Source organism: Hypanus sabinus, chromosome 11, assembly GCF_030144855.1.
Source record: "Hypanus sabinus isolate sHypSab1 chromosome 11, sHypSab1.hap1, whole genome shotgun sequence".
In the NCBI taxonomy this organism is placed as follows: Eukaryota; Metazoa; Chordata; class Chondrichthyes; order Myliobatiformes; family Dasyatidae; genus Hypanus; species Hypanus sabinus.
The window spans coordinates 69,330,079-70,483,511 of record NC_082716.1 but is presented as its reverse complement, the minus strand read 5'-3'; the positions used below and the strand labels follow the sequence as shown (position 1 = coordinate 70,483,511).

Below are 1,153,433 nucleotides of genomic sequence, written 5' to 3'. Positions count from 1 at the left end.
AAAGCAAATGTTAAATGAAAACATCAACAATTCTCCAAATGTTAAGCAGTGAGGTGAGTGGCTTTCTGAAGATTAAAATTAAGATTATATAAATTATTCATACAGTAAACTCTTTCCTTCTGCAGTGCATTTGACTTAATCAATATTCACTCTAACATGCTGGTGGTTTTATTGCAAGGCAAGAGCAGTGATAGATGAAAATCAAATATCTGGAGATGCTGGAAATCTGAAATAAAAACAGAAAATTGCTGGAAACTCTCTGCAGATCAGGTAGCAGCCATGGAAGGAGAAGCATTTAACATTTTCGTTAGAACTGAAAAAAAGCAAGTCAATTTAGGTAGCAAATGGGACAGAGAGGGGCTGAAACAAAAGAATATTTAGTTTTCCTGTGAGCGTAAGACTGATTGAACAAGTATGATCTTTAAGATCAGATTCAGCTTCATGTGTGTAGTTTATTGCAAATGGTCAGACTGTCTAGTACAGAATATACAGAAGGAGAAAAATTAGAAAGGAAAAACTGAGCCAAAATAATTGTGGGCAAAAATTGTCAGTTTTCCTGTGAACAGAAAGAAAGAAATGATTATCTGAAATTGGAGGATTTAGTATTATGTCTTGCAGGCTGCAGTGTTCCCGGACAGAAGATGAATTGTTGTTTGTCGTATTTATTGTGCATGCCCACAAGAAAATGAATTTCAGGGTTGTATATGGTGACATATATGTACTTTGCAATAAATGTACTTTGAACTTTTATATTAGCAGGATTGGCATTGTGAACAGTGGTGATCCCTACACTGTACCATGTTTTCCCTGTTCATTCCATATGCAAAATAAGGCAAGAGAAGGGCACTTTGCATTTGTTCACTTTGAGGAATATAGTCCATTTTACAGGCATTTTCATTACTTTGGAAAAGGTATTACAGCAAAGAGGATGGAGATTTCCAGCCTGTTTGATCAGGGTGAAGTGGGGTGGGAGGTTAATGTAGAAAGTTTGTACTTACAGTGGCCTAGGGGTTATTACATGTCCTAGTAGATGTTCTTCTAGCAAGCCATCAGGAGATGCTCCTTCCTTTTGGTCAAGGTAGAGTGGGACATATTCTTGCTGTGAACATTCTGGAGCTGTCCACCACCATTAATTGTCCCCCATCACTTCTACGATGACCATCTTTCAAGCAGGTGAATGCGAGTAAATGGCTCATCTTGAACCTTCAACTTCCAAAGACAAATCCAGTGTAGCAGATGTGGTCTGCACATTCCACATATTCCTCTGAATGACATAACTCTGATTTGAATTGTCTTAGTTGTTTGTGGGCATAGGAACATGAATGAATTCATTCCTTATGCATTTAAATAGATCTGGCAGGGTATACATCACATCCCGTCTTTGCCACTCGGAAATAATGCAACAGGAGGAGCTTAGGAATAATAAGAAGCAATGCTTCATTAAAGATTTCTCAATTCAGATGTTTCAAAGAAGCTTAAATAAACTAGAAAATATGTAAAAACTTTGATGACATTAACTCAATATATCATAAATTCAAATGTCGCTTCTCATAAGGGAAAGATACATCACTTTCTTACCTCCTCCTTCCTTCCCTCTATTTTCATTCTCTCATTGTCTCCCTCTATTCTTTTATCCACTGTTCTTCCTTCCTCCTTTTATCTATCCTTCCCATCACTACCATTGTTTGTCATTATATTTTTTCCTTTTACTGATTTTTCTCGTTTCTCCCTCTTTCTATCCTTTCTTGGTCCTCCCTGCTGTCCCCTTTCTCTTGCTTTTTCCCATTATGCTCACTCCAAAGCCTTCCCTATTGCTCATCCTTTGCCTATCCTCCCTCTGATTCTTGTTTCCTCATTTCCATCAGTCTCCTTTCTCCATATTCTAATTTCACACATTGTCTCTGTCTCCATTTCCCCATTGCTCTCTCTGTAACTTGCCTGACCCTATCTCTTTCTCCTGCCCCTCATTCATACTATTTTATAAGTTTCAAAGTAGTATTCATCCCATTGAGTCTATGCTAATTTCTGTTGGGACAATCTTGCTCATCTGCTATTTCCTCATTGCCCTACAAGTTATCCCCTGCTAGGTCTTCACCTAGTTCTTCTTTGGAGGACTGACTCATTTTGCTTTTACTATCCTGCAAGCAGTGGACTCCAAATCATAGCCACTCTCTGAGCAAAGTGGTTTTCTTCATATACCCATTGCATCATCTGGCTTTAATTTTAACCCTTTTGTGTCTCTATCACTCCCAATCCTTTTCTGTCCCTTTATCTCTCTTGTTATTTTATTCTCTTCCTCTTCCACTGAAGGTCGTGCCACACCACAAATATGCTCTAACCCTGGATGATTCTCGTGCTAGTGCAGGCAGTCTCCATGTGAGAGTGGTTTAGTCTCAGAGCTCACAATGCTGGGATTAACTCAGTCCCTGTGCGATCTGCTAAACTGAAGAGAATATGCAGAACCTAATTCTTAGATTGAGCAACGTGGTTGTCTCTGAGCACTTGCCCTGTCTCAGCATTGAACCTGCACCAAGGATCAGAATCACAGAAACTTGGTCTATAGCATGTAATTGTCCACATTTATATATCACCAGCATTTTGTCCTGACTGTTCATGAACCTGAAGGGGCTACCAGAATGTTTTAGGATATTAGGTTTTTGGTCTTTTTAATGGTCCAAAGTCATTTACTGCCTTTCTCTTCCTCTCTCATCCCCTTTCTATCCCCCTCCTTCTATCTTTCTCCCTTCTCCTTCTCTCCTTCAACGTACTTCTGTTGTATTCCTCCTCGGCCTTCCTTCCTCCTTCTCTCTCCCTTGTTATGTCTACTCCTTCCTCCTTTCCTCTCTTCCCTTTGCATTCTCTACTCTTCCACTTTCCATTTGTACTTGCTGCCTTCCAGTAAATAAACCATTCACCACAAGCCCCCTGTGGGAACCAATGTGTGAGATTATTCACACCGCCACACTCCCCCCCCAAACCCAGTCTGAACCAATGTTTGGGTCATTCACCACCCAACCCCCATCCTGAATAAGTCATCCATCTCCAGTCTGGATCAGTGCTCAAGGTAATTAACCATCTACTCTGAACCAGTGAGTGGCGCCGCTTACACCCATTGGGAATCACCCATTGGAACCAGTACCCCCAGGCAGAAACAGAGTTTACCTCTGCATGAGCCAATTAGGCTATCCAAACCTTGATAGTAATTCTCTGTGTCATCTAATGAAATGCCTCGTGTTCACCAGCACTGCTCTAACTACTCTTTGAATGATTTAATGAACTTCAGTGGTTTTACGTTCTAGCTATAGTCCAAAGAAAACCTTGGAAAGCAGTTGACCTCTTTAGTCCACGTGAAGGCTCTCAACCCAAAACATTGACTGTGCATTTCCCTCCACAGATGCTGCCTGACCCATTGAGTTCCTCCCAAATCTACCCCATATTCCAGCATCTGAGTTTTCTTGTGTCTCTGACTATTCTGCTTCCTCAATTGATGTTAGTGATTCAATAGGGATTAAGTGGGCACTGAATTCAATGTAGGATCATCCCTCAGACTTTTGAAGCTCATTTCCTTTTTTTTCACTTCTGCTGCAGCTCTCTCCCTTTCCGTTCTTTGTTGTTTGCTTCCGTCTCCCACTAAAGACTCTACTCTGAGTCAGTCCTCAGAGAGCTGGCAATGTTTCTGCTTCCTATTTGCCCGGTCATACTGGCTGGTTCTTTTGCACATGTGTGTTTGTTTGCAAATGCCCACAAATAAACATGTGCAAAGGACAACCTTGACCATGCAGAGTGGCATGGAAACTGAGGTAATGCTGGTAAACCCATAATCTAAGGGCATTAACCATACAATGAGCCAAAGCCTTTGGACTCATTCTTCTCTGTGGTTCAGTTCAAACAGTCTACCGTCAACAATGCATGATCTTTCGACCTCAACAATAACCTAGATGAGTGTTATCAACAAAGGATTTTTAAATTTTTCACTTTATCTCCATCCTATTCATGTTCTGTTGGATTGCTCTATCCCCATTATTAATCTTTGCAAGTAGCAATGTTATGGAGTTTGAAGACTCTATAGGGTCTTCATCAACTGAGCAATGACAAAATAGTTCTTGCTGTCAACTCAGTGTCCAGGCTCCATATGAAAGTATCCATATACAAAAAAGTGACTAACCTTACAAGTACTGTGAAGGAATATGTTGTTGGCATAGTAATTCCAGAAGTCCAGCTGTAACTGTAGATGGTCCAAAATAAAGGCAAACCTCAGAGGCATAATTCACAGTTACTGAAATAAAATCTGCTCCTTAATAGAAATTGCATTAATTTTTAACTTCCTGAGGGAATCAATCAGCACAACAACTGACTGTCACATTCTGATACACATGCCTTTCCTGGTGCTTTGGACATTATGTCATGATTCTCACCCTGCTTAAATATTAATGATATGTAATGCAAATTAACACAAAGACACAAATCACCTCTGGAATTAAATTCACTGCTTGAAACTCATAGCTGAATATTCAGACAACGTATGGATGATTTGGCCCTCATCACAGAGTTCCTGAAATGTATACAATATTCTTCTGACCGTACACTAGCAGATTTTTTTTTCTCTCAGCTGACCACTGGTTTCTCTAAACATACCACAGCTCTTAAAAAATAACAATGTTCTTTCCAACCTTCTCAATGAAACCTTGTCTGCAACCACAGGAGTTACAGTAATTCCTCATTAACCTCCTCCTTTGCCATTTTGCAAACAGTAACTTTTTGTTCTTCTCTTGCTTTACAATATTGTATTTGCTGCTCACAGTATGGCCTCTTCCATAACGGGGAGATGAATGGCCTTCAGTTTGCAGACACTTCTCCTCAGTCTCAGCTTCCATTTGCCTGCTATTCTACGTTCTGCCCTTCTCCACTGCTCCAGTCCCTTCCCTTATTTTGTTTAATGCCTTATCGCTCTATCATTATTTCTTTTGTCATTTAATTTCTTGGACCTTTCATTCAATCATAGGTCTTCACATTCATCCTTCATCTTGTTTCCCTGTTCACCACCTCTGCACTTACTTGAAACAAATTACTTCTCTAATTTCCATAGTGATGAGGGGTCCCAACGTGAAACAGTAACTGTTGATTTCCCTCCAGAGATGTGGCCTGACCCACAAAACTCCTTCAGCTCCTGTGTGCATTGCTCTATAATTCCAGCATCTGCTATGTCTTATGTCTAAATCTCTAAACTTAGTCAAGTCCTGATGAAGGGAGTTCCTGTTTCTAAGAATGCAGTCTGATCTGCTGTTCATTTCCAGCCAATTCTTTATTCTTTACACCTTCTGTAATGAGTGAGTATTGACTATTGAGTAGTGAGTATTCTGTAATGAGTGCTGTTCATCCCTCCACTGGCTGCAGATTATTGGTATCCTACTCTGATATCCTGTGCAGATTGAGCAGAAATCACCTACAACTAAATGTGAGGAGGACCAAACCAGCTGATCTTAGTCCCCCTGTCCAAATCTTATTCCCCAGTCACTGACACCACTACTCCCACTTTTCAAAGTGAAACCAGGTTGCTGTGTCACCAACAAGACTTATTTCATCTTCCCTGACATTGACAATCTCTGTCCTTCGCTCAATTAATTCACTAGTGGAACTCTGAATTATGCCTTAGTTACTTACAGGGAGTCTATTTCAAACACTGGTATCTGACCTGCCTCATTCTATCCCTCATCACCCATGTTATACTGTCAAATCTGAAATCACACTGTGCCTTGTTTGTATGGATTTACATTGACCCCTGATTAATGAATATCTGTTCTGAAATTCCTCATTCTGATGTTTAGTTCCTGTTGTGCTCATGGCACTTCCTCTTTTAGTACTCTACTTCAGTCTTATAACCCTACCAGATATCTGTGTCCTATCAATTTATGCCTCATTAACAGGCTGCAATTTAACTTATCCACCATTTGCACCATTATCAGCTGGCAATGCCCTTAGCTGACTACTGGTTGATGGGCCGGAGGTCAAAGGTGTTTACTTGGAAGTACTTTTCCACTAAACCTTTCAACATTTCCTTCTCTTCTTTTTTCTTCTATGACTTTTATTAAGATTTATGTTTTTGTCTAAGTCTTATGTCATTTAGACTAGTATCTCCTTATATAGTTCAGTGTCAATTTTTGATATAGCACTCTGTATCTTTAATATTTTAAAGCATAGTGGGTATTCTGCATAAAAAATCGTCGATGTTGTTAAAATCTAGCATCAGAAACTGCTATCTGAACATTTTAAAACAGACCTATTGTATCCCTGTCCACGAGGAGATTGGGAAATTGTACAATGCATTGCTGTTAGATTATTGAGGCCTTTCTAACAGAAGCATTGACAGAATGTCGGCCACTATCATTGGTGTCTTAGCATGTATACGAAAGGACGAGATAATTTTTTTAGCATTCTTCCGAGATGGTCTGCCTAAATTTGTGGAATGTTGTGGAAGCGCAGGTGTCAATGAATTGAGCAGATTTGCTGTGGAGTAGAAGACTCCTGGGATAACTTGTACAAAGACATCTCTATTTTGAAGTTCCATCAACCTATAGGTCCAAGACTGACACAAGAACCTGACTAATTACAGCGAGCTTGTGTTGAGAAGAGCTTAGGGCAATGATAAGCTTATTGGATTTTGTGTAAGAATGGCCAGAGAGGAAAATATGAATTCATTGGTGTTAGCAGTATTGCTGGGATTTTTGATGACCACTTTTCTATAGGGGAACTGTAGAGTCAATATCCCTGAAATTTTATCAATTTCCTCTGCAGAGAATGAATCCTATGCATAGAATTAATATTGAAGGATAATTCAACATTATTCAACACTAATTAGCATAATTCTTAACTGTTGCTGATTTAATATTTAATAAATCAATTTAATTGTTCCTTTTATTGGAATTCATTAAATAAAACTATCATTTGCAATTGTCTCTGAATTGGTACATTTATCCTTGATGTTAAAAAAATGAGTTAACATTTTGGATTTTTTTTGCTAAATATGCACACTGTAAGATAATTCACATCAAGCAGATTTAGTTTTTGGAGTGTCCCTTTAATTCTATATCAATAAACTTTCATTTCTTTAGTTTATTACCTTATTCTACATAAAATGTTAAAGAAGTTACATCAGTAAGAATTTTGGCTTCTATCATGTTTGCATCCCTTTAACTCAACTGTCCATTATAACAAGCAACAGCAGATGTTGGATGATTATTTTAAAAACGTAGCTAGTTTCCAAATTTAAAAATTTTTACATCAACATTTGACATCTTCATTTCCAAGATCTATTGATGGATATATCATTCTCAGCTAATTTATCTTTAACAATAAATCTATCAGATTATATATAAGCAGTGACAACGCTTTGTGAGAAACATTAAATCCCTCAGCAACAATTTGAATTTAACCGAGATGAATCTCATTATAATATATTTATGCCATCCCTCTAGATTATATATTTTTGTCAGTCAAAAAGCCCTAACCCAACAAAGGTGGGTTATAACTAAATATTTACTTTTATTCTGAGCACAACACCCTTTGTGGGTTTCATGGACATTACTAAATATAGAACTACTTATGTGTACTTTACTTGTTCTGGACTTGTGTTTGACGTGGGCCGTGTTAAATATGTATTTTGGGAGTCAGCCATGGTGACTCAATGGTGAGAACTCTATGGTGACTCTTATCTCTGAGTCAGAAGGTAGTGGGTCAGTCTGGACCAACAGATAAAAATCAACGGATAGGACCCTCTTCCTCATTGTTATGAATTCCCCTACCCAAGAAAGATATGGATAAATATTAGTGGTAGAGAGTGTGTCTGGATGTTTGGAGAGTAAAGAGTTTTCTCACTGGAAAATGTGGTTGCCCTGCGATGCTCACAGTTGTGTGGTTTACAACTTCAGCATCTATGTAGTTCGGAAAGTCTTGTCAGAAACCATTGGCTGTAAGGAAAGCCAGATGGGTTAAGAAAAACATCAAAAATTCTAGCACCAATCTGCCTAAAGAAAATGTTTTTTTGCTTTCATGTTTGCAGGTATTGAGCTAGAGACAGCTACTTTAATCAGGATAGGCTGGAAATCTAATATAAAGTGCTGGTGTGCAAAGCACGAATCACTGAATAGAGCTAAATAAACTTTGAAGCTATCCAGAAATGCAGGTTTTCCTATTTTCATACAACAAAGAAAGAGTTCTCTTGGCCCTTTGAGTTTGTGCTGGCTCTTTGGGCATTCCCATTGGTCTATTTCCCTGAAAAGCATAGTGGTTAGCAGAATGCTTTACCATTCCAGTGAGCCGGGTTCAATTCCCACTGCTGCCAGTCAGGAGTTTGTACGTTCTCCCTGTGACCACGTGGGTTTCTTCCAGAAGCTCTGGTTTCCTCCCACAGTCCAAAGACGTACCGGTTGATAAGTTGTAAATGGTCCTGTGATTAGGCTTGGGTTTAATCAGGGATTGCTGGGTGGCACGGCTTGAAGGGACAGAAGTGCCTATTCTGTACTGTATCTCAATAAAATAAATAAAACCTTTGATCTATTCACATGTACATTGACCTTATTCTGTGTTCTTGTGATCTACACTCATTAGGAACAACTTACGAGGGCCAATTAGCGTACCAATCATTGCTTTTTTTTTGAGCACCCAGTGGAATATCTGGCAATGAGGTATTCTGCCTGATGATTTGGACAGTTTGCTCAGGGAATCACCTGACCATATACAGAGTGCCTCTGTTGCAGGATACTCTGCATTGACCAATGCCTGACGAACCTGGGGTGAAAGGTGTTTACTTGGAACTACTCTTCCACAAAGGACAGGTAGTGCAGCAGTGTCCAGCTGTTTGGGATGCCATGCAATAACAGGGTGAGACCTATCTTCCGTAACACCAGGGACAGATAGTGACACAATTGTGCACATGTATCACCTGATGCAGCCAGACATGAAGGCAGTCATCAGGATCAGCAGCGTGGGTACACTTTTGCCCTCATTTGGGGACTTGTGCATTATGTCCTGTTGTACTCACTCCACCTTGGATGCCCAAATAATGTGGAAGACATCCTGTTGATTGCTGAAACAGAGCAGCAGGAAATATACCATACATGCAACATGTACAGCAGTCCTGTGAACGTATTGCACCTGATAACTAGGTTCTTTCCAGTTGTTGAGAGAGAAAGTTATTTCCACAGACCCTAATTTTCTCTTACCTGCTCATTCAGTTTCAACCAGTTCTTGCTATACATCTCAGCCCTGTTGAACCAAATCCCCAGCCTGATTGTGAAGTCAGCATTGGATTAATCAGGCTAGTTACTGTACAGCCTGGTCTTGCTCTTCCTGCTCTTCATACTGGCCCCCAATGTCAACTCATACTGGTCACAGATGCTGATCAATTAGCAAACTGACGGTAAATCTGAGCAGAACATGGTGACACCATCAGCGAAGTACAGGGAGGTTTGTACTTCTGTGCTTTAACTATACCTGACAATATCGCCCCATTCATGCTCTCATTCTCCCTGATCAATTCAGCAAAGGGTTCTGTGCAGCACACAAACACGACAGGGGAGATTGGGCATCCCTGCCTGATCTGGACTTGATGGGAACCTATCTGTCTCCCACCCATTAATTTGGACTGCACTCTGGATATCTGTGTGGAACAGTTGGATCTATTTTCTGATTTCCACCCTCAAACCAATACTGGAGAGAACATCCATCATGTACATGTGTGACAATCTACCAAAGATCTTCTCTTGGTTCAAACTGACCAGGTACATGCTCTTCCAGAAGCCCTGCACATTGGCAATGGTATCCCTGAGCAACACAAAGCTGCCAGAGATTTTCCTGCCTTGTTTTGATCTGGGTGGATCACCAGTCCCTCAACAAACTTGACCCAGTTGAAAATCGCCTCAGACATGATATTAAAACACGTTCAGCAGTAAAATGTATCTGCAATTTCTGAAGTCCTTCCTCTCCCTCTTCTGTTTATTGATGAGATCATGATGCCTTTCCTCATGAAGTCTGACATGCGGCCAGCCAGAAGCATAGTGATAAACATTTCCATCAGGTCTAGGTCCATCCAGTCTCACGGAGTCAAGTACAACTTCATCGGTAAGTTTTACCAAGGGAGTGGAATGAGCCAGTCATCTTCACCAGGGTCGGTGACATCTAAACTTCCTCACTTGCTATCATTTAAGACATTCTGGGAAGCCATGCTGTCAGTGGCCTCTTTGTCAGACAGAGGGACATGGAAGGATCTGCAGACCCTTAATATGTCTGTCTGTAACAACATTACTGAGCTATCCTCTTCCTTACCACTCCTCCTGTGAACCTTTTGGAAGAAGTGTGAGCAAGTTTCACCCTGCTTCACAGATCACACCCTGGATCAGATCCTGGAGAATTCAGAGGCAAATAGAACAGTTTGCTTGCTCTTCTCCCAGCACTCCTCCCTCAAATCCATCCCCTCAACTGCAGAAGGAGAAGTTGCTGCAACTTCCCACTGCCAAGTACTGGATATCTTGCCCGGAAATCTCAATCAACTGTTAAGACTCAACCATATTGATTGGGATTTGGAATCACATTTATGTTAAATCAGATAAAATCTCCTTGCCTATAGGACATCAATGAACCTGATAGCTTTTTTTTTAAACAACAATATTTATGACTGTATTACTGATGCTGTTCTTATTTAAATTCAGATTTATATATGTGAATGTAAATTCCTCATGGTGAGGTCTAAATTTGCATCTGCAAACCAGTAATCCAAGTTTCTGCGTTCGTTTAAGCACCCAGGCATTGGGAAAGACAGACCAGAGAGCAGTTACAAAGTAAAAGAAAGTGAGACTTGCAGTGGGGAAGTAGATGATATGGAGAGCAAGAAATAATCTTTTGCTGGAGGGGTAACGGGGAGGAGGTCACTGAGATAAATGGTTTGCTTTCATCAGGGATTTGACAAGAATGACAAGAATCTCGTTATCAGCTTGACAAGATGCTAGAAGCAAGTTTGGATTGGCAAGGGCATGTGGAGTGTGTTGCCCTTAAGGCATTTGTTTAGTTTATTATGTTTTCATTTTAGTAATTCATTTGTAATCATTTTTTAGTTAAAGTTAAGGTTGCTGAAAGTAAATTCGTTGTCTGTGATATATCGTGGCATGCGATGACGTCACACCTGGTTTTGCTGCGTCCTGTGGGAAAATACTAGTTTGGAGAAACGGGAAGGGGGGGGGGCATGTGTGTGTAGGATCAGCACGAGAAAAGTTTTCTTTCTACGCACTAGAAACATCATAGGAGCAACATTGTAAGTTCATAAGATAATCGATATGTTGAAGTAAAAATGTTAATGCTGATTCTGTTAGAAGTAATAACGGTTGATAAAGTTTATGTTCTTTGTTATTTAAAGAGTTGTGGATAGTTTGTGTTGAAGTGTATTTAAAGCAGTTGATGGCATAGGTAGATTCTGACTGTATGTTGTACTTTAATGTAATATAGTTTGTTGTAGTTTTATTTTTGCTAGTATTTATAATGTAAATGTGATGCCAAGAAGGAAACAAATAATGTATATATTTTGTATTGTTTTATCAACAGTTTTCACCATACGTTAATGTGGAAGAGTGAACAGTAAACGGTTAATCTTACTGGGATTGTGCTTCAGTGACCAGTTTATACTTGGTGTTTAGTTCAGAGTTTTTACACCTGTGCGAGAACACTACACGGAGAGAACATAGCCCTCAGTAACCCAAGTTATTTTCGATAGCGGAGGTCACAAGAGCGATTTATACTTCTGTAGCATCTTTTTCATCACAGAGCATCAGAAGATGCATCACAAGAGCCGTTTCAGGCAAGATGGGATTCTGAGCCACTTTGAAGTCATTAGGCAGGTGAGAAAAGTTCTGGTCAAAGCAGGTGGGATTCAAGTACCACCTTAAAGGGGGAGAAGACAGAGAAATACGAGTGGTTCCTGACTCCACTGATGGTGAATTAAGTAAACTTATAGTTGATAAAGTCCTGAAATTAGACAAGTGTTGCTGTCACAGAGCATTTTGGGATGAAGGGGATTGGACAGTCAGAAAGGATTGAGACAGTGAGGTTTATTAATTAACTGGATCTGATTAGAGAGCTTAGGTAAATAAACTCTTAGTGATTAGTGATCATAAAACGTTTGAATTCACCCTAAAATTTGAGAAGGGGAAGCTAAAGTCAGATGTATCAGTATAACAGTAGAGTAAAGGGAATTACAGAGGCATGAAAGAGGAGCTGACCAAAGTTGATTGGAAGGGAACACTAGCAGGAATAATGGCAGATCAGCAATGGCTGGAGTTTCTGAGAGCAATTTGGAAAGTAAAGGTAGATTCATCCCAAAGAAGAGGTAGTATTCTAAAGGCAAGACAATACAACCATGGCTGCAAGTGAAGTCAAAGCCAACATAAAAGCAATAGAGGGGGCATATAATAGAGCTCGAGAATTTAGAGTTAGTGAGTGTAGAGAGATGAGGTCTGAAGGTAGATAAGTCATCTGAACCTGATGGACTACAACTAAGGGTTCCAAAAGAGATTGTGGAGGCACTACTAATGATCTTTCATGAATCAATATATTCTGGCATGGTTCTAGAGGACTGAAAAATTGCAAATGTCACTCCACTCTTCAAAAAGGGGGGGAGGCAGAAGAAAGGAAATTATAGGCCAGTTGCCTGACCTCAGTGGCTGGAAAATGCTGGAGTCAGTTGTTAAGGATGAGTTTTTGGGGTATTTGGGGGCACAAAACAAAATAGGCTAAAGAGAGCATGATTTCCTTAAGGGAAAATTTTACCTGACAAATCTGTTGGAATTCTTTGAAGAAATAACAAACAGGATAGACAAAGGAGAATCAGTGACTGTTGTGTACTTCGATTTTCAGAAGACTTTTAACAAGGTGCCACACATAATGAGATCCCAGGGTATTACAGAAAATACTAGCATGGGTAGAACATAGGCTGATTGGTAGGATGCAAAGAGTGGGAATAAAGGGATCCTGTTTGAATTGGCTGCCAGTGACTCGAGATGTTTCACAGGGGTCTGTGTTGGGACTGCTTCTTTTTACATATAATGTCACTGATTTGGATGATGAAATTCATGGGTTTGTGGCCAAATTTGTAGATGACACAAAGGTAAGTGGAGGGGCAGGTAGTCCTGAGGAAGCAGAGAGGCTTCAGGAAGACTTAGCCAGATTAGCAAAATGGGCAAATACCTGACAGATGGAAGTGTATGATCACGCACTTTGGTAGAAGAAATAAAAGCATAGACTATTTTCTAAATGGGGAGAAAATTCAAAAATCTGATTTGGGAGTCCTCATGCAGTCCTCTAAGAGTTAATTTGCTGGTTGAATTGGTGGTGGGGAAGCAAATGCAATGTTAGCATTCATTTCACGAGGACTAGACAACAAAAGCAAGGATATATTGCTGAGGCTGTATGAGGTACTGGTGAGAACTCACTCGGATTATTGAGAGCAGTTTTACATCCCTTATTTAAGAAAGTATGTGCTGACATTGGAGAGGGTTCAGAGGAGATCATGAGAATGATTCCATGAATGATAGGGTTATCATACAAGCAGCAATTGAATGCTCTGGGCCTGTACTCATTGGACTTTAGAAGAATAAGGGGATCTCATTGAAATCTATCAAACTTTGAAAAGCCTCAACAGAGTGAATGTGAAGAAGATGTTTCCTTGGGCGAAGGAGTCTAGGACCAAAGGGCACAATAGAGAGATGTCCATTTAGAATAGCAATGAGGAGGAATTTGTTTAGCCAGAGAGTGGTGAATTTGTGGAGTTTATTGTCACAGATGGCAGTGGAGGCCAGATAACTGGGTGCATTTAAGGTGGAGGTTGATAGTTTATTGATTAGTTGGGGTGTGAAAGGTTATGGGAGAAGCCAGGAGAATGGGGTTGAGAGGGAATGGATCAGCCATGATGAAATGGCAGAGCAGACTCAATGGGCCAAAAGGCCTAATTCAGTTCCTATGTCTTATGGTCTTTGGGTGTAAATTTAATGAGGCTCTAGCGACCTGACAGTAGAAGGCTGGTTTGGATTTGAGTGGCTTCAGCACATGTTGGCGCTAACATTTTAGATAATGAAAAATGTCATATGGAATTTAATGCAGTGAAGTGTGAGGTGTTGTAGTTCGGTAGGATCAACCAGGGTAGGTCTTACGCTGTGAACGACAGGGGACTGAGGAGTGCGATGGAATAAAGGAACCTGGGAGTACAGGTCAATGAAAGTTGTGTAACATATAGATAAGGTTGTTATCAAAGCTCATGGCACATTGGCCTTCATAAATTAATGTACTGAGTACAGGAGATGGGATGTTGTGTTCATGTTGTATATTTTGGAGAAGCGTAATTTGGAGTATTGTGAACAGTTTTGGTCAGTGACCTACAGGAAAGATGTAAATGAGGTTGAAAGAGTACAGAAATAAGGTTGAAGAGCCGAGTCTGAAGAACCTGAGTTATAAGGAATGATTGAATAGGTTAGGACTTTATTCCTTGGAACAGAGAGAACTGAGAGGAGATTTAATGTGAGTGGTATCGATAGGGTAAATAAGTGATTCCCAACCTTTTTTTGGCCATGCCCCACCTAATCACCTCTAAAATCCTGATGCCCCCTGTGGTGATATATAATTCTTATTATTCAAGAAGTGAACTCCTATTCACCTGGAGGAAGCCTAAAAGACCATTAACTTGGTTTAAACAAGCTTCCAAAGAACATGGCATTCATGAAAGAGAAAAATAAAAGAACCAAAGGACTGTTAAAGTTCTGAGGAAGAAATTACTAAGAAATTGTAAAAAAAAGAACATTAAGTGATATTAAAATAATAATAATAAATAAATAAAATAATGCTGATTCATTTCTACAGCATACAAAGACAGATACACCGTTTAAAAGAGATGACGCAATGTACACACCTTCACACCACCAAGAACCGAAAGCTACTGCAAAAAGCAGCATTGGCGCGACCTCGTACGAGTTTCTTACGCGTTTGGACTTGTTCATTCGTTCCTTCCTACATCAGTCAATTCATTAATTTAATTGTGAAAGCCATTTGATGGTTGTAATGATGGTGATACACTATATATACAGTACATACGCAATTACACGTACATACACACAAGTATTTTTATGTATGCATATTGTATATACACATGTATTAACTCACACACACACTCATACTCATACAGACTTACTAGAAAAAATTCACTGTTAATAACTCATTCTCAAATTGCCCCCCTTAAAAAGCAAATTACCCCCCTGTGGGGCGGAACCACTGGGGTAAATGCAATCAGGCTCTTTTCACTGAGGCTGGGTGGGACTACAACTAAGATCAAGAGTTAAGGGTGAAAGATGAAAAGTTTAAGGGGAACATGAGGGGAATCTTCTTCGCTCAGAGGGTCATGAGAGTATGGAATGAACTATCCAGCACAAGTGGATAGGCACGTGGATAGTAGGGGTATGGAGGGCTATGGCACTGGTGCCGATCAATGGGATAGGCAGTTTAAATGTATTCGGCATAGACTAAATTAGCCAAACGGCTTTTTGCTGTGCTGCACTTCTCTATGACTCTATAATGTTTCCAAGAGACTGCACACATCTGAAAAATAGAAGTGAACCAACGAAGATTTGATTCTTGCAGATGTTCTGGCTAAAATTGTCTGGATACCAATATAAAGAGGTCAATGCAGCCATACCCAGCTGGACAAAGAGACAATGGTGATACTGTGGTCCATACTGTGTCATTTGTATAGTTACTCTGTACATAGTAACTATTTATTTAATACTATCAGATTTTAAGGGGTTGTAATAGCTGCAGAGTGAGCTACAAGAATGTGTGCATAAAATTTGAAAGGTAATTTTAGACACAAGAGATTCTGCAGACACTGGAAAAATATGCAAGAGGAACTCAGCAAGTCAGGCAGCAACTATGGAGGAGAATAAGCAGTCAATGTTTCTTGATTCCTTCTTCTCCAGCCCTTTAACTTTTCCAGTTATCACCTCCTGGCTTCTTACTTCATTCCCTTCCCTCAGCACTGCCACCTTATTATTCTAGCTTCTGCCTCCTTCTTTTGAAGTCCTGATGAAGGGTCTCAGCCTGAAACATTGACTATTTATTCCTTGCCTTGATGCTGCCTGACTTGCTGAGTTCCTCCCGCATTTTGTGTGTGTTGGCCCAGAGGTAATCTGTTTGGGAAAAACAAACATTGGAAGCATGTTGCCTGTCATTTTAAATCCTTTCATTAATAAAGTACCTTATTCTGCAATGTAATTGTTTTACCTTGTTCTACCTCACTGCATTATGTAATGATTTGATCTTTTTGAATAGTATGCAAGACAAGCTTTTCACTGAATTTTGTTACATTTGGCAATCATTAATGACTACCAATATCCATATAAATGAGAAAATGTTTCATGTTCTTTATAAAAGACTGCATATTGTTTATATTCCATTAGTTTAATTATGCATGATATTAGGTTGATTAGTCAATACAGTTAGAGCAAGCTTATGTAGAGAGATATGATATGGGTTTCTATAGAAAATGTACAGTATGTTTCTGATTTAGGGAGAAATTGGCTGATGGATGGCATATGGAAACAAACTTTTATGTAACCCAGGGACTACCTGTAATTTCAAATAAAATTCCCAGACAGAATATTTTACTTACAATAGTGAGATTCATTATATGAAGGCAGATTTAGTGAAGATTGTCAAGGCAAAGAGATTTTAATTTGATTTTGCTGAAAAACTGGTGAGTGGAAGACAGGATCTTGTGAGGCAGGATCTATAAATTATGTAGCTTGACAATATCGAGCCATGGCCTTAATCTAACGGTCACTGATACTTATACTGCAACTGCAACTAGAGGTGAACACTTCACCCTTCTTTTTTGAAGAGCAGATTAATAGATGGAGAATTACTAATGTGGCAATCTACTAGTAATGTACTAATGTACATTAGACATCTGAAACTTTTAAACTTGTTAAAATGTATAATTGTCAAAATACAATGCATTCCATTTAGCAGGCTCTTGTTTAGAATTAAGGGAATGCCTTTAATCCTCAAAAAGTGCCAGAGGTAGTAACATGTAAACTAATGAAAAATAAGTCTGAGACCTGTGATTTTTATCACCAAGAAAGACAATGCCAAGACAGTGTCCTCCAAATCACACACCACCTTGATACAGCAGCAATTCTTCATTGTCAATGGGGTCAGTATCCTAGAGCATCTAGTCAACAACACTGTAGAAGTCTCTCCATTGGTGAGTTACTTGTAATGCTTTCTGCAGACATCTCACCAGTTCCTTCTCAAGGTGCTTTCAAAGTGAACAATCCACTTCAGGGAGAGTTGTCACTGATTTTCGTATAACAGAATGGTTACAACGTGAAAGGGAATAAGTCTATACAGCTTTAGGTATTATTTATCCAGACAATTCCAATTCCCCAACTTCTCCCCGTAGTCCTCCCAATATTGAATCAGCTCTCTTTTGAATGCTGCCAATTGAACTTCCTCACTACACCTGGCCATGCACTCCAGAACCTAACCACATCATGCATCAAATGTTTTTGTCTGTGTCATTGTTAGTTCTTCTTGTTAATTTCCTTATGTTTATGTCATATAAAAAGGAAAAGCTGGAAATCCTCAGAAGGTCAGGTAGCATCTATGTTAAGATAAACAGAGTTAATGTTGCAGGACTAGGGAAAAGGGAAACATGTTAATTTTAAGTTGCAGAGAAGATGGAGAGTGTTAGATGAGACATCAATCCAGCTCTGGGAGAAGGAGGTCAGTTTGCCTTGTGTTCAAACATTCTTGAGAGCTGTTAGGGGGAAGAAATCCAGGTAATGGGAAATGTTAAATCTGTAAAACATAGGTTATCTTTGCTTCAGATACCAAAAGGAGAGTGGTGTAAATGGACAGTGGTGTAAATGGCCATGTCTGTGGAGAGAGAAAAACTGAGTCAATATTGCAGTTGCATCATCTTCCAGTTTCTGGTAAAAGGAAGAAAAGCAAACAGCCCCACCATATATCTCTGTTCTTTTAACCGTATTAGAATGGAGTCCTCGGTTAACATTTCTTCTTTTTCTTCCTCTCAATATAGCATGGTGCATTTCCTGTCATTACATTTTATTCATCTTCTTTCTGCCTACCTGACCATGAACTTCAGTTTTTAATCAGGACTGGAATTTGAGATTTTGAGAACCTGTGTGTGTTGCTCTAGATTTCCAGCATCTGCACAATCTGTTGTGTTCAGATTTCAATGACAGGCATTTAGGTTTCATGGCTCCAAAAACACTGTCTACCAAAAGGACTTGAAGCAGCTCAGTGAAAGAAGTGCTTCAGGAAGAGTTAAGAAATGGCAAGGGTAAAATGGCACGAATAGCAGTTATATACAGGCCTCCAAACAACAGCCAGGATGTGGACTACAAGTTACTGCTGGAAATAGAAAAAGCATGTCAGAAGGAAAATGTCAAGATAATTATGGGGGAATTTAATATGAAAGTGGATTGGGAAAGTCAGGAAGGTACTGGATCTCAGGAGAGGGAGTTTGTAGAATGCCTACGGGATGGCTTTTTGGAGCAACTAGTCCATAAGCCCACCAGGGGATTGGCTGTTTTGGATTGGGCGCTGCGTAATGAATCTGAGGCGATTAGGGAGCTAGAGGTAATGGAACCCTTTGGGAGTAGTGATCATAATATGATTGAGTTCAGTTTCAAATTTAAAAAGGAGAAGCTGGTATCAGGTGTATTAATACTTCAGTGGAACAAAGGAAATTACAGTGGTATGAGAGAGGAACTAGCCCAAGTTGATTGGAAAAGTAAGCTAGATGGAGGAATGGTGGAGCAGAATTGGATGAAATTCCTATAAGAAATAAGGAAAGTGCAGGAAAAATATATTCCAAGAAAAAAGAAAATCATGAATGGAAAAATGGCACAAATGTGGCTAACGAGAGAGTTTAAGACAAGATAGGCCCAAGCCAGCATGGTTTCATGAAGGGAAGATCCTGCCTCACCAACCTACTGGAATTTTTTGAGGTAATCTCAAATAAGATCTCTTATCCAATAAGGCGCCACATAAGAGGCTGCTCAATAAGATGAGAGCCCATGGAATTACAGGAAAGATATTGGAATGGGTGGAGCATTGGCAGACAGGCAGAAAGCAAAGAGTGGGAATACAGGGATCCTATTCTGGTTGGTTGCTGGTTACTAGTGGTGTTCCGCAGGTGTCAGTGTTAGGGCCACTTCTTTTTACACTGTATATTGATGATTTAGATTATGGATTAAATGGTTTTGTGGCTAAGTTTGCGGATGACACCAAGGTTGGTGGAGGAGCAGGAAGTGTTGAGGAAATGGAAATGTTGCAGAGAGACTTGGTCAGTTTAGGAGAGTGGGCAAAGAAATGGCAGATGAGATACAATGTTGAGAAATGTACAGTTGTACATTTTGGAAGAAGAAATAATTGGGCAGATTATTATTTAGATGGGGATAAATTCAAAAATCGGAAGTGCAAAGGGATTTGGGGGTCCTCGTGCAGGATACCCTAAAGGTTAACCACCAGGCTGGATCGGCAGTAAGGAAAACGAATGCTATGTTGGCATTCATTTCAAGAGGAGTAGTGTATAAGAGTAAGGAGGTGTTGTTGAGGCTCTATGGGACACTGGTGAGACCCCATTTGGAATACTGTGTGCAGTTTTGGGCCCCCTATCTTGGAAGAGATGTACTAATGTTCGAGAGAGTTCAGAAAAGATTTACAAGGATGATTCCTGGAATGCAGAGGCTAACATATGAGGAGAGTTTGTCAGCTCTTGGACTGTATTCATTAGAGTATAGAAGAATGAGAGGGGATCTCATAGAAACGTTTCGAATATTGAAAGGGTTGGACAGAGTAGATGTGGAAAGGCTGTTTCCCTTGCTGGGTGAGTCCAAGACAAGAGGTCACAGTCTTAGAATTATAGGGTACCCATTTAAGTCAGAGATGAGGAGAAATTTTTTTAGCCAGAGGGTTGTGGATTTATGGAATTCATTGCCATATACAGCAGTGGAGGCCCGATCATTGAGTGTGTTTAAGGAGAAGATTGATAGTTATCTAATTAATCAGGGTATCAAGTGATATGGGGAAAAAGCCAGAAGTTGGAACTAAATGGGAGAATAGTTTAGCTCATGGTGGAGTGGCAGAGCAGACTCGATGGGCCAAATGGCCTACTTCTGCTCCTTTGTCTTGTGATCTTGTGATCTTGTGAAGAACAGGGCTACCACTTCCAGCCTCTTTCCCCAACCCCAAAAACTATCATACTCCCCAGAATTAGAAACCTTGACCATCTCCCTGATCTGGTCCCTAATCAATGACTTACCTGAGTCTTCATTTTGGTCTCCAACCTCTCTACAAGCACCAGAGATCAAAACTCCAATCCAGCCAGCTTTCATTAGCCTTACCAGGGGAGCAAAGGAGTTCTGAAGTCCTCTACCATGACAATATTAAGATTTTGCATGGAGAGCTAACATCAGTAATAGATGCTTTTGCACTGACCATCAAGCAACTCTGGAAGGTATTCAAGGGGGATAGAGTGGAAGAGCAGAAAGTAAATGTAGGAATGATCTGGAATATACAAGATGGAGCTGTAGTAAGTTTAGATTAGGTCACGAAAACATGAAAGATCAGAAGGTAACTTCATGTTTAAGTCAAGTTCAAGTTTATTATCTTTCAACTGTACACCAAGGTGCACAACACAGTCCAAATAACTTACATAGTTAACACATTAACAAATAATAAAACATATCCAGAAGACTGACATTTAGCATAAGGTGTATTTATGGCATAAGTTAAAAACTAAACAGTATAAAGCTATTGGAGCTTCAAAAGTGATGAGACCTGGGTGGTGGCTGGGAGTTCAGTAGTCTCACAGCCTGGGAGAGAAGCTGTCTCCTATCATAATAGTCCTTGTCCTAATGCTATGGTGGTGGCATCCGTCGGCCTCGAGAGACCATGGATCTGCGCCTGGAGTTTCCAGGGTGCAGGCCTGGGCAGGGTTGTATGGGAGACCAGCAGTTGCCCAAGCTGCAGGCCTTCCCCTTCTCCACGCCACCAATGTTGTCCAAGGGAAGGGCACTAGGAGCCATGCAGCCTGGCACCAGTGTCGTCGCAGAGCAATGTGTTGTTAAGTGCCTTGCTCAAGGACACAAACACGCTGCCTCAGCTGAGGCTCGAACCAGTGACCTTCAGGTTACTAGTCTGATGCCTTGCCCACTAGGCCACATGCCGACACAATGCTATGGTACCTTCTGCTTAATGGTAGAGGATCAAAGAGATTGTGGGACAATGGGAGGTATCCTTGGCAATGCTAAGGGCCCTATGTATGCAACTTGCCCAACAATTATCTCAGAGGGGTGAAAGTGAGACCCTGATGTTTCTCTCATCAGTCCTCGCAATTCTTTGTAGGGTCTTGCAGGTCAGATGCCTTGCACTTCCCATAACAGATGGTCAGAACATGTATTACCAGATCCCATTGTTCTGGTTAATTTTTGGTCCAGTTTGTTGTTTGCTTCAATTGTTTGCATGATTTATGTTTTTTTTCTTTCTCTTGCATATTTGGTGTTGGGTCTTCTAATTAAATTTTTTTTATTGGGCTCTTTTGGGTTCCTTGCTTTGTGGCTGCCTGTGAACAAACAACTATCAAGGATGTATAATTTATACATTGTTCGATAATAAATGTACTTTGAACTTTGAACTGGATCAGCAAAGTTGTGGATTTGGAGTGTAGTGGACAGCGAGGAAGCTGGAAAAATGGGCTAGAAAATGGCAGATGGAATTTAATCCAGACAAGTTGGTGTTGCACTTTATGAGGACCAACCAGGGTAGGTCTTACGTAGTGAGTGGTAGGGCACTGAGGAGTGTGGTAGAACAAAGGGATCTGAGAATTCAGGTCCATAATTAATTGAAATTGATGTTACAAATAGATAGGGTCGTAAAGAAAGCTTTTTGGCACGTTGCTCTTCATTCATCAAAATAGTGAACACAACAGTTGAGGTGATATGTTGAAGTTGTATAAGATATTGGTAGAGGCCTAATTTAGAATATTATGTGCAGTTTTGTTTACCTACCTAAGATTGAACATAATAAGAATATAAGAAATAGAAGCACGAGTAGGCCATCTGGCCCATCGAGCCTGCCACACCGTTCAAAAGATCATGGTTGATCTGTCCATAAACTCAGCTCCATCTACAATTCCCCTACTACGTAAAAATCTATCTAACTATATCTTAAATATATTTAATGAAGAAGCCTCAAATGCTTCCCTGGGCAGAGAATTTCACAGATTCACCACTCTCTAGGAAAAACAGTTTCTCCTCATCTCCATACTAAGTTTTTTCCCCTGAATCTTGAGGCAATGTCCCCTAATTCTAGTCTCACCTACCAATGGAAACAGCTCTTCTACTTCTATCTTATCTATCCCTTTCAAAAATTTGTATGTTTCTATAAGATCCCCTCTCATTCTTCTGAATTCCAGCGAGTATAGTCCCAGGCGACTCAATCTCTCCCCATAGGTTAACCTCTTCATCTCTGGAATCGACCTGGTGAACCTCCTGTTAATATCCTGTTGCACCTGCAAATTAACCTTTTGCGATTCATGCATGAGCACCTCCAAATCCCTCTGCACAACAGCATGCTGCAATCTTTCATCATTTAAATAATAAAGTAATTTTGTACTTTTCCTTCCAAGTGGATCCTCCTATCTATACATCTCTGCAGGCCCTCCACAAAAGAAGGAATATTGAGAAAATTTACCAGGATGTCGCCAGGACTGGAGGACCTGAATTATAATGAAATACTGAATAGGTTAGAAGTTTATTCCTCAGAACATAGAAAATTGAGGGAATATTTGATAGAGGAATACAAAATTTTGAAATTTTGAAATACAAACAAGCTTTTTCCACTGAAGTTTTTCACTGGGGCAGCAGGCTGAAGGTAGAGACACCAACAGAATCAACAAACTCATTCGTAAGGCCAGTGATGTTGTGGGGGTGGAACTGGACTCTCTGGTGGTAGTGTCTGAAAAGAGGATGCTGTCCAAGTTGCATGCCATCTTGGACAATGTCTCCCATCCACTCCATAATGTACTGGTTAGGCACAGGAGTACGTTCAGCCAGAGACTCATTCCACCGAGATGCAACACTGAGCGTCATAGGAAGTCATTCCTGCTTGTGGCCATCAAACTTTACAACTCCTCCCTCAGAGTGTCAGACACCCTGACCCAATAGGCTGGTCCTGGACTAATTTCCACTTGGCTTAATTTACTTATTATTATTTAATTATTTATGGTTTTATATTGCTATATTTCTACACTATTCTTGGATGGTGCAACTGTAACAAAACCCAATTTCCCTCATGATCAATAAAGTATGTCTGTCCGTCTGTTTGGATGAGACCACAACTGGAGGTCATGGGTTAAGTGTGAAAGGTGAAAAGCGTGAGGGGAACATGAGAGGAAACTTCTTCACTCAGAGGGTGGTGAAAGTGTGGAATGAACTGCTAGTGCAAATGGCGGATGTGATTTCCATTGCAATGTTTAAGAGATGTTTAGATAGGTTATTGGATGGGAGAGGTCTGCTGGGTGCAGGTTGATGGGACTAGACAGTTTAAATGGTTCGGCGTAGACTAGATGAGCCAAAAGGCCTGTTTCTGTGCTGTAGTTTTCAATGACTCTATCTTTCCTCAAATAAGGAGACCAGAACTGTGCGGAGCACTTCAGGTGCAACCTCACCAGTGCCCTGCATAGCTGCAGCACAACCTCCCTGGTTTTAAATTTGATCTCTCTAGTAGTGAAGGCCAACATTCCATTTTTCTTCTTAATATCCTGTTGCATCTGCAAATTAACCTTTTGCGATTCATGCATGAGCACCTCCAAATCCCTCTGCACAACAGCATAAATCTTTCATCATTTAAATTATAACGTAATCCTCTATTTTTCCTTCCAATTGGATTCACCTATCTATACATCTCTGAAGACCCTCCACAACCCAAATTGTTAATGTATATTGTGAACCACTATGCGTCCAGCACCGATACCTGTGGTACTCCAGGTACCACTGAGCACCAATCAGAGAGACACCCAACTCTCTGCCTTCTATTGGTTAACCAGTCCTCTCTCCATGCTAATATCTCTCTGCCTTCAGCTTTGCAGTTCAAGAGAGTCTCCTGAGATGCTTATGTACCGGCAACTCTTCAGGACAGAATTTACAGATAGCTCTTCAAACAATAATTTTAATGTTAGAAAGGGGATTGTTAGAAAGGGGAGCAAATTTCACATCACATGCTGGTGATAATAAACCTGATCTGATTCTGAAATATAGAATCACTTGCCAATAAATCACTTCGTTTGATCCTTATTGGCACTGATGGCTTCAATAGATGGTTTTACACCAAGCATCACTCTTAACAAATTTCATATAGCAGATGACCAAAGTCAATAGCTGCTGTTCTTGGAAGCTACTGTTGATGGTTGAGGCTTGCATTTTCACTTTGTCCTGCTGCCACTCAGGTGTATTTTCAAACCACGATGTTTGTTGAATTATGGAAATGAAGCTATCTGGAAATTGCAGTCATTTTCTCTCTGAATCTATTGAACTCACTAGGGCAACGCGCAATTGCCAAGTAAATTATAAGGAGCCGTTAAAAGAACATCTATAAGATCTGTATTTAAATCAAAATGTTTTATGAGTGTCTGTGCGGAGGTAATCAAATCTTTGCCGCAGATCCTGTAACCCATGAGCATCAAAGTGAATGAATAACTGCAGTTTAAAAATGACCATTCAGCCTCTAAATCCAAAATATATTAGATTAAATCAAAAAAAAAGTATAACAGCGGTCTTTGCATCTGTTAATGCACATCTGTGCTGGGTTTAACAATAAAATAATCCATTGTTTAGTTTACGCAACTGAGTTCCATTTGATTTTAAGGTTTCCCTTTCTGATTCAAAGCTTCTTTCATCACTGCTGGCAACTGTCTATTTGCATTTCCTAGATATTGCTCCTACAAACATAATAATATTATTTAAAAATTCATGACATGTTAAGAACATGATGCTCAAAACCTATATCTGCCAGCAACGAATTAGCATCAAATGCAAGTTACATAAACTTGTGCACTTTCAGTCGATAGCATCCATTAACTTAATCCCATGGGTTTAACGGAACAAAAATCTGAAATAGAATCCTATGACAGCTGGATGTTTAAAAGCTTTTTAATGCAAGGTTTAAAAGTGAGACCCAATCACACTGCACCTTAGCATTATTATTAATAACTACACACATTCATGTCAGAGAGAGGGAGGAATCTGAATATTTAAAAAATATGTAACAATTGTTGCCCTGCTGATTGCAAGGACTTTGTTGCTTAAAAATATGATCACTTATGGAATGACTGTCAATTGTCTTTTAATACAAAAGCACATTTACTTATGAAGATCAATATAAACCCAAGAGACATTAGTTTTAATTATAATATCACCAAGGGGTTGGAAGTATAATCCCAGATTAAAAAGCTTGCATTTTCACTACCTGAGTAAATAGTCACTAAATTGTAGTGAATTCTTCATGCATTCCATTAAGTTCTTTCAAAAGTAAAAATTCACAAAGAGCTCAGGTTACAAGACCTTGATAAGTGCCACATTATGTCATTCCTGATGCAGGTTTTGCAGGCTTCTTGGTATTAATGATGTCATTCATCTGCCGTCCCTCTCCATTCTCCTACTGCTCCTCCAGAGCTATTCATAGTTGCTTGTCACCTCTCATCATTCGCATGCCCCACTGAGCCTCTATTAAGTCACATTCCAAAATTCTTGAGCTCTTCACCTGTCATCTGTTGTTTTTGTGTTCCAGAATGCTGAGGGCAGTAGCTTGTACCCAAGGCAAGCCTTTGCTGCTTAAAAACAAGCAAAGCACAAAGTCATCACTTCCAGTCTCATCAAGTCAGACCAAACTAAACGAACACTGACGACAATCCCTAAGTTTACAAATGTATTTGTGGGGAAAAGTGATTGAATAAAATGTTCTGACCGGACTCTGTTAAAAAACACAGCTTGTATTTTAATATTTTTGCTAGCATTAGCAACTGTGCTGTTTCATTTCCTTACTTTCTAACATTTTAAGTATATGTTCTCACAATCATGGGAGAAGTTAAACTTTTTCCCGTTGAATGACGAAGGACAGACTAAACACCCAGAATGTGCATATTTAAATATCACTACATGATGTGAGGAGATTGCATTTTAGTTGATTTACTAACAATAAGAAACTGTGGAACAAAGAACATTGAAACCATTCCTGAAGTATGAGTAATAAGGATTACAAATTTTTTTTCAAGAGGCAAATACATTGATTGCCTCAAGCCTGTAAAGTCAGAGTTTTTGTATGGAATTTGTGAACAAAGTGCCATAATTTTTCTATCAAATTTTTTAAAAAAGTATGTAAATTTAATCTCATGTGGTAATGGAATGTACTGATCCTGCCTGGAGTGCACTTTTAATCCAATAGCTCAGATTCTCTCAAGTGTTATGTGCAGTCAAATTGTATTATGTACAATATGTTGAACTGTACAAGTTGGCTATAAGCAGTCTTGAGAATGAAAAATGATTATAAATAACTCTGAAATAATCAGGACAGGGCCAAAAAAAACCACTTGCAAACATTGCAAACACGTGACTATGGAATGCTAGTAAAAGCTGACCAACAAACAAACAACCCACAATTAGGTAGCACCTTCAATGTTGAGAGACATCTCAAAGCTTTCTCCAGGAGTGGTCCTGACACCAGGGTGTGGTCCAAGCACTATGCTGCATTGAGTATCAAAGTAAACCACAAGAAGATATCACAGACTGGAGCACTAGCAGCTCCTGGAGATAATTCTTGTGCCCTATTGCTGAAAGGGTGGGATGAGGGCACTAGCTGAAGCAATGCCATCCAGACTGAGGATGATTTGCTTCCAATCTGGTTCTCTGGATTTTGAGGAGAGTGTTGAGATCAGGGAATCCCAGACCTTTCCACAGATGGAGCCAGAGGTGCCTCACCGGGCAAGTGCTTAAGCAGTTTGAGGGTTCGTGTGCTTCCTCCACCATTTATCTGGGGCTTCTGGGTGCTCAAGGTGCATGGACCCGAGCTCCTGAATGCTCCTTCACCATTATAAATGGTTATGAGACAAGGACTCTCAAGAGTCAATGACATTCTATACTCTGCATTCTGCTATTGTTTTTCTGTCTGTACTACCTCAAAGTACCTTGCGAATCAATGGTCAGGGAGATGTGTGAAGCTGAAGCTGGAAGCTGATAGGTAGAACCATATAAGGTGAGAGTTGATGGGAAGCTGGAAACTAAAATTGGGCTGAACCACTCTTTCTCCATCAGCAGTGAGTCAACTGGCTACAGTACTTCTCTGCACAGTTGTGAATTCAGCAATTCACCAATATCAATTATGCTGTACTTTGGACAAAGAGCTGACTATATATAGCTAGATGTTTCTAAAATGAACAACGATTGACTTGTTGTTCAATCTTTCTTTTTTTGTTCCTTCATCTCAAAAGACATGTGTATCTCTGAAATGTGACAAACATGCTTGCTGTCCTTAAAGTGGTGAAGGTACAGTATATTACAGTCATTCACTTTTGATTTCTAGTTAGACAGAAGCATTATTCGGTGTCTCCAATTCATTGGTAGTTTTGTTATGATGCAATAATTCTGTTTGATTTATTGAAAGATAAACACTGTTGCTTTAGGATTTAGATGAAACAGATTTTCATATATATTAGAATTCTTCTAAAAGTAGTTTTTATCTTTTACTTAACAAAGGAATAATGAAACTAAGAACATCAACTACTCTAATGAATCCAGAAATGCTCTAGAATAATTTCAGGTCAAGAACAGTGCCAAATGGAAACAGGAATTGATATTTGACAATGACCATAAAGTCAGGGGTCAAGTTGCAGTGCAATAGGTCAGAGCTCACAACCACTTCAACAGAGAGTGATATTTGGCTCAGTCCTGCTCACTTTCCAATCCATTCTTCCCAGAACATGAAAATAGAAACGAAACTGCAGATACTGGAAATAAGGCCATAAGACATAGGAGCAGAACAGGGTCAATCTCTGTTTGAGTTCTGGTCTGACACACTAATTCTGTTTCTCTTTCCACAGCTGTTCCCTGACCTACTGAGTGTTTTCAACATTTTGTGCTTATGTGTTGACTCCTTTATTCGAAGAGTAACGGAGAAGGTTAGAAAGCAGCAGCATGAGTAGGCCATTCTGCTTTGTCATTCAATGTGATCATGGCTAATCCTCTACCTCAGCACCATATTTCCTCTCTCTCTCCAGCTCTTGGTTATTACATCTAAATATTAATCTCCCTTCTTCTCAAATATATTTTAAATGTTAGAAACATATGCTATTAGATTCTTTATGTTCAGAATCCAGAACAGAATTAATATGAATGGCATGATTGTATACAAAATATCAAATCTTTAACAATCCCAGGTTGCTACAATTAGTGATTCAGGAAGAGGGAGCAGCTGCAGTAGCTGGAATGTTAGGGTAGGGAATGGACACCGTAGCTTAATGTACAGCATATCTATCTAACTATACATATGTACAGTATACCGTGGCTGTTTTGTGAGACTGGCCTTGCAGCCGCCATTTGATGAACTTAATCTTCACCGGGAGAACATAACCAGAACAACCAAACGTGGATGCAAGGTGTTTCTGCTAATGTATTGTTAAACCTGAGACCATTGAGAAGCTGGTGAGAAGCTGGTTATAGGGTAAAATGGCAGGTTTGCAGAAGTACTGGGGCCCAATGTCTGGGTGACCTAGTCCAACTGGTTTCACTGAATCAGAGTTGAAAAGAACGAAAGAAGTTGAATTTGAAGACTATAAAACAATACAGCTTGTAGCTCTGGGCTGCATTCAGTGGCAATCTGATACAGGTCGGTCGGATGACCTTGAGACAATGAAACTGAAACATCATAGATTGACCTGATCAGGAAAAGTATAAATTAGAAGGTTTTGGGAGCTCAGACAGTAACAGCTCCAGAGACCAGCCATTGTGGATGTGGAGATTCCATGTTAAATATGTGTAAGTCATATTGGGACCACAAGAAATGCGTGGCTGGCATAGGAACTTTTATCCATGTGATACATTTTCGCTTCTTTGTCTGTTCATGGAGGCTTAGGCAAACACAGATAGTCAGTTGTGTAAATTTATATGCTTGTGAACTAACTTATCAACCCATACACACATACGCACACAGATATTGATATGGTATATCAGAAGACATAGCATCCAAGCTTAGGGGTAGGAAAATGATGGATCAGAGGTGAAAGAAAGCTGAGCTCTTAAATCATTGCATAGCTTTAGATGCTTGCAGGTGGAGAGATAGAAAATTGCAGGGAAATTTTATGATGAATAATTTGAATCCAAAACACTTGGGAGCTAATGCAGGAAAATAAGCATGGGAGAGGTCAGTAGACACAAGATCATGTTCGTAGAGTTTTGGAAGAGGATGCAGAAGGAAAGATAACCCAAGTCAGGAAACCATGATACGTCAAGGAACTGGATTCAATCACAGCACATTTAGTTTTAATGGCTTGGAGTGAGGAATAATGGCATCTAGGTCTTGTATCTAGAGCTTTGACTAATTAAAACATGATCAAAATCAAGAAATCTTCAATGTTCTGATTCTGTTTTGATAAGTTTGAGTGCAGGAAATACTTCTAAATTGAGAATTAGTTTATTAATTTAAACTGTATAGAAAAGGACACATTTAATTCAGATCTAAAAGAGAAACAAAGCCTATGGCAAATCCAATTCAAATTTTTATGACCATAATTATTATGACTCAGAAGCCCTTTGTGAGAAGCACCGAGACATTAGCATTCTCTTACTAGTGCAAACATCAGGCAAAGGGATTAATTCCAAAGGTATTCCTATTACACATGATCTGTATTGTAGGTGCATGATTACGATCTAAAATGGAAATTGTTCTAGTCTATCTGATGATCTTGGTTTACAGATGGATAATTTACACCTGAGTATAGGAGAACTTTTTGATCTATATGGGGATTATAAAAGAAAGTAGTTTGGGGTTGGGGAGTAATTATCAGACGAAGAGTGTGCAGGGAGCAATTCTCATCATGGGTAGAGATTCAAAGTCCAAAGTAAATTTATTATCAAAGCACATATACGTCACCATAAACAAACTGAGATATATTTTCTTGCAGGCAACCACAGTAAATACAAGAAACACAACAGAACCAATGTAAAACTGAACAGGAAGGACAGACAACCTATGTGCAAAAGACAACAAACTGAAAATACGCAAAGAAATAATAACCATAATATAAGTAATTTCTGTTGAGAACAAGAAATGAAGAGTCTGTGAAAGTGACTCCATAGGCTGTGAAAGCAGTTCAGTGTTAGGGTAAGTGAAGATGTGTGAAGTTATCCCCTCTGGTTCAAAAGCCTGATGGTTGAAGGGTAATAACTGTTCCTGAGCCTGGTAGTGTGGGTACTAAGGCTCCTGTACCTCCTCCCTGATGACAGTGGTGAGAAGAGTGCCTAACGTGAACAGTGGGGTTCCTTGATTATGGATGCAGCTTTCCTGCAACAGTTGTCCATGTAAATGTGCTCAACAGTGGCAAGATGCCTTACCTGTGATGGACTGGACCATTTGCACTTATTTTTGTAGGCTTTTTCATACAAGGGCATAGGTGTTTCCATACCAGGCTGTGATACAACCAGTTAATATGCTGTCCACTGCACATCTATAAAAGTCTGTCAAAGTTTTAGATAGAGTGCTGAATCTCAGAAGACTTCAAAGAAAGAAGAGGTACTGCCATGTTCTTTTCATAATGGCACTTACATGATGGACCCAGGATAGATCCTCTGAAATGCTAACATGGAGAGATTTATAGTTGCTAATCCTCTTCACCTCTGATCCCCCAGTGAGAAAAGGCTCATGGGCCTTCAGTTTCCTCCTCCTGGTTTGGCTACAGCAATGTGGTACTTTTGAATAAAGGAACTCCCAAGTTCTTTACTTGCTATAGTAAAGGCTAAGTGGAACGTAGTCAAATATCTGCTGACTCCCTTCAATCTCACTTCTTCTACAGCACATAGTTACCAACTCAAAAAGCTCTGCTTGACCAGAGTTAACAACTCTGCCTTTGGAGAGAATAAGAGAGGATACTTGTATTGCAATATACTAAAAGTGCATGCATACTTATATGCATTGTTTGATATTCGATCAAATGATGCCTGTAGCTCAATATAAATGGTGCCAAGTATGGTCCTCTATTGAGGTCATGGCTCGGATGTAGTTGTTTTTTCAGCTTTGAAGGGATAACCTTGGAGTCAGAGAGGAGAGTTGGGGGTCAGGTTAGGGTTTAGGATTAGGGATATGGGGAAATTAGAGGTCTGGTGGAGTCTAGGCCGCTGCTCCACGTTCGAAGGCCAGTGACAAGGATGTGGGACAATGGACATTCATGGTCAGATATCAGCCCAGCAGACCAGTGAGGATTTGGGCTTGGGCACACCACCACTAGGTCAGTTAGTTGTTGGTGGGGTCCAGGACCAGAGTTTCATGCAGGTAGAAGGCATAGGAGTTGGTGGGGGGGTGGGGAGGAGGTTGACAACTCTCTCAGAAGTGAGTCACCATAAACAGAGTTCCAGGCCTGGGGTTCAGGGTCCCATCATCAGTAAGTCTGGAGTTCATGGCCTGGAGTTTGGGGTCGTCATCCAACATCTTCATTGGTGGTCATTGGCAAGGAGTGAACATCAAGGAGTGACGGCCAAAGCCTGGGTCTGTCAATCTCTGCAAGTCTGCTGGGGAAGTCAAAGGCCTCATTCTATGAGTACAAGTCCACTGAAGGCTCGGGTGTGTGTGTGTGTGTGTGCGTGTGTGTGTGTGTGTGTGTGTGTGTGTGTGTGTGTGTGTGTGTGTGTGTGTGTGTGTGTGTGTGTGTGTGTGTGTGTGCGTGTGTGTGCGTGTGTGTGTGTGTGTGTGTGTGTGTGTGTGTGTGTGTGTGTGTGTGTGGTAATGGGCTTAATTTGCTTCTGTTGGTTTGTTATTGCGTGTATTCTGCGTGTTGCGTGTTGTGGGCATGTGGGCTGCCCCCAGCACAGCTTTAAATTGTGTTGGTTGTTAATGCAAATGGCACATTTCACTGTATGCTTCGATGTAGATATGATATATAAATAAATCTAAATCTGAAACTATTTCTGTTGATGTATTGTTGTAATAGCCACTGCATTTAGTGGACTGTTGTTCACCTTCAATAAAGGACATTTGGTTCAAAGCTCCAGCTTAAACTACAATGTAGAACAATCAATGAATACCACAGGAACATAAACCCCAGAAATTCAGCCCAAATCAAGAATGAGTCATAGTCCTGGAGTTCAGTGCTGCACAGCTAGACAGTGTAGGGGCAATGAAGCACAGCAAAAGCTAGACACTTCAATCGCTTAAAACGGAACTGACATTGCTGTACACAATGCAGGGTGAAATTTGAAGCAAAAATCCTTACATGTGCAACAGATCAGAAACAAATTAACAAGTAAATCCAGCTTTTGAAATAGCTGGAATGTTTAAAAAAAATTCATGTTTTGATAATCTGAAAGAACTGTGCTTGCAGAATGAATAGCAAAGGGTTTTGTTCAGGCTGAATTCCTCAGGGCATCATAACCCAAACTCTGATCAAGTATTGCAACACAAGGTGTGGGCAGTCCTCCCCAAATAGGCCAAGCATGTGGGCTTATTCTTTTGTGTGAATAGAACTTCAACATGTAAGTCAGATTTTGCGTGCAGAAACCAGTTGTATTCCTTCTGAAGCCTTTCGTGGGGGAGGTTTCAGATAAGATCTTTATTTTTAAAAATGTAGATTCCAATCAGATTATCATGCTGTGCTTTTGTATGCACAAATGAAAGAGCCAGAGGACAAACATTTCCATAAAATCTTACAATTCTCTGCCCTCCAATTAATTTCTCATCCTTATTTCTATTCTTGTTGAGCCTTTCCCAGGACCATTAAACTCTACGCTATTTTATAGTTAACTGATTGGCAACAGAGCTTCCCTATTGATTTAGTCTGTGTCAGCAACTTTTCCATAAGTAGCTGTAATATATCTAGTGAAACATACCATGATCTTCCAAAGTTCAAGAATTTCTTCCAATTTTTCCAGCTTTCTGAAATAAATTCTTCCAAAGCCCTCATTGTGTCTAGAGCCTTGGCCATAAGTCATCAAATGCATGGAATTCTCAGAGACATCTTATTGCTTTATTTATTGACTCATAACATGCTGATATCACCGGCAGCCAGCTATGGTCCATTTTCATTTGCCCATTAAGGAGTATGATTAGTTCAGGGGATAATAAAGAACACACAGGAGACCAAAATGCTACAATTCTGAGCAAAATACATAATGCTGGAGGAACTCAATGGGTCAGGCAGCATCTATGGAGGGAATAGATACTCAAGATGACACTGAACTGCAGTCTCTGTTGAGATAGTGACACAGATTTAGTTGTTTTTTTAAGTTTGTGGGGTGGCTTCAGGGACAGAAAGGGGAGTTAGGGTTTAGGTTATGGTTTACTAACAGTGATGTGGGGGAGTTAGAGCTTTGCACTTCATGGCCAGGGACCTGGTCAGGTGACGAAGGACATTTGTGGATGATAGGCTGCCCCTAGATTGGCAGGTCCCAGGATCGGATGTCTGTACAAGCAGGAGGCACGATAGTCAGCATGCTCAGAGTTCAAGCCTGCAGTTCAGGGTCACGTCATCTGCTCGGCTGTGGTTAATAGTGAAGATTGAATCCCAACAGTTGATCAGAAGTCTGGAAGTTGAAGCTCAGTTGTCGAATTCTGGAGACTGGAGGTGGGAGACCAGTCGTGCCGTTGAGTTGGGGGACTGTCTGGGTGTGTGGATGGAAAGTAGAGTGGGAGGGAGGAAGTGGACCTGTTTTGCATTTGTTGTTTTGTTACTTGTTGCATTTTATGCTGCTCTGCCAGCTCCGTGGGTGTGCTGTGTTGGCACCAGAATATATGGCAACACTTCAGCTCTGCCCCCTGCACACTCCCAAGAATGTTGATTGTTAAAGCAAACAATGCACTTCACTGTATATTTTGATGTGCAGTACATGTGATAAGTAAATCTGATTCGATGTTTAAAGTCGAGACCTTCATCTGGACTTCAGTTTCAACAGGAAACATTGATTGTCCATTTCCCGCCACAGATGCTCCCTGACCCGCTGAGTTCTTCCAGCATTTTGATAGTTAAGTACAAACTACATCACTGCACTGTGGGGTTTATCCCTGGGCCAGAACGAGTGAAGGTGGAAGAGCTCATCTGGGAAAATGAGAAGGAGAGATAGAAGCTAGTCACTCCTCTGTTGCAGTAGGCAGCTACCGGCAGGACTGTCGGAAGAGGGAAAAGGAATAGGCAGTCAGTGCAGAGCACCTCTGTGCTCATTCCCCTCAATAATAAGTACACTGCTTTGGACATCGTTGGGGACGAAGCTGCAGCAGCTGGACCTCCGACACTGAGTCTGTCTCTGTGGCTCAGAAGCAAAGAGGAGGTAAGAGGGGTGCAGTAGTGATAGGGGATTCCATAATTAGTGGAACAGAAAACAGATTCTATGGATGTGAAAGAGACACGTGGATGGTATGTTGCCTCCCAAATGCCAGGGTCAGGGACATCTCGGATCGGGCCCACGGCATTTTAATGGGTGAGGATGAACAAACAGAAGTCGTGGTACATATTTGTAGCAACAAGGTAGGTAGGAAAAGGGAGGAGGACTGAAGAGGGAATAGGCAGAGTTAGGCAGAAAGCTGAAAAGCACGAACTCCAGGGTAGTAATCCCTGGATTGCTGCCTGTGCCATGTGCCAGTAAGGGTAGGAGCAGGAGCAGGATGATTTGGCAGATGAATGCATGGCTGAGGAATTGGTCCAGAGGGCCGGATTGCAGATTTCTGGATCATTGGGAACTCTTCTGGGAAGGTATGACCCGTACAAAAAGAGCAGGTTGTACCTGAGCTGGACGGGGAACAATATCTTTGCAGGCAGGTCTGTTAGAGCATGCAGCATACGGAATAAGGTACATGATCTTGTAGCACAGTTAGAAACTGGCAGGTTTGATGTGGGCATCACTAAGCTGTGGCTGAGAGATCATAGTTGGAAGCTTAACATCCAAGGATACACATTGTATCACAGGGACAGGCATAGGGGGTGGGGTAGCTCTGTTGGTAAAATTGACATCAAAAGATGTCAGAGGTGTTAGAAAGAGGTGACATAGGATCAGAAGATGTAGAATCCTTGAGGAATAGTTAAGAAACTGCAAGGGTAAAAAGACCCTAATGGGAGTTCTATATAAACCTCCAATCAGTACCCAGAGTGTGAGCGACAAACTCTATAGGACATAGAAAAGGCATGTAAAAAGGGCAATGACATGAAAGCCATGGGGACTTCAGTGATGGAATTGATGGCTTTGCATCCATGTTTGTGGATGATATGAAGATAGATGGAGGCATGGATAGTGTTGAGGAAGCAAGGTGTGTGCCAAAGGAGTTAGACATATTGGGAGAATGGGAAAAGAATTGGCAGATGGAATATAATGTAGAGAAATACAAGGTCATACTCTTTGGTAGAAAGAATAAAGGCACGGACTATTTTGTAAATGTGAAGAAAGTTCAAATATCAGAAATGCCAAAGGACTTGGGAGTCCTCACGCAGGATTCCCTAAAGGTGAACTTGCAGGTTTGATCAGTGGTTAGGGTGGAAAATACAATGTTAGCATTCATTTCAAGAGGACTGGAATACGAAAGTAAGGATATACTGCTGAAGCTTTATAAGGCATTGGTCAGATGTCAGAAGGAATATTGTGAGCAGTTTTAGGCCCCTTATCCAAGGAAAGTTATGCTGGCATTGGGGAGGGTCTAGAGGAGGTTCATAAGAAAGATCCCAGGGATGAGAAGGTTAATATATGAGGAGCATTTGATGGTTCTGGGCCTGTACTCACTAGAGTTTAGAAGAATAAAGGTGGGGGGACTTCATTGAAACCTGTCAAACATTGAAAGGCCTAGACCGGGGGTCGGCAACCCGCGGCTCCGGAGCCGCATGCGACTCTTTCATCTCTGTGCTGCGGCTCCCTGTGGCTTTGGAAAATTTGTGGCTTTACTGTAGAAGTCGCTGGACAGAAAGCTGCTGACTTTTCACTGCATCTTGCACCAAGAGGCACTGTGCGCTCAAACATTTCCTCCGGAATGCACAGAAGTAATGGATGTTGTCATTCAGGTTGTCAATAAAATAATGGCAAAAAGTTTAAATCACCGTCAATTCCGTTTGTTACTGGACGAGCTGGAAAGTGCATATTCTGATCTCCTGCTGCACAACAAAGTCCGGTGGCTGTCCAGAGGGGAGGTGCTGAAACGCTTTGTCGCGTGTCTGGAAGAAGTGAAAACTTTCCTGGGCAGCAAAGGGCTCACCTTTCCTGAGCTGGAACAGCCAGAGTGGCTAGAAAAGCTACACTTCATGGTAGACATTACAGCGCACCTGAACACGCTGAACACAGTTCTTCAGTGGAAAGGACGTACAGCCCTGCACATGTTGGAACATGTTTTGGCATTCGAGCGCAAGTTGACAGTGCTTGCCAGAGATTTACAGAAAGGCACATTGTCTCACTTCCCCAATTTGAGAGAGTTCAAACAAGGTCACGACATGATAAATTCGGAGTATTTACATTCTGCAATCATCGCAATGCAAACATCATTTGGGAAACGCTTCTGTGAGTTTAGAGAGGAAAAACACACATTATCCTTCCCAGTCACTCCCCTAAGCATCGATCCATCCCTACTGAATACGACTGCATTGGCAGGTGTGAGTCAACCTGATCTTGAGATGGAACTGGCCAACATAGCCAACAAAGACATATGGGTGTCCAAGTTTAGATGCTTGACAGCAGACCTTGAAGATGTTGCCCATCAGAAGGCCGTTCTTGCTCAGAATCACAAATGGAGTGATATTGAAAACCTCCTCTATCCGGACAAACTCGTGTTTGAAACATGGAATGCTATCCCCGACATTTATGTAAACATTAAAAAGTATGCGCTTGGAGTCCTGTTGATCTTTGGATCCACATATGTATGTGAGCAGGTGTTCTCCAACATGAACTTTATTAAAAACAAACATCGCACACGCCTCACAGGTGACAGCTTGCGATCCTGTGTAAAGATGAAGGTGACGTCATACAGCCCTGATGTGCAGACGCTGTGCGCTGAGGTCCAGGAGCAGAAATCCCATTAACCAAGTATGATAAATATTTTAATTGCCTATTATTTTACGTATATTCATATTTTTTCATTGTTCAGTGAAATAGTCCTTTTATTTCTCAGGTTGACAGCTGGCTGACGTTATTTTTGGTTTGCTGCTGGGGGGAAAATTTAAGTTTGGCATTTTTCATAAATACAAGAAGGACTCAAATAGACATTGAGTATTTTACTTAAAAGTAACCTTCAACCCAACGTCTTTTTTTCGGAGTTCAAAATGTTTTTGTTGCATGCAGAAATGTAATTTTGTTTTCTCTGCAGGATTTCATCGATTTCATAAATGCAACACATTATAGTTTGTTTATACATAGCATTAAGGCAAAAAAAACATTGTATGCAGTGTTATTTCATTTTAAATGTCAAACGGGTTTTGTGGCTCCCAGTGTTTTCTTTTCTGTGGGAAACAGGTCCAAACGGCTCTTTCAGTGGTACAGGTTGCTGACCCCTGGCTAGACAGAGTGGATGTGGAGAGGATGCTTCCTATCCTGAGAGAGTCTAGGACCAGAGGGCACAGCCTCAGAATGGAGGGATGTCCATTTGGACCACAAATCATTTGTTTAGCCAGAGCATGGTGAATCTTTGCAATTCATTGCCACGGGTGCAGGTCAAGTCATTAGGTATAGTTAAGGTTGGTGGGTTCTTGACTAATCAGGACATTAAATGTTATGAGGAGAAGGCAGGAGAATGGTGTTGAGAGGGATAATAAATCAGCCATGATGGAATGACAGAGCAGACTCAATGGGCTGAATGGCCTAATTCTGCTCCTGTATCTTATTGTCTTATGGTCTTATAGTTCCTTCCCTGAAGGATGTACTAAATTGGAGAGACTTAAAAGAAAATGTGGTAACATTTTGGTAAAACAACACACACAAAATGTGTGTGTTCAGGATGAAGGGTCTCGGCCTGAAACGTCAACAGTGCTTCTCCTTATAGATGCTGCCTGGCCTGCTGTGTTCCACCAGCATTTTGTGTGTGTTGTTTGAATTTCCAGCATCTGCAGATTTCCTTGTGTTAACATTTTGGTAAAAATTGTTAATGCTAGCTTTTCAATTTCTAATTTATTTACATATTTAAGTTTAAATTCCATTCTAGAAGAGCTCAGACGTATGTGTCCATTTCCATTGTCATTGTCCCTGGATATTAGTTTGGATATAGAGATGCTTATCAAGTCTGCTCCATTATCATTGGCCAAGGATGTAGACAAGATACATTCTTTAAATGTTTCCTCTTTTTCAACAGATTGTGAAATGGTAAAGACCGACCATCAAGTTTGGACTTGCAACCTAATCTTCAGTGTTTGACTTTTTCGCATGAAAGGACATGAATATCCAATAATTCAAATGAATTAACATTGAATTAAGACTTGCCTGTGAACCTTGAATTATATCGTGCTTAGAGTACTTAGTGTGCAAACCGTGAGTAAATTTTATTCAACATCATGCAGAACTACTTTGTAATTTCAGCTATTAGTTTCATATTTTTATGAAAACATTTGTGCTAAAGATCAGTGAGATTCCAAGGTTAGACAAGAAGTCCCATTACCAAAATGTCATCCAAGGATACAGCTAGGGATTTTTGGAATTGTGTAATATGTTTTCTACCATGTTTGTGTCCGTCTTGCAGAAGCTTATATGTATGTTGCTTTTCAAAAACTGAGACTAACGTCAGAGGTAGTTATTCTCAGTCTCACACATTTTCCTCAATTGGCTTCAAAGATGTAAGAAATTTTTGCTGACGCTAACTCTAACTGATCTGCATCCTTCCAATATCCTTGGTTGCCATAGAAACAAATTTAGCAGATTTTGTTGCTCAAAAGTTTATAGAGCTCTCCTAATAGAATCTGTTGTTAGTGAATCTTTTGTAATCTGCTGCAGAATTTACTGTACTTAACTACTGACTGGTTTTTCACCACAGTCGAAATACAGTCCGAACTTCAAGTGAGGAGTTAATGCAAGAGCAGAGAAAAGTGGTTTGAAACTCTTCGGGGAAGGAGTGCTCACTCTAGATCACTGTAGTGCTTACTGGGGCTTAGATCCTGTAACTTACACTCAGGATATATCATGATTTAACACAATGTCCTCAAGCAAGAGACATTACTATGAAGTTGGTGCGGGACATGGGATAAAAATATCTCACAATCAAAATTCCATTATTACTCAAAATATGTCGGTGGTTAAACCTTCAGTTGTGCATCTTGGAGTTTATGCATTCTTGATCTGCCTTCAACTTACTTGCACACAGAGGCATCGAGACTCAGGAGCACAGACGTTTCCATTAGACATATCTTTCTGCTAATGCCAGTGCAATTTCTTATGAACCTTCACTGTGACCTGGACATGTGAATATGTTTATTCTCATGCTCAATTCTCTACTTGACTTGACCTCAGATGTTATTGAGTTTAGCCCCTCTTTTTATAAGTTGTCCATCAATATGGTTTGGTGTATCGGTAATTCAGTTTGACCCCAGGCTGCCACTGTGGGGATCACGTTTTTTGATTTCTCCAGTGCCTTCAATACCATACAGCCCTCACTACTGAGGGGAAAGCTCTGTTCAATGCAGGATGGCATCTCCATTGTATCCTGGATAATGAACGACCTGGCTGGCAGACAGCAGTTTGTGCAGTTTGTGTGTCAGATATGGCTTGAGCAGAACTGCAGCCCCACAGGGACTGTAAAGGCTCCCTTCCTGTTTATCCTATGTACCTCGGACTTTAGATACAACACTGAGTCATGTCATCTGTAGAAATTCTCTGATGACTCAGCAATAGCTGGGGGTATAAAGGGAGGATGGGAGGATGAATACAGGGCCCTGGTAGATGACTTTATCAAATGGTGCAAGCCGAATCATCGACAGCTCAACATCAGTACAAAGGAGATGATGATGGACTTTAGGAAGACTAAGCCTGCACTGCTCCCTGTTACTATTGATGGTGAGGATGTGGATGTGGTGAGTCCCTACAAGTACTTGGGGGTGCACTGGATGACAGACTTGAGTGGAGCATCAACAGAGAGGCCGTGTACAAGAAGGGCTAGAGTTGCCTTTACTTCCTGAGGAGACTGAGGTCCTTTGGAGTATCTAGGCCTTTCCATCACATGTTCTACCAGTGAGTTGTCAGCAGTACAATCTTCTATGCGGAGGTGTGCTGGGGCAATGACATCAACATGGATAAAGCCAACAGGCTCAATAAACTGACTAGAAAGGCTGGCTCTGTTATGAGTGAAACTGGACACACTGGAGGCTGTGGTAAAACAAAGGACCCTATGGAAAATCCTGGCAATTCTGGACAATGTTTCTCACCCTCTGTATGCCACCTTGGCTGAACAGAGGAGTACTTTTAGTAATAGACTAAGACAACTACACTGCTCCAAAGAGCACTAAATGACGTCATTCTTACCATGAGCGATTAGGCTGTATAATGAGCCAACCTATAGCTGGGGTAGTGATAAACCCCTCCTGTTAGTCTGTTTGAGGTAACTTATTTTTTATTTTTTCTCACTTCTCTACTAATATTTGTACATTTATGCACCTGTAATGCTACTGTAACACTGTAATTTCCTTTGGGATGAATGGAGTATCTACCTAAGTGTCTTTTAGCATGACTTCCTAGACTAAGTTTGGAATTGAAATTTATTGGCCCACAAATGGGATAAAGTCATGCTTTATCTCTTTAACGCCTTCATTGATGGCACTGCTCGAAGATCCAAATCTTAAATCGACTCATCTTGGTAAAAGTTCACAGGCTCACCTCATCATTCGGTGTAAATGGAGTGCTCATGGCCCAAGGGTGGGGGCATGGTAGAACTGAATAGAACAGATTATTTTCTGAACTCATCCCCAATTGGACAGGCACTATTGCTATTTTTGGCCCCTCTACATTGGCCAGCATTGGGATATGTCAAAGTAACAGAAAAGAAGTGCATCACCTCCCAGTCACCTCATCAGACACCTCCTGTCTGACCTGTGTAACATCCACAGGCTCCACACCAGTCATTTCTGACCCACAGTGTGGATGGCTACACATTCTTGATCCCAACAGACGGCCCAAAGGTAAAATGCTTCTCAAGCAGCTTACTGTGAAGTAAGGAAGAAGACATAAATGTTTTGAATGCAATGTTGATTTTGCTGCTTCTGGAAAAATTGGTGTATGACAAAGTCACAAAGGAGACTCAAGCAACACGCACACTCGGGATTGTGAAAAACACAATGAATTCTGCTGGTGATGTCCTTCCAACAGGGAAACTTCCTTTCTGTCTCTTCTCTTTCTTCGGCATTCCGTTGTCATTGATATAGACTTGCTTATATTCTGAAGTGGATGGGAAAGCCAGTAGAGAGCAATGGGCTTTGCCACATATGGAAAAGGACATTTGCCAGGGCTGACCGTATTGTGGTGTGGTCCTTCTGTTTGGTCTCCACTTGTATCTGGAGTTAGTCAAAGTGCCTGGTGCCTTGTACATTTGCTTGTCTACAAGCCAGAGACATTTTAGCTCAGAAATGTCCATGATTCAGTCCAAATGTTGCCTTCAGGTCAAGATGGTGCCTGCATACGATGCTCCCACTGTTGACATCTTCTGGATAAACCACGGAACGATTTATTTTACTTCTTATATGTCTTTTACGTCTGACTTTCACCTTGAACATGTCTCTGGCACTGCCGGAGCCTGTGACTTGAAGTTTGGAGATTGTTTGTGTGATTCGGTGCTTTGCTGGAGGCAGCGAGTGCAGGCCTCGTGGTGAGAAGGTGGTCGGGTGGCGCGAGCCAATGCTTTACTTCATTTCACCGATGAAAGCGATGAGGGAGACTGAAACATTGAGGTGAGCACCGGATGCCTGTCTCTTGATTGCTGGTGGTATTGCTCCGCTGCTGGAGAGGGAAGACTGTGCAGCTTGCTACTGTCCCCTGAGAATGCTGTCGAGGTTTGTTCACAGTTTGGACATGGATATGGATTGGGATTATGGACTATGGACTTTTTAATCAGTCTTATACTTGTTTTTTATGCTTGGGGAGGGTGATTTGGGAATCGAAGCGCTGTTCCGTTGTTTGTTTTATTGTGTGGGGGAGGACGGAATTGGGAGTTGATGATTATGTTGCCTTGCTTTTTTTCCTCCTTCGTTTCGTGGCTATCTGGAGAAGAATTTCAGAGTTGTGAACTTCGATAATAAATGAACCACTGAATCCTTTGAAATTCCCTTTGCTCCTGGAGGATTTACAGGCCTCTTTGAAACGTTTCCCATATCCGTCTACAATAATGGAATTAAGTGCTTTTTTGGATGCAGATGATGAGCTCTACATGACTAGAGACCATATGCTGAGGCAGAGGAGTTGCCAAGGTAGCTTGGAGATGTAAGCTGCAAGAGGTGTTGATGTCTGGCAGAGTTCAGAATGATCATTTTAAAGCAGGCAGACTCCCAGTTTGCCAGATCCTGCCTAAGGTTTCTCTCTCGTCCACATGAACTTTCATTCTTCCAAAATGGAGAAGTTTCAAAGCTAGAGGAACCTGTGGACTATGGTGTGAAATGGTCTTATGTGACACGCTGAGCAGCTATTCAAAAATTCATAATAAACATTCTAGCAAACAAAAGCTAACATTAATTCCAGAACCTATAACACTGAAAGCAAACTTCACAGTATATATTGTTAGAATAGCTAAGACACATCTAAGTCTTTCCTGGCATTGATCAGATATGGACTTCCACACCACCATGATATTTTAGAATTCAAGGGCTCAAGGAAGTTAAATGAAGTTCCTGAAAAGAGAGATTTAAATTTATCATTTCTTTGTGGCATTTGATTCACTTTGTTAAAAGTTGTAATTTTGTCAAGTGATTGATGCTGGAACACTCTATATATTGATTAGCATATCAAAGCAGGTAGAAGGGGAAGAAGTCTTTTACTTCATTCATGTAGTCATATTCAACTTTTTATAACAAGTGAAAGTTTTCATTGATTCTTAATTTAATTGCTTTTGTTGCTACCAAATAGGCATGAAACAGTGCTAGTCAAAATCCAACCTCACTGAGCTAATAATGAGAAGGGAGCAGGTTGCATGTCACCACTACTTATTACTTCATTATCTTTGGGGATTATTTCAAAACTAAACTTGGACATGAAGTTGGTACACTGTAGTTTCTCAGAACGTGAAATAAAACAAACTGGAGGGTGTGCAATAAAGACTGTGAGGATGCCAAGGTGGCTAGTTGGCTTGACTCCTAAAGTGATGAGGCCACACTCAGGCTGGAGGAGTAATACTTTATATTCCATCTGGGTCTCCAACCTGATAGCATGAATATTGAATTCTCAAACTTCCAGTAATTGCCCACCCTTTTTCCTTCACTATTCCCCATTCCCATTTCTCTCTCTCACATCTCCTTACCTGCTCATCACCTCCTTCTGATGCCCCCCTTCCTTTTCTTCCATAGCCTTCTGTCCTCTCCTATCAGATTCCCTCTTCCCGAGCCCTTTGACTCTTTCACTAGTCAACTTCCTGGCTCTTTACTTCACCCCTCCCCCTCTCCTGGTTTCACCTATCCCCTACCCCCTTGTATCTCTTCCTCTCCTCTCCCCATCTTCTTACTTTGATCTCTAATATATTTTTTCCAATCCCGCTGAGGGGTCTCGGCCCAAAACATTGACTATTACTCTTTTCCATCGTTGCTGCCTGGCCTGCTGAGTTCCTCCAACATTTTTGTGTGTATTACTTTGATTTCCAGCATCAGCAGATTAGCCCTTGTTTGTGACACAGGGCTTGACATAAAGATAGTTTGGGTAGGATGAGACATTTTTTCCCCCAGAAGCTGAGGATTGAGGCTGAGTCTTATAAAATCATGATGGGTGTAGATCAGGTAAGAAGCCATAGTCCTTTACTCAGGGTGGGCAGGGGGGGGGGGGGGTGTTCAAAACTAGAGGACATAGGCCTAATGTTAGAAAGGGAAAGATTTAATAGGACTCAGAGGGATAACTATTTTCACACGGAGGGCACATTGAATGAGCTGCCAGAGGGAAAGGCAAAGGTAAAATTAGGGCATTTAAAGACCATTTAGACAGTTACAAGGATAGAAAAGATTTAGAGAGACATTAGTCCAATGCAGACATATGAGCCCAGCTCAGTTAGGCAACTTGATTAGCAAGGCCAAGTTGGGCTGATGGGCTTGATGGCTCAATGATCTGTAACTCTACATAGTGTTTGGAAGATAAAGCAATTCATTGCAGAATGCATGCTCTATTGCAAAAGCTAAAATAGCAGATGCTGGATAACCAGTGCAAGTGATGCGCCTGAAGAACAGAGTTAGCAGTTCGGGTGGGCAGCCTTTCATTTTCGAACTTGTCGTCACAATGGGCAATAGCTGTATCTTTCAGAGAAGGTGGACCGGAGAAAATGGGAAGATCTTTCATGGGATAAATGACAGGAAAGAATAAATAATGCAATCAAGTAATATTTCAAAGTGAAAGGAGGCAGTAATAAAAGAAAGGTCAGATTGAAAGGAGAACACATTGAGGAGATTTTTCTGAAATTTTGCCAGCGGTATGTGAAATGAATAGTAGAAATCTGATATAAACACGCCATGAGTGGTGGTGGATATAGGAATAACTGAAGCTTTCAAGGATGAATTGGATAAGTATTTCAAAAAAGTGAGCAGACTTTCTGTTATTTGTGATATTATATATATATATAAATGATTGAGACAAAGGTGTAGATGAGTTTATTAGTAAGCTTGCAAACATTGCAAAATTAGTGGCGATGTGGATAGTGAAGAAGGTTGTCAAAGAGTATAGCAGGATAGAGATCAGACAGAGATGTAAATAGAAAATGGCAAGTGGTTTAATCCAAGCAAGTGTGTGGTGTTGCACTTTGGGAGGTGAAATGGAAAATCAAAGTAGACAGTAAATAGCATGACCTTTAAGAGTATTGAAGTAACAAGGGATCTTGGGGTGCAAATAAATTGTTCCCTGAAGATGGTGACACAAATAGATATTGTGGTATACTTGCCTTCATCAGTTGGGGTATTCATTATAAAGGTCAGGAATTCATATTGCACCTGTACAAAAACTTGGTCTGGCCACATTTGAAGTATTGTGTGCACTTCCGGCCATTACATTACAGGAAGGAGTTTTGGGAGAGGGTGCAGAATAGGTTCACTGCAATACAGGGTGGATGTGGAGAGAATGTTTCCCATGGTGGGGGTATCCAGAACTAGAGGGCACAACCTGAAAATTGAGGGGCGACCTTTTAGAACAAAGGTAAGTAAGTTTTTTTTTTAGCCAGAGGGTAGTGAATCTGTGGAATTCTCTGCCACAGACTGTGGTAGAGGACAAGTCCATGGGTATATATAAGGTGGAAGTTGATCGTTTCCTGATTGGTCAGGGCATCAAAGGATATGGCGAGAAGGCGGGTGTATGGGGTTGAGTGGGATCTGGGATCAGCCGTGATGGAATGGTGGAACAGACTCAATGGACTGAATGGCTGAATTCTGCTCCTATGTCTTATGGTCAATATCACCTGGAGTTTGGAGAATTAACTATAAAGAAAGGATGGACAAGCTTGGATTGTTTTCGTTTTGAAACAGCAGAGGTTGAAGGGAAACGAGACAGAAGTTTATAAAATAATGCCAGGTGTAGATAGTCAAAGGTTTTATTTTCCAAGTGACAAATACTGGAGGGAAGATTTTTATGTTGAGAGTTGAAAAGTTTAAAGGAGATGTGTGATACAAGCTCTACATGAAGAGTGGTAGGTGCCTGGAAAGTACTGCTAGAATTGGTAGTGGAAGAGGTGCAAAAGTGGTGTTCATGAGGTTTTTTGATAGGCACAGGAACAGAGTGGGTTTGAATCATATGCAAGCAGATGGAGTTAGCTTAACCTAGCATTCTGATCAGCACAGCCATTGTGACTGAAGGACTGGTTCCCCTGCTCTGCTGTTCCGGGTTCCATGCTGTACGCCAGAGCTACGGAGAACAAGGAGGAAATGGGACAAGCTAGATTGCTCCAGAAAGAGCTAGCACTTATTTGATGGGCTGAGTGCCCCCTCCTGTATAATTACTGTATAGCCACATCAATCCAAAAACAAAAATACCCTTCATTCCCGGGAGGGTTTTTGGTTGCCTGTCAAACAGATTCTCTGCCCTCAAGCACTACTCTGCCTTTATCACTAATCAACAAAAAAATGTTCAAAGAAAATAAAAATAAACAGGAATGTTTTAATGATCATACGATTTGTCTGTGGGGATTGCTTACAGTAGTTCCTGGAAATTAAGCTTCAATTCCCAGATATTCTCTGACTAATTATATGGGTTGGCAAGATCGCACCATGCAGTTCCATCCTTGAACGTCACAGCAAATCACTTCTAAAATTTGAACTGTAGAAGAGATTTGTTAAACAAATAATAGACTAGTGAATTATTGAGCACTGATAAAATACAGATATATTTTTACAGCATAACTATTTATATCTGGCTTCTAAATAAATAGAATAAAAGGTAGTGATTCTATAATCTGAAGCAAATTTTTAAAGATAAAGTACAGACAGTGTTTTTGAGATATTACACTCATTAAAGTGAAGGTTGCCTGCTTGCCAAAACAGAGGCAGAAAACTCAAGCCAAATTGTCAGCTTGTCTCTGCTGTAATTGCCAGACTGTTGCCTTCACTGACAGGATTTGATTGTTTTTTTTTTCTCTCATGAGATATTATAAGTGCTTATTCACTATAGTGTTTTTTTTTGCAAATCTAACCTTCGAAACTGAAAAGGGATCAAGAATCTTGCATTTTTGACCAATTTATTTCAGCAAGGAGGCAATAATTACAAACCTTGCAACTTTGTGGAAGTATTTTGCTGGCTCTTAAACTCCCTGTCCCCTAAGTTAGTTTCCGAGAGACAGTGACAAAATCAACATTGATAAAATAGGGAAAACAGTTGACATATTCTAGACATATCCTTGGCTTTGTCTCTCTTGCTACAGTAGGTTTCCAATCATTAACTTACAGAACTTAGCATGAGTCTGGGTTTTATCCACCCTTGCTCAAAAAAGAAATCAGTCACTTTTATCTTCAAGAACCTGGTTTATAAATTTTTAAACAATGCTTAATGTAAACCAGATATCTTTAAATAAGTTTATGCTTCTATTTACAACGTTAAGAGGATATGAAGGAAATAAATATCACTGAAGTTCAAAGCTGCTGTAAAAACTGATGTCTAATGAAGAGTAAAGGAAGAGGTTTAAATGACCTTTATAAACAAGTGAGGGAATAAGCTTGTCATATTGCAGTAGCCTGGGTATTTTCGATGACTGTGAGGCATCAGAAGACTCCTTTCAATTTATTTTTGTTGAAATATTACACAAACTGAGCTCTTGCCTCAAACAGGAACATTACTCACAATATAATCTTAACACTCCCTCACCCCAGCCTTCACATTTTGCAGTCCAAGAAAATGCTTTGTGTATTGCTTAAGGCAAGCACTGTAACCAACCGACCTCAAATTTTCTTCATCGCATAAAGGAAGCTATCAGTGAACTAGAGCAGGAAAATCACTGACAAAGAATTTAGGTTGAGAAATTTGGACACATGAGCTCGTTTGCCACAGTACCATAAGGCTAAAAATTATTTTTCTCTTTCTTAGTGATTGCCAATGACTTGGAAGATCAACTGAGGAACCGAGATTGATGCTGGAGATATTGTAATGAGAGAGGCAGAGATGGCAGAGGAACTGAATACATATTTTGCTTCAGTCTTCACAGTGGAAGACATCTGCAGTATACCGGACATTCAAGAGTGTTAGGGAAGTGAAGAAGGTGCAGTGAAAAGTACGACTGAGGAGGTGCTTAGGAAGCTTTATATTCTGAGGGTGAATAAATCTCCTGGAACTGAGGGAATGCATCCTCAGGTTCTGAAGGAAGTCGCTGGAGACATTGCGGGAGCATTAACAATGATCTTTCAAGATTCAATAGATTCTGTCATTGTACCGGATGACTGGAAAATTTCAAATGTTACTCCGCTATTTAAGAAGGGTGGGAGGCAGCAGAAAGGAAACAATAGACCGGTTAGCATCAGTGGTTGGGAAGTTGTTGGAATCGATTGTTAGGGATGATATTACAGAATACCTGGAGGCACATGACAAAATAAGCCAAAGCCAGCAGCATGGTTTTCTGAAAGGAAAATACTGCTTGACTAACCTACTGCAATTATTTGAGAAAATTACAAGCAGGGTAGACAAAGGAGATGTAGTAGATGTGGTGTATTTGGATTTTCAGAAGGCCTTTGACAAGGTGCCGCACATGAGGCTGCTTAGTAAGATAAGAGCCCATGGAATTACAGGGAAGTTACCAGCATGGGTGGAGCATTGGCTGATCGGCAGAAAACAAGAGAGTGGAAATAAAGGGATCCACAGGGGTCAGTGTTGGGATCGCTGCTTTTTACAATGATACAAGGATAGGTGGAGGAGCTGGTAGTTTTGAGGAAACAGAGAGCCTGCAGAGAGACAGACATTTTAGGGGAATGGGCAAAGAAGTGGCAAATGAAATACATTGTAGGAAAATGTATGGTCATGCACTTTGGTGGAAGAAATAAATAAACAATTATTCAGATGGAGAGAGAATTCAAAATACAGAGATACTTGGGAGTCCTAGTGCAGGATACTCTAAAAGTTAACCTCCAGGTTGAGTCAGTGGTGAAGAAGGCAATTGCAATGTTGGTATTCATTTCTAGAGGTTTAGAATATAAAAGCAAGGATGTGATGTTGAGGCTCTATAAGGCACTCGTGAGACCACAGTTGGAGTATTGTGTGCGGTTTTGGGCTCCTAATTTTAGAAAGGATATACCAACATTGGGTAGGGTTCAGAGAAGATTCATGAGAATGATTCCAGGAATGAGAGGGTTACCATATGAGGAATGTCTGGCAGCTCTTGGGCTGTAGTCCCTGAAGTTCAGGAGAATGATGGGGGGATCTCATAGAAGCAATCCAAATGTTAAAATGCCTGATTAGATTAGATATGGCAATGCTATTTCCCATGGTAGGGGAGTCTAGGACAAGAGGGCACGATTTCGGGTTTGAAGGATGTCTATTCAGAACAGAGATGCAGAGAAATTACTTTAGTCAGAGGGTAGTAAATCTGTGGAATTTGTTGCTATAAGCGGCTCTGGAGGCTGAGTCATTGGGTGCATTTAAGGCAGAGATAGATAGTTTCTTCATTAGCCAGGGTATCAAAGGGAGAAGGCAGGGGGGTGGGGATGACTGGAAGAATTACATCAGCCCAATTTTGAATGGTGGAGCAGACTTGATGGGCCGAATGGCCTACTTCTGCTCCTATATCTTATGGTTTTATGGATTTCTGGATTTCACTTGAGCTTTGGATATAAGTTTTGGATCAGAACTACTTCAAAAGCATTTTTTTCCCCACAAACAGTGCTCCTTTTGGAATGCTATCACGTTAACTAATACACTTAGTTGAGAGGACTAACAGTCATCGATCTGTCTCAGAACAACTAGATTAAAATAACATTAGACCAGGGCCCTATGTGGACAGCTATCTCCTCTCCTTTAACAACTCCCTAGGCCAGGGGTCAGCAACCTTTACCACTGAAAGAGCCACTTGGACCCGTTTCCCACAGAAAAGAAAACACTGGGAGCCGCAAAACCCGTTTGACATTTAAAATGAAATAACACTGCATACAACGTTTTGTTTTGCCTTTATGCTATGTATAAATAAACTATAATGTGTTGCATTTATGAAATTGATGAACTCCTGCAGAGAAAACGAAATTACATTTCTGCATGCAACAAAAACATTTTGAACTCCGAAAAAAAGACGTTGGGTTGAAGGTTACTTTTAAGTAAAATACTCAACGTCTATTTGAGTCCTTCTTGTATTTATGAAAAACGCCAAACTTAAATTTGCCGCCAGCAGCAAACCAAAAATAACGTCAGCCAGCTGTCAACCTGAAAAATAAAAGGACTATTTCACTGAACAATGAAAACATATGAATATACGTAAAATAATACGCAATTAAAATATTTATCATACTTCTTCAGGTTGACTCACACCTGACAATGCAGTCGTATTCAGTAGGGATGGATCGATGCTTAGGGGAGTGACCGGGAAGGATAATGTGTTTTTTTCCTCTCTGAACTCACAGAAGCGTTTCCCAAACGATGTTTGCATTGCGATGATTGCAGAATGTAAATACTCCGAATTTATCATGTTGTGACATTGTTTGAACTCTCTCAAATTGGGGAAGTGAGACAATGTGCCTTTCTGTAAATCTCTGGCAAGCAACGTCAACTTGCGCTCGAATGCAAAACATCCTCCAACATGTGCAGGGCTGTACGTCCTTACCCCGTTGAAGAGCTGTGTTCAGCGTGTTCAAGTGCGCTGTCATGTCTACCATGAAGTGTAGCTTTTCCAGCCACTCTGGCTGTTCCAGCTCAGGAAAGTTGAGCCCTTTGCTGCCCAGGAAAGTTTTCACTTCTTCCAGACGCGCGACAAAGCGTTTCAGCACCTCCCCTCTGGACAGCCAGCGATAAAAACACGTTGTAGCGGTTGCTACACGCAGTCAGTAAACTGCAGTCAAAGATAGCTTTATTCGAACTAAACAGCCTTGCTTTTAAGCCTCCCTCAACCCGCCCCCCATGGACGCGGATGCTGCAAAAGACACGTACTCACAAACCCCCGTAGGCTATCTCCCTTAGCCTGAACGCTGGCTAATTGTGAGCCGGTTCGGATGTGTCAGGAAATGGGTCGCCACAACGTCTTATTTAGATTGTACAAGATCACCATAATCTTCAAATTTAGATTTACATTTCAAAAACTAACAAACTAACATAAAATACATATTAATTAAATACTGACCATGTAGCGGTGTGCTACACGCAGCGCTAAAATTACGACACGGAGTCGGTAACTGCAGTCGAAGGAAAAAAACTTTATTTGAAATCTTCAGCCTCACTTTTAAGCCTCCCTCAACCTGCCCCCCCCCCCCCATGGCGCAGAGGCTCCAAAGCTCTGTGCTCGCAAACCCCCGTAGGCTATCTTATTGTGAGTCGGTTCGGATGTGCCAGGAAAAGGGTCGCCACAACCAATTATTTCCCAAAGCAACAGGGAGCCGCAGCACAGACGTAAAAGAGCCACATGTGGCTCCGGAGCCGCGGGTTGCCGACCCCCGCCCTAGGCCAACTAATAGCACCATCCTGTCCCTGCCCAACCTTAAGGATCTCTCCACTTGCTTTGCAACATGCTGAAGAGAGTATGAAAATCCCTCAAGGCACTTAACTTTCAGCAGCAGACAAACTGTTGACTCCCCCTTCATTCACACTTGTCCATCCTTTGAGAAGCCTTGTTTCACTTAAGCATGCAGGTAGCATAAGCTCACCAGTTTTTCTTACATGTTGCAGAAGGTTGAACAGATGCAAATAATGAAGCAAGAAGAATAAGATGTGAGATTGGGAGTTTTGATCACTTGTAGTAAAACGCATTTTGCTTCTGCAGTGGAGTAAAGTATATAGACAGGGGCTGAGGAGAGGACCAGAGATGCTTTGCTGAAAACAGCCACCATCAACATTTTAATAAAAATTGTTTTCTGAACTCAAAAGTTCAGGTGATCCAGGGGGAAGATCTACATCTTGAAATTGATCTGCACCCTGCTGTGGTCCTGAAGGGTTGTTGCATTGTGCACTAGTGGATGTCACCACCACAAATGTGAATTGTTTTCAAGGTACCAGCCTCACACAACTCAGCCATCCCTTTCAGTCTGTCATCATGGCTATCCCTCGAGGTCAAGGATGAAGGTCTTTATTCCGTTTCCACAGAGCGAAGACGCCTGTGCGTGTATTTGTTTAACATGTACTTGATGTTGCACTCCAAGAAGCACGCAATACTTCACAAATCAACCAAATGATTCCAATTCCACGATGATTGGAGCTGATGGATTTGTTGCAGCCTTCATCCGTTTGCACAGCCGTTGAGTTCAAACTAACTTTGTCCGCCTGTTCCACCGTTGAGGTCATGGTTGGATTGTTCTTTGCCAGGGACTTCACCCTCGACCTTACCACCATGGGTAATCCTCCCAGAAGCAAAGCTCCAGATGGCATCGCTCTTGGGATCTCAGGACCACACAAGCTTCTCCACCACCACAAGGTGACAATCCACGGAGAAGCTTTGAGTTATGGGGTGTGTAAAGGGAGAGGTGCCCCTCAGCCTTCATCACCGCACTTCTGACTTCCTTGCCTTCAGTCATCCACATCCTAAACTAGGGAGTTCCTTCCCTGAACCTCTCTGCCTTCCTTAAAAGCAACTTAAAACCTGACCCCTTTTCTCAAGCTTTTTGTGAGTTGACTTTCTCTTGATATTGTTCAATGCCATATTTTTTTTATATAGTGTTTCTGTGAATTTCCTTGGGATGTTCCTTTATATTAAGGGGGCCATGTAAGTGCAAACTGCTCAGAATATCAGATTTATAAAATTGAAAGAATAAAGGTCTATTCATGTGCTCAGTAATTTCTGGATGGAGCTGGAAAATTTCCAATGCATCACTTTCTACTAACTCAACCCATCAAAGGCATCTAAACGTTGATCAATCCCAGCTTTGCTTCCTGACAATAGCACTTGTGGATGATGAAACAAGAATTGCCTTAGCATGATGAAAAGGTAGAAGGCACAAATTACAGTAAGCAATTTCATGGTAAATCTGGTCTTAATAAAATGATGGGCACATGTCTGCCATTAATGTCTTTGTTTAGGCAGTGTGTTTTGCCCTAGAATCTACGTCTGCATTCATTGACTTCATAATAATTGTACTAACATAAAGACATTTCAAATATGGAGCTCTGCTCCTTTGTATGGCTGCATACAATAAGTTGCTGACACTGTGCCTTCATTATTTACAGATTACAAAGCAGAATTTAGTTCAAATAGTTTCTCATATCTTTTTATCTATTAAGAAATAAGCAGTCATTCTATTTTGTCCATGATAACTAATTAGGTTTCAGTCAAGTGAACTGAATCCCTACAGCAAGCTATTAACCTGAGGTGAATAACCCATCCCTTTATTTATTTATTTTTTAAATATAATATTACATTGGTGCATAAGGCCAGGAGTTTCCTTAAATCTGCACTTGGCACAAATCCCATTGCAATGGAAGCAGCTCGTGCTGTAGCATAGGTTCCTTCACCTCCACATCCCAAACACCACCAAGTACACTCTCATCCTCTGGTGAAGGCTGACACCATAGCACAGCTATCAGAGCGCTGCCTTACAGCTAACGAAACACAAATACACTCCAAATCTCAGGTGCTGTTTGTGCCGAGTTTGCACAACGTCCCTATGACCAGATGGATTCCCTTCAGCTGCTCTGGCTTCCCCCGCACCTCCCCCCCCCCCAATCCCAAAGATGGTACGTTAATTGACCATTGTAAACTGCCCTTCAAAAGGTGAGTTGTCAAGGCTGGAGGAAGTTGTGGGAGAATAAAATCAGATATCGTCAAGATTAGTATAAAATAAGTGTTTTGTGATTGGTGGGCCAAAGTTCATATCTCCATGCTGTATGTTACTTAAGATGCTTTAGATGTCTTATCCAGTGAGTGTGGGTCTACAGGCTCCTGCATCTCCTTCTCGATGGTAATAATCAGAAAAGGGACCATGAGGATATTAAATGATGAATGCTACAATTCTGGAGGCAGCTTCTCTTGAAGATGTTCTCAATGGCAGGGAGGGTTGTGTCGGTAATGGAACTGGTTGAGACTATAACCCTCTACAGCCTCTTGTGATCTTGTGCACAAGACTGTGACGCAATCAGTCAGAATGCTCTCCACAGTACATCTAGAAAAATTTGCAAGAGTCTTTGGTGACAGAGTAAACCTCCTCAAACACCTAATGAAGTAAAGCCACACGGTGCCTTACTCATGATTTCATCAATGTGTTGGGCCCATAACAGAGTCACTGAGCTGTTGATGCCCAGGAACTTAAAGCTGCTCACCCTTTCCTCTGGTAACACATCGATGAGAGCTGGTGTGTGTTCTCCTAACTTCCCTTCCTGAAGTCCACAATGCTGATGTTAAGTGTGAAGTTGTTGTTACAACACCACTCACCCTGCCAATCTGTCTCCCTTCTGTATGCCTCCTGGGGAGTGTTTAAACTAGAATTGCTGGGGGATGGCAACCGAACTGAAGAGACAGAGGAAGGGGTGGTTGGCTCACAAATAGAGAAAGCTTGGAGACAGTGCGAGAGGGAAGATAGGCAGGTGATAGAGAACGAATGTGCTTAGACCGATGGTTTGAGATGTGTCTATTTTAATGCAAGGAGAATGAACAAAGTGGATGAGCTTAGAGCGTGGATCAGTACTTGGAGCTGTGATGTTGTGGCCATTACAAAGATTTGGATGGCTCAGGAGCAGGAATGGTTACTTCGAATGCCGGGCTTTAGATGTTTCAGAAAGGACAGGGAGGGAGGCACAAGAGGTGGGGGCATGGCACTGCTAATCAGAGATAGTGTCACGGCTGCAGAAAAGGAGGAAGTCATGGAGGGATAGTCTACTGAGTCTCTGTGGGTGGAAGTTAGAAACAAGAAGGGGTCAGTAACCCTACTGGGTGTTTTTTATAGACCACTCAATAATAACAGGGACATGGAGGAGCAGATAGGGAGACAGATTCTGTAGAAGTGTAATTATAGCAGGGTTGTCACAGTGGGAGATTTTAATTTCCCAAATATTGATTTGCATCTCCCTGGAGTGAGGGGTTTAGATGGAATGGAGTTTGTTAGGTGTGTTCAGGAAGGTTTCGTGACACAATAGATAAGCCTACAAGAGGAGACGCTGTACTTGATCTGGTATTGGGAAGTGAACCTGGTCAAGTGTCAGGTCTCTCAGTGGGAGAGCATTTTGGAGATAGTGATCACAATTCTATCTCTTTTACCGTAACATTGGAGAGGGATAGGAACAGACAAGTTAGGAAAGTGTTTAGTTGGAGTAAGGGGAAATATGAAGTTATCAGGCAGGAACTTGAAAGCATAAATTGGGAACAGATGTTCTCAGGGAAAAGTACCGCAGAAATGTGGCAAATGTTCAGGGGATATTTGCGTGGTGCTCAGCATAGGTACATTCCAATGAGACAGGGCAAGGATGGTAGGGTACAGGAACCCTGGTGTTGAAAAGGCTGTTGAAAATTTAGTCAAGAGGAAAAGAGAAGCTTACGAAAGGTTCAAAAAGCTAGGTAATATGGAGCACGAGAAGATTATAAGGCTAACAGGAAGGAGTTTAAGAATGAAATTAGGAGAGCCAGAAGGGGCCATGAGAAGGCCTTGGCAGGCAGGATTAAAGAAAACCCCAAGGCATTCTGCAAGTATATGAAGAGCAAGAGAATAAGATGTGAGAGAGTAGGACCAATCAAGTGTGACAGTGGAAAAGTGTGTATGGAACTGGAGGAGATAGCAGAGATACTTAATGAATACTTTTCTTTAGTATTCTCTATGGAAAAGGATCTTGGCAATTGTAGGGATGACTTACAGCACATTGAAAAGCTTGAGCATATAGACATTAAGAAAGAAGATGTGTTGGAGCTTTTGGAAAGCATCAAGTTGGATAAGTCTCCAGGACTGGATGAGATGTACCCCAGGCTACTGTGGGAATCGAGGGTGGAGATTGCTGAGCCTCTGGCGATGATCTTCGCATCATCAATGGGGGTGGGGGAGGTTCCGGAGGATTGGAGGGTTGCAGATGTTGTTCCCTTATTCATGAAAGGGAGTAGAAATTGCCCAGGAAATTATAGACCAGCGAGTCTTACTTCAGTGGTTGGTAAGTTGATGGAGAAGATCCTGAGAGGCAGGATTTATGAACATTTGGAGAGGCATAATATGATTAGGAATAGTCAGCATGGTTTTATCAAAGTCAGGTCATGCCTTACGAGCCTGATTGATTTTTGTTAAGGATGTGACTAAACACAATTGATGAAGGCAGAGTAGTAGATGTATATATGGATTTCAGCAAGGCATCTGACAAGGTACACCATGCAAGGCTTATTGAGCAAGTAAGGAGGCAGGGGATCCAAAGGGACCTTGCATTGTGAATCCAGAATTGGCTTGCCCACAGAAAGCAACATGTAACTGTAGACGGGTCATATTCTGCATGAAGATCGGTGACCAGTGGTGTGTCTCAGGGATCTGTTCTGGGACCATTTCTCTTCGTGATTTTTAAAAATGAACTGGATGAGGAAGTAAAGGGATGGGTTAGTAATGTTGCTGATAATACAAAAGGTGCAAAGAAGATTCACGAGGATGTTGCCTGGATTGATTGAACTTGGCCTTTTCTCCTTGGAGTAATCGAGGATGAAAGGTGACCTGATAGAGGTGTATAAGATGATGGGAGGCATTGATTGTGTGGATAGTCAGGGGCTTTTTCCCAGGGCTGAAATGGCTAACCTGAGAGGGCACAGGTTTAAGGTGCTTGGAAGTAGCTACAGAGGAGATTTCAAGGGTAAATTTTTTATGCAGAGAGTGGTGAGTTTGTGGAATGGGCTGCTGGGAATGGTGTGGAGGCAGATACAATAGGATCTATTAACCCTTACATACTGTTTGGGTCAAATTTGACCCATTTTGACATTTGACAGCAGTAAAAACACCCTAAATGCAATTTTTTTTTAGCTGAAATTTGATGACTTTTCCCAAAGTGACAAAAAATGCGCAAAAATGAAATTATTTTAAAATTTTATACTTTTGTACAAGTGCTAAAAATTTTTTGTATATTGAGGCTGTTCCGGGTCAAATTTGACCCATATCTGTTGAAATAGATTTTAGATCTCTGAAACATTAATTAAGGATTAATCACGCGTTTATTAATGTCAGATAGGCTATTTATACATCCTAAATAGATCTGTGGTTCAAAATTTGGTATAGACACTTGTTATGAGGGGATTCTTGTGCCGGGTCAAATTTGACCCAGACCATACTGTGAAGGTATAGATTATAAACAGGTTGCCTGGGTTAAGAGACTCCTGGATAGGTACATGGAGCTTAGAAAAATAGAGGTAATTTCTGAAGTACCTATATGTTCGGAACGGCATTGTGGGCTGAGGGGCCTGTATTGTTTTCTATGTTTTTACGTTTCTATCACGATATGAGATTCTGCCATCAACAGTGGCATCATCGGCCAGTTTATAGATGGCATGTGAGATGTGCCTAGCCATACAGTCATGAGTATAAAGAGAGCAGAATAGTGGACTAAGCATACATCCTTGAGGTGCACATGTGTTGATTGTTAACGAGGAGGTCTTATTACCGACACACACTGACTGGCCTCCCGATAAGGAAGTCAAGGATCCAGTTGCAGAGGGAAGTACAGACCAGCGGAGGTTTTGAAGGCCATTAATTAATACTGAGGGGATGATGGTGTTGAACACCAAGTTATAATCAGTAATAGCAGACAGGCATACATTTTGCTGTTGTCCAGGTGCCCCAAAGTCAAGTGGAAAGCCCGAGAGAGTGCCTGTCGAGCTGTTGTGGCTATAAGCAAGTTGCCTATTAGCCCTTGAGGAGGTGGAGGTGAGCACCTCCTTTGCCGACCGGAGTCTTTCTGATGAACGAGCTCACACAGTGCGTCAGAGGGGGGCACAGAAACAGCATAGGACAGTGATACATAGGCTGGCCAGGATGCTTTCTGACCTGCATCTTTGGGTCTTCCCACACACCTAAAAGCCTTGTCAATTTTTGGGGTACTGGTTAGGGCGTTCTTCCAGAGTTGTTTGGGTGAATAACTGCAACATATAAGTCAAACACATTATAGCACTGCAAGCTGATGTGGAGGGAACAAATGCTTAGGGTGATGGACTGAGTACCAATCAAGCAGGCAGCTTTGTCCTGGATAATGTGGCCCTTTTGAGTTGCTGGCACTACGTGCATCCAGACAAGTGGAGAGTATTCCATCATGGTCTTGATGGTGGAAAGGCTTCGGGGTGTCAGGGGGTGAGTGACTTGCCACAAATACCCTTCTCTTGTAGCCACCGTGTGGCATGTCCAGTTATGAAGCTGATCAATTCTGACCACCATGATTCCGATGCTGGGGATGGTCATTGCTCGATGTATGTGTACAGTGGCTATTGCCTCTTTATCAAGCCATGCCTCATGAAGACGAAGCCCCAAAGTGCTCCAATGGTAATAAACTGCTTCTGTGGTTATACCTTCGTCAACCTGCCCACTGCAAGCGGTCAGTCCGTTTTATCAGTATCAGTTGCTGACTGTTTCTCCTCCCATGTATCAAAAAGCTCCCACTCTCTTCCTGAGCTAGAGCCACAGCCTTTTAACACCTGGACACCCAGTCTTAGTATTTCCAGCTGCAAAAGGCTTCTCCCCAGAATTCACGTGAGATGCAGTGGAATGCCACAAAATGAATTACTCTGAAACATTGTGGTTATCACTATGTGGATACCTATAGTGTCAATGTAGAAGAGCCAAAAGAACGTAATTGAACTCCATTTGGTGAACATTCAGTGTGAAGATTTATCCTGGGCTGAACATGCTGATGTGATTACAAAGAAGGGACACCAGCAACTATATCTCATTAAGAGTTTGAGGAGATTTGGCAAGTCACTAAAGACTCTTACAAATTTCTATAGATGTACCACGGAGCACATTCTAACTGGTCATATCACCATCTGGAGGGGAGGGTCCACGGCACAGGATCAGAAAAAGCTGCAGAGGGTTCCAAACTCTGCCAGGTCCAACATGGGCATTAGCTTCCTCACTATCAACATCTCCAAAAGAGAATACCTCACAAAGGTGGTATCCATCATTAAGAAACCCCATCACCCATGCTCTCTCATTTCTACCATCAGTGGCGATACTGGAGCTGAAGACACACACTCAATGTTTCAGAAACAGCTTCCTCCCCTCCACAATCAGATTTCTGAATGGGCAATGAACCACACTATTATTGCTCTCTTTTTGCACTACGTATATAATTTAATATATATAATGGATATACATTTCTTATTGTAATTTATAACTTTTATGTATTGCACTGTAACCTTGCTGCAAAATAATAAAATTTATGGCATGTGTCAGTGAATACAAACCTGATTCTAATTCTGAGTCCTGACTCAAGAGAGAACAGGCAATTGGGTACAGTGTTACCAAGCGTCGGAATAACCAAGTCAAGGAGCCTTGGCAGACTCTTCGTCAGTCAGATTCCTCAAAGAAAAATACATAAAACAGTGACATATCATATTCCCCCATTAACAAGAGCCCACTAATAGGAGTGATTAATTAGGCAAGACTTCCAATATTTTTTTTCTCTCTGTGTAAACATTTTTCTGGTTTTATAAATGAAACAAGCCTCACTTAGAAGTTATTTAAAGCACAACTCCCACAGCTCCAATCCTCCCTCCACCACACTACACCCTCTCCCACCTCCCCGCTCCCCAGAACAATCTCAGGTGGGAGTTTGCTTTGTCGAGGAGCAAATACCATCAGCCTTTCACTTATACGAACCAGACAAGCAAAGCCCGCAATCTAGTTTGGCTAAAATTTTTGAAATGGATTTTCTGTCTGGTTTCCATAGTGACACTAAATGTACCAAGTATTAATTTGGGCTGATCTCACAGTACTGATCTAGTTTTGGTGTCTATTGGTATTTGTGACTTAAAGATACTGAACAAAATCTGAAGAAATTGAGCAAAGCAAGTAGAAGGAGAATGAGCAAGAGAAAATCTGCAGATGCCTGAAATCCAAGCAGCACACACAAAAATGCTGGAGGAACTCAGCAGCCCAGGCAGCATCTATGGAAAAGAGTACAGTTGACGTTTCAGGCCGAGTCCTGCTGAAGGGTCTCGGCCTGAAACATCGACTGTCCTCTTTTTCATAGATGCTGCCTGGTCTGCTGAGTTCCTCCAGCATTTTGTGTTTGTTATAAGGAAAATGAAGTTAATTTTGTGCTGAACTGAACTTGACAAGAGCCAGTTATTCTCTAGCAACTGGTCACACCTCAGTAAAAGCCACTAGATTTTCAGAAAAGCCAGAACAATTCAATGATGTCCCCCAGAAAAAAGGTTGAAACTTCTTCACTTCAATTGGTGGCTCTATATGTGCCTCCTGTCCTTTGCTATCAAGTTTATTCAGGAGGGCAGACATTCATTATTGCTGGTTAGGATGATATATCTGTATCTTTGTGTTGAATTCCATACACCATCACTTATTATCTTGTGCTTTTTCCATTAAAGGTCAAATAGAAAAAAGGCATGGGCAATATTGCTATGAGTTTTGTGTAGGAAGCTCCAGTAGTGGGTAAGGAACCACAGATTCCCTCATGTGTCTGTGATGTATTAATGCATGGGAACCATAATTTTATAACAAATTACATCATGTCAACTTGCCCATTTTGGCTGGCACAGCAGCTTCCTATATCCCCTACAATTTAAGCTAAGTATGGATCACTCTCAATGAGCAGTGTGGCAGCTCCTGGCATCAATCATGCCATCAATCACTGTACAAAGCTAACTTGATCCCATGCTGTCATCTTGGAGCTCAGCCCTCCAGTTTACCCACTTCATTCAGTTCACAGAGCAGAGCAACCTTGTAGCAGATTTTTCCGGATACCGCAGGGCCCTGCTTAAAGGGATCATCAAGCAAAGGTTCTGAAATATTTCATGGCAGGAGGCAAAGCAAAGCCACCCTGTGTTCTCTATAGTCTTTCTGCGACTTGAGGAAAATGTGCGAGAGTGTCGTCAAGTACATGAGGGTTTGCTATGAAGTGTTGGTAGAGATTATTGGCAAGAAGAGGAAGGGATGTGATACTTTGAGCAGTGGCGTAGGCAAGAACAATATATGATGTATTCACTGATATTGACTACTTTTGAGGGCTTCTTGAATTTCTCACTGCATCTCATCAAGATGCTGGGCTCTTGGCTCCAGCCACTGACCATTGCAACTATCTGCTCCCACTAACCACAGAAACTTCACTAAAAAATCTCCTCTCTTCATCTCCCTCACCAAGGCCATTAAGTGTAGTGCCACAAAGTCTTGGAACCCATTCTGCTGTGTGCTCTTGCTTAATGAATCAAAGCCATTGCTCTAACCATGTTAGTAACTTTCCTACAATACCATGGGCTCTTAACTTGACAAGCAGCCTCATGTGTGGCACCTTGTCAAAGGCCTTCTGAAAGTCCAAATATACAACATCCCCTGCATCTCCTTTATCTATCCTACTTGTAATCTGCTGGAAGAATTCCAACAGGTTCGTCAGGCAGGATTTTCCTTGAAGGTAACCATGTTGTCTTTGTACTATCCTGTTCTGTGTCACCAAGTACTCCATCCTTAACAATTGACTCTAACATTTTCCCAGCCACTGAAGTTAGGCTAACTGGTCTATAATTTCCTTTCTGCTGATCATGCTGATACTACCCTCCTTCAACGCTGACTGACTCCAGCCTTCCTTTCCAGAGGAATATATCAATCAACAGTACTCTTAGCACTGGTTGTATGCAGCACTATTCAAAAGAGCAGGACCACAGAACATAGTACAGTACAGCACTGTACAGGCCCTTTGGCCCATAATGTTGTGCTGACCATTAAACCTACTTTGAGATCAAGCTAACCCTTCCCTCCTACATAGTCCTCCATTTTTCTATCATCAAAATGGCTCTCTAGACATTTCTTAAAAGTCCCTAATGTAGTTTGCAAATGTCACATGAAACACCTTGGTTTTCTTGGCTGCATAAGTCTAGGGAAGACAACCTCCAGCCCCGCCAAAATAGTGAGGTTGAGGCACCCTCTCACCCCAAACGGCCAGTTTGTGTGGATGCTGTGTAACTTGTTACCATGTTACAAATTGGTGCTACGAAATAACAGACAGTACACTGCATACGATTAAAGGAATTATACTTATGAATCTTAACTAAAGCATTAGGAAAGAATAACAAAAAGAAAAGGGCCCATTCTAATTAAACAGTCAAATATACTCAAGTTGGAGCTCATCTTGGGTCCCCGTCAGCGTGAATGCCGACACCACCTCCCGAAAACTGCTCACAATCCATCTCCAACCAACGGGTCTCCCACTGGATCGTATGCTACAACCGGTTCTCCCCAGCATCTTCTCTCTTTACCTCCCACCAAACACAAAAAAACCCCCAAGCCCAACCTAATTGTCCCTCATCAAGAAAACCTCCTGTTACGTGGATGGCACACATTCCACATCATCCCTTATCTTCAATGGTAACCCAAACAAGCTGCTCTTACAGAACTGCCGAAAGGAAATACATACAGCATAACAGTAAAAATATGAACCAGGGCATTACACACGCAAATTATCAGGTTGCTCACAATTTGCACTAATCTTGCAAAAGACAAATACAGTATTTACAGGTTTGTCACAATCCTTTCATCCAGTGTTGAGAATAACAGAAACTAACCTCTACTTTGTGCCTTTGTGTGCAGTTCCTCAGTTCATTTCAGAGTGAAGGGAGACTGTTAAACATGATAGTTTGATGCCACAGTGAAGACTTTTGATCCTGACTCTGAGATTATGTTGGGTTGAGGGATGAGGAGAAGTGGATTCTGAGGATGATTTGATGTGAGCTCTAATTCTTCATCATAGCTCATAGTAGTGGACTGCAGTAAGAAGTAAACTCAAATGACTGAGCCAGTTACGTACTGTATGTTCATTCAGCTAGAAGCTGTACTTTTTTAATCACTTTTTTTTATCTTATGCTAAAATAATTTTTCTGGTGAGCGTACAAATGATGATTAAATCCATCTTTGATTTAGTGACGAGTAACAAATAAACTCCAGGCATTAAAGAAGAGACGGGAGAGCGTTAATCAAACTGTTTTCACCTCTATTGGAGGAGATAGAAATTCTTCAGTCGCACATTGAATTGTTGATGACGCCTGGCATATTTTCTGAATATGTAATGCATTTCTCCTCATTTTAACAAATTCAGCATCATGGATGAGTATACATTGAAATATCTCTTCCTTTGGGATTCATCAGGATATTGCTGAGCGTGATATTGCAGATTCACAGCAAAAATCATAAGGCAATCATCTTATTGCTTAATCTGAAGAGGTTTCATTTAAGAAGTCATTGGGACATCACACTGGTATAATTACATAGCACAGAGCAGTGTGGTACAGTAAGCAACTGCAAATTCAAGCAATGTTTTGTGTTGAGAACTACACTGATGATTTCTGCTTGATCTGCACAATTTTCGGTCAACTAGCATTAAAATACTCCCAATACCTGGCATGTGAGGCTTAATTTAGTGACCACAGATAAAAAAAATATTAAATTGTGCAGAAAGCTATTCATAAATGTCATTTGAGAACTCCAGCAAAGTGCTCCTGGCTCTCTTGAGGGGAGAGGGGGTGTAGAATATTGATAGCAGATTGTCTTATCTGTTGCCATAGCAATGGTGTCTGTGTGACACGTTCACTGTAACATTATAAAATCAAAGATAACATATGAACCCACCATGATTTTTATAATAGTATTTTAAAAGTAATTTTTTTCTATTGAAGCTATGAAATGGAATAATATGAATTATAGGGTGACTGGAAGGCAATAATCTCATTGAAACAGTCGAATTAAGGTAACATCACAGAAGAGCAAAGCTTGAGGGATTTATAACAGATGTCTGTAGTCCACTCCATGTTAAATTACAAGCCTGAGACCACTTCAGCAAAATATATAAATACATTTATGTATAATGTGATACATTATGTTATGGAATTTGTGATATATTTAATGCTTGTATTCATTACTTTCTGCTATTTTGTATTGGCTGCAAATGCCTGAGGGGATGTCAGTTAATCATGGCAGCAGATGAATTGATAAGCATGACATAATCAATACAAAAATAACTAGCAGTTATGTAAATGTACATAATGTATGTGTTACATCATGGGAGTTTTCTGCAATCATCAAAATTCATTTTCACTAAAGACTTCAGTGTTCTTGCATGCTTTTGCTGCAACATAAATGAAAGGTGATTATCTCATAGAAGACGAATGCATAGAAATGACCTTCTGTGCGATACTGTTGACAGGTGGTGAAATATTATGTGTTCTTTCTTCTGAGGAGGTGACTCTTCCAAATCTGTGTAATCCAATCAGCCCGTAGTTCAGGAAGCTGTCCAGATCTCTCAGCCTGCTACTTATCCTTTGGAAGTTACCATTGAATCTGCTTTCACCACTTTCTCCTGATCTATACAACATTCTGTGGAGAGTGAGTAGGTCTAAGAAATCATTTGTGGGGTTCATCGTAGCTTGGGGGCTGCATTGGAAAATTTTTAGAAGAGTAAGCACCTGTACCATTCAGAATGTGCAGAATGAGCTCTCCTTTGCCTTGTCCTGGCTTTCAGAGGCGGGAAATGCCAATGGGGAACTAGCTGTGTGTTCAAACAAAATGGTCCACTTCATTCTCCAATTATGTTGGCCATACAAACTATGGAAGGAAATCGTATTTCACAACAATAATTCATATATCAGAAACATTAATATCCTTAAAATTAGTTAATTGGTAAACTGGTTTTATTGTCACATATATTGAAGTACAGTAAAAAAAACACCCTGCGTATTTCATTACAATAGTGCACTGGGAGGGACAGTAGGAGGTAAAACAATAGCAGTTTGCAGAAGGAAGTGTTCTAGTACAGAGAAGATGCAGTGTAAATAGACAGTAAGGTGCGAGGTTACAATGAGGTATGTTGTAAGGTCAAGTCCATTTTACCATACTGGGAAAGCATTCAGTAGACAGTTAACAGTTGAACTGAAGCTGTCCTTAAGTCAGATTGCAAATGATCTTAAGCTTTTACATCTTCTGCCTAATGGGAGGAGGAGAAGAGAGAATGTCTGGTGTGGGTGGGGATTTTGATTATCTTGGCTGCTTTCCTAAGACAGTGAGATGTATAGACAGAGTCCCAGGAGGATATCCCACCGCCAAGCACATCTTTCTCTCCCCCACCCCCACTTGCCTCAGGGATCACTCCCTATGCAACTCTCTTGTCCACTTGTCCCTCCTTACTGATCTCCCTCCTGCTACTAGCAAGCAGAACAAATGCTACATCTGCCCTTACACCTCCTTCCTCACTACCATTCCAGGTCCCAACAGTCATTCCAGGTGAGGCAACACTTCACCCATGAGTCTGTTGGGGTCAGCAGCTGTATCCAGTGCCCCCGATATGGACGCCTGTATATCAATGAGACCCAACCTAGATTGAGAGACTGCTTTGCCAAGCACTTTCACTCTGTCCACCACAAAAATCGGGATCTCCCAGTGGCCACCCATTTCAACTTCACTTCCCATTCCTATTCTAACATGTCAGTCCATGGCCCACTCAACTGCCACGATGAGGCCACACTCAAGTTGGAGGAGCAACACCTTATATCTGGGTAAACACCAACCCGATGGCATGAATATCACCTTCTTGAACTTCCAGTATTTGCTCCCATCCCTTCACCATTCCCATTCCCATTTTCCTCTCTCACCTTCCCTCCTTGCCTGTTCATTACCTCCCTCTGGTGCTCCTCCCCCTTCATTTTCTTCCATGGTCTTCTATCCTCTCCTGTCAGATCTCCCTTTCTCTAGCCCTTTATCTCTTTCTCCAATCAACGGCCCAGCCCTTTACTGCACTCCCCACCTATAAACTCCCCACCAATAAACTGCCTCCTTGTACTCCTTCCTCCCCTCCATCTGTCTTCATATTCTGACCTCTTTCCATCCTTTCCAATCCTGATGATGGGTCTTGGCCTGAAACATTGACTGTTCACTCTTTTCCACAGATGCTCCATGGCCTGCTGAGTTCCTCAAACATTATGCGTGCTGCTGAGGAGGGAAAGCTGGTTTCTGAGGGAAGAGTTCAAACCTCTCTGAAGCTTTTTTGCAGTCATGGGCAGAGCAGTTATGATATCAGGCCATGATGCCTTGGGATAGGATGCATTCTATGGGGAATCCATAACAATTGGCGAGGGTCGAAGAGGTTATGTCAAATTTCTTTAGTCTCCTGAGGAAGTAGAAGTGCTGGTGAGTTTCTTGGCCATGCCATCAATATGATTGGACCAGGACAGACCATTGGTGATGTTCACTCTTAGGAACCTGAAACTCTCAACCCTCTCACATCAGCACCATTTTTATTAACAGAAGCTTGTGCGTTGACCCTTCCTAAAGCTCTTTTGTTTCACTGACACTGAAAGAAGGATAATCATCATAACACTGTGTCACTATCTCCTTCCTGCACTCCATCGTTATTTGAGATATGGCCCAGTATGGTGGCATCATCTGCAAATTTGTGGATCGAGTCAGAGCAGAATCTGGCTCGGCAGTCATGACTCGTAGGGAGTAGAATAGGAGGATGAGGACGCAACCTCGTAGGGTGCCAGTGTCAAGAAAAACTGTGGCAACCGTGTTAATGCTTATGCTTACTGACTATGATCTGTTGGCCAGAAAGTGAAGAATCCAGTTGCAAAGGGAGGTGTGGAGTCCCAGGTCTAGGAATTTTGGGATGAACTTGCTTCGTATTGTTGTGACTGTGATCAAAGTCACCGGAGAGACACTGAAAGTGGACATATAGAAGTCTTTATTCAGCACAACAAGTGGGTATCATTCTGGGGACATTCTCAGCAGAGGCTCACAAACACGAAAGTGTATCATATTTTTATACCTTTAAGATCAAAGGAAATAAACTATAGGTGATTCAATCCAAATTCAATAGATACAATGACATTGTTTGCATTAATACTTTGGGTTGACAAAGGGTTCCTTTGGTCTGTGGAGCAGCCTGTACTTTTAGCTTCAATTTACTGCTTGGGATTTACAAAAATAAAATGAAGGCTAATTACAAGCTGCTGAATTTAATTGCATTTACAATAAGAACTGAAGCTTGGTTCTTGTTTGAGTTAATATCTGCTATGTTTACATAACTCCTGAATACACTCTAACATACCCTTCTTGGCCCCTGGACAGAAATCTGCCTCAGAAAGGTCTGATTAAGTGGGGCAGTGAAAATTGCCTTTTACTCCGAATCCCTTCTCCAATTACAAACCTATGTTTACCTATATCTACACTACCTAACACCCCTAATTGCCTATGTACAAGTCTGTGCAGAGATGGCAATCAAAATTTCCAGAAATTTGATCACATCCTCTTTGTCCCTTCAATCTCCAATAGATAAAACTATCAGGTAGTGGCTGTCAGTCATTACTCCGTGGGCAGGGTCACAGCAAGGCAACTTTGTTACAGGCTCATAGAACATAGAAGAGTACAGCACAGTACAGGCCCTTCGGCCCACAATGTTGTGCCGACCCTCAAACCCTGCCTCACATATAACCCCCTACCTTAAATTCCTCCATATACCTGTCTAGTAGTTTCTTAAACTTCACCAGTGTATCTGCCTCCACCATTGTCTCAGGCAGTGCATTCCATGCACCAACCACTCTCTGAGTGAAAAACCTTCCTCTAATATCCCCCTTGAACTTCCCTCCCCTTACCTTCAAGCCACATCTCTTGTACTGAGCAGTGGTGCCCTGGGGAAGAGGCGCTGGCTGTCCACTCTGTCTATTCCTCTTAATATCTTGTACACCTCTATCATCTCATCCTCCTTCTCTCCAAAGAGTAAAGCCCTAGCTCCCTTAATCTCTGATCATAATCCATACTCTCTAAACCAGGCAGCATCCTGCTAAATCTCCTCTGTACCCTTTCCAATGCTTCCACATCCTTCCTATACTGAGGCAACCAGAACTGGACACAGTACTCCAAATGTGGCCTAACTAGAGTTTTATAGAGCTGCATCATTACATCGCTTCTCTTAAACTCTATCCCTCGACTTATGAAAGCTAACACCCCATAAGCTTTCTTAACTACTCTATCTACCTGTGAGGCAACTTCCAGGGAGCTGTGGATATGTACCCCCAGATCCCTCTGTTCCTCCACACTGCCAAGTATCCTGCCATTTACTTTATACTCTGCCTTGGAGTTTGTCCTTTCAAAGTGTACCACCTCACACTTCTCCGGGTTGAACTCCGTCTGTCACTTCTCAGCCCACTTCTGCATCCTATCAATGTCTCTCTGCAATCTTTGACAACCCTCTACACTGTCTGCAACACCATCAACCTTTGTGTCATCTGCAAACTTGCCAACCCACCCTTCTAACCCTGCATCCAGGTCTTTAATAAAAATCACAAAAAGTAGACGTCCCAGAACAGATCCTTGTAGGACACCACCAGTCACAACCCTCCAATCTGAATGTACTTCCTCCACCATGACCCTCTGCCTTCTGCAGGCAAGCCAATTCTGAATCCACCTGGCCAAACTTCCCTGGATCCCATGCCTTCTGACTTTCTGAATAAGCCTACCGCGTGGAACCTTGTCAAATGCCTTACTAAAATCCATGTAGATCACATCCACTGCACTACCCTCATCTATATGCCTGGTCACCTCCTCAAAGAACTCTATCAGGCTTGTTAGGCATGATCTGCCCTTCACAACATCATGCTGACTGTCCCTGATCAGACCATGATTCTTTAAATGCCCATAGATCCTATCTCTAAGAATCTTTTCCAACAGCTTTCCCACCACAGACATAAGGCTCACTGGTCTATAATTACCTGGACTATCCCTACTACCTTTTTTGACCAAGGGGACAACATTCGCCTCCCTCCAATCCTCCGGTACCATTCCCGTGGACAACGAGGACATAAAGATCCTAGCCAGAGGTTCAGCAATCTCTTCCCTCGCTTCGTGGAACAGCCTGGGGAATATTCCATCAGGCCCCGGGGACTTATCTATCCTAATGTATTTTAACAACTCCAACACCTCCTCTCCCTTAATATCAACATGCTCCAGAACATTAACCTCACTCATATTGTCCTCACCATCATCGTTTCCTCTCAGTGGTGAATACCAAAGAGAAGTATTCATTGAGGACCTCGCTCACTTCCACAGCCTCCAGGCACATCTTCCCACTTTTATCTCTAATCAGTCCTACCTTCACTCCTGTCATCCTTTTGTTCTTCACATAATTGAAGAACGCCTTGGGGTTTTCCTTTACCCTACTCGCCAAGGCCTTCTCATGCCCCCTTCTAGCTCTTCTCAGCCCCTTCTTAAGCTCCTTTCTTGCTACCCTATATTCCTCAATAGACCCATCTGATCCTTGCTTCCTAAACCTCATGTATGCTGCCTTCTTCCACTTGACTTCACTTGTCACCCATGGTTCTTTCACCCTACCATTCTTTATCTTCCTCACCGGGACAAATTTATCCCCAACATCCTGCAAGAGATCCTTAAACATCGACCACATGTCCATAGTACATTTCCCTGCAAAAACATCATCCCAATTCACACCCACAAGTTCTAGCCTGATAGCCTCATAATTTGCAATTCCCCAATTAAAATTTTCCTGTCCTCTCTGATTCTATCCTTTTCCATGATAACGCTAAAGGTCAGGGAGCGGTGATCACTGCCCCCCAGATGCTCACCCACTGACAGATCTGTGAGCTGACCCGGTTCGTTGCCTAATACTAGATCTAGTATGGCACTCCCCCGGTCGGCCTGTCAACATACTGTGTTCACAAGCAGCGGTTTACATTCCACGCCATAACAGAGGGTTATCAGAATGATCATAACGACCTGTCTTTTTGATTGATCTACAGGAGGATTTGGAGTTGTGTCCATTCAAATGGCTGCCAGGCTCTTGGCCTGGTGCACACCCTCCTGGACTGTCCTTTTCACCCCGGCCCAACCAGTGAAAGGCCTCTTTGTGTTCACTCCCCATTCAGCTGGAGTGGCTGCCTTCAGACGCTACATGCGATTTCTTCTCTCTTTCTCAGTCTGCCTCACCATCGAGGTTATGTGACTTGCTGTTTCTGCCTTAACTCGGATCTCTTCCCATCTGTTTTCCCTAGTCTATACAACTAATCATCTGCCTCCAAGAACCAGACTTCATTACAAAGTATACAAAGTATCGTTACCATTATATCAAAAAAAGGATCTAGTGCTTTCCCAGCGTATATGATGAATAAACTCTTCTCAGGCTTCCAGTCATGTACAGATATAGATGGCAACCAATATTTCCATGACTAACTCTGCCAGCTTTTTCAGGGATGAAGCCTGGGCATGTCTAGTCCAGTGGTATATATAGCCCCGTCAGCCATCCCTCCTGATTGGTTAGTCCTCATCCAATCAGGTTTCTGCTCTCCCACCTTGTTTACAATCGAATTCCAGTTCTTACTTAGAGTGAGACTTTCATCTTTGTATACATTCTTTTTCTTAGTTCTGTTTCAATGGCTTCCTTCATCAGGCAGTCCCAAAACCCAGTGGTGTGGCACAGTAGTTTTGTGCTGTTGAAGTCTATCCTACAGCCATTGTGAATGCAATGCTCTGCTACTGCAGATTTCTCTGGTAACCCAAACAGATACACCTGCTGTGCTCCTTGATGCAGATTTCCACTGCAGCCGATACACGCTGCTCTACATTCACAGGGAATCCTGTAACTGCCAGCTGACCTGAGTCCCAGGTCGTCTGCGGTTTATTGGTTTGTGGATGGTATGAATCCAGTATTTCTTCAGGATCCTGGCAATCCATCCAGAAGTTGTGGGAATATAGGGAAGACAGGCGGTAGTGACAGGTTCCTCCTTGTTGTTAGATTTGCTGTTTATTTTTGGTCAGCCTTTTTAAGGGCCCAATTGATTTACTTCATTTTGTGGCCATTCTGTAGGAATATTGTACGTAATGGCATTATTTCCTTGTGTAGACTCTCCGGGTCCAAAATAGTTCCCGCACAGTTAAGCAAAGTAGGAAGACCCGCTCTGTGTTGGGAGGTGTAATGGTGAATGTTACTGTTGAGGTATTAGTCCATATGAGTGGGTTTCTAATAGATGCCATGCCCAAGGCTACTATTTGGTTTCTGCCGTATTAGAATGTCTAGAACCACAAGGCAACCATTCTTCTCGATCCCCATCAGAAATTGAATGTTTAGATGTACGCTGTTCAGATGGCTGTGGAACTGTTGGAGTGTCTGGACTCCATGAGGCCACACTATGTAGATGTTATCAACATATCTGAAGATGCACTTGGGGCATCAGGGCGATGAATTCAGCTCTCTCTCCGCAAAGTCCTCAATGTAGAAATCAGCAATAGCTGGCAACAAGGGCGATCCCATGGCTACTCCATCTGTCTGTTCATAGTAGTTCCCCTTACAGAGGAAGTATATTGATGTAAGGATGCGTTCAGAAAGGTCAGTTGGTACCCTTATGAAACCTTGACCACAGGAGGACCAAACTATCCGTAATGGGAAATTGCTAGTTCCTACACGGACTGTGAGGAGAGGGCACTGATTTCATCGCTCCTACACCCCAAGTGCTTCTTCAGGTATGTCGATGACATCTTCGCAGTGTGGCTTCATGGACTCTGGCATGCCAACAGTTCCGTGACCATCTGAACAGCATAACGTGAAACAGAAAGGAACTTAGGAGTCCTTGTGCAGGATTCCCTAACGGTCAATCCGCAGGTTGAGTCTGTGGTGAGGGAGGCAAATGCAATGTTGGCATTCCTTTCGAGAGGACGAGAACATAAAAGCAAGGATGTAATGTTGAAACTTTATAAAGCACTGGTGAGGCCTCACTTGCAGCATTGCGAGTAGTTTTGGACCTCTTATCTTTGAAAGGAGGTGCTGAAATTGAAGAGGGTTCAAAGGAGATTCATGAAAATGATTCCAGCATTGAATGGCTAGTCACATGAAGAACATTTAATGGATCTGGGCCTGTATTCACTGTAATTCAGAAGATTGAGGAGTGACCTAATTGGAGCCTATTGAATGATGGAAAGGCCTTGACAGAGTGGATGAGGATGAGGAGAGGATGTTTCCTATGGTGGGAGAGTCTAAGACCATGAAGACCCAGCCTCAGAAAAGAGGGGTGTCCTTTTAGAACTGAGATGAGGAGGAATTTCTTTATCCAGAGTGGTGAATCTGTGGAATTCTTTGCCACAGACAGCTAAGGAGGTCAAGTCTTTATGTATATTTAAGGCAGAGTTTGATAGATTCTTACTTAGTCAGGGCATGAAGGAATACGGGGAGAAGGCAGGAGATAGGGGCTGAGAGGAAAATTGCATCAGCCATGATGAAATGGCAGAGCAGACTCGATGGGCTAAATGGCCTAATTCTGCTCCTATATCGTATGGTCTTATTTGGCCAGTTTCTATCGGTTGCAGTCAGATGTGATGCAGCAGGCTGGTGCTCTCTGTGATGACACTGTTAATGGGTGGATTTGTTTTACCTGTGAGTGAGTCATCCTGGTTAACCTAAGTCCAGTGTTTCAGCGGCTGCCTCGCCAGGTCTACACACAAACACTAGTGTCATTTGTCAGAAGCACCAGCTGTGGTCCTACTTACCTGGGAGCAAACCTTGCCTTTTCAGAAAGCTCCCTTGTCGTGACTTGGTTTCCCGGCTATGGGAAGATTATCTTCTCTCCCTCTGGCTCTCTCTGATCAGCAATGCATTGCTGTTGTTTTACACAGTCCCTTGGCACTTCAAGCTGGTTACAGGGGTCCTTTACATACCGGGTCATTTTATCCCTGTAAGTTCAAGGCTCACCATAACCAGCAATCATCCTATAAAGGAGTCTCATTGCTCGCCCCACCACAGGGGCTCAGAGCCAGCAAGCGGCTTGTGGATTCGCATTCTCACCTGGGTTCCTGGCAAAACATCAGCCCACGTATTCCGTCTCTGTTATAGTTTTAGCCAAGGCAGATTAGATTGTTTGGTTCATCCTTTCTATCATTCCTGAGCTCTGAGGGAGTTAGGATACAAGGAATCATTGTCGAATCTCCAACAGCTTGCACATCTCCTTCATCATGTGAAAAGTGCTCCCTGATCCGAGTCACTTGGATGAGGGTTCCCCCACCTGGAGAGGATTTCTTGAGCTAAAATCCGTGCTGGTACAATCTGTCTTTAGGAAAGCCTCTACCCATTGGCTGAAGTGGTCCATGATCACTAAACTGTAGCTTCTCCCCTGCTTTTTGGCCAGGGCTCCATGAAGTCCATCTAGTTGTTTTTGCAGAGCCCTCTGGATGTGGCTGGTTTGCCAACTGCACCTTTATGCCCTTACTGGGGTTATGCTGGGCACAAATGATGCAACAGTGACAAGATTTCTCAACATACCTGCCCATACCTGGCCACTACCATTCCTGCCAGAGAGTCATGGTCGTGCTGTTTCTTCCAAGGTGCATTACCCCATGATATAACTTCAGTAGTATCTGCCTAATAGTAGGGCCTCTGTGACTCCTACCTCCCCATGAGTCTGGCTTCCATCTGATCCCTCTCTCCTCTATTTCTCCTTCTCAAATAGTTTTTACAATACTGAACCTGCCTCTACCACTTCTACTGGAAGCTCGTTCCACACAGCTACCACTCTCTGAGTAAAGAAATTCCCCTTCGTGTTACCCTTAAGCTTTTGCCCCCTAACTCTCAACTCATGTCCTCTTTTTTGAATCTCCCCTACTCTCAATGGAAAAAGCCTATTCACGTCAACTCTATCTATCCCCCTCATTATTTTAAATACCTCTATCAAGTCCCCCCTCAACCTTCTACGCTCCAAAGAATAAAGACGTAACTTGTTCAACCTTTCTCTGTAACTTTGGTGCTGAAACCCAGGTAACATTCTAGTAAATCTCCTCTGTACTCTCTCTATTTTGTTGACATCTTTCCTATAATTTGATGACTGGAACTCTACACAATACTCCAAATTCGGCCTTACCAATGCCTTGTACAATTTTAACATTACATCCCAACTCCTAGACTCAATGCTCTGATTTATAAAGGCCAGCATACCAAAAGCTTTCTTCACCACCCTATCCATGTGAGATTCCACCTTCAGGGAACTATGCACCATTATTCCTAGATCACTCTGTTCTACTGCATTCTTCAATGCCCTACCATTTACCAAGTATGTCCTATTTGGATTATTCCTACCAAAATGCAGCACCACACACTTATCAGCATTAAACTCCACCTGCCATCTTTCAGCCCACTCTTCTAACTGGCCTAAATCTGTCTGCAAGCTTTGAAAACCTACTTCATTATCCACAACACCACCTATCTTAGTATCATCTGCATACTTACTAATCCAATTTACTACCCCATCATCCAGATCATTAATGTATATGACAAATAACATTGGACCCAGTACAAATCCCTGAAGCACACCACTAGTCACCGGCCTCCAATCTGAAAAACAGTTATCCATCACTATTCTCTGGCATCTCCCATCCAGCCACTGTTGAATCCATTTTACTACTTCAATATTAATACCTAACAATTGAACCTTCCTAACTAACCTTCCGTACGGAACCTTGTCAAAGTCCTTACTGAAGTCCATATAGACAACATCCACTGCTTTACCCTCATCAACTTACCTTGTAACCTCTTCAAAAAATTAATTTGTCAAATATGACCTTCCATGCACAAATCCATGCTGACTGTTCCTAATCAGACACTGTCTATCCAGATAATTATATATACCATTTCTAAGATTACTTTCCATTAACTTACCCACCACTGACGTCAAACTGACAGGCCTATAAATGCTAGGTTTACTCTTAGATCCCTTTTTAAACAATGGAACTGCATGAGCAATACGCCAATCCTCCGGCACCATCCCCGTTTCTAATGACATTTGAAGTATTTCTGTCAGAACCTCTGCTATTTCTACACTAACTTCCGTCAAGGTCCTAGGGAATATCCTGTCAGGATCTGGAGATTTATCCACTTTTATATTCCTTAAAAGTGCCAGTACTTCCTCCTCTTTAATTGTCAGTTTTCATAACTTCCCTACTTGTTTCCCTTACCTTACACAATTCAATATCCTTCTCCTTAGTGAATACTAAAGAAAAGAAATTGTTCAAAATCTCTCCCATCTCTTTCAGCTCCACACGTAGCTGTCCACTCTGATTCTCTAAGGGACCAATTTTATCCCTCACGTACTTCTCAGGTATTTAACCACACTACCCTGTTTTCCTTAGGTACTGGAATGATAGTGGTCTTCGTAAAGCAGTCAATAACCTTAGACTGAAGTGGTTCAGATTCATTCACATGTATATCGAAACTTACAGTGAAATGTGTTGTTTGCATTAACAACCAGTACGCCCTAAGGCTGAGCTGAAGGCAGCACATTAGTGTTTCAACACATTCTGCATGAACATAGCATGTCCACGATGTTCCACAAAGCAACACAAGCAACAACAACAGCAGAACTCCAGTAAAATATTTTATTTGTAAATATGTATGCAAATACCCCCACCTGCTGACCTGCATAGGACCTAAGGGCACAGCCAGGGACGCCATCCTGACCAGTTGCTTTCCATAGGTTTACCCTCTAGATGACAGATTTTATGGCTGCATGGTGACTGTGGCTACACACTGGAGGCTTTCGGGGGAGTGGTGACATTCCATTCCTCTTCTGCTCAAAATGAGCACAAAATGCATTAAGCTTGTCAGAAAGGGATGAGCTATTGTTATTAATGCTGTCTGACTTCATTTTGTTTCCCATAATTGCATGTAAGTTCTGCCACAACCGAGGGCTGTGTTTGGGACTTAATTTTGGACTGGTATCATCTCTTGGCATCCCTGAAAGCTTCCTAATGATTGTACCTTGATTTCTTGTAAAGGTCAGAGTCAGCTGATTTGAATACCCCAACCCTGGACCTCAGTAGAGAGTGTTATCTCCCAGCTTGTCCATGATTTGTAATTTGGAAACATACAGATTGCCCTCATTGGTGCACAGTCCTGATCACAATTGCTGATAAAGTGGAGGCATGCTCATCTAGGCTGACTGCTGCCTTTGAACGTGGACCATTTTACCGACTCAAAACATTTCCATAGAAGCACATCCGTTTTGTCAGACCAGCTCAGTATGACTTTCTACACTGGATCTTTATATTTCAGATTCTATTTGCATGCAGGCAGGATGTATTCTGATTTACCAAAACGTGAGCAGGGCTGGATTGATGAGCATCCTTGATTGCTGTGGTCAAGGGTGTTTGGTCTCCTGGTGGGACAAGAGACATGCTGGTAATATTTTGGTAACATGCTCTTGAAGTTGGCCTGGTTGAAGTCACTGACAATGATCAAAAGGGCCTTGGGGTATCCTGTTCAAGGCTGTTGACCACAGAATATAGTTCATTGTGTGCAGACTTCAAATCTGCCTGAGGTAAAGTGTGGACTGCTGTCAAGACAGCAGAACTAAACTCCTGTGATAGGTATAATAATAATAATAATATCAACTTATTTATAGAGCACTTTTCATACAAATAATGAAGCTCAAAGTGTTTTACAATGGGATAAAGTGCAAATATAAAAATAAAAGACAAAATTAGATTAATTAAAAACAAGTTTAAATAAATAAGTTTTGAGCTGGTTTTTAAGAGTATCATCTGAGTCCGCATCCTTTATGGTTTTAGATATTGAACTCCAGATTAGGAGCAAGGGTTCAAAACTGCTGACCTGCCAATTTTCTTTCGAGGGAGATTGTTTAAATTTAAGAGACTGCCAAAAGAAGACCTCAGAGCTCGAGCAAGATTATAAAACACGAGTGATTCTGTAATGTACTCCTGTCCCAGACCATTGAGAGCTTTTAAAAGAGTAAGGTAACTTTAAAATCAATTCTAAATGATACAGGAAGCCGCTGCAGAGTAGCTAGGATGGGTGTGATATGTTTTCTCAACCTGATTTTAGTTAGAAGTCTAGCAGTGACATTCTGAATGAATTAAAGTTTGTCAATAGAATGCTTTAGGAGGCTGGTAAAAAGTGCATTGCAGTAATCTAGTGTATTCAATAAAAAGGCAGGAATTAGTTTTTCAGCATGATTACATGATAGAAATGGACGTACCTTTGCAAAATTTCTGAAGTGTAGAAATTCTGCTCTGGTCACTTGTTTTATGTGGGATTTAAAATTCAAATCTGAATCCGGGTTAACACCCAGACTTATTACTTCTGATTTTACAAGGGGAGCCAAGTTCCCAAGTTTATCTCTCTTGGCTTTGGGACCCACAAGTATTTCAGTTTTATCTCCATTTAGTTGTAGGAAATTATTGCTCGTCATCTTCTTTTTTGCAGCTGTATCAGGAGTCGGAGAAGATAGGATGTTATCATTATCAAGCTCAGCCGAGATATACAGTTGTATGTCATCTGCATAATTGTGGAAATCAAATTCATGCTCTCTAATGATGTCTCCTAAGGGAAACATGTATTAGAAGAGTAATGGACAAGGTAGCTTCCCGGAGCAACAGCAAAAGATACTTGTCATCTCTTAGAAAAATGGTCTTGAAGACAGGCAAGTTTTCTCTCTAAGATATATGAGTGGATCCAATTAAAGGTGCTACGAAGTGTGACATTTTACTGCTGGATATTTCAGATTGGGAGAGCAGAACCATCACATGCGAGCACCATGAGGTGTTGATTAGTAAGCAGACCCTTCTGCCTTTAACTTTGCCTAAGAACATCATACACTCCATCTTGTGAATTGAGAGTCCTCAGGCTGCCTGGCACAGGCAGGTGAAGAAGCAGTAAGATCATTTTGGAGAGACAGAACACACAGCAATCCCTCAGTTCTCTTTGGTTAGTCAGTCTTGCTCTTAGTTCATCAAATTTGCTAATATTTATTGATTACAGCTCAGCATTCAATGCAACCATACCCTCAATTCTAATCATCAAGTTCCAAAACCTCTAAGCACTCCTTCCCTCTGCAACAGAATCCTAGACCTCCTCTCTGGGAGACCACAGCCTGGGAGGAAATAACATCTCCTTATCACTGACAATTAATACCGGCGCACCTCAACGATGCATGCTTAGTCCATGGCTCTACTCTCTCTGCACCCACCGATTAGATACAACTCAAATGCCATCTGTAAACCTACCGATGACACATCTGTTGACAGAATTTCACATGGTGTTGAGGTGGTCTACAAGACTGAGATAGTTCAGCTGGTTGAATGATGTTGGTGCAACAACCTTGCACTCAACATCAGTAAGTCCAAGGATTTGATTGTGGACTTCAGGAAGGGAAAGTCAAAGGAACACATACCATTTCTCATTGAGAGATCAGCAGTGAAAAGAGTAAGCAGTTTTATGTTCCTGGGTGTCAACATCTCTGAATATTTATCCTGGGCCCAACATATTGATGCAATTACAAAGAAGGCACGACAGCATCTGTATTTCATTAAGGGTTAAAGAAGACTTGATATGTCACAAACCCACTTGCAAATTTCTACAGATGTCTTGTGGAGAGCATGCTAACCGGTTGCATCACCATCTGGTGTAGCGAGTCCACTGCACAGGATCAGAAAAGGCTGCAGAAATCTGTAAACATAGCCAACTCCATCAAAGGCAACATCTTCCACAGCATTGAGGATACCTTCTAAAAGGTGGCATCTGTCATTAAGGACCCCCATCACCCAGGACATGCCCTCTCCTTATTTCTATCATCAAGGAGGAGGCACAGGAGCCTGAAGATGCACACTCAATGTTTCAGGAACAGCTTCTTTCCCTCCACCATCGAAATTCTAAATGGACAATGAACACCACCTCACTATTTTGCTCTCTTTCTGCACTACATATTTAATTTAACTTTTTTATATATACTTATTGTTATCTGTAGTTTTTTTTTATTAGGTATTGCAATGTACTGCTGCTACAAAACAACAAATTTCACAACATATGTCAGTGATATCAAACCTGATTCTCAGTGACCTGGATGTTAGCTGGGGAGGGTGGGAATTGAAACCTTGCTGTATCAGCCTCACCTACAGCCCAGCCCTCTTACTACACTGCCAAGGTAAGTGGTGGCATCTGGTCTGTTCTGGAATGGGGCCAACTGGACAGTAACTTAAGTGCCAGGTTAAGGATAGACTTGGAAACCCTGCAGTGGATTCATCTGGGCAAGAGGGTCAGTGATTTCTTCTGCAGCACACAAGACTGATTGAGGAACTCAGCAGGTCAGGCAGTATCTTCATAGGTGCTCTCCTGCCCTCCCCCACTTCCATTGTTCCCACCTACTAAACTAATAAAATTGTTCATCAATAAAATTGATGCGGAGAGGATGATTCCTATGATGGGAGAGTCTAAGACCAAAGGACACTGCCTCAGAGCAGAGGGTTGTCTTTTTAGAATGGATATGAAGAGGAATTTCTTTAGCAAGAGAGTGGAGAATCTGTGGAATTCTTTGCCGCACACAGCTGAGGACTCCAAGTCTGTATGTATATTTAAGGCAGTAGTTGATAGAATCCTGATTGGTCAGGGCATGGGATGATTCGGGGAGAAGGCAGGAGACTGGAGTTGAGCAGAAAAATAGATCAGCCATGGTGAAATGGCAGAGCAGCTTTGATGGGCCAAATGGCCTAATTCTGCTCTTATGTTCAAAGAATCTGAATCTAACAACAACCAGTGATCTTTTCCAGTGTTACTTGGGAACCAGCTGGAGAGTCCAGAAAAACCTGCAGGTGCATGATCCAAATCTTTGCTTTTCCTACTTCATGTTTGATGAATGGAAGTGATCTGAAGGTAGAATGATTGATAGCCAGTGCTGGCAGAAGTTACAGAAGTTTTTTCACTCAGATGTTCTTCTTGAATTCTTTAAACTCCTCTATACCTGCACATCCAAATCAGTTAGGATACTCTTCCTGAACTACCAATCTGAGTTTTTAAAAATCAATTCTAAGATCTCTTTTATGCAATCTATCACACTTCCACTTTGATAATGTTCCTATGAAATGCTTGGGCAAACATTATTGTTAAAGACACAATTTTAATGCAAGTTTGTGTTACTGTAACAATTCTGAGTGTGGAATATTCTGAAATTTTTAACTATCACAGTAATTTTAACTCCATAGTTTACTACACTTCAGTTACCAGATCTTTTGTTCATTTCTGTGATTAAATTTAATCATTTCCTTTTTCCAATTTGCTTTAAATTATTAAACAGCTTAAGGAAATAAGTTGCCCAAGTGATGATTGTCCTTTGAGTGTATAAGAGGGGAAGTTTATCTTTGCCTTGTTAACTGCAGAATAGGGTTTTCTCTGGCAGAATCAATGGAAACAAGACACAGCTCTCATAGAACGGCTATAGGGAGGTCCAATTGAACTTGCTAAGACAGACTAATCGCCAAAGGTGACCTGGGACTCAGAATAACTGGTGTTTTCAGGACTCCCTTTGACAGCAGAGCAGTGTATATCGGCTAGACGGGACACATGGTGGAAACCTGCATCGTGGAGCACAGGAGGTGTGTCCATTTGGGTTACAAGGGGTTTAGTTGGGGTGGAGTTCGTTAGGTGTGTTCAGGAAGGTTTTCTGGCGCAATATGTGGATAAGCCAGCTAGAGGAGAGGCTGTACTTGATCTGGTATTGGGAAATGAACCTGGTCAGGTGTCAAATCTCTGCCTCCTTTACCATAGCGCTGGAGAGGGATAGGAGCAGACAATTTGGGACAACATTTAATTGGGGTAGGGGGAAATATGGTGCTATCAGGCAGGAACTTGGGAACATAAATTGGGAGCAGATGTTCTCAGGAAAATGCATAGCAGAAATATGGCAAACGTTCAGGGAACATTTGCATGGCATTCTGCATAGGTATGTTCAATTGAGGCAGGGAAAGGGTGGTAGAGCAAAAGAACCATGGTGTACAAAGGATGTAGAAGCTTATGAAAGGTTTAAAAAAACTAGATACTGTTAGAGCTCTAGAAAATTACAAGGGTGTCAGGAAAGAGCTCAAGAATGAAATTAGGAGAGCTAGAAGGGGCCATGACAAGTAGGATTAAGGAAAACCCCAAGGCTTTCTGCAAGTATGTGAAGAGGATGAGCCGTGTAAGAATAGACCAATCACAAGTGAGAGTGGAAACATGTGTGGAGCTGGAGGAGGAAGCGGAGGTACTTAATGAATAGTTTGCTTCAGTATGCACCAGTGAAAAGGACCTTGGCAGTTGTGGGGATGACTTACGGTGGACTGAAATGCTTGAATGTATAAACATTATGAAAGAGGATGTGCTGGAGTTTTTGAAAAGTATTAAGTTAGATAAGTTGCTGGGACAGGATGAGGTATACCCCATGTCACGGTCCGGTCCGTGAAGTCTGCATTCCAGTTCATGGTCCGGTCTGTGGACTCTGGACTCCAGATCTTCTGGCTGTCCCTTGTTTCAGTTGGGCTTAATCACAGACACCTGATTCTCATCTTGGGGGCTGGGAATATAAGTGGTCCTGGGTTTGAGTGTAGGTGCTGGTTTGTCTTGTCAGTATCCTGTCCTTGCCTCTGTGGGGTAAGTCAGGCTGTCTTTGCTGTTAGCCTGAGGCTGGACTGTTCAATTCCCCTTCTTTCTGTAGCCCTTTGTTTGGAGCCCTGCCTGCGTCTTCGCCTATTCTTGCTGTTAAGTTCTACTGCCGGATCAAGACTGGAGCCTTGCTGTGTCCAGATAAGGAACTGTCTTTCATTGTTTGGAACTGTCTCTTTGTGTCCATGCCTATGCCAGGTAGGTCCGGCCGTTTGCTTTCAGCTTTCTGTGTATGAGTCCTGGCCCTATGTCCTGTTCCCAAGGAGGGGTCCTGGCTCTGTGTTCTATGTTCCTGTCTCCCAGGACTATGGCTCAGTGTTCCAGTCTCCCTCATCCAATTTTGAGCTTCATGTTCTCATCCAGCCCAGGAGTCCCTAGTCCAGCCCTGGAGTCCTGTGTCCTGCCCCCACATCCAGTCCTGTTGCCTTGCCATATCTTCTCCTTGCCTGGATCCGGAGTCCGAGCCTGAGTCAAGACCCAGGTTCTGGGTTCCTGTCCAGTCTCTGGCTCGGAGTCCTTGTCCAGGTCCTGCTTTCCAGTCTAGTCCTAGCCCAGGCTCTGTATCCTAGTCTTGTCTAGGGCCTGCGTCTTGTCCAGTGTCATTTCTTCCCCACTTCCCTTGCTTTCTTGTCCTGTCCCTAGTACTTCAGTGTCTGTGTCTTGCATTTGGGTCCGCTCTCAATGCCCACCTTATGACACCTTAGGCTACTGTGGGATAGTCAGCATGGCTTTGTCAAGAGGAGCTCATGAACCTGATTTGAATTTTTTGAGGAGGTAACAAAACACATTGATGAAGGTAGAGCAGTGGATGAGGGAGATTTCAGTAAGGCATTTGATAAGGCTCCCCATGTGTGGTTCATTCAGAAAGTTATGAGGTATAGTATCCAATGAGACTTTGCTTTGTGGATCCAGAATTGGTCTGGTCACAGAAAGCAAAGGGTGGTTGTAGATGATCCTGTTTGGAGGGTGGTGACCTGTGGTGTTCCACAGGGATCTGTTCTGGGACTTCTCCCCTTTGTGATTTTTATAAATGAACTGGATGAGGAAGTAGAAGGATGGTTTAGTAAGATTGCTGGTGACACAAAAGTTGGGGGTGTTGTCGATAGTCTGGAGGGTTGTCAGAGGCTACAGTGGGACATCAATAGGATGCAGAACTGGGCTGAGAAGTGGCAGATGAAGTTCAACCCAAGTAAGTGTGAAGTGGTTCATTTTAGTAGGTCAAGTTTGAAGACAGAATATAATATAAATGGTAAGAATCTTGGCAGTGTGGAAGGTCAGCAAGATCTTGGGGTCCATTCCATAGGACACAAAGCTGCTGCGCAGGTTGACGGTGTCGTTAAGAAGGTGTATGATGTGTTGGCCTTCAGCAACCATGAAATTGAGTTCAGGAGCTGTGAAGTAATGTTACAGCTTTATAAGTCCTTAGTTAGACCCCACTTTGAGTACTGTGTTCAGTTCTGGTCACTTCATTACAGGAAGGCTGTGGATGCTATAGAGAGAGTGCAGAGGAGATTTACAAGGATGTTGCCTGGATTGGGGAGCCTGCCTTATGAGAATAGGCTGAGTGAACTCGGCCTTTTCTCCTTGGAGCAACAGAGGATGAGAGGTGACCTAATAGAGGTGTATAAGATGAGAGGCATTGATCGTGTGGATAGCAGAGGCTTTTTTCCTAGGGCTGAAATGACTAACACAAGGGGGCAAGTTTTAAGGTGCTTGGAGGTAGGTACAAGGGGGATGTCAGGTAGAGGTTTCTTACACAGAGCGGTGGGTGCGTGGAATGCACTGCCAGCAAAGATGGTAGAGGCGGATACAATACAGTCTTTTAAGAGAATTTTAGATAGGTACATGGAGCTTAGAAAAATAGTGGGCTATGCAGTAGGGAAATCCTAGGCAGCTTCTAGAGTAGGTTACATGGTCAACACAGCATTGTGGGCTGAAGGGCCTGTAATGTGCTGTAGCTTTTCTATCTTCTATGTTCTATTACCTGGAGAAATCGGTGGCAGCAGAACATTGCATTCTCAATGGCTACAGGATTGACTTTGATGGCACAAAACTCTGCAGCACTAATGGCTTTTGGGACCATCTGGCGAAGGAAGCTATTGAAATAAAATCAGAGGAAAAAGTGAAGGTCTCACTCTAAGTAAGAACTGGAACGGTTAATAATAAGAATTACATCCTGGAAAATGAGTGCCCTAATGACGGATGCTGCCTTCTTGAGGTACCACCTCTTGAAGATGTCCTCAAAGGTGGGGATGGTTGTGCCCATTATGGAGATGGCTGAGTCTACAATGCAGCAGTCTCTTCAGTCCTGTGCACTGGAGCTTTCATACCCACCTGTGATACATCCAATCAGAATGCTCATCACAGTACATCAACATCATTATAATATGATGTGTCGTATGATGTTAGACAATCATGATCTCATCAGTGATTGTTCATGGCAAATTTTGCTTTCCAAAGGTTCAAAGATCCAATTTAATGTCAGAAATGTTTACAATATACATTCTGAAATGCTTTTTCTTTCCAAACATCCATGAAAACAGAGAACTGCCCCAAAGAATGAATGACAGATAAATGTAAGAACCCCAAAGTACCCCCCCCCCCAGCTCCCCTCCCTCCTGTGCGTAAGTGGCAGCAAGCAACAATCCCCCCTCCCTCCACCAGCAAAAATGAAAGCATTGGTGCCATCACCGAGCACTCAAGCATGAGCAAAGCAATAGCAAAGACATAGACTTGCAGTTACCCCAAAGACTTCGCGTTTCACACAGCATTCGACATCCCACAGGTTCTCTTTCTCCCTAATAAAGGAGAGGCAGGTGTCCCCATTTTCCCAGCGAGCGGGAAGACATAACAAACAACTCCCTGGTTTATGATGTTAAAAGTCCATTACGTTGATTTTTTTTTTAGCTCTGTGCCTGAAGATCGCAGAGATCCCAGGGCTCCTGACACACAGGAGATATCCCAACTCCCCCGATGACACACGGGTCTCCTGTCATGACACCGACCCTCGATCTGCCTGTGTCCAGAGCTCTGAGATCTTAGGCTTCTGAATTTGAACTGGACTCTTCAAAGATGCAAGGAAAGGAGTCACTGTTTAGTGCCATCTTAACTTCACTCCGCCTCCAGAATTTTCTTCTGGGCAGTGCCTTTACAAGATGGCTGTTCCTAGCCATCATCTATGCTCTTCAGAATTTTACTGCCTGGCATAACCAGGACTTGTGATATGCACCAGCTGCTCATACGGCCATCCACCACCTGCTCTCATGGCTTCATGTGACCCTGATCAGAGGGCTAAGCAGGTGCTCCACCTTGCCCAAGAGTGACCTTCAGGTTAGTCGAGGGAAAGAGCACCTTATACCTCCTTAGGGAGAAACTTACCTCTACCCCACAGTCTGTGGTTCATCGCAGAAATTTGCTAGAGTCTTTGGTGACATACCAAATCATAAACTCCTAACAATGTAGAGCCACAGATGTGCTTTCTTCCTCTGAGATATTGACACCCAGGAATTAAAGCTGCTCACCCTTTCCACTGCTGACCCCACAATGTGTCTTCTCCTGTCTTTCTATTGCTGAAACCCACAAGCAGTCCTTTGGTCTTGCTGACACTTACTGCGTGGTCGTTGTGACACCAGTTAACTAGCCGAAATATCTCACTCCTATACGCCTCCTCGTCACCATCTGAGATTCTGTCAACAGTGGTGTCATTGGCCAATTTATAGATGGTATTTGAGTTCTACCTAGCCACACAGTCATGAGTGTAGAGAGAGTAGAACAGTGGGCTAAGCATGCTGATGCACAAAGATACATCAGTGTTGGCTGACAGCGAGCAGGACATTTTATTACCCAGCAGCACTGAGTCTCCCAACAAAGAAGCTGAGGATTTAGTTGCAGAAGGAGGTACAGAAGCCCAGGATTTGGAGGTTGTCGATCAATACTGAGGGAGCAATGGTATTAAATACCGAGCTGTAATCGATAAATAGCAGACTGGCATATGCTTTGCTGGTGTGTAGGTGCTCTAATGTAGAATAGAGAGTTCATGGGATTGTGTCTGCTGTTGACCTGTTGTGGTGGAATGGATTATTGAGATCAATCGACAAGAGCCAGCTGGCATTATCCATAAAATGGACCAAGTAAAATGAAGCAGAACAATACATTTATGGCACAGATAAGACCATAAGACTTGGGAGTCATTTGGCCCATTGTGTTTTCTCTGCTATTTTATCCCCATGGCTGATCCATCACCACTCTCAACACCATCCTTCTGCCTTCTCCCTGTAACCCCTGATGCACTGGCTAACAAAGAACCTGTCAATCTCCACTTTAATGTACCCAATGGTTTGGCCTCCCCAGTCGTCTGTACCAATGAACTCCACAGATTCACCATCCACTGGCTGAAGAAATTCCTCATTATCTTATTCAAAAGGGATATCATTTTATTCTGAGGCTGTGCCTTCTGGTTCTAGACTCCTCCACTATTAGAAGTATCCTCTCAATGTTCACTCTATCTAGGCCTTTCAAAATTCAGTAAGAATAAGAATTCCCTTATTCTTCTAAACTCCAGCGAGTACACCCATAAGCAAAGTTCAAAGTAAATTTACTATGAAAGTACATACTCCATGTCACCACAAGTCTACTACTCTCAGATTCACTTTCTCATGGGCATTCACAGTAGATACAAAGGAACACCGTAAAATCAATGGAAAACCGACTCGACAAAGACAGACAAATAGCCATATAGCTCCTGTGTCTTATGTTTCTATCTGTGCCATAAATGCAAAAGACAATTAATTGTGCAAATACCAAAATAATAGTAATAAATAAATAAGCAATAAATATTGAGAACATGAGTTGTAGAGTCAATAAAAGCGAGTCTATAGACCGTGGACTCCTCATATATTAACTCTTACACTGCTCGGATCATTCTCGTGTGCCTCCTTTGGACCTCTCCAGTGCCGGATAATCCTTTCTTAGATAAACGGTCCAAATCAATCCACAATTAAATGCTGGGGATTTAAAACTTACAAAGAAGAAAATAGAAGCAACATTCATCTGTAAGTTTCCTTTTCAAAAGAATGCCAAGTTCAGATGCACAAAATAAGCTGTTGTCGGTGATTATTCAGTCTTCAGTGGACAGTTTTATTTACATGGTCGTAACCGAATTTCACCAAGTTGCTATTCAGCTCATAAGGCCTCTCACCCAAGCCATACTCTCCACTTTCTGTTCACCCAGTGACTGCAGCATGAGTGCGCCTCTTTCAAACGCTTTGCAAGTTTATTTACTAACCTTTTGTTAAAATGCACCCTGTGGGTTTTTAGTGTGTCATTTCTGCCAATGCAGAGAATATGGCTGCTCTGCTTTTGCAGCTGAATCCACACGAAAGGAATTTCAGAAGCCACAGTTCTCCCCACCCCATCAGCTCACATTTCATACTTTAATGCAGAGCAATTCCACAAGAATAACTGTGCAATATGTGTGAAGTAGGATGCAGACAGGAGGGCTCGAAAGACAGCCAGGCTACTGGTTCCTCATTACTTTATACCTGACTATCGTTAACATTTCTCAGCCTGGTTCAAGTGCGTGAACCCAATGTTTGCTCTAGCGACAATGAGCATAATTATTTTTTCTATATACGAGTCCAACCTTTTTCTCAACACCCACCCATAGAAAAAAAACACCAGGCTCTGTGAAGTGACTTCTGACTGCTCTATGTTTAACAACTGACACACAAATGTCCATTTTCCCTGCATCGAGCTGAGAGGAGATAGTGACATGGCTGTCACTGAGAGATCTGCTCAACAGAAAATGATTGTCTGTGAAAGTCATGCATTTTTCATGGTACAATGGGAAATGAGAGAGAAAGGGTTTGATTGACAAGATGATAGCCACAGCAAACCTGTTGCACAAAGTGCATTGCAGCTTGAGGAGGGGGTCATGCAGAGTTCACTTCATGGTTGATTTAGACAACTGTGAAATGGTCTGATGTGAGGAATTGCTTTTATTATATTTTTACTCTCTCTCTGCCATGCTGTTCTTCAAGTATAAATAGTAGTCTGCATAAAATCGGCCCCAGATTTCAACTGCTTTGCAAAGGCAGAAAAAAAATGCTCTGGGATAGTGTGAATTAAAAATCTGGTCAGCAGCAGTCCATTAGAGCTAGAGGAACATTAGTGCGTGGTCCCAGGCATAGTTCTGCCTTTTAATACTTGAAGAAAAACACAACAAAAGCAATAACTAGCACTGTTCTGTCAAAATATACCAATGAGCTTGGAAGCATGATAATTCATTGGCAATAATTTTCCCACAGTCTCTGGGAAGAAAGATGACAGCCAGATTGTCTATGCTGGAAGCCCAGTGGTCAAGTTACTGGGCGAGAAAACAGAGTTCTGGATCAATGATCATGAGACATGTCCAAATCCCACATTGCAGCTGGGCGCTCAAATTTATGAACCATGATTGATTTAATCTGGATTTATTTTTAGATGCTGATTTCAGTAACGCTAACCATGAAACCATAAATCTAATCAGGTTCACTAATGTCCTTCAGGGAAAGAAATCTGTCAATCTTACCTGGTCTTGCCTTTATTTGACTCAAGACTCACTCTTAACTGGCATTTTGTCCGGGAGCAGTTAGGGATAGACAATAAATACTGTCACTGCCTGTGATATCCATAAACTTGAAGAACTATATAAAAAAATAACAGAAGCTCATAAAAATCTGGAAAGGCTTGAAATCTAAAGCAATACAGACACAAAATGCTGGAAGAACTAAGCAAGTCTGGCAGCATCAATAGAAATGAATAAACAATTCCTCCCCAAATTGTGACAGGATTTTGAATTGGAATGCAATCATTTTCAGTTCCGAAGAAGAGTATTAGCTTGAAACGTTGACTGTTTATTTGTTTCCATAGATGCTGCCTGACATCTTGAGCTTCTCCAGTATTTTGCAAGTGCTGCTTAACATCAGAATCTGGAAAATGTGAAACAAGTTTAAACATAACCAGGATTTTCAAATTCAGAGTGATCACTCCCAAATTTCTCTCCAAACTGTGACAGGATTCTGAATCGGAATGCAGTCATTTTGCATCACATTTTAGACTCAAGGATGATGTGTTTGTTTTACAGAAATATGGCAAACTCTGACAGTAATGCATTCCATGTTAAGGATCCGATCCTTATTTTCAATTCCATCCAAGTTGTTGCTTCACTTGATCTCTGTAACCCTGCAACCTCTCACTGATTTCTGTGGCCCATCAGATTTAGTTTTACTCATCTCCAAGTTTAATTGGTCAACCAGCAGTGGAGATTAACAGTATAGCTCCTATTTCAGAACAAAGCACTCTAGTAAAGTTATCAGAGTTGATTTAGTGTACTGCTATTTGAAAAGAAAGTTACATTTTCCATTTGATTATATTAATTATAGCAAAGAATGATAAGTTAATGGCATTATGTAAAGGTCTAGGAAGGTGAATCATTGAAAGCTACACTGTTTATGTCTTTATTTCTGTTTTCTTATTGTTTTTTAGTGGTTTTGAGTATGTAGGATTTTCATACACTTTGTTCCTCATTCAAAGTATTTCAGAAGTTCCTTTTTGTCCAAGAAAGCTCACCATATAATTAACTGACAGTACTCAATCAAACATTTCTGACATTACCATAACTGAGTAAGCTGACCTCAGATATTCCATAATGGAATAACAACCTTTACCCTTTATGCAAAATGGAATCACATAATTTACATTTAAATGATGACCAGGCCTGTGGTTAGGACTACAGTCATAAAGCAATGGAAGAGCTGCAGGGCAATGCTCTGCTTATTTTCTCATTAAGGAGGGAAAGTCTTCTCATAAGTACCATAATTTATTGTCATGAGCGTTTAGCAGACCTTAAATGCTTGGAAGAAATTCAGGAGCAGTGACAGGCCTGGTCTCACTGAAAATATCAAATGCCCTTTTAGCCTTCCATTGCAGTTTTCCTGTTGCCTGAGAGTGTGGTTAAATGAAAGAACCACATTTACCCAAGGGTTTCAAACAGTTTAAGGATAAATTTAGAACTAGACAGCAATTACAATTGTTTTACCTCAATTTATAATTTCCTGGAGTAAATAATATAAGTGAGTGTGCAAGCCTTCCTTTAATCTTCTAGATATACATTGCATTTTGAATGACCGCACAAAGTTTAACTACCATGTAGAGAAACATCCCAATATTTACACCACTAGGAGAGGCTCACTGTATGAACTCAGTGCTTGTCATTGACATTGTACAATTCTTGGTAAGGAAATAAAAGTTATTGGAAACATCTATCAGCTCATTGCCAATTCTACTACAAACATGAGGCAGAAAAGCTCTCAGAGAAACTAATTGTTTCTGAGTACTGGGATGACAACTGCAATCTCTGGATTATATTTGTAGAGCCACTTCCATCTCTCTCTGAAGATACACAGACTGACGTACATTGCTGTTGTGTTTGGTCACCTCTGTAACCAAGGAAAAATGCAGCCAGACTACACACAGTGTGGTCCCACAAACAACAGTGATAATGGCCAGACTTCCCTCTGTTGAATGGTGAATAATTATTGGACACAATAGTAGGAATAACCTTCTGCACTTCAAATCAGTGCAACAACATTTTGTACCTAGCTGAGGAAGCAATTGACACTATTTATGGGCAGGCGGGACCGAAACATGCCAGCAAGAGTGCACCTTACAGAGCCAAAATCAAAATCTACATAAGGAAGACAGCATTTGTATGTACTGCAACATCAGCATTATCCAGAATGGATGGTAATCCAATAACCTTCCAATTCAAAACCAAGAGTATTATCCTTTTAGTTGGATGAATTCTTATTGTCCTGCTCGTTATTTTTCAAGGGCATTCCACCTAATAAGTTTTTAGGTATCCTGAAAAAGAAAATACTCATTTCCTCTAGAGGAAATTTCCGGAGCAAGGGAACTGATTTTCTTCAAGAAAAGTTGCAAACGTTTTTTTCTTTGATTCTCTAAGATGCTGCAGCTGTGAATGAATTCGCTTGCTTTATTTGAGCATCTCATTGGCAGACTTACAAGGATTTCAAAATAGAAGTGAGATTGGAGGCTGCAGTGATGAATCTCTAATACACCAAGGTCCTTTACTTCCTTAAAGATATACACTGATACTTCATGCCATTGAGGGAGAAAGCACACAATGTCCATATTAGAAGAGGCAACAATCATGGTCAAATTCAAACAGCGATATTGATAATCCAGACATTATTACATTATGTCTTGCTTCTTTGAGGTTGATATGGTTCAAAGCAAAGAGCTCCTGTTATATCCTGCCCTTCTCTTCATTGGCTTTCTTGTACTCATCGGCTCAATTCCAAACTAACTCTGGAACGTCAGGGAGCATCTGCTCAGTACTTTTAATGTAGAATTGAAGGGAGTGTTGTTAATTATGGTGGCAAAGTTAATGTAGCTTCAGGGATCCAGGTTTGATCTTGACCTGGGGTGTGGTCAGTACAGAGTCTGACCACACCCCAGAGTCAATCAGACACTAGATGCATAATACCACAGAAGGCTCCAAAGAACATTGAACATAAGAATGAAATTAAATGGGAGGATAGGAAAGCAAAGAAAGAGAATGATATGATAGTAACAAGTAAAATTGGAAGAAAGTCACAGATGTTTAGGAAGTACATTCAAAGCTAATGGTTAACAACAGAAAATATAGGGTGATATGGGGAATAGCAAATAACTTCTGTAGAAAAATTTGCCAAGAATAGTCAAGGTCAAAGGACCATGATCACCCAAATCATATGACACAGCACCTAATGATGTTGGTGATCTGGGAAAAAGTATGCTGTCTGTGGAGGCAGAAAACACAAAGATTTTTAATGAATATTTTGCAACTGCATTCCAAAAATAGGGACATGATGTCAACAATGTAGTGAAGACAGGCAATTGTTAAGGGATTAGCATCTTTAAAAATAGATCAATCACCAGACCCAGATGAAATGCATCCCAGCTGTGAAAAGCAAGTGAAGAAATTGAGGAGGTTCCAACTATATTTTCTATTCTCTCTGACTACAGGCATGATGCATGAGGATTGAAGAGTTACTAACAAAGTACTATGTTTAAAAATGAAGGAACTAGTACACCAAGTACAAGCCAATTCGTTTAACTTTGATATTGGGAAGATTATTGAAATCCATTCTAAGTTACAGTAGAAAGGTGCATATGATTCAAGGAATTTTGAAGGTGAAATTATGTCAGTAACTTAATTAATTTTTTTAGGAGGCAATATGAAAGACAGTGTGTGTTATACCTAGAGGAATTTTAGTAAGGGTTTTCGTAACTCCCATATAGGGGGCTGGATAACTTTGTGATCCAGAGAAATGTGATAAATTAAAAGTGCACTTACTAAAGATCAGCAGTGAATTCTACACAATGACATGAAATTACAGAAGGAAATCCAACACTTAGTGGACATTATGAGCAGATCACATGTTCTCCAGTAGTGTTGCAACAAGAAGGAAATATCCTTCAACAAAGACCACTACCTTCTCTACATCCAGCCCATGCACTCTTTCCACTACCGTTGGGCAAGAGATACAGGAACCTTAGGTCCCATGTCACCAGGTTCAGGAACAGTTATTACTCTACAAGTATAAGGCTACTGAACCACCATGGAGAACTTCACCCACCTACACTCTGTACTGATTCCACAACACATTCAAGGGCACCACACACATGTCTTCAGTATTCGTTATTTATTGCTTGATTGATTTACACAATTTATCTCCTTTTGCACATTGATTGCTTGTTAGTCTTTATTTATGCATAGCTTTTCAAAATAAATTTGGTTGTATTTCTTTATTTTCATGTAAATGCCACAAGAAAATGTATCTCAGGGTTGAATATGGTGACATATACATACTTCGATAATAAACTTACCTTGACTTAGTCTATTAAAAAAAAATAATTATCTTAATTGTCACAGGAAGGAATAGTAATGTGGCTCTTGATATTTTGGAGCACCCCTGGCATCGTGAAGGGCTAACTACAAAGTGAAGTTCATTGAACAAAATATAGATTCTACCAGACTAGATCAGGGCTGCTATACACCTGTACATCAGTTGGTGTAATATTTTGTCTACACAATGTTAACTATCCTTGGTCTTTCTTGAACTGTTTTATATTACCAATTCATTACAGCTTGGGATTAATAAAATTGATGTGTCATAAAAGATTACATTTCCCACATCACCCGGGTATATCTGAAGCGAGGTTTACTTGGTCCTGCAAAATTACTGTATATTGAAGCTCCTACAATTGATTTTATTTCCATTTATAAACTCGCTGTCACTTTTCCAGGAGAAGTTACTTTTGGCGGGGATGCCAGAGATACAGTCATGCCAGAAAGCTAACTATAAGGCCAAAAAATCATGTTCTGGGAAAACCCCAAACTCCCCCTTGAGAAAGTACATAAATCTCCTGCCCTCAGTTCATCAGTCAGTTCTAAATTTACTACAGTTGTAAACTGCTCGTTGCTGAACATTAGCTTATTTCTTTTCCTGTCGCATCAAAAATGGAAGCACAGTCAAATATATCTGAAGCTTGACTTCAGAAGCTTACAACAGTAAAAATTATCTTTTGGCCTTTTGTGCTGCCTTTTTACTAAGCAGTCCAAGAAACAAGACACACTGCACTCTTTGCCATAGTTTTGCTTTTCTTTCTGAATCAGATATTTATCAAAGTTTTGCAGAAGAGATACACTGAGTCAACTCTTCTTAAGGCAAATCCATTCATGTTCAAACAGCCTCTTGATGCCTTCTAATGTACCAGCATTCCTTGGTGTTATCATAGTAAGAATGTCTTGGAACTAGCATGTAGTGGGAAGAAGGCATGACAGCATTTTGGCTTTCTTGGAAGTTTGCATAGATTTAGCATGACACCTAAAACTGACAAGGCTCTATTGATACATAGTGGAGAATATCGAGTCCACAGCTTTGGTGATTAATCATTTCAATGTGAATCACAAGACTCCTGCAATTTCCTTTGCCAACAGCGTGCCCTATCAGTGGTGTCAACAGAGCTTTACCAAGGGATTTCTTATAGGTCAGCGGCAGTTATTTAAAAAGGGAGCTTTGAGAGGGTTAGTCCATTGTACATGGCCTGTCAGCGGCATCAACAGAGTTTTACCAAGAGGCAGTTCTCACAACTCAGCAGTAGTTATTTAAAAAGGGAGCTTCAAGAGTGTTTGTCCATTGTGCATGAGCTATCAGCGGCTATAACCTGAGCTCCAATCTTGAGTAAGATAGCAAGTAAGGTTCAGGCATAAAAGGGAGACACTGCCTAACGGAGCGGTCATCGATGGAGTGATCTGAGGCAAAGAGGTAGGGCTTTGGCTCATTTGGGCTTCAGTGATAATGGGTTGAGGTAAGGTAAGGTGAAGAATAGAAATAGGAAGTATGTGAGGCCGGTGTTCTGTACTGGATGTCAGATGTGGGATGTCCGGGGAGACTCCCAGACACTCCAGATGGCCACATCTGCGCCAGGTGCGTCAAGCTGCAGCTCCTTAGGGATCGTATTAGGGAACTGGAGATGTGGCTCAATGACCTTCTTCTGGTCAGGGAAAGTGAGGAGATGATAGGCAAGTAGTCACACCAAGGACTCGGGAGACAGATAAGTGGGTAAGGGTCAGGAGAGGGAAGGACAAGAGTCAGCTACTAGAGAGTACTCATGTGGCTGACCCTTTAACAATAAGTACTCCAGTTTGAGTACTGTTGGGATGGATGGGCCTCTGGCACGGAGTCTAGCCCTGTGGCTTAGAGGGTAGGGAAAGGAAGAGGATGGGAGCAGTGATAGGGGACTCTATAGAATCAGGTGATCAGGTGAAATAAAACACAGATGGTAGTTTGCCTCCCAGGTGCCAGGGTCCAGGATGTTTCTGACTGCATCCACAATATCTTGAAGTGTTATGGTGAACACCCAGATGTTGGTATGAATGACAGGTCGGAAAAGGGAGGAGGTCCTGAAAACAGACAACTGGGAGTTAGAAGGAAGTTGAGAAGCAAGACCTCAAAGGTAGCAATCTCGGGATTACTGTCTGTGCCACATGATAGTGCGCATAGGAATAAAGTGAGGTGGAGGATAAATGTGTGGCTGTGGGATTGAATTCAGATTTCTGGATCTTTGGGACATGCATGACCTGTACAAAAAGGACGTGTTGCACTTGAGTCCGAGGGGGACCAATATCCTGGCAGGAAGGTTTTCCAAGACTATTGGGGAGAATTTAAACTAGAATTTCTTGTTGGGGGGGGGGGGGGGTGAGGACCGAACTGAGGAGATGGAGGAAGGGGTGGTTGGCTCACAAATAGAGAAAGCTTGGAGTCAGAGCGTGAGGGAAGATAGGCAGGTGATAGAGAAGGGATACGCTCAGACTGATGGTTTGAGATGTGTCTATTTTAATCAAGAAGCATCATGAACAAAGTGGATAAGCCAAGAGCGTGGATCAATACTTGGAGCTATGATGTGGTGGCCACTACAGAGACTTGGATGGCTCAGGGGCAGGAATGGTTACTTTGAGTGCCAGGCTTCAGAAATTTCAGAAAGGAACGGGCGGGAGGCAAAGAGCTGGGGACATGGCTCTGCTGATCAGAGATAGTATCGCAGCTGCAGAAAAGGAGGAAGTCATGGAGGGATTGTCTACTGAGTCTCTGTGGGTAGAAGTTAGAGACAGGAAGCGGTCAATAACTCTACTGGGTGTTTTATATAGACCACCCAATAATAACAGGGACATCGAGGAGCAGATAGGGAGACAGATTCTGGAAAGATGTAATGATAACAGGGTGGTTGTGGTGGGAGATTTTAATTTCCCAAATATTGATTGGCATCTTGCTAAAGTGAGAGGTTTATATGGGGTGGAGTTTGTTAGGTCTGTTCAGGAAGGTTTCGTGACACAATAGATAAGCCTACAAGAGGAGAGTCTGTACTTGATCTGGTATTAGGAAATGAACCTGGTCAGGTGTCAGATCTCTTAGTGAGAGAGCATTTTGGAGATAGTGATCACATTTCTATCTCCTTTACCATAGCATTGGAGAGGGATAGGAAAAGACAAGTTAGGAAAGTGTTTAATTAGAGTAAGGAGAAATATGAAGCTCTCAGGTGGGAACTTAGAAGCATAAACTGGAAACAGATATTCTCAGGGAGATGTACGGAAGAAATGTGGCAAATATTCAGGGGATATTTGCGTGAAGTTCTGCATAGGTACATTCCAATGAGACAGGGAAAGGATGGTAGGGTACAGGGACTGTGGTATACAAAGGTTGTAATAAATATACTCAAGAAGAAAAGAAAAGCTTACGAAAGATTCAAAACACTAGGTAATGTTAGAGATCTAGAAGATTCTAAGGCTAGAAGGAACGAGTTTAAGAATGAAATTAGGAGAGCCAGAAGGGGCCATGAGCAGGATTAAAAAAAACCCAAAGGCATTCTACAAGCATGTGAAGAGCAAGAGAGTAAGATGAGAGAGAGTAGGACCAATCAAGTGTGACAGTGGAAAGGTGTGTATGGAACCGGATAAGAGAGCATAGGTACTTAGTGAATACTTTGCTTCAGTATTCACTAGAGAAAAGGATCTTAGTGATTGTAGGGATGACTTACAGCAGATGAAAAACTTGAGCATGTAGGTACTAAGAAAGAGGATGTGCTGGAGCTTTTGGAAAGCATCAAGTTGGATAATTCTCCGGGACTGGACGAGATGTACCCCAGGCTATTGTGGGAGGCAAGGGAGAAGATTGCTGAGCCTCTGGCGATGATCTTTGCATCATCAACAGGGACGGGAGAGGTTCCCGAGGATTGGAGGGTTGCAGATGTTGTACCTTTATTCAAGAAAGGGAGTAGAGATAGCCCAGGAAATTATAGACAGTGGTTGGTAAGTTGGTGGAAATGATCCTGAGAGGCAGGGTTAATGAACATTTGGAGAGGCATAATATGATTAGCAATAGTCAGCATGGCTTTGTCAAAGGCAGGTCATGCCTTATGGGCGTGATTGAATTTTTTTGAGGATGTGACTAAATACATTGATGAAGGAAGAGCAGATGTTGCGTATATGGATTTCAGCAAGGCATTTGATAAGGTACCCCATGCAACAATTACTGAGAAAGTAAGGAGGCATGGGATCCAAGGGAAATTTGCTTGTGATCCAGAACTGGCTTGCCCACAGAAGGCAAAGAGTGGTTGTAGATGTCTCATATTCTGCATAACGGTTAGCAACCAGTGGTGTGCCTCAGCGATCTGTCCTGGGACCCTTCTCTTCATCATTTTTATATATGACCTGGATGAGGAAGTGGAGTAATGGGTTAGAAAATTTGTTGAATACACAAAGGTTGGGGATGTTGTAGATAGTGTGGAGGGCTGTCAGAGGTTACAGCGGAACATCGATAGGGTGCAGAACTGGGCTGAGAAGTGGCAAATGGAGTTCAACCCAGATGAGTGTGAGATCGTTCATTTTGGTAGGTCAAATATGATGGCAGAATATACTATTAATGGTAAGACTCTTGGCAGTGTGGAGGATCAGAGGGATCTTGGGGTCCAAGTCCTTAGGTTGCCTCTATGGATAAGAAGGCATATGGTGCATTGGCCTTCATCAACTGTGGAATTAAGAGCCAAGAGGTAATGTTATAGCTTTATAGGACCCTGGTCAGACCCCACTTGGAGTACTGTGCTCAGGTCTGGTCATCTCACTACAGGAAGGATGTGGAAACCATAGAAAGGGTGCAAAGGAGATTTACAAGGATGCTGTTGGGATTGGGGAGCATGTCTTATGAGAATAGGTTGAGTAAACTTGGCCTTTTCTTCTTGGAGCAACGGAGTGACCAGATAGAGGTGTATAAGATGATGAGAGGCATTGATCATGTGGATAGTCAGAGGCTTTTTCCCAGGGCTGAAATGGCTAGCACAAGAGGGCAGTTTTAAAGTGCTTGGAAGTAGGTACAGAGGAGATGTCAGGGGTAAGTTTATTTTAGGCAGAGAGTGGTGAGTGCGTGGAATGGGCTGCCGATGATTGTGGTTGGAGCAGATACAGTCGGGTCTTTTAAGAGACTCCTGGATAGGTACATGGACTTAGAAAAATAGAGGGTTATTGCTAACCCTAGGTAATTTCTAAAGTACATGTTTGGCACAGCATTTTGTCCAAAGGGCTTGTATTGTGCTGTAGGTTTTCTATGTTTCTAACAGCCAGTGAGAGGGACAGAAAGACCAAATGTTAATTGGCCAGTTTGACCCCATATTCCATCTTTTCACTTCTTATAGCTTTTTTAGCTGCCTTTTGTTGGATTTTAAAAGCTCCCTAAGTTTTGTTACCTTATATGCCCTTTCCTTGGCCTTTATGTAGTGTTTCACTTTCCTTTCAACCACATTTGTCTACCCATCCCATTTGAGAACTACTTCTTCTGGGGCACATATCTATTCTGCACCTTGTGAACTACTCCCAGAATCTTCAGTCATCTCTGCTCTGGCGTCATCCCCACCAGAATCCTCCTCCAATCCACCTGAGCAAGCTCCTCTCTCATGCCTCTGTCATTCCCTTCATTCCATTGTGATACTGATACATGTGACTTGTGTCTCTCTCTTTCAAACAGAAGTACGAATTCAATCATATTATGATCACTGCCTCCTAAGGATTCCTTTATGTTAAGACTGTAAGATTTAGGAGCAGAAGTAGGCCATTCAGCCAATTGAGTCTGCTCCGCCATTCAATCATGTGCTGATCCACTCCATCCATTCATCCCCACTCCCCTGCTTTCAACCCACAACCTTTGATGCCCTGGCTAATCAACAACCTATCTATCTCTGCCTTAAATACACCCAATGACTTGGCCTCCACAGACACTTGTGGCAAATTGCACCCTCTACTAAAGTAATTTTTCCTCATCTCAGTTCTGAAAGGACGTCCTTCAAACCCAAGTCATGCCCTCTTGTCCTACACTCCCCTACCATGGAAAATAACTTTTCCATATCTAATCTGTTCAGGCCTTTTAACATCTGGAATGTTTCTATGAGATCCCCCTGCATTCTCCTGAACTCCAGGGAGTACAGCCCAAGAGCTGCCAGACGTTCCTCATACAGTAACCCTTTCATTCCTGGAATCATTCTCATGAATCTTTTCTGAACCCTCTCCAATGTCAGTATATCCTTTCTAAAATAAGGAGCCCAAAACTGCACACAATACTTCAAGTGTGGTCTCACGAGTGCCTTACAGAGCCTTAACATCACATCCCTGCTCTTATATTCTATACTTCTAGAAATGAATGCCAACATTGCATTTGTCCTCTTCACATTGACTCCTGTAGGTTAACCTTTAGGATATTTTGCACAAGGACACACAAGTCTCCTTGCATCTCTGCATTTTGAATCCTGTCTCCATCTAAATAATAGTCTGCTTGTGTTACGAATGAGAAGCAACTCTGATGGGCAGAAAGGTGCAGAGTCGCCCCCCCCCCCTTTTTGAGAATCGCAAAATCGCTATTATTTCGGGCCTGATACCAAGGGAAATGAGAGAGATAAACAGATCATGTCAGTAATAAGAGAGAGACAATGCAGGGATACACAAAGGTGGAATGTCTCTTCCTAACAAAAGTGGAACGGAACCACTGATTACTGTTATTGTCTCTTGGAGAAGGAATTGTGTATTGAGTACTGTACTATTCATTGAAACCCCTCAGGAGACAACCGGAGTGGTCTGGTTGAGGGATTGCATCATCCCAACCTGATTGACATCTGAGACCCCATGAGTAGGGATAAAAGTAGGGTCTGGGGAACACCCCTCAGACGCACCAGGAGAGACGGTACGAGACCGGTGGGGGCTTGTGTGTGTGTCCACCCTTGCCTGGGTGATGAGTCATCCACAGAACGGTCTAGCTAAAGGATGGAGTGGTAATACACAAATGGCCTCAGCAACAACGCATCGACGGGTCCAGATTGTGAAAGGAACGTCAGCAAGTTAAATAGCTGTTATTCTTTCTTTCTTTCTCTCTCTCCAACAATTGCAACACCGTGAACAACAACTACTGCAGCCTGCATGAACAAACAGAACTTTATATTTCCATCGGACAATTCATTATCCCCTAGACAACGATAGAGCTTATTTCTTATTGATTATTATTATACCAACACTGTTAGGTTTAGTATTGATGACGTATATTATCTGTATATTTGCATTGATATTATTTTTGTGTATTTTTACTAATAAATACTGTTAAAAATAGTATCATCAGACTTCAACGGATACTCTTACCGTTGCTGGTAAGACACCCAGTTACGGGGTTCATAACAGCTGTTTATTTCTTCCACCAAAGTATATGACCATACACTTTCCAACATTGTATTTCATTTGCCACTTCTTTGCCCATTCCCCTAAACTATCTAAGTCTCTCCGCAGGCTCTCTGTTTCCTCAGCACTACCCGCTCCTCTACCTATCTTTGTATCATCCGCAAATTTAGCCACAAACCCCTAAATACCGTAGTCCAAATCATTGACATACATTGTAAAAAGTAACGGTCCCAACACCAGCCCCTGTGGATCTCCACTGGGAGCCGGCAGCCATCCAGAATAGGATCCCTTTATTCACACTATTTTCTACAGACCAGCCAATGCTCCACCCATGCAAGTAAATTCCCTGTAATTCCATGGGGTCTTATCTTGCTAAGCAGTCTCATGTGTGACACCTTGTCAAAGGCCTACTGAATCTACATCCACTGCATGTAGAAAGACATTCTTGCCATGGAGGAAGTACAGAGAAGGTTCACCAGATTGATTCCTGGGATGGCGGGACTTTCATATGAAGAAAGACTGGATCGACTAGGCTTATACTCACTGGAATTTAGAATGATTAAAGGGGGATCTTATTGAAACGTATAAAATTCTAAAGGGATTGGACAGGCTAGATGCAGGAAGATGGTTTCCGATGTTGGGGAAGTCCAGAACGAGGGGTCACAGTTTAAGGATAAAGAGGAAGCCTTTTAGGACTGAGATGAGGAGGAACTTCTTCAGAGTGATGAATCTGTGGAATTCTCTGCCACAGGAAACAGTTGAGGCCAGTTCATTGGCTATATTTAAGATGGAGTTAGATATGGCCCTTGTGGCTAAAGGGATCGGGGGTATGGAGAGAAAGCAGATACAGGGTTCTGAGTTGGATGATCAGCCATGATCATGCTGAATGGCGATGCAGGCTCGAAGGGCCGAATGGCCTACACCTGCACCTATTTTCTATGTTTCTATGCATATCCATATCTACTGTATCTCCTTTGTCTACCCTGATTGTAATTTCCTCAAAGAATTACAGTAGGTTTGTCAGGCAGGATTTTCCTTTCAGGAAACCATGCTGGCTTTGGCCTACCTTGTCATGTGCCTCCAGATACTCCATAATCTCATCCATAACAATCGATTCCAACAACTTCCCAACCACTGATGTCAGGCTAACAGGTCTATAGTTTTGTTTCTACTGCCTCCCACCCTTCTGAAATAGCACAGTAACATTTGCAACTTTCCAGTCATCTAGTACAATGCCAGAATAGATCGATTCTTGAAAGATCATTAATGCCTCCATTATCTTTTCAGCTACTTCCTTCAGAACCCAAGGGTGCATTCCATCAGGTCCAAGAGTTTTATCCACCCTCAGACCATTAAGCTTCCTGAGCACCTTCTTAGTCGTAATTTTCACTGCACAATCTGTTACATATTAAACTGTGGACAAACCCAAGTACAGAACACGGGCATGGAGGCAGAGTCAGGTGGTGTTATTAATGTAGCGAGTGTGGAGTCAGTATCCAGGAGCGATGCTTGACCTAGAACTGGTAGTCCTAAGAACCTTGAAACAAGGTCACTCTCACCGAAGTCGACCAACAAACTGGCAGCTCCTTATTGTGTCAGAGTTTTTATATTGCATTTGCTGATGGAAAGCAGGTGTTTGTTGTTAGTGGAACCTGGGAATGATTGGGAACTAAACAAGATGATTGAGGCCCAATTCCTGAGATAAATAGCCAGGTGGGCGATTGCAAGAAGGGACCATGACAGTACCCCTCCCTCTACGGGAGCCTCCAGGCCTGTCTGGATGGTCCCGATTAAAGTCCTGGATGAGGGAAGGGTCTAGGATGAAGGAGCGGGGGACACAGGAATGATCTTCTGGACCATACCCTTGCCAGTCTACCAGGTATTGGAGACCCCTGCCCCTACGGCGCACATCCAGTAGTCTTCGGATGGTGTATACTGGATGGTTGTTGATGATATGGGCAGGAGGGGAGTCTCAGCTGGGGGACACAAGGGACTGACAGAGACTGGCTTTAACTGGGAAACATAAAAAGTTGGGTAGATGTGCATGGATCTTGGCAGTTTTAGGTGGACCGGAGCGGGATTGATAACACTTCCGACCTTGATGGTCCCAGGAAGCGAGGGGCGAGTTTCCTATGCTCATTCTTCAGCAGGGTGAAGAAAGCCACACCTTCTGCCCCAGTTGGTATTCAGGTGCTGGAGTCCAGTGTCGGTCGTCCATCTTCTTGTTGCATTTTGCTGATCTGAGTAGGACCGTGCGTGTCTCCTCCCACACCTTAAGGCACCCATCAACGCGGTCCTGAATCATTGGTACAGCAATCTCCTCTTCCTGTGCGGGGAACAGCGGGGGTTTGTACCCCAGGGAACACTTGAATGGAGACCTTCCAATGGCCAAGCTCACCAGAGAGTTGTGGGCGTGCTCAACCCATGGGAGGTGGTCGCTCCAGTTCAACGGGTGGTTTGCCGTTACACAATGTAGCGTTGCCTCCAGGTCCTGGTTGACCTGTTCCGTCTGCCCGTTTGTCTGGGTGGGGGGAGCCGGATGACAGGCTGACCGATGCACCCGAGGCTTGACAGAAGGCCTTCCAATCCTGTGAGATGAACTGGGGACCTCGATGGGAGATGATGTCTGCAGAAATTCCGTGGAGGTGGAAGACGTGGCAGATGAGAGGATGTGGTTTCTTGAGAGGATGGGAGTTTAGGGAGGGCTACCAAGTGCACTGCCTTGGAGAACTGGTCTACCACAGTGAGTACGGTGGTGTTCCCATGTGAAGGGGGTAGACCGGTGATGAAGTCTCGGGCAATGTGTGACCACAGATGACCAGGGACAGGTAGAGGATGAAATAAAATCACAGGTGGCCGATGGGAGGCTTTTCCCCGGGCACAGATGGAACATGTCGAGATATGGGAACGGGTATCTGCCTCCATGGTCGGCCACCAAAAGTGTTTTTTCCAGGAACGCTAGGGTCCGATCACTCCCGGGATGGCAGGCGAACAGAGACGTGTGCCCCTATTGGAGAAACTGAGGCCTGACGGAAACGGGCACGTACAGGCGATTGCCGGGGTTGGGGTCATCCAGTTGGGCTTCTTTTACTTTCGACTCAGTCTCCCAAGTGAGGGTGGCAACCACGCAGGATGGTGGGGGGATGGTCCCTGGGCTGAACGTGTCCTCCTTGGAGTCGTATTGGCGGGAGAGTGCGTCCGGCTTCCCGTTCTTGGACCCTGGACGGCATGTAAGGGAAAACTTGAACCGTCTGAAAAATAATGCCCAACGCTTGGCGGTCTGAATATACCCCAGGTTTTTATGATCAGTCCATACCATAAATGGTTGTTCTGCCCCCTCCAACCAGTGCCACCATTCTTCCAATGCTAGTTTGACCACCAGAAGTTCCTGATTCCCCACATCATAATTCTGCTCGGCAGGGGACAGTCGACAAGAATACAAGGTGCAGGGGTGCAGCTTTTCATTTGAACTTGATCGTTGGACCAGGACTGATCCTATCCCAGAGGCATCCACCTCAACAATGAATTGATGGGCTGGGTCCGGATGGACCAGGATGGGAGCGGTGGTGAACCGCCTCTTTAGGTTGGTGAACGCAGAGTCAGCTTCAAAGTCCCAACAGAAGGGGGTAGTAGGCGAGGTAAGCCAGTTAAAGGGAGCCGCCACTTGACTGTAGTCTCTGATCAATCGACGGTAGAAACTCACAAACTCCAGGAATCGTTGAAGTTGTTTGTGGGTCGTGGGCCTAGGCCATTCCTCCACTGCCCGGATCTTCTCGGGGTCTGCTCTCACCTACCCGCTCTCGATTATATAAACCTGGGAAGCTGACTGAAGGAACTTGGAACTCACATTTCTCCGCCTTCACAAATAATTGGTTTTCCCACAGTCTCTGGAAGATTTGATGGACATGGTGAACTTTTTGGGGGATGCTAGAAAATATCAGGATGTCATCAAGGTAAACGAACACGAACTGATTAATAAAGTCCCTCAGTACGTCATTAATGAGGGCTTGGAAAATGGCAGGAGCATTAGTGAGGCCAAACAGCATGACCAAATATTCGAAATTGCCCAGAGGTGTATTAAAGACAGTCTTCCACTCATCCCCCTCCCTCACCCTAACTAGATGGTATGCGTTCCAAAGGTCCAGCTTTGAGAAAATGGTGGCTCCATGCAGTGGTTCAAAAGCCAAACTAATGAGGGGTAAAGGGTTCTTGTTCTTAACTGTGATACTGTTTAGGCCTCTGTAATCAATACAAGGACAAAGCGACCCGTCCTTCTTCTCTACAAAGAAGAAACTGGTGCCTACCAAGGAAGGTGAAGGTCTGATTATGCCCGCCACGAGAGACTCACTGATGTACTTCTCCATGTCCTCTCTCTCTCTGGTTGGGATAGGTTAAAAAGGCGACTAGTGGGTATCAAGGCCCCGGGGAGAAGGTTGATGGCACAATCATATGGGCAGTGCAGAGGCAGGGACAGAGCCTGTTGTTTACTGAATACTGGTCCCAGGTCATGGTATTCTGTGGGAACTCAGGACAAGTCCATATAACCATATAATAATCACAGCACCGAAACAGGCCATCTCGGCCCTCCTAGTCCGTGCTGAACTCTTAATCTCACTTAGTCCCACCTACCCGCACTCAGCCCATCACCCTGCACTCCTTTCCTGTCCATATACCTATCCAATTTTACCTTAAATGACTCAATTGAACTGGCCTCTACTGCTTCTACAGGAAGCTCATTCCACACAGCTATCACTCTGAGTAAAGAAATACCCTCTCGTGTTACCCTTAAACTTTTGCCCCCTAACTCAAATCATGTCCTCTCGTTTGAATCTCCCCTACTCTCAATGGAAACAGCCTATTCACGTCAACTCTATCTATCCCTCTCAAAATTTTAAAAACCTCGATCAAATCCCCCCTCAACCTTCTACACTCCAATGAATAGAGACCTAACTTGTTCAACCTTTCTCTGTAACTTAATTGCTGAAACCCAGGTAAATCGTCTCTGCACTCTCTCTAATTTATTGATATCTTTCCTATAATTCCGTGACCAGAACTGCACACAATATTCCAAATTTGGCCTTACCAATGCCTTGTACAACTTTAGCATTACATCCCAACTTCTGTACTCAATGCTTTGATTTATAAAGGCCAGCGTTCCAAAAGCCCTCTTCACCACCCTATCTACATGAGACTCCACCTTCAGGGAACTATGCACTGTTATTCCTAGATCTCTCTGTTCCACTGCGTTCCTCAATGCCCTACCATTTACCCTGTATGTTCTATTTGGATTATTCCTGCCAAAATATAGAACCTCACACTTCTCAGCATTAAACTCCATCTGCCAACGTTCAGCCCATTCTTCTAACCAGCATAAATCTCCCTGCAAGCTTTGAAAACCCACCTCATTATCCACAACACCTCCTACCTTAGTATCATCAGCATACTTACTAATCCAATTTACCACCCCATCATCCAGATCATTTATGTATATTACAAAGAACATTGGGCCCATTGAACATTGGATCCCTGAGGCACCCCGCTAGTCACCGGCCTCCATCCGGATAAACAATTATCCACCACTACTCTCTGGCATCTCCCATCTAGCCACTGTTGAATCCATTTTATTACTCCAGCATTAAAACCTAACGACTGAACCTTCTTAACGAACCTTCCATGTGGAACTTTGTCAAAGGCCTTGGTGAAATCCATATCGACTACATCCACTGCCTTATCCTCATCAACATTCCTCGTAACCTCTTCAAAAAATTCAATAAAAGTCAAGTGGTTCCAGGGCAGGCGGTGTCACGGTAGCTTCTTTGGGAGATGGGGCTGATTGCAGACTGTTGGCGTAGCAAGACTGGCTCCATTTGGCTATCCTCCCGGTAGACCTGTCAATGTGGGGATTGTGTTAGGTCAACCATGGGTACCCTAGAACTACTGGGGCTTGAGGTGAACGAATGAGACTGAACCGTTTATCCTCCCGATGGTTGCCGGATGGGATCAAGGTCAGGGGAGGCCTACAGAGGGTCACCCAAGCCAGCAGTCTTCCGTCAAGGGGCCTGGCCTCCAGGGGTGTAGTTAGCAGCTCACGAGGTATTCCAGCCTGGGAGGCTATGTCCTCGTCCAGCAGGTTGCCCTCGGCACCGGAATCCACCAAAGCGGATAGGGACAGAGATTGTCATTGGTAATTCACGGTAGCCGAGAGGGATCTGCATCTGAGTCTGGGGGGCTGATAGGATTGTCTTCAAACTCACCAGAACAGTAGGAGCAGGAGGAATGGAAGGAGGAGAGAGGTTAGGGCCGGTGGTGGACCGTGGGATGGCCCAATAAACAGGGTAACCGGTCTGCTCTTTCAGACCTTCACTGAATCCAGGCTGTTAGTGTCATCCCTAGCCACCAACTCATCCTTTACCTTGTCACAGAAGCCTTGTCGGAATATTTCCTGGAGAGCTTCATCATTCCAGCGTGAGTCAGCCGCTACCATTCAGAGCTCCACAGAATATTCAGCAATACCTCGTGAGCCTGGACAGAGGGCGAGTAGACACTTAACAGTATCTTTACCACAGATGAGGAGGTTTCTGAGATGAATGTGAGGAATGAAGAGCTGGTCTCTAGCTGCTTATCCCAAATCGCAGTGGCCTACGCTAAGGCATTTCTTTGCAACAACCCCACAATGTAAGCAGTTTTAACCTCTGTGGCATACATGGATAGCTGCTGCTTGAACACCAAGGAACATTGCAGTAGAAAAGCCCAGCACTTCCCCAAATCTCCAGCATAGGATTCAGATACTTGCAGCTCACTTGGCAGACATGTTGTTGATGTATCAAGCATCACCACTACAGGCTGTCAGGGCTGGTCAGACTGATTTCCCAGAGTCAATAGGGTAAGATGGGCAGATTCTCAGTCAACCTGTTCACTGACCTTTCTTACATCCACTGACAGGGAACAGAGGTTCTCTATGACATCCTGGAGCAGCTGGTCATGTAAGCCCAGTAGGGAGCTCTGCCTAGCAAGGGCTTGTTGCAAGAGATTCATATCCACTGGGTTGATTATGGCCAGTTCATTCTGTTACACAACCGTGGTGGTGGACAAACCCAAGTGCAGAAGACAGGCACAGAGGCAGAGTCAGGAGGCATTACTAACATAGAGTCAGTATCCAGGAGCAATGCTTGACCTAGAACTGATAGTCCTAAACACTTTGAGAAAAGATTACTCACACCAGAGTCAACCAACAAACTGGCAGTTCCTTGTTGTGTCACAGGGTTTTTATCCTGCATTTGCTGATGGAAAGCAGGTGATTGTAATTAGTGGAACCCAAGAATGATTGGAAACTAAACGAGGTGATTGAGGCCCAATTCCTGAAGTAAATAGCCAGGTCGGACTATGAAACAAACCTCACTTCCCTGACACTCTTGAATGTCCGGTATACTGCTGACGTCTTCCACTGTGAAGACAGATTCAAAATACACATTCAGTTCCTCTGCCGTCTCTGTACCTCTCATTACAATAACTCCAGTGTCATTTTGTATTAGTCCTATATCTACCCTCAACTGTCTTTTACCCTTTATATACTTAAAAAAGCTTTTAGTATCTTTTTTGATATTAGTCGCCAGCTTCCTCTCATAATTCATCTTTTCCTTCCAAATGACCATCTTAGTCTCTTTTTGCAAGTTTTTAAAAACTCCCCAGTCCTCTCTCTTCCCACTAGCTCTTCCTTCCTTGTATGCCTCTCTTTTGCTTTTACTTTGGCTCTGACTTCACTTGTCAGCCACGGTAGTGTCCTACTTCCCTTTGAAAATTTCTTCTTATTTGGAATATATCTGTCTTGCACTTCCCTCATTTTTCACAGAAACTCCAGCCATTGCTGCTCTGCTGTCCTTCCTGCAAATGTCCCTTTCCACTTCAACCTTGGCCACTTCCCCTGTCATGCTATTGTAATTTCCTTTATTCCACTGAAATACTGACACATTAGATTTTATTTTTCCCCTCTCAAATTTCAAAGTGAACTTGATCATATTGTGATCACTATTCCCTAAGGGTTCCTTAACCTTAAGCTCTTTTATAACCTCCAGATCTTTGCACAACACCCAATCCAGCACAGCCGATCCCCTAGTGGGCTCAACAACAAGCTGTTCTAAAAAGCCATCCCTTTGACATTCTACAAATTCTCTCTCTTGAGGTCCAGTATTGACCTGGTTTTCCCAATCCACTTTCATGTTAAATTCTCCAACGATTATCATGACATTACCTTTCTGACATGCCTTTTCTATCTTCTGTTGTAATTTGTAATTCGCATCCCAGCTGCTGTTTGGAGGTCTGTATACAACTTAATTAGGGTCCTTTTACCCTTGTCATTTCTTAACTCAACCCGTAGAGACTCTACACCTTCTAATCCTATGTTATCTCTTTCCAATGATTTAATATTATTTCTTACACACAGGACCACACCACCCCCTCTGCCAACTAACCCATCTTTCCAATACACCTATGATCCTTGGACGTTCAAATCCCAATGGCAGCCATCCCTTAGCCAAGTTTTAGAGCTGGCCACAACGTCATACTTGCCAATCTGTAGCTGAATTTCAAGATCGTCCATTTTATCCCTAATGCTACGTGCATTCAAATACAGTCCAGTATTTGTTGCTTCCTGTTTTAACTGCACCATGTCTCTATTGCCCTGTAACTCATGCCTTTGGCTTTGTCTGAGCATCACCTCCTGCCTGTTCTTTCTATAATCTCTGTTGCACACTACTTTTGATTTATTTCTGCTCCCCTTCCTCAGCCCTATCACTCTGGTTCCCATCCCGCTGCCAAATCAGTTTAAACCCTCCCCAACAGCTCTATTAAATGTGCCCTCTAGGATATTGGACTCCTTTGGGTTCAGGTGTACCCGTCCTTTTTGTACAGGTTGTACCTCCCCCAGAAGAGGCCCCAATGATCCAGGAATCTGAATCCCTGCCCCCTACACCAGTCTCTCAGCCACACATTAATATGCTTGATCATGCTATTCTTGCACTCACTAGCATGTGGCACAGGCAGCAAACCTGAGATTACTACCCTAGACATCCTACCTAACTCCCTGAATTCTCTCTCCAAGACATACCGCACCCTGGCACCCACACCATGCGGGTATCTCTACCAGGCTGACAGAACCTCCTGTCTATTCCCCTCACTATGGAATCCCCTATGACTACGGCATTTCTCATCTTCCTCTTTCCCTTCTGCACCACGGAACCAGACTCTGTGCCAGAGGCCCAATTGCCATGGTTGTCCTCCTCAACTGTGTTCAAAACTTTAAGCTACCTAATAAGATCTGGGTTATTACACAACACCCAATCTAAGATAGCCTCTCCCTGAGTCAGCTCAAGCACCAGCTACTCTAAAAAGCTATCTCATAGGCATTCAACAAATTCCCTCTCTTGCAATCCAACACCAATCTGATTTTCCCAATCCCCTTGCATATTGAAGTCCCCCATTACAATTGTGACATTACCCTTATTACATGCCTTTTCCAGATTCCTTTGCAATCTCAATCCCAAATTTTGACTACTATTTGGAGGCCAAAATATGATTCCCATAATGCATTTTTTAACCTTGCAATTTCTTAACTCCATGGTCATAAATTCAACGTTCTCTGATCCTATGTAACCTCTTTCTAGAGATGTAATTCCATCTCTTACCAACAGAGCCACACCACCGCTATTCCTTCCTGTATGTCCTTTAGATCCAAGGTATATCCTTTGATGTTAAGCATCCATTCTTTCAGCCATGACTCAGTGATGCCCACAACATGATAGCAACCAATCTCTAATTGCACCACGTTTGTCCATCTTATTTCAAATGCTACATGCATTTAAATACAGCACCTCCACTCCTGCATTCTTCACCCTTTTTGAATTTTGCCTCTGTGGTACAATTGAGCTCTTTGCACTGTCTGCATTTGTAGCCAATCATTGGTTTGTCCTTCCTTACATTCATGTTACACAGATCATCTACTTGTAATCCTGGGGGCTCATCCTCAGTTCTATCATACTGGCACCCAGTCCCCTGCCATATTAGTTTAAAGCATTCCCAACTGCTCTAGTAAACTTGTCCACAAGAATATTGGTCACCCTCGAATCAAGTACAACCCGTCCCTTTTTTACAGGTCACACTTGCCCCAGAAGAGGTCCCAGTTATCCAAAAATCTGAATCTCTTCCCCTGATCCAATTCTTCACCCACACATTTATCTGCCACCTCATTCTATTCTTATTGTCACTGTCACATGGCACAGGTAGCAATCCTGAAATTACTTTCCTTGAGTTCCTGCTTCTTCTTCCTTCCTCCCTCCCTGTATTCTGTTTTTAGGACTTCCTCCCTTTTCCTACCTACGTCATTGGTACCAATTTGTACCATAACATTTGGCTGCTCACCGTCCCTTTTTAGGATATTGTGGATGCGTTCAGAAACATTGCAGATCCTATCACCTGGGGGCAAACTACCATCCGTATTTGTTTTCTGCATCCATAGAATCACCTTGCTGTCCCCCTAACTATATAGTCACCTATTATTGCTGTCATCCTCTTCAGTTCCCTACACTTGTGAGCCACAGGGCCAGACTCACTGCCAGAGGCACAGCCACTATTACTTCCACCCAGATAGGTGGTCCCGGCCCACAACAGTATTCAAAATGGAGTATATATTGTTGAGGGGGTGGCCACATGTGTGCTCTCCACTATCTCCCTTCTTTCTCCTGACAGTTACCCCCTTAACTGTCTCCGGTAGACTTGGGGTGACCACCTCCCTGTAGCCTCTGTCTATCACCTCCTCATAAACTTCCTTTCCCTAACAAGCCTTGATGCCCCTTTCATAACCTCCATCTTTTAACAAGCTTGTCCTCACCTGCTCTATTAATTTTTTTGAAGAGGGTTGGTCAGAATTATTGATTGATTACATGCTGAGAAGTTTTATTGCACTGAAGTATCGACACAATGTGTTATTGGTTCATACACTGTGGGTGGTACGATGCTTCAGCTAATGGAGCAGCTGCTTCTGAACTCCAACACCCTGGGTTCATTTCAGACTTCTGGTGCTGTCTGCGAGGAGTTTGCACGTTCTCTCTGTGATGGCATGCATGTCCGTCTGGTTGTTCCAGTTTCCTCCCACATCCCAAAGAAGCATGCATTGGTAGGTTAATTTGAAGCTGTAAGTTGGTCCTCACAGGCAAGTGGAGTCAGGCTGGAGCTGAGAAAATAGAGAGAGAATAAAATTGTATTGGTGTAGGATTTGGTCTAAAGGTGCTTGATGGACAGCTCAAATCAGTGGGTTGATGAATCTGCTTCTGGGCTGGATGACTGTATGACTCTGCAAAGAGCAGACAATATTAAGGCATGTGTTGATTGTTGAAGTCTTGCCCAGGAACGTAAAGCTTCCAGAGTTAAGACTTACTTCACTTGACACTCTGGCACTGAGTTGAGAGAGTGATGCATTGTATGTGATGCTATATTTTAGATGTAACTTTAAACCAAAGTCCTAATTGTTACATAAATGATTCCATGACACCATTTCCCATAAGAGCAGGGAAGTTATCTTCTGATGTGATAGATATTCACTGTCCAGGACTAGGAGATCTATCATTCTTTACCAAGCTTAGCTTTCTAAACACTAGCAGCTGGCACTTCTGAAGATCAAAGAATTGGTTTTTAAATAAGTTAAACTTCCAACCAATATTATTTTTTTCAAATTTTCTTGTTGGAAATAGAAGAAAACCTTCAATTCTTAATGTAAATAGCAAGCAATTATCAATTTAAGGTTAAAAAGACAGCTTTGCAAACAATCACTGTTTATAGAGCAGACATTGGCATATAGCATTGGGCCAACTGCTAAAAGTTACAGTGTAACACAATGGATATTTTAATTGGGCTTGTTTGGAACCAGACAATGCTGGATAATTTATTTCATTCAAGGAAGCTTGCAGACCAGATTGATACTATCATTTAGAACATCAAGTAGCTGATCTGTTAATGGCTGGAAGGTTCATGTGCTCAGAGAGTCAGCTTCACTCCAGAGCATTAATTGTGGGCATCTGGGATCTCTATCTCCAGAAGTTTTTAGACAATGTTTGTTAAAAGATACCTGAAAAGAAATCATATGTGTGTGAAGTTACCCAAATGACAAGGAAAGAGTATTAATGTAACTCACAGTATAAGTGCATTCCAGACTTGTTGGCGATGGTCCAAGAACATCAAACATGGGGGTGATCTGGAATCTGTTCTTCTGCTTTCTATTTTGAGGACAGACAACTCATTCACCTGCAGCATGCCGGTAAGTCTCTCTAGCTTACAGGAATTGTACATGTGTTTTGGAAATCCATTGTGTTTTAGAAATGGTCTCTAATGTTGTTTGTACTTAGATAAGTATCACTAAAGATAAAAGAGCTATTTTAGCTGAAAGTGTCTCCTCCTTGGTAGGGAGGGAGGGACCCTTCACTCAAATAGTGTGTGTTAGCAGCTAAATTCACCAAAAAGATTATCACATTGCCAATCGGGAACTCACCCCACATTCACCAGTGACTACAAAGGTACTTTGACACAGGATATGAAAGGCACGATGTGCAAAAAAATCACATTTCAATTCTTTGTTTTTATTTCTCTGCATTCAGTAATCTGAGATATCAATTTGAAAGGGAAGGCTTGAAAGAAAAAACATTGAATCTTCCACGGTATTAGAGGTTTTTGACACTGGATCCATTTCTGTTGTTGATAATTCTGAAATAGATCTTTTCTCCACTGATGTTGAATGCATTGAGGTGATTCAGCCAGTCACCTACCCTCAGTGATGCCATTACACCAGGCAGGTATTTGATGTAATTTAACCCTGGATATCATCCTAAGCTTTCGCCCAGACCATTGACATTAGATCCTTAAAATAACCACCATCACTGAGAACAAAGGCAGAAAAAAACACCCAGGCTAGTACAGGTTGTGAGCTGTCAATCAAGTCACACTGACTGAATGACATCATTCATTCTGACTTATTTTTCTGCAGCACTACTTATCACTCAGTAACGATTAAGTTAATTTCTTTCCAAGCCAGGGGCATTGTCATGGTACCAGCTGACCAAACTTGCAGCTGTTTAAAATAAATGTTTGTCCCTCTCTGAACTACTACTGGTTGGAACTACAAGCCCCTACAAAGGATGGCAAGGTCTGCTGAGAGGATCTCAGTCTCTCTTCCACCCACTGCAGATACTTATCAAAAGCGTTACGTGCACAGGGTCCTTAGCATTGTCAGTGATCCCTCCCATCCTTTCAGCAATCTCTTGTAGCTGCTACTATCAGGCAGGAGATTCCGTAGCATTAGGACGTACTGATAGGATGGGAAACAGCTTCTTCCCCCAGGCCATAAGACTACTGATTCCCTGCCACGACCAAGGTCTCATCATGTATGAAGAGCTGGTAGTATTATACTGTTCACATTTTAAATTGTATTGTATATGCACCTTATAAATTTTTAATTTATTTTGTGGTAATATTACATTCTGTTACGTGTGTGAGTTACATGTACTGTCTTGTGCACCTTGGTCTGGAGGAACGTTGTTTCATCTGGTGGTATACATGTGTACGGTAGAATAATGACAAACTGAACTTGAATTTGATCTGAAAACTTCATACAATATTCATTCATCAGCAGAGGGTTTTTTCCCCACTTTGATCAACAAAGGTGATTGAAGTCATTCAGTACCTTCATCTCTCGGTCCCTTGATCTCAGCTGATGCTAAGGAAATGTTTCTTTTGTTTGGAGTCAAGTGACCTGGTGCAGAGTGTTGGGACAGAGGAGCTGCTGCTAACGACTGAGGTGAGGAAATACCTCATTCTTCATACAGCAGTAAATCCTTGCAGCAGACAGCTTTAGCTGCCCGGCTATATGAGACTGATAGAGTCTTAAATGTCAAGCAAAGCATTGGTTTGCATGGGAAAGGGGCTGACAGAGTGATGGTGTGGAGAAGCTGAGATTTCAACCGTGAAGCACAATTGGCTCAAGTCCTGACAATGAGGGAAATACTCATGTTCCTACTAGAATGAATTGTCTCCAGACCAAACAAAATTTGGACTTACATGATACCAAACTCCTTGACATAGTTTAAAATCAATAGCAGCAGTATGCCAGAAGCACCAATGTTTCCATTGGATTTCTGCAGGTTTCTATCCCAGTCTACTCCAAAAGGTCCTAAGGAAGACCTTGCCCTCAGGGGAACTGTTAGCTGGACTCCCCTTGCCCTGGGCCCGGTAACTCAGCACCCACATTTTCTGAGCTGGTGTCTGTGTGCAACACAACAGATAGAGTTTGTGGTTTGCTCTCCTGTCCACTGAGCCACTGGAATCAGGGCAACTAGAAGATCTTGGCAATTGGAGAGGTGAAAGATACCTGGATATAATAATGGTGATAGGAGGGAGGGAAACAAGTAAGAACTGCCATCATACATCCCCTGCAACCTATGGATCAGACAAGATTGTGGGATGAGTTAAAAGTGAGATATGAGGAGGAGGATATAGGGGCTTTTAAAGTGCAGCTTGATAATGCCTTCTGTAACAACCTTTCCATCAGTGCAGATCACCCAACCCTCCATGGTCATGCCTGCTGCCTTTCACTGCTGACACTGATTTTTGCATCACTTGATGAGACACAGAGATGGAGAGAGAGAAATGGGGAGGAACATCTGCCTGGGTGTGCTGGTTCAGTTCCCTTGTGAAGGGAAATTGTGAGAGCACAGGAAAGATGCAAAATGCTGGTAGAGTATTTGAATGATGGGCGAAGTTTGGAGTACAGGAGCAAAAATACCTTGCAGGGCCTTGGTGAGACCAAAGTGCTGTTTGCAGCTCTGGTCCCTTTGACAAAAGAAGAACATAGATGCCACAAAGGAGTTCAGAAAAGTTCACAAGACTGATTCCTGAGATGGAGGGTTTGCCATCTGAGCAAAGATTAAATAAACTACATTTGTACTCACTAGAGTTTAGAGAAATAAGAGAGTATCTTTTGAAATTTACAAAATTCTTCAGCAAGCAGATGTGGAGAGGATGATTCTCCTAGCTCAGGAGTGTAGAGGAAGTCGTGACAGGATAGGAGCTTTAATACTAAAGTGAGGAGAAATTTCTTCCCTTAGAAGATGGTGAACAGTGGAATTCTCTTCGACACAGGCCTGTAGAGACCCAACTGCCAAACATACTTATGGAGGTAGATAGATTTCTAATCACAAGAGCTATCAAATGTTACGGAGCTAGAATAGGAAGAATTTAATTAGATGATCAGCCACAATTAAATTGAGAATACAGGACACCGAATATTAGTGCAGGCTTGGACTAACTGAATGGCCCATTTCTACTTCAATTTCTCTTTGCTTCTAAGGAAATCCTGATCCCAATTGAAGAAGATTGATAGTAGGTGAATGAGAGAAGGGAGATTAGCTGAGGAAGCAACAGTTTAACAATGGAATTGGATAACACGTTTATTGTCTTAACAATGTGAATATATTAGTAAGCTTGCAGCCACCTCCTGTGGGGCTGGTGGAGTTTCCAGTCTCCTTTGGGAAAGGCACATCCTCGAAATTTACCTATCAGAGTCTCCGGAGTTGCCATATCTGATCATCTGCATCCCATCTCTTGTCAGCTCTATTCATATATTGGCACATGCCGCTGGCTCCTGTTCAATGGCTTCCACCACCACTGCAACCACACGGCCCTTCCCTCTTACCACGGCAAGGCTGACTGCAACCACACAAGCTTGAACTGTCGCAGGACACTCACAAATAAAGTTCTCTTGGTTACATGCTAGAGTTGCTGCTAGCTAATCCTGAAATGGTATTAATGAGGTCACACCAGAAATTTTGCATGCACCTTCAGAAGTTTCTCTTGTACTGTCATCCAAGTTTTCCAGCACCACCCAGTCAATCCCCACTTAAGTCAATTTCAATTTTTGAGCAAAGTTTTTGTTTGTTTCTTGTAAATAACATTGGAGGGGGAGGAAAAATCTGTTCAAATAACACTGAGAATTAATCTGTTGTTTCTCAGCTGGCACATGAGGTTGGTATGCCACAGGGAGGTTCACATTGGTAGACCAAGAGTGGAAACAGGACATAGGAAGTGGGAAACGTGACGTGTTTTCTGTCATTGTCGGAAATAATCTTGCCTTGCTCAAGAGAGGGAACACATTTCCCTTTAAACATCCGCTCAGGATGATGCATGGTGCACAAACTCTGAGTGATGTCTGACCTCACTGCCCACAAGACCACATGATTCCAGAGTACCTCTGTCTGATAGCTGCAATGGCACAAGTTGGCTTTTATGTCCAGTAAGCCAGTGCATAGAGGATGTTTGCCCACTTTAAGTCAGGCCTGAACCATCATCTAAATGTTTGCTCTAAAGAGAGCTGTCTGAGGCAAAAAAGACATCTCTGTTACTCTTTTTGTATTACAACCCTGACACAGTTTACTCCCTACACAGTTTTATTTTAGTTTTAATTTTAAAGTCCATAAATGTCTCAGTTTGTTCAGTTTTCAACATTTTGTGATAAGGGCCTTGGGTTTCCTGATTTCAATAGTGCCTGTGTGTACTCAGTTAATAAAGCATTAAGGAGATATTTAGATTTGTCGTTTGGTACGTGCTGCTACACAGCTACTAGTATTACTTGATGTATAAAGCAGATTTTTGTGCAGAACTTGACTCAAAGTCAACACAGCAGTTGGACTTTTTCCCCTAAGAGGTAACTTGAGCTGAGTTTGCCAACCCTCCTGATGAACTTGACCATGGTGCTCCAGTACAGACTACTCCAGGGCAAAGTGATTTGTCTGTGTTTTTTAACACAATAACAGATCAGGATACTGCAGCAAAAAGAACAGGCAAGACTGAAAAGGAGCCAGTTTGCAGAGATCAGGAACCTGTCTGTTCAACAAGAATAAACATAACCCTTGTCCTTGAGAAATTTACCTCAGTTGTGCAAAGCCTAGTCCAGATTTGTTATTTGCGCAGTCAGGGAAGACATTCAACAGCTGTATTTATCTTGGCTTCAGGCTCCTGTATTAAGTGGTGAAGAACCGTGGCTACGTAATGCTGTTCGAACTTCATGCACTCAGAAGTCAGCATTGATGGGGCATTGTCAATTTATGTCACACTAAAGCAAAAGCCAGGCTACTTCTGAATCTCTCTGGCCCTTCTCCTTCTAACCACCCTTTTTGCAAAGTACCTCCTCCCTGCTTGATCTTTTGCCAGACTTGCATCTCGAAGGAGGTCTTCTCACAATTGCATGAATTACTTTTTCGTTTTGAATGGAGAGCCAGTGGACAAATATCTTCATTTGTTCTGGGAGTTATGAGTGAGTGGGGAAAATGAAATGGGATTTGTATTGGATAAGTATAAATGGGTGTTTGATGGTCAGGGCAGAGCTAATGGGCCAAAGGGTCTTTTTCTGTTCTGAATGACTCCACTACTCTTCAACTCTTTCACAGCCAGAAGGACAAAGGAGGTAGAACTTCCTTTATTTGGTGACTCTGATAATTTCTAAGGAAGAGAATTGGCCCTCAGCCCTGAATGTTTTAGAATGTGTTTCCATTCAAACATCAGAACTTCAGAGTGAATTAAACACTGATGACTTGAACTGAATTGTACAAGTTACTCATTGTTCCTGAACATTGTATTTTCTGAGAGAATAGAAAGCTTGTTTGTGACACTGGAATTACAACTCGTTGTGTAAATTATACATCAGAAACATAGAGGTTTAGGATGAGAGCATGAAGGCATTTTTGTTTTGTTTAAAGGGTTGTCTCCAAGCAACAGCTCTGCAGAAGTCAGGATTTAGGAATAATTATTGTTTACAGTCTTGTGCTGGTCAGACCATACCATTTGGCACCATCACAGATGTGTTTGTCTTTGCAACAGATGACTAAAAAATCATTTATTGTTGAGAGACATGCATCAAAAAGCCAAGGATTTTTCAGGCTTTTAACGAAGGAAACTTAATCAGTGTGAGGAAACCAAATTGATCGGATTGGCAGGGGAGAATGCCCAAAGCTTACAGCATAGTGAACCTGACGAAGGCCCTGGTTAAAAGGATCTGTAAATATCACACACCAAGGCAAGTCTTGGAAAATCATTTGTTTTTAAAATAACATTTTTTAATTAACCAGTGTCGACAATTTAAATTTGTCTTGGCTTTATACCATCATTTAGTGTGCAGTGGTGTGGTTCAAGTGCAAGGAAACATACTTTTCCCCTTAACATTTGCGTTTTGGTGAGTTAAACCAGGGTAGTAAGTGGTAAACCCTGATGAGTTGTAGGACGGAGAGACTGAGAGGAACAGCTAACTAGTTCCCTGGAAGTGGCAACACATGTAGACAGGGTGGTGAAGAGTGCATTTGACACACTTGCTTTCATCAGTCAGGAGAATGATTACAGGAGCTGGGACTATATAAATCACTGGTGGGACCACGGTTGGAGTATTGTGTGTAGTTCAGGTCACTCAGATGTAGGGAGCTGCAAAGGGTGCAGAAAAGATTCACAAGGTGTTACCGGAGCTGGAGGGCTTGAGTTATATGGAGATGCTAAGTGGGCTGGGGCCTCTTTTCCTGGGATGTAGGAGGCCGAAGGGCAAACTTATTAAAGTATAGGAAATCATGAAGGGCATGGAAAAGGTGAATGGTCATAGTCATTTCCCCAGGCAAGTGGAGTCTAAAACTAAATGGACTTAAAGTGAAAGAGGAAAGATTCAAAAGGGGAAACTTTGTCACACCAAAGATGGTGAGCTTTATGCAATAAGCTGCCAGACAGAACTATAGAGGTAGGTTCAGTTACTGGATGGGATTGAACCAGAAGGTCTGGAAACCATCTAAGACAAGATGGTGGTGAAGACAAATACGGATGGGGGACATGCAGATGTAGGAGCAGGTCTTAATAAGAACATGGTCATAGAGCAGTGGAAAACAGTGGAGAGGGGGAGAAATTCATGTAACTCCCTTTGAAGACAGGTGAGAAACTTCTTCAAAGCAGGTATACCTTGAAGAGACTTCGCTGTGGAGCAGTACATTAGAGCCACATGATAATGCAGATGCTATAGTTCGAAAGCCTCCATAGATAAAGTAGATATCAGAACATTATAGCATTCAAAACATGAATGGTTTAAAGGTTTAAAGTACAATTCTCATCGGAGTATGTATACAGAATACAACTCGGAGATTTGTTTTCCCACAGGCAGCGATGAAACAAAGAAATACCATGGAACCCCTTCAAGAAAACATCAATGTTCAAAAAACATTTATTATCAAAGTGTGTGTAACATGTACAACCTCGAGATGCATCTCCTAACAGGCAGCCACAAAACAAAGAAACTCAAAAAACAATGTTAAAAAGAAGACCATCAAACACTCAATGTGCAGAGAAATAAAATCATGCAAACAACAAATGCAAGCTAATAGCAGTCTGGACCGAAGTTCACAAAGGCAGGCCTGTCTGTAGAACCTTAGTTCAGCATAGAGCAGAACAACAAACTGAACTGGCCCAGTTCCTCACCTCAGGCCCCAACACCTTGACATTTTCAAGCTGGCACAGTGCTTACATTGTCCAAACGTTAGGTTCAGTCGCTTTGAAACAATCTAGGGCTTGGATCCCACTGCCTCGATTCGGCCTGTAGCGAATGGGAATAACTGGGGCCTTTTCTGGTTGGCTGCCAGTGACTAGTATTGTTCCTCAGAAGGCAATATGAGGACCGCTACTTTTCACATTGTTTGTCAATGATTTAAATAATGGAATTGATGGCTTTGTGGCAAAGTTTGTGGATGATACAAAGATAGGTGGTGGGGTAGGTAGTACTGAGGAAGTAATGCGATTGCGGCAGGACTTAGACAAATTGAAAGAATGGGCAAAAAAAGTGCAAAAGGAATATGTTGCGAAATGTAGGATAAATTTTGGTAAAAGAAACAATAGTGCAGACTATTAGGTAAATGGGGAGAAGGTTCAAACATCAGGGGTGCAGAGGGACTTAGGAGTCCTCGTGCAAGACTCCCTAAAGGTTAATTTACAGGTTGAGTCTGTGGTAAAGAAGGCAAATGCAATGTTGGCATTTATTTCAAGAAGAATAGAATATAAAAGAAAAGAGATAATACTGAGCAGTTACAAAACACTAGTCAATCTGCACTTGAGGTATTGTCAACAGTTTTGGGCCCCATATCTCAGAAAAGATGTTTTGTCATTGGAGGGAGTCCAATGAGGTTCATGAGGATGATTCCCGGAATGAAGAGGTTAACAAATGAAGAACGTTTAGAAGATTTGGGCCGGTACTCACTGGAATTTAGAAGAATGCGGGGGGTGGGGTGGGGAGTGGGGGGAATCTCATTGAAACCTACCGAATGTTGAAAGGACTAGATAGGGTGAATGTGGAGAGAATGTTTCCTTTAGTGGGGGTATCCAGAACTAGAGGGCACAGCATCAAAATTGAGGGGTGACTTCTTAGAACAGAGGTAAGGAGGAATTATTTTAGCCAGAGCATGGTGAATCAGTGGAATGCACTGCCACAGTCTGCAGTAGAGGCCAAGTCTGTGGGTATATTTAAGGCAAAAGCTGATAGATTCCTGATCAATCAGGGTATCAAAGGACATGGCAAAAAGGTAGGTGTATGGGGTTGAGTAGAATCTAGGATCATCCATGATGGGATGGCCGAGCAAGCTCGATGGGCTGAATGGCCTAATACCGCTCTTATATCTTATGGTCTTATAGTACCGAATTTTCTGATTCAGCCCGGTGCTTAAATCATCCAAACATCAGGTTAATTCACTTCAGTACGCTCTAGGACCTGGACAGCGCTGCCTCAATTCAGCTTGTACCCGACCGTTCTGATTCAGCCTGTAGCTTAAATCGATCAGACCACAAGTATTCCTCACTCTCAGCAATGAGCCTGCTGCCTCGCCTCACCTCAGTTCTGCCACATCTAGTTGCCTCAAAGAACAAAGGGAAGTTACTTGCAACACGAGTGAATCTGCAGATGCTGGAAATAAATAAAAACACAAAATGCTGGCAGAACTCAGCAGGCCAGACAGCATCTATGGGAGGAGGTAGTGACGACGCTTTGGGCCGAAACCCTTCATCAGGAGTGAAGTAACATGGGATGGTCGAGGGGGGATAAGAAGTGGGGGGGGGAGGGATGAAGTAGAGAACTGGGAAGTGATAGGCTGAAGGGAAATGGGCTAGGGGGAAGGTGGAGAATTATGGGAAATAAAGGAGAAAGGAAGGTAGGGCTGGGGGGAGATTATAGTGAGGAGGGGAAGAGAGAGAGAAAGAGAACCAGACTAAAATATAGATAGGGATGGGGTAAGGGGGGGCAGGGGTATCAACAGAGGTCTGTGAGTTGAATGTTCATGCCGGCAGCAAGGAGGCCATTTAGGTGGGAAGTTACTTGCTATTGTTTGCGATGATCATTTACCAGAAAAGGGTGATTGACGAAGTATTTAGTTGTTTTCCTTATTTCATTAGCCACCAGCCAGAAGTTGCTGAGATTCACCAGCACCATCTTAAAACAAACATCAAACACACAAAATACTAATGAAAAAATCTAAAATATCTGGTAAACACTCTTTCATTACATTTATCCAAATATGGTCCAGTGTATCCAACTTCATTTACAGTCAAAAGTCTCTGGAAATGCCGGGCATGCAGTCACTGCAGCTGAAGTATCGGAACTTGGATGAAATATGGGGTGGATTCAGCATTTCATTATGAAATTAGACTGGTTTGGTTGCTCCTTCAGACAGCCAGGCATGGCACTACGACACTGTGGCTTGCTTCTTAGACAAAAAAAGAGAAGTGTCTTTGAAACGATAGAAAGTCTTTGAAGTGTAAGTGCAGCTTGAGTTGTCTCTGCTGGTTCAGTGTGACACAAGAATCCTAAAGCTAACAGTCAATGAATTCAGCTGCAGTGTAAGTGCTGTTGCTATGAATGATGGGAAGGAAAATCTGTAGCACTTGCATTCAACAGAAGTGAACAAAGTTATGCTAGCAATTACCTCTGTTCTGAGAAAATTCCAGCTTTTCCTGATGGGAGGGTATGTTTTTCTTGGAAAGGCGTCAAACTGTTATTGGCATTCCTTGAACCTCAAGCAGCAATCCCAGCAGTGGCATCTTCCACGATACAGAGTGGGTAGATTTTCTGTCACCGTGTGATTGTACATTTGAAAACACTTTGTCAATGGTGAGGTCCTATCCAGACTGTGACATGAACTGAGTGATCCTGGTCATGAAAGCACTATTTTCACACAGCATCTTGTTGATGAGAATTTCCCCAAGATGGCCAAAGACATTGCTTGAAGTAAACACGCACTGACAAGGAGAGGAATGTTAGGATTGGAACAGTAAATCAAAAACAGGATGACCTGCAGATGCTTGGAAATCCAAAGCAACACACACACACACACACACACACACACACACACGTATGCACCCACACAAACACACACACACACACACACACACACACACACACACAATGTTGGAGGAACTCAGCAGGTCAGACAGCATCTATGGAAATGAATAAACAGTCGACATTTCAAGCCGAGATCCTTCCTCAGGACTGAGAAGGAAGGGGGAAGACACCAGAATAACAAAGTGGGGGAAGAGGAAAGAGACGAGCTGGAAATTGATAGCTGAAGCCAGGTGGATGGGAAAAGTCATGGACTGGAGAGGAAAAAATTTGATAGGAGCGGAGAGTGGACCATAGAAGAAAGGGAAGGAGGAGGGGACCCAGGGGGAAGTAGTGGGCAGGTGAGCAGAAGTGAAAGATCAACATGAAGAATAGAGGAAAGGGGGAAAATTTGTTCATCAGAAGTACAAATTAGTATGCATGCTATCAGATTGAGGGTGGCACAAGAGGAGACCATGGATTGACCCTTTGGAATGAGAATGGGAATCAGAATTAAAATGTTATGCCACCAGGAAATCCTGCTTGAGGTGGTGGATTAGAGATGCTTGATGAAGCAGCCCACCAACTCACAATGGGTCTTGCCGACGCAGAGGAGGCCATAACAGGAGGACCGGACACAATAGGTGGACCCAGTAGATTCACAGGTGAAATGTTTCCTCACCTGTTTGGGACCCTAAATGGAGGTGAGGGAGAAGGTGTATGGACAAGTGTGGAACTTAGGCTGATAATAGGGGTAAGTGTCTGGGGGAAGATTAGTAGGGAGGGACAAATTCACAAGCAAGTTGTGGAGGGAGGGATTCCTGCGAAAAGCGAAGAGGGATTGGCAGGTAAAGATATATTTGGTGGATCCCTTTGGAAAAGGTGGAAGTTGGGTAGGATAATGTGTTAAATGTGGAGGCTGATAGGTAAGGACAAGAGGAACTCTATCACTATTGCAGTGGCAGAAATATGGGGTGAGTGAGAATGGAAATGGAGGGGATGTGGATGACAGCGGCATCAATAGTGGAGGGAGGAAAATTCTGTTCTTTGAAGGAGGATATAGACACATAGAAAAATAGAAAATCCACAGCACAATACAGGCCCTTCAGCCCACAATGCCGTGCCAAGCATGTACTTATTTTAGAAATTACCTAGGGTTACCCATTGCCCTCTATTTTTCTAAGCTCCATGTACCTATCCAGGAGTCTTTTAAAACACCCTATGGTATCTGCCTCCACCACCGTCGCTGGCAGCCCATGCCATGCACACACCATCCGCTGTTTATAACTTGCCCCTGGCATCTCCTCTGTACCTACTTCCAAGCACCTTAAAACTGTGCCTTCTCTTGTTAGCCATTTCAGCCCTGGGAAAAAGCCTCTGACTATCCAAACGACAATGCCTCTCATCATCTCATACACCTCTATCAGGTCACCTCTCATCCTCCATTGCTCCAAGGAGAAATGGCCAATTTCACTCAACCTACTCTCATAGGACATGCTCCCCAATCCAGGCAACATGCTTGTAAATCCCCTCTGCACCCTTTCTATAGTTTCCACGTTCTTCCTGTAGTGAGGTGACCAGAACTGAGCCCAATACTCCAAGTGGGGTCTGACCAGGGTCCTATAAAGCTGTAACATTACGTCTCAGCTCTAAAACTCAATCCCACGGTTGATGAAAGCCAATGCACCATATGCCTTCTTAACCACAGAGTCAACCTGCTCAGCAGCTTTGAGTGTCCTATGGACTTGGACCCCAAGATCCCTCTGATCCTCCACACTGCCAAGAGTTTACCATTAATATTATGTTTTGTCATCATATTTGACGTACCAAAATGAACCACTTCACACTTATCTGGGTTGAACTCCATCTGCCGCTTCTCAGCCCATTTTTGCATCTCATCAGTTTCCCACTGTAACCTCTGACAGCTCTCCACACTATCCATAACTCCCCTAACCTCTGTATCATCATCAAATTTATTAACCCATCCCTCCACTCCTCGACCAGGTCATTTATAAAAATCACGAAGAGAAGGGTCCCAGAACAGATCCCTGAGGCACACCACTGGTGACTGACTTCCATGCAGAATATGACCCATTTACAACCACTCTTTGCCTTCTGTGGACAAGCCATATCTAGATCCACAAAGCAAGATCCCCTTGGATCTCATGCCTCCTTAATTTCTCAATAAGCCTTGAATGGGGTACCTTATCAAATGCCTTGCTGAAATCCATGTACTGCTCTACCTTTATCAACTTGTTTAGGCACATCCTCAAAAAATTCAATCAGGCTCGTTAGGCATGACCTACCTTTCACAAAGACATGCTAACTATTCCTAATCATGTTATGCCTCTCCAAATGTTCATAAATCATGCCTCTCAGGGTCTTTTCCATCAACTTACCAACCACTGAAGTAAGACTCTCCAGTCTATAATTTCCCAAGCTATCTCAAATCCTTTTCTTGACTTAAGGAACAACATCTGCACTCAACGTCAGTAAGACAAAAGAGCTGATTGTGGACTTCAGGAAGGGTAAGACAAAGGAACACACAAAAATCCTCATAGAGGGATCAGAGGTGGAGAGTGTGAGCTGCTTCAAGTTACTGGTTTATCAAGATCTCTGAGGATCTAACCTGGTCCGAACACATCAATGTAGTCATAAAGCAGCTATACTTTATTAGGAGTTTGAAGAGATTTGGCATGTCAACAAATACACTCACAAGCTTCTATAGTTGTACCATGGAGAACATTCTGACAGGCTGCATCACTGTCTGGTATGGAGGGGCTACTGCACAGGACCGAAAGAAGCTGCAGAAGGTTGTAAATCTAGTCAGCTCCATCCAGTCTACAAAGTACCCAGGACATCTTTAGGGAGTGATGTCTCAGAAAGGCAGCATCCATTATTAAACTCCTCCAGCACCCAGGGCATATCCTTGTCTGACTGTTACCATCAGGTAAGAGGTACAGAAGCCTGAAGGCACACACTCAGTGAATCAGGAACAGCTTCTTCCCCTCTGCCATCCGATTCCTAAATGGACATTGAAGCTTTGGACACTACCTAACTATATTTTAATATACGGTATTTCTGTTTTTGCACATTTTTAAAAATCAATTCAATATACTTTTTTATTTATTATTCTGTTTTATTTTATTTATTTTTCTTCTCTGCTAGATTATGTATTGCATTGAACTGCTGCCTTATAATTTTCTAGATCTCTAACATCACCTAGTTTTTTGAACCTTTTGTAAGCTTTTCTTGACTAAATTTTCAACAGCTTTTGTACACCACGGTTCCTACCATGCATTCCGTCTCATTGGAAATTACCTCTTCAGAACATCACGCCAACATCTCCCGGAACATTTGCCACATTTCTACCATACATTTCCCCGAGAACATCTGTTCCCAATTTATACTTCGAAGTTCCTGCCTGATAGCTTTATATTTCCCCTTACTCCAATTAAACGCTTTCCTAACTTGTCTGTTCCTATCCCTCTCCAATGTTACGGTAAAAGAGATAGAATTGTGATCACTATCTCCAAAATGCTCTCCCTCTGAGATACCTGACAGTTGACCAGGTTCATTTTCCAATACCAGATCAAGTACAGCTTCTCCTCTTGTAGGCTTATCTATTGCAGAACACACCTAACAAATTCCACCTCACCTAAACCCCTCGTTCTAGGAACGTGCCAATCGATATTTGGGAAACTAAAATTGCCCACCACAACAACCCTTTTATTATTACACCTTTCCAGAATCTGTCTCCCTATCTGCTCCTCAGTGTCCCTGTTATCATTGGGAGGTCTATAAAAAAAAACACCCAATAGAGTTATTAATCCCTTCCTGTTCCTAACTTGCACCCACAGAGGTTCAATAGACAAACCCTTCATAACTTCCTCCTTTTCTGCAGCCATGACACTATCTCTGATCAACAGTCCCACACCCCCACCTCTTTTGCTTCCCTCCCTGTCCTTTCTGAAACATCTAAAGGCCGGAAGTAACCATTCCTGCCCTTCAGCCATCCAAGTCTCTGTAATGGCCACAACATCATATCTCCAAGTACTGATTCATGTTCTGAACTCATCCGCTTTGTTTAGGATGCTTCTTGTATTAAAGTAGACTCATCTCAAACCATCAGTCTGAGAGCAACCCTTAGTAGTCTGTTTCCTGGACCTTCTCCCTTTTCCTACTATGTCATTGGTATCAATATGTACCATGACTTCCGGCTGTTCTCCTTCCCACTTCAGGATATTGTCGACGTGATCGGTTACATCCTGGACCCTGGCACCTGGGAGGCAAACTACCATCCATGTTTCTTTCCTACGTCCGAGGAATCGTCTGTCTGACCCCCTAACTATAGAGTCCCCTATCACTGCTGCCACCCTTTTCCTTCCCCTACCCTTCTGAGCCACAGGGCCAGACTCTGTGCCAGAGGTGCAACCACTGTTGCTTTCTCCAGGTAGACTGTCAACACCCCCCCCCCCCACCAACAACAGTACTCAAACAGGAGTCCTTATTGTCAAGGCGCGGACAGCTACTGGGTACTCAAGTATCTGACTCTTGCCCTTCCCTCTCCTGATTGTTACCCACTTATCCGTCTCCCGAGGCTCCAGTGTGACTACTGCCTATAGCTCCTCTCTATCACCTCCTCACTTTCCCTGACCAGATGAAGGTCATTGAGCCACATCTCCAGTTCCCTAACACGGTCCCTAAGGAGCTGCAGCTGTCGCACCTGGCGCAGAAGTGGCCATTCGGGAGTTTGGGAGTCTCCCAGACATCCCACATCTGACACCCAGTACAGAACACTGACATACTTCCAATACCTGACAAGTAGCTTTCCTCACCTTGACCCATTATCACCGAAGCCCTGTTGAACCAAAGCCCTCCTACTCTGTCTCCCTCTACTCTTGCACCCATTTTATGAAGCTGTCTTCTTTTATATCCTTCCCGCTGGTCTAACTCGCTGACAATTGTGCACTTGTGCAGTCATGCCTCGATCAAACCTCCGAAGAAAAAACTATCTCCTTTTGTATCCTTCCCACCAGTCTAACTCGCTGACAACCACACACTTCCACAGTCGTGCCTCGATCATGCCCTGGAACGGAAAACCGCATCCTGGGAACAGATGCGGGGGAGGCAAAGGAACTGAGAAAAGGAAATACAGGAGACAAGGTGGGAAGTGGTATAGTCAAGTTAATCATGAGAATCAGCAGGTTTATAAAAGATGTCAGCTGACAGTTTGTCTCCAGACATGGAGACCGAGAGACTTGGGACTTTCTTGAGCAGGTTGGTGACTTTCAGGCTAACTGAGAGAAGAGTAGAATGATGAAAATTAAAACAAAAGATTCTGACAGTTCCAGAAAAGTGATTCACCAGACCAGTAAACAAGTCTACATTTTCAAAATGTTTAAAGGACTTAGCAGGTCAGACAGCATCTATAGAAATTAATGAACAGTTATGGCCAGGGAATTGAATCTAAGTGTCTGGGTAGACTCGTTGTTTCTGCTTGCTCCTACCCCCGAACTTAATTACACATACCTTGACTCCATTTTATCCTCCTTGATTTAGTCCTTTTTCATCCATCTCCACAACATTTCTCATGCTCTCAACAACAACTTTCGTTTCCCTAGCCCTGATTGCTTCACTTTCACCACAGATCTTCAGACCCTACACACTTTTATCCCCCCATCAAGAAAGTCTTAAATATCTCTGCTTCTTTCTTGACCACAGACCCAAATAGTTCCACTCCACTACCACTCTCCTCTGCCTGGCAGATCAGGGCTTCACTGTCAACAACTTCTCTTTGGCCTTTTCCCCCTTCTCCAAACTCACGGTGTAGTCATAGGGACCAGTATGGGCCCCAGCTACGGCGGACTTTCCATTGGCTCCGTGGAACGGTCCATGTTCCAAGCATTCCTTGATGATGTTCCCCAAATCTTTCTATGCTGCACTGACAACTGAATTGGTCGACTTTGCCTCCAACTTCCACCCTGCCCTTAAAATCACTTAGTCTATTTCTGACTCCTCTCTCCCCTTTTTCGATCTCTCTGTTGACACCATTGGAGACAAACTGTCTGCCGATAACTTTCATAAACCGACTGATTCCGACGGTTATCTTTACCATATCTCTTCTTCCATTCCTCATTCTGTCTCCTGTAAAAATACGAAGCCTTTTTTACAGTTCCTTTATCTCTGCTGCATCTGTTCCCAGATTGAGGCTTTCCTTTCCAGGACATCTGAGATGTCCTCCTTCTTCAAAGAGAAGGGTTTCCCTTCCTCCATTATTGATGTTGCCCTCACCTGCATCTCCTTCATTTCCCAGACAGCCACGCTCACCCTATCTTCCCATCATCTCAACAGAGACAGAGTTCCTCTTTTCCTCACCTACCTCCCCATAAGCCTTTGCATCTAACACATCATTCTCTGCAACTTCTGCCATCTTCACCAGGTTCTACCACCAAACTTATCTTTACCCCCCCCACCACTCTCCTATTTCTGCAGGGCTTGTTCCTTCTGTGATTCCCTTGAAATTTGTCTCTTCACAGTAATCTCTTTCCGGACATTTACCCCTGCAAGAGGTAGTAGTGCTACACCTGCCCATTTACCTCCTCCCTCACCTCCATTCCAGGCCCCAAGCAGTCCTTCCAGGTCAGGCAAAACTTCATCTTCAATCCACTGGGGTCATCTACTGTATCCCATGGTCCTGATCTGGCCACCCCTGCACTGGTGACACTCGACATAGACTGGGAGACCACTTTGTCAAGCACCTCAGCTCTATCCACACAAAAAAAACAGAATCTCCCAGTGGCCAACCATTTTAATTTCAATCCACATTCCAATTCTGTCATGTCAGTCAATGGCTTCCTCTTCTGCCACAATGAGGCCACTATCAGGTTGGAGAAGCAACACCTTATACTCTGCCTAAGTAGCCAACCTGAACATCAATTTCTCCAACTTCCACTAATATTTTTCCTTTCCTCTTCTTCCATTCCCACTCTAACCTCTTACTTCATCTCTTCACCTGCATATAACCTCCTCCTGGTGTCCATCCTTATTCCCTTCTCCTATCATATTCCTTCATCTTCAGCCCTTTGCCTTTTCCACTTATCACCTTCTAGTTTGCACTGGCATCTTCCCCCTTCCTTTTCTATCCAGATTAAGGACACCAGCCCAAAACATTAACCGTTTATTAATTTCCATAGCTGCTGCTTGACTTGATGAATTCTTCTAGTATTTTGCGTGTGATGGTCTGGATTTCCAGCATCTGAAGGATCTCTTGTGTTTAAGTCTACATTTTCGCTTCAACTCTTTCTCTGAAACTTACTCTGCAAATCTCTTTTGAAGTACCTTATCAGTAGTGTTTTGAAAATCTGGATATGGTTAATCTGCCACATTCCTATGCAGTTATAATTGCTTCTTCAAAAAGTGTGCTTATATTTATCTTTCTCATGTTCCTTTCCATGAGGAAATATTAAAAATCACACTAATTTTAACTGACAATGGAGCTTGGACCTTTCCTTGCAATAGAGCACCCTGTGCCTTTCGATTCTGTTGTCAAACAGGAAACAGTAGGTCCGAGTAGATGAGTGCTCCTCAGATTGGAGAGAGATTGGAAGTGGTACAGGGTCTCAGTGCAGGCCGTGGTGGTCTATCGAGAGGACTTTATCTTCGCATGTAGACAAGGAGTAGAAATCTGTTTGCAACAATTGCATCAGCAGCTGATCGATGCTAGTCATTCCTGGAGAAATTGTGCACAAGAAATAATATGGTGATCATTGCAGCTTTGAAATATTATATTAAAATTGCTCAGAAGTTTGCCAGCTTTGTTTACAAGTCATCTCTGGGCTGCTGTTGACCATTTACAATTATCAGGGTTAACTCACAATCATCACTACCTTTTGCTTCTGATTAGCTCTTTACCAGAAAATCAGATGTCAATACTGAGACCTGAAAAGGATTATTCGCAAAGTCACTATTGAATGACCATGAGCTCAATAATTTATCACTTTTAACGGCACCCCAGAGAGTGTAAAATTTTTCTACTACTAAATATTATAAATCCTGTATTGTCAGGGAAGGACAAAGAGGAACTCTTGTATTTACCACCAGATCTCAACAATTCAAAACTGTCATTGAACAGGAAATGAGGCTCTGCGACTTAATTTGTCTTCATTCAATTTACTATCTGGTCATCGGGAGGGAGCATTTTTGACTCATGCTCACTAATGATACAAAAGATATACTTTTCAAACCCAACTCCAAGCTGGCCTGTTGTGAACAGATCTGAACTCTACCTTTGAATTCTACAGTTCAAAATTGACTCTGAAAAGGATCCGACTGCGTATTTGTGGAAACTGTGAAGCTGCTGCCATAGAAGACTAACAGGAGAGTGGAAAGGAAATATGGTTACAGACATGGAAGAAGCAGGCACATTGTCACTGTTACATTATCAAATGACCTGTGAATCTTTCCACTCACTATGTTATTCTAAGTTCCAAGTGAGAGCATGAATGTGAAAATAATAAATGCCTGGATATTTCAATCATACTCATCAGTGTCTCATATCTGCCCCAACAGTGTCTAACTCATTGAACCCAAGTCCCTTCTGAAATGCTTCAGGCCATAAAACAAGTCTAACAGCAGCAAATCAATCTTTGCCTTTTGTCACTAACCTTGAGGAATATTACTTTCCAGATTTTAGCAATTGTTTCAGCAAGCTTCCTAAACTCCCAGTTAATTCTATTAGTGTGCCGCCTTGGTTTTATCCTTGTATTCTGGAGCAATAAAAATACCTCTTCCAATAAATTAACAATACACCAGATAGATGGTTCTCTTGGTTTTTTTTGGATTGTAATTCTGGATATGAATTTGTAGTTTATTCTGACCCTTGAGACAGTTGATGTATTGGAATATTTGATCCATGCCCAATTTGATCATGACAAGGGCAAGGCCTTATCACCTCATCTTGTTTTCCTCAAACTGCTTCACACCAACATTGGTAGTACAATTTTAAGAGAGGAAAATCCAGATTATTTCTGGTCAGCCTGAACTAGAGTAAACATACAGTAATTAACCCACACTGGGATCAGTCAGTGGGGTTTTGTATTATAGCTGGATTTAAAAAGAAGAGAATAATGGTGAAATGTGATGAACATCTTTCATACTGATGAACACCAGATTCATCCAACCGTATTTTCATAAAACAAGTAAATTTGATTTACAAATTGCTTACATTATAATATAAACCAGGAGAAGCATCTGGATTTGTTTTATTTTCCAATTCAGTCTAGATCATCTGATCCTTGGGTAATTTAAGTTCAAGAATTTGTTTCTAGGATGTACTCCAAAGAAAATAAAAGTGGACATTATGGGAAAAGGGTATACACACATACACATGCATAAAAATCCAATGCAGTACATTGTGTGCTTTTGGAGACTTCCATATTCCACATTCCAGCTAAACTGAGGTGCAATCCACAAATTGTTGTGCAGATTTCAGGAGACATAAGTCAGTAGTGAGTAGACATAACCTTGCTCTTCTCTCATTTGCCCATGAAATGGGCCTGGCAAGGTAATGAGCACAAGAGGTTCTGCAGATGCGGAAAACCCAGAGTAACATATGCAAAATTGTGGAGGAATTCAGCAAGTCAGGCAGCATCTATAGAAAGGAATGAAGAGTGGCCGTTTCAGACTGAGGCACTTCATTAGCACTGGATCAAGATAATGATCATGCCAGACTCGAAACACATTCTTCACATGGAGCCAGCCAGAAACAACTGAAAACATTCATAAATAGCAGACAAGTCAGATGACAAGCATTAGAGAATGCACCCTGGAATTGTTGAAGGCAAGTCATGTTTAACTCGGTAGATTGATTTTTTTTGTTGAAGTCAAAGGGAGTGTTGATGAGGGAAATGCAATTGATAGGATATATATGAGCTTCCAAAATGGCTTTGATGTAGTGCCACATCATGTGGTTTTCATTATGAATGAAGTTTAAGGGGTTATAACTGTATGGCTAGAAACTTGGCAAGGAAATAGGAAACTGAAAGCAGTAGTGAAAGACTGCTTTTCAGTGGACCATGGGTTCCATAGGGGATGGTACCGGCAATGCCGTTTTTGTTAATAAATATTAACAATGATCTAGTTGGATAATTCCAAGTTTGTTGAAGATTTGTGAGACAAATAGTAGCGGAGGTATAGACAGGATGATGCAAACGGTAGCAAACTCGCAAATAACATTTAGTAAAAAAGTATGCAAAGTGAATAAGAAGATAGATTTTAAACTGGAAGCCACTGTATCATTGTGTCCAGTTTGTCAAAGATGTGAAGTCTCTAAAGAGAGTAAAGAAGAGATTTCCTAAATTGATCTCAGGAATAAGGGACCTTAATGGTGGAAATAGGCCAGAAAGGGGGGATGGTGGATGGTTTTCCTTGGAACAGTGGAGATCTGAACAGTGGAGATATCAACATGAATAACTAAAGAGAAAAGGCTGCCTTGGGTACAAGTGTCAAGGACTAAGGAACATAAAGTAAAATTGACTGGTAAAATAAACAAAATAGACATGAGGAAATACTTTTTAATGAACTGAAGACTAGGGTTTGGATAGCACTACTTGGGAAAGAGTGGAAATAGGGTCCTTTTCAATTGTTGGGAGATTGATGGCAATCTGAAAGGGCAGAATATGGGGGCCATGAAGAGAGAATGGGGAAGTTGAACTAAATGGATTGCCCCTGAATGGAGATTGTAATGTTGAATGGGCTACTTCTATGATTCTGTGAGATGATTCAACTACTAAACTGCAATCTGAGATGACTGTATGTTCTGTTTAGAGGCAATAGATCTCACCATATCTCTGCCCCACTGCTCCTCCTCCTCTGACAAGCTCCTGTTTTTAAAGAGAATAAAGAAGAGAAAAAAGTTTTCAGAATTGTATTGTTCTCATGTGCCTCCTAGTGAATATGTCAGAAGCAGCGTAAAATGAGCTCTATGTATACACTTTATTCTCAGTGTCATGTGGGAAAAAAGAGATGCAGACTTTAGGAAAATTTTGCTTTTGTGGAAAATTTGAACTTAAAAATTTGGAGGCTCTTTCTCAGTAAGTGTGAAGGCTTTTGTGATGTGTGTCAGCTGTGGTACAGTAATTCCGTTCTTGTCTCGGATTCAAGAATTCAAATCACATTCCAAAGGCATGCTGATGCTCCAGAGCAGTTCTGAGGGAGTGCTGTGTAGTTGTAAACATCACTTTCCAGATGAGGCATTAAACCTGATTATAGGTCCTCTCAGGTGGCCTGAATGGATGGCACTACATTGAAAAGGAGTAGTGTTTTCCTGGCTACTGTTTAAACTGGCAATGACAGACACTGGGGCAATATTCACATTGATGATTGGACCTGTGCTTCAAATGGAACAAAGGGGCTATTCTTCTAAAGTAAAAATCTTTGAAATGTTAATGGTACTGTATAAATCTAAGTTTTGTTTTGTTTTGTTTTGAAATGCCACATAATTAACAACAATGAGTAAGGGTATTTATAAGGGTTCAGATCGTGCAGGAAACAAAAATTATTTGCTCACTGCAGGCCCTGAAGCCCAATGCTACAGAGTCAAGTGGTACTGGCACTCTAAGACAAATTTCCATATTCACTTTCAAGTGAATTTTAATGGCATTTCAGAGGCTTTAAAACTGCCAGCACAGCATTATTCACTCTGCGTTCCTTGACTTCACTGGGATTCTATTTCGGAGCAATTCATTTTGCTCAGACATTGCCAACTTTCTAACTGTCTTAGTAACTGACTGCCAGTGGGACCTCTCTGGTCTCCCTCATTCAATCAGGATCCTTTCTACAAAGAGCTTTGGACACCTGTTCTCCCCACTGCTTACAACTAGTAACAGAACTATATCCGCTGGCTTACTCACTCTATCCGAGTATCTGGCATGCAACTGGGCCCCCTCCCTACCACTGTACTGGTATCTCAGTTCCACCTCTTAAGAAGCTCTACACTGAGGCTATTATTCAGGGGTCCCTTAAGATTTATTAGGAAAGCCTCTCTAAATTCATTGTTAAAGTAGTGTTTTTTTCCCCCTGCAGCCCACAATGATCGTTTTGAAAGTGGGAAATCATATTCAAAGAACAGAAATGCTCCATTCAGCTACTCCCTCCCACACTCTGCGACAGCATCAATTATGCAAAGCTCTTCTGCCCCGAATAATGCTTTTTCTTCATAAACAGAGGGCCCCTTCATAAAATGAATGGAACGTGTTCGTGCTGCATTTCCTCATTACTGCAAGGTTACTGCAGGAGTGGAAGCTCAAGACTGATGCAGGCATTTGTCTAAGACGCCCAAATCTGATTTCCTGTCTAGGAAGGAGTGAAGGGGAGACCCGTGTGTCACTTTTCCAAGGTTCACAATGAAGGGGTGCATTCCGGCTTTATATGAAAGAGGAGGCTGGATTGTAAAAAGGAGGGGCAGGAAAAGTTACACAGGGACCAACTGCAGCCTGTGTTGTCCAAAGCTTTGGCCAACCAATCCAACCAAAGCAAAGGGAAAATCTGCACACTGAAGTGTGGAAAAAGGCTACAGAGACAGATGTGTGCAATTTATATAATGATTTTCAGTCCTATTCATAGTGAATTGGAAAAGTTTATAAACCTCTTAATGCTGGGCTGAGCATAACATTAGGGTCACTGATTGCCTGTGGTGGAACATTGAGTACTTCCTTTGCATTCTATAACTACACCACTATCCATTATTCCATGAACATGGTAAATTAATGGCCTTTATTGTATCTGGCCTATTTGTAGCAATACTGGGGTGGAGAAGAGATGTCCGCCTGGCTCTGTCCGTCAGCGAAATTATTCAGGGGGTTCCAGAGTTTTATAAACTCTGCCTTTCCTTTTACCATATTGTCTGTCCCTATTACTGCCTGCCTGCCCACCTGTTTGTGTTTCTCTCTAATTGCTTACTCCTTTCAATCTATTGTATTCTTTTGCTATATTGACTGTCTACCTTTTGTCCTTCCCTATGACTGTTGATTCATCAGTTGCTCTCCCTTACCCTCTCTCCTTCTCTCTCTCTGCCCTATGCTCTGGCTGCTGTCCTGTCAGTCTATATTTCTATTAGGCCCTATCAGAGCGAGTGTCCAACATTTCTGCCTCACAACTACCTTTAATAAAAATGCTGACATTTTAGATGCTGAAAACCTGGAGGAACACCCATAGAAGCTGAAGGAACTCAGCAGGTCTGCCAACATCTGTGGAGTGAACTGGACAGTTGACGTTTCAGGTTGAGATCTTCATCAGGACTGCCAAGAAATCTGGGCAATACCTGGATCAAAAGCTGAGGGAAGAGATGGAGCAAGAACCGGTGGATGATAGATGAATCCAAGTGAGAAGAGAAGGGTAAGTCAGTGGAAAGGGTGAGAATGGGGATTATATAAAATGGTATGGTAGGTGATAGAAAGTAGAAGGACAAGGGGCTGAAGAAGATGCAATCTGATAGAAGACAGTGCACCAGGGATTGAGGGAAGTTGGTGAAGAGGGGAACCAGTGGAAAGAATGTGTGGGTGATGGGCAGGTGGAGTGGATGGAGAAGAGGAAAGAGATAGGATGGTGGGGCCCAGTGAAGTTAAGAAAAAAGAGGTGGGGTAAGGGACAGAATGGAGTAGTTACTGGAAGTTAGAAAATTCAGTGTCATCAAGTTAGAGACTACCAACACTGAATATGAAGCACTGTTCTTCTAATCCGCATCTATCCTCGACTTGGCAATGGGCAGACATGTCAGTGTGGGAATGCAAAGTGGGATTAAATTAGGTACCCACCAGGAGATCGTAGATGGTAAAGCAGATGGAGTGAACTTGCTTGACAAAGTGGTCCCACAATCTGCATTGGGTCTCACCAATGCAGAGGAGGCTGCACTGAGACCATTGGATACAATATATGATACCAATGGATTCTCAGGTGAAGTTCTGCCTCAGGTGGGGAGTCTATTTAAGGCCTTGGTAGGTGGTGGGCAAGAAGGTAAAGGGGCAAGTGTAGCACTTAGCAGCCATAACACTAGTAAAACTGACACTACTCTTGCTTAATGAATGATTTCTGTTTTATAGAAAGGTTTTGTAAATGCAGTTCTTTTCTCTTTCTTATTTTTTACTCAAGTTAAAATGGAGAAGGTGACAGCTTAGAATTCCTGCTCTATCATCCCATGATCAGTGTAACAGAAATGCTGTCTACCAAGGAATGCAGCCACAACTCTGACCCCAAATGCACAAAATGGCTTCCACTGATGTAGCTGGAATGACATTGTAACATTATGCTTTCAGGAGCACTTTAGCGACTCCTGCCCCAAGTCATGGGCAGTGGTAGCATAGTGCTACTAGTTCAAAGTTCAAACTTTTATTTTACTTTATTTCGAGATACAATGTGGAATAGGCCCTTCTGGCCCTTTGAGCCACACAGCACAGCAACCCCAATTTAACCTTAACCTAATAGTGTAACAATTTATAATGACCAAACAACCTACACAGTATGTCTTTAGATAGTGAGAGGACCTGGAGAAAATCCAGCTTTCCTTGGGGGGCATGCAGAGACTCCTTACAAAGGACTCCATGATTGAACTCGGAACTCAGAACCAACCACTAATGTCATACCAACCATTAATCTACCATGGCAACTTAAAGTAAATTTATTATCAAAGTTCATTATACAGTACGCAGTATGTCAAAAAAAAAACACAATAGAATCAATGAAAATAAGCACACGAACAAAGAAGAACAAACAGCAAATGTGCAAAAGACAACTAATTGTGTGAATGCAAAAAGGAAAAAAAAAGAAAAAAATAATAAATATTGAGAACATGAATTGTAGCATCTTTGAAAGTGAGTCCATAAGTTGTGGAATCCATTTAGTGTTTTGGTAGTGAAGATATCATTCTGGTTTAGAAACCTGATGGTTTTAGAGTAATAACTTCCTTGAACCAGGTGATATGGGACCTAAGACTCCTTCCTAATAGCAGCAGCAAAAGGTGCGTGGCCTGGATAATGGGGTTATTTGATGACGCTGCTTTCCTGCAATAGTGCTTCTTGGAGATGTGGTCAATGGTGGGGGGGGGGGGGGGGCTTTACCTGTGATGGCCTGGGCTGAATTTACTATTTTTGTAGGCTCTTCTGTTTAGAGGAAATTGATACTTCCATACCAGGCTGTGATACAACCAACCAGCATATGATCCATTGTGCAAATTATAAGTTTGGCAAAACTTTATATGACATGGCAATTTTTTGCAAACTTCTAAGAAAGTAGAGCAGCTGCTGTCCTTTCTCTGTAATGGCACTTACATGCTCGACCCTGGACAGATGCTCTTAAATGATAATGCTGAGGAAGTTAAAGTTACTAACCCTCTCCACCTCTGATCCCCTAATGAGGGCTGGCTCATGAATCTCTGGTTTTCTTCTCCTGAAGTCTGTAATCAGCTCTTCGCTTTTGAGTGAGAGGTTGTTGTGGCACCACTCAGCCGGTTTGTCAATTTTCTTCCTATATGTCACCACTTTTGATCCAGCCAATATCAGCAAACTTAGATATGGCATTGGGGCAGTACTTAGCCTCACAGTCAGAAGTATAACTAGAGACCATCTATCAGCATGAACCCTCAGAGAGGGTCTGAAGAAAAGTCTCTACTCCAGATCTCCTTTTCCATGGGCTCTTATAATTTCATGAAATGGATCAGATCTCTGAATCAGGTTTGTTGCGATTGTAGCCAGAATTGCAACAGGTTCTCAGACCATAAGACTTCTATTGAGATCTTCAAAAATCTAAAGTTTAACCAAGGAGTGTTCTTGGACACATCTCCACCACAACATGGGATTGCAGAGACCAGTATTCTTTCATCACCCTCCTATCACAGTTTAAAATGCCACTGCAAAATGTTCAGAATACTGCACATTCATTCCAAATCTCTGGATTTCTCAAGAAGATATTGTCCTTCCAGAACTCAGAGAGATTAGAACATCTCAGCCTTGGCCTTGGCCTCCATTAGGCATTTTGAAGTTTGCAGTAAACTGTGTTTGGATTAACACAAATGTCAAGAGAGGTGCTTTTAGCTGCTATGACTGTTCCTCCAGAAGTTTATAGCTCACTGCTTCAAGCAGAATATCTCAATTAATCCCATTCCACCAAATCTCTTATATATGGTATCTTTTTGGCCAATATTTTTCAGTGGTGGCATTACCAAAGAGGTCATCTGTAAAGCTGACAGCAGTAAGGAAGATTGAGGAGAGCATTGGGGCATTGATGCAAACCTGTCTGACACGAGCCATCATCGAGATTAGCTTTCTTGCCCAGTCACAAGTAGGTTGGTCACATGATGTCACATTCTCTCACTGCAATGTTGCATTTCAGCTGCAACAAACTTCTTGTGGGAGTGAAACTAATGGGAAATTGTTCAATGCATGAGAAGTGAACTTCATGATCTAGCTCACTGAAACTCCTGTAGCTGAGCTATGTTATGGAGCCGGCTTGGGTTTGTGCATACTCAAACACACTCAAGATGTTGCCAACACAGAACCAAATGAAAGAATGAACTTTACATGCAACAATAGTCCTCTACCAACCTATCCCCACTGTATCAAGATTAGTGTTATTTGTCACTTGTACGTTAAAACATACAGTGAAATGTGTTGTTTGCATTGAGGATATGCTGAGGACAGCCCACAAATATTGTAATGCTTTTGTACCAATATAGCATACACACAACTTATTACTCCTGACACATACATCTTTGGAATGAGGGAAGAAATCTGAGAAGTTGGAGGAAAGCCACATAGTCATGAGGAGATTGAACAAAACCCTTACAGCAAGTGCCAGGAATTGAATCACTACCTTGCAGCTTACACTGTAAAGCATTACGCTAACCGTGAGGCTTTTGTGCCACTACTATCACATTACTGTCTGACAATGATAGTTCAGGGCAAAATCCTGGAGAACGTGGACCTCCTCACATAACTCAGCAGCCAAACTCCATTAAAGGCAGACATTGATAATAAAATTCACCACCAACTTTGATGGGCCAGCACTATCTTTGATTGATTCAAGTAAAGGGCATTTGAAGATCAAGAACTGGCACAAAATTTATGGCTGATTGGGAAACAAGGATCCCTGGGTTCTATGCTTCTCTGACCAGAACTACCTTCAAGTGGCATATCTAGGGCCTGGATAGATACTACCATGCAGATAAGCAGGCCAACACAAGCGTCCTCTCCCAGGCCAACATCCTCACCACTGAGACCCCAATTACTGTATATTCATTTGGCTCTCTTAAGCAAGTCATGTTGTTTGCCTACCCAATACTGGAATCTTGAAACAGACTCTCTATTCTAAGCTCTTTTACAAAGGAACTGATGCAATGGTGTGCTAAGGTCTCCTTAAAGTGATGCAATATCACTATGGCTTGTAGGAATTTCTGGGCCATGAATGCTCAAAGAAGGAGTATTCCAGATGATCTGGAGAACCTCAAGACCATACAGCAGGAGCACCTTGGTGTCCTGTGTCAATGGCAACAGGACCACTCTACCTCATAAACTACCCAGCCACCCATCCTGTGAGTCCCTTCTTTTTCCATATGTGGAACAGTCTGTAGTTTCCACACTGACTTTGTCTGTCACCTCAAAATCACAAAACTGAAGAAGAGGCAAGTAACTTTGGGATTTATGCAGAGGTGTAAATGAAGCTAAAAATGTCAGATCTCATCGTTGTACTATTTATTGTACTGAGTATTTATTGTTTCAAATTATTATTGTAGCTTAGTGAACTCATACGTTTATGATGTAATTCCAGATTCCATAAAGTCGCTCAAAGTTATGGCATTTAAAATACAAGTTTATCTATGATGTTTGATCTTCTACTTTACTGATATAGATCTATGATGTGATATTTATTTGAGACTATTTAATCTTTTTAGAATTATGCTTTTTCCTTCATGGTTGGCTGACGTAGGCATCCTGTAACAAGATTGGCTGCTTGGCCAGCTTGATGACATCACAGTTATTGGTTTCCATGGCTCCCCTTAAAACTGATACCTGACCAGCAACAGGTGTTTCCATTGAGGTCAGTGATTAATGCAAACTTCAAGGGCTACTTACAAAATCTGGGTCTTTATGTTTTGAGACAATGCAAGCCATTGTTATATTGTATGAAAGTGATGAGGTTGCCATGGAAGCAACACACTGAATTTCACAGGCTGATGTAACATTTTGGCATAACTAAAAGTTTTCTTAAGGTTTTTTCCTGGCATACAAAATGGTTGGCTTCATGGCCATTTGCTGATAACAGTAAGTTAGGGAACTTTGCCATGAAGGAGTAGTATCTGAGAGACACAGAATGGAACTAGGCCATTTGACTACTGAGTTCTCCCCAACAATCAACCAACCATTTAGACTAAGCCTACAATCGCTCCCATTTTTAAATTCTCCACAATTGCTCATCAACTTTCTTCAGATTCGACTTCTCACCTACACAGCAGAAGCAATTCGCAACAATAATAGACTGAAGCAACGTTAAAGACTCGCCCCATGCAGCAGAATACAAGATTTTTGAGTATATTACAGAGGCCCTATCAACTTGCATGTTTTTAGAGAGTGGGAGGAAATTGGAACACCCGGAGGATAATCACTAAGTCACAGGGGGCTCACGCAAACTCCACATAGACCACCTCACGGTCAAGATTTAACCCTGGTCTTTGGCAGTGTGAGGCAATGGCTTCACTGGCTGTGTCACTCTGCCACCCCAAGCAGTCAGCAAAGAGTGATGACCCTTTTTCATTCCTTTGTCCATGAAATAATATATTTTATATGATACTTTAAACGCCTATACCACTTCCATGTGTGAAAAGCCGTAACAGAACTGGGCAAAACATCTGAAAGTGCTAACCCTTTTTTAAATGTGATCCCCATAACATTATACTTGTCAACATAGCAATTATGTGATATACCCATACAGCTTACAAGGGGTCTATGGACACAATAATGATGTTATAATCTGAATTTTGCTAGATATGAAAACACATATGAAGTCAATGTTATTGTTGTTATTATTGTTCATTGTTCTCAGAAAGGCATAATCTCAATACTGAAAAAGGCCATATACTGATTCATACAGACCATTCTCAGCCTTCCCTTCTGGCTTTGTTACCCTATATTGGCTCACAGCCCACAAAGAGCTATGATTCAGATTCCTTACCTCTTGCTAACACTCTCACAGCCCTGTCTCACTTACAGCTGCAGTTTCCATCTATCCTCTCCTGCGCCACTCGCTTCTCTGATCCAGAGTCTTTACTACATGCTTGGTAGCGCAACATCCTGCTACCTGAGCACACCTGTCTGGCACTCCCTTTACAAACCCCTGTATCACTCCTTACATCCTTGATCATCCAGTTGTGGCCAAAACCACACACGGCATAGAAATATTAGAACCAAAATGGCAGGGGAGTGAAAATGGCCAACCATTGATAGCTGCATGGGGCAACAGAGTGACACATTTAGTAGAACCTTTGCCTCAGAGTGTCAGATAATTGGGTTCAATGTTGACTGGAATAGCCATGATTAAGGGTGTCAAGAGTGTTGTTGGGTGCCAGTTGACAATTTCAATTTATTACTTGGTTTAATTTTCACCTCAAAGGTCTATTAGAGAAGCAGATACCACCAAACAGAGCTTGTTTAAACTCTTACTTGTGGTGGGGAATCATATGGGGCTGAGAGGGTCTTGCCTGCCAAGACAATTGCTCAGCATTGTGCTATCTGAGTTTTAGAAAACAAGATGTGGTGCAACAAGGCTTCTCTTTTCTAGTTCTCTTGTGCACCATTCACCCAACACAACAAACTGAACTTTTTCAGTTTTTAGGCAAGGTCAATATTAGATCATGATTATGCTGTAGTCTGGATTGGCAGAAGTAGAAAAAATCTGTCCATAGTCGACATTAATTAAGAGTTGAGCAACTGGGAATTAGTGTTTTATGAAGTTATGACTTTACACGATGGACATTGCGATCTCCTGTAGTAGTAAGTATAATAAATTCTCTCGTGATTCAAAGAAGAGATTTTTCCAGAGAACAATCCTCAACCAAGAAGACAGCTTATTTGATCATTGGCCTATCTTTTGTCGGAGCCTATTGTGTTTAAAATGGCTGCTTTGTTTCACAACATTAAAAAAGTGACTATTCTTCAAAATTATATTTATGATATTCCTTGAGAGATTAGTGGCTTGAATTATGCATATGGATCAGTGGCAGTAAGTTTCTATATAAATGGAAATTCCTGCTTCTTTAATCTGAAGCCGTGTCTTTAAATAAGGCAATATATACAATTTAAAAAAAAATCACCTGCAAGTCATTTAGTCACATATGTTGATAAGTTTTCTTGTTACCATGGTAACAGACTCAATAGGAAGTCTTTTAGCATGATTTTGAAATATATACTGACTTTGTGTTATTGGTTTAGTTTTGAACTTGACAGCCTTTTGCTCTTTACAATTCAGGAGCTGTGAAGGTCTGTCATAGGGCAGAATTCCTTTAAGCATGGTTAAATTGAAGAATCTGAGGTCGTACTACCAGGCTGGTACGTTTAGTTAGCCTAAACTTACTGGGGAGAAGAGGTACAAGAGCTGCACAAATGAAATTTCATCTTTTATGATTGTAAATTCTCAATATTTCTTTACCACTTTCAGTCTACAATCTCTATCAATTAAGTTGGTGTTTAGAAATCTGTTTAACTTTATTCAGTAAACTTCCTTAATGTTTACAAATTATTGAAGGTGTACTAGAATGCCTGTCATAAATGACAGCTGGATCTTGTGAAAGTTCAATAATAATTCCAGTAGATTACTGATAGTTGATAATCTCCACGTAATTGTCCCGTTCATTTACTCCATAGTGAGGCCACGCTATTGAATGATGGATTGGAAATGAAGCTGAAGGCCATTGGTTCTGGGATCACTGCAGCTTTCCTGTGCACTGACAAAGCAGTGTAGTCATAATATTCTTGACAAAGAGTGATCATGTATTGCTTAAGGAAAATTATGTTGAAGGAGGTTCACCAGCACTGCAATAGAAGGGACATAATGGATGAGTAAAAATGTCTGTTATGTGGAGTTATGACCTTCCACTCCAACAAGCCATACTGCCCAGCAACCCAGATATTTAACCCTAGCCTAATCACAGGAAAACTTATAATGACCAATTAACCCACTAACCAGTGCATCTTTGGAATGTGGGAAAGAACAGGAGCCCTCGAAGGAAACGTGCACACTCACAGGAAGGACGTACAAACTTCTGACAGAGGATACTGGGGTTGAGCTCCAGACTCCGACACCCCCGGCTGTAATAGTGCTGCTCTAATCGGTAAGCTACTGTGGCTTGTTGGATAAGGTTGTTTAGAATCATTGAGCCAGAATGTAAGAGGAAGAATGATACATTGTGCATATTATGCTTTATATGGGCTCCTTCATAGGGATACCGAGTTAATCTTATGCCATGATCCATATCCCTAGTAATCTTTGACTCTCTGGTTTAAAGAAAACTACTCTAACTTTTTCCCTCTCTGCTCAAAACTGAATTCTTTCATCCCTGTCACCATCCTAGTAATCTGTAGTCTATCCTTCCCAAAACCATAACATCCTTCCTCTGTGCAGTTCCCTGAATTGAACACAATTCTCCAAGTGAGCACTAATCAGTATTTTATCACAACTTGTATTTTTTAATTCTATTTTCTTTTAAGCAAGTTGAATGTTAAGTGTTAGCAGTTAAACTCTCTGCTGTTGAAAGGGTCGTTACCTGATGTTACAACTGTTACCTGTCATTACAACTGTTGCTTTTTATAACTACATTTGAGACATGGTTGAGAATGAGTTGAATCCTTAAAATAAGGAAAGTGCTGACTTTAGATTACAAATTCTGTAAATGTTATTAAAATTATTTTAATGTCCTTTCCACTGGATTGTAGATTTTTTAAAACTATGTTAGCTTTGTCCATTGTCTCAGCTCTTTGGTTAAAATCTCCCAGTGATGTGAGCCCTACAAAAACAAAATGAAGCAGACTCTGGGAACAAACAGAACACAGTATGTCGAAGATATCTGTGAGAAGGGGAATGGAATTCGCATCTATATCAGCAAATTTCTACATTTCAGGAATGAATTAAAAAGTCTACCACTAAAACATCTTCACCCCATCACTGATTAACTATTTGTTCTTTACTATTCAGTATTTTTATACCTGAACATATCCACTACAATAAAATGATGGACATTTTGGAAGAGAAATGAACTGAAGTCTCCACCTCTACTCGTAGTTGAATACAAAAGATTGTCACACATATCAGAGCATCCACTGTTCTAGTTAACATTTATCCATCAGACATAAAAACTGATTACCTGAAAGCATTTTGCAACAGATTCTGGAAACCTGAATTGACAGTAGATAACTTGAAATTATCTGTTTTTTTATCTCATTGATGTTTCTGGGATTTTGAGCAATGCAAATAACAACCAGGCTTCCCTTCATGTTCAAAGAATATTATATTTCAAAGAAGTGCTTCTAATGGGTGTGAAATCTTTTGCATTGTACTAAGGTTGTGAAAAGTTTTATCTAATTTAACAGGCTCTTCCTTTGTTGTCAACCCATATTAAGAGCAAAAAAAAGTGAAAAGGCCTATGGATCATATGTAATTAGGTATATTCATAATCCTGCAAATATTATTGGAGGAGCAAATGTCACTGTGGACATTTGAACCAGAACAATAGTTAAGAAGTATAATTAGTGTGTATAATTAATATGGTAGTAAACTATTTTCAGATTAGTTGAATGTAAAAGAAAAATCTGAGGACATTACTATGAAATTATGTTATAATGTAGTGAATAATCATTGCAAAGATAAGTGGGTGATAATACAATTGGCAGATTAACTGATTTTTGATTACAACAGGTTTTCAACTGTCTGCATTAGTGACTGTTCATAGCCAGACCAAGAACTTGTGGGAATTTATCATCAATTGTCCAATCTCTCAAATAACTATTATTCTAAGAATGCATAATTACAGATTTTAAAAATCTTTTTGCACCAATTGCCACACTAAAGCTTAGTTTATCAATTTGTCCATTTATTGCACTGCATTCTGCACACCAGAGTTCCTGAGGAGACGTTGGATTGCACATCAGAAGATAGAGTTCAAAAGAACGGCAACTCCTTTGCTTGCATCTTCGGAGACAGCTCTATTTCCATCTTTGATATCTTTATTTTTTCCCTTTCAGGGTTATTTTGAAGACCCTGACCTGGAGTTACATGCTGACTTCGGTTCTTTGTCGGAATGGGACCCACTCGCGGGATTTCAGCACCGGCCGATGTTCGGCACACCAAGGGTCAGCCAGAGAGGCGGCCCAGTGTTTGGCAGCCTAAGATCTTGGGGCTCTGGAGACGGGCAGATTGAGGGTCGGTGTCACGACAGGAGACTTGTGTGTCATTGGGGAGGCCGGAAAATCTTTTGTCGTGGGACCAAAGACCCGAGATCTTCTTGATCTTCAGGCACAGAGCTCGTAAAAAGCAATGAAACAGACTTTTTAATATCGTAAGCCAGCCGGTTGTTGTTATGTCTCCCGCTCGCTGTGAAAATTGGGGACACCTCCCACTCCCTTGCCAGGGAGAGAGAGAACCTGTGGGCTGACAAGTGCCGGATGAAATGTGAAGACTTTGGGGTAACTGCAAGGTCTGTGTCTTTGCTATCACCTAGCTCACACTTGTGCTCGGTAGTGGGGGCACTTTTTGTTTTGCTGGTGGGGGGAGGGAGGAATTGTTGCTCATCGCTGCTTGCGCCTGGAAGGGGGCGCTGGGAGGAACTTTAGGATTCTCACATTTAACTATCGTTCATTCTTTGGGGCACTTCTCTGTTTTCATGGATGTTTTGTGAAGAAAAAGCATTTCAGGATGTATATTGTATACATTTCTCTGACATTAAAGTGAACCTTTGAACCTCTGGGGGGGCAGTTGGAACATTCTGAGCTGCACATTGCAGAGAAAATGATAGATAGTGCATGATTAGGCACTTGGCGAGGGCCAATAAAAAGAAATTATTTTTAAGTTGGAGTGGCCATTGTGCTACTGGGCCAGTGTTCAGGCTGGGGAGTTTAGGCTTTGGCTCAGAGAAAATTCAGTAAGGATGGGCAGTGGCTGTAGGTGGAATTTTTTGTTTAATTTTTCTTCCTTTCTTTCTTACTGCACAGTTAGAGCAGCGGGGACACCAGGCAGGATATTGGAGTGCTCCTTTTGTGGGATGTGTGAAGACAGGGAGATCTCCAGTGACCCGGATGACTACCCCTGTAGCCTTTTTCAGACCATGTTAAGTAATTGGAGCTGGGACTGGATGAACTTCGGATCATTTCAGAGGCTGATGGGTTGACTGACAGGAATTGCACTGAGGTAGTTACACTCAAGGTGCAGAACACAAGTGACTGTGTGAATGTCAGGAGAAGGAAAGGGGATAGGCAGCCAGTGCAGGGCAGCCTGGCGGCTGTTCTCATCAATAGGAGGTATATTGTTTTGTATACTGTTGGGAGGATGACCTCGCAGAGGAAAGCCACAATGGTCAGGTCTCTGGCACTGAGTGTGGTTCTGCCTAAGAAGGGAAGGGGGAGAAAAGGTGAACTGTAGTGATAGTGGATTCATTAGTTAGGGGAAAAGGTGGGAGGTTCTGTGGATAAGAACAAGATTCCTAGATGGCATGTTGTCACCCAGGTACCAGTGTCAGAGACATCTCTGATTGAGTCTGCAAAAGTAAAAAAGACACTGATGGAAATTATTTACAGGCCTCCAATAGCAGCCAGGATATGGGCTACAATGCGAGATAGAAAAGGAATACAGAAAGGGCAATGCTACGATAGTCATGGGGGATTCAAAATGTAGATAGTCTGGGAAAATCAGCTTGGTGTTGGATCCCAAGAGATGGAATTTGTAGAGTGCCAACAGGATTGCTTTTTAGAGCAGCTTGTTGTTGAGCCCACTTGGGGAACGGGAATTCTGTATCGGTGTTGTGAAATGAACCAAATTTGTTTAGGCAGCTGCGTAAATGTATTTTATTTGTAGTAACAAAATGGCATTTTGGTCTGTAACAAAATGAAACCTGTATTGTACCAGAGTGCTGGGCTAATAGTGTTTATGCAACGTTATGCAATGAAACCTGACTCCTCGACAAAGTGCAAAAGAACAAGTAGATTTGGTTGGTGGAAGAATGCTACGTACACTGAAGAAGCAGATAATCAGAATCCACCCTGTCCTTGAAATAAGGCCAGACTTGTGTATAAAGGAGTGACTGTGCTGTCTGTTTATTTGAAGTCATCACAGGCTCTTGTGCAGTGCTAGCCTTCCCTTGTGGCAAATGAAATAAACGTACCTGTGATTGACGCACTCCCAGTTAAATGTTGCTTATTATAAGATGTAGCAAAAAAGTCCTCAACAGAGCTTAAGATAAAGAAACCCTGAGGAGGCAGTGATCATAATATGATAGTATTCACCCTGCAGTTTGAGACAAGAAGCTAAAGTCAGGTGTATCATTACTACAGTGGAGTAAGGGGAATTACGGAGGCATAATTAAGGGGCTGGCCAAAGTTGATTGACAGGGAACAATGGCAGGAATGATGGCAAAACAGCAATGGCTGGAGATTCTGGGAGCAATTTTGAGTTATAGCATAAATAAATCCCAAAGATGAAGAAATATTTGAAAGGGAGGATGATCAACCATGGATGTCAAGGGAAGTAAAAGACAATGTAAAAAAACAAAAAGGTAGCATATAATAGAGCTAAAATTAGTGGGAATTTAGAAGATTGGAAAGCTTTTAAAAATCAACAGAAGCAACAAAAAGCCTTAAGGAGAGAAAAGATTAATGTGTTGCCCTTAAGGCATTCATTTAGTTTATTATATTTTCGCTTTAGTAATTCGTTTGTAATCATTTTCTAGTTAAAGTTAAGGTTGTTGAAAGTAAATTCGTTGTCTGTGATATATTGCAGCATGCGATGACGTCACACCCAGTTTCGCTGCATCCTGTGGGCAAATACCGGTTTGGAGAAACGGGAAGGAGGGGGCTTGTGAGTGCAGGATCAGCGTGAGAAAAGTTTTCTTTCTACGCACTAGAAACATCATAGAAGCAACACCGTAAGTTCATAAGATAATCGATGTGTTGAAGTAAAAACGTTAATGCTCATTCTGTTAAAAGTAATGATGGTTGATAAAGTTTATGTTCTTTGTTATTTAAAGAGTTGTGGATAGTTTGTGTTGAAGTGTATTTAAAGCCAGTTGATGGCATAGGTAGATTCCGACTGTATGTTGTACTTTAATGTAATATTATTCGTTGTATTTTTATTTTTGCAAGTATTTATGATGTAACTGTGATGCCAAGAAGGAAACAAATACTGAATATATTTTGTATTGTTTTATCAACAGTTTTCATCATATGTTAATGTGGAAGAGTGAACAGTAAACGGTTAATCTTATTGGGATCGCGCCTCATTGACTCTGGTTTATACTCGGTGTTTAGTTCAGAGTTTTTACACCTGTGCGAGAATACTACAGTGAAAAGGCGGCATTACCAGGTGTTTCAAGTGCTACGATGGCATCGCGATCCAATGTCAAGTCATTGCCATCCAGCACCAGGAGCGGTAGGGCATCAACAAATAAGACTGCCCATGCATGAGCTAAAGCAGAATCTGCTAAGGTGCGAGCATCATATGCTGAACAGGTAGCAAAACTGAAAATGGAAAAGGCTGCCAGAGAAGCTGAAAACCAAAAGGAAGCAGCTGCCAGTGAAGCCGAAAACCAGTTGGAAAGAGTAAGGATAGAAGCAGAGTTAGAAGTGCTGATGCTACACCGAGAAGCCAAAGCTGCCAGGGTGGAAGCAGAGGGATTAGAAAATGCTGAAGAAATGCATGTTCTGGAAGAAGTAAAATCTACTTCAGAAAGGGCCAGATTGGAACGCACAAGTGACTACGTCCGATCTCAAAAGGACCTGAAGAGTCGTTCTTCCTCTCCATACTTATATGCTAACATCTCATTTCATGAGGAGTCTCAGAGAGGCCCAATTGCATCACATCCATCTGAGGAAGACAATTTACCCTTGCAACTTCGCGATGAATTCAAGAATGAAAGGGGTGATGACAAATACTTCTCAACACCAAACTTAACAGATTTGGCAAGAGGAGAGGCAAAGGCTGAATTCAGAACAGCAAATTCCATAACAAATGAACACCCTCAGTCATATACCCGCCGACATATTCCCCCAGCCAGCATGCCACTTGCCGTTGAACCCAGGGCACAGTATTTAGCACGACGAGATCTCGTCACTTCAGGACTATACCAGTTCGACGATAAGCCTGAAAATTACCGTGCTTGGTACTCCTCATTCGCCAACACTATCCACGGAGTCCAGCTCGGAGCAACTCAAGAGTTGGATCTTATGACAAAATGGCTGGGAAAACAATCATGTGAACAAGTGAGACACACACATTCAGTGTACATCAACAACCCCAAGCTAGCCTTAAGCAAAGCATGGGGGAGACTTCGGGAGTGCTATGTGGCCCCTGAAATTATTGAATTGACACTATTTCGACGTCTGGAAAATTTTCCTAAGGTATCAGCCAAGGACCACACTAAGCTAAGAGAGCTCGGAGATCTACTCATGGAGATTGAAGGCGCTAAAGAAGACGGCTATTTAACTGGCCTGTCATATTTAGATACGGAATTAGACCAATTGCGGACAAACTTCCATTTGGGCTGCAGGAAAGGTGAGTGTCTGTTGGCTCAGAGTACAAAGAAAAGAACGATGGTCGATTTCCTCCCTTTGAGTATTTCACTAGGTTTGTGTGCAAGGAGGCGAAGAATCGAATTGACCCTAGCTTCATGAGTCAAGGTAGCAGTACAATTCACACCAAGCCAGTCAAATCCACTTTGAATTATTTTAACATCAATAAACCTGTCTCAGTGCGTAAAACTGAAGTCTCTACAACTAACAAAGACCCTAGCAAGAATTGTCCATTGCACAACAAACCCCACCCCCTCAAAAAATGCAGAACGTTTAGGAAAAAACCCTTTGACGAGAGAATGGCCCTTCTCAAGGAGAAAAAAATATGTTTTAAATGCTGATCCTCTACCTCCCACCTCGCTAGAGAATGAACATTCCCCGTGAAGTGCTCGGAATGTAATAGCACTAATCACGATGGGGCCATGCACTCCAGCCTATTACCGCAAACTGACAAAGCTCCTTCACGCTCACAAGAGGACGGCGGGGAGGGAGAGGATCAATCCAGGACAACTGTTGTCAGCTCGAACTGCACAGAAGTTTGCAGTCAAGGTCAGTCAAGCCATTCTTGTTCAAAGATCTGCCTCACTAAGGTGTACCCTAAGGGAGCCAAAGACAAGGCTATCAAAGCCTATGTAATTCTGGATGACCAGAGCAACGCTCACTAGTCAGACCAGAGTTCTTTGACTTGTTTAACGTACAGAGTAATCAGTTCCCATACTACCTTAGAACTTGCTCAGGCAGCGTAGAAAGATATGGAGGGAAGGCAGAAGGCTTCCAGCTCGCATCGCTGGATGGTAAAGTTGTCATCTGTCTCCCTCCACTCTTAGAGTGCAATGAAATTTTGAATAACCGCACCGAGATCCCGACGCCAAGCGCTGTGCAACACCAGCCTCATCTCCACCACATTGCCAAGCACATCCCAGAACTGGATCCAAAAACAGAAATACTCCTGCTAGTAGGAAGAGACGTTCTCCAGGTGCACAAGGTCAGGCAGCAGGTCAATGGACCACACAATGCCCCCTTTGCCCAACGCCTGGATCTGGGCTGGGTGGTGATAGGAGAGGTGTGCCTTGGCAATGTACATAAACCGACAGTTAACACATTCAAGACCAATGCGCTAGAGAGTGGCCGCCATTCAATTTTTCAACCCTACACAAGCTTCATGTGTATCAAGGAAGCACAACAGGGCTTTAACAAGTGTACTAAAGTAACTGACAAGACACTGAGACAGTCAGTCTTTGCTCAAACTGAGCATGATAATAAACTTGCTCCATCAGCACAAGATGCCATTTTCTTAAAAATAATGGACACCAAGGTCTTCAGAGATGAAGGAAATAACTGGGTCACCCTTTCAGAGAACCACACCAGCGCTTGCAAAGCAACAAAGAGCAGGCAGTCAAGCGGTTCATATCTTTGCAAAAAAACCCTGAAAAGGAAAATTGAGATGCAGCAACAATACGTAGCACTTATGGAGAAGATCTTCGCTAATGGACATGCTGAAGTAGCACAGCCACTGAGAGAAGGTGAGGATTGCTGGTATGTCCCAATGTTTGGGGTTTACCACCCACAAAAGCCCAATCAGATCAGGGTGGTCTTCTACTCCAGAGCTCAGTGCGCTGGTATTTCCCTTAATGATGTGCTCCTCACAGGCCACGACCTCAACAATACCCTTCTTGGGGTCCTGCTGCGCTTCTGGAAGGAGAAGGTCACAATCCTAGAGGACATCCAGCAGATGTTCCATTGCTTCTTAGTACAGGAAGACATCACAATTTCCTCCGTTTCTTATGGCACAAGGACAATGACATTAACAAGGAAGTCACTGAGTACCGGATGAAAGTCCATGTTTTCGGCAATAGTCCATCACCGGCCGTGGCCATCAATGGGCTGTGAAGAGCCATCAGAGAGGGCGCACAGGAGCACGGCGATGACACCATTAAGTTTGTAGAAAGACACTTCTATGTCGATGATGGCTTGATATCGCTACAGAAAGAAGACGAAGCAATTGATCTGCTCTGACGTACACAAGCCTCACTTGCTGAGTCAAACCTCCGTTTGCACAAGTTTGCATCAAACTGTCAGACAGTAATGGAGGCTTTTGCACACAATGACTGTGCTCCGGCAATCAAAGACCTAGATCTAGATGGAGAAACCATCCCCACACAAAGGAGTTTGGGCCTCCTTTGGGAGATTACGACTGACACATTCACGTTCTCCGTGCCAACTGTGATCAAGCCATTCACCCGCCGTGGAGTTCTCTCCACCGTCAACAGTGTTTTCGATCCCTTGGGTCTACTGGCACCAGTTACGATCCAGGGAAGAGTCCTTCTCAGAGAACTTACCTCTGAGCTCTCCGACTGGGATACTCCCCTATCAGAAGACAAGCTAAACAGATGGGAGGCTTGGACAGATTCACTTCAAGATCTAAAACAGCTTCATATCCCACGTAGGTACACTGCAGATGAATTGGCCCAGGCAAAGGATGTCATCCTTAAAGCAACTCAAAGAGCAGCTTTTGCAAGGGAGTTTTCGGCTCTCCAAGTTAATAAACCAATACCAAAGGACAGCCCTTTGAGGAAACTCAACCCGATCCTTAAGAATGATCTCATTTGCATTGGAGGCCAGTTAATACACTCTCACCTTTCAGCTGCAGAAAAGAGCCCAGTAATCCTGCCCAAAGATAGCCATGTGTCCTTATTGCTTACTCGCCATCACCATGAACAGGTAAGGCATCAGGGCCGTCACCTGACAGAGGGAGCAATTAGGGCAGCGGGACTGTGGATCTTGGGAGGCAAAACGCTGATCAATTCAGTACTTCACAGATGTGTAACCTGCAGGAAACTGCGAGGGAAGATGGAAGCTCAATGTATGGTGGATCTCCCACCAGAACGCCTCAATGCCTGCCCTCCTTTTAAATATGTGGGGCTCGATGTGGACTGTCACCACTAGACACACCAGAGGAGGACAAGCAGAGAGCAAACGGTGGGCCATCATGTTCAGCTGCATGAGTTCGAGAGCGGTACACATTGAAGTCATCGAATCTTTGGATACATCCAGCAGCATTAACACTCTCAGGCGCTTCTTTGCACTAACAGGACCTGCAAAACAGTTAAGGTCTGATTGCAGCATGAACTTTGTTGGAGAGTCCAAGGAGCTCGGGATGGACAAAACGGTGCAAAGGTACCTCAGTCAGCAGGGATGCAACTGGGAGTTTAACACACCACACGCCTCTCACATGGGAGGCTCATGGGAGCGGATGATTGGTATCGCCAGAAGGATCCTTGATTCAAAGTTTCTGCAGCAAGGCACCCAACTGAGCCACAAAGTACTGTGCACACTAATGGCAGAGGTCACAGCCATTATAAATGCACGACCACTACTACCTGTCTCTTCTGACCCAGAAAGCCTCATCATACTCTCGCCATTAATGCTCCTTACACAGAAGACAGGAGCTCCCCCTCCACCTGGGGACTTCTCAGATGAGGATTTGTACACCAAGCAATGGAGACAGGTTCAGGCTCTTGCAAATCAGTTCTGGTCTCGTTGGAGACATGAATATCTACCTTTGTTGCAACATAGAAAAAAGTGGATAGAATCTCACAGGAATCTTCAAGTTGGAGATTTAGTCCTGCTCAGGGACAAGCAGATCGCCAACAACCGTTGGCCCATGGCCAGAATCACTGCCACATTCCCTGGTAGGGATGGATCTATCAGGAAGGTTGAGTTGAAAACTTCTGACCGAAGTGATGTGAAAACTTACCAAAGGCCAGTTGCAGAAGTCACTCTACTTCTACCTAAGGACTGATTTAGAGACTGAAGTTTGTATTATGTTCATAGTGACCTTACGAATGTCAGGCAGGGAGTGTGTTGCCCTTAAGGCATTCGTTTAGTTTATTATATTTTCACTTTAGTAATTCATTTGTAATCATTTTCTAGTTAAAGTTAAGTTTGTTGAAAGTAAATTCGTTGTCTGTGATATATCGCGGCATGTGATGATGTCACACCCGGTTTCGTTGCGTCTTATGGGAAAATACCAGTTTGGGGAAACAGGAAGGAGGAGGCTTGTGTGTGCAGGATCAGCGCGAGAAAAATTTTCTTTCTACGCACTAGAAACTTCATAGAAGCAATGCCGTAAGTTCATAAGATAATCGATATGTTGAAGTAAAAACATTAATGCTGATTCTGTTAAAAGTAATGATGGTTGATAAAGTTTATGTTCTTTGTTATTTAAAGAGTTGCAGATAGTTTGTGTTGAAGTGTACTTAAAGCCAGTCGATGGCGTAGGTAGATTCTGACTGTATGTTGTACTTTAATGTAATATAGTTTGTTGTAGTTTTATTTTTGCAAGTATTTATGATGTAAATGTGATGCCAAGAAGGAAACAAATACTGTATATATTTTGTAATGTTTTATCAACAGTTTTCACATATGCTAATGTGAAGAGTGAACAGTAAATGGTTAATCTTACTAGAACCGCGCCTCATTGACTCCGGTTTATACTTACTGTTTAGTTCAGTTTTTACACCTGTGCAAGAATACTACAATGAAATATGAAGGTAAGATAGCCAATATTATAAACCAGGATACCAAAATATTTTTCAAATGTATAAAAAGTAAGAGGTGACAATGGATATTTGACTGCTAGAAAAATAAATTTGGAGAGGTAGTAATTGAGGACAAAGGAATAAGTATTTTGCATTAGTCTTCACCATGGGAGACACTATTTTTGGCAATATGCCTGAAATTTGAGAGTGTCAGGAGGTAGAAGTGAGTGTAGTTGCTATTATTAAGGAGAAGGTGCTTGGGAAGCTGAGAGGTTTGAAGGTAGATAATTCACCTTAACCAAATGGACCACTCCCCAAGGTTCTGGATGAGGTAGCCATAGAGATTGTGGAGGCATTTGCAATGATGTTTCATGAATCACTAGATTTTGCAATGGTTCCAGAAGACTGGAAGATTGCAAATGTCACTCTACTCATTAAACAGGGACGGAGAATGAAGAAAGAAAATTATGGGCCAGTTAGCTTGACTTCAGTGGTTGTGAAGATGTGGAGTCCATCTAACATGAACTTACCTTGCAGTTTGAGAGAGAGAAGCTGAAGTCAGGTATATTGGGATTACAGTGGGGTAAAGGGAATTACAGAGGCAAGAGAGATGTTGGAGTCCATTATTACGATAAAGGGTTTCAGTGTACATGGAGGTACATTATAAAATAAGTCAAAGTCAGCATGTTTTCCTTAAGGGGAAATCTTGCCTTACAAATCTGTTGGAATTCTTTGAGGAAATAACAAGCAGGATGGACAAAGGAGAGTCAGAGAATGTTGTATACTTAAATTTTCATAAGGCCTTTGACAAGGTGCTGCACATGAGACTACTTAAAAAAACAGGTGCCATGATATTACAGGATGATTGGCTAACTGGCGGGAGGCAAAGAGTGGGAATAAAGGGAGCCTTTTCTGGTTGGTTGGCAGTGACCAGTGATGTTCAGCAGGCTTTTGTATTGGAACTGTAGTTTTTATGTTATATGTCAATGATTTGGATGACATAATTGATGGATTTGTGGCCAAGTTTCTGGATGATACAAAAATAAGTGGAGGGTAGTTAGTGTTGAGGTAGCAGACAATTTGCAGAAGGATGTAGACAGTTTGGGAGAATGGGCAAAGAAGTAGCAGATGGAACATGGTGTATGGTCATGCATTTTGGTAGAAGGAATAAAGGCATAGAATATTTTATAAATGGAGAGAAAACACAAAAATCCATGAAGCAAAGGGACTTGCAAGCCCTCATGTAAGATTCCCTAAATGTTAACTTGCAAGTTAAGTCAGTGGTAAGGAAGGCCAATGCAATGTTGGTATTCTTTTTGAGAGGACTAGAATATAAAAGCAAGGATGTTCTACTGAGGCTTTACAAGGCATTTACAAGGCAGATTGCATTTGAAGTATTGTGAGCAATTTTGGGCCCTTTTTCTAAGAAAAGATTTGCTGACATTGGAGAGGGTCCAGAGAAGGTTCATGAGAATGATATCAAGAACGAAAGGGTAAAAGTCTGAGGAGTGTTTGATGGCTCTGAGCCTATATTTGCAGGAGTTTAAAAGAATGAGGTGGGGACTCATTTAAGCCTATCAAATTTGAAAAGGCCTAGATAGAGTGAATGTGGAAAGGATGTTTTCTATAGTGGGGGAGTCTAGGACCAGAGGGCACAGCCACAGAATAGAAGGATGTCCCTTTAGACCAGAGGTGAAGAGGAATTTCTTTAGTTAGGTGGAAATGAATCTGTGGAATTTAATGTCACCGATGTCTGTACAAGCCGAGTCATTTGGTATACTTAATGTGGAGTTTGATAGGTTCTTGTTTATTCAGTGTGTCAAATTTACAGGCAAAAGGAATGAGAATGGGGTTGGGAGGGCTAATAAATCAGCCTTGATGGAATGATGGAGCAGACACAATGGGCTGAATGGTCTAATTCTGCTCCTATGTCTTATAGACTTACGGTCTCTTATGGAGGACACAGCATTTTTAAGTGTGAGGTCATGATCCACGTCAGTATCCATGACATGGGTAAGAAGGGTGGCGAGGTCTTGCAAAGTGTGTTCAAGGAATAAGGTGCAGAGTTAGAGGACAGGACTTCCAGGGTGGTGATCTTAAGATTGCTACCCATGCCACATGCTAGTGAGGCCAGAAACAGGAAGATCATACAGTTTAACAAACGACTAAGGAGATGGTGCAGGAGGGACGGCTTCAGGTTTTGGATCATCGGTTGCTCTCAGGGTAAGTGGAAACTGCCAAGCAGGGATAGTTTGCAATTGAACTGGATGGGGACTACTATCCTAGCCGGAAGAGTTGCCAGTGCTGAGCAAGGGGATGGAACAGTGTGCCAGAACAGATGGTGAAGTGATTGTGTAGAAAGATGGTGTTAAGATGACATACAAAGTCAGGAATCAAAAAGTTGAGCATGGTCGGACCAATGTTCTGAGTTGTGTATATTTCAATGCAATAGGTATTGTAGGAAAGGTGGATGAGCTTAGTGCATGGATCAGTACATAGAATTATTACATTGTAGCCATTAGTAACATTTGTTTGCAGGAGGGGCAGGACTGGCATCTTAATGTTCCAGTGTTTCAGTGTTTTAAAAGTGATAGAACAGGAGGGATTAAAGGGGAAGGGGTGGTATTAATTGTTAGGGAAAATGTCACAGCTGTGCACAGCCAGGACAAACTGGAGACCTGGTCTGCTGAGGTTATATGGGTAAAAGTAAGGAATAAGAAAGGGATGGCCATGTTAATGGGGATTATATTATAGAGCGCAGGATTTAGAGGAGCAAATTTGTTGAGAGGTTGCAGACTGTTGCAAGAAACACAAGTTTGTGATAGTAGGAGATTAGAACTTTCCACATATTGACTGAGTCTCACATAATTTAAAGGGCTGGATGGAATAGAGTTTGTCAAATATGTTCAGGAATGTTTCTTTAATCAGTACATGGAGATCCCAACTAGAGAGAGTGAAATAATAGATCTCCTGTTGAAGAATGAGATAGAGCAAGTGACAAAAGTTTGTACAGGGAAAAAAAATTGTATCTTGTGGTCATAATGCCATAACCTTCAAGATAAATATGGAGCAGGGCAGGTCTGGTCCTTCGGTTGAGATTCTAAATCGGAGAAAGGCCAACTACAATAGTATCAGAAAATATCTGGCAAGTGATGATTGGGATGGGTTGCTTTCTGGCAGGTGGAAGGAAGGCCTTGAAAGTGAAAACTTGAGAGTACAGAGTTTGTATGTTCCTGTCAGAATAAAAGCAAAGGTAACAGACATTGGGAGCCTTGTTTTTCGAGAGATGTTGGGGGCCTGGTTAAGGAAGAGAAGGTGCTGCACAGCAGGTATAAGCAGAAAAGAGCAAACAAGGTACTCAGGAGAATACGAAATGGAAGACAACACAAGAAGGAAATCAGGCAGGCTTGAAGAAGGCAGAATGTTGCTCTAGAAGACAAGGTGAAGAATATTCCCAAGGGCTTTTACAGGTATATTAAGAACAAAAAGATAGCAAGAAACAAAACTGGTCCTCTGGAAGATGAATGTGGTCATCTATGCATGGAGCTGAAAGAGATTGGAGAGATCCTAAATAGATTTTTTGTATCTGTATTTACTGAGGAGATAGACACAGAGTCTACAGAAGAGGGGCAAAGCAGCGTGAGGTCATGAACCGTACACAGATTACAGAGGAGGAATTGATTGCTGTCTTGAGGCAAATTAGGATAAACCCCAGAGCCTCACTAGGTGTTCTCTTGGACCTGCGGGAGGCTAGTGTATTAATTGCAGGGTCCCGAGCACAGATATTTGAAATATCCTTAATACAGGTGAGATTCTGGAGAGTTGAAGGGCAGCTAATGTTGTTCCATTGTTTAAGAAAGGATCTAAAAGTAAGCCAGAAAGTTATAGGCAGGTGAGACTGACATCCGTAATGGGTAAGTGATTGGAAGGTATTCTAAGGGAATGGAAATATAAATATTTGGATAGGTGGGAATGTTGGTGATCCTAATAAATTCCCACCTATCCAAATATTTATATATCCATTCCCAAGGATCAGCAGCACGATCTGGGCCAGCTGGAATAATGGACTGAAAAAATGGCAGATGGAATATAATACAGACAAGTGTGAAATATTGCACTTTAGATGGGCAAACCAGAACTTACACGATGAGCAGTACGTCACTGCAGATTGCAACAAAACAGATTAATCTGGGAATGCAGGTCCAAAGTTCCTTGAAAGTAGCATCACGAATAGACAGAGCTGTAAAGAGAGCTTTTTAGGAGATTAGCCATCAGAAGTCAAAGTATTGAGTAACAGAGTTGTGATTTTATGTTAAAGTTATATAAGATGTTGGTGAGGCCTAGTTTGAAGTACTGTGTGCAGTTTTGGTCACCTACCTACAGGAAAGATGTCAGTAAGATTGAAAGAGTTCTGTGAACTTTTATAAGGATGTTACCAGGACTTGAGGGCCTGAGTTATAAGTAAAGATTTAATAGATTAGGGCTTTATTTTTTGGAACTTAAAAGATTGAGGAGAGATTTAATAAAGGCATTCAAAATTTTCAGGGGTATAGTTAGGGTAAATACAAGAAGACTTTTTCACTGAAGTTGGGTGAGACTAGAATTAGAAGTCATGGGTTAAGGGTGAAAGGTGAAGTGTTTAATGACAACATGAGGGGGAATTTCTTCACTCAGAGGGTGGTGAGAGTGTGGATCAAGTTCAAGTTCAAGTTTAATTGTTATTCAACCATACACATGAATACAGCTAAACGAAACAGGGCCTCCAGGGCCAAAGTGTCAAAACATTGTACCAATAGTCACATATAGCACATTTACCACATCCACATCTGTAGCAGGAAAAAATAGCCCATATCTCTGAATGTCATGACCTACAGATTGATGGTGCTTGGGATGTTGTCCTGGAGGCACGTTTCTGCAAGAACAAGCATGCAATGTTCCTCATCACGCACTCGTGCAGCCACAGATGAATGCAATCTAGCTTGCCTTTCACCAAATGAACACCAGGGTGTTAGGGTCGAGGAAGAGGAAAATAGAAATAAGTCAAATATACTGTGCAGCAAAGATAGCAAGAAGGACAGGCAGGTGAAAAGCCGGTAATTTGCTGTGCGATAGAAATATAGCAACATCGGTAACACATACTGATATAAATGTGCTGTACTTAAATGCACACAGCATTAAAAATAAAGTGGATGACCTTGTTGTACAGCCACAGGTTAAAAGATATGACATTGTGGCCATCACCAAATCATGGCTAAATGATGGATGTGACTGGGAGCTGAATGTCCAAGGATACACAGTGTATAGGAAAGATAGGAAGGGAGGTAAAGGGGGTAGCGTGGCCCTGATAGTAAGCAACAATATCAAATCACTAGAAAGAAGGAGCATAGGATCAGAAGAGGTAGAATCCCTGTGGGTCAAGTTAAGAAATGGCAAGTGTAAAAAGACACGAATAGCAGTTACATACAGGCCTCCAGACAGCAGCCAGGATGTGGACTACAAGTTACAGCTGGAAACAGAAAATCGTGTCAGAAGGAAAATGTCAAGATAATTATCGGGGATTTTAATATGAAAGTGGATTGGGAAAGTCAGGAAGGTACTGGATCTCAGGAGAGGGAGTTTGTAGAATGCCTCCAGGAAGGCTTTTTGGAGCAGCTTGTCCATAAGCCCTCCAGGGGATTGGCTGCTTTGAATTGGGTGCTGTGTAATGAACCTGAGGCAATTAGGGAGCTAGAGGTAATGCAACCCCTTGGAAGTAGTGATCATAATATGATTGAGTTCAGTTTCAAATTTGAAAAGGAGAAGCTGGTATCAGGTGTATCAATATTTCAGTGGAACAAAGGGAAGTTACAGTGCTATGAGAGAGGAACTGGCGCAAGTTGATTGAAAAAGTAAGCTAGATGGAGGGACGGTAGAGCAGAATTGGATGAAATTCCTATAAGAAATAAGGAAAGTGCAGGAAAAATATATTCCAAGAAAAAAGAAAATCATGAATGGAAAAATGGCACAAATGTGGCTAACGAGAGAGGTTAAGACAAGATAGGCCCAAGCCAGCATGGTTTCATGAAGGGAAGATCCTGCCTCACCAACCTACTGGAATTTTTTGAGGTAATCTCAAATAAGATCTCTTATCCAATAAGGTGCCGCATAAGAGGCTGCTCAATAAGATGAGACCCCATGGAATTACAGGAAAGATATTGGGATGGGTGGAACATTGGCTGACAGGCAGAAAGCAAAGGGTGGGAATAAAGGGATCCTATTCTGGTTGGTTGCCGGTTACTAGTGGTGTTCCGCAGGTGTCAGTGTTAGGGCCACTTCTTTTTACACTGTGTATCAATGATTTAGATTATGGATTAAATGGTTTTGTGGCTAAGTTTGCAGATGACACTAAGATAGGTGGAGGAGCAGGAAGTGTTGAGGAAACGGAAAGGTTGCAGAGAGACTTGGTCAGTTTAGGAGAGTGGGCAAAGAAATAGCAGATGAGATACAATGTTGAGAAATGTACAGTTGTACATTTTGGAAGAAGAAATAATCGGGCAGATTATTATTTAGATGGGCATAAATTCAAAAATCGGAAGTGCAAAGGGATTTGGGGGTCCTCATGCAGGATACCCTAAAGGTTAACCACCAGGCTGGATCGGCAGTAAGGAAAGCGAATGCTATGTTGGCATTCATTTCAAGAGAAATAGTGTATAAGAGTAAGGAGGTGTTGTTAAGGCTCTATGGGACACTGGTGAGACCCCATTTGGAATATTGTGTGCAGTTTTGGGCCCCCTATCTTGGAAGAGATGTACTGATGTTGGAGAGAGTTCAGAAAAGATTTACGAGGATGATTCCTGGAATGCAGGGGCTAACATATGAGGAGTGTTTGTTGGTTCTTGGACTGTATTCATTAGAGAATGAGAGGGGATCTCATAGAAACATTTCGAATGTTGAAAGGGTTGGACAGAGTAGATGTGGAAAGTTTGTTTCCCTTGGTGGGTGAGTATAGAACAAAAGGTCACAGTCTTAGAATTAGAGAGTACCCATTTAAGACAAACATGAGGAGAAATGTTTTTAGCCAGAGTGTCATGTATTTATGGAATTCATTGCCACATGCAGCTGTGGAGGCCTGATCATTGAGGGTGTTTAAGGAGGAGATTGATAGGTATCTAATTATTCAGGGTATTAAGGGATATGGGGGAAAAAGCTGGAAATTGGAACTAGGTGGGAGAATAGTTTAGCTCATGGTGGAGTGGCGGAGCAGACTCGATGGGCCAAATGGCCTACTTCTGCTCCTTTGTCTTGTGACAAGAGAGCAGCCCCCAACCCAGCATGGACTTTAGCTCTCTCCCACGTCTCCTTCCCTTGGTGGCTGCAGTAGGCAACCTGGACTGCACAATAAATGAGGCCGTACTGCTCCCCGCCATCAGTCTCACAGTGTACCAGACTTGCAGTATTCGACATTATCAATGTCCAACAGGGACTTGCCATCACATCCAAGACAATCATTTCCAGTTGGTTCGCCATGCACCCACCTCCGACACCTTCCTCCTTGGGCGGCTGTCGCAGGTGGCAAGTTGAAAGGCAACAAGTCCACCTCCACTGCCATCTAGCAACTCACCAGTGGGACAGTCGTGCGGCACCTGATGTTCTCAATATTGAGCACTGTCTTGTGATCATAAGGAAGATGCAAAGTACAAGCAATTACACCTTTGTTTAGACACAGAGAGGCCCCTTCAACCAAGCGTGCTGCCATCTTACCAGAGCTGCCAATGGAAGTGGTGTTCTAAGAGAACATCTAAGAGAAATTTTGGTAAGTAAATGGATGGGAGGGATATGGATGGCATGTTCCACGTGCAGATTGATGGGACTAAGCAGATTAATAGTTCAGCACAAACTAGATGAACCAAAGTGCTTGATTCTGTTCTGTAGACTTCTGTAAGAGGTGTCAGTGAACTCACCCTACGGTAGATGTAGATTACAGTTTGAGTCCCTTGGCATGAAACTGCTGCAGTCGGCTGATGCTGGTGGGAGTGAAACGGTTTCAAAATGGACAAATCTATCATTCTTAATATATTTTTACCTCACTCTTCCTGTAACAATTCCCTTTTTCCATTTTTATGTGTTGTTATTAATGAACCACAAACTGGTGATAATCTGACATATCATGCATTTAAGTCTATTATATATTCAAAGGTTGTAATTAAGCCTTAGACATCTGCCAGCAGTCTGGAGACCTATTGATAATGATATACTATTTATATCCTTTATGGTTTGATAATTTGTAGGTTTGACTTAATCCTTGCGTTCAACCTTTCTTTGATCGGAATAAAATTTGTTTTATTTTCTTCAGAGATTGCTTACGTATCTGGTGATCTTAATGTAATTCTCGGACCACTTGGCTACATTTTTAATTCAAAGCTGTTCTTTGTATAGATTTCAATGCAATATGCACCAGTGCAACAGAATATGAGAGACGGAAAGGCTTTATTTGTTGAGAAAGTACTGACTGAATTGTAATTGTAAGGTGACACAGTATTAAACTGCCCACATTGGGAGGAACACAATAATATTTTCATTGGAAACTAATGCGGAGCTTGATTTACACCAAAATTCCTTTTGCTTGCATTTACAAAATAAACTACATTTGAATCCATGCAAGGGAGATTTTGTTATCATTATATGTATTTTAGAAAATGTGTGTTAGAAAAACAATTCTGGTTTTATTGAAGATGTGTATGTTTTATCTCACGTTTGCATTGCTTCCATTATATGGGAAAACATTCTGAACCACTCATTAGGTCTTTTGGGTGGAATTTATTTGAATTGCTGTGCAGTAATGAATGATTTGAACCACTGGTCTCTGCTTACAGATCCCTCTTCCACTCTGCTACACCTAATACAATCAGCATATAGTTTATGGGCTTATCTTCTACCCTTCCCCTAAATTCACTTGGTCAATTTCTGACACCTCTCTCCCTGTCCTTTCTCAATTCTCTGTATCCATCATGAAGACAAATTGTCAGTTGATGTCTTTAATAAACCTTCTGATCCCCACAGTTATCTTGACTCTACCTCTTCCTGCCCTGTCCCCTGTAAGAATAGTATTCTCTTTTCTCACTTGCTTCGTCTCTGCCACATCTGTTCCCAGGATGAGGCTTTCTTTCCAGAGATGTCCTCCTTCTTCAATGAATGGACTTTTCTTCACTTCAACATTGATGCTGCCCTCACCAGCATCTCCTCCATTTCCCAGCCATCCGCACTCACCCCGTCTTCCTACTGCCTTAACAGTGACAGAGTTCCTCTTGTCCTTACCTCAACACCATGAGCCTTCAAATCCAACACATCATTTTCCACAATTTCCACCATCTGCAAAGGGATCCTACCACCAAACATATCTTTATTTCCCCATGTCCCCCCCCCACCCCCCGCTTTCTGCAGGGACACTCCCTCCATGGTTCCCTTGTCCATTCGTCCCTTCACACTAATCTCCCTACTGGCACTTAACCCTGCAAGCGGCTGAAGTGCTGCACTTGCCAATTCACCTCCTTCCTCACCTCTTCTCAGGGCCTCAAACAGTTCATCCAGGTGAGCCAACACTTCACCTGCAAATCTGCTGGGGTTGTCTATTGTGTCCGGTGCTCCTGATGCGGCTTCCTCTACGTCAGTGAGACCCACTGTAAACTGGGGACTGCTTCATTGGGCCCCTATTGCCCTATCTGCCAAGTGGAACTTTCTGGTGCCAAACACTCTAAGTCCAATTCCCATTCGCATTCCAACATGTTGGTCCACAGCTTCTTCTTGTCCCAAGATGAGGCCACCCTCAGGGTGGAGGAGTAACACCTTATATTCCGTCTGGGGAGCCTCTAACCTGATAATATGAAGATTGATTTTTCTTTCTGGTAAAAGAAAATTCCCTCCTCCTCTCCTCATCTTCTATTCACCACTTACCCCTACTCACCTGTTTAACACCTCTCCCTGGGTCCCCACCTCCTTCCTCTTCTCCTATAGTCCAGTCTTCCATCCTATCAGATTCCTTCTTCTTCAGACCTTTACCTTTCCTGCCTCCTGGCTTTACCAATCACCTTCCAGCTAGGCTCCTTCCCTGCCCCCCCCCACCTTTTTATTCTGTCATCTTCCCCCTTCTTTCTCAGTCCTGAAGAAGGGTTTTAGCCTGAAACGTCGACTGTTTATTCCTTTTCATAGATGCTGCCAGAGTTCCTCCAGCATTTTATGTGTTGCACAGGATTTCCAGCATCTACAGAATTTCTGGTGTTTATAGTTTATATGGTTAACCTAAACAGATCCTAGCTGTTGGTTATTTGTTTTTAACAATAGTCCCATATCCTATAGTTACTTGTTTCCGTTTATGTGAGTAGTCAAGTGAAGACCATGCATGCCTGCAATTACCTTGAGTCAATGCAACCTTGGCTTCTCTCTGGCATGTGTGGCCGATTCTGGACTTTTACCCTTCCACATACATTGGACCTATTGCTTTCTTAGAGCCTGTCTCAGCAGAGTGGGTGGTAGTTCTTCAAGCATCCCTCCTCCTCACCCACTTCCCCCTCACTCACTCCCCCTCTCCCTCACTCTCCCTCACCCTCACTCCCTCTCTCCCTCACTCCCTCACTCCCTCTCTGTCCTTCAGCATTTCTCACCTTTCTACTAAGAAGCAAAACACGTGTGTCTGACGATTACTAAACGAGGAGCGAACTCAGCATGTCGGTTGGGAGCAATAGGTTAATTTTCCCCAGCAGTATTTTCTACCTCTGCTCCAGCCACTGTCCACAGTTCAGAGACGGGCACATTTCTGATAGTTGCTTTCGTAATCATTTGCCCCTTCACCTTGTTTCTGTTTCATGTTTCTGATGCACTTATCCTACACTTTGTCTGCTGGTGCCAATTGCTTTCTGCTAACTCATTTCCTCTGTTTATATAGAATTCCAGTGCAGGATTGTGCTGTCTGGGTCAGTTGGTCTCTGTCTTCTACCCAACGTCATACACAAAAAAATCTATTTGTTTCTATTTATGTGCATGTCTGAACTCCACTTAATGAAAATGAAATTCACCACAAACTAGTTCATGTGGTAGGAAGTCCCTGATTCTCAGAACAGACTTAGTAAAGACTTTGGATCTGTTGGAGACAGTCTTAAGTTTATGATTCATATAATATGGAACAGTACAGACCCTTCAGCCCATGAGGCAATGCTAACCTTTTAACCTACTCCAAGGTCAACCTACCGCTCCACTCCTGTATAGCCCTCCAATTTTCTTTCATCCATGTGTCTATCTAAGTAAGTAATGTGAAAAGAGAACACAAAAAAAATGAGGCAGTATTCGTAGGTTCCATGTCTGTTCAAAAACGTGATGGTGGAGAGGAAGCTGTTCCTGAAATACTCAGTGTGTGTCTTTGGGCTCATATATCTCCCCCTTGATGGTAGCAATGAGAAGAGAGCATGTCCAGGGTAACGGGAGTCCTTAATGATGGTCCCTAATATATCTATATATCTGCCTCTACCACAACCCCAGCACTTTCCTCCGATCACTTTAAAATTATAGATTCACAGACTAATGAAAAAGTACAGCACAGAAACAGGCCCTTTGGCCCATCTAGTCCATGCCGAGCCATTTAAACTGCCTGCTCCCATTGACCTGCATGGACCATAGCCCTCGATACCTCTACCACCCACGTACCTATCCAAACTTCCCTTAAACACTGTAATCAAGCTTGCATGCACCACTTATGCTGGCAGCCCATTCCACTCTCTCACAACCCTCTGAGTGAAGAAGTTTCCCCTCACATTCCCCAAAATGTTTCACCTTTCACCCGTAACCCATGACCTTTGGTTGTAGTCCCACCCAACCTCAGGGGAAAAAGCCTGCTTGCATTTACTCTAAAAATACCCCTCATAAATGTGTAAGCTTCTATCAAATCTCCTCTCAATTGTTCATGTTCTAAGGAATAAAGTTCTAACCTATTCAATCTTTTCTTATAATGCAAGTACTTCAGATGCAGCAACATCCTCATAAACTTTTTCTGAACTCTGTCAACAATATGTATTTACTTCCTGTAGGTAGGTGACCAGAAATGCATGCAATCCTCCAGATTAGATCTCACCAACATTTTCTACAACTTCAACATAACATCCCATCTCCTGAACTCAATACTTTAGCAAACGTACCAATAGCTTTCTTTACGACCCTATCTACCTGTAACAGCACTTTCATCAAATTCTGGCATGTATTTCCAGATCCCCTTGTTCCACTGCATTCCTTAGTGCCCTACCATTCACAGTGTATGACCTACCCTGGTTGGTCCTAGCAAACTGCAACACCTCCCACTTGTTTGTGTTGAGTTCCATCTGACATTTTTCAGCTGGTCCAGATCCAACGGCAAGCCATGATAGCCTTCCTCGCTGTACACTACGCCCTCAACCTTCATGTCATCTGCAAATTTGCTGATCCAGTTTACCACATTATCATCCAGATCATTAATATAGACGACAAACAGAAAGGACCCAGCACTGATCCATGAGGCACTCCACTAGTTAAAGGCCTCCAGTTAGAGAGGCAACCATCTACTACCACTCTCTGGCTTGTTCTGCAAAGCCAATGACTAATCCATTATATTACCACAGTTTGAACGCCAAACAACTGAATCTCTTGACCCACCTCCCATGCGGGACCTTGTAAAATGTCTTGCTGACGTCCATGTAGACAACATCCACTGCATTGCCTTCATCACCTTTCCTGGTAACTTCCTCGAGAAACTCTGTAAGGTTGGTTAGACATGACCCAACGCACATGAAACCATGCTGACTATCCTTAATCAATCCATGTTTACCCAAATGCTCAATATATCCAGTTCCATAGAATACCTTCCAATAAACAAAGATGATTTAATCAAGTTTCAGAATCAGAATCAAGTTTAATGTCACTGGTAGATGTTGTGATATGTGTTTCCCTTGTGGCAGCAGTACAATGTGATACGTGATAATATAGACAAAAAGCTGTGAATTACAGTAAGCATATATATGCATAGCGAATAGTTAAGTTAAATAAGTAGTGCAAAAACAGAAAAAAATGTAGTGAGGTAGTGTTCATAATTTAAATATCCATTCAAATTGGATGGCAGAGGGAACTAGCTGCTCCTAAATTGCTGACTGTGTGCCTTCAGGCTTCTGTACCTCCTTCCTTGTGGTAACAGTGAGAAGAGGGTATGCCCTGGGTGCTGGAGGTCCTTTCTGAGGCACCGCTCCTTGAAGATATCTTGGATACTACGGAGGCTAGCTCCCATGAAGAGGCTGACTAACTTTACTTACTCTGAAGCTTACTTCGATCCTGGGCACTAGCCCCTTCATACCAGACGGTGATGCAGCCAGTCAGAGTGCTCTCCATCTGTAGAAATTTTTTAGTGTTTTAGGTGACATTCCAAACCTTCTCAAACTCCTGATGAAATATAACCTCAGCTGTACCTTCTTTAGAGCTGCATCGATATGTGAGGACAAGGTTCCAGCACCCAAGAACTTCAAATTGCTCAGTCTCTCCACTCTCTGAGGATTAGTTTATGTTCCCTCATTTTACCCTTTCTAAAGTCCACAATCAGCTCTCTGGTCTTATTGATATTGAATGCAAGGTTGTCACTGCAATACCACTCAACTAGCTGGTATATCTCACCCTGTGCACCCTCTCATCACCATCTGAGGTTCTGCCATCAATGGTTGTATTATCAGCACACTTATTGATGGCATTTGAGCTGTGCCTAGCCACACAGCTGTCTCTGCTAGGGCTCCAGCGATTTCTGCTCTTGCCTTCTACAGCATCCAAGGGAACACTTTGTCAGGCCCAGGGGATTTATCTATCCTAATTTACCTCAGGAGTGCAATCACCTCCACCCCTATAATCTGCATAGGGTGTGTGAAGTTGATATTGCTTTCCCTCACTTCTATAAACTCTGTGCCTGTCTCCCGAGTAAGTCCAGGTGCAAAATATTTATTTAAGGTTTTCCCCTTCTCCTTTGGCTCCATATATGGATTACCATTCTGATCTTTAAGAGGACCAATTTTCTCCTTTGCAATCCTTTTCCTCTTATCATATCTGAAAAGTCCCTTAGGATTCTCCTTCGTCATGTCTGCTGGGACAATGCCTTCATTTAGCCCTCTTGATTTCTTTCTTAAGTGTTCTCTTGCATTTTTTTTTATACTCCATAAATACCTCATTTGTTCCTACCTGCCTATACCTGCTATGCATCTCCTTTTTTTTTGTTCTTAACCAGGACCTCAATATCTCTTGAAAACAAAGGTTCCTTAGACCTGTTATCATTACCTTTTATTTTGACAGACACATACAATCTTTGTACTCTCAAAATTTCACTTCTGAATGTTTCCCAAGTACACCTTTGCCAGGAAATGGCCTAACCTAATCCACACTTGCCAGATCCTTTCTGATACCGTCAAAATTAGCCATTCTCCACTTGAGAATCTCAACCAGTGAACCAGACCTATCTTTTTACATATTTACTTTGAAGCTACTGGCATTGTGATCACTGGACCCAAAGTGTTCTCCTACACAAACTTCTGTCGCCTGCCTAGTCTCATTCTGTAATAGCAGATCAAGTATTACACACTCTGTCATTGGGATTTTTATGTACTACTTGTGGAAACTTTCCTGAGCACATTTGGGAACTCTATCCCAACATGGTATTACCAGTATGAAAATCTCAGTCAATATGCAGAAAGTTAAAATCACTTACTAAACAACCTAATGTTTCTTGCAACAGTTTGCAGTCTATCTGCAAATTTGTTCCTCAGAATCCCTTGGATAGTTTGGTGGTTTGTAATATAGCCCCATTAACTTGGTCATACCTTTCTTATCTTTCGGTTCCACCCATAATGCCTCACTAAATGAGTTCTCCAGTCTGTCCTGACTGAGCACTGCTGTGATATTCTCCCTGACTAGTAACGCCACCCCTCCTCCTTTAATCCATCCTACTCTGTTGTGTCTGAAACTACAAACTCCCAGAATATTGAGTTGCCAGTCTTGTCAGTCCCACAACCAAGTCTCAGTAATGGCTACAATATGCATGCCCTGAGCTCATCTGCTTTTCCTATGATACTTCTTGCATTGAAATATATGCAGCTCAGGACATCAGTCGCACCATGCTCAACCTTTTGATCCCTGACATTGTCTGAGGTCTTTACAATATCTGTTCCCAGAGCCTCTCCACTATCTGTTCAGGTACTCTGATTCCCATCCCTCTGTAATCTAGTTTAACCTCCCACCTGCACAGCACTAGCAACCTTCCCTTCCAGTTCTTGTGCAAACCGTTTCTTCCGTACAGATCCCACATTCCCTGGAAGAGAGACCAATGATCCAAAGATCTTATATCCTCCCTCCCACATCAACTCCTTAGCCATGTGTTAAACTGTGTAATCTTCCTATTTCTAGCCTCACTAGCACCTGGCACAAGTAGCAATCTAGAGATCACAACCTTGGAGGTCCTGCCCTTTAATTTAGCTCCTAACTCTCCGAACTCACTTTGCAGAACCACATCACTCTCTTTACCTCTGAAGTTGGTAGCTACATGGACCACGACCTCTGGCTATTCACCCTCCCTTATAACAATGCCAAGGGCTTGATCTGAGATGTCCCAAACACTGGCTCCCGGGAAGCATCATACCATTCAAGAATCTCATTCTTATCCACAGAACTTCCTTTCTGTTCCCCTAACTAACGGATCCCTTTTCACCCAGCTCAACTCTTCTTCCCCCATCGTTTCTGAGTTGCAGAGCCAGACTCAGTGCCAGAGTTCAGAATGCTGTAACATTCCTCTGCTAGGTAGTGCCCCCAACCTGTTTTTGAGGGAGTTGGCCACAGGGGTACTGGCTGTTTAACCCCTTTCTCCTTCCTACCTGTCTCCCAATTAACTACCTCTCTATATGTCCGTCAGCCTCCTGAATGATCTGGAGTTCTACCAGTTCCAGCTCCAACTCCTTAGCGTGGAGTGTTAGAAGCTGCAGGTGGATGTATTTCTCACAGCTGTAGTTGTCAGGGACACTGGAGGTCTCCCTGCCTTCCCACAAGTGGAGCATTCCACTATCCTTCCTGGCATCTCTACTGTTCTGAGTGAGCAATAAAGAAGGAAGAACAACAAACTATTACTGACTTTTCTACATATTTGGTGAACCTGAGTGAGCAATGTCTTCTCAGGCTTCTGATCTCTGATTGGCCGCTGCTCAATGCTCCAAACTGCCTCAAGTTACTGCCTGTTCTACTCACTCAGCAAACCTGAGTGAGCTTTATCTTCTCAGGCTTCCAGTTGCTGATTGAGCACTGCTCAACTGTCAAATTGCCACAAGTTGTGGCCTTTTCTACTCACTCAGCGAATCTGTGTCAGCTACATCTTCTCAAACCTGATCTCCAGTTGGGCGCTGCACAAAGCATCGAACTGCCATGAGCTGCTGCCTTTTCTACTCAATTGGCGAACCATTTCCACCATGAGAAATCGGCGCTGGCTGTCTACTCTATCTATGCCTCTTATCATCTTGTAAACCTCTATCAAGTCACTTCTCATCCTCCTTCACTCCAAAGCAAAAAGCTCTAGCTCACTCAACGTTTCCTCATTAGACAAGTTTTCTAATCCAGGCAACATCCTGGTGAATCTCTGCAGCACCCTCTCTAAAGCTTCCACATCGGACTTATAATGAGGTGTCAAGAACTGAACACGATCCTCCAAGTGTGCTCTAACCAAGGTTCTACAGAACCGTCACAATATTCATGGTTCTTGAATTCAACCCCCTGACCAAAGTAGGCCAACACACCATTAACCACTTTGAGGGACCTATTGACGTAGACCCCAAGCTCCCTTTGTTCCGCCACGCTACTAAGATTCCTAAGATTTCAATTTAGTCAACTATCTTTGAACTGAATTGAAATTCAACCATCAGCTAAGCAGAATGTTGTGGGAAAAATGAGTATTTAATGTAAACCCATCACATCTGAAGATCCACAAGTTGTTTTCTAATCGGTTCTACTTTGAATCTAATTGGCAGTTTGAAAATAACTTTCATTTTTCTTTCTCAGAACCTTCAAAAATACAATTTCTTTTGGGGATGTATCTATAGTTTAGAGCCCTCCCATCTTTTCCTGAAAAGTACTTCCTGGTTGGTTAGCATTTCTAGACACACACCTCATAGGCATTTATTTGTCTGTCTTCTTCAAGGATTCCAGTGGGTTCATGAAGCTTGATCTAATGGGCTAAAGGGCACTCGAGGCTCAGGGCATTCCTGACTTTTTTCTCTTGGAGATTGTGGTGAACTATGTGCCTGTCGGGACACGCCCCTGCTGACTGCTCCTGTGGCTCCTCCCACAGGCCCCTGTATAAAGGAGATCTGCGGCCTGACGCTCGGCCTCAGTCTCCAAGACATTGTATGATAGACACTCATTCCTGGTTCCTTCTTCCAGTCAATAAAAGCCGATATCTCGCCTTACGTCTCAGTGTGAGTTATTGATGGTGCATCAGAGATAAGATGCCAGTGTATCCTGTCTCTCCCTCTGCCCATGGATTCAGCACTGACTCATGGAAAGCCCATTCCAGGCTTGGAAATAGGCCGCTTGACCCAATATACCAGGTAACATATCTGTCTAAACTATTCTCATTTACCCATATTTGATCCACATTCCTTAAAGTCTGAAAGGTTCAAAGGTTCATTTTATTGTCAAAGAAAGCTTGTACAATCCAACTCTGATATGTGTCTTCCCCACGTAGCCATGAAATACAGAAAAAACCATAGGAGTCATTGAAACAAGAGACATCAACCCCCTCCCCGCATAAAAGGGAAAAAGAAATGAAACTCTCAAACCCCAACACCTCCCCCCCCAACCTCGCACAAAAGCTAACAGATTGCCCAGACGGAAAGCGGCAGCTGGAATATCAAACCCCAAACCCCCAACTCCCTCGCAAAAAAACAGTGACAATAACAACAAACGCCCCCCTCCCTCACAGAAAAGAAAAACGACAATAGCATCAAACTCCCATGCCCCTCTCATACACAAAAACTAACAGATAATCCGCATCGAGAAACAAGAACATCAGACCCCAAATCCTCAACCCCCTCCCTCTCACAAAAGCTGACATATCACCCACCCAGACCCCCAACCCACCAGTTAGCAACAAGAACTAAAACACAGAAAACTGAAGGAGTGCAATATAAACTACAGTATAATCATCACATAAATCTTAGAATTTCAAAAACTTCCTCCCATCAGAATCGAACTCATTCCTTCCATGCTGAATGAATGCCGTGTTGCTAACTTGCGGCTTTCTGAACATTGCCAACCCGTTGACCTGTGACCTCCATAAGGAGCGACTGCTAACCTCCTCTGCATTCACCTCGATGCTTCAATCTTCCTTGACGCTTCAAAATGGAGTCAATCATGGCCCCCTGCCTGGTCACTCCACAAGGAGCTCTTGGTCCTTCCCAGGGACAGCAGATTGCTACATCATTCGATCGAGCTCCAAACCACATGGCAGAGGCTGCAACAGTTTCTGAAACACAATCCAGACAAAAAGAGCATGAGAAGGCGTAAAGAAAGTGAAATAACTGAAGAGATTGGCTATCTGAAAGATGTCACCAGAGGAATCGTTGTTCGTTGGCACCACCTCTCTTATCTATGTACCCATACAACTGTCTTTTTTTTATTGTACCTGCCTCAACCATTTCCTCTGGCAGTATTTCCCATTTACTGAACACTCTCTGCATGAAGAGGTTTTCACCTCGGTCATCACTGTTAGAGTACCTTCACCCAAGGAACTGCAATATTTCAAGAAGTGGTTCACCACCAGCTTCTCAAGAGAAGTTAGGGATGGGCAATAAATGCTGGCCTTGTTAGCAATACCCAGATGTACACCTGTATAGAGGAATTGCTCAAGGTGGTCCCTTGTTCTCGGGGGATAATATAAACATCAGCATTTCTCTCCAGACACTGGATGAACAACCGAGACAGTACTTTGTGCTTAGATGACAAGCTGATGAGCATATTTACAGGAAAGAGAATGAGATGGAGGGTTGTTAGGAGGGAGCTTTTATTCTTAGCTCTGTTCTTCCTGCATCTGTAGATCCTTTGTGATGAAGGGACTCAGCCCGAAACATCAACTGTTTATTCCTGTAAATAGATGCTACCTGACCTGCTGAGTTCTTCCGGCATTATGTCTGTGTTCTCTGGATTTCCACTATCTGCAGAAACTCTAGCTCCTGGCTTTCGATGAGTCTAGCATAGCCAGTCTGAAGGGTCACATGAGTGGAAAATCAACACTAAATGGCTTTTAAAAATTTAATTAACTTTAATATTCTTAATTATTATGCTTTAAATATATTTTTAATTTTGTAAATGATTATATTTATTTGAATTGTTTTAAATGCCTTTGATTATTAGAGATATTCAGAAGCAGATAGAGAAGACTTTGAGTTAAATCCCTTGGCACAGTCCGAGAACAGGGTGTAGTAACATCATGAAGAATTGTACCCACCCTACTCATGGACTGTTTATCCCACTTCCATCAGGATGGAGGCTAGGAGGCATTCATACCAGGACTACCAGACTCATAAACAGTTACTTTCCTTAAGTAATAAGGCTGATCAACTCCTCCACCCATGAAAACACCACCCCGACACTCCCAACCACCACTAATTTATCATTTCCGGTCAGTCACCTTATGTACAGTCACTCCTGTTCCTAGTGTCACTTTATGGACATTTTTTTGTGCTGCATCGGATATGGGTAACAATTTTCCTTTGCACTTGTGTACTGGAAATGACATTAAACAATCTTGAATTTGAGGAGCTGCAGTCTAAGAATTGGTCTCTGCTTTCTGACTGCATTGTAGTATGGCTGTGGGGCCCTGGTACATTTGTGTGTCTGCAGGCATCATGTGGCAGGGAGTGAGGAATGGAGAGGAAGTTCTGACTATGAGGCACAGGCCATTCATAAATGATCCAGCCCAATATTTCTAAAACCACCTTTTCTCCCCCTTCCTGATTAAATGCCATCTCCCATCTGGCTGAGGCCCCGGCAGGCGTGTAATTCTCTGACATTCTTGGCTGCAATCCCTTCAGTGACTTCTACATTTGTTACAGATTCCTGGGAAGATTGAATGCCAATTACCTCAAAACATCCTAAAGTTTATCACCCTGCATCCACACTTACTCAGCTGAGGTTGCCAAAACCAATTTTATATTGGAACTTCTAAACAGCAGGGAGACACTTTCATCTTTTGAGCCAAAACTGGATTTGAACCCCTGTCACATCTGCGAAAGAAATGCTCACTGAAACTTTCCTGTCATCTCCCTGCGCTTTGCATCTTATAAGTGCATGTTTTCTACATAACAGTTATGAGAGGGGAATGGATCATCATAGTTAATAGTTCTGAGCGCAGTATTCACTCAGCCCTGGGTGACTTCAAGTGCCTCCTTTTTGCTTAAGATTATCATTTCAACTCAAGATGGTGATTGATGTAAAGTAGTGATAATCAATTTGAAGGTTTTAAATATAAATTATCCATTTGTCATTTTATTTTCTGTAACAGCTTGTGTTAATGTAGGCCCTTAAATACAGTAAAATACCTCCTGGTAATTCACAGGAGTGTTAATGAACAAAGTTTAACATTGAAATTACAACAGATGACTAAAAGCTTTATTAAAAACTAGTTTTCTAAAGAGTATCTGGAATGATTACAGGGAGGTACTATTCTTGTTTCTATTCTTCCCACAACTGTGGCGTCTTTTCTTAACAGTAACCCAGGAATCCCTTTTCTCTTTCAGATCTTGGAAAGCTTCTGATCCTCCATTATACACGTGTGATCAAAGCCATTTTTTTTTCTGTGATACCGGTATTTGTGCTGAAAATTTGCAAAAGTTATGTCTATTGAGTTCAGTGCAGGAGCTTGAAGACCTGCACTCAATGATTCCTCATCTCTGCCATTAGATATCTAACGACCCCATTATTCCTTTTTAAGCACTATTTAGTTATTTTTGTAATTTATATTCATTTTATGTCTTTGCACTGCCTTGCTGTTTTATATATATGTAATAATTTTTATAGATATATTAATTTCAGATATAGATAATTTCACATCATATAAATCAGTGATAATAAATATGATTCTGGTTAAATTGGTAAATTGTTTTTTTTTACTGTTGATTGTACATTGGTAGATTTACCTTGCATGCTGTCCAGATTGATCATTTTATTATAACAATGCATTGAGGTGGTACAAGAGAAAATAGTTAACAGAAGGCAGAGTATAGTGATACAGGTCTAAGGAAATGCAGTGGAATTAGACAATAAGATGCAAGGCCATAGCAAGATAGATTCTTAGCAATGTTCCCTCTAAGGTGGGTGCACACACATCTTTTGCTATTAGTGCACAAAGGAATTTAAACTGCACACAAAAGGTTGTCACCCTCTGCCTTGGCACGTTAAGTATAATTCTTGATCATAGACAATCACATTTCCTTTTCTGGTTTCTGATGCGGATGATGTTCAGAACATGCAGTTTGGGATGATCTGTCTGCAGACTTCAGAACTGGCTTACTGTTTTTTAATTGAAAAAAAATATTGATTCACTTTCTCGAATTCCAAAGAAGCACAGGGCGTGAAGCACAAAAGAATTTCTGGTTCATTTAAAGCAGAATGGCTTGATGAATCAGTAGAAACTGCTACACCGAAAGCTCATGAGGTCAGGAATGTGCAGAAATGGAAAATATTTATGTACCATACAGAAACTGGTGTTACCTGCATGTATTGTCCTGATGCAAAAGCTGCTGGAAAACTTGCAGGTGGGAAGAAGTGCAGTGATATCTGGTAACTTGACTTCTTAAAGTGCCATTTAGCAAGTGAATCACATAAGCATTGTGTGCAAAAGCTCTGGCGAGAAAATCCTGTGTTATCGTCTACAGACCTACTACATAGGCTTTGAGAGATTGTAGATGAATGAGACCAAAAATGGTCAAACTCGGATGAGGCCCAACTCCATTTGGTCAGTCCCATGTTCCAGACTGAAGCAGATTCAAAACTGAAAAGTTGAGAGTTAATATATTGAAATATCATTAATCTAATTTTAAAATAAAAAGCCAAGAAGTCAGACTAAGATGAGCCTGAAAACCTTGTCTGAACTAATTAATACTTCATACATCCACTTTATTTGAAAAATTAGTTGCAAGTTAACCAGGCTTTATAATCAAGTCATTACAGAAAGGATTTAGGCTTATTGAGGAAAGAAAAGAAAGTGCTATAAAGTATGCAGAAATGAAGGAAAGAGGGATTGCTTTAACGTTAAAAATTGGAAGATACTCAACAGCTAACAGGTAATGCAGAACATTGCAGAATAGGATCCTGGAGTGGGGTAGTTTTGGGAGGTGAATCCAAGATGTAAGCGCAGGGAAATGTTGCATCAGGAAAATATCACATCCACACACTCTGCCATAGAGTCTGGGTGCCCTCACTGGCCTGCTGCTGAGTGGAGATGGCAATCACCCTTGTGAATATGCACAGTCCTGCCAATTAGTGTTTCATTGTGGTTGTATTTAACTCCCCTCCTTTCATTTCCATCTTGTCAAGTCTTGAGCAAAGCACATTATGTCAATGCGCCCCCCCCACCTCACCTTAGTGCATATTCTAGGAAAGAAGGCTACAGTTTAGACTGATGCAATAAAGGAGCGGGATTTATTTAGTACTTAGATACTACTTCTGAGCTACAGTGTCAGTGTTGGCTTATAGTTTAAGAGTTTTGGTTAATGACCCTGTCCACCTAGTGTTTATTATTTTCCTTTTGCTCTGTGATGCAAGATGGTGCCAGCAACAAATGCGACCAATGTCAACTTCTTGAAGACAGTTCACAGAACTACTTCTTCTCATTCTTCTTTTAAATATACTTCTACTACTAACCTGTGTGCAATTAGAGCCTGTAATCTACATTTCGGTAAGTGTTTATGGGCCGAATGAACTATCTGGCACTTCTCGCTGTCTGCGGGGGAATTCAATGTAGTTGAGAGTGAGACTGAGAATGGAGTGTGCGGCCTAATGGTGGAGCCTGAGTCCATGATGGGCTGCCGATCTCACCAACTAAAGAGGGAGGATGGGGGCCAGAGTGGGGAATTGAAGAAGAGGGAAGGGGGAGAGGGACAATTACCAGATGTTGGAGAAATCAGTGTTCATTCCATCAGGTTGGAGGCTACCCAGATAGAATTTGAGGTGATGCTACTACAACCCCAGAGTGATCTCATCATGGCCGTACAGAAGGCCGTGGTCTGATATGTTGTCATGGGAATTGGGGTTGCGATTAAAATGGTTGGCCACCGGAAATCCTGATTTTAGCAGATGGAGCAAAGGTGATCAACAAAGTAGTCCCCACTCTATGTCAGGTCATACCAACATAGAGGGGCCCACTTCGGGAGCACCAGATGCAGCTGACAACCCCCAGCAGATGTGCAGGTGAAGATTGCCTCACCTGGAAGGACAGTTTAGGGCCCTGAGTGGATGTGAGGAGGTGAATGGGCAGGTGCAGCACTTCTTCAGTTTGCAGAATCAAGTTTAATATTACCGGCATAAGCCATGAAATTTGTTATTTTGCAGCAGCAGTATAGTACAAGGCATAGTAATGAAAAACTATAAATTACAGTAAGAAATCTATATAAAAATTAAATTAAATACATAGCAAAAGAGAGCAAAAAAGGTAGTAAGGTAGTGTTCATTGTCCATTCAGAAATTGGATAGTGCAGGGATAACAGCCAGGAGGGAGATCATTTGGGAGGGGAAGAGAATCACAGAGGGAGCAACCTCTGCAGAAAATGGGGACTGGAGTTGGGGGGAAAATGTGCTTGATGGTAGGGCCCTGCTGAAGATGCGGAGAATGACGTGCTGGTTATGGAGGCTCAGGTAGTACTGGTGAGGACAAGAGGAACTCTGTCTCCGTTAAGGTGGCGGGAAGATAGGGTAAGGATAGGTGTTCAGGAAATGGAGGAGATGCAAGTGAGAGCAGCATCAGTGGTGGTGGAAGGGAAATATCATTCTCCGAGGTAGGAGGACATCTCTGCTGTCCTGGAAGGAAAGCCTCACCCTGGCAACAGATGCAGTGGAGGAGAAGGAACTGAGAAGAGAGAATGGCGTTTTTACAGGAGGGAAGCAGAATAGTCAAGATAGCTATCAGAGTCAAAAGATTTATAAATGATCTTGTTAGTTTGTCTCCAGTAATGGAGAAAGGGAGATCAAGAAAGGGGAGAGATGTGACCGAAATGGACCAAGTGAATTTAAGGCTAATGTGGAAATTGGAGGCAAAGTTGATGAAATTGATGAGCTCATCATGAGTACATGAAACAGCACCAATGCAGTCATTAATGCAGTGCAGAAAGAGTTGGGAAGCATTACCGAGAAAGGCTTGGAACATGGACTGTACCACACAGCCAATGAAAAGACCAGCATAGCTGGGCCCCATGGCTACACTTTGGGTTTGAGGAAACTGGGAGGAACTGAAGAAAAATTTGTTGAGTATGAGGACTAGTTGCACCAGATGAGGAAGGTGGTGGTGACGGGGAACTGGCTGAGTCTGTTGTCAAGAAAGAAGCGAAGAGCTTTAAGGCCGCAAGAATGAAGCCGAGAGCTTTAAAGCACGTCTCTCTACAGCCTGGTTTGTGTAACGTTGGTTCCTAAGAGCCACCTGCTGGCAGAGTGCTGCAAGTATACAAGCTGGAACCACTAAACAATCAAAGGGGCACTTGGCCAACCCTCTTGATGGGACAGTAAGAAAGATACAGCACCATCTGCTGACAGACAAAGGAAAAATCTGTGTCTGATGATTATGCCTGATGACCTAACTGAGCTTCTAAGCCCAATTCCCAGCTCATTCAGTCTCAGATCAAGGTGAAAGGAAGGGCATTGTTGTTGGACAGTGGGTCTTCTATATTACTTAATAATAAGGTAATTAGAAAAGATGGAACTTCAACCCAAAACTTACTTTATTGAATGCAACTAACACTCATAGTTTGGTAGAGCAATCCATATAACCATATAATCATATAACAATCACAGCACGGAAAAAGGCCATCTCGGCCCTCCTAGTCCGTGCCGAACTTTTAATCTCATCTAGTCCCACCTACCTGCACTCAGCCCATAACCCTCCACTCCTTTCCTGTCCATATACCTATCCAATTTTACCTTAAATGACACAACTAAACTGGCCTCTACTACTTCTACAAGAAGCTCATTCCACACAGCTATCACTCTCTGAGTAAAGAAATACCCCCTCATGTTACCCTTAAACTTTTGCCCCCTAACTCTCAAATCATGTCCTCTCGTTTGAATCTCCCCTACTCTCAATGGAAACAGCCTATTCACGTCAACTCTATCTATCCCTCTCAAAATTTTAAATACCTCGATCAAATCCCCCCTCAACTTTCTACACTCCAATGAATAGAGACCTAACTTGTTCAACCTTTCTCTGTAACTTAAGTGCTGAAACCCAGGTAACATCCTAGTAAATCGTCTCTGCACTTTCTCTAATTTATTGATATCTTTCCTATAATTCGGTGACCAGAACTGTACACAATATCCCAAATTTGGCCTTACCAATGCCTTGAACAATTTTAACATTACATCCCAACTTCTGTACTCAATGCTTTGATTTATAAAGGCCAGGGTTCCAAAAGCCTTCTTCACCACCCTATCTACATGAGACTCCACCTTCAGGGAACTATATGCTGTTATTCCTAGATTCATGGTCTATTGCCAGGGAGAGATCAGGCGAGAAGACATGAATGGAGAGAATTGGTATACCTCCGACGGAGTGGACTTGGAGAAGGAGATATAATCACCAGTCACACAAATTGTGGTCTTCCATTTAGGAAGTCGGAATCCAATTGCAGAGGGAGGTACGGGAGGCCCTGTTTCTATAACTTATCGAACAGGATTGTGGGAATGCCGAGCTATAGTCAATGGCCAGAATCCTGACATAGGTGTTTGTATTGTCCAGGTAATCTAAGGCCGTGTGAAGAGCTACTAAAAGCAAAATCACTTTCTTCACTTACAGGCTAGACACGTGTCACCCATCAAAGACTGTTCATTACCCCGGGATATGAATTCCTGGATCCTTTCTCTGCAGCTCTGAGACTGTGTCTGCTCCCACTGCTACGCGATTTGTGTCTGCGAGCTTTGAGGTGGCTGGCCCTGCAGAGTGACAAACTTGGCACCAAGGCTTTGGATAGGTCCACAGGGCCTGATGGAATCCAATCCAGGATACTGGGTGAGGCAAGAAAGGAGACTGCTAGGACCTTGACAGAGATCTTTGCATCCTCTTCAACCATGGACAAGGTCTCAGAAGACAGGACAATGTTGTTCCTCTGTTCAAGAAAGGCAACAGGGATAATCCAGCAAATTATAGATCAGCAAGCTTTCCATCAGAGGTAGAGAAATTATTGGGGAAGATTCTTAGAGAACAGGTTTACTTGCATTTTGGAAAGCATTGACTTATTAGGGATACTCAGCCCTGCTTTGTGTGGAGAACCCTGCCTCACAAATTTGATTGCGATTTTTGAGTAGGTGACAAAGATAATTGATGAAGGTAAGACAGTCTATATTGTCTTCATGGCATTTAATAAGGCACTTGACAAGATTATATATTTTATATTTACAACTTGGATGAAAATATAGGTAGTTGATTAGACAGTTTGTGGACAACATGAAAATTGGTGGAGTTGCAAATAATGAGAAAGATAATCAGAGGACTGAGCAGGATGAAGATATGTGCGGAGTCTAATCCAGGCACATTTTCACTTTGGGAAGGGGAGAGTACGGCAGGACCCTGAGAAGCACTGCTGCATGGAGTGATCTTGGGATGCAAGTCCATTCTCCCTGAAAATGGCTGCAGATGATGAAGATGATAAAGGAGGTTTACAGTATGCTTGCTTCCATTGGCTGAGGCACTGTGTATAAAAGTCACAACATCATGTTGCAGCAGTATGAAATTCTGCTTTGGCCACACTTGGGGCATAGCGTGCAATTCTGGTCACTGCACTATATAAAAGTGAGCCTTTGGAGAGGCTGCTGAACAGGTTTGAGGCATTAGCCATAATGAGAAAGTTGGACAAAGTTGGATTGTGCCTTCTGAAGCATCAGAGGCTGAAGAATGCCCTGATAGAATATATAAAATTAGAAGAGAGATGTATAAGGTAGATCATCAGTGTTTCCACCATCATAGGGTGGAAATGTCAAATAAGCATAGGTTTAAAATGAGAGGGGGAATTATAGAGGAGCTGTGCAAAGCAAGTGTTTTAGCAGTGTACAGTAGGTGTTTGTATTGTCCAGGTAATCTATGCTGTCAAGGGAAGTAGTAGAAGAAGGTATGATAACAATGTCTAAGAGACATCTAGACAGATACAGAACATGAAGGAAATATTAGGATATGGGCCATGTGCAGACAGAGAGGTTAGTTAGATTGATATCATAGTCAGGGCAGAGGTGGTGATATCTTCCTGTTCTGTACTGGCTGAAGTTCTGTGATAATTTTGTCTGCATCTGCGGATCACTAGGCACTGATTTGTGCACATTTCCTGTAAACTACTGAAACTATGGAACTCTGTAAAAATACTGTAACAGGACTGGATGTGATAGAGTTTGTCAATGTATTCAGGAATGGCTCTTTAATCAATATATAGAGGTACCAACTAGAGAGAGTGTGATACTGAATCTCCTCTTAGGGAACCATACAGGGCCGATGTCAGAAGTGCAGGGAACACTTTCGATCTAGTGATCATTTTTCCATTAGTTTCAAGATAATTATGGAGAACGATAAGATTTGAGATTTCAGTTGAGATTCTAAACTAGAGAAAAGTCAATTTTGATGGCATCTGGCAGCCGTGGATTGAGATAAATTGTTTTCTGGCAAAGTGATATTTAGTAAGTGGGAGACATTCAAAAGTAGAAAATTTGTATGATCCTATTAGAATAAAAGACAAGGATAATAGGCTTAGGGGACAATGGTTTTCGAGGGGTATTGAAGCCCTGGCTAAAAAAACGGGATGTGCATAGCAGGTATAGGCAGCAAGGAACAAATAAGATGCTTGAGGAGTGTAAGAAATAAAAGAGAACACTTAAGAGGGAAATCTGGACAGCTGAAAGAAGACATGAGGTTGCTCCGGCAAACAAGGTGAAGGGGCTCAGATACATTAAGAGCAAAAGAATAGCAAAGGACAAAATTGGTCCTTTTGAAGACAAGACTGGTCATCTATGCATGGAACTGAAAGAGATGGGGGGATCTTAAATGAATTTTGTTCATCTTTATTTACTGAAGATGGACAAAGAGTCTACAGAACCAAGGCAAAATAGTGAGGTCATGGACCATATGTAGATATGGAAGAGGAGGTGCTTGATCTCTTGAGGCAAATTAGGGTGAATAATTTCCCAGTGCCTGACAAGGTTCCCCCTGGACCCTAAGGGAGGCTAATGCCAAAGTATTTAAATATCCTTAAGCATCAGTAAGGTGCCAGAGGACTGAATGGTAGGTAATGGTGTTCAGTTGTTTAAGAAAGACTGTAAGAATAAGCAGATATTATTGGCTGGTGAGCCTGACATCAGCAATGGGTAAAATATTGGAAGGTATTCTAAAGGACAGGATATGTATGTACTTGCATAGATAGGGATGGTCAACATGGCTCTGTGAATGGTGGATTATATAATTTTTCAAGGAGGTTATCAGGAAAGGCAATGGATCTTGTCGGCATGGAATGTAGCAAGACCTTTGACAGACTCACACATGGGAGGCTGATCAAGAAGGTTCAGTCACTTAACATTCAGAATAAGATTGTAAATTGAAATCAACATTAGCTTCATGACTGAAGCCAGAGAGTCATAGTGGATAGCTGTCTCTTTGACTGGGAGCCTGTGATTAGTGGTGAGCCACAGGTATCGGTGCTGCGTCCATTGATGTTTATCATCTACTTAATGATTGGATGATAGTATGTTAAACTGGATCAGCAAATTTGCAGATGATACAAATTATCAGGGGTATAAACAAGACAAATCCAAGCAGGCTTTTTCCACTGATGTTGACAGTGATTAGAACTAGAGGTCATAGGTTAAGGGTGCAAGATGAAATAGTTAAGGGGATCCTGAGGGGGTACAAGTATGGAATGAAATGCCAGCAGAAGTGGTGGATGTGAGTTCAGTTGTAACATAGTAAGAGAGTACATGGACGGGAAAGATATGCTTCAGGTGCTGGTCAGTGGGACTAGGCAGAACAATATGGAATAGATGGACAGAAGGGCTTGTTTCTGTGCGACAGTACTCTATGACTCTAAGTTGCCACAATTCACTGTGTGTTGCAGGTAGGAGTCAATTTACACAGCATGGAAAAGGACATTCTATTCCAGGTGCCACATTCTATCAGCATCTTATACCTCATATTGTTTGTATTGGAATTTATCCTGTTAGCTCAGTTTATCATGATATTATTTGTGATCAAAGAACATAACAAATAATATAAGCCTTCTGTTTGTGGAATCCAATATATCTGCAGTTCTCAACAGCACAACTCATCTGCTCTTCCTAATGAAATAAAAGTCTGGGGAAAGAACTGTAGTGTCTGAGAAAGAAGCATAATTGCCAATGGCCCATTGAGGTTTTTTGTTCTTATCAAGTGTTATTGTTTCTGTTCTGAAAACCCAAAGACTTTACTTTGGTAATCTTGTTGTAGAGACAAAAAGCTTTGTTTTATATTTATAAATCTTTCCTGTGCCAGTTGGTGTGTTTAAGTGCCAAAGCTTTTCTTGTACTGACGGTAAAAAGGACCATCTTTGTATTTAAGGTGATATGCTTTTACCAGATCTGCTGTTTCTATTTAGCTCCAAGGTTTGATCTCACAGAACGACAATGAGTGTGAATCAGGCAGGATGTCATCCCTCCACTTCCAGCTAAAATATAATCATGAACCCCGAGTAAGAAAAGAAAATGTGTTGAAATACCAAGACTTAACTCCCACCCTACTGCAGGTATTTTCTGTTTACTGGATGATTATTTTAGTCAGAGGAACCCTTGGGCAATACTAACCACCATGAGGTCTAACTGGCAACACAGCTAGAAATGGATTAGATGGCCTTACTGTTGCCTTCTCTCAAATGAATTTTTAAACTGAAGTTGTGCCACTTGGTTGTGCACACTTTAAACCAATCAACTTCATTCTATTGTTCAAGTCTATGTAGAATTAATGCTTCAGTATCCTAACAAAAAAATCCGCCCGTCTATGAGAGGAAAGTAACAGTGGTGGAGCGTTATCATCAGTTTCTGGATGAGCGATACAGTCCAATATACTTATCATTTACAATAATACTAATGCTGAGTTTAGGATCTATCAAAAAAGTTGTGTAAATACAAAAGTGGATAATGCTGGAAAATTTCAGTATGTCAGAGTATAAGAGCTTAAATTTTCCACAGCTAGCTATTAAGTCACATGCCTGGTTAATGTCCTCAGTTCTGTGACATGTACTGCAACACTAGCTCACCAACAGCTGTAAATGTAGAGGTTCTGGCAGATCCTTGACCAAAGTTTCTTTGGCACTGTTGTGTTCAATAGTATCACTCACCTGTAAGCCAGCTCAGGCATTGTATAAGTGAAGCATGTTAACTTCAACAGAACTGTCCTGCACAACAATCCCAGTATTTCATACCCTCCCAACTGGCTCCTCAAAATGATTATCCTCCTTTATTTTTTATTATTGAACAACAGAACTGTCCCACATATATCACTTGTCCTTTTCTTTCTACAGCTGACTCTGTCACATCACCTATTGTAATATAAGCCAAGTAGTTTCATAGTAAGGGCAAGCTAATAACCAGGACAAAAGGCAATGGCTGAGAAATCTCTAACGCAGACATATATACCAAGTTCATTTTATTGTAGCGTCAATATCTGACACACTGTCTCTAAAACTTATTCCTTTAAGATCATTGGTGATTTTTGTAAGGCATTTTGGAAAATATGTACAATGTACTCAACGTTATCATGAATGTGCCATGCCATATGACATGGGCAATTATAGTCTTCCATCTGTCTTTTATCTATCTACTGAGCAAGGGATTGTTACCTGTAGCGAAGACCTCCCACCCCCCAGTGACACTGCCACTCTATCCATGACCATGATTATCCTTGGCAAATTTTCTACGGAAATGGTTTGTCATTACAAGACGTGTGACCCCAGCCATTATCAATACTCTTCAAAGGTTGTCTGCCTGGCGTCAGTGGTCACATAACCAGGACGAGTGAAATGCACCAGCTGCTCATATGACCATCCACCACCTGCTTCTGCATCTTCACAAGACCCTGCTCAGGGGGGTGGGGAAGGTTACTAAGCAGGAGCTACGCTTTGCCCAAGTGAGACCTGCAGGCTAGTGGAGGGAAGAGGTGCCTTACACCTCCTTTGGTAGAGATGCATCTCAATCCTGCCACCTGAAATTGATACTATTTTACTTAAATATTTCAAAGTGGTCTTGAAGAAAGATGCAATTTAGGTCTTGCTTAGACTTCATTGTCCACAGCCTCATCAAGTGACTGTGTTGAATCCATGACAGACACTGAGCCACCAGAATCCTGGAAACGCTCTTTAAACCAATTTATAATCAATGAGTTTTGGAATGATCTAGCCTGGTTCCATCAGTAGTCCACAGTGGGCTCCATCCAGTTCACTGATTCTGCAGAAGAAGCATCCTGAACAGTTCTCTCTTGAAACACTCTGCTGCCACCTGCTAACATGCTCCTTGACAATTGCCATTCTCAATACTGTCTTCACCTTGTCTGGCAATTGAGCTATCATTCTGATCTCTTCTATCTACACACAAGAGCACAGAAAGAGGAGCAGGGTTAGGCGACCAAGATCTTCATGTCAAGCTCATCATTCAATATGGATCCTGGCTGACCTAACCCACACGTCAATTCTTCAGTGCAGTTTACAATAGCCACAGTTCCCCAATCTTGCAAAATTTAAATTAACCACAGCTTAAATATTTCTAATAAACAAGCCTCCACCACCCTTGGGGGAAGAGAATTCCAGAGATTCACTGCCTTCTGTGAAATTAAATTTCCACTCGCTTTTTTTAAAAAAAAATTGATCTCCTAACTTGTCACAATGTACACGGAATCTTAGGGGTTGTATCTGTGATGTACAGTGCTTGTACTTTAAGAATAAAATTTACTTTGAGCTTGGTTTAAGACTGTCTCACTAGTCAAATTACTTTCATCACTATGATTTTTTTTTGCTTCTCTTTACCAGATGTTAGTTAATACTTATTCAGACCGAGTGGAATAAAGTGGAGAATCCTTAATCACTAGCCTTGCTTGAAGTTTCTCACAATTACTATCCACATTAAACAATTCTAATTGTTTTCTATTATGCTTCTATAACATATCAATATAATTTTGCTTCTCAATATTATGTTCCAAAGCTCTATCTCCAAAGCATATTCAGGTTTTCAGGAAATTGATTATTTTCTCTGTCTTTTAATTAACTCATCAGGATGCTTTTGAAGTTAGTTGACAAAATTACACGGAGCACACTTCACAGATTGCAACAACCTCTACTCTCTAAGTTTAGAGTATTCTACTATAACTGATGAAGTGTCCATTGATACATGACAGGACAGTTATTTTAGCAGCAGCTTCCATTTGGATGCAATAGTAATCAAACTTCCTTTGCCTCCCAATTTTGCTAATTGATAATATATTCAAAACTTCCTGGTCCAATGTCACAATTGATTTTGAGGTGGTTTATGTCTTATGCCAAAACAGTCTTGGATGAATTTATAAATGCCCATTGTAATTAAAATCATAGAATCATAACATCTTACAGCTCAAATGGCCAATTAATGCATTATATCTGAAATGACTCTTTGAAAGAGAGATCCAGTTAATCTCATTCCCTCAGTCCTTCCCCCAATCTTTCCCCAATTCAGTTCAAGCATTATCATTGAACCTTAAATTGAGTCTAACGTTTGCCTACTTTCATGTCTTCCAAATACTTTACATGGTTCACCATCACATTTCAAGTTGATAGGACTGTCAAATTGATACAGTTGTTTAGAAGGCATATGGTTCATAGGCTTTCCTTAGTCGGGGGACTGAGTTCAAGAGCCACAACGTAATGTTGCAGCTCTATAAAACCCTGGTTAGACCACACTTGGAATATTGTGTTCATTTCTGGTTGCCTCAAAGATGTGGATACTTAGAAAGGATGCAGAGGTGATTTACCAGGAGGCTTCTTGAACTGGAGAGAGTGTCTTAACGGTAAAATCTGGGGCTTTTCTCTTTGGAGCAAAGAAGGATGAGAGGTGACTTGATCGAGGTGTAGTTGATGAGAAGAAGCACAGATCAAATGCACACCCAGGGACTTTTACCCAGGGAGCAAATGGCTAATACGAGAGGGCATAATTTCGAAGTGAAACATATGGGGGGTATTAATGGCCTTTTGACCTGTGTATATGTAAGTTTTTTTGCACAGAAAGTGGTGGATGTGTGATACAGGCTGCTAGGGATGGTGGTAGAGAAAAATATATTAGGGAGATTAAAGAGACTTTTAGATAGGTACATGAATTATGAAAAAATGGAGGGCTATGTAGAGGAGAAGGGTGGGTTAAAAGGATAGCACAATATTAATGAGATCTTGGTTTCACTGGCAAAACCAGCATTTATTTTTCATAACTGGCATTGAGAATATGATCATGTTACATTTTTGATACATGAGAGGGTATATTTGATAATCAACATATAACGTTTTGATCTGGAATCAAATATAACTAGTCGCATTGGAAGATTCCCTTTTCTGAAAGACATTAATGAATTAAGTAGACTTTCAGTAATTAGTTTATTGTAGTCACGTGTATTGAGGTACAGTGAAAAACCTTGTTTTGCATGCCATCCACAAAGATCATTTCATAATATCAGTTGATTGAGTTAGTGCCAGGGAAAATCAGTAACAGAAGACAGAATATAGTGTTACAGTTACAGTGGCAGTGTAGTACAGATAGGCAATAAGGTACAAGGCCATGACAAGGTAGATTCTGAACTCAAGTCCATTTTATCGATCTTATAAGAGCAGGATCGAAGCTGTCCTTGAGCCTGGTGCCAGATGCTTTCATACATTTATATCAGTACTCCTATGAAGGGGAGGAGGTGGGAGAAGACAACATGTCCCGTGTGAATGAGGTCTTTCATTATGTCCGCTGCTTTTCCAAGACAGCAGGAAGTGCAAACAGAGTCCCAGTAACTGATATCAGGTGCTTATTCTGTATGTCTTTAATGAAGCAAATAAATATAAACTCCCAAACTCCCAGCTACAGTGATGGGACTTAATCTGACATCTTTGGAGTATTCAGTCCAAATCTATGGATTATTCATTCAATAATAAAACTAAAACAAAATATGGCAGAAGCTAGAAATCTTTAAAGAAAACTCAAGATGCTGGAAATATTCAGCAGGTGAGGCAGCATCTGTGGACAGTGAAGTGCAATTAACATTCTGTGGCAACGTCCTTTTGTCAAAGCAGGAGAAAATTAGAGACAAAACTAGTTTTGAGATGTTCAGAAAATAGGGGAAAGAAGAGAGAACAAAATGGAAAATACGAGTGAATCTGCAGATGCTGGAAATAAATAAAAACACAAAATGCTGGCAGAACTCAGCAGGCCAGACAGCATCTCTGGGAGGAGATAGTGATGATGTCTCAGGCCGAAACCCTTCATCAGGAGTGAAGTAATATGGGATGGTTGAGGGGGGATAAGAAGTGGGGGGGAGGGATGAAGTAGAGAGCTGGGAAGTGATAGGCTGGAGGGAAATGGGCTGGGGAAGGTGGAGAAATATGGGAAATAAAAGAGAAAGAAAGGTAGGGCTGGGGGGAGATTATAGTGAGGGGGGAAAAAGAGAGAGAAAGAGAACCAGACTAAAATTGTAGATAGGGATGGGGTAAGGGGGGGGGGGCAGGGGTATCAACGGAGGTCTGTGAGTGAATGTCCATGCCAGCAGGTAGGAGGCTACCTAGGTGGGAGATCTAGGCAGGAGAAAATGGAAAATCTAGTTTACACTAAAGGCCAGGAGTGATTAATTAACCAAATTTTATCTTCATCCCACCTTCATAGAAGGCTGCACAGGATTGCATTGATTTTATTTCATTGCAGTCACATGATCTGGTCATCAGTAATGATATTTTTTTATTCCACACAAACATTTTACTACCCTCTTCATCTCATCCTGAAAGTATAATCCTGAAGAAGCATAATTCCAAAATACTGACTGTTTATTCCTCTCCATAGATGCTGCCTGGCCTCCTGTGTTCCTCCAATATTTTGTATTCGTTCTTCTGGATTTACAGCATCTGCAGGATTTCTTGTGTTTATGAGATAATCTTCAATTTCTTTAACTCCCCTGTGCTTACCCATTTTCACTATGTAATTAACCTTAGCTTTTCCCTGTTGTGGTGAGTTTCAACGTATGAATGCATATGAGCAGGAGATCATGCCTGAACTTGTATGTTTGGTCTCATCTAGCCCTTATATCCCACAATTGTATCAGTGCCCCAATAGCAATTGATTTTAGTCTTGAATCCCCATCACTCTGTAGTAGAGAATTCCAAACAATTCCCAACTGTGTCAAGTCTTCCAATTCAGTGTAGCTGAGCTTTTATTCTGAAATCATGCCTCATACTTTAAGAGACTCTGAACAGTGGGAAGAGCCTTTAGCATCTAACTAACCCTTCAATCCTCTCAGAAGCCTGTCCCAATCACAGTCAAATGAAGAGCAAAAACAACATATACATCATATTTTACGCTGATTTGATTATCACAACTTTTATCACAGTACAGTATTTTTATAGCTGGAATGATTGCCCAGAAATATTCAGATTAAGGCAGACCTAATTACAGTTATTGCAGCAAGCATGATCTATCTGTAACATGCAGATGTATTCACTCTTTGAAAAAAGGATTGGCTTTGCACACCAATACAAATATTGTTTATACTTGTTGTAATAGAAAGCACAGTCAATAAAGTACACTTTAGACATGGTGGATCGATTAGCCCAGATTACAAAGTCTAGAGCAAGTAAAACTGCTGCCTCTCAAACCCTTGGACTCGGGTTCAATTGTTGACCTTCGGCTGTGTGAAATGTGCAGGTCTGCCCTGTGACCGCATGAACTTCCTCTCGGTGCTCTGGTTTCATTCCATATCCGAAAAACATGTATGTCGATAGGTTAATTGGCTACTGTCGGTGATCTGTGTGTATGGATGAGTGGAGTACGGGTGCATGCCTATGTGTGTACAGAGGGAGGTTGATGGTAATGTGGGAAAGATAAAATGCAGTTAGGTTATGGATAGTGTAATTGGTTGCATGTTGCTCAGCACAGCCAGTAGAACAAAGGGCCTGTTTGCATACTTTGTATGCCTAATATGAACTTCTCTAGTTAACTCAGTAATGTTCACTCAAATTGTTTACTAAATGACAGTCAAGAATAGATCCCAGCCAAAATTTTAGCACCAACAGATAACAGCACATGACATTTGTTAAAACATGGTTAACCTTTGCTTCCTGTTGGTATTTATAGAAAAGTTAATTATAAAAAAGGCTCAAAGGGCAGAAAAAAACATGTGACATGCTTTTCCAAATAAGTTACTTCCTGTTTCTATCTTAAAATCAGAATCAGGTTTATTATCACTGACATACATTGTGAAATTTGTATTTCTGTGATACCAGTGCAGTACAATATATTAAAAATGACAATAAGTTACAACAAAAATATTAAAAATGTACTGCAAAAAGAGAGCAAAATACTTTTGAATTGCAATTTGGAACAGATTTACTTGAGAGATCTGGTGATTATAAACCTGATGTTAAAAATGTGCCTTCTCTTTCTACTGTTATATGGTTCTTTACTATCAAAATCAGAGTAAATGTGTTAACTAATTGTGTGCTGATTTCCACAGACCAACACTTGCTCCAGCTAATTACAAGATTCAAGGTTCAAAGTTCAAAGTAAATTTATAATCAAAGTAGGTATATCATATGCAACTTAGAGATCATTTTCATGCAGGCACCCACAGGACAATAAGGAAATACAAAATCATCCATGAAAAACCATACATAAGAAAGGCAGAGTTGCTGAAAGCGTATCTACAAGCTGTGGAAACAGTTCGGCCCTGAGATGAGTAAAGCCATCCATGCAGATCAAGGAGCCCATTGGTTGTAGAGCTGTGACTGTTCCTGAACCAGGTAGCGTGGGACCCAAAACTCCAGTACCTCCCACCTGATGGTGGTAACAAGACAGATGGTGACGGGTCAAGCTCAAGTTGACAGGTTGGACTCAGGTAGAGGATCTTGGCTTACACGTCTTCATGATGGCTGCCAGTTACAGCCCCGTGCCTGCTGAGTGAGTTGAGGGAAACCTTTAATTTTTAGGGGTTTCTTGTCACGATAGTTTTCCATACTGGAGAAAAAGACATGATATTTTTACTACCCAACAACTCATGAGAGTCATTTGTTCAATTGTTCAGAACTTACACAGAGCGTTGAATCAGAGGAAGAGAAAAGTAAGCATGAATGAAGTCTGTTCGCATAACTTCTTTAATTGCACTGTCAGACAACACTTTAGCTTGGCATATAATTGACTGCAGAGGATCTGGATGTTGGAACCAAAGAGAACACTTCAAATAAGCTGATGCTGGTACAAATCCTGTTGCAGATTTGGATAGTGTATATCAATTTAACCTTTCCAAAGTGCCAGGACTGAAACGGACAATGAAATAACTTAAAAACAAAGGTCAAGGTCAACTATCTGCTTTTTGAATCTACAGCTCGTTCTTTACACAAGACAAATGCCAGAGAAGAATTCCACATCTAAATTGATTTCAATTTGAACCGTTCTTGCCTTTTTAGGAACAAAATCCGCATGGTCTAAAGTTAGATCCATTTTGAAGTAAACTTGTCCCCATATTCTGAAACCTCCGCTGCAACTAGATCCTCAATGTCCTCACCATCAAACTGCAATCAATAAGGACAGGCAGCAACCCAGCTGTGCAATTGTTTTAAAAACTGGTGCATCGCAAGGTTGAGTCCTCTGCCCCTTCCCATGCTCCCTATATAGTTATGACTGTATGGTTACATGCTGCTCTGACTCCACATACAAGTTCACAGATGATCCACCGTAGAAAACTGTAGTATTCTTTGGGGCACTCCTCTGTTTTCGTGGATGTTTGCGAAGAAAAAGAATTTCAGGATATATATTGTATATGTTTCTCTGACATTAAATGTAGCATAGGATTAAATTAGTCATAGCATTTAGTCATAGAATCATACAACACAAAAACAGGCCCTTCAGCCACAGGGTCCATACTTTACTAATCCTAGTTGTCAGCTATTGGTCCATAGCCTTCTATGCATTGGTGATTCAAACATTCAAGATAATTACTCCATTGCCCTCACAAGTGCATCTTTACACAGCTATGTAGCGAGTTAAACAACTTCTCAAATATCACTCAAGGTGGAGCTTTCTTTAGGGTTTTTAATGAGGTAACTTGTGAAACTGCAGAAAGTTCAGCAAAATATGTATTAAACTAAATTCAGAATGCCTGAATATACTAATACTGTTGATTACAGTCATAATTGGTGTTATACTCCAAAGTGCAATACACCATAACTATGCTGTGTAAACAAGAGTAAATCTGTGGTGCAGGAAGGACAGCAGAGTAGCAAAGGCAAGAGTTTCTGTGAAAAATGAGGGAAGCACAAGACAGATGTATTCCAAATAAGAAGAAATTTTCAAAGGGAACCGTGTCTGACAAGTGAAGTCAGAGCCAAAGTAAAAGCAAAAGAGAGGACATACAAGGAAGCCAGAGCTAGTAAGAAGATAAAGGACTTAAAACTTACGCAAGTTTTAAAAACTTGCATAAGGAAGCTAAGATCAGTTGGAAGGAAAAGATGACTTATGGCAGGAAGCTGGTGACTAATATCAAAGAAGATACTAAAAGCTTTTTTAAGTATATAAAGGGTAAAAAAGAGTGGAGGGTAGATAATGGACCAATACAAAATGATGCTGGAGATACTGTAATGAGAGATGCAGAGCTGTCAGAGGAACTGAATGTGTATTTTGCATCAATCTTCAACAGTGTCAGCAAAGTCAAGTTTGTGCAGTGAAAATTACAACTGAGAAGGTGCTCAGGAAGCTTAATGGTCTGAGGGTGGGTAAATCTCCTGGACCTGATGGAATGCACCCTCGGGTTCTGAAGGAAGTAGCTGAAGAGATTGCGGAGGCATTAACAAGGATCTTTCAAGAATCGATAGTTTCTGGCATTGTACCGGATGACTGGAAACTGCAAATATTACTCTGCTATTTAAGAAGAGCGGAGGCAGCAGAAAGGAAACTATAGACCTGTTAGCCTGATATCAGTGGTTGGGAAGTTGTTGGAATCGATTGTTAGGGATGAGATTATGGAATACCTGAAGGCACATGACAAGATAGGCCAAAGCCAGCATGGTTTCCTGAAAGGAAAATCCTGCCTGACTAACTTTGCAATTCTTTGAGGAAATTACAATCAAGGTAGATTAAAGAGATGCAATAAATATGGTGTACTTGGATTTTCAGTAGGCCTTTGACAAGGTGCCACACATGAGGCTGCTTAGCAAGATAAGAGCCCATGGAATTACAGGGAAGTTACTAGCATGGGTGGAGCATTGGCTGGTTGACAGAAAATAAAGAGTGGGAATAAAAGGATCCTATTCTGGCTGGTTGCCAGTTACCAGTGGAATTCCATAGGGGTCAGTGATGGGACCGCTGCTTTTTATGATTTATGTCAATGATTTGGACTACAGTATTAATGGATTTGTGGCTAAATTTGCTGATGATACAAAGATAGGTGGAGGAATGGGTAGTGTTGAGGAAACAGAGAGCCTGTGGAGAGACTTAAATAGTTTACGAGAATGGGAAAAAAATGGCAAGTGAATACAATGTTGGAAAGTGTATGGTCATGCACTTTGGTGGAAGAAATAAATGGGCAGACTATTATTTAGATGGGGAGAGAATTCAAAATGCAGAGATGCAGAGGGTCTTGGAAGTCCTTGTACAAGATACCCTAAAGGTTAACCTCCAGGTTGAGTCGGTTGTGAAGAAGGCAAATGTAATTTTGGCTTTCATTTCCAGAGATATAGAATCTAAGAGCAGGGATGTGACGCTGAGGCTCTATAAGGCACTTGTGTGACCACACTTGGAGTATTGTGTTCAGTTTTCCGCTCCTTATTTTAGAAAGGATACACTGACATTGGACAGGGTTCGGAGAAGATTCCAGGAATGAAAGGGTTACCATATGAGGAACATCTGGTAGCTGTTGGGCTGTATTCCCTGACTTCAAGAGAATGAGGGGGGATCTCATAGAAACATTCCAAATGTTAAAAGGCCTGAACAGATTAGATATGGCAAAGTTATTTTCCATGGTAGGGGATTCTAGGACAAGGGGGCACGACTTCAGGATTGAAGGACATCCATTTAGAACTGAGATGCGGAGAAATTACTTCAGACAGAGGGTGGTAAATCTGTGGAATCTGCTGCCACAAGAAGCCGTGGAGGCCAAGTCACTGGGCATATTTAAGGCAGAGATAGATAGGTTCTTGATTAGCCAGGGCATCAAATGGTATGGGGTGAAGGCCGGGGAGTGGGGATGACTGAAAAAATTGGATCAGCCCATGATTGAATGGTGGGGGGCTTGATGGGCTGAATGGCCCACTTCTGCTGCTATATCTTATGGTCTTATGGTCTTGTATCTTAAAAACAATCAACAATAAACTTCCTTCAAAATATATCTACCAAAAGTTTATCAGTTTTATCAAGAACTTAAGACTCACCGATATTGCTGTTTCAAAGGCAAATAAAGAGAGGATGGAGATGAAAGTCTTTCCACCTTGTCGAATCAAAATCAACCTGCACAGGAAATGATATAAAAACAGCTTCCACACAGGAAGTGATGTTCATACAAAATGAACTGCACCTCTAGGGGAATTAACCACAAGCCTGATTTAATCCTGACTGTCTTGTTAGCTATTTATTGTTTATCAATCTGAGGCTCGGTAAGACTCAGAAAGCACTTGGTACTGCAACAATAGTAAGCAGCTAACCAACTGAGCAACAGCTTAAACTAATTTATGGGAAATATCTCTATTGGTCGGCTTGGTAGCACAACGTTTTACAGCACAGGCGACCTCTGTTCAATTCCCGCCGCTGCCTGTGAGAAGCTTGTACGTTCTCCCCGTGACCGCGCAGGTATTCTCTGGGTGCTCAAGTTTCCTCCCACAGTCCAAGGATGCGCCAGTTGGTAGCTTAATTGGTCATTGTAAATTGTCCCATGATTAGGATAGGACTAAATCTGGGGTTGCTGGGCAGTGAGGCTCAAAGAGCCGGAAAGGCCTATTCTGCACTGTATCTCAATAAGTAACTAAATAAATCTTCAGAGTAGATAGCTTGGGGATTAAAATATTATTCAGATTCTTGAGCTTGTAGTGAAGCAAGCATATAAATAAGAGCAGAGTTGGTGTATCACAAAATATAAAAATCGCTTTCAAAATCTTTCTGGTCATTGCTCTGTGCTAGTTCTTTTCCTTTCAATTAACTTTTCTTCCTCCATCAGCGGTTGTGGTGAAATCAGATACAACTGCCACTGGTAGGAGTTCTTACAGAAACATCTGCATGATGCTAAGCTAGGATACATCATCAATGATGTTACCTGGGGTTGTCAGGTGTTTCAGGTCTTTCAGCATTATACACCCTCACCCAGGTGTCCCGACTGGGGTTGATCAGATCCCGGTCTGTTCCCTAGCAGCAACCCACGGATCTGCCCTCTTTATCCAGAGCCATCTTGACGCTTTCTCTGCTGCATCTGTGGTGGTAGAAATGGTTCTCCTTCTTCGCTCTCCCGTGATTCCAAGTGCAGTGTTTACTTTGCAGAGTGACTGGCCCGCAAAGCCATGACACCCGAGCTCCACGGGCCAACACTTTGCTCTCCAGCCTCTTCTTTGGCAGTTGTTCTTCAGATTCTCATACTTGGCTCCTTTCCGGTCGTAGGCCTCCTCCATGCATTCTTCCCACGGCACGGTCAGCTCAAGCATAAGAACATGCTTCGATGAGTCGGACCACAACACATTGTGGGGCCGCGATGTAGTCTCTGTGATGTGGGGAAGAAACTGCAGCTGTTTTCCCAGTCTGCTTTTTGCTTCCAGTCCCGTGCAGTGAAGAGCAACCCCAGTTACTTTATGGTGTTCTGTTGGTCTTTCCCCCTCTCTGACAAAGCAGATGGTATTCTTGACCGGACTTGTTTTTCAGCAAATGTTAAGGGTGCTGCAGATTGTCTCAGCAATTGTCCGGAGGACCTGGTCATGCCGCCACCGATAACAGCTATCGGCAAGAGCTTTCGGCAGCAGCTCAGAATACGCTTTAGCGTACCGGTCTTCTCACAGAGGGAGCAAGCTGGTCATTCTGCAAGGCCCCAGCAGTGCAGGTTGGATGGGCTAGGAGGGACGTCATAAACAGCCTGGATAAGGAACTTGATGCGGTGTCGATCCACCTTCCAGAAATCGTTCCATGTGATCTTTCACTCGATCACCAGCTCCCATTTGGTCCAGACTCCTTGCTGTTTCATTGCCACTGCTCTGCTGGTCCTCCCCTCCTCCACAGCTGCCCTTACTTCATTCTGGACCAGTTCTCGTTGCTCTTTCCCTTGTACTTTGTCAAAATGGGGGCTTTCAAGGCTTTCAAGCCCAACTCTTCCCTTGGCAACTGCCCCCCACCAGCGCTTTGTGGCGCAGTCGCGCCTCAGCTTCTTCCACTGCAGCCTCTGCTCTCCACGTTCTTCCAGTTCTCACTGTCACTCTCACTCCGGCAACCCTTGGATCTGAAGATTCCCGCTACTGCTCGCAAAACCTTGAACTCCTCCTCGATGGACTTCAGGGGGAGCCTCAGTTTGCAGTTATTCCCATACAGAGCAATACTGCTGATGTTCCTTGGTAAAACCAGCCATCTCCGCGGGACCGGCTGACTACCCTCTCTAATTCAGCAACAGTGGAATCTGGAAACTCATAGAGAAGCAGTGGCCAGAGGATTCTTGGTAGATTTATGCCTTAAACTGCCCTGGAAGGCCAGACCTGTCAACCTCTTGCAACCATTGTTCAAACTCCCCACAGGTGTTACTTATTGCCACCTTATCTCTGAGTGTTGCATCAAACATTCTCCCAAGACTTGTAACAAGGTTCTCTGTGATGGTAGGAATTGGAATGTCCTCAATAGAGAAATGAAATTTGTCCCGTACTCTCCCCTTCTTCAGCACTACAGATCTTGGTTTTGCAGGCTCAAAGGACATCCTTGCCCACCTCATCAATCTTTCCAGCCCCTTAAGAATCCACCTAGCACCAGGCACTGACTCCTTAGTGATAGTCAGATCATCCATGAAAACTCGTATTGGTGGTTGGCGGATCCTAGATCTTGATTTCAGGCCTTCACACTCTGGCTCTGCAGATTTTACCAGCATGTTTATTGCCAGGGTGAAAAGGATGATTGAGATGGTGCAGCCTGTGATGATACCAATCTCCAGCCTGCACCGGTCTGATGTTATTGGTCCTGTTGACTCTCAGGTGGAACTCATTGTAATCCATAAGGAGGCCTCTAATTCCTTCAGGAATGTTGTGCCTCTTCAGAGCGTCTTCAAAAACCTTGTGGGGGATTGATCCACAGGCACTGGCCAAATCCAACCACAAAACCATTAAGTTACTCTAATTCCCTCTGGCCTCTCTCAGGAGCTGTGTGATGACTCCAGTGTGCTCCAGGAAGCCTGGTACCCTTGGAACACCACCCTTCTGGGCAGAGGTGTCGATGTAATCGTTCCTCAGGAAGTCAGGCGCTTTGCCACCACGCTGAAGAAGATCTTGCCTTCAACACTCAGCAAGGATAATATCCTGAAGTGGCCGATGTTCTCGGAGTTCTCTTCTTTTGGAATCCACACTCTGTCTGCATACTTCCATTGCTCTCTTCCAGACGACCCTGAGGATTCTCCACAGCCGCCGGAGATGGAGGGGGGAGTGTTTGTAGATGTTGTAGGTGGTGCCACTCGGACCAGGCACTGAGCCAGCTCCGGCTTTCCTGGCTACTTGCTGAACCTCCTTGAAAAAAGGCTCTCGAAGGTTGAAAGCCTCTGTTGGCTCTGCGGGGCCGATGAGGGCCTCACAGTCCCCCAGTTCAAATTCTCTGTCTGGGTTACTGAAGGTGCTTCGAAGATGGTGGCCCATCTGTTCCTTCGTGCAGAACAGCTTTCCGCTTCTCTTCTGTTTGGTGAACTGAAATCGGTTACTGATAAACGCAGATCTTTTCTGTGCTCTTTCTCTCCTGCGCCTCCAATGTTGCTCCACTTTTCTCAGAGTTCTGAGCCTTTTCCTCAGCATCACACGCAGTTCTTCCAGTGGTGCCCTGTCCACATGGTTTGCCAATTTATGCTGTTGCTTGAGCACCTTGAGTTCTGTCTGGATGTTGTGGATTTTGGTGTCTCTGTTGTTTTAAACGTATGGCTGTTTGGCCTGCTTCTCTTCCTCGGTACCAAATCTTCCTGCTGCCACGGTTATGATCACTGTTGTCATTATCTGCAATCTCCTCTCCACACCACCTTTGGCCATTGTTTCCAACACCAGATCTATGTCCTCATCAAATCTTTGCCACTCAGCTATCGGGCAGGCATTGGGCCATCTGATCCGCACGGTCTGAGATGTGATGTTGGGATGCACAGCTTGCACCAGGCGATGACTCTGGGTACTGCGGGGTGCGTCCTGACCCTGCTCCTCCTCTGTCTCTCCAGATTAGGAACCTGGGCATTGGGGTGCTCTCTGTTGCTCTTTACACTGCATCCTTGACCGGTGGATTTTCAAGCCTCTCTGGTTCTTAGAAATTTCGCCACAGGTGCACTGTATACTCATTGTCGTTTGTCCATTGCACTGGGTCAGTAGCCTTGTATCCGTCCGGCTGGGGAACTCTTCCGCCCCTATCGGGCTTTCCTGGGGGTGTCTTTCCATTCTTTGATCTGTAGCCTTCTTGGGTACTCCATACTTTATAGGAGCTGCAGTTCGAGTTGCTGACCTACCTCACCCCCAGTTTGCTGTCTTTCCAGACTGTCAACCAGGCTCTTCCTGGTAGTCACTGGTGTCCCAGGAGGTAGTTCTTACAGAAACATCAACATGATGCTAAGCTAGGGCACATCATCTATGATGTTACCTGGGGCCATCAGGTGTTTCGGGTCTTTCAGCATCATACATCCTTGCCCAGGCGACCCGACTGGGGTTGATCAGATCCCGGCCTGTTCCCTAGCAGCAACCCACGGATCTGCCCTCTTTATCCAGAGCCATCTTGACGCTTTCTCTGCAGCATCAGTGGAGGTAGAAATGGTTCTCCTTCTCTCTCCCGTGATTCCAAGTGCAGGGTTTACTTTGCAGAGTGACTGGCCCGCAAAGCCACGACATCCGACCTCCACGGACCAACACTTTGCTCCCCAGCCTCTTCTTTGGCAGTTGTTCTTCAGATTCTCATATTTGGCTCTTTTCCGCTTGTAGGCCTCCTCCATGCGTTCTTCCCACGGCACAGTAAGCTCAAACGTAAGAACGTGCTTCGATGAGTCGGACCACAACACATTGTGGGGCCGCGACATAGTCTCTGTGATGTGGGGAGGAAACTGCAGCTCTTTTCCCAGGTCTGCTTTTAGCTTCCAGTCCAGTAATTTAAGCAGATATTTCAATACACAAAGAAGGATAGAGTTCTAGGGCAGGTGAATGGGATTATAGTAAGTGGGCAAAAATGTCGGCATGAACGTGATGGGCCGAAGGGTTTACATCCGTGGTGTATGTCTCCATGAATCCATGACCTTATGACTATTTCTTACCTCTTCAGTTTAGCTATAAACCCTATTTAGCTACTGTCAAGCACATCTATCAAACTCTGATAATTGGTTCTAGTATCGAGTGGAGTACTGGAAGATCCTCAAATCTGAACTTGATTGTTGTCGGTAATAACTTGTGATCACCATAGGCCAGTTGGTCACCATGCTCCAAAGTCTTCATTTCTGCTGGCAAATTAATCTTCCCTGCAAATAGAAAGTTTAGGTTAGTCCGGAGTGTTCACAGTGCACACACCACAAGTGTACATGGTAAATTTTAGTTATCTACACTATGATCAAATGGAGAAATCCTGATGCTTTGAGACATAGAAAAGATTTAGATATTCAGATGATTTTCACATTTTACTGTTCTACTTGTTTTATTTCTTTCAAATAGAAGAAAAGGAGCTGAAGGCCATTGGCTTGATTTTATTTCCAGATTTGATACCTTATTTGAATGTATTGGCCGAGATATTGAAATGCCTGGCATCAAGAGTTAAGCTCAGTTTTATTTAAAAAGTTAATCAGAATCAGTTGCTCACTGGAATTAATTAAAATAAGGTGGCCAGAAGCTACTGGCATTTAAATAGCTTCTTAAATATCACTAAGTAGTCTACGGCACTTGGGAGTTATTTATTATTTAACCCTGAGTCAACAAAGGATTTTATTATGAAATTATTATTAGTCAAAGAGTCAGGTTTTAAGATACTTGGTAAAGAATTTTTTTGGAGGTCTCAAGTTAGTGAGAAGTCAGGAATGATTTCATGTGCTTGAAGCGCTTGGCTTGGATGTCCATTCTCTTCCAATCTATCAGCAAGAAAAGCGAAATCTCTGCTTATTTAAAGTCCAGTCTGAGCTCTGAACCTCTTCATTCTTGCAAAATACAATTGTGCAACCTAAGCTGGTAACTTCCCCAACTATTTCTAGTTCATTTGAGCTTATTTTCCCACAAAGCTCTTGAAAATCCAAATCAGATGTTGTTTATAAATTCCCAGCTGCTTCTGTGCAAACTTTGCAGTTCCTCAGAAGGGAACAAAGACTGTTAAGTTGAGGGAACTACTGCCACCCAGTGGCAGTCAGCCAATAGCCTCCTCCTCTCAGATGGTATTCCACAGGTCACAGCAGTTTATTGCATGCATAACAGTACATCTAAGCAGGCTAGACAAACCAAAAGCAATGTACATTTCAGGTCAACTACACAGTTTTCCAAAAAAGTTCACTTGCAATCCATAATAGTATTCAATGAATAAGGAAAGAACATACCTTGATGTACCTGGATCGATCAGAAAAGGGCATAGGTCTGTGTGTTTGTTTAAGGAAAGGCTCCTGGGCTATTATTAAATCAAAATGAAAATTATATACAGATGCATTTACCAACATAAACGTTAACAGCCAGAAACTATGCTGTGAATTGAGAAGATACAGCAGTTAGGGAGCTCATGATTTGTTTGGCAAGTCATGTACATGAATGAATATTGGTTGTAGCAGTTTGGTAGACACAAGACGCATGAGTGCCAGTTACTGCAGCTACAATGAATCAGAGAGCAACGTAATGGGTGTATTTCTTATCCAGACAGTTTTTTGGAAAACTACAAAAGAGGATTTCGTTTGTTTTTGAGTTTTAATAAATAGCAAACTTTGTAATAGTGCTGAATTCCAATTCAGCTGAGTACTGATTATAATTCCAGCTAAACAGTGAGGGTGTGGAATGGTGACCATGTGTAATCTCAATGAATTCAGAAGACAAGTTCTCCAATCATATTTTTAATATTAATTGGTGCATGCAATGCTGGGGTATCGTCTGTCTTATATTTCTTTTGGCCAGGATCTCTACTTCTTGAGCAGACTGAGGTGCTGTTATTGTGATGATGTGTTTTTTTTTTAAATTTTGGTCTAATTGTTTTGAGAATATTGAGATTATTTTGAGCAATTCCCTTGATGGCAAAATTGCAATGCTCTTGAAAAATTAACTCCAGCAAATTAACTCCATAAAAATTAACAAAATTAATTCAAACCAAATGCTGGCAAGTGAGCAAGAGCCACAGCAAAGAGAGATTTAGATTGAGATAAATGCAGGCTGCGTTTAACCATTCAGTGGCAAGCCACAAAATTGTTGAAGTAATTTGCCTTTAAAGCAGGTTTCCATAAGTTTGATTTTTCCCTGTGCATCCAAGTTTTGTTTTTGATAAAAATCTGTGATCTTTTGTTGGGTGATCCATCATAAATTGGGGAATAAGGGAAGCAAAGAAATCGCTATTAAAATGTTAAAGTTTCGAGAAGATTTATTGTACTCCAGAGATCTGTTGCTCATAGCAACATAGATGAAGCCCAAACAAACAAAAGGCATAGGCTCAAATCAAAGCCTTGAAATTTCCATGGGGTTTGATACACTGATTCCTTTGGGCCTAATTCCATAGCTTAAGCATCTGTAGCTCTGGAGAAAATTATGAGCTGTTCCCAAATGTACCTCCATTTCCATGACCAAACACAGCTTTGGATTTAAGAGATGTGTTGATAGGCTCTGCTCTGACACAGTTGTAACACTGAACAGTTGTGAACTCAAGACCTTTGCTGAGATTCTGTCTAGGCTGAAAGCATCCATCAAAGTATAGCTATGCATCTCTACAGCAGGTGCTGGCATTTTCTTCTGGAGAAATCAGCCAGATTTTTCAAACTTGTTTCCTGTTCTATAGTATTCTAAGCCTTAAAATGAGGAACATTTACCTTTAAGAGTTACTTTAAAATCTACCTTTTTGACAAAGCCATCAGTCCTATTGTGTCCTTACGTGATTTGGAATTAAATTTTGTTTGATTGTTGCTTTGGTGAATTAGGTTGGGATATTTAGTGTTAACTCAAGTCAAAACAATCAGCACCTAGTGGTCATTCGAAACAAATCTCAGGCTGACTTTTACTGTTTTGTTGTTCTGGGGGAAACCATTTAAGTAGTCATACTAGGAGTGTGAGTTGGGTTGAACGGAATTTTGAGACTGGTGTAATTTTATTGAATAAGGAGTTATTTTGAATTCCAGCTTGTTCTACTGTCTGGCTTTGGGTCTCATCAGTAGTTACAGGTGAGCAAATGAAAACTGGTCCTGGAATGTGAACTGTTTATAGTAAAAGGACCAACTGAATCCTTTAAGTAGGCACTGCTGTTGGCTGTTTGACCTGGAGACTAGGTGATGGGTCCTGAAGCAGTGAGCGTGCAGAACAGTCACCAAGGTGACTTACTACTTGTAACTAAAGTAATCAGAGCTTGTGATTTTAGAATACATAATTTTATCAATATACTTTTGGCAGAAGTGTGTTTATGTACACAGTAATCACTGGGCACTTGGATCATTCCTATTTATTCCCTTCACAGATCACCGAAGAATTTGCTGAAAATACTTGAGCGGGTGCATGCAGACAAGGTGAAGATAAGTACTGCCTGGACTAAGTCATGCATGTAGCCGGCGCACTGAGTTAAGCCTATCACAATGGCACACAAGATGCAGAACATACTGGTCTTGAGACAGTCACTAGGGTAAACTCCATTAGTATGGCAAATAGGAAAACACAGGTATTTTAATATTTTCAATCACTATTCACCAAAGGTAGGTTAATTGGCTACTGTAGGTAAGTGGTCGAACTTGTGAAGAGTTACTGTACTGAGAATGTGAGGAAAAGAAAATAAATGCTCACTGTAATCCAATCACAAACAACAGAAAATCTGTAAATCCAAGCAACACACACAAATTGCTGAAGGAACTCAGCAGGCAAGGCAGCATCTATGGGAAAAAGTATAGTCGACCTTTCAGGCCAAGACCTTTCAGTAAGTTCTGCTGAAGGGTTTCGGCCCAAAACATCGACTGTACAGTACTCTTTTCAATAGATGCTGCCTGGCCTGCTGAGTTCCTCCAGCATTTTGTGTAAAGTGGTCAGTGTAAATAGGTTGGCATAGACTCAATAGTCCAAAGAGCAAGTTTACTTGTTCTACCTCTGTATACATTTTATCATTATATTTGTAGCCTTGGAGTAAAGGTATTATTCCTGGCTCCGAGAACCAAAAGTACTGGCAGTGGTGATTTGTGATGGCTGATTGCATCAGGGTTAGGGTAACAATAAGAGAGGATAAATGATAGAATGACATTTAGAAAGTTTAGCTCAGTCTGTCAATTTCTCCCAACTCTCATTCCATACTGCATTAAGGCACACGTACTAAATACTAACCTCTTTAATAAATCTGAAGCAAGGGTTTCCTATAGTTGCCAGAACTTCAGAGGAATATGCAAAATATGGAAACATTTGGAAGGACCTCGTGACAAGTAATGTGACATCATTATGTGGTCACATAAGGTCAAATGTTGCTTTCAATCAGAGCAAGGGTTCCAACCTTCTTTATACTGTAGACCCCTACCATTAACTGAGGGGTCGTTGGACCCCAGGTTGGGAATCCCTAATCCAAAGAGTTATGTGGTGTAGTACTGGCTGAAGCTACAACAAACAAAGCTGTCTTTTGAAAGTGATATTGTTATTCTAATTTATTTGAAACTAAAGTCATGTGGACATAATGGTCTGGAAGATCTGCTCCTGCTCAGTAGCTGTATAACTCTGAAAGTTGGTTTCTGACAACCGTGTGCCTTTGCTACAATGACGACTTGCAGAGGAATTGATACAGACACTGGCATCACAAGGCAATAGAGTATAGAGTAGGATAAGTCAGCACTGTTTTGAAATAGTTCTTGGAACTGTGATGAATGTTGTTCTTTTTATAAAGGCCTGAAAAGCCTTTATAAGTTACCCATACAATTAGAGTTCCTGAGAAAGCCACACAGCTCTGGCCAGCTGGATTCATCGGGGCAAGTTTAACAGGTGTCCATTGCAGAATCATTCCACGTGACATCTGCTGGTGGTAGCATTGTGAAGTAGGAAGTTTACAGAGTGAAGAGTGACATAAATCTGTCATTTTGCCAGACAGCCAGCAAAGAGGTTATCTGACGAGTTGTTTCCCAGGCTAAGTCTCTTTAAAAAAATCAGTGCGACAACAATTTCATCTCCGGAATGTTGCTTCTTTTATTTCTGTGCTTGGTAAGCATTCATTGTTATCCTTTAAATGTTTTTAAATTAATCCTAACAATGTGGCTAGTGCAATGATTTATTTCAGCAATTTCTGCCAGCTTTATAATAATTTCCAGATTGAATGGAAATTTGCAAACTGCCGTGGTGGATTTGAATTGTGCGTTTCGGGATTATTAATTCCAGGTCTCCAGACGATCAAACCAGTACAGCAACATACACTTGAGTGCCCAGGGTGAGATAACACAAAAAGGGGCATCGGATAATGAGGGGATCATTTGTGATGCAGATATTTGAAGCAAACACGTTGCTACAAAAATCTATTTTTTCTTACATTTCTAACTTCCTTCAGTAGGCCAATTGAGACCCACTGAAGTACTCACTGTCTTTAGTTGGTCATACAGTCATAGAGAGATACAGCTTAGGATCAGGGCCTACAGTCCATCAAGTCTGTGCCGACCATCACCCATCTATTTACACTAGTCCTACATTAATCCTATTTTTTAATATTTCCCAAACTCTCATCAGCTCCCCTTTGATTCTACTATTCACCTACCAGGGACCAAGTAAAACTTGCCACCTCCAGATCTTTGGAATGTGGCAGAATGCAGGAGCACTTTGGGGAAAACCTGTGCAGCCAGTTGGAGAACATACAAACTCCACAGAGACTGCACCTGAGGTCCAGGATTAAATCCAGGTCTGATATAGAACTATAGAACCTTGGAGCATAAAAACAAGCAACTTATTCCAACTTGACAATACCAACTAGAGGGCACTTTTCAGTATTAATCCCTATCCGGTATTCCCACTCAGGGAATTCTCTTCTGCACATCCACGGATCCAATGATTTTTTTTTTATCATTGTGAAATCACTCTGTTTTCTTGGGGCTACCCTTTTGATAATTTGGTTAATCCCGCCAATGAATCTCTCATCCCTGCTCGATTCCCAGAGCCTGTAAACTCAAAGACTGATTCATATTCCTTTGGGAAGTTATCATTTGGTCCATATCTTCTACTTTTTAAAAGCTAGGGGCCCATCAGTTACCTTGGATTGGCTGTCTAGTTGTTTGACCCAGCCAATCTGTGTCTTTTGGTTACCTGTCCTTTTGCCAAATGAAACAATGTTTCCTTTCTTTCTCAAAATCCCATATATTCGTGGCAATTGCATAGCGAGATCCTCAGAACAGCCCTAGTGTCTCTAGTTTGCAGTACAAACTAGCTACACCACTGGTAACCTTCATGTGTGGGTAAGAACCTGAAGACTTAAACGTGACTGAAAGGTCACCAGGGCTGACTGGACATGCATTCTCTACAAAGGCACTCATTATAACTACAACTCACAGGCAAATATTTCCTTTTGAATTAATATATTTTCATAATATACTCTTTGCAATCATTTGAAATCAGCACCTATGCAAACACATTAGGCAAAGACATTAATAATGAAGACTTTATATCCAAAATGTCTTCAATAGAGCTGTTCTTTAACATTTAGAAGTTAATGTGCGCCAAAGCATCACAGAGTTCAGAAATTTGACAGCTATTGGACTGCCTTTTACTTGATGGTAGATTCAGGAGCAATAATAGGCCTGCACATTATATCAGTAAGTGCTGGTCACATAATTAACGTTTGTGAGTCATGATTGATACTCCAGGGAGTTGAGCTACCACTGGCTCATTGTGTTCTTTACCGGAATCTCCATTAAAAAAGAAAGCTGTTAATTGTGGGGGGGGGGGGGGGGGTTAGCAGTGTTGATATTGAAAGGTTGCTCCTATTCCCTTTAACCATTGGGTCCCAAGGTAGAAAATACTTACAGAATGTCTATTTTCATGTGGCCACAAGTCTTTAAAGGAATGTGACCCTAAGATTCCAAAGTGCAAGAGGCTTCAATTTTATTTCAATAATGTAATATAAATGATCAGGATACTTGAAATGGATTGACAGCTGACACTAGGTAAAGCTGTTTAATCCATTGTTCAATGAAGAGTGAAGCCGAGCCTTCTATGTTTTCAGGAGAGGACCAGTTTCCATTGCTGATGCTCCAAGACTTGCCATTCAGGTCCCCACAAAATAAATAATGGTGTTATATCAATGGCTGTTTCTCAGCCAATGTTACCTTCTAGGTTCTATCAAGTAGAGCAATTATAGAGTCGTTGAGCAAACTAGCTTTGACACAGGTCCTTCAGTCCAATGAGTTCATGCCTTTAATGGTGTCCACTTAGTTGGTCCTGATTTCCTGCATTCAGAAATTTCCTCTAGCCCTGGCAGCATCCTCATAAATAATTTCTGCGGTCTTTCCAATTGAACTAGGTCTTTACTATAACAGGGCAGCCAAAGCTGTATACACCCACTCCAAAGTGCAACCTCGCAAACAATCTATAAAACTGCAGCATAATGTCCCAACTCCTATACTTAGCACCCTGATGAATGAAGGCCAGAATGCTAAATGCCTTCTTCACCACCCATCTCCCTGTGATGACACCTTCTTTGCACTATATACTGTCAATGCTTCTCGTCAACCAAGGTTTCCTAAACTTGCCATGTTTACTTTTCACGCTAATCCTAGATTCATAGAATTTTCCGTAACAGCTTTTAAAAGCCTCTAGTCTGATATTCATTCCTTTCCATTCAAACACACTCATCCAATCCACCTGTTCTAGATCCTGCCTAATTCCCACAATATTAACCTTATTCTATATTAACATCCCAACCTGTCGATATCCCTGTTGTTTTCCATTGCTACCTTAAAACTAATAAAGCAATGGTCACTAGAGCTGCATTCTCCCACAATACTACTTTAGTTACTTACCATGTCTTGATCCCTAAGAAGAGGTCCAACATTGCACTCTATATATATATATATATATATTGACCCAGAAAACTTTTCTAGACATATTTCACCGATCCTATCTCATTTTAGATCTTAACACTGTGGATAGTCCAGTCAAAATGAGGGAGTTACAATCTGCCACTAAAGCAACTAAGAAATTACTCTATGCATCTGCTCCTCAACTTCCCCTGACTATAAGGGGGAGGATCTATAATTCAGAGTCACCATAGCAACAATCCACTTTTTGTTCCTCAGTTCTACCCATATACTGTAGCCTCGCTAGACAACATTGTTATTTCTACTTTACTGCTATGTCCTCCCTTATCAAAGATGCAAAGATACTGTCATGTCCTCCCCTCCGCCCTTGCCTGGATAAAGCCAGTCACATCAGTATCCTGAAACACTGAACTGCCAGTCCTGCCTTTCTCACAGCCCTCTTTCTGTTACAGGTACAACATCCCAGTCTGAGAGCAAATCCATGCTCTGAGTTTGTTCACCTTACATGTTAAACTTGAAATAAACACAGTTTAAGTGGGTGTTCTCTACTCTCTCTTTACTGTGTCCCTGGCTATCCTGATTACTAGACTTGTCTTGGCTGGTTTACCCATGAATTTCTCCTGTTCAGAACCCCAGCCCTAAGGCAAATTTCTCTGGAAGGATATTGGTCCCTCTCAGGTTCAAATGTAAACAGTCCCTCTTGCACAGATTGTTTGTACTCCGGAAGATATCACAGTGGTCCAATGACCCAAATGCCTAACCCCTGCACCATCCCCTCCAGCCACAAGTTCATCTTGTTTATCTGTCTATTTCTAACCTCGCTAGCACGTGGCACCAGGAGCAGTCCGGAATTCACTTCCTTTAAGGTACTACTTTTTACGCACCTGCCAATACTCACTCTGTTCAAAGGACTCACTTTCCAATTAAGTTGACTGAATCTTATATTACAGAGTCCCTCTTAGTGCATGATGTTTGAGTCTGCATTCTGGTCTTCAAAGCTGAGTTTATTGGCATATGCACAAGTACAGTTCACATGTATGCACAAGCAAAATGAGAAACTTAATTACTGCAGCATCACGAGCACATAGCAGCATATACAGAAAGCAGCATGAACAAGACCTATATAAGTAATGCACAATTTTTACAAGGAAGTGTAAAGTGATCAAAGTTGTCACTAGTGTTGCTAAAATGTAGTGATTAAAGTTTTGCCAGTCAGCTCAAGAACTGAACTGTTGAAGGGAAGTAACTCTTCTTGAACCGGATGGTGTGAGACTTCAGGCCTCTCCATCTCGTGCCTGATGACAGCGGTGAAAAGATGGCAGGGACTGGATGGTGGGAATCTTTGATGACACGTAAATGTTGTCTTCTTGATGCAGTGCCTTCTGTAGATACAACCAAAGGTGGGGAGACGTGTGCCCACGATCTGTGGCAGTGGAGCAAAGGTGCTCGATGAAGCATTTCCCCAATCTACTAGCACAGAGGAGGCCTCATTGGATACCAAAGATAACCCCAACAGACTCGCAGGTGAAGTTGTTGCTTCACCTGGAGGGGCCCTAAATCGTGGTGAGGAATGAGGAGTAGGAATGTGTGTAGTGCACGTCCTGCTTGCAGGGATACGTGCCAAGAGGGAAATCAGTGGGGACAGACGAGTGAACAAGGGAGTCACATACAGAATAATTCCTCACAGAAAGTGGGAATGTGGGGGTGGTGGGGTGACTGGGGGTTGTGATGAGGAAAAATGTGCTTAATGGTGGGATCAAGTTGTAGGTGGAAGAAGTCAAGGAGAATAATGTGCTGGATAAAAAGGCTCATAGGGTGCTAGATGAGGACAAGCGAAAGGAGGATGGGGTGAGGGAAAATGTGCAGGAAATAGAGGAGGTATGGGTGGTGGAAGAGAAACCCAGTTCATTGAAAGAAGTGGGTATCTCAAATGTTCTAGAATGGAAAGTGTCATCCTGAGAACAAATGTGGCAGAGTTAGAGGAACTGGGAAAATTGCAATTTTTCAAGTGACAGGTTAGAAAGAGGTGCAGTCAAGATAGCTGTGAGAGTCAGTAGGTTTGAAAAGAATCAACAGGTAGTCAGTCTCAAGAGATAGAGGCAGAGAGATCAAGAAAGGGGAGAGAAGCGTCAGAGGTAGACTAAGTAAAGTTGAGGGCATTGTGGAAGTTGGAGGCAAAATTGATGAACTGACAAGCTTACCATGGATGCAGGAAGCAGTTGTCAATGTAGCGTGGAAAGAGTTGGAGAGCGTTACCAGTATAGATTTAGACCATGGAGTCTTCTATGTAGCTGATGAAAAGGAAGGCATAACCAGGGACCATGCATGTTCCCATGGTCACAGTTTGAGGTTGGAAAAAGTGGAAGGAACTGAAAGAGAAATTGTTGAGGATGAGAACCCATTCTGCAAGATGGAGGATAGTGCGGGTGGGTTCCTAGATTATCATCATACTAATTTGCTGTGCTCATGTTATTAGTCACAGTAATCCATGTTATTATCAATGATGTAAATTTCTGTACATGTCAATGTGTAAGCTTCAGAATATCTTATTTGGCAGAGGACAGAGCAGTAACACAAACAAAATGGGGTTATTATTGTATGGTCTTGGGAACTGGCAAAAAATTATACCTAGGATGGCAACGGGAATCTTATAAACATGCAGAAGAGCAGCAAAAAACAGGTTGAGTTCAGAATCTTCCAACACCTCCTGCCCAATGACAGCAGAGATTTTGACTGGAAGCAAATCATCCTTATAGGGGAGGTGAGGGATCACCATGATCATCAAAGAAGGAGCAAAGAACCTTAAGCCTGCTAAACCTAACACTAATAACAGAAGTCTCATTCAATTAAGGATTCCCTGTTTAATGTGAAGTGTCTACACTATTTCCCAAAGTAGACTAATAGGGTACTTTACCTTCAGAGATCATGCATTGCCTGTGAATTAAATGCATTCCTGAGATTTTGTAACATGTTTGTATGCTGCAGATAAGATGTTGACATTTGCATCCATGTTGCCATTTGGTGTATCAGGTGCATCATTTCCTTAGTCCAGTGCCAACTCATGTAAGTTAAATTAATTTTGTGGAATACCACTGTTTCATCATACATTGTAGGTACAAGAATGCATCCTACAGACAAAATGCTAAGTTTCTTTCACTTAATTTCAGATAAATTAAGTTGTGTTTATGTTTACTAGATTCATCCGAGGGTATCTTAACTTTCAGAATGATGTAGCTTACCATCACCTTCTTAAGAGCACTTCTTAAGGACAATAAATGATAGTCACACTAATGATGCCACATACCATCCAAGCATACATTACTACATTCAGCATCAAATAGCTCCAGACTGGTTTCCATTATCCAAACAAATGGACTGTGCTTTTTATTGGGAATTTTTTGCTTTGAGTATTCACGCCACACAAAATTTGGCAGGTTCAGTCCTTAATTATCTTTAGTCTATTCTTTACTCAGCATGTCCTTCCTTTTTCACTGGTGTTAGCTTCCTAGAAAATGAACATGCTGGACGTATGGAGCACTGAGGGATTCCATCCTCTGCCTTGGCTTCCTTGGTGAGGAGTATTTCAGCGACAGTGAAAAAACACAGTTTTTACTTTCTAAGCCATTTTAACTTCAAATTTCCTAGCGAAGTATGAATTACTGCAAAGTGTCAAGATTTTCTTCAGCAAATGGTGTTGAACTCATTGTCAGAGAAGGACAGTGAAGTGGGAAGGGTGAAAGAGTTCAACAGAAAATTAACTTGTTTTTGCAGAAAGAAGAGGTTGAAGGATACCTTGAGAAAGTATGTATTTGACAATAATCTATTTCATGTCTCTTTCCTGTTTTTTGAATTACTGGTGCTCCAATTTGTAAGATGGAAGGATGGTCTTTTGTCCTGAGCAGATAAATGGAATCCTGCACCTTACAATGGAGGTATTGCTCCTTCCTGAAGAGGGACTCTGATAGATAGGTCATTGTAAGCAAGAATGCATAGACAAGAGAAAGAGATACAAACATTAGGGTGGCCAGTTCTGTTGCCACTGACTGAACAAAGAGATTGAAGATTAATTGTTTTTGGAGAATGAAAATGAAGTAGTAATGGGTAAATTATGAAATCAAATTCCATATCTGTTCAATGGCAAATACACTGAAGGGTTCCTATGACGCTCAGTGTTACATCTCGATGGAATGAGTCTCTGGCTGAATGTACTCCTGTGCCTAACCAGTACATTATGGAATGGATGGGAGACATTGTCCAAGATGCAACTTGGACAGCATCCTCTTTTCAGACATCACCGTCAGAGAGTCCAGTTCCACCCCCACAACATCACTGGCCTTATGAATGAGTTTGTTGATTCTGTTGGTGTCTGCTACCCTCAGCCTGCTGCCCCAGCATACAACAGCAAACGTGATAGCATTGACCACCACAGACTCGTAGGACATCCTCAGCATCGTCCGGCAGATGTTAAAGGACCTCAGTCTCCTCAGGAAATAGAGATGGCTCTGACCCTTCTTGTAGACAGCCACAGTGTTCTTTGACTAGTCCAGTTTATTGTTAATTCATATAATTCGTAAAAATAGTTTAATAGCAAAACAAGCACAAATACTTCTAATCAGTGCTTAACTTTCATTCCTTATTGTGTTTTGTGGTGAACTACAGTAAATAATGGGTTGTCCTGACTAGTACATGACAAGTTGGTTTAACCTGAATATACCTTGAGTGGGAGTGTGGGTATAAAATCCCATAAAGGTAAAATACATCCATAGAAAACTAAAGCAGGTTAAGGAATGGGTGATCTGGAAAAGCACTTGGCTCTATAGTAACAGGGAACAAAAGCATTGTCTCTGATAATGCCTTGCTCGGAAAATCTGTTGTGAGGACCAAATTATTAAAAACACAGTAGAAAACAATTCTATTTTCAGAAATGACATAGCTTACATTGATTATTGGGCCACTGTAAATTGTCTGTGGTGTACAGTGGAGTATTAATATCTGGAGAAAGCTGATGGGAATCTAAGAAGAATAACGTAGGATTCGTTTAAAATTAATGTAAATGAGTGCTTCATCGTCAGCGTTGACTCGGGCTAAGTATTTGTTTTTATGCTTTATGACTCTATGGTTCTAAACAATTATCCCCAGTAGTAGCTTGAAGCCCTCTATAGAACTTTGGCTTCTACATTGCCTTCAAGGTTCACTCCACTAATGTCAACAGTAAGTTGATAATAATGCATTGACAGATGGTTTGGAGCTGGTGAAATGGAGAGGGAATGGTGATCAAATTAATATTATGCAAATAGTGAACTAATTGAGTGGAATTTGTGAAGAATAGCTTATGAAAGATGTGTCACTTCTGAGGTGAGACTTGGCCTGTAAGCAAAGCAAAAAATGCCAGTTTGGATTGCAACTGAATGCTTCTACATAAGGCTCTTAGGCTTCCTGTCTGCTTTCATTATTGCTAAAATTGTCATTTCACCTTATGAATACCAGACAGATAAATGCACACATTATTTTTCCAGAGAAGAATGTGAGAATGAGTGAGTTAACCTTGGATAAACCTTCTGCTGTACAAAACATTGTATTCATAGCGGTTCAGGCAATCAAATTTATTTCAATACATGGTACACCTTTCTAACATGTGGTAGAAGAGTTTAAAAGCCCTTCTTCTGTCTGCTCAAACCTTTGGGTTTAATGGAACATTATGGAAAGTATTACTCATCTTGTTGATTTCTAAAGAAAATTTTTTGAATGTAATTCATCTTGTAATTTAATTTTTCCATGTTATGTAATTTGTGTCAATTAGATAGACACCATTGATCCTACTAAGATTTGTTGTAGGAAGTGTTGAATGTCTGAAATTTGAAAATAACATAAATTTTTATAATGTTGAAGAATCAAGGTTTTGGTAGGATAGTCTGCCTTTCTTTTTACTTATTCTGAAAGTGTTTCTCAAAGAGCATGGGTCTAAGGTGGTTGGAGAAAGAAGCAGAAATAGGACAAAGAAAAGTATTTCTTCACACACTGACCACTGATCAGCAAGATCTAGATAGAGAGGGTGTGGAAAGGAGTAGAGGAGTTGTGGTGAACTACATATACCTGACTGTCTCCAGGATGTTGTGTGGTGGTCTCTTGCTGCTAATCATGGTCTCTTGCAGCTAATAAAAGCCTATTGTTCGCCTCCCGTCTCCGAGAGTTATTGATGGTGCATCAGAAGTCTAGCACCAGAGCACACAGTCACAGTATAGAGGGATGTCTATTTAAAATGGAGATGAGGAGGAACTTCTTTAGCCAGGCGATGGTGAATCTGTGGAAGTCATTGCCACAGGCAGCTGTGGAGGCAGGTCACTGAGTATATTTAAAGCAGAGGCTGATAGAGTCGTAATGAGTCAGAGCATGAAAGGTTACAGGGAGAAAGCAGGAGACGGGGGCTGACAGGGAAATCGATTAGCCACGATCAAATGGCAGAGCAGACCTGATATGCCGAATGCCTAATTCTGCTCCAAGGTCTTATGGACCAGCTATAACATAGAACAATAATCTCTCTGCCTGTGAGAGTCATGGGTGCAGATTCAATTGCAGCTTTCAAAATGGAAACTGGGCACAGGAGAATAAAATTGCTGAGACATGAGGAAAAGTTTTGAACGAGACTATTTGGGTGGTTCTTCAAAAGAGCTGCCATTTAATCAGTGGGCAGGCTGTCCTCCTTCTCTGGTCACTGTGGGTGAAACTTGATTAAATTGTTTACTCATTCCAACAGTCCTTGCCTGCTGTCTCAGACAGTCATGAGCACGAGTGTCTTCTTGACAGGGCATAGTTGATATAATAAGAGATTAACCTTTACTTGACCCTGATGCAGGTCACATATGTCAGCTTCTTAAATGAAGTTAATATCACTTCTGAGGAGTGCTGGAAGCTTTCTTCTTAGAAACTGATAGCCTGTCTTGAACAAAGCATTCTAAACAGTCAGCCCACCTGCAATACCAAAGGTTTAATAAAGCTTAGGTTGCCCAGATGTTAGTGTGTGCCAAGTTGAGACAGGAAGACCAGGGCAGTAATATTATTGTAAGATCCGTTGAATTAGTAAGTTGTTGTACTGAAGTCAAGAGCAGTATAAAAACCTTTTCAATAGCATAAATGTTACATAAGTACTAACAGATGAAACACCAACATTTTGTACGTTACTTGTTTGGTTGTAAATGTGTATTGGCATTCACATTATAAGTACCATGGGACATTCAACTTCTGGGAGTTCATTGGCAGTAAAAAACTACATGCTTTTTCTGCAACTTATAATAGAGGTTGGACTTAAATGGAAGAGATTTCCTGAGATCAAGAAAAGACACTGTTTTAAACATCATTGTCAACCGAGACTTGCAGAAGCATTGATGAAACTGAAAATGCTTGAAATATCCAGCAGGACAGGCAGCACCTGTAGAGGAAGAGAGAGAGAGAGAAGGATCCAGTAACAGAATTAATGATTCAGCAACATTTAATCAGAACAGTTCTGATGCTGGACATTTTCTCATTCGTAATTAATTAAACAAAGAACTCCAAACTTTCTGTATTTCAGACTTCCAGCTTCTGTTTTATTTTCACATTTTGACTGACAGAGGTGAGTCTGGGGATGGAGGGAGGGTGGGAAACCTTGAGATCAAAGAAACGTGACAGAAGCAACAGTGACTAATTTCTGTTCAGTACCAGGATGCCCCACTTCATTCAAACTCCAACTCAATCTTTTCAGTTTCTATTTAATTGATTAATTCCAGTATTTTCTATAATTATTCCATTTTATCTACATACAGGTATTAAGGGTTTTTCTTCCTGGATGACTCCACCATGGATTTTCCAATGAATACAAAGTGAATCTGAATGAAATTTGTCCTCACAATGGAAATGTCAGATCTGAAGATTTTGTTCCAATACAGCTGAAACCAGGTCCAGACTGAACAACGTTTCTGTTGAATGATAATTACTTATCCCAGTGAAACCACTTGTGAGGCAGATGTCTTTAATCCTCCAGAGATTACAAGATGCTCTAGTTCTCAAGCTCGATCAGTTAACATGTGTTGGAACATCAGAAATTCAAATTTGGCCTGACACAATTGGCAAAGAAAATTTGGAGTTAATTAATTCAATCAATCGTCAGATGCCATTCTCAAAGTTTAACCATTTTGGCGCTGTTTATTTCCAGCAGGCTGTGAAAATTAAAATTTAAATCAAAGTTAATAATGATCATAAGAATAGGAAGACTGTAAACAGGATTGGGAATCTCATGTTGAGCACACAAATCCACTAAAGCACTTTGTGTTATATTTTCTTTGGAAGGTGAAACAAGCCTGAGTCTTAGATACTGTATAGAAAAAAAACTTAGCTGTTTAAATTAGCTTCAACTTGTGGAAACACTCGAGCACTATTTGAACGATTTGAACTATTACATTATCAATTTAGAAAAACAATTAAGTAAAAATTAAGCTATTTCATTAGGGTTATTGGCTTCAAATGTGTAATTAATTGTGTCCCTTGAAGCTACACCTTTCTGTCAATCTAGAACCCTGTCTTCTCGTGCCAGGTCTAACCTGGTACACACTCAGCACATAGATTCCCTCGCTTTACGCTGGGAAGCTCTAGGGAATCTCCACTCCACAGTGCAGCTCCATGAGGAGAACGAGGAAAAGCATCGCCAGTTAGACAGTGAACAGCTGTCAAGACATCTGGAAGTTAAATATTCGCTTAGGAACATCAAGATTTCTGAATATGCATATAATTTCCAGCTTATCATTGGAAATTCAGGGCCAATATGTATGAATGAAACCAAAAATGTCCATTACTGAAATGGTTGAGTTTATATATACATGGGATGCACAATTTTAATCAATATCATGACCTTTTATTATTTGCATTTAGCAATCCTGTGAAATGAGACTCATGGCAATAGAAAATACTAACTCTATAACTTGCATGAGGATTGTTATTTTTGAGGTGAATTTTAAACTTTGTTACACAATTTGAGCGCTGCACCCACCTGATTTATTATAGATGAAGTTCATTAGTGGCAAGGCAATTCAATCTTGGTGGAATATCCTGCATTTAAATGTATTTACTACAATACTGACACTGGTACATACTGGAAGTTCTGTCAGTTATAATGCAAAGACATCTTTTTTTATAGGAGGAATAAAACTTTTAAAAGCTGTATGATCAGCTCTAAAATTGATTTATTACAGGGTGGGATAGAGCAATTTAAAATAAAACTTCTAGATAAATTTCTGTTTTTAAGTGTATGCATTAAGTGTGGAAGAAAATGGGTACATACGTATATTTTGAATAATTCATCCATTGGGAAGGGGAATAAGCAGATATATCAGAGCAAAAGGAAAGTTCCTCATGTTATCCATAATCAAATTGTGATTCAGTTGATCTGTTGAACATTCTTCTCTCTATGTACTTTCGTAGACTTGGTCTGGAAATGCTAATGTTTCTTCATGGAATCGTGCATTTCCTGGAATAAGTGGCAGAAGTACAAAGTTGTAGCAATTCCTTACTCTTTATACCAGGGTATCTAATCACTGAAGTATTCTCAGGTTAGGCCCAGTACAGAACACACTTCCCCCACTATTTCAATGCAGAAGTGCTGCGATGAATAAATTCATAGATAAGATCATGATCATAAGTTCATAATTTTGTAATTTTTAATATTTGCTTACTTCAATTTTTTTCAAACTAACTCTTCTGTATTTTTGACTGCTTAGTCAGATTAGAGTACATTTTTGGATAATTTTTTCTGTGTCAGACAATGTGAGTGTAGACACTAATGCATGTAGCATCACAGTTTTAGTTGGAGCCAATAGTCTTCTACAAACTGTCCTCTCTACGAATACATATTCTGGATTTCTTCACTCACCACAGGGGAATCTACCTACTGAAGATTTTGGACCAATACTTTACACTTGCTTCTAGTACAGTGAGAGTAAAGCTCCTGAGAAATGCCTGTAATTTAATTACAAAAATAGATTAATTGTAATCAGTCATTTCCTGACGTATTTGTTTATTCCCCCGTTTCTTAAGTTAATATTTTTTAGTTTACGTAAAGCAGAATCAGTGTACTTGGCAAACACGAGGAAATCTGCAGATGCTGGAAATTCAAACAACAACACACACAAAATGCTGGTGGAACACAGCAGGTCAGGCAGCATCTATAGGGAGAAGCGCTGTCGACGTTTCGGGCCGAGACTCTTCGTCAGGACTAGTAGTTTGGTGTACTTGGTATGGCCGCTAGGTGGCGGTGTTGTACTTATCCGTGGTCTCGAGCAACATTAAGAACCTGACTTTGAATACAGTCTTCAATGTAAAAAAAATGCTTAAAACTGGAGTAAAATCACAGTTGTAGAATTTACCTTTTTTCCCAAAAATCCAATACATTCAGTGTTCTTAAGTTCGCAGTTCACCAAGGGCAGGAAACATCAACCAGATATTACAGAGAAACTAGCTCAGTTTCTGATGTTTCATGAAACTAATTATTTTAATATGACTGTCAGGGGTTCAGTACTCATCCATCCTCTGTGAAATTCATAGACTTCTCCATTACAATCAAGAAAGAGTTTTCAAACTAAATAGAACTTGCACTGTTTATGAACCAATTCCCATAAAATGAATCTTTAAAGAATGTGATCAGCTGCTTGACCAGCCCGATGATAAAATGGTTGCTGGATGTCAGAGATCTCTTTGAACTGACATCTGGCAGATGATCACCATTTCTTTGCGGGAAGGCCTTGCGAGAGGCTGCTCACGATTGGCAGTCTTTCACCACTGACTGCACATTCGGAGGTGGCCACTCCTTTTGGATAACAATTTCAGGCCCTAGCTCGCCTCTGTTTTCTCAGAGTAATGACAAGCGATCAGCACAATAGTGCTACGTTTAGAAAGTACCTGTAATGCCCTGAAGAGATTCGGGATTGTGATTGGACCTTAGCCAGTTGGGCAGTAGAGTTAAGGGAGATGTTCGGAGAGATGGTTCATAAGAACTGTGGAACACAGGATGCAAGAACCTTTGTCCCACAGAGAGATTGTGAAAGGGAAGCACAGATTGAAGGGTTAAAGTAGGCATTGATGAGAGTGTGGGGTTGTAGGTGGTGAAGAAGAAAAGTGTACTGAAATAAAATGATACTGGATGTTAAGCTAAGCAAATATCTCCTTTATGAGGCTCATCATTGACTAACTCCTCAGCTTGAGGGCACACGGGTTTACCCCAGACAGATCTACTTGATGATCCTCCTGTTCCTCTGCAGTTGCCAATGGAGCTGTATCATTATTTTCAGTTGTGACTACCTCCTGTAGCTGTTCTCTTCTCTGTAACCTTAAGTAAGTATAGAGCCAGGAAGTAGACCTTCATCAAACAGTTAAGTTGCAAGAGCAAGCTCATTCTTGTCTTAGAGCCTTCAGTCAATTGGCTTTTCCATTGTGTAGCGTATCTCTATGTGCATGGTACCGGCCAATGCTCTCAGTCAGGGCAAAAGTCTGCCTCCATTTAATTAATGGCCATCTGAGACCATACTTGTCCCATTCTTCACTGGAGGAGGCAGGGTCAAACCTCTCAAGTGCCTGAGATATGCCATTGTGGGGTGGCAGTAAAGACTGGCAACATCAAATGGCTCTTTGGGTTGGTCAAACTGGTTACATCCTATTTAAGAATTTCTAATGAACCTAGGTATTGTCACAGTTCAGTGGAGTACTCAGTGGGCAGATCTGAATTCAAAGTTTGCACTGGTACCAGTAGAGGTCACTATCTCAATGGACAGCAGGCCAGCTTAACAAACCAAACTTAATTTGTGTAGTTTTCTTGGACCTCACTAATCCTTTGACTCTGCTGGGAAGAGGTGTGGAATACTATTCTCAAATCTGACTGCCCATAGCCATTTGTTTCTATGGCTCCATGACAGTAGGACACAAGACAACTGTTCTTCTGTGTTAAACAAGGCTGCATCATTGTCCCAAGAGAATAAGAGACAATCTTAAAGAGGTTTACACAGTTATGAGGTAGATAGATAGGGTGAGTGCTTTTTTAAGTGAGTCTAAAACTAGAAGTAATAGGTTTAGGGTGAAGGGTGAAATATTCATGGGGAATCTGAGGAGGAACTTCTTCACTCAGAGGGGGTACGAGCTAATAGTGAAATGGTGGATGCAGTCTCAATTGCAATACTTAGATGTTTGGACAGGTGCATTGATGAGATGGGTATGGAGGACTATGGACCAGTGTAGATGGGACGAGGCAGAAAACCAGGCTGGCATAGACCAAGACCATAAGACATTGCAGAAGAATTAGGCCTTTCAACCCATTAAGTCTGCTCCGCCATTTCATCATGGCTGATCCTGAATGACATTCAATCCCATACACCTGCCCGCTTACCATATCCCTTGATGCCCCAACCAATTAAGAATCTATCAACTTCTGCTTTAAATATACCCATGGTTTTGGCCTCCACCACTGTCGTGGCAGAGTATTCCACAGATTCACCGCTCTTTAGCTAAACAAAAATCCTCCTTACTTCTGTTCTAAAAGGTCTTCCCTCGATTTTGAGGCTGTGCCCTCTAGTTCTGAATACCTCCACCAGAGAAAACATTCTCTCCACATCCTCCTTATCAAGTCCTTTCAACATTCAATAGGTTTCAGTGAAATTCCCCCGCATTCTTCTAAATTGCAGTGAGTACAGGCCCAAAGCTGCCAAACACTCCTCATGTGTTAACACCTTCATTCATAGAATCATCCTCATGAACCTCGTCTGGACTCACTCCAATGACAATACATCCTTTTTGAGATAAGGGACCCAAAACTGTTGACAATACCCCAAGTACGGCCTGACTAGTGTCTTATAAAGCCTCGGCGTTATCTGCTTGTTTTTATATTCTATTTCCCTTGAAATAAATGCCAACATTGCAGCTGCCTTCTTTACCACAGATTCAACGCATAAATTAACCTTCTGACAATCTTGCATAAAGACTTCTAAGTCCCTCTGCATCTCTGATGTTTGAATTTTCTCTTCATTTAGATAATAGTCTGCACAATTGTTCCTTCTACCAAAATGCATTATCATACATTACCCAACACTATATTCCATCTGCCACTTTTTTGCCCATTCTTCTAATTTGTCTAAGTTCTGCTGCAATCGCATTGCTTCTCCTCCACCTATTTTCTTATCATCCGCAAACTTTGCCACAAAGCCATCAATTTCAGTATCTAAAGCAGTGACAAATAATGTGAAAGGTAGTGATCCCTGAGGAATACTACTAATCACTGGCTGCTAACCAGAATAGACCCTCTTTACTCCCACTCGTTGCCTCCTACCTGTCAGCCATTCCTCTCTCCACGCCAGTACCTTTCCTTTAAAACCATAGGATTTTATGTTGTTAAGCAGCGTCACGTGAGGCACCTTATCAAATACTTTCTGAATATCTAAGTAAATGACATCCATGCCACTCCTTTGTCCACCCTGCTTGTTACCTCTTCGAAGAATTTGTCAGGCAAGATTTCCTTTTTCAGAAACCTTGCTTACTCTGACTTGTTTTTATCATTAGTCTCTAAGTACCCCAGTACTAAAATACTTTTAGCATCCTGCTTTATATTATTGGCTAGTTTTCCCTCATATTTCATCTTTCCCCTTCTTAGAGCTTTTTTAGTTGCTTTTTGTTGGATTTTAAAAGCTCCCCAATCATCCAACTTCCCACTCACTTTTGCTACCTCATATGTCCTTTCCTTGCCCTGCCATTTGAGAACTTTTTCTGTGGGACACATCTATCTTTCACCTTGTGAGCTATTCCCGGAAACTTCAGCTACCTCTGGTCTGCCATCATCCCCACCAGTATCCTCCTCCTAACCACCTGGGCAAGCTCTTCTCTCATACCTCTTCAATTCCCTTTATTCAATTGTGATACTGATACAAATGACTTATGCTTCTACCTCTCAAACTGCAGTATGAATTCAATCATATTATGATTACTGCTTCCGAAGGGTTCCTTGACGTTAATATGACTATAAAATTAGACAACACCAAATCTAAAATAGCCTTTCCCCAAGTAGGCGTGAGCGCAAGCTGCTCTAAAAAGTCACCTTTTAAGCATTCAACAAATTCCCTCCCTTGTGTTCCAACACCAACCTGATTTTCCCAGTCTCCTTGCTTATTGATGGGCTGAAGGCCCTGTTTCCTGATGCACTGCTGGATGAATCCATAATCTGGAAATCATGAACCACTACCCATATCTTGCAAACTACTTCTTGGTAAAGGCATATGTCAATACCACCCTTTCAATGCTTCAGTGCACTATTGGAGATAAAGGGTAGCTGATGGTAGAAGTTCATAACTGGCATAAAATACAGAATCTACAAGACAGCAGATCCCTGCCCATTTATATGTTTCTAAGCAACACGCACAAAATGCTGAACTGGCGAAGGGTCTTGGCCCAAAACGTCGACTGTACTTCTCCCTATAGATGCTGCCTGGCCTGCTGTGTTCCACCAGCATTTTGTGTGTGTTGCTTGGATTTCCAGCATCTGCAGATTTCCTCATGCATATGTTTTTAAGGCCAGGACTACTAGCAGATACCTCAAGTCACTGGAAAACTATCACCAATGCTGACTCTGCAAGTCCTCCAAGTCCACATGCTTACCAATGTCAGTGTCATTTTGCAGGCCAATGCCCCCAGTTACAACCCATTGCATTGAATGGGCCATGTCGCTTCCATGCCTGACTCCATATATCCAAAACTGACCCTCTTTTCTAAGCACCATTTTGTGAAGAAATTATCAGGCAGGCACAGGAAAAGACTCCAGAATGTGATCAAAGCTATCTAAAGGAAAATGTAATATCCCTCCTTACTCCTGGCATCTCCTTTATGATTCATTTTAGGCCAGGGATGATGATTCAAATTATTTTTGAGAATCTGGAAACCGTACATTGGAAAACCACAGAGCCTCTACATAGTGTAATGGATATTTACTGTATCGGGCCGGGGGGAGGGGGGGGGGGTTGCAAAGCTCAGCTTTCTAACACAGCATTTGACTCTTCCAGGGGTAAAATTGGTGTTTTTGAGTAAGATAAACTTCCAACCCATATAATATTCTGTGCTCAGCTTCTTGTCATAAAAAGAACTCACTGGAACTGTACGTATCTGTTGTATGGCAAAAAAAAAAAGCACATCAGTGTCTTTTCCACCTCAGGTGACTGAAGAAGTTCGGCATGAACCCCCAAGTCCTCAAGACCTTCTACAGGGGCACCACTGAGAGCATCCTGACTGGCTGCATCACTGGCTGGTACAGGAACTGCTCCAACCTTTATCACTGGGTGCTGCAGAGAGTGGTACGGACAGCACAACGCATCTGTGGATGTGAACTTCCCTCCACTGAGGACATTTACAGCAGGTGTTTAAAGAAGGCTTGGAAGATCACTGGGGACACCAGTCACCCCAACCATAAACTGTTTCAGCTGCTTCCATCTGGCAAACAATACCGCAGCGTTAAAGCCAGGACCAACAGGCTACGGGACAGCCTCATTCCACAAGCCATTAGACTTACAAATTCACATGTCCATACATTGCGACGCAGTCATAATGCAAAGATTTTTGCTCCCTCACATTTTGCGATGAAAGTAAGATTTAAATAAGTTCAAATTCAAATTCAGTCTTCAGTTTTTAATGTAAATTGCAAGCAATAATCAATCTGAAGTTAAAAGGACAGTTTTGCAAATAAACATCACCATCTATAGAGCACAGGCTCTGGCCCACAGTTTGGGCCTGGCTGCTTATGAGATGCAGTGTGAAACAATGGAGTGATGTTAATTGGGCCTGTATCAAACCAGACAACATTGGCAAAATATTTTGTTCAAGGAAGCTTGCAGACCAGACTGATACTATCACTTAGCACATCAAGTAGCTGATCAATTAATAGTTGAAAGATTTGTGTACTCAGAGAGTCAGCCCTCACATTATTGGGTGGCTGGGATTGCTGTGTCCAGAAACTTTCTGATCATCTGTGTGAAGTCACCAAGTATAAAAAAAACCCATATAAATGTTAGAGAACAATTAGGCTTGTTAGGAATGGTCAAGGAATGTTAAGAAGAATGACAGGAATGCAGAGTGAGTACTTACCATTCTTTTGCCTTCCATTTCTGTGATGTTTATCTGTAACCCATGGGTATGTCTCTATAGCTTATAAGAATTGTGTGCGTGTTTTGGAAGTCCTTTCTGTTTTAGAAATTGGTTGTAATTTGGAAATCTTTTATAAGATAGAAATCCTCTGAATTTTAAATGTGTTTTAAGAATTTTATCTAAATTTAAACATGTATCACTAAAAATAAATGAACTGTGTTTAAACTACTCAGTTAGTTGGAAGCATCTCCTCATTAGTGGGGGGGGGGGTGGCAGCTCACCAAACAAATAATGGGTACTGACTGCTAAACTCACCATGGAGCATAAAGAGGGAAGTGACCAAGCCTTTGAAGAGTAGGTAGCTACATTATAACCTCCCTTTAATGAAATTTCTCATAGCTATCTACATAGGATAGGACTTAAGATATTCATCTGTGTTCAGAACTTTCATGGACAGCAAGCCCAATACCATCACAGTAGATGGAGGAAGAAATCCAGCACCTCACAAACTCAGGTCCATACGGGGCATGTCAGGTTTCCGTTTCTGTGAGCTGTTCGTAACTAGGACGGTTTGCAAGTTGGAGCTTTAGCCATGAATGAAGTTCCCAGGCTACAAAAGATGCTGCAATGCAAGAGAGGATGGCAGTCCATCTAAGCAATATCCTCACTGGTCATCTGTATGTATCATCTCTACAGAAGTTGGGTGTTTGTAATCTGGGAAGGAAATATACCCACTTGTGTCCCCATTAGCAGAACTATCTCAGGAAGAATCTGCGTTTCACACATTCATTTCAAATTAACTACAATTCAAGAAGAAACGCTGATGGGAGTACAATTTTTTGTGTCAATTTTATCATCCTTTTGTGGATATGGTCACATTATTTTACTGATTCCTCACCAGCATTTATTGAATTCCTAATAAAGAGTGCCAGCGCTTGACAAATCTGCTCCAGAGCTTCTCTCAGCACTCTGGAATAAATACTGTCCATCCCTAGGATTTATTCGTTTGGAACCAATTCAGCCTGTCTGGAACTTGCATTTCATAGATGGTGAGGTCATTGATTTGTCTTCAGATATCTTGTTTGCTGTGAGGGTATGTTGTTCATGTCTTCAATTGCTCTTGTCAATACTCAGAGAAAGTCTTCATAGAAATACTTACTATTCCTTGCTCATACTACATTACCCCTTTTATGATTTTCACCATCTTTCTTATTGCACCTGTATTGATGTAATACTTCTCTACTGTAACTCTTTTCTTCAAGAGATAAGCTTTTTATTTGAGGCTCTCTGACCAGCTGATCAGCACTTTCTGATATTCATCCCAGTGAGCCCTCACTTCTGCTCTGAAGAATACGTACTGGACTAACCACATTTTGTTTGTCACACCATTTCCAAATTGTTATCCTTCTGTCAAGCAGCAGCTAATAATTTTAATGATCATATCTATCCAGTTATGTGCAGTAAATTCAAAGGTGGATTGAACCTAATTGTTCTCAGAACAGATGAACATGCATTGGAGTTAGAATGACACTACTACAGCTTATTTTTGGCATCCTCTGCAAGAAAGTTTGTGCGTTCTCCTCTGTATGTGCATGGGGTTCGACTGGTGCTCTGGTTTCCCCCAACAATCCAAAGACAATCCAAAGCTTAGTAGGTTAATTGTTCATTGTAAATTATCTGGTGTTTAGGCTAGGGTTAAATCAGCTCAAAGGTTTGGAAGGGTTTGTTCTATGCTATATCAACTAAATAAATAAAATAACACAAACCTTTCCTTTATTCTAACCCCAAATGCTCTCTCCAGCTTTTGTATAAGCTGTCACATGCAGCAACACACCCCAGACAGCACTGTCTACATACTCAGTCAGTCATTCACACCATCATCTGTTTAACTGCATGTGAACATATTTCTATTTTGTTTTCACAAACCTCCTTCAGTTTTCAGCAAGTGCAACCCAAGTCTAGCTGTAAGGCTATGTAGCTAATTTTGTATCCTACCAGATTTGGATTCATTTTGAAAAATTCTGCTTCCTGTATTTTCATCTTAATTTTTCTCTGAAGTGTTAATTTTTAGACATTTCCAAGCTTTAGGCAATCAGAGCAAATAGTTTTTTTTTGTATATTCACTTCAATTTTATGCCATCCCTGTTGTTACTGAGTAGCAAAGAACCATGCAACATGGCAAAATGTCCTTCTGTCCACTGTCTGCGCCCATTTACACGAATCATGCACTGACCCTATGGCAGAGAAAATGCCATTAGTACATTTATTTAACAAGAACTGAAGTCTTTCATGTCATTTTTCTGCATGACTGTTTTGAAGTGGGACCAGAAAGCAGCTAGATAAATACGAAAAGGTTACGGCAAATTCCAGTACTGATCAATCTTCTAAACATATGGAATTTCCCAGTTATCTTCCCGTGTTAGATTATTCGGTGTCTATAACACAACTGATCTGCATAATGCACACACCGAATGAAATACTGTTAGGTATTCCGCTATTATGCATCAGACCTAACAGCCACTGCGGAGAGAGAAACAATTAATATTTCACCTTGACAACCTTCAATCAGAACTAGAGATGAAACTAGTTTCAACAGGCTGACAAAGTTAGTGAGTGGTTGGAATGTGCGAAAGGGAAGGCTTGTGGAACACAGGAAAAATCAAAAGATAAAAGAGTCAAGAATAAAAAACAAAGTAAACAACTGATAAGCAGCAAGAAGAATTTCAGACAACGTGCAGAATAATTGTTGCTCTTACAAAGGGAACTGGAGTAAATGCTAAGCAATGTCAAAATACTGATTATTTAATGTTGCATTAATTTATTTTTGAGTCCAAAAGTTTATAATGTGACTTTGCTTCAGCTTGAACAAAACAGAATATTCGCCTGACAGGTCAGAGCATAGAGTGGTAATGAGGCAAAGTATTAAAATGACAGAGAATCGGAAAGTTGAGTCACACTTGTGAACAGAGCAGAACTGTTACACAAAACACCTACCCATTCTGTATTCCTCTCTCCAATGGAGATCACATTGGGAGCAGCAGTTCCAACTGAAAGTACAAAATAATTTTAGTCCATATAGGGAGAACCTCTGAGCCCTTGAACTGTAGAAATGGAAGAGGTGAAAGGGCAGTTCATGCATGGGGCATTCCATGGAAAGGGGAGTCCATGGATGGGTGGAGATTGAATCAGAGCATTTCGGAAATACATGACTCTTTGGAATGCTGAAAATGAAGTAGAGAGAAAGGTGTGCCTTCTAGACATATCGTTCTGGAGGTTTGGAAATCTAGTGAATGTGAAGACTGCTGAGTTGGAAAAGAGGTCAGAGGGAATCTTAAATAAATCATAGAAGGCCCAGAGTCAGTGAATTGCTTGAAGAAGATCAGGCAACACCTTTGAAAATAGGAAGCACATTAACACATCAGATCAATTTCCTTCCATCACATCTAATGAACATAGGGCATTATTTTAATCGTCATTGACCCCAAATGTTGTTCCTCCCTCCGCAGATGTTACCTGATCTGCTAACTATTTCCAGTATGTTCTGTTTTAATTTTGGATTTCCAGCATCTGCAGTTTCTTTTTTTCTTATCAATAGGTATTCTATTCTGTTTCAGGAAGTTGGATAAAGCAGTGTAAACAGAAATGCCTGAGATGGAACAGATTCAATGAGCCTGTTACCCCCTAAAACTAACTACTATCATAATGCTGCAACACTATGAAGTCAATCAGCAGTAATAAGGACTACATGGCAATGACTCCGTAAACAGTCAGCTATTGATAGATTATTATTATAGATTTCCCATTATCCCTGCCAAACAGAGATGCACCTTTACCATTTTCCACAGGTTTAAAAATATTAATGTTCTACATTTTTAAGTATGTTGCATTTATAAACATCATCAAGTGTTTCTGTGAATACATAAGCATGTAATAAAATAAGTAGGTTTAGAATGCTGTCCAGGATTTGTTGTGAAATTTTATTTAAAATATAAAGTGAAAATGTGAGAATTCAAGGTCTACTCCGTTGTACACTGCATGGACTAAAAGTAGTAAGATTAAACACAAAAAGTATTGTTTAGCTGCTGCTGAGTTTGGAGTTTTAAAAATCAGCAGAGTTTGGAACCCCATTTGTAAAGTGTATAAGTTACTTCTCTTCATTTTAAATTACCAAATATAAATTAAAATTTATTCAGTCTGTTGTAGCTTGGGGAAAAGTACACACTCAGGACTACAACTACTTCTTCAGGTTTTAAATTCCTTTATCTGTTTTAGATGTTTAAGTGCCAGAAGAGGGTCTTAAAACAAAACGAACGACTTTACAATCAGGTGCTGCCATTACAATCTCCACTTAACCTTCGGTCCACATACTTGTGTCTTGACTAATTGCGTATGCAGTAAAAAAATACAAAGAAAACCGCACAAAACTAATACAGTACTAATACGGTGATGGCAATTCTGAAGAAACACAATACAAACAACATTAGAATCCCCCCAACCCTGTATTTTATACACAGCTGCGAAAAATGTACGCGAATACATCGCATCTAAGATGTCTACAGCTTTTTAATATACACGTGCTGAACCCCCAAACGGAGACTAAACATTCACGTTACGCTGTTACATGCACAATCTGTCATGATACAATAAAGTTAGACACAAGATACACTTCGGCACAACTTTTACAAGATATTGCCTGGTAGTTAGAATACAGGAAGACTGACCTACTTGGCCGGTGAGGAACTTTGCACAAGCCACGCTATCCAGTGTCGAGTTCTTTATTCCTGAAAATCTAAAGCATCCACATGTAAAACATGTCAAATTACCGATATTCTCAATTCGCCAACAAGCATAAATAAATTCACATGGATATCGTCAATTAATGCTCTCCTTTCCTCACCATGCCTAGCATCCCAGGGAGGAACTCAATTCCAAAGCCCCTCCAGCAGAAAACAAAATGGTCTCCCCACTATCCCGCGCGTGCGTAATGACATCGCCATCTCCACCTAAGGGCACAGACAACTATTCTAGCATTTCCCGGATGAACGCCTAAGTACACTTTTAACAATACTGAATAGCATTTGATAATCACCTGGTTACAAATCATTTAATATTAATTTGCTACAAGCTTAATTTACATTTTAGTGAAAATTATTTTTTTTTAACTTTGAATAACTTAAAGCAGTTTTTCTTCAATGTTTCTTCAATATACATTAGATTAATTGTACTTTCACTAACATGTATGTCAACATAATACTTCAGGAAAGCATAACAACTTAAAATTGGAATTGTGTATTAAGTGTCTGAGTAATACTTGAGTAATCTTGTAAATATATTAGTTAATTAAGCTTTCATTTTGGTTTATATAATTCATCATGGTTATATGGTAAAATGCGTGATTACATATGTTGTAAGACTTATGATACATGTGCACCCTGCTTAAAATAAAAAACTAAGTTGGAGTCACATTTTGGAATTCCAGTTTCCTTTTAGTTCATTTAATGTTTTGGAGTTACAAAATATAACAGTGGTAAGGATATACATTTTAAACAAACTTGAAAAGACTACCTATCTGTTGAAGCACAGCGAGACGTCCATGTTTAAAAAAAAGTGCAACAAGAAAGGGTCAATTTTTTTTTTAAAAAAAGCAGCACAGCCCTTGCAGAGAAGGTCAAGTTAAAAAAAAATGGAAGAAAACAGAATAAATCACTGTGATAATAAACAGTGATTACCAGATGATAATAATCATAAAAAAAGAATAGAGGTTAGCTACATTGGGAAGATTGACATGCTTGATAACTTAACAGATAATATACTGAGGAAATTGAGCAGTATTTTAAAGCAAATGGAATAGCCAATGAGAAATAAGTACCAGTTTTTTTTCTTCTTGCACTGAGCTTAAAGGCACACCGTTTGCTTTGTAGTTTAACTGCTCCAACCAAACCTGCTGAAAAGAGCTTTGCTAATATTGTGAAAGTAATGCAGGAATGCTTAAAACCAAAACCATTGTAGATTGCAGAATGCTTTAGATTTCAGAAGCAGAATCAAAAGGAAGGAGAGTCCATTTAGCATAAATGGCCAAATTAAAGCAATTGTCTGAGTATTGTCAGTTTGGTCATGTGTTCAATGATACACTGAGAGATCATTTAGTGTTTGAGCAGTTGAAATATCTTTATCAATGGAAATAACAGACATAATTGCATTGAAGTCAGGAAGGAAAGCCAGCGTAAATAAAATTGCAACATCTAAAATGAGGCCTGCTTGGCCAAACAAACTGTGTCACCTTTGTTACAGTGGCTCACATACACCAGAGAAATGGAGATTTAAAGGTAAAACCTGCAGAAAATGCAACAAAGTCAGACTCATACGAAGAGCATGGTGGGCAGACAAAATAAACGGACTGCACAAGATAGACAAAAAGATAAAAAGGCCAAGTTCCAGTTTCAAAAAGAGCACAAATTTGCATGTTGTTAATGAAAAATCTGATAATGATGTGAGTGACACAGGACTGACTAGCCTTTAGATTTACAATGAGAAAAGTAATAATAGAAAAGCGAGATGGTTCACACCAGGAGTGAATGGCAAATTAATTACAATGGAATTGAACACTGACTTGGCTGTTTCAGTCATCCCACAAAATGAATTTGAATGGCATTTCACCAATATTAAACCGAATCCTGCAGATGCCCATCTAAAAACTTACACTGGAGAAAAGATAACTTCTATGGTAGTGACATTTGTAACAGTGAAATACAACAATGAACAAGCCTCATTTGGCTAACATGTGGTAAAAACAGGAGGGCCAATACTATGGGGCCATGATTGGCTAAGACAGCTACAGCTTGATTGAAGATCTATCCACCATTTGTATGTCACATCCCAGGCAATAAAGCTAACTGAAAGTAAATTAAGAGACATACTGGATAATGGTACAGCAGTGCTCAGGGACGCCATTGGAAAACTCAAACATATCAAGGGTAAATTCGTGTTAAATGAAAATGCCACACCCAAGTTTTGCAATACCCGTCGGGTTCCTTATACCCTCTGTGATAAAGCCGCCAGTGAGCTGGATCACATGGAGGAGTTCTTTCCAAGTTTGAGTGGAGCCCATGGCCAATGCCAGTACTCCCAGTCGCCAAGAAGGATGGGTCTTTCAGGATCTGTGGTGATTTTAAAGTTACCATCAACCCAGTACTGATAGTAGATCGATACCCTCTGCCCAGGATAGGGGATATTTTTGCAAACCTTTCTGGAGGAAAATACTTTAGCCAAGTGGACTTAGCTGAGACCTGCCTACAAATAGAGATGGAAGAAGAGACCAAAGTGTTTCTCACCATAAACACTCACAACGAACTTTATTGTTATAATATGCTTGTTTTTGGAGTGGCATCTACACCAGCGCTCTGGCAGAGAGCTATGGACCAGATGCTGCGAAGGTGCCTAGGTGCTCAGTGTTACCTGGATGGCATCATTGTTCCCAATCAGGATGGCAAGGGACATCTCTAAAACCTCAAGACAGTGTTAACAACATTAGAAGGCTTTGAGCTCAGAACATAATGTGACAAGAGTGAGTTCTTTAAACCAAGCATCATCTACTGTGGTCACACTATTGATGTACAAGGATTACACAAGTGTGCTGAGAAAATTCAAGGAGTGGTGGATGCCCCAAGGTCAAAGGACATGTCACAGTGTGGTCCTTCTTAAGATTCATCAATTACTATAACAGGTTCCTGCCAAGCCTGACTACTGTGGCCCATCCCTTGAACTCATTACTGTAGATCAGAAAGAAATGGCAATGGACAAAGCTGTTTGAGGTAAAGGAAATGGTGATGTCAGATACTGTACTCATACATTATGACCCACATCATTCTGTGAAGCTTAGCTGTGGTGATACAGGTGCAGTCATGTCACATTCTATGAGTGATGGAAGTGAACATCCCAAAGCCTTTGCATCACATGCCCTTACTGCTGCAGAGAAAAATCACACACAGTTTGACAAAGAGGCCTTGAGTCTAGTTTGGGGTGTAAAATATTTCAGCAAGTACTTGAATGGGAGAGAGCTTACCCTCATTACTGACCATCAACCACTAATATCTAATTTCAATCCACAGAAGGCTGTTCCACTAACAGTGGCAGCATGAATGCAGAGATGGGCTCGGTTTCTTGGACAACACAGTTACAAGATTGAATTCAAGAAGTCAAGTCAAGTCAAGTCAAGTCACTTTTTATTGTCATTTTGACCATACCTGTTGGTACAGTACATTGTAAAAATGAAACAACGTTTTTCAGGACCATGGTGCTACATGAAACAGTATAAAAACTACACTGAACTATGTGAAAACAACACAGAAAAAAAGACACTGCACTAGACTACAGACCTACCCAGGACTGCATACAGTGCACAAAAACAGTGCAGGCTTTACAATAAATAATAAACAAGACAATAGGCATGGTAGAGGGCAGTAAGTTGGTCACAGTCCAGACTCTGGGTATTGAGGAGTCTGATAGCTTGGGGGAAGCAACTGTTACATAGTCTGGTTTTGATCATGGAAATGCTAATAGATCGTCCTTTGAAAAGGAAATACCAGAAAAATTTAACAACAGGACACTTTTCTTGAGGTATTCTCTCTAAGGCAAATTGAAAGTCTCCTTATTACGGCAGAGAGACCCAAAAGGAACCCCACACTGTCTCAGGTTTAAATGGCAACCTAAAATGGCCTGAATGTGCAGCAAAAACTCCAGTTTCCTCATTTTTACCAGCAACAGGATGAACTTACCCTTGACAGAGCTTGTCTTATATGGGAATTGAGAGTTGTTGTACCATGAGAGCTAAAGTTCTGGAGGAGCTACATTCTGGTCATCTAGGAATGGTCAAAATAAAAGCATTGGTTTGAAACTTTGTCTGGGGGCCTGGGATAGATCAGCAAATTGAACAGCTTGCCATGCATTTTTCAGGCGCCAGAAGATGCCAAGGTAGGTGCCTCTCCATCCACAGGAGTGGCCTGAATTGCCCTGGCATAGGATTCATGTGGATTTTGCCAGACCATTCATGGGCACACATTTCTTAGTAGTGGTGAATGCAGCCACAAAGGGGCCAATAGCCTCCACTACAGCCTCGCACAATGTTGATGTGTTGAGAAGCCTCTTTGCAAGGACTGGTGTCTCAGAACATTTCATCAGTGACAATGGACCCCAGTTTGTTGCGGAACAGTTTCAGTCATTCCTGAAAATGAATGGAATTAGGCACATTACATCTATACCACACCAACCAGCTACGAATGGCTTGGAAAGAAGATTTGTCCAGAGTCTAAAGAACACATGTGAGCAATGTCAGCAGAACACGCTACACTGACACTGAATCAGAAACTCACCAATTCCTTCCTTGCCTATCACACACAATGCAGCACACTCCACAACCAACAACTCACCAGCTAAACATCCACGACTTGGTTTCCTCAAACCCAGGCTCAGAAGGATAATGCAGGATAAGCAGCTAAGACAAATTCAGGCTCCTCAAACAAGGAAGTTCAATGTTTCATTCCTGGACAAGCCGAGCAGCCCTGCAGAAGGACTGCAGAAGTGATCAAAGATGGCCACTAGGGAAGATAAAGGACCACGCTCCTACAGAGTGGAGGTTGCATCTGATATCATCTGGAGACGACAAATTGATCAGTTGAAGACAGCAGAGTCAATTGTTAGAGCAGCCGGATGTCCAGGACTATTTCCTGCAGTCCCAGAGTCAATTCCGACAACCATTATAGAGGAGGCTCCAGAACATGAGATGGTTTCATAGCCAAAAGTCTCCCCTGCCAAGCAGAGTGACCTCCTTGTCAGGAAAGACGTTAACCCACAAGAGTAAGAAAGCCACCTCAGTGATTAAATCCTTAGGCCTGAATGGGACAACCTAAAATTTATTATGTTACAGATGTTTATATAGTAGCTGTATTATATAGTATACTGAATCAGAACCAACTTTGATATCACCAGCATATGTCATGAAATTTGTTAACTTAGTTTAGAAGTACAGTTCAATACATGATAATATAAAAAGAAAGTAAATAAATAAATCAATTACAGTAAGTAATTATATATGTATATTAAATAGTTAAATTAAAAATAGGTTAAAAACAGGAATAATGTAAGTGAGATGGTGTTCATGGGTTCGATGTTCTTTTAGGAACCATATGGCAAAAGGGAAGAAGCTGTTCCTGAATCACTAAGCCTTCAGGCTTCTGCACCTCCTACCTGATGGTAACAATGAGAAGAGGACATGTCCTGGGTGATGGGGGTCCTTGATGATGGATGCTGCCTTTCTGAGGCACCACACCTGGAAGATGTCTTGCATACTACAGAGGCTAGTACCCAAGATGGAGCTGACTGATTTTACAACTTTCTGTAGCTTCCTTCGATCCCGTGCAGTTGCACCTCCAAACCCCGCCACACCAGGCAGTGATGCAGCTTCTCTGCATGCTTTCCGTGGTAGAAGCTTTTGAGTGTTTAAGGTGACAAACCAAATCTCTTCAAACTGCTAATGAAATGTCTTGCACTGTTTGTGTATGTTGGGACCAGGTTAGATCCTCAGAGATCTTGACACCCGGGAACCAAAACTTACTCACTCTCTCCACTTTTGATCCCTCTATGAGGATTGGTCCTACCCTTTCTGAATGCCACCATCAGTGCAAGGCAGTTGCTTCGACACCACTTAGCTGGCTGCTATAGCTCACTCCTGTATTCCCTGTATCTTGCAAGTATATTGTTTGATTAAGCATTCTTTGTACTTACCTAATTCATTATGTTATATGTAAGAATACGTGAATTGCATATGTCATGACCCTACCATATGATAGTGTGCGCCTTGCTTAAACACTAAGTTATACACTCACATTTCAATTCTCTTCTCCTTTTAATTAGTTTAATGCTTTGGAGTTACAAAATGTAACAGGAATTGCACTGAACATGCAATAGGAAATTGCTGTAACATCTGGTTCAAAAGCACTCAGAGTTACTCAGCTTGTATTGAAGGAAGTAAGCAAGGAAAAATAGTTGCATACATTTTGTACAATGGCTTTCATGTCCTTTGGAATGCCAAAGAGACTAGTGTAAATGCAACGGAACACTTGCTATTCTGCATAAATGTTAATTAATTATCATCCTGGAATTCAGGAAGCAAGTTATGTGATAATATAACCATGTGGTTGGCTATAGTTATTTATTAGTAGAAGTGGAGTAAAATAAGCACTGGAGTTCTGAACTAAAATAATGCAATTGGTCTGTGTTTTATACTGGAAGCAATTGTTCTTCAATGTTGCGGTGAGCCTACTGTAAACAGCGGAAGAAACACTGCGACTCCCAAACTATCCACCCACCCCATCAAGTACCTCCTGCCCCACCTGTGGCAGAGTCTCTGCTTCCCACATTGGTCTCTGCAGCCTCCTCAGAACCCACAGAGCTGGAGCCGAAGCAAGTCGTCCTTGACCCATCAAAATACTTCAGCAGATGAAAAGATTTTGATTTATTCTTAGTGTTTCATGATTATTCATATTTCCACTGAGTCATTGGCTTTTGTGCATTTGGGAGCTGAAAATGCATTGCAAATTTCCTGACATAAGGAATATTTTGTCTCTGAAAATACTTTACCAAGGTTCCCCCACTTGGAAAAGAGGAACACTTCATGATAAGAAATCGATACCAAGCATAATTTTCAAAATTAACACTTTAAATAAACTTCTGGTCATAAGGCAATTACAGAATCCATTAGGTACAGAAAAAACATACTGTGGAATGTCAAAGATCAGAGATTGCAATTGTACATAGCTGCTTGTTAGTTATCCTGAACCCAAACAGAATCTTCGATGCTGAGATCCCTCTGATAAGTGTGAGTAAAAACAAATGAGGAAGAGAAGCAATGAGTGTAAATACAGTGTAAAATGGTCATTGAATCAGAGAAGTAGATTATAGAAGATAAATTTACTTACACATGTAACTTTTTATTCTGTGACTGGATCTTATAAAAGCAGATTTTTAATATAGGTATCACATCAATGCAGTGTAACACTGGTACAAAATGACTTCATAAGCATTTCATAATCTGGTAAATTTTGTTGTGGGAGACAACCTAGACTGAAAATGATAAAGTTCTGCATAAACTGAAGGAAAGTTTAGATGTTGGATGACTCTCTTCTCATTAGAATTAGTAAACCTGTTGAACAAGCTCAATACTCAGGTAGTCGGTGCTAGGACACAATATTAGACTCTATTAGTTTCTCAATCTATTGAAGATCTTTTAATACATGTAAAATGCCAAAAAAAATGTCACCGACTTTGTGATCTCATGAATTTAATGTGAAAACCAATAAGAAAAGGAGATGAGGACCGCAGATTTTTTATACGTTGATTTTTTAAAAAATCAGATCACACAGTCTCTCTGTGGAGATGATGTGGTATCAAAGAGAATACAAGAAATTCAACTACATAATGCAGGCTAGATAAAATAATTGATATTTATCCATTTGAGATTTCTGTTTGTTATTAGCTTCTAATTCAATTTTTCAATCAGTGTGCAACGGGGATTTAATAATGGGATTAGGTCTTTGGCTTCTTAACCTTTTGTTTTTATTAATTTTGTGAGTTAAAATATATGTAAGCCCCAAAATGTCCAATGACATACAAGCAATTGGAATGGAAGATATTGTTCTGTTCTTTCTCTTGTACCATTATACTGGAACAGGGACTCAAACTCTAATGCAATCAACCTCACTTGAAACAAAATGAAAGAATATTCAATACCTCAAAAACTTGTAAGAGAAATTCAAAAAAAGAAATCTGCAGATACTGGAAATTTAAAATAAAATCTTAATAGAAAAGGCTAGAATTACTCACCAGGTCAGGCCACATCTGCGTGACAAAGTTCAGAAGAAGGATCTTCAAGCATGAAATGTCACCTCTGCTGTTCCCACAGAAGTAACCTGACCTGTGGAGCACTTCCAATATTTTCTTTTTAATGATAACAAAAAACTTTCACATACATCAGCTTTAATAGCATTTAACAGCAGCTTCAGCAAATAAAATTTGACTAAGCCATGTAAGGAGTTTCTAGAGTGTTACGAACCCCGTAATTGGGTCACTTACCAGCAAAGATAGGGAGGTTCGTTGAAGTCTGATGATACGATTTTAACAGTATTTATTAGTAAAAATACACAAAAATAATATCAATGCAAACATACAGATAACATACGTCGTCAATACTATATCTAAAAGTGCGGGTATAATAATAATCAATAAGAAATAAACTCTATCGTTGTCTAGGGGATAATGTATTGTCCGATGGAAATATAAAGTTCACTCAGTTCATGCAGGCTGCAGCCTTTGGGGACCGCTGGATTTGCAATGGTTAGAGAGAGAGAGAAAGTTTTGGGAGAAAAACTTGCCAGCTTTCCTTTTATGATTTCGATCCGTCGGGAGTCCCGTTGGTGTGGCCATTCACTCGTGGCCTCTCCTTTAGCTAAAGCCATTCTTCTGTGGTGAGCCCGCCAATCCCAGGCAAGGGAAGGACGCACACAAGCCCCCACCGGCTGTCGCTATTAAATGCTGTCACGGGATTTCTAGCATTTCTCCTGGTGCTTCTAAAGGGGTTGTTCCCCAGACCCTCTTTTATTCTTACTCACAGGGTCTCAGATGTCAATCAGGTTGGGATGATGCAATCCCTCAACCAGACCACTCTGGTCGTCCCCTGAGGGGCTTCAATGAATAGTACAGTACTCAATACACAATTCCGTCTCCAAGAGACAATAGCTGTTATCAGGGGTTTTGTTTCGCTGAGGCCAGGACATTCCAAACCTTGTGGATTCTCTCTCATTTCCTGGGTCCCAGACCCGAATTAATCGCGATCCTGCGATTCTCAAAAAGGAGGGGGCGACTTTGTACCCTTCGGCCCCTCAGAGTTGTGGCACATTCGTAACAAGAGCAAGAAGTCAAAGTTTGGCAAAAGGTTAGAATTTAAGAATGGCTTCAAAGAAGATGGCTTAACATTCAAGAGGCATCAGATAATGATGGGGAAATTAAATCTGAGAATGGTCAAGAGGCCAGAATTGAATGAGTCTTATGTCGTGCAGAGTTAAAGATCCAGAGATCTGCAATAGAGGGGCAAGGCCATAGATTGGTTTTAAAGCCAGAAAACTGCTAAACCAGGGTCAGTAAAGACTGTTCTCCTAAAACAGTTAAATTTTTTTTCACTAAACCACATTCTACGGTACTTGACTATGGGTTGAGACAGGACTCCAGCAGAACAACACTGGAAGTTGGACAAAAACTGAACACTAGATATTAGCATTGGTTTGGGACAGCGGCCATGTTTGTCTTTACAGTGTAGTCCAAGTCTACACTGGGCATTCCTACAACTCTTTTTGCACTACATCAATGACTGCATTTGTGTTGCATCCAGAACCCATGCTGAGCTCACCAATTTCATCAACTTTGCCTCCAACTTCCACCCTGCTCTCAAATTTATTCAGTCTATTTATGACCCCTCTCTCTCCTTTCTCAATCTCTCTGTCTCCAGCTTTGAGAACACACTATAATCTTTTATAAACCTACTGGCTCTCACAGTTACCATGACTACACCTCTTCCCACCCTGTCACTTGTAAAAACTCTATTCCTCTCAGTTGCTGTGTCTTGTATCTGTTCTCTGGATGAGACTTTCAATTCCAGAACATCTGAAATGTCCTCCTTTTTCAATGAATAGGGTTTCTCTTCCTCTATCATTGATACTCCCTCACTTGCATCTCTTTCATTTTCCTGATATTCGCCCTCACCCCATCTTCCTGCTGCCATAACAGATCGTTCCCCTTGTCCTTACCTACCACCCTACAAGCTTCCATACTCAGCATATTTTTCTCCGTAATTTCCACTACATTCAAAGGGCTCCTGCCACTTAACATGTCTTTCACTCCCTCATTCCCCCCACCCTGCTCTCCAATTTCTGTAGGGGTTGCTCTCTGTGTGACTCCCTCATTCATTTATCCTTCTCCACCAGTCTTGCTCCTGGCACATCTCTGCAAGTGGGACAGGTGTTACATCTACCCCTATATCTCCTATCTCACCACCATTCAGGGCTTAAACAGTCCTTCCAGGTAAGGTGACACTTTGCCTGTGTGTCAGCTACAGCTATCCACTGTATCTGGCGATCTGGTATCTGTATCTGACTCCTCTACATCGGTGAAAGCCGACACAGGTGCAGGGGCGCCTTTTTCGAACATCTTTACTCTGTCTGCCACAAATGGTGTGATTTCCTGTTTGACTCCCATTTTAATTTAACTTCCAATTCCCATTCTGACATGTGGGTCCATGGGCTCCTCTACTGCCACGATGAGGACACTCTCAGATTCTGCCAACAGCTCGCCATATTCCACCTGGGTAGCCTCCAACCTGATGGCATGAATATCAATTTCTCTCGTTTTTGGTAATTTCTTCCCCTCCCCTAGTTCACTCTTTCTCCATTCCCCATTCCGGCTCCCTTCTTACCCCTTCTCTTCTTATGAGCTGTTCATTACCTTCCTTAGGTACCCCTCCTCCTTCCCACTGTTCTATGGCCCCCTGTCCTCTCCTATTAGATTTCTTCTTCTTTTGCTTTTTACCTCTTCCAACTATCAGTGAGAAGGTGAAGCTTCTCATTTCATCCGCTCCCCCACCAACCCACCTTCACCCTCATCAAGTTTCACCTATCACCTGCCAGATTCTACTCCTTCCCAACTCCCACCTTCTTATTCCAGCTTCTTCCCCCTTCCTTTACAGTCCAAATGAAGGGTCTCAGTGCAAATTGTCGACTGTTTACTGCTCTCCATGGATGCTGCCTGACCTGCTGCCGCATTCCTCCAGCATTTTGTGTGTGTTGCTTTGAATTTTCAGCATCTGCACAATCTCTTGTGTTTATGTTATTGGTTTGGGACCTCCCTAGGGTGGACAGCTGTGTCGTATTAAATTAAATCATGGTGGTTGATTTCCCCATTATGTGCACTGAGAACCTACATTAAATTTCCAGTGATCCTCCCCCACATGCAGACTAGGCTTTGTCTTTGCTCACAACAGAACATTATCAACAAAAAACATCTCAACTACCGAATGCCCAGATCTTTGGAGCTCTGTAGGAATTGGTGATTATGGAACCCGGAGTTTCCTGCAAGCATCCATAGTACCAAATATACATACTCTAAGATTTGACATATTTTCATGCATGACTGGGGCAGGGTTATAGCCAATTTACAAATTAACCATTATACCAATGCTAAAACCCTTATTTAGCTGGAAACTCCCACACACTTAAGAGTAGCATTTGCTTGAAGTTCAACTGATTCTCCACACTTCTATGTTCTTTTTATGCATCCTCCTAAATCCTAAGACACCAGTGTGCACTTCTTAGCCTGGTCCTGCTGTTCTTTCTAATCTTCAAACTCTCAAGGATGGAGATATCACACGTTTGTGGAAATCCCTCTTGAAATACAGTAGCTCAACAATGCTAACTATACTTTGCACCCTTAAACCCATTTTTAGATCCTGCTTTCCATCAGATTCCTAATTATGTATGTGCCTCTAAGTTCACAGTAAATTTATTATCAAGGTACATATATGTCACCATATGCAGCCCTGAGATTCAGTTTCTTGCAGGCATATTCAATAAATCCATTAACCATAATAGAATCAATAAAAGACCGCACCCAACAGGGCAGATAACCAGTGTGCAAAAGACAAGGAACTGTGCAAATACAAAAAAAGAAGAAATAATTAATTAATAACAAAACGAAGAGTCCTTGAAGGTGAGTCCATTCATTATAGGAACAGTTCCATGATGTGGTAGGTGAAGATGAGTGAAGATATCCCCTCTGGTTCAAGAGCCTGATGGTTGAGATCTAATAATTGTTCCTGAACATGGTGGTGTAAGTCCTGAGACTCCTGTACCTTCTTTCTGATGGCAGCAGTAAAAAGAGAGCATGGCCTGGATATTTGGGGCGGTTGGGGCATCTGATGATGTATCTGCTTTCCTGTGACAATGCTTGCAAGAAATGCATTGTCTCATTACAATGAAGTAGCCTTGAATGGCTATGAAGTTAAAAGCTGAATATTATTGCACAGATTATCTGCTTATTCATTGATTGTTAACTGTGAGATTTTGCTATGTACAAGCTTTCTGCTACTCTTTGGTAATCAGTAACTAGGACTACTTGTGAACAATTATAAACTGTTTTGTTGTCTCACAATTTAAGACATTCTGAGGTTGTGACAGATGCTTACATAAATTCTAATTCTTCATTTTTTCAAGTATTTTTTAAACCAGCAGCACAGACAGCTCTTCATTGTTGATTGAACTTGTGGTAGCTCTAGTCTTGTACAACAGCAGTTGCTTCCACTTGTCTGGAGAGTGTGAGACAATAAATAGCTTTACTATGGCCTTGGTGTTAATCAATGCGTGGGAGTCACTTATTGTTAATTTTCAAGATGTTCCAAGCAGATTTTCTGTAAAATAAACCTTGCACCTGTTTAGATTCAAAATCTATTGGTTTTTCTATGGATACATTTGAAATGTTGCACAGTAACATATTCTTATTGCTAAAGAAATGTGAGGGAACTTTAGAAATCCTGATAGGTTCCAGAAAATAGTCTTTTCATTTCTCGTTTTTGTCTTTATTTTCATATTGTCCTGTTGCACATTTAATGCTTCTGTCACTGTTTTTGACTCATAGACAAGCTTGTATTGTATAAGTGTACGGGGCAATTGATGAATCAGTGCACAAACCAAATGAGTCACTGCTTGATGAACTTGACCAAAGAAATAATTTTAATCAGGATCAAAATATTATAGGAACACATACAAAATGCTGGAGGAACTCAGCAAGTCAGGCAGCATCTAGGGAACTGAATAAACAGTCAATGTTTCAGTCAGAGCCTATTTTTCAGGGCTGGAAAGGAAGGAGAAAGATGCCAGAATAAAAAGGAGAGGTTTGGAAGGTTTTAAGCAAGACGTTTACTTGCTTAAAAATTCAGCATTACCTCAGTTCCGTTTCCAGATTTATAAAAGATTTGTGCTCCATAATATGGTAATTTTTATGCAGAGAGGAGCATTCTTTATACCAAAACATGGATTAGTAAATCATAGAAACCCAGCCAATAGCATGAGAAGCTGAGAAGCAGGACCTCAAGAGCAGTAATCTTGGGACTGCTGCCTGTCCCATGCAACAGTGAGAATAGGAATAGAATGAGGTGGCAGATAAATGCATAGCTGAAGAATTGGAGCAAGGGGCAGGGATTCAGATTTCTGGATAATTGGGACCTCTTCTGGGACATGTGAGACCTGTACAAAAAGGATGGGTTGCAATTGGAATCCAAGTGGAACCAATATTCTTGTGGTTAGGTTTACTAGAGCTGTTAAGAATGGTTTAAACCAATATGGCAGGGGGATGCGAACCAGTATGATAGAGCTGAGGATGAGCCAGCAGGTTTACAAGTAGATGATAGGTGTAACATGAATGTAAGGAAGGACAAGCCAATGATTGGGTACAAAGACAGACAGAGTGAAGAGTTAAATTGTACCACAACGGCAAGATTCAAAAGGGTGAAGAATACAGGACTGAAGGTGCTGTATTTAAATGCATGTAGCATTTGGAATAAGGTGATGAACTGGTGGCGCAATTAGAGGTTGATTTGTATGACATAGTGGGCATCACTGACCCATGGCTGAAAAAAGGCCATAGTTGGGAGCTTGGCATCAAAGGATAAACTTTGTAACAGAAGGACAGGCAGGAAGGCATAGACAGTGATGTGGTTCTGTTGGTAACAGATTGAATGACATATTTAGAAAGAGGTGAGATAGGAACAGAGAATGTTGAATCTTTGTAGGTGGAGTTAAGAAACTGCAGAGGTAAAAAGAACCATTATGGGAATCATATATAAGCCTCTAAATAGTAGTCAAGATGTGAAGTTGAGTTTGCAAAGAGAGCTGGAAAAGGCATGTCATAAGGGTAATGTCACAATTGTAATAGGAGATTTCAGTATGCAAAGAGACTGGGAAAATTAGGTTGGTGTCAGATCACAAGAAAGGGGATTTGTTGAGTGCCTATGAGATGGTGTTTTAGAGTAGCTTGTGCTTGAGCCTACTCAGGGAAAGGCTAGCTTAGATTTGGTGATGTGTAATAACCCAGATCTTATTAGGAAGCTCAATGTAAAGGAACCTTAAGGAGGCAGTGATCATCATGTGATTGAATTCATACTGCAATTTGAGAGGGAGAAGCATAAGTCACATGTATCAGTATCACAATTGAATAAAGGGAATTGAAGAGGTATGACAGAAGAGCTTGCCCAATTGGATTGGAGGAGTATACCGGTGGGGATGATGGCAGACCAGAGATGGCTGAAGCTTCTTGGAATAATGTTCCCAAGGTGCAGGATAGATCTGTCCCACAGAAGAAACATTTTCAAATTACAGAGGTAGGAAACAGTGGCAGACAAGGGAAGTTAAGGACTGCATAAAAAGCCAAGTAAAGGGTACATAAGATAGCAACAGTGAAAGAGAAGTTGGATGATTGGGAAACTTTTTAAATCCAATAAAAGGCAACTAAAAAAAGCTTTAAGAAGGGAAACGATTAAATATGAGGGCAAAATAGCCAATAATAATAAGCAGGGTACCAAAATTTTTTTTCATTTACAGTATATAAAGAGTAAAAGGGAGGTGAGAGTTGATATTGGGCACTGGAAAATGATACTGGTGAAATAGTAATGGAAATAAAGAAATAGCAAATTAATTTAATGGGTACTTTGCATCTGTCTTCACTGTGGAAGAGCGTAGCTGTGTACCAGAGATCTGTGAGTGTCAGGGAGCAAGAGTGAGTGCCATTGCTATAACAAAAGAAAAAGTGCAAAGCAAACTCAAAGGTCTTAAGGTGGATGTCTCCTGGACCAAATGGACTACATTCCAGAGTCCTGAGAGAAGTTGCTGAAGATATAACAGATGCTTTTGTCATGATCTTTCAAGAATCATTTGATTCTGGAGTGGTTCTGGAGGACTGGAAGATTGCAAATGTCACACCCCTCTTTAAGAAAGGAAGAAGGCAAAAGGAAGAAAATTATCAGCCAGTTAGCCTAACCTCAGTGGTTGGGAAAGAGTTGGAGTTCATTATTAAGGAGAAGGCTTTGGGATACATGGAAACTAATGATAAAATGTCAAAGTCAGCATGGTTTCTGTAAAGTGAAATCTTGCCTGACCAATTTGTTGGAATTCTTCAAGGAGTAACAAACAGAGTGGACAAAGGAGAGGCAGTGGATGTCATTTACTTGGATTTTCAGAAGGAATCTGAAAAGGTGCCTCACACAAGGCTGCTTAACAAGATAAAATCTTATGGTGTTACAGGAAAGATACTGGCATGGATGGAGGAACGGCTGACAGGCGGGAGGCAGCAAATGGGAATAAAAGAGGCCTTTTCTGGTTGGCTGCCAGTATCTAGTGGTGTTCCTCAGGGGTCAGGCTGCACTTTGAACCCCATATCTCAGAAACGACGTGTTGTCATTGGAGAGAGTCCAGAGGAGGTTCATGAGGATAATTCCAGGAATGTAGTTAACATGTGAATAGTGTTTGGCAGCTCTGGGCCTCTGCACACTGGAATTTAGAAGAGTGCAGGGGGATCTCATTGAAACCCACCAGATGTCAAAAGGTCTAGATAAGGTGGATGTGGAGAGGATGTTTCCTATAGTGGGGTATCTAGAACTAGAGGGCACAGCCTCAAAACTGAGGGGCGACCTTTTAGAACAGAGGTAAGGAGGAATTTTTTTTAGCCACAGAATGGTGAATCTGTGAAATGTTCTGCCACAGACTGCAGTGGAGGCCAAGTCCATGCGTATATTTAAGGTGGATGTTGATCGTTACCTGGTCGATCAGGGCATCAAAGGGTATGGCGAGAATGTAGGTGTATGGGTTTGAGTGGGATCCGAATCAACCATGATGGAATGGCAGAGCAGACTTGATGGGCTGAATGGCCTAATTCTGCTTCTTTGTCTTATTGTCTTAGCATGGAAATTGTGCCTGTGCTTTGTGTGTCTGAATGAAAATGAAATTATACAGCCTTTGATCCTTCATTTGATAATGGGTGACTGAAGAATAGCATGCACTGAATTGACAGGTTCCAGCGTGCTATGCAACCATTGTTAACTCAGGAGGTTAGTACTTACATGAAGATTATCTGCCAAGCAGAAACCTTCATATGGTGCTGAAGCTATTCTGAACCTGAGAGGGGATGATTGGGCAGTTCTTTCGTTGATCAAAACTGCAGTAGGCAAGGTTGAATGCGACTAAATAATCTGAAATATATTTTAATGCATTTGCCTGCAAAACGTTGCTGGAGTTTCTGTCACAAGTTGTATCCCTACTCCTAAAACTAATACTGTTTTCTGAGTAGACTGATCTTACTGACCTCAAATATTTGTTTTGATCCCAGTCATCAACCCCATCCACCTCCAATAGACTGTTAGCTTCATATCCTGTGTAATGGAAAATATATTATCATGATCGTGAGATGCATTCAATGAATAGTTTTCCCCTCTTTTATCCAAAGTTGAGGAGTCCTCTGTCAGCTTATCAACCCTTTTGCCTACCAGTTTCAATTGGAAAGAATGAAAATCCTAATGAAAATTTGGACTCATTGCACCCCCTATTTACTACAGTTTGCTGAAAGTAATTATGCCTAAAATGGTTGACACAATACGTGTGTTAATTAGTTGTTGCCTTTTCTACTTTATAGCCATTGAAATGTAAAGTGTAGTCACTTCTGCAGGGCACTAAATGTGTAGCTTCTAAGTCCTTTTTGTTTATAGCCACTGTATTTATGACAGCTGAGGCAATGTCTAATTGAAGTCTTCATGGATAATGCAAGGTTCAAGGCAGCAGCTTGCCATTCTTGAAATTTGAATCAGGCTTCTAGCAGATAGATGAGAGTTTAGAGCACTTGTGTAAATATTTTTATGAAGTCTATTCATTCCATTTTGTGGTGAGAACCTATTTAAGTTTGGAAATCTGAAAGCTGAATTCTCAATGGTAATGGCAAAGATGGATGGAAAATAACAAAAAAAAGTTTTTGATGTTAGTCATGTAAAAAATGAAAGCAGGAGATAGCTGTTATTTTTATAGACACCAACCCATTTATTGTGAACCTATGAAATCAGCAGGGGATGAAGGCAGTACAGTATTTTAACATATTACATATGTTTTAACATATTAACATTTAACATATATTGACATAGGTACAGGCCATTCATCCCATCAAGTATGTGCCAGCTCTCAGAACAATCGCATCCTCCCATTATTTCCCTGTGACTCATTACTGTACATCCTACATACTTAATACATGGACACCCGACTTCTGTTAGTTTGAGAATCTGGAGCCAAGGACTGAAAGCACAGAGGCGGCCTATCATGGGGTTGGAGGCCTCTGTGTCTAAAGAGGTGAGGAAGGGCCTTGTTTTGCTGCTGTGGTTTTGTTCTGTTCTTGTTGCTGTGTTGGATACATGTCATGTTGACACTAGAATGTGTGGTGAGACTTGCAGGCTGCCCCCAGCACATCTTTTGGCACGTTGGTGGTTAACGCAGATGACACATTTCACAGTACGTTTAAATGTACATGTGACACATAAACATAAATCCGAACATTAGCATACCTCACTTTCTCTACCACTCACACCAAGGGCAATTCACAGTGGCCAGCAGATCTACCACTCCAGCTCCGCTTTGAGATGTGGGAGAAGACTGGAGCATCTAGAGGAGACCCATGTGATCAGAGGAAGAATGTAAAAACTCCACGCAGACGATATTGAACCCAGGTCACAGGAGCTGTGAGACAGCTGCAGTGCCTGCAGTACCATGGTGATGCCCTGTAAGGAAAGTGGACAATAAAGATATGCAAGTATCATGGAAATATAACAATAGGGATCTTGAAGCCTGTAAGACTCTTCTTACTGCTTCTGGTGTTAGTCCAGAGACCAGTATAAATATGGCATACTCTCCGATGAAGCTCCGTTTAGGTATGTGTTCAGTTGAAGTCAGCTGTAATGTAAACCCTGCTCAAATTGAATTTATACCATGTTAAAAATAAAAGTACTTTGACATTATCAGCTGCAAGATATTCACTTTAACAAGAAACTTGCCCACGAAGCACTCAGCCATATATATTGAGGTCATTGTGTCTTTAAACTCAAAACTTTCTCTCTTACCAGTCAACCATTCCAACTAAGTTCCATTTACGTTCCTCTTTTTGTTAACTGACGTAAGTTTGTTGAGGTTCATGTACTTTTGTAATATTGACTTATTCCATCCTGTCATTTTCCCTAAAGCCTCACACTGGAAGTCACTTCTCTATCCTCCAAAAGGTGAATCTACCTTCAGGGTAAAACTGAAATGTGACAGAAAATGACATTGTAAATGTTATAGCTGAGATGAGATAACCAAGACTATTGAAAAGCCTTTAACTATGAATGTTTGAAAGCTTATTCACAGAAAGCAAGCCAGGACTGTCAAAAACGGAACATGCTGCACCCTATTTTTGACTGCTACTCTATTCAATTTCAATGAGAAATAAGCCATAAATGAAAATCAGAGATTTAATTCCCTTTGAGTGCTGCCTGCCTCTGACACAGGAACACATTGGCATGCACCATGGTGAATAGTAACTGGCTGGACAACAATTACCAAAGATTCCTACCGCCGAACATATCTTCACTCCACTTTCCACAGGGATCTCCTGCCCGTTTGTCCCTCCGCATTAATCTCCCTCCCAGCACTTACCCCTGCCAGCAGAAGTGCTACGTGTGTTCATTCACCTCCTCGCTCAGCTCAATTCAGGGCCTCAAACAGTCCTTCCAGGTGAGGCAACACTTCACCAGTGAATCTGCTGGAGTCATCTAGTGTGTCCGGTGCTCCCAATGCGGCCTTCTCTACATTGGTGAGACTTTCAGAAATTGGGGGACTGCCTCTTCGAGCAGCTCCATTCCATTCGCCAAAAGCAGAATTTCCCAGTGGCCAAACATTTTAATTCCCACTCCAACATTTAAAAGGTGGGGCAGGGGAGAGAGAAATACAAGGTGATAGGGAAAGCCTGAATGGAGAGGGGATGAAGTAAAGAGCTAGAAAGTGAATTGGTAAAATTCCCTCCCCACCCCCACCCCCCACTTTCTGCTTTCTGCAGGGATCACTCCCTATGCAACTCCCTTGTCCATTCGTTCCTCCACACTGATCTGCCTCCTGGCACTTATCCTTGCAAGCAGAACAAGTGCCACACCTGCCCCTACACCTCCTCCCTCACTGCCATTCAGGGCCACAGACAGTCCTTCCAGGTGAGGTGACACTTCACCTGTGAGTCTGTTGGGGTCCGGTGCTCCTGGTGTGGCCTCCTGTTTATCGGTGAGACCCAGCATAGATTAGGAGACCACTTCACCGAGCACCTATGCTCTGTCCAGCTGAAAAAGCGGGATCTCCCAGTGGCCACCCATTTTAATTCCACTTCCCATTCCCATTCCAATATGTCAATCCACAATCCATGGCCTCCTCCACTGTCATAATGAGACGACACTTAGATTGAAGGAACAACACCTTATATTCTGTCTGGGTAGCCTCCAACCTGATGGCATGAACATTGATTTCTTGAACTTCCAGTAATGCCCCATACCTGCCCCCCCACACATCTCCTTCACCATTTCCAATCCCATTTTCCCTCTTTCACCTTGCCCGCCCATTGGCTCCCTCTGGTTCCCCTCCCACTTCCCTCTCTCTTTCACGGTCTTCTGTCTCTTTTACCAATTTACTTCCCAGCTCTTTACTTCATCCCCTCCCCTTCAGGTTTCACGTATCCCCCTTGTGTGTCTCTCTCTTACTTCCCCTACCTTTTAAATCTTCTCAGCTTTTATTCCCCAGTCCTGCCAAAGGGTTTTGGCCCGAAACATCAACTGCACTCTTTCCTAGATGCTGCCTGGCCTGTTGAGTTCCTCCAGAATTCTGTGTGAGTTCCTCCTCAAGGTTTGCTTGAACCCCAGTGCTTATTTTGTCTGCAAATTGAGCATAAGCCCCATCCTCTCCAATAGCTCATCATCCCATGTGCTGATTCCCTCCTTGACTGCCAACCTGATCTCTTGGCTACTGATGCCCTTGCCAAGAAATGTCATACCTCCGCACCCCCCCCCAATACTCCAGATTTGTTCCCTTGTCCTGACTAATGCCCCCAGCTTCAACCCTTCCATCTCACCAACAACCCCAACATTTAGAAATGCCACTCCACTCCTATCAAGTAAACCCAGTGGATACACAACACTTAGGCCCTGTCTATGGGTTCCTCCTCCAGATTCCTGGATCTGCCATATCTCCGGACTCAAGTCTTTCAATAAGTGCTACTGGTGTTCTCAGCAAAAGGTTATTTGAACAAAGGGTTCATTATCCCACTCTGACCCTTTAAACAGGTGTCTTTCAATCTCCAAGTAGATGCTTATGTTTTCTGCTTTTTCTACAAGAAATACCATAAATTCTGGGTCTAATTTTCAACTCTTCTGCCCAGCGGTTTTGTTCAGGAATTGTCTATAATTAACAATGATACGAAGATAATGGGAAACATGCGTATGAGTCAAGCTGCTTCACATGCAACAATGGCAGCTGTTCTACTGTTGCGGATCAAGTGGTCTTGGTTACTGCAGCCACACAAGACCACATTACCAGGAGCTATATTTTGCTGGAGCTGATTTTGCAGCTTTGGCTTGTGTGACTCTTTTGCTGACTACTATTGCTGACTCTTCATCCTGAAAAAGGCAGCCCCAGCTGTTTGCGAACAAAGGGACAACAGAATTATTATCAGTCCCAACTTCCTAAGAAGTGATTGAGTGGTGCGTTTGCAGAGGTCTAAAGGTGTATAATCACAATTAATGAGGAGATGCTTTGAGTTCAAAATCAGAGACTTCATAATAATGCAAGTCTCCCTAATAACGATCTAATCACATGTAGTAATTAAGCTTTGCAGACATTTTCATTAAGTGTCATTAACCTGAAATATTGACATATTTCTACAAACAAGGCTTGACAGCCTCAGGTTTTCCAGCATTTCTGTATTTGTGCGTGGCTAAGGTTCCTTCAGTGAAACGTAATTGAATTTTATAACACATGAGTGTGGAGCGTAGGGGTCAGGGAGGGGTCGGTTGGCACTTTGAGCAACTCAGCTCGGGGTAGCTTAATAAGCAGCTCAAAAGATAGTGGTGACTGGACTGGAAGTGTTGGCGGGCGGATGAGAGATGTATGGTGGTTGATAGTGAATGTTGGTGAGGACTCTTTGGTGTAACCTTGCTGGGACCGCTCGAGATTTTTCGGCTCCTTTACTCAGGTTGGCATATTAAAATTTTAATCTTAATTTATTTCTGTCTCGTTTCCTTCAATGTCAAAGATTTTTTTTTAATTGGCAGCTGCTGGAAACCATAAATAAAAAAAAGAAAATACTGAAAATACTCAGTAGATCAGACAGCATCTATGGAAAGAAAAACAGAGTTAACCTTTCAGATCAGAGAAATCTATTTTCTGTCTTTATCTCCTAATGGATTGTCTGTATGGGCTGCAAGATATACCTAGTTTTCTTCAGATCAGCTAGAAGTCCTGGCCCTGTGTTAGGGGCCTCAATCGCAGATTAGACTCTATGAAAAGATTTGCTGCAAATTTGATTATTAAATACCACTTTCTTAGATGGCTGCTCATCCATTTCTGGATTATAATAAGTTTAGGCACCCAGGTAGGCCTATTGGAACCTCAGGAAGCTATTAACACAGCCCAAATAAGAAGCACACGGACAAATTTCAAGCCTGTGTTTGGAAACTTGGTATAAAGAATAGTTCATTTGCAATCAACATGTTACAAACATACATATCATTGGTGAGACTAGGAGTACTATGTGCAGTTCTGATCACTGAGCTATTGAAATGGTGTCATAAGTGGAAGAGGGTGAAGAAAAGAGTCATGAGGACATTTACCAAGAATGGAGAGTTTGTGTTTTAAGGGAAGGCTGCAGAGGCTGGGACATTTTCCCCCCACTGAAGTATAGGGTTGAGCTTAGGGATGTTTTATTAATACACAAAATTATGGGGGGCATAATTAAGGTAATGGCCACTGTCTTTCCCAGTGTAGGGGAATCTAAAACATGAGGGCATAGGTTTAAGGTGAGAGAAAAAAGATTTAAATGGAACCTGAGGGGAAATTTCTACCCCCACACACAGCAAAGTGGAAGGGGCTGCCAGAAAAAATTGTCCATGTGGCTATAACGTTTAGATAGCTACATGGTTTACCAGAATATGGTCAAAATGTGGGCTGCAGTACACAAACTGGTTAGTATGGATGGGAAAGGCCAACTGGCCTGTTCCTGTCTTCTCTGTTCCTATATATTTATCCTACCAGAACAACATCTTAAAAAGAAGAAAAAAAAAGTCCGCAGAAACCCACCTCAGGTTGGATGCTTTCAAACCGTGTGAGCCTGAAGCTTTGGGACAACAAGGCTCAGTGACTCTGGCTTTCTTAGTGCACTTGCTTGAGTTCAAGCAAGTCATTGGTTGGGGCACAATTTTAAACAACCCACCAGCACATTTCCATATCTGTCTCTGTCTGTAATGCTGAAGAAACCAACAAATACACAGCAGCATCCTATAAAGACAAAACATTGTCTCACAGTTGTGTTTGTTCTATCCCAGCTTTTGTCTGGCTGGGTTCATTTACCACTTAGGTAGCTTGTATAGAGGTTTGACAAGATTTAACAGTTGTTAACATTTAGTGAAATGTTCATTTGTTCAGTTCAGGAGCGGGATTACAATTCTGATGAAGGGTCCCAGACCTGAGAACAATTTCTCTTTCCATTAACACTGCTTGAGCTGCTGAGTGTTTCCAGCATTCCCTGTGTTGTTTCAGAATCTGCAATTTGGTTTTAATTTCAATTACCTTTGGACTATTTTCGAGGATTGGTTTGGGTTCAGCCTTCAACATGCTTACAACATTTGTGATAACTGAACTTAAAAGGGACATCTAACCAAGAAAGGCAGTAATTAAAGTTGCTATGCAACAATTGCCAAGCAAAAGGATTGAATTCACAATTGACAGACAGCAAAAGACAAGACTCCTTTTGGGCATAGATATTCTGAAAGATACTTAACAGGCCAGGCAACACCTGGGGAAAAAGTCATTTATCCAAAATGTTCACTCTTGACAAATGAAGGGAAAGTTGTCTAACACTTGCTTTTCTAGTGCACTGCTGCATAGAAAGTTGTATCAATAGCAACTGTTTAATCCAGTTCTTAATGGGCCTCTAACTCCACCACTGGAATCTTCAGTGTAGAGAGTAGCCAAGTTTCAGCGACTCCTGTATCAATTCCTATCATATATATGTGCACAAAAATTTAGCCTGCCAGTAAGGGAGGAATGATGTCCAGTTGGCAAGAACACATTTCAAATATTTACCTTGTGCTTTGGCTAATACATTTGCTTGGACCAATATCTCAAACTGGATCGTTTGCTAACTGTAAAGTCACTGTGTTCTGAAATTTAACCAGTATATTGTACAATAATGGTTGTGTATCATAACGAATATTTATCTATTTATTTGGTTCCTACACCTGACACCGTTACTCATTCCTAGCAATGAGAGTTGCTTGCATACATGCTCTAAACTTCATTGAGGTTTGAAGAATAAACACCACATGGTACTTCCCAGCACATTAAGTATCAATCAGCAATTAGGACACACTACATATTTCAGTTTTTGCACATGTTTACTGTTCTTTCCAAAGCCATGATATCATTATCTTTTGTTGGTAGCTACCTGCTGGGATATTATGTCAATGAAGATTAATGTGCAGTTTTTCAGTGATTCTGATTACTGAAATACAGTGTCCCATGTTTTTAAACATGGAAGAAAAGTCTTTACATAATGCAATCACATGGAAGGAGCATGGTACCTAATAGTCATAATACCGAAGAATTCTCTACAGAGGGTGGTAATGAGTTTAACAATGTAAAAGTGATTCTTTTTATAGAATGCTGAATATAACCAGTTAGGCAGTGAAAATTAACAAAAAAAAAGAAAGGAAAATGAAAACAGAAATGTTATCTCATCTGGAGATTTCCCTCCCTCATACCTGCAGGTTATCATTTCCCAACCTAACAAAAAGGTTTGTACTTCACCCTGTGTATACACGAGGCCCACTTGTTTTTTTTTTCGAAAGCTTAATGTCAGGTCCAGCTCCAGAGGTCTTAGCATCAAAATCTAGGCCATTGCTGAGAGATGGCATTTAAAGTAAGGTCTCAGGAGATGGAAAAGTTCCCAAGATAATGTTAAGCCAAAGCAAGGCAGTCAACACCAGTGTTCCGGTGAATTCTTCTTCTACAACCCGTATTACTAAAATCATATATGATCATCATGACAGAGATTTGTGTCTCTTTGTACACAAATTATCAATTGCTTTCCCACCAGTAATATAGCTTCAAAAGTACTTCAGTGGCCTTTGAGCTTTTGTGCCTGAAGGAAAAGATAATGTGGAGATCAATGATGTCATCAAGTTTGAAATTAACAAAGACATGGGTTTCAGTGGCTGGCTAGTTATGGCAACCATCTCGGCTTAATTCTTCATTCCTAAACAGCCATTAGCTTTGGTCCATCCATTCCAACTCCATTCTCCTGACCTCAGAAACGTTCTTCTTCACCACTATTGATGAATCCCTTGGTTTTACCCCTTCAGTTTCTTTTCTAAAGATATTCATTTTCACAGGGAAGATTTTCTTCCATCCCATTACTGCATCATATCATCATGTTAGTGCTTGGCCAAGTGGTTAAGGCAATGTCTAGTTATCTGAAGGTCGCTGGTTCAAGCCTTGGCTGAGGCTGCATGTGTGTCCTTGAGCAAGGCACTTAACCACACATTTCTCTGTGATGACACCAGTGCCAAGCTGTATGGGTCCTAATGCCCTTCCCTTGGACAACATTGGTGGCGTGGAGAGGGGAGACTTGCAGCATGGGCAACTGCTGGTCTTCCATAAAAAAAACCTTGCCTAGGCTTGCGCCCTGGAAAATTTCCAAGGTACAAATCCATGGTCTATTGAGACTAATGGAGGCCTACTACTATTATTAGATCATCAATGCCATTTTTCTATCATCTACAGCAATGCTCCACCATCTTTCATTACAATTACTTTAATTCAACCTTGTTCACAATTCCATTATTTTAATCTCTTGCTGAATCTCTGTGATACTTACAAGACCCATGCTTTCAAATCTTCCAGTTTCATTGTGCAGGGATGCAAAAGTTACTTTCACTTGCAATGGTAGCTTATGTTCAGGGTTCATCACGTAGGACATTCCGTTGTTTTGAGATTTTATTAGCTGATTCTCTCCTCCATCATCCGCATCAACCTCTTACTCCCAAAATTTTTGTTCTACCTCATTGAGTTACTTACATCAACACCTTTTAAAAAAGCTGTTGTCAGATGATACTTATGTTATCTAACATTTCATCATCAGTTTTCTGCGAAGCTTCACAACATATTCAGTTCATTTGTCCCTTCTTAGTGATAGGACCTGAAGACCCAAACTGTACGTGTTGCTCTCTTCCATTGCTTCATTTATTCAGTCCTGTAATCTAAGGTGAAATGTTAATTTGCATCTTCTTTCAGATGCTGGTGAATTAATTTATTGTTTCCATCTGTTACTGATATTTATAAATCTCATATTTTTTCCATGATAAAAGCATCTTCTGAGAGGGAAAGCGTAAATAGAATTCCAAGGTGGTCACAATTCAGACAGAGATCTTGCATTTTAACTACTGATATTTAGTTGGAAAATTCATTTATAGAAAATTTAATTACATTAAATCAAATAGATTAAACAAGGAAATCTGTACTTGCTTATTCATTACTTCAAGTTTGCAATTTAAATTCAAGGTTAATAAATGTGTTCTCTTTATTACTGGAATATATATCATTGCCTTGCTTATTCTCACTTGAGTGAAAAAGCATAGGGGTTACAACACAAGCACAATGAGGATTTTTTGGGGCCCTGAATGGAGGTGAGGGAGGAGGTGTATCACACATGCCCATATACCTCTTTCCTCACCTCCATTCAGAGCCCCCAAACTTAACCTGTAAATTTGCTAGGGTTGTCTATCATGTCCAGAGCTTCCAATGCAGTCTCCTTTACACCGGTGAGACACTTCATAAACTGGGGGACCACTTTGTCGAGCACCTCCACACAATTTACCACATGCAGAACTTCCTGGCAGCCAAACATTTAAATTCCGATTCCCATTCCCATTTTGACATGTTGGTCCATGGGCACCTCTTGTGCCAAGATGAAGCGACCCTCAAGGTGGCAGAGCAAGACCACATATCTGTCTGGGTAGCATCCAACCTGATGGCATGATTATCTATTTTTCTTTCCAGTAAAAACATATCCCCACTCTGACCCTTTACCCCTTCTCACCTGCCTGTTACTTCCCCTGAGGCCCCTCCTCCTTCCCTTTCTCCTATGGTCACTCTCCTCCGCTGTCAGATTCCTTCTTCTCCACCTCTTCAGCTTTGTCATCCACCTGGCTTCATCTATCACCTTCCAGCTAACCTCCTTCCCCTCCCCTCCACTATTTTTTATTCAGGCATCCTCCCTTTTCTTCCTCAGTCCTGAAGAAGAGTCTCAGCCTGAAACATCAACTGTATATTCATTTCCATGGGTGCTGCCTGACCTGCTGAGTTCCTCCAGCATTTTGTCTGTGTGTGTGTTGCTTTGGATTTCTAGCATCTGCAGACCTTATCATGCTTATAAGGGCTACGTCCTTGGACTAGCCAATCAGAGATATGAAGTAACAATCCAAACACACAAGATCTACCTTGAAAGGATGAGTAGTATGCTCCTGCTCATATTAATGAAGCAGGAAAAGTAACAAGCGCAAAGAATTTTAAATGGGCAGAAACAATTACTGTTACTAATCAAGAAAAATTTAGAAGGACCACAGCAAATGAGCTAGGCTTGTCAAAAAGAACAACAGTGGGCCAGAAGCAAGTAGGTAACACTAGCATTATGTTAAATAAGATAGACTCAGGACAGATCTAGCAACTCAGAAATGAGCAACCATGAGGCATTATGGACCATCAACAGCAAGTGTAGTAATGTATTTCCTCAATCTGTAAAATTATGAATGCCATATCCCTCACCACATCATTACCACTGCATGAAGCCTAGTTCAATGAAGTCTATTGATAAATATGTCAGGAGAAGCATTAGGCACAATTAAAAATGAGGCACACTAACAAGACCAAACTACAGTATAGAGTCACATCCATGCTAATCCATAGAAATAATATGTGATAAATTACTAAACATTCCCTTAATTGATTAGCTTAGAGCTCTGTACTTCTGGCACTTCCAGTCATGAATTCTTATGAACAATTGGGAAACTGACAGGTAGCAGACACACAACGAGCAAGTCCCATTCTCAATGGTGCCACAGTCTCATGCAAATTGCAAAGCTGAAGTTTTTGGATAAAGTCTTCAATGGGGATATTGAGTAGGTGATCTTCATGGATCTTCTACCAAGGTCCTCAGCACCAGAGAAGTTGGATTTCAATCAATTTCATTTATGAAATGTGGGCAATTACCTAGGTCTGTCAAATCCACAAAAGTAACAAATCCATTCTGGCCATGTGTCACCCTGTCTATTTAACCTCCATTATGGACAATTGGATAGTAACTACCACTAATAGTGCTATCAAGCAACAGGTATTAAAGTCGTTCTGCTCCAAACCTCAATTAAAACTTGTATTCAGTTATGGGCATACTGTACATTATGAATTCCAGAGATGAGGTGTGACTGCCCTGACAAATGTTTACAGCAAAAAACTCAAATAAATCCAAATTTAGGTGTCAATTGGAAAGAAAAATTGCTACTGTTTGGAAAAGGTTGTTGGAAGCCAATTATTTCAGACCACAACAATAGCCTAGATCACACCATCTTTAAAAGCTTCATCAAATCTCTCCTTATAAACTTAGAGGTTTGAATATTTGCCACTGATTAAGTAATCAGTTATTTTTGTAGCTCTTCAGATAATGCTTTTGACCATGAAACAAGGCCAGGAGAATATTATAAGGTAACACACGCAAAACGTTGGAGGAACTCAGCAAGCCATAGGCAGCATCTACGGAAAATGGTACAGTCAATGTTTCAGGCTGAGAGAAAAAAAGATGAGGAACCAGAGTAAGAAGGTGGGGAGATGGGAGGATGAAACACAAGGTGACAGGTGAAACTGAGAGGGGGGAGGGTGAAGTAAGGAGTTGGGAATTTGATTGGTGAAAAAGATACAGGGCTGGAGAAGGGGGAATCTAATAGGAGAGGACAGAAGGCCATGGAAGAAAGAAAAAGGAGAAGCATCAAAGGGAGATGATGGGCAGGCACAGAGATAAGGTGAGAAAGGGAAAAGAGTAGAGGGAATAGAGAGGTGGGGGTCGGTGTTGGTGTTCATTACTGGATGTTCAAGAAATCAATGTTCATGCCTTCACATTGGAGACTACCCAGACAGAATATAATGTGTTGCTCGAACCTGATTTTTTCTCTTGTTTGTGACTGAATATTACAGGGAAGCTGGTCAAACAGCAGGAAATGTTGCTGCCTCATAACAGCAGTATTCAATCCCAGTCTCCTGGATATGGTGTGGCATTTGTATTTATCCTCGTAACCAGTAACGTGTCCCCAGACAGCTCCTGTTTTCTCAAATATCCCAAAAGCATGCGAGTTGGCAGGTTAATTGATTGACTACTATGAACTACCTCCATAGTGCAGGTAGATGATTGGAGAATTGGTGAGGACCAGAACCCATGCATATCAGAGAGAAATGAGTACAGAGGGAATGATCCAAGAACCTGCAATAACCTCCTATGTCTAAAGAGGATGTCTATGATTCCAGCAAAGGCTAATGAATATCTACTTGACAAGTACAAGTATGATATATGCAAATATGTGGATGGTTATGAGAGCACTCAGCTTGACATATTTTGTCATGTTATAGAATTTTCTCTGGCATCTCTGGGTGATACAGCTCCACGAGAGCTCTCAAATACCACCTCCTCTCAATCCCAAATCTGGGATGGCTTCCAAGCTTCGTTCATAAGTGCATCCTTTACTTCAGCCCCCTGACATCCTGGTCTGTGGAATATCTCTGTTTATAACTTTTTAATTTTATTTCTGGGGAGGTGAAGAAGAAGGAGCACTACTGTGATTTAGCAAAGAGTGTCTTTTAAGGGCTGAAGTGTTGATGCCAATTAGCTCAGGAATATGCCTGCGGGCACATTAAATTGGCATAGCTTTGGTCAAGGCTGCACACCTACCAATTAAGGGAGCATAAAGATTGGGATCGAGTTGCATGTCCCGGCTGTGGCTATGTTTCACAGTGTACTAAACTGGAATTCCTACTCTTAAACAATCCACTTTCCTATTTAACCACCGGTTTTGTCAACATTGATGTGAAATTTCAATATAGGCAGACCCGTGTTTTGTATATGAGGTTTTGCAATTGTTTCAACCAGTTTATGCAGTGCATTTTTTACCTCAGTCTGCTTTGATGGAAATCATAAAATGTTAGTTAAGGATGCTGGTAGTGCAGTTTCATGAGTTAGTCAATTGCTTCCAACCTGGTTTAACTTGTAGATAAAGGCTGTTACAATCCAGGCTGTGTAATCTTTGAAGTGTCTGTCAGTTCATTTTACTGACAGCTTTGTGTATCTTTACGTCTAGACATCACTGAAGAAGGTGGAAGGATGTTAATTTCCTTAGTTTGAGTGATTGGAGAATTTCTATATGCTGATTTAATGGGACTTTCAAAAGAGTTTAAAATGAAATGAGAAAATAACTGTTAGAAACACAGCTGGTCTCATCTCCCAAATGATCACAGCTCTCGTACAGAATGCCATATGCATTTGTCTGTTCTTGGGAGGTTTGCATTATGTTTACCTAATGAGATATTGGATATGTACAAAACACACTACAACTGAAAAGATCATTCATACATTTCAAAAGACACTGATACATCAAGGATATCCTGTGAATACCAATATCCGATAACAGGGGAAACCAATTACCAATATTGGACCACAAAGGAATTTAATTTTCTCTGCAGTATTTTGATTCCTTTCTGCTGTTTGTTTCATCATTTATCACATACGGGTACCAGCATTGTTTGAAGTGAACAACTCTCACTCCTTGCAAGAATTTGAGTCAATTGAGATTTAGCTCAGGTAAGGCCAAAAAAAAACCTAGCAGAATGTTGACACCATTTTCACTGGAGCTTGCCCATGCAATTCACTCCCGCCTGCTTTTGATTAGTTTTGATGATCTATGATTTCCTGGAGATGAAATGGCAATTGAGTGGACAGTGAAGCCAGCGCACTCCCCAGTCTTGCCAATTTTTAGAATTCCCATTTCACTTACAAATTATCTTCAACCTCCACCACCTACCCCTGCTTCACCTCTTTATCTATACTCATACCTACATGTATGGGATAGGTTTAATGTTCATCAGTGGTATAAACTTGTTATAACAAACATGTAAAATATCAAATTACATTTCTTATTGAAGTGAGAATCAGCCTGATAATATTATTGCCCCAGTTATTTATGCCTTCTTATTTCTTTGATTTCTGTTATGATGACTCAATGAACGTTTGCACACATTATTAATGCAAATATCTATCACACTGTTCTTTGCCAATATCAGTTATTCTATTTACTTTCAAGTCAAGTCACTTTTATTGTCATTTCAACCATAACTGCTGGTACAGTACACAGTAAAAATGAGACAACGTTTTTTCAGGAACATGGTGCTACATGACACAGTACAAAACTAGACTGAACTACGTAAAAAACAACACAGAAAAAAAACTACACTAGACTACAGACCTACCCAGGACTGCATAAAGTGCACAAAACAGTGCAGGCATTACAATAAATAATAAACAAGACAATAGGACAGTAAGGTGTCAGTCCAGGCTCTGGGTATTGAGGAGTCTGATAGCTTGGGGGAAGAAACTTCAATGTGTGCATGTGCTCATCCTGCATTCTGCTGTCTGTCATTGTGTTTGTCTGAACCTATTAATACCATCAATTATTTCCAATTTGGAAAATAATAATTTATTCTGAAATAACTTCCAAGTGGATTGCATTTTTCAACTAAGGTGAAGCCAGTGCAAAATTGTGTATTGAATATGCCTGTAATGAACAGGAACTTTCACTAAAAAAAATTGTGTTAATATCTGCAATTTCAGTATCAAAAATAAAGTCAAATTTGGCAGGGAAATTAGAGAGCAAAATGGATAGAGCAAAAGTTTACAGCATCCGTTCTACTTGAATGATTCATTAAAATGAATCAAATCCTAAACCAGGACCATTGAGTAATTGATATGATTTTACTACTGGTGTTAGTTTAAAAACTTAGGTCCCTTGCTGAAGTCCTTGTGAGATAAGGTCAAAAGAAGCAACTTACATCCAGAGTTCATATGAGACCACCCACCATGTTGAATGTTAACTTCAAAGAAGGTTTGAAATGTAATTAGAAGACTCAGCAGGATATGTAATAGAATTGGGATTGTTTCTGTCAGTCAATTGGACTACAGGGTCAAAAAGCCAGAGTTTTATTTTTATAATCTACATCTCCTTATTAATAGGTTTCAGTGAGTATTTCCTTGTTAATAGCAATCAGAGACACTTGTCATTTGGAATGAATAATTATGTGTGCAATAATTTGATTTGTTAGACAATCACTTTTTTTTCCTTTTGCATTTGTGAATGGTTATTAAATATAATCATTGGAAAAGAACATATTTAAGAGAAAGAACAAAACTTTATGTAGCATCTTTCATGTTGCCAGCAAATCTCAAAGCACTCTTACTACCAATTAAACATTTTTGAGGGACAGACATTATTTCTGTCCATTTCAAAGTCCTTGTTAACCTGAGGGCGTCCACCTTCCTCACAAGTCTCTCCATCTTCAGGCTGGGTTGTGGAAGTAGTGAGGTACTGCATTAAGTTAATCAAATTCACTGATAACTAAAGGAATTACGTGCACCGTTTGTCTTGTCACATGCCATTATCTCTAGTGTTCCCCAAGGATCTTATTTCTTTTACATGTCTTGCCTCTTGGAACATTACCCAAAAATCATGTCATTTATTTTCATAAGAATGCAGACAAAAAATCAACTTCACTACCCTGTCATCACTAATTCCTCAACTTTCTCTCAGATAGCAGACTGCATAAACTGACATCCTCCAGTTTCATTTTCACTTCCATTGTATTTCCCCAAAATGAGAACCACTCTTGAAAAGAGTCAGTTACATACCAAATGTCACATAAAGAAAATTTCGTTCCATGTCAGGTTAGGACTCAACTCTACATTCAGACAGCATTTATATTGTAGGTGCAATAGCCCATGTCCCAGAGGCCCTGCCAGATGTCTTGTGAGGGATTGGGACTTCTTACAACACCCATCATAACTCAGGAAAACTGCTGGTATTGCACTGCATCATGTTATTTAACAATTTAAAAGAACTGTCAATGGTAGCTTGAGTCAGCAGATCTGTGATGTTATGGTAGCAGGATGTAATATTTGAATTAACATATGTGTGTTAATGGATTAATAAAGCAAGGTCTCATTTGGCCCCAGGAAGTCAAGAAAGACCACAAGTGAGTCTTTGAAAAACAGCAGCTGAGTTCACCAAGTGTGCTCATCAGTTTGATCCTTCAATTAACATGATATTCTTTTTGATCATATGGGACCTCGCTATGAAGAAATTGATTGTGAGATTGAACCCAGACATGATTGAATAGGATGAGTGTGAGAATGCTAGCTAGGCTCCAGACTGATAATCCAGAGGAATGTACCAAAGATCAGGAGCTCAAATCCCATCATGGAGTTTGTACACATTTTATTGAGTTAATTGGGAATGATGACTATGGAATTGCTAAATTGCTGAGAAGACCCATTTTGTTCATTTTGAGAAAATGAACCTTTAGAAAAAGAAATCTTAAGCACAGGGATCATCACAGCTCACACTTCCAAGGTTAATTAGAGTTGGACAATAAATGCAGCCTTCCACATCCTACAAATAAAGCAAGTATTTTATAAGTAGTTAATAGCTTGAAAGATTATACACCAATCTTAACTCTTTAAGTTGTACATTTTAATTAATGTCTGTATTAGACTGGATCAATGCTTTGTTCATATAATAATCATGAAGCTGTATAACATTTGGCATTTGGTTCAACATAATTTGGTTGCAATGTCAGAATATTACTGTTCATGGTCAAGATAGCAGGGATTTTTCACCTTGTTAAATAGTGCCCTGAAACCCTTCAGCTATTAAAATGCTTTCAAAACTTAGTCTGTCATCATGCCAGCTCGAATGATAACTGTATAATGTTCCAACTTAAAGCTTGTGTTATTGTATCTCAGATCTATCTCTGGATAAATTGCTGTGAAAATACATTGTCCATTTATTATGTTGTTGATGTACCTTCAAAATTAATTCCTGCTTCTGTTCACATTATCTCACCGCAACTAAAAACAGTATCTTCCATTAGAAGGGGAGAAAACACCATAAGCCAATTTGATCATTACCTTTTAGTTCAATCATTTGGTTCGATGGCTTCAGAGGATTTCGGGAAACTGCCAGGAAAGTTTGGCAACATCAAAACCAGTTTCCGACAAAGACATGGATATAGACATCATGGTGGAGAAGAGGTGATTTGAATGATAATATTACTTACAGCTTCAGGTATTGACTGCAAACATAGCAAGCATGGTGAAATATATGCAGAGTTTATGACGGGACCCAAGTACAGTATAGTCATTTCAGATTCCCTAATATTTAACTGGAGGACATTCTATTCATCTATTGTAGGATGTTGGACAAACTGCCTGCCAATAAAGAGACAGTATGGAGGGGAGGGGTGGGGTGGTAGTTAGAGTTGGGTGTGTGGCTGTAGCTAGCGTGAGAGGCTGGCATTACAAAAGTTGGTAGAGAAGTTGGTCTGGATGTCAAGTATATATCTGTGAAGGAAACAGTCAGACCACAGGCAAATTCCTAAGGAATAGCTGAAAGTAAACAATCCAAGAACAGATTTGGGAACAACAGTCAAGCAAATATTTAACCAAATGAGAAGGATCCCATTAAACTGGAGTATGGAGGAAAGAAATTGAATGAAAATATCTCAAATATTGCTGAGAGGATAGGGAGGATGATGAAACGGGATAATAATCATGGGGAGGATGTCACTTATGAATTTAGTGTGGCCCTCTCTATTACGTAGAGTAGATGGCCACAATGCAATCTTTCCATGATGCCAACTGTAATTGGCAGAAAACTGCAGATAAATAAATGCCATTGGCAGGGCCTATCTGAGCAATTATGTTGCTTTTACCTGTTAGAAATGGAGGCAGTACCAGGAATGGAAGAGTGAAAAGGGAAGGGTAACCATCCAGGAGAAGGAAATATTGGCCATGGTGAGAAAAGCCTACCCCAAATCCTCAAGAATTGTCCAGGTCTTGTGTTCAGACCTCTAGCAGTCCACGAAAACCTCAGATGCTCTCAGATGGTAATGTCACCCATCACAATGTACAACTTACTACTACATGCAGGATGTTCTCTGTTCAAAGAGAGGAAGTTATGCTCCTTCCATGTAGAGCTAAAGGTGCTGTGGGCATGTGAGTATTCTTGCATGACAGTAGAAATGAAGAAAGAGAAGCAGAATTCACCACACCACCACAGACCTCATATTGTCACCCTGTCATAGTTACATTTACACAGTCCCCTTCTGAACAAGTAAAGAAAGTCAAGCAGTTCAACAGATCCAATGGGTTTTAAAATTCACTGAATACTATAACAATTCATTTGAAGACTATTCACCCTTGTGCCTCACTCTATGCCCATATCCCATGCGCTTTGTAAGGCCTGCACTGATACATCCCTTGGCTGGTGATCCCTTGCAATAAAGTATTCCAATAATTTGCTCAGCAACAAAACTAAACACTTGGTTTGAAATCAGCTGTACTCCTACCTCCTTTTTAAAGTAATATACAAAGTTACTCATTTCATCCCATTTAACATTTTGCATTCATTCACCTTAGTTACTGGCATCTACCCCCTCCTTTGTGATTCAAGTCCCAGAATATTCATTGAAAACTGTCTACCTATACCCTCTACCTCCACACATTGGTTGTCTTTTTGGTCACTAGGACACCTTGCCTTTTCTCTTTATGTACTTGTAAAACATTTTGATTTCCTTAATTTCACTCCCCAATAATTTTCATTCTTTAATTTCTCTTTTAATTTCATTCTTACCTTTCCTACTGTCTTCCAGGCTTTCTGTTGTATTAAGTTCTTGGTATTGCATACAAACTTCTGCTTTTTTGTTCTATCCTTCTTTCTTTACAACAATATCACTTTGCTAGAGTGAATAGAATATCAAACATAGACCAATACAGCACAGGAACAAGCCCCTCAGTCCCAATGTTGTGCCAAACCTATTAAATCAGTAATCAAATAACCAGCTAAACTCATCCCTTCTGCCTGCACAATGTCCTTATCCTTCCATTTCTTTCACATTCCTGTGTCTATCTAAGCGTCTCTTAAAATTCCTTAATGCACCTGCCTCTACCAGCACCAGGGGCAGCACATTCCTGGCACCCACCACTCTCTGGGTAAAAAAATTGCCCCTCACAACTCCTTTGTACTTACCCCTCTCACCTTAAATACATGCCCTCTAGTATTAGACATTCCAATCCTGGTAAGAAGGTGCTGTCTCTCTACTGTATCTATGATCTCATAATCTTGTAAACTTCTATCAAATCTCCCCATCAGCCTTCGCTACTCCAGACAAAATAGCTCAAGTGAGTCCAGCCTCTCATTATTGCACAAGCCTTCTAATCCAGGCTACATCCTGGTAAACCTCTTTTGCATCCTCTGCAGAACCTTAACATCCTTCCTATAATGGGGTGACCTATGTGCAATACTCCAGGTACGGCCTAACCAAAGTTTTGTAAAATTGCAACATAACTTCCTGACTTTTGAACTCAATGCCTCTAATAATAAAGGCAAGCATGTCATAAGGTTTCTTAAGCACCCTATGAACCAGTGTAGCCACTTTTAGGAAGTTATGAATTTGGACTCCAAGATCTCTCTGCTCAACCACACGAATAAGGGTCTTGCCCTTAACAGTGTACTGTCTCTTTACATTTGACCTACAAGGTGCAAAACTTCACATTTGGCTGGGTTAAGTTCCATCTACCATTTTTCCTCCCATATCTGCAACTAATATATATCCTGCTGTATTCTTTGCCAGACTTCTACACTATCCACAACACCACCAATTTTCTTATCATCTGCAAACTTACTAACCCACCCATCTACATTTTCATCGAGGTCACTAACGTACATCACAGCTGCAGTACAGAACACCTGTAGAACACCACTATTACAGATTGCCAGCACGAAGTCCCGTCAACCACTACCTTCTGTCTCATATGCACAAGTTCTGAATCCAGACAGCCAATTCACCATTGGTCCCATGCATCTTAATCTTCTGGATGAGCCTCATATGAGGGACCTTATCAAGCACCTTACTAAAATCCATGTAGACAATATCCATAGCTCTACCTTCTTCTATCACCCTCATCACCTGATCAAAAATCTCAGTCAAGTTAGTAAGGCATGGCTTGCTCTACACAAAGTCGTGCTGGCTCTCCCTAATTAGAAATTGTTTCCCAAGTGCTCATAAATCCTATCCCTTAGAGTAATTTCTAAGGGAAATTAGAATTAGGAAATTAGGGAATTAGGAAATTTCTCTTGCTCCCTTCTTGAATCACGGAACAGCATTAGCTGCTCGCCAGTCCTCTGGGTCCTCGCCTGTGGCCAGAGAGGACACAATTAATCAAGGCCCCAGTAATCTCATCTCTTGCTTCTCTCAGTAATCTGGGGTATGTCCTATCAGGGTCTGGGGAACAATCCAACTTCATGCCCTAAGAGACCCAACATGCCCGAGCACATTATTATTATTGTTATTATTATCGGCACTGCTCTCCACATTCTCTTCTCCTTGATAAACACTGATATAAAGCATTCATTAATGGCCTTTTCCATATCCTCCATATCCAAGCAAATCTTTCCTCCTTTATCCCTGAGTGGTTCCACTCTCACCATAATTATCCTTTTGATCTTGATGTATGTATAGAGTGCCTTAGTTGTCCCATGCATCTGAAATTATAAAAACAAAGATAAATATATAACCTTTGTGAGAGAGAGTGGTCAAGGTTCAAAATATCTGGATATAGATAGATAGATAGATACTTTATTGATCCCAAAGGAAATCATAGCATCACAGTAGCATTACAAGTGCACAGATATAAATATTAGAATGGAAGTAGAATGAATAAAAGATAAGTTACAGAAGGCAGTCATCACTTCCCTGGCTATCAGGTATTAGAAATTGTCAGACATGGGGAAATACGATGTGAGCGAGTAGACTGAATGTGAAACTTTTAATGATCTGCATCTCAGGTTGCTGACTATTAAACCAGCTCTTTCTGTTCTACCTGGCCACCTAGCTCAGCAAGGGCCCTTTGCTTGGTTCTGTGGCTAGAGGCTGCAAATTGTCTTCTTCCGGAACTTTGGAATCTGATTTATGTTTGTGCTTGAAGTTAAATAGGTCTACGTGTGTGTGAACACTAGTGCAATGCTGAGAGCGTAAGAGCAATGATAGGTGTGAACTTGTAATAGTAGAGCTGTGTGCTGTCTTCACTGATTTTGAATGTACAAAACGACCATTAAACACCTTGCCATAGTGGGATTATATCTCCTCACATTGACCTCCCTGCCCATCTCCTCCCATTGTTACTTAAGGATCTTTGACTTTCTACCATCAGGAAGGAGACTCCAATGCATAAACACAAGAACAGCCAGGATGGGAAACAGTTTCTTTCCTCAGGCCATTAGGCTTCTGAACTCCCTGACGCATCAGATTCAAAGTGTCACTGGTTAATCTGTTCTGTACTTTACAATATTTAATTTATGCACTTTAGTTTGTAATTTATGCATGATTCATTTGTAGATTTTATCCTTACCTTCATAAGCTATTGTGTGTAATGTGTACTATGTGTGCTACTGTACTTTACACCCTGATTTGGAGAAATGCTGTCTCATTTCTATATACATTATATGGTTATATGCACGTATATAGTTAAATGGCAATAAACTTAACTTCACTTGACTTGAACAATGATTGAGGAAGGAGTGGAGTCTCCATACTCCCTTGAAAATTGACCTGTGCTTTTTGATTTCTTCAACCAAATGTCAAGTTTGGCAATAGGATTTATGGGCCCCATTTTTTTTTCTATATATTGCTGTTCCCATTGTCAATGATTAATATTTGACTTTCAGAAGTGGCTGGATTCACTGCTCATGGTTACTTAGGGATGTAAGAAAGAGATACAGGATTTTGCCATCAGGCCCTTTGAGCCTGTTCCATCATTCATCCAGATCAGAACTGATCTCCCTTGATATCATTTTCCAACTCTATCCCCACATCCCTTGATTCTTTAAAATCCAGACTTCACTCTATCAGCATAAAGTTAAAAAATGAGACTCCAGAGCCCTCCAAGATAGATCATTCCAGATTCAACATTCTTGATTTTAACAAGAGGTAAGTACTCCTGAAGTTGTTATTGTTAATAGTGAGGAAATTGATATGATTTGGAATTCCAAAGCACACGCACTTTCTTACAAGATGCATGCACAAAATTAATTCAATGTCAAGCTCTTTTGTTTTCTTCAGAACTGAAATAGTTGATTAATTTATCTCATATTACGCGGGGTATAGATAGGGGAAATGCAAGCAGGCTTTTTGCACTAAGGTTGGGTGAGACTACAACTGGAGGTCATGGGTTAAGGGTGAAAGGTGAATTGTTTAAGGGGAACAAGAGAGGGAGGTTCTTCACTCAGAGGGTGGTGAGTGTGTGGAATGAGCAGTCAGCAGAAGTGGTGAATCCAGGTTCAATTTCAACATTTAAGAGAAATTTGGATAGGTATATAGAGGGAGGGGTATAGCAGGCAGGTTGATGGGGCATGGATTCGATGGGCTGAAGTGCCTGCTTCTGTGGTGTAGTATTCTATGATTCTATGACTTGCCTCCGCAATCACTAGGATCAAACAGAATGCTAAATAAACATAGGAAGGGTTCTACCTGTGAAGCCCAATTTGATAATATCAAAACCCATTGGGACACACTTCAACCCTTTTCTTACGTCTAGGATGAATATAAGATAACATGACAGCCAGTTATTATTTGACCTGTATTGACAGTAAAAACCTGGTGCTGTCAACATAGATTGCAGGGTTTTAAATGAAGTCAGATATGACTCAACCTAGCAACCTACACTGACAATAAAAATGACCAAATTGGACCTCCATAGAATAATGATTTTCTCAAAATCAATTCTACGAAGGACATGTATGATTTGAAAAAGACCCCACAGGGTAGGTAACAGTTTTCCTATTCATGCTTTGCTCCTTATTCACACAGCTTACATATTTAGTATGGGCTTAAAGCAGAGCTGGTAAGAGTTTCTTTTCGGGCCTCTCTATATTTAATTCCTTTAACTGATTGACATCAGTCTCATTTTTAGGTAGTTATTTTACTTGGCAGATAGCAGAACTCAGTTCCAGGAGGTACAATTGCAGAAGAATGTGCAATGAGCGTGAAAATTATATTTTCCAATACAAAATGTAACAATGAACACATCTTGACTTGACTGAAGATAAAGTAACAAAGACTATTGATTGGAAAAATAGAAAGCTGCTTTATATGTTCAGACAAAACTTCTATTCTAAAGGTGGAATCTACACTGATGCCTACTGTGCAATTTTATTACCAAGCTCAATACAGAAAGGGTCAGTGGGTAACTTAATTCAGCCACATTTCACAGTTAACACAAAGTATACTGCAAATGCTGTGGTCAAATCAAGACTTACAAACAAGCTGGATGAACTCAGCAGGTTGGGCAGCATCCGGTGAAATGAGCAGTCAAAGTTTCGGGCCGAGACCCTGACAAATCAAGAATTGAGAGAAACTGTCTCCAAACATGAGATAAAAATTAAAGATTAACTTTATTTGTCAAGTGTACATTGAAGCATCACTGTGTACATAGATCTAATGATGCCTCTGGACACATCCTCAGTGATGTTCTTGGAATCACTGGGTGTTTCAGGTCTTTCAACATCATACACCCTCCTCCAGGTGACCCAGCTGGGGCTGATCAGACCCCAGCTTATCTCCGGATGGCTAGCTACTTATGACTCCATGGCTCCCCTCTTTGAGCCACAGCCATCTTGAGGCCTTGTCTGCCACATCGGTGCTACTGCGGATGACTCTCCTCTTCCTCTCTTCCTCGATGCCCAAATTGCTGAAGAATCTGGCTAAGGAATGGGCTGCACATCCCCTAAAAAGAAGCTCCACTGGGAGACACCTCGCTCTCCATCCAGCCCGTTGGCAGTTGCTGACCAGTCCTGTGTACTTGGAGAGCTTCCTTTCAAAGGCCTCTTCCGAGCGATCTTCCCGTGGGACTGTCAGCTCCAGCAGCACCACTTGCTCAGTAGACTCAGGCTTAAGGACAATGTCTGGCCATAGGGTGGTGGCTGCGATATGGTTGGGGATACAGTGAACACGTCATGTGCGTCAACAACTAACACTGTCCGAGGATGTGACAGGGACAGTACAAAGTGTCGCCATGCTTCCAGTGCCAACATAGCTTGCCTACAATTTACAAATCCTAATCTGTACGTCTTTGGAATGTGAGTTTCCTCTGGGAGCTCCGGTTTCCTCCCTGCCTAGAATTGCAATGAGGAGATGAGGAGAAACTACTTCACTTAGAGGATAGCATAGTTCTTCTTCCAGAGAGATTTAGATGATCTGGCATCGACTTCATTCAAATACAATGTGGATGGAATTTCGAATAGCCAGTGAACCAGGGAACAGAGGGAGTAGATCAGACATGATTTTAATAGATTTGAGAGAAGCATGCAAAGTCTGATAAACTTCTGTGGCCCCAAATGATTATTTTCTTATGCTCCTTCTCATAGTGGTTGATGATGAGTTCATGTGGTGGGGCGTTGGGGGTTGCTTTATTTGGGATAATTACCATTAGACACTCTAAGTGGTTTTATGAATGGTTAGCCTAACGCTTTGATGTTACTGTCTGTAGGAAGTTTGTACATTCTCCCCATGAGCACATGGGGCTTTTCCAGGTGCTCCAGTTTCCTCCCATGGTCCTGAGACGTACAGGTTAGTAAGTTCTGGGCATGCAATGTTGGCACTGAAAGCATGGTGACACTTGTGGGCTACCTCAAGGGCATGCTCAGATTATTGACATATTTGCTGTATTTTTCGATGTACCTCTGACAAATAGAGCTATTCTTTAATCTTCTCATTGTAATTGGCACTGACATTCACCAACCACCCACCCAAAGGCAACTCTGCTGTTCTGATGTATGACTTTTTATCTTCCTCATGATGACAAGGTAAAGCATTAAAGCTACACTTCTGATTCTTTTCTCTGCTAGTTCAGTGAGCAGGATTAAGGAACGTTTGCCTGTGTTAATGAATGGCTATGTTTGTAATCTATTCTAACAGCAACAGGGGTCGAAAATGGATTGTTTTGTGAAAATAGTGTATCAGTGGCTATTAAATTCACTGCATCTCTGCCTCAATGGTCTAAAAATCACCACAATTTGTAATGACAACATTGTTAATTCACCAGCAATGTTCTATAATGTATGTCAAAGCTACCAAAAGATTAACACAATGGCAGCAGTCTATGGAACAAAGTGACTAAGTCTTTGCTGAGATCACTCGACATCCCATTGAAGTTTATAAAATGCATGCCATTCTGACATGGTGGAAGAAGATCCCCATGTGGTTACATATCAGGAACCGGTCACAACAGAGCACAACTTACACCTGACTGCTCGGATGTTTCGTGAAATGGACAAATGGCACTGCTGCTAGGATGTAGCGTGGAAGAGTGTAAATTTACCATCCATTACAGTTTATATTGATGCCTTCATCTATGCAGCTAGAAACAGAATGGTTTTCTTTTAATTAAGTATTAGCAGTCTGTTCGGGCAGGAAGTTAGAACTCAACATGCACCGCCTCAGTTCTAGATCACCTGGGAAAGCGGGCCACGGAGTACTGACGGAGTTTAACTCGGACAAGTGCTGCATTTTGGCAAGTTAAACCAGGGCAGAATTTACACAGTAAGTAAGGGGCCCGGAACAGTTTTGTTGAACAGAAATACCCAGGGGTAAATACACATAGTTCCGTGAAAGTAACAACACGGGTAGACAGGGTGGGGGAGAAAGGTGTTAAGCATATTTGCCTTCATGGTCAGAGCATAGAGTACAAGTTAGAATGTCACGTTGTATCTATGCAAGACTTTGACTTCTAGCTTTCCCAAGTATGACCAAATGATTGCTACAAATCTGATAACTTACTGGTGTGCTGATGTCACTGAGCAAGTTATCCTAAGCAAGTAAATTAATGAGTCATTTGGAACCAGAAGAGACTGCAGATGCTGAAGTCTGAGGCAATAAACAAAATACTGGAGGAAATCAGCAGGTTAAGCACCATCTATAAAGGGAAATGGAGAGTCAACATTATGAGCCAGAACAACTCAATATGAATCTGTAAATCTTTTCATATTGTAAAGGGCATTTAAAAGGCACTCACCATTGATAACTTGATGAAGATAAACATATCTGAGAAAAGCAGTTGTTCAGTTGATCTGTCAAGTACTTACCTTTCAACAAATATCCCTAAACCTAATTATCTATCTGGTCTTCTTTCTCAATGTGTTCCTGCTGTGAAAAAAAATGAGTCTTATGTATTAGGGCAATATCGATATTTGAAAAGCACTTTTTTGGCTATAAGTTGCCTGAGGTGGCAACCCGGTCAGTGGTGCCACATAAATGCAAGTGCCTTTTTTTCTTTCATAATGTAATGATGTCACCGTCTTCTACTCTGATGTGAAGTCTGTTCACAAGTTAATTAACATCTGTGATCAGTTTAAGTCTGCATCAGGGTCAAAGGCTATCGGCACAAAGAGCAAAGCCATGTTCTTCGGCAACTGGGGCAATAGATCCAGTGTTCCCTTCACCATCAGGTCCAATACGTGAGATATTGGGGATCTGGTTCAGAGCTGGCTGGAGCAGACTAGGAAGGTAAAGTAGAAAGTGGGATTGTGGGGTGTGCATTCTGTACCGATAACCTTGAAGAACCTAGTCACCAGGTGTGAGGTGCTCTCAGAGATGCTGTACTTGGTGCATGTGTGGCCCATCCTCCACTCCTCCAGCTTGGATACCACCCGAACTGTCTTTGTTGGAGCGAGTCAGACAGGTCACATGCACAAGTCCGTGGACAATGGGGGCAAAAACTTTCCCAATGTTGCCCTCATTCTGATGACCATTTTTGTGTGTGGCTACATCAGGCTGTGTGTGGAACTTAAATAGGTGAGCACCAAGACCACTATGTGCCAAGATTCTACCTCTTCCCTGTGCAACAAAAGATGGGCCCCGTTCCCCAGCAATGTCCTGGTCAGCTGGGTGTTGCCACTGCCTGTCCTAGGGGAAGAGTTCTTTCAGACCAACACCTTTGATGACAAGGCTATCAGGCAGTGATCAACATGGAATGTACTGCAAACACTGCAGGAAGAGGACATGATGAACACAGTGACATGGTTCCTTGAGCAGACTGTCTAGACCATCTGGCAGAATACTTCATCACCAGGCCCTATCAGCAGTAACCAAGATCTAACTTGTCTGGCATTGAGAGTGACACTCCCAGTCAGATCCTTCTTGTATACCTGGAGCATTATCTCCACAACCCACTGCCCATAGAATGACTGCAGTGAGGAGGAAATAGTAACTCACCTCTTTGCACACTGTGGGTTTCATCCCGAGCAGCTGCGTACCAGAGGGCTCTCTGTTCTTCGGGCTGCTCCCAGGGACACACACAGAGACAAACACCAGGTGCTGCTGGTTGATCATCAACTCAGTGAAAGGTACTCTTTGGTTGGCCCAAAACTTGTTGGTCGAACTGTCAGTGGAAGAACGCTGCCAACTGCAGGAATACGAGTTGAGGGACACATGGAAACTTGGTGCAGCCACCACAAGGGCTCAGTGAAAGGACCATGGTTTAGGCTTCTTCTCCCACTGGGGAGGTTGGGGCCAGGTGCGGGGTTGGGGGAAGCCCCTCAATTATGATAGTATTTGTTTAATATGAAATCCCAGACTTTCAGCAGTATGGAAAATATTGACAATGTCTATGAAGGTGTTGAATAGTTTATTGTGTAAATAAATTTATTGTGAATAAAATTTATTTTGTAATGGACAGGGAGTAAATAAGTATATTTAAATTATCTGTGGGAGTAAAACTGCATGTCATAACTCTATTTTCTCTGGTATTTCAAGCTATCCAAGGCATTAAACAACAGGGAAACTTTCCAAGTTGGCCACAGTTACACACATTAAGAGTGTGAGGCAATAGCAGGATAAAGACTCATAAAAAACCTTTCTACTTTCCCACCGGAGCCCTTCAGAAGAGGCTGTGCAACACCTTCTGAACATCTGACATCAGATTACGCCTGGCCTGGTAGGACTCTGTCCTCGAAGCCAAGAGATTTCCTATCGTAAACACTTAAACTCAAAAATCCAGACTGAAGTTTTGCCACAAAGTTGAGGGAGAGGTACATTGTCAGCAGTCCCATCATTTGAATGAAATGTTAGATTGAGTCCAATCTGCTCACTCAGGTAGATGTGAAACTTCTCCAAGCGTTGTGTGGAAAAAATAGTTTTTCTATCAATCCCATGGTCTCATTATTACAATGTTGCTCTTTGTCAGAATCTGCTGTGTACAAATTGGCTGGCACCTTTCCTACATCACAACAATGAATACACTGAGGTCCATCACTGACTGTGAACTGTTTTAGGATGTCCTGAAAGAGCCACAAATGATGCAGTATATATAGATAAGTATATTTTGATGATAGCTGTAAAAGTAGATTTATTCCAAGATTATGTAAGTTGGACAACGCTTCACAGTACAGGCAACCTGAGTTCAATTCCTACTGCTGCCTGTCAAGAGACTGTATGTTCTCCCCTTGACGACGTGGGTTTCTTCTAGGCGTTCCAGCTTCCGCTGACAGTCCTAAGACATACCAATGTTTAGGTTAATTGGTCATTGTAAATTGCCCCGTGATTAGGCTAGGATCAAATTGGGGGAATTGCTTGGCAGCACGGCTTGGAGGACCGAAGGGTCTACTCCGAGCTGTATCTCAATAAATAAATAAAAAACAAGTAAAGCAGCCTCCATTCTGTACCTGGCTTCCATACGTCTTCAGGAACTCGCAGTCAGGAACATTATTGTAAATTTCTTCCTCTATTGAACTTTTTCAGGTATTTCTCCAATGGAGGACAACTTACAGCGATGTTAGGGTCACATCGCAGTAACAGCTCACACACTCCACTTAATGACTTAACAGTCACCATTTCAACCTGTGGAAAAGATTACTACAATGATATTGGATTTAGTATATAAGCTGCTATTTCTTTTATCTTCAAAAGACTTTCATTAATTGAAGTGAGAGACAATCTTTATTTAACCTCAGTCTCTTTTATCCATATCTCTGTTACTGGAGTTTACAAGCTTTCAACTATTTTCTATTTACATATCAGTTATACAATAAGTTTTTCTGAAATGCTCTCTCACATGTGGCACTTTATTTCTTCAGATTCAAAGCACATTCTGTGCAGATACCTGATCCTTCTTGAATACACTTCCAGGTTCTACTGTGGCACCTTACACCTAAAGCCTAGTTAAACTAAAAAAAAAGCTTCTAGTCAAACCAAACACACTATAATTGGACACATGCAGTCCTTGCTAAAGTTGGCTGTCATGCTAAATAACATTACAGTTGATTTAAAATATATTTACTGTTGCTGTTAGCTATTGCATAGAGAAGGTTGAGGAGACACGCTCAAATTACAATACCTTCAAACCTCATCTTCAGGAAAACTGTTGGGATTTTTGATACTTGACAGCTTTCATTACCAACAAAGTTGTCAGTTTCATCACGGTGTTCCCTAAAGCAGTTGGGAAGGAGAGACTGGGAAATGATTTCACATAGAAACAAAAATGCCCAGGTGCAGAGGGGGAAAATAGCTCCATCAAAAAGAATCAACATACCTCATGTCAAAAGTCATTTAAAAATGAGACTTGCTGAATGGGAAGTTAATAATATCATTATAAAAAAAGAAAAAATTAGACAGCAGATCTGTGATTTATATTAACTATGTGATGCCTGCTGTCCACCTTGCAGAAGTGTGACCCTTAGCATCAAGAAGGGCAGAGGCAGCCATCTCATGAGAACACCACCACATCCCAGTTATCCACTAATTCACACACTGTCCTGAATATAAAATCATTGCTGTTTCTCTGCCGCTGGGTCAATGTCCTCACATTCCCCATTTAACATAACTACTGAAACTCAGGGTCTGAAGTCTCACCACCACCATCTCAAAGCAGGGAAGGATGTTTCTTAAAAGTTGCTCAGGTGGAAATTTAAAGAACATTTGATGGTATATTTATGAGTAAAAGTGAGTTGTAGATCTTATAAAACAGTTTAACTGCATAAAATGTCATAATCATCATTTACCATTACTTGAATTTGCAAGGCCAAAGTGATTTTAAATGCATTGTGCTTATACAGTGTGCATGAATCTATACTGCTATTTAACAGTATTGTTCCACTTGACTGAGTCTTCACTAACGAAGCCCTGTTAGTTCAGCAATCATCCCAACTTTTATTGATAATGCCACGGATCATTGTGTTTCTAATAGAGCTGTCACTTTAGAAACATTTACCCAAGGGCTGCTAAATTCTGGTTAAAAAATTACTTGTTGAGTCATGGATGACGTACATTTATTGATCTATAATTACACACAGAAAAGCAAACACCCATCTTTATTACAGATATATTGACTCAAAGTTATTAATTAATTCAACTTTGCAGCTTGAAACTTTGGTTGAAGAGCCAGGTTGGATGTTACTGGATTTTAGAATGAATGATTGAAACTTCATTTGGTTAAATAATTTATGAAGAATGATGCTGTGCCAACTAGGTGTACATTCTTTGCATATGAGCCAATCTTTATTGTTTAGTTTATAGGACATCTTGGTTCTTGTGCAAATGTTTTCTCTCCAGTTCGATAAACAAATGAGCCATTTTTGCTCTTCAACCTCCTTACAATCACCTTTAAGTATTATTGAAGGTTTTTATATTTGAACAGTTTACACACAAATCACAGATATCCTTGGTAAAATCCAAAATAAACAATTATCAATGCCTTTTCATGTTTATAAATCCTATTCTGCAGCACCAATGAACACTCAGCCACACTTATCCCATGATACCACTGTTCCATTACACCATTCAAATCTCTTTCCCCAGTTAATACTGATGCCACATAATTGAGAAAGTCTTCGTGTAGTCCTCATTGACCTCATCCAAAAGTTGAAGTACTCGGAGACCCTTTAAATAATGAGATACTTTAAAACAGTGTTCCCACCTTGCATCACAGTCTGATGAAGAACCATTTTTGAATATTTGACACTAATATTAAGATAAATTGGGATAACAGAGGCCAATGTTCCCTCCAATTTGTAGTGTGTGCAAAAATCTTGTGCTGTGTAATTTTTACCCAGTGACAATAGCATGTGTGCCCTCAATTCTATATATAGAGGTGTTCATCTTAATACCTAGCAAAACAGTATCAATAAGAATTTTAATCTCCTCTGGGTGTGACCATTTTTGTTCTCGTTCACCTGCACTATGCATATGCAAAACATATGCAGTCGGCCCACAGTGGGCAATGAAGGATTTTCTTGCCAGAGCTTCTACACTTGCTTGCTAAATGAAGCTTTAAAAAGTCAAGTTTCCAGATATCACTCCACTTCTTTCCACTTGCAAATTCTCCAGCAACTTTTGCATCGCAGCAATACATGTAGGTAGCAGCAGTTTCTGTATTGTACACAAGCATTTCATATAGCTGTCAGAGTAGCAGTTTCTACTGTTTTATTAAGTCATTCCGCTTTAAATGAACTAGCAGTTCTTTTGTGCTTCCCACCCTTTTTAAGAATTCAACATAGTGAATCAATAATTTCTTCAATAAAAACAGTATAAATAAGTCAGTTCTAAAATCTGCAGACAAATCGTCAAAAACTCCACATTGTCAACGCTGTCCATGTCAGAAACTAGAAAAGGAAATGTGATTATGTATGATCGTGAAATTTACTTAACATGCCAACTGGGTTGCCAGAGGTTGAACCATAGGAAATGCATCCTCACAAAGAATTGATTCTATTAGCTAAACTGGGCAAAAACAGTGAGGTAGAGTTTGTGCTTCGGTGAGCCAATTTGAGCTGGATATGTGCTGGTAAATCTAGCCATTTCGAGATGTGGACCTAAGGTGAAGTGAGTGACAGATTCACGGATGCACTGAAAAATCTGGAGATGGAAAATCTGGCTGAGTGGTGCCACAACAACAACCTCTTACTCAATGTCAGCAAGACCAAGGAGCTGATTATTAACTTCAGGAGGAGGAAACCAGAGGTCCATGATCTCATCCGGTGATCAAAGGTGAAGAGGGACAGCAACTTTAAATTCCTCAGTGTTACCATTTTGGAGGACATTTCCTGGACCCAGCATGTAAGTGCAATTGCAAGGAAAGCACAACAATGCCTCTGCTTCCTTAGAAGTTTGCAAAGATTCGGCATGACTTCTAAATCCTTGACAAACTTCTATAGATGTGGGGTGGAGTCAATATTGACAGGCTACATCACAGTCTGGAGAAACACCAATGCCCTTGAATGGAAAATCCTACAAAATGTAGTGGATACGGCCCAGTCTATCATGCGTAAAGCCCTCCCCACCACTGGTCACATCTATATGCAGTGCTGTCACAAGAAAACAGCATCCACCATCAGGAACGCCCACCATCCAGATCATGCTCTCTTCTCATTGCTACCATCAGGCAGAAGGTACAGGAGCCTTGGGACTCACACCAGCAGGTTCAAGAACAGTTATCACCCCTCAAACATTAGGTTTTTGAACTAGAGGGTTAACTTCACCCAACTTCACTTGCCCCTTCACTGAACTGTTCCCACAACCTACGGACTCACTTTCGAGGACTCTTCATCTTGATATTTATTGCTTATTTATTTATAGTTATTTAATTTTTTCTTTCTTTTTCTAGTTGCACAGGTTGTTGTCTTTTGCATACTGGTTGTCCGCCTTGTTGGTGGGGTCTTTCATTGGTTCTATTATAGTTATTAGAATTATTGCGTATGCATGCAAGGAATTGAATCTCACAGTTATATATGTACTTTGATAATAAATTTAGTTTGAACTTTGAACTATCTCTAGATTCCTTGCCACCCAAACAGAACGGTTGAATGTCAAAGGTCACCAGGGCCACTCGGCACTGGGGCTAATTCTCTGCTGCCACCTCACTATCTCTAGGATTGGGAGCCACAGATCCATATACGTTATGGGGGAGAGTGCAGGGGTGAGTCCAAGCATCATGACATATCAATTATTACTTTGGAACTATGTACAGGAAGCACTGTACTTTTAATGATATTGTAGACCTCTGCACAAAATGTATTTGTATAGTCTGAGTGAGTCTGAGAACTGGGGGCCACGTATGCAGCTGAATGCATGGGAGATAGGTAAAAGATCATGCTGGCTGGTCTTTGGTGTGGCAAGGTCGGAACTAAGGGAGAAAGAGTACAGAGGGAAGCATGCATTGAGGTTTGGCTAATGGGAGGGGTCTTTCAAATGTCTGATAACCTTGTGGCACAAGGATAAGTGGTGTTTTCCATTAGTTCCCCTCCAGAAGATAAAAAGAAATAAGATGAGTGTTTCAAACCATTTCCACCATGCTTGTAGATCTTGCAATAGTGCCTTATTTAAATCATTATCATTTGATATGTAGATGACTAGTGGCTGCCATTCAAATGAAATAGTACAGGGGCTTGTGGAAGGAAGGGGTTGGTGGCAAGGACAAGGACTGGACAAGAGCAGACTGAGAAAGTGTGCAATGGAGGCTAGTGTGAACCAGGAATGGGGCTACCACCATAGGGTTGGAAGGTAGGCAAGAGTCTGTACGAGGATGAATGTGTGTACTATATTCTGGGGTTTAGACCACAATGGAAAGGAAGAACAGTGTGGAAGAAGATCCTGCTGTTCCTTTGGATCTGCTGAAGAGACAACTCCTTTGGTTTGTTTGTCTTTGTCTCTTGGCTCTTCTACTGAATACATTACTTCTTCCACACAGAACAATTACACCCATTCAGACCTGCTGTCAACTCGTACATACTCTTTCTAACCCTACAGTCTCCAAGGATAACCCAATAGTAACCCCAAACACTCTAATACCCCCACACTCACAAAACCTCCCCACACAACCTACATAGACTGGCTCAATATTCATCCCTAGGCACTAACACCCACCCACAATCATCCCACCCTCACTCTAACCTGCCAATAATCCCCTCATGCTTACCCACCGCAGTCAATGCCTCTACAAGTGTGCACTTGCAATTACCTCATGGCCCTACACAACTACTTCCGCACATTTGCTCTGCACTCTCCAAGATGCTCACCCCAGGCACTCACTTAACTGCATTTGCCCTCTATTCTCATATTCCCCCACACTTGCCATCTCCTGCACTCACCCTTTCCAATAACTCCACCCTACAATTTCTCCCCTCCCCTGATTTCAGAGCCTTCCCAATTCACCACTTACTCTCCCCTGACACTCCCCTCACCTTGACCTAGTGGTAACAGCTCCGATTTATTCCCCTCACAGTCGCATCACCCCCCCCAACATCCAACCCCACACTCTTCTCCATTTTCCCCAATTCACCTCATCAAATGCTTGTCTTCGAACCACACTCACCACTTCCACTCTTGATGTGTCCGTGCCCACAACCTACGCATGCCTTTTCTCAACTTGATCCCAAAAGGTTACTGTAAATTTACTCCTCAGTGCAACTGTTGAAATGGCAGTGTGATCCCAATCATATCACTGAGGACAGGTGAACTGAGTTCTGCTGGTTCTCTGTTAGTACCGTTGATGCCTGTTCTATATGGTTGGTTAAATGCAGATCATTCAGATGTTGGCGGCTTTATAATGTAGAACTAACCTGCGCAATTTTAGTTTCCAAATGGTTTCACTTGCAGTTACAATTGGTTTGAGTTAACTTATCCCTTGTGGCTCAGAGAGGGTATTCAGAGGACAAGGCCCAGGTGGCTGAAGGCACAGCTGCCAAGGGTGGAATGAGAGTTCCGAATTAGAGGAATCCAGATACCTGGGAGTATTTTATATAAATACACAGAAGCTGAGTTGTGAATGGACTTGGAACTGTGAGCCAAAATAAACCTGTCATCACAGGAATAATGGGTGAACCGTCTTGGTATAAGGTATGAGCATTTGAGTTTTAGATTTCGGTGGTGGAGGAAAGGAGGCTGATTAAATAGAACATTTAAAAAGTATAATCCAGAAAAAAATTGATATTTTGATTGTACAGGATTCCATATTATAATCTCAATTACAATATGAGCAATTTCAGCAACATTTTAATAACCAGAGGATTTCTTTCCCATTTCCCGCACATCTGCCTTCACCCCATCCGCTCGCCACCCCACTCGTGATAGGGCTCCCCTTGTGCTCATCTACCACCCCACCAGCCTCCAGGTCCAATGTATAATTCTCCGTAAATTCCGCCACCTCCAACAGGATCCCACTACCTAGCACATCTTTCCCTCCCCCACCTTTCTGCTTTCCGCAGGGATTGCTCCCTACGCGACTCCCTTGTCCACTCGTCCCCCCCATCCTTTCCCACTGATCTCCCTCCTGGCAGTTATCCTCATAAGCAGAACAAGTGCCCTCACACTTCCTCCCTCACCACCAATCAGGGCCCCAGACAGTCCTTCCAGGTGAGGCAACACTTCACCTGTGAGTCGGCTGGTGTGGTACACTGCGTCCGGTGCTCCCAGTGTGGCCTTTTATATATTGGTGAGACCCAACGCAGACTGGGAGACCATTTCGCTGAACACCTACGCTCGGTCCGCCAGAGAAAGCAGGATCTCCCAGTGGCCACACATTTTAATTCCACGTCCCATTCCCATTCTGATATGTCTATCCATGGCCTCCTCTACTATCAAGATGAAGCCAAACTCAGGTTGGAGGAACAACATCTTATATACCAGCTGGGTAGCCTCCAACCTGATGGCATGAATATTGACTTCTCTAACTTCCGTTAATGCCCCTCCTCCCCTTCTTACCCCAACCCTGACATATTTAGTTGTTTGCTTTTTTTTCTCTCTCTCTGCCCATCACTCTGCCTGTTCTCCATCGCCCTCTGGTGCTTCCCCCTCCCCCTTTCATTCTCCCGAGGCCTCCCGTACCATAATCCTTTCCCTTCTCCAGCTCTGTATCACTTTCGCCAATCACCTTTCCAGCTCTCAGCTTCATCCCACCCCCTCCGGTCTTCTCCTATCATTTTGCTTTTCCCCCTCCCCACACTACTTTCAAATCTCTTACTATCTTTCCTTTCGGTTAGTCCTGACGAAGGGTCTCGGCCCGAAACGTCAACAGTGCTTCTTCTTATAGATGCTGCCTGGCCTGCTGTGTTCCACCAGTATTTTGTTTGTGTGGTTTGAATTTCCAGCATCTGCAGATTTCCTCGTGTTTGCTCAGAGGATTTCTTTGCTTCCTCCTATGTATCGATGAAGTAGTTACATTAAATCGTCAGAATTGACCTCTTTTCTTTTCCATGTTGACATTAAATGAGAACTTCCATTGCCAATGATGAGGAAGGTTCTTCTGTTAAGAATTCACATTTTCTTTGCTGAACCATTGAATACTGAGGAATGCTGCAGTTTGATAAAGTAGTTTTGTTCCCTTCAATCTGCTCTTGATGACTAAACGAGTTTTATGGATGTTTTTTCAGCTGCCGGAATGCAGGCTTTCTCAACGTTTCTCACCAAAGCTGATGCCCAATGAACTTACAAAATTCATATGCATTAACTGGTTCATGCGGATGTTTCTGTCCAGCTTTGGAAGGATCAAGGGATTTACAAAAGAGAGGTAGAGAGGCAGAAAGGTTGATGAAGTGAATTCAGAGCTGTTCACCTTATTGGTGGAAGCAAGGCCAACAATGATAGAGCTAATACAATTTGATTAAGAGATCAGAATTGAAATTCAGGCAACTCAGATAAATGTGGGATTGGTTGAAATTATGCAGAAGGAGCATGCTGGGGCTATGGAGACATAAGAATGTGTATTCTCAAATGCTTACCCAGGAGCCAGTGGAGGTCGCCAGTATGTTCAAAGTTCAAAGTAAATTTTATTATCAAAGTACATATCTGTCTCTATTTTCCACCCTGAGATTTATTTTCCTGCGGGCAAACTCAGCAAATCTATAGAATAATAACTATAACAGGATCAATAAAAGATCAGCCAGGGAGTGTAGAAGACAACAAACTGCAAATGTAAATAAATAACGAAAACATGAGATAATGAGATATAGAGTCTTGAAAACAAGATCATTGGTTATGCTAAAATCTCGTTGATAGGCAAGAGCCTGATGACGGAGGGGAAGAAACTGTTCTTGAACCTGGTGGTGTGAGGCCTGAGGCTCTTGTACCTTCTACTTGATGGCAGCAGCAAGAAACAAGTGCAGCCTTGGTGGTGGCAATCTCTGATGAAGATGTAAAGGATGTGAAGCATCTGGGGCTTTTGACTTAACCCTCTGTCATTGACCCTTATTTTCCTTTTCATTGATGTATTCTACCTAGCTGAGTATCTCCAGTATTTGCTGCTTTCATTTCCAAATTCCAGCATCCTTTCTACTTTTCAATTATTGAGAAGGTCGAGCTAGGAATTATCAACAGACATGTAGAGGCTGATGCTCTGTTTTTTTTGGGTGAGGAACATCATGTGGATCAGATATAAGGCTGATTCCAGATAGACAGCCAATTGCCTATAGAGGTAGCGATCATCCATCTGAAGTGCTCAATCTTAATTATCTCTTCGCAGATTCTCCCTGACCTGCTATTTCAGTCACTTTCCGTACTGGACCAAATCTTCTACAATTTGACCTGTTGCCAGTGCTAACTATTCATTTGAATGCAAAACCTACAGTAAGGTTCCTAAGCAAACATTCTCTATGAAGACAACTCCAACTTAATTGATAAGGTCCAATATAGACTGGGCTCTTCCAATTACGTACAGGAGCCCCAAGAAATGCATCTCACTAAACTATACTCCAGATTTACAGGCTAAATCTTATGAATACCTAATATTTAAAAAAATAACAACTATTAAAATTGTTGTTACTTTTTTAAACAATAAAACAATATTTAAAAACAAATTAATTTGTCAATTTCTTTATTCATTTCATACCTTCCTAATCAAAATCAGAATCAGATTTTTTATCATCGGCATGTGTCGTGAAATTTATTAACTTGGCAGCAGCAGTTCAATGCAATACATAATATAGAAGAAGAAGAAAAATAAGTAATAAATTTACAGTATACAAATATTAAATACAATAAAATCATGCTAAAAATGGAAATAATTGTATATTAAAAAAGTGAGGTAGTGTTCATGGGTTCAATGTCCATTTAGGAATTGGATGGCAGGGGAAAAGAACCTGTTCCTGAATCGCTGAGTGTGTGCCTTCGGGCTTCTGTACCTCCTACCTGATGGTAACAGTGAGAAAAGGGCATGCCCTGGGTGCTGGAGGTCCTTAATAACGGATGCTGCCTTTCTGAGACACTGCTCCTTGAAGATGTCCTGGGTACTTTGTAGGCTAGTACCCACGATGCAGCCAACTAAATTTTTAACCATCTGGAACTTCTTTCGGTCCGATGTGGTAGAACCCTCACCCCCACCCCCCTCCACAACCAGACAGTGATGCAGCCTGTCAGAATGCTCTCCATGGTACATCTATAGAAGTTTTTGAGTGTATTTGTTGACATACCAAATCTCTTCAAACTCCTAATGAAGTATAGTTGCTGTCTCACCTACTTTATAACTGCATCGATATGTTGGGACCAGGTTAGATCCTCAGAGATCTTGATACCCAGGAACTTGAAGCTGCTCACTCTCTCCACTTCTGATCCCTCTATGAGGATTGTTGTGTGTTCCTTCATCTTACCCTTCCTGAAGTCAACAATCAGCTCTTTCATCTTACTGACATTGAGTGCAAGGTTATTGCTGCAACACCACTCCACTAGTTGGCATATCTCGTTCCTGTACACCCTCTTGTCTCCATCTGAAATTCTACCAACAATGGTTGTATTGTCAGCAAATTTATAGATGGTATTTGAGCTACACAGTCGTGGGTATAGAGAGTAGAGCAGTGATCTAAGCACACACCCCTGAGGAGCACCAGTGTTGATCATCAGCGAGGAGGAGGTATTATCACCAATCCACAGAGATTGTGGTCTTCTGTTTTAGGAAGTCCAGGATCCAATTGCAGAGGGAGGTACAGAGGCCCAAGTTCTGTAACTTATCATGAATGGGCTTGCTGCTCACATGCCAGTCCTAACCTTCTGACTCTTCACCTGTTACATTTCACAGCATAAGTCATTATGTATCTAGACAGGATACTTTCTATGGTACATTGATAAAAATTGGTAAAGTTTGATAGAGACATAACAAATTTCTTTAGCCTTCTGCAGAAGTAAAGGCTGTGGCAGTTACGTGGCTGACCCAGGACAGGCTATTTATAATGTTCATTTCTACAAACTTGAAGCTCAACCATCTCAAACTCAACACCATTGATAGAGACAAAGACAAAAAACTAATATGTAGAAGGGGACAATCTGTGCCAACAAAAATAATACTGAGAACATGGGTTGTAAAGAGTCCCTGAATGAGAGCCTGTAGATCATAGAATCATTTCAGAGTAATGGTGACTAAACTTATCCATGCCGGGTTCAGGACCCTGATGGTTGTTAGGTAATAATTGTTCCTGAACCTGGTGGTGTGGGCACCAAGGATTCTGCATGTCCTGCCTCATGGTAGTGGCAAGAAGAGGGCATAGGCTGGATGGTGAGGGTCTTTGATGATGCTTACTGCCCCCCTGCCTTCTGGAAGTCAATGTACATTTCTTCTGTTTTGCTGATATTAATGGATAGGCTGTTATCATGACACCATATCACTAAGCTCTCTATCTCATTGTTGTCCTCCAACTTATCAATATTTACGAAATGCCACTACAGTTGTGTCATATACAAACTTGTAGATGGAGTTAGAGCACAGTCTGGCCATGTTGATTGGAGTGTTTTATAAGTTTTCACCCCCTTTAATATGACACACCTGATCATTACTTGTGCAGCCATTTGGTTTTAGAAGTCACATAGTTAGTTAAATGAAGATCACTGTGTGCAGTCAGGGTGTTTCAACTGATTGTAGTAAAATTACACCAGTTCGTGGAAGGTTCAATTGCAGGTGAGTCAGTATCCTAGCAAAAAGCTACACCATGAAGACAAAAGGACACTTCAAGCAATTCCATGAAAAGGTTATTGAAAATCACGTCAGGAAATCGATATAAGAACAATTTCAAAGACACTGAATATTCCCTTGGAGTACAGTTAAGTCAATCATCGAGAAATGGAAAGAATATGGCACAGCTGTAAATCTGCCTAGAGTAGGCCGTCCTCAAAAAATGAGTGAACGTGCAAAGAGGGGACTAGTGAGGGAGACCACCAAGGGACTTATGATAACTCTGGAGGAGTTCCAAGCGTCAATGGCTGAGATGGGAGAGATTGCACATGCAACAACTGTTGCCCGGGTGCTTCACCGGTCACAGCTTTATGGAAGAGTGGCAAAGAGAAAGCCACTGTTGAAAAAAACTCACACGAAATCTCAGCTAGAGTTTGCCAGAAGGCATGTGGGAGATTCTGAATCAGCTGGAAGACGGTTTTATGGTCTGATGAAACCAAAATTGAGCTTTTTGACCATTAGACTAAGCGCTATGTTTAGCATAAGCCAAACACAGCCCATCATCAAAAAACCACCATCCCTACCATGAAGCATGGTGGTGGCTGCATCATGCTATGGAGATTCTTCACTGCAGCATGTCCTAGAGGGTTTGTGAAGGTTGAGGGTAAAAGGAATACAGTAAAGTACAAGGAAATGATGGAGGAAAACCTGATGCAGCCTGTAAGAGATCTGCTACTTGGGAGAAGATTTGTTTTCCATTAAGACAATGACCCCAAGCATAAAGCCCAACCCACACCTGAATTGCTTAAAGCAATTAAGTTAATGTCTTGGAGTGGCCAAATCAGAGTCCACACCTCAATCCAACTGAGAATTTGTGGCTGGACTTGAAAAGGGCTGTTCACTCATGATTCCATGCAATCTGACAGAGCTTGAGCAGTTTTGTAAAGAATGAGGAGAAATTGCAGAGTCCAGATGTACAAAGCTGATAGAGACCTAGCCACACAGACTCAAGGCTATAATTTCTGTCAAAGATGCACCTACTAAATACTGACTTGAAGGGGGTGAGTAATTATGCAATCAATTACTTTGTGTTTTATATTTATAATTAATTTAGATGACTTTGTAGGGAACTGTTTTCACTTTGACATGAAAGAGCCTTTTTCTGTTGATCAATGTCAAAAAAAGTCACATTAAACCAACCGTGATTCAATGTTGTAAAACAATAAAGCATGAAAACTTCCAAGAGGGGGTGAATACTTTGCATCGGCACTGAAGCTGATGAGGTACATTATCTCACTTTCCGGAGGTATGGTGATGATAGTTGTCTTCTTAAAGCAGCTGGGAAACTCAGATTGATGCAGGGAGAGGTTAAAATGCTTGTAAATACCCCAGGTGGCTATGCAGTGTCTAAGAACATGGGCCAGTACTCCCATCCAGGGCAGATACTTTCCAGGGATTCACCCTGCAGAAAACTGATCTTATATCCACAATAATACCTGTGGGTTCAGATGCATTGGAGAATGTTGAGATGGGTGGTGCCTCCCATATCGCTTCTGCTCAAAACGCACATAGTATGTGTTCAGCCATCAGGAAGGGACGTGTTGCTGTCAGTTATCCTGCCCAACCTTGTCTTGCAGCCAGTTATAGCATGCAGGTCCTGCCACAACTGATGGCTGGTCTTGGCTCTATTTTGGAATTGTATTATCTCTTAGCATTCCTGATAGCTTTACAAAGTTTGTACCTGGATTTCTTGTAGAGGCCAGGGTCACCTGATTTGAATGTCACAGTCTTAGGGAGTGTATCTCCCAGCTCATTTATGGTTTCCAGTTGGGAACATATGGATCATCATCGTTGATGCTCAGTTTCAACAGGGTTATTTGTTTGTCTCATTTACGTTGTTCATCTTCATTCCTATCTGCTTTCCTTCCAGCTTTTTAATCAAAATCAAAATTTAATCAAAAGACTCGTCTTTTGATTCTTTAACAACACACTACTGGAGGTACACAGCAGGCCAGGCAGCATCTATAGAAAACAGTGCAGATAACATTTGTGGTGGCGTGCTGGGGAGGCGGCATTAAGAAGAGGGACGCCTCACGTCTTAATAAGCTGGTAAGGAAGGCGGGCTCTGTCGTGGGCACAGAACTGGAGAGTATGACATCGGTGGCAGAGCGGAGGGCGCTGAGTAGGCTACGGTCAATCATGGAAAACCCTGAACATCCTCTGCACAGCACCATCCAGAGACAGAGAAGCAGCTTCAGCGGCAGGTTGCTGTCAATGCAATGCTCCTCAGACAGGATGAAGAGATCATTACTCCCCAACGCCATTCAGCTCTACAATTTAACCACCAGGGGCAAGACATGTTAAAGTGCCGGGGTTAGGACTGAGCTTAAGTTACCACTCAATGCACTTTAGTAAACTATTTAAGAACTTTTTAACAGCTATTTATTAATGCTTTTTGGGAGGGTGATTTTAGATGTATATTGTGGCGACCCATTTCCTGGCACATCCGAACCGACTCACAATTAGATAGCCTACGGGGGTTTGCGAACACAGAGCTTTGGAGCCTCTGCGCCATGGGGGGCAGGTTGAGGGAGGCTTAAAAGTGAGGCTGAAGATTTCGAATAAAGTTTTTTCCTTCGACTGCAGTTACCGACTCCGTGTCGTAATTTTAGCGCTGCGTGTAGCACACCGCTACAATATCATATTTATACTGAGTTAAATACTGTATGTAATTAGTTTTGCTACAATAAGTGTATGGGACTGGAAAAATGTTGAATTTCCCCTTGGGGATGAATAAAGTATCTATCTATCTATCTACATTTTGGGGGCCGAAACTCTTCAGCAGGACAGGGTTAGAAGGTAGAAATAGGAGGTGCTGGGTGTGAGAACTGTGAGGTTGGTGGCAGTGGACGAGAGATCCTAGTTAATAAGGTCGGTGATGGTGTGGGAGACAATGGACAGGTGCTCCTTAGTGGGGTCCTGTTCAAGGGGTAAGTAAGAGGAGGTGCCTAAGAGTTGTTGCAGGGAGAGATCAGTACTCTGGACTACTACAGTACCCTCCTTATCTGCAGATTTGACGGTGAGGTTAAGATTGGTGAGGGAGTGGATGGCAGAGTGTTCAGAAGGAGTGAGGTTGGAATTTCAGGGAGTCAAGACAGTTGATGCCCATTGGCAGTTGGCATTGAAAAGATTCAGAGCAGGGAGAAAACCAGGATGGGGTTTTCAGGAAGAGAAGGAGGGTTGAAGACAGGAGAAGGGGTCATCGGAGTGGGGTGAAGAGTCTAAGCCAAAGAAGTAGGCTTGGAGACAGGTGGTGGAAGAAGAACTCAGCATCATGATGGCTGTGGAACTCACTGAGTTGTGGGCACAGGGGAACAAAGGTGATCCCCTTACTGAGGATGGTTCTGCCTCAGAGACGGGAAGGTCAGAGGGAATAGAGAAGACCCGGTACAGAGGAGAGCTGGGATCAAAAGGAGGAAAATGAATGGTAGACTGAGAAGAAGGGGGGTTTGGGATGTTCAGGGAAGGTGGGTGAGAAGAAGATGGAGTCTCTGAGGACCCTAGAGCTGGCGGTGAGACCTGACAGACACAGGACTGGAAAGTGGTGGTAGGGGAAGGGGAGACGGGGGTCCCTGTGACAGTGCATAAAGACGTGACCTGGAGATACTGACGGTCAAGGCTGAAGTCGGAATAGGAGGTTACGCCATTGGCAATGTGGAGGTCACAGGTCATTGGAACCCGCATTGATGGCGGTGCAGTCCAGGTTTTGAATCTACTTTGAATCATGACAGCCATTGAAATTGGCAGCAGGGATTGTGGTCTGGGGACATCCGGATTTGCCAGCATTGGAGACGGCAGGTTCTGTAGTCTGTAGATGGGCAATCTTCCGATCCTTGCAGAAAGTGGGTAAGTCAAAAAACCAATGGTTGAAAGTTTGGATCCAGTGGAGGATAAGGTAGTGGACAGGCAGCTGAGAGAGAATTCCTGAGTTGTGGAAGTGACTGGGATAGGGACACCAGGCACCTCCTCATGGCAGAAAGCATGGTGCATGGAACGTGGTGGGAGAAACAGTCAATTTAATGCAAGTACCTGGAGACCTCAGAAGAGCCAAATCGATAAGTTTGAAAACAAATCTGGAAGTCGTGTGGAACAAGATGGCAGTGAAGACATGTTCCCAGGAAGGATACGTAGCTGTGGTAGTGGGTCTGGATAAGCACGTGGTCGAAAATTCAGTGGGCTGCAGAGATCACAAAAAGAGAGAGTGACAATGGGTTTCTCTGAACTCCTGTTGAAGGGAAGGTTTAAACTTCTTCAGGGTAGGCATCCTGAGAAGAGACTTTGCAGTGCAGTAAACCTCTTCAGTCCTGCTGAAGGGTCTCAGCCTGAAACGTCAACTGCACTCTTTTCCATAGATGCTGCCTGGCCTGCTGAGCTCCTCCAGCAGTTTCAAAGAAACCTGCAGATGCTGGAAATCCAAGCAACACACACAAAATGCTGGTGGAATGCAGCAGGCCAGGGAGCATCTATAGGAAGAATCACAGTCGATGTTTCAGGCCAAGACCCCTTTATCAGGACTAACTGAAAAAAATATATATTAAGAGATTTGAAAGCAGGAGGGGGAGAGGAAAATGCGAAATGATAGGAGAAGACTGGAGGGGGTGGGGTAAAGCTAAGAGCTGGAAAGGTGATTGGCAAAAGGGATACGGAGCTGGAGAAGGGAAAGGATCATGGAACGGGAGGCCTAGGGAGAAAGAAAGGGGGAGGGGAGCACTAGAAGGAGATGGAGAACAGGCAGAGTGATGGGCAGAGAGACAAAAAAGGGGAGGGGGAAAAATAAATAAATCAGGGATGGGGTAAGAAGGGGAGGAAGGGTACTAACACAAGTTAGAGAAATCAATGTTTATGTCATCAGATTGCAGGCTACCCAGACGGTATATAAGGTGTTGTTCCTCCAAACTGAGTGTGGCTTCATCTTAACAGTACAGGAGGCCACGGATAGACATATCAGAATGGGAATGGGAATCCAAGATATCCTGAAGTGGGACGGTGAGGAGCCAAAGGTCGTGGTACACATAGGTACTAATGACATAGGTAGGAAAAGGAAAGAGGTCCTAAAAGGAGAATATAGGAAGTTAGGAAGGGAGTTGAGAAGAAGGACCACAAAGGTAGTAATCTCGGAATTACTGCCTGTGCCACACGACAATGAGAGTAGGAGGATAAATGTATGGCTGAGGGATTGGAGCAGGGGGTAGGGATTCAAGTTTCTAGATCATTGGGACCTCTTTTGAGGCAGGTGTGACCTGTACAAAAAGGACAGGTTGCACTTGAATCTGAGGGGACTAATATCCTGGTGGGCAGATTTGCTAAGGCTACTGCAGAGACTTAAAACTCGAATGGTTGGGGGGTGGGAATCAAATTGAAGAGACTAGGAGAGAGGAGGTTAGTTCACAAATAGAGAAAGCTAGTAGACAGTCTGTGAGGGAGGGTAGGCAGGTAATAGAGAAGGGGAGCGCTCAGACCGAAGATATAGGGGAGAAGGAAGGAAAAGATAATAAAGTTGTTTGCACCATTAGGGATAAACAGAGAGTAAGGCTACATCCACACTAGACCGGATAATTTTGAAAACGTCGGTTTCGCGTAAAAATGATAGGCGTCCACACTACACGTTTTTGAAAATATCTCTATCCACACTGAAACAGAGATTTTGGCGAATCTCCTCCTCCTGCACATGCACAGGACACATCTACCGAAAACAAGCAATATGTTTGGTGTCGAATCGCGCCGTAAAAGTGCTCGTTTGTGTAGTTACAGAATAGAAAAGCTTAAAACAACGGACAGCTGTTGGCTCATGCACAGAGAACTTAAAACTAAAAAAAACAAATACAGGAGCGAATGGAGGCAACCGAGAGGGAGTTCACGGACAGATTGATCCGGCTGACGACAAAGATTGAAGAAGTGACTAACTCTGTTGCATTAATAAAGCACCTTGTTAAATGTGTAAAACATGTCTGCATCAGTGTTATCTTGTATTTCCATACGATGTTACATTAGGCTGTTACACATCTATTGTCAAAGAAGTACTTGCATAAACAGGTAAACCACCTTCATACGAGCAAGGACAGAAAATGGCAAAGTGAGTACAGTATACTTATTTATTCAGTAAGTTATGGGTCAAACTATTTGGTGAGTACATTTCTAGCTCTTCTGGCTTCAGTCTTGTTGCCGTCTGTTCCGAAATTGTTAGGTTGCGTTCAAGAAAACAATGAAATAGCACACTGCTGTCTGACAGTGTTTTCAGAAGTCTCCAGTTACTCCATCCAGACTGATCTGCCCGAGCAGCGTTTTCAAAAATACCCGCCCTGGAAAGTGTTTCTGAAAAGCTCAGGTTTCGGGGAACGAAAACGCTATTTTAGTGTGGACAGAGAATTAAAAACAAAGAGAAAAAGCTTTGGTTACAGATTTATCTGGCGTAGTGTGGGTGTAGCTTAAAAGGTGGAGAATTTCTTAAATGCATCTATTTTAATTCTATGAGCATTGTAAGAAAGGTGGATGAGCTTAGAGCATGGATTGATACCTGGAAATATGATGTTGTAGCTATTAGTGAAACATGGTTGCAGGAGGGGTGTGATTGGCAACTAACTATTCCTGGATTTCATTGCTTCAGGTGTGATAGAATTGGAGGGGCAAGAGGGGGAGGTGTTGCATTGTTTGTCAGAGAAAACATTACAGTGGTGCTTTGGCAGGATAGATTAGAGGCTCATCTAGGGAGACTATTTGGGTGGAATTGAGGAACGGGAAAGGTGTAGTAACACTTATAGGGGTGTATTATAGACCACCTAATGGGGAGCAAGAATTGGAGGAACAAATTTGTAAGGAGATAGCAGATATTTGTAGTAAGCACAGGGTTGTGATTGTGGGAGATTGTAGTTTTCCACACATTGACTGGAAAGCCCATTCTGTAAAAGTGCTGGATGGTTTGGAGTTTGTAAAATGTGTGCAGGATAGTTTTTTGCAGCAATACATAAAGGTACCAACTAGAGAAGGGGCAGTGTTGGATCTCCTGTTAGGGAATGAGATAGGTCAGGTGACAGAGGTATGTGTTGGGGAGCACTTCAGGTCCAGTGATCACAATACCATTAGTTTCAATATAATTATGGAGAAGGATAGGTCTGGACCCAGGGTTGAGATTTTTGATTGGAGAAAGGTCAACTTTAAGGAGATGTAAAAGGATTTAGAAGGAGTGGATTGGGACAATTTGTTTTATGGGAAGGATGTAATAGAGAAATGGAGGTCATTTAAAGGTGAAATTTTGAGGGTACAGGATCTTTATGTTCCTGTTAGGTTGAAAGGAAAGGTTAGAAGTTTGAGAGAGCCATGGTTTTCAAGGAATATTGGAAACTTGGTTCAGAGAAAGAAAGAGATCTACAATAAATATAGGCAGCATGGAGTAAATGAGGTGTTCGAGGAATATAAAGAATGAAAAAAGAATCTTAAGAAAGAAATTAGAAAAGCTGAAAGAAAATACAAGTTTGCTTCGGCGAGTAAGGTGAAAATAAATCCAAAGGGTTTCTACAGTTATATTAATAGCAAAAGGATAGTGAGGGATTAAATTGGTCCCTTAGAGTATCAGAGTGGACATCTATGTGTAGAACCAAAAGAGATGGGGGAGATTTTGAATGATTTCTTTTCTTTGGTATTCACTAAGGAGAAGGATATTGAATTGTGTAAGGTAAGGGAAACAAGTAGGGTAGTTATGGAAACTATGGTGGTTAAAGGAGAGGAAGTACTGGCACTTTTAAAGAACATAAAAGTGGATAAATCTCCAGTTCCTGACAGGATATTCCCTAGGACCTTGAGGGAAGTTAGTGTAGAAATAGCAGGGGCTCTGACAGAAATATTTCAAATGTCATTAGAAACAAGGATGGTGTCAGAGGATTGGTGTATTGCTCATGTGGTTCCATTGTTTAAAAAGGGTTCTAAGAGCAAACCTAGCAATTATCGGCCTGTCAGTTTGACGTCAGTGGTGGGTGAATTAATGGAAAGTATTCTTAGAGATTGTGTATATAATTATCTGGATAGACAGGGTCTGAATAGGAACAGTCAACATGGATTTGTGCATGGAATGTCATGTTTGACAAATCTTATTGAATTTTTTGAAGAAGTTACTAGGAAAGTTGACGAGGCTAAAGCAGTGAATGTTGTCTATATGGACTTCAGTAAGGCCTTTGACAAGGTTCCACATGGAAGGTTAGTTTGGAAGGCTCAGTCATTAGGTATTAATATTGAAGTAGTAAAATTGATTCAACGGTGGCTGGATGGGAGATGCCAGAGAGTAGTGGTGGATAACTGTTTGTCAGGTTGGAGGCCAGTGACTAGTAGTGTGCCTCAGGGATTTGTACTGGGTCCAATGTTGTTTGTCAAAACATTAATGACCTGGATGATGGGGTGGTAAATTGGATTAATAAGTATGCAGATGATACTAAGATAGGTGGCGTTGAGGATAATGAAGTAGGTTATCAAAGCTTGCAGAGAGATTTAGGCCAGTTAGAAGAGTGGGCTGAATGATGGTAGATGGAGTTTAATGCTGATAAGTGTGAGGTGCTAAAATTTGGTCAGACATCAAAATAGGACATACATGGTAAATGATAGGGCATTAAGGACTGCAGTAGAATAGAGTGATCTAGGAATAATGGTGCATAGTTCCCTGAAGGTGGAATCTCATGTGGATAGGGTGGTGAAGAAAGCTTTTGGTATGTTGGCCTTTATAAATCAGAGCATTGAGTATAGGAGTTGGGATGTAATGTTACAATTGTAGAAGGCATTGGTGAGGCCAAATTTGGAGTATTGTGTACAGTTCTGGTCACCGAATTATAGGAAATATCTCAACAAAATAGAGAGAGTACAGAGTAGATTTACTAGAATGTTACCTGGGTTTCAACACCTAAGTTACAGAGAAAGGTTGAACAAGTTAGGTCTTTATTCTTTGGAGCGTAGAAGGTTGAGGGGGGATTAATAGAAGTATTTAAAATTATGAGGGGGATAGATAGAGTTGACGTGGATAGGCTTTTTCCATTGAGAGTAGGGGAGATTCAAACAAGAGTTGAGAGTTAAGGGGCAAAAGTTTAGGGGTAACACGAGGGGGAATTTCTTTACTCAGAGAGTGGTAGCTGTGTGGAATGAGTTTCCAGTAGAAGTGGTAGAGGCAGGTTCAATATTGTCATTTTAAAAAAAATTGGATAGGTACATGGACAGGAAAGGAATGAAGGGTTATGGGCTGAATGCAGTTCAGTGGGACTAGGTGAGGATAAGCATTTGGCACAGACTAGAAGGGCCGAGATGGCCTGTTTCCGTGCTGTAATTGTTGTATAGTTACATGGGATGTAGAATTCTCAGAAAGCTTCAGCAAAGTTTTTAAGATATAATTTCATAAACATGAGAGATTCAGCAGATGCTGAAAATCGTGGAGGAACTCAGCAAGTCAGACAACATCTATGGAGGGGAATGAATCAGGACTGAGAAAAGGTCTCAAAGATGAACTATTTGTTCCCATTCATAGCTTCTACCTGGTTTGTAAAGTTGCTCCTGCACGTTGTGTGTTCGGTTAAGATATAACTTGTTCATAGTCACTGCAGTGGGGGGGTTAATATGATACAGAATGCAGCTACCTCCAAAGCAGCTATACTGACACTTTTGAAATGCCCAGTACAGGGCATCGCTTAGAAAGACAAGGACACTACCATAATGCTAATTATGCCACTGCACCAGAAACTCCAAATATATGCAGGTCAACTCAACCACTTTTTTGTACATATCATTTTCAGTTTCATAATACAGCCCAACAGGAGGTGGGAATGGACCATCTTCACCCAGCACCAAAGCACTCGCACCCGGTACCCATCATCTCCTTCCTCCTTTCAGGTTGGAAGTGGAAGTGCTCAGAAATAGCACAAGATTAGAAAGTAGAAAGCTAACACTATGAGTCTGATGTTGAAAGAGATTGTAACACTTATCATTGCTTACCACCTCTTTAATAATTGTAGTGTTTGACTACAATTTGACTCTCTGTAGTAATTTGTTTCATTGTTAGTGTGAAATTTGCTAGAATCAATCAGTCTGCATGCACTGGTAGTTGAAAGGCACAGTCCTTGTTACTTACTTGGATGTAGAGTGCTCTCAGTGTGAGTGGTAAGTCACCATAAGGATTACTAACTAATACCACAAAAATTTTTGTCACAAAATTGGGATAAGTAAGTTAACACATCAACTGTTACTGGTCTTTGTCCTTGAGCTTGATGAGCACCAATTGACTCGTTACTTTGTCAGGGAATCAGCTTGCCTTTATTAATACACTCTGATCAAGCGAACAGTTAGGATTGAAAGGGTTGAATTGGGAAATGGTGGTGGTGAATAAAGGACGACAAACAGCAATTGCTTAAGGCAAGAGTCTTAAACCTCCTTTCACCACTTGACAACTTGTTGAATGCTTGACAGTGCCCACTATTGTAAGTCACTAATAAGCCGTCGACTCTCTGATTTCTTCGCACTCGAAGAAGAACAAATGGCTGTGAACACAATGGAATTTACTGCATTGAAATAGCATGTGCACATGCCTTGCTTTGGTATTTACAGAATTTTGATTCACACGAGGGAGGGCATGCTTCACCAGCACTGGCATTCACTCTACATTTATTACTGGCAGTGCCATGTGGGGAAAATGGGGAGCTGTGTTCTGGAAATATTTACTGGGCTAATTTATTAATTGAGGATGAAAGGGCCAAAACATTGGTACTAAAGGTAAACTGAAGGAGTGACCATGCACAATTGCAGCACGATAAGGTCATCATCTCACTGTGCAAACAGACATTACTAGACATCTCAGTTCTAGGCAGCTGCACAGCTGAGAATACATGTCATTGCTGAAGTCCACAAAGTGGTTTAACCTCATAGAAGTAACAGGAAGTAGCAATCATATATAGTTTTTGATGTGGTAAGTTGTCTCGTTGGAGTGCGAGCCTTGAAGATTCTCTAGTTCCTGAAGGAGCTCTGTGGGAAAGCACTGAGAGATCTCCTCTGCAGAGAGCAACACTTTGCCTGACTTCAATCTGCAGGAACTGTAACTTACAGAGCAATTCAAATTTGCTTTTGGGAAAGTACTTGTGGTGTTTTCTGGGTCTGGGCAATGACTTAAATGAACTGGAATTAGTTTAGTTGTTTAGGAGGTTAAGTGATTATATCCCATCTTTAAAACTTTCCACAAGGAATGAATCTTGGAACAGGAGTGCAACAGATGTGTGGTCCAGACTGATAGTTGCCATTGAATGCAGCATGAGACACTGTGTTGGAAATGAAACCTCAGATAACACATCAGTGCAATCCAGTAAGTGAGCTATGATGACAGAGGTAGGTCTTCCAGTGGAGGCATTAAAGCAAGGTCCCTCCTGACCCCCTCAAGTGGACCAAACAAACCCTCATGGCACAGCGTGGAAAGAACAAGGAGAAACTCCTAGATTCCAAGCAATATTTGTTCCTCAGTCAAAGTCGGGTTTATGCACATTGTCCCATCCCTGTTTATCAAAGCTTGCTGAGTGAAAACTGGGTGAGGTGTTTCCTCATACTGAAACAGCATTTACATGTCAAAATTTTCTGTTATGCCCTGAGGTTGTCAAAGCCACTACGCAAAATGCATCTCCTCCCTTTTTATCTTTTCTGTAGTTGTTACAGTCTGATGAACAGCCATCACATTAAGTTCTTTAATTCTTTGACTCCACTTTATCTTTAGGATGCACTTTTTTTTGTAAGTGATTATTGTTTGTCTGGTTAATTATACTAAGGATTTTTTTTCCTTCTTCCAGATCAATAGGATTGAATGGCTATTCTGCTCTCATCTCAGCCTCATCTCCAGAGACCCTGCTGTAATCCACTATTTTCCCCCTTGCTTAGTGAAATCTATAGCTTCAACCTACACTACATCCCCATTCTCTGCACCATCATAATCAATCATAAGGAAAGCACACGTCTTTACTTTCTTAAGGTTAAGGAGGTTCAGCTTATCATCGAACACTCTAACAAACTTTTACAGATGCACTGTTGAAAGTATCCTGAGATGTTTATTTTAGAAATTCTAATACACAGGAATGTAAGAAGCTGCACGGCGTAATGGACTCTGTCCAATACATCACAGGCACATCCCTCCCCGCCCTTCATAATATCCACAGGAGATGCTGCACAGGGGAAGGCAATTTCTATCATCAAAGATCCCCACCATCAGGCCATTGTCATGGTTTTGTGGTTACTATTGGGTAGGAAGTACAGAAGCCTGATGTTTCATCCCATCAGATTCAAGAACAATCATTTCTTGAACCATTTAGTAAAATCCTCATCCCCACTGTTTAACAACACTGTGAACACTTTGATCACTTTGCACTGAAAAGGACATTTTTTGTTCTAATTGTGTTTTCTTGTAAAAAAAATATAACCTATGTTTAAGTTTTGATTTTCTTGTGAATGCTGCTTAATACGCTGTTTGCCTGTGATGCTGTTGCCAGATCTTCTTTGTACCTGTGCATAACAAGCACGTGTTTGTGGATATGACAATAAACTCAGCTTTGACCTTGAGCAATTGTTACTTTCAGAAGGAGCAAAGCAACAATAGAATACCAGTCCAACGCATGTATGAATGCCCCAGTTAACATATCAAAAATTAGTAACTATATCAAGTATTTGGCATATTGTGTGAGATCAAAATAAAATGTCTGGGATAGATAATATCTTGTGATATCTCAATTTCCATGTATAAAGTTACCTTCTCATGCACTGCTTTTGGAATGCTCATTACAGTGCAATAAATGCAGAAGTATGTCTTTGCTCAGTGATGTCATTTCCCAAATATGCTTTGGAAGCTTGAGGCTACTTCAGACGATTAATGCAAAGTAAAAAAAAACTGGACCTCAGGATCCAGGAATAACAATGCAAAATACTAAGTTTCATGATAAGTGCAACTTCATCAGCCTTCTGAAGGGTCTTGGCCCAAAACTTTAACTGCTTACTCTTTTCCATAGAGGCTGCCTGGCCTGCTGCGTTCCTCCAGCAGTTTGTGCGTGTTGCTCGGATTTCCAGCATCTGCAGATTTTCTCTTGTTTGTGATAAATGTCTATGCATTTATGAAAGGTATGGCCATTATTTGACTGTCCACAAGTGCCACTGGCGTTTGGAAGCTGACATCCTCCACCTACTCACAACCAATCACAGAAGGGAGCCATTACTTGAGGTTCTGAATGCTGGGCTTTATCTCCAGTGTTGTGTCTGCATCTGACAGAGGTGGAGTGCTGACTAGTCACCTTCCCACTTCCCTCACCCTCAACACTCATCCCTTCTGCCCCAGTCAAGCATGTGAAATATATAGTAGAAAAGAGATTTTGTTTCTGACGGAAACAGTTCTTTCTATATAGTGGGAGAAATGGAATATCACAGGAACCATGAAGTGAATGAGAAGACTGGAGCAGTGAACAGTGGGGTTTGCCCCAAGCCTGTGATTACCCCATATGCCAAGTTTTCAGTCTCACACAGGTAGTCATAGCAGAATCAAATGTCTGACCATGGCACGCAGAAGCTTTGCTTTAATGGAATAAAAGAAGGTAAAGTAAATCTATAATGTGTAAATGGAAAATAACTGGTTTTGTCTTTAAATACATTATTGTTCTTATTGCCGGATTTATTCTGAATTATGTTCTTATTGCAACACTCACTGTCCGAACTATTGTTCCATTGCATAGCGTTCATTACAGGTTACATGTAAAATTGCTTAGGGGTCAGTATTTTCAGTTTTCTGAAATAAGGGTTCTCTTTGATACCTGCATTCAAAAAGTGAAGGACCAGCAGGACTGTTTAATCAAATATGCTCACATCAAGAATGGTTACTTTATACAGTCCATTGGAAACAAGACTGAGATTTGGAAGCAGTTAATTAATGAATTACTTGTCTAATATCTATTATGTTTATGTTCAGAAGAAAATGGTCAATATATGCATAGAATGATGACCAATTTGAATACTTCATAGTTCCAATTAATTCCAAGAATTTTTTGGACTATGTGGCTTTATCAGTAATTGATATTGGTTGATTATCAAAAATGGGTTATGCACTTCTGCTCTATAAATCTGACATAACCACATGGGATAGCCCAGCTTTATTTATTTATGAACTGGTAGATGAGTTACATTTTTGGCTGGTATTGGGGATCAGAAAGCTTCTGTTTTCCAGGAGGTGCTTTTCAAAGAACATACCTGCCTGCTGGCTGCTTCACACAACAAACTGTTTCCACACTGAGCTGCAACATCAAAAAAACTTCCAAGACTTAGAGCAGCTTTGTAGAATGTGGGGAGTACAATCTTTCATGCACACCATCTATAGATATAATTTTACTCTGGTGTGCCCTTGGTATGTATGCTGCAAAACTATTTAGTTGAAGGTCCTTTCATTGTTTTACCAGCTGCTCCCTTATACATTATTTCACCAGCTACCACTCCAGTTGTAGCTTGTCAGAAATGCTGGTCATGTAGCTCACTGTTTGAGATGTACCATTCCAGTGACTGTGCCATTTTGCTGTGGTCTATCCGAGACAAATAGTGAAAAAACAGGGTTATATTTTGAACCATACAGGGAAGGGAAACAAGTTGAGTAATGAAGCTTGAGGTGATGGTTCAGGTCTGTGATTGCTTTCATTCACTAACTTTCTAAACCTGACTAATGCAGATTTTGGAGAGCACGAGAGTTAGTGCACTGTGGCCTGTTTCCTGTGACTTGTTGAGGTTACCTTCAGCTATATTACTCATCACAGCAACTTCTCTACACAGAGCTTTATAAGACTGTTTTACAACCTATATTAGAAATCATAAATCTACACTTTCATGCAGTCACTTGAAGCTAAACAACTTGAGATGCTGGACCAGGTGGTAGCCAGTTAGGATGAAACAGGAAGACTATTTGGGAATTTTGGAAGTCATAGATTGAACATCCATGTTAGAATAAGTTTATCTCATCACTCTCCAGAACACGAGTATAGCTGATAAGGCCAGTGTTTTATTTACGCACACTCCTAATTTTCCTGAAACAGAGTAGCTTGCTGGGCAATTTAAGAAGTTATTCACACTTAGGGTCTGAAGCCACATGTAGGCTGGAGAGGATAAAATGATAGAACTCCTCCCCTGAATGACATTAGGGAACCAATTTTATGATCCTGTCATCATTACTAAGCATTTAAGTTTTGCAACTGTCATAACAGTGTTTTGAACTCAGACTCTGAACTGGTAATTCAGGCCTTTTGTTTGTTTCTCCAGTAATTTAACTAGTGCATCGCCAGCACAGCCACGCTCAAACAATCATGCATTGGAGGAGCAAAAATAGCCTGGTAAGCAGCAGGAGTTGGAGGTGACTTAGGTCTCTTCTCATTTCCACTGTCAGAGAAGAGGTACAGGAGCCTGAAGACACACACTCAATGTTTTAGGAACAGCTTCTTCCCCTCCGGCATCAGATTTCCGAATGGGCAACAAACCCATCCATGAAAACTACCTTAGAATCTTTGCTCGCTTTGACTACACTCAGTGGCCACTTTATTAGGTATAGGAGTGGACCCTAGAGTGGTCCTCTGCTGCTGTAACCCTTTCATGCAAAGGTTCAATGTACTGTGCTTTCAGAGATGTTCTGCTATAATGTGCGGTTCTTTGAGTTACTGTCGCCTCCCTGTTAGGTTAAACCTGTCTAGCTATTCTCTTCTGACCTCTCTCATTGACAAGGAGCTTTTCCCCACAGGAAGTTCTTTCAGTATTTTGCATCATTTTCTAAAACTCTAGAGAATGCTGTGTGTGAAAATCCCAGCAAACCTGCAGTTTCTGGGATATCAAACCACCCCATATGACATCAACAGTCATTGTTTCTGCTAGATAGACTGGATGGATAATCAATGAATGAAATTTATACACCTCAGATGGGTCTGGAGGTGTATAAGATGAGAGGCATTGATCATGTGGATAATCAGCGGCTTTTCCCCAGGGCTGAAGTGACTAACACGAGAGGGCACAGTTTTAAGGTGCTTGGAAGCAGGTACAGAGGAGATGTCAGGGGTAAGTTTTTTTACACAGAGAGTGGTGAGTGCGTGGAATGGGCTGCCAACAACAGTGGTGAAGTCGGATACGATAGGGTCTTTTAAGAGACTCCTGGATAGATACATGGAGCTTAGAAATATAGAGGGTTATGGGTAACCCTGGGTAATTTCTAAGGTAAGGACATGTTTGGCACAGCTTTGTGGGCCAAAGGGCCTGTATTGTGCTGAGGGTTTTCTATGTTTCTATATGAACACTGGAAACAGTCCTGATCCTTAAGCTTATGGATTATAAAATAAGGGAGGCCTACCAGGAGGGTGTTGAAATAGTGAGATCCAGATTCTTATTCTCACATTAAATTACTTTCCTTCTTCCAGGTGCTTCTCTGGATTTCAGAAGGCAGCTTCAATCACCGGCAACGTTGCTATCCACACAAATGGTGGACAGCTTCAAGCAATGGGTCTGGAGGTCCTGAACTACATAATAAAGCATTGGTTAGACCACATTGGAGTGCTGTGTACATCAGAGGAAGAGTAGGATTGCGCTAGAGGTGGTGAAGTGCTGATTCACAAGTTTGTTGCCTAGGTTGGGACTTTGCAAATGTGAGGAGGCACAAATAGTAAAGCTGATACCTCACAGAGCCAGAGTTCAATCTGACTTCAGGTGCTGCCTGTGTGGCGTGTAAGCATTTTCCATGTGACCATGTGGTTTTCTTCGGAGTGCTCCAGGTTCCCTATTTCCAAATTCATGGACATTAGTAGGTTAATTAGCCACTAAATTAAAGTGAGTGGTGACATCTGTAGCTATTTGATGGGAATATGGGGAGAATTAAAATCAATAAGGTTTAGGTAGGACTAGTGTAAATGGATATCCGATTATCAGCACTGAAGGGCCTATTTCTGTGCCGCATCTCCATGAGAGGCTGGATAGTCTGGGTTTCTTTTCTCTGGTACACAAGGGGTGACTTAATAGAGGTAGACAAAATTATGAGGGGTATATAGTCGATAGGGTAGATGGTAATATCTTTTACCCATAGTGGGAAAAAGTATCCAATTCAAGAGGGGACATTAAGCAGATTAAGAGTTATGGAGAAAAGGCAGGTAGGTGGAGATGAGTCCATGGCCAGATCAGCCATGATCTTATTGAATGGAGGAGCCAGCTTGATGGGCCAGATGGCCTACTCCTGCTCCTATTTCTTATTTCTTATGAAAAGGGACTCTCAGAACTTATAAGAAGCATCTAGGCAAGCTCATGAATCACCAGCACATAAGTGTCTACATACTAAATACAGGTAATTGGCATTTGTCCAGCTATGTTCAATGAATGGCATGGATATGATGCCTTGAAGAGTCTATGGCGAACGCCTGTAAGAAAATAAATCTCAAGATAGTGTATGGTGACATGTATGTACTTTGGTATTAGATTTATTTGAACTTACTTTGAACCTTGAACTATTTCAGTGCAGTATGACTCAATGACTCTTTGACATTTAAAATGTGACCAATGCATCCCAGTCTGACTGGTGTAGATCATGTACCAACATATTTCAGTTGTTTTTGTGTGAGGTCATTTGCAGTATTGATCCCGGCTCTCTGTCGTTTTTCATATACATAGCATTGTTAAATGGAGACCAATAAATAGGTTTCCAAATTCATCTTCATCTGCGGAAAAGGGAAAATATTTGATAACTGAACTCAATCTTCTGGAAAGTGTTGAAAACATTCAATGAAACAGTGAAGCGAGTGGGGACAAACAAACCACATGAGAGTGTCAAAGGTAGATTGGAAAGATTAAGTAGCAAAAAGGGATGATTACACCAGTAATGAAAGAAAATGTGGGTCCGGAGGAGATGTAACAGGAATATTAGAATCATAACCTGAAATTGTTAAACAGAGTGCTGAGTCTGGTAGCCAATAGTAATGACATATATGGACAAAAATGCCTTGCCGTATCAAAAAGCTCACATTAGAATGGTGTAGAAGGTAAAGACAGCAAGGTCAATGTGGGTCCAAGACAGAGAATTAAGGTGACAGATGACTGAAAAGTCAGGGCAACCTTTCAGAACATAGAAACATGTAGATCTGTTTTCCAGATGTTGGTTCTTGGAAGATCCTTAGGAGACTTTAATGTTTTAGGTACTACAGTGGTTTGGGACAGCTGTTAAAGAACAGTAAGCAATCACAAAAATAGACAGGATTCTCTAAATTTATTCAAAACACTAAGTTGCTTAATTGGGATAAGAGACTGGTGCTGAACAATTTCTAACTAACGTCAGTCGCGTGCACTTGTCTGGACATTAGACACGACACAGTGCTTAGAGTGACAGTTTTTAAATAGCATCAATTGCATGTGCTTGTGTTCAAAAAGCAGTGATTCCTATAACTTGGAGAGAACTATAAGTTGGAGAGAAATAAACAGCAAGACAATTCATAACTGTTTTGCTCAATGCAGTTTCAAGCATTAAGGTTTGGTGATGCCAGAAATGGCTGGGAGTGAAAGTGAAATGATTTCACTACTTCAACAAGTTAGGACCTACAGAGAATTTTAAGATATCAACAATCATCTTGAAAGTTACAATGACAATGAAGATTTGGAGGATGCAATCTTCAAAAGCATTGTATGAAAGTATTATCTGCACTTGGTGTTGATGCTGATTTTGATCATTTACCAAACCAAAAGAACATGACAGCAAACACTCAATGAATTCCTCTGCTGATAGCTATTAGGAATCTTTGTTCTCTTGTGTTAGACTTCTTTGCCCTGGGGAAAAGAAACCTGTGAACATCCGGTTTACTTATGACCTGTATGATTTTCTATACCACAGTAGGTGACCCAAGGAGAAAATTCCCATCCAATTTTATCTTTATTTATATCTCAAGCCCTCCCAGCCCAGAAAGTTCCTTATGAATCTTTTCTATAATTTTTCCAGTTTAACGACATCCTTCCTAAGGCTCAGTGACCCAAACTGTGCACAATACTCCAGGTGTAGTCCCACCAGTGACTTGTATATTTACAACTCATGTGCTCAGTGCCCTGACTGATGAAGGCAAGCAAGCCAAATGCCTTCTTCACTACCCTGCCTACCCGCGTCACCACTTCTATGAAACTATGTATCCATTGCCCCCAGTTCTCCCTATTCTGCAACACTCACCAGAGCACTGCCATTTAATGTTTAAGTGCTGCCCTAGTTAACTGACCAAAGATCCAACATTTCACATTTGTCAGTTAAACTACATCAATCATCCTTTTGTCCATTTCCCCAGTTTACCTAGATTCTGCAGCAATCTTTGATAATCTTTGTCACTGATTCACATATTTCAACCTACAGAGATAAAGTAAGGAAGCATGGGATCCAAGGGGACATTGCTTTGTGGATCCACAACTGGCTTGCCTACAGAAGGCAAAGAGTGGTTGTAGACGGGTCATATTCTGCATGGAGGTTGGTCACCAGTGGGGTTTCTCAGGGATCTGTTCTGGGACCGTTACTCTTCATTATTTTTATAAATGACCTGGATGAGGATGTGGAAGGATGGGTTAGTAAATTTGCTGATGAAACAAAGGTTGAGGGTGTTGTGGATAGTGTGGAGGGCTATCAGAGATTATAGCAGGACATTGATAAGACACAAAACTGGGCTGAGAAGTGGCAGATGGAGTTCAACCCAGATAAGTGTGAGGTGGTTCATTTTAGTAGGTCAAATATGATGGCAGAATATAGTATCAATGGTAAGACTCTTGGCAGTGTGGAGGATCAGAGGGATCCTGGGGTCCGATTCCATAGGACATTCAAAGCTGCTGCGCCGGTTGACTCTGTGGTTAAGCAGGCATACGGTGCATTGGCATTCATCAACCATGGGAGCAGAGAGCTAATGTTGTAGCTATATCAGACCCTGGTCAGACTCCACTTGTATTGTGCTCAGTTCTGGTCACCTCACTGCAGGAAGGACATGGAAACCATAGAAAGGGTGCAGACTAGATTTACAAGGATGTTACCTGGATTGGGGAACATGCCTTATGAGAATAGTTGAGTGAACTGGGCTTTTTCTCCTTGGAGAGACAGAGGTGACCTGATGGTGTTGTATAAGTTGATGAGAGGCATTGATCGTGTGGATAGTCAGAGGCTTTTTTTCCCAGGGCTGAAATGATAAGCACGAGAGGGCACTGTTTTAAGGTGCTTGGAAGTAGGTACAGCAGAGATGTCAGGGGTAAGATTTTACGTAGAGAGTGTGGAATGGGCTGTCAGCGACAGTGCTGGAGGCAGATACGAAAGGGTCTTTCATGAGACTCCTGAATAGGTACATGGCGCTTAGAAAAATAGAGGGCTATGGGTAACCCTAGGTAATTTCTAAGGTAAGGACATGTTCAGCACAGCTTTGTGGCCCGAAGGGCCTGTATTGTGCTGTAGGTTTTCTATGTTTCTATAACAATATTGCAAATGGTGATTAGCCAAATGTTTAAAAGAAACAGCAGCTCAAGTATAAGCTTAAAGAGGAAAAATGCATCTTTCACAGATATTGTAATTGAAGCGTTGTATTCACTTGCACTGGAGAGACAGAATAATATTACATTAAAATGATGCTATTTGTTTCATAATGTTTATGTCAGCTCATTGAAAGAGATAACCAAAGTTGCATCATCCAATCACTACTATACAAGTTCATTCACTTTTGAAAGTTACTGTTGAATTTGCTTGCACCCTCCTATCCAAACATGGCTTGAGTCCTCAAATGTAAATTTGTGTTAGAATTCCTAGACACCCCATAACATCTGTCATAGGAAAGTAGCATCCATCATTAGAGATCCCCACCACCTAGGTCACAGTCTCTTCTCACTGCTGCCATCTGGTAGAAGGCAGAAGAGCCTCAGGATTCACTCCAGCAACTTCAAGAACAGCTACTAGCCTTCAACCATCAGGCTCTTGAATAAAAGGAGATAACTTAACTTACTTACCCCATCATTGAAATGTTCCTATAAGCAATGATTTCACCTTAAGGAGTCTTTCTCTCATGATCTCATCGTCTTGTTATTTATTTATATTTGCATTTGCACAATTTGTAAACTTCTGTGCTCGAGCTGAGTTTTCATTGATCCTGTTTAACTTGCCGAGTATACCCATAAGAAAATGAATCTCGGGAGTGTATATCATGATGTATATGTACATTGATAATCAATGTTAATTTGAACAGCTGTGTTTATAAAGTACCTTTTACAAGCAAAACTGGGCAAGATTTTTTATCAAAGATATCAGTGGGTAAATTTGACATTGATCTACATTGTGGTTTAGTTATGCTTACTTTTGACGAATGATTCCAAGTCAAATTGCCAATGACCATAAGTAGTGCACTGCATCATGTACTGTGAAACACTGAGCCCAACGACAGGGACCAAACTTGTTGGGATTCTCCACTGTTACACTGGGGAATTCATTCCCAGATCCCCTGCCAATTGGAAGTTCAAGCCAGTTTTCTATGACCCCATCAATTACAACGTGATTGCAGGTTTATAAGTTAGGAGGCAATGAGCAACATGAAAATCCTTAAAAATATTTTGCTTTTGTTTGATCATCGTATTTTATTATTTTGAACTTTAATATTTCATTTCAATTTCAGAATCAGAATCAGGTTTTAATATCACCAGCATATCATCACTATAGATGTGAGTACTACTGGATGATAGTTGTTAAGGCAGGTCAGCCTACTCTTTCTGGGCACTTGTTCAGTAACTTTTCATGATTCTCCTTCCACACCGCCTCTGCTGCTCTCTCCTCCTTATCAACTTCCTTATCTTGGCCTCCTTTGCCAGCAATTAGAGGCAGTTCTGGGACAGGGCCCCATCACTGCCCTATCCAACACGCAGCAAGACTCCAAGAATTGACCAGCAAGAGGGACGTTCCATTCGAGCTTGTGTAATTGTAGATGTGGTTGTCACTGCAAGCCTGCTCCAAACCAGAAACCAAATTTGAAACCAACAGTTGACTAATTGAAATGCACAACAGACTAGAACTGAATGCATACAGGAATTTGTACATCCTCGCTGTGAACATATGGGTTTCTTTTGGGTACTCGAATTTCTACCCAAGTTCCAATGTTGTGCAAGTCAGTAGGTTAATTGGTCAGATGGGTGTAATTGGGTGGCATGGGATCAGTAGGCCAGAAGGGCCTGTTACCATGCTCTATCTCTAAATATATAAATAAAAATGAAATAATTTTCAAAGAGTCATAGGGCTGGAAGTTGTCAGAGAGTTTAGGAGAGATTTGTAAGTATTGATGTGAATTTTTAAGTTATGGCATTACCAGAGAAGTGTGCATCATTGAGCATAGGGCCAATGGGTGCACACGATCTAACCAATGCAATAGATGCTAGGATGAGGTCAAATTTGCAGACAGAAAAAGGGAGACCAGCAATGAAATCGCCTTAGGAAAAGGACGCCTGGAAGTTTTGTCTCTTTCTCCCCAGCATCCACTGGCTCTGGTCCCCAGGACATCTGCACTTCTAACCCTCGATGCCTAATCTTGCTAATGCACACTTTGTCGAAGCAACCTAGCTAAGAATTTTTGTTTATTTTACTAAAGGCAGATATAAGCGCCTAATTTTGCCTCAGCACCTGCAGAATTGTCTTATTCACTGGTCATTCGTCCACTGCTTTTTATAAACTAGGAACCAAATGCCCAAGTTGTTCAGTGCTGCTCTAATGGTTTTTCACAAAAGGTTATCAGCTAATATTGAGGCCATGCTCAGATTGTAGCAAGAGAGAGAACAGATGCCGGGGTAAGTGGTGTGGAGGAAGAGGGAATGGATCACAAGTAGTGAAGCCTGTAATTTTTGAATGGACAATGAATCCATGAACATTGCCTCACTTTTTATTCCTCTCTCTTGTTGCATGATTTGTTTAATTTGCATTTTTAATATATAATCACTGCAATTTACAGTTTTATGATTATGTACTGCAGTGTACTGCTGCTGCAAAACAATAAATTTCACAGTATATGTCAGTGATATAGCGATACAGTCATACAGAGTCAGTGATATTGATTCTAGTTCTGAGAGGGTACTGGTCAGTGGGGAATGAAAAGCAAATGGCTGGAGGAAATAGTCACTTTGATGCTTCAAGTCAAGAACCTTTAACTGGAATGAAAGAGTGCATCATTGGAGCCTCCCTGCCCTCTATTGTGGACCTGTACTCTGTCAGCTAACTATCACTTGGATTGCACTACTTGTATGTATAATCTATATTTTCATTTATATTTATCATTATTATTGTTATGAGCAGAGAGACAACATCTGCCGGAAGTAAATTCCTTGTATGTGCACAGGTACTTGGCGATTGAAGTCTGATTCTGAAGAAGAGAGATAGTCAGTGCGAAGAGGTGAAGAGGAAGGGTGGAGCAAGAGCTATCTAGACTTGTGGATCAGAATGAAGTGGGGTGAAAGGCAGGGGAAGTGTAGAAATATCGACAAAGGCTGGGCAGGGATAGGAGGCGGCATTGAAGAGCTGAAGATAATGGAATCGGATAGGAAAGGAAGCCCAAGCATGGAATCAGAAAAGGAAGGTGGGATGGGAAGAAGGGGACAATGGGAAGAGAATCCAGTGTAAGAAGTGAGTGATGGACAGATGGAGTTGGTTGAGGAGGGGAAAGAAATGGTTTGCTTAGGGGCTGGTGGGTAGGTATAGCAGGATCGGTGGGGGAGGGGAAGAGAAAGAAAAGGGACAAAGGGAAAGCAGGCTCCCTAAAGCTGGAAAATTCAATGTTCGTGCAATGGCGTTGTAGGCTACTCTTGAGGTTCTGTTCCTCTAATTTGTGCTTAGCCTCAAACTGGCAGTGAAGAAGACTGAGGACAGACAGGTTGATGTGGGAATGGGAGGGGGAATTAAGATGACTGGCAGCCAGGAGCTCCAGGTGGCTACAGCAGAGGGAACACACTTTTTTTTGGAAAGTGCTCGCCTATTCTGTGTTTGGTGTCATCAAGAGTACCGAGTACAATAACCAATATTGACGGTGTGCACGCGAGTCTCTGCCTCACCTGGAAGGGCTGTTCATAGTCTTGGATGGCGGTGTAGGAACAAGTGCTACACCTCCTACGGTGGGGCGGGAAAATGCCTGGAGAAGGGTGAGCAAACCAGAGAGTCACGGAGATTGATGCTCGCAAAAAGCAGAAAGGGGTGAGGAGAGGCATATGCGGGTCATAGTGGGATCCTGTTAATGCGGAAGGTCTAATCAGGGCATCAATTGATCTGTGGGCTATAGATTTAATCATACAAGGATAATAAGACTGGGGCAAGTTGAGAATTTGTCTTGGCAGGGGAGCAGGTTAGACTAGCGGAAAGCCTATGGGACAACTGATCAGTAAATACTGGGATCAATACAAAGTACTCTGAGTCAGAACTGGCATGGGTCCTGCTGAAAGAGGTTTGGTTTAAGCCATGCGGTGCAGCCCCCATGAGAGCCTCTTTATCTGGATGGCCTGTAAGCTATTCACCCAATTCTGAGGCAAATACAAATTACAGATGGGCTTCTACATTGTACGGTGTTAGATAACTCTGCTTACCTGGGCCCTTTGTGCTTGCAGCAGCCACACAGTGGACCCCAGTACAAAATCATAAGCTATACTAAGCAAATTTTGTCCCTGCTTTATTTTCCCAAAATAAAACTCCGGTGTTCTCTCACATAAAAACTTGCTTCAATGAAATCTTATTATGAGTCAGTCATTCCAATTGCCGCAGAGGTGGCGCAGAGAGGAAGAGTTCAGACTGTCAGATGAATTAGTCACCAGCAGTGAGCAGAGTAAGAACTAAACAATGTGGGCAGGGGAATGGACACCGTAGAGAATAACACCAGTAGTACAGACTATACAAGTAAACTGATATACTGAGTATCGGGATCACAGAGTATTGCTTACATTGTTATTGTTACAGTGTTTTATAACAGAGTTAACAATCTATAAATAAGCTAGCTAAAATCAAAATGTAAGTCAAGAACAAGTGAAAATGTGAGAAAAAGAAATGAGAACAAAAAATGCTGGGAGTAATGCTGAGTTTATTCCAATATTTTCTCTCTTTATTTCAGCTTAAATCTCAGTTGGCTGTTGGTCCACACTCACAATTTGCTTTATTCTGCAATCTATCCATGCAATGAAAGCAATAATGGCTAGAAATACCCTACAGGTCAGGCAGCATCTGCAGAGTGAGAGGAAGAGTGAACATTATGGGTCCTTGAAGCTTTTATCAAAACGAGGAACAATTAGAAATTAAAGACATTCTAAATCATAGAGAATGGTGGGAGATTGAAAGGAACGTCTGAGGCAGATGGAGATGCGAATAGTAGCACTGCTGAGTGAGGAATGGTTCTGAAGACCTTTTAATTGCAAGTGATCATTCTGGAGGAGGTACAGATAGGAAATGAAAATAAACACGGGAGAAAAAACTGAAATCAAAGGTGTAGCCATGGCTATCTGCATAAGCTCAGCTGTGCCTGCCTTTTTGTATGTTACAAAGAACAGCCCCTTTTCCAAACCTTCTCTGGTATCACTCCTCAATTCTTTCTCCGTTACATTAGCTACTGCATTAGTCCGGAACATAGTCATATATCACCCTCTTACCCAGTTCTAGATTCATGTGGACCATTTCTGACACTTCTCTCCCTTTTCTAGATCTATCTGCCTCTATCCCAAGAGACAAACTATCCACTGATACTTATTATAAACCTACTGACTCCCACAGACTACTCCTCTTTTTCTTGTATGATTTCCTTTTATTATCCCTTTTTCTAAGACTTCACCGTATCTGCTCTCAAGATAAGGCTTTCTGTTTCAGGATATTTGAAATGTACCCCCTTTTCAGGAACTGTGGCTTCCTTCAATTGTGATTAATGGAGTCTGATATAGCATCTCCTCTGCTTTTCATGCTGCTGCTCCAGTAAGAACAGAAATGGGGTTCCCTGGTTCTTATCTCTCCCCCCTGTGAATCTCCACGCCCAGTATCCCATGCTTTGTTATTTCCACCAGCTGCAGGAAGATCCCATCGGCCAACTCATCTCCTCCCCGAACTTTTCCACTTACCACAGGAACCATTCCCTCCATGACACTCACCGTTCCACACCCATCCATCCCTTACCTCTGACACTTTCCCCTGCCCTCACAGTACATGTAACACTTGCTCCTTCACCTCCTCCCTCACCACCATCCAGGAACTTAAACAGCTATTCCAGGTGAATCGAAGTTTCAAATGTCCCTCTCCAACCTTGTTTATTGCATTTAATGCTCCTGCCGTCGCCTCCTTTACCCCTTCAAGATCAAGAGCAGACTCTGGGACCATTTAGTAGAACACCTACACATGGTCTGCAATGGCCTATCCAAGCTTCCAACTGCTGACCACTTCAACTCCACTTCCCATTCCCACACTGGCCTATTTATCCTCAGCTTTCTCTTCTACCAGGCTGAAACCCAATGCAAACTGGAGGAGTAACAGCTTGGGTAGTCTACTCCCTTAGTCATGACCATTGAAATGTAGGTAAATCCTCCACTCAGTGAGTAGTTCCACCCCTTCTCCTCCCCTCGCCTATTTCTTTTTCCACCATCCAATCCATCTCCAGTCCTCCTACATGTCTCCTTTTTCTCTCATTCCTTCCCCAGATCCTTTTTACCCATCTTTATAATACCTCCACTCTAGATTCCATGCTGTTCACCTACAGGTTTCCCAAAACCAACTACCACACCCTCTATCTTATCTGATTCCAGTTCCAACATCTTATTCACCTCTCCCGTTTCTCACCTCTTTTACTTATCAGTCTTGCACTAAAGACTCTTTGTTTCTGCTGATCTGCCTATCTCCAAGTTTCACACTTCCCATGACCTCCTTTGCTTCATTTGCCTCTCCATATTATTTTTTCCTCTCTCTCTCTCTTTGTCTGTCTCCATCTATCATTCACCTGCTCCCAACTCCACACTGGCTTTGCTCCCCTCACTGACACTACCTGCCTGTCATCTTACAAACATCTCCAGTCCACTAGTCACCTCAGAAACCTTTCTCACCCTTCCCCTTAAGACATGCCCTCTTCTTAATGCTACAATTAGGAAAGAGGTACAGAAGGCTGAAGGCACATTCTCAATCTTTCAGTAGCAGCTTCTTCTCCTCTGCTCTCCATTTTCTGAATGGACCTTGAACCAAGAACACTACTTCACTACTTTTTACTTCCTTTTTTTTGCAATACTTATTTAATTTAACTACTTGACACATATACACGTATGAGGGGTGATTGATAAATTTGTGGCCTGAGAAAGGAGTCAATTTTAGAAAACCTAGTACATTTATTTTTCCAACATAGTCTCCTCCTACATTTACTCACCTAGTTCAGCGGTCGTGGAGCATACGGATCTTGGGCCTCCAGAAAGTGTCCACAGCAGAGGTGATTGATAAGTTCGTGCCCTAAGGTAAAAAGGAATGAGTTATACAGCTCTCGTTACATGCACATGCAGTTCAACTCTGAGTGATTATGCAGAAAATTTGAAGTTAATAACTCATCGGGGTAATGAATAAGTTTGTGGCCTGAGGTAGAAGGAGATGAGTTATTAACTTCAAACTTTCTGCATAATCACTCAAAGAGTTGAACTGCATGTGCATGTAACGAGAGCTGTATAACTCATCTCCTTCTACCTTAGGCCACAAACTTATCAATCCCCCCTGCTGTGGACACTTTCTGGAGGTCCAAGATCCGTATGCTCCATGACCGTTGGACTAAGTGTATAAATATAGGATGGGGCTATGTTGAAAAATAAATGTGCTAGGTTTTATAAAATTGATTCTTACCTCAGGCCACAAATTTATCAATCACCCCTGTATACTTGCTATCATTCACAGTATTTTTTTCTCTCTGTTATCTTGTACTGCTTTGCTTGCATCATGTATTGCTGCCAGAAAGTTAACAGATTTTACAACACATTCTGGTGATGTTAAATCTGATTCTAAGGTATAAGGGCACGAGTTCAGTGGGGCAGGAGCAGGCAGAGACAATGGGCTTGCCCAGTCAGTTTGTGGATCTTGGGTAGGAGGTAGAAACAAGCAGAATGTGATAAGGGAACTCTGAGTTCGGTGGCAGCAGATGGGAGTTTTTTAAATTAGTATTTAATTTAATTTAACACTGAGGTGTTGGAGACAATTTTCTGATTATCTGGAGTGGGGTCAAGTGGGGGTGTCTGAGAGTTACTGCTGGGCCTCAGCATAGTAGAGGACAGTCTACCACATTATAACAGCACACCGTTTGTCTGTGGGCTTGATAGCAAGGTTGGAATTGGGGCAGAGAGAAGATAGGGCAGTGCTTTCAGAGGGGGTAAGGTTTGAGGAGTGCCATTGATGTCTCATTGACAACTAGAGATGGAAGTGATCCAGAGCAGGCAAAGAACCAGAGTACAATGTCTATGAAGAGAGATACCTGGAATTGCCTTGCAGATTAGAGAACATCTGTGGAGAGAGTAAAAAAGAATTAACATTACAGGTTGATGACCTTTCAGTAGAACTGGCTAATCTGGCAATGCTAATGATCTTCAAATTGCTGAATCCTTAGGAGTGTAATGTTCCTAGACTGAAGATGAGTTGCTATTATTGGGCTTTGACGGAATGGTGTAACAAGCCAAAGACAGAGAGGTCAGACTGCAGTTGAAATGGAGAAATAAACTGGCAGGCAACAGGAAGCTCAGAGTCTCACTCGTAGCGCTGCACTTTAAAAATAAGGTGGATTTCTAACTTCTAGCTCTGAAGAACTTGAGATGCTGATTCTTTCCCCAAAATTTGCCTGACCTGCTGAGTAGTTCTAGCATTTTCTGCAGGTATTGCAGAGTTCCAGCATCGGCAGTTTTTTCATCTTTTCCTTTCAGTGGCTTTTATCATATGGTTTAATTACAAGGGGAGCTATCTCTCTGTGAACAAAGAGCACTACTTTAAAAATGCCTGGTGACTAAGCAGTGATTTGTCCCTTGTAGGGAATGATGAGATTGATTTCAAAGGCAAGGCAGCCTCAGCCGCTATAAATCTGGTCTTGCATTCAGCAATATTACATTTATATGTTTGCACACAAAGGTATACTGAACATTCTACTTGCTGCTTTGAGATCTATAGCTGTACATTTGATCGCTTTGCTTCTGACCCATTTTACATTCAATCACCTTTAAATACGAATCTTATGTCAGAAAATTGTACTGTGATATAAAAGGTTTTACATTAAACATTCTGCAAAAAGGATCTTTTGTGCAAGCCTGCACTGTTTACAATGACAGTTGGAGCACAGTTTCTAATGGGATTCTTATTATACTGAAACCCATTGAAGACAAGATTGCACTTTCCAGCAACTATCCTGAATCCATATAAACTCAGAGCCAACCATCTGCACATCCTATAAACAATATAAATTAAACATTATATTCTTCGACTGTGTTTGATTATTGAATTTCATAACAATTTAAATTCTGATTCCGTCAAGATGTACATTCAGTGCCTGACTTAAGCAAAGATTTCAAGGTTAGAAAGTAGATGCAGAAGAGATTCTCTCATATGAATCTAGAGATAAGAATCCTAGGCGATGAAGAGAAACTAAGTCTCCATTTGCTACAAAAAAAAGGAGCTATGATTAAATCCAAAATTAGGAAAAGATTTTCATTGGTTAACGGTATAACTAGAATCTGGAAGTGAAAAACAGTTAAACTGTTACTTTCCGCAATCCGAATTTTCTAAAATCCTTTTCAGGCAATGTCATTAATATATTGTAATGGAGATTAGAGGGCATTAGCATGAGCCCAACTCTGCCAATAACAAGGAAAAGATGGGGATGTTTTTAATACAGAGATTTGTATGAGTGTAGAATGCTGAACTAATGTATCACTTGAAGCGAAACTTCGAGGGGGAAGTGGGAAAATATGTGGAAAACCAAATTTCGAAAGAGAGTGGCATGGGGCAAGGTGTACAATGGATTGCTTCTACTGCAAACTGACATAGGCATGATAGACTGGATAAAATCTTCTGTTACCTTACATATGCTAATGACTACATACAATAATATCACAAAACCTTTGGGATAGAATGTGCTGTGAATGAGAGCCAGTTGATTATAACTTCACAGCAATTTTGGTGCAATGGATTTAAAATGGAGAGTAAACTCTGGCCGTGATAACAGTGAACCCGAGCCCTCTGAACGCTAACCCTCCCAATGCACTGACAGGGCGAACACATGCTCCATCAAAAATAACATTGTACTCCTCTGTTATTTCTCCCTCTCAAGTTTCTAGCTTGAATGTGCAGCCGTTGACAATACTACATGTGGCAAGATATTGTGTTACTGTTTTGCGCAGGATTCAAAAGAGCAGATGAAAACTGAGTCTTATTGTGCAACCACACCTCCTTAGAATTTGATGTCAAAGTAATTTAGCCTCTTGTTATTTATAAGTGGCTTTTGCCTTTCAATGTTGTGCTGTGTGTTTTGATTGCTGTGCAGGTTGCACCATTCAGTATTGTGCACTAATGTCTTTGACGTTACTTGCAGCTGTGTCTAAAAGCACTTACAGAGAATATTCAAATTGCTTTGCAGATTGAAGCAGTATCATTCAGAATACAGGACTCCTTTTCACAAGTTTATCTTTTGGTATTTTTCTGTTGGAAGTGCATTAGTCCCCTCCATCCCTCATCTGCTGAGTATTATTTGAATTTCAGAAAGTCCAGAGTCACTTGTGCTAGTGTTGGCAGAGGGGAGGTGGGCAACATAATGGAAGTTAAGAGTAAATTTAGGCTTACTCAAAAGTATTTCATGGATTAGATTTTAAAAATCAAAACACTCAAAAAAAATGTCAACTTTTAACTTGCAGCTCAGTGCTTGTATTCAGGAATGCCTCGTCTTACATCTTGTATGATCTTTAATACAAGCAGATTTGTTTTAAAGCCAGTATCTAACTTAGTGAGCAAGTACAGTTGGATAACCCATGGAGACACAGGAGACTGGTAGAAGGTGTGACTCATGCGACTCCCTTTGTCTCTCTCTTTCTTTTGGTGTCACCATGGTTACACCATTGTGGAGGTGGAACCATTGACGTCTTCTGCTGCCTATTCTGCTGCGCATTCCATTATACCTGCAAGGAAGACAGTTCACTTCTGGTGCTGATTATCAGGCCCTATGACTTCCTAGACACAGAGTTGTGGCACTGGAGGAGAAGACAGTGTTAGAGAGGGACAGGCCACACAGGGACTGGGTTTAAAAATATAGCTCCACTAAGCAATTGGTGAATGTGCACAGAGACAAAACATTAATGGGGCTTGGTAAGAGCCAATCCCTGGGCAGCAGAGACATGGGAGGGGGGCTTCATGCCTATATAGTGTAAAACAAGAGTGACCAGCTGAAGGGGTATTGGAATAGCTAAGTATCGAGGTGACTAGATAACTTCTTGTTTGGCAGGGAAGAAGCAGGCCATGCTGCATAAAGGTTTTTGGACTTACAGTACAGATACATGAGCCTAAACTCATCCTGGTATAACGCATGGTCCCAAGGTTGCAAATAATCTGGTTCACATGAACACAGATGCCAGAGAAAGAGTGAAGGTGGTGACAAGGATTTAGAACAAAGGAAACTAAATGCAATGCATGTAGTCTTCTGAAAATTAGATTTTGGAAAATTCTGTTCATTCCTTTATCATAGTATTCTGTTAATTTAGAGACCATAGAAGAGTTAATGTGGGTGCTGATGAGGCAATAGTAACTTTTGCATACCTTCTTTGCTTCTCTTCCCCATGCAACCATTAATAAAGGCAAGTACTTTTTAAAACAACCCTTCTCTACCTGTTCCACTATCTTCAATGATTTGTGTGTTTATGTCTGATTCTAAGTTCCTGCTACCCCTTTAAAATTCTCCCATTAAGTTGTTATTTCCCTATTCAATATTTGTCAATCAACTGTGACCAACAGGCTGCAATCAGCATGAGAGGCCATTCATTGGTGATACAGTGCAAGGATTAAAAAAAACTCTGCTGCTTTTGGCTCGTTTCAGTGGCCTGCAATCAGTGGGGGGCCAAGAAACAGATAGGGAGTGAAAGCGGAATGGCCATTGTCAGACTGGAACAGTGTTAAAGTGGTCAGGCTTTGGTTCAACAGGCTTGGGGAAGCACAGGTAGAGGTTCTAAGTAAGAGAGTTTCTAGTAGGTTTTTTTCTGTTAGTACATAGCTAGTGGCTGAGAATGGGTCTGGAAGTAGTAGTATGTTCTTTGTGTGAGATGTGGGAACTCTGGGAGACCTTCAGACTCCCTGAGAACTACATCAACATGAAGTGCAATGAGCTGCAATTCCTTAGAGACTATGTTAAGGAACTGGAGAGTGACCTTCAGCTCATATGAGAAAATGAGGAGGTGAAAGCTAGGAGCTACAGGGATGTAGTCACCCCTAAGTTGCAGGAGGCAGGCACCTGGGTGACTGTTGGCAGAGTGAAAGGTAATGGGCAGCAAGTGCAGAGTACTCCTCTGACCGTTACCCTCATTAATAAGTATACTGCTTTGGATTGTGCTGGGTGGGAGATAACTCACCAGGGGAAGCTGCAGTGACCAGGTCTCTGGCACTGAGTCTGGCTCCGGGGCTCAGAAGGGAAGTGGGGGAGACAGAGAAGTACAGTAGTGACAGGGGATTCTATAATTTGAATGGCAGAAAGCAGGTTCGGTGGACGTGAAAGCAACACCCGAGTGGTAGGTTGTCTCCCAGGAGCCAAGGTCAAGGGGATCTCAGATTGGGTCCACAGGGGTGGGTGAGCAGTCAGAAGTCGAGGCACATATTGGTGCCAATGACGTAGATAGGAAAAGGGAGGATATCCTGTACAGAGAATACAGGGAGTTCGGCAAAAAGCTGAAAAGTAGCATCTCAAGGGTATTAATCTCTGGATTGCTGCCTGTGACACATGCCAGTGAGAGTAAGAATAGACTAATTTGGCAGATGAATGAGTGGCTGAAGAATTGGTGTAGGGGGCAGTGTTTCAGTTTTTGGATCCTTGGGATCTCCTCTGGAAAACGTATGACCTGTACAAAAAGTGAGGGTTATAACTGAACCCAAGGGGAGTCAATATCCTTCTGGACAGGTTTGCTAGAGCTGTGGAGGAGTGTTTAAACTAATTTGGCAGAGGTTTTGGAACTGGAGTTATACGGCTGAGAATGTGGCAGTCGGTATACAACTATATGTAGTGCGTAATGAGACTGTGAGAAAGGAGATGCAGATTGTAGGGCAACAATGCAGTCTGTGGGATGAGCTAAAAGTGTAACAGAGATCCTAGATCAAAAAGGGTGATAAATGCACAACTGAAATTGTTACATTTGAATGCATACAGTACTATGGAATAAGGTAGATGATCTTGTTGCACAGTTGGAGATTGTCAGGTTTAATGTTGTGGGTCACAGTTGAAAGAAGATCATATTTGGGAACTGATAATCCAAGAATACATGTTGTATTAAAAGGACAGGCAGGTAAACAGAGGGGGTGGGGTGGCTCTATTGGTAAAATTAAAATCAAAACTTTAGAAAGAGGTGACATAGGATCAAAAGATGTAGAATCCTTAAGGACAGAGTTAAGAAACTGTAAGGGTAAAAAGACCCTAATGGAACTTTTATACAAGCCCAGGATATGGGCTACAAATTATCACAGGAGATAGAAAAGACATGTAAAAAGGATAATGTTGTGATGGCCATGGGGGATTTCAATGATAAAATTCATGGCTTTCTGTCCAGGTTTGTGGATGATATGAAGAAAGGTGAGGGGCAGGTAATATTGAGGAAGCAGGGTGTCTACAGAAGGAATTAGGCAGAATGGGGAATGGGCAAGGAAATGGCAGATGGAATATAGGTGGAATATATGCATCGAAGAGCATGCATTTTGGCAGAAGCAGTAAAGGAGTGGAATTTATTGTAATGGGAAGAAAATTCAAAAATCAGATGTGGAAAGGGACTTGGGAGTTGTAGTTCTTGAATCCCTAAATATTAACTTGCAGGTTGAGTCAATTGAAAGGAAGTCGAAGGCAATGTTAGCATTCATTTCAAAAGGACTAGAATACGAAAACAAGGGTGTAAAGCTGAGGCTTTATAAGGCTTTGGTCAGACTGCACTTGGAGTATTGTGAGCTGCTTTGGGCCCCTTATCTAAGAAAAGATGGATCATGGTGTGCGAAACAATGACAGACTCCCACGTTGAGACAGAAACAAGAATTTATTCATCAGAGTTCAAACTGAACATCGGTGGCCACGAGCCGAATCTTTCTTGAAGCACACACAAGGACCCCGCAATAAGCTCTAATTGTGGGTCCAATTTACATCATCACAACAGGCTGAAAACCCATGCCACTCAAAATAAATTTGACAAAATTAAACAGAAAGCAACAGACACAAAACACTGGAGGTTTGTGTGTGTAGCTCAGATTTCCAGCATCTGCAGATTTTCTCTAGTTTGTTTTTAAACAGAAAGCACAAGGGTTTAATGACTCCAAATAAGATGGCTCATGACAAGATGTTCTGGCATTGAAGATTGTCCAGAGAAGGAGGTTTATGAGAATGATTCCAGGAATGAAAGAGTTAACATATGAGAAGCATTTGATGGCTCTGGGCCTGTACTCGCCGGTGTTTAGAAAAATGGGGGGTGGGGGGGGGTTTGTGGGAATCTCACTGAAATCTATCGAATATTGAAAGGTTTAGAGAGATAGGATGTGGAGAGGACATATTCTATTATGTGGGGAAGGGGTGATCTAGGACCAGAGGGGCACAGACTCAGAACTAAGGGATGTCCATTTAGAACAATGATGGGGGAAAAGAATTAATTGCCACAGACATGGGTGTAGGCCTAGAAACTGGGTATTATTAAGACTGTGGTTGATAGGTTCTGGATTAATCAGGGTGTCAAAGGAGAATCAAGTTGAGAAGGATAATAAATCAGCCACGATGGGATGGCACAGCAGAAGCAATTGGCCGAAAGGCCTAATTCTGTTCCTATATCTCATGGTCTAACACTACTGAGTAAATTGCATCTACTGTGTACCTGCCATCTCCACCTACTGCCAGCAGATTCCATAATTCAGGTTGGTCTGTAAAGATTTTTGTGACATTTCTAAGTATCATAATCTTAAGATTAATGTTTTGAAAGTGAAACGGCACTTTACTGTTCTTCTTATATTTTCTAATTTTATTCATTTAGTGATGCAGCACAGGAACGGTTACTTCTGGCTCAATGAGCCTGCACTGGCAAATTCCATCCATGTGACTGATTAACCTTCTAACCTGTGCGTCTTTGAAATGTGAGAGGAAACCGGACCACATAGGAAGCACATGCAGTCATGGGGAGAACATACCAACAGACAGTGTTGGGAATTCAACCTGCTGCACTGGCATTGAGGTAGCATTACACTAACCACTACGTTACCATGCCTCCCTAAGGGTAGTGTAGTGGTTAGCATATTTTGTTGAATACTTTTTAAAAAGAGAAATATTGTGGCTATAATAATTGGCCGCAGTGAAGACATTATTGGAGGTAGAATGGAGACTTTTATCATTATCAGTGTATTGGGATTTCTGTGTGGTACTCATGGAAACATTTGGAAAAGTGCCAGACACCTCAGAGCCATTAAAGGGCAACAAGAAACTGCTAATGGATTCAGTGCACAGCAGTGAGCACTTTATATAAAAATATCAATATTTAATAAAATGCAATTTTGGTCCCTGCCTTTTAATTTAAAACCGATCAAACTTAGATTATTTTAATCATCATTGCTAAATTTTATTGGTCAAAGTATGAGCAGTTGTGATTGGTTACGTTGTTCACCTTGAGTCCAGACTTCTTTCTTCACTCGTTCCAATGACTGTCAATCTGATTTGAAAGAATTGGCACTTTTAAGTCTCACCTTGATGAAAAAAAAGGTCAATGTCAAAGGATTCCAGCAAGTGGTTGGGATGTGCCAACAGATCTCACACAAGGGGAATAACTCGAATCAAGTATAGTTAGTCACCAAATTCACAGTAGAGCAGAGTCGGGTCAGGTCTTAGTGTCAGCATTGTATAATATTAGTAATTAAGTGGAATGTAACTGAATGCACTCATCTTGGCCAACTGAATAATGGACCCAGATGGGTGAACACAAACATGTCAATGCATTTCTGAGACAGTGGAAGAAAAGGTACCCATGTAAGAACCAACGTGCTTTTATGCCAAAATCATCCACCATTTTAGCAGAATGGGACAGAAATCAGAGTATGGAGGCATTGTTGACGATAATTTAAAGAGACTGGGGACCTTCTCAAATCATTTGATTAAAATATCTTCTTCCCTTTATATAACTGATAAGATGATGCTGAATGGGGAATCTACATCTACTTACCTGTTTTAATTTTCCTTCCTTGTGGGGCAAAATGGATGTGTTTTTTTTAAGCATAAGGATGGTCTATGCAATGATTGGGTGACTGATGTTGGTTGGTTAGCACAACTGCTATGAGTATGATTTTCTGTGAGGTCCGACATGTTTCCTAATCAGATGAACATAACAGCATGCCTGAGGAATCTGCACTTTACATCGTCCGTGTGAGCTTCACATACAAATTATACTTTGCATTTTAGCATATACTAGGCAAAAATTTGGGCCATACACATTGTGCAAAAAGTATGCAATTAGCCTCACACTGCATGAAAGTATTACACACAAAATGCTGGTCAGGCAGTATCTATGGAAGAGAGCAAACAGTCAACATATTAGGCTGAGACCCTTCTTAGGACTGCAGGCACAGAAGTCTTGTTCATGTAGAAAAAAATACTTGCCCAGTATATGAAAGTTAAAATAGCCAAATCAAAGTTTCACTCCCAATGTCAGCATTGAGTCTTCTTCCCATTAATCAAGGGTTGACGGTGGATATGCAATGGCAAGCATTTAAAGGTCGCATGGATGAACTACAACAATTGTTCATCCCAGTTTGGCAAAAGAATAAACCAGTGAAGGTAGTGCACCCATGGCTGACGAGGGAAATTAGGGATAGTATCAAGTCCAAAGAAGAAATATATAAATTAGCAAAAAAAAGCAGCACACCTGAGGACTGGGAGAAATTCAGAGACCAGCAGAGGAGGACAAAGGGCTTAATTAGAAAAGGGAAAAAATATTATGAGAGCAAGCTGGCAGAGAACATAAAAACTAACTGTAAAAGCTTTTATAGATATGTGAAAAGAAAAAGATTGGTCAAGATAAATGTAGGTCCTTTACAGTCAGAAACAGGTGAATTGATCATAGGGATGAGGGGGGATCTTATTGAAACATATAAAATTCTAAAGGGATTGGACAGGCTAGATGCAGGAAGATTGTTTCCGATGTTGGGGAAGTCCAGAGCGAGGGGTCACATTTTAAGGATAAAGGGGAAGCCTTTTAGGACCGAGATGAGGAAAAAATTCACACTGAGAGTGGTGAATCTGTGGAATTCTCTGCCACAGGAAACAGTTGAGGCCAGTTCATTGGCTATATTTAAGATTAAGTTAGATATGGCCCTTGTGGCTAAAGGGATCAGGGGGTATGGAGAGAAAGCAGGTACAGGGTTCTGAGTTGGATGATCAGCCATGATCATACTGAATGGCAGTGCAGGCTGAGAAGGGCCGACTGGCCTACTCCTGCACCTATTTTCTATGTTTCTATGTTTCTATCACAGTTAATGATTCCATCTTGATGCAATAGCTGCACCATTACATTTTTTTGATGTTACTCATTAATTTTAAAATTACAATCTGTTTATATCTGATAGCGCCATTAACAATAAATACTCAAAGTTTTATTTACAGGTGACTATTTACAATTTTGTACCTTTCTGATTGAATTTCTACTTCATATTAGGAAATGTAGGAAGCTATATGTATGTTAAAACTAAAAAAAAATCCAACTTCCTCCCAGGCTCAGAGCTAAAGGTTGGAAATGAATGGAATATTTTTTTTGCTCTGAATAGGATTAGAAACATTCAAACTGAAATTAAAGAAAGAAAATCATAGATTGATATAATCTTCGTCACAACCTCAAAACATCTAGAATACTCTATTGCTAATTTAAAATATATAGTTGTTAGCGAAGTAGGAAATGTCTACTAACAACAAAGTAGTAAAGTTCAGCTATTCTATATGTGTATATTGGCCACTTTCAACAGCTGTCCTTCCAGATCTTCTTCAAAGTAGTGCAATAGAATCTATCAAATACACTTGAAACAGCTAGAATAATTGTAGAGAATATGCTTCATTTTGAATAATCTTTTTTTTCTTTGCTACTATTTATTTAGGAGGTGCATTCATTCCTACCACACACTTGAGAACCAGGGTTTGGAGTCAATTGGTTCAACAGGAAACAAATTAATTGTTGACAGTGATGTAGTTTCATTCAAAAATTGCTCAATTTTGTTAAACTCTTTACCATTTGAAGCAGCTCCAGTTTTAGACTATGGAATAATTAAAGGTCACTTAAATGCTTTACAACTGCAGGAAGCTTGATAGTGCAAGTTGACATTATAAACTAAACAAAGTTACTGTTACTTTTAGAAATGCACAAATATCTCTATCTGGAAGCTAGCAACGAAACAAATGTACTTCTTCAGGAAGTTCTATCAGCTGATGATCAGTGAAAACAATTGCATCTCATGAAACATCCTCAACTAAGGCATGGTGTGCAGTGAGATAATACGGCACAAAGCAGGAATTGTGGAATGATAAACAATGTAAATGCCTAGAAATATGAAGACTTAATCTCCCCCAGGCATGAACTGATTGATCTAACAATGGATAAATCCGTACTCCCTCCTCTTTCCAATGATTTTTTTTTGATCGGTGTAGCCACACTGAGATCAAGGACTCTGAGCAACAGGTTGCAGAGACCATAAGACGTTTCCTTTTGAGAGTGAACGAGAGATCTTCCTTAAGTGTTGCAGGAAATATAGTAATGAGACACTGAGAGCAAGGACCAAATAATGGGAACCATAGTCAGTGTTGTAGCACAGTGCTTCCCTAAAAATTAAATTTAACATTTTGATCAATAATTTTGAGACAAAGAATAAAACAAATTTTATCTATGTAGCAAGCATAGGGAGGCATTAATTTTCAATCAGTTGTTCTCATAAATATCTTTATCCAGTGAAAAATGCGAAATATTGCACGTAAGAAGAAAATGGTACAACTTCTTAGCAGGTCAGGCAGTAATTATGGAAGGGAAAATAACACCATAGTTTATCAGCTTTTCATGCTCATTAACCAATTGAGCTTGTGCACCAGATGAGATTTTCTTTGAAGATGAATGTGAGCCTCTGAAAATCCCACGTCATCCAATTATAAATATGGCAAATCTTGTCCAGAGACTTGACATGAGGTAGCCATGGGAAAAGCCAGTGCTCTTGAGGAAATGACATTATTAAACTTGTCCAAAGCACAATAAGGTCCCTGCAAACCGAATTGGGGGTAGAGAATTTGTGCTGCCTATGAGAATGCTCACCTCTCACATTGCTTTCCCACACTGCTTCTCCATCATTAAAGTATATGCCAAACAGATATGAATAAAATATAACCAAAAGACCATTACCTTTTTAATTTGAGCTAATTCCTGAAGTTGAATTGGTACTGCGTACTCAATTATTTGACAACTTTATTCACGAAGAAGGAGCAGAATTAGAACATTCAGGCCACTGAGTTTGCTCCACCATTCCATCAAGGCTGATTTATTATCTCTCTCAATCCCATTCTCCTGCCCTCTCACCATAACCTTTGACACCCTTACTAAACAAGGAGCCATCAACCTCCGCATTAAATATACCCAATGACTTTTTCTCCGCAGCCATCTGTGTTCCTTAGATGCACATCCACCGGCTAAAGAAATTCCTCCCTGACTCTGTTCTAAAGGGATGTCCTTGCATTCTGAGGCTGTGCCCTCTAGTTCTAAACTCCTCCACTATAGGAAGCATCTTCTCCAAAACCACTCCGTTCCAGGCCTTTCAATATTTGATAAGTTTCAGTGAGTTCCCCCCACTCCAATTCTTTTGAACTCCATTGAGCCATCAAGAACTCCTCATACATTAATCCTTTTATGATCAGTCTCATGAACCTATTCAGGACCTTCTCCAGTGTCAGCACATTATTTCTTGAAGCTGTGATTCAGACAGAAGCATTTTTGCCTCTGATTCAGAAGGTTATGGTCCAGGGGTCTTAGTGCAAAAATCTAAGCTGAAGTTCTACTGCAGATCTGAGGGACCCTTGCACAGTCAGGGCTGCTCTCTTTTTGAATGAGACCTTAAACCAATATCTCATTTGTTCTCTCGGGTGAGAATAAAACACACTGTCGTACTATTTTCAGGAAGACCAAGGATTTATTTTGAAAATAAAATATGAAAACTAAAAGAAAATCAACTGCAGGTATTGGTATTCGGAAAGAAAAATTGAAAATGCTTGGAACACTCCCGGTTCTGAAGAAGCAAATCATTTTTCATTGTCCTGACTAGAAGCTAAGTGCAAGAACAGCAAGATGTTCCACAATACATACAGTAATCCATTTTCTAAAAAGGCATGTTGATTTGAATCTTTCATTAGCAGTCAGTTGAAATTTTAATGCTTCTGAAGAAATGGAAATCATGTTGATTTATTGATTTGAATTTGTAGTTTGGTTTGGATCTTATCCCTTGTGAAAAATGGTAGAATTATCCACCCTATTAATGTATATTGACTAATGCATATAAATTCATTGATGCATTTCACCAGTGGAGAAAATTTAGTCATCATAACTCTTTCGGAAATCAAAGAATTATGATTGCTTTCTATTTTAATTTTTTGCTCTATACCATTGATTTATTTTAAAAGAATGTGTATTTTTGCTTTAAAATATAAATAATGGACTTTTGAGGAAGAATTAGCTTGTTGGAGCAATTGACTTAACTTTCATGAAGGAAACTGTTGTGTCAAAGAATATATTCCATCACAGTGAATAGAACGGGCTGAATTTTGCAGGTAAATAGTTATGCAAATAACTTCTGAATTTTCCTGGTCTGCAGCAAGAAAGCTCAAAATTTACTCATACAACCACCAGAATATCGAAGTAATAAAGCAGAGATTTTACCAAAGAAAAAAGTTGCTGCAAACTGCCAATCCCAACCTCAGCGATAAGGCCCTGCGCTGATTTTCCAACAAATAAAATAGGAAATCCACTCTGGATCTGCTTCACTTCAGTAAACATCTGTCAGCGATTAAACCATTAGGGTTTTAATGTTACCTTTAGAATTTATTGAAATACTTTCAAGCTTTCCTAAACAATTTTTCAACTCGTTTGTTCAATTTTTAGCAGTTGCTGAATTTTGTATATCAATCTGAACATCATCAATATTCAGTGTTTTGGCAACTGATGAACCTTAGGGACATTTTCAGCTTCCCGACAGATTTCTTCCACAAGTTTCACGGTGAACTTCTTTTAGCACCTCTATGAGAGGTGAATTCTATGAGAAAAGATTTGTAGACATAGGCCTTACTGGGGCACAGGTCTTTGTCATAAACCAGGTTGGCATTTTGCAATAGGTTAAGTTAAAAGAAACTTTCCTTTAATATGCTCACACGGCCTTTTCCAAATGCCTAGCTTTGGTTATTCCTCCCTTTCCACCAGCTCCTCATTTGGCACAATAATCCCTCACTTCACATTTTGATATTCCTTTCAGTCAACACGCTCCTTCCTCTATAGTGAAGTGCCAGTTTTTGTTTCTTTTAGTTAATGACAGAGCTTAATAGGCTACTTAGACCCTAAAGTTTTTCCACAAGACCTTATGATTTATCTTCATGCTCATGCTTATACTCTTCAATCATTGATTGCCTTGCTTATTCAAAGTAGTTTGGCTTGTATTGGAAACGCCAAATTACTTAGAGTTGGGAATGGCTGTTCTAAACTTCCAGGACCCTTACCCAATTTCACTGCAAAAGGACCAATGTTTAATATTAATATAATGTCCTCTTGTCTTGGAATCTCATACCTGAGAAAATTCTATATCTAATCTTACCCCATAGAATTCCCAAATCACTTCTAAGATGTCAGGGAGACCACTGCTCATTTTTATGGACCTAACTGTTCCAGTCTATTATTGTGGTAACTGGAAATCCCCACTTTTTACACAACAATACATTTACTCTGCAGTGTAATGTTGGCAGTGAGTGGATTTTCATCAGATAAGACCATAATATGTACAGTAGGAGAAGAATTAACCCATTCAGTGCATGGCTGATTAATTATCCCTCTCAGACCCATTCTCCTGCCTTCGCCCTGCAACTTTTGAATCCCTGACTAATCAAGAACCTACTAACCTCGGCTTTAGATACACTCAATGATTTGGCCGCCACAGCTGTCTGTGGCAATAAAAAAAATCCAGATTCACTACCCTCTGACTAAAGAAATTCCTCCTCATCTCTGTTCTTTGTCACATGGTGCAAGCAGAATCATCTGCAGCTTAATGTGAAGAAGACTAAAGAGCTGGTGGTGGACCTCAGGAGGGCTAAGGCACCGGTGACCCCTGTTTCCATCCAAGGGGTCAGTGTGGACATGGTGGAGGATTACAAATACCTGGGGATATGAACTGACAATGAACTGGACTTGTCAAAGAACACTGAGGTTGTCTACAAGAAGGGTCAGAGCCGCCTCTATTTCCTGAGGAGACTGAGGTCCTTTAACATCTGCCGGACAGTGCTGAGGATGTTCTATGAGTCTGTGGTGGCCAGTGCTATCATGTTTGCTGTTGTGTACAGGGGTAGCAGACACCAACAGAATCAACAAACTCATTCGTAAGGCCAGTGATGTTGTGGGAGTGGAACTGGACTCTCTGACGGTGGTGTCTGAAAAGAGGATGCTGTCCAAGTTGCATGTCATTTTGGACAATGACTCCCATCCACTCCATAATGTACTGGTTAGGCACAAGAGTACATTCAGCCAGAGACTCATTCCACCGAGATGTAACACTGAGCGACATAGGAAGTCATTCCTGCCTGTGGCCATCAAAATTTACAACTCCTGCCTCGGAGTGTCAGATACCCTGAGCCAATAGACTAGTCCTGGATTTATTTCCACTTGGCATGATTAACTTATTATTATTTAATTATGGTTTTTATATTGCTATATTTCTACACTATTCTTGGTTGGTGTTGCTGTAACAAAACCCAATTTCCCTCGTGATCAATAAAGTATGTCTGTCTGTCTATATGGATGTCCCTTTATTCCAAAGCTGTGTTCTCTGGTACTAGACTCACCCATTACAGGATACATCTTCTCCACATCCACCCTATCTCAGCCTTTCAATATTCAATCAGTTTCAATGAGATTCCCCCTCATTCTTCTAAACTCTAACGAGTGCGGGCCCAGAGCCATTAAACACCCTTCGTACGTTAACCCTTTCATTCCCAGAATTATTCTCATGAAACTCCTCTGGATCCTTTCCAATGCCAGCACATCCCAGTTAAGGGGCCCAAAACTGCTCACAATACCCCAGATGTGGTCTGACCAATGCTTATAAAGGCTCAGCACTACATTCTTGGCCACATTTGCCCTCTGTGACTACCTCCCTATCCATCAATGATTCTCACTTTAATGGCAAGGTTGAGCATCACCTGTGGCCAATTGCCATTCAACAAGATGCATGGGCTCAGTCTGACCACCCGCACAAAGGAAGCACTTCATTGGAAAGTTCTGAGAGTAGCAGCAGTTAATTTTGGTGTGACTGAGATCTCAGTCTCTGAGGCTGAAGTGAGAGCATCCTTCAAAAGGGTGAACCCTCAAAAAACATCCAGCCTAGATAGGGTAGCTGGCCAAATACTGAAGACCTGTGATAATAAATTGGCTGGATTATTCACCAATATTTTTAACCGCTTGCTTCAGTAGTCTGAGTTTCCACCTGCTTCAAAGAAGCTTCAATTATACTGGTACCTAAGAGGAACACAGTAACCTGTGATAAAATGCTTTGAGAGGTTGGCAATGAAACATATCAACTCCTGCCTGAGCTGCAACTTGGATATGCTCCAATTTACCTACCAGAGCAACAGGTCCACAGCAGATGCCATTTCATTGGCTCTTCACTCAACCCGGAAACATCTGGACAGCAAAGATGCATACATCAGAATGCTCTTTACTGACTGCAGCTCAGCATTCAATACTATCGTCCCCTCAAAGCTAGTCAATAAGCTTCAAGACCTTGGCCTCAATACCTTCTTGTGCAATTGGATCCTCAATTTCCTCATTTGCAGTTGGATTGGCAACAACATCTTCTCCACAATCTCCATCAGAACCGGCACATCACATGACTGTGTGTTTAGCCCCATGCTCTGCTATACTCGTGACTGAGGCTAAGCACAGCTCCAATGTCATTTTTAAGTGCTCTGATGTTCATTCTTGTCGGCTGAATCAAAGGTGGTGATGAATCAGCGTATAGGAGGGAGATTGAAAATCTGACTGAGTGGTGCCAGAACAACAGCCTCTTATTCAATGTCAGCAAGACCAAGGAGCTGATTATTGATTTCAGGAGGGGAAAACTGGAAGTTCATGAGCCAGTCCTTATTGGGGGATCAGATGTAGAGAGGGTTAATAAAACTGAATTCTTTGGTGTTATCATTTCAGAGGATCTATCCTGGGCCAGGCAGATAGGCGCAATTATGAAGAAAGCACTGCTGTGTCTCTACTTCTTTGAAAGTTTGCAAAGAATTGGCATGACATCTAAAACTTTGACAACCTTCTGTAGATAGGCGGGGAGAGTGTATTGACTGGTTGCATTACAGGCCAGTATGGAAACACCAATGACCTTGAATGAAAAATCCTACAAAAAGTATTGGATACAGCTCTGTCCATCATGGGTAAAGCCCTTCCCACCACTGAGCACATCTATATGGAGCACTGTCACAGAAAGCAGCAACCAACATCAAGGACGCCCACCACTCAGGCCATGCACTCTTCTCACTGCTGCCATCAGGAAGGAGATACAGGAGCCTCAGGACCCACACCATCAGGTTCAGGAATAGTTATTACCCCTCAAACATTAGGCTCTTGAATCAGTGCGGATAACTTCATGAGCACCAAGGCATGTCCACACACCTGTGGGCCTGTGTGCTACATGTGCAGGGGCCAGACGTCTTCCCAGACCCCTGTAGTTCAGCCTGAGTCTAAAAGGAACTCAGTTTCTGTGTGTCGCCAGTGAGGAAGAACTACATGAGGCTTGCAGTTGGAGAGGTTATGAACTGGCTGGGAGAGACTTACACACTCAGCTCTCCTTTTCACAGAACTGCTGGCCAGCAGTGGAAGCTGAAAGTAAGAGCAACAAGCACCACCTACTACACTCCCACACTGGACGTATCACAACATCCATTTTGATACATTGCTGAGTATACACCACAAGAAAATGAATCTCAGGTTTGTATATGGTGACAAATATTTACTTTGGTAATAAATTAACTTTGAACTTTCAAATAGCCAGGAGAAAATGGTGGCCATCAGTAAAGCAAGAGATCAGCTGCACTTTAACGCAAAGGTTGCTGTTGAATCTCAGTGTACATAGCATCCATTATTAAAAGCATAAACATTTTAGTTATGGGAGAAGGTTGTGGGAACCCTTAAAGAAACAAAAAAAACACACAAAATGCTGGAGGAGTTCAGCAGATCAGGTTACATCTAGAGAGAGAAATGAACAGTACTGATGAAGATGGTCAGCCCAAAATATTGACTGTTTATTTTGCTCCAAAGACGCTGTCTAAAGTGCTGAGTTTCTCTAGCATTTTGTGTCTGCTGCTCAGGATTTCCAGCAACTGTAGAATCTTTTGTGTTTCTTCAAGAAGCAGGTTCCTAATAATTATTTGGATTAGTTTAAACAAGGATCTTCAAAACATTGTATAACCATTGTACGTGTGTAGAGAAACTAATTGGTCTAGACTAGGCTTTACTGAAACGTGGTAGCTGAATGTTGGAGATGGCTGCACGGTAACGAGGCACTTAGTGAAACGCTACTACAGCGCCATGAACCTGGGTTCAATTTCATTGCTGTCTGTAAGGAGATTGTGCTTTCTCTCCTTGACCGTGTGGGTTTCCTCTCACATTCAAAGACATGCAGATTAGTTGATCACACAGGTGCAATTGAGCAGTTCAAAGGTTTCAAAGGTACTTTTAATGTCAGAGAAATGTATACATTATGCATCCTGAAATTCTTTTTCTTCGTCAACATCCACGAAAACAGAGGAGTGCCCCGAAGAATGAGTGACAGTTAAATGTTAGAACCTCAAAGTCCCCCCCAGCTTCCCCCACCCACGCGTAAGCAGCAGCAAGACAACAACCCTCCCACCAGCAAAAAAAACATCAGCACCCCCAGCCCCCATTGAGCACTCCAGCATGCAGCAAAGCATCAATAAGACACAGACTTGCAGTACCCCAAAGACTACTCGTTCACCCGGTAATTTGTCATACCACAGGCTCTCCCTCTCCCTAAAAAGGGAAAAAGAGGTGTTCCTGTTTCACAGCGAGAGGGCAGACGTAACAACAACTCACAGACTTACGATGGTAGAAGTCTGTTGTGTTGCTTCCTGTGAGCTCTGTGCCCAAAGAACTCGGGTCTCTGGGCCCACAGCCAGCAGCCAGCTCGCTGCTTTCGATCTTCCGTCTCCCATGACACATCAGCTAACACTCATTAGGCCTGAAGGGCCTGTTCCTGTGCTTTATGCTAAGTGTATACGTAAAATAAGATGCTGCTGAGAAAGATGCAGGTGACACTGTGGAATGATGTTCATTTTCCCAGCTGCTGACTGCTGTGGCCAGGTGTCGGAAGATCCCTGGAGTCCAATGACCACGATGTAATTGAACAACCTGAGCGGCCAATCACGTGGAAAGGTTCTCATGAATAACTGGCTTGAACAGTAATGTCCAGGTGATAATTTAAGCATTTTTTTCAGAGACTGAAACAGGATTAGAGCATAAGAGGCTGAAATAAATAGTATTAAAATACAATTACAATGCATTGTATTTTGAAGTACCGGTGTGGGGAAGTTACAACCTCCATGTCATTATATTGACATTCTGCATAGCAAATAATTGTCTTTCAAGGTAATTTGCTTTGTGCTTACTTCAAAAGTATCTACTTTTTTGTAATTTCTATTAATTACAATGAAGAAGAACCTAAAACAGAGCAGCTCATGTTAGAACAGAGAATCACTACCAGCAACTTTTGATTTCTCCTTCAAGCTGTAAATGTGGAAATCCTGAAGCTGTCAGTTTCACTATGTGATGGTGGCTAATGCTTATATTCCACTGTCCTTGCAGCCACCAAAACAAAAACAGAGCTCGTTCTTTCCTTTATTTGCATCCTGGTGTTTCTCTACATGAATTACGTGCTTCCTTGTAACCTTTAATGTATGTAACACTGGAATAATGGGCAATTGTCCACAGTCAGCAGGTGTCCCATTAGTGGAAAAAGACTCAACGAAAGGCAGAATAAAACTGGCAGATATTAAACTTTGACATCAGCTAAATGAATTGAGTGCATCAATTTGCGGTGAATATAAAAATGAATATCACTTATGAATGCAGTGATATATACTGAGTTGTTCCCAGTTGCCATCTTTGGTCTCATTAGAATCAAACCACACATGATTAAAATGTAACATGGAAGCAAAGAGGTATCACAGATGTTAGACAGCAGTTTCTTCATCTAAATTACCGTACTCTGTAGCCTGTCAATGGCCTAGTGTCTGATTAAAAAAGCTACTTTGTAGCTGGTGTGTCCCAAATCCTCAGTTTTTGTTTTTGTTGACCTGAATTTAATGGGATTGAATTTAAAGCTATCTCTCTCAAGCCTCGCCACGAACATGATAAAAACATCGAGTATTTAAGCCAGCATTCCCTCATGCAATAGTCTCCCCACATTTTACACAAGTGAATCTTGTGTCGTCTGTAAGAGAAAAATGGCTGCTCTGTTGTTCTGTGTTCCAATGGAAGGCTTCTACTCTTTAGGTCTCTGTAGCCCTAAATCATTAATGTCAGAGCACTTTAATTTTCTTTAAGCCACTTTGGAAGTGATTGTATCAACACACAGCACTCCATATGAGCGCTGATTGTAAGTAGATTGTTTTAATAGAAATTAATCAAGTAAACCACAAGTAGAGTAACACAAGATTGCAGCAAGTGGCTGATATTTAATAGTACACTCTGCTCCTGTCAATGGTGAATGGAACTCTTTTTTGATTAAGTTTTACCTAGACGGCTCCATACCTAAAGCATAGTCCCTTCCCCTCTCCCTCTTTCCCCTCCCTCTTTTTGTCTGTCACACTGTCTCTCTGTCTTTGTCTCTCAGACTCTCACACTTTCTCACTTCCCCTCTATCTCACACTTATTCAATCCATTTCTTAATCTCTTTGTTCTCAACTCTGTCCCTATGCCCCTCTGCCCCTCTCTCCCTTTCTGTTCCTGACAAAAACTTTTACTGTAGCATGGTAAGGAAGGTGCAACTGATGGTCAGAGGTTCTATAATCTGACTTATCCAAACACTGTGCAACTGCCATGGATCTTCACTGTGCATCTTCTCCGTGGATTGTCACCTGGTCATGGTGGAGAAGCTTGAGTGGTCCTGAGATCCCGAGAGCAATGCCGTCTGGAGCTATGCTCCTGGTAGGGTCACCCATGGTGGTAAAGTCGAGGGTGAGGTCCCTGATAAAGAACAATCCAACCAAGACCTCGATGGTGGAACAGGCGGACAAAGTTACTTCGAACTCAACAGCTGTGAAGGCGGATGAAGGCTCCAACAAATCTATCAGCTCCAATCGTCGTGGTTTCCATGCCATTGGAATTGGTTGGTTGATTTGTGAAGTATCGTGTGCTTCTTGGAGTGCAACATTAAATACACGTTAAACAAATTCATGCAAAGGCGTCTTCGCTCTGTGGAAACAGAACGAAGACCATCATCCTCGACCTCGAGGGATAGCCACGACAATGACGACGTGTTAGGTTCCCTGTTTTACTACATTGTTCAGTGATATCCCTAATCCAGGACTAGGAGATGAATTTAGAGCAGAATTATATCTAAACCCTGATCCTATGTATGTTTCCTATACTTTTCAAAAGAAAGTAAAAATGCCAGTTCTGAAAACCTAGAAATTGATTTCCTAATTTCACTATAAGGTGCAATAAAATTATTCACATGTCTACTTTTGGTGGCAGCCTCTGGTTTGGAATGTGCCTGAGCCAAGTGACCACAATGAAGACAATCACCTGTTGAAGATTTCAGTCCCAGTTCTGAGCAGAGGGTCACACAGTACTGGGCATTAAGCTCATGCTTGGTGTAGAATGAAGCTGTATACACTGAATGTCTTTTTGGGCAGTTTGGCATCACATTTGCAGACATTATTATCCGTAAATCAAAACCAGGATAGAAATACTGTTCAACAAATAACTTTCAGTAGAGTCATCGACTTTGAGATCCTTGATATTTAATACTGTGCATGGTAAGGAGATGAGTGTCAGTACCCCACTCGCATTTCATTTGAAGACTGACAATAATAATAAAGATGGTGTTAAACTGAAATTACAAGAGATTCTGCAGACGCTGTAAATCCAGACCAAACACACACAGAAAGCTGGGGGATCTCAGCAAGTCAGGCAGCATCTATGGAGGGCAATAAACAGTTGACGTTTTGGGCCAAGACACTTCATCAAGACTGGAGAAGAACGGGGGCAGAAACCACAATAAGAAGGTGGGATAAGGGGAAGGAACACAAGCTAGCAGGTGATAGGTGAGACCAGGTGAGGAGCGGGAGATGAAATAAGAAGCTGGGAGGTACTGTCCCTCCCTTTCTCTTTTTTCTTTTACCCCATTCTGGTTACCCTCTTGCCCTTTCTCCTCTCCTCACATACCTATCATTTCTCTCTAGTTTCCTTCCTCCTTCCTTGTCCTCAATGGTTCACCATCCTCTCCTATTGGACTCCTTCTTAAACCCTTTTCTTCTTCCAGTGATCACCTCCCAGCGTGTTCAGCCCGCCTCACCTATCACCTGCCGGCTTGTACTCCTCCTTCTCTCTTGTCTTCATATTCTGAAATCTGCCCGTTTCATTTCTAGTCCTGGTGAAAGGTCTTGAACCAAAGCGTCAATTGTTTATTCCCCTCCATAGATGCTGCCTGACATGCTGAGCTCCCCCAGCTTTCTGTGTGTGTTTGCTCTGGATTTACAGCATCTACAGAATCACATTATACGGTGAGTTTGTTTTGCAATGAGTTGACTCAGGAATAAAACAAACTCCCTAAGTTGGGGTGGAAAACTTCACCAAACTGCTTTGGATCCAATAGGTAAGTGACAAACCTTCCAACCAATTTGGCCAGATAAATGAGTCAGCACAGTGGCACATCTAGTACAGCCATTGCCTCACTATTCCAGAGACGTGAGTTCACTCTGATCTCTGGATCAGTCTGTGTGGAGTTTGCACATTCTCCCTCCCTATAGCTGCACCGGTCTCTTTTGGGTGCTTCAGATCCCTCACACATACTAAAGACGTACAGAATGGTTGCTTCAACGAGCCACCGTAAATTAGCGCAGAGGTGTGTTCTGGAATCTTGGAGAGTTTATGAGAAGAAATGTGAAAATGGGATAACTGTAAGCTTCATGTACATGAAGTAGTTAATAGTAGACATTAATCATTGTCAGGCTTTAGCTAAGAGAATTAAGAAAATCAAGAAGTAATTTAAGCTCTTCAAAGCAAGTTTCAGTCAGCCAAAGGACCTGTTTCCGTGCTGTATCTCTCCATATAATGATGCTTAATACGTCAAATGACAGATCTGTTTGTCATTTATAAATGGAGCATTTTATCTGCTCAACCTAATAGTTTTATAGCCTATTCTGATAACACATGGGGTCGCAAACACTAGTAGCCTTTGGTTAAGCAGCCTCCTGAAACCTTGTCCAGTCCACAACATGATTAGTAACAATGAAGCCTTGTCAGATAGCAGTCATATAGAATGATAATGCAGCTAAAACCTGACACCGTTTTTGAGATTATGCTGATTGTGCTACTTAAAACAGCATCGATGCTATTTTATATTACCTTGAGGAATGTCAGGCATGAACCCAGTTGAGATTTGTGACTAATCTAAATTCAGATTAACCACATTTACAAAGCATGCTTACAAGTTGTTCAATGGTCACTTTGCTGCAAACCTTAAAAGACATACGAATACGATCTGAATTCCAACCATATTTAATGGGCCAAATTTGTTAGTGTAACAATGAGCCCAAAAGCCCAAAACAATTCAGTTCTGATTCAACAGAAAGTGTGGAATGGCAGCTTAGAGTTCTTGAAGATATGCCACAGAATAATACCCTACATGTCGGGGAGCACCCATTCTCTTTGCAGTTGAATGTCAACTTAATTGATAGATGTGAATTACGTTCAAAGGAAATGCACTAACAGAACTGCCCTTACATGGCAGTACAAGTTAGAATCAGCCAAAAGAAAATGCTCCAGAGGTTGGAGACTGAAATAAAAACAGAAAACACTGTAAATCATCAAAGGCCATTGACCAGAAACTTTAACTTCAATTATCCCCCGCGCTTGCTATCTGATCTGCAGAGAGTTTCCAACATTTTGTCTTTTCTTATTTAAAAACTTAGAGCTTATGAGGACTAGTAAAATTAGGTCCTGATCTAGAAAGCAATCTCATTCACCCCATGAAGCCATTTTCAAGTCTTCCACTGTGGATTTGGTTTGGCCAGTGTATGCTGTATGTAATTAAAGTCTCTCATTGTTGTATTGTAGGCACAAGAGATTCTGCAGATGCTGGAAATTCGGTGCAACACACACAAAATGTTAGAGGAACTCAGCAGATCAGGCAGCATCCATGGAAAAAATCAAACAGTTGTGACTCTTCATCAGGGCTATTGTATTAGTGCATTCCCATTATCATTATTGCATTGTCTTTGCTACATGGACTTCTAATTTCTTGATTTATACAATAGCTTGCATTTCAATGTTCTTACTCTGACTCTTCCTCAGCTCCACCCAACTGAATCTACCTAATTTTCTGGAGCTATATTTCCTTGTTTTCCTGCTTTTATGCAGTTCACTAATGCAGCTATCTCACAACCTTTTCTATTTTGCATATCACTTTTAAAAGTTACATAATCTAGAATATTTAGTTCCCAGACATGCACCTTGCAGCCAATTCGATAATAGCTATTAGATCTTAAATAATTATTTCTATATGAGTTGTTAACTTACCTGCATTTTGAATTCTTTGTAATGAAAATCTCGTGTCCTGAGGTAAAAAGTCCTCAATTCTGTTAACTATGATTCATTATGCCTTTTGATGCTGTGCGCTGTGGCTTTGCTCTTTCTTTAAAAATATTTAAGCTTCCCTTCACTTCCATTGACCAAATCCAAAGCTCTGTGCTCAAACAAAATCAGAAGTTGTGGAGAGAACAGCTCAATGTTCCAGCTGGAGGAAGTGGTGCCAAGGAACTCCAAACACTTATCCCTTGGCACTGGCTCCACCTCCCTCCACCCCAACCACCATCCTCACAGCCCCTTCATTATCGCATGAGCAGATGTGTGCCAAATCTTCCTATTTCATCAGGAAGTGCTGCATGATTTTCACACTTCTATTATTGCTGCTGTGGTGAGTTGCCTCAGAGACTGAAATCACAGGGTCATCGTGAGCTGTGGGAGTTCTTGAAGGTTCCTCCATGCTTTGACAGTCAAAGCGAACATAGAAAGTACTGAGCCCATCTGGGAGCGAAGCCCTATTGTTGCCCATGTCACTAAAGAACGTAATTAGAACAGGTGAAACTGGGAGCATTCCACTTGGGTGGAGGAGTTTTGAAAGCATGAAGGCCCAGCGTAGACTGATTACATAGAAAGAAACCTTTTCCTTTGTTATATCAGTCAAGAAATAGTAGGGGGGGTGTGGGAGGGTTGGGGTGGGTCATAGCTAGACTGACAAAAGAACCAAAGATGAGAAGCACAAGGGAGCGGTATTTTGTGGAGCAGGTGGTTGTGGTGCGATAGCTTGAGAGGACCAAAGAGGTTGTGTAGCAAATTCATTTGTGATGTTTAGGAAGCAAACGAACAAGTACTTAGAAGGAAGGGATTTTTCAGAACTCTGGGAAGAGGTCACGGAAGTAGGACGAGCTAGATTGGCTTTGCTTACACTGGCACAATCTCAATGGCACAATTCAGCCAGTGACAGTACTGACTGCCTTCTATGTATGTCTTCCTTCCATGTAGTAACCTTTCCAAGATTCTGCATCCTCAAGCTGCCAGTTAGCACTGGTAGATACAAAAATCATGCCTTTCTGAATTAGCATCTGGCCCAAGTGGAAAGTGAAAGTAGAAACTAAAATAAACTGAATACACTCAATCTAGTCCTTTGTATATTTCAAACAATACTTTTATATAGCCCTGTGATCTACAGTGTTCAAATGGAGTGGGGATAACCCCATTTTTAAGTCTTTCTTCACATTTGTGTGTGAAGTGTGAGGTGGTACACTTTGGAAGGACAAACTCCAAGGCAGAGTGCAAAGTAAATGGCAGGATACTTGGGAGTGTGGAGGAGCAGAGGGATCTGGGGGTACATGTCCACAGATCCCTGAAAGTTGCCTCACAGGTAGATAGGGTAGTTAAGAAAGTTTATGGAGCGTTAGCTTTCATAAGTCGAGGGACAGAGTTTAAGAGTCGCGGGGTAAGGATGCTGCTCTATACAACTCTGGTTAGGCCACATTAGGAGTACTGTGTCCAGTTCTGGTCGCCTCACTATAGGGAGGATGTGGAAGCATTGGAAAGGGTACAGAGGAGATTTACCAGGATGCTGCCTGGTTTAGAAACTATACATTACGATCAGAGATTAAGGGAGCTAGGGCTTTACTCTCTGGAGAGACAGAGGATGAAAGGAGACATAATAGAGGTATACAAGTTATTAAGAGGAATAGATAGAGTGGACAGCCAGCACCTCTTCCCCAGGACACCACTGCTCAGTACAAGAGGACATGGCTTTAAGGTAAGGGGTGGAAAGTTCAAGGGGGATATTAGAGGAAGGTTTTTACTCAGAGAGTGGTTGGTGCGTGGAATGCACTGCCTAAGTCAGTGGTGGAGGCAGATACACTAATGTAATTTGAGAGACTACTAGGCAGGTATATGGAGGAATTTAAGGTGGGGGGTTATATGGGAGGCAGGGTTTGAGGGTCGGCACAACATTGTGGGCCAAAGGGCCTGTACTGTGCTGTATTGTTCTATGTTCTATGTTCTATTTGCAAGTAATGTGTTTTAATAGGACTGTGGCCAAACTAAATTATATTTATTCAAATAAAATCTTTGCTTTCACTTCCCACCAAAGCTAAGCATTTTTATCCTTCTAGAGCAGGGGTTCCCAATCTGTGATCCTCAGACCTGGTGGGTAATGGTAGGGATTTATATCATAAAAGAGGTTCAGCAACCATGTTCTAGAGTTTAAAGCTAACTAATCTTCATGATACTTTAATACTAGCCTTAAAAACAGTTCTAAGAATTAAATCAAAGAACCTAAACTCTAAGAAGAGAGATGTGCTCTATGGCTTTTTTAAGTATGGATTATTATGGAAAACCTTTAGCCTGCATTAAATTTGCCTTGCTGTTCCCAGCTGACACAGTTCCATTCAGCACAAGTCAAAGTAACTGTGTGAGAATAAGGCAGATTGTTAACATGAAAGCCATTGAGTTGGTTGCACTGGGTTTCTCAAGATTTCAGTCATCTATCCTCACACTAATATCAGTTTCTAATCATTAATTAAATGCTGCCTGTACTGCACTTTTTCTCATCCTTATCTGACTTACAGTGTGCCAAAATATGCACACATTCAAACAGCTGAAAATTATGCTGGATAAGGGACATTTTCTCACATTTGCTTAGCAAAAAATGAAGTGTATTTCAACTCAGTCATTCTGCCACTGCTTTCTCGTCACAAGGACATTATAAAAATAAACCTTAAGTACTTGTACATCTAGTTATGCACTTGGCTGAAAAAGTAATGACTAAAAATTATTTGCTCTGTTTTGTCAATTTTAGCCCTCATTACAAAACCATGATGAGTAGTTGAATCTGTATATATAAATAATGAAATTTAGCTTTTTGAGTTATCACTGAAGAAAAAAAAGTGCTCATTTTCAAACATGATCATTTTCTTCCCTTTGACTGAGGAGGGTGTGGATAAACTTGGCTCGATGTATCCCCAGCATTTGGTTTCTCCCAGTTGTACCAGAAAGTCAAGTATGAGCAGCTGGTGATTTGCTGCTCAGGCAACAGATTGATCTTGATCATGACCTTCCACAAATGGTCATTTCTCAGTCCAGATAACCCAATTAGACAAATGATTTAAAGGACCATCACAGATAAGCCCCTGGTCTCTTGTGCACTTCACAGCAAAGATTCCAAACTGTAGTTGCATCCATCTTCAACTACCACCAAATGCTTGTACATTCTCACCCAATCTTCTTGCTCAATGGAACAGTGTAAGATCCGGTTCAATTGACCCGGCAAACCCCTTTTCTATAATCATTCTTGCATCAATTAAAAAAAGAAGACTTTTACTTAGCATCATTGGACAGCACTCAATGCTGCTGTGTGGTGCTTAATAAAAGTTCGACTGTAAACTGTATGCCATTTCAGGGGCAATGTGTTCTCTTTTGCAAACTGTGGATGGGATTGGCACCAACAGTCCTATGGCAGCTCCACCATATGTAGGCCTTGACTCTCAACTAGAGCCTAACAGCAAAGTACCTTTGCTCCAGTAAATCCTCCAAAGAGTTTCATTTTCAAAAAGTGTCTCATTTTTATTATTTACAAAACTGAGTGGAGACTCACTACACATTCACACTCCACTCGCTGTGGATTTATTAAAAATAAATCTAGCACCTCTTTTGGAATGATTTCAAACTATAAAAAAACTGGATTTAGTTACTGCTCTCCATTAGCCACAAGCGCACAAAAAGGCAATATGATTTTATTACCTCACACTTAATCTTCTTATTGAACATTTTCTGCCTAAGATTTAGGATTTGGCTTTTAACAGCTCTGTGTATACAAGGGGTGAAATCCAGCCTTTGTCATTTAAAACGTATTCTGGTTTACTCTAGATCTGGTAATTAATTATTGTCTTTCAGATACAGTAGATCTCCACTGGAAAAGCTAAGTAATTTAATTGTTGTATCTCATGGACTTGCTGTTCTTTCTTGAAGTGAACAGTTATTTCAATCTGATTCATCTTGCTTGCCTTCCAGAAAATATTTCTCAATTGGAAAGCTGTCTGAATCTTGCTGTGCGGTTATTAAGTTGGTTAACTTCCATGGTTTATGGGGGAAGGATCAGAGCTACCACATCAGACTGTGTAGTTTAACACAACCATGGTTGTTATCTTCTATTTACTCAAGAAGATAATTGAGCTTAATAAGCACTGAAAAAAATCATGTTCCATCAGTCCTGCAGTTCACTTATCTTTAATCTTTAATGAATCGGTTTGCCATTTAAAGTCTAGGTTGCAGTCCAGCACAGTTATTCTGCTGCCTCTCAAAATCAAAGAAGAACACATAAACAGACAACACAAAGCAAAGAATCTACCACAGAGTACAGAAAGTCCAGCACTTAATTTCTATTCATTACATGCTTAGATAACTGAATTGGAAATGAGATCTTAAACTGTACGAGATGGAATGGTTGAAGAAGCTAAACCAAAATAAATTCTCAAATATTGAAGGAATCTCTGAAAGGAGGGGAGTCAAGCTGCCCCTGAGAATCACTTCATCTTACTTTGAGTCCAGCAGAGCAAGAGAGACGACCCAGTGGAATGGCTGAGTCATTTCCTATTTCCTCCGCTCTTCCTATGAGGAAGTACCTTCATTCTGTTTGATGCATTGACCGGGTGACATCACTGAGTCTGTTCCACTCCCATGTGTGACACGCATTGTAAAATTTACCACCATCACAAGAAAATGAGCCCATTAGCCGGTCACACCAAACTTTCTAAAGGGGACTGTTATAGCTTCAATTTATGTAGCAATATTCACTCAGAGTCTGATCACACTTTTGGCCTGAAGTATACTAAGTGGACTGGTGTAAGTGATTGAGCAAAAAGAAATGAATGAAAGGTGAAAAAAAAGTATCTTCTAGCATTTCATCAAGTGTAAACAATATAGTCGGAGATTGCTATGTATAAGAATATGGTGAGTAAACTGCAATTTTCATTCTATTGCTTTAAGCCACACTTTCAGTGTTAATTTTCTGACGTGACAGAGCATTAAGTAATTTATAACCTTTTAGCATTAATAGTCAGATAAGGGTCACTCTGCATGCAAGGAGACCATTATAGTGGTGCAGGAAGAGCAGTCTGAAGTATATCTGAAGCCCGCTTTGTTTTGTTTTGTAATCACAGGCTGTCTCTGCAGACTGAAGGAAATCCAGAGCAGCAATATCCCATCTCAGCTCCGCCAGGACGGATTTCCATTTATTGCAAACTGTCACTGAAGGACTATAACAAAACAGGAAATGTCCCATCTGGCTCAGTGGGGAAATTGTTAACCAGAACCACGTGCCCAGAGAAGACAGGTGAGGAGGTAATGGCTGAATCCTGAAAAGAACAGGCCAGATTCCATTTTGCTGAAAGAGACCTGCCACTGAATTGAATGGGGAGAAGTCGGAAAACCCTTCCCTAAACAATTATAATATGCTACTAAGACTGCACACATCACATGTTGGCACAAATGCAGATATAACATCCATGAGCCACACTGCCCAGCACTGAGTCAACCCAGTAGCTGAAAGTGGGTGTAACGATGGGGTTGATACAAGAGTACAAGGTGTACTTCCTTCCCAGCTCGACGCCCCCTCAAAACTCAAATCCAGACTGTAGTCAAATCCCTACAGACTTCAACCTCCACATCTAGGACATCTAGACTCCTCCTCATGACCTTCAGGCTCCATTCCCACCCTATTTTCAGGTCTACCTCCATTCAAAATTCCACATTTTCTTTTAAAGATCTCCCATTCAATAATAAAATGTCCCACTTCCTCATAAATTAAAGTGGATAATATTGGAAATACTTAGCAGGTCAATGGAGAGAGAAACAGATAAATAATCTTTTATCAGAGCTAGAAAAATTTCTTTTGACAGCTTTCTTGTGATCTACTCTGCACTCTCCTCCTCTCCCCTACATGACCTCTGACTGATCCTTACTGAGATCTTGAACAATAGGCAGTCCTGTAAAATATCAGGCAGTTTCTCAAAGAGAAAGCAAAAAACTCATATATGGTTCTGCTATTCTGTTGCCTCTGACTTGCACATATTCTTCTGTTCCTCTCCTTGCCCCACCCCCCACACCTTCCATAAATATTTTTTAGGGGACCACTTTGTTCAGTGCCTTCGCTCAGTTAAATTAAGGGACTGCTTTGTTGAGCACCTTCTTTTCATCTGAAGCAAGCAGTATTTTCCAGTGGTCAACAAATTTCACTCCACTGCCCATTCCCATCCAACATGTCAGTCCATGGCCTCCTCGACTGCCTCCACGCAGACACTCTCATGTTAGAGAAGCATTACCTCATATTCTGTCTGGGTAGCCTCCAACCTGATATATCAACATTGATTTCTCTAATTTCTGGTAATTTATCTCCCCCCCTCTCTCTTGTTCCATTCCCCATTCTGTCTCTCATCTCTTTGATGCCCCTCCTCCTCCCTTTCTCCCCATGGTCCACTCTTCTCTCCTATCAGTTTCCTTCTTCATCAGCCCTTGACCTTTTCCACCTATCTCCTCCCATTTTCTGACTTCATCCCCCCCCCTTTCTCACCCACTACCTTCCCCCACCCACTTGGCTTCATGTATTTACTCTATCCCCTTCCCCATCTTCTTATTCTAGCTTTTCCTCTTTTCTTTCCAGCTCTGATGAAGGCTCTTGGTTTAAAACGTTGGCATTTTATTCCTCTCCATAGATGCTGCCCGACCTGCACAATTCTTCCAGCATTTTCATGTGTTGTTCCATAAATATAGATTCCTTTGTATACCTCATTTGTAGCATGAATGAATAGTGTTAGAGGGGGAAAGACAAAGGGTTGCATTAGCTCCATCCCTTTTACCACTGAGGTACTGGCAGGACAAGATCTAACACTGGTTTCACAACCTGTCAAGTTTTATTCACCCATTAAAGAGGGAGGGGAGTTCTCATGTGAAATTTCCCAAGCTCTTTCAGAATTTAACAGGCTGCACACAGAGTGGATGTTTCCCCTGGCTGAAATGTCAGGAACCCTGGAGATACAACTCAAGAATAAGAGGAATGAGGATAAGTTTCTTCACAAAGAGATTGATGAATTTTCCACCCAGGGTGGGGGGAGGTGTTGAGGATGCTCAGATATTGAGCTCTTGAAAAATGGCAGAGGAATCTGGAAGAGCTAAATGGTTTTCTCTTGCTCATAGTTCTTATATTGTTTTGTTTTTGTTAAAATCACCATTTTATCAGCACCTCTGGTCTAATTGCAATGGTGACTTTAAGACCTCACAGTGTGTGACTGTGAGGATTGATTATCTCATTTGGAAGTTTCCTAAAATCTTCAACATCACAGCTATCTTTCTGAAACAAGGAAACTGGCTTGATATTCAGATTTGATGTGACTTTTATCACATCATTCACACTAAAACTTGATTGCAAAGTTAATTGCATGAATGGAAAAAGTATCAGTTTTAGTGATTTTACACCAAAAATTTATTTGCTAATTATTATGAGAGGATTACACATTTGCTTTGCTTTCAAAGCTAACAAGCTCTTTAGTTTAATCCTTTAAGATACCTTGCTTGTTAATATTGAATATCAGCTACTTTCAGCTTTTCTAAGCATCTTAAGTTCTATGAAATGATCATCTTTCCATGAGAAGAATGTGGAATTTCACAGGAGAGAGTGTTTGCAGCAACCACAGGTTGTCCGGTAGTTGTGGACCTGGCAGCAATTCCATTCATAGAGAGGAATTGGATAATTCTGAAGTAGAAGATTCCCCTTCCCCACCCCCACCAAGCCTTTGCTTTCACAAGTGAGTTTAACTTTGTTTTACCTGGCGAGGTTTGACATAGAATCTATGTATGCTAATAACTAAGGGCTCTAGGCAAAAAAATTCCAATATGATATCTAACTGGGTATTTTCAAGGCAGAAATTCAAGATGGTATAAGCCAGCAATAAAATACATGCAGTTCCAGCTACTCCGTTCTTAATGGAAAGGAACAAAGCAGTCAATGCCATTACACGTATTTAAAAGGACATTTATAAAACAGCATATATGCGATTCCCACAATGACGCACACAAACTGACAGAGTTTCTCTCATTGATGATAGACTACTGTCCATTTCTGCAGGGTGGTTTTACCTCACCTACAGATTAACAGCAAGTCAATTTTGTGTGACCGCTAGTAAGTTTGACAGAGTATTTATTTAAGGATTTGCATCTCATTAATCATAGTTCTGTGTTGGTTTCTGCATTAAGAGATGGCTATTTCCTACAGTTGTATAGGCTACAAACAGAGCAGTCAATACATCATACTTCCTACTTTTGCTCAAAGGAATTAGCCCAGCAAAAGTATCAGCTAGCATCTAACACATTAGGAAGACTGTCATTGTTTTAGATACTTTATTCACATTGAACTAGGAAAGGCTACTGATATATTGATGGCTTGAGACAAAGTAAGGCAAGATTAGACTTGCATGCACCTTACACCAGCATTAGAACTACTGAGGAAATAGTCTGCATTAGTGATGCTTGACTTATGTAATAACTAGGATGGTTAGCACCAAGCTGCTTTTCACAAGCTTATCTTTTTATAATGCTGGGATATTGAGTTCTAATGAAAGTTCCAAAATAAAAATCAAGACTTACATTTGCAAATGACAAGGTTCAAAATATTATTTGTCTTGTGGAGGACTTTTTTTTTCAAAATTAACCCACCTTTTACAGGCTTAGGTAGGATGAAAATTAAAAGAGTACTGCAGTCTCTGGCTAGCTGAAATAAATGCAAGAGATGCAGTAAACACTCAGCAGGCCAGAGACCATCACTGGAGAGGGGAATATTTAATGCTTCATCAGAATTGGAAAAAGGAGAAGACAATTTCATTTTCAGCTGCAGTGAAGCTGGGGCAGGGTTGTTTCCATACTTTCAGATTTTTACCAGTGCAATGGGGACATTGGTTGATTTTCCCCAGATTCAAGGAGGTCTCCCACATTGATCAGTTGCAGAAGGATTTTCCTGAAAGCCTTTTTCTAATGATTAGCTTTTTGACTTGCCCAGTTTGTGCCTAATCTGGTGGTTGGAGAGATTGGTAAGTCATAATGCATAATGGCAAAATGCTTTCAGACCTGACGGACCAGCTAAAGTCTTCCTATCTAACATCTTTGGAGGTGCAGACTGGTATTAATTTCAGCAAAAAAAAAATCAGTTGCTGAGAAGAGTGGACATTGGATAATTCTAGGTTTCATTCAAGCTCTACCTAAAACTGGATACAAAAGCACTAATGTACTCATGTACCATTGTTACTCACATCTGCAGATACTGTGTGGGAATTGTAGGCTCCACTAGTCTACAGTCATGGTATTTAATGGGGCAGACATGAGAACTGTTGACAGAGTGCTTGTAAAATACAACAATCCATTATTTCACCAACAATATATTTGATTTATTTGTGATATGCACACAAATTCTACCTCTTTCTAGTTTCAAATACTTTTGCCAAGCAATTCATCCACTGTCAGCTTCACTAAGTACACTCTGCGATTGCAATGGCACATTGAATAGGGCTCTCCTCAAATTCATTCCTTTGATGTTTGTGGATTACAGTTTGGAGGCAGAATACAATGCACTGTGCCCACCATGCAGCTTGTTCAATATTACTAACCTGGGATGAACGTCCAGCTGTTTCTTGCCCACAGAGAGCATTCTTGCTATATTCATTTAAATAACATTTCAGAATATAATATTTCTACTTCATCAATCATTTCACCGATTTAAGTCAGTTCTTTTTGCCAGAGATGGACAGTCACATGTTGAGGTCCCTTGTCTAGAGTTGTGCTGCTGCTGTCCATGATTTATTCATAAAGGTAGCTAAAACCCAGAGGGGTCTTGAGCAACTTCCAAAGCCTAGTCACTCCAGTCAGTCTGTTCTCTCTCTGTGCCCACCACCAAACTTTGAGAATTATGTATTCAGATTCGTTAATGGTAGTATGTGCTTCCAACATGGACATAATTTACTGACTTATTTGTCATATCATTTGTCAGGTCAAAGGATGTTACTTTTTCTGGTTTGAGGTGTGTTCCAATTGTAAAAGAACTCCAGAATTACTTATGACTTGAAATTTCGAACAACTGTTGAACCTAGATCATGTCTGCTTTCTCGACAGTTCACAGAAGGGCTGATAACATTGATTTGAGGAAGACTGCTCAATATTACACAGCCGGGTACAGCATTTTGCACCAATAACTTGGCTATTATGCCTTCAATATTACCACAGTAAACTTGTAGCATTACAATATTGCAATATCTTCTCTTCTCCCATAATGCAGAAGATGAAAAGCCTGAAACCATACAACCATAAGATCATAATACATAGGAGCAGAACTAGGCCATTTAGCCCATTGAGTCTACTCTACCAATCAATCATGGCTGATTATTTCCCTCTTAACTCCATTCTCTGGCTTCCTCCCCATAACCTTTCATGCCTATACTCATCAAGAACATATCAACCTCTGCTTAAAATGCACCCTGTTTCAACAAAATCCATAGATTCACTATCCTTTGCTAAAGAAATTCCTCCTCATTTCTGTTCTAAATGGACATCCCTCTATTTTGAGGCTGTGCCCTTTTGTCGTGGACTCCCCCAACAAAGGCAACATCCTCTTCGCATCTAGTCCTTTCAACATTCAACCCTAACCCCCCTCATTCTTCTAAATTCCAGTGAGTACAAGTTCAGAATCAATTTCATATGATAACCCTTTCATTCCTGGAAATCATTCTCGTAAACTCTCACTCTGAATACTCTCAAATGTCAGCATGTCCTTTCTTAAATAAGGGGCCAGAAACTGATCACAATACTCCAAGTGAGGTCTCTCCACTGCCTGATACAGTCTCAACATTACATCCTTGCTTTGATATTCTCATCTTCTTGAAATGAATGCAAACATCGCATTCACCTTCCTCACCACCAATTCAACTTACAAGTTTACCTCAGGGGAGTCCTGCACGAGGACTCCCAAATCCCTTTGCTCCCCGGATATTTAAAATTTTCTCCCCAGTTAGAAAATAGTCCATGCTTTTATTCCTTCTAACCAAGTCCATCAACCACCTCTTTGCCCATTCTCCAAATCGGTCTGAGCCTTTCTGCAGCCTCTCTGCTTCCCCAGCACTACCTATCTTCATATTGTTGGCCAGAAGAAGGCTGATCAAGGACAGGAGAAGCAGACAAGCCAGTTGTCTTTGTTTCCTCCATTTTGTGAACTCTAAACTGATTCTTGCACTTGGATAATCTAATCAGAGCAACTGAATGTGGACACAGGAAGCTTCAGGTAATGATCTGCTAAACCTGAGACCATTCTCAAACAAGTAGCCATTTGGTATGTAAAAGGTGTGGACTCTGAACTGATTCTTAACTCTGGGACAATCTAATGAAAGCAATAAACCTAATGAGACCATTCTCAGAGGAGTAGCTACTTGTTAGGTAAAATGGCAGACCTGCCAAAGAAGCAACCTGTAATCTCATTAGACTCTGTCTGGGTTGTCTCATTTAACTGGTTTAGACCAGTCAGAATGTAAAGACACAAATAGACAAGGCTGGGGTAGGCAGAGCAATGAGACAATTTTGGCTGTAGCACCGTACAATGACCAGTAAGAAGGTGATCCAGGTAGGTCAGGTAACCTTGAGCCAAAGGGATGGAGATCCAATGGTTCAATTGATGAGGAACAGTACAAGGCTCAGGAGATCCAAATACACAGGGGCGATAACTCTCCAGCAGCTAAAGACCAACCATCACGGATAAGGAGGACCCCGCGGACACGTGGAGATCGGGACCACGAGGAATGCCTGGCCATCGTAGACTCCTTTCCCGGGTAATACCCTTTCTCTTCATTGACTGTTCATGGACTGTCAGGGGTTCTAGTAGGGAGCACGCAGCCAGATAAGATGTGAACCCACATGCTTTTTAGTTGAAATAATAAGTTTCTTATCAGTAAATACAGATTATCTGTGCCTCACTGATCATTATGACGCGGGGTGATTCTTGTAACAATATAATTTGCAAACTCAGGCACAAAGCCATCAATTTACATACAACGTTACAAGAAGTAGTCCTAATACTAACCCCTGCAGAACACCACTACTCACTGGCAGCCAATCTGAAAAGGATCCCTTTATTCCTATTTGTTGCCTCCTGTCAGTCAGCCAATGGTCTATCTATGCTAGTGTCTTTCCTGTAATACACTGGGCTCTTATCTTGATTATCAGCCACATGTGCAGAACCTTGTCAAAGGCCTTCTGAAAATCTAAGTACACAACATCCACCAATTTTCCTTTGTCTGCTTGCTATTTCTTCAAAGAATTCCAACAGATATGTCAGGCAAGATTTTCTTTATGCTGACTTTGGCCTATTTTGTCATATTCCTCCAAGTACCCCAAAACCACATCCTTAACGATCAACTCCAACATCTTCCTAACCACTGAGGTAAAGCTAACTGGCTTATAATTCCCTCTCTTCTGCCTCCCTCCATTTTTAAAGAGTGGAGTGACTTTTGCAATTTTCCAGTCCTCTGAAACCATGCCAGACTGTAGTGATTCTTGAAAGATCATTACTAATGCCTCCACGATCTTTTCAGCTATCTCTTTTGGAACCCTAGGGTGTATTTCATCTGGTCCAGATGACTTATCTACCTTCAGTTTCCTGGGTACCATCTCCAACATAATAGCAACTGCACTCACTTCTGTCCCTTCACACTTTCAAACTTCTGATATACTACTCGTGTCCTGCACAGCAAAGATTGATGCAGTATATATATTTAGTTCTCTCCCATTTCCTTGTCCCCCATTACTATCTCTTGTGTGTCATTTTCCATCAGTCCAATATCTACTCTCATCTTTCTTTTACTTTATATATAAAAAAATCATTTTTGATATTTTTGGTGAGCTTACCTTCATATTTCACCTTTCCTTCCCCTTATGGTTTTTTTTTTGTTGCCTTTGGTTGGTTTTTAAAAATTTCCCAATCTTCTAACTTCCCAATAACTTTTGCTCTTCTATATGCCATCTCTTTGGCTTTTATGTTGACTTTTACTTCCCTTACATCATCCTGTCTTTAGAATACTTCCTCTTCTTTGGGATGCTTCTATCCTGCACCTTCTAAATTGCTCCCAGAAATTCCAGCTATTGTTGCTTTGCTGTCATCCATATTAGTGTTCCCTTTCAATCAACTTTGGCTGCTCCGCTCTCATGCCTCTGTAATTCCCTTTACTCCACTGTAAAACCACTACATCTGACTTTAGCTTCACCCTCTCAAACTGCAGGATGAATTCTATTATATTATGATCACTGTTACCCAAGGGTTCCATTACATAAAGTTCCCCAATCATATCCAGTTCATTACACAACACCCAGTTCAGAATTGCTCATCCCCTAGAGGGCTCAACCACAAGCTGCTCTAAAAAACCATCTCAGAGGCATTCTACAAGTTCTCTCTCTTGGGATTCATCATCAGCTTGATTTTCCCAATCTATCTGTAGATTGAAATCCCCCATGACAAATGTACGTTGTCTGATGACACCTCCCACTGTAATTTGGAGATTACATCCTGGCTACTGCTTGGAGGCCTGTGAATAACTCCCATCAGGGTGTCTTATTCTTGCAGCATCTCACCTCGGATTCTATCTCCTCCAATCCTATGTCACTTCTTTCTAAATATTTGATTTCATTATTTACCAGCAAAGTCAGTCCTCCTTCTAACTTACTTTCAGCAATGACTCCATGATACCCACAAAGTCATTCCTACCAATCCCCATCTGTGCTACAAGATCATCTACCTTATTTCCTACACTGCATGTATTCAAATATAACACTTACAGTCCCATATTTGTCACCGTTTTCAATTGTGTCCCCCTTCATCCTGCAACCCATCCCACTAACTGCAATTTTGCCCCATCATCTGCCTGTCCTTCCTGTCAGCCTCGCTGCTTGTAAACTAACATTCCTATTCTCAGCTATTTTACTCCGGTTCTCATCACCCTGCCAAATTAGTTTAAACCCTCCCCAACAGCTCTAGCAATCATGACCACAAAGGTATTCATTACCCCGTTCAGGTGCAGCCCATCCCTTTTGTGCAGATCATACCTTCCACAGAAGGGATCCAAATGATCCATAAATCTGAAATCCTGCCCCTTGCACCAATTCCTCAGCCATGCATTCATCTGCCAAGTTATCCTATTCTTGCCCTCACTGGCACATGGCACAGGAAACAATCCAGGGATTGTTACCCTGAAGGTCCTGTTTTTAAGCTTCCTATCTTGCTCTCTAAATTCTCTTTTTAGGACCTCCTCTCTTTTCCTTCCTATGTCATCAGTACTAATATGCACCAAAATGTCTGGCTGCTTCCCATCCTCCTTCAGAATCTCATAGATCCATAAGTCCATAAGACATTGGAGCAGAATTCGGCAATCTGGCCCATCGAGTCTGCTCCGCCATTCAATCATGGCTGATCCTTTTCTTTCTCCTCCTCAACCCCATTTTCCAGCCTTCTCCTCATAACTTTTGATGTCATGTCCAATCAAGACTTATCAACCTCTGTCTTAAATACACACAATGACCTGGCCTCCACAGATGCACATGGCAAGAAATTCCACAAATTCACCATCCTCTGGCTACAGAAATTTCTCTACATCTCTGTTTTGAATGGACACCCTTCTATCCTGAGGCTGTGCCCTCTTGTCCTACACTCTCCCACCATGGGATACATCCTTTCCACATCTACTCAGTTTAGGCTTTTCAACATTCAAAAGGTTTCATTGAGATCCCCCTCATCCTTCTAAATTCTAATGAGTACAGACCCAGAGCCATCAAACTTTCCTTGTATGATAACCCCTTCATTCCCAGAATCAGCCTTGCAAACCACTTCTAAGCTGAGAAGCCCAAAACTGATCCACAATACTCACGGTGAGGCCTCACCAGTGTTTAATAAAGCCTCAGCATCACATCCCTGCTCTTGTATTCTAGACCTCTTGAAATGAACAATAACATTGCACTTGCCTTCATCACCACAAACTCAACCTGCAAGTTAACCTTTAGGGTGTTATGCACAAGGACACTTGCATCCCACTGAAATGCACGTTCCTGTACATCTCAGATTTTTGGATTTTCTCCCCATTTAGAACATAGTCCACACATTTGTTTCTACTACCAAAATAATTGACCGTGCATTTTCCAACATTGTATTTCATTCGCCACTTTCTTGCCCATTCTCCTAATCTGTCTAAGTCCTTCTCTATCCTGTTCCCTCAACATCTACCAATCTTCATATGATCTGCAAACTTTGCAAAAAAGCCATCAATTCCATCATCTAAATCACTTATATAAAGCATAAAAAGAAGCGGTCCCAAAACCAACCCCTGTGGAACACCACTAGTCACAGGCAGCCAACCAGACAAGGACCTTTTTATTCCCACTTGCTGCCTTCTTCCAATCAGCCAATACTCTAACCACGTTAGTAACTTTCCTGTAATACCATGGGCTCTTAACTTGGTAAGCAGCCTCATGAGTGGCACCTTGGCAAAGGCCTTCTGAAAGTCCAAATATACAACATCCACTACATCCCCTTTATCTATCCTACTTGTAAACTGCTCAAAGAATTCCAACAGATTCATCAGGCAGGATTTTTCCTGAAGGAAACCATGTTGACTTTGTCCTATCTTGTCCTGTGTCACCAAGTACTCCATCACCTCGTCTTTAACAATTGACTCTAACATCTTCCCAACCACTGAGGTCAGGCTAACTGGTCTATAATTTCCCTTCTGCTGCCTTCCTCCTTTCTTAGAGAGTGGAGTGACATTTGTCAGTTTTCCAATCCAATGGCACCGTGCCTGAGTCCAATGACTTTTGATAGATCATTTCTAATGCTGCCACAATCTCTAATGCTACCTCTTTCAGAATGCTAGGGTGCAGTTCATCTGGTCCAGGTGACTTATGTACCTTTAGGTCTTTCAGCTTCTTGAGCATCTTCTCTCTGTAATAGACAACCCATACCCTGGCACCTGTGAGGCAACATAACATCTGGTTCTCTTAATCACGTTAACTGTCCTACCTATTTCTTTGACTATGGAATCTCCTATCACCACTGCATCCCTCCTCTTCCCCCTTCCCTTTTGAGCCACAGCACCAGAGACCTGGTCACTGCAGATTCACCCAGTAGGTCATCTTTCCCCCCCCCCCCCCAACAGCATCCATTATGGTGTAAGCCAGCAAAAGGTGTAGTAGCATCCATCAGGTGATTGATCTCAGTTTCAAATCCAGCCAGCTCCTTGCACGCTTTCCATGTGTGCCACCTGAAGCATCGAACTAGCAACCTGGCCTCATAAAAAACAGACAGAGACTGGAGAAACAGCAAGGTTTCCACCCAGTGCACCACAGATGTGAAGAGGAACAACAATAATTGTCATTGAGGGGAATGACCACAGTGGTAATCTGTACCGCCACCTATTTCCCTTCCTTCTCCAGGCTCAGCAACCTAGGGGTGACAGCAGGCTCAAAGACAACTTCCACCCTGCTTTTACATGATTAAGTGGTTCCTTTGTACAATAAAATGGACTCATAACTCATTATGATTTTGCACCGTTTTGTTTACCTACATGGCAGTTTCTCTAAAGCTATTACAGTTTATTCTGCATTGATTCTACCTCAATGCACTGTGTAATTATTTGATCTGTATGAATAGTATACAAGACGAGTTTTTCACTGCATGTCAATATATCTGACAATAATTACCCAATTCCAATTCCAATTCCATTTCCACTGACTACAGTTCAAAAACACATAATTAGTTGTGTATCATTTTGGGATGTTCTGATATCATGAAAAAAAATGCTACAAAATTGCATTTCTTTCTACCGGAGACTTGGCTTGATGAAAGCGTTGTTTGTAAGATCTGTGCAACACTGACTAAATTGACTGCTACCTATCAGACTCTTCACAAAGTTTAATGATAAACCCAATAAGAAGGCAAAGAAATCACCCTTAATGAGAACTTGACTAGAGTATGCTACAAGGATGTCTTTGATCAAGCAACTTGGAGGCATTCAGTTAGACTATCAAAAAATTCTCGAGAGGGAGAGTGAACAACCAGAGGTGATTGTACATGTTGGTACAAATGCTGTAGGCAGAACGAGGTATGAAGTCCTGCAGTGAGTATAGGGAGTTAAATGCAGGACCTTGAGTGTAGTGATCTCTGGATCACTGCCAATGCCACATGCGAGTGAGTGCTGGAACAGAAAGATAGGCCAGATGAATGTGTTGCTGAAGAGCTGGTGCAAGGGGCAGGGATTTAGGTTCTTGGATCATTGTGATCACTTCTGGGGTAGAGGTGACCTGTACAAGAAGGACAGATTGCAAATGAACCTGTGGGGAGTCAAGGTCTTATCAGGGAAATTTGCTTTTGCAAACAAAGACGGGTTAAACTAGATTGGTGGGGGACTTGAGAAAGCAAAGTCATTGTGAAGACAGAGGTATGTGTAGCAACCTAAGTATGTAAGTCTTGCAGTCAGGATAGCCGTTTATACTGCTTTATATTGCATTTATTTCAATGCATGTAGCTTAACAGGTAAGGTGGATGAACTGAGGGCATGGATTTCCTCTAGGGACTGGGATACTGTGGCCACGACAGAAACACGGCTGTAAGAAGGACAGATCTGGCAGCTCAATGAGTTGGGATACCAATGCCTTAGGTGTGACAGGGGAACAGGTAGGAGTGGAGAATGGGAAGATATAACAGGGGTACTTAGACAGAATATTCTTGAGTGATCATTTAACTAGGTCATTTGGTTAGAACTTCAAAATAAGAGGTGATGGTCACCTTAGTAGGACTATATTACAAGTCAGTGGAAATACTCAGGAGCAAATGTGTCGAGAAATTGTGAAACTAGTAGGACAGAGATTTCATATTTCCCAGTATCGACTGGGCTGCATAGAAGGCAAAGGGCCTGGATGGAGCAGAATCTGTGTGGCACATTCAAGGTGATTTCCACACATAATATTTAGAGGAACCTACTCAGGATGGAGCAATACTCAGCCTCTCTCTTCAGGAATGAGGCAGGCCAACTGAGTGAGTAGCACTTGGCAGCTGGGGAGCACATCGAGTCCAATGACTACACTTCTATTAGTTTTAAATAGTTATGGAACTAGGTAGAATAGGTCCACAGGTTAAAGTCATGAAATGGAGCAGGGCCAACTTTGAAGGTATTAGGCATGATTTGGTTGAGGTCAACTGGACGACTTTGTTTAAAGTCCAAGGAACAGTTGACAACTGGGAGGCTTATAAAAGGGTCATATCCAAAGCCAGAGGATGCAGGTTCCTGTTAAGGGTGAAGGGTAAGCAAGTTCGGTAAACCTGGTTGACAAGAGCTATTGAGGCTCTGGTCAGAAAAAGGACAAAGTATACATCACTTTTAGACAGCTAGGTACAAATGAATTCCTTGATGAATATACTTAAGTGCAGGCTGAAGAGGAAAAGCAGGAGGGCAAAAAGATGGTATGTGATGAATTTGGCAAGCAGGGTTAAAAATAATCCCAAGAGGTTCCTCAGTTATTTTATCAGCAAAACAATGACTATGGAGAGACTACTCCGAAGACTATCTGAACCCGCCTATGCGTTGAGTCACGGGAGATGCCAGAGATTTTTAATGTCTATTTCTCCTTAGTGCTTACTAACAAGAATATCATGGATGCCAAAGAAATTAGGGTAATAAGCAGTGAAGCTTTGTATCATATGCATATAATACATCAAGGTCCTGACTGAACAGCAGCAGCTCCATTTCCCTGGAGTATGATTCCTGCACTATCCCTTTAAGACTCAGACTGCCAATTTTTGCCTGCCACTTTGCTTCATGGAAAGTCTGTACTTAAAGACCTCATGCTGAGCACTCAGTGCTTAATCATTAGAGTTCCATTTCTAGTATCACTGTTTGTGATTTTGCCTTTAGATTTTGTTTGTGTCATCTTGTTTATTTCGAGTCCGAGTCAGTTCTCAACCTTAATCTGCACTTCGGTTCACTACCATCCGTGACCCTCTTGTTAGAGCATGATTGAGCCATCATGAACCCAACGGAGCATGAATGTCTGTGAACTGCATTGGCCAACCAGGGAGCAATCGTAGGCAGACATGACAGAATGCATCAGGAGGTGCTCACCGCTCTTGGGAAACTCTCTGATTCTGGTGGGCAGGATCCTAGTTTGGATGGAGTGGCTGCCAGTCCAAGCTGGAAACTTGTGAAGGATCACTTCACCTACTGGCTCCCGAATGGTAAGGCAGTAACCCCAAAGTGTGCTGAGGATTCCTGGTACAATGCTCCTTAGCCTTCAAGTTATGGTCCAAGTTGCCGTCGGAACACAGTAAGGTAGCCTATATCATCTCAGTGGAAGAGACCTTGTCCGGGCCACTGCACTCCGGGAGAAGGATTCACCCATCTTTGTCAATGAAAACCACCTTTCAGAGGCTTTGAGGAGGTGTTCTATCATCCTACTGGAGGACATGGGTCTAAGATAAAGCTCCTCAACTTGTTCCAGCGGAATCCATCTGTAGCCAATTATTCTACAGAATTTCATACCTTGGCTGCAGAGAGCTGATATAATATGGAAGCTTGACTTCATAAGGGATTGGGTGACGAGCTAAAGGATGCCCTCATGGCTCGAGACCCAGTGGAGGGTCCAGAGAGTCTTATGGACATGGGAATTCAACTCGATAACTGATTAACGGAAAGGAGAAGGGATAGATGAAAGGAATTATTCCAAAGGGAGTCTCTCTCTCAATGACTATTCTCTGAGCTAGGACTCCTCCTTGGCTTTCGCCAATCCCAGCCTCTGAGGAGCCTACGCAAATAGAGGTTCTCTCAAGCCAAAAGAGAGAGGAGGAGAGAGAGGTGCTGCATTTACCATGGAGAAGCCAGTCATTATACGAGCACCTGTCCCAAGCTGCCGGGAAACTCCCAGGACAATGGAGGTAAGGAGGATTGAGACTGTTGCCAGCCTCACTTCCAGTTCAGCTCCCTCTGGAGTGGTACTCCCTGTGTCACTTTCATGGGGAGACCAAAAACATTCCCTGTTGCCTTTATTGACTCTGGACCTTGTACCAGCCAGATTAGAAATCTCCTTTTTGTGTATCAACCAGCAGCTCGTTGCCATCGTCCTGGGTGGGAGACCATTGATGTTGGGGCAGATCAACCACCAAATATCCCTGCTCAAGCTCAAGGATGGCCAGCATGTGGAATCAATCCAGCTCCATATCTAATTTTCTCCCCAGCCGTCCTTGGCTGTCATCCAGCAACCCGAGAGCCAATTGGACTGCTGGCATCATTCTGGGCTGGTCAAAAAAAAATGCCTCCAAAAGGGGCCTAAGACAACTTTGAATTCACCTCCCAACATACCCCCGAGTCAATATCAGAGACTACCTCAAGGACTACTTCCAACATGCCTCCCGAATTACCCGTTCAACCACCCACCTCTGAACCAGTGCATACGATTTGTCCTAGAATACCTTCAGAATATTCATACCTGCTGGAGGTCTTCAGCACAAAAAATGCCACCACTCTAGCACCTCACAGGGACTATGACTGTGTCATTGATCTGCTGCCAAGTACTGGTCCTTCTCGGGATGGCTGTACATTCTTATCAGCACCAGTGAGAAAAGCCATGGAGGACTACATCAAGAAGCACTGCAGTCTGGGTTTTTTCAACCATCCGCATTTCCGACTAGAGCTGGGTGTTTCTTCGTCACAAGAAAAATGGTGGACGAGGGCCCAGCATAGACTACAGATGGCTAAGTAAAATCGCAGTTAAAAACCTGTACCCTCTCCCTCTCATGAACACGGTCTTTGAGATTCTCCAGGGAGCTACAGTATTTACCAAACTGAACATCCATATGCCTACAACCTAATTTGCATTTGTGAGGGACGCAAATGAATAACAGCATTCAACACACCTTCAGGCCACTACGAATACTGGGTCATGCCTATCGGGTTGGAAAACGCTCGTGGTATTTCAAACCTTCATCAATGATGTGCCCCAAGAAATGCTGCATCACTTTATCTTTGTTTACATAGGAAATAACTCATTTTCTCCTGGTCCATTCATAGAACACGCCTAGCACATCCGGCAGGTTCTACAATAGCTTCTCAAGAATCAACTATTCATCAAGCTCAGGTAGAGTGAATTCCTTGTACCCTCAGTTCCTTCCTTGTGTTTGTTATATCTTATGGAATTCTACAATGGACCCCGATAAGAACTCAGCCATGTGGAATTGGCTCCATGAAACAACTTCAATGGTTTCTCGGTTTTGCCAACTTATACAGGCAGTTCATCCAAAATTTCAGTTAATTGGCGGTGCTGCTCACAAACCACACCAAGAAATCTACTGGGCCCTTCCGCTGGACTGCAGAGGCCCAGACAGCTTTTGTGGAGTTGAAAGAAATATTCTCATCTACACCTATCCTAGATTCACCAGACCCATACTTGCCTTTTGTGGTGGAGGTCGCTGCGTCAGACGTGGGAGCAGGAGCCATCTTGTCCCAACAACCTGTTTCAGGCCACAAAATGCATCCCTGTGCCTTCTGCTCAAGATGTCTTTCTCCCACGGAGGCAAACTATGACATTGAGAATCGGGAATTGTTGGTCTTTAAGCTGGCACTAGAGGAGTGGAGGTACTGGTTGGAGGGGTCCAAACATCTGTTTGTGGTATGGACTATCATAAAAGCCTAGTCTACATACAGGATGCAAAAAAGCTGAATTTCAGGCAGACATGTTTGTCCCTGTTCTTTAATAAGTTCAATTTCCTTATTACTTACTATCAGGATCAAGATCAAAATCAAAAACCTGATATCCTATATAACCATATAACAATTACAGCACGAAAACAGGCCATCTTGGCCCTTTTAGTCCATGCGGAATGCTTACTCTCACCTAGTCCTACCGACCTGCACTCAGTCCATGACCCTCTATTCCTTTCCTGTCCATATACCTATCCAATTTTTTTTAAATGACAAAATCGAACCTGCAAACCTCTCTCAACAGTTCGAAGCACCTAACAGGGAAGAGCCTTCAACTACAATTTCCAGTTCTAGAATGGTGGCACCCATCTGCTAGAGTATAGACTTGATAGCGCACCAAGCCCAAGAGCAAAATGGGACAGACCCAAGTAATGGTTCTCCTGAATGTTCCTTAATCTGTTTGTTCAGCGGTGCTCAACTGGGAACATGCTTCAAAACTGGCTGGCATCCAGGTCTGGCTCGCACTCATCTGGAGACATTACTGGTGGCCAGGCATGAATAAAGATGCCTGGGAATATGTATTAGCTTGTGGTGTCTGTGCACTAAATAAAGACTCTTGAGCTCACCTCAAGGTCTGCTTCTGCCTCTTCCCATTCCTACTTGTCCTTGGTCCCACATTTCTGTGAACTTTGTTACTGGGCTTCGGGAATCTCAGGGTAATACAGATATCATGGTGGTCGTAGACTGATTCTCCAAGGCCTGCCACCTTGTACCCCTTCAGAGACCACCACGGTCATGTTACAGCACTTAGTCTAGATTCAGTTTCCTCCAGACATAGTCTCTGATTTTGGACCTCAGTTTGGAAGGCATTTTGTGAGCTATTGAGGCCTCTGCCATTTTGTCATCTGGGTTCCATCTGCAGGCCAATGGGAAAACATAGAGGATCTACCAGGACCTGGAGTGACCACTCAGATGTCTAGCTTTGGGGAATCCTACCACCTGGAGTGACAACCTAAACTAGGCAGAACTTGTGCGCAACACATTTCAGAATTTAACTATCAGGATGTCCCCTTTCAAATACAAATTTGGGTCCTGTACTTCGCTGTTCCTGGAACAAGAAGCAGAGGTCAAGGTTTCATCAGCAGACCAACTGGTCCAGAAATATTGCCAGATATGGGTTAAGATGAGATCTGTTGGTCAATTCTCAGCAATGACAAGATCAGGCCAGCCACTAGACAGGGCGGGGACCAGCATCTCTTCCTGGTCAATGGGTCTGTTCCTCAACTAGAGAAGTCCCCATATGGGTTCAACCTAGAGAATTGGCCCCTTGGTACATCAATCCATTTAAAATCCTGCAGCACAACAACCTAGTTACCAATCATCTCCAACTCCTGAGCACCATATGGATTCACCCCACATTCCATGTATGCCACCTCAAGCCCTTGAGTGCCAGCTCCTTGGCTGTGGTTCCCAAACCTCCACTGCCTCCCAAAATTGTTGAGGGACAATCTGCCTGCACAGTTTGGTGACTTTTGGATGCCAGTGTTGTTCAAGGTTAAATACAGTATCTCATAGATTGGGAAAAACATGGTCCCCAAAAATTGCTGGATTCCGTTACAGGACATCTTGGACCCTACCTTGATAGGACTTTCACCAACACCATCCTGTTTGTCCTGGGCATCACAACTGTGGTGAGTGGGTTGCTGTCATGATTCTGACTGAATTGCAGCAGGCATCCCAGTTTCAGTGCTCAGTTCTCCAGACTACGATCAGCAGTTGCTGTCCCTTTAAGACTCACCCTGCCAATTATTGCCGGCTATATTACTTCATGGAAAGTTTATACTTAAAAGCTTCATGCTGCGCACTTAGTACTCAATTGCAGGAATTCCATTTTTAGTACTGTTGTTTGTGATTTTGTCTTTAAAATTCACTTGTGTCATTTTCTTTATTTTGAATCTGAGTTAATTCTAGCTCTTACTCTGCACATCTTGTCACAATAATGGGGAAGGAGGAATTTGCAGGTTTGAAGGGTTCTAAGGTGGGAAACTCTCCAGGGCATGACAAATTGCATCTCTGCACCTTATGGGATTCCAGGGAAGAAATTATGGAAGTCCTTGTAAAGATATTTGCTTCATTGTTAACCACTGATTAGGTTCCAGAAGACTGGAGGATGGCTAATGTTGCTCCATTGTTCACGAACAGGTCAGGGAGTTTTAGAGGTGACTAAGGGGTTAGATGAAGGTAGGGCAGTAGATGTTTTCTATATAGACTTTAGTAAGGCCTTTGACAAGTTTGTGCATGGCAGACTGATCTGGAAGGTTAGGCCAGATGGGATTCAAGGGGAGCTGGTGAGATGGATTCAGAATTAACTCAAATGATAAGAAGCAGAAGGTGGTGATTGAAGGTCAATCCTCTGATAGGAGGACTATGTCTAGTAGGATGCCCTGGAAGTCAGTGTTGGAGCCTCTGTTATTCATAATTTGTGTCAAGTATTGTACATGGCATGATTAGCAAGTTTGCTCATGATACCAAATTCGGGACTCCTGTTGATTGTTCAGCAGCTTGCAAAGGGATCTTGAGCAGTTAGATGAACGGGCTGAGGAATAGCAAATGGATTTCAACTTGGATAAGTCTAAGGTGATGCATTTTGGATCGTCAGACCAGAATAATACTTATATAGTGAATGGCTGTGCACTGCTGAGGGTTGTAGAACAGAGCGATCTGGGAGTACTAGGGCACAGTTCGCTGAACGCAGTCATGTAACAAGAAAGCATGGTGAAGAAACCATTCAGCATGCTGGCCTTCATCAGTCAGAGCACTGAGTTTAGGAGTAAGGGTATTATTTTGCAGTTATATAAATCATTGGTGAGACCATACTCAGAGAATTGTATACAGTTTTGGTCACCCTGTTATAGGAAAGACATTGTCAATCAAGAGAGGATGCGGAGGAGATTTGAGGATATAGGAGTTATAGGTACAGGTTGGCCACTCTTGATTTTTATTGAGCGAAGGTGAATGAGAGGTAGCCTCATAGAAGTTTATAGAATCACGAAGGGTAGAGATAAAGTGGACAGTCATAGTCTTTTCTCCAGGAACAGAGAATCAAAAAATAGAGGGCACTGATACAAGATGAGAGGGGAGAGATTTAAGAGACTTGAAAAGTAACTTCTTTACACAGAGGGTAGTGAGTTTCCATGGAATGAGCTGCCAGAGGAGGTGGCCAAGGCAAGTACAATTACAACATTTAAGAGACATTTAGATGGGTACGTGGAAGGGAAGGGCTTGAAGAGTTATGGGCCAAGCATGGGGAATTAGGATTGGGGGGGGGGGGGTGTTGCTGTGGTCAGCATGGACTAGTTGGGCCAAAGGGCCTGTTTCTGTGCTGTATTAGTCTATAACTCTATGGCTTGACCCCAATGTCAAATGTAATACTTCGTTCTAGAATCATAGAAACTTTACAACATAGGAAGCCATTCAACCCATTGTACATGTTATGATCAGTTTTTGATTATGTTAGTTCTGGACCTCTTTAAAACGTTCGTGAAGTCTTACTTCCAAAATATTCCATCAGAAAAGCTCACACTGCACTTCATAATGCATGAATGCTCCACTGGCCACAGATGATCACAAAGCAGTATTGTATAAGGTAATTCTGAATGTTGCTATGCAGTAGTTCATAACTAGAACAAAGACACAATGCTACCAATAATCTCTTTTAATTGTGGCTTGTGGATCATTCTGGACTTCAGGCATGCTAGGAGCCACACTCACGTCCCCACCTACATCAATGGAACTGTAGTGGATCGTGTATCAAGCTTCAAATTCTCTGGTGCCCACATTTCCAATTATCTCACCTGGTCCCCGAACTCCTCCATCCTGATCAAAAAGGCGCAACTGCACCTTTATTTCCTCCGGAGCATCAAGAAAGCTCGCCTCTGTCCCAGGATACTGATGGACTTTTACCGCTGTTCCATTGAGAGCATACTCACCAACTGCATCTCAGTGTGGTTTGGCAATTGCCCTGTATCACACCACAAAGCACTCCAGCATGTGGTGAAAACTGCCCAGCAGATTTTCGGCACCCATTCGCCCACCATTGAGAACACCTAACCATAAATGCTGCCTGGGTAGGGCAAAAAGCATTATTAAGGATGCATCTCACCCTAACCATGGACTTTTTACACTCCTCCCATCCGGTAGGTGCTACAGGAGTCTCCGCTCCCGCACCAGCAGGCGCAGGAAGAGCTTCTTCCCTGAGGCTGTGACCCTGCTGAACCTCACATTACAGCACTAAGCAGTATTGCACCCATATTGTACTGTCTCAGTACTTTTATATCTGTATGCTGTAGTACTTGCTTTATATTCACAATTATTTCGTAAATAACACTATTCTTTTGCATTTCTGGTTAGATGCTAACTGCATTTCATTGGCTTTGTATCTGTACTCGGCACAATGACAATAAAGTTGAATCTAATCTAATCTAATCTTCATGTAGTTCAGTGTCCAGAGTGCCTAAGAATATTTATCTGACTAAGATCATGAGTTAATTTAACTTTGTGTGAATTCTATATTTAATTCGCTTATTCTATTAATGCTATTCAGTCCTACACAGTATAATTAGCAGCTGTTCCTGCTGTAAGGTGTGCAGTCCAGGACGTTATCATTTGCCCCAAATGGAATTTGTAACTGATCAATCATTTCCATTCATGCCGGGTCTTTGACAAAGCTCCAAATAAGGTTTGGTTATGGGCTAACAGTTTAATCCTGGGCTGCTGCAAAGCTATTTGGCTTTTGGAGCTGAAAGCAGATTTCTGTTGTCAGCTTTTACTCTGAGTTGTGGTGCGAGGATGCAGTTGCTCTTTAAGTTTCATCCCCATGGCTTCAGTGAGCATGTCCTCGAATGATTGTCTATAAACACCAGACACTGGCTGTCTCAAAGTAATTCACAGCAGCAGGATTCAGTTTCCATCTAGAAGTCACAGTAAGCATCAGACGGTTGGAAGCCCTGGCAGAGGTCTTGATGAGGGCTCAGTGGGTCTACTGATAGGCATCTGAGAACACTTCATTAGCAACATATATAGTTGTTTGAAAAGTTTTATTACTTTGTCAGTAGATCCACAGAGACCTTCTCAAAAACTCTTCGAATCCATGCCAGGGCTCCTAAAAGTCTAACATGTATTGCCTCTCATGGATGGAAATCAGATCCTTCAGCTTGTGAGCTGCCTTTCCAAAAAACACAGACATCTTGATTCAATATTAACACCTCCATTTGCTCAGCATCTGCCTTTTATATGGGACTCTCAATGGTAGTTTATAGGGTACATTTTACATGCAACTCTGTGCCACAGTTGGGTCTTTGGCACAAAGTCAGTGCCTATCCCTCTGTAGCAGGCTGCACAGCCCACAGTTACCAGTACTGAGATCTACAGTAGAACTAGAGGGCTCCCTGTGAAACAAAGTCCATCTATGGTGAGAGAATGAGCAATGGTGTTACTGCCTGTCACATCTATTCCTGTTGCAGAAATGCCTTATTTGCTAAACTGATGTATGAACAGAATTAATGAACTGTGAGTGTGGATTTAAAAGTTTACACCTTGTAAAAATAAGATTATGTTCCTGCACAAAAGACTTTCCTATAGAAGAATTGGATTTGATTTTGCACCATCCTTACATCAGGTGTAATGGGAGTTATATGATGAGCAAATTTCCCTGTGAAGTGGTCCTTTGATGTGCCCCCCATGCAGGAGCATTCAGCTTTTAATTGCCCTTAAGAACCTGAGATTTAGGGATTCCTTTCAGCACAGGCACATCCTTCTTGGCACATCTTATAATTCTGCCTCATTACAGGAGACCTTCTCGTGTGCTGAATTACCTGCATTTGCTATGATACTCTCCTTGTGTCAGGGGATGAGTTGACAGGGCTTCCTGCTTCTTTGCAGGAAGTTTCCTTCTCTGGACAGCTAGGCATTTGCAGTTCCTTAAAGCAGTATTTTTATTTCCTGTGGACTCTTGTACACTGTTAGTATGAACCCTATCTTCCATTTCCCTGGGAGGAGCCGGGACCGCTCCATCTTCCAAGGAGATACTGAGGGAGCAGCTTGCCACGGTGGACCATGGTGAAAATATTTTCTGTCATATATGACTAGCATGGAAATTCAACCTGCAGACTATTATATCAAAGCCACGTACAAACCTTCACCAATTTGGCAATTCCTGACCCTCCAGAGCTAATATAACCAACTGCAGAGGACAAGCTGAGGAGATTGTGAGTTTTTTATAGTCCAGTGGCAGTGGTCCTCAAGATAGGTATATGATTATGAGGCAGTCAGCCTTTCATACATATAATTGAAACATGCATAGGGTAAAGACTCCTTATCTGAATGATTTGGTCATTCCATTCTCTTAGAAATTATTTCTATGGAGCAAATTTACAATGTCTCTTTGCCGATTTATTTTAAGTATAAGGCAAGCCTTCATCTCCAAGCACAGCATGGCCTATTCTTTGGCCTAAAACAAAAGAACATCTGACATGAAATCATTCAGGTCCACAAACCTTCACAATCTAAGCATTCCTCCAATTTTGACCTCGTGCACATTCCTTTACATTTACTGACAACTAGTCCTTAACATTCTGGAGCCTAACATTTGGACTACTAAACATTGACGTCTCAACTTCACTTGTCTACCCTCCCTTAAGTCGCTCCTCAAAATCTACCTCTTTGATTTTGGTTTTTGTCACCTACCATCATCTCTTTCAGTGGCTAGGTGTGATCATACTTGATAATGTTCTTATGAATCATTTTAGGATGTTACACTCAACTTAAATTACCATTTAAATACAATGGGTTGTTCAAGGATTTTCCTCAAAACTTTGTATTATGGCAAAATAATGGAAAATTGTCAAAGGGTATTCAGAAAGCAGCATTGTGAACATTTGACGTACTATAGGCTATCAGTAAAACTCTGTACTTTAAACATGGAACACATTACCATCAGAATGAATGCATAGGCTCAATTTCTCCAGGGTCTATTAACTTCTATAAATATAGCTGTGTATACTGTTAAACTGAATCCCAATATTTGTTTGAAATTTTGAAATTTTGTTCATGTAGTAAAAATTCTAAAAAGCCAAAGAAATCAGAACAAGATGTTCTGTGTCTCAACTTGGATGCCTTAATCTCTAAGTCGGAAATTTAGTTTACAAATTATTTCTAAACATTTGGTTAGATGGCGTGTGTAAGTGGTGACTCTCACACAGCTATAGTATGGTTGGACAACTTTTTAATCCAAGTGCTGGATCTTGTTGATGGAGAGGTGTTATGGATGTGGCTACCAGGACTGCATTCTGTCAAAAGGGCTTTCTGACAGGGCTAGAGCAACCATTTCATTCCACAGCTTTTTTTGTAAATACAACTCTCTTTCAGATTTATCCTTAATCAACAAATCAGTCCATAATTTTCAGCAGTCAATAATTACTGTGCTTTCTCCTTCCAAAAATCCAGTTTAGAAGCAAATGTTGTCATTTACTTTTTTCAGCAATACTGCTTCACTTTATTCATGCACAATTTTTAAATCCAGTTTGGGTTTTGGGAATCATGACAAGGTCAGTGTTTTTTTTAAACATCCCTAATTTCATTTAAGGTGGTGGTGAGCTGCTTTCTTTAATGTCTTTGCATCTGGTATTGCAGTATTACCACACATTTAGTTCCATGAGCAGCACACACAAAATGCTGGAGGAACTCAGCAGGTCAGGCAGCATCTATAGAAATGAATAAACAGTCAACATTTTGGGCCTTTTCATGATATCCCTTTAAAATGGAACTCACTATTTTCCCTTCAAGTAAGTCAAGGAGCACAAATTAATATAGAAAGCAATACCACTCTGGATCGTTTTGCCCCTTCCCTTATTCCGACCACCAACTTCTCTTTCAATCTCGTCAACTTTTACATCCCCTTTGATGCCTTCCTCCATACGCACCATAGACAGCATTTATGAAGTGAAAGGTGCCTATCAGTCATATATCATTATTCATAAGAAGAATGAAAACTGCTGTGCATCATATTTTGTGGAGAACATTTAACAGTGCAACAAATCAGAAGGACAAAAGCTAAACCATTAACATTTAGAACATACTTGGGGTGAAAACTCATGAGGCTAGCTTATTGAGCAACTGAAGTTTCTATCAAGTTGATGTTCCAGGGAGGATTTCTGTTGTAAGGAGAGAATGGAGTTTGTTACAGATATTCCAAATACCAACTACTCTGTGTGAAAAATGTATTCTTTAGACACACTGTAACCCACTTCAACCTCACATCAGAATCAGAATCAGGCATGTTATCATCGGCATGTGTCGTGAAATTTGTAAACTTAGCAGCAGCAGGTCAATGCGATACATAATATAGGAAAAGAAGGAAACAAACAAAACAATAATAATACATTAATTAATTGTAGTATACATTTGTTGACTACATTAAAAATCATGCAGAAACAGAAATAATATATATTTAAAAAGTGAGATAGTGTTCACAGGTTATAAGTCCATTTAGGAATCGGATGGCAGAAGATTTACTAGAATGTTATCTGGGTTTCAGCATCTAAGTTACAGAGAAAGATTAAACAAGTTAGGTCTTTATTCTTTAGAGCATAGAAGGTTGAGGGGGTTGATAGAAGCATTTAAAATTATGAGGGGGATAGATAGAGTTGACGTGGATAGGTTTTTTCCATTGAGAGTAGGGGTGATTCAAACAAGAGGACATGAGTTGAGAGTTAAGAGGCAAAAGTTTAGGGGTAACACAAGGGGGAATTTCTTTACTCAGAGAGTGGTAGATGTGTGGAACGAGCTTCCAGTAGAAGTGGTAGAGGCAGGTTCGATATTGTCATTTAAAGTAAAATTGGATAGGTATATGGACAGGAAAGTAATGGGGTGTTATGGGCTGAGTGCAGGTCGATGGGACTAGATGAGAGTAAGCATTCAGAATGGAATAGAAGGGCCGAGATGGCCTATTTCCATGCTGTAATTGTTATATGGTTATATGGGAAGAAGCTATTCCTGAATCACTGAGTGTGTGACTTCTGGCTTCTGTACCTCCTACCTGTTGGTAGCAGTAAGAAGAGGGCCTGCCCTCGGTGCTGGAGGTCCTTATTAATGGACGCTGCCTTTCTGAGACACCACTTCTTGAAGGTGTCCTGGGTACTTTGTAGGCTAGTACCCAAGTTGAAGCCAACTAAATTTACAACCCTCTGCAGCTTCTTTTGGTACTGTGCAGTAGCCCCACCCACCATCGCAATACCAGACAGTGATGCAGCCTTTCAGAATGCTCTCCACAGTACATCTATAGAAGTTTTTGAGTATATTTGTTGACATACCAAATCTCTTTAAATTCCTAATGGCTCATTGTCTTGCCTTCTTAATAACTGCGTCAATATGTTGGGACCAGGTTAGGTCCTCAGAGATCTTGATACCCAGGAACTTGAAGCTGCTCACTCTCTCCACTTCTGATCCCTCTATAAGGATTGGTATGTGTTCCTTCGTCTTACCCTTCCTGAAGTCCACAATCCGCTCTTTTGTCTTACTGATTAAATCTACATATTAAATCTTCCACAGGAAACAGACACCAGCTATCTAACCTATCTATGCATCTCACAGTTTTTTAAACCTCTATCATGTCATCGCTCAGTCCCCTTTGCTTCAGGGAAAACAGACCCATCTTCTCCATTCGTCACTTGTAACACTCTCAAGCTTAACAGAATTAGTTTAATCACATGCTTCCTATGGTGTGATAATCAGAGCTACATCCATTCTCCAGTCATTTTTCAGATCCATTGTTGATCACGGATCACTTCATGATATCAGAATGCCTCAAGCATTCTGTACGTAAAAGACTGTGAACATGGTGTCATGTAACTGTGGTGTAATAATTCAACTTGGGGCTCCATAAATACAAACTAGACCAAACTGTGGACTTACACGAGCTGAATTCAGACGAGCGATGTGCAAATTGTGGTCTCATCAAGCAATATGAGGTTTCTGCCACTTCCCTTTCACTTTGCCTTAAAGAAGATGCATAACTTTGTTGGACATAAAATGGACCATTTTTATGTGGACAATCTTCAGCTTTAAAGCCATGAAGAAACCCAAAGTTCGAGTAAAGCATTAGCACAATTTTAACATATTAGGTTGTAATGAATGACTTCTCCACTACAAGTTACACTGAGAATATTAGACCATAAGACACAGGACCAGAATTAGGCTATTTGGCCCATCAAGTCTGCTCCTTTTCTTCTCCAGTCCTCAGCCCCATTCCCCGGCCTTCTCCCTGTAAACTTTGATGCCGTGTCCAGTTAAAAACCTCTAAGTATATACGTAACCCAGTCTCCACAGCTGCCTGTGGTAATAAATTCCACAAATTCACCCTCTGGCTAAAGAAATGTCTCCGTATCTCTGCTCTATCTTGAGGCTGTGCCTTCTTGTCCTAGATTCCCCCACCATTGGAAACATGCTTTCCATATTTACTCCCTTGGCATTTCAACATTCAAAAGGTTTCAATGAGATCCACCTTTTTTCTTCTAAATTCCAGCGAGTACAGACCCAGAGCCATCAAACATTCCTCGTATGATAACCTTTCATTCCCAGAATCATCCTTGTGAACCTCCTCTGGACCCTCTCCAATGCTAGCGCATCTTTTCTTAGATGAGGAGCCTAAAACTGCTCACAGGACGCAAGGTGAGGCCTTAGCTTAAAAAGCCTTAGCATCACATCCCTGTTCTTGTATTCAAGACCATTTGAAATGAATGCTAACATTGCATTTGCCTTCTTCATCACAGACTCAAAATGCAAGTTAACCTTTAGGATGCTCTGCACAAGGACTCCCAAGTCCCTTTACATCTCAGATTTTTGAATTTTCTCCCCATTTAGCAAATAGTCTGCATATTTATTTCTACAACCAAAGTACATGATCATGCATTTTCCGACATTATATTTCATTTGCCACTTACTTGCCTATTCTCCTAATCTGTCTAAGTCCTTCTGCAGCCTAGCTATTTCCAGAACACCACCTGCACCTTCAACAATCTTCATATCATCTGCAAACTTGGCAAGAAAGCCGTCTATTCCATCATCTAAACCCTTTATTTGCAGCATGACAAGAAGCAGTCCCAACACCAACCCCTGCAGAGCACCACTAGTCACTGGCAGTGACTTTTATTCAAACTCTCTGCCTCCTATTAATCAGCCAATGTTCTAAACATGTTCGTAACCTCCCTGTAATACCATGGTTTCTTAATATGGTAAGAAGCCTCATGTGTGGCAGCTTGTCAAAGGCCCTCTGAAAGTCCAAGTATACAACATCCACTGCATCCCCTTTATCTATCCTACTTGTTATCTCCTCAAAGAATTCAAACAAGTTCATCAGGCAAGATTTTTTCCTTTAGAAAATCATGCTTACTGTGTCCTATCTTGTCCTGTGTCACCAAGTATCCTGCAACCTCATCCTTAACAACTGACTCCAACATCTTCCCAGCCACTGACATCAGCCTAACTGGTCAATAATTTCCTTTCTGCTGCCTTCCTCCTTTCATAAAGAGTGGAGTGACACTTGCAAATTTTCAGTCCTCTGGCACTATGCCAGAGACGAATGATTTTTGAAAAATCATTGCCAATGCCTCCACAATCTCTAATGGTACCCCTTTCAGAACCCTAGAGAGCAATTAATCTGGTCCAGGTGACTTACATACCCTCATGTCTTTCAGCTTTTTAAGCACCTCTCCCTTATAATAGTAACTACATCCACTTCTCTTCCTTCACACATTACAACATCTGGCACACTGATAGTGTCTTCCACAATGAAGAATGATGCAAAATACTCACTTAGTTCATCTGCCGTCTCCTGTCCCTCAATATATAAGCCCAAATCAGCTTCTGATTTCTCTACAAATCAGTTATAGTGAGTTCCTGTTTACAGCTCTCCATAAATCCATAAAATTGTTATCTAGTATTCACATTTGATTGGCAAATTAATCATTAAGTGCTGATCCAATAGACAGCAACAAAACTGGCATTTGAGTTTGCACAGAAACTTCCTTTAATTAATACATATCAGAATCAGGTTTAATATTATTGGCATATGTTGTGAAATTTTTTTGTTTTGTGGCAGCAGTACATTACAAGTTTTTAAAAATCTATAAATTACAATAAGAAATATATATATATAAATTAAGTAAGTAGCACAAAAAGAGAGCAAAAAATACTGAGGCAGTGTTCATGGGTTATTTGTCCATTCAGAAATCTGATGGTGAAGGGGAAGAAGCTGGTCCTGAATTACTGATTGTGTGTCTTCAGGCTCCTGTACCTCCTCCTGATGGTACCAATGAAAAGAGGGCATGCCCTGGGTGATGGTGGTCCTTAATGATGGATGCTGCCTTTTGAAGGTGTCCTGGATGCTGGGGAGGCTGGTACGCATGATGGAACTGACTGAGTTTACAATTTCTTGCAACTTTTTCCTATTCTGCACAGTGGCTCTATTCATACCAGACAGTGATACAATCAGTTAGAATGCTCTCCAAGATTAACCTATACATTTTTGCAAGAGTCTTTACTGACATGCCAAGTCCTCTCAAAACCCTAATGAAATGCATCCACTGTTGTGCCTTCTTCATAATTTCATCAATATGTTAGACCCAGGATATATCTTCAGAGATCTTTAAGTTCCAGGAATTTGAAACTGCTCACCCTTTCCTCTGCTGATCCCTCGATGAGGACTGGTGTGTTTTCCCTCATCTTCCCCTTTCTGAAGTCCACAATCAATTCCTTGGTGTTACTCAAGTTGAGTGCAAGCTTGTAGTTGTGACACCACTCAACCAACTCATCTACCTTACTCTTGTTGCCTCCTCGTTACCATCTGAAATTCTGCAAATAATAGTTGTGTCATTAGCAAATTTATAGATAGCCTTTGAGCTGTGCCTAGCCATGGGTGCGAAGAGTGTAGAGTAGTGGGCTAAACACACATCCTTGAGGTGTGCCAGTGTTGATCGTCAGCAGGGAGGAGATGTTATTTCCGATCCACACTGACTGCAGTCTCCAGTGAGGAAATCAAGGATCCAGTTGCAGAGAGAGGTAAAGAGATCTTGTAGACTAGATGAGAAGGTATGACTCAACAAACAGCAGCCAGATGTAAGTATTGTTATTGCACAGGTGATCCAAGTCCTAGTGCCAGAGAGCTTGCATCTGGTATAGACCTATAGTGGTATAGGCAAATTGCAGTGTTTCCAGATCCTTTCCTAGGCAAGAGTTGGTTCTAGACATGACCAACCTCTCAATGCACTTTATCACAGTAGATGTCAATGCAACTGGGTGATAGTCATTGAGTCAGCTCACCCTGCTCTGCTTGGGCACTGGTATGATTGTCGCCCTTTTGAAGCAGGTGGGAAGCTCCCACAGCAACAGGGAGAGACTCCTTGAACATGCTCAGCAGTTGGTTGGCACAGCTTTTCAATGCCCTCTCACGTCCACATCAGGCCCTGATGCTTTGCTAGGGTTTACACTCCTGAGAGATGTTCTGATGCCAGCCTCCAAGACAGAGACAGATGCTGCAGAGATTCTCAGGTGTAGCTCTATTCTCCATTTCAGAGCATGTATAAAAGGCATTGAGCCGATCAATGAGTGAAGCATCACAGCCATTCATGATGATAGGCTTCACCTTGTGGGAAGAAGCTGTCAGAGCTGACTTGCATTCAATTTCATCTCTAACTTCAACTGAAATAGTTTTCTCACCCTTAAAATAGCTTTCTGTAGGGTTCCTTGTATCATTCTGGATCACCAGTCTTGAATGCCACAGATCTAGCTCTCAGCGGAGTATGAATCTCTTGGTACATCCATGGCTTTTTTGTTTGGGTATGTCCAGTATATACCCCGATATTCCTGGGTATGTCCTGATATTCATTAGGTTATTACTGATTTCTGGGAGGTATTTCAACCACCAGGAATGAGGGAGGGTGAAATTTAGACTATGACTAACATTTCAATTTCCTTCCCGATTGTTGTCCCACTACTGACTTGATAACACAAAACTGATGTGGGAGAGACTCAAAAACTGCTGCCTGAATTGCGGGATTTTTGGAAGCACAGCTGATTACTCAGTAGTTTTATTATTTTTTAAATTCCCCTTTGTAATGACGAGTGCAAAACAAACATATATTGTTTTGTGTCATTCACCAACACACTAAAAAAGTTTTTGCCAATGTATTTAGCTAACTTTGTGATGACATTCACTAAGAACCTTGCTGTACAAATAGAGGTGGATTTCAGTTCATTTTTGTAACTTAAGCATAGGAATACCCTTAAGAGAAATGACTGGAGGGTAAAAAGAGAACAAGGAGAAGGAAAAATCCAAGAGATTTTTAGGTACAGTATATTCAGAGTAAAAGTGTGGTTAGTGAGAGAATAGTTCCCCTTAAGAATTAGCATAGCCATCCAAGTGTGGAGCCATATGGGGCAAGTGAGATTTTTAATGAGTGCTTTTCATAATTTCTTATTGTAGAATTTAGGAAAATTATCTGTGATGTCTTGGACCACATACAAATGACCAGACAGAAGGTCCTGGCAGCCTTAAAGCATATTAAGTTGGTTAAATCCAAGCCTTGTAGACCTTGTAGGAAGCTAAGGAAGAAATTGCAGAGGCTCTTGCAGCGATAACTGTATCACTTAATGTCACAAGTGAAGTTCCAGAAATGGACAGTGGCTAATGTTGTAGTGTTATTTAAGAAAGACAGAAAAGTCAAGCCTGGAAAACACTGGCTAGTGAATTGGACATCAGTGGTGGGAAATTTGAGGGTTAAGATCTATCAGACAATGTCTGATTAGAGATCACAAGTGCCTGGGAATCATGTCCGACACATTGGCTCTTCATTAGATTGTCTATATGGACATCAGAGGGGCCTTTGACGATGTTTCACATAGACTATTAGATCTGGAGGGATCCAGGAACAATTATGAAACTGGATTCATAATTGCCTTGACAGTAGGGAACAGAGGGAGATATTAGGAGATTGTTTCTTTGACTGGAAGCCTGTGACTAGTGATGTGTCAGAAGTACACCATTGCTGATAGCTTTGGTCATTATTTATAAAAATGATTTGGATGAGAATATGCAGGCCATGGGTAGTAAGTTTATGGGTGATACTAAAATAGGTGGTATCTTAGAGAGCGAAGAAAGTTATCAAAAGTTATGGGGAGACCTTGATCAGCCAAGTTTTGTAAATAGGTTGACGATGAGCAAATGGTTTTCAGTGCAGAGAAAAGCAATGTGTTGCATTATGGGAACTCAATGTCAGAGTAGGATTTACACAGCAGAAAGCAAAGAAACGGATTAGCTTTATCTGTCACGTGTACATTGAAGCATAAATGAAATGCATTGTTTGCGTCAACGATCAACACAATTTGAGGATGTACCGTGGGCAGCCCACAAGAATCACCATGATTCAGGTGCCAACTCAGCATGCTCACGGTTCATTAACCCTACTAACCAGTACCTCTTTGGAATGTAGGAACAAACTGGAGGAACCTCATGTAGTCACGGTGAACTCCTTGAAGACAGCATTGGGAATTGAACCCCAGTTGCAGGCACTGTAAAGTGTTGGGCTAGCCACTGTGCTACCATGCCACCCCGTCGCAGTATACGATAGCACCCTGGGGAATGCTGTAGAATAGAGGGACAGAGGAGTACATGCACATAGTTCACTGGAAGTGTTGTCACAAGTAGAGAGGATGGTGAAGAAGGCATCTGATACACTGGTCTTCATAGCCATTGTCATCGTCGTTAGCTCACATCTGAAATTTCCAGTTGGTGGACAACTTCCTTCCACACCGCTCTGACATCTTGGGAAATCATGTACGTGGCAGGTTACAGCAGTGGTTTGTCTTTGGCTTCTGCCAGGCGAGTTTAAAGAGATCACCACCTCTTGCAGTGGATGACCAGGACGTCTGCATGTCTTGTCGTGCTCTTAGCGCTCCACCAACGCCTGTTGGCCTGCCTTCTTGACCGTTGGACCATCAATCGGTCTCCTCCACTCAGTCTGCTAGGGCCAGACTTCACACGCTAGGAAAGAAAAATCCCCTACCTCACCGAGGGTCGGCTACCCTCACCTGGTTTGGCCTGTCTGCCGAGTCAGTGTACCGGGGTGTGGCCACTGTGCGTGTTACAGCTACTTGGAACCACAGGTGAGGGCTGAGCGCCAGGTGGGGACCAAAGGTGGACACGCTGTCCTGAAAAAGGGCCACCCACCAGAGGTGCTACCCCTCCCTAGACACACCATACACCCCTCTTCATAGTCAGGGCACTGGATATAAGAGTTAAGATGATATGCTGCAGTTGTGCAAGATGTTGGTGAGGCCGCATTTGGAGTATAATGCACTGTTTTGGTCACCTTATTATATGAAGTATATTATAAAACAGGAAAGAGTGCAAAGAAGATTTATAAGAATGTTGCCAGGACTTGAGTTGAAGTCCTGTCAGGGTCCGGTCCGGAATTCGCATTCCGGGTTTTGATCCGGTCCGGGGTCTCCGGACTCCGGGTCCTGCAGTTGTCCCTCCCGTCACCCGTGATCTAGTTAGGATCCTCCTGGTTCAAGGAGACACGCCTGTAACTCATTGAGCTGCAGGTGTTTATAAGGGGCCTTGGGACTGGGACCAGGCGGGTGGTCATTTTGTTCTGTTTCTCCACTGGCTCCGAACTCTTCTCTGCATTCTGTTATCCTGCCCGGGCTCAGATCCACTCCTCATCATGCTTCTCTGCCCCATACCAGTACTGCCAGGTTGGTCCGCTCCCCTACTTTTCTTCCCATGCGCTAGTCCTGCTTCTCTGCTCGTTTGTTTTGTTCGTGCAGTCGTGCTGTCTGCTGGCTGTTCCCGATTTTCCCGTTATCATGACTGTTGTGTTGGTCACCCTGGACCTATGCCTGTTCCTACCCCTTGCCTCCGTCGGACAGGTTCGGCCGACCCACTGCGGCCCGGCGGTGGTTCTGCCCATTCCTATCCCTTGCCTCCGTCGTGCAGGCCCGGCCAGTCTGCTGCTGCCCGGCGGGGGTTCTGCCCATTCCTATCCCTTGCCTCCGTCATGCAGGCCCAGCCAGTCTGCCGCTGCCCAGCGGGGGTTCTGCCCCGTCCTCCTCTTCTGCCTGAACTCTGGGATAGTGCCCTGCACCCGCCTAGGGGTCCGCGTCATGCCCAGGCCTCTGCTGTTTCCGCCTGGGAGGCGGCCCTATCCGGGATATATGCAGCCTGCCCAGAGAGGGCTCTCCGCCAGCCTATCTAGCCACCTAGACCTGCCTGAACCCTGGGGACCTGCCTACCTGAACTCAAACTCCGGGAGCCCGCTCCGCTCTGCCTGCCTGAACTCCGGGAGCCCGCTCCGCTCTGCCTGCCTGAACTCCGGGAGCCCGCTCCGCTCTGCCTGAACTCCGGGAGCCTGCTCTGCCTGCCTGAACTCTATCTACCTGAACCCCAGCTCTACCCTTAAGTGCCATGACATTCCCATCCTGCCCTCCCCCTAGTACTTCAGTGTCTACGTCCTGCGTTTGGGTTCATCCGGCCGCATTCCTGGCAGAACGATCAACCCACACATGGACCCCACGCAGGCACTGGAGGCCAATTCTCATTACCCTGGGGTCCTCTCTGCTCTGGATATCCCCCCACCAACCGTCCCTGGCCCTCCAGCCCCGCTTTAGTCGCCAGGAGGCTCCCTTAGAGGTGGGGGGAAGGGTTACTCTCAGGGTCCGGTCCAGAATCTGCGTTCTGGGTTTTGATCCGGTCTGGGGGCTCCGGACTCCGGGTCCTGCAGTTGTCCCTCCCGTCACCCGTGATCTAGTTAGGATCCTCCTGGCTCAAGGAGACACGCCTGTAACTCATTGAGCTGCAGGTGTTTATAAGGGGCCTTGAGAGTGGGTCCAGGCGGGTGGTCATTTTGTTCTGTTTCTCCACCGGCTCTGAACTCTTCTCTGCATTCTGTTATCCTGCCCGGGCTCAGATCCACTCCTCATCAGGCTTCTCTGCCCCGTACCAGTACTGCCAGGTTGGTCCTCTCCCCCACCTTTCTTCCCATGCGCTGGACCCGCTTCTCCGCTCGTTTGTTTTGTTTGTGCAGTTGCACTGTCTGCCGACAGTTCCTGGTTTTCCCGTTATCATGACTGTTGTGTTGGTCACACTGGACCTATGCCTGTTCCTACCCCTTGCCTCCGTCGGGCAGATCCGGCCGACCCGCTGCGGCCCAGCGGTGGTTTTGCCCATTCCTATCACTTGCCTCCATCGGGCAGGCCCGGCCAGTCTGCCGCTGCCTGGCGGGGGTTCTGCCCCGTCCTCCTCTGCTGCCTGAACTCTGGGATAGTGCCCTGCACCCGCCTAGGGGTTCGCGTCGTGCCCAGGCCTCCGGTGTTTCTGCCTGGGAGGCGGCCCTACCCGGGATATATGTGGCCTGCCCAGAGAGGGCTCTCCGCCAGCCTATCTAGCCACCTAGACCTGCCTGAACCCTGGGGACCTGCCTGCCTGCCTGAACCCCGGGAGCCCGCTCCGCTCTGCCTGCCTGAATTCCGGGAGCCCGCTCCGCTCTGCCTGCCTGAACTCCGGGAGCCCGCTCCGCTCTGCCTGCCTGAACTCCGGGAGCCAGCTCCGCTCTGCCTGCCTGAACTCCGGGAGCCCGCTCCGCTCTGCCTGCCTGAACCCTGGGAGCCCGCTCCGCTCTGCCTGAACCCTGGGAGCCTGTCTACCTGAAATCGAACCCTATCCTATACCTGAACTCTATCCACCTGAACCCCAGCTCTACCCTTAAGTGCCATGACATCGCCATCCTGCCCTGCCCCTAGTACTTCAGTGTCTACGACCTGTGTTTGGGTCCATCCAGCCGCATTCTGACAAGTCCACAGTCATAAAGAGAGATTAAGCAGGCTGGGAATTTAAACCTTGGAGTTTAGGAGACTAAGGGATGTATGAAACCTTTAGGAGTTCAAAACATAGCATATACAACCGTGAGATTCATCTTCTTGTAGGCAGTAGAATTCAGGGAAAACCCCACACCGCAAAGACAGACATATATCCAATGTGTGAGAAAGAAAGGACAAATCATGCAAACAATAAGATAGCAAACAGACAATCCACAAACAAGCCCTTCATGTGCATTGTCTTTTCCCCAAGGAAAGGAAACAAAAAAATCAAGAGGGCAAAGGTTTAAGAAGACAGGGAAAGATTTGCAAGTGACTGGAGGGGCAACTCCATACGGAGGTGGTGCTTATACGATGCAATGGTTCGTCCTTCAACACTTGGTCACTAATGAGATCTGGCATCTATTAATAACTAGTGTAAATGGCAATAATGACTAGCACTAGAAATAATTTGTTAGAATCCTTTGGATTTGATTCTGATCTCTGTTTAAGCAAGGTCCTTACAATCCTCAGAATGTTTTCCAAACAGCCAGTTAGCTTTTCTATGCAGTTGCTCTCAGAAGTTTAATTAGGGATTTATGACACAGAAAGGAGGTGTTAAACGAATGTCAACTACAGCAAGGTGCCAATGGAATCAAAGATTAAAAACTGTAATTCAGCTGACTGCAACTGAAACCACTTGTGAAAAGTAGAAGAAACAATGGATGTTTTGTCTCCATAAAAACTGAACACAACAGATAATCCAATAACAATAAAAGTGATTATTTGCTTATTTGAATACCAGGAAGAAATATTTGTACCTTAGAAAAAATCTGAAATATTTTGAATGAAGCAGTTTTATTCATGTCTTGATCGGAGCCATGATACTGCAGTATTTGGTTCCAAGCCATCCACGTCAAGGACTCTTGTCACAATAATCTCCCTCATTTTCCTATCCACGTAACTGTTACAAGACACACACAACGGCACCAGCTTCCAGGATTTAGACGCTCAAACTCTCTGGAGTATGGATAACTTGCAAGGCCCCTTTAATAGTTCAGGACCGTCAAGCTAACAGGCAATCATGTTTTGGGCACCAAGAATTGAGTATTTAAAGAGCATCTGGATGGAGCTCAAGTCCAACCAGAGATATCGTCTAGCGTTTTCTGCTGAGTTAACATAGAACATAGAATAGTACAGCATGTTATAGGCCCTTCGGCCCACAATGTTGTGCTGACCCTCAAACCCTGCCTCTCATATAACTCCCCCGCTTTAAATTCCTCCATATACCTGGCTAGTAGTCTCTTAAACTTCACTAGTGTATCTGCCTCCACCACTGACTCAGGCAGTGCATTCCACGCACCAACCACTCTCTGAGTGAAAAACCTTCCTCTAATATCCCCCTTGAACTTCCCTCCCCTTACCTTCAAGCCATGACTCTCAAACATAAAGACATCTCAAACCAGTTTTATTTATGTCTTGATCCTAGCCTTGGATACTCCAGCATTTGGGTCCAAGCCACCCTCATCAAGGACTCTTGTCACAATAACCACAGGAAGTTCGAAGTATACCAACATTTCCCAGTGACATTTGATACTTCACCTGCCTTTGAAGGCTAGTCTCTGGGGCACCTGATGTTTCTATTGAATGAGTCACCAAGGTCAGCTAATTTGAGCTTTATGAAGTGTCTTGGCCTGAAACATCAATGGTTTACTCTTTTCCGTAGATGCTGCCTGGCCTGCTGAAATTCCTCCAGCGTTTTGTGTTGTGTTGTTTGGATTTTCAGCATCTGCAGATTTACTTGTGTTTGTAATTTGCACGGTTATCCTTGCATTGCAACATAGATGACAAGAGGGATTTGCTACTGGATAACCTCCATGCATTCTATGCTCCCTTTGATCATCAAAACATGGAGGAACCTTCACGATCTCCCAAAGCCCCTGATGACCCTATGATTTCAGTCTCTGAGGCTGACGAGACAGTATCCTTCAGGAGAGTGAAACCACAGAAAGCACCCAGCCCAGAGAGGGTACCTGGCAGAGTACTAAAGACCTGTGCTGATCAACCAGCTGGAGTGTTCATCTGCATCTTTAACCTCCCTTTTTAAGAGGTCTGAGGTACCCACCTGCTTCAAGTAAGCTTCAATTATATCGGTGCCTAAGAAGAATGTGGTAACCTGCCTCAAAGACTATCATCCAGTAGCATTTACATCCATGGCGATTGAGTGTTTTGAGATGTTGGTGATGAAACATCAACTCCAGCCTGAGAAGTGAAATGGATGCGCTACAATTTGCCTCACAGCATAACAGGTCCACTGGAGATGCTATTTCATTGGCTCTTCACTCAACTCAAGAACTTCTGGACAGCAAGGATGCATACATCAGGATGCTCCTTATCAACTACAGCTTGTCACTCAATACTATGATCCCTCAAAACTAATCAATAAGCTACAAGACTTTGGCCTTGAAAACTCCTTGTGCTATTGGATCCTCAATCTCCTCAATTACTGACCCCAGTTAGTTCAGATTTGCAACACCATCTCCCCCACAATCTCCATCGGCACAGGTGCACCACAAGGCTGCGTGCTTAGCCCACTGCTCTACTCACTTTACACTTAAGACTGTGTGCCTAAGTACAGCTCCAATTTAAGTTTGCTGACAACATCACTGTCCTTGGCCCAACCAAAGATGGCAATAAATCAGCATGGAGGAGGGGGATGAAGATCTGGCAGAGTAGGGCCACAACAACTGCCTCTTACTCAATTTCAGCAAGACCAAGGAGCTGGTCATTGGCTTTAGGAAGAGGAAACCAGAGGCACATGAACCAGTCCTCGTTAGAAGATCAGAAGTGGAGAGGGTCAGCAACTTTGAATTCCTTAGTGTTACTATTTCAGAGGATCTGTCCTGGGCCCGGCACGTTCAGTAAGTGCAATTACGAGAAAAGCGTGGCAGTGCCTCTATTTCCTTAGAAGTCTGCAAAAATTCATCATGACATCTAAAAGTGTATAGATGTATGGCAGTGAGTATATTGACTGGTTGCATCACAGCCTAGTATGGAAATACCAATGCCCTTGAATGGAAAATCCTACAAAAACAGTGGATTCGGTCTAGTCTATGAGGAGTTAAGCCCTGTCCACCATTGAACAAATCTACATGGAGTGCTGTCATAGGAAAGCAGCATCCATAATCAGGGACCACCACCACCCAGGACTTGCTCTCTTCTCACTGTTGCCACCAGGAAGAAGGTACAGGAGCCTCAGGACTCTCACCAACAGGTTCTGCAACAGTTACTACCCCTCAACCATTAGGCTCTTGAACAAGTGCGATGCCACTTTTAACATGTTTTCAACATGCCACCTTCACCACCCAATCCACCTACGTTGCCAGTTTCAGGGAACTATTGACTTAACCTCCCAAGGTCCCCTGTTAATTAGCATTTATTGGTGCTCTACCATTTGCTGTATATATCCTACCTCTACTTGAATTTCCAACATACAATACCTGCATACTTCATGCTGCAATTATAGTTTCACTCAACTTCACTTGCCCCACTGTTCTCACAATCTATGGACTCACTTTCAACTACTGTTCACCACATGTTCTCAATACTTATTGGTTATTTATTTATATTTCTTTTTTATTTTGTATTTGTACAGTTTGTTGTCTTTTGTACATTGGTTGTTAATCCTGGTCATTGACTGCATTATGATTCGTGGATTTACTGAGTATTCCCGTAAGAAACATAGAAACATAGAAAATAGGTGCAGGAGTAGGCCATTCGGCCCTTCGAGCCTGCACCACCATTCAGTATGATCATGGCTGATCGTCCAACTCAGAACCCTGTACCTGCTTTCTCTCCATACCCCCTGATCCCTTTAGCCACAAGGGCCATATCTAACTCCCTCTTAAATATAGCCAATGAACTGGCCTCAACTGTTTCCTGTGGCAGAGAATTCCACAGATTCACCACTCTCTGTGTGAAGAAGTTTTTCCTCATCTACATATACAGTATATATTTTGGTAATAAATTTACTTTGAACATTGTAGTTTGTATTTTTCAAACGTTTTAATCAATTTTATTCTCATCAGGAATTCTTTCAATAATAGTGTAAATTATTTAAAGAAAATGCTTCAAGGTTATCTTCCCTTGAAACGTTCTCTATCTGTGTCCTCTCTGCTGCCTTCTCACTTGCAAATACCAATTGGGAGTCTGAATTCTTTAAGGGCACAAATATTCAGAATTTTGCTTTTGACATATGATATAATTATAATGTTATCCATCAGCCATAATAATTATTTAATTGTAACTTTCTATTTTCCTATATAATACCAAGGATCTTTTGAATTTTGCACATCCTGTGCTATAAAAATGAAGTTAATCGAGTCTGTGTCAGAAATACTCTACAATACAATATACAGAACTGCCTTCCCATTTCCATATCCCTGATGATGGGTTGTGTAGTAATTCAGATTAGGCTCCAATAACCAATGCAATTACCATTTATAATCTTACATGTTACAGCTTTCTCCTGAGCTGGCATGGACGAGCATCACTCACAACTGCACCCAAAACAATGCTGTTTCTTCTATCACCTGGGATCTACAGGAGCTCTTAGTACTGTCAATGGTCAGGAAAGTTGGGCCAGTAAATGTCCAAAGAGGAGACCAAGTTTTTCATATACCTTTCCCAAACAAGCCTTTGGCTGTCAACATTTTGGGGTTTCTCTTGTGGCCCTGACAAAAAAAAAGCAATACCTGCAGCTTATGTTTATATTGGCACATTTAGGAATTGAAAAACAACCCAGGGCATATTAAAAGAGCATCTTCAAAAAAAATGCGATACTGAACCAACAACAATAGGACAGATGGCCAAATTATTTATTCAAAAAGATTTGTTTCAAAAGGAACTTCCTAAAAATGGGTTGATTTAGGGAAGACATTTCAGAACTTGATATCTTAAGGCATAGCCACCAAAAGCGAATTAAATGACAATGGATATATCTGAAGGCTGTGGGACTGGATGAGTAAATTACATATATTTTAAATTGAAGGACAGCTTAATAGGTGTCTAATGTTGATCAACCACCTGCTGACTAAAGGAAGAACAAAACATAGTGTAGGTTAGGAAACATGTATCAGAATTTGGATGATCCCCAATTTACAAAGGTTAGAAGATCAAACAAAAGTGTTCTTGAATAGTAAAGTCTGGAGTTGGCAAATATATGAATGAAGGTTACAACAGTAGATAAACTGAAGCAGTTGTGAAAGAAGGTAAGAAGTTACGGAGATGGAGATGGCATTGATTTACTATCTGAAGATCAGCTCAAGATCAGTGAGACTTGTCCTTTCCTGAAGCTAAGTGCAGTGGGTAAAATTGTCAAGGCAGACAAGAAATTCTCAGGACACATCATTTTAACCTGAAATGAATTGGATGCAGGAAAATCTGCTGGACCTTCCACTTCCTCCCCATTGTGATCTCACTTTCCTAAACCTGCATGAATCTCAATAAACAAAGTTTTCCATTCTCTGACCCTTGTCCAGCAGTTCTGCAGAAGAAGGGCCCATGGTTCAATTGAAATCTTTATAGCTTTAATGTAGTAATGTAGTCTGATTAAAGAACTGTGCTAATAATAAAATTTTATGATATTAAATTGCAGCAAGCAAAATAACTGTAGTAAAGAGGTGATGGTGATGTTTCTATAATTGTAGATATCAAGAATGAAAATAGCCCTAGGTGAATCTGGTACATATACTCTGGAATCAAGAACCATAACTCAAAAATGCTTACACTGACCACAGGTTGAAGTGCCATGCAAGTGAAAATTAGTTTCCTCTCCCTTCAAAATATGTAAAGCTGAATCCTGTTCAGTAAGGTTAAACCATGAATGCCAAGTTTGTCTGCAGTGTCAAAAGGAAGTATTTTCTTCCTACTTAGCATAGATGAATGGAATCAAAATCCAGCATGTTATGTTGTAAAACCTTGGACCAATGTTGTGCAGACAGCTTTGAATAGCAGTGATGCATGTGGTCACTGCAAACAGGAAGAGGCAATAGAGTAATAATGAAAGAATTTTGTTAGTAATGTGCTACATAATGATGTTAATGAAATATTAATTCTCTCAAAATATGTTCTGTTTTACTGCAGTTATTAATTGATTGCAAGAGTTTACCATATATTTTTATGATGCAGTTTTATCATGAATTAGCACAGTAGCAAAGAATGATTCCAGGATGTGGCCTACATGGTGAGGTGTATTGTCATACCAGACTGATAAGTTAATGCTTGGTTGACTTTGGTTGTTTCATCAAAGCTTTCCAGATGGAAATTCCTTTCCAGATGGGATTTATTATGTTTTTGTTGTTGCAAAACTCTTTCTTAATTGCATTTTAAGACTCAGATCTGCGGCTTTTATAATGTCTATTTTCAGACTACTGACATGTGTTGCTAGGAGATGCAAAATATGATCTCTACTTTGAATAGTGAGTTATATAGAACAGTAAGTCCAAATATTTTTCGCCCTACAACAATATGGAATACTCCTTTATTTTTGCAACAATATCCCCACTATCGTAAAAATGTTAAACTTGGATATTTGCTTTAAAGCATGCTATGCTTCTTAAAGTACCACTGATGTGGAATATTTCAATTCTACTTTGCGGTCTTGGGCACGATCAATCCTTCTTTGCTTTAATGATGTGGTGCCTGATGGTCCTGTTATTGTAAATTAATGTGTTGCTGTTTCTACTCTCTGTTTTATTAATTATAACACAGGCCAAAGATGGATTCCATGCTATATCATATGCTGACCTGTCTTGGTCTCAATGAAGTTCAGTGTGCCCCTTGTTGTTGCCACATTATCAAAATTTCCACTGGTTTTTAAAATCAGATTTTATGCATCACTACTTTTCCTACTTTTCCAAAAGGGGCCAATGAAAGGCAAGAGCGAGGAAGTGCAAGGTCAAAATGGGGAACAGAGGACAGAAGGGGGGATTTGTTCTCCCGCCTTATCCATGTCTCTCATAATGTTATATATCTCGAGAAGGCAACCCCTTAGACGCCCTCATTACAATGAAAATAAACTCAACCTATGCAATCTCTCAACAGAACTAAAGTCCACCAACCTGGTAAATCTCCTCTGCCCTTTCTCCAGTACAACTGAATCACTTCTATTTTGTGACAACCAGAACTCCACAAACTGTAGTCTAAACCAGTGTATTGCAAGTTTACCATGCAATATCCCAGCATTTGTGATCTACATCCTGACCTATGGTGGTAAGAACAACATGCCACCTTCACCACCAATCCACCTATGTTGCCAGTTTCATAGAACTTTTGACTTCAACTTCCAAGGTCACTTGTTAATTAGCATTTATTGGTGCTCAACCATTGCTGTAAATGTCCTCCTCTACTTGACCTTCCAACATACATCACTTGCATACTTCATGTCACAATTATAGTTTCTGATCCTTGTTATCACCAGTGTCAATGTGTGCTAAATGTTTTCTTTGGCTACGGTGCCCCTTCAGCCCTGGGATTGGACACAGTGCTTTTAACAATGGGCTGTCAATAATTTGGACAAATTCATCCTTCCAAAAGAAAATCTGCAGGTGCTGGAAATCCAAGCAACACACACAAAATGCTGGAGGAACTCAGCAGGTCAGGCAGCATCCATGGAAAAAAGTGCAGTTAATTTTATGGGCCGAGACCCTTTGGCAGGATTGGAGAGAAAAAGATGAGGAGTAGATTTAAAGGGTGGGGGGGAGGGAGAGAGGAACACTAGGTGATAGGTGAAACTGGGAGGGGGAGGGGTTAAGTAAAGAGTGAGGATTTGATTGGTGAAAGAGATACAGGGCTGGAGAAGGGGGAGTCTGATAGGAGAGAACAGAAGGTTATGGAAGAAAGTAAAGAGGGCAGGAACACCAGGGGTTGGTGATGAGGCCACACTCAGGTTGGAGGAACAACACCTTATATTCCATCTGGGTGGCCTCCAACCTGATGACATGAACATGGATTTCTCAACCTTCCAGTAATGGCCCTCCCCTCTCCTTCAACATTCCCCACCCCCTTTTCCTTCTCTCACCTTATCCCCTTACCGGCCCATCACCTCCCTCTGGAGCTTTTCTTTCTTTCATGGCCTTCTGTTCTTTCCTATCAACTCCCCCTTCTCCTGTAACTTCCCAGCTCTTTACTTCATCCCTCCTCCTCCCAGTTTCACCTATCACTTTCTCTCTCCCCCTCCACCTTTTAAATCTACTCCTCATCTTTCTTTCTTCAGTCCTGCTGAAGGGTCTCAGCTAGAAACATACTTTTTACCATAGATACTGCGAGGCCTACTAAATTCAACTTTCCACTTTCCATAAAATCTCAGCATTTGCAAGTTAGCTTCTCCTTTAAGTTGCTTATGAGACTTCTTTGTGCTTAGCTAATCTGTTGCTTTCTAATTCTGTAGTTAATTTAGGTAAGGCTAGTCACAGTGGAAATGTGCTTTGAAGTCCTCAGAAATTTGTTTCCAACCTTTATCGGTATACTGTTGTGAAACTGACCTTTTGATGCACCATCAATAACTCTCTGAGACATGAGGCAAGATATCAGCTTTTATTGACTGGAAGAAAGAACAAGCAGCAATTGACCACCATGCTACATCCTGGAGACTGAGGGCTGGGCTCAGGCCTCAATCGCCTTTATACCGGGGTCTGTGGGAGGAGCCACAGGAGCAGTCAGCAGGGGGCGTGTCCAGACAGGTGTATGTAGTTCACCACACCTTTAATTGAGCACACCCCATTAAATTTCACCAACATGTTATTAGTACTCCCTCACATACTTGAAGTGGTTGAGATCTGGATTTATGACTTAGGAGGAAAATGTTCTGTCCTAAAAAGTTTGAGACCTGCTAGTATATTAGCATGTCGAGGGATCAATTTGAAGGATCATGAGCTCAGAACTTTGATTGTTTCTATTTCCACAGATGCTCCCTGATGTGGTGAGTTTTCCAGCGTTTTCTGTTTTTGCTTCAGGTTTCCAGTATATGCATTAATCTTTTATTTTCATTTACACATATGACTTTGTGAGGAAAGAGCTAGTTTAAGCAGCCACCTTACGCAGCCGCAGTTCACCGTCTTCACTTCTGTCTCAGTTTTTTTCAAATTTTTTTGCCAAATTTTTAAAGATAAATGGAGCATATTTCAAGATCTTCTGGACATCTGTTTCAAAACTGCATTTAATTTCTAAACAAATTACTTTGAAGTTCACTCACTTTAAATAGTTGCTTTTGCTGAGCTCATACAGTATATTCTACTTTCCATTAATTGTTTTATTAAAGCAGTGAACTTGGTGTCCTCCCTGAGTGTGGTTAATAGCCTTTAGAAATTCATTTAGCTTCAATTACCTCCAGCAGAAAAGTCATTCACTTAATAATTGAGGCATGGAGTTCCTCTGATCTATCATCTAATAGAAGCATTCAACGTGGACCTCAGCCATTCTATAGGGAGAACCATGCCTGGTTTTTATTTTTATTTGGAGATAGAGTGTGGAATAAGCCTTTCCGGCCCTTCGAGCTGCACTGACAAGTAACCCCTGATTTAACACTAGTGTACACTGATTTCATCCAGTGCGGATACCCCTGAGCCCAGGTGAAGAAAAGGGATTCATTCCACTGTGCAATTACCTCTGCCAGAAAGTAAGAAAGTGTAGAGATGAAGCTCAGGGTTGGAACGGTCCTAGAAATTTGAGCTAGGCTTTCAAAGGGAAATTTAGTTCCACTGTGAGTGAGGTAGGCAGTTTGATATTGCTTACTCTCGTTGGGCAAGCTGCCAGATTCAACCAGTACTCTGAGCTTACCCTGAGTATGCTCCCCATATAGTGCTGAGTCCAAGGTTAAATATGGAAATGGATTAATTTTATCACAGTGTCTTCAGGAAACAGTGAATCTATTTAAGTCATATCAAGACACAATAGACCAGTCGTTCTGGTTTTAAAATCATTTATGAAAGCTGAAAAACCTTATTTGTGACTAGGCAGTGAGTTCAGTAAGTGAATGCTGCATTTAATTGATCTAGTGAATACATTTAAAAACAGTGCTTCTAATAAAGATTATATTTTATTGGCATGAACAGTTTACTAAGACTTCTCATTTTTTGCCTTGCAATAGTAAATCTAAAAAGAAGGTAGTGTATAGAACCATGTGGAAATGAGGAGATAAATAGGAAATTTAAAGAGTATCAATAATATGAGCATTGGAATTCTGGGGCCAAAACTGAGACGTTTCCCCATATTAATACATATTCAGAATTTGTGTGGCTCAGGTAGAATTAGAAAGATTCAGACAGTAGGTATGTGTATAACAAGGAATCAACACCAACTAGGTTCATTTTTACATCTTTAGACTGAAAATCTTACTTCATGGAAGCAGCTGTGTAAAGAAATGTGGGTCAGCGGAGTTGCTGCTGCCTCACACCTCTGACAGCATGGCTTCAATCTTGACCTCCGGTGCTGTCCGTGAGCATTTTGCCCATTCTTCCAGACACCATGCCTGCTTTCCACAGATGCCCCAAGTTCTCTTCACATCCCTTGGACTATTTTCTAAAAGGGGGGAAAAAGTCAAACCTTAGAGGTGCAAAGTGATATAGGAGACCACGTATAGGATTCCCTAAAGATTAACTTGCAGGTTGAGTTGGTGGTAAGGAAGGCGGAAGCAATGTTTGCATTCATTTCAAGGGAACTAGAATATAAAAACAAGCATGTAATGCTGAGGCTTTATAAGGCACTGGATAGACCACAATTGGAGTTTTGTGAATAGTTTTGGGCCTTCTACCTAAGAAAAGATGTGTGGCATTGGAGAGGGTCCAGAGAAAGATCACAAGAATTACTCTGGAAGTGAACGGGTTAATGTGTGAGGAGTGTCTGATGGCTCTGGGCCTTTACTCGCTGGAGTTTAAAAGAATGAGGGGGGACTCTCATTGAAATAGACTGAATATTGAAAGGCCTAGATAAAGTGGACATGGAAAGGATGTTTCCTATAGTGAGAGAACCTAGAACCAGAGGGCACAGCTTCAGAATCAAGGGGCATCCATTTAGATCAGAGACAAGGAGGAATTTCTTTAGCCAGAGTGTAGTTAATAGTGAAATTCATTGCCACAGACAGCTGTGGATTAATTGGCCTCTGTGCATTGGTCCTAGCATGCAGATGTGTGGGAGAATCTTCAGGGATTAATGGGAATGTTGGAGAATATTAAAATTTGGGATTTGTATAAATGATGACATGATGGTCGGCCTCGACTCTGTCGGCAGCTGCTTCCGTGTTGCATGAAGTGAGTCAAGCTTAGAAGTATTCTGAAGAAAGGAATGTGTTAATTAGAGCAGTGCTGTTACAGAAGAAAAGTCCAACTGGGAACAAATAAACCTATGGAGCCATCTTGTTCAGGTAATCACAAAAGAAAATAAAAATTGCCATTATTAGCACATAGCTGGAAGAAAACTAAAGGAAATCTACCATTCCTTCAGCAAGCTTTGATGAATGTCCTGATGTGGTCCAATGTCAAGTACAGGAGGCAGAAATTGGAGATGCAAGTCACCAAGGTGCTATTGATGCAGACTGAAAGGAAGAGTTAAGGTGGTTGAGTCTAGCCAGGGGACACTGATGAACAAATTGAAATAATCAAAGCGATTTAAAATTGGATGATTCGGTTACAGTACTCATTGGGTGGAATAGTGAATCAATTTGTTTCTGTCTATTGGTTGCTAGCATGATACAGTGCCCCAATTGCTAACTTTAATTGTTTAAAAACACTAATTTGTAAGCAAAGAAATATTGGTTTCATATCTGTCCTTGCATGGCCATTGGGTAAGCCTTTCAAAAGGCACAAGTATTTTTAGTCTTTAGGAATATATTTAAGATACAGGTTTTCTGAAGAGAACCAAAGGTGATTTGTTGAGGGTCAGTAGGTGAAAGTTCAAAGTTCAAAGTGCACTTATTATCAGAGTTACATATGCTATATACAACTTTGTAATTCGTCTCCTTATAGGCAGCCACAAAACACAGAAACCCAATAGAATCCATTAAAAAGGCAGAAAAAAAGGCAAATTGTGCAAACAATAAAAACATTCAAGTAACATTCAGAACTGAAGTTCACATAACTGAGTCCACAGCCACGAAACCTTTCATCACTGCAGCCATTACAGGAACCCATTAGTTGCAGGCCACAGCTTCAGTTCAGCACAAAGATGAGTAAACCTCGTAAAGATGAGTGAATGGGGGCCTGATGTATAAGGGTGAGTGAGAGTTAAAGTGTGTGTATACAGAAAAGTGGATAGTAAATGATATAAAGGCCTGTATAGAGATCAAGTTGCAGACTGAGATACAGCTATTGTCTAAGAGTGACCGGCAGTGAGTTAGTGAAAGTGTGTAGCTGAATATATAAATTCATAAGAGACTAAATGGGCTCTGTTCAAAGATGTTGATTTTGCTGGGAATTATTGACCCATACATGTTATTATTGGTGTACAAATTGGCTAGTACTCTGACAAGGCAGAGAGAGAGATCCCATGAAGAGTGAATCTCCACAGTCATCTCATTGTTAAATACCTCCTGATTTTCACAAAGTTGCAGGATTTGCAAATTAATTGCCAATTAAAATTAAGCCTTGCAATTAATTGCATAAATGCCCTATTAATAAAGTAATAATTACTTATGACTAGCAGCCAAACTCACTATCCATAGCATGAACAATCATAATTGTAAAGTCTTACTCTGTCAGACTGTATATTGCTTAAAGAGAATTAACTCACCAGCTTAATTGTTTCTTAACTTTTGTTTCTCTTTTTGCCTTAATTCACTCCTAGTTTCTTTTACTTTCTCGTTTCAATGTTCACAGAACTATAGGTGCTCAGTTGCATAGAACTCACTGTCCCTTGCTGTTCACCAGTCTCCCAGATTCTTTGTCATAGTCATCATTTCTATGTTATGTAGCTGTCATAGCAACACCACAGGCAAAATAAATGTAAAGACTAAATATACTAAACCAAATCCAAATTACATAGTATCCTACAAAAATGGTTCCTTCCAGTAATTTGTGCTTTCATCATTTAAACATTACGTGACTCATTTCTAGTTCATATTCTGTGTTCTAATCAATGGTTTAAGTTAACAAAACTGTATAAATATAATATAGTGATTAAACAGTCACAATACAAATTAACCCAAACATTGACAGCAAAGTGATCATAATCTTAGCAAGAACTGATGTCTTAAAAATGTTGAAAAGCACTCATATACAAAAAAAATGATGGCGCAGTTCATGTGTGAAAGTTTGACGTAACTGGAGCCGTTCTTTCTTTAATCAGCTTTTATTATCTTGTCTTTATTCTGTTTCCTAATCTTGGCCTAGTCAAAATAATGGAAGGACTATGGCAGATTTTAAGGGATATCTCAAAGAGATGAAAACTTATTTCGGAAAGGTATAAACATGAAACCCTTACAAAGTAAATTGTTATGAAATTTGTTTTTAGTATGAATAATATTCTGTGATGACCTGAGACATAGTCTGATTAACAACTAAAATAAATCCTTTCAAAATGTAGTGTAGAGTGTTATGCAAAAGATTTGTTTTAAAGTGCATTATTGTTTGCCATAGTAAATTATTGATTCTTCCAGTCCCAATAGTTCTCTGTTAATTCATTTCTCCCCTTCACTTCTCCATATGAAACAATTTTGCTGGGTTCTTTCATTGATTTTAGTTTCAGATATTCTACATATTTTATAGAGCATTACATAGATTATGGAAATCTTGCAAACTGATTGGTTGCTTGCTGGCATTGATTTTTGTTAAGATCCAGAATTTGTAAGTATTTCATTGAACATTATTTTATATTGTGGTGCTTTGCGGGTTCTTCAAGAGACCACAAGTCCAGCTACTGCTCCTCTTCGGAGGCGGCGACCTTGAACTTAAAACCACTAGCTTCAATGTGTTTTTTAGAATATAACTGTTGTATACAAAAAGCCACAGAGCTCCAAGACAAAATCATTTTCCCAGTTGCTTGCTTCATTTATGCAAGTACAAAGCTGCTCGGTGCGAGAGACTGGACTCTGCTGGTGTTCATTCTCTTTGCAAGCTTGCAGTTATCTTCCTTCACCTGATACAAAAGAAAAATGTTTGCAGAAGCTAGGAGTCTGTAATAACAAAACAGAGAAAGCTGAAAATGCTCAACAGGTCAGGCAGCATTTGTGGAGGTAGAGTTAACATTTCAGATCACAGATCTCTTTACCCGGCTCAGCAGAATGAAAATTGTCTTTCTCCAATACTAACTTATCAATGTTCTCCTTAAATTGCATCTAAGCAACATGTTTAGAATTGTGAATTCGAAATTCTAACCACTCCCCAAGCAGTTTTCCCTCAAGTTTGCTGCTATGAATATCTCAAGCTAATAGTCCAGTGCTTTTGTTTCCAACAAAATTGGAACTATCTAAGTATCTAATCTATCAAACTTAGCATCTTTTTAAAGATATCTATTAGATCTTACCTCAGTTTTTTGATATATGACCCCAACCTGTTCAATTTTTACTGTGAATGTTTACTATGAATCTCCCATTTCTGGTATACTGTATTTGAACACTCTACCTTTGTACACTGTCACCATTGTGAATTCAAGGAATATTCATCATCAGTAAGAACATCAAGAAGTAGTTTTGTCTTACATCTACCTTATCTCTGTACAAGTGGTCCCCGAGTTATGAAAGCCCGACTTACGGGCAACTCGTACTTATGAACCAAGGAAGAAGAACGCTGTCCGGCATTTCAAGTCAGATCGCAATGCCGTTCGCTATTTTAAGTCGTTGCCATTGACATTGTGTTGAGTGTTTAACTTTATATTTAGCTTAACTTTTTCTTAGTAAGAGTCACCATGGCCCTGCAACCCCCCCCCCCCCCCCCCCCTCCGGTCGGCTGGTGGCACCGTGAGATCAGCGCCAGGCTGGAGAACAGAGGTTCCCGAGTTTGATCTAATGACAAACCGCTCCCGTGCCGGGTTGATGTCGATCCAGTGACCCCCATATCATCCGTGCTGGGTTGATGTCGAGTTTGCAACTCGACCTCATAAAAAAAAACACTGCCACCTCCGGTTTAAATTCCCACGCAGAATATTGTGGAGGATTAAATACCCAAACCCAGCACAGCCCCCACTTGTCCCATTTAGTCTGTCTCAATGCGGTGGAGTTTAGGACCCAGGGAATTCAGTGTGGTGGTTCTTAGGACCCAGCGGACCTCGGGAGCCGGCACAGGTCGGGACCCGCCGCCCGCAGTGTTTCTGTTCCATTGACGGGAAACAATCGCAGTTGAAAATAAAGTGGAAATGATAAAGCATTTGGAAAGGGGGAAATGCCATCGGTCATTGGAAAAGCATTAGGCTACAGTCGGTCAACAATCAGAACAATTTTAAAGGATAACAGATAAAGTGAGAATAATAGAGCATGTGAAAGGCCCTGCCCCAATGAAAGCTACAATTATTACTAAACAACACAGTGGTTTAATTATTGGAATACATACGTTCCTTAAGTGTTTTATATGCATAGAAAGGTAAAATATATACTATATACTAAGGCAAACGTTTGACAAACTGATGCTAAATAATACCGGATGTACTTGTTCCGACTTACGTACAAATCCGACTTAAAGGCGGACTCAGGAACGGAACTCGTACATAACCCGGGACTGCCTGTATTCTAAAAAATTGGCTTTTATGTCAGCCTAAGCCATTCAATAGTAAAACAGTAGAAATAGAACATCAAACAAATTCCAACCATTTGGTTGGATTTTCAAAGTTTAGGAAAATGAAAGATGAGTGTAAAGATTTGAGGTGGGCTTGACAAAGTAAACGCTGTGAGAATGTTTCCCTATATGGGAAGATCAGAGCCAACCTGAAGGGTTGGACAACTAGTCAAAGCTGAGAAGGAATTTCATTTCTGAAGGGTGAATCTTTGGACTTTAAAATATTAAAGGGGATAGCAAAAGTTTCTTCAGATATACAGTATGAAGTGTAAAAGAGAGACAAAAGCAGATGCCAGACCACAGGAAGATGATGCTGAGGAGGTAGTAATGGGGGACAAGGACATGGCAGATGAAATGAAGAAGCATTTTGCATCAGCCTTCACTGTGGAAGGCGCTAGCAGTATGTTGGAAGTCTGAAATTGTCAGTGGCAGAAGTGTATAAAGTTGCCATTATTAGGGTGAAGGTGCTTGGGAAACTGAATGACCTGAAGGTAGATAAGTCACCTAGACCTGATGGTCTTCACTCCAGGGTTCTAAAAGAGGCGGCTGAAGAGACCGTAGTGGCATTGCTAATGCTTAGTCTGACCTCAGAGGCCGGGAAGATGTTGGTGTCAATTACTAAGGATGTGGTTTCAGGATACTTGGAGGCACATGATAAAATAGGCCATTGTCAGCATGGTTTACTCAAGGGAAAATCGTTTCTGACAAATCTGTTGGAATTCTTTGAAGAAATAACAAGCAGGATAGACAAAGGAGAATTGGTGGATGTTGTGTACTTGGATTTGCACAAGGCCTCTGACAAGGTGCCATACATGAGGCAGCTTAATAAGTTAAGAGCCCATGGTATACTAGGATGGATAGAGCATTGGTTGACTGGCAGGAGGCAAAGAGTGGGAATAAAGGGAGCCTTTTGTGGTTGGCTGCCAGTGACTAGTAGTGTTCCACAGGGTCTGTATTGGGAGTGCTTCTTTTGATGTTATAAGTCAATGATTAGGATGAAGCAATTGATAGCTTTGTGACCAAGTTTGTGGTCTATACAAAGATAGTTGGAGGGGAAGGTAGTTTTGAGGAAGTAGAGAGCGTTCAGAAGGGCTTAGACAAATTAGGAGAATGAGCAAAGAAGTGGCAGATGGAATATGGTGCCGGGAAGTGTATGGACATGCACTTTGGTAGAAGGAATAAAAGCAGAGACTACTTTTTGAATGGAAAGAAAATTCATAAATCTGAGGTGACAAGGAACTTGGGAGTCCTCATGCATGATTCCCTAAAGGTTAATAAGTGGCAATGAGGAAGGCAAATGTAATTTTAGAAATCTTTTTGACAAGAATATAAAAGCGAGGATGTAATGTTGAGGCTTTACAAAGCACTGATGAGGCCTCACTTGGAGTACTGTGAGCAGTTTTGGGCCTCTTGTGGGCTGACATTGAAGAAGGTTCAAAGGGAGTTCAGAAAATGATTCTGGAATTGAAAATTTTGTCAGATGAAGAGTGTTTGATGGAATTCACTGGAATTCAGAAGAATGAAGGATGACCTCTTTGAAATCTATCGAATGTTATAAGGCCCCATTAGAGTGGACGTGGAAAGGATGTTTCCTATGATGAAGGAATCAAAGACCAGAGGATGCAGCCTCAGAATAGAGGGGTATCCTTTTAGAATGAAGATGAAGAGGAACTTCTTTAGACAGAGAGTGTTGAATTTGTGGAATTTTCAGCATCTGCAGATTTTCTCTTGTTTGTAAGTTATGGAATTTGTTGCCATAGGCAGCTGTGGAGGCCAAGTCATTGGGTATATTTAAGTTGGAGGCTGATGGGTTCTTGATTACACTGGGCATGAAAGGATATGGGGCTGAGAGAGAAAATGGATGAGCCACGATGAAATGATGGAGCAAACTTGATGGGCCAAATGGCCTAATTTCCTCCTATATTTCATGGTCTTAAGGTGTTGTAGGATTTCCCTGCATCAAAAAGCAGAAGATGTTAAGCCAAAAAGTAAATAACAGATAAATTTTTATATATATCAGGTGAGTCGTGCTGGAGCTTAGACAGGAAAACACAGTTGAAATCAAAGTTTAGATTAACTCTGAGCTTACTAAATGGCAGAGGAGACTCAAGACATTGAAGAAGCTCAGGTTAAAAGACACCCATTTCTGCTTCTTCCTCCATATGTTCACAATCCCCTTCAAGTGTTTTACTGAAGTTCTTTCATTGGGGAGCAGTTAGGGATCTTCTCTATTCAAAGCCGGAGCAGAGCAGAACAATCTCTAATTGTATAATATGATTGGCAAACAAACTAAAGGAATTATGAGGTGAATTTGTTTAACTTGAGTTGATGCTATGATCGGGAATGTACTGTTTGAAAGAGTTCTGAAAGGGTATTCAACAAACATATTTCAAAAGGAAATGGAAGAAGTAAAGAAATTTCAGGGTCATGAGAAAAGCGCTATTCAGATAGTTGCGCCAAATTGCTGCTGCAGACATGAAGGATCAAATCATCTCCCTCTATAAGATATTGAGGGTGTAATGCAAGCATTTTCAACACATGGCTTTTCAATGTGAAGAACATTAACTTGTGAAGATGTGGGAGCAGGTCAATATCATTGAATCAGTCCAGCTAAGCACATGAGAAACTTTATCTTCTGTACATTCTAACATTCCAGCATTGTGATTCACAGAAACAAGAAAAGCTTTATAGTTCAAAATGCACAACCATATGAATTGTTCAGTATTGAGAAGAATTTTATAGTTCATGAAATGCAATAGAATAAACACAGAGAAGCAGTCAATAGAAGCTTACATAACATATTCCAACAGTATCAGGGATGTGTCTACCCTTCACTAATGGAACGCAATGCAGGTGGGGTATTTTTCAGTTCTGCCACAGATATTCCAACATGAAATGATTTTGAAGAGGCAGCAATGGTGCATAAACTTGGATTAAAATAAAATCAGTTCTGTTTCTCAAAAGTAAAACCTTCTGATACCCATGAAACAGGCATTTTGCTCCTTGAGCGCAGTCATTTGTGAGGTCTGTGATGCATAAGACCGGGATCTTACAATGGAGATTGCTCATACCTTGTACTTTACAAAAATGAGGATAAATAAGAGCCATAAACTTAGATCTTTTACCAATAAGAGCTTTTCCTCACTGATTCTGTTGATACTTGAGTTTGCGGTTGATTACGCCTTCATGATATTTCAGTTCAACAACTTGAGAGGCAGCAGCCAGTTCCACACTCCACGAGTATACCCCAAGGGCAGCTTTGTACTGACTTTACGATGTACTATATTTGTACCCTGAAGCATGTACACTTTAGACTGAAATCTGTATTGCTGTAGGGCATTACCACTGTGCACTAAATATAATTGCAAATTCTAACTCTCTCAAAGGTATCCTTTCTCATATCATTTCTTGTGAATGTTCCTGGGATTTTAATAATTACACACATGCACACATTTTGCATTTTGAAATCCAATACTTGTCCAGAAGCCAGTATTTCTATGATTCAAGGTAGGAGCTGTAGCCGATCATTTAAAGAGAAGGATTACAGTTTTAATGCAGTAATTATTGTTGCCTCTTTTTAATTTTTTGTTAGATTTCTCTGTTCTATTGCTTCCCATGTCAAACAACATTTGCCTGATTACTTGAGCATATAGTAGCTGTGAAATAAGCAATGTCACTACAGATTGAATGGGTTGCATGCGAAACTCTCTCCACCACTATCCACACTACTTGATCTTTTGTAGACTATCAGATTGATGTCACAGGGGATTGGCTTTGCAATGGAGATACATGGTAATTTGACTATTACATTATTAACCAATGACTTTCATTGGGAGATTGGTGCCATGGCAACACAGGCAGACAAAGTTTGCTAGCAAAGAGTGAAGAGGAGATTTTATTTCTGCTTTTAAGCCTCAATAAGCTTGTAGATAATGACAATGTGAGCTATCGTTCGGTAATTGGAGCAAATTAATAATGTTTTGTTCTCTTTAAATTGGGATATTTTGGTGGATAACTAAAGTATTACAGGTCAATAACTGGTGATTATAATGTAAGTGATAGCATTGCATATGCAGTATCAGTTCATGTGTGGACAGCCACCAGAAACAAGTGATTCAAGAAGGTTTATCTTCTTATAAAGCACATGGTTCTTTAATGTTTTTCAGCAATTAAGTTAGCTCCTGATCATAGTCTTGCACTATATGGCCAACCTGAAAGACCTTCAGGAAATCAGCAGATAGGCAATAAAATATTGCCTCTTCATTGTTTTCCATTTCCAAAAAGAGCAATTACAAAATAGTTAAAATATTTGAAAAGTTACAAGCCTGTATTTGTGGGAAATGGAAAGCAATAGATACTGTATACTCAATAGGTTAGACAACATCTCTAGAAAAGAAAACAGAATCAGAAACTCAGGTTGATGAATTTTCATCAGAACTGGGGAAGTCAGTGAACTAGCTTGTTATATGCAGTAGAGAAGGGAAATGATGAGTTAAAAGGGAAAGTTCACAATAAATTTATTATCAAAGTACATATATGTCACCATTTACAACCCTTAGATGCCTCTTTTTGCGAGCATACACAATAAACTAATAGAATAATAACCATTCCAGAATCAATGAACGCCCACACCAATTTGGGCATTTAACCAATATGCAAAAGACAGCAAACTATGCAAATGCAAAAAGTAAGAAATAATAATAATAATAAATAAATATTGAGGACATGAGATGAAGTGAGTCCACAGGTTGGGGAAATATTTCATTGATGAAGCAAGTGAAATTTAGCAAAGTTATCCTCATTGATTCATGAACCTGATAGCTGAGGGGCAGTAACTGTTCCTGAACCTGGTGCTGAGAATCCCGAGGCTCCTCTACCTTCTTCATGATGGCAGCATGCAGAAGAGAGCAAGTCTTGGATGGTGGAGGTCTCTGATGATGGATACCACTTTCCTGTGACAGCTTTGCAAGTAGATGTGCTCAGTAGTGGGGAGAGCTTTACCCATGATGGACTGGGCCATATCCATTACTGTTTGTAAGATTTTCCGTTCAAAGGCATTGGTGCTTCCATTCCAGCTCATGATACAGTGAGTCAATATAGTATCCTCTACACATCTATAGAAGTTTGTCAAAGTCTTAAATGTCATACCAAATCATCTCGAACTCCTAAGAAAGCAGAGGTGCTACTGTGCTTTCTTTGTAATTGCACTTACGTCTGGGCCCAGGACAGGTCCTCTGAAATAATAACACCAAGGAATTTAAAGGTTCTAACCCTGCCCACCTCTGATCCTCCAATAAGGACTGGCTCATGAAATTCTGGTTTCCTTCTCCTGAAGTCAATAATCAGCTCCTTGGTCTTGCTGACATTGAGTAAGAGGTTGTTGTTAAGAAAACACTCAGCAAGATTTCAATCTCCCTCTGCATTTCCTACTATCAATCAGTTAAAATCTAACCCACCTATTTTTTTTTTTTTTGTTTTGGACTTTACAGTGAAAACGAAACTCTTTAAAATCTCACCTGGCACAAATAATCCAGATCTGTCAAATCAATTTTACTCTTATATACTTCCTCAGGATTGAAAATGACTTGCTTCTACTCTGAGATGATTGACAAGTCCAATGTGGGGATCACAGACTCTTTTACAGATGCTTCACTGGATAGCCTATGGGCTGATGCACTCCTTTTTGCTGTGTATGTTGGACCCTGATGTTCTATGGGCCTTGGACTCAAAACTCTTAAAACCATCCTAAGTCTTCTTCTCCTGTTTGATCACACATGGACTTTGGATTCCTAATAGTTAGCGCTTAATGTAGCTTTGAACCTTTTTAGTCTGCCTGCTAATCCCTTTCTGTTTCAGAGCGTAGAATAGAATGTTTGCTTTAGGAGTCTGGTGTTGGGCCTGACTAAAAAAGTTTAAGTGAGCAAATAGGTTCTGAATGATGGGGTGTTGGCCTGTGAAAGAACACTGACCTCAGTTTACATATCCTTGCAACCAATTGAAGGATTTTGTGGTGGCTCCTTTGACTGCATTCACTTTTAATTACTTTAACTACTGTACATAGTCCAAATCTCAGAAGCATACAAGGAAGAAGGTATCACATCTGCCTTGTAGACCATAAGTTTTGTCCCAGATATGTGGACTTGCTCTTCAAATACCCTTTTCCTCATTTGATCAAAAACAGTTCTGACACAGTGATGTCAGTGGTGATTTTCATCATTGAAATTTACCTTCACAAAGAACTGAGTAGATCATTGGTCTCATCGTCAGTCCCTGTTATTGGACAGGAATGAAAAGTAGCAGGGGCAGATGACAGAGGATCTTTGTCCTATAGATGATAGGTTTGAGGCACATTTTTTCCCACTTCAATGGATTAGTTTACCATGGCCTAGTACTCAGCCCCCAAGTTTGCGCAAATGCAGGAACAGCCGACACACTGCCCCACGAGAAGGAGTGGGTGACTTTTGGTCATAGGTTTTTGCTGTTGATTGAACAGTTTCCGATTAGTCTTGATGATTAGTTTCATAGCCATGAGACATCTGTTGGAAATGGTGCAACATGACAGTGAGGAAGATTGTGAGGATTTCTGGGCAAGGATGCAGCCTTGTTTTATGAAGGTCTTCACTGATTAGTGTAACAGTGAATGAGTAACAAAATTCCTGAGATGGGAGATGAGAATAAGAGGCTGAGTAACAGTAACAGTGAGTTTTAGAGACTGCCCATTGAGCTGGCTTCTACTTTCTAGCAATACATCTTCCTAACCAAAGATTAATCAATATATCAAGGACATTCTGTGTGTATTTTAGAAATGTGTGCAGTTCTCATTTTCCATCCATTTTGTTTCAACTGATCAAGCTGAGGCTCTGTACAACTTCTGGTTACCGCATTATATATAATCATCATTCATTCAAGGTCAAAATAATCACTTTTCCCATCCTCTGGGGCCGATGATTAACATTTTTAAAAAATCCTGTACTTCAGGTAAGTGAATTTTTGGTTCTGAACCAAGATGTTATGAGTTAATGTAACATTCTAAGGATCTGGCATATAAACTTCCCTTCCTCTCCACCATCAGATTTCTGAATGGATAATGGACCCATGAACACAATGTTACTATTTTTGTTCTCTTTTTGCACTATCAATTTAAATATTTAATGCTGTATATATTTATTGTTATAATTCATAGTATATTTTATGTATTGCACTCTACTGTTGCCACAAAGTAATAATTTCCATGACTTATTTCAGTGATGAGAAACCTGATTCAAAAATGACTCCAGGATATAAACAAAAAGGAAAAGACTTACACTTACTTGGTACCTTTAACAAACTTAGGATTGGATGTCTTGAAGTGTTTTGCAGCTATTGCAATACATTTAAGGTGTATTGGGCTTCCATATCCCTTAAACACGTTCCCTTTAAAACGTTGACCACTCTTCACCAACAGGACATTTCTCCTCCTCAGGGACTAGGCTCCAAATATCCAGAACTAGATGAGCTAAAATATATTCCAGTTAAATTTTGAGCAACATCCAAGCCAGTTTCTTTCAGCTCTGTGTACTGTATTCCTTCAAAACTTCAGATTTTTTAATACTAGGTATCATAATGGATTTTTATCCATTACCTTCCTGTTGCAGTGTAAGTAGGATCAATGACTGCAAGTATCAACACTTGAAAAGAGGTCCTGCTCCATAAGCTGTCCATCCTTGTAGAAGTGAAGTGCAGCCAGCCTCTCATCTCAAACGTTTGTCCTCTTCTGGTCAACTGCATGCTTAGCCAACTGGTGGAGTGAGAAATCAGGTAAGTAGCACCTGACCTTCAGATTATCTCTGACCCTCATGCTTTGATGTCGGACTGACCAATAAAACTCAACTCAAGCTCTGAACCCATTCATATTAACGACATGTTATGACATAATAACACTCCCTGCTTACTACCCTTTACTGTGCTGTGAGGTAACTTCTTAAATTGAGTTTTGACACCCTGAATATTTTGATTCAGACTGGAAGGCACTGTTAACAATCCAGACATGCAGTAGAGCTTCAGGAAATACATATATATATATAATTGTATGTGTTGGAGCAGCACTAAAATCATGACTTTGTTGGGAGATTGTCTGCATGACAGAAAGCAAGGTATAAGGATAATGGGTGGATATATTGGACTAATTAGTAACATGTGATTGGTGACAGATTGTGCTGAGACCTTAACGATTCACAGTATTTATTCACTACATAAACAACCATTAATTTTAATTGCACCATCCCTGGCAGCTAAACTTTCAGCTGTCTCGGCTCAAAATTCTGGAACATTCCTCCCTAAGCCTCTTTATTTTCACATGGTCCTTCAACCCAACTGGCATCTATCTATAACACTTTATTAAAAATACTTCTGATATGTTTCATTAGGTTAGAGGTACTATTTGTCACTATATTTATTAAGACAAATATACAAGCATATCAATGAACGTAGGCAGCATTAAGTAGCTTATACAAAGCATAAAAGACATGGAAGGAGCTTGATAAATGTAGTCAATCAGAACTGCTAGCCTTCTATCATTAAATCTCCCTAGGTTTTGCAGGTTGTGTGTATGACTGCGTGCAGCAAAGTGCAGAGTTCCAAGACTTACACTTTACTCCATCAATGACGTCATCAATGATTGTGTATCAGAGTCCTGGAGAATCTCCTTTACCTATACTACTACCATATGTCGCTCAGACCAGGCATAAGACTGGAGAATGGAGAACTCAATCAACTGTATGCTGTATGCAGATTTCTGACCTGAGGAGTGCAGTTGCTGAATCCTTGACAGCATCAACATTGTTGTACATATCTATAGTAATCCTGTTTTTCAGCATTTGGCCCATACTTTGGCGATTCAAACATTATTAAATGCCAAGAGAGTTTCTGCCTCCAAACCCTCCTCAGGCCATAGATTCCAGCCATATAAACACTGATAATTCTTCCTCACATCCTCCCCTTCTCCTTAACTTGGACCTTTACTTGAGTTAGGTTTGGATCCAATTTGATAACTTTCTCTGAGTCCTATGAGCTATAAACTTTTGGAGCAGTGTCTCATGTGGAATCTTGTCACAGGCTTTACTGAATGTCATGTAGACCATATCAACCAGACTTACCCATTATTACTCTTATGTTTTCAACAATTCAATCAAGTAGGTTAGACAGGATATCTGTTAACAAAGCCATGATGACTATTCTTGATTAATCCCTGGCTATCTAATTGTGGCCTAATCTTCGTTTTTAGAATTAGTTACTGTAACCAGATACTCTGGCCTGTAATCATCTGGCTTATCCAGCTGCCTTTCATGAATAAAAGTACCACAATTGCTATTCTCTAGTTACCTGAGACCTCACCTGTGGCCAGCAAAGATTTGTAAACTTCTGTCAAATCCAATCAATCTCCTCCCTTACTTCCTTTGGCAGCTTGAGATGCATCTCATCAGATCTTGGGATTCATCCACCTTTAAGCCCACATTGACATCTTATACAGTACTGTGCTAAAGTCTTAGAGGCATGTGTTAGGTAGGGTGCCGAAGACCTTTGCATAGTACTGTGGTAATTTTATGGATTGTACCGTATTGCTGCCACAAAAACACTAAGTCATGTCATATGTGAGTGATGATAAACCTGATTCTGATAAGGGTACCTACTGTGGACTGAGAAGGGGAAAGGGGGCAGAGAGAGGGGGATCATGGTTGGGAAAGGGAGAAAGGAGCTCGAAACAACAGAGAGGCATTGTGTGAGCTTTCCTTTTAAAACGAAGTAATTTGCAGAGCATACAACTAAACTCAATGAGCAAAAACTCACCAGGGTGATCATCACAATCTGAAGGCATGGGCTATTCTCTGGGTCAGCTTCCCATGCAATGCATTTTAAACAAATGTATATAATATCTCTACATGCATGTTTCGTTTGAAATTTGTCTTTCTTTTTAAAAGCTTTAAATGAAGAAAACCAGTACGCACTGAACAGCAATTTTTTTCAAAAGTGTTGTTTCTTCAGAAATGTTTCTTTGTTTATGATAGACCACTTGAAGGTGAACACAAATATAATTTCAGACTACTTGCATCACGAAGCAAGTTGGAGAAACAAGAAAATAACCTCTATTGAATATAAAATGTTTAATTGTATAACAGTGCTGACACTTTGCAATAGTTCAATTAAACTAAAAATGTTTTGTTGATAATTTTCATTTGTACCAGCGTCTGAGGCTTCTCACATAATGTGTCCAACAATAATCAGTCAGCATTGGCGGATTCTAGATGCCCTGATACCTTCTCTCCATGATCACAATATCCCGGTGAAACCATTCACCGTGCTTGTCACTGACAGTGCTGAGATTTGCAGGGAAGAAGCCTAACTGGAAATTCAGAAAAGGAATCTTTAGTGACATGTTGCACTTCATGGTTTGTTATGCTTGAAGTATGTTGTCAATCAGCTGCATGGAGTTTGGTGCTCTGCAGTTGACAAGAAAATTTTCGGCAACGTCCTTGAATGCCTTCCATGTGATTTTCTCCGGTCCCACTAGTAGTTCTTCAAATTGCTTGTCATTGATGACCTGTTTGATTTGTGGACCAACAAAAATGCTTTCCTTAACCTTGGCATCAGTTATTCTAGAAAGTATCTGTCTCAAATACTGAAATCCTTCACAGAAATTCTTGTGCCTTGTGACAGCAGATTCCATCCTTGAAGTCTAAACCCAATAATTCTGCTTTTGCCTTTGACAAACTCAAATCTCTGATCAGGTCATTTAACTCAGACTGAGTTATCAGATGAGGCTCTCTCAACATAAAGGGTTGAAAATCTGTATCAGTGTCTTCTTTCATTCCATCATGGCATCTTCATCTGCCTCCTCTGGACTCCATATCTCTGGTGGCTTCAATACTGGAAGACTATTGGCGTGCAACCCAGGTTTCATTGCCAAAGGGAGATTGGGGTATTCAATGGATTTCTTGTTTTGTCAGGGAAACCAGACACTATGGTCAGACAGAAGTAGCAGTCTGTCACATGATCCTTCTGCTCTCGCTATATCATCGGAACAGCAAATAGCATTAACTTCCGAGTACCTCTGAGCCAAGCTCTAACATCAACATCACATGTTGCACAACAAATGTGAGGAGCCCAGGCTTTGTCTTGGTCACCAATTTTACACCTGAAGTAGGGCTCATAGGCTTTGTTAATCAGAGGAGTCATGCTCCATCCTAGAGATTTAAGCATATACTCACCACAACTATAACAAAAAGTATTGCAGCTCTTGCAATATTGTTGAGATATTTTGCTATCACAGATACTCCTGAAATGTACTTACTTTATTATAATGAGTACTCCCAATATGGTATGCACATAGACCATGCACATTCACGTGATTACAAACCGATATACCTATAAACATAATGCATAGAACAGTGTAGGCATGATGCTTTCTAGCCTTTCTAAAACCTGTCCTGCCATGCAGCATCTGCCCTGCCTAGGCCTGCCCAGGACAACATAGAAAACTTTTCAGCTTACAGTGTGGGCAAAATTTTAATTGACTAAGTTATGAATTGAAATAACAAATATAGGTAATTTCAAAAAATGGTGCGTGATAGGGTAATTTCACGGTTACTTTCATGATCAGCAGAAGATACACCCAGAATTATTCAGGAAGCAAACTTTTTGTTGTCTAGTGATATGATTCAAGTAAGTGACAATAATTTAAGATTGAATTAGAATTAATTTTTATTGATTTAACTAACACATGTAATTGATTACATGAATATTTCAATACATACAGTACTCTGCAAAAGTTCTAGGCACATATATATAGCTAGGGTGTCTAAAACATTTGTACATTACTGTAGTAATTTTATGTATTGCAATGTATTGCTGCAGCAAAAAAAAGCATAACGTATGTGAGTGATGATAAATCTGATTCTGATATGGGTCTCTATTGCAGACTGAGTGTAGGAAAGAGCAGGTAGAAGGGTTTCACGGTTGGGAAAGGAGGAAAGGAGAGGTGACGGAGCAGGGGTCATCAGAGAGACATTCTGTAATGATCAATAAACCGATTGTTTGGAATCCCTGGCGTTTCAAGGATTGATGTCTCTGCACCCATGCTACACCCTGCCCCAGCATTCCTTGTCTGCTACCTATCCCACACCCCTGCTGTGATGCTCCACCATCACCATTCCCAACATCTTTTTTTCACACCACAATCAGCAGCTTGATCTCTGCTCCACGTTGACAAATATAATACTGTACAAAAATTTTTGTCACCCTAGCTATCTATATGTGCCTAAGACCTTTGCACACTGCTATACCTTTAAAGAGTAATTTGTTCTAGTTTTTGTTGAGGACCCTGAAATCTCCAACTGCATTTTTCCTTCTCCTTTGTGAACAGATGCATATACATAGAAGAACTGACTGTTATCTTCTTGCTCCATACAGACTGACCCTTTTATCACTATTATTTATAACAACTCTGTGGGCCAAGCATTTTATCGTGAGGAGGAGCCTACGGGAATTGTCAATTACAAATCTCTCCTTGTAGATCACTCCTTGTCAGAAGAGTATGTCTTTTCCAATCTGTATATTTAAGTCATCAAGGAGGATCAATTTTACCATCATTTTTACCAGAAACAAAGACAAAGTTTTTTACAGATATCTTATACTCATCACATTACTACTGATGGTATATTTCTGAGCATAAGTTGCCCATATTTTGCCAATTACAATGGTAACGACATTTGAAAGACACTTGCAATGTCCTGAGGAAAGTAACTATGTTGTATAAGTTAAATTTCCTTTTCACCAGTAAAACATGTATATGCCAGTGTCTTTATTACAAACTTACATGAGTGCCATTTATCCATCATCACTGATACCCACAAAGGTATGATGTATGAAAGGAATTGTATTCTGTTATTATTAAGACTGGATGAATATGACGTATTTTACTGCAATTCAATAAACAGTTAAGAATCACATAATCTACAGACATATTGCTTAAAATCCCTAACTTGTAGGTTTGGAGATATATATATTGAATGTCTCAGACTGAAGCGTTGAAAAGTATTCTACAAGTAAACATCTTTTGTTATGGTATTAGTATTGATTTATTATTGTAACATTTATCAAGATACAGTAAAAAACTTGTCTTACATACTGTTCAAACAGATTCCACAGTGTATTGAAGCAGAATAAGCTAAAATAATAACAATGCAGAATAAAGTATAAAAGCTACTGAAAAAGTACAGTGCAGGTAAACGATGATGTGCGACATCATCACGAGATAGATTGTAAGGTCATGAATCTATCTTATCATACAAGAGGTCCATTCAAGAATCTGATTACAGAGGGATAGAAGCTCCATTGAGCCTGGTATACCTGCCTTCAGGGTTTGGGAGAGGGGAGAAGAGAGAATGTCCAGGCTAGGTCAGTTCTTCGATTATGCTGGCTGCTTTGCTGAGACAGCAGTAAGCATAGACAGAGTCCATAGAGGAAAGTCTAGTTCCTATGAGATGGTGAGCTGAGCCCACAACACTGCAATCTTATTGTGGTCACGTACAGAGCATTTACCATCGCAAGCCATCATGGATCCAGACAGAATTCAGTTTCTATGGTGCCTCAATAAAAATTGCTAAGGGTCGACAGGGACATGCCAAATTTCTTAAGCCTCTTGAGGAAGTAGAGGCATTGATGAGCTTTCCTCACCATAACATCAGCATGGTATTAAATAAATGCTAAAATTACAATATTATAAAATAAAAGATCTAGTTAATATACACTCAGTGGGCACTTTATTAGCAAAAGGGACAGAACCTGTGTGGTCTCTTGTAGCTGTAGCCCATCCATTTGATGTGTTGTGTATTCAAATGTACTCTTCTTTACACCTCTGTTAGGTAACTTATGGTTATTTAAGCTACTGCCTCCTTCAGGTCACCTCGAATCAGTCTGGCCATTCTCCTCTGACCTCTCAAGGCATTTGTGCCCACTGAACTGCTACTCGCTGGATGTGTTTTTGTTTTTTACACCATTCTATGTAAAGGCTAGAAACTGTTGTGCTTGAAAATCCCAGGGGATCAGCAGCTTCTGAGATACTCAAACCACCCTGTCTGGCACCAGTAATCATTCTGCAGTCAAAGTCATTTCAATCTCATTTCTTTCCAATTCTGATGTTTGGTCTGACAACTGAAACTCATGACCATGTCTGCATGCTTTTATGCATTGAGCTGCTGCCACATGATTGGCTGATTAGATACTTGCACGAAAGAGCAAGTGTACCTAATAAATTAGCCACCAAGTCTATATCTATGTAAGATACAACTCACAGTCTAGCCTCGAATCTTACTTTCATAGCCAACTATATATTGAAAATTACTTAAAATTGATTTGATTGTTTGCAATTCATGGTTATAGAAGGGTGGTTTAGAAATGCCACATTTCAATCATTTCATTTTGGCTTATACTTGAAAGATAAAAGAATAGCCCAATTATCTTCTTCTCCTTTTAGGGGACGTATTTAGGGTAACATAAAATACTCCATAATAGGCATTGTAAATTGCAGTTATATAAGACCATAAGACATAGGAGCAGAATTAGGCAATTCAGCCCATTGAGTCTGCTCCATCATTACTTCATGGCTGATCCCACATCCCACTCAACCCCATACACCTGCCTTCTGGCAGTTGTTGTTGAGTTGTTGATGAGGCTACGCTTGGATTATTGGATACCGTTTTGGTCACCCTGATATAGTGAAGAGATTGTCAAGCTGGTAGGGGTACAGTAGAGATTTACAAGGATGCTGCTTGGACTAGTGGGCCTAGATTATAGGGAGGGAGAAGTTGGCCACACTGGATTTTTATTCCCTGGATTGCAGGAGAATGAAGAATGACTTCACAGAATTGTATAAAATTATGGGGGTTATGAATAAGTTGGAAGGTCACAGTCTTTTTCCCAGAGTTAGGGAGTCCAAAATTAGAGGGCAGAAACAAGGTATGAGGGGAAAGATTTAAAAGAGACCTGAGAGACCAAGGTTGGAGGCGACATCAGATGCACGGCAACTCTGGCAGGGTCTGCAAGACATTACGTCCTACAAAGCGAAACCCAATAGCATGAATGGCAGTGATGCTCCACTACCAGATAAACTCAATGCCTTCTATGCCCACTAAGAAAGGGAGAACACAACTACAGCTGTGACGATCCCTGCTGCACCTGATGACCCTGTGATCTCTGTCTCAGAGGCTGATGTTAGACTGTCTTTAAAGAGAGTGAACCCTCGCAAGGCGGAAGGTCCCGATGGAGTACCTGGTAAGGCTCTGAAAACCTGTGCCAACCAACTAGCAGGAGCACTCAAGGACATTTTCTACCTCTCACTGCTACAGGCAAAAGTTCCCACTTGCTTCAAAAAGGCAACAGGTATATCAGTGCCTAAGAACATTAATGCAGGCTGCCTTAATGACAATTGCCTGGTAGCACTCATGTCGGCAGTGATGAAATGCTTTGAGAAGTTGGTCATGACTAGACTGAACTCCTGCCACAGCAAGGATCTGGACCCACTGCAATTTGCCTATCACCACAATAAATGTCAATCGCTTTCCACACGGTATTAGACCACCTGGACAACACAAACACCTATGTCAGGATGCTGTTCATCGACTATAGCTCAGCATTTAATACCATCATTCCCACAATGCTGATTGAGAAGTTGCAGAATCTGGGCCTCTGTACCTCCCTCTACAATTGGATTCTTGACTTCCTAACTGGAAGACCACAATCTGTACAGATTGATGATAACATATCCTCCTTGCTGACAATCAACACTGGTGCACCTCAGGGGTGTTTTCTTAGCCCACTGCTCTACTCTTTCTATACCCATGACTGTGTGGCTAGGCATAGCACAAGTACCATCTATAAATTTGCTGACAGTACAACCATTGTTGGTAGACTCTCAGTTGGTGACGAGAGGGCGTACAGGAGTGAGATATACCAACTAGTGGAGTGGTGCCACAGCAACACCTGGCACTCAACGTCAGGAAGACGAAGAGCCGATTGTTGACTTCAGGAAGGGCAAGACAAAGGAACACGTACCAATCCTCATAAATGGATCAGAAGTGGAGAGAGTGAGCAGTTTCAAGTTCCCGGGTGTCAAGATCTCTGAGGACCTAACCTGGTCCCAACATATTGATGTAGTCAAAAAGAAGGCAAGGCAGTGACTATACTTCATTAAGAGTTAGATTTCGCATATCAACAAAAACACTCAAAAACTTCTCTGGTTGTACCATGGTGAGCATTCTGACAGGCTGCATCACTACCTCGTATGGAGGGACTACTGCACAGGACCGAAAGGAGCTGCAGAAGGTTGTAAATCTAGTCAGCTCCATCTTGGGCACTAGCCTACGAAGTACCCAGGACATCTTTATGGAGCAGTGTCTCAGAAAGGCAGTGTCCATTATTAAGGACCTCCAAGCCATGCCCTTTTCTCACTGTTACCATCAGGTAGGAGGTACAGAAGCCTGAAGGCACACACTCAGCGATTCAGGAACAGCTTCTTCCCCTCTGCCATCTGATTCCTAATTGGACATTGAATCTTTGGATAGTACCTCACTTTTTTTTAAATATAGAGTAGTTCTGTTTTTACATGTTTTTAATCTATTCAATGCACATAATTGATATACTTGATTATTTATTATTATTATTTTTATTTAATTTATTTTTTTCTCTGCTAGATTATGTATTGCATTGAACTGCTGCTGCTAAGTTAACAAATTTCACATCACATGCCGGTGATAATAACCTGATTCTGATTCTTTGCACAGATGATAGTGAGTACTTGGAAAACAACTGCCGGAGGAAGGAGTCAAGGTGGGTACAACAGGAGCGTTTAAGAGTAAGTGGTTAAGTTTATGGCGGACAGGAACATTAGAGGGTTATTGTTCAGACACAGATAACTGGGAGGATGTTGTGCTCAACATGGACCACATGGGCTGAAGGGCTTATTTCCATGCTTTCTGAGGTAGAAGGAGTAATTTTAGAAAACCTAGCACATTTATTTTTCAACATAGTCCCCTCCTACATTTACACACAGTCCAGTGATCGTGGAGCATACGGATCTTGGACCTCCAGAAAGTGTCCAGAGCAGGGGTGATTGATAAGTTTGTGGTCTAAAGTAGAAGGAGATGAGTTATACAGCTCTCGTTACATGCACATGCAGGTCAACTCTGAGTGATTATGCAGAAAGTTTGAGGTTACTAACTCATCAGGGGTGATTGATAAGTTCATGACCTAAGGTAGAAGGAGATGAGTTATTAACTCATGTAGGAGGGACTATGTTGAAAAATAAATGCACTAGGTTTTTTAAAATTGACTCCTTCTACCTTAGGCCATGAACATATGAATCACCCCTTGTATTACTCGATGACTCTGTAACTCTATTATGGTGTATTCAATTTATGAGAAAGAATGGTTTATTTACTGAAAGGCAACACAATACAATTTAAAACGAGAATAATGTAGTATGCATGCTACATGGCATAATGTTCACCCACTTTTTAAACGATCATCTTTCAATCACTTTAAAACAATCTTGTCCCTTCGAGAGATTACATCATAAGGAATACTGTATGTTAGTATTAACAAAGCAATATTTCAGAAGAGCGGGAGTATTGAGGGAAGAAATCAGGGTAGGAGAATGTGTTGTGAGCTGTGGGAGTCAGTTGGCTTCTGTTGGATTTTGGCTACTAAGCTATCCCCATTTGAACTAGAGACTGAAAAAGGGTATAAACTCAGCCGTGGACAGTAGCCTCCCCACCATTCAGGACATGCACTCTTCTCATTGCTTCATTGCTACCATTAGGGAGCAGGTACAGGAGCCTGAAGACACGCACTCAATGGTTTAGGAACAACATCTTCTCTTCTGCTATCAGATTCTTGAATGGACTACAAACCCATCAACACAACACTGCCTCACTTTTACTCGCTCTTTTTGCAATACTTATTTATTACATATGGAACATGTGTAAATTCCTGAGCCACGCTCAGAGGGGGATTGGTAATGGAACCAGAGAATCCAAGCACCAACTACTGATAGACAAAGGAGTCATGTGAGACTCCAATGTAAGCACAGCCTGGATTGACTACCAGAAAGCATACAACTCAATGCCACACACAGATCCTACAATGCCTGTCTCTGTACAAGGTGAAGAAGACACTATTGACCTTCATCAAGAAATCAATGGGCTGTTAGAGGACAATACTAGAAGTTAAATGAGTGTACAAGTGCCCACCAGATGTGGGATATATCAGGGTAATGCAGTTCTGCAGGTGTGAACCCCCTCAGCCAGATCCACTCAGAAAGTGGATATCGACACAGGTTGAGAGTGGAGTGACCATCAGCCACCTCCTGTACATGGATGACATCAAGCTCTATGCCAGAAATGAAAGAGGCATTAACTCACTAATCCGCCTGACAAGCATGTACAGCAGAGACATCAGGATGTCACTTGGACATGAAAAGTGCAGCCGGATGGTAGTGAAAGGAGGCAAACTCATCAAGACTGAAGGAGTTGAGTTACCAGATGGCCACATACCTAACATAAAGGACAGTACAAATACATGAGGACCCTACAATGAGGACACAAGGGAAGCTGTAACATCCAGCTACATCCAAAGTAATTAGACATGAATGGATCTTGAGAGATTAAGAAATCAGAAGGAATATTACAATTAGTTCTGAAGATGAAAGGAAGTGTTTAGTTCAAGATGAAGGCTCCCGCTCAGATAACTGTAAGACAATATGTAAGACAAAGGCAGGGAGAAGATGAGCTGAAAATGATGCTCACCTGAAGTTGACCAATGTTGACAACAGATCAATTAGGATCATAGATGGGAAGATCAGAAGAAGCAGTGGAGAAAAGCAAGGAGACATCAGAGGAGAAATATCCAGCCATCAGATAGCAAGCACAAGAGCCTCAGGACTCACACCACCAGGTTTAGAACAGTTACTACCTCACAAACATCAAGCTCTTGAACAAAGAGGATAACTAACTCATTTGCCAATCCATTGAGATATTCTCACTTTAAGGACCCTTTATCTTCTTATTTAATGTTCTTATTATTTATTACTATTTATACATTAGCACAATTTGTTGTCCTCTGCACTCTAATTGATCTTTTATTGATCCTGTTATTATTCCATAGATCTGGTGAGTATGCTCACAGGAAATTGAATCTCAAGGTATATGGTGACATATATGTACTTTGATAATAAAATTTACTTTGAACTTTGTACTTGAGAGTATTGGAATTCAAAAGCTGTGGAAATGTGCAATATGTTAAAAAAAATCTGTTGAAGTACCAAATACAGTAACGAATAAAGTGGAACTACAAGCCAGGATGGCTTTGAAATAGTTTATGCTGTTAGAAAGTGAAGTCAATGGATATGTTCATGGATGACATAAACCTTGGATCTCAGGATGCAGTGATGCACCATCAATAACTCTCTGAGACGTGAGGCGAGATATCAGCTTTTATTGACTGGAAGAAAGAACAAGCAACAATTGACCACCATGCTACATCCTGGAGTCTGAGGCCTTTATACCGGGGTCTGTGGGAGGAGCCACGGTCAGTGGGAGGAGCCACAGGAGCAGTCAGCGGGGGGGCGTGTCCAGACAGGTATATGAAGTTCACCACATGCAGTGAGTATAATGATGCAAGAAATGATACATTGTTCAAACATATTCATAAGTATGATGAATCTGAAATACGGAATGGGCAAATTTATTTGGGATCCAATTAGAATATGTATGTTCTAGAGACATTCAGTAAGGCATGAGATGTGACTATGTAGGTGAGTTTGGGTCAGCACCTTATCAAAAACAAGAAGGGAAATAGAAACCAGTTAGACTTGATATTTGTCTGGTTTTACATCAGGAGGTTGTTCCTTGTTTCAGGGTCACAGCATGTCAACTGAGAACATTTAAAATTGGCTGGTGCAGAAAGGTTGGATTTCCCTGGAGCGTCCAGCAGTCTAAGATTAATATGAGATCAAATAGCAAAAATGCATGAAAGTATATGAAGCCATCATTGAGAAAGAAAAGTACCAGGATCCACTTCACGTTACTTGAGTTGCTTATAATGACACCAAGTGTTTTAGGCACCTCTATTTATTTAAGGCTAATTAGAGATAGACTAATAAAGTTTATTGTAGGTCAAAAGTCATAAATCTGGTTCAATCTTATTCTAGGCTTTACAATTACTGCCACACAGCATGAACAGCTGTCTCCTTAGCCCAAGAATTATACACATTATCTAGTCTCTTCTCTTTAATCATCCACTCTTCTCCTATCATGACAGTGGCAATCTCAAACCGTAAAGATTTATTGAGTGAATATTATTATGATATTGAGTGAACTATTTTAAGACTATATTACTTGCAGTAACTAGATTCTTAAGCTAATTATAAAATAGACCGCATGATATGAATTTAAAACAAAAATCCAAACAGCTCATATTCTGCTGTCCTCTCTGTGCAAACAACCTTATTTCAATACTTTCAAAGTTCATATGTTACCATCTTATCGCTGATGCAAAAAAGTTTTTTAATACAAAGCAATGAAAAATGAAATAAAACTTGCTGTGACAAATACTTCTTGTGTTTCTTAATTTCAAATTTAAATTGATACTGTCTTAATCAGTACTTTATGTATACATACACTTTTTGGAGCTGAAATATGGTTTCTGAAAATCCATAATTTTTTACCTAATTTTACATAATTTTTTTACAAAAAACTCACTTGGTTTGTTTTTATATCTTGCTCAGCCATGTTCAAAGGAAAAGAGCTATACTTTTTAATGAAACAGCCATCTCAGCTGCTTAAAGCAGTTGTTCACTCCTGTGTTACAGCATCCGACAAATGTGATGAGTGTGCTTGGAAAACAGCTAGAATAGTCTACAGCCTCCTCCAGCCTTGTAGTGACTAGTAGAATTTAGAGATGTCATTTGCGTTAAATAGATTGTTTGATGCAGAAGTACCGTTTTAATTAGTAATTTACTACATGACACATTGAATGTGTTACTTGAAGTGAGCAGTTCATTGTTATGGTTCGTTTGGATTGCCAAATATATTTACAACTCTGACTATTTTTACTGATTTTTCATAAATGAAGAAGGGTCTAAGATTAACAATGCCAGAGCACAATTATATCAGGAATTACAGGTGTTGTGATTACAGGCTTGGCTGGCTGAATAATTAGATCCAAATAATATTTTCTTTGATTTATTATTAAAGCAGTTAAACATTGATTTTCAAAGCAAGTATGAAGGAGAAATGTAAAGTTTTCAGTTTAAGTATAATGTTTCTGATTTTCTTACAGGATCCCTTAATGAACAGTGAACTCCAAATTTCTAGTCAGAATCCCTCTAACATCGTGAGAGGTTGGAAGTTGAAATAATCACTTTAATTTTTTATTATCAGGTTTGTTATAGGAATTGAATGAAAGCCTAAAGATTGATATGTAACATTTCTAAGTGTTCAAATGACAGGTTAAAGAAGATGACTTTATTTTTTTTTAAAAAGGGACAGGCCAGGCATATTTCTTACGGGTCTGGTGGGGCCTTGTAAAACAGGGACTGCCTATGTTGTAGAGATAAATTATAGGCAGGTTTACACAAGTAAATTGACTTAACCTCATTAATTTAGATGTTTAAAGAAGGGGCATTATTTATCATATCACTGCAGACCACCTCATAAACTGAAGAGTCCCCAGTTGTCCATTTATTAAAATAGTTCACTCAAATAATTAGTCTTAGCAAAGGCAGGAAATGTGAAAATAATTGCCAAATCAGACTCCTCAAAATGGCACTTAATTGTTAACAATATCAACTCATTTATTGTGAAATATTTAACTATGACCCAACATATATTTGTTTAGTGCACAGCCACTAGCATCAAAGTAGTTGGCCAATTACTACTGGATGTCAATGAACTCGGAAGCAAAGAAATATTTATTGTCAGAGAAGGTGCATCATAATGGACAGTATTTTTCTCAAAGAACCTTTGTAATAAAATTCTACAGATCATGAAGTACAAGACAATTTTAGGGGACACAGAAGTAAAAGGGTTGGTCATTGACCTGACTTACAGGCCACAGAGGTTAGAGACCAAGGGAGTGGAAGGACAGACATCAGACAAGGGTTTCTGAGATCTTGAGGATTGTTGGGAGAGGTTTGAGAGGTTGTAATTGCCACCTAGAAGGTCAGAATTATACTTGGGTTGGGTAGAGAGATGTGCAGTTCTGTTAACTTGTCAACACTTACCCATTGATGGTGATTTATTGGCTGATGCAGAGGATATCCACAATGCAAAGATAAAATGGATTTGACCTGAAAAAGAGTTATACTATTGTCATATTATTATTTTCTGATTCAAGACTACAATCAGGAATTAATAGGAAAACAATTGGGTTTTTACTTAAATATACAGTGGTGGCATATTTGATTCTAGAAACCCTTTGGAATAGTTCAGCCTAACATTAAATTCCCAAACCAGATTTACATATTCTCCCAGGTTACCTGGTTTTGTTCCTGTGAATTGTTTGTATCCTGAACAGTTTGTAAGTTAGAAGTGAGACTATGAACCGTGTTCCCACATAGCAAGACATGTCAGAAGCCTTCCTGCAGCCAATAATCCACCTTGCTGGTCTGCCAAGCACTCATTTGTAAGTATAGTCTTTATGTGTGTCGGGCGTCATCGCTATATTAAGCGAGACTTATCCCTGTGTATCTAATGCCATGAAGAATTACTTCATGACGTTGTAAAGGCCACCTTGTTTCAGAACAGCTTGGTCACCTCTGCAAGCAGATCAGGATAAATAATGCCATGGTAGGCAACTTCAAACTTCATTATCTTGCACTTTGCTCTTAATGATGCTCAGTTGAAATTTGTCTCTCAATATTAAATGGGCTTTTCTTCCACTAGAGCCACCAGACTATTAGAAGTTTGGCAGACAACTCCTGAGAAGTGCAGCATGCTTGGTAAGGAAAGTAGACTCTGGACCATTGTTGTCCAACATAAGAAGACTGATTTAGTAAACAACACAATTACGGCTATACTATATGACTATCAGCATAGTTTATGGAAATTAGCTTTATCTTGTTTATTTTCAAAAATACATCCATGGCAACAGGAATTCTAAATTGTTTCTAATGACTTCAAATAAAGTGACTTAACATTCTCCGTTTCCGAACGCACTGCCCTCCACTCTCCCACTAAGTTTGCCCACCAAACCTCAAGCTAAACCATCAAACCTGCAGACAAAGGGGATGCTGTTGTCGTCTGGTGGACTAACCTCTACCTTACTGAGGCCAGACAACAACTCTCAGACACCTCCTCTTTCTCACTCCTTGAAAAGGATCCCACTCAGGACCTCTCCGACACCATCTCTAACCTCAATAACTCTGGGAAACTCCCACCCAGTGCCACCAAACTTGTAGTTCCTTTACCTCACACTGCTTGTTTCTACCTCCTACCCAAGATCCACAAACGCAACCCATTGTTTCTGCCTGCTCCCATCCCACTGAACTCATGCCCACATACATCGACTCCATTCTATCTCCCTTGATTCAGTCCCTTCTTGCTTACATCCACAATCAATCTCCTCAACAACTTGCAATTCCCTTGCCCTGATCTGCTCACTTTCACCACAGTTGTCCATTTGCTATACACCTCTATTCCAACACCAAGAAGGCCTTATAGCTCTCAGCTTCTTTCTTGACAATAGACCTAACCAGTTCTATCCCACCACCAGTCTGCTCTGTCTGGCAGAACTGGTCCTCACACTCAACAATTTCTCAATCGTCTCCTCCCATTTTCTCCAGTCTTGAAGGGTCAGTAAGGGCACCCTCATTGGCCCCAGCTATCCCTGCCTTTTTGTTGGCTACATGGAATAGTTAATAGTCCAAGGCTTCCCTGGTAATTCTTCCCAACTCTTTCTGTACTACATTGATAACCGCATTGTTGCCGTGTCCTGCACGCAATCTGAACTCATCAATTTCATCAACTTTGCCCCCAGCTTCTGCCCTTATATTCACTTGGTCCACTTTTAACACCTTTTGCCCCTTTCTCGATCTCTCTATTGCGTTCTCTGGAGACAAACTGTCTACCAATATCTTTTATAAGCCTACTGACTCCCATTGCTATACACTGTTTCTTTTCTAGTCCTAATGAAGGATCTCGACCCAAAATGGTGACTGTTTTTTGATTTCCATAGATACAGCCTGACCTGCTGACTTCCAGCATTTTGTGTGTGTGTGTGTGTGTGTGTGTGTTACTCTGGATTTCCAGCATCTGCAGAATTCTCCTGCAGAATTTGCAGAGATTTTGTGACTGAGTGTCCTGAAGAGACAATGCTAAGATAATGCAATGATAAGATAACACACAAGATAATCACTTAGCTCAAGAATTGATTGTATGTTAGGGTACAGCTTAACATATCAAAACTAAATTTTTTTCCCTTATGAAGTCACAGCATCAGGGTAAGATACTGGAACAAAACATGTATTTCCTCTCAGGTAGACAACAAATAATTAGAAAACTATTTTTCCCTTTCCTCATTGATATAGATCTTGATAATCTGCCACAAAGCAACCATGTTGGATGCTGAGATTGGATCATCAGTCATCCACTGTTTCAAAAATGAATGTGTTGTGCATGTGCAGAGAGGTAAAAATGAATGGAAATAAATGTTTTGCAAATGTACGGTATGATGCTTCAAATAAAACAACATAGATCTAATTCACAGATACCAAATCTTTCCTCCAGTTAATATTGTAAAGCAGATTAGTATCCAGTTGAATAGACCCTGGAACAGAAATAGAAATTAACAATATGCATGTCAGTTGGCATTTTTATGCTTTCATCTTTTGCCAATATGCAATAATATTTGTCAATATACAATTTGTTTTAATATTTTAGCAAATTAATCACTGTACAATGAGTTTGTTTTCTTTTGATATTTTATAAGTTTACCCACGTCATTGGGTAACTGAAAATTATTCCTAAAAATTAAATGAGTTTTGCATTCCTTTGTGAAGAACAGCAGTTTTTTGAATTTCACTGAGGTAGAAGAGAAGTTATACTGCACCTTTAAACGCAGTTGCATTGTTTTCAGTGGAATTTTGAAATGCTAAAACTTTGAGATCAAACGCTTAAGCAAGTATCAAGTTCTCCTATCACTTTTGTGAAATGTTTATAAACTGATTCACCTCAGGGACGCTCAGAGGGTATTTTTTAGACAAATAGAGGCACAGGGCTAGACAAAACTAATGGAGACTTCTAAGTCGCTGCATTCAGATGAAAGGATTGAGACTGGGCAGCATGGAAGAAGTTTGCTGGTTTTCTGATCTATAGGACCAGGTGGGGATTGATGACAGGAAATGCAATTACTGCCACACACGTCTTTGGATACTGCATCAGTCAATGCCATATATTTTCAATAAAATTCTGTGATTTTAACAGTTTCCTCTGGGTATTTTAAATCCTCATACAAGTGCCAATAATTACTTGTGGTTTAAAAGTCACTGAACTCGAGAATTTGTGAAATTACCTTACCTCCCTGAATCTCTCAGTATTGTCTTTGAGTTTAGTAAGTGAAAAGACTCTAAGCTAATTTTGAGACTGTTTATTATTCAAATCCGGTGTGAACAAACTGAGCAAAGCAAACCCTAGCAATAAAATAAACTGCAGCGTCATAATTTTACCACATAAAGGACCATCTAATGAGTCCACATGGACATGAATTCAAATGCCATTTAAGTTTAAAATATAAGTACAGTTCTTCTGTTAATTTTTGAATTAAATCCTACTAAGTGACAAAGAAGTGGCAGATAGTTGAAAATAAAATAACCTTTAGAGAGGGTAGGTGGGAGGGGTTTGGTGAATTTTGATTCTTGCTTTGCTTGAATACATCTCCAGCTTCCCACCTAAACAAATGATTGAACCACATTTTCAAGTGACCTGACAAGCCTCTCCACTGTATCAGCAATGGATCGACAAACAAGTATAAGCTATGTTAACTGCACCATTAGGTTGGATAGCTGGTAGGACAGTTTGATAAGAAGAAGGCATTGTTTTAATAAGGAAAGAGATTAAGGTAAATAAGGCACATTTTGATGCAGCATAGAAACCTATGCACTTTATATTAATGTGTATAGGTTTCCATGCTGCAGTCCTGATGAAAGATTTCAGCCCGACTGTCAAGTGATTACTCTTTTCCATCGATGCTGTCTGGCCTGTTAAGTTATGCCAGCACTTTGTGTGCAATACATTTTGAATTTTTCATTTCATCAATTACATGTGTTAGTTAAATCAATGAAGATTAATTCTAACTAAAAATAAATGTTAAGTTATTGTCTCCACATTCTGGTTCACTTTATTCAAAGCCACTAAAAACATCCTAAAAGAATGAGGAATTTCAAGCAAAACTTTCATGCAGCAGTATATATATTTGTTTTATTTATTATTTTTTATTGAAGTTCATCATCAAACAAACATTTCCATAAGATGTATTTCAGACATTGTACATATATATCATATAATCATATATATCACAAATCTCCACAAAGTATTCACCTGAGGTATACACTTACAGAAAAGAGTGGAAAGAAAAAAACAAGCAAAAGGAAAGAACTATGTACAAGTAGGGAGTGATCTTTTTTAACAACATAGTCATTGATTTGTGAGAATAAAATCAGGCCTATGAGGCATTATGTAACTAAACCATTTTTCCCAGTATGAATCAAATTGTTCCAGCTTATGATTAACAGATGCTGTTATCTTCTCCATTTTGTAAATGTCCATTGTAATTTCCATCCATGCATTTAAAGTTGGGCTCTTCTGTGATAACCATTTCCTAGTAAGAGTCTTTTTACCAGCCACCAACAGTATATTCATTAAATATTTATCTCTTTTCAACCATTCTTGAGGTATATATCCAAAAATGCTTTGTACCGAAAGCTGGCCCAGAGAATGGCCCACGCCCTCAGGTTGAGATGATCACCCTGGTGAGTTTTTGCTCATTGAGTTTTGCCATATGCTCTTCAAATTACTTTTGCTTAAAAGTCAAGGTACTAGTAGAGACCTTTTAAGTATCAGAAACTAATGATTGCATACCAACGAGAGGAGTAAATTATTCTCTATATTTTCAATGCCATTTTCAATTATTTAAAATCAGACCATTTGTGGTTGGTAGATGAGACAGCTGATTAATAAAATTTCCTTTTTCAGTGATAAATCTATATTCAGGTACAGTAACAAAGCTACGGAAATGTTTCACTCTTAAATATTGCAAATTAAACAGGCAGATGTGTTTGCAATTATGTTTTAAAGTATTGCCTGATTCCACAATGATTATGGGATACATTATTTTTTAAATTATACAAACGAATTTGGGTAGAAAATAGAAACACAGCTTGAGAAAACCGACTGTTCACTGCAACCAAGTGGAAACTCGGCCCACAAACACTTCAGGAATTTTCTTCAGTCTTTTCCCACTTCCTTGTCTGCTGCCCCAGCATAGGAAATCTTGTCGGAAGCTTTCTATTATGTCAACCAAGTAACATTCTTCATCTGTAAATCTGGATTAATCCAATTTATTTTCTCTTCCTTTACTCGTCGCAGTGGGACGTCAGCCAACTACACCCACCCTTTGGTCACCTCAGTTAACTCAGCTGAGAGCAACGATCGATCTTGGGATCTTGTTCTTTTTGTGGGAGGACAAAATAAATAATTTGAATATTTCAAAATGATCTTCACTGTTTTGCTTTATTTGTTAATTTCTGAGATACTCTCAACACTGGAAGGTGCAACACTTATTGCCCTATCAAATATCCTCAAGAAGGTAGTGGTGAGCCATTTTCTTGAACCACATCAGTGAAAGTATTCCCAGAATGTTGTTTCAAAGGTATTACAGGATATTAGACCCTGCAACTATGAAGAAACAGTGATATATTTTTCAAGTCACAGGGAGCCTATGATTGTTGTAGAATCAGAAGATATAAATGTTTTGAATACCTCATTCAAAAGAATGAATAAATGAACCTCTTTATCAACCAGAATATTTAAACCTCAGGATAATGTAGTCCTGAGCTTGTTTGCCATGGTTGGATGATGAGTTGAAGTGCTGGACAGAGCACAATTTGGGATCAAACATTCCATCAAGAAAAAAAAAGAAGAAGCAAGGGCAGAAATGATACCACAGATGCTTGATTCCTTCATGGACAGTCTTTGATAAAGAGGTCAACTTCCATAACATGAGTGATTCATTAAACAAAAGTTTGCTTGCTTAGTTCAACTCGCTCAATGTGTTAGTCAATTTCAATTTCTCAATCGTCACAGCTGGTCAATATGGCCTAAGAAGATTGTGATTGACCAGCTCATTGGGTGCGTTGAACTAAATAAACAGTCTTTTGTTTTCTGGATCATCTGTGTTATTTCCCTTGCCAACATTAGTAAGTTCATCTCTTAATTGAATTTGACAGGTAAAATGAATGCTAATAGAGAACATGCTGACTAAACAGTCAGGTTTCTAATAGCAAGGTGTATTGATTTGTCATAAAATTATTTATGTGTGAACTCTAACAGTCCAAGATGTAAAGCTGTTTGGTTAAAACTATATAGCAATAATTTCAGAATGTATAATACTTGTTTATAATTGGAGGTGCATTGAAATTTATTAACTTGTTGAATGATTCATAAATTTCCTGCCATCCCACTCTGTGGGTCTAGTCTACTGGAGCAAAGCTGATGGTACCCAGCCACATGTGTCGGCCTTAGTCTGTGGCATATCTGAACTACCAATATCTGACCCACCCATACTTGTAGCAAAAGGTTTCTCTGGGCTGAGCGGATTGGCAATGAACAGGCTGTCAGAAGAGTCTGAGTATGAGGGAGGCTGGGCCCTGTCTCCATGACAATAGGAGGTGGGGGTAGATAGGAACCTTAATAGTTTCTATGGTAACACCCTCTGTAGGAAAATGCTCCTTTGCTGTTGGATTTAATGGAGAGGGTACTTGCGATATTCCTGCTCCCTCCTTTTCTATTTTTCTGATTCCCCAAGTATGATGCTAGGCAACTAAATAGATATCAGCAAGAAGTTTCACTCTTTTCCTGAGCATCCTCCTGCCACTTACAGCACCCCTGCCATTTCCGTATGTGGGGTTGCAGGGTGAATTGCTGGACTAAATGAAGTTTTGGGGAGACTGCATCAGCGCCGACTGGCATTGACACACTGGGACTTGAGCAAGATTCTAAGGGGCCGATTCTGCCTTCCCAGGCCTGCAGACAGTTCAATGACGGCAGAGGCTTCACGAGTTCTGTTTCCACCCCTCAAGGTGATGAAGTCTGCCACCTGCTTGCTCTTCTAAGTATAGGTAAGAATGTTTGAGACCCAGTGCAAAAAGAACATTTCTAATAGTGCTCTCCATCTGTCATCTGTCACATAGGAGCATAACAAAGATGCTGCCCATATAAACTAATAGCTAAAGTCTTGAGTGCTGGTGCAGAAAAATAATCAATCTACCTCGTGAGCCTCTATCTCTAGGAAAGCAAAGGACTGAGCTGACATTCTAATATTCTGCAGGAGACTCCAAATGGAACACGACATTCACGATTAAGCACACTAAACCAAAGATGGCATGTCGATTTTGATAGAAATATTGCAGACTTATCAGTTGATACTAGTTGGCAACAAGTTACATTTTGCATGAACTTGATTTGCGTAAGGGTTTGGAAGACTGAGGAGTGATCAAATAAAAATCATCACAGGTTTCAGTAGGATAGATATGGAGATTGTATTTCTTTCTGTTGGCAGAACCAGAATTTGTTGGTACATTTGTAAGATTAGAATTAGGATATTCCTGAAGAAAATCAGGAGTATTTTTTACACATACAAACATAAAAGCTTAAGAGAGTAGGAGCAGGAGTAGGCCATTCTGATCAAACACTACAATCATGGCTAATCTACACTAGACTTCATTTCCACTTCTCTACAGTGCCCTCCAGGCTTTAGTTAACCTTTCAGAAATATGCTCAACTTCCTCCTCTAAGTATACCCAATGATCTGAGCTCCACTGACCTCCAGGGTAAAGAATTCCAAAGATTCATCAACATCTCTGAGAAGAATTTCCTTTGCTTCCAGTTTTAAATGGCTACCCCTCAACTGAAATTCTCCCACCAGTGGAAACATGTCAGCATCTACTCTATCATGTCCCCTCAGAATCTTGGGTTTTCCGATAAGATTAGGCCTCATTCTTCTAAACTCCAACAAATATAAATCTAATTTCTTTGGTTGCTCGTGATAAAGCAATCTCCCATCACAAGAGTTGGCCAGTGTTGGTCAAACTCAAATATGTGAACTGAGGGATGGTATGCTCATATTTTAAAATTGAAGAACTGAACAGGCATGAGGGGCTCACGCTCGGACTTTGTACTGTGCAGCTCATTATTGCCTTAACCATCTGAGCTGTCTATGAGCCCATAATTTGCCCCTGTGATATTTCGTTTAGTTTACTGGTTGATGACTCAGTGTTCTGGTAGATATTTTTTAAGGATTTGACATTAGATATATCCACTTCACAAGATGTCCTTTCATTTTGTGTCTTTAGGTGCTCCTTATTAGTCATTGTCCGAGCTGCAGCAATGTGCTGGATTCTTACTGTCTCTGTGTTCTTGGAGTTGAGAGAGAAATAGATCAGACATGATCAAATGGCAGAGCAGATTCAAAGGGCTGAATGGTCTAATTTCTGCTTCAATGTCTTATGGTCGGTAACTACTGTAAAGCTGTTTACTGATGACTTACTTACTGTCCATTAAACCAATGGCGTTTAGGGCAACAATGAAGGTCTTCCATCTATTACTGTTTTTGCCACCTTTTCTATTGGGCCACAGGTGTGGTTCGGGGTCCTCATTTCTGCCTCTACATACAGTGCCACCTTGTCTTTGATCTCCCACATTTCCTCCAACCTTCAGGGGTCCACTGAAGTGCTGTCTTGATGCTGGAGTTGGCCTCTTTTCTCTTCATGTACCCAATCTATCTCCATTACCTCATGACGATGTTGGCCGTGCCCTGTTGATGACTCTGAAGGATTAGGGCATGGTTGGAGATCTTTCTTGGCCAGAAACTATGGAGAAAATATGGCAGCTCATGGTGTGGAATGACAATAGCTTGACAAGGTTGCAAGCGTGTGGACAGCACACAGCTCTGGTATAGTTTCACCTTGGTGTGGATGCTCTACTTGATTGATCCCTCTATGTTGCTCAATGATCGGAAGACGTTTCTAGCTTTGCTGAGTCTTCACTGGATGTCGTCCTTAGTCCTGCCAAATGATGCTGCCCAGGTAGGTGAACCTGCCGGTGCTGGGTAAGTCAATGCCATATGACTTGATGGCAGGAGGAGACTCTACATTGTCTCATTGTCTTATGGTCTGAGTCTTTCTCAGACCAACCTGCCCACCACAGGCACACAGATGCTGAGTTTTCTCTTGCATGTGCTGGTGTGAAAGCGATAGTAACATGAGGTCATCTGCAAAGTCATGTTCTTCTGAAGCAGAGTATAGAGTCCACTTAATACTTCTCTGCTCACCTTTCATTGTTTGCCTCATAATCCAGTCAATAACCAGGTAAAACAATATCGCCGATATCACACAACCTTACCTGACTCCTGTCTTGACTTCAAAGCTCAAATTGCAATACCCAACTGTGCAGATAAAATTAGAAACTCTGGATAAGCTGGACAATTTTGGAAGGGAACCCCTATGATCTGAGAATTCACCAGAGGCTCTCCCTGTGGATGCTATCAAAAGCCTTTACAAGTCCACAAAATTCACATACAGTTGTCTCTGCCACTCTGTGCACTGCTCTATGCTGTTATGCAGCATGAAGATCAGGTCAACACAGCCTCTGTTCTTCCTGAAACCAGCTTTCTCCTTCCTGAAGCAGACATTGACAGCATCTGTAATCAGTTGGGCAACGACTTCGGCAAGAATCTTGCTGGGCACTGACAAATGTGTGATGTCATGCCAGTTGTTGTAATCACTTAGTGCTCCTTTCTTGGGGTCCTAACAATAGCTCCCTTTGTTCACTTCCTCTTTGACAGTTCAGTATAGTGCCAAAAGTCAGCATCATTCATGGAAACTGAAACTCTTGGAACCTAAGAAGTTCACCAGTATCATTCAGGTAAAAAAACCTGTCATTCTTGTCTTTTCCACCCTGTGGCCTTAAGGTCATGAGCAACTGGTCGATTAACTGCTCTCTGAAAATGCTAGCAAACCAATGGAATTTGCCACACTGTAGCAAAGCATTACAGTTAAATTTAAACCTATCAGACCCCCATGACTGATCCAATAAAATCCAGCCTAATGATCTGGAAAAGCTTTCTTCATGAACATCTGGGGATACTCCAGAATTGTGAAAGTTGTCCCACAGTGCAGTCAAGTGAACTCTTGATGCTGTTCTGTCAACAAATTCACACCTATTAGCAAACATCCCACATTCCTAATCATCGTCTCTGGGTATGAAATATTTCACACATAGGATGGAGACACCAGTCCAATTGGTCTACTGCATTAAACACTATGATGGCTTGTGATACTAGGCCAGATATGGGCAAGAAAACCTAATACCATTTTCCCTCAGGGCATGGGATGGAGTGACTACAGAACCATCATGTGGGATAAGCCTACATGACCTTATTACCATTAATCTACTGTATTTTTGCTGATATTGTGATGGAGTTACCACATGCGTTGCCTGTGGAGAAATTCTTTACACTGAGGGCATGTTCCATCTTGTTTGTCACCTACACAGAAGTTAACATGAAGCACTAACTCTGCGCTACCTGATGCACCATCAATAACTCTCTCTCTGAGACGTAAAGGCGAGATATCGGCTTTTATTGACTGGAAGAAGGAACAAGCAGTGGTTGACCACCATACTACATCCTGGAGACTGAGAGGCCGGGCTCAGACCTCAATCGCCTTTATACCAGGGTCTGTGGGAGGAGCCACAGGAGCAGTCAGCAGGGGGCATGTCCAGACAGGTATATGTAGTTCACCATACTACCAAACACATGTGACAGCTCATTGGTATTTCAAAAGGCAAGAAATTTGAGTAATTACACCTTTTATGAAGTAAATTGTGGTAAATTATCACCGCAAACAATGAAGAGGAGAGCAAAGGTGAAGCGAGTGCAGAGGATGAGCCATGCTGGTGTGTGGGAGAATCAATTCAGATGGACTGAGCATTCGGGAGGAGAAGTCGAGGCTGAGGAGTTTCAATGTCCATACAACTGGCCCGGGTATGAGATTGGATCAGTCTGGGTGCCGAGCCAATTTGAAGAATTTGACAGCGATTTCAGACTGGCATCGAAATCTGGGCCCAGAGTGAGTCACTGAGTGGCGTGGTCTAGGCCCGGAGCCTTTCACAGCAGCAGTTCCCAAGTCCTAGTGCAATGTACAATGCACTGTTTGGACAATTTACACAGCAGCCCAGATAGACTGGAAATACAAGGTGTCAGGATCAGATATGAGAACTAATTTCACTCGCTCTCTACAATGGTTACTCCCATTTCCATGGCACTGAGGCTATAAACACTGCCCTGGCTGCTGTGCTTTGTGCCTGCTAGTATGACAAACTGAGACCAAGGCTTTGGGCCTACTCCAGGCTGCTCTGGGGTTCAGATCTGAGGACTCAATTTGGTTCAGAATGTTGTTGCTCACTTCTGCTGTTTGCATGATTTGTGTTTTTTCCCCTTTCTCTTGCACATCAGGTGCTGGTCCTTATCTTTTTTAATTGGGTTCTTTCATGTTTCTTGCTTTGTGGCTAGCTGTAAGCAAACTATTCTCAAAGTTGTATAATTTATACTTTCTTTGAAAATAAATGTACTTTGAAACTTGAAAGTTTGAAACTTTGAAACTAGTCTGGGGGAGAAACTGGATATGTATGAGGCATTAATGGTCATCAACAGGATTGTATTGTACCACCTGCCGTAGTGTATCTCCATCAATATTATCAAACCAGGGAACCAACTTTGGTTGAATGAATTTATAGGAGCCTGCCACGTACAGCGTCAGGCTGAAAGTGTAACCCAGCCTGATAAAGCCACAGCTTGGGACAGCGTGTATTTTGAGCAGTAGGATTAGAATGCTGCTGGCAGAGAAAATCAATCTCACAAACAAAGATCAAGTTTCAGAGAGAGAGGTCAACTATAACCAGAACCACACAGGGACCAGACACAAAAATGGTGTTACTGACAGAGCAGGTAAGCAGCTACGTCTCTTTTATTGAGAATTTTGATTCTTTGCACTGGGAGCATGCAGTCTTGTGCAAGTGGTAGAAGGACAGATGTTTTGCAAGTAACTATGACTCGCCTACCCCATTAGCAACTCCTTCCCAATGCATCATTCCTCCACTGGCCTCATCAGCCACCTCAGAATTCACAAAGTTAGAGTGGATGCAAGCCATCGCAATCCCACCTGACTGCCAAAAGGTAAATGGACTTGTACAAACACAAATAAATCTGCAGATGCTGGGAATCCCAAGCAACACACCCAAAATGCTACAGGAACTCAGCAGACCAGGCAGCATCTATGGAAAAGAGTAAACAGTTGATGTTTCATGCCAAGACCTTTCATCTTGTACAGAGCTCCAGCATTCTTTTGACCACAGCATGAATGTGACGCAATGCATTCTACTTTACCCAAGTGCCGCTCTGGCAACATTCAAGAAGTTCAACACATTCAAATCAAAAGACACAGACTGATTGCAATGCACCCCAACCAGGTCCACCACCACATCGCCCACCAACTTCACTTTGAATTATCTGTATGGTATTACTTCACTGGAAATTCTGAAACTTGCCTTCCAACAGCAATCTGTCATTATCTTCATCAAACAGAGAGCAAAGATATGATTACTGAATACTGAAGCCTGCCAATACATGAACAAATACATTGGTGAAAAATGTTCTTCACTTCATATTTGCCTTTCACGTTCTATTTTGTGAACTGCTGCAAGGCAGAGAACATCACACCAGCCTGAATGTTGAAAAAAAATCTCATCGCAGCTGCAAAGGTGTCCTTGGACAAGTACATTCGTGTCATCACAAAGAAGGCACAACAGTGCTTCTACTTCCTGAGAAGTCGGCATAAATTTGGCATGTCACCAAAAACTTTGACAAACATCTACAGATAACAGTGGAGAATATTGGGACTGGTCGCTCCATGGCCTATTATGGAAACACCAATGTCCTAATATGGAAAAACCTTCAAAAGTGTTGGGTGCAGCCTAGTTCATCGGAGGAAAATCCCTCCTCTCCATTGAGCACATCTACAAAGAGCACAGCCACAGGAAAGTAGCATCCATCATCAACGATCCCCACCATCCAGGCCATGCTCTTTTCTCACTTGCTGTCAACAGAATAGAGGTATAGGAGCCTTACGTCCCATACCAGCAGGTTCAGGAACAGTTATTACTCTTTGACCATCATGCTCCTAAACCAGTGTGCATAACTTCGCTCAGCTCAACACTGAACTAATCAACGAACACAATTTGTGGACTCATTTTCAAGGTCTCTATAACTTATTTCCTCAGCATTATTTATTTGTTCAGTATTTCTCTCTTATTTGTATTGTACAATTTCTCTGCTTTTGCACATTGGTTAGTTGTCATTCTTTGTTTGTGTGTACTTTTTTTAAATTGATTCCATTGTACTTCCTTGTTCTACTGAGAATGCTCACAAGAAAATGAATCTCAAAGTAATATTTGGTGACCTACTGTATATGTAGTTTGGTTCTAAACTTACTTTGAACTTTGTGCGTTGCGTTTGTTACCACCACCTATCTGGTAACTGACATTGAAGACATCAGAGCTAGGGTGCTGTATCAGGGAGACATTAGGACCACCTGTGTCTTTTGTTTCATGGAATCTTGGTTAAGCCCTTTCGTTCTGAACGTCGCGATTTAGATTGACGGGTTCACAATACACCACCAAGATACGACTGCTGAATCTTTTAAAGCCAAGGATGGTGGAGTATGCCTCCTGACCAACTCCTCATGGTGTGCAAACATGGTGGTGCTGCCCCAGTCCCGTTCACCAGACCTAGAACACCTGCGATAAAGAGCTGTCCATTTCATTTGCTGCAGGAGATTTCAACGATCAGTTTGGTAGTGGTGTACATCCCACCACAGGCCAAAGTCAAGAAGAACTGAGCGATGTGATCAACAGACATGAAGCAGTAGACCATGATGCCTTCCCCATCATTTTGGGCTATTTTCATGAGGCCAGCTTGAAAAAGTCTCTAATTATTACCAACTAATCACTTTTAGTACCAGAGGAAGCAACACACTGAACCACTGTTACACCACCATCAAGAGTGCTTACCATGTCCACACTTCTCAAAGTCTGATCACCTGTCCAAACTTTGACTCCTTGAGTATAAGCAGAGACTGAAGACTACAGCACCAGTAGTGAGGGCCAAGGTGTGGACAAGGGAGGTGCAGGAGCACTTGCAGGACTGCTTTGAATCAGTAGACTGGACTATATTCATGGGCTCATCTTCGAGTCTGAATGAGTATACCACAGCTGTTACTGACTTCATTAAAAGCATTGTGGATGAGTGTATGCCTATGAGAGCCTTATGTCCCTACCCAAATCAAAAGTTGTGGATGAACCAGGAGGTCTTCAGTCTACTGAGCGCTAGATCTGTGATGTTTACGTCTGGTGACCCAGTTCTGTGCAAGAAAACCAGGTATGACCTGCAGAAGGCTATTTCAAGAGCTAAAGAACAAATCTGAGTGAGGTTGAATGCGACATCGGGCGCATGTCAACTCTGACAGGGTTTGCAGGCCATTACCTCTTACAAAGTGAAACCTAATACTATGAATAGCAGTGATGTTTCACTCCCAGACAATATCAATGCCATTTATGCTGCTTTGAAAGATAGAATAAGAGTGCAACTATGAGGATGCTGTAGCACCCGGTGGCCCTGTTATCTCTATCTGGAGGCCGATGACAGGAGAGTGAACCCTTGCAAGGCAGCAAGTCCTGATGGAGTACCTGGTAAGGCTTTGAAAACTTGTGCCAACCAACTGGCAGAATGTTCAAAGACACTTTAAATGTCTCATCGCCACAGTCCATAGTTCCCACCTACTGCAAAATGCCAACAATTATACTGGTGCCCTAGCAGAGCAGTCTGAGTTGCCTTAATGAATACTATCCAATAGCATTCACATCCACGGTGATGAAGTGCTTCGAGAGGTTGGTCATGGCTAGAATCAACTCCTGCCTCAGCAAAGGCCTGGACCCACTGCAATTTGCCTATCACCACAATAGGTCCATAAGGTCATAAGACATAGAAGCAGAACTAGGCCATTCAGCCCATCGAGTCTGCTCTGCCATTCCATCATGGCTGAGCCCAGATCCCACTCAATCCCATACACCTACCTTCTCGCCATATCCCTTGATGCCCTGACCAGTCAGGAAACTATCAACTTCCACCTTAAATATATCCACGGACTTGGCCTCCACACAGTATGTGGCAGAGCATTCCACAGATTCTCTACTCTCTTGCTAAAAAAAATTCTCCTTACCTCTGTTCTAAATCATAAAATCTCTGGACTCTCTCCAATGACAGCACATCTTTTCTGACATATGGGGGCCAAAGCTGTTAACAATGCTCCAATTGTGGCCTGACACGTGTGTTATAAAGGCCCGCCTTGCTTTCATATTCTATTCTTCCTGAAATAAATGCCAACATTGCATTTACCTTCTTACCACAGACTCAACCTGTAAATTAACTGTCTGGGAGTCATGTACAAGGACTCCTAAGTCCCTTGCTATGGATAACATTCCACACGATTGTTCCTTTACCAAAATACATTATTGTACATTTCTCAACGCTGTATTCCATCTACCACTCCTTTGCCCATTCTTCCAGTTTGCCCAAGTCCTACTGCAATCACATTGCTTCCTCAGCACTACCTACCCCACCACCTACCTTCGTATTATCCACAAACTTTGCCACAAAGCCATCAATTCCATTATCTAAATCATAGACAAACAATGTGAAAAGTAGCGCTTCCAATACTGACCCCTGTGGAACACCACTAGTCACTGACAGCCAACCAGAAAAAGTCCCTTTTATTCCCACTCATTGCCCCAGCCTGTCAGCCATTCCACTATCATGCCAATATCTCTCTTGTAATGTCATAGGATTTTATCTTGTTAAGCAGCCTCATGTGTCACACCTTATCAAAAGCCTTCTGAAAATCCAAGTAAATTACATCCACTGTCTTCCCTTTGTCCATTCTGCTTGTTACTTCCTCAAAGAATTCTAATAGATTTGTCAAGCAAGATTTCCCTTTACAGAAACCACACTGATTTTGACTTATTTTATCATAAGTCTTCAAGTACCCAAAACCTCATCCATAATAATAGACTCTGGCACTTTCCCAACCTCTGAGGTTAGGCTAACTGGCCTATAATTTCCTTTCTTTTGCCTTCCTCCCTTCTTAAAGAGTGGAGTGATATTTTCAATCTTCCAGTCCTCTGGGTCCATGCCAGAATAAGATGATACTTGAACGATCATGACCAATACATCCTTTATCTCTTCAGCAACATCTCTCAGGATCCTGGGATGTAGTCCACCTGGACCAGGTGACTTATACACCTTAAGATCTTTGAGTATATGTGAGGATGTTAGAGCACTATCACACACAATATTGAATTAGTAATTTTTGGAGGGACTGACCAATTCAGTGACATTGTTTGATGTCTGGAATATCGGTCAGGGTAGCATCCGTCATTACAGACCCTCACCACTGGGGACATGCAGTTTTTCATTACTACATTGATGATGAGGTACAGGAACTTGAAAAGCCAACTCAACAATTCAGAAACAGATTCTTCCTTTCCATCATCAGACTTCTCAACAATCTATGAACACTGCCTCATTATTCTTTTCTTCCACTATTTATTTTGTAAGTTATAGTAACTTTATGTAATTTTACTGTACTACTGTGGCAAAGCAACACATTTAATGTCATAAAAACTGTGATAATATCAACCTCCAAACTGATGACATGAATATTGATTTCTCCTTCCAGTAAAAAATTCCCTCCCCCTCCCCTCTTCTTCCATTCCCTACTCTGGCCTCTTAACTCTTCTCACCTGCCTATCATCTTCCCTGGGTCCCTTCCTCCTTCCCTTTCTCACATTGTCCACTCCCCTCTCCCATCATTCTCTCCAGCCTTTTACCTTTCCTATCCAGCTGGTTTCACCTATCACCTTCCAGCTACCTTCCTTCCCCTCTACCCACCTTTTGATCCTGGCATCTTCCCCCTTCCTTTCCAATCCTGAAGAAGGGTCTCAGCCCAAAATATCAGCTATTTATTCATTTCCATAGAGGCTGCCTGTCCTGCTGAGTTCCTCCTGCATTTTGTGTGTGGCACAGTGTTAATAAATTTGATTCAGAAACTGTGTTTCATATGAATTTCCTACTTAGTTGCTGTAATCTTGTCAGATTTGCTGAACCCTAGGAGAATGGTATTACTAAGTCAGAGCTAATGATCAGGCTGATCCTGGTATAAAAGGAATGCTGATCTTGATTGAGCGGATGAGTAATAATTATGATGCACACACTAATGGAGACATTAGTGAAGGAGATCATAAAGTGGCCACACGTAATGATAAGAATTTTGATTTGTTTCATGTTTTTGCCTGTCAGCTACCAAAGAAAATGCAACTTAAGATTGGTGCTATCAAATGCATTGTACCCTGCTTGCAGTTCATTTGAAGATGGTATTGAATGGAACACACTACAGATGCTGTAAATCCAGAGCAAACACACACAAAACGCTGGAGGAACTCAGCAAGTCAGGCAGCACTTATGGAAGGGGATAAATAGTCGACATTTCAGGCCAAGGCCGTTCATCAGGGCTGGAAAGGAAGGACAAAGCAGCCAGAATAAGAAGGTGAGGGGAGGGTAATGCATACAAGCTGGCAGGTGGTAGGTGAACCCTGGTCAAGGGAAAGGCAGATGGGTGAGGAACAAAGTAAGGAGCTGGAAGGTGATAGGTGGATGATGAAAAGGGCTGAAGAAAAAGGAATCTGATAGGAGAGGACAGCAGACCTGGTAGAAAAGGAAGGAGAAAGGTCACCAGACTGTGGTGAGAAGGGGAGAAGGGGTAAGCGGGGAGCCAGAATGGGGAATGGAATAAGAGAGAGGGGATGAGGGAGAAATGACCAGAAGTCAAAGATACCAATGTTCACGCTATCGGGTTAGAGGCTACCAAGACAGAAAATGAGGTGTTATTCCTGCATTCAGAGTGTGGCTTCAACACGACATAACAGGAAGCCATGGACCAACATATAGGAATGGAATGGGAATCGAAAGTTGAATTGAAATGATTTGCTAGTGGCCATCCACCTTTAACAGCGGATGAAATGATCCCCCAATATATGTTGGTCCCACAAATGTAGTTAGGCTGCACCAGAAACACTGGATGCAGCAGATGACCCCAACAGACTAATAAGTGAAATATCACCTTACTTGGAAGGACTGTTTGGGACCCTGAATGGTGGTGAGAGAGGAGATGGCAAGACAGGTGTAGCACTTGTCCACTGCAGCAGTAAGATGGCAGAATTTACAAAGAATGATGTGCTAGATACAAAGGGTAATAGGCTGGTAGGTAAGGACAAAGGGAACCTTATCCCTCTTATAGCAGCAGAAAGATAGGGTGAGAGCAGATGTGTGAATGAGGGCACCATCAATGATAGCAGAAGGGAAAACTTATCCTTTGAAGAAGGAGGACACCTGAGATGTTCTTGAATGGAAAGCCTCATCCTGAGAACAGATGAGGAGAAGATGGAGGAACTGAGAACAGGGAACAGCATTTTTACAAGTGACAGAGTGGGAAGATGTGTACTGAGCAGTGTGTTCAACTCTCTGGAGTTTCTTGCAATCATCTGCAGAACAGTTGCAATACCAGGCTGTTATGCACCCAGACAGGACCCTTTCCATGGTGCATCAATGAACGTTGGTGAAGGTCAATGGGGACATGCCAAATTTCTTTAGCCTCCTGAGGAAGTAGCAGCTTTGATGAGTTTTCTTGGCCATGACATCTATGGACCAGGAAAGGGTATCAGTGATGTTCACTCCTAGGGACTTAAAGCTCTCAACCCTCTCAAATCCTACACCATTGATGTAGACAGGAGCATGTGCACCACCCCTTTCTGAAGTCAATGACCAGCTCTTTTGTTTTTCTGACAATGAGGAGAAAGGTTATTGTCTTGACACCATATTATGAAGCTGTCTGTCTGTTTCTTGTTGTCACCCGATTCGAATATGGCCCAAATGCAGAGTGAGAGATACTGAAGTGGGTCGATAGTTCACAGACTTTAATAAGAGCAGTGTTAAAGGGAAAACATGACAATAAATAATATGCCAAACAGGGCTGTTAACTAAAAACCCCAAATAGAAAATGAAGCCTACACTGCGGCTGAAGAGAACAACTAAATATAAAACAAATACCGCTAGTCTTCAGAGTCAGTTGACTCGACAGTCCAATTTCTCAGGCAAGGCTGAATGCAAACAGGCAGCGAAACATTGCTGTGCTGCGTCTGAGTCTCAACAACAACTATGATGTAAAGAATGGACTTAAATGCTATCACAATGAAATTATAATTAGCTAACGCGTGCATATTCACGAGCACAATTGCCATATCTGCTGTGCTGCCAAATCTATGGTTGTGACATTTGTACTCTGACTCAGAATGAACCATTTCAGTTATTAGGAGAATCTGATAACCTGAGTTTTCATTCGAGCTGAGGAAGCTGCGCCCAACCTAACTGAGTAATACAAAATTATGCATGGCATTAATAGGGTAGAGAGAAAGAAATTTTTCTCCACAGTGGAGATATCAAAGGTCAAAGGGCAGATGTGTAAGGTGAGGGGTCAGTGGGGATCTGCAGAAGATCTTTTTGGATCTGTACTGTTTGACTGAGTGGTAGAGGCAATGACTTCTACAACATCTGTAAAGGCATGGACCAGGTGCTGGAAGATAGGATGGGTACTTGATAATCAGCATGGACACGGAAGCCAAGAATCAAACATCATGTTGTGTGATTCTATAACTCCATGAAGTTCATTGTAAAAGAAATGATTATCTGTAGTGTGGTATAAGGAAAGACTGCACTGTCCATGGTTTGAGATGTTAATCTAAAGAGCTGGGTGAATCTAAAGCAGGATTTCCCAACCTGGGACCACAGACCCCTTGCTTAGTCCATGGCATAAAAGATATTGAGAGCCCCTGATCTAAAGTAAGGAGGCACTATTTGGGAGAAGCGTGACATTGACCTATAATGTTCTGACCAATATTCATCACTTATCAATATACTTTTAAAGAAAAACAGAATATCTAACCATTATCACATTATTCTCTGTTGAACTTTATTGTGCAATAAACTGACATCAGTATTCCATATATGATTATTACAACTTTAATTCAAATGTTACAGAATTGCCTGTAAATGAATTTTTTTTTAAAAAACTGCAGGTGATGGAAATCTGAAATGAAAACAGAACACGAAGGGAGTATTCAAGATGAGGCAGTATCTATGGAGAAAGAAAGTCAATTATTGTTTCAATGGCCAGTTCTGACACAAAGTTTTCAACCTGAAATGTTAATTGTTTCTTTTGCAGCAGGTGCTGTTTGATCTACTGAGTGTTTCTTGCATGTTCTCTTTCTAGGTATTTGGAACGAGCTGTGAGAATCCTGAGGGAAGCTATTTTCCTGTAAGTCTCTTTGTCTGGTTTGACCTGTTGTAAAGAACTTGCCTTCATTGGGTTCAGATAGGCAATTGCACATTAGTTTATGAGCTATTGGCTTAACTAATCACAGATCAAATAGACGCAGCCTTTATTCAAATGAAAATACATTTGGGGATAATTTGATTCTGAAAGTATGCCAAATCTTTTCTCAGTCTAGCACTATGGCTAATTAAATAACTGAAATGAAGCGCTGAAATACAAACTTTCTGTATTTATCACTAAATCCTAACAACCCTAAGTGATATCAATGTTTTGTCTGAATAAGTGGATACAACATATGTCACAGAAGAGGAAGAGAGAGGGGCGCACCAGATTATTAGAAGACTCATCTATAGCCTGTTCACTCTCTGAAGGGACTCATCAAAGAGAGAAACTGTCAGGTAGACACACTAAAGTACAGCCTTTTACACACAGTTGGAGGCTCCTGTCAATAGCTCACAGAGGTTCTGAGTTATCCCCTCAGTGAGACTAATTACTTTTCTCCTAAAACATACAATGAATCGATCTGAGGATGTGAAAAGCTAATCATAGTGGTCAGGTGCATTAAAGGTACCTCAGTGAGACGGCTGGCAGCTGCCTCCTTGCAGTTGGTGACTGTTACATCAGGTTTCTGACCTGTTTAACTCAGGAGCATAACTTAAAGCGGCAGTTAAACAGTGAGGCCTGTTCCCTGAGGCTTCTGTAGATGTGTCAATTTAAAAAAAATGTGAATAGCTGTCATTGTCATTGGCCAGATCGTCATGAAGAGGCAACCAGATAAAAGGTGTCAGGTATCAGAACTAAGAAGTTGGAAACTGTCCACTTGCAATATTTACTGATGAAATTGTCATTCATTAAAATGAGGAGGCTGGAGATTTTGACCTTTTCAATTTCATCTGAATAACAAATAACTGAAGGGGTTTGTATGATTTATCTCCCAATAAATCACTCTGATGTCATGGTGAAAAAGATATTCATTTTCAGTTTTCCTGCTGGTCACATTTCACAAATACAAAACTAGTACCAATATTATAAGCCCCTTCTTCAAGCAAAAAATCTTCTTTCAGATTACCTTGCGGAAATAGTCTCAACCTGACTTGATCTAAAGCTTCAGCAAAACAAATTTATAACTATTCAAATACTTGAAAGGTATTAACAAATTACACAACTGCTTACAAGCTTAAAAAGACTTATGCTTTCTATTAAATTTGTTTTCTTGTTTTTTTCTAAAAAAGATTGGCTTTATTCTTTCTCTGAGTAAAGACAAAGTCATTCTTCAGGCAAGTAATTACTTATTGCTGTACATTTCATTTTACTGCCTTCCAATATATCTGATACACAGGTAATGGAGCCACACCACTAAAGATGATTCTTTCAATTTTCTTTTGTTAAGTTGGAGGATATTTTTGTGTAAGGAATAGATGATTAGAGACAATGGCAAATGGGATAAGTTTGGAGTTGGATGCAAAGACATGATATAACATCATGCTTCCTGATTGATCACATCACATCAACAGCTTATTAAGCCAACACATTCCATGCCTGGCTTTTTTTCCTGTAAAGAGTCACTGGAACTCTTGCAAATGGTCTGAGCATTTTACTTCCAGGATAGTGCCTGTACTGTCAATATTTAATTATATAGTAGCAAAATGGCTTTTTGAAATCAGAGTTAGAATTGTTTTTGCATATTGTCCAAACCTTGAGAAACAGAACTGAATTGAAACTAGGCACAGATCATCAGATTCCATTATTTAACCAAGTAGCGGAACCTAACTATAAGATAATAATATGCATTTACTCCCTAAATATTCCATTTCTGTTTTAATAGCGTGCTGATTGCATGCTCCTTAGACAAGTTGGATGAGCTGAATTCCAAGCCTATAGCACGTATCTCACATTATTGATTGTGCCTGTTTTCTTTTGTTAAAAAATCAACTTTTACTCCCTCTTAGTGTTTCCAGAATGAATAGGGGGTCAGCTTGCTCGGTGGAACTGGACAGACAATTGACCACCACGGTATTAGCTGCTGTGATATGCCACCAACTATCCTATTGCTTCACAACCTCAGTATCTTCTAGTTTAGGTACTTTTCAGTGTATCAGTTCACTAATTTTTCTTCCATAAAGGCAGAAACCTGATCACACACCTCAAACATAATGGCCATCAAGAGAATCTCTGCGAGTGCTGAAGTAGAATCCCAATACCAAGGCCGACATCCTGTGATGCCATAAAGCCAGAATGAGAAGAGAAGGCACTAGAAACGCTAGAAATTCTGCAGATGCTGGAAGTCCAATGCTAACACTCAAAATGCTGGAGGAGCGCAGCAAGTCATGCAGCATCTGTAGAAGGCAATAAGCAGCCAATGTTTTGGGCTGAAGGGTCTTGGCTCAAAACGTCAACTATTTTTTCCCCTCCATAGATGCTGCATGAAACCTGAAATCCTGAAGTATTTTTAATGTTTCCAGCACCTGCAGAATTTCTTTGTATTTCTAATATTTTCTCATTGGTATTGCATTTCTTGATTTCTCCAATAGTCAGAAGAAACTGTGGGGAAAAACTCCTCAAATTTAGCTATCCATTAAAGTTTCCATCCAATATTTGTAGAACAAAGCAGAACACAGGCTTTGTTGTTAACAATGGGCCCAGAACAGAACTATTTTGAACTAAGAGTGATGTCAAACAAGGCTGCATCATTGTCCCAGCTGTTGCAACTTACCAGCTACAGACCTCCCCCAGCGACTGGAGAATTTCTGATGAGCCATTCAGAAACTAAGCCTACATTGACAGTATTTTACAACCAAAGTAATTACCAGCCTTAGTAATCAAGCTGTAATATGCAGGTGACTTTCGAGCTTGTGTTCTGATACCAAGATCCAAGCTGATGTCAATGTTTTCACTGAAGTATTTGAGAGCGTTACACTTAACACCAGCAAAATGAATGTCCTCAACAAAACTGCCTCTGTTGAACCACTCTGCCCTTTGACATAAAAGGTGCATAATGTGGACTTCTTCCTTGAGAGCTCTGAAGTCAGACATCAATAGTAAAATATACCACAACCTTAGTAATATAGTCTGTGTTCCGCACAAAATGAGGAAATGCTGTTTCAAGGCGAAGATTCTAAAGTTAGCACAAAACTCATGGTTTGCTGAACAACTGTGATCCCTGTCCTCCAACATAAGACCAAGACAATCCATAGAAGGCACATCCAGGTACTGGAAACGTGCCAGTACTGCTGTAAAATCTTCTGTATTCACTGGAAAGACATGAGACCAACATCGGTGTCCTGTCTCAACCAGAACTGAGCCTCCATGTTAGGTAGAATATATCATTTCCATGCCTGACACCATTCTCACAAAATAGACATTTAGTTCTGTCACGGAAAGATATTACTCGCATGCAGGAGTAAGGATTCAAGGATGTGCTGGAAACCTCCTTGAAGAAATGCAACATAATACCATTGAAAACCTCTAGCCAGAACCACTCAAGGAAGAGCATTTGCAATGATATTAATAAATTTGGTGCCATGCAGTGGGAGCACAGGAGCCCTATGTAAGAAGTACAATTCCTCGATGAAATTAGTCAATCTTTTAGTACAGGTTTTTCTTCAAGAGCTGCTTTTTACTCATTTCTCCTAATGAAGAAAATGTTGCTGTTCTATGAAAAATATGGTAAAATTAAATATTTTAATTGTGTTTGGAAGTATGGTATTTTCACCCTCTTTTAGAGAAAGAAGGGAGAGACTGAGAAAATGGGTAACACAAATACGATGCTGGAGGAACTCAGCAGGCCTCCGTAGAAAGGAGTAAACAGTCAATGTTTTGGCCCAAGACCCTTCATCAGGACTGAGAAAGGGGGTGTTTGGAATACTGAAAATTTTGATGTTGATTTTGAAATTGTTTTCTGAAATAATAAATGTCTCAGTAAATGTTGTGTATCACGTCTTTTACATTGGAATGACCAGCAAGATAAAAGGCTAAAACTGGCATACAGACTGGTAGAATCCATTGTACAATAGGAGAAAATAGAAAATCTTGTTTTCATGTCCTTTGCAGAATATTGCGGAGTAATTTACGACTAATGTATGAAGTACACATTTTTTTAATGTGGAGAACATGGGAGCCAATTTTCACATGGCAAGTTCAAACAAAATGGTGAAAACGGGTAGTTAATTTTTCATTGTGACCACTATTTCATTGAAATAGTGCTATTGGGTTGCTTGTCCATTTTAGCATTTCTTAAGGACACCACCTTCGACAAAGCAGCATCTCCTCTACTTGCAGCTGGACACATGGTCAGATTTTAAGGCTAGAAGTGGGACCAGCTCATTGAGCTGCCTGCAACACTTGGAACAGCACTGTGAAGGAAATTCATTTTTAGGAGATGTTGCTTAAGGCAACAAGACTAAGCCACTGATTTGGGGTTACATTCACTATGCAATAAGATTTTTTGAAGGTAAATTATATAGATTACCCAGCCAGGACTTAGGGATGAATGGTCCAAAGTTTGAATTCAGCTGGCTCCTTCGACACTTTCCATCCATGCTGGGTTGAGCGTCGAGCTAACAACTTCGACCACGTTAAAAAAAAATAGACAAATGCTACAGAAATGGCAAAAGTGCCGCCCAATGAGCTGCAAGGCATTAAAAGGAACGATAACAAACTATGTAGATTGCATCAAGCAATCATAAAATATGTGAAGCAAAGCAATTTGTATGGATTCAGCTCTTTTCTCCCCGAACATTTATCTTATCCTCTTTTAGAGAGTTTGAACCATAAAACAAAAGTGTCCTATTGACATCCCACTGTAACCTCACAGGAGCAAGAATGAGTCGATGTTCAGAGCACTTAGACTGTTTGGTATTGTTGACCCAAAAAGGAATCTGAATTTGCAAGAGCAATATCTAAGCTTATCATATTATAACTAAAACAGCTTAGCAAAATCAACCAAATACATGAAAAATGGAACTCCAAAGTTATACTGCAACGGGCACAGCTACTTTGTGATTAAATGTGATTAAACTATGGATCATATGCAGTACAAAATAATTTTTATTTCCTATATTATGTACATTTCTGCAGCAAATTTCGTTCAGGATTGCAGAGTTAGTCTAGATATTCATGCTAACCAATGACTTCCACCAAAGAGTCTTTGCAAATTGAAAGAGCCAGAACCTGAGGGGAAAGGGCAGAGTTCAGTGATATGGGTAGCAGATTTCAGTCATAGTTGTTAATTAGTGTAGGTTAAATTATGGAGTCCGTTTCTAATAAATGCACAAAAGGCTCTGAACAGATTTGAGCACATCAGGTGTTAACTAGAAAAGTGGTATACAGTTCTTTTGAATAATTTGGCTTATCAGTATGTCGCAAATTTCTCAGACTGACAGCAAGTCAAACAAATAAACTTTGCTCTTTCAATGATTAACATGATATTGAGTACGAGCAACCTTTGCCTGTTCCCAAAAGAAGACCCCTCCCTGTTTGACAGTTGTTTCAGTTCAAACTGCTAATGATAGTGGTTTCAAGAGCTTCCCATAAATGGTTTCAAACAAACATCAATAGTGCTGAAATTGGGCTAGATGTGACACCTCTATTAATTATTCAACCGTTTAAGTAGGATTACGGATGATTCAGTGAGTAATAAAGGTTTTCTTTAAACAGAATTTGGACGGTGTCATAAACCAGGAGAGACCAATTTATTGTGGTTGCCTGAACCCCAAGACTGAATAATTATTCCCCAAAGAGCATTATTTTCCTTGAATTCATTATTACCTAAATTAAATGTAAACAATGATTACAAGGAATAAAAGATGGAACAAAATTACTGCGATTAAAGCCTCTGAGTGGTCATTGTGAATTTAATTACAGCAGAATGGGCACTTGTATGTGTCTCAGCAGAGAATATAAGCAAAGAATTCTTCCATAGTTTAAAGGAAAAGTTATGGGACTATTTGGACCGTCAAACAAATTTTAATATGAAAACAATGCCATCAGATTTTCAAAAAAAATTAATTCTTTTAGGTTGTCCACTACACCAGTGTCGTGTGACAAATCTGCAATAGCTTTGGTGCAAATTCTAATTTCTGTTTGTGGTCTTAATGGCTGAAACAGTTGTAAAGTGATCCAAATCCTCCAGGTACTCCCGCGAGTCTACCCTACTTCAGGACAAAGCTATATCCAGCGGCTTTCCTACACAAGCAGGTAAACAAGGTGGCCAGTCAAGAATAGAATTCACATAGAACACAGAACAATTGCCATGAGCTATTGAAATCTAAGAAGTTTGAGTGCATTTTTGACCGCAGGAGATATGCTGAAAAGGATCAATTATATCCTTTTTCCCTGGGATGATATATGACTGAATGTGTTAGGACTTTCTTCTCTGACATGGTGTTTCATGCCGTTTCATCTGTAATGCTTCATAAATGTTTGATATTTACTTCCTGAAACTATGGTAGTCAAACATGACAAGAGACAGCTCCATAATACGGTGTCTTGAAAAGGTACTTTATAATTCATATTTCAGTCCACTAACAGCAGTTCATGGATCAAACTGAACTGCTGATGGGGATTTCCCGTAACTCATAACACTAAGAGCTACTAATAGCCTGCAGCCTGCAATCCTGACTGACATGGCTGTTGCCACTTACGGGTCTTTCTGTGCATCAATAGTAAGTTGCACTGCTTACTGTATTCAACAATGCACCAAATCAGTCAAATTCCTCTCTATGTAAATTGTGCTTTTCATGCACACTTTTTAACGTGTGTTTTGAATTTTCTGTCTCAATAACATTGAGAGAAACCAAAATAATGAAGGTGCCAAATCTTACTACTCAGGCAATGCAGCAAAATCCTCAAATTTGCAAATCCAACTGCTTTTTGCAACATGAACTGAGATTAACAAAAGCACTCATGAAATTTAATTTGCATTCCTGAACACAACGCAAGTTGATTTACATGTCTCCAGGTGCTTGGGTAAGAGACTTATACATGGTGTATTAAGTATACCGTCCAGCAGATTCTTATTTTGTGTTTCCAGTTTCTTTAAAGGCAAGCTCAAGGCTAATTGCATCTATGATTAGTGAACAACAAATGGATAGGTGGCATCACTCAAGATATGAACATATGAACAGTACTGTATATCAACATTCACATGCATGCTTTTCCTCGCTTTCATAATTGTACATTGAAAAGTAGGTGTGTACTTTGGTGTGAGCTCACCACTTAATATATGTTAAGCAAACATACTGGTGAATGGTAATAAATTGTCTTCTGTGACTGCGTGCAGGGCATTCTGCGCTGAACTTTGCCCACAATGATGTCCATGGATGGTCAGCAATAATTACTTGAACAGGATTGTCCTGGAAAATCAAGCAACATTCTCATAATCAACCGCAATTCAATAGTTGTTGCTACAAAGTGTCCCAATATGGGTCTGATCCAGGATTATATTGAATGGAAACCAACAGAATAGGTGAATTTTATTTGATCACCCATGAAAAATTATTGCCATTGGTTAAGCAGCAGAGTGAAACCTTTGTCCATTTGGCTGAGGCCCTCTGTTGGTTGAGGTCAACCGTGGATGTTGCGTCCCAGCTGTCTATGTGATACGCAAGCCAGGGCAGTATGACGTGGCGAGCAAGCTGTTGTCCACGCAGCAGGCTCTCTTTCTCCACATAGCTGATGAATCCAAAGGAACGGCAGAGACTGATGCAGTTTGGTTCCAGAGGTGTCTTAGGAAATGCCAGTCAGTGTTGAACTCAAAGCAGGACTGTCTCAGCAAAATCCAGCTCCAGGTTTTTCCTCGGGCTTACCTCCAAAGCCTACCTATGAGTAGGTAGAAATACAAAGAAGCCAAGGCTTGAGATTAGAGTTTTTCTTCTCCTAGATGAGCTGTCAACCATGGCTGATGAGCCCCGCCTGCATGAAGTGACTGGATTTAAAGTGCCAGTAACCTGCCTTTGCCCCTTCTCCTGTCAGTGGAAATGGTTCTGCTGGGCTTAGTAACTAAGCCACACATGAAGGCCAGGAGTTGGACTTGGTTATCAGAGGCTATTTGAGGCACATGCTATTGAGAGCATTTAATAGGTAGTGGGAGCTTATCCCCACTACCTCCCCTGGCTCTGACAACCTTAAGGAACCTTTTATCCAGTACTGCCAACAGTTTCTGAAGAAATGTAGAGGAAACTAGAGAGGAGTAAATTATGTTATTTAAATGGAAGGGAAACAAACCAATGTTGAAATTATTGAAAATCAAAATTCTGCAAATACTAGTGTTATGATCCCAGCCCCCTCCTTTGTGAGAATCGCAAGAGCTCCCGTTGAGGGGGGGGGGGGGGTCAGTAGACCCCGGAAGTGAGAGAGAGAGAAACGTGCAAAATTGCACGTCCCACCCAGGATACAGCATAAGATGCCAGCGACTATTGTCTCATGGAGACCACGTGAAAAGCCCTCGGGCAAGGTGGGCTGGTTGAGAGAGAGATTGCATCATCCCAACCTGATTGACACCTGCGACCCCGTGAGGAAGTATAAAGGAGAGTCTCGGGGAGACAGCCCCCTCAGACGCACCAAGAAGACACGAGAGAGTGATCCCGCAGCAGCGGGAAGCCATTCTGAAGGAAGCCACGTGCGTTAGATTCCGGGATTGGAATTTGTGACTGGAATCACAGAAAACCGCTTTTAACTAACATCAGGGAGAGGGAACCAACGCTCCCCCGATTTCACGGAAGATTCATCAAGACTCGGCAAGTTCTTTCTCTTCTCCCCCCCAATCTCTCTCTCTCGGTCACCCCACGCAAAACCCAGCGATTTTCAAAGGGCTGAGGCCTGCAGACTTTCAGAGTGACTTTTATATTTCCAACGGACAATCTATTAACCCCTAGACACCAGCAGAGCTCACTCCTTAATGATGATTATTACTATACCCGCGCTTTAGATTGAATGTTGACGATGTGCACTATCTGAATGTATGTATTAACCCTACTTCTGTGTCCCTTTTATAAATAAAAACGTTTGAAAATAGTGACATCAGACTTCAACAGACCTCTCTATCTTTGCTGGTAAGTTATCCAGTTACGAGATTCGTAACACTAGAAATATGAAATAAAAGCTAAGTCTAACAAAATCGGTGAAAATGGAGTTAATATTTCAGGTCAGTGATCCTTCATCATTTGGGGTGATGAAGTATTGAATAGCCATTGTGAAGGACAAAAGATATTGCTCATCACTTGGGTACAATTCATATCCAGAAACAAAATGATCTTTTCTGGACAAATCAGGCCCTCTATTAGGACATATTACTTTCCATTACAGTTTGCATCATGCTACGCCCCATTGTGTTTTACATTGTTTTTTGGTACAATCAATTTGCAACCCCAACAGAATATCAAGTGATCAAGGGAATTATAGACTGTAAAACTGACAATACCTCAAAAGCATCAACCAGTAACACTGTGCACAATCTTAAATTAGAGCTCAAATCCAGACTAGCTTACACTTCATTTCTATCTTTTAAGATGGGCAGTGGGATGTGGGGGTGACACTGGGGCTAAAGTTTGAATTAGTTTGGATCCAAAACAACTCTTAGTCTCATTCTGGACTGGACCCTGGAAGACTGCTTCATTGCTCTCATTACCACTTCCTCCATGCGAAAGCAATCAGTGTTATTTTCTCGGAGTTGAGCATATTAAATGGTCAATGGACAAGGCAGACAGTAAAATTAGGGTACCCTAATACAGTTTTATGTTTACTCTTCTTGTTGGCTATCTTATTTATTTCCACAAGCTGATCTTTGGGACGTCTGCTTCAAAGTCAATGAGACCCAGATTAATAGTCTCTCACCTCTCTGTCACAAGAATTAAATTTCAATCTACTCTTTATGGATCATTGGCAGCTTTTGTGTGCTCAAGGTTGTAAGTAGCAGTTACGGTGCTGGCACGACAGCTGATGTGCCCAGAAAGTGGAAAGAACAACTACTTACAATGTAACCTTGTAGTGTTGCCTTTAAGAAGAGAGAGGTGCATGCTGTTTCTTCATCTGAAATGTCTGCTTAATCGAGCATGGACAGATGAAGACAGTAGGGATGATTCAAAAGAAATGATCCTTGCAGGATAATGGCATTATGCCTTCCAAAATTGGTTCAATCTACTCCCGTCATTTACCTTCTGGAAAACAATTTCCTTATCTTAATACTTGAAGAGCTATGCATTCCATTATACTTGCCATTTGGTTAAGTGCAGGCTGAGTTTCTGCCAAGGACACTGAAGAATGATTAGGACATCCTTGTTATATTAGATCCCTGAACTACACAATCATGACTGCAACATCTCCTTGTTGCAGGTACTCGTGTTCAAAGTACTCAGCAGGCTGCAGAAAGACTGTTAGCCGCTTGACAATTCAGCTTGATAACCCTCAGTCAGAGCATTTCAGGGCAAAATTGAGAAAGTGAAGCTGAAGTCAGTGAAATTGACACAAGCATGATAGGCCAATAGCACTCAGGGTAAAGGTAAAGGCAGCAGGGCTTCTGCATTTGGGCATGTTTACACAGGGTAGGAGATGCAAGGTCATCCAGGACAGAGATAAAAAGAAAATGGAATCAGGGTTTCAGTAGTAGATGGGCTGAAAAAAGGGTAGAGTTGAGCAATGTAGTCAGAACCAGAATCAGGTTTATTATCACTGACGTATGCTGTGAAATTTGAACTGACATATGTTGTGAAATACATTGTTTTATGACAGCAGCACCATGCAAGACATAAAAATTACCATTTGATGCAAAAATAAGTAAGTAGTTCAAAAGGTGAATAATGAAACAGTGTTCATGGGTTCATGGACTATTCAGAAATTTGATGGAGGAGGGGAAGTAATGATTCCTAAAACGTTCAGTATGGATCTTCAGGCTCCTACACTTTCTCCCTGATGGTGGTAATGAGAAGAGAGCACGTCCTGGATGGCAAAATAGAGTGACAATGTACTCAAAACCTTAGGTTCCTGTCAAATGCCACCTCAAAGATGCAAAAGGGAATTGTGATCAGGCAGCTGAGTTTATGGCAGGGATCAACTTCCTTGCCTTCTCCCATATTACTCGTTGAGTCTAACCTTCTAGTGTTAATTCTGTATGGCTTTTCAAATGCATATCCTAAATTGTCCATATGTGATGATCATTTTCACCTTTACCACCCCTTAAGGTTGTGGGTTGCAGAACTCCTCCTCCTCTAAGTGGTAGGGAAAAATCTTCAACTCCTCTCTAATCTTTCTACTAATTTTAACATCAGCATGGTAGCATAGTGGTCAGCACAATGCTTTACAGTACCAGCGACTAGGGTTCAAATCCTACTGCTGTCTGTAAGGAGTTTGTACATTCTCACCATGACCGCATGGGTTTCCTCCAGATGCTCCGGTTTTCTCCCAGAGTCTAAAAATGTACCAGAAGATAAGTTAATTGGTCATTGTAAATTGTCCTGTACTAAGGCTGTGATTAAATCGGGGGTTGCTGGGTGGCATGGTTTGAAGGGCTGGATTTAAGAAAAAAAAGAAAAGACCAAGCTCGGTGGATAAGAGAAAGAAAAAAAATACAAATCATGCGAACAGTTAAAGTGAACAACAGTATTCTGAACCAAAACTGAGTGCTCAAATCCGAACCCCAAAGCAGCCCATGATAGGCCCAAAGGCTCGCTTATTAGTTCATCAGATTAGCAGCACGGAGCTCTGCAGCCAGGGCAGTCTTCATAGCCTCAGCACCATGGAGATGACCATTGAGAAGAACAAGCCAAATCCACTCTTGTCACAACTGACACCTGTCTTTTCAGTCTATCTGGCATTCAAATTGACCAAACAACCAATCAGCAGAAGGCTCCAGTGCCCTGGAGAGAGGAGTAAAGATCGCAGAGAGCAAGTGAAATCGGCTCTCGGGCTCTCGGGCCATCATTTAAATCGTCTAAACAGCATATCATAGCTCACACTGAGACCCAAGCACTGCAGCTGCGAAAGTCTCCGGGCCTAGAGCACGCCACCCAGCAACTCGCTCCAATCCCCGATTTCGTCACCCAGCCCAAAGACGCTGTCAGGCTCCTCAGATGTACTTTTCCTCACTCAGTGAAGGCTATGTTCGCATAGTCTGCATTGGTGAATTCCATCATTAAGGTCTGCATTCATCGGTATATGGCTCCTGAGATAATGGGAAGTGATCCACTTTTTCCTGGTCTTAGAATAGACTTTTCATTATTAGAGGACAAGGCCGTGCAGAAAGATGGTGAGAAAGATTGAGGTGGGAGCTGCTTGACAACACTCTGCACTGTGACTGGATCTACGTTCAGATCACTGTTTGCCTGGCATCTTACAGCAAACGCAAGACAGAAAGTTACTTCTTAGGTCCGACAAATTTTAAAAAGGATACTCTACAGACCCTCTTGATCGATGGACATAAAAGCATTTTGAAGAAGTAAAAAGCCATGTGCTGTATAACAGTTCATGCTGTTCCTTACATTTCCCTTGGAATGGCTGCACTATGAGTTTCTTGCCATTGTGTCTGTCAAAGCAAACAAATCGCACCATGTTTCTGGGAGAAGCTGTTCAGCCAAGGGAAGGAGCCACTTCAGGAGGACCTTTATAATGATGTTCCATGAAGCTGACATCAGGGAGATGCCCTGTAGTTAACACAATAAAATGTGTCTCTTTTCTTGGAGAGGTCACAGTTACAGCATCTCTGAAGACCCCAAACATGATCTCCTCCTCCCAGATTTGGGAAATACAGGCTGTGAATTTGTGATTGAAGTCCCGTTCCACCATTTTTCAGAAATGCAACAGTGACACTACCCTTGGATCTGCCATAGACAAGAACATCATGCATTTGTGGGTAATTATTCCGAGTAAACGCTATGTTGACTCCAGAATGTGTCGGTGCCTGAATGTGTGGTGGCACTTGTGGGCTGCCCCCCAGCGCGTGCTTGGATATGTTGGCTGCTAACACAAATAGCACATTTCCCTATATGTTTCGATGTACACATGATAAATAAACCTGAAGGAATCTGCTTCCGCCACTTATTCTCATCAAAATAATCCTGGTGTCGTCAGGTAGAGAAACAAAGTTTCTACATGGGTGCTAGTTGTGGTGAAATTTAGATGCCAAAATCAAGGTCAAAGTTAAGTTCATTCTCATATGTGCACAGATAAATGTATGCACAGGTGCAATGAAAAACTTACAGCAGCGTGATATATAATGTGATACACTGTCGTTATAAGGTTATTAAGATCCTAGACGTTGATGTTCATGTAGAAACATTTCTATTGTCGCCATGATTTTGGGACCAGGCAGAAGGGGATAAGAGAGTGAATTATGCGGTGATCAGTCATTGGTAGCTATCATAGCATGAGTGGTGAGGACCATTGTGGTCTTCCCTTCAGACAGTGGTGGAAACTAACAGGTACAGATCCCATGAGATCTTGTCCTCCCCCAGCTAGAGAGTTGGGGTAGCACAATGTAGCAAGGGAGATGAGAAATGGATGAAAGTCAAGCGGGAGAGGATTGGGCTGAGACAAATGGGTAAGTGAAGGCAGAGGTGTATACTGAGGAAGGCTGTTAGATGGGTGACTAACAGAGACAGAGAGAAAGACAGAGGGATACTGAAAGAAGGGATAGGGGACACGAGAGAATTAAAAACAACTTTGAATAATCCTTGATCCAAATCCCAAAGATGGGTAAATATATCCCTCCGAGCATTTTCAGTGCCAGTGATGGAATCTTCCAGAGAAGTATGATTGTTAAGGATATCAAAATTGTTATGTTATTAATTAATCTGTGACTCTAAATTGTGGTTTACACTGTCCCTCAGAATGGATTCCAATAATTACCACACTGATGAAGTTAAATTAAATAGTCTGTCATTATTCGGTATATTTTCTTTCAACACAACAAAATGTGGTAAGTAGTTTTCCAATTCTCTCTCGCCACTTCAGTAGCCAGAGAGGATTAAAATATGATTAGCAGGCCTTGGTGTTCTCCACCCTTGTTACTTTCATCAGCCTGGGATGGATATAATCTGGATCCAGCAGTTGAACTATTTTCAAGCATGCTGATTTCCTTAGTGTTTTTGTTTACAATTTATCCCATGTAATATTTCATACTCAACCTCCTTAGCTACATCGACCTCCACTTTTGTGAAGATAGTAACAATGTATTTATTATGTACCATATCTTCTATCTCCTACAGACATTACTTCTATATATCCCTAACAGTCTATACTCTTTCCATAGATATCCTTCTTTCCTAATATATAATTATTAGCATATCTGGATTTCCTTGATTTTATTCAACATATTATCATTCCACCTCTACTTTCTAGGTTTCCCCTTTAATTTCATTCCTATATGCTATACTTTTGACTTTCTGCCATATTACGAATTCTGGGTCTGATTCATTTTTTATTATTTATCCTCCTCACACTTTGTCAACCAGAGATCTCTAGCTTTGGGAACTTACAAACTGAATTCACTTACACTGAATCCCTCAAATCTCTGAATACAATGCCCCATGCCCCAACTCTGACACTGAATGTAATTCAGGTAGCTATTTCTGCTCCATGTTCACTGAGTCACATCAGGCCGGAAAAATCACCATCCCTGATTTAAAGCTTTTTTTCCTGTCCCATAGTCATTCTTTTCAATAATCATGATAGCATTAACTGACATATAATCAACGCCACAAGATATAGCCTAGATTGAATCTCTAGAATTAAATGCTAAATTATCGCCATCTTGTTGGGATTGCTAAGAGTCCTGAAGTAATCGAGGAATTCCTTGCCTTTAATCCTTTTTAAACTAAATTGTATCTCAAATATTATTAAATTATTAATCATATCATCTACAGTCCTTTTCCTTGAATTAAATGAAAAGCACCGACAGTCACCTCATAAACTCTACAATCAGAGTGTATAACACAAATAAAATAAAATCTTCAATCAATAAGGAATATAATGTTCATCAGACACCAAAACAACAAATTTATCCCTCTCCACTGTCTTCCTATCTTTTCTCCATCGTGTACACATGCTGATTTTGTGCATAGATCATGAATAGAAGCCTGCTACATAACAATTCATCTTCAGTCAGTATCTGCAAAAAGATTTGATGGCTTGGAGATTTATTTTTGGTCACTTCCGGTAAATGTGCATGTATACTTGTGGCTGTGTGTTGTTCTGCTCTTCCAAAGTTCTATTCATTGTCTTCAATTTCAGATGCCTGAGGTAAATTTTCTGACCAATTCAATGTCAAAAAGTACATATTAAGACATACAATTATTTTGTGATTCCCCAGTCTTTGGTAGAATGAGACAGCTCCCAGTGGGGAGAAAGCTGAAGGTGAGTATTTTTAACAGATAAGATTATTGCTTGTAGGGTATATCGAAGAAAATATCTTTGCAGTACTTCCTGGCAATGAGCAATATTCTTAATTTCAGCTGTTAAGTATTTATTTATTTATTTTAGAGATACAGCACACAATAGGTCCTTCCACCCCATCAAACCACGCCACAAGCAACCCGCCAATGCAATCTTAGCCTAATCGAGGACTAATTTAAAATGACAAATTAACCAACTAACTGGCTCTTTTCCATAGCTGCTGCCAGCCCTGATGAGTCCCTCCAGCATTTTGTGTGTGTCATCAACTAACTGATACGCCTTTGGACTGTGGAGGGAAACTAGACGCCACAAGCTGTAAGAGCATAACGCTAAACACTACCTCTTGTATGCATGCTAAACTACAGGCTTTCCTCATATTAAGACTTCCACTCTTTACAAGGAATACATTAAGCTAGTTCTTGAAAAAATGTGAAACAAGGAAATCATATGCAAGTTTTATATTCAAAGACCCCGGAAAAGGCGGCACACGGCTTCTGATCCTATCATGAACACAAGCCATTTATAACATAAACAAGAGGACATCTGCAGAGGATGGAAAACCAAGCATCTCATCCAAAATGCCAGAGGAACTCAGCAGGCCAGGCAGCATTTCAGGCTGAGACCCTTCATCAGAACTGGAGAAAAAAGTTGAGGTCAAAGTAAGAAGAAAGGGGGAGAGGAGGAAGAAAACAAGGTAGTAGGTGAGGTGAAACCAGGAGGAAGGGGGATGGGTGATGTAAAGAGCTGGGAAGTTGATTGGTGAAAGAGATTAAGGGTTGGAGAAGAGGGGTGTGACTGGAGAGGACAGAAGGCCATGGAAGAAAGGGAAGGGGCAGGAGCACCAGAGGCAGGTGATGGGCAGGTATGGTGAGAGAGGGAAATGGGAACAGGGAATGGTGGGGAGGGGCTTTACCAGAAGTTCATGCCATCAGGTTGGAGACTACCAAAATGAAATATAAGGTGTTGATCCTCCAACCTGAGTGTGGCCTCATTGCGACAGTAAAGGAGGCCATGGACTGACATGTCGAAATAGGAATGGAAAGTGGAATTAAAATGGGTGGCCACTGGGAGATCTCACTTTTTCTGGTGGATGGAATATAGGTGTTCAGCATAGCAGTCTCCCAATCTATGTCGGGTCTCACTGACATACAGGAGGCCACACCGGATGCACCAGATGCAGTAGATGACCCCAACAGACTCACAGGTGAAGTATCATCTCACCTAGAAGGATTGTTTGGGGCACTGAATGGTGGGGAGGAGGTACTGGGGTAGGTGTAGCACTTGTTCCGCTTGCAAGGATAAGTCACAGGAGGGAAATCAGTGGGGAGGGACAAATGGACAAGGGAGTTGCATAGGAAGTCATTCTTGCAGAAAGCAGAAAGTGTTGGGGGGAGACTATATAATATATATCTTTTTTAACATTTGTGTAGTGATTTTCTGATTGCATGAAGTAACAGTAAATGTGAAAGTTATTGGCTGGACATTGGAATAGAAATGTTGATGTTATTAATGTTCACAGTTGTTAGGGAGTATTGTGGAGTTATGTGAACATAGCAGATATTAATTCAGGCAAGAAGCAGTCCAGTTCTTAATGTAAATTGTAAATTGCAAGCAGTAAATTGAAGTTAAAAGCACATATTTGCAACTAAGCAATACTGTCTATGTAAGACACACTAAGAGATATGGTTTGCAAAATGGCGATCATGAGATGTTCACATAGGCATCAGCCAAACGTTAAGACAATGGGGTTGTGTTAATTGGCCTGAGTCAGAGGGAATGTGTTTCAATCAAGACGTTGAGTAATGGGTTTGTAATCTGCACGCTTGTAAACAAGTTCAAGGAAATTTACAAGTAGCAATTGAATATTCAGAGGTGTTTCCTGCTGCAGATATGCAATTCAAAGGTAGAATTGTCAACTGAAAGTATTGAAGTAAACAATGTCATTGTAACTATTGAAATTACATTGAATCACCTTTGATTTTAAGGCTATAAGAATGAGATTGGACTTTGTGGGATTCTACAAAGAATGTCTGTTTGTCATGATGAGTAAAGACTCTCATATTCACCAATTCTGCAGTTTCTCCGGTGACTTAGTCACAGTCACAACTTTTATTACATAGCATTATCATCATCCTCAGCTGGCAGTTATATGTAGAAATGAGAAGCTGTAAAATGCTTCTTTTACAACTTTGCTTCTTTGCTGACAGAGCTTCTACACACCTGTTGTATCAGCACCTCACAGGAAAAGTTAATAGGCTTACTCAACTATGTTTATATACATATATACATGATATTATACATATATATATACATACACACACACACACACACACATTTATATATATATACATATATATATATATATATATATATATAAGATAGTATTTGCCAATAAGCCCTCTGGAACTGACTATTTAATTCTCTTAGTATGGTGTCTCATTCCTTTGCAATTCAATATTTGTTGGATTTTAACATTTGTTGAAAGCTCTCTGCCATTTTTCTTTCACTATCTTTATTGTACTTTCTGTACAACTTTTTCTTTGAATTAAATATTCTAAATTGTGCTTCTGAGTTAGAATTCCACTTGTCTCCCTGATGAATCTTCACTTCGACTGGCTGCATGTTCTGTTGGTACATGCCACAGATTCTATGTAGAGAGCACCAGTTTAAAAAGGATCACCACCATTGTTACCTGTTCAACTCTGAGGAAAGCTGAGTGTAATTCAAATTGTATTCTATCACTGTTGATCACAGAAAGAGAGAGGAGAGAAGAAGGGGAGTGGAGGGGAGAGGAGGGGAGACTAGGTAACTATTTATTGCCTAACCCACAACTGCCAGTGTAAACATTGAGATGAGCCACCTTTCTAACTTACTGCAAGCATTCTAGTGAAGGTGCATATTGAAGTGAAGCTCCATTGGTTCCAGAGAAATAACTTACAGAATTTTTTGTAAAGGTTTCATTCATTTTACTGGGACAGAAGTGCCAGTACTTAGATGCAGTGACAATGGAGCAGAGACAATATTTTTAATGGCAAGTAGCTTAGGTGGAAAACCTTCATTAATTTTACCTGAAGTCAGAATATTAGATTCACTCCGTAGTAAGGTTGAGTTGAACACCGTAAGATACAACACATTTGACATAAATTGAATCTCAGGCTCCCTGTGAGTTGCAGTGTTTTATACTGTGAAGTACTTTGAGCCACAGGGAACAGGAAGTGATTAATTTTGGTCCTGGTTTCTACTGATTTAACAAACCTCAACTTAATTACTGGGGCAGGGGGTGCTTTGCACAGAATTTAGAGTGCTGCAAGGAAGGTAGTTAGAAACTTTATCAAGCTTCTGACCTGTATTGATATCCAGTAATTCATGATCAAAGGACAATAAGTCATCCTGTATTAGTGGAAATGAGTGAGCTAGTTCTTTTTTTCCATTGCCTCACTTACACTTGTTATTTCTTCACATTCACATCAATTGTTTAAGGTATCAGGCATCCACTTGATGAACTTTACATGAATTGTCCACATGAAAAATTAGAAAAGACAGGAAAATTTAGCACATAGTAATTAATGATTATAACATCACTCCTTAATCCTCTTCATTATAGATAACTAATTCATTGAAATTTTTGAAAGGTTTCATTCATATTGTTGCTTTAAAATCAACACAATCGTAGTCATTAAACTATTACTTCTATGTCATGTTTGTTTGAATGTGCATCTTATTAAAACAAGTGTTTTAAAAAGACAAATGATTTTGGAACAATAAAACTTCAAAGGCATGTCCTCTGAGTCAGAGACAGGATGGACTTGTTTATTTTTTTACATTTCTGATTAGTTGAGAGTTTAGGAATCACAATAACTTTGGCTGAGTCATTACTAATGTGTTTTGAGTAATGAAATAAAAGAAAGCACATGTACAGAAAAAAATCAAGAGAGAGAACAGCATTAGCACACATCAAAGAAATACTTCCATAAAAAAACAATTTTCTGTCTTGCATTTATGATTATTTTGGTAACAATATGGAATGATAGCCTGAAACTAAATTTAGTTTAAAAGCCAAAAGTAACTAGTGGCGATACTGGCAACTTCAGTATGAGATTATTTGTTTAATTGATGTAATGAAAAAGTGTGCGTGATAAAAACACTCCAGCTGTTGTTTCCCAGGTGCCAGGGTCAGGGACATCTCAGGTTGGATCCACAGCATTATTAAGGAGGAAGGTGAGTAGCCGGAAGGCATGGTACACATTAGAACCAATGACAGAGAGGCAGGATGACATTAAGTAGGTCCTGAAGAGTATATGAGTGGAGCTAGGTAGGGAGCTAACAGTTGAATCTCACGGGTAGAATTTTCTGGATTGCTGCCTGTGCTATGTGTCAGTGAGGGTAAGAATATAATGATTTGGCAACTGAATAATTGGTGGAGGGGACAGGGTTTCAGATTTGTGGATCACTGGGATCTCTTCTGCGGAAGGTTAAAAAAAAGGGTTACACCTGAATTTAAGTGGACCAGAGTCCTTGTGAACTGTAGGGGAGGGTTTAAACTCAGTTGGCAGGGAAAGGGGAACCAGAGGATGGAGCAGTTTCTGTAAAGGTAGATGAAGTGTGTAAGAGAGACAGTGAGGAAGGATAGGCAGAGAATAAATGCTGTCAGTTGGATGGCTTGAAATGTGTCAGCTTCAATATGAGAAGTATCAGGAAGAAGGATGATAAACTTGGAGCATGGGAATGCAATGTTGTGGGCATTATAAGAATAGCTATTGGATATTCTGGGGTTAAGGTAATTCAAAACAGACAGGGAGGGAAGTAAGAGAGGTGACGGAGCAGCATTACTAATAAGGAATAGTATCGCAGCTGCAGAAAGGGAGAACGAAGTGGAGGAATCATCTGCTGAGTCAGTATGGGCGGAAGGTAGGAACAGGAAGGGAGCAGTCACTCTGTTGGGAGTATTTTACAGTCTGGTTTCCCTCCCCCCCACTCCCATCATAGCAGTAGAGATACCGAGGAGCAGTTCAGGAGATGGATTTTGGAATGGTGCAAAAATAGCCGTGTTGTTGTCATGGGTGAACTCAACCTCCCTATACTCTGGTTCAAGAGGCTGATGGTTGAGGGATAATAAATGTTCCTGAACCTGGGGCTGGGGTATGGGTCCTGTGGATTCCACCTACTTCCTGATGCAGCAGTGAGAAGAGACAGCAGCACCTGGATTGTGGGGTCCCTGATGGAATATGGTGCTCTCCTGCGACACTTGTAGAAGTGCTCAATAGTGGGGACGGCTTTACCCATGAAGAGTAAACTACTTTTCGTAAGGTTTTCCATTCAAGGGCATTGTTATTTCCATGCCAGGCTGTGATGCAACCAGTCAGTACACTCCCGACCACACATCCATAGAAGTTTCTCAAAGTTTTAGATGACATGACGAATCTCCGCAAACTTCTGAGAAGTAGAGGTGCTTCCATACCTTCTTCATAATGGTGCTTATATGCTGGAGGCAGAACCTCTGAAATGATAACGCTGAGGAATTTAAAGTTGTTCCACCTCTAAACTCCTGATGAGGACTTGCTTGTGGACCTCTGGTTTACTCCTCCTGTAATCTCTTTGGCTTTGCTGACTTTGAGTGAGAAGTTGTTGTTGTGGCACCACCCAGCCAGATTTTCAATCTCCCTCCTATAGACTGGTTCAGGTGTTAACTTTCTCAGCGGATGAGCACTTCAGAAACAGTGGCCACAACTCCCTGACCTTTAGCTTAGCTTCAGACTGGGACATGAGCACATAGTATGAGAAAGTAAATGGGGGAAGATGAATTATGATTCGGCAAGAACCTCGGATATAAACTGGGAACAGATGTACTCGGGAAATATGGAGGTACATTAGAGAGCACGCATTGGATTCTGAATAGGTTTGTCCCACTGAGGCAGGGAAAGGATGACAGGGTGAAGGAATCATGGTTGGCAAGAGAAGTGAAACGTCTATTCAAGGGAAACAAGAAAGCAACACTTAATGTTTAGGAAGCTAGAATCAGACAAGGCTCTTGTGAGTTTAAGGTAGACAGCTAGAAAGGGATTTGGTAAGGCTTTGGTGAGTAGAGTTAAAGAAAACCCTAAGGTGTTCTATATGTGGATAAAGGACAGGAGGATGACTAGAGTGAGGATAGGAACAATCAGCAATAAAAGGAGGGAACACGTGCCTGAAGTTGGAAATGGTAGCGGAAGTCCTTAATTAATACTTTCTTTCAATATTCACAAATGTGAGGGACCTTGGCGAGTGTAAGGACAGTCTAATATGCTGGAACACATCAACGTTAAGAAAGAGGGTGTGCTGGAAATTTTGATAAACATTAGTATAGATAAGGTGGAGGGGCCAGATAGGATTTACCCCAGGTTACAATAGGAAACAAGGGAAGAGATTGCTGCAACAGGGAAGAGAGTTCCTGTTAAAGATGGTGCTGTTCAGACACAGCGATGCTTTAAAGGCAGTAAACAAAACTACTCATTGTAATATTAATTACACTTTTTCTGGACTGTGATCACTGCGATCCACAGCCAGTAGTTTTCCTATGAGAGCTGTGCTTTTGAACCACCCATACGATCTGGCATTTTTGTAGTATCCTGAAGGATTCAGCAGACGATTCTCAAGAATTCAGGTACGGCCTTGGCAGCCAGTGCTGGAGTGGACTTGGGGCTGATTGAAGCAGTGGGGCCTGAGCCACAGCGTGAAAAATGAACCAACATTTGGTCATTGCTGGAGCCGACTTGGGGCCAAATCGAGGTGATGGGGCCCAGGCCCAGGAGTGAAAAGTGAATTAATGTTTGGCCAATTTAAACACCAAGCAAATTGGCAAGGTTAAGGGTGAAGGACAAACATGAGGTTTTCTCACCTCAGCTATGGCCTGCAAGCAGCCCTGAACTGGCTCCATGGTTGTGAACTGCAGCCACTGGGCTCCCAGACCAGCTTCACTCAGCACTGAAATGGCTCTGTGACTGAGGCCTGCAGCCCTCGGGATTCAGGACTAGCTGCAACACTCAACTGGCTCCATGGCTATGGACCAACTTTCGGGGGCTCTGCAGTTCACCTTCTGTGTGATTTTTGTTTACTATTTCATTACTTTTCATAATTTATTCTTTTATTTCCCATACTAGGTGGATTCCCACAAGGCTGTGTGCTTAGCCCATTGCTGTTTACACTGCTAACACATGACTGTGCAGCCAGATTCAAGCAGAACCTGATCATTAAATTTGCTGATACCACAGTGGTGGGGCTCATCAGCAAAAAATGATGAAACAATGTACAGGGAGGAGGTTGAGAGCTGGTGCAGTGACAACAACTTGATGCTTAATGTCATCAAAACCAAGGAGATGATCGTCGATTTCAGACGGTCTCAGCCTGAGCACACACCCCTCAGCATCAGCGGCTCCACAGTGGAGAGAGTGGAAAACATCAAGTTCCTTGGGTGCAGATCTCAGACAATCTCACCTGGTCCAAGAATACCACTGGGATTGTGAAATGAGCCCAGCAGAGATTGCACTTTTTGAGGAAGCTTAAACAAGCATCACTCCCCACTAACATCTTAACTACATTCTACAGAGGAGTGGTTGAGAGTGTGCTGACCTTGTGCATCACAACCTGGTACTCCAGCTGCAGTGCTGCTGACAAAAAAGCCTTGCAGAGGGTGGTTAGGGGAGCAGAGAAGGTTATTGGGGTCTCCCTACCTTCTGTCCAAGACCTCTTTCAGAGTCGATGCCTCCAGAAGACACGATACATCATTAAAAACCCCTCACACCCTCTCCATGAACTGTTTGTTCTTCTGCCATCAGGTAAACATTACAGGACCATCAAAACTAAAACCACAAGGCTACTAAACAGTTTCCTCCCACAGGCAGTCAGACTGCTAAATAGCTGCTCTACCTGACTCTGCTTTGGACACTTTTAACTTGTACTGGACACTTACAACTTGTTTTTAGCTGACATGTTGTGTTTTACTATTTATTTTTATGTTTATTATTTAGTGTTGCATTTGTTATGTTATGATTGCACTCCTCCTGGGAAACGCTATCTCATTCTGCCCTGCAGAGCTGATGTACAGTTAGAATGACAATAAAGTTTTTGAATCTTGAATTTTGATGGTCTTTGTTGTGTGAGTTTTTAATGGGTTCTATCGAGTTTTTTTGTGACAGCCTGCAAGAAGGTGAATCTCAAGATTGAATACAGTATAAATACTTTGCTAGTAAATGTGCCTTCAACTTCATAAACTTTGTACTTTGGTGATGATCTTTGCATCCACACTGGCCACAGAAGTAATGCCAATGGATTGAAGGATGGTAAATGTTATTCCTTTATTCAACAAAGGCAATAGGTATAATCCTGGAAATCATAGGCCAGTGAGTCTTGTGTCAGTGTTGTGCAAACAGTTGGAGAGGATTCTTAGAGACTAGAGTTGGAAGGATTTGGAGAAGCATAGACTGATTAGGGATTGTGAGTGTGTCCTTTATAAGGGGTAGGTCATCCCTTATGAACCTGTTTGAATTCTCCGAGGAGGTGACAAAGCAAATTTAGTAAGGCATTCAAATAAGGATCCAGGTACATTTAGAAAGTTAGGACACATGGGGTCCCAGAAAACTTGGATGTCCGGTTTCAGCATTGCCTTGCCCACAGAAGGTAAAAAGTGGTTGTAGATGAAGCATATTCTGCCTCAAGGTCAGTGACCAGTGGTTCTCCAGAGATCTGTTCTGGGACCTTGTTCTTGATGATTGTCATAAATAACTTAGGTGAGGAAGTGGTAGAGTAGGTTAGTAAGTTTTCAGGTGACACGAAGGTTGGTGGAGTTGTGGATAGTGTAGAGGTTGGCATATGTTACAATGGGATATTGACAGGATGCAGAGCTGATGGAGTTCAATACAGGGAAGTATGAAGTGATATACTTTGGAGGCCAAACTTGAAAGCAGAGTTCATGGTTATTAGAAGGATTCTTAGCAGTGGATGAAAAGAGGAATCTTGGGGTTCACGTTCATCAATCCCTCAAACTTACCATGCAAGTTGATAGGGTGATTAAGGTGGTGCATGGTGTTTTGGCCTTCATTAATTGAGAGATTGAGTTCAAGGGTCACAGGGAAATGCTGCAGCTCAAGAAAACTTGGAGTAGATCACACTTGGAATGGAGTATTGTGGTCAATTCTGGCCACGTCATTATAGGAAACATGAGGAAGCTTTAGAGAGTGGGCAGAGGTGATTTACCAGGATGCGGCATGGTTTAGAGAGCATGTCTTATGAGGAAAGGCTGAGTGGTCTAGGATTTTTCTGTTTGGAGTGAAGGAGGATGACAATTGATTTGATAGAGTATATAGGCTCCAGAGATAAGGACAACAAAGAGTTAGCGATGGGAGACAGAGGAGCAGCTATAGGATTGCTGGAGTTAGGGGACTGGGCTGTGTTCAAGAACACATCAGAGGACCTGAATAAATATACCATAGTTGTCACGGACTTCAGTAAAACAGTCACAGACAAGTCTGTCCTGCAAAATCATTCAGAGTCTTCCCCAGCCAGAATCCTTGGATGAACCATGACATTCACAATCTGCTGAGAGCCAGATCAGTGGAATTCAAGTCTGGAGACCAAGTAAAATACAACAGGTCCAGTTACAATCTCCAGAAAGTTATCTCACATGTGAAGTGTCAATTCCGACCAAACTAGAATCTCTGAAAGATGCGCAATAGCTGTGGCAGGGCTTGAATGCTATCACCTCCTACAGAGGGAAATCAAGCCTCATTGGTGACGACAAGGCATCGCTCCCAGATGAGTTCAATGCCTTCTTGACAGTCAAAACATGGAGGAATGTTCACCAACTCTCACAGCCTCCAGTGACCCTGCGATTTCAGTCTCTGAGGCCACCTGAGAGCATAGTTCAGGGGTTGAACACATGTAAAGCACCCAGCCCAGATGGAATACCTGGCCAAGTTCTAAAGATCTGTACGGATCAATTGGCTGAAGTGTTCATTGATATCTTTAACCTCTCACTTCGGCCTTCTGAGGTTCCCATCTACTTCAAGCAGGCTTCAATCACACAGTGCCTGAGAAGAACATGGTAACCTATCGTCCAGCAGCACTTACATCCACTGTGATGAAGTGCTTTGAGAGGCTGGTGATGAAGCTTATCAAGTCCTGCCTGAGAAGTGACTTGGATCCACTCCAATTTGCCTGAAGTCACAATGGGTTCATAGCAGATGCCATTTCATTGGCTCTTCACTCAACCCTGGAACAACTGGACAGCAGAGGTGCATACATCAGGATGCTCTTTATTGACTACAGCCTTTCATTCAATAATACCATCCCCTCAAAACTAATCAATATGTTTCAATACCTTCTTGTGCAATTGGATCCTGGGTTTCCTCACTTGCAGAGCCCATTCAGTTTGGATTGGTAACAACATCTCCTCCACGACTTCCATCAGCACATCCATGTGCTTAGCCCCCTACTCTACTGGCTTTACACTTATGACCATGAGTTTAAGCACACCTCCAATGCCACGTTCAAATTTGTTGATGATAGCACCACTGTCGTAGGCTGAGTCAAAGATAGTGACGAATCAGCATATTGGAAGGAGATTGAAACACAGGCTCAGTGGCACACAATAACAATCTCTCACTCAATGTCAGCAAGTCCAAGGAGCTGATTATCAACTTCAGGAGGAGGTACCAGAGGTCCATGAACCGGTCGGAGAGACTGATCAGACACACCTAATGACTACACCATTCAGAATAAAATCGATACCTGGCACTGTCCCAGATAAAAGATTGGACTCAACATCTTTGTCTTATTGCAGCACGTAAAACGTGATGACAGTCGCAGCTGGGAAGACATTTTCCCTCCCTGTCTGAAATGTTCAAAATCACATTCCATCCTCTATGTAAGAGACCAGGCAGATGAGTTGATGGTAGCCTTCTCTGCTATTTACTGATCTGTAATCAGCCACCACAAGAAAAAGCTTGGACTGCAGATACTATTTCCTATTATTACTTCCAGTTCCTTTTCTGGCAATAATCTCTGCGTAATAATCAGTTTTTAGAATTTTGCTGATCTGTCAGTTCAACAGAATTTCATTTGATTTTCCATTGGCACACTCTTTGGAATCCAGATTGCTTTTGCCAACCATGGGACAAAATTCTCACCAGGTCTTAAGGTGAGACTCTAACATGAAGTGCACAAAAGGGCAAGAGAAGAGGTGGGAAACTGCCAAATATAATGTGGACAACTGCTCTGACTGTAGACAGAATTCACATGGAAGTAGAAAGAAAATGTCTTCAAATTATAAATCTATCCTGAATTAAAGAAATCTTACTAGAAACGAACGAAAATAACAGGACATTTGTAGTAAATTTTGATTTGAAAAGTGAACGGGCTGCTGGTGAGTGGATTACAAGCCATTTCTCTCATGTGTTATTTCTTTGTTTCACACCCCCAAATCAGAATGACTCCTCTTTAAAAGCAAAATGGTTTTTTTTTAATCATTGTCATTGGAATGTGCTCTCAGCTTGTATTTCAATTGGATTTTATATTTGCACCTTCTAATCTCAAAAGAAACATAATGTTCCTTGGTATTTTTCTTTGAGCACTGTTGGCAAGCAAATCTGAAAGGAAACAATTGTGCTTTCTTTTCAGGCGCTAGTTCTTGCAGATCTTCTGAATACAGGTGTGTGGTCCTATTGATTCTGCAAATTGCTGAGCCTCACTTTGAATGCTGCTTTTCTGTTTCAAAGATTGTGATTCTGGACTTGGATGACCTTGGGAAAAGAAAAGAATGAAGCTTCTCTGGAGAAGTGGAATTCCTTATTATTAAATACTTCATTATGCTCTTCCCTTCTTTCCCTCTTATTTTATAATGTCCTCCTTATGCTAGAAAATTGTAACAATTTTGTATAGTGGTTTCTTTCTCTCAGTTGGTTGCTATGCAACAATGTGTAGCTATCTGTGGCCCTTGTGCTGCAGTACAAAATAAGCCGTGGAATACTCGGCCTTGTTTTATTCCTCTGCTCATGGGGTTCAGACTACTCCAACACTATTCCTGCAGCAGCTTTCAAACAAGGTATTGTTACCTCACCTGATAGTTCATTTTCCCAATATATGGCAGGCCCTGAAATTTTTAAACAGACAAAATTCTGCATGAAAAGCTTTGCGAGGAAATACGGAGGTACACTGTACTCCAAATGCAAAGGCCTGTTTTTGCCAGGTGCTTAATTCTTACTGGTTTACTTTTTAGTCTATGTTCAAAATTCACTGTTGACCCCAAAGCACATTTCCCCCTTTGAAGCTTGTATTGTTGAACCTCAGCCAGCCCCTCTGATAAAGTCCAGAGGCGACTTGTACAGTTGCTTCCAAGTCTCTTCAAAATACAGATGTGATTTTACACAAGGAAGTTAATATTTTATCAGGAGCACCCAGAATTATTTGTACTTTGAATCAATATCTTAATTTACATTAGTTTTAAATGTGAGTCAAGTCAACTTGTAGCTTGACAGCAGAATAATTAAGAAGAAAATATCAAGGTGATAATCCTGCTTTACTTTGCATCAAACAATATTGAAATTATCTTAGGCAGTCCATCACACCGAATATATCCTCACTAATACTCGTATCTCATGGGAAATGATTATTTTGTGTTACTATAGGAAGGAATTTACCCAGCAGGTCACTACAGAATGAATCCTAGACTAAATGAATCATAAGACTGTAAGACAAAGGAGCAGAATTAGGCCACTTGGCTCATAGAGTCTGCTCCACCATTTCATCATGGCTGATTTATTATTCCTCTAGAAACATAGAAAACCTACAGCAAAATACGGCCCTTTGGCCCACAAGGCTGTGCCAAACATGTCCTTACCTTAGAACTATCTAGGCTTACCCATAACCCTCTATTTTTCTAAGCTCCATGTACCTATCCAGGAGTCTCTTAAAACACCGGATCATTTCGTTGACAGTAAACTGGCAGCTTGAGAGCAGAATAATTAAGAAGAAAATATCAAGATGATATTTTCCACGCACTCACCACTCACTGTGTAAAAAACTTACCCCTGGCATCTCCTCTGTACCTGCTTCCCAGCACCTTAAAACTATGTCCTCTCGTGCTAGCCATTTCAGCCCTGGGAAAAAGCCTCTGACTATCCAGATGATCAGTGCCTCTCATCATCTTGTACACCTCTTTCAGGTCACCTTTCATCCTCTGTCGCTCCAAGGAGAAAAGGCCAAGTTCACTCAACCTATTCTCATAAGACATGCTCCCCAATCCAGGCAACATCGTTGTAAATCTCCTCTGCACCCTTTCTATGGCTTCCACGTCCTTCCTGTAGTGGGACAACCAGAACTGAGCACAGTACTCCAAGTGGGGTCCGACCAGGGTCCTATATAGCTGCAACGTTACCTCTTGGCTCTTAGACTCAGTCCCACAGTTGAGGAAGGCCAATGCACTGTCTGCCTTCTTAACCACAGAGTCAACCTGCGCAGAAAATTTGTGTGTTTCAACCTCATTCTCCTGCCTTTCCCCCCATAATCTTTGATGCCCTGATTAACGAAGAACCTATCAAGCTCTGCTTTAAATATACTCAATAAATTGGTCTCTACAGCCATCCGTGGCAATGAATTCCACCAATTCACCATCTTCTGGCTCATTCAGAATCACTGTAGAAGAGACTAAAGCCTTAATAGTCATTAGAGAAGAATCCGCTGTGACAGGAGTTACCCGAAATTAAACACCTTTCTGTCTGGGTCATTGGAAAAGCAACCACTTCTAACATGGCTATTACGAATGAATATTTTTTGACATGGATCATCAGAGAAGCTCTCTCTCTTCAAGAAAGAAATTGTTTTCAAAAGATATTTCAAAATATTCCAGATATATTTGAGTAAATTCAGGCCTTGAATCAGGAAAAATGGATATCAATGCTCTTCCTACAGATGAGTTTATATATTTGTCCTGAAGAAGAGTCCCAGCCCAGAACATTGACTGTTTATTCACCTCCATAGATGCTGCCTGACCTGCTGAATTCCTCCAACATTTTGTGTGGTGCCTTGGATTTCCAGCATCCGCAGAATTTCTCATGGTTATTACGTATTTTGTACTACTTTCCCTGTTTTCTAACCTGATTAGGTTTGCAGCATTAGAAAATCCTGAAGACTTAACTTTGTATCAGCATCTTGTTGCCACTGCTCCACCAGTTCGGAAGTGAAGAAATTGGCTTGCTCTCCTGACCTGAACCAACTTGCGCAAAAGTGGAGCTCTTGATCTATGAGGTCTAAAAATGCTATTTGACAACGCAAATCCAAGAATACTGTAATTTAGCAGAGGCTGCTCAGGAACCTTACACCCAATTAAGAGCCCCCATTAAAGCATACCGTACTACTGGACTCAATCCTTGACGCAACAATATGGCTTGCTAGCAGAACGGACACTGAGGGACTGAGCAGAGATTGTGGGCCATTGAAGGCAATTTAAATCAGGAGCTTCTCGGTGCTTTTTCTGTAATCTCCAAGCAGCAGTTGTATAATAGTAGCTGGAATTGATACAGAAGGCAGGCTTTGATTTGAACAAAGAATTGTTTCTCAAGCTACTTTCTCTATTGCTTATCTTTCCTTGCCCAACCCTGAAAATCTTGTCAATGACAAACAGGTAATTGACTGTACTTAGAACGATTGCTCACGACCAATACTCCAGCAGCACCTTATCCTGCATTATTTACATTTTAGACATCAGAGCCATTATTCTGCAACATAAGCCTGGACAGCTAATTACTGTATCAATGGAATGGAGGGATTGGTATTACACAGGGCTGTACAACAGGTACGTGTGTCAATGCCCAATGTGGCATCCCTACTCATACTTTTTAGATACAAGTTTATGAACACACAGATGAAGGTTACACTCAATTACATTGGTTGAGTGTAAAATGTGAGAAACTCTCCAAGAGAAATGCTGAGGGAGTTCTGTATCTTTGGATGCACTGTCTTCCAACTGTGATGGTTCATGTTTCATGGATTCTGTGGGATTGATTTGTTGTAGATCGAGGAGCTCTTTCTGACATCCTGAATATCATTTGCCTTTAAACAATAGTGATGTATATATTATTTGTTCATTCCCATGTTGCCATGGATTGAATTTGCCACATACAATTTGGGTGGGGCATCTCTGACATTGCGAGTGAAGTGACTACACTCCAAATGTACATCAGTTGTAATGCTTTTTGGGATGTCCTGAGAAACAAACTATATAAACCCAAGTTGTCCTTCAGTTTACTGAGCATTCTGATAGCTGTGGATGTAACAGGATGATTAAGTAAAAACTGCCTTGCTAACTATAACCAGCTTCATACCAGCCAACAGAGAGATTTGTGTCAAATGCTGGAAAACAATGTTGGGCTCCTGAGAAAGGGTACAATGCATGCCCATCAGAAGTGTGTATATTGACATTCTGTTAAGCAAAGTTTTAATTTTTAAAGCTGCTGACATGTTCTTTCTTGGCCTCACTGCTCTCTATATCTTTAGACTTCTTTGTCCACAATTCTTTGAAAAGTTTGTGCTAAATTTTTGATCAGCTTCAATAATTAAACATTTGTGGCTGTGTCTTCAGATGCCAAGGTCCTAAGCCTTTCCTAATTCCTTCCTTAATCCTTTCTATCTTTCCAGCTCCTTTAGGATCCTTCTTAACTCACCTCTGTAGCTATCATTTATCACAAATTCTTGCATAGCTCGATGTCAAATCTCACTCCTTTTGGTGCAACGTAGAGCAGTATACAACAGTAAAATAAATACAAGTGTCAATCTAGAGTTGAGCAAGGCTCAATCTTTACTCCACTTGCCAGAAGTATCTGGATAAGGATTGAACCCTGTACTTTTGGCTCAGAGGCTTCTATCACTGACCCAAACACTTGCTCCAATTTAATTTTGTGCCTAGCACAGATTAGCAGGAAGTCTATTAACTTGAACTAGTAATGACTATGTGAATTTGCTATGCATTCACTCAAAACTGAAAGCAGATGAAGACACCTGATGGGGTACAAACCAACCCATAGCTACCTTTTCCATGTTTGTTATACTAAAAAAATTTTTTTAATTTGATAGCTTTGAAGCCATTCATGGATAAGAGTCATTGTCAATATATGTGCAAGAGTTTTACAGTAAAGTTTGTAAATCAGCATAAGTAATAGGCTGTGTGTTTTGCTTAGATAGTGTAAATTATTAACCGAAGATATGGGAAGTTCTGTCTCTGCCTCCGGAATATTAAGCACTCTCTGGGTACATCACAAAAATCAAAATCTTGCAGGAAAGTCACCACCAAAAATAGAATTAGCTTGGGAAACCTTTCAATAAAATTATTGAAATAAAAATTCTAGAGAATTACACCAGTGGCATGCATTCTTCGCTAATTGGTATCTCCCCCGAATTGTCCCTATTCAAGAAAAGATAACTGACCTAAAAGCTTGCACCGTTTCACATTCCACAAAAGCTGCCTGATTTACTGACAGTTCTTAATTTTACTGTTTTATTTCTTATTTCCAGCAGCCACAGTATTTTGGCTTTATTGGATTTCACTAAAATGAAGTAAAGGAATGAAATCTAATATCCGCTCTGAGAAGCAGCCGAAGCCTCTCCGAGGTATAGGAAGCCACAGTCCAGACTCTGTGGTCACAAGTATGGAAAACAACTTGAATCCACCAATATTGGCACAGAAAATAAATCTTCATAGAGCCGTCACCATGACATATCATGTAAAGATGAGAAACGAGGAAGAGAAACCTCATTCTACCAAATATAATTGTGACCATTACAAAAGTTAACGATTGTGCAATCAATTAATGGAACATTTGTAACTACCCATGCTGATGAAAGTACTCATTCTCCATTATTGATAACCAATATTTTAGATTCATCCAAAAGCACTTCCACAATTCTCAAACCATTAAATAATGATCCTGATAGTCAAAGATAATGCAAAATATCCTTAATAGAGATCTGGATGAAAGATCTAGGATGGCACTCCAGATCAGCACTGAGCCTTGCCTTTCAGATGGCAAAACAGACACCCTTCAGTTTGACTGAAAAAGAGCATGTAATATTTTGAAGAAAAGCAGTAAGGCTATCTCAATGTCCTGCTCAATATTTATCTCACTTTCAACATCTAAAGCAGATTATCTGATCTGATGAAGGGTCTTGGCCCAAAACATTGACCCTTTATTCCCTTCCATGGATGCTGCCTGACCTGAAATGAGTTCTTCCTGTATTTTGAGTGCATTGCCTTGGATTTCTAGCATCTACAGAAGCTTCTGAGTTTATCAGATCTTTATCTCACTTCTGTTTCTGGTATCTGATGGAGCATGGTGTTTTGCAGAATTCCCATGTTGTAACAGTAACAAAATTAATTGCTTGATTTTCCAGAACAAATTTTCACTGACATGCTCATTTTAAAAAGCAGCATTTTAGAAAAATGAACATTTGTTTTTACTCTTGCAGCTTTAGAACTTTATCTAGAAAACAAGCGCATTACTTAGAACTTCCTGTTACTAGCTGAAATAGTTATTATTTAAGGCTCATGGTATCAAGATTGGGCCTAATCAATTTAGAGAAATTTGATGCTTAGGGTTCATATTTAGAAACTTCACCAATTTTGAGTTAACACTTTGTGCACTGAAGAAGAATTGCAGTTTTTGAAGTTCAAATTCTTTTGCCATTAATGTTCATTACCTGTGTTGTGAAGAATGGCCTGACTTTGCAAAATTCTCAGTTAGCCCAAGTCCCCTATATCATATCAGTTCACCTATGGTATCTGTTGTACTATGGTGATTAGGAACAGCAAAATGCAGCAAATGACTTTGTATCGTGCTTCTCAGAACCACAGAAAATCCAAATGAAATTTGCAGCTACTTAGGTAATTTTGATGGAATTTCTAGGCAGGCTCTCAAATTTTAGGCTGACTTATTTCCACTACAGAATTTTGAGTGTGAAAGAATACTGTGAGTGATTTATTTTAACATTGAGTGGCCATTGCACACTGCCTACTGCATGGTCTTGACTGAGTGAAGTCTTGATCCAATGTCAAGGAGGTCAAAGATAACTAGACACCACGCTGTGCTCAAAAGACTAAGCACAGACACATATACGCTGACTTCATGTGTACACCCAGCACATATTCTAACCATATGCAGCTGTACTCTTACCATACATGCTTTAAACACACACACAATTTTCTCAACTACGTCCTCTTTCTCAACTACACTCCCAACCTTAGTCCCCCCCTTCAGTCTCCTCTTCCTTAAAGCTCCCTCCCATTGTCATCTCCCTGTAAACCCCCTCCCTCTTTACTCACCCTCTCCTTCTGACTTACTTACGTACTGCCCGTTATGCCTGCTGGCATTGAGGGCAGCAATGAGAGTCCTCCACCTCTGTCTGCTCTCGGCCATCATACCTTTGCACACAATGAAGAAGCATTATTCATTGCTGTTTCCACAGTATTTTAATTTGGCCATTCAGGATTGTTAGCACTGAGATAAACCCCTGAACCTGGAGAACTGGTGGATCACTCTTAGTCTGGCCTCTATCCTCTGACTTGCTTGGCAAGGGTGACCCCACCAAAACCCAAAGCATAATACCCTGACTCCAGGGAGAATAGTTTTCTGGGTCATTGAGGCATGCAGGCCTCCAAACTATGACAAGGCTGTGGTCCTCCTGGAGCCCTCCCTCAGACCCTTACCCCACAAATCCCCCTTCACACACTCCCCTCATACTGTGAAAAATAGACTAAATGTTTTCTACCTTCAAATAGCTGTAGTGATTTTCCCTTTGATCTTCAAATATTCTACCATTAGATATAGTGAAGAGGACAGTCAGAAGCAGTTATTAGCATTCATCATTATTGAACTTTTAATAACTTAAGTCAACTTCTCACCAAAACAAAGCTCCAGATTTGGGGTCATATCATTCAAGGGATCTATTTGTCTAGCTGTGTATTTTATAACCAGTTCCCTCTTTGTTACTGGACTGAATGGCCCCATTCTCTTTTCTGATAAGAGAATTTTGAGCTCAGGCACCATAACACCAAGCAAGAGGGATCTTCGCTTTCAAGAACAAAATAAAAATGCTTACTAAAAGTGTTATTACCAGATTTTTAAAAAATCAACTTCCCACAAGGTGTCACCTCATTCCTCTCTGCACCGGTGCCAACTGCAGTCCGCTGCATTTTAAACTAAATTGCACCAATGCACAATTTTCCCATTTGCCTAAAGGACAAAATTTCAGTAAACTTTTCAGAACATCTTGTTCTTGGAACTAGGTATGACCAGAAATATTCTCCAAAGTGGTGACCCGGCGGTTTTATTTCAGGTATGAAAATGTACACTCACTTCAGAAATCCCCCCCTAGCAAGATCGTTCTTAGCAATGTAGCTACCAGTGAGAGTTGCACCTCCTCTCATGGGTTCATTAATTCAAATCCGCAGCATGGTAAGGGTTTTGTACTTAGCATCTCAGAGAGCTACTTAAAATACTGGAAAACAGTAAAATTTAAGACATGCAGAGAAGCATACAGACCTCTGACCCAGAAGATTATGGTGCTGGATAAGACCTAAAATAGTACTGTATTAATCAATCTGTTAATATATAGCCTTGAGACTACAGTTAGTATAGCAGTGTGATGCTGAATCCTAAAGTGATCAATTAATATTCCAAATAATAGAAAGAAATCCAGTATGGGATATGGTTAACACTTTATAATACCCTAAAAGACAAAAGCACTGAAGCAAATCAAGGTATGAAGGGAACATGCTGACAAATTTTAAAGTAAGATTCTCGTAAGTGAGGAAGACGGGATAGCACGCAATCTGCTAAAGGTCATTTGGTTTATGGTCAAATCATATAAATCATAATTATTTTGTAATTATACAGAGGCTACAAACTTGATGAAAGAAAAACAGATTCACAGGTGAAAAGCCAAATAACTTTCGCACGGGGCTGAGACCAGTATTTGTCTTTCATTAAGTTTGCTTGCAAATTTTATTTATATTATTTCATTACAATTTAAAATGGAAAAGAAACTTGCTCAATAGAAGGTTAATGTTGGTCTTCTGTACCAGCCATTTTTAAATTTTAGCAGGACACCCACACATCCCAGATGAGCAGCCCAGCATTCAATGTAGTGAAATATGACTCGCTGACGGAGAATACAAGAGTGAGCCTCTGTGCATATGTACATTCTGTGTATTAGGCATTAATTGGGAAACATTGTTTTGTTCAGGTATTTCTATATAGCAACAGTTGCAGGATGTCTCAAACCACTTTTAATGGTGTACTCTTATGAAGAGGCATATTGGAAACGCAGCTGCCAATTTATACACACCAAGATCCCACAAACCACAAGGTGTTAACAAACAGAAACTGTTTTAGTAATATTGATTGAGATATCCACATTGTTCATGACATTGAGAATAAATCATAGATTCATAGAGTCATTCAGCATGGAAATAGGCTCTGTGACCCACTTGTCCATGCTGACTGTGTTAACCAGCAAGCTAGTCCCACGTGCGTGCATTTGGCCTGTAGCCCTCTAAACCTCCCCCATCCATATACTTATCTAGGTATCTTAAATGTGGCCATTTCAACCATTATTTCTGGCAGCTCATTCCAAGTACAAAGAAGCTGTCCTACCTGTCCATTTTAAATCTCTCGTTTCTCTCTTAAACCTGCTGTTTCTTCTTTTTAGCATCCCCTCCCCAAGAAAAAGATTATGTACTTTCACCCTGTCTATGCCCCTTGTGATTTATATACCCCTGTCGGATCACCCTCAATCTCCATCATTCCAGGGAATAAAGTCCTAGTCCATGTAACCTCTCCTCATAACTCAGGCAACCCCCCCCCCCCCCCCAAGTCCAGGCGACATCTTCTCCACACTCTTTCTTTAATAGCATTTTTCCAAAACTGTTTACAAAATTCCAAGTTCAGCTTCACAAGCGATTTATATAACTGCATGATAATTTCCCAAATTCTGTACTCATTGCCCTGACCAATGAAGGCCATTGTGCCAAACACTGCCTTCAACGCCTAGCCACACGTTATGCTGCTTTCAGTGAACTATTCACTTGCAAGCAAGGCCTTACCATTTACTTGTCATACAAGACACATCTCTCTTATACAGGTCACTCCTACCTCAGTAATTTTAAGTTTCCAGTGTCAAAACGGTGTTAGCAATGCCGTTGTAACAGGCTTTCTTAAAAGATCCTTTAATACTAGTTCAGAAGCAGCTCTGGTGGCCTCCCTCATTTAATGTTATTCTGCTTTAAGAACAATAGATGTAATCAGCACCCCTCCTCACAGCCCTGACCTCAAGTAGCAGCTTTTAAAGCATCACACTGCTGTAGAACCTACTGGCTACCTACCAGCTTTGGCAAGGAATACATTACATTGCAATGGTGGGAAGGGTGTTGCAGAGGAACCCATAGAGAGTTTGGAAGAATGCTGCATGCGGGAGACAGTGTTCATGTGGAAGGAGTGCTCATGATAGGAAGTTGCTAGGTAGGTGTTTGGAAGGGTATGAATGCCTGTGCTTTGAACTCTTTTCTCTACAGCCAAATACCCCTTCAACATGTTTTTGCTCGAAGCATAAGCAGTCCTCCATTTGCCATTTGAACTTTTGCTTGTTTAACTTCTGTGATACAGCAGTGGAATTAGGCAGTTAGCGCAGCACTATTGCCACTCAGGGTGTCGGAGACCAAAGTTCAATTCCAGTGGCATCCGTAAGGTGTCTGTACATACTCCCTGTGGAATGTATGGGCTCTCTCCAGGTGCTCTGGTTTCCTCCCATAGTGCAGACAAACCAGTTAGTAGGTTAATTAGACACCATAAATTGTCCTGTGATTAGGCCAGTTTTAATTCAGAGGTTGTTTGGCGCCATGGCTCAAAAGACTGGAAGGGCCTCTTCCATGCTATATGACTAAATAAATAAACAAACAAACAAACAGATAGATAGACAGATAGATAGATAGATAAATAGCTGGGCAGTGTGGCAATACCAACAGAGGCACTTCGCACAAAGAGAGTGAGAGAACCCCTGATATCGATCCCAAGTGTAGTAAGCTCCTTGTATCTGTCTACTCTTTGAGATGTGATTGTGGCCTTCATAATGCCCACACTGCCCACAAAATAAAAGTCCAGTCAGCCCTCACTTTGGCAAATTCCTCTTATTATTGTAGCCTGGCACTCATTCCCTACCTCTCAGTAACTGAAATGCTCCCTTGCACAGGCCCTGTTTGCTCAGCAGCTGGAATTTTCTTTTACAGAATGTTAATATAATTTTGAAATTAAGCCATTATAAATTTGAAATCTATGTTAATATAATTGTGAAATTTCCTGTAAATAAAGAGATATGTTGAACTATGTGCTTAGAAACAAAGAATCTGAAGAACAGTCAATCCTTGTTGACATAGTTGGAACACTTCAGGCTTCCTGTGTTGACAATCTTATGAATTCAGTCAAATGTAACTTCAGAAACAGACAAAAAATAGATCATTTGGATGATCTAATAAGGATTAAGATGTATCTTTCATCCGGATGCAAAATTAATCTGGACAGTGTTTATGGATTTGTAATAAAAATCGATGAGAAAAAGCTGATGAAGCATGAAAGATTGTCTTTGTGGTACTCTATTTCATTATACCTTTCAATTAATAACTAAAGTCAAAAGTATGCGATTTTTCCTTTAAAAAATTGATAAATGAATTGAAGCATTCTGCACATGAAGTGAGAATTTTTAGATGTAAATGCAGTGGGATGAGAACCAGAGAGCCAATGGAGCAGTTGTGGAGAAAGATACTGTGAAGCCTACATACAAAGTCAGGAATCAAGAGGTTGATCATGGTGGGACGAATGTTCTGAGTTGTGTATATTTCAATGCAAAGAATATTGTAGGAAAGGCCGATGTGCTTAGGCCATGGATCAGCCTGTGGAATCATGACATTGTAGCCATTAGTTATTGTGATTCATTAATCAACATAAAATCTCCCCATCATTCCTTATTTCCTATTTGTATTGTTTCTGTACTTCTGCACTAATCAATCCCACATCAGTGCACACATTTTGCTTTTGCAATTGTTGTTAATTTATATAATCAGGACTTCTTTACTTTAAGGTAGTGGTCACCAACCCGTCGATCGCGATCGACTGGTCGATCTTTGAGACTTTCCCAGTAGATCCCGAAAAAAAATGAAAAATAAATACACAAATACTGTTGAGAGATTGTTTCCAGGTTGCGGGGTTTTAGCTCCGTTCTTTCTGCCCAGTGTGTATGTGTGTAGCTCCCCCGCACTACACAGTGTCATTCAGTGGTCCCCAACCACCGGGCCGTGAGGATATGATACGAGTCGGCTGCACCTTTCCTCATTCCCTGTCACACCCACTGTTGAACTTGAATACACGCGAGGTCATCAGTCGCCTAAACGCAGTGATACCCTCGCGCCAGGGATCACTGGTTTGTCTCACACGGCCAGTGGGAAGTGCCCGTTGCTACTGGCCTGGAGCGTGGACAGATGGGCGCCTCTAAACCTGTTCAGCACACCGAATGTTCGTGGGGAACATTCACTGACAACCTAATTCGGGCTCAGCGTTTCGTAAGTAGCAGAGCAACTACCGCGCTGCGATCTACTGAAATAAATTTTTGTCGGCTGGTAGATCCTACAAAAGGGGGGTGGGCCCACGCCTTGTCGCACTCCTCACTCGGTCAGTCAGTCGCTCTCTCCGGACTGCGAATGCCGCAGTCCCAGTACAGGGACCTCCAGTCCTGACCTTGTCCTCTCACCCCAGCCATGACCAGCCACACTTGGCCAAGGCATCGGGTGGCGGGCGGGAGGCTGCAGTTCAGGCTGGGAGGCTGTCTAATGAGGCAATGAAGCCTTCAAAACTGCTTCGGTACCCTGAGTCCAAATACCCCACACTGGAAGACAAACCCGTTGAGTTTTGTGAGCGGAAAAATCGTGAGCAAGAGGGACAGAAGCTAAGTGCTGAGAGCTGCGAAAACTAAACTGCGGAATAGACTGGACATAAGGAACCTGCTTCGAGTATTGCTGTATTCTGGTTGTGTTTAACACCACCCCCCCCCCCCACCCCACCGTCGGCCGGTCCGCAAGAATATTGTCAATATTAAACTGGTCCGCAGTGCAAAAGAGGGTGGGTACCCCTGGTGTTTATACATTATTTCTGCTTCTGGGTTGCAGGGTTTTGCTTCCGGTCTTTTCTGCCCCAGTGCACATGCGTGTAACTGATTGATCTGGGGTCGATCTCGCCTTTCACTGAGGCCGAGGTAGGGGATCTTGGGCTTAAAAAGGTTGGTGACCACTACTTTAAAGAGTCATTTCCTTGTTCAAGGTGATATGCATAAGTAAATGATGGAAATGGAACATGTTGCCCTCATCCAAATAACATCCAAAAAAAAGTCTGGTGTTTTCACACTAACAGTGAACTTCGGTATAATTTGGATCATCATTGAGGAGTTGTCTTTTTTTTTTATACAGGATTTCTCTGGGTTTAGGTTACTACAATAGAACACATGTCATTCAGAATATTCAATGTTTCATTGCTTAATAAATCCTTTAATTTCATGGGTCTCATCCTGCTATATTTTTGTGAACCTGCTAAGACTTTGATTGCAACCACAATGAACAAATGATGAAATCATCTGTGTGACCCTGAGTAACAGTTTGTAAGTCTTGGAATTTACTGAGATCACAACAAATCCTGATTTATCATTGTGAAAAAAATGCAACTATATCCCTGAAGGGGTTGCACAAAAATTGGAGCAGAATTCCTCCAAAAGAGAAGACTGTTTTCAGCATATTGTTTAGGGATATGATTTACTGGTCCTAAAAATACGGGGACCAGGCAAAGGAGGAGGATAAATTGTTGGTTTGAGCTGCTGGAAGGTATTATAGTGAGTTGCATTTTGTTTGGGAAAGGAAGGAAATGGTCATATACTCAGTGCAGGAAGAATGAAACCAGACAATGAGATATGGGTGATACACTCATAGCAGGACATCCTTACTTACACATTTCCCTGACCCGCGTTTGCAGTCCAGTGATTTCCTCAGGTAGTCATCAGCCTATGGACTCATCTGGTCCCATATGAGTGAGAGTATGGGACCAACCGCACCATTACTCTGTCACGCCAATGAAGTGTGGAATTCACTAACATTTATCTTGATTTTCTTTCAGGTTAAATTGTTCCAATGCAAAATGCAAGCAACAGACTTTTTGTTGAAGAAAATGAAGACATACCAGATACAGCATTGTATGTGGGAAAAGGTATTATTTTGAATTATTGTGATCTATAATAATTCAAAATATTATTTATGATTATTAATTGAAAATCAGATCAGAGTCAAGGCCAAGTGAAGTCAACAAAATTATGTACAATAATAGACTTAAAGGTGCCTTTTATCAACATTGTAGGTCTTTATAGCAAAAAAATGTTGAGTTCTTTCATAAAGAAAATAATTTTTAAGGAATTGCAACTACAAATTATTTTTTTTCCTTACAGATCATTCATAGTTTTCATTTGACTTGGTGTTGACAATGAGAAGCAGATCCAGGTTTTATGAGGGCAAGTCAAGTGGTAAGGCAACCAGCAGCCAGGTTAGAAACATCTGAAATAGTCTGGAATAGAGAGTTTATTTGTTTTGTATTTTCAGGGCTCAGGAAACGCAACAGCTGCCTGAGATAAGGACAGCTTCAAGCAGAAGGTGACAGCATCACAGTGCTGGCTGTGAGCTAGAAGAAGCAGGACTCCCAACCTCACTACATTCCAGAACATTCAGACCTTAACACAAGCCCCATGATGAGAACAGACTCTTTGCTGGGGTTTGGCAATGGTATTAGTATTGATACTTGCCTATTATTGACACATGTAGCAAGATACAATGAAGAACTTGTCTTCAATACTGTTTATACAGATCAAGTCATTACACAGTGCATTGAGCTAGAATTAGGTAGAACAATACCAATGTAGAATTAAATGTTAAAGCTACCAAAAAAAGTGCAGTGCAGTTAATCGATAAATGCAATATCATAACAAGGTAGATTGTGAAGCCAAGGGCCATTTTATCATACAAGAGGTTCATTCAAGAGCCCAATAACAGTGGGATAGAAGCCTGCTCTCTAGGCAGGGGTTCCCAACCTGGTGTCCACAGACCCCCTTGGTTAATGGTAGGGGTCCATGGCATACAAAATGTTGAGAACCCCTGCCCTAGGGTGAAGGATCAAATCTAGCTAGCCCTGTGACATTTTGTGGAGTTTTCCCACCTGACCGGTAGCCAGACCTGTAAATCAGACTGACTTCAGGGGACAACCATCTCAGAAAATGGTGGGAACACTCAACAGGTCAACCATCATCCGAGGAAAGAAAAACTGGTTACATCCAAGACCCTTCATCAGATATGATGCATTAATTTCTCACTCACAAAATGGTAACTCTGTTCCTCTTTCCATTGATGTTCCATGATCTGCTGACTGTTTCCAGAATTTTCTATTTTATTTCAGATTACTAACATTTGCATTATATTTTATTGTCTATTTAAGCTCTACTATATATAACAGCGCAAAATTTTGCAGTCCAGTGCTGCACTTTTCACAAATTACTCATATAAGAATGTCCATGTTTTGATAACTCAGAAGTTCTGGAAAAAACCTACCGGCAACATTCTGAGGGAACTCTATAAACACCAAGCAGAGGATAATTGTTCTCTCTCCCCGATGGAAGCTCCTACTGTTGTGTATTACTCAGAGTCATTGTGACTTGTTCATCTGCTCTTCCTGCCAGAGGAAGAAGTGTGATGAAGATAAATCATGAGACAAGAGAACAAAGAAGGGAACATGTCTATAAAATTTATGCAAAATCTCTCAATGAGTTCAGCTAATTTCTGTAGAAACAGATGAAGTGTCAGACTACAGAGTGTCATGAATTTATTAACTGAGATCTAATCATTAATTTCAAGATGTTGACTCCCTAGAAATGAATTTACCACAAAATTTAACCAAATCAGAGTAATTGTGCCACAATTGTTATTAATTTTAAACTGAATATTGTTTCAAAAACTTTAAGAACTGAAGGATTTGTTGGCCATGTACTGTGTCCAATGTTAAGGTAATTGAATGTACTTAGGGCATGCCAGAAATGCCATTTCAGTATTGCTTATTGTTGTGTTAATAATATATTTTCAAGGTGACTGCATAGGGGGTCGAAGATGGCTCCCAGTGGAAGCGGTCAGCAGCTGGATCAGTGCATATGGGCCTGGACTGGCAGAATTTGGGCCCAGGTCTGCGGTCAATCTTTACGGAAGGATTGGGTTCTCCTTGTATGCAAATGAAAAGATGTTTCCCATATTCTGAGAACTATGTGATTAGTGGACTGCACTTTATGAGAAGCAGAAACAGAATCAGGTTTATCATCTTAGCGGCAGAGGTACAATGCAATACATAACGATATAGAAAGAAAAAATAAATAAATAAATTGCAGTGAGTGTGTGAGTACGTATGTGCATATATATATATAGAATAGATTTAAAAATACTGCAAAAACAGAAACAATATACAATATACTGAAAAAAGTGAAGTAGTGTTCATGGGTTCAATGTCCATTTAGGAATCATATGGCAGAGGGGAAGAAGCTGTTCCTGATTTGCTGAGTGTGTGCCTTCCGGCTTCCTGATGGTGACAATTGGTGGTTGAGTGATCTGTTTTAAGAGGGAGATTGGGGGTTTGGTGCTACTGTTGCTCTTCTTTCCTGCAAATGAGATGTCGGGGATTGTTATTGTGGCTGCTCTTTTCTGCGGGTGAGGGGGTCTGCGATTGCTATAGTGGCTGTTTTTTTGCTGTGGGGAGGGGGGATTTGGGATTTGGGGGTTTGCAAGTTTTAGTTATTTTCTTTTTTTGTGCTGGGGGGGTTGGGAATTAATGTCTTTTCTTTCATCAACACCTACGGTCTTTCTGTACTTAATGGCTATCTGGAAAGGAAAAATATCAGAGTTATATTGTACATGCATACATTGACAATAAAATAAACCTTTGAACCTTTGAAAAGGCTATATATATTTATATTGAAAAACTGCAATCAATATTTGTTGTTAAAGTACCTTTTGGCTCAATAATTTACAGTTACTGGAAGCAGATACAGCAGTTTCATTGGAACATGAACAATGGCAGCAGCCTGTAATAAAGCAGTATTTTTGCCATGGCAAATCCTCTGTAATTAGAATTAAACAAGGCAGAGTAACATTTGATGGATAGATAATTCAAGGTGAAAGATGTGTGTCTGAAGAAGGAGGAGGAAGTGGAGAGAGAATTCCTGAATGTGGTCATCTAAGGCCACCCAAATTTAACAACAGTGTTTGTGAAAAGATTTGGTACAGCAGAAGAGGGAACAGGAGTGGAAGCTAGTTTTGGAAAAAAAAAGTGAGGGCCATTGAAAGGAAAATAGTTCTATGAAAATGATAAAAACCTCACTCTATTTTTCTCGGAAACAGGAACAGCAAACAACCAAAGCAGCTGAAATGACAGAACATTGGTTTTGAGTTATATATGTGGGGAATTAGGACTCAGTCTATATCAGAATGAGAAGGGCAGGGAGGAAACAAAATGTGGTGTTGAATAGGCAGAAGTGACACAAGAGAGACGACAGATGTTGGAAATCTTGAGCAGCACTTACAAAATGGTGGAAGAACAGCAGCTTTGTGGGAGAATGAACAGTCCAGCTTTTCATTTTGAGACCCATCATCAGGACTCAAAGAAGAATTGTGATGAAGGGTCTCATCTGAAATGCCAGCTGTTCATTTCCTTCCATAGATGCTGCTTGACCTGCTGAATTCCTCTAACATTTCACAAGAGTTGAACAGGCAAAGGGCAATGTTGGATTAGATTATAAATTGTCATTTTACATGTGTTTTAACTTACTTTATATTTGTTTATATGTTTGTATGTACAATAACTATGCAGTGGATTTTCAATAATTTGTACTATAGCTGTTCTGTACCTTTAAGTTTATTTCTCTGTAAGTCTGAGATGTCATGATGGATAAATCAAGACTGCCCTTGATGTCTCATTGGCTATTCTAATAAAAAACTTTCCTTTATCTGTCCAGCTTGAACCAGTTTTCAGTATAAAGAAAGACCATGAGGCAGATTCTTTGTTAGAGTGAGTCGGTTACAGATAGAGCATATAGGAGGGAGAATGAAAATCTAGCACAGCGGTGTCACAACAACAACCTCTCACTCAATGTTATCTAGTCTGAGGAGATTATTATTGACTTCATCTGGAGCCAATAGCCAGTCCTCATTGAGTGATCAGAGCTCCAGAGGGTCAGCAATTTTAAATTCCTCAGTGTTATCATTTCAGAGGACCTGTCCTGGGTCCAGTACTTAAGTGCAATTATGAAGAAAGCCTGCCAGCTCCTCTAATTCCTTAGTCATTTGCAAAGATTTTGCATGTCATCAAAAATTTTGACAAACTTCTATAGATATAATTTGGAGAGTATATTGACTGGTTGTATCATGGTCTGGTATGGAAGCACCAATACCCTTGAACGGAAAAGCCTACAAAAAGTAGTGAATACAGCCTAGTCCATTACAGGTAAAGCCTTCCCCATCTATACCAAGCATTGCTGCAGGAAAGCTGCTTCTATCATCATGGACACCTACCACCCATCCATGCTCTCTTCTCACTGCATGCGCAGGAGAGGGGACTTGGGGGTTGATGTGCCTGTTCTGTTCTTGTTTATTTTTGTGCAGGAAGGAGAGATTTGGGGGTTGATAATCGTGCTGCCATTCTTTTCTTTCTTGGTTTTGTAGCTGTCTGGAGAAGAAGAATTTCAGAGTTGTATACTTTGATAATAAATGAACCTTTGGAACTTTAAAACTTTGAAGCATCAGGGCCCATACGATCAGGTTCAAGAACAGTTATTACCCCTCAACCCTCAGGCTCTTGATCCCAAAGGGGATAACTTCACTTGCTCCATCATTGAACTGTTCCCACAACCTATGGATTCACTTTCAAGGACTCTTCATCTCATGTTCTCAGTACTTATTGCTTATTTATTTATTTTTTATTTTCTCTCATTTTGAATTTGCACAGTTTGTTGTTCTTAGCACACTGGTTGTTTTTCCAACCAATTTAATATGGTCTTTCATTGATTCTATTGAGTTTCTTGTATTTACTGTGAATGCCGATAAGAAAATGAACCTCAGGGTTGTATATGATGACATACATGTATCTTGATAATAAATTTACTTTGACCTTTGAGTTAGTCACCTACTGTGTTACATGTTCACAGTGTTTATTTTGTTATTTCCTTGGCTGTAACCACAAACGCCTTATTGAACCTTCTTAACAATATTATCCCCAGATCTAACAACAGTTTTAGTTAAGTTTTCCAGAAGGCACATGTTCAAGAGCTGCGCAAGCAAACGTTCGTAAATGGAGTTCTCAGATGTCAAAGGCATAGTCAAGGATATCATCACTATATTTGCTGAGTTAGTAATGTGGAGAAGAAAGTGCCTTTCACTTGTGATGGTGATGAAACTACATCAGACGCAGAGTTCAAGCCCAAATGGGTTTGTGAGCAGTCCAATTCAGCTTTTGACACATAGAAGATAATACAGCAATTGTCCAGAAATGAAGGCAATGGCTTACCTCAATCTTTCTACACACTTGAATAGAAAGACACAGTGCTTTTATTTTAATTCAGTCTTGGAGATGTAGGAATTAATGGCAAGGCCAATGTTTTGCATTTCCCAACAGCTCATGCAAAGATGGTAGTGAGACACTTTCTTAATCAATCAGTGTTTGAAGGCACTGCAACAGTAATAGCAGATGGGAGGTTCTGCATTTTGGATAAAGAGACGATAGAAGATCAGATGATTTACACTACAGGAGAAAGAAAGATCTTTAAAGTTCCTATTAACATGGTCTAGGGGGTGAAGCCAACACTTTTATGAGGCTGCTGTAAAAGCACTTGAGCCACTTTGAGAGCATAAAGGTATATGTTTTATTTCTTTGTCAACAAGATGAGGTGACTAGAGAAAGTATAACTGGAGAAAAATATGGAATAAGATCAAAAGCAGGTTAAAGCTGGGGTCATCCTCAAGGTTTACACTGATTGGCTCTTGCTTGACCAATAACCAGAGCCTTTGCCAATAACTTTACAACTAATAATGGCTCAGAGGAAATTTTAAAAGGTCACATTTAATGCTGGTAAATATGAAGTTTGATGTTAGGAATATCCTGGAGATGAAATTTTAATTACTGGAGGCTCTAAGCCAATCTTGGAAAATGAGCACATCTCAAGGTTACCTCATAGGTTTAGTCTAGAAAGTTTGGCACATACATACTTTGAGCCAAGTTTTAAATTTACATCAGAGTGGGATTCTTAATGCTTTTTCAAGTGTGAACAGTGAAGTGACAGTTGAAAATCACAACCACCTTCCCCCTAAACAGCATGTTTCATTTGTTCCATGGCCTCGTATTTCCACGTCAATCCCCTGGTTTAAGACATCATGATCCCGTTCTCTGAAAAAAGTCCAAATGTACAGCTACAGCTGCACAGTTCTCCAGAAAGTGATGCTACCTGAGTATAAAAGAAAAGTCCTAATTTTAATCCTGCTCTCTAAAGCAACACTTTGAGGCAACAGTAAACCTAGCAATTCCTTTAATTGGTTTTACATACAGTTGACTTTGATATTAAAAAAAATGGGAAAGCTAGACAAATGCCCAATGTTTATATAATGTTGCTTAACTAGCCAACACTGACAGTACAATTCTCCCTGCTCCCCAATTGGTTTCAACTGTCCGTATATATGTGGACGAGTATAGCAAGCACCTGGAACTTTGTTTAAGGCAGTAATTCAATTCAAGGATTTGACTAAGGTTCATAAACCACTCAAGTCTTCTTCTGCAGTTTATGACACCAGAGCCATTCAGCTGACTTACTGCTCTCGCACTTGCTGTCCTCTATTAGCCTGTACATAAAGTAAATAAAATATATTATCTCAGTATTTTCTGAAAAGGAGATCTAGCTGCAGCAAGCATTGTTGTAACTCATACTTGCAATTTTCCTGATTATCCATCATTTGACATATAATAGCTGCAGTCAGTAATAAAGAAAATGGAATGAAAAATCCTTCAGCAGTTGAATTCATGGAATGCTAAAGGCCGTTCAGTGGAGCAAAGAATATATTTCAGACTTTAATATGCACCCTAATTTAATAATGTGCACATTGTACTTAATGGTTTTTTTTAAATGTCTAACATTTTGCTCTCAACAATTATAAAGTTTTTTGAAAGGACCATTTGGTAGCTGTTTTAATTTTAGTTTTATAGTCCATTATATAAAATTGAATTGTATGTTATAATTTACATGTTTAAGTGCTATTTGTAGTGACATCTGCGCTGATGCGTCACCATGCCCTTCATATTCTCGACAATATTCTTAGTGCAACAGGTAATGAAGTTGGACATAATTCAGACGTGTAGCTCGGGTTGTTGATGCTTGGGTTAAGTTGTTCTGTCTTGACAAATTTCTTGCAAAAGTTTCATTATCATGCAAGCAGACATGGATCCTATTTATGGGCCAATGCAGGCAAAATTCCAGCCCACAATGCATGAAGTTCACCACACAGCCAATCAGTGACAAAATTTCCTCCCCGCATCACAATCGAGCTTCCAACATGACATCCAATCAGCTGATTGAAAAGTATATAAAGGCCAAGCATTCCGAGGACACTCAACAGCGCACTGACGATGCCTCCTTCCATGGTGACAAAACATTTGTAAGTAAGTTGTCAAGATCCATGAACAACTCAACCCAACCAGGTTATGAAGTATTTAGATTTCAATGCTTTACTTTTAAAGCGTCAAGTTTTGACATTTAAATTGCAAGTGATCAAACAGATATAATTATACTGCTGTACATACTGCCAATTGAATGAAAGAGCAGAGCTCTGCAAGTTTATACTTAAACATGACCCCAAGCACTAGTCATTGACTGGTGCTGAGGCTGCTAACCATGAGTAATAACTTGTTTCAGATAAATGTTTTTCCAAATCCAAACAGAATTGAGAAGTAATAGTTCATGCATAGTATTCATGCAGTGCATTGTATTATTTTACTCTTGTATAGAGAGATATGGGATTATTTCAACCCAGCCTTAACAGTGTACTTTTTACCATTGTAATATCAGCACTGTAAATTACTTTTAATTTCTGTATGCATGTATGAGCATGCCATTATGTATCTTGTATCAATCGTCTGAAGTTGGGGTTCTCAACACTTCAGCAGAGGCCGCCATTGATTAAGAATAAACCTAAGCCATATCAGCCTGTGCCACTCATCAAAAATCCATTGCAGAATATATCTAAACGACAACTTCACCAAGGTAGTCTTTCAGTGGGCATGTTGTGGTGCATTAAGTGATCCCAGCCAATGTGTTACACTGCATTTCACTGGCAATAAACCTGAGGAACTGGGAGATTGGGGCAGAAGGAGTATAGTTTGGTAGTTATAATTGTACTGAAAAAAATTAAAAGTCAAAATGAGATTCCCAAATGCTGTTAACGGGCTGAACTTCTCATATAAATAAGAGTATATCTGCTGCTAAAATTCACAGATTAGCAGTAATCACTATCAAGAACAGGAAGCCAGACATCAAACCCATCCCACTCCCCTCCCTGTATCTTCACTACATCAAATACAGCATATTACTTATGGAGAAATGGGTTGCTGGAAATATATTGTTGGTATCAGAGTCATTATGAATGACCTATTATGAATTTATTATGAATGTGTAGGATGGTTGGGTTCAGTTGTTCTCCCATCTTGGAAATTTACCTGCAAACATTCCGTCACCATGCAAAGAGACATTGATCCTATTTATGAGCCAATGCGGGCAAAATCCCAGCCCACAACAATGGATAAATCATCTAATTATCGGCAAATACAGTATATGCAGAAATTTTCCCTCAGTGCTGTTGGATTTTGATGGCATGGGATGGAGTCTTAATTGCAGCAACAGTAAACTACTTTGTGGAATTTGTTGTGACTTGTTGTGCTTTTTCTACTCATTTCAAGTTCCAGTTTAATTATCATTCAACCATACTCATGTATACAGGGGGGAGATTTGGTATAGTGGTAATTACCAGTGGATCAGTAGTCCAGAGACCCAATTATATGCTGGGGACAGGAGTTCGAATCCCACCATGGCAGATAGTGAATTTGAATTCAATAAAAATATCTGAATATCTTTAAAGCCATCTGGTTCACTGATGTCCTCTAGGGGAGGAATCTTGACCTCCTTGTATGGATTTCAGACCTACAGCAATGTGGTTGACTGAAATGGCCTAGCAATCCATTCAGTTGTATCCAACTGCTAAAAAGAAAATAATAAGGAATGACAGATCCCTCCCTAACAGCACTGTGGGTGTACCTACACCTCAGGGACCGCAGCGGTTCAAGAAGGCAGCTCATCACCACTTTCTAAATAAATACCTTCTAAGTAAATAAATACTGGCTTAGCTGACGACGCCCACATCCCATAAATGAATAAATAAAACAAAAACAAATGAAACAGCTTTCCTCTGGGGTCAAGGTGCAAAACAGCACATACAGTCACAAAAATAATGTAAGCGCAAGTTCCTGAGCGGCATGGCCTGAAGATTGATGGTGCATGCAATGTTGTCCTCGTGTCAATTTTCTGCAAGAACAAGTACGCAGCAGCTCCTCATCTTGCACTGCATCAGCTGCAAATGAAGGATGTCTCGCGCTGTGTCAACCGCAGATGAGGGAATCCAGATTGCATTCCAGGGAGTGAACACTGGAGAGCAGCACCAACGGGAGATCCGGCCTGCAGGGACCAGCCCCAACCCGACACGGTGCCTGCCGCACCTCTTTGCTCTACCCTCACCACCTCCAGCGCCGCTACCCCGGGTGGCTGTTACAGACGATGCACGGATTGAGGGCCTGGTCCGCGCAAGAACTGAGGCCACGCAGCTCCACCAAAGTCAGCCACACCAAAGAACCGATGAATTTTATATAACCAATGTCCTACAGGGTCTTGCGATCACAGGAAAAGTGTTCAAGCCAAACATTTGCAACGTCTGTTGGACCACTGCAACCAAGAGTGCCGCCATCTTCCCAGAAGTCATACCAAGCTCTGTAACCAGATGAGCACGCAGCTGGCACTATCACCAAATGACCCTCCTATACCCTGACAAAAAAATTACTTCTCTAATTTGGAGGTGGGAGGGCTTGGGGCAGTGGTAATCCACATGACTGACAGCATGGTGTCCTGTCTGGCAGCAGGCTATTGCTAAAAGCAGAAGGCACAGAAAGTATAACAACATAAGGCAACGCCAATAAAGCTTCCATTAGCCTGATAATTAGTATTCTTCAAAGTTTTAACCTATTCTCAATGGGATTTGATTTTATTCCATTTGCGTATTCAGCACCTCAGGTAAGATATGTGAAGGGAAGCAGAGTTTATGTTTCAGGCTGAGTACTTGTATCAGAACCGGACAATAGTAGAGATGGAGAAGATCTTCCGTTGCAGAGGAGGGGAGCGTGAAACAATATCAGGAAGAACAAAAGAAAACATCAGTAAAGGGATAAATTGTGCGAGGGATTAAAGGCAAAAGGAAAAATGAGACTTTTTAATAACTTCTCTTGAAATAATATCCCTGTATGGAGTAACATAAATATTCCTGTCATGAAACTAGGTTAGTAACTTCAGTCACAAAAACCATAAGGCTGACTGGAGCAGATCAAAGGAATAGCACAAAGGCTGACTTCCCTTCCAAGGCATGTGTAATGATATAATGCTGCAATTGAACAAAGACAGCTTTGGATTGGACGCCACCACTGCTCTGCCATACCTGAAGTGGAAGTGTTCCCATCTCACAGACTGTCATCACTTAGCCTGACGAGCAAAATCTGTCATCAAAACATATTTATAGAATACTTTCATGCATTTTTCTCTGAAACAAATTGTCCGTGCTGCGTAAAAAAGTTGTTAGGTAAACTGCTTTGAAGGAAAGAGTGATGTTTATGAGTAGTGATGTACATAGAGATATGGTCACATGCACCATTTATCTTCCCCTCGGTCAGACAAGTATTAGCCTTGACTTAGATGTAAGCATGCAATTATAAGTTTCCTATTGATAGATCTGTAATATTAACAATTCACTGCATTATCAGATGAGAACAGATTTATTCATTGTTTAGCTTCAAGCCGGGCAATCTCCAATTTTTGATGACAACAAATCTTCAAACTTCCCCAACAGAGAGAATGGTGCTTTTATATATAAATGCAGAGCAATTTTGGAACGTTTGTCAGCTCTTGCAGTGGTAGATATTAGTCCTCAGTTTTCCTGCCTTCATGTAAAAGCCAAAAGGAACGAAATCTCAGAATAATCCACTTGACACTCATCAACCAAGGCTCTGTCAATGCCAAAGTAGTGTCTTTGTAAAAAGTTGTAACATGTTTCCTACTGAAGCAAAAAAGGAAGTCCAATTTTACAAATTCAAACCCAAATTCCAGTCCAATGAGACATGGAAAATAATTTGCTTTCTTTGAGATTATGTCACTCATGAAATTGGCACACTGAGGGATCAGAAATGGTTTGGTGTCTGTTTCTATTTCTGGAGCAAGTAACTTGAACTGAATCTGAGATTTGTAATAAGCTGGCATGCACTAACATTCTGAAACCTGCACTGAAATGAAATCTAATACCAAGAACAGTTACAATCAGAATGTTTAATATCATATGATTAAATTATGTGAATCTGGCAACATCTTTACAAATGGTAGTGGAGGGGTGGAAACAGGAACCCATGCTGCAGGAGAAATAAATTATTGTACTTACAATCATTAGTGATGAGTAGAAGCATAGAGAGGAACTGCATCGAAACTGGCCCTTCAGCCCATCAAGACTATGCCTAATCCTATCACAACCCATTTTATTCTCTTGACATTTCTCGCTCCAGGTTCTACCATTCATGTAGGCACTAGGGACAAATTACAGTGGCCAGTTAACCTACCAGCTCTGTATCTTTGAATGTGGGAGAGAACCAGAGTACCGGGAAGAAACCTATATGTCATCACAGGGGCAACCTCCAAACTCCACACAGACAGTATCAGAGTTTGGTACTAATCCCCAGTCACTAGAACCATGAGGTAACAGCTCTACTAGCTGTGCCAAGCTGCTGTCCAGAAATTATTTTAGGAAGAGACATTTATAGGTTCATAGAGCAGCACAGGACAGAAACAGGCCCTTTGGCCCATCAAAACCAGGCTGATTTGTTTCTCTCCCCAATTCCATTTACCTGCACCTGCACCATAGCCCTTTCATCCAAGTACTGATTCAAGCATCTCTTAATGGTTACAGTTGAACCGGCATCCAGCACTTCCGCTGGCAGCTCATTCCACGCCCTCCGGAGGTGTGAAGAAAGCACAGGCAAGATCTGTGAGAGGGTAGAGACCTAGGAAAATGACCTCGGTGCAGGTTAAGAATGGGGAAGTTTCATATGTGAGTGATTCCTCTGCAGGAGACATAAATAGGAGATGAATGAAGAGAGAAAATGGGAGAGAAATAAAGCAGTCGTGGAGCCATGGGATTCAGATTGGAAAACATTGATGGAATGGAGGAGGTTGAAATACAAACAAAGAATGCTAAACATGTCAATATGCCAAATGAGAAGAGATGTTGATGTTTAAGCTTACTGTATAATGTGCCCTAATGAAACAGTGCAAGAAACTCCTGGCGAATGAATAACAGGCAACGCAGAATTCAGCAACTTCGGGTAACCAGTTCTTCTAGTTTATTCAAAAACTGGTTCTGATGAAGGATTATTGAACTAAAACACTAGCTATGTATTCTGCCTTCAAAAATGTTGCTCTACCCACAAAATATTCCCAGCATTTCTATTTTAATTGCAGAATTAAAAGTTGGTTCTATACATCCACGAATGGTATTGTATGTATTTTAACACAATTAGCAGAATTGATTAACAAAATTAAATCACAAATTTAGTTAAAGTCCTCTACGTAGAATTGAAATACCTCTCACCATTTAAAGCTCACCCAGAATACCATTATAAATCCACAACATCACCATGAAAAGGATCTGTCCTTATCTGCAAGACCTCGCTCTATAACAGGACATATTGTGTGCTTGTCATACCAAAATCAATTGCTTTTTATGCCCATATAAAAACAATAAGAGAGCTCTAGAGTTGTGTCTGTATGCTGAGCCTGGAATAGCAATATTTTCCAGCACCTGAGGAATTCTTTCCGGTCCTTCAGATCAATAAGTGCTTGTTTTTTTTCCCTAGACAATTTAGTATTCAATACAGCTGTCATCTGTTTTAAAACATAGGTGCTTTATATATGTTTGTTATTGGATGTTAACTAAGATTTATATGCTGGACGTTGGCCATTGAGGACAAGGTACTTTGCTTCTTTCCTTTGTTCATTTATTGACAGGAATTGGTGCTGTGCTGATCCATCACTGAGTGTCACCACTTGGTGCTCCTGACTGTGAGCATTTAAAATGAAATATAGGAACACACCAATACACTATATGATGACTGTCAGTGGTTTTGAGTAAACCATGTTACTTATAATTAATCAATTAAGTCATTTCATTCAAGCTGAACATGAGCTCGTAAAAATTCTGGGTATTAAAACTGATTGCATCAATACTGATTTGAAGAATAAAACCTGGCAGGCTATAGAAGTAAGATATTAATTATAATTAAAATAAATTTTTAAAAATTGAATCAGAAAGGACACATGGAAGAGGAATCTCTTCTCCTTCCTGCTTTTAGCAAATCAGTTTATCCCAGTTTAAGTGAATTTGAGTCAAATTTATAATAAATCATTTGAGTTAAAAGATGCTTCTGATTGCATCCTTTTTATATGATTCGCTGTTTCATTCATTTTTGCCATCTCTCTATTTAAAATTCAGTTCGTAGTGTCAGGTGAAGTTCCTCCGCTTAAGTCAGATTTTCAATGGCACACCACTTGCCTCTCCACTAAGTTTTTTTCTGATCAGTCTATGTTCTTCTACACAGTTCTCTTAGAATGTTCTTCATAAGATTGGGTTTGATTTATTTCTATCTGCACTCAGTGGCCAATTTATTAGGTACACCTGTACACCTGCTTGTTAATGCAAATATTATATCAGCCAACTATGTGGCATCAACTCAATGCATAAAAGCATGCAGATGCGGTCAAGAAGCTTACTTGTTGTATAGACCGAACATCAGAATGGGGAAGAAATGTGATCTAAGTTACTTTGATCATGAAATAATTGTTGATGCTAGACAGGGTGGTCTGAGTATTTCGGAATTGCTGATCTCCTGGGATTTTCACTCACAACAGTCTCGAGAGTTTATAGAGAATGGTGTGAAAAACGAAAAAAAATCCAGTTATTAACAGTTCCGTGGGAAAAAAAATGCCTTTTTAATGAGAGAGGTCAGAGGAGAATGGCCAGACTGATTCAAGCTGACAGTAACTCAAGTAACCACATGTTACCACAGTGGTGTGCAGAAGAGCATCTCTAAATTCACAACACGTTGAATTTTGAAGTGGATGAGCTACAGGAACAGAAGGCTTCAAATATACCCTTAGCACCACTTTAATAGGTACAGGAGGGACTTAATAAAGTGGCCACTGAATGTATATAGCTATTGGTGTCAATAATAAACAAAATATAAATTGTGAATTTTGTGTGTAAACACAGCTTTTGCTGAGTTTTGTACCAGATGACAAATTTTTTAAAGAGCTGCACTGCATAGCTCCTTGGTAAACTAGACAGCTGTGGAGTAGAATGCTAATGCTAATAAATTGTTAACAATGGTGAGGAACGTGGCGAAGGGATATGCAAATGATGGTAATGTGCAATTTAAAAATTGTAGCTAGGTGCACAAACATAGAATAAGAAAAGGTTTCCTTAACTTTTTATGACGAAATACTCCTTGAACTTTCAACAGTATGTTTGCCTATTCATTCTCAGTACTGCAGCAAATACATAGATGCAAAATGATTTGACAGGAATATACCCAATTTACCCTTCTGCCGTCTTCTCAATAACTTATCATGTACATATCTCTAAAATATTTTGCTAAGATTTATAGACAAATTGACTACAATATGTCATGCCCCACTGAATTTATTTTCAACACAAAGTACTCTGCAGATGCTGTGGTCAAAGCAACATGTATAAACAAGCTGGAGGAACTCAGCAGGTCAGGCAGCATCCGTGGAAACAGTCGATGTTTCGGGCCCAGGCCATTCATCAGGACTGAGGAGAGAGGGGGCAGGGGTCCTATAAAGAAGGTGGGAGGAGGGTGGGATGGAGAAGGCTGGTGGGAGCCAGGTCAAAAACCAATCAGAGGAAAGCTCAAGGGGTGTGGGAGGGGAAGCAGGGAGGGAATAGGCAGGAAAGGTGAAGAAAGAACGTAAGGTGAAAGCATTGTGTAGTAGAAGAAGGCAGTATCGTGAGAGAGGTGATAAGTAACTGGAGGAGGAGGAGGAGGAGGCAGAGTGAAACTGGGATGGGGGAAGGGAGAGGGAGGGAATTACCGGAAGTTGGAGAATTCAATGTTCATGCCAAGGAGATGGAGACTTCCCCCATCCCAGTTTCACTCTGCCTCCTCCTCCAGCTGCTTAGCACCTCTCTCACAATTCTGCCTTTTTCTACTACACAATGCTTTCCCCTTACATTCCTTCTTCACCTTTCCTGCCTATCCCCTCCCTGCTTCCCCTCCCCCACCCCTTGATCTTTCCTCTGATTGGTTTTTGACCTGACATTCACCAGCCTTCTCCATCCCACCCTCCCCCCACCTTCTTTATAGGGCCCTGCCCCCTCCCACTTCAGTCCTGATGAAGGGTCTTGGCCCGAAACGTTGACTGCTCGTTTCCACGGACGCTGCCCGAACTGCTGGGTTCCTCCAGCTTGTTTGTACATGTTGAATTTATTTTCATTTCTTATCTTGTATATAATTCTTTTTCACACCTTTTCCCAATATTAATAGCTGTGATGAAAAACTATTGTTCCCAATAGTCTTCCCTGGACAGCACTACTTGTACATTGTACCTGAGAGCTCCCTAACTCCCACCTCCTGCCTTCTAACCAATTATTAAAATATGGAAGAAATTCAACTCGGTTGCATTGTATTCTCCTGAAATTGGCTAAGACAGTCCAATGCAATGGAAAATTTCATTCCAAGATATACTAGCTAATTTTCTGGTTTCTGAGTTATTCAAATATATATACAGTATATAAAACATATGAAATCAGGCTCTGCTCTGAAAACTGGCCCTTTTCCAAGACTGAATTAATCAGCATGGCAAATTAAAGAGTATCATTTAAGGCTTGTAACTGATAATTGGCAAACTTTTGCCAGTACACCTGTTTGCATGCCTTAAATGATACTCTTCAAATTCAACCTTCTACTAAAAAGCTTTCCAATGTTAAATTTACTCAATTTACCAAGAAACTAATTATATTACAGCAATAAAACTAGTAGGTTTTTTGGTCTAATTTTTTAAACCTTTTTTAATTATCTAAATTTGGGCCACTCATGAATGAAATTAATGTTGTAATTAATCTAATTCTCGCTGCATCTATAAAATTGCATGACATATTTTCTCTTGAAGGCTCCAAGGAACATTTTGCAGGCAAAAAAATCTTAAACTGCCCAACTCTGCTGGATTGCAGAGGCTTTCATGCTTATAACCATGAAATTTGATTTGGATAGAAACGAGCTGTAACTTACAAAACTGGAACTATTAGCTGATGTTGCCCGATTGTAAACTCTCAGCTAGGATCTAAATGTTGCTGTTCTCCTCAAAATGTTCAAGTAAGTCAGTCAGTTGTGACCCAACCTTCACTTGACTTTCTCTGCCTCATACTAGTTTAACTTTTCAGTTGTGATGTTCCTGTTTCAGCACATAGTTTAACTTTCCAAGAGCAGCATTTTTTTTTTTACTGATGCGCAGAATGTTGCTGAAGAAGCAGACTAGTGAATCGAGGAAAATGTGGCTACCAAGCTCATAGTGTGATACTAATACTTTAAACATCTTGTGTGATGGTAGAGAGAAAAGGATCACCATCTCCGGAATTCAATTATTTTATTTAGAGATAAATTAAAAGTGAAATGATGAAAGTTAAGTACAGATGGCTCCTTAAGTTTGTCTTGACCTGGTACTTCAACTTCCAAGCCAGAATCATCATTTTCCTATAGATGCTGCCTGGCCTGCTGTGTTCCACCAGCATTTTGTGTGTGTTGTTTGAATCTCCAGCATCTGCAGATTTCCTCGTGTTTGATCATCACTTTCCTATAATTTTTAAAGACAATTTCTTATTTTAAATTGTTTTACTAGAAAATGCCGAGTGTACATCAAATTTGACTTAAAACCAGACAGCATTAAGTTGAGGCGTCCAGAATCAGGTTTATTATCACCACCACATGCTTGAAATTTGTTAACTTTGAGGCAGCAGTACAATGCAATACATGATAAAAATAGAAAAAAAACTGAATTACAGGAAGCATGTATATTAAATAGTTAAATTACAAAAAGTAGTGCAAAAGCAGAAACTAAAAAAAAGTAATCAGGTAGTGTTCATGGGTTCAACACCCATTTAGAAATCAGATGGCAGAGGGGAAGAAACTGTCCCTGAATCACTGAGTGTGTGCTTTCAGGCTTCTGTACCTCATTCCTGATGGTAACAATGAGAAGAGGGCACGTCCTGGGTGCGGGGGGTCCTTGATATGGAAGCCGCCTTTCTGAGGCACCACTGCTTCAGGATGTCTTAGATACTACGGAGACTAGTGCCCGTGAATTCAAACAGGACGCTTTCACTTTCTTTTGATTTCCCAACTTGTTGAATTACTTTTTTGTAATTAATGCCCCTGCTCCTGTTAATCCTGTGATAAAATAACTGGAAGACAGTGATGCAGAAGTGGAAAGTTTTTTTTATGCTGGCATTCTACTTCTTGAAGATAATGCATTAGATTTAGATTCTCATCCCGTATGTGGCTTTAAAGCAACATGAGTGACTAAGAACACAAAGAATATCAATGAAATTTTGACAGAAATAAGACAACATTTTAAACTTAGTTTAGAAGCTATTTTCAGTAGATTTTAAATCAAAATTTAAACTTAACTGAATGCAACATTTTTTAAATAGTAAATTGAGTAGAAAACACTCACTTAACCAGGGGAAGATTTTGTTCGTGAATTTTTAAAGCATAAAGATTCTGTCACAGTATTATTTCCTAACTGTTGAAAGAAACAATCTTAAGTACTGTCTGATTGAATGGAATGATAGGAGATCAGGGCTTGTTAGTTAGAATGTATAGAAGGGTAGATTCTGTGAAACAATATATTCTATCTGTAGGGTGCTGGGGAAATTTTCCGGTGGGCAGATAATCTGATAAAGGTAGTGCAAATTTGTGTGCTTTTCCTATGCCTTACATTAAAATGCAGACTGTAAATGTTATCGTTCAGCAACACACAACCTGCTGGAAGAGCAGAGCAGGTCAAGCAGCATTTGGGGGAGAAAAGAAACTTTTAACATTTCTGGCCAAAACCCTGAATCAGGACAGAGAGAGGAGAGGTGAGATGACCAGCTTAGAGAGCAGGAACATTTTCATTGTTAATTGAGTTTAGTATGGCATGATATCTGGTGGGTCTGGTTTTTATGCTGTACAAGATCCAAGCCCAAGTTCTGCAGAGTGGAACTTTTAATAACTGTGCCCTTAAATCCCCAAGGGTAGCAGGCTTTATAAGGTCAATCACAAAAAGATGACCACATGGAAGACTAGAAATTTTATGCTGACTTGCAATTTCACAACTAGCAAATATTGATCACTGAAAAATATTTGGAGGCTTGCATCACTAAAGTTGCTTACAAGGGGTATTCCATCAGGTCAGCTGAAAACAGTTAAAGCCATTTTGTTTTGATGATGAATAGCCCTCCCTTGACAGATTGTTCTTTTCTACCTAAAGCTGCAATTTGTACCTTCCTTTAGGCCACAACCTATATGATTTTCTTTTAGGATGACAGATTTATTATATCTTTTGGAGGAAAAAAATAAAGAATGAAACTCTTGCTTAGAATACAGAACTAAAATATTAAAGCACAAATCCAGTAGTATTCAAAGTTCTGTTGTGCTTTTTACAACCACAATGCATTATATTGTGTGCCAAATAATATAAATTGTGTGTATTTATTTCTTTAATATTTGGATCCAATCACTTCTGACACTTTGAACTTGTAATTCAACTTCTTATTTGCATATCTCATGATTTTCTTACACTTTGCTTTTGAAATTGAGCCAGCCTGAGCTTTGTGATGAGCTGCCATGTTATTCAGGCCAGTAAACACCTTACTAGTGACACTAAACCACTTATGGAACCTGAAGTAATAACTGTGACCTCTTTGGCTCAGGATATTTGCAGTATAGCTTTTATCTGACCCTATAACCCACAGCAGTCAGGTACCCATTCCTTCTGAAAGAAATGGCTAACTTTAAAAAAAACTACAGAGCTGATGTTCTCAAGTTTAATGCAATTCTAGTACATTTTCAGTGCTTCACACTCGCTCCACGCACACCATCCATTTCAGCTACAGAGAAATAACACCCTTCCTTCATCTTTCTTGTAAATGTCATGCAGCAAGTATATTTTTTGCAGAGAAGGTTATGCAGTTGATAGTAGATCAAAAGATAGTTGTCACTTGTGTTCAATTACCAAGGTAGATGAAGACTCCACAACTAAGTGAGAAAGGAAACTCTGAAGAAGCCACAATGGTCAGTTAAACAATTAGGCAGACATTGGCAGATGGAGAATAGTATAAGAAAGAGAAGAATTATCCATTTTGGTTGGAAAGATAGAAAAGAAGAACAATAAAAGAATTTAGAATAAGTTCATTGTTTTTAATTTATAAATCATGAAGAGCTAATAGGTTTCAATAGATACATTTAATGGCAGAGAAATGTATACAATATACATACAGAGATTCTTCTTCTTTGCGAACATCCACGAAAACAGAGGAGTGCCCCAAAGAATGAATGACAGTTAAATGTTAGAACCCCAAAGCACCCACCACCCACTCCCAGCTCCCCCCCTCCCACGCACAAGCAGCAGCAGGGGAACAAACCCCCACCCCACCAACAAAAAAGCATCAGCACCCCCCACCGAGCACTCAAGCATGCAGCAAGGCATCAGTAAAAACACAGGCTTGCAGTACCTCAAAGACTACTCACTCACCCAGTAATTTGACATACCACGGGCTGGCTCTCTCTCTCTCATTAGGGAAAAAGAGGTGTCTCTGTTTCACAGTGAGGAGGGAGACATAACAAACAGCTCACTAATTTATGACTTTAAAAGTCTGTTGAGTCACTTCTTTCAAGCTCTGCATTTTGCATTACTTTGTAAAATATGTATTTTGACAAACAATGAACAAGGCAAATTATGTATTGGTCTTTACTGCAAGACAGTTGGGATACAAAACAAAGAAAAAATTATGTGGAGAGTTTTGTCCTCTGGATATGTTATGGTTGATTCTTGGGATAAGAACACTGTTCTATCAGTTCAAGTTTGCTAACATTTTGAAGAATAAGAGATTTTGGAGGTTGTTTCATCTAACATGAGGCTACAGCTAGGTAGTATTGTTTCACTTAAATGATTGACTAATTAGGACTGAAACTAGGATTTCTTCAGAAAGAAAGTTACGAACCTTCAGATTTCTCTTTCCTAGAGAACTGAAAGTTGTTGAACAAGTTTAAGACATGGGCTCTAAAGAGATGAATAATATGGGCATAGATTGAGAAAGTTCAGCCATTGTTTCATTAACACAAAGGTCAGACTTTAAAAGTTCCCTGACCTACACCCACACATTTCTTCTGGTATTTTGTTCCTAGGCAGAGATTCAAAGTACTAATTTAGCTTTTTCTTACATTATAGCTGCATTTTGCCCAAAGTCTTCCTTTCTCCATGAATCCCGATATGAATTGCTGGAGGAGACTGACCACTAATCTATCGATGGAGGTGCAGCTGGCACACTTGACCTTCTAAAAAGATGTCATCACATCACTTCAATTTTGCATACTCAGTTCTTCTCGTCAGTACCCAGTTAGCTTATCTTTCAGCTATCCTATACCATGAATGGCTGAAAGTTAAGACATTTTGTACCATACTTTCTAGCACTCCCATTTATTAACCTTTCTGACTTTAACCTAACAATTGGGTTTCTAATGTTAATAGCTATTAAGATTAGAGCTGTTGGTGCTTTCAATGAAAGGCACTTAGCACAAACTACACTATTGAGCTTTTATTGGAATGATTGCATATTTCTCATTATCCAGCTGCAGCTGGGGTGCAGAATTAGACTAACAACTCGCCAGTAGTCTGCAGTTGAGTTCCATTGATTATGGAACATCAAAGCAGTTTCTGAAAATGGAAGTGTGAAATATTGGAATACCAATAAGTGAGATCATTAGAAGCCATTCATAATTGAGGAACCTGGAAAATGACATGCTGTTAAAATTCTAGATAAGGGTGATAAGGGAAAAAAATAAAGTTTTGTAAAATGATTTAAAATAAATACCATGACAAAAAAAATGTCCAATTATTCTGAATTCATAAGTTTCTCAAGAAGTCATGAATCACATTTGATTCTTGAGAGGAAAGTCATTTAAAAACATAATCAGATACTTTTTTTTTAAGATCATCATGTGAAACAATATAACTGATGACAATATATTTTTAAAAACCTGCTGCTTTTGGAAGGCCTTCCCTGTGGTCTCTTTTCCAATGAACCCAGTCAGAAAAAGTGCCCAGTCTTTGTAGGACATACTCATGTCTTGACAAGAGTAGGTCAAGGTCAGCACTGACCATCATGAAGATTAATAATGCAACAAGATGAGAAATACTAATTTTAGCAGAACATGAAGGGTTTAATTTCTGGTGTGCTGTCAGCCTATTCATGCTTGTTAAATTCATCTTTTTCTGTTTGCTTCAGAAGAGAAATAAATTTCCCAAGCAACTGCAAAGTATCTGCAAATACAAGTATTTCTCAAGTAATCTTGGTGGAGCAATCAACCAACACAACAGTAATGGTGGCTGAGTATCTTCAAGAAGACTTTGGTTTAACTCTGGTCTTGTGTCACTGGCAGTTGACATTTTTTCCCCTGAGCAATTGACTCCAGCACATTGCCACTTATCAAATAAATGCTGCACAAGAGATGGTCAGTGCTGGCAGTGTTGTAATTTCCCAAATGAAGGTGTGTAACAGATAATGGGTGTGAAGAGGAAATAGAAATTACAGGGAATTACTATGTGTGTGTGCAGATAGATAGTTCTGGAAAGCCCTCGGACGACTCTTTTAGTCTTAATAATATCATGGTATTTATGCTAATTACTGTTTGTTTTGTGAGCTAATACACGGCTTGCAAAATGTTAAATACAATTTCTTTCAGCGGTTGCCATAATAACTGCCAATCATGAAAACAGCAAAAGTATTGTGCATAGATTCTTACAGCATAATTGGTAGTCTTTTGGCTCATGGTGACTGTGACAAACTTTTAAAAAATTGATGTAATTACATAAATGTATTTATGTGACCTTTGAACCTACACCTTTCTTTGTTCAACTTATCAAAATAACTCTATTGTTCTCCCTCTCATATATGCTTAACTGGCTTACCCTTAATTGTATCCCAATTAATCATTACAGCCATGCTAGGAGCGTCACATTGATCACACAACTGTGAGCAAAGTTTCCTCTGAATTTCCAAATAGATATCTTGGTGACAAAATTACAGTGGTGGTACCTAGTTTCTCTCCAACCTCCAAGGGGAATGATTCATTCTGTGAAAACCTTAACAATTCTATTCAATCACTCACAGAGTCATAAAAAAAAAGTACAGCACAGAAACAGGCTCTGCAGACATCTGATTCCACACCAAACTTCAAGCACTCTATTTTATACTAACTCAATATATTCATCCCACATTCCATCAACTCCATCCCCTTTCCTGCCACTCATCTACAAAAATTGGCCAGCTTCCAATGACCAATCAGCCAATTAGTCTTCTAACCTGCAGATCAAAACCAAAACATTTATGGGATCCATGACACCTCAATATTTGTATCATCCTTGTAACACATACTCTTGGGCGCCCATTCCTATTCTGTTGCCTTTACATTTATTGACGGAAGCATACTTTTCACAATTAAACTACTCAGGTTGATGATAATCGGAATCAGGGTTACTATCACTGGCATACACTGTGCAATCTGTTGTTTTGTGGCAGCAGTACAGTGCAAAGCATGAAAATCACTATAAGTTACAAAACAAATAAATAGTACAAAGGATGAACGATGAATTTCATGGGCCTTTCAGACATCTGATGGGAAGGGGAGGAATCTGTTCTTAAATTGTTGAGCATGGGTCTGTTGGCTCCTGTACCTCCTCCCCAATATTAGCAAAGAGAAGAGGGCATGCCCCAGATGTTGAAGCTGAGTATTGATGAATACCACTTGAAGCACCATCTCTGGAAGATGTCGTCAATGGCCACAGTTGCTGACCAGGGTAATTTCCACAGTGCAACCGTCCACAGTACTAGGGCCTTGCACAGTGTGCCTAATGTATGTGGGAAGGTCCACTGAATTGTACAGAAACCAACAATGCCCCCCCACTCCCACTGCCCAGGATCCTCCAGCTGCCAGACTTTTCAAATGCATCCAAATGATCAGGATTATTAAAAAAAACCTACTCAAATGAAATTAGCAAATTAAAAAAAGGTATTTCTTAAAATGGATTACGAAGTTAAATGTTCAGAACAGCTAAAATAATTCAAAATGATTATAGAATTTCTGAAAACACAATTATTGAATGTTCATTTTTCTTTCTTGCAGTTGTCAAACTTTCATTGAAGTGACTAAGCTCATAGATCCTACATCAGACTTAAATGGAATCTGTCAACAAGATTACGATTTCTGCATGTGAATAAATGTGTGCCAGATTTATTTGCATTTATGGGGTTGATCACCAGAAAGTCTATACATCCTCTCTGTGGAATGGATGGATTTTCTCCAGGTCCTCCTGTTTTACTCCCACGATCCAAAGACATAACAGATTGGTAACAGGTCATTGTAAATTGTCCCATGATTATGTTGTGGTTAATCAGCTTTGTCAGGGGTTTCTGGGGGTGACATGCTTAAAGGGCTGGAAGGGCCTACTCCATACTAAATAAATAAACTAAATAATTCATCATGGACTATGTAGAGATACAACATTCACTCAATGACAACTTTAATAGGTACATCTATATGTCTGCTTATTAATGCAAATTTCTAATCAGCCAATCATGTGGCAGCAACTCAATGCATGGTCAAGAGGTTCAGTTGTTGTTTAGACCAAATATCAGAATAAAGGAAGCAATGTAATCTAAGTGACTTTGACCATGGAATGATTGCTGGTGCCAGATGGGGTGGTTTGAGTATATTAGAAACTGCTGATCTCCTGAAACTTTCACACACAATAGTCTCTAGAGTTTACAGAGTGCAAAAAAAAATCCAGTTCTGTGGGCAAAAATGCCTTGTTAATGAGAAATGTCAGAGTAGAATTACCAGACTGGTTCATGCTGACAGGAAGGCAACAGCAACTTAAATAACCAATCTTTACAGCAGTGGTGTGCAGAAGAGCATCTCTGAATGCACAACTGTTGAAACTTGAAGTAGATGGGCCATAGGAAGAGGAGACCGGTAATATACAATCAGTGGTACAGGAGGTATCTAATAATGTGGCCACTAGCTATATATAAGATAGAACATACAACATAAAACGCAGAACAGTACAGCACAGGGTCAGCCCTTCAGCCATCAATGTTGTGCCAAATCTATTAAATTATTAATCAGAGTCCATATGCTTATATTCTCTGCACATTCATGTCCCTATGTAAGAGCCTCTTAAATGCCTCAGTGATATTTACATCCACAACCAGCACTGGCAGTGCCACCTGGGCACCAGCACACTCATTTAAAAACTTGCCCTATGCATCTCCTTTAACTTACCTCCACTCACTTTACTTGCATGCCCTCTGGTATTAGACATTTCAAACCTGGGAGGAAGATGCCAGCTGACTGGTTCTATACCACTCACAATTTTAGAAATCTCTAACAGGTTTTCCCCTCCACCTCCGCCTCTCCAATGAAATCAAGCCAAGTCTGTCTAGTTTATTGCACGTGCCCTTTAAACTAGGTGACATTCATTAGTCTAAAATTTAGGTGACATTCATTACTTAAAAATAAGAATGGTGCAATCACTACAGGTCTCCAGTAACCACCAGGACATTGAAGAACAGATATGCAGGCAGTTTAGTGAAAGATGTCAAAACAGCAGACATTGTTATACCGGAACTCTTTAGTGCAAGAGGTTTAGATAGGGCAGAATGCACCCATAAAGGTACCTTAAATCAATATGTAAGCAGGCCAACAAGGGGAGGACTACTGGATCTGGTGTTGAGTAATGAACCTAGCCAGGACTGAATTTTCAGTGGGAGAATAGTTACAAAACAGTAATCACAACTCCTTAAGTTTTAAGGTAGCTATAGACAAGGATAAGTATGAACTTTGCCGGAGAGTGTTAAATTCAAAGAGATTCAGAAGTACATTTATTATCAAAGTATGTATAAATTACACACTTGCGATTTGCCTTCTTTTATAGGTGGCCACAAAACAAAAAATCTGAAAGAACCCAATTAAAAAAAGAAAGGCCAACACTCAATACATTGAGAAAAGAGTAAAAAGCACAAATCATGCAAACGATAGAAGCAAACAACAGTATTCCGAACCAAATTGGGTCAGTAGACCCACATTCCTGGAGCAGCCGGAGTAGGCCCAAAGCCTCAGTCTCAGTTCATCATATAATGGGGCAAGCCTGCGCAAAGCTTGCAGACACAAAGCATGTAGCAACCAGAGCAGTCTCACACCCAGGGAGAGGAATGAACATCATAGGACAGCAAACAAAATTGGCCTGACCCTCGCATCAAGTCCCAACACCCTATTTTTCGAGTCTACCTTGGTCAGTTCTTAAATTGTCCAAACACAGGGTCATAGTCTGCACTAGATCTGGGCCCCATCACAGCAATATGCTCTGGGCCTAGTCCTCATGACCTTATCACTTGGCCTGAAGCCTTTCTCAACATCCTAAATCAGCTCGGCACTTAAAGCAATCTAACCTTGCACCCGTTTTAGATGGACGGGCATCAGAACTCCTCCACCACAACTTCTCTCCAAATTGCTCACTCCAACACCCAACACCATCTCTGTCTGTAACACCGTCTTGAATACGTTATGGTGCATTGCACCAGCATGGTTCATCCCTCAAGTCAGCTTCACCTTCGCTGGCCTCTTCATTGTTAGTCTACCAAAATTTACCTCAGTAAAGGTGGTAGTAGTTATGATTTAGTCATATTTCTTGCCCTGTGCAAGATATATTGTGAAAGTATTAGGAAAGAGTTGGGGAGAATTATTGGGAATAGCTCATTTTGCACGTCTACATCTGACATATTGATGGTGTTTAAAGACCAAATGCACAGAGTACAGGAGAGATATGTCCAGCAAGGACAAGGATGGCAAGGGAGAGATGGGTAATTTCATCAAGAAAGAAAAGAAAGTATATTTAAGGCTCACAAAGCTAAAATCTACCAGAGATTCTCAGGTTTATAAAGAAGCCAGAAAAGAACTTAAGAAAGGAATTAGAGCCAAGAGGGGCCATGAAAAATCCTTGACAAGTAGTATTAAAGAGAGTCTCAAGGCATTCTGTACATACATCAAGAACAAGAGCATGACTAGAGACCAGGTAGAACCATTCAGTTACAATGGAAGTACCACCTACTGAGGATGGAGCTCTACTGTATCTGGTGCTCCCACCTACATCGGTGAAACCTGATATAATGTGGAGACCACTTTGTCAAGCACCCTTGTTCTCTCTGCAAAAGGCAGGATTCCACTCCGCCTTCCCATTTCAGCATTTCGGTCCACAGCTGCATCTATTGCCACAATAAGACCACACTCAGGTTGGAGGAACAGCAGCTCATGTTCCATCGGAGTGGCCTCCCACTTGACAGAATGAACACTGATTTCTCTAACTTCCGGTGCCTTCTCCATCCCCCCCCCCCCCACCTTCTCTCTTTTCCCATTTCTTATTCTGGCTCGCCTCTCACCCCTTCTCTTCTCCCCCTCCTGGTACCTCTCTTCCCACCCTTTCTCCCACGCTCCACTTTCATCTCTTATCAGGTCCCTTCTTCAGCCCTTTACCACCTATCACCCCCCAGCTTCACACTTTATCCACCCCCTCCCCCACCAACCCACCTTCCCCTTCACCTGTTTTCATTTATCATCTGCCAGCCTGTACTCCTTCCCCTCTACCCACCTTTTTATTCGGCTTCGTCCCCCTTCCTTTCCAAATAATGTCTACTCATGGCATCATTCCGTGTGTATTCCTCATGCCATTGCTTTGTGAGAACAGCACATCCTGTTCGGCTTGAGACATGTTTGCTGCCCACTGCTAGACACTTCGGCTAAACTGCCTGGACAGAGAGGACAGGATAACAGCTTAGGGTAGAGGACATGATACAATGTGGAAAATCAGCAATTCCAAAATTTCTTCCCAAGGTCGCATCATCCTGGGCAAAACTACTATTCCTTCATCACTATCAAGTTCGTACTTCTCAAAACAATAAAGATACCTTCCCCGCATAGGCTGTAGAAGTTCATAAGTGCAACTCCCTTCCTATATGGTCTTAGACTCCCCCACATGATATTCCTGTTTCTTTGCCGGGCCGTTTCAAAATCTACCTGGCCAGACACTGTTCAAATCCACTAACCTCAATCAACTTGACCTCATCCAAAATTTTGCTGAATAAGTTCTAAGTCACGTGAACAAGTCCCACTTATACATCACCATTGGGTTCATTGACCTCCCGTTGAAATTCCTCCCTGGTTCGCCCTTCCCTATCAGCACAAGTGCTGAGTGTTCTCTAAACTCAGCGGCGGAACACTCTGGCATGCACTGAACTTACCGTGTGTGTGTTATGAGTTCACTGAATTTAATATTTTCAGCTGTACCCAACAGTGTGAACCCTTGGACCGACTGACAATGAGTGGATCGAATTACATATTGCAAAGATTTTGAGCGACTCTGCAACAGACAGGATCAAATTATCCATTTCATCCAGCTGTGGGTTTAGTTGTGCACACTAAGGGCACAAATCAATATTTTCATCCAGTTCCACTTCTGCTACAAATAGGGCTGAAAGAAATGAGGATGGCATTGATCTTTCAAGATTTGTAAGAATGAGATTAAATGAACATCAGGGTCTTCTTCATCCAGTGATTTCTTGCAAAGTCAATTGCCTCTCAGAATTCTTACAAATAGGCTATTTTTATTCAATGTGTCAAAGTGGGATATGAACCCAGAGTCAAGTTGGCTAATATTATGGCATTCAGATATCATTGAAAATTGACAGTGCAGAGGATGTCCAATTAGCTTACAGGGTCAGTACCTGTCAGAGATTTGGTAACCAATGGAATCGCAGTTCCCAGCCTTGGTCCACAGACCTCTGAGGTCACATCCAGGTTTCTGTTGGCCTTACTCTTTTTAGGCAGAGAGTTCAAGATACCGATCATCCTCTGAGTGGAAGATTTTCTTGACTTCTCTCTAATCCTATTACAATTTTTTCAGTCTATGATCCACTGGCTTAGAAACCCTCAGTTAAAATGAATACCTCCTTATAATCTGTATTAGCCTTCATAATTCTGTAAACTTGAAAAGGATTTTCCTTCAAACTCCTTTGCTCCGTAGAAAGAAACATTTAGCTTTTCCTTTCTTTTCCTTTAACTGCAGTTTTCCAGTCCTGCTAACATCTTAATTCAGCCTTGCTGCACCCTCAACAGTGCAACCACATTTGGTGACCAGAATGATAAACATTGGCCTAACGAGTACTTTACACAGCAACGGAATAACCTCCTAATCTTAGGTTCTGTGCTTCAACAACTAATGGAAAATATTCCCTTTGTCTCCGTTACCACCTTATTGACTTGGCCTGCAACATTTAATAATCTATTGATATCTCTGTTCCTCCACAACATTCAATTTCCTAATATCTATTGTGCATTCACTTGACTTCTCCAACAGCATTACCTCATACTTCTTTGATTAAATTATGTGTCATCTTTCTGCTCAAATAACCAAATCATCTGTATCTTCTGTAGTCCAAAACTTACACCATCACTGTCAACCAAGCGACTTCTGAATCTACAGCAAACGTTTTTCAAAGCGGCTTTTATATATTAAGGTCTGAATCCTTAGTGAGCATTTCATGAAGTAAGATACTCCAGTCTTTACCCCATTGATAATAGTCACAAATACACCCAGCAGCAATTAATATTTGCATCCTGCCATTGAAACAATTTTAAATCTAATTTACAATTATCCCCTAGATCTCATGTGCTTTTACCTTTTTGTCTTCAATGTGTGAGCTTATCAAAGTTTTGGTAAAACTCATGTAGACTACAAGACCACATCAAATGCCACACCTTCATCAACGATCAATGTCACTGCCATAGAAATTGCAAACAACCTTGTTAGGGATTAAATTCAAGAGCAGGGAGGTTATGCTGCAACTGTACAGGGTACTGGTGAGGCCGCACCTGGAGTACTGTGTGCAGTTCTGGTCTCTGTACTTGAGGAAGGATATACTGGCTTTGGAGGTGGTACAGAGGAGGTTCACCAGGTTGATTCCAGAGATGAAGGGGTTAACCTATGAGGAGAAATCGAGTCACCTGGGACTATACTCTCTGGAGTTCAGAAGAATGACAGGGGATCTCATAGAAACATATTAAATTTTGAAAGGGATAGATAAGATAGAAGTAAGAAAGTTATTTCCATTGGTAGGTGAGACTAGAACTAGGGGACATTGCCTCAAGATTCAGGGGAGAAGATTTAGGACGGAGATAATGAGAAACTGTTTTTCCCAGAGAGTGGTGAATCTGTGGAATTCTCTGCCCAGGGAAGCAGTTGAGGCTTCTTCACTAAATATATTTAAGAAACAGTTAGATAGGTTTTACATGGTAAGGGAATTAAGTATTATGGGGAAAAGGCAGGTAGATGGAGCTGAGTCTACAGACAGATCAGCCATGATCTTATTGAATGGTGAGGCAGGCTCGATGAGCCGTATGGCCTACTCCTGCTCCTATTTCTTATGTTGTTATGTTCTTATGACATGACCAGCACTTAAATAAAAGCATCCATGCTATGAAATGGTTTCTTACTTAACTAAGATTTAGGGTACTTTGAAATAGATTGCAATAATTTGCCCACCACCAAAGTTAGATCAGAATCAAAATCAGAATCAGGTTTATTATCATCGACACGTGTCATGAGATTTGTTAACCTAGTAGCAAAGTTCAATGCAATACATAATATAGAAGAAAGAATAATAATAAATCAATCAATCAATCAATTACAGTATATGTACATTGAATAGATTAAAAATCATGCAAAAAACAGAGATAATATATATTTTAAAAAGTGAGGTAGAATTCAAGGGTTCAATGTCCATTTAGGAATCAGATGGCAGAGGAGAAGAAGCTGTTGCTGAATCACTAAATGTGTGCTTTCAGGCTTCTGTATCTCCTGCCTGATGGTAACAGTGAGAAAAAGGCATGCCCTGGGTGCTAAGGGTTCTTAATAGTCATTGCCTTGCCTTCTTTATAGCTGCATTGATATGTTGGGACCAGCTTAAGTCCTCAGAGATCTTACACCCAGGAACGTGAAGCTGCTTGCTCTCTCCACTTCCGATCCCTCTATGATGATTGGTATGTGTTCCTTCATCTTATCCTTCTTGAAGTCCACAATCAGCTCTTTCCTTTTACTGACATTGAGTGCCAGGTTGTTGCTGTGCCACTACTCCACTAGTTGGTATAACCTGCTCCTGTACGCCCTCTCATCTCCATCTGAAATTCTACCGACAATGGCTGTATCGTCAACAAATTTATAAATGGTATTTGAACTACGTCTAGCCACACAGTCATGGATATAGAGAGAGTAGAGCAGTGGGCTAAGCACACACCCCTGAGGTACACCAGTGTTGATTGTCAGCGAGGAGGAGACATTTTCACCAATCCACACAGATTGTGGATCCACCAATCTCTCCTGTAGTTATTTAATGCATCTTTTCCTTCCTTTCGAATAAACATTAGCAGTGTTTCAATCCCCTGGCACCACTCATGCAGCAAGGATTAAAAACTACAGTTAGAGCCATAGCATTTTCCTTCCTTGTTTTTTATATACTTTGCAAAATATTTCATCTGGGTCTGGTAATTTATTGATTTCTAAAGAAGGTAAACCTCTTAATACCTCTACTTTTACAATGTTTACCTTGTCCAGTCTTTCGCAGTTATCCAACTTAACTGCAACTTTCTGTGCTGAGACAACCACTAAAAATGTTCATCAGTAATTTTACCTACATCCATTTCCACACACAAGTAATCTTCTTAATCCATAATTGCCTTTGCAACTGCATTTCCTGTTCCCATTCCAACATATATTTGCTGTAAGTTCATTTGATTTTTTTCTTTAGTGGTCTACAAATTACAATTCATTTAGCTCTTCATCTAATTGTTGTTGCTGCCTGTTTTCCTAACATGGTACTTTACTCATGGTACCTGAAGGGTAGGGTACAAAACTACAAAGGCCTCGTATAAACTTATCTGGAGAAGAAAGCCTTATGATAAGGTTATCTTGAACTCTTCAGGTTTTGCTTTTTAATTGGCTGCCTATAATACCTATTGCCTTTGTTTATCAATCAATTGTTGATTTTTCATACTGATAGATCAGAATTTGTATGTTGTGAAGACATACCGAGCATTTTTGTGATGAACTGACTGATGGGTTCCACATGGCTTCTGCTTAGCTTTAGTTCCAAAAGGGCAAAGGCCAACTATAGAAATTGATGCAATGTGTCGATTTCTCTGTCAATGACCTGTTTTGCCTCAGGATGATGCCATTTGTGGGGCATTGGAGTGCAGCTTGCATTTCCCCATGCCCCCCTATGCTTTTGTAGCATTGCATGATATAAGGGATAATATGTCCAGAATCAATGAATCCAAACTTTTATCCAAATATCTGGTCACCAATTTATCTGCCTCATTCATATTCTTTTCTGTAATGTAGATTAACATTTTAGCATTTGTAAATAATGTGATATCATACTGGCCATCTGTAAAATACATCTGAACATTTATTAGTATGTCATAAAACACTCTTAAAGTGGTGTATTTTCAGATAAATGGGAATTCATTTCTGATTCTGATTCTGTTTGTACCAAGCTTATATGCATTAGTTCAGACAACACACACAAAATGCTGCTGGAACACAGCAGGCCAGGCAGCATCTTTAGGAAGAAGTACAGTCGACATTTCAGGCCGAGACCCTTCGTCAGATCCTGCATTCCAACAGCATTTTGTGTGCGTTGCTTGAGTTTCTAGCATCTGCAGACTTCCTCATGAATGCATTAGTTCAGTCCTGGTAGGAGCTCTCCAGACCACCATTACTGAATCAGATGTTATACATTTACAAGCCACTCCGTGTCTTCAGCACATAACCTTGGTCAGCAGGAGGGGACTGTCCTGCAGGAGATGCTACCTTTCACCTGAAATGACCAAACTGAGATAGACTGGGTTTTCACATCCTACTCAAAAAGAGTGACTCAAACCTAAGAATTTGGTCACAAATTTTACCTCCAAAATTACAACCAGTTCCTGGAAGCAGCTCAAAGCACATCATGTCCAATGAACAGTTTTCTGAAATTATTTCAGTGGTTAGCTGAAATAAGTAATGCCAAAAGGCGAACCTGGGTTAATTCCAAGACCCACACTGACACTTCTTGTATTGGTAAAATGATTGAGGGTTGTGGATCTAAGTAAGTATGTTATAAACCAGTTGGTCATGTTGGACAACAAAAATAAAGACTTCCATCGAGAGGATGAAAGGCCTACAATGTTTCCATGGTTCTCTGTGGTAGAGAATCCCAAAGAGAAGAAGCTGCTGCTTTTCCACTTGGAATGGTTAATCCTGTATTCTGAAATCATATACACTAGTTCTAAATGACCCCACTGGGAGGACACGTAGACTCAGCAAGGACCCTATCAATATCCCTCATATTTTAGTGAGATCGCCCACCATTCTTCTGCACTCCAATGAATATAAGCTCAATCTGTCTTCCTACTTCAACCTCTTTGTCCCAGGGAACAAACCAATGAATCTTCTCAGGACTGCTTCCACTGCATGTAAATATTGTGATCAGTTTGTGTTCAATTAAGTGCCACCAGCATTAATGAGATTAAATACTCACTATTGGTCAAAAGGACAGCACACATGTACCCAATGATAACTTAAGAAACAAGAGCAAGGGTAATTGACCCCTCAACTGTGCTCCACCAGACAATAAGGTCATGAATGATCCAATCCTGGGCTTAACACTACTTTCCCATTCCTTCCCTTTAGGCCTTGACTCCCTTGTTGCTTAAAGATCTGTCGATTCCCAGCTTAAATATATTCAATTACATTGCCTTCGCTGCTCTGTAGAGTAGAGAATTCCAACACTCCCAACCATGAGGAGTTCTTCTTCATCTCCACCTGAAATGGTTGGCTCTTCCTCTAAAATTATGATACCCCTCATTCAAGTTTCCCCTACTATGGTAAATGTCTTCTCAGCACCTACCCTGCCAATTTCACTCAGGCTCTTTTTTGTCCCTGCAATCACCTTCCTCTGGTGTGGCAGCCCCTCTTCCCTTTCTCTCATGGTCCAATTTCCTCTCCTATCAGATCCATTCTTCTTCAGTCATTTACCTCTTCCAGCTATCACCTTCTTACTTCATACACCCCTCCTTCACAGCCATCTTCCCCCTCACCTGGCTTCACGTATCACCTACCAGCTTCTACTGCTTCCCACTTTCTTTCCAGTCCTGATAAATGGTCTTGTCCTTAAACCTTGAAATTTTATTCCCCTCCATTGAGGCTGCCTGACTTGCTAAGTTACTCCAGCATTTTCTATGTGCTTTGCACAATGAAATTATTTTGTTTTCTTGATGTCACCATTCTACTACAAGCGTTTTCATACCTCTTTTGCAAAAGAGTATTGGAACCTTTGGCGGCCAAGGAGAGTGATTTGTCAGCCTAGACCACTGTTTGATTTTGAGCACGGACTCTGGAATAGAAATGGGCATCTCTATCTACATGTAAACACATACATATTCAAAGCCTTCGCTCCTGATATAGCTCTGATTAAACAGGTGATTTGTATACTATTTGTCAACTCGAAAGCTGCATGCATTCATGCTTTAATCCTCAGTTTTATGTACCAAGTGAAAATTGTCAAGTAGATTGTGAAATATTATCATTATCTTTATATTCTGTTGATATAAGTGAATGTAAATCCAGTGAGATGATACTGGGTTTGTTAAAAATACAAATAAAGATCTTAAGCCATATCTGATAAAGATAGCCACGGTTACCTTCACTAAAGGGAGGGTATACTGTAGCCATCTACTCTTCAAATGCTAGATCACTTCCCTGTTTATCCTCTAGGGTGAGTTTAGCTGCCAATACCTGCTATTTGAGTGGTGGATACCCCCACAACTAAGGAGGAGATACTTCCAGCTAACAAAGTAGTTTCAACAATGTTCATTTACGTTTAGTGATATGTGCTTAAATCCAGACAAAATTCTTCTAAAATAGATTTAAACTCACAGAAGATTTCTATCTTTAAAACAGTTTTCCAAATTACAAACTATTTCTTAACACAAAGGATTTCAAAAGCCCAGGTACAATTCCTATCAGCTAAAAAGACATATCAACAAGTTGCAGACAAAGAAGTCATCCATTACAGATATCAAAGGCAGAGGAATGTATTCTAGTCATCCCATCTTTTTGTCATTCTTCATGCTCTTCTGTAGCCATTCCTAACAAGTCTGACTACTCTCTAATATTTTTACTCTTTTTTTGCCACTTGGGTGACTTCAACACATGTGATACATTTTCATATACCTTTTCACACAGGTGGTCTAAAGCCTCTGAAGACAGAGTTCCCAGATACCCATAATGCTGTAAAGTTGACTCTGAGCACACAAGCCTTCCAACTATTTATACATGGGCTACTTGAGGTTCTAAGTGATTGTATCAATCTGGTCTGCACGCTTCCTTGAACTAATAACTTAGGCAGCATTGTCTGGTTTGAAACAGGCCAATTAGTATAACCCAATTGTCTTTCACTGCAACCAGCCCCATGCTGTGAACCAGCATCCTGTGCTCTATAAACAGTGCTGTTTGTTTGCAAAGCTATCCTTTTAATTTTGTACTGGTTATTGCTTGCCATTTTCAATAAGAACTGAAGATTGGCTCCCGTTTACAACAAGCAGCTGAACAAAGAAAATTTGTTGGAAGTTCAACTTACACTCAAAAAGAACTCTTTGATCTCTATAAGTGTCAGCTGCTTTGTTAGAAAACTGAGCTTGGCAAGAAAGGATCTGTGGCCCTGGACAGTGAATGCCCATCACACAAGGTATGGCACTGCACAACTGTTAATTCTATTAAGGGATGTATTATTACAGCAGAGAAACTTGTGTCTTATTTTCTATCTGCAACTCCAATGTGTATGAAACATCAAATTGTTTTCTTTATCTCCCTTAACCTCCGCTTCCAAAAAATATACACATATATAAGCAGTGGGAAAGATATATAAGTAGGATCACTATTTTTCATAAGAATGTATCTGGCTGAAAAAAATTATCCAAATCAACACATTTTTATACAATTGTAAAACAAAGCACATAAAGCAGTAATATCACTGAAAATAACATTACATTGATGGTCTCTGGGCTATGTTAATGAACCATTGTTATTGTGTAACAATGCTGGCATTTCCCTTGAGATGTTAAGTATGGTATAAGTTCTCTCAGTGTTATCTGGTTAAATATTAAGGCTCAATTCCAATCAACAATTGCTGCAAAATTAAGTCTAGGTGAGAATATGGGGTCTTCAGTGGGGATTCAAAATGTAGGTGCACTTTGCCATTTATTTTCATTTTTGGGCACAGATCTACATATGAGGCCTTTCAAACTTGAGCGGCAGCATCTTATAACCGCTTCCATATTAATCTTACTACCGTGGCATGCCATCTCATAGTTTGTGTGCAACATGCAGACCAAAGGCAGTCAGCCATTTATAAAAGGTCAAAGGTGGCTCCTTTTACATTGTTTGGCTCTAGATGATAAACTTCAACAGAGTAACTGACCTGCTGAAGAGGGGTTGTTCAAATCTCTTTGATTGCCATTGCTAAGCGACTTTTTTCTCAGCCTGAGCCCTACTCCAAATGGAGATCATTTAGCCAGTTTTAGTTTATTGACAACGTTCAGGTTTACAATCCCAAGAGAGTTAAAAATTTGATGTCTGGGTCCTCCCTCAATTGGATATTGTCACCTGGTGACTATACTGCAGGAATCCTGTTATTGTTAAAGCTGTAAATCATTGCACTGTAAGTGTTAAGGCTTATTAATTACTTATTTCCAATGGTGGCATTTATTATTTCAGCATAAAGTATATTTGTAGTAAAGAATGTTTCTAAGTGCCAGGTCCTGTTGCTGTTTTAGTACTTTTAGTGCAAACATGGCTGACAGGTTAATGGTTAAACATACTATTTGCACTGCCATTAAATCAACTAGAGTGGTACAATAGCAATGGCTGATGAAAGTACAGGCTTATGAAGAAAGGACAGTTAAGTACTGGACCTTGCTTTAATGTGCCCATCAAAAGCACGTGGTACAAATGACCAAGCACATTTGATTTGTTAAGAATATTGAATCTGCATAAGATTCATAAGATACAAATTCCACCCGAACTTATTTCCTTTATGTGGATAACAAAAAGAGCACAACTCACAAATCAAACAAATCTATACAAGGATTATAATTACTATGTCAAGTTGGAACCCCTCTTGTGCAAGTGAAGAAGAGTGAAAAACAGCCCTTAGCACAGTGATCTCGTATTAATTAAACCTAACACAGTGATCGTCAGAGTGCATACTTCAGGTTATATAAACCTGCCCTCTGTGTGAATTCGTTATATTGGATTTATGAAGTTCAGTGTTTTGCATCTGGATTCAAGTGTTAACTCTTTATAGCTAAGAGAAAAGTTATCTCAGAATCGTGGCTCCAATGCATCAGAGCTTAAAACAAAAAAAAAATTCCTCTGGTTCATATGGTTGTTAATTAAAGGTAATTGCCAGAAGGAATTCATTGTAATGGTCATTTTTCAAACCTCTTTTGCCGACCTTCTTAGTGATACTGAGAACCCCAGCACCTGGTAGTGTAGATAAGGTATTTTACAAAGCACAATCAAAAGAGGGTAAATATGCCGACATTTTATGGTGCTAATAATTAAGCGAATATTGTTGGATCTCCTGGTGGAAAGTGTGGAGAGCCAACAAGACCTGTTATTATGTTGTCATCCTACACATTGTCATCAATCTGAACCAGGAGACAGCCAATGTGACTGAATGAAAGTATGAAGCAGCGGAAGCTTAGAATGCTGCATTTTCCCTGCCATGGATGCACATTGTGAATATCATCTCTGAACTACACCAGAATTATGGTTGTTTCTATGGAGGTCAATTTAGCCCAAATATTCCTATGAAGTTATCAGTAAGACCAAATGAAATATCACTTTTACACATCATTCAATATTGCTCTGCACTAACTTCACTAGGGATTTAAATTCAGCACTAGAACTGATCTTGTCAATTTTCCAACTGATAGGTTAAATTAAAATGTCATTATTTTTCAGCTGGAAGGATTTGTTTCTGCACGGTTACCAAGGTCACACTCATTGGTGCTGCAGACGTTTGAATAAAGTTTGACTTGGTTTTGACTGTTAACAGACACTTTACCATCCACTTTTACAGCTGTGCTGTTTGCAGTATCATCCACTAAGTGGAATTTTAAGCATGGATGAACAAATAACAGCCATTTAACCAACCCTTCTCCGTATCATCATTATTCCCAAAAACCAACTCAGTTTGTTTAATTTAAGAGAAAAGGTAGAATAATTTTTTGCTCTGAAAGATCAATGGAACAAAACTCCAGAATTTTTACTCATCCTTCTCTTCTGCTATTTGCCCTTAGTATTGAAATTCCATGGTCCATATGATTAGGCAATGAATAAATTCAAAGAAATGTTCCTCCCTTTTTATTCCTTGTAACTTGCAGTGCCATTCTTAATCAGCTACTTAGCCTCCTCCCTTCGAAAGATTTCAGATAGTGAATCAATAATTTTAGCTGTAAGTTTAAAGCGCATTTCCAGTGCTCGTGGAGTATAAGTAAAAGACAAACTAAACTCTTGCCCATTTTATCTCCATATCCTCTAATGCTGCTTCATATTGGTTTAAAAAATATCCTTTCTCTTATAAACCTGATCTCATACTTTGTTTAGCCCTCTTTTCCCCCAATGGAAACAAAATCAGCTCTTAGAACTTTATTTCATGATTTTCTTTTTATTGTATTTAGAGATACAGCATGGTAACAAGTTCTACCAGCCCAACGTGCCCCTGCCACCCATTTACACCCATGTGACCAATTAATCCACAAACCCATAATCATTTGGGATGTGGGAGGAAACCAGAGCATCAGGAGGAAACCCACATGGTCACAAGGACAGCCTACAAACTCCTTACAAAGAACTTGGGTCACTGAGACTGTGGTACTGTTATGCTAAGCACTAGGCCACAACTTGATTCCCAAAATCTCTTGCTTCAGTCTATGTAATGTTCTGAAAACTGTGATTCAAATTTGAAATGTCCTTTCAATAACAATTTGTGCAAGATTCAAACAACTCAATTCAATTTCCAGTTAAGTACTTTGGGCTGGATTCAGAATCAGCATCAGATTCATTATCACTGACTGACATAACATGAAATTTGTTGATTTGTGAAAATTTTGACACGATATGAATCAAAGATCCCAGTGCCTGAACAGATCCAAACTATGTTTTTTTGTCATGAGCAAAGGTCAAAAATATCACATCAAATCTTTCCCAATTCCATTTTCCCCCTTCAGGTACACACACATTTCAAGTATCCTGTTATCAAATTTCCTTCCTCTAATGCTGAAAATGATTATAGTTGATTTCTATACTTTCTTCTGTAACTACCTTTTCCTGTAACAACTATGCTTAACTAAATTTAGATATATATTTTAGTTTAAATATATCTTAACAAAATATGCCTGGCATGCAACTCTCTTTACCTATTCTCAAATGAGCATTGTGAGATTTGTTTATCGATGACAACTTTGGTTAATTCAGAATGATTCCATCTGATCTGTTGTCTTCAAAAGCCAGAAGTTATCGCCAGCATTTGTTTTAAGATCAGCAAAGAAACAGTAAAACTTTAGTAGTGTCAGTTGTTGCCAGTCAGCCAGGATGTATCACATAAACCTTCTCAGGAGGGTTTTCTGAGACATCAGAGGAGTCTTCCTCCTTCAAAGGATAGGGTTTCCCTTCCTCCAGTATCGGTGTTGCCCTCACCCACATCTCCTCCTGAACGTCCACACTCACAACATTCTCCTGCCGCTGTAGACATGATAGAGTTCATCTTGTCCTTATCTACCATCTCATCAGCCTCCACACCCAACACAACATTCTCCGCAACTCTTGCCACCTCTTAGGGGAACCTACCACTAAACATATCTTTACAGCCCCACCCCTCAGCTTTCTACAGAGATCACTCCCTCTGTGATTCCCTTGTCCATTTGGACCTCCCCACAGATCTCCCTCCCGCCACTTACCCTGCAAGTGGTAGAAGTGCTACACCTGCCCCTACACCTCCTCCTCACCTCCGTCCAAACAGTCCTTCCAGGTGAGGCAACACTTCATCTGCAAATCTGCTGGGTTTGTCTATTCTGTCCAGTGCTCCCGATGCAGCCTCCTCTACATTGGTGAGACCCATCTTAAACAGGGGGACCGCTTCATTGAGTACCTCCGCTCCATCCGCCAAAAACGGAACATCCCGGTGGACAAATATTTGAATTCCCATTCCTGTTTCCATTCCGACATTCGGTCCTTGGCCAAGATGAGGTCACCCTCAGGGTGGAGAAGCAACACCTTATATTTCTTCTGGATACCTTCCAACCTGATAGCATGAAATATCGATATCCTCTTTGAAAATGTTTTTCCCTCCCCCTCCCCTCTTCTTCTATTCCCCACTCTGGCCTTTTACCTCTTTTCACCTACCTATCACTTCCTCCTTGGTCCCCTCCTACTTCCCTTTCTCCTATGGTCCACTCTCTTCACCTATCAGATTCCTTTCTCTCCAGCCCTTGACCTTCCCCATCCACCTGCTTTCACCTATCACCTACTAGCTAGCATCCTTCACCCTCCCCACTTTTTTATTCTCTCATCTTCCCCCTTCCATTCCAGTCCTGATGAAGGGTCTCGGGCTGAAATGTCGACTGTTTAATCATTCCCATAGATGCTGCCTGACCTGCTGAGTTCCTCCAGCGTGTGGTGCGTGTTGCTCCAGATTTACAGCATCTGCAGATTTTTTCATGTTTATGATTTATCACACACCTCTTTGTATTGTTAAGAAATACCTGTGATTGAAAGTTTATTCTGTGCACTGCAGCTGGCCATTACAGTGCTGAACACAGTTATTGCTGGCAGATGGAACTTTGTTCACCTGGGAATGACCGACTTTTCAAAAAAACAGTGATCCCTTAATTTGCATTCAGAGGCCTTAGCAGGAGACATGATTAGAGATGTGAAACTGTTATACATTTAGATAGGAGGGTTATTATTTGCTGCAGTAGTTCAACTGGATGCACCATGTGCTGTCTTGCACAGTTGGAAAGATAACCAACTACAAAAGTGATGGTGCAGAGCAATGTCAAACCTTGTCCCTCTCTTACACAGCACTCTGGCTGCACCAGACCCACTTTTCAGAATCAGGTTTATTATCAGTAACTAATTTGCTCTTTTGCAGCAGTACAGTGCAAACACATCAAAGTTACCGTAAATTACAAAATAAATGAACAGCACAAAAAAAACAATTAGCAAAGGAGTATTAATGGGTTCATGGTTCATTCAGAAATCAGATGACAAAAGGGGAGAAGCTGCTCCTAAATCACTGAGTGCGTTAGTGGCAAATTGTTCCAAAAAGGTGAAATTAAAAACAAGGGCCCATTAATCCAAATATGAGATACACAGGTCAATTTTTGCTGGAGGAGTCCTCCTGCCCAGGCTGACCATCTATTCGCCACACGTTCTTAATTGCCTGATCCAAATGCAGTAAGTCAATCTCATTGCCAGTTTGTTCCCACAGTGCAACAGCATGATCTGAGATTGCTGCATATGGAAAGCCTGTCTCTGACAGTGCTTGACAGCCGACCAAAATGCCACCCTCAGTCAGACTCTGTAAATGTTGTGAGGGGCAATTTGGTGCTTTTGAATTACCACAAATGTTCAGAAACATTTAAAAAGCTCTAGTAGATAATATAAAAATAAGAATGTTGTAAAGTTCACTAAATGTTAATAATTAATTTTTTAAATTGAAGGGAACCATCTTTAACATTTATTTTTATCCAATATATTTATGCAACCATGAAGAAGGCATGACAGCGGTTATACTTCATTAGAAATTTGAAGAGATTCGGTAAGTTACTGAAGACTGGAGTAAATTTCTACAAACATACTGTGGAGAGCATTCTGAGTGGTTGCATCACTGCCTGGTATGGAGGCGCCAATGAACAGGGTAAAAAGAGACTGCAGAGAGTTATATACTGAGCCAGCTCCATCATGGCCACAAGTCCCCATGCCATCGACGGTATCCAAAGCACAGTGGCTCAAGGCAGTGGCATCTGTCACTGAGGACCCTCACCATCCATAACATGCCCTCTTCTCATTACTACCATTAGGGAAGAGGTACAGGATGCTGAAAACCCATTCTCAATGTTTTAGAAACAAGTTCTTTCCCCACCCCCCCGACCCGCCATCAGATTTTTGAACAATCCATGAACACAACCTTGCTCTTCCGCTATTCCACTATCTATTTACTTTATGTTTTATTGTAACATAATATATTTATGTCATACATAAATGTCAGTGATAATAAACCTGATTCTGATGAAGAAAAGATGATTAAATAAGATGAAGAGAACACTAAATTGGCAATATTATGGGATGCAGAGTGAAGGCCTAGGATAGGATAAGCGACCCTGACATTTGAATGGGTTGAATCCTACAGTCTGTGGTTGAGAAGTCAAGCAGGAGACCACTGTGAGTAGTTGATCTGAGTGGAGATCATGGAATATCTGGAAGGTTCTAAAAGAAATGAGTTGCGGCATGGGAGGATAATATTGTAGAGGTGGAACTGGACAGTTTTTGCAATAGGGGTATTGTTCAATAGAGGGTTTGCAGTTCAGTTCATAGGCAAACAGGACACTGAAAAATCCAGTGCTCTGTTTCTGCAAGAGATCTTGGCCGGATTGCTTGGCATACCAATGATGCATGCCTAGAACCCAAAGTGAAGCAGATACTCTCAACAATCCTTCACAAAGTTGGAGTGCAATGACACAGTTTAGTAGGAACTTCATTGGAACCTTGGGCTCCTTCAAATTGCAGCTGTTATCAGATGTACCTTTGACAGGAGATATGTTATCCAGAAGGAGCACACTTTGCATACCATTCAGTTTCATGGCAACCATTCCTTCTTTATGGCAGCTCTTCCTGTTCCAGCTCCTTTTTCATGCAAAACCAAGAACAGTCTCCTTTGTGATCAAAAACAAGACCAAAAATTTGAAGTAGTTCAGTTTCTCTGGTGACATCTCTTCCTGTTAAGGGAGATAATAGTGAGTGATGGCAGAATTCATCACAGTGATGTTTAACTACCAGGTTCAGGTATACACTTTACTAAAATTGAGTGCACTAGCTCTACAAGTGGAAAAAAAACCTTTATTTAATCATTCATATCTTAAGGTGCTATATTTGGCAAAGATTATACTAAATTATGTGTTTCTGACTTTGTACAAGCATTGGAATATTTACTGTAAATAAAGTAAAGAAATCACTAGAAGGAACAGGACAGGGAGCATCTGTAGAATGAAACAGTCATGATTTCTGTTCAGGCGTCTCAATGGTTCTCTCTGAAGGTGGAATCTCATGTGGATAGGGTGGTGAAGAAAGCTTTTGGTATGCTGGCCTTTATAAATCAGAGCATTGAGTTTAGGAGTTGGGATGTAATGTTAAAATTGTACAAGGCGTTGGTGAGGCCGAATTTGGAGTATTGTGTACAGTTCTGGTCACCGAATTATAGGAAAGATATTAACAAAGTAGAGAGAGTATAGAGAAGATTTACCAGAATGTTACCTGGGTTTCAGCACCTAAGTTACAGGGAAAGGCTGAACAAGTTAGGTCTTTATTCTTTGGAGCGTGTAAGGTTGAGGGAGGACTTGATAGAGGTATTTAAAATAATGAGGGGGATAGATTGAGTTGACGTGGATAGGCTTTTTCCATTGAGAGTAGTGGAGATTCAAACAAGAGGACATGATTTGAGAGTTAGGGGGCAAAAGTTTAAGGGTAGCGCGAGGGGGAATTTCTTTACTCAGAGAGTGGTAGCAGTGTGGAATGAGCTTCCAGTAGAAGTGGTAGAGGCAGGTTCGGTATTGTCATTTAAAGTAAAATTGGATAGGTATATGGACAGGAAAGGAATGGAGGGTTATGGGCAGAGTGCGGGCCACTGGGACTAGGTGAGTGTAAGCGTCGGCACAGACTAGAAGGGCTAAGATGGCCTGTTTCCATGCTGTAATTGTTATATGGTTATATGGGAAATACAATGGTCATAAAACTAGCTTTCAGGCAAGACAACTTCAAATCTTATCAGGGAGAAGAGCAGATTTTTTTCAAGGTTAGCATTATTCAAAAGGAAAAAAACAGTAAAATAATGCAAAATACTATTGATGATATCAAAAATTTTTAAAAAACAGTAATATTCAGCAGGTCAGGCAGTATCTGTGGAAAAAGAAACAGAGTTTTAATGTTTCCATGGCCAGAAATGGACAACTTTTAAGTAGAGGCAGATGAAATTTAGGTTGCTGTTGGATTGTGAAATAGTTAAATCTAACTGTAAAATTGACCAGTGTAGTCCTAAATCTTCAAGTCATATCAGTTTCAGTGAAGTCCTGCTTTATACAATGGACCTGAACATGGATGATTCTCAATGGCAGCTGATCTGAGCGACAGGAAGGCATGTGTCCCAAAGCAGATTTTGTTGCATCATAACTATGGATTCTATTTATTGACTTAATACCATACATATTTCTAGAATTAAGCAATTTTTTCAGTATGACATTAGATTTTCAATCTGTATCAGACCTGAATCCTGAATCATAGTCATCACCCACCTATATTAGCGAGCTTCACTATTTCTAGACTGGTCCACTAGATGGAGCACTGTACAATCCCATCTTGAAAAACAGGTGGGAAGTGTTTGCGAGGGAGTTGAAACTGGAAACTCCAGAAAAGTTCAGGCTTCCATGGAGATTACATATACACACTGAAGTGACATTAGAGTATTTGTGTGATTGAATTCTATCACTTACAGACAAGTTATGGTAAAGGGAGGAAAGCTAGGGATGTTGCAGACATAAATAAAAAATTATCCCTCAGATAGATTCATCACTGCTGCAACCTTTTAACAACGGCACATAAAATATTTTTGACAAATTTAATAATACCGCAAAGGAAAAAAAGACTTAGATAGGTTACTAAATTGCCTACTTAACATAAAGTCCCAAAGGAGCATCATTCAGAGACACATATCCATCAGCTGTAGTCTCATTTATTCTTAATGGCTTCACCACTTCACCAAAAAATTCATAGGAATAAAAATGGAAATGGGAGAACCAGCAGCTGTAAAGCCCAAGCAATGAAAATGTGGATCTGCAATGATATTGGTTGCAAATAGTTTGAGCACCAAGTTTCATGTTGTGGAAGTAAAACTTATTTTAATTGTAAGGAAAGGCTTACAGAGCATGTTTTCTTCTCATTAGATTAAACAGGATTCCATGAACGTATTGTTCAAACATTTGTTATGGTGAAATAAGTTGTTAATGTTATGAGTATTAATACTTGACAGAGGAAAGACCAGCTGATCCATAAAATTTCCTGTCCACCATAATAACTAGAACATAAACAAAACGTGATTTTAAATTTGATGAAGAATAGGTTGAAGATAATATGTCATTTCCTCCTCACAGATTGTTAATAAATGTCCAGTAAAAAAATAGTTTCTGTTTTTTTAACATTGAAGGAATAGACCTACATTAAGATCTATTTTGGAATGAGACTTAATGAAAACTATTTTGTTTAAATGACAAGACAATTTTTATTTACACAATTACTAATAGTTTGCCTCCAACAAAATCAGAATTGAACATTGCTCAACATGCCATGAGGTTCTGCTGAAATATGGGTTTCACGTGGGGTACTGCATGAGGTCTGGGCTGGAGTTCTTATTGTTTCAGTAGGAACTAAACCAGGGATGAGATTGTAATCTGAAAAGCTGACAAAGAACATTTAGAAGTGGATGAATGTATGACAAATTAATTTAATTTAAAAGTATGACAAATTAAAATGAAACACACATAATTATAAAACATTGTAAGTTACAGGGAGAAAATTCTTAATCTGACTGGAGGGAATCTGAAAGAGATCTGGTAGATTGGGCACTTAGGGGATCAAATCAATACTATGTACAGCAACAATGAACAACTCCCAGAGAATAACTGAAACAGACCTCCTGAGACACAAGTTATATTCTTTGTGATAATGCCCACAGTACTATCCCCCCTTATCCTTCTTGATGCCAATGCAATTGACCAGGCCAATGTGCTCCAAAGCCTCTCCTGCTACATTTTGCTATTGAGATGTTCCAATCTGATTCTATTCTTGACTCGTAGCAGTAAATAGAGTTTTCTGCAGTAGCTTCTTTCCCACACCCTCCTGTATAACAACCAGTAGATTCTCCAATTAAATATTATGAAGACCAAAGCCAATGCTTTATACCATAAATTCTATTTCCTCTATATCTTCTATTCTGGGAAACTTTCTGAGGCTAAACACAATATTCAAGAGTGGCTCTTGTATTTGAAACCAAATAGACTTCCCACCCTTCATCAAAACTATCTAGTGTCAGCTTAAATCTGCCTCCACCATGTCTACTGCTTATAATCTTATCCATGCCTTGGACTAGATTACCTCTCGACCAGTTTAATCCAGTGCTTTCCTGACCAATAAATACTTGAGCAGTTGAAAATTTATCCTAGCTCACACTGTTTTCTGTTCTTTCTTTGGCCCTGAGCTCACTAACCCACTAGAGATCCCCCACCATCACATCAATTTTAAATCTCTTTTCCAACTATATTTCTCTAGAGACTTCATCCTCCCTATCTCAGTCATCACATCCAGTCCCAAAGTCATCCCAGATATTACTCTCACCACCAATTCTTAACTCTTATGCATCACCAATTTTAATTATGTCACCATTATGAACCTTCCAATAGAGATCTGCAAAATTCTACAATCTCCTTTTTAAGCATCTCAAGATCATGCGTCACTTTCCTCTTTTAAAGAAGGACCTGGAACCTCTTTGACCAACCATAAGTCTCCAGTTTTATTTGACAATGCTGCAGCGGGGGCTATAATAAAGGCCACATAAGTATGCTAGTTATAGTTTCCCTAGAGTGTTGCCTTGGGCATTCCATTCCACTCTGATCACCGGGTAGAGAAGGGAAATAAAAAAGCTTCCAAGTGGCTTAGGAAAGGATCTTTCAAAGCTGAATTCCTGATGTTATTTTCCATAAATACAAGCAATTGAACATCAAAGAGAATGGTCTGAAACTAATTTCAACAATTCTTTTAACTTGAGGATGTGACAAAGATGCACCATGTAGTTTAGTCTTAGATAGAACTGATGCCTAATTCTCTAAGTGATGGTGACATATTAGGGCTGCAACGATTGCAGATAACTCTCAGCTCCTGCGGCTCCAGTGCTAGCACTGGAATGCTTGGTAACTAGCAATATCCCAAGTTTTCTCTGCAGATTTTTCTATGCAATATTGTATGCTGTTTATTCTCCTCAACTCACTGTTGTGTTGAAATCAAGACCTATTGCCCAGACCCCCGCTCTGGCTCAGTTTTTGCTAAGGACCCTCCCACCATCCGCAGTTTTAAGAATTTAACAGCCAAGATTAGTGTTAATCAGCTGCCATCTCTTTCTTTGCTTATATTTCATTTTTTAATATATTCTTGTTTTGGTGACACAGTAACACAGCAGAAAGTGCTGCTTCCCCATACCCAAGTTCAGTACTGTCTATATGGAGTTCAATGTTCTTATTGTGACCATTTGCAGCTCATAAGCACAGATACTATGGATGTTCAGTGGATGAGTATATTCAAGGCACAGATTGATTGCTCAAAACAAGGGGATCTGAGGATTCCATGATTTGATCAGTTGGAATCCGATTGAATGTTAGAGCAGGCTCAGGGAACCATTTAGCCAATTCCCGTATTTCATTTTATTATTTGTTTATTCCTCGCCTGGTAACGTTACGTTTAAGTTTAAGGAGAGCTCAGATCACAAGGACAGAATAGCTTTGAAAGTATGGGGAGATGAAAATCATTTACAAGACTAAGTTTTGAAAAGGGTGCAAGAAACATTAGTCGATACAACACAGAAGAAAGCCATTCTTGCTGATTACAAGGTTTTGAAAGAATTATCAAATTAATGCAGCTGTCCTTTCCCCGATTTCATGCGATGTTTTTCCCATCAGGAATTGTACTTCTGAAAGTTATGATTGAATCTTACTCCTTCAAACAATACCTTCCAGATCATAATAGATGTGTACAAGTAAACAAAAGACTTCACCTCTTCTCTCAACTATTTATAAACTTCCTTAAATTTGTGTCCCACTGTATATAGCTTGTCTTCCAACAGAGACTGTTCTGGATTATTTATGAATGCCTATATATGTTTTTGATTAACTCTAATAAATTTTCTCTTAACTTTCCAGGCTCTAAAGAGAACAATCATGGTTTCTGTTATCTCTCCACATAAATGAAGTCTAGCATTCTTGATGCCAATCTATTCATCTCCTTTGCACAACCTCGAATCTCTGACATCCAAACCTGGACAGAAACTCAAGCTTTGCCTAAGTTAGGTAGGTAGAAAACAGAGAGGAACAGAAGAAGGGTGAACCTGTTCATGCAAGCAAATAGAGAACTCTTCAAGGAAAAGTAATTTGAGGAATATCAGGCATTGATTAACATAGTTATGCTGGTATCTTACAAAACTAATTCACATCCCTTGTGTCACCCAATTGTAATAATAATACAATTAGACTAGTAGACTAGTTGAATGCTCCTCTTGCAGGATGTGAGAAGGCAGGGAGACCTCCAGCGTCCCTGAGGACTTCGCCTGCAAAAGTGCATCCAGCTGCAGCTTCTAACACCCTGCACGAAGGAGCTGGAGCTACAACTGGATGAACTGCAGATCATTCAGGAGGCTGAGGGGGTGATAGACAAGACATACAGAGAGATAGGTAGCCAGTGCACAGTACCACTGTGACCTTCCCCCCCCCCCCCCCCCCAGCAACAGGTATATCACTTTGGATACTGTTTGGCAGGGGTAGGGGGTGAACTAGAAGAGGAAAGTCACAGCCACCAGGTCTCTGGCACTGATTCTGGCTCCGTGGCTCAGAAGGGAAGGGAGAGAGAAGAGGTGAGCTGTGGTGATAGGGGATTCATGAGCTAGGAGAACAGAAAGGAAATTCTGTGAACGAGAACAAGATTCCCAGATGGTGTGTTGCCTCCTGATTGCTAGGATTCAGAACATTTTAAATTAAGTCTTCAGCATTCTGAAGCAGGAGGGTGAGCATCCAGAGGTAATGGTCCAGATTGGTACCAATGACATACGTAGTTAGGAAGAGGAATGAGGTTCTGCAAAGTGAGTTCAGGGAGTTAGATGCTAAGTTGAAGGACGGGACCTCCTGAGTTGTTATCTCAGGTTTGCTACCCATGACATGTGCTGGAGAGGCCAGAAATAGGAAGACTACACAGTTTAGCACATGGCTAATGAGTTGGTGTATGAAGGAGGGCTTCAGATTTTTGGATCATTGGACTCTCTTCAAGGGAAGGGGGGACCTGTAAAGAAGAGACGATTTGTACCTGAATTGGAGGGGTCTAATATCCTAGTGAGAAGACTTATTAATACTACACAGGGGAGAAGGGGGAAGGGGGTTGGTTAAATTAGAGTTGTAAGGGGATGGAATGTAGAGTGCAGGAACAGATAGTCGAGTGGTTATCGACACAGATGTTGTTAGGTCTTTAGACAAAGTCAGGAAGCAAAAGGTTGTGCATGGTGGAACTAATGTTCTGAGTTGCATATATTTCAATGCAAGAAATATTGTAGGAAAGGCCAATGAGCTCAGGGCATGGACTAATACATAGAATTATGAGATCTTAGCTATTAGTGAGACTTGGTTGCAGGAGGACGAGATTGGCAGCTCAGTATTCTGGGGTTCCGTTAATTTAGATGTGATAGAGTGGAAAGGACTAAGGGGGAGGTGGTGGCATTGCTCAGGCAACACTTAGTCAGGACAGACTGCAGAACTCATCTTGTGAGATGTTATGAGAAATAAGAAAAGTATGACCACAGTAATGGTACTACCTTACAGACAATCCAACAGTCCAAGGGATTAGAAGAACAAATTTGTAGGGAGATCACAGACAGTTGCAAGAAACATTAGGTTCTGATAGTAGGTGATTTTAACTTTCCACGTATTAACTGAAACTCCCAAACTATAAAGGGGCTAATATGATAGAATTTGACAGTTTTGATGGTATCAGAAAGGATCTGGTAAGTGTGGATTGGAACAGGCTGTTTTCTGGGGAAGGTGTACTTGGTAAGTGGGAAGCCTTTAAAAGTGTAATTTTGAGAGGATTAAGTCCTGTAAGTGACTGTCAGAATAAAAGGCAAGGATAACAGGTTTAGGGAACCTTGGTCTTCGAGAGATATTGAGGCCCTGGTTAAGAACAAAAAAAAAGGAGGCGCATAGTCAGTATAGGCAGCTAGGAACAAATGAGGTACATGTGGAGCAAAGAAGTACAAGACAACACGTACAAATGAAATCAAGAGGACTGAAAGGCAGCATGGGGGTTCTCTAGCAGACAAGGTGAAGAAGAATCCTAAGGGCTTCTACAGATATGTTAAAAACAAAAGGATTGCAAGGGACAAAATTGGTCATCTGGAAGATCTGAATGATAATCTATGCACAGAGCCAAAAGAGATGGGGTAGAGCTTAAATGGATTTTTTGCATCTGGATTTACTTGGGAGATGGACACAGAGTCGATAGAAGTAAGGCGAAGCAGTGAGCTCATGGATCCTACACAGATTACAGAGGACGTGTTTGCTGCTAAAAGGTAAATTAGGGTGGACAAATCCCCAGGGCCTGATAGGGACCCTGGGGGAAGTAAGTGCAGAAATTTCAGGGGCCCGGCAGAGACAGAGATATTTAAATCATCTTTAACGACAGGTGGGGTATCAGAGGATTGAGGAAAGCTATGCAGCTTTAACTAGGAAATTATAGGCCAGTGATCCTGACATCAGTAGTGGGAAGGGTATTGGAAAATATTCTGAGGGAATAGATATCTGAGTACTTGGATAGACAGGGACTGATCAGGGATAGTCAGCATGGCTTTGTGTGTGGTAGATCATGTCTAACCAATTTTACAGAGTTTTTCAAGGAAGTTACCAGGAAAGTTGATGAAGATGAGGCAGTGAATGTTGTCTGTGTGGACTGCAGCAAGGCATTTGTCAAGGTTGCAAGGGAGATTGGTCAAGAAGGCTTAGCCACTTGGCATTCAAGATGAGATAGTAAATTGGATTCGACATTGGCTTTGCCAGAGAAGTCAGAGAGTGGTAGTGGATTGGTGCCACTCTGACCAGAGGCCTGTTACTAGTGGTGTGCTTCAAGAATCGGTGCTGGTTCCATTGTTGTTTCTCGTCTATATCAATGATCTGGATTATAAAGTGGTTAACTGGATCAGTAAATATGCAGATGACACCAAGTTTGTCGGCGTAGTGGACAGCAAGGAAAGCCATCAAATCTTGCAGTGAGATCTGGACCAGCTGGTGAAATGGGCTGAAAAATGGCAGATGGTATCTAATGCAGACAAGTGCGAGGTGTTGCACATCGGTAGGACCGACCAGCATAGGTCTTACACGGTGAGCGGTAGGAGACTGAGGAGTGCAGTAGAACAAAGGGATTTGGAATACAGGTCCATCGTTCCTTGAAAGTGGCATCACAGGTAGATGAGGCCATAAAGAAAGCTTTTGACACACTAGTCTTTGTAGATCAAGTATTAAATACACGATTTTGGATGTTATGTTGAAGGTGTATAGGATATTGGTGAGGCCTAAGTTGGGGTATTGTGTGCAGTTGTGGTCAGCTTCCTACAGGAAAGATGAAAATAAGACTGAAAGAGTGCAGGGAAAATTTAAAATGATGTTTCTGGGACTGGAGGACCTGAGTTACAAAGAAAGATTGAATAGGTTAGAACTTCATTCCTAGAACATAAAAGATTAAGAGGAGACTTGATAGAGGTATATAAAATTATGAAGGGCATAGAGAGTACAGAATAGATGGGCTGAAGGTCCTGTCTGTGCTGTGCTGTAGCTTTCTATGACTCTAAGACTCAAAAGAAAAATACACATTTCAGTCCTGAAGGATGGTAAAATAGCAAAGCCTTGTAGAGATAGGTAAAGTGAAATCCAAAAGAACTAAATATTATTTCAAATTAGACTACAGCTGAAGAAAAAGTGAATGTAGTAAGCAACAAGTATTATGTTAATGTCAGACAATGCCTCTGGGAGTGAGCAGTACTGGGAATAGATTTCTTGTAGGGGAGTAAAGACATTTACCATGAAATCGCCATTTGCGATCGCTTCAACATATTGATGCAATTACAAAAAAGGCATGTCGGTGGCTATCTTTCACTGGGAGTTTAAGGAGATTCAGTAAATCACTGAAGACTCTAGCAAATTTCCACAGATGTTCAGTGGAGACCATTCTAACTGCTTGAAACATCATTTGGTCTGGAGGTGCCAAAGCACAGTTGCCAAAAACTCGGTCGGCCCCATCATGGGCACTCCACAATCAGGGACGGCTTTAAAACACGATGCTTCAAAAAGGTAGGATGTGTCATTAAGGACACCCCACCACCCAGGACATGCTCTCTTCTCAATACTACCATCAGGAAGGAAGTACAGGGTCTGAAGATACATGCTCAATGTTTTAGAAATGACCTCTTCCCCTCTGCCACCAGATTTCAGAATGGTCCATGAACCCATGAACATTGCCTCAGCATTTCGTTTTTTTTTCACCACTTATTTATACTTCTTATTGTAACTTATAATACATACCTTTACTGCTGTCGCAAAACAACATATTTCACAATATGTCACAGGTAATAAACCTGATTCTGATCCTTTAAGAGCTAGTTAAATATTGCTCTGTAAAGGCCATAAGGCTACATGTAACAATAGGCTGGGAAAGTCAAAATGATTTCCTTAAACATAACTAATTTTTTACAGAACACAGGACAAATACTGACAGAATGAAATGAATATGCTTTATGTACAAATACGAGGAAATCTACAGATGCTGGAAATACAAACAACAACACGCACAAGATGCTGGTGGAACACAGCAGGCCAGGCAGCATCTACAGGAGAAGCACTGTCAACGTTTCGGGCCAAGACCCTTCGTCAGGACTAACCGAAACGTGGACAGTGCTTCTCCTTATAGATGCTGCCTGGCCTGCTGGGTTCCACCAGCATTTTGTGTGTGCTGTTTTATGTGCATGGCCTTTACAAGCTAATTCCAAGGCCTCTCCTTTCTATGAAATCAGCTGCTTTGAGATATTTAGTTTCAATTTGAGGTGCGCTCAGCGCCCACGTTAGAAGGTCCTGTACCTGATAAGATGCCACTGAGTGTATGTTTGTGGTCTTCTGCTGTTATAGCACATCCACTTCTAGGTTCAATGTCGTATGCATTCAGGGCTGCTCTTCTGCACACCACTGTTGTAATGGCTATTTGAGTTATTGTTTCCTTCCTGTCAGTTTTGACCAGTCTGGCCAATGACCTCTCATTAACAAACCATTTTCACCCACAGAACTACCATTCACTGAATTTTTTTTTTTGTTTATCACAGCATTCCTTATAAACTCGAGAGGCTATTGTGCATGAAAATCACAGATCAGCAGTTTCTGAAACACAAACCGCTCCGTGCGGCACCAACAATTATTCCGAGGTAAAATTCACTTCGATCACATTTCTTCCCCATTCTGAAGTTTGAACAACTGCTGAACCTCTTGAGCATGTTTGCATGCTTTTGTGGATTGAGTTGCTGTCACCTGATTGGCGAATTAGGTATTTGCAATACCAAGTAGGTGTATAGCTTGTTCCTAATAAAGTGGCCAGTGAGTGTACAGCTCCGTTTTTACAGGAACTTCAGGCCCAGCACATCCACTGAATTACACCCATGTGACCAATTAACCCACTAAGTTATATGCTTTGGGAATGTGGGAGGAAACGGGAGCACCAGGAGGAAACCCACACGATCATGGGGAGAGCGTACAATCTCCTCACAGACAGATCCTGGATGATTGGCCCTGCCATAGTGTTACAGTGAGGCTACTTTACAATGCTTTTCAACACAGGATAAAAGAGGAGTTGCATTTAAAGAACAGTGACAGGGGAAAAAATTGGCATCAGTATTTCTCAGACAAAAAGAGACGTTTTATATTCGAAGATATTGTCTGATTGCATAGTTTAAGTGTTACAGGTATTCCAGATATTTTAACTATCTGAGCATCTAAATTGTATGTGCTCACAGCACTGAGCATGAATTATTTCTCAACAGCACTTCTCTACATACTGCCAACATTGAAAGTTATCCAGTTAAAATAAGTGCAAAGAAAAACAGATGGTTATGTTAATTATTATATTTAGCTGTTTGGATTTAAACAACATTGAAACAAATAGTACAAAAGAGAATGTATGGTAAAGTTGGACATGACTCTTTGTAGCAGGTTTGATTTTTTAAAGGGTAACAACATTTTCTTTTTCCAGAACAATAACAGAACTGTACTTACCATTTAATATGTAACTAAACCCTAGTGAATGAGTATGGAGTAATCGATAAGGCTGCAGCTGAGTCAATGCCTGGGAATATTTCCAATCTGAGGCACTTAGCATTTACAAATGAGTATTCTTTTTTTCCATTTCACCATGTACAAATTATGAATATCAATTGGAAGTTTCTTCACCTTCTCAGTGCTATCCCAAAGACAGCAAGAGAATTAGAAACTTTAACCAGGGCTTCTCAGCCAATATCAGCTCTGCCTCTCTCAGCCAAGCCACAACTCTCCCAGATGATGGGTGAAATTAGAAACCAGCAGAAACTGTAAAAGCTTCTGTGTGCCGATGGTCTCACAACTGATCCCCTTTCTTTATAGGCAGTAATGTTTTCTGCAACCCAGGGTATTGGAGGAGGTAAGTTAACATGGACTGAAAACTGGCGGCCATGTGGAAACAACGGACTGAAATAAATGAGCAATGAACAGTCTCCTGGAAGGACTCAGCAGGTTGAGCAATATCTGTGGGCAGAAAAGAACTGCAAGTGTTTCCATCTGAAACCCTGCATCAGGACAGAGTGTACAGAGGGAAAATAGCCGGAGAGTGGGCAGACAGAGGCCAGAGCAGGATAGAGGTGGGGGAGGGCACTGTTGAATGACAGTGTGAAATTAGATGGAATCAGGTAGGGGAGGGTGAGGGCAAGGACTGGAATTGGAAGACCAAGTAGATGGAAGAGACAAAAAATAGGAAGAATTAGCCTGGAGTTGGGCTCCATCCACCAATAGTAGAACTCTTACAATAGACAATAGACAATAGGTGCAGAGGTAGACCATTCAGCCCTTCGAGCCTGCACCACCATTTTGAGATCATGGCTGATCAACTACTATCAATACCCGGTTTCTGCCATGTCCCCATATCCCTTGATTCCCCTATCCATAAGATACCTATCTAGCTCCTTCTTGAAAGCATCCAGAGAATTGGCCTCCACTACCTTCTGAGGCAGTGCATTCCAGACCCCCACAACTCTCTGGGAGAAGAAGTTTTTCCTTAACTCTGTCCTAAATCACCTACCCCTTATTCTCAAACCATGCCCTCTGGTACTGGACTCTCCCAGCATCTGGAACATATTTCCTGCCTCTATCTTGTCCAATCCCTTAATAATCTTATATGTTTCAATCAGATCCCCTCTCAATCTCCTTAATTCCAGCGTGTACAAGTCCAGTCTCTCTAACATCTCTGCAGACAGTCCAGACATCCCAGGAATTAACCTCATAAATCTACACTGCACTTCCTCTACAGCCAGGATGTCCTTCCTTAACCCTGGAGACCAAAACTGTACACAATACTCCAGGTGTGGTCTCACCAGGGCTCTGTACAAATGCAAGAGGATTTCCTTGCTCTTGTACTCAATTCCTTTTGTAATAAAGGCCAACATTCCATTAGTCTTCTTCACTGCCTGCTGCACTTGCTCATTCACCTTCAGTGACTGATGAACAAGGACTCCTAGATCTCTTTGTATTTCTCCCTTACCTAACTCTACACCATTCAGATAATAATCTGCCTTCCTGTTCTTACTCCCAAAGTGGATAACCTCACACTTATTCACATTAAACGTCATCTGCCAAGTATCTGCCCACTCACTCAGCCTATCCAAGTCACCCTGAATTCTCCTAACATCCTCATCACATGTCACACTGCCACCCAGCTTAGTATCATCAGCAAATTTGCTGATGTTATTTTCAATGCCTTCACCCAAATCATAATAATCTCTGTATTAAGGAATAGTTCTGAAAGGCTGGAAAATTGCAAATGTCACTCCACTATTTAAGAAGGGAAGGAGGCAAAAGGTGGGAAATTATAGGCCAGTTAGCTTGACTTCAGTGATTGGGAAGATGTCGGAGCCTATTATTAAAGATGACATTTTGGGATACTTGAAGGCACTTGATAAAATAGGCCAAAGTCAGTCAACATGATTTCCTTTAAGGGAAACTTTGCCTGACAGATCTGTTGGAATTGTGTGGTGAAGTAACATGCCATGGCGGAGTTAAAGAGTGGGAATGAAGAGGCTCTCTTCTTGTTGGCTGCTAGTCGCTAGTTGTTTTTCACAGGGGTTAGTGTTGGAACCACTTCTTTTCATGTTGCACCGGGTGAGCACACCTTTAGTGCACCTGTACACCATCCCAATACCTCCTGTACCTAATAAAGTGGCCATTGAGTGTACACAGTATGTCGATGATTTGGATGTCGGAATTGATGGCTTCGTGGACAGGTTTGTGGATGCTACAGAGATAGGTGGAGGGGCAGGTCATATTGAGGAAGCAGGGAGACAGCAGAAGGACTTAGACATTAGGATAATGGTCAAATAGGTGGCAAATGGAATACAGTGCACAGTCATGCACATTGGTAGAAGGAAAAAAGACAGAGACTATTTTCTAAACAGGGAGCAAATCCAGACATCAGAGGTGCAAAGGGACCTGTGAGTCCTCCTGCAGGTTCCCTAAAGGTTAACTTGCAGGTTGAATCAGAGCTAAGTTGGCAAATGCGATGTTGGCATTCATTTTGAGAGGGCTAGAATACTTATTTATTTATCTATTGCTTACTTAGCTTCACAACATGAATTTTTGATTTCTGGATTTTTGAGCCAGCAACCCGACAACTCTAAACTAATCACGGCACAGCTTACCAAGACCAATTAGCCTACCCGGTACGTAGTTGGACCGTGAGAGGAAACTGGAGCACTCCATGGGAGGGTGTACAGAGACTCCTTACAGAACGGCACCAGAATTGAACTCCAAACTCCAGGACAGCACAAGCTGTAACAGTGTCACGCTAACTGCTACACTACTGTAAAAACAAGGACGTAATGCCAAGGCTTTATAAGTCATTGGTCAGACCACACTTGCAGTATTGTGTACAGTTTTAGGCCACTTATCTAATAAAGGATGAACTGGCATTGGAGAGGGTCCAGAGAACATTCACATGAATTGTCCTGGGAATGAAAGGGTTAACATACGAGGATCCTTTGATGGATCTGAGCCTGTACTCACTGGACCTTAGAAGAATGAGGGGGGATCTTATTGAAACCCATCAAATGTTGAAAGGCTTAGATAGAGTGAATATGGAGAGGATGATTGCTAATAGTAGGGGAGTCTAGGACTGGAGGGCACAGACTTGGTATACAAGGGTATCCCTTTAGAACAGAGGAATTTCTTTAGCCAGGGGGTGGTGAATCTGTGGATGCCAAGTCAGTTGGTGTATTTAAAGTGGAGGTTGATGAGTTCTTGATTAGTAAGGACATCAAAAGTTACAGGGAGAAGGCAGGAGAATGGGATTCAGAGGGATAATAAATCAGCCATGCTTGAATGATAAAGCAGAGCTGATGGGTCAAGTGGCCTAATTCAGTTCCTATGCCATGGTCTTATTCAGCACTAGCCTCTGTCTTACCACTACCCCTCTCCTTTTTGCACGGCTAATTCCCTCTCTACACTTTCATTCCTGATGCAGAGTTTCAAATTGAAATGTTCACAATACTTTTTCCCAACAATGCTTCTTAACTCACTAAGTTTCTGGAGCAGAAAGTGTTGCTCCAAATCCCAACGTCCGCAGTCTCTTGTGTCTCAATTGAAATACAGAAGCTCTTTTCAGGCAGTTTGTTCATAGCCCTCAATTACATAATATTTATGTTAATGACCTGGAGAATAAAACAAAATGCGAGGCTTTCAAATTTGTCAATGATATGAAAATAGTTGGAAAGGAATGCTGTGATAAGGACATTGTGAACCATAAAACCATAAGATCATAGGATATACTGTAGGAGCAGAATTAGGCCATTCAGCCCATCGAGTCTGCTCCACCATTTCACCATGGCTGATCCAATTTTCCTCTCAGCCCCAGTCTCCTGCCTTCTCCTTATATCCCTTCATGCCCTGACCAATCACGATTTGGCAAAAAGCTACAGATAGATTGAGTAATTGGACATAAACCCGGAAAGTGAAGTTTAATGCGAGGAAGTGTGAGGTTATGCACTTCAGTAAGAGGGAGGGAGACAACAAATGAACAAATTGCAGAGGAATCTAGGTATTCCAGTGTAGAAGTCACAAAATGTTAGTAGGCAGTTCTAGCAAGTTAAGGTGGCAAACGGCATCTTGGACATCATTTCAGAGAGACTGCAAATTAAGAAGAGAGAGATTTCACAATTGTATAGGATATTGGAGGGGCTAAATCTAAAATGCTGCAAATAATTTTCCTCCCTTACCAAACAAAAAGGAATATTGTAGTATTGGGTTTATGCAATAGAGTTTCACCAGGCAAACTCCTAAGATGAGAGGGTTGTCCTATTAAGAGAGGCTAGGAAGTTTGGATCTGTATTCCTTGGAATTTAGAAAATACAGGGTGACCTTCTTCAAGTATATAAGATCCTAAGGAGACTTGACAGGGTAAGTTTTTTGATGCTTTCACCAGTAGGGAAGTAACAAATAAGTGGACATGGCTGCAAAATAAGGAAGTGACCTATCATTTAAAACTGAGAAATTTCTTCTCTCAGAGGACAGTGAATCTCTGGAATTTTCTGCTACTGAATCAGAATCAGAATCAGATTTAATATCACCAGCATATGTCAAGAAATTTGTTGTTTTGTGGTGGCAGTACATTGCAATACATAGTAATAAAAATAATAAATCACAGTAAGAAGTACATATACAAGTATATAAAAGGGAGAGAGATAAAAATACTGAGGAACTGTTCATGGGTTCATTACCCGTTTAGAAATCTGATGGTGGAGGGGATGATGCTTTTTCAGAAATGTTGAGTGTGTGCCTTCAGGCATGTGTACCTCCTTCCCGATGGTAGCAATGATGGTTGCCGGCTTTTGAAGGCATCCTCAATGCTGGGAGACCTGTGCCCATGATAGAGCTGACTGAGTTTAGAACTATCTGCACCATTTTCTGATCCTGCCCCACCCATTCCAGACAGTGAATCAACCAGTTAGAATGCTCTCCACAGTACATCTGTAGAAATGTGTGAGTGTCCTTGGTGACATACCAGACTCCTTAAGTTCCTAATGAAATATAGATGCTGCCATGCCTTCTTTGTAATTGCATCAATATGCTGGGTCCAGGGTAGATCTTCAGAGATGTTGACACCCAGGAGCTTGAAACTGCTCGCCCTTTCCACTTCTAATCCTTCATTGGGAACTGGTGTGTGTTCCCTCAATTCCCCCTTCCTAAAATCCACAATCAATTCTTTGGTCTTACTGATGCTGAATGAAAGGTTTCTGTTGTGTCACCATGCAAACAGCAGATCTATCTCACTCCTGTATGCCTCTCCATCACCATCTGAAATTCTACTAACAATAGTCGTGTTGTCAGAACATTCATAAATTGTATTTGAGCTGTGTCTAGCCACACAATCATGGGTGAAGAGAGAGTAGAGCAGTGGGCTAACCATGCATCCTTAAGGTGTGCCTACGTTGATTGCCATCAAGGAGAGGTTATTTCCAATCCACACAGACTGAGGTCTCCCAGTGAGGAAGTTAAAGGTCCAATTGCAGAAAGAGGTACAGAGGCCCAGTTTTTGGAATTTGTTGATTATAGCTGTGGGTATAATTGTGGTTTATGCTGAGCTATAATCAATAACCAGCAACCTGATGTAGGCATTACACTTATCCAACTGAACCAAGGCCAAATGGAGAGCCAGGAGATTGCATCCGCTGTTGACCAATTGAGGGGATAGGCAAATTGCAGTAGGTCCAGGTTCTTGCTTAGGCAGGAGTTGATTCTAGCCATGACCAAATTCTTAATCCACTTCATCACAGTTAACGTGAGTGCCACTGGACAACAATTATTGAGAGAGCTCACCTTACTCTTCTTGGGTGCTAGTATGATTGTCACCCTTTTGAAGCAGGTGAGAACCTCTGACTGTAGCAGTGAGAGATTGAAGATGTCCTTGAACATTCCTGCCAGCCGGTTGGCACAGGTTTTACAGAACCCTGCCAGGTACACCATCAGGGCCTGATGCCTTGCGAGGGTTCACCCTCTTGAAAGGTGTTCTGACATAGGCCCCCCAAGACTGTGATACCGCAGGCATTCTCACAGGCGTAGTTTTACTCTCCCTTTCAAAGCATGCATAAAAGGCGTTGAGCTCATCTAGGAGTGAAGCATCACCGCCATTCATGAAATGAGGCTTTGCTTTGCAGGAAGTAATGGCCTGAAATCTCTGCCACAGCTGACATGCATCCAATTCCATCTCTGATATCAATTGGAATTGAGTTTTGCCCTTAAAATGGCCTTTATTGGGTTGTACCTGGACTTCTTGCATAACGCTGGATCACTGGTCCTGAATGCCACAGATCTATCCCTCAGTGGACTATGAATCTCCTGGTTCATCCACAGCTTTTGATTATGGTATGTCTGGTATGTTCCTGAAGGCACTCACATACTCATCCACACAGGTCTTAATAAAGTTGCTAACAACTGTGGTGTATTCATTCATACTTGAAGATGCACCCCTGGATATTGTCCAGTCCACTGACTCAAAACAGACTGTAAGTGCTCCTCAGCCTCCCTTGACTATACCTTCATGGTCCTCAACACAGGTGCTGCAGACTTTAGTCTCTGCTGATATGCTGGGCATAGAAGTACAGCCAGGTGATTGACTTTCCAAACTGGGCATGAGATCTCACAGTCTGTTTTCTTGACGGTGATATAACAATGGTCACGTGTGTTGGCTCCTCTGATTCCATAGGTGATACGTTGGTGGTAGTTGTTCAGAGACTACTTCAAACGTGTCTGGTTGAAATCTCCTGCAGTGACAGGGAAGGCATCAGGGTGTGCAGTTTCGTGCCTGCTGCTTAGCTCCTCCAATGGCTGCCTGACATTGGCTTGAGGGGGAATGTACACCACTCCTAGGATGATACCAGAAAACTCCCTCAATCAGTTGAGCAGGACCAAGACAGAACCACCAGATTTGTGTCCTGTTATGAGTTAATAATACAGTCCACCTCCTCTGCCTTTAAAAGACTAAGCTGTCCTGTATTTGCAGAGAATAGTGAAGCCATTGGGCAGCAGTGCTGCATCTGAAATCTGGGTGTGAGCCACATTTCCATAAAGTAGATCACACAGCGGTTGCTGATGTCGCCCTGGTGCAGCAATCTTGCTCTGAGGTTTTCAATTTTATCCAGAGACTTTACATTCACCAGCAGGATAGTTTGGAATGGAAGTCTAAGGCCTCTGTGTTTCAATCTAAATTGTAGACCGTTTTTTTTCCTCACTTCCGTTTTTCTGCACTCGTGACCTGAGTCTGCTGTCTGAGGTTTGTCGATTTTGAGTATCAATAGAGTTTTTAAATGTGAATGAAGGCCAGATCAATAGGTGTAATTTAAGGTAGAGACAGGATAAATATTCGAACGATTGAAGAATTGACAGTTATAAGGAACTGGCACAGAAGAGTTGAGACCAGCACAGATCAGTCATGATCATATGGAATGGTAAGGCAGTCTTGAGAGACGTGGTGAACTATTCTTGCTTTTATTTCTTTGTTTTGTTCTAGTTGGTTACCCTTGGTGCAATATTTCTGTGTCATTATGTTTTGAATGACTTGAAGCTAGATGAAAGTGAATGGGTGTGCACTCAAATTATCATTTTTTTTCAAACTTCATTGATTGCAAGATCATTGTTAAAGTGGACAGGACTGATCGGCAGAATAGTTATTAAAATAATGAAACATCTACGGCCTTCAGCTCCAATTTACAGTCAGTGGCGCAAAAAACACTGATACCCTGGCTGTGGTTGAGTCAGGTACTTAACCACTGAATGTGATCTTTTGACCCTCTCTCAGCACCTAAATCCCTTCTATTCAGACGCAGACCTGAAACATCTCCCATTCCTGTTCTCGTGGTTAATCATTTCTCTGCCATTATCTGAACATGGCTCTTATCTCTGCTGCTTGTCAGTTTATAGCAGGGCCGCCTTATCAGCCTGCGCGCATCATGTGGCCAAGCCTCGTCGGTTTTCCCCTCTCTCTCTCTCTCTCTGACTCGAGCTCGGCTGGAATGGCGCGCATGGTTTACTGCAGGTCGTCGATCATGGAAGCCGTTCAGAGTCCGGCCAAGCACATGCGCCGCATCCTCCCAAAATCTTGAATGATATTTCAATTTCAGTCCTTGTGAAAGTTACAACTGTTGCACGTTCTCGTCCAAGGTCGCCAAAGTTTACAAGCCGACTCAGTTCCGGTTGATGTTACAGGTTATGCATTCAAGGGCAGATCAGTAGCCAATTATGTCCAGTGGCCCTCCCTCCAGCATCACACAGGCGTCTATTAGTTCTAACCTAGCGATTGTTGGTAAGTGGTATTTACTGGTGGTTCAACCTCTGACTGGGAAGGGTATACAGAACGGGTGACACCCGAGCATGGTACAGGTGGGTGGCACCCCGCACATCTCCGCTGTGTGCCGAGAAAACAGAAATCAGCGGGTCGTGAAAATGGGAATCCTATGGGAATCCTTTAACAACCTACGCGTGTGGGCCTCCTCAGACTGATAGTTACTCGGAAAGTTTACAAAGAAACCTGGCTAACAAATGGTAAATGCGTGCCTTTCTTTCACTGGCTTCTAGTTATTTAAACTCTCTGTGATATCGATACATTTAATTGCGTTGTCACACCTTTGCAATTCCGCCTCGCTATTTGGAGCCCAGAATTCACTTCAGGGCTCTGCGTGCCTTTAGTTCTACGGAGAGAAAAGCGCTCGTCAAAATGCCCAGATCGATTAGATGATTTTCTTTGTATAGGGATTATAGAGGGGAGGAGGTAATAGATTACCCTAGTCCACTGGAAATGCAAGAGGTGTTTCAGGTGCCCTGAATAATATATCAATGATCTTAATGCGTCCATTGATGAGGGGAATGGTTGTAAAACGTGTTGTTTCGGGCACAGTGCAAGCGCGACCATCTGTGCGCAAAACGATTTTGGTCTTCATCGCCGAGCCTGTAGCTGAGACCGTGGAATCGCGCTTCCGGTCAACGATCGGACACCTGGACCCAGTTCTGAAGTTAAGGTGGACAGCGAGCTGTGTCATCGTGGTCCCGGAGAAGTGAATGGCCGCGTGTTAACGTAGGGCACTCACGGCTTTACGTGTCCAGGAACGCGCGGGCAGCGCCAGAAAGTTCACCCCGGCTACACTAAGCACCCAAATGCAGTTTCTCGGCTTTAACGGATTTTATATACATTCAAAGTGTCCGAAAATAGCAGGAAAATATGAAACTATCGACATTACATTGCAGTCTGCACTTCAGAATTCAGAATCAACTTCAAATACTCCCTCATAAAATCGTGTCCCCGTATGTTACCATTTGTGTGTGTGTGCTAGTGAAGAAAGACACATTGAGGCAGACAACATGTTATTAGTTAAGATTTAACGTGTAATGTTTATTTTATTCTGCTAGAAAGTGAACCTGTTTTTTAAGCTTGTGTGCCGCCGAGAGGCTCCGCACGGCCGTGAAGGCAGTGGCGGGGGAGAGAGGAGAGATATTCTCCTGCCACGCTGCTGACGGCGGGTCTGAAATTGTCGCGACCTCTTCCCCTTTCAAAATGCGAAAGCGCCTAGGAGCAGAGATGGGAGATGCGTTTGGAAGTTGTGTAGTTGTGAGGGAAGTAAATACTGAACTAATTGGTAGAAAATCAAGGTAAAGGACATAAAAAATAAATGTAATTCGAGATGGGCGTTTAGGCGCTTGCAGCTCCATGAATAATTGATATCATGGCATTATTATAATAGTTACTTAGCAAGGTAGATCCGTACATTGTGCGACTGTCCATCATGAAAGTGTCGATGGTTTTATTAGTAAGTGTACAGATTGACTGACAGATAAACTGATAGAAACTTGATCGGCATATGCTGATAAATGCTTGATGTGGAAATTCCATCGCTGGCCGCAGTCGTAATGACGTGAACGTGCCCGGCAAAATATTTAAATACGCAAAATATAGCATCTTGATCAAGTTAGACTGCGCTTTCTTTAAATAGCTGTTATCAGCTAATTGTTACTCGGTGAATTGGCAATACATCTTTATTATTTAGATATTTTTATCAAGTTGAGAAAAAAGTGCTGATAAGCAAATGAAACTATTACCTGTGTAAGACTAGCTGGAAAGGAGAACAATAATTAAATGGTGTCCTGTGTTTTAGTCTTGCTTCTGTCGGCTTTGTTAGCAGATTCCCGACAGCTGACTGTAATGCACAGGCCTCAGAGAAAGAGAGAGAGAGACTTCCAAGTATGTGAGCTGTCAGAGCCGAGAAAAGAACACCCGGCAATATTAATGACCATTTCTTTTCAAAGGGACAGTGCAACTTAATTTGGGCCACGTCGCCCTGGCTACTGTTACATCTGCTACTGAGCAGCTCATTATTTGGTTGGGCGTACGTGGAGTTGGTTGAACTCACGTGAAGTGACAAAAATCGCTCTCAGTCGTTTAATGGTTAAAACTGTAAACTAATACCACAGCCAGGTGCAAAATCATAGAACTGAGAAAGTGGGAGCTGTTATTGTAGTTTTTTCAGTACAAATTCTGTAATTAATGGGCAAAAGAAACGTGAATTTATATGGAGCCTTTCACAAACTCAGGGCGCCCCAAAACTGCTCTACAGACACATTAGAATGGTAAACGAGAGTTACTCATTTGTACGCTTCAGAAACAACAATGCGATAACGACCCATCTTTAGTACTATTGATTAATAGATAAGTATCAACCAGGACTCTGGGGCTATCTCCCAGGATGGTATTCGAACATGCGTGTTGAGGAGATCTTAGTCTCCTACAGAAAGGACTTAGTTTAACGATTCACCCGAAACATCCGACGTAGCAGGTACTGGACTGTTGTTGGAAATCTAGATTTTCGTGTTCACACCCTCCGAACTCAAGCAAAAGAGCTGCGAGTGAGCCGCGGCTGACACCTCGGCTCATAACAGGTGAAACAACCACATCCTCTATGGTTATTTCTGCTTGTCACAACTCCAATCCACCCCCCACCCAGTAAAACGCCACTGTAAGAATAGAAGGTCTTTGGCCTTCAAAGTTAGTCAGCGGAAATGTAATTTTCGATTGCGTTCAATAATTTAAACAGGGAATATTCTGCAAGTATCAAAGTTGTAACATCGAATGCATTGCGCGGAAAATCCGTCTCCAAATTAAACTAAGTAGTTTATACGAGCAGAGTGGCGGATCGTTAAGACCTGACGCAGTGCTGGGTGATGCTGTGTGAGTCACCTGAAGATATTTCGCATTTCATTAACTTCCTTCAACATCCACTGTAAAATGTTCTTTAGATTCCCTCTAAGTATACACACTAAGTTGACGGGAACTGTAGATGTCAAGTTTGTATTCATGTGCGGAATTGTATTTCGGACGTCAATTCACACTAATAACACCATATATCTAAATACTGTAAAAGATTCTTCAAAATATTCTATAGTTTACCGAACTTGTATACGGGATAACATTCCAATAAGCATTATATATTTGTGCTGTTGAAGCATAATAAATGGAGTGTTAAATTTCTGATGCTTCATGGAAGACGTTGAGATCTGTAGAAGGAGTTGCGAAGAAAACGGAGTGCAATATCTCTATTTTGAAACATTGGCGATCTGATGCTTTGGGAACAGTTGATGTAAGTCTCTGAAGTAAAAGTAAAAAACGACAGCTTTGAACTTGTTGAATGTGTCGGTTCACACCTGTGCGGAGTTACCTGCTGAGCCCGCGTTATCTCGAATAATGCTGCACCAGTTCGGATTCAGGTTGATGTCTGCTCGAGTCCACATAGTCGGAACGAATTTCTCAAATCCGCACCTGTCTATCGAGTGACTGAACAGCCTGTATCTCACCTGATGCAAAGCCCATTTCAGCACAGAACTCGCTGATGTTTGTATTTAATTTTTCATTGAATGAAGTTAGGATGATGCAGGAATATTAAACAACGTTGTGAAGCTTATCATATTCTATAACATGCAAAGGGATTTATTAATGAATTAATAAAACTGCAGATACTGAATAAAAACAGAAAATACCGTAAACAGCAGGTCAGACCGCAGCGTTATGATTTCACCAGAATTAGTTTTTATTTGGATTTATTTAGATTGTGTTAATATCACAAATCACAGATACAGGGAGAGGTAGCAAGGATATTATTGTGATTTTATTTTTTAATTCCTTGTTCCTGGAGGACTGTTGATATTATGGAAGTGCAGGGGTGGGGCGGTGGTGCTGAGTAGAGGCGGTGCCCTTGGTGGTAACTGTGTCTCCATTGGTTCACTGAACCTGATGCTGGGTCCGGCTGAAGAGCCTATTGGTCAGTGGGCTCCGAGTGGCTTGTAATCAAGGCCGGGAAAGCGCGGGTGAGGAGGAAGCGAAAGATTCCAACTTCATACAACCTCTCAATGTATTAGAAACACGCGAGGCAGAATTGGCCTCTGTCAGTCTGATCTGGGGGGGGGGGGGGGGGGGGGGAGGGGAGGGATACGATGCCTTCCGATTTCTCTGCGATACACGTTAACCAGTGCAAACACACACACACTGACACACCGCTCGGTTAGTTGCGTTCGATCTCATCTGCAAGTCAAGCCAAGCCAGCCTCTTGTTTCTATCGCGCTGTGTCTTTCCCCGTTCAGGTCTTCGGGTACTGGACGCAGCGTCGCCCCACAGCCAGCCGGGGAATAGTGTCATGCTGCCCAAAGCCGAGGCAGAATCCATTGGCATTGCACGATCGCATGGGGAACGGATGCCCGAAACAATGCACGGTAAGGGAGCTGCGATTTCTACCGAACTGCTTGGCCAAGTTGATCGATTGATCAAACCGGTAAATCTGAAGACACGGAGGTGGGGAGGTGGGGTCTGGGGGCGTGCAATTGATATTGTAACCAAAGCACTTTGAGAGGAATATCAAGGCCGGTCACTCAAGATGTGTCCAACAATTGAAGTGTTACTAGTGAGGTCCTTAATTATTGAAAGCTGTGTACTTAATGAGCTGGGGAAATACCTGTTCCTATGAAAGGTGCGCAAGACAAAAAGCACAGCAGTAAGACCCTTCATTGGAGTGAAATTAGACACAGGCGCACCAAAGTTGTTGACAGAAAGAGAATGCACACTCGAGGTGCGTGAACCCGCGGCACCCTTACTAACAGTTTTGCAGATTATTTTCTTCTCTGCGTTAAACTGGTTTGTGATAAACTAGATCTCTGATGGGGGGAAAGAGCCGGGCTCATTCCAGTGAAGATCCCGAACGTTTGTAAAATCGAGGTGCCGCCGTTTTCGGCGCTGTAATCCCATAGTCAGCTGAGAGCGTTGAGCGGCGGCATACTTGAAACTTGGGCAGTTGTTGGATAGTTCTGACGGCCAAGAAAAAAAATACACTCCGATCTCACTGAGCGAAAGGCCGTGTAACTCTGAGTGGCTGCAGAGAGGTTCAAACGTCATTTTATTCAAAAAGAGACACGGTCCATTTCAAATAAACAGCAAAGATAATCATTCCGTGCACTCAGAGCTGAGAAATTGATTTCTACTCGTGGTTTTGACGTTTAAATGAACCTACGAAAGCCTAAGCCAATAGCATGTGGACTTGTGCCCAGGACACGTGCCCTCGTAAACTATTTTTTCTCGTGTTTCTGGAACCAAAAAAAATTCAGGATTCGATTTTAATTTTTCGTCGATGTGCTTTAACGTGAAGATGAGCGTGTTGCACTTTTTGGCGACTTTCGTAATAATTGTTCAATGGAAGTGACAAGTTAAGGCGCGCTATCTTGTCCTGCTCTCAGATCTGAACTACTCGTGCTTAATCTTTTGGCTTATTGAATCGCTGGATGCAACCCCGTTCACGTTTGCCCTCAATTCTCCCTGCGTGTAGGCACAATGAGAGGAAACGATGGTCCAACTCGCGAAAGGACTGTCTGCTTGGTGAGGTGAGCTGGGCACTTGCAAAGCCTGCTTTGTGAGCTTCTCCGTTTCAGTATATTATGCAGCTTCAATGAGTGTCCGTTCACCCGTTTAACAGTGGTGACAAGACGGGGAACCTAAAGGTTTCCTGCTTGCAACCATTAGTGTTCAACTGCAACGTGTGTAACTTTCCTTATCCTAAAGTTTGCTTTTCTTAACACTGCTGATCTGTTGTAACACCGGCTTCGAATCAGCAACGGAACTCTGTCGTCAACGTTCAATTTCAGGAAATCTACACTCTTCCTCCTTTGGTCATGCTTCCGATTCATCTGCTTGGAAGTGTGACTTCCAGTATGGTGTGCGCTTCGGCCTGATCACAGTGACCGGCAAACGGTGAGGGTCTTTCCTTCCGTCTGCCCGGAGTGCTGGGTTTCAGTTCAATTCCTTGGAATGCAGGAAGGAAACGAGCTGAATTCCATTGAATCGTGAATCTAGAAGCGTCAGGTGTCTGCTCTTTGCGAGGTGCCTGCATTTCTAAACTCGCCAGATGGCCATCCCGATTTTAACCATTGCTAAGTCTTTGCAAAGCACCTGTTTGGGTGGGAGGCACGTGCTCCTGTATGTTATTCCAACCACTTTAATTCAGAATATTACAATAGGCTTATAAATAACGGAGCCCGAAATAGATCAGCTCACATAGTCCTGGAAATAGCGTTGTAACAACGGGGAGTTTATCGGCTCGTAAAATGACGCGCCACTGCACTAAAGTTCATCCGAGTCGGTCCCTTGAACTTAAAAACATAAATGAATGGAAAAATAAAGCACTCGGGCGGATCATAATCGGGTGGCCACCTATTTCGCTCTGGTTCCCAAGTTGAATTTCTACATCCTACCCCAGAGGACTATAGATAGTTACGGGAGACTAAAGTGACTTGGTTAACACTTGCACTGATGTTATGGTTTAAGTGCCTAGTGCAGGCACATTAGAGTTGCCCTGTAATGAGACACACAATCCGTGGAATTTTCATATTTAGGAGTCCGCCGGCAATTTTTTTTTCGTGTTACTCCCAGAAAACGCGCAATATTAACATTTAACTTCTCAAGAGAGAGAGAGAAAACAAGTTTTAAAAGAATGTGAACTTTTACACCGTCAACACTGCCCGGGGCAGAAGGAAAGGATTAGACCGTTTACCATCGAATGCTTCGGTAATTGCAGAAATGATCGAAATATTTTCTTCTGTATTAACATTTCGCACCTCGCATCCTGGATGGATGCTTCACGCGCGCCCATTTTTCCAGCCATGTTTAGGGAAAATATTATACAAATGCTGTCATGCTTAGGGAAATGTTATCCTCTCACCCAGCACCCAGTTTTCCATCAATGACAATATTAAACATCAAGCCCTCGTTCATTCCGCGGATTTGCGCTGGTTGACGGGGCGTGTGATTAAAACAGAACTCAACCAAGGTTTAAATATATCTTTATAGAAATGCTGTACGGCGGATCCCAGACAATTAGCTTCATAATCCAGCCAATATGTTTTTACCGTGTGACTTACTTACTCACTGAAATGCCGCATTTAAATTGTTTCACATCACTATTTTGCGATGATAAATGTTAAATTTCACGTGAACAGAATTCCATTTGGAATCCTGCGAGCCGTCCCTGTTGTACTTGTCAATTATCCTGTGCCCCGATCTGAACCAAATCGCAGACAATCCATGGCAATTGCTGACCTGCAATTAAACTCAGATGACAAATATCTGAGGACAAATATTTACCCCGCCAGAAAGACTCTCGGGGGGGGGGGGGGGGCAATTCTTGCGGTAGTTTTGTGGCCTGTGCGACTCTGCTTCGATTTTGGTCGCTTATTTATTCAGAGGGACTGAAAAGGTAAGGTTCAGGCAGCTCATAATGAAGGATCTTAAAGATGAGGCTTAAAGGTGAGATTCTGACAGCTTTTAATTGAAAGGTGAAGTCTGGATGGCCTAAATAAATTGTGCCCCCAAACAGAGCTCAAGTCACTAAATTTTCTGTAATCCAATAGGAGCGAGGTTGCTAAAAGAAAATCCTCCCAGTAAACCTGGATTTAGCCGTTTGGAGCTTTTGGCAAGACTGAGTGCAGTATCTGTAAGGATCCCATATCAGCAGGGATGAAGTTGAGGGCGCTTAAGTCGTGTGCGCGGCAAGGATTCCCGAGAGCAGGGGTACCGCGTCAAGGTGTGCTAGTATCAATGCGTTGCGCCCAATCGATGTTTTTTGCTCTGCAATAGAAGTGTGGTCCATCGTTTCAAATTGGACAAAGTGAAATGGTGTATTCTGTAATTATGCGGTACCATCCCGAGTCTGTGTTCCCCATATGGATGGCAATGTTAGCGCAAAATATCCCCACCCCACCTACCCCAGCCCAGTCCCCGTTTCCTGAAATCCACGTCCCGTGTATCCAGTGAATTCTACAATAACACCCCTCCGGACACACAAAATAATCTCATTGAGCAGCTGCCTGAATATCTGCTATTATCTCATCCCCATAAAGTTTTCATTCAAAAGTTATTTACATTTTATTGCAGTCACCTATCCGCTGACGCCAAGCACCTAAGTCAGTCTGAGGGCAGAGAACCACCCTACTTGCCCGAATTTCAGTTCTTGAAAGTGGCCCGAAATTGACGAGCTTAGTGTTGAGGAAAAAAAGGATACAACATTTTTAGCAGTCAGTTTCACAAGGTGCGTTACTATTACCTGCACGTTTTGTTTTCCTGCGCCGGCTTTCTATAAATAAAATTTAAAAGATTCCAACTCCTGTAATGCGGTGGTCATTAGCTGTGCATTTTATGGTTGCCACAGTCTGTCAGCGAACCCTCTCTTGTGTAATCACCCCCACCCCCTCCACACCTTTCTCTGATGTGTCCTTCAAGGAATAAATTGCTTGTGTGTACACTCCCGCCTAGCGCACGCCCGCGCATTCTCCGCCCGCGCTCACTGCCAACCATTCCCGATCGATCGCCTGTGAATTTAGCGGAACTGATTTATACCCCGGTGGGGTGTAATTAAAACTACCCCCTCCTTCCCCACCCCAACACCACCCGCCCACTAACTCGCAGACGCACCAAGTAGCATCTGAAGGAGTGCCGTTTGATTTTGTTTCCGCAGCCACCCAGTTTAAGATGATGGAGTATGCCTACGATGAAGATCTGGACGAGCTGTGCCCGGTCTGTGGTGACAAGGTCTCCGGATATCACTACGGGCTCCTCACCTGCGAAAGCTGCAAGGTTAGTTGCCTCGCTCTTTCTCCGGCCATGTGTTTTGGGTTCGCCTTCCGCGGTCCAAGTAGGGCATTAGTCCTTGGCGGCGTGTGTTTAACTCTTCCTCCCATGATTTAATCAAGTTTAACTCACTTTTAGTCAAAGCTGCTCTAGCTTGCACAGACGAGAAAGTTGAATCTATTTCATTGCAGCTTCCTCCCGGCCGATTAAGTGACCTTGGGGTGGGAGTAAATAATCTTGTTAACAGCAGTTCACACTCTTCGCTGAAGATACAGCCAGTACGGTGAAAGTGCGAAACCTGTGCAGGTTTAAAGAGGTGAAGTGAATGAAACGATTCTTGGAGTCCGCGACGTGATATTTACAGGGACAAACTTACAGCCCGTTGCCAGAATATTGCTGGAGTATCGAACAGCTCCGCTGTGATGTTCTATTAAAGTACTGGAGTGCATCTGTTGCTGACCTTGTGCGCATTTAAATCCCGACAAACGCCAGCCCATCGCTGTGCTCTACCCAGCAGAGCGTTCGTATCGCTCGCTAGAGATGCCATTTGCTTTCTCAATCAGGCAATCGCCCCTAAATAAAACTCTTTAAGTGACGAGATGCCCCCCACCTCGGTATCACAGTGGGAGAAGCGGCCGCGCTTTTAATGTGTGCTCCACAAGGGAAAGATGAAACTCGCTGCAGTGTGACTACCCCCCTCTCCCCTCTCGTTTCTTTTAAGGGTTTCTTCAAACGCACAGTTCAAAATAACAAAAGGTACACGTGTATAGAAAACCAGACCTGTCCGATCGACAAAACCCAGAGGAAGAGATGTCCCTATTGCCGCTTTCAGAAATGCCTCAATGTCGGGATGAAGTTAGAAGGTAAGGCCCATCAGAACTAACCTGGGGCTCGTCGGTCGGAGTTTAAAGTGATGCCGCCTGGGAATATTGAACATCAAAGCGGGGCAGCCTTTTATTTTGTTTTCCTCTAACTTACAGTTAATATGCGTTGGTGCTTAAATTGTAGTGTAAACTCAACTCTTTCCCCCTCCCCCTTACTGCAGACCCGCTCGATTACATTTACAGACTCCAGCCCGGAGTGAAGTTTTGTTTAAGCAGATCTGAAGCACGCAGAAGGGAGTCTCTCAGAATTACAAACGCGCGGTGTTTGCTTACTTGTGCCAAATTTGAAACAGACACAGAGAACTCCTGCACAAAAAAGCGGATTCTGTGGATGTAAATTCAATAGAGGAAAGAACGGACTGCGGCTCCTTTTATTGAAACGAATAGAAGGGAAGTTCGAGGTCTATAGTACTTCACCCAAAGTGTCGGTTGGGGTTACTGACATTAAAACAATTCAGAAGAAGCTAACCCTTTCTCTTTCACGTCAAATTAGCCGTTTAGTTTTTTTCTCTTTAAAAAAAGAACAATAACTATAATTGATTCAAATTTCGTGGTTTCCGCAAATTAGTGATGGAAATGGTGGCATGTTAAGTGTTGCCATCTACTTCGTAAAATTTTAACGTGTTGTTAAAGGCTATTAGTTGAAAGCAATTGCTGTAAAAGATGTTCCTTTTATAACTGTTGTTCAGAAGTTCTCAGAGCCATACTTGAGCCCACCATACAATATTTTTGCATCCTTTATAAAGCTAATCGCAACCTCAGAGCCCCGCTGACTGCGAACCGCGCCGCTTCTGAATTGCGGCTCACTGACTGTTATAGATTAGCCGGCCGTGTTAGCGATCAAATTCCAAGTGTTCGACGACTGCACCGTTTAACCTCAAGCAGTACCAGAACGAAAACAGGCGAAGATGTACAGCATGTAGGCGGCGACGGCAATTGGTAGCACTCTTTCGGTGGTTCTGGGTTTAAGTCCAATTTCAAAGATTTGATTCCTGAAACCCACTCCAGCTCAGTGCTCAGTTACTGTCGAGGTGTAAAATGAAGGTTCCGACCGCTCCAGCCGCTGAAGATAAAACTTTACGGTTGTATTTGAGAGATGAGCGAGGTGGGGTGGGGGAGTTATGCCCGGACTAACTGATGTTTATCGCCCCCCCCCCCACCAGTCTGGTCCTTGCCATGTTGTTTTGCGTGGGAGCTTTCCTCGCAAAGTTTCTCACAAAGTGATAACTTCAGAAAGTTTCTGACTGGTTTTAACCTGCCTTGGGAGAGTGAACCGCGCTGCAACGATAAAATGCTGGAAATACCGATCAGATCGGACAGCGTCTCTGGAGAGAGAGCCAGTGCCCACCTATCAAGGCAGTAACTTCACATGATTTCTGCCTCTCTCTCCACAGAAGCTGCCTGACAGATTCTCTTCCAAAACTTGCAACTGTCATTATCCAATGATATCCCTCTGGGCACTCCACTAGGTGAGGGACATCCGGCATCTGGCTGAGCTGTTCAATCTGTTAGCTCTATGAGTACTGAAGGCCTTTTTGAAGAGTCTAAAAGCCTCTCTAGTACCCAAAGAGTGTCCAAAGACACCTCAAAATTTAAAGATAATTGATTTTGACAGTTATTTCTGAATAATGGAGACAGAAATTATAGCAATTACTTCTATAAAAATATTAATTGCCAGATGGAATCAGACCATGGTTCTAATATATCTAAAATGAAGCTACAATAAATCCTTCTCTTGTCAGCTCCATCAAATAGATTTTGAGAACTGATTTCAAAATCATCCTAAAGTATCCCTTCCTTCATCCCTGTCATTCCATCCCATCTTTTAGTGTCTTGCCACATCAATCCTGCAGGACATGGTAATGAAATGGTTAAATTATTGTGTAAGCAATTAGAGTTCTGGACCATTGATCCTTGAATATGACTTTGAATCCCTCCACAGCAGTTGAGGAATTTAACTTCAAGTAAATATGGAATTTTAAACAAAAATAATCTTGCCAGTAATAATCATGGAACCATGGCCTTGTCATAAAAGTCATGTTTTGTGAATATTGCTCAGGGAATTAAGTCCATTATTTTACCAAGAAAGAGAAGTGAGCCCAGCTTCACCAGTGTGGTCGATTCTTTTTTTTTCATCGACCTACAGCATGAAATTGGCTCTTCTGGACCTTCGAGCTGTACCGCCTGATTTTAATCCTCACCTAATCATGGGACAATTTACAATAACCAATTAACCTACCAACTGGTACATCTTTAGACTGTAGGAGGAAACCGAATCACCCGGGGAAACTCGTGTGGTCATGGAGAACTTACAGACTCCTTACAGGCAATGGTGGGAATTGAACCCCAGCAGCCTGTACTGTAAAGCGTTTTGCTAACCACTTCAGTGCTACCGCGCTATCCATTTGTATCAAGGAGAATTAGGGGTAAACAATAAGTATCAACATTACCTGTGACTCTACATTTAGTGAAATATTTTTAAAATAGCAGTATCAATCTAGCATTTTTCCCTATACCAGATCTCACTACACCCTATCCCACCTCCTTCTGCCTCATTTTAGTATCAAAGTTCAAAGAGAAGTTATTATCAAAGAACATACATGTCACCATACCAACCTGCGATTCTTTTTTGTTGTGAGCATGCTCAGTAGATCCAGGAAACATAATAGAATCAACGAAAGGCCTTACCCCACAGGACAGATAACCAATCAGTGTGCAAAAAACAACAAACTGTGCAAATACAAAGAAGAAATATTGATAATAAATAAAAGAAAAATAAATATCGAGAACATAAGTTGAAGGTTCTTTGAAGGTGAGTCCATAGGTTGTGGGAACAGTTCAGTGATGAGATGAGTGAAGTTAATCCCTCTGGTTCAAGAACCTAATAGTGAGGGGTAATAACTGTTTTGGAACCTGGTGGTGTGTGTCCTGAGGCTCCTGTACCTTCTTCCTGATGGCAGCAGAGAGAAGAGAGTGTGTCCTGGATGGTGGGGGTCCCCAATAATGAATGCTACTTTCCTAAGACAAAAATCCTTGTAGATGTGCTCAGTGGTGGGGAGGGCTTTACCTGTGATGGACTGGGCCATATCTACAACTTTTTGTAGGATTTTCCATTAAAGAGCATTGATATTTCCAGACCAGACCATGATGAACCTGTCAATGTAATTTTCACCATGTACCTATGGAAGTTTGTCAAAAGTTTTAGATGTCACACCAATTCTTTGTAAACTTCTAAGGAAGCAGAGGCACTGCTGTGCCTTCTTTGTAATTGCACATACATGCTGGGCCCAGGTCAGATCCTCTGAAATGATTACACCAAGGAATTTAAAGTTGCTGATCCTCTCCACGTCTGATCCTCCGATGAGCACTGGTTCATGGATCTCCAGCTTCCTCCTTCTAAAATCAATAATCAGCCCTGAAGGGTGGTACCCTTCAGCCAGATTTTCCCTCCTATATGCCGACTTGTCACCACCTCTGATTCAGCCAACACTAGTGGCGTCATCAGGAAACGTCAATACTATCTAATAAAGTTCCATTCCATTGTACATTATGTAGTAGCAGTCAGGATTTTTCAAGTCTTTATGTACATTTTGCTGGCCACTAGCTCTACTGGAAAATACAGTTTTGTTGCCCCCGAAGTCTTGTTTTGCTCAAATGTAAAAAATAAAATGTTTTTACAGTTATATTTAAGTATCATTACAAGGAAATGTGAACAATTTTCAAGGCAGGGTATATATTTTTTATTTACCTTTATAAATTACTTTAATTTTACCAAATTTCCTCATCTTTCTGGGCTACATCTCTGCATTATGTTTTTCTTGATTCTCATTTCACATTCCTCTACACTTAATTTACATCATTCTATACCAATGCACATTAACCTACATTCTTCAGTTCATTCCCTATTTATATGTAGCATTTGGTATCAATATGTCAACACACAACCTCACTTCGTATGACCCTTACAGACATAAGGAATTAGGAATAATACATAGAATAGGAATAATAATAATATCTGAAATCACTTATAAATGCTTGCTAATCAATGTGAGCTCTCACTTGTGCTTCAACCTACTATAAAGTTAACAGTAATTTTCTGCCTCCAGTGTAAAGCATTTTCCATGTTGGTTGATTATTTAATCTCATGTACAAATCAATCAAAGATATTCAGAATAATTCTGTCAATGTGTAGTTAATTGATTCCAACAAAAACAAACAATTTGAAGGAATATTTTGAGAAATTTCTGCTCTTTAATCTTTTATTACTTGTATTATGTAAGGCTTAAATTTCTTGGGTGATCTGCCCTGTTACATTAATATATGGTCAAGATTTCAAGATGACCCTTGAATTAGCTCCAAATGAGCACATTCATATCAAAAATGCATACTACCCCAATTGCAATATGTTTTTATTTAAATTTCTGAAAAAATTGATATCTCAAAAAAATTCTTTATATGGTACCTAGCAAATGTAGAATTAATCAATCCTGAGGTCAGTCTGAGAATAAATAACTTCCCTTTTTAATAGTTGCAGAAACATTTCACATTTAGATTTGACCACTGAAACATCCTGAGCAAATATGATGCAGAGTTGATTTTTTTTTTGTAAATGTACTATATGTATTGGTGGTTAATAATGAATGAGTGAACTATTACTGGGACACAAATGGAAACACTTGACTAGATTTCATGAAGCCAGGAATGTTTTCCCAGAGGAACTCACAATTAGTTACCGATCTGCATTCTACCCCTGTAGATTCAGTTCTCCCAACCATCAAAAGTTCTTGAAATGGATATGCAAAGCCTAGAATAAATATTTAATGTGGTACTAATTCCTAAGATGAACCAAAAACCTGTTTGCAATCTCAGGTGTACATCTCAGTGGTCTCAATAGGTCGCGTAGCTGTCAAATGTTCCGGTTTTGCCCTGGTCACCAACAGCCTCAGTGAGAACATCGCAAAGGCAGTGAGACCTGCTCATTGCCGACAGATACTCCTGTGACAGAGATGATTAAAATTACTCCCAAGGCATTCTTTGAATTGGATTTGTTTTAATTATTTTTAATTCCAGGGATATTAGAATATACTAAATTGAACCAGGACTCGCATTGAGCTTATTTTTTTTCGCATGGAAAATATTACAATGGTGCATTGCTACTGCATATCACTATTTAAAGGAAAGGAGGAGGAAACAGGCAGAAATACAAATGCCATATTGTAAGGAGCTGAAACAGAAATAACAAAAAAAATAGGCACAAGGAAATAGAAAAAAAGTAATGCATTTGTAAAAGATAAATTAAAAGTTTGAAAGGAACCCCTAATGCAACCTCTGCAAAAAGCAACCTTTTTTTTATTTTAAAGTATTTCTTTTACCCGCACACAGGAAATGTAAGATCATTTAAATGCAGATAAACTCTGTAAATGGATTTCTAAGGAAGAAGCCTCCATCAACATTGAAGCATAAGAGACTGATTAATATATTTTATACACAGTTACTGCATACATTAGTGTTCCTTCGTGCCACTGTCCCATACTACTATTTTGCCTCCATGTTGATCAGTACATTTCATACTTATAGGCACACCTATGCAGTCACGACTGTGTCTGATCTGTTGAGTTGAAATCTATTCTTCCATATAAAAAACTGCAAACTGTGCTGAAGCGTAGTCTAAAGCACAGATTTTCTATGGTATAAAAATTAATATTTTGATCAAAAATGATCAGCCTGTTAATGGTAAAGTACCACTCCAGCCAGAGAGTATTAAATTTGCATTCTGTAAATTGGAATACACGAACTGTGGCCTGTAACTGATGTTCTTGCATTGGTTTTAAAGTGTACAATATTTACTTCCGTACTTCTTTATTATTTTAGAGTAATGCTGTCTGAGAAACAATTCAAACACAGATCTTGTATTGCTTTTTCGGTCACCCAATAGATTGATTTTTTTCTTAATAAACTATGTATTCCACAGCTGTAAGAGCTGATCGCATGCGTGGAGGTCGAAACAAGTTCGGGCCAATGTACAAGAGGGACAGGGCTCTGAAACAGCAGAAGAAAGCTCTGATTAGAGCAAATGGACTTAAGCTAGAAGCCATGACTCAAGTGATGCAAACAATGCCGACAGACCTGACAATATCTTCTGCTATCCAGAACATCCATTCAGCTTCTAAAGGCCTACCTCTAAACCACCCTGCCTTGCCTCCAGCAGACTATGACCGAAGCCCATTCGTCACATCTCCAATTAGTATGGCGATGCCAACTCATGGCAGTCTGCAAGGCTATCAGACCTATAGTCCTTATCCGAGTCGTACTATCAAGTCAGAATATCCTGACCCTTATACTAGCTCGCCAGAGTCTCTAATGGGCTACTCTTATATGGACACCTATCCAAACAGCTCTCCATCTAGTATCCCACATCTTATAGTGGAACTCTTGAAGTGTGAACCAGATGAACCACAAGTGCAGGCGAAGATCCTGGCCTACCTGCAGCAAGAACAGGCAAGCAGGGGAAAACATGAAAAGCTCAACACGTTTGGGCTCATGTGTAAGATGGCAGATCAAACCCTGTTCTCTATTGTTGAATGGGCCCGAAGCAGTATATTCTTCAGAGAACTTAAGGTATGGCAATAATTTTGTACTGTTGATTGTATGTCAGTGCATCTGAGAGAAATAGAGATCTGAGCAGCTATGATATAGTAACAGTGAAACATCCGCATTTTGATCAGGCAAAATTCTATTTCCAAGAAAGCCATTGTAGTAGATTTCCATCTGTGCCATTTGGGTAGAAATGATCACCTTGGGCATGATGCTGCATGGGAAATCTGAAGGCGAAGACTGAGCACCCTTCTAAATGAATGGAACAAAAATCCAAATGAATCAAAATATAAACTGCACACTTTCAATAAATCACATCTCCCTCAACCCTGCAACACTAGTTTCCCACTCTGAGATTTATATCATGTATAGTGTGTATGGAATAGCTGAAACATGAAATTAATTTACAGTTGTATAGCGATAAATTTATATTTGTTTGTTTGTTGCCACATCTACTTTTTACTATGGATATTAAGTGAGAAAATATATACATTCTATATTTTACATATTGTCCGCTATCATTCATATTAAAAATAGAATTTGCTTAAGTTAGCTATTAAAAGTCATCGCTTCAAAGTGCATAAACAAAATTAGGTGTAAGTTCACCACTAATATTCAGACTTCCATTACTTTTAAAAATAATGGACCTAGATTTTATGTTTATAAGGAAAATGTTTTCTAATTAGGATGTTCATTTGAAAAACAAAACATTCTGAAATGTCTAATTTTATATTTTGAGGATAACTTACCATGAGAACTTCAATTGTGTAGTCCTGAAAAATTCTCAGTTCTGTCTACTTTATATTATTCATGACTGAAGAAAAATACATTTGAAAAACTGGCATTTTGATATTTTCTACTTTTTGTGCAGAATTGTAGTGCGTGAACAAGACATTCTGTGTGTGGTCAACATTATATTTAGTAAACCTTGGAAGTTGTGATCTTTCGTTCGATTCACTGCCTATGACTCAGGTCTAACTACAAAAGGAGATCTCCCTAGTTGGCTGCAGAAAGATTGCCACATTAAAATAGCTGTCATGAATGATCAGACTTTCTGGAAAAATTAGCTGTGGATCCTTTTCAAAATAGTATGTGTTTAAGTAATGTACTAAAAGTGTTTGTACAGTATAAGTAGGTAAGGCTTGAATTTTTTCAGTCAGTTTGGGTGGAGGTCTTTATTTTGCCATTACTTTTGGTAAAATTAGGTTGCCAAAACAACTTGGCAACTGCTTCAATTTGATAAATTGCAACTAAATTAATAATAGCCACTAAATAACATCTGTGTGTCCAAAGTCATCCATTGTTACTGCATTGTTACTAACCAGTTTTTTTTTAAACTACAGAATTACCAAATCAGGTCTGAGACAAATCTACTTTATGTTCACAATGTAATTGGTCTGTAGTTTATGGACATTATCGCATCATAAAAGTATTAATAACACCAGGATTTATCATTGTAAAGAGCAAGAAACACATTTTTAAGTAGGTTTTCAGGAGTGCTTTTCAGTAATCGTTAAGAAAAAACCTAAAACTTCAGATCCTACATGTGTACTGGTTATTTAAATCGTTCATTACACCTCCTTGGGGCTAATCTTTTGGGGGAAGCACTGAACTACTATAGAATGCCACAAATGATAAGATACAGGCATCCTGGTTTTACAATACCATTAATTTTTATTTTCTTTGTTTTCAAAACGAAACAGGCTCTGGTTCATTATCACTCATTTTAATCAATATGTGTAACAACAGACCACATAAGGAAATTGCAACAGTACACAGCGGGTGTATTCTGGTGATTAATGACAGGCTAGCTGTAATTCCAGATCACACCAGAATTTAGGTATTTATATATCAAAGTACTTCTTAAAAAGTTACAACCTAATGATGTTGGCCATGACTCAGGGTGTCATATCCTCAGTTCTGAGTCAGCAGCCAAAGGTTCAATTCCTCCAGAGGATCTCAAACACCTAATGTTCAGAGGGGACTACAAAGCAAAGTGGTGGAGTACTGTACTGTTTGTGGTGTTGCGTGGGGCTTTATCCTTTTGAAAATCAAAGGTCTTTGCTCGTTGTTGTACCAAGACTTAATTATTTTAAATACTTGACAATTAAAGGCATTATTTGTCTCCTCCATAGACCTGATACCCAAATGACCTTGTGATCACTCATTGATAAAATTTCTTATTTACTGTCTAGTCTCTGATCACTAACAAGAAAATTGCTACTGGATCATATGATAAGTGCTGATCATCTTTTCAGTGAGGTATCATCCCCCAGTTATACAAGTTGGTTTATCATCTGTATAGTTTCCCTACAATAATGAAAAGCTCGAGTTCTTATTTCCCACTTGCACCAGCATTGAAAGTATGAATAATAAATCACATTAAAGGCTAAAAGCAATGGACCCTCTTATATAGAAGGTAACTGAGTTATATCAAGAAGCATGGGGCAATAGTTGCAATACCTCAATCAATTCTCATTGCTGACCCCCATTAACGTGGGCCAGGCAAGATGCCAGAGCTACTTGTACAACTCCTGGACAGTTCATCATTTGGGAAGGAAGGAAATCTGGCCGGGAACAAACTCATATCAACCTCTAGCAGCCTATTAAAGGGAACAGGTGAAATAAAGTTGAGAAAGCCAGCAAGAGAATAGCAGACTGCAATGGAAATATTAAGAGGAGTCTGTTTAGTTAAACTGGTACAAATGTATGGATAGAAAAATATAATTTTTCAGATGAACTCCCAATATAATTCACCCAAAACCTTGCATAATATACAAACAGCTGTGTTTCAAGCTGCACTACCCAATGTTTAGCAGCAAGTCAAGAAAAAAATGCCAGCAACACTAACTGTAAAACATCTTTGGGCCCCCGTGTTGCATCACCTGAGTCTGATATGAATATGTTACGTAGGTGCTCACCTGATTCAAACCGTTTTTCAATTGACTAATTAAATAAATCCAGCAGCTGTTTTTTTTCTTTTGTCGATTCTGTCTCTAATACCCATAAATCAACAACAACATGTTAAAAATTAGACTTCTCACTCAACTTCTGGCTATTGAATTGCTCATTAGCTCACGGGTGAGCTACTTATCGCTATTTTTATTATTATTACTTATAACTCGGCTGGCTATTTATTAAGGGAAATGTATCATCTGTGTGCAAGATATTATCAATGCAAGTTTTTCTCTGTTGAAAGGAACTTTAAACTTCAAGTCTAACTAACTCCAGTCTACTAAAAAAAAAGACAATTACAGTTTATAATGAATGCTTTATACGTACAGTGCATGAGCATTTTTGGCAAGCTTTTAGTCACTGTGTGGTGAAGAATCGCCATGATTTGATCAAACTGAGATGGGCTAACAAAATTGACACCGAGGAATTTCTTTCTGAATATGATCAAAAACCCTTTCCTATAGCTCAATGTACAAGGACCATCCTTTCTTACTACTTACAAACAGTTTGAACCTATTTTCTTGCATTATTCCTACACTTGAGAAAACCCAGCAGCTCCCCAGACAAAATGCTGCTCTCTAGCTCCTCTAGGGTGTTTATGTGCTCTGATCAGTAAAGAAAAGTCAAATCACTTAAACCGTTAAAATGAACAATATTGTTTTATAATGTGGCTTAGAATTATTTTTCTCCTTCATAGCAGTGAGTATACTCACTCTTCCATTCCCAAATCACGCTTGGTGCATACTCATTGGTACGATTTCCTAGTGTAACTGTTGTGGAATTCAGCAAATTCATTCACCAAGCTCAGTATTGGAAAGCAGGGGAATCATTGGCATAGGATTGAGAAAATTTCTGACTTCCATATTTGCTCAGGAGTCACAGACTCCCTAATAGATATTGGATGGTAAGTGCTCATGGTTCAGTATAGAACCACTAGCATTTCCCAGTAAATTTCAATCTATTAATGTTTCTGAAGTAGCTTTCTTCTTCATACCCTGACAGGTGAAAGTCTCCAATCTCCATCCTAGTATTGGACAATGTAAACTGAGTGATATTAAATTGGCAGACTCATTGCCAGCTCTCCATTTTTTGTCATTGTTAACCTCAAGGGAAAGAAAACAATCAGGAGTGATGCAGCACAATCTGGTGATTACCCTGTTAGACAAAGCCAAAATTTACCTTTTATAGTTCATAAGATTGTCCAAGATATCATTTGACAGAGCCTTTGTTAATGGAAGTTGTTGCAATGGCCACCTCTGGTCTTGTTGGCTTGCTCATGTTAAGAGGTCTCTACTGTAGTCAGATCAAGAGGAAGCCTGAACACTACACCCATGGCTCTGTGACTTGGCATAGCTCAAATGCCATTTATAAAATTGCTGGTGATACAACCATTGTTGGTAAAATCTCAAATGGAATTGCAAGGGCTCACAGGAGTGAGATAAATCAGCTTGTTGTCTCAGGAACAACCTTGCGCTCAATGCCAGTAAGATGAAATTATTGTGGACTTCAAGAAGGTTAAGATGAGGGTGCATGAACCAATCCACATAGAGGGATCAAAAGAGGAGAGAGTAAACAATTTCAAAATTCTACATGTCAATATCTCTGAGGATCTGACCTGGTACCAAAATATTGATATAGCTATAAAGAAGACAAGATAATGGCTATATTTCATGGTCAGGAGATCTGGTTTGTTACCTAAAGCACCCAAAAAACCTCTATCGATGTATAGTGGAGAGCATTCTAACAGGCTGCGTCACTGTCTGGTATTGGGAGCGGGGGTGGTGGTGTGCTATCGCACAGAACTGAAAGAAGCTACAGAAAGTTGTAAAATTACTCAGCTCTATCTTGGGTACTAACCTCTGTAGTATCCAAGTCATCTTCAAGGAGCAGTGCCTCAGAAAGGGGGCTTCCATTATTAAGGACCCCATCACCCAGGGCTTGCCCTCTTCTCACTGTTACTGTCAAGAAGGAGGTACAGAAGCCTGAAGGCACACACTGAAGAAGCAGCTTCTGCAAAACAATTCCTAAATGGATATTTTTTCTGTTTTGCACTCTTTTAAATCTAACTATTTAATATACATATATATACCTACTGAAATTGATTTACTTATTTACTAATTTCTATATTATCATCTATTGCATTGTACTGCTGCTGCAAAGTTCACAAATTTCACCATGAAACTGGACACCAAACTTTGAAGTTTTTAATTTCCCCAAACCAAGCCTCATAACAACAATTATGTACTCAGCATGAACAGTATGGCAGCCAAACAGTATCAGTCAGCAAACACAAAGTACACCGCAGATGCTGGGGTCAAAGCAACGCGTATAACAAGCTGGAGGAACTCAGCAGGTCGGGCAGTGTCTGTGGAAACGAGCAGTCAACGTTTTGGGCCGAGACCCTTCGTATCAGTCAGCAACCTGGTGCCATTGATTCACTTGCCACCCTCAGATGAATCAATTACTTTGACGTTGCTTCCTTTTCTGATGCAGTACGTGCTCCCAGATCGCTGACCGGCGTGAAACAGAGTGACAAAGAGTGCTTGCTTTTCATTTTAAGTATTGATAGGTTGGAACTGGCAATGAAAAGTGTCAAGTTTATTAGAACAGCTTTTGATACTTTGTTCGGTGAACACCACCAGTGATAAAGATTTGTAATTTTGTTTGTGATTCTATTTCCTGCTCCTTCTGGACTTGCCTGGTCCAGATTTTCAACCCAAATGACTGGACTGTGCAAAACTTTTGGGCACATATAGCTAGGGTACCTAACCCTTCTGCATAATGCTGTATCTGTCAGTGGAGAGCTAAATCTGGCAGGAGCAAAGGATGTTGGGAATGGTGAGGGTAGAGCAACGTGGGAGGGGAGGGGTGTGGCTAAATGGCAGAGAAGAAGTGCTATGGGCAGGAGTTGGCACAGGTGCAAAAACACCCAGTCCGAGACACTAGGTAAAGTCATTTGATTCCAAACAAGTGCTTTATTCATCATTACCGAATGTCACTCCGGTGCTTTCTGCTCTCTCTCCTCTCCCTTCCCCTTTTCCCAACTATGATTCCCCTCTCCCTGTCCCCTTCCCATTCTCAGTCTACAGTAGAGACCCCTATCAGAATCAGGTTTATCATCATTCACATACGTCATGAAATTCGTTTTTTTCTTGTGGCAGCAGTACAGAGCAATACATAAAATTACAACAGTACTGTGTAAAGGTCTTAGGCACCCTAGCTATATATATGTGCCTAATACTTTTGCACAGTACTGTAATTCTGTGACATATTGAATTAGGCACATGAATATATGGAGATAGATTTCCTGATGATATTAGGTTTATGGCCGCATTGCGTTGGTTTACACAGGACACCGAGAGAAGGTGTGGAGCTTAACATATTATGATAGGAGCAGACAAGAGAAAATCTGCTGATGCTGGAAATGCAAGCAACACACACAAAATGCTGGAGGAACTCAGCAGGCCAGGCAGCACCTATGGGAAAGAGTACAGTCGACGTCTTGGGCCAAGACCCTTCACCACTCTGACTCCTCATCTTTTTTCCCAGTCCTGATTGAGAGTCTCGGCCCGAAACGTCGACTGTACTCTTTCCCATTGATGTCGCCTGGCCTGCTGAGTTCCTGCAGCATTTTGTGTGTGATGGAGCAGCATTGAAGAGGGCAGTTTTCTTCTTCAAGAAAACCTGCTTCACCGATTAGTGATACTGATGTACAGCTAACATTTAAACTTGTGTTCCCTCTTTTCAAATGCTGTGATTCCTCCACTGTATGCAAGGAACTGAAAAGGAGTACAATAATATCACGTATTGGCTCTTTGTCACGAGATAAAATAACGCAGCATGTTATCTGGTCACCACACAGCCTAGAAGAATTGCGTTTAACTTACCAGCACTTGGATTCAGTGCTGCTCAGAATTAGTATCATCCTCTCTTACCAAATTTTCTTCTGACACTTGGGTTGGATATTAAATCTGCTTACACAAATAATCTAAAACATTTTCTACTTTGAAATTTTTTTTTACCATTGCCCCTCTACTGCCATGATAAGGCCACACTCAGGTTGGAGGAACAACACCTCATATTCCATCTGGAACACCAATTTCTCTAACTTCTGGCAATTTCTCCTTCCTTCCTCTTCTTCCCTTTTCCATTCCCTATTCTGGTTCCCCTCCTATCCTCCTTCTCTTCGCCTCACTTGGCCATCATCTCTCTCTGGTGCCTCTCCTCCTTTCCCTTCTTCCATAGTCCACTTTCTTTTCCTTCTCCTCCTTCCCTTCACTGCTTCTGCCTACCACCTCCCAGCTTTTTACTTAACCCACCATTCCCCAAACGTGTTTCTTCTATTACCTGTCAGCTTATGTTCTCTACCCAATGAAGCAGTGGAGGCTACCTCATTAAATATATTTAAGGCAAGGTTAGATAGATTTTTGCATAGTAGGGGAATTAAAGGGTATGGTGAAAAGGCAGGTAGGAGGAGATGAGCCCATGGCCAGATCAGCCATGATCTTATTGAATGGCGGAGCCAGCTTGATGGGCCAGATGGCCTACTCCTGCTCCTATTTCTTATGTTCTTATACTCCTTCCCCTCCCCCTACCTTCTTAGGCCTCTTCGGCCTTCCTTTCCATTCCTGATTAAGGCTCTCAGCCAAAATGCTGACTATTTATTCCCTTCCGTAGATGCTGCCTGACTTGCTGAGTTCCTCCGGCATTTTGTGCATGTTGCTCAAGATTTCCAGTATCTGCAGAGTCTCTTGTGTTTATTTTTTCCATTATAATTTTCGCAGGACTGAAACTAATGGCATTCTTACAACATAATTGTATGTGTGACTGGTAATATTTCATTGAAGGAACCGTATATTCAGCACCTGAGTGACTGGAAAAAACACCTGCGTATCTGATTCAAACATCTACTTGAGGGACTATAGTGTTAACAGTGCATGCAGTGAAAAGAAGTACAAATTAAACAGTGTGAATTCGATGTCAGATCTACAATGGGAAGAAAAATAAAAAAAAGAAGAGAGACTGGATTAAAAAAAGAGAAAAGAGGCAGCAGGAAGAATCTTTCTTTATTTGATTTCAATGTTTTATAATCCCTAGCATTCAAATCTGAAGGAATGAGACTCTGCAGTAGTTAATTTTTAGTACTAGTGATTATCTGAAAGTAATTAACACTAATTTCATTGTTCAAAGTATATGCTATCTGAAGCGGACAAGGCAATTTTCAGCAATGAGATGCGCTCACATTAGTGTGTAGATTGTGCACCTTCACTACGGTTGATTCGCTCCTTTGGCAAGGCAGAGAGCAAGGTGCCATTTTCTCAAAAACAATGGCTTCTGACTCAGTAAATTTTGGATTTCACAATAAGCCGCTAACTTGTCCTCCTCTGAAATCGCTGCAGGATTTGAGTATAAATACTACCAAGTGCTCGCCACTATTTTGACAAGAAAACATGTCTCATTAAATTCCTGGTGCATTTCGTGCTTCCCTATGTGGACAAGTACAGTCCTACCTGCTCCCAGGCTGAGGGGGAGCTCTATGATCTCCAGAGTGCCAGATTCACGGGTTATAGCATCATGTCATGAGCTCTGCAAGCCTGTGCATGTGTATTCATTAATTGTTGTCTTATCTAGACTCATTAAGCCCTTCTGCTTTCTGTCTAATCTTGTCAAGTTGATTTTGACTGGCATGGGTTTTCTGCGTACTCTGATTATTTAAAGCAGATTCCCAGTGAGCGCTTACGGTCCTTTGTGTTTCAAGAATGATTCTTCTGGCAGTGTCACATGGTCAAGCCACCAATGTTCTGTTGTAATTCCTATGAATAAACTCGTGTTTCTGTCTCTACATGGGAGTGTGTCGTTCCTCCACATCTGAGATCAGTGGTTAGTCAGAGCGCAGCGTGACACTTCACTTATGCTCTTCTGAGGCAATTTTCATTAACTTGACCTGCTATTGTCAAAATCTCAATAGATCTACTGAGGCCTCCTATTTTCCACTTTGCTGTCATTATTATAGTGCAAGACTGCCGATCTCAAACCTGTCCTAGTTATTCTTACATAGCTCTATGATAGCCTATAATTTACAAAATAGTCTTATTTTACATTCTCCAATATTATAGAGGAGATGTATATAATGTTATAATAGTACTTAGGTCAGTGACAACCCAATTGTATCGCAGATAATTAATTGGCTTTCTTAAAGTAGACATCAGGAAAGTACAGCATTGTTAATGGTCTTATCGCTAAAGGTAACTCAGCTTTCTTATGCCCTGGAACTCACTTTGGGAACCATTCCATGCACCTTCCTACCTGCATTCCATCTCTTGAATGCCCTTCTGTTGCTACAAACTGTAGATATTGATCCAAATTCACTTTAACTTTTAGCAGTATTGGAATCAGAACTTGAAGGTTAAAACAGGACTTCAGAGACTTGGCAACTCTTTTCCTGCGAACCACATGGTCACAATTCTGTGTTGTGGGGGGGGGGGTCTAATGTAAACACGGGTTGTTGGAGCCTTAAATCTATTTGGCAGTCCTGAAAGTGTACAATTAGGAGATCTTATAAAAAAGATCTTGAATTTCAGGAAGGGAAAATAACACCTCTTACCATAAAGTATACAACATATGAGAAAAAACTTGGTAAAAATCTACATTTAAAAATCATGTCAAATCTTGAACTGTGAAAACACTTTAGACATTGCGCTAGTGTTTGTCTGTTGAAAATGCTTGTAAATTCATACATAAAGGGGGATATTTTATAAAAAGAAAGTGAAAAGATGCCAGCTGGCTGTTTCTAGAATCCAGTAAGCCTCTCTGTAGGGTGACTGCTTTCTGAACTGAATGGCTTTCTGGGAGTCTGGCTGAAACCATCTGTTCCATGGACATAAACCAACAAAGTAGAAACAGCCAAGCAGCTAAGCTATAATTGTTACACTTATTTGCATTCTTTGCACATTATTTATGGAAGCTCCAATTGGTATCTCTTTGGTTCTTTTAACTGGAATTCCAAGGACTGCATTCTACATAAAACTACACTGATAAAGAGAATGTACAATTCTCCTTCTGTTACAGCATCTTAGGATGTGCAAACAGACACACTGTGTGTTCTTCCTGCACATTTGTTACGATATGGCAGCATCGTTGGACTAGAGAAGCAAGGAAAATTTATGACACAAAAGGGGGCCACTTGGCCAATTGTATCTGTGCTGGTCAAGAAGGGCTCACCTTTTTGTGCCAGGTCCATTGTCTTACAAGTAACAGCTCTTCAGGTATTCTTTTAAGTGCTGTTTAAATGTACAAATCGTTCAACTTCTGCCATCTTTTCAGACAATGAGTCCCAGATCTCTACCAATCCTCTGAGTAAAAAATAGTTGTCTTCTCCCCATTTATCCTTCTAATTTACATCATATTTGATGATGATTAACGTCATTAGAATTGTTCATCATCCTGTAATGTTCTGGTGCTCTCTGCCGACTTGGAGAAGCATTAAATGGGTGATCATCAAACCAACTTTAAAAATTAGAATTGCATCCTTCAAAGTGCAAAAATTACAAGGCATTTGGGCTGTGCAAATAGGAGACACTGCTGACAATTACAATGGGGTTAGTAAACAAAAGATTTCAGATTTTAAGATTGTTGACCAAAGATCCAAAGGGGAAATGAGACATTTTGATTTTACACAGTGGTTTGGAATGGACATTGTTAGTAGAAGGTGGTTTAATATTAATATTCCAAAGGGAATTGGATAATTTCTTAATGAAGAAATGAAATCAGCACAGGTAGAGCCCAGAGGAATGGGCTAAACGTCTACGCCCTTCAGACACTAAGCGTAGAGTGAAAGACCTTTTTCCGTGAAGCTGAAAATCTTGTGGAACAGTTGCAGCTGTTAATGTTTAATATCAGTAGAACCATTTGACATAAATAATGCTTTTCCATGCTACATCTAGACGTAACCCTACAAGGGCAGCATGGTACAGCCGCAGATAACATAATGCTTTACAATGCCATTGACAGGTTTGATTCATGCCACTGTCTGTAAGGAGTCTGCACGCTCTCCCTATGACTACATGGGTTTCCTCCAGATGCTCTGATCTGCTTTCCTCCCACATCCCAAAGACATACGGGTTAGTAACTTGTGGGCAGGCCATGTTGGCACTGGAAGCATGTTGACACTTGTGAGCTGCCCCCAGGGTATCTTCGGACCTTGTTAGTCACTGAAAAGCACAGCACATTTCATTATATGTTTCTATGTACATGTGACAAATAAAGCTCATCTTTTTTTCTCTTTTAAAATCCTTCTTTTAAAATTTGTTAATTCTGTAAGTTGTTTGTTCTAAGCTTCCACGGCAGTTATCTTGCTGCTGCCCAGGAATCTCAGTCTCTTTCATTATCTTTGCTGGACTGCAGAAAAGAGCAATTGCACAAAAATCACTGTCTTTATCACCATCAACCCACCCCACCCCCTCCTCTCACCCCACTCGTTCCATTCCTTCCACCTCCCACACACCAGCAGGCCCACAGTAAACAGTCAGACTGTTCTGCTTACTTCCACAGGTATTGTCAGATGTGACCTTGGAAAATAAAGAAATGGAAACAGATAAATTATTGCAATCTCCTTCTGGCAAGAGCTGCTTTCAGTTCTTGAGTTGTTCTCGTCTGCAATCGATCCTCTTCATTTGAAAACAGCCACTTTTCCCAGAACGCCATAGTAACACTATATTCCCAGAACAGATGTTTCTGATTGAATTGTAGATGGTTCAGCTGGAGTTTGGAATTATACTTACTTTTCTTTTGTAGGTACTTGACTTGCAACTCTTCTAGCTTGGATGTTTCCGTTCCTGTCTCTTACAGTAGTTAATGTGAAGTTAATGTATTTGTCAGCTGCCTTCAAGCTTGCAGATATTGACCAAAATTCATTTTACCTCCCAGCAATACTTGGAATTTATTACCTTAACTGAAAGGATAAAGCAAGATTTTGGTTGGAAGTGGATGGACTTTGTCACTGATGAGGTTTTCCCTGAACAATGGTATTTTCTGATGGGTTAACATAACAGGGAGGTGGTCTACTCTACCTCTATGATTAAACAGTTTGCTGGACAGCTTAATGATGTTATTGACTGGTATTTTTTATCTGTTCATTCAGTGCTCATTATCCATATCCAGACCTTTTTTGTAATCATTATATTGATACTTTCTTGAGCATAATTCATTTGGCACCATTAATTTGTCACAATTTTCTTCTAAAAATCATCACAATTTTATTTTCTTTATCCATACTCCATTCAAAATTAATCCCCTCTTACCCTATACTTTTTTTTTCTTCCCCAACCGTGTCCACCATCATCACAATCAGTGGCAGTGATATATTTTGTTCACTCCTCTATTTGTTGTAATCGGTTAGGTAGAGCAAGGTATTTCATTGATGAAATGCATCTTCCTGTCTGCCCTCCCTTCCAGCCACAATATGTTGATGCTCAGCCTTTTGGGAAGATCAATCTAGAATCTGAATTTGGATGACCACAAGTGCTTCAGCTGCTCCACTGGAATGCGGCCAGTTTGACTCACTGCCCTTACCTATAGCTGGGATTGTTGAGAGGAAGTTACAATGTGTAAGAAACATTAGAATTTTGTCGTGCTTCAATTTTCCAATGATAGGTCATTCCAATGATAGTCAATCATACTAAATATTTATAAAGGCAGGTACGATGATTTCCTTGGTTAGCAACTGATATTTATGAGAGGGACATAAGCTTTCTTTCTACTTTTGCCTTTTCTAACTTTTTAATTGGAGCATATAAATTCTCATTAATTTTGCACATATATAAGTTGTGTATGTTGCTTCAGGTAGTAGTTGTTAACACTGGAGCAGTTTTTAAAATAATAAGTACCCCCATTTGCATCTTATCAGAATACACATGTTCTGGGTTCTCTTTTTCAATTGCTCATCTACAGTTGTAACTGAACTTAGCTTTGTCTGTGTGCCGTTGTACCCAGCCAGTGAATGGCTCCTACTCCTGATCATAGGTCAAAGAATTTCCAAGTAACTTGTTCTTTGAAAGACCCCAAAACTGAATAACAGGAGAGTCACAAGGCAACTGGGAATTTCAAAGAAATTGCTTCCAGAACCTCACCCACAATCAATAGGAAGAATTTAGTAATTAGAGCCCTGGACAAATTCTACCTTTATGTTGGGTTTTTAGTGAGGGACAAAAGACATCAGACATGGCACATCTTGTGATTTTAATTGAAAATTCCATTGTTTATATGAGGGCCCATTCACTGAAAGTCAGGGAACTTGTCAGCTCCACACACATTCGAACACAAGGGCAGTTTAACAGTCATGGGGCTGGAAAGCACATTGGATCCCCAGGTGATTTGTTTTTGGTGTGACTGATGGGCATAACACTTGAAAAGAGTTACTTCCTTTTTTCAAAGATCTGTATGTCAATTTGAAATCAATTACTTTTATATAGAAAATAAAAGGCCCTTGAGTAGACCAGAGAGCAGCATTCAGCAGCTGATTTGAAGCGAGGATTGTCAGGAAATAGACTGCAATAAGAAAATGTTCACCAGGGAATAATGACATGGAGATTGAGTCTTTTACTGCCAAGAATTTCAGTGACTTCCAGTGATATGGTGTCAATAACCAAGACCCTGTGGCTTTCTTCAAAGACATGCATTTTCTGAACATGACTGAGAAATGTTTGTGGTTCTGGTGACTAATTTAACTTGTGGTTCTGGTAACTAATTCATTAAAATTTTAATGTTTTTTTTAACTTTCTGGAAAGGATTAACTTTCTGAGTATAGTTAATAGAATAATTTGAAATAGTATTTCTCTGTGTATTATACTGTAGTCCATATTGATTCAAAGCGAATATATTTCTATGAGGGCCCTGTGGATAACTAAAGTGAGACTTGGTTGTCTTAACCGAGACTGCAGTTAGGTACAACACTTGGCAACAGTGAAAAGCTTTTGAACAACTAGCTCTAATTGGCAGCTCTGAAGAAAAAAATTGTGAAGAAAAAAGACATTAAAGATAAAATTAGTGGATCATATCTTGCTAATAAGCTAAGTCATCCATCAGTTTGTTTTCATACTTATAATTGTTTGGTCTTTGAAGAGGAAGCAATTTTATGCCATCGGTGTTTTCTAAAAGATAACAAACGTCCTCAGTTCAAAGTGGGAGAAAAACTAATTTACGTTGTGGGTGGTTTTCTGAGATAGTATTGTGTCAGCTTGATGATTGGATTGGGAAGTAGAGTTAACATAGCTGCATAGCCGATGAAATGAATCATTTCCTAGGTTGCTTCTCTCATCATGGAATGTTTTGACAGACCAAAAGGAGAGCTGTTCTAATTTTAATAGGCTGCAGCTGGATCCTGCTGTGATGAGTTCACTATTACCATACAGTATTTCCTTTTAGAACACTTTAACACCTAGTCTGTTTAAAAGTTCCATTATTGCAATCAACCCTACAAATGCATTAAGTAGCTCTTATGATTCTACAGTAATGTTGTTCTTTATTTAATAGGACAACTTAATTATATTAAGATAAATGTGCATTAATTTTTTAACTTTAATAATCTTTCATATTTTTGTGATACATTTTATTTTAGGCATCTCCTTTATTATAAAAACTGCAGAAGAAGCAGCATTAAATGTGTCAGCTTCTGCCATACCCCAATCCATGGCTGGACTTCTAAAGATGAAACAACACTGCATTAGTTAGCTCAGAAAATGTAAAACAGCTACTCGTACAAATATCCCAAACCGTAACGCGGAGTGCTGCCCGGTAGCAAAGATATCTCAGTTACAATTAGTACACACTGGTCTGAAATAGGCCTCTGTTGGTCAGGGTTGGCCTTGTATATTGCATCCTTGCAGCCTAGATACGCAAGCCAGGACAGTACGATATGGAGAACAAGCTGTTGCCGATGTAGCAAGCTCCCCACTCTCCATGCAACCAATGAACCTAATGGAGACTAATACAGTTTAGTATTGCAGGAGTGGCCAGTTAGCTTTGAACTCAATGTAGAACCCCCTTAGGGTTCCAGCTCTGGATTTTTGCCTCTGGTTTTGTTTCCAAAGCCTTCCCCATGTGTGGGTACGCCCACAAGGAAGCTGAGGTTTGAAATCAGAGTTTTACTTCTAGATGAACTGCCAACCACAACTGACAAGCCCCACCTGCCTGAAGCAATTGGTTTTAAGGTGCTAGTAACCTGCTTTTGCCTCTTCTCCTGTCAATAGAAACAGTTTCACCACACGTGAAGGCCAGGAGCTGGACTTGGCTGTCAGGGATTACTTGGCACGCACCGTTGGGATCATTTAATAGGTGGTGGGAACTTGTCACCATTACCACCCCTGGTTAAAGCAAACGTTGGTCTGTAAGAGGGAACAAAATGTTGCTAGGCACAAGGAGTATACTGTTCACCTCAATCATGTCCACCTTCAACTGTGACTTTTAATCTTACTCTTTAAATTAAATAAAATTTAATCCATTAAAAGCTCCTTATTCTGAGTCCTGAAGTGTACATATCACCACCCCAGGTGGTTAAGCTTCTTTCCATGTTGTCAAGCTCCCACTGAAAGCACAGTGGAAGTGAGAGAATGGAACTTAATCATCAAATATGCCAGACAGAGAACAAGAAACCTCGAGGACAATTAGTTACAATTACTTTTCACACTAGAATTGGTAAATTAGTTTATTATTGTCACATACAATCTACCAAGATGAAGTGAAAAACTTGTTTATCATACCTTTTCTCTCTAATTTCAGTAACTGCTCTTTCCTATCAGCCTTGTGTGCTTTTGATGTCTTTCATAATAATATGGAAGTAATACGGTAACTATAGTAACCTCCATACTGTGGTTACCATGTTGAGTGATTTTTGTGTATTTGGTAATTTGGTTTATTACCTTCACTTGTACCAAGGAACAGTGAAAAGCTTGATTTGGATACAGTTCCTACAGATCAATTCTTTACACTAGTGCATTGAGGTAGAACAAGGTAAAATAAACAGCTGAGTGCAGAATAAAGCATTACGATACAGAGAACATGCACTGTAGGTGGATAGCAAGGTGCAAGGTCATGACAAGTCAGATCATGAGGTCAAGAGTCTATCTTATATTATTAGGGAAACATTCAACAATCTTGTAAAAGCACGATGGAAGCTGACCTTGAGCTTGGCTTTATGTGCTTTCAGGCTTTAGTATCTTCTGACAATGAGAGGAAGAAGAAGAGAATATGTCCAGGGTGGGTGGAATCTCTGATTATGCTGGCTGCTTTACTGAGGCTGTGAGAAGTGTAGACAGAGTGCATGGAGAGCAAGCTGAGCTGTGTCCACAACTCTCTGCAGTTTCTTGCAGTCAGTTGCCATACCAAACTGTAATGCATCCAGAAAGGATATTTTATATGATGCCTTGACATGATTCACCCTCTTCCTGAAGTCAATGTCCAGCTGTTTTGTTTTGCCGACGTTGAAGGGAAGGTTGTTGTCATGACACCATGTCATTCGGATCTCTATCACTTTCCTGTACTCTGACCCATTGTGGTGGTGTCGTAGATGGAGTTAGAGCAGGTTAGAGCAGTTAGACCATGCAGTTGTGTATGTACAGGGAGCAAAGTAGGGGGCTGATACCTTCTTTTGGGGCACCAGTGTTGAGAATAATAGTGGCAGAAGTGCTGCTGCCTATATTTGCTGGTTGCAGTCTATCAACCGGGGGATCAAAGATCTAGTTGCAAAGGGTGATGTTAAGTCCCAGACTTTGGAGTTTGGTGATGAGTTTGCTTGACATTATAGTATTGTTAAAGACAGAGCTGTAGTCAATAAACAATAGTCTGACATTTACTCTCCAAAGATGGATGTAAGGCCAGGCTGATGGCACAAGCCATGGACCTGTTTCAGCAGTAGGAAAATGGCAGTGCGCTGAGATTGGAGTTGATGTGTGCCCTGACCAGCCTCTCAAAGCACTTCATGGAGGTGGATGTCAGAGCCATTTTGTCTAGTAGCATTGAGGAATGTTACTTTGTTTGTCTCAGGTGCAGGGATGAAAATGATCTTCTTAAAGCAGGTGGAATTCTCACATTTAGGCAAAAATAGATTATAAATGTCAACAAATCCCCCCACCAGCTGATCTGCTTGGGATATGAGGACATAGCCAGCTACGTCATCCAGGCAGTTGCTTTCAGCAGGTTTGCTCCCTGGAAGATTGGATTTACATCCAGAGTGATGACTTTGGGTACAGGTGCACTGGAAGCTTTGGGGTAGGTGGTGACGTTCCAATCCCCTTCTGGTCCAGACATGCATAGAGTCTATTAACCTCACCAAAAAGGAATGCACTGTTTCCAGTGATACTGCATTACTTTGTTTTGTAGCCTGTTGTATCATGTTAAGCCCTGCCACTACTGATGGCTCATCTGGGACTCAATTTTAAACTTGGTACCATCCCTTGGCATCCCTGAGAGATTTATGGAGAACATGTTTCAATTTCCTGTAGAAGTCTGGGTTACCTAATTTGAATGAGTAAGAGTGGATCTCCTGCTCCTCCGTAGTTTCCAATTTGGGAACTCATAGACTGTTTTCTTTGGGGCACAGTCCTCAACATATTTGCTGATTAAGTGTAAGGTGGTGGTGACATACTCATCAAGGCTGAGTGCTTGAAGAGAGACGGGACTACTGACCGAAAGCAGCTGTGTAGAAGCTCACTTATTTCCCAGACCAGCCCTGTATGCCTTTCTGCACTGGATCATCACATTTGAGGTTCTCATTGTGTAAAGGGAGGAGCACAGCCTGATGATCTGATTTACCATTGTGTGGGCGAGGCTGGTTCAATGGCCAAAGGTGTTTGGGCTGCTAGTGGGTTAAGAGACATAGCTTGGTAATATGCCTGGTTGCAATGATGAAGAGGGACTCGGTATCCTGTTTCAAGGCTGTTGACCAATGAGTATAGTACATTGAGTGCAGGCTTCATGTCTGCCTATGGTGGGATGTAGACTACCATCAGGATAGCTGAAATGAACTCCCATGACAGGGATTATGAGTAAATCTTTATTATTGGATATGCTAGTTTGGGTGAGCAGGAATCTGCCAGGACTGTCATGTCTAATCTCCACGGAGTATTGATTAGAAAGAAACCCTCCACCTCTAGCTTTGGTCAATATGGTGAATTGAGAGACCCCCAGGTTGCAAGAAAGTCATATAAAGTATATTTATACACTGAATATACTACATACAGTTTATTGCACCCCTTTGTATCAACAGAGTGATGTGCACTTTGGATTAGCTTGAGAACTCTTCTGTGGATTTTTTATTACTGTTGACAATTCTAGGCAAAGGAATTACCAGCTCCTTGACTAGAATCAGAATCCCACTTGGAATTATATTCTTCCCTGCTATACTTGACTATGGGTGGAGGACTGCTTGATGTTCTCTTGCTAAATCTATATCTTATTGTGAGCCCTGTTATCAAGATTTGCTTTGAAGTGTGATCCAAAATTATACTCTATACTATTAATTTCTTCTATACCTGTATGGCATCACTTCCCTTGAAAGCTGAAAAGTTGTTGGACATACTATTTCTGAGGGGCTAAGGTCAAGTTTGTCTTTTAATTAGCACCAAGATCTGAAACTTCCTCATGTTTGAATAATTACAACTGGACAGGCTATTGGAAATGTCCACTGACATCTCACTTGTATAACTCCTCTAAGACCTGACTCCTTGACTCAAGCCTGATAGGATCAGGCTTGTGTGTGAAGTTTGGTTTAGGTCCTGTGTATCCATTGGTAAAACATTCAGGCAATAAACACAATATGCTGGAGGAACTCAGCAAGCCAGGCAGCATCTATGGAAAAAGTACAGTCAATGTTTTGGGCCGAGAGCCTTTGGCAGGACTGGAGACAAGATGATGAGGAGTAGATTTTAAAAGTGGGCGAGGGGAGAGAGAAGCAGAAGGTGAACTCACCACCAAGCCCATCGTTCCCTCCTCCCTTCACTTTCTGCTTTCCGCAGGGATCGCTCTCTATGTGACTCCCTTGTCCATTCGTCCCTCCCCACTGATCTCCCTCCTGGCACTTATCCTTGCGAGCAGAACAAGTGCTACACCTGCCCCTACACCTCCTCCCTCACTATCATTCAAGGCCCCAAACAGTCCTTCCAGGTGAGGTGACACTTCACCTGTGAGTCAGTTGTGGGTGGTCATATACTGTCTCTGGTGCTCCCAGTGTGGCCTCCTATTTTGTGGTGAGACCCGACACATAGAAGTCTGTTTCGCCGAACAACTATGCTCCATCCACCAGAAGAATTGGGATCTCCCTGTGGCCTTCGATTTTAATTGCATTTCCCATTCCCATTCCAACTTGTCAGTCCATGGCCTCCTCCACTGTTGTGATGAGGCTACATTCAGGTTGGCGGAACAACACCTTATATTTCATCTGGGTAGCCTCCAATCTAATGGCATGAATATTGATTTCTCAAACCTCCAGTTTGGCCCCCTGCCCTCTCCTTCACCAATCCCCATCCCTTTTCCCTCTCTCACTTTATCTCCTTGCTGACCCATTGCCTCTCCCGGTGCCCCTCCCTCCTTTTCATTCTTCGATACCCTCCTATCCTCACCTATCAGACTCCAGCCTTGTATCACTTTCTACAGTCAACTTCCCAGCTCTTTGCTTCATCCCTCCCCCTCCTGGTTTCACCTATCACCTTGTGTTTCTTTCTCGCTTCCCCCACCTTTTAAATCTACTCCTCATCTTTTTTTCTCCTGTCCTGCTGAAGAGTCTCGGCCCAAAATGTCGACTATGCTTTTTCCATAGATGCTGCCTGACCTGCTGAGTTCCTCCAGCATTTTCGGAATGTTGCTTGGATTTCCAGCGTCTGCAGACTTTCTCTTGTTGGTACAACATTCAGGTTTCTTCAGGTTCTGTCAGATTCAGTACTTCAAGTCAAGATAATTTGTTCAATATTATTGCATGTGTCTTCCATTCTTGATCTATATTTAATGCTTCAATCTCAAACAGACCAATAATATGTATAAATTAGATGGGGTTGACTGCACAGAGGTTGGTTTCAGATCAGCTGTGCATGGATCAGTTAGGGATGGCTTTTACCTTTATGGTCCAGGTTTAAAAATTTGACGATTTACTTTGTTTACTCTTGCTCTGAAGGTGACTGGATATGTCCAGCAGAAAATCCGCTGGAAGGTCTCGTTCAGCTTCATCCCATCCATTCTTCTGTTGGCTCTTTTCATGAAATAACAGTTCTTCTTTTGTTTTGTTTCTATGTACAGATGTTTCAACTGTTCAGATTAAATTTCATCTGTCATTACCACATCCACTCAATATTATTTGTAGCTCACTTATTATCCATGAGTTGTCTCCTCAGAATTAAGCAGTAATTCTGCTTACTGCTTTATTACTACAGTATAAGTTTTCTATTATTGAAGCTTAAAAGGTTTAACCAATGCCCGTTAAAGCCTGAACCAATGACACTGGTGTAGATCAGAAATTAAACATTAATAGTAGGACCTCTCTCATGCTGCCTGAAAATCAAACTTCACCATCTTGCTATGACGTAAACCACAAACCTGTGGTTTAAGTAGCCCTAGATGCATTAAGACATGCTTGGAACAACCAAATCCCAATTCAACATATAGACCCTCCTAGCAGCCCATACAACATGTATCCTACCATTTCTACCATCCCCTCTGAAAGAGGAGTGGCCAAGATGATGTAAGCACACCAAGAGTGATGCAACACTGTTAGGGTGAAATGATGGAACTATAACCAACCATTCAAAGTTCAAAGTAAAATTTATTATCAGAGTACATACATCCCAGAGATTCTTTTTCCTGTGGGCATACTCAGCAAATCTACAGAACAGCCACCGTAAACAGGATCAGTGAACAACAAACTGTGTAAATGCAAATATAAATAAGTATCAATAAATAACAAGTATAAAATAACAAGATAAAGAGTCCCTAAAGTGAGACCATTGGTTGTGGGAACACCAGAAATAGAACGAGTGTAGTTATCCCCTTTTATTCAAGAGCCTGATGGTTGAGGGGTAGTGACTGTTCCTGAACCTGGTGGTGTGAGTCCTGAGGCTCTTGTACCTTCTACCTGATAGCAGCAACAAGAAAAGAGCACACCCTGGGTTGTGTGGATGTTTAATGCTTTGTTACGGCAGCGTTTCATGTAGATGCCCAATTCATGTTTCATGTAGTACTGAATGTGTGGGAGGATTTTCCCCATGATGTACCCGGTCGAATCCACTACCTTTTGTAGGACTTTCCACTCTAAAGCATTGGCGTTCCCATACCAGACCATAATGCATTCTTACCTTGACCATTGTATTTTCAGTGTAGAGTCTGTGCACGTTAAAGAAAAAGAAAAATTGTCCGATAACAGCTAGTCCAAACCTGACACAAAGTTGAGTACTTAATTCCTTTTGCCATTTTCAGCAAAAGGTGACTTGATTGGACTTTCACTTTAAATACACTGTAACAACATTAAATATGCTGTTGATTTGTTGAGAATAAAACATCAAGTAAATACACCTGAAGTTCTCAGTTTATTATAGCTATGTACTAACCAGATCACCTGAGAAGGATGAGATACCAAGATAGTGTGGCATAACTTGGTCAAACCTAAAGCATATGACAATAAGCACAATCCAACCCAAAACACACATATAAAGTCAGATTCCACTAGGCTTTCATCAGGGAGGCAAGCTCCATTCCACCAGTGTATATTTAAAATTATTGTACTTTGTAATAATGCCTTCTTAAAATTCACATATTGTACAAGAAATCCGGAAGATATTTGGACCAAAGTGAAATATTCCTTTTTAATTTCTTTCTCAAATGATAGCAGCTTTTAAGCTTCATTAGGATGAATAGCAGACTATCTGTGATGATTAAATCCTTGGCAATGTCATACATTGCTTAAAACATTGCATTAAAAAAAGTAAGGGAACTTGAGCCCCTTTCTGGGGTAAAATAGAAACATATTGCCCTCTCTTGTTTCCTCTTTATTAAAGAGAACGAAGAAATATTGTGAACAACCAGCATGACCAAGTCAGACAAGAGCCACATTTCCTGTACTTACTGGTGAGGCACTCACAGAAACAAATTTAATTGAAAATACATAGCTCTTTCCTACAATATGAGTCCTTGCATAAATCAAATTTGTTGTAGAGAGTATCTGAATACTGCTCTTTAACTCTATTCCTCCAACACTTTTACTGATGTTTAGAGTCCAAATGGATTGTGGAAGGAAGTCTTCGATCAACTCTCATTTCAGAAATTGTAGTTACTGCGGGAGCATCTTACTAATACTTTCATCAGGCCTTTCCTTCCAGTAACCAATGGATGCAATTGATTTCTATTTTCTTGATCATACACAGACCATTTAGGGAAGATAAGTGTGATTGTGTCAAAGTTGTTTACTCATCAGATTCTTGTTGAGAACTGCATTCCATTCTTAGAACACAATAAGAAATGTCCTTGGCAGGAAATTATGTTTTATTGCCAAAGATGCATTGTGCTGTGTCTTTGTTGAGGCAAAAATTCCTCAAACACAAAACTGTTTCCACTGTAAAGAGTTTCTAAAATCAGATTGTTCAGACTTCTTCAGGATTCACCTGTCTGGCGTACACATTAAATCCAGATGGTCAGGAACTTATAAGACTCAATCCCCTTATGTGCTTTCACATCCCCTTATGTATCCCTTCAAAAACAGCAAAGAGTCAGGAGAGGCTTTTTAGATGCTGCTTCACAATGCACACATTGCAGGTGCCACTCTTAAAATAGATATAAGAGACAGTGTAAGTCTCTGTAATGTGCATTAGAAAAGAACTCGCAGGCTCGAGCTATATAGAACATTCTTAACAGAGCTATAATGAGCTATTGATCCCAAAGTACTGTAGGAGCCAGTGACCTCGTGGTGCTTTCAAATCTCCTAGTTACAAACTTGCAGTCGTCATAATTGTCCTTATTATTGAAGGTTGGGTTATCAAGGCTGGAGCTCCGTTTTATTTATGTGAACGAGTTTCTTCTAAAGTGGGAAAATGACTTGTTAATAACAAGAAACTTGTTATGTTGGAGCTTGTTATATATTCGGGGAAATGTATGTAATAGGATTTAATAAATTAAAAAGATTTGGATATTAGATGTTTGCGAGACTGGAGTTTGTGATAATGGAAAGCTGACACTGTTCACGTTATTATTTTAGTGTGAATTTCATATTATGAGTATTCATCTACAGATGAACGTTCTTATTATGAGAAGTCATTATAGTGTTCAGAATATCAATATTCATTGCAGTGAGAGAGCCCTACACAACACTCAGTATAACTGTGTGTTTCTTACTGGGATGTTTTTGATAGGAAAATATGTGGTATCTAGAGGCTTGCAAATCTCCTGGATGTCATTCTATAAGGTTAGTAAATGAAAGCTGTCTTAACTTAGACTTTTTAATATTGTGTTATTGCATAAATTTATAGCATTATTAAGTGCTCTAAAGAGTGTACTGTTAACTTTCAAGATGGAATGATTTTAATATTGGTGTTTAATATAATAGATGAGGAGATTATTTTAAACATCTGTCAATATGACTTTATTTTGAATGATACACTAGTTAACTTGTGAAGGAGGCCTTTTATCTAAGGGGCGTCATTCATAGCCTCACAGGATTCCTGGAGTTACAAAAATCAGACAGGTGCTTCTGAATCCTCAAATATGGTAATACAGGATTCAAAGGAGTATTTTGTATTCAGCAGGATCTGACTAACAGTAAGTTGTTTAGTAAAATTACCTGAGGATAAACATTGGTCAGGATACTGAGAAGAATGCTGCCTTGAAAAATTTTATTTCTTGTGGCAGTACAGACTGGCCTTCAGTGGAAGTTTGGAACCTACAACAATGCAGCACTTCCTCAGGCCCGCAGAAGAAAATTAGTCCAGGACCCATGTCCACGGTTCTGATTGAGACTATCCAGCTCAGAGGTGAATGTGCTAATTCTGAAACACAGCTGTTAGTGTCTTACTTTACATTATTTGTACCTTTTCAGTCAGCTACATCATTTTGGTCTGAAATGGGGATTAATTACAAATGGGAGAAAATCTGGAGGTGCTGGAAGTCAAAGCAATACGCACAAAAATGTTGGAGGAGCACAGCAGGTCAGGCAGCATCTATGGAAAAGAATAAACAGTTGACAATTTGGGCTGAATGTAAGTAATATTAACAATGTACAATGTTCTGCTGGAGGAACTCAGCAGTTAAGCAATCTCTAGTTGTGCTGGGGCAAGGGGAGAGAGCAATAGTCAATATTTCAGGTTGAAACCCTGTACTAGGACAGAGTGTGAAGAGGGAAGATGGCGAGTATAAAGAGAAGAGGGGAGCGGTAGTGGGTGGACTGAGGTGTGATGAAGCTGGTGAAGGGACAGCAGGAGTGGAGGTTGGAGATAGAGGCAGGTGGATGATAGTGGGGTCAGGAAAAAGGAAAATGGAGTCAGGTAGGGAGAGGGAAAGGTGAGGGTGGAGACAGTCAGGAAGATTCTAAATGGGAATACAAAGGCTACCTGTACTGGCATCTGAGAAGTAAGGAAGGTGATAATGGGAGCCATTATGGAAGAAATGCTGCAGTGACAGTGTCAGGAGATCTGCAATCAAGCTGAATCAGTGGAGATGAACAACTGATGCTTGCAAAGCTGGTGCTGGTATGAGGTAGGCATGGAATTACCATAGTTTCGCAGAGCCCCAGAGAGGTGATATGAGGAACTGCAGCTGAAGTTGTGGGCTACAGATGAAGGAATGGAGTGAAGAGTCAGTCAGCTGGAGTTTGGGCCGACAACAGAGGAGAGCTGCTTCATCCCTTGAAATATGAATTGGTGAATGATTTTGTCCAATTTTTTAATGTTTCTCTGTGATTCAATAATAGTAACTGTTGTGTACTGAGAGAAATGTCTAATAACTCTCAGCTTGTGAAGCTAGTCACCATCATGTACTGAGAGGAGAATCTAACACTATTTAGCCTGTGAGGCTAATCAGGACTCATCAGGGTTTGGTAGCAGAGGGCAAGAGCCCCACAACTTTTAGCCTGTTATGTCTCTTTCTTCCAAGCCCCTTTGAATAAACATCCTTCAATTCAATCTTGCTTGATAGGAGATGCCCATGAATCATGGGGTTAAATGAGCATGATTATTGGTATCTGTTCAGTCTCTCTTCACCTAGGAATGAATGTTCTAAACTTGGTTGTATCCATTGCAGTAGCTCTATGATTATAACCTGTGATCAGGGCAATACTTTGATACCTGAGCAAAATACTTCGCAAAACAGATGCTACGTATACATTGTGCATTGAATTATCTGTTACATACATGAGATGTGGAAGTCACTGGACAGGCCAAGGCTTATTGGCAATCCCAAAATGTCCCTGAACCAAGTGGCTCATTGGACCATTTCAAAGGTTAGCAAAGAGTCAGCAATATCATTGATTCTGGAGTTGTGTATCAGTCAGATTGTGTCAGGATTGTAATTTTTCCTCCTTGAAGGACAAAGCCCAGAGTGACAACAGAATTTCTTGTCACTATTGGTCGACGAATTAAATTCAAGTGTCAGGAAATTACGTTACTGTCACCCAAGTGCTGAATGAGAGACATGGAAGCAGGTCAATAGTTCACGATAATAGATAATGCGAACAATGTTAAAGGGAAAAGAAAACAATAAGTGTTCGGCCGAACAGGGCTGTTAACTAAAACTCTCAGATGGAAAACAAAGCCTACACTGAAAAGAACAACTAAATATAAAACAAATACCGCTAGTCTTCAGAGTCAGTTGACTCGACAGTCCAATTTCTCAGGCAAGGCTGAATGCAAACAGGCAGCGAAACATTGCTGTGTCCAGGTCTTGCCAAATACTATAACAGAATGAATGGAGTTAAATACTATCACCATGAAGTAATAATAAACTGACACATGCATATTCACAAGCGCAATTGCCGAATCTGCTGCACTGCGGAATCCGTGGTTGTGACAGTTGCAGCTTTATAAAACTCTTGTTGGTCACATCTGGAGTATTGGATTCACTTCTGGTTCCCTGATCATAGGAATTATCTCGCTTTGTAGAGGGTGTAAAGAGATTTATCAGGTGTAACACTCAGGCTCGGCCAGCACGCTTTTGTCTAGGGAAGGATGACTTCTGGCCTCGCCAAACTCAGAACTCTCGTTTGTGTGGATGCTGTGTGATGTGTTGCCCAGTTACAAATCTGCACCACAAAATATCAGACAGTACACCATATGCAGTTAACTGATTGAGCTTTATAAATCTTTATCTGAATATAGGGTTAGTAAAGAAAATGAAAAAAAGCTCGTTTTAAGGAAAAAAGTCAAAAGTGCATGTTGGAGCTCATTGATAGGGCTATTCATCAATCATCGACCTCCGCCAACCTTCGGATCCTCACTCCCATTCCACTCCATCCGGTCATCTCCCAGCTCCCACCACACACGTCTTCCTTCTTCTTCTCTCACCGACCAAAGACCGCATAAATCTCTCTTCCAGACTCACAAGAAAGAACAACATCCCTCTCATTGGATGACATACATTCCAAACCCCATTATCTCTAGTCATAACCCAAACATTGCAGCTACAGAGAAACCATTACCCCAGCAGTGGAACATTACAGCGTGTTCCACAGCGATGCTGCCTGGATTAGAGGGCATGGACTATAAGGAGAATTAGGAGAAACTTCGATGTGTTTCTCCAGAGAGGCAGAGTTTGAGGGGATATCTGTTACAGGTTTATAAGGTTATGAGAGATATAGAGATAGAGTAGACAGCCAGAGTCTTTTTCTTATGATTGAAATGTATTTTACCAGAGGGGATAGATTGAAACTGAGATAAGTTAAATTCAAAGGAGAAGTGCGGGACAGGTATCCTACCCAGTGAGGATGAGGCACCTGGAATGCATTGAATGGGTGATGGTAGAAACAAGTATAATAGCGACATTCAAGAGGATCTTAAATTGGCACATGAATGTGCAGGGAATGGAAGGATATGGACATTGTGTAAGTAGAAAGACTAGTTCAGTTGAGTATTTAATTGCTAACTTAATTAGTTCAGCACAACATCATAAGCCAAATATCTTGTTCCTGGACTAAACTGTTCCATGTTCTATGTTCTAACATACTAGAATTGCAATTTGAAATCATTGTGCAACGCAAATGAGAGTATAGCTCAATTTAAGGCCTTCTGCCTTAGAAGAATGATTTTTCAAACCTTGTTTTATTCATAGCCCATAAACATTCAGTGGAAGTTAACATAGGCTGTTTACAAAAAAGATCTCTGTGGTTCAGCAATCTGTCTGAACCATTACTCTATGCCACTGGACTCTTCCCCACATCAGTACCTAAAGGGAACACAAGGATCAGCAAAGCGATTAATTGGCTGAACCTCAAAGTTCAAAGTAACCTTTTTTTATCAATGTACAAATATGCCACCATAAGCAACCTTAAGATTCATTTTCTTGTGGATATATTTAACAAATCTATAGAATAATAGCTATAACAGAAGCAATGAAAGACCACCCAACTAGGGCATTCAACCAGAGTGCAGAAGACAATGAACTGTGTAAATACAAAAAGAAGAAGAAATAATATAAATAAATGAGCAATTAATATCAAGAATGTGAGATGAAGAGATCTTGAAAGTGAATCTATTGGTTGTGGGAACATTTCAATGATGAGGCAAGTGAAGTTGAGTGTACCTCATTCTTTCCAAGAGGACCAAGGGTCAGAAGTCTTTACTTATGCTGAAGACATTCTATGAGGTGACTAAATGATAAGGTACTGAATATATTTCTCCTTTTCACAGTGCGGCTCTAATTGCAGAAGTGTTCATTGATTACACTTCAGTATGAATATAGCACACAGTGTGGTTTTTGTATATTGCCATTTGTAATTTTGAGCTTGTATGTATCCTCTAATAAGGTTCTAGATTGTAATTAATTGCTCATTTGCTTGCCATTTTGGAAGATTTTGCAGTGTAACATATGTGATTTTGTCTTTAAGAGATTACTGTGGTTGGATTGAGTGAAGTGAGTTCTACTATGGGAAAGTAGATAAAAGCTGAATGATGATTTGGATTAATATCTCCCACCAAATCAAACTGCAGGCTCCGGTGACAGCAGTTGCCTCTCCAGCCAGTTTTGAAGAGGTTCTGGCATTGTGAAAAACAGCTACTTGTAACTCAGGATACTGTAGGGGAGCTATAGGTTAATATTCATCGCCGTGTCATTTACTTTGCATTCCTCTGCTAGTTTTCTCCTTGGGTGTGTTTTATTAGAGAGAGTCTATTTTCGAAGAAATTAAGGGACACAAAGAAGTAGAAATTATTTTTTTGTTAAGTACAGAGTTTAGTCCACATTTTTTATCTTTTTATATTACCTGAAGTGGATCCACTTTATGTATTTTTATATTTTTAGGTGATAGTGTGAGTAAGGTCCGAGCTTATCCAGAAAAGATGTGTTGGAGAAAATGAGAGGAGTCCTTTACCATGTCTTTGTTGCATAACTTCCAAAGATCATAAGGCCATAAGACATAGGAGCAGAATTAGGCCATTCAGTCCCTTGAGTCTGCTCTGCCATTCCATCAAGGCTGATTTATTACCCCTTTCAACCCCATTCCTGCCTTCTCCCTGTAATCTTTGGCTCCCTTACTAATCAAGAACCGATCAATCTCCACTTTAAATATACCCAAGGTTAGATGCAAACTGACACCGTCCGACCAACCATCCGGGTGCCTACATCAACATCTGCACCAGATGTGGGCAGGATCACAGAAAATAGAGAAAATCATGTGTTAGATACTATCAGGTTCTTGTAATGCTGAAATGATTGAAATACTTTCCAAAAGTGCTGAGTACATTTTTATGATTATAATTTTCTGTTGCTGTCAGGTGGTCTCAGTCCTGCCTTAGATTTAAAAGTTTATGAGTAGCTTCTAGAGAAAGCAGATTCAATTCTGGACTTCAATGTAGTGCTGTAGAATGTTGCATTCTCTGCAGTGCCATCCTCCGAAGGCATTGATAAAGCAAGGAAATGTCTGGTCTGAGTGACCCTACAATGTCATTTTGAAAATGAGGAAATTTCTTTTTGTTACCTCTGCACTTATCCCACAATCAACATCACTTAGAAAATCAGATAAATTGGCCCTTACTACAGATCTGTTAATGGAACCCTGCTGTCTACAGATTCTCAGCCAGATATCCTTCATTACAGAAGTACCTGCTCTCCACTGGAGTATCACTCGGCTGCAAAACATTTTGTATTGTTTTATAGATCCAGTAAATATCAAAATTTTGAGCTCTAAAAAGTACAATTAAAAAAAAGCTTGGAACAGAGCAAAGCCAGGAAATATTACTTGCTTTTCTGCTGATGGAACCTTATTGTACTCTCGCTCTATAAATACATAGTGAAGAGGCTGCTATTCTTAGCTAACTATACACAAACAAACTGTCCTAAGTTAGTCATTGGAAGATAAATATTGTGCTGGTCTTTATGGAGATATCATTCCCAGTGTCCCCCAGAAGCCACACAGAACAAAAGTGTGTATTTATGAACCTTCAATACAGTAACAGTTCCAAGGTACTTTGTGGATGAATCATCAATATGTGATATAATAGTTTTACGAAATAAAACAAAGCCATATAAAGAGCTATAAAGGAGAGGTGACTGAAAGCTTTTAAAAGAAATATGCTTTAAGGAACATCTTAAAAAAGGAAAGAGAAAATGCTAAGGCTTAAGATTTTGGGAAATTCCTGATTTTGGGACCCATAAATGGTGGAGCAATGAAAATTGGGGATGTATAGGAGAGCTGAGCAGGAAATGTGCACGGATCCCAAATGGAATAAAATGTGGTAAAGAGGACTGCAAGCAATGACTATGTTTTCTAAAGCTGTGTTTTGCAGTATCTTAAACCAATTACTTTTGTATATATCCCCAGTCGGGTCAAGAATTTCAGCTGTTTTATTTACAGTCCCTATGCACACATACGGAAAAAGCAATGTGAAATCTGCCTTATAGGATTTGGGAGAGAGATTGAGGAGACCATATTCAAACCAAGTTGTATGTGCAAGCAACAAGTAATCTACTGGAGGGACTGCTCACAGGTGCTGCTCACAGGTGCTGACTGGCACACTGAGTTTTGTGTGTTGCTTCAGGCTTAAGCATCTGCAGCCTCTTATGTCTCCAAACTTTGCTGATATTTCCCAAAAACCAAAAGGTCACAATGGACAGCGATTTTCAGGAGGGTTAAATATCAGCATACTTTCATATTGACTCACATTAGTCAAAAATGGTAAGGTGGTGGTTTAGCAGTTGAAAGTTATTTCTCAATTCTTTATATTTCATTAGATTTTTTTGGTGATTCCGAGGCACAAAGCAGCTTTGTGTTTGAAAGTGAAAGAAATTCTTAACACCTTTCTTGATACCAGATTGTGCCAAAGCATGTCCTTCAGTAGTTATGGTTATACTAGAAGACACATAGCTGCCAATGCACACAGCAAGGTCCTGCAACAGCAATAAAATAAAATTATAGCTTATCTGTTTTGGTTTTAGCCACAAAACACAGAAACAGGTCCTTCTGACCATCATTATCATGTGACCCTTTGCCAATTTATATTAATCCCATTTACCTATATTAGATCCATGTCCTGCTATGTCTTGCTTATTTAATGTTTAAGCATAGTGTTTGCATCTGATTACACTACCTCCTCTGGCAGCAATTTCCGTATATCAGCCGTCTTTGGTATATAGAAGCCAGAACTTTCCCCACCCATCTTCTTCCTCTTACTGTGAACCTTTGCTCTCTTGTGTTTAATAGCCCTACCATGGGAAAATGTTTCTGTATAGTTACCCAATCTATGACTCTTATAATTTTATATACCTCCATCAGGTCATTCCTTAGCCTCCTTCACTCCAGGAAAAACAAACATGGCATATCCAATTTCTCCCCATAACTGAAGTACTCTACACGCTCGCCGATAAAACTACATCCTTCTAGTTTTGTGGAGACCAGAGCTGCACAAAGTGTTCCAAGTGCATTCGAACTGATCTTTGTAAAATTGTAAAGTCCTAACTTTCATATTCTAGGTCTGACCTAAAAAAGTAAAGGTGTCATATGATTTCTTTACCCTTTCGATCTGTGTTGCCACTTTCACAATGGACTTGAATCCCTCCATTCATCAACATTCCTTATATAACGTTCATTTAACATATACAGGGGGGGTGGGGTTGTAGCCTAAGGTAGAAGGAGATGGGTTATACAGCTCTCATTGCACACACATGCAGTTCAACTCTTTGAGTGATAATGCAGAAAGTTTGAAGTTAAGACTCATTCCACCGAGATGCAACACTGAGCGTCATAGGAAGTCGTTCCTGCCTGTGGCCATCAAACTTTACAACTCCTCCCTCGGAGTGTCAGACACCCTGAGCCAATAGGCTGGTCCTGGACTTATTTCCACTTGGCATAATTTACCTATTATTATTTAATTATTTATGGTTTTATATTGCTATATTTCTTCACTATTCTTGGTTGCTGCGACTGTAACGAAACCCAATTTCCCTCGGGATCAGTAAAGTATGACTGTCTGTCTGTCTGTCTGTAACTCATCGGGGTGATTGATAAGTTTGTGGCCTAAGGTAGAAGGAGATGAGTTATTAACTTCAAACTTTCTGCATAATCACTCAAGGAGTTGAATTGCATGTGCATGTAACAAGAGCTGTATAACTCATTTCCTTCCACCTTAGGCACAGACTTATCAATCACCCCTCATGCATTCTACCCAATTTTGACTTACCAAGTAAGTTTAACTATAGACCAATAGTGTGGAGAAACTTCCCCTGCTGTCTTTCAAGTATTGCTTGGGAATCTTTACATCATCCAAGAATGGGAATAACATCTCTCTCTGCTTTAGCATCTCAACACCCACTACCCTACTCTCACCTTGCCTTCCCATAAGGAACAGGACTTTGGATCAATCTTTTAAAACACAGTTGTAAGTGGGATCATCTACTAAAGTTTGTGGCTCACCAGCAATATGAGACTATTATTGCTTTTGGCTTTTAATCTCACATTTGTTTCCCATTCCTTTGCTAATGGTGTGAATTTTTTCCTGCCTGTGGTTCCAAAGCCGGAATCAACACATCCAAGAAATCTTCCAAAATAACTGAGCAGGAGGACCTAGAGGTTTGGAGATATTCGTTTTTGAGTGTGGGTGGGGGTGGGGAACCAGGGATTATGACCCAATTGTTGAGGTTTAAGGTAGGCCATGGGTCCTGACGTACAAAGTGTAAACAATAAATCAAGACTGAGGATTGCCTCACTGCTATTGTCAAAGAAGCCTTCAGTAGGTGAGGTAGGATTGACAGGGGTGAGTTTCTAGCCCTCAGTGTTGGACTCCAGTGCAGGGTAACACAAATAATGCCTTCACCTGCAACCTGCGAATGTGAATTTTCCACTCAGAATTTGCAGTGCAAAGCAAGAGCAGTAACACCATTTCTCTGCTGCCCTTATCTGTTGGGTATTAATGATAATTACAATGTCTCATAACTCTTTCCACATTGGAGATGGTCTGGATGAACATCAGCACACACTCGTCCTGGCCATTGCAGTATATTCCATGTGTCATCAAGGACAAGTGGCCCCGCCATTGTGCTGAATAGTTTCGCAGAGATGCCAAGACTCACCTAATTCCCATTCCTACAGCAACTCGATAGACCCATTTCATGCAGTTAAAAGTTTGCATTTTTTCAGCACTCAAACTGCTCATTTCCCTTCATAGATACTGCCTAACTCGCTGAATTCCTCCTGCATCTTGTGTGTTTTTACATATTCCAGCACCTGCAATCTCTTGAGTCCCCACTGTTCAAATTTAACTGTGTATTTGGACTAGTATCCAAATTTCCATAGAAACACCCCTAATTATAACCTTAAATGGCCCAGTTTTAGAAAAGTGTTTGGACTGTTGGCTTGGTTTTCCCTTGCAAAAGAGGCTATTTCTTTTTTACTTTTGCCAAAGTTGTATTACCTTGTGTAGTATTGCTACAGTAAAAACTCTTTACATTATGTTGGACCTTTTATTTCAGTGCCTTTATTTATGCACAGAAATTTCAAACCAAACTGTATTTCTTCCTCTGACTGCAGATAAAATAGCAGGACTGGAGGAATATGTGGATGAATCAAAGGTAGTGAACCCAACAGTCAGATCTTGCAGAAAAATGTTTCATTCATGTGCAATTGCCCTGAAGCTAATTAAGAAAAAGAAGCTGGGTTTGATTTCAGGATTTTAAATTTTAATTTTTAATTACATTCAATAAGAATTTTAATTTTATATTCAACTATATAACATTTATTAATAGGCTTTATATACATAATAGATAATAATCAATTGAATAATAGAATCAATATAGGGCTCATCTTAATAACAAGAAAGGCAGCAAAAACATTTCAAAATGTTTAGTTTATATTGAGGATGGATGAACTAAATTCTATGAAATAACAATGCAGGGTTTCTTTTTGTGTTTGTGTCAGGTAAAAACAAAATGGTAAAAAGAAACAAAGGGTTGTCCAGATGACATTTTCTCATACTGCCCCAGAATGCTTACAGCCAATGAAATGGAGCCACCATTGTTACAGAGGAAACACAACAGACTAAATATGTAAAGCAAGTTCAGTAAGCAGGAGTATGGAAATGAGGAGTTAAATCTGCTTAACTGAGGGGAAAATGTCTCAGTAAAGACACTGGGGAGGACACCTGCTCTTCTTTAAATGAGGCTTTTACATTCACCTGAGAAAGCAAGGTTTGGCATTGCATCCACAAGGCAGTATTTGTGACAGCCCATTCCCCACTACTTCTGTGGTGTGTCGGCCTTAAGTTTGTACTCAAGTCTCTGTAACGAGACCTAAACACGTAATTTTATGACCTGGAGGTAAGATTACTATAATTTGAAAACAAAAATCTGCTGGAAATCTGAAAGAAAAACACAATTCACATTTCAGGTCAAGAATCTGAAGTGATGAAATGTCGCTGAGCTGAAACAATAAATTGGTAACTTTTCTACAGATGTGCTTGACCTGCTGATTATTTCCTGCATTTTCTGGGTCTCGTCTGCTGTTGTTGGTGTCAACCCAAATTTCCCAGTATAAGTTCAGTAGTTCATGTTTACACAGTCCTATGACATAACATAATCAGCTAAATGCTTGGAAAGAAGCTTGAAGTCTGTAACCAAGTATTGAGAATAGCTGGACATAAGCAGTAGTTTCTGCAAATGATGGTATGAGCACAGTATAGCTTAGAATGCATAAAACTGCATTATATTTAATGAAAGCCTGGCATTGGTTACCAGAATGCTGTTTGTAAAGCTATGATAGAAACTTGCATATAGGCATGATGATGGGTGAGTGATTTAGAGCAGATCATAGGTTTTTGCATGCACAATCCAAATTTCAATCAGTATCCCTATGAAAAACCTTAACCCATCAAGGAAGCTTTAGGTTTTAACACATGTACAAGAAGACCAAGAAAAGGAATGGAATTCCTACCACAGATTCAGTAGTTCTTGATTTGATGTTTTTACAACTAATTGTGTTGTCAAGCAGTAGCTTGTAGCTAAGATGACTACCATCAACTGCTGGAACATACAGATATTCTCTGACTGTACATTTCTTGACAATGTCAATTTTTCCTTAAATCATAATCTGAAAGAAAGAAGAAATTGCACGTTGCAGATGCTCAGCTTGAGAAGAACTTCTGCTGTTCAGCCAAAATTGCTTCCAAAGAGGTAGAAATTAATCCATTTGTGCTAAAAGTGAAATCTATGATGCCTAAATAAATGTGAACCCAAGCCAAAAGTTGACACAGGAACAGCTGTGCTTTGTGTTTTGATTCTAACATTTGGTTCTGTTCAAATAAAGTACTATCATTCAAGGACAAGTACCTCCCTTGGTGCCGCATTGGTAAGGCAGCCTAAGTTTTGTACTCCAGTGTCTGCTGTACAGTTTTGTGACTCAGAGGCTCAAGTACTTCCTGCTAAGGTATAACTAACTTCTTGTATTTGTAGTACTGACTTTGTTCTATGAAATTACACACAGACGCAATCATCCTGTGAGAAACCGCACTCATTATTTGTTGCTTCTCTGCAGAAACGTGGTCCATGCAGTTATAGGGGTACATAAGGACTACCAAGCCTATGCTAGAACTCTAAGCAAGCTATCCACTTTTCTTTTAAAATAGCTTTGGGTACTTCATGCTTAACAGCTCTGAGTGGGATAAGTTATGATATTTCATTGTTCTGCCAATCTACTTGAAAGTATTTCCTAATTTACTCTATCAGAAAGTTTTGTTCACCTCCATCAAATCTGCCATTAACCCTCATTGCTGTATTGAAATGAAACTCGGTATCTCCAGGGCATCTTGTTAAATAAAGCCTACCATTCCCAGCATTCAAAGCTCTAGCTTTCTTTTTTATCAAATATTCCTCTCAAAATCCTATTTTGTCAGATATGATATTCCATCCTAAAGTAGTGCTGACTTTTGGACACTGACAGACACCAAGGAAATATGGGAATAATGTGGGAACATGGATCAACCAGTGTGTGACTGCCTGACTCCAGGATCTCACTGAGCAAGTTTCAGTAGCCAAATGTCCTCTTTCTCCTTCACTTCCTTATATTGTTGCCTTCCCCGCCAATAGACTCCAGCAAATTTCGACAGAAGCAGGGCGGAGGACATCCTGATTGCTTACATCACTGCCTGGCATGGAAGCTCCAATGCAAGGGCTGCAGGCCGTTACAGACGTATCCAGTTCCATCACAGATAGACACAAGCCTCCCCACCATCTTTGAAAGGTGGCATCTGTCATTAAAGACCCTCATCACCCGGGACAGGATCTCTTCTCATTACTACCATGTGGGATAAGGTACAGGAGCCTGAAGGTGCACAATCAACACACTCAACTGCTTCTTCCCTTCTGCCATCAGCTTTCTGATCAGTCCATGAACCCATGAGCACTACCTGGTTATTTCTCTGTTACACTATTTATTTATTTATCATTGTGACTTAGAGATTTGTTAATGCTTTGCCACAACACAACAAATTTCATAACATACTGTTTGCCAGAGAGAATAAACCTGATTCTGATTCTAAGTGTTACGTGTTTCATAACATTCTAACATTTTTTTCTACAGATGTCTGAATCACTGGCCAAGATTTCCCAGAATATTCTAGGCCAATATTTTCCTTCAAACAATACCATGAGTAAACAGAATAGTTCCCCTTTTATCCCACTGCTATCAGGGGAACTTGCTGTGTGCAAGCTGGCTGTCTCATTTGCCTGTGCAATAGTTATTTTGGCTGTGAAGTGATTTGGGACATCCTGAAGATGTTAGAGACACTTTATAAATAAATCTAACAACTTCATCACAAAAAACAAGGCTAAATGCTGATGGTGTGCTTGGTGACTGATATTAACTGCCCTACTCTAACAACGCTCAGCTTGCCAAGTGTGACTGAGGCCTGAATAGTTGCAGAATATTTTGTAATTGGATCAGATTTCAGACTTTAAATGTGCTGTTGGGATCGGGTTTGCTGTCCAATGGAAGTGAATGGAGGATTTAGTTGGTTAGTTAAATCTGTAGGCTGAGATCAAAAATAATTTGGAATCAAGACAGAGTCCTGGGAATGAGACAGAGAGAGAAAAAAGCAATGTAATATAAATCGAATAGAATGAATATGCCATATTTTGAAGGGATTTTTTTTCTTCAGTGAATTGTCTGCAGATTGCTCATCCAGATGTAATGGCAATAATTTTCAATTATTTTTCTGCTGCCCTGCAGTGTTTGTGGCTGATGCAGCCCAGAGCCCAGAATTCACGCTCGCTGCGTGTATCAGACTGAGAGACGGAAACAGATGTTCTTGGGACAATACAGCTTGTTGTCACCAGCCAGGGTTTGTGGGCACTCATCCCATTTTGTATTTGTTTTAATGATTGGAAACAACACAAAGGGAGTGATCCTTGCCTGAGAAGAAGAACTTGCCATTATGGGATTGCTCATTGTTTAAAGGAAGATCCGCAGAGAGCTCGGGGTTTTCTCACTTGCAGGCATCACAGGCAAGCTTTCAGGCTGTGAAATGTTCTCTTTGAACATCTGCTCACATTGAGCATAAATGGACCCAATCCAGATCCATATGGACCCTTTTAATAAAGTTGTTTCGAATTTGAATTTAATTGCATTAAATTTGCTTTTTCGTTAAAATGCACTGGGGATAGTTGGTGCTAAAAAGGGCTCATTGAATTGTGTCATGGAATGTTTAACATCCATTTAACAGCAAACAAGACCTTGAGTTAACATCTGAGGACAAATTTGCTGCAAGAATGCAGTCCATAATATAAACCAGAATATCAGCTCGATGTATTTCTAACTCACAGGCAAGAATCCTACTGACTAATATAATAGAAACATTTTCCTGATTTATGTTACTGTTTGTTACTTGGCTGAATTTCATACTTCCTTTGGTGAGCTGTGTTCTAACAGAGTTCTGTGCAAATGAAAACACCGAGAGTGAGACCATTTAGCAATTCTGTGCAATGGGGTGATTGGGAATTTGTGAAGCAGCCCTTGATTAATTCCTGAAGAAAAAAATTTAGTATTTATGATCAAAGACAAGCCAAACAGTATAACCAAGGTCTTTAGAAATTCTGCCTCAACTGTTTACAAACTGGACCGGGTGCTGTATCTAGCCTAAATTATTCCTGTATTTGCCAGTTGCCTGTACAGATTGGAGACTTCAGATGCTTTCAAGAACTTTCACCAATAGTAACTTTATAGTAACGTGTTAATCCAGCATGCTCAGAACTTTGGAGGGACTGGACTGTCAGATTTTCTGAACAATTTGCATATAACTTCATTTAATACACTAATATAATTGTACAAACGTTTGTAATTCACATTTTTGAGATAACCCGCTGTGGTATAATAACTTTTCCAGTGAGCTCAATAAGTTTCAAAGGTGTCTAAGGAGAGGGGGGAGGATCCATTGATTTTCAAGTGAGCACAGGAACTGGGGCCCCAATGAATTTAAATGAACCATGGGAAACAGTACCCTGGTGAATTTTAAAGGAGTGTGGGAAACAGAACCCTATGAGTTTCAAGGGACCATGGGAAACAGTGCCTCAATGAATTTCAAGGAAGCACAAGAGGGGACCAGGGCCTTGGAATAGCATCACCAGGAATCTAAAGTGCCCAGAGGAAATATCACCTGGTCAGTTAGATGCCAAATGACTGATAATTCCAAAAGATTGGATAATGTGTTATCATCAGATTTTACTGTTCTTTCGGAAAAGTCGCTGCTAGATGGGTTTAGCTTTGGTCATCCTCAAGTTTGAGATACTTCAGCTGTCCATTAAAGGTGAACGTAACTTTCTACTTGGATCAGGATTCCCTCAGTTTGATTATAAATGATTAATACTTTTTATTGTTCACTCGGTCTGTGACATGGCCTTTGTTCACTGGGTTTAACATGGCTTTTCTATGTTCCTAAGGGTGGCCAAATAGTCTATGTTCCATGCCTGCACAACCTGAAGTATGATTAATAATGCAAAATCTCGAGTGCAGCATGCAATGCTGATCAGTGAATTTCTCTGATTTTCCTGTTGTCATAGACATTATCCATGGAGAAAACGTGATAAACTCACTGTCTGAAGTCTGTTCAATTGAATATTGTGACAGGGCATAATTTGCCTCAGCTGTTGCCCAGGCATCAGTTCTTTTCACTTAATGTTTGATGCAAGAGGAATAAGCTGCATGTGGTCACATACGCCTGGAAATTGGACCCGCCTTGTCATGCTTTATGTGTAAATCTCTCAGGAAGTGTGTTTTGTGCATGTTCTGAAGTGTATGGAACCATTTCATATCGAGACATTCCCCTACCAGGAAATTCCATCGGATGCCTCCTGTCTAATTCACCCTTAATGTGGATGTCATTGCATTATAATGTAGATGGAATTCACTCATGATGATGTCATCAGTGTGCACATCACGCAGCATTTGCTTCCTAAGAGAACCTGGATCACGTCAAAACTTATCTAATTAATTCTCAGCAAAATAAGAATACATCAATGCATCATTGAAAGTATTCCCTACTGGAATGTTATTTTTACATTTCATCAATCTCCCTTAATCATTTCAATATTTTAAAAAAATCTCACCGCCAGCTGGGCACAGATGAAATCCTGCATGTTCTGATATCTTCACGCCTCAGGCCTCAAATACCTTGGTCTGATGCCAGCAGGACTTGGGACAATACTCAGCGCAGAGTACCTCTTGTCATTGGGTCTGCACCCACTTGCAGTTACAAGTGGGTTTACTTTCATCCCCCCATAGTTTGTCACAATCACCCCATCTGGTTTCTGCTCATCTCCTTCACATCCTGAAATGACACAGCGGTAACCTGCTGATCTGTGCACGCTGGGATTAAACCTTTCTTAAAGGAAGGAAAGAAGAGCGACCATTTTGAAAAGAGTGCTTCTCCTTCTTTTGCTGTTATATTCTGGTGATGTATATGTACATTCTGTCGTACTCGTTCAGACACCAAAAATACGTGAAATCCAATTTTCAGTTATTATTCTTTGCAGCCAATGTACATGACATATATTTTGTAATAGAATGCAAAGGGTGAGTTTAGTTAGCCTGTTATTTACGGAATCATGATATCTTGTCTGAGCGTTCTGTAGCAATCTTTGACAGCTAGTAGGTTAGTCAAATAATTTCTGCTGGAGATATTGATTGTCAGCTACTTACATTTTTCCATATGCAATTCCTTTGCTCACCCATTGCCCTAGCAGGGACATTATTGCACCAAGATAAATGTCTGTGACTAAAGGCTGACACAGGGGGTAGTGCCACAGCTTTAATTTCTGAATCCAGATTTCAAATCAGTTTAGATTCTTGATGACTGCAGCCATAAAGCCCACACGTCAAATCAGTATGGTTAAGCTTGTTCTAATTTCCAGGGAGCATCAGCCTCCTTTGCCCTCCCTAATCTCCGACTCTATGCACTGTCACTCAGAAAAAGCCCATATGACAGTAGATGTAAGAAATAAATAAACTAGTTATTGATACAACCTGATGTTAGAACATGTTGCTGGCATAGATTGGAAGACCGCTCGTCATTTATTTTCTGGTACCTAATGGGTAGAATTTCCTGTGCATCAATTGTGAAGGGAATTCAAAAGGGGTGAACGCACCCTTAATGCAGACCACCCTATTCCATCCATTACTTTTAATATGTGCATCTTTTCTGATGAATTCATTATGAGGATGCATTGAGATTTTCTTCTTTAATTCCATGCCGGGAAGCCAAATGCAATCAAGGGCAAGAACAGGAAAATCTGCTCCAAGGTTGTTAACTAATGGCCTTGTAAATGAGTAACTGGCACGACAGTGCATGGATTACATCTAATTCCGGCTGTTGGGTTGTGTTTAAGTGGTTGAGGAAGGTATGCCATTAACTGGGTCACTATTTCCCCTAGTGCCCTTCGGAGGTTCAGAAATGAACGTGAAAGGTGCTATGTGAATGTTTTCAAATTCTCATCTAGGAGAGGATTGGTTTATGCGCTTTGACCAATTAAAGTTGGTTGTTTATTTATTTTAAGCTCTGGAAATGAACTAAAGCAACTCTAAGTCAATTACCTTACGAAATTCAGTCTCACTAAGCAGAATGACGGGGGGGTGGTTATGGAGGTTATGGGAGGTTGTTGGAACGTCTCAGGTTCCTATTTCATCAATTGGGTTTATTGCTGATTGTGCAGACTCTCCCTGCTGGTGACAGCTTCCCTGTGAAAATAGCAAAGACCAGCTGATGCTAATGTGAATCCCCAGCATATGCTGGGACTGAAAAACACAATGCAAAAACACACACTAGGCATTTAATACCAAGGAGGGGAGAAGTTTTGGCCAATGCTCCAAGAGCATCTTCATCTCAGGCTGTCCTTGCAACAACATCCATGGTTTACATAAGCAACACAGTCAGCTTGTGAGAAGCTATGAGTGGACGCTTTCTTTCAGACAGGTCAAGAGACAATGGGAGTCAGTCAGCTGCTGTTCGAATACAACAATTCAATCTTTAGTAATGTACTTCGCATGTGGAACACTGAAAGGGTTAAAATTTCCTCCTGTATTCTCTTGTCTGCTTCCAGTGAAAATTAGTTGGCTAGAACTTGACAAAGGCTCCCTTTATTTTCTAAATGTATATACTAATGAGACCTACTCTCCAACAGAGTTAATTATTGAAGCAGAGACCCAGGGTCCATTGTTTTACTCACTGACAATATTTTCACCTCATGTCTGTGTCACAAAGGTCACCTGGTGCAGAACTGACAAAGTGCCTTTCACCGTCACCATGCTCGTGGCAGAGATTTGTAACTATGTCCCTGCTCCACTGGCTTTGAATTATACTGCGAGCCTCTCTGTTTTATATTACAGAGTAGGAAGATGAACAGGGAGTGAAAATAAAATCAAGGGCAGGAGATCATGGTGAAGGACAAGAGTAGACAGGTGTAAGGTTAATGACTCTAAAGTGTATCCACAAGCGCCTGTGGCTTGATGTATGGGCTTTGGACCTGAAATGGGCATTGGCTTTTAAAAGATATATTATTTCATTTGAGAACTTGCATTCCAAAGTTCCTGCATTTGTCCACTGATAGATGATCTGCCGTACACAATCGGTGATGGCGTGTGAGTTTTGCTTTGGCCTCATCCTACATGTAAAAATTTTGCTGAGTTCAACCTTTCACATTCCTCTCGAAATCTGACGTGTGCTCACAGTGGCCAGGAACCTCTGTTTCGTGGCTGCTATTTCGGAGCCTGGCTGTAATTGTATCTGCCTGTTTGGGAGAATGGCTGGCAGGGTGAGGTGGGGGCTGCGGGGGGGGGGGGGGGGTGGGGGGAAGGGTTTTGGATGACAGTTCATTCATAAATAATCTGGCAACAAGCAAACGTAAGCTGTCAAAAAGGAGAGCGCAGCCATCATCAGCACCATGAGCCTGTTATTTTCCAAAATACTCTAGATGCAAGAAGTCTGACATAAAATTAGACTTTCAAATTTGAACCTATAACTCTTAGAGGAAGCAAGGGCTGAACTTCCAGTCTCTGGTCATTTTAATTTTCTATCCTTCTCCCACTCTGACTCCTCATTCATCAGTCTTCTGCTTTGTTGCAAAGATGCCCACCAGAAACTCAACAGCAGCTCATCTTCTTTCCTGGCATGCTGTTGCTGTTTAATTTTAATATTGAATTTAACAGCTTCAGGTGAATCCCATTCTTTTCCTTGCCTTCACTGACATGACTGTTCCTTTCTGTTTCAATTCATTACATGTTTCTCTTCTGCCTCAAACAGAACAGACCATCCCCAGGTAGCAAAAGGATTCTATTTTTACGTATTTCCAAGAGGCAATTTTGTCCCTAAGTCAGTAAATGCACAAAAGTGACTTGACATAGTAAGCTCATTTCCACAGTATTGTAATAAATGGCATGAAAATTGAATTGAATTGACTTTATTTCTTACATCCTTCACAAATATGAGGAGTAAAAATCTTTACGTTACATCATCTAAATGTGCAATCATAGTAATTTATAATAAATAGAACAGTCAATGCCACATAGAAATACATTCAAATCAGCATGAGTTAATCAGTCTGATGGCCTGGTGGAAGAAGCTGTCCAGGAGCCTGTTGGTCCTGGCTTTTATGCTGTGATACTGTTTCCCAGATGGTAGCAGCTGGAACAGATTGTGGTTGGGACTAACGATGATGTTAATAGGTACTTACAATAAACTTTTGCATTTAATGGTATTATATGAGCTCACGTACACAGGATAGTCTGTAAGTCAGGCACTGGTGACCCAGGAACACTGTGTAGTGTTATCTTAACAACACCAGCCTTTGACTGATATTTATCTGCATTCTTTTGTGCCCTCTGCATTTAGTGTATGCCTGACTTTACATTTTTCAGGTTGTGGTGATGAAGTGCTTGACTCAACATCTTTTTCCCCACTGATGCTGTTGACCTGTTAAGCTCTTCCTGTATTTTTTCTTTGTTTCAGACTCCCTGTAACCTTGCCTATTAATTCTTCCAATCAAGTTTTTGCTCCTTCACTGCCGTGCTCTTCATGAGCTCTTCATTGTGAACCTTTGGCATGTTTCTCTCTCTCTCTCTCTCTCTCTCTCTCTCTCTCTCTCTCTCTCACACACACACACACACACACACACACACACACACACACCATTCTTCTCCAGTTCTGCAGCTGGGAGAGATTATTCATCTGTTTATCCAGGAGTCCCAAAGAGTTACGTGCAATCCTTTCTCTGCCCCATCTCATAATGTTACCTCTGGTGTTCTTACAGACCTATCTTGGCTCCCCCAGGCCTCATCCATACGGTACCCATGAGGAACAACATCTTAGTTCTCACGTGCATACTCATCTCTACCTCATCAGACCATTCATGTAATATTAAGTGGCGGATGAACAAGCATTTTTCAACATAAAGACTGGGAGAACCAAGAGCTTTGCCTTTGACTTCCTCATCACAGAAGTCTGTCCTTGGCCAGTGATGTTATTCTCCTTCCAGGCAACTTTCTGAACACAAGAGCTTCTGCGCCTGCTGGAAATCCAAAGCATTTCACACAAAGTACCAGAGGTACTCAACAGGTCAGGCAGCATCCATGAAGAGGAATGAACCGTCAGCGTTTCTCAGGACTTAAATGAAAGGTCACAACGACAGGTCTCATCCTGAATCGTTGTCTCTTCATTCCTCTCCGTAGAGGCAACTTTCTGAAACTGGACTAACATTTGTCCCCAGAGTACACTTTGCACCCACATACACACCGTGCTACCTTTTTCTTCCTCTGCCACATTACCTCTGTTCTCCCTCTCTTTAGTTCATCTATTGCTGAAACCTCCATTCTTTTGTTAGTTAAGGCTCGACTATTTCAATGTATTCCTGTTCTATTCTCTGTCCAAAACTGCTGCTGTTATCCTTAACAGTACCATGTCCTCATCACCTCTGCCATCACTTATATCCATTGTGCCTCAATTTAAAAATTCTCATTTTTGTGTAAAATCCCTCCATGGACTTGTTTCTTCCTAAATCGTCAAGCCCTCCAACTGGAATTCACTTTATACAAGCTTCTTGAGCACTTACATTGGTGGCTTTGCCTTCAGCTGCTAAAGCCCAAAGTTCAGAAATTGTCCCTCCCATAATCTTGGTCTCTTTACTTCTCTGTTCTCTGGTAAAATGATCTCCGTGGCCGTGCTTTTGTCACCTGACCTAATCTCTTCACAACTGCTTTAGAAATACACATTATTGTTGCTGATGAAGTACTCAACATGTCTGGCAGTGAAAAGAAATAGCGTAAGCATTTCAGTTTAATGATCTGTCAGTCTGCCTCGAGTGAAAAGACACTAACGTGAAGTGTTGGACTGATTTGGCTTGACACTAAAACACCCTGAACTGTTAAAACTTCCCAGCGTTTTCTGCTTTTATTTCTTTCACCAGGTAAGAAATCATTTAAGAAAAAAAAGCAAAAATGCTTTGGTCTTCTAGCAGAACAGATGCCGTGAGTATGGCAGATGCAGTGTGAGTGAAAATGGAATCATATTGGGGCAGGTGCTTCTCTGACCCCAAGATAGTGAAAATGCCATCTGGCCCAGCCCCAAACTCATCAGATGGCAAAGTTATCACTTAAAGTTCAAAGTAAATTGATTATCAAACTATGGAGCCAACTATGGATGTTGCGTCCTAGGGGTCTATGTTCAAATTACAAGCCAGGATAGTATGGTATAGAGAGCAAGCTGTTGTCTACTCAGCAGGCTCCCCCTCTCCACACAGCTGTTAAATCCAAAGGAACAATGGAGACCGATACAGTTTGGCATCAGTGGCATCACAGAACTTGCTTGTCAGAGTTAAACTCAATATAGTAATGGCTTAGGGATTCCAGCTGTGGATTTTTCCTTGGAATTTACTTCAGGAGTCTTCCCCATGAATAGATAAAGCCACAAGGGCAGCAGAGGTTTGAAATCAGTTTTCCTTCTCCTAGATGAACTGCCGTCATGACTGACAATCTCCATTTGCCTGAAGTGGCCGGTTTGCAAGCATCAGTAACCCACCTTTGCTCCTTCTCCTGTCAGTAGAAAAGTTCTGTGGGCTTAGTAACCAAGCCACATATGAAAGCTATGAGTTAGACTTGGTTATCAGAGGCTATTTGAGATGCATGCCACTGGGAGTATTAACTCCACTACCTATCCCCACCACCCACCTTGACAAAGTTAAGGAACCATATATGTTACATATACAGGTGTCTCCCCCCCCCTTTACAAACATAGAGCATTCCTATGAAACCTTTCTTAAGCTGAAATGGCGTAAAGCAAAGAGCCATTAATTTATATGGGAAAATTTTTTGTAAAAGTGCAAATCCTCTTTGTAATGCAAAAACAGGTTACTAATGTAGGTCTTTTGTAAAAGCAAAGTGGCGTAAAGCAAACATTCATAAAGCGGGGGACACCTGTACTACCTTTTTATTGCAGGCTTTTACAGGATAAAAAGAAATACAATAGATTTTACAAAAAAACTAAACATAGTTGATGACTGACAAACACCAATGTGCAAAAGAAGGTACAGATAAAAATCAAACTGAGGAAATATTCAAACAGTCTTCGAAAGTGCATCTGTAGATTGTAGAATCAGTTCAGAATAGTCATAAATGAAATTTGCCACGTTGGTTTAGGAGCTTGATGGTTGTGGGATAATAATTGTGCTTGAACCTGGTGATGTGGGACATTAAGGCTTTTGTGCCTCCTACCCTCTGGTAGTTGTAAGAGGAGGGCATTGCCTGGATGGTGGGGGACTTTAATGATGGATACTGTCGCCTTGTGGCAGCACTCCATGTAAATGTGGACAATGGTGGAGAGGCTTTGCCTGTGATGGAATGGGCGGTATCCACCTCGCACTCCATGTAAATGTGGACAATGGTGGAGAGGCTTTGCCTGTGATGGAATGGGCGGTATCCACCTCGCACTCCTTGTAAATGTGGACAATGGTGGAGAGGCTTTGCCTGTGATGGAATGGGCAGTATCCACCTCCTTCTGTGGCCTTTCTTGTTCCTGGGCATTGGCGTTTCCACACCAGGCCGTGAGACAACCCGTTAAAATTCTCTCCACTGTGCACCTATCGAAGTATGTCAAAGCTTTTGGTGACATGCTGAATCTCCACAGACCTCTAAGAAAGTAAAGATGCTGCCACGCCTTGTCTCTCATGATACTTATTTTTTGGTCCCAGGACAGATATTTTGATACGTTGACATTAAAGAATTCAAAGCTACTGAGACACTCCTTTTCTCCCCTAATGAAGACAGGTTCATGAATCTCCGGGCTTCTTCCTCCTGTATTCGCTAAGCAGCTCTTTGGTTTCACTGATGTTGAGTGAGAGGATGTTATTGTGTCACCACTCAACCAGATTTACAATCTCCTTCCTATAGTCGATTTGACACCACCTTTGATTTGGCCAGCAACAGTGGTGTCAGCACAAACAAATATGGCATTGGAGCTATACTTATCCACACAATCATAAGACCTTAAAACATAGGAACAGAATTAGGCCATTTGGCCCATCAAGTCTACTGTGCTATTTGATCATGGCTGATGTATATTCCCTCTCAACCCCAATATAGGCAAGGTAGATACTATGGCTCCTTACATATCTACATACATGGTTCAAAAGATCCAGTAAAAGGCTGTTCATGTGTTTCTACTTATGTTCCAAAGCTTCAGATGAAAATTAAGAAAAGATAGGTGAAATATCAGTATTCACGCCTGAGATTATTGCTATCATTTTAGCCTCAGAATGGGTCGAAGAAGTGCACCCTCATCTGTGCTCTGATTCACTCTGGGTTTTGACAGCTATTAAAACAGGTCTTTCAAATTTTTTGGCCAGACGTTCTTGGAAAGCATCAGTCGAGGCTGCGTTGTCTAGACTTGTATATCCAGTTCTTATAGGTCCTTGCCCATGGAGTTGAAAAAATGAGGTGGCAGACATTCCTGCAAAACAATCACTTAAAACTAAGGATGTAAATGTAGTGGTGCCTTTGCATAAGGGGGAAATGAAAGCCTAATTTAAAAAGTCTGTTCAAACATTGTGGCAAAAAAGTTGGGATTGAGAGAAGAAAGGACGACATTTATGTAAAATTCAGAGGATGGTGGAAACTCAACTAGAAAAATGATATAAAAGGAGAGAAGTTATACTTGCATGTTTACAAATTGGGCATACTAGGTTGAGTAATTCCATGCTCAGAATTAATATGCATGATACAGCCATTTGGATAGAAAAACGTCAAGAAATAGTGCATCATGTATTGTTTGAATCCGGTTCCTATGAGGTGCAAAGGAAATATTTAATTGCTTAATTGAGATATTTAGGACAGATCAATGTGGAAAGTTTTTCAGGCTATCACTGCCAGTGTAATGTATAGACTGTGTGTACATTTGACTTTCTGAAAAGTATTAGACTTTTTGAATTTATTTGAGGTTTTTTTGGGAGAAGGAACTTAGTGGGTATACTTCCTGTCTCTTTGCTCCACGCTCCAACTCGGTGGCAGTAATGTACCTTATTTGGTACACCAGCCGCCATTAAACTTTACAAGAAGAAGAAGAAGAACGACTCTAATAGGAGCAGAGAGTGGACCATGGGTGAAAGGGAGTGAGGAGGGGCACTGGGGGAGATGATAGGCAGGTGTAGAGAAGAAAAGAGGTAAGAGGGAGCCAGAGTGGGAAATGGGAGGAGAGAGAAGGGAAGGGGGGAAAATTACTAGACATGAGAGAAATTGATGTTCATGCCATTAAGTTGGAGGCCACCCAAATGGAATGTGAGGTGTTGCTCCTCCAACCTGAGAGTGGCCTCATTGTGGCAATAGAGAAGGCCATGAAGCAACATTGGAATTAAAATTGTTGGCCACTGGGAACTCTTGCTTGTTATGGATGGAATGAAGGTGCTCGACAAAGTGGTCCCTCGATCTGCAACAGGTCTCACCAATGTAGAGGAGGCCACATTGGAAGCACTGAACACAGTAGGCGACCCCAGCAGATTAGCAGGTGAAGTTTTCCCTCACCTGGAGGGACTGTTTGGGGCTCTGAGTGGAAGGGGAGAAGGTGGTGAATAGGCAGGTGTAACACTTTATTCGCTTGCAGAGATGTGCCAGGGGAGATTAGTGGGAAGGAACAAATGGACAAGGAAATCATGGAGAGAGTGATTCCTGCAGAAAGCAGAGAGTAGGGGTGAGGTAATTATGTGTTTAGTGGTAGGATCACATTGAAAATGACTGATGTTGTGGAGAAAGGTGTGCTGGATGCAGAGGCTCATTGGGTTGTAGGCATGGACCAAAGGACTTCTATCTCTGTTAGGGTGGTGGTAAGTTTGGGTGAGGGCAAATGTCCAGAAAATGGAGGAAATGTGGATGAATGCAGTATCAATGGTGGAAAAAGGGAAACCCTGTTCTTTAAAGAAGGAGGGCATCTTGATGTTCTGGAAAGGAAAGGCTCCTCCTGAGAATAGAAGGCATGAACATCAATTTCTCTAACTTCTAGTTTGTTGGCTTTGTTTTTGCAATGGATCATATGCTAATACATTATATAAGTACCGTAATGATAATACATTATATATATGTGACAAGATCGAGAGCAGACTACCATAAAGCTTTACTGCCTCATTATTATCTCCTGACTTCATAGCTGCAAATCTTGGGACAGTCTCCAGATTTCTCCCTAGATCAATGTCTCTGTAAAGCTTAAGGACAATTCAGATTTTCTTGGTGGTTTATAAGGAAGTACATACCTTCTGTCATTTCTGTCAGAAGGTAATTGATTAGTACAGATTAGAAAGGGTGCAGGGTTACAAAGAGCAAGTTGGAGTTTTAGCTTGGTGCAGGACATTTCCACGAACGAAAGACAATGAGTTTGACAAGGACAAGGAATGTACTTGGGCAGTGGCAATCTTAAAATAAAAAGGTGCCCTTGTTCCTATTGGCTCCAATCAATGACGTCACTGGTGATTCGCCGCCCCTGAAGTCCCAGAGACAAATGGTCGAGCAGAAGGGACCAGTAAGCAATACAGGAGCACCATACACTAAGATACAACAAAGCTATGCCACGTATCAGGTGCTGAATATTGCCATTCCCATGGTGGCAATGAGTCAGTTCACAACAGCATTTTGAACTCCAGCAGCGTATGTTCCCAAAAATTGGCGTCTTGGATATTGAGAGGAATGCCACAAAACAGAATTGAGATGTCTGTATAACTGTCGTAAGAAGTAAAACTACCTCAGTCAACACATACTAAGCAAACATCAAGTGCTACGGGAAGATCAACAACCCAGTGAAATTTGAGCCAGTATAAGTTCTTCCAGTGTAAGTTTCTGTCCGTATACAAACACTGCAGACTGGCACATCCCAAGGTGGAGAAGTACATGCTGAAGAATGCACTGAAGCTCAAAGGATTCACTGCAGAGGCTCTGTGGTATAGGCCAGGGAATTCTGTTGCCTCTGAACAAGGGCCAAGGGAAATGCAGGAACAGCTTCTCAAGGCTTCGTGAATGCATTGTTTAAGGAAGAAACATCAGGTATTGTGGGAGAATGTTCTTAATTGATGGTACAGAGATTGCAGAATAAAACAGGCACTGCACATACCTGGGCAAACCAGAAACAGCCGCTGACTGCTGGGGTTCATGCACTGCTTAGGGATTGGGATGCTGCCTTCAGACTGAGGGACAGGATCACTCTGAGGTCAGCAAGAGCCACGCTCTCCGTGCCATCAGGAAGGCAAAGCATGAGTACACACAGAAGATCCACAGGTAGCTTTGTTACCCCAGGAACACAAGACACATGTGGCAAGGTATACAAACCATAACTGATTACGAGTCCACACTTCAGTGACAGCACCACCTCCATTTCCTGATAGGCAGAATGCTCTCTACGCACAATTAAACCAATTGAATGATGTGACATCAAGGAAAGCCCCCTCTCTTCACGAGGACCAAACTCCCTATCTGGCCACAGCCAGGGCGAGGAGGAACCTAGCCAGGGAAAACCCATATAAAATCCCACCTTCCAGCTATGTTGGTCCTTTTTTGTTTGCCTACCGCTCAGACTGGTCCACTAATAATGCTATAGCCTCCGCCCTCCACTCCACCCTGTCCCACCTAGAAAACAATGCCTCTTAAACAAGGATTTTGTTCATCATCTTCAGCTCAGTGTTTAACACGATTATCCCTCAGCGGCTAGCAGGTAAACTGTCCTCAGTAACCCTCTCTGTAATGGATCTTGGACTTTTTGATGGAAAGACCCCAGTCAGTCCATGTTGGCTCCATCACGCTGAGCACTGGTGCCCCCTAGGGCTGTGTGTTCAGATTGCTGCTGTCCGCCCTGCTGACTTACAACTGCCAGACTCAACACAAACCGCATCTTCATGTTCGCTGATGATATCACAGTGATTGGCCTCATCAGCAACAATGATGAGTTAGCATACAGAGAGGTGGGAGAGAGGCTGTCCAATGATGTAAGAACAACAATATAAGACTCAATTGGCTAGGACAAAGTGATGATTGTGGACTTCAGGAAGATATAGGTCGACGATTCTCCAGTGCACATTCATGGCTCTGCCGTGGAGCGAGTAAAGAGCACAAAGTTCCTTGGTGTGCACATAATGGATGATCTAGCCTGGATCCTCAGTGCTTCCTCACTCATCAAGAAGACACACTTCCTGAGGGGATTAAGGTGTGCAAGGCTCCCCGATCCCACTCCAGGAGCACCATCGAGAGTGTCCTGTCTGGCTGCATCATTTTATGGTATGGAAACTGCAAGGCATTGGACCACAAGACCCTACGAGAAAAGGAAAAACAGCCAAGACGATCCTCAGGTCTGCTTCCCACATTTACCAGGAGCGTTGCAGATGAAGGGCCCAGAGTATTGTTGAGGACCCCTCCCACCTATCCCACAATATCTTTGATGCACTATCGTCAGGAAGGAGATACAGAAGCATCAGGACTAGGGCCACCAGACTAGGTAACAGCTTCATCCCTCAAGCTCAGGCACCACCGAGGTCTCATCATTAGAACAGTTTCCCATACTGATTTCTGTTTTCTGTTTACCTGTTCTCTACTAAATGCATTTTGAATTATATTTTATTAACTCCTTTATCATATATTTTTTGGTTTATGTGCTGTGTGATATATGATGTGTGGGTGTACTGTGTTCCAGAGGAACATTGTTCTGTTTGGTTGTATACGAGTACACTCAGCTAACAATATCCTCGAACTTGAACTTGAATTTGATATGTTTGAACATAAAAGTTACCTCGATTTAAAGTGATCAACAGTAATTGAATATGGACTTGGATTTTTTACTATATGACTTACCTCCCTTCACTGCCAGCTACTCCACCCGAAGGAGCCTTTTCACATTCCTAAATTCTTTTCACTACTAATAAGTAACCTTTTCAAAGAAAATGACAAAAACATTGATTTTGTTTCAACACCCCAGTAGCTTTCTTCACAGGTTTGACTGCAACTGTGTCCAGGAGATTAATCTTGAATTCCTAATGACTCCAGAGCAATTCTGAAGGATTGGTAACCCTTGCACAAGTACCATCTAATTAATCAAAACCTGAGCCAAATAACCGACATAGAATGCCGCTCCAAAGATGAAAATGGCAGTGAAAAATATGGGAGAAAATTGAGTTTTTTTCACTAGTTAACTTATAGTGATAACAGATCTTTAAAATGTTACTTATGAAGAACCATGGAAACAATTTCAAGTTTTTGAAATACTTCTCCTTTCTATTTTAAAAAAACTGTGAAGATATTTAATCCCTTGCCCTAGTACAGAGTGTATGTTCCCTCAACTTAATTTCATTCACTGAAGATTAGCTTTATTTGTCACATGTACATCAAAAGTTAAAGTGAAGCATGCGTCAACGACTAACATCGTCCAAAGATTGTACTAGGGCAGCCTGCAAGTGTGGTCCAGCACCAACACAGCATGCCCACAACTCACTGTGTGTATTTGGAATGTGGGAGGAAACCACAGCACTTGGAGGAAACCCACACGGTCACAGGGAGAACATCCAGATTCCTTACAGATTGCAAAGGATTTGTACCCCAGTCGGAGATCTTTGAAACTGTAAAGTGATTGCATGAACTGCTAAGCTACTGAGCCACGATAAAATACTTAAGATATTAGGACTTTATTCACTAAAAGATGTGTTTCTTATTTCACAGCTTGGTGTCTTGAATTTAGTCAGTGTGGTTTGCTGCACAGCCCAGAATGCCAGTGATCCATTTGAACCTGGTAGCAGAAAACAATTATCATTGGGGAAAGGAAATCCAATACCATAGAGGTCATAAGATCCTTTTTGGTGGCTTCCTTCAATAGTAGTGGCAAGAGCCGTCATATCTACCCTGACTACAAAATCCTGGATCAGTACTAAGAAATGCTGTCTTTGATCACAGTTTTGTTAGATTTATTCATTACAATGTGCTGTGTCATATGACGTGAATGTCCCACCTGTCTTTAGTCTGCACAGAAGACCCCTTCACACAGTTGTTCTTATTCTTTTGCTGTCCATGACCATGACTGGTCTTGACAATTTATTTTTTACCGAGGTGGTTTGCCATTGCCTTCTTGTGGGTGGTGCCTAAGCAAGGTGGGTGACCCGCATCCATTATCAATACTCTTCAGAGATTGTGTGCCTAGTGTCAGTAGTCACACAACCAGGACTTGTGATCATTCACCACCTGGTCCCAATATTTCTCGTGGCCCTGATCAGGGGGCTAAGCAGGTGCCACACCTTGCTATAGGCTGGTGGAGGGAAGGAGTGCCTACGCCTTCTTTAGAAGAGATGTATCTCCACCCCACCACCCTTTAAGGACAAAGGAAACATTCTCACCACCTTTCCAATCACTTCATTTGACCCAACCTCCAAGTTCATTATTGGGATATGGGCATTGATAGCAAAGCCATCATTTATTAACAATCCCAATCTGATCTTCTGCTTGTTGAGCCACTGCAGTCCTCCTAGTGAAACTGCTCCCAGTATGGTGAAGAGAGAGTTACAGGAGTTCAGCTCAGATGAATTTCCAAATCTGGACAGCATGTGAATTGGAAGGGATTCTACCTGTGGTGACCTCTCTTTGCTCTTCTTGGTAACAGAGGTCCTGTGGTTTCAGAAAGGTGTTTCCTGATCGAATGAATTTTAGTGCATTTTGTGGATAATGCATAATGCAGCCATGGTATGCCAGCCGTAGCGAGTGAATGACCCTAACACTGTCTTTGATCATACCTCCAGCAGTAGTTTATGCACCAGAAATTATGTCTTGCAAGCGGAAATCCACTGATGATGGATGCCTCTCTGCAGAAAAAAAAACAAAAAAAAACAAATCAATTGAACACTACAAAATGGTTTGCTCTTTGTGCCTTGACACAGGCAGTGCAGAAGATGTACAGTTGGATGTATGGATTTTCTTTCACTGGCTCCCGATTGATGACCCTCGCAGTACTATTCATTGTAAGACCAAATGTTTCTCCAAGAGCAATGAGAAGGAAGCATCAAATGAACCTTTTTGTTGGGTTAGTGTCTGTTAGCTTGTCAAAGTGACGGCCAAAGGATCCCTATATCACTGTTGTTGTTAAGGACCCACCTCTCTTCCATCTGCTGTACCAAGCCTCATCTGTTATGTGATTCCACCCTGTAATCAAGGTTAGGTCAGACCTGCCAGCAGGAGACCATGAGCCTGTGATGTAGCTCAGATACAGACTGTACGAAGGAAATGTGTGTCCTGCTCTAGGTGGGGTGAGTGTTAAAAGGAAAGACTTAAGGGCTTTCTTTCTCACTGGAGATTGAGGCACATAAAAAGTGCTCGCAAAAGGGTGGATCCTGTTCTTGCATTTTCTGTCTCAATAGGTGCAAAACTTTGGCACGAAACAGAGATACCAGCTGATGGCACGTCTGTGACTGACTGCGATCCACCAAGCCAGTCTTCTTATGCTGCTCACTACTGGATATTAGTCACAACTGCAGTACCTCCCCAATATGTGCCACATTCATTTATATACAAGTCACAGATAATCTTGTAAACGCTACTGCTGTGCTGAACTAATTAGAATCCCTTTAATTAAACGCTAGTAAAACTGGAGTTATTGAAATGTCAATGGTGATTGTCAATATTAGTTATCAGGTATCTGTTGAAGTCTACCTTTGATTTTTATTGCTGAACATTTGTTTTCATGACCGCGTGCTTATCATCATTAGTTCCTTTTCCATGATCTGCCCAGAGACTGTATTTCAGAAGTGGCACAAATCAAATAACTTTGTGTAGCTACTTTGTAAATCCAGCTTGTCAGCACAGCACAACAGTTTTAATAAGTCATTAAAAGAAAATTGAGGTGAGTTATTCCTGGTCTAATTGTTTTTCTTTGACCCAAATTGTTGGAATACAATTGAGATTAAGGAAGTATGATTTTATGTAAACTGTCAGCATCTTTATTCTGCTGAAAGGAGGAGTGTGTGATTCCCTCAAATGCCTTCTGTTCTCACTGCACCTGTAGACTGATGCTGCGTAATTTTATGAATATAAAGTTCTCATGCAGCTTTTAAAAATTGTAGTAGCTTTCCTGTAGAATGATTTATAGAAAGCTCTTACACTTGGGTATTGGCATGAAGCATTTAGAAAGTATCAAAAATAATTTCTCTGTAGCCAGCTGATAAATTTTAGTTAGCCTCAGAGAAGAATGCAAAATTGGTGAAAACAGATCCAACTAGATATTCAAATAAAACAGAAAATGCTGGAAACACTCAATAGACCAGGCAGCATCTGTCTGGGTGCCTTTATCGGAACAGAATATTTGCTGAAGAGCCTAGGATTCATGCTTTCCACAGCTGAATGTTTCTAGCATTTTCAGTCTTTACTTTTGATTTCTTGTTGATTTCTACAGTAGAAATTGATAATCATAGCAATGTTGTTCCGTTTCTACCAGGGCAAATTTCTACCCCACAGTATGCATTTCAAAGAGTAATCTTGCAGTTGCATATGTCTGTTCTGCTTCTTGCAAATAGTTAAATGATGAAGCAAGTGCATCAGTGAGCTCTTTCCTGTTCAGCTGCCTCAACCCTCACAAATCAGACACCAAAATGCACAATACTTTTTTGTCAGTCCTGTAGAAGCCAACATAAAAGTATTGTAGATCAATCGATAAAAGCTTCACTTGCACTTTGGCACTGATATACCTTCTAGTCTTGCACTGCAGAGCTCTGCTGGACTGCTGCAGAGAAACACATATTGTGCTTATTACATGTTGATTTTAAAAAAAAGGATTGATTGATTTGCCTGACCTTCCTGACACAATCTTGATAATTCCAATGATTACTTCATCTTCAACAGATTTGTAGCCATATCATGCTGAATTAACATGGATTATTGATTTTCCCTATGGTCAATATATCAATATTTTCATATTCCCAGCATTGATATACCAATGTTTCAATATTCCCATCACCTACTGAGTGCTTTAAAAAGAAAATCAATAAGTGAGATAAAGAAGTTTGTGGTTCCACATTTATTGGCATCAAAATGATCTTCTCATCAAGACTAAGAAGCTGTTTGGTAAATGTGCAGTACAGATGCTGACATGACATTTATGTAAGGGTAGCAGTGACTGCTCCTGTAACATCGGATTTCTGATTAACAACAGTTAATTTATGAAACTGTCCTTTGGTCATCAAACATAAAACAGGCGAGTGCATGAGATGTGTTCAGACACAGTTCATTAAGGACCTACAATACAGAGTTTCATCAGTTAACTCACACTTGGGCTAGTTAATAAACTGTACTTTCTACAGTTCGTACTTTTAAAATCGAGTAATGCTGACTGTGGTGCATGAACAGTTTTTTCCCTTAATGCCAGGTTTTCACGATGTATGTGACAGATGTGTGAGGAAGTACTTGCAGGCTGGAAATTTGTACATGAATGCAGATTGTGCTATTGACAAGCAGGGTTATTTAGCTGTACAGTCAGTCTCCCAAAGGAGAGCCACACTAATTAATAGGAAACAGAGACCTTTGACCTGCATTACTCTTATTTTGAAAATGGTGAGGTTGAATAGAATTTAAGCCATTTCCCTGGTCAGAGTTCACATTTAGGAGTCTGTTAATGTGGTTGCTAAGGGAATTGATCAATCTCCATATCTTAATGTATTGATCTATACCCCATCAGCCCACCCCACTTGGACTCTATCAGCTGGTATGAAAATGAAGACCCTGAAGAGCCAATACAAAATGTGAAAGAGGTTGGGTATATTTATACCACAGTTTCATCCTGGAGTCTTGCTGCTCACACCTGCATGTGTGCCCCAACCGCAGGATGGAGCAGCCTTTAATTATTCCACCAACTCTCAGAAGCAGCAGGTCAAGTGTTTGCAGTCACTGAGAGATCTTATAATGAATGATAGATCATCCGAGGCATTGCATTATTCTTCTAAACAGTTATGGAAATATGAATTACACTGAAATGCAGATAATTTCAGTGGAATCTTATTGTTTCCTGTAAACTTTGTTTAAACATAAGTTGCTCTTTAATAACAATAGCAAGTATTCCAAATGTGCAAAACTAATAGGGTTTCAAAATATGCTATACAGATACTTTAAGATCTAGAAATTACGCTCAAATAGTTAGTTTGTCCTCTGAGATTCAGAGGATTTGCCATTAAGCCTATTACACTGAAGCAAGATCCAAGAAGGTTTTTGAATGGGGTAACAAGAGGAGAACTTCATTCATGGGGTCTGTGGAGTGTTAAATAATTTTTATGGCTGATTAGAATGGAACTGATCTGATTAAACACTGGACAGAAAGATGGTGCTTTGAATGTGTGCTGTGTATGCTTCGTAACTGAAACATAGAGCTAACAGCTTTGTTTTAAAGCCTCCATCTTCCTCACACCTTACCTTTGCTAAATATCCCAACCCTCCTTCCTACCCCGATGCCATCAGCTCTCCTCCCCCCTCTAATCCCTGCCATAGCTTCACCATTCTTTCCAATTTTGCCTCTCTGAAGCAGGACGTTCAGCAAAGGCCTTTGTCCACCTTGCCCACACCTCAGCGTTGTAGTGAGTGTTCCACAACTCTTTTGTCATCTCTGTCTCGCAGCCTATTTCTTCAGCAACAATTCTCCATCTCACACCAATGACTCCTTCTCCCATCTCCAATCCTCCTCCTCCTCTTCTTGGACATCCCATGCTGGTTCTTTGCCAGACCTGGATCAATTCATCTCAGATTGCCAACAGGACATCGACCAGCTCAACTTCTGCACTTTTTCATCCTTCTCAAACCTTACCCCTCTGAACGCACTCTTCTCCACTCTGCACCAATCCCATCTTTACAACATGCAGACAAAGGAGATGCTGTTGCACTGTGGTGGGCTTGATCTCACACTCAACAACTTATCCTTCGGCTCCCCCCACTTTCTCCAGACCCGATGGGTAGTCATGGACCCCAATTATACCTGCCTTTTCCTTGGATATTTCCACGTTCCAAGCCTTCCCGGTAATGCTCCCCAACTCTCAATCCGCTACATTAATGACTGCATGGTGCTGCTTCATGCACTCGTGCTGAGTTCATCAACTTCCATCAACTCTGTATCCGACTTTCAGCCTGTCTTTAAATTCACTTGCTCCATTTCTGACACCTCCATCCCCTTTTTCAATCTCTCTGTCTCCACCTTTGGAGACAAACTAAGGACCAACATCTTTTATAAACTTACCGATTCCGATGATTACCTTGACTGTACCTCTTCCCACCCTGTCTCCTGTAAAAATGCTATTCCCTTTTCTCAGTTCCTTTGTCTTGGTGGCATCTGTTCCTAGGAAGAGGCCTTCCTTCCCAGGGCATCAGAGATAGCCTCCTTCTTCAAAGATTGGAGTTTCCCTTCCTGCATCATTAATCCTGTCTTCATCTGTATCTCCTCCATTTCCTGGACATCCAGGCTCACCTTATCTTCCCATTGCCTAACAGTGATATAATTCCTGTTATCCTTACATACCACCTCATGAGCATCTGTATCCAGCAAATCATCTCCAAGGGGATTCTGATGCCAAAGACATCTTTACCTCCCCCCCCCCACCCACTCTCCACTTTCCACAGAGCTTGCTCCCTCTGTGGCTCCCGTGTCCATTCCTCCCTCCCCACTAACCTCCCTCCTGGCACTTAACCCCTGCAAGTGGCCAAAGTGCTCTACCTACCCACTCACCTCGCTTCAGGACCCCAAATAGTCCCAAGTGAGGCAAGTGAGGCAACACTTCACCTGCAAATGTGCCGGGGTTGCCTTGTGTCCTGTGTTCCCGATGCAGCCTGCTCTATGTAGGTGAGACCCATTGCAAATTGAGGGACTGCTTTGTCAAGTACCCCCGCTCCATCCGGCAAAAGCGGAATTTCCAAACATTTTAATCTCCATCCCCATTCCTGTTCAGACATTTCAGTCCACTGCCTCTTCTTGTGCCATGATGAGGCCACCCACAAGGTGGAGGAGCAAAACCATATATTCTGACCGGGTAACCTCAAACCTGATGACATGAATATTGATTTCTTCTTCCAGAGAGAAAAAAAATTCCTTCCCTCTCCCCGCTTCTTCTAGTTCTCATTCTGGCCTCTTACCTCTTCTGCCTATCACTTCCTCCCGGTGACTCTCCTCCTTCCCTTTCTCCTATTGTCCACTCTCCTCTCCTATCAGATTCCTTCCTCTACAGCTCTATATCTTTCCCACCCTCCTGGCTTCACCCATCACCTTCCAGCTATCCACCTTTCCCTCCCCCACCTTTTTATTCTGTCATCTCCCCACTTCCTTTCCAGACCTGAAGAAGTGTCCTGATTTCCATGGATGAGGCCCGACCTGCTGAGTTCCTCCAGCGTTTTGTATGTTTGGATTTATTTAATGTTAATAGGCCTGGACTAATCAAATTAAGTGCCTGAATTTGCATACCCCAGGAGCTTACCTGGGAAAGTTAATAAAATAAGTGTTGACATAGTCAGCGTATTCAAAAGAGATTGGTTGTGACTGATCCTTGACTAATCTCATCTCCAGTTGGGAAAGAAAGACAGGACAGAGCAGAGGCTTAGGGATTTTAATTTGGAATTTAATCAAGTTACAAGACAGTGATTGTCAAAAAATATATTCCATAAGTACAGTAAGTAAAACAAAAAGTAGGTGGAAAACAGCCTTCCTTGCCTTACACTCCAACCAGCACTAACACCACCCTGCCCCATCCCCACCCCCACTTTTCCTTATTTATAGTGTAGAATACATCTCAGATTTATAGCTTGTTGCTTTACTAGCAACAATGGACCGTGCTATCAACCAATTTGTTCTTGCTTATTAAGCCATTACTTCAACCTTCCTACCACAATCATAACCCCGCAGAGGCTCCGTTGCTACAGAACCATGCAAGTCTTCCAAAGGGATATAGATTGCTGGTGATTTTAATGTAGGATGAGTTTTGAATCAGATATTGTCCTGTTGAGATACTTTACATGCAAATGAAACCTAGAGGTTTGTCATGAATTGCTCTTAGATTTCACATGCATATTCACGACAAGGCATGGAGCACAATTATTCCTCATTGCTGCTTCTACATTGGCAAAGCTCGTTTTGGTCTGCCTGCCTCACAGCTTTAGCCCTTTGGTGTGTCCCAAGGAAGTCAGAGAGAGGAACCGGAGGTTTGGGGTGATCCGGAGGTTTGGGGTGATCCAGGGGTTTGGATCTGGATGGGAAACACCAGTGCTGTGTGTACAGTAACATTACAGTATTATGCAACGTCTCAAAATTATTATCAATCTGAATTTGCAAATTATCCAAAGGCTTGATCATGTATTTATTATCCTGTAGAAATTTTGCCCCAACCTTCAATTATTGGAAATCAAAACAAAAAATAACTTGAGATTACTTTCTCCGCAACTCCCGCCATATCAAAAGGGATCCTACCATCAAGCCCTATCTCTACATCTCCCTGCTCTGCTTTCCATAGGGATCATTCCCTCTATCATACCCTTATCCACTCATCCCTCCCCACTAATCTCCCACCCGCCATTTATCCCTGCAAGCAGCCGAATTGCTGCATCTGCTCACACACCTCCTCCCTCAAACCCATTCAGGGTCTCAAACAGTCCTTCCAGGTGAGTCAGAATTTCACCTGTGAGTCTGCCGGGCTTGTCTGTCGTGTCCGGTGCTCCTGCCACGGCCTCCTCGACATTGGTGAGACCCATTGCAAATTGCGGGACCACTCCGCCGAACACCTCTGTCCCGGCTGCCGAAAGCAGAGCTTCCCGGAGGCCAAAGGTTTTAATTCCCATTCCCATTCCCCGTACTGACAAGTCAGTCCATGGCCTCCTCTTGTGCCACGATCAGGCCACCCTCAGGGTGGGGTAGCAGCACTTTATGTTTCATCTGGGTAGCCTCCAAACTGACGTCATGAATATCGATCTCTTCTTCCAGTAGAAAAAAATTTCCTTCCCCCTCCCCTCTTCCTTCAGTCCCCACTCTGGCCTCTTATCTCTACCCACCTGCCTATTACTTCTCCTGAGTCTCCTCCTCCTTCCCTTTCCCTTCTGCTCCACTCTCCTATCAGATTCCTCCCTCTCCATCTCTTTACCTTTCCTACCTACCTGGCTTCACCTACAACCATCTAGCTACCCTCCTTCCCCTCCACCACCTTTTTATTTTAGCATCTTCTCCCTTCCTTTCCAGTTCTGAAGAAGGGTCTTGGCCTTATTCTTTTCCATAGATGCTGCCTGACCTGCTGAGTTCCTCCCGCATTTTGAGTGTGTTGTTTGAGATTGTACTGTTAATTTGGGCCTAATATTGGCACTAACAATACAAAGCTTCTCTTCGCATTATGTGTATTCTATTATGCTTGGATGAACACCACATTCTTAAGAAAATAATTGTTGAGAAGCCGTACAATAATGTGCAGTACACCCAGGGCTATATACTACAGTCTGTTGAGATTTTCAGAAATGTTATTACAGTCCTTGAAGTATTGAATTTTATTTTGTGTCAGGCAGTAGGAGAGGAGTAAGCAGTGAGAGACCAAAATTAAATCGTCAAACAGCGTGGTCTTGAAATTGGTTTTATTCTCCCTTCATCCAAAAATCTATTTTAATTTGCTGATATTGTATAACAAGATGAAGGTTTCCTTATAACATAATAAATTCCTGTCATTAAAAAGAACATGCTGAATAGCCTTGGTCAGGCTCGTTTATTTGTACCCAGATGGCCTTAGAGGTATTTTTATTTTTTTGCGAGAGATTGCCTACGAGTGGCTGGAAGAATGGACTGGGTCAGCTGTCTTCTTGGTTTGGATTGAACTGCCCCATTTTTGACTCCCTCACTCAGGAGAAAAGCTTTTTTTGTTGTGCGGAGTGGTGTCGAGGAGGAAAGCCATTGGGCTAATGTGGATGTATGGTTTCAATCTGGTTCTAAAACAGCAGGGAGGCAGGCAGGAGGTGATTCCACTTTGAGCTTGGCTTGCGTTATCACAACAACCTCTGGGGTCAGACACTGTAAAACAAAAGACGGGTTGAGGTCTGGCATCCGGCTTTGTGACTCACAGAGAGGTTATAACATGAAGTTGGTCAATGTGCAAATCAGCCCATGCATTTAAAAGGGGGTAACGGGATTACAGGAGGGTCAGAATAGAGGAAACGAGCCAACAAATTCATGCTCACAGTGGAATGTGTACTTCTTCAGCTACAGAGCCCAAGTCTTTAAAATCCTGTACAACACCCTGCTAAAAATAAACACTTACAGCTTTTTTAAGTATCGCCTTTGGTATAAAATTTATTTTAAATATAATAGGAATTGTATGTGGATGATTGATCAGTCAGTTTCTGAGTCCCCTGACCTGATACAGATGTTTCCTGATTCCGCTTGTGTCAGTACTGAAGCTCTAAGATTACATATTACTTCTGGTGACATTAGGCAACAAATGCTTGATGAGTTCATTTGACATTCTTCAGCCTGTTATTGTGATGGGGGCTTTAACCCTTTGGGTTTCATTTTCCTTTAGGTTAATGTCTCCCTAGGAACACTGTTTTGTCACCCCTGGGACCTTAAATTCATATTGCAAGATTAAATTGGATGAGAGGTCATTTTGCCTCTCTTAGTTCACTCATCCGGAATGACCTTCCACTTACCTCTACCCGCACTGCAATATTTGATTGTTTCTGAAATGACGGCTAGCTGGTTTTTATCTTCAATATTCCACCTGGAAATCTATTCCATCAGTTGACTCTGCGTCACTTTCTCTGCCATCAGCTCCAATTTTGCCTTTCACAAATTCAAATCTGTGTTTCCATATTTTGCTTTTGAGAGAGAGAGACGGACAGACAGAGAAAGTTTGATTTCTCACCTTCTCACCTGACACCAATGCTACTTCTATTATCATTCATTCTCTCTCAGTTCCCCACCTACCACAAATGTTCTCCTTGTCTTTCTGCCCACCCCTCCTCTCCATTGGCTTAAAACATTATCAGTTCCTGGTTCTGATACAAGGTCACTGACCTGACAAATCAAAATCATTTCTCTCTTCATATATTCTGCCAGATCTGCTGAACATTTCCAGCATGTTTTATTTTTACCATATGAGAATGAGCTATTGCCAAAATATCCCAAGTCCTCCCTTCATCTGATTACAAGTGCCACAAGCCTTACACAAAACACTGAGAATCTCACCTGACACTTACTTACAAATGCTTTACCCATATATACCCGATTTTCCTGGTTGGTTCACGGTCAGGATTCCGTTCATCCTGTTAAATTATAATTACCTTGTAATCATCTAAGCTGGCAAAGAACTGGCCAGATGCCTTTAACAGTCTTGCCTTAACATTTACTTTGAGCAGGCATTTTTAGCACTACCATATCAGGATCAAAAAGCCGTGAATACAACAACTGATGATGGAGAAGCCATTTATCATCCATGACACTAGAACTGTGGAAGTTACCCTCAGCATCCAAAACTATACTGACAGACTGTCATATGGTCCTGAAAAACGTTGTCTCATTTTTACTATGCACTGTACCAGCAGTTATGGTCGAAATGACAATAAAAGTTGACTTGACTTGACTATTTGAGGCATTGTCTTTCAAATGGCAATATTAAAGAAGGGCAAGTGAAAGGTCCCATAATTGTATATTGGGATTGTTCACCTGCCCGTTCATATAAAAAAGATCTTATAATATAACTTGAAGAATATGAAAGCCCAGCACCACCCACTCCAGGTGTCCAAGTTAATCTAAATACTTAAGACATCAGTAAAATATCTAAATCATTTAATCTTGCCACTATGGCAACATGCTCTGTGCAAATTAGTTGTCAATTCTCCTACAATAGAGCAATAATTGTACTTCATTAAAGAAAGTTCTGTGGCAGCTAAAATGATCTTTAGAATGTCCCAAAGTTGCAAAAAAATTGATTAAGTGCAGGGTTTTGTCCATTTTATCTCTGTTGAGAACGGCAAAGAGAGTTTTATTATCTACCTAAACCACGCAGGATATCATGTGTAATGGTTCGTTGCCGAAGGAGTGGAATGTATGTGTAAAACATTCCTCATTGCCACCATTATGTTTTGTAACTCCAGAAACTAATTGAAAGAAAGGCACAGGAGCTGGGATTCTTGAATACTTCATGTTTCTTTTAGCGAGGCACTCCATATGTGGTGGCATAATGACATGCCATTTACATACTTCTTATATATAACCCATAGTGAATTATATAAACAAAGAATGCTTAATCATCCAACATATTTACAATATTACTCAAATATTACTGAACTACTGAATACATGACAATCCTTCCTGCTTAGCTATAAACTTCAACTCCATATAGAATTCATCTCAACTATATACACAGTTTCTATATAATACAACTACTATACAGACATCCACAACATTAAATTTTTAAATTGTCTCACTTATGCCTAAAGATTTAATCTCTGAGGAGGATTTCTTACAATTGTGGGATAATGTCTTTCCTGATGGGGTGGGGAGGGAGTCACTTTGCTTGGCAGGTGAGGCATGTGCCTGTGAAATGTTCTCAGGTTCTGGGGCCTGCTGCATAGTTCTGACATCTCTGGCTCTTCTCCAACAATTGACTTTACTCTCTTTTATTGAGCGATGTCTCATCTACAGATGATATCAGGCACAGTCTCCACTTTGTTGGAGACTGAACCAGTTCTGTCCTTAATCTTTCCAAGTACCCACTCCTGCTTGTCCAGGAGTGAAACATCAAACTTCAATTTGTCGCAATTGCTTATACTGCATACTCCTTCTGAGATTGGGCTTGACGAGATCCAAGCATGAGCGCAAGAGACGACCCAGGAACAGCAGAGCTTGAACCAAGCTTGTGGCCAATTCCTTTTTAATTACTTTGCTGTTATTTCTGGTGTGATATTGCTTGTTTCTTGATAGTTTTCAAATTGTTAATCTCAAAGTTACTCAGTTCTGTGTCAGTCTCATCATTATCATTAATAGCATGCAGGTCAGTGCTCTTTTTTATCTTTTTCTCTTCTTCGTGCAGTCCATTTATTTTTTTCTGCATTATGTGCTCTTTGTATGTGCCCTACTTCATTGCATTTTCTGCAAGTTTCACCTTTAAACTTGCATTGGCCTTGTGTATGTGAGGCACTGCTATGACAGTAGCACAGTTTGTTCGGCCAGGCAGGTTTCTATTTAGATGTTGTAATTTTGTTCATTCTTGACTGCAACTCAGTTGTGTCTCTGGCTGCTGTTTCCATTGATACAACAATTTCAACTGCTCTTTAAAATGTGAGTTGTACTTCAGTTAAGAGCTGTATTTGATGTTTCCTTGTAAGATTCCATGAACTAAACAATCTCTCAGAACATCATTAAGCCTATCACTGAACTGACAATGTTTGGACAATTTCTTCAATTCAGCCACATATGCTGAAATGGACTACCCTTTGTTTTAATTCTGCCTATGAAACCTAAAGTGTTCTGCAATCAACAATGGTGTTGGTTCTAAATCCTCCTGCATTAGGTTCATGGCATCAGCAAAGCTCATTCCAGCTGGTTTGGAGCAGTTATACTTCAAAGTAAACTGAGTGTGGATGAACGGAGGAACCTTGGGGTTCAGATCCATACATCCCTCAAGGTCGCTGCACAGGTTGATAGGATAGTTAAGAAGGCCTATGGGATGCTAGGCTACATTAATAGGGGGATTGAGTTCAAGAGTAGAGAGGCCATGTTGCAACTTAAATCTCTGGTGAGAACACACTTATAGTATCATATTTAGTTCTGGGTATCTCATTATAGGAAGGATGTGGAAGCTATGGAGAGGGTGCAGAGAATATTTACTAGGATGTTGCTTGGATTGGAGAACAAGTCTTATGAGGCAAGGTTAGCAGAGCTGGGACTTTTCTCTTTGGAGTGTAGAAGGATGAGAGGGAACTTGATAGAGGTCTACAAGATTATGAGAGGCATAGATAGAGTGGATAGCCAGTACTTGTTTCCCAGGGCACAAATAGCAAGCACTGGAGGGCATATGTACAAAGTTAAGGGAGGGAAGTTTAGGGGAGACATCAGGGGTAAGTTTTTTACACAGAGGGTTGTGAATGCCTGGAATGACTTGCCAGGGATGGTGGTGGAGGCTAAAACATTAGGGGTATTTAAGAGCCTCTTGGACAGGCACATGGATGAAAGAAAAGTAGAGGGTTACGGGGTAGTGTGGGTTTAGTACTTATTTTTAAGGAATACATGGGTCAGCACAACATCAAAGGCTGAAGGGCCTGTACTGTGCTGTAGTATTCTAGTGTCTAGAATGTTTTTCATCCATTGTACTCAGTAACACTGGCACTCATTTTTCATCAGCTATTTTTTGCTTTAAAATACTGCCGATTTCATTTAGTGTATATCATGAAGTTATCTTTCATACTGTTGAACTCATCTGTCTTTCCAATGTAGCTAGCCATTTCTGCTTTTTTTAAATGTATTATTATTATTATTATTATTATTATTATTATTATTATTATTATTATTAACATAATCACCTGGTACTCACTGATTATGAACACATTACCATACTTGTTGCTTGTTAATTTAATCCATTTTCTTCCTTTTTTGTAACTCTGACATCTCTCTCCCCTTCAGAAGATGCCTACTATGCTTCAACAAGTAGGTAGTCTCTTGGGTTCATTTAAAAACTGCCTCATCACCACTGTTATGTTTTGTAAATCCAGGAACTAATTGAAGGAAAAAGTGAGGCGTTCACATACGACATGGTGTCATGATTGACATATGCGATTTGCGGACTTCTTACATATAACCCACAATGAATTCTGTAAACAAAGAATGCTTTATCAAACAATATATGTACAATATTACTCAAATATTATTGAAATATTGAATACACTACACATTGGATTCATAGTTTAGAACACAGGACATCAGTTACATGCAAGTTGGTGCCTAATATTCAACTAAAGAACAGAGAATTGCAACAAGTCCCATTGCAGCCACTTTACAGATATTCAGTTATTCTTGTAACATATCCTGCTTGACTGTTACACAATGAAAAATATGTTCCCTGTAAAACATAAACAGGATATATATTTAAATATCAGTCATTGACGAAATACTAGATGGATCAGGGTAGAACCTTATCGAGCCTGATTTCAAATGCTGAAGAGCTGGATTAGGGAAGGTCTGGTGGGAGCTGGAGGTAAACTAAAGAAGTTGCCAGAGAATGGAAGAGGTTGAAGAAGTTGGGTGGGCGAGGAAGGACCATGAGTGTAGGATTTGAGAGGTAAAAGAAATGAAGGTGGAAAATCACCTCTGCAAAGAATTGCACAAGATTCTATCACAATTTATCCGAGTATTTCCTCCCTTCTGGAAGTCTGGATTTTTTGCTGAATGAATGCAGATATGAACTCTCTTGATTAGATTTCATAATCTTTCTAATATACAAAAATTATTGGAAGCTCCAGTCATTTCCAGATCCAGGACATATCCTAACCTCTGTTACTTCCCTTTGACCCCTTGTTGACTCCTGTATTGCCTGTTTAATAGCGATCTGCTTTTATAGACCAGAAGGCAACACACAAAAGACTCCAAACATACTGGAGGTAGGAAGTAAGCTCCCCTCATTCTATTCCCAATACCTTTGTTTTAATAATAGTCACTTTCTTCATGTTTCAGTTATTGAAATTATATATTAAAACCATAATTATACCTAAAATATATTTTCTTTCTACCTAATATTTATGCTTTATATTCTTGAAAGTGTTTAAAGCTGAAAACCTGTTGACTTCAATGGGACTCGATGTGCATACATCAGCACAACTAGTTGCAGATATTTCGAATGTGTGTAGTGTTGGTGACCCATGTGAGATATCCTCCTCACTATTGGCTGCCTGATGGAGTGCAGATTTCATCAACTTTAATGGAAGGCTGAAATCACAGCTTCAGATATGAACATACATGCTAAAATTCTAGTGCTGGCAAACGTTTTCAAGTCACACCTGTTAAGTGTTGTTCAGAGGTCATAAACAGGACAAAATTCTGGCACCTGAATGAAATGAAGTTAGTTCAGGGATGGAATGTGATTGTAAGTATTTTAAATTCAGGCCATAGCATGCTGGAGATCTGACCAGGCAGACTCAGTTTTATGGATGATGTGATTTCTGCCTTGACTGTGCAAGGATTCAAGCCCTTGCTGTGAAATACTGCTTTGGAGGAGCTTCTGATTTTAAGCAGGCCTACCTGACTGTGGTTGGTCCGTAATGCCAGCTCTCAATCCTGCCTGGAAATTATTACCTTTGGGCTGATACTCCCTGTTTCTTTCTCATTCCACACCTCTCCCTTTCCCAACTAGGCCCTGATGTGAGAACATCCTCAACCCCCAGTTAGATTTTTAACTCCCCTCCCCCAACACGCATAGTTCTAGACCTTAGACTTGTTCTCCATTGTGACCTGCAATTTCCCAGATGCGCAATGTGTGAGATACAACTCTATAACTCTGCATTAGTAGTGCAGAAACTTCAGTCTTTGGTTGTAGCTGAAATTTGCTGCAGTGGACCAACAACCAAGACGTCCCATGGTATTGGCCTACACCAAGCACTGCTGTTGTTATTGCAGCTGAAACCTACAATCTAAAGGGTCTCTGAATGCCCTGAATGCAGGATGTAGGTGAATAAGGCTGAGTGATCACAAGAGCTGTTGGACAGACTGGTGATTCAAGCCGTACATTGGTGAAGGGCAGTCAGAGTTAGAGCCTCATTGCTGAAAGGAAGCATACAGTCTTTGCAACACTTTCAGTGGCTGGGGAATAACTGGTCCACATGCTGATGAATAGTGAACCATAGATGTTAATGAGCTGGATTGTTGGCACATTTTGGTAATGGTGAGGCACAGAAAAATTGAATCATTTTTGAAGGATGTGCTTAAACACACCAGTCCAGAAATTTCTTCAGGTGACAAACAAAATCACACTGGCAGTATTGCATCTGGGTGACTGCCTGGTAAGTACACCCTGATTTTCTGTAAGGATGATCTGCAACACTGGAAGCTTTTACCCAGCACAGAACTGCCCTCAAATGATGACAATGCTAATGCAAAGCCAAACATTCACCTACCTGTTCATAGATCAGCCGATTTTTACTAACCCAATTCTTTCTGAAACTGTTCTAAATGAAGAGCCAGTGTTCAAACGGGATCCCTTGTCCCCTCCCAGATGTGACTTCCCGCACTCGCTCGACGATCTGCAGAAGAGTGGCTGCACATGGATTCCCAGACTGCATGGCCCATGGAGGTCGGGGGTCGCAAGCACTCCCGACTTGCTGGCCCCAGTATTGTTCCAGGCTGCTGCTGCAGGTCTCTGTCTTCCAATTCCTGCTAAGTGGTGGGGGGGGGGTTAACAGTGCCATGCTCAAAGACAAAAGATTTTGCCTACGTTTCTGTCAGCCCACAGGAGAAGGCAGCGCAAGGACAAAGTGTTGATGGAATTACAGAGTTCTCCAAAAGGTGGCATTCATTTCCTTCAGTTCTGTGCTGTTAATGCGTATCTCTCTGGCAATCTGAGAAAGAATATAGTTCCTCCTGATGCTCTTCTTTGTTAACCTGTTCAGATCCCACAATGTCCTTAGAAGCCTTTTTCGCTTGATTCTCCCATCTTTGCAGCATCCTTTCTTTCAGAAGAATCACTTCAGTGGCTGTGATAACAGTGCTGCCTGTATTGTGGTCTGCCACTTTTAGAGCTAGTTACTGAGGTGGCTGCTTCAAGGTAAAGTATCAGTGGCTGTGAGATGTAGCAATAGGTCAATAGATTACTGTACTGCCCTGAGACTGACGCAGTGCAGCATTACGTAGAAAAACCCTGTTCTGGGAATTTTGCATTTGAAGGTTGTGAGCTTCGTTGGAGTATTACAAACCATTGTTGTGCTGCACAGCCTTGTTTTAATGCTGTTATATAATGTAGGACAGCACGGTCATGTAACTATTAGCATAATACTTCACAGTGCTAGCAATTGGTAGTTCAGAGTTCAATTCCCACTGCAGTATGTAAAGAATTTGTGCATTCTCCTCATGACCACATGGGCTTCCTCGAGTTTCTTCCCCCATCCCAAAGATGAAAGGGTTGAGGTTAGTAAGCTGTGGACATTGCTATTTTGTGCTGGGAGCATGGCAACACTTGCAGGCTGTCCCAGCGCATCCTCAGATCCTGATGATTATTGATGCAAACAACATATTTCACTATTTCTTTTGAAGTTTCCATGCACAATTCACAAATTAAGTGAATCTGTAAAAATATTCAGGAAAACAACTTCTAGAAATGTAATGTGGAAAGAGTGATCCACTTTATAAATGATCAGTGGGGTGGGAGCCTGCAAATTATATACTCCTCCCTTCTTAGTGTCCCCTAAGGATCAAGGATGACTTCCTTCTATTCCAGTCTTGAGTTGGCTATTGAGGCCAATGTGAAATAGATAGCATGGGAAGAGTGGTCAGATGAGTAAATTGTGACCTGGTGCACCCTTTTCCACTACTTATGCAAATGATCCACGTGTTCGTCATACATGTATCCAGGTTTTTGATACCATCCCAAATGGCTCTTCTCTGCCTTGAGTAGTCATGGTCCAGAGATTTCCCAGATGTCAGTTGGGATCTTCTGTTTCATCAAGGAAGCTTTGAACCCCTTCTTGAACTTTTTCCTCTTCATGGACAGCTTTTCCTATAGCAGGAATCAGAGATGTGCTTGGTTTCGAGTCTGGTGATGGGTATTTAAGCAAATTGGCCAGCCAAGTAGCAAACTGAGTACAACTAGGGCCTCAATATTAAGGGATGTTGGTTTGCTTATCCTCCAGTGATTTTGGTGGATATTGCTGAGGTGGTGTTACTGGTACCATTCCAGCGCTTTGGGTATCTGTGGTAGGTAGTCCTGCTCTCAGAAGCATTTTGGAAGGCAGAGATCACTGTTGGCTGATAGACCATGAGTTACGTGCCAAACTTTGATAGTCTAAAGGCTATGCTGGCAAATTGACAGCAATGGTAAATTTCATTACGGATATCTGGCTTTGCCAAGAAATGGTTCTTGCAATTTGGTCCATTTACCTAGGACCTCTCCTTGAACTCATTGTCAGTTGACAGTGTGACATAGTTGGATTAGGTTGGTAGGGGACTTTCTTAACAGTTTTTCATTTGTCTCCTATGCTTCATTGAGTAGGGCCAGGTAGGGACTTGGGAGCCAGACATACATGAGCACAAGCATCACCAGTACATTGCAGCTCAGCGATGGAGACTGAGCTGACTTCGTTCATGCAGTGTGCTTGCTCTAGTTTCAACTGTTTCCCAGTAATTCTCAAGAACTGTTGCACTCCCACATAAGGTTCTTTGGGGGTGAGGCAAAATGTTGACTTGATTAACATCAGTCTTTGTTGAGACTGGCTCTGTTTTAAACCTGTTGATTAATTTTGTGGTTTGCACATCATCATGAATCTAATAAAATTCAGAGACAAGGAGGGTTTTAATTAAATCAAAGGTTTTATAGTGTGATTAACATGGTGCCTCTCCCTCCATTTCTATTAGAGCTACACATGGTGAGTGAATCAACTCTGCCTCTATATGTGGTTGAGGAGGACATTAAACAGTTGTTTTAAAGTGGTCTTTAAAGAGGTCCTTCCAATGGCCATTAATATCATGGTCTGTTCATCTGTTCTTTGTTCTTGTTGGCCATTTTGTTTCTTGACTACAATTGATGATGCAACATCAGCCAAGAGAAGGATAATAGATTACAAAAATATATCCAAAAAACGTATGTATTGAAAGTGATATTAATAATAATATTTAATAAGGTACATATAGGAACAACTGAATCTGTCATAATATATTACTCTTGTTTTGTGCACTCCTATGTGCATAATAGTGCAATTTTGTATCTATCTTCATACTAGTTCAATTATTCATCATTAATGTAAATGGCGAGAACACCTAGACATTCACCAGGAATATTAAGTCCCAATACTTAGGGGTTATAATTGATATTTAGTATGATTTCACTATTAAGGCAATTAGAATAGGAAAGGGCTGTAGAGGGAATGAATGCTTCTTAGTCTTGTTTTCAGAATCCTGCAGCTCAACTTGATGTCATAACACGTGCCCCATAATGTGTAAATGGGGCAACAGATGCATGTTCATCAAATTTTTAGACTTTGGATTTCTAGCCACTGATGTTCTAATGAAATTATTTGTCTGATGAGTTTGAACTTATTCAATCTCGATGCATTTAGTCAGAGTTGCTGAGTATGAAGTTGGCGCTGGTCCTAGAAAGTTAGGGTTGCATGAGAAGGTTGGCAGTTGTTAAAGCTCTATAAGTCATTGCAATGTTTTGAGCAAGCACAGAGCAGATGGGCTGAATGGCCTGTCTCTGTGCTGTACTGATGTATGAAGCTATGACTCTATGAGAGTTTCTGATAGCACTTTTAGAAAAAAATTAATTAAGAGCACAGTATTTCTCTTTTATTCCTAAAGCACTTTGAACAACTGCTCAGTTTAAGTTATTTTAGGGCTATCAGTTAATGAATAAATAATCGTTATCTACCAGTCCCAATTATTGATTATAAAATAGAACAATATGCAAGAGGCTTTATAGAAAAAATTCTGTGTTTTATGTACTTTGGAATCAAGGCATGCTTGTTTTAAAATAGAATCCAGTAATTTGAATATTTGTGGTTTAATGTAACATCTGTGGTAGCTTATTCACTTGCATGTTTGCTGCATTTGTCAGATCATGGCAAGTATTCATCCTCTTACCAAAGGAACAGGTTGCTGTGGCATGATTGATGTAGAGAAAGAAACTAAAATCTAACAATTTTATGCTTTCCATAACCTCAAGACTGCCCAGATTATTGCTTTGCAGTCCGTCAAGAATTTTTGTATTGTGGTCACTAATATAGTGGACCCAACCAAGGCAAAGTAGTGAATGTTGACTTTATGCAAACGGCTTTACTTCCCATTTTCCAGAATCAGCTTCCATTTGTACTTCAGCTGAGAGCTCATTGAGTACGTTAGAATATACTAGCAAGATGTAAATGTCAAATAACCCTCACCACAAAATTGTGCTCTTCTTCTTGAATGTGAAGGACACTCAATCACTTTAAACATCAGGGCACTGATAGTTTTCCTTCGTTATTGTTCATACTGTTAACTTTGAATTAACTGGTGCTTTCTGTAGCATGCTGACCCCAGGGAATTTGTACCGTCACATGTTAAGATCCTTTGGTATGTACAAATGTGTCAAATCAATCTATAATCCAAGTTGTAAAACCATGAGGAAAGATGAGATATGGATGTGCATCAGCTGGCAACTAATTTTGTGCTCTTTGTGTAATTATATGGCATTGTTTAGACCGCATATAGGCTGAATCTTAACTACCGACTCCATATAAACAGATCGACATGTAAGTGTGTAAACAATTTGCTTTGGTAATGCAAGAAAGAGGCTTTAGGGCTAATAATGCTGCATATAAAAGCCTAAAGACTTTAAGCCAGTAAACCAGCCCAATTACTGCCCTCGCAGTGCATTGTGTACGAAGCTAACCAGGGAGTTAAACACCTTTTCAAAAAATCACTCGAGCCAGAATCTCTCTTCAGGGCTTTTAATGAGAAAACTTTGTGAAAATGCTGAAAGTTAAGTAAAATACATATTAAATTCAATATTGAATCATTTTGTGCCTAAATATACTAATATTATCAATTATTGTCACAAACAGTATTAAACACATACATAATATTCTATAGCTATGATGTAACCAGAGTGAACGATGAATAATAAACATATTACTTCCTTTAAAGTCCAACTACTCATCTACAAAGTCCATTTACCAACATTAAGAAAGCTGGAAACTCGCAGGGGAGATGTGTTTCATTCTCTTCACAATTCCTCTGATAAGAAAAACGTTATGTTGGTCTACCAAAGAATTCTGTGTAACATCTGAATTTGGGCTAAAATGAGAAAGAGTCCAACCATTTTCCTTAAAATTCTTAATGGTACCATCCAGGTTGCATCCTGCAGGATCAACCACCTTAAATGAACTAGCGTGTTAATTCTGCTGCTGCAAGAACTGGAAAGAGACTGGGTATTCTGCAGTAACTCCTTGAAACCTGTCCACAATCTACAAGACTTAATTCAGAATTGTCAGAAATCCTAGGCTCATAGCTCAAAGAATGAGATCACAAATGCAGCTACGTAGTGCAAGTGAATCAAAGGGCCTGTTCCTGTTCCTGTGCTGGTCATTGTAGAACAAGCCATTTAATCAGTGCTAGTGTATTCAGTTCCTAGCTCATTGCTTACTGCAATATGAACAAAGTATGGGATGAAATGCAGCAACTCGCCAAGGGACATTTCCATCCCTTGTTACTTGACCATTCAGGAAGGATTGAACTAAGGGTGATGGAAGAACAGTGACTCTCTAAATCACACATCATGCTAATGTCGCCAAATGTTGTTGATCCCTCATTGGTAGGTCCACATTCTTAAATTCCCTGCAGTGCAGTTTTCTGGAAGCACCATCAGTAAAAGGGCTCCAGCAGTTTAAAGAAAAGTCCCAGAGACAATTAGTCTTGGCAACTCAGCCAATAAAAACAGCCAAGGCACTCATCAATCATATCATAAGAATGTTTTTAAGAATGACAGGAAGAGTAAATTTTATTGAGATTCTGTGCATTCAGTAACAGTCTATTACAATACATCATCATAGGAAATTGCCTCATTACTAACTATTGAGTGGTAAGTTCAATATACCTGATTAATTGAGAGATGTTTATTAATAGCCTAAAATAAGTTGCTGGGAAAATGATGGAATCTATAGTTAAGGATATGATAACTCAGCATTTAGGAAATCACAGTATCATTTTTTTTTCAGTATCTGTGTAGTTTCAGAGGAAGGAAGTAGAGCTTGCCAGATTTTGGTGGATGTAACCATCAGTAACGATAAAAGGGAACCACGAGCGTCAGCATATTTGAATTATCAAATGGTAATTCTTCAAGTGCTTCTCAAGAGACTATTGCATGGATTAAGCACTCATGAGGTTTAGGATAATGTATTAACATGGATGGAGGTAGAACATGCTGGAAATATCCAGCAGGAATCATGTGTTGAGGAACATTTATCAAATATGCTAAGAGGCTGAACCTAGAGCTACGTGAGGACCTGGGCCAGAAAGCCTGGGCACCTGGTATTGAGATGGAAGCAAATTTTGGAGGTCTTCTCCCCAGAATTCTGCATCTGTTCATGGAAAAAAACTAAACTCCTCCGATCTTCTTTGAATTTCTCCCCTCTCACCTTAAACGTGCCCTCTACTTTAGGGTCTGTTGCCATGGGCAAAATTATTCTATCCATCTTATATGCCCTTCATTATTTTGTAATGCTCTATAAATTCACTCCAGGCTTCTTAAGTTCCATTGAGGATAAACCCAACATATCCAATCTCTCCATATAATTACAGATCTCCATTCCGAAACCAGTTGTCATTAAGCAAATCCAAAAAATAGATCAATTGGTTTTAAAAATAAGGAAATCAAAGAATATATTGATTAGGTGCAAAGGTGGAGCTGGAAATGTAGGTCAGCCATGATATTGAACAGAGACAAGGCACATTGGACATTTGACCTATCACAGCTTTCAATTTAAATTAATAAACTATTCTGTCACATCCACAGATTCAGAAGGCTTGTAGATGCAACAATCTATATTTGTTATTGTTTTGTAGACTAAAGGATAAGAGAAAAACATTTGGTTTTAGAAAAAGCAACAGCATCAAATGCATTTAAAAAGTAAGCCAAAACTTTTATTATTTTTACTAATATGGTCTTTCTACTTCTGGTCTCACTAGTGTGTGGCACAGTTAGCAATCCTGAAGTCAAAACCTGGAGGTCCTATCCTTTAACTTAGAACCTAACTCCCTGAACTCACTTCGCAGGGACTTGTCACCACTCCTACCCATGTCATTGCTATCAATGTGGACTGCAAATTTTGGCTACCCACCCCCCCAACAAGCCCCCAACTTAAGATGTCCCTGACACTGGCACCTGGGAAGCAACATACTATCCAGAAACCTCCTTCTCTTCCACAAAACCTCCTTTCTGTTCCCATAACCAATGAATTCCCTATCACCACAGCTCACCTCTTCTCCCCCTTCCCTTCTGAGCCACAGAGCTTGACTCAATGCCAGTGACATAACTACTGTGGCTTCCCTCGGCTATGTCATCCTCCACCCCCAACAGTATCCAAAGCAGTATATCTGTTGTTGAGAGGAATTCACGGCATTGGCTGCCTATCCCCTTTCCCCCTCCTGACAGTCACCCAGTTACTGGTGTCCTACACCTTGGGTGTAATGACCTCCTTGTACGTCCTGCCTATTAAAGCTCAGTTTCCCGAATGATCCAATGTTCATCCAGTTCCATCTCCAACTCCATATCACAGTCTGATAGAACTCCTTGCATGTGTAGTTGTCAGGGACACTGGAAGTCTCTCTGCCTTCCCACATCCCACAACAGGAACATACTACTATCCTGTCTGGCATCCCTAATGCTCTAAATGTCCGATAAGAAAGGAAGAGAATAAGTAGCAAAAAAAATCTACCTACAGCTTATGCCTCTTCTTGTGCCAAATCCTCAACTAACCACTCTAACTCTGGCTCACTCACACAAGGGATGCTCCACTTAATCCTAACTTCTTTTCATCGGATCTTGCCAAGTGCCTAATTATGCACAATCCACTGTCTCCTTGGGAACTGTGGTGTGCAAAATGTGCTGACTGCCCCCACTCGCTCTTTTTAAACACTCTCTCCCTCTATCCAATCCAATGTCACTTCAGGAAATGGGTGCAGAAAATGTACCAACTGCTGTCGCTGGCTTCTTTTACACTCACTCTCCTTCTATACAATCCACTGTGGCATGCAAAATGTATGCTAATGCAAAAATCTACACTTTATGCAAAAATTGATAAATAGTTTTCTGTCAGGGAACATAGCAAATCCAAATAACATGGAAACGATACAAAAGAAACATCTGTGGCATACAGTTCTCAATAGAACTGATGATGTCAGACATGAGAATAGGTTGAGTGAACTCGGCCTTTTCTCCTTGGAGCGACAGAGGATGAGAGATTACCTGATAGAGTTGTACAAGATAATGATCGTGTGGATCATGGATCGTGTGTATAGTCAGAGACTTTTTCCCAAGGCTGAAATGGCTAGCACGAGAGGGCATAGTTTTAAGGTGCTTGGAAGTAGGTAAAGAGGAGATGTCAGGGAGTTTTTTATGCAGGGTGTGGTGAGTGAGTAGAATGGACTGCTGGCAGTGGTGGTGGAGGTGGAAACGATAGGGTCTTTTAAGAGACTCCTGGATAGGTACATGGAGCTTAGAAAAATAGAAGGCTATGGGTAAGCCTAGGCAGTTCTAAGGTAAGGACATGTTTGGCCAGCCTTGTAGGCTGAAGGGCCTGTATTTTCCTGTAGGTTTTCTATGTTTCTATGTTTCTACCTGAATGTCCACTGTCATTTCCACTGAGTTTCCATTTAACAGTCTATGTAGGTGTCACCTTGTCCAAGGGGTTACCTTTACTGATTCTCTAACAAATAACAAATAGAAAACTGTACCATTTGGAGACTCAAGACTGAAAGTAATTGAGTCTTCATAATTAAGGTCCAACAGAAGAAAGCACGAGAATGCCAATTGTCCATATACACTCAGTGACCACTTTATTATGTGCAGGAGTTACCTAATAAAGTAGACAGAGATTTTTGTATGTTCATGGTCTTCTGCTGCTGTAGCCCATCCACTTCAATCTTCAACACGTTGTGCATTCAAAGAAGCTCTTCTGTACACCACACATAGTTATTTGACTTACTGTCACCTCTCTGCCAGCTTGAACCAGTTTTTGAACATTCTTTACTGGGTTAGACTGTTTAACTGTTATTTTCTTTGGAGCTTAACAGCTTACCTGCTAGTATTTTTTTTAATAACTACTTACAAGATATACATGTAACTGTTTAGTATGTTTCCTAGTGGTCACAGTATGTATATGCAGTTGTTCAGTGTGTCCCCTACTGGTAAGCTCTGGAAGCATCATTTGGTATTGCATTATTTAAACAGGAACCATCAGATTGGATAGCTCTTATCAGCAAATCTGCATGGAAAGCTTCTCATCTATGGAGTATAAAAAGAGCTTACCATGTGGCAGTCCCATCTTTCTTCTTTTTGCTTCTTTCTCCCTTCACTTACTGGATCACTATCACTGTCCGTTTTTAATTTTTTTTGTTCTGTTAACACGTTAAATTATTATGAAGCAACAAGTTTTGTGCCTCATTCCTGACTTCTAAAAGCACCAGAAACCAACACCTCTGACTGCTCTCATTAACAAGGCATTTTTGCCAACAGAATTGCTGCTCACTGGATTTTTTTAAATGTATTTTGTACATTTCCTTGGAAATCTAGAGACTGTTGTGCACAAAACTCCCAGTTGTTTCTGAAATACTCAAATAACCCCATCTAGCACCAACAATCATTCCATGATCAAAGTTACTTAGATCACATTTCTTCCCCATTCTGAAGTTTGGTCTGAATACCAACTGAACTTCTTGATGATGTCTGCATGCTTTTATGTTTTAAGTTGCTGCACATGATTGGCTGGTTAGATATTTATATTAACGAGCAGGTGTACCTAATAAAGTGGCCACTGAGTATATTTTTGAGCAAGTAAGTTCCAGATTTTTGTTATATGCAATAAGTGCTGTTCAATGTCCTTCCAAGTGGTCAGGCTCAAATTTTCAAATTATTCTCGCTTTCTTCCAAAGATGGATACGAGGAGACTTTCTGATGTTTCTGGTGAGCATTCATCTATCAGTAGAATATGAATAATCATACTCAGAATGATGTCACTTTGCTCCCCTAATCCCTTGATGCAGTCTGTGGGAGTAGAGTTTACTGGCACATTTTTATACACTTTGGAGTCAATTACTACAGCAACTTGGCAGCCTGTTGATCTGTCTTGGGCTACTACTTATTTCTAAGCAGCTATTGCCAGTCATAAACTCAGCAGCCCTAGGGCAGCAAAGCCAAGAAACATTTGGTGACTAAAGTTGTCATAACTGGGCTACACAAGAATGTACCATTATTCACATAGTGATGATGAGTAAGGCATTGGTGAGAATTGTGCACATAAGCAATATTATTTGATCCCTGGGGAAAACAAAGCAAGAGCAAGTTATAAATACAAAGTCCAAAGGAAGTGTGTACATGGGACTCTCATTCATGATCAGTGCATGTTAAATTAGATGTAATGGTATGCGAGGAGTGTTGATACCTGGATAGACTGTAATCAAATCCATTAGCAATGTAATAAATAAATTAAGGGCTTCCTGAAGTTATGATTGTTTTATAGACTAGTGCTTAAGATGATGTGTGTCTGGCAGCAGATGAATTGTGGACTTTGTGATCCCTTGGGTGATATGCTCTACTGAATTTTCCAGCGAGGGGCCTTGGAATAGGTAGTTGTTGACCGATTGTGCACCTACAGTGTAATACACCCAAACAGTTGTCAATCAGTTTCTAACCAGTAAATTCTGAATAATGCCAGCAGGAGGGGTGCCCCATTTCCAAAAATCATTGAACATTTTACAGAATTTAAAAATGTAAAAGCAACCACTATAGATGTAGGAAACATGATTTTATTCTGAGCCACAGCTGCACTCAACAGGCATAGGTGAAACCCTCAGTAAGACACAAACCATGGGGATGGGGGTGGAGGGGTGGGAGGGCAGCAGAAGGATGGTGCAAATATTTTGCCCTTGGTTAGATAATTGACAGTGTATTTCCCAGTATGACACTATCTATAGTGAACATGGCATATTTTCACCTGTAAGAAAAATGTAGACAGTATTAAACTTAAAAGAACAACATGTTCCTGTTATTGTTTTTGAGAATTAATTTATTTTTCTTTGTATGTAAAGATTTAATTTTTCAAATAGCTACAGATGAATTATTGATGAGTGAACAAAGCCTTTTTAAATGTTTCAAATATTTAAGAATTGGATCATGTTTTAACAATTTAAAATCATGTGAGTGAATTTGAGGGTCACAAATCTGAATTGATTTTTGTTTGCAGACATAAACTTGTAGATGATAGCCTGCTTGAACGCTGATTGTCATTGTCAAACACAATTTACTGTTATCTGTGAACAGCGTTAAAATGCTTCAGTCATTAAACCAATTGATGCATTATTTTATTGTTACAGTTTAGTAGAGAAAATATATTTTCTGTGAAATGCATGTAACAAATTTGTTTCACCTTTTGAAGCTGATGGTGAGTTAGCTGGAGCACAGGTGAAACTGTTACACACTTGCCCATCTTTTTCATGGGTAGATATGAAGTGGTAATAACTACTAGCCATGATAGTAAGCCCTGTCTCCTGAGAATGGATGATTAGAAGTACAATGATACTCTGGGCACTATAATCATATTCACCACACACCTTCCTGTGGAAGAACTGAGGAATTTTCCAGGGCTCATTTCTGGGCCTTTTGCTCTTTATGATTTGAAGATAAGCTTAAGGGCCCCAATTAAATCACTTATTATTAATACTAAAACTGCCCACGTGGTTGGTAGTGAGCTAGAAATATCTAGGGTGTAACTGTAGACTGGTTAGATGGGCACAAATTCATTCCAGAGAAGTTCACTCCATATCTAGGAGCCAGAGGAATATGAAATAAATAAGAACATAAGAAAATAGGAATGTGGTAAGCCATTCGACCCATGAAGCCAGCCTCTCCATTCAATATGTCGACAATAGATCTGTGCCAAACAGAAGGAGAAATCATAGGGGACTGTGAAATATATGTCCATAAATTCCTGAGGTCATGTTGTGGTCCAAAAGGTAGATAAGTAGTAAAGAAGGCATAGTAAAAACTTGTCTTTATTGGCCAAGGCAAGGAGTGTTGATGCAGGAACATCATAGTAAAGATGTAAAAATATTAAGCAGTGCTGTGTACATTTCTGGCCACTGCACTACTTGGAGGTGTAACTGAACAGGAGAGAGTACAGAGGAGATTCAGGAGGGTTTTGTCAGTACAGGAGAATCAAAGTTTTGAATAGAGACTGGGGTAGTTTTGGAATTATGGAAATGGAGACATAGTTGAGGTGAATAAGATTATGAAAAGCTTAAGCAGAGTGAATGGTGAGGACTTAGTGCCATTAGCAGAGAGATTTATAATGAGGGTCATTTTAAATAATTGGTAGAAGAATTAGAGTGAAGTTGAGGAAAAATAGTACTGCTCAACATTTCAATGGAATTCAGAGCTTGATAGATGAAAGAATGTTGGAAGCAGAAATTCTCACCATCTTTAAAAAGCAACTAGATGAGCGAGAACAGTGGTGGTCGCAAACTGGAGAAAACGAAATTAACTGGAAGTACACACTAGCATTGACCATAAATTTCTATGAACTAAAAGCTTAAAATATCTTTTAACCATTGCAATTCCCCTTGAATATGTCATGCTAATGCATCAAAGAGACAAGCGTTTATGTTTTTCCTTTTAAATCTTCTGACTCTCATTCCATCCAGCATTCAATTCAGGAGTATGATATTTACAAATGTGTATCTGTGGTGAGTGTAGTTCCTCATACAAGTGTTATGAATCCCGGTGAGTGTAGTTCCTCGTATTAAGTGATACCAATCCTGCAATGTAACTTGGATCTCCATATCAATCCAAGCAAGCAGCAAATGCGGAGAATTATCTCTTTACGTTCTGAACTCGGTCTCAGAACACGAGGATGAAAGCCTTCATTCAGTGCATTACATGAGCTCAGAACGTATCTTGTTCTGATGAGTTGCTTTAGAAGCTTAATCACTGTAGCGATGTAGGAAAGACAGCTAATTTGTGCACAGCGAGCTCCCACAAAAGTCTGCGTGCAAGTGAAGGGAAAATCCTGCTTATGTGGTACAGTTGTGCAATACATTTTGCCAGAAGTACACCTTGAATTAGGATTGACCACAGTAATACACCTCCTGTCACAAAGAGAATATTACAATTTTTCCTTTTTATTAAGAAAAATGATAAATAGTCTTTAGTGGAATGTCACAGAGTGTACAAAGGATGGTTACACAGTGCAGATAAGGGGGACGCAGATGTCATTTTGCTTACATATTAAAGAGATTTTTCTTCCGCTCTGTTTACTAACTTCAATGGTCGCTTTCATTTATCAGCAACAGTTGAAATGAACTAGTGTGAGGAGGTGTGGGAAGAGCCATGCATGCAACAATAATGCTCTTGTTCAGGCTTTCACTCCTCCATATTTAATGACACCTCAGGCATTTGTTTTGCCTTGCAGACTCACTTGCTTAAGATAACCCCTAACTATAGGAGAATTAATAATAAATGATCATGCAGATCTCTTGTCACATTGTTAGCAAATTACTTAATTAATAACTTTAACAAAGGCAGTGCACGTCAAAGGAAATAAAGTTAGAAATACCGAGGTTACTGAATGACACAATGTATTTGTGTTTAGATTGAAACAAAATCTCACTTTGATTATTGCATGTCTAACAAAATCCTCTTTGTCGAGCATTGAGCACTGTCCTTTGACTTTTGGGACCTGGCATTGAAGTGGAGAAAAAAACGATAGGATAATAATTCTGTCAGAGAATTTGAGCCAAATTCTATACCTCTGCTGATATGAACTGGAAGATCCTGATGGAAGTCATGGGGAGCAGAAGTTACAACCTCATCGTGTTAATAAACACTTTCATTCTGCAGTTTGTTGGAGAGAAAAAGCATTAAAATTTTTAAGCACCTTTACACATTGAAAAAGATCTGACGCTGACCATGCAAAATGAGCAAGCATGTACTGGGGGGCATGTTGACTGAGTTTAGGACAATTTTGACTCATTTATTCTATGCTAATTCTTTACCTCTGCCTGCCTAAGGGTGTCCTTGAACTTTACCTCCTTCATAGTCATAAGGCTTTTGAAGAGGAGTAGAAAAGGGAACGAGCACTTTTCAGGTCACCCAAAGATTAATATTTTGTTTTGTTCAATCATGTAGGTTGTGTTTTAAATCCAGGAACTTCACTCAGTGACTAGGTAATGAACCAGGTTTTTCTTCTCTTTCAAAGAGAAACTTTGACTCGTTCGGCACAACATTGAGGGCTAAAGAGCTTGTTCCTGGACTGTATTGTTCAATGTTCTATTTGATTTCTTTTACTACCAATTGGAATTAGAGTCATCCGTTAATTCCATCAATAATATTGGTGACTTTAAAGCAGGTTGATTACTGGTTGCTGATATTTGAAATGGATTATAGTTAACGTTGCAACAATGTGTGGCCTTTCTTAAAACAAACTGACTGAAGTTGTAAAAATGAGTGAACATTTGACTGAGCTGAGAAAAGTTCTGGGTAAAACTACTGTGTTATTACCTCAAACAAGAGAAAATAAAAACAAAACATGAAAGGGGAACAAAAGATAGTGGAAACGTCATAAAGAGGCAGGTAGCAACTACATTAGGGGAAAAAAAGCAGATTTAATATTTTATGCTTAAACTTTAAAATCTTTGAGTTTTTTTGATGAGGTGCTGTACAAGTGGGTTGAAGGAGCAAAGGAAATATTTGGTGCACTCCATGAGGGATAATATTTGGTGAAAGGACATGATACACAGGGCCACATGATAATGTCTCATTCTGTGAGAACAAATTTTAAAGTAGAACAGCATTCTCCAAAATGCACCAAGACTCTGCTATTTGGCCACAGGGTAGAAACCACCCAGATGGAAAGCGTGCAAGGGGCCAGCCAGATTCGAAACCGGGACCACTCACCTCAAAGTCTGGAGCAGCTGCCACTAGACCACCGGCTAGCATGTAGGATATTGGACTTCATTATATGGGATATTGAATACAGGAAGGCTATGCTCCAATTTTCCAAAACTTTGGCCAGACTTCAGCTGGAGTACTTTGTGCCGTATGGTCAGCAAGGTATAGGAAGAAAAGGATTGTGCCTGAGATGGATTAGAGGGCACCATAGTAGTATAGCAGTTCATGTGGTGCAACTAACTATAGCTTGGGATGTTCCGTAGTTTGGACTTCAATTCAGCACCTTCTGTAAGGAGTTTGTATATTCTGTCTGTGAACCATGTGGGTTTCCACCAGGTGTTCTGTTTCTTTCCACAGTCCAAAGATGTACCAGTTGGTAGGTTAAATGATTACTGTAAATAATCCTGTGATTAGGCTAGTGTTAGATAGGTGGATTGCTAGCAGGTGCAGACCATTGGGTCAAAAGGGCCTGTCCCTCACAGAATCTCTAAATACATAAATACTTTAGTTATGAGGAGAGATGGAAGAAACACAATCTGTTCTCATTGGAGCAGACGAGGTTACAAGGGGCATATAGATAGAGTAGACTGCAAATAACCCATATCAGGCATAGATAAAACTAGAGGACATAGATCTGAGGTAAAGGGGAAGAGATTTCAAGGGGACATAAGGCAGAGCTTCTTCATCCAGAGAGTATTAAGTACATGGAATGCACTGCCTGAGAGAATAGTAGAAAATGAGATGCATTGAAGAATTGTCTAGCTGAGCTCTTGAATCACCTTGGTGTGGAAAGCTATGGACCAGGTGCTGCACGGTGGAAGGGCCGAGTGGCAATGATCTACGATTCCATGATGCTCCTACTGAAACTGAGAAGTGCAACAGCTGCTGTAGAGAAGAAGCTCACTGACTAGGGAGGTGGCAGCAAGCTTCCTGGACAACTTTAGAAAATCTGGTGCATGAAGTCCAAGTGAGGAAGATGACCTCCCATGATAGAATAGCATAAAAATCGCCTTGTGTACATCAAGTCCACCAGAGAATTTCCAGCATCATTGCTGCTCGTTTTGGTGGACATTTAATAAGAATTGCATCAGAGAATATCCTTTACTTAGGTGACCCTGCTGAAAGATGCAGCAGCAGGAACATGAAATAACAAATATCTCTAGATGTGGTGATTAGAATCAGCAGCAAAAGTATTTGAAGAGGATGGTCAATGAGTGACAACCACTAAGATGTAGATCCTCTTCAGCCATCACTACCATTCCTCCCCTTTACAAGCTAAGCAGCTCATTCAAAGCAGTATTTTTAACTCCTCTACCATGATGTTATCCTGTGTCAAAAGCGAGTTACATCACATTTCAGCTGGAGATTCCTTGACCAGCTTGGAGGATCTTTACCTTGTTAAAAAATTCAGTAAAATTACCACCTTCTGTGTCCTCCTCCACCCAACCCTGAATCTTGACAATGACATGGAATAATTTTGACTCATTTTGAAAGTGATGGGTGGGAGAATTAGTTAGAAGGGACTAAGTGTAAACTCCACAATGTCTTCTTAAATGTATAAGTTGTCATGGTGATGGAAAAATTATAATTTAAATTGTAATTTATATAGAAATCATAAGTTGTTGTTATTAATTATTATTTGTAATTTTGGCAAAGCAATATTTGCTCTACTTAGAACTTAGAAAGTGATGTTGAAAGTAAAGTCAAACCGCTACTATGCCTGTTGACCAGTTTGAATTCGAATTTTTGACTTCACTCTATCAGTACTTAATTATTGCAGTATAGAGCAATATGATTTTTATTTTCTCTCTCCCTTATCCTTAACACAATGATCAATTCTATGTTTTTGCACTTAAGCATAATTAGAATACTTTTAAGACTATAAGACCATGAGATATAGGAGCTGAATTAGGCCATTTGGCCCATCTATTCTCCTCTGCCATTTCATCATGGCTGATCCAATTTTCCTTTCAGTCCCAATATCCTGCTTTCACCCCTTATCCCTTCATGCCCTGACCAATCAAGGATCTATCAACCTTGCCTTAAATACACATAAAGACTTGATCTCTACTGCTGCCTGAGGCAATGAATCCCACATATTCTCCACACTCTGGCTGAAGAAATGTCTCTTCATCTCCATTGTAAAAGGACACCCCTCTATTCTGTGGCTGTGTCTTCTGGTCTTGGACCCTCCCACCATAGGAAACATCCTCTCCACATCCACTCTTTCAAGACCCTTCACCATTCAATAGGTTTCAATTCGGTCATCCCTTATTCTTCTGAATTCTAGTGCATACAATCCCAAAGCCACCAAACACTCTTCAAGCCGTTCAACCCTAGAATTATTTTTGAGAACTTCATTTGAATCCTTTCCAGTTTCGCACATCCTTTCTAAGATGAGCGGCCCAAACTACTCACAATACTCCAAGTGAGGCCTTACTAGTCTCAACATTACATCCAATTTGCCTTCTTCACCACAAACTTAACCTGAAAATTAACCTTTAGGGAATCCTGCACAAGGTCACACAAATCCCTTTTCAACTCAGTTTTTGTATTTTCTCTCCATTTAGAAAATAGTCTACACTTTGAATAAGGATCTAGTGCTTTCTCGGTGTATATGATGAATAAGCTCTTCTCAGGCGTCCAGCTAGGTACTGATATTGATTTTAACCAGCGTTTCAATAACAGACTCTGTCACCTTCATCAGGGATGATGCCTAGGCATGTCTAGTCTGGTGGTATTTATACCACCATCATTCATCTCTCCTGATTGTTTAGTCTTCATCTAATCAGGTTTCTGCTGTTCCACCTATTTACAATCAAATTCCAGTTCTTACTTAGAGAGAAACCTTTGTCTTTGTTAAATTTGATTTCCTCTACTTTTATTGCAATGGCTTCCTTCACCAGGTGGTCCCAAAAGCCATTGACACAGCACAGTAGTTTTGTGCCATCAAAGTTAATCCTATGGCCATTGCGAATATAATGTTCTGCTACCGCTGATTTTTCCGGGTAACCCAAACGGATGCACCTCCTGTGTTCCTTGATGCGGGCTTCCACTGTGTGTCCTGTCTGGCCAACATACCCTGTCCCATACTTACCGAGAATCCTGTAAACATCAGCTGTCCTGAGTCCCAGGTCACCTTTGATCCACATAAGCTATGATTTGAGCTTCCTTATGGGCTTGTGGGTGGTATTAATCCAGTATTTCTTCTTTGCAGAAATCACGGAAATATAGGGAAGACAGGTGGTAGTGACAGGTTGCTCCTCGTTGTTAGATTTCCTGGTTTTTCCATCATCCCTTTTAAGGGCCCAATTGATTTCCTTCAGCTTATAGCCATTCTGTAGGAATGTCATGCGTAATTATTTTGTTTCCCTTTGGGTTCAAAACAGTTCTCGCACGGTTAATCAAAGTAGGAGGAATTGTTCTACATTGGGAGGCTTGATGGTGCCTGTTATTGTTGGGGTATAAGTCGATGTGAGTGGGTTTCCAATAGATGCCAAGTCTGAGGCTACCATCCAGTTTCTGCCATATTAGAATGTCCAGGAATGGAAAGCAACCATTCTTCTCCATCTCCATCATAAATTGAATGTTCAGATGTTTGTGGAACTGTTGGAGTGCCTGGAGTCCATGAGACCACACTACGAAGGTGTCATCAATGTATCTGAAGAAGCATTTGGGATGTAAGGGCGATGAACTCATAGCCCTCTCCTCTAAGTCCTCCACCTATATTTCCAGTTTCTGCAAGGATCGCCAGGATACTGAATATATACTGGATTAATACATCCACAGACCCATTAGGAAGCTCAAATCACAGCTAATGTGGGTCAACAATGACCTGGGGCTCAGGATGGCTGGCCCTTACAGGATTCCCTGTGAATGCAGAACAGCATATATCAGCCGGGTGGGATGCTCAGTGGAAACCCACATCAGGAGCACAGAAGGAGTCCCTTTTGGGTTATCCGGAGAAACTAGTGGTAGCAGAACATTGCATTTGCAATGGCCATAGGATTGACTTCGATGTCATAAAACATCTCTTCTGCACCAATGGCTTTTGCTGCTGAAGGACGCCATTGAAATAAAAATAGAGAAAAAGAATTTTAACAAAGGCGTAGGTCTCTCTCTAAGTAAGAACTGGAATTCAATTGTAAATATGGTGGGAAAGCAGAAACCTGATATGATTAGGACTAACCAATTAAGAGGGATGGATAATGGGGATATAAATACCACCAGACTAGACATGCCCAGGCATCATCCCTAATGAGTATGGAAAAGTTTGTCATCAAAATCTCAGTTAAAATTGATACCTGTACCCAGTTTGAAGCCAAGAAGAATATATTAGTCTACCCTTTCATTTCTTCTGACGAAGTGCATGACCATACACTTCCTGACACTGTATTCTATCTGTTACTTCTTTGTCCATTCTCTTTATCTGTCTAAGTTCTTCTGTAGCTTCTCTACTTTCTCAGAACTACCTGCCTTTGCACTTATCTTCATATTGTTTGCAAACTTTACAATAAAGCCATCAAATCTATCATCCAAGTCATTGACATATAACATAAAAAGAATTGGTCCTAACACAGACCCTGTGGAACACCACTCATCATCGGCAGCCAACCATTCTTTGCCTCCTGCCAATCAGCCATAGCTTTATCCATACTAGTATCTTTCCTGTAATTCCATGGGCTCAAAACTTGTTAAACAGCCTCACGTGTTGCACCTTATCAAAGACCTTCTGAAAATTCAAATACACAACATCAACTAATTCTCCATTGTCTCTCCTGTTTGTTACTGCTTCAAAGAATCTCAACAGGTAAGATTTTCCCTTGAGGAAACTACACTGACTTTGGCCTGTTTCATCTTGTGCCTCCAAGCACCCTGAGACTTCATCCTAAATAATCAAGTCCAACATCTTCTCAACTACTGAGGTCAGAGTAACTAGCCTACAGTTTCTTTTCTTCTGCCTCTCTCCCTACTTGAAGAGTGGAGTGACATTTGCCATTTTCAAGTCTTCCAGAACCACCACAGAATCTAGAGATTCTTGAGAGATCATTACTAATGCCTCCACAATATCTTCAGTTACCTCTATTAGAACCCAGGGGTATAGCCCATCTGGTCCATGTGATAATGAAGGGTCTTTCTCCAGTTATCAGTACAGAGTCCATCATACAGTTTCTGTCTATTGGAAGTTATTAAATACACTGTTCCAGATCATATGCCAATTGAGGTTTTAGCTAAGTAAATACTTAGTTAGGGGTTTCTTTTTCTGCCTAATTCTCCCTAGGTTTATTACTCCTAATCTCTCCATCCTCTTCCTGCACTTCCATTCCTCACCAATGAGCAAGCTGAGAAATTGAATTTTCAATATTGCATATAAAGCAAACTGAAGTATTTAAAAGACCTAGCTAATTTTCATACATAGAATTAAGTTGGACTGTCCTAGAGATTTTATTTAAACTTCACGTCAGTTATATTCACAATTAATCTCAATGAAACATACCTTACAATGAAAAGTCTGCCAATAAAGCTGTGTATTCACAGGATCATGTCTGCAGCACCAGACAAGAAACTCTTTAACATTTGGGATGCAGCCAGACTCTAATAACTCTGCTTGCAAGATTCACTGAAGGGAAATCAAACAGACTGTTGGCCAATGAAATAAGCATTTTCTAACCTGATGATCATAATTAAGTATTTCTATCATCTGGATACATTTGGTTCTTACTTAGTAGTTATAAACACAGTTTGGTAATATCACTATGCTGATTTGCCTCTGATTTATTCACCATTTTGAATGAATTACTGAGGCAAAGTACAGCATGCTGATGGGAATAGACAGAACATTTGCTGTTATTGACTGTGGATGGATTTGGCACAATGTGTGTAGCTCCTAATACTTGATATGAAACCCACATAACAAATGGCCAAACAACTGAAGTTAAAGGTGACGTGGTACATAAAACAGTTTTCCTCATCTGTCAGCTCGTCCAAGTACAGAGAAGCAGAGACAAACCTGTAAATGATCATAGAAGATACTTAAAATTATCATTGCACTAGTGACATATTTCTAATGAATTCATAGATTTTTTTCAAGCACTTCTGAACAGTTTGCAAGATATCATATGACCTGGAAGGTCTTAGCAGATTAGCCTTATTGAGGTTCTCAGGATCTGAAACAATCTGTATAATTTCTGTTCTAAGGAAATAAAAGTATTTGGAGATGAAATATTAATTAAATCTATTGAAATGCTCAATGTATATTTTTTCTCAGATTTTCAGAAAATCTTAAAGTAATGGTGTTGAATGCTGTTTACATTTTAGATAATTAACTCCATTGTCTGATTTCAAAGATTGAATATTAAAGATTAAAGATTAGCTTTCTTCTCACATGTGCATTGAAACATCAGAGCATACAGTGAAATGTATTGTTTACGTCAACAATCAACGCAGTCGAAGGATTGCGGGGAAAAGCCCACAATTTTTGTCATGCCGGTGCCAACAATGCATGCCTACAACTTACTAACCCTTACTAATCCATATGTCTTTGGACTGTGGGAGGAAACCAGAGCTCCCGGACGAAACCCATGTGGTCACAAGGAGAATGTACAAATTTCTTACAGACTGCAGCAGGAATTGAACCCCAATCACTTGCACTGTAAAGCGTTATGTTAACCATTGTGCTAAAGTGCCACCCTCATGTGACATGCTGATTATTTTCCATGATGTAATCAGCGAGATGCTGACGGATCATGTCAGAGTGGAAAGCTTTTTTTCGCATGCAGAAAATATAAAACTACGAGGTTTCTGTTTGGAAAAATAAAGGGTCACTCATTTAAATCCAAATTTGAAAGGGAAATAGCCGTTCCTTCCTGAATCTGGTGGTGTGGTCTTTCAGGCTCCTGTATCTCTTGCCAAATTTTAGCGGCATAAAAATAGAATGGCCTGAATGGCAGGGATCTTTGATGACAGATGTCACCTTTTTGAAGCAGTGCCTCCTGCAGATCCTGCCATTGGTGGGGAGGAACGTGCCTGTAATGTATTGGGCTGAGTCCTCTTCACTCTGTCCTGCAGGATGAGGGTGTGTGGAGGTGATCAGTAAGGGGAACAAAGACTAGGTCGGGCTCTGCATCAAATGGCATCATCATTGGATGAAATACGTGGATTGAACATCAAAGACTTCCCACTTAGGAAAATGAAGCCTTCAACTCCCTTGACCCACACATCAGGCAAGGCTGGTGTTTTGAATACCACAGAAGCAGGCCTTGCCTTTCAAATTATGACCTTCTCCTTTATGGAAATGCAAATAAATTTTACCCAAGCAGCTTTACAGTTGGATGTCACTCACTGAATTTCCAGATTTTAAGGATTTTGATGTTTTGGGTACAGAAGATCAAAATAAATTTCTGAAGTCTTGTAACTGAAGAACAAACATTTTAGATAAAATTCATTTGCATAGTGTACTTACAAAGTTACAGCAAAATATTCTAAGCCCAGACTATGTGTAGATTTCAGATAACTATTTATTGATCATCTGTCAGGTGTTACTAGTTACATAATTCAGTTATTAATATTCCCCACTAAAATATAACTTGAGGACTGCACACTTATTAAAATATCCCCGATATATTTGATGGTATGTTATCACAATTTAAAATCGCTTTTGTGTTTTAAGAAATTGATCATCTGGATATATAATCGAAATTATAGAGCTGTTAAAGGCCCTCAGTCCACCATTTTCATACCAACCATCTTGCTCACATATGCTAATCTCATTTAACTGCATTATGCATTTATTCTTCAGAGTCAGGTTTCATATCACTGGCATGTAACATGAAATATGTTGTTTTGTGGCAGCAGTACATTGCAATACATAATAAATTAACTATAAATTACAATAAGAAGTATATATACAGCATATAAAATTTAAAATAAATAAAAGCAAAATAAATAGTGAAGTAGTGTACATGTCCATTTAGAAATCTGATGGTGGAGGGGAATATGCTGTTCCTGAAGTATTGAGCCTGTGTCTTAAGGCTGCTACATCTCCTCCTTGATGGCAGCAATGAGAAGAGGGCATGTCCTGGGTGAAAGGAGTCCTTAATGACAGATGCTGCCTTTTTGAGGCATTGCCTTTTGAAGATCTCCTCAATCCGGGGGAGAGTGGTGTCTATGATAGAGCTGGTGGCTGAGTTGGCAACTTTGCATACCATTTTTCAATCCTGTGCAGTGGCCGCTCTATACCAGATGGTGATGCAACCAATTTGAATGCTCTTCATGGTATATATGTAGAAATTTGCAGGTCCTTGGTGACATATCAAGTCTCCTCACACTCCTAATGAAATCCAACAGTTGTGTTTTTTTTTGTAATTGCATCAATATGTTGGGCCTAGGATAGATCTTCAGAGATCCAGGAACACCCAGGAACTTGAAACTGCTCACCCTTTCCACTCCTAATCCCTTGATGAGGACTTGAGTGTTTTCCCTCAACTTCCCCTTCCTGAAATCCACAATCAGTTCTTTGGTCTTAATGATGTTGAAAGCAAGGTTGACATCTGATCTGTCTCACTTCTGTACCATTCTTCCATGCCATGCCTATTTAAATGCCCCTTAAAGGTAATGATTGTATCTGTGTCCACCATCTCCTCTGGCAGAGACCTCTGGATATCAACCACACTCTTTGTTTCAATAAAAACCTTTCCCCGCAAATTCCCCTACCTCTCATCTGAAGCCAATGCTCCAATGTTTTTGATACACCAGCCATACAGAAAAAACTCTTAATTTTGGTTTATATCAAATCACTCCTCAATCTCCTTTGCTGCAGCGAAACCAGCAAATCCAATTCTCCCCCTAATTCTCCCTCTTCAATCGAGCCAACATCTTGCATTCTCTCCAGCACAACCGTGTACTTCTTGTGATGTAGTGATGAAAGCCACACATAATATTCTGTGTGATCTACCCAGTATTATGCAAAGTTGCAGCATCCCATCTTTTATATTCTGTGCTCTGACTTATAATGACAACTACAGAATATACCTCCATCACCATCCTATCTACCTGTGAATCTGTTTTCAGGTAACTGTAGACTTGAATCCCAAAGCCTTTTTGTTTTTCAACATTCATTAGTTCCCTTCCATTTATTGTATTTACCCTACTCCCATTTGAATTCCCAAAATTAAATTTGATCTGCCAGTGCTCTGCCCAATTTTCCACCTGATCTGTCGCGCTATATCTTTGCACAAACTTTCTCACTCTCCACAGCACCGCACCGCCAACTTTCATGTCATTTACATAGTTGCTAATCATTCATCCCATATTCACATCCAGATAGTTTAAGTATATAGTATACTAAATGGATCCCAACACTAATCCCTGTGGTACAGCACTCGTTGCAAACGTGCAATCAGGAAAGGTTTGTTCCATCACTGCTCTCCTCTGCCTTCCTCCACCCAGCCAGTTTTGGATCCCATTAGCTAGTTTGTCTTGGATCCCATATGCATTAAGCTCTGGATCAGCCTGCCAAGTCCATATGGACAACGTCTACTGCCCTACCTTCCTCAATCTTCTATCATCAATCTAGTTTACAATGTGTTTCTATTCTAGTGTTTCTTTTAAAGTACAGTCTAATGCAATGAAATAGTGTTGGAATTATTGTGCCTGCATGTGTGTCATTTCATTGCTGATGCAAACTGGTGGCTTGCAGCTGCTGTTTGCACTTATCTATCAAAGCAGTAAATTCTAGGGAATTGAGCACAGACCAAATGTATTTTTTTGTGTTTGGCAGGTTGACGACCAAATGAAACTACTTCAGAACTGCTGGAGTGAGCTTTTAATCTTGGATCACATTTACAGGCAAGTGGCACATTGGAAAGAAGGCGCAATCCTCCTTGTTACCGGGCAACAGGTGAGTGCAGAATGCAACACTGCAACATACTGAGGGGACTGCAAAGGATTTTGTGGTCCATTTACCTTTCTCTGACCTCTTTAAAATATTTGACTTTAAAGTCGATTGGAATGTACAGTGATTCAATTTTGCTTTCTTCCAAACATGACATACTGCCAATATTTGTTTTAGTGGAAAGAAAACTGAAATCAATACCTTCCAGCAGAGTAATATTCATCATTGTGCAAACAGAGTTTGTTGTTGATATCAAAACTATTTAATTTTGCCAATCTCATAGTTGGGAATAGAGCAGTAGCCCAGTATTCATGTAACAGCATTAGTAATCTAAAAGTTGGCTTAATAGCCCCATCCATGGGAATTCTAATTCCATTTAAAAAAGACAGAGAACAAAGTAAACCACTGCCAGTAAACAACATCTGACAAAAATTGGTGGATTGTTATAAAACACTAACCGATTCAATAATGTATTCTAGTGAAATCTAATCTATATGTGACAGTAGTCCCATTGAGAATGATTCTCTGCTGTCTTCTGAGGTTACTGGCTACCTGGTTATCTAGCAGCGTAGTTCTTTAAATGGCTTCCATCCTCTCAGGGCAATCAATGCAATATAGGCAACGGTTATAGATCATCACTTGTTCAAAGCTCTTTTTTAGAAATTGAAGAGGAAATTAAGTCAAGTCATCCTGGAACTCAACAATGTCTCAAAAGTGTCAAAAGATCAGGTTTTCATAACCCAGCACCAGACCAGGAACTCAGTAAATCACATACTTGGCTTTTATCTCTTTCAGTTCGAATCCTTCCGGTCACCAATTATGCCCACCGTAATCCTTTTCACGATCCCATTGATTAGCCCAGTTATCACCATCTGCCAGTGCAGTAACCAAATTTCCTGATCCTCTATAACCATTTACCTAATCAACAACACAACCATCGACAACCTAACCTGTGAAGGATACTGTATCCATCACTTGCTCTGTAGTACCTGTACCTTGAGCTAACCAAGGGAATTACAATGGTGGGCCAACAACATAGTCAATAGCCAGCCTCCAGTGTATTCTAGAATTCTGATAACAACTTCTACAAAATACACATACATTTACCCCATAGCATGTTTTATGCTACATCAGAATTTATACCTCAGAATGCTTTGAAAAGGCTACCGGTAAATGTTTCATCTTTATGTATCCTCTATAAATCAACCCGAAACTGTTAATAATTTTGGGGGAGAAGTGTGTGGGTTCTGGTCTTACTCTGGGTACTTAAGCAGTGAAGCCTTTTCTACAGACTGAGTGTTGCTCTGTCCAAGTTAGCATCACTTGGTTCATTAAACAAGGATCATCTGCTCTCTTGGGTGGATTTTAAAGATCCCATGGCACCATTTCAAATTAATGTTATTTTCTGTGCTCTGGAACACATTTAGCCATCATCCAGGAGCACAAAAAAATTCTAATCATTATCAATTTGTTATTTGTGGAAGATTAGCTTCACCATTACAGTATGATAATGTAAGACAAGCATTTTGGGAAAATGTAAGACTGTGAAAGGCACTATAATACAGACCTTTCTTCATTAAAACAGGAAGGGTATCATTATTGCCAATTCTTGTTTCATGTCGTTTTGAGATTGCCTCTGATGACATTGCTCACATACCTTTTGGGTGTCCAGCATTCCTCCTGTAATCTTGTCTGTCGCAAAATCTTGCCATTGTCTATGAATGTTATACCTTTCGCTCAAGTATTTTAGCATTTATGAATAAAGAAAGTGATTTATTTTGTGTTATAGAGAGATAAATATAATTTATAAAGTAAAAAACACACAGAATTGACTTATCAAAATGTATCAATTGCCAGCAAATAGCACTATAAAGTTTCTGTGCAGTATATTTACTTCAAAGAACAGAAAATATCCAAAATTAAATCTAATTCAAGATTGTTGACTGCTAACTACTACAGCAAAGCTTCAAAGAAAAATATTAAATTAAATTATTTTAATTAATAATCCAAAATTAAATCTCTCAGCCTATGATAACTTTGGCATTTATCAACCAGTGATTAATAGGCAAAACTAGCTCCGAATTTCTGTCAACTGCTGAAGGACACATTAGACCTTTCACAACAGGAAACTCCTTCCCCTCACTTCACAGAAGCGCGAACAACTTGTCTTCAAAATCTTCACCCTCAGCTACATGCCCTACTTCTCTAAAAATATAGACTGCCCATGCCCCTGCCTCTCCAAGGTCACCTAACCTATCAGGCTATGCAACTTCAGTTACATCACTGCTAGTCTGATTGGTCAAAATAGTGTTCAATTAGCTTAACTTATCCCAACACTTTTAAGAACTCAGCACTCTCAGTAGCAGTTCATCAGGAATTCAGACATCCATCCTGTTCAGGTCACAAGCATAATTTATGGATAACCACTTCAAATCACACCAAACCTTTATTTCTGTGGTATCCATAATAAAGTACCTTAATCACCTTCCCTGACACAAGCCTAACCACTGGCTTAAATACACAAACCACTTAATCAATCATAAAACAGGAGTCGCACTGCATCCACAATCCCTGGACGATGGCCCCTACAAATGTAACCGTCTCAGCAGGGTTCATATTGCTAAACTGCTAAAGTGAAGTATGTACAGCATAGGAGTAGAAATCCTAACCAGGGCATTACAATTAATTGCCATCAAACAGCACAATAAAGTTTCTGTGCAATATAATAACTTAAAAGAACAAAATATATCCAAAACTAAATCTAATTCAGACGATTGACTGCCATCTACTACAGCAAGGCTTCAGAGGTGAGTTTTGATTCTTGGGGAACAAAACTAAAGCTGCCTAACTCCAGTGATAACAGTATATTCAGAAAAATTCCCACATCCTGACATGAGCTCCACTTTAGTCAGTCTTATGATTTATTTCCTTTTTCTTCATTTATATTTTTCTCTCTCTCCCTTTCCTCTCTCCCTCTCTCTCTCCTCTGTCTTATACATGTTTGCCTAATTTCTCCCACATGCCATCCCTCCTACTCCTCCTGCAATCATGGCCAGATTAAGTGCATGGCTTAAATTAGAGATTCCCAAAGCGGGAGTTTCTAAGGCAGCAATATAAATAAAGGGGGTGGTGATGTATGGCACTCGGTAGCTAGAGCAGAAGTTGAAGAATTACAGACTTAATTTAAGAAATTAACTACAAATCACAAGCATTTGATTCTCAGTGTCTCATAATTGATTACAATGATCAAATGGTCACCTCATCACTTGCTGACTTACTGTTTGTTCTCTTAAAATTTGCTTGAAGCACATTATAGTTTCTGAAAAGCAAAATGATACCTCTATATTTGTCATATTATGAGAAATCTGGACTGAAGAGAATGTGTTATTTCCTGGTCCAGCACAGCCGGCACATTATAACCATTCACTGCATAGTACAATATTAGCTAGTAAAATTCCTCTACTCGAATCAGGCAGTGACTCATTTCCTGTGAATTAGGGTATGGCATTCAATGGGGCATAGTTCAGAATCTGCCCCTTCGAATGGTCTTGACCACCCTTCTCTAGCTTATGGCACAACTGAGATATTGCGGCCCCACTTTACGTACCTTCAGACAGAGTTAGGTTTTAGCTGATTGTGATGATGTCATAATTTTCCCCTTTATTGATCACAGCATATTTCAAGTTTGGACTTGAAATAGGAAATTGATCATGGTCACTAATCCACAACGAAAATGGTGAAAGCAGACCAAACAAAACAGAAGTGTAGTGTGGAGTAACTAAAAATATGGATTTATACCGTCACCAAGCAACCAACAGCAGCCTTTGTGTCTGTTGCGTGAAACAGTTTTTTTTTTCAAATGAGGCAATGAAACTGTCCAGGTGCTTGAACATTTAAAGAGAATACATTCTAATAAAGCAAACAAGAGTTTGGCTTATTTCAGTCACTTTGTAAAAACCATCAGAAATGGAAAACATTTCAAATGATGTTTGACAGCACCTCACAACAAAACAGTAATAGTTTGCGTGCTTCAAACAACACTTCATTGCTCATTGGTAAATCTGGAAAGCCCCATTCAATTGGAGAAGAACTGATTCTGCCAGCAGTAAGGGAGGTTCTGAGTATGTTTTTTTGCAAGTTACCAGACCAAATAATTAAAGTGATTCTGCTCAGTGACAACTCTTTTCAAAGTTGAATAGATGAAATGTCTGAGAATGTAGAAGACCCTTTGTGCAACATACATAGGACATCAGAAGTTGCTCTGCAGTTAGATGAGCCAACATATCAATGAACAGTTTGAATGCTTTCTGGTTTACACACAGGTTCAAAGGGAAACTGCCCTTGATGCTTTTCTGTGCATTTTTAAACGGTGATAAAATTCTTTGAAGACTCAAATGCTTCATTCAGTAATCAACTCAAGAATATTAGGCATGGCATTGCTTATTTGACAGAATTACTCACAGTTTAATTAAATCAATCTTCAGTTGCAAGGAAATGATGTGGATCTTATCAAAGTCAAATTAATTGACTCCATAGAAGTTAATCCCATTTAAGTGCTTCATTGGCTGTCATGACCTTTTCCAATTTCTGAGCTTCTCTGAGTTGAAAGAGAAAGAAAGAATACCAGATGATGATATTCAAGTAAGCTGTGTTCACCTGGGTGAGCTGCATAAAGACATGTCAGAGAGATCTCAGGATCTTCTCTCTATCCAAATTCCGGACTGGGTAATAAACCCATTCCTGAACATGTGATGAGGCATTAATAGGAAAGATGGAGGATGAACTTATCTTGCTACAAAATGACTTTGAGCTGAAGCCAAGGTTTAGAAAATTCATACCAAGACTTATGGTTGCAGAAAGAAATCTCAGAATGCTATCATGTACTGTAGATAAAGTTCTTTATTGCCTTTCCAACATCATACTTAGTGGAACGTGGTTTCAATACAGTCATCCAAATTCTTTCAAAGCAACAAAACAGTCTGCAAATTATCAAAAGTGAGGATCGGGATCTGAGATTCCTTCCGAATACTATTCAGCCTGATGTCAGGAAGCTGATATCACTGTGCCAAGCCCATCCATCTCATTGAAAGGTGAAAAAGCAATGAATCTGTGAACAGTTGGATGATTAATGTACACACTAAAATTGTTGGTGAAAATTATTTTACTGCAGTTAAATAAATAAATAATTTTATTTGTGGCTTTAAATAGATTTGAATTTTTTTGCAATTATTTATCACGGTTTTGAATTTACAGTTCCTAATTTCTTTCACTGTGCATCGTAAATCAACATTCTTTATAGTTTTTTACGTAATGGCTGGGGAGAGAAAGTGGGGTGCAGGGGATGGTGTCTGGGAGACAAGGAGGCAGTAACCCACAACAGTTTGGGAACAACTGGCTTAGATCAACTAACAAGATACTTAGTGGGTGCGGCTTTTGCATCTCACGATGAGGGATTCCTTACAGTGGTTCCAGACTTGGACTGACACTGAAAGGGTTGTTGTAAGGTAACATCCGTTGAAAGGAGCAGTCAACGTGCTGCCCGACCTGCTGAGTTCATCCAGCTTTTTTGTACGTGTTGATTTGACCACAGCATCTGCAGTGTACTTTGTGTTTGTTGTAAGGTGAGTTTTATTACCCGCAGAGTATGGAGAGCTAGTAGTGTTCATCACTGACCTGGGTTCTTCTGTGATCCTGAGGTGACAACCTCCCTAACAGATTAAGCCTGGGATATATCTGGGACACTGTTTTAGGTTGAGTGAACAGTTAAGGAGTTTTAAATGTGGAATGATTTTCCTGTATTAACTTAGCATGGAATAGCTAATATTGTACTTAAAGAATGCGCTCTATAAAAACATTATCCATCCAAAACCAATTTGTGTTTTATGTTGTTGCTTCTTTTCAGAAGTCTGGCTCTTTCTCACTCCTTCAGCTGAGTTACTGTTTTAGACTTGTATTCAAATTTAATTTAGTTTCCGATCTGTACATTATAGACCTTGCAGTGTGACATCACTTGCACAACAAACTTCAATAATACCATTACTGGCAGAACTCTAGCTGCTGGGGTATCAACAAAAATGACATTAGATCTAAAACAAAATAGCAATATGACATACAGTATTATCAACCTACAATTTATTAATTGCGCAGACACCTAAAATCAAAGCTCTGTAGCATTTCTTTCTGTTTAGCTTTGACGTGTGTTGCACCCTCAGAGCAGAAAAGTGTCGAGAGGTACTTTATGCCACCTCATTCGGAGGAATTGCCCGAAGGAGGATGCTGACTTTGTTGAAAGAGGTGGTGTAAATGTAGTGAATTTAATATTTCAGTAATATTTGAGTAAGGTTATAAATATATTGTTTGATTAAGCATCCTTTGGTTACATAATTCATTATTGGTTATATGTACGAAGTTCACGAATGTCATATGTCATTATATCATACATGTGGGCCATACTAAAGTAAGACAAAGTAAGCAAATATGTTCTTCGGGTTCCTGTGTTTTTCTTTTGATAAGCTTCTGGAGTTACAAAACATAACAGTAAGGGTTTTGTGAAGGAAGCGGAGAACATGAAGCCTGGGCAAATGAAGAGCGACTACAAGCTAACAGTGGTTCATGAAAGATGCCAGAGAGGGAATGAAGGAAACTCAGTATGGAATGCAGAGTTGTCAGAAGTTCCAGAGATAAGAAAGGGTAAGAGTGATGCAAAGGAGTCTTCATGTGAGGACCCGGTGTTAGCAAGGACATGCATGGAGTAAACAAATGTTTTGGGCAGCTTTAACCAGGACATTGTGCTTCCAGACTTGGTTGGAGCTGCTCTCATCCGGGCAGATGCAGGGTATTCTATCCTCCTGCTGACTGCAATAGATGATGGAAAAAGTTTTGGAGAGTTTGAGGGATTGTGAGTCACTTGAAATTGAATATTCAATCTTTTGTAGTGATTCTGTGATTCATCGGGCCAAGTTTTTGGCGAATGGTGTAGCCCAGCATATTGAGCATGCGGTATTTAGCAGTGGTCATTCAGTACAATGTTAAAGGTAGGTGGGGAGAACTTCTCTCATTGTAGATGGCCTTGGCCAGTCTTTTATTTGTCAGAAATGTTACTGCCTCTTATCAACTACATCTTTCTGAACGTTGTGGAGATCTGGCTGTACCGTTCTGTTTGCTTCATTATTTGAAGAGTGGCAAATGTGAATTATTAGTTATTAAACATGAGTTTCCTAACTCCACCTGTCTGATAAAAATCTTTCTTCCTCCTACAATGATCACTCATAGCTGAGGTACTATTGCATGCATCAGGCCTTCAGCCCTGAGGAGTCACTAATCAGAGTGTTTGGAGTAGAGCTTCATATTGTGTGATTTGTGTAGTCATACAATTGAGATGGAATGTGACATTTCATATAATATAAACATAAAGATACAAGCACTGTTCTATAGTGCTGCCACGTGTGCTAATGAACTGTACAGCCTTCAAGTCATTGTCCTTGATAAGATCTTACCCCTAGAGATCAAAAACCTACAAGTCACTTCTGTGTTTCCAGAGCATTACAAAAAATACAGCTATAAAAATGTGACACTCTCATACCACTCTTTAAGGTAATTAAAGAAAGCTGCAGTTTAAATTACTGGCCGTGACAGGCATGTTCTTTTCTTACTTAATCAATAGTTCTTGAGGAAGTTTTCTGCATCACCAGCACAATTTCTACCACAGGCTTTTGTTTGTTAGCTAGTCTGCACATAATGCTAGGTTTGATATATTGTGTGTGACATTAGAAAAGCAGCCAAAGGCTAAATAAAAGGAATAACAATTTTTGTCTTGTTGCATTGTCTGCTGCAGAATGTTATTAGTGTTTTGATTGGTATCATAACAGCAGGCTATTTATAATTAAGGCCTAATGCTTTGATGCTTATTCACAAGAGCCTGAGGGATTTTAAAAGCTTTGATGCTTCTCTGTAAGGTATTGCAGCACTATAGCTTAAGATCGCTGTTTTCATATATATTAAGTTTTTTTTTAATTCTAATAAATAAGTCAACACAGCTTTAAATTTAAGTTGATATGTCTTGAGAAGTTTTCCTGCCTGAGCACAAAGCCACAGTGTCATTTAATCAGTTTACATGTTTGCAAATCTTTATTTTATACATCAATGAGATAACAGAGATTGAGCAATTAGGGAAGTTTTTGATTCACCATGCAACAGGCAGATTCAATTCTTTCTTTAAGAAAATATTTTGAGATATTGCTTGGCAAAGTAAATCAACTCACTGCTGAATGAAGTATTTAACCATTTTGCCCACACTTGAGTTCCACTGATACCTGCTATGACAGCAGGGAAAAGCGATACATAACTTTTTTTGTGCCATCATTGATGGAACGACTACAAATAAATAATCGATATTAGTCTTGATTAGATATGCAGGTGAGACTGAGGCAATTATGATAGGCCTTTAGACAAATAGGTCTAGGCATATAGTACAGGCCTTTGTCCACAAAGAACATCTCTGCTAAAGGACCAGTAAACTTAGTAACTTGGTTTAGTAAACTTGATAACTTAAGGGACTACCATCATTACTCGAAAACAAAACATTTTCAAGATTCCATTGTAGCATCTGATTTGACAGCAGTGGTTCTAGTCTGGGGATACATTGTACCACGGAGCTTCATTTCTAATGTTAACGTGACCATTCATCTTGGAAACACTCAAGATTATGTCCCCATTCTTTCTCCTGTAGATAAGAGAAACTGCTGCTCACAGAAAAGAGAAACACTTCATACCTCTTCCATCTCATTGTACATCTGTTCCGATTGGGCATCATATTATTACAACATTTCAAATGTGATTTGACTGGTGACTAAGTATTTAAATAAATATCTTGCTCAACTTTCTCGATCTTCCCAGTGATTCTTCAAAATTGTGAATTCAAAAATTTCCCTTCCTTCTGCTAAGTACTTTCTTCTCAAAATCAATACTTTGGATCAAATAGCTAATTAACCTTCTGCATAAGAGCTTTTTTAATTTGATGTGAAAAGCCTGGCTGACTGATGAATGTACACCAAACATGCCGTGTATAAATTCATCCCTGCACACCCTTTGCTGCTATGTGTATGGCAGGTAAGCAGAGTTTGTGCAGATTTAAAGTAGCCCCAGTCTATTTTCTTTACAACGAAAGGATCCTTTGAGATAGTACCAATTTGCTACTCTTGCCATAGTTTTCCCTGAGTAAGCCTCCCTCTGCCAAACATTAGTACTCAATTTACATTGATGCTGGGGAGCTGCAACTGCTTTCTCGACTGCCAGATTACAAGTGTTGCACTTCTGTGGTATTTGCATACTTTGATTAATGAACATCTGGTATTCCTCAGTCATTGGGGAAAAGCTCGATGCCAAACAGTTCATTATCTTCCATTATTTTACACCCTATTAAAATGACAGGCTTCAACAAGCATCTCCCGACAAAGTTAGATTATTAGGAAGCACTTGTTCGTATAACATTACTCTCCCTTTGCTATTGTTCCAAGTAATTCCAATTGATGTTAATGCAACATCTGATTGTACATTGTACGCCCAAACAACACTGGACATGCTGAATAGGTCTGAATATGTAATTTAAATAGACTTACTATGAAGACTGCTGGAAATCTAGTTGTGAAATGAATGTTTCACACCACTTTTCTGATATTTCTCAACAGGACTAACAGTAAGTTCACAAACTTGCAAATCCCAAACCTCCAGGTTTGGAAGGCTGCTCTTTGTTGATGATGTCCAGTCCTTATAATCAACCTTGTACTCCGCTTTGAGTTTGGTGTTGGAATGCAGAGCTGACAAGCGTTTAGACCTAGTGCTTGGACAACAGGCCTGTTAAAGTGAAATGCTTTCAAGGGAGAGGGTAAATAATATACTGTATGTAAATGAACTTGTATTTTAATTAAACAACTTTAAATTAAAAATATTAGAAATTATTAAATCGTGAACAGGATTGACAGTTTGGTGTCAACCCTGTTCAAGATCTGGTGATATGACTTAGCAGCCTGTCAAAGCTTTAGATTTGAATCCTTATCAGCATTTATATCTTTCAAGTCAACATTGGCTGATCTGGAGAAAATAAGTTTGTACTTGCCTTGTGACAAGTGTGATCACCTCGCTACAGTTGGAGTCACAGAGAGATACAGCACAGAAACAGCCCCCTTGCACCAAGTCCACCACAGTAGTCAACCACCATCAATATTTGTCTTTCACTAATCCCTTTATTTTTTGCTCTCCCCAAAGATTCTACAACTTACTTACATAATGGGGCTGCTCATTGTGGCCAAATTACCTCCCAACATGCATAGCTTTGGGATGTGGGAGGAAACTGGAGCACTCGAAAATAACCTATGCGGCCACAGAGATAAAGTGCAAACTCTATACAAGAAGCATTTGAGGTCATAATTGAACCTAGACTTGCACACTGTGAGACAGCGACTCTGCTCACAGTGCCATCCGTCAGACCCATTCTCTTATAAAGCGTATTAGACGTTTAATGATCTTTCATGGGTGGAGAGAACAGGAGCTCCCTGAATACAGAACACTTTGACGCTAAGGGATAAAAGAAGCTGAGTACATTATTTTTTACATTTACTGTAATTTGTATTTTTGAAATAGTAATTGAATTTCATGTTGAATATAAGCTGGAATCATGAAAGACCATATTTCCACAGTATCCCATTGATCTGTTCGGTTCAAGAGTGAATGCAATGGCATGTGCATTAAGATTGTGTAGAGTTTACTTGCAATATCTGGGCCTGTATTAATCATTCTGATCCAAGCTAGAGCAAGAAAACAAATGTTGTATTTAGCCTCAGCAGCTGGAGACCAAGGTTGGTTGGTGAAACCAGTCTTGATTCCCACTGAGTGTGAGAGAGAGGGAGAGGGGGAGAGAGAGAGAGAGAGAGAGAGAGAGAGAGGGGGAGAGAGAGAGAGAGAGAGAGAGAGAGAGAGAGAGAGAGAGAGAGAGAGAGAGAGAGAGAGAGAGAGAGAGAGAGAGAGAGAGAGTGAGAGAGAGAGAGAGAGAGAGAGAGAGAGAGAGAGAGAGAGAGAGAGAGAGAGAGAGAGAGAGAGAGAGAGTGAGTGTGTTCAGTGAGAACAGGTCCAAATGCCTCCATAGTTGAATACCCCAAGAACACAATGGGGTTAATTACAACATCCTCTCTTCACACAATTGCCAGAGATCACAACTACCCTCCAACCTGCACATCTCTCTCTTCAAGACTCTAGATACAAAAGATCTGAATTCTTTTATGTTTTTTATTAAAATTATTCATGGATATAAAAATAGCTCATCAACACTGATTTGGAAGGAAACTGCTTTTCACCGATAGACTAAAATGTTGTGCTTAATAACAAGAACACTATCTGGCATATTTTATATTTAATTTTTATTGAATTATTTTTTCTCCTCTCACATTCCAAGTATGTTTATTCTTTAACATCTTTTAGACGTCTCTGGGCCATGTAGAAACTAGGAAGAGGATAAGCAGGAGAAATAATCTTAGGTCACAGCCAGCAGTGAAAGGGGATTTGGAATCATTTCTTTTGCTTCTGTGCCCCCACCACCACTCCATAAGAGTATCTGGGGACCCTTTGTCTGTATATTTTATACTGGCTATGTCTGTTGAGTGGAGTGAATTTTATGGCACCAATTTCCATACTTCTATTATAGTATCACAATGTGTAATCATTATTTATATGGTACAATAGAGGTGTTTTGCACTTCTATCCCAATCAAGAAAACTAACACTGAGTAAATCCAATTTACAGCACTTTGCCTAACACAGTTCGATAAATATGGGTACTTGAAAGATAATAAGTGGCAAATATATACTGTACATAGAGAGAGTGCCTGACTGGATTGCTCCATTAAAGACCTAGTGCAGATTAAATGAGCTGAATTGTCTTCCCCTGTACTGTACTGTACTGTACTGGACATATTTCTAACAGTTACACTACACGTGAGCTAGCTCCTGTCTTAACATTATCCATTCCATTCTATATATCTTTAAATTCCTCTAATTATGTATGATTTTCATTTCAATCACTCCATATGGTATAAATTTCAAGACAAACCTTAACTATATATATATATTTAACTGTGACTAAGATTATTGTTTCTGCGAGTGTTCCTTAAGCCATTGAATGAAGGAACCTACAGGTACAATTACAGTTCTTGAGTTGTTACCAAACATGGATAGTGAGCATCCTTGTTACGTTGGCTCAGATTTAATACAGCCACATTGTAAACCTGGTTAAGAATGAGTGACGCCACAGGAGGTCACATTCAATTACTTGTAACTGATTCTAACACTAAGCCCACTCTGCCTGAAGCACTCATGTAGCATCATTAACATACTTTTCAGCACAATTAAATTGATATAATTTGATTGACGCCTTTGGGTGACAGTTTCACTGACATAATTATTTATACTGATCCATTGTAGGAAAAAGAGCTGGAACCATCGAAAATTCTCCAGGCTTGCAGTTAAAACTAAAGATTCTACTCATCATATTTACTCAATAAAAAATTCCAGTCTGCCTTGTTTTTAATTGCAAATCCTGCTCCAGGGACTGGCTCACTTGCTTAAGAGGCAGCAATGTTCCATTCACCACTGAACATACTGCAGTCAATTATGGTAATGAATTGTCAATAAATATAAAAATTTAATATAGTCGGCTCTGAGTGAGTGGCAGATATGGACTTGCCTCACAGACAAATTTGCTACTGCTGCAAATATTAAGTGCACCTGAAAGAGCTGCTGGCAAGCGGACAAGTCTGTAAGGACCTACAGCACAGCTTAGGGAGTTAAGGAAGCCCCTAGGTAGGTTCCACGTGATGCCATCTCACTATGCACTTTGAGTCGTCATCTACCTGAACATTACTAAATACTTCACAGTTTTTGGATCAAAGGCCTAAATCAAGAATAAATTAGAGGATACTTCAGAATTTTTTAGCAAACACCATTTTCTAGTGAGCTTCTGCTTTGCTGCATATTTGCTGTTGATTGCTTGGATTAAATAAGGGTTGTGGGAAACCATCACATTAGATGGGTTGGCTTTGGTCTGTATCCTTTATTAATCTGTTTTCCATTGTTAAACCACAAAGCTCACAAGCAAGCACTTATCTCCTGGCTTAGAAGTTAAACCGCATTTTATTATCGATGTGATCACATCTTAAGTTGAAGCAGGGAATATAAAAATTATTCGTTGGAATAAAATTGCCATAATAAATTATAAATTTTAATGATCAATTTGTTTTCTGTTCTCCAGGTGGATTTCTCAGTGATTGCCTCACAGGCCGGGAGCACTCTCAATAATCTCATGAGTCATGCTCAGGAGCTTGTGGTGAAACTTCGTTCATTACAGCTCGACCAGCGAGAGTTTGTGTGCCTCAAGTTCCTGGTGCTCTTCAGTCTTGGTAAGTACCTCATCCCGTAAAATTTTAATCAGATGTCAATGCACTTGACCTATTAGTTGGACTTTTCGAACAAAGGTGCACTGTCTCTTGGTTTAAAACTTGAAAGGCAGTGTGGGAAGTAATAATACAGGAAGATGTTTATCATGTTTGCAGACATGTTGATGTTTTGGCTGCTTGTTAGAGAAAACCAAAATACTGCAGCTGCTGGAAATCTGAAACAAAAAAAGAAATACTGGGGATGCTCAGTAGGTTAGCTAGAGAGAGAGAAAACAAGTTAATATTTCAGGCCTCTGGTATACTAGACTCCCACACAGCTGACTGGTGGTATTGAGGAAGTCTGGCTCTTGGGTAGGTCAAATGCCAGTGAATAAAATTGAACTTCTCCACTTCAAAGTAACAAAGCATTATATTGCTCTCATTTATAGTGGGAATCAATGAAACAGACAGAAGGTGATTGGAAATGGGACATAAAGGCTTGCACGATTGTTTAACAGCAATGTGGATAGGACTTACTTTTCTCTTGAAAAAAAAATGAGCTGAACAATTTTTCTGTGAAAATATTTCTGGCAAGCATTTTTCTATAGAATCCGCAACATATCCTTAGTTATTGTAAATGGGAGATGTACTGTAAATGGATGTTGCTCTCTAACTAGGAATAAAATGTTATAACCTAAGAGAAAATAAAAGAATATTTCAGACAGGGATAGATCAAGCGGCCCCTCAAACCTGCTCCATCATTCTGTAAAGTTATGGCTGGTCTACATTTGGGTTCAGCTCCACTTCCTGACCAATTTTCGCCATAAACCTCAACGGTTGTTCAAAAATAAATATTGAATATATTTAATGCTTTGGCTTCAACTTTGGCCGTGACAGTAAAACTCCAAAGATTAATGACTTCTTGAAAAGACATATTTGTAGTAGTTAGCACAATGCTTTACAGTCCCAGCGAATCGTGGTTCAATTCCCTCCACTTCCTCTAAAGACTTTGTATATTCTCCCCATGACTACACTGGTTTTCTCCAGATGTTGTGGTTTTCTCCTACAGTCCAAAGGCAGTGGTAGGTTAATTGGTCATTGTAAATTGACCTATGATTAGGCTAGGATTAAATCAGAGGATTGCTGGGTGGCATGGCTCAAAGGGCTGGAAGGGCCTATTCCCCACTGGATCTCAGTAAATAATTAAATACATTGCTTAAGTGAGCAAGCACTTACTCTAAAGCCCGAGCTATAATTCCCTCATGAAAGAAAACATTATCTTAGCATAATAGGTAAATCCCTCAAAATCTTAAAATGTTTTAATGAGATCACCTTTAAATCTTCCAAATTCTAACCTGCTCAGTATTTCCTTGTAATGAAATCAATCCAGTGAGTCTCCTCTGTGTGTCATTCAAACGTTCATTCTCCCTTCACATTGGTGAGCAAAATCTGAGCAGTGTGTGAAACATTCAAATGATCCATTGCAAATTAATCTAGCTCAAAGTAAATCAGTCAATTCTCAACTTGAAAAAGATACATGCAAATCCATGGGCAGTTTTATTTTCTTTACATTCAATGGGTACTATGATGGCCATTGATCAGAAAGATAATATGTCTAGTTAATTATTGTTAGCCAATGTACTGTGGTGACATCAGTACAGGTTTAATACACAATTAACAGCAGTAATGTCATCACATTCACCACCTAAAAAATTTTCAAGTCAATAAATGTAAATCCAAATGAAAATTCTGTTAAGTAATTTCTAGAATTAGGTATTGCTTCTGCTTTGAAGGTTTGCTGACAGTACGATGAGTTTAATTTATTCTCATCAATAAAGGATAAGTTTGAGTGGATACAGGGGCAGGGAGTTCCCTGTACTTTGCCATGCTGGTCATAGCTATATTGTCTGTGTACTTAGGACAGTTGGGCAGATAGCCATCAGAGGGAAGGATACTCCTATCGAAGTGTTTCAATCGATTTTTGGGGGTGAGTGGATATAAAATACGAATATTATATTTCCATGCCAGCTGGGAGTTGGGCCAAAGGAGAGCCCAAAGGAAGCTAGAAGGAACATGGAAAATTTGCTTAGGTTCTCTGCAGAGGTGAACCAATTCACCATTGTTCCAGCAGTATTATTTGCTGGTGTACATTTTAGAAAATGGACGACCTAAGATTGAACTAGTACTGATTGCACTTTATTTTGGAAGTTCTATAGTTAAGTTACAGATTTTGGAGGATTAGTGGCAATGGAGAGCATTTGACTGGACATATGTAAGTTGATGACTTTCCTTAACTGGTTGGATAGTTTTACTTACGGTTGGGATCATCCTTCTGGGGCAGAAATGAAGAGAGTTTGTTCCTCACTTTTATGAGCACCTTGGCTGATTCAGAGCTGGAACCAGAATCTAAATGCCGATGTGGAATCCTTTCTCATTTGTGCATACGTGTATGGATTCAAGTCAGTGGAACCGAGTTTCAGAAGCAGAATGGAACGCACAGCTGGGTTTAAATGTGCTTAGTTTGTACTGATGGCCAAACACTTCTTTCTCTCCTTTTCCCTGATTTATTGTTATCTTCCAGTTATCCAAAATAAATTCAATTACATTTAGGAAGGGTGGTAAATATCCGGCAACTTGGATGTTGTATTTTGGACTTCAACTACATTATTTTGGTCATAAAATTGACATTCGTATGTCACCATTCTCGTTGCAAACTGTGTTCCATTTACATTTAAGTCAACATGGCATCAATTTTTATTTTACATCTTTTCCTTCGGCAACTATTCATGGGGTCTTTATTGTTTGAATTCCAGTTCATCTAGAGTGCAGTGATGGGAAGACCTTGAATTCTGGTCTTTCCTTTGTGGTGGGAACATGGCAGTTACAAGAAGAAAATGGATACTCCCCATAGTCAATATTCAACTCAGGAGCTATGCATTGAACCTGGGCTTCTGAAGCTGTGAAGCTGTACCTCTACTAGCTCCACAAGTATCTGTCACAGCTGGAACAGAAAATCATGTGTTGTGAAGTTGTATCAATAAAACCTGACAAAAAAACAACACATAATCCATCAGATGGTTAATAGTCATAGTTCCACCACAGCCGCCTCAAGTGTGGTATGCAATGGCTTTAACTCTCGGGTTAGGTGTGACTGATCTGACGGGGACAAACCTTCTCAACACCAGCCAATCAAAATCTCAGTTCTTGTTTGAGAGTTCCAGTGATAAGGTATTCTGGCAAAGGACAAATGCTCCTGTAAGACCTCAAGGGCATTCTGGGCAGACTTCTGCCAGACTGACTGGCTAGGGGTATTGGTTTACACAAGCATTTCTAAAAGTGATGTGTAGGATGCAACGGAATAGAATATTGTATAAAATGTGGCCAAACACATTCTTCACATTACCTTAGTGCTTTCACATCTGGGGTCTAAACCTAGATGTATCTGAAATCATCAGGGTAAGGGATGTGTGGGAGTGCACCAACACATTTTTCTTTGATCTGTACTGCACCCAACAGGAAATTCTGACAAAGTTGTGTTTCCCAGGTAAATGGACATTGATGGTGAACTATGGTGATGTTGGCTTGGATTGGTAGAGAGACTTTAACAGAGTATCCCCCACACACGATGGTCATGTGGTACAAGATTAGTCTGAAGAGAGAAATCTATAGCTGAATATGACGGTGCTACTCCTCCAAGGTCCCGATTGTCCGCAGACCTCAGCTCCCCTGCAGTGGAGGAGGCAACTTTGTTTGGGGAAAGTCTGCCTCTTTTGTTTCAAGATTGTGGCTCCCGACATTCTGGAGCAAAGTGTCTTGCTGTTCGTTGTTGCAGCTTCCCAGATCTGGGTCCATCACTGCTGTTGGTCTGAGTACCTTTGGCCCATCTCAGCCATGCCTCGTCAATGGTGTGTTAGCAGTATCACCCATTTCTCCTCACACTTTCCTGTTTGTTTCTCCATCATTAACCTCCCAAGGGGAGATTCCAGATGTCTATTACTGCCCTTGACTACTTGGAATATTGGTACCTTTGGGTCTGCAAGCTTTTGTTTTATTCTGGCCATCCCAGCTCTGGATGGCTCTCCCCATCCTCCACGTCCTCTAGACTGAGTTCAGTGGTAACTTCCAGGTGTTCACACTCAATGCCGGCGCATTGCTCTGCATCCTCCTCCACCAGTGCGTATTCCTCCTTGACATCACGTGATGGTGGTTGCTGCAGTTCAGTCCTCCTTTGGAGCAAGTATGGCTGCCGCCCTTTCCTGTCTCCACGGCTGAGTATAGCTATGATAGTGTCATATAGATTGACAACTGGACAAGTTCATTCTCATCTGACCTAGTCTCATTTGCCCACATTGGGCCTCTATCCCTATCTTATCCATTTACCCCTCCAAGTGCCTTTTTAATGTTAATGTGCCTGCCTCAGCACCTCATTGGGTTGCTCATTCTCCATGCAGACCACCCCACCCCCCCAGTGAAAAAGTTGACCCTCAGCTTCCTTGTAACTCCTGTGAAGTTGGATAGGTTTTTAGGAGGTGACCAAGTTGCTATATCTAGCTTTCGTCCTGTAGCTTGGGCAGACTATTGCTTTACAGGTGGTCATTTTGTGCCCAGGCTTGCTGTACTGTGGGCTGCCCCTGGTGTACCTCATACCCACAGCTCATGCCTGTTGAGAAGCATCATGCCTGTGAGTGATGTTTCCAGTCTTTACCTTCAGCTTTATCTAATTACCCTTTATGTTGGACCAGCCGCCACACATCTCTTAATCATAAGCACCTCCACAACAGGTATCCAGAGGTTGAACATATTTGATCAGGTTTTACTCCTTCTTTTGTGGGATGGTGAGGGAGGATTTTACTGTGTATCATACCTAGGTACTTCTTTACTTTTCCCTTCTGTCAAAAACACTGATACCCTTCCACTTTGCTGAAGTACTTGCTCCTAGTGAAGTCTTAAGGGACAAAGATCTCTTCAGATTTGAACCCACTCGCCTTTCAGCTTCTTCATAAAAATGCGCCAGTCCCATGGCACTTTGGAGTCTGCAAACTTCATGCGCAATCACATAACGTTTCCACAGTCTGTGCCCTAGTAGTCAAATAGTTCTGACAGACGTGGCTCCTGATTGTGACAAAAACTTAAATCAGTGAAAGATTGCAGAAGAAGCTTCAAAATAAACGAAGAATTAAATTTCTAGTCTGGAAAGGCGTTTCACTCATGCTCCATTCATTATCCACACTGGATGGAAAGCAGATAAGAGAAATGACCAGGTATTGATCCAATCCATCTACACATTCTTTACTTAATCAAATATTTAGGTGGAATACTGATGTGCATCTGGCATAGAAGCAACGTAGAATCAGGTCTCAGCAGTCCATCAGCATCTGTTGTCCACTTCATCTTAAATAGGCATTGTTATAAAACAGAAATAAAAAGCATATCAAGGATAAAGCATATATCATCAAATTTGAGTATCAGTAACTGTGCAGTTGGCAAGCATAAGCTTCTAGATGATTTGCCAAGGAACTGTGCCTGCAGAATATTAATGCAAGACCCAATGATTTGCAAGAGGATTCATGATATCTCAAATCTTGGTGATTCATTGTTTTTGCAACAGTTTTTTTTTAATATCAACTCCATTCATAGCCTGTGGCCTTTTGTTGTAAAGTCAGCATTTATTGCCAATCCTTAATTCTTCTGAAAAGCAATCTCAGATGACAACTGAGTCACCATAATGATGGGTCTGGAGTTACACTATATAAGCCAAAGTATGCAGAAATGGAACACTAGGCAATTTCCTTTCCTGAAGGAGACTGGCGAGCCAGATAGTTGTTTTGTTCAACAACCTGTTGTTTTCCATTCACTATTATTGATGCCAGTTGTCTTATAGAAACAGAAAACCTACAGCACCATACAAGCCTTTTGACCCACAAAGCTGTGCCGAACATGTCCTTACCTTAGGCTTACCCATAGCCTTCTGTTTTTCTAAGTTCCATGAACCCATCCAGGAGTCTCTTAAAGACCCTATTGTTTCCGCCTCCACCACCTTCACTGGCAGCCCATTCCACGCACTCACCACTCTCTGCGTAAAAAAACTTATCCCTGACATCTACTTCCAAGCACCTTAAAACTATGCCCTCGTGTGTTAGCCATTTCAACCCTGGGAAAAAGCCTCTGACTATCCACACAATCAATGCCTCTCATCATCTTATACACCTCTGTCAGGTTACCTCTCATACTCCATCGCTCCAAGGAGAAAAGGCCAAGTTCACTCAACCTATTCTCATAAGGCATGCTCCCCAATCCAGGCAACATGCTATTTTTATTTAAATACTTGAATTTAATTTGGCCACTACTGTGGTGGTAATTGAACTTGTGACTCCAGTAAATTGTCCAGTCCTCCAGATACCAGTTCAATAATTGATCTGATTGTTAACTTGACTCTGGTGTCAGTGTCACTATCATTTTTCATCACAGTATAAGCAATAATGTAAACAACATTTTATTAATAAAATGTATTAAAGGCACTTTATCCAAAACCACAATAGTATCACATAGATTATTTCATTAATAGTCTGTTTAACAAGTGGGTCCTGATGAAGGGTCTCGGCCCAAAATGTTGACAGCATTTCTCCCTATAGATGCTGCCTGGCCTGCTGTGTTCCACCAGCATTTTGTGTGTGTTGTTATATACACATGTGTGCAAATGTTCCAGAATCCTGTAAAGTAGTCAGTGTTGTTAATTAAAAAAGACTCCACAGACAGCAATCGGAGAAGTAAGTATCTTGGATTGCTTTAGCACTTCACTGCTTATGCTTGCCAGCTGCATCTACCCTGCACCGTTACTGATATTCAAATCAGGTAACATACCCTGTGATATGTCACAAAATAAACCTTAAAGAAATGTGGTAACTTCATTCTGTGAATGTAAAGTCATATCCGTTTTGAAAGAAATTAAATTTATTGCTGAATAATATCAAAGTACATGGGCTCTGCAAGTTACCAAAACTATTCGATCCTCTTCCAGCAATCTTATTAGAGTTGAAATAAGCTGCAGAATAAAACTTGCTTGGTACGTGGTTCATGAACACTTGGGGAGATGAGTACCACCCACCACCCCCCCACCAAACCGCACTCTCCAAAAGATATTGCTTTTTGTCCCTCAAAACTCTGTGATGGAAGGAATGCATCCTGGTCGCAGGAAGATTAATTAATTGAAATTGTGCATAAAAGTGTTAAAACAAAGGAGGCAAATCATTGAGTTAGGCTTTGAATATCATCTGCTGTAGTGAATGGTTGGTCTGTGGACCAGCATCAATTTGGGCAGAGCTCTGACAGAGTGAGGTTTCATTAAATGGGTACCGGGATGACTAAAGCACAGTATTTCATGTAATTCAGGTAAAGTGACTTTTTCATGGACTGGTCAATGATTGGTCATAGGCCAATGCACACACCTGACAGACTACATGTGCAGGATGAATGCCTCAAGTTTTAAAGGTCATTTGCTCTTGCACTGAATGATAAATATTTATGTCAGAAGCACAGCGTTCTCTGCCATATTATTGATGGTACAGATTTACCTTTTAACAAGACTGCTTATAGTGAAGGCATTGACTTTAGCTTATCATCCACATAGTAAATATGCATACGATGCAAGGGACACGCTGAAACATGAACTGCAGCTGTTTGTTATTTGGTCTGATTGTGGTTTACAAGATAGTTTGCATTCATACACTGCATTTCCATGGAGGATTAATCATATCAGAACAATTTAAATAAATGTAACTGTGGTGCTCGGCACACAATGTAGTTAACTGTTAAATCAGTCATGCACCTATTGTTGGCTGTGCCAGAAAGTGTCACACTGATTTTGGCATCCATTTAGCACGATGTCAACAATAAGGATTGACAATGTAAAGACTTTCCTCCTGAAACCCTCATGTATTGGTGAAAGTATTTCTGACTCTTAGTTTTGGGATCCCTGCAGGTCCGAAATTTCAAGGCATGAAGGACCAGTAAGTCAGTTGCAAATTTGCTGCTGAATTAAGCCTATTTTAAATCTAAAAGCAATAACTAGAAACTGTTTATTTCTTGATTGTGTCTACCATGGAAACCACACTGAAGAGGTCGGCTTCATACGTGAATGCTAGACAGATCTATCAGAACTTAATTCTACTTTTATATCTTACACTTTCAGTGCCACTTAGCTCTGTTTTTGCACACAGAAGGCTGCTGAAATTTGTTTCAGAATACATTCTTTAGAAATATCAATTTTTTTGAAATATCTTGTACTCAATATTTAAATTCTATTAATTAAGAAATTACTGGAGATCTGTGTAAGAGACATTTTATTTTCAAACTGTAAAGATTATGTTTCAAATACATATCCTATTACTGTGTTCTTTAAGTACCACACGACTCCATTCCCTTTACTACAAAACCTCTGATTAACAGCCATCAGCTGTGTGGCTGGACTCCAAGTGGATGTAAATTATTTAGATGCATCTCATTTTTTTTTATTCATTACCATGATATGGGCAAGGTCAGCATTTATTGCTCATCCCTAACTGCTCTGGCGGAGTGATAGTGCGTACATTTTTTTGAACCGATGTGCTTTATGTACTCCCTCAAAATCAAGGTGGGGAGATCTGGATTTTGACCCAGCGGACTGAAGAAATTGGCAAGAGGATTGTTACATTTCTAACTCAGGATGGTATGCAGCTTAGGGGGGTGGAGGGGTGGAATTTGCAAATAGTGGCCTTCCTATACACTTGCTGTCCTCAACCTTCTAGTTGTTAGATCCAGGAGCTGTTTTCAAAGCTGGTTTAGCAAGGTACTATAGATTTATCCACACCAAACTATGGTGGAAGGAGGGAATGTTTCAAGTGGTAGAATAAGTGTTAATTTAAAGCACTTTATTTTTACCTGGGTGGTATTGACTTACTTGGCTGCAACAAATGACAAACCATTCTCTAGAGCTGTGCCTTAACCTGATAAGAGGATCTCAGCGCTCTCCACCTCCTGTATGGATGTTGTTGGACCCACTGAATTCCTCCTGCTGTTTGTTCTTTCTATTCTGGAAGGCTTTGAAGAGAGGGGAGGCGAGGCACAAACTGCCCAACTCCTAGCAGCCACATTATTCATATGGCTTTAAGGCTCCATTTTTTGTTTGTTGAAGATCAGGGGGTTGTGGTTTAGCTTTCTCAGTTGGAGATGGCCACTGCTTGGCCTTTGTAACCATTGTATTTGCATTGTTTCTGAGTACTAGCACCTGTAAAGTGGATACTATTGGATGAACATTGCCATTTTGACCTGTACACTGGAAAGGTCATCATTGTTGAAACTAAGGATGTTTATAAAATTACCGTAGGTGGCCCAGTGGCATGGCGGTTAGTGTAAAATGACTACAGCGCTAATTACCAGGGTTCAATTACACCGCTGTCTGTAAGAAATTCTTACGTTCTCCTCGTGACCACAGGGGTTTCTTCCAGGTGCTCTGGTTTTCTGCCATGTGTGATGTACGGGTTAGAGTTAGTAAGTTGTGAGCATGCTACGATACCGCTGGAAACATGGCAACACTTGCGGCTGCCCCAGCACATCCCTGGACATGTTGACACAAACAACACTTTTCACTGTATGCTTCGATGTTTCAATGTACATGTAAAAATAAAACAAATCTGTCCTTAATCAATCTCTCTTTTCATTGATTGCTTAATTGGCAACTTCCAGGTATAGTAGGATGACAATAATAACCTCCTCTGTTGCCTGTGGGATCTTTTGTCACTTAGCACTCATCTGTTGGGTGCTACTTTTGCAGTCTAATCCACATGTAAAACCATAGAGCCATAGAAAACCTACAGCACAATACAGGCCTTTCGGCCCACAAGGTTGTGCTGAGCATGTCCCTACCCTAGAAATTACTAGTCTTAACCCATAGCCCTCTATTTTTCTAAGCTCCATGTACCTATCCAAAAGTCTCTTAAAAGACCCTATCGTGTCCGTTGCCAGCAGCCCATTCCAAGCACTCTCCACTCTCTGCGTAAAAAACTTACCCCTGACATCTCCTCTGTACCTACTTCCCAGCACCTTAAACCTGTGTCTTTTTGTGGCAACCATTTCAGCCCTGGGGAAAAGCCTCTGACTATCCACACGATCAACACCTCTCAACATCTTATACATCTCTATCAGGTCACCTCTCATCCTCCGTCACTCCAAAGAGAAAAGGCCGAGTTCACTCAACCTATCCTCATAAGACATGCTCCCCAATCCAGGCCACATCCTTGTAAATCTCCTTTGCACCCTTTCTATCGCTTCCACATCCTTCCTGTAGTGAGGCGACCAAAACTGAGCACAGTACTCCAAGTGGGGTCTGACAGGGGTCCTATATAGCTGCAACATTATCTCTTAGCTCCCAAATTCAGTTCCATGATTAATGAAGGCCAATACACCATACGCCTTCTTAACCACTGAGTCAACCTGCGCAGCTGCTTTGAGCGTCCTATGTCCCAGAACAGATCCCTGAGGCACTCCACTGGTGACCAACCTCCATGCAGAATATGACCTGTCTACAACCACTCTTTGCTTTTAGTGGGCAAGCCAGTTCTCGATCCACAAAGCAATGTCCCCTTGGATCCCATGCCTCCTTACTTTCTCAATAAGCCTTGCATGGGGTACCTTATCAAATGCCTTGCTGAAATCCATATAAACTACATCTAGTAATCAATTGGCCAAGTAAACTCATCCCTTCTGCCTACACAATGTCCTAAATCCTCACTTCCATTTTCCTCATATTCATGTGCCTATCTAAATACCTCTTAAAAGTCTCTCGTGTTTCTGCCTTTACCACATACCAGGCACCCACCGTTCTCTGTGTTAAAAACATGCCCCTCCTTATTACCCCCTCTCACCTTAAATGCATGCCCTCCGGTATTAGATATTTCAAGCTTTAGAAAAGGATTTTGTTTGTCTACTCTGTCTATGATCTCATAATCTTATAAACCTCTGTCAGATCTGTCAGATCTCCCCTCAGCCTCCACCCCCCTGATAAAGCAACACAAGTTTGTGCAACCTCTCATTACAGCACATAGGCTTTGGAGAGGGTGCAGAAGAGTTCTATCAGGATGATAATCCGCCTTGACCATCCTATCCACCTACGTGGTCACTTTCAGGCAGCTATGAAATTATACCCCAAGATCCATCTGCTCATCAGCAGAGATAAAAGTCTTGCCCTTAACAGTGTACTGTACCTTTGCATTTGACATACCAAGGTCCAGGATTATCTCTGGTTCTCTTTGAACAACATTAGCTACTCACCAGTCCTCCGGGGTCTCACCAGTGATTAGAGAGGACATGAAGATATTGGTCAAAACCCCAGCAATCTCTTGCCTCTCTCAATAACCTGGGCCATATGCTCTGGGGACTTATCCACCTTCATGCTCTTTAAGAGACTGAACACTACTTCCTGCTTTACCTCAAAATACCCTAGCTTATTAATGCTCTCATCAATGATTTCCCTATCCTCCACATCCTTTTTGGTAAATACTGATGTGAAGTACTAATTATGGTCCTCACTCACATCCTCTGCTTCCAACCAAATGTTTCCCCTTTATCCTAGAGTGGTCCTACCATCTGCCTACTTTTCCCTTGCTCTTGATGTTTATATAGGATGCACTGAGATTCTCTTTAATCCTTCTTGCCAAGGACTTTTCATGGCCCCTCCTGGCTTTCCTAACTCTCTTCTTGAGTTCTTTTCTGGTGTCCTTCTAATCCTCAAGGACCTTGTTTGATTTCTAGCTTCCTATGCTTTACATACATTTCATTTTTCTTTTGAACTAAATTCATCATGTCTATCAGCATCCTCTAACCTTGCCATTCTTGTCCTTCCTTCTGACTGGAACATACCTGTCCTGTACTCTCTGCAGTTGTTCCTTAAACACCCTCCATGTGTCAGATGTGGACTTGCCCAAAAACAGCTGTTCCCAATTAACTCTCCCTTGTTCCTGCCTAATACTCCCAATAGACTAATACTGCTCCAATAGACTACAAGGTCCATACTTAGCCTATCTGTAGCTGACTTAAAACTTAAGGAGTTGCTGTCACTGTTCCCTAGCTGCTCAGCTGCTGAAAAGTTGGTCACCTGTCCAGGCTCAATACCCAACACCAAATACAGTACAGCCCTTCCTCTTGTTGGGTTAACTACATATTGATTTAAGAATACCCCCACCCCGGATAAATCTAACACTTCCTGCCCCATCTGAACCCCTTGCACTCAGAAGGTTTCAGTTTATATTAGGGAAGTTGAAATTCCACATGACAACAACCCTATTGTTTTTACACCTTTCCTTAAACTGCCTGAAAATCTGTCCAATGTCCCAGTGGTTATTGGGAGGGGTCTGTAGTATGATCCCATCAGAGATGGCATCCTTCCTATTTTTGAGTTCTACCCAGAATACAGTATTGTGCAAAAGTCTAAGGCACATCTATATAGCCAGGGAGCCTGATACTTTTGCATATTACTGTAGTCATTTTACGTATTGCATTGTACTGCTGCAACAAAAAAACAAACCCTGACTCTGACATGGGTCTCTAATATAATCTGGGAGGTGGGGAATCATGGTTGGGAAAAGGGGAAGGGAGAGGGGAAGAAGCAGGAAGCACCAGAGAGAGATTCTGTAATGATCAATAAACCAATTGTTTGGAATTATATGACCTTGCCTGGTGTCTCGGGGCTAGGTATGTCTGCAAACACACCCGCCCACCCCTAGCACTCCTTCTCTGCCAGCTGTCACACACCCCTCCCATGGCACTCCACTGTCGCCATTTTCACCATACTTCACTCCCACCAGATTTACAAACTCTCTCTCTCTGCTTCATGTTGACAAATACAGTGCTGTGCAGTACTGCATCTGCACTCCGAGTATGACCACATTAGTAAAAGTTTCATCTGAGGCACTTTCAGCATCCCAAATGGTCCTCAGTACTTCTAGCACCAGCTCCAGTTCCTTGACTTTGTCAGTCAGGACCTGAACCTGGATGTACTTCCTGAAGATGTTGTCGTCAGGGAGACTATTAGGTACCCTGCAATCCCGCACCTTACTGTAGGAGCATTCCATTGCCTTAACTACCATCCTCTACCTTTGCCTCTTCTCAAGCTTAATTTCTAGTCTCAGCCTGTTGTCACCAAAGCCTATTAAGCAAAACTCTGACCATATAAACCCTACTTCTTTTTATTGACCCTTGCTAAGTTACCAATAAGCCAAGAAACCTCCCACTCCAAAGACAAGTCCTTACAGGCTCCATTCACTTTTAAAATGGGTGCATAAACATCACAAGGAACTGTCCCCAACTCATTCTGTGATCTCAAGCTCCACATACAAGTCCCGACAGACTCTATTCACTTTTTAAAATTGATGTGTAGAGTCAACAAGCAACTCTCTAGTGTTCATGGGTTCATGGACTGTTCAGAAGCCTGATGGTAGAGAGGGTGGAGCTGTTCCTAAAACATTGGCCGCAGTCTTCCTTCATGGTGGTAATGGGAAGAGGGCTATCCTAGATGGTGAGGATGCCATCTTCAATCTTTTAAAAATGTTCTTTGCTGCCACTAAGCAAATTTCACAACATATGTCAGTGATAATAAACCTGATTCTGATTTATCTCCAGCTGCTTTTCTAATTTGAAAACCATGTCCTACTCTCTACTCAGATTCCGCTAAGCTGATCTTTGTGGTGGCCGTTGGTAACCCATCCTGCACTCCTGCTTCTGCCAAGAATTTTGCAAAAACTGGAGCACTAATCCATCCATCAAGAGAAAATGGTAGTTGGTAGTCATAAGGGAATTATCTCATACATATTAAGCCTCCCAGGGCTACCTACATATAAAATGTAACTATTTTACAGTGACACTATGCTTTTTGCTCCCTCGTTTCCCTTATAAGAATTCTTCAGTTGGATGTTCAGTTTTGTTGCTAGTTGGTGGATTCTCTCTTCCCTCCCCTCCCATCGGGCAAAAGATACAAAATCCTGAAGGCAGGTTCTACTATGTTGAAGGACATTTCACACTGCTATGAGACTTTTGAACAGACCTTTTGTATGATAGGGTGGACTCTTGACCTCTCAGTATGCCTTGTTATGATCTTTATGTTTACCTGCACTACACTTTCTTTCTAGCTTTAACATTGTTCTCCATTGTTATTATTCTCCTCAGTGCACTGTGAAATGATTTGATCTGTATGAAGTGTACAAGACAAGTGATTCACTGTTTTTTGGTACATGTAACAATTATAAACTAATACCAATACCAAAGGATGTCAGTGATGCACCTCAGCTGTCACCCTGGCATCAACCTACATTGGGAAAACCTATCATAATGCTTTCACTCTGCAGATTTACTGATGACTTTGGAACCCATTCATTATTTTGCTGCTATAGTTTGAATCAACTCAATGGTCAGCCAGGCCACTTTGGAGTTCATCACACCATATTTTAACATAGTCCAGGATGGATAAAGACAGTCTATTTCCTTTTCCAAAGGACATTAGTGCCCAGCTGGGTTTCTACAACAATCTAGTAATTTCAAGGATACAATTTTTGTTGCTAAGTGTTTAATTCTAGATAATTTCATTCATCTTATCTAAACTTCTTAATAGCCGTGCTCTTGCCTCAGCATAACTTGCCCCTCTGGGGCCATCGCAGGCTGAGTAAACCCTTGTGCTTCCATAGTTGTAATCCATCTGGCAGATACTCACATTAATATGGGAAAGGCCACAGTTTTCTCTCCTCCACCGTCAGATTTCTGAATGGACCATGAAACCATAAACACTACCTCACATTTGGCTCTCTTTTGACTCTACTTATTTTTTATATTTTTTATTGCAACTTATGGTAATTTTTTAAGTATAATACTGCACTGCTGCCACAAAACAACAAATATTACGACATGTCAGTGATAATTCACCTGATTCTGAACTACTAGAAGATGCAAGCCTAGCTATCTGGTCATTAAGGGACTGCAAAAGAAGGCAGGTGACTATCCATAATCGCCTCTTTGCAGATCCCATGTACAAGGCAATATCTCTCTGTCAGAGCTGAGAATGCTGGTCCTGTTCTTTTGGTAGGACTCCTTACAAGTTGCCTGTGATGCAGAAGAAATTCCCAGGATGGTTAGTAGATCTCTCATTTTTTCATGTTCGATTAGCAAAGAGAAGTTGAGTATCCTTATCCTTGCTGAGCAATTCATTGCACTAACTGGCCTGGATATGGAATTAACTGAAGTGCTGTGTTCAAGAGTGTTTGCTCTTAGCAGGGAGGCAATTATCACTCTGTGCATTATTCAACAGGTAGGTATGCGGAAAATTACAGATGTCAGCAACAAGACACAGTGTATATGTTTTATAGGCTCACTTCTATCATCCTCACTAAAACCAAGGTTATGTTACTAAGCTCCTTGAGAATGTTTTGCTGATCCATAAATGATTGCCTGCTTTATAACATTTCATGGATGAGAATGTTGTGGATAAAATAACTTCTAACTCTGGTTGCTTACCTTTAATCGGGATGTTATTGGGATAAGTAGGGGTCTACTGGTACTTGAACAACCGCAGGAGGTATGTGCTAAGTTCACCTCTATGCTGCTAAATGGTGGAACTTCTTTCATCTGTTACGTACCCCGTAACTGGGTCACTTACCAGCAAAGATAGAGAGGTCCGTTGAAGTCTGATGGTACTATTTTTAATAGTATTTATTGATAAAAATACACAAAATAATATCAATGCAAACATACAGATAATATATGTCGTCAATACTAAGTCTAAAAGCGCGGGTATAATAATAATCAATAAGAAATAGCTCTATCGTTGTCTAGGGGATAATGTATTGTCCGATGGAAATATAACAGTCACTTTTAGTTCGTTCAAGCTGCAGTGTATTGGTTGGAGAGAAAGATGGGTTAAAACTTGCCCATTCCTTTTATGATGTCAATCCTTCGAGAGTCGTTGAGAGTTGATTTCCCCGTTGTTAGCTAAAAACAGTTCTTCCGTGGTAAAGGCACACCGATTCCGGGGCAAATGGAAACGGACGCACGTGGCCTTCCCACCGGCTTTTGCTATTACGGGATCGCTAGCGTTTCTTCTGGTGCGTCTGAGGGGCTGTTCCAACTGACCCTCTTTTATCCTGACTCACAGGGTCTCAGATGTCAATCAGGTTGAGATGATGCAATCTCTCCACCAACCTCCCCCTTGGTTCATTGCCTGGGGGCTTCGATGCATCGTACAGGATGCAATACACAAGTCCGTCTCCAAGAGACAATAGCCGGTATCCATGGGTCCGCCTCTCGGAGGCCAGGACACATTCCACTCTTTGTGAATTCTGCATGTCTTTCTCTCATTTCCTGGGTCTCTTGAACTGACTTAATAGTGATCTTGTGATTCTCACAAAGGAGGGGGCTACCCCGCACCCTTCGGCCCCTCAGAGCTGTGGGACATTCATAAAACATCTTGCACATGGAAAGCCAACAGGAGATCTGTACAGGCTTCCAGAAAAAGTAACATCTGTACAGCTAAGATGAAAAGTTGGCCAAAAGCTTTACTCTCTATTCATCCACTTTCCTCAGAAGAATATGGACATCCACATTCTTTACAGGTGTAAGCTTTGTAGGTACCATGCTATGCTTGATCAAGGCCACAGAGGATTAGTACCTTAAAGTACCCAACATGCAGTGAGGTATTGCAATTGTGAATCCCAGAGCTCATACATGTATAAATGTTTTGTGTGTAAAATCCAACCTTGCCTCTGTTATCCCTTGACAAAGTGGAAGTTCTCAAATTGGCAGGTCCCAAGCTTTGCATAAGAACAGGAGAAGTAAGAACAGAAGTTAACCATCAAGCTTCCACCCTCGTTCCAGCGATTTGTGGCAAATCTTCTACCTGAGAACAATCCCCTTAACATCAAAACTTTGGTCTGAGGTTATTGTTCTGACCTGACAGAAAGAAAATAAAATCTCCTTTCACAAAGCTGTTTAAAATTCACACTGAGAACTGACCAATATTAATCAAGGAGACAAACTCATTTGTTTCAAAGGAATGCAATACACCAACATAGTTGGTCTCAGGAATGGAAAGTAAATTCAGTTAAGACCACATATCAGAAAAATTGTTAATATTGATTGTGACATTCTCAGAATTAGATTGTGTGAAGAGATTTTGTAATAGCAAGTCATATTCCTCCCTGTGGATAATTGTAAAATTATTATTCATTTAGAGAACATAGTGTGGCAAGGCTGCTGTTCTAAGACAAACTACAAACTACATGGTTTTGCCCTAAGCTTTGTGGGCAAAACAGCATGTTGTTAGAGCAAATTATATTTTTTGGATGATTTAATCTTAACTGCTTTTTGGACAAAATCTACCCAGAATTAAATAACAGTCTGATTTGTTGGTTCAACCGTTATTTCATAGCATGTGTTATTCAAATACAATTTTTTTTCAAATATCCAGTTTTGGAGTTTGCTTTGACTATGCTTGCAAATTATTGAGGCCATGATCTACAGTGGAGTGACATTTGGGGCAAAGGACAGCTGCCAACAAACGCTACTGGGTGATGACCTGGTGTGAACTTGGGAGAAGGTTGGTACAGTCAATGTACATAAGGATGGTAGGATGAACTATCAGAGATGATCGCTGATAGGAAAGTGAAAATTATTATATTTGAGTCCTGTCTGAAATGCAAATAATAGACAGAATTATTTATATGTGAATGTTTTATATTAATGTTAGGAGAGAAAAATTAAGTTGGTTTGAGCATGCAGTCCAAGACGATATACACATAAGCTACACAGATATTTTTGCATGGCAACCATCTATCAAAATGGAAAGTCAGAGAACCTCTGGTTTGAAGGAAACATAATTTGCCTTACTATGTGACTTTTCAAATCACACACTGGTTGCATGCGAACAATATACTGTACTCGTGAAATGAGCTGGGAAAACCCGATCAGATGACATCTTTGACCTTGTCTTAGTTCCTGGTCAGGGAAGCTAAAAAAGTAAGTACAAGTTAATAGAGTTTTAATCCAGTACATGTGCAGCTTTAATGGGTAAAACAGTTAGGGCTTGTGCTAATGGAACTTGGCAGAGGAGATAAGCGACGATTTGTCACTGGCTGCATTTGACTGGGTGCCTGTAAAATGAAGTGCCAATAAAGAGGAGTTTAGACATTACTTGACCCATGTTCTCTTTACTCAGCAGCTTGTCTTTACACTGAACACAATCTGCAACAAGCACCAAGTGACTGGCACCACATTACAATCACTGTCAAGCCTTAGATAAATGTAGTTCATTTTAAAATGAAGGGTTTATCAATGGGCAAATAATTGCTGAGCACTATTGATTCCCTGCATCTCACTCAGCCTGGGACATCAGGGTTTGCTGAAATGGTAAACATTTAATCAGCATGCATGTCAAACAATGGACTCCATTCAACTGCCGCAAACCAGTGTAAAGAAAGACCAAGATAGTTTAAACACCACCATGACCTGACCTGACAATTCATATTTAATCTGCTCTGTCTACATGTTATATGGTGCAGCAGAGGATATGTTTTTTGCTTTTCCTGCCTGATAACAGAAGCTTTAGCAAACTGACACTGCTGCCTTGTGGATTGTTTCAAAGACATTCTACACAAAGCTTGATGATATTTACTGAACACAAATGGGGGTGGGGGGCTGATAATATTTGTGGAGTCTTGACACGGCTTGATGTCCCAAACCAACCAAAAGGTCAGGCCATTGTAATTGTAAATCTGAGTGCCCTCGCCCCTGTATCGTGTCGCCACTTAGTTTGGCTTCTGATGCATAGCGTGTCCAAGCGTTTTTCTATACCTTGTAGACTCGGGTCATAGTACACTGTAAATCCTAACATTGTATAAAGTATGCTGAGAGATTATCCTGAAGCAAATATAAAGGTAATAGCTAATTAAAACAATGATTGAATATTGGCACATTGCATTTTAAATTCTGTTCAGTTAGAATTCAAGATCATCTTAGACACAAGATAGACTGTGGCTGTTAACATTTGTGGAGCACAAGGTTGGTGTGTATTCCGGTTTTCTTTTTCAATGACATTAGAGAGCATTAAGCCCTGTCTGAGCCGTGCAAGAAGTGATGCACGTATGCACCAAACTAAGTAGAAAAGAGATGAAAGTTTCCTCTGCTACAAGGTCTAGTAGAAGGATTTTTCTGCCACAAAGTCTAGTATACATTGTAGGTAGTTTTCCAAATAGATGGTTTACAATTTCATTACCCACTTTACACAGATAGAATATTCACTCACACAGTTAGAAATAAAATTTATCCAGCGGTTGTTGAAATTATTATCGTTTCCAGTCACAGTGGTGAATTCAACTGATGTTTTTGAAGGAAATACCACAGAAACGATATTGATAAATGAGCAATCTGTTATCAAATCGAATTACCTCTCACTGAAAAGAGCAGTTCTGCTGGCTGGAATGATAATTTATGCAACTTTATATTGTTATTCTAACAAGGATAACCCTAGCAGTTGTAATTATGTAGACCAACATTAGAGCTGAGTACGATTTTTACACAAAGCATTCATATTAAAGAGCAATGAATTTTCAAAGAATACCATTGAACATTGATTAAAAGCAGCATAATTCATATTCACTAATGGCTTAAATCTGCCTAGATTAGCAACAAGATGAACATCAGAATCAGGTTTATTATTACCATATTATATGACATGAAATCCGTTGTTTTGCAGCAGCAATACAGTGCAAAGACTTAAAATTGCTAAAAATTACAAAATAAATAAATAGTGTTAAAAAAGGAATAATGAGGTAGTGTTTCTATTGAATTCCCAGAAATAATAACCTAATTAACCACAAATACTATCAGCTGTCAAAATTGATGTTCATTTCTTTATAATGTGCATACAAGGGAATCTGTGGTTACATACTCCAGAGACAAGAGAACACTGTTTGCAAATTACCATTTCTTAAATATATGAAATAATTTTAAATTCTGTAAAGATTGATTAACATTCAGTAGCTGTGACGGTTCGATATTTACACCTCTGAGAGTTAGCAGAAGCACATTATGGTGCATAAAACTGCTGGTACGTCTTAATTAACTGCAAGATAATAGGAGTTTTTTTTTCTAGTAAGCAAAGCAGTTTGGCAGTTCATGTATATAAGTCATTTCCAAGTTCAGAGTTTAAGAATAATCAATACGGACACAAGACAGAAAGCTGGTCCATGCCGGGAACTGTGAGCAGTGGGCTGTTTGAGGTGTGACAAGCAAGAGAATCTGAGACATTTAAAATAAAATCAAAGGGAAAACTCATGAAAAAAGTAGAAACATTAGGTAAGAAACACCATGACAGTCAATGGATTTTAACCTTTAACAAGGTTTGCACTCGGATGGAGAGCTAGTAGAAAGCTGTCACTGATGATATGTTACATAAACTGTGTACTAGGGTACAGTCAATAAAAGACTGCTTTCACTCACAAAATATGCTGAAGCAGTTACTTCTGTGGTAAATAATTTCAAATGTGTAAATACCTAGTAGTGAACAAGATTCAGGGCAGTAACTATTTCTATGATTGATGAAAGGAAGTGTTGCATCCTGCTGGTCTTATCATCTTGGCACTTAATGCTTTTCTGCTGATTAATTCCTGATCTGACCAAAAGTTAAATAGATGCTCCTACTGTGCAACCACCCAACCAGCTGACATGCTGTTATATTATTTTCCTTCAGTTTCACTGAAAAATAGCAGCAGTATTTTCTCTGTGGGATCCCCAGACAGAAGTCCAGGAGGCAGTGGAAGAAAAGATATCAGGCCAGAAATGAGACGAGCTACAAATTGGCAGTTAGGGGTTGGTGAAGAGCTGGTTACTACAGTTCCATGCAGATCAATTTTGTGCAAAATTTGCCAGAGCGGGCATCTTGGATAGATCTAATAAGGGGAGCTTCAGGTGAATAGTCCATTGACCTGAAACATTAACCCTGATATTCATAGATATTCACAGAGATATTATCTGACCTGATAAGTATTTCCAGCACTTTCTGTTTCATCTGCAAGCATACCCTGTTTATTTAACTTTGTCACCCTTCAGCACAAAATTACTTAATGATGCAAATTATGGGAAATAGCTGCTGAAGGCAACAGATAATTGGAAACTTGGTGATGACAGGGCAAAATTTATGATTTGAGGACAACATGGAGGACAGCAAATAAGATCAGCAGGTTCTGAAAAAGAATTACAGGTTGAAGTGAACTAAAATATCATTCAGTGTTATCAACCTTGAATAACGACATAAATTCAAGGTTGTTTATTGTCACTCTTCAGGACATGAGTGTAAAGGAGAATGAAATGATTGTTACTCCGGATCTGGTGCAGCATAAAAAACACAATAATTATAATCATAAAAGCATACATACATAAATAGTGTGCATGTGTGTATATATACACACACACACATATATATATATATATATATATATGTACACACACACACACACACATTCACATATATATAGGATTCCTTGTATATACATAATATTAAATTATATACTTTAATTCTTTACTAGGATGTTACCTGGGATTTTACTAGGATGTTACCTGGGTTTCAGCACTTAAGTTACAGAGAAAGGTTGAGCAAGTTAGGTCTCTATTCATTGGAGCGTAGAAGGTTGAGGGGGGATTTGATCGAGGTTTTTAAAATTTTGAGAGAGATAGATAGAGTTGACGTGAATAGGCTGTTTCCATTGAGAGTAGGGGAGATTCAAACGAGAGGACATGATTTGAGAGTTAGGGGGCAGAAGTTTAAGGGAAACACGAGGGGGTATTTCTTTACTCAGAGAGTGATAGCTGTGAGGAATGAGCTTCCTGTAGAAGTAGTAGAAGCCAGTTCAGTTGTGTCATTTAAGGGAAAATTGGATAGGTATATGGACAGGAAAGGAGTGGAGGGTTATGGGCTGAGTGTGGGTAGGTGGGGCTAGGTGAGATTAAGAGTTCAGCACGGACTAGGAGGGCCGAGATGGCCTGTTTCCATGCTGTGATTGTTATATAGTTATATGGTTATACCTGGATGTACACAAAGTATCACTAAGTGCAGAAGCATCTGAACATAAGGTGACCCTGATAGAATTTGGCAGCACCTCTGGTAGAGAGATATAGTATGGTAACATGCTCTTCATCCTGCTCAGTTCAGGTGACCATCAAGTAACCATTTTTCTCCATATGTATGTTCTATACAGGAGCAGCTTAAGGCTTAGTTCTTCCATAACGCATTCCCTTTCTAACCCCAAGAGATCTAAGCATTATCGATTAATGGCTCCACATATGATTAGTTCTTAGTTATTGCTGAAGTCGGATAAGTAAAGAGATTGAAAATAAAGTTGTAAAGAAGAAATATCATATGTTGAAGACAGTCAGCAGTAATCTTAGAAAAGGCATGTTTCTAAGAAAATTGTTTAATGTATTCCCAGTTAGCAAGGGAGCCATAAATTCATATTAAAGAGCATCATGTTTAAAGCAATGAATGTTTGATAACTATTTCAAGTAATCCATAAATATTAACAGTGGGTAGACATTTTTCATTCACTCCCCATCATTTTTGGTCAGGGTACCATTGTTAGTTTCCATCAGTTTTTTGTTTGAAAAGATCTTCAGCTCTCAATCAAGGTGCTGCAGCCATTGTATTTCAGATCCGGATTGGAGGAGATGCAAGGAGTGCATTTTGTTTCACAGCAGAAGCTTGGTGTAGTACGTAGAAATTAATCAGCTCTGCTGGTTGTTCACTGTCAGCGGTTGTAAAAGGAACATCCAGTTCTTAGCAGTCAATTCCTTCAGAAGTTGGTATTGAAGGTGCTGTGGAAGGAACTGCTCTGGTGGAAGGTTTTGAAAATATCACTGAGAAGTGGTACATGCTTGTCTTTCCTAAATTAGGAAGAACTGCTGGCAATTATGCTCCAATGTTCATGATCTCAGAAGGGGCATTTCAAAGTCCATTAAGCATTTCAAATGTACTTTGGCTACCACATGCTAAGGTATTTCAAATAGCATTAGTAGATGCAAAATTTGATATTGCATATCAATGGATGCTAAAGAGTTCATAAAGAAACCAAAATGGTAATAACCTATTCATACTGCCTGGTTTAGTATTAAGGTAAGCTTTATAAACTTGCATTTTACTGTTATTTATCTAGACACCTTGAACGATATGGCATTGAAAGCCACATGGTAGGCATATCATCTGCTTGTTCAAATGAAACAAATTCTTTAATAGAAAGCACTCTAAGTAAATGTACTAGTTTTACCAGCCTAGGATAGAAGTGGAAACTAATGGACAGATATTTGATTATTGCAGAACAATACAGTATTCAAATTGCAGTAACAAATTTGTTCACGTATGTTGATTAGAAAGTCAGAAAAAGGAATGCTGGTTAATAGTCATAGGCTGTGATCACAAAGAATATATTGATTTTTCAGATATTCTTTCTTGTTGATCTATCGTGTATCAATGTTAGAACCCAGAGCAGACAAATCAATACCTACCATCACCACTGGACATTTAAACAAAGGGGAGGATATCATTGTTCTAACAGACTCACTGTTTAATGAGCACCGAAGTCTAAAGAGTTTAAAAGCATAAAGTGATCTAATGGATGTTTACCAGTCTCTACTCTCAGCCTCCAAAAGTTTTCCAATCATTCCTGATTCAGACATGGATGTCTCTTTTGTTTGTCTCAAAATGTAGTTCATGAGGGTTTGTTCTTTATATTTCAGTGGGAAGTTTTTCCCACCCATTGGAAATTTGGGCCAACCTTTTCCAATCATTGAAATTACTATTAAGTAAACTTGACTTCTACACACTTCTCTATTTTACATGCCCACTTAAGGCAAATAAAGCTTTCTCTTGAAGCACCACGTGCAATCGCAACTTCCTGATATAAATTTCCACCATCTGTGATGTTCACAACTCCACTGTACTCCTTATGTCTCTCTTTTGATTCTACTACCGTCTATTCACTATTTATCTAGCCTTGAATGAACCTTCACTTTTTCTAGCTAAACTCTTAAAACTGAAGACATCCAATTTAACCACACGGATTTTGCGCCTTAACATGTACTCCAAAACTTTCCTTAGCCACGATCAGAGACTGCACCCCCATACTATTTGAAATCCCACCTGATCTTGCCCCAAGTTGAGGGCTGTTTGAGTACTGTCACACCAACCTCACACTCAATTTCAGAAAAGTGAAGGATTGTGGACTTCAGTGAAGGTAAGCCTGGAGAATACACTCCTGTCATCACTGAAGAGTCAGTGCTGGAAAAGGTAAGCCGTTTCAAGTTCCTGAGGGTCAACATTTCAGAGTATTTCCACCATCAGATTCTTGAACAGTCCACAAACACTGCATCTTTATAGTGCCTTTTACACGATTATTTATTTTTGTAACTTACAATATTTTTCATATCTTAGACTACGCTGCCGCTGGAAAACAAATTTCTCAACTTATGTGAGTGAAAGTAAACCTAATTCTGATTTTCTGTCCAAGATAAAGATCAACCATTTGCATTTCAGAATCGTTACCAGTTCTGTGCAATATTTTAACTCTTCTGCTGATGAAACGCATTGATCCACTTTCAAACTTGAGCTTTCTGCTGCACCCCTAGCTGGACTCCCATTACCCACTTTCCATTACTCTGAGTTCAACCAAAGCCCTAAAGTTTTGTATTCAATCACTTAATGCATTACCCTTACATTTATAGTTTCCAGCCTCCACCTGTCCCCCAATCATATGACATCTTAATAATCATCTTTCCGTGCAAATTCCTCCAAATCTTCAGTTTTCCTTCACTTTGAAGCTGCATCTACAATTCTCCTTACTTGGGATAACATCAGAGGAAGCAAAGGCTCTGTAAGTCTTTTTTCTCCCCCTTTCAATTATCGTGGCTAAATTGGATTTAAGTACATGTCCATCTTTTGCCCATATACCCCAACATTTGACAAAGTCAGAGTTTATTTTCCGTGCTTAATTGTCTGTTAGAGGTGGTGATATGTAAAATCCTGAACTGTTGTAGTACGTGTAGTGAAGTTCCTCCTACTGCACTGTTTAATGAGAAGTTCTAGAATTTTCAGCAGTGAAGATGAGCTGGGATTTCTAAGGAAGTAAATTGGAGATAAACTTGTGAGGATGCCTGCTTCCCTTGCTCTGTCAAGATATTGAGATCACAAATCTGTGAGTGCTGTAGAAGGTCCCTTGCTGAATGACTACAGTGCAACTGGTGGTTAATAGATAATGGTGTTGCTCAACATCTGTGGTGGAGTAAGGGCAACGTTCAGGATGATGAACAGGGATGGACCATTTTAACCTGAATGATTACACTCCTTGTTGTAGCTGCCCTCAACCAGGCAAGTGGCAAAAAATTCCATCCCACACCTGACCTGAGTCTTATATACGGTGAAAGGGGTTTGGGGAGACAGGAGGTGGGATATTTCCCACTGGATGAACAGCCTCTGATTGGCTCAGATTGAGTTCACGATTAACAGTGAACCAATCCCCACCAGCTAAACACACCTTGCCCGACATACTGGTTTCAGTGATGTTGAAGATCACGAGGAGGTCATGTAGTCTCTGATATTAGAGAAGCTAAATTGCTGACATCTATGTAGTTGAAATGTTAATTGTTCCAAATCAGACAAGCTTGTATATTGTCCAGGTTTCCCTGTATGTGTGCACTGATTACTTCATTTTTTGAAGATATACAACCAGATTTATTGAGTGTGTACCTATAACCCTATCCTTCTCCCTGATGGATAGGTATGATACACAACCTGAAGAACTGTGACACTGAATTTGAAATGACTGGCCTTCAACTACTATATTTAAGTAGTCTCTACCGAATTTTCTTCAGTTGAATTACCCAATGCTTCAGCCAAATGTCCCAAGACAATTTCATGCAATGTTCTTAAATTTATTTCTTTTGTTCGTGCTTGGATTAAGGGTGTAATGAGCTCTGGAGCCAAGTGGTCTAGGCAAAATGCTGATTTAATGACAAAATTATTGACAAATAATAGCTGCTTGATAGCATTTTTGGCGGCACCCTATATCAATATACTGATGACAGAGGGTGGACTGAAATGGTAGTAATTGACCTAATTGGGCTTTTCTGCCTTTGGTACATGTTTCTAGCCAAAAAATGCATGTACTTCACTTGTTCTGGAGCAGATGCATATTCAGGAGTGCATGTCTTTGGCACTGCAACTGGGATATTGGGCCAACTGCTGGCCTTTATCATATGTAGTGTCCCCAATTGTTTTTAGAGGTAAAGTGAATGTAAAGGGCTAATGGTTCATCCTCAGGATGACCCTAAGGTGAATTAGCCATTTGGCATTTCTGACTGAAGATGATTCTGACTACTTTGCATTTGGTACTTGTCAGCATGCAATACTCCACTGTCATTAACAATAAGATTGCTTTTAAAGCTACTCTATTGTTTCGATAATTATTTGATTGTCTAAATTTCAGGGCATATAAACCTAGTTTAGATATTCCTCTTACTAATCTAACTTTTCAATTCCAGTTATCTGCCTATCCATACGCCTTGAGCAAAACTCAATATGTAGCTTTCTATCCAACCAACCAAATCTTCTGTAAGTAGGTTGAAAAGCTAAGGGTCCAGCACAAACATTTATTTGAAGCCATTGGTCACATTGTGCCACTTAGAACACCTGCTCATGGTTCTTCAATATCTGCTAATAATCCCTGATGAGGGCTTTAACAGATGACTTCTAGAAGCTCATGAAGGCAACTTCCATTAACATTACTGGTCTATGCCTTTATCAATTTTCAAAAAAATGCTATCAACTTTCTCCTGCACGATCAAACCTTCAGAAATCCATGCTTCATTAGTTTGCTTAGTTAACACTTTCATTTTCATTCTCTCCTTCACCATAGACTCAAATAATCTCCTGCTAATTCTTATCATGCACTCTTAAAATGATTAGAACATTTCAGGAATGAATCCTGAAATTCAAATCCTGAGTTATTCCACTCACATTAATTTTAGTGAGTTCTGACCCTTTTTCAGTATTAGCATCATTCGAATCTTCAGAACGCTGTCTTCTGGCTCAAACTGATGCAAAGAAATTATTTTACATGTTTGTCATTCCATTATTTTACATGTTTGTCATTCCATTATTCCTTCATTATCGATTTTCTAGATGTCAGTTTTCTCCTTCTCCAAACTTCTCCCCATTTTGCTTCACAAGTAGATTTTTTTTTTGTAGTCCAGAGAATAATGTCCATCAACCATCCTTTCACTCCATTAGTAGCTGTACCTTTATAGGTTGACACTCCAAGATCTGCCACCTTTTCTCTTAAGGCCTTCTTTATAGCCATCACTTTAGCCGGGATTTTAGTGACTTCCTCCTGATACAGTGGTATAGTCAGACAGATAAAGATCGGAAAGGGCTTATATAGTGAACACCATGAGAGCCAATGAGCTGAGGGACCAATTTACATGCTGGAAAAAATTCCTTAAATTTTTAGGTCTGGTTGGTTTAGCTTGGGGTCCAATTAACTCATGAGACTCATGTGAAGTACCTCTAACATGGTCACCTATGTGAATAATGCTGTAAAAGTACAAATCACTGCTGTTATGAATTAGGAACAGCATTATTCTAGCTCCTAGTGAAGAACTGAGATAGGAGCATGGCTATTCACATTATCTATAACCCTTATGATTTTAAGGTCACCCTTCAGCCTCCACTCCAGAGGAAAAAGTCCCAGCCTATTCACTCCTTATAACTCAAGTCCTCCAGTCCTGGTAATATCATTGTTAATCTATCCTTTATCCTTTGCAACTTAATGGTATCCTTCCTATACCCAGGTGACTAGAACTGTATACAGTATTACAAGAGCAGTTTCTCTAATGTCTTGTTCAGCTGTAACATGCTGTCACCTTTGTATTCAATGTCCTGACCTATGAAGGTGACTAAGTGAAATGCCTTCCTCAACACCCTGTCTCCCTGTGTTCCACTTAATGGGAATTATGTACCTGTACCCCTATCTTCTACAAAACTTTCCAGGCCTTATTATTTCCTGTACAAATCCTGCCCTGGTTTAACTTACCTAAGTGCAACTTCTTGCTTTTGTTCAGTTTAAAATCTTGTTCCATCTAGATCACTTCCCAGGTTGGCCTAAATCCCTTTGTAAATTTAGACAATCCTCTTCACTATCTTCTATACCATGAATTATACTTGATTTTTTTTCCCATGTCTGGAGAACATTGTCCACATTTGGCCCAAACATTGATTCTGATTTTGAATGTAGCTTAATAGTTACGTACCCCTCAGCAAGTATACAGTAACCGACCCTAGGGGTTACAGGCCATTCATGGGCCAAATTATGGAACCCCTACTTACAAACAAGCTCCCAAAATATAATTAATTTCCAAAGCCCAATGAACATACAAATGTTTGTTTGTTCCTATGTACGACAGAACTAGATATCCATCCCTCTCCCTCCCTCCCTCCCCCCTCCTCCTGTCTCCCTTTCCCCTTCTTTCCCTCTCTCTCTCTCTCTCTCTCGTCCTTTATATTATTCCTCTTTCCTATCTTTCAAGTACTTTTGATGCCATTCATTGGAGTTATAGCAACGACATTGAGAATTTCTTTCTGTATTTTTGGACAATTTGGACTTGTCGACCCTGTAAAAACTGAGTCCATTCATTATGTGGTGTTGGCCTGCATATCGTCAAGCTTCTGGAATGGGGCTTACGTCTTTGACTCAGGCAAGACAGCATTATTGCAAGAGCTAAGTTAATGTAACTGTGTAGTGATTTCAACTATTAGGAACATTCAGAGTGCAAACAGGTTATTCATTTACTTTGAAGTACATTGATTCCCAAGAGCAATTTGCACACCGAGGAACTGTGCCACTTGGTAAAAGCATTGAACTTCAGCTACTTTAACTGTCCTTTCCATAAGTAAATTGATTAGTGTGTTGTCCCTTCAAAGTTTGACACTTGATACATGTGAACTTGAAATTTATTTCACGTGACTTCGGAGTGATAGTCCACATTAAATGTTCACCCCATAGTAACTTTACATTTAAATTAAAAACTGTCCTTGATCTAAAAATCTTCCCGAAGCAGAAGGTATATGATGTTATTGTAAATTATCTAAGATAAAGTGTTTATTCTTCTTGTGGTACTAAGGGGGTTTTAGCTTGACAGATCTATTTTGAGTGTCGGAAAGAGATGGAGTTGAGATGAATGGATGCATTAGTGTAAAGGAGATGGGCAGCAGATTGTACACTGACAGTGCAGGAGAAAAGAGACCAGATAGAAAAGAATCTGTGCTTCCAGGTAGGAAAAGTAGGATTAGGAGGCAGTGGACACAAGGAGTTATGCTTGTCAGGGAGGGAATGAGCATAACCTGGAGATGAAGGAGTACTTGGAGGATCAACTCCAAATATGGGAAAGCAAGGCCTCCAGATCAGTGCATGTCCCTTGTTTTGTGGGTGAAGCAGGAAATACAAAAAATACAGAGAAGTATGAAAACCAATTGATACTTTTTCTGAGAAAGACTAAATGCATATTGCATAAAGCTGAAGCTCACAGAAACAAAATTTGCAGGTAGTGCTGAGGGCATCCAGTGAGATGAGATCAGTAATTCTGCCCCTGAACAAAGTTCAACGTAAATTTATTATCAAAGTCACCATCTACAGCCCTGAGGTTCATTTTCTTGCTGGCATTCTCAGTAAAAACAAAGAAGTACAATAGGATCAAGGGAAGACTGCACCCAGCAGAATGGACAAAGGACTAACAACAAACTGTACACAAAAAAACAGAGAAACAAAACATAATAATAATAAATAAATCAGCAATAAGTAGCAAGAACTGGAGTTGCAGAGACTTTGAAAGTGAGTACATAGGTTATGGAATTAGGTCAGAATTGGGGTAAGTTAAGTTGTCTCCTCTAGTTCAACAGACTGATGACAGCAGCGAGAAGCACATGGCTTGGATGGTGCGGGTCATAGATGATCGGTGCCGCTTTCCTGCGACACTACTCCATGTAGATGTGCCCAATGATGGACAGGGTTTTATCCATGAAGGACTGGGCTGTATCCACTACTTTTTGTAGGCTGTTTCGTTCAAAGGCATCAGTGGAAATTTGTCAGAGTTTTAGATAACACGCTGCATCTTCACAAACTTCTAAGAAAGTAGACACACTGCCCTGCTTTTTTTGTAATGGCATTTACGTGCTGGGCCCAGGACAGATCCTCTGAAATGATTGCACCAAGGAATTTAAAGTCGCTGATCCTCTCCACCTCTGATCCCCTGATGAGGGCTAGCCGATGCAGTGTTTACTCCTCCTGTATCAGCTCTTTTTTTTTGCTGACATTGAGTGAGACATCGTTGTTGTGGCACCATTCATGTAAATTTTCAATCTTTCTCCTACTTGCTGACTCATCACCATGCTTGATTCAGCCACTGAATAGTGATGGGTGCGTGCTCTGACCAACTGCAATGAAGAAAAAGTAACTCCTTTCTCTTTGTTTAAACGACTATTTCATGAAACACCAAACAATTTGAAGCCATATTTTCTGTACAAAATGGTTTAATTATTTTTTCACTTTTATTAATCCATTGCTGGGATTTTATCTTTCATTATTTATAGTGGACATGCTTTCATTTCATTCTCCTGTCATATCTTAAAGAAGTCTTTGATATCATCAGTGAAGGTGGGGCAAGGATTTTGAAATAACTCGTGTCAATAACTTTAACTGCACAGGTCCAAAAGAGTGTTGCTAGATATCTATTCAAAATTACCATGAAATGGATTCTACCCCAACATTCACATTGTCAAGACAGTTTGTCAAAGCAGGGAAAATGATTAGTGATATTTCACAAAATATGTCATGAAATATTCTTTGAATTCTAAAGAAGCATTTGTTATTACCGATTAGCCCACCTGATCCCATAAAAGTGTTTTATGAAAGTGAATACTGAATATCTGAAGCCTTGTGCAGAGATTCTACAAGGTGCTTGTTAGAGACCATCCAAACAGCTACTTCTGTCTTTCTCTACACTGCTGCTCATGTACGATTGAATAGTCATAACAGTAAGGATATTGAACTTAAAAATATACATGTACGACTTATACCATAATGGAAGCATTAATGTCCTCACTCCCTCTCGCCAGTTTTTAGAAGTCACTTTCTCAGACATTAGAAGAAAATGCTGAATGATCCCCAAATCTATCACATCCTATCCATCTTAAGAACAAAGGCCTGTCCAGATACCAGTTCAAATTGAAGAAATCACCGTAGGATAAACTCCCAACAATATTTCATACTTAATTATGAGGAACTGTGGAGGTCAGCTTGGAACACAGCAATATCCCAAGGAAAGACTTCATCACCACTCCTGGACTGAAGTTTCAACACACTTTGTGGATAACCCTTCTGCACAATATATAGAAAATGAAGATTTGATCATGTTTTTGCCAAAAAAACCTCAAATCAAGAATGTAAAATTGATGGCACCTGTCTAGGGCACGTAACTAATATTCACTTGGTAAGACTCAATGCCACTGCCTGTCTCCAGAGACCATATATTGATTATATAATTTGTCAGCACTTCAATGTGATTAGAAGACCAAATACCCAATGAATCAAAAGAGCACAACTGATTGATTTAGCAAGTCATGTCTGTTCTTCACATGAGATCAATGAATACCTTCCTTTCCATAAGGGGTGTGGTAGGTGTCAGGCTCCTCAAAATGCAGTGTATCAAAGTGTGATGTATCAGTGTTGTGAGGACACAGGGTCCAAAGTTCTTTTCAGGACAAGGATAGTTTCTTCCCTCATTTCTATCTGGTACTGGTTTTCAAGCTGTTACTCAGTCCCTGTTGATAATTATTTATCTCGATAGTGTCCAGGTGGAGTGCCCATAGTTGGGCATATTCTCAGATAAAATCACAGGATAGTGACTCCAACCACGGTCCCTGTGGCCACTTCTTTTTGTGGTGTTCCGAGTTCATGTATTGAAGAATGCACAATGACAAAGTGCTGTAAGTGGAATTTCCTCATCCCTCTACCTAGTAAAATTATTCTTTAACAACAGTAAGAAATATACTCTTGAATACTTGGATAAAGAGTCACCTACTGTATTTGAAGGGTGTAATAAATAGCAAATACAAACGTTTCCATAGATAAGAGGTACTGGAAACTTTGTTCCAGCTTGTACCATGCCTGAGTTTTGATACACATAAAAAAATTATTTTGATTTTTCCGTAAAGAGTTTTCCTTTTTGGAAGAAGCAGCCGAAATATGTATAAAATTCCCATGAACATTCGTAAAGGTTCACTGCTGTTATTATTCGTCCATAATAACTATGGTAACATTCCCTTGGAATAAACAAATGTATATGACAGCAAGTTTCTTTCGTCAGCAGGTATTGCCACTTAGACCGTCATCAAAGTTTGGGAAAGAAAAGGAAAATCTGCAATATGGATTAACTGTCCTTCACACACAAAATATACATCCCAAGACACTTCAATGAATTATTAATTAAAATTTGTCAAAAAATTATTGATGGAAGCTTGGCTTTAATGACCTCATTAGGTGAGCAGTTTCCAACCACAGGCCTGTGAGCTTCTCTAGGTTTTAAAACAAGACCAGATACTTGACCCCAGAATGATTTTCTGTCATTTTAGGCCCCTTCTTACCAATAGTCAGTGAATATTCGATTTAATTCAACCCTTTGTTGCTTATCATTTCAGAGCAGAATATCTGGTAAACTATATACATTAATGGAATCCAAATGTTAATAAAACCATATCCAACTCTGTATCTTATCCACTACTTCCTATATAACTCACAGTTTGCTGGGATGGTGGAAGGTATAAATATTATTTGAGACTAATGCAGTCTGACTAGTTACAAAGGTTAATCATGCTGTCTGAACAACTGAACTTGTGTACTATGGGCCGTCCAGCATGTTGGACTGAATGTCAGACACCTGTACTCACCTGGAACGATTCAAGAAGCTTATCTCACTTGCTGTCCACATATTTGAGTTCAGTGACAAGATCCAAAAAGGTGGTATGCTATGCATGGTATACTGGTAGGCTCTTCCTCCACTCCATCCATCCAACTCAAAATTGTGCCCAATAACACTTGGCAGAAGGCAATTATGGCGTTCAGAGACATTTTTTAAAAACTATTATTGATGCAAATACTTTTAAAAAGTTAAAATATCAAGCATTTTAATTAAAATCTAGTTAGGCTAGTCGTAGCTCAAATGCCATCTGTAAATATGCTGATGATATAACCATTATTGTATCTGCCAACCATTGTTAGCAGAATCTCAGATGGAAATAAGAGAGCATACAGAAGCCAGTTACACCAGTTAGTTGAGCGGTGTCGCAGCAACAACCTTGTACTCAATGTCCGTATGACCAAAGAGTTGATTGTGGACTTCAGGAAGGGTAAGATGAGGGAACACAAACGATTCCTCATAGAGGGATCAGAAGTAGAGAGTATGAGCAATTTCAGGTTCCTGAGTGCCATTATCTCTAAGGATCTAACCTGATTGCAGCATATCAATGCAGCTATAAAGAAGGCAAGACAGCAGCTATATTTCATCAGGTGTTTGAGGAAATTTGGTTTGTCACCTAAAACACTCAAAAACTTCTACAGATGTATGGTGTTTTGACTGGCTGCATCACCATCTGGTATGGGGGTGGGGGCTACTGCACAGGTTCAAAAGAAGTTACAGAAAGTTGTAAAATTTATCAGCTCCATTATGGGTACGAGCCTCCATAGTGTCCAAGGCATCGTCAAGGAGCAGTGCCTCAGAAAGGCAGTGTCCATTATTAAGAACCCCATCACCCAGGACATGCCCTCTTCTCATTGTTACTGTCAAGACAGAGGTATAGAAACCAAAAGGCACACACTCAGTGATTCAGAAAAAGCTTCTTTCCCTCTGCCATCCAATTTCTAAATGGAAGTTGAACATATGAACACTACTTCACTTTTTATTATTTCTCTTTTTGCACTATTATTTCTTATTTAACTATTTAATATACATATATATACTTACTATAATTTGTTTATTTTTTTCTATATGTATCATGGATTGCATTGTACTGCTGCCATTAAGTTAACAGATTTCATGACACATTCCAGTGATATTAAACCTGATTCTAATTCTGATTTGTTAAAACATAGAACTGTAGAAATAGTTAAAAACATTATTGTAAGATAATTTAAAGAAAACTCAATTTCCCCTTTGCTGTCAAGAATTACCATGGAGATCAGTGAGATTTTGGATTCTACATCGTGTCAGACTTATTGCAGGATCTAAATGGAAGATCTTTTTCCCAATCAGCATAATGTAATAGAATCACAGCAAAATGGGGGCCTGCTGCTTGTTTCCACAAGGAATCCAGTGACAGAAGATAGAGAGATACTTAGTACCTTGAATCAGTAAAGATCCTGGATTCATAGTCTGTCCAAGCACAGGTCTTCGTTCTGTTTGAAATGTCTGAATGCAAGTAGTTCCATTCAGATCTCTTGGGCAATTTGGTCTCCTAATGTGTTACAGTATAATAACAATGTATTTATCAAGTCAAGCCAAGCCAATTTTATTTCAAGTATGATGAGGTAATGCAATGAAAATCTTGCTTGCAGCAACATCACAGGTATATATGTACAGACCTATTTATGATTATTTATGAATAATCTCTGTACCAAAGCAGATCAGTGCTGAAAGTAACAGGTAGCAAAATCTTCAATTTTACTCCACCTTTGGGATCTGTGTATCCAGTGAAATGGAGTCTAAGCCATTCTGACCCTGACTTGTTCATTCAGAATGTGTGATCCAGTGTTTCAGAGAGCTCCAGTGTGAGATGGATCTCTCTTCAGCATAGTCTGAATGAGGAAGCTAAATCCTGTTTTGACTTCCCTGCTAGAAAGTGTCTTGAGCCTAAGAAAAGTAAAATTTGGGCTTGCCATTCCTGTTCTGACATGTCAGTCCATTCTCTCCACTTCTGTCACAATGAGGTCACTCTCAGAGTGGAGGAGTAACACCTCATTTTCCATCCAGTTAGCTCCAACCTGATGGCATGAACATCGATTTCTCTAATTCCCGTAATATCTGCCCCATCCCTATCTCTCTTTTTCCATTCTCCATTCTGGCCCTCCTTTCACCTTTTCTCTTCTCCTCATCTGTCCATCATCTCTTGCTTTCCTTTTTCCTGTGCTACACTGTTCTCTCCTATCAGATTCCTTCTTCTTCAGGCCTTTACCTCTTATACCTATCACCTCCCAGCTTCTTATTTCATCCTCACCTCCAATCCACGTACCTTCCCCCTCCCTGGTCTCACTATCACCTGCCAATTTGTACTCTTTCCCCTCCCTCTACCTTATTCTGGTTTCTTCCTCCTCCTTTTCTAGTTTTGATGAAGGGTCTCAGACCAAAACATTGATGGTTTATTCCCCTCCTTAGACAGTGCCTGACCTGCTGAATTCTGTGTGCGATGCTTTGGGTTTGCCCAGCCTTTTCCACACTGCTCCCAATCCGCTTCAACCACTATAAAATAATAACTAGAGCGCTCTGCTCCTCCCAGCACCCCAATGACATGTAATTCTGGGCACACTCCCGTTGCATTTGCATCCACAGATTTATTTCTATATGCAGGAAAGGTAAGAAAATATTGTTTTGTACATTAGCAGGTGTGTCTGAGAAATGTGGAGGGCACGTTGGAATGTTGAAGTCGGGTACAGGTTATACAGCTTAACTGAGACACCTTTGTCTGAAATGCTAATGTGTTTCGATTGGTTCTTGGAAGGCAAGCAATACAATCACAGAAGCATCAACTACAGATGTTTCCCTTCAATTAATAAATGAATCTGCAAATGTTAGAAGTGCATTTCTATTAAGAAATTAAATGGATGTTAATGGAAAACATTTATTTAATATACTTTTAATTCATTCTCGAGACATATATTGTAGGCAGCAATGACTTTTTTGGTCCATTTAATTGCCCCAAAGTGATAGTTGCCTTTCCTGACCACGGTGGGGGGGGGGGGGGGGGAGGGCAGAAGGGAAGAAATTGATCTTGGAGTCACGTACCAGAGCACACAGTGTGGAATATTGCATTTCCTTCACTGAAAAGCATTTGTGAACCTATTTCAGTTTCATGGTCACTTTTACCCAGAGCAGGTTTTTATTTATTTCAAAATTCTTTAAAACTAAATTCAAATTCTCCAACCCAATTGATGGATTTTTAACTTAAAATTCTGCAGAGAAACAATCCAAGCCGTTAGAAAGCTAGTGAAGTAACCATTATACCTTGATACAGTACTGCTGTCAATCATAAATAATTTCTCCCCAGTTGCAGAATGTGAATATGTTGATAATGCTTCGATGGGAAGCTGTCTTAATGCATGCTGGGAGTTCAGTGCACGGCTCATTCAGACAGTCTGCGCTGGGACATCCTTGGAGCTTAGTACTCTAACTCCACCGCACCTCCTCTGAGCTAGCCAAGTGAGGGAGCCAAGAAGCTCCATAAACACCAGAGGAAACAGCTTCCGACTGAATCTCTTGCTAAAAGAAAGATTATTGTACATGTGAGATAACATAAGTTTAAGTTTTGTTTTATTTTTGCTTCCTGTTTTCTGCTTTATTCTTATTGTAATGCCAAATTTATTTTCACTAGCTTGTTTCTGTCCTTAGACAGCAACCAAAATTGCTCTTTAAAAATATTTTAGGGAACTATATTCATTCACTCTTATGTCTACTCTGGACTTTAAAAAATTTAGATGTATTAATTCTTATCACACTCAATATTATGGTATGACCAGTAGTGATCGCCTGTCTTGAAATGTTGTCGAACAGGAGGATAGCCACAGTCATTTTGGTGAAGGTACTCCGACAGCCGGACAGCAACTTCCCGGATGTAGACACAGTAACGATAAATGATCAGGGATATATTCCCAAGTCAGGATGGTATGTGACCTGAAGGGGAATGTGCATGTCATGGTGTTCCCAAGTAACTGAATCTCTTGGAAGCAAGTGATTGTTTCTTTAGGAGGCATTGCCTGAGTGAACAACTGAAAGGAATTTTATACATGCTACACACTGCAGCCACTTGTGGGGGGAATAAATAATTTGGGTGGTTTCTAGGGCACCAATCAAGCAGGCTGTTTGGTCTTGGATAGGACCAAGCTGCATTATTGTAGTTGAAGAGAATTCCATAAAGCTCCGGACTTATGCCTTGTAGATTATGGAAAAGATCGAGGATATTCTCATTCGTCAAAGGATATATTGGTTTATTATTGTAATGTGTATCAAGGTATAGCTGAAAGCTTGTCTTGCATGCCATCCATACAGATCAATTCCATTAGAACATGCATTGAAGTAGTACAAGGTAAAATAATGACAGAACGCAGAATGAAGTGGTACAATTTACACTGAGCATCTAATGCCTCAACCCGAGCTACCACCCTGATGTGAGACAGTCACAGAGAAACTGAGGTGCCAAGTTACAACAGGGTAGGTTGTGAGTTCAAACGTTCACCTTACTATACTAGGGAACCATTCAGTAGTCTTATGACAGTGGGATAAAGGCTGTATTTGAGCCTGGTGGTATGTGCTTTCACACCTCTGTATCCACCGCTCAAGATGGGAAGGGGGAGAACAGAGAAAGTCTACGGTGGGTGGGATCGCAGGCTGCTCTATTAAGGCAGCGAGAAGTGTGAACAGAGGCCATGGAGGGGAGGCTGCTTTTGGTGATGTGCTGGGCGGTGTCCACCACTCTCTGCAGTTTCTGGGGGTCACAGGCAGAGCAGTCACTGTACCAAGCCCTGATGCATCCAGGTAGGATGTTTCAAAACTGGTGAAGGTCAAAGGGGACGGACCAAATTTCTTTTGTCTCCTGAGGAAGTTGACGTGCCGCTGAACATTCTGGATCGGGGCATCAACATGGCTGGACCAGGGCAGGCTGTTGGTGATGTTCACTCCTAGGACTTGAAATTTTCAACTTTCTTGACCTCAACACTGTTGTTGTAAACAGGACCATGTGCACCGCATACCTCTGTCTGAAATCAATAACTATGTCTTTTGTTTGTGACACTGAGGGAAAGACTGTTGTCATGAGCGTTATGTCACTCAGCTCCCTATCTCCTTGCTGTAATCCAATTGATCATTAACTGAGATAAGGCCTAGTATCATGGTGTCATCTGCAAACTTGCAGATGGTGTTAGAGCAGAAACTGTCCACACAATCCTGAGTGTACAGGAGTAGAGTAGGAGACTCAATTCGTGGAGAGCTGGTGTTTAATCATGGTTGAGATGTTGCTGCTTATATTCATTGATTGCAGTCTGTTGGTTTGGAAGTCAAAGATCCAATGGGCGGTATTGAGTCCCATATATAGGAGTTTGATCGGAATTATAGTATTAAAGGCAGAGATGTAGTCAATAAGCAATATAAGTATCTTTATTGTCCAGATGCTCCAGGGGTAAGTGTGGGTTCTGAGAGACGGCATCTGCCATCTGTTTTGGCAGGAGGTGGATTGCAGTGGGTTGAGGTGGTCTGGGAGGCTGGAGTTAATGTGTGCCATGACCAACTTCTCAAGGCACTACATGGTAATGTCAGAGTCACTGGGTGTTGGTAGTCATTAAGCCACATTACCTTGTTATTCTTAGAGACCAGGATGAGAGTGGTCTTCTGAAAGCAGGTGGTAATGTCAGATTAAAGTAGGAAGAATTTTCAAAAATGTCTGCAAATACCTCCCACCAGCTAGTCTGCTCAGTATCTAAGGACAGGGACACCATCCAGTCCAGATGCTTTTTGTGGTTCACCGCCCCCCCCCCCCCCCCGGACGACTGACCTTATATCCACAACTGTGCCTGTGAGATCAGGTGTATTGGAGGCTGTGAGGGTGGGTGCTGACATTTCAATCCCTTCTGTTCAAAACGTGCACAGAATGCATTCAGCTAATTGCTAAAGGATGATCAGATGTTGGCAAAGCTGCCTGGCTTTGTTTTGTAGCCCGTTATAGCATGTGAGCCCCGCCATAACTGACGACTCATCTGGGACTCTATTCTGGACTGTTATTGCCTTTTGGCATCCCTGAGAGCTTTACAGAGGTCACACGTTGATTTCTTGTAAAGTTCAGGGTCACCTGATTTGAACACTGCAGTCCTATGTTCAGTAGAGAGTGGATCTCCCAGAACATCTATGCCTTCCAAACCCATCCCCTGTCCAGATCTTGTAGCTACTGTACTTATATGGCTGATCCAATTGAGCTTTCTGTCAGTGGTGTTTCCAAGAATGTTGGCACTGGGGTCTCAGTGATAATAATGCCACTGAATGCCAAATGTACATAACTAAATTCTTTCTTGTTGGAGATGGTCATTGGCTGGCACTTTCATCTATCCTACTAGTCTTCATTGGTGTCCCTCCATGAATCCAGGATTCACTGTCCTGCACAGTTCTTATCTAAGCTCGCCCCTCTCCTTGCCATCCCCACCCCCACCCCAATCAGTACTTTGTGGCTGTATTACAAGTATGAAATTTAGGTGGAAGTTTCCATAAATTTGCACACAGTAGTCTCAGACATCCAGGGCCATTGTGCAGGGCCATTAACTGAGTTAGGTAAAGGACTGTTGTAAAGATGTGATAGCTGTATATTATTCGACTACATAGACTTGTACTCTTTTTTCAAAAAAAATATTTAATTATGATGAATGTTTCCAGTCCCAAATGAACCAGCACATCATCACTTAATTGGTGAAATGCATAAATTGAAAAAATAATAGAGGACCTATTTTACATATCTGGCATTCTTAAAATGCAATTTCACAAGGAACAGAAGGTTCTGAATCTTAAGTAAATAGAGAATATTCATTTTACTGTTGTTCATGCATTATAAGTTGGCTTCAATTCTTCATTTCAAATCTCCTTGCCCATGCATCGAACATTACTGATTATGTTCAGGGGTGCATCATGCTAATATGGAGCTCACAGTTCCACAGAGGAGCATTGACTACTGCAGCACTTTTGCCCCTGAGTGCTGTAGCATGGCAATATAGAACATGCTGATCACCAGACCTGGGTGCAACAGACATTTCACCACACCCCTGAAATTATCATCAAATTCATTTGTGTTCCATGCTGAGCTGAGGGAGCAGGTACAGATCTTAACTGGCCTCTCAGATTGCATCTGCAATACAGAGCAGCCTCATGTGAAAAGCTAATGAAGGTAAGAAGTTTCATTTTTGTTTTAATTAAAAACATGAACAAAATAGTTTACGTCAGTTAAATGTGTTTTAACTGATTTTTTAAATATAAATCAATTTCGAGAATTTAAAGTGTGTGTAAATCATATTACATTTTAAAACACTGAGGAAGTCCTTACTTTCTGCTGCTCATGACCTTCACCAGCTCCTGGATTGACAACAGCACCGAACCTACAGTGTGTTTGGAACTGCACAGCCGTGGAAGGAGTATGTGTTTGTGTATCAGCGAGGAGGGCAGGGGGTCAGCTGTGAGAGATAGGCCTGATCAGCATGATCTGACCCATTGTACAAAATAAAATCAATGCAGGATATTTAAGCGAGAAAAGTGTACTTGTTTTGTATTTTCCAACCGATAGGTGCTCCTAGCCACAGGACTGAGTTGGTAACTAGAAAGCCGGTATCAGCTGCCAACATGCAAATCCTGTGGGTGTACAGCTAAGCTTCGCTGAGAGCTTTAGGCCAGGGACAGTCAAAAGTATTAAATGATCCAGTTGGGCATTGGGCCAATACAACCCATTAATACAACCATTATTGCTTTCCAATTGAAAGTGGACAGTTACTAATAGGCATTGATAGAGTTGGTTTCCGCAGCTGCTCTTGGCATTTATGCTATATAAATTGATTGCCATCTTTATTATGTGAGTGAAAGTTGCATTAGAGAGATCGATTATCATCTCCACCAACCCTTTCGATGAGACTTTTCTATTTATAGTACCAATGGAAAATTGAATGTAACCCTTGTGAATATAGACAGCAGTTTTACAAAGTTTAACTTCGGTATGTAACCAGGTGAGGAGAACTGGCAGACCTTCACCAAAAATGACCATGATGCCACTTGAGTCCTTAGGTTGCCCTCTTGAAGCAGTGCTGGCAATTAGAGCAAGTTCACTGTATGACACAACTCCAGCCTGTCTCAGGAAATTGAAGGGAAAGGAAGATGTCATTTTAATTATACCAACACACATATAAGACGTACAGCAGAATTAGGCTATTCAGTCCATCGAGTCTGTTCCACCTTTCAATAATGGCTGATTTATTTTCAACCTCTGCTTTAAGTACACCCAGTGACTTGGCCTCTGCAACCTTCTTGGCAATGACTTCCACAGATTCACTACCCTTTGGCTCAACAAATTTCTCCACATCTCTTGTTCCAAAGAGATGTCCTATTCTGAGGCCGGGCCCTCTGATCCTAGACTCTTGCACTACTAGAAACATCATCTCCTCATTGACCTTATCTAGGCTTTTCAATATTCAATAGGTTTCAGTGGGATGCCCTCAATCTTCTATAATTCAGTAAGTACAGGCTCAAAGACATCAAATGCTCCTCATACATTAACCCTTTCATTCATGAGATAATTCTTGTGAACCCCCTCTAGACCCTTTCTAATGTAGTACATTGTTTCTTAGACAAAGGACCCAAAACTGCTCACAATACTCCATGTGTGGTCTGACCAATGCCTTATAAAATCTCAGCATTACATCCTTGCTTGTACGTTCTGATCCGTCAAAATGTAATGGTAATATTGCACTTGCCTTCCTTTCTAACTACTGAACCTGCAAGTTAACCTTTAGAGAATCCTGCTCTAGGAGCTTCAAGTCCCATTGCACTTCTGACTTTGATTTTGCTCCCCTTCTAGAAAGCCTTCATTCCTTACGAACAACCACCATCAACTGCTTGCATCCGTTTCAACAAAACAAAAAAAATAATCCATCTAAATTGGCTGCTGCCTTTCACGCAGCTGAAGTTGGAAAACCTGGAACACAAATGGTGGGACAGTAATCAAGGAACTCAAATAAGGATGAAAATCGTTAGGGAGGGTTTTATCAAGAAAAACAGCAGTAAGAGTGATGCAAATCATAATTAAGTCACAAAGCGATAATTACAACTTTTACCTCTGTAGATTCCATTGTGCAATAGTTTTGGAATACTAACTGTAACAATGACCTTTTTAAGTCATGTGGGCATGGACCGAAATCTAGCAAGGGGAGTGTGCAGGAGTAGGAACCTAATTCAAACCACAAGCTGTCTCCTTTTCTTCGTTAGGATGCTAGTGGTATTCCTACTCAACTGTACAAAAACAAGAAACTGCAAAACACATAATGGTTATACACATTTTTGGAAAAAGCAGCAGGTAGATCTGTGATAAAAAATAGCTCCAAACATTTCCATTGTCATTGGTGCTTTGCCAATGTGCAGCAGAAGGTGTGCTGTTGCTTCTCCAGGAGTTGTACAGGAAGTGCCCTATTTCTGGATGCATGTGACTAGTGCCAATATATTTATTTTGAATATTAAAGTCAATGTTGGCATGTGGCCAAGTGGTTAAGGCGTTGGTCTAGTGATCTGAAGAGCGCTAGTTCAATCCTCAGCTAAGGCAGCGTGTTGTAGCCTTGAACAAGGCACTTAACCACACATTGCTCTGTGACAACACCGGTGCCAAGCTATATCTTGCCCCTGCCCTTCCCTTGGACAACATCAGTGGCATGGAGAGGGGAGATTTGCAGCATGGGCATCTGCCGGTCTCCCATACAACCCTGCCCAGGGCACAAATCCATGGTCTCTCGAGACTATCAAAGTCAATATATGAAAATAGTGCCAATGTATTGATATAAAATCCAGGGACATAGGAGCAAAGCCTACAAAGTCTACAAAATCCATTCTGTGACTTCACACTAGATTTCCTTTCCTTTCATTTAGTCTAGCATGACTCCCAGATGTGGAAAAAGATAAAAATGACTTTCAAATTTTAAGGCAATATTACATTTATCCCTAAATCCAGCGGTTTCCTTTGATGTCAAGATTTAAATTTCACCGATTTCAGAATTGTCATGCACCTCCCAAGAAATGTGTTCCTAACGAAAAGGCAGTAAGAACTATCAAAATGAGCTGTACAGTACATGTATAGATTTGCTTATCTGCTTTTGGTATCTTTATACTAAAACTTCAGCTGAACAGACAGCTACAGGAAATTAATTCTTATATCTGCCACTCTCAACTCTGCAGCTTCAGTAAGAAATACCTCAGGAAAATTGTCGTATCACAAGCTGAAACTGTGACCTTTTTTCATTTTTGTTTTCTTTTCCTCCTCCTTCATTCCCCTTCTGCTCCTCTAACCTTTCCTGCATGTGTCGTTGAGGAGCAAAAAAGCAGCAATGAATGACATTGCATTCACAAGGTCCCATAGGTACAATGGATCATTGAAAGGGATGATTGCAAATATCTATGCTGAGTCTAGGGTGGAAAATTGATCAAAAGAGCCATAAAGAAGAACTGTAGAATAGACTTTCAACACTTCACGCTCTATTAGTATCTGAGGAGAAAGTGTGGCTTGAAAGGGTTTGAGCATGTTTGTACTGCTTTTTTATAACAATAACCCATTCTGTTTTTAATCTTGCTGTTCAGAACACTGAGATATCCATTATCCTGGTTGTTATTTTCAAATCAGCACGGTCATTCATCTACTAATATGTAATTACTCAATCTAAATTAACTGATCACTATTATGCTTGGATATCCATCTTTATTTTTCTGATGATTACCAGTCATACTTAGTTTTGAATGTTTATGAAACACTGTATACAAAATTATCTCTAAACTGTCCAGTACTGAGTAACTTATAACTTCAGGGAGAAAGACTAGTACAAAAAAAAAGACTTCTGCTTTGTTGTACTTTCATCATTTGTTAATGACAAAGGAGGTCTGTGCTAATTTTATTATATGTAGATTTTTATGAAACTGCTCACCAGGCAAAATATAAGATCCATTTGAAATGAGGTTCAAGGGAAGGAGATATTTAGGCCTGGGTACACAGGGACAGTTCAATCTCCATTTTGAAGTCAGTACCTCAACTATAAAAAGACAGTTTTGATTATAAGTGCAGAAACAGGAATTTAAAATAGAATTGGTTGCACAAACTTGTAAGAGTCAATCTATTGAGGTAGTGGAAGTGACAAGTTAGGAGAAAGCCTTGATTTCTGATGAAGGGGGTGTAGTAGAGAGACAGTAATTAATCAATAGCACAGAAACATGATTCAATGTTATTTTTATATTTTTCTCATAAATTCCTATATCCACATTTAGAATGGAAACTGCGTGTTCATATGTCATACCATAATTATAAGTTCTATTATAAATCTGTACAATGGAAATTTATGATTGAAAAATACATTATGTACAAAATTAAATATATATTAGTACTGCTATCATGATTGAGAATTCAACATTGTAATACATTATTAGCATTATATATTTATAGGCTGATATCTGAATAACCTACATGATGTTTAAATAACTCATACATTTTATTTAAAAGAATGCATCCTGATATCTTTACTGGTTTCCTGGAAATACAATAATGGACAGAGTTGTAGATCTCAATAATTTTATGTTTTCCAGCTAAGTTACTCTTTGCTGTGAACTCATTGGTGGTGATTTCCAAGCTCTTTAGTCAATGCAAATAGTGACTGGCTTTTTTGCATTTGCTAAGTGGATGAAATTCAACTATAAGCTACTAATCTGCAGTCTAATTTAGCAGAGAGAGGCTTGGGATTGCTTGGCCTTTGTTTGCGCATAAGCATGTTATTTGACATGCTACCATTTTGAGGAATGTTATCTTTATGTACATAAATTATCAAATGGACATTAATAGAAAGACTTCCTTATTTCTCTAACATGAGTCAGAGATAAAACAGTAACATAGCTTTTGAAATTTCATGCAATGTTTAGTTACTGTAATCAAATCTGTTAATTTGACAAACAGTTTAAAAAGAGAAACCCAAGAGCTAATGGTGTTGAGGAAGCACGGACTGATTATCGCATAGAAAAATAAGAGTCTGAATAAATGGGTCTTTTATTGGACAGGTAGGTTGTAGCTACCCACTCTTAAGGGTGAATTTCTGGCCCTCAGTTATTTATGATATGATAAATTCTCAGCCAGCATTCATCACAAATTGGGGGTTCTGGTTGCATGAGGATTGCTCTAAGAAGGTATCATTACATATCACTCACAGGTGCTCAATGCATAAGCCTAATCCCATCTCCTTGCCCTTCTAAACAACAATCTTTTACACTACAATTCTATATTTTAAGGCTGATCAATATTAATATAAAATAGATTTTTCACAGTTGCTTGAGAATTTCAGCTGTCTAAGTATTAGACAAATAAGAGATTATTGTATAGTCACCTGGAAGAGGAAGATCTGTGTAAGGTTTGTTGATGATACAAAAATAGATAGATGGACAGGCTTCAGTTGAAGATATGTGCACTCAGCGCTAAGATAAGGATTGGTTAATTGAGAGAGTTAAAACTTGCTAACTGGAGTTTAACACGTGAAAATGTGAGGCTAACCTCTTTGGTAGGAGGAATCGATGCTGAGGATGTTCTACGAGTCTGTGGTGGCCAGTGCTATCATGTTTGCTGTTGTGTGCTGGGGCAGCAGGCTGAGGGTAGCAGACGCCAACAGAATCAACAAACTCATTCGTAAGACCAGTGATGTTGTGGGGGTGGAACTGGACTCTCTGACGGTGGTATCTGAAAAGATGATGCTGTCCACGTTGCATGCCATCTTGGACAATGTCTCCCATCCAGTGCATAATGTACTGGTTGGGCACAGGAGTACATTCAGCCAGAGACTCACTCCACCGAGATGCAACACTGAGCGTCATAGGAAGTCATTCCTGCCTGTGGCCATCGAACTTTACAACTCCTCCCTTGGGGTGTCAGACACCCTGAGCCAATAGGCTGGTCCTGGACTTATTTCCACTTGGCATAATTTACTTATTATTATTTAATTATTTCTGGTGTTATATTGCTATATTTCTACACTATTCTTGGTTGGTGCGACTGTAATGAAACCCAATTTCCCTCAGGATCAGTAAAGTATGTCTGTCTGTCTGAATCAAAAGGCATACCACTCTAAATGGAGAAAGATTGGAAATGAACAGAGTACAGAGGGATTTGGGTGTTTTTGTGCGTGAAGCACAAAAACCTAGCATGCAAGTGCAGCATGGATTTAGGAAGACATATGGCACACTGCTCTTATTGCTGGGCATTGGAGCTGAAAGACAGGAAAGCATCACTACAATCCCACATTACGTTGCTGAGACTGCTCCGAGAGTACTCCAGTACAGTTTTGGAAAGGGTATGCAGTGGATCCATTTAGTTGGGACATATTGGGACCAATATACTTTGGCCCAACTAAGCAGCTGCACCAAATGGACCGAGTTTAATTGAAATAGTTAGAAAAGACAAACTGAGTAACACACTATGTATTTAAATGAATACAGAACAAATTATAACACTACCAATACTACTGAAGTACTATAAAACTGTGTATTAATTTCTAATACTTATTGACAGAGGAATCCATCCACATGGTGTTCTTTTGACTGTCAGTGAACAGGATCAATGCAAACAACTAGTGCAGATAATGAACTGCCTTCATTAAATGCTGTTGACAATTGAATCCTTCAAATCTTCATTTTCATTGTAACATTCAAGATGATTATCAACACCTTCAGTTAGTATAAAGCTCTGAATTGTCTTATTCTTATTTCTTGCCAACTATCAGTGACAAAAATCACTACTTTATGAAGATAAATACAAGCAGCTGACACTATTTAATATCTGTTTACTCGAAGCACGGTGTTGTGTCTAACAGCCATGCAAGCACACCCGACTAATGCTAGCTAGAAACTGTTCGACAACAGTCTACTGCCCCAATTAAATGGCATATTGTCCCAAATAAATTAAGGGAATCCTGGTTCTCAATTTGTTTGTGTTTTTTAAGAGTTGTCCCAGATAACTGGCTGCCCCAATTAACCAGAATCCAATGTACTGTTATTGGAAACACAGATGATTCTGTAGATGCTGGAAACTTTGAGCAACACACACAAAATACTGGAGGGTCTCAGCAAGTCATCAGCACTGACAAGGAAGGGGGCAGAAGCTAGAGTAAGAAGGTGGGGAGAGGGTAAGGAATGCAGATTATAGGAGACACCAGGTGAGTGGGGTAGGTGGGTGGTGGAGGGGAGAATGAAGCAAGAAGCTGGGAATTGATAGGTGTAAGAGGTCAATAGCTGAAGAAGAAGGGACCTAATAGGAAAGTACAGTGGACAATGGGATAAAGAGAACACCATTCCTTCTTCCCTTTCTTCCTTGACTGACTGACTGACCTCTCTTATCTTCAGCCTTTGACCTCTTTCACCTATTACATCCCAACCCCTTACTTCATTTCCCCTTCTGCCACCCACACTCCTTCTCCTTTACCTGGTCTCAGCTACCACCTGCTAACTTGTACTCCTTTCCATACCCCCACCTTCTTATTCTAGCTTCTACCCCCTTCCATTCCCATCCTGATGAAAGGTCTCAACCTGAAACATAAACTGTTTATTCCCCTCCTTGGATGCTGCCTGACTTGCTGAGTTCCTCTAGCATTCTATGTGTGTTACTATTATTGGAGATGTCCTGAAGAAATTTACTGTACTAATTCTGCAAATTGGAGGCTTGTCATATCATGATTGACTTATGAAACTGGATTTGTAGTCTTTGAAATTTAGAAGAATGAAGATGATCTTGTTCAACCATATGAGAACTTACAAGGGTATGACAGAAGTTGAAATGTTTCTACCAGTCAGAAAGTTTTAATGAAGGAATGGACTGTTAAATCAGAGGCCCATAGAAATTCCTTGCAGAGTGCAGGTGTCTCTGATGTTTATTGCAGGCTAGGCCACTGCAGGTGCTTAAAGATAGATTTTTTAAAAAGCTGAGATAACTGAGGGTTATGTGAAAAATGCAGAGAAGCTAAACCCTGGAGCAATTCAACTGAATGCTGTAGCAAGCCCGAAGGAGCAAACAGGTTAATTCTACTCTAATTTCCTTGGATTCATCAAATCTGAACTTGGAAGGAGAACCTTAAATCCAGCTGGCTGCAATATAAATTGAATCCAAATTGCTGCCTGCTGCTCTTTAGATGGTATGAATTCAAATATTGTCAGTTCTACATTAGCTCAGAGTTAGCAAGGATACCTGGTCATAGATGACTGTGAGGTGGTTTGTGACTGGAGATTATGGTTGTCACACTGAAACTTTCACAGAGGATTGGAGGATAACTCATGTTGTTCCGTTGCTTCAAAAAGGTTCTAAAAGTAATCCGGGAAATTATAGGCCGGTAAATTTGATGTCGGTAGTAGGTAAATTATTGGAAGGAGTACTAAGAGATAGGATCTACAATTATATAGATAGACAGGGACTTATTAGGGAGAGTCAACATGGCTTTGTGTGTGGTAGGTCATGTTTAACCAATCTATTAGAGTTCTTCGAGGAGGTTACAAGGAAAGTGGATGAAGGGAAGGCAGTGGATTTTGTCTACATGGACTTCAGTAAGGCCTTTGACAAGGTCCTGCATGGGAGGTTAGTTAGGAAGATTAAGTCGCTAGGTATACATGGTGAGGTAGTAAATTGGATTTGACGTTGGCTCAATGGGAGAAGCCAGAGAGTGGTAGTGGAGGATTGCTTCTCTGAGTGGAGGTCTGTAACTAGTGATGTGCCACAGGGATCAGTGCTGGGTCCATTGTTATTTGTCATCTATATCAATGATCTGGATGATAATGTGGTAAATTGGATCAGCAAATTTGCTGATGAGACAAGGATTGAAGGTGTAGTGGACAGTGAAGAAGGTTTTCAAAGAGAGATTTGGACCAGCTGGAAAAATGGGCTGAAAAATGGCAGATGGAGTTTAATACAGACAAGTGTGAGGTATTGCACTTTGGAAGGACATACCAAGGTAGAACATACAAGGTAAATGGTAGGGCACTGAGGAGTGCAGTAGAACAGAGGGATCTGGGAATACAGATACAAAATTCCCTAAAAGTGGTGTCACAGTTAGATAGGGTAGTAAAGAGAGCTTTTGGTACATTGGCCTTTATAAATCAAAGTATTGAGTATAAGAGTTGGAATGTTATGGTGAGGTAGTATAAGGCATTGGTGAGGCTGAATTTGGAGTATTGTGTGCAGTTTTGGTCACCGAATTACAGGAAGGATATTAATAAGGTTGAAAGAGTGCAGAGAAGGTTTTCAAGGATGTTGCCGGGACTTGAGAAACTGAGTTACAGAGAAAGGTTGAATAGGTTAGGACTTTATTCCCTGGAGCGTAGGAGAATGAGGGGTGATTTGACAGAGGTGTATAAAATTATGATGGGTATAGATAGAGTGAATGCAAGCAGGCTTTTTCCACTGAGGCTAGGGGAGAAAATAAAACCAGAGGACATGGGTTAAGGGTGAAGGGGGAAAAGTTTAAAGGGAACATTAGACAGGTGGTTCTTCACACAGAGATTGGTGGGAGTGTGGAATGAGCTGCCAGATGAAGTGGTGAATGCAGGCTCACTTCTAACATTTAAGAAAATCTTGGACAGGTACACGGATGAGAGGTGTATGGCGGGTTATGAGCCAGATGCAGGTCAGTGGGACTAGGCAGAAAAATGGTTCGGCACAGCCAAGAGGGGCCGAAAGGCCTGTTTCTGTGCTGTAATGTTCTATGGTTTCAATCCACTGACTGAAAGAACCTTTATGATTCATCTACAGATTGTAAAATAACAAAGCAGTTAATTTGGAAAGTATTATTCCACTCAGCATCATAAAGAATTTATTTTCATTATGGCTATAAGGTAAAAGAAACCTTGCTACATTCATACAGAATTACCTAAACATAGAGGAATATCCTATTTTGTTACACAAACATGATTTAGTTACTTTAACGTTGGTTAAATTCTGAGCAAAAACACTGTCTTAAAATATTTCTGGCCTCTAAGGTGAATTTACAACAGACAAGCAGAAGGAATCCCTGGGGAATTCTCAGTGATTTTTGTTCTGTCTGGAGTGTGTTTACATAAATTATTACCACTTCCCAGCTCTGATTTGGAAAGGCTAATGATATAATCTGTCGGTAAGTATATTCAACTATGTATTTAACTGTAACATTGTAGTAAGTGGAATGTTCTATCTCTGCTAGTGGTAAATGATGACAGTGATAAATAATAATCTGTGACTTTATGGGGAATTAAATATAAGGACAGATTTTCAATGGCTGCTAGTTTCCAGCCAAGTTACAGAAAAAAAACTAGCCTTGTGGGATGGGGCAACTGGATGTACAGAAGATGCAAAGAATGCATTGTGCACAGATTGCATTGTGTATTATTTCAGAAGGAGGCATTGTTCTGTATTCCAATCATTTTGTGGGTCACCATCAATCGTACACACTTCCTTTGTAAGCAGTCAATTCAGCTTGACATGCAGTTTAATTTGATATTAAACTGCATAATGCCTATTTTTTTCAAACACCTCTTCAGTCCATCTACTATAGGCTTCTTACTAGTGTCAAATAAATTATACGTGATAGTCATGGGCTAGGGAAAGAGCGACGGGTAGAGAGAGATGTGGGAGTAATGGAAGGGTGAAAGGAGACTGGGTGGAAATCAAAGATGGGGCAGAGGGGATGGAAAAGAAACGTGGGAAGAGATGGAGAGCTATCATGGATATCTCACTTGCTCATTCTCTCTCTCACTCTCTGTCTCATTTTTTTACTCCTCCCCCTGCCCTTCATCTCTTTTAGTTGGCAAAGAGCCATCATGGTGGTTGGTAATGGTTTGCTGAATCCAAGGCCACTTCTGGCATATCACTTATTATTGAAAGTAAAACTGCATACGTGCTTGAATTACTATTCTTTTCAAGGACTACATTCTATTTATTGCTCCAATTAGTTTTAAAATTATATTGAACTTCCTGAATGAAATGGCATGGTAACACTTTCCTGGAAGACTGCACGCTTCAGGACCAAAGAGTTAAATCCAATGCAGCCAAATGATTTAATTAAGCATTCTTCAATAAAGTATCTGAGAAAGTAATCCAGCACTGGAATTACTTCCCACAAATATTTGTAGTATTGCATTCAGTATTAACTAATTACAACATTTCAACTTGCAAAGAAATGCTAAATATTCACTCACAAATTATATTTCTCGGTGTTTTATCATTCAGCATAATGCATTTTTCTTTACAATGTTTAAGCTCAACAGAAATTTTAATCGTGCATATTTGAATGTATTCTATCCAACTATTCAATAACTGTGTGAGACTCGATTAACAATTAAAATATTGTATAATTGAAATAGCAAGTGAAGGGAGAGCTAACAGCAGAAAAAAAATACATTGCCTTCCCATCTCTAGCTACCCCTAACAGCCTCTTCTATTCACGTGTAGTGGTGACAATCCACTGCAGCATCAATCTAGAGATGGTATCCATCTTTTCCAGTTTCTCATATTATACATTAATGTCAGCAGCAGAATAGAATTTCGCAACACTATGAATCCTTAATGCCCAGAATATCTCTTCTTCCTCAGGAGTATGTGGAGATTGAGCATGACATCTGAAAGCTGAACAGACTTCTATAGATGTGTGGTGGAGAGCTTATTGACTGGCTGCATCACCACTGAATGGAAAATCGTACAAATGTAGTGGCTATGGTCCAGTCTATCATGGGTAAACCCCTCCCAGCCATTGAGTACATCTACATGAAATGCTGTTGCAGGAAAGCAGCCTCCATCACCAAGGACCCCCAACACCCCGGTCATGCTCTCATCTTCTTGCTGCCATCAGGAAGGTGATATAGGGCTTACAACACCAGGTTCAGGAGCAGTCATGACCCCTCAACCATCAGGCTTTCGAACAAAAGTGAAAAACTTCACTTGCCCCATCATTGAAATGTTCCCACAACCAATGGACTCAAATCCAAGGACTCTTCATCTCAAGTTCTCGATATTTATTGCTTGCTTGTTTATTTATTTATTATTGTTTCTTTTATTTGTATTTGCAGAGTTTGTTGTCTTCTGCACTCTTGTTGGACACTTCAGTCAGGTGGTCTTTCATTGATTCTGTTACAGTTATTATTCTATATTCGAGATATTATTCAATTGCAGTAGGCAGTTTAAATGGTTCAGCATGGACAATAGATGGGCTGTCGAAGTAGAAAGAAGACAGTCCTTAACTCCAAGTGGAGGCATCAGGATGCCGTCATGACAGCATTCTTTTAGCAGGCTTTCTTATTTTAACGATGCCGAGTTGCTAGCTTGACACTCAACCCAACACGGATGGAAAGCATGTAAGGGGAACGGCTATATTCAAACTCGTGAGCCTTCGCTCCAAAATCCGGCGCTGATGCCACTACCCCACCAGCTGGCTATATAGATGGGCTGTACTTTCCATTAATGACTCTATAATGAGTATGCCCACAAGAAAATTAATTTCAGGGTTGTATATGGTGACATATATGCACTTGGATGATAAAAATTTACTTTGAATTTTACCTCTTGCACGCCTGTCATCATTTCCTGTTGAGTCAGGAAAGTTGAAGGCATCCCAGAAAAATTATCATGTAACCAAAAATGAGGTTCAAAACTGGTTATGCTGCAACAGGACCACACATGTTACAGATAGGATAAATGCTCAGATCAAAGCTCTGCAGTCTTCTTATATCCAATCAGAAATTGCAGCAAACAGTTAAACATTTAAAAGAAATGTCTTTGAAGCCCCCTCCAAACAAGAAATTGCCACACTAAGAATGAAGCACTTGAGAACATTTTAAGGCAGAAGTAAGGACTGAGTAAATCATTTCAGTATCCTATTGAACTCCATTAACACTGAACCAGCCAATTGAATTAATTCAATAAGTGCAGCAACTCATCAGCGCCTCTACACTAGCACTTCAAAACCCGATATCTCTAACTCATAATACATCTCCTTTATTTTCAAGATCCTCTCCAATTCATTGCCCCCAGAAGAATCCTGGAATTCCCTGTTTATATAAATCATAGGTAAAAGGACAGAGTAGCACATACAACGGGGGCCAGGGTAGTGTAGCGATTAGCACGACACTATTATAGCCCAGGCTGTTCCGGAGTTCAAAATTCAATTCCAATGACATTCTGTAAAGAGGCTCTCTACATCCTCCTCATGGAATGCTTGGGTTTTTCCCAGATGTGCCAGTTTCCTCCCACAGTCCAAAGTCATACTAGATAGATTGTATGTGTTACTCTGTCCTTTGTACATTGTCCCTTGATCAGGTTAAGATGAATTGGGGTTGTAGGTTTTCCAGGTTGGCTTTGCTCAAAGTTCTGAAATAGCCTACTCTGCACTGAATCAATAAATAAATAAATAAAATGCAAATGCTGGAAGTACTCAGCATGTCAGGCAGCATCTATGGAGAGGAATAAACAGTTGTCCCTTCACCAGAACCCGCTAAAGGGTCTTGTCCGCAAGCATCAACTATTTACTCCTCTCCATAGATGTCACCTGACCTGCTGAGTCCCTCCAGCACTTTTTATGTGTTATTCTGGATTTCCAGCATCTGCAAAATCTCTTGTGTTTATGATAAAAGAATATTTGATTTGCTGCATCGAGTAACAAAGCACCTTTCCTGTAGATCTCATTCTTATTCTGCCCTCTGTCTCATTGCTACCATCAAAGAGGAGGTACAGGTTCTTGAAGACACACACTCAACTTTTCAGGACCAGCTTCTTCCCCTCCACCATCAGATTTTGAATGGACAATGAACCTATGAACACTTATTCAGTATTTATATATGTTTCTGATTCTGATAAATTGAGGTGAATTGAGAGGAAAGGTCCCACATTCTAGGCAGCTTATCTCTCCTGATCATATAGGTATTGTAAATGCAGCAATTAGCCTTAGCAATCTAGTAACATGGACAAAGGTGTTTCTTCTGGGCATTAGCCAGTCACCTTTAATAAATACGTGGACAGCACCAAGATGAGAATCAGCCTTGGCTGTGACATTCAGTCTGGAAGGCATTTTGTCCAAACTTTATGGGGAAGGTCAACAGTTTAGTATGTAACCATTGTCACTTAAGCATCAATGCAATATGTTCTGGATTTTTTTAATTGTGTATTTAGTAGGATCCCTGAAGTCCCAAACTATCAGCTGGGGAGTTTCTGGCTACACTCCAATGTTGAACTTCAGTGGAATCCTGCATTGGGTTACTACAGAACTTATTCTTACAGAGAAGAGTGGTAGTGTCTGTAAAGTTTAGGTATGAATATTTGCCTTCACACTGGCACCAACAGTACTGTGGTAGTGAAAACAGAAAATGCTGAGAAACACTTGGCAGGCCAGGCTGCATCTCTGGAGAGAAAAACATTTTGGAGAACTGGTGTTGTCCAGAAGGTTCTTCAGAAGTCAAGAACGAGATGGAAAATCTTACGCTTACAGCCAATTTACTGTATGTTCATTATAGTACAGGTTAAACAGATTCAACCTGTACCAGCAAGCAAGGCATTTCAAAAGGCAACAAAGGAACTTGAGTAGATACTTCCCTTTTATATTGTGAACTGATGTGAATATGTACTGACTGAGTTGCACTTTAGCTTTGCAGACAAAGAAACTACAGTATAGAAATAAATACACTGCAAGTTACTAAATGTTTACAAGCACTCATACACAAACATATGACAGAGAAAGCCACAAGAATACTTACAATCTGGACCATAACGCAAAAGATCTCAAAGTTCCAAATTGAGGCTGAGGGAAAATTAAACAGAAAGCCGCATTTATAACTTGAAACAGGAAGAATATACTGATGACTACTTAACAGTAAAATAAATTCCACTTGCTTTTTGATGGAGAAAAATAACAAGATTTAAGCCATTCAATAAGGAATGTGGACAAAACATCAGAAAAACCAGCAGATGCAAAGTAACAAAAAGGCTACCACGCTGAGCTGTAAATCAAATAAATTGAGAGATAATCAGAGCTGTTTTTCAGACAAATGTTGGCCAATTCAGGATAACCAAATTAGTAGCTACGTACAGAGGAGAAATAAAATGTTCACCCTGACATTACAAGCCAAACACTTGTAGTGGGTTGCATATTGCAGAAGATGGCATAAAATTTGGGCCAAAGAGATGGCAGTTGATAATTGAAGAAGTTTACATGGACTTTCAAACTATGTTCAACAAATTTCCATTGTGGGATTAGAAGAAGGTTGTGGTTTGTAAGGCAGATGCCTGGTCTCAGAACTAGCGTAATAACTGGCATAACATTGAAGTAATGATAGGTGGAAAATGATGCTGTAAATTCCAGGATCTCTGTTGCTTACAATACTTATGAATATTACAGAATGGTGGTATGATTAAAATTGCTGATGAGGTGAAGCTCTGTGGGCAGATAATGAGTTGAAAGTAAATTGGTCCCAGTCTATCTAAAGATAATCAATTATGCAGATGGGCTGGGATGTAGCAGAAGATTCTTAATGCAGTCTTGAATAGAGGATAATGCATATATGAACGGATAATCATTAATATGTAAGGGTCCTGTTTTGTATTAAGTCATTAGTTTGTGGAATTGAGGGAAACCCAATCCTGTGAGATACAACCACACAGCTTAGTGATTCAAGGCATGCTGGTCCACCTGCAAGAAAATATCAAATGAAAGCAAAACATAAAACTTCACTGGCAAACTAAACACTGAAAAGTTTTCTAGTGATCATTAACATTACGCTGATCTTTGAGAAATTATCAATAAAACATGTCGAGCATTGTGGTGCACATGGGGATTATCAAATTACATTGAAATGAGGATGCACGAAAAACACCAGTAGACAAAAGCCTATAATCAAGCTGCCCACTTGATAAAATATTTAATTATTCTAGAAAAGTTTTTAAATAACCAGGTTAATTTGAGACATTGGGTGGGATAGGAGTAAAGGAAGATTCACTAGAGGAGAAAACGTTGCAGTATAGAAGGTGAGGTGAACAAGTGGCCTTTAAAATGGGGTGAGAGGGCAAAATCGCTGAACTCTCTGGAGAATACCCAAATACTCAGAATAATCGCTTAGTAAAGCAACAACATTGATAACAGTGGACAAAGTAGTTTCAGATTTTATATCACTATTTAAGGCACAGCTTAATAATTCGAGGACATGAGATACTCTACACAATCAAACTCACGAGTAAGTTATGAGTGGAACAAGCCTGAAAGAATAATCAAACTTTTTTCTCACCAAGTATCCACATATTCAGAAAATTCACTTTCTTAATCAGGGGCTCCAGCAAGCAGACTGGCAATATTGCCAATACTCCTGTAACCTGCAGCACTAGGAATTTGTAGCCCTCCATCCTTTACAACTTTTAAAAGAAAAAATAAAACAAACATGATATTCATCAAATAAAAACTGGCAATAAGACTCCGATGTGTCAGGCCTGCACAAACCTCCCTGTCTCCACCCAGCTAACAGGAGTCACCTGCCACTCATTTCCAACTTGTCACCTGCAGCCTATTTAAACCCAGCTCTCATCCACAGTCCTTGTTCACCCATCGAAGCAGCCTGCCTCCTAGCCTTGTTCCTTTGTTGCCTATAGAGTATCTGTTCTCTCTGGTCCTCTGGCCCCTCATAGCTTGTTATTTTTGCAGTCCATTATTAAAGTTATAGCTCATCACTGATTTATCTCTTCTGCTGTGCTTTGGAGGTCAAGCCTCTTCTACATTTCCTGACAGGATGGTGAACCCATGATTGACCCACCAAAATTTGCTAGCCTAAAGGAAATCATCCATCAACATGGGAACACAATCCAGACACTGCAGTAAACCATTGACAATTTATTCACCATTCTCAACCAACTATCCATCTCATATAGCAACCACACGGCAACCAACCTCCTCCTTTGAAGCCCAGATTCCAGTGCCTGAATGCTTCAATGGATCCCACAGCTCCCAGTGCTTACACTATGAACTTCAGCCATCTCTGTATTCTATGGACCAGGCCAAGGTGGCCTTTGTCATTTCTCTCTTGACTGGGCAAGCTCTGACCTGGGCCACCTCTAACAGGGACAATAAAACCACCATTTGCAGTAGTGTTGGGTCTTTGACCATCTGGGACATGGAAGGGAGGCAGCAGGTCAGATACTTCGGTTGCATCAAGGCCTACTCTCGGTGCTGAAATACACCACAGAATTCAGGACCCTCGCGGCAGAGTGCAACTGGAATACGGAAGCGCCATTGGCCCATTACCATCACAGCCTCTCAGAGCTTTTGAAAGATGAGCTTTCCGTCCAGGAGATGCCCACTGACCTCAAAAGCCTCATCACTCTCCGTATTGACAAGCATCTTAGGGAACAATCCTTCAGACCCCCAGCCGGAACACCAGTTCCATTCCCAGAACTATTTCAGGCTGCAGGACCACTAATGAGCAATGCCTCCAGAACTACGCAGTTAGTGAGAGTTCCCTTATTTGCCCCCCACTCCACCCCCCCCCCCCCCCCGAGCATGAATGTCAGTGGAGAAGCCACTTGTGCACTTACTATGCACCAAATCCCCACCGTGTCTGGGTAAACGGCACTACCAGGTAGAGACGAAGGGCCTTCTAACTGGTAAGCTCCCCCCCTCAAGCTCCTCATTCCATCACTATAGCTCTACTCACTCTCTCTGTCCACCTCCACGGCCCGGTGGCTCTACGTGCACAGGAGACTCTGCTGGATTCCAATTTTCTGGACTCTGCGTGTACAGCTTGGAGTCCCGACTGAACCTATCTCTCACCCCTTCTGTATCGTGGCTGTTGATGGTTGGATGCACCTTGGGATATAGGATGATCAGATCATGCACACAACCTGTACACATGAGCGCTAGCAAGCATCCCGAATCCATAACATTGCTCCTTATCAACTCCAACACTCCTCTCATCTTGGATCACCCCTGATCTCCACTTATGACTCCCTGGTCACTGCTGACTTGGGGACCCACCTGCCTGCAATCTTAGTTGACTTCACCCCGTAAACACGTGTTGATAGATAATGCCTTTGACCTCACTAAACTCCTTCAGAAATACCACGACTTAACCATCACCTTCAGTAAAAGGGAAGCCAGCACCCTGCGTTTCACAGACCACACAACTGTGATTGATGTCCTTCCAGCACCACCCCTCCCCAAGTCCTCTGTTCTCCCTCTCCCTTCTTGACACCCAAGCCAGGAATGACTACATCACTGAAGCACTACAGCAGGGCCTCTTTTGACCAACCCAGGGCCCAGCTGGTGCAGAATACTTCTTTGTCAAAAAGAAAGATGGGAGTCTCAGGGCCCAGGGTCCCACATCACCACCGAATTCTTCACAGTTTTGCCACCTTCTGATGGGGCCATGTGATCATGACGGTAGTGGACTGGTTCTCCAAGGTGGCCCACTTCATTGCCCTCTTCAACCTTCCACCAGCCACTGAATGGTGGACCTGGTTCTTCAAAACGCTGCCACAATTTCCCACAGGACATTGTGTCAGACCACAATGTGTCTCCCACTTCTGGAAAAGCTTCTCCTCCCTCCTCCGCACCTCAGTGAGTTTGTCCTCCGGCTATCATCTACAGACCAACAGTCAGTCAGAGAGGATAATAATCAGCAGGTGGAGAAGTTTCTGTGCTGCTTCGCCACCTCTAGTCCTTCCACACGGAAGAAATATCTGTTTTGGGGCAACGTGTCCCACAATATACATACCTCTTCTGCCACCCTTCGAAATGCTTCATGGCTACCCACACCCATTGTTCCGTGCAGAGGAGACAACAGTGGAGGTCTCACCTCCTGACAGGGTCTTGGTTCACCATTGCCAGAATGCTTGGAAGAGGCCATGGAGGGCCATACTAGATGCCAACTACACCTACTACCACCAGCTGCACCTAGCAAGACCTTTCCAGCCAGGAGACCGTGTCTGGCTGTACACAGAGGATCTGCCCATGCACCATTTCTGGCAGTTCTCACCCCTATTCATTGGTCCCTTCAAGATTACCCATCAAGTCAATTCAGTCACTTGATACCTCCTGCTGCCATTGGCCCTCAGGGTCTCACCTACCTTCCACGTGTCTTACCTCAAACCTGTTGTCCATAGACCACTCAACCCACTGAGCCTGCACCTGCAGAAAGTAGAGTGATTGGAAGTGGTCCAGTGTACACTGTTCACTATTTGATGAATTCACATCATTGTGGACAGTGGGTGCAGTATCTGTTTGACTGGGAAAGATACAGCCCAGAGGAGGGGTTTTGGGTGCCTTTGGGTTTGATCTTGGATCCATCTTCAAGGAGTTCCACTGGATCCATCTGGATCATCCTGGAACATCGAGTGCCAGCTGTAGGAGAGGGCTTTCTATCAAGGCCTACACAGCCAGGCATCTCCCAGTCTCCATCCAACTAACAGGAGTCACCTGCCACACATTTCCAACTCATCACCTGCAGCCTATTTAAACCCAGCTTGTTACCTGTGGTGACTAGTATCTGTTTTCTCTTGATCCGTGGCCTCTCATGGCTTGTTATTTTTGCAGTCTGATATTTAAGTTATCACTCATCGCTGAACTGTCTCTGATGCTCTGCTTTTGGGTCGAGCCTCTTCTACATTTCCTGACACTATGTCATCAAATAACATGTAAGAATGATGATATACACAAGTCAGCAGGGAAAGGTTTCAGAAGTGATCTCTGCACTGTTACATTGCTGTGAGGTTTGAATGCTCAAAATAGCAATTTGCGTTAGTTAGACACAGAAATTATTTTGTTTAGCTTTGTTGTGTCCTATGTAAAATTCTACCATTTAGATGGAGCATTTTAAACACACCCAATAAAACTGCAAACAAACACATTGTATAGTATCTTGCTGGCATCATGTGTTGAACAATAGATTCAGCAACATCAATAGTCTGCACTATTAACTTCCGTGGATAGACAACACAATAATTTAGAGGGGCTGGATTTTGCAAATAAATGTTAATTAATCCCTAAGTGAATAATATTTAATGGATTATAAAGGATAATACAGACAGTGATCCAGGAGAAACAATGCTTCCCTACTGGCTATGATTAACGGTAATTCACAATTTTAATTTTGCTTTGAAAACTCTTCTTTTGGTTGTAGTTGCCTCATTTTTATGCATATTCCTTTTATTTTCAATGGAAAATATGGAATGATGATCTTAGAATGTTTCTACACAGATCATGCTGATATGAATAGAGACATTCATGTAGCTGAAGTAATAATAATCAAATCAATTCATAAAGCTATCTTAACACTGAGCAAGACTAAAATTGAACCTTATGTATCAGATTCTTATGTATGAGAGGGAGGTTGGGGGTAGTTGATGATGAGCTCCCACAACAATAGAGTCTTAGAATATATTTATAACCTAGGGAGCAAATAATGACTGGTATTGATTGAATTTTTTTCGCCCTACATTTGATTGATGGAAGAATCAGTGGCCAATCCTTGAATATTATCTAAATTCGAAGCTGTACCACAGGCCTCGAGAAAACTGCATCCCAGAATTGTCTTTGAAGAATTAACTGCTTCAGTCTAGATTACAATAAAGGAGTCTCTTTTACTTGAAAAGTAGCAAGGAAAAGCATTCCTCAGGGAGCTTGCATACAATGTACCAGATAGTTAATAGCATTTTTTAAAAATCAGCAATTACAGCAAAGCAGAACATTTACAATAGAGATTATGGAAGCTTATGATTACTTTGATTGTCACTGAGCGCAGGCAATAGACTGAGGTGAAACAGACCATTTTAACATACAATCCCTTTCATAGTGTCCTTTTACCCATGAGAAACCAGTGAGAATCAGGAGCACTTTAGCAGCCATTAAAAATGGGGAAATTTCAAATGTGCTTTTTAATATTGGCATAAGGTCAAAGGGTATTCCAATAGAGTATCCCTTGTGAAGGACTTGCACTTCATTTACCTGCAACTCATCAGTCAAAAAGCTTCTCAGTCCAAAGGCTTGTGCTGAAGATTATTTTATAAGCTATCCAGATGGTTCATTAGCACTGTGTGTGTAGGTCAAAGGCTTTCAGAATCATTTAGACACGTCGGACTGAAACAAGAATATTGTCAGGTTTAAACTGTAGTTTACAACAGAATGTTTGGATACTCATTTAAACTCAAGTCAGTAAATTAGTCAGACATTAAAACTCATATATGTTGGAAGTATAGGCGGCACAAAAAGAGGACTGGTTCTTGATCTTGTAGCTGTCAGAATATTTCCCAACATGGTTTCTCGTGCTTCAGATACATTCCACTGTGAGATTAATATGTTTAATGTGCATACAAGTCACACCAAATGCACCTTCACATTCCTTAGCTCAGTTTTTCTTCCTCCTAAATGCGTATGTGAAAAGCAGCAGCATTATCTTCTCCACAAACCTGCAAATCATAACTGCTTGAAAGTGAAAGGATTTTAATGTCACTGGATCCCAGTTACAAGGTAAATTATGTAGATAAGTTTGGCCATCACCTGTGTATTTACCTGCTGCACTAATTTTCTACTTTTAATTAATATGGATCATTTATTGGTGTCTTCTTCATTTCAAAACAACTAATGATTTCACACTCCATCTTTCAGATTGGGCTCAACTGCAAATTACGACTTAAGTACTTTTCTCTCAATCGCCGCCCCCTTCCCGCTCCCTCTTCATTCACCTCCGACTGCTTTAGCCTCTTTATTGATCATAGTTCTGATGTTTCTTTCAGATGTAAAAAACCTGGAAAACTACCACCTGGTTGAGAGTGTACAGGAACAAGTTAATGCTGCACTGCTAGACTATACGATATGCAACTATCCTCAGCAAACAGACAAGTTCGGACAGCTTCTCCTGCGGTTACCTGAAATTCGGGCCATCAGCATGCAGGCTGAAGAATACCTCTACTACAAGCACCTGAATGGAGATGTACCCTGCAACAACCTTCTCATTGAAATGCTGCATGCCAAGCGAGCCTAGACTACATCTCCGGGGCCTTTGCATCTTGGGCAGAAATCCTAAGCTGCACCAAGCAACTATAATTTTAAAAGAGAGAAACCAGAAACATTTCAGTGCACTAAGTGGAAAGGGGACATTATAATGAGATCTGTTCATCATAAGCCAAGTGTTCTATCAGGGTATTGCCATGGAATCTGATAACTGTAAATCCAGAACAACTCAACTGCACATCCCCCATCCGCAAAGGAAACCTCTGTGAGGCCTTTAAGGAAGCGCTTATTCATATAAAGTTCACTTTGTCAAACCAATCAAATAAATAACTCACAATCACTTCTAATTTCTTCAGCTAGATCACTAATTCTGGGAAATTTTAAAAAATAAGCTTGTGGTTTGGGCACTAATGGCAATACATTTGGGGGCTCAAGTGCACTAAGAAACTCTGAGATTTCAAAGCATGTGGGATAGGAAGCAAACCTGGTATTAGTAATGAGCTGCCATAATCTACTTGATCCCTCCTCCTCCCCAAAGCAATGTCCCCAGTGATCGTCGGTGTGGCACCCGATAGGGGATCTGAAGGCTTGCCTGTAGGATGGCTTCTTTCTCCATTTGTTCACTTAGATCACAAGAGCCCATCAATGTGTGAGGCCTGAAAAGGCTTCAAGGAACCATCTGTCAAGTAATTAGTTTGACAACCACCTTAACATTAGGTTTTTTTTTGCCAAAGCGTGTACATTATTTGAAGACCAAAGCCTGCTGCAGAACAATAAAAGGAGAGGGAAAAGTGAACTGTAACTTGATCTGGGATTTCAAGAGCTCATCTCACATTCACAACTCTTAATACTTAGCATAGTAGTATTAAATTTGTGATGTCACAGTTAGGTAGAGCATTGCCTTATTTCTGTGAATCTGAATATGCGAGAGAATATAATTGAAGTATTAATACTGTAAATTCTGCAAACAAAGGTGTTTACATTTACTAGCTCCTGTGGGAAAGAACTGTGATGACATGAATTGCAAAGCAATGATTTCCTTAATTATGTTTGATTGGTAACTTTTTTACCAGTACTTAATTTTTATGTCGTGAGACACTAAAATCAAAAAGGGAATCTCACTAAGACTTTAATTTGAACAGATAGATTTTCGGCCACAATGATGACTTGTAGAATTGTATAATCGATTAGATTTTTTTCAGGATTGTTGGCTTTGTTATTGGAATTGTACCGTTTATATTGTACATCAATAGTTTATGCTGTAGAGAATTATGTTAATAATTTATTTCTCCATTGTTTCATCTCTGTGGAAGAGAGCAAGAATGACAAAGCCAAATAACTGCATATTTGTTCATTGTAGCACCTTTCAAAAATTGCAGCTACAGCCAGTTCAGGGACAAACATATATCTTAAAAAGAATCAAGCAGTTCATTTAAATATATATTATATATATTGTACGAATCTGATAATATAAAGAAAAGATAAATCCGTTGCAAATGATGTGAACTATGGCTTCATCTTTAGCTAAGCAGAAAGCTTTAAAGTTGAAATCTTGCATTAAATAATAAATTGTCTTGTAAACTATATGTTCTATACCAAAGACTGTAGTTAGCTTACGTTTTCTGTATTCCGTGGTCTCACTGCAGTGCAGAATGTAAAACCGTGATACTTACTTCAATGGACATAAGCACTGAACTAGCTTTATCTGCTACATAACAGAGGGGTAGATTTGTGTCTCCTCCCTGCACTCTTAGCTGCCTGGAAATCCCTTTTAGGAAATCCCTTTACTGATGTCTTACAGAACATTGTGAAGCTAATTCTCTGTTGTGTTGTTTACAATTATTTTGGAGAGTATTAAATGGGTGTATTACACAGAATTCAATCAGAACAGTTCTACCTTGGGATTTCAAGGACTCTGCCGGGCCACTGGGTACCACTCATTCTGCCCAAAACTGTACTTCACTGAAATAGGCTGTGATAAATGATTTATCTGGCAAACCCTGGTAGTAAATATAAAAGGACGCAGAGAACACAAAATAATGTTGCTTTTACTGTTTTATTATTGTGCTATTTTGTGTGAACAGACATTCAGTCTAGTCAGTACTTTCTATGTATTGCTAATGTTCTGCAGCTGCCTTGGATTTCAGACCATTCAACTCCTGCTCAGTGTGCAGATACTTGGTTCATTACTTTAAATGTACTATATAATACGTGGAATGACGTACTGTCATGTCACTTCTTGCCAAGAGTTTCCTTACACTGATGGAATTTTTCAGTATTTCAATAAATAATGATATGCATGGCATATCATTTGTTGAGTCCAAGATCTTTGTCATGTTATTTGTGTTACGCCGTAACAGGTTTTACCAAAGGAAAATAAAACGAAAATTAAATACTACTGTTTGCAGTCAAGAGCCAGTAACATGCTCTGACCTCACTCCACAAAAGGAACTGCTTTCAGGTTACACTGCCATCCAGCTGTTCCCCCAGACACCCTCACCCATACTTGGACATATGATAACGTGGACGGTTACTGTCATGCCATCAAAAGCATGGGAGCCAAACAATTCATGACTGCCACATCCAGATTCTACACTAAAGTATCATGTGTTCCAATAGGTTTTTATACATCCTTTATTACTTGCCTCATCAAGGGTTAGGGTTTAATTTCATAAGTTCTCCCATCAGTAGCTGTCTTTGTACCCTAAACTGGGTGTCTGCAGCTTTCTCCATTGATGTATTAAATATTTCTATCAATTTCCATTGTAGGACTTGTTATCTATTAAAGTTTAAGATATAGGACTGAGTTTAAATGTGAACATACCAGCAGATTACTTTATTTCTGAACCCAAAATATTTAGTAAGGATATTTTTTAAGTACCAAGCATCTCAGATTGGAAGTGAAAGTGCATAGAAGGCTAATCTCTTTCTGAAAGATAAAGGTAAGGTCATCTCTTGGCTCTTCTCAAGAAACAACCTATCTTCCTTATTCAAATTTCCAGAACTAATGAGATGTCCTTCTTCGAAGAAAGGGCTTTCCTTCCTGCACCTTCAATGCTGACCTCACCCATATTTTTTCCTTTTCTTGCACGTCTGTGTTCACCCCGTCCTCCCACCACACACCAGGGACAGGGTTTCTCTTGTCCTCACCTACTGCCCCATCAGCCTCCGTCTCTGTAACTTCAGCCATTCCAACAGGATCCCACCACCAGGCACAACTTTCCCTCCCCCTCCCACTTTACACTTTCCGCCAGGATCGCTCCCGACGCGACTCCCTTGTCCACTCACCCCTCCCCACTGATCTCCCTCCTGGTACTTATCCTTGCAAGCAGAACAAGTGCCACACCTGCCCCTACACCTCCTCCCTCACCACCATTCAGGGCCATGAACAGTCCTTCCAGGAGAGGCTACGTTTCACCTGTGAGTCTTTTGGGGTCATCTACTGTATCTGGTGCTCCTCATGTGGCCTCCTGTATATCAGTGAGACCCGATATAGATTGGGAGACCACTTTGCTGAGCACCCACCTGCCAGAAAAGCAGGAACACCCTGAGACCACCTGTTTCAATTCTACTTCCCAATCCCATCCTAACAGGGCTCCTCCCGTCGCGATGGGGCCACACTCAGGTTGGAGGAACATCACATATTCCGTCTGGGTAGCCGCCAACCTGACAGCATGAACATTGATTTCTTGAATTTACAGTAATTGTCCATTCCCCCCATTCACTATTCCCATTCCTGTTTCCCTCTCTCACCTCATCTCCTTACCTGCCAGTCATCTCCCTCTGGTGGTCCTCCCCCTTCCCTTTCTACACTCCCTAATCAGATTCCCCCCTTCTCCAGCCCTTTATCTCTTTTACCTGTCAACTTCCCAGCTCTTTCTGTCATCCCTCCCCCGCTCCCTGTGTCACCTGTCACCTACCACCTTGCACTCCTTCCTCCCCTTCTCCACCTTGGTGCTCTAACTTCTCACTTTTTTCCAGTCATGATGAGGGGTCTCAGCCCAAAACGTTGACTGTTTCTTCTTCATTAGATGCTGCTGGCCTGCTGAGTTCCTCCAGCATTTTGTGTGCGTTGCTTGGATCTGCAGATTTTCTCATCTTTCCAGTCATTTTAATTGTTGCTTCCCTGAAAGCTTTTAGCAGACAACGGTTTTCTATTTGACTTGCTCATCTCCATTCCTTGCAGGGATGTACACAAATTGGGACAAGAAGGTCACTTCATCCCCATTGTAAGCCACCATCATGGCTAGTGCCTGCACATTCACCCACAGTGCCAAGAGCCCACATGTATGTCTCTTCAGAAACCAGCATTTTAAAATTCCTGCACTCAAAACCTGATTCTTCATATTCCAACTCTCCAAAATCCTTTTTAAGGCGCAGCTTTTCTTAAGCAGCAGCTAACAGGACCTCACTCAGAAGGCCTCTAGTCAAATACTGTAAACCAGCTTTGTTACTGGGGTAGGAATGTGTCGTTGGCAACTTGACCCCATTTTCACTGAGTCTACGCACATTTTGAACAGCAATCATAATCTTCCCTTCTCTCTCCAGGATAGGACAGGTGTCATTACTAACTTCCTGGCTCAGTTAATATAACAATGACTAGTAATCAACCTAATTAGAATTACAGTGCTTTGGTGAAACCATACTTTGGTCACCAAGAAGCACAAAATATTCATGGGGTGGAAACTACACGGAAAAGAAGTGTGAAGCTGCACCACGGGCTAACGCGGTTCATGTTCAGAATATAACCTAGCCATCACTCGCTGGGCCAAGCTATTGAAGCCCAACTAGCATGTGTGTTCAGGCATCCCCAGCTTATTGGACAGGCAATACAATTGGAAAGCTCACTGCTTGTTTGATCACTATGACAAAACAAAGTTGGCCTGTTTGGTTTTACAGCTAAGCAGAGGTGACTGAAAGATTATCATCGAGCAGCGTTCAAGCTTAGCAACTGAAGAGACAGCTAACAAAACATTACTTTACATTAAATTGTGTAACAAAAAAAATAGAACATATGTTTTGGATATTCTTAAGGATTGAGATCATTGAATTCTTTATACAATAAGTAGTCCGTGATGAGCAGAATCCCAAAAATTTAGGGCAAAAACCCTGGCTTTGCACTTGAAATAATTTAATGGCTTTGAGGGAAAAATTAGTATTTTGTTGATCAATAAGACAGAATTGACATTCTTCATGAAGAAATGCTTTCAAACGTTAATCCTAATCTTACCTTGATTTGTCTTTTATGCTTTTAATCTCCATTCGTTCTGGGGATAATGAATGTGTACGTGAAGGCATCAGTAAATTGCAAGAATAAGCTGAAATGAAGCATTGTCTATTTTCCCCTCAATTGTTTCAAGGGTCTAGTTTACTTAGTTAATATCATATTATCTAACATTAATCTTTAGCTCTTGTATTTGTTCCATTGTTAACCAGAAAATTAGTCCTGGGCCACTTATTTTACAATAATATTAGAATACTATCTAAAGTGTATTTGTGCAGATTATCTTTCAAAACCAATGGCACATCAACTTTTATTCATTTTAATATAGAATAGTTAACAGCATTAAAAATCTATGCAGAAGTTATTAGTTATGCTTTAAAACTCTAATAAGCACTTTTGCACACAAGTACCTACAGTTGGGCGAAACTGAAGAATGTCAAGAATAGACAAGCAATTTCATTTACTACAGAACCAGACTCAAGGTCACACACACAGCCTATTACAATATATTCATAACAGCTACAATTCATTTTTAAATGTATGACGTAGAAAGTGACAAAAATGTGACATACCATAAACCTCACCACTATGTGGAGAGTCCTTAGTCCTTTGAGTTATGTTTTTCTGTTAATTTAGCATAATTACAATTATTATGAAATACTTTAGCCATCATAAAAAACAGATGAGGACAATATTAATTTTACATGTCCCAAATATCAATACATCATCAGTATTACAACATTCCTTTACCAGAAATGAGATATTTCACAGTCAATCCTAAAGGTGCTAACTAAAAAAAAATCTGATAAAATAAATTTAACATGTGATCAAATCAGAAAATCAGTGCATCATGCAAAACCTCCCTTTGATCTAGTGTCAATCTTATCTGTCTATTTCTAAGAAGAATTAGTTCTGCTCCTTATATTATCATTGATTAAATTATTTCGGATTTTTGATAAGCTTACATAGCATTGCCAATGTCCAGTTACTATCCATTGGGGCAACCTCTAATTGACACTGAAGATGGCTGAATGCATCGCACCAGCCATCTTTTTAAACAGTCTTTTAAACTTTTTAAAACAGTCTGCTGCTATGTCTGATCTTTCTGCTAATTAAATTGTGATGCTTTGACCATAGTCTTTAAGACCCATCTAAAACACATACAGTCATGACTTTTTGCTAACTTCAATGTGAATAATTATTTCAGTAATCATATTCTAAATATAAGAAAAAGAGCTTGATGAATAATATTTGCTCATGCTATTTTACAACGAAAACTCAATACGCCGTTCCTCAGAGGACTGTTGTCTGATGTGTTTAAGTCAAGTGAAACACAGCTGGAGCTAAGCTAGAGGCTAACCTCCTTGATCTTATAAATGACAAAAAAACTTTTAGGTAGCAATGAGTGGCCTCAACCTTAATGATGACAGAACACCCATTATCAATCGACTTCATCAGTTTCTTTAAAGACACTCAAGAGCTTACTGCACCACACACAGAGGATCCATTACAGCATTGTCACTTTCCAGACTAGTGCACAACGCAAGTCGGAAGGACACCTGTCATCTTGATTTAATCAGTCCAAATACAAGCTGCCAACTCGCTTCAGAGATGTGACGTTCAGCGAATAGCAAGAGTGATCCTCAAGCTCTAGAGGAACGTGTAGGCTGCAGGCATCCTCCATATTCTCCTGTCCACTGGGAAGCGGGCCAGCAGGTTTGCAACCCTGTAGGTAGATTTTTTAAAAAAAATATATGTTGAATTAAGACAAGGAGAAGCATTTCTTTCTCTTTAAGAGCTTAAATGTCCCGGAAACTATTACTATCTTTCAAAAGAGTCATGGATGAGTGATTTGTACTCCCAGTGGTAACTGTCCAATCCCTTTTAATTGGGTAAAGAAAAACTGACGGTTACCACCTGCTCCAGCAAAATATATCCAACACAACTCTCTCACGTTGATTATCACTTTTCCCCCCACGTTCTTTGAATGCTTATTAATCATCCATTTGTACAATGCGCACTAAAATAAAATATTATTCTATTACAAGTTATCTGTACAAAACCTAAGGTTTGGGCAATATTTTTGAAATATGATGTGTTGCTAGCTAAAATATTAACTCACATCTTTTTTGAAAAAGCACATTTTCAATCTCTTCCATAGGACACAAGTCTTTATAAAATCATAATGGGTACAAAGTAAGTTCTGTTTTGTAATGTTGGTTTACATCAAATACCAATAAAAATAAATTCACAGCATTTGGAGATGTTCTTTGGATTGTATTAATGAAAGCTTTAGATTTTTCTTCTATTCAGTGGTGACAATCTCCGAAGCCTACGACAACATTTCCAACATTCCATTAATTAACAGAACAATGGACACGCTTTAGAAAACCAATCTGTCAGTTTCAAAATACAAACACACAATTCAGACTCTTCAGTCACTAAACCTTACAGTGGCATTTAAATTGTACAGACACCACATAAAAGATTCAAGGCTACCTACAATCGAAAGCCCAAGCGGGCACGTTGACAAAAAAAAATTCTTTTTGCAGAAAAAATAGAACAACTAAATAAAAGATGTCATCTTTTAAAAGGTGGCTTCAGTGTGAACTCAATTCTCAGATTATCAGTCTTTTATTTTGGGTTTTTTCAGTCTTTTTAGAAACTCTGTTTTGCACAATGGCACAATGTAAATTGGAACTAAACTCTTCCATTTTCCGAGCCATTGTGTACAAGCTAACTACCAAGTTGCCCAGTGCACCGAATACTTCCTTGCACATGACCATGAACCTGCTTGATAAGTTCAGGCCATCTATGCCTATAGCCAAGGCTTCAGTAGCAAAACAAGTATATTATCTAATCCTCTCTCCACTGGCACCCAGGGCATCCTATTCACCTCACCACCATGCTGTGCTTGTTCCTGTTGACTTGTAACTGATGACTGGACTTATCCTCCAGCATGTCCTCTGAAGAACACGTGACACCAATCTACTACTGTGAGTATGGTCAGTTCAAGTGAGTTACACTTTAGAAGAGGGACAGACAACTTGCTTAAAACAAACAAGATCCTAAGGGGTTTGACAGGGAGGATGTTCCGTCCTGTGGTAGAATCTAGAAGCAGGGTTCACTATTTTATACAGCATTGTCCATTTAAGAATGAGAGTAGGTAAGATTTTATTCTCTCAGAAGGCAGGAGGAGAAGCATGGTCGTGGAATATTCATGAGGCAGGATCTGTAGTGAGAATACTGCCAAGTAAGTCATGGACTTTACTGAATCGAGGAGCAGCTCAAGGGCTGAGTGTCCTACTCTGCTCCTCATCCAAATACTTCTAAGCTGAGGAAGATTGTCCTCCTTTGCTTAAAGTGACATAGCTTTTTTGAACATTGAAATGAAGGGTTTGATTACACTGCAAAGGAACGGGATTCAGAGATTCAAAGCACATTTATAATCAAAGTATGTACGCAGTAAGAACCCTGAGATTCGTCTTCCCACTGACAACCACGAAATGAAGGAAGCAACCCGTCCAAAGAAAAACATCAAACCCCCCCCCCATGTGCAAAAAGAAAGGATACATTGAGCAAATGTCAAAAAAAAGTGAAAAAGTCAGAATATAAAACACCAAACCAGGACTCATCAAAACAGGCCAGATATATTCAGTTCAGCTTAGTTCTGCTCAATTTAGCACTAAGTCATTCAATAACTTAAGGCCGCAGAGCCAGTCCATCCCAATCAAGAATCACACAAAATAGCAACAATGAAAGGAGTGACCAGAAACATATCGTAATGTGAACTACAGAGTTCAATTCACAAACAACAAGGTAGAGCAAGAGAAGCAGTAGGTCACAAGATACCATGAGTAAAATAGAAAACAAGAAAGGAGGTTGATATGAAACAATATGAACATCGTCACTCAACAAGTCATAGTGTGGCCTGCCTACAAATACCAGCATTTTCCCTCCTGTGGTAGTTAAAATCTTCAGATGGAGCCAGCTACCTCCAGTTATAGACTCCTGTTGTAAGGTAGTGTCTGCCTGTATGAGAAGGGAGGGCTTCTACAAAACAATGGTAAAGTATTTAGGGAATATTACACCATATCTTAGTCAAATAATCTTTTAAGTATAATGCATCAGGGATGAGTGGTCATGAGATTTTTAAATTTAGGAAGAGTAATATGAGAGGAGGGAGGAAGTGATGCTAAAATGCCTCATAGTGATTGCAGGAGAGTGAAGAGAGATGACAGATGGAACTTTATATGAAATGAGGTAGGAGGTGTGAAAGCTGTAAGCTGAGAATTTGGGAGCAGTGCTCTTACACTTTCAACTCAACACATTCTTACCTCTCTCTGATAACCTTTCATTTTCTTGATTATCAAGAATCTATGTGATTCTGCAAATACTCAAAGATACTCAAACCCTGTTTCCACTATCCTCTAAGACATAGAAGAATTCACCTCATCTCTAACTTCCATAGTTGACCCTTTCTTTTTAACCAGTGGCCATGGATTTAGATCCTTCCACAAGACAGAACATCTTCTCCAGATTCACCCCATCAAGATCCATCACAAGCTTAGGTGTTTCAACCAAATTACCTCACAATCTTTGGATCCTAGACACAGAGTTATTTTATATTATGGCTTGGTCTGGGAGCTGGACGAGTAACATTGACCCCAGACTCCAAGTCACTCATCTTTACCAATGATCAAGGTATTACCTTAAGTAATTTCCCCAACCATATCTATGGTCTTTGGGGGAAGTAGCATCTGCAGCGAGTGCTGGTTGCTCGAGGAACTCAGACTCAAGGTTGATGACCTGGAAGCTGAGTTGCGATGCATTAAGGAGGGAGAGAAATACTTGGGCATTATGCTTCAGGGAGCAGTTGGATCCATTAGATTTGGTGTGGCCAGTGAGAAGAGGGTGTGACTGCAAGTCAGGCAACTAGGATGATCCAAGCAGGAGCCTCAGCCCTTGAGCTTGCCCAACAGATCAGGGATTGCAAGATTGTAGCTCCCCATGAGGACGGCACTGGCGGTTGTAGGGAGGAACAGCAACCAAACCATAGAACTGTAGTTCAGAGTTCAGAGAGCATTCGGGGGGGGGGGGGGGGGTTGACGAAGAGAAATGCAGGGCATAATATAATCAGGGAAATAGATACAATTCTCTATCACAAGGATTCAAAGTCCCAAAGGCTTTGTTATCTGTCTGGGGCCTAGGTGTGGGATATCACATCCAACCTGCAGAGGGATTTGGAGTGGGAGGGGAAGAGATCCAATTGTCATGGCCTATATGGGTACCAATGGCATAGACAGAACAAGATTTCAGGTTTCCAGTCATTCCGTTTCTTATTGCTGTTTTGTGCGGTTTTGATTGGGGCAGATTGGCACCACAGCTTACAGATTGTGAGAGACTCAGTGCTGGATTGAACTTAATGGAACTGAACGGACTCTTCCAGTGTCTTTGTGATACAATGTTCTGTATTCTGTTTCTCACTCGTATTTTTTTGCTGTTCACGCAATTTGCTCCTTTTTTTGCACGTTGGGGATTTGATGTTTTTTCTTCAAACAGCTCCCATCGTTTTCTTTGTTTTGTGGATGTCTGTGGAATGCCTCATCTGAGGGTTGTATGCTGCATACTTTGAATCTTGACTCCTTGAATCTTGAAGAGGTTCTGCTGAAGGACTGAGAGCAGCAAAGGACTAAATTAGAATGCAGAACCAAAAAGGTAGCAATCTCTGGATTGTTACATGAGCCACGTGCAAATTGATACGGAGTTAATAAGATCAGAGAGTTGAATGTTTAACTCAAATATTGGTGCAGGAGAAGTGAGTTTGAATTTGTGAAGAATTGTCACCACTGGCGCCGGAAGGAGGTATTCTGATGAGACAGACTCCACATGAACCATGCTGGAACCAGAGTCCTGACAATTAGGGCTGTGGATGGGGCCTTACACTAAATAGTGAGGTAGTGGGGGGTTGGATCAACAGCTTGGAAAACTAACTTTAAAGTAAAAGGGAAAGAGAGTGCAGGAAAGGTTACTGAAATCTCCATAATAAAGAGTAAGACATAAATTTTAGAAAGGCTTAAGAATTAAACCAGGCAAGATGGAGACAAAATTGACAAGTCTAGTGAATAGAGGACTGAAGGTGTTATATTTGAATGCATGCAGTATACAATATAAAGTAGATGATCTTGTAGCACAGTTATAAATTGGCAGGTATGATGTTGTGGACATCACAGTGTCATGGTTGAAAGATGACAGGATACACATTGTATTGAAGGAACAGGCAGATGGGCAGAGGGGGTGGGGCGTTGGTAAAACATGAAACAAATCCTTTGAACGATCTGACATAGGATCAAAAGATGTAGAATCCTTTCAGGTAGAGTTAAACTGCAAAGATAAAAAAGACCAAGACTGGGAGTTACATACAGGCCTCTGAGCTGTACCCAGGCCGTGGGGTACCAAAGGCAATGGGAGATATAGGAACAGTATGTAAAAAGAGCAATGTTACAATGGTCATGAGATATTTCAATATGTATTTAGATTCAGCAAATAAGGTTGCTGCTGGATCTTAAGAGATGGAATTTGTAGAATGCTTCCACAATGGCTTTTTGGAGCAAGCTGCGGCCATCCATTAGGGAAAGGGCAATTCCAGACTGGATGTAGTATAAAGAACCAGATTTGATTAGGGAGTTTAAGGTAAAAGAATCTTTAGGAGGCAATGGTCATAATATGACAGAATACACTCTACAGTTTGAGAGAGGTCACTAAAGTCAAGTCACTTTTTATTGTCATTTTGACCATAACTGCTGGTACGGTACGGTACACTGTAAAAATAAGACAACGTTTTTCAGGACCATGGTGCTACATGAAACAATACAAAAACTACACTGAGCTATGCAAAGCAACACAAAAACTACACTAGACTGCAGACCTACCCAGGACTGCATAAAGTGCACAAAGCTGTGCAGGCATTACAATAAATAATAAACAAGACAAAAGGCATGGTAGAGGGCAGTAAGTTGATGTCAGTCCAGACTCTGGGTATTGAGGAGTCTGATGGCTTGGGGGAAGAAACTGTTACATAGTCTGGTCGTGAGAGCCCAAATGCTTCGGTGCCTTTTCCCAGATGGCAGGAGGGAGAAGAATTTGTATGAGGGGTGCATGGGGTCCTTCGTAATGCTGTTTCCTTTGCGGATGCAGTATGTAGTGTAAACGTCCGTGATGGCAGGAAGAGAGACCCCGATGATCTTCTCTGCCGACCTCACTATCCGCTGCAGCGTCTTGCGATCTGAGATGGTGCAATTTCCAAACCAGGCAGTGATGCAACTGCTCAGGATGCTCTCAATACGACCTCTGTAGAATGTGATGAGGATGGGGGATGGGGAATGGACTTTCCTCAGCCTTCACAGAAAGTAGAGATGCTGCTGGGCTTTCTTTGCTATGGAACTGGTGTTGAGGGACCAGGTGAGATTCTCCACCAGGTGAACACCAAGAAATTTGGTGCTCTTAACGATCTCTACCGAGGAACCATCAATGTTCAGTGGAGAGTGGTTACTCAGTGCACTCCTGAGCTCAACAACCATCTCTTTTGACTTGTTCACATTCAGAGACAGGTTGTTGGCTCTGCACCAATCCGTTAGCAACTGCTGACTCGTCATTCTTGCTGATGAGACCCACCACGGTCAGTGAACTTGATGACGTGGTTCGAGCTGTGTGTTGCAGCACAGTCATGGGTCAGCAGAGTGAACAGCAGTGGACTGAGCACACAGCCCTGGGGGGCCCCCATGCTCAGTGTGATGGTGTTAGAGATGCTGCTCCTGATCCAGACTGACTGAGGTCTCCCAGTCAGGAAGTCTAGGATCCAGTTGCAGAGGGAGTTCAGGCCCAGTAGGCTCAGCTTTCCAATCAGTTTCTGAGGGATGATTGTGTTGAATGCTGAACTGAAGTCTATGAACAGTATTTGAACATACATGTCTTTTTTGTCCAGGTGGTTTAGGGCCAAGTAATGGTAATGGCATCATCTGTTGAGCGGTTGGGACGATACGCGAACTGCGGGGGGTCCAGTGAGGGGGGCAGCAGGGTCTTGATATGCCTCATGACGAGCCTCTCGAAACACTTCATGATGATGGATGTGAGTGCAACGGGATGGTAGTCATTGAGGCAGGCCACTGAAGACTTCTTCGGCACGGGGATGATGGTGGAGGCCTTGAAGCACGTTGGAACAGTGGCGCTGCTCAGGGAGATGTTGAAGATGTCAGTGAGAACATCTGATAGCTGGTCTGCACATCCTCTGAGCACACTACCCGGGATGTTGTCTGGTCCAGCAGCGTTCTGTGGGTTGACCCTGCGCAGGGTTCTCCTCACATTGGCCATGGCGAGACAAAGCACCTGGTCATTTAGAGGAAGGGTGGACTTCCTTGCCGCTACATCATTTTCTGCCTCAGAACGAGTGTAGAAGTTGTTCAGCGCATCTGGGAGGGAGGCATCACCTGCACAATCAGGTGACATTGTCCTGCAGCTGGTGATGTCAGATGTATCAGTATTACAGTGGAGTAAAGGAAATTACAGAGGTGTGAGAGAAAAGCTGGCCAAAGATGACTGGAAGGGGATACTAGGACGTGTACAGTGGAGTAGCAATTGCTGGAGTTGCTGGGAGTAACTGGTAAAATACAGATATTATTTACCCAAAAAAACCCAAGCATTCTAAAGTGAGGATGAGACAACCATATCTGACAAAGGACATCACAAAAGTAAAAGAAAGGGCATACAATATAGCAAAAACTAGCTGGACGTTAGAGAATTGAGAAGCTTAAAAAAAAATGGAAGGCAACTAAAAAGGCAATAAGGAGAGAAAAGATGAGATGCGAATGTAAGCTAGCCCATAATATAAAAGAGGATACCAAAAGGTTTTCAGATATATAAAGCACAAACTTCTCATTCACTTTGGTAGAAGGAATAAAGGTGTAGATTATTTTCTAAATGGGAAGCAAATTCAGAAATTGGAGGTGCAACGGGTCTTGGGAGTCCTTGTGCAGGATTCCATAAAGGATCATTTGAAAATTGAGTCTGAAGTAAGGAAGACAAGACTATTGTTAGCATTTATTATGAGAGGACTAGAATATAAATGCAAGGATATAGCACTCTGGCTTTAAAAGGCATAGATCAGACCACATTTTGAGTATTGCAAATAGTTGTGGGCCCTGTTTCTAAGAAAGGATGTGATGGCATTGGAGAAGGTCCAGAGGAAGTTTACAAAAATGATACCGGGAATTAGGGGGTTAACATATGAGGAGCATTTGATGGCTCTGGGCTGGTACTCACAGGACTTTAGAATGAGGGGTATCTCATTGAAACCTACCAAAAAATAAAGGCCTAGACAGAGTAGACATGAAGAAGATGTTTTCAATTAACCATATAACAATCACAGCACGGAAACGGGCCATCTCAGCCCTCCTAGTCCATGCCGAACTCTTAATCTCACCTAGTCCCACCTACCTGCACTCAGCCCATAACCCTCCACTCCTTTCCTGTCCATATACCTATCCAATTTTACCTTAAATGACACAACTGAACTGGCCTCTACTACTTCTACAGGAAGCTCATTCCACACAGCTATCACTCTCTGGTTAAAGAAATACCCCCTCGTGTTTCCCTTAAACTTCTGCCCCCTAACTCTCAAATCATGTCCTCTCGTTTGAATCTCCCCTACTCTCAATGGAAACAGCCTATTCACATCAACTCTATCTATCCCTCTCAAAATTTTAAATACCTCGATCAAATCCCCCCTCAACCTTCTACGCTCCAATGAATAGAGACCTAACTTGTTCAACCTTTCTCTGTAACTTAAATGCTGAAACCCAGGTAACATCCTAGTAAATCGTCTCTGCACTCTCTCTAATTTATTGATATCTTTCCTATAATTCGGTGACCAGAACTGCACACAATATTCCAAATTTGGCCTTACCAATGCCTTGTACAATTTTAACATTACATCCCAACTTCTGTGCTCAATTGTGGGAGGGTCTAGGACTAGAGGGCACAGCCTCAGATTAGAAGGATGTCCCATTAGAATAGAGGGCAGCATGGTAGTGTAGTGGCTAGCATAACTCAGCTACAGTGCCAGCAACCAAGGTTCCTCCTCTTACCTGCATAAAAGCAGAAGCTAAAGAGCAGGGCTCCATAAGTAAGGACTTTGAAGAGGTGGTCATGGGAGGGAGAAGAGTGGCTATGGGACTGCTTCGAGTCAATGGACTGGACTACGGTCAAGGACTTACCAGTGCAGCTGCACAAATATGCCACAGTTGGCACACACTTTATTAAGTCAGTTGTGGATGAGTGTGTCACCACAAAACCCTTGAATTCCCCAACCTGCCCTAGATGAACCAAGATATTTGCAATCAGCTGATATGTGACAACAAGCTTTTGCTCAAGATGAGCTCAAGCCTTTTATGCTCGCTTTGACCAACAGAACATGGAGGCACCTTCATGAACTCCCACAGCTCCCAATGATTCTGTGATTTCAGTCTCTGAGGCCGATATTCTGAGGTGAGAATATCCTTCACAAGGGTGAACCCATGGAAAGCATCTGCCCCATTGTGGAGCCTGGCCGAGTACTAAAGATCTGTGCTACTCAAGTGTTCACTGATATCTTTAACCTCTTGTTTCTTTTCTTTCTTTCTTTTTAAATCTTTTTATTAATTTTAAACAAACATAAATGAAACATGAATACAAAGTGTTTGAAAGTACATAATTAATAGTTTAAATAGACATTCATATAATAATAAAAATATATAACCTCCCAAACTCAAAACATTGATGAACAAAGAAATAAAAAGAACAAAAAAAGACCCCAGAAAAAAAAGAGAAAAAAAAACACTAACCAACATGGGCCATTGAATAATATTATGTACATATACAGTAGTGCCAATAACTCCGAACCTCCATCCAAATAATTAAGGATAATATAAGTAAGGTTTAGGAAAAGACAATTCAACTCATATGAAAATGTTGAATAAATGGTCTCCAAGTTTCTTCAAATTTAACTGAAGGGTCAAAAATAACACTTCTAATTTTTCCTAAGCTCAAACAAGAAATGGTTTGAGAAAACCACTGAAATATATTTGGAGGATTAATTTCTTTCCAATTCAATAGAATAGATCTTCTAGTCATTGGTGTAACAAATGCAATCATTCGTCGAGATGAAGAGGATAGATAACTATTATCCACCATTGGTAAACCAAATATTGCAGTAAAAGGATGCAGTTGGATATTAATATTCAAAACTCTTGAAATAATACTGAAAATATCTTTCCAGTAATTTTGTAAACAAGGGCAAGACCAAAACATATGGGTTAATGAGGCAACATCAAAATGACATCTGTCACAGGTTGAATTAATATAAGAATAAAATCGAGCCAGTTTACCCTTAGACATATGAGCTCTATGTACAACCTTAAATTGTATTAGGGCATGTTTAGCACAAATAGAGGACGAATTAACTAATAATAACATTTTCTCCCATTGCTCAGTGGATATAAGACAATGAAGTTCTTCTTCCCATTCCTTCTTAATTTTTTCTGATACATCTGGCTGTATATTCATAATCATATTATAAATGACAGCTACTAAACCCTTTTGACAAGGATTCAGAGCTAAAATTCTTTCCGTAATGTCCAATAGACCTAGTTTCGGAAAAGACTAACTCATTATACAAAAAATTTCTAACTTGCAAATATCTAAAAAATGAGTTTTAGGTAAATTATATTTATTAGATAACTGTTCAAAGGACATAACGCTATCATCTAAAAACAAATCACGAAAACATGTTATACCTTTTGTTTTCCATAAAAAATAGTTTGATCCATAAAGGAAGGCCAAAAAAAAATTAGATACTATAGGGCATGATAGAATAAACTTATTCAAACCAAAAAATTTACGAAATTGAAACCAGATTCGCAATGTGTATTTGACTATAGGATTAGTTATTTGTTTATTCAATTTAAATAAAGAAAAAGGAAGTGAAGATCCTAAGATTGAAAACAACGAAAAGTCTTGTACAGATTTACATTCCAAATTTACCCATTGTGGGCAGGCAGCTGTAGTCAATTCTTGTGTCCAAAATATTAAATATCATATATTAACTGCCCAATAATAAAATCTCAAGTTTGGCAAAGCCAAACCACCTTCCTTCTTAGGCATCTGTAAATATTTTTTGCCTAGTCTAGGATTTTTATTCTGCCAAAGATAAGAAGATATTTTGGAGTCAATAATATCAAAAAAAGATTTAGGAATAAAAATTGGTAATGCTTGAAGTAAATATAAGAATTTGGGTAATACCATCATCTTAATAACATTAATTCTACCAACCAATGAAAAAGATAATGGAGACCACCTGGTAGCAAGTTGCTTAATCTGGTCAATTAAAGGTAAAAAGTTAGCTTTAAATAAATCTTTGTGTTTTTTAGTAATTTTAATACTTAAATAAGTAAAATAATCTGTAACAACCTTAAATGGTAAACGTTTATAAATTGAAACTTGCATATTTAATGGAAATAGTTCACTCTTGTTAAAATTCAATTTATAACCAGAAAAGTTACTAAACTGAGCAAACAAAGACAAAATAGCAGGAATAGATCTTTCAGGGTCAGATATGTATAGTAACAAATCGTCAGCATATAATGATAACTTATACGTCCCCTCCCCACGAGTAATACCAAAAATATTAGGTGATTCACGAATAGCTATAGCCAAAGGTTCTAGAGCAATGTCAAATAGTAAAGGACTTAAAGGACAACCTTGCCTTGTACCACGGAATAACTGAAAAAAAGGAGATCTTTGATTATTGGTAAAAACCGAAGCCAAGGGTTTATGGTATATTAATTTAATCCATGATATAAATTTTGAACTGAAATTAAAATGCTGCATTGTATTAAATAAATATGGCCATTCAACTCTATCAAATGCTTTTTCATAACCTCTTGTTTCAGTATTCTGAGGTACCCACCTGCTTCAAGTAGACTTCAATTATACCGGTGCCCAAGAAGAATGTGGTAACCTACTTCAGTGAGCCTCAAGACCCACATTAACAGGTTCAGGAACAGTTGTTACCCCTCAAAGATCTGGCTCTTGAACCAGAGGGGATAACGTCACTCATCCCAATACTGAAATGTTCTCACAATCTACAGTCCTGCTGAAGGGTTTCAGCCCGAAACGTTGACCGCACTCTTCTCCTAGATGCTGCCTGGCCTGCCAGCATTTTGTGTGTGTTGCTTGTATTTCCAGCATCTGCAGATTTTCTCTTGTTTGTGATTGGATCACAACCTACAGACTCGTTTTCAAGGACTCTTCATCCCAGGTTCTCGGTATTTATTGCTTATTTATCCATTATTATTTTTTGTGTTTTTTTTTTATTTTCTTTTTGTTACATGTTGTCTTTCGTGCATTGGTTGTTTGTCTGTCTTGTGTGCTGGTTCTCATTGTTTCTATTGTGTTTCCTTGCATTTACTCTGAATGCCCACAAGAAATTGAATCTCAGGAAAGTATTGTACCAGGTGACAGTTTCCTCACACAATCCAGACATACAAGTTAATTGGTTACACAGGTATAGTTAGGCACTGTGGGCTCATTAGGCCAGCATGGCCTGTAACTGTACTGTATCTTTAAATAAGAGATGAGGAGGAATATCTTTAGCTAGAGTGTTGTGAATTTGTGGAATTCATTGTCAAAGATGGGTGTGGAGGCCCAATCATTAGATATATCTAAATAGAGGCGGACAGGTTTCTTCATTAGTAAGGATGTCAAAGGTTTATGAGGAGAAGGCAGGAGAATGGGTTTGAGAAGAAAGTAAATTAGCCACGATCGAATGGCTGAGCAGACTTGATTGGGCTGAATGCCCTGATTCTGTTTCTACGTCCTATGGTCTTAATATCCGAGTAGGGTGGAAACAAGATCTTGCTGTACCATGGCCCTAGAGCAGAAGTTCCCAGCCTTTGTTATTGCATGGTCACCTACCATTAACTGAAGAGTCCATAGATCCCAAGATGGGAACCCCTGTCCCAGAAACACAGGTGTCTACCATGCAAGTCCCACAGCTGTTTATTTCCTCCAATACTATCCTCCTGTCCATTAATGGTTACACTCCTATAACCTTCTACCCTCAATGATGCCCAGTCGTCCATCTCCTTAAGGCTGGTGAATACCAGTGGTTGCAAGTCCAAATTAATATAATGATAATTTCATTCCGGTCCTGTAACCATATGTGAGATACATGCAGCTCGCTCCTCCCATCCATGTGACCACCTATTCCCTAAAACTTTGAATGGCCCCTGAGTGCACTCATAAAAGATCTGGGACTGGAAACATGAACTCTAATTCCCTTCCTAAAACATTGCATGATCTGCTGAACGTCTTATTTTTATTTGTCATGTCCCCTGAGACCTACCCTCATATTTTTCAACATGGTCAAATTTCTTGGCCACTGTAACATTTTCAAAAACCATTGTAGCAATGTTCAGTGATGAAACCATCACATCAACCTATAGTAAAACCATTGTTAATTAGAACATGGGCCAGATGGTCAGCTCACCCTTTACATTACTTTGCTCTAGAAGTCAGTTACAACTAAACTGCCCATCTATTGTTTTAGAGAAGACCAACTACATTTTGATGCATTAAGAAGAAGAAACCAGAGACATGAGAAATTAAAGCAGGACATACGTCTTCATCGCAGGCATCTGTTTGTTCAATTCAGAAAACCCACTCCAGACGGACAGCTAAAAAAGGCCATTAACTATGTCGGCAACCACGCCAAACCTGACGACTGCTGGCAGGCCAAAGTCAAAGAGGGATAAAAGGGGCTGATTCCACTGGAAGGAATATATTTAAAATGTTGTAGCCCAAACACTGCATTAACAAGTGCTACCAGTAGCCCCTTGAGACAAAGTTACAATACATTTAAATCCTGGTCAATGGCAGTCAGTTGAAGGTTTAGACCAGTGACACACCCTTTTAAACTATAATGTGATCAAAGGGATATTGGATCAGCAGAGGGAATACTGGTTTGCATTCTGCTCTGGTTTAGCACTGTTTCTTATCACGATAAGCACCCGAGTGTCAACCTGTCAGCAGCCTATCACAGCTCCTACTAGTTACTCTGCCATCCCCTCACGTTTCTGTCAAAGTTAAACATCCCTCTCATTCAAGAGCTTGAAAATGAAAAAGGAATATTGGCCTGGGAGATCTAAATGCACATTAAGATTAACCCAAAGTACAACAGGGAGATATTTTCCAGAGCTACACAGAAGTGGTGGTGCCTGAGGACAGGATAGCCTTTTGTGTGAAACGAAGTTAATTTAACATTGAATTGAAACCTCTTACTAAAGTACAACAGCAGAAAACTTAGAATGCATGGGGCAATATGAGTTCCCACTTTACTGATTTATTGTCATTGTGCAGACAACTAAGAGCAGGGGTTCTCAATCCGGGGTCGATGGACTCTTCAGTTAATGGTAATGGTCTATGACATGAAAAAGGTTGGGAACCCCGGACTTAGAGGGAGCATCTTTGAAGAGAATCAGTGTATCTTAATGGCTGTTTGCACGTTACACTTTCATCATTTTTCCCCTTCTACCTGTAGACAAGAGCAGTTTCAAAGTTAAAACTTCTTATTTAAGTGAGCTAGACACTTCTGAATTAATTTGCTTTAAGTTACAGCAATGTGTAACTTTGCAGAGGCATTGCTATCTAATCTGCTGGCAGAGAGTGGCAAAATTCTGTTTAGAGGTGTACTTCCCATGAGCAAATGCTGTTATGAACCCTTAAAATAATCATGAATTTCACTCCCCAGACCAACCCCCCACCCTCTGCCACCTCACATGCATGTAAAATATAGTCATCCCTTCCAAAAATAGCACACAAGGGAATTTAATGTGTATGCTAAACATTCTTTCATAAACTTTACTAATCAAAAAATCTCCATGTTAAAACAAGAGGACTGATGCAAGTCTTTAAGGAGTACTAGGGGAATTTAATGAATGAACTAGCACATTATGTATATCGATAAATCAGAAATTTTATTAATGTTTGCATCCCAGATACTAAACTGTAGATAAATTTGTAAACAAATTCCTCTCTCATTGTACTTGTTTATTGCATTAATTATTATTAATTTACAGTAAAAAAAATTATATTACAAAATCATTTCCTGGGTTCATCCTTCTCGCGGCAATAGTGGACCTCAAAGAGAGACCGGTCATTTTAAAAAAGTCCTGCATGATTGAATCACTGTCTAAAACTGGGACAAGGATCAGAAGCAAGATTGTGAAAGCTTCTTGGTGGAAGTTACAATTGCCAGTGTCATCATACAAACGACATTCCTGTAACATTATACAAGCCTTGACTGAGAACATTAAAACTGATTGTTTTAAATGGGCCAACACCTGCATAAAGACAGCATACAAAAGGATTTAGAATGAGTGCTTTGGCTGGCTGTAACTTTAGGTCACATGCTCAAAATTAGCACTGTAATCTAAGGTCAAAGTGAGAAATGAAATGGAGAATACCAACTGTGTTTTTTAGAATGAGATATTTTAAGAATTTCACTGCCAAGCAAGGATTAGAGACAGCACAGATACTACAAACAGAATAACATTTAAATGGAAGACTTGACCTTCATTGCCATAAAAAAATGGAAATGCTTCCTGCTGCCTGCTATATGAACTAAATGATTGAAGAAACCTTGGGGCCAAGCTTTCTATTGCAGTGAATAAGTGGAAAATTGTCCATTTCCCATCAAAGGCCATCTAATCCTAGGAAATAAACCTTATTAAAATTGCACTGATGTAATAATTAACTCATCAGGGCATGTGAGGTCCTGTGATGAACAAAGATATTTAGTGGGTGCTCTGCGGGACTGCAAGCCATAGTATTAATGGTTACAATATTCCGATAAGGAAGGCAATCTACAAAGATAGAGCCTTGGAAAGTTACTCAGAGAATGTCATAATACTCTACCTCATATGTCTAGCTGGTGAATATATTAAAGGCTGTGATAAGTAGATTTTTCATTGAAGGGACCTTCATAATGTGGGGATTGAACACGTAAGTGGAAATTGGCACAAGAACTCTTATATTGGCAGAGCTGTTTCAAGGGGCCTTATAGCTGATTTCACTTCTTAAGTTTTTACATTCTAATGGATTTGAAACAAGTGTGCACTTAATGCTTATGAAGTGCCTAGTCATTTCTGCATCATATTTTGCAACTCATCACTGAAAGGGATACTTGAGGATAAAAAAAATACTGTTGGTTATAATAGCAGCTACAACTCAGACTAAATAGCTCACCACAGAAATAAAGTTTTTGAGTATTTACCTTTGTAACTGTGATTCCCATCATTTGAAATAACACTAAAAGTTGAGTAACATTGAGTGTGAAGGTAACACTGAATTCTTATCTATTGACATAAAACAGGTAATCTCCTGGCACTTTGACTTCTGGTTATCAACATAGAACACACGTGATAAACTTATTTTTCCCCCCTCTCTGGGTGTGAAAGAAATAAATCTAAACTTGAGCTTCAAACATTTCTCTCAAGAAAATATAACGAACATTAGCAGGAAGCCAAATAGTAACAGATTCTGCAATCATTCAACCCAAGTTCCAAGTTGAGTTCCCAACGCCAGTTACCAGATAAGAGCTGAGGGCAGGTTAATTTTCCACATCTTAACCAAGTAGTTCTGAAGTCATCTAAGACCAGCAAGTTCTGCACAGCTTGGCGAGATGCATTTCCACTTTTTGCAGTGTTCCTACCAACATTTTTCAAAACTTTTTTGGGCTTCTAGCAATTTCAACATTTATTGCTCATCCTTAAATAACCCATCTTCCTAAATTTCTGCTCTCCTTCTGGTAAATGTACTCTAACAATGCTTTTTCCCTTGCAACATGGAAGGGAGCCATTCAGTTCATCAAATCTGTACCACTCCCACTCCCCTATCCCTCCTGAAAATACAGTTACCCTCCTGGACTAGGGTTAAAGCAGGCATGGGCAAACTATGGCCCGGGGGCCATATGCGGCCCGTTAAGCTTTTTAATCCGGCCCGCAGAACTTGATGAAATTATATTAATAAACCTTGTTAACGTTTTTTCCCCGCAATTCTGGCGTTTTCCCAATAGATGACGCACTCTATATACATTGACCTTTGTTGAGGTGCAGCGTATTACTCCACATTTGCGCTTTACTCTTTGTTCGGCTCGACCTATTTGTGTGAACAGGCGTTCAGCATCATGAACATCAACAAAGCCAGCCACAGATCCAAGTTAACTGACCAACACCTCAGATCCATCCTGAGAATCGCCACAACAAAACTAAATCCAGACTTTGATGCGCTGGCTAAAAAGGGAGACCAACAACACTGTTCCCACTGAAATTAAAAATAAGTTTCTTCGTTGTGTTATGTAAAAAATGCATTTGAAAATATTTTTTTCAATAAGCCTTACATGTTACATGTCATTTCTGTTAAGTGATGGACATGAGTAGTGTGCAGGTGCACGTACGTTCTCAAAATAAAAAATGTGCTCCAGATCAAATAACGCGCTCTGCATACTGGCGCACTGTCATTGTTCTGTCCTTGTGCTGGTCGTTGTTGAGTTTTGGCACAGGGGACAATTAAATAAGAAGGAGCAGGACAAGTAGACCTGTATCTCCTACCATTTTTGAAATAAAGACAGTCAGGAGGAGAGTGATGATGATAATATCTTGAAGGATAACAGAATTTTCAGTGCTTTAAAATAATAACTGTTACTATTAAAAAAAAGCTGTATTTTATTCATTTAATTTTCAGTGTTTTAAAAGTCATTTCAATAAATAGCTAAATACCATGGGACTTCAAAGACAGATATTTTGTTGTAATGCATTTGTTCATTTGCAATTGAAATTAAAGCACATGTTTTCTAAATATCCCATGATATTTTATTTTCTCTTATGAGGTGTATTACCAAAACACTCCATCCATCTGCTCCTGGTCCGGCCCCCCTGTCAGATTTTAGAACCCTTTGTGGCCCACACGTCAAAAAGTTTGCCCACCCCTGGGTTAAAGTATAGTGGTCCACAAGATCAGTGGAAGAACTTGAAAACTCCCACACAAACTCCACACAGAAAACAAAGATAAACTTCCAGAATTTTGATGCAGTGACATTGAAGGAATGTCAATAAATCACAAAAACAAGAGATTCTGCAGAAGCTGGAAATCCATAGTGACACACAGAAAATGCTGAAGGAACTCTGCAAGTCAAGCTGCATCTATGGAGAGGAATAAATAATCTAGATTTTGGGCTGAGACCCTTCAACAAGACTAAAAATGAAGTGGACAGAAGCCAGAATAAGACATGGGAAAGGTGAGACCAGGTGAGGTGAAATTAGGTGGGTGGCTGAGGGAATAGGGATGAAGTGGGAAGCTAGGAGGTTATAACTGGAAGAGGTAAAGGGCTCAAGAAAAAGAAATGCAATCGGAGAGGACAGTGGACCATGGAATAAAGGGAAGGAAGAAGGGAACCAGGGGAAGGTGATGGGCAGACGAGGAGAAGGTGAGTGGAGAAAAGTAAAACGAGGATGTCAGAGGTAGGTAAAGACACCACCAGAGGTGTTAGTAGAGATAGATACATTCAGGATCTTTTGAAAAACTCTTAGTTAGACACATGGATGAATGAAAGGAAAATTAGGGCTATGTGGCAGGGAAGGGTTAGATTGATCGTGCAGTAGGTTAAAAGGCTGGCACAACATCGTGGGCTGAAGGGCCTGTACTGTGCTGTAGTGTTCCATATTCTATAAAACTGCTCAGGAGAATAAACCTGCAAGGGACTGGGACCCATGAATGTTCAACACAAGGATTGCAATATAATATTTTAATCATGTGATTACCACATCAATTTACAGATTTCATCAGGGTGCCAGTACACAACCTTTGTGCATGTGGCCGTATTGTATGACGGTGCAGACTCTCCCAATAACTGGCAGCCAACCTCCTCCGTAATCTTCAATACTATGTAGCTGCAGCCTACTTATCCCAAGTCTTGCTCACCTTTTATTCATAGACGCATAAACAGTTACATTTAATTGAGCAATTAAACTACATTAAAAAGTTATGCTAGTGATGAAGAAATGAAGACAGTATAAAACATTAGATTCAGTTCGACAATTCAGTCCCACATCATTGTTTGCTGCTGCATCAGGTTTGTTTCTGTATCAATTCCAGTTTAAGGTTATCCAATCTAATGAAACAATGGATTTCCTATTATAGTCGATCTCAGTGCTGTTTTTGCCACTGTACATTATGAATCTTTAGTTGCCTTCTGCACCCCATGCTGAATTCATCCTCCACCCACAACCCTGCAGAGACTTTGTGCAATAGGCTCGACTATCTTCCGGTTCCTTATCCAGGCACCTTTTCATTGCATGCAAGCTTGGACAGTGTTATTGGTTGCGATCTGCCATGGGATTCTGAAACGTTTTCTGTCTGAAGTCGATGCAGAGGCACTTTAACAAGGCTGCAAGACCGTAATCTTGTGTGGTAATTTCCCCTTTTCCAGGCTTAAGGTAGTGAGGCCAATGGCAAAATCTCTACCCCTGTCTCAGACGGGTAAGCATTCTCCGTGCTAACTGGGTTTTTATACCTGAATCCTAAGGTTCTGAATTCTGTCATCCTGCTCATACCTCAACAGAGTCCACTTTCCATGTTTACAGATAAAATTAATGATCCTGGAGCTGTGTGAATCACCAAAAGCTGGTAATCAATTTATTAAAGAGCTGGATTGAAGGCTTATGGGGAAATGCAGTGTGGTTTCAACACAGCAGGTGCCACTAATCAATTTAAATGGGTGTGGGTAGATGCACCGACTTCACCAACATACTCTATAATCACACCAGGGCTGCAATGTGATACTACCATGAAACAAATTTACACATTACTCTCCCATACTGGGCTTTACAACTGGGATAACATTAGTCCCTGGGAACACAGAAGAGATTTTCAATAGGTCAAGGTATTTGTTAGCATTCACTTCACTTGGGAACAGGTCTAAGGTTGAGTAGCCAGCTTAGAAACAGTGTTAGGATTTGAGTTTTGAAGTTGTCTTTAAAATGTAAATATTGTGAAACCTTATAACCTGAGTACAAAGTAGATAGGTCGTCCCAATCCTGTTTTTTAGTGCACACCATCAATCTAAAGTTCAAACAACAGAAAACTAGAAGTGAATATACAGTTCTGATATATTACCCGACATCCACTGCCCAATGAAAAATAATAGCAATGCACAGAACTTTGCCACTTAGCTGCAAAGGGATGCTACTAATCTGAGTAAAAGTTTTTGCTGCACATTTGGGAAGTTTGGCTTCAAGGCCCTACTGTAGGTTTGCTAGCATGGTTCAGGAGGGTATAAACTAATTTGCAAGGGGGGGTGGGACCTGAAGCGATAGAGCAGTGAAAGGAGTGCATATAGTAAAGCCAGATCTAACATATAGAGAGGCTTTGAGGAAAGAGAAGCAGAATAAAGGGTGTAAAGGTAGTAAGGTAGAAGGGCTAAAGTGTGTGTACTTCAATGGAAGAAGCATCAATACAATACAAATATAAGTATTTTATTGTCACCAAATAATTGATACTAGAGCGTACAATCATCACAGTGATATGTGTTTCTGCGCTTCACGCTCAGGAACAAAGGTGATGATGAACTGAGAGCTTGGATACATACATGGAATTATGACATAGTGGCCATTACGGAGACTTGGCTGGCACCAGGGCAGGAATGGATTCTCAATATTCCTGGATTTTAGTGCTTTAAAAAGGATAGAGAGGGGGGGAAAGCAGAGGAGGGGTGGCATTACTGGTCAGGGATACTATTACAGCTACAGAAAGGGTTGGTAATGTAGCAGGATCCTCTCTTGAGTCAGTATGGGTGGAAGTCAAGAACAGGAAGGGAGCAGTTACTCTACTGGGGGTATTCTATAGGCCCCCTGGTAGCAGCAGAGATTCCGAGGAGCAGATTGGGAGGCAGATTTTGGAAAGGTGCAAAAATAACAGGGTTGTTATCATGGGTGACTTTAACTTCCCTAATATTGATTGGCACTTGATTAGTTCCAAAGGTTTAGATGGGGCAGAGTTTGTTATGTGTGTCCAGGATGGATTCCTGTCACAGTATGTTGACAGGCCGACTAGGGAGAATGCCATACTAGATCTAGTATTAGGTAACGAACCGGGTCAGCTCACAGATCTGTCAGTGGGTGAGCATCTGGGGGACAGTGATCACCGCTCCCTGGCCTTATCATGGAAAAGGCTAGAATCAGAGAGGACAGGAAAATTTTAATTGAGGAAGGGCAAATTATGAGGCTATAAGGCTAGAACTTGCAGGTGTGAATTGGGATGATGTTTTTGCAGGGAAATGTACTATGGACATGTGGTCGATGTTTAAGGATCTCTTGCAGGATGTTAGGGATAAATTTGTCCTGGGGAGGAAGATAATAAATGGTAGGGTAAGGAACCATGGGTGACAAGTGAAGTGGAAAATCTAGTCAGGTGGAAGAAGGCAGCATACATGAGGTTTAGGAAGAAAGGATCAGATGGGTCTATTGAGGAATATAGGGTAGCAAGAAAGGAGCTTAAGAAGGAGCTGAGAAGAGCAAGAAGGGGGCATGAGAAGGCCTTGGTGAGTAGGGTAAAAGAAACCCCCAAGGCATTCTTCAATTACGTGAAGAACAAAAGGATGACAGGAGTGAAGGTAAGATCAATTAGAGACAAAAGTGGGAAGATATGCCTGGAGGCTGTGGAAGTGAGCGAGGTCCTCAATGAATACTTCTCTCCGGTATTCAACAATGAGAGGGAACTTGATGACGGTGAGGACAATATGAGTGAGGTTGATGTTCTGGAGCATGTTGATATTAAAGGAGAGGAGTTGTTGGAGTTGTTAAAATACATTAGGACGGATAAGTCTCCGAAGCCTGACGGAATATTCCCCAGGTTGCTCCACGAGGCAAGAGAAGAGATTGCTGAGTCACTGGCTAGGATCTTTATGTCCTCGTTGTGCACGGGAATGGTAATGGAGGATTGGAGGGAGGGGAATGTTGTCCCCTTGTTTAAAAAAGGTAGTAGGGATAGTCCGGGTAATTATAGACCAGTGAGCCTTACGTCTGTGGTGGGGAAGCTGTTGGAAAAGATTCTTAGAGATAGGGTCTATGGGCATTTAGAGAATTGTGGTCTGATCAGAGACAGTCAGCATGGCTTTGTGAAGGGCAGATCATATCTAACAAGCCTGATAGAGTTCTTTGAGGAGGTGACCAGGCATATAGATTAGGGTAGTGCAGTGGATGTGATCTACATGAATTTTAGTAAGGCATTTGACAAGGTTCCACATGGTAGGCTTATTCAGAAAGTCAGAAGGCATGGGATCCAGGGAAGTTTGGCCAGGTGGATTCAGAATTAGCTTGTCTGCAGAAGGCAGAGGGTCGTGGTGGAGAGAGTACATTCAGATTGGAGGGTTGTGACTAGTGGTGTCCCACAAGGATCTGTTCTGGGACGTCTACTTTTCATGATTTTTATTAACGACCTGGATGTGGGGGTAGAAGGGTGGGTTGGCAAGTTTGCAGATGACACAAAGGTTGATGGTGTTGTAGACAGTGTAGAGGATTGTCAAAGATTGCAGAGAGACATTGATAGGATGCAGAAGTGGGCTGAGAAGTGGCAGATGGAGTTCAACCCAGAGAAGTGTGAGGTGGTACACTTTGGAAGGACAAACTCCAAGGCAGAGTACAAAGTAAATGGCAGGATACTTGGGAGCGTGGAGGAGCAGAGGGATCTGGGGGTACATGTCCACAGATCCCTGAAAGTTACCTCACAGGTAGATAGGGTAGTAAAGAAAGCTTATGGAGTATTATCTTTCATAAGTTAGGGGATAGAGTTTAAGAGACACGATGTAATGATGCAGCTGTATATAACTCTGGTTAGGCCACACTTGGAGTACTGTGTCCATTTCTGGTCTCCTCACTATAGGAAGGATGTGGAAGCATTGGAAAGGGTACAGAGGAAATTTACCAGGATGCTGCCTGGTTTAGAGAGTATGGATTATGATCAGAGATTAAGGGAGCTAGGGCTTTACTCTTTGGAGAGAAGGAGGATGAGAGGAGACATGACAGAGGTGTACAAGATATTAAGAGGAATAGACAGAGTGGACAGCCAGCGCCTCTTCCCCAGGGCACCACTGCTCAGTACAAGAGGTCATGGATTTAAGGTAAGGGGAGGGAAGTTGAAGGGGGATATTAGAGGAAGGTTTTTCACTCAGAGAGTGGTTGGTGCATGGAATGCACTGCCTGAGTCAGTGGTGGAGGCAGATACACTAGTGAAGTTTAAGAGACTAACTAGACAGGAATTCAAGGTGGGGGGGCTATATGGGAGGCAGGGTTTGAGGGTCGGCACAACATTGTGGGCCAAAGGGCCTGTAATGTGCTGTACTATTCTATGTTCTATGTTCTACTGTTGGATAACTCAAATCTGAGACCATGTTCACAGTCCCAGCATGCCAGCACCCGTACTGATGCTCACAAAATGTGACAAAAACCCAAGGCCTGGTTGCATCATCCAAAGTCAGCCAGAGCAGCACCACACTATGTCAGTGCTTAGCCACAATCCATGGTTTCCATCTGTTACCGTGCAGACAGATAGCATCCAATTAATATGCTTCTCCTCAAGGCCAGTGGGAAAGTGCAGTAGATGCAGGAAATGGCCGTGGTATATGGAAATGCTGAGAGATAGAACATAGAATAGTACAGCACATTACAGGCCCTTCAGCCCACAATGTTGTGCCGACCCTCAAACCCTGCCTCCCATATAACCCCCCACCTTAAATTCCTCCATATACCTGTCTAGTAGTAGATGTCTAGACAACTGCTGATGTGGATGGGCAGAAAGAGGACAGAAGAATGGCCTGAGGCAATACATATCCCAGAATTGCTCCTATGTGCTGGGAAGAATGCTGCACCCCTTGTACCAAAATGACATTAAACTTGCCCTGTCTCCTGCAACCGGGCAAGTCAGTCAGTCAGCCTGTATCCTCTGAGCTGTCAATGAGTTCATCAGGCAATGGCATCCGCATTACAAGGAATCAGAACCAAGTTCATTATCACTGACATATGTTGTGAAATCTGCTGTTTTGTGGCAGCAGTACAGTTCAAGACATCAAAGAAACTAGACATTAGAATAAAATAAAATAATAAATATTGCAAAAGAGAAATAGTGAGGTAGTGTCCATGGACTGCTCAGAAATCTGATAGTGGAGAGGAAGAAGCTGTTCCTAATACACTGATTGTGCATCTTCAGGCCCCTGTACCTCTATACTGATGGTAATAATCAGAAAAGGATATGACCCAGATGGTTAGAGATCTAATGATGAAGACATTGTCTTTTGAAGACATTCTCAATGGTGGGATGGCTTGCGACCTTGAGGGAGCTGACTGAGTCCATAACCCTTTACAGCTATTTTCCATCCTGTGCCTTGGAGCCCCAACCAGTGATGCATATTCATTCTCTCTCTCTCTCTCTGCCAACTCTCAAGTAGGGAAACTCAAAATAAAAAACAACACTTCAGACTGACTAACGTCGAAATAGCGACTGTTGTCTCTGCTCTCGCTGTGGAAGGTGCGTTATCCCTTGTTAGTGAGAGAGAGTGCCTGTGGGATGCCAAAAATGATGAAGTGAACAGTTAGTTCTTGATGCACTGTAGACCACGGTCACTCTTTCAGAGCTTTGCTGTTTTTGGCACGGTGGGTGAAGTTATTGCTGATTCTTTATGCTAGAATATGGGGAGGGGGAGGGTTTGACACTGCTGCTTATGCACAGGAGGGGGTAGGGAGCTTTGGGGTGCTTACATTTTTCTGTCATCCTTTGAGGGTTTTCTTCTGTTTCAAGGATGTCTGCGGAGAGTAATAATTTCAGGTTGTAGAGTGCCCATGAAAAGTATTCACCCCCTCCCCCTTGGAAGTGTTCATGTTTTATTGTTTTGCAACATTGAATCACAGTGGATTTAATTTGGGTTTTTTTTGGCACTGCTGAACAGCAAAAGACTCCTTTGTGTCAAAATGAAAACAGATCTTTACAAAGTGATCTAAATTAATCACAGATCTAAAACCCAAGTAATTGATTGCTTAAGTATTCACCCCCTTTAAAGTGACACACCAAATCATCACTGGTACATCCAACTAGCTTCAGAAGTCACATAATTAGTTAAATATAGATCCCCCAATGTGCAGTCAAGGTGTTTCAATTGCTTGCAGTAAAATACACCTGTATCTGGAAGGTCCAACTGCCGGTGAGCCAGGATCCTGGCAAACACTACAACATGAAAACAAAAGAACACTTCAAGCAACTCCATGAAAATATTGTTGAAAAGCACAAGTCAGGAAATGGTAACAAGAAAATTTCCAAGTCACTGACTATCCCTTGGAATACCGTTAAGTGGATTATCAAGAAATGGAAAGAATATGGCACTGCTGTAAATCTGCCTAGAGCAGGCCGTCCTCAAAGCTAAGTGACCATGCAAGAAGGGGACCAATTGATCCATGGCAGCTCTGGAGGATTTACAAGCCTCAGTGGTTGAGAAGGAAAAGACTGCACAAACTACAACAACTGTTGCCTGAGTACTTCACCAGTTGCAGCTTTATGAGAGAGTGGCAAGGAGAAAGCCACTGTTGGAAAAAAAGTAACATGAAATCTTGGCTAGAGTTTGCCGGAAGGCATGTGGGAGACTCTGAAGTCAGCTGGAAGAAGATTCTCTGGTCTGATGAAACCAAAATTGTGCTTTTTGACTATCAGACTAAACGCTATGTTCTAGCATAAGCCAAACACTGCACATCATCAAAAACACACAATCTCTGCTGTGAAGCACGGTGGTGGCTGGATTATGCTATGGGGATGTTTTACTGCAGACCCTGGAAGGCTTGTGAAAGTACAGGATAAAATGAATTCAGTAAAATATAGGGAAATCCTGGAGGAAAATGTGATGCAGTCTGTAAGAGAACTGTGACTTGGGGAACAAGAAGAGAATGATCCCATGCATAAAGCCAAAGCTACATAGGACTGGCTTACAAACAACAAAGTTAATGTGTGGAATGGCCAAGTCAGAGTCCAGATGCCAATCCAATTGAGAATTTGTGGCTGCTCACTCACGATCCCCATGCAATCTGACCGAGCTTGAGGAGTTTTGTACAGAAGAATGGGAAACCTTGCAGTGTCCAGATGTGCAAAGATGATAGAGACCTGTCCACACAGTCTCGGAGTACATCTACTAAATACTGACTTGAAGGGGATGACTAATTATGCAATCCATTATTTTGTGTTTAATAATAGTAATAAATTTAGACCAATTTGTAGAATTTGTTTTCATTTGACATGAAAGAGTCTTTTCTGTTGACCAGTATCAAAAAAGCCAAATTAAGTCCACTGTGATTTAATGTTGTAAAACAACAAAACATAAAAACTTCCAAAGTGGGTGAATACTTTTTATAGGCACTGTGTATCATATACATTCTCTGATATTAAACGGAACTATTGATCTGCAGATGGTAAAGGTAAACTGGCTTGGGCAAGGTCTGTGCCATTTGGACAACTTTAACACCTCCTGTGGCTTATACTTACCAGGTGGGAGGAGGAAGTTAAAATCTGCAACAAAATAACAATATGATCTAACAATTTTGGCTCACAGAGCAGCCATATTATGGTAATAGACTGTGAGAAAGCTGCAGCTGAATAATAGTTCATTTTTATAGATCTTTTCTTGCATTGATTTTCTGACCTACATGTAATATATGGTCAAAAAGACACAAAAAGAAAAATCTTTCTGTTCCAAACGCCATTAACTAAAAGATTTCTTCATCAATGAGATATGTTCTGGTGTGCCAAATAGTTAATTATTATTTACTCTTATCTCTTGATATCTCAACTGTCATGAAATAATAGTCAGGACAGTATTCCTCTGTTCATTGTGCTTTGCTTCAAAACGATTTTCTCTTGGCTATAAGTGCACGTAGGAAATTCTGAAAATGCTTAAACAGAAAGGATGTGCAAAAGTACAGCATAAAACATCCTAAGGAAATCTTTATGCACATATTTAATTGTTACTGAAAAGGTCAATTACTGTTGTGGCAATATAGAATCAGTAACATAGAACACAGTAATATAGTCTTTCAACCTCTCGTACTGGAGCTTGGAATAAAATAAAGATTCAATAATTATACGTACACAAATTCTTCCTGCTATGACTTTGATACATATATAAAAACAAAGCATTGTGTTCTTTTTTTATTTGAAAAGTGAAGTTTGAGCTTGGTATTTATATAAAATCAAAGCATATCATTCCATTATCAAATGCATGAACTATAATTTAACCCCAGTTGCAACATTGAGCTTGCTCTAAATTATGATCAAACTCCATTTAACTCTGCTTCTTTTTATTTTCTTAACCTTTTGATTCACAAAAAAATTCTTATTCTCACATTCAAAATTAACAACAGACCAAGCCATCAAAGGGTACTTGTGGAAGAGTTACAGATTGCTACTCTACCTTAAGGATTGAAATATTTCCTAACTCTAATATTTTATAAGATACAATTATTTTCTAAATTCTGAAAATATATACTTGCTTACATATTCAACAATATCTTTGTACAATTCTGTGTACTTTAAAAACTAAAAATTTCTAACCTGTTGAAAATGCATTTTACAATTTTATGTGAATTAGAATTTTGAAACTAAAATTCCATCGACAATATTGTGCAAGAGTTTATTTTTTATTGGGTCACTGGGAACATTTAAGACGACGGCAGCTCCATTCTGCAATTAATTCCTCTTCAGAAAGTTCTAGTATTGTAGTTTAATGTAGTGTGATGAAATAAAAATCAATATTAAAATATTCACACAGGCAATACCAAATTTTTATAGGAAAGAGTAAATGTGTCAATCAATCTAAAGAAAATATTGTGGAGCATTCATTATGGGCACCTTGTATACATTCATAACTTCTGTTCCTTACAGCTGTGTTCTGCTGTTCACAATTTCTCAAGCGTCTGGACAAAAACCACATACTCCTCAATTGTCTGCTGACAAGCAAAGATATCTCTATATTGCTTGTGTTAAGAGAATTTTAAGGGCCATTTCAACAGATGTTGGATCTGCAATGTTACATGATCAGAAACAGTCTCTCAAATAACATCTTAATGCTCTACATACAGTAGATCTTGGCTAGTATAAATATTTTGTTTAATATGAAATTTGCACACAAGTTAAAATGGTGCAAGATACCTGTTAGACTTGCTTGTATTTGATACCAACAAAATAATCAATAAATAACTGAGGACACATATTGAGCAATGTGGGAAAGGCATTAAGGGTTTCCTGAAGTTAATTTGTTCTGGCTCTTCATGCTTCTCTCTTATTTATTAGTTCAGTTGCATAGAAAACTGTGACTTGACAGATAGGATTGTACCTTTTTCAATGATAGGCGAGTGGTTAAATCTCCTTTTATAGTGTTGGAAAAGTAAATGAGAGCATGTAACTGTCAATGATTAACCAACAGAATGACTTGGCTCACTCTAGTCTAACGGATGTCTAATTATTTGACTGATGGGGCAGTAGTACCTGGTTTTACTGATACAGACTTCTTTATACTCCTGAATGTCACAGGAACAGCTGGAACCTCAGTTCTGTAATTCCGATACTAACACAAACATTGCAACAATTGGGATAAGACCAGAGTCTGGAGCTGTTGAACCATGTCCACAAATTCATTGGAATCTCTGTTCATATAATTCCAGAATTCCAGGAAAGAGTGACTTACCTTTTTTATATTAGGCCCACAAACATAAAAGCACTTAGGCTTCGATAAATAAATGCTAGAACTTCACCTAGTGATCACCAATATGCATCAGAGTAGGAACTTTATTCCAACTCTTCTAAGTGCTTCTAATGCGACAAGCTGCAATATATTTCCTTAAGGCAAGTGGTCCTAGAAAGTTAGTGAACCCTGTAGAACTTTCTCTATTTCTGTATAAATATGACCTAAAACGTACTTTCATCTTCATGTAAGTCCTAAAACGAGATAAAGAGAACCCAATTAAATAAATAACACAAAAAATGTTTTACTTGTTCAATTATTTATTGAGCAAAAATTATCCAATATTACATGTATTTTTTGGAAAATGTATGTGGATCTTTGTTTTCAGTAACTGGTCTGACTCCCTTATACAGCAATAACTTCAACCAAATGCTTCCAGTAACTGTTGATCAGTTCTGCACGTTGGCTTGGAAGAATTTTAGACCATTCCTCCAAGCAAAACTGTTTCAGTTCATCAGTATTTCTAGGATTCCTTGCATGACCAGATCATGCCACAGCATCTCAATTGGGTTAAGATCTGGACTCTGACTTGGCCATGATGCACCATCAATAACTCTCTCTGAGATGTAAAGGCGAGATATCGGCTTTTATTGACTGGAAGAAGGAACAAGCAGTGGTTGACCACCAAACTACATCCTGGAGACAGAGAGGCCGGGCTCAGACCTCAATCGCCTTTATACCGGGGTCTGTGGGAGGGGCCACAGGAGCAGTCAGCAGGGGGCGTGTCCAGACAGGTAACTGTAGTTCACCACATTCACCCCTCCTTTGTTTTAAAAGAGAGTCCCCATGGGGCGAAATTTCTTACAAGTATATTTACAGGTTAAGTCTATCAGGTGGTCGAATCTGTCACTGTGATCTACGTAGCACCGGCTGTGATTGCACAGGTGCCGGTGGTGATTTCACAGGAGACGGTGGTTGTGCTGGTTCCGGCCTAACTGGAGGTGTCAGCCCACTAGGCATCAGTGATCCCTCACGCATGTATATATGCATACGGGACGCCCGGTATAGGAGTGTCGTGAGGAGTCTGTGTAGGGCTTGGTGTGCGTGGTGTCACCTCAGGTACAGGGTTCATAGTTACCGGGGAGTGTTGGGGTAGTGGTCTGCTGCTCCTGCGGGCGCCAGGTCACGGACGGAGACCGTGTCCTCCCGCCCATCAGGTAAGACCACGTAGGCATACTGGGGGTTCGCATGTAGAAGGTGAACCCTTTCGACCAGCGGGGAGTATTTATTACTCCTCACATTTCCAGAGCAGCTCTGGTACTGGGGACGTCAGCCAAGCTGGTAGGGTGGTCCCAGTGGCAAACTTCCTGGGAAAAGAGAATAGGCGCTCGTGAGGGGTGGCATTAGTGGACGTATATAACAGGGAGCGGATAGAGTGGAGTGCCTCAGGGAGGACCTCCTGCCATCGAGAGACCGGCAACCCCTTTGACTTAAGGGCTAAAAGTGTGGCCTTCCACACAGTGGCATTCTCCCTCTCCACCTGTCCATTTCTCCGGGGATTATAACTTGTGGTCCGACTAGTAGCAATGCCCCTAGCCAGCAGGTACCGGTGCAGCTCGTCACTCATAAAGGAGGACCCTCTATCACTGTGGATATAGCAGGGATACCCAAACAGAGTGAAGAGCTGGCGCAGGGCTTTTATGACGGATGTGGTAGTGGTGTCGGGGCAGGGGATGGCAAAGGGGAACTGCGAGTACTCGTCAATAATATTGAGAAAATAGACATTGTGGTCAGTGGATGGAAGGGGGCCCTTAAAGTCAACACTCAGTCGCTCAAAGGGGCGGGTGGCCTTGACAAGTTGCGCCTTTTCAGGACAGTAGAAATGCGGTTTGCACTCAGCACAGACTTGGCAGTCCCTGGTCCTGATGTCCTCTAGGGAGTACGGCAGGTTCCGGGCTTTCACGAAATGGTAAAATCGGGTGACCCCTGGATGGCAAAGATGTGCATGGAGGGCGTATAGCTGGTCGAGCTGGGCGCTAGCACACGTTCCCCAGGATAGGGCATCAGGGGGCTCATTGAGTCTGCCAGGCCGGTACAGGATATCATAGTTGTGGGTGGAGAGTTCTATTCTCCACCGCAAAATTTTATCATTTTTGATTTTACCCCGCTGTTGGTTGCTGAACATGAACACAACTGAGCGCTGGTCAGTCAGCAAGGTGAACCTTTTGCCGGCGAGATAGTGCCTCCAGTGCCTAATAGCTTCCACTATGGCCTGGGCTTCTTTCTCCGCTGCGGAGTGCCGAATTTCAGAGCCTTGAAGGGTACGAGAAAAGAATGCTACTGGCCTGCCTCCCTGATTGAGGGTAGCAGCCAGCGCGAAATCGGAGGCGTCACACTCTACTTGGAAGGGAATGGTCTCGTCCACCGCATGCGTCGTTGCTTTGGCAATGTCCCCTTTATTGTGGCTGAAGGCCGCTCGGGCCTCAGCAGAGAGGGGAAATGTGGTGGACGACCAGGGGGCGGGCCTTGTCTGCGTAATGAGGGACCCATTGGGCATAATAGGAAAAGAAGCCCAGGCACCGTCTGAGGGCTTTGAGAGTGGTGGGAAGAGGGAGTTCTAACAGGGGGCGCATACGGTCGGGATCAGGGCCAATGACCCCGTTTTCCATGACATACCCAAGGATAGTGAGTTGAGTGGTTCCGAACACACACTTGTCCCTGTTATAAGTAAGGTTCAGGGCTTCAGCCACTTGGAAAAATCGTTGGAGGTTGACGTTGTGATCCAGCCAGTCGTGACCACAGATGGTGATGTTATCCAGATAGGGAAATGTGGCCTTCAGTTGGCACTGGTCCACCATCCGGTCCATTTCCCTCTGGAAGACCGAGACACCATTTGTGACACCGAATGGGACGCACAGGAAGTGATAGAGCCTGCCGCCCGCCTCGAAGGTGGTGTATGGGTGGTCCTCTGGGCGGATGGAGAGCTGGTGATAAGCGGATTTCAGATCTATTGTCAGGTATACCTTGTACTGAGCTATCTGGTTGACCATATCCGCGATGTGGGGTAGGGGGTACGCATCAAGCTGCGTGAACCTATTGATGGTTTGACTATAGTCCACCACCATCCTATTTTTCTGCCCAGTCCGAACAACAACCACCTGGGCCCTCCAAGGGCTTGTGCTTGGCTCAATGATCCCCTCTCCGAGCAGCCACTGCACCTCTGACTGAATGAAGGCCCTGTCCCCCGCGCTGTACCTCCTGCTTTTAGTTGCCACAGGTTTACAGTCGGGGGTCAGGTTGGCGAACAGCGGTGGGGGAGGGATCTTGAGGGTGGAGAGGCTGCAAGTGGTGTCAGTAGCGCAGCTGTCGGCATGGTGCTGGGTGGGACGTGTGGGTCGGTGTGTGTGTCAGTAGCGGGGTATGTGACGAAGTCCCACAAAACTGAGGATTCCTGACAGTGAGTGGTGGGAGGGGCCTGTCATACTCCATAGTCACACTTTCGAGGTATCTCTGGAAGTCCAGCCCCAATAGCACAGGCGCGCACAGTTGAGGCATGACCAGTAGCGCAAAGTTCCAATATTCTGTGCCCTGCACCACCGATGTTGCTACACAACCCACCCGGATGTCTGTGGAATACGACCCAGAAGTCAAGGTGACCCTCTGGCTTACCGGCCGTGTCACCAGTCCGCAGCGTTGCACTGTGTCCGGGTCAATAAAACTCTCAGTGCTGCCCGTGTCAAACAGGCAGCTAGTCCTGTGCCCCTCCACCAGGATGTCCATCATTGACCTTGCAAGTTGGTATGGGGCACTTTGGTCGAGGATTACGGTGGCCAGAGTTGAACTGCCATCTTGGTGCCCGGTAAGCACCGGTGGGTAGGGGGCGGGGCATGTTGGCGCCGACAAAGATGGCGGCCCCCACGCCTCACATGCAGCGCTGCCCGACCCCGCTCGTGGTTTAGACTTACAGACCTTGGTGAAATGGCCCTTCTTCCCACAGCTGGAACAGGTCACTTCTCTGGCCAGGCAGCATTTTCAGGGGTGCTTTTCAAGTCCGCAGAAGTAACACTGTGCGGGCTTTCGACTGGCCGCAGCTGTGGTCAGGTTCGGGGAGTTCGTGGAATCGCGACTGGCAGTGGCATTGGCGAATTCGCCCGTGGGAACCGGCGGCGGTGGGGTCTGAGGTGTCCACGGAACTGGCAGGGAATCGCGCGGCTGGACAGCATCAGCGTTGTGCAGAGCAGCCTCCAGCGTGTCGGCCGTCTCGATCGCCGAGTGTAAGGTAAGATCGGCATTTTCCAGCAACCGCTGCCACACATACACTGACCTGATTCCTGTAACAAGGGTGTCTCGTACCAAGAGTTCCGCATGCTGTTCCGCCGTGAGAGTTTTGCCGTCACAAGTTCGGATGAGTGGCTGTAGGGCTCTGAGAAACTGGGCGCTCGACTCTGTAGGCTGCTGCCGTCGCGTAGCTAAGCGATGTCTTGCGTAGACGGTGTTCACCGGCTGCAGGTACTGTCTTTTGAGGGTGTCCAGTGCCCCTTCGTAGGTCAGCAGGCCTCTGATAAGTGAGTAAACTTTCGGGGTGACCTTCGAGAGGAGAATTCTGTCCATAACAACGGGGTCAGTTGCACGAACCTCCTCCAAGTATGAGTGGAAGCATGCAAGCCAGAGTTCAAAGGCAAGAGCTACTTCAGGGTCTTGGGGGTCCAAATCCAATCTTTCCAGACGTAAAACGCTTTCCATGTTTTAAAACTTCCAGTCAATAAAATTGATGCACCATCAATAACTCTCTCTGAGATGTAAAGGCGAGATATCAGCTTTTATTGACTGGAAGAAGGAACAAGCAGTAGTTGACCACCATACTACAACCTGGAGACAGAGAGGCCGGGCTCAGGCCTCAATCGCCTTTATTCAAGGGTCAGTGGGAGGAGCCACAGGAGCAGTCAGCAGGGGGCATGTCCAGACAGGTATATGCAGTTCACCACAGGCCATTTCAAAACATGCATGTTCTTCTTTTTAAACCATTTCTTTGTTGATTTGCTCCTGTCTTTCCAATCATTGTCTTGTTGCATCATCCAACTTCTATTAAGCTTCAGGTGACAGATCACTACCCTAATATTCTTCTGTAAAATGTCAATACAATTTTGAGTTTATTGTTCCCTCAACAATTGCAAGCTGTCCAGGCCCTGAGGCAGCAAAGCAGCCCCAAACTTTGATGCTCCTTCCACCATGTTTCACAGTTGTTGTGAGGTTTTGCTGTTGGTGTACAGTGCCATTTTTGCTCCAAACACAGAATCAGGTTTATTATCACTGGCATTTGTTAAGAAATTTGTTAACTTAGCAGCAACAGTTCAATGCAATACATAATATAAAAGAAAAAAGTAAAAGTAAGTAAGTAACACACACAAAGTGCTGATGGAACGCAGCAGGTCAGGCAGCATCTATAGAGAGAAGCACTGTCGACGTTTCGGGCCGACCCTTCGTCAGGACAGATTTCCTCGTGTTTGCAAAGAGTCAGTAATTTGATTACTGTATATGTATATTGAATAGATTAAAAATCATGCACAAACAGAAAAAATATATATTTAAAAAGTGAGGTAGTGTTCGTGGGTTCAATGTCCATTTAAGAATTTGATGGCAGAGGGAAGAAGCTGTTCCTGAATCACTGAGTGTGTGCCTTCAGCCTTCTGTACCTCCTACCTGATGATAACAGTGAGAAAAGGGCATGCCCTGGGTGCTGGAGGTCCTTAATAATGGACACTGCCTTTCTGAGACACCGCTCCTTGGAGATGTCCTGGGTACTTTGTAGGCTAGTACCCAAGTTAGAGCCAACTAAACTTATGACCCTCTGCAGCTTCTTTTGGTCCTGTGCAGTTGCCCCACCCCATACCAGACAGTGATGCAGCCTGTTAGAATGCTCTCCACAGTACCCATCTATAGAAGTTTCCAAGTGTTTTTGTTGGCCTGCCAAATCTCTTCAAACTTCTAACGAAGGAGGAATTTAAGGTGGAGGGTTATATGGGAGGCAGGGTTTGAGGGGCGGCACAAGGGCTTGTAACGTGCTGTACTATTCTATGTTCTAAGCATAGTCGCTGTCTTGCTTTCTTTATAGCTACATTGATATGTTGGGACCAGGTTAGGTCTTCAGACATCTTGACACCCAGGAACTTGAAACTGCTCACTCTCTCCACTTCTGATCCCTCTATGAGGATTGGTACGTGCTTCTTGTCTTACCCTTCCTGAAGTCCACAATCAGCTCTTCGGTCTTACTGACGTTGAGTGCAAAGTTGTTGCTGTGTAGCTGGTATACCTCGTTCCTGTATGCCCGCTGAGATTCTACCAACAATAGTTATATCATCAGCAAATTTATAGATGGTATTTGAGCTATGCCTAGCCACACAGTCATGGGTGTAGAGAGAGTAGAGCAGTGGGCTAAGCACACACCCCAGAGGAGCACCAGTGTTGACTGTCAGTGAGGAGGAAATGTTATCACCAATCTGCACAGATTGTGGTCTTCCAGTTACGAAGTAGAGGATCCAATTGCAGAGGGAGGTACAGAGGCCCAAGTTCTGTAACTTATCAAACAGAATTGTGGGAATGATCTATAAATGCTGAGCTACAGTCGATGAACAACATCCCGACATAGGTGCTTTTATTGTCCAGGTGGTCTAATGCCATGTGAGAGCCATGCAGATTGCGTCTGCTGTTGACCTATTGTGGTGATAGGCAAATTGCAATGAGTCCAGGCCATTGCTGAGGTGGGAGTTCAGTCTGGTCATGACAAACCTCTCAAAGCATTTCATCACTGTCGATGTGAGTGCTACCAGGCGATAGTCATTAAGGCAGCCCACATTATTCTTCTTAGGCACTGGTATAATTGTTGCCTTTTTGAAGCAAGTGGGACGTAACAGTGGTAGGTTGAAAATATCCTTAAATACATCTGCCAGCTGGTTGGAACAGGTTTTCAGAGCCTTACCAGATACTCTGTCAGGGCCTTCCACCTTGCAAGGGTTCACCCTCTTTAATGACAGCCTAATAACAGCCTCCGAGACTGAGATCAAAGGGTCACTGGATGCAGCAGGGATCTTCACAGTTGCAGTTATATTCTCCCTTTCAAAGCAGACAGAGTTCATCTGGTAGTGAAACATCACTGCCATTCATGCTATTGGGTTTCGCTTTGTAGAAACCCTTCAAAGTTTCACCCTTTGAAATAGCCCTCCACAAATCCTATCTAGTTTTCTGGTACAGGCCTGGGTCACCAGACTTGAATGCCACAGACCTCACCTTTAGCAGACAACGTACCTCCTGGTTCATCCACGGGTTTTGGTACAGCAAGTCATTATAGGCACACAGTCATCCACACAGATTTTAATGAAGTCGGTAATGACTGCAGCATGCTCATCCAGGTTTGAAGATGAACCAAAGCAGTCCTGGTCTTCCCTTGTCCATACCTACTTGGTCCTCACTACTGGTGCTGCAGTCTTCAGTCTCTGCCTATACTCAGGGAGTAGAAGTACAGCCAGGAGATCAGACTTCCTGAAGTGACGGCGTGGAATAGCACAGTAGGCATTCTCAATGGTGGCGTAACAATGGTCCAGTGTGTTGTTTCCTCTGGTATTGCAAGTGATCTGTTGATGGTAATTATTCAGTGATTATTTTTTTCACACTGGCCTGGTTGAAATCCCCCAAAACGATGGTGAAGGATTTAGGGTGTGCTGTTTCATGCATGTTGATCCCATTGCTCAGATCATCTAAAGCAGGGTGTATTTCTGCCAAAATGTTCAACTTTTGTCTCATATCGTCCCAGCAGCATTGTGAAACATCTAGGTGGTCTTTTGCAAACTTCAGATGTGCAGCAATTTTTTTTTTTGGAGAGCAGTGGTTTCCTCAGTGGTGTCCTTCCATGAACATCATTCTTATTCAGTGCTTTTCTTATAGTGGATTCATGAACAGAGCCTTCAGCAAGTTCTGGAGATTTCTGCAGGTCATTTGCTGTAACCCTTGGGTTCTTTTTCACCTCATTCCGCATTGCACATTGTGCTCTTGGTGTGATCTTGGAAGGGCACCTATTCAGAGGAAGAGAAGCAGCAGTACTGAATTTCCTCTATTTCGAGACAAATTCTCTTACTCTGGACTGATGAACAGTCTGATCTTTAGAAATGGTTTTGTAGCCTTTTCCAGCTTTGTGCATCTCCACCTTTCTTCTCCTAAGGTCCTTTGAAAGTTGTTTTGATTGAGACATGGTGCACTTAAAGAGATATTTGTTGAGAAGAGCTGGCTCTGTCCGTAACAAGACTGTGTGTTTTGTAAAGGACAGGGCACCTCTACAACCCACACCTCCAATCTCATCTCATTGATTGGAACACCTGACTCCAAACGGCTTTTGTGAAGGCATTACCCCAGAAATTCACATACTTTTTTGAACCCAGACTGTGATTGTAGTAATGACGGGAAGAAGTACATTGGTTTGTGTGTTATTAGTTTAAGCAGAATGTGCTTATCCATAATTGTGCCACATTTTGAGTAATTTATGCAGAAAACCAGATAATTCCAAAAGGTTCACAAGGTTCTCTTTTCTCTCTTGCAACTGTATAATCACGGTCTTAAAATAAAACCCTTTCAATACACTAATGTAATAATAATATTAACAACTAACTAAGCCAAAATACATGTTGACATTGATCCACCGAATCCATTATCTGCATGAGGAATTCCTCGACAGGCCATCAATGCATTTTCAAATAACACTAATGTGATGTTTTGACATCAGCAAGTTGCTAATAGCTTTCTTTTCTTAAAAAGAACTTAATCTCTTTGATGCCAGTTTATTCTCTGAATCGGCTCCACCCAAAATATTATGAAGGTGAGAATGGCTGAATTTCAAACTAATTAGCCAAAATAGCCAAAGGGGAATACGCAAGAAAGAAAATGCAAAAATAAGTCAATACCAATTCCATTTTACCTTAAGATTCCTGATAAAAGCATACACCAGTGTTGGACCTATCTCTATTATCCACTGAAAGACTCTCAGAAATAATTATTTAATAATTTTAACCATTTTGCGTTGATATAATTCGTAGTTTCACACAAGTACCCCGGTTAAGATTTCTACTGCTATGCTGTGAGGCATTTTTATTTTAGCAGTTTTCTGTAAAAGCAGTGTTTCCTGCTAATTAGTGTTTCGGTTTCGGCTAAAGGAGCCATGTTGTGCAACTTGGGAATGTTGTGTCAGCCAATCAGCATGGTATGGCATGGAACATTCTCAAATGGGGCAGGAAGAGTTTTCTCAAGGACAGTTTGGGTCTTTAGGCGGGAGGTGTAGGGAGAAGAGCAGAAGGGAAGACACCTGGAGGATCCCATCCGAAGGGAAGATCTTATTGCAAGGACTGCTTCGCGAGGTGGAGGATTCCAAGAAGGGAAGTTCTACCTGTTGTCGGTGGGAGAATTTAGTGCTATAAGCAAAGTTACTCCCAGCTACTACGGAAATTAGCTCCAATGTCTATGTCCACATTTAGACTCGCTTAACTGCAATGGGCCCTTTTATCTAACTTTTTCTTTCTCTGATAACTGTTTGATAAAGTTCAAAATTGGTAAATATACTTTCTTTATAATTTTATGCTGCTGTACAATCTTTCCTTTCCGGGCTACTGATAACTACGTATGGGCAGTATTTACATGGCATTTGCTCAAATCGAGGTTCCTTTAATCGGACCATCCCAACGTTCCTGTTTGCTTGAACCCCAAATTGTATAGACCCCAGATGTGTATTACGGCCTTCCCACCGCTGAGTTGTGTGGCTGTTAGCAGGATTAGCTAATGAGCCATTGTGTCCAAGCCTGACGAGAGGGTTGCACACAGATTATACTGTAAGACTGAGAATGTAGATGGAGTCTGTAAAAGAGTAAACAGTGATGCAATACTTTTTAGAAGGTAGTCTACTTCTCTGCTCTTCACTTCAACACCCCCCCACCTCAAACCCCAACTACTCTCACTAGATCCCCACAAGGTAAAATGCACAGTGCTGTAAGGACACAGCTGGGCTTTGTTGGTGCAGGCCCGCCCTGGCTAGGCTTCACAACAGAATGAAAAACCGGTCTGGAATTGTAGGGTTTGGGGGGAGAAAAAGCTGATCTCCTGACTCCCAACAATAGTTAACCACTTCTAGGAGATCCTGAGACACAAGCAATTCTGCAGATGCTAGAAATATTGAACATCACATGCAAAATGCTGGAGGAACTCAGCAGGCCAAGCAGCATCAATGGAGAGGAATACACTGTCGTGTTTCAGGCCAAGACCCTTCATAAGGCCCAATGAAGGTCTCAGCCCATAGTCTAACTGTTTATTTCCTTCCTTAGATGCTGCCTGACTTGCTGAGTTCCTCTAGGTTTGTGTGTGTGTGTGTGTGTGTGTGTGTGTGTGTGTGTGTGTGTGTCTGTCTGTTGTTAGGACATCATGAAGCATATAAGTTGTAATTTGGGAAGATTAAAAACTGTATGTCTTCTGTCATGCCTACATCTAGTCTTTGGTCATGCAGCTGGCTCACGGTTTTTCGAGAACCTCGGACTGAGCCCTCTGGTTTTCCAGGCTAGCCAATCCACACAGACCCTACAGGAACTCTGTGACAGCTCCACCATTTCTCGAAACTGTGCTGAGAAACTCCATTACAGATGCTTTAGCCTTCAAGAATCTCTGTATATCTCCAAGCACAACAATCTGCTGCTACCTTCCTGACAGGGGAATGCAAAAAAAAACTTCTGCAAAGGTCAAATCTGACTCTTCTCAGGCTCCTTTCAATATAAATATCAGGTCCGTGTATACACAGGGGGAGTCCAACAACAGCATAGGTTAGACAGGAGCCTGAACAAAATATATTTTCCAAAACGTAACAGAGAGAAACACTTTCAAAGTTCAGCCATTACTGGCTCTCACTATGAATTTGAGTTTAGATGATCATTAACACTGCAGAATGTCTCAGAGATGACTGAAAATGCTACAGCTGAAATAGTGTCCCACCGTTTGTTCCAGATTACAGTCTCCTTTCAAGTACTCCCTGTTCTATATTGACAAACCAGTCATCATTCTCAAAACCAGTGAAAACTTAATAAGACCAATGTAATCAGAAGAGATGAACTTCCTTTAAAGAAGTGGCTGTTCTTAACATCAAAGTAATTTTAGGTGAATCAAACCCCATAATTATTGTCTAGAATCATAAGCCAATTTAGTTTTGGAATTTGGCTGAAACTCTTCAACACAGTTTTGAGGTCTTTATTATAAGACCGGGAATTACTGAGATACGTTTATTCAATGGCCTGAATTGCATTTCAGGTACAAGGCAAGGCTAATAACAGCCACTGAAGTTCAAAGTTCAGAGTAAATTTATGATTAAGTTACATATATGTCACTATATACAATCTTGAGATTCATTTTCTTGCGGGAATACTCAATAAATCCAATAACCATAATGGAATCAATGAAAGCCAACATCAACATGGTGGACAACCAGTGTGAAAAATATAACAAACTGTGGAAATACAAGAAGAAAGGGAAAAAAAAACAATAAATATCGAGAACACGGAATGAAGAATCCTTGACAGTGGCAAGAATTGGGAAGGACAGTGGGACAGGTTGTGGGAACATTTCAGTAATCAGGTGAGTGAAGTTATCCCCTCTGGTTGAGGAACCCAATGGCTGAGGGGTAATAACTGTTCTTGAATATGCCAGTGAGAGTCCTGAGGCTCCTGTACATTCTTCCTGATGGCATCAGCGAGAGCAGGACATGGCCTAGGTAGTGGGGGTACCTAATGATGGATTCTGCCTTCCATATAGATGTGCTCAATGATAGGGAAGGCTTCCTCTTGATGGACTGGGCCATATCCACTACTTTTTGTAGACTTTTCCCTCCAAGGACATTGGCGTTTCTATACCAGGCTGTGATGCAGCCAGTCAATATATTCTCCACCACACATCTACAGAAGATTGTCAAAGCTTTAAATATCATGCTGAATATTCACAAATTCCTAAGGATGCAGAGGTGCTGTCATGCTTTTGTCATAATTGTACCTGTGTGCCGGGCCCAGGATAGCTCCTCTGAAACGATAACACTGAGGAATTTAACGTTGCTGATCCTCTCCACCTCTGATCCCTAATGAGGACTGGCTCACGGACCTCGGGTTTCTTCCTCCTGAAGTCAATAATTACCTCCCTGGTCTTGCTGACATTGAGTAAGAGGTTCTTGTTAGATTTTCAATCTCCCCAAATAGAACCAGTATTTCATACCAAGTGCAAGTCTGCCAAGGTCCTTAAGGACTAATTTCCTGCAAAATATTATTGTCTTCAATTTTCCCACCTTGAGTTATCATGATTTTATGCTGCATTTTACCTTGGATTAAAAATAAACGCAACAACTAGCTGTATGTGACCACATTTTATGAGGTTTATTTAGTGGTTTTGATTATATAGCATAATTAAGAAGCTCATCCTTTTAAGAGTTCAAGCAAAATCGCCTTTTTTATTCAATGCAGTTACATGCAGGATTATGGTTCAGATCCACCATCAATCTTATTCAAAGCCTTTACTGTCCTACATTTCAAGAACTATCTGAAATGCAGTAAAGTATGGGAAGAATTTTCCTCCAAATAAAACTGTGAAAATTAAAGCCGTCCACAATTGGAACTTGAACTTAATCATTTATCAATCAATGGTAATTAGGATCAATTGTTGTAAATCAGAATAAATATAGTGTTATATTAAAATTAGAAATGGCTGATGATAGAACTAAATGACAAAGAAGCATAAATGAACTTGATCATTTTCATTACAAATATTAAAATCAGCAATTCTTCTAAATGTGTTTTTGGTGACATATCATGACAGCAATCCCAAACCACTAGAATCTAAATCTTAAGATTCACAAGCATCTGTCACCTATCACACCATCAGCACATTTCACACATTTATAATCAGTACTAAAATTAAAAAGTCAGACTTCTATTTGTTGTGGGTCATTCAAATACAGAATCAAAACATTTACACAGGTACGTACTTAAACTCTGACACCTTTCAAAGCAATTTGATGACCAAGAGCTGTTTATCAAATTCACTTTTAAGGGAGAAGATAAACTTAGAGGGAGTTGCCATTAAGCACAATTACAACATATCTTTCAATTTATTATGGGGAATTAGGCTGCATTGTCAAATGATCCAAAATATTTTTGGTAAAATTATTAATTCAAAACAATTCTATATTATCTCATTTGTATCTGGACTGGAATTCACTGAGAATGATGCTATCCTTTGCAAAAATGTACTCTAGACTCTTAATTTTATGATTATACCCTGAAGTGCAATTTCTATAAACGTTGTGTTCATGTTACAGTGTGCTGGTCATTGTTCTCTAATCCTGTACTGGACATCCATTACTCTCTCTCTCTCACATGTCACGAAAAGATTCATTGTTCAATTGAAGTGATGGTTTCCTCACTTAGACAGTTAAATCATGTTGACATGTTGTCAGTTACCTTGCACAACCGAAACAAGGAAGGAAGAAACTACTTTGTATATATTGTCTAAACGCTAGACCCTTCAGGGATAAGTGAAAGATCTTGATGATTCTTTTGTTACATTTGGAGTTGGGTGCAGATAAGGCCAATTTTGCTATACTTTACTCAGCAGCAGTATCCACTGGTTTGTTGTCTTTCCCACTACCCAGTTCCTTTATCTTGTATCATCAGCTCTTTTGCTCTTTAATCTCTTCTTCCCCCATCCTATCACAGACCATCATATTCTCTTTTACCCTCTTTGCTGCTTCTTACAAGAAAGGGCATCAATACATTCCCCATAGATGCAGCCTGATTCGCAGAGGTTTCCCAACTTTTTCTGCTCTTTAGATTTCCAGTATTTGCTGCATTTTGTTTCGTATTCATGTGGTGTATCGCTGCATCGTTATCGTGTCTCCCAACTCCTCCCTCCGCCTCTTCCTACCCAGCTCAGTCGGCCTGTCATCATTCAACACCCCCAACCCTCATCCCACCACATCTTCCTCCTCATTATACCAGCTTTCTACACTTGCCTGGTTTTTACACAGATACCCCAGCCACTGTAGGACAAGGCTGCCAGGTTAATTTTGCAGCAGATAATAAGAAAAGTATATGAGGGATAAACCTCTCCCTCTTCAATGCACTTGTGGTAGATGCATGTTAGACTTGGCAGCTGTGACCACAGCACATTCCTTGTGAAGATAAGGTCTCATTGCATCCCACGAACATCATGCTGTAAATAGAATAGACTTGGATCAGGACTGGCAGCTGAAAACTGGGTATCCAAGAGCCACACCGGATCAATAGCGGCAGCATAAAAGTACACAACCGCAACGTGTAATATCAAGGCCTGGCATGTTCTGCAATGCAAGACAGCAAGGAATAAACCCTGATTCAGTGCTTACGGGGAGCAACAGCGGACACACTAGATAATAATGAGGTGCCAGAGTGGCGCAGATGGAATATTTGTCCACACAGCAAAAAGCAAACAACAGAAAGAACAGAGTCATCTTGCAACAAATAGACAACTCAGAGCCCTACCATTCCTACCATGATCAAGAATGGTCATAGAAATCAAACAAGCACCTCAAAATCATCCACAACTTCAAAAATGTGTGTGTTTTGGGTGGGGAGGGAGGATATTTATATTTTCAGCCAGAAGCATGGAAGAGGAAATTCATCTCAGCTTCCTCCTCAGATCCATAGGTGCAGTTTCCAGTCAGTTTACTTGAACCCGTTTAGTAACAAGAAATGGAAGAAATGGCTCAGAACATGAAATACAGGATCAGACAATATACTAGTTTTAGTAGTAAAGATCTGTGTTCCAGAACGAGCAGCATCACTAAGCAAGTTATTAGTTATTTTTCTTTAAACAGCCCAGAACAGGCCCTTCCAACCCATCAAGTCGCACCATTGAGCAACACGCTTATTGAACCCAAGCCTAATCACAGAACAATTTACAATGACCAATTAATCTACTAACTGGCACGTCTCTGGAATGTGGGAGGAAACCAGAGCACCTGAAGGAAACAGAAGCACTCGCAGGGATTACGCAAAAACTCTGTACAGATGGTGCCGGAATTGAACTCCGAGCTGGAATAGCATCGGATTAACTGCTGTGCTACTGTGCTGCTCCTATAGAGTTTCCCCAGTTCACCTAGCTGACAACCCGCAGAGGAACGTCTTGTTCACAAAATACAGGACAGATCGAATCTTGCTAAATACTGTCAAGACAGTATTCTCTCAATCATCAGTCACGGAGGCTGTTGTCAGCAGTACTTACGTGTGGAATTTACAAACCAATAACTTACAAATGACAGGTTTGGGTTTAGCCCACACTGTACAGCTCCAGACATCATCACAGCCTTGATCCAAACATGGACCAAACAGCTGTATTCCAGAGGTGATTGTGAGCGTGAATACCCTTCACATAGACACATTTTTGTAGAGCCAAAGTCGGTGGACATTGAAGGACTAACACTGCATGATTGGAGGTAAATATTGCACATAGGAAACTGTTTGCAGTTACTAGAGGTGAATCATATCAGCCCAGAATATCAGTGGAAGAGTTTCTCTGCAGTCTCTGAGAGTCAACTGTGATGGAAATTCACTGTCCAGGGCTAGGAGGGCTTTTCTGTTTTTGCCAAGCTCAGTTTTCTAATATAACAGCTGAAACTTCTAAAGATCAAAGTGTTTGAGTAAGATAAACTTCCAAACAATATTCTTTGTTTAGCTTCTTGACATAAACTTGAGTCAGTCTTCAGTTCTTAATGTAGATGGCAAGCAATTAACTGCTTGAAGTTAAAAGGAGAGCTTTGCAAGCAAATGCACTGTCTAGAGAACTCAGTTTGCGGGTTCACAGTGCTTAGTCTGACTTCTCAACAGTTGTGGTTGAAAACAATGGGGTTATTTAACTGGGTTTGTTTCAAAACAGACAACGTGGCTAAGTTTCTTAGTTCAAGGAAGCTTGCTGACCAGATTGATACTATCACTGAGCACATCAAATAAATCTATTAATATCTGGAAGATTTGTATGCTCAGAGAGTCAGACTCACAACATTAATTGGGTTAACTGGAAACTGTATCCCTAGAAGCTTTGAAACTGTTGGTATAAAAAGGTATCTGAAAAATATCATGTATGTGTGAGATCATCCAAGTGGCAGAAGAACAGTACAAATGTAGAGAGCAATTCAGGCTTATTAGGAATGGTTGAAGAACATCAAGAAGAATGACAGAAACAGGGGGAGAACTAGAATCTATTCCTCTGCCTTTGATTTATGTGATATATGATTCGTTTGTCTCCATCAATGGTTTGTCTTTTTAGCTTATAGGAATTTTATCTGTGTTTTGGAATTCCTTTATGGATTAGAAACCATTTCAAATGTGGAAATATTTTATAAGCTAATAGATCCTCTGAAAAGTTTAAACATGCTTTAAGAATTTTGTCTGGATTTAAATGTGTATCACTAAAAATAATTAACTGTGTTTAAACTACTTTGTTAGCTGGAAGTATCTCCTCCTTGATGGGGGTGTGGAGCACTACTCAATTAGTGGGGATTGGCAGCTAAACTTGCCATAGAAAATAAACAGGGAAGTGAAATAGTTTTTGAAGTGTAGGCTGTTACAATAGTTCCTTTAGTACTTACTTACTACCTTACATTCCCTTTTCTATTTTTCTAATTATGATTTATAATTTAAATTTTTATTATATTTACTTCAATGTGTACTTCATGGAGCGCGAAGCACAGAAACAAATATCACTGTGATGATTGTATGCTCTAGTATCAATTGTTTGCTGACAACAAAGTATTATAATAATAAGGCTACCCATGGCTATCTATATCAGACAGGGCTTAAGATTTTCATTTGAGTTTAAAACTTTGCAGCCAGCAAACCCAATACCATCACATATCCACCTTCATCAGTAGTCGTTCTTCCAACAGAAGGTGAGGTACAGGATGCTTGAGATGTTTACACAATGCCCAATTCTATTTGCAACTCCTCAGTAGATGAAGCATTCAGAATGACCTAGAAAACATTTATACATTGACAACAATGAGTGACAACACACACTCAGTGGAAGTGCCCAACAATGACCATCTTCAACCATCTCCAATAGAATCTAACCATCTAACCTTGGCATCCAATAGCATTACCAATGCCAAGACCCCATCATCAATATGCTAGATGCAACATGGATCATGATCTCACCTAGACAAATCACTATCATACCATGGCTACAACAGCAGCTTAGAAGTTTGGGATCCTGCAGTGAGTGATTCACTTTCTCAAACTCAAGGCTCTTCCACCATTTGTAAGGCACAGATATGTGATGTGATGGAATTATCTGGTTGAATATAGTGCTGTAAACCCTAAGAAGCTTGACACAATCCAGGCAAAACCAACTTGATTGATGAGCAACCTATGAACCATCACAAATATTCATTCCCTCCACCAGTAATGGCAATCCCAGCTCCAAACTGCAGTCCTCTATCATGAAGGAACAAGAAAACTGCATTGGTTCCATCCTCCTGCAGGTTTGCATTTAAGCTGAAGACCATCCTGACATGGACATCAATTGCTAATCCTTCAACATTGCTTGGTCTAAATCCTGGAACTCTTTTCTCAACAGCATCACCAGACAGCATGCGCTGGTTCAAAAGAATGACTCACCATCACCTCAAAGACCTTTGGGGATGGGTAATAAATGCTGTTCTTGTCAATGATGCTCAGATCCTAGGAAATAAATGCACTTATACAGCCATGGAGCCATAGAAAAGTACAGCACAGAAAAAGCCCCTTTAACCCATCTAGGCCATGCTGAACCATTTAAACTGCATACTCCTGTAGGGTTCTCAGTAATATTAACTGTAACGTTAACTGTTAACTGCTAATTATAAAATAGCTCCTCTGAAGTGTTATAATGAAATGGCTTCTCTGTAATGTTAACTATGAGGTAATGTTTTCTGTCGCTGAAATGTCTGGGTTATAACTACTGATAATGGGGGGACAAACCAATGGGAGTCTATCTGTATCTGTATGTGTGGTTTCCAGGGTTGGTGCATGGGAATTTCAGCGAAGAGGGAGGACATGCGGGAAGGGCTCTGGTAGACCACCACGGGTTGGTCCCAGTCTGAGGGTCGTGGAGTTCGGAGGAAATCAAATGGTGGGCTGAAGATATCGTGTGAGCTCCAGCGTGTGCACGAACTGTATAATCTCTATTTATTATGCACCTTTTTATTTTATATTTTTGTTTCTCTACTAACCCCATTGTCACAGTAAAATTTATGAAGTGTAATTGTTGAAACATATGTTTTGCACTGACTGATATTTTATGTTGTGGGTTTGTGCCGGGGTACACACACAGCATCTACGCAAATGTGAGACAGTTTGGCAGGCAGACGGCAGTTTCCCCTAGACAAACGTGGGTTGACAGAGTGGAGTGTTACACTCCAATCAACCTGCACTGGGACCATAACCCTCCCTCCATACCCCTACTGTCCTTGTACCTATATAAACTTTTCTCAAACATTGAAATTGAGCTCACGTGCACCACTTGCACTAGGCAGCTTGTATCATGCTCTCACAACCCTCTGACTGAAGAATTCTCCCCTCATGTTGCCCACAAACTTTAAACTTTTCTCCTTTCACCCTTAACCTGACCTCTATTTGTAGTCCCACCCAACCTCTGTGGAAAAAGTCTGCTTGCATTTACTCTATCTATACTGCTCATAATTATGTTGTATACCTCTATCAAATCTCCCCTCATAAAAAGAACCATTATTTTCTCCTTTGTCCTAACTGTGACTCCAAGTGGTACAGAGTTTCCACTTGATTTCCTTTGACTTCAATTTTACCAGAAGTCTGTAAATGGAGCTTGATGGGATTTGGCAGAATGATAGTTCAGTGCAGATTAAATGGACCAAAGGACCTGTTTCAGTGCTGAATTCTTCTATAACTCCAAATGGAAATGAGGTCAGGGGCAGATCTCTTTATCTCATGAATTCAGCTCATTACTCCACAAGACATAGAAGCTGAATTGGGCCATTTGGTCCATTGAGTCTCATCCCCCATTCAATCATGACTAATTTTTTCCCCATTTCTGAACCCAATTCTCCTACCTTTTATTTAACACTTAACCCTCTCACCAAACAAGAACCTATCACTTTCTGACTTAAATATACCCAACAACTTGAACTCTACAGCCTACCATGAGGTCAAGAATCAGGTGAATAGGCTGGGCTTGAGATTTGATGTCATGCCACCTTCTACCACTTTGAGATGTTTGACAGTAGATTAGTTGAGAGAGATAGGAGGAACAATTCTTTTTTTCTGCTTTTTATATATTTTCCATAACACTGAGAGAGACTTGTGCCTAAACTATCCAGAATATAAAAAGCAAACACGAGGAAATCTGCAGATGCTGGAAATTCAAGCAACACACACAAAATGCTGGTGGAACGCAGCAGGCCAGGCAGCATCTATAAGGAGAAGCACTGTCAACGTTTTGGGCGGAGACCCTTCATCAGGAAAGATAGTAAGAGATTTGAAAGTAGGAGGGGGAGGGGGAAATGCAAAATGATAGGAGAAGACCGGAGGGGGTGGGGTGAAGCTGAGAGCCGGAAAGGTGATTGGCAAAAGGGATACAGAGCTGGAGAAGGGAAAGGATCATGGGACTGAAGGCCTAGGCAGAAAGAAAGAGGAAGGGGAGCACCAGAGGGAGATGGAGAACAGGTAGAGTGATGGGCAGAAAGAGAGAAAAAAAAAGGAGGGGGAAAAAAACTAAATATATCAGGGATGGGGTAAAAAGGGGAGGAGGGGCATTAACAGAAGTTAGAGAAGTCAACGTTCATGCTATCAGGTTGGAGGCTACCCAGCCGGTATATAAGGTGTTGTTCCTCCAACCTGAGTGTGGCTTCATCTTGACAGCAGAGGAGGCCATGGATAGACATATCAGAATGGGAATGGGACATGGAATTAAAATGTGTGGCCACTGGGAGATCCTGCTTTCTCTGGTGGACAAAGCATAGGTGTTCAGCGAAACAGTCTCCCGGTCTGCGTCAGGTCTCACCAATATATAAAAGGCCGCACCAAGAGCATCGAATGCAGGCTCTTCTCCTATCATTCTCCTCCGAGCTTCTCCTATCATTTCGCATTTCCCCTCCCCCTCCTACTTTCAAATCTCTTACTATCTTTCCTTTCAGTTAGTCCTGACGAAGGGTCTCGGCCCAAAACGTCGACAGTGCTTCTCCCTGTGGATGCTGCCTGGCCTGCTGCGTTCCACCAGCATTTTGTGTGTGTTGCTATCCAGAATATGTTGTCTTGAGGCACAGCTGTTTCAGGAACACATCTTCAACAGAACTAGATGATGTTGGACCATGCAACAATTTATAGTGAACTCAGAGATTTCATGGGAGTCGATCAGATCAGCTGAACCTGAGAATATCAGTAGTCAGTCGAGGTGGAGCATCCACTGAGCCCTTCTAGCTGAACATGGCTGCAAATTCCTCAGCCTTGCTAAGACATTTATCTGCTCAACTCCATCACCAAGGACCCATCTGCTCCCGAAGCCACTTCCTCACTTCAGCCATTTAACTGCCCTGTGTGATTCATCAATGGATGTAAAAGGACTGCAGAGCTCTAAGATGATCTGTTGTTAGCTTTGTCTTAAGCATGCTATTTTCGATGGTTAACAGATATGTGACCAGCAGCTTGACAGCACATTTTAAAATATGCTGGACACTGCTCTTCTCATTGTGCCATAGCTGGACACTTCCTTTGAAGGTTAAGGCTGATTGAAGGGCATTCAATAATGTGCCAGGTTAAAGGTTCCCACATTGCAAAAGGTCATAACATTTGCGGTAATATGAACAAGGTTAGAGGAATGGCCAAGAGACTATTTTTAAGTTGGCAAGCTGTAATTAATGAGGTGCTACAGGGATTAGTCCTGAGGCCTCAAGTCCTTGCAATCTACTGTATAATCTTGGCTCAGTTGCAAGATCGTGAGTAGTGTAGCCGACAATACAACTTAAAGCAAGGACAAGTAATAAAGTGATCACAGAGTCAAGCATTCATGATGTAGAAATGTTAACCAGGTGGTCAAACATTTAGTAGATGAAAGATTATGTAACAAAATAACAGGAAGAATAGTAAGGCAGAATATTGCTTACATGGGGAGAGACCTCAGTTGCTTCTGTACAAAGATCTGGAAGCCCTTGTAAATTAATCTCACAAATCCAGGAATTCAGAAGGCAAATGGAATCTGGGCCTTTATTGGTAAGGGGGTGGAGTTTAAGAGTAGAGGTGTTTTCTTACAACTGAATAGGACATTAGTGAGATCAGACTCAGAGCACTGCGTAGTCTTATTCTCGTCAATTTACAGGAGATCACTTGCACTGAAGTGATTTCAGAAAAGATTTAAATTAGTTCTTGGAATGAAGGGTGCCTTATAAGAGAGTAGCACCCACACTGTTTAAATATTCTGAAAATGAGAGATGATGCCACTGAAAGTAAGATTCAGAGGGGTCTAGGCAAGATAAATGTTGTTTCCCATTGAGTGATATTCTAAAATGGAGACACAGTTTTAGAATAAGAGGTCATCCAGTCAAAACAGAGAGGAGGAGGCTATTATTTTTTTAGATGGTCATAAGAGTTTGGAATTCTTTACTCTGGGCAACTGTATTACTGAATATATTCGGGTGGAGATAAATTGGTTGTGATCCCAGTGTATGGTGCAGTAGAGTCTATGGAGCAGTATGGCTGACTCCTGCTCCTATTTTTAAATGATCTTGAGGTCAGGGATTGAATTAAATGCATTTTACTGACTGGCTGCAGCCCTACATGGATGATTAATATGAACTGCAGGATCTGATGATTGTCCCACAAAACGTAAGGTGAACTTAGGTTAGCAAGGAAGAAGTCAAATAGATTAATTCCTTGCCTTAGTCTTTTGTCAGGTCACATCAGCCAAGTTTTGTCATATTTAGAAATGCATTTTGTGCTGATGCTGGGTTGAGTGATTCTTCCACTGCTGCTCCTCATCTTTGATCGGATACCCTGAGGCATCATGAGATCAGTGATTCCCAGTGTCTCTCCCATAGTACAGCTGAGCTGTCACCTCTGATGGGCAAAACATTTATTCTCGTTGCTTGAAAGCTGGAGCTTGAATTTAAATGTCACTGAGCTGAGCATGTGTTGATTTTAAAGTCAACTGGTTCAGTGGTCAACTGGTGTTACTAGTAACTAACTGTGGCAATCCTGAAGTTTAAAGCCAATAGCAAAATCCAATTCAAGGCTCGTGTATAGGTTTTCTTTCAAGTGTACCGATCATTGTGCTAGATTTCTCTAATGTGTCAAGTCAGTGTTGCTGAACAGTAGCAACAGCTAATTAACTGCTTCTCTCTCCTCTTCTCATTCTTTCCCATTCTTCAGTCAAGTTCGTTTAATCCCAATAACTCAGTTTGTAACTGGTGGAACACTGCAGAAAAAGAACTCCCCCAAAATGATGATTAGAACTGAATGTCAATGTGTATTTTAACACACTGCTTACCCCACTCACTGAATTTGGAGCACATTTAAGCGACCATTTCCTGCCTTCATAGGGACCCAGATTAACATTTAATTTGCTTTTTACATACCCCAAAAGAGAAGAGGGCAATTACAAGACGGGAAAATAAAGGCAGATTCTAGAAATCTGAAATAAAAATAGATAGAGCCACATCAGTGGAAAGAGAAACGTTTCAGGTCAATGGTCATTTGTCCTAAGTTTTAACCCTTGTATTTAAATGGGTATTTGTAAGTGACTCATGTACAAACATGTGATAAGCACCATGCATTACTTTATATTTTTATTTTATTTAGCAATACAGCATGGAGAAAGGCCTTCCGGCCCTTCAGGCAGTGCCACCCCAGCCACCCCCCGACAACCACGCTGACCCTAACCTAATCACAGGGAGGCTTACAATGACCAATTAATCTACCCAGTACGTCTTTGGACTGTGGGAGAAAACCGGAGCCCCCGGGGAAACACAGGCAATGCACAGCAAGGACATACAGACTCCTTACAGATGGCACCGGAAGTGATCTCCGGACTCTGACACCTCATGCTGAAATAGTGTTGCGCTTACCACTATATGCGACTATGGCGCCCAAAACCAAGGCATCTACTTTCACTGCAGCAAAATGGATTTGATTTGTACCTGAACAGATCCTACTTCAGGTTAACACCAATGAATGACAAGCTCGGGTATTGCAATCCTGTCACTTTGTAGTTGATTATTTTTAAAGCATCATTAAATTCATCCCTTTGACAGAATTAAGTTAATATGATCAAGCTTGACTTTGCTGAAAATTAAATCCAGACATGTTCTTGCAGCATTAATTTCTGTTACATATCTAAAAAAATCATATTGCATGCAATAGAAATATACTGCCGATCCCGCAAAGCTTTTGATCTGTACCATCTTATTAAACTTTTATGAAAAATCAATAGGAGTTCAATCTTGTTATAGGCCATACCACATACCTCTGTCAGCTGTGAACTAAGGTTATTGAATACATGTATTACCGCTTGTGCAGCCAATCATCCAAGTTTGGAGACAAATAGAATTATGTGAATCTATATACCACCAGACCTAAAACAGACACAAAGTGCTCTGTATTAGTGATCACTTCTGTATTAAGTGATCCCTGTCTGCCACAGACATTTCCCCAGTTCCAGTAGTAATGATTTTAATGGGAGCTGCACAGTCACTTGTCTCACAGAACAAATACTGTTCTGTTAAGACATCCATTGCATGACTCTCTGAAGACCAACGACACATTCTTGCCATTACATTCAAACTATATGCAGAAACAAAATTAAAAAGGAGTTCATATGGATCTAAATTAAAATGAATCTGAGGGCACAACAAATGTAAGTACCAGATCCCACTGAAGTCTGTCACATGATCCAAAAAAAGAGCCACTGTATTTAAAATTGGAATTCAAATTCTTAATAAAAATGCATTTTATTGAAATTGGACTAACACTAGATACAAATGGATGATATGATTTCATCCCCTCAGTCAGACTGATGATGTGACAAATCTGTTACCTCCCATCATTATGGATTTATTAGTCAAGGTGTACTCAGAACCAACTAATTTGGAAGAGCATTATACTTGGAGTTGAAATTCTAAAAGCGAATGCTATGCTATATGTACGCAGAAACAAAATGAGCAAAAACTTAATGTGGCAAGCTGTGAAGATAAAGAATACATTCACAATTTCAGATCTGCCAAGAATCCAATGCTTCGCATCCAATATCATACTGGTAGGCATATAATCACAGTAGCAACATAGAAAATGTGACTCGGCAGCACTGGATTTTGTCAAGATACCCACTTAGCATCTAGATACCTGGTGGCCACATTTTAACACTCATCTCATCTACATGGAGCACTGTACTATGGGAGGTGCAGAACCCCACTAAACAAGTAGGTGCAAATGACTAAACTATTCCCAGCATTTGTTGATTAGTACAGTAAACTCCTGCTAGCAGTAGTAAAGCACTATCAAAATTGATTAATATATTGCATTTTAGTTCATTGAAAAGAAACACTGCTTTACACTGAATACTCAGCTGATACTTCCAAACAGATCAATTGATGTGACAGAAATTGCTTGAGATTTTTAAAATATTATTTCCCCCAGCCAAAATTATAAAATTAACTTCCCAATTATCAGAAGCTTACTCCTAGTCACAACGAAACTCAAACCTTTTAGGAAACAGTTATATCCAGAAAGAAGCTGTCAGTTTGAAACTCCTGCCGTTTTCCTGTTGTTCTCTACATCCTACATCCTCCCATGGGAACCACATCCTGCACCAAACTCCTGATCCTAACTCAGCTACAAACAGGAAAAGCCATGGTCTCTCCAGTCACCAGTAAGCTCAGTCGGTGGCCTTTCCAGCTTTGATTAAACCCATGAGCTCCTCAGGCTCCAGTATCCTCAGTGCCCATTCAGACATCAGCAGCTTTGTTTAAAAAATAAATCTGCAAGTTGACCAACAGCAGGCGATAAGTGGAGGAAACAATCAACTCACAGCAAGCAGGAGTTTCCTCAGTCAAGAATGCATGATGAGCCTCATGTGGGAGATTTATTTTAAAAGAGGCCTTCACGGCATTGGCTAGACCACACTTGGAGTACTGCAAGCAGTTTTGAGCCCCTTATCTGAGAAAAGATGTACTGACATTGGGAGAGGGTCTAGAGGAGGTTCATGAGAACGATTCCAGGAATTAAAGAAGAACATTTGATAGCTCTGGGCCTGTACCTGCTGGAGTTCAGTTGAATGGGGGGGGGGGGGTTCTCATTGAAAGGATGAGGTAGAGTGGATGTGTAAAGGATTATTCCTGTAGTGGGGGAGTCTAGGACCAGACGGCACAGCTTCAGAACAGAGGGACATCCATTTAGAACAGAATGTCCCATTAATCAAGAGTGGATATCAAGTGTCCTGACCAGCTTCATCACTGTTTGGTACAGGAACTGAAAGGTATCTCACCACAAGCCCTTACAATGGTCTGTGAAAACTGCTGGAGGAATCATCAGCGTCTCTCTTCCACCCATTAGAGATATTTATCAGGAATGCTGTATTTGCAGGGCCCTTAGCATTGTCAGTGATCCCTCCTATCCATCCAACAATCTCTTTGAACCCCCTACCATCAGGCAGGAGGTACCATAGCATTAGGACAAGAACCAGCTTCTTCCCCCAAGCTGTAAGACAACAGGATTCCCTGCCATCACTCGGGTTTCATCGTGTATGCTAATAGCATTAAACTGCTTACTTTTTAACATGTATCATATATGCACTTTATTATTTGTTAACCTATTTGTGGTAATATTACTTCGTGTTTTTTTTTGTGTGAGTTATGCTGTATGTACAGTGTTGTGCTCTTCGGTTCAGAGCAATGTTGTCTTGTTTGCTGGTTTACATGCCTACAGTTGAAAGACAATAAACTTGAACTTGAGATAAGGATGAATTTCTTTATCTAGAGAGTAGCGAATTTGTTTAATTCACTGCCACAGATGGCCTTGGATGCCAAGTCATTGTGTATATTTAAAGCAGAAGTTGATTAAGTTCCTGATAAGTCAACGTGTCAGGGTTATGGGGAGAAGGCAGGAGAATGGAGTTGAGAGGGATAATAATCAGCTGTGTTGGAATGGCAGAGTAGACTTAATGGGCCAAATGGCCTAATTCTGTTCCTCTGTCTTTTGATGGTATAGAGTTTGCTAACAGTAAAGTTCTAAATTCAAACATAGTTCTTAAGCGTTATTTGATATATAGCTACAGGTGTCCTCACTAAAGGGAAGTTATATTGTAAAGCATTGCAGATGAATAAATTGTCCATTGCAGAAATCAAATACAGAAGAATGGATTCGAGTTCACGCCATCTTTCTGTCGTTCTTCTTGATATTCCTGGACCATTCCTAACAAGCCTGACTGCTCTCCATTCTTATACTGTTTTTCTGCATCTTGGGTCACTTCACACATACATGCAATATTTTTTCAACTATATTTTTTACACAAATGGTCTAAAAGCTTCTGGGGGCAGATACCCTAGAAACCACTATTAACGTTGTGAGGTTTTCTCTCGAGCATAAAAACCTTCCAACCATTAATAGATCAACTATTTGATGTGTTAATCATTCTAGTCTGTAAGCTTCGCTGAACTGAATAACTTAGCCAGTGTTGTCTGGTTTGATTCAACTCAATTAACATTACCCCACTGTCTTACACTGTGCTCTAAAGACTGGTTCCTGCTTATGACCAGAAGCTAAACAAAGAACATTGTTTGGAAGTTTAACTAATTCAAAAACAACTCTTTGATCTTCAGAAATGTCATCTGCTGTGTTTAGAAAGCAGAGCTTGGCAAAAAGGGACTCCTGGTCCTGGACAGGGAATATCCATCACAGTCTTCTGGTCTTATGGAACAGAAACAGGAATATTAAATCCCCTACAAGAGGATTTTGTACACTTCAAATCAGCTGTGCTCATGCTAAATGGTGTTTCATGTTTGTGGGGGCTGGGTAGCCACCCTCTATATTCTCTCCTCCCCTTCCCGTTCTGATGAAGTGCAACAGACCTGAAATGTTTCACTTTCCACAGATGCTCTGACCTGTTGAGTTTTTTAAAGCATTTTCTTTATTTTTTTAATTTCAGATTTCCTGCATCTGTAGTTTATTTTATTTTCACTCCTGATTTACTTTATAAATTTATATGATCTTTGCATTGAAATGCAATCCCAAATTATCCTCTACATCTTGAAAAGCAGGAAGGATGGACAGCACAACTGTTAGCTCCTCCCTATACTGTTAGTCTGCTCCCTGAAGGAAAATCAATTAAAAAGATATTAATCCTGAGATGTTGACCATCAGGTCCTATGGACAGGTTAGATAGAAAACAGATACTGAATCAGAATCAGATTTATTATCGCCAGCATGTGTCGTGAAATATGCTAACTTAGCATCACCAGTACAGTGCAATACATGATAACATAGAAAGAAGAAAAAAAAGTAAATTAATTGCAATAAGTATATATGTATGTGTGTGTGTGTGTGTGTGTGTGTGTGTGTGTGTGTGTGTGTGTGAATAGCTTAAAATAGTGCAAAAATAGAAATTATATTTTTTTTATTTTAAAGTGAGGTAGTGTTCATGGGCTCAAGGTCTATTCAGGAACCATACTGAAGAGGAGAAGAAGCCATTCCTGAATCACTGAGTGTGCGCCTTCAGGCTTCCGTACCTCCTTCCTGATGATAACAATGAGAACAGGGCATGACCTGGGTGATGGAGGTCATTAATAATAGACATCGCCTTTCTGAGGCACTGCTCCTTGAAAATGTCTTGGCTACTACGGAAGCTAGTTCCCAAGATGGAGCTGACAAATTTTTCAACTCTCTGCAGCTTCTTTTGGTCCTGTGCAGTAGCCCCCCAACCCTCGTACCAGACATTATGCAGCCTGTCAGAATGCTCTCCACGGTACATCCATAGAAGTTTGACTGTTTTAGTTGACATACCAAATCTCTTCAAACTCCTAATGAAATATAGTCACTGTCTTGCCTTCTTTATAACTGCATCGATATGTTGGGACCAGGTTACATCCTCAAAGATCTTGACACCCAGGAACTTGAAATTGCTCACTCTTTCCACTTCTGATCCCTCTACAAGGATTGGTTTGTGTTCCCTTATCTTACCCTTCCTGAAGTCTACAATCAGCTCTTTCATCTTACTGACACTGCGTAAGGTTGTTGCTGCGACACCACAACTAGCTGGTATATCTCGTTCCTGCATGCCCTCTCATCTCCAGTAAGATATGAAGTATATTAGATCCTAAGGGAGCATTAAGGGTAGATGTTGAGCTGTTTCCTTGAACAAAAAGATATAGTTACAGGGAAAGAGGAAGTCAGTTGGAACTATGGTGAGTAAGTATTTCTTCTCACAGAAAGTGTTGACTCTAGACCATTCTACTCTGGAGGTCAGATTACTGTGGGTATTTAAAGAGGAGACATTCAGTGCTGCAGAAGTGGCCAGCTCTACTTATACTCTCTAACTTGGTAAGATGCTTAAACTGTTTTTGGCTTTGAGATGCCACGTGTAAGTCTATCATCAACTGTTGTAGAAAATTTCATCATTTGGAAGGGTAGTCAAGTGGGTATGAATCCAACATAAAATAAGTTTTATCAGCATCTATCCCAAAGAGGAAATTCTGGATGTTCAGAAAGAATGAGAAAAGATCCAAGGAAAGATCAGTTGCAAATACATATGGCACCTATAATGTGCACTGCTGATGTAGGGAGGGCACACATGTTTCAAAGATGTTAAGGAATAGTTAAACCAAATTTTGCAACTAGTTCATGATCAAGGTATGTTTACCATTAAGACTGCCAATCGTCTAGTCTAGAGACAGCTTGTGGAACAGACCAGCATTCTCTGTGGACCAGCCTTAAACCAGTAATGTGATATGAACAAAATTAAATTGTAGCAGACCTTCCACCCTCAAGTCTTGCAATCTCAACTCTCAGACATCGATGTCCTTGGTTCAATGACATAGTTTGTAATTGGTAGTCAGTCACTAAGTTAGAGCTGAGTTGTTATTCCGATACGTACGGCTGACAAAAAGCAGAACAGGGTGCCAAAATCTCCACAGGCTATTTCCCACTTTCAACAAGCAATTTTTGCCACAATTACAATTTCTGTAGAATCAAAAATATGTCATTATCTTTCTATTTCCCACAATACATAGGCCGCATGCTAGGAAGCTGTACGGTTATTTAATTACGGAAAATAAATTAGAGACTGTCAAATAGGCTATGATATGGCTCAGGAACAATCAAAACAGTCAACATATTGTTGGTGTAAATATATGGCATAACATTTTACAGCAGTCTGCATTTCTGAATGTATCCTGTTTGAACTAAGTCCCTTGAGTAATGAATTTCCTTAGCTGCCTGTACTGTTTAATATCACACAATCACTTTGAAAAATTATATTCTGTGAGGTTTAACAACAAAATAGAACCAAATGAAATCTCACCATATTTCTGGATAATATACTCACATAGATTTGGATCATTCATAATATAAGCTCTAATGTACAATTTTTTACCAGCATTCCTGTTATATAATTCTAACTGGTTGGAACCCATAATAAATCCAGTACAAGAATACCACTGCCTAGCCCCATAAGATCATTGATCACTCTTCCTACCTCTACTCATGAGCTGTGAAATCGTCATTAATGCCTCCACTAATTCCAAAATTAACCATTCCAAAATTCTACTGGAAAGTCTGACACCTTCTACCAGCCATAATCCAAAGCTTCTCCTACTGCCCAGGAGCCAACCTCTGCCTCATCTTTACTTCCCAGGATCTGGGCATATCTAGCAATGGTAGCACTTGTTGACCATCAATAAATGTACTTAAGAAGGTAGTGCTGAGCCAACATTTTGAATTATAATGAAGCTCCTCCCACATTGTTTTAGGTAGGTTTCCTGGATTTATACACAACTGCAGAGAAGGACCAGAATATGTTTCCATGGTGTTCCTACGTGCCTGCTACCCTTGCCCTTCTTAATGCTAAGGATGCTGTTTTTGACAGTGCTGTCAAAGTAGCTTTGGTGAGTGACTGCAGTGCAATTTGTAGAAAGCACACTCTGCAGGAAGAGGTGGTGACATTTGGAGTGGCAGATGACTGCCAGTGTAGCAGGCTGTTTGTTCTGAATGCTGCTGACTTTGAGAGCCATTGCAGCTGCACTCACCCAGGCAAGTACGTACAAACAATCACAATCGTGACTTGGGCCTTGCAGATAGTGGAAAGATATCAGGATGTCAACAGGTGATTCATTCACCACACAATGTTCAGCCTCTGATTCATTCTTTTTGCCTTGTTACGCATACAGTTGTAGAATCATAGAAAAGTACAGCACAGAAGATTGCCTTTTGGCCCATCTAGTCCATGCTGACCCATTTAAACTGCCTACTTCCATCAACCTGAACAAGGACCATAGCCCTCCATAGCCCTACCATCCATGTACCTACCCAAACTTCTCTTAATCTTTGAAATCAAGCCTACACACACCGCTTGCGCTGGCAGCTTGTTCCACACTCTCACAACCCTCTGAGTGAAGACTTTCCCCTTATGTTTCCCTTAAACTTCTCTCCTTTCACCCTTAACCTATGACCTCTGGTTGAAGTCCCATCCAACCTCATTGGAAAAAGCCAATTTGCATTTATCCTATCTATACCCCTCATAATTTTGTATACCTCTATCATATCTCCTCTCAATCTTCTACGTTCCAAGGAATAAAGTCCTAACCTAGTCAATCTTTCCATAAAATTCAAATCCTCCAGATCCAGCAATATCTTTGTAAATTTTCTCTGTACTCTTTCAAATTAATTTACATCTTTCCTGTAGGTAGATGACCAAACTGCACACAATACTTCAAATTAGTCCTTAACAATGTCTTCTAACATCCTATCTCCTGTACTCAATACTTTGATTTATGAAGGCCCTTGTGCCAAAAGCTTTCTTTACGACCCTATTCTCCTGTGATGCCATTTTCAACAAATTAAGGACCCGTATTCCCAAATCACTTTGTTCTACCACACTCCTCAGTGCCCTATCATTCATAGTGTAAGACAAACCCTGGTTGCAACACCTCTCACTTGTCTGCATTAAATTGCACCTGCCATTTTTCAGCCCATTGCTTCAGCTGGTCCAGAGCCTTCCCTGCTGTCCACTACACCCCCAATCGTGGTGTAATTCGCAAATTTGCTGATCCGGTTAACTACTTTATCATCCAGATCGTTGATATAGATGACAAACAACAATGGACGCAGCACCGATCTCTGTGGCACATCACTAGTCACAGGTTTCCAGTCAGGGAGGCACCCATCTACTACCATCTTCTCCAACAAAGCCATTATCTGATCCAATTTACCACCTCACCTTGGACGCCAAAAGTCTGAACCTTCTTAACCAACCTCCCATGCAGGAGCTTGTCAAATACCTTGCTGAAGTCCATGTAGACAACATCCACAGCCTTGCCTTCATCCACTTTCCTGGTAACTTCCTCAAGAACTTCTATAAGATTGGTTAGACATGTCCTATCACACATAAAGCTATGGTGACTATCATTAAACAGTACACATCTATCCAAATACTTACCTATCCAGTCCCTCAGAATATCTTCCAATAAATTTCCCACAACTGATGTCAGGCTCACCTGTCTATAATTTCTTGGTTTATTTTTAGAGCCTCTCTTGAACAACAGAACAACATGGGCTGTCTTCCAATGATACCTCACCTGTTGCAAAGGATGGAAAATGTATCAATAGCATAGGGAAAGGGCAGCTGCTATGCTATTTGAATTGCTGGACTAGAGGGTTTCAATGCATTTTCCATGCACCTTTGCTGTGGAGAGAAAGCAGAATCTGATAAGGACAACCAAGGAAGGAGATTTAGTGGTAGCTGCCTGAAGTGCTCCGCTTAATCTTCTGATCCACAATATCTCTTCATCTTCGGGGTACATTTTAACTTTCCCAAACTGTTGGCTGGAGATTAGTTTATTTCCCTGCAAAAATAATGTGTTTCCCTATCAATTTATGATCAGATAATGGTTCTGTGATCTTGGCAGAGGTTTCATATCAACAAGGATGAGTTATTAAGACCTGCAAATGCACTGAAGTTACAGAACATGTGGTATTTCACCTATAGTTATTACAATGTGTGATCTCAATATTTATTAACAGATTGCATACAATTCTTCCATGCCTAATGTTATATACTGCTGACTCCTCGCCTTGGCTTGTGTAGGTATGCATCACTGTTCACACAAATAAAGGTGCATAGAAAAGAATTGTGCAGAATCCAGCACACATCAAAAACAAGAGCGATTTCATGGCCAAAGATGTAATGGGAGCTGAGACTGACATAGCAGTCACTATAGTTGTGAGCATAAAGAGGTATCGCAGAGGGAAGAGATCATCACAAATAAGTTGTGCACTTAAAACAGAATCTAGTGTTGTGCTATGAAGGAGCAGGTTAGCTTCAAAGGAAAAGATAGAATTAAAAAGGATTAATATTAAAGAAAAACAAAGTTCAAAGTTCAAATTAAATTTATTATCAAAGTGCATATATGTTACCATATGTATATGGTAATACCATATGTATATGTATATGTTACCATATACAAATATGACTCTTTTCTTGTGGGCATACTCAATAAATCTGTAAACTAATGACCATAACAGAATCAATGGAAGACCACACCAATTGGGCATTCAACCAGTGTGCAAAAGACAACAAGCTGTACAAGTACCAAAGAAATAAGCACTAATAAATAAATAAATAAGCAATAAATATTGAGAACATGAGATATAGATTCCTTCAAAGTGAGTCCATTGGTTAGTTTGTAGAAAAGAACCCTTCTTCATTTTCTACATTATTATGATCACATCGATCAGTCATTTGAACTTGAGAATACTCTGGAGTGACCTGTGGACCAATGCTGGGACACAAGCCAGGGCCTGATCAATCCTGGCTGAGTCCTAGGTGTGAGTGCCTGATGTTGAAAGATTCAAAACACCCAGTGACCCCAGGTTACATCACTGATGACATGTGCCAGCACATCTTTGGATGCATCTCAGCAACACTGTAGCTCTCGGTTAATTTGTAAACTGTTTACCCCCAGGGTAACTAGGTCAAAGACAACTTCCAATAAAATATAAAGAATTACTGTAAACCAAATGAAAAACAAAAAATATGTAAAATATAAAATAAGTTATACAAAGTAAATGCTGTTCAAACTGGAGGTAGCTCTGAGAAGATGGTCATGAAAGAGAATAATAGCCAATAGGAAAAAAGAAATAACAAAGGAAATGAGCAGAAAAGTTCTTTTCTCCAGGGTAGGGTTATGGATGGTCGACATTGATGTGACAATATTTCGGTTTGCAAAAATGGGATGCAATAACTCAAGTGGAATTCCACATAGTGTGTTGGGGTGAGGAGGCAGACAGAACACAGGTGTAGATTCACTACCAGGGGACAGAAATCAGGCACATACAGTAAACAATGAACAAATTTCCAGCAACAGACAACCATCTTCTTTCTGATGCATGAGCTTGACATGTCTGTGTGAAAACTAGAGAACAATCTGCAGTGCCTTGCAAAAGGATTCAGCCCCCAACCCTTTGTTCACATAAACCTGAATCACAACCAGGGATTTTGATCAATTCAACTTTGAATTTTTATTTGTGAATCACCTGTTCCAATTTTCACAGTAGAGCCCATAAAACTGGGAAACTGTAAAGATCAATAAACTAAAAATTCAAAAACTGAAAAGTCTGCAGTTCAAAAGTATTTGTCCCCCTTTGCTTTGCACTTAATTGAATTAAATCTCTCAGTGGTCTTCTTGAGTATGTTTCTATTAGCTTTGCACAATGTGATGGAGCAAGATTTGTCCATTCCTTCTTGCAAAATTGCTCAAACTCTGCCATATTATTTAGGAAGTGACAGTGAGGTCTTGCCAGAGATTTTCAATCGGGTTAAGGTCAGGACTCTGACTGGGACACTCAATGACGTAATTTTTTTTCATTTGGAGCCACTCCATGGTTGACCTGGCGGTGTGCTTTGGGTCATTGTCCTACTGAAAGACTAACTTCCTCCCCAGTTTATGCTTAATGGCAGAAGCTAGCAGGTTTTTATTCAGGATCTTTCTGTATTTAGCAGCATTCATCTTCCCATCAACCCCGACCACATTTCCAGATGCTGCTGCTGAAAAGCATCCTGAGAGCATGATGCAACCTGCACTAAACCTTACAGTACGGATGGTGTTACCTGGTGGATGCGCAGTACTAGATTTAGACCACACATACCATTTAGTGTTGAGGCCAGAAGTTCCACTTTAGTCTCATTCCACCACAAGACCTTCTTCCACAACTTCACAGTATCTTCTAAGTGATACTTTGCAAAGTCTCTACAGGCAATTATATGCTTTTTTTTAAGCCAGGGTTTCTTTTTCTCCCACTCTTCCATAGATACCCTTTTTATGCAAAGCCTCAGAGATAATGGAACCACAAACTTCATCTCCAATTGCAGCCATTGACTTTTGCAGCTCATTCAGAGTGACTGTTGGCATCACAGTAGTCTCTCTTACAAGTACCATTTTTCTCCAACAACTAAGTTTAGAGGGGAGGCCTGACGTAGGCAGTGTGGCTACAGTTCCATACCTTTTTCACTTTTTCTGGACTGCACTGAGCTCCGATATTTGTTCAGTGCCTTTGAGATGATTTTGTACCCTTCCCCAGATTTGTGCTTCTCTATTAACATTTCCCTGACTTGCCTTGAATACTCTTCTGTCTTCATTTGGTTTGATCTTTATAAATCTACCATCCTGCTGGGCCTTACTGAGAGAGGGGTATTTAATCTTATGAATTCATTGAAAACAGGTGATCCTCCAATCTTCTATATCATCAAATATGGTGAGTTGGTAAGGTAATGTATTCCTATTGAGAAATGAATTTAATTGAAATTTCTGAGGAGTAAAAATCTTTACATTACGTCTCCATCTAAATGTGCAATGTGTAGTCATAATAATTTATAATAATTTATAATAAATAGAACAGTCAATGTAATATAGAGTACACTCAAATCAGCATGAATTCATCAGTCTGATGGCCTAGTGGAAGAAGCTAGTGTGGGAAATTAGTAAATTACAAAGGGAATGAATACTTTCACCACCTTACAATTTTGGTTTTTAACTTTTAGTAAATTGTTGACAAGTTTTGGATTTTTTCTTTTGATTTGACATGATGCACAATGCTTTGTAGATTAGCTCAAAAATCCTACTTCAATATATTTTGAAAACGAGACAGTAAAATATGGAGATTGTTGTGCGGGCTGAATACTTTTTAAGGCAATGTATATTCACTCTCAGGAAGTTAAATTCCAACTAATATGCCCAAAATCAAATTCACTCCATGTGATATTAATCAATAAACAGCTGCGAGCACTGGATGTAGCAAAGACCACGGGAACAGATAATATTTGGCTTTAGAACTAAATATCTGTCCTCTAGAACTAGCTGTGCCTCCAGCTGAGCCATTCCTGGACAACTACATCACTACCTAATGTGGAAAATTGCCCATGTCTTTCCCGAACAAAAAAATCAGGATACATTCAATCCTATTTATTAACTCCCAATCATCAGCAAAATGACTGAAGACGTCATCAAATGTGCTATCAGGTGACGTGTACTCAGCAATAAGTTGCTCACCAGTGCCCAGTTTGGATGTCACAAACATAGACCGAAGATCTGTAGTGAGATTGACAGCATTTGATCAAGGAGCACTGGTAAACCGTAGTCACTGCTCGTCGAAGGAAAACCACTTCAGTGACTAGGATCAAACATTGCACAACCGATGGTGATTGCTATTGTCAAAGGTCAATTATCTCAAGCCCAGAACATCACTGGAGGTTTTCCTCGGGGCAGCATCCTATGCCCCCAGCCAACTTCATCAAAGGCCTTCTGGCCATAAGGTTAGAAGTGATGCTGTTTGCTGATAGTTTGTACTATTTTCAAATCTATTTGCAACACCTCAGTGTGTGAAGTAGGTCTCTGCTTGCCTTTCAGCCTGACTAAGGCAACATTTGGGCATGGGGTGACAGGTGAGCAGTAACTTTAGCAACAGAGAAGTCCTAAGCAATAACAATTTCAAACAAGCAAGAGTTTAACCGACATACAATCACCAGGACAAACTCAGTAGTGAGAAAGAGATTGTCACCATTTCAGGTCAAAACTCTGCATCTTGACTGAGGATGGAGAGGGACAGCAGCCAGTATCCTCTCCCTCCATCCTCAGTTTTAATTCAGGTTTTAACTAAAATATTGACAATTCCTACCCCCCCACCCACCGCTCCTGCCTACCATTGGATGCCAGATTCCAGCATCTGCAGTCTTTAGTCTAAGAGTCTAACCGTCCAGTTTGGATATTCAAAAGCATCACTATTACTGAGTCCTCAGCTTCACACTCCCAACCATCATCATGGCTATCCCTCGAGGTCGAGGGTGATGGTCTTCGTTCCGTTGATCTGTTTATGAGCTCTCAAGTGGCTTATGAGTCCAATCTTGGCTTTGAAAGTTCTTCCGCGTTCAGGACAGGTGGTTCCAGATGGCAGATCGGGCTTTGGTTGTTGCTGCCTCTCTTTCCATTTTCTCCTCTTTTCTTCTAATTCTGCACATCTGTTGGCTTCGAAAACTGCTGTTCCTTCTCAGATGATGGTTTGCCAGAGTTTCCTGTCCTTGGCATTGGTTTCATAATTGTTGATGTTGATGTTACATTTCTTCATGTTGGCTTTTGAGACGTCTTTGAATCTCTTCTGTTGTCCGCCTCTATTACACTTGCCTTCTTTAAGCTGGGAGTAGAAGATTTGTTTCGGCAGACGTTCATCTTTCATCCAAACATGACCGCCGCATCCTAGTTGGTTCTTGATGACGTAGGCTTCAATGTTTGTTGTTTTGACACTAGGTCACTGAAATGGAACCAGTCACTTAAAGAAAATCAAAATTACCAGGGAAATTCTGAGGCTGGATGTGAATGAAATTTGCCAAAGACTTTTCACCATCTACAAGATATAAATCAGGAGGCACCCCATCAACCACCCTAAACATTATTTCCCTCTGCCAGCAAAATTCTGCAGAGCATTTCAAAGATCATCACACTTGTGGCATTACAATGTGTGAGCCATCATGTGGCACAGCCATTTGCCTTGGCAAATCAGGACTTCCCAAACCCATGGCCTCTGGCATAAGGAGGAAAAGGGCAGGAAGCTCATGGAAACAAGAACACCAACAGTTTATCCTCCAAATAACACACTTCCCTGATTTCGAAGTATATTCTAGCTCTGTCACCTTCAGGATCAGAATTGCAGCCTTCCCAATCCAATAACGTTATGGGAGTACAATCCCCAAAATGAATGCAGCAGTTCAAGAAGGCCACATAACAACCACCTTCTCAAGGGCAATAAACAAAGAACAATAAATACTGACCTTGCCAATATCGTTTAGATTCTGAAAAATGAACAAATAAAAAATACACTTCTCTCTACCCTCTCCATCCTTAAACATGCTGGACTCTGTAACATTAGTCATGCCACATTTGTCAAATTATACTTGCTAAACAAAAGTGAAATGATCCATTATAAATCTAACAGAGCAAGCACACTAATAAATAATAGGTAATTATCAGCTGTTCATTCTACACTGCATTTATGTAACAGTGGGGCCTTGATGTACAGACTGGATATATTTTAAGCTTGCAAACTATGAGAGCAAACTGGCACTCTTAGCTAGTATCTGGAGACAGCCAATAAAGTTAAAGATGCAGCTTCCAATGATAGATGACATGGTTGTGCTTTGTGACAGTTTGTCTGCTAAGAGGAGTGGCAGCTAGATTCAATGCAGACTGAACCTTTCCATTCCATTTTAGATCTGAAAATCCTAGGGAAACAACAATAATTGTCATTGTAGAGTAAAAAAAAATTTAAAAATTACTTTGCACCCCAACTGTTTTACCCCTTCTCAAATGAAATTCCTTATTTCATCTCTACCAAGATGTTACAGCATTATTAACAGATAAGTGAGTTCTTTAAGTTTTACTATTATTGAAATATCGTGGAATGGAATCACATCATAAGCATTAACATGGCAGCGAGGAATTTCTGTTCCAGAGCTCCACAACTTTAACGATGTTTTCAAAATTAAAAAGAACACGGTTACTGTAATAAATTAACTAATATGTTAATGAAATATTAGTAAAGGTTTGTATTGAAATTGCTCTATTTCAGGCATCAACAATAGGTCCGAATGAAAAGAATTACTTCATGTTCAAATTGAGAGTCGTAGGTATTTGCATGATGGACAGATAAGGGAAAGCAAAATTCTTTGACTACTGTATTTTCAAAATGGCCATGCATCACCCACTGCCAAATCCCCCCTTCTCAATATCTGCAACCAACTCTTATGGTAAAGGATGCTAATTCTCTTCCCCAGACAGTCGTAGAGGGCAACTGATTAGATGTATTTAATGTGAAGATACATAAAATTCTGTAAAATTGGGGGATTAAGGGATATCGGAATCTGGCACAGAGGAGCCAGATCAGTCATGATCACACAGAATGGCGGAGCAGGCTTGGCGAGACAGATGGCCTGGTCCTGCTCCTGTTTTGTTCAGCTTTTCTGCAAAATTGGCCAGAACCTGGGGACAAATGAGATGGGCCAAGGGATCAGTATGGGCCACTGCTATGCTGTAGAATTCTATCTATGAGAAACAATTATTTGTGTTTGGGTGTAGGGAAGTAGGCAGAGAGTGGGCACACCATAGGGTGAGGAACAATACCACACCATTCAGCTGCATAAGTCCATTCAAGAGGGTATGCCTGATCTGTAACTTCTATTCCACTTACCATGCTTCACTCCACATTTACATGAGGAGGAGGAATTGGCCAGTCATCCATTTTGTCCAAATATGGCGATTCTTGTCTCTTTTTCCCATCTATTGTGCTTTCTCTGTCCTACCTTCAACCTACCCCTGAAAGCATGCTTGCTTTTCTGAAATGGTCATTGTTTTATAACACCTCCATGAAGTTTCCTTTCCCCCTCTTTTTGTGCAGTTCCCTTTCTGCTACTACCAGGCACTCAGTGAAACACCGAAGTGGATGATGCAGCATATGCAGGGCAGTTGGGAACAACTCAACAGCAAGGGCAGGCAAGCAGTAAACCAAAGCCATGGGGCTTAACCAGGAATTGGGAGTTCAAGTTCCAGCCACAAAGAAGAAAGTAATGACAATAACACAAGCAGGTGTGAGACTGACCAGGATAGAGCAGGAGGAAGACATTCACTATCAATGACTTTCCAACTCATGTTCTCATTTTTTTAATTATTTGCACATTGTCCTCTTTTACACATTGTTTGTCAGTTTTAGCTCATGCATCGTTTTCATACATTCTATTGTAAGTGCCTGCAAGAAAATGAACCTCAAGGTAGCATATGTTGGCATATACATATTTTGATGATAAATTTTCTTTGACTTAAGTAACTGACCTGAAATATTAACTCTTATTTCTCTCTCCACAGATGCTGTCTGGCTTGCTGAGTATTTCTAACATTTTCCATTTAATTTTAAACAACTTGGAATTAGATTGCACAAAGTGTTGGGAAGCAGAACAACATAACTCTCTAACAATGTTCTCCCTTCCACAATAGCCATTTCAGATAGCTTCAGAGTTAATGCTATTAAGCAACAAGTAATTAGTATTTGGAATGTACAGAAAGGTCAGAAATGGAAGCAAATTTGCTCATGCTCATGTCTCTGTATAAATACACGAAAGGAAAAGGACTGTAGGACTTCTCTTCTACAGACCCAGTAAAAGCTCATGGCCAAGTGGCTTCCTTCAACATTTGCACCATCCTATGACAATTAAAACATGGCTTTGTGCAAACAATATAAATTCCTTAGGAAAAGAAATATGTTTACACCATGTATATTCTTAAAAATGGGGAATCAAAATGTACCTATCAATGCAGGAGCAAAAGTGATCAGTCAGTGTGAAATGAAGAAGGAGGAGATGTTAAAAATCAGAATAAGTGTCTGTTAAGTTCCACATTGTTAGAGCATGAGAGACATATTCCTTTTTTTTTGTATTTTAATGTGAAATGCAAGCAGATTGCTGGTTATTAATTTGAATTATGCTCCCTCCACAGACTAGAATAACTTTGGTATACTCTCACTTGATGACCGTCAAGCCTTGTATAACAGACAAATTGATTACACACGCTAATGGTTCATCTCCAGCAAACTTGAGTTACTGTACATTGTGCTGATCTGATCCGGGCCGTTACCTTTAGAGGCTGAACGAGCTTTAAACTCACTTTGGATGACAGATGGGCCTATTGTTGAAAAATAAAGCAACTTTAAAAGACATTCAAAGCGCATAAGAGTTGAATTTGGTTTCGGATTCATAGAAGTCTCAGCAGACACTGGAAGGAAATCACATGGCCGATAATCTCAGTATTAATATCCAGCTACTTCTCGGTAAACATGACTGTTTAAATATGCCTCCAGAAATGGCAGAACCAATTTTGAGTTACTTTGTTAAGTTATTTCCTGCAGGTCAATTTTTTTAAGCATGGGCACAAGATAATTAGCCTTAGTGACTTTCACCTTAACAACAGTGGATAAAATACCCATCTTTTCTCTAAACTAGCTATGGTATGTTTGTTTGTCATCCTATCCAACCCCACCGACATGTTTAGTAATATTCATTATGTGTTCATCGGAGTGAAAGATGTCAATATATGGAAATAAATATTGTTCCACATAACATGTGGAGGTGGATGCCTACCGGGAGGTGTGGCAATGGGTGATCCCAGCATCAGAAGAGAAACCTTTGCTGTATCGCATTGATATTGCTCTGTTCTAATTTGTCAGCTGTGGCTGTCTCAGGAACAAGATTGGTGAATCAGGCACCGAATCTGAAGGGATTTCCTGTTGTCAGTCGTCTGCTGAAAGCTTGTTTGACATTACCATTGCTAAGTTCGGTGATCTGCTTTTTGTTTGTAGCAGCCAGTAAAACAAACAAAATGTCTCAATCGTATTTCTGTAGCTTGTACTACAATGTAGACTTGCATTGATATGTAGTTTGTTTTTAACATGCATAGCTTATTCAAGCTCAGAGAAAATTGAAGACACCCCTGCCTTTTATAAGAAAATTTTGAAGTCTTAATGTACAGCAGACCTTTATACATTTCCCTTCAAGCTGCTTCACAGGATTTCCAAGGCAAAATTAACACACTTTTCTGCAACCTAACACACAGAGATGGCATTTTAATGATGAATTTAAAATGCATGTGGTTGGGCCAGCTTACCTATTGGATACAGCTTTCTTGCATTTAAATCACCCAGTGCACTCAAAAATCTTCAATTAGTTTTGCAGTCAAGCCACCCCCTTGAAACTGAACAAACTACGTAGGGTGAATGTGTACTGAGGGCCGACATTAGTGGAAAACTAATCAGCATCCTGATTGTGAAAACCATAAATTGAATGCCAAAAGAATACTGTGCAATGAGCTAGTCTGGTCTGTAACTGGATATGAAGTGAATCAAACAGCGATGCCTTCAGCAGAAATCTTGCTGATTAAGTGGGTTCCTGAAGGCTTTGGTGTTACAGCATGGTACACAGTATTTTGGCAAGTGTTTATTGCATTCGTTTTAATCAACAGAGAAACTTCATGTGACCTTTCACATAAAGGTACAGAAATAAAATGCAGTCCAAAGCAGATTCTAATTCCAAATTAAAGCTCCAAATATACTCTTTTTAATAGACAGAATATTCTTCAGCATCCATTTCCTGACAAACATTCTTTATCCAATTAAGTGTTGTTATTTGTTTAATCTTTACATTATCTTAAAGTTAACTGCTCATGATCTCTAAGAGACTTTTTTCCACTATTGGTAGTTGGTTAGAAGCAACCCATTCCATTAATGAAATAGGTTGTGTTTGTCAATTTTGTTTCATATATTCAACTTGGCAGCCATCAATATCTGTACTCCAATTGAATCACTAGTAAAAACCTCTATGGTCACAATTCTAATATTGCTGGAATACCAAAATGAATGAAAAGAGAGAAGTTTCCCCATCAGCAGCAGGGAATGAGAAGATAGTCTACCAAAGAGATTTTAACATTGAGCTATAAATTCATAGAAGTATTCTTACCTGGCCCCATCTTTCTGGAAAAGAAATGTGTTTTTTTTCACAGATTAAAGATGTATTGTAAATGCAGGCATTGCCCTGCCTGGGAGTTCAAAAGGAAGAAAGAGGTTAATGGCTGCAGTGGCATATTATGGATAGCGACACGTCCCTCAGTGTGCCTGCAATTTTGGCATTACCATGCTGTTACTAATATTATTAAAAAGCATTTTCTGCAATTTCAACTCTTGGGGTCACAGACTCAAATAATTTAGTTCAAGTTCTTACTGCAAATCCACCAGTATTTCCAGAAGATTCTTCTCACAGATCAAAATCAGTAAGACTAAACTTCTAAAACAAACGGCTGTTAGCATTTTATTTTCTTCCCACCGACAAATAATCTGGTTTTGTCCTTTTGCAAATTAAGCAAAAGATCAGGTCATCATTTAAGGATGTGATATTAATTCTGTGTTGTATATGAATGAGACTGCATACAGATTAATGTATTCAATAATAAATGTATGTGGAGGAACAAAGAGCAATGGAATAAGAGCTAAAAGGAAAAATGCTTCTCATTGAAAGATAATATGAATATTCTCAAAATGTTACGCAATTTTTACAATAAATAAACTGGTAAATTTTGGAAAATTATTTCAAGCTGAAATAAAACATTAAGAAAATGCCAGCAGCTGAATGATGGTTTAGAAATGTCAACTCTTTTGCTGTGCTGTTAATAACTAACGGAATAAACTGCCACCTAGTGCTAAAAACACATCCTCAGCCTTGAGAGAACTAAGTCAATGCTAGCTACAAAAGGTAAAAGATTAACTTCAGGGCAGAAGATTTGCAGAATTGACCCGTGTCCCAAGGAACTGACAAGGGGCTTGCCGAGCCACAGCATGCAAGTCACACTTCAGTAAGCAAGCAAATCAAATTTGATGTTAGCATAATTAGTCTATGCTAATACAGAGCATTTTCTGCGATTTGGATTCTTCGATAATTGACTCTTCCTTTCGGAATGCTGTGTATAAATTGCAGTGAAAACTTGATGGGCCGGATGGCCTAATTCTGATCCAAAGTCTTAATACTTTGACCTCACAGGGAATCACATAATCTAGACAAGTTTGTGATTAAGTGTTAGATAGTGGTAACCAGCAGAACAGTGCTCTCTACTTTTTTGCAAGCTGTACTCCTGTTAGAGCTATTCCATCAAACAGCTTCATAGCCATTTCTACTCCCAATGTCCAGATAGGTTATTTTGATTTTGCAAGCTTTCTTTAAATTTTTTGAGAGTATGTTGCATCTTTGGTTTAAAGTGAATATATTTTGCTGTGTAATTCTTCTGAAAATCTTGAAATCATTTAGTAATCATCTGAAAAATGACTCAATGATGCCACTATATTTGAGTGCTGGGATTTCTGCAACTTGAGTGATGGAAAAACACAAATGCATTAGTTATTTCACAAACGCAGACTTAGCATTGTTACATTAGCCAATTTAGAGTATTGCAAAGTATAGTGGTTGACAGATGTTCTTCTGGAAGGCAGTGGGGTTCCACAGAGTTCCACACTCTGCCATTTGATATCAATTACATACTCCTAAATGTAGGGAGCATGATTAAAAGCAAAAGTTTGTGAATGAGGATAAAAGCTTTAGACCATGAGCAGATATAGAGAGCCCAGCTAGTTAGGCAGAAAAGAGGCCTCAGAGGCCTGAGAAATTTAATCCAGAGGTCCTACATGAGTACTTTTTCTTTGGTATTGATGCACCATCAATAATTCTCGGAGATGTGAGGCGAGATACAGGCTTTTATTGGCTGGAAGAAAGAACAAGCAACAATTGACCACCACACTACATCCTGGAGACTGAGGTCGGGGCTCAGGCCTCAATCGCCTTTATACTGGGGTCTGTGGGAGGAGCAGTCAGTGGGAGGGCGTGTCCAGACAGGTATATGTAGTTCACCACAGGTATTGACAAGGGAAACAGACTTTCTAGTTGGAGAATTTAGTAATGGGGTAGCTGACAGAGTAAAGTAAGTCTCCACAAATAAAGAAGAGGAATTTTTAATCTTAGTGACATTAAAAGTGGGTGAATGCCCAGGGCCACATGGGATTTATCCCAGACTGCTCAGAAAGCCTGGAATGGGATTGCTGGGGTACTGGCTGCGATTTTCAAATCTTCAATGGACACAGGTGAGGTACAAGGTTCACTTTTCAGGAAAGGCAATAGTGGAAAGTCTGACAACTTTAAACCTGTGAGTCTCACATCTGTGGCAGAGAAGTCACTGGAAAAAAATCCTGAAAGGATTAATCATTATTTAGAAAGGCAGCGACAAGCATGGCTTTGTCAAGAGCAGAAGCTGGCTGACCAATTTGATGAAATTCTATGAAGAGGTAATTAAAAAGTGCATCAATGAAAGTAGAGTTAAAAGATGTGACTGACATGGACTTTAATAAAGCCTTTGGCAAGGTCCCACGTGGAATCCGGGGCAAGTTGGCAAAGGAGATCTAAAGTTGGCTTTGGACAGGAGACAGAGGATGATGATAGATGGTTGTTTTTGCAATTGGATGCCAGCGACTAGTGGTGTCCCACAGGGATTAGAGCTGTGACTCTAGCTTTAATAATATACACGAATGACTCGGATGTGGACAACTATTTTGCTGATGGCATAAAGAAGGATGGAGTGACTGAGAGTGTGGAGCATAGTCCAAAAGTTCAGAGAGATATTGATAGGCTGGTAAACTGGGCTGGAGGTTCACCAGGATAGAAGAAGTTATATCCGAAGCTGAAGAGGTTAGGAGGGGACACAATTGAGGTTAACAACTGAGATATATTAAAAAAGTGTGTAGATAGGGCAGACTGTGGAAAATATTTCTCTACTTCAGGGGTAGATAAAATTAGATGTTAGAGTAAGGGGGAAAAGATTTAGAGAGAATAGGAAGGAGAGCCTTCTTCTGCAGAAAGTGTTAAATACCTAGAAGGTACTGTGTGAGAGGGTGTTGAAGCTGGGTCACTGACAAAAATTAAAGAGGCTCAAGACAACATCAGCATTTGAATCAGCCAAGTAAAGATGGCCATGGACTGATTGTTAGGATTAATATGGAAAAATGCCTGATCTATGTGGCTGAATGGCTTGTTTCCACCATGTGCGATCCTATAACTCTATATAATGGCAGACTCTTAAGTAGTGTGGACTAACGGAAGGCTCTTTGACTATACACTGTATATCCTCAGATTATTAAATGTAGCAAGGCAGGTCAATATAGTAGTTAAAAAGGCAAAGAGAATGTTTCCCTTTATAAGCATTTGCATAGTGTGTAAGAGCAGAGAGGTAATGCTAGAACTATACACAGCACTAGTTAGGCCACAACTTGAATACCATGTATACTATATTACAGGATAGATGTGGTTGCACCGAAGCGGGTGCAGAGGTGATCTTCAATCATGTTGCCAAGACTGGAAAGCTGTGACAATGGGAAAAGTTTGGGGAGACTGGCGGTGTGTTCTTTGGAATAGAGGAGGCTATGGGGAGAGTTCATTGAGGTGTATAAAGTTATGAGAGGTCCAAATGGTGTAAATGGGAAGAAACTGCTTCCTTTCACAGTGATAGCAAAATAAGCTGATGGCAGGTGAAGAAAATATGTCCTACCCAGGGGAATCCAGCATCGATTACCCAAATGTTTTGACAGCACACGAAGACACAAGAGACTGAAGATGCTGGATCTGGAACAAAACTGATGGAGCTTAAGCAGCCTCTATGGGTAAAAAGTCTAAGACCACGTTTTGGCTGGAAACCCTTCACAGATGCTGGACTGCTTGGATTGTATATGGATGTTACTTGAAGAGACAAGATCTCCAAGTCTATCGACCGCGTGGTGATGGAATTAGACTTTGTTAGCTTCTTCTTGACCGGTGCAGGCACTGAACACCCTCCTTCTGTGTTTTCTATGATCCTACTACCATCACTACTGTGCACAAGGGACCAGAACTCACCCCTGGTCAGCAATACAAAACATGCTACTTAGTTCCAAAAGGGCACAGTCTCTGAAGTATCTGAACTTCAGTGACATATTTATTTGAACTGATGATCAGAGGATCACAGGGCACACCTCCTGTCACTCCTGACCAGCAACTATTGAGGAAAATTTAAAGAAATGGGAAATATTAACTATCTGAGTGCCTTAAAAAGAGAGTGTTTGGAGAAATATGGATTCAGTGAATAGTATGATTTTCATGTGTTGATTCATCAGTTTTGTGACTTGTGAGTGGCAAAAACATGCAAGGGCTACACTGCGGGCAGAAACTAAAGACGAGAAGGAAGCAACCAAGATATTACCCACTGTAATCGTAACATGAAGCAACAGCAAATAATTACAGAAAATTCCATAAACGTCTTTGCTGCAAGGCTGTAAAGATAGAGCAAGCTTACTACAGCTACACACGGCTTTGACAAGACCTCACCTGGAACACTACCTCACAGAGAGTGCAATGCCAGATCAATTCATTAGACTTAATCCTGGATTCAATATAACACTTGGAACAGGGAGCATTAGCTGAGGTGTGTTAAATTGAGAGGGAGTAAACAGGATGGATCTATTTCCCTTTATATTTAGAGATTAAGAAAAATGATGGCAGGTGAACAAACAGTCTTCTATCCAGATGACAGACTTAATCTAACATTCCTTACTTAGCAATAAGGTTATTTTGGATGTTAACCTACCTAGCAATTTTTGATGGATTATCTTTGCAAGTTAGTGCATTCAAGGACAAAACCAAATAAACTGGCAAGCTTCACATTTAAAGTGGCCTATTGGAATGATATAGAAGCCACAGAATGGCGCAAGAGAAAGGTGGACGGAGTCATTGCAGACCTTGCTAAAGAACACATTTCAAGTAATAATCTATCATGAATCTCGGATCATTAGGTGCTGTAGGTTTCCAAAGTGGAAAGGTGGCTAGTTTGCGTGGTAAGACATGGTCATCTGCAACTATGTCATGGCAGATACTTGCGCTGTAACTGATCTCCACAGGGGGACAATGACTTTCTGATTCCACAAGCTATTGTAAGTTAGCCATTCATATTTGGAAAAATCAACCAAGTAGGTAGCCCAACATATCAGGAGTCTCGATACCTCCGCCAGGCATCAAGGAAACACTAGCAGATTCCATTTTCAATAATACAGTGAAGCTCATTACTGACCTCTAGTGTCTAACAACAATGGAATCGATTAGGAGTGCACAGGATTGTAAACGTATGCTTTATGGCACAAAAGCACTTTTCTTGAATCCTATAATCTAACACTTTCAAAGTAACACTCCATTCCCTTCTCCCTCCAATCCTTATCAGGAATCTACTTAAATGTATACACAACAAGAACAGACCAGGTCTCTGTTCTCTTTGTTTCCTCTTTGGAGTGAGTTCCACATTTTCACCATTCTTTGGGTGAAGAAGGTTCTTCAGAATTCTCTACTAGATTCCCTGCTGATTTTCTTACACAAATAACCTCCATTTCTGCTCATCTCATTAATGGAAATACTCTCAATGTATCTGTGCTATCAAACTCGTCATGATTTGAAAGACCTCTATTTGATCACAATGTCAGCCTTCTTTTCTCAAGAGAAAAAGTCTATTCATGCTTTCCTGATGTACATATCCCCACATTTCCTGTTGCACCCTTTTAAATCCCTGCCGCCTCCTCACCAGTGTACCTCTATAGGGGGCACAGTCTCAGAATAGAAGAATTCCCCTTTAGAACTGATATGGGGAGAAAATTCTTTAGCCAGCAGATGGTGAATCTGCAGAATTCATTGCCACAGATGGCTGTGAAGGCCAAGTCATTGGGTATATTTAAAGCAGAGGTTGATAGGCTTTTGATGAGTAAGGATGTCAAAGGTTACAGGGCGAAAGCAGGATAATGGGATTCAGTGGGAAAATAAATTGGCCATGATGGAATGGTCTAATGCTGCTCCTATGTCTTATGGTCTTATAGTCTATTAATATTATGACAATTAGAAATTCTTGCAATATTTCAAACGTTACCTAATCTAGGTTTAGTACAGGCTTATAACAACTTCCCAATTTTTCAATTCAATATCAAAAAAACTAACTCCATTCCATTTGACTTGCCATTTTTTACTTCATGTCATTGACAATCTGTGGCAAAATAGTGGATTTTTTCCTTTGAGGACACTTTGTTCCTCGGATTCACTTTTAAAATTAACAAAAACTTCTCTCTCTTTCCAGCGAGGATGTGGTAACTCACATTCACTGAACTTCATTTGCCCAATTACGTGCTTGTACTCACAGGCTACTAATGTCCCCCTGTAATTAATTGCATTCCCCCTTGGTCCTGACCAATCCCCCAATTTGGTATCAGCCACAATTTAGAAAATGTGTTTTTGATTCCTGAGCTTACATTGCTAACATAAATTGTAGCAACAATGGTCCCAGTAATGATCCTTTTGGAATACCGCAAACCACTTTCTTCCAGTGTAACTCCCACTCTTTTTGTGCCGTGAAGCCAATGAGCAAATTCTTCTGCTTGCTACCAAGCTCCACATACTCTGATTTTCATTAGTCTATTAAAGAGGTCCATTTTGAAAATCTAGATATTCTATATCTACCGCATTGCCGTTGCCCATCTCTGTTGCATCAGCATTACATGATTGACCAGGGATATCCTTTCAAGCGCCCACTCTTTCAGATTTGGAGCCAGCACATCGGAGGGAGGCGGGACAGTGGCATGTTCCTGACTGTAATTCTCTCTCTGATTAAGGGCAAGATTATTGCTTTAGCTATTTTACAGCTGGTATTTGGCCTTGAAATCTGATACAAGTGAAGGAAAAGTGATAGCCAATTACAAGCCTGCACCAGGCTACTTCCGAAGTTCAGTGTCGTGGCCAGCTGCGTGTGGCAGGTTCTGCGCATCATTAGTGGAGAAACACAATCTGCTTATTCTGTGCTGTTGTGCACAGAGGTGCTCTGCCGACTGGCGGGCAAACCATCATGTGTAAAATCAACTGAAGCCATTTCATTTGGAAGTAAGTAACAGCCTAAAGAGTAAACATATCTGCACTTGCTCTATATTTCCTGAGAGAGAATCAGGTGCTTATGAGGGTCTATAAGGATGCACAAAAATGAATTTGTTTGGATGATCAATTGCTCCCCCTTTCTCCAAATGACTGACAACTAGTGTTAGAGCAGGAACGACCAGGAATTACCTCACACAGTGAAGATCCATGTTCAATTAAGGCTGGAAGCTCACACACACAGAAACAGGAGTTACCCTGAACACACCACTTTCTACCTTATTTATTGTTATTGCACTCAAGTCATTCTGTGGTATCGTTATACACAAATTGTGAAAGAGCACCAAGTACATTATGGCTAGTACATAATCTCTCAGAAACAGTAGCACGGACAAAACCCTGATGCTGTACTAGCTGGCCCTATATATTTCCCTACCAAGTGAAAGGTATATAAAGCTGACAAATATATTTGAAACGGTCTCTGACAATGCGTGCATGGTGTCTGCCTAATTAACGCAAGCTTGCAAGCCAAAGCAGACATGAAGTAAAAAAAAACACAAGAGATTCTGCAGATGCTGGAAATCCAGAGAAACACAAAAAACGAGCTGGAGGGACTTAGCAGGTCAGGCAGCACCTATAGAAAGGAGTGAATAGTTGACATTTCAGGCCAACTCCCTTCATCGAGACTGGAAAGTAAGGGGGAAGAAGATTTGGGGGGAGGGGAAGGAATACAAGCTCAGTGCATTATGTACAATCCTGACAGGCTGAATTCCTCTAGTGTTTTGTATGTTTTACAGGCTAGAAGGTGATAGGTGAAGCCAGGTCCGGGAAAGCAGGTGGGTGGGGTGAAGTAAGAAGCTGGGGGCTGAAGAAGGAATTTGATAGGGGAGGAGAGTGGACCGCGGGAGAAAGGGAATGAGGATGGACACCATAGGGAAGTGAGGAGAGGAGGAGTAAGAGTGGAGCCAGAATGGGGAATGGAAAAAGAGAGGAGGAGGAGGAATTACAGGAAGTTAGAGAAATCGATGTTCATGCCATCAGGTTGGAAGCTACCCAGGTGAAAGTGAAGTACCTTGTTTTGGAAGTTATCAATAGAACTTATCTCATGTTGTTAATCAGGAAAGGAAAGCAAAAAGCAGTTAAGATCATACAGCAGAATTCAGATGGAAATGTCTTCCCCCAGTGACTGGGGTGGATCTGTAGTCAAGTGCACCTTCTCACAATGCAGTTACGTAACTAGATCCACACCTGCTGGCACTGGTGGGCAAGGCCTAACAGATAAACTTGATTTTTAAAATAACATTTGCATCATGTTATCTTTGATAGCTCGTCTTGCTGAAAGACATTTCAACATGCAGTTTGCTTCTGATAGTACAATGAAACTCTCCCTTCAGAAAATAGTTACAATTCTAATGTCTCAGCCTTTTCAATTCATTAATCCTTTGGCAGTGATCATCATTCTGACTGATTAATGTTCGGCAAATTTGTATGCAACTTCTATCATTGATCTACGATCCCACAAAGCTCAAAATGACTAATCAGTCTTCTGCATTTTAACTCTCCGCCCTCTGCTTTCAGAAAGACTGCGAAGTTCAAGAACTAAACCATATAATTCTGTTTATATATCTCAGCATGAAATCATCAACTGGTTAATTAGCTTTTCAACATTCAATTCAGAGTGTAGACTGAAAATCAGTCAGGTTCCAGTGATTAGTTCGCCAGGTTAAATGGGTTAATTAGCTGAAAATTTCTGCAGATGCTAGAAATCCAGAGCAACACATATAAAATGTTTGAGGAACTCAGCAGGTCACACCGCATCTATGGAAATTAATAAACAGTCGATATTTCATGCTCAGACACTTCTTCAGGACTGGAAAGAAAAGGGCAAGATGCAGAACAAAAAGGTCCCATTGAAAAGATTTAATCTTCTTCAAGGTAGGCATACCTCAGAGAAACTTCACCATGGAATAGCAAATTATCAACAGAGCAGATTCTTCAGATGCTGAAATTATAGGCTTAAACAACAGTCTCACTTAAAACCAAAGAAACTCTGATATTTTCATTTCTCTCCATCACCAGCACAGGATATCCTTGTTGCACAACCAATATGCATGCTTACATGGATCAGATCCAAATTAAATCTAATCACAGTTAGAGGGGAAAAAAACAACTTCAATTTCACCAACAAATTACTCTAGAGTTATATAAGTAATGTAACAAAGCTTATGAGGTGAGGTTAATTTTTCCCTCCCCAACATCAACAGTGCTCTTCATTTAATGTGGAACACCTTGTGCATAAATCCTATTGTTAGTGTGAATCTAAAATTTAAGTCATCCTCAAAGTAGGTAAGATACCATATGTAACTACAGCGAAAGGTGTAAATTTGTCAGTTACCTTTATAGTATCTTATTTCTCTTACTGACTAAGTAGATTGTGCTGAATTAAAAAATATTCAAGTCAATTTCTTGTTCTTTACTAGCAGCACATACAAAATACCAGAGGAACTCAGCAGGCCAGACAGCATCTAGGAATGGGTACAGTTGATGTTTTGTGCCGAAACCTTTCAGCAGGACCCTTCAAAACACTCCAACCTGCCAAAGGGTTTCGAGCCGAAACATCCTCTGTACTCTTTTCCTAGATGCTGCCTGGCCTGCTGAATTCCCCTAGCATTTTGCGTGCTTTGCTCAGATTTCCAGCATCTGCTGATTTTTCTCTTGCTTGTTCTTGTTCTTTACTGACTGGTCATTGCAAACATGATACTTGTTGTAATATCCGAATCAAATTGAGGACAGGATTGAGAGAACAAAATGGGAGTAGGATAAAGGTGTGGAGATGTTCAAGGGCTCCTTTTGTTTCACTGAATTCTCACTGGATACAACGCCAGGAGAAGGATGATAGTGTGAGGAAACAATGCAGTAGAGTTCTCTTCTCCCTCCAGTTTAGACAACGATTAGGCTGAATTTTAGGGATTGGGAGAGAGGTAAAACCTAAATCACTAAAGGTGAAGCCTTATCAAAACCGCCATTTCATTGCATCAAGCTGAATATGATTTACTTCCTCAGGAAAGTTCAGTTGTCAACTTCAATTCCATGTCAGATTTGTCAGAGCATCGTCCTTCTGCAGCTCGGTTGTGGTGTATTGAAGGGCTCATTCATGCTTTAGGTGACACTCACTATGGCAGGCAAAACTGGGGCTGGGTGTGCAAAATGCTCACTTGGTTCTTTGTTAGACTGCTTTATGGCTGTTTTACAAACATTGCTGTGAGAGATTATTGCTACCTTCCACAGAAACCCTTCAGCCTCCTAAATGCCAAAGGGCAACATTAAGTTGACAATCTGCTGCTGGTGGTTCTGTGGGGAGCTGCCAGCTGACTGTCATTTTGTGGCTCAGCATCATACACAAAATGCTGGAGGCACTCAGCATCTATGGAGAGAAACGAACAGTTGACGTTTCAGGCAAAGACCCTTTACTTATCATGACAGTCCTCAGCACGAAATGCCGACTGCTAATTTCCTTGTTGACCTACCGGGTTCCTCGTGCATTTTGTGTGTGTTGCTTAAGATTTCAAACAACTGCAGAACCTCTTGTCTCTGCTTTGCAGCTCAGCCTGTTTTTGATTTCCATGCATACTTGTCTAAATATCAAAACAAGTCAGGTATCAACCTCACAAAATGCTGCAGGAATTCAGCAGGTCAGGCAGTATCTATGGAAAAGAATAAACAATCAACATCTTGAGAGTCCTGAAGAAAGGTATCAGCTCAAAACGCTGACAGTTTATTCTTTTATATAAATGCGGCCTGGCTTGCTGAGTTCCTCGAGCGTTTTGTGTGTGTTGCTTTGGATTTCCAGTATCTGCAGATATCTCATGTCTGTTTTCAATCTCCTTTCCTACTGCTGGATTCAGCAGAGGGCCGACCGGCAGCCCCGTGAATGGGCAGTGAGGTGGCATCTGCATCTAACTCTCAGCCTTGCCTTCTAGTGGTGTTGGCATACAGTTAAATAAAATTGCCATCCTGTGGAAAATGATAGATGCATCTAAGTGTTTGAATTATTTAGACAATTTAATGCTTTTAATGTTTTACAGCGGTTGTTTAAAATTATAAATCTATTTGAGTCATTTTTAGACAATGTCTGAATATAAGAGGCATATAAAAATACACCTTTGACAGCAGGTGTAGCAGGTCGGTTGGTGTGGCCCTCAGCATCTGACAGAGGTCAGCCCCGCGTGTGGCGGATGGGCTGGCACTGTGGGTAACAGGTCTAGCTAGCAGTCCCGAGTCTAACAGGATCTGACAGAGGTCAGCCCAGCGTGTGGCGGATGGGCTGGCACTGTGGGTAACAGGTCTAGCTAGCAGTCCCGAGTCTAACAGGATCTGACAGAGGTCAGCCCAGCGTGTGGCGGATGGGCTGGCACTGTGGGTAACAGGTCTAGCTAGCAGTCCCGAGTCTAGCAGGATCTGACAGAGGTCAGCCCAGCGTGTGGCGGATGGTCTAGAGAGTGGCCCAAGTCCAGCAGGTTCTGACAGAGGTCAGCCCAGCGTGTGGCGGATGGTCTAGAGAGTGGCCCAAGTCCAGCAGGTTCTGACAGAGGTCAGCCCAGCGTGTGGCGGATGGGCTGGCACTGTGGGTAACAGGTCTAGCTAGCAGTCCCGAGTCCAGCAGGATCTGACAGAGGTCAGCCCAGCGTGTGGCGGATGGGCTGGCACTGTGGGTAACAGGTCTAGCTAGCAGTCCCGAGTCTAGCAGGTTCTGACAGAGGTCAGCCCAGCGTGTGGCGGATGGTCTAGAGAGTGGCCCAAGTCCAGCAGGTTCTGACAGAGGTCAGCCCAGCGTGTGGCGGATGGGCTGGCACTGTGGGTAACAGGTCTAGCTAGCAGTCCCGAGTCCAGCAGGATCTGACAGAGGTCAGCCCAGCGTGTGGCGGATGGGCTGGCACTGTGGGTAACAGGTCTAGCTAGCAGTCCCGAGTCTAGCAGGATCTGACAGAGGTCAGCCCAGCGTGTGGCGGATGGTCTAGAGAGTGGCCCAAGTCCAGCAGGTTCTGACCCATGCTTTTGTTCCTGCTGGTGACCTCCTGCATAACCCATGGATCCACAATTAGGCTACAAAACCCACGTCAACTTACCTATAATAACTTGTGTAAGGAATTGAAATTGGTTGCTCACCTTTCCTAAACAAGAGGGTCACGTTCACCCTCAGACAATGTAATGAAGGTGCAGGAATGAGCTTCCTTAACTACTGGTATTGGTTTTTTATTAGAATTGGCTTATTATTGTCACATGTACCAAGACTGGGTGAGATGCTTGTCTTACATACAGATCAACTCATTACACAGTGCAATGACGTAAAACAAGGTTTTTAAAAAAAAATGCAGAATAAAGTGTAAATCCACAGAGAAAGAGCAGTACAGGCAGACCATTGAGTGTAAGATCATAATGAGGCAGATTGTGAGGTCAAGAGCCCATCTTATCATACAAGCGGCATGTTCAAGAGTCTGATAACAGCAGGATGGAAGCTATCCTTGAGCCTGGAGGTCTGTGCTTTCAGGCTTCTGCCCAATGGATGGGAGGAGTGGAAGTGCTGTCTCCTCTACTGCTTTAGGCTTTGTACCCATTCCCAAATCTGCAACAAAATTCAGCCCCCTCTGCGTCACTCTCTAATGCAAGTACTCGTTTTATTTTTGAAATTTATGAAATTTCCCTTTTTTTGTGGCAGCAGTACCATGCGATATATAAAATTACTGCAGCACTGTGCAAAAGTCTTAGGCACTATATATGTGTGTGTATATATATATGTATAGAGAGAGAGAGAGAGAGAGATACACACACACCCCTAAGAGCTTTGCACAGTACTGTATATTCAGACTCCGTACAACAGAAATGTCAAGTTGTACAGAGGCAGTATCCATTGCAGACCCATCAACAGAGATGAAATGTCAGTTTTATTCTTTTGCAAGTACAGTTTTAGCAATTCTGAGTTCATACTAGTTTCTGAACAGAACATTACACATGATGTTATGGGATGGTTAATCTGCTAATAAATCAAAACAGACTGTCAGTGATATCAGACTGCTCTCATATTAGTTTCAGTGTGTAACTTGTGCTTGTAACTGATTTGTAACAGAGAAATGCACTGCATTTACTCTCAACCTGAGATTGCATTTTGCAAGGTAACAGGGCTGCCTAATAATTAATCGACAATCCAAATCGGGTATGAATTGCCCAACAAGTACATATCAATTATTTTATCAAGAAAATCACATTGTCATAATTACCAGTACTAAACATGTGCTTTGTTGCCTGCACTGAATATGATTTACATCAAGTCTAAATTTTCAGCTTCCTTTATTATCAGGACAAGGTGGTGGCCGTACCATATGAAGTGTACAAATTATTGTTTTTACCTTAATTTCAATCCTATATTCTGTAGAGAATTCTATTGGACATTTTCAAATTATTTAACTAAGCACAACAGAATTTTATGATCTTCCAAACGGCAGAACAGGGTTAGCCCCTCACCAACTTCAAGTGGCTGGAAATGAGCTGAGCTGCTCCATTACTTTAATGGCTGTTCAGATGCTAAGATAGTTTAGCCGCAAGTCCATTGCCGTCACTGGCACAAAGAATTGGAATTTCCCTCCAATCCATTAAACACATTTAATTGTTGCTAACCTTGAGGTCAGAGGAATGACAGATTGGGAATTTCTTACTGTGTCTTGGACTGAAATAAAAGATCTAATCACTCTCTTTCAGATGCAGCGTTTTAAGGGATGCCTGGAAATTTCATACTTTTGGTGGAGCTGCTTAATTATTATCAGAATGAACACTCTAATTTTGCTAGGCTTAGTAAATTAATGCTTATTGCAGGTGTTGAAAACTCACTTGCACAGGAATTAAGACTCCAACAGTTTACTTAGATGATGAATGAGCGCGTTCTCAATTATACTCTGGGGTGAAAGCATGCAGCTGGGGGCAACCTCGTCAGGATGTTTAACTCCACACAGGCAAAACAGGAAACCAAACATTATGATATTGGATTGACAGTCTGGCCTTGTATTTACTAATGTGGAAAACAACAATGACCAATGGTTAAATTACACAACATGGCAGCTCAGTCAAAGGAGCAAAGACACCCAGTCTCAATATTCCCCTTGTGGAAACATAATGTCACCCACCAGTGCGCTAGGAAGTAGTATTAGTTTTCTTCAGAAAAGTTACCGTTTCTCAGGAAATAACAATATAGTTACATTGTGTTATCATAATTGTACTATAGCCAGGTCACCACGGTTACCAGATGACAAGGAAAAAGTAGTGACCTGGCTAATTAAAAAAAGTAGAATACCTGATGTCCCCTTATTGTCCACTACCGCCACTACTTGCAGGCCTAGCTTAAAGCCTATCCAGCAATAGTTACTTTGACTTTTCAGATGGATTTCAGAGCTTGTGAGAAAATCTATTTCATCAGTTTGAATCATTTATTGCCTGCACACAGAGGATTACACTTCACGAGAATCAACAATCCAGCGTCAGTTCTGGTGAGGGGCTTCTCTCTTCACAGATGTTGCCTGACTCACTGAGTGTTTCTATTTTCACTTCAGATATCTGCAGTTCTTTTTCTTTTTAATTTTCACTCCAAAGCTAGCACCCATTCATCCGTGTTAACGAACAGTTATCAGTACTGGTCACAGCTCATATTCAATGCTCCGATCTGCAGTTTGCAATTTACTGGGTGTTGCAGGAGGAATTCCTTCCACTAACTGAGTGAGGAGACAGGTGTGACAATATGACCAAAGAATAACAAAAATAACTTTGTGAACTGTGGGAATGAGCAGAAGCAAGAGGTGGGAAGAGGTCTGAAGATAGAAGAATGATAACTTGAATTAGGAGGAATAAGTAGGTTCATCCATTTGAATAAAGCAAGGTGTGGGATCTGACAATTGGACTGAACTTCAACAGAAAAGAATTGCCAGCAGAATACTGAGAGAAATAAGAACAGCGTTGTGGATGTGGCACATGGGTCAGAATAGGAGTGTCTCGATGAACTGGGGTGGGAAAGAGGGGAGGAAAGGGAAAAATAATGGTTTCATATCTACTCTGACAATGATACAACAGTCTTTAAAACCATGTAACAATCACCTATGGTGTCAAAGACGAGCAGCATCTTACCCTCTGCAAACTCCTGTAAAATTCAGCAAGCATTTATTTCTGTTTTGCCCAAATTAATAGTTAAGTGAGTAAAATTATTGCAGACATACCTGTAGGCTAAAGAATGGCAACTCTGTGCTCTACCACACTTTCAGAGTATCTGCGTCTGTTGAGACTAGGTCAGTTAATTTTTTTGTACCTGATGGCCAGCCTTTGCTAGCTTTGCAGACTGGTGTTCAGTCCCAACATGAAAGGGCAAAATAGACCCCTACTATTTGAGCTTTGTATTATAAATATTGTGTTGACAATGCGTACTGCTGTGCATTTACATTGGTATTGGATGTTTGGGCTTGATTAAATTCCTACTGTGAGAAATGCACTGAGCTGACTCAGCATCAGTAAATTAATAAACAGAGACTTATTGACATTGCTGTCTGTTTTTGATTGATCATAATACCCATACTTACTGAAACCTGCACCATAACCATACAGTCTGTATCTCCTTTACCTTAACTTTGAAGCACAAATAGTAGTCCTCAGTCAGTAAATAGCTCTACATCAGTACAAAATCTTAATGTGCTCACTGATTCCCCAAGTCAAAAGGTATTATGCCTGAAAATGTGTTCTCAGATGAATTATCCAGCTAAAAGTCAAAAATCAGTCACTGCCAAAAAGACCCTAGACCAAATAAACATTTTAATAATAGCAATCAAATTGTTATTTTTATGTTTGGCACCTTTAATCATACCTACAAACATCAGGAAAAAAATACGAATGAAAGGCAGGGGGAGGGAAGGTTAAAGGAAACAACCTGGCAAAGTATTTTTAGTGCAAGAGCTGATTTGCCAATTCATTTTTACTACTGATAGATCTTGTTTGTCAGTCAGCCACAAGCTGCTATCCCCATCACCTCTATCACAGTGTTTTTTGTGTGGATTTGGGGACTTCTGATCTTCCACAAAAATAATCCCTTTTCCTCACAACTACAAGCCACAATGCTGGTCCGGATGCATAAGAGGTGCTCCTCTCCCATGTTACAGCACAGCAATACCCTTAAGCCATTCTTCCATCCACTTCCCTCAACTGCTACAGACTTGTACGTTGTTTTGTTTTCAATGGTGTCCCCATCCCACAGCAGCATATAGTACCTCCTGCAGTGCACTGGGCTCTAGTTTCATCATGGCCTGGCCATTTTGTGGCCATTCCAACGCAACTTCTCTGGTGCTGTTATTAGACCAAACCGGATTTCATCACACAATACTTGCAATGGAACAAGTATATCATAGCATAAAATTATACATCTAGTTTGCCGGTCAGACGCAAGCCACCATTCTCTCTCCATCGCAGTGCTGAGAGGAGGAGGTTGCCAAACATGGCTCATTTAATATTAGAAGAACTGTTTTATACTTTGGCCCGACAGTGAGCTAAAAATCTCACTTTTCCACTGAGCCAACTGCATACAAAAATTGACTTGATGGACTGAGTCAGTAGGTGGTTGTGAGTGGTTGATTTTCACGTTGCATGCCTGTCACCAGTGGTTGTCATGGTGATCAGTGTTGGGGAGCTTGATAAGTAAGTTAGTATCTGATAGAAAATTGGTGGTGTGCTGGACAGTGGAAAGAGCTGTCTGAGATTACAACAGTATCTAGATCAACTGATAAAGTGGCAAAGAAGGAGCAGGTGGAATTGAATTCAAGAAAGTACTAAAGTGATACATTTTGGGAAACTAAAGCAGGGAAAGACTTGCACAGTAAGTGACAGGATTACAAGGACTGTTGTAGAACAGAGTAACCTAAAGGTACAAGAACACATATCCCTGAAAGTGGTGACACAGGTAGACAAGGTGGTGAAGAATGCACGTGGCATGTTTATCTTCACAGAATGGGCATTAAGGACAAGAGCTGGGATTTCATGGTACAGTTATACAAACCATTGGCATGACTGCACCTGGAATATTATGTGCAGTTCTGGTCACCACACCATAAGTATGTGGTTAAGCTAGAGAGGGTACAGAAAAGTTTCAGGAGAATGCTTCTTGAGTTATCAAAGAAGACTATATTCTTCCTTGATACATTTCCTTGAGTGTAGACTATATTCCTGGATAAAAGAAGGATAAGTGGTGATCTCGGAAAAGTTTATAAAATTATGAGTGGCGTAGGTAAAATTGATGGTCAAGTCTTCTCCCAAGAGTAGAGGAGTCCAAAACTACAAGGCAAAGATTTAAGGTGAGATTAAAAAAAATACAGGGGCATGAGGGGGCAGGCTTTTCACAGAGAGGGTGAATGGATATATGGAAGCAGGCACAATTTCAGTACTTGAAAGACATTTGATTGGGTGATAAATAGGAAATCTTGAGAGGGTTATGAGCCAAATTCAGACAAATGGCGCCAGCTCAGGAAGACACATAGGTTTACATGCATGAGTTAAGCTGAAGGGCCTGTTTTTAATGCAGACTTTATGACACCTGCTGTCAATGGCTCAATCAGTACTATAATATTATTCTCTCTGCATCAAAAGATTTCCAAAGAATCAAACACAAACTATCCAGGAAGACACTCCTCTACAGCACAGAGGGATTCCTGCACTATAAAGAGATGCTACCTTTGGGATTTAATTTTCAAATGAGACGAGTCAGGCAAAAGAGGCAAATGCACCCTGACAAAGAGCAAAGGAGTTTTCCCTGGCTCTATGGCCAACAGTTACTCCCCAATCAGCAACCCAAGTCAGATTTCCATGGTTCTTTGTGATTTAGCTGCGCACGTATTAGTTTCTACACTCCTGATGTTGCAGCAGTGGCTAAGTAGAGCACGCTAGGAACTTTTGAAGTTATGAAAGGTACTGTGTAAACACAAACCTACTTTTCTTCTTAAATTCTATGCAGCAGATGAGGTATTATGGGAAAATTTGTTTTCCTTCTGTTCTTATAAAACTGCAACAACCAGAAGTCAGCACAAGGACCTTTATCACTTGACGTCACAAAGCAAGTAAAAATGAAATTGCCATTCTTGTTACAGTGACAATTACTCAACGATGGCAATTGGCAATTCAGCACACAAATGGCAAAGCATCAATGTTTTTCAATGGCTTATACAATCAAAGAGTTTAAATGAAAGTCGAGCTGATGGCGTAGATTGGCATGGTCTGTGATTTAATTGGATGGATGATTGTGCAAGCTTACAAGTGTTTTGAGGTTGATGTCAAACATTATAGCCAGACTGCCATATAGAAATACTCAGGCACCAGCCATTGGACTGTCAGCAATGAGTAAATTCTACAAAGAAAATTATTGCCTTAAGGGCTACAAAATTCACCAGAGGAAGAAAGTAGAAGAGGAAAATATAGTTACAGCATGTAAAATTGCAGAAGTGGAACTGAACAAGTTGGGAAATATAAATAATCAATATTATTGTAAAATATTATAAATCTAACATGAAAGGTGATCATACGTCAATATGTCCCAACCACATCTGCTGCCTCTCCAATGAAAAGTAAAACAAAATTCTGTAAATAGGAAATTAAGTCTGGTAGGTAGTGCACTCACATTACATTCCATGTCTCCAAAATTGTAATGCAATGCTGTGAACTTCAGAGATGAGTTCATTTCACTTTCTCTACTATATAGGACATTTTCTGCTACTCAACAGAGGTGAATTTCTGAGTATATGTAAAAAATAGTATCAGATACCTTTTGCCATTTCTATATTCAGATAGAAATATAGAATTCAGAGACTTTGATCTCATCCACTTCAAATTACTCTGGCCTTTTGGTCATAAATGGAGTCCACTACAATGTTATAATAACTACCTCCATTTATAACTCTTCAACACCCAATCAGTTGTGATCCACAATATTACCAAAAGGCAATTCCATAGATCTAATTTGGGAGGGGGTTATTCTTTCAGAAATGCATTGAATATCAAAATTAAATTCAATTACATTACATTCATTTTTTTCTCTGGTAACCACTAATCCTATTAAAGCTGTTAATTTGTACAATAGGAATTTTGAAAGCTATGCATATTGAATAAGACAACAAATTGGGTTTCCAGTACTTAGAACTGTACCATCAACTGCTGCATAAATTGTTTTTCTTAAGGTCAAAATCATTTAAGTGCCTGTTCAATAAAATACTAAACAACAAAAACACAAAAATGCTCTACAATCATGTTTTATCATTGAATATTATTTGTCAAGAACAAACCATGAAACCAAGAGGATGCAATTGAGAGTTCATAAATTGTTCATAAATTAATCATTATTAAATAGAGTGATAATGGAATCTTGAAGGACGTTGTAGCATGTTAAGATTCTTATTTCACTTTCCTGTAATCATCCATTGCAGCATGAACAATGAGTCACAAACTACTATCAAAGAGAATATGTGCAAGTCCAGTGTTACCCATCTGAATGTATGCATGAAGCACTTTTATGCAGTTTAGAGAGTTCTGGGGCTTGGTGTCTATCTTGTTCTGCAGTTAACTCAACAAAAGACAATGAGATTAGCATTGGCCAGAACTTGAAGAAAGTAATAACAACAGGTGAATGCACACACTGATATTAATCAGCAAAAATAAAACTAAACAGCAACTTGTAGTGAGGTAGCAATACCAAGAATTACAGAACTTCAAAATCTACACACTGATTTTCTTTACCTTCATGAACAAAGCATTTCACTTTGAACTTCCATATGGTTTCATAAAGTTCCGGCTTTTGCACATTAATTGCCCACTGAATTTACCAAAGAACAAAGTCTAGATTGTAAATTGTGATTGGAAATTTTAAACTGCCAAATTTGACTCCTGTTTAATGCATTGCCTCATTGTTTTTGTCTCTTTTCTTAGATTAATCTAAACCTTTTTCCCTTTTCTGTTGTACTTTCTACACCTGATTTTACTTTGGATTTATCCACTTTCACTCCACCTTCATGACAGTCCTTCCTCTATGAATTCTTTGGGACATTGCCATTATAAGTTCATACTTCCAGTAAACAGGTAGGCAAAAATATTTTGAAGTAGAGTTCCATTAGAACAGAAAATGCCTCCATTTACTTCAATGTAACTAAGTCCAGCTTCAGTAAAGTGTACTTATTGGTACATTACCAGATGATTTCCATCAGATAGTTATGCATCCATGGTTTTTATTATTCATTCACTTAAGATCTGAAGCCTATAGGACATAGGAGAAGAATTAAGCCATTCAGCCCATCAAGTTTTCTCCATCATTCAATCATGACTGATTTATTTTCACTCACAAACACATTCTCCTGCCTTTTCCCCATAACCTTTGATGATTTTACTAATTAATAACCTATCAGCTTCAGCTTTAACTTTATCTTGGACTCTACAAACATCTGTGGCAATGAATTCCACAGATTTGCCACCTTCTGGGTAAAGAAATTCCTGCTCATTTCTATTCTGAAGGGATGTCCCTCTGGTCTGAAAATCTGTCCTTTGGTCCTAGACTCTCTCATTGTTAGAAATATCACCATGTCCTGTGTATCTAGAACTATCAATATTTGGTTCATTTCCCCCTTCATTCTTCTATACTCCAGTGAGCATAGGCCCAGAGCCATCAAATGCTCTTCATACGTTAACCCTTTCATCCCCAAGATCATTCATGCAAACTTCTTCCGGACTTGCTCCAATGCCAACACATTTTCTCTTAGATATAAGACCCAAAAGTAGTCATAATACTCCACTGAGGTCTGACCATTTCCTTATAAATCTTCAGCATTAAGTCCTTGCTTTGATACTCCAGTCCTCTTGAAATGAATGCAAAATTGCATTCGCTTTCCTTATTACCGATTCAACTTGCAAGTTAACCTTTAGGAAATCCTGTACTAGGACTCAAGTCCTTTTGCACCTCCAATTTCTGAATTTCCTCCCCATTTAGAAAATAGTTTATGCCTCTATTCCTTCTACCAAAGTACATGACCATATACTTCCCTGAACAGTATCCCATCTGCCACTTCTTTGCCCATTCATTCTCCTAATCTGGCTAAGTCCTTTTGCAGCCTCCCTGCTTTCTCAACACTATCTGTCTCTTTCTTTGGATCATCCACAACTTCGCCACAAAGCCATCAATTCCATTATCCAGGTTACTAACATATCTGTGAACACCACTAGTCATTGACAACCAATCAGAAAAGGCCCCCTTTATTCTCAATCTTTGCTTCCTGCTAGTCAGCCAATCTTCTATCCATTCTAGTAACTTTCTTGTAATACCATGGGCTCTTACCTTATTAAGCAAACTCCTTGCAGCACCTTGTCAAGGGATCCTTCTGAAAATCCAAGTATCCAGCATCCATTGAGTTTCCTTTATTTATCCTGCTTTATATATCCTCAAAGAATTCCAACAAATTTGACAGGCAAGATTTCCCCTTAAAGAAACCATGCTGATTTCAGCCTATTGTATTGTGTGCCTCCAAGTAGCCCAAAACCTGAGCCTTAATAAAGGACTCCAACATCTTGCCAACCATTGAAATCAGGCTAACTGGCCTATAATTCCCTGTCTTCTGCCTCCCTCCCTTCTTAAAGAGTGGAGTGACATTTTCAATTTTCAAGACCTTCAGAATCATTTCAGAATCTAGTGATTCTTAAAAGATCACTGCTAGTGTCTCCACAAATCTCTTCAGACATCTCTCTCAGAAACCTGGGGTGTAGTATCTGGTCCAGGTGACTTATCTACCTTCAGACCTTTCAGCTTCCCAAGCCCCTTCTCCTTAGTAATAGTGACTACGTTCATTTCTGCTCCCTGACACTGCACATGAAGCAGGACCAGCAACTATTGCCCATCCTTGAACTGAGTGACTGACTTTTCCTTTTCAGCAGTTAGACCAGAGCAAGTAAGGGCGCTGTTTCGTTCATTAAAGGACATGCTTGAAATGGTCCTTTACAGGAATCAGCAGTCCCACAATCATACTTACCTATGTTAGTTTCCTGCATTTGTATTGTGTTCACAGATTTGTATTCTATGTCTGCTGACTTACAAAACCTTGTAAGAAATAAACTTGCTAATTTAAATTCATGGATTTTTGTGGTAAATATGCAGATTACATTCAGTAGATATCAAAATACAGGAAACAGAACATTATTTTAAAATTCTATAAGTATAAAAACTAAACTAAAGCTTATTTTAAAAACTACTTTACCTTTTCCTGTCAGTCACCTTATATGCAGACACTCCTGTGCCTGGCAACTATTTCTGAATATGCAATCAATGTATATAAGCTACCTTATGTATTTATATTTATTGTGTTATTTTTAATTATTGAGTTTTTTAACTAATTGTATTCTTTGTGCTGCATTGCATCCAGAGTAACAATTATTTTGTTCTCCTTTATACTTGTGTACTGGAAATGACGTTAAACAATCTTGATTTAATTCAGATAACTGCAATGTCAACTTTTCTTCAGTTTTTAACCAGGGCTGTAATGTTACAGGCTAGAGAGAGGGGGTGGGGCATCAGATCGTGCAGCAAGCTCTGACTCTACCTTAGTGCAGGTCACGGAGTTCTGAGAACAACTCGACAACTCCTCATCGGGTGCTCGCGGCAGGCTGGGAGTTGACAACTGCCCTGTAGAACAAAAATTAGTCAGACAGAATAGCGGCTGTAAATTTACTCAACAATCCCTGATTGAAGCAAAATGCCAACAACACTATCTGCTCAAGTTAAATTCAAAAGTATATTCCATGTTAGGAGAAAATCCTCGGGGTCCATTTCCTCACTGGATCTTCACCTCAATAGCCAATCCAATGTGATTCTTGGCAGTGAGAAACAAACACAGCAGGTAACAGAAACATCATCACTTTACATGTTTTTCCACTTGGGGAAGCTGAGGTAAAATAGCTCACAAAGTAAGCAGTCATCTCTAAATTAACTTTAACAGACCATGCATCTTATTACCTCATGTTGCACAGTATTTACACAATGCATAAATTAACTCACAGCAGGAAGTACATTTTTTTAAATTCATAACAAAATGGTTTTCCTTGTACTCATTATAGAAATTATAATTCCATGGTTGACAGTCAGCCTCATTATACGTGGTTCAAAATACTTTACAGTGTTTTACCAAACACTAAAATTATCTTCAATCTCAACCTCATCTGTACTCACATTTTCACATAAACCACTTTCCAGTGTGTGGTAATTAGAAGCACACATCCATCTATTAATAGACACAAGAGATCCTGCAGATGCTGGAAATCCAGAGTAACACACACAAAATGCTGAAGGAACTCAGCAGGCCAGGCAGCATCTATGGTGAGGAATAAACAGTCGATACTTTGGGCTGAAACCACATAGCCCAGGTTTGCCTATTATTCAAACGACATCCTATCGAAGTATTGACTCAGCCTAAAAGTTCCATGTTTGTTTTAAATCTATTGACTATGAATTACTTGATGGATTTGGAACAGTGTTTGCATCTGTAGAACTAGAATCAAAGAATTGCACTTTCTTAACAACTCACTGATTTCCTACACAAAACAAACTTTTCAGAAAAGTCAATACTATATTAATTGGAAGAAATATAACTTCAAAACGAAAAAATCTGCAGATGCCGGAAATCAAAGTAACACATATAAAATACTGGAGAAACTCAGCAGGCCAGACAACATCTATGGAAAAGGGTAAACAGTTGACGCTTCATGCCGAGAAACTATTCACTCTTTTCAATAGATGCTACCGGGCTGCTGAGTTCTCCCAGCACTTTATGTGCACAACTGAGGATGAATACTTGGAAAAGATTTGGATACAGAAATTTAGATTATTTCAGAAAGTGTGGGAAAGCAACATTTGCTTCTATATACACTACTCAGATATCAAGTCCATAATAAACTATTTTTATGTTGGGAAAAACACCTTCCCTTGGAATTTTTCCATAAAATCAAAATCACCAATCATGAGTAAGGAAAGCCTAATGGCGCACCTATTAGGACAAATGCCTCACAGACCTTGCCGTAAAGCTGTGTGGATTTGGCACATTTCCTCTATGAGCCAATATGGTTTCTTCCAGTATTTCACTTTTTTCCCACATCCCAAAGGTTGGCAGGTTAACGGCCACTGTAAAGTGCTCCCAGTGTGTTAGTGAATGGCAAAATCTGCAGGGTAGGGGGAGCGGATGAGATTGTAGGGTGAATAAAAAGTGGTGTTACTATGGGACATGAGTAAGCTATCGACTTGGCAGGTGGTCTCAGCAGGCAGCTTCTGCACCTCTTTATGACTCTCAAACAGTGTGAATGTCCAAGCATCACTGCTGCACCATTAAGAATAACTAACAAAATAACTCAACAAAAAATACAGAACCTAAAACAAACCAGTAAGTAAATCTTTTCTCATCGCAAATACTGTCAGTACTTTGGACCTCATTTAACATTGACCCATTTAATTTTCCACTGAACTTTACGTGTCAGTAATGGCAATTTTGGTCTTAAGCAATGCCAGAAACAGCAGTAGACTTAACCATGCAGAAAAGTAGTGCAATATTTTTATGGACCAAGGACACCTAAGTCATGGCTTTTTCTAATTCTAATTAAGCTTAAGTGTGTTCGTTCAAATAATGAATAGATTTTTTTCTTAAGTTTTGAATCAGTTTACAGGCACTAATTAGCAAAGCCCAAAGTAGAATGGCAACTCAAGGCAGAAAAAGACAAAAACCCATTTAAGTTACAAACAGTAATGAATTTTTAAATATTTTGATGCACAGATAATTTTTTTCTAACTGATCAAAATTAAGAAACTCAGTTTAGCAATTCTGCTCTCTCACATTAGTGCCATTTGATCTGGAACATATACCCACTTCCCCCACCCCCACCTCTCTTTGCCATAGGTTGGAAGATGATGCTTTTATTTTGCTAAGAACAAACACAGAAAAGTTATGCACATGGGCAATTCAGCTGGAAAGAATTAATTCATTAAACTACTGGGTTAGTACCAAGCAACCATATTTTTTTGCTTATATCATTTAAATGTCAGGAAACTGCATGATCCAGGCTGTAAAGGAAACAGTACCTGGAACATGCCTACTTGGCATATACACAAACTCTTTATTTGTGCACAACATAAAACTAGTCGTAACAGTGGAAGTTGATGTAAACAGCTAGAAATAGCAGTTCACATCTTGTGCACTTTGTTCAAGCCATCTGGATGTTCCATTGTGTTTGGTCAGCACCGACTGTCAAAATCTGACAGTTGATATATGTTCAGTTCAAGTAAACTGCCGCAGCCTGCTCTTGGGACCCCACGCTTAAATTTTCAGTGTTTTGTGGAAATTTCTGTCAGATTGGAACAGAGTTGTCTGTATCCTCTGTGGCAGCCCTCCAAATTCCTCAGGCATTTTACTGGAGCAGTGTTCTGCTTTCATACTTTGTAGGTTATGAAAACTATGCCAAAGTTCTTGCGAGCAGCTGGACGAGTGTCAGCTGACAGGAATGATTTTTCAATATGCACTACAGAATAAAGAGAAAGCTTGCTCCTGTGGGAATTGAAGTTGTGTATGTTTGACAAGAAAGTCATCTAACACATGAGCCGCTTGGAATAAGTCACACGATTGTTGTTGGCTATTCTTCTGTCTCTGCTGCACAGAGGAATGACAAGGAAGACTTTACACAAATACCTAACAAACAGGTATTTACTGATAACTACACAAACGCATAGATCAGGCTCCACATTGCTGTGAGCCTAGACTTAAAGAATTTGATCCCAATCTCCAATTTGACTGTTCAATAATTGTTCACCATCTTCAGTAAACTCAACCTCTTCTCATTTCTGAAACAGACTGACAGTGACATAACTCATTTTAGATACTGAAATAAATCTTCCCATTCATTTGATTCTGTATATATGCTACCCGATTTTGATCTTTGTGCTTTATGTGACAGGAGGTGCAAAGTTTTGCTGTGACATTTTTATATAATCACCTGGACCACATCCAGTGATTTGATGGGGAAGCTCCAAATCCTCTTGAAATTGAAAACAAATCTCTCAACCAGTGCTGTAAGTAAAACCCAGGGAAAAAATATTCAGAAATCCATGACAAAAAGAGTACCTGATTAACTTATTTCAAAATATAAACTACCAGAGGTGGGGGGGGGGGGGAGAAGTATTATGTATTGGAGATGGAAGTCCAAGTGATAAATCCTTCAAGGAGATAGTTAAGGCTGGCAACTTTACTGTTGAATGGTCATTGGGTGAGTAAAGGGAAAAGAGGTGGGTCCAGATTCGCCACCTGGAGTTTATGAACAGCATTCCCTGCTCTGCTTTTGTTTCAGATCCTTAAGACCGAATTTGCTGATGGGGAACATCCTGGTCCAACAAGCAAGGTTCTATCTGTCGTCAGTTCCTCTGTCAGTATAATCAGGTCACGTCGGCAAGCCAGAACAAGCACTGTCCATCCACAAAACTCCTGGAAGAAGATCCTACACCATGCTGCCCCGAATTTGTTGCCTAATTTTTGTTTGGAATTGGAATTGATTTATTATTGTCACATGTACTGACATTCAGTGTAAAGCTTGTCTTACATACTGTTCATACAGATCAAATCATTAAACAGTACACTGAGGTAGGACAAGGTAAAGCAATGACAAAATGCAGAAAAAATAGTGTAACAGCTGCAGAGAAAATGCAATGCAGGTAAACGATAAAATGCAAAATCATAATGGGATAGATTGTGAGGTCAACAGTCTACCCTACTGCACTAGGGAATGATTCAAGAGTCTTATAACAGCAGATTAGAAGCTCTCCTTGAGCCTGTTCTTGAGAGAATATCTGTGGTTGGTAGGGTCTTTGACTATACTGACTACTTTACTGAGGCAATGAGAAATATAGACAGAGTCCAAGAGAGAGGGGACTGGTTTTTGTGATGGGCACAATTCTGTGTAGTTATTCCATTGTTACCATTAAGATATAATGCTATAAAATTCAAGAATTAGTGAATTTAAATTCCCCAATCTCTCAATCAAAGTTTCTGGCCTTTTTATTTACCCAGCCCAGTAAATCGACAACTTTATTACTGTACTGCTGTTGCAGAGTCTACAAGTGCCTAGAAATTGGTTAGTATATGCAATGATCTGCATTAGCAGAAGTTGAATGAACATTTTTGTTGAGGGCACAACTCCGGAAAAGCCCAAGATGCATGACCATGATGTTTATGTTGTTTGGCAAATAAATAGTCCTGTCTTGTAACTTCACTAATTTGATGTGTCATTCCGATTTGTCAATGGAATAACTGGTGCTGACTTGCCCCTCCTGCTCTCCTCATTGATTGTTGATGATGGTCACGTGGTGGGTCTGCCAGGTCATGAGTTTGCAGACTGAGGTTGATTACAGATCTGCTGCTGGTCCACAGTGCTTCATCGATGGCCACTCCTGAGCTACCAGAACTGTTTGCAGTTTCCCATAATTATCATGGAGACAGTGCCATATGACATGGTGAAATTTATATTTGCCTTGTGAAAATGGAGTATCTGCTCCACAAGGTCTATGTTTCTTAGGCACGCCATCCACTACTATTCACTCACATCACCAGTACATAGTTGTAGCAGTTTGTATGATCTACAGGATGCACTGCAGCAACATACCAAGGTACATAGACAGCACTTTACAAGTCCATTACCTCTATCTTTTGTTGCCTAACTTAAATGCATGTGTGCCAAGTACTGTATGTGTAGTTTGTAAATTTAATAAGCATTTTAACAATATCAAAGGCTTCTGTTGAGGAAGTAGGGACAATGATTAAAGGACAGAGATTGAAGAAGGAAAGTGAAATATTGAGAAGCTGGGAGCTTGAACTTACTGCCTGAAAGGGTGGGGAGGCATATTAATTTGGAAAGAAAATATATGCTGCCTTAGAAGAGAAAGAGTGAGAGGGGGACTGAATGAGTTTGTCTTTCAAAGAACCAACACAGGCATGATGGGCATGCTGCACGTTGGTGCGTTTCTACAAACCTAATGCAATCCAAGCCATTACCAACCAGATGGAAAAAATAGTGGTTTGGTGGTGAGCTGCTAGTTTTGAAATTGTGCAATGTAATATCTAGTGGGAAACTAAGAGGCATAAAAGGATAAAACAGTGAAGTTACTGTACTTAAAGGCTTTAATAAGACTATATTTAACTATCAGTATAATTGCATTCTTGGAGTTCCAAATGGAACTAATGCTTTTGTTTACCGGGAATCACAGTTTTATAAATCCATGATCAGCTGATAATCGATCTTGCAGCTATTATTTGCAGGGAGCCAATTTTAAGGCTTTCCAACTCTACTTTCCCTCCCCCATGGCTATTTGGATTGAATGCCCTAAAATCACTGTTGATTTAATTTCAGAACAATCATTTGAAGGTCATTCTTTCTTCCCAATTTTTCCATTACAAGATACTTATTAATCTCTTACTAACAGACTGGGACATCTATATCATGGATTCCATACCAGCGCCATCAACACAAGGGTGAAGTTGACAGTTCTCCTTCTATGTCCATCCCAGAAAATTCTACAGCAGCTGTAAATTACTAAAGCTGTGTATTTAAGGGAATGCTTGCTGGAAAGTGCATGTTTGAACAGTTCAAGCAATTAAAGGTGATATTTGCATTAACTGTTCTTTATCAGATCAATAAACGGGAGCAGGGCATAAGCCTTTGAAATAAAAACACTATGCATTAAACCTGCACTAAATCTTGGAAAGCAATTTTTTTTTATTAAAGTTCCTACTACCTGTGATCGACAATACAATAGAAGACTTATATTCAGAATTTTGTACTACCTTCTCTGGAAATGTAAAGTTAAAATCTAAATTTTTATATGTACTGGGAATATGAAAAGATGAGAAATCTATGTAATTATCTTTAATATTTTTATCATAATTCATGATTGTAACAACATTCATTTTATGTAATAATCTTTAAACCTCCCATCAAACAAGGGTGGATCATTAACCAAGGAAAAGGAAACACACTGAAGCATGTCATTACATATTTACAGTAAAGATGCATTTTAGCAAATACCAACCAAATCTATATGACACTAAGTAAATACCTGTAACAAAAATTAAATGATAATTTAAAGACAAGTTGATTTTTCATCAAAGATAAAGAAATTAATAATATATAAATTGTGAAGATAATAATTTTGTTGATGAAGTTGTTATTTTCTCTGGTGCCCTATTCATTATGTAAAGTTAAAAATGTACTGTGCATCGGTACTGCTTGCATTCCTTAATGATCTTCTGCACCTGCTCATCTGGTACATTTTTAATTAACACTCTAAGGAGGTTTGTCAGTAGTAATCAAAAACATTGTCACTTATAAAGCTGTGGCAAAAAAATCAATAGTTTTTCATCAGAAAAGGTTATTTCTGGCATAAGTGAACCATTTAATTGCTTCATTCAAATAAACAAAACTCCATACTTTAATGACTCGATTCTATGAATCAATACAGTCATACATTTTATTAAGCAGCAACATATAGGAAGGTATTTTAAGGCCTTCTAATCAAGGCAGAAGCATGTTCCTTATTTTCATTTCCTTGGTAACTGCAATATGTTTCAAACCCTTTGCCGGCCCATGATTTATACACAGGAATTGACTCCCATGGCAGTAACACAGTGATGGGTGACTAGTTCTCAACAGTAACCTACCGGCACTTGACAAAGTGCCTGAAGCAGAATGAATTCACTTCTTTTTTCCTCACTCATCAACAGGCTCTGCCCTGACCCCACCCCTCCCCCCCCCCCATCCTGACGGATGTGACAGGGTCTTGTCATTTTTGACTGAGAAAACTGACTACTGAGGCTTCTTTTTCCAGCCCCCAGTTCCGTTTCATGTTCACCTTCTTCAAAGTGGAACTAGGAACACAAAAGGATTTTCACCGCTAACATAACATTTATGGATAGTTTGAAACAATGACACTGAGCTGCAACTCCCGACAAAAAAAAATAAAGAAGAGCATTAACTTTCAATTCTCCTACAGGCATTGCTTCACAGCTCATGGCTATTGCTTTTTTCAATTTCTCCCCAGAGAGTCAGGAGTTATTACCCCTGTCGATGGAGGAGAAAGGGATGTTATTCCCCTGTCACCCACCCAACTCTGGCATATTCCCTTTCCTGATCTATAGCCTTCCACAGAGAAAGAGTCTGACATGCTGTTAGTTCTCAACTATGTCAGATTCATCTACCTGTATGGCTGGAATTATTTTACAGAGCCCGAGTGGCACAATGTCACAGGAGTCAAGATGAAAAAGAATTTCAAAACAGATATGGTGTGAAAGACACGAGGCACACAGAAACAACTACCACGTTAGGTATTAAGAACAACTATGTTAAACAAGAAGCCTCCATTGTATTGAGCAAAGCTACATGTCTTTTGCCTTGTTCTAGTCTACAGAAAGTAAATAAATCAGTGTTTTGCATTTGAACTGTTTTGCATTTGAACTGCTGAAAGCAGCACCAATAATTCTGATTAATTATGGTTTTAAATACTGCTAGAAGAAAATAAAGATAACTTCTGTGGACAGCAGGTGTACTTTATAGTGTGTCTCCAAATTATCGATTTCACTGGAATGACAGCCCTGATTAGGTTGTGCCTTCATGTGCTTCACATGCAAAGAAAGCATGGCAGAACACTGAGATGGATCTTTCTGGCTGGATTTGGCATTTCCCATTGGAATCACTGGAGTTTTGCTGTGTAAATTAAAGTCTTTGACTTCTACGCATGCCTTATCCAACGAGGAAGACCATAACATATTGAGTGACCGATCATATTACATCTGACAGTAAGCTCCAATCAGAATCAGCATCAGTTCTGGATACCTCATGCACTTCACTGCGGATTCTAGCCTTACTGACAGTAATATCAATTAAATTATTTAAATTTGATGTTTTTAATTATTTCAAAGTTTTTATGTACCATTAAATGAATGTGTTACTTTTCTTTAAATCAGCTATTCAATTTTATTTTTTTAAATGTCCGTGCCAGTCATTGTGAGACTGCTAATATACTCGATGTTTTTGACAGTAGACAAAGCACCGAACTACCTTTGCCTTCTTTTAAGAATGTCAGCTGCATTATAGATGGGGCCTCTGCTCTGGTCCACGTCAAGCCTGGTTGTCATCTGAACCTCACCCCCCAATTCCAGGGATGTCCACATCCGTCTGCGCTGGCTGCAATGTTCCAGGCAGTGATTCCAGCTGATGGGCAGTTCCAGCACCATCTGACCCTTTGATAGTTTATTTTCCACACGTTATAAATGAAAATTTAACTTCTCAAACTTTTTACTAAGATTCAGAAATTATGTACATCTATGCTAAACTATCAATATCATTCTGTGGCCACTTATAAACAAGTACTGTATTTAAAGTTTCCGGTCTAAGAAAGAGCAGATCCACAGAAAATCTAGGTACCATGGAAACTAATCAAATCTTTGAAACTGATGTGTATCATACTAGCATTGCATCAGAAGAGTTGGCATTCTCTTGGTCAGTCTGTACATCCACCGGTTGAGCGGTTCTGATACTGCAACTTTCACTTTGACAATGACTACACAATAAATAACCCATCTCAGTTTGGGATAGTGTTAAAAATATAACAGTTTCAGATTGTAACATTTCCAAATAAGACTTCTAAATCCTGTACCACATACACAAGATATCAGAATACTTGTAAACTTCTTAGTCAAATAATCTCTGTGTTGGTTTCAAGGATTTGGAGAAGTTTATTTACTGTGAGTACAAGCCACTGACTTTCAATTCTCCCTTCTGTACAATTCAGGCATATTCCCAGTGTTGCTGCAGGTAACCTTTATGTTTGAATTAAACACACTATTACACAAAGCTGAAGAGCATACTGGAAATGGCGTGAATGTGGCACTTTTGGAAGTACAGTGGTCACGACACACTTTATTTACTGTAATTGAGTTGCAATTTACGCCAGAGTTAGAGAACACCAGCTGTTAAATGGTTGACAAAGAGGGGAAGTTTAAAGCTAGTTTAGATTTAAGATTAACAGTCCCCTTAGGAAACTGAATCTGATGTCAAACATTTTTTTTTTATTTAGCTGTATTGTTTGTTGCAGTACTTGTCATTCCTGAGGATTCTTCTAAATTAAACTACACCCAGGGCGTTCACCCATGGTATGAGTGATCAATATCATACTGTATTTTTGTTAACAATTATGCATTCTGAAAAATAATTTAATTTTTTTTGTGCTTGGAAGAATGGATTTGAAATGCAGCTACATAGAGAATGGAGCAAGCTGTTCAAAGGATGCATGACAAATAGCCATCAGGATGAGCCCATGTGCAATGCCTAGGATTAGGGGCTCCATTTATGTTCATTCTCTTTTAATCTGTACTTGCAAATAATTGAAGATGAAATCTCACACAATTAATCTATATAAAGTCATACGCTTTTTCAGTCATAAGAAAATCAAGCAAAATCTTCAGAGCTTTGGAGTGAAATTACTGTTAAGAGGTCCTGGCTATCTGTAGCATTATCCTACTGGGAGGGGAGATTGAAACAGAGAGCTGTTTTGCAGTTCCTAATGGATAAAAATGGTTAAAGATCCCGTGCCACAATGCAAAGACGAGAGGGAGCTCTCTCAGGTCCTACAGAAGATTCCTCCCTACTACCGCCACCAAAATAAGCAACATGGTAAATCATGTAACTGCTGTTTCTAGAATCCCGCTGATTATAAAGTGCTGCCAGATTTCCCTCGAAAGCAAGTCATGTTTTTTAACAGAACTACGATGCATTAGAAATAAAAGTCTTGCTTTGACTGTCTGTACCTGACATAAAATTTCTAAAGGCCCGCAGAATTCTCTGAGTGATAAATTATTTATGCTTATACTCAGAATCAGATCTTTGCTTATTAGCATAAAAATCAACCTTTTTGAATAAGAGTTTAAAACATAGTTCAACATGCCTTCTCAATTACAGGGGAAGGAACTGTTTTCCAATCATGTTTCAGAGCCTGGATCCTCTAATTACACCAACACAGCTGAGCTAAATAGTCTTGTTAGATCTGTATTCTTCACATTATTTTAAAAATCTGAATTATATCCTCACTTTATTTATGCCGAAGAAACTAAGCTGCAAATGCTTGGATCATTCTGACCAGTTTCCCTGAACATTGTCCAACAAGGAAAGAGCCTGCAGCTACGTCATGCCTAGTTTTCATCCCAAGTCCTTCAAAAGTACTTTACAGCCAGTAGTTTTGAAGTCCTGTCAAGGTAATGATGCCAGAAGTGTGGCCCATGCTTGGCTGCAAGGAGGCCTTCACATGCACTCACTATCTATTCCCCGCTGCTTATCACTTATCTGGTGCTAATCCACAAGGTCATACTTGCTGGACCTGATCAGTGAGGTCACCTAACATAATCAGATGTTATGGATGGACTGCGCAAGCCCAACCCACAAACTGCTGAGGGACTCTGACACCAAATGGAGCCACGACCACAGTATCACTGTCTGCCTCAACTTTCAATCATTTGGAACACTTCTGAATGCAGAAGAAATGTTGAGAAAGGAATAATAACTTATTTTAAAACACTTAAAGCTACCTATTGCAAACACAAATCATTTGAAGAAGTTCAATTGAGCTTATTCTTGCCTCTCTTCCTTATGATGTAATAGTTCCACTAAAATAAATAGGCTCACAGATTCTACAATGGGTCTAATATTAACCAACACACTGAATAAAGAATCTCAGGAAGCTCACATTCAATCGAGGCACTCAATGAACTGACATCTGACTTGCTTGGTGGCTGCAATCCATCAGCAAGTTTGCAACTTCCATATATGGAAGAAGGCAACACCTAAATCCCAAAGAGTTCTCCAAGGATCTGCCAGCAAATTATAGCAGGATTCAGGCAGCGACTTTCAAAGCAGCCACTCATAACTACAAACAGAGATGAATCTCCAGCTCCAGTTGAAACTGATCTCAAATTCACCACTTGGAAGGGAGGGGTGGAACCAGGTCTGACAGTAACTTTCAGAAGGAAATTGGACAATAACTGAAAAATGAAATAAAATCTGCAGAGCTACAGGAAGAAAGAAGGGAAGTGGACTCACTGTGTCACTCTTTCAATTCAATAGTTCCATTTAATATCAGAGAATGTATATAATATACAACTTGAAATTCTTATTCTCCACAGACATCCTCAAAACAGAGGGGGGAAATCCAAAGAATGAATAACGGAAAAAACATAAGAATCCCAAAGCCCCCTGCTCCCTCCCATGCACACGCAGCAGCAAGCAATATCAACTCTTCCCCCCCCCCCACCAACTTATTCTAGCATAAAGTATCAGCATTCCCACCACCTGCCACCAAGCAACAGCAAAGCCCCCAAAGAGAGACCACGGTCTACAGTCCATCAAAAACTAACTGTTCTGTCCAACATTTCGACATCCACAGGCACTTTCTCTTACTAACAAGGGAGAGGCAGATATCGCTCCTTCCACAGCGACAGAGGAGACTGCAGTCGCTATTTCAATGTTACAGTCAATCTGAAGAATTGCCTTTCTTAATTTTGAGTTTCATAACTGGAGAATTGGCAAAACAATTACCAAGTGCAAAGCCCTCCGACAGCTTCAATATTCCAGCTTTCGCTACATTTCAGTATGCGATACTGGCAAGAACTTGTGTCCAAGCACATTGTTACAATAATCTGAATAGTCTCAGCTACAATTCACAATGTTAAGAAATCTGTCTCCACATTTGCTAGCCTAATGGAAAATACCATCACCATAACTTCCGCCACCTCCAACGGGATCCCAATACCAAGCACATCTTTCCTTCCCCCCCCCCCCACTTTCTGCAGGGATCACTCCCTACGCGACTCCCTTGTCTATTCATCCCCCCCCCCTCATCCCTTCCCACCGATCTCCCTCCTGGCACTTATCCTTGCAAGTGGAACAAGTGCTACACCTGTCCTTACACTTCCTCCCTCACCACCATTCAGGGCCCCAGACAGTCCTTCCAGGTGAGGCGACACTTCACTTGTGAGTCGGCTGGTGTGGTATACTGCGTCCGGTGCTCCCGGTGTGGCCTTTTATATATTGGTGAGACCCGACGCAGACTGGGAGACCGTTTCACTGAACACCTACGCTCGGTCCACCAGAGAAAGCAGGATCTCCTAGTGGCCACACATTTTAATTCCACTTCCCATTCCCATTCTGATATGTCTATCCATGGCCTCCTCTACTGTCAAGATGAAGCCACACTCAGGTTGGAGGAACAACACCTTATACACCGGCTGGGTAGCCTCCAACCTGATGGCATGAATATTGACTTCTCTAACTTCCGTTAATGCCCCTCCTCCCCTCCTTACCCCATCCCTGATTTTTTTTTTGTTTTTCCCCCCTCCTTTTTTTCCTCTCTCTGCCCATCATTCTGCCTGTTCTCCATCTCCCTCTGGTGCTCCCCTCCCCCTTTCTCTCTCCCTAGGCCTCCCATCCCATGATCCTTTCCGTTCTCCAGCTCTGTATCCCTTTTGCCAATCACCTTTCTGGCTCTCAGCTTCACCTCACCCCCTCCCGTCTTCTTCTATCATTTTGTATTTTCCCCTCCAGCTCCTACTTTCAAATCTCTATCTTTCCTCTCAGTTAGTCCTGATGAAGGGTCTGGGCCCGAAACATTGACAGTGCTTCTCCCTATAGATGCTGCCTGGCCTGCTGTGTTCCACCAGCATTTTGTGTGTGTTGCTTGAATTTCCAGCATCTGCAGATTTCCTTGTGTATACCATCACTTTATTTACTTTTTTCCACTACAAGCTCAATAGTCAACCCGATCCTTCCCAAAGCAATATGCAAATCTTCCAATATAATTAATCATGAGATTGCACTTGGTACTTCAGAATCTATCCACCTTATATGTTTCCAGAACCTCTGTTACAACCTAACATAAGATGTGCTGAAATTTTATTCCTATCCAATTCTGTCACTTGATCACGTTGTTGGGGGAAGCACAGAGCTGGAAAGAATGAAATGAGTATTGGCTACCATAGTCCACTCAGAATGGCTGCCTTAACAGTGACCAGGAAAAATACCTGAGGCAGCCGCACATCAACTCTTTCAGCTGGAAACTGGCTCTTACGCTGGGAAAGTAAAGGATAGAAAAATGGGTTTCATTTTATTTTTGTAAATACTGTATTCTTCCCCCACACAACTCTGATAGGAGTACATCTGTCTCAGAACACCACAGAGCTCCTCTAGCTGTGCTATGTTCTCATTATGCAATTTTCTATACCACTGATATAATTCAAAACACATTCAACATTGTTCAAGCAGTTTTGTGCTGTGCACTGCAGTCTTAGAATTGGTTTCTTAAGGGAATTGATTAAACTCACATATAAACTGATGAAATGTGTAAAGTCTCAGATAATTGCCTTCCACACTATCATACATTTTAATAGCTATAAGCATAATGATCTTTGATCTTCCTGAGGAACTGCGCACATAGAATTGGACCCGTATTAAGTATTTTGGGGACCAGCTAGCATACATCATTTTTATGCCATGGGTGGAGCTGTCTATTGAGAAATGAGGGTATGCATTGTTGATGCCAACCAGATTTAAAGAACTGTGTTACTGCAACGAGCGATGTAGGCTGAAAGGGCAAATTGTTTATATTCAGAATGTGCAGAATTCTAGCCACAAATAGATTATTCAAAATTGCATATCACTATACCTTTAAATGTGCATACAAAGTTATTTTTATATAACTTTAGAATCAGAAGAGCAGAATCGGATTCAGGCTTATTATCACTGAGAATTTGTGGTAGCAGTACAGTGCAAGACATAAAAATTATTATAATTTACAAAATATGTAAATAGTGTAAAAGATGAATAACAATGTAGTAGTATTCATGAACCATTCAGAAGTCTGATTGTGGAGGGGAAGAAGTTATTGAGGCCCTAGACCTCCACCCTGGTGAGAACAGGACATGGGTGGCGAGGGTCTTTAATGATACCTTCCTTAGGCACTGCCTTTTGAAGATGCCCTCAATGGTGGGCAGGCTAGGGTGAATGATGGTGCTGGATGAGGCTGCAACCCTCTGCAGCTTTATCAATCCTGTGTATTGCAGCCTCTATACTGGGCCGTGAACCATTCAGAATGCTCTCCACAGTACATCTGTAGAAACTTGCTAGGGTCTTTGGTGACATACCAAATCTCCTCAAAGTCCTAATGAGCACAGCCATTGGCGTGCCTTCTTTATGGTTATATCAATATGATGGGCCCAGAGCAAATCCTCTGAGATGCTGACTTCCAGGAATTTGAAGCTACTCACCCTTTCCACAGCTGACCTCTCGGTGAGGACTGGCGTGTGTTCACCCAACCTCCCTTCCTTCAGTCTGCAAGTAATTCCTTGCTCTTGCTAATGTTAATTGCGAGGGTGGTGTTGCATCACCACTAAACCAGCCATTCTAACTCATGCCTCCTCAACACCATCTGATATTTTGCCAACAATGTGTCATTTGTGAATTCATAGCAGTGCCTAACCACACGGTCACGAGTGCAGAGAGAGTAGAGCAGTGGGCTAAGCAAGCTTCCTTGATGTGCACTTGTATTGATCGTCAGGGAGGAGAAGAGGTTATTACTGGTCAACATTGACTGCAGTCTCCTGATGAGGAAGTCAAGAATCCAGTTGTGGAAGGAGGGACAGAGGCCCAGGTTTTGAAGCTTGTTCACTAGTACTGAGCAAATGATGTTGTTGAATGCTGAACAGTAATCAATAAAACAGGTGTAGGTGTTATTCTCACTTTCAAAGGGCACAGAAAAGACTTTGAGCTCAGCAAGGAGTGAAGCGTAACTATCATTTATGTCTCATTTATCCTGCAGAATGCTGCGTTCATCCAGTTCCAAAAAATGACATCCTCATATTGAAACCAGTCAAACTCTGAGAGAAAATGCAACTAATTGAGAGTTGGGTTGGACGATGTCTGGGGATCGATATCAGAAGATGGCAGCACACATGGTCACAGTGGCCTCTTCAGCTCCAATCAACAGTAAAATTTCTTGTTCTGTTCATCTTTTCTATGGTCAAAAAACAGTACTGATCATAAAGAACACTAAAATCTGCAAGTTTACCTAGTAGCGAGCGGGATAACGAAGGTGCTCGGTAGTTACAATCTAACACGTGGAGCAGACCTTTGCACCACACTGTGGCCTGTGCTCCTGACGATTCTACTTGCTAACATCCAATCACTAGAAAATAAACTGCATTACCCGTGGCTGCATCTGAACCAGCGTGAAATGAGAGATTGCTGCACACTCTTGCCGACAGATACGTGGCTCCAGGTCAGCATTCCAGACTCGGCCTTCCAGCTGGAAGACCTAATCTCCTTTTGGGCTGGCAGAAATGCTACGACCTCCAGTACGACCCACAGAGGAGGTCTGTGTATCTACATTATTCTACGTTAATAAGAACTGGTGTGTGAACGCACTGGTAGTAACGGCCTACTGCTCACCACAGATGGGGATTTTAATGGTGAAGTACAGACCCTTCTAGTTATGGAGGGAGATGACTGCCATTGTGATTGACGCTGTTTACATCCCCCTGCCCCTGTGCTGCTGGGAAAGTGCTGCGGGAGCTCCACGGTGCCATCTGCAACCTCAAAGCCACTCACCACAATGATTTCTTCATTGTTGCTTGTGACTTCTATCATGCCAATTTAAATACAGACCTGTCAAAATTCTACTAGCATGTCGACTTTACAACCAGAAGTGGAAACACATTAGACGTGGTTTATACCAACATTCCCGGAGTCTACAAGTGAGCTCACCCACCACTCTGCCCTCACCTCACTTAGTCAGACCAGTACCCATTTGCCAATCCAGAGCACTGGTAAACCGTGTTAAGCCAGTTTGCAGGGACATCAGGAGCTGGCCTGAGGGTACCACCTCAGCTCTGCAGGACTGTTTTGACAGCACAGACTGGAGCATATTCAGGGAGGGGGCTACCTAAGATCGTCACGTCAACATTAATGAAAATGCAGGATCGGTGAATGGCTACATCGGAAAATGTGTTGAGGTCTTTACCGTGATTAAACAGCAGGGCAAACCAGAAACCACCGTTGACTGCAGAAGTCCGCGTACTGCTTAGGGGTTGGGACTCTGCCTTCAGATCGGAGAATAAGACGGCTCTGAGGTGAGCAACAACCGCTCTCTCTCGTGAGAGTACTCACAGATACCTTTGTGATACCAGGGACATGCAATACACGTGGCAAGGTACACAAACCACAACCGATAACAAGACCACCCTGCACGTCATTGACAGTGATACCTCCCGTCGTGATAGGCTGAATGGCTTCTGTGCACGATTTGATGCAGTGAATAATGTGACATCGAGAAACGTCCCCTCTCCTCTTGAGGAACAGGCACCCTATCTGGCCATGACTGAGGTGACAAGGATCCTACACAGGGTGAACCCACAAAAATCTGCGGGGCAAGACAACTTACCTCATCAGGTACTGAAGGATTGTGCAGACTGGCTAACAAATGTCTTAATGGACATCTTTAATATCTCTTTGCTATTGTCCACTGTCTCTGCAGGCTTCAATAAATCCAGATTACTGCCCAGAGGCACTGACTCAACAATCATGAGTAGCTGGTAAAATCCAACCTTCCTACTATATTGAATCCTTTCCAGTTCTTCTACCACTCAAACTGGTGCACTGATGATGTCATAGCCTTGGCCCTCCACTCCATCCTGTCCCACCGAGACAGCAACGCTTCATATGCAAAGTTGTTGCTCATTGACTTCAGCTCAGTGCTTAACACAATCACCCCTCAGAAGCTGCTGAGTAAACTGTCCTCAACAATCTCAGCAATCCTCTCTGCAAATAGATCTCGGACTTCTTGACAGAAAGACCCCAGTCAGTCTGAGTTGGCAGCAACATCTCAAGCGTCAGCAAGCTGGGCACTGGTGCCCCACACAGTTGAATGCTCAGTCCATGGCTTTTCACACTGCTGACGCACAACTGCTCTGTCAGATCCACCTCAAGATGCAGCACCAAGTTCATGGATGCTTGGCTTCATCTGCAACAACGATAAGTCAGCACACAGAGAGGTGGAAGAGAGGCTTGTCCAATGGCGTGAAAATAACAACCTAAGGCTCAACATGGACAAGGCAAAGCAGATGATTCTGGACTTCAGGAAGGTGCAGGTTGTCCACTCTCCATTTCACATCAATGGCTCTGCCGCGGAGAGAGTGAAGAACATCAAGTTCCTTAGTGTACACATAACGGACGATCAAACCTGGACCCACAACCCCTCAATTGTGAAGAAGGCTTAGTAGTGTCTACAGTTCCTGAGGAGACTGAGGTCTGTAAGGGCTCCCTGCCCCCATTCCGAAGACTTTCTACAGTAGGACCATCAAGAGTGCCTTGTCAGACTGCATCATTGTGTGGTACAGAAGCTGCTAAGCACTGGACCACAAATTTCTACAGAGGACAGTAAGAACCGCCGAGAGGATAACTGGGGTCTCTCTCTCCCCCCTCCCTTGTCTGTGACATTTACTGGGATTGTTGCATACAAAGGGCCCAAGGTATTGTTAAGGATCCCTACCACCCATCCCACAATCTCATTGACAGGAAGAAGATCCAAGAGCGTCAGACTTAGGACTGCCAGAATGAATACCCTGCCAGCACTAGAACGCGGAGTAGTCAAGCGCAGTGCCTTTAAGGACCATCACCATGGCGGGAAGCACGGCGGGTGGGGGGGCTTCCAAGCCTGGCTAAAATTCAGAGGAACGAAGCCTCCTCTACCCAGCATCTTGTTGGCAAATATACAGTTGCTGGAAAATAAGACTGATGATCTCAGAGGCAGATCTCAATTGTTTGCTGTACCAAGACTTGGTCATCTGCAGACACACCTGATGCAGCAGTCAGATCAGATAGATTTATAAATTCAAGATGGATCAGACTGCAGACTCCGGTAAAGAAAAGGGTGGAGGCTGAGTGTATTTTGGCCAATTCCGTTGGTTATGTCGAACTCGTGTTCCTCTGATTTGGAACACCTATCGATCGAATGTAAACCATTCTACTTGGCTTGGGAGTGCTCCAAGGCAACTTGGAGTAGTCCAGCGGCCGACTATAAGCAAGCACTCGCGACACTGCACAATGTCATCTGCAGACAAGAAACAGCCCATTCTGATGCATTTGAAGTTATAGTCAGAGACTTCAACCAGGCCTGTTTAAAGAATACCCTGCCCAATTATCACCAGCATTTAACCTGTAACACTAGAGGTTCCAACGCACAAGGCCACTGCTACACTATGATAAGGAATGCCAAAATTTCCTTACCTAGACCACATTTTGGTAAATCAGGCCACTTGGCTCTCCTCCTACAGCCTGCATACAGACAGAGCCCAAAAAGCAAGGCTCCAGAGATTAGATAACTAAGAGGTGGTTACAGGAGGCAGAGGAACGGTTACCTTGAGTCAGTGGACAGGGCCGTGTTCAAGCATTCATCTGAGAATTTAAATGGCTATACCAGTGTTGTAAAAGATTTTACCAAAACCACTGTAGCTGAGTGTGTCCCAAGAAATTGTTCAGAGTTTACCGCCATCAGAAGCCATGCTCTTTTCTCACTGCTGCCATCAGGTAGAAGGTACAAGAGCCTCAGGACACACACCACCAGGTTCAAGAACAGTTGCTATCCCTCAAACATCAGGCTCTTGAACAAAAGGGGATAACTACACTCATCTATTAATATGTTCCCAAAGCCAATGATCTCACTTTATGGAAGCTTTATCTTGTTATTCTGTGCTCTCATTATATATTGTTATCTATTTATATTTGTATTTGCAGAGTTTGTTGTATTCTATGGTGTACTTGATTAATTATAGTTACTATTCTATAGATTTGCTGAGTATGTCCACAGGAAAAAGAATCTCAGGGTTGTATGTGGCAAGATATATAGACTCTGATAATAAAATTTACTTTGAACTTTGAATTTTGTACATTTACTGTACTATTACTGTTTATCTTTGCTGCACACTACATTAAATTATATTTTATTAACTTCTTTGTGGTAATATTTTGTTCATTAAGGATTTGTTACATGTTCTGCATGTGCACTGTGGTCTGGAGGAAAGTTGTTTTGTTTCGTTGTATATATGTAGTCAGATGACAATAAACCTGAACTAATGCACACTAAATCTGGAACATTTGAAGAGCTCTTAATATTAAACTCTCTATTCCAAATGGATTTGTTTAAAAGGTTATCCAATGAACAGTGCGTCTCCTAATAGTCCTCCATTCTGACATGACGCCAGAAAGAGAGGATTATTATTATGTATAATTCCAAAGAAACTAGATTAGAAATTCTATCACATAAGACATGCTTTTCTCTGCACATTATCTGACTGAATAAAGGTTTGCACTGATCAAGGAATGAGTTTGCAATCTCACAGACCACAACTGCACATGACACACTGCACAGCAGAGGTATCATTGAAGTTCAGCAACACGGCCATGCCTTCGGGCTGCAGATTAGACTTGAAGAATCAAAATGGTACACCCAAGAGAAGGAGGCACCGACAGAAAGAAGCAGAAGTGAATGGTGTTACTTAAAGGGATATTTCTAATCTGCATTATTATTGGGCTTCCTTTTGTCAAAGTGGATGATTGGGTCAGCCTCAATGTAATACAGACAAATTCAGGCATAATTCAGATGAGATACTCTATAATATTTTGGGAGTGTGGGGACAATTACTTTGGTTTTGAGTCCAGATGTCCACTCCACCACCATCGTTCGCAATGCAAAACTGTCTGCTCCTGTAATCCACTCACTCACTCGAAGCAGTTCCCATTCAGAACCATTGCTTTAAGGCCACCAACTGCAACAGTGAATCAGAGTTTAGGCGTGGCTCCTGAAATCACGCACAGTCTCACAAGAGACTGCAGGTCACTCCTCTCACACACAATGCAAGTACACAAACAAAAGTTGTTTCTCAGTTGCATCACTGCAGACTCAACACATTCATGTGGCCTCTTCCAAAACACAAGAAGCACGACTGAGTGTATGTTTCTAAGAAGAATTTTTCCCATAATCCATTGAGGCAGGCCATACTCAACTTTCCGCACTACTTCCATATTCTGTGGGGTTTATGAAATCACCCTGAGCTTTAACAGTCACTGGCTCCCTAATCTTTGTACCTTGATCCTGCAATCATGCTAAGAGGCAGAGAGGACCACAAGTATTGAGTAGCTTAGACAATAAACAGTGAGGCCCACCCTCAAGCCATTACAGATTATCACAAATATTTAGACACTGTAGAACTATATTTCGATAAAAAATAATGAACACTACTATAGTATATAAACCTATTCAACTGAGGTAAAATTAATTTTAAAACATTTAGCCACATTTCTAAATGGTGATAAGTTGGAACTTTATCATCAAGTGTATTGAGAACTGCCTACCAAAAAGAACTATCCAGGCTAGCGGGTAGAAGTCGGAGGCAAAGTTGATGAAATTGACAAGTTTTGCATGGGTGCAGGAAGCAGTGCCAATGCAGTCACTAAGGTGGCAGAGAAAGAGTTGGGGCACATTACTGGTGTAGACTTGTAACATGGACTGTTCCACACAGCCAACAAAAAGGCCAGCATAGCTGGGGCCCATGCAAGAGCCCATGGCCACACCTTTAGCCTGAAGAAAGTGGGAGGAGCTGGATGAGAAGATATTAAGTGTAAGTACCAGTTCTGCCAGACGGAATGGAAGAGGGGCATTGGTTGGGTCTGTTGTCAAGAAATGAAGTGCAGGGTTTGAGGCCTTCCTGGTAGTCACACTGATTATGGAGAACTATTATGAAGATGGATGGAGAACTGAGGAGCTAGAGAAGAATCAGTGAGATTGCTGAGTCAAAGGATGGTGTGGGAGATGGCTGCATGTATATTTGACGTTCAGCATGTTCTTTACTGCAGTGCCCAGGTGGGGAAGCCCCAGTAGTACTGGTATGCACACTGCGCCCTGATCCACCCCATCCTGTTCAAATACTCTCTGCTTATCATTTGTATAGTGCTGGTATCAGGAAACAGATGAGCTTCAACACCACTAATTTGAGTCTGTAGAATGGCTCATGTTCAAAGAATCAGATGTACATGTCACCACTATCATGGACCGTATCAGCAACTGTCTTGAGGACTGTGCACTCACCTTGACAAGGAATTACAGTATTGTACCAATGTCCCTGAACCCACACTCACTGTTAAGTAAAATCAGTCTTCTGAAGAGTGAACCCATGGAAAATAACCAGCCTGGATGGAGTCCCTGGCCACGTCCTTAGACCCTGCACAGATCAGCTGACATGGGTGTATTTGCAGACATTTATAACTTCTTACTTCTTCACAAAGACCACCATCATCCCAGTATTTAAGATAAGTAGGTAAAGTGCCTTAACAACTACTACCCAGTAGCTCTGACATCCACCATCATGAAGTGCTTCAAGTTCCAGACAACCACAGCCCACCACCATTTTAAAAGTTCTACAACAGATGCCATCCCCCTTGCCCTATGTTCTGTCTGGAGCTTCTGGATTCTAAAGGCACCAGCATTGGACTGTTCTTTATTGATTACAACTTTTCCTTCAATACTATAATTCCATGCAAACTCACAGAACTGGGACTCCACACCTCTCTTTGCAAATGGATCCTTCAGTGACCATTTTCAAGGATAGTGTTTCTATATTTCATTAGGAATTTGAAAAGATTTGGTTAATCAACTATAACACTCAAAAACTTCTATAGATGTAGCACGGAAAGCATTTTGACAGGTTGCATCACTGTCTGGTATGGGGGGTGGGGGAGGTTACAGGATCAAAAGAAGCTACAGAAAGTTGTAAAAGTAGTCAGCTCTATCTTGGGTACTAACCTCCATAGTATCCAAGACACCTTCAAGGAGCGGTGCCTCAGAAAGGCCATGTTAAGGACCCCCTTCAACCAGGCCATGTTCTCATTGTTACCATCAGGAAGGAGGTACAGATGCAACGATTCAGGAATGGCTTCTTCCCTTCCGCCATCCAATTCCAAAATAGACATTGAACCCATGAACACAAACTCACTTTTTTAAAAATATATATTATTTCTGTTTTTGCAAAATTTTTAATCAATTCAGAGTAAAGAGGGTGGAGCACAGTCAAGATGGCACTAAATGGCAACTCCTTTACTTGCATTTTCACAAACAGCTCTACTTTTATCTTTCAGATCTCTTTGTTCCCCTTTCAAATTCCTTTGAAGACCCTGATTGGAATTACACTCTGACTTTGTTTCTTTTCAGGAATGGGACCCACTCTCAGGGCCTCACGACCGGCCATTTTTCGATATACAAAGGACGCGGTCCGGAAGGTGAGCGTGCCTCCAGGGTTCGGGATTTTCGTGGCTCTGGTGACAGGCTGATTCAAGGCCAGTACCACTGCCTGATGTGTCACAGGAGAACAAGGAAGATCAGAGGCAGCAGGCTGTAGATCGAGGGACCCGAGCCTTCCTGGGCCTGACTCTCTGGGCCCAGAGCTCAGGAAAAGCGATGCAACAGGCTTTTAACACCACAAACAGTGAGTTGTTTGTTATGCCTCCCCTCTCGCTGTGAAATGGAGACACCTCTTTTTCTCTTATTTGGGAGAGACAGAGCCTGTGGAATGTCACATTACCGGGTGAACGAGTAGTCTTTGGGGTAACTGCAAGTCTGTGTCTTTATTGATGCTCTGCTGTATGCTTGAGTGCTCGGTGAGGGGCGCCGATGCTTTTTTGCTGGTCGGAAGGTTCGCTGCCTTGCTGCTGCTTGAGTATGGAGGGGGGAGGCTGGGGGGGGGGCTTTGGGGTTCTAACATTTAACAGCCATTCATTCTTTGGGGCACTCCTCTGTTTTCATGGATGCTTGCCAAGAAAAAGAATATCAGTATGTATATTGTATACATTTCTCTGACATTAAATGTACCTATTGAAACCTATATATACTTACTCTAATTGATCTAATTACTGGATCTATTCATTTGTTTATTTCTTCTTTCTATATTATCATGTATTGCATTGAACTACTGCTGCTAAGTTAACAAATTTCACAACACATGCCGGTGTCAATAAACCTGATTCCGATTCTGATGGACTGCAATCATTAAGCGGCAACACTTCTATCACGATTACCCTCAACACTGGTACACTACAGAGCTATATCTTCAGGGTTCTGCTCTACTCCCTGTACACTCACGACTGCATGGTCAGACTCTGCCTTAACACCATCTATCTGATTGCAGATACCACTGTAGTGGGCCATATCTCAAATAACGTTGAGTTGAAGTGCAGGAAGGAGATGGAAAACCTCATGACATGGAGTCATGACAACAACCTTCCCCTCAATGTCAGCAAAACAGAAGAACTTGTCATTGACTTCTGCAAGGGAGATACGCACATGGCCCCATTTACATCAACGGCACTGAGCTTGAGAGGACTGAGAGCTTCAAGTTCCCAGGGATGAACATCACCAATAGCCTGTGCTAGTCCAACCACATTGATGGCACAGCCAAGAAAGCTCACCAGTGCTTCTACTGCCATAGGAAGCTGAACAAATGTGGCATTTCGCTTTTGACTTTGACCTTCATCCATTTCTATCAAGGCACAGATAGAAAGTATCGGATCCCAATGCATCATGACTTGATATGACAACTGCTCTACCTTTGACCACAAGAAACTGCAGGGCACTGTGGACACAGCTCTCCACGTCATGGAAAACAGCTTCTCCTTCATATACTCTCTGTTTATACATCTCACTGCCTCAGCCAGCATAATCAAAGACCTACCCACCCAAGGCATTCTTCTCCTCTCCCTCCCATCGGGCAGAAGATAAAAACGTCTGAAGCATATACCACCAGGCTCAAGGACAGTTTGTATCCCACTATTATAAGTCTTCTGGATGATCCCTAGTGCAATAAGATGGACTGTTGACCTCACAATCCACCTCATTATGATTTTGCATCCTGTTGTTTCCCTGCACTGCACTTTGTCTGTAACTGTAGCTCTTCGATCCGCACTGTTATTGTTTTATTTTGTACTACCTCAATGAACCGTTGTGATGAATTCATCTGTAGACAAGTTTTTCAGTCTGCGATCGATATTGGTGCCACAGAATCCAAAGTTGTTTTCATAATGTTCAGTATCATCTACCTGCTATGGATTCATAGGGCCAAACTCCCTTGCCAAGTTTAAACTAGGCCCAATCGGCAAGGCCACCTGATGTACTGTAATTAAACAACAATGATGGGGTAGAACACGCCCCAGACATAGAGGTACTAAAGTACTTTAACAATGCAATACCTGAGGTGTTATTTTCAGACAAAATCAACAACATGTTTGAAATGCTTCTCAATACAAAAAGAAATCCACTTTCTTAGAGTATTGTGCGCTAACAACAAGAGTGAAACTCTGTTTGGCGAGAGGAAAAGCAGCTGGCAAATTGTTACCCAAACTACATGCATTCTATCAGAATTGCAACTGTGGTATAAGAAATTTTCAGAGTACATCATAGCAGCTGCAAAAGCAAATACTGTAAAAGGCCCCAGAGATCTCTGTAACCAAGATTATTGATTATCCACATTATTTTTGAAAGCCATGTTCCATTCAACGTTTTCAGAATCCCAGATTTAGTATTGGATTGGCCATTATTCTTAAGTATTATTTCCTTGTAGCCATAAATGAAACCTTTTACTTTGAAAATAGCCTGCTCTCAGAAGTGGCAAATGTACACACATTATAGCTAAAGCAGCAAGTTGTGTATGACAGAGTAAATGGCAATGATTACTCTCAAATGTTAGTAACTTTGAGAGTACAGTGCTCTAAACATTTGCAAAAGGCCCCTCATCAACCTACCCCCCGCTGTACAATACTGCAACCATGATGAGACTTGGAAAACACAAAAACTCTAGTCTGGTGCAGGACTCTATATTTTCCAGACTCATCATGGACATTTATTATCTAGGAGCTGTGGTGAACAATGGGACAATTACTTTGCAAATGTTTAAGAAAGGTCCACTTTTCTCATACACTTCAGTTAAGGTGACAATGATGACTAGCAACTTATCGAATGAGGTGAAGAGACCTTCACTCTGGAGTGATGGCGTCACAGACTGAAGAGTTTCCCATTTGTCCTATGCATGTGATCTACATCAATTGGAAGCTTGCTGGAGGCAACGTACAATACCGCGGCGAGATTTAAAGACGTGTTTGGATTGACACAGCCTTACATGATATTAGGTTGCTCTGAGATTTGGTTTGATACGGACCTGTTGTTAAAGATTGCGACTTGTGTATGTAGTTGCCATTAGATGGTAATAAAGCTTTGAACATAGAAATCTACAGCACATTACAGGCCCTTCAGCCCACAATGTTCTGCCGACTACTACTCTAGAAATTGCCTAGAATTTCCCAACCACATAGCCCTTTCTAAGCTCCGTGTACCTATCTGAGAGTCTCTTAAAAGACCCTATTGTATCCACCTCCACCTCCGTTGCTGGCAGTGCACTCACCACTCTCTGTGTGAAAAACTTATCTCTGACATCCCCCCTGTACCTACTTCTAAGCACCTTAAAACTATGGTCACCTTAAACCTCCTCATGTTAGCCATTTCAGCCCTGGCAAAATGCCTCTGGCTATCCACACAATCAATGTCTCTCATCATCTTATACACCTCTATCAAGTGACCTCTCATCCTCCGTCACTCCAAGGAGGAAAAGCCAAGTTCACTCAATCTATTCTCACAAGGCAATTTGAGAAAAATTTACCATGCTCCCCAGAGAAGGATGGGATCGGAGTCATTGGTGAGGTCAAAAAACGGTCAAATATATTGCATGCTGCTGCTCACTATATTTTTCATGGAGTTGACATGTAGTGAAGATCAAGTCTACTATGCCTCTATCAGATATATAGTGTGATTCAGCCACTGGGATGAAGAGAGTAAGGACCACCCCTGTGACAAGTAGTCTGAAGAAACCCTTTCAAGTTACTATAGTTAGAATGATCTCCTTTCTTGAAGATTACAGCCATTCCAAACCACTTCCCACTTCTTGGGAGGCACATCTCAATTAAGGCAGAGTGTGCCATCGAAGCCCTTGGTCATTTAAGCAAAGAGATATTTGAAGATCCACGTCCCTAACCAGCACAAAGCTCACAGTCAACCGAGCAGAAGTGACACTTGTCCCCCAACATGTTTATAACAAGGGAGCAAAGCACAGCAGACATCTTCCAAACTCACTGGATAGAACTAGTAAACCAACATCACATTCCTCTCCCAGGTCAATATGCAGAGCAGCAAGGCTCCAGTTACATTCAGCTAGCTTCAACAGTGCGATATACGTTCAGTGCTAACCTCCCCAACTATTGTGAGCATTATCACAGCAAGAACTTACCAGGTTGAGGGAGGAAATGATTTGAGGATGGTGTTCAAGTTTCCATGAAAATATACAAGGCTTCCAACAACTGGTAATAATCTCAGACCCGTGGCTGTTGAAAATGGGTAAATGAATAACTAGAGCAGGGGTTCCCAACCTTATTTATGCCACGGACCAATGCCATTGAGCAAGGGGTCCGTGGACTCCAGGTTGGGAACTATTGAATTAGAGATTTGACAAGACCACCAAGGGGCCTGCCATTGAAAAACTAAGGTGAGCAAGCCTCCTAAACTACCCAGGCACACTGCACAAATCTTGGGGATGACACAGTCAGCTACCACAGCGCCCACAGAAATGGAGAATGGGAGCAAACACCTTAAGTCCTAACGCATAGCTGTTGAAGCTGACAGTGTACTATACACGTAAATTTACAAAATAAGTGTTTAAATATAAATCCAGTATAATGGACCAAGCAATTCAAGTCAAGTTAAGTCAAGTTGTTTTTTATTGTCATTTTGACTATAGCTGCTGGTACAGTACACAGTAAAAATGAGACAATGTTTTTCAGGACCATGGTGCTACATGAAACAGTACAAAAACTACACTGAACAGCATGAAAACAGCATGGGAAAAACTACACTAGACTACAGACCTACCCAGGACTGCATAAAGTACACAAAACAGTGCAGGCAGTACAATAAATAATAAACAAGACAATAGGCACAGTAGAAGGCAGTAAGTTGTTGTCAGTCCAGTCTCTGGGAATTGAGGAGTCTGATAGCTTGGGGGAAGAAACTGTTACATAGTCTGGTCATGAGAGCCCGAATGCTTCGGAGCCTTTTCCCAGATGACAGGAGGGAGAAGAGATTGTATGAGGGGTGCATGGGGTCCTTCGTAATGCTGTTTCCTTTGTGGATGCAGCGTGTAGTGTAAATGTCCGTGATGGCAGGAAGAGAGACCCCGATGATCTTCTCAGCTGACCTCACTATCCGCTGCAGGGTCTTGTGATCCAAAATGGTGCAATTTCCGAACCAGGCAGTGATGCAGCTGCTCAGGATGCTCTCAATACAACCCCTGTAGAATGTGATGAGGATTGTGGAGGGGGGGAGATGGACTTTCCTCAGCCTTCACAGAAAGTAGAGATACTACTGGGCTTTGCTATGGAGCTGGTGTTGAGGGACCAGGTGAGATTCTCCGTCAGGTGAACACCAAGAAATTTGGTGTTCTTTACGATCTCTACCGAGGAGCCGTCGATGTTCAGCGGGGAGTGGTCGCTCTGTGCCCTCCTGAAGTCAATAACAATCTCTTTTGTTCACATTCCGAGATAGGTTGTTGGCTCTGCACCAATCTGTTAGCCGCTGCACCTCCTCTCTGTAAGCTGACTCATCGTTCTTGATGATATGGTTCCAGCTGTGTGTTGCAGCACAGTCATGGGTCAGCAGAGTGAACAGCAGTGGACTGAGCACGCAGCCCTGGGGGGCCCCCGTGCTCAGTGTGATGGTGTTGGAGATGCTGCTCCTGATCCGGACTGACTGAGGTCTCCCTGTCAGGAAGTCTAGGATCCAATTGCAGAGGGAGGTGTTCAGGCCCAGCAGGCTCAGCTTTCCAAACAGTTTCTGAGGAATGATTGTGCTGAACGCTGAACTGAAGTCTCTGAACAGCATCCGAACGTACGTGTCTTTTTTGTCCAGGTGGGTTAGGGCCAGGTGGAGGGTGATGGCAATTGTACCACATACTGTATCCAGCCAGCACCATATACTAACGTGGTTGAGCCACAGGCTCACATTTAATCTACAGTAATGCATTGGTTTGGATTTCAGTGGGGCTTCAAACTGACAAGATTAGTGGCTTTGAACGGACCTCTTACATTTTAAGATGGTCTCCTGACCTCGAAATTTATCTTACTATGATTTTACACTTTTCAGTTATCTGCACTGCACATGGTCATTAGCTTTTACACTTCATTCTGCATTGTCATTGTTTTTAATATTATGGCTGGGGGCAGTAGGATGTTGGCCATGAGGTGATAAGGAAGATTTGGGGTGGGGGGAATATATGGTACTGATGGAGGAAGATGATAATGATGGTGTGAAGGGAATGCAAGATGTCAACAATTATGGGGGTAGTCATGCTACAGGAATTAATTTGGACCGGGATCCTCATTCCTTGGAGATTAGGGATAAGCAACTTACACAAAGGAGCATAAAGAGGTGGATAAAGCCAATTTTGCAGCAACGAAGAAAATCTTTTAAAATACTGATAATTTTTTTTCTACAAATGACATTACCGATAAACATGATACAAACTGCATTATTGCAAGTTAAAAATAGGGAGTTAGCAGCACTGGATGTAATCAAAAAAATATAAACATTGTTAATGTTCAGGGTATCATTTTTTGTAAAGATTTCTCAAATTATGTTTCAATAATTGTAAACCATTGTCCTCCTTCCATGAAGAAGTTTCGTTCAGTAGGTCAATTTCCAACCATTTGTCTTAGTGCATTTGGTTGTTACACCTGCCAATTGACTTGCAGAGATTAAATTACTCTCTGAGATGCAAGGTGCAGATCTGGTGGAATGTAATTGCCTGGTTGTTCCAGTTATGGATATGCCTGGCAAAATACACTGAACAAGTTACCTGAAAACCGAGGCACAGGAGAAACTGCCCACACAAATCTGGCAATGTATTGGGAATTGGTGGGAGGGAAAACTACTTCCTTCTTGATGTTGGTTGCTGTCAGTTGAACAAGTGCCTCTATCATAATCATCATGTCACCAGAAATATTTTTTTCATTCAGCAAACCAGGAACAAGAAACACCATTTCAGTTTATATTTTAAACAATTTACTGTATGCAAATGGAGTTAAGAACATGGTTATAAAATTAAAGTGGAATCTGGAACATCACAAACAGTTATAAAATTGAAAACAGTTAAATTTGATTATATCTTGAAATATTTTATGAGGGCAATAAAATACACATGAAATTATTTTTGTTTGCTAAACAGTGATCATGACTTAATGAACCATTAAAATGCACTTGTACTTCATGCAACAAAATACACTAAAGTACTTTACAGCAAACTTAGTAATTCAGTGCCTAACTTTCTCATTGGATGTCTGATTTTCTTAACTTCACTTGAGAAAGCTACAAGCAGAGATCGCTGTGGTAGAGCATCGAACAGTTAACTGGGATTAAACTACGGCTGCTAGTTCCACAACACAATGTTGGCCATTGCTGACAATATTTCCATCATTGTGCCTGTAGAACCACAGCCATAAAGTTAATCAGCTGGGAATGGTGGTGAAAAAAATTGACAAGAATTATAGTTCAAATAGTGGAACTAAAACAGAGCAAAATGCTGGAGGAACTCAACAGGCCACAGGCAGCATCTATGGAAAAGAATAAACAGTCCACGTTTCGGGCTGAGACCCTTCCTCAACCCTGAGTTCCTCCAGCATTTTGGGTGTGTTGCTCGGATTTCCATTACCTGCAGATTTTCTCGTTTGTGACTGGAACTAAAACAGAACTCACTTTCACTTGCAGCAGCCGTATTTTCATATATGACACTATTGTCATAGAAAGACATTTTGCAAATGCTTTGCAGGTTCACTCCATCCACAACCTGTAAGCCGTCATCCTTAGCAAGGCTCTCTGATCCTGTCACAGGTGAACTAGCTGGTCTAGAGCTGGTCAACGAGCTTGAGGGTCGAGAAGTAGCACAGTTCTGTTAAAATGAACAGAAGTAAGGTTTGGATAACATTGAATCACAATCTAAATCAGAATTTAAGCCAAGGAGCAATGATTAGGCCATTCTGCCCATCTAGTCTTTTCTGCCATTCTATCATGGCTGATTTATTATCCCTCTCAACCCCATTCTCCTGCCTTCTCCCCATGCCCTGACCAATTAAGAACCTATAACCTGCACTTTAAATATACCAAATGGCTTGTTCTCTGCAGCTATCTGTGGCAATGAATTCCACAGATTCATCACTCTCTGGATAAATAAGTTCTTCCTCATCTGTTCTAAATGGATGTCCCTCTATTTAGTGGCTATGTCCTCTGCTCCTAGATTCTCCCAGTACAGGAAACATCTTCTCTACAACCACTCTATCTAGGCGTTTCAATATTTGATAGGTTTCAATGAGATCCCTTCCTATTCTTCTAAACTCCAGAGGGTACAGGCCCAAAGTCATCAAATACACCTTATATGTTAAGCCTTTCATTCCTGGAATTATTCTCGTGAACGTCCTTTGGACCTTCCCCACATTTTTCCCTCGAATAAGGGCATAAAAGTGCTCACTATTATCCAAGTGTAGTCTGACCAGTACCTTGTAAAGCTTCAGCATTATATCTTTACCTTTATATTCTAATCCCCTCAAAAGGAACACTAACATTGTATTTTTCTTCCTTACCACCAATTCAACCAGCAAGCTAGGAAATCCTGTACAAGGACTCCCAAGTCCTTTTGCACCTTTGAACTTTGAATTTTTCTCCCCATTTAGAAAATAATTTACACCTTTAATCCTTCTACCAAAGTGCATGACCATACACTTCCCTACTCTATATTCCATCTCCCATTTCTTTACCCATCCTCCTAATTCTGCCCAAATGCTGCTACAGACTCCTTGCTTCCTTAACTGTACCTGCCCCTCCACCTATCTTTGGATCGTCTGCAAACTTGGCCACAAAGCCATCAATTCTGTCATCCAAGTCACTGTCATATAATTTGAAAAGAAGCAGTCCCAAAACCGCCCCTGCAGAACATCACTAGTCACTGGCAGCAAAACAGAAAAGGCTCCCTTTATTCACACACTTTGCCTCCTGCCGGTCAGCCAATCTTCAATCCATGCTAGGACATTTTCTGGAATACCATGGGCTCTTACCTTGTTAAGCTGTCTAATGTATACCACCTTGTCAAAGGCCTTCTGAAAATCCAAGTACACAACATCCACTAACTCTCCTTTGTCTATCCTAAGTTGTTATTTCCTCAAAGAATTCCAACAGTTTCCTGTTAAGGAAACCCTGCTGACTTTGACCTATTTTATCATACGCCTCTATGTACCCCGAAACTTCCTCCTTAACAATAGACTCCAATATCTTCCCAACTATGAGGCTATTTCAAAAATATTAGGGCATTTACTTATGAAATGCAGCTTCAGTAGCTCTCCAATAATTCAATGATCACTACCAAAATTGATTACTCATTTACTTCATTGAACAAATCAGCAAGCTAGTTGTGATGATACTGTGATGCATTTTAAACATTTCAGAATTTTAAATAAATTATATCTATACAAGTTTGATAATCGTGCAACATGGAGTGTTTAAGATAAATGATAAAATAAATGATTTAATGCTCAATTTGCAATATTTATACATTTTAACAATTGCCTTAAATAATAGGTAAATAGCAATACAAGTCGTACAATCCAGCCCTACAATGAACTGGATACTATTTATGTAAAGGCAATTTGCAAAATGGACACCAAAGCGCCATTCCATATACATAAAGAGCATTAATACACTGCACAGGCAATGGGCCAGCAGAATTGCCCTGATTATACTATTCTGTCCAATGATTGTCAAAAAATGCAGCAAAATTGACCATCAAGAATATTAGCCTCAAAGCAAATCCCAGAGTGTAACACTTTGATGCAAATGAGTTGGCTAAAACTGCATTGTCATCACATAAATAAGAGGCACTATTTCCCGTTCTTAACTTTATCCAAAAGCATGCATTCCTTCCCAAATCTAAGCTATATTATTTTTCCATGCTTAAGACATAGAATGAACATTTAATCAATACTTTACACTGATTTAAACTCAGTACACTTTAAGAGCTACTTTTGAGAATAAAGCTGAAAATAGAGAATATTAACTTAGCAAGTCTGCTCATTCATTGTTTCATTCTTCTTGCATCTTGTCATAACGTGAATTAGGACCAAAAACTAATTTGCTTCCAATTTAATTCCATATTTCACTCCTGTCAAAACACCGTGTGGCAAGTACTGGAAGACTATCATTTTTTATTGTGAGTATGCTACAGGACAGCTTTATTTCATGAAGCAATTTGACACTGTGCCTACCACCTGCAGGTCACTTAGGTCATTCACTGCTGCAGGTCCTTGCAGGTAAGAAGAGCTTTTCAGCAGCAGCTCTATTTTGGTCTATAAAGTGAAAAGTACAAAGCCATGAATCTTCTGCTTTCAAATCCACATCCACTGAAACATGACCTACAGTATAAATCAAAGTATAAAAACTACAATAACTAATAACCACACCACTCTTTTATTAAAATTCAGATCTTTAGCACCGGTCTCTTGACACCCACCAGAAGAAAACAAAACAGGAGCATGAACTGTAAAATTTTCCTTGTCATCCAAGAAGTTTGCAGCCACCAAAAGAGGAAATTACATTGCTAACTAATGGCTCAACAGCACATTTAGGCAAAGCTTTTTTTCTGGCACCAGTAAATTAAAAAAGATGAGTTTTAAGCCCAGAAAGTTGGAAGGGTCTGGAGCAGGAGTGACTGATTTTAGGCACACGTACCATGTAAGTGACAAATCAGGCTCCCTCTAATCCGCACAGACTGCAAGGTGGTAATCACACCTCATTCTTGAGCTGTGATTTTAAAACATTCTATCTATGGGGCAAGAGCAACTAAAATCTTGAAACCTACTACTTACCAGACAGAACAGAAAATAGGAAGTTCAGTTGGCTCTTATTTGAAACAGATTAGCAGGACCTGAATTGGCATGAACCACCCTCCAGAGGCACTCCAATATCCAATCATTAATGTGTTTCCTGCCTTTGATAAGTTTTAGAACAAGCTTCAGGTACTGACATAATTTGATCATTCTTTTTTGGGAAGTGGCATTTGCTTCCACTTTAGGATTCCTATTGTTCATTCTTGGACTGCTGGTATTTATTACCATGTCTCTCTGAACTTGAGAAACTATTGACAACCCTCCTAAAACCACAGGACGTGTTCTACAGGTGTTCTTATGACACTGACAGGTAGCAATGGCAAAATTTGAAAAAATAGTGATTATACCAGATCAACATGGATTCCAACTCAGAAATTGAAGGTGAAGATGTTTCCATGTGATGGAATTTCCATGTGTGGACATTGTGATGCTACTGAAGAGATTCTGTCAAGCTGTTTCAGTCCATCCTGTAGATTAAACACACTGCTGCTGCCACTGCATAATGATGGGGGTGGGGGAGGGGGAGGTTTAAGTCACCCTTGAGAGACTTGATTTAGCTGTCTACTTTGTCCTAGAAATCTTTGACTTTCTTGAACGCTGCCCTGACTGTACCCATTCAGACTGTTTCTAATATATCTGTGCTTTATACAGGAGACAGAGTTTGGGAGATCAGGCAGTTATACCCCTGTCCCTGATATCTTCACCGGAACTGTAAAATATTATGCAAGTGCTTATGAATGGGTCTCAGAAGTTATGTTCAACGTTGTTTAACCTTCCCTGTGTGAACAGCACTCTCTTCATCTTCTGAATTAGTCACGTAAATCTTTCAGCAATCATCCAAAGACTTTTGAAACTCTGAGAGTTATGCAATGTTAGTGTCTCTTCACATTACTGGGCACTTATAACATGCCTGGAGCATTCATCATAAGCCGATGCAAATGGCCAACACAGGCAGGAGGCCACTTCCTGTGCCCGCTGTGCCAGTCAGTCACCATTTCAAATATAAAGCATCTTCAGTGCTAACTCAGCAACCTTCAATCTCCAAGGCTGTAACCACTATCAAGGATTATTGGCAGAAGCAAATGAGAGAGCATATCAGGAACAACAGGGATAATCCTTAACTAACGTTTACATTGATACATATAACTAATGGAGCAATGATACGCCTGCATTGGACGCTACTGGTGGTAAGTGGTGCAGTGAGTGTGGATTTCGTTGGTGCTCGTAGTAAAGGTGGTAATAAAGATTGTCAGAGTATTAAGGTATTGGAGATGGGAGGGTGTTTCACGTGAAGGACTCATGGTTGAAATTAATGGCAGTTGTGGTCAATGCTGTTCCAACAATTCCCCATTGTTCTCCTCACCTTTCAAAATCTGCACTCAGAGGGCACTAAAAAGTCCTTTGGAATGTATTGTGTAATCACAAACAGATACTCCCAGGGCTATAGTAGAAAGCTCCTTCTAAAAACTCCAGATACCAGAAGCAATCTTAAGCATCCTGACATTCTGCTCAAAAATGTTTGGGGCCTGGCACAACTCCAATTGTAAGTATCCTCTACATCTGTAAGTAGGAGACTAACACCAGCCCTTATCAAGCTAGCCCAGTTTGTGACTATAGGTATTAAAGAGAACTGAAGCAAGGTGAATAAATTCAGATGGTTATCAGAGCACAGAATAGTTCTGCACAGTGGATTGACTATGGTCACAAATGAATGAAACAAAGCAGTAGAACTTTCTGGTAAATTTAGATTTATTATTGCCACATGAACCGAGGCACAGTAAAGAACTTTGTTTTGTATGCCATCCAGACAGATAATTTCAGTACAACGCTGCATTGTGATAGTACGAGGGAAAAAAATAACCAAATGCAAAATAAAGTGCTACTGCAAGTGGGCCATAAAGTTAAAATGAAGACTAAGATGAAGTAAATAATTGAGAGGTCAGGAATCCATTTTACTATATAAGGGGACCATTTAATAGTCTTGTAACAGTGAGATAGAAGCTGTTCTTGAGCCTGATGGTATGTGCTTTTGTATACTCTGCCCGATGGGAATGCCCAGTGTATGTAAGGTCTTTGATTATGTGGCGGGAACCAAGGCAATGAGAAATGTAAACAAGAGTCCATGGAGGGGAGGCTAGTTTTCATAACGTGCTGAGATGTGTCCACAACTCCCTGCAGTTTCTCACAGTTCTGGGCGGAGCAGTTGCCGTACCAATCTGTCATAGGTCTGGATAGGATGCTTTCTATGATGCATTAATAAAAATTGGTAAGGGTCAAAGGAGATGGAAAATTTCCTTAGCCTCCTGAGAAAGTAGAGGTGCAGGTGCACTTTGTTGACCATGGAGCTCATGCATTGAAAAAGATCAGGCAATTGGCAATGTTCACTTTTAGGAATTTGAAGCTTTTAATCTTCTCAATCTTATGTATCACCTCCTTCCCAAAGATAACATCCAGATCATCTGTTTGCTGAGATTGAGGGAAAAGTTTTAGGCATCACACCATGTCACTAGGCACTCTTTCTCCCTCCCATACTCTGATTCATTGGTGTTTGAGATACTACCCACTGCCATGGTTCTATCTGCAAGCTTGTAGCTGGAGCTAGAGTAGAATCTTGCCTCACAGTTGTGAATACAAGGAGTAGAGAAGGTCACTGAGAGTTTAGCCTTATTGGGCACCAGTACTGAGGATAATCATGGTGAAGATGTTGCACCTATCCTTACTGGCTTTGTCTGTTTGTCTGGAAATCAAGACTCCATTTGTAAAGGGAGGTGGTGAGTCCTAGGTCTCAGAATTTGGATACAAGTTTGCTTGGAATTATAGTATCAAAGGTGGAACTGCAGGCAATAAACGATAGAATAATCTCGGTATCTTTACTGTCTTCTCAGACTGACGTCCATAAAAATAATGACCATCCAAAAAATGCTGGTGCAATCCATGGTACTGTAGGTCTTTTCCTACTTTGACCTGCCCTTTAAAAAAGGTGTTGTAACTGTTAGTGTCCTCCCAAGTAAAGCTATATCTTACCAACATGAATATGCCATGGATGTCACCTATTGCAGCCAATGATATGCCTTGGCTTGAGTTGAGAGACTATGGCAACTTTGAAAGTTCCACACTGAATAATGGTTTCAATTGTGACTGCAGGTAACAGCACATTTATGTTCCACGCTATTTTTCTCAAGGACATTCAGGTCTCAGAAGAATTTCTCCAGAATCTTTTCTTCCCTCATCTCCCAGCTGCTTGGGTTTTCTTGAGCGGCCTCTGTGGTCCCCTCTCGTCTTTCAAAGACTAACAGGTCACGCAGCCAAGCTCTCTGCAAAACAACTCAGCACCAGCAGAATTGTTTTCACAATTCAACTGTAAAACACATCAAATAAAAAGGGGAATAGGAAACTCAGTTTGGTGGTGCATGCTGTTCAGCTGCAATGCAATGTGCACACAGCTTTTAATGCATTAATTTGGAAGGCAGCAGCACCCATGCCAAACATCCACATGAGAAGTAAGTTAGTTCTCTCTCTCTCTCTCTCTGTCCCCTCCCTCCCTCCCTCCCCTTCCCTCTCCCTCTCTCCCTCTCCTCAAGGAGGCTTAACAACTATGGCCTTGACTTTTCACCAGAACAGATAATAAGCATTGATCTGAAATAATGACGTCCATTCTCCACAGATGCTGCCTGACCCAATGAGTATTTCCAGCATTCAGTTTTCCAGAATCTTTTGTTTTATTTCTTTTTGACACAACGATTGATTGAAGGGTTGTCAGTGTAGTGTTTAGTGTATATTTGCGGTTTGAGAACTGACGGTCCAATATCGGACAGTTTTCTGTCCTCCAGAGTTTGAGCCACTCAGGACATGCTTACCGCAGACTATACATATTAACTGGCACAGATCATATGCCTCCTTCTCCTGAGAGGGCAGAGTGCACTGGCAATCATTAGGACATGGGTGCAAGTCTTGAAGAACTGGTAAGGGTATTTGAATGGTAAGTTTCACTCTTGCAGAATGAGTAGCAAGTGTATTGCATAGATCAGGGGTTAGTGGTGCAGTCAGTGGTGAGAAATGGGACCCAATTATGTATCATTGACCTTGACCTGCACACAAGGCCAATGCTTCACCTCTGTTTGTTAGGATTGACATTGATTTCTATATTTTTTCCTGTACTGCTTGCCAACATGCCTGAAGATATTTCCAACTCTACATGTGGGAAGAGGATCTCTCTCTTCTCCTCTCCTCTAAGACAGTCACCAGATATGCATCAGAAAACCTGGTCATCTTTTCTTGCCATTTCTTCCTTAATGCTGTTAGTCTCTAAACTGACTTCTGGCATCACTTGCAACCATAAAGCATCTCCCTTTTGAGTTGGAAGCCTGGTTTAAACAGCGCTGCCTAACCACTCACCAATTCACAGCCAGTGGTTATGCACTGAGATAATCAAGAAGGCTGATATCATAGAAATGAGGTCACAGGACAGACTACACAAAACTCCTGCACTGGGTCAAAAGGGTGCAGTTTCATTGCACGTTGTGAACCTCACATCCCTTATCAGCACTCCATAATTTAACCTTCACCACAAAGGACTAAACAGAGGCTTTCTACCACATACACTTTGTAGCCTAACACTGAGCAGCAAGCCCAAGCCAGTGAGCAGTCTCAGTGTGGACAATAAACCCAAGTGCATTGCTTTACCATGGGTAAAATGTTTTTCACCATCAGTACAACCAAATTTCTAGGCCTGCATTTTTGATAAAAGGCTGAAGCTGAGCATTAAGGGCATTTTTTTCCCCAGAAAGGACTTTCTCCCTTCGCAGGCAGCCTCTTCAAAACATGGAAAATCATTTTGTGTTACCTACGGTATGTCAACAGCTTAAATATATTACTGACTGATCATATTTTACAAGTCACAATTTTTGTGGTGTCAACCTGTCAGAGGTCAAAGGGGAAAACATGCAAGATTCCCAAATCAATCTGGCTGTAGAAACTGTCTCATTTCATTTCAAATTACCTGCTGTGCCTGCAGTCTGGGACAAACTGCCTGGTCTCATAAAGCATGACAACTTGGGTCGAGTTAATGTGATCATTCATAATGGACAAGTCAAGCGGTACCTCCTATTAACTATTTTTAAACCAGTTCACTGAGGTACGTGATCTCTGCCAGAGGCACAAAACATAAATACACTGTTGACAGGTTAATGTCAAAGGACAACGCTAAAGGGATTTGAAACTTTGTAGCTTTATAACAAAGTTGACTATTTTTCTTGGCCACATCAGGCAGACGTGATGCAGTGGAATACATACATTGATTTTTATGTTAATTAGGAAAATCAACTCTATGGACTTTTCAGTGATATATTTATATTGTCTATGTTCCTTTATTTCTTCTGAAAACCACATATTGATTAACTAATTGATGCATTGATCAACACATCTATCTTCATTTATCATATTGAAACTCAGATTCCAAGCAACCACCAAGTTTTTTTTTTAGCTCTGGTGGGAAAACCTTGCTTACTCAAATTTTTAAACCCATTTTCCATCAGAGGCACTGTTGTGAGAATGAAATTAACTGTTTCAGAGCAAAAGGCTCTCTGAAAGATACGAAGCAAACGGAAGTTCCCTGACTTCATCACTGAGGCCTGATGGCCATTCTGAAAGAAGCCCTGAAGCAGGAGGTCATGGTAGGACTGACGGTCCCCTGGAAAGACCGGACTGTGGAGGCATTTGAGCATAAGAAAGCCAAAAATTAGGAGCTGGTACAGCAGTGCCAGAAAAAGAGGTTGAGAGTGCCATGCAAGCTTATGAAGTTGGGGTGCAGAGTTTTTCCCAGCTGCTTCTGCAGAACCTACTCTCTCCTTGGCATGATGGGGAGCCGCAAAGCGAAGGTCTGCCAGGACGGTCAGAGAGGCCTCTGAGTGAGCCTCCAGGTGGCTAAGGATCAAGAGGTGGGACCCATGGGCCTATGTTGCTGGGACACGGGCAGGGGCCTGATCAACCCTGCCTGGGTGAGAGTGCTTGATGTTGAAAGATCCAAAACATCTGATCACCCCAGATAATGAGTTGCAACGCATCCCAGGACGTATCTCGGCAGCATAACCACAGGAATAAAATCATTATGCCATCATTACATCTTGATTAGCTCTTCTTAAAAGCTTGCAGTTTTAATAACAAAGTTCAGTACATATTCGCTGGTCTTATCAGAAAGAAGTGACTGAGGAGAAAACACATGTGGTTTACGTGTTAATTAGAGAAACAACCACCTGAAGTAACCGACATACTGACCTATTCATCACACCTGGTACTTTCCAGGCAAAGAATCTAACTATTTTGAAATTTGTTTAAAATTTAAAACTAAAATAGGATAAAGCTGGAAACAAATGTAGGTCATTTAGATCAGAGATCATAGATCACGGCCTTGTGTCCATCCTCTCTCTCACTTTATGCTTATAACCAGTGATTCCAGTGGGGATCAAACATCTATCGCTTTCAATCGGCCATCCACATCTCCCTGGGGTAGAAAATAGCAAAATTTTCTGAGCTATTAAGTTAAGAAATTTTCTTTATCTCCATTCAATTTTCCGGTCCTTATCCTGAGATTGTGCCTGCCCCTCCCCAGCGCCCCCACATCTCAGTTTGACAAAAAGGTAATTCCAGCTGCTGTGCTCTAATCCATCTCAGAATTTAATACATTTCAACTACAGGTTGAACTGCTCTGGTCCGGCATCGTGTGGTCTGGCAAATCCCATTGTCTGGCATGTTTTGAGCCTGTAGTACAAATTTGCACCATTTAATTAATTCAAAGAACGATCTAACTAAGATCTATAACCTGCACTAAACTATGGCTACTTAATCTACCAGTGCAATCTTTGAAATCTCAGCCAACAGATTTCCCAACTTGTAAAAACTTCAGATAACCAACAGTCCTCAGAATCCTTGCATGACCTGCAAGCATCTAAACTTAGAAGGAACATCGCTCCTACTCAGCGGAAGATATCACAGGGGCAATTTCTGCGGCTTGCATTTTTTTTTCCATTACCAGTCAAATGCTAAGAGTGTTGGATTAGAGTGTTAGCCTGTATTCGATTTTTCATTGTTCTAGATTCAAGTTGCTGTTCATTCGCTCTACAAACGACAACCCATTCATCCCGCAAATCATCCAATGAATTATACTGCACAAAGCATATACATCGCTCGTTTGGGATGGAGGCCAGAGCCACAGGTAGCTACGTTCTTGTCAAATCCCAAGACCTCCTGAATTCTAAATGGCAACCCTTAAAAGTGAAGGTTTAGGTACATTTTCCTTCCCGTACCTGCAAGCAAAGGTGAGCTTTTTGTGAACTTGCACACCAAATTCCAAATAAATGACTTTTACCAGTTTGTTCTGGCAAATAACTCCACATTTTCCCATGTGGTACTCTGTTTGTGCAAGTTACTTGAGTTTGAATGCCACCCTCCTTGTCACAGATCTCTTTTCCATGTAATTGGGAAGATGTTAGAGCTAACTGCTAAGGATCAGGTGATGGAGTACTTGGTGACACAGGCCAAGATAGTGCAGTCAGCATGGTTTCCTTCAGGGAAAACCCTGCCTGACAAACCTGTTGGAATTCTTTGAGGAGATTACAAGTAGGATAGATAGGGATGCAGTGAATGTTGCATATTTGAACTTTCAGAAGACCTTTGATAAAATGCCACACATGAGTCTGCTTACCAAGTTAAGAGCCCATGGTATGACAGGAAAGTTACTAACATGTTTAGAGCATTGGCTGATTGGTAGGAGGCACCGTGTGGAAATAAAAGGATCTTTTTCTGGTTGGCTGCCAGTGACTAGTGGCATTCCTCAGGGATCAGTGTTGGGACCGTTTCTTCTTATGCTGGATATAAATGATTTAGATGATGGAATAGATGGCTTTGTTGCCAAGTTTGCAGATGATATGAAGATACGAAGAGAGGCAGGTAGTGTTGAGGAAACAGGTAGGATGCAGAAGGACTTAGACAGATTAGGAGAATGGGCAAGAAAGTGGCAAATGAAATACAATGTTGGAAAATGCGTGGTCATGCACTTTGGTAGTAGAAATAAATGTGTGGACTATTTTCCAAAAGGGGAGAAAATCCAAAAATCTGAGATGCAAAGGGACTTGGGAGTCCTTGTGCAGAACACCCTAAAGGTTAACTTGCAGGTTGAGTGGTGGTGAGAAAGGCCAATGCAATGTTAGCATTCATTTCAAGAGGTCCAGAATACAAGAGCAGGAATGTAATGTTGAGGCTTTAGAAGGCACTGGTAAGACCACACCTTGAGAATTTGGGCCCCTCATCTTAGAAAAGATGTGCTGACATTGGAGACGGTCCAGAGAAAGTTCACAAGAATGTTTCCAGGAATGAAAGAGTTATCATACAAGGAATGGTTGATGGCTCTGGGTCTGTACTCACTGGAATTCAGAAGGATGGTGGGGGGGGGGGGGATCTCATTGAAACCTTTCAAACGTTGAAAGGCCTAGAGACAGTAGATAGGGAAAGAATGTTTCCCATGGTGGGAGAGTCTAGGACAAGAGGGCACAGCCCTTGGGATAGAGGGGCGCCCTTTCAAAACAGAGATGCAGGGAAATTTCTTTAGCCAAAAGGTGGTGAATTTCTGGTATTTGTTGCCACATGCAGCTATGAAGGCCAGGTCACTGGAATTGATAGGTTCTTGATTGGACAGGGCATCAAGGGTTATCAGGAGAAGGCCGAGAACTGGCGTTGAGGAGGAGAGAAAAAAGGATCAGTCATGATCGAATGGCAGAGCAGACTCGATGGGCCGCATGGCCTAATTCTGCTCCTACGTCTTATGGTTATTTTGCCTCATCAGCAAACATGGTCATTTGTCTTTTCACCTGAGAAATTTCCTCCTCCTCTTTTCCCTTTGTCATGTTTTCTCTCCTGATCTGTTTGTGTCACAATTCTTTCTGAATAAATCTCTTCATTTCAACAATCAAAGGTGTAGTATAAAAGCAATGAGAAGCAGTTTTTCCGTTGTACCATCGTCACAGATCAGGCACAGAATGCTCTGACTATTGTAACTCAACCTCAAAAGAACTGTCCAGGTATATCAGTTTAAAAGATCAGTCATCCTGGAGACATATTAAATGAAAATCGCTTTTTTCAGTTTAGCCTGTTAGGTCACCCGTTTTTCTTTTACTGGTTAGTTATCACATAGTTAATGTGCAAACTGGAGTGTGCATCAAAAAGTCTGCAATGAGATTAAATACCTTGATGTTTATATGATGAACAGAACTTCTTATTGGACCCTGAAAGTCATGTTTACAAGTTTATTTCAGGGCTATTTACAAGTCTGCAATATGGCTCCTCCATCATTACAACCACCTCTTGATCAGTAACATTCATTACTTGCAACTATTCTCTCACCAGGTCACATTGATACATACATGCATTTTTGTCCTAAGTGTTTTAATTTCAGAATACAATACAGTCCATATTTCTAGTGTTTTAATCCTCTTATAAAGATTATGCAGTTCTCCTCTACTGTCAAGATGAAGCCACACTCAGGTTGGAGGAACAACACCTTATATACTGGCTGGGTAGCCTCCAACCTGATGGCATGAACATTGATGCCCCTCCATTCCTTCTTACCCCATCCCTGACATATTTAGTAGTTTGTTTTTTTGTCTCTCTCTCTCTCTCTCTGCCCATCAATCTGCCTGTTCTCCATCTCCCTCTGGTGCTCCCCTCCCCCTTTCTTTCTCCTGAGGCCTCCCGTCCCATGATCCCTTCCCTTCTCCAGCTCTGTATCACTTTCGCCAATCACCTTTTCAGCTCTTAGCTTCATCCCACTCCCTCCGGTCTTCTCCTATCATTTTGCATTTCCCCCTCCCCCCACTACTTTCAAATCTCTTAGTATCTTTCCTTTCAGTTAGTCCTGATGAAGGGTCTCAGCCCGAAATGTTGACAGTGCTTCTCCTTATAGATGCTGCCTGACCTGCTGTGTTCCACCAGCATTTTGTGTGTGTTGTCTGAATTTCCAGCATCTGCAGATTTCCTTGTGTTATGCAGTTCTTGCTGTGTTGCATCAAATGATATGAATTTCTGTATCTTTTTCATGAGTAGCTTTTCTATAGGCATCTATTTCAATATTTTCACCTGTCCCATTGGTGAGTACACAAAAGGAAGATATGCACAACTCAGTGTGTTTTTGAAATACATCTAACTGCCTTAATAGTGGATAAGCTCTACGTGCAGCTTGGAACTCGATGGAATGATCTAGCACTCTGCTGTGTCCAGAGAACTGCCTTGTAGAGAACAGAGATGAGGATCCGAAAGGAACCGAGAACATGAGCGGACTCGTGAAAAAGACCAGAGGTGGGACACGGGATCATGAACGACTCCACCTCAAAGTGGCGAGGAAGATTGAAGCATCAAGGTGAGTGTGAAGGGGGTCAGTGATCGCTCCCAATGGAGGCCCCTGGAGCACTCGGAGCAGGCGTGAGTTCTGAGTGATGGAGGGATTGTACTTTATACTGGTCTGTTTCAGCATTATCTTTCTTGTGGCCGATAGGTCAAAACTTGGCCATCTTGCATGAGAATTATCCAACATTTGCTCTTCTAGGACACAAGTTTGTCATGTCAACACTTTGTCATCAAAGTGATGTAGTGCTCATTCACTCCGTCCGTGTCCTTCACTGGTTAGAGGGTTTGCTCATGGGTAGCCATTCGACAAGCTGTAACTGTTACTCCTGTGCTTCACAATCCTCTCTCAGATGTGAAGAAATTTACTTCAGCAATGGGTAAGTGCTAGAAACCATTGGATCACAGCAGTATCTTTCCGCTTGGCATTGGCATGATAGACTTCACTTTTGCTGGATCTGGTGTGCTCCCACGAGGTATGAAGAGTAGGTTCTTCTGTTTAAATTTCAGTTCCTGCATGTTGCATTTCAATTGTTTATCTCTGCCCATATTTGTCTTTTCAACCGTCTGTCCTCTTCAAAAGGTATTGACTCTCATCTTTATGCCTACATGTCCTTCAAGAGCATGAAAAGAACTTTGATGAAGTCCTCGAGGTTCTGTGGTGATTCCAAAGGGTCACCTCAGTGGCCCTAAAGTATTTTTTATCAACAAATTCTGCTGTCTGTGTCAAAATCCATTCATGGCATCCAACACAGGAAATATTTTTGTTCAGCACAAGTAAATGTCTTTCCACTGAGTTCACTTTTATTTTTCTTTCCTAAAACAGAAAGATCAATGGTGTGCCACTTGGGAAAACCTAGCATTTCCAGTCATTTGCCACACGTCAACTGTGTAATATCTCAGTAGAGTTATACCTATCTAGTATAAGGCCATGAGTTTTAGATGTCTCCTTTTTACAATGAATGTAAAATTATTCCATTTGAGAATACACACATTTTCTCCTATAGTATCTCTCCACAACAAGACAGTACCCAAGGCGAAAGCTCACAAATTTGGTAATAACAAGCTCAAACACTTTTTGACAACACTGTAACATGTTATCTCCAGCATCTGTTCTTACTTTTAATAATATACACTTTGTCATATTCTGCAGACTATTAGTGGGATGTGTTGTAAGTTTACTTCAGAACTATTTGCAGATCACCATTTTTTACACCAATCCAACCCAAATCCATTTCATTCTCCCTACATTCTTATCAGTCCCTTCCCAGTCTCTACAACTTACCAACACCCTAGGGGCACTTTACAGTGGCCACTTACCTACCAGAATCTGAATTAGCTTTAATATCACTGTGCATGTTATGAAATTTGTTGTTTTGCAACAGCAGTACAGTGCAATACATAATATCACAAAAACTATAATTACAGTAAGAAACATATATATAAACAATAAATAATTAGTGCAAAAAGAGAGCAAAGCAGGAAAAACATAGAGAGGTAATGTACATGGGTTCATTGTCCATTCAGAAATCTGATGGCAACGGGGAAGAAGTTATTCCTAAAATGGTGAGCAAGTGTCTTCGGCTCCTGTACTTCCTCCCTGACAGTAGCAATGAGAAGAGGGCACGGCCTGGGTGGTGGAGGCCCTTAATAATGGATGCCATATTTTAGGGGTATCATTTTTCGAAGATGTCCTCAGTGCTGTGGAGGCCCATGGTGGACCTGGCTAAGTTTGCAAGGTTCCGCAGCTTTTTATGATCCTTTGCAGTGGCCCCTCCATACCAGATGGTGTTGCAACCAATTACAATGCTCTCCACAAGATATCTGTAGAGATTTGTGAGAGTCTTTGGTGACATACCTGATCACCCCAAACTCCTAATGAGATATAGCCTCTGTGACTTTTTTTGTAATTGTATCAATAGGGCCCAGGATTAATCTTCAGATATGTTAACTCCCAGAAACTTGAAACTACTCACCCTTTCTATTGAGGCGATAGGCAAGTGTTCTCTACCTGTTCCTGTTTTGGAAAGTGCAAGGAAGCTGGAGCACACAGGAGAAACCCAAGCAGTTACAGAGAGAACATGCAGTCTCCACACACAGACAGAAGCAGAGATCAGCATCGAACCCGGCTCGCTGCAACTGTGAGGCAGCAGGTCTCTTAGCTGTGCCACTGTGCTATGTAATTCTTCCCAACCTTCTGAAGCGTAAACACTCAATGCTCTCAAATGTAGTAAGTACCCTCTCTTAAAAACCCAAAACCAAATAAATCTGTCCTTCAGTCATTGCTACCATCTAAGCTAGACTAGAGTTTAAGATGCAAGGGTGAATATGACCAATAGTTACTATCCTCATATTCCTGCAGGACAGTAACAACATGCTTTTAATTTCCTCTTTGTGTCAGTCAGTGAAAAGGAAAAGCAGGAAAGGTATATAACATGGAACCACTCCAATATCAAAGTATCTACATGTCATCACACACATGTAAGATTCATTCTCTTGCAGGCATTCACAGTAGATCAAAGAAATGCAAAAGAGTCAAGAAAACACTACAGACCAAGACTGACAAGTAACCAATGTGCAAAAGAAGACAAACTGCAAATAATAATAACGAGCCTAATCCAGTCTCAGAGTCTGAGTCCTACAAATGTTATAATGAATTATCTATTTTCACAAATAGTACAATCCCTAAAAATGGTCCGGATGTTATATTACAGGGTAAACAAGCAAGAACAGCTTTTTGAATAGATATAGCCATTGCAAACACTCATAACATATAGAATTCGTAAGTGAAAAACACCAGAAGTATGCCAAATTAAAAGAGGAAATTAAAAGACGTACAGGATCTACAACTGGTATCATCCCAAAGTCACTACACAATAACATTAAACAATTAGGCCTACACAGCAAAATTTATGTGAAGCTCCAGAAAGCCACAATACTAAACACCACTAGAATAGACCAAATGTTCCTTGCAACTGAGGATCAAGTATGCTTGCTATGCCCATACCTTGGGTTTTACCAGCTTAATAATAATAAATAATAATCTTGATAACCTACCAAATATTAAAAGGACTAGATAGGGCGGATATGGAGAGTATGTTTCCTATGGTCATCCAGAACTTGAAGGCACAGCCTCAAAATTGAGAGACAACCTTTTAGAACAGAGGTAAGGAGGAATTTTTTTTTAGCCAGAGAGTAGTGAAGCTGCGGAATGCTCTGCCACAGACTGCAGTGGAGAATAAGTTTGTGAGTACATTTAAGATGGAAGTTGATCATTTCCTGATCGGTCAGGGCATTAAAGGATATGGCGAGAAGGCAGTTGTATGGGGTTGAGTGGGATCCAGGGACAGCCTTGATGGAATGATAGAGAGTAGGGTGAATGGCCTAATTCAGCTCCTATGCCTTATGGTCTTATAACATGAGTTGTAGAGTTCATGAAAGTGAATCCATAGGCTCCATGTTGAGGTGAGTGAAGTTATCTACGCTGGTTCAGGAGCCTGATGGTTGAAGGATAATAACTGTGCCTGAACCTATCTCCAGCTGACCAGATGAAATGTAAGGCCAATCAAACAACTGCAGCCCAAAGTAAAGGGCTTGCACTTATACTGGGCTTTGCATTGCCTTGGCGCCTCAAAGCTCATTACAGCCATAGAAATAAATCTGAATAGTCGTCTCTGTTGAAAAGGAAGCAGTGTGACTCATTGCCAACTTATTTTTAAGAATGTTCTGCATTATAACAATACAAAGCCTCCCTGTGCGTGAAGTTTTATAAACAGAATGTATTAATAAAAATTTACTCAAATATGCAATTAATTGTAATGCCACAACAATTGGCAAGATATACCAATTATTTACTTACTGAAAAGTTCAAAGCTTTTCTTCTCTCTTGTAGTCTTTTGATGGTACTCCTTACCTACAAAATGATAAGCAAGATCGTACTCACATTTCTTATTTCAAGAACAATAGCACAACTTTCTCAAAGAAACACGAGTGAATCTGCAGATGCTGGAAATAAATAAAAACACAAAGGGCTGGCAGAACTCAGCAGGCCAGACAGCATCTATGGCTCCCATAGATGCTGTCTGGCCTGCTGAGTTCTGCCAGCATTTTGTGTTTCTCAAAGAAACAATGCTCTGAGAATTAATAGTCATACACCAATACGTGAAAGGCATTTGTTTTACCAGAGCAGTTACTCCTATGAATAGAGATCAAGCAAAGCAAAATTCAAATTTCAAAGTACATTTGTTATCAAAGTACTGTACATAAATGTCACCATATACAAGCCGGATGTTCATTTTCTTGCAGGCATACTCAATAAATCCATAATGGAATAATAACCATAACAGAATCAATGACAAGCCACACCCACTTGGGCATTCAAACACTGTGCATAATACAAACTGCAAAACAAAAAAAGAAATAATGATAATAAATAAATAAACAATAAAAATCAAGAAAATGAAACGAAGATGAGTCCATAAAGTTGTGGGAACATGCCAATGACAGGGCAAGTCAGTTGAGTGAACCCTTTGGTGCAAGAGCCTGAAGGTTGAGGGGTAGTAACTGTTCCTGAACATGGTGGTGTGAGTCCTGAGGCTCCTGTACCTTCTTCCTGATGGCAGCAGCAAGAAGAGAGCATGTCCTGGGTGGTGGGAGTCCCTGATGATGGATGCTGCTTTCCTGCTTCATGTGGATGTGCTCAGTAGTGGGAAGAGCTTCGCCCGTGATTGACTGAACCATATGCACTACTTTTTTGAAGGATTTTCTATTCAAGGGCAAGAAAGGTAAGTTAACATCTGGAAAACTCTGGTATACTAAGAGGATTTTTTCCCAAAATGCTTATGAGCATTCAGTTCTGGATTTTTTTTTCCTGATGTGTAAACTTTGAACATTGAACTGGACCTATCTAAAACAGGGAGCCTGTGTTTTTTTAAAAAATCATGTAATGATTTTAATTTGTATTTGATGCACTTACACCAGTCTCTCAAAGTCTCAACGTCTTTGTGCCACCTACAAGTGCTAATCAAGCCCATCCTACAAAGGCCCACAGCAGCTGGGAACACTGCCAAGGCTACTTTCCCTTCACTTGTACCTGCCCATTGGATCTGGACTCCAATAAACAAAACTTAAGTAAATAATAGCAGAACTCTGCTCAAAATAGTCTTTATTTCTTGCGTAAAAGCAATAAAACAATGACAAGTGAAATGCTGCACTAATATATCATAAATTATTCATGGAATCAACAACAAAACCCTTTAGTCTTTAAATTGTGCCAAAAACCTTGTTGAACAATATATAAACACAAGAGATTCTGCGGGCGCTGCAATTCCGGAGTAACACACACAAGATGCTGAAGGAACTCAGCAGGTCAGGCACTGCAGACAAAGGAAGCAAGCCCTTCACTTATATAGTACCCTTCACATACCACTTAACAGTCCAGTACAGTACTTCATGAAGCAGTAAATATCAGAGTAAATTTATGTGCAGCAGGTTCCCAAAAACAGGATGGTGCTGACAATTACATTTTCAAGTTTAACAATAATGAGTGAGGAATCAATATTATCCAGGTTACCACTGATACCACCCTGCTTTTCTGGAAAGTAGTATCAAAAGGTCTTTTATTGAAGACAGCCAAAATTTTACATTAACACTCCACAAATCTGTATTGCTTGCAGTGCATTCCTTCAGTTTTGCATTGGACCATCTGGTTGAGTTTTGTGCTTAGGCTTCTAGTCTTGGACTTGAACTCAATCTTGTGACTCAGAGGGAAGTTCGTTACCAACCATGTTACAACAAGAAGGGAAAGTACTCCTTCTCAGAGGAAACTAAATCACAAAAGTTACTCTCTATATCAGAATCAGATTTATTATCACTGGCGTGTTGTGAAATTCGTTAGCAAAGAATGTCTAATTAAGGTGATTTGCAAATAACGAAAAAATAAACTGTTAAATTGTGATTCTACATCTAAAGATATCACTGTCAATGTTTAATTAAAATAATTGAGATATTGTTTTATATTGTAACACTGCCAAATGAAACTGATTTAAATATATTATAATCATATTTTCAATCCATTGTCTATATTTCCATTCACAGTGTTTAAAGCAAAGCTGGGATACAAAAGCTGATCGTGAATCGAAAGAGAAAAGGCATATGCAAAAAACAGCAGGAATTTTCCCATGATATAAGGAAAGCTATTTATTTTGAAAAGAAATGCAAATGAAATATGATTAAAACAATTTGCAGCATTCAAACAACAACTAATGCAATGGCTGAGGGCTAGAATCCATCTATAATGTTACTGATAGTCATTTTCATAGAAGTAAATGTGCACATAAAATGCTTTGAATACTCTAATTTATAGTCCCCTAGCTTCCTTTTCTCATGGAAAATCCAGAGCTATTTTTCATGTTAATGTAAAATAGATCATTTAGAGTGTCAGTCTGTTTAATCAAAATAATCCGGCATCAATTTTGATAACTGAACAATTTGTATCCCAGTGGAAAAATACTCTTTTTCTAGACTTGCAGATGATGAAATTTCCTATCATGTAGATAAGCAGGAGGAGGGAAAAGGGGTGAGTTTTATTCACTGATCCAATGAGCAATCATTCATTCCTAATGTTCATCATGAAAACTAACTAACAACGCTGTTTCACAGATGTGAAATGGTTTTTAAAACGGTAGAATTAGAAGTCATAAATAAAAACAGCCAACCGTGTCAGGGGAAAAAATTGAAAGTGACGCATTGGCATGAAAACTGAGGAGATGGCTGCTTTGGGCTTTAAGTGATCATGTGTCACACAGAGCTCACAGCAGCACTCAATTTGTATAGCTTGTGTACTTGAATATTGACACAGGGCTGGAAGTTGTAGCTGAACAGATTGAAGTTGCTCGCACCCAGCTGAAGACTTGCCAGCAGTTAATGAACGGGAACAATAGACTGCGCACATGTAGGTTATCTACTGCAATGATACAGTATATCCTTAAGATGCTGTACCTGTCTGAGTTTGAAAAAGCAATTTATTCATCATCCATCTCACTCAGCTTGCTGTCCAGAATGTATTTCGTTGTTAAAGTAAGAACTATTTTTATTTGCGCGCAGAGTTTGCATACGTGGCCATTCCACTTCCAGGGTGGAAATGTAAGCTGGTACTTGAAGAGCTATTGAACTAACTTTTAATAGTTCTTATGTCTTGTGTCCTACAGTCGAGGGAGGTTTCCAACTCAGCAGCAGTAATGGCCCACCAGATTAGTTTCAAGCTTGCACAGGACCTGAAAGCCAACCGGTTGTGTCAACCGATGGACAAACAGATCAATAGGGAAGATGTAAGTCTGAACTATAGATGCCAGTTTTAAATACAAACGTAGTTTGGAATTCTGTTCTTCAGGATTCCAAATCCACATAATGGATTCAGATTCCACCACAAGTGGCTTGACTATTAACCAAGCTTTGTGAAAAATAACTGAAGCCATAGTTATTTCTTTGTTGTCACAGGAGACATCCAAGTCAGTTCAGGTCCTGTTGGAAAGCTTGAAAGCAGCACAGAATAAATAAGCCACTACCTGATCTTAATGGTGTTAAGAAACTTGCAGCTTATTCCTTAAAGCAAAAGTGAGACTAACAGTGAATAATCTCTGCAGTGTCACAACCAATTCTGCATGAAGAGTTATTAGATACAAACAACTTCATTGAAAATTACATGGATGTTTTTTGACAGAGCACAAACAACCCTTTGCCATTAGCGATAATGCATAACTGTAAAGTACTATTCTGGTAGGATGGATCAAATGGGTCAGGCCTAATGTAAGTACTGCTAACAGAGCTAACTTTTCAACTTTTAAACCAATCAATGTTTCAAGCCTTGGCCTCAGTACCTCCTTGTGTAAGCAGATCCTCACTCGCAGACTCCAGTCAGTTTGGATTGACAACATCTCCTCCATGATATCCATCAGCGCAGGTACACCACAAGGCTGTGTGCTTAGCCCATGCTTTACTTGTTTTACACTTACGGCTGTGTGACTAAGCATAGCTTCAATGCTATTTTTAAGTTTACTGCAGACACCACTGTCATAGGCCAGATATCAAAGGTGGAGACAAATCAGCCTATAGGAGGGAGATTGAAAATCGTGGCTGAGTGGTATCACAGCAACCTCTTACTCAATGTCAGCAAGACCAAGGAACTGATTATTGACTACAGTTGGCAGAAACCAGAGGTCCATGAGCCAATCCTCATCAGAGGATCAGAGGCAGAGAGGGTCAGCAACTTCAAATTTCTGAGTGTTATCATTTCAGAGGACTTGCTCTGGGCCTAGCACACAAGTACAATTATGAAAAAAGCACAGCAGTGTCTATATTTGCTTAGGAGTTTGCAAAGATTCAGCATGACATCTAAAACTTTGACAAACCACTACAGAAGTGTAGAGGAGAGCATAATGCACTGACTGGCTGCATCACAACCTGGTATGCCCTTGAACAGAAAAGCCTACAAAATGTAGTGGATACGACCCAGTCCATCATGGGTAAAGCCCTATCCACCACTGACCACGTTGTCACAGGAAAGCAGCAACCATCATCAGGGACCCGTACCACCAAGGTCATGCTCCCTCCTCACTGCTGCCATCAGGAAGAAGGTACAGGAGCCTCAGGACTCACACCTCCAGGTACAGGAATAGCTATTACCCTCAACCATCAGGCTCTTGAACCAAAGATGATAACTTCACTTGCCCCACCACTGAAATGTTCCCACAGCCTACAGAGTCACCTTCAAGGACTCTTCAACTCATGTTCTCAATATTTATTGCTTATTAATTTATTATTATTATTTAATTCTTTTTGTAGCTGCAGAGCTTGTTGTCTTTTACACTGGTTGAATGCCCAGGTTCGTGCAGTCTTTCACTGATTCTATTATAGTTATTCTATTGTTGAATTGTTGAGTATGCCCGCAAAAAAATGAATCTCAGGGTTGTGTATGGTGACATATACAGTATGTACTTTGATAATAAATTCACTTTGAACTTTTGTCATTGTGGTAAACTATGTATACCTGTCAGAACACGCCCCCCCCCCCCCCGCTGACTGCTCCTGTGGCTCCTCCCACAGACCCCTGAATAGAGGCAATTGGAGGCACTGCTCCTCCCTCAGTCTCCGAGATGCCGTGCTCCCTTTTGCTGCTAAAAAGCCTATCGTTCGCCTCCCGTCTCCAAGAGTTATTGATGGTGCATCAGTCATATAACCCACTTTTTTCTAAATTACTACAAGAATCACAGCAAACACTAGCAAGCTCACTCTGGCAAAAAAAAAACAGGTTGCTAGAGGAACTGTGCAGGTCAGGGTGGAGGCAAAGAGAGAGCGGACATTGTAGGATGAGACCCTGCATCAGGACAGGAGTGTAAAAGGGAGATGCCAGTGTTAAGAAGTCAGGGGGAAGAATGAGTATTATTTCTGTTTTTGCATGATTTCTAATCTATTCAATATATGTATACTGTAATTGATTTACTTATTTATTTTTCTTCTTCTTCTAGATTCTGAATTGCATTGAACTGCTGCTGCTAAGTTAATAAATTTCACGACACGTGCCTGTGATAATAAAGCTGATTCTGATTCCGATTCTGATGAACCTGCCTAATAGATACACAAGTTAGTACAACACTAACCAAAGCTCCTGCCTGGTCTGTGCAATGGGCAACTTTTATACTATTGTATTGTTTGCAAAATTCCCAGCTGAGGAAGGAGATCTGTGGAATACTGATTCTCATGGAGGTGATGTGTAAGGACTGTAGTGACAGTGCAGATAGGTCATCCTTGAAGCTTCTGCAGACAAAGCACTGCAGCAACTACTGTACAGCTCGGCCACAAGTGGCAGTAACGCAGCCAAGACGATTAATGGTGAAAACTATGGACTCTCCTCCTCCGGCGGGAAGAGGGCAAGTGAAAAGCATATGGAGTAATTTCATAGCATACAAGTGCTTGCCAAAAAAACTGAAACATGCTGTTGACGTGCTTCCTGGTCATGTTGAAGTCTGTTACTTGGGCTTTCAAACTTGCAGCTCTGAGCACAGTAATTGTGGACTCTGGGCTCAATTACAATGCTCACCAGTATAGACCCCTATCACTGCGGATGTACAGGCAGCATGAATAGTCCACCACTAATCCTATAAAACACAGGCCTTCCCCGGCTCCAATGCCTGTCAAATACATAAAAGTGTGTGCTTGGAAGATTGGTGGGCTGGATCTGCCATGTGGGGCCACTTTCTAACTTGTGAACAGCCTAGATTATGAACAATTCACAGGAATGCAACTCAGTCATATCCTTGGGAGGATCTACTGTAACTGGAAGCAGCCTCCTCAGAAATAATTTAGTAGAATCATTAATAAGTGTCCTTTGTCAATGGTAAAGTGCAGGCAAATTACAGTTAGCCACAAATAAAACTAAAATCAAGTCAAAGACAGATGTTATTATGTAAAAAAAATCTTGTTCAACAGCTATGAGGCATCACCTGTACTTTTCAATAGAAACAAAACCTTACCTTCTCAGTCCAGTCAACTGAATGGATAGTCCTCTCATGTTGATGTTTCAAAGGTTAAAATCAGCTTTACTTGTCACATGTAGATTGAAACATTTCGTAAAATGTATTGTCAACAACCAATGCAATGTTACATTATTACATGGGTGGCCACTTAGTAATCAAGTCTATCTTATTTCTCTGATCTGTTTCACAAATTTCACATAAACATCTATCTCAGACAGGGTCCATTTTCATGCCCTACAAGTCTTTGACCCCAGGGCAGGTGGAAATGGACATAAAAATCTTGACATAATGCATGGAGTATTGTCCCTAACTTAACAAACACTCTGCTTCTTCATGCTGACAAATGCAAGACCTTATTGCTACACTTCTGGTCCAAGTACTGATAATTGTTATATTATATCATCATCTGAGCAAGGGACAACAGAGATGTCCATATCACCCATACCTTAATGGGTACTGACGATTATTTTCCAACGATTGCCTAATCCACTGTTATGTCCAGCAACCAGGGCCAAAACACCAGTATGAACAGAAGCTTTGGTAGATGATCAATGTCAAAACTCTCAAGGACCCCATAAGACTCTTATCAGACAGTGTCACACAGACAACCTGCCAACTTCTAGGCTACAGGAGAAGACATTGGCTCCTGTGCCAAGAAGAACTGAGAAAAATCACCAGGCAACGAGCTAATTAACCACATTTGTAAGGTGTTCAGGGACTGGAGCTTGAGTTCCTCAAGGAAAAATAAATAGCTGACATGTCCAACTCTTCAGGGCTGTTAAATCACCTGTGCCTCCAACAACCCACCTCATTAAGAGCCAGGGATGGGAGGAATTTGATCAGGGATAGAGAGGCAGTCAGTGCCTGCTGGATGGAATGCTTTCTGGACTTTTTCAACTACAACTCTGACCTTAACATGAGCACACTTGACTGCATGCTACAGCTCCATATCCAGGCAGCCTTGTTCTGATACCTAACTGACGGGAAATCACCGTGGATAAATCCCACTTTTAAAATAACAAGGCCTCAGGAACACTCAGAGAATTCCTGCAACTCTCCAACACGAAACTTTGACTTTACATCCACATCTTCATCTGCTATGCTTGGAGACTAACACATAACAATACTATAGAGGGACTCCTTGCAGACTGACACAAAAGAAATCATCACCAATGTATCCTGAACATCTCCTCCCCTTGTGGCTGAAGAGCTGCTCCCCAAATTAAAGTGTGTATTCTATCCATCTAGACGTGATCTTCATTGTGTAACAACTTCAAAAGAAATACAAGGAGCAGCACCAGCCATTTTCAATCTCACCAAAGTCTTTGACTTCATCTATTGGAAGAGATCGTCCTTAAATTTAGCTGCCTGTGAAAAATTGGCTTGATCTTGCATTTGTCCCACAATAACATGCACGCCATGATATCAACCAATGTGCTTATGAATAAAGTATTCATAGTGAAGACTGGTGTCAATCATTGCCCCAGAGCTTTTCTCTATCTTTCTTGCCGCAATGTTGCACTTCACCTGCAAGAAACATAGTGTGGGAATGTAATTACAGTGCCTATAAGAAGTATTCAGCCCCTCCCCTTGGAAGTTCTCTTGTCTTATTGTTTTACAATATTGAATCACAGTGGATTTAATTTGACATTTTTGACACTGATCAACAGAAAAAGACTCTTTCATGTCAAAGTGAAAACAGATCTCTACAAAGTGATCTAAATTAATTACAGATATAAAACACAAAATAATTGATTACGTAAGTATTGACCCCCTTTAATATGACACACCAAATCACCACTAATGCAGCCAATAAGTTTTACAAGCCACGTAATTAGCTAAATGGAGATCACCTGCGTGCAGTCAAGGTGTTTCAATTGATTGCAGTAAACGTATACCTGCATCTAAAAGGTCCAACTGCTGGTGAGTCAGTACCCTGGCAAAGACTACATCATGAAGACAAAAGAACACTTCAAGCAACTCCATGAAAATGTTATGGAAAAGCATAATTCAGGAGATGGATAGAAGAAAATTTCCATGTCACTGACTTGGAGTACAGTTAAGTTAATCGTCAAGAAATGGAAAGAATGTGCCATAGCTATAAGTCTGTCTATAAGTAGATGATCCTCAAAAACTGAGTGACCGTGCAAGAAGGAGACTAACGAGGAAGGCCACCAAGAGACCTATGACAACTCTGGAGGAGTTACAAGCTTCAGTGGCTGAGATAGGAGAGATAGCGCCAACAACAACTGTTGCCCGGGTGCTTCACCAGTCACAGCTTTATAGGAGAGTGGCAAAGAAAAAGCGACTTTGAAAAAATCTCACATGAAATCTTGTCTAGAGTTTGCCAGGAGGCATGTGAGAGACTCTGAAGTCAGCTGGAAGAAGTTTCTATGGTCTGATGAAACCAAAATTGAGCTTTTTGGCCATCAGAATAAACGCTATGTTTTGGCCATCCATCAAAAAAACCCATCCCTACCATGAAGCATGGTGGTGGCTGCATCATGCAGTGGGCATGCTTCACTGCAGCAGACCCTGGAAGGATTGTGAAGGTAGAGGGTAAAATGAATGCAGCAAAGTACAGGGAGATCCTGGAGGATAACCAGAAGCAGTCTGCAAGAGAACTGTGACTTTGGAGAAGATTTGTTTTCCAGCAAGACAATGACCCCAAGTGTAAAGCCAAAGCTACACTGGAAGGGATATGATAGGGTCTTTTAAGAGGCTTTTAGATAGGTACATGGAGCTTTGTAAAATAGACGGCTATAGGTAAGCCCAGTAATTTTGAAGGGCCTGTATTGTGCTGTAGGTTTTTCTGTGTTTCTATGAATGGCTTAAAAGCAACAAAGTTAATGTCCTGGAGTGGCCAAATCAGAGTCTAGACCTCAATCCAATTGAGAATTTATGGCTGAACTTGAAAAGGGCTGTTCACTCATGATCCTATGCAATCTGACAGAACTTGAGCAGTTTTGTAAAGAGGAATGGGGAAAAATTGCAGTGTCCAGATCTTCAAAACTGATAGAGATCTATCCATACAGACTTGGCTATATTGCTGCCAAAAGGTACATCTACTAAATACCAACTTGAAGTGGGTGAATACTTCTGCAATCAATTATTTTGTGTCTTATACTGGTAATTAACTTAGTATGCCTACAGAAAAAGAATCTTAGGGTTGTCTGTGGTGACATGTATGTACTCTGATGGTAAGTTTTACTTTGAAGGATTTTGAAATTTTACCACAAATAAATTAACAAATAGTAAGGGGCATTTATGACACTAGATATAAAGTTAATAGTACAACGCTATGTGATGAGACCTGGGTGGTGGCAGAGAGTTCAGTAGTCTTATGGCCTGGGGTAAGAAGCTGTTTCCCATCTTAGTTCTTATGCTAATGCTTCAGTTAGTGCATAGGGTAGATGGAGCTTGTCAGCCTGGGAAGGCAGTCCATCCGAGACAGGGAAAACTCTGATTTCAAACCTCCGCTGCCTTGCAGCCATACCCACTCATGGGAAAGGCTTCGGGAGTAAACCCTGAGGACAAATCCAGAGCTGGAGTCCCTAAAGCAGACCGACGTTGTCTTCAACCTCGTTCTGGCAACTCCTGCGATGACACTGGTGCCAAGCTGTATCGGTCCTTGCCCTTCCCTTGGACAACATTGGTGGAATAGAGAGTGGAGACTTGCTGCATGGACAACTGCTGGTCTTCCGTATCACCTTGCCCAGGGCTGCACCCTGGAAACCATTCCCAGCGCAGATCCATGGTCTCGCGAGACTAATGGATGCTATCATAATTAGTGCACTATCACAGTCCTTGGTGGATTGAAGTAGAGGGTGTTTGAAGATCGGATCAGGACTTTGCTCTTGGCACAAGGTCTGACAGGCAACAAGGATTTCTGCCTGTCATTGAACTATCCACAACAGAGATCTCAAGACATTGGAAAAATGCCACAAACTCAGTGTCCACAAAATCCTCTGAATTTACTGGAAGGACAAGTGAAGCATCGTTCCCAAGGTCAGCTCCCCTAACTAACAGTAGGGCCTTAGTTACTCTCGGTCAGCTAATTTGGCCAGGACATGTCATTCGCATGCTGCCAACAGTCTCTCAAAATAGACATTCTGTATCTGCCATTGGGAGAGATTACTATGAAAATGAAGAAAAGATTCAAGAATGTGTTCAAAGCCTCCTGGAAGAAATGCAACCTCTTCACTGATTCCAAGGAACCTCTGGTCCTTAATAAGCCAAACAGCATTCAAATATTATGAACCCGGAAGCCATGAAGAGGGCTCACACAGAAACACCACAGGAGGAACAGACTACCACACAATCTATCCACTCAGTCAGCCCATCAGCCACATGGCTCATCTGTGGGAAGGTTTTGTAGTTCCTACATTGGCCTTATTAGCCACTTGAAAACTCAAAAATAACAGAGTGAAGTCAGTCATACAAAATCCTGAACTGAAGGAGAACAACTACTCACCAACAACGTACTCGTCAATTCCCAGTCTAGGTTTTGCCAGGACCACAGTGCTCCTGACCACAAAGGGCTGAATGCCATCTTTGACATTAAGGAAGCATTTGACTAGGTCTCACTGAGGCATCCTTGTAAAACTAAAATCACTGAGCTCTGAAGGAAAACGCTCGAATGTTGGAGATGGTGGTGGATGTCAAAGTTCAATCACCTCAACCCCAGATCATCACTGCAGGAGTTCCTCAGGGTAGTGTCTTAGACCCAACCATCCATGATCTTCCTTCCAGCATGACTTCGGAAATGGGGATGCTTGCTGATAATTACACAATGTTTAATTCCACCCAGCATTTCCTCAGCAAAAACAATTCCTCAGTAGAATCTACACAATATTCTGGCATGGACAGGTAAGTGGCAAGTCACATACATGCAACAGAAATGACCTACAAAGGCCATTTCCAACTATCAATAGCTTTACTAAGTCATTCACCATTAGTATTCCAGGATCCTAATTAAAAACCCAACTAGTCTAACAATATAAAATTTTGCGAGTACTTACTGAAGCAGGTCAGGGGCTGGGTGTCCTGTGGCAAATTAGTCACTATCTGACATTTGAAAACCTTTTCATCAGCTGCGAGGCACAATTCAAGAGCATGATGAAATACCCTCCATTTGCCTGGATGGGTGCAATACCAAGAAACCTCAAGTAATTTACAAATATCCAGCACACAGCAACCTTCCTGAATGGTACCCTAAAACATTCATGCCCTGCACCACTGTTGCATTTGCATTCTATTCCATCAACAAAATACACTGTGGTTACTCACTCTATCATCATCTCTCACACCCACAAACTCCACTGTGAAGAAGGATAAGACCAGTAGATACATGAAAACCCTAACATCTGCAGGTTGCCCCCCCCCCACAACACCAACATCTGTAGTTTGCCTCCATTGTGTACACATCCAGACTTGGAGATATATTACTGTTCCCTCACTGTCACTGCTAACTCCCTACCGAACAGCACTGTGACAACACCTTCCCTGAAAGGAATGCAGTGGTTCAGGAAAGACCCACGTCCCAAAACATGAATTATAAAAACATAAACAACCATATTCACAACCTACAGGCATCAAAATTAGATTTGAAGGGGTCACACACAGGCCTCTTAAATGATTTCAGTAACTGATCCGCCTTTTCAATCATGTTTGACCAGACCGGACTCACATTTGTTAAAACTGTAAGTCAATGGGTTGCAATCTAATTTCCCAATTATAACCCCACACTCCTTACCTCTTCCACCCATTCCTAGCTGGTGAAGGGAGGAGAGGGGTGAAGGAAAGGAGTTACTCTCACTCTCTTCTGTCATTCTCCACTCACTGCTCCCCTTTGATTATTGCCTCACTTATATGATTCACTCTAGTTCTTTCAGTTATAGCAGAAAATATTTTGCGCTGTGTTGGGCTTTAATGTTTCATTTCACGCTTAGTGACTGAAATCTAAGTTCTTATGGAAAATGGTAAATTTATTGAATGAAAGTTAGATCGAGCAGAATTTTAAAGAAGTGTCTCTACCATTTACCATTCTTAATAAAGCTGTCAGATGTTGTTAAAAACACTGAAGCCATGCATACATCTTCAGAACCAAATTTATTAGTTAAATCAGAATTGATGAATTTTAACAAAACACTAATTTATCACTGCAAAAATTTGTTAAACAGAATTCCTTGCTTTTTTGGCAGGAAATTAGGCCAAGCTAGGTTTGTTCTGTTCTCATAATATTAGTTCAAGGCCAAGTCATCAAAGTTTAACACAGGGTCACTTCTCTCTCCTCTCTCCTTTGTCTAAACTAGAATCGTATTGTTTCACTAATATAACATTTTTTTTCTATTACTGAAATGTATTTGTGTGATCGGAAAGGTAATGCTTACTGAGCTGGACCATCCATATAAATATAATGACCATAAAAGGAGACAGTACTTGAGAATTCCTTGACACGTGATTCACTTCTTTGTTCTCTGAAGCTTAGTCACTGTTTCTGAGCACCCAGCAAGGCACAACATAGAACACTTACCCAGATAAACACTGTTCCAAAAGTACGCAGAATCTCATCATCCAAAAAATGCCTAGACATTTTGATTAACATCTCATTCACCACTCTAAACATTCTTTCCCTCCTGCTCCCATTCTCCACCATCTGAACCCCTCCGGACCTTTAGTGGTAAAGCTGGATGCATCTGATGTTGATGCTGGGGCCATCCTCTCCCTGCGAGGACTGGACGAGAAGACACACTCATGTGCCGCCTTCTCAAGCAATTGCAGCTCTACACAGTGAAGAAGACGGGGAGCTACTCACCATTAAATGGGACTTGGAAGTATGGAGACATTGGCTGATGGGAAACACCAAACCCTTCCTGATCTGGACTGCCACCAGAACCCCATATCCATATGATAGACCCACCAACTCATCCCACGTCAGGCTTGCTGGGCCCTCTTCTTCAAGCAATTCAACTTTACCATCTCCTACCAACCCAGCTCCATGAAACCTAAGATGGACACCCTGTCGCGACATTTTGGTCCAGCTGAAATGGAGATCTACCTTCAGCCCATCATTCCATCCATGCAGATCCTCACCCCAATCATTCAACGTATGGGTGTATGCTGTTCAGGTGATCATTGAACTGTTGGATGCCTGGAGTCCATGAGGCCAAACTATGAAGTAGTAGTTGACGCTACGGTGTCATCAGTGTATCTGAAGAAGCACTTGGGGTGTATGGAATGAACTTGGAGCCCTCTCCTCAAAGACCTCCATGTAGAAAGTAACAATAGCCCACAACAAGAGTGCAGGCGTGTCTCTTCGGAGAAATCAGCAGGAGCAGAACATTGTAATCACAATGACCATAGGATTAACTTCGGCACAAATCTATTGTGCCATGCCAGTGGATTCTGGGACTGCCTGGTGAAGGAAGCCATTGAAATAAAACCAGAGAAAAGAATTTTAACAAAGATGAAGGTCTCGCTCTAAGTAAGAACCGGAATTCAATTGTAAACAAGGTGGGAGAGTGGAAACTTGATTGGTTAGTCCTCATCCAATCAGGAAGGACAGATAATAGGGGTATAAGTACCATGGGACTAGACATGCCCAGGCAACATTCCAGATGAGGATGGCAAAGTTTGTCATCAAAAAGGTTAAAATCGATACCAGTAGCTCGCTGGAGTTTAGCATCTCCACTCCGTCCGCCACAATAGACATTATCTCCCTGTTGCCACCCACTTCAACTCTGCTTCACATTCCCATTCAGATATGTCCATACATGGCTTCCTCTACTGCCACGATGAGGCCAAACTCAGGTTGGAAGAGCAACACCTCGTATACCGTCTGGGTAGACTCCAGCCCCTTGGCATGAACATTGAATTCTCCAACTTCTGGTAATTCCCTCCCTCTCCCTTCCACCATCCCACTGTCACTCTACCTCCTCCACCAGCTGCTTCTCACCTCCCTCATGGTTCTGCCTCCTTCTACTACCCATAGTGCTTTCCCCTTACATTCCTTCTTCACCTTTCCTGCCTATCCCCTACCAGCTTCCCCTCCCCCACCCCTTGATCTTTCCCCTTTCTGGTTTTTCAACTGGTATCTACCAGCCTTCTCCTTCCTACCCTCCCCCCACCTTCTTTATGGGGCCCTGCCCCCTCCCTCTTCAGTCCTGACGAAGGGTCTTGGCCCGAAACGTTGACTGTTTGTTTCAATGGATGCTGCCCAACCTGCTGAGTTCCTCCAGCGTGTTGTACAGGTTGCTTTGACCCCAGCATCTGCGGGGTATTTTGTGCTTATTTGACCTGTCACACAGTTCATCTCCTGATTACAACTAACATTCCATTGTAACTACTTCCCGTAAATGAAGCACAAGACCCGGAGGTTCTTCATTCCTGTTTTACTTTTTTTTTAAATGAAGCCAAAACTAGTAAGAGACAGTGACCAAAAGCTCAGTAAAAGAATAGATAGATACTTTGATTCCAAAGGAAATTACAGTGTCACAGTAACATTGCAAGTGCACAGATATAAATATTAGAAGAGAAATAGATAGAATGAAATAAGTTACCACAAACAGTCTAACAGGAGGGGGTCATCTCTTCCCCAGCTATAAGTTGACTTATTATAGAGCCTAATGGCCGAGGGTAAGAATGACCTCATATAACTCTCTTTGGAGCAGTGCAGTTGTCTTAGTCTATAACCACAAGTGCTCCTCTGTTCAGCCAAGGTAGTATACAGAGGGTGAGAGACATTGTCCAGAATTGTCAGGGTTTTCCGTAGGATTCCTTTTATCTACCACAGCCCCCAGTGTGTCCAGTTTGACTCCTGTAACACAGCCAGTCTTTCTGATCAGTTTATTGAGCCTGTTGGCATCACCCATTGATGCACCATCAATAACTCACTCTGAGACGTAAGGCGAGATATTGGCTTTTATTGACTGGAAGAAGGAACAAACAGTGAGTGACCACCATACTACATCCTGGAGGCTGAGAGGCCGGGCTCAGGCCTTGATCGACTTTATACAGGGGTCTGTGGGAGGAGCCACAGGAGCAGTCAGCAGGGGGCGTGTCCAGACAGGTATATGTAGTTCACCACACCCATGTTGATACCATTGCCCCAGCACACCACCACATAGAAGATTGTACTGGCGACAAGAGTCTGGTAGAACATGTGAAGAAGAGGTCTGTATACTCCAAAGGACCTCAGTCTCCTCAGGAAGTAGAGGCGACTCTGGTCCTTCTTGTAAACAGCCTCTGTGTTGGTGCTCCACTCAAGTCTGTCATCCAGTGCACCCCCAGGTACTTGTAGGGACTCACCACATCCACGTCCTCACCATCAGTAGTAACAGGGAGCAGTGCAGGCTTAGTCTTCCTAAAGTCCATCACCATCTCCTTTGTCTTACTGATGTTGAGTTGCAGATGATTCAGCTTGCACCATTCGACAAAGTGCTCCACCAGGGTCCTGTATTCATCCTCCCTTTACACACCCAACTATTGCTGAATCATCGGAGAACTTCTGCAGATGACATGACTCAGTGTTGTACCTAAAGTCCAAGGTATACAGGGTAAACAAGATGGGAGCCAATACAGTCCCCTGTGGGGCCCCAATGCTGCCTACAGCCACAGCTCTGAAGCCGCACATACTATGATCTGCCAGTCAGGTCGACCATTATCCAGGATACAATGGAAGTGCATTGAATGAAGCTTTTCCCCAGCAATGAGGCCTGTATGGTATTGAAGGCACTTGAGAAATCAAAAAGAAATTATCCTCACAGTGCCGCCCTGCTTATCCAAATGGGAACAGGCTCTGTTCAGCATTCTAGGGAATACGTTCTAGGGAACATTTCATATTGGAAGGAAAACTACTGAGATGGAAAGATCAGGGAATGGATTCTAGAGATTGTGATCTTAGGGAAGGCATAACAGCCAATGGTGCAGAAGTTAAATTTGGGGTAAGCAAGGGGATGTGGTACCAGCAGGGACCATGAGCTGGTAGCCCAGAACCCTAGTCCATTATCTATTTTGATTTTAATGTAGAACAGTAGCACAGTGTTAGCAAAATGTTGTAACAGTGGTAGCAACCTGGGTTCAATTCCGCTGCTGTCTGTCAGCAGTTTGTATGTTCTTCTCAAGACCGCGTGGGTTTCCTCCACGTGCTAAAGTTGCCTCCCACATTCCAAGGATGCGCAGTTACATTTAGGAGACAGTGGGCATGCTGTGTTGGTGCCAGAAACTTGGCAACACTTGTTTATTTATTTATTCATTCATTCATTGAGATATAGTGCAGAATAATCCCTTTCAGGCCTTTGAGTTACACCACCTAGCAACCCCGCAATTTAATCCTAGTCTAATCATGGGACAATTTACAATGACCATGAACATACCAACCTGTATGTCTTTGACTGTAAGAGGAAACAGGAGTATCCAAAGGAAACACAGGCAGTGGTGGGAATTGAACCCAGGTCGCTGGTACTGTTAAGTGTAGTGCTAACCACTGTGCTACTCTGCCACCCCGGCCACGGCCCCCAGCACATCCTTGGACTGTGCTGGTTGTTGACACAAATGGTGCATTTCATCGTTTGGTTTCAAGGTACCCGAGATAAGTCAAATGAATCAAATCTTCAATTTTCTTCATCTTCTTCAAAGGGATTGGAATCATGTTGATATCGGAGGTGATGGGGGAGGAGAAGATTATGGAGAGATTTGAAAATAAGGATAAGAATTTGGAAATCAAGCTTTCACTTAACCAGTCAATAAGCATGGCTGCAATGCAGTACAATTTAGGAACAGAGCTTCGGATTATCTTGAATTAATGGAAAGCCAAATAAGAGAGACCAGGTAGAAATTCATTGAAGCATTCAAATCCTGTGAGGCATAACTTAAAAACTAGAGAAAATCTGCAGATGCTGGAAATCCAAGCAACACACACAATGCTGGAGGAACTCAGCAGGCCAGGCAGCATCAATGGAAAAGAGTATAATCAACACTTTGGGCTGAAACCCTTCATCAGGTCTGTAGAAAAAATGAGGAGTCAGAGTTGGTTGGGGGGGAAAGAAACACAAGGTGATAGGTGAAACTGGGAGGGGGAGGGGTGAAGAGTTGGGAAGTTGATTGACGAAAGAGATACAGGCTGGACAAGGAAGAATCTGATAGGAAACAGAAGACCGTGCAAGAAAGAAAAGGGGGTAGGAGCACCAGAAGGAGGTGATAGGCAGGTGAGGAGATAAAGTGAGAGGGGAAAAGGGAATGGGGAATGGTGAAGGGGTGGGGGGCAATACCAGAAGTTTGAGAAATCGATGTTCATGCTATCAGGTTGGAGGCTATCCAGTCGGAATATAGAGTGTTGCTCCTCCATCCTGAGTGTGGCCTCACCATGACAGTAGTGAAGACCATAGACTGACATGTCAGAATGGGAAGTGGAATTAAAATGGGTGGCTGCCAGGAACCCCACTTTTTCAGGTGCTCAGCGAAATGGTCTCTCAATCTTCGTCGGGTCTCAACGATATACAGGAGGCCACACCGGGAGCATCAGATACAGTAGCTGACCCCACCAGACTCACAGGTGAAGCATTGCCTCACTTGGAAGAACTGAATGGTAGTGACGGAGGACATGTAGGGGCAGGTGTAGCACTTTTCCCGCTTGCAAGGAAAAGTGCTAGGATGGAGATCAGTGGGGAGGGACAAATGGACAAGGGAGTCACATAGGGAGCAATCTGTGCAGGAAGTGGGGGGGGATAGAGGAAGATTTTGTTGGTGTATGGGATCCCATTGGAGATGGCATAAGTTACAGAGAATCATGTGCTGCACATGGAGGCTGGCGGGATGGTTTGTGAGGACAAGAGGAACCCTATCCCTGGTGGTGGCACAATTCAGGGTTTCAACAAAGGTGAGTTGAGGTGAAAACAGGAATTTGGAGAAATGATTCTAGTCTTGCAAATTCTGTTTCTTCAAGTATTCTAGGGATTTTAAAACTTGTCAAAGATTTCTGCCTCTGCCATTTCTGCCACTCTGCCACACTCTTCCACCCACTGTGGAAAAAAACTCTCAACTCCCCTCAAACCCATCAATTAGCATGTCCCTCGAGTTTCTGGGGGATCTAGCAGATGATGGTCTGATGTTCATCTCAGAATCAGAGACATGTGTACTATCAAGGTCGCAACAGTCTGGTTTAGTCTGACAGTTGCTGGGGAGAGGGATCAGCTTGTGGCCAGAGAATTGACATGGCAAGGGACTGTAGCAGATGGGTTCGGTCTTCCTAATATTCAATTTCACTTCATTCACTCTGCGCCATGTGCCAGGCAAACAATCTGAACAGAGGAGGTAAGCAAGGTGGTGGCGAGGTATATCTAGGCATTGTTGCTTTTCCTGTTTCTTCTACGCATATCATTTTTTTTAAATTACCTTTTCCCTTGTGTTCCCTCTGATGAGCTGTGCACCTTCTGATTGTGACTAAATGCCCAAACTTAAATACTTTCCTGTCTGTTCAGATGTGACCAACTTGCTGAGCATCTCTTGTGTGTTTTGCTTAAGCAGTGCACTTTTATTGAGATCCTGATCACTGCTTTGTATTGATTAGATCTTCAGTCAATAAGCCATTGCTTGTCAGCCACTCCAGTCTTGGTTATTAAGCTTATCTAACCCCCACAGATATTGTATTTCAATGATATTCAAGGAATAGCAACTAAAAAGGAAACAATTCTAGCTACAGGTGATATCAATCACTCCTTTAAAACAAACTTACCTTTATGACCTGATCATTCTTAATTCAACTATACAACATAGCATTTCCACTGCCTTGCTCTATATGCCAACAATATTTGAAGTTTCAGATGAAAAGGAAAAATATCCTTAAAAATGTAAGGCAATATATTTTGTCTCCCTTTGAACTGCAGTGCAATAATGAAGTGACCAGCCAAACATATCGTGCATCTAAAATGGGTGCATACATTCAAGGTAAAATCATTTCCGCAAGTCACAATTATCCATAGATCCAAAGTAAATTTTTTTAATCAAAATACACTTGTATCACTATAAACAACCCTGGGATTCATTTTCTTGTGGGCATACTCAATAAATTTATAGAATAATAACCATAATATAATCAATAAAAGACCACACAACTTGAGTGTTCAGAGAGCAGAAGACTGCAGATATGAAAAGAAAGAAATAATAATAAATAGACAAGCAATAAATATCAAGAACATGAGATGAAGAGTCCTCGAAAGTGAGTAACTATATATGCCCTTTTAAAACAGGATGGTTGGGGCAAGAGATGGGAAAGCAGATTGTTGGATAGAAACAGATTTGCTCCGTTGCTGCATCAGTGTTTAAAAGTTTAGGTGATTAAATGTTGGTGTGTCGCTTCAATCTAGCATAGTCCAATCCAAGTATGGGTAACTCTTCATTCACGGGCTGAATTCATTTTTTTTCCCAGACGCACAAAGCCTAGATGTGCTTGATAATACCAGATATGCATAAATGGCAGTTCCTACTATGGTGTCGTTAGTAAAAGAAGAAACAAATGTGAAATATCTTGATAAAAAAATAAAGGTAGGAAAGAAAACAATTATAGCCTGCTAAGTTTTTACTTAAGTTAATAGGTGAACTTAGTTGTAACATACTAGGAATGACTTTCAATTTTCTGTCTGGATATAAAATGAACAGTGGTCATCAGCCACTCACTGTAGAAACTGCTTGATCTTCATTTCTTACGATGGAAGGCAACAGTGATTAAATGACATAAGGGGTGAAACAGTGCAAGGCAAAAGGGTATGGTAATGGGACAAGAAAAGAAACAAAATATGGGTTGAGAGGAGCCATAAATTACAGCAGCAGGCTCATTACCAGCAGCTGCTGTCCAAAAAAATGGGAGCACGGGTTATGATCAGAAACTGTTGAACTCGGTGCTCTGTTCGGGTTGTAAAATTCCTAATGGAAAGATGAAGTGCTGTTCCTTGAGCTTCATTTGAGAAGTGTAGGAGGCTGAGGACAGAGGGGTCAAACTGTGAGTGTGATGGAAAATTAACACCAGAAGCACTGTCGTCCCTTTAGTCAGATAATCTCTCTGGCCTTCCATTCTTTAACATAAAGATAAGACTATTTTTATAATAGCAGAGGGTCCCTCCTTTATGGTATGTCCCACCATCCCTGTATTCATTGCCTTTGAATTTGCATTCAGCACAGTGCTTCTATGAATATATCCATTCCTAATTGAAAGACTTTCACCTAAAATCTTAAGCCTGCTTCTTTCAGCATACACCCATTCCTGTTTGGATGCTGCCCGACCTACAAGGAATTTCCCACACTTTGTGCCTTCAGTTTAGATTTCCAGCATCTATTGCATTTGTTTTTCCATAAGTACAAATTCACACAACGATGGAGATGAATGATGGGCAAATGAGGCTAAGTAAGGTAGACGGAGGTTGACGTCTGTGTTTTGCCAGTGACCTTTCAGAAGCACACTCACAAAGCATTGTATTAAGATTGGCAACTGGTTCACTTCTCATCAGAAGTAAGCTCTCACATCTACGATTTCTAGTCATTTTTATATTCATAGTCATAGAGCAGTACCGCATGGATACAGGCCCTGTGGCCCAATCAGTCCAATCAACCATGATGCCCACCAATCTAGTCCCAATTTCCTGCATTTGCTCCATATTCCTCTAAGCCTCACCTTTGCAAGTACCTAGCTAAGTGCTTCTAAAATGATACTATTATACCTGACAGAACCACTTGTTCCATATACTCAAAGTCCTCTGTGTGCAAACGCTGTGCCTCAGGTCCCTTTTAAATATTTCCCCCACTCATTCAAAATCTATGCTCCCCTCATTTTGGACTCCCCTGCCCTTGGGAAAAGACTGTTACCATCTACCTTATCTATATCCCTCATGATTTTATAAATATCCACAAGGTCAGCCCTCATTTTCCTATTTCCAAGGAATAAAATTATAGCCTGACCACCTCTCCCTATATGTCAGGCCCTCAAGCCCTGGCAACATCTTTAAAAATATCCTCTGCACCCTTTCCAGTTTAACCATACCTTTCCTATAATAGTGACCAAAACTGTACAGAGTGCTCCACGAGCTGCCTCACCAAAGTCATATACAACTGCAACACAATATTTCAATTCCTATACTCATCGCCTTGACCGATGAAGGCCAGCATGCTAAATGCCTTTTTCATCACCTTGTCTGCCTGTGATGCCTCTTTCAACAAATAACAGAATCCCAACACCAACCTCTGTCACATACCAACTCCAAAAAACAACCTTCAACCACCACCCTCAGCTCCCTACCTCCAAAACAACTTTGAATCCACCCAGTAGCCCTCCCTGGATTCCATGCAAACTAATCTTCTAGACCAGCCTTTCATAAGCCTCGTCAAAGACCCTGTTAAAATGCAAATATATAATATTAACTATTCTACCTTCATCTAATTTAATTGGCTACCTCTTCAAAAAACTTTATGAGATTCATCAAACATGACTTTCCATGCACAAAGTCAAGCTGACTCCTCAAAATCGGACTATTTATCCAAATGTTGGTAGATCCTGTACCTCAGAATTCCCTCCAGTAACTTCCCTACTACTGATGACAGGCTGATCTGTAGTTCAGTGGCAGCTTCATGCTACCCTTCTTAAACAATGGAACAATATTAGCCAACTTCACCAACGGCTAATGATGAAGCAAGTATCTCCGCAAGGGTGTCCACAATTTCTTCTCCGTCCTCCCACAAAGTCTGAGGATGGAATGGTCAGGCCCTATGGAGCTATCTGCCCAAATGCATTGTAAGGCTACAGATACCTCCTTTCTAGCAATGTGACTATCCCCCAAAACATCCCCACCTATTGTTGTGTCTCTCAAGCGACTACAATTTTCAGCCCAGTAAAGATCAAGGAGAAATACTTGTTTAAAAATCCTAGGCTAGGCTACATTGACTCAGGCCTAGAAGGCCAGCGTTGGGCACAAAATCCTACTCATCTCCTATGGTTTGAAACATACAGAAGGTGATCTCTAAATCTAATCCCTCCCTCCTCTTAATATATCTATTGAACTTCTTGGGATTTCCCTTGACAGTACCAGTCAAATTTGCCCTGCCCCATTTAGCATAATTCTACTAATACAACACTACTATTATTCCAATTATGAGCAATTTCTCTACAGCCTCACCAGAGTGATCCTCCCATCTTGTTTCTAAGTTCTACCTATAAGGCCTCACTGGCCCCCAAGAATGTCATCTCAAAGAGCTGCCGTTACAAACTCCCTTATCAAAATAGCTCCAACCCCTCCTCCCTTACCTGTACCCCTGTCACACCTGTAATAACTGTATCCCTGGAATTCTGAATGGCCAATCCTGCCCTTCTCTCAGCCATGTTTCTGTTATTGGTGTAACGTCCCAGTCCTCAGAGACATTCCATTCTCTAAAGTTCCTCTGCTTTACCTGTTAAACCTCAGGCATCAAAATAAATGCAGTCTAATTGACTGTCCCCTCCCTTTACTGTACCTAGGCTATTCAGAATACTAAACCCACTCTCCCTGACTAGTATTTTATATGATGAGTGCTCCTGTTCAGTGTTTTACCAGTCTAGTTTAAACCCTCCCATGTAGCATTAGCAAAATTCCCTGAAAAGATATTGGTCCCTCTCTCATTCGTGTGGAACCCATCCCTCTTGCACATGTCACCTCTACTCCAGAGGATATCCCAGTTGCCCCAAATTCATATCATATTATGACAGAGGTGGAAAGGGGGCATTAGAGTCATCAATTCTGCAAACCATCAAAGGAATCACATCAGTCCCACTCATATTCTCTTTCACAAGCCCATCTACTTCACCTTGAACCGCTAACATTTTCTAGTCAATCATCTCCTAAGATTGGGCATTAATGAGCTCAATTTCTCATCCTTCCATCTCCAATAATCCTCTTGGCTTTGGCTGATGTCATTGAAATCAACATAAGAAGTAAGAGTGGGCAAGGTCTAGGTTAAGAACAAACCTGTTTGTTGAAGAGAGTCCAGAAGTACACAGATCAGTCCCGTTTTATATTGAGTGATTGTAGGACAACAGTGGGGTGAAGAGGTCTGAGAAGTGAAAATGGCAAAGCAGAGGTCTGGGTTGGGATTTGGATAGAAGTGGGATGGCAACGAATGAATCTCAATAGCAAGTGAGGCAGGAGGTAGTAATGGGCCAGAGGGAATGATTCCAATAGTCCCACAACATTTGGTGGGAATGGGGCAAAACTAGAATTAGACTGCTTGAGATATTGAAGCATTTCAGGAAATGAGACAAAATAGGGATTAAAGATTGCAATTAAACTGAGAAAACAAGAAACTAGAGAATTTTGACGTCCTTGTTGACCTTCAGCTATTTTTATAGGTGCGCCATAGAAAGCACTCTATCCAGATAAATCACAGCTCAGTATGAACAATACTTTGCCCAAGACCACAAAAAAACTGCAGAGAGTTATGGACACAGCCCAGCCAACCATGAAAACTAAACTCCTCTCTGTCCACACTTTTTGCAGTCATGATAAAGCAACCAACATTATCAAGGACTTCCTCCCACTTACGTTTCTTCTTGCACACTTATCGGGCAAAGACTGAAATGCTATTCCACTGTTATACGACAACTGTCTGATAAGATAGGGTCTTGACCTCCCACTCTACCTCGTCATGGCCTTGCACCTTATTGTCACTTTCTCTGTAACTGTAAGACTTTATTATGCATTCTGCTGTTGTTTATTTCTTGTCCTGCCCCAATGTGCTGATGTAATGAAATACTTGTATGGATGGCACCTCAGTATATGAGGCAATAATAAATTTATTTTCAATTTAATGTGTTACATCTCTGATGCTGGGCTCAAGGCTGTCGCTAAACTGTTGCTGGGCATTCAAAAGGAGGAGGAGAGCCAAGGGACAAGAATAGATCAGGTAAATAAGGCTTAAGATTATAACATCAGTTATAGGGAGGATAATGGAAAAAATTCTGAGGTACTGAACTAATATACACTTAAAGAGGCAGGGATTAATGAAAGGTTATCACTAAGGCTTTGATACAGGAAGATACTATCTGACCAATTTGATTGACTTTTTCAACAAAGTAATAAAATATTATTGATGAGGTCATTGTGGTTCATGTAGTCTGCATGGACTTCAATAAAGCTTGGAACAAGATCCCACAGAAACCAGTCTAGAAGGATAGAACCCATGTGATCCAAGAAAAGGTAGTAAATTGGATCCGGAATTGTCTTGGTCCTAGGAGGCAGAGATTGAAGGTGGAAGGTTGTCTTTGTAACTGTAAAACCTCTTACTACTATGTACTCAAACAATGGAAGCTGGGCCAATCACACTTGTATGTACATAAACAACTGGACATGAGAATAGATGACATTTAAACTTTGTGATGTTGTGAAAGTGAGGAAGAATCAGGATGTGGGGTGATATTAAGGAGTTGGCATGATGGAAGGGCAATGAAACATGGAATTTAATCCTGTTAAGTGTGAGATGATGCATTTTGGGAAGACTAATAAAGTTAGGATATATAAACAGTATGGTAGGGAGCAGTGGAATATTGAGGAACAGAGGAACCTTGCGGTATGTCCAAAGATTCCTGAAGGTGCCATCACAGGTAGAAAAGGTAGCTTATGCCTTCACTAGCAAGGATCCAGCAGCAGGGAAGCTGAGGTACAACTTTATAACAAGTTGATTAGACCACAGCTGGAGTACAGTACGTGGTTCTAATCATCACGCTATGGGAAGGACATGTTTGCATCAAAGGGAGTGCCGAGAATACTCACCGCGGTGCAGGCTGGGATGGACCATTTCAGCTATGAGGTGAGAATCGATAAACTCTCTTCATTTTCCTTGGAGCAGAGGAGTCAGAGAGGCCACCTAATGAAGGTGTACAAAATTATGGGAGGCATAGACAGTAGAAAGCTTCTTCCCATAGCTGAGGTGCATTAAAAACCAAAGAGCATAGGTTTAAGATAAGGAGTAAGAGGCTTAGCGGAGATTCGCAGAAGAGATTTTATTCAGCCAGCAGTGGCTCGGATCTGGAATGCACTGACCAAGGGGACAATGGAGGCTAAGGCTCTCACAAGATTTAAGTACCTAGATGAGCAACATATGACGACTAAGGAACAACTGAACAAGAAACAAGGAACCACCAGGTTCAGGAACAGTTAGTATCACTCAGCAATCAGGCTCTTGAACCAGAAGGGATAACGTCACTCAAATTTACTCGCCCCACCACTGAACTGTTCTCATGATCCATGGAGTCACATTCAAGAGTTCTTTATTCTCATGTTCTCAATATTGATTGCTCATTTATTTATTATTATTATTTCATTTTTTAATTTTTTTCTTGTATTTGCACAGTTTGTTGTCTTTTGCACATTGGTTGTTTGTCTGAAATGTTGGGGGCGGTCTTTCCTTGATTCTATTGAGTTTCGTGTATCTACTGTGAATGCCCACAAGAAAATGCATCTCGGGTTGTATATGGTGACATATATGCATTTTGATAGTAAATTTACTTTGAACATTTAACTTTGAACTCTGAAGTGATGGAAAATAGGATTAGTATAGAAGGGACTTAATCTGTATTGTCGTGGTGGGCTTAAGGGTCACAGTACATTACAACAGAGAAACAGGCCCTTTGGCCTATCTAGTCCTTGTTGAACTATTACTCTGCCTAGTCCCATTGACCTGCACCTGCACCATACCCCTCCCATCCAAGTATCTATCCAAATTTCTCTTAATGTTGAAATCAAACCCGCAACCGCCACTTCCATTGGCAGCTCGTTCTACACTCACACCACCCTCTGAGTGTAGAAGTTTCCCCTTAAGTTCTCCTTAAACATTTCACCTTTCACCCTTAACCTATGATCTCTAGTTGTAGTCTCACCCAACCTCAGAGGCAAAAATGCCTGCTTGATTTCTTTCTATCACTCTCATAATTTCATATACCTCTATCAAACCCCCTTATTTTCCTAGTTCAGGGAATAAAGTCCTAACTTATTCAACCTTTGCCTGTAACTTGGATTGTCAGAGTCCCAGCATCATTCTTGTAAATTTTCTTTGCAGCACTCTTACAATCTTATTGATATCTTTCCTGTAGGAAGAAAACCAGAACTGGATACAATACTCTAAATTAGGCCTCATCATCATCTCATACAACTTCAACATAACATCCAAACTCCTATACTCAGTACTTTGATATATGAAGGCCAACATGCTAAAAGCTCTCTTTACAACCCTACCTTCTTCCTGTGATGCCACTTCCAAGGAATTATGCACCTGTATTCCCAAATCTCTTTGTTCCACTGTACTTCCTCAGTGTCCTACATCTCACCATGTAAATCTTCCATGGTTAGTTTTCCCAAACTGCAGCACCTCAGAAATGTCTGCATTAAATTCCAGCTGCCATTTGTTAGCTCATTTCTCCAGGTGGTCCGGATCCTGTTGCAAGCCATGATAGTCTTCCTCGCTGTCCACTATGCCCCCAATCTTATGTCATCACAAATTTGTTGATCCAGTTACTACATTATCTTCCAGATTATTGCTATAGATGACAAACAAAAACAGACACAGCGCCAATCCCTGCGGCACACCACTAGTCGCACACCTCCAGACAGAGAGGCAACCATTTACTACCACTCTCTCGCTTCCACCACAAAACCAGTGTCTAATCCAGGCATGGGCAAACTACGGCCCGCGGGCCATATGCGGCCCATTAAGCTTTTTAATCCGGCCCGCAGAACTTGATGAAATTATATTAATAAACCTTGTTAACGTTTTTTCCCCGCAATTCTGGCGTCTTCCCAATAGATGACACACTCTATATACATTGACCTTTGTTGAGGTGCAGCGTATTACTCCACATTTGCGCTTTACTTTGTGACCTTGTGGCGACCCATTTCCTGGCACATCCGAACCGGCTCACAATTAGCCAGCGTTCCGGCTAAGGGAGATAGCCTGCGGGGATTTGCGAGCACAGAGCTCCGCATATTGGCACAGTCTCACTGTTCTGTCATTGTGCGGGTCGTTGTTGAGTTTTGGGACAGGGGACAATTGAATAAGAAGGAGCAGGACAAGTAGACCTGCATCTCCTACCATTTTTGAAATAAAGACAATCAGGAGGAGAGTGATGATGATAATATCTTGAAGGATAACAGAATTTTCAGTGCTTTAAAATAATAACTTACTATTAAAAAAAGCTGTATTTTATTCATTTAATTTTCAGTGTTTTAAAAGACATTTCAATAAATAGCTAAATACCATGGGACTTCAAAGACAGATATTTTGTTGTAATGCATTTGTTCATTTTCAATTGAAATTAAAGCACATGTTTTCTACATATCCCATGATATTTTATTTTCTCTTATGAGGTGTATTACCAAAACACTCCGTCCATCTGCTCCTGGTCCAGCCCCCCTGTCAAATTTTAGAACCCTTTGTGGCCCTCAAGTCAAAAAGTTTGCCCACCCCTGGTCTAATCCAATTTACTACTTCATCCTGAATGCCATTGACTCAATCATCTTGACCAAACCCCAATGTGGAACCTTGTCAAAGGCCTTGCTAAGGTCCATGTAGACGACATCCACTGCCTTCTATTCATCACTGCCTTAGCTTTCACTAATACATAATGACAAGTATTAGGAATCCATCGCAAAGACTAATGGAGCACCCTTATTCTCTGCCTTAAGACCTGTTGGATGAAGCCTGGGGCTAAACAAAAAAAAAATCATCACTTTTTGTCAGAAAATCTGTGACCTATGAAAGATTAGTTCTGGCCCTGCACTGCATAACTGCTCCCATCCCATTTGTTCCAACCACAGGACCTAGTGCAGGTTGACAAAAAAAAGATTTATATCTGCAACAATATATCTGTATCTACTAAAACTCGCTATTCAAAGCAGGTAAGTTGCTCACGTCAAGTCCTGACATCAACAGAACTTCCCATGCTGTAAAACCATCACTTGAGTCGAACCAAAAGAAATCCCACCCACATAACACCATAATCACAATAATGTATTCTTTAAAAGTCCTTCATTATTATTTTGAAAAGTAGGTTGCTTTACCAAGAGAAAACCCACAGGACTCCAACGGTAACAGTGTAGGACAAGGTAGGTTCTGCAAAATGGGCTAACATATTCAATTTGACTGTAGAGTGGCAGACAATGACAAACTTCAGCAAGTAATGTTAACAATCTAAAACCTTCTGGTGAGGTATGGATATTCTCTGAGAAGTGACAAGGCTCATTAGGCATGACCAATCAGCACACAGTGTACTGCCTCAGACTAATTTTTTTTGGCCACATGTACTATTTTGCTAAATTAAGACAGACAAGAGTTTGGGTCTTGTCATAACTGATAAACATTTACAGCCTCTAAGTGATTATTAATACAATTAAGAGTAACTTGAAGCGTGAGATGTAACTTGGAAATCCAGATGGTCTTTATAAACCACTGAAGGCTCAGTCATTATTTGGGTTCTTATCCAAATTATAAACTCATAATCATTCTATTGCCCATTTATTCATTCCACATTTCTCCTCTGTTGTTCAATCATAAATTCCTGCACTTTCACCCTAAATTTTGCCCCAAATTGTTTAAATGTGGGGTCCTCAATATCTATATGCAGCCAACTGACCCAGTTCTAACCAGTCTTGTTAACAATTTCCATGCTAACACACAACACTCCCAGGACAGCAATCAGTCCTCATGAGGAACTCATTTCTACAATCAATTTTGGCCACAAAGTTTATTTAAAGAGACTATAACATGTGCTTTGGTATCACTGATATAATACCCAATTGTACCCACAGGTCAGGAGTGATACATGGCTGGTAATAGAACCTCAAATCGGTGTCTTCAGTATTTAGCAGCATAAGACTGGACAAATTTTCTATGAAAGGGAAATATTAAGTTCCACATCCTAGCTTTCAATCCATGGCTTATCAATTAGAGTAAGCCAAGATGCACTTACAGATTTTATACATGGATGGTAGGTGCCGCCATCTGTTTTCCAGAGAGCAAACAAATGAAAACCATTTCAATTATGTTGAACTCCACCATGAAAATTACTCTAAACCCTTGAGAGAAGATCTGCATTCTGGTTACATTTCTACTGTTAACAAAAAGAGCTTCCATCCTAGAAGACCACTCAGTGATACACCTGATAATAAGTTATTTGTTACTGCCTGTTAAACTGCTGGCATTTAGGGCAGCATCTGATAATAAAGCAATAACATATTAAGTAAAAAAAATGTCATAATAATTGCACCGTAGACTATAACCACATTTACTTTCACCCTTTCTTCACCGAATACCATGTTTTCCACCTGTGTTCCTTGAACTGTCTATAAATCCAATGTTCATTGCAGTAATATAATTGTTTTCCCTCTGTAAGAATATCCGGTTATTTTCAAGTTTTGTTATTTTGCAGCTTTTACTGTTTCATTCAAGTGGAACTAGATGCTCATCCATTCCTGTGGATATTCTTCTCAAAGTTAGTCCACTCATTCAAGAGTCAGCTCAATAGAGTTATGCTAGAACAAAGCTATATTTGACAGTCATGAAGAATAGTTTTTTTACTGGCCGTGAGAGAATAACCTTCAATGACAAATTAAGCAATAACGCCTGCACGCTGTGCTGGGAAATTGAGGATAAGCTGGACAATTGAAGGATGAGGCGGTAGGCCTTGTCCTTCAATCGCCTGGTTTATGCTCAGTTCTTTGCTTCTCACGGGTACAAATACGTTCTCGTTATATGGCCACAGCCTCAATATATTGAAGGCACAGATGAGTAAACCAGCCAATTTTCTTGTGGCACCAGTTTCACTGTGGTTCATACTCCTTCTAGTCTGAACCCATGGTTTTAAAACCTATTGGAATATGAAATTGTCCTCAGGAATAATTAAAATACATTCTTCCAATTTGATCTTACGATGCAAATTTACAAGACCACTGCTGATTGATACATTCTATATATACAGTTAAAGCAATTAGTACAGTTTTAAGTGGAATCTGAATTAAATATGAAACAAATTCTATTCTGATGCATTAGAAAAACCATTAGCTATCAAACGTATAGATCAGCTCTTTTTTTCTGAAAATTGATCTGAAGATTGTTCAGAGAGATATGTGGAAAATAACAAAACCTTGGGAGAATTTAAGTAATATTGTTATGTACATAATACTTTCTGCAGTATTGTAAGATCTTGCATCTTGGTACTTAATCTTTTAGTCCCAATCTTAAGAGTTAGTCCATAATTCTACAAACTGGGTTAAACTTTAAATAGGCTTCATTCTGTAAACTTAAGGCGCTTGAAAAACAAGAAAGGACTTTGAAATATCGATAAGTGACTATGAGAGATGTATCATTTTCCTTCTGGTTGTCAGTGTTTAATGGTAAACCAGAATGCATATGGGGCAGTCCAAGCATGAAGGGCAGTAGGACACTCAAGCGATAAGCTGTTCTGTCCCTCTGTGAGATCAGAAACCTGTCACTTCTCTCATCCTGGCTGTCAGCCTTGAAACACTATAACTTGCCTTACCTCTGTGTTGTACACTCCATATATCAGGAAGATGAAGATACCCTATAAAGACAAAAGGAGGAGAAGAAGCTGTTAACTGTAATCATTATTTTCACTTGCAATTTTGAAATGAAGTTTCCCTGAGAACAAACACAAAGAAGTTCCTGTAACAGACAAGGTCAATTTTTATTTTTCAATTTCATGAACTGCAGCTCAAGTATCCACCACAGTGGAAAGCAGCTCTTTACAAATCTCTGTTACCCAACTGAATAGTAATCAAGGTTATCGGGACAACTGGGGGCCTTGAAAAGGAACAGGTCCCATTGAAACTACCACCACAATTGCAATCACTTACGATGCAGAACCTCATTAAAGTGCACAAAGAACAGTAATATTACATACTTTGCATTACGGCAAAGCTAAATGGGCAGCACAAATTCACCTGAACCTTTGTCCATTGTAGATTTTTACATTACCTTGAGAGTCAACTTGGCTTAGCTGAATCCTGCAGTTATGAGTTCATCCTACTCCACAATATGGGTATTAAATTTAGGCTGGAGTCACAATATACAGTGCCAAAGGAGAACTGCTTTGCAAAATGCAATGTCCTGCAGAAAAGCTGTTAATCAGAAGCCTTGTGAACTACATGAGATGAACATACAAAGGTTTGCCAGCAAGATGAGCAGGGAAGTTTTCACAAACAATTCTTCCTTACACCAGCACCATTTAAAATTCTGATCTCTTGTCCTATATATTGTGAAGCAACTTTACACAGCACAAGCATCAGTCACAAAAGAGTAAGCATTTAAGTACAAAGTTTTTTAGGACATGGACTATAAATGCAGTGACAGCTTAGATGAGTAACATTTGAAGTTTAAAAGTGTATTGTATAATAATGTCCTGTTCTGCACTTGCTCCGTGTGTACAATAGCTGCATCAGTCTTGTAGCTGCACTTAATTGCTGTACCTCCGGAGTTGTTATTGCACTTGCCAGTTCAGTTTTCCGAAAAGGAGGGCATACTGGAGATGGCAACTGGTTTTAGGGCAGAGAATCCCAAATTGACGCATTTTGATTGTTCACTGCTGCCATGCCTTTGTGCTACTTGTTAAAGTGTCTCTGTTGAACAGAGTCTTTTAATAGTTTGAAAAGAGCTAAATAAACTTAAGAAAATAATTTTAAAAATTTTAAAACAACTGTATTTATAGAAGTTACATCCACATGGAGCACTACTGTGGGAAAACAGCACCCATCACCAGGGACCCCTACCACCCAGGATATGCTCTCTTCTTGCTGCTGCCATCGCGGCCTCAGGTCTCACACCATCAGTTCAGGAATAGTTATTACCCCTCAACCATCAGGCACTTGAACCAGAGGGGATAACCTCACCCACCCCATCAATGAACTGTTGTAACAACCTACGGGCTCACTTCTAAGGGATCTTCATCTCACATTCCTGATATTTATTGCTTATCATTCTTTTTTTTAATTTTGTATTTGCACAGTTTGTTGTCTTTTGCACATTGGTAGTTTAGTAGTTAATCCACAACCGGGATGTGAATTACAAATTACAGCAGAAGATAGAAAAGGCGTGTCAGAAGGGCAATGTCATGATAATCATTGGGGATTTTTAACGTGAAAGTGGATTGGGAAAACCAGGTCAATACTGGACCTCAAGAGAGAGAATTTGTAGAATGTCAAAGGGATGGCTTTTTAGAACAGCTTATTGTTGAGCCCACTAGGGGATCGGCTGTGCTGGATTGGGTGTTGTGCAATGATCTGGAGGTTATAAAAGAGCTTAAGGTTAAGGGACCCTTAGGGAACAGTGATCACAGTATGATCAAGTTCACTCTGAAATTTGAGAAGGAGAAACTAAATTCCAATGTGTCGGTATTTCAGTGGACTGAAGGATATTACAATAGCATGAGAGAGGAACTGGCCAAGGTTGACTGGAATGAGACACCAGCAGGAAGGACAGCAGAGCAGCAGTGGTTGGAATTTCAGTTAAAAGTGAAGGAAGTGCAAGACAGGTATATTCCAAATAAGAAGAAATTTTCAAATGGAAGAAGGACACTATGGAGGCTGACAGATGAAGTCAGAGCCAAAGTAAAAGCAAAACAGAGGGCATACTAGGAAGCCAAAGTTAGTGGGAAGACAGAGGATTGGGGAACTTTTAAAAACTTGCAGAAGGAAACTAAGAAGGTAATTAGCTAGGAAAAGATGAATTATGAAATAAAGTTGGCAACTAATATCCAAGAAAATACTAAAAGCTTTTTTTAAGTATATAAAGTGTAAAACAGTGTTGAGGGTAGATATAGGACCAATAGAAAATGTTGCTGGAGATATTGTAATGAGAGGCGAGGAGGAACTGATTGCATATTTTGCATCAGTCTTGACAGTGGAAGACAGCTGCAGTATACTGGACATACAAGAATGTCAGGGAAGTGATGTTTGTGCAGTGAAAATTACAACTGAGAAAATGCTCAGGAAGCTTAATGGTCTGAGGGTGGATAAATCTCCTGGACCTGATGGAGTGCACCCTCGGGTTCTGAAGGAAGTAGCTGGAGAGATTGCGGAGGCATTAATAATGATCTTTCAAGAATCAATAGATTCTGGCATTGTACTGGATGACTGGAAAATTGCAAATGTTACTCTGCTATTTAAGAAGGGTGGGAGGCAGCAGAAAGGAATCTATAGACCTGTTAGCCTGACATCAGTGGTTGGGAAGTTGTTGGAATTGATTTGTTATGGATGAGATTATGGAGTACCTGGAGGCAGCTGACAAGATAGGCCAAAGCCAGCATGGTTTCCTGAAAGGAAAATCCTGCCTGACTAACCTATTGCAATTTTTTGAGGAAGTTACAAGCAGGGTAGACAAAGGAGATGTAGTAGATGTGGTGTAGTTGGATTTTCAGAAGGCCTTTGACAAGGTGCCGCGCATGAGGCTGCTTAGTAAGATAAGAGCCCATGGAATTACGGGGAATTGGTAGCATGGGTGGAGCATTGGCTGATTGGCAGAAAACAGAGAAGGGGAATAAAGGGATCCTATTCAGGCTGGCTGCCATTTACCAATGGAGTTCCACAGGGGTTGGTGTTGGGACCACTGCTTTTTACAATGTATGTCAATGATTTGGACCATGGGATTAATGGATTTGTGGCTAAATTTGTGGATGATACAAAAATAGGTGGAGGAGTGGGTAGTGTTGAGGAAACAGAGAGCCTGTGGAGAGACTTAGATAGTTTAGGGGAATGGGCAAAGAAGTGGCAAATGAAATACAATGTTGGAAAGTGTATGGTCATGCACTTTAGTGGAAGAAATAAACAAGCAGATTATTATTTAGATGGGGAGAGAATTCAAAATACAGAGATGCAAAGGGACTTGGGAATCCTTGTGCAGGATACCCTAACGGTTAACCTCCAGGTTGAATCAGTGGTGAAGACAGCAAATGCAATGTTGGCATTCATTTCTAGAGGTATAGAATATAAGAGCAGAAGTGTGATGTTGAGGCTCTATAAGGCACTCGTGAGACCACACTTGGAGTACTGTGTGCAGTTTTGGGCTCTTCATTTTAGAAAGGATATACTGACATTGGAGAGGGTTCAGAGAAAGTTCACGAGAATGATTCTAGGAATGAAAGGGTTACTGTATGAGGAACGTCTGGCAGCTCTTGGGCTGTGTTCGCTGGAGTTCAGGAGAATGAGTGGGGACCTCATGGAAATATTCTGAATGTTAAAAGGCCTGAACAGATTAGATATGGCAAAGTTATTTGCCATGGTAGGGGAGTCTAGGACAAAAGGACATGAAATCAGGATTGAAGGACATCCATTTAGAACAGAGGTGCAGAGAAATTACTTTAATCAGAGGGTGATAAATCTGTAGAATTTATTGCCACAAGCGGCTGTGTAGGCCAAGTCATTGTGTGTATTTAAGGCAGAGATAAATAGGTTCTAGATTAGCCAGGGCATCAAAGGGTATGGGGAGAAGGCAGTGGAGTGGGGATGACTGGAAGAATTGGACCAGCCCATGATAGAATGGTGGAGCAGACTCGATGGACTGAATGGCCTACTTCTGCTCCTATATCTGATGGTTTTATAGTCTTACAGTCCTGTTGGGTCAATCTGTCATTAATTCTATTATGGTTCTTGGATTTACTAAGTATACCCACAAGAAAATGAATCTCAGGATTGTATATGGTGACATATATGTGCTTAGATAGTAAAATAACTTTTGAAGTTAATTAAAACATTATGATTAATTGCAAATGTATTTTAAAAATCTTACTATCAATTCAAGTCAAGTCAAGTCAACTTTTATTGTCATTTTGCCCATAACTGCTGGTACAGTGCATAGTAAAAATGAGACAATGTTTTTCAGGACCATGGTTTACATGACACAGTACAAAAACTAGACTGAACTACGTAATAAAAAAAACAGAGAAAGCTATACTAGCCTACAGACCTACACTGGACTGCATAAGGTGCACAAAAACAGTACCGGCAATACAATAAATAATAAACAGGACAATAGGGCAAGGTGTCAGTCCAGGCTTCGGGTATTGAGGAGTCTGATAGCTTGGGGGAAGAAACTGTTATATAGTCTGGTCTTGAGAGCCCGAATGCTTCAAAGCCTTTTCCCAGATGGCAGGAGGGAGAAGAGATTGTATGAGGGGTGCGTGCACCTCCTCTCTGTAAGCTGACTCATCATTCTTGCTGATGAGACCCACCACAGTCGTGTCATCGGCGAACTTGATGATGTGGTTCGAGCTGTGTGTTGCAGCACAGTCGTGGGTCAGCAGAGTGAACAGCAGTGGACTGGGCACGCAGCCCTGGGGGGCCCCCGTGCTCAGTGTGAAGGTGTTGGAGATGCTGCTCCCGATCTGGACTGACTGAGATCTCCCAGTCAGGAAGTCTAGGATCCAGTTGCAGAGGGAGGTGTTCAGGCCCAGTAGGCTCAGCTTTCCAATCAGTTTCTGAGGGATGATTGTGTTGAATGCTGAACTAAAGTCTATGAACAGCATCCGAACATATGTGTCTTTTTTGTCCAGGTGGGTTAGGGCCAAGTGGAGGGTGATGGCCAAGTAATGGTAATGGCGTCATCTGTTGAGTGGTTGGGACGGTACGCAAGCTGCAGGGGGTCCATTGAGGGGGGCAGCAGGGTCTTGATATGCCTCATGACAAGCCTCTCAAAACACTTCATGATGATGGATGTAAGTGCAATGAGATGGTAGACATTCAGGCAAAACACTGAAGACTTCTTTGGCACGGGGATGATGGTGGCGGCCTTGAAGCACGTTGGAATGGTGGCACTGCTCAGGGAGATGTTGAAGATGTCAGTGAGAACATCTGCTAGCTGGTCTGCACATCCTCTGAGCACTCTACCCGGGATGTTGTCTGGTCCAGCTGCCTTCCGTGGGTTGACCCTGCGCAGGGTTCTTCTCATGTCGGCCACAGAGGGACACAGCACCTGGTCACTCGCAGGAGGGGTGGACTTCCTCGCCACCATGTCATTTTCCGCCTCAAACCGGGCGGAGAAGTTATTCAGTGCATTTGGGAGGGAGGCATCACCTGCACAGTCAGGTGATGTTGTCCTGTAATTCCTTGGTCATCAAGGGCAGTGATCCATTCAAATGAATGCAGCAATGCTAGGTGACAATAACTTAGGGGCTACTTGAGATCGCTTGGATTGGGATACTTATGCTGCAGGTTAGATATACAACAATGCCCTCCAGCTCACTCCTGACCTCTGCATTGCAATGTGAAAGTGCTGGAAGAAACGGACCACTGACTGTCTACAGACACACTAGCTAAAAACTAGTAGGGAACTCATGAAATTATCCACTCTTTTCTGATGGGCACTCAGGTACTAGTAGTTCAGAAGCAGGAGAAAATTGTTGACATCACTTTCAAAACATAACTAGTCTAAAACTAATTGGTGCCATGAAAGAAAAAAATGCAGTAACTGAAATCAATTACCCTTTCAAAACTGTATCTTCATCACTAAAACCACATCAATCCTTATGCCAACTCATCTTCCTTGACTCTGCACAGGTGTCCCCCACTTTATGAATGTTTACGCTATTTCGCTTTCACAAAAGACCTACATTAGTTACCTGTTTTCGCATTACAAAGAGGATTTTCACTTTTACGAAAATATTTCCCCTATAAATTAATGGTTTACACCATTTCGGCTTAAGAAAGGTTTCGTAGGGACACCTTTGTAAGGGGGGGGGACACCTGCACTCTTAAACAAACACAACGAGCAGAGTTCTGCCAAATTGACTTTACAAGTTGACTTTTAATGTTATTAATGGGAGTTCCATACTTCTACCTTCCCTTGCCCGTGTTGCCTTGCTGAACTGCAGATCTCCAAAATAGATGGTCCCAACAGCAGAAAATGTTTCTACCCATCCATCTTACCAAACACTTCTAAAACCTTAAAAATCTCAAGCAAATTTCACCAAAACCTGGTACATTAAGAGAACAATTACTTAATTAATTGATCCTTTCCACTTTATCTGATGTCTCGTACTTTCAAAACCACCAAATGTATTGGTGCTGCTCTCTTTTAAGGTTAATATAAAGCAAACTGCATCTGAACTGTATAAAATATCCCAATATGGAGCATATAGGATTTTGCATAAATAAGTACAATTTCCTGATGTATTGCAATGTGGACCATTGGTTAAAACAAAAAGATTCCAGTAAGCTCTTAGATTATATTTTGTGCTTGGTCACTACAGTTTAATTACCTTTGACCACTGCTTTATACCACTACCTCGACATCAGGAAGATAAACTAGTCTGGCAGAGCGAAGGGAACCAGGACACCAGGTCAGAAAGTGGAGGGATGGAGAGGAGGGTAGATGTCAGGGCCAGTAATAACAAGTAGGCGCAAAGTAATAGATACAATAGAATGGATAGTTTTAGTGTGAGTAGTTTAATGCTTGGAGTATTATGGGTAACGGTGATTAACTTAGAGCATGGATCAGTACGTGGAATCATGATGTTGTGGCCATTGTGGAGACCTGGTTGAGAAAGGGAAAGGAATGTATACTTAATATTCCAGGGTTTCAGGGTGTTAGAAAGTATAGAGAGGGAGGTAAAAAAGGGGGAAGAGTTGCACTACCAATCAGGGTCAATACTACAGCTGCACTCAGAGGGGACATAAGGGAGGGCTTGTCCATTGAGTCTATATGGGTAGAACTCAAAAGTAAGAAGGATGCAATCACTCTGTTTGAACTGTACTGCAGACCCCCCATAGCCACTGGGGCACTGAGGAACAGATATGCAGGCAGATTAAGAAAAATTGTAAAAACAGTAAGGTTGTCATCATGCTGGATGCACCTTCCCTATTATAAACTAGGACCTTCTTAGTACAAGTGGTTTAGATGGAGCAGAATTTGTTAGGTGCATCCAGGATTTTAAATCAGTTTCTTAAATCAATATGTAGATAGTTCAACAAGAGGAGGGATCTCCTGTTGGGTAAGGAGTCTGGCCAGGTGACCTACTTTTCAGTGGGTGAGCAGTTATGGAACAGTGATCACAGCTCCTTAAGTTTTAAGACAATAGATAGGATAAGTTTAGACCTTGTGGAAGAGTATTAAACTGGAGCAAGGCAAATTACAAGAGCATTAAGCAAGAACTAGGGAGAGTTAATTGGGAACAGCTGTTTTTGGCAATTCCACATCCAATGTGTGCAGGGTGTTTAAAGACCAACTGCACAGCATCCAGGACAGGTATGCTTCTGTCAGAAGGAGGGACAAAAATGGCAAGGTAAGAGAACTTCCGATGTTGAGAGAGATGGTGAATTTAGTCAAGAAGAAAAAGCAGGTAAAGATTAGGAAGCTAGAACCAAACACAGTCCTTGTGGATTATAGAGAAGCCAGAAAAGAACTCAAGGAGGAAAAGCCAGGAGGGGCCATCAGAAGTCCTTGTCAAGTAGGATTAAAGAGAATCCCAGGCATTCTATGAGTACATCAGGAGAAAGAGAACAACTAGGGACAGGGTAGGACCACTAATTGAGAAAGGGGGGAGGGGGAAACATTTGCTTGGATGTAGATTTGTGGGTAATGTCCTTAATGAGTACTTTACATCATTATTTACCAAGGAGAAGGATATGGAGAATAGGAAGATCAGTGCCAAGAACATTAATATGCTAGGCCATATCAAAATAAAGGAGGAGGTTGTGTAGGGCTCTTAAAGAGCACTAAGGTGCTTAAGTCCTAGAGCCTGAAGAGATATATGCCAGGTTATTGAGAAAGGCAAGTAAAGTGATGACCAGTGAAGTCCCGGAGCACTGGCGAGTAGTTCCATTATTCAAGATAATTCTGGAAACTATAGACCAGTGAGTCTCAAGTCAATGGTAGGGAAGTTACTGGAGAGAATCTTTAGGGATGGGATTTATGAGCTTTTGGGAAAACCATTGCCTGCTTAGGGAGGGCCAGCATGCTTTGTGTAGGGCAAGTAGAGTCTTACTAACTTGATAGAGTTTTTTGATGAGATGTTGAGGGTGATTGATGAAGGGAGAACTGTGTCTGTTGGTTACATAGATTTTAATAAGGCTTTTGACAATGTCACTTATAGAAGACTCATCTGGAAGATTAAGATGAATCGAATCAATGGTGAATAGGTTGTTTTGATTCAGAATTCAGTTGCTCATAGAAGACACAGGGTAGTGCTCAAAGAGACTTGTTCTAGTTGAGGGTCTGTGATTATTAGTGTTCCACTGGGATCTGTACTGGGACCTTTGATGTTAATGATTTATATAAATGATCTGAATGAAAATGTAGATGGGTGGGTTTGTAAGTTGGCAGATGATACAAAGATTGGTGATGTTTTGGATAGTGTAGATGACTGACAAAGAACACAGTGGATATAGGTTAGTTGCAGATATGGGTACACAAATGGCAGATGGAGTTTAACTGGCCAAATGATCATAATGTGATGAAATTCATCCTGAAATTTGAGAAGGAGAAGCTAAAGTCAGATGTATCAGTATTACAGTGGAGTGAAGGGAATTACAGAGGCGCGACAGTGGAGTTGGCCAAATCTGACTGGAAAAGAACACTGGCAGGGATGTTCAAAGGGCGCAGGACATACACATCTGGAAGAGTTATTCTAAAGGCAAGATGACACAACTGTGGCTAACAAGAGAAGTCAAAGCCAATATTAAAGCCAAAGATAGGGCATATAATAGAGCAAAAAATTAGTGGGAAGTTGGGGGATTTTGGAAGTGCTTAAAGACCAACAGAAGGCAACTAAAAAGTCATTAAGAAGGGAAAGATGGAATACAAAAGTAAGCTAACTGGTAATATTAAAGAGGATGCCAAAAGTTTCTTCACTATATAAAGTGTAAAAGAGAGGCAAGAGTGGATACTGGACCACTGAAAAATGATTCTGAAGAGGTAGCAATGGTGCACAAAGAAATGGTGAAGGAACTGCGTCAGTCTTCACTGTGGAAGACACTAGCAGTACGGTGGAAGTTACAGAGTGTCAGGGTTCAGAAATGTGTGAAGCTACTATTACTAGGGAGAAGGTTCATGGAAAACTGAAAGATTTGAAGGTAGGTAAGTCACCTGGACCAGATGGTTTACACCCCAGGGTTCTGAAAGAGGTAGCTGAAGAAATTGTGGAGGCACTAATAATGATAATTAAATTCTGGAATGGTTCTGGAAGACTGGAAAATTGCAAATGTCACTTCAAGCAGGAGAGAGGCAGAAGAAAGGAAATTATAGGCCAGTTAGTCTGATCACAGTGGTTAGAGAGATGTTGGAGTCAATTGTTAAGGATATGCTTTTGAGGTACTTGGAGGTCATAGTCAGCATGGTTTCCTAAAGAGAAAATATTGCCCATTGTGTATTAGATTTTCAAAAGACCTTTGTCAAGGTGTCATACATGAGGCTGCTTATCAGGTTAAGAGTCCATGGTATTACAGGAAAGATACTGGCATGGATAAGGCGGTGGCTAATTGGCAGAAGGAAAAGAGTGGGAATAAAGGCAGCTTTTTGTGTTTGACTGTCAGTGACTAGTGGTGTTCCACAAGGGTCTGTGTGGGGACTGCTTCTTTTTACATTATTTGTCAATGACTTGAATGACAGAATTGATGGCTTTGTTGCAAAGTTTGTGGATTCCACGAAGTTAGGTGGACAGGCAAGTAGTTTTGAGGAAGTACAGAGGCTAAATCAGGATTTAGACAAACTAGGAGAATGGACAAAGAAATGGCAGATGGAATACATTATCAGGAAGTGTATGGTCATGCACCTTCAGCAGAAGTAAGAAAGGATAGACTATTTCCTAAATGGAGAGAAAATTCAAAAATGTGAGGTGCAAAGGGACTTGGGAGTAATTGTGCAGGATTTTCTAAGGTTAAGTTGCAGGTTGAGTATGTAGTGAGGAAGACAAATGTGATGTTAGCATTATTTCAAGAGGACTAGAAAATAAAATCAAAGATGTAACATCAAAGTTTTATAAAACTCTGGTTCAGCCCCACTTCAAAGCCCAATGTAAAATTTATTATCAGAGTACATACATGTCACCACATACAACCCTGAGGTTCTTTTTTCTATGGACATACTTAGCAAATATACAAAACTATCATTGTAGCCAGGATCAATTAATAACCACTATGCAAATGAAAATATAATTAAAATAGCAAAAATTAATGTGTATTAAATAACAAGATAAAGAGTCCTTAAAGTGAGACCATCAGCTGTGGAAACACCAGAAATAGAACGAGTGTAGTTATCCCCTTTTGTTCAAGAGCCTGATGGTTGAGGGGTAGTGACTGTTCTTGAACCTGGTGGTGCGAGTCCTGAGGCACCTGTAACTTCTGCCTGATGACAGCGTTAAGAAAAGACCATCAGCTGGGTGGTGAGGATGGGTGCTGCTTTTCTACAGCAATGTTTCACATAGATGTGCTCAATGGTTGGGAGGGCTTTACCCATGATATACCAGGCCAAATCCACAACCTTCTGTAGGATTTTCTGCTCAAAGGCATTGGTGTTCCCATACCAGGCCGTAATGCAGCCAGTCAGCGCACTTCCCACCACAAATCGATAGAAATTTGCCAAAGCTTTCAGTGACATGCTGAATCTCCACAGACTCCTGAGGAAGTAGAGGCACTGTCATGCTTCCTTTGCAATTACACACATGATGGGTCCAGGAGAGGTCCACTGAAGTAGTGACAATAGGACCCTCCCCACCTCTCATCCTCCGATGAGTACTGGCTCACTTGGAGTATCGTCAGCAGTTTTGGTCTTATCTGACAAAGGAGGTGCTGAAACTGGAGAGGGTTCAAAGGAGATTTATGAAAATGATTCCAGGGTTGAACAGTTTGTCATATGAAGAGCATTTGATGGCTCTGGGCCTGTATTCACTGGAATTCAGAAGAATGAAGTATGACCTAATTGAAACCTACTGAATATTCAAAGGCTTTGATAGACTGGATTTGGAGAGGACGTTTTTTATAGTGGGAGAGTCTTGGACCAGAGGGCCTCAGAAAAGACGCCCCTGTCCATTTAGAATGTAGATGAGGAGGGATTTCTTCAGCCGGAGATTGGTGAATCTGTGGAATTCATTATCATGGGCAGCTGTAGAGGCCAAGTCTTTACGTTTATTTAAAGCAGAGATTGGTAGATTCTTGATTGGTCAGGGCATGAAAGAATAGGGGGAGAATTCAGGAGACTGGGGCTGAGGGGGAAAATGGATCAGCCATGATGAAATGGCGGAGCATAATTCTGCCCCTATATCTTATGGTTTTACGGTCTCAAATGTGAAGTGTTGTTTCTTGTTAGGTGAAATGCAAAGAGACTGTACACTGTTAAGGGCAATACCCTTAAGGGTTGTTGAGCAGAGGGGTCCAAGTTCACAGCTCCCTGAAAGTGGCTACATAGGTTGTTAGGGTGATTAAGAAGGCATACGGCATTCTTGCCTTTATTAGATGAGGCATTGATTTTAAAAGTCAGAAAGATATGTTGCAGCTTTATAAAACTCCAGTCAGGCCACATCTGGAGTATTGCATAGAGTTGTGTTCACCCCATTATTGGAAGGATGTTGTGGTTTGGAGAGGGTGCAGAAGAGGTTTACCAGGATGTTGCCTGGATTAAGGGGCAGGTGCTATAACAAGAGGTTGGACAAAATTGGGTTGTTTTCTCTGGGGGGGTGGAGGCTGAGGGGAGATCTGATAGAGGTTTATAAAACTGAGAGGCAGAGGGAGTATCTTTCTCCCCAATGTTGAAAGGTCTAATACCAGAGAGCATGCATTTCTGGTGAGAGGGGCTAAGTTCAGAGTGGAAGGGAGGGCAAGCTTCTTACACCGAGTGGTGGGTGCCTGGGATGCACTGCCTGGGCTGGGTGTAGAGTCGGATGCATTAGGGACTTTCAAGGAGATGTTTAGATAAGCAAATGAATGTGAGATAAACGGAAGGATATGGTCATTGTGTAGGACGAGGTGATTAATTTAATTGGTCATTTGATTTCTAATTTAATTGGTTCGACACAACATTGCAGGCCAAAGGGCCTGCTCCTGTCCTATACTGTTCGCTGTTTTAGTTCTTTAATACTCAGATTGAACACTGTTTTGGTACAAAATGGAAGACTTCATGCATGCCTCTTTTGTAATATATTTAATCCAATTGCTCTCAGCCAAATAATCCATCTCCTTATAATTATGTACTCCCCTTCTCGCACAATGCCACCATTAACTGGAAAATGTTATCACACCAACTCATTATGAAATGTAGTGAACAGTTGAGGTGACAGGAGAGATGCCTGCATGGTATTTGTAACTTTTACAGTACATGCATAAATATTTTCTCTAATCTATCTACCTCAGTAATTTGCTTTAAGATTCATTTTTATCAGTGTTAAGCCAACATGAAAGTATATTTAAGAAATGATCAAAGCAAAAGGATGGCACATTATGTATTATGGGTGTATTTTTATACGGCACAACCATATCACAAATATTTTAAATCACGCATTTCCATTGAGAGTTGCATTATTGCTATTAATGTTGACAAGAATTGGCACCTCCTCAAATGATGAAAAATAATTCTATAATCAAGAAACTTAATCTCACATAATCTATAAGATCCATTTGGACTGGAGTATCTAATACAATCACATATTTTACATAATACATTCAAAAGTACTCCAGTATTTTTCCTGATTGTTCAACACTTGGAAGGATGTGCACTATACTGACTGACCACAGTGAAACTCGATATTACACCTCAGATGATTAGTGAATTAAATACAATTCACCTCATCTCACATCATGTCATTTTCTCATACAGATTTTATACTTGCTTAGCTGGCAGCAGATCTTCACATTTTCATTATATTAAAATAAAATATTTTTTTATTTCTTTAAATTAGATTTAAAAAGTACTTAAGATAGGGTAACCTAGGAAGTTAAAGCCAAAACGACTGAGGTAGGTTAGGAGTGTTAGCATCTCCTAGCATCCTGGGAAATTGATGCTTTTTCTATTCATAACATCACCAATAATTTTGAAAGGATTCAAAAATTGCAGGCCCACATAATTATCAACATGGTTTCTTGCCACTACACATTTTTCAAATGTTTGCAAAACCTCTAACCGGGAGGAGGAGGAGGAGCAAATATTCAACAGTATTATAAATTACAATCTACAGGAGGTGCTAATAACTAATATAGGTAAAATTCAGGAACCAGTCATACAGTGGTAGTCTTTGTGCAACCTTCTGATAAACATTTCTCACCAAATTGTCAAATTTATAATAAAAAAATTCATTTGTGAATTGAAGCTGTTTGTTTGATCAGTAACTGGGTGCTTGGTTTCATGATCATTGGCCATTAATTTTAAATTATTAACCCAAGATGTTCCCTTTTTGCCCCCAGGATTATTTGGCTGGCAGACACCCTATTCACTTTTCTAATTTGGGAAGCATGTACACTGCTTAAAACAGACCTGAACTATTTAATCCTTAAATTACATAAACTATTATATATTTCAAGCCATCTGTTTTTCCTGTCTAAGCAGCCATTCTGCCAGCAGTCAAATGTCCAGATTTGTTGCAGTTCTATTGCACTGTATAGTGAATATAACTTCCTCCTTTACCATTTTTTGTGGACATATATAATGAAAACACTAATGAAATCATTTTGATCCATTTAGCCACATCTCCTTCTATCCTATGGCTAACCAAAACCTTCATAGTAAGTCCTCCTTAGAAAAAGTAGGAAACAAAGTAATAATGACTGTTAGTGTGTGGGCCGTGTAATTATCGGGGAAGGCAATTAATTTAGATTCTCTGTGTGCTGATATGTTGGATATAATTTTTTTAGATATTTCAATTGGCAAATATTTTCATGCTGGAACTTCACAAAACTCAGTGAGAATGTAAAACAGTTCCAAACTGTTACTGGCTACATTTTTTTCATCATAGCTGAGAGCAAAAGGTGATTTTTCCAAATACTTACACGCATATAAACAACAGCAAAATACCAGGCATGATCTATCGTGAATTACGTTAGAATGTGTATTTTACAAGTTGAGTTGTTCTATCCAATTCGAAAGAATTTCAGTATATATTGTCTGAAGTTAAATGTGCTACTATCAATCACAACATTATCATCGAACAAATTCCTTTTATCAACTGTACTATGCAAAAATGGCTTTTTTTTTAGCAATCTCGAAGAAATCTGCAGATACTGGAAATTCAAGCAACACACACAAAATGCTGGTGGAACGCAGCAGGCCAGGCAGCGCCTCCAGGGAGAAGCACTGTCAACATTTTGGGCTGAGACCCTTTGTCAGGACTAACCGAAAGGAAAGATAGTAAGAGATCTGTTAGCATATTTTATGTGTGTTGCTTTTTTTTTTAGCAATGATCATTTAGTTTAATATTGACTTTTCATTAATGTAGCAAAATCTGTTTGCTTCTCTGGGAGTTAAAAGCACAATTTTTGCTTTTGGATGATGGTGTAAATTTAGATTTGGCATCAATAACATGTGACACACATACAATGCTGGAGGAACTCAGCAGGCCAGGCAGCATCTATGGAAAAGAGTGCAGTTGACATTTCATGATGATGAAGGGTCTCGGGCCAAAATATCGGCTGCTTACTCTTTTCCATAGATGCTGCCTGACCTGCTGAGTTCCCCTAGCATTTTGTGAATATTGCTTGGATTTCCAGCATCTGCAGATTATCTCATAATTATCAAATGAATTAAGGTTATTATCATTGGATTTTTATCATAAATGGTGGAATCAGATTAGAAAAAAAGTTAACTTTGTCACATATACATCAAAACATAGTGAAATATGTCATTTGCATCAAATTAAATCAGCAAGAATTGTACTGGGCAGCCCACAAGTGTTGGTATGCTTCTGGTGTCAACGTCTTTAAAATGTAGGAGGACATGAGAGTACCCAGAGAAAATCCACATGACCAATGGGAGAATGTACAAACTCCTTGCAGTCAGTGGCAGAAATCAAACACCAATCTTACCGCTGGCACTGTTAAGTGTTCTGCGCCTACTGCTATGTTACAGTGCAGCCCCATTTCTGGATAGCAGGGAAGACAGAGGAATAGGATCTATAATCTCACACCACATCTGAATCTGATTTCTCACTGTTGGCCACAGCCTCTTTCTGTGCAAGGTTCTTTTCACTTGGACTGGTGTAGATTGAAGGTATTGCTTGGATGAGCAGCTTTGCTCAGTCCACTGTAACAGCCAGGACCTTGCTGTGTCCAGCCATTTTAATTCCATTTCCTTCCAGCACTCACACTGCTTTTTTCTCCTCTTCCTCACCCTCTCGATCTGACCATCAACCACACACTCCTCTCTCCTTCCCTTTATTCCATGATTCGCTACCCTCTCCTATCAGGTTACAGATTCTTCAGCACTTTGGCACTTCCACCTATCACCTCTCACACCTTCCAGCTTCTTACATCATACCCAACAACCCACCCCCCAATCTAACTTCCGACACCTCACCTGGACTCACCCATCACCCACCAACTCTCACTACACCCTTCTCCCACAAAGCCCCCAAACCTTTGGTATTGGCTTCTCCCCTCTCTTTCTTTCCATTCCAGAAGAGCCTTGACTCAAAGTATTGACTGTCTAGATGCTGCCTGACCTGCTGACAACTCCCCTCCCCCCACATCTTGTGTGTTGTTCCAGATTGCCAGCATTTGCAGTCTTTCTTGCCTCTCCTACCATTGTTATTTTTAATTAACCCTTGTTCATTGACTACTCTTCTGAAATTTGGAAGTGGCACATTTACTTAGTGCCTGGCCAACAAATAATTACTTGCCCATGTATGGTGGATGAGTATGTGTACCCCTGCAAACCTCGAGACTATCTGGAAGAATGACCAGTTAAGGAGAAGAGCCAGCCTTTACACCATGATTCCGGTGCTTTCATTTAGCTAGGTCAAGATGGATCGCAACTTACATTCAATGGATCAAAAGGCAACATTGTCTTAATTAATGGTAGTTATAATAATAATTCAGCATTTACGAGAGTTCCTATCACCCACTGGGTCCACAGGTCTTTTGTCTCTCAGCAGCTTGGCAGCACTCTCGTCTCAAAGTCAGGTCGTGAGTTAAAGCTCCAATCTTGAAAAGGAAAATGTGTTGGTGTTTTTGCACCGTATAAAGTGCACTGTTGGAAGTGCCCTCATTCATAAGTAAACTCTATCTCCGCCTCTCTCTGTCTCTTCGACCACATCCTGCCACCTGGCACCTCTAGGCCCTACCCCCTCCCCTATCTCTATTACTGGGCTTCGGCCCTCTCTTCCCCCAACCCCCATTCCTGATGAAGGGTCTCAGCCCGAAACGTTGGCTACTCTTTTCTCACGGATGCTGCCTGACCTGCTGAGTTCTTCCAGCATTGTGTACATATTGTTTGATCCATTCTTTAACCCCTTACTCTTGGCCAATATGTATCTCGCACTCTACTTCACCGAAGGAGATTGCCTAGTCATTACTACACATAAACTGATTGCATTATCTACAGCAGAACAGCAACCACACCTCAAAACTAATTAATTGACTGCAAAATGCATTGGCATATGGAAAATAATTACAGGGTTAGAAATGCTTCATTGGTACAGGACTAGCAACATTTGGATCACCAGTTCATTGGACATCCTTTGACCAACTTCTATATATTAACAGTGGAGGGTATCCTTAACTGGTTGATCACAGCCGAGTATAGAAACACCAAAAGAGATCACAAAAAGTGGTTGATACAGTCACAAACTGCTTGCACAACCCAGAATTGTTCTGCACAGATTGCAAAAAGAAACATCAATCATTATCCCTCCATCTTCCTCTCTTTAAATAAATTTGCCCAGATCTAAAGACTAATCAACCACAGTAACCTGTGAAAACACTGAACCTAAACAGCAAAATCAGTAATTCATCAATGGGCAAAAAAGTACATGCCACAGTATACAAGAGAGCACTAGCCCTCATTGTCATTTAGATATATTATGAAGCAATCTGCTGTAGAATGGGGTCAAAAATCTGTGAATAGGAATAGAATCTGAAAAGAAGACACTATACTCAAATTCTAGGCAATTAACTTCTAATGTCTTCCACCTTTGACAACTGAAGTAGTTCAATATGGGCCCCCACGTCCTCAAAATCTTCCACAGGGGCACCACTGAGAGAATACTGACTGGCTGTATCACCACCTGGTACGGGAACTGCACCAACTTTGATCGCTGGGCACTGCAGAGAGTGGTACGGACAGCCCAGCGCATCTGTGGATGTGAACTTCCCTCCACTGAGAATATGTATAGCAGCAGTTGCACAATGAAAGACTGGAAGATCATCTGGGACACCAGTCACCTCGACCATAAACTGTTTCAGCTGCTTCCATCTGATAAACCCTACCACAGCATTAAAGCCAGGATCAACCGGCTATGACACAGCTTCTTTCTACAAGCCATTAGACTCTTAAATTCACATGTCTGTACATTGCAACGGAGTCATAATGCAAAGATTTTAACTTCCTCACATTGTGGGATGGATGTAAGATTCTATTTAAATTCTATTAATGAAAAGATTTCAAATGTGACTGGAAAAATTGAGGTAAATAAGGAGATACTGTAACCTGGGAAAATCTGTATGCATTCTCTTCATTTCAGACAGAAGAAACTCTGCTACAATTACACATTATGGCCTAGTAAAAAAAATATTACATGTAGAATTCCTCCGTAGCTCTCAGTGTTCCCTCCACAGAGCACTGTAGGGTCTGAAAAAAAGAATGTGATATACTGTATGCAGAAAGCCATTTTCCATCTATAAACACTATTTCTGAGAAAGAGTCCAGAAATGAGCAAAAGCACTTCAACTTTATCATGTTCATGAACACACTGTGTGCCTCAATATTACTGTCACATTGGCTGGACTCCTGGGCAAATCAAGCACGTGCCTTCACTCTTTTAACATGCATTGGTCAAGCTAATTTTACAATATCTAGCAAGAGTTACAACACTAATTGTTCACCCCACAGTACATTGTCCACCTAAGACACAATTTAGATACTGGCATCCCTTTAGCATAAATCATTATTTCTGTATTTCAATAAATACTTATAAAAGAAACAGGAAATATGCATCATTGATTTGCAAGTATTCCAATTAACAACACTCATTTGATTTAATGAGTGACAGATCAATAACTCAGTTGTTTCCAGACATTCACTACCTGGATCCTCAAATTATGTATTACTTACATTTATCTAAGCAAAAAACTCGATACGGCTGATCCAAGAATTTATTTTTTTAAATAATTCATAACATGCAGCTGGCAAGGCCAGCACTTACTGTTCATCCCAACTGCCCTTGAACCAAGTGGCTTGCTTGGTCATTTCAGCAAACGGTTTAGAATCAACTATATCGCTTTACGTTGCCGACATACTGTATATAGAGCACACTGAGGAAGGATAGCAGATTTCTCCCTACAAGGACCAAACTGAACCTGCTTGGTTCTTCCAATAGTCTCATCTAGATTTAGCTAATTAAGTAAAGTTATATTCCCCAAAGTGGTGTGATTTAAATTCATGTTTTTGTAGAGCATAAATGTGCAAACTGTTTTAAATGTTAATTCTCAATATTTTATTAAGGAAAGAAGTATTCTTTATATAAATTTAGAGATTTACACATTTAGACTAGATGCCAAACCAGATATTCTGATATTTTGCTTTTCTACATTAATTTACCATTCTTCCCACTACGATAAACCTTCTTTCCCACATAACTTCCTTAAACCCAGTTTTAGTTTCTGAGCAGTATAACACTCTTCCAGGTCATTTAATGACATTTAAATTTGCTTCAGAAAGGGAAGGTTGCCATCATTTTAGTTATACACATCCACAGCTATAAATCACCACCAAAATTTGCATTATTTTCATGTGTCTTGTCAATTCAGAACTTCATGATTATACATTAGAATCAACTTTTAGAGACAGTTCAAAATTCAGGTCTGCTGCAAACTGGAGAAAGAAGCTTCTACTGTGTACTGTTATATAGACATGCTGATAAATTCACATCTTTCATGCCAAAGAGTACATGCCATTAATTGGAGCAGATGCAAAAATGTTATTTTTGCAAAACTACCATCAGGATTCCTGCTAAAGATGCCCACCTTCTCATTTTGTTGAATAGGCTTCAATTCAAATAATCAACACACAATAAAAAGTGCATTTAAATAATACAGAATTCTTTATTACTTGCAATTTACTTCAATAAAACCGCAGCACTAGGGCTTATTTTCATAGCCTAAAACGTTACTTTAAGTCACATTGAGCTGAGCAAAATACAATGAATTAGATAAATTATGATTAAATATAATAACTGTGACCATACATGCTATAAACCTTCACAGAATCTATCCAACCATGTAGTAATTCCCAAAGCTTCGCTATAATGTAGAGCACAAATATTTCTGTTCAAATTTGATGTGATATATCAGTGAAGCATTTACTGCTAAAAAGAGATTGAGAGCAAATGTATCTTCCGCCACTATGAATAAAAGCCCTAGTTTCTCATTACTTTGTGACAAGACCCAGGAATTCACTTCAGTTTTCATTTAGGCTTTCTGCCTCAGTTTATGGATGTATGCCTTCACGCTTTTATTCCTCCTTCGCTTCACACATATGTAATAAATGATTATAAATTTCCACAGACGACCACCTCTCTTGCTCACTCGCACGAAGTGCACAAACTTCGGAAGTTGCAAGTAAAACTCAACAAACAGATTTATTTATGATGTTGTCCTTGGTAACCGAAATTTCAATGTACTGATGAAAAGTATGATTAAAGACAGACTGTGCCTCGACAAGGAGATCCAGGGACAAGTTTCTATTTTTCACTGCAAATATATAATAGCACTTGACACCAGTTTCATACAAAATTCACCAGCTACGGCGATGGAAACCAGCTAGAGGTATAATTGTCATTTATCCTTTTTTTAAAAAAATAGCATTTTTAACCAATCAAATTGCACACAGATTGAGCAACAATCTATTAATTTACCAAATCAGTATGGTCCCATTCAGTACTATATTTACATAAGCATGAGTTACAGATTTTCAGTTGTGTAATTAAGGATTTAGAAGCAATTGTTCTCAACTCTATGTCATTTGTAAAAGTTTTTTTCATTTGCTAAAAAAAATTTTGATATACATTTTTATGAAAATTATTTTGACATTTTGCTTAGATACATCCTTAAATTAGTACAAATTTCTCGTCAACTTGATTGTCTTTTCTCTTCTCCATTCTCCCTATAATTTTAATTATCAGAAGAACAGTGGACTAACTAGAGTGACTCCTTCAGCAAGTTACAACAGTTCTTTGTTCAGCTGTAGGAAACAATGGCTGCTGTAGTACATAACGAGTTGGAATCGTGGTGTCCTTGATTAAAAATCCAGAATGCTCAGTCAAGGCATGAAAACACACTGATTTGGACTCTGGTGTAGAAAAAAATGATATTTTGATCTTCCATCAGTGCAGTAGCCCATGCTTACACCTCAAACATCGTAATGAAATCAATGGACACTTAAAACAGTAACTTCACCAAAACAACAGGAAAAAGTAACGTGATTTTATGAATAACATATTTTTCAAACTGCTGGCACTCTGGTAAGAAAAGTCTGAACTGAGTTAGTGGGATAAAAGAGGAAGGGAAATCTGAATAGGAAGATTGATTAAGGTGAATGACTCTGCCAGTCTTTCTCTTAATAACTGAAAAGTAACCAATGGGTGGTGCTCTAATCCATATCTTCGGGGCCTCAAGGGAAAATGGCAAATTGAATTGGATCATGCAGGCAGTTAGCAGATTGTGCTTTTGTCTCTGGTGGCAGGGCTAATTAAGATCAAACTGAGGGTGGAAAATTGCCTTTATATCTGCACAATGTAATCATGAATGCATGCTGAACTCCAGTGAAATTAATGGAACCAAATTTAAGAAGCAGCATACCACACACATACTACATTGCACAATCAGTGCTTGTAACTGTGAATGAATGTCTATTGACAGTGAGGCATCTAATAAAATTAAACTATTCGAAATAGGTGTACACTCATGTCCTGATATTACACGAGGAGGCTTATTCGGAGAATATACAAGGGCAGTTGCTATAAAGTGGCGCAATGGGAAGTAGTTTTGTGAGCTTAAGCATCAAGTAGGTTGTTGAGCAGATACAACCAACCTTGTTGAACATGACTCTTTACTATGCAGCAAAACAAAAGCAATAAGAACTTGTAACCTCTTTATTCAGTAGATTAAAAAGGTAAGCGAAAATGCTTGATAAAAGTGTCAGACACTGATTAGCACCTAATTAAAAAGTGCTTGACACTGAACTTAGTAAGGGAAATGGGAAAAAACTCAACAAAGATTCAGTCATTAGATCTTCAGGAGGTCATGCAGAAATAGATCTGGGACAGAGTTACAGGAGCCTGAAACTGCTTGATATATCCAATGGGCACCATGGATTCCTGAGCATAAAAATACTCCATTCTGAACTTTCAACACCTCTGGCCAATGGGCAAGCAAAATATATATTTAAGGTAAATAGTAGCTCTGCAGAGCCTTCAATACAGTCCCTGTCCAACCGGTCAAGGATCCAAACAATGAGTGGACTTGCGAAGTAGCACCCGTTCAATGCCACAAGTAACACTGAAAGCATCGTTCCATCCTTGGTGACTTTTGTGTGCTGTACATTCCCCCAAAAACTAATAACCAAGATGGTTATACTTCTTGTTTAATTTAACTTTAAACTGATGGCAGCTTTTCTATAATTAAACAACAGAAAACTATATATTAAAACTACGAAGTAGAATGGAACTGAGAAGCTGACATTCCACACACTATAGATTCCCAGTAACAGAAATGAAACTAGGGAGTGCTTGCCAACCATGATTATTGGATTATTAGGTGCATTGTTGATACCCAGTAATTTCAAAATCAATCTATGAAGATCAACAGCTTTTAAATTTCTAAACTTTAACTAAAATCCTTCTGTAATACTGTTTTATTTCTGGCAACAATGGATAAGTTGGAATCAATAGCCATCATTTTGCTTCCCAACCATTTAAAAGCAACCTTGTCCTTTTCCTATTCAGGGTCTGATCTTTCTTCAGAGCATTCTATCTAAATGTTTATGACAGTGAACATATGGAGCCAATTGCCAAAAAGTGCTAGAGGTTAAATACTGCAAAAGAGTTCAAACTCTATGCAAAGGACACAGTAATGCCTTTGACCCATCTCACATAAACGCATTAATCACAGTATTTGATGGCTTTTAAGCTAACTTATCAAAGCCCAAGGAGAATGTTTTCAGTCAATTATAACTTTCAAGTTGAAATACTACAGAAACTCAACTAGCGACAGCAAATTTTCAGAGACATTTTGTTAATTGAGTCATCATTCATACAAGATATCTGGTAATCAGTGATAAAAAAATTCACTACCTGGCTTATTATCTACAATGCTAAAGGATTGTTCAAAAATAAAATATTGACCTTGAGATTCAGATCTACTTCTTCGTGTTCAGTACTCAGGGGATACAGGTTACAATCCTTGCACCTGAAATATGAGCTCCAAGGAGCCCCTATTATTTGCATTTGGAGGAATCTCCTTAACACTAAGCCGACATGACATCTCTGGTACACAGTGAACCAATATTGCTACTGTCACGCCTCACTTTTGGATCTGTAGTAAGGTGACACTGAAGAAAATACGAAGATCAGGTCTCAAAGTCAAAGGAGTCGATGTGGGTGGGACAAATGGAAATGTTTATTTTAAACAGCTGCATTCATCTCTGGGTCTGGTTGATTGGCTAGAAACTGATGTGCTCCCTTAAAATGCTAGATTGTGGGAATATTGCTTTGCTTAATCTCTTGCTAACAATCTAGTTTTCCCAGGAATAATGGACTTCTCTGAGACAAAACAGACTTAATTTATGCAGAGAATGATGTCATTTGATTTATGTCTAAATCTGCAACCAAGTTAGATGCATTAAGATGACTGGAAAGATTTGACTGAGGAATAATAACAATTATGATCCACTCTGTATTTCTGACCTGATTATTTCAAAAGTTGAATATTTGGATCAATTATTATTGAATATTCCTCTTAAAATCTCCATAAACACAATCCATTGAGTAAACACCTTTATAAAAATGTAAAGTGGGAGTAATGAAAGGAGTATTAGATTGGTTCTGAACAGCACTATTCAGTGTATGAGTTACAATAATTTCATACTGATTTCATCTTTTAATAAATTACAAGTGCAATAATAAACTGCAATTACTTCCCTATGATCTAACAGCTCTAAATAACCAATTTTGTCAGCTCCATGACCTCAAACTTGCTAATAGAACAATTAAAGGACAATTGCTCTCATAATAAGGACTGAAAAAATTTCACCTCCTGACATCAATATCTCCATGTGGTTACAGGTGGCTTTTCGAACGTTCGATTTACGACAACTCGCTATTACAAAAGACTTACATTAATACCAGTTTTCGCTAATCAGAGGATTTTCCTTCTATGAAAAAAAGACACATGTATACATGTATTTATACATGCTTTATACATGTATTTACCCTGAGAAAGACTACAATGACTGTGAAGCCTTGTACGGGCAGTTGTTTGCGTGTGCGTGTATGTGCATATGCATGTGCGTACGTATGCGTGTAAGTGCCGATTTCTTTTCTCCAAATCGATTTTGGCTCTCTGCCTTCCCAAGTTTGATAAGTGAAACTACACCGTACCTACAATATTTCTACTTTATATAAGGTGTAAATTTATCATATCATTCCTGCTTTTAATATATATTTGTGTTATTTTAAGTTTATGTGTTATTTGCTTTGATGTGGTAGGTTTTTTTTTTAGGTCTGGGAACACACAAAAACTTTTCCCATATAAATTAATGGTAATTACTTCTTCGCTTTACAACATTTCGGATTACAAACAGTTTCATAGGAACGCTCTACTTTCGGATTACGGGGGAAACCTGTGTTGGATTTTCAGAAAACTGCGAGATTCTTAGCTTTAATAAGAACTCAAATGTGGCCTATCAAGTGAGATTCTGTTTTTAAAAAAAAAAAAAATTTGATTGCCGTTTTGGATTTGTTTCTCCTGCCTACCATTTGCTTGATTTAATTGTTGCCAAAGATTTTAACTAGGAATGTTTACCCCATAGCAGAGTTTATTTTTCAACATGAATAGTGGCCTCCTTTACACTGTTGCATATGATCTACACTATTCAATAACATACAGATCAAGCTTCAGTAAATGGAATTAATATAGATGGGTATCTGATGGACATGATTTGCCAAAGGACCCGATTCTGTGTGGTTGACTCTCCCTACATATATTATTGGGGAATGGTTGGCCTGATAATAAAATTTTCCCATCAAAACAACAGGGTCGGCATTTAGCTGAATTGTCAGTTGAAATCACATAATTACTTCAAAGATTTGGTGTTATTACCCTATCTAATTCTGAATCTGGGAGGAATGATATTCTGGTATAGAAGGAACGTGCAAGTAGTGTTGCTCTCCAGATAGAAACATGGCATCAAACCCATAAGATCTCTTTACTTCTGCATTCTTTAGTAACTTGCCAAAAGCCAACAAAACCTTCTGAAAAGCTGAAATTGCAGAGATCTTATTTTTAATTAATTTGGATTCTATTTCCAAAAGTTGGGGCATGTGCAGGGGTGTAGTTGGTTACTTTCAAAGAAAAGGAAGGAAGGAAAACAGAAGCAAGGTTCGATGCAGTGCATGCACAGCCACACTCTTGCCCCATGGACTCTGACACCTGCCCCTTCATATATCTGTGCCTGTCATGAGTTTAAAAGGATTTTGATGCTATCAGCAGACACTACAGCAACAGTTCTAACCATACATACCAGCACGACCAATTTGAAAATTGAGGAATTGGATTTCTGAAGGCTACATTTATATTTCAACATTTTTTTCCAACAGAAATAGGTGCTGCTGGAAGCAAGTTACACACCCATTCCAATATTGTTACAACCAGGCTTTAAACAAAAAAAAGGATGGATTACCAACTTTGGCACAACACTTGTGCGTGGGAAATTTTAGACTTTTTTCACAAGAGTGTTTAATACAAAATTACAAAAATGCCCTCTCTGTACAGAGGAACAGAGTGGTTACAGTTTTAGCTTTGATAGTTGATTTGTCATGGAAGTTTCACAAGGATCAAGTTTTAAAATTGTTTTTCGTTTGCCGAACAGTCCCTTACATCCTTTCAGACAGATTCAGATTCAAGTTCTGTTTACTCCATCAGCATTACTGTTCACATCCTGATTGTGGTTTAAGCTTTCCAATGGGGTTTCCAAAGAAATTTAACGAGCATGACAACATGTCATATTCTACACTTTCATTAGTCCATCTGATCCATTAGAAATGCTATTTGATGACTCCACCAAAAGACAACATTGTTTGGAGCAGCCAGCAGTTTTGAATACAGCTGCTTTGTCTTTTGCATCTGGTATTAATGCTGCGGCCCATCTTGCATGAAAGCTGGTGAGGCTTTCTTTAATATTACACAATACGCTTGCTAAATTTCCTACGTTTTCTTTTATTAAACTGTTAACCAAGTTCATTCTTAGAAATTACTGTTGTCACCTTGAAATTCTGAAAAGGAAGTGGTATGCATTGTACTTGAATACAATAGACACTAGAGGGCAAGCATCCTGTTAAAAAATCCAGCATCTTCCCTTGATTAATCCTAGTTACGACATCCAAATATTGCAGAATAAGCTGAATAAAACCACATTTAGGAGTTCCAACTCTTGATTGGATGCATTCCTGCAGAAGTCATCAATAGAAATGGATGAAAATGTGTGGACTACTCAGCTCTTTGAATTATTCACTATTCAATGAGATTATGGCTGATCTGTACTTCAAATTCTACAATATCACTTGATATCTTCTTCTAACAGAAATCTGTTGATTCCAGCTTGCTAAATTTGTGTTTTAAACAAGTGTTTTTCACATTAAGACACATTGCCTTTTAAAGCACATTGGAATTTCAAGAACCTCTGTATTATCAGATTGATTTTTGAAAATGTTAAAGGTCTTTATATTAATCTCCTTTATTTTATTAATAGTTCCAAGTTCAGAAGTATTAATGGCATCTTATTGTATGGGGTTGAGTGGATCCGGGATCAGCCATGAAGGAATGGCGGAGCAGACTTGAGGGGCTAAGTTACCTAATTCTGCTCCTATGTCTTATGGTTTACGTAGAAAACCAAAATAAAAACTTTATCTAAACTTCCTATATAATTACTTTCCCCAATTTTCCTGCAGCACTCTTCAATCATTTGATCTTTAATTCTTGGAAATACCATGGGAAAACTGGAAGACTAGCACTCTTGCAGCCATTACACTGCCAGACTGACAGGATTTAACAGACGCAACACTCAATATAAAGTTTATGTACTTTAGGGCCAAAAGCAAAATCCCAGAGATATGCAAAACCTGAAATAAAAGACAAAATGCTGGAAATGCTCAGCCAGTCAGCCACCATCCACAGAGACAGAAACAGAGTTAACTGATCACTGACCTGTCATCAAATCGTGGAAAGTTTGCAGTAGAAAGGAAAGGGAATTAACAAAAGGAAAAGAGCTAGGTAGGATGGAAATAAGGAGAGTTTGAATAATGATACTGGCTGAAAGGCTGAGTAAATGCCAGCAAACAGAAGCCCTGTCCAGAGCAGCAAGATTAATGAAATGAGAGAGAGGGGAGAGAGAAGATTGCAGATAATGTGAGATCAGGCTGGATTGGGTGATCATTTTAAATTGTTGAATTCGAAGTCTGTAATGTGCAGAGGGGGAAGAGGAGATGCTGTTCCTAGAACTCTGTAGGCATAGTATAGGGGGGCAGGATTCAGAATAGGAATAGGTTAGAGATTCAAAGTTGACACCCAGCTGGTAGCTGAAGGTCAACCTTGCAGAACAGGTAGAGACATGGTCCAAAGTTGCTCGCTCTACACTTGGTTTCCTCAAGGAGACAACATTGTAGTTCAAACTCAACATGATGAATATGTACAGTGGGTGTGGGAAGCAATGCACTGTGAGTACTGGAAATTTTGTACAGTTACTGTTGGAGAATGAGTACCTTGAAAATGGAATATGTGTGGAAATGTAATATATATCATGGCTTCTTTCTTTAGGGCGTCTTTTACTGCAGGTATTTATTTCATAGCAACACACACAACATGCTGGAGGCACTCAGCAGGGCAAGCAGCATCTATGGAAATGAATAAACAGTTGACGTTTCAGGTTGAGACCCTTCATCAGGACCCTCCTCCTTCATTCCTGAAGAAGGTCTCGGCCCGAAGCAATGACTGTTTATTCATTTCCATAGATGCTACCTGACCTACTGAGTTCTTCCAGCATCATTTGGATTTCCAGCACCCTGCAGACTTTCTTCTCTTTATTTATTTCACAGCTTCTTTTTCTACGGCTAGACGATTAAAAAAGAGGTCTGCGACTATGCAACTACTTACTTCAAAAACTGTTCAAATGACAGGACAAGAATTGGGGACAATTATCTGATAAAATGCCCACAAGAAGTACATGCATCCCTGGAAATTGATCTATGTTCTCCTATAGAACATGAGGTGGGGCTTCACCTACATGGTTCAGCTCTTCTTGGGGGACAGCAAGAGCCATCGTTTCCTGTGCCATCAGAAAGGCAAAGAAAATTTGCAGACACCTTTGTGACACCAAGGACACACAGCATATGAGGCAAGGCATACAAACTATAACAGATTACAAGTCCACTCTGCGCACCAGTGATAGCAACGCCTCCTTTCCTGTTAGGCTGAATCTCTTCTTTTCATTTTTAGAATCTTTTTATTGCTACATAATCTTCTACAGCTATAAAATGATACAAAACTTCAACAGATTAATATGTATACAATTAATAAAGCTGAAAAAAAACTGATCGTAAAATATAAAAATGGAAAAAAAAATCTATTTAGGAAAAAGGAAAAAAAAAAGAACCCCGTCTAACTAGAAAAAAACCCCCACTGACTACAAAAAAAGGGGGGAAAACCATTAGGAATCAACCCCCCGGAGCAATACATTTGACCATTATCTAAACATAAAAAAAAGAGTCATCAACTGCCATTTCATGTTTATAAAAAAAATAAAATTGGAAGTTAACCATATAGCATAATTCAAACTAAATGATAATATTTGGCAAAAGAACCCCATCTTCTCTCAAAATCGAATCGAGGATCAAAAGTTCTACTTCTAATTTTTTCCAAATTAAGACATAACATTACTTGAGAAAAACATTCAATTAATGTAGGGGAAGAAATATCTTTCCATTTTAATAATATAGCCCTTCTTGCCAGTAGTGTAACAAATGCAATTACATGTTGATCTGAAGATGAGATACCCTGAATATGGTGTGGAACTATTCCAAATAGAACAGTCAACCTATTAGGTTGTAAATTAATTTTCAGAGCTTTAGAAATTGTAGAAAATAAAGATTTCCAAAACGATTTTAATGAAGAACATGACCAAAACATATGTGACAAAGTAGCTACCTCAGTTTTACATCTATCGCAGTAGTTGTCTATACTAGGAAATATTTTGGATAGTCTCTCCTTTGCTAAATAATAACGGTGAACAATTTTAAACTGAATTAAACAATGGTTGGCACATACAGAAGAATTTATGTTTTTCAAAACTCCGCTGAATCCCTTCTATGAATGATTTGATGCAATGAATGATGTGACATCAAATGGTAGCCAACAGAGGTTTTAATGGACATCTTTAACACCTTTTTGCAACAGTCCTGTGTCCCTGCAGGCTTCAAGGCAGCCACCATCATTCTGTTGCCCTAGAGAGCAATGGTAACCAGTCAAAACCATTACCATCCAGTGACACTGATCTCAATAATCATGAAGTGCTTTGAGCAACTGGTCATGGATCATATAAAATCCCATCTTCCAACTATATTGGACACTTTGCAGCTTGTCTACTACTCAAAGCAGTGCACTGATGATTCCATAGTCTCGGCCCTCCACTCCATGCTGTCCCACATAGAAAATGATGCCTTATGAGGCAGGTCATTGTTCATTGACTTCATATCAGTGTTTAGCATGATCATCCCTCGGAGACTGGCGGGTAAACAATCCTCCTTGGGACTCAATGGTCCTCCTTGTAACTGGATCTTGGACTTCTTGATGGAAAGACCCCAGTCAGTCCATGTTGGCTCCATCACGCTGAGCACTGGTGCCCCCTAGGGCTGTGTGTTCAGATTGCTGCTGTCCGCTTTGCTGACTCACAGCTGCCAGACTCCGCTCAAACCACGTCATCAAGTTCGCTGATGATACCACAGTGGTTGGCCTCATCAGCAACAATGATGAGTCAGCATACAGAGGGGAGGTAGAGAGGCTTGTCAATGATGTGAGATCAAAAACCTGACTCTCAACATGGACAAGACAAAAGAAATTATTGTGGACTTCAGGAAGACACAAATCGACCACTCTCCATTGCACAACAATAGCTCTGCTATGGAGATACTGAAGAGCGAGGTTCCTCGGTGTGCAAATGCACAATCTAATCTGGACCCACAACACCTCCTCATTAGTTGAGAAGACACAGCAGTGTCTACACTTTCTAAGGAGATTGAAGCATGCAAGGTTCCCTGCCCCATTCTAACAACTTTCTACACAAGCACTATTGAGACTGTCTTGTCTAAATGCATCATTGTGTGGTACAGATGCTGCAAGGCATCAGACAGATAATAAAAACCACCAAGGGGTCACTGGGGTCTCCCTCACCCCATTTGTGACACTTACCATAAGTGTTGTATACAACAGGCCCAAAACATTGTTGAAGATCCTTACCACCCATCCCCCCAATCTCTTTGATTCACTGCCATTAGGAAGGAGGTACCAGAGCATCAGGACTAAAACTACCTCAGGCCATGACACTAATGAATACCCTGCCACTACCGAGCTCCCGTCTCGAGTACAGCGAGCTGTTTACGGCGTACCTGTGCTGTGCTCTACATACACTTTGAATGATATTTTATTAACTTATTTGTGTAATTATTTTGTTTTATGTGCTATTTGTGTAATTATTTTGTTTTATATGCTGTTTGTGATACATGTTTTGTGGGCGCACTGTGGTCTGGAAGGACATAGTCTTGTTCAGTTGCACAGGTATATGGAAATAAGCTTGAACCTGAACTTGAACTTAGAATGGCTGTCTACTGCTATCAATAATTTGTCCATGCCTTTCTCACCTCTGTGGACACACTAAGATTTCTCACAGGCCATACATAATGGTCTCAGGAGCTGCATTCAGTGGCGGTGGTGGCGTATACACCATGCTGACCATTCTCAATGTCAAACCCATAGAAGAGGCTACAAGCTACTGCCTTCACATTAATGAAGCTTAAATCCTCCAAGTGAAGTCCTTGCACTATTCTGCCTCATAATCCTTTGTGCGTAACTATTACATGGCCACACTTGTTTCAGAATTGATTTGCAGGCAGTTTGTAACATGACGGAAAAGGCTTTAATATCTCATCCAAGCATGAGTTTGAATTACTCGAAGTAACTCTGTAAGCTTCCTTTTGCTGCTGAATCAGGTGCAGTATTGAATTCCTCACAATGATCAGAAAATGATCCAACTTGTTTCTTGTCAACAGGTACTGTTAAACCTCAGATCAAGCAGTTGTACAGAATCGTACTGCATTGATCTTTCTATCTGCATGGCTTCCACAAAAGATCATCCTGTCAGATGTATATTGTCTGGTTTTTTTATCTGCATCGGTGTTTTCTTAAGGCAGCCTTGAATAACGTGTCAACCATCTGAGTGACTGATATTCAAGGCCATAGAGTCATAGAGAAGTACAGCACAGCTGCACAGAATCAGGCCCTTCAGCCCATCTAGTCCATGCTGAACCATTTAAACTGCCTTCTCCCATCGACCTACACCAGGACCACAGTCCTCCATGCCTGTACCATCCATGTACCTGTCCAAAACTTCTCTTAAATGTTAAAACTGAGCTTGCATGCACCTCCTGGCAGCTTGCTGCACACTCTCATGACCCTCTGAGGAAAGAAGCTCCCCTTAAACTTTACACTGCTCACCCTTAACCCATGACTTCTAGTTGTAGACTCATCCAACCCAACTAGGAGAGAAGAATGGCCTACCTCGGCCTTCTTGAGCCTACTACTACAGGAAATACTGACTTGGAGCCAGAAATAACCAAGGGCTAAATAAGTTGTGATCAGTGAGAATTGACTACCTAATAAGAACAACACAGATCCTTGAATTGGCCTGCATGCTGTGCTAGATAAGGGGTTCCAACCTTTATTAAACCATGGACCATTATCGTTAACCATGGGGTTCCCCAGTTTGAGCACTCCTGCTCTAGATGTTCATCCATTTGTGTTTACAAAGCAGTCTTACACAATATTATTCCAGTGCACCATTACCTCCTTGTACTGATCTTCCCTTCACAGAGTTGGTTTTTATGTTAGCTACAGCAAGTTCTGACCTCTCCTTCTGATCATTATGAGAAGCTACATATAGTATTTGACATGGTGCATTCACCATTCTGCTGCAGTACACAGAGATGGAGGAAGCCCAGTCCAGTCAGATGCAGTATTTAATTCCTCATTATTAACACAAAGTGAACCAACTTGCTTTCTGCCGGCAGGCACTTTACTAAACTTACATCCCTACCCATAATCAAGTAGTCAGCGGTTATATTGGTGTTCAATGATCATTAACCTTCATTTTACTTTAAAAATTATTGCGTTTCTAAAAGCTCAGCAGCTTCACTGTTAGCCAAGTCTCTCCCCTGTGGCTTTCTATTATCAATGTTTCCCTGACAATGAGAACCTACTTGGCTGATGTTATTCTGACCCTCTGTCCTAAGCCTAGCCACGCTCACCAAGGTTTGTGCCCTCTTGCACTTACAGATTTTGGTGCTCTACACAGAGTTTAGAGCATTACAATGACAGCAGCTTCTTCGACCAAGCTCACGTTTTTGGACCAGACTCACATGACTTGAGCTGAACGTTTGCTGCTGTCATAAGACCTCGCATTAACATTGATGCTGTGCACCTTCTTCCAAGAAGTCATCTTCTTAAACCTTGAATCTTCAACTTTCAACAATTTAGTCTGATAAATTGAGCACAAACTTGCCCCACAGTGCACGGGTCAAGCCGGTGCCAAATTACATTGTTGGAACAGATTCTTCAACCCTCAAAAATGCAAAAAAAAATGCTCTCTTCTGAACTTGGACTTCAGTTGCAAAATTCTAACTTTCAGCCATCTCCAGGTGTACTTGGTTAAATTTGAATCGGTAATCTATCATCTCAAACATAACACCTTTTGTTACATATGGGCCAGGTATTGTAATGAAACTGTGTTCAAAATCAGCTCACTTCAATAAGCAAAATCATTACCTTATCTCTCTTACCACGTCCTGCTGAGCAGCACCCATTTTGTCCTTCACCTCAGTTAAATCAATCCCTGAAAAATATCTCCAACTGCTCTACACAGGAACTCAAGGGCTGTTGAGTTTGATCATCAACCACTAGGTGCAGTGAGTTTAGACCATATCTGTCATCTTTAAAGGTTTCTTTTGTCACAGATGAAAAGCATAGCTCATTGATCCCATTCACTAGCACATAGTTCTCAAGCTCAAGTCTAAAGTCCTTCATTTCTAATCTTCACTTTGAGATTACTGATCCTGCCACCACAAGGACACTAGTGCATGGTGTTTACAATAACATCAATACATCAGGTAGTTTCAATTGTCTTACAGCTCTATCGATGACTTCAGCATAGTGCAACCATGCTTGTGGACTCTGAATAACATAGAAAGTTTCCTGCCATCCTTGGCCAATCTCAGAGTGCAGAGGCTTGCAAGGACCTCAGCTGTGATTTCAGGTGGTAGACTGGATGGAGCAAGACTAGGCTTCCTCATAGCTGTAGCCTGGTGTATGTCATGGGGATTCACCAAAGGCCCCTTGAAAGTACAACACCAGTCAGAAGCATGGAACTAATTTCCTGGTACAGAACATAGAGTACAGCTCGAACATGTTTGACACTACTGACTAGGAATACACTGCAGGGTGAACATAAACATTCCTTAATCATTCTACCCTCAACAGATCTCATAGATCATAAAACAGTGCAAGCCCTTCAGCCATGACGTTGCACCGACCTTTTAACATACTCCAAAATCAATCTAGCGTTACCTCCAGGATAATCCTCCGTGTTTCCTTCATCTATGCCCCTATCAGAGAGACTGTCTCCTTCCACTTCATCAAGAAGCTTGAATATTTTACAAAACATGACATTCCTTTTATAAACTTTGACTCATTTCCATTTGGTAGCCTACCCTTTCCTAAATGGCGGTTATTTTTGTCCTCGGTCTATCCTAATGAATATTATGCTGGCTGACTTCTAATTGCTGAAGCCACGTTGTTTACTACTCTGAATATTAAAGTCAGCTCTTCCACATTTCATCCAAGTTATCTGTCAGGCCAATGATTTGTAGAATAATGGTCTATTAAAAGTAGCCAAGGACAGTTAACTGAATAAAATCCATTCACAGAGGGCTGTCAAGTGCTTGCACACACACACAAAAAATCAGCTCAAAATGCTCTCCTCAGCCCTATCCATCAGGTCATAACAAGCCAAAGAGCAAAGTATCCAGAAAAAGAAATGAGATGGCTATAAAATAATTGCTTTCACAAAAAACTTCTTGTAATCTAAATTAAACAAATATTATTCTATCAGTTCAAGTATATAGACGGAGTGCAAATCAAGTTATTTATTTTCTATATCCCTTTCACTCCAAAAATTGTTATTTCTATTCCTCTTATTCAGTATATAGTTTTGACCAAACAAAGGCAAAAGGAATAGAGAGTTCTATTTCAATGGAAAGCTGTACAACATACTTCAATTTCCAGAGAACTTTCTGAGAATTATATATTTCATAAACATCTCATCACCTGGCTACCTTGCTCTTTGCCTTATTATGTCCTAATGGATAGGGCTGAGGAGAACATTTTGAACCAGAGATTCTATCAAGCAGCATATCTTTGCATGCTATGAAAGATGTTTTTTCAAGAACATAAAAATTACGAATTAATTTTTAAGAACGTTTGTGGATAATTGAACTTTGCAATGGGCAGTTTTGTCAATAGGCAACAATGACTTCAAAATTTATGTTAAGACTCCATGCAGATAAAGTATCTTTGAAAAAAATGCTTAATTCATTATTATTATACTTTGTCACCAAACAATTGATACTAGAGCGTACAATCATCACATTGATATTTGTTTCTGCGATTCGCGCTCCCTGAAGTACAAATCGCAGTAAGTATAATAAAAATTTAAATTATAAATCATAATTAGAAAAATAGTAAAGGGAAATTAAGGTAGTGCAAGTCAATGATGTTAACTAGTGATGTTAATTACAGTGTGCCATCTATCTCGGATAGATATTTAGGGACGGAGTTGTGAGGGTAAGCAAGGTGAGAAAATAAGATTAAAACTAATAACGTGACAGTTAACTATAAAATTACAATCCAAAATACACAATAATATCTTGACCATATAACAAAATACTGAAGTCAAGGAACTCAGTTTGGGTTTGGTTTATCAGACAGCTCCCATTAGAATCTGAATCAGAATCAGGTTTATTATCATTGGCATGTGACGTGAAACTTGTTAACTTAGTAGCAACAGTTCAATGTAATACATAATCTTGTAGAGAAAAATAATAATAATAATAAACAAGTAAATCAATTATGTATATTGAATCGATTTTTTTTAAACGTGCAAAAATAGAAATACTGTATATTTTTTTAAATGGGGTAGTGTCCAAGAGTTCAATGTCCATTTAGGAATTGGATGGCAGAGGGGAGGATGTTGTTCCTGAATCGCTGAGTGTGTGCCTTCAGGCTTCTGTACCTCCTACCCGATGGTAACAGTGAGAAAAGGGCATGCCCTGGGTGCTAGACGTCCTTAATAATGGACGCTGCCTTTCTGAGACACCGCTCCCTGAAGATGTCCTGGGTACTTTGTAGGCTAGTGCCCAAGATGGAGCTGAATAGATTTAAAAACTTCTGCAGCTTCTTTTGGTCCTGTGCAGTAGCCCCTCCATACCAGACAGTGATGCAGCCTGTCAGTATGCTCTCCGTGGTACTACTATGAAAGTTTTTGAGTGTATTTGTTGTCATGCCAAATCTCTTCAAACTCCTAATAAAGTATAGCTGTTGTCTTGTCTTCTTTATAACTACATCGATATGTTGGGACCATTTTAGATCCTCAGAGATCTTGACACCCAGGAACTTGAAACTGCTCACTCTCTCCACTTCTGATCTCTCTATAAGAATTGGTATGTGTTCCTTCATCTTACCCTTCCTGAAGTCCACAATCAGCTCTTTCGTTTTACTGACGTTGAGTGCCAGATAGTTGCTGTTCCACTAGTTGGCATATCTCTCTCCTGTACACCTTCTTGTCACCACCTGAGATTCTACCAACAATGGTTGTATCGTCAGCAAACTTACAGATGGTATTTGAGCTATGCCTAGCCACACAGTCATGTGTATATAGAGAGCAGAGCAGTGGGCTAATCACACACCCCTGAGGTGCGCCAGTGTTGATCATCAGCAAGGAAGATATGTTATCACCAATTCATACAGATTGTGGTCTTCCAGTTAGGAAGTTAAGGATCCAATTGCAGAGAGAGATACAGAGGCCCAGGTTCTGCAACCTCTCTATCAGGATTGTGGGAATGATGGTATTAAATGCTGAGTTATAGTCAATGAACAGCATCCTGAAGTAGTTCTTTGTGTTGTCCAGGTGGTCTAAAGCCATGTGAAGGGCCATTGAGATTGCATCTGTTGTTGACCTATTGCGGCAATAGACAAATTGCAATGGGTGCAGGTCCTTGATGAGGCAGGAGTTCAGTCTAGTCATGACCAACACTTGCCTCCTAAAAGTACCCCATTGATGTTGTGGGTTGAAATTGGCACCTGTCCAGTTGAATACATCTCTCTAAACACAACTATCTTCACAAGTTACTAAGACAACACCAGGAATAGCAAGTTTGCTCATTAATCTCCAACCAATATTAATGTCAAAAGGAGACTCAAGGCTCTACAGATACAGGAATCTGGAGCAAAAATAAATAGCTGAAGGAACCCGATGAGTCAAGCAGCATCTGCGGAGGGAAAAGAAATACTGACATTTCAGGTGGTGATCCTGTATCTGACCTGATACAGGATTTTGACACAAAACACCGATTACACCTTTCCTGCCACAGGTACTGCTTAACCCATTAATTTCAAAGAAGGTATCAAAGGCTAATGCAAGAAGTTGGTTGTTCATCAGGTTAAGTACCTGTGTGAGATTTGAGTGCTGGACAAGTGCTAGACAACCCCTACAAGACCTTTGTCAAGCCAGGAAACAGAGAGGAAAAATCCAACCATATACATATCTTCATTTATAAATCTGGATTTCAACACACACACTTACTCTACGTGTTGAATCTGAAGCTTTACAGCTGTTACGCCTGTGCCTCAACTCTGAGGGGTCAAAGGGTACAAAGTAGCCCCCTCCTTTTTGAGAATCACAAGATCGCTATTAATTCCCAGGACCCAGGAAATGAGAGAGAGACACGCAGATTCCTCAAGGTTTGGAATGTGTCCTGGGCCTCCGAGAGACAAAGCCACGGATAACAGCCATTATCTCTTGGAGACGGAATTGCGTATTGACTACTGTATTATTCATCGAAGCCCGCAGGCAATGAACAGAGGGGGTTGGTGGAGGGATTGCATCATCCCGACCTGATTGCCATCTGAGACCCCATGAGTCAGGATAAAAGAGGGTCTGGGGAACAGCCCCTTTAGACGCACCAGGAGAAATGCTGGAAATCCCGTGACAGCGTTTAATAGCGACAGCCGGTGGAGGGCCCACGTGTGTCCTTTCCCGTTGCCCAGGATTGAGGCCTTACCACGGAAGACGGCTTAGCTAAAGAAGAGATCACCACCGATGACATTTCGAAGGATCGACATCATAAAAAGGAAAACGGGCAAGTTCTAAAAACATCGTCTCTCTCTCCAACCAAAGGCTGCAGCCTGAATGAACTAAAGTGACTTTTATATTTCCATCGGACAATACATTATCCCCTAGACAATGATAGACCTATTTCTTATTATTATTATACCTGCGCTTTTAGATTGAGTATTGACGACGTATATTGTTTGTATGTTTGCATTGATATTATTTTTGTGTATTTTTATCAATAAATACTGTTAAAAATAGTACCATCAGACTTCAAAGGACCTCTCTATCTGTGCTGGCAAGTGACCCAGTTACGGGGTACGTAACAACTTGGGGTTCTCGTCTCGAGATTTGACACCAAATTGAGGGGCCAGTGAATCGGGCTTTTAAGTCCAAACTTGGATCTGGTACGCGGGTAGCCAGACGGGAAACCAGCAAAGATGGACGTGGATGAATTTATAGAAAACCTGACTCTGGAGGCGCTAGAGGCGGCCACCAAATCAGACTTGATAAATTTGGTGAAGGGGTTAAACCTCGCAGAGGTGAGGTTGTCAATGAAAAAGCGGGAGGTGCGAAGGGCCATAACTCAGTATTATATTGAGTAAATATATTGAGCTGAGGTATTGGAAAATATCCCTGAAAAGGTACCAGCTAGTGGTACGGCTCAGTTACCGAGTTGGAGAAATTAAGGTTGGAACATGCAATTAAGTTAAAGCAGCTGAAAGCAGCTGAGAAGGAGAAAGAAAGAGGAGAGAGAGAAAGAAAGGGCCGACAAACAAAGGGAGCATGCACTCCAGCTAAAGGAGTTAGAGGTGAAAAAAGAGCAGAACAGAGCTGAGAAACAGAGAGCATGAAATTCAGTTAAAACAGCTGGAAGCAGCTGAGAAAGAGAGAGAGAGAGAGAACCGAGAAGGAGAGAGAGTATGGGGAGGCAGAGAAACAGAGGCAACATGACTTGGACATGGAGAAGTTAAGGCAAGAGCGAAGAGCTCATGGGTCAGACCGAGAGGAGCGGTTTAATGTTAGTCGGGAGTTTAGGTTAGTACCTCCGTTCGAGGAGACGGATGTTGATAGTTATTTCTTGCTTTTTGAAAAGGTGGCAGTGAATCAGAAGTGGCCCAAAGAGCAGTGGGTGGTGTTGTTACAAAGTGTGTTAAAAGGGAAGGCACAACGAGCATATACGGCGTTGTCCATGGAGGAGGGAGAAGCGGAGAATTATGCTGAAGTAAAGGAGGCAATTCTCCGGACTTACGAATTGGTACCTGAAGCGTATAGACAGAAGTTCAGAAATTCAAAGAAAGGGTGGAATCAGACGTATACCGAGTTTGCCTATGAGAAGGGTGTGCTCTTGGATCGTTGGTATACAGCAGAAATAGTGGAAGAGGATTGTTGGCGACTCAGGGAGTTAATTCTGATTGAGGGATTTAAAAGTGGAGTTTCAGAGGATATCCGGATGTATTTGAATGAGAAGCCGAATAAGTCCATCTCAGAATTTGCTAGGTTCGCAGATGAATATGCCCTAACCCACAAGACAAAGTTTTCCTCGAATAAAGGTTCCCAGAGAGACCGTGGGAACGATAGAGAAAGCCCGCCGGGAGCTAGTGGTAAGATTGAGGGGGAGAGGCAAGATGGCCAGAGATTTCCGGGCTTGACCTGTTTTAATTGTGGAAAGGGGGGACATATTGCATCTAAGTGCTTTGCTCCGAGGAAGGAGACAGGAAAAGGGGAAGCAGCAGTCCCTATAGGATGTGCCATGGTAATCAGTAAATCGACAAGAGATCCCAGGGTAGACAGAGTACGAGAAGGGTCTGAGACTTGTATGTCAAACGGAACCGTGTCTGTGAGGAAGGGAGACCCACCAGTTCCCGTGCGGATCTGGAGAAACACGGGCGCTGAACTGTCATTGATTAGCAGTAAGGTACTGGATTTTGGTCGCAAGACGGGAATGGTAGCTGTGAAAGGAATAGGAAAAGGGATGGAAACGGTGTTCTTGCATAGGATCATTATGAATTGTGAGCTGGTATCTGGACCAGTTGAAATGGGGGTACGATCAGAATTCCCGAGAACTAACGCGGACGTTCTTCTGGGTAATGATTTAGCCGGTGGTAAGGTTTGGTCAGCAATGACGTTGACGAGACAGCTGGTGGAGGTCCCGCCCCTAGATTCCAAGATCTATCCCACATGGGCGGTCACTCGCAGCATGTCGAGAAAGGCAGCTGAGAACGAGAGCAGTTTAAATCCAGCCAGTATCGATTTGGCCAAGACGTTTTTACTGACCCTGTACCACGATGGTTTAGAGGGTGGTAAAACGAAGAGTAGTAAAGTGAAAGAGAGTAAGGGAGAGGAGGTAGACCTGCCCTTAGCGAGGAGAAAAGTTCTAGAGGCACGAAATAAAGATGAGAAACAGATAGAGCTGTTAAAAGGTCCAGAGTTGGACATGGATGATCTGTCTGGTTTGGCAGAACTGTTTGAAGAAGTTGAAAATTCTAAAGGTGTTCCTGATAATGAAATGAGGGCAGTCCCAGCTGAAAAGGGTGCCCTTACCTTGAAGAAGTCTGCTGGGTTGGCAGATGAGGTTGTTTCAGCCTGCGGGGTTGAGTTTACTCCAGAAGGGAGTTGCCCAGAGAGTAGCTGGGAGGTTCAGGGGAATTTAGAATTTGAACAGGGTACAGGTATTGAAAGCCTGGAAGAGGCAAATGTACCATTTGAGTGTGTCCAAGATGTGGATGCACGTGGTACTGAACCTAGTAATGAAGCTCAGAAAAAGTCTGAGGTATTTGATTCAGTTGAAAAGGAATACAGTCCTTGTGGGTCAGATGGACTTGGTTCAGTGAAGAAAGGGTTAACCTTGGTAATAGTGGGAAGTGAGAGTTCCCAGGTGTTTGTGCTCGAAGGTGTGTTAAAAGTTAGTGAGGAGATCAAAGGTGGTGAGGTGAATATTATTATTGAAGGAAAAGGAAAATGTGTAGTTCCCAAATTGAATGAAGAAAATTTAAAGGCTGGACTGATATCAGAAGCAGCAACCAGGCTACAGAGACAATGGCTTGGTACAACCAAGCCTGTGAATCAATTACAGGTTGAGTTGGAAGGTAAAGGGGCCCCACACACTATTGTTATTCCAGAGTTTTGGTGTGAAACTGTAGAATTCGAAATGCTGTTTGGACAAAGAGGGATCGCTGGCATTGATAATAGCCTGAAAGGTCCTGAAGAGAAAACTAGCACCTTGCGTAAAATTAAAGAATTGTGTGGAACTTCGGAAAATGGTCTAAGTTTGCAACACATTGTTGATAAAAATAACTCCTATGAAAGGAGCTGGCGAAAGCCTATTTCACCAGGGTGCACAAGCTCACCACGAGGGAATTAACCGGAAAAGAGGTGAGGGTTAATGGGTCGCCATTTTTAAATAGCAGAAGCCAGTTTTAAGGGATTTCGACAAAGCACGTGAATAATAAAGACAACTCTTTAGTTTTTGTTTGATAAAGAAAATAAGAAATAAAAAAAAAGGTGGTTATTAAATTGGACTCTGATGCTACAAAACTTTAGTAAGGTACAAGATGTTAAGGTATTAAAGGAAGTGACAATGTAATCGTTAACTGTTTAGATGCTGAATTGAATGTATAACTGTATTACTCAGTAGAGAAAAAAAATTTTTGTATTGTGTTAGATTCTAAAATCCTGTAAGACTCTGTATTACTTTGATTTTACCGATGGTAAAAACACGTTGAAGAAAGGGGGTGTTACGCCTGTGCCTCAACTCTGAGGGGTCAAAGGGTACAAAGTAGCCCCCTCCTTTTTGAGAATCACAAGATCGCTATTAATTCAGGTCTGGGACCCAGGAAATGAGAGAGAGACACGCAGATTCCTCAAGGTTTGGAATGTGTCCTGGGCCTCCGAGAGACAAAGCCACGGATAACGGCCATTATCTCTTGGAGATGGAATTGCGTATTGACTACTGTACTATTCATCGAAGCCCGCAGGTAATGAACAGAGAGGGTTGGTGGAGGGATTGCATCATCCCGACCTGATTGCCACGTGAGTCAGGATAAAAGAGGGTCTGGGGAACAGCCCCTTTAGACGCACCAGGAGAAATGCTGGAAATCCCGTGACAGCGTTTAATAGCGACAGCCGGTGGAGGGCCCACGTGTGTCCTTTCCCGTTGCCCGGGATTGAGGCCTTACCATGGAAGATGGCTTAGCTAAAGAAGAGATCACCACCGATGACATTTCGAAGGATCGACATCATAAAAAGGAAAACGGGCAAGTTCTAAAAACATCGTCTCTCTCTCCAACCAAAGGCTGCAGCCTGAATGAACTAAAGTGACTTTTATATTTCCATTGGACAATACATTATCCCCTAGACAACGATAGACCTATTTCTTATTGATTATTATTATACCCACGCTTTTAGATTGAGTATTGACGACGTATATTGTCTGTATGTTTGCATTGATATTATTTTTGTGTATTTTTATCAATAAATACTGTTAAAAATAGTACCATCAGACTTCAACGGACCTCTCTATCTTTGCTGGTAAGTGACCCAGTTATGGGGTATGTAACACAGCAAATACGGCATTTCTAATTTAACTCCCTGTCCTTACTGTGGAGGAAACAGCTCCAAAATAAAACTTTATGTATCATAAATGCATGGTTAGCTGAACCATGCACACTTATACTGCCAACATAATTGAATTTACCACTAATAAATATATTCTTAAGTATGCTCACAGTATCAGCATTGAACTTTATTGTGTGGAAAATTCCTTCACATCTCCATAGAACAGGATTTAACATGTTATATAATCACTAGTGCTGTCAAAAGGTCATTGCAAAGGAGACGATGGTGCAAAGTGGTGAATTTTCATCTTGACTCTACTCCAATAAACAAAACCAAAGTTGTCACAGTAAACTTGTATAAGGGTAGTTTGCATTCAAAGCAACCCCATTCTGTGTTTCTTCTCATCTGACAGAGCCTGACCGTCTACCATGATCTTCATTGGAGGAAATACTGCAGAAACCAGTGAGCCTGCGCTATTTCAATCCTTGAGGAACAATCAGAATTGGCATCATGTTTTCTCATTGTTTATTTTTTTATTTTCTCAATGTTTGAATCTACCCACTTAAAAAAGGCCAAAAGAACAGCAATCTTATAACCCTTTTATATTAAAGAGCTGCAGGGTTCAACTCAACGTTCCTCTCACTTTACTATCACACAACACACCTACAGCTAGCTTGTGCACACTGGCATTACGCTGACTTGACGCCTTGCGTGCTTTCCATCCATGCTGGGCTGAGCGCCAGGCTACCAACTCAGCCTCACAAAAAACAGACAAAAATGCTAAAGCAGCAGCAAGATTGTCGCCCGATGCACCACAGAGTGTGGAAAGGAACGGCAGAAATTACCCCTGCACATGGTTATTCTGGAGGTAGTGAGATGGTCGCCTGCTGATCAAGACCAGTTATCTTCTGGATGGCTCCAACTCCCAAGCAACATCAGTTCACTCTCAACTATTCAAAGCATGAAAGGCCACAAACATTTTATTCCTGGTTTATTGAGTTACTTAAATAAAAAGCTCACAATAAACAAAAGAAGCAACTCAAAAGGTCACATTAAAAAAATTAAGATTTTGTTATCTTGAATTTTTGATCGTTAAATAACTTTGAAGATTTACTTTAGAAGATAATTTTTAATCAAGTTTAGGACAAATAGAATATTTATTGGTTTTAGTGGATGCAGATCTGTACAAGAATACATTCCAGCAGAACATGCGGGATGCCAATTTAAAACACACACGCACACACACACACTCCTCTCTCTCTCTATGAAAGAGCTGGATTCATATCAATGGCCCTTAGTTTTAAAAGAAATTGATGCCAAACTTACCCTGAAGAAGGAAGAAATGGTTTCTTGGGTCCACCTCAAGCTGTTACAAATAAAGAATATACCAACTTATTGCACATTGCTTCTAAAGTCCACTAATATTGCACCAATTTGAAATGCATAATAACAATGCAAGTATAGAATTGATGCTAGTTCCCAGTTGCTTACATTGGTAATACCAATTGCAATCTAAGTTATATTCAAAGTAATTTCTACTGGTTTAAGATCCAATTTTTTCTGAATCAGGCCCTGTGTACAGAATGAAGCTACAGGATTCTAATAACTGTGCCGGTTTGAAGAAGAGGCGTATGAAAATAAAACCATCTTAAAATAATTTACTTTTCTAATGGGTATTAAAAATCTATGAAATAATTTAAAAGTATTTAAAAAGTCATTTTCAGTGACTCTAAACTAAGTTACCCACAGATAAATGACTTACAAAAAATGCTCCAATTTTCAGATGCATTGATGACCATGTTACCATATTTACATAAAAGAACATTAAATAATCACATTACATCATGTTATATTAGCTCAAGAAAGACTGAGTTTTTGATTATGGAAATGTATTTTAGTCAAAGTTTGAACAGCAACCTAACCTGCGTTACTTTAAGCACGTTTCCTGTATGCACATCAGCAAAGCTGAAATGCTGTTCTGATTGCAATTACAATCCTTAAACTATGCACTATATTAAAAAAAAAGCAGCTTAAATGTTTATTAACCTGGATTTCAGTAATCAAAAATTCTCAAAGGTCATAATTGTTTCTTCCCTTTTTCTACGCACAGGCAGGGAGTGCGTGCTCTAGACATGTACACTGAGACTCACTTGGGTTTGGCCTTTAAGCCCCATTGCAACCATTTTGGATGATCTGCTGGGGTGCCAAGATCATTCACCTATTAGCAATGTTTCAGTTCCAGCCCTCGTCTCTCACCCAGCAGATCTCCAGGTTTTAGGTTGTAAGACGGGGTGAGGGGGGTGTCATTGTACAACAGAAGAGAGGAGAGGCTTAAACAGGAAGAGAGCACTGCTAAGGAGTAATTATAAATTACAGCAATGTCAAGGTGTGCAGTATAGCTGGAAAAGTTCTAGAAAGTTCTAAATTTTCCTATGCCAAGCCATCCATTTTCTGTACTACAACAGGATCCTGAGGAAGCAGGCCCAAAGCAAATTCAAGTGTATATCTTAGGGATGGTGCCACTTGTGCTCAAAAATCAAATGACACGGTGCACACGTCTCAGCCACTATCACCTCAGAAACACCTTGAAATACCCCTTGCTGAGCTCACTTCAGGCCTCCTAAGATAAGCAGAAAACAATCCTGTTCATACCTGAAAAAGGCCAAAGGCTAACTGGATAAGATTTATGGACTATATCTTGAATTGCATACGATACAATTATTCAAGTAAACATACAAAAGAGGTACAGCGATGGACCATATAATCCCTCGAGGCCGCTGCCTAATTTAATAAGCTCATGCTTAGAACAATTACAATTCAACTCCCTATTCCCATGTGGCATTGGTAAACCTTGACCTTCTTGCATATCAAATATCTAACCATCTCTGTCCTAAAAATATCCCTAGACTCTGCTTCTACCACCCTTTGAAGAAGAGAATTCTGAAGACATGGTATTCTTAGCAACAGTAAAACAAAATCACTTTACCTAGTTTAAATGAATGAGTCCTTATTTATGAATATTAACCCATAGTTCAAAATTCTCCTACAGGAAGAAGCACCTTCTCCACATCCATCCTGTTAAGACCCCTCAGGGGCTTGTATAATCATTCTTTTAAATTCCAAGGATGCAAGCCTGGCCTCTCCAATCATTCCACAAATATCAGCTCACTCATTCTGTATACGGGTCTGCTAAACTCCTTTGAAATACTTCTAATATATTAACAACTTTCCTTACTCAAGGAGAGCAATACTGAACACTTTACTCTCACCAATCCCCTATGTAACTGAAGCATTACCTCCCTACTTTTATATTCAATTCACCCTGCAATAAACCTTTGTTAAATCTTTCCTAATTATATGAAGTATCTGCAAATTATGCATTTAGACACCCAGATCTCTTTACGTCTCAAAGCTCTGCAATGTCACCATTTAGACAGCATACCCTTTTTTCATTTTTCCTGCTAAAAAATAAACACTTCACATTTTCCCACTGTGGTGAACTACATATACCTGTCTGGACACGCCCCCCTGCTGACTGCTCCTGTGGCTCCTCCCACTGACCCCAGTATAAAGGCGATTGAGGCCTGAGCCCTGCCCTCAGTCTCCAGGATGTAGTATGGTGGTCAATTGCTGCTTGTTCTTTCTTCCAGACAATAAAAGCCAATATCTTGCCTCACGTCTCAGAGAGTTATTGATGGTGCATCATCCACAATATAGTCCATTTGTCAGGTCTTGCCCCAACCAAACCATCCATGCCCCTTTGCAGCAGCCTTATGCCCTTTTCATAACATATTGTCTTACTATTTTTATGTCATCAGCAGACTTACCGATCATAGGTCCAGTGTTTTTTATCCATTTCTAGAAATGTAAATAGCTGAGGCCTCAGCTTTGATCTTTGTGTAACACCAGTTGTGTCACAACCACGGTTTCGGCAGTGCAGTAGATACGGCAATTGCGCTTGTGAATTTGCACGTCAGCAAATTATTATTTAATCGTGATAGTACTTAACTCCATACTTGTCATCGTAGTGCTTGTCAAGACTTGGACAGAGCACAGCAATGCTTCGCTACCTGTTTGCTTTTGGCCTTGCCTGAGAAATTGGACTGTCGAGTCAACTGACTCTGAAGATTAGCGGTATTCATTTAATGATTAGATGTTCTTTTCAGTCGCAGTGTAGGCTTCATTTCCCATTTGAGAGTTTTAGTCAACGCCCCTGTTTGGCCTAGCCTTTATTGTTTTATTTTCCTTTTAACACCGTTCACATTAAAGTTTTGTGAACTATTGACCCGCTTCAGTGTCTGTCACTCCACATCTGAACCCGGTGACAAGTTGCTACATCTTACCAACCAGAAAAAGACTGTCTATGACAATGTTGTTGCCTTTTAGCCTGTCACTCTTCTTTCCAGGCCAAAGTACAGTCTTACGCTATGAGCTTTTACTTTCCAAAACAATCTAAATATAGTACATCCACCAATTCCCTCTCATCTACAGTACTTACTACTTCTTGGAAATTAGGAGGGGGAAAGAGCAAATCCAGGATAATAAATAAGAAAATAAAGACCAAATAATGCTGGAAAATCAAAATGTGAACAATAGAGTAGATCTGAATCCTATTCAGAATTTTATTTTTGCCTATTATACTTTTTGGAACGAGATACTTGAGGCCCATTCTCAATTGCTCTAAGTAAAGTAGTGATTCAAACTTGAATTGCTGCAGTCCTTCTTGTGATGGTGGCCCCACAATATTTTCAGGCAAGTTCCGAGAGTCTGACCCAGTAAAGGATCGGCAATATGCTTACACGGCAGGTAAACACTCAACTTGAGGAGGGACCTGCAGTTGATAACATTCTCAATGTGCCTTCTGCCCTTATCCACTTCGCCTGTAGAAATAAAGGCTCAGCCAGGTGCTGGTGGAGTAGCCTAGTCAAGTAACTCCATGGCATTTTTCAAGATAGGGCATTGTGTAGTCAGCGTGCTACAATGATGGAGTAAATGAGCATGTAAGCTAAGGGATGGATGTCAAACAAATGGAATGGTTTCAAGTGTACACCTATCACTGTTTCCATAAGTAGTATACACTCAACACAAATAATGTTTCTTCAAAGGTCAAGAAGTTTCTAACATGTATTGTAGTTATAAAGAATAATCCATTTTTAATACAAATTCAAAATCTAAGTCAACAAGTTAGATAAAGTCTGGCTAAGATCCGAAGAACAGACTTTCTATGCATAAACACAGATGTTAAATACAGTTCATTTTCCTAATTTGGTACTCCATCTGCTGATAACTAGTGCAAGATTGAATGGAGAAATGTGAAATTTTGATGAAAAATATCAATTCAGAAAGGTGATCTTAAAAAAAACTAGACACCCAAAATCAAACAACTCAATGTACAAGCAGTAATGCAGCCTTAGCTGCTACTTGCAACGCCACTGTAATAACCAAAAACATTCTACCTTTATAAAGAAGACACGAAAACCAATTCACATCTAACAAGAGTTCAGTGAGCTGAGTAGACACAGTAACAATGATCAGTCAGAAAGGCAGAAGAATTATTAGCTTCACCCTGAACCACCTACTTAATGTGGGGCCACTGATGATAGTTAACAGAGCCAGGCTGAGGTGACAAGCTTTGGAACTGCCTGAGGAAATCCAATTGAAAAGCAGCCAAGGGGAACAACAGGGTAGAAACAGATGTTCAAGCTACCGAGAGTTACAGGTCTGTAAGGAGTATTTATGACAAAGGCTTCACACAAACCAGCCGCAGACCTGAACTTTTAAATATTTTACCTGCACACACCTAGTCTACTCAGCATGGTTGGAGTTGTGTACAACAACAAACTTCCTCCTAGCTCGAAATGCATGTATGCAAATAACCACCACTGACTCCTCCAAGCAAAATCTCCTCCTAAAAAAGGAAGCTTGAAAGATCGGACCCAAAAAAAAATTTCACTGCAAACACATGCCAAGTCTAGTTAGTCCATAAATAAACCAATTTAAAATCCAATGTGCATAGAGCCAAAGAAAACAAACCAAAAGGAAAAGAGACACTCTTCACACAAGTAAAAATAACAGTTTCATGTGTTGTAGTTTATCAAGTTTAGACAAGTCCACGTTTACACAGAAATGATAGGAAATGTTTAATTTTTTTCCTCAGTGGAAGATCCAGCTTTATCTGACAGATAAGATGGCTGCAGTTCAGTGCTGTACAGTGCACGGAACTCTAACTGGAGGTTTGAATTCATGACTGCTATCCGTACAAGGATAAAACAGACGTGAAAATATATATTCAATCTCGAACCCACAATAAAGGCAACTGTGTCACAGTAAATTGCTACTAATCAATAGATAATGGTCCCCTTATTTCTGGTTGATGCACATTGAAGGGTGGCACTTTGTTCATTCCCTGCCCCCCCACCACCACATCCCATTCTAGTCAACTAGGTCCCACGGTTTTCCATCTGACCGAGCTGAAGGTTAATGATAGCTGTCTTTAAGTGCCAAATGATTTTAGAACAAATAAATCATAGCTAAATGCAGGATTTAATTCGCATGATGTTGAGTGTTGCATTGTTATTTTCAGTTGAAGTACTGCACTGACTGGGTGAGTAGGCTGCTACTCACAATTACTCAAAGTAATTATTCTCAAAAAGGAGCAGGAATGCACAAAATTAGTCATCAAGGCTATACAACTATGAGTGAGCCACTAGGAATTTCAAAGCATTACAAACAGATCACGGAGATGCACAAAAGATCTCTCATAACTCTGCCGCTTCTGGATTTTACCAGCAATAAGTTATTATTTGGCTGTCTATTTTGCAAAATACTAAGTGCTTCTATACCAGCTCTTGGTAGAATAACATTCTGCTTCATATTTACTTGAGGGCAGCTAATTGCTAAATTATACACACATAGTATTTAATAAGGTGTCAATGTTGAGAACAAATGAGAAAGCAGTTTATGAGTGCAGCAGGCACTAGATTGTATTGGTCATTTTCAAATCAACACCAGCAATGACCCTTATTCACAGAGTAAACTTAGCTTGCAGACTTAATTGCATAACAAAACACAACCAATGAGGTGCTTCACTGATAACTAAGAGATTTAATAACAGACCAGGAGACGTTATCAAAGTAAGTGCCAGTCAGAATCACTGAGCCTCTTCTTGAACAAAGTCTAATCCATGCATTGCAACACACTTAATTTCTGTTATGGGTACCCTGCCATTTGTCCCATAAATAGAAGTACTTCATAAGAAAATTTATCAACCCAATTTTATTAATTGGCCTGAGTGTATTTTACATTGATTTGTTTAAAAAATTATGCACTCTAACTTTCGAAATGCTGCTCAAGCACTTGACTTTATAACTTCAAACATGAGAAAATCTGCAGATGCTGGAAATCCAAGGCAAAACATACAAAGCCCTGGAGGAACTCAGCAGGCCAGGCAGCATCAATGGAAATGAATAGTTGATGTTTCAGGCCGAGACCCTTCAGTCCTGTTCACAAGTGTAAGAACAGGGCATCAAGCTTTCTCTCCTGCTGATGCTTACTGTCCTCAAGAAAAATCAGAGTGAGTGAAGAGAAAGATTGATAACCACTGCACTGAACCCCACCAGGGAGCCAGAGCCACAGAACAGCACAAGGCGGACACTCAGTCCTTCAAATATTTCTTAACATTCAACTGGATCATGGCAGTTTCATATCTTATCCCCATTCTTTTCCATTGACTTCATCTCAAAATCCTGCTCAGATTCTGGCTTCTTGGCTGTCCCAGGGCATAAGCAGCTGCTGGGGCCCTGTTTCTCTGGAATTCTCTCATGAAACTACTTCACCCCTCAGATCTTGTTCCTCCTTTAAAACACAGCTTAAAACATTCCTCATTAAACAAGTATTTCACCGCCTAACAAAATATTTATGTTTTCCTGGGTTTGATCAGGAGTTCAGCAATAGAACAGTTTCAATTTCTCTGTCCATTGAGTATTATTAAGACCAATTGAAACAAAGGAAAATTTTGAATGGATATGTTCCATTAAGCAAAATAATTAGACTTAAAGATCTGAGACAAATAAATGGCAATATGATAAGATCCAATTGAATGCTGGGAAATGCTCAAAAGACAAAGTGACCCACATTTTGGAAAAATGCCAGTTTACAATTCAGGACATTGGTAAGAATCCACTGAACTTGTCAGTTTTCTGGCTATACTCCACTGCCAGAACCCATCAATGGTCCAACAGTATAATTTCTCTGAAATGTCGAAGTACTAATGTGATGCTAAAATACAAGGGAGTATAATACCAAATTTTAACAATTGTGTTTAAATTACATACTTTCCCATTAAGTATTTATGCAACTCATATATTTCTCTAGTTTGTTTGCCTTAATTTGGAAACACAATCGTGATCCATCTCACAAGCAAAGCAGACTTAGGCTGCATATTAGTTGGGTGGGAAACTATCTAGGATAGTTTCAAATTCTTAAAATGTCTTTCATTTGAAGAGGAGATGGATGTCATCAAGGTTTTCTGGCCATGAAGCAAAGTGTCATGTTATATTCTTAGGACAGACCTGCTACTGCTTTTGAATAGTGTGCAACTCAAAGATAATTAAGTTCCTTGTGGAAATGAATAGCGAAGCAATCATATTTAACAAGTTTTTTCAGGATAAAATTGATAATTGCAAATAATTTCACATTTTCAAAGACAACATAGATTCTTAAAACTTCCGAAATAACATATTTGATCCAAAAGGATAAATCTCTATCTTGAAAAGAAATTAGTTCTCAAAGATGTCTTACCTGCCAGCTCTGTACCAAGTCCTGCCAGGTTTCTCTCACCAGGCTGCCATTTGGAGCCTACAATTCACTAGCACAATTTGGAAAGCCTGAAATGAAAATGCCCCAGATTTTCCAAAGACAATGTGACACAGTCAGCGTCACCAATTCCCTTACCATCCATCACCACATCTAAAACCCCTATGTCTACGTTTCAAAATTTAGACAATTGCACAAGATGGTTGTATATTCTACAAAGGGCACCTAGTCCAGGCAACCAAATTCAGGGATTATTTCTGCTGTTAGCAACACAAGGTGAGAGGAGATATCCTCTATGAATAATGAACAAAAACCCTCACCGCCACAATCTCCACTCACTCCCTCCTCATATTCTCTATTTTCTAACCTTACTAACAGTTCACCACAAATGATATTTTACAAGTGAGCGATTATTTCATTCACTTGCGTTTATCATTCCCTGGGTATGCCTATTGTCCAAAACTACAACTCCAAGTCCATTGCTCTGATTAGCACTACATATCCTCAAGCTGTGTGCATCCAGTGCAAAGTTTACTACCAATTTCAACCTGCTGACATATAATACCATTGCAGAGCAGCACCTTTTAGAAAACCAGCCGTGTACATAAAACATTTGAGCTAAATGCTTTTTTAAATGATTTAAAGTTCACAGTCATGACTGACACAGAACAGGGACAAGCCCCTTGGACCACTATGTCCTATAATCATCCAGTACCCATCTACATTAATCCCATTTGATTCACCACACATTCCCATCAACTTCTCTCCCATTCAGCCCTCCAATTCATCTGCACACCTGGGACTATTTAGTGTACTAATTAACCAAGATGTCTTTGGGATATGGAAGGAAACCCACACAGGCACAGGCCTAGTCTGAAGAACCAGGTCTATTCGATCTACCATCCACCAATTCACAGCATGGTCTGTAAATGTTTAACTAGGATCAAAAGTCAAGGGAAATCCTGACAGCAAGACAAGTTTCTCCTTAATCAGCTACCTTGTTGTGCACACACTGAAGACCAATTTATATTACATTGGTTTCTAGATATACAAAGGTCACTTTGATACTTCAGGCATTAAAGAATGTGAATTATATTTTGATGCCGCATATAATAAATATTTTTATTGTGCAATATATTTCATGATTACATTTAAACTGTTAATGAAGATTAACCTTTCATCTGTCACTTTCCAACTGCAAGAAGAGTTCACACATACACTCAGTCAGCACTTGATTAGGTACACCTGCTTATTAATGCACATATCTAATCAGCCAATCGGGTGGCAGCAACTCAATGTAGAAAAAGCATGTAGACATGGTCAGGAGCTTCAATTATTGCTCAGACCAGACATCAGAATAGGGAAGAAATGTGATCTAAGTGACTTTGACCATGGAGGTGATTGTTGGTGCCAGACAGATGGTTTGAGTATCTCAGAAACCACTGATTTCCTAGGGGTTTTATGAACAACAATATCTAAAGTTTATAGGAAATGCTGCAAAAAACACAAAAGCATCCAGTGAGTGCCAGTTCTGTGGGTAAAATGCCTTCTCAATGAGAGAGGTCAGGGGGGAGTAGCCAGATTGGTTCAAGCTGATGAGAAGGCAACAGTAACTTAAACAACCATTTGTTACTATAGTGGCGTGCAGAAGAGCATCTCTGAACATCTGTGGACTTCAGGAAGGGCAAGACAAAGGAGCACATATCAATCCTCATAGAGGGATCAGAAGTGGAGAGAGTGAGCAGCTTCAAGTTCCTGGGTGTCAAGATCTCTGAGGACTTAACCTGGTCCTAACATATCAATGCAGTTATAAAGAAGGCAAGACAATGGCTATACTTTATTAGGAGTTTGAAGAGACTTGGCATGTCAACAAATACACTCGAAAACTTCTATAGTTGTACCATGGAGAGCATTCTGACAGGCTGCATCACTGTCTGGTATGGGGGGGTGGGGGGGGCTACTGCACAGGACTGAAAGAAGCTGCAGAAGGTTGTAAATCTAGTCAGCTCCATCGTGGACACTAGCCTACAAAGTACCCAGGACATCTTTAGGGAGCGGTGTCTCAGAAAGGCAGTGTCCATTATTAAACTCCTCCAGCACCCAGGGCATGTCCTTTTCTGACTGTTACCATCAGGTAAGAGGTACAGAAGTCTGAAGGCACACACTCAGTGATTCAAGAACAGCTTCTTCCCCTCTGCCATCCAATTCCTGAATGGACATTGAAGCTTTGGACACTACCTCACTTTTTTTTTTAAATATACAGTATTTCTGTTTTTGCACATTTTTAAATAATCTATTCAATATACGTAGTTGACTTACTTGTTTATTTACTATTACGTTTTATTTTATTTATTATTATTTATTCTCTCTCTGCTAGATTATGTATTGCATTGAACTGCTGCTGCTAAGTTAACAAATTTCACATCATATGCCGGTGATAATAAACCTGATTCTGACGAAGTGGATAGGCTTCAGCAGCAGAAGATCAAGAACATACATACGGTGACCACTTAATAAGGTAAACAAGATACCTAATAAAGTGGCCACTGTGTGCACATAATATCATGAACACAAAAGGGCATCAAAAATACTGAAGACCATAAGGGAGAGAAAGTAGGGTAGGGAGTTGACAACAACAAATAAAAAGGCTGTTTCACCTCAACACAGGTTGAACCACATTATATTTAAGTCAAACCAATATACTTTATATTCACAGCCAAATGAAACCATTTAATACCATTGCTAAATACACGTGACCAGTCCATTTAATTATGCTGACCATTGCTTGTGATTGCATTTTATAAAATAAAAGCCTGACTTAGTATTTCCAATCCATTTTAGGAAACCAAAAAAAGTCTTCCCTGCTAAATGTTAAATACTTTCCTTTATTTTACATTTGAGCCTATTGCTTCATAACAATGACAGCACTCTCATAAAATAAACTAAATGAATGTTGGTATATATTGAACCATTAAAGCCTTCCAAGGTTACATCAAAATGTGATGCTTCTTGTCTTTTTCATAAGCACTTTCGTATCAAGTTAAGTAACATCATATTAAAGTTCAAATCATATCAAGACAGAAATAAACACATTGCAGGAACACTTAGTTTTGAACTATATTTTTCGTTCAATGGCACACATCAAGATTACTTCTTACAGATGTGTTATACCTTCAAGTGTAAAGTTGATTGGCACATACTTTTAGAAAATGACTGTAATTACAAAGAAAAACAACTACAATCTGCATCTGTTCTATGTAACAGGCATGTGTTCCTATTGAAATTACATACAAAATGTCAGAAATGCCAGTTTGACCATTTCACATGCCATGTCAGTTGTGGATGACAAGAAACAGCTTAATAAGCATCAGCAGGACTCTATAAACACTACTAACCAAAAATGGCCCGAAACCGTGAGGTTTCATTGATGAAAATAATACAAGCCTTGGCATTTTATAAAACCAATGGTACAGCATTGGTCAATATACCCACAGGAAACATACTTTTGAGCTTTACATCTGTGGAATATTACAAGCTGCCACACAAAATTATAACATTCACACAAGATTCCAGTCTTAGTACAATGTACTTTGCAAGTAACTTTTTTGAAGAATTATGGCACTATTTATGTAACAAAAAACGAACATCAGTTTCTATGTCTTGTCAATTCTACCAATATGTTTAAACAAAGTATATTTATTTTTTCCATTAAAAGCTACAGTTTACCATTTTTTATTGTAATGCAGCATGGTTCTAAAAAAAAATTCCTGCTGCTTTTTCTGTGCTACATATGCACCTTCAACCAAGGGCAATATGATGCACGAGGACATTGTGGGTGGCATGTGTAATGTTTCCTAATCAGACAATTGGAGAGAATCTTCTGTGAAGGGACATTTAGTTTAGGTTTGGATTCTCCTTCGTTCAGCCCAAGATCAACATCTTATCAAAGAAGCAGATTGGTGTGCAAGTCCAAGAGCTGAAATGCCTTGTGCTGAGATCTGACCTGAGGCATTCGGATTGCAGAATCACGCTATCCATTAGCAATGCGACCAGCTCATCCAGCTTTCAAGATTAATGGCACTGCTTTTGTACCACATTACACAAATACAATTTTATAACTCCCTTGCATGGTTTTAGTTAACAGTCAAATCATTATACCTAACAGAATGTTTTAAGCATCTTCTACTAAAACTCGGTAAAGCAAGAACAGTCTTCCTTTTTGTCCAGGTCTTTAAAGAACTTGATTATGATTTAACTTTCCCAGAGCTTGTCAATAGTTTGAAGGTTATTATTATTTAAAAAAATAAAGGGTCAAAAGGTCATAGCAGCCTCATCAACTGTTCCACAACATTCAGTTAGTGTGCCTCGACGTGGTTTGCTTTTCTATGACACACAACATTAAGGGCTCAGCCTATTTGATGCTAAACTGTTGCACAGATAAGATTACTCTTTTTCTAAGAGAAGACAATACAAGTTTATTTGTTCAAGTTTCATGGTGAAAAAAACAGATGTTCAATTTCTTAATGCAGTGTTTTTGGAGCAGTATATAATAGGGCCCATTTTCACATCACTGGTATTGCCTCAGAAATGGGGTTATTGAAGCAATAATGACTGGGCTATGTCCAAGGATTAATGCAAGTTTCCTGTTTTATAGATGTTGTTTTCTGAACAAATACAACTGACTTAGGTCAGAATATTGCTCTTTCCCAACAGTTACTTCATAGCAATTGCTCATTCAGTACCACTGGCAGCAACAACATGAAAGTGTGCATGCTTACAACTGCTTCCTTCTACTTACATCAAACTGCTTTCTCTCCTATAGAATATACTTGTGCTATGAGGTAACATTCCCCCTACAAGCCTGCCAGTTCAATGAGACAGTTGCAGCCTCCAAAATTCAGCAGTTCAAGGAGCCAAAAATTCCTCTCCAATCTCTGTTGAAAATCACTCCCTCCTTCATCTGGTCACAAGAAAGTCTTCCCTTGACTTCTCCCCATTCTGCTGCAGAAATATATCACTGTTTATCAGTATGCTAATACCAAAGAAAACCCCTGTGGCAGAACAGGACAAAAAGAGCACTGGAAATGACCATGGCCAACAGAATTAATAAGAAGTCCAAGTCCTTTGATAACTATACTAGAAGCAAGAGGGTAACTAGGGAAAGTGTAAGTTCTCTCAGAGACCAAAAGGGAAGTCCTTGTGTGGAGCTAGGAAATATGTGTGGTATCCTGAATGAACACTTAGCATCAGTATTCGCCAGGGAGAAGGCTAGAGAGTTGGGGAGGCATATGTTTATTGTCTTTAATAAGTCTGAATCATGAAATGGAGGTGTTCGAGATATTGATGCACATTAAGGTAAACAAATTCCCAGGTCATGGTTAGGTCTAATTAGAGCATTACAGGAAGCAAAGGTAGTGATTACTGGGGTTCTGGTGGAGATTTTTGTATCACCTTTGGCCACAGACAAGGTACCAGAAAACTGAAGGGTAGTAAATATTGATCCCAAGTTCAGTCAGGATAAGCGAAAAGTTGCAGGCCAGTGGGCCTTACATCTGAACTAGGGATACTAACCAAAAAAAACCTTGGGTTAGGTTTGCTGACTTCTTGGAAAGGCAGGGACTGATTGGATGGGTGTGGTCAGCATGGGTTTGTGTGTGGAAAATCCTGCCTCACAAATCTGATAGAGTTTTTTTTTAGTTTACTAAGAAAACTGATGATGGCAAAGTGGTAGATGGGTACACATGGACATCTGCAAAGGTTTAAACAAATTCCCATACAGCGGGCTGTCCAAAATGTTAGGACACATAGAGTCCAGAGTAACACACATGGAGTCCAAGTGTTTTGGCATACTGTATTCAAAATTAGCTTGGTGATAGGAAGCAGAAGGTACTGGCAGAGGGTTGCCTTTCTGCTTGGAAGCTGTTGTGCACCTTAGGGATCAGTGATGCATGTTTGCAATGTAGTCTAATGAGGACGGTTTCTGATGACACAAAGATTGGAAAAGTTGCAGATGGTGGGAATGGTTGCTTAAGGATAAACCACCATAGATCAGATGCAAGTTTGGGCAGAACAGTGGCAGAAAGAATTCAATCTAAACAAGGTTGAGGTAATAAATTCTGGGTTATCTAAAGATTGAATGTTGAATGACTGGCTGTCTGTTGTATCTTATGAACACAAACAGCATGAAGAAACCTGTGCAGGAGAATCTTTAAAATTGAAATGTCATTACACTGGGGCAGTTCCACTCGCCCAGCCTCGGAAGTCTGGGTATAGTGGGACAAATAGTCATCATAACTGGGTTGAAGTGGAGGACCATGACTTTTGTGTCTTGTCACGCACTTTGTACATTCAAAGGTTCTGAGATTCACTTTATTGTCAAAGTGTGCATGTACAATACAACTCTGGTATTCGTCTTCCCCACATAGCCATGATATGGGATCGTTGAAAGAAAAGATATCAACGACCCCCCCCCCCCGGCACGAAAAAGAAAAAGAAACAAAACTCACAAACCCAAAAATCCACCTACCCCCTCCCTGCAGAAAACAATGCAGCAACAATAGCATCAAATCCCAAACCCCGTCATCTAATATTGGCTGCACACATATACGAAACAGCAGGGACCTTTAAAGTGTTGACGTACTTACTGAGAATGCCTAGGGTGCAAAATCATAATTCCACGATTGGAATATTAAGTGCCGTTCTGGTCACCCCTGCATTGAAGAAATACAACAGTGCTCGAAAGAGTGCAGAAAAGATTCACCAGGATGATGCCTGGATTCAAGAGTTTTAGTTACAAGGAAAGATTGGACAGGCTGGAATTGTTGTCAATGAAGTGCAGGAAACAGGAGTGATCTTATATGGTATAAAATTATGAGGGCATAGATTAGGCAGGTAGTCGCAGCCTTCTTTCCAAGGGGAGTCTAAAATGAGAGGACATGGGTTTAAGGTGAGAGAGGAAATATTTAAAGGAGATTTAAGGGCTAAGTTTTTTACCGCCCACAACAATTGATGGTGAGTATATAGAACAAGTGCCGGAGGTGGTGATAATGCAGGTACAACTACAGCATTTTTAAACACACAGACTGGTAAAATGGACAGGAAATAAATAGAAGCATACGTACCAAAGGCAAGGAAATTACACCAGTGTGGATAGGTATCTCAGTTAGCCTGGATGAATTAGACCAGAGGGCCAGTTTCCTTGCTGTATGACTCTGCCAAACAGAATTTGTTTTTCAGCAAAACAACAGCTAGCTAGCTCATAGCCTGTTCCACATTGCCACTAATTCCAGCTGCTGAATCACTATCACCCATCTTGCATGATCACACATAATAAAAGTCACCCCTATGAGCTTTCTAAAATCTAATGAGGCAGTGAGCAAAACAAAAATTAATACTATCCAAATTTATACCAATCCTTGACCTAATCTCAGTGGATTCAATGTAGTATTAAAACTGTATTTTAACTTTTAAATTAATTTAAAAGTTTACATTTAATACTGTCCACTTGTCTGGATGAATATCTCAAAGAAAATTTTAGAAGCTCAGCACTATCCAGGATGATTGGAACCCATCCCAAACATTCACTCTATTCACTCCATGTAACTGGTGACACTCAAGAGGAATATGGAACAAGCTTATATGAGAACATCAGTTCAGCCAAAAATGTGTTTCCATGCCATATGACCCCATAAACCTACGATTACTTCAAAGGGCTACAAGGGCAAACCCAATCAAAGGGGAGTAATGGAAACCATATAACCATATAGCAATTACAGCATGGAAACAGGCCATCTTAGCTCTTCTAGTCCGTGCCGATGCTTACACTCACCTAGTCCCAGTGGCCCGCACTCTGCCCATAACCCTCCATTCCTTTCTTATCCATATACCTATCCAATTTTGCTTTAAATGACAATACCGAACTTGCCTCTACCATTTCTACTGGAAGCTCATTCCACACTGCTACCATTCTCTGAGTAAAGAAGTTCCCCCTTGTGCTACCCTTAAACTTTTGCCCCCTAACTCTCAAATGATGTCCTCTTGTTTGAATCTCCCCTACTCTCAATGGAAAAAGCCTATCCACGTCAACTCGATCTATCCCCTTCATAATTTTAAATATCTCGATCAAATCCCCCCTCAACCTTCTACGCTCCAAGGAATAAAGACCTAACTTGTTCAACCTTTCCCTGTAACTTAGGTGCTGAAACCCAGGTAACATTCTAGTTAATCTTCTCTGTACTCTCTCTATTTTGTTGACATCTTTCCTATTATTCAGTGACCAGAACTGTATATAATACTCCAAATTCGGTCTTACCAATGCCTTGTACAATTTCAACATTACATCCCAATTCCTATACTCAATGCTCTGATTTATAAAGGCCAACATACCAAAAGCTTTCTTCACCACCCTGTCCACATGAGATTCCACCTTCAGGAAACTATGCACCATTATTCCTAGATCACTCTGTTCTACTGCATTCTTCAATGCCCTACCATTTACCATGTATGTCCTATTTGGATTATTCCTACCAAAATGTAGCTTGTCACACTTAGCAGCTAAACTCCATCTGCCATTGTTCAGTCCACTCTTCTAACTGGCCTAAATCTCTCTGCGAACTTTGAAAACCTACTTCATTATCTACAACACCACTACCTTAATATCATCTGCATACTTACTAATCCAATTTACCACCCCATCATCCAGATCATTAATGTATATGACAAACAACACTGAACCCAGTACAGATCCCTGAGGCACACCACTATTCACCGGCCTGCAACCTGACAAAGTTATCCACCACTATTCTCTGGCATCTCCCATCCAGCCACTGTTGAATCCATTTTACTACTTCAATATTAATACCTAATGATTAAACCTTCCTAACTAACCTTCCACGTAGAACCTTATCAAAGGCCTTACTGAAGTCCATATAGACAACATCCACTGCTTTACCCTCGTCAACTTTCCTCGTAACCTCTTCAAAAAATTCAATAAGATTTGTCAAACATGACCTTCCACGCACAAATCCATGCTGACTGTTCCTAATCAGACCCTGTCTATCCAGATAATTATATATACCATCTCTAAGAATATTTTCCATTAATTTACCCACCACTGACGTCAAACTAACGGGCCTATAATTGCTAGGTTTACTCTTAGAACCCTTTTTAAACAATGGAACCACATGAGCAATACGCCAATCCTCCGGCACCATCCCCATTTCTAATGACATTTGAAATATTTCTGTCAGAGCCCCTGCTATTTCTACACTAACCTCCCTCAAGTTCATAGGGAATATCCTGTCAGGACCCGGAGATTTATCCACTTTTATATTCCTTAAAAGCACCAGTACTTCCTCCTCTTTAATCGTCATAGTTTCCATAACTTCCCTACTTGTTTCCCTTACCTTACACAATTCAATATCCTTCTCCTCAGTGAACAGGGAACACCACCACCTGCAGCTTTTCTTCTTTCTTATCATCCACTGACTTCCTTAAACTCCACTAGGTCATTTGGCATCCTGACTTGTGAGCATATTGTCATTTTATCATTAACCCTGGGTGTAAAGTCATACATAAGTGCATACATTATGGATAGATAATCATCTGATAGGCTGCAATAGTTAAAGATAATGGCTCAGTCCTACTTTCAAGAACAAATAGGGTTGCGCAGTATACTGTTGGCCTTGCCACCAACACCCTCATCCTGCAAATGCATAAAAAAATGCAAAGAGCCCATGCAAGATTAATTTACTTGTCCTTTTATGCAAAAGAGGGTTGCAATGCTGCAGAATAGATGAGCTAGATAAGTGAGTTAAGCTGAAACCATGCCGACATCTAAAGAATTGTTTGAATATCCACTTGAAACAAAAGCAAAAGAAAAGGATATGGGAACAGAGCAGACACTCAGATTAATGCTTATGAGAAGTTCAAACACCAACATGGTTGGCTGGCTGGAATTTTTCTGCACTGGAATTTCTATGCAATGCCATGAATGTGTTGTTAAGCACAAGCTAAATCGGCAGGAGCTAATACCACATCCAACACAGATTAAATAAATGAATAATTTTCTGAATCGAATTTGACATCTGTTCGGCCTTGAGAAATGATCTATGTTTCTTTGCATTTTTCTAATTCTACTCAGGGATCAAAATGTATCAGAAAAATAAAGAAGAAATAATTTGGAGATGAAACTTTAAAAAATGATATCTGGAAAATTTCCACTCAAGGATCAAACCTTCAGAACTGAAATTCCTTTGTAATTTATAGAGTCGCAGTTCTTTAGAAAGCTCCTGGTGATAAATAATGCAGAATTAACAAAGGAGCTGGTTGCATTGTGTCTATCGAAAGCAACATTGGTAACATAAAACTGATAATGCACAAAACCTGAAATAAAACTGAAAATGGTGAAAGTATTCAGCAGATCAGGCAGCTTTTGTGGCAAAAAAAAAGTTCATGTTGTAAGATGAAGACTCTTCATCACAATGTGGAATGAAAGGAAACACAGCAGTAAATAATCTGCTAAAGGAAATCAGCGGGTCAAGCACCATCTGCTAGGAAAAGAAATTGTCGAAGTTTCAGGTCAAAACCCTGCATCAGAAAATCTTTTCCATCCCCACTTCACCCCACCCCCATAGATGCTGTTCATGTAATCTCAGAATGTGCCTTATCTGTCCTTTACCCACCTTCCTTCCAGCCATCTGGGAAGCCAAAACGTCTTTCCAAGAAGAGCAGAGATTGGCGTGCAGGGTTTCCAACATTGCTCACTACACTGAGGTAGGAATGGGAGTGACAGGAGAATTAAGATGTGGCTTCTTCAATGTTAGAAAAACTATATGAAGATTCTAGTGCTTTAGGGATCACCTGCATTCTTTGTTGCCTGTCATTTTAATTCTCCATTTTAATTTCACTCTTATCTGCCTGCAGTCTTGTGTGCTATTATAACAAGACCATAAAATATGGGAGCAGAAACAGGCCGCTTGACCAATCGAGTCAGCTCCATCATTTCATCATGGCTGATCCATTTTCCCTCTCAGCCTTCGTAGTATCTATCAACATCTGGCCTCCGTGGCTGCACAGTTTCATAAACCTCTGGCTAAAGAAATCCCTCCTCATCTCCGTTCTAAATGGACGTCCCACTATACAGAAGGTTGAGGAACAGCACCTCAACTTCTAGACTTTAAAACTAATTTGATTTCTCCTTTATCAGAATGACAAAAGGATTGTTAACATGAAAGATTAACTGGTGTTCTTTCCACAATGCTGCCGACATGCTGAATGTTCCCAGCACCCCTGTTAAATTTTTACCATGGTTTTTGTCTTACCCTACAAAATGCAAAAACTTGAATCCTTTCAAAAACTAACACTGATCTTGCCTTTTATATGGTATGTGCCAAATTAAGTTTTCATAACTTCTTTGTTTTGCATATTTAAGACTCCAGATTTCACTGCAAACACCTCTCGCCTATCCCACTCTCATTCAACCTCTCCTACCACATTGAACTGGGTTCCATTTCCTTGCTTACTACCAGTAGTTTGGTCCAAACGGGGTCTCTAGTTTGGCCTTTACTCAGTTCATCCGGCTTAGTTCCACAACAAGTGGCTTTGAGAGATTCTTAGACATTCAACAACCAATCTGTACAGCTGAATTTGGCAGGTACTCTTAGAGAGCGGAATCACTGCTTCAGAATAGAGGACAAAGTTGCTACACACAGCAGAGCAAGCAATACTGAATCTATTCTGTGCTACTTATGTAACTGTCACTGGGACAAATGTCTCAGCCAGTGTGACGGTCCCTGGTTTCACAGCATCTGGCCCACTAACTACGGTCACAAGTGCACTCTCTGTTCATCAGATTCCCAAGGAATAAAGTGGAAATGTATACCGAAGGAGGATCTGTCTGAAGAACGCACGGCATGCCACTCATCTCTTTATTCTAAAAATACACACTCCCACTTTCACCGCAGGAAACTGCAAAGGTAACATTTCTAATGCCGTGGTCGCCAAGTTTCCTCAGACCAGCTGCTCCTACTGTGGCATCCTGGCATCTAAGTAATCAACTTCCAAAAATTTGAGAGGGAAAAGGGTACAATAGCAGCAGGAGGGAGTGGGATAAGGAAGACTTTCGGGCTGAAGAGACACAACTGTGACAGCTGAGAAGGGGATAAACTTGGTCTTAAATTTCCATATTTAACACCATGCCACATTAATCATTCACAATCAAACATAATCACCAACCAGATGACACACAGTAGCCTCTAACTTCAAGTTCAAGTTAGGTGTCATCTGCCTGTGCATGCATATACATACAACGAAATGAAACAACGTTCCTCTGGGCCACGTTGCTCCCACATAACATATATCACACACACTATATAAACCAAAATATTAAACTATCATTTCTTCATTATGTGCTGCATTATATGACGTGGGCAATCATGGTGACTATGGAGCCCTTGGCAAATCTTTCTACAGAAGTGGTTTGCCATTGCCTTCTTCTGGGCAGTGTCTTTACAAGACAGGTGACCCCAGCCATTGTCAATGCTTTTCACAGATCGTCTTCCTGGCATCAGTGGTCGCATAACCAGGACCTGTGATATGCACCAGCTGCTCATATGACCATCCACCACCTGCTCCCATGGCTTCATGTGACCCTGATTGGGGGTGTGGGGCAAAAGCAGATGCTACTCCTAGTCCAAGGACGAACTGCAGGCTAGCAGAGGGAAGGAGCACCTTACACCTCTTTCAGCAGAGACATCACCACCCTCCCATCCAAATTGTACTACAAATAAGTTAGAATGCAAAATGCATGAAGTCAAGCAGAGCACAGATAAACAGTAAACAGCTTGTTGTCCTAATGACGAGACCTCAATGGTGGCAGAGTATTCGTTCGTCTCACAACCTTGGGGAAGAAGCTGCTACCCCATCTGGTCATCCTAGTTCTGACGTTCCTGATGGTAGTGAGTCAAAAAGATGGTGGGATGAGAGGTCGGGTTCCTCAACAATGCTTTGAACCCCTCGTATAAACTCCTCCCAGTAAATGGGGGAGGGAGACCTCGATGATCCTCTCAGCAGCTTTCACTGTCCTCTCTACCCAAATACTAAGCTCATCTTGTCTAAGAACCCAGGTAGCTACAGGTGTTTACTGATCATGATTTTATTCAACAAGTTTTTTTCTCTCTGAAATCACACCAAGATGCATTACTGCTCCTCATTTACATGGCATTGTGATACAGATAGAGGATGTTCCAAACAGTCCCACCAAGAATAAAGATTCTCTTGGGCTAATCTCTCTGCTTTTACAGATCTGGTGCCTCATTAGCAGACCCTCAGCCCTGATGAAGCAAGTCACACTAAAGCCTGTTTTCCTCACTATTTGATTCCCCACCTTCCTTTCCCTCAATAGCTTCCAGGAAAATCACTGTACTGAGCTGTGAAAAAAAAATTACAGACACTTTTACATTAGATAGGGCTGAAAGGTGTAAATGAGGTAGGAGCATAGAGGCAGAGCAGGGAAATGAATTATCAATTGGTACAGTGAGAAGCTTTGTTTTGCAAACCTTTCAGACAGATCATTCCGTACACAAGTACACTGAGGTAGTACAAAAGAGAAAGCAATAACAGAATGCAGAATAGTAGGGGGTACTTCCCTGCTTGTAGACACTCGGTCATGTGATGCCATATTGTGCCTTCAAATATTCACGTTTCATGTTAATAGCTTAAAAAAAACAGTATGACAAACCATGTTTGCTGATAATACCTAAAATATGAGGGAAAGAGAGTTTTAATTCATCTGGGCACTTGCAACCTCAACATTTCTTCAGGCAGTACCTGGTCAGCCACGTGGGCCTGGCATTTAATCCAGATAAGACTGGCAGATTTCCTGCCCTGAAGGATATCAGCCTAGACTACAACAGTCCTATCACTTCTAGATGACTGACAATGGCTGGTTATTTTTATTTAATTACTCCAATTCAATTTCCCAGGTGTTGCTCCAGGACTTGACACATTGCTCTGATCTGGGCTTCAGGAGACATGAGCTCAAGCCCCTCCCCCTCCGTGCCACTCATGTAATTGACCAAAGTGAGTGGCAGAGAGAATGCGGTGCCATGGATGGGCTGGGTGGGGAAGACAGTGGCAGAGAGGTGTAATGTGGAAAACGTGAAAATATTCATGTTGGTGCAAAGAATGGAAAATCAGAATACCATTTGAAACACAGGAATTATATTGTGTACAGAGGGATATTGTGTTGGTTTAAAAGATGCAGGTTCAACAAACGATTACAAAGAGAAATGATGCATTAGCCTTTATTGTCATGTTCAACATATAACAATACAGAACAATACAGGCTGTTCAGACCATGATGTTGCGCTGACCTCTTTAAACTACTTCAAGATTAATCCAATCCATCCCTCCTGTGGTAAACTATGTATACCCGTCTGGACACGCCCCTCTGCTGACTGTGGTAAACTACGAATACCCGTCTGGACACGCCCCTCTGCTGACTGTGGTAAACTACGAATACCCGTCTGGACCGTCCCCCTGCTGACTGCTCCTGTGGCTCCTCCCACAGACCCCTGTATAAAGGCGATTGGAGGCACTGCTCCCCCTCAGTCTCCGAGATGCCGTGCTCCGTTTTGCTGCTAATAAAAGCCTATCATTCGCCTCCCATCTCCAAGAGTTATTGATGGTGCATCACCTCCCACATACTGCTTTATTTTCCTTTCATCCATCTGCCTACCCAAGTTTCTTAAATGTCCCTAATATATCTGCCTCTTCTTCCACCACACCCAACAGTGCACTCCATGCATTTAACACTCTTTGTGTAAAAACCTGCCTCTGACATCTCCTCTATACTTTCCTCCATTCATCTTAATGTTATGCCACCTGGTTTTAGCTATTCCCACCCTGGGAAAATGTCTCAGGCTATCCACTCGATCTAGGCCTCTTATCAGCTTGTACACCTCTATCAAGTCACCTCTCATCCTCCTTTGATCCAAAGAGAAAGCCCCAGTTATTCAACATATCCTCATAAGACATGCTCTCCACCATCTCGAAAGATTCCACGTCCTTCCTGCAATGAAGCAGCCAGAACTAAACATAATACTCCAAGTCCAGAGTAACCAGAGCTGCAACATTACTTTGCGACCCTGAAACTCAATCCCCCGACTAATAAAGGCCAACACACCATACACCTTCTTAGCTATCGTATCAACTTGAGTGGCAACTTTGAGAGATCTATAGACATGGACTCCAAGATCCACACTGCTAAGAATCTTGCCACAAACCTTGTGCTCTGCCTTCAAGCTTGATCTTTCAAAGTGTATCACACCATCTGAACTCCATCTGCCCAACTCTGCATCTCAACAATGTCCCATTATAACCTACAACAGCCATCTACACATTCCACAACACCTGCAAACTTACTAACCTACCTTTCCACTTACTCATCTAAATATTTTATAAAAATTACATCCTCCGGTCTGCTGGGACTACTCCTGTGGCCGGTGAGGATCCAAGAATCATTGCCAGAACCATGGCTTCATGTCTTGATCAATGTTGTAAGTTCTTCGTCCTTGTTCCTGATACTACTCACATGAAAGTTAATGCATTTCTACCCATCCAACTGACTTTAATTATGCCCTAACCACTTTCTAACCTTCCTCACAGTTTCTCCACACACTGCATCTACCTTTACACCAACTGCTCCATCCTCTGGTTTCCAGCCCCGTCAATCCAGATTAAACCCTTTCCAACAGCTATAGCAAACATTGGACCCTCTTGAGTTCAGGTGTAACTCATCCCTTTTATAAAAGTCATACTTCCCCTAAAGAGATCACAATGATCTACAAATCTGAAACTCTGCTGTTTGCACCAATTTTTCCTCCACACATTCAACTGTCATATCATCTTATTCTTACCCTCATTGGCACACGACACAGACAGCAATCCAGAAATGACTACCCTTGAAATCTGCGTTTCAGCTTCCTGCCTAGATCCCAATATTCTCTCTTCAGGACCTCATCCCTTTTCCTACCTATATTGTTGGTACCAATGGGTACCTCCCCCAACCCACTAAAAAATGTTGTGGACCTAATGTGAGATGTCCCTGACCCTGGGACGTGGGAGTATCTTTCATACACACAAGGTCTCCTGTCTGCTCCCCTAACTACTGAATCCCCTAACACCGCACGCCCTGTTCTTCTTCACTCTGAGCCACAAAGCTAGTCTCCGTGAAGAGCTAGTCTCCATGGGCACTAGGGCTTTCACCTTGTAGGTCTCCGTGGGCACTAGGGCTTTCACCTTGTAGGTCTCCATCACCACCCCTGCCAGTAGCCAAAATGTTATTGAGAAAAACAGCCACAGGGGTCATATGCACCATCCACCTTCCCTCTCCTGACAATCACCCAGCCACCTGTCCTGCAACCTAGGCCCTAGAGCTCCTACCTATCACCTTCTCATTCCCTCGACCAAGCCACAAGTCATGCAGCTGCAGCTCCATTTCACTAACATGCTGTAAGGAGTTGTAGCTGGATGCACCACACGGATGGAGGTCTCCCAGATCTCCCACATCTTGCATGAGGAACACATCACTACTCTTGCTACGCACTAAGAAAGAGAAATTTAACAGAAATCTACACCTCAACTCGCTGAAGCCTCTTGAGCCAAAGCCTCAGTACCCCATTCTAACTCTGTCCTACTCACACAATGACCACTCCGCTCAAACTTAATTTCTTTTTAGTCAGCCCTTACCGATTTACAACCAAAGAGACAGAATTAGTATAAGCCAAGATCTACTGAGATTAACATTAGTTTTTATTTCTGAATAAGTGTCTCAAGCCAAAAATTCAACTGTTTTTTCATTCCCACAGATGCTGCCTGGCCTGCAGAATTTTTCGTGTTTAGCTTTTATTTGTATGCCTCAAGGTTTGACCTACATACATATAGAAGGCTTTATTTGTCTCAGAGATACTGCACTATCATTTTACTGAACATATCCTCTGATAAGGGGAGCTATCCTCAAAGGCTGAGTGAATAATACTTGCCTTACAGAGCTCAGAAGCCAATAATTACGGTGGAGGTGCAGAAGAGATTTGTTTGAAGAGACTACAGCCACTTTCCTACAATTCTCAAGGATACAAAATTGTGAAAGGGACAGATAGAGTATATAGCAAGAAACCTTTCCCCCCACCAAGGAGGTTTCTAAGAGCAGAGGGCATAGGTTAAAGGTGAGAAGCAAAAGATTAAATGGATTTGAGGAAATAGTTGACAGCTGAAATTCACAGCCTGAGAAGGATAGACATGTGTACTGTAACACTCAAGAAGCACCTGGATAAGCTTCTGAATTGCCAAGGTATAATTTGCTACAGATCAAGTCATAGCAAACAGGATTTTGTTTAGACAGGTACTTGATAATTGGCATATGGTTACTAGGCATAGTAATACTATGCTTGAAACTCTGATTCATGAGAGTAACAACTGAAGCAGTAATCACAGAGAAATCATTTGCTTTAGCTACAGAATCTAGAAAGGAAAAATAGAAGATCAGGGATCAGCCATTTAGGTTGTAGGTGGTTATAGGTCTTGACTTCATCCATTTTATCCACTGATAACTGAGCACATGCCAACAGTCAAAGCTCAAAAGATGAAACGCTAAGGATGGATATCAGATGAAATGGCAATCAGGGAGGCAAAATGGACCAGGATCTATACTGATATTGAATGACAATAGATGGCCTTAACCTTTACAACACTGTTCTTAAATCAACCAGCTCTGAGAGCAATGAAATGTTGTGGTTAAGGAAGAATGCACCATTCACTGCCAACCCTTTGGTAATCTTTTTCCAAAGATTGTGAAAGACGACATGTGACCAACTTCTGTTACTTATTTCTTTGCCACAAAATCAGGATCTTCAGTAAACATGTTTGTTTTAGACATTTATTGAAAACCTAAGCCAAAAAAAATGGACATCACAGCAAGAGGATAAATTTACTGATCAGATTCACTATGTTGCAATGCCTGTTTTTTGGCAAACATTCCACTTGTCTGAATTTACTCCACAACACATTGTACATGCATTGATTTTATTTAGGATTCTGCTTTCCAATGATATCCTAAGTATTTATTATTTAATGGTGTTTTGCTTCTCAGTAAGTCACCATCCTGGGGGCATTTCAAGTTAATATTTTCACTTGACCTCCAAAACACTTTACAAAACATATCAAAATTCTAAGCTGCAAAACTGAGGGATCGCTGTATTGTCTGAATATTATCTTACAGATACAATGCCAAAAGCAATGCCCCATCTTGGCTGGAGTACAGAAACAGACGGAATCCTGGACGCCGCCATTCAGCTGTTTATTTATGTAACAGACTATCGGACTACCAATCTACTGCCCTCTGCTGTGCCTGTTGTCTTGCTTATTATTTACTGTAATGCCTGCACTGTTTGTTCTGTGTACTTTATGCAGTCCTGGGTAGGTCTGTAGCCTAGTGCAGTTTTTGTGTTGGTTTATGTAGTTCGGTGTAGTTTTTGTATTGTTCATGTAGCACCATGGTCCTGAAAAATGTTGTCTCGTTTTTACTGTGTACTGTACCAGCAGTTATAGTCAAAATGAAAATAAAAAGTGACTTGACCTGACCTGCATTTTTGAGTGAAATATAAAGGTCCAATATTATTATTTCAGAGAGGAGCAAATGATCTTTTCCCTTCTGTCCTAGAGAATACTCATATCCACCAGCAAGCTCACTAGATTTGTTTTAAAGGTCATTATTTCATGGATGCTGTTCAAGAAATGCCCTCATCTTCTTCATTGGCTTTGGAATGTGTTGATGTTGTAAAAAGTATGCTCTTTCATTACAAGTTCAATTAAATCACAATAGCTTACTATCTTTTATTTACACTGTTATTGACGGCACAAAATATTCTTGTCACAGTAGTGAATCAGTATTTAATGTAATTCATTCCAATTAGCCAAGGTATTTGGCTAGCTCACCAGTGTTACAGTTATTTAAGATAGTGGAGTTTCCACTATTACAAAAGAGGGACACCTGACATTAAAGAATAATAGCATTGCATTTTATAATCTCAGTGCAAGACTGAATATATACCTGCAAAACCAGATACAAGGTATATGTGGCGAGTGAGAATGGTACTCATTGAACAGGAAGTTAGAGCTGTGAGAGAAGTGGAAACAGTTTAGTTATTCAGTGGGATCTAAAATTGAAAACAATCTCAGTATTCTGCATGTAGAAAGCTGCATTTCAAATTGTTCTTTGGGCATATATCAAGCTCTGGTTAGCATACCAAATCAGTAAACACAAATGGATTTATTCTTATCATAAAACATTGAATCTTCATCTGCCTTTTTAAAAGTTTGGAGTTAAATCTTTTGACAAGAGCTCATAGTGGATTAAAAACAACTGAGGTGGGACTGACCTAAACCATAATATAGTGACAGACACAAATATTAAAATCCTGTGTATGAGAATAAAATTCAACTGCCTCTCCAAAAAAAAAATCAATTCGAACAATTAGAATGCCACATGCAAGATGCAAAGATTACTAAAGTTGTAAATATCCAAAGCTTTCAAAATAAACCCGAACTAAATATCTGAAGTCAGATCAACTAAGTGACATTTGCTGATACGTTCACAAATATACTGTTGATGGAGCTAAAGTTCTTAAGATTTGCTTTCAATCCAAATTTTTTTTAAAAACTGTTTGAGTATAATTAGTTTCACAGAAGTCACACTTCGAATGAAAGAACTGTCAGCAAATTTCAAAGTTACAGACTATATGTAACTATTTCTCAAGAAGTCAAGTGAGGTACGTTAGATGCTCAACTCCATTAGATCCACAAGCACACATGCAATGAACTAAAACCTCAGCCTCTTAATGGTGTACTTAATTTGGAGAAAAAGCTTCAAAGCTATTTCAGTGCTAAATTCTTTCAGTTTAATATAATTATGAGGTCCTGTAACATTCTTGATCTTGCAGCAAGTTCTCTGTGTGTTCCTCTGAAAGCAACAACATACTGCCTATGACAGCTCCACTCCTTGTACTGTTCAATGAGGACACATGTCTGCTACATCAAGAATTGCTATTAGGAATTAACAAGCAGGTTTGAGAATAATCTGTAATCTATATTAACCACGTTCTACCTAATCAGCTGAAAATGAATGCAGAAGATACAACTCCAATAGGAAACAACCGTATTTTGTTCATCTGTCATTAACTGTAATTAAATGCTTAACGATATCTTAATCTCCCTATGTAAATGCTAGCATTTCAACTTGGAGTTTACGTTTTTTTAAAAAACGTGTTCAGCTAATAAACTCCAACGAATGGCAATAAATATATTGTTTTATTTTAAATGGAAATAAATGAAAAACAAACGTGAGAACTTGAACAAAATAGAAAGAAAAATGAACAAGGAAATAACCTCAAAATTACTGCAATAGATATTTATGTTCCCATTATAACGGAAGCATGTTACCAGTTGTGCTCCCTAACCTTACCCAGACCCAAAGTACACCGAATGAAGTTCCGTGGACGCATTAAGCAATAGTCTCAGATTCGCGCAATGAAGAAAGTAACAACTAAATGGCAAGAAATTCTTCAGGAAAACGTTAACAGATCTAGCAAAGCTCAGTAATCCAATCTAGGTGCTCCAGACAGCAATCACGACCTGCCCTCAACTGGATTACTGCTTTGTAGTAATTCATCTGGAGGTATCCATTATCCTCTTCAATACGCAAACTATCCACAAAGTACTGCTAATGGGCTCTGCGACAATTTGGAAGGTCACAGACACTTGCGAGGTGATCCTGTTAAAACTAGCAAACAAAATTATTTTATTATTCAAAGTCTCTATGTCTATTAATGAACAGCTGAGGTCCACAATAAAGTATTCGTAGGGTTGGTAAGAACGTTCAGATGATTAACATCCTGAATAAGTGCACATCAATTTTTTTTTCCAGAACGTAGCACACAAAACATAGCACAGAAATTATTTCTGCCATATTACCACAACAATGGTTAGCGTGCCCTGGTGTTGTAAAAACAGCATTACCCCACATTACATTGCCAACATCTGGCAGAAGGCAAGCAATTACCACTTCTCTAATTGTTTAGTCAATCATTTTTACTCAACTTCGGAAACTTCCAAGTCAGCAAAAAGCAGCGCTGCAATTCAAATCTAAAAGAACTGCAATCTAACCCTTCATTTCAGAAAAACCATTGCAGTGCCGAGTAATGAGGCAATGTCGCCATCTGGTGGTAGGTTTTGAAAAATGGGCAACTTCCCAGAACCACTGATTTTCCTGATTAGAAACATGCACATCTCATATACATTGCTGGAGACGACAGCATTAATTAATCATCTCTTGAAATCAATTACAGCTTTATTGTCTTTTGCAATCTTTAGCATCTTATAACTGAGTATTTTGTGCTCATTAATTGCAGATGCTTCAATTTGATTATTTTATTTCTGCATCAGTTATTTTATTGCTTATTGTACCTTAGAGTAATTTTTATGTCTTGCACAGCACTACTACCACAAAACAACAAATTTCATGACATTATGACAGTGATAATAAACCGTATTCTAATTCAAAACCAATACACACAAAATGCTGGAGGCACTCAGTCGAGGTGGCAGAATCTATGGAAGAATCTTATCTTCCACAGTGGAGCACCTTTCTATGACCAGATTGTTCAGAATTGCACCAGTCTTCCACCATTGTGATTCATCATTCTGTATCCATGCGTGCCTGTGACCCTGGTGAAGTGTGAGTTGTTATTTCCCGCTTAACTGCACGACATGTAGTTAATTATCTCTGGATTAGAACATCCCCAAAGAGAGTACAGATATAAATTGGGACAAAGGACAGTTATGTGATTGAGTTATTTACCTTTTATTTATTTTTAACTTTTTAATACATTTTAAAAGAATATATTTTGTTAAGAATTAAGCAATTATACTTGAGCTTTATTTAAATATCACAGACTACAGTATACATGTAGAGGAAGTTTAAAATGCTTTATAGTGATAATCTGGCAAGATGTCAGAGCGCCATCGAGCAAGATCTCTAACGTCTCTTCTCCTCACACCTTGCTGGGTCCGTACACCCAGCTCTCCACATTCAGAGAAGCCAACTACGGATAGGTATTGCCGATTTCTGAAAATTACCCAATCCTGTAGCCTAACACAGATCTTCACAAATTTATTGGAGTTCTAAAGCACAGAAACAGGCCTTTCAGCCCAACTCATGCATGCCACCCAGGTTGCCTACCTGAGCTAGACCCAGCCCTCTGAACCATCCCTATCCGTAGTTATTAAAGTCTGTCCCGAGCCTGATAGGCTCATCAGGCCGGTGCTTATGCCAGTTTCCGTGGCGTGAAGCGACTGAGAGTACGAGACTATCGCGAGGTTAACCCCCAGCATTTTGCCGGTACCCATTTTCAGCTGGGTGGACTGGAGCAATGTGTGGTTAAGTGCCTTGCTCAAGAACACAACACACTGTCTCAACTGGGGTTTGAACTCACAACCTTCAGATCACTAGTCCAATGCCTTAACCACTTGGCCACATGCAACACAATCCCTATCCATGCACCAGGATAAATATATTCCAAATGCTGGAACTGTATTCACCTTTACAGCATCCTCTGGCAGCTTGTCCCAGATACCAACCACCCTGTGCAAAAAAGTGCTCCTCAGGACACTTTTAAATCTCTCCACTGACTTTAAACCTATGCCCCCAGCAGCAACACACAGATTTGGTTTGGTATGGTTTGGAGGCTTTCATGCCCCAATGACCCAGACAACTATGTTGGCTGGAGTCAGGGCTTTATGCTGTGGCTCTTGGTAGGGTCATCCATGACAAACAGGTCAAAGGGTAGAGGCCAGACTAAGAGTGGTTCACCTGTCCTCCAGATTCAGAAGGCCAGCTCAGGCCTAACAATCCTGTCTGGTCAAACAAAACTGTTATGGAAACAGCAATGAAGAACCCTACATGTGTGTGAGACAATATACCCAAGTCTACACCTGGGACTTGCATGGTTGACAGTAGTGAAAACTGAGAGGAAGCTACTAACGTGATGAAGGAAGCCCTGAAGAATGCCAAGACCAAGACCAAAATTGGTTTCTGGAATGTACAAACCATGTACAACACTGGCGAACGAGCACCAATAACTGCAGAAATCCATTGTTACAGCCTACATATACTGTGTGTCAGTGAAAGCAGTTGGACAGGATCTGGCAGACTGGGGAAACAGTTTTATATTCAGGAAGGGAAGATGGTCAGCATCATGATGGCATAGCTGTCATTTTGAAGAAAGGCATTGAGAAATGCTTGCTTGAGTGGAAACCAGTCAACAGGAGGCTGGTGAGAGTCAGTCGGAAAGGGAAGAGAGTGAACATGACTGATCCAGTGCTATGCCCCAACTAATAAAAGTGACATTGTAGAAAAGGATGTCTTCTATGAATAACTGCAATAAGAGATCAAGTTAACACAACACCTGGACATAACCATCATCACGGAAGATCTAAATGCTGAAGTGGGAAATAACAACTCTCACTTCACTAGGGTCACGGGCACGCATGGAAGAGGAACGATGAATCACAATGATGGAAGGCTGGTGGAATTCTGTGCCGTGAACAATCTGGTCATAGGAGGGACCCTCTTACCACACCATGAAATCCACAGAGTGACATGGTGCTCACCCAATGAATGCAACAAGAACCAAATTGACCATCTGAGGCCCACACTTAATGATTCAGGAACAGCTTCTTTCCCTCTGCCATCTGATCTCTGAATAAGCATTGAACCCTGAACACTACCTCATTACTTTATTTCTATTTTTACACCACCCATTTAACTTATTTATAAATTCTCATTCTGACTCTGGTGATCAATAGTACGCAGAGACAATCCTTGCAGGATGTAAAGGTGAAGGGAAGAGCAGATACAGGAGGTCATCACCGGCTTGTTGTAACTCAAGCTGAGAAGCACTGGCACCAGAACGCATGTACAAAAACGTTCTGAGATTGAGAAGCTGAAGGACCAGTGAGATCTCCCCTCACCATTCCGCTTAAGGACCGACTTCAAGTCTTGTAAGACATCTTGTCAGTAGGCAAGATCACACAATGTGGAAATGATTGTCTGTCTTCAAAGAGAGCAACAAGGCTCGTCTAGGATACAGAGCTGGAAAGGAGAACAAAGAATGGATACTGCAGGACAGATGGACAGTTTTAGAAGAAAGATGGAAAATTAAGAACACACACAACATTACTTAAGGTGAAACTTCAACTAGTATACATTGAGGCTAACAAGAATGTGAAGAGACGAGTAAGGATGAGTGTCTACATGGAAGACCTTACAGTGCAAGCCAAAGGTGACCAGTGAAATATATACAATATTTCAAAGGTAGCATGCAGGAGGTTCCAGATCACAAGACCATAAGACATAGGAGCAGAATTAGGCCATTCAGCCCATTAGTCTGCTTTGCCATTCCATCAAGGCTGTTCCCAGATCCCACTCAACCCCTTACACCTGCCTTCTTGCCATATCCTTTGATGCCCTGACTAAACAGGAAGCTATCAGTTTCCGCCTTAAATATACCGATGAACATGGCCTCCACCGCAGCCTGTGGCAGAGCCTTCCACAGATTTACTACCCTCTGGCTAAAAAAAAAATCCTCCTTACCTCTCCTCAATTTTGAGGCTGGACCCTCCAGACCCTCTACCCCCACCATAGGAAACATCCTCTCCACATCCACCTTAACTAGCTCTTTCAACATTTGGTAGGTTTCAATGAAATTCCACCATTCTTCTAAATTCCAGTGAGTACAGGCCCAAAGCTACCAAATGCTCCTCATGTTAACCCTGTCATTCTTGGAATCATCCTCATGAACCTCCACTGGACTCTCTCCAATGACAACACATGCTTTCTGAGAGGTGGGGCCCAAAACTGTTGACAATACTCCAAGAGCAGCCTGGGTAGTGTGTTATAAAGCCTCAGCATCATCTCCTTGCTTTTATATTCTATTCCCCTTGAAATAAATGCCAACATTGCATTTGCCTTCTTTACAACAGACTCAACTTGTAAATTAACCTTCTGGGATTCTTACATGAGGACTCCAAAGTCCCTCTGCACCTCTGATGTTTGAATTTTCCCCCCATTTAGATAATAGTCTGCATTATTGTTCCTTTTATCAAAATGCGTTATCATACATTTCCCAACACTGTATCCCATCTGCCACTTCTTTGCCCATTCTTCTAATCTGTCTAAGTCTTTCTGCAATCGCATTGTTTCCTCAGCACTACCTACCCCTCCACCTATCTTCATATCATTTGCAAACTTTGCCACAAAGCCATCAATTCCATTATCTAAATCATTGACAAACAATGTGAAAAGTAGCTGTCCCAATACTGACCCCTGAGGAACACCACTTGTTACTGGCAACCAATCAGAAAAGGCCCCTTTATTCCCACTTGCTGCCTCCTGCCTGTCAGCTATTCCTCTATCCATGCCAGTATCTTTCCTGGAACACCATAGGATTTTATCTTGGCACCTTTTCAAATGCCTTCTGAAAATCCAAGTAAATGACATCCACTGCCTCTTCTTTGTCTTCCTTGAAGAAATCTAACAGATTTGTCAGGCAAGATTTCCCTTCACAGAAACCATGCTGATTTTGACTTATTTTATTTTAGGCCAGATCCAATGGCCCCATGAGTGACAAAAACTGTTTGCTTTTGACAACTGAGGAAGAGCAAGGATAGAGTTTGTTGGAGAATTACTGAATAGACCAGCACCAGATGAAGAACCTGAAATGTGAGAGGCAGCAGAGGACCTCTACATTAACATGGATCCACCCAAGAAAAAAAAAGATTATTGCTACGATTAACTTACTAAAGAACAGCAAAGCTCCAGGACATGACAATTTGAACACCAAACTTTTCAAAGCTGAACCAAAAGTTGTAGCAATCATCCTGCAACCACTGTTTACTATTATCTGGGAATGAGGACAAGTTCCAAGGACTGTTAGGATCCTGAAGAAAGCAGCAACAACTGGCGTGACGTCACACTTTTGTCAGCGCCCAGCAAGATCTTTGCCAAAGTCATTGCCCAACAGATTACAGATGCTGTCGATGTCCGCTTGAGAAAAGATCAAACTGACTTAGGGAAGAAGAGAGGCCGTATCAACCAGATCTTCACGCTGCCCAACATCATAGAGCAGTGCACCCAGTATCAGAGACAACTGTGTGCAAATTTTGTGGACTGAAAAGGCTTGTGTTAGCATCCACAGGGAAAGCCTCAGGTGAATCCTCAAATCACATGGGTTCCCTTCCAAATCTGTCCAGCCTATCCAGAGTTTCTGTGCTAACTTCACCTGCACAGCTGGGGATGGCTTTGAGGTCAAGACGGAAGTCAGGTCAGGCTGTGTTCTGACAGTGATATTGTTTAACCTGGTTATTGACTGTGTTATGAGGCAAACAATGAAACACCAGCAGAGAGGTATTAGGTGGACTCTATTCTCTACTTTGGAAGAGTTTGACTTTGTGGATGACCTCACATTGCCATCACATACATACCAGCAAGAGAAACCTCAGGGCCTATATACCTTTGGCAGGCAGGTGAGACAGAGTCAGCCAGAGAAAGACTCAGACCATGGCCCTCACTGTAGAATCTCCTCCCTCACATCAAAGGATCTTTACCCAGCATCGACTTACCGAGTACGTACCAGCAGATTCACCTATCTGGGTAGCATCACTCAGCAGGATGGAGGGACTAAGGTCGACATCCAGTGCAGACTCAGCAAAGCTAAATCGTCTTCAGAACAATGAGCTACACGTGATTGACCAAGTATAGCGTCCACACCAGGGTGAAGCTATACCAGAGCTGTGTTCTGTCCTTAACCTTGTATGGGTCAGCATGCTGGTACATGACAGAGAGCGACCCTTGCCAAGGTGTCATCACTTCACACCACAAGCCTCCAGAAGATCCTTCATATCTTCTAGCTAAGAAAGATCTCTCAGTGTCATCAAGCGGACATGGCAGAAACGTTGGCAATGGATTGGGCACAAGATGAAGCCAACTCCATCATCAGGTCAGCATTTCACTGCACCCCGAAGGGTGGAGGAAAAGCAGAAAACCAAAAACAACTTGGCTCCATAATGTAGAGGCAGAAATGAGGACCCTGAACCACACCTGGGGCACAATAGAGAAGTTGGTCAAGGACAGACAGAGGCAGAGGGCCTTCATTACCGCCCTAGATGCCAACAGAGTAATGGGCAGTAAGATGTTTGAACTCAATCACAAGTGATGTTTTAGTTGCATGAGTTATCTTTCAACACACACTGTATTGACTTCAGAACAGCTGCTGCTAGAAGCAGGAAACAACGAAATGCGGAAAGTTGAACAGCTGAAGGTTTTCTGGAAAAGCGAGACGATGGCAGCTGTATTCATGTGAGTAATGTGTGATTAGTGAGATTGCACTGATGTTCTCCCAGCCAATGCAAATTTTAAGTACTCCAGACAAATTCTAATTACATTCAATATTGATCTTGGTCATTGCAAATTATTGAAAGTTTAAAGTGCTATTTCCAATTATGACAAAATCACAATAAATAAAAATTGGTTCAATAACAAGGCTATGCAAATATTTATTGCCTGTAAATTTGTTTCACTATTATCTATTTACAAGAGCTTGGATAATAGATACTGTATAATCAAATTCAGCACAATAAACAAGTTATATAAATAGTGGATCTGTTGTTTTAATACTCTGCACTAACTCTGTAGCTACTCTCTGGACTGCAGCCCTGTCAGTCCTAGCTAAAATAACCATTGGAGTCAATTTACCAGTAGTTCACACAAGCCAACAAGTGTTTTAAAGACATTACAAATCAATATTAATTTATTACAATAAAGCCAACAAAATCTTCAGCAACCATACCCCACCAGCCCCTCACCCCTCCCAGCAGTCCGACAGCCTAGCAGGGATTTCTTGGACCACACAACATTCAGTGAAATCTTCCATGGAGTGCAACACAGAATAAAGTTCAAAGTAAATTTAATTATCAAGGTAGGCATATGTCACCATATTCAACCCCGAGATTCATTTTCTTGTGGGCATAATCAACAAGTCTATTGAATAATAACTATAACAGAATCAATGAAAGAACCAACTAATGCATTCAACCAGAGTGCAGAAGACAACAAATTGTGCAAATACAGGAAGGAACAATAGTAATAAATAAATAAGCAATAAATATCAAGATCATGAGATGAAGAGTCCTTGTAAATGAGACATTTGGTTGCAGGAATATTTCAATGATGGGGCAAGTGAAGTTGAGTGAAGTTATCCTCTTTGGTTCAAGAGCCTGATGGTTGAGGGGTAACTGTTCCTGGACCTGGTGGTGCGAGCCCTGAGTACCTTCTTGATGGCAACAGCAAGAGAGCCCTGGGAGGTGGGAGTCCCTGATGATGGAAGCTCCTTTGCTGTGACAGCCTTTCATGTAAATGTGATCAATGGTGGGGAGGGCTTTACCCATGATGGACCATATCCACTATCTTTTGCAGGATTTTCTATTCAAGGACGTTGGTGTTTCCATCCCAGCCTGTGATGCAGCCAGTCAATATACTTTCCAATACACATCTATATAAGTTTGGCAAGGTTTTAGATGTCATGCCAATCCTTCAGAAGTTCCTAAGGAAGTAGAGGCGCTGCCAATCTTTCTTCGTAATTCCACCAATATGCTCTAAACCACCAAGTGGTTTGGATAATTCATTCTTAACTTGGGCTCTGCTGTTAAGATATCAATTGATGGCACTCTTCCACTTCAACCAACATCTCAATATCTCTGATTTATTTTTCTTAATACTCTGCACCCTGCAGCCAGTTCATCTGGACTCGAGGTATCCTGCCTCCAGATCAATATCTGAATGACACTTTTTACTTGTTAGTCTGACATTCTCTGGCCACAGAATCTTTGCTAAATGGAATACATATAGACCTTAGAAATCTATCCTATCAGATAATTGATTTCTTCCTGCACTTGAAAGCAGCAGCCAAAAATATCCCAGATGAATGTGGAGCTCTCTGGCTAGCACGCTGATCCCCATATATATCCACAGAAGAATTATTTGGTCCCCCTGATTTAAGAAAGGATATACTCACCTTGGAGTCAATTCCAGAAAAATTTGCAGAACTCATTTGTTGGAATGAGAGGTTTGTCTTATCACAAGTGGCTAAAGAAAGTACCATAGTTCAGAAGAATGAGGTGTGATATCATTGGAACATGCAAGATATTACAAGGCATGGCAGGGTAGATGTTGAGAAGATATTGGCAGTAGGAGGATCACAAATAAAGGGATACACAAGTTAGAAAATTAGGGGGCAGTCATTTTAAACTGAGATGTATAAGAACTTTTCTCAAAAGGTGGTAGATCTCCGAAATTTTGTACCCAAGAGGATTGTGAAGGCTAGATCACTGGGGGAAGTAGATACAATTTTTGAAAGATCAGGGAATTGAGGATTATCTGTACTGTCACTGAAGTGTTGAAACTTGGAGCAGATAGGCCATTATATTATTGAATGGCAGGACAGGCTTGAAGGGCTGAGGGGCCTACACTTACTCTTTTGTTTAATGCTCATCAGATATTGTAGAACACAGGTTCTGCCAGATTTTCTCCTGACCTGTTACTAACTGGATTTAGAAGCAGGCAGGTAAAGCTGGTTTCAGAAAAAGGAAAGAAAACAAACAAAATCAAAATATTGTAATTAAATGCAAACTTTTTCAAAAGTTTGTCTACCCTTGATATGTTCAAAAGCATGATACTAAGAACAGGACTTGAAGAACGCTCAAGTAAACATTTGTCAGTGAGAAACTTCAGTACAAATGCGTGTAATTTAAAAATGTGCTTTCTGCCAGATTTCCTGCACAAACAATCTGCAGCACAAGTCAAAAATTTCACCCACCATGAAAATACTTCAAGATCATAAGACCAGTTTACAAGTTCACTGAAAAGCAGATGTCAGACTATTCCTATGTTCCACTGCCAACCTGTGAAGTATAAATTTACTTGTAGAAAATGACAAATTAGTCTTTGCCAGTCAAGGAACGCTACTGAAAATAAAATGCCCATATTCCCATTAGTTTAACATGAAATGTTTCCAAGTATGGACTGGAATTCAGAGAATGGTCTTCTGAATGGACAGAGCAAGTTAAATATATAGACATTTAGAAAAAACAATAGAAAAGTATCTAACATTATTGAACAGTGAAAGAAGCAAAAATTTATTTTTATAAATTCATGACTGTACATTCAGTGGAGACGTCTTATTGGGGCACTCAAAGAACTCATACCCTAACAATGTGGATTGGAAGAAGCTACATCACTCACCTGCAGGGAATTCAGTATCACAAAGATATACGCCATCACAACAGAAAATGGAACAAGCACTCCGCAGAGCCACGTGAGTCCCAAAATGGGCAACAGTACGAGCACCGCTTTCACAGCAGCCCTGCAACAAGCAAGTGTCACCAGAATGAAGAAAATCTCACACCACATGGTCTTGTGGTCACAGAGCAAACCACAATGCCTGCTTCATGCAGGCAACTCAGCATCAGTGACAAAAAAATTATTTAAAGCAATTATAGTCATTCTATATGCCATGTTGTTCCCAGGGAATCCCAGTCATGTCATTACCCAACATGAATCCATGAAGGGGTAAACTCAAGAACAGAGAAATAATGACAAAATTTGGACACTGCACTTTCCCTAAGTAGTCAATTACTTAAGGATTCTGAGAAAAATGCAAGCCTGAATCATTAATGATGGGTTGTTTCCATGACGTTCCATGTTCCCAACATAATCTGCTTTTGTTTTCCAAACCCAGCATTTACAGTACTGTGTTCTGCCTTTTACTTAGGGAGAAAAATTTACGTCTCCCGAAGAGGAAAGCCAAGGCGATTCAATACCACCCCTTTGGGGAAATGAGGACCATCATTTACACGTTTCTTACCTTATCTGATCGTAGGCTTGCTCCATGGGACTGCTGTTAACAGCAAGCATGATGGCGCGCCGCTTAGCAGTTGACATGGTGATCAGCACAACTCGTGTAAGCACAAACATGTTCACCTGCGCAACAAATATGCAATTTACTTGGCAGCAATGCCAGGAAAAAGTCACACCTCATGCCAAATGTAATTTAGGGGTAACTGCTTAAAGCTAAATACATGAACTGCAAAATTGTATTTAGAGTTTTACACAAATTAACTTTCAGAAGATGAGTAGTTGTGTCATAGCCAGGCTCATTATGAATCTCAGGATATTCTATTGTCTCAATTCTAGCCAGGAAAGCCTGGCAAGCATCACTTTGTCCCAAGAGAATTTGCAGATAACTAAGACAGCTGGTGTTCATTGTCAGTGGTGATAGGAACTCCACTACCAGAGACCACGAGTCATTAAAGCCAAGGATAAGGTGTCATGGTGTCATAGAGAATTTTTTGATATTACTTCTTTGATGTCTGCTGGATCAACGTTCCCCCAATCAAAAGGAATAAGCCTGCTTCTGTGACACAGAAGAGGTGGTTCTGCAGTAGGATTGTCAATGGACAACGATAAAAGAAACAGTGAATGCTTAAAATCTGGATCAAGCAGCAACTGTGGAGGGTCTTAACCCAAAACGTTAACTTATATCTTCTGCCTCCACAGATGCTGGTTGACCCTCTGAGTTCTTCCAACGTTGTTTATTGCTCCTGTCAATTAGCTTCGGATAGGATGCTCCCATCTTCAGCAGTAAGAGACTGGATACGATGAATCCAATCCCCTTTCTGGAATTTAAGTCTGCATTTTCAGTATAATGCTAATAGATTGCTAATTTCACAGAGAGGAGTGGAAAGAACTGCCCTGCTAATTCGGAGTTCAATAAGGGCTCAAAGCTCTTTTCAGAGGCTTACCATGATAATGAAGATCACTGGCCCCACAAAGGCCCAAATTACTCCGTTGTGCACATTCAGCCAGCAGTACCGATCGGCAATGTACTTGCCATGTGCTGCTGCCAGTGTGATAGTCACGATAAGAACCGGAATACCTGAAATCAAAACCAAAAATATTACAACCAATGGCAGGTTTGAACAAATCAGAATAACTGGTGAAAACCAGTGGATTCTTACAGGATGCTGATAGATTTAAGTCCCAAAGGTTGAAATTTTTGCACTTTCCCAACATGTAAACCTAACCTGTTAGTTGAAATTACAAAAGCAAAAAAAAACACAAGATCAAATCACATCCATGGATTTCAAGTGTCTGTATCCAAACTTACTTGTCATATATTCTCCAACAAATTAAGATATACGCTTCAATTCCATTAAGGACCCTTTAGGAACAGACTTGGCCATACTTTGTAGAATCAAATCATCCAGAAACAGGCCCTTCAGCCCACCTATTCAATGTTAGCAGTTTTCGCTATCTACGCCATCCAATTTGCCTGTATTAGGCCTCTGTTCCTCCGTACCTTTCCTACCCAAGTGCCTTGTTGTCATTGCAATTGTATATAGCTCTACCACATAATCTGGAAACTCATTCAGGTAATGAGCAAATTCATTCAGATAACCAGCATCCTATGTGTGAAAAACCTAACCTTCCAATCTCTTTTTGACTCCTCCCTCTTATCCTAGGTCTGTGTCCTTTAGTTTTAGACACCCCTGCCCTGGGAAAAAGAGAATCTGATTGTCTATACACCAATGAAAGCAGGATTTCCCGGTAGCCACACATTTCAGTTTGGCTTCCCATTCCCATACCAACATGTTGGTCCATGGCCTCCTCCTGTTATGATGGGTCACTCTCAGGTTGGAGGGGCAACGCCTCATTTTCTGGCTGGGCCTGATGACATGAACATTTATCTAACTTCTTGGGATTTCTCTCCCCCTCCTCCCTTTTTCCATTCCCATTGTAGTTCCCCTTTCATCCCTTCTCTTCACCTGCTCATCACCTCCCTCTGGTAACCCTCTTCCTCCTCTTTCCTCCATGCTCCATTATCTCCTCCTCACAGATTCCTCCTTCAGCCTTTCAACCTCTTCCTCTCATCATCTCCCAGTTTCTTACCTCATCACCCTCCCCCACCAGACTTCCTCCCCGTTTCCAGTCCTAATGATGAGTCTTGGCTCAAAATATTGACTCCTTATTCAACTCCATTGACACTACCAGACGTGCTAAGTTCCTCCAGCACTGGGTGTGAATTGCTCAAGATTTCCAGTATCTGCAGAATCTTGTGTTAATGATTTCATATCCCTCATAGTTTTATAACCTTCAATAAGATGTATATTTCTGTAATAGTTCTTGCAAATCTCACACAATCTGTTAAACTGAATAAAGGGCCAGTTGCATAAGTTAGCCCTCATCCTGAAGTTTTCAGTCCAATTCTTAATAAGATATGGTTCAGTTATTTCCCTCGGAGTTCAGCAATAAGAGTTGGACTACTTTTACTCAGAATATATTTCACAAACTCTGCACGTACTCTCTCATACAACTCGAGGAGTGACAACACCTGTGTCACCCATTTTCCCTTCTAGACATCCAAGCAGTCTCTCCAGATAAAGCAGCAATCTCGTGTACTTCTTCGGATCTCATCTAGTGCATTCACTGTTCAGTGTGGTTTCCTCTACTGTGGAGAAAGCCAATGCTGACTGGGGGATCAACTTGCAGAAGTTGTGTTCACTTTGGAAGAATGCCCCTCCACTTGCCTGTCATTTTAATTCACTGTGCCTCTCTTCATTCTGACCCGTTCGAGGTTCCTACACTGTTAGGAAAAGTTCCAACACAAGTTTGAGAATTAACACTTCACATTCTATCTGAGCATATTGTAGTCTCTGTTTCGAAATCTCCAACTACCGTTCACTCACTCTTTCCTTCTGTCTGAAATGGCCACTTCTGCCTGTCATAATTACTTCTTGTCTCCCAGCCTAACTACTGACGACACATAACACAAAGAAACACAGTAGGCTTCTAACTGTTACATTAACTTATTATGATTCACCCAGTTAGAAGAAAGCTTGTCCTAAAGCACCACTAGGAAACTCTCAGTTTTAACCTGCTTGCAGCTGGCTACAAATCTAACAAAGGTGAATTTATCACATGAACTAAATGGTTAACTAACTAAACTTTGTTCAGTTTTCTGTTATAATGTCCCTTTAAACTCCTGACTTAAAATCATTTTCTTTCTGCTATATATTGTAGCTAAATCATGTGCATGCTATCAAATATTTGGAAGAACTCATCAACAGACAGGTAGCACCAAAATATGTTTCCCTGCTACGTAATTAAAGGAAGGTTGAATAGTATTTTTGACATGGAGCAACGTTGTGTCTATCTTGCATGACCAACACACAATTCTAATAGCATTAGGAATGCTAGCAATCTATGGTACAATGTCTACTGTATGTGGGCACACTCACGTTATATTACACCTGGTTATTATGCATTTGTGAACTGTCAGAACAGCCTGTCTGAAAAACCAGAAATATGCTTATAAATTCATCCTTGCTTAGGCTAGGACTTCATTACTCCACTTGCTGTGAACTTGTTCAGGTAAAAACAAAGTGTAGCCAAGTGCATATCCTCTCAATTCACTGGACTTTCATACAACCACTAAGTGGTATTTAAAATCCATTGTTCCTACAGTACAAATTATAAATAAGAAAACATTATTGTAGTGTACATGCAATGAATATATATATGGTGATATATATCTACTTTGAACTTTGAATTTTAACATTTATGTCCCAATGGTTACATCCTCGTGTATTCTTTAAATTTGGACATTGTGACTTCAGTTGTCAGTGTTAAGCTGAAGTTAAAATCAAACTTGCACAATAATTTTAAGCAAGCCGAGTACTACAAGCCATAATTCACATTTTACATAAATTGGTCACTTATAAAACAGCATCTTTTATTTCAACAATATACAAATGCAGTATTAACAACCCAAGTTGGGAAACTATACTCTCCTAAACAAAATACTACAGTTCTCAAGTAACCTACCCCATCCAATAAGATAGTAATATTTCATTCTCCGTTCCTCACTCAAATTGACAGTTACTACTTTACTCCAGAGAAGCAGCCCCTCCACCATCATCCACGCAAAAGCAGCCATAAAGAATAAATGCAGAAGCGCAGTAACAGCGGTGCAGGCAGTCTAGAAAAAGATGCAATAGATTACTTTTCTCGTTAGTATTTGGACACATTAATTGTCACCTTATTAATCTAGGGCCATGTGTAATGTGTAGCTGTCAGCTAATCATGTCTAGGCAACAAATACAAAATGTTGGAGGAACTCAGCAGGTCAGGCAGCACCTATGGAAAGGAATAAACAGTCAATGTTTCAAGCCAAAACCCTTCATTGTTTATTCCTTGCAATAGATGCAGCCGGCCCTGCTGGGTATCTCCAGCTCTGGATTTCCAGCATTTGCAGAGTCTCTTACGTTTGGGAGCTGATCACGTCAGGCTTGACTAAATACTGCCCCACTGCTAAGCTGTCATGATGGTGCTCATCACAGTAAAATTACACAAGTTGGTCTGTAGGATCAGTGGAACAAGTCCATGGTGCATAACTCTGGAGATTCAGGGAAAGGCAGCAAGGGGAGGAAATGCAATCACAATTCCACCCCCCCCCCCCCAAAGTACACCAGCCCAACAAACCCTCCATCTTATTAACACCCATTAATAAAATTCAGGAGGGAAGTTCAACCAAACTCCTGCCTGCTCACTAAAGTGGACATAAAAGATCCTATGGCACTATTTCAAAGATCATCCAACATCCTTAAAATCAGAGGTTATCATGAGCACATTGTTGTCTAAGATAGTATTGTGCACAAGTTATCAGCTGCATTTCCTGCATTAAAGCAATGACCACACTTTAAAGGAGTACTTTACTAGGCTATAGAGCACACACTATGCAAATACGAGTTGTTCTTTGATTAATTACAGCAATAAAAATTTACTTGTTAGAGTTTCCTTGTTACAATACTTTGCCATTCAGTCATGATCATGACTAAGAGTTGTTACCCCGCCGCTGCCCAAAAGGAGATTGTACATTTCCTCCTCCGCGTACTCCAGTCTCCTCGCACAGTCCAAAGGCGTACCAGTTGGTAGGTTCATTGGTCATTGTAAACTGTCCTGGGATTAGATTGGGGGACTGCTGGCAGCACGGCTCGAAGGGGCCATTCCACGGTGTATTGCAATAAATAAATAGCAAGAGCTGTTCCAGTAAGATGGCGACATGTTTGGATGCAGCAGCCTCTCTGGGGCCGACCAAAGGTGCTCTTGTCTTCTTTAAGTGCCTTTTTTTACGAGCACAAGACAATGCTGGACATTAAGAACTTCAGGTACTGCAGGGCTACCCTGTTGGAGAGCTGCTTGTTTGCGGGGAAGCTAGAGGAGTTGGACTTGGTGCAGTCCATCTTACTGCCTGCTACGGAAAAGTGTTGTAGTCAGTGCGTGAAGGCAGTGTGCAGTCTAACAGCGAGTAATCACAAGACTCTGTTGGACATTGGTCATGTAAAATCCTTCTCCCTTGTTTGTTGGGGGAACTTGGTTGTAGAGAGAACTAGAGCTCAAGCCATGAGCTTGCCTGTGGCGGCAGACCAGGAGAGGAACTGCCAGAGGTCGTGTAGCGTGGTGTCTGTGCTGTATACATTTACCGTTAACTTATACGTGCTATACTTGCGTCGTGCCACGTGTTATGCATTTTCCCCGGAGGGACATTGTTCCATTTGACTGTATTTATGGGTATTCGTGTGTAGTTGAATAATTAAATTTAAACTTAAAATTTAACTTGGGTGTCAATGTCGAAAATAAATTGATTCACAGAGCAAAGCAAAAGTATGATAGACTTTGATCAGAGTATTGCTGATCACAATCTCCAAATGATATCCCTTGTCTTAAGAGAGGTACATGAAAATATTTATTTATTCATTTATTTTTAATTAGAGATACACCACTGTAAGAGATTCTTCTGATCCAATGAGCCCATGCCACCCAGTTACACTCATGTGACCGATTAACATCAACACATGCGTCAACTGGGATGGGGGAGGAAACTCAGCAGTAACATCCAAACACCTTACAGACAGCGGTGGGAGTTCAGCCTGGGTCACAGGCACTGTACTAGAGTTATACTGACCACTACGTTACCATTTAATGTTTATTTTCAGAAGTACTGTGCTAGAAAGCATAATATTCCAGATCTCTCGCTGTATTAATAACAATAAAATGCTGCTCAACCATCTAAATAGATCAATTATTTTTAATCATACATACATGAGATACTGTTGACATGCTTATGCACTAAAGCTGCTGTATCACAGAGGCTCAACGTACCTTATTGTCTGTTGCCGAGTCGCTACTCAGTAACACGACCTGGGCTGCAGTCAGTGCCACAAACAAGTTTTTGTGGATGGAGGTTCGATCAGATTTTGGAATACTAGAGATTTAAAACAGGAAGGGAAATTACTTATTTGACATGTATGCTACCTGAAGTAAGGGGCTTATCTGATTACTGTGATTGGGATCGTATAATGCAACTGGAACACTCCCTCATCGTAGCACAAAACGAAAAAACTTCTATGTAACAGGAATCAGTAACGTATACATTGTGAAATACTTACTCTAGTACAGTGAAAAGAATCAAGGTCACCACTAGGGCACACAGGGAGGCTCCAGATCCGATGAACGTCAGTTTATTTAAAATCGTCTCTGTTTCCACGCCCCACTGCACAGAACATTAGAACAAAACAATGTTCTAGAAACTATTGACACAGCAGACAGTTGTTTCCTACTCCATAGAATTCATACTAAAGATAAATCCATGGAGAACATCTATTTTATCTTTTAATGCCCGTGCCCTTTCATCACAATGATATCCCACGGTCATTGGAACCAAGTGAGGAAAGGCCAAGCTCTTCGTCTCACTGACGGTTCACACTCTGTCAAAACTTCGCCAAAGCATAATCACACTGCGCTGGTTTAACCTAAACCTAAAAGACAATCAGTCTTCAGGGAATTCTGCAGTGTGTGCCTGCCTCTCTGTCTCAGTGTGTCAGTGTTTGTGACTGTGTCTGACATGCAAATAATAGCAAAAATACAATGCGGCACAATTCAAAAAGAATTGAAGGTAACAAATAACTCGGGACACTTACTCAAAACATTTGTGCTGATAAATTTTGTGAAGGAAAATGTCAGAAGTAGAATTTTCAAACATTTTTATAATAATCAATGCAATCGGGTAGATAAACTTGTCATCATAATTTATCTATATTCTTTGGTTCAATCTTCATTTAATGTGGGAAATGCTGCTTTTCACAAAGCAACAACCGCTATTAATCACAGTTGCTATGTTCAGTCGCAACATGTCACACACAAAGTATTCTTTATTGATCTGTGGGAGGTATGTCTAATTGAAGTTAAGGCTAGTTTTCCAGGAGTTATGCTGCATTTTCACTGCTACATGAACACAAAGCTCTTTATTGTTGCCAAAGTGTAGAATTTTTCCCAAACAGTTCTATCATGCATAAATCTCAATTTCCTAGGTCACCCTGTATGATACAGACTGATTAATGCCACTTTCATTACGGGTGAGAAAAAAACAGATCAAAGTTCCCACACATCACTCAAATAAGTATGCCAGGATGGAAAAAAATCTCTTATCTTTGACTGGAATGAAAATCCCTCACCTACTCACAAGCCTACCTGTATTCCTGTGTACTGCATCAACACAGCAAAGTTAGTTGTATGGCTACAAAAGCAGACTGTGATTTCCGACTCAGACTGGATCACTTGGCAACCCTGGCTTGACCATCCGGCGTAATGTCCGCCTCTGAAATAAGAACAATGCAATATCCACTCTCTGTAAAAACAAACTCCAGAGCCAAAAATATTCAGATAATCAAGTACACAAGAGACAGATAATTTAATCAAATTAGCAGCTAACTACAGGTCAGATTAATATTGAAAAGGCAACTCAGTCATACAACTGGGAACCAGGCCCTTTATGTCCATGCGACTGACTCATCTATACAAATCCCATTACTAGCACAATCTATAGCCTTCTGTGCCATGACAACTTAAGTGTTTATCCAGATACATTTTTTTTTAATGTAGAGCACCCTGAATTAACTAATACATAACAGTACACCTTATCCTCGTTATATGTGTGTTCATACTATGCGGCTTCCCGGTTATGCAAGGAGCCTATTTCTACCGATGTCTCCTTATATATAGTTACGCGAGGAGCACTGCTTTCCCGCCAGTCCGTCAGGTGAGCAGTCTCACTCCCGCCAATCCCGCATTGGTTTTGGCAAGGTGTGGATGTGCGTTCTTGTGCTCTTAAACTTCTGTTGATTTTACCTACGGTGCAGTGATTTTGTGCTTGAAATATTTAACTATGCGTCCTAAGCATCCGATGTCATGTCCTGGGCCATCAGCCGAGCTGCAGAGAACCGCTTTAACACATGAAAAAAAGTTGGAAATTATAAACAGTGCGGCATCAGCTAAAGGTAACACAGCTCTGGGACACTACCACCGGGAACAGAATCTTGCCTTTAAAGTTCTTTTGTTGCTTGACAATGCGCCAGCCCATCCTAAACATTTGGACAGCATTCATCCTAACTTAACAGTGCATTTCCTGCTGCCTAACAAAACATCGCTGATTCAACCACTCAACCAAGGTGTGGCCCACATTCAAGGCATTTTTCATTTTTTTTTTTATATACAGCAAACTATCTCTCAGATGCTGCAAGCAACAGAGGATTTTGAAAATCCCGGGAGGTTACCAATGGTGAGGGAATGGTAGAAGCCGTAACACTTGGCACAAATGGCGACGGGCATGGGCCCAAGTTTAGAATGGAGTCAGCATTTCAGTCGTTCCCTGCTGTCAACCCTTCTTCCCTACAAGTAAATTTATGCTGAAAAACAAAATGCTGCCAAGAAAACAACCCTCAGCACTCTCTTCAAACCAGTGTCATTTCCTGCTGCCGGCATTTTTAAGAGTTCTGTGAGTCTTCCTTCACCCCCTTTCTGTGCTTGATGATCCTGATGACCACAAGCATCCACCTTATCCACGTAAAGCTGCCCGACACCACAACAACCACTCATCTCCCGGAGCGAACACACCTGTACACCCCAGTATGTTAACTTTCTATGATTTATTACATTGAATATAACCTTAAATTGATGAAATATAATACCAATGTTGCCTGGTGGTACTGCTTTTGTGTCGTATTGGGACAAGAAGGTGAATAAATTACAGATAAAACATACTCAGGAAGCCCTCTGGAACGCATCCCTGTTTTCTCCATTTAAATAATTATTCACATTATGCGCCAACTGCGAGGAACGTATCCCCCACATATAACGAGGATAGAATACCTGGCACCTTTTAATTAACCAATATGTGAGAAAATCAAGGTGGTCACTGATTTTATCTTCTCAATATTAAGACGATTTTAAGCATTCCTTGCATTGGCCTGTACTTCCTCAGAATTATCCAGTTTCCTCTCTTATCCCAAACACCTATAGATTGTAGGCAAGTTTGACATCATACATTTCCCTAGTGTGTGGGAATGTGTTATAAGCTGGTGGGAACGTTGAGTGGATGACATGTGATCTGTACCGTTGGGAGGCTGGCACAGAGAACGTGGAGTGGATGATTCACTGACTATTGGACAAGGTGAAAAGTCATGTTTGGTTCCTTCTCTTCAACTTCCAGTAGACCAGCTTGATCGGAGAGGCATACATTCCATTACTTGCTGATTACAAGAAAAAAGTCGGCAGGAAAATCTGATCTATTCTCGTGTCAATCTTTTTGGAGACATGAGTAAATACAGAAAATGCATGGGAATAATGCAGAACCTGAAGAGCACCTATTCGTGTTACGCATTCACAGAATGCAACTGTCTGCTCCAAATAACTATTCTGTACTTACTGAAGACTGAAATTCCAAAATACACATGCTGGAGTGGGAAATTTAGAAAATCCAACCTTAAAATGAAGAAAATAAACAGTTACTCAAATTGGCCAAAATGAGTACTAGAAATCATTCACATTGTTTAAAACAACTCCAACATATTTGAATATAGCTTCAAATTTGCAATTTTCATTGCTTGAAAAGTATGTTTTCAATGACATTCTATTTATTTACTTTATGATTCTAAAATGTTTTACCCACTGATTATAATTCTATAATTGATGTTTCAAAAGGCTGTTTTTGACAATAAAAAAAAACCCTCATTTCTAAAATCCCAAAACTGCACAAATCTGAAATATTTTCAGCACTGACATGACTTCACAAATGGAAAATTCCACAAGGTGCTGGGTAGATTCCCAATCCTTGCACAGGTCTCCACATGGCATGGACAGTTCTAAGAAGTGAGCTCATAAATGTAATAAACAGAAATTAATGATAAATAGAAAAATACGGCATAAAGCAAGAAATGAAGATCTTGCTGGTGCATCGATAAAATGAATCTCAGCGTCGAAGTAACATGCTGCTTAATGTGCTGATCACGAAACAAGCAAAGATCTATCGCAGTGAACTGAAATTTGAAAGTAATTCTGAATAGTTAGCAGGCTGGTTGGAAAAATTTAAGAAAAGGCACAGCACTAAATTTTTAAAGATTTAAAAAATTTTAAAGGTAGAGCATCTGCTGATCATGAAGCATCAGAGAAATCCATAGATAAGTTTGCAAAGATCGTCACGGATGAAAATCTAACACCAGAACAAGTCTATAATGCAGATTATTTTTTATACCTTACATAAAACCACAAAAAAAGTAAAATACAAATACAATGTAGTGTAACCTTTAATCAAGACGTGGCATTGTAGATACGGCTGAAAGCCTGCCGTTATTTGTTGTTATTCAACAGCTGATTCAGGTCTCTCCTGATGCTACTCTTCTGCTTTTGCCCTGCACACATTATATTAATCATCTGTAATAATCTTTACAGTTAATTACACATGTGAAGAACATACCCAAGACAAAAACTGCTTCCCAGTAGCATGTAAATTCAGAGTCAGAAATGATGCTGATCCAAAACTATCTCACTATATATGCCAAATTTAAAAAGAATCCAAAATCCGAAACACTTCTGGCCCCAAGCACTTCAGATAGGGGATACTGAACCAGCACTTGATATAATATTCCGGGGTGGAGTTTCAAGATGGCGACGTAAACATCTGCCTTTTAGGCGCTCTTCACTTTTCTAACTATAATCACCCTTTAATCTAATCTTTTCGAATTTAATCAAATGAGTTGATATTTTCGATTGACTTTTTTTTTCTTTTAAAACTATATTTGATCTAATTTTGCCGAACTTAAAATGGCTACAAGTAAGAAATCGTCTAAGGAGCCGTTATCTGTTGAAACAATTTCTAATCTTCTGGACACTAAACTTGCAGGTTTGGATAACAAGTTGCAAAGTAAAATGGCAAGTTTGGAAAGTAAAATGGCAAGTTTGGAAAACACGTTTACCACGAAAATGTCTGAACTTGAAGGAGCTGTTAAATCGCTTGATACTAAGTTTCAGTCGCAGGCATCGGTTATTCAGCGGCATGAAGATAAGTTGGCGACTCTTGAAAAATTAATTGTTGAAAAAGTACGTACAATTGAAGTGTTGGATAAGAAGGTACAATCGACTCTTAAGACTGTAGATCAGTATAAGTTTAAAATTTCTGATCTCGAAAATCGATCTCGCAGACAGAACTTGCGTATTATCGGGTTTCCCGAAAAAGTTGAGTCCGGTGATTTAACTGAATTTTTCTCTAATTTACTATGGGAAATTTTCGGTGATGAGGGTTTGCAAACTAAACCTGTTATCGACCGCGCTCACAGAGTTGCGAGGTTTTCGTCTGTGCCTGATAAACCACGAGCGGTGATTGTTCGCCTTCATTATCCTCGTGAGAAAGAGCTTCTAATTCGATTAGCTCGTAAAAAAGGTATGATTTCCTACAAAAACTTTCAGTTTCGAATAGTCGAGGATTATTCTTTTGAAGTAATGAGAGCCAGGATCGCTTTTAAACCAGTGATGGCAGAGATTCATTCCATCGGACTTAAACAAGCTTTAATGTATCCAGCTAAGCTTAGAATCGTGCTGCCCGACTACAGTCAACGATTTTTCAACACTCTGGAAGAAGCGAAGAAATTTGTTGGAGAATTTCGATCTTCTACTGCAACTTGAACTATGTGTTATGTGGAAGATTTTTCGGAGAGAGGATATCTTCTTATTTTAAGTTTTAACCTATGAAGTTGGGTTATAACTTTTTATTTTTTGATCTATGGGTTCGGTTTTTTTTTACTAGCTTCATTGTTTATAGATGTTTTTTTTTTTAATTTTGATAATATTCTTTTTTTTCTTTCTGTTTTGGTTATATACGTTTATATTTTGCATTAATGATTTATCTTTTTTTTAAGTTGTTTATTTTTCCCGTAAGATTCTGTTTTTTTACAAGCATTTATCTGTTTGCCTGTACTCAGATATGGGACGAATGTTTTGGACTTTTAGTTTTTTTTTATATATATGCTGTACTGTACTATATCCCTTTCTTTTTAAATGTCATTTTGTCTTTTAATAGATTGCTGAACTCACATTTGTATTTAGTAATATGGTTTTTTCAAAATGGCGTTTCTTCTTCCCATAAGTCTTTGCTCTTGAAACGTCATCTTGTATTTGAATATGGGATTTTTTTTAAAGGTATACTACACTTTTAAATTTTGACGTTTATACCTTTTTTTTTATTAATGATTGTTGTATTATATTAGTTTTTTTTTATTATTCTGATTGATATATATATTTTTTTTTTGCAACTCTATATTTTAATTTGGGTGATATATAGTTTTCTTCTAATCTTTTTTTTATAGAGCTGCCATCTTGAAATGGGGGTAATATTAGTATTAGATTATGCGCCTGCCGCTTGGCTTTCTTTCGAAGGGTGGGGGGAGGGGGTAGGGATCTTTTTTCACGCTTTTGCTTTTTATTTTTTTGCTTTTAGTTTATGGGCCGACTTTAAATTACTAATATTGTTGAGGTGTCATGTTCTCCGGCTGCTCCTGAATCAATTTTCCTCCTTCCTGAATTGTGGGTTATGTGTCTTTTTAACCTTTTATGATACACACAATTAATATTGGTATGATGGATAGATCTGTTAACTTTATCTCCTGGAATACTAATGGTTTAAATCATCCGATTAAACGCAAAAAAATATTTAAAGTATTCCATAGACTGAATGCTAATATTATCTTTGCACAGGAGACCCATATCAGGAGGGAGGATAATCAACGTTTTTTTAGGTTCTGGAAGGGTCAACAATTTCATTCGAATTGTACCGCCAAAATTAGGGGTGTGTCTATTTTTATAGATCCCTCAATATCGTTTACACATCATGAAATTATCTCTGACCCACAGGGTAGATTTTTGTTGATAACTGGTTTACTTTTCCATCGGAAAGTTGTTCTAGTTAATATTTATGCTCCAAACTTTGATTGCCCTGAATTTTTTAGACGTTTATTTACCTCTCTTCCTAATCTAAATGAATATATGTTGATAATGGGTGGAGATTTTAATTGTTGTTTGAATCCTTCGATGGATAGATCTAAACCTATTCGCACTCTTCCGAATAGATCAGCCCTACTTATTAATTCTTTTTTGGTTGACTCGGGAATTACAGAAATATGGCGGTTTTTGAACCCTAAAGATAAAGAATTTTCTTTTTTTTCACATGTATATCATAGCTACTCTAGAATTGACTATTTTCTTATTGATCATCGGTTATTAACGGATGTTATTGATTGTAAATATGATTCTATTACTATTTCGGATCATGCACCTTTGAAGTTATCTATTAAGATTTCGGACTATTCCAATAACACCAGATCTTGGAGACTTAACGCTACTTTGCTTCAAGACCCAGAATTTATTACTTATATAAAACAGCAAATTGACTTGTTCTTTTCTACAAACTGTACTGAAGAAATCGACAGAGGAATACTTTGGGACTCTTTTAAGGCTTTTATTCGTGGTCAAATTATCTCATATTCTGTTGGTAAAAGAAAACAAAGATATTTAGATATTGCTTTATTGGTGGATAAAATTAAGGAAATTGATAAGATTTATTCCGTGACTCCTACCAAAGAACTTTATAAGAAGAGAGTTGAGCTTCAAATGGAACATAGTTTACTATTATCTTCTTCAATTGAAAATCAATTAATTAGGACCAGGGCTCAATTTTATATTCATAGTGACCGTACTGGTAAACTGTTAGCTAATCAATTAAAGGCTATCTCGACTAAGCGACAAATTATTAAAATTCGCAAATTAGACGGTAATTTAACTACTGATCATAAAGAAATTAATAATACCTTTCAAGATTTTTATAAATCTTTATATCATTCAGAATTTGATGGTGACCAGTCCATGATAGATAATTTTTTTAACAATTTGAATATTCCTAAACTGACTGATGAAGATCATAGTCTGTTAGATGCTCCTATTTCTATAGTGGAAATAGGAGAGGCTATTTCATCAATGAACTCAGGGAAGGCTCCTGGTCCTGATGGTTATATAGTAGAATTTTTTAAAACTTTTTCTTCTTTGCTTTCTCCTTGGTTATGTGAAATTTTTAATGATGCGTTTGCTAAGAAGAGATTACCTCAATCTTTTTATGAAGCTAATATTTCTCTAATTCTTAAAAAAGATAAAGATCCTACTTTATGTACATCTTATCGCCCTATATCATTATTAAATGTAGATTCTAAGATTCTTACAAAAATTTTAGCTATTAGATTAGAAAAAGTATTGTCTCAGATTATTTCAGAAGATCAAACTGGTTTTATGAGGAATCGGTATTCCTTTTTTAATGTAAGAAAATTGATTAATATAATTCATACTTCACCACCCACAATCCCAGAATGTGTTATTTCATTAGATGCTGAAAAAGCTTTTGATAGAGTTGAATGGATATATTTATTTAATACATTGAGAAATTTTAATTTTAGTCCTAATTTTATATCATGGATTAAATTAATATATCATAAACCTGTTGCTTCTGTTTTTACGAATAACCACAGATCCTCTTTTTTTCAATTATCTCGTGGTACGAGACAGGGTTGTCCCTTAAGTCCTTTATTATTCAATATTGCATTAGAACCTTTAGCTATTGCTATTCGTGAATCTCCTAATATTTTTGGTATTACCCGTAATGAGAAGTTATATAAATTATCTCTTTATGCTGATGATTTGCTGTTATATATTTCTGACCCTGATAGGTCTATTCCTGCTATTTTATCCTTGTTGGTTCAATTTGGTACTTTTTCTGGTTATAAACTAAATTTAGATAAGAGTGAATTATTTCCTTTAAATGCACAAACTTTATTGACTGATAGGACACCATTTAAAGTTGTTACTGATAACTTCACTTATCTAGGTATAAAAATTACCAAGAAATATAAAGATTTATTTAGAATGAATTTTTTACCTATGCTTCATCAAATTCATCAACTTACTACAAGATGGTCTCCCTTGTTTTTATCATTAATTGGTCGGATTAATGCTGTCAAAATGATGATTTTACCGAAATTTTTATATTTATTTCAAGCCCTACCAGTTTTTATTCCTAAGTCTTTTTTTGATAGCATTGATTCAAAAATTTCTTCATTTGTGTGGCAAAATAAAAACCCTAGGTTAAGTAAAAAGCAATTACAAAAATCAAAAAAAGATGGTGGTTTAGCTTTACCTAATTTTAGATTTTATTATTGGGCAAATAATATTCGTAATTTATTGTATTGGAAATTAGATTTGGATTCACCACTGTGCCCACAGTGGGTAAATTTGGAATGTAATGAGGTAAAGGGATATTCTCTATTCTCTGTTCTTGGTTCTTGTCTTCCTGCGGATTTAGTTAAATTTAATAAACAAATATTTAATCCTGTTATTAAACATACATTACGAATTTGGTTTCAATTTCGTAAGTTCTTTATTTTGAAAAACTTTGTTCTTGATAGCCCTATCTTATTTAATTTCTTTTTCAAACCTTCCTGGACAGATCAAGCTTTTAACATATGGAAAAGGAAAGGTATAAAATGTTTTCGTGATCTCTTTTTTGAAGATACTTTGATGTCATTTGATCAACTTTCTAATAAATTTGAATTACCTAAATCTAATTTTTTCAGATATTTACAAATTAGAAATTTTTTACATAAAGTTTTACCATCTTTTCCTAATTCAACTTTGATGGACACTACAGATTTGATCTTTACCTTAAATCCTTGTCAGAAGGGATTAGTAGCTTTTATTTATAATATGATTATGAAGATACAACCAGAAATATCAGTTAGAATTAAACAAGAATGGGAAAAAGAACTTCAATATAACATATCAACAGATAAATGGGAAAAAATTTTGCAAATGGTTAATTCTTCTTCTATATGTGCTAAACATGCTTTAATACAATTTAAAATTGTACATAGAGCTCATATGTCTAAAGATAAACTTGCTCGATTCTATTCTCATATTAACCCTCTATGTGACAGATGTCATTTAGCAGTGGCCTCATTGACCCATATGTTTTGGTCATGTCCCACTTTACATAATTATTGGAAGGATATATTTACTACTATTTCCTCAATTTGGAATATAGATTTACAACCTCATTTTATTACTGCAATATTTGGTATACCAAATGAAGATGGTAATCAGTTTTCCCCCTCAATCAGACGAATGATTGCTTTTGTAACATTAATGGCCAGAAGGTCTATACTACAAAATTGGAAAGAAGTAAATCCTCCTACTACATTTCAGTGGCTTTCTCAAACTATTTCTTATCTGAGTTTGGAAAAAATTAGAAGCACTATTTTTGACTCATCAATTAAATTTGAAGAAACTTGGAGACCGTTTATTCGACATTTTCATATGAATTAATTTGGCCTTCTCCGGACCTTTCTGCTTACTCATGTTCAGGTATGGAGTTCCGGAGTTCTTTGACACTATCTTATACTTGTAAACTGTTATTATTGCCTATGTTAGTTTAGTTTAGTGTTTTATTTTTTTTAATATATATTTTTTCTCACATATTTTTTAATATTTTTTTTTTCTTTTTTAATGGTTATTTGTTTTTTTTTCATATAATCATGTGGACTTGATTAAGGTATTTTCTTTTGTTGATGTTTAGTAGGATATTATTATCTTATCAATGTGATTTCAAGTCTATTGTATTTATAATTTACTTATTACTATGTTATTTTTTTTTTGTGTATATGTAAAAATCAATAAAAAGATTGAAAAAGAAAGAAAGATATAATATTCCAGATTTCACTTTAATTTCATGTATGTGCTCCAATCACTGCTTGGCACCCTTTTAAAAACTACACACTTTGCTCTTTCCTTCTGGGCACTAATTTAATTATGATTGTGCGTATGTATCTATATATATATATGGGTGATAGCAGGAGTAAAGGGTTGGAATGGAGCTGCCTGTGCCTCAGAATGCCTGTTAGTACCCTCGAACCTCCACTTCCACCTACATTGCAGACATCATTGAATTCACCCGAGTGACAAAAGAATGCAATAAAAAATGCTGCTAATGTAATATGTCAAAACAGTAAAATTATTAATATAGTTCAAAATCAAGTAGTATTAAGTATAAAAAGTATTCTCAATCTGCTTACCACAGCTCTGTGTGAGAGAGAGTATTGTACAGCAGTCGGAATGTTTCTCCCTCGGACTGGATCACGGACAGTTGATGAGATAACAGCCGTTTGTAGCTGGCTTGCTTGCAAATTAGAATCATAATATATCAAGTTGTATCGGTTGTTTTCACTGCAAAAGTTACAGAGATTGACCCATGAAGCTTTTTGCGTTCTGAATTTACAATGGAAGAAATAACATTTACCCAGTATCTCAATTGGGCCGTATTTAGAATCAGAATCAGGTTTAATATCATTCACATGTCATGAAATTTATTGTTTTGTGGCAGTGCAATACGTTAAAAAAATTATAACTTACAGTGAGAAATATATTTATTTAAATGAAGTAACGCCGCAAGAAAGCAAATCAAAAGTGAATTAGTGTTCTTGGGTTGGTTCATTGTCGGTTCAGAAATGAGGGCAAGGAAAAGAAGCTGTTCCTAAAATGTTGAGTGTGTGTCTTCAAGCTTCTGTACCTCCTCTCCGATGATAGCAATGAGAAGAGGGCATGCTCTGGGTGAGGGGGGTTCTTAATGATGGATGCCACCTTTTTGAGGTATCAGCTTTTGAGGATGTTCTTGATTCTGGGGAGGCTAGTGCCCATAATGGAGCTGGTTGAGCTTGCAACCTTCTGCCGATTTTTTCCGATCCTGTGCAGTGGCCCCTCTGTACCAGACAGTGATGCAAACAGTTAGTATCCGCTCCATGGTACCTCTGTAGGAAGTTGCTAGAGTCTTTGGTAACATACTAAGCCTCCTCAAACTCTGAATGAAATATAGCTGCTGCCATGCCTTATTTGTAAATGCATCAGCATGTTGGATGTAGGATAGATTTTCAGAAACATAGACAACCAGGGACTTGAAGCTGCTCACCTTTTCCACTGCTGACTCTTGATGAGAACTGGTGTTTGTTCCTTCGACTTTCCCTTCCTGAAGTCCACAATCAATCCATTGGTCTGACTGACGTTGAGTACAAGTTTGTTGTTGCAACAATACTCATTAAGCTGATCTACCTCACTCCTGTATGTCTCCTCGTCACCGTCGGAAATTCTGCCAACAATTGCGTCACCAGCAAATTTACAGATGGCATTTGAGCTGTGCCTGGCCACACAGTCATGGGTGTAAAACGAGTAGAGCAGTGGGCTAAGCCTGCAGTTTTGAGGTGCGCTGGTGTTGACTGACAGCAAGGAGATGAAGTTATTTCTGATCCACTCTGACTATAGACTACTGATGAGGAAATCAAGGATCCAGTTGCAGAGAGATGTAAAGGGGTCCAGATTTTGAAGCTCTTGATTAGTACTGAGGGTATGATGGTGTTGAATGCTGAGTTGCCTAACATGGGTATTGCTGTTGTCCTGTTGGTCGAAAGCCAAGTGGAAAACCAATGAGACTGCATCTGTTGTAGGAGTACTGTGGCAATAGACAATTGTAGTTGGCCCAGGTCCTTGCTTAGGCAGGAGTTGATTCTAGCCATAACCAACCTCTCAAAGCACTTTATCACAGCCGTTAGTTATTTTCTGATATTGTAGTAATCAAAAGCTGTAGGTAGAATTTTTTCCCAGTTTATTTTTTGTTTCCTTCTTTATAATTGCACAGTTACAGCAGTAGGGATGCTGGACAGAATCCCTGGCAACTTCACCTGCAACAAGTACAACAGAGCTGCAGCTTCTAACACTCCGCATTACAGAGCTGGAGCTGGAGCTGGAACTGGATGAAGTCCAGATCATGTGGGAGGCTGAAAGGGTGATAGACAAGGCATATAGAGAGGTAGTTACATGCAAGGTGCAGGACATAGAAACTGGATGAGAGTCAGGAAGGTGAAAGGGGTTAAACAGCCAGAGCAGAGTAACCCTGAGGCCATCCCCCACAACAACAGGTGTACCATTTTGGATACTTCTGTGTGTGGGGGATGGGAAGGGGGAATTACCCAGCAGAGGAAAGTCACAGCAGTCAGGACTCTGGCACCTAGTCTGTCTCCGTGACTCAGCAGGTAAGGGAGGGAAGAAGAGGTGAGCTATGGTGAAAGGAGGTTCTGTGAACGATAGGGAGATTCCTGGATGGTACTTTGCCTCCCGGGTGCCAGGGTCTGGAAGATCTCAGATTGAATTTTCAGTATTCTTAAGTGGGAGGGTGAGCAGCCGGAGGTTGTGAGAGAGACGAGTTTCTGCAAAGTGAGTTTAGAGAGTTAGGTGCTAGGTTAAACGACAGGACCTCAGGATTGCTACCCATGACTCATGCTAGTGAGGCAGAAATAGAAAGATCATACAGTTTAAAATGCGGCTATGGAGTTGGCATAGGAGGGAGGGCTTCAGAATTTTGGATCACCTTCCAGAGAAGGTGAGACCTGTACTGAAGAGAGAGCGTGCACCTAAACCGGAGCAGGACTAATCCTTGTGGGAAGGCTCACTAGTACTACATGGGGGGGGGGGGGGGGGGTTTAAACTAGAGTTGCAAGGGGATGGGAACCAGAGTGCTCGAACAGATAGTGGCAAGATTGTGGAGACAGATGTTGTTAATTCCTCAAAGTCCGGAATCAAAGATTGTGCATGGTGGGACTAACGCTCTCAGTTGTGTATATTTCAATGCAAGTAGTATTGTAGGAAAAGCAAGTGAACTCATGGATGGATTAAAGCCTGGAATTACTATATGAGACTTGGTTGCAGGAGGGGTAGGACTGGCTCTTCAATACTGTGATTCTGTTGTTTTAGATGTGAGAGAGTGGGAGGGATTGGGGGGCGGGAGAAGGGTTACTAGTCAGCGAAAATGTTATAGCAGTGCTCAGTCAAGACAGACTGGAGAGCTTGTCTAGAGAGGCTTATTCAGCGTAAATGAGGAATAAGAAATACCACATGAATTCTAGACCACCCAACAGTCCACAAGATTTAGAAGAACAAATTTGTAGAGAGATTGCAGACTGTTGCAAGAAACATAAGGTTGTAATAGTCAGTGATTTTAACTTTCCTCTACTGTAAAAGAACTAGATGGGATAGAGTTTGTCAAAAGTGTTTAAGAAAGTTTCCTTAATCAATACAAGAAGTTCCAACAAAAGAGTGCGTAATACTTGATCTGCAATTAGGGAGTGAGACAGGGCAGATGATAGAAGTGTGTGTAGAGGAACACTTTACATGAAGTGATTAGTTTCAAGGTAATTATGGAGAAGGCTAGGTCTGATCCTTGGGTTGAGACTCCAAGTTGGGGAAAGGCCAGTTTTGATGGTATCAGAAAGGATCTGGAAAGTGTGGATTGGGACAGGCTGTTTTCTGGCAAAGGGGTAATGGTAATTGGGAGGTCTTCAAAAGTGAAATTTTCAGTGTAACAGAGCTTGTATGTGCCTGTCAGAATAAAATGAAAGGTTAACAGTTTTAGGGAACTTTGTTTTTGAGAGATATTGAGCCCCTGGTTAAGAATAAAAAGGAGGTGCATAGCAGGTATAGGAAGATAGTGTCAGGAGGGGCCGGTTGAGGTAGGACTCAAGTGCAGACCAATGAATGCTCTTTTACCAGGATTTTATTAACAGCCATAGGGGCAACAGTCTTTCAACACCAGGAGGCAGGCACGAAGCCGGAATGGCAGGCGGAGGTCTTACCCAGGAAAGGCCGTCTGGCGAGGACAGACGATTACGGGTGCTCCAGGCAAGAATCTGGTTCCAAACAGGCAGAATCCGGAAACACAGAATTCGACAATTTCAGTTGGCAGTAGTCACTACAGCAGGCTGGAACGACTCAGTTCAGGACTGGGACGAACAGGCAGAGAGTGTGAGTCGAGGCAGGGTTTAAGTGGACTGGATAATGAGCGAGAACAGAAACAGATGGGTGCTATTGAGGAGATAAGTGGGTAATTGGCGAGAGTCCGATTAGGGAAGGGGCTGGTTCAAAGCCCACATGGTCAGGTGAAAGAAGGTAGAATTTAAGGACTGTCGTGGTCCAGAGCCCCTTTGACCCAGTGTTCAGGCCAGATCCTTAACAGATAGGAACAAACTGGGTGCTTATAGAGTATCAGAAATGCAAGAGAACACTTAAGAAAGAAAGCAGGAGGGCTAAAAGAAGACCGACAAGGTGAAGGAGAATCCTAAGGGCTTCTACAGGTACATATGTTAAGAATAAAAGGATTGCAAGAGACAAAATTAATCCTCCGGAAGATCAGAATAGTAAACTATGCATGGAGCCAAAAGAGATGGAGGAAGACCTTAAATAGATTTTTTTACTTCTGTTTCTACAGAATGGACACAGAGTCTATAGCAGGCAGGCAAGGCAGCAACAAGGTCCCGGAACTGATACAGATTACAGAGGTAGAAGTATTTGATAGAGATATACTAAACTATGAGGGGTATAGATAGGGTAAATGCAAGCAGGCTTTTCCACTGAGGTTGGGAGAGACTACAGCTAGAGGTCATGGGTTAAGGGTGAAAGGTGAAAAGTTTAAGGGGAACATGAGGGGAAATTTCTATTTCTCCCAGTACAAGAAAACAGGTGTATCGTTCTGTTTCCCTTGACACAACTACATCACATCCTTGTTCAAACAGAGAGACAAAGCAACTACAGACCTACTTCAGGTCCATGTAAAATAGGAACCGTTTATCAGAAGTTGTGGATTATCTGTCCAACAACACATCCCCGAAAGTTGAAGACTGAAATCGGCTAGTCTGGAAGTTGAGGCCTGATGGTTGAAGCCTCTGATTCTGCCTGACCCAAAGTCCATGTCTGTGAGTCTACAAGTACAGGCCAGGGACTGGAGGTTTGAGGCCCTGGGTTGGAGGCCTGTCTGCATGTATGAGAGGGAGGAAAGGAGTTTGTTTTGCTGCTGTTGTTCGGGTTGTTCCACTGAACATGGTGGGCATGCTACACTGGTGCCAGAATGTGTGGTGACACTTACAGGCTACCCCACACTTCCTTAGGTTGTGCTGGTTGTTAAATCAAATGACACATTTCACTCTGTTTTGACATACATGTGATAAATAAGTGAATGTGATTCTGAATCTGAACAAAGGATACCACAGCCAATTCTGACACTTGGTTTGAAGATATGTACCTTATCCAAGTATAATTTAAATCCAATATTTGAAAACTCCATCTTACCCAATCAGTCCCTATTCATTTACAGAAAGCATTATGATTATCTGATTATGTAGCACTTCCCAAATCTTTGTGCTTCTGGAAAAGAACAATGAATTATCTTTTCACTCTATGTAGAGCCACCAAAATGCATCCAAAGATTTCCTTTCTCATCGTGTCAATTCACTTCATCTAAAGTAGCGGAGGCTTGTTTACCTCCTGTAATTCAGGGCAATGTATCTGTGAACAGTACTTCTTAACATGAGATGTGATTACAATCATTCCAGAGTAGTACTGTGGCACTCTTTTTGAGAATTCTTGCATGTTCTTCCAAGTAGCTGTCTCCTTGGGCACCCCTAGGGGACCCATGTTTCAATGCCACTGTGGCTGGAACTCCACAAGATAAAATCTATTACTTATGTGCTCTGCCACCATTTGTCCTGCTTGGTGGAGCAATAACATCAGCGCCAGACTCCGAAGCGAAGGTTCCCGAGTTCGAATCCAAGTCGGGTTGAGCGTCGAGCTAACATCTCGGCCTCGTAAAGCAAGAATAGCTTGTTATAGAAACACCATCATGACGGTGCCCCGATAACTCCACTGCCAAGTTAAGGGCTATTATTCTTCTTCTTCTTCTCCTGCCACCATTCTCCTTCTACCTATCATGTTAATGAACAACCCACCCTCCAGACCCAGTCTGATCAAAACACACTCCTCAAATAGCCTACCCCCTTAGCCCTGAACTCCCAGCTTTCTTAATGGAAGCCTGATTCATAGAATGCCCAGACTGAGCCTTGATTACTCATTCAAGTTTTAGTGCCTCCAATTGGCCCAAGGTCTCCAAACCAAAAAGCAGTAATATCCAATCAGACCCCACATTCTCCACTCACAACTCACCCCATTCTGTGCCACCAGACTCTGATTGGACCATGACCCATCGGAGGCACCAAACAAGATTATGCAGTGGTTGTTCAATGGCAAGGCCTTGAATATGGCTGAGGCTCACGGCAGTGGGTCATAACCAAAGAGCTGCAGATATGTTATGCACCATCTGAATGGCATACCCCCTTTGGACACAGATTAAGTTGCAAACCATAATTTGTAATGCTTGGACAGTCATTCTTTCCACATGTGTTTTGGCTTGTAGGAGGTATTACATCATTAAATATAAAATAAAAATACCAGAAATTATTCAGTGCAGAGCAGCATGGTCACCTGAAGCTTGATTTTCTATTTCAAATGGAGTCAGTTTACTACATTTTCTGCTCAATTTAATTCTGAAGTTTACATTTTTTATCACAGCATTGATTATATTATGATAAAACTTGTTATAGATTATTTATAAGCATAGTCTTACGTTCTGTCTGTCCTCCCAGATACTAGTACAGAGTCTGAGTCGTGTGGTCCCAAATGATGTTCTACACTCCGGTAGTAAGCATGTATAAATATCAAGTCCTCGTAGCCTGGAAACGAAAAGGGAACACTGTATTTCAGCTCACGATAACACAAGATGCTTCAGCATTCACCTTGGATAGAAATCATTTATTGATCCTGATGACTCAGTACAACACCAGCACCAAACTAACAGAATAGAGAGGAAGTAGCTATTGGTAACTGAAGTCATAGATGTACATTGAAAACGTAAAGACCTCCTACTGATCACATAAATCCCCCTCAGCTTCCTTCATTTTTCATTCAAGAGGTGTGGACTTCACTGGCAATATCAGCATTTATCATCCATCCTGAATCGCCCCTAAGCAACACTGGCGAATCTAGAGTCAGACATCGCCCAGACAGCATATGGGTATCAGATTTCTTTGTCTTGTGTGCTTTAGCAACAACTCCACAGTTTTGTGCTCACTGTTACTGAGATAATATTTTTGATTCAACGCCAGATTAATTGAACAACTTTAATTTAAATTCCCAGCTGCCATTTCTCAGATTAGAATTCATGAATCCAGGTCACTATTCCAGAATACTGGCTGATTCAGTAACACAACTACCAGGGTACATTATTCATTTATCTTGCAAGTGAAAAGTTGGGTTCTCTTTTTCATATACAATTGTGCAGACATTTAAGAGATCTAATAAAGAATTATTGCACCTGTATTTAGAAAATTAGCTGCAAGAAAGCAGATCAGGACTCTATTCTTAAGCAGGTTTGTCTTCTGAGATATTTCCATTTTAAGCACCTTCAGTTTATAGTTTCATTCAGGGAAATGCCTATTTAGCTATCAACTGATAAGATTTAGACTCAGCTTGGACTCATTACAAACTGCACAAGAGAAATGTGATATTTTTAAATAACTTCAGTGATTTTTTGAAAATGCATGGTTATGCAATTTCACAAGCTGCAGGTCAAGTCTTTCCTGTGCCCAGCTAATATCAAAATGCTCCTGTTACAGACTGAGATTTGGACAATAGATGCAGTAGACTAATCCTTATGAAAGTACTGCAGATTCACCTTAAAAAATCTAGTGCTTTTCATCTCGGTTTCTCATCATAAAGGAGCGCTGGCTCAATTCTTCTTGCCAACTGGAATACTTTTGTTGTTATTCTAGCTAAGGACAGCTATCTCAATGGGGATTTCATTCTTCATTGTTTATGTAGGGCTACCAACTAGCCTTGCATTCTCTTTCAAACTAATTCAAGTCTGTTGTGTTGCTTTAGTCAACCTCGTCTAGAATATTCTCAGAGAGCTAACTGTTACCAACCATGGCAACATTAAAATAAAAATGGATCTGCAATATAGATAGAAACATAGAAAATAGGTGCAGGAGTAGGCCATTCAGCCCTTCGAGCCTGCACCGCCATTCAGTATGATCATGGCTGATCATCCAACTCAGAACCCTGTACCTGCTTTCTCTCCATACCCCCCCCCCCACCGATCCCTTTAGCCTCAAGGGCCATATCTAACTTCCTCTTAAATATAGCCAATGAACTGGCCTCAACTGTTTCCTGTGGCAGAGAATTCCACAGATTCACCACTCTCTGTGTGAAGAAGTTTTCCCTCATCTCAGTCCTAAAAGGCTTCCCCTTTATCCTTAAACTGTGACCCCTCGTTCTGAACTTCCCCAACATCGGAAACAATCTTCCTGCATCTAGCCTGTCCAATCCCTTTAGAATTTTATACATTTCAATAAGATCCCCCCTCAATCTCCTAAATTCCAGTGAGTATAAGCCTAGTCGATCCAGTCTTTCTTCATATGAAAGTCCTGCCATCCCAGGAATCAATCTGGTGAACCTTCTTTGTACTCCCTCTATGGCAAGAATGTCTTTCCTCAGATTAGAGGACCAAAACTGCACACAATACTCTAGGTGCGGTCTCACCTTGTACAATTGCAGTAGAACCACCCTGCTCCTGTACTCAAATCCTTTTGCTATGAATGCCAACATACCATTTGCCTTTTTCACCGCCTGCTGTACCTGCATGCCCACCTTCAATGACTGGTGTACAATGACACCCAGGTTTCGTTGCACCTCCCCTTTTCCTAATCGGCCACCATTCAGATAATAATGTTTTCCTGTTCTTGCAACCAAAGTAGATAACCTCACATTTATCCACATTAAATTGCATCTCCCATGAATTTGCCCACTCACCTAACCTATCTAAGTCACCCTGCATCCTCCTCACAGCTAACACCACCGCCTAGCTTTGTGCCATCCGCAAACTTGGAGATGCTGCATTTAATTCCCTCGTCTAAACCATTAATATATCTTGTAAACAACTAGGGTCCCAGCACTGAGCCTTGTGGTATCCCACTAGTCACTGCCTGCCATTCTGAAAAGGTCCCATTTACTCCCACTCTTTGCTTTCTGTCTGCCAACCAATTCTCTATCCACCTCAATACCATACCCCCAATACTGTGTGCTTTAAGCTTGCACACTAATCTCCTGTGTGGGACCTTGTCAAAAGCCTTTTGAAAATCTAAATATACCACATCCACTGGCTCTCCTCTATCCACTCTACTAGTTACATCTTCAAAAAATTCTATAAGATTTGTCAGACACGATTTTCCTTTCACAAATCCATGCTGACCTTGTCCGATGATTTCACCGCTTTCCAAATGTGCTGTTATCACATCTTTGATAACCGACTCTAGTATTTTCCCCACCACCGATGTCAGACTAACCGGTCTATAATTCCCCGGTTTCTCTCTCCCTCCTTTTTTAAAAAGTGGGGTTACATTAGCCACCCTCCAATCCTCAGGAACTAATCCAGAATCTAAAGAGTTTTGAAAAATTATCACTAATGCATCCACTATTTCTTGGGCTACTTCCTTAAGCACTCTGGGATGCAGACCATCTGGCCCTGGGGACTTATCTGCCTTTAATCCCTTCAATTTACCTAACACCACTTCCCTACTAACATGTATTTCTCTCAGTTCCTCCATCTCACTAGACCCTCGGTCCCTTACTATTTCCTCAAGATTATTTATGTCCTCCTTAGTGAAGACAGAACCAAAGTAGTTATTCAATTGGTCTGCCATGTCTTTGTTCCCTATGATCAATTCACCTGTTTCTGACTGTAAGGGACCTACATTTGTCTTGACCAATGTTTTTCTTTTCACATATCTATAAAAGCTTTTACAGTCAGTTTTTATGTTCCCTGCCAGCTTTCTCTCATAATCTTTTTTCCCTTTCCTAATTAAGCCCTTTGTCCTCCTCTGCTGGTCTCTGAATTTCTCCCAGTCCTCAGGTATGCTGCTTTTTTTTTGCTAATTTATATGTTTCTTCTTTGGACTTGATACTATCCCTAATTTCCCTCGTCAGCCACGGGTGCACTACCTTCCCTGGTTTATTCTTTTGCCAAACTGGGATGAACAATTGTTGTAGTTCATCCATGCAATCTTTAAATGCTTGCCATTGCATGTCCACCGTCAACCCTTTAAGTATCATTTGCCAGTCTATCTTAGCTAATTCACGTCTCATACCTTCAAAGTTACCCTTCTTTAAGTTCAGAACCTTTGTTTCTGAATTAACTATGTTACTCTCCATCTTAATGAAGAATTCCACCATATTATGGTCACTCTTACCCAAGGGGCCTTGCACGACAAGTTTACTAACTAGCTCTTCCTCATTGCTCAATACCCAATCTAGAATGGCCTGCTCTCTAGTTGGTTCCTCGACATGTTGGTTCAGAAAACCATCCCGCATGCATTCGAAGGAATCCTCTTCCTCAGCACCCTTACCAATTTGGTTCACCCAAACTATATGTAGATTGAAGTCACCCATTATAACTACTGTTCCTTTACTGCACGCATTTCTAATTTCCTGTTTAATGCCATCCCCAACCTCACTACTACTGTTAGGTGGCCTGTACACAACTCCCACCAGCGTTTTCTGCCCCTTAGTGTTATACAGCTCTACCCATATCGATTCCACATCCTCCAGGCTAATGTCCTTCCTTTCTATTGCGTTGATCTCCTCTCTAACCAGCAATGCTACCCCACCTCCTTTTCTTTCCTGTCTATCCCTCCTGAATATTGAATATTCCTGGATGTTGAGCTCCCACCCTTGGTCATCCTGGAGCCATGTCTCTGTGATCCCAACTATATCATATTCATTAATAACTATCTGCACATTCAATTCATCCACCTTGTTACGAATGCTCCTCCCATTGATACACAAAGCCTTCAGGCTTGTTTTTACAACACTCTTAGCCTTTATACAATTATATTGAAAAGTGGCCCTTTTTGCCTGGATTTGCTTGCCTGCCACTTTTACTTTTCACCTTACTACTTTTTGCTTTGACCCTCATTTTACACCCCTCTGTCTCTCTGCACTTGTTCCCATCCCCCTGCCACATTAGTTTAAATCCTCCTGAACAGGAGTAGCAAACGCTCCCCCTAGGACATTGGTTCCAGTCCAGCCCAGGTGCAGATCGTCCTGTTTATACTGGTCCCACCTCCCCCAGATGGTTGCCACTCAATGGGAAGAATCTCTTACAAAGATGATTAAAATACCACATGAGATTTGGATCGAGATTTTCAGTATCACTTACCTGATGTGAAGAGCCTAGATATCTCCGAACCAGGAACTCGGACTTCATCCACTCGATCCCGAGCAGAAAGACATGTTGGTTTGTAAATAAGACCATTTTCCAAACCAGACAAATGACTTGCTTTCATCTGCACATCTACAAGGTGAAATCAGGAAATTTATGCAAAATGCTATCTACTTTTCCTCCCACCAGCCTACCTAAACTCCCTTTTCTGGATTTTGATTCCCAGAGGTGCTGAGAAATCTTCGAAATGCCCCACTGTTATAACATGAGCTAGAGAGTGAGTATGCCCTAACAAATTCCAGTCCAGATTTTACTCAACATCTACTCACAATCATTTCTGACACAAAACAAAATCACAATCAGGATTAATGGCAGATCACGGAAAGATATAGAAGCAATAGGATTATAGCAGTGGAGGACAGTAACTTTCCCAGTATTGACTGGGATTGCCTCAGTATAAGAAGCTTAAAATTGAGCCTACAAAAAAAATCAATAATCATGCCAGAGAAGAGGTTGTATTTAACATCATCTTGGGAAATAGAACAGGGCAGTGGCAGAAATGTCGCCTGGGGAACTCGGAAAAAGTTACCACAATTCTGTTTCTTTCAAGGTAGTTACAGAAAACCAGAATATTTGTCCTCAAGCTGAGGTCCTAAATGGTGGGAAGGATCATTTTGTAAGAGCAAGAAGCAGATGCTTGTGTTCAAAACAACATCTGACAAGTGGGTCTCTTTTAAAGGAGTGTTAGCAAATGTTCAGGAACATCATGTTCCATTAAGGAAGGGAGTAAAAGATAACACAGACACAGATAATCGAAGGCTTGATCAACAAAATATATACATGTGAATTGAAAGGACAACTACAATCAAGCGAGCCCCTTCATGAACATAGAGGCTAAAAGGAAGTGTTTAATACGGAACAAGGAAGGTTAAAAAAAAGAGGAGATGAAAAGGAGCATTTGATGGCTCAGAGTCTGTACTCACTGGGGTTTAGAAGAAAGAAGCGAATCTCATCGAAACCTACAGAATTGAATACTGAAAGGGCTAAATAGACTGGACATGGAGAACATGTTTCCTATAGTGGTGGAGTCCTGGATCAGAGGGCACAGCCTCAGAACAGAGGGATGTCCCTTTAAAACAGAGATGATGGGGAATCTCTTCAGCCGGAGGGTGGAGAATCTGTGGAATTCATTGCCACAGATGGCTGTGGAGGTCAAGTTATTGGGTACATTTAAAGTGGAGGTTGAGATTCTTGATTAGTCAGGACATCAAAGGTTACAGGGAGAAGGCAGGAGACTGAGCAGTGTGGAGGACTGTGACCCGTGTGCAGGTCGATGGGACTGGCAGATTAATTGTTTTGAAAGGACTAGATGGACTGTAGTTTCTGTGCTGTGGTGTTCTGTGACTCGATGCAAAAAAACTTTTAATAGAGCCCAGCAATCTTCTTGTTTCCAATAGCACAGTGGGATAGATTATATCCGGTTCTGGCAATTTATCATTCTTATTCACTCCAGAACATGTACCACCTCCAGCTTAATATATAATTACTCCAGACTAACAATGTACTCTTCCCTGATTTCTGGGTGGAGATAGCTAGCCTGGCTTTGTGCAGGGGAAATCCTGTCTCACTAATTTTACTGAATTTTTGAAGAAGGTAGCAAAGGAGACTGATGAACGCAGGGCAGTATAAAAGGACTCTGCAGTACATGAGTAAAAGATTTGATATTGTTCCACATTATAGGCCAATCCAGAAGGTTAAGGCACTTGGCATCCAAGGAGAACTACCGAAGTCGATCCAAAATTTATTTTGATGCTAGGAGACATCAAAAGGGTAGTAATGGAAGGATTTCTTTTATTGGAATTCTGAGACTATTAGTGTATCAGAGGGATCAGTGCCGCACCCTTTGCAGTCTTTGATATATATTAATGATTTGGATGTGAATATAGCATGTTTGAATATATAGTTATGGTTGACGTGAAAATTGCTGGGATTGTGGATAGTGCAGGCAGTTGTCTAAGGCTACAGCAGGAAATAGATCAGTTGGAAAGCTGGGAAAAGCATTGGCAGTTGCAATTTAATCCTGACAACTGTATACTGGTAAGTCAAACAGGGAACGAACATATAGAGTAAATGGTAAGGCATTAAGGAAGGTCGATGTGACCTTGGGGATCAACTCCCTGAAAGCGACATCACATGTGGATATGGTGGTGATGAAGACATGGCATTTTTGCCTTCATAGACTCAGCATAGAATACAAGAGTTGAGAAGTTATGTTGCAAATTGGTTAGTCCACAGTTGGTGTCTAATCACCACACAAATGGAAAGGTGTGATGGCACTGGAGAGAGTACAGAGAAGGTTCTCCAGTCTGCTTCCTGGATTGGAGGACTACAGATATGAGATATTGGCCAGGCTGGGCTTGGCGGAGGAGGCCGAGGGATAACATGATAGTATATAAGCTTATGACAAGCACAGATTATGGATTGATTGTCAAAATGTATTACTGTGGTAAAGATAACAAAAACAAGAAAGCATGAGTTTAAAAAGAGAGAAAGGAGTATTCTGATATGTGAAACTTACTGTCAGAGGAATCAGATACAGTTAACTATGTTTAACAGGTATTCAGACAGACACTTCAATTAACAAGGCACAGAAGGCTACGAGTGTAAAGCAAGCCAATGGGATTAGTGCAGATGCATCATGGGGCTTTCTGCGCTGTACCTCTCCTTGGCCGGAGCTCCTCCATGGCATTATATATGTGAAATGGTCCCAACATCTGGTTCTGCCTCCACAAAACCCAACAAGAAGCAGGCTCAGCAAGGTCAATTGTAGTCTCTCCTGGCACACCGGAGAACATTTGATAATTCGACACAAACCAGAACCGGGCAGCTTTCTTGTACATGACCATACTAGTCATTGTATAAAATGGCTGTGCCTTTATGAGGGCATTTTAAACAGTGGGAAATGTCCTTCAATGTCCACTGTGTACTATTCAATCATTGAAGTGATCAGTTTATATATGTCAATTTAAGTAATTAAGTATAACTCCTTTAGGAATGAGAATAATACCAATCTTCAATCTAACCCTTCAGTCTAAGGAAGAGATGGATGCTGTGTTAGAGAGTATTCTGGAGTTAGGTTACGTAGCAAACTATTAACTTCAACAACCAACCTTTAAACCTGAACGTGCAATGCAAATTAAATTTAAAATGCAGCACTGGACAATAGGTTTGTAGAGTTGTGAAGAACAACTAGAAAATCCAGACAGTACTGATTAATGTTCATTTTGGCTGTCCACAGTATGGGTGTGAAGAAGGAGGTGTGAAAGTCATATGTAATTGAAAAGAAGCATTGTAGACACATTGTAAATATAGAACACAAAGTACACTGCAGATGCTGGGGTCAAAGCAACACGCATGACATGCTGGAGGAACTCTGCAGGTTGGGCAGCATTCGTGGAAATGATCAGTCAATGTTTCGGGCTGAGACCCTTCATAAGGACAATATAGAATTGTCCTTTGATCTTTTTGTCATGTAATATTGGGTCAAACAGGTCTCTTCCTCGAAAGGGTCTCAATGTAATGCCTGCTGCTCATTTTTGATGGATAAACAACTTCATGTTCACTAGGTTCAGTATCTCACCGGTGACTTTATTCACATTACAACATTTGGGGGCTCATCCAGGATACCTTCTTGTGGCCCATTAAGTGGGCAGCCATCTCAGCAATCTAAGCAGGTGAATATTTTTAAAATTTGTGCACACTCAGACTTGTTTGGGTCGGTGGCTACAGGATCCAAGTTACCACGAACATGGTGGAGAGCTGAACTAGTAGATATGAAAGTAGTGTGATATGTGTGTTTATGTAAAAGACTAAACACTCCTGTGTTCATTTGGTGAGACGGGGCCACCAGTTGCAAAGGAAGGTGACCAATGGTTTTGGATACCAGATTGGGGAGTTTATACTCATTCCAGGAACTGTATTTTGGCAGACGCATTTATATGTGTTCTGTTTTAATATGTCTGTAACCTTGGTGTAACAGTTAGATGCAAAGGAATGCAACAGGCATTATGAGTTTAGAGGCACACAAGTAGCAGATTGCAGAGTACATACCCCGTGGTTTTAAGTATGTACTGTTTAACTTGTACCAGTCATGGTGCAATTAGTGTCCTGAGCTGCATATATTTCAACACAATAAGTATCGTAGGAAAGGCAGATGATAGTGTCGAAGATGAGGTAGCAGGCTTACAGAGGCAATGTGTAGTGAGGAGAGGCTGGTGATAGGGTAAAATTGCAGTCAACAGGATGAGTTGCAACTTTAAAGGATGAATACAGGACTAAAGGAGTTATAATTGAATGGCCTCAGAATACGAAATGAGGTCGATGAATTTGTAGCACAGTTGCAGATTGTCTCGTATGATATTTTAAGCATCACTGAACCAGGGCTGAAGGAAGATTATAGGAAGGAGCTTAATGTTAAAAGGACAGGCAGGTAGACAGAGGGGACGGCATTGATCTATAGGTAAAAACTGAAATCAAATCATCAGAAAGAGGTGGCATGGAATATAGAACAGAATCTAAAGCACATTACAGGCCCTTTGGCCCACAATGTTGTGCTGACCATGTAACCTATTCTAGAAGCTGCCTACAATTACCCTATTGCTTGGCCTGTATTTTTCTGAGCTCCAGGTACCTATCTAAGAGTCTCTTAAAAGACCTTAAAGTACAATGGGACATAAAAATGGCATGCCAAAAGGACTAGGTAATGGGGGATTTCACTATGCAGATAGATCGGGAAAATCAGGTTGGTGCTTGATTCCAGGATGGGGAATGTCTAGAATGCCTATGGGATGGCTTTTTAGCATAGCGCATGATTGAGCTCACTAGGGGATTAGCTATTCTGGATTGTGTGTTGTGCAATGAGCCAGAATTGATCAGAGAGCTTAAGGTAAAAGAACCCTTAGGGGAAAGTGATCATAATATGATCGAATTCACCCTGAAATGTGAGAAGGAGAAGCTAAAGTCAGATGTATCAGTATTACAGTGGAGTAAAAGGAATTATAGAGACATGAGAGAGGAGTTGGCCAGAATTGATTGGAAAAGAACACTGGCGGGGATGACGGCAGAGCAGCAATGGCTGGAATTTCTGGAAGCAATTCGGAAGGCACAGGATATATACATCCCAAAGAGGAAGAAGTATTCTGAAGGAAAGATGATACAACTGTGGCTAACAAGTGAAGTCAAAGCCAAAGAAGGACATATAATCCAGCAAAAATTAGTGGGAAGTTAGTAGATTGGGAAACTTTCAAATACCAACAGAAGGCAACTAAAAAGTCATTAGGGGAAAGATGGAATACAAATGCAAGCTAGCCAATAATATTCAAGAGGATATCAAAAGTTTTTACAGATACATAAAATGTAAAAGAGAGTGACAGTGGATATTAGATCACTGGAAAACTATGCTGGAAAGGTAGTAGTGGGGGCAAGGAAATGTGCAAGGAGTTACTCTGGAAGATACCAGTAGTATCATGGAAATTCCAGGTGTCAGAGGTCTTGAAGTGTGTAAGGTTACCATTACTAAAGAGAAGGTTCTCAGGAAACTGAAAGGTCTGAAGGTAGATAGGTCACCAAGGCCAGATGATGTATACCCCAGGGTTCTGAAAGAGGTGACTGTAGAAATTGTGGAGGGATCTTTCAATATTCGTTAGGTTCTGGAATGGTTCCAGAAGAACTTACACTCCACTCTTCAAGAAGAGAGAGAGACAGAAAAAAGGAAACTATTCTGACCTCAGTGGTTGGGAAGATGTTGGAGTTGATTATTAAAGATGAGGTCCCAGGGTACTTGGAGGCACAAGATAAAATAGGCTGTGGACAGCATGGTTTCCTCAGGGGAAAATCTTGCCTTGTAAATCTGTTGGAATTCTTTGCAGGACAGACAAATGAGAATTGGTTGATGTTGTGTATTTGGATTTTCAGAAGGCCTTTGACAAGGTGCCACACATGAACATGAGGAAATCTGCAGATGCTGGAAATTCAAGCAACACACACAAAATGCTGGTGGAACACAGCAGGCCAGGCAGCATCTATAGTCAACGTTTCGGGCTGAGACCCTTCGTCAGGACTTACTGAAAGAAAAGATAGTAAGAAATTTGAGAGGGGGGAGGGGGAAATCCAAAATGATAGGAGAAGACGAGGGGGAGGGGTTGAGGATAAGAACTGGAAAGGTGTTTGGCAAAAGGGATTCAGAGCTGGAGAACGGAAAGGATCATGGGACGGGAGGCCTAGGGAGAAAGAAAGGGGGAGGGGAACACCAGAGGGAGATGGAGAACAGGCAGAGTGATGGGCAGAGAGAGAGAAAAAACATGGGTCCACTGGTCATATATTTTAATTCCACGTCCCATTCCCATTCTGATATGTCTATCCACAGCCTCCTCTACTGTCAAGATAAAGCCACACTCAGGTTGGAGGAACAACACCTTATATTCCAACTGGATAGCCTCCAACCTGATGGCATGAACATTGATTTCTCTAACTTCCATTAATGGCCCTCCCCTTCTTACCCCATCCCTTATTTATTTATTCCCTCCCTTTTCTCTCTCTCGTCAATTTGGGTCACCTCCAAGAGTGCAGAATTCTGCCACAAGCTCAAGGTAATGATTGAAATTCACCAGATGCACCCTGAAGATACCCGCATGTTGATAAAAATGAAGTGCCCAAGGAATAAGCGGGACAGTATGGCCCAGGGAGTGTGGGATGGTACAGGGGCAACTACCAGGAAGAGGGATATCACTTCTTAAAGGGGAAGTGAGGCAGCGACTGGGAGGAGCTGAAAGTAATTGGGAAATGAGAATGTTTGTGGTTCAGAAAGCTGACAGGCCTGCCTTAGATTATGCAGAGCACAGACATCGAGCATATGAGTATTCCGGGTTGGATAATCCAGGGAGGGATGACCCAGTCTTCCTGAAAACACAGACGGAAGGCCAGTGCTCAGCCCTCCAGGAGGTTTTAGGTTTGGGGATAGTGGTGGGATCAGCAGTGTCATGAGCCAGTGAGCCAGTGAGTCATGAGCCTGTGCTCAGCCCTCCAAGAGGTTTTAGGTTTGGGGATAGTGGTGGGATCAACAGTGTCATGAGCCAGTGAGACAGAGCGGAGGAGAGAGAAGTTGTAAAGTGGCTGTAGTGAATGTAGCTGCTGAGACATCACCAAGAGCTTGCTTTGCTTTGTGTGCCAGCAGCTGGGGCATAGCAAGGACATGGGAGGGTAAAGGAAATGATGTGCTACAGCGGTGGCTTCTCAGGCCATGGCTGGAGGCAGTGCCCTGAACGATGAGGAAAGTGGGAAGATCGCGGCAGGATCTACAGCAGCGCCCTCTCTCAGAATATGGAGCTGGTGAGGTCAAACAGACGTCTGGCCTCCATTGCTAGTGGAGGTCACCCACAGATGTACACAAGAAGTTTGTTAGGAGGCTAACAATGTGAAGCATCACTGGAGGCAGGATTGTTAGTATTGATAACTGATCTACTCTTGTCCACAGCTGCACAGGCGATTTATATTACCAATGCAGGAGGTGAAACACTGAGGGCAGAGAGACTTCAGCCCCAGGTACTTGAGATTGAGGGAGTGCAGCTTCCTGTAGGTTTCTGGGTGGACCAAACAATGGAGGTACTATCCTGGGATAGACACACTGAGTAAGGCAGGTGCTATCATAGACTCAGGAAAAGGAGAATACATGGACAAGACAGGGACAGCGAACATGTGTGACTTGCAAAGCAGCTAACACGGCCCACAGAGAGAGAGCAGTCCCAAGCAGGGGGCAGAGGCAGGGCGATGTCTGGGAATCACATCAGGAGGTCCCAAGAGTAGATGGCAAGCAGAGTCAGGAGCTGCTAGAAGTAATGCAGCTGCCTGATGGGGTAGCAGTGACTAAAGTGAAGGCTTACCACAGTAAAGGGAACGAGCGGCCAGACACCGGTGTGAGCAGGGCAACAGAAGACCTAGAAGAAACTACAACTGCCAATTTAGTAAGATTACATAGAGATGTGAAGTTACTGGAACCAGGGTAACACATTGAGGGATGGGGCAAAGCAGCAGTAACATATTGCTGATCAGAGAGAGCCAGAGGGAGAGAAGGTAGTCCTCCCAGAGCCAGGTGACCAAGACGTGGTAAGAGAGCTGGTTGAAAGGACAGGTTTCACTCCCAGGTGGACATAACCACGGGTAATGCTGCGGACAAACAGCGCCTGTGCTGGGGCACAGTCCAGGCAAGGCGGCCAGTGGAAACACTGGACTCAGGTTAAACCGTACAACACACCCCTCTCAGACAGAGAAAGAGATAAGCAACATGTACAAACAAGCTGGAGGAACTCAGCAGGTCGGGCAGCATCCGTGGAAATGAGCAGTCAACGTTTTGGGCCGAGACCCTCTGTCAGGACTGAAAAGGGAGGGGGCAGGGGCCCCATAAAGAAGGTGTGGGGAGGGTGGGAAGGAAAAGGCTGGTGGGTGTCAGGTTAAAAACCAAAGATCAAGGGGTGGGGGAGGGGAAGCAGGGAGGGGATAGGCAAAAAAGGTAAAGAAGGAATGTAAGGGGAAAGCACTATAGGTAGTAGAAGAAGGCGTAATCATGAGAGAAGTGATAGGCAGCTAGAAGAGGAGGCAGAGTGAAAGTGGGATGGGGGAAGGGAGAGGGAGGGAATTACCGGAAGTCGGAGAATTCGATGTTCGTACCAAGGGGCTGGAGACTACCCAGACGGTATATGAGGTGTTGCTCCTCCAACCTGAGTTTGGCCTCATCATGGCAGTAGAGGAGGCCATGGTTGGACATATCCGAATGGGAATGTGAAGCAGAGTTGAAGTGGGTGGCAACCGGGAGATCCTGTCTGCTGTGGTGGACGGAGCCAAGGTGCTCGATGAAACGTTCCCCCAATCTGTGTCGGTTCTCGCCAATGTAGAGGATGCCGCACCGGGAGCACCAGATGCAATAGATTACCCCAACAGACTCACAAGTGAAGCGTTGCCTCACCTGGAAGGACTGAATGGTGGTAAGAGAGGAGGTATAGGGACAGGTGTAGCAAGAGAAAGAGATGGAGTGTACCTGGCAACAGTGCCATAGCAGAGAACCCAAGTGATGAGCACCAGCCGGCTACTTCAGACCTGACCACACTCAGTGGAAGCAGACCTACAGCAAATGCAAAGGCAGAGCACAGAGCGAGAGCGTGGCAGCAAGCCGTGAATAACATGTTCAAATATAATGGTAACAGTACTCTGCAATGGAGGCCAGATGCTGAAAGCAGATGATCAGTTGTACAGCATAGAATAGAAAAAATATTGGGGAGATAGATGGGAAAGGGTCCGAGTTACATCAGGTTCCACATCTTCAATAGCATGGCAGACTGAGGAGGAAAGAAGTTGAACACACACAGCACCTGAGGACAGTCACCCCAGCCTGAATGGGGAGCAAATACAAATGAGCTGGGCCCTTTCAGTGGCTGGGCCAACAAGCAACTGGACAGACCAGAAGGGGTGGCAGCTGAGGAGAGGTTCTTGCGGTCATTCCAACCCCTCCTGGACATCGATGAGAGGGCTGGTGAGGCTGAAACATTTACCCTGCTAGTGCCCCTGACCAGAGAGTAACTGCCGATAGCCACTGAAGAGTTTAAGCTATCAGGGAATGAAGGGGTGAAGATGAAGAACGTGATTACACTACAATCAGCCAGCAGGAAAGGGGGCAACAGGCATGCAAATGACATTAGCTGCATGTTAAAGACTGTTGGTCAAATTTTAGGAACAATCTCTCTGCTTAGTGTCTTGTAGGTGGCCATTAGGGATGATGGTGGAGATGTAGATGCACATAGAGTAATTGGGAAGGTTCCAAAGCAGAACATTTCTGTTGCCCTAGATCCTCCTTGAGATTAACTTTTCCTGGTACAAATTTATTTTTGTTCAGGATGCCAAAGAAGAGGAATGTTAGAGAATATTCTGGAGTTAGATTATATAGCAAAATATTAACTTCAGCAACCAATCTCCAGACCTGAACGTGGACTATAGATTACATTCAAAATGCAGCTCAGGACAATAGGTTCCTCGAGCTTAATTGAAAATCAGACAATTCTGATTAACATTCATTGTGAGTGAATGGAATGTGGGTATGAAGAAGGGGTTGTGAAATATACCTTCACAAGGAAGCACTGTAGATACATTGTAAATATTGAATTGCCCTTTGATCATTAGCAGATAAAATGTTGTGTAATATTGGGCCATACATGCCTCTTCCTTACAAATCACTAAGGTGAATCACCTTGAGATAATTTTATTTAGTATTATATCAATTTGTTAATGAAAAATTAAAGTTATCAGAAGCAATCAGGATTTTTTCTAACATCAGCTCAACCAAGATCCTGAAACCACCAACACTTCTCTCCAGAAATTACATATGTAGCCAGAATGAACTCAATCTTCAACATCAGCAAAGCACAACACAATCCTTACCTATATTTTCTGTTGACAGGACAATACTTGGTTCAATTGAAAGCAGAATACTAGAAAGTTTTTCAGTCAGCATATCAATACTTTGAATTATGACATATGGACCAGGGATCACCTGCAAGATCAAAAGTCACATCATAAGCATTTCCTTCAACGCATCCACTTGTGAACAATGCTTCTAGAATTCATTGAAGTTCCAATACAGGGTGGGCCATCAAATCCCTTTGAGCCACAAAATGTAAAAAAGTGAACTAGCCATTCCATTTTCAAATTATAAACGTTAAACGATAACAGTTTCATGCAAAATTTGCAAAGAAACCTGGATTTGCATGATTTACAGTTAAGTTTGCATAGCAGTACATTTGCCAAAAATAAACTACTATGAACTAAACCAACTTTGGCTACAGTATAGCCTGATTCAAGTCATAGTTTCTATTTGCCCATTATTCCTTCAGCAAAAAAATACTCAAGGAATGCATATTTTCCATTTCAGAGTTTTATCTAAGACAAAATACAGGAAATAATTGGCCAGTTAGCCTGACTTCAGTGGTTGGCAAGATGTTAAGTGTACATTATTAAGGATGAGGTTTTGGGCTATTTTGAAGAAATGATCAAATTAGCCAGAGTCACCATGGTTTCCATAGGGGGGAAGAACTTGCCTGAAAAATCTGCTGGAAATTTTTTTCTCCATATTTATTTATTATCTACATATTTCATTGTACTGCTGCTGTAAAATTAACAAATTTCACAACATATGCAGTGATAGTAAATTCTGAAATTATAAGCAAGATGGACAAATGAGAGTCAGAGGATGTTGGTTACTTGGATTTTCAGAAGGATTTTGCTAAAAAACCAAACATGAGCCTAAACAAAATAAGAGCCCAATAGTATTACAGGAAAGATACTAGCATGGTTAGAAGATTAGCTGACTAGCAAAAGGCAAAATGTGTGATTAAAAGGGGCCTTTTCTGGCTAGCTGCCAGTGACTAGTGGTCAATGTTGGGTCCACTACTTTAACATTTTATATTAATTATCTGGATAACAGAATTGATGCCTTTGTGGCCAGATTTGCAGATGATACAAAATAGGTGGAGGGTCCGGTACTGTTGAGGAAAACAGACTCCCTGTTGGACAGGTTAGGAGAATGGGCAAAAAAGTGCAGCTGAAATATAGTGTAGGGATGTGCATGGAGATGCACTTCGGTGGAAGGAATAAAGGCAAAGACTATTTTCAAAACTGAGAGAAAATCCAAAAATCAGGACTTGGGTGCCTTTGTGCAGGATTCCCTAAAGATTAACTTGCAGGCTGAGTCAGCAGTAAGGAAGTCAAATGCAATGTTAGCATTCAGTTTGAGAGGATGGGAATATAAAAACAAGAATGCAATGTTGCGACTTTAAAAGGCATTAGTCATACCACATTTGGACTATTGTGAGCAGTTTTGGGCCCTACATGTAAGGGAGAATGTGCTGGCATTTGAGAGGGTCCAGAGGAGTTATAGGAGAATGATCCTGGGAATTGGAACAATTAATGTACGGGAAGTGTTCAGTGGCTCTGGGTCTATACTCACTACAGTTTAGAAGTGTGGTTAGATGGTGAGGGGGTAGTGATAGGAGGTGGGAGCACAGATGAAATGTCTTTGAAGCTGAAAAGAGAAAGGCCCAGAGAGTGAGGGTAGAGAATATGTTTCAAATAATGGGAGAGTCTAGGAGTCTAGGACCAGAGAGACCAGAAGGCATATAATTTGTGGAATTCATTGCCACAGACAGCTGTTCAGGCCAAGTCATAGGGTATAGCTAAATTAGAGACTGATAGGTAGCTGATTAGTGAGAGCATCAAAAGTTACAGGGAGAATACAGGAGAATGGGAGCGAGAGGGAGAAGTAAACCGGTCATGGTCGAATGGCAGAAGGCTTAATCCTGCTCCCATGTCTTACAGGAACAGAGTTCAGGGCCAGAGAGCACAGACTCAATACAAGGATGTCCTTTTAGAACAGAAATGAGAAGAATTTCTTCAGCCAGAGGGTGGTGAATCTGTTGCTACAGAGGGCTTAGAGGCCAAGTCATTGGGTATATTTAAAGCAGAGGCTTATGGCGTCTTGATTAGTCAGGGCGTCAAAAGTCACAGAGAGAAGGCAGGAGAACAGAGTTGAGAGATAGGATAAATAAGCCTTGATCAAATGGCAAAGCAAACTGGATAAGCCAAATGGCCTAATTCTGCTCCTCCACTTGTCACTTCCTTTTATGGTCTTAAATACATTTTTGATTCATATTTGTTTTATTGGTGGATTTCACTAGACACATCATTATTACGATAATTAAATATTTTATTAAGTTTTGCAGTATAATAAAATTAAACATTCTCACCTCAGATATTATGAGCCATTCCGTGGAACATTTGGCATCAATGACTTTGCTTGCCAATTTAACATAGTTAGTAGCCAAGCTCAAAACTGCTTTTGAATTATTTGCTTCCGTCTCAAAATCCAGTTCGGCAACATTTCTAAGAAGCCTTGTCAGTGCTAGCAAGTCAACAGACGTGAGCCTAGCTTGGCTTTCATCAGCTGCTTGCAGGAACTCATTGGTAACGTAATCTGCACTCATCACATCTTGTGGATAATCACTTCTGTTCAGCAAAAGATAATCTGAAATCTGGAGCAACACAGAACTAACTGTAAAGAGATAACACCACCATACAAACTTAAAATTTTATATTTCAAATATTCCAAAATATCTACAAGCAGCTGAAATGCCATGGACTGTGTTGGAATTTATTTGACCATTCAAGGAGCAAATGACCCTGAATGCTGATGGCCACTCTAGGGTTCCTGTTCCTGATGGACACCAGGGATCTCATGTGTCACATGTCCAAGCCATCAGTTCCACTACATCAGGGAAACCTGCTGCTCCCTACTCAGAGAAATTAATTACTCTCTCCTCAACAACATACCTTGAAGCTCTTCATGTATGCCACGCATTTATCTGTTTCCTTTCCTTGAGATTTGAAAAGCAGTTACTTAAGGACCGTTACGAGGCAGAGTGACACACACACTGTTGTGGGGGTGGAGAACAGGTGGGGACCTCAGCCCACAGCAGGTATCACGTTTGAGTGGAAACCCCTTTTGAAAATCTGCCTCTGCAGATTAAGTGGTCCTCTCCTCCGGCTCCCGATCACGATGAGAACCAGCAGGACCACTACAAATGCATGGATATTATTCAATAGAAGTTACAACTTCCAGCCCAGTTGAGCACAAAGAACTTTTCTCCAGTTCAAGTCCTCCACAGTGATTCCATGAAATGGAACAGGCCAGGTTTCTTGCTACTAGTTAGCTCTTATCGTCTGTTTGGCCTACACGATTTTAGATGCATTAGAGTACTTTAGAAATGAACAATGCAGGGTGGGTTGAAAGTCATCCCCCACACATAAGTACTGCAATACTATAAGCAATCAAACATGTTTTAATAATTCAGCCATAATTCATGGTCAAAATTACACACAAATAGGATCCTATTCAACTACTTACTGAAACTTCAGTAGCCTTTTCCTTTATATGGAGGAAAAATGCAGATGGAAGTAAGGAAGTAAAGACTTGCATTTGTTCATAAACTTCTGAAAAAGAAAAACAACTGGAGTACCTTACAAGTCACTGGATTCGTATTGCTTTTAGAATTTAAACCAATCATTGACCTAATGTTTGCTAAAGCTTCCCTGATCAATTCTGGACTCTTCATCAAAGGTGACATTGTCTCTCAACGCTGCTTCCTAACATTACTTCAGAACAATAGCAAGTGCACAAAGTTATCTCACTCACAATGCCACTGGCAACAAGTAGGGAACTGAAACAATGACATCCTTCTCTGAACTTCTAGAGGTTCTGGTACAATCATTTAATAGCAAACTTAAATAGAACACACAATATACTAAAAATAAATCTCAAACCCACTTTAGTTTCCCAACTACTAAACTTAATTTCTGACTTTAGAACATGTCACTTTCTCTGGTTTCCCTCCTTCTTCCCTTTCTTCCATGGTCCACTCTCCTCTCCTATAAGAGTCCCGCTTTTTTTTCAGTCCTTTACCTCACCCATCTAAAACGTCTCAGATCTGTAATTCATCCTCCTCCCCCCCCCCCACCCACCCACATTTCCCCTCACCAGGTCTCGCCATTCACCTGCCAGCTTGTATTTCTTCCTCATCTTCCAATCCTAACCGGTCCCTTCCCTTTCCAACCCTGATGAAGGCTCTCAGCCAAAACATCAACTGTTCATTCAGTTCCATAGATGCTGCCTGACTTGCTGCGTAGCTCCTGCATTTCTCAAGATTTCCGGTGTCTGCAGAATTTGTTTATGAATTGTCCTTTACATTCCTATATCCTTATTTATAATGGACCCTTCCTGTAACAATCCACACTCCTCTTTTGTAGTTCAGTAGTAAATTGATTCTGCTGGGATTTTTTTTTATATATTCCAAAATGTTTTCCTTCCCCATTTCCCAAACCAGCATAATCTCCTATTTTCTGCCCCTAACCATCTCCTATTTCTCCTTATTATTAATTGATCAATTTCTTAATCAATTGTTGAATAATATATGTTCTTGTGAGGCACGCTCTCAAATCTAACACGGTGTAGGTTGATATATTATGAGACACAAGCAACTCAGAAAAACATACATTCGATTTATACAGAAGTTCCTCACATACCACTTATAAAACATTTGATACAAGCCACATGAGATCATGTTTACTGCAATATGCATAACCAGATCACTTACTACAGATCCAAATCTAAACACTTTTTAAAGTGTTGCAGCAAATACTTCAGAAGAATATTTCAAGCACTGTTGTATCAAACTTCAAGACATTAGTGCAAAACAACCAAGGCAGCACATTTCACAATTCTCTCCACCTCATGATGTAGGAAATATCCTAAACAATGTTAATATCACAGAAGCAGCCTCTGAAAATTCAGGAAGGTCAGACTATATATTACAATGCTAGATCTACTGATATAGCCATTGACCGGAGGAATAAATTATTCCAATAAAGAAATAATGTGATAAAAGATAATACTGCTTTCTAAGTTACATTTTCCTTCATCACTTCCTGATATCCCTTTCAATTCAGGTAAGTGTGAGATGCTGCATTTTGGGAAGTCACACCAGGAATGGTAGATCCCTGGGGAGAGTTGGGAACCTGGGGGTACAAGTGCATGGGTCACTGAAAGAGGTGGCTCAGGTAGACAGGATAGTGACGGTGGCATTTGGTACATTGGCCTTTATCGTTCAGGGCACTGAGTTTTATGAATTGTGACATGACATTGCAGATGTACAAGATGTTAGCAAAGCTGCATTTTGAGAATCTCGTCCAGGTTTGGTCACCTTGCGGCAGGAAAGATTTCATTAAGCTGGAAAGAGTGCAAAGAGGATTTATGAAAATTTTTACCAGGATTTGGCAGCTGAGTTATAGGGAGAGGGTGGGAAAACAAGAACTTTATTCCTTGACACACAGGAGAAAAAGGGTGACCTTATAGATATGCATAAAATCATGAGGGGCATAAATAGGGTGAATGCACATGGTCTTTTTCCATGGGAAAGAAACCAAAAGCTAGAGGCTATGAGTTTTGCAAACACAAGGAAATCTGCAGATGCTGGAATTTCAAGCAACACACACAAAATGCTGGTGGAACACAGCAGGTCAGGTAGCATCTATAGGAAGAAGCACTATCGACATTTCGGGCCGAGACCCTTCGTCAGGACTAACTGAAAGAAACGATAGTAAGAGATTTGAAAGTAGCAGGGGGAGGGGGAAATGCAAAATGATAGGAGAAGACCAGAGGGGGTGGGACAAGGCAAAGCTAAGAGCTGGAAAGGTGATTGGCAAAAGGGATACAGAGCTGGAGAAGGGAAGGGATCATGGGACAGGAGGCCTAGGGAGAAAGGGGGAAGGGAGCACCAGAGGGAGATGGAGAGCAGGCAAAGAGTGATGGGGAGAGAGAGGGAAAAAAAGGGGGAAATAAATAAATAAGGGATTGGGGTAAGAAGGGGAGGAGGGGCATTAACAGAAGTTCGAGAAATCAATGTTCATGCCATCAGGTTGGAGACTACCCAAACAGAATAAGGGGTTGTTCCTCCAACCTGAGTGTGGCTTCATCTTGACAGTAGAGGAGGCCATGGATAGACATATCAGAATGGGAATGGGACGTGGAATTAAAGTATGTGGCCACTGGGAGATCCTGCTTTCTCTGGCAGACAGAGCATAGATGTCATAAGGGGACAGGAGGCTGGACCCAAGTGCAGGACGCAGGCACTGAAGTACTAGGGGCAGGACGGGAACAACTAAATGAGAAACAAGATGTGGAAACCGTGATGTGCGTGAGGGACATGATGTTCATGGTGATGCTGGGGTTCCGAGAGAGTCTTAGAATTCAGGCAAGGCAGGAGGATCTCAGAGTTCAGGCAGGGTCTAGGAGTTCACTGGGCAGGGCCCAGACCTCCCAGGCAGGAACACGGGGGCCTGAGCAGGCCACAGGGCACCTGGGTAGGTTGCAGGGTGCAACCCATCAACAACAAGGGATGGAAAGGGGCAGAGTCCCCCACCAGGCAACAGCAGTCCAGCCAGGCTTGCCCAACAGAGGCAAGGGATAGGAAGGGAACTAGGTCCAGGGTGACTGCCAGACTTACTCAAAGAACTCATCTTTAACAAAGCAGGCAACCGACCGACTCCACTCAGTCCCAGAGCCCCCTATATACACCGCCAGCCATTGGGCATCAGGTGGGCCTCCTTGAGCCCCAACAAGCCACGGTGATCCACAGGTGTGACTAATTGGGCTCAAGGGCAAAAGGAGGGACGGCTACAAGACCCGGAGTCCAGAGTCCGCGGACCGGAACAAGAACCGGAATGCGGGCTCCGGACCGGACCGTAACAGTAGGTGTTCAGTGACACGGTCTCCCAATCTGCGTCAGGTCTCACAAATATAAAAAAGGCCGCACTGGGAGCACTGGACGCAGTATACCACACCAGCCGACTCACAGGTGAAGTGTCGCCTCACCTGGAAGGACTGTCTGGGGCCCTGAATGGTGGTGAGAGAGGAAGTGTAAGGGCAGGTGTAGCACTTGTTCCACTTGCATGGATAATTGCCAGGAGGGAGATCGGCGGGAAGGGATGGGGGGGACGAATGAGTTTCATGTGAAAGGGGAAAGATTTAAAAGAAACCTGTGGGGTAACTTCTTCACTTAAAAGGTGATGTATCTATGGAACTAGCTGGTCATTAAGGCAGGTACAATAACAACATATTTTATAAGTGTATGGATAAGAAAGGGTTCAGAGGGATATGGGCAGAACATGGAAAAATTGAACGAGCCTAGGTGGGCACCTTTTTATCAGCATGGGCCAGTTGAGACAAAGGGTCTGTTTTTGTGTTCTGTTAGTCCATGACTTTATATATAACGCCTGGTACCAGAAGCTTTCTGGTAGCCTATCCAAATATTCATTCTGCACCAACCTTGTTTTTATAGAGTTTATTTTCATATCTGTGCAGTAGGACATAGTGCACAACAGCAAAAGGAACCTTAATGGATTTCCTTTCCTGATGCAGGCCAATTTCAACGAAGGTCAATTGGTTACAAGCACTTAGCGAGACTTTTCTCTCAAGCACACTGCAAAACCTCACTGCAATGCAAGCTATCCTTCCCCACAGTTGCCATCAGTTGCCTTCCCTTCCAAGGTTCATCAGTCATTCCACCCGTCTCTGTACTTGAGCGCTCGAGTCCCTTGTGTTTCTATCGAGTCATGTAGCGGCAGGGACATTATCTGGATGCAAGTCAGACTGAATGAAGCAGCTCAAGTTAGATATGAAAAGAAAGAAGGGAAAACTCAAGATACCATTAAGATGAATTCAATGCATCTGGGACCAAAAAAAGAACAGTAGCACACAGAGCCAGAGAGGACAAGAACAGTGGCTGGTGCCAGTAACTACTGTGAGCTCTATTGCCTTTCCACAGGATTAAACATGAAACATCTGGGGAAAAGTGTTTGAAAATCTGCTGATTTATCTACTGTCTGGAATATTAGCATTTATTTTATCTACCAACATGCAACACTGAAACCACAAAAGCAGAAACAAATTATCCCAATATATTTTTCAGATAAAACTATTTCAATGATAATAAGTGGATTGTAACTTGAAAGTGGCATAATTTTAAACAAGTAGTTTATTAAATGTACCTTTGCTATATCTACAAAGTGCTTGTTTCTGCTTAGAGCATTCTTCAGAAGTCCACGCTCCACTCAGTGAGTTCAAGGCTATACATTCACCTTTGTTTGCTGGATGGGTGGCATTCGCTGAGACATTGTGAAAAGAGGATGTCGTTCCATCCACCCACACAACATCAAATGGTTCCGTTGTTTGGAATCCATCACCTTCCAAGGAATAAAAAATAAAGTGATTGTCATGAGCCACAACCTAAAGCAATGTATTGAACATCATCATGAATTCCAAAGTCACAGAATTATGCAGCCAAGAATACTGTTCAGAGCATTGTGACTGGCTCTGATGTTCCTTGTCCTGGTGAAACGTTCCTGCTTTATTCTATCATTGGTTCCAGCGTTCCATGCAAAGAAGCCTCTACTTCACATTAGGGAATGCCTGCAAGCAAGGGATTCTTCATTTCCCATTCACCTCACTAATCCTGGTCAGCAGGTCCTTCACCCACTTCTTTTCTCTGCTATTTCCCTCTTCCTTTTCACCTACTTTGAGATGACCTTTTGAATGGAGTAAACAACATACCTTCCTTGACTTTCAATCAAAACTAAACAAGTACTCTCCTACAAGACCCTCCTTGTTATCAAGTACTTTTAATTCCAACAAATCCATTGCTTATGTTTCTCTCCTTTAGCTGCCTTCTTCTTCACAATGTTTTGGCTAGCCTTCTGACCAGCTCATAGCAGTCCGTTTCTCTATCTTCACAGGTTCTGAAGCCACTTCACCTGTTGAACAAAGTGATTCCTCTTCTCGGGTGATCAAGAACTAGGACTGATTGAACACAGAGAGAGGGCAGAATTTTCTCTGTCAGAGGGTTATGAATTTTTAGATCTCTTGATCCTGGAGCAGTAGAGATAACTCATTGAAGATATTTTTTGAAATCCAGAGGTTGTTGATGTTGAGGGAAGTTAAAGAATATGGGAAACTGATAGGAAAGTGACATTGAAGTCAATATCATATCAGATTGGAGCCTGAAAACCCACACCTCATGGTTCAATAACAGCTTCTTCCCCACTGCTATCAGGTTGTGGAACTGACCTGAAAACCCCTAATTCTACCTCAGACTACAATTCCCTCTGTTTATACTAATCTCATATGTTTATTTTCAATTATTTGGTCACCTAGATTGAATTGACACCTGCAAGGATGAAAGCAATTGGTCAACAACACTGTCTTCTTATTTTTTAAAGTAATATTTGTGTGTAGCAACAACCGGAGCCTACAACCTGTACCAGATGGCCTCATTGGTACCTCTTAGGATACTCGATACCTCACTCTCTGCTTTATTTTCAACATTCAACTTGTTGCAAAAGTAGAGCACAATTGCTGCTACACTGGCTGGCAATGAAGCCATTAGTCATTCCACTATTACTCTTTGCAGAAGCCTACACAAATTGGATAAGACAGATGGCAAACTGGATTACTCCTGTATGGTATAGCACCCTACTCCCAGCAGAAGACTGGAAATTTTGTTATTATTTTATAAAAGGTGATATGTCCAGGGCTTTAGAGGATAAAATATCGTGCAAAATCAGAAATTATTTAGCACATTAAGGCATATTAAACATTATGATGATGAGCTAAATCAGAGAACGCTTCTTCATTTATACCTAACGTCACGCTGAAAGTCTGATGGATGATGAGGACATTTGGAAGTGTGCACACAAATAAAAGGAATGAGATTGCACAGAACATAAATCAAAGCACTGCATCAAAATGAATATTGTTTGTCAGTAGTAGAGATAAGTCTTGTGCTCTGTGTTAGTTTTACTACAGTAGTTTTGTAATTATTTGGCTTTAAAAGAGACACTCCTGCAAAGATGAAAAGCTACATTTATTACTTCTATGTATATCAGATCATAATTAACAAGCAAATCGTCTGTTTAAAAGATTGTAGAGTAATAGTGGATACATCTTAAAATAAGATTGACTAATGTAAAATAATTTTGCTTAGTCATATATCATGAAAATTGCCATGTGCATTTCACAAAGAAATTATCATTTTTTAAATATGTTTCAGATTGAAATCTCCAAGAAGTGCAATCTGTAAGCATTTGTATCAAGATTTTTTAAAAATAAATGAAATTAATTTTGTTCTTTTTTCTCAAGCATTCCTTCCCATCAGAATCAATGCTTATTGCAAATACCTACCGGTGTTTTCATTTCAATTGCTTTCTTTCTGACTTTCTTCCTGTCTACCACTAGAGAGCAGCATTCCCTATAGTTACACCTCGGGACGCCACAGTCAAATGTTTGAGGAATTTAATGATGGATTACAAACAATTTTGCTAAAATGGTGTTAAACTCTGGAAACCTCATTTTGACAGAATACAGAAAATTAATTTCTTCGATTTGCCTTTGTCCCCTTCCCTGAACTCATGAGGTACATTCAGTGAGCGTGTATGTATCCTAATTTAATTCCATAGGTTCCTGATCACTTCTACAACAGAAAACTTTGGCTAGCACTGCAGGTATTTTACATTCTCATTAAATTAGTATACACTGATGAAATAATAAAAAGGATACATCTACTAATTGCCCAAGCAAGTTTTTTACTCATAAAGTTACAAATGTTTATTGGAATAACCTGCTTTACAACTAAATCAAGGACCCAGACTTATGTCTGATTACTTTGATGTGTATTATGACAACACTTCAACAACCACCATCTGAAAGGTTAAGTTTTAAAGAGCATTCCCACTCCCAAAAAAATGGAATAATTATTTTTCATTCATTACCTTTACACTGGGAAAATCCTTTGTGCACATGCACTGTTGACTCTATCTCAAAGGCAGAGAGGTTCCATTGAAAGTATAATCCCAGTGGAACAACCACACAGTCTCCTGCTAAAGCCTGAATCTCACTGGCATTCAAAAGACGATCCCAGATGTGGAGTTGTGTAATACTCCCAATAAAAGATTCATCCTTCTTAAATGATCCACCAAATGTATCTTGCTCTTGTCCAATGATGAAAACTCCGCCGGCTCCAATATCTTCAGAAATATAAAGATGATCTCCAGATGCAGTGACAGATCCATCTGCTGCAATAGCCCAGCTGCCACCATGGCTGGTCCAGCTCAAACACACATAATGCCATCTACCATCATTCTTCACAGCTTGAGAGTAAGGAGTGTGGACACCGTGGACCAGCAAAGCAAGTTGGATTTGTTGATCATGGACAATGTTAGCACGCAGCTGAAACTCATTGATAAATGATGGTATTGAATAGGAAAATACAGTGGAAACTCCCACATAACTTGAATCAAATTGCACTTGAGCACAAATGGTCACTGAATGCATTTGAGGAAACTGCCTGAGAAGTTTGGCATATTTGGTGTCAGTTTTGGTAGAAAACGTCAGAATGTGTGATCCAAAGGTACCTGAATGAAAGAAGATGAAGTAATGAGTGCACTGTGATATCTTTCTCATTACAGCAGTCTATCTTAATCAAACAATTCTTTATTTCTGTAAGTTTGCATTTGAAATGTTTTCTCAGCTTGTTTAGATGCTCGCAGTTTACATTAATAAACATATAATTTAAAAATCCAATACATTGCTTATGACAAATTAAATTTACTTAAAATCATCACTATTCCTTTTTGATCAAAGACAGGCATTTATCCAAAAAGAAAGTTCTTTGTGAAATACTTAAATTTCAGCTATTACATCACAAAGCAAACATTTCTCTGATTAAGGAAAAATACATTGAATTATTAATGATGAATAATTACAACATTAGGATAGTCTCCAATCCTAAAAGCAATGACCTAGGATTAATATTTCTCACTATAACAGATTAAATGTTTTGGTTTAATGTCAGCTATAACCTAATTTTGTCAAAGGAGTATGCATAATTTAAATAAATTACTAGCTCAGAAGAGATCAGAAAAAATAAATATTATCAAGTTCATATGACTGAAATTCTGACAAATTACATATATATGTTTTGATAGAAATTCTATCATTTTTGCTTAGAATCTTTTATTATCAGAAGTCATCAAGTACAATCTGTACCTATATTATAAAACATATCAATTAACTTTTTAAAAACTGGCTAAAATGCTAAAAAAAATCCAAAGTTCAAAGTAAATTTGTTATCAAAATACATATATGTCACCATCTACAGTCCTGAGATTCATTTGACTCTGGGTTGTATCTGCGATGTATTGCATCAAAGGTCCTTTGTTGCAGTGCCTTTAACATTCACAGGTGAAGTTAACCGAATAGAAAGAATGCATTTTTAAATTTACTACAAAGAATAGATGGGAGATGTCTCAAAATTTCAGCTTATATATGAAAGAAGTTGTAATTATTTCAAAACAAACTCTTTATCCAGCATGAGGGAGAAGTAGAAAGTTGCTTCCAGTCTTCACTTGAACCAGTTTACAGCCAACTATTTTAATTTAAAATATAGTTTGATACTTCGCAGCACGATTAACTCTCTGACTTTCCCTTCGTTCCAATAGTAAGCAGGCTGCCTCTGCTCCAAGCATTAACGTAACAAAAAGAAGACAGTAATCCTCTGCGTTGGGAATCTGCATTCCACAGTTCTGTAGAACAATGCATCAGAGCTCCATGGTACCACACCACTCAAGAGGTGGCTTCTTTATTTATGGTTTATGTTACAAAGATCAACAGCGTACAAACATCTTGGTGGGGGGGGAGGGGTGTGGAGTTGGAAGTAGGAAAGGTCATTCAACGCAGGTATATTCACCATCAATCGCAATGTGTGATACCCCAGCAAGTGTATACAAGTTTCTTTAATGGCTTCATTTCTCCTCACTATCATACTCCAAAAGGTCCTTTCAATTTGTAGTCCTTTTTAAGAAGTTCTGTGTCTGGTTACCAAGGTTGAACTTGACTTCTCCCAGCTTTCACTATTTTAACATTGTCCTGCAATCAAGGCTTCAGTGAGAGGAACTCTTAGGTTCCATGCATGCACCATGCTTCCTAGGACTATTATCAATTGACCAGAGACATTCACTATTTTACAAATTGCTGGAGGAACTCAGTGGATCAGGCTTGGAGTCCCAGATTTTAAGTCTATTCATTCTTCCAGATTTCTATTAAGTAAGTTCCCAGTATTGACTTGGTAGCTAGCCAGCTTAACAAAATTGCAAACGTCTGCTGAAACCCAAAGAGGTATGTTCAGTAGTCTGAAGTCAACTATTGTTGCATCAATGACCTAAACTTTTAGAGAGCCATTAGCAAGTCAAAACATCTCAAAATGCTTCAGTGTTCCAGTATCAAAGGAAGTAATCAGGAAGAAGCAAGGTTTATGGAGAATCTTGAAGGAAGAATGAGATGGAGAAAGTAATAGGATGGAGAACTTCAGGGTGAATTTTGACTTTAGGCCCTAAAAACCTAAAGAAACTGAAAAAAAGGATTTGAAAGCTCAGTGGACTTCATGAAGTTAGACATTTTCCGGTTATTTTCAACTGTTGTGATAGTGGACAGAAATTGAAGACTTTTCCAGAACAGCTTCTCTGCTGCAGCCCACTAGAAAGGGCATGGGCCCCTAGAATCAGTAGCAAAGTGATGGTACTCGTCTTTGACTGACATTCATTCCAGCAATTTCATCTGAAGCCACCAATGTTAATGGGTCAGATAAATGGGATTAGAAAGAAACAGCAAAGAGATGATAGAAGCTTCCAAGGAGAGGAGTAAATGGAAATCTATCAGAAATGTTCAAAATCACAGTTAAAACTGCCTACTAGGACCCAATGATCCCTGTGGCGTGGGCTTCCCTCTTCCTGAGGTTAGTTGCAGTCAGGCATCTGATTAAGGAATCCCTGCATCCAACAACATCAGCCTGGCAGGATAATCAAAGTCACTGAAAAGTTCTTGCAAAAAATCAATGTTGGAAAGATAAACACAACATAGAAGTAGAAATGAAATAGATATTTCTGAAATAAAAATATAGTTTAACCTATATTTAGAAGTACTTAGATGAGAAAATTATATTCTACCTACATTAAGCCAGATATTTTGCTAAAGAACAAATATATCTAGGTTTACCATTAAAAATTCATGCACACTAATGGAATAATAGCATTTTTCAAGTTATTGTACAGCCAAACTATTTTAGAACAAACAGAAATTTCATTAGTGTACATCAGTTCCCAGGATTGGGATGAATTGACTACAAAACAGCACAGCCTGTCGGTAAATTCAGCAGTCAGCTTTACACCACAGACCTGTGGAAATCCTGAAGATACTCATTTTCAGCCTCGTACAATATTTAAAGTTCTAGTGGAAGACCATTAACCTGAAATTAAACTTCTGATTCTCTCTTCACAGATGCTGCCTGCTGAGCATCTCCAGCATTTTCTATTGCTGCCATTATAGAAAGGAAAATCTAAATCCATAGTTACTGAAAAATTGCTCTATTATGCCTTCATCTGAAGAGGAAAAATTACCTGTCAATGAAACAGCATATTAGTCTGAACTGCTGTCTTCGTAAATTTTACTTTAGTGATCAGCTTTATCAGATTTTACCAGATCAATTGATAATCCTCTCTCTAGGGACAAACATACAGATGAATGAGCACAATGAAAGGCTCTGAACTAACACAATATTATGGATTCATTTTTAAATTGATCTTGTCCAGAATTATATTACAAATAAATTTTGAATTTAATTTCATTCAGTCAGTAAATTTGTTTAAAATTTTCCAGGTGTATCAGATTGTATGATACAACTGTTGTACACTTGTTTAATGTTCCATCGGTTTTATCTGTAGCCACCATTGTTAATGGGTCACATAAATGAGAATAGAAAGAAACATTCAATTGAACAACAAAGAGATATAGAAGCTTCCAAGTTAAAAAGTTAAAGTCTGTCCAGAACCATATAGGCTCATCAGGCCGGTGCTTTTGCCGGTTTCCGTGGTGTGAAGCGACTGAGATACGAGACTCCTCCCCCCCGCCAGCTAGGACGCAAGGTTAACCCCCAGCAATTTGCCGGTACCCATTTTCAGCTGGGTGGACTGGAGCAATGTGTGGTTAAGTGTCTTGCTCAAGGACACAACACACTCTCAGCTGGGGCTCGATCTCACAACCTTCAGATCGCTAGTCCAATGCCTTAACCATGGCCACACACCGCAGAAGTTTCCAAGGACAGGGTTGAATGGAAATCTATTAGAGATGTTCAAAATTACTATAATCCAGCATCCAACTGATCAGAAATCCAGTTGGCCCAGCAACTGGCTCACTCATTAGTTTAGACAGTGAGGAGGCGTGGAGTCAAGGCTGGGGTCCAGACTATGCACTAGAGCTGGAGTTGGGATCTGGAGCATCAGGGGTCAGTAAGGTGGAGCTGGGGTCTGGAGTCCTTTAGCATTCCCTGTACCCTTTATTCTCATCTGCTTCCATAGAAATTTTACTGCAACAGAGTGAAATAAAATTGTGTTTGGTTATTAATAGGAGTATCATCAATAGATCAGCAAACCAATAGTGCCAGATTATCAGCTTTGCTGAGGCATGTGTCCCGTGGGAATAGGAAATAGTTTCCAATGGTAGCAGTTCGAATTAAGCTTATTATCAAAGTACATACATGTCACCATAACCACTTGAGATATATTGTACTTGCAGTAGGTACAAAGAAACGCAACAAATACGGACTAACAACCAAAGTGTAAAGAATTTAAGATCATCGATAAAAGAATTTTTAAGACATCGGGAGATATACTTTTAACGAAATTTCATGATTTTAATTAGATGTGTGGAAGCAACTGGAAGATGTAGGACCGATAGATAAAGCTCTTTGAAAGAGCAGACACGGGCGTCAAGACTCTAATGGCTTCCATTCTTGCTGCCTGGTTCAAAGTCCTCAGAGTGAGAGGGACAGATAAATGTGCCCAGGAGCCACGGCATCTGTACCGCCTTTCGATAAGAGCCTCTTCCCTTAGCACTCGTTCCCCGCACGAATCCCAACATCCCTGGATTTCCTTAATATACAAAGATCTTTTCAGCTCGTTGACAATTTAGCCACAGTGAATCGCAAATCCAAAGTAAGAATTATTTTTACTCTGAAAGACGTGGCATCAAACGGTCAATTTGATGTATAAAAAATGTTTTTTTTCCTTTATTGGCGTCCCCAGCAAGCATTTTGGAACGTTTTCTCCAGCGAAAATACGGTATAACTTTGGAAGGTTTCACTAGTTACTTCGATTATATTCACAATATGAGCACGGTGATATGTAAAGGAGATCTACTCCCAATGTATCCGAATAGATGATTGAACTAAATGTGATGGGTTTGATGCCATTGTTAAGTTTTAAATCATTCTTAATGGAAAAAAATTATAAAATAAAAAAGAGGCAATTAATATATCTCACCAGGACCCGCCTCTTTTACTTTGGCACCAATCCACAGTGTCTCCTTCACACCAATGGACTTCATGAAGCGTGTTGTTTTCTGGTTATCGTCAGCTGTCGCGATAGTGGCCAGAAATCCAAACCTTTGTCGGCACAATTTCTCCGCTGCAGCCCACTGGTGTTCCTTTGGGACATAAGTATAATAGTAACCCCGGTAGAGGAAACACGGGCTGTCCAGCGCCGGCAGCTGCGAGTCTGGGGAGGCTGAGGAAAGGCGGACACTTTGTAACGACTAATATCTGCACTTAAGTTCAAATGCTTGGCGACGCTGCTGGGTTTACTCACCTGCCAGCAGGCCAGGGACACATAGGAACTGCGGGCAAAAAAAAAACAAGTTGTCACATAAACAAGAAGCTTAATCGCTGACAAAAAAAAATGTAATAAAGTAAAATAAATCGTTCTCATTTACCAGAATAGCCGAACATGGAAAGACCGTTCCCACGTGCATAGCCTGTTTGGAAAAAAGTTTAAAAAATCTAAAAACGAGTTTCCCCGAGATGGACTGGTTCTGCGCAAAACGGGACGTGCGCTGTTTAAAACGTCAAGTGGTATCCCTGGTGTACCATACTCTTGGCAACAATGAACAGGCAATTGATTTCTCGTTTGTCCTGACTGTCATTCCCGACCCTGCGGGCGATCGTAGCAAATTTCCACTAAAATAACTCCCACATTTTCTCAGTCTAGTTTTAAGTGTTTATTTTCCTATTACACATTCAAATATCAAATTTTCCGTTCCCTTATTAACTCGTTTCATTGCAACATTAAAAATTATTCAAAATTGGGAATTTAGCATTACTTGTGAACTTCATCGGCCACATACCCAGCCCTGAAATTACTTTGCATGTTATCGAAGGGTGTGTTGAAAATTTCGTTATGGGGCTTTCCGAACTTGCTAAGAATTAAAGGGGCAAAATGCGCTGCGAAGTGCTCTGGCGCTGCCCCATCTCCTACCCGGTTCTTAGACAATGCCGAGCAGGAAGCCAGACGGAATCCCACGCCATCGGTCATTTCCCTCGCAGACCCTGTGTCCAGGAGGAGCCAAGTCACCCACTGTCGCCGTACTCCATCCGTACGTGGTCGCCCTCACCTCGCTCCCGTCCTAATATACCTCCTGTGCACTTTCACGAGTTCTAATATCCCTTTCGCTAACGTTGCCCTTAATTTTGGTACTCTACAAATGTGAGCCTGTTGAAAAATCCCGCATCCTTCTGTTAAGCAGTAGGTCCGAAACTGACTACGACTTGATTCCAGGACTACCTATTTCCATAAAACAATATTTCACCGGGAAGGAAAGTGCGCAGCAACCTATCCGCGGAGCTCTGCCGCCGACTGACACCTCAATTAGCCTATCAAGGGTGGTAATGTTTCGGTGCTGGGAAAAATTGCAACGGGGAGTGAAACGAGTATCCGTTAAGTTTATGGGACCAAAGTTAAAAGGTGCCTCGACGAAGCAAATCACCTTCGGACCTAAAGGGGAAAAAGAGCTGTTGCTTTGAGGAATGAGCCTAATAAAACACGTGTTGGTCATCTTTCGTTTCCAGAAGCAGGCAGGGTTTCTAGTGTCACAACGAAATGAAACGCTGTTTCAACGAGACTGAGATGGGCAGTATGACAAGCGGCCATCCCAGAGAAAGGAAAACGGGGTTAACGTGTAAAATTGGGGGTTTTGCTATTATTTTAAATCACAGCTATGCGATAAAGTTTAAGTTGCGAGGTTTTTAAGGGACAGAAAGAGAAGAGGTGACGTTTCGAACCACAACGGGAATCGGGAAAGTTTAAAGGACTGGGGCGAGTGAACACCTCATATGCCGCCTGGGTAGTCTCCAGCCCCTTGGCATGAACATTGAATTCTCCAACTTTCGGTAATACCCTCCCCCTCCCTTCCCCCATCCCAGTTTCCCTCTCCCTCCTCCTCCAGCTACCTATCACCTCCTCATGGTTCCGCCTCCTTCTACGACCCATAGTGCTTTCCTTTTACATTCCTCCTTCACTTTTCCCACCTATCCCCTCCCTGCCTCTCCTCTCCCACCCCTTGATCTTTCCCCTATTGGTTTTTCACCAGCCTTCTCCTTCCCACCCTCCCCACCTTCTTTATGGGGCCCTGCCCCCCTCCCTCTCCAGTCCTGACGAAGGGTCTCGGCCCGAAACGTTGACTGCTCGTTTCCACGGATGCTGCCCGACCTGCTGAGTTCCTCCAGCGTGTTGTACAGGTTGCTTTGACCCCAGCATCTGCGGGGTATTTTGTGTGAACAACTAGAAGGAGCGTTTTGAGGGGCTACAGACGGGTGAAGCGGAAAAGCCTTGCCGACAGCTCAGCATATAAAATCTACAGCGAAGGCAACACAGTAGAAATCGGAGAAAGAAAAATTAACATGGAAAAAAAGAAGTGGTGATGATGTGAAGTTTGAGCGAGATTAAAAGAAACGAACAGAGAGGTGTGGAAGAGTGGCTTGAAAGGGTTGCGTCATGGATGATTAAAAGTGAATCAGGGCGTTATGGAGGATACTCTGCAGGTCGACCTTAAATGTCACCTCCATTTATCTTCCTACAGAAACAAATATTTCCAGCATTTTCGGCCCTTGTTTTAGATTTTTTTTTATTGCCATGGAAGATTCCTTTATGGGTTTGATAGAGAGGTGAGCAGGTGGAATCACACTAAGGATGCTGGGGATGACAGGATGAATTCACTGCGATATTGGGAAGCAAGAAAATCATTATTGATTGTTGGGAAGAGATGAGAACTGAAGAGTGACAGGTAGCGGACCCTGTACAAACAACTAGGAAAATTTTCTCAACTGCGGTCGGAAGCACTAATACGTAATAGCATGTACCATGTGACTAAATAAGATGAAGACGAATGAAAGGATTAGAGTTCTGAAGAGAAGCAGATTAACGATGGCAGTCTTTAGGCTTTCACTTGGTAGTCTTCGCTCGATACTTGTTGACAACAAACTTCCAGTAAAGTTACAGAGAAGTCAAAGAAAATAATGCAACTTCTGTGAAATTGTGTTCACAGTGAGAACAAGAAATAAATGATGGTCAACCATTCTTAAAAGATGGGATCCCTGTTGAACCCGAGCAAAGAATTTATCCCACGTGTAGGCAGGCATAGATACAACTCGCAAGTTCCCATAGCAACAGCTTTTATGTGGAGAACTTGACTAGAATCAAAGGAGACGTTGTTCAAAGCAAGAACTAATTCACTAAGGTAAAGGAGGACAACGGTGATCATTTTGAATTTATTCCTTCTTATTCAAGAAAGAATTAGGCTCCCTGGCTTTCCTAATTGTACACCAGAGGCCAGGAGAAAAAGGAGACAATTAGAAAGTATACAAAAGAGCATTGGGTATATTGGCTGGTATACGCTGAATCAAAGGAAGAGAGGGTTTGAAACAGAAGGAAGAAATAAATTCTATGAACAAGAGTAGGCTTTGATTGCGATGACAAGATCAGTCACACTTGTCACCTCAGGAAGAGGGATGGTGAGTTTGAGAAGGTTGGGACCAGGTCTGTCTGTATTGGATAGATTGAGTCTATATGAACTCAAAGGTAAAAAAGATACAGTCACTCTGATGGGATTATAGAACAGAACCCCCTCCCTCCAATAGTTACCAGGACATTGAGGAACACATACGCAGGAAGATTAGAAAAAGGTATAAAAACAACAGGGATGTTGTAATGGGCAACTTCAGATACCCTAATATAGAATGAGACCTCCTTATAGACTTGGACAGGGCAAAATTTATTAGGTGAAGCCAAGAGAGATTCTTAAATCAATAGGTAGATAGACAAATGAGAGAAGGACCATACTGGGCCTGGTATTGGGTAATGAGCCTGGCCAGCTGACTGATCTTTCAGTGGGGGAACAGTTACGGAATAGTGATCACAACTCCTTAAAATTTTAAGATAGCCATAAATAACATTAAGTATTGATCTTCTGGGAGAATATTAAACAGAAGCAGGGCAAAATGCAAGAATATTAAGCAGGAATAAGGGAGAGCTCATTCAAAGCAGGTGTTTTTGATCAAGTCCACATCTGACATGTGGAGGGTGTTTAAAGACCGACTGCACAGAGTACAGGACAGGTGTGGTCTAGTAAGAAACAAGGACATAGATGTCAATGTAAGGAAACTTAGATGTTGAAAGAGGTGGTGAATTTAGTTAAGGATGAAAAATAAATATATAAGGTTTAGGAAGCAAAAATCCTTGAGGATTATAAAGAAGCCAGAAATTGGCTCACAAAGGGAAATAGGAGAACAGGAAGAATTGTCCTTGGCAATTAGGATTAAAGAGAATGCCAAGATATTCTATACAGATATTAAGAACAAGAGAATAACGAGGGAGCAAGTAGGACTACTCAAAGATAAAGGAAGGAATGTGTTTGAAGGTGGAGGATGTGGGTGAGTCCTAAATGAGTATTTGGCATCAGTAGTTACCAAGCAGAAAGACATGGAGGATTGGGAGATCAATCTCAGAGAGTGTGCTAATGCTAGGGCATTTTGAGATAAAGGAGGAGGAAGGGTCTCGAATAATATTCTGATGGAGAACATTAAGATAAGTAAGTCTCCAGTGCCTGATGGGTATACCCTAAGTTACTGAGAGAGATAAGAGCTGACATTGCTGGGACCTAGACTGTGTGTGGCATGGTAGCATGGCCATGAGCATAAAGCTATAACAGTGTCAGTGACCAGTGTTCAATTCCCATCATTGCCTGTACTGGATTCAGTACATTCTGTCCATTACTCCAGTTCCCTCCCACATCCAAACTTGAATTGACTTTATTTTTTACATCCTTCACATACATGAGGAGTAAAAATCTTTACGTTACGTCTCCGTGTAAATGTGCAATGTACAATTTATAGTAATTTGTAGTAAATAGTATGTACAATGGGGCAGTCAATATAGCATAAGAATACAATTGTATCATCGTGAATTAATCAGTCTGATGGCCTGGTGGAAGAAGCTGTCCCGGAGCCTGTTGGACCTGACTTTTATGCTGTTGTACCGTTTCCTGGATGGTAGCAACTGGAACAGCTTGTGGTTGGGGTGACTTGGGTCCCCAATGATCTTTTGGGCCCTTTTTACGCACCTGCCTCTGGAAATGTCCTGAATGGTGGGAAGTTCACAACTGCACCACTCTCTGCAGAGTCCTGCGATGGAGGGAAAGGCATACAGCTTAGCAGGTTAATTGGTCATGTGGATGTAAATGGGTGGCATGTGCTCACTGGGTCAGCAGGGCCTGTTTCCCTGCTGTATCTCTAAATAAATAAAATAAAACATCTTTGTGTCCTCTTTAGCCATTGATGAGGTCCTGGAGTCCTGATGAGTGGCAAATGTTGTTCCATTATTCAAGTAGGGAATTAGGAAGACCCCTGGAAACTATAGGCCAGCAAGTTTCGCATACGTTGGAGGGAAGGTGTTGAAGAGGATTCTTGTGGATAGGATTTATGAGCATTTGGAAGATACGGACTAAATAGGTAGGTCAGCATGGTTTTGTGTGGGGCAATTCATATCTTACTAAATTGATAGCTTTTTGAGGAAGTGTGACGAAAAAAGAGCTGTGGAATCAGAATTAGGTTTATTGTCATTGATGTATGTCATTAAATTTCTTTTGTGGCAACAGCACAGGACAAGACATAAACATTGTTTTAAGCTACAAAAATAGATAAACAGTGACAAATAACAAGATAGTGTTTACAGACCACTCAGAAGTCTGATGACAGAGGGCAAGCAGCTGTTCTTAAAACATTGAGTGTTGGTGTTTAGGCTCCTGTACCTCCTCCCTGATGGTAATAATGCACAGGGAGCATGTCCTGGGTGGTGAGGGACTTCAACGATGGATGTCACCTTCTAGAAACATTGTTCCTTGAAGATGTCCGTGATGGATGGGAGGATAGTGTCCATGGTGGAACTGTCTACACAGATTTTAGTAAGGTATTTGACAAGGTTCCTCATGGGAGCCTTATCCAAAAGATTAAGATGCATGATTATGATCCAAGATAAATTGCCCATTTGGATTCTGAATTGGTTTGCCCATAGAAAACAGAAGGTAGCAGTCAATGGGACTTACTATGGCTGAAGGTCTTGACTAGTGATGTCCCACAGAGGTTGTAGTAGAACCTCTACTGTTTATGATATATATGTGACTTGCATGAAAATGTAGTTAGGTGGATTAGTAAATCTGCAGATTATATGAAAATTGGCAGTATTCTGAATAGTGTAGGAGACTGGCAGAGGACACAGTAGGACTAAGATAGGTTGCAAATATGGGTGGAGAAATGGCAGATGGAGTTTAACCCAACCAGATATGTTAATGGCAGTGTTGACATGCAGAGAGATGTTCAAATCCAAGATTTTGCTCCCTGAAAGTGATTCCACAGGTTGATAGGATTAAGAAAGCATGTGGCATGCTTGTCTTTATTTGTCAATGAATCGAGTTCAAGAGTTCAGAAATTGTGTTGCAAATTTAATGAAAACCTTAGATAGGCCACTTCTGAAATATTATATTCAATTCTGGTCACCCCATTATAGGAAGGATGTTGAGGCTTTGGAGAAGGTGCAGAAGAGGTTTACCAGGACGCTGTATGGATTAAAGGGAATGTGCTATAAGAGATTGGACAAATTTGGCTTGTTTTCTCTGGAGTGGGGGGAGGTTTGAGTGAGATCTGATAAATAGATAACGTAGACAGAAAACATCTTTCCCAGGGTTGAGATGTCTAAAACTAGAGGGCATACATTTAATGTGAGAGAGGTTAAGTTGAACGGAAGTGTGCAGGGCAAGCTTTTTCTTTACAAAGTGTTGAGTGCCTGGAATGCACTGTGTGGATTGTAGTAGAAGCTCTTTACAACTGATGTTCTCAGTATCATCTTTATTGGTAGTTTGTCTTTCATTTGCAAACTGGTAGTTAGCAGTTTTTGTCTGTTTATGTATAACTTTTCATAAAATTCTGTTGGATTTCTTTTTTTCCTGTACATCCCTGCAAGAAAATAAATCTCAAGGTAATATATGCTGATATATACATACTTAGATCATTGGAGTATGATGAAGACTTTCAAAAGGCTCTGAAAGAAGCACATGTATGTGATGGAAAAGCAAAGTTTATGGGATATGTAGACAGAAAGGGCATTTCATTTCTTGGTCATTGTAAATTGTCTCGTGATCAAGTTCAGGTTAATTGAGGTTGTGGAACTGCTGGGGCAGTACGGCTCAAAGGGCCAGAAGGTCCTATTGTGTGTCATATCACTAAGTAAGATAAATAATTTTAGTTCAGCACAGCAATGTGGACTGAAGGGCCTGCTCCTGTGCGGTGCTGATCTATGTTCTAGGTAATTTTCTAGCCAAGCTCTTCAGTAGAGAGGCCAGTGATGGCCAGAAAACAACATTGTAATAGTTAGTGATGGGTCACAGTCTGGGGAAAGGACATGGTTGATATTTATCATGATCAAGGTCCACTTGGCATTCAACAGTGCATTTATTGGCAACAGATGCATTAACAATGTCAGATTGGCCCATTAATTGTCTTCTCATTATATTCATTATCCTAAATACTTCCTGCTTAGGATGATTTAGAACACAAGTTATGGGCAATCATAAGTGCTACAGTTTAGATAAGGGAAATCACTTTGCTGAGCACCTTCACTCCATCTGCCAAAACAGCCAAGTTTTCTCAGCGTGCAACCATTTTGATTCCGCTTCTGTTCTCACAATGGCCACAAACTCCTCTCCTCCCAAACTGAGGCTAACTCCAGATTAGAGGAACAACACATCATATTCTGTCTTGGAAGTCTCCACCCAATGACAGCATTTGCATTGATTTCACTGACTTCTGATAACCATTCTTCCCTGTTCCCAACATCCCAGTTGTTTTCCCTTATCCCAAAGGCCCCATTACCCTTCTCGTTTGCATCTCCCACTCTCTTGATCTGCCTCTCACCTAGATTCCTCCCTCTAGTTCCCTACCTCCTTCACTTTATTCCATGGCTCACTGTCCTGTCCTATCAGATTTCACCTTTGTCAGCTCTTTTCCTCTTTCTCCAAACACTCCCATCTTATTCCCACTCCCACCACCCAGCTGTGCTGCCCCTTCCAGGCTCACTAATTATTTGGCAGCTCATGTTCCTCCACAACCCCCCCCCCCCCCTCCACCATCTTACTCTGGACCCTGCCCTCTTTCCATACAGTCTTGATGTAGGGTCTCAGCCCAAAATGTTGACTGTTTATTTTACTTTCATAGATGTTGTCCGAGATGCTGAGTTCTTCCAAGTGTGTGTGTAAGTGTGTTTTTTTTTGCTCTGGAGAAAAATCACCAACTTTCAAGATCTCAAAGCTGGCTTAAAGACAGCATTTTGCAGTCAAAACTTCACAAACAACCTGACAGCATCAGTGAGTGGAAATTACCCAATGGCTATTGATGATGAGAGGCATTGATCATATTGATAATCAGAGGATTTCTCCTGGGGCTGAAATGGTTAACATGACAGGGCAGTTTTAAGGTGTTTGAAAGTAGATAATATAATCAATCATACTAATGTATTTCATTATTTAATTTATTTTATTTGATAGATCATCAATATAGAATACTGTGATTGTATCACTATGATTTATATATAGTGCATTTTGTGATATCTTATTTTGATTTATAATAAGTATCCTTATGAACTCTGTATTTATGTATATGAAATTCAATAAAATATTGGAAAAAGAAAGTAGATACAGAGGAGATGTCAAGGGTAAGTTTTTTTTAAAATGCAGAGTGGTGAGTACGTGGAATGGGCTGCCAGCGATGGTGGTGGAGGTGGATACAATAGGGTCTTTTAAGTGACTCTTGGATAGGTACATGGAGTTTAGAAAAATAGAGGATTATTGGTAACCCTAGATAATTTCTAAATTAAGTACGTTCAGCACAGCATTGTGGGCCAAAGGGCCTGTATTGTGCTGTAGGTTTTCTTTATTTCTATGACCCAAACCCAAGGGAAAAGAAAGTTAGCCACATAAAAACCTGAAGGGCATTAAAATGGAAAACCTCTGACTTTTTCTTTGTGGAAGAAAATTAGGATGTCTAGCAACTCACTGTTAATAACCTATAGACAACTTATTCAATGACCCATCCTGCTGAAACCAACGAATGAGAAAAAGGTATAACATATTGATGCCTGCTAGAAGGAACACTTGAAAGAACAGAGCTGTGACATTATACCAGAAAAGTATGTCCTCCATTTTACAGCAAAATATCCAAAGGTTTATTTTATTGTCAAAGCATATATGCAGAATACAACTCTGAGATTTGACTTTTCCAGATAGCCATAAAATACAGAAAACCATAGAAGTAATTGAAAGGAAGACATCAATTTCCTCCTGCACAAAAAGATATAAAAACAAAAACTCGCAAAGCCCAACCCCCCACCCCTCCCTCACACAAAAACTAACATCACCCAAATTTCCAGCCCGCCAAGTGGTAAAAAGAATGGTCAAGAACACACACAAAAAAACATGTAGAACTAAAAGATCCAGTCCAGCCTCAATCTCCTGACTGATGAAGTCAGGAAGTTCACATGCCAACAGTTAACAAGAAGTTCTTGCAAACCAGTCATATTTCCTCGGAAGTTACAAAACTTTGCAGAGAGGAACTTCAGTCACAAATTTACCTCATCTTCCACATCTGGGAAACAAAGGGCAAGAGATTTATTTTTAGTTATCACAACCATCTAATTAGCCTTGTACTGGAAACAAAACTGTCCATGGTAAATACAGCAAGGATCCTCAAAATTCATCTGCCCCACTGGCCAAAGAACTAGCCCCTGGAATCATTGTGTGAATTCTATAGGCAGAAAGGACGTGATCTTCACCTGACATCAGTGAAAATGTAGAGAGCAGAATTGACAGCTAGGTCTTTTCTGACCCCTTAAAAACATTGACTCCAACATCTGAGAGGTTCCCTGCAGAAACTCATCTTCATTTTTTGTCTTTAAAATTATGGTAAACTAGCATTGATCACAACCAAGATCTATTCCGATCTGCTTCTGAAATTCAAGGAGTAAAGAAGAGGGGAATAACCACCAGGACTGATCTGTCAGATCAACACACAAAAATAATCACAGCAAATGGTGGGCCAAAGTATAGACAGATAAGAATTTGAAAAGAAGTTAAATTTACAGTGGAGTAAGGGGAATTACAGAGACATGAGAGAGAGGTTGGGCAAAGTTGAAGGGGATACTAGGTAGGGATGACATCAGAAAAGCAATTGCTGGAGTTTCAGGGAGAAATTCGGAAGGCACGAGATAAATACATACCAAACATGAAGACATTTTCTAAAGGGAGAAGGAGACAACTGTGAGTGACAGGGGAAGTCACAGACAGCATAAAATCAAGAGAGGGCATATAATAGAGCAAAAAGTAGTGAAAGCTTTTAAAAACCAACAGAAAGCAACTAAAAAGGCCCGAAGGAGAGAAAAGATGATACATAGAAGTAAGCTACCCAAAAATATAAGAGGATACCAGAAGTTTTTCCAGATGTATAATGAGTAAAAGAGAGGCGAGAGTGGATATTGGACCACTGAAAAGGTAGTAATGGGGGCCAAAGAAATGGTGTACGAACTTTTGCATGAACCTTCATTATGGAAGACACTAGCAGTATGCCAGAAACGCGAGAGTGACAAAGGGCAAAAGTGAGTGCTGTTGCTATTAGTTGCTTGGGAAGCTGAAAGCTCTGAAGATAGATAAGTCCACCTAGACGTGGACTACACCCCAAGGTTCTGAAAGAGACAGCTGAAGAGATTGTGCAGGCATTAGTAGCAATCTTTCAAGAATCATGAGATTCTGGAGTGTCTGGAGGACTGGAAAATTGCAACTGTCACTCCACTCTTTAAGAAGGGAGGGAGGCAGAAGAAAGGAAATTATAGGCCAGTTAGCCTAACTTCAGTGGTTGGGAAATTGTTGGAGTCCATTATTAAGGATGAGGTTTCAGGGTACATGGAGACACATGATAAAACAGGCCAAAGTCAGCATGGTTTCCTTAAGAGAAAATCTTTGAAGAAATAACAATCAGGACAGATGAAGGAGAGTGGATGTTGTATACTTGAGTTTTCAGAGGGCCTTTAAAAAGGTGCCACACATGTGGCTGCTTAAAAAGCATGGTATTGCAGGAGAGATACTAGCATGGAAAGAAGATTGGCTGACTAGTAGGAGATAAAGAGTGGGAATAAAGCGGACCCTTACTGGTTGGATGCCGGTGACTAGTGGTGTTTCAGAAAGGTTGGTGTTGAGAATGCCTCTTTTCATGTTATGTCATTGATTTGGATGAGGAAATTGATGGCTTATTGACCAATTTTTCAGACATTATGAAGTGAGGGGCAGGTAGAGTTGAGGGAGCAGGGATCTGATTAGGAGAATGGCCAAAATAGTGAAATGTAGTGCAGGGAAGTGTATTGTCCAGCACTTAGTATAAGGAATACAGGTGTAGACTATTTTCTAAATGGGAGAACATTTTTAAAAAAGGTGCAAAGGGACTTGGGAGTTCTTGTGCAAGATTTCTTAAAGGTTAACTTGCAGTTTGAGTTGGTGGTAAGGAAGGCAAATGCAATGTTAACATTCATTTCAAGAGGGCTAAAATATAAAAGCAAGAATATAATGGTGAGGCTTTACAAGGCATTGATCAGACTGTACTTGGGGTATTGCAAGCAGTTTTTAAGCCTCTTATCTAAGAAAAGATGTACTGGCATTGGAGATGGTTTAGAGGAAGAGGGTTTGCTGGCTCTGAGCCTGTACTCACTGGAATTTAGAAACATGAGGGGAGACCTCATTGAAACCTATCTAATACTTAAAGGCCTATAGAGAGTAGATGTGGAAAGGATGTTTCCTGTTGTGGTGGAGTCTAGAACCAGAGGGTACAGCCTCAGAATAGAGGGACTTCCATTTAGTACAAAGATGAGGAGGAATTTCTTTACTCAGAGGGTAGAGAATCTGTGGAATTTGTTGCCACAAACAGACATGGAAGCCAATTCATTGGGTATACTTAAAGAGGAAGTTGACAGATCCTTAATTGGTTAAGGCATCAAAGGTTACGGGGGAAAGGCAGGAGGATGGGGTTGAGAGGGATACTAAATCAGCCATGATGAAAAGGCAGAGCAGACTCGATGAGGTGAATACCCAAATTCAGCTCCTAACCTTATGGAAAGTCCTGTTTATGTAACTTCAAATGAAATAGAGTATGATATTCTATGAGACAGATAAAACATTAACCTACCATTGTCAGAAAGTTTCCAACACAGCTTGGAAATTAATAATGTTTATTGAATTAAAAGATTCTACAGTCTCTGCTTTAGAAGTAAGCATTACTTTATTTTAAAACCTGAAAGGTGTTACCTGCACTTATGTGATCATGAAGAAGCAAGGCACTTTTGACTGCAGATCAGTAAAGTCAACAGGTGTGAGTAGTGGTGCAAATAAATTACATTGTCTTTAATGCTGTAATAACTCTAATGCAAGTGCTATTTATCCCTTTGATATTACAATTTCAAGTCAGTACAGTCAACCTTGGTTTTTGAAATACAAGGAATGGCATATCAGTGTAACCATCAGATTTTTAAAAAAATTCAGAGAAAATAATCCCTACCAAAACAAACAAAGCAATTTTCTGAGCCAAGGTGAAATTCATTGGCTTCAATTCTAACATGCTCTACTCTTTGGACGACAAAAAAAAAGTATTTTAAATATAACTGCTAGGCCATTCACAAATGAGTAAAGTATGCTGGGAAGATTTATCCAGAAACATTTTAACCATTGTAAAGATCCTCAAGCTGTCAGCTGCATAAAGTACCCTTGAATAGTGTGGTTTGACACAGAACACAATAGCACCCATCCACCAAACTATATTCAAATTTTACCATTCCAACAACTTATTTGAGAATCTGAAAACAATGGGCATTTTTGAGACTGTCAAAGCCATTACATACATTACCTTTGCAACAATAGAGATACTTTTTCATCCCATTATATTCATCTGAAGTGAAAGATCAATGTGCAAACCCATTGCACCTCAATTATTATAACTTGTGCTTAAAGAACAAAATAAGAACGTGTAATATGGCCTGAGGAAGATGACTATGTTCATCATTATTTTTAGATATTATTGCATGCGTACATTTTGTGCTTTTCTCTAAAACAGCAATCTCACTTTTGTGGAAGAATCAGATTATAACCTAACTTACATTATTGAAGTAGCTGAGAAACATTGCAGTATAATTCAGCTCATATAATATGTTCTTTCCCTGTACCATTTATTCTTAGATGGATTCTGTTTATTTTCACTTGGGAGAGGTGAGCAAAAGCTCTGTAGCCAGTTTTTAAATAAAATTGCAATTTAAATGGTTATCAGCTGGTATCTTTAATCTCCAGCAGTAAAATGCAAAACATCTGAAATAGAAGTATGACTTCTCAGGCCTGGATCACAGAGCTTTTTTCTTTCAAAAGCCTTGTGATCATGTGGCAAATTTAGGGCTAAACCTGAAGGCACTGATCCAGGCAGGATCTGATGGTGCAACTCTCTGTTTTCAGATCAGAATACAACAGGTTAATACTCTATCTATACTACCAAGGAAAGTACTGAGGGCAGGCTTGGTAACTGAATACCCAGAAAGATATTAGCCCAGTTTACCTGCTGTTGTTTTTAATCGACAAAAAAACATAAACAAAAGGAAAATATTATTCAACCATTTTTTTGTGAAATATGGTACCAACCCTTGAGGGAAGAGTGGAAGGAAAATGTATTTTATACAAGGCAAAAGGGTGCATTTTCAGTACAAAAAGTTTACAAAAGTTCAATCAGTTCAGTAATAAATAGCAACAATATTATATGTATCTGCTGCATTTCTAATATTATGTACAGGAGATTCTGTAGATCGTAAACCATAAATGAAGTGCAATGAAATAATCATTTTATTGCTTATGATATTAAAGATTTGATGAACTTCAGGTTGGCGATCTTTCAAATCCATTGTGCACTTGATTTTTCTGAAGTTGAAGTTGTTCCTTGGAGTGTGTATACAACCTTCTTAACACCTCTACCGCACCACCTAGCAGAGTTAACATCTGTGGAAGTCTTGATTTTCCCTTCGTTCTTTTCATTGTTATCAGGGCAACTTGGGTGTCTCTCTTTATCTTGAAGATATTCAATTAAATCAAGGAAGGAGCAGGCAGCCAGGTCTATTTCACTTAGCGCTAACTGAGAATCTTTGTCAGGTTTACTTTCTCTGACAGAGGATGCACTCATCTCATGGCATGAGGAAGCCCACAGCCTACCAAATTTATCAGCCACTTGCTTTACTGATGAACAAACCACGTCTATGAACTTCTTCAGCTGATCATTGGCCATACTGTCACCTGCAAGAGTTCACCAAAAATTTTACTTACATCAACAATGAAATAAAAATGCAATGCTAACAGTGTTAAAATAGATTTTGTATTTTATTTTATGTACTGTTTGCCCACCCCAAACCAAAATGAAGAACAGGAGTCAAATATCTATGATATATATCTAGGCCAGGTAAATGGAAAAATTACAAAGGAAACAGAATCAAACATACCCAGATAAGGCTTTCAACTGATATCATAGATTTAAACAAAAATGGTTTAACAGATTAAGAGTAAGTGACTTTGTCTTAACACCAGATTGTGAATTCTACTTGATTTAATAAATCTAATTTTATAGGCAAATTAACTTAACTTCAGTTCTTTTTAATCATCCAAATTCCATGAATATACTGACAATTCACATTATCCACCAACACTAAATCATGATAGTCAATGCCTCTTACTTTCTTTCATTTAAAATCATGTACAAAACTTGTTTATTTTTATGCACATGTTTTCTGTGACTCAGATATTGTACAGCATGTAAAGAACAACAGGCTAGTTTTAGTCTACATGCACACCGTTTGAAAGTATGGTATTATCTATCAACCAAAGGAATTGGAAAAATGAGACAGGATTTTTAATATAGGTCTCTTGTTATCACTATAGCATGTCCAAGGGAGAATTTAATTCTGACCATTCACAAAATGAAAATTGCAGTTCCTGAAATGGAACTTATTTTGGTCATTAACCCAAAAGAAAATGTTAAAACCTAGTAAATACTTCAGATTGAAGACTACATAATTTCCACCAACTCCCACTCCCTATACCAGATACTTGTAAAAAAGTCTATGTTTTTGCATTTGCTTTACTTGAATATAGGTCACCCACAGACATGACTGTAATAAGGCTGGAATAATTGTCTCCATTTCAGTTGTCAGAATATTTTAGAATCAACAACGTTTTGTTTGTCCCATGATAAAACCATCAAACTAAAATATGATTCATTGCAATGGATAATGAAAATAATGAAAAAAAAATCCCAGATCACAAAAAATCTTTCAATTATTGCTGCATTCAAAATAGGTAAAAATGTCTGGAATTCATAGTCCACAAACCTTTGCTTCAGAATTGAACAAAATACACATCACTAACAATTGACAATTTACATTTACCATTTCAAAAGGAAGAATTTGATAAATGTTCTACTCCAGCATTATGTTTACACGTAAGCCAAGAAGAGAAGAATGCATTTGCAAATTCAAAAAGCTACATGTTAAGCAGTATAATTATAAGGAAAAAATAAAAAATGGAAATACACTTTGAAAATGAAGATAAATATATGCTTGAAATTCCTGGCAGAATTGTACCTTAATATTCTGGACAGATTTCTCTAGAGTTAGAAAACCCAAGTAAATGTTAAATATTTTACCTCTCAGCACCAAAGTCATCATCTGGTATAAACTGTGTGAACTTTCATTAAGCTTCACCATTACAGCAGCAACCGTGAGCAGGGTCTTGAGCGAGTCCATACAACAGGTCATGTTTTTTTGGATTTGAGCACCCATCTTCTGCCACAAAATTATTTTAAAAACAAAAATGAAAAGGTATGAGCAGCTAAGACATAGTCATCAAATTTCAGAATGCCAGTCTAGTAGGTATAACAGGCATACACCCATTAAGTATTATTAGAGATGGTGTGATATAAATGATAGGTGGACTTGAGACAGGTTATCTATCAGCACAGCTTGGTTTCCAATCACAATGCTATTTTAAATCTTTAGAAACAGTACCTTTTGAAAGATCAGCCATAAAGCAGATAGGAAACCGGGGTATTGCCATAAAATTAATACAAATTCTTCCTGCATAACCCTATATTGAGTGACCGAAAGATACATTTAAGAGTATACAATTTCATTATACTTACAAGCCAAGCATCAATACAAGCCAGCATGAAAAGAAGCAGCCAAAATAAACAGAACAATGAATTTTTAAAGAAGCTCCTTTGAATTAGTCAAAATAGTCTTTCATAACCATTGAAAAATCACATTCTCATTTGTCTGCTAACCAAATATTTCAGCATGACAGTCTCCTTTGTAGGAATAGGTAACAAAGAGTTGGCCATGTGAGAGAGATACTTCTCAGCTTTTCTCTGCTCATTTCAATAAATCACAAGACATTACAAGTGACCTGTGGACTCCTTTGTCCAATGAAGGAAACACTTTCTGTTGTATATTCAAACAGGAGTCTAAAATAAAATATTTTGTTTGCAAAACTGCAAACATTTTCTGCTGCTCATTCTCCATTTGCGTCTGAGACTTTGAATCTCAAACATCCTAGTTGAATAAACATTCAGCTTCCATTTAAGCTGAATGTGATGCATGTTACCAAAAGTCAAGTTTAACTGGAACATAACAACCAAGCATCAACATGCTTTCTGCAGCAACAATAAAATTTGCATCCCCTCAGTAAACTGTCAGTGGATGACAAATTATCGAGTCAATTCACAGAAAGGAAGGAATGAAAGGGACTTTAACAAGCAATTTATTAAACAGCTTCATCACTAATCCTTCTACTAATTCAATGAAACTTGCAGATTTTTTGTTGTCCATGCTGGCTTAATCTATGAATTGTTTGTGCTTAATCAGAAAAGAGAATGTGGTGTGAGAGATAACAGAACCTGCCTTTTACAGATAAGATTACCAGTGAGCACATAATTTGTAGCAACTGAGTGTGAACATACAGATAGATTCAAGAAGTACATTAGAGTTTGGGAATGCTATTCATAAAATATCAATTAATTCTGATTATGTTCTAATGGAAATGGGAAGTTTAATTTTCATTAATATAGCATTTAATGTAACTTTTTAAAAGTTGCAAATGATAGCTCTATACAATTTAGGATGGAAATGAAAATACCTCAGATCACTGTAGTCATGTTTCCCCCCCCCACCACCACCCCCGGTTAGTGGATTCTTTGTGAAAATCCCAGTTTGTAGTTAGATATTAAAGAATACATTTCCATTTTAAACCTAGATAATGCTATAAAATTATTTAAGTTGGAAAAAGCCAAACATTGCATTTTAACACTATACAGCAATGGAAACACACGACGCAAATGCCTCAATTTTTAAAACAGAAAACTGACTGTCTTACAGAACTGGGTCTTAAGTACCAACTTTTCAAAACCTTGAAAGTTATTCATTCCTTTCAGCATTCCCATTCTATCAAACAAGTGTGGAAAGTTCTCCTGACAAAATGCATTAACTACACAATAAACCAGCATAAATAAACACAACAGATACTGAATTCTCATAACTGGAAAAACAAAATGGGATAGAACATACTGGGAAATTTCAGACATTTTGTTCAAGTATCTGATTTTTTGGCTTTCTGGGGGATTGTTAAATTTAATCTGGTGACCGTATAGCTTTTAAGTCAAATTCACCTAACAGTTAATTTTCTGCAACTTGCTTGGTCAAAGGGGAGACCCATTTTATTAGACTGGGCAGTAATTCAATCTATAGTGTTGCATTCAGAACTTAACTTCTCAAAATTAATAATCATCGAGCAAGGGGTGTGCTTAGTTGATATGTTTTAACAAGCATTTCAGAAAATTCCAGAGTTTGTTGGATACTTGTGCTACAGAGCAAAGGACAATGAAGATTTTCTACAGGTCTTAGAGTCATACTGGCCCATCATGTCCAAGCTAGCTATGAAGTATCTATCACCTTTACCAGGACTTGGCCAGAAGACTTTTATGCATTGCCAATTCAACTTAAAATCTCATTCAGATACTTCTTAAACACTGCACGTACATGCCTCCACAACCAACTTGGAGAGTGTGTTCCTGCTTCCAACAACACTCCAAGTGAAAAATTTACTCCTCAGATCCTCTCTAAACCGTTTAAACCTTATTCTAAACCAATGTCCTGTGGCTTCAAACATCTCTACTATAGGGAAAGGTTTCATGCTGTCTTCCCAATCTAAGTCCCTTGCAATACTGCATTTTATCAGGCGCTCACTTAGACTCCTTCATGCCAAGAAAAACGAATGGAGCCTATTCCAATCTGTTTTAGTAACAGAACTCCACCCGAGGCAACATCTTGGTTCAACTTTTCTGCATTGTCTCATGTGCACTCCTGCCCTTCATGTAAACTGGTGAGCAGAAGTCCACAGAGTACTCTAGCTGTGGCCTAATCAATGTTTTATAAAGCTGTACTCTAACCTCCTGGTTCATACATTCTACCCACCAGTTAATGAAGTCCATATTCCTTCTTCGTCATTTTATGCTGCCACCTTCACAGATGCTTGAACTTGTACATCAAGGTTCCTCAATTCATCCGTACTCTTTAATGCCTCCTAAAATCAGCTCACATTTAACATCCTCCACTGCTCTGCTTTCTTACCAAATCAAATTATTGCCAATCGAGGAGTCCAGAGGAGGCTCATGAGGATGATTCTGGGAATAAAGTGGTTAACATATGAGGAGTGCTTGGCAGCTTTTTGCCTGTACTCACTAGAATTTAGAAGACTGAGGGGGGATCTCATTGAAACCTACTGAATGTTGAAAGGACTAGATAGGGTGGATGTGGACAGGATGTTTCCTGTGATAGAGGTATCCAGAACTAGAGGTCACAGCCTCAAAATTGAGGGGCAACTTTTCAAGAACAGAGGTAAGGAGAAATTTTTTTTTAACCAGAGAGTAGTGAATCTGTGGAATGCTCTGCCACAAACTGTGGTGGAGGCCAAGTCCAAGGGAATATTTAAAGCGGAAATTGATAGTTTCCTGATTGGCCAGGACATCAAATGATGTGGCGAGAAGGTAAGTGTATGGGGTTGAGTGGAATTTGGGATCAGCCATGATGGAATATGGAGCAGACTCGATGGGTTGAATGGCTTAATTCTGCTCCTATGATCTACGGACCCAAAACTATTTTCACATTATGAATAACAACACTAGTGATTTTTGTGTCATTTACAAGCACACACAAATCATACATTCAATATTCACATCTAAATAATCAACTCATTATAGTCAGGGTCCCAGCCACGGATCCTGTGGTACACCACTGTTCACAAGCTTCCAATCACCAAAGCAACTCACCATCATCACCCTCTACCTTTATCATCAAGCCAATCTTGGATCTAATTTGCCAAGTTGCTCTGGATCCTACAGACAACTCATATCCATGGGTAATCTTTTAGATCTGCCTTCTCAGTGGGACTTTATCAAAAGCCTCACTGAAGTTTAAGTAGATCATACAAACCATATTGCCCTTATAGATAAGTCAGAGTTCTCCACCTGCCTGAACACTTAAATCTTGTTTTGACTGCATGATGAAAAATGAGTGGTTTTCATAGTTACTTGAAAAAGGATCTAGTGTGTTTTCCAAGACTATATCACGAATAAGCTCTTCTCAGGGTTTCAGCCGGGTACAGGTATTGAGTATAACTGAAGTTTCAATGACAAACTCTGCCATCTTCTTCAGGTATAATACTTGGGCATGTCTAGTCCGGTGATATTTATACCCCTGTATTCTGTCCCTCCTGATTGGTTAGTCCTCATCCAATCAGGTTTCCACTCTCCCACCCTTTTTTAAATAATCAAATTCCAGTTCTTAATTAGAGCAAGATCTTCATCTTTGTTAAAATTCTTTTCTTCTAGTTTTATTTCAATGGAGTGCAAGTTTGTCATCGAAATGTTGATTATAATCGATACCTGTACCCGGTTTGAAGCCCAAGAGGAGTTTAATCGTCATGTTTACATATTATTTGTTATCCTCCTCTCACTTCTCTGTGATTTTTAAATAGTGGGACTATTTCAAAATCTACTATATTGTATCGAATAACTATCTTAAATAATATAGATAATTTTAATTATATCCTTTCACAGGAGCTCCAGAGATACCTCTTATACCTGCTCTTAAAAAAGGCCAGAAAGTGGCAAAGATTTGGGGAAAAAAACTATAAATATCAAAATTCGATAGAGTACAGAAGCAACAAAACTGAGACATGAAACTACTGGTACATTAATGTTTCTTCTAATGTGCTGCTTACAAATTAACATATGATATTCAAATCATCGTTTTCCTGAACTTTGTTGTGAAGTTATCCTATGTAAAACCAAAGAAGTGTAACATTCTGGAATGGTAATTTTAAACAGGTTGCCATTATGAAATGTTAGCATGTAAACTGGGGATTGAGATGTTTCAAAGCAGCAATAAGCTTTCAACGCAGCTTCACTTTATCCAGTTGTTTTATAATGCAATGATTATTGATTAAAAGTTTGAGTCAACACACTTGCACAAGTGTAAATTAACAACAACTCTCAAATGGGTGTGTGAAAATAAATCAATTATAACTGAGCAATCATAGAAACTTACAGCAAGAAACAGGCCCTTTCGGTCCACCTTGACCATACCAAAACATGACGACTATCAACACTTGATCCCATTTTCCAGCATTAGGCCCCTTTTCCTCTACAGCTTTTCTATTCAAGTGCCTGTCCAAATGCGTTTTAAAATATCTGTGTCCAGAACTTCATCTGGCAGCTAGCTACAAATATTCACCACTCTAGGAAAAACTTACTCCTCATTTCTTCTTTAACTGATTAGGGAATAGATGAAGGTAGGGCAGTAGGTGTTTATTTGGATTATAGTAAGACCTTTGAACAAAGTCCTGATTTTGCTAATTTGGAAGGTTAGGTCTCATGGGATTCAGAGGGAGCCAGCAAGATATATTCACAATTGACTCAATGATTGGAAGCAGAGGTTGATGGTTGAAGGTCTATTTTCTGACTTGAGGTGCCCCAGCAATCAACGTTGGGACCTCTGTTATTCATTATTTTTCTAAATGATTTGGCTATGGCATTGATCAGCAAGTTTGCTGATGATACTAAATTAGGGAGTCTTGTTGATAGTGAAGCAGATTACAACAAATTGCAAAGAGATCATGATCAGTTAGGGAGAAGGGCTGAGGAAAGACAAATTATTCCAATTTAGGTATGTGTGGGGAGATGTGGTTTGGGCAGTCTAACCAGAGCAAGACTTATACAGTGAATGGCAGGGCATTGACAAGGGTTGTGGAACGAAGAGACCTGGGAGTACAAGTGCATGGTTCACATTGTGGTGAAGAAGGTGTTTAGCATGTTACCCTTCATCAGTCAGCCAGCCGGTGATGTAGTGGCATCCACACTGGACTTCGAGGCGAGTGGTCCTGGGTTTGAATCCAGCTGGCTCCTTGCACACTTCCCATCCATGCCGGGTTGAGCATCAAGCTAGCAACTCGGCCTCATAAAAAACAGACAAATCCTAAAGAAACGGCAAAGCTACTGCCTGGTGTGCCACAGGACACAAAGAGGAACAACAACAACATCATCAGGGTCAGGGTCGCATTTAAGAGTAGGGGCAGTTTGATGCAGTTATATAAGTTGTTGATTAGGCAACTCGTGTAGTATTGTGTACAGGTTTGGAAAGATAATGTCAAGCTGAGAATGCTGCCTGGACTAGAGGGCTTGAGTTATAGGGAGAGGTTGGCCACATTGGATTTCTATTCCACAGAGTGCAGAAGAATGAGAGATGACCTTGTATAAGTTTATAAAAGCATGACGGGTATCAATAAAGTGGACAGTCACAATCTTTTCTTCAAGATTGGGAAGTCCAAAACTAAAGAGCGCAGATACGAGGTAAGAGGAGAGAGATTTAAGAGACCCGAGAAGGAACTTCTTTACAGATGGTAGCGAGTACCTGGAAGGAGCTGCCAGAGGAAGTGGTCAAGGTGGGTACAATTGCAACATTAAAGAGGAATTGGGATAAGTACATGGAGGGGAAGGACTTGGAGGGTTACGGGTCAAACATGAACAACTGGGATCAGCAGGGAGGATGCTATGGTCGGCACAGGCCAGTTGGGCCAAAGGGCCTATTTCTGTACTGACTGTAAAATGCTTACTTTTTACCATAAACCTGTGCTCTCTAGTTTTTGACTCACTTGTTCTGGAGAAAAAAAGATTCTGACTAGTTGTTCTATCAATGCCCTTCATAATTTTATAAACCTCTATAAGATCACCCCTCCACTGAAAATAAACAGAGGTATCCAATCACATCAGTTTTTTTAGGATCAAATTACTAAAAAGAGAACAATTAATCCAAATGGCGCAGATAAAAAAAATAATCGCCCCACCTTTTTAAGTTCCATGAGATAGTTCTGGATTGAAACAGACAATGCCATACTCCTCTTCTTCAGTTGCTCAAGTGCCTGTTAAAACAAGGTGATCATGCTTTACAGCTGTAAATGTGCTGAATCAACCCAAATCCATTCTATATGAACAACTATCTTGATTTACTTTTCAGAAACTGTTAAACTTGTGTTAAAGCTATTTTAAGTGAGACTTAGGCTATCCTCTAGTAATGATACCCGAATCTCCTCCAAACTAACGAACACAATCACATGCCAATTTTTATTTAATCATGATGAAGGGACTCCACAGGAAAGAAAAAGGGAAAAACAAATGCTATGAAGCTGGAGAAACCAAGAGAATGAAATGAAAACTGCAGATGAAGCAAGGAGGAAATAATGCAGTCAAAGTAGCTGTGGGAATCTGTGCACCTGTAGAGAATATTCAAACAGCAAGATGTGACATGAGAGTAGGAAGAAATCCTGTGTGTGTGACTAGATTGCTTAAGGGAAGAAACAAGGTTGGCAACATTGGAAAGGTGACACTGGACAATCAAGGAGACACAAGCCTTGAGGCACTCAAATCTGGATCAATAAACAAGATGGTGGAGCACCCTTCATCAGTCCAAATGAAGGGTCTCGACCCAATACATTGATTGTCCATCTCCCTCTACAGTTGCTGCTTGATTCTCTGATTTCCTCCAGCTTCTTATTGCTGTACAATCACGGTCTATCTTATTATCCCAAAGATTTCAGGCAAACCCTAAAAGGAGCAGACAGACATAGAGTACAGCATGATCACTGAGGATGCATTTCGATACTTTGATTTGGTGCTGGTCCAAGGATAAAGAGCTGTTCAAACTGAACTGCCATATACTGTAGATAGATGCAAACCTAAAGATAGCATGTTCTCAGAGATGAGAGAAGAGCTTGTAGATGGGCAAAAAAGATACAATAGCAGAGAGGTCATGGGCGTGTTCTATGAGGTAGGTATGAATAACAATAGAAGATTTCAAAGAGAGAGGGATACAAATGTCAGATGATGATAAATAGTTTACAATGGTAACTAGCATGATGTCTTGAAACAAAGGGTTGTGAAAGCAGGAGGGAAATCCTTTCAGCATATGAATTTATGTGCACATAACTGAAGATAGGAGGTAACTCTGAAGAAGTTAGCTTGAGGATTGTTAGGAACCAATCAAGGAGCAACTGAACTATGATCTCAATAAAATTGGTCTTGCACTCAGGCTCAAGGGTTAAAGAGACAGTTAGAGAAAAAGCAGTTAATATTAAAGGATAATTTTGCAACAAAGCACAGGAGGGTTCAGTAGTACTTGGTGTGATACAAACAGTTTAATTTGTGAATAATTTAAACCAGTTGCTAAGTCTTCTGCTCTTGATTCAAGAGCAAAGATGAGAGAATACAAAGGTGAAAGAATACATGGAGTCTGCCAACAATATAGGATCTAAAGTAACTGTTGGAAACAAGGAATCAGCCACAGAATAAGGATGTTAAGGATGTGAATTTAAAAAACCACATTAATGGAGAGTCAGGAGAGTTGATAGGGAGACTGTGAATGGTCCTTAAACATTGATAATATTTTACTAAAAGCTGTTGTTTGTCACCTTTAATGAGTGGCATTCTGAGATTAACTGGGAATCTCAATTGATGAATCAAAATCCTCCTTGCTGAGATTGATGTCATAAGGCAACATTGTAACATTACAGCACTTAAATAAACATGCAAGTGCTAATCATCTTACATTTACCACCATCAACATACAATAACCCACATGGTATCTTATATTTACAAAAATAAAAAGATCAACGTTGCTATGCAACCAGAAAAGTGCAGGAGAAAGGACATGTATTGATTCTAACTACCAGTGATGCTACTTATTATATGCACACTTCTTCAATTAACCTCAGCTACTCTGATGGGTGACAACAATAGCTATTCAAAAAATTTACAACTATGTTTCAGAGGTATAAATTAAAAGTCTTCTTTTACTATACTTTACAGCAGTTAAAGTTTATGGGAAAAATGTAAAATTACAAAGCAGATAAAAATTAACAAACTAATTTCATTTTAGCATACATTCAAAATTTTATAGACAACAACATAAAAGCACTTGAGTGTCTAGATTAAGATGCAACATGCTTCTCGTTTCATCTTAAGCTTGACATGACGTTTGCACATTAGGGCACATTTCTGCTTAATAACGGTAGGAAAGATTCTGTAGAATCATTTGTGCAATAAATGTTTCTTAAAATATTGAACTTGAATGCAAGGTTTCTTTTTATAATATTGGTATGCTAGACAGGATAACTTGGCAACTTATAAAGTTGCCATGGGTGATTGGCTAATGATTTAAAATTTCATAAAGTTTTCTGATTCAGTATTTCCACATTAATTTTCAGACCAAGTTCTTGGCATCTAATATTATGAGCAGAAACAGAGATATTTTAATGGACAGATGATTAATCATTCATTGACATGAAAGCAAAGTTTCAATAATCAAATTTCAATATTCACATTAAATTATGCATTTGTAATTCAAACACTATATTTCAGGCTATGCCAAATGGTGATGTTTATTAATAGAAGGAAGGTCATATTACCTCCACACTAGGTGACTCATTTTGCAAAAGCTTCTGATGTTCTTTTATTCTTTTTAGGCCAACATTCAGAAGACTCTCCATTCCAGAGAATCCTCCCTCATAAAAACTGGCCAAAATATTTCCCTGAAAACAAGCAAAATACAGAATTAACTTGATCATGATCACTTAAACTAAGCCTAGACTTTCTAGGAAATATGTTAAAGAAACTTCTTTTGAACTTAAGAGGTATATTTATACACCTTTCTCCTCCCACAATTGAAATTCCAGTGATCTCATTTGGCTATAGGATAGAAACAAAGCAGAATGTAACACAATTGAACTACTCTGATAGATTTCACTTTCTGGGATCCAAGACACTTATTGCTAAACTCAGCCTTCTAGCACAACAGTATGGCTTTTCCAAAGGGTCAGAGTTGTTGGCGTTCCAGCCTCTGTCTGCAAGGAGTTCGTATATTCTTTCCATATCCGTGCGGATTCCCTCCGGGTGCTTCAGATTGCTCCAACAGTCCAAAGACATACTGGTTGGTAGGTTAATTGGTCTTTGTAAATTGTCCCAAGATTAGGTTCAGGTTAACTTTGGGGTTGCTGAGTGGTGCAGCTTGAAGGGCGGAATATTGCACATTGTATCAAATATTCTTTGCTCGATTTTTTGCTGTAAACAAGAACCAGTTTCCAGTTTTTAATGTAAATTGCAAACAGCAATTAGTTTTAAATTGCATGCATAGCATTGCAAACAGTGTTACAAAGCACAGGGTGCTAGCCCACAACAGGTGGCTGGCTGCTAATAGGTCTGGCTTGCAAAGTGAAATGACCAGAAGACTTATTGTCTGCGTTTGCCAAAGGCAAGACAATGGAATTTAGTTACTTGGTACATCAAACTCGGTAATAAATTGGGATATTTGTGTACTCAGAAGGTTGGCCCTCACAGCATTAATTGTGAATGTTTGGGATCCCTTTCACCAGAAGCGTTTAAGACCATTGAGAGTTACTTCCCCTCAGAAAAGGTATCTGTAAAACATCATATGCAGGTGATGTCATTTAGTAGTAGTATAAGTATCAGAAGCATTGTGGATTGTTAGGAATGACAAGGAGAATGACAGAGAGATGAGATTATAGAAAGAAGAACTAGAATTAATGCCTCAACATTCGGTTTCTACGAAGGATGACTGATTTGCCTGCAACTCATTAGTATGGTCTTCCAGTTCAGAAGAATTGTATCTGTGTTTGATAATCCTTTGTAGTTTGTAAATCTCTTGTAATTCAGAAATCTTTTATAAATTAGAAACCCACTGAGTGTTAAACATATGTTAAGACCTATTTGTTTACAGTTAAATGTATATCATTAGAACTAAAATAACTGTGTTTAAGCTACTTTGTTAATCAGAAGCATCTTACTTTGTATCAAGCAGTGGGTATTGGCAGCTAAACATTGCCACAGGGCTAAACAGGGAAGTAAGCTAGTCCTTGAAGAGTAGGTGGTTACAATATAACCTCCCTATAGTGAGGGAACCCATAGATATCTAAGTCAGATAGGGCTTAAAATCTTCTTTTCAGTTTAGGGCTTTGTGGACAGGGAACCCAATACCATCACACTTCGAGGTATACAGATGTAAAAATCAGGCCCTATGTTCCATATCAAGGAAGTTAATGAACGCTATTCTCCTGTGATAACAATTTTATTTTGTTGTTCTAAACATAAACTAATCTTCTTCCTGCTTTTTTGACTGCAGAAGATGAACCTAGCCTGAAGGACTTCCAGTCAATAGGGCAACATCTGTGAAAAGAGAAATATTCCAAGAGAACTAGGAAACATTTGAAAACAAACATGTTGTAAGTCGCAGGAAAGGGTGACAGTGGTAGTGTTGGCGGGGTTGGAGAGATAAAGATATATAAGCTTGAGAAAGCATTGTTAAGGCTTATCAACTATAGTTGATTTGTCCTGAGATACAAATAAGGAATGATGAATGTAAACAGAAGAGCAAATTATAAAATTGCCGAACTGACAGATAGAAAACAGTTGCTATAATCCTGCAATTAGTTTCTCCATTGTAGTGGACAGCACATTATTAATATATGAAAGTACAAAAAAATTGGAAGTTCAAGGGCTGCTTGGATAATTTCTTTGCAGAGCACCTTCCAATTGTTGATTGATCCCAAGTTCCTCCTTATCTGTCAATTTCGTTCACTATACCCCTCATACTCAGACCTATGTGATGTTCCAATGAAGGCCTGCATAAAGAACGGGTTTTTCTTTCTACACAGGCTACAGCTTTTGGAACTTAACACTAAATTCAATGATTTCAGATACCCAATCTTTTCAGTTTATACCAGAAGGTGATGAAGCTACAACCCATTTTTAACTCTCTACACAGATCCTGACTGATTTATTAGGAAAAGAAAATCATTTCCAGCAGTAAATGAAAATCAACAAAAAAATGTATTTTTTGCATGTTTCACTCTGCCTTCTTGATCTTAACTCTAACTGCACTCTTATACTATACATCAACCCTGGCATTTCTGATGACCCAGACAATATCTCTGATGAAATAAGGCCAGAATTGTCATGGACGTAAACAATAAATCAATTCTTCTTGTTGTAAATTATTGAAGGCAGATAGGCAAAGATATAGAATGGAAACAAAGGAACATCAAATTCAAAATGATGAGCTGTAGGAAGTTTTAGCACAGAAGAAAAAACTGATTTAATATCATAGATAGATACCCTACAGCCGAACAGGCCAATTTGGACAGAGAGGGGGGAGGGAGAGGGGAAGTTACTTTAAGTTATAGAATTCAATATCAAGTGTGGAAGGCTACAAATATGTCCGGATGGAAGATGAAGTGTTATTTCTCAAAGTTATATTGCACCTTGTTAAAATGTTGCAGGTAGCCAGAGTCTGAGTGGGAAGTTAGTTTCTCTGATGTAGAGGAGACACAATGAACACAGAATGAAACAGGTAAGATTGAACAAAGTCTGAGTGAATCGCTACTTCCCTTAGGAGTCGATGAGGTCTTAAGGGAAGAGGCAAAAGGATTGTTTACTGAATTTTCTCTGGTTATATGGGAAAGTGTATTTTGCAATATCTGCCAGTTTCACTGAGAAGACATGTCTCCCCTCCCTCTACCAATCCCACTTTCTTTTGAGTTTGTTCCCCTCATGACTATCTACTCCATTCTCTCTCTACCAACCAAGGAACTTCTCAGGGTGCTTTCGCAGTGTTTGTTTTGAATGAGGGCCCATGAGAAGACAACATATACAAGGATGATGGACAACGCGAGGAAGCAGTTGAAGAGGCAGGTTATTTGAGGTAGGTAAAACAACAATGATGGCTGAAATGGTTTGAAATATAACTGGATCATCAGAAATGTCAACTGCAAGTGTATAGTGCAGGAGTGAAGAGAGTTAGGATCAAATGGGCAGAGTGAAAGATGTGAAAGATACAAAGAAAAACTGTATTGTAGATGATGAGAAACATGGATCAACTTGTGGAGAAGCATATGGAAGTTAACCACTTCCTTTATAAGGGGAGAGAATCATGAGGAGAAAGACTGTGCCACTTATATTATTGCAATGGGCCACACTTAACTGTAATACTGTCACTGTTACTGGAAGCAAAAGTGAAAGTAGGCGTAGTTATCAAATAAATGATTCAATTTGTTTCAACTATAAACAGATGTTAAATTGGTATCTAAGACTCACAGTTTCTGCAAAGGAACATCTACACACAATAAAGCACCAATCTAACTTTTAAACTGTCCTTTTCCAGTTTTATTCATTGCCAATAAACTGGCACTTTCTGCTGATGATCAGGGGAACACACAGTTGACTATCCCCCAGGCTGAAATGGACCTGGCAAGCTTTCTGATGAACGTTCCAGATTATCTTACTGATTTTACTTTATAATTTGGAAACTCTGAGATTTAAGTATATATTTTTGGGTGATACAGTGCCACATGAATAAAAATGTTCCCAAAATATACAATTTGTTAAAATTGCAGAAATTAATTCATTTGATTAGTTGAACTTTCAATTTTGGAGAGCTCCTTTTTAAAATCCAGTGAAGAACAGTACCTTGTAACTATGTGAATCATCCATGTTCTCTTCGTCAAAATGCAGCTCCATGCCCATGCAGGCTGCCAAGTGACCTATGTGCTTTACAAGTCTTTTAATAGTTTGGCTTATTTTGTTCCGAGCTTCCACCACCATAGAGGAAATATCTGAATCACAGCCCTGGAAACACACAAACAGACATCAACTTGCAACAAGATATTGCTTTAATTATATGTAAGTAATTTTACTAGGACCTAACAACTCTTTCTCCAGCTTTGAGAATTCGGTGTTGGATAAATTGTTGGAGCAAAAATTTGCAGGTGCTTCCAAACAAAAAGCAAATTAAAATTTTGACTTCATAATAAAAAGTAAGCTGTAATTCAAACTAAAAATTGAAGCTGTCAAATATACAACTGCCTATTAATCAGTTTCTGCAACAAAAAAAAAGCACAAGCACTTAGTTACTGCCCTGACAGAGACTTCCATCAGGTTCATTTTATGTCTAGTATAGGATAAGTTTGTTGGAAATATGTTGAACATATATGATAAGTCAATGAAGCTTTTCCATATTATTTTACTCATTTTAATTTATACAGTATTTGGAAATAGAGATTTATAGTATACTTACAGTAACTAAGTAAAAATGTTCCAAAACATACTGCTTAATTTGTTCAAATTGGGGAAATGAATTCTTTTGATTAGTTGAAGTTTCAATTTTTGAAGTTTTTCTTGGAATTAAACCTACAAACCCTGTTTCATGAAGTTAATTGGGGGACTGCTTTGTCAAGCACCTCTGCTCCATCCGCAAAAAGCAGAATTTCCCAGTGGCCAAGCATTTTAATTTGTATTTCACATTCCTCTTCCCACATGTAGGTCCATGGCCTCCTTTTCTGCCACAATGTGCCACTCTTACAGTAGAGGAGCAACACCTGATATTTGGTCTCGGTAGTCTCTGACCTGATGGCATGAACATCAGTTTCTCCTTTTCTTCTCCTCTTTCTCTATTTCCCACTCTGGACTCTTACCTCTTCTCCTCATCTACCCATCACCTCCCTCCGGTGCCTGTCCTTTTTTTCCCCTTTCTCCCATGGTCCACTCTCCTTTCTTATCAGATTCTTACTTCTTCAGCCCTTTACCTTTCCCACCTACCTGGTTTCACCTATCACCTTCTAGCTTGTCCTCCTTCCCCTCCCTGCACTTTATTTTTCTGATATCTCCTCCCTTCCTTTTAAGTCCTGATGAGGGGTCACAGCCTGAACTGTTGACTGTTTATTTATTTTCACAGATGCTGCCGGACCTGCTGAGTTCCTCCAACATTTTGTGTGTGTTGCTAAGAAAGTTAATACAATTATGCTTTGATTAGCCAGAAATATCAAGATCTTCCCCTACCCTATTTGGGACCCTCCTCTTTGCAACTAATATATACCTCTTGTCCATTTTGTATTTATTTTCATTTTCTCTCTATATTGGCAGCATTCCATTGCTTTCTACGCACATTGTCAGCTAGATGTCCTTATACAATTTTTTGAACCTAAAACTAAATTATAACAACAGTTAAAATCTGTACAAACTAGATCTTATTTACTGATTCTGAAGATAAGGATATTAATGATAATGCAAATCATTTTTAAGAAATAAATTCTCAATCTTTATTTTGCCTGCTGCATATACTTTTCTTTTGTACTCAAATGTTCACATGCATACCTGTAATAACAGTTGTAAGTTTTGTCCCAATGTTCTAACTTCCCCAAGTAGTTCATCTTCAATCATTCCAAAGCAAGAGTCTTGTGGGGTAGTGTCTGTCCAAAGCTTCACTAGAATTGTCACCCTTTCAAAATTTGATGTAGTTCTGATGCAGCAAGACTGCATAGTTTTATTATTGTTGAACACTGTGTAGAAATGTAAAAAAAAGTTACTTAAAGCATGATAGTAACAGAGATATGCATGTCAATTAAACACAAGTAACACAAAAAACTACTTCAAGTGTCCTTCAATTGCTTATTGAAAATTTATTTTTCTAAAGAAAAATGAACAGTAAAATTGTAGACTTACTGTTTTCTTGACTTCCTTCATCTAGCTTTTCATAGGTATGTGAAATTTCCATTGTTTCCTTATGAATAGTGATGAGGTCAGTAAAAAGTCTGTCAGGGATGTTTTCTTGTGATACCTGACTTCTTCCCAGAAAGTCAACAGCTCCACTCAAAATTTCCTTACAAACGACAGGCAATGTTGACTCAGAGCCCATGGGGCAAATACTTTGAGACAAATTCAGTAACTCTGTTTTCAGATGGAAAGAATCTGTGAAAATACTTGAATAACTGAATTCCAGCTTAGCTGGTGATAGTAAATAAAATGAAAACTGGCACACAAAGTGAAAACAATGCACTTAAAATTAAGTCATCAAATTCTAGGTATCACTTGTTCTGTTTAGATCAATCATTACACATCATGCCCAATACAGGAAAAGAAACAAACCATTTTGGGAAAACCTACAAGAAAGCAATTGTGGCATGGACGTGTGGAGAAGGGTAGTTGAGGAAGCTTCCCTTTCAGGTTTATCTATCTTGTAATACCAGCATTTCCAGATTCTATAAACACACAAAAGCAGGTAAAATGACTACCTGCTGTACAAATTCTGGCTCAGCCTAATCTTCGTATCCCTAATTTTACCACAGAAGAGCTATTGTTGTCTCCAGCTCAATAACACAAGTAACAGAACAATAAATGTGGCATCTGTGATGTTGCCACGGTGAGAACAAACTGAAGAATTTTCTTTCAAGCACAAACTCAAAGCAAAACACCATTTTTAGATGACTGGAGAAAAATTCCCTATAATTTTCCTTCATCAATTTTAGATGAACATTTGTAATTGTTCAGAAATAAATATTTCAAATCAAATTCTAACTATACTGTACTAAAACAAGTTGACAAATCAGACAAGTTCACTATATACACAAGAAAACAGATTAAGAATCAGAAGTTCTGTATTTTATAGGTGTAAGTCTGTATATATTGTACTCAGTTAAACATTTCCTTTCTGTGAACTAATAATTTTTTTTTAAAAAGCAAGTACATCCTGGCTAAGCAGTAAATAATCAGATATTCATTTTCTATAAAAAGGGACACGATAGTCGCTTCATCATGTCCATAACATACCAAAACAACTGTTTTAAAGTAGAAATCACTACCCAATGAAGCAGTGGAGACAACTTCAGTAGATATATTTAAGACAAGGTTGAATAGATGTTTGCATAGTAGGGAAATTAATGGTTATGGGGAAAAGGGAGGTAGATGGAGATGAGTCCATGGTCAGATCAGCCATGATCTCATTGAATGGCGGAGCAGGCTTGACGGGCCAGATGACCTACTCCTGCTCCTATTTCTTACGTAAAGCAGTTACTGCTGATACATATTAAAGCACATACACAACTGTCATAATACACAAATCACAATCATGTAATGATGATCTGGTAACTTATTTTATTTGATGTCTTCCTTCTTCAAAGTTTCAGAACATCAGCGATGTCTTCCTTCAAAGAATGGGGTTCTTCCTCCACCATTCATGCTGCCCTCACCTGCATCTCCTCCATTTCCTGGACATCCACAGACATCCTATCCTCCTTAACAGGGAAAGAGTTCCCCTTGTCCTGACCTACCACCCCATGAGCCTCCACATCTAGCACAGCATTCTCCACAACTTCTGCCATCTTCACCAAACGCATCTTTACCTTTCCCCCATTCTCGTCTTTCCACAGGGATCACTTTCAAGGTGACTCTCTTGACCATTTGCCATTCCTGGCACTTATCCCTGTAAGCGTAAGAAGTGCTATAGTTGTCCATTTACCTCTTCCCGCACCTCCATTCAAGGCCCCAAACAGTCCCTCCAGGTGAGGCCATATTTCACTTGCAAATCTGTTGGGATCACCTACTGCACCCAGTACTTCTAATGCAATCTGCTCAACATTGGTGAGATCTGATGTAGATTGAGGGACTTCTCTGCCAAGCATCTTCACTCCATTTGCAAAAAGCAGGGTCTGCTGGTGGCCAACCATTTTAATTCTAATTCCTATTCCCATTCTGACATGCCACTCCACTGCCACAATGAGGCCACACTCAGGTTGGAGGAGTATCACCTCATATTCCATCTGGGTAGCCTCCAACTTGATGGCACGAATATCATTTGCTTTAACTTCCAGTAATTACCCCGCTCTTCCCCCTTCCCTCTTCCTCTGTTCCCCACTCTGGCTCCACTCTTCTTCTCACCTGCCTGTCTCCTCCCTCTGGTGTCCTTCTTCCTTCCCTTTTTCTTATGGTCCACTCTCCTCTCCTATCAAATTCCTTCTTCTCCAGCCTTTTACCTTTTCCACCTGTCACCACCCAGCTTACTCCATCCCTACCTCCCCCACCAGGCTTCACTCATCAACTTGTAACGTGCACTCCTCCTCCACTCCACCTTCTTATTCTAGCTTTTCCCGCTTCCTTTCCAGTGTGATTAAGGGTCTTAGCCCAAAATGTTGATGTTCCTTTCCATAGTTAATGCCCGAATGGCTGTGATCCTCAATCACTTTGTATGTGTTACTCTGGATTTCCAGCATCCATAGAATTGCTTCTGTTACTTATTTTATTTGTTGTTTTAAGGATGTACATTCAGTGCCAGTTTTATTAGAAGCACCAGGTTATTAATGCAAATATCTAATCAGCCAATAATGTGGCAGCATATCAATTAATGAAAGCATGCACATCGTTAAGGGGTCCAGTTGTTGTTCGGATCAAACATCAGGATGGGGAAGAAATATGATCCAAATGACTTTGACTGTGGATAATTGTTGGTGCCAAACAGGGTGGTTTGAGTATCTCAGAAACTGCTGATCTCCTGGATTTTCATGCACAATAGTCTCAAAAGTTTACAGAGTGTGAAGAACAAACAAAGAATCCAATAAGAGGCAATTCTGTAGGCAAAAGTACCTTGTTAATGAGAGAGGTCAGAGGACAATGACAAGACTGATTCAAGCTGATTGGAAGATGACATTAACATAAGCAACCATGCATTGCAACAGTAGTGTGCAGAAGAGCATCTCTGAATGGAAAACATGTCAAACCTTGAAATGGATGGGTCACCACAGCAGGAGACCACAATAGGTTCCACTCCTGTACCTAATAAAGTAGCCACTGATTGTAGATTGGCTAGGACAGTAAAGATAACTATTCTGCTCTTATTTAAAGACAAACACTCTACTTCCAGATAGTTCTAGGCTTTTATTAGTGAGAGTCAACAATCTGATTAAGAATTGGTGGAAACAGAAATAAGCTAGTTCCTTACTTCTTTGATAAAAATGAATTTATCAGTGAGGAAAGGAATTGTAGACAGTTTTGAAACCCAGACTTTGCAGAAAGAGGAGATTGCCAGTGAACAAAACTGTTTTAACAAACCTGAGATGATTAAACAAAATTGATCTAAGAATTTTCAAATAAAAGATGCTCTGTGTCCATTTAACTTCCTTTTTTCCAATTTTAAATCAACAAGATTTTTCATCTCCATTAACTATAAAGATGGATGGCTGACTGGACTAGTGTACACGGTGAAACCATGTCAAATGCCTTAGCATAGTCCTTGTAGACAACTCCCTGCCTTCATCAATCTTCTGAGTTACCTCCTCAAAAAACTTAAATTAGTGTGACTGGATTTCCCACATATAAAGCTGTGCTATCTATTTTTGATAGCCCTGCCTTTCCAAATGTGCACAAGTCCTTCTTATTCTAATTTTCTCCAGGTATTTCACTGACATAAAGTGCTTCAGTCAGTAGTTACCTGGCTTATCCCGGCTGCTCTTCCTAAATAAATGAATAGCATTAGTTATTACCCAGTTTTCAGTTTCCTCACGTGTGGATAACAAAGATGCAATCATCTCCATCAGGGCCCCAGCTACCTCCTCACTTGCAATCCATAACATTCTGTGAAAAACCTCATCAGGTCTTGGGGATTCTATCATCCCCCGCCCTCCCCCCTCCCCATAGCAAAGTGTTCCAGTGTATCTCTCCCTGAATTCACTATCTTACACATTGTTCTTCTCTTTAGGGAATAGAGCTGAAAGAATTTACTTGGGACCTCACATACATCTGCTCAGTTCACGTACAAGTGTCTCTTAAATGAACCCCTCAGGTTCTTACTGAGTCTGATCAATGCTCATTGAATTGAACACATCAATACTCCAGCAGTCAAACACTAAATCAAGATTGGAGAGCTGGATGGGAAAGGTTGGTAAACAAATCATTTTCCAAATAAATAGACAATAAAGGCCTTAACAACTACAAAAGTGAAAAGTCACGCTTAAGATAATAAAACAGCATTCAGTGAACATACAAAACACAGAAAAATACCTGTATGCGCAGGCTGCGTATTTTGAGTTGCAAGTGCTTGGATTCCTGCTAAACATCCAGCTATTCGTTTGCTTTTGAAAAAACTTCTACTTCTAAGCAGAAAAATAGGAAGTACAGTGAGATAAACTACTTCATGTTGTCACATTAGCAACAGAATAAAAATTCTATGAACCTCTTTTCAGTACAAGTACTCACAAACGCAGAACTGAATGTTAGAAACTATTACTTAAGGAGCACAAATTATAGCTAGTACCAAGACTTTAGGACTTTATTCCCTAAAGCACAGGAGAATGAGGGGAGATTTGATCAGATGCCATTTCATTGGCTCTTCACACAACTCTGGAACATCTGGACAGCAAAGATGCATATATCGGGATTCCTTACTGATTACAACTCAGCATTTAATACCACGATCCCCTCAAAACTAATCAATAAACTCCAAGACCTGGGCCTCAATACCCTCTTGTGCAATTTGATCCTGGATTTCCTCACTTGCAGACCCAGGTCAGTTTGGATTGGCAAAAACATTTCCTCCACAATCTCTATCAACACATACCTGCTTAACCCCCTATTCTACTCATTTTACACCTATGACTGTGTGGCTAAGTTTAGCTTCAACATCATACTTAAGTTCTCCAATGATACACTGTTGTGGTGATGAATCAGCATACAGGAGGGAGATTGTTAATTTGGCTGAGTGGTGTCATAACAATAACCTTTCACTCAATGTTAACAAGACCAAGGACCTAATTGTAGACTTGAGCAGAGGGGAACCAGAGGTCCATGAGCCAGTACTCATCGGAGGACCAGAGGTATAGAGGATCAGTAGTTTTAAATTCTTGGGTGTCACTATCTCAGAGGACCTGTCCTGGACCCATCATATAAAGGTAATTGCAAAGACAGCACCTCTACTTCTTTAGAAGTCTTCGGAGATTCAGCATGTCATCAAAAACCTCAACAAACTTCCATAGATGTGTAGTGGAAAGCGTATTGACTGGCTGCATTAAGGCCTGGTATGGGTACACCAATGCCTTTGAGCTGAAAATCCTAGAAAAGGTGGTGGATGTTGCCCGGTACATCATGGGTAAAGCCCTCCCAACCACTGAGTACATGTACATGAAACACTGTTGTAGAAAAGCAGCATCTGACATAAAAGACCCGCACCACCTAGGCCATGCTCCTTCTCACTGCTACCATCAGGAAAAAGGTACAAGTGCTTCAGAACTCACACCATCAGGTTCAAAGGCAGGTACTACCCCTCAACCATCAGGCTTTTGAAAAAAAAAAGGATAATTACACTCACCTTTTGAGATATTCACACAAACCAACGATCTCACTTTAAGGACTCTATCTTGTTATTTCATGCTCTCATTATTTGTTGCTATTTATTTATATTTACACAGTTGTGTTAAGGTTGAAAGGTGAAATGTTTAAGGCAAACATCTTCATTCAGAGGCTGGTGAGAGCATGGAGTGAGCTACCAGCGTATGTGATGGATGTGAGTTTGATTTCAACATTTAATAGAAATTTGTATAGGTACAGTACATAGATGGGAGGGTTATGGATGGCTATGATCCAGGTGCAGGTCAATGGAACTCAGCAAAATAATAGTTTGGCATGGACTTGGTGGGCTGAAGGGCTGTTTCTGTACTATATTTTTCTATGACTCTATAACCAATGTAAATATTTCTGTTTTATAATGACATTTTCATTATTTAGAATAAAAACATTTAATGACATCAAGCATTGCAAAGCATTCTCTAAAGTTTGTTTGACTCTATGGTTATTAATTTTGGCAAATGTAGCAATCAATTTCAAGAAAACAAATGGAATGAGATGAACAAACTATGCAATTTTTCGTAGCACTAAATGTAGGAATATTTGGAAAATTATCAAAAATTTCTCAACATCTCAAAAAGGATTTTGTTTCCTTGGTCAAACAAAGCAGCAAACATTTAGTAAGTATTAGAATGACACGGAAGCTCCAAACAAAGGGTCAAAAGCTGAACATCTTGTGGCAAGTAACTTATCTCTCAATAGTCAGAGTCTTTCTATCATTTACAAGGCACAAGTCAGGAGCATGATGAAATCCTTTTAACTTAGCTGGATGAGTACAACTCCTAAACTACTAAAAATCCTCAGTACTATCCAGGACAAAGCACGTCTGGCACCTTGTCCACCATCCAAAGCATTCATCCCCTGACCAAAGTCAATATATGGCCTCTGTGTTTGGCAAAAAAAAATGCATTGTGACTGTTACTCTTTCAGCAGCTCTCAAAATTAAGATCTGTGCCAATGAGACAGAAAGGGACAATTGATTTGGAAACATATTGCTGTGCTTAGACTGCCAGTTGTCCAAATTGTGGAACTCCCTACCTAGCATTGGTTCAAGGTGGTGGTCTACCACCAACTTCCCAAAGAAATCATAGATAGACAAATTCTGCAGTTAAAGAAATGGAGGCATCTCAGAAAAATGGATACCATAGCAAAAAGATCAGCTAGGAAATATGGTATTTTCTAATGATTTCTCACTGTCACAAACAATGCAGTTATCTAAGTTGCTGGCAGTAAGTGGTTATAAATATTAAGTGCCAACTGTAAGAGAAGTTGAACTCCTTCAAAAAGGCAACTTCAACCATTCCATAGTTACTTCATGGGAATACAGCCTAATGGCTAGAAAAGAGAAAAGTTTATTTCCATATAAACACTAGAAGTTATCAAAGGAAATTCTTCACATTTCACAACTTGCACTTCGCAGTTACTTTTTTGTTCTCCATACCAAACTTTACAACGTGGTTGTTTTATATGGCACATTACTACGTTCCTCAAGATTAGATATCCAGAGATTCACTAACCTGGAAACAACATTCCAACCAGGCTACAAAATTTACATAAAAATAACAACTAGTTTTCAAGACACAATTTTAGTAAAAGTTATGACAGTGCCTTAACAATGTAACAAAGTAGACATATAATAATGCAGGTACAGGATATTTAAAGTTATCTTTTGAAGAAATTCAACTTTTTTTTAAGTTGGCACTTATTCTGTGGACTGACCTTTATGCCCACTTTGAAACTTGTAGCCAGAACAAATATAACAAGTAACATTTATTTATCATCAAGTAACTAAAAATCAATATTTTGCTATTAATACCAAGATAATGAGACAAGTGATCAGGAGCTAGTGCTGCAAAAAGAAACAAAAGCAAACTGAAAAGCACACTGTTAAGAACACCACAGACCAGCGTCATAGAAGGAATCATTCAATTATCATGACTTGATTAGAAATAGTATTCAAATATAGATTAGAGATCCACAGGATAAATATTAAAGGTACTGTAATTTGATAGCATCAGTGTAGTATCTATATTGTATGATTCTTTAAGATTATTCCACAATATTTTTAAATTGGTATCCCTCTGAAAGGTTTATACAAGAAACAATGTTAAAGAATTTAACAATCTGCAAATTTATTATACGACAAACTTTCCAGCAACTTCATGAAACTATAAAATTAATTTAAAAGAAACTACCATGGACGTGTTAGAATAATACTTAATTTGTTTACAGACAGCAGTCAAACATAATGGAACATGTTATTTCAGCACCAATGACTGGAAGAGAATTCAAATGGAGCAGGGCTGACGGAAAAAGGAAGTGGCTTGTATTAAAGGCTATGAGCCATTAATGTAAACAATAAACTGAATCTTACCTTTCGTTGGTCTATTCCTGCATATGTAAATATCAATTCAAAACAACTAAACTTTTCAAATTAATTCTTAATTGTATGAAAAGCACATTTCAAAAAGTACACACCGTCTTTTAGAGAAAGAGGAAGAGAGCGTCAAATCCGTTTCCCAGTCATCATTGGGATCATAAAATATGTCTTCCTCTCCAGAATGCCTTGTACCCTGTTGGGAAGAATAACCAGAGTGGCACTCAATTTCAAGCAGTGGATAATAACACAAAACATAATGTCCCCTTGCTTTTTAATTCAGTATGTTGATCAGTAGGTCATGGAAAGGCATGGAAGAGAGTTATATTCAAATATTGAGCTTTAAAATCAAGTGTTACTATGACAAATGGGATAGCACCACCAGACAAATCTTCCCCTCTCTCTGCTTTCCCCAAGAACTACACTCTCTGTGACTTCCTGGGGTTCTCCCCATCCTTGGCACTTTCCTCTGCAAACATAGGAGATGAAACACATGTTAAAGAGACCTTCCACTAGAGGCACAGATTCAGTTGTACAATACTTTCCCCAACCTAATCCATTACAAATGGTGTTCATGATGTGGCCTCTTCTGCATTGGCGAGACCTGAAGTAGATGAGGCAATCATTTTGCAGATTACCTGAGCTCTGTCCACTATGGAAATCTAGAGTTCCAGATGCATGTCATGTGAACATCCCTTCCCATCCCCTAACTAACTCCTCTGTCCTCAGTCTTTTCCACTGCCATGGTGATGCCAAATGTAAACTAGAAGAAATGCAACTTATATTTCAATTTCCCAGTTTTGGGTAAGCCATTCTGCCAAGTGCCTTTCTCATACCCACCAGTTCACTCTCATTCTCTCTCCTTGTTCACCTTTTCCACTCCTTCTGTCCCAACCCGCCTTAACAAAACTCATCATCCTTCCTATGTTGTTCTACCTGCCAATTACCAACACACCTGGGTTTTCCTCCCTTAGTTCACCTCGCCAGACTGCTTCTATTCATCCCTCAACCCTCCGATTTCTGGTTTCATCTACCAACCTCTTACTCATTCCAGAAGAACTGAGAAGTCCTCCTACTTCAAAGAAAGTGGCTTCCCTTCCTCCACCATCAACACCACCCTCACCTGTATCTCTTCCATCTCACACACATCTGCCCTCAGCCCATTTTCCCACCACCACAGCAGGGATAGGGTTCCTCTTGTCCTCACCTACCACCCCACTAGCCTCCACATCCAACACATAATTCTCCATAACTTCCACCATCTCCAAAGGGATCCCACCACTAAGCCCATCTTTCCCTCACCTCCACTTTTGCTTTCTGCAGGGATCACTTCCTCCCTACTGACCTCACTCCATGCAAATGGAACAAGTGCCACACCTGCCCCTATACCTCCTCTCCCTCACTTCCATTCAGGGCTCCAAACAGTCCTTCCAGGTAAGGCCACTCTTCACCTGCAAGTCTGTTAGAGTCATTTACTGTATTTGGTGCAGCCCCCTATATAATCGGTGAGACCTGACGTAGATTGGGAGACTGCTTTGTCAAGCACCTTTGCTTCAGCCACCACAAAAAGCAATATTTCCCAGTGGCTACCCATTTCAATTCTACTTCCCATTTCTATTCTGACACGTCAGTCCAAGGCCTCCTTTACTGCCACAATGAGACCACACTCAAGTTGGAGGAGCAAAACCTTGGATTCCATCTGATTAGCCTCCAACCTGATGGCATGAATATAGTTTCCCTGAGCTTCTGGTAATTGACCATCCCCCATTCACCATTCCCCATTCCTGTTTCCCTCTCTCATCTTACCTCTTTACCTGCCCATCATCTCCCTCTGGTGCTCCTCCATCTTCCCTTTCTTCCATGGTCTCCTGTCCTCTCCTAACAGATTCCCACATCTCCAGCTCTGTATGTCTTTCACAAATCAACTTCCTAACTCTTTACTTACCACCTTCCACTCTTCAGTTTTACCTAGTTGCTGCCACCTTATACTACTTCCTCCCCTCCCTGCACCTTCTTAGTCTGACTCGTTTCCCCTGCCTTTCCAGTCTTGATTTGGGTCTCAGCCCAAAACATTGACTGTTTAGTTTTTGCCATAGATACTGCCTGGCCTGCAGAGTTCCTCCAGAATTTTGTATGTTGCTTTGGATTTCCTCATGAATCTGCAGATTTTCTCATGTATTTGACCCTCGATCCCCATCCTTCTCCAACTGACTCCATCTGCCGATTTTTTTCTTATGTTTCTACTTATCACCTACCAGCCTCTGACTCTGTACTTCCCTTCTCCCAACTGTCTCCATCTGCCTGTTATAAGACCATAAGACATAGGAGCAGAAATATGCCACTTGGTTCATCTAGCCTGTTCTGCCATTCCACCATGGCTGATTTAATATCCTTCTCAACCTCATTCTCATGCATTCTCCCCCATAACACCTGACACTCTAACTAACTAAGGAACTATCAACCTCTGCTATAAATATACTCAAAGACTTGATCTCCACAGACGTCTGTGGCAATGATTTCTGCAGATTCTCCACCCTCTTGCTAAAGAAATTCCTTCTCACCACTGTTCTAAATGGGCGTCCCTCTATTCTGAGGCTGTGCCCTTCAGTCCTAAGCTCACCCTTTCAATATTAAATAGGTTTCAACTACAGCAAGTCCCCCCCAGAGCCATCAACCTCTCCTCATACGTTAACCATTTAATTCCCAGAACCATTCTCTCCCATGCTAGTACATCTTCTCATAGATAAGGAGCCCAAAACTGCTCACAGTACTCCAAGTGCAGTCTGACCAATACCTTATAAAGCCTCAGTATTGCATCCTTGCTCTTATATTCTAGTCTTCTCAAAATGAATGGTAACATTGAATTTACCTTCACTCGTACTGACTCAACCTGCAAGCTAACTTTAGGAAATCCTGCACAAGGACTCCCAAGTCTCTTTGCACCCATTTAGAAAACAGTCTACACCTTTATTCCTTCTACAAAAATGCATGAGCATACACTTTCCTACACTATATTCCATCCGCCACTTCTTTGGCTATACTCCCAATCTGTCTAAGCCCTTCTGCAGACTCCCTGCTTCCTCAACGCTACCTGCCCCACCACCTACCTTTATATCATCCCCAAACTTGGCCACAAAGCCCTCACTTCTGTCATGCGAATCATTGACACATAATGTGAAAAGAAGCGATTCCAATATCAACCCTTGTAGAACTTATCATAGAGGCCAAGCAGAGTAGTTCCCCTTTATTCTGACTCTTGGCCTCCCTGCCAATTAACCAATCTTCTATCCTGTTATACCATGGGCTCTCATCTTGTTAACCAGCCTCATGTACAGCACTTTGTCAAAGACATTCCAAAAATCCAAGGAAATATTATCCACGGACTCCCCTTTGTCTATCCTGCCTGTTATTTCCTCAAAGAACAGATTTAGCAGGCAAGATTTCTCCTTAAAGAAACCATGTTGACTTTGGCCTACTTTATCATGTGCCTCCAAGTACACTGAAACCTCATCTTTAGAAATGATCTCCAACATTTTACCAACTACTGAAGTCAGGCTAATTGGCCTCAAATTTCCCTTCTGCCCCACCCCCATCCTCAAGGCGTGTAATGACTTTTGCAATTCTCCAGTCTCTTCAGAACCATTCTAGAATCTAGTGATTTCTGAAGAATCATTGCATAAATCTCCACAACCTCTTCAGCTACCTCTTTCAGAACCCTGGGGTGTGGTTCATTTGGTCCAGGTGACTTATCTACCTTCAGACCTTTCAGATTCCCAAGCACCTTCTCCTTAGTAACAGCAACAACACTTACTTCTGCACCCTGCCATTTGTGAATATCTGGCATACTCTTAGTGTCTTCCACAGTGAAGACTGACACAACATACTTATTAAGCTGACCGCCATTTCTTTGTCCCTTATTACTACCTCTCCAGCATCAATTTCCAGCAGTCCAATATCCAGTCTTGCCTCTCTTTCACTCTTTATATATCTGAAAAGACTTTCGGTGTCCTCTTTGATATTTTTTGGCTAACTTACCTTCATATTTAATCTTCACTCTCCTTGAGGCTTCTAGGTGCCTTCTATTGTTTTTCAAAAGCTTTTCAATCCTTTAACTTCACTCTACTTTCTCCCTCGCAAAGTGCAGGGAAAATTCTATCATATTGTGATCACTGTCTCCCAATGGTTCCTTTACCTTAAGCTCTCTAATCGCATCTAGTTTATTAAACAACACCCAATCTAGAAATGCCTTTCCCGTAGTGGACTCAACCACTTGTTCTCTAAAAGGCACCTCATTGGCATTCTACAATTTCCCTCTCTTGGGATCCAGCGCCAACCTGATTTTCCCAATCTACCTGCATATGGACTCCCATGAGTATCATAACATTGTCCTTTTTACATGCCACATTCTGGCTACTGTTTGGAGTCTTGTATATACACAACTCCCATTAGGGTCTTTTTACCTTTGCAGTTTCTTAACTGTACCCATAAGGGATCTACATCTTCCCATCCTTTGTCACCGCTAAGGATTTGATTTCATTTTTTAATCAACAGAGCAAACCCACCCTCTCTGCCTACTTACCTGCCCTTTCCATACAAGATGTATCCTTGGATGTTAAGCTCCCACCAATAATCTTCTTTCAGCTACATCTCAGTGATGCCAGAACATCATACCTGACAATCTCTAACTGTGCCTTATTCCTTATAATGTGTGCAGTCAAATTTAACACCTACTTTCCTGTATTCATAACCCTTTTTGCTGTATTCATAACTCATGTTACCCTTCACTTCATCCAATGACTGCAATTTTGCCCTATTATCTACCTGTCCATCCTCGGAGTCCCACTATATACTGAATCAACATAAACCAATTGCTCCATCCTCAATCCTATCACTCCAGTTCCAATCCCCCTGCCAACTTTGTTTAAACCCTCCCCAACAGCTCTAGCAAACCTGCTTGCAAGGATATTGGTCCCCTTTGGGTTCAGGTGTAACCCATTCTTATTGTACAGATCATACAGTCCCACAACATGCTTCTAGTGATCCAAAATTCTGAAACCCTGCCTCCTGCACCAGTTCACCAGCCACTCATTCACCTATACCATATCCTTTTCCTTCCCTGACGAGCATGTGGTAACTATGAGTAATCCAGAATTTCTAATTCAGCGGTCTTGCTCGTCAGCCTCTTCCCCAATTCCTATATTTGCTGCACAAGACGTCCTGCCTCTTTCTACCCATGTCATTGGTTCCAATCTGCACCACAATCTCTGGCTGCTCACCCTCCCTCTTGAGAATCTTCTGCAGCCACTTTGAAGCATCCTGTACGCTAGTACCTGGGAGATAGCACAACATCCTGGCTTCTCTTTCATGACCACAGAATCTCCCATCCATCCCCCTAACTCTGCACTACAGAGTTGAGTAGTTTCAAGTTCATTGGTATCACCTCAGACAGCTGAAGTTTGGCATGAGCTCCCATATCCTCAGGACCTTCTACAGGGCACCATCAAGAGCATCCTGACTGGCTGTGCTGCCACCTGGTATGGAAACTGTACTACTTCAATTGCAGGGCAATGCAGAAAGTGGTGTGGGCAGCACAGCACATCTGTGGATGCGAACTTAGTCTGTTTAGGACATTTTACAGAAGCAGGTGCTTAGAAAGGGCCCAGAGGATCATCAGGGACTCCATCCACCTCAACCACATACTGTTTCAGCTGCTTCCATCTACCACAGCATTAAGGCCAGGACCAACAGGCTCCAGGACAGCTTCTTTCTCCAGGCCATCAGATTGATCAATACACATTGATGATTGCATATCTGATTGCACATACATGTATACAAAACAATTATGTATACAATCTTAGTGTTTGTGCAATATCCTCCCACATTACCCTTCCTTATTGCTTGTACATAAAGAGATGCAACATAATGATTTTTACTCCCTCGTGTTGTGGGATGGATATAAGAAACAAAAATTCTAATTCTACTGAGTCTCCTATTACTACTGCTCTGCCTGCTGCTGTCCCTAACAGGTCACTCCTTCCACCACCAGCAGCATCCAAAGGGGTATGCTTGTTGCTGAGGGGAATGCTACATGGGAACCCTACACCAACTATATACTTCCTTTATTTCTCCTGGTGGTCACTCAGCTGCTATCTGAAGCTTGCATTCTGAGTGTGAACTTCAGTAAAAGTCTCAACCTCCCAGATGCTCATAAGTACATCCAGCTCCAGCTCCTTGACTTTTGTCAGTCAGGAGCTGAAGTTGGGTGCATTTCCTACAGATGTAGTCATCAGTGAAACCAAGGTATCCTGAAATCCCACATCTCACAGGAGCAGCGTTCCACTACCTACCATCCTGCCTACACTTGTCATGCCTCTAACTTCTCAAGCTTAAGTTATAGTTTACAGCTGTTCTCACCAAGCCTGTTGAGCCAATCCACTCACACAATGGCCACTCCGCTCAAACCACACTTCTTTTTATTGGCCCTTGCTAATTAACCCGTTACTATTAATCCAAGCAATCCCCCACTCCACAGACAAGTCTCGATGGACTCTGTTCATGTTTTAAAAAATCATCCTGCCTCACTCCCCACCCCCAACTCACTTCACCCATCAACCTTGACCCACTGAGTTCTTCTAGTTTTGCTGAGGCCATAAAAGGCCAGCAAAATTACCCAGGGTAGGCAAATACAAATGGGCAGGCAGTGAGAGTGGCAGTTCGAGGAAGCATTTCAGATCCAGCGCAATAACACCAGTCAGGTCATTAGTCACAAGCTGCTTGTATGAACATCAAAATCCCTGATCTTCAAAAAAAATCCATGCTCCAACATTACAAACGCTCAAGTTTCTCAATGTTCAAATATAATACACTAAATGATGTTAATCAGACTTTAAAAAGTGCTCATTGTATGAATCAAACAGGTATAATAACTCAGATATGCAATAAAGTACAATTGTTTTCTTTCAGGGTAATAAATCAACCAGTCTTAAAACAATGTAATGCTAATTGCCATCCTTTTCACACCTAAAGAAAAAGTCTGTCTCTGCAGTTGGTGGAAATCTGTAAGGAAATTACATTATATACATGTTAAATTTACCAGCCCAATAACTATGCATATTAATTTTACCCTTCTCTTTTTAAAACTGAGTCTCAAGAGAGGAATAAAACATGAAGAAATTTAGAGAGTTTACTGCTATATTATAAGTTGTTAAGAAACAGAGCTTCAAAAGCATATAACTATTCTTACTTATTTTTAAAGTCACAAAGTACAAGTTCTTCTGCAAAGCTTAAGACATACTTTGTGCACTGCAAGATGTCTGAGCATGTCCAAGATCTAAAAAGAGGTATTTAAAAATCCTCAGTATTCAATCAATCATTAAACTTCAGTCAGAAAAGATAGAGCTGGATACAGGACTGAGGCCCAAACTAATAGTTAATAACATTTAGATTTGTTTTGTCAAAACTTCCCCAGATTCTTTTTTTATTGGTCATGAATTGCCTAAGCCAGGCACAGGCATACCATTTAAACTTTGAATAACTGACTATTTTGGCAACACAATGTGCCAAACCACAAATGCATTGACACAAATCAGATAAACAGCTGTCTATCGAGCAAAATTAGGAGAATCTTAAATTAATAATATAGTTTTATACAGAAATGTTTGATAAAGAATAGAAATCAGCATAATAGGCTAAAAGTGAATACTTGTTGATTTATAATATATAGTACAGTAGTTATTCAAATATAGCAAAGGAAATCTTAAATAGTTCAATGCTATGCTACTAATTTGGCATCACTATTTCAAAATGAAACAGCAAAGATAAACAAAATGAATATTTATTAGTCCTTCTTTACAAGAATGCAAGCCATGTACTAAAAAGATTTAAACATGCACACAACACTTGCATTTCATTCTAATGTGCTAATTTTATAACTGTTACCCAGCAGACAAATTGTTTGACCAAAAAGGCAGAATTGAAAATAAAGATTCTGGAGGGCCAATAGAATAATTAAAATAGAAGTGAAGCAGCATAAAAGGGCAAGAATGAGAAAAAAAGTATGTAAGCCTTAAACAAAAGAATAATTCATCTTTGTACAGTCCGATGACTTAATTATTTCACTACAGAAGGATACAATATCCAGCATGTTGATGACAACTCATAAAAATTGCTCGTAGCATCTCAGGCAAATTATGAAATGTGACAGCATAGCAAGCCTTAAGATAATGTATGTTCAAATTTGAGGTTCGACTTACTTTATTATTTTAGCATCTGGATCAATCTGACTAATAGATCCCAGTGACGTGAAATTCAAAACAGTCAGCAGGCCATAATTGTGTAGTGCCACAAGGTGGCTACTTGTTTGTCTTTACCTTCTGGTGAGAGGTCCACATTACTGTAATATGATTGCTATTGGTCTTAGACAATAAACACAGTAATGGATTATTGAGAGATATTCTAATCATTCACAGCTCAACAGTAAAGCTTTACCTGATAGAGTTCTCTCATAGTCGCCAACTTGCATTCAAATTTGTCCAAGCTCCAGAAAGTGCTTATGCCTAACTTAATATTTTTAACTTGAACCTGAATTGGACTTTTTAGGCTTTCATTTTTGTTGTCAGGCTCATGTCTGTAAAAAAAAAGAAAAATCAGTTTCTGCACTGTATCGTGATTCAGCAAAGAAATAGCTATATCCACACTCTCGGCCACAAATTCTAAAATTTAGTCCAGAAGGATTACGACCTATTGCGAAAAATAACTTTGTTGCATTGAAAAGTTACTGTTGGATATTGTAAAACAGCTGTTTTTTTTCAAAGCAGTTAATCAGGTTGGCATTCAAGAACATTTTAGACTAAAGTGGCAAGAAAAGAGGCTCTTATTCATGTCTCTTCAAATAGGGAAGTTCCAATCCTATTTATTTTACTACAATAGACTGAAGGGAACATACCAACCCAGTAGATAGCAAGATAAAAGTTGCAACATCTGCGCTCTCCGAAATAACATGATAGAAAGCCCAGAGCTGAACACTTCAATCATGACTCAATATAAGAAACCATTTTCCTGTATTCGTTCCTGAACTGCTCTACTCACAAATGTACACCCATCCTTATGGAACTACCTAAAATCTTAATTTTCAAACAGCCCAAATTCAGATTTTTACTAGTGTAATCTGGTTGCTGTGCATGTCCCACAAACTCGCCATTTACAACAAATTACATGAATATAGCTTAATGTGCTGCTGGTGGCCCCTTAAGACATTTGGACAGGCTAACATAGAACATAGAACAGTACAGCACAGTACAGGCTCTTCGGCCCACAATGTTGTGCCGACCCTTAAACACTGCCTCCCATATAACCCCCCACCTTAAATTCCTCCATATACCTGTCTAGTAGTCTCTTAAATTTCATTAGTGTATCCGCCTCCACCACTGACTCAGGCATTCCATGCACCAACCACTCTCTGAGTATAATCCCTTCCTCTAATATCCTCCTTGAACTTCCCACCCCTTACCTTTGTTATGATCCCAGCCCCCTCCTTTGTGAGAATCGCAAGAGCACCCGTCGAAGTGGGGGGGGGGGGGGGTGGTCAGTAGACCCAGTCGGGGAGAGAGAGAGAGAGAGAGAGAGAGAGAGAGAGAGAGAGAGAGAGAGAGAGACGTGCCAAATTGCAGGTCCCACCAGGGATACAGAATAAAGACAACAGCGACTATTGTCTCATTAAGACCACGTGAAAAGCCCTTGGGCAAGGTGGGCTGGTTGAGAGAGAGATTGCATCATCACAACCTGATTGACACCTGCGACCCTGTGAGGAAGTATAAAGGAGAGTCTCAGGGGGACAGCCCCCTCGGACGCACCAAGAAGACACGAGAGTGTTCCCGCAGCAGCGGGAAGCCATTCTGAAGGAAGCCACGTGCGTTAGATTCCGGGATTGGAATCTGTGGCTGGAATCACAGAAAACCGCTTTTAACTAACATCGGGGAGAGGAAACCAATGCTCCCCCGATTTCACGGAAGATTCATTGAGACTCAGCAAGTTCTTTCTCTTCTCCCCCAATCTCTCTCTCTCGGTCGCCCCACGGAAAACCCAGCGATTTTCAAAGGGCTGAGGCCTGCAGATTTTGAGTGACTTTTATATTTCCAACGGACAATCTATTAACCCCTAGACACCAGCAGAGCTCACTTCTTAATGACGATTATTACTATACCAGCGCTTTAGATTGAGTGTCGACGATGTGCACTATCTGAATATTTGTATTAACCCTACTTTTGTGTCCCTTTATCAATAAAAACGTTTGAAAATAGTGACATCAGACTTCAACGGACCTCTCTATCTTTGCTGGTAAGTTCTCCAGTCACGGGATTCGTAACACCTTAAAGCCATGTCCTCTTCTTTTGAGCAGTGGTGTCCAGGGGAAGAGATGCTGGCTGTCCACCATCTATTCCTTTTAATATCTATCATGTCTCCTTTCATACTCCTCCCCTCCAAAGAGTAAAGCCCTAGCTCCTTTAATCAGGCCTTCGTATTACAAATCCCTCCCCTATCTTCTCTCTTGTTAAAAACAGACTTGATTTCTCACTTTCTTAGTTCTGTTGAAGAATCCTGGATTCCAAACATTAACTATCTCTCCTTCTGCAGATGTGCCTGACTTGCTAATTACTTACAGCATTTCCATTTTTTATTTGATTTCCAGCTTCTACATACTTTATTTTAATGTCAAATTATAGTTGTAACATACAATGATTGTACTAATCCATCATTATACATTTGTGGTTGATTAAGCCAAAAAATATACAAGAAAACGTATGCTGATACTCTCCATAAGCGATGCACATATCAGGTATTTCTACTTTTGGAACAAATTTACAACAGACCGGCTTTCCTTATCCCCCACTTTCAAAAGGCTTGTAGGTTGTTACAAATAACTGAAGAGAAACATTGCTCTTATCCTTTCATAATAGTTTTAATGTTACAGTTAGAAAGTACACACAAATACTTTAAATTATGATAAAGTGAAATTGCTACTAATTTAATTTTCTTAAGCTCAACTATTACTTTATCTGTAAAGTAAATACTGTAAATGAATGAACAGATATTAGGATTTATGCACAAAATCTAAGGTACATCATTACTCAGTTAAATTTAACCACCTACATTTAATTGAATTGGAGCAATGCAGACTACACCATAAGCTATATAAGAATGCATAAAAATAATAATAGCTAAATAATACTTCCCCAATTCAGATGCTTACAATGTCAAACAAAAAAGAATTACATTAATAAAATCATTTATCTCAGTGCTATTCATCAATAAGATTGACTATTTTGCACAGGGTGACACTAACCTAATAAAAATAGTGTGCTTCCTCAAGTTGCTGCTAATAGTATTAGCTTCCTGGATCATCATTGAAAGCTTCATGGAGCTCCAGTGTGAATGGCCTGCAACACAAATAGAAAATAAATCAATTAGGCCTGCCATAGAAACTACACAAAACATGTACTTTATTCGTAACATAAAGGGATACAAACAGTTCACCGAAAGGACAAAAAAATTGTTTAATTGGCTCATTTCTTATATTAACCAACTTTCTTTCTCTGTTATAAGATTTTTTTTTACAGTATCATTCTGCATTGCGCTCACTGCTTCTCCAAAATTCCTACTTTCATACTCCTAAGAAAATACCCTGACATGTCTTTGTGGGGCTTAAAGTGGATAAAACTGAACTTGCACGTTTGCCCACTCATCAAGTAGAATTTCTTCACATGTGTGCTCACATAGTCTACAATTGGCAGTTCATGCTCCTATTTTTGCTTGGTTTCAAATACATGGAATGCCTTACTTTAAGCATTAAAAAAAAACAAAAAGGCATTTTTTTTATATTATACTCCACTTTCATTAACTTTCCATCTAAACTTGTTACCAGCAACACCATTATAAAATGTTCATTGCACTTATTGTGCTCTCATAGTTGAATTGTTTGTCGAAGAGAAGAAAAATGATCTGAGACTCTGAAGAATGCTAACCAATTAAAACCACACACAAACAATAATTGTAACTGACTGTTGTAAGAAATATTCCAGAGGCAAATACAAAATGAAGTTGGTACACTGTTAAAAATAAAACACACGGGAGTTCATGTTGCTTCCATGTCATTGTTATGCAGAAAGCGCACATCCCTTTAAGTTCTCCTCTGAAAAGCATAGAAGTTGAGATCAAGAAGTCCAGGCATTGCAGAAGTAATTTGAGCAGTCACTATGAAATAAATAAAAATTAATGTACTTGTACATGAAGTAAAATTTTGAGCCTCCCATTTCTTTTGTCGTTCTTGCTGCATCCGTTCCAAATCTTGTGCCATCTTTCTTTTCTCTGCCTCCAGAGCATCGAGGAACTTTACATGCCGTATATTATGATCTTCCAGGGCCTGGGAGAATTTTAGAATACAACTGGTTAAGTCAGCACCAAATTACAAGAAACAAGGCACTCACTCTCCACACCACCCACTACTTAGCTCCAGCAATGGGTTCAAAATAATACATATGGTGACTGTGTGATGAGAAACCCAAGTGGGTGTGGAAATTGGATGCTTAAATTCTAAACACCTATAACCCATGACATATCAGTGCAAGTTCTCGGCCAGTTTACCATTCATGACAAGCTGGCCAGTCCTAGAAGGGTTCCAGTACCAGACATAGCAACAAAAATAGAACAACATTGAGAAGTACATATATGCAGACATTGGGATAGGGCAGAATAAAGCTAGATCAGAAGGTAGAACCTGGGAGTAGTCTCCTTCAGTGTTCACATCTAACTAATGATCATTTAAATGTAATCTGTGCCAAAGTAATTTTTTTTTTTAAAAGAAGATGACAGAAAATACTAGAGAAGTGTATACAATGTGGTACAGATTTCCCCATCAGTCAGAACCAGGGGAATACTGTCTGGGGAAAAAACATCAGCAATGACATACCAGCACTTACACTGTCTCAGATGCTGAGAACACGATGGTTAAAGATATCAGTTCTTGACACAGATAAAATAGTGAATTATTTAATTTCTTTGCTTGTAATAGTTAAAGATTACAATTTATGTAGCATATTACAAATAAGTTTTTCCACTCCAAATGAAAATAATTTTGATCAATGCGTCTCCATCTCTATACAAAGAAAACAGTGCTTTCATTTGCTGTCAATTCCCCAACTAAAATCCAAAATCCTAAAACATTTTTCAACTTCAATGTATTTGCGCATTATCATAATTTCTAAATTGAAATATTAGTCATATGACCAAATACAAACTACAATTTAAAAACATTAAAAGTACAAATAAGATCAGGAAGCAGTTTAAGTCACAAGATAAATTAAAGTATTCTACAACAAAATGTTACCATTATCCAAAAATAAAAATATGAACTACTGAAAGATTCTAGCAATAAGATTCTAATATAGAGAAGCAGTGGCTCATTGGTAGGAGACAAAGAATGGGAATAAAGGGAGTCTTTTCTGGTTGGCTGATGGTGACGAGTGGTGTTCCACAGGTGTCTGTGTTGAGACCGATTCTTTTTATGTTATATGTCAATGATTTGAATGATGGAATTGATGTCTTTGTTGTAAAGTTTGCATATGATATGAAGATAGGTGGAGGGCAGAGAGGTTACAGAAGGACTTAGACAGATTAAAAGAATGGGCAAAGAAATGGCATATGGAATACAATGTCCAAAATTGTATGCTCATACAATTTGGTGGAAGAAATGGAAGCGTTGACCATCTTCTAAATGGAGAGAAAATACAAAAAACTGAGGCACAAAGGGACTTGGGAGTCCTTGTGTAGGATTCCCTAAAGGTTAATTTGCAGGTTGAGTCTGTTTTGAGGAAGGCAAATGCAATGTTAGTATTCATTTCAAGAAGACTAGAATATATAAGCAAGGATGTAATGTTGAGACATTATCTCTGGTGAAGCCTCATTTGGAGTATTGTGAGCAGTTTTGGGTCCCTTATCTAAGAAAGGATGTGGTGAAACTAGAGAGGGTTCAAAGGAGGTTCATGAATGTAATTACAAGATTGAATGGCTTGTCATGTGAAGAATGTCTGATGTTTCTAGGCCTGTAATCACTAGAATTCAGAAGAATGAGGGGTGACCTCATTCTAACCTATCAAATATGAAAGGCTATGATATCAACACACACAAAATGCTGGAGGAATTCAACAGGCCAGGCAGCACCTATGGAAAAGAGTACAGTTGATGTTTCAGGCCGAGACCCTTCCTGCTTGGATTTCCAGTATCTACAGATTTCCACTTGTTTGTGAAAGGTCTTGACAGACCCAGAGGACGCAGCCTCAGGAAAGAGGGCATCCTTTTAGAACAGAGATGAGGACGAAATTGTTCAGCCAGAAAGTGGTGAATAAGTTGAATTCTTTGCCACATGCAGCTGTGGATGTCAAGCTTTTATGTATATTTAAACCAGAGATTGATAGATTCTTGATTGTTCAGAGCATGAAGGGAAACTGGGAGAAGGCAGGTGGTTGGGGCTAAGAGGAAAATTGAATCAGCCATGATGAAAAGCCAGAACAGGCTCAATGGTCCAAATGGCCTAAATCTGCTCCTATATCTTAAGGTCTTATGGCATAAAGAATGTAGGGTTATAAATTTAGTATGTATTAATACACTTCTAAAACTTTACCCTACCTGCTTTGTGGCCGAGGCCTCCATTTCAAGGCGCTTCCTGTTCATTTCCAGCTCTTGTTCAAGCCTTCGGTTTGTTAGCATCTCCTTTTGAAGCTGCTTTTTGACATTCTGCAGCTCTATTTCTTTCCTTTTTCTATTTTCATTCACCTGAGCAATTAAGCAAGATCAGTGATGAAAAAATCAATTAAGTTTTCCACACTGATAAAAACTAAAGATCTGCAGCATTCAGTCCCAGTTAGAAAAAGTCAGAAATTCTTTAGCAAAGACTAGTGGATGAACACTTTAGGAAATGAAATGGAAAATACAGTATTTTTAATAGCAAGTGACTGAACTAGTACATAAGTTATTGAAAGTTAACATGCAAATACCACAAGCAATTTGGAAGGTACGCGATGTGTTATAGAGTAAAAGCACACTACAGCACAGAAAGAGACCCATCAGCTCATCCACAGAGTGCCAAACTATTGACCTGCCTCATCCCATCAACCTGCGCACCAGACTCCTCCCATCCAGGTACCTATCTAAATTTATCTTAAATGCTGATATTGAACTCAAATCCATCACTTCCACTTTCAGCCTGATCCACACTCTCACCACCCACTAAGTGAAGTTTCTCCTCATGTTCCCCTTAAACATTCTACCTTTCACCTCTAGTTCTAGTCTCACCCAACCTCAGTGGAAAAAGCCTGCTTACTTTTACCCTATCCATACCCCTTGTACTTTTGTATACCTCTATCAAATCTCCCCTCATTCTCCTAAGTACTAACATAACATATCATTTATAACAAAGCTCTATCAGACTAAGAGAATGAGCAAGCTTAAAAGAGAATGAGCAACTTAAAAGCAGCAAGCGGGAGACTCAGCATATTTTGCGAGCCACAGTCCTGATAGTCATTGGATTGCAAAGAGGGATAGAGAGTTTAAAAGAAGTGAGCGGGACAGTCAGATCGTTTTGTGCACCACAATTTCTGGAGAGACATTAGTTTGCACAATATTAGGTACATAGAAAGGACCAATAAAAAGAAGTTAGGTTCAATTTGAATAGGCATTGTGGGATTGGCCACTGTAGTGGGTCAATGTTCAGTGGGGCATTGAGGTTTGGGCTTATAAACACTTTGGAAAAGCATAGGTTATAGGTTGATACTTTTTTTCATTATTTATTACTTCTTTCTCTCTTATTGCAATTTAGAGTTTTGGAGATGCCAGACAGGATATTGGAATGCCCCTCTTGTGGGATGTGGAATGCAGGGAAACCATCAGTATCCCTAACAACTATATCTGCAAGAAGTGCATCTGGCTGCAGCTTCTAACAGACCATGTTAAGGGATTGGAGCTGGAATTGGATGTTCAGATCATTCAGAAGGATGAAGGGTTGATAGACAGGACATACAGGAAGGTAGTTACAACCTAGGTGTTAGGCACAGGTAACTAGGTGCCCATCAGAAGAGGGAAAGGTAATAGGCAGTCAGTGCAGAACAGTACCACTATGGCCATCTTTCTTAACATGTATACCATTTTGGATATTGTTGGGGGGTAATGACCCAGCAGAGGAAGCCACAACAGCCAGGTTTCTGGCACCGTGGCCCAGAAGACAAGTGGAGAGGAGAAGAGGCGGGTTGTAGTGATAGGGGATTTGTTACTTAAGGGAACATAAAGGACGTTCTGTGGACAAGAATGAAATTCCCAGATGGTCTGTTGCCTCCTGGGTGCCAGGGTCAGGAACAATGCAGATCGAGTCCTCAGCATTCTTAAGTGGGTGTGTGAGGCAGTCAGAGGTCATGGTCCACATCGGTACCAATGATATGACAAGGTTGGGCAAAGTGAGCTCAGAGAGTCAGATGCTAAGTTAAAGGACAGGAACTACAGGGTTGTGATCTCAGGATTGCTACCCATGCCATGTTAGTGAGGGAAGAAATAGGACGATAATACAATTTAACACATGGCTAAGGAGATGGTGCAGGAGGGAGGGCTTCAGGTTTTTTGGATCATTGAATTCTTTTACAGGAAAGGTGAGACCTGTACAGGAAGAGATGGTTTGCACCTAAACTTGAGGGTGAATAATATCCAAGCAGGAAGGCTTGCTAATACTACACAGGGAGTGGGTTTCAACTATAGTTGCAAGGAGATGCAAGAACTAACTAGTAATGCTAACCCTCCGGCTTTGTCACCATTCAGCTGCCAGTCCTCCCCCTCTTGCAACCAAGTCTCACTAATGGGGACATCATAATTCCGCATGCTGATTCATGTTTGAAGCTCATCTGTCTTCCTTACAAAACTCTTCGCATTGAAATATACACAATTCAGAACATTAGTCACCACCATACCCAACCTTTCGATTCCTGACTTTGCTTGTAGGCTTAATATTTTTTCCCAACAACCACTCCACTAACTGCTCTGGCTCTCATTCCCCTGCAACTCTAGCTTATACCCCTCCATGCAGCACCAGCAAACCATCCTGTACGGATGTTAGTCCCTTTCCAGTTCAGGTGCAAATTGTCCCTTCTGTACAGGTCCCAACTTCCCTGGAAGAGAATCCAATGATCCAAAAAATCTGAAGCCCTCCCTCTTGCACCATCACCTTCATGTGTTAAATTGTACTATTGTCCTATCGCACATTATCGAACATTAATCCCACCATGTACAACCTTTTGATTGCTGACTTTGTCTCAGATACTAGTAACATCTGTCTTCCTGTCCCTTGCAACTATAGTTCCAACCCACCCCCACCCCTCAACCCTAGCATGCCTTCTCACTCAGATATTAGTTGCCCTCAAGTTTAGGTGCGATCATCTCTTCCTGTACAGGCCACACATTTCCTGGAAGAGAATCCAATGATCCAAAAACCTGAAGCCCTCCCTCCTGCACCATCTCCTTAGCCATGTGTTAAACTGTATTATCATCTTATTTCTGCCTTCATTAGCACATGGATGGGTAGCAATCCTGAGATCACAATGCTGGAGTTCCTATCTTTTAACTTAGCATCTACCTCCTTAAACTCACTTTGGAGAATGTTGTCACCCTTCCTACCCATGTAATTGGTACTGACCTCTGGCTGCTCACCCTCCCACTTAAGAATGCTGTAGACTCGATACAAAATATTCCAGACCCTGGCACCCAGGAAGCAACCTATCATCTGAGAATCTCATTCTCATTCACAGAACCTCTTGTCTGTTCCCCTAACCATTAAATACCTTTTATAGTCTGCTTCTTCTCCCCTTACCTCCTCCCTTCCCTACTGAGCCAAAGAACCAGACTCAGTGCCAGGGACCTGACTGCTGTGACTTTCCTCCTCCATATCATCCTCCCTTTCCCCATTCCCCACAACAATATCCAAAGCAGTATACCTGTTATTGACGGGAACTGCCACAGAGGTACTCGGTCACTGGTTGCCTATCCCCTTTCCCCCTCCTAACGGTCACCCAGTTTAAATTAGATCCTGCACCTTAGGGTAACTACCTCCCTGTATGTCCTGTCAAGCAAACCCTCAGAATCCAATATGATCCTAAGTTCATCTAACTGCAGATCCAGTTCCTTAACATTGTCTTTAAGAAGCTGCAGCTAGATGCAGTACTTGCAGGTGTAGTCGTCATGGACATTGGAGCTGCAGTTGGATGCCTTCCAACATCCAGAAGAGGAGCATTCCACTATCCTACCTGCTATCCCCACTATCTCAACTGTGCAATAAGAAAGAAAGAAAAATTAAACATTTTAAAAAAAATCTACCTACAGCCTCCACCTCTCCTCACCAAAATGTAAACTCCCCCACTCTAACACTGGCCCACTCATACAATTGCCATTCCCACAATGGCTGCTCTGCCTAAATTCAATTTATTTTTATTGGACCTTGCCAAGTGCAATGATGTATACTCCAACATCTCCCAGTTATATGTGGCATGCAGAATTTGTTGGCCTTTATGGCTAGAGTATTTGAGTAAAGTTGTCTTACTGGAATTCTTCATTTGCACAGTTTATTTTTGACCCAAGAGTATTTTTTTTTATATCTTACACCATACTGCTGTCACAAAGCACAAATTTCATAACATGCATAAATATAAATGATAAACCTGATTCAAATTACATCAGACTCTGATGAAGTAGGCATCAATGTGAAGTTTCTGACAGCAAATATGAATAACAACAGAAAACGCTGCTAATACTCGAAGACTAAGCAGCATCTGAGGGTGGAGAAACTATTCTGTTAATATACATCAACCTAAAATACTAAGTGTTTTTCTCTCTCTCTACAAATGCCATCTGACTTGTGTTCATAGCATTTTGGGCTTTATTTTTAACCTCACAAATTTTCTGTATGCACAAACAATAACCACATCAGAATTTATTTTAAATTACCAATTCGTTTTCAAGCTCTTGTATTTTATTTTCATACAGAGATTTTTGATTGGATAATTCCTCTTGAGCGATTTGTTTTGCAAGTTGGATACCTTGCATCATCTCTTGTTTAGCTTGCAAACGCGCCTCTTCAATTTCAACTTCAAGTCTGTAAATACATTTGCAGGAAGATATGAAGTTGCAAAGCTAGTAAAAATAAAAATAACATCAGCTTTTCACTCTTGCAAAATAAAATTAGATTAGAACTCCAGTGCTCAACTCAATAGGCTTAAATTACATAACATGCCAAAGAAAATGAGTGGTTATAGTGTAATACTGAAATATCATAAAACTTGTAACGAGGTTTCCCCATTGAGTTTATTTGCAATGTTTCTAAGTGGGGTTCCTATGGATTGACTATCAGTCCATCACGTTAGATTTTTACACACAAGTCCATTCAACTTATTTTAAATATTGACACATAATTCATGACAATACAACATTACCAATTACTCATGTAGGTGTCTTCCTGGGCTTCTGCTTGCCTACCGTTGGATCATTATTTTATCTGGAAAATATTACTCTGGGTTTTATTACTGTGTTGTTTTTACCACAGTATTGTCTATATACCTCAACGGGGTCCAGTGAATCAATCTCAAACTCTCTAAGTATCTTTGTAGTTTCTTATGATTGCTGATGACATAAATTAAATGTGACCTGAATAAAACAACTGTTCTTAGCTGCTCTTGTTAACAGTAATATCGATATGGCATACTAACAGATCTTTTGCATTTTGCATAACTTGACTTCATCAATTTTTGGAAGTTAAGAGGAGGTCTGAAGCTTCTATGCCGTAATTTAGTGAATGATAACATTCTGCAGTACCCCAAGTTATTTATTCCTGCATTCATGAATGCATAAAATTGTACACTTTATTGTGCAATCCTAACCCAAAATACCTGCAAGTTGCAGAGCACACTTCCCTGTTACTACAATTTATCAATAATATCCACAAACTAAATCCATCTCATGTCTTTTATCTTTCTATTTGGATAACTCTCATTTCACAATTGAGTCTTCACCTTAATCCCTCTTCTGAATAGCACAATATTTTTTTCCAGGAACAAGGATTTCTCATTAATTAAACCTGATACTCATCTATGTACTTAAAAAAAACGTATTTTATCTTTCATACCATGTCCTAAATTCATAGCATACAATTTCAAATACATTTTACATTATTTCTTGAGCAATGCATTTATCTTGCAATCGTGTTATTACAGCTACTTACAAGTATTGATCACACAACATCTTCAATTTGAATAATTCCCCACCTGGTATATAATAGTTTATTACTAAAATGAAGTATAACACTCAACCAGAGTTCAAACTACAAAAATAGGTTTGCAGGTTTGGCAAACACGAGGAAATCTGCAGATGCTAGAAATTCAGGCAACACACAGAAAATGCTGGTGGAACGCAGAGGCCAGACAGCATCTATAGAGAGAAGCGCTGTCGACGTTTCGGACCGAGACCCTTCGTCCCGAAACGTCGACAGCACTTCTCTCTATAGATGCTGCCTGGCCTGCTGAGTTCCACCAGCATGTTGTGTGTGTTGCAGGTTTGGCATAGGTTAGGTTTTTAAAAATATTTTGTATAACACAAATGCACACACTTTTGGAGTTATGTCTAAACTTAGTAATTTGTAGAATTCTGCTGAACAGAGAGTTAATTTACATTTGTGTTCATAACTGCAGCACCATTTTCTTAAAGATCCATTCACCAAAAGTCCATTTTTCATACAGTCATAAAGCACAGGATGGGGCTTTTGGCTCAACTCGTCTATGCCATCTGTGATGCCTATCCACACTAATCCCATTTGCCTACATTAGGCCCACATCCTTAGACTCTTTTCCTATTCAACTATACGTCCAAATACTTTTCAAATGGAATTGTATCTACTTTTACCAATTCGTCTGGCAGCTTGTTCCATTTAACCACCACCCACTGTTTCCTTGTTCTTTACTCAAAATCATTTAATTGTTTTTCAAAATATTTTATATTTTGTTTGCTTTTGCTTTTTTAAGAACATAACAGATTTTGACAATCGTTAACTGCCTGCATAAAGCACATCTAAACTAACCACCACTAAATCTTTGAGCTGACAATTTTATCACTTATTTATTAATGGGATTGGGGATGGTTATTGAGGAAGTCAACTGGAAGAGAATAAGAGATACTTTTCTCCAGTCCACCTCAGAGAAATCTCTCACATTTGTATCTGTCAGATCTCAATCTTTTTAACAATGAGAAAGGCTGATTTCTCTGCCAGTCCATCGAGGCTTTTTTTTAAAAAAAGTTAGTTAATAATCAATTACACACAGGAAACAAGAGTATATTATGTCGTCATAATATCAAATGTTCCCTAGAGTTCTATTCATGTTTTATAATTGAATGCAACTGTAAGGATGATACTAAATGACAGTGGCAATGATGAGAATATAGAAATTGTGAAAAGGCTGTCAATTATTTGAGCTTTTTTGACATTCGATAAGATAATTACTGATTTGTACCTTTTCTCCATACCATTATTACATGATAAAAATAATCTCCCATATGGAAAATGTTGCTGGAGTAACATTCTATAACCTGAATAAGAAATCTACTTTTTCCATTGAATTTTTGTCTGGTAAAAGTACATCTTTATAGCTTTTAAAACTGTGCCCCCTTATTCTGGTTTGCCCTATTGAGGAAAGTGTTTACTATACTTTCAAGAACTATTAGCACCCTTCTAAATTAAAGGGAATGTATAATAAGCTTGTGCCTTTCACTTTATATTTTGTTGCTCTGTCCTTCACTCCTCTGATTCAGTGTCAGATATACATTTCTATCTGCAATTCTATTCTACAGTCCTCGTCTTCTCGTACATATTTAGGATTTATCCCTAATGTATATGCCTCTACCACCACCTCTGACAGGGTGTTCCATGCGCTCATCAATCATTGTGTAAAAAAAAAACTGACACCCCCTCCCCCCCATATTTTCCTCCAATCACCTGATATTGGATATTGTACTATATTGGCTAATTCTGCTCTGAGAAATGGCTATAACCTCTATCATCTTGTACACTTCAGTCAAGTCACTTCTCTTCCTCCTTTGCTCCAAAGAAAAAGCCCTAACTCACTCAACCTATCCACATAAGACATGCTCTCTACTCCAGGCAGCACCCTGGTAAATCTCCTCTGCACCCTCAGTAAAACATCTACATCCTTCTTATAAGGCAACCAGAACTGAACACAATATTCTAGATGTGGTCTAACCAGGGTTTTATAGAGCTGCAACATTACCTCAATGCTCTTCAGAATCAGAATCAGAATCAAACTTTAATCACCAAGTACCTGTACACATACAAGGAATTTACTTCCAGCAGATGTTGTCTCTCTGCCCCTAACAATAATAATGATAAATATAAATTAAAATATAGATTATACATACAAGTAGTGCAATCCAAGTAATAGTTAGACAACAGTTAACCGGCAGTTAACTGTTCAGCAAAGTGACCGCAGTAGGGAAAAAACTTCTCCAGTGCCTATTAGTCTTAGTCTGGAGGGATCTAAAGCGCCTACCAGACGGAAGCAGTTCAAACAGTCCGTGCGCAGGATGGAAGGAGTCCTTTATGATGTTCCCTGCCCTCTTCTTCAACCTGGAAGAGTACAGGTCCACAATAGAGGGCAGGGAGGCTCCAATGATGCACTCGGCAGTCCTCACGGTGTGCTGTGAACTCAGTCCCTGACTAGTGAAGGCCAAGACACCACAACCTTATGAACTTGTGTAGCAACTTTGAGGGACATATACCCCAAGGTCCCTTTGTTCCCCCACACTGCTAAGAATCCTGTCATTAACTCTGTATTTTGCCTTCAAATTTGAATTTCTAAAGTTTCTCACTTTACTGAGTTGAACTGCATCTGCCACTTCTCCACCCAGCTCTGCAGCCTGTTAATGTTCCATTATAACCTACAACAACCTTCTACACTATCCACAACTCCACCAACCTCCATTTTATCTGCAAACTTGCCCTTCCACTTCTTCATCAAAGTCATTCATAAAAATCACTAAGAGCAGGGTTCCCAGAACAGATCACTGCAGAACACTATTGGTCTCTGACCTCCAAGCAGAATATGTTCATCTACAACCTTAAGGATCCTTAAGGTTGTTATAGCTGGGGGTGGGAATGAGGACAAGTTCCCACTACCTAATAAATGCTCCCAATGGCATGCATCTCAAATAGCCTCTGACAACAAATTCCAGCTCCTGGCCTTCACTTGTGGCTTAGCTACTAAGCCCGACAGAAGTGTTTCTACTGATAGGAGAAGAGGTAAAGGTGGGTTACTGGCACTTTAAAACCAATCACTTTGCACAGATAGGGCTCATCAGCTGCAGTTGGCTGTTCATCCAGGAGAAGAAAAACTCTGATCCCAAACCTCCACTGCTTTGCGGCTATACATACTCATTGAGAATGCTCTGGGAATTTGAAGGAAAATTCCGGAGCTGGAGTCCCTAAGGCAGTCCAAAGTTGAGTTCAATGCTGACTGGCAACTCCTGCAATTGCTGATACCAAACTATATCAGTCTCTACCGTTCCTGTGGGTTCATCAGATGTGTGTGGGGGGGGTGGGGCGGCTTATTACATGGGCGACAGCTTGCTCTCCACTTCTCACCTGGTCCCTCAACACCAGCTCCATAGCAAAGAAAGCCCAGCAATGTCTTTACTTTCTGCGAAGGCTGAGGGAAGTCCATCTCCCACCCCCTATCCTCATCACATTCTACAGGGGTTGTATTGAGAGTATCCTGAGCAGCTACATCACTGCCTGGTTCGGAAATTGCACCATCTCGGATCACATGACCCTGCAGTGGATAGTGAGGTCAGCTGAGAAGATTATTGGGGTCTCTCTTTCTGCCGTTACGGACATTTACACTACACGCTGCATCCGCAAAGCAAACTCTTCTCCCTCCTGCCATCTGGGAAAAGGCACCAAAACATTCGGGCTCTCACAACCAGACTATATAACAGTTTCTTCCCCCAAACTATCAGACTCCTCAACACCCAGAGCCTGGACTGACACCTTACTGCCCTATTGTCTTGTTTATTATTTATTGTAATGCCTGCACTGTTTTGTGTACTTTACGAAGTCCTGGGTAGGTCTGTAGTCTAGTGTAGTTTTTTTTCCTGTGTTGTTTTTTATGTAGTTCAGTCTAGTTTTTGTACTGCATCATGTAACACCATGATCCTGAAAAAACATCGTCTCATTTTTACTATGTACTGTACCAGCCATTAAGATCAAAATGACAATAAAAAGTGACTCGACTTGTCTTGATATCATACTGCCCATGCTTGCGTATTTAGACAGCTAGGACACAATAACCATGGTCAACTCTGACTGATGGAGGCCTTCACCTCACCTCACAACCCCACTTTCTGTCAAGAAGCCAATTCTGAATCCACACAGCTAAGTTACCCCAGAACCCATGTCACCAACTTTCTGAATGAGCATATCATGGTGAAGCTTATCAGACACCTCACTAAAATTAGGGTTGGCAATCCCAATTGCCAAATTAGCGGAGCAGTTAGCTGGAGCATCGGGATTCGGAATTCAAGGGTATGGAGTCTCTGTATGACCTCCACGAGGAATGTGTTGAGTTTTCCCCGGCTGGTCTGGTTTCCTCCCACAGTTCACAGAAGTACAGAGTAGGTTAATTGATCGTTGTAAGTTGCCCCGTAATCGGGGTTGTTCAGTGTTCCCAGGGCGGTGTGATTCAAAGAGCCTACACTGCTGCTATATTACTAAAAATAAAAATAAAATCCATATGCTCCACATCCACTGCTCTACCTTCATCAATGTGTTTCGTCACATTAAAGAAATCAGTCAGGCTTATGACGCATGACCTGCCCCTCACAAAGCCATGCTGACTAATTAGACTATGCTTCTCTAAATGTTCGTAAATCCTGTCTCTAAGAATTTTCTCTAATAGTTTGCCCACAACTGAAGTAAGACTCACTAGTCTATAATTCCCTGGGTTATCCCTACTCTCTTTCTTAAACAAAGGAATAACATTTGTCACCTCCAAACATCTAGTACTATTCTTACGGCTAGAGGGAGGATGCAAAAATCATCACCAAAGGCAAAATTATCTCTTCCCTTGATTCCCATAATAACCTGGAGTATACCTGTCCTGGAAAATCTACAACTCAACTCTTTTTTTTTAAATACTCAAATTCAATTTTTCTCCCACATCTAAAGACTGGCAATTCAAAGTCCTGCTTGTTATTATATTATCTTCTGTACTACAAGTTCACCATTTAAAATATGTTCATCAAGTTTCCTATCAGCTGCTCCTTCACATTCAACATTTTATGAGACAATGATTTTTCCAATCCTCTATCCTGTGTTCTCTTTACAGACACTTCATTGGTAAAAACAAGAGCGAGAGAACGGGCAAGATGACAGAAAACTTTCTAAAAACTTTCTGAACACAAAATCTGAAATAGTACTATCATGATAAAGTTTATATATTCATATTGTCAATGAGCTTTCTCCACAGCACTTCAGCAAATATCTTTTGAAAATCCACATTTGTATTTTCAAAACATCAAGTTTCTGTTCACAAACATGCCATTTAATAACTACTAAATACGTCAGACTGTAAGGTGTGTATGAATGCACATCTATCTACACAATCATTAATGAATCCTTCATACAACCACAGAACAAACAATCAGCCCACCTGTTACATATTTTGGGATGACAAAGGAAACTGGAAAAAGGAGCAGGGGTTTTGTCAAAGACCAATTTAAGGCTATAAATAAAATGAGTTGTTACATTAAAGTACTCCACCTATTCCTAAGGAAGACACTTACAAATAAGACACAAGAACAAAATTAGGCCATTCCATCATGGCTGATTCACAAAATCATGCCAATTACAGGTCACACAAACAAAAAGCAGTTTTCTCACATGTACACACACAGTGATGTATCATACATAACAATGTAAATAGTCAGAAAGATTGTCAGTGAAATGTACATCAATTTTCAAAGCAGTTAACCAGATTTTCAGAAACAGCTGTGAAGATTTTATTTTACCTTGCCCTTTGAGCTTGAAGAAGTTCATTTCTGGCAAATTCAAAGTCTTTTGGAGGATCTCCAAGGAGTGCATTCCCAGAAGATGCTTTTTGTCCACTCTGGACTTCCAATGGATGATTAAATTTGAAGTAATGATCACCACCAAGTATTACTCTGTCTCCCTTTAAAATGTACAATATACATTTATAATGACACTAAACATTTTACTTGAACTGTCATGTTTTCCAATTTATGCATAATCATTTAACCAGTGTTCCCAGATTAATATAATTAACCCTAATCAACTCCTTTGGTTTTCTCCTCCCACACACTCTCATCTGTCCATTTTTTGTCCCCCTTTTTTAATCTGTTCTATTCCCTGTGCACCTTCCCTTCTCCACCTGGCTCCACCATCACCTACCAAACTCTGTTCATCCTCTCTTTTCCCATCTGATTCCATATGTCCCCTCAATAACTGGTTCCACTAAAACTACCCAGCCTCTACCCCACATTGCTGTAGTTATTGCTTTATACCATCAATCATTCCATTTCCAGCTCGGTCCAGATGCAGGATCGTAATCTGAAATGTTAACCAACTCCTTGCCTCCACAGATGCTGCTTGCCTGGCTGAGTATGTTTTTGTCCAACTTTCATCCTATTCCACTCTCTATTCTGCCAATGCCATTCAATTTCCCTTCCTGAAAGGATAAGCAAGAGACCTATTTGAAGCTCTCCTTTGTTGTGTTATTACTGCACATGTCCATAGAAAGTTTATAAGGCAATGGTCAGACTGCACTTGGAGTACTGTGAGCAGTTTTGGGCCCCTTATCTAAGAAAAGTTAAGCTGGCATTAGAGGTGGTCCCAGAGAAGGTTCAGGAGAATGATTCTGGGAATGAAAATGTTAATGTATGAGGAACATTTGTTGGATTTGGGCCTGTATTCACGGAGTTTAGAAGGGGAGGGGAATCTTGTTGAAACCTATTGAATTTTGAGAGATTTGGATAGAGTGGATGTGTAGAGAACGTGAGGGAGTATGGGACCAAAGGGCAAAGCCTCAGAATACAAGGACATCCAATTAGAACAGAGATGAAAAATTATTTTAGCCAGAATGTTGGTGAATCTGTGGAATTCACTGCCAGATGACTATCAAGGGCACGTCATTGGGCCATTAAAGCGAAGGTTGATAGGCTCTTGATTAGTCAGGGCATCAAAAGTTATGGAGGGGAAAAGCAGGAGAATGCGGTTGAAAGGCATAATAAATTAGCAGTGATGGAATGGCAGAGCAGACTCAATGGGTGGAGTGGTCTAATTCTGCTCCTGTGACTTAGGGTCTCAGGTTAAGGGCAAAATAAATCTATGATGGATATCAAGGAAAATAGCATTAACTTTAAATCAATTTGATAAAGAATACAGAGAAAGGTTGTTCAGCTAATGCATCCTGCATTAAAAGTTACTTACATGATGCAGCACCGTTGATTGCTTTATAAGATGTCCATTGACATATGTATTTGCATCACCTATTGGTGCAATGCTAACTGTACCTTTTAAGCTTTGTATCACACTACAAGTGAAAACAATGCATGGATTATTTTAATGAAAGGATTATACATCTGAATACTTTTAGAAAAACAAGTTGATACCTAAAAATAAATTAAAGTTCTAATTCAGCATAATTTCACTCTCACATTCATTGTGTGCATTCAAGGGGATTTTGTTTTTCTTTTAAAAGAAAGAATAAGAGCCACTTCGGATCCTTCTGGAGTTTTAAAAAAAATCCAGCCTTCCCAGAAAAATCATTCAGTGTCAATCTGCATCAGGTGGGTCTAAAGACAGTACAGTTTTAAGTAAATAAAGGTTGCCACTTCAGTGTCAACTTTAAAGAGAGCACTGTAGTTTTCTTAAACCCAAGATAAAATCTACCACCTTTAGCAAGATATTAAACATTACATTACTAGTTTTGGAAATTCACTCACAGCAAACAAAGTGTGTAGAAAGATTTTTTTTAAACACAAGATTCTGCAGATGCTGGAAATAGTGTAGGATCTCAGTACGGTTATTTTTTTTTACCTAATTGGACTGCTGTTGACAGCTAATGAACTAAAAACACCAAATGCTGGCAGAGCTCAGCAGGCCAGACAGCATCTGTGGGAGGAGGCAGTGACAACATTTCGAGCTGAAACCCTTAATCAGGAGTGAAGTAACATGGGATGGTCAAGGGGGGATAAGAAGTGGGGGGAGGGATAAAGTAGAGAGCTAGGAAGTGATAGGTTGGAGGGAAATGGGCCGGTGGGGGGGGGGAGGTGGAGAATTATGGGAAATAAAAGAGAAAGAAAGGTAGGGCGGGGGGGGGGGGGTTAGATTATAGTGAGGGGGGAAAAAAGAGAGAGAAAGAGAACCAGACTGAAATAATAGATAGGGATGGGGGTATGGGGGGGGGCATGGGGTATCAACAGAGGTCTGTGAGTTGGATGTTCATGCCGGCAGATAGGAGGCTACTCAGGCGGGAGATAAGGTATTGCTCCATCAACCTGCGTGTGGCCTCATCTTGACGGTAGAGGAGGCCATGGACAGACATGTTGGAGTGGGAGTGGTCTGTGGAATGGAAGTGTGTGGCCACAGGGAGATCCCACCACTGCTGGAGGACCGATTGCTGGTATTCGGCGAAACGGTCTCCCAGTCTGCGGCGGGTCTCCCCAATGTATAAATGGCCACATTGGGAGCACCGGATACAGTATATCACCCCAGTTGACTCGCAGGTGAAGTGGTGCCTCACCTGAAAGGACTGTCAGGGGCCTGGGATGGTGGTGAGGGAAGAAGTGTGGGGGCAGGTGTAGCACTTCTTCCGTTTGCAGGGATGAGTGCCGGCATGAACATCCAACTCACAGAACCTGCCGGCATGAACATCCAACTCACAGACCTCCGTTGATACCGCTGCCCCCCCCTTACACCCATCCCTATCTATTATTTCAGTCTGGTTCTCTTTCTCTCTCTTTTTTCCTCCTCATTATAATCTCCCCCCAGCCCTACCTTTCTTTTTCTCTTTTATTTCCCATAATTCTCCACCTTCCCCCTGGCCCATTTCCCTCCAACCTATCACTTCCTAGCTCTCTACTTTATCCCTCCCCCCCAACTTCTTATCCCCCCTTGACCATCCCACGTTACTTCACTCCTGATGAAGGGTTTCGGCCTGAAATGTTGTCACTATCTCCTCCCAGAGATGCTGTCTGGCCTGCTGAGTTCTGCCAGAATTTGGTGTTTTTATTTATTTCCAGCATCTGCAGATTCACTCGTGTTGCCTAATGAGCTAACTGGTCATCTTTGGTGTGATAAGCTGTACAGCACTTATTGAAGGATACTATGTCCATGCCAACTCTTTTGCCCCTCTACACGAACGGTGGTGTGGTGGCCAGCAGCTGGTACAATAAAAGTATTTAAGAGGCTCTTACATAAGCACATGAATATGCAGAGAATGGAAGGATATGAACCATATGTAGGCAGAAGGGAATTAGCTGTCGTTAGCTTAATTAGTTCAGTATGATTTTGAGGTCCTTTCCTGTGCTGTACTATTCCTGGTACTTACCGAGTTTAATTCTAGCAATACTCCACCTGACTTTTCATCTGATCTATATCCTTCTATGATACTAGGTTACAACTTTATTATAAAACAATTAAGAGATTCAGTGGTTAAATGTGAGATCTCTTCACTTGCAATCAATTTAATGTTTGCCTAGGTAATTCTGTTTTATGAGGTGCTGCAATCAAAATGCTTAGACATTTAACAGGTTCCACAGGGATGTGATCCATAAAATTCAAATTTTAACTTCAACTAAATTTAATTCCCAAACCAAAAGGAAAATTTTAATCTGAAAAATATGCTATAATTCTATTTATATTCCGCACACAGCAAGTTCAAAATTTTGAATCTCACCAATGATCATCAGCGATGAGAGCCCCTGACAGCTGAATGTCATGCTTGGAGTATGGCTGTTGTTTTCCCACTCTTGTCTGACCTTCTTTTATCATATACAAGAGCATCTCAGAAATCTGCGGATCTTCATTCAAATTGACCAGGTTTGGCAAACTGTTATCCACTTTAAAAGTGATTCCAGCTTTCTGCAAAAAGAGCTTCCTGTTAGCAAGTAAAATATTCTTCCTCTATGATCAATATAATCATTATATGTACAGCAAAATTTTAAGATATTAATTTTTCGCTGATAATTTCAAAAATATGCATTTCTTTATCAACAACTTATAATTAGCCAAAATATTTGAAATATTTTTAAAATCTGTGCCTTCAACGATGGAACATTATTACAAAGATGCAGATCTGAAGTAAGTTTTGAGATTCAGTAACAAGGTCCAGACAAACCTTCAGCAAAGGCAGCGATGCCTGCAATGTTTATAGAACTTGTGAGGTCATTTCATTTGGTACTTCTGCTAATATTCTCCAGTAATGTGACAGACCAAAACCCTAAATCTGCTGATGGGGTAGCTATTCAGTAATATTGCTACAGTGCACAGAGTGTCTCCCATAAAACAAGAGCATCACTAATTCTGAGCACATCAGAAAAAGGCAAACTTTTGTGCGCAGTGACAATTTAAGTAGATTTATTGGTTGTTTTGTTGGGGAAAAAATAACTTGTTGGGGAAAAAAATAAATTTGCTTCTGGTTTTGTGTGTCAAGAATGAAACTGACTATTCTTTTCTTTCAGCACAAAATATTAAATTATTATCCTATAATATTAAAATGAAAGTGAAAGAATGAAAAAAAAAACTAACCTGCAGTTCTCTTGCTTCTTCCAGCTTTCTCTCCTCTGCTTGGTCCAACTTTTCCCTCCATTTCCTAAAAGTGGCACAACGAATATCAATTGTCTACAATAAAGCTGTGGTACATTTGTTGCAGAAGTGTCAATAAGGTAACATGACTTATGTTACATTTTTGGCCCTTTGTGGGCCGAAGGGCTGTAATGTGCTGTATTATTCTATGTTCTATGTCACTCCTGTCCCATGATTACATGAAGAAAAGCATTCAGTTCATCTAACCCCAGATATAGTCATACAACAGAGAGAATTACAAAGTTTATTAAAGCAGTGGCTAAATGATTGAAAAAGTGCAAAATAATTAAGGTAGAACCAAAAGTTAGGTAACAAACACAAAGCACAAAGTGCAATGAAGAATAAATTAGAGCTAGATTGCTGAGACCCTGCAAATCAGAGATAGCACGCAAGAAGACAGTGCATTACAGTCTATAATACAATCAATATTAAGCAAGCCGAAATGAAGGGATACATTAAAATAATGGGGAAGGGGGAGTGAGATGGGTAACAAGGTTTTCAGATTAAATGTCCACATGCACCAATAGTGGGCTTTAGCAAGATTGAGACCATAAGACGTAGGAGTAATATCAGGCCATTCGGCTCATTGAGTTTGCTTTGCCGTTTTAGCATAGCTGATCCAATTTTCCTCTCAGCCCCAGTCTCCTGCATTCTCCCTCTATCCCTTCATGCCCTGACCAATCATGAATCTATCAAACTCCGCCTTAAATACATATTCAGACTTGGCCTCCACAGCTGCCTGTGGTAAAGATTTTAACAAATTTGCCACTCTCTGGCTAAAGAAATTCCTCCTCATCTCCGTTCTAAAAGGACGCCCCTATATTCTGAAGCTCGGTCCTCTGGTCTTAAAACTCTCCCATCATGGGAAACATCCTTTCCACATACACTCTATTAAGGCTTTTCACCATTCAATAGGTTTTGATGAGATCACCCTTCATTCTTTGGAATTCCAGTGAATACAGGCCCAGAACCATCAAAAGCTCTTCATATGACAATTCATTTAATCCTGGAACCACTTCCATGAATTTCTTTTAAACCTACTCCGGTTTCAGAACATCCTTTCTAAGATAAGGGGCTCAAACCTGTGCACAATACTCCAAGTGAGGCCTCACCAGTGCTTTATAAAGTCTCAACATTAGATTCTTGCTTTTATATTCTAGTCCTCTTGAACATAAGAAATAGGAGCAGGAGTAGGTCATCTGGCCCATCGAACCTGCCCCAACCTTCAATAAGATCATGGCTGATCTGAATGTAAATTCAGCTCCATCTACCTGCCTTTCCCCCATAACCCTTAATTCCCTTACTATGTAAAAACCTAAAAATTCTCTGGGCAGAGAATTCCACAGATTTAGCACACTCTGGGAAAAACATCTCCGTCCTAAATCTTCTCCCCTGAATCTTGAGGCACTGTCCCATAGTTCTAGTTTCACCTACCAATGGAAACGACTTTCCTACTATTTTATCTATCCCTTTCCAAATTTTGTATGTTTCTGCAAGAACCCCTCTCATTCTTCTGAGCTCCAGAGAGTATAGTCCCAGGCGACTCAATCGCTCCTCATAAATTAACCCCTTCATCCCTGGAATCAACCTGGTGAACCTCCTCTGCACTGCCTCCAAAGCCAGTATATCCTTCCTCAAGTACAGAGACCAGAATAGCACATCATACTCCAGGTGTGGCCTCACCAGTACCCTGTATAGTTGCAGCATGACCTCCCTGCTCTTGAATTCAATCCCTCTAGCAATGAAGGCCAACATTCCATTTGCCTTCTTAATAACTTGTTTTACCTACAAGACAACTTTTTGCAATTCATAAACAAGCACTCCCAAGTCCCTCTGCAAAATAGCATGCTTCACTCTTTCACCATTTAAGGAATATTCTGCTCTTCTATTACTCCTTCCAAAGTGGATGATCTCGCATTTACCAATGTTGTATTCCATCTGCCAGACCTTGGCCTCCGTACAATTTGCTTTTCCACTCAGTTTAGTGTCATCAGCAAATTTTGCTACGCTACACTCAGTCCAAATCATCAATGTAAGTGGTAAACAGCTGCGGGCCCAGCACCAACTCCTGCTGCACCCCACTCACCACAGACTGCCAACTGGAGAAACATCCATTTATACCAATTCCCTGCCTTCTATCTGTCAACCGATCCACTAACTATGCCAATACACTTTCTCTGACTCCATGCATCTGTATCTTATTTATAAGTCTCTTGTGTGGCAGCTTATCAAACGCCTTCTGGAAATCCAAGTATACAACATCCACCTGTTCCCCTCTATCCACTGCACTCATTACGTCCTCAAAGAACTCCAGTAAGTTTGTCAAACCAGACCTACCCTTTCTGAATCCATGCTGCGTCTATCTAATGGAGCACTCCTTTCTAAATGTTTCGCTATTTCTTCCTTAATGACAGCTTCAAGCATTTTCCCGACTACAGATGTTAAGCTAACTGGCCTATAGTTGCCTATCTTTTGCCTACATACTTTTTTAAAAAGTGGTGTGACATTTGCTGTCTTCCAATCCACCAGGACCTGCCCAGAGTCTAGAGAGTTTTGATAAGTGATTACCAATGCATTTACTATAATCTCCGCCAATGCATTCAGCAATCTGGGATGCATTCCATCAAGACCAGGGGACTTATCTGCCTTCAGGCCCTCCAGTTTGCTCATCACTATCTCTTTAGTGACAATGATTTTATCGAGGTCCTCACCTCCCATTTTGTCCATAACATCCTTCTTTGGCATATTAGACATGTCCTCCACCGTGAAGACCGACCCAAAATAGTCGTTCAATAACTCACCCAGTTCCTTATCGCCTAATATCAATTTCCCCTTATCGTCTTCCAAGGGACCTACGTTGACTTTAGCCACCCTCTTCCACTTTATATACTTATAAAAACTTCTGCTATCTGTTTTTATATTTTGTGCTAATTTACTTTCATACTCTATCTTCCCTTTCCTTATTTCTTGTTTACTTGTTCTCTGTTGCTTTTTAAAGTTTTCCCAATCCTCCAGTCTCCTGCTACTCTTTGCAACTTTGTACACATGAGCTTTTAATTTGATACTATCTTTTATTTCCTTAGTTATCCAAGGCTGGCTCTTCCCACACTTACTGTTCTTAACTTTAACTGGAATATACTTCTGTTGAGCACTGTGAAAAAATCTCTTTGAAAGTATTCCACTGTTCCTCAATTGTCCTACCAAATAGCATGTGCTCCCAATCTACATTAGCCAACTCCTTCCTCATCCCATTGTAGTCTCCATTGTTCAAGCATAATCCATTAGTTTTAGATCTATTTCATCCTCCACCTGAATTCGAAATTCAATCATACTATGATCACTCTTTCCAAGAGGATCCCTGACTACAAGATAGTTAATCTTACCTGTCTCATTGCACAGGACTAGATCTAAGATAGTATTTTCCCTTATAGGTTCACTAACGTGCTGCTCAAGAAAGCCATCATGGATGCATGCTATGAAGTCCTCCTCAAGACTTCCTTGACCAACCTGGTTCACCCAATCTACGTGGAAGTTAAAATCCCCCATGACAACTGACGTTCTGTTCTTACAAGCCTCAGTTACTTCTTGGTTGATCACCTCTGCCACTGCAATATTTTTATTAGGTGGCCTATGGACAGCACCCAGCAGTGATTTTTTTTCCCTTTACTATTCTTAATCTCTACCCAGATATACTCAGAATTCTGCTCCGTAGATCTTATATCATCTCTCACAATTGCCCTGATCTCATCCCTAATCAACAGCGCCACTCCACCTCCTCTGCCTTCCTGCCTATCTTTCCGTATTACCTGATACCCTTGGATATTTAATTCCCAGTCATCTCCACCTTGCAAACAGGTTTCTGTAATGGCCACTAAATCATACACTTCCCGACACTGTCATCTGCCATTTCTTTGCCCATTCTGCTAATCTGGTTAAAGCCTTCTGTAACCTCAATACCACCTGCTCTTCCACCTATCTTCATATCGTCTCCAAACTTTTCAACAAAGTCATCAATTCCATCATCCAAATCATTGATATATTGTAAAAAGAATTGGTCCCAACACAGACCCCTGTGGACCATCACTAGCCACCGGCAGCCAACCAGAAAAGGCTCCTTTTATTCCCACTCCTTGCCTCTTGCCAATCAGCAACTGCTTTATCCATGCTAGAATCATTCCTGTAATACCATGGACTCGTAGCTTACAAGAAGCCTCATGTGCAGCACCCTGTCAAAGGCCTTTTGAAAATCCAAGTACACAACAACCAATTCTCCTTCATCGATGCTGCTTGTTATTTCTTCAAACTCAAATTCTCTCTCATCATTTACCTCTCTTGTGTTTCAGATTCATTAACTTACCTATGTGCCTCTGCAATTTCTCTCTCCTGTTGACGAAGCTTTAACTTTAAGGCCTCTATTTCTCGTTGGGATGATTTATATTTTTCAGACTGAATTCCTTGGCTACTCATCTGAACAGCTTTCAACTTTTCAATCTCTAATTTCAGCTCTTGTTCAGCAAGAAAATAAGGGAAACAAGTTTGAATCAGTTTCAACAAGTTACATTGCTTATTTGTCAAAGTACAAGAAATATAACAAAAACAATAAAAGTTTTAGTGTTTAAGTAGGAATAAATACAATGATAAATTTCACTTAAACTTTTGTGAAGCAAATCATGACATATCCAACAAAATGATACAAACAAGAACAAATACACAGCTCCACTTGCTGGACAGTTGAGGAGTTGACTGTTTCCCTTCATATTGAGTAAAGCTCTCATCAAACTGCAGCTCGTGAAAATGCACTGTTTAAAAAGTGGGTTCAAAGCCAATTTCAATTGCTGCAAACAATTTTCACAATCAATTTTTATTTCAGATTGAAGTTAAGTACCTTCTCTCTCTTTTCCATACTGTAGGTTAAACAAAACATGCAAACGTTAAATTCCACAGAGAAGCATTCAGGCTTAAATAACCTTACTGCGCTTGGTCCGATTGATCGTACAGTAGTGTTAGATTGCTCAGGGCATAGATTTATACAGGTCAACACAAAATTGAGGGCCAAAGGGGCTGAACTGTGCTGTATTCTTCCATGTTCTAATGCTGTGATTAGCAAGTGGCGTCAAGCATAATACACAGCTCCCAAGTACACACGTATCAGCTACAAAACTGAAAAGCAGTGATAAACTCTAACATAAGCTCCAGAAGAGAAGTTATTGTGTTAAATTCTAATGGCCAATGACTTAAAGTTGTATATAAAAATGGAAAATGGAAAGTTGTATATAAAATACAGTGCATTCATCCTCCTCCTATGTTTTACATTTGAGATTGGGCTAGAGTTAAATTAAAAATTATTGGTCATGATATGGGGTTTCGACCAGAAACATGAATAATTCCTTTCCTCCTATGGATGCTGTTTGATCCCGAGTAGCTCCAGCAGATTGTTTGTTGCTAAAGTTACTAAGTTAATTTTTTAAGATTTTGAACTGCATTTTTAATAACAAGCTCATATCAATTTTAAAAAGTTAAACATTAATAGATTGGAAAGCAAAGCATGTACTGTACAAGTTCATTTGAATAAGAAATGTCAGCTAACCTCTAATTAATTTTGCACTTGAGTCTTCGTTCACTTTTGCAACATTGATAATTTGACGAGCTTGCTTGGCATATCTAAGTGTACTAAGAGTTTCCTCCACATTAGAGGCAGAAGGGCTGATAGTAGCTATCATAGCTGTTTTTGAATTGCCACCAAGACTGTCCTTCAGTAACCTGCAGCATATTAAGGCCATAAAGAAAATTAGTATCCCAAATGAAAACACGTATAGAAAATACTAGCTACAGTGAATGTTAAAATATCACCATGTAGAATCTTCAATAATCACTTAAATGCTAATTTATAATGCATCTTCCTTTCACCATTTTAAACAGAGAATTCACCTTTACAAAAAAAAAATCAATTTCTAAGATTAAAATCGTATCAATAAAACCAAAAAAGGCTATGGAGCCACAAAAATGACATCAATATTCATTGTCAGTAATATACCTTAATTTAAACTCACCATGTTAGAACAGATTCCCGATAAGGGATAAAAACTTTCTTCTTAGACTGAAAGTGTTCCGAAAGTGCTGAAATAACCTTTCCCAGTGTGAAGAGAGACTTATTTATGCTCACACCCTCCTGTAATAAAGATAAGATTTTTGCTTTTTTTTTCCACACTGAAGGGCTAAATGGTCTAAGTGTCAGATGCAAAGTGTAGTTTTCCCTCTAGCAGGGGTCATCATGCCAGAGACCTATAGCAAAAACACAAGCCTCTCACCACAACTAATCCAAGCCAAAAAAATGGCCATCTAAGCAGATCTTACTTGCCCATTTTTGATCCATACACTTCTACACCTTTGCTATTCATGTACCTATTTTACCTGCCTCAGATTGGGAAGGTGGGAGAAAGAGAATATGCGTTAATAATAGATGGATCAGATCTAGTGAAACTAAAGAAATAGGAGAACGATTCACAAGAAAGACAAATTCAATACTTTATGGCAAAACTGCTGATCCAGGTGAGAGACCACAGGGGAATTGTATCACCGGTGCTATGACAGTACAGATAGCTATTGGGAAGACCACAACATATTTGTTCCGTTATCTCTATCAGCATGGACTCAAACAACCAAGGCAATAGCAAGATTGCCACAAGAAAACCAGCACTGAAACGTCTCAAGGACCCCCATCAACATAGCTCTGTCAAAACAGCAACTCACAGATAGCTTAATGACTCATAAACAAGAAGTGGTCAAGTATCCAAAGGGCCTGGATCACTGAGTCCACCATAATTAGATCTGTGTATGGATTCTTGACCTTTCCATTAGTAAACATTAGAACTAGTTTTACGAGAGTAACCATGAGAAGTAGGAATCACTTAACTAAAAATCCAAGGTTACAAGATTACAAGCTCTATCATGTTGTTTCTGAAAAGAAACACTTCTGTTGGTAGATGAAGACTGACATCCAACAGGAAAACAATCAAAAGGAAACATGATCAACAGCAAATCAATAACAACAACAACAAGCACTAAAAAGGATGCAAGGATCCTATCAACTGAGGACCAAAAACAACAATGAGCATATAAAGAACAAACAGCCTCTCAGCATTCACTGGAAGGAATATGCAGAAAAACAGCATCAACTCTGCCTCTGACATGAACACACTGTCACCATTCCACAGCAAATCATCTTATTCACCCTGTCCAACAACTCGAAAAGTCCACATACTGCACAAACAAAAATAATCAATAAGAACTTTGGACATGAAGGTCTAAAATTTGGAAAAGAACTTCAGTAATAGATGTACAACTTTGTTTCCTCCATCTGAAAAAAGTACAAACCATGGTAATTCAGAACCAGCAATTACAGCCAGCCTTCGAGAAAGGAAACAACTTGACTGAAGCAAAAACATGCATGCCACAGAGAAAGTCATCACTGGGGTCCTTTTCAACTTCCTTTCTCAGCAGGAAAATAGCTACCTCCCTTTGGTAATGTGGACTCTACCCATCAAATGGCCTAGCAGATATGAACCCATACAAGAAGCTGCATCAACTACCATACATAGCGTTTTTGACCTCACAAAAACTTTAGACAGCATTAATCAAGAAAGAATTTGCAGCATCTTTATCAAGTTTACCTCCCTAAAAAATTGTTCAGTATTTTTCTCCAACTCGTTAATCATAATATTGTCTCTGAAGCCAAGTTAATCTAAATGACATGAGAAAGTGTTTAATATAATATCTTTTCATGTCCTGAATAAGACCACCACATCTTTGTCAGTGGTGCAGTACAAAGACAAAGGCTGTATATCCACATGTTCAAATGTGAAGCTCCAAATCATCACCGACTCATTCTCTGGAATACACAAATAAATGGCCTTACAGTCAGCACGTACAAAAGAAAGGTCCACTCTGTTTCACTCTACAACAACATCCTGTGACCATAAAGATGCACAATGAGTAACAGCACACTGTTGTCACTTTCTCCTTATCAACAGTCACCTCAAAATAAAAGCTTCATATTCAATTCATCAACACAGCCTTTGGTTTTTGGAGTAAAGGTGTTTGTATATTGAGACTTCAAACCTGGAATGGTTCATGATATCTGCTTTCCTGTAAATTTCTGAGATAGGGACTATCCACAGCAGGCATCTGAAAGCATTGTCAAGAGACCACTAACGCTGTCTCTAAAACTAGTCCTACGAATATACCAACAAAAGTGAACCAATCTTGGCATTCTTTCATGGAATAACACTCCCCCCAGATTTCAAAACACCCACTCAAATCATTGACATATATGATTTGGATCAAATCAATCCATGTTCTCCCATCAAGACAGTTTCCAGCTAAGACAAAAATTAACTGAATTATAGGTAACACAAGCATTTTTACCCAGCTGTCATTGCCTTTTAAGAACCATTGGAACTCATGTAACACAAATGCTTTCAGAAAAGTGTCATTCTCAGAAGTCACTTAAGTGACAGTGAAGGATAGCCAATACAATTCCCAATTAGCACAACATGAGGCCAAGTGGCAATTCTTGGTTAAGAGGGGGCAGTTATTTTGGGAAAAATGCAGCTCAAAAGGAATGCTCCAAATAGAATAAAAACTAGCAAATGTTACAGACAGGCAACAATCAAACAAAATAGACCTATTGCCATGTGCTTATACCCACAGGATTCAATCCAAGTCACAAAGTTGCAAACAGGGAGTATTGAAAGGCAAGAGTAATCTTCAACAGGCAATTTGCACAGTGCAATGTTCAAAACTGAGTGGTGATGAACAAATAATGTTAAATGAAAGAGGCTTAAGTCAAATAGCAGAAGAATATGTTATTTTAGGTATAAGGCTGTGGAATACCAAAGAAAAAAGCATTGGCAGTTACATTGCACTTTTCAAGACTTCAAGTTATCGAAAAATTATCTCTGGATTCTTTGCAATAAAAAGTGCGGACACCATTCTATCTTAAGGAATATGTGTATGACTTGCCTGCCAATTGGATTCCGCAATAGCATAACAGCAAGAAAAGATTTTAGAAATAATGGTCAACAACAATGACATGCAACTCATCTAAATCATGTCATGTAGTTTCATGTCCCAAGTGAGTAGAAAGGGTCATGGTTTAATACCTCAATAAAATATACCCACTCTATTAAGCCACTCCATTAATTATCCACTCCCACTCTCTCAGCACTGTTTCAAAATGCCACCCTAGACATTCGTATTCCTGACTCAGGAAAGGGAATAGCACCATCAACTTCAGATTCCAAGGCAAGATAGCCATCATAAAACCTGGGCTGCCACCCTTGACAAAATTTGTGACTAAAGCAAAGGACAGATTGATATTGCAAGTTAGATAAGATCATCTTGAAACAAAAATATTTAAAGGATATTCAATGGAATGGTATTTAGGAAAGTAGCCATGTGATTAACACCTCTTGGGGTGGTTGAGTCAAATTACCAGTGTCAGCAATGTAATTCTAGACACAGCTTTAAGTTCTTACAAATGTTACTGCTGAATAGAAAAAACAGTAGGAGCAGAATTTAAAAGAAATTATGGTGATAACAGGGAATTGTTCAGACAAGCAACAACCTTACTACAGTTACAGAAAACAGAAATGGAAAATGGTTACCTTGAGCCTATCGCCACTAGTCTGAGATGTAAAACAACGTTCACTTCCTGCAAGATCCACCAAGTTTACTCGGCTTGTTACACAATGCTCATGTTCCTGCCCATCTACAAATTCAGTCTGCAGGAAGAAAAAAAATAACACTTGAAAAATACATAAATAGGCATTTTTATTACGAACACTCATTTTGAAATTATGTTCACTTGGTCTTTCATATAATCAGATTGTTGCCATTTATTACTCATTGTGATGCATCTGTCCTAGTTGAATTTGTACATCTGAAAGATACCTGTTATCAGCTGTAGACAAAATACATTTCATTTCATTTTGTCGATGTTAATTAGTCATTAGGATATGTACAAAGGTTTGCAGCATCTTACTAAAAGTATGCTGGAGTGCTTCAGAATGATATGGCACCTAGGAGCAAGAATGGACAGGGCATAGCTAAACAAATAAAAAGAATCGTATACCAATGCTGCAGTTCATGAACACCAAAAAATAAATAAATCACTCACATTCTGGAAAATTTAAAAAATGGAAAATTTGCCCTTTAAGTTATGATTTATTACTAAATGAAGACATTATAAGTTCTGATCCTCTGCTCCTCCATGTACATCTGGATAACATTTAAATCTGTACTGAAGCCATTTCTTCCAAATTTGGTTAAACGTTAATATTTGATAACTTTCTTTTCAAAATGGAAACCATGTGTCAATAACAAAATCCACAAATATTAACACATGAAATAACATTCCTGAGGAAATAGTATTCAGGTTATATAACACATAAAGTGCCAATTAATACTCAAGATTATAATTCTAGGACCATTAGTTATTGTCTTGTTTATTTTCAGATAGTTCAATGGTCACTCTACTACAGCAATAGACATTCTTTTTGATTAGTAGGATACAGTTATTATCAATCCTGCCCTGACCCACGTCCTTAATCTCATTAATTAGACTGAAACTGGTCAACCCAAGTACAAAAATAATGAAAATACAACTTAATTATAATTGGAAAAGTCTTCTTAAAAAAGCAGTTACATTGGATAAATCCAAATGAACTGACATTGTACCTTGGTCTGTGTCATGATGAGAGTGAAGACTGAGTGAGACCTGGAACTCTTTTCATTCATGCCTGTGGCTGCAGTGGCCCTTTGTTTGTTCCCCAATTCTAGCCAGCCCTAATAAAGAAAGATTTTAAAAATATAAGGCACCTTCAATAACTGGTTGTTATAAGTCAGAACAAATTAGGAAAACACAATGTTTCATGCAATACAGATGAGGACCATTTTCTTTAGACCTGGAATAACAGATACAATACTCACATGAACATCTGCGTAAGAGGTAACAACATTCCTAGGAAAAAAATACTCCATGTTAAATGTTGACATTAGTGTAAAACATGTCCACTACAGGAAATTAAATCAAAATGTTGGAATCTCATTTCCAAGCAATGGTAAAACAAGCATGAGTTAGCATATTTAAGTAAGTGAAGGAAAATAAGAAATCCTTTTTCTCTTTTATTATGGATAAGCACACCAATTTTACAGCCTAAAGGACGCAGTTTAGTTCTTCCTAAGGAAAAAAAAATCCTGATCTACCCGAGTTATTCATGCCTTAGATTTAGAGAATATTAAATGTTTACTCAATTCAATTCTCCCTAAAAGAGGGGCTTCAATGCAATTAGAGTATGCATCCAATTCTAGCCACCTCATTATAGAAAGGACATGAGCTGAATAGAAAGATGATTCAATAACATTTTCTGGGCACTGTTGCATGGGTAAATGGAGAAGCTGGGATTATTATCTTTAAGAAATGTTATGACAGAAGTATTCAAAGTTATGACATAAATCAATTGCAACTATTTTATTTTTTAAAAATCAGAAAAAAAATTTGGAATTTATTTCCCATCCCTTGAGTAATTGAAACACTGCATGGTCCTTATAGGTAGAGAGCTTTGAAAATTTACTCCCAGCGATGAAGGATTTGTAAAGAGTAGCCCTGATCTTACTGAATGGCAGAGCTGGCACACGATGCAAAATGTTCTATTCCTGCTTCTAGTTTTGTTTTGTTATCCACTATTTCTGCATGTCATATGGTGTGAAGCAATTTAGCTGAAGACCTTCTCCTGCGGTGTTGGAGAACTCAGGATGGATCATCCATTTGGAACTTCTGGCTTAATGTGGCAGCAAATACTTCAGCCTATCTAAGAAACAGGACCGAATGAAGCTAAAAAAAATAACTGAGCAGCAAGCTGGCATAATCTGGGATCCACTGAAAAAGGTGGAAACAGTCTCAATTGCAGCTTTCAAAACAAAACAGAATCTGATCTATTGCAAAGAGAGGAGAAAATGCAGGGCTTAATACAAAAGGAAAAGAGCTGGGGAATATAACCAACTTGATTGCTAATGCAGTCGCAGCATGAGCTCAATGGCTTCTGTCTGTGTTGCAATAATTCTTTAAATCTACAAATGAATCGCTTCATTAGAAAGACAGATCTAGCCTTTTTCCTCATCTGTATTACACTTATTCTTTGGAGACAATTGGTGTTAAGCAAAAGTTTGTCCAAAATCTGAAAAGCATTTACAGCCACAATACTCAAATCAAAAGCCTGCGAGCACATGGAGGGAGAGAAAAATCTTTTAACCAAGAAACCTGGACTAGATCTTGCACAACCCAGATTTTGACAAGTGCCTGTGCCCAGAATACGGTCTTCCATCAGAGTTCAAATCCAATCACATCAGCGCAACACACAGGGCATCATTTAACTTCTCTCTACATGTGAGCCACAGCGTTAACAAAAGATAAACAACGTTGACAGCATAATGCCTGGCATCTGCATGTCAAATGTACTACTTAAATTGAATGCTTGGGGTTATGCAATTATACACTTACCAACATTTTTTAAATAATAGTTAAATGCACAATTATTAATTATTGAAATTGTTGAAATTATTAATTAGAGCAAATTAAAATCCTCTTTCCCTGAATGATTTCTATGGGTTTGCCACACCTGTATTAGGTTAACATGGGTTGGTTCAACAGACAGATTTCTGAGCTAAAGTTCTTGGAAATATGTAGAAGTCTACAGAGTCCAGTTGGGCAGGAGAGAAATGCTGTGGCTGGCACTTTGCTGAGCAAAACACTTCAGTGCATCCTATGCTTGGCAAATGTTAAATTAAGGCATATTTGCAAGCAGATCCATCACAGTCCATTAACTCTTAAACTTTGAGCAACAATGGGATATACTGTTGGCAGTGATAAAACAGTTAAATGCTTTACACAATAAAAGACTCAATAATCAAAGAATGGAAAGGATGAAGGAAATATCTTTGATGAGTAATACCAGTGCACAATACAAAATCAGTGTAATAAAAAATCTTTTTAAAGGAAAGGAAAGAGCTGACACAGTGGTACAGCTAGTGGAGATGCTTCCTTACAACTCCAGTGACCAAGGTCCAACCTTGAGTTTGGATGCTGTCTCTGTGGAGTTTGTGCATACTCCCTGCTTCACTTAGATGCTTTTCTCTAACGTCCCCAAGATGTTAAGGCTGGTAGATCAATTGGCCCTAGTGAGTGGTAGAATCTGGAGGGAGTCAATGGAAATGCAGAAAGAATAAAAATCAGGATCGATGTAGGATGAGTGTAAATAGGTGTTTTATAGCTGGCATAGATTCACTGGACTGAAGGGTCTCTTTAAATAGTCTCTGATTCTAAGATTCCAGGATGATTTTTCACTCTACCCACTGCTGACAAGTTCTTAATTATCATTGCAGATTTTTTAAACCTTTATTTTCCTAACTTGTTACCATTACCATGCTTGACAAAGTATTTTTGAATGCAACATACAATCCCTTCAGTATCAACAACAGACTTACGAAGAGAGATTGGCCACATAAGGTCCAAAGACTGGATGTTCCCTCACTCGCAGCTGCATAAAACAAAAAGATATAACAAAATAACAAAAACACATTACAGCACAATCTAAAGCATTAATATCACGTTTAACTCTTCAAATGAAGTCAAATTCTACAGGGAAATCAATTAGATCCCATCCTTACTGATGTTAATAGGAAACCATTTTCTGAAATCTCAGCAGATATATCTAATCCAAGGAGCCACGCTGACCAGATGGATTCCAAACTTAATTATTAATTTCCATTAAATGAACCAATCTCAGGCAGAGTGTTGGCTAAAGAACAGCAGCTAGCTTTGTGATCCATGGGTTGGCGTGAAGAGATCGATCCAGCAGGCATTATTTCATGCTGTTTCATGAGTTTCACTAGCTGAAATGACCAAAATCAAAACTTTCAGGAATTTTTAAAATGTCTCATCTCGTTTATCAGTGACCATTTTGGAAAAAAAGAACATTTATCCCTCTAATCTATGAAACTATTTAAAGTCATCATGGCTAGTACAATGCATTTGTCCCACATCCTTGTAAGAAAATAAATTAACAGGAATCAAAACTATTTCAACTGATTACTGTTTGTAAATGGGTTCCAAATTTTTACCTCCCTCATTGTGTAAATGCTTCCTAGTTCCTCAATCAGCACAATTGTTTTTCTCCATCTCCATTTCCCAATTTATGGAAAGCATAATGGTTAAAAGAGACAATAAGAAGATTGAACATGCAAGACATTCAGCTTACTTCAACAGTAAAACATAGGCTCACACTTGTTGCTGCTGAGCTAAGAAATAATGTATTTTTTTTAAAAATCAGAACAGCAGGAGAGCAAAAGCAAGCTAAGGCTCATTATTAATCAAATTATTTTGAATTAAAAATTAAACTGCTGTAAAATAAAAGTCTTGTATCTTGTATTTTACAACAGTTTAATATTTAGATACAAAATAATTTGATCAGGAATGAGCTTTAGCTAACCACACTGTTGTCTTCAGACTTACAGATTGCTTTATTTCTGCTTTTCCACTTCCACCAACTAACAAATCATGAATTTTCTCATTGTAGACTTCAAAGTAGCTCATTTCAATGCAGTATGAAACCTTTGAAATAAAAAAAATATAGTTAGCAGGATAGCTTTCAATTTCCACCCTCTACAACACAATTCCCAAACTTAATATAATAAAAGTTGTTTCCAGAATCTACTTAGACACACAAACTGCTTATGTTAATTGATTTGGCCAGTAAAGCAGAACAGCGGGATTATATAGCAGTTACATCTCTTGGCCAGTAATCAGATGCCTGGACTAATCACTGAGAAAAATCAGTTTAAATCCACTGTATCTGGGGAATTCTATTTAGTTGGCATCAGTAGTAATGATTATAAAATTAAATGTAAACCTATTTTAATAGGTGGAGGATAGATATGTCCCACAGAGGACAAGTGGCAAAGGTAGGCAACTGTGGCTGACAAAGGAAGTTAAGGACTGCATAAAAGCCAAGGAGAGGGCATATATAAGGTAGCAAAAGTGAGTGGGAAGTTGGATGATTGGGAAGTTTTTAAAATCCAACAAAAGGCAACTAAAAAAGTGATAAGGGAAAAGAAGAAATATGAGGGCAGACTAGCCAATAATATAAAGCAGGATACCAGGTTTTTTCTTTTATATAAAGTAGTAAAAGGGAGGTGAGAATTGAAATTGGACCACTGGAAAATGATGCTGGTGAGGTAGTAATAGGGGACAAAGAAATGGCAAATGAACAAAATGGGTACTTTGCATCTGTCTTCACTGTAGAAGACACTAGCAGTGTTCCAAAGGTCCATGAGTGTCGTGGAGCAGGAGTGAGAGCCATTACTATTACAAAGAATAAAGCGCTAGGCAAACTCAAAAGTCTTAAGGTGGATAAGTCACCTTGGACAGATGGACTACATCCTAGAGTCCTGAGGGAGGTTGCTGAAGAGATAACAGATGCATTGGTCATGATCTTTCAAGAATCATTTGATTCTGGCTTAGTCCTGGAGGACTGCAAATGTCACTCCACTTTTTAAGAAGGGAGGAAGGCAAAAGAAAGGAAATTATATGCCAGTTAGCCTAACCTCAGTGATTGGGTGTTTACTAGTTAGGATAGGGCTTCGAGGTATTTGCAGATTTTGTGGATGATGTAAAGATAGATGGAGGGGTAGGTAGTGCTGAGGAAACAATGCGATTGCAACAGGACTTGGACAAATTGGAAGAATGGGCAAAAAAATGGCAGATGGAATACAGTGTTGGGAAATGTATGGTAATGCATTTTGGTAAAAGGAACAATAGTACAGAATAGGTTTAATAGGGAGTCCTCGTACAAAATTCCAGAAGGTTAACTTACAAGTTGAGTCTATGGTAAAGAAGGCAAATGTAATGTTCGCATTTATTTCAAGAGGAATAGAATATAAAAGCAAGGAGATAATGCGGAGCCTTTATAAGACACTAGTCAGGCAGTACTTGGGAGTATTGTCAACAGTTTTGGGCCCCATATCTCAGAAAGGATGTGTTCACAAGGATGATTCCGGGAATAAAGGAATTAACATATGAGGAAAATTTGGCAGCTTTGGGCCTGTACTCACTGGAATTTAGAAGAATGTGGGGGGTGGGGGGGGGTGGTGGAGATCTCATTGAAACCTATCAAATGTTGAAAAGACTAGATAGAGCGGAGTGGAGAGGATGTTTCCTTTGACGGGGTATTCAGAACTAGAGGGTACAGCCTCAAAATTGAGGGGCAATGCTTTAGAACAGAGGTAAGGAGGATTTTTTTTAGCCAGACGACAGTGTGGTGGAGGCCAAGTCCATGCATAAAATTAAGGAAATTGATCATTTCCTGCTCAGTCAGGGTTTCAAAGGATATGTCAAGAAGGCAGGTGTATGGAATTGAGTGAGATCTGGGATCAGCCATGATGGAATGGCGGAGCAGACTCGATTGGCTGAATGGCTTAATTCTGCTATGTCTTACGGTCTGTTCTAAATAGGTCATATGAAAGTGAAAAATGAAATTAATAAAACATATTTCATTCATTTACATCCTTTGCAGACAGAAATGTACAACTTCTAACTATAACCACACACCATAGCAATGTGCTGACTTTACAGGACCATATGCAATGGGCTCCAAATTCATTGAAGCATAATTGGGAACTACAGTATCCTTCTTGACATTAATGATTTTTTTTCAAGTTCAAATTTGTTAACTACTTCACAAAAGACATGACATGATTAATCAGATAAACAAACTAGTCAAATTAACAAATAAGAATATTCTTTTTTGCAAGAAAGTTTTAATTTTAATCTCCATTACCTGGTGAAGTTAGACAGTTGGTGAAGTAAAATTAACTGGGAAAATTGCTTGCTGTTTACCTCAGGAAAAAAAAACAATAACAAGGACAACCCCCTGACATCAGGGTTCCTTTCTCAAAAATGCATACAAACAGCAGCCGTTCACAAAAACAACTCATTATTTCTCTGAAGAGAAATTACAGTTGGCAATAAACACTGGGCTTTCTACCCAAAATGTTAACTTTATTCTCACCAAGCATTTTCAACTTTTTACTAGTTCTTATTTACTTTAACCACCACTATGATCAAACAACAAATGCAGAAAGGGCTCAGTTGATATTAAAACAAGTTTAAATTTTAATCAACTGCCAGATCAGGGTAAATTCTTACGACTTTCTCACCAGCTGGACTGCAGGGAAAGAAGGAGAAAGACACAGAGAGGCTCCTTTTAAGCAAGCACTTTTCTTGATGGACCAAGAGGAGCTGAGACACAAAAATAACTTAACTTCTCCCTCTCCCCTCTCTATTGATCATGCTTATCCTAAAATCCTACCTTCTGTGAATTAGTAAAGCATCAGAACTTGCCCGTTCTGTCTTAATGACAGCCATTCAGTTCATTATATACCTCCACAATTGGTACAACTACAGGAATAACTAGCCTGGGCAATCCTTAGAAGGAATTATAGCATGAAAACACACGGATGACTTCAAGCCCATTTTCCTGCACTATCCCAGTATTCTGATTCCTCTTGTCCATTTCTTCCTCCTTATTAATCTCCTTCTTGGCACTTATCTTTGCAAGCGAAATAAGTGCTACACCTGCCCCTACGCCTCCTCCCTCACTACCACTCAGGGCCCCAAAAAGTCCTTCCAGGTGAGGCTACATTTTATCCGTGAGTCTGTTAGGGTCATCTACTGTATTTGGTGCTCCCAGTGTGTCCTCCTGTATATTGGTGAGACCCAACGCAGATTGAGAGATCGCTTCACCACATACCTACACCAGAAAAAGCGCGATCTCCCAATGGCCACCCATTTTAATTCTACTTCCCATTCCCATTCTGACATGTCAGTCTATGGCCTCCTCTACTGCCGCGACAAGGCCACACTCAGGTTGGAGGAGCAACGCCTCCAACCCAATAGAATAAATTTCCATTTCAGGAACTTCCGGTGATGCCCCCCTCACCATTCTTCATTTCCATTTCCCTCTCTCACCTTATCTTCTTACCTGCCCATCACCTCCCTCTGGTGCTCCTACCCCTTCTTGTTCTTCCATGGTCTTTTGTCCTCTCCTTCTCCAGCCCTTTATCTCTTTCACCAATCAATTTCCCAGCTCTTTACTTCACCCGTCTCCCTCTCCCAGTTGCACGTTTCACCTACTACCTTGTATTTCTTCCTCCCTTTCCCTCACCTTCCTACTCTGACTTCTCATCTTGTTTTCTCCAGTCGTGATGAAGCACCTTGACCCAAAATGTCAGCTGTTCACTCTTTTCCATAGATGCTGCCTGGCCTGCTGAATTCCTCCAGCATTTTATGTGTGTTTCTTTGATTGCCCTGCTATCTTTTGTGATAGACAATCCAAAAACCAACAGGAGGTTTCTTGCCAGACCAAAATGACCAACTTTTCATTCTGAGATTAGATGCAAGTTTGAAACTCCAAAGCACTGAAATACCGCTCAAAATCTAGCTATAAAGATGCTTAAGAAATTTTTATCTCCTGCATGAGGAAATCCACTTTCCTTGTTTTGAACATAAGGGAAATAGTCCTTGTCTTCTAAATTTGCTATAGAAGACAGTCATCCCTCCCAAGAATCATGCGAATATGCATGTAAATGAGATGACAATATAGTCAATATCTTGAGTCCATAACCCTTCACCAGAATATGAAGAGGGATAATCTTCAGGAGGGTAGAAAGTGGAAGAGAGCCGAGTAGAACAAAGGGAATATCTATTATAGGGCAAATTGAAATGGATTTATTGCAAAGGGACTGAAACTGGAATAAAATCACAATACTGCAATTATTTTGGGCATTGCTGAGAGTATTCCTAGACAAGAGGGTACAGTTTGATCTCCAAGGGTCATACAGCAATAACAGGCCCTTTGGCACACTGTGCCCATACTGACCATTCATTACCCTGTACATGGTTTTAACTTTTCTCTTTCATCCCTTTATTAAATTAAAATAGTATCATAATAATGTCCACAAAGTACATTCTCCTTCATCCACAATAATTAATTACTTTTTATTCCCCCAGTCCTATATCACAAAGCTATTGTTTGCACATCCGCTGAGACATGAAGAAGCTTGGGTCTGCTTGTTAAAGCAGAATGAGACTGGTGTAAAACTGCACCTGGGGTTTCTTTACTTCTCTATGACTTGGAACCACATTGTCTTGTACAAGGCCAGTCAATAGCCTGAGGCTGGGAGTCGACAAGTCTCAACTCCTGTCCCTGGGTTCCTGCTCTGAGGCAAAAATCAAGTCTTAGCTCTGAACAGATTTTCAAAGGAAGTTTCCAGTTGTTTGCAAATCTATAATTAAGGTGGATTATAAATAGTGTAGGTTTTTTTTGATGGAATACTAACCTGCTGGTTAGGTCGTGTTACCAGGGCGAATAAGTGTTCACAGAATCTTGGTATGATTCCCTTATCAGTGAAGCCCATCATTCTTTGAATTAACAAGATAATGTTTAAAAATCAAAATTTATTTTACTGAATTAAACTTCCTTTATCAAGGCAGTAAAACAAAGCAATAGCTATATTTATACAAGTAAAAACAAACTGCAACTGAGAAAACAGTGCACATCAGTAAGCTTATTAGTCAAATTAGATCATGTACATATAAACAACTTAACCATTACAATTCTCATTTATGTAAATTCAGACTTCAGATTAAGAAAGCTGTTATTGCTGTTGTGAACAGTGAAGGATATACACATGTAAGATGTCAATAGGATTGAAAGCGCTTGTTTAAAAATAAAGATTAGATTTAACACAGCAATTGAATTATCTTGGCACAAGTTGTATTAAATAAGAGGGCTATCTAACCAAGAAATTTATGTTGAATTATTCCTAGAAACAAATTGGGATTTTTGAGACTCACTGTTCCCTAACCATAAGCAGAGAATTGTAGACACAACTCAGCACATCAGGAAAACCATCCTCCCTTCCGTGGACTCTACTCTTCTCGCTTCCTCAGTAAAATCTGGGCACACAGTAGCATTAAGGTTAGTGTGATGCCATTACAGCTCAAGGTGTTTCCAAGATCAGAGTTCAATTCTGCACCATCTGTAAGGAGTTTGTGCATTTCCCCTGTAATCCACATGGATTTCCTCCAGGTGCTCTGGCTTCCTCGCAGAGTCTAAAGACATATCAGTTAGTAGGTTCATTGGTCATTGTAAATTGTCCTGTGATTAGGCTAGTGTTAAATAGGTGGGGTGCTGGGTGGTGCGGCTCATTGGGCCGGAAGGGCCTGTTCCACACTGTATCTCCAAATAAATAGAACAGCCAACATAATCAAATGACCCATTCACCCTGGGTATTTTCTCTTCACCCTCTCCCATCAGGTAAAACCTACAAAAGCCTGAAAGTACATACCACCAAGTTCAAAGATAGTTTCTGCCATACTATTATAAAAGCATTGAATGGTCTCCACATTGATAAAATGGACTCACTTTGCACTTCATCAGCCTGCTGTATACCTTCTCTGTAACTTTATGTTGCTTTCTGATATTATTTTCCTTTTTACTATCACAATGCACTGATGTGATGAAATGATCTGTGCAGGTGACTTGCAAGACAATGTTTTCAACTGTACCTCGGTACATATGACAAGAATAAACTAATTTACCATGTTCATCAGCAATTGGGATAATAATAGATATGCAGATATATACAGCAATAATCCAGCAATTTAAGGCATCATTGCACTTACGTATATGACTTTCCAGAACCAGTCTGCCCATATGCAAAGAGACATGCATTGTAGCCATCAAAAGCTCTCTCTAGCAGAGGGAGTCCTATTTTGTTATACACAGTTTCCTGACTTGAAAATTTGGGGTGCAATTCGTCAAATGACCAGAATGAAAAGTCATAAATAAATGAATAAGTGTGATTGGTGTCTGGATGTTTGACAACAGTGTCTTGTCCTTCCATAGAAACTACCAATTGTGAATTTTCATTTTTTTCCCTGAAAAAAAAAGAAAAAGGTGTTAAACAGAAGTATTGAGAGAATTTCCATATCATAACTAAATAATGTTAAGAACAAACAAGCAGCTTTTTTAGTATATGTAACACTGCTGGGTACCAACGGCACAATCTCTTTCTCTATTAATAAGACAACTGTACATTGTCTTTTACTCATGTTGTAAGTTTTTGTTAAATACATGGCCCAACATAATTTTCAAGTTAGCTACAATGTATAATACCCCTATAAGGAACCATTGTAGAATAGTAGCAAGTGAAGCTCCCCAACTTCAAGTAGAGTTGGTATTAAGATCAGAGAAGGGGGAATAAGATGAAGTGAGCCTTTCCAACAGGAGATGGAGTTTGTGAAATAGGAAATCAGATGAGATTAGATAAATACTTTGTTGATCCCAAAGGAAATTATAATGTCATAGTAGCAGATATACAAATATTAGAGAAGAAATTAAAAAGTTACCTTAAAAATAAGATAAGATATACAATATTTACCACGTTCATCATCCTACAGATAGACTGTATATAGAACTCAAAAGAAAAAATTAACAGTCAGTGTTTTTTAAAGAATTGTACCAATATAACCAACCAGCATGTTATTATCCAAAAGGAAAATGACAGCATATAAATGAGGATTTTGATATCAAAGTGCATTTCAGATCTCAGAGCCACCAAGAGGACAAAGTTTCATGTTTAGATGATCATAATTGAAACAGCAATGCAACTATAATTTACTGCGCCTCCAAGAACTCAGTATGGAGAAACAAAAAAAAACACGCTAGGATGTTTATTCCTAATGATACTCAAGCAATACCTGCAGAAAAAATAGCTATACTTGCAAGTCCACAGGCCAATAAACTGTACATGTATGTGTTCATAGGATTAAGTCCATATATTTACACAAAATGTTCCCCCACTGCAGAACACTACACTTGGCACGAAGCTTAATGACAAACTAAAAATAAGTTTAAGGCCTTTGTGACAAGATTTAATTGTTTGCATTGGAGACAAGCTAATTCTGTAAAGTAATTGAATACACAAGTCATTACTTGCACTTCGTTGTTTTAAAAAGCATACAGTTAACATTCAGAGTGAACTTCATACACTAGATGCTAAAAGGAAGCTCTGTTTGTTAGACATACATAACCAGGTTGGGAGTCGGAATGTTGGGTTAGATTCACACCATAAAAACACAGGATTGGCCATTTAGCGATGAACAAAGGAATAATTTTCCTCTAAGCACATCGATGTAAATCTTTTACAAATTTCTTTATCAATCTTTTTATTAATTAAAAAAGTACATAAGTACACAAAAGTATACATACACAAGAGGAGAATTATCTCAATATGTATATTGATAACAACTCATATAAAAGGTAAAATAGACATTGTCAAAATCATATATAGTACTAATCTAATATTATATAATAAAGAATAAGATAATCGATTCTCCTCTTGTCATTCCATGAAAAGAAAAAATATGAAGAAACTTTTATAATTTTTTACATACATTAAAAAAAAACCCACTAACCAAAAAAGAACAAAAAGAAACGAAAAAGAGAGAAGAAAAAAAGGAGCAACACACACAAAATGCTGGTGGAACACAGCAGGTCAGGCAGCATCCATAGGGAGAAGCACTGTCGACTAGTCCTGACGAAGGGTCTGGGCCCGAAACGTCGACAGTGCTTCTCCCTATGGATGCTGCCTGGCCTGCTGTGTTCCACCAACATTTTGTGTGTGTTGCTTGAATTTCCAGCACCTGCAGAGTTCCTCGTGTTTGCTTAAAAAAAAAGGAACTGGGCAGCTCATACTGAGAGTGAAAACAAGAAAAAAGAAGAAACTTTCTGATCAAATCCAACATTTCAAGAGAGTAACTTGAAAGAGCCATAAATCAAACCATATGAAAATATTGAATAAAAGGTTGCCAAGTTTCTTCAAATTTAAAGGATGTACCAAATGTCTGACTTCTTATTTTCTCTAAACTTAAACATGACATAATGGAAGTAAGCCAATAAAGAGCAGTAGGTGGATTAGAGACCTTCCAGTTGAGCAAAATGGCTCTCCTAGCCAATAAAGTTGTAAAAGCTATCATCCGTAGAGCTGAAACAGGAATATATCCTGCTTCCGATGGAATGATCCCAAAAATTGCTGTAAGTACATTCGGTTGTAGATTGAAATTCAAGACTTCTGATATAGTTTTAAAAACTTCTTTCCAAAAATTATCTATCTTAATACAAGACCAAAACATATGTGTTAAAGTAGCCACCTCAATATTACATCTGTTGCAAATAGGATTAATATTGGGAAAGATACGGGCTAATTTATCCTTTGAAATATGCACCCGATGTACTACCTTGAACTCTACCAAGGAACGACGAACACAAATAGATGAGGTATTTACCAAATTAAAAATTTTATCCCATTTTATCCCATCAAATTTTATTCTTTGAGTTTAATAATTTTGTTCTTTCTAGTAAAATCCATCTCAATTATTTTTTTAAACCATCAACTTCCGATCAGACCTTTCTAATCTGGAAAACCAAAGGAATAATAACTTTTTTAGACTTGTTTATGGGGGATTGTTTAATGTCTTTCACTCCATTAGTGGACAAATATGACCTATCTAATGCACACTTTTTTAGATATTCACATATTGGGAATTTTCTATGTAGTTTACTTCCAAGTTTTCCCTCTGCTTATTCACCCAATATAATAGATACTCTTTTTCAGGTTAAACCATTTCAAAAAGGACTGATAGCTAAAATTCATAAATGGTTATTGAATTTGCATATGTTATCTACCAATAAAATTAAAGCTGTATGGGAATTGGAATTTCGAGAGTCACTCTCAGATAATCTTTTACAAATTTCTAGCATAAGCATTTGTAGATCCTCAAGCAAACAAAAGAAAGTGCAAGATATAACCTCCATCCTGCTCTTAAGTTCATTTGGTTAATTTCTCTCGATCTCTTCTTCTCCATCACTGGAGACAAACTGTCTACTGATATCTTTTATAAAGCTACCAATTCCCACATCTACCTTGAGCAAACCTCTTCCCACCCTGCATCCTGTAAACATATCATTCCCTTTTCTCTGTTCCTTTGTCTCTGCTGCATCTGTTCCCAGGATGAAGCTTTCCTTTCTGGGACATCAGAGATGTCCTCCTTTTTCAAAGAATGTGGTTTCCTTTGTTCCACAACTAATGTGAGCTTTCACCTCCATTTCCAGACATTTGGGCTCACCTCATCTTCCCATTGCCTTAACAGAGATAGACTTTCTCTTGTCCTCACCGACCACCCCATGAAGCTATGCATCCAATGTATGATTTCTGCACTTCTTGTCTTCAATGGGACTCAATCACCAAACACATCCTTACCTCCCCTCCACTCACTGCCTTCCACAGGAAACATTCCCTCTGTGATCTCCTTGTCCAATCATCCACTACTCTTCCTCCTGGCACTTAATCCTTGCAAGTGGCAGAAGTGCCCATTCACCTCCTCTCTCACCTCCATTCAGGGGCCCAAACAGTCTTTCCAGGTAAGGCAGCACTTCATATGCAAATTCATTGGCATCATCTATTGCATCCAATGCTCCTGCTTTGGCAATGCATCCTACATTGGTGAGAACCAACATACCTATAGATTGGAAGACCTCTTTGTTGAGTATCTCAGCTCCATTTGAAAAAAGCTAAATTTCCTAGTGGCCAACCATTTCAATTCCTATCCCCATTCCTGTTCTGACATGTCAGTCCATGGCCTCCTCTTCTGCCATAATGAGGCCTCTCTCAGGTTGGAGAAGCAACACCTCATATTTCATCTATGTGGCCTCCAACCTCATGGCATGAACATCAATTTTTCTAACTTCTGGTAATTTTTCCCCACTCTGGCCTCTTACCTCTTCACCTCACCTGCCTATCAGCTCCCACTGGTGTCTGCCCCCCTTTCCTTTCTCCCAACTGTCCACTCTCCTCTCAGATTTCCTTCTTATCCAACCCTTTACATTTTCCACTTATCTCCCAGCTTTTTACTTCATCCCCCCCCACACACCCAGTTGGCTTCATCTATCACCTTTTTGTCTTTCCTCCTCCCCATCCCCCCCACCTTATTTTGGCTTCTCTCCCCAGCCCACCCCCCCCCCACCACTTCCTTTCCAGTGTTAACGAAGGGTCTCACACCAAAATTTAGCTCCATAGATGCTGCCTGACCTGTTGAGTTCCACCAGCATTTGTGTGTATTATTCTGGAAATGCAAGACTCCTAAACTCCAGGGAAATCAAGAAAGACGAGACTAGGCAGGAAATTGAGTCAGCACAGAAGTTAATCCACAATCTTAATAACAGGTGGAATAAGTAAGGTAAACCATATGGTTTACTCTTACCCCAGATTCTGAGAGACATTCATGGATAATTCTAGTGTCAAAGAATTTGATTGAATTAATTTATCCCTCAGGTCAGTCATACAGAACTTCCCAGGCTTTTTGATTGCTTCTTAGTTTGAGTTTAAAACATTCCCATTCATACATAACCTCCTCTACTTCATAGCTTTCCAAGTATGTATAAAACAACAGTTTTTATTCCAACATCTGCAGAATCTCCTGCACTTTTAGTTTTTGAAAAGGGCTGTGATTTTTTTCCACAAATATATATTGATTCAGTTACTTGTTTTAAAAGTATTTAAATACATAAAAATATTAAATGGATGATCTAAGAAAGCAAGTTATTGATTTAATAACTGTGAAATTGTTTTTTTCTTACTCCTGCTCCACCAGAAACAAATTTTGTTCTATTCACATGGGAAAATCTTGCATGCTTCCTCATTAAATCTTAGAATCTGTCTTAATAACCATAGTTAACTATATGTAGGTAATGTTTCTATTTTTGTCTCATGTGGCCCAACAATGTGCTGTAATACAAGTACCAAGTGACAACAAAAATGAAGTAACCATTATTGAATCAAAGAAAGTGTATGACAAAGGATAAATTGTTCAGCCCATCATGTCCATGCTAGTGAAAGGAGCAGTCCACCTATTTACACTTTCCCAAACTAGGAACACAGTCCTGCAATCAAGCTTTTCAAAAATGTAGCCAAATATTTAAAAAATGCAGTGACAGGTCCTGCTTCCTGTACCCTATTAGGTAATAAGTTCCAAGTCTCTCCTAACCCTCACCTCTCCATTAGACTGCCTGTTTATTACAGATCATGGCCAGTTGTTGATTGAGCAGATAACATTGATCAGAGCATGGAGTAATGGTTGCTGGAGGGAGTCAGAAGGGGATAACTCTCTTGCTTTTCTTTAATATCATGGGCTCTTATGCAGGTATAGTCCACCTGAACAAGAGATGTGGTCATTTTCAAGCAGGGATTCTCAACCTGGTGTCCATGGACCCCTCAGTTAATGATAGGGGTCCTTGGCACAAAAAAAGATTGGGAATCCCTGCTTTAAAGTTTCATTAAAAAGACAACACATGAAGCAGTCCTTCATTCCAGCACTGGAGTTTCATCCTGGATTATCACTGTCTTTGTTTGATGAGACAAGGCCATAGCTTCAACTTTGTTAATTCAAAACAAGAATATACCACCAAATGATCCACAGCTAATAAACAGAATAAAGAGAAGCATATTCCAAACAAAATCAATTTAACCATGAAAATGCACTGTGAAGAAACATATTTCACAAAATTCAAGATTTTGCTTCCTCTTTTCATGTTAACTGTCATTTCTCAATGATCTGTCACAAATTACCATTTCCTTTCATTTTGATTGTACTGTACCTATTTTGAGCATTTGTGCCCTCATTTCAAAGATACAGGTTTCCCCCGCGATTCGAAAGTAGAGCGTTCCTATGAAACCTTTCATAAGCCGAAATGGCATAAAGCAAAGAAGCAATTACATTAATTTATATGGGAAAAATTTTTGAGCGTTCCCAGACCCAAAAAATAACCTATCAAATCACACATAAAACCTAAAATAACACTAACATACAGTAAAAACAGGAATGATGCCGACTAAAAGAAACCACTTTGCTACTTGCAGAACCAATAGTAACATCAGCAGCTTTCAAGATTCTTTCTCTCTGTGTGTAAGTAGTACGAATGGTGGACACAGGCAAGTTCAACGCACACACAATGTCTTTATTTCATTCACAACGATCAAAACACTTAATTACATCCAGTTTTACGCTAAGCATAACACTCTTACGAGCTTTCTTAGGCTTTTCTGATACCTTAGGACACATCTTGGTAACGGATGCACAAAATAAATCGAGATAAAGCACAGATGCTCACAGACACAGTTCAAAGCTATGGCAGCTCGATGCTGAGTGTAGTTCCCAGGGAAGGAGCTTGGCGATGCCACTCTCATTGCTCAGGGTGCACGCTGCCTCTATACAGTAACAGCTCGCTGCAAAACAAAAGCTGAACGCCATTTTCGCTTTTTGCCTTTTTTCGTAAAAGCGGAAATCCTCCGGATTTCTTTCAGTTAGCGAAAGCAGGTACTAATGTAGGTCTTTCGTAAAAGCAAAGTGGCGTAAAACAAACTTTCGAAAAGCAGGGGATACCCGTATCTCTTTACCGGTACCCCTTTCACCCATGGTGTTCTGTATCTGAGCAATACAAGATGAGAAATACAAAGTTACCTTCCTTCCTTCAAACTCCTATTTAGTTGAGCTCTGACAGAAATACAAGCTGATAGACAGCACCACTGTTTTGTCACACCTCAATGTGTTTTATAAATATCTAAAGACCAGATACATAAATTGAAACAAAAAGAAGTGGTCAACTTGAGTGCCAATGTATTCAATGTTTTATTGAGCTAAGTATGTAGGTATTACTCACACTTCTGCCAAATAAATGTGAAAAATACTGAACTACATACAGAAAGCCTGCGGAAGTTCCTTTTAGGACTGTGCATTCCAAGCTCAAAGTGACTCAGATTTAAAACTGTGTGATCTCCATGGGTCTTCTTCCTCTGGTAACAGCCAAATAAGTTACTGAGGTCTGTTATAACTAAAGACATACACAAACAAACAAAATTAGAAACAAAAAAGCTGGGCAAAAAAGCAGATCAGGACACGTGGACAGAAAGAGAAACAATGTTAATATTTCCAGCTGAAGAGCTTTCATCAGAAGTGGGGGAGAAAAAGCTCATCAAGCTGTAGACAAAGTAATATGGTCAATAAGTGAACAAGTCATAAGAAAGCACAAACATAGACAAATGAATGTAGGAGCTGAAAAATATAGAGCAGGAAGACATGCTGCACTGAACAGGAATACGTGCATGTGTATCCCTTCTTCACCTGGATTGGGTCTGTGGATGATGGGAAGGGAAGAGGTCAAAAGGCAGGTGTTGCATTACCTGCAGTTTAAGTGTTACAAGAAAGGGGTACTAATAAAGTACCAGAGGAACTCAACAGGTCAGGACAGCATTTGTGGAGAGAAATGGACAGTTGACATTTTGGGTCAAGACCATTCACCTGAACTGAAAGTTAGAGGGGAGATAGCCAATATAAAAAGGTGAGGGGAAAAGAGTGGAGCAAATGAAAAAAGATTAGCAAGCAATAGGTGGATCAAAGTGAGGACAGGTGATAGGCAAATGGAAAAGAGAAGTGGGAAAATAGGCTGGGAGATGATAGGTGGAGGCAACAAAAGGCTTCGGATCTACCAGAAGCTGGAGCTTGGAACTAGATGAGGGAAGTGAGGTGAGCAGAAGAGAAGAGCTGGGAAGGAGACCCATTGGAGGAGTGTGTGGGTGATGGGCAGATGTGGATGAAGAGGAATGGGCAAAAGAGGAGAGAGTAGAGGGAGAAAATGGCCTGAACTAGAGAATTAATGTTTATGTCGAGGGTTGTAGACTACCTGAGCAGAATGAGGTGCTGTTACTCTAGTCTGTGTTTAGTCTTGCCATGGCAATGTTCAAACAGTTCTGTGTGGGAATCGGGAGGGGAATAAAAATGGCTAGCAACAAAATTCTAGAGGAACTCAGCAGGCCAGGAAACATCTATGGAAAAGAGTACAGTTGGCATTTCGGGCCAAGACCCTTCAGCAGGACTTGTATTCTTTTCCATAGATGCTGCCTGGCCTGATGAGTTCCTCTAGAATTTTGTGTGTGTTGCTTGAACTTCAAACATCTGCAGATTTTCTCTTGTTTGAGAAATGTCAAAGAATTATGTGCCAGATACATAGTCTGGTAGGTGGAAGGCAAGGACCAAGGGAACTGGGGTGGGCAGGGCAGAGGAGAAGTCAGAGCACGTGCAGGAAGGGAGATGCAGGCGAAGGCTCCATCAACCTGTGTTGGGGGAGATGTGGAGGGAAGCCTATGTTTCTGAAAAATTAGACCTAGAGTGATGGGTCTCAACTTGAGAATAAATGCCAAGGATACAGAGAAACAAAAAGGACTAGCTTCCTTTCAAGAAACAAGCTGAGAGATAGTGTGGGTCACTTGGTGAATCAGTGGGTTTGTATTGGTGGATATTTGTTTCATGAAACAGAGACAGAGATCAAGAAAAGGGAGAGAAGTGTTGGAAGTGGTCCAAGCGAGGGTGGTTGATGAGGGCATTGCAATGTGAGCAGTTACTACAAAGTGTTGAAAGGGGAGGAAAAGGGAAGATGCGCCCAATGGTAAAATCCCTTTGAAGGTGACAGAAACTGCAGAGAATGATCTTTGAATGCCAATCAGGTGCAAGACCAGAGCAACTCAGTCCTTGTTCTGTTCTAGAGGGGAGGCGAAGGGATGAGAACAGAGGTGCAGGGAATAAATACCATGCATTCAGGGGTTTTGTTAACAATGATAGAGAAGAAAACAACTTGGGTAAAAGGAAAACATTTGCCAGGCAACTTTATTGATGCGGAATCATGGAGAAAATATGACAGTGACAGAGGAATTAGAAGAATGGAATTGAGTGCTTACAGAAGGGAGGGTGGAATAAAGAGTAGATGTGATCATTGTGAGAATGAGTAGGCTTGTAATGGATGTAAGTAGTGAACCTGAGATGGATATTGAGATACCTAGACAAATAATCTTCACAATTGCACAAATAAACATCATCCTGAAATATTTCTTATAAACTTAACATGCCACTTTCTCTTCAGGTCAACCTTTCTGCAAATGCCTCATTCTGATAGCTTTATCTCATATTTATAGCGAGTCTCAATTTCTAATTATCAATCTCCTAAACATGATTTTATCCCAAACTGAAATGAATTCTGCAGAAATAATCTCTTCTGTCATTAATGCCAATACCTTTTGTACAATCTGACATACAGTAAATCCAGCTTTTAGCCAGAATAGTGAAAAATGCTATGACTGCTGATGTTAAAGGCAATCCTTTAATATTAACTGTTTTGTGTGTGTATTTTTAAAATTCAAGTGATAATACCAAACTTACATTCTGCTTTTTCAAGTAAAGATGTTTGTGAAATTAATGACAATTTACAAATTGTCCCTCAAAATGCTCCAAAAGTTAGGCAATAGAGATGGTAAATTATATTACAGCAAATCATATATGACAAAGACAATGCATTATTCAAGATTTAAAACTGGAAGAAATGAAGTTTTAAATTTAAGCTTGAATGCATTATTTTAGGCATGTTTATAAAAAAAAGATAATGAAAATGAATAGGAAGGGTGCACATGCAGGTAAAAAGGCCATGTCAACCACACCCCCCACCCAAAAAAAAACCTATCAGATGTACATACACAACTCAGTTAAAATGACTCTTTTATTTTACAAACTACTCCATGATATCACTATAAAATTAACTACTATAACTAACCACTCTAAATTTACAGCAACACCAAATGTTTGAATGAAAACTTGCAATTTAAACCATCTACATATGCTTCATGCATATTTCAACTCCATTCAAATCTACAAAGGAGATGGGAAATATTTTTAACTTCCCAACTCTGAAACAAAGCTCCTTTAACTATACATACACACTGCTTTGGCACCTCATGCAGTGTCTGCTTGACCTTGGATTTTAGAATTCAAGTGCATCATGTGTGTAAGACATAAAACCAAGCAAATCTGTGTTCACATACATCGAAATTTCAAACAACGAATGGAAAGAAGAATCTCCTGCCTAAACAGCCCTCTTAATTATCATTTCAAAAGTGTAATTTCTGTAAACAGTTGATAATATTGGTAAAAAAAAAGAAACTTTATTTTGAATGAAGCCAAGATTTCTCTTACCTATTGCTGAAAGGCCTCACTCGAACAGCCACAGTTACAGCACTGTCTTCTCCATTTGAACATTCATTCACTGTGCATGGTCTTTGCAATGATACCTCTGCCTGTTGAATACTTCTTGTAAGTGTATCACTTCTGGGTGGCTTTTGGTCTCCTTTATTCTCAGAACTTAATGAATATTTTAAGTTATTTGTTCTACAATCCACTTTTGGGCTTGTGGTTTGGAAATCTTTGGTCTTTGTTTTAACAGAAAAATCAGGTAAGTTTTTGGCTTCTGGCCGATTACCTAGCTTCATTGCTAATTTGATTCCATTACTAGTTAATGTCTTGTTCCGTTCAAAAGGCACTTTAAAGATACATTTGTCTGCTTTTTGCGTGTTACCATTTTCATTTGGTTTACCAACTGCCACCTTTTTAATAGGTGTTGTTGACCATTTGCTCAAAGTCTGTTCTTTCTTGACATTTATTGAGTTCTGTTCCTTATCAACTGAAGTCTGCTTTACAAATGTAGAAGGATAACTTCTGGTACTTGCCACCTTATGCACTAATGAAGGCTCAGCAGAAGACCCGGAACCTATCAAATGGGTGTACTTTGATTGTAATTGGTTATTCCTTGGACACTGTGTTGAGACTACAGATATTTTGCCTTGTGAATTTTCATACAGATTGTTAGTTCTTTTTGGGTTACCTACTCTAGTGCGGCGTTGCAAAGTAAGCCTCTTTGCTTCTTCACCCACATCAATGTCAACATTAGTTTCATCACGAATACAGGAATTTCCTTTATCTGCAGCTTTTCTTCTCTGGAGGGTCAAACTAACTTCAGATTTAGATAGCATAGATGCTCCAGGAATTTTTGTGCTAGCAGACACTATGCATGTCCTATTATTATCATTGCCTTTATTTAGGGAAAACGTTGACTCTCCCTGAGTGCAAGTGTCCTCCCCTTGTGCTAGAAGGTTATCAAATCTTCTGTTTCCTTTCTTCAAGATGTTGTCTGTATTTTTCTTCACTGAACTTAGCACACCAATTACCATGGCCTGATCTCTGAAAATGTGATATAAACAAACAATTTTCTTAGGGAAATTTGACAAAGTTCACTTAAAAGTAAATATTCAACTTTTAACTAGCCCAAAGCAGAAATACCATCAGTGGATGTATGCATGTTTATAAACTTCACTAAAATATACAAAATTTCAAGGGAATTAAAATCCGATTTTTTAATATTTTCTGTAAAAGAGAACTCAAATAACACATATGGCTGGTAATGTTATACCTTTTACAGAGGTATTATATTAGCAGGCAAACACAGCAGTAATCCGTATTTTATATAGACAAAAAAAAGTTTGAAACATAATAATTATGAACAATACAGTTTCAGATAAAATAAATATGAAACCTCTTTTAAAACTGGTTTTCAATTTTTAAACTTTTGACACAGTATTCCATAGGCAAAATAGATTGGCTGTTTCATACTCAGTGTATTAGAAATCATCTCTCCTCACTTTCACTCTGCTCTTGACCACTCATTCATGCATTTATGTGCCACATTGTATGACATTGCCAACCATGGTTTTGGCCACGATTGTTCTTGGCAGGTTTTTCTGCAGAAGTGGTTTGCCATTGCCTTCTTCTGGGCAGTGTCTTTACAAAACAGGTAACTACAACCATTATCAATATTCTTCAGAGATTGTCTGCTTGGTGTCAATGGTCACATAACCAGGACTTGAAATATGCACCAGTGGCTCAGCTCATAAGACCATTCACCACCTGCTCCCATGGCTTCATGTGATCCAGAGTTGTGGGGGCTGTTGCTAGGCTGGTGCAACATCTTGACCCAGGCTAGCGAGAGGAAGGAGCACCTTCTATCTCCTCTGGTAGAGACGCACCTCTACCCTGCCACCCATCTTTCACCACTAGAACACTTACAATTAAAACCAACTTTCAGTCCAGATTCCAGGTCGGAATTCGTCAACTGAGCAGGTCTGCAATAACTGAACATCACAAAATAAACATTTCTGAAGTGAAACTATTACAGAAAGCATAAAGTTTCCTTAAACATTACCTTAAACTGGACCTAAAAAGTGTCACATCTTTGTGGGTTCATCATGCCCAAGAGTTTATCTGAACTTTATGATACATAAAAGTGATATCACCAACTTTTGCAAATATTTCCCCTTCTCCATCCTTGACTCTTACCATTCAGGTTTTTCATGCCACCCCAGCAATCACAATCAAAATTAAAGTGTTTACCTTACATTGGCATGCTACTCCTCCTCATTATTCACAGCCTTTCTTCAACCTTTGACATGATAACAACTTTACCTTTCTTTGCCTAGCTGATTGCAATCTCTCGTCTTTAATCGGCTTTACCTGTCCTAACCAATAGTAGCTAATCAAATATTTTGTGTAATTTCTTCTGAAGCACAAGAACTGAGACATGATCTTTTAATTATCCTCAGATACATGCTGTTTTTTTGCAAGGGGATCACAAAGGACAAAGACAGTCTCAATATGCACGTAAACAAAATCTAACTCAGCCAATCCACCTCATATCCCAGTAACTTCATAGACTGTTTTGTCAGACGTTCTGCAGAAAATGCAGCTTTGAGAAGAGTTACACAGGGAAAACCAACCCTTTTCATATCCTCATCACTAATTCCACCCTCAAATCTTTCTTGTTCCATACCCCCACCCCACCTGCAAGCAACTCCATAAGACACAGGAATAGAATCGGGCCATTTGGCCCATCAAAACAGCTCCACTATTTCATCATGATAGATCAGCCCCAATCTCATGCTTTCTCCCTGTATCGCTTCATGACCTGAGTAATCAAAAGTCTATCAATCTCTGCCTTAAATATTCCCAGTGACTTGGCCTCTGCAGCAACAAATTCCATGGATTCACCACTTTCTGGCTATAGAAATTCATCCACTTCTCCTTTCTAAAAGGGCACCCCTTTACTCTGAGGGTGTGTCCTCTGGTCTAAGACGCTTCCACCAATGGAAACATCCTCTCCATATCTACTCTATCAATGCCTTTCAACATTCGATAGGTTTCAATGAGATCACCCCTCATTCTTCTGAATTCCAGTGTGTAGAGGCCCAGAGCCGTCAAATACCCTTCACATGACATGCATTTCAATCCTGGAATCATTTTTGTGAACCTCCTTTGAACCTCTTAGAAAAGGGGCCTGAAATTGCTCACAATACTCCGTGAGACTTCATGAGTGTTTTAAAAAACATCAACATTACATCTTTGCTTTTATATTCTAGTCCTCTTGAAATTAATGTTAACATTGCAATTACCGTCCTCTCTACCAACTCAGTCTGCTAATTAACCTTTAGGGAATCCTGCACAAGAACTCCAAAGTCCCTTTGCACCTCAGATTTTTGAATTTTTTCTCCATTTAGAGAATAGTCTACCCGCTTATTTCTTCTACCAAAGTGCATGACCATACACTTCCCAACACTGCATTCTACCTCCCACTTCTTTGCCCATTCTCCTAATCTAAGTCCTCTGTAGCCTCTCTACTTCCACAATTCTGCCTGCCCTTCCACCTATCTTCATATCATCTGCAAACTTTGCCACAGTCACAATTCCATCATCCAAGTCAATGACATATAACATACAAAGCAGCCGCCCAAACACAGACACCTGTAAAACACCACTAGTCACCAGCAACCAGAAATGGCTCCCTTTATTCCCACTCCTTGCCTCCTGCCCATCAGCCACTGCTTTATCCATGCTCGTATATTTTCTGTAATACCATGAGCTCTTAGCTTGTTAAACAGCTTCATGTGTGGTACCTTGTCAAAGGCCTTCTGAAAATCCAAGTACAGAATCAATTGAATCGCCTGTCTATCCTGCTTGAATTCTTCAAAGAATTCCAACAGATTTCTCAGGAAAGGTATTCCCTCAAGGAAACTGTCCTGATTTCAGCCTATTTTATCATATGCCTCCAAGTACCCTAAAACCACATCCCTAACAATTGACTCCAACATCTTCTCAACTACTGAGGTGGGAATAACTGGTCTATAATTTCCTTCTCTGCCTCTCTCCCTTCTTGAAGAGTGGAGTGACATTTGCATTTTACCATTCCTCCAGAACTATGCTAGAATCAATTGATTCTTGAAAGATCATCACTAATGCCTCCAGTGTTTCTTCAGCCACCTCCTTCCAAACCCTGGGGTGTAAACTTCTCTACCTTCAGACTTTCTGTTTCCCAAGAACCTCTGGGTGAGTGAACTTGGCCTTTTCTTCTTGGAGTAATGGAAGATGAGAGATGACTTGATAGAGGTGTATGAGATGATGAGAGGCATTGATCATGTGGACAGCCAGAGGCTCTTTCCCAGGGCTGAAATGGCTAACAGAAGGGGGTATAATCTTAAGGTGCTTGGAAGAAGGTACAGGGGGCATGTCAGGGGCAAGTTTTTCACACAGAGAGTGTTGGGTGTGTGAAATGCACTGCCAGTGACAGTGGTGTAGGCAGATACAATAGGGTCTTTTAAGGGACGTTTAGAAAGGTACATGGACCTTAGAAAAATAGAGGGTTATGCAGTAGGGTAATTGTAGGCAGTTTCTAGAGTAGGTTACATGATCGGCACAATATTGTGGGCCAAAGAGCATATAATGTGCTGTAGTTTTCTATGTTCTGTGTTCTAACCTTCTCCCTAAATAATAGTGTCTTAACATGCTTCTGCCCCTTGACACTCTTGAACTTCCAGCATACTGCTTATGTTTTCCACAATGAAGACTGATGCAAAATACTTATTCAGCTCATACACCATTTCCTTGTTCCCCATTACTACCTCTCGAGCGTCAGGTTTCCAGTGATCTGGGTTCTTTATTACACGTTATGTATCTGAAACTTTTTGTATCCTCTTTAATATTATTGGCTAGTTTACCTTTGTATTCCATCTTTTCCTTTTTAATTACTTTTTTTGTTGCCTTCTTGTGGTTTTTAAAAAATTACCAAATCCTCTAACTTCCCACTAATTTTTGCTGTATTATATGCCATCTCTTTGGCATTTATGTTGGTTTTGACTTCTCTTGTTAGACATGATTGTGTCATCTTGCCTTTAGAATACTTCTTCCCCTTAGGGATGTATGTATCCTGTGCATTCTGAATTGCTTCCAGAAATTCCAACCATAGCTGCTCTGGCGTCATTCCTATCAGTGTTCTTTTCCAATCAATTTTGGCCAACTCCTCTCTCACGCCTCTGTAATTCCCTTTACTCTACTGTAACACTTATACATCTGACTTTAGCTTCTCCTTCTCAAATTGTAGAGAATTATTATGGTCAGTTGCCCCAAGAATTCCTTTACTTGAAGCTCTCTAATCAATTTTGGTTCATTACACAACACCCAATCCAGAATAACTTATCTTCTAGTGGACTCGACCATGAGCTGCTCTAAAAAGCCATTCTACCATAGGCATTCTAGAAATTCACCCTCTTAGGATCCAGCACCAACCTGAATTTCCCGATCTACCTGCATTCTGAAGTCCCCCATGACTATCCATACATTTTTTACCTCCCGTTGTAATTTATAGACCACATCTTTACTACTGCTTGGGGGTCTGTATACATCTCCCATCAGGTCTTTCTTACCATTGCAATTCCTTAGCTCTAAGAACAACGACTGTACACCTTCTGACCCTATGGCATCTCTTTCTAATTATTTTATTTCATTTTTAAAAAGATCAACAGAGCCATGCCACCCCCTCTGCCTGCCTCCCGTCCTTTTGAAACTGTGTCTCTTTGGATGCTAAGCTCCCAACTATAATTTTCTTTCAGCCACCATTCGGTGATACAACGTCATACCATGTTAATTTTAAAAATAAAAAAACCCATATTCTCTTCTTTAGAAATAATATTCAATATTGAGTTCTGGCTCTGCACCATTACCATAGCCCATCTGCCAAAACATTCATCTATGCTTTGACTGACTTAAACCTAATAACTCATACGCTCTTTTTGATTAAATCGTTATAACTACAGGACGTTCAAAGAATCAGAATTAATACCACTGGCATATGTCGTGAAATTTGTTGTTTTTGCGGCAGCCGTACATAATTTTTTTTAATTGTGAATTACAGTAAGCATATACTTAAATATAAAATAGCTCAATTCAACAGTCGTGCAGAAAAGTAGTGAGGTAGTGTTTAATGTTCATTCAGAAGTCGGATGGCAGAGGGGAAGAAGTTGTTCCTGAATTATTGAAGTTGATGTATATATTACTCAACCATTGCCCTGTTTCCTACCAACGGTATCCCTAAACCTCAAATCTAAAGCTCCAGTTCTCGTGTTTAAACACATTCATCTCCTCACCCCGCCGCTTAATCTATGACCTTAACCCTTCGGTCGTTTGTGTATCCCGACCTGTTCTACCCCACCACGTACGGTGATCGGAAAAGGTGCAGATTGTGGAGAGAGCGAGGTATTAGGGGGGACGATGCGGGAAGCAGCACAGCTGGCTCCCAATAATCTCTCCTCTGCCCCCCCCCCCTTAACCCTTTGATTTCCGACAAGGCCAGTGAAAGTTTTGTTTACACAGGGAAGTGAAGAGGGGCCGTCGAGACTGGCCAGGCCAGGCCAGGCCAGGCCAGGCGCGACGCGGACGAAGGGTCGGTCGGGCTGCGGTCGCCCACTCACCGGTTCCACGTCCAGCCACCGGCGCCCGCCGCCTCGCGCATTCGAATCTGGCGGTCCCGACCCCCATTGGTTGGTTCCACGACCGCGACGTCACGCGCGGTGACGAGCGGAGGTTGGGGAAGCTCCGCCCCGCGGAGGGAAGCCGGGCGTTTCCAATGAGACTTCGGTCCGCGGAAGTTTACTGAGCCGCCTTTTCTTCTTCAAAAGGAAATGCCTTCTGCATTCTATGTTTGGGCACATTGGTCGAAAACGGTTTTTTTAAATAATCATAATCAAGCGAATAGTTTCAAATGTACAATAACCAGAACATAAATTTTGGAGCTAAAGAAACACTAAAACATCTAAATATATTCCGATTAAACCACGGGATAATTTTAAGAATATTTATCACTTTCAAAACGATCTTATTAAAAATATCGGCATAAAGGTCGAATTTGAGATAAAAGATCAACTGTAAATAAGTTCCTTTATTCTTCTATAATTTTCTTTTTCAGTTGCCTGTCAACTTTTCCGTTATAAATTCCCATGTATTCAATCATACGTTAGGGAAACTGCGTAGGCATGTCTGTTGCTGCAATTACAAGCTTCAGCTTGTGGGGGCGATGGAACAGTCCCATCTCCCAATGACCATTTACTGTAATATATCCTTGGAACGACTGACTGTCGTGTTAGTTTGCCCAAACAAAATGAAAACGAGAATGTTAAGAATTTCTTATTTTGTCCTCTAATCCTCCTTATAAGTGAGAGTGTATTGCTTCACTTAATCCTTAAGGAAAGTGTCACAGAAGGAAGCCATTGTCCTTGAGCTGGCATTTGAGTGGAGATACACAATTAGTCCAATTCCCCTCTGATATGTTAAAGTTTTTAATCCAGTTGTCACATTTCTGGATCAAAACAACTTGCAGAATGAAAAAGAACATCCTGGTCAGCTTTGGTATTCTATTTTGCATCTTAAATTTATCCTTTAGTTGCAAACTTTCTATGAGTCTATAATAACACACATAAAATGCTGGAGGAATTCAGCAGGCCAGGCAGCATCTAGGAAAAGAGTACAGTCGAAACTCTTCAGCTGGACTGGAGAAAAAAAAAGATGAGGAGTAGATTTGAAAGGTGGAGGAGGGGAGAGAGAAACACAAGGTGATAGGTGAAATCTGGAGGGAAAGGATGAATCTATAATATTTGCTTTATTACATATTGGATACAGTTTTATTGTTTTCTTTAACATAAGTGCCATGGTAGCATAGCAGTTAGTGCAACACTATTAAGGCTGAGTTCAGAGTTCAGTTCCAGCATCCTCTTTAAGAAAGTTTGCACATTCTTCCCATGGGAATATGGGTTTGCTCCAAGTGCTCTGGTTTCCTCTGACAGTCCAAAAATCTAATGGCTAGAATGGTAATTGGTCATTGGGTAAGTTATCCAGCGATTAGCCTTGGGTTAAATAGGTGTGTTGTTGGGCAGTGCACGCTGTATCTCTAAATAAAATGTGGCATCAATGTTATTTTCTGCCCTTGTTACCTGAATAGTACAAGCACTGTGACAAACAATGTGTTGTCATTTGATGTTGAAATGTTTGTTTTGAGAAATTATATTATTTTGTTATATAAAACAATGAAAATAGCCCTTATTTGCAACTGTTGCAAAGATGCATCTATTTTCTGGTGAATAATCAAGATTACATTACAACTTAGTGGTAACACAAGCCTGAAGAAGAATGGACTAAGGAAGTGATCAGAACAAGATATCCTGATTACTTTTCAGACAAATTGATGTTCCTTTAAATTATCTTTCCTTAAATCCCTTTACTAAGTTTCTGGCTCTGTGGGCATTGAGCAGCATAGTATTTTGTTGCACTTCCAGGGGACATACAGCATCACAACAAAGCAATAATGTAACCAGCTGGGCTTTAAACAGAAGTTATTAACTTGCTGTCAGGCACTAGTACCATGATTGATTTTTCATAGAAATAAACAATTTCTACCTCCCTGAACACAGAGTAATTTTCAAATCTGGTTACTTGCCAGAGATGTGTGTTGAACTATTAGGAAATGGTGCAT

General features: G+C 40.7%; 3 protein-coding genes across 3 annotated transcripts; 1 reads left to right on the top strand and 2 right to left on the bottom strand.

Annotated features, from left to right (window-relative positions):
- The first annotated feature begins 545,092 nt into the window (after window positions 1-545,092).
- Window positions 545,093-728,506, top strand: nr5a2 (nuclear receptor subfamily 5, group A, member 2). Its single transcript, XM_059984676.1, has 8 exons — window positions 545,093-545,113; window positions 545,387-545,515; window positions 549,799-549,917; window positions 550,633-550,774; window positions 556,767-557,413; window positions 650,628-650,747; window positions 664,038-664,185; window positions 726,044-728,506. Exons 2-8 carry the CDS (start codon window positions 545,440-545,442, stop codon window positions 726,289-726,291), a joined length of 1,500 nt encoding a protein of 499 aa, XP_059840659.1. The 5' UTR covers window positions 545,093-545,113; window positions 545,387-545,439; the 3' UTR covers window positions 726,292-728,506.
- Window positions 728,507-731,857: 3,351 nt separating this feature from the next.
- On the bottom strand, window positions 731,858-1,044,236 carry LOC132401501 (adhesion G-protein coupled receptor D2). The gene is made up of 25 exons (XM_059983527.1): window positions 1,044,180-1,044,236; window positions 1,043,638-1,043,679; window positions 1,043,514-1,043,541; window positions 1,043,190-1,043,432; window positions 1,037,589-1,038,230; window positions 1,034,814-1,035,008; window positions 1,030,117-1,030,202; window positions 1,028,960-1,029,244; window positions 1,026,600-1,026,711; window positions 1,016,115-1,016,249; window positions 1,011,468-1,011,573; window positions 1,005,046-1,005,196; window positions 997,314-997,369; window positions 995,081-995,207; window positions 994,000-994,103; window positions 993,713-993,815; window positions 991,376-991,529; window positions 988,294-988,427; window positions 987,357-987,472; window positions 986,735-986,855; window positions 905,375-905,416; window positions 874,158-874,211; window positions 856,734-856,926; window positions 826,324-826,406; window positions 731,858-733,210 (listed from the first exon to the last, which is right to left on the bottom strand). The coding sequence occupies exons 1-25, from the start codon at window positions 1,044,234-1,044,236 to the stop codon at window positions 733,061-733,063; spliced, it is 3,519 nt and encodes a 1,172-aa protein (XP_059839510.1). The 3' UTR covers window positions 731,858-733,060.
- Window positions 1,044,237-1,055,612: 11,376 nt separating this feature from the next.
- Window positions 1,055,613-1,151,396, bottom strand: kif14 (kinesin family member 14). Its single transcript, XM_059983629.1, has 30 exons — window positions 1,151,380-1,151,396; window positions 1,144,730-1,145,770; window positions 1,134,281-1,134,535; window positions 1,132,933-1,133,014; window positions 1,128,050-1,128,148; window positions 1,127,023-1,127,075; window positions 1,124,470-1,124,500; window positions 1,124,218-1,124,325; window positions 1,123,146-1,123,262; window positions 1,119,531-1,119,649; window positions 1,119,068-1,119,240; window positions 1,117,838-1,117,985; window positions 1,113,424-1,113,487; window positions 1,112,573-1,112,757; window positions 1,110,103-1,110,205; window positions 1,108,665-1,108,825; window positions 1,101,546-1,101,693; window positions 1,097,196-1,097,342; window positions 1,094,793-1,094,934; window positions 1,093,858-1,093,951; window positions 1,091,004-1,091,142; window positions 1,082,618-1,082,712; window positions 1,078,802-1,078,893; window positions 1,074,476-1,074,700; window positions 1,074,128-1,074,312; window positions 1,072,445-1,072,603; window positions 1,068,373-1,068,495; window positions 1,065,757-1,065,831; window positions 1,059,008-1,059,146; window positions 1,055,613-1,057,605 (listed from the first exon to the last, which is right to left on the bottom strand). The coding sequence occupies exons 2-30, from the start codon at window positions 1,145,758-1,145,760 to the stop codon at window positions 1,057,211-1,057,213; spliced, it is 4,887 nt and encodes a 1,628-aa protein (XP_059839612.1). The 5' UTR covers window positions 1,145,761-1,145,770; window positions 1,151,380-1,151,396; the 3' UTR covers window positions 1,055,613-1,057,210.
- Window positions 1,151,397-1,153,433: the final 2,037 nt, after the last annotated feature.

Excerpts from the sequence above, each read along its gene's own strand:
- nr5a2 (XM_059984676.1), top strand. The coding sequence starts at position 545,440 with ATGCTGCCCAAAGCCGAGGCAGAATCCATTGGCATTGCACGATCGCAT. Across the intron at positions 545,516-549,798 it reads GATGCCCGAAACAATGCACG|CCACCCAGTTTAAGATGATG; the intron begins GTAAGGGAGCTG and ends TTGTTTCCGCAG. Across the intron at positions 557,414-650,627 it reads TATTCTTCAGAGAACTTAAG|GTTGACGACCAAATGAAACT; the intron begins GTATGGCAATAA and ends TGTGTTTGGCAG.
- LOC132401501 (XM_059983527.1), bottom strand. The coding sequence starts at position 1,044,236 with ATGACCGATGGCGTGGGATTCCGTCTGGCTTCCTGCTCGGCATTGTCT. Across the intron at positions 1,043,680-1,044,179 it reads CGGCATTGTCTAAGAACCGG|GCTATGCACGTGGGAACGGT; the intron begins GTAGGAGATGGG and ends TTTTCCAAACAG. Across the intron at positions 987,473-988,293 it reads CAGTGATCTTCATTATCATG|GTGAACATGTTTGTGCTTAC; the intron begins GTAAGCCTCTGA and ends TTTGTTGCGCAG.
- kif14 (XM_059983629.1), bottom strand. The coding sequence starts at position 1,145,760 with ATGGTAATTGGTGTGCTAAGTTCAGTGAAGAAAAATACAGACAACATC. Across the intron at positions 1,110,206-1,112,572 it reads CTCATCGCTGATGATCATTG|TGTGATACAAAGCTTAAAAG; the intron begins GTGAGATTCAAA and ends TTTCACTTGTAG. Across the intron at positions 1,078,894-1,082,617 it reads TCCTCTTTCTCTAAAAGACG|AAGTAGAAGTTTTTTCAAAA; the intron begins GTGTGTACTTTT and ends TTTTCTGCTTAG.